Source organism: Malaclemys terrapin, chromosome 9 (genome assembly GCF_027887155.1).
Source record: "Malaclemys terrapin pileata isolate rMalTer1 chromosome 9, rMalTer1.hap1, whole genome shotgun sequence".
Lineage (NCBI taxonomy): Eukaryota > Metazoa > Chordata > Testudines > Emydidae > Malaclemys > Malaclemys terrapin.
In genome coordinates, this window is record NC_071513.1 from 11,641,737 (window position 1) to 12,781,971 (window position 1,140,235).

Sequence of the window (1,140,235 nt, forward strand, 5' to 3'; positions counted from 1 at the left end):
GCTTGTTCCACGCACTTGTTGTGGTTTGTCTCTTCAATTGGAAGCTGTTTGGGGCAGAGACTATCATTTCCTGTACTTATAGAATGGTTTATAATGGGTTTAGGCCCTCAGCCCTACTTCAGTACAAACAGTAAACGTGTCAAAATAGTATTACGTATTATGTTATGGGTGTTGCATACTACCTATTATCTAAATATCTAACTGATATTTAGTAATTTTTTTGGTCTTTGAAACACCATTCTTCTCAGATATGGACATGAGGGTGAAAAAAACCAAACAGTTTTGGGATTGTGGATGGAAAAAGGAATGAGAAACATTGAAATATCTGGTTAAGGTCCACGCAGAAGAATTTAGTAATAAAAGTGGTTACGCACAAACATACACAAGTATCAGACAGGCCATTTGAATATAGTTTTATTTACATTTTCATATTCAAAGAAATTCGGTACAAATCATGAAATATTTACAACATTTTTAATCATACTACACAGAAGTAAGAAAATGCATTGTTTTCTCCCAAGAGATTCAACAGTAGTACATTATTGCTGTTCTTTAGACTAAATTCTGTTAGCATTAGTATTAGGAACAAAACCACAGAATAAAGAATAAAGACACAAAATAAAAATAAAGTGCATTATAGATGTACTTAGTTAACTTTGGTGGATGAGGCTCTAGACTTTGTACTAAGGCACCCTTGTGTTCCACTCTCCCCAAATATTAGAAAACTATCAGCAATAATTTATAGCTTCATTTACAGGATATCAGTTGAGTCATTGCAATTTTATCCAGTTTGCTAAACTATGCAACCTCTCTCCCCCCGCCCAATATTCAGTAGCACTCTTTACAACCTGTTGCCTTACCATGTTCTATTCAGTGTTTGTAGACCTTCACCCTCAGTTGACAGTCTTCAGCATTTCAGACTCCCACAAAGTGTGGACTAGCAAACATTGCTGGTGTTGCAGCTATTTATACAACCCCTGAGCCATAGGATAGCCTTCAGACTCCATTTAACAGTCCACTAATTCACAAGTTATAAGTTTGAGAAAGTGAATAGGGTATTTAAAACAAACAAACAAAACAAACAAACAGCACTTCTGGAATTGTTCCCTTTACAATATTGTGTAAGTCAGACTTGACCTGTTATTTAAAACCCTTCAAATAGGTTTACGAATATATGTTGCATTATATGATGGATTAGAACCTTTACCTCATCTGAAATAGGTTTAATATTCCACAAAAATATTTGTGGGGCAGGGGAAGGTTGACAAGTATTTAGTTTGTAATTCTGTCCTATTAATTTGGTGCAGTGACAGTTAACATGATCATTGCTTTACATAAAACAATTAAGTCCAGATAGATTTCTATTACAATCAGATCAAAATTGATCTTTATATTAAATCTATGAGCTCCAAATCAAACAATTCCCAACAGAGACAGCTACTACAGGAGAATCCGCTTAGTACAATATTTAAAAAAAGCAGCGTGTTTTCACAGGCTGAATGGAAATGTCGCTGCACAAGACTGGCTGGGTTAGGAAGGTTTGGTTCAATGTTAAAATCAGATGGTTTTCTCCATACGTTCCTTTGAGAGTTTTATCTGAAGAATACTTGCACTAAATTCCATACGGAAGATAAAAAGGTTTAAATTAGAAGAAGGTTAAGTTTTCAAGCCATGTAATTGTGATCTATTAAAAAAATTTCATTTCATCCCAATATTTCCAATGCAACATTGCTGCTACAGAGTAGTTCATTTGTTATACTGTTTGACGTACATAACGACCACAATTGGCAGTTTGCTACAAAGGGTTCAGATTCCACATTGCTTGACAGATTTTTAGGATTTGATTTCTTGAACGCGTGTTTCATCTGCTTCAAAGCTCGGGTTGTCAAGGTGAGGCAGGACCTCCACTGCTGGAGACTGGGACTCATTGTTTACGAGATGCAGATTGTCATCTTTTAGGATGAAACAAAAGAAAAAAAGCTATTAATAAATAGCTTTTGGTTCACTTAATTATCCTAAACTATATACTAACTTTTCCTCTCTGGAGCATCACGCTCTCTATACACACACCTACTTGCCATACGCTAACATGTTGCAACCGAAATGTTGCTCTGTACCCCTACATGAAGTCCAGACCCTTCTGGGTTGCAGTTTGCCCTCTCCCCACTACCTCACCGTTGGCACCTTTGGGAATAAAGGATAATGCCAACTACTTTTGTGTTAACATCTCATTGAGTACACCCAAAATGGGGGAGAGTGCCAGGTTATAGTTGTGTGGTAGATCCTGGATAAGAGAAGCTTAACAAAAAGTAGCAGGTATTGTAGCCACACGCTAGCTAGAATACACTAAAACTTAAAACAAAAGAAAGGGAATATAAATGCATAAAAGAGCTGGGGGGAAATGCAAATAAATATTAAGTGGCAAGAAGAAAGTCAGAGTTAAGCTATTTCAATCATTTATGTAAATACACGGAAGTGGCAAATGTTTGGCTGTGCAGGATGTAAAAATGTAGCCTTCAAGAATTTGGAATAAAAGAAAAGATCCACTTATCTACTTTGAGCAGAGCACACTAGCTCTTGTCTGAACAATTCTACCTGCATTTTCCAGGGCAAGACACCCAACAGGTGGCAGCAAATACCATGCTTTCCCATTGTTTCGGTTTCTAATTATTCATTTGAACCATTTCCTATTACACCTGCAAAAAAGCTTTCTGCTTGTTGCCTTTCAACATTACTCTGGAGACCATTGAAAAAAAAATTAGTTTTTCAGGTGGTAAGAGCCCAGATAAAGCAACAGCAAAAATACTGAGCCATTTGGGAAGTTGAATTTAATAGGAAGATTAAACTTACAAATCACATAAAGGATACAAGTACAGAGCAATTTCGCTACGTTTTCTATATCTTTTCTAGTTTAAAGACAGTTTATTTCTGTAAGGAGAAAGTAGGTTATTAATTTGTAGAAGAGACTATCAATATCCTTTGAAAGATTTATAAAGTCACGTTTTTTGTTTTCTATTCAAGTTGGGAAATCTAAAATTCAGTACGATATTTACCATTTCTATTCATCAGACAGCACTGCATCATTTAGAGTACAGGCAAGTCTCATCTTACGCGGGGGTTCCGTTCCGCGGTTAGCGCGCAAAGCGAAAACCGTGTATAGTGAAACACTCATTGAGTTCAATGGCGGGCAGAATCGCCCGCACTACAGATGCAGTTTTTATATTGTTTTTTCTTTTTTCCCCCCCGTTTTTGCCGACCGTGCAAAGCTGAATTTGCTCATGTTAAATGTGCCTAAAATGCGACTTGCCTGTATTACACTAACTCTTCGTAAGTCTTCCCTAACTAGTGCAAAATTTCAAGAATGTAGATTCATCTAGTGATACTGAAGAAACTATATATTTGACATGGAAATGTTACAAGGGCAGTGAGACGTGGGCCAATCTAAGAAATTCCTTTGGATCCTTGGAATCCATAGTTTACTAGTTAAACTTACATTATTTGACCTTGTTCCTCAATAGGATCAGAAAAGACTAGTTTCTCTTAGCTCTCTTAATGCAGCACAAATGTTAGAAAGCAGGAAACCTGATTGACACCAATGTTAAATTAAGATTTTCTTCATAAGAGTCCTGGGCTTAACCAAACACCATTAAACTTTGTGGCCATGAACAGATTTTCATATAAGTTATATATTCTCAGGTCTAATATTAATACTAAAACTTGTCAAGCTCCTTCCCAGTGTTAATACACATCTAGTATTTCGGATCCTACTCAGTGCATGGTTTCTTAACCTTTGCTGCACAGAAAATTCAGGAAGGGGAGCAGATGGATTTCCCTTACACGAACTTCCAGCGTTGCCAGTTATACTGGCCAGCTGACTTTGGGGAGATGGCACCTTGGGCATGGATCTAAGCAGAAGTTGAAGTTGAATCCACTGGTGTTTCCCTTAACTTCAACTTCCACCTCAAGAATGGAGTCCTACCTTTTGTTTTACTGGTTAAGGGCCTTCTTCAATACTCACATAAGACCTATATTCCTATCAGACTTCTTTTTCTAGGAAGATTTTTTACTAGACAACAATATTTGACTACTAGCCTTCACTAGAATTTGACTGGCCGGAATGCACTCTGCTTCTGCGTAGGGGCGATTTAAATAGCCATACCAAAACAAAATTGAAGTTGTCCTGCAGTATGAGAACGTGCAATGAGGGGCTAATGGAATTTGTATAACAAACTGACTGAGACAGGGATCACTGAATACTTACGCTCTGAAGACGCATGTTCTAGAGTCGGCTCATCTGTGCCTTGCACTGAAGCATAGCCAGATGATGCAGTCTCACTACGATTATCCTCTTCATTAAGTGAAGCTCTATTCGATGCTTCATTGGACACCGTGGTCTGGAAAGACTCTGCTCCATCTTCTATATCCACCTTTGTAAAGTCAAATGATTTAAATTAAGGTGCAACTCTAATTGTCCACTTTATCTATGAAGCTGTAACCTGCCCAACACAGCTGTCATATTAGACCTTGTGTCTACAGGACAAGTGGAGCAACATGCCTGCTGCCTTCTTGTAGCAACCCTCCTGAGAAGCGCACAGTGAAACTAAAGGAGATAAAATATGGAACATAAGCTCATGGGCTAAGCAACTATCAGCTTGAAAAAGCAGCCTTCCACTGGGGTCCCTTTCAGGGCCAGTGCCGCAAACACTGGTGCTAGGCCTACTTCTCAAGGTGCTGCTACAGGACAAGTTAAATATCTTTTACACACCCAGCAGAGGAGAAAGCTAACTGACACGATCTAGTGACGCAAACTGGAAGCGGTTCAGATACTTGTTACCTTGTGTACCCCTGTTCTCTGCACTTCCATTCCCCCTTCCTCCAAAAACACACAATATAGTACAGTTGATTTCTCAACAGCGTCTCACTCTGGCACTTCTCTGGGTCAGAGGTGCTTAATAATAAACTGACAGTCTCTGATAAACACAAGCTCCTTAAAAGTATGTTATTAGAAGCCATCTGCTGAAGGGAGGAGAGTGATCTCTGCCAGCCTTCTTGTCATCTAAAGACTCCTGGGGATTTAATTAAATAGCTGCAGGGGTGGTGGAATGGAGGAAGTGTTAATTACCTGAATCTGCCAAAAAATGCAGGCCAACCCCACTAACAACTAATTTATTGCACTAAGACTTGGAACTCTCAAATTCACACATCTGCTAGCCTGGCCTGCTATAAGCCCCACCCAAATAGATTTGTGGTTAAAAGCAGCTACTAACTCTTTTCTGTTGCTCTGTTGTAGATTAAAGTATGTCACAAAACATTTGAAATAGCCAATGAGCAGCTACTAAGCCATGCCAAGTCAGCAGCAGTTTTCACCAAGATGTTAGTCTTCTTTACTGTTTCAAGTGTCACACAGTAATATCTTACTATAGGAGACATTCAAAGTCTCAGAGCTTATTCTCTACATTCTAGGAGTAGCTTAAAAAAAAGAATCCGTTGATTCATCACACTAGCACTTTAACATTTCTTAAATCATTTGTCACCAAGAAAGCATGCTAACTTACCTCAATTCCCAAAGCTTTGAGTATGTCCAATTTGCACATAGGACACGTCCTGTGTTCTAACAACCAGGGATCAATACAAGTCTTGTGGAAGAGATGGCTGGTAGGAAAAAAGTTAACCATCACTATTTCATTCTTAACACTCTTTGGTCATTATAGAGCTAAATATTTTACTTAACCCACCATTACTGAATATCCCAATGCTCTCATAGCATCTGTTCAATACCATAGACTTTTAGTCCCCCAGTAATACACTGCAAATGTTTAAGACAAATTTACATTTGTCGCTGCTTACTTTAGTTACACCAACTACAGGTAAGGGAAGATTTAAAGGTGATATTCTCATTTTGAACAGTAACATCCTTAGAAAGTTTAGGAGCCTTTATATTTTTAAGGTGCAACTATGAAGAGATACTGTGGTACTGGATGGATAAGACCTAGACTATAAAGAGGAGAAATTCATGGAGTGTTACAAGAGAGCTAACAGACAACAGTTTTCAGTAAAGCCTAAGTAGAGTGTGTGTCCAAAATAGTTAAACAGCTCCATCAATCACTGTAGAATAACTTGTGGTTCTGTTTATTCAAGTTCAAAATAAGCCTTTTGAAGTTTGTTTCCCGGAGGTCTGGAAAAGGAATGCTTACATATTAACAGATATTAAGACTAGTTAAGGACAAAATTAACTCTTCCAAGACATGAAAGGATCACACATGCCTTGTGTTGCTTCAAGTTACATAAGTAGTTATTTGAACCAGTTGTTGCTTATGACTAATCTATAACTGTTTGAGCCTGTAATTGCCATGTCTGGTGCTTTCGTTAGTTTCTCTGTTTAAGAACAAAAACAAAAACACACCTTACTAGAGCAAGTCAGCAGGTCACCTGTATCACACCCTTTCTTAAAGCTTGTATGTGAGCACTAACTTCCTCAAGTGGATAAACCTTGAACTTATATAAGCCAAGTTAACAACAAAGTCTATACTTCACTCCTAGATTTAAGAGAAACATATTTTTCACTCAAAGACATAACTCCTCCCCCCACCCCCACTTGTTTCTGGGAAATCTAAAAAAACCTCAGATAATATCATGCCCTCATCCTGATGAGGAAGACTGCATCCCTATGTGCTTACCGTGAGTACACATGGCTGCACAGACATACAAGTACATAACGTGGGTGTATACACAAGGACTACATACAGTAGAACCTCAGTCATGAACTGACCGGTCAACCACACCTCATTTAGAACCAGAAGTACGCAATCAGGCAGCAACAGAGATAAAATAATACAGTACTGTATTAAACATAAACTACTAAAAAATAAAAGGAAAAGATTTTTAAGGAAAGATTTGACAAAGTAAGGAAACTGCTTTGTATTTGTTTCATTTAAATAAAGATTGTTAAAAGCAGCATTTCTCTTCTGCATAGTAAAGTTTCAAAGCTGTATTAAGTCAATGTTTAGTTGTAAACTTTTCAAAGAATTACCATAGCGTTTTGTTCAGAGTTATGAACAACCTCCATCCCCGGGGGGTTCATAACTCTGAGGTTCTACTGTAGTACACTACATGTAGCATGACTAATACACAGGCATGCATGCAAGTGCCTACCACATGCATTCTGAATTGGTGATGGATCTGGGTTAGGAGAGGGGGAATGGGGAGATAAAAATATATGTACGATTTCATATTAACTGTTGTCTAGCTATAAGTGATTAAATTACTTGTCCTTTCAACCTTCAGTCTGGAGTGGAACTAAGTAAGGAAAAGGGACAGTCTCTGGAGTATTCTAGAGAGCAATCATAAGGTGCTTGAGTAGATATATCCGAACTTGCTTATGGACACGGTCTTGTAGAAGAGGGTAGCTGACTTTTCAAGCTATCAACTTAGAGGTGTCTAAAACCCTGACTAGATGCCTTTTTACTCTGGGAAGTTGATCCACTGTTAAATACCACTGTCAGCAAGAGGTCCCTTGGACTGCTGCTGAAAGCTATTTAACTGCCAACATACTTCAGTACTAACGAAAATGTTAAGTGTTCCTGAGACGTGCTTACTTTTGCTAACAGTTACACTGTGCCTGCACTGGACCAGGGAGATCTGTTGATAATTGCTTTTGTCAACTTCTTGGGGTCATCAAGGCTTAATGTAGAGCTCCTATTGCATGGTAGTAGGGCATAGCGTGCTTACACAAACACTCACTTATGTAAGATAATATATAAAGATTCCAGCTTGTATTAGATAATGTATTTGACAGTTACATAACACCATCTCTTCAATGTGGCTCTCTTCCTATTGTTGATGAGAGATCAACCATAACTTTGGATTTGTCCTACCTTCAGAACTTATTTCTCAGCCTAAACATTGGATGAATGCTATTTTTTTGCATGCTTCTTACACAAGAATTATGCTTCCAGATTTTGAAAGCTAACTCCAGATCAGGCTAAATGCTCCTCTCGTTCCAAAGTTCAATTGCTAAAGTGGACCAAATTCAGGATGCTTGTGTTGAATTCAGATTTTCTTCAAACTTTACTTTAACTTGTAGATCAAGAGCTGTACAAACCCAGGAAAGCTTCCAGATTCAACTGGTTTAGTTATTAGAACACTAATTTTAGCTTTAACTCAAAAAGAGCTGAACTATTTTGGCCAACCCTTCCCAAAATGAGAGGTTTAGGCAAGTTATGAGAAAGGGAAGACAGGGGATAGTTATAAATCAGTCTTAATGATAGAGAATGTAAGTAGCGCACACTGAAGTGGTGTTGTGAAATACCAACAGGCATAATAAAGCCAAAGAAAATACTAGCTTTTCAACACTGAGCTTCTGTAGGGAAAAGAAGACTAGGATATGCAGGGGAGATGAAAGAAGATACTGATAAGATCTCTGCAGAAAATATTTATAATTTTAGTTTGGTCATCACCTTATCTTAAGAGAGTGGAGGAAGTGGCAGCTATCCCATAACTAGTTTTAATGATAAACTTGCAGAAGAAAAATACGTTGCAAATACAGACTACACTCAAAAAGTGCTGCCCACGAGGCACCATAAATCTCAGCAAAAAGCCTTGTTCATTTATACTTTGACAGCCTGGTTTTCAGAGGTGCCAAGTAACTCCAAATTCCAATGAAACTAGTGGGAGATGCAGGTGGTCAGAACCTCTGAAAAGGAGTCAAGCCATAAGACCTAAGAGTTTGGGACCATACACTTTTATACACTAGCATACAAGTGTTATGCCAATTTGATGTTAAAAAGGCTAGGAAATCCTTCACACAAGCTATGTGGTAAACTTCTTCAACCTTAAGAAATCATCATCATCTTCACTGAAAGTTATTACATGGCAATAAGCAACCTTTATTGCGTATTTCCACAATTTCTAATGTTTATCTGAAAACCTGACAGGGAGCTTTAAGGCTATTTTGGTGGGGCAACAACTATCGTAAGATTAGACCCTGTTGCATCCTTTACTGTCTTTTAACAAAGGTTTTGGGAAGTACACTTTAGCATTTAAAATATACATCGCAATTTAGCAGAAGATAACCTACTTGCAAGTTAAAATACGCACTACATCATTTGGTTTGTATACTTCAATGCACACTGCACAGCTATCGCCATCAGGACCAATTTCCTAAATGAAGAGTATAAATCATTAGTTATCCTGAGACAGATTCATGATAAAGAGTTGCGTACAGATTTATTCTGGAAATTAATCTCAAGATAAAAGTGTTCTAGCCAGAATAAGCTAGAACCGCTCTCAAATACAAATATATATATGATGAATTACCAACCCAGTAGGTTTGACGTTTAATCTGAAGCATTAAAAAGCAAACCCATGACTTAATCAACAGCAAAATATCTTGTTTAATCAGTGGACGGGTGTTTAAAACCTTAGAAAAGCCAAAAGGAAGTAAGGGTACGGCTACACTGCAATGCAGTGAGACTACGGGAGTGTAAATTGCAGAGTGCTCCGAAGTGTTGCACTTCTAGTGTCCAGTGTTTGCATTAACATAGTTCTGTTTGAAAGAGGACTAGATTTAAACAGGACTAAATTAATGCGACTTGAGGTACCTTTTAGTTCGCTCTAGCAGTGTCCATACAGGGCAGTTAAAGTGCAACACTTTGGTGTGCTCTAGAATTTGAACCCCCCACCCCATAGTGCTCACTGCGGCGTAGTGTAGATGCTCTCAGTTCCACTGAAGAATTACTTCTGAAACTTAAATAAATAAAATTTAGTTGTATGCACTAATGCCCAAAGATCAGGAGCATTTGGCGCAACTAAAAATCAAAACACACCATTTAAAACGAAGCAGTTGGCTCAAGTTACCCCTGCCAACTCCCTTCTGTGACTGACATTATTACATTAGTTACATCTGCCAAAATCTCAGTGAGAATGGAGCGTATTTTGCTATAGACTACAGTTTTGCAAGTTATATGCCCTTTGGAAGGCTTGGGCTCAAAAATGATTTGAGTTTGCACTCCGGTTCACTTGACTTAAGGCAGGAAAATTTTAGGATATTTGTACAGCCAACTTTATCAAAAGCAAGAAGAGGAAAGTTTGGACAACGTTGTGTCAGATTACATTTCAAAAGAATATAAGGAAATTATTTTGTCAATGATACCTTGTCCCCCTGTTTTAACGTGCGCAGTTGTAGCTGTCCAATAGCTTTTTTGGCATCTGCTTTTAATTGTCTCTGTAACAAAAAAAAAGGAGAGAAGTGTTGATTAAACTACAGAATGAATTTGCCTATAAACAATGACTAAAAAAATCGAATGTAACCAAGTCTCTCTCTATAATCCATAGATATTCAATGTGGCCTTTAAAGAGAAAGTTTGCCTATTTATGCGTCAAAAACATTAAGAAAAAACAGCCGAAACTTAGTTTTTGGATACTTTATACAGTTGTGCTTTTAAGGGACATGCCACATGCTTTCCCCAAATAATGTTTTTAAAAAGGCTTTTCACTGAGAAAATATGCAAAACTTTTCAGATTTGTAAACATACACAATCGTATCTTGATTAAGTTGCATCCGATCTCGCAGTGTCAACTTAAACCTTCAAATTAACTCAACCCAGAAGAGGAAACACTGTAGAACTCAAATCACAGGGAGTTCATATATCCAACTGCTGTGAATTTGTATTGTGACTTCCTAGCACAGACTGCCACTTAGGCGTATCTTGATAAAAGCAAAGTTCTTTACCAGTCAGCTCCTCAAATACTCTCAACACGCCCTCTGAGCCAAACCTTTGAAATGAGTTCATTTCATAAGTGTATACAAACCACTCAGGAGCCTTGAGCTTCCTAGCACCAACTGCAACTGTACACTGAACAAGTCAAACAATTTTATCTGGCGACTGACCCAAGTTAGCATATGTAATATTTGCACCTTTGTGAAAGCTATTTTTTAATCTAAGCCTGTGGGCAGATTAGGTAAAACCTGTAGACTGTACTATCAAAGACTAGCCCTAGAAAACTTACAAGGTAGCTACAATGCCAGCAAAGAAGTGGGACTGCATTCCCCCTTCCCGCCCACCTTGTCAATCAACGTATCTGATTTTCTCAGGCTGCCGAGAGACAGAGGCACACACAAATGGCCAAAAAGTGGAAGCTTTAGCTTGCCTAACAGCTACTGTTAATCAATGGTACTGTGGAGGGTTCAATTAGCATGAAAGCCTGTATTTCTGCTTAAAATGTCACAAAAGTTTTATCTTCAGTAACATGCTGAACCTCTCCCTACTATGCAGGTAACTACTGCTTCAGGACATGAAGTCATAGCAGGCAGACCCAGCTACAGTGCTGCAACAATAAGGGTCTTTATAGCCCAGGCAAGGTGGATCAAAGTTCGGCAGCAAACTGGATATTCTGCTACAAGTTAAAATGTTGAGTTTCTCAATGTGTGAATGTAAACACAATCAGCACGGAATCTGGGCTATTATTTTCAGTTCTTAACTGAACTAAGATTCTGGTAGTGATAATATATAACCATTGTAGAAAGTCAGGAGGAGGAAGTCGCTTGAGTTTGACAGCTGAACGGGAGGGGCACTAAGGCCATGTCTACACTAGCATGGCACAGCTGTACCGATGCGAAGATCACATATGTAGCTGCTCCGTACTGATGGGGGTGCTCCCGTCGACATTATACCACCTCCAACGAGCGGGACAGCATCTCCCACCGACATAGTGCTGTCCACCCCCCTGCTTGTTGGTGTAACTTATATCGCTCAGAGGGGTTCTCTCAAACCCCTGAGCAACAAGTTATACCGATAAAAGCACTGGTGTAGACATAGCCTTAGAGAAGTGAGACGCAATTTGCAGTTGTAGTATGAGCCCATAAACTCTCTTTATGCTAAAGTTATCAGTAGTGAATTAGTCAATCATTTTAAAAAGTGTCGTCTTTAGGTTTCACATGGAGCAAACGATTTATATAAACATGGGCAGCTCATGCATCAGAGTTATTGACTCAGGAAGGCAACAGGGCATCAGTTTGCATTACAGTCCCATTTTCAAAGTTATCTTTGCAACAAAAAGGGGCTAGAGGCTTAGTACAATTCTGCAGCAAGGTGCAACTTCCACAATATACACAGAGGCCATGAAGAGACTGACAAGTCAATTTAATTTTTTGTTTTTTAAAACAAAAAACCTCAAAGCCACCACAAATTGATTTAAAAGTTTTTTTGTTGGTTGAATAAGAACATCCAGATAATGCCACTTTGCTGTTTCCATTTGAATGAAGACTAGTTGCTGCAACGTTAGGCAGAACAAAATCAGATACAAGTTTAAGGTGTTTCTGAGGTTGAGACTACGTGGAAGCATTCTCTATTGTGGTCTTATGAGCTAGTCTGTCTGACTAACAAATAGATGAAGAGCCTCAAAAAATATGACACTTCCACAGAGTTCTCATGTGGAGTATGGTACATTCAATAGAAGATATAAGTATATAGTAATATCAATACCGTCTATTATCTACTGGCCAGAACAGCGCGCGCATGCATGCGCATATTATATATATACATATATATACACACACACACACACACTTTATAGTTCTGTAAATCATGACAACTGAAAAAAAAGACTATGTAAAATTCACACCAGCATCTAATCCACATGGTTCGTGTCAGGGTAGGCACATTACATGAATTTTGATTAGCTTTATTAGTCATTTTAAAACAAAATGTTTTGAGTTTGTCTAAGCAATAATGTTTGTTAAACTAATGCTCACAAACTACACTGACAAGAGCCAACTCTAACATCAACATTAACAGGAACAGTGGGCATGTGTAGGGAGATAAACCGCTAAGTCATAACCATTTTCTGGAGAGTTCCTGCTTAGGAACTTGCATCTAGATTCTGTGCCTCCATTTTCCTGCCTAGATCTCCACCTCAGAGCCCTGCCTCTGGAGGCTTCACTAGCAGGTGCAGTAATTTCAGTGCTCCCATTAAGATAGACCCTGCCCATGGACATCAACTGGTGATCAATACCAGAGAAAGAAGTGTTTTATAGGCTTAATCTGGAAAGAAGTTGATAAAAATAGCAGCCACACGTGTTCAGACAATTCGTAGTTAAGACCTGGCAACAATGTCCAAGTTTCCAGCTTAGACCTGGTATCAATGCCACAATTCCCACACAGAAATTCATTGGCAGACTTCCAAGCTGACTAAGTTTAGAAAGTCCACAGTCCCTTACTCTGACAATAGTCAAAAATATTTCTAATTGTGCTGTCAGCTATGCACAATGAAGTCTCTGAGAGCTGCACCACTGAATTCCTTCAGACACCCCTTCCCATTGAGCTAGTTTACCTTCTAGCATAGAGACTTTTCTAAGTGTCCACTTCTGACCAAGCTTCAGTACACATTCTCTCTGCTAAGATCCTGTAGGACAGACACACCTGCTGTACCCTGGTTCTCTCATAAGAATGGCTATACTGGGTCAGACCAAAGGTCCATCTAGCCCAGTATCCTGTCTTCTGACAGTGGCCAATGCCAGATGCCTCAGAGTGAATGAACAGAACAGGTAATCACCAAGTGATCCATGCCACCACTCATTTCCCAGCTTCTGGCAAACAGAAGCTAGGGACATCATCCCTGTCCACCCTGGCTAATAGCCATTGATGGACCTATCCTCCATGAACTTAGGGCTCAAAAAAGAGCTAGATGTTATAGATTTGACCTCCACAATATTCTCTGGCAAGGAATTCCGCAGGTTGACTGTACGTTGTGTGAAAAAATGCTTCCTTTTTTGTTTTAAACGTGCTGCCCTGTTGTAATTTAGGAGTTTGTGAAAGAGCAGGAAATAGTTTAGAAATTATTCTGTTACACAAGAGTCCTGAACTTCCGTAGTCTTTGGAGAACTAGAGTTGTGTCACTGTCTGCAGTTACAATATTTGAGTTCGAAATGAAGTCTGGCTCACATACAGACTGGAAGTTTTCATATTGTCATTACAGGCAGTGCAAGTAGCACTATCTAAGATTAAGACTGCACAACATTTTCCATTATAAGTTCCTGCTTTTAACTGTATGACTTTGTCACCAAGCTTAAAATGGTGTGAGAACTTACAGCCCACACCCAAGTGTCTGCTTCAGGCTGATTTTTGAAAATTTCAGTAAGAACTATTCATCCATTTCTTAGAATGATGTTAGGGAAAAATGTTGTTTTGCCCTATGTTAAATTAACAGCATTTTGTTAAGCAGCTCCTGTAACTCTATGCTTGGAGAAGGGACTTGAAATTTCGTATTGTGGTTGCCCTAAAGTCAGGGCCTTTTGCTTTCTCTGTGAAAGAGTAAGTTATGGGCCACACATTGACCAATGAAGATAAAATACTGAATAGCTGCACATTCAGTGGGCACTACCTATTCTATACAATGATGGAGGCAGTGATTGTGTGGGAGAGCATGCAGTCATGTATTTCAAGACTGCATCACAGTGCAGATACAAGGGGGTTGAATTAAGGTTGCACAGGCAACCTTAATGCTGTTTTTTCCTTAACTTCAGTGCTTGCCTAATTTTTTTTTTTTATTAACAAGTCTTAAGGGCTTAAATTGACCGTTAAGCTTTAACAAAACATATTTTCATGAAGGTAAATGAATTTTTATCTGGGTGGGAAAGAACAAGAAGCAGCCAGACACAGGATAAGCCTGTCCTGGTTTCCACCCATGACAATTTAGAGTTAAGAATATGCCACAATCTGCAAGATTATGGATTTGCCATTGCCTGGTCTAAACAGGAGAGTCAGACCCAGAGGGAAGGAAGAGAGGGGAGAAGACAGAGCAGTTTTTATTTCTGTCCCTCCATTCTGGAAGGTAGCACTGATGCTGTCAAGTTCCTTTCCCTGCTCTTCCTCTGAGAGGATCATCACCGGTGCTTGGAGATGAAGGATCTTCAAATAGGTCTGACACTCCTTATGTTCCTCCCATAATCCAGGCAAGACATTTGCATGACACGCCGAGCTCCACTACCCTCAGGTGCAGAGGTTTAATTATTGTTCCCACGAACTTGGGCATTGCCCAGATGCAGGTCACCTTGCTTCCTATATTATCTTAAGTGGGTCACTTCTGAGGCATTATGTAATTTGTATAACAGCATTTAAGTTTAAACTTTGAACTAATTATGGTGAACTAAGTACTATCACTAGTTATTTCTTGGTGCCAGTAAGCTAAATTAGAATGGACGAGATTTTGAAAATGTTATTTCCTGCACAGGTCAGCATCCTGCTAATTAGTACTGGGACTTCCCTCATGGGTCTTATGTTTCATTCTATTTGCCTTTGACAGATTAACTTACTATTACTTCATACAATTCTAAGTGTAAGAAGCCCTCTTCAATTGTTGGAAGTATTAACATCCAGAAATGCCTTCCTTACTGATTATAACCCTTAAGGATTTGCTGATCAGGCAGATTATTCCTTCTGCACATTCGCTGGGCCCAATTCTCATTTACATTTAAGACCCCTTTACTCTGTCAGAGTGCTGTAGAGTCTCCTTGTTATAAATGAGAATCAAGTCCTCTCTTAAAAGTCTATTTCAGTTTTCAGGTAACAGAAGTTGTCAAGTTTTGTTTTTAAAGTGGTGGGAGAGGAGAGCCTTTTAATGTCTCTCCTCTCCCACCCCGCATTAACTATAAACCTCTTGAAAGAACAGTAAAGGACTCTGCAGGGTGAGGGAATCATGTGGTTCATGAAAGATTGTAATGTCTTTTTCTCGTCTTTTCTTTGCTATCCAGCTTTCTACAGTCACGTAGTTTATCTGCTTAGTCTGTTAAACTGCATAAGAGTAAAGATCTCAGTGAGACACATTCTACTTTTACCAAGAAGTTCACAACATACAGATGGACCTCAGAGAGAGAGAGAGAGAGAATGAATCAGACCTCTCTCTAAACATTAATGTTAGCATGTATACCATCAAGATATCAGTTTGCAATACTGTAACTAGGTTCCTATTTAGATTTAAATAAACTACACAGCTGAAGTCAGTAAACAAAACCTTTCGTTTTTCAGTTGTTTTATTACAAACTTCCAAGATGGAACTGAAGGCATTTTTAGACTGTCATTTAATAAATACTGATTCACTGGGCAGACAGCCAAACCCTGCTTTTCCACCAAGGGATGTTCTGATAACTAAGTACTGTAAAAAGGGTTCTGTGATGGATAGAAAACAAAAGTCAAGATCAGAGTGTGGGGAAAGAGCAGAGGCCAGCACAGACCAGTTCCACAGAACTAGAATTATAGGAAGAGTATTAAGAATAATCTAACCAAGTAGTCAAAAAGCATCATTAGACAAATAATGAAACAGTTTAGAAAACTGACTACTCAAATAAGTTCATGGGTGCTTCCCTACATTGCTAGGTCACTTTGGATAAGCCTATGCCAACTTAAAACTATATCCCTTTGCCATTTGCTTGAGGAACTCCTCAATGTTTCAAGGTTTGAAAGCACACTTGCTTAGCACAAGATGTTAGAATGCCTTCGTCCATCTGTCCAATATACAAATTCATTCCAGTTCTTAAAGACCTTTTCTCGAATCCTTGCATACAATCCAGTTTTTCTGCTTAAGCAGATAGTGGAATAAAGACTAGAGTCCAGCAAGAAGGTAGATCTAATGGTGCAACAATATTGAAGGCAAAGACTGTTCGCGATCTCCAAAATGACTAGGCGCTGCATAGTTGAAGTTGGTATAAGAAACTGTCTTTCCAGTCATCAAAAATCCTCCATTTCGGTTTGGGAGTTATTGATCACTACAGGGAAAGCTGAAGTTTGGAATATTTAATGATCATCACAAAACTGACTCAATCTCCAAAACACATGTTCACCTACAGCAGTAACCTCCAAAGTGGGGTGCGCGAACCCCAGGGGTGCGCAAGAGGATCCTTGGGGGTACACGGCAGGAGGAGCGGGTTTTTTTTGTGCTTCAGCAGTTCGGGCAGGAATCCGAGTGGCTTTTTTTTTTTTTTTTTTTTTTTGCGCTTTGGCAAAAATGGTAGAGCCGGCGTGGCAGGGGGTGCATGCTCAAAAATGTTTTACTGATAGGGATGCGTGATAAAAAACTTTGGAGACCACTGATCTAGAGTATTGAACAGTTCCTACCAAAGTCTGTATAAAGAAAAGCCATGACATTTCCAAGGCTGAGTCCAGAGAATAATGCAAGTCAAAGTTTTGGAAGTACAAGTTTTTATTTGTACTATTCAGCAAATGTTTAGTGTTTTCAAGAGCTAATAAAAACTTAAACAAAACTAACCCCATTCCTGGATTTTGTATTTACATAGTAGAGCCATTCAGCAAGAACATTCTTGGGCAAACACTAAACAATAATAAATGAGGGTTGTTTTGGGTTTTGGTCTTTTTTTAAAAGACATGCTTTGCCAGCTTATGTTCATTGAAAAGAGATCTGCCTCATGATACCACTCATTTATCTAGCCACTAGTAATGCAAAAGCTTCAAGTAGTCACGATTTGGGAGGAAAAAAGAATACTCCAAACTGCCCCTCTGGGTTTTGGCATGTTTTACAAGATCATTACCCTTCACTGGTATATGGTAGAGAAATGACAATCTGAAATGTCTGGATTTGAAGATAAATGTAGTGACTATACTTCCTTCTGATGCACTGTTTCAGCTCCTTATATTGAACAGATCAGTTGAAGCTACCTTACAAGTGTCATGCCGGTTCCTCCCAATGCTAATTTTCAGCTTGAATCTAAATTAGCTGTACATGATGTGTGCAGGTTAGTAGAAAGAGTAAGCATTACTTGTTTATGTAATTCAGTTGCCAAACTGAATAAAAATAATGAAAATAAAAAAATCAGTTGTTAAGAAGCTAGAATACAATTTAAGAAATGTGAAACCACACATTCTAAAGTATTGGTCAGATCCCAGTCGAATGCAATAAATTTTAAGGAATCCATCTGACCATGTATTACATCCAACAGGTAGAAACTGTTCAAAAACAACTTGGATAAGTTCATGGAGGATAGGTCCATCAATGGTTATTAGCTAAGCTGGTCGGGGACGCAACCCCATGCTCTGGGTGTGCATGGGCCTTTGACTGCCAGATGGGACTGGATGACAGGGAGGCATCATCAAGTGATTACCCTGTTCTGTTCATTCCCTTTGAAACATCAGGCATTGGCTACTGTTTGAAGACAAGATACTGGCCGGGTTAGATGCAACACTGGTCTAAAACAGTATGGACACTTATGTTCTTATGTAACAGATTAAGACAAATGTCTAGCTTGATTAAAACTAGCAAGCTGTCTAGCACATTTCACAGATGATGTACCTGAACCCTATCTGCTGTATTTTCACCTAGTACCCCATGGAAGCAGTAGATCGCCTGACATTACCTATAGCCATGAGATTTGGAGGTACTCTATTAGAATTAATATCCATAAGTAAAGAGCTCAAACTTACAAACAAGAGGTTCTCAAACTACATATTGAAAACTTAATTGAGCTAAAATTCTACAATAATCATGCTATAACTGATGTTCAGCGGTTAGATTCACAAGAAACATTTTTATATCCATCTCTCTAACCTTATAGCCTACCAGGAATGGAGACTGTAATGTAGGTTAACTGGAGTTGGGCTACATTCCTAGTGAGTCAGTTTACCCATTCACTAGGTTTACAAGTTATGACTATGTTTGCTACTACAGTGACACAGTTATGACATTCTCATGTTTCTTCTTTGAATTTTGACCTATGCTAGCTTGTTTCAAGCAGTCCAGTTCATGGACTGGATGAACAAGCGTATTTAGGAGATTATGTGGGAGGGTTATCAGTGAAATCATCTGAGATGAAGGACAGGTTGTTTTATCAGTCACAAGTATCCAAGCACCAAATCTGTGATTTGCTCTGAGACAATCAGAAAACCACCTGTTACTCTGAGTATCTCTTTACTGCACTATGGGTTGGGGGAGGGAACTGTTTATCAGATCCTCTTTTCACAGCTCCAGAAAACTGGGGATTTACCGGAAGCCCTGGAAAGAAAGCTGGAGAGAGAACAGCCCTTGCAAAGTCACCAGAGAGGATCACGTGTTCTGGTAGGCTCCCGAATGATACAATAAGGACCATATAGAAATGGCTGTTCATATTTGGCACATTCAGCCCTTCTGCCTACTAGTAACAACAGCCATTGGCCTATGCTTTCCATGGGGAGAAGAAACGATAGGACTAGATTCTCATACCAAATTAAGGCCCATTATAGATTTGTCCCCAAGATTTTAGGAGCTCTTTGTGACTAGAATATCAACTGTGAAGCAGTCAAACTGGAGACATAATTTGTATTAATTATATTAGCTGATCATAAATTACCACATAGTTGATATCAAGAGATACTAATTAGTCAACAAGTTTCCATGCAAGTCCCTGCTGGGGCTTTAAAATCTAAGATTACAGTTTTATAATATGTCAACATGCTTTTGACACCAAAAGTTGAAATTCAGTAATTTCCTTTGATGAGGAGTGTCTTATTAATGTTAAATTTCTAAAGCAATTTCCTTCTTTGCTAAAAATCCTAAAATAGGAAACTCATGTGTGCACCTGGCTTTGAAGACTCTTGAATGTCTCTGGGTTGAGTCTTTTATCACAAAACTAGGAGACAGGAAATGCTAATAGCCAAAAGTTTTATCACCTGATCTAATAACAGCATTATTATTAGGTCACAGCTCTAGGGATAATGTTTATTATAGCTGCTGTACAAAACAAGCAGTTGGAGCAGATGTTTTGTTAAGTGTTCCAGATAATAAAAATTGGCTTTTTGTAATTCCTTGGGAAGAGAGTTTGGGGAAATATAATATTTAGCATTTTAAAGACACAAAACATCCTCAGACTGGGAAGTCCCACCTAAGGAAGCACAAAAGTGACCTTAAGCAATGCATTTAAAATAACTTCTGCATTTGTTCATTCAGTGTTTTATAATCCTCTCCAAGGAGCACACTGTAGAACTTGCAAGACTAAGCTTTTAGAGCCTTCTTAATTCATGAAATTTTTAAGGAAAGAATGTTTTCTGCTGTTTCAAGTGTCACTACATCTTCTGGCACACCCCTGGAGGAGCAGTAAGAACTATTACTTAAAGTCATGGTGAATTTACTACAGTAGACCATTACTAGTATGCATTAGTGATGGGGGAGCCTCATTACAAGTTACTGGATTTTGCAAACAAATGAACACAAACATGCACATCAATTGTACTTTGCTCATTTATAGCACACATTTAGTATAAGCTTCATGAAATAGTCTGTAGTGTCATTTTGTAGAGTAACTACCGCATCTACTACTAAATCTGAGGTAGGGAAAAAGCTATAATTTTTGTGCAAGTTGGAAAGGTTCTACTGTATACATAAGCTTCACAGTAATAACGCAAGAACAACTGGAAAGCACATGCACTAAGTCTATGAATTTTAATATGAATGTTCAGTTGCTTCCAGTGGTGGGAAAACTGATGCCTATCAGTTCATATTCTGTTAGTAGAATGTTAAGTAACTTTGTTCTATTTTTCCACAACTGAAGCAGATGACAGTTGGTCTTATGTTCACTGGGAAGCCAACCTATTAGAACTAGAAGCTTTTGATACACTGGGGTCTGCATTGTAATAGCATATTAGGTGGTCATAGGTTAAAATAAATACATCAACAAAAGATTCACTACTTGCATGAATTCAGTTTATCAGGCATCTGGAATTCTATAAAAAACCCAAATCAAGATTTCACAAACATTTGAAGGGAAAGGAACCAGCACTGGTTTAGCTGGAGAGGTCAACGATATCATAACCAACTGGGAAATAATAGTGTCATGCCCCCAGGTCTGGAAATCACTGCTATCAAGTTTCATGTTAACTGCGATAGGATCATTATGAAGAGGGAGCTTTGTTTCTGTGAAAGTAATGTAGAAAGTTATCACAATGCATAGCTTCCAAGGGTATGTCTGCACTTCAGTGGAAGCCCCAAAACTCCCCTTCTATCTACACACGTCTGTTAGACTTGGACTCAGGCTCTCAGACCCCACAAGTGTGGACGGTTCAAGCCCAAATAAAGCCAAGACCCAGGCTTCAAGCTTTTTCATTTTGCATGACGGATGTAGCCCCAGAATTCCCTAGGCCAGTGGAAAGATCCTGCAGGTAGAGCTACAACCACCACCATCTCCCAATACAATATGCCCATGTACAACATAAATAAGCAAGTGTCAAATATATGAGAGAAACTAACCTCTCTCCTGTTCTGAGCTCTTGCAACCCTGAATCTTCGAGCAGAATAAAATATGAAGTAGCCCACAGTTGCTGCTGTGACAATGAAAAACGACACTGAGACAAAGAAGATTGAATAGTGATTCATCCAGGGTGCATGCTTTTTCCCTACTTCAATAACCATAGTCACTTGAAAGCCCTTCTCAATCCGGCGTAAGATGTCCAGGCCTTGCAGATTGCTGATCATAATTGCAACAATGTCTCCTGCCCCTGTAAAGAGAAGAGGAAGCGGTTTTCAATTTCAAATTATTGTATAGCAGAAGTGATTGAGTCAATTCTTTCAACAATGGTTTTATGTCGCTTTAGCTCAGTAACTAAAAAGAGTAGAATGGCAGTCTCCAACTGACCATTGCCACACTTGATCTGTTAACTAGCAGTTGTTTAGTGTTACATTTTAAATTTTATCTTCATAGGTTAGTGTTTCAAGATATCCACTTGTTGCTCACAAACTAGGTAAACAAGTCACTTCAAATAATCATTACATACGGCACCTTTCTGACATGGAATGTTTAAATTACTGTTATATACCTGGAGCAACGCTGTGTACTACGGAAGCGTGCATTTTGATATGTACCTTGGAACCACATCACTAAGAAATCTTGGTTCACATCCCAGGGAGGCACTATGATAAGAACCCAGTTCTGAAGGACTGAAGTTTGTATCTGTAGGTGTGAATGTATGTAGTGGTTTAAAACCTCTATCATGAACATGGTAGTTCATGAACATGAACTTTCAGACAGTGCCATTCTAAGAGCCTGTTGATTTCCTTGTTCTGACGCTGCTTTTCCTTACGCCTCCCTCCTAAATTTAGCAATACTACTGAACAAGATTTATTCAGACACAAAATAATCTGTTAAACAAAAGAAAGACTTGGCTTCTATATTTTAACAAGAAATTTAGCATGAAGTATGTGACTCCACCCAGGTTTTCAAGTTTGTCTCAATGGCTACGTCTACACCATGAACTATGCGTGACTCCCCCAGTGGTATACACATATTGGTGCTAGGTCTTATCGAGCTAGTGAGAGTATAAACAGCATAGCTGCGGTAGCACAGGTAGCGGAGGCATGGCTGAGCCATGTAGAGAACAGACCCCGTGGAAACCAGTGGGCATGTACTTGGCATGCCTCTATTGCTGCTACCCATGCTACCACGGTTACACTGCTATTCATACTCACAGTAGCTTGATGAGAGCTAGCACCGATGTGTACACACCAGAGGAATCACATGCCGAGGTCACAGTGTAGACGTAGCCAGTGACTACCATATCAAGTGTTTGCACTTTACAAGCAACAAGACATATAGAAGGATCAGTGTTGCAGAATCAACCTGGAATTTTAATGTCAGGCTGCGTTTCCTAGTTTACCCATCACAACAAGTCAATTAACATGTGTTTCTGATGTAATGGTTGAAGTTCCTTTTCTACTAGTCTGGTTAGTAGGTATGAGCCAGAACAGAATCTCCTTCACTGAAAGTGACAAGGAATGCCAAGAACAGCCAAAAGTACCTGAATGGTTGTAGAAGTGTCCACAACTTTTTTTATAATGTAAATGAACTCCTAAAAGGAGGAGGAGTGAAGCAAATGTGGGACAAGCAGCAAGTCATCTTAAACTGTACCCAACTCAATCAGTCCTCCCCTCCACACCATGAATAAATCGAGGTAAAAATCTACTTTAAACATCAGCTATAAGAGTCTCATGGCATAGCTGTGTTGGTTCTGCGGTGCTATTATTTAAACATGTGTGTCACTAAATTAAGTAGATATGACTCAGAATGCACTCACGGAGCAGGAGGTGCCATATTTAGTCAGACTTCTGATCACGCACTTTTACTACAGTTGTAGGAGACTACCATTTAATGAACCTCACCCAAACTTTGCTGATTCTAATTTTCTTATGATAGAAATTTAATAAAAGGTGCTTTCTCAGTAGTCAAGGCACTCACTGCTCTACAAACTGATATATTGCTTTTGCTCCAAACTACTAAACATTCAGCATTGAGTCTATCTAGCATCTCCTGTGTGGCTAAACTGATTTTTTTATTCAAAAAATGTTCTATGATGAGAACTATGCACCAAGGTTGGTTACATATTAAGTCTCCCCAAACTGACTCAGTGTCACAAGTAGATACAGTAATTAAGTACAGGTCAAGTCCCTCAAAAAAAAAAAAATGATAAGGATTGTTGCTTTCATAAGTTCAACTACAGAGAAAATGAGTAAGATCAGGTTATGCCAATAACAAATCAAGTCAGAAAGCTGTTCAGAGTTATTTTTGATCCTTATTTGCCTTAGTCTCACATGGTTTGATCAAAGATATCCCATAAGGGAGGATTACCCAGGATTCTCTATATCCTAGACAAAAGGAGAGGATAAAATTGATAAAGTACAGGTAGGAACTGATGAGAAACAGTCAAATGAAAAAGAATCCCCATTCAATTACATTACATGAAGGCAGACAACCAAAAAGTGACAAATTTTGTAAGTGCTAGAAGTCTAAATATCAAGATGGGTGAATTTGAGTGCCTGATATTAAATGAGGATATTGATATAACAGCCACGACAGAAACTTAAATGAATCACGACAATCAATTGGACACACAACAGGGTACACAATATATAGGAATGACAGAATAAGTCGTGCTGCCGGGGGAGTAGCACTATATGTGAAAGAAAGCATAGAGTCTAATATACTAAAAATGTTAAATTAATCAAACTACCATAGAATCTCTATGGACAGAAATTCTATGCTTGAATAATAAGAATATAGCAGTAGGAATAGTCTACCAACCACCTGACCAGGATGGGGATTGTGAAATGCTCAGGGAGATTAGAGAGGCTATAAAAATAGAAAACTCCATAATAATGGGGGATTTCAACTATCCCCATATTGACTGGGTACATGTCATCTCAGGACATGATGCAGAAAAAGTTTCTAGACACCATTAATAACTGTTTCTTGGGACAGCTAGTCCTGAAACCCATAAGAGGAGAGGCAATTCTTGATTTAGTCTTAAGTGGAGCACGTGATCTGGTCCAAGAAGTGAAAACAGCTGAACCGCTTGGTTATAGTAACCATAATATAATTAAATTTAACATCCTTGGGGCTGGGAGGGCATGCGAATATCAAAGAAGCCGACCACAGTAGCATTAAACTTCAGAAAGGGGACCTACACAAAAATGAGGACGCTAATTAAATGGAAATTAAAAGGAACAGTCACAAGAGTGAAATGCCTGACAGCTGCATGCAAAATTTTTAAAAAGCATCGTAAGAGGCTCAAATTAAATGTATACCCCAAATTAAAACCAACAGTAAGAGGATCAAAAAATGCCACCATGGCTAAACAGAGTAAAAGCAGCAGTTAGAGGCAAAAAGGCATCCTTTAAAAATTGGAAGTCAAATTCTACTAAGGAAAATAGAAAGGAACAAACTGGCAAGTGAAGTATTTTTTGGCCTGCCTAATTATAATCTGAAAAGCAGCTAGCAAAAGACTCAAAAACTAACAGCAAATTATTATTTTTTTAAATACATAAAAATCAGGAAGCCTACAAAACAATCTGTGTGGCCTCTGGACAATCGAGGTGCTTACGGAACACTTAAGTCAAGGTCATTGTGGCGAAGCTAAATGAATTCTTTGCATTGGTCTTCAATGAAGAAAATGTGAAGGAGATTCCCACACACGAGCCATTCTTTTTTAGGTGAGAAATCTGAGGGACTGTCCCAGGTTGAGGTGTCAATACAGGAGGCTTTGGAATAAATTCACTTACACTTACCAATTGAGGGAGGGAGTTTGGGTGTGGGATGGAGCTTGGGGCTGAGTGTTGGGGTGCGAGAGGGAGTGCAGGGTGCCGGATCCGGGCAGTGCTCCGCAAGCAACGACACGTCCCTGCTGCTCCTAGGCGGAGGCATGGCCAGGTGGCTCTGCGCACTGCCTCCACCCGCAGGCACCAACCCTGCAGCTCCCATTGGCCCTGGTGCCTGGCCAATGGGAGCTGTGGAGCCAGTGCTCAGAGCACAGGCAGCGCATGAAGCCCCCATGGCCATTCCTCCTCCTAGGAGCAGTAGGGACATGTTGCCGCTTGCAGGGAGCGACCCAAGGTGAACATTGCCTGGATCCGGAACCCCGAAATGCCAGTTTCTAGAGCTTTCCAGTTGTTAAAGTGACAGATAACAGCTTTTTCTGTATATTGTTATTCTGTTTCAACTTCACCCAGTCTTGCTTTTGTAATGACTATCCCTTTGAGATACTTTCTGCTTTGCTAGGCATATTTTCCCTTGAGAGAAAAGAGGGAGTTGCTATAGCAGTGTACTTTCCATGCTGAAATTTCCATGCTGAAGTTCTGCCACACTCTCGCTCTAGTACAGGCTTCTACAGGTTGAATCCAGCACATTACCACCTCCAGTCTGTGCACCCAATTTAAGAGCAGGAAACAAGACTTTCTTGTTCTCATAACTGAAAAGCTTCATGTGTGTCTAACATCTTCCTTACGTGACTGTAAGTAGTTAAAAATCAAGTTGTTTGTTGTACTTTCAGGTCTATTCCTTTTTGCTGTAGGATGCTGAAATAAGATCTAGTTACCACCACTTAGCTCTCAAACAGCGTCCCTATAACATTTATCTTTCTGCATTCATATGACTAACTTCAGTACATTATGTAACACAACTGAATGGAGCTTAATGACTAGTATTAGAAAAATTTAACTCCTGCAGAATTGTCATAAAGACACAAATGTTTCCCTAATTACTTGAAAAGTCAATGTATTCTCCAGCAAATATTTGCTATCTGAAACATTCACTTCAGTTTTCATATCAGAAAAACCTGTTTCTTATTCTTCATGCATTCATTAACACATACAAATCGCAGCACTGCTTATACATGAAGTTTTTCAACAAAGGGGGAAGCGGGGGGGGGGGGGGGAGGGAAGATACCCACCTATTAACCTTGCAGGAACAGCTAATCCTACTTCAGAGCTACACTATTCTATGCAGCCGAAGAAGTGGGCTGTAGCCCACGAAAACTTATGCTCAAATAAATTTGTTAGTCTCTAAGGTGCCACAAGTACTCCTGTTCTTTTTACACTATTTTTGGTAGCAGCATAAGAAGTTAGTAACTTTCTGCATTTAAGAAACTCATTAAGATCTAGAAATTTAAATTGGAAAACATGTACTGACAGTCACTGAACAACTATCAGACCTTGTATTTCTAAGGCTAACCATGGAATCACTAGCGTTAGTATGTGTTCCTAATAGAATGAGGAGAACATAGAGTCTAAAGCCAGATGGAACCTGACAGGTCATAAAACTTCCCCAAAATAATTCCTAGAGCATATCTTTTAGAAAAACATCCAATCTGGATTTTAAAATTGCCAGCAATGGAGAATCCACCATAACAATTGGAACAATTTGCCAAAGGCTAACCCAAGAAACTCAAATCACTATAAGGCATGTTTTCTAATCCTTTAATCGTTCTTGGGGCTCTTCTCTGCACCCTCTCCGATCAACAATTCTTCTAGAACTGATGACGCCAGACTGGATACAATATTCCAGCAGCTGCCACACCAGTGCCAAATACAAAAGTAAAACAGCACTACTCCTACTCAATATTTCCTTGTTTATGCATCCAAAGATTTCATTGGCCCCATTTGCCACAGCATTGCACAGAGTTCATGTTCAGGTCATTATTTGCCACCACCCCCAAATCTTTTTCAGAGTCACTGCTTCCCAGGACAAAGTCACCCATCCAATTCAACATCTTTGAGGAGAAATGAAAAGGCTAAGATTTGGCTGATATGCAATACTCATGGATAACACTGCAAAATGCATCTGAATACTCAGGGGATGATACTGAAGTCTTATCTATGACATTAAAATTAAAGAACTTGGTGAATAATTAACTGGCAATTAATGAGATCTTTAAGAGAGGCATTTTGAAGTTAAACATGTTGACTTTGTGAAGCTACTTTGTTTTGACTTATAGTATTTTGATAGAGACACAAACAAGGTAGGTGAGGTAATAACTTTCATTGGACCAACTACTGTTGGTGAGAGACAAGCTCTTGAACTTACACAGAGCTCTTCTTCAGGTCTTGAAGAGCTCTGTGTAAGCTCAAAAGCCCAAGTTGGTCCAATAAAAGATATTACCTCATCCACCTTGTGTCTCTCATATTCTGGGGCCAACATGGCTACACCACCACTGCACACAGTATTTTGTTAATATAAAATCAAAACACTTTGATTTACCCAAAATGCAGCTTTTAAAAGTTTTTCTTTGGAGAAGTTTTAAATTTTTGGGTTTTATTCCAATGAAATGAAGACAAAGTTTTGAAATACTTCACAAATGGAATTGTTATCTTACAGCCAACTCTACTCCTGACAACTACTGATTCCAGTAATCATAGTGTGAGAAGATCCCTTTTCCTTGCACCACATGGTTAACACACTACAAAGTGACAGCAACTTATTTGTAAGTGCTTCATTAAATTATTGCTTCTGCATCCTCAAAGGGAAAAAGTTTCAGAGTGGTAGCCATGTTAGTCTGTATCAGCAAAAACAACAAGGAGTCCTTCTGGCACCTTAGAGACTAACAAATTTATTTGGGCATAAGCTTTCATGGGCTAGAACCCACTTCATATGGTGGGAAGCCAGAGATATTTGATGGAATCTTCAAAAATGTCAGAATATTTTTGATCTAGCTTTCATCTTTAATATATATATTCGTTGATTAAAATGCTAAACTGGTATGAAACTCTCCCCTACTAATTTCAGCTTGGGTCTCAACTCCTTTTAAATACTTGAATATATACAGCAACAGAACTAACAAGTTAAGCATTTGCACAGTTCAAGTCTCAAGTACCACACTTTTTACTAAAGCGTCAGAGAAACTATTAACAGAGATATTTAAGAAAGTCATCTTTCTGCACATGTACAATGTCTCAGGCACTGCCAGAATACTAATCGCTAATGCCTGAAAGAAGCTTTTAATTCTGTAGTGGGAGAGTCTTGGAGTTCAAACAAGCTAAGAACCCCAGAATGTAAAGAATTTAATAATAAAAGGGCTCCTTTTTGTGAAGTGAATTAAATGCAGCCAGTTTGGAAGAGGACCAATCAAATGACTCAACTGTGTCAGCTCTGAGAGCCTTCAGAAGTGGACTGTAATGTTTTCAAGAATTTATTTATTTGAGCCAGCAACTGTTTTGCAACAGTAGATGAAGTACCATGGCGTGATTTCTGGCAGAAAGAGGGACTTCTAATCTAGAAATATAGGCTCTCAAATTAAATTAGAGATATTCAGAGAATGTAGCTACACAGGAAACCTATTTAAGCTACCAAGACAGCCACCCATCACTTCCCTCAGTGCTAGTATGCCAATGAAACTCTCAATCATGAAGCTGTTACCCCGACCCCCCAGCCAAGCTTTTTCTACCACCCAAGCTGCGTATATGCAATTCTCTGCTGCGCTGAAGGCAAGGTAAGGAGATGAACAAAAGAATTTTTTTTCATTCCATAGCTAAGTTTTGTCACATGCAAATGGAAAAGTCACAGTGGTCAGTGCAGTTTGAGATCTTTGCTATCGTTTACGCAGAACCTCTTACTGCTAAGTCACTGTATGACATCTCCTTTATAAGGCTTTTGACATGAGGTCAAAAGTGTGATGGTCTCATCCTTGTCCCTAGTGTACACAGGCTTACAAGACCTCAAGACTGCATTTTCAGTCCACAACACAGGTAACCAATAGGTTCCGGAGCACTATAGAATGGAACAGAATGGAAAAACACCAAAACGTGAACAAGGATATCAGCACAGCACATGTGCACAATCTAGCAGGTCTTAGCCAAAAAAGTACTAGTCCTCACCCCGAGCATATAAGTGACCTTGTTAAATCTTATTCTTGAAATCACTAAGTCTGAAATGTAGTCCAAGCTGGGATACTCGATAGGCAGGCCCTGGGCCAAATCTGGACCACCAGATGCTTTTGAACAGACTCCAAAATCTTTATTTACTGATTATCATTACTGACTCTTTCAAAATTATTTTCTCCAGAGTCTGGGTCCTGAATATACCTTGACCAAGAAATGTGGACCTTGACCCAAAAAAATTGACTACCCCTTATCTAGCTGATGTAGCTTGACCAGTACATCTTCTAATGCAGGTGCCCTGCATGTAGGGTAACCAGATAGCAAGTGTGAAAAATTGGGACAGGGGATTGGGTTTTAGGAGCCCATATAAAAAAAGCCCCAAATATTGGGACTGTCCCTATAAAATCAGGACATCTGGTCACCCTACCTGCATGTGTTGTTTTCCCAAGCCAGGAAAGCCCTGATTTTGACAGATTACTTTAGTCTCTTATATGGGTAGATCTTTAGTGCTGTCTGGTTACACTGTTGGATTTTAATCCAATAGAGGCCAAACCAACATTTTCTGCACAAGAGACATCATATATTACACAGCAGAGTCAGTTGAACCTACTAGTAATTTCCTATCATATCACCACACCGGGCTATCCAGGCATGCAAAAAGGGTTTGTTATATTATCTCACAGGTCTAAAATGCAAGTCATAACTTTAGTCCCAAATGCTGTTCATATATATTCTTGCCAGGACAAAATAAGAAGAGCCATACTGGATTCTTGTTGATGAAAACTAGAATAAACCACATCAGGCAATCTAGAACCAGTCTGTAATGTTAGTTTTAGCAGAAAGAAAGGTATCCAGTAGTACAGGAGAAACAGGCACCATCTTGTCAGTGTCGCTGATTTATCTTGTGTTCAAATCTAGTGCGGTAAACAGACACAGAAACTTAAGTTCCACAGGTCACGAATCTCCTAGTGACAGGTAAAACAGGAAGCTTTTTTGGCAAGGTATCCAAGTTACTCAGAATGCCATATATGATCTCACCTCAGCACACACTTGCTTCCAATTCACACATCTTCTGAGGCAGAAGCTGCTTAATGAAGGAACTCTTCATAATGCCCCCTCATCCTGTTTATAACAAGGATGAAAGCCTGAGGAATGGGGAACATTTCAGTTTTCTTAGTTTAGTCAGACTAAGGTGAGGCAATGACACCATTTCAGATGTGAATGCCATCAGATATAAGCTATGATGTTGGTGATGTAACAAGGAAACAGATCAAAATGTGCCACAGTCTGGAAGCCAAGAACACACTCCTGGAATAGTGTCCAGGTTTTAAAACAAACCACTTTCTGAAAAAGTATTTCCCTGCTCATATGCCACCTAAGATGACTATAATTGAAAGATAAGGGAAAAAAACGCCTTGTTTTCAGTTAACTTTGTGCAGCAAATGGCACTTTGCATTGTCTGGTTCCCCAATCCTACAAGTCTATGTATCAGACACAGAAATATATTTAATGGAGAGATGCAGTTTAAAAAAAAAAAAAAAACACAAACCAAAGGCTAGCAGGTGGTCTCAAGTGCAAGCTGCATTACCTGGAACCTTTAAAAAAGGAAACATATGTCAAGTTAGTTTCCTCAGAAGTGAAACACTCAAGTAAAAAGGAGAGGGTCAGGACTATTCAAAGTTCAGTTGCTAGTGAAATCCTCCACACCAGGTTTGTGGAAAGGAGAAGGTATTATACTTCTCTGTAGCACAACAGTGCCCTTGCAACTGCAGGGGTGTCACACCAAACTGCTTAAATATTAACTCCACCTCCACCATTCTTCCTATGCATTAATCATTTCTTGCAAGCACAAGAAGGGAAGAAGAGAAAGGGAACAGTACAGAATGACTGCATGACATGTAGCACTCAGGTAACTTTTCTAATTAGAACATTGCCACTAATAGTAGCAGCAAGAAAAATGCCAGCCATTAAAGAACTGATATCAGCAGTGAGCTGACTGAAGTCCTAGTCTCCCCACCAAGCAAAGGCATCCAAATATTGGTAGTCCTGCTCTATAGATTATAAAGCCAGAGTGACCACTGTGATTATCTGGTCTGACCTCCTGCATAACAGCCCACGGGGCTTCTCTGAATTAGTTTTTGTTTGAACTACAGCATCTCTTATAAAAAGACAATCTAGATCGAATAACATTTCCAGTGATGGATAATCAACCACAACCCTTGTTAAAGCATAGCATATCTTAGATGTAGTACTTGCTCAGAGTGCAGGAGTCACCATCTCATTTTGTCAAGTATCAGGGGGTAGCCGTGTTAGTCTGTATCTACAAAAACAACAAGGAGTCTGGTGGCACCTTAAAGACTAACAGATTTATTTGGGCATAAGCTTTCGTGAGTAAAAACCTCACTTCTTCGGATGCATAGAGTGAAGTAACTCCCTGCTCTCCATGTGTCAGTATATAATGCCTGCATCTGTAACTTTCACTCTATGCATCCGAAGAAGTGAGGTTTTTACTCACGAAAGCTTATGCCCAAATAAATCTGTTAGTCTTTAAGGTGCCACCAGACTCCTTGTTGTTGTTGTCATCTCATTTTAAGCCACTGCATGCAGCACATGAAGGACACAGAGTGAGAACAGAAGAGTTTGAACATCAGCTGGATGACAGAGGCTAGAAATTGGTCACCATCGGGAAACAGGAAGCAACCCCCTCCAACAATGATATAGTATTAATTGTGTGAAGTGTACTATAGGTTTTAAAACCTCCTTTGCCAGAAGTAAGGTAGCAAACTCTGAGTACAAGTTGGTTTCACTATGACAATTTCTGTGTTTTGAAATAGGAGTACAGACTGAACAGAAATGTAAAGAAAAGCCAGAGTTGGAGACTGGACAGTCATCCTATCAGAAGCAATACTTTCTAGTAAAACAAGAATGGCTACCACAATAAAGGGTCAGGTGTCACAGCCAACAGAAGAGATGTGTAAAAATGAAAGGAAAATACAATGGTATTAAAATGCTTCTGGCTGCATCTTTATCTATATTTTTTCTCAACTAGGACTCTAGACAGAGCCCCACACCCCTCAATACAGATTCAAAAAACTCCAGCAAATTTAACTAATTCCCTTGATATCCTTCTTCCTCTGTGCCTTATAGATTCATAGATTATAAATGCCAGAAGGGATTATCATGATCTAGTCAAATCTCCTGCACAAAAGCCATAGAACCTCACTCAGTAATTTCTGCATCAAGCCCAGAGCTATAGATTTTGTCCCCTTATTTAATTCCAAATTCTCTCTAGGAAGACACTGCAGTTAAAGAGCACAGAGGCAAAGCCTAAAAAGTCCTTAAGCTCTTGTTTCACAAGTTGCACAAGGGATATCCAGTGAGCACTCAAAGTGCAACCGAATTGATTTGGTGTGGGATCTTTTTGTTTTTGAGTCAGCATTGTGTAGGAAGAATTCTTTCAAGGCATACACAGTATAAGGCATTTAAGTCCTGCATGTTAAACCTACAAGATTTCAATGGGTACAAACAAAACTGTGATGCCAACTCCTAACTTGCCTGGCGCATATATTATATATATTTGCTGTTGCTGCCACCCTTGTTTGTCTAGAGAGATTATTCTGCAAGGTTACCATCATAGCCCAATACATTGACTTACAGTAGGCAGGGAAAATCATTTCCAGAAGTGCTGAAAACATTAACTGAAAGCTAAGCATTCAGAAGACACAGAAGGGGATACGTCATGTTCTGTGATTTTCCATAGTCTCCAGTTGTATTTCTCAGATTTGATTAAACTGAATTGTAAGTGATCACTTGTGAGATGAATCTCACAATTAAGAAAAATATCTTGTCCCTCAATGGTATGTTAATATAAATGTTACTACAGCTTGACATGAAGAGCCAGGGCCTAACATTTAATGATGTTTAAAATGTCAGTCTTTACTGCATTGTTTAGCTGGAGATTTCAAAATCTGAAGACAGGATGTTCTATAGACAGCTCATTGCCTTTTCTTCAGTGAAATTTACAAGGTTAATGCATTGCCTTTCCTGTCTAGTGAACAGCATTAAAAAAAAAATCCTCTGGAGAAACTTAAAGTTCATGGAGCCTGTTCAATACTCCCTTCTGAAAGCTCTTCACTAACTTTATTCAGTAACTGTTAATTTTGGCTTTGTAGAATATACTATTTATCCTGTTCAAATGAGATTAAGTTCACCACCAATATTTCTTCCTGACGTACTGTGATGAGCTATATATACTTCAGTTACTGGATCAAGCTTTCATTCAACTTAAGTATTATCTAGGACTCACAGAAATAAGCGAAATGGTTTCCTGTGTATCTCTTCAGAGATGCAATTTAAAAATTTCACTACAAAAAACAAATCACTTTTGTTGTTTTCTAAAGATCAGTACAGTAACTGAATTCTCTTTAGTCCCCTCTGGCATACTCCTCCAGGAGTTATTAGCCAGAGACAACTCTTAGTTTGCTTTGTCACAGTGACTTTCTCTACATCCTACAGCACCTAGACAATATTCAGGTTCAATTGAAAGATGCGCTACTGGAATGGCTTCCCAAGTCTCTGACTACAGTCTAACCATGTTTGCTTGCTGGCATGTTCAAAACTAGATGCAGTGTTATCAACCTGTTAGGCTATGTAGGATTTGCAAGGTATGAGCCAACAATGTGATGCAGTTGGCAATATACCCTACCACTAGGTTAGTAAATACTTACAGTAACTGACTTCATTACATTTTTTATTTCATCATTTGTCATTGCAACAGTTTAGTAAATCCAAAGAGCAACGGTGTTAGACATAACTGCTTTAGTACAGCTAAACCACCATAACCACACCTTGGGCAGTACCAGTGCATTCCAAGAGTCTGAAAACTCCCCGAACACAAGACACTGCATTGTAACAGAGAGCTAATAACCTACTGAAGCTGCAACTCTTTGGCTCACCCATGCTGTGGAGAAGCCACCTTATAGTGTACTGGCTCAGACATTGTAAATTACTATTTATAGGACAGCTATTTGTGGACACAATAAGTTACAAGCTCAAGATAATGAAAACTTTCACAAGTGGCCTTTTACTTGGTGCAGAGATGAACTTAGAGTTCTGGATCCAGTTATGTTCTTTCTGAATCAGATGTGTCCGGTATGAGAAAGCCATGCGAAGAAACCACATCAAGCCATGGCTGAGGCAGATGAGGGTAGCCACATTTGACATTGACAGACAACTCCATTTTCCACCAAAGAAAGTCTCTATGGTATTCCTAATGTGGGTGCATAACTGGTTGAAAGACTGTCCTTGAAGAGTAGTTATCAACTGTTTGCTATCAGATTGGGAGGATAGATCTAGTGAGGTCCTATAGGCATCTGTCCTGGGTCTGGTACCATTTTACATTTTCATTAGTGTCTTAGATAATGGAGTGGAGAGTATGTTTATAAAATCTGTGATGAAAGCTGGGAGGGATTGCTAGCACTTTGGAGGACAGTACAAGAATTCTAAATCTTTACAAATTGGAGAAATTGTATGAAATCAGCAAGATGAAATAAAGACAAGTGTGAAGTACTACACTTAATTAAAAAAAGGAATAACTATAAAAAAGGGGAATAACTGGCTAGGCAGTGGTAGTGCTGAAAAGGATCTGCAAAGTATAGTGGGTCACAATTTGGCTATGAATCAACAGTGTGATGCAGCTGAAAGAAAGACCAGTATCGTTTCGGCATGTATTAACAGGACTGTCATATACAAGACATGGAAGGTAAGGCTTGGCCTTGATGAGGCCTCAGCTGGAATACTGTGCCGTTTTGGGCACCACAATTTAGGAAATATGTGGACAAAGTGGAGAGAGTCCAGATGAGAGCAACAAAAATGATAAAAGGTTTAGAAAACCTGACCTATGAGGAAAGGTTAAAAAACTGGATATGTTTAGTCTTGAGAAAGAGGATCGAGGGGGGACCTAATAGTTTTCAATATGTTAAGGCTATTATAAAGAGGATGGCAATCAATTGTTCTCCATGTTCATTGAAGGTAGGACAAGTAGTAATCAGCTTACTCTGAAGCAAGGGAGATTTAGGTTAGATATTAGTAAAGACTAACTATAAAGATAACTAGTTACTGAACAGGCTTTTAAAGAAGGTTGTGGAATCCCTGTCATCGGAGGTTTTTAGTAACAGCTTAGACTAACACCAGTCAAGGATGGTATAATTATACTTGGTCCCGCCTCAGCATGGAGGGTTGACCAGATGACATCTCGAGGTCCCTTCCAGCCCTGCATTTCTATGATCCTGCTCTCTTTCAAAAGGAACAAAGGATTGCTTGTTTACTATTCACAAATAGTGTTAAAAACCAAGCTACTTTAGGATATACCAATCACAATACTTACCACAGATTTCAATCCTTGACTCTTTTAGAGTTTAGTTTCCTTTACTGCTTGTTTCTAAAAACCATGCCACATAAGTCTAAACAGGACACAGCTAGTCTTCTTGACAAGCTACTGCTTCCTCTATTAACTTAAGCGATGGTATGCTGTTTCTGCTGGTGGCAATTAATCCCTTCCGTACAAATTTTACTATTGGTATTAAAGGTTTTAACCTAACCACCTTCTTTTTCATATATTGATCCAAGTTTAGACTCTCAGATTCTTTAGTCCTAGTTCAGGATACCCCAGAAACTGTGCCTCTTGACTTTTACACTTCATATGGAATTGAAAGCAACACCCCTGCTTGGCTAGCATTCTTTCCTTGATACATTTGTTGGTTATTTTTAGCCAATGTCTGCTCAGGCCCCCTCAGGTATAGCACTCACAAAGCCAGATGATCTGTCATTCAAGGCCAGCAGAGTCATGATCTGAGCATTGGAAGAAGGAAGTTGAAAAAATGATCACATCGGACTTTCTCTGCAGATCTTCAAGACATATTGTTCTTAACACTTAAGGAATGTCCACAGCTATTTCCCTGACAGGGAAACCAACTTAACATTCTGATTCTCTCAAGTCTATTAAAGACTCCTTTAAAGCTAACTGAACTCATTTTATGTACTTCGGTCTTGCTGTTTCAATCTTTCCCCAATCACATGTTTGCTTTTGAAGGCCAATATAATATACAGAGGTCAGCAATTACCAGCCCATAATATTATACTTTGAAACCATGTTCAGCCTGCCACAGAAAGGTACCATCATCTTGAAATTAGTATAATTAAAACTGAAGTTTATTTGTTGATAAGCTACAATGCTTACAAAAGTTACTAAATAAATATGACATCAGACTCCATTAAATCCTTGGCATTTTAGATACTAGAAGGTATTAGGTAGGATATTATATCTGATTTGGCTATTGTTGTATTGTGTGTGTTTTTAAATGGTAATTGACAAATTGATGTGCCATTAATTTCTAGACATAGGACTGATGCAAACAAAACAGAATGAATCTGGCCCTCTCAATGCGTGCACAGTAATTAAATAACGCAAGCCTCTTAAAGTGAGATGACTAAAAATAAGCGTTATTTAAATATACAGGAACATCTGAACCTCTAAATAAGAATGCTACCTCAAAAGATAAGTTTGATAATCAATGGGAAAAAAATACAGTCGTTTATTGCATGTCTAGAAGATATGCCTATATTAGGAGTTGGAAAGTTTTGTGGCAACAGAGATTCTGTGAAGGCGAGAAGAGTCAACATATTTTACATTACACAAGTGCAAGTCCATCCAAGAGGGCTTTTGTTCTTTGTCTGGCAGTACATGAAAGCTTCCATCCATAACTGGACAGGAAGACAGTTTGCATATTCTTGCGTTGGCAACAGTATCTAATTTCAGCCCCACCTGTTTTTACCATCATTTCCTCGGCTGAAATCTATTCCCCCCACCTGCTCCAATTCTCCCTCAATGTGGCTGCATTACTGCCCTGCACCAACGTCTTCCCAGAAGCACTGTCTGCAATAGTCTATTTCATGCTAACAAAGGCAGATTAAGATATTTCAGTCACTGTTCCATGCATGCCCACAGTAAATTTAGAATCAAATCAGAATATGTGAGCTTTTAGTTTCAAATATCATGGAGCTGCACTTCTCTAATGTACCATTTATTTAGGTTTCAACAAAAAATGAGCTGAAAGTTCACTTACACAAAGTTGACCTTTGGAGAAGCCCCAGATGACAGTGAGCAAAATTCTGGTAATCTCTACACTAGGATTCCCATTGTTACTCCCTCTGGAGGGGTCACACCAGTGATATACACGGTGGGAAATTATGAGGTAAAAATCCTAGGATAGCCAAGGCCTTGGAGTTAGTGAGTAAGATATTTCTGTACATGTTTTTCCTTCCTTGGTTCAGTCTGTCTTCTTGCTCCAAGTCTGATTCTAGATATTGCATTACAGGGTCCATGTTCAGGTTGGCAGCAATTCCATATGAAATATGCTTGCTCCATTTACAAGTATTTTTTCCAATTGTCAGACCCAGAAGCTGAGCCTGGAATAAGAGTCAAACTGGTTTCTTTCCTTCCCAAGCCTCACCACCTGTAACAAAAAGTTTCTATGGATCAGATTGTGCCCACAGGATCTTTAGTGGGCATGGACAGATAGCTGGCTGAACTCAAGTTATTCTGTTAGTGATGCAGTAGGAGGAACAGAATCTAGTTCCTTCCATGTACTGCTGTAAAGCGCTAACCGTTGCAGAGTTGTCCCCTGAGTCAGCAGACAGGACTGACTACACACAGGGGTGAGAACTATTAAACTCCATATATATATGGAGATATACCTATCTCATAGAACTGAAAGGACCCCGAAAGGTCATTGAGTCCAGCCCCTTGCCTTCACTAGCAGGACCAAATACTGATTTTGCCCCAGATCCCTAAGTGGCCCCCCTCAAGGATTGAACTCTCAACCCTGGGTTTAGCAGGCCAATGCTCAAACCACTGAGCTATCCCTCCCCCCATATTTAAGATACATATTTATTTATCTATTAGAAAAGAACTGCATTTCAATGTCTTAACTTCACTTCCCTGCTACTGCTTCTCCAAAAAACAGTGATACATTGCCATCCCCTTCTTCTTGGCAGAGGACACTGCTTCGTCTGTTGCCTTGTCAACAAAGTTTCACTTAACCGCACAGGATCACCACAGCTCCATGCACCACTTTCTTTGCATTTCTACCCTCTGCTACGGGCCAGACAAATATTCACTGTCCCTGGCAAGCAGGGTAATTAGGAAGAGAAGAGAAGGCCAGCACTCTCAGGGGCCAAGACACAGGAAATAAAGCAGTTGAAGACAAATAACAGAAAACACAGCAGGGGAGAGCACTGGAGGGTAGGGAGAGAGAAGAGATCGGAAGACTCAGGAAAGGTAATGAAGTAGAAACAGTGAGAAATAGGAGACAAAGTTAGACAAAGAACACAAGAAAAGAGAATGGCAGCACCACAGATTAGGTGCAGCAATTGTCATGGCACAGAGCAAGGATTCAGGAGGTACCATAAGGCAATTATTACAGAGGGACAGCTTCAGACAAAAAGATGGAATCCACTGATTTAGAACTTCCAAGCCCAAGCATGGACAAAAAAATAGAACCGGAAGTTTCAATATACCCCAAGGCACATAATGAATCATTCTGGATCACCACCACACCTTGAACAATTGTGGTATGAGTGCCTAAAACTCAGAACTATACCTAAGGGGCAAAGGGGAGGGAGAAGATCTTTCAAGCACAGCACACACCATGGAGAACAACAGCTTGTTCAATTAAGCTAACCAAGTCTCCTTCTACTGGGATTTTAAGAAAAATGTGCCATGAAGGGGACTGGTTGGCTAAACAGATTAGTAAAGAGATGCTCCTATCCCTAGGACACTGGTTCAACAGGTCAGCAGTGATTAAAAATAGCTACTCTCTGATGGCTGTTCAGTGATCTAGGTGAACAATGTTTGAGGTGCAAGTACTGAAGAACCAAAGTTCTCTTTTCAATCCTAATGACAATCCCTTCTGGTCAGAACCCAGGCACGTTGTTGGGATGCTTCATTACAAGAACTAGAAAGAGCACAAAGTCTACATTTTGTTGTTAGGTTACATGTACAGTGATCAAATAGCAGACAGTTCTCCTTATTTCACTTTCATCCTCACCTGCCACTTAATTTTATTATAAGTTCATGTTAAACATGCTTCACTATCTTCTCTTAACACATCTGGCTACAGATATAAGTAGATGCCAAACTAAGGGTGACCTGTTAATGAGTGCTACTCTGTTTATGCCCAGTCTTAAGAACATTGCCTAAAACATTACTTTGCTTAAGTCCATGCTCAGGCAAGTCTGTTTGGGCTACATTAGTCTTTACACAGTCTTTTTAAAAGGCTGCATGCAAAGCCCTTATAAATAGGCATTAAGCAGATATCCAGTCACATGGCAGCGAAGCTCCTTTCTGAGACGCTCTGTCAAAGAAACCAGACATCTTCAAGACACAAGAATGATGTTGTATATATTTAACACATCCACCATTCTCAAAGGGCAACATACATCTTGAAATGAGGGAAGATTACTCCTTGTCCACATGAGCAACAATGGATATGATGCAGGAGGAAAGTGTAAAGTGATTGCTCCATGCACTTCACTTTTGGCCAGATTCCCATGGGGTTTAAAAAAAGCACTAACTACAGCACAAGACTTAACGTGCTGTCCAGAACCAACAAAAAGACTAAGTTCCTTAGGCAGGTGTTTTTGAATCTGTATTTTACCATGCACACCCATGATGTTGTATCAATAAGACAGTTCTGCAGAAGTGCCATCCTCTGGCATTTAAGTAGTTACAAAAGAGGCATGCTTGTTTGGAGAAAGCCCTGAAGGTAAGCCACGGGTTCTCTCCAACGTAGTTTCTTTTCAGAAGGGAATTAGCGCAAAACATGACTCATGTTTTGCGCTAAGTATGTGTTACCTTTATTACTGGTAGCAACTACTCTCTCTACACACCCCAACTTCATCTGTAGATCACAGGGGATAAAAAGCAGGACGAATGTTCTATACGTCCAGGAAATTGCAAGACCGAAACCCCAAGAGTGCTTTATGAAAAGTACACAGGAAAAGGCCACACAAATGCCATTTATCCTTAACAGTTGAAAAGTGAAGAAATAATATTTCCCCATTTTCACCAGGTGTTTCTCAGGTCTTGTTTTAAGCCACCCTGTTTTTGTTTCAGTTTGCTAGCTTAGTTAACACTTTACAATATTAGGTTCTGAAAAGAACTTCCTTTGAAGTGTCTACTTTTTCCATTACTAGAGTCTTAATGTCCACTCGCTCAAACTTAAGGTATCTTCCCATGAAATATTAGCTTGACTGTACTACCATGACTATCAAATTTAAGTCTTCATTTGAAAAATAATGAGTTTGGGGGGGGGGGGTGGGAGAAACCCACTCACTAGTGGCAAATAGGAAACTTTCTGTAAAAAGCAACAGAGGGTCCTGTGGCACTTTTAAGAGTAACAGAAGTATTGGAGCATAAGCTTTCGTGGGTGAATTCCCACTTCATCAGACGCAAGCCTGATCTTGCGCCTGATGAAGTGGGCATTCACCCACGAAAGCTTATGCTCCAATACTTCTGTTAGTTTTAAAGGTGCCACAGGACCCTCTGTTGCTTTCTACAGATTCAGACTAACACGGCTACCCCTCTGATACAGGAAACTTTCTATGGCAAGTGGAAGGAACCCATGCCATCAACTTCTGCAGAAAGTAAATTTGCTTTAAAAAGGCTTGATACTTGTACTGGAAACACCACTCAACCGGTCACAGGACAAGTTGTGAGGCATAAAATGAATTCACATGAAGATCAGTGGGTGGGACCCACACTAATTCCATTCAGAGTTCATTGTTGTGTGGGATACAGGGAAAACTGTGACTAAAAATAGAAATGTCTGGAGGAGACATCAGCCCCTCTCTCTGCCCCTAGGTAGACTGACTGAAAAACAGAATCTGACCACAGTTAACTAGATTAGTAGCAAAAAGAACCAAACAATTCCCACCCCCAGTCCATATGTCTGAACACATGCTGCCATATGACAGTGCACAGCTCTCCCAGCCCAGAGAACTCAGGCAGCAACCTGCTCAGGTTTAAGCTTCAACAGCTTATGTATTTAACATTGTGATGTATTAAATCAGAAATTCAACAAAATGCCTTGAATGGCAAGCCATGTTTAGGCTGATACATTAGTATGAGTTCAGGAAAGAGTAACAGGCATGTCAGCATGAGGATTTCCTGTCTTTTGAAGATCAAAATCAAGATCGTTTAGGTCAAAGTCACTTGAGGGGACTAAACTAGCCAGACTAAAGATGCCATCTGTCCCTGGCCAACACCCTGCTGAAAACCGAGTACTTCCTGTTCATTTTCACTCTGCTACAGCACTGGAAAGTTGTGAGAGGTAAGCACTGGAGCCATCCAGAGACTCAGGACTGCATCAGTTTGTGTTCAGAAGATATTTTCAAAATCAAGAGCTAGAATACTAGTTAACCCTCTCTCCAGCTTCCTCCTTTTCCCCTTACATCACCACCACCACCATTCCCCTATGCTTGCAGTCTTGGCAACATCTGACCATCATTAATTTACCCTGTGTCCCCCCCGCCATCCAACCCTCAGAATTCCTACTCCTACATTGTCCCCCAAATCTCTTCCTTTCTATCTTACTGCTGAGACAATAGTCCATTCCCCCATGTGTCTGGCTTGTCCCACTCATCTTTCCACTTCCAGTCCAAGACACAGCTGCCAAGATAGCCTGTCAACCTTACTTTAGTCTCTACAATGACTCTTAGCCTCTCTCTATAAGGTCATGCTCCTTCTTGCCTCCCAAGTTTTCCCAAACTCCACCCCTGCCAATCCTTAGAATCCACTTCGTGCCCTTTTGACTCCCTGCACACACTGCCGCTGAGTGGATTCTCCTTCCCATTGGCATATGGCAAACTCCCTCTGTTCAGACCTTGGAGAGACTACCGAGGACCTCGTTCTTGGGGAGAAAAATTCGAGCTCTAATGAAGGCAGTTCGCTTTACGTGACGAGTTGTTTATTCATTATTACAGCAACAGCAGTTCTGCTACTTAGCCTCATGCATTCAGCTTGCAAGCCGGCGAGGTCAGCGGCCCCACACCTGCACAGCACCACGCCCTCTTCGGGTGTTAGGCGTGAATCCCAAAATGCAGCACCGACACTCAGCCCCTGGAGACCTAGCCCGGCCTCGTGAAAGGGGAAGCCAGCGGCCCCCTCCACGGGAGCTCGGGGAGACCTTTCTCCAGGGAAGTCTCGAACAGGGTTTGCCCCTGAAGCTCTAGGGCAGCGGCAGCGTTGCCATGCGGGAAGGGAGCCCAGCCCAGGGGACGGGGAGCGGGCCAGCGCCCTAGATGCCCGTGGCGGGAGTGGGCAGCGCACCTGGCGGGGACCAGTCTGCGGGCTGAGGAGGGGACGATCCCCCCCCGTCACGACAGCCAAGCCAGGGGGACCCTCCCCTTTCCCTGCAGGGGCCGGGGCCCGCGCGTCACTCACCCGGGTGCGACATGGTCAGCACCTCCTTGCCCGTGCCCCGGTAGTTGTAGATCACGGCCCCCGCCGCGCCGCGCTCGGCCGCCAGGCGGATCTTGTCGGCGAAGGTGCAGCCGCCGCCGCGCTGGATGAGGGCGAGCCAGGCCTGGCCGGCGCCCGCCTCGCTGAAGTTGGTGAGCGGGCTGCAGGCGTTGAGGCCGTCGGGCGGCACCAGCAGCCCGGCCGCCCGCTGCAGCGGCGAGTCCTGCCCGAAGAGGCCGCTCTCGCTCGCGTTCCAGCCACTGCGGTTCCCGCCGCCGGGCTCCCGCCACGACACGTTCAGCCAGGCGGTCCACATGGCCTGAGCGGCGGCCGCCCCGCCCGGGGGCTGCGGGCCCAGCCACAGCAGCGCGCCCAGCGCCAGCAGCGCGGCCGAGGACAGCATGCCACCCGCAGGGCCCGTGAGCCGCAGCCACTGAGCCGCCGCGCGCCCAGCACCTCAGCACCTCACTGCGCCGCCGGGCCCGCCCACGCGGCAGGGGCGGGCTGGCCCCGCCCCCCCTCCTCCGCCCCCGCCTCCGCGGGGAGGTACGGGGAAGGAGCTCCGCAGACAGATACCCGCCGCCGGCCGGGGGGGCTGCACTGTTATCCCTCCGCCACAGCTACTGGGGTGCTCTGCAACTATATCCCTCCGCCACAGACACCGGGGGGGGGGGCTGCACTGATACCCCTCCGCCACAGCTACTGGGGTGCCCTGCAACTATACCCCTCCGCCACAGACACCGGGGGGGCCCTGCAGCTATATCCCTCCGCCACAGACACCGGGGGGGGCTGCACTGATACCCCTCCGCCACAGACACCGGGGGGGGGGGCTGCACTGATACCCCTCCGCCACAGCTACTGGGGTGCCCTGCAACTATACCCCTCCGCCACAGACACTGGGGGGGGGGGCTGCACTGATACCCCTCCGCCACAGACACTGGGGGGGGGGCTGCAGCTATACCCCTCCGCCACAGACACCGGGGGGGGGGAGCTGTACTGATACCCCTCCGCCACAGACACTGGGGGGGGGGGCTGCAGCTATACCCCTCCGCCACAGACACCGGGGGTGGGGGCTGTACTGATACCCCTCCGCCACAGACACCCGGGGGGGCTGCAGCTATACCCCTCCGCCACAGAGACCGGGGGGGCTGCACTGATACCCCTCAGCCACAGACACTGGGGGGAGCCCTGCCCTGATACCCCTCCACAGACAGACACCCGCCACTGGGCTGCACTGATACCCCTTTCCCCCCAGACATCCGGGGGGGGCTGCACTGATACCCCTCCACCTAGACACCCCATCACTGGCGTTGGGGGGGCTGTACCCATACCTCTCTGCCACTAGGGTGACCAGACATCCCGCTAAAATTGGGACTGTCCCGCTATCTAGGCATTTGTCCCGATATTTCACGGTACTCCGCTTTTTTTTTCTCTGCTGGTGACCCCCCAACGCCCACGTGTCCCGATATTTTCTTCCTCTCATCTGGTCACCCTATCGGCCACAGACACCCCACTCATCCTGGGGGGGCTGCACCGGGATCCCTCTGCCAAACACCCCCTTCCCCACTCAGCCAAGGGGCTGCACCAAGGATCATCAGCCATAAACACCCTCTTCTGGCCAGGGGTCTGCACAGGGATCCCTCCTCCACAGACATCCCCCCATTGTCCAGGGAGTGGTGGGGGGGGACTGCACTGGGACCCCTCCACAACAGGCACCCTCTCTCTGGCTGGGGGGCAGTACACTACCCCCCCAACAGACACCTCCCTGCCAGTTGGGAAGCAGCAGCACTGAGACCCTTTACCAGCACGGAACCCTCCTACAAACACAAATAGTCAGCAGGAAGCAGCATTGAAACCTGTTAAAAGGGCTCCTCCCTTAGGAATTCCCCTAATAGCCAGGGGAAAAAGCAGTTCTGGAGCACCCTCCCACCCAGACACTTCTCCATGGTCATACCCTAAGAAAGGTCAAGCAACAGCCCCTGGAATCCCCCAAGATGAGGAATCCTTGTAGGGTTCTCCCCAACCAGGAAGAGAGCAACAGGGGCCTCTCCCCATGAGACTTCCCCACTGCCCCCATCAGGGATACAGCAGCAGCACAGGGAACATCCACAGGGGTCTCTCTCCTGGGGGATCCCCCACCATCTTAACCAGTGCTGTGGAACAGTGCCAGATCATTCTACACTGTCATTGTTGCAACCAGGCACACACTGTTTATCCACATGCCCATTCTGCTTTGCATTACTGAGCTGTTTGCAGAGCACTCGGTAAACGTTAAGTGCCGTATAAATGCTCCCTATTATTAATTATGTATTTGCATTGGGTAAACAATGTCCTCTCACTGCCTATTATGCTCCATCTTAATATTTTACAGAAAACCATCGCTTCAACCAAATATTCTTTATTCGTGTACTATTAGTTCCTGCATTATTTTTATTGGATTTATATGGCACATAACTTGCCATGCAAATTCATGTGCCTTTTGTTTGTTTCTCTGTAGTAGTATATTACCTTCTGGTTCTGTTACTATAGGGGCCTTATCCTGCTAGTTCATAGTCACGTGGGCTCAAATTCTCAGATTTACACATGTATTCAACTTTAAGCACCTGAGTTGTTCCACTGGTCCCAAGTGCCAAAGTGTGTGAAGGGTTGGGATCTTAAGGAGTCCCATTGATGGGCTAAGCAACTTGCAGAATTAGGTTTTAAAGGAACTGGGGAGGTGAGGGTGGAGGGGAATTCATTTTCATTGATAATTGTCAATATGTTAGGCCTGGATCCTGCAAGCTGCTCCATGCAAATGAACCCCTGTGCCTGCATGAAGCCTCACTGAAGTTAACGGGGCTTCACATGCATACAGGTCCCCCATGCAGATTAGTTTGCAGGATCAGGGTCTTTGGAAATTATTTTTCATATACAGAGAACATGTGCCCGAAGACTTGGTGAGAGGCACACATTTGATAAAGATGACACACACTGTAAATAAGAATGAACAGACATTTCTCCAAAGATGATCCAGTAGGAAACCTTTCAAATGTGGAAGAGAATATTCTATTTGTTCTTTAACGATAGAGTTTGGGCTGATCCTGAACCACTGCAGCTGATGATAAAACTCTCATTAATTCTAATGAACCAGGAGTGGGCTCATTGGGCTTGCTTTTCCACTGCCGTGCACCTTGTGGAATCATTGACAGCCATGCAAAGTGGGTGAAAATCCTGCAAACACATCCGAGTAATTTTACCATGTGAGTTGTCCCAATGGATACAGTGGAATTACTCACATGAGTAAAGATATTCATGTTCAAGTTTACAGGATCAGGCCCTGGGTTTGGGACTGTTTTATCATCACTCTACACAGATGTGAGTAACTACATAAAGGGTGGATTCAGTAGGAACAGAGTTTGGCCAACATTGGGTGGGATTTTGAACAACACCCAAACTGTCAGGCAACGAAGACTCACACCCGTTGTTCCATGGCATCAGGGGAAAAATTCGAAATGCTTTCAGCTGAGAAGGGAAGATTCAGAAGAAGGACATACTACAGAATTAAAAATATATATATTACATGTACCTTATGCAATGTTTAGTACATTTTAATTTTATGTCCCAAAGAGCTGTAGTTCCTAATTAACAGAAGCTGTAACATAATCATAATGCAAACAATCTCTTATTACTAAATTAACATGAAGCTTGTGACACACACATATACACACAGCTCTTGTTTCTTTCCTTTGATGACTGACTGAACAAATTGGCCCACCCTTCCCAGGGCATAGCATACTTGTCTAGCTCCACCCTTGCATAAAGGCTGATTATTTCCATCCAGAAACCATTCCAATGTTGTCAATATTTCTATGGTGCTCTAATTTATGTGCCATATTCAGTACTCCAGGACTAGGGGTAAGATACACTGAAATAATGGTTAGCCCTTTCTCTGAACCTTATGAAATTGGCTTAAAGGGACACTGTCAAATGGAAAACTAATCAGTTAACTCCTTCACCCTCCTCCCAAGAAAATGAGAGTTAAAAATAACATCAGGTACTACACCTGTCTCTGAATCCCCTGACACTTTGGGTGGTTTTACAACAGCATTTTGCTATGTTAAAAATGTTTTTTTTCTTCCCTGTTTCTATGCAAAATACTCACACAATCAACAAGGGAAACTGATTGGCCATACAGCAGAAATAGTGAAATCCACTCTACAAAAAGTGCTGTCAAATACACAAACAAACTGAAAAGTATAGAGAGAATTCTCTCTCCCCTACGTCCCGCCATTTTCTGTTCTGTACCACTCGTAGTGATCTTAATATTACAACAGCAAGTAAAGAAAACAGAGATAGAAGGGTGACTTTTAAGTTAATGGTGTCCCTTTAAAACAAACATGTGTCTGACAAAGTGGGTATTCACCCACGAAAGCTTATGCTCCAATACATCTGTTAGTCTTAAAGGTGCCACAGGACTCTCTGTTCCTTTAAAACAAAACTCTTTACCATACCTTTTCACCTTGCTGATACTGTGATTCTTGAAAGTACATCAGGATTTTTCTCCTGAATAAGGCCTGATCCAGCAAATGTTTATGCACATGCTTATGCTTATGTACATGCTTAACTTTAAGCACATAGTCTCAGCAAAGTCAACGGATTGAATCCTGTCTCCTTTGAGTTTTACTGTTGAATTCAATTGAGCCAGAATTTACCCAAATGATACTACTCGTTTTATTCTTTTATTCTAGGTGTTTGCAGGATTGTGGGCTAAATCTTAACACAGTTACACTCTTCTCCTGGTAAGGAATGCAGTGGTTTGTATGTGGTTAAAGAAAAACATGAACATTTACAGATTTTTACAATATTTTGATGTAAGGATACTAGGCGGTCAGGATGAGGGGAAACCAGCAGTTAAAAAAACAGAAAATATGACTCAATGCTCAAAAATACCTTGGTCACTTCTGGCTGACACATATTTCTGCCAAACAAATGAGTCTGTGACCTAGAGCATCCTAGGTACATGACTGTGTGTGACATTGTTCACTGGCTTTGCCACACACCAGTGTGGCTGGCTGACTTGGTTTGGTTTAGACCGGGGTAGGCAACCTATGGCATATGTGCTGAAGGCGGCACACGAGCTGATTTTCAGTGGCACTCACACTGCCCGGGTCCTGGCCACTGGTCCGGGGGGCTCTGCATTTTAATTTAATTTTAAATGAAGTGTCTTAAACATTTTGAAACCTTATTTACTTTACATACAACAATAGTTTAGTTATATAGTATAGACTTATAGAACGAGACCTTCTAAAAACGTTAACATGTATTACTGGCACGCAAAACCTTAAATTAGAGTGAATAAATGAAGACTCGGCACACCACTTCTGAAAGGTTGCCGACCCCTGGTTTAGACCCATAGTGAGACTAGAAGACCTTTTTCGTTGTTGGTGGTGAAAGAGTAGTGAACAGAGTAGGTACTGAAGCCCTGTTATATGTCTATATAGAGACGCTGAATATTGTCCTAAAGATCAAGGAACATTCGAAGCTCACTTTTCTCCTTTTCTTCTAAACTATGCTAACCAAATGTCTAATTTCTTATTACACATGAAAGCATAGAATCATAGAATTGTAGGACTGGAAGAGACCTTGAGAGGTCTTCTAGTTCAGTCCCTTGCACTCAAGGCAGGACTCTAGACCAGCAGTTCTCAACGCAGGGGCCTGGGGCCCTCTGGGGGGCTGAGAGCAGGTTTCAGGGGGTCTGCTAAGCAGGGCCAGCGTTAGACTCGCTGGGGCCCAGGGCAGAAAGCCAAAGTCCCACCATGTGGGGCAGAAGCCCGGGGCCCTGAGCCCCACCACCCGGGCCTGAAGCTGAAGCCTGAGCAACTTAGCTTCATGGGGACCCCTGTGGTGTGAGGTCCCAGGCAATTCCCCTGCTTGCTACCTCCTAATGCCAGCCCTGGATTTCATATGCAGAAAAACATTTGTTGTGGCACAAGTGGGCCATGGTGTTTTTATAGCATTTTGAGTGGGCCTTAGAAAGAAAAAGGTTCAGAACCCCTGCTCTAGACCATCCCTGACATGTGTTTGTCTAACCTGCTCTTAAAAACCTCCATTGATGGAGAATCCACAACTTCTCTAGGCAATTTATTCCAGTTAAAGCAGATCAATTATTTCAAAATTAAAATTTCAGATAAAAGAAATAGTCTATATGAAGGTAATCAACATGCCAAGGCCCGATCCTGCAATCAGTTCCGCATGGGAGCAAAGATCTGTTCATAAAGATTAGAAAATCTGACAGGGCCTTAGGAAAGAAAACTCAGAGATCCAGACTTTTTCCAAGTTTTGGGGATAATCAGATTTGGGTATTTCATAATGATAGGAACCAGCTACAAAACTTGGGTCTGGGGAGTTTGGATCTGATGTTTTGGTCCACACCCCATTGTACTAAAAGCACCCGTTACATCAATTTTTAATATGATTCTGAAAATGTGATTGTGTGACTAGATGCTTGATTAAATCCAGCTTTTAATGTTATCTTAGTCAATGTTATTATTTTGTGTGAACAAAGGTCTTGTGAAATACTGTAGGAAGTTAGGAGGGACTCTTTAACAGGGACTGGATGGCTCTGGAAACTGGCAGTTGGCTATTACACCCTTTACTTGTAGGACACCAGTTCAAAACTTGCTCAGGTTGGTAATAAACAAAATTATGGCTCTTTGGTAACTTATGTGAAATGAGTTTGTGGTCTCAGTCTGGCTCCTGGTGGCCAAACATCCACAGTACAACTGGTAATCTCAACAGAGTAAGCAGTGTATGAACAGAAGTCCACCCCCTTTACCAACTAGCACAGGCTTGAGGTACAGCACTGTTACTTGAGCTCTGCAGCATGTGTTCTGTAAGATAGTCTTTATGGTGACGATTACAGACATTTCACAAACATTTATTTTACTTGGGGCCAAGTGATTCACTCTCTGCTCAGGCAAAATTCCCGACTTCAAAAGGGCAGGGTAATAGAAAGTTTGTTCATATTGTGTGGGGAACATATTTCAGCTTAGTGATGATTTGCGCTGGAAAAGGGGGAAGGAATATTGAAGCTGATAACATTCAGTCCTAAGTAGTATTTGTTGGAGGATCTCAGCGCTGCTTGGAACGTAGAGAGTCAACATTGCTACCCACCAGCAGCCTGATTCTGCATTCCTTGTACAGCCAAAACTCCTACTGGACTGATTCTCCACTCCATGATACTGGTGTAAGAGAGTGGAGAATCAAGTCTTTCACCCTCGTTTGCGTGTGCAAGGAAAAGTATCAGGGCACAGGAGGACATATTTCTAGCAGTTAAAATTATAAAAACATAATGCACAATTTAAATTGATAACTTTAAAAAAATGTTACATGCCTAAATGTTAGAAACCTTCCTGTACTCATTTCATGCTGAATTAATTCCCCTTTCATGATGATGCATTAATAAACAGATCTGAAACCTTAGTAAGGTGTGACCCTCCCCCCCACCACACACACTCCCCTTTTGTAACCTTGGAAAACAGCCTCTACATTGACCGTCGGCCCAGTTACCATCTATCCAAACCAATAAAAAGGATAATTGCCCAAAGTAGTAGCTGAGACCTCTGCAGTACTATAAAGGGGTTCTTTGGTACTATTTCCCTTTCCACAGAAAGGACCATTTTACATGTTAAAGGGAGCTTGTCTAATAGAGTAGTGGACTGGAACTCCTGACTGTGACCTCGGACAAGAATCATAACCTTTTGGTGCCACAGTTTACCCATCTGCAAAATGGGTCCAGTAATACTTACATACAGGGGTAGCTAATACAGGAGAGTTGTGATGCTTTGTTGCAAAAGCCTTTGAGCTGCTTAGAGGCAAGGCACTGTAGAAATGCAGTATCCCATTTTACCATTGCATAAGCAAAAACAATGTGGCAAGCAATTACTAGTAGCGTTCAGAAGTCCATTCACTCTCCAGCCCTCCCTTTGACATTGGTTTAAAGCTGGTTGAGTGTGTTATAGAAGGGCTTTTGTCCTCGCTCTGTAGTTGTTTGACTTCTTTGTAAGATTTATTAAGTGAAGGATTTAGTCTGTGTAACTTTCCCCCCACTTTTTTTTTTTTTTTTTTTGAGTAAGTCATTGAGAAGGTTTTATAAAGTGTGCTTTGACTTTCAGTTAAACAAAGTGAAATCCTGGCTGCATTGAAGTCAATGGGAGTTTTGCTATTGGCAGACTAGGAGGCTGGGATTTCATCCACACTCTTTATCTGAAGCATTATCTTACTGAAGTAAATATTTAAGCCCTTTTTTTTCCAACGTGTAATATGTGCTTGCCAAATAGCGATGGCGCTAATGTCAGGGCAGCCTATTTTGGTGAATTCTTCCTGATATTTGTTGTATGGATTTGACTATGTCATCATTTGCAAACCTGTAGTTTGTGTTGTAACAAGCCTTACTATGAACCAGTTTGATGTTCTTATCAATAGATCCTAGATAGACCAAAAACCTTAAATCTAGTTCTAAACCTCTTCAAACTTCAGTGCATTTCAGAGTCAAATACCCAGATCTGAATCCACCCCATTCATGATGTGCTTCTTTAGGCCAACATTTTATGAGACCAGTTTTATGAGACTAGCAGCTCTGGATCCGTTCCTTGCAGCCTTAGCCCCTCTCCACTGAATAACTTTTAAAAATGAAAACAAAACAACCCCAACGTGATCATAAATGAAACCCTAGGACTGAAGAAACGAGATAAACATCCAGGAACAAACGTTGCAAAAGACGCTTGCTAACAGACAACAGGAGTTGCACCAATCTGTAGGGGGGCAAGGGGAGAATTTTCTCCCATTGTCTAAAACTGGAACACGCATGGTATAACAGCTGCAACAATTTCACAAGGAGTCAGAGAGAATCAGTAATGCCACAGCAATTCCATACTTTCACCCGCAGCTGTGTGGTCATTTAATCAGCTTTCCACCATCCTATACAATTAAAAGGCAGGCCAACATTCCATGTTTGTGCTGCCTGTAGGACTCTAACTTAGGTGTTCCATTACCCCAGTGCATTTGGGGGTGTCACCAAATACTGTAAGGGGCAGAGCAGTTAGCAGCAGCAGGACCAGAATTAGGTTTTGGAGTCTGCTGCTGCTGAATGGGGATGGGTAGGCAGCTTGCTCTGGTGAAGATGATTTCTATGCAATTAGTTTTGCTCAGCTCTTGCCACAAGACAATGAGATTTCCACAAGCGTCCGAGGTGCCAGTAAAGCAAGCATTGTTTTTAGCTGTGGTTTTGGCTTAAGATACCAAGGGAGTTTAGCTTAGCTCTTTACTATGACAGCACTTGAAGTGCCTGCTACAGGCCAGGCAATGTGTTTTAAACGTTCTGTCACCCTGACATATGGGCAGTATGAGATCATTACAGTCGTATGCGGACGTGACTTCTCCAGCACGCTTTCTCCCTTCTACAAGATGTGTGACCTCAAGGGATTACATTTTCTGCCACTTAATCTCAAAGGAAGGAGTCAATAAAAAAATCTACGGAATGACTGGGAGAAGCAAGTGAATTAAACTGAAGCTGAATGCATGACACCAATTATAAGCTGCCTCTAGCTAGAAAAATGTATGTAACACAAACTAACTAATCATACAGGAGCTCTTATAAAGAGGTGGCTAACGAGGGCCAGATCATGTAACATGCTAAGTGTCCTCCATCCTTCTTGACTTCACTGAGATTTGGGGACACTCAGCACTACAGAGGATCAGGCCCAAGCCCATTGATTCACTGCGGTCTTTCCTCAGTGGTAGGGGAGTTTCCATTCATTGGGATTGAATCAGTGCAGTTTACTTCCCTCTTTACTAACAGATTGTGCAAGTTCCTGCCCCGTCTGGGGATCCAGAATTTCCATATAATGCATCTGTGCCACTGAGTTCAGCAGTTAAAGAGCATCAAGTGACTGAAAATCTGATGGTGTCCTCATGAGCAGAAACTACTGCAGATGGGGGCCCTGGGGGAAAAAAATGAATGAGGTTTGAGAACAAATGAATCAAGTAGAAAATGGGATCACTTTTTGGGCCAATTCAGACACACCCATACATGAGCTGCTGGACCAGCAGCTGGAGCTACACGCATAGTCAGTGCAGACATTTCAATACTACCATGATACAAAATGGACTAAACCCAGCCCTGCCTCACGCCTGGTGAAATCACAATTGATTGCAATGGAAAACCTGCAGGGACTTCAATGGGTGTAGCTCAGCATGAGTGTGGGCCTGAGATTTTTTTTATATAAAATGCTAAAAGCCGAAGAAGGGAACTTTCATCCTGAAAGCAAGTGTTTTAAAACATACTACCACAGACACTCAGGCGTTCAAGCTAACAGCCCACTTTGGCATAAATGGGATGTGTGTGGATGGTGCCAGAGGGTGACATTCTGGCCCCTCTGAAGTCAATTGGCATTTTGCCATTGACTTCACTAGGGCTAGGATTTCACTGGTCCCAGAGTCTTTAACGTGGGAACTTGTTTTTCTCTTTGGCCCACCAGACCAAGGATCAGATGACACCTTGCAAGATGTACCTGTTGTACCAGCATATCTCAGTGGCAGTGGTGCGGGGAGCAAGTAACTGCTTAAAGATTTATCTGGAGAGGATGAAGGAGTTGAAGAAAACAGGGATGGGAAATGCTCTTTGGGGAGGCCTTATTTTCCTTTGCCCAGATTTACATTTATATCCCCCACAGGAACATACTTTATAATTTTATTGAAATTATGATTTAGGTAGAGACATTCTCCACCAGATTTTTAAACAGGTGCAGTTAATAAATGCAAATAAATAAAAATGTATATTTGTCATACAGGTACATAAGAAGTGCGTGCGAAACCAACACATCACTAAAGTAGGAACCATGACCGTTTCCAATGGCAAGTGACCACATTCCGGAACAGCGCATGGGCTGCTGCACACAGAGAGGCAGTGTCACTGAATTGTTTATGGAAGGCATCCTGGTTCAAAGAGAGGACACTGTCAGCATCACGGATCACAAGCAGCGGGCTATGGCCCACAGCCAGGCTTAAACAGCATTCTCTCTCTTTGATAGTGCTCTGGAGCTGTCTAAATCAGAGACCCGTTTCAGACTAAATGATTTTTGTTACACACTGTTTCTGACTTACTGAGGAATGTTATTTCAAACAGTGACAGGCCCAAGTTGCAATGTTTGGGTCTGTATAGCCAAATTTTGCAAAGGCCAAGGGAGACGTGACCTGGATTTTGGAAACTTTAACAGACCCTTCCTTCAGGGACCCTTGTACAACTGAGATATGAGAATACAATGGGCCAAATTCTGCCCTCATTTACATCTCAGCCACATCACTTATGGCTATGGAGGAAGTTAGAAGGAGAAAGAAAATATAGGCTAGGATATATTCTCTCTTTCCTATCTGTAACAATACACATCTGTAAGGGTCAAATTAAAGTGAACTGTCTCCGCTGTGGAGTAATTTTGCTATTTTATTTTGAATCAGTTTCTATACCAGCAGATTCACTGTTTGATAGGATTCAAAAGCTTTTTGTAAAAGCACCACACTCGCTCTCTTTACGTCCCAGCCAGCTCAGCTGGACAACTGGATAGAAATGCAGGACTTGACTGCAACCCAAAACAAACTATTACAAGATAGACCGTCCATGTAAGCAGAGATAACTTCTGCATGGATAAATACTAGGGCTGTCAAGTGATTAAAAGATGAATTGTGATTAATCGCTCTGTTAATCAATAATAGAATACCATTTATTTAAATAATTTTGGATGTTTTCTACATTTTCAAATATATTGATTTCAATTACGACAGAATACAAAATGTACAGTGCTCACTTTACATTTATTTCTGATTACAAATATTTGAACTGTAAAAAACAAAAAATAGTATTTTTCAGTTCACCTAATACAAGTACTGCAGTGCAATCTCTTTATCATGACCGTTGAACTTACAAATGTACAATAAATAACTGCATTCAAAAATAAAACAATGGAAACCATTAGAGCCTACAAGTCAACTCAGTCCTATTTCTTGTTCAGTCAATCGCTCAGACAAACAAATTTGTTTACTTTTGCAGGAGATAATGCTGCCTGCTTCTTGTTCACAATGTCACCATTCCAGAGGACGTGTGTCCATGCTGATGATGGGTTCTGCTCGATAGCGATCCAAAGCAGTTCAGACTGACTCATGTTCATTTTCATCCTCTGAGTCAGATGCCACCAGCAGAAGGTTGATTTTCTTTTTTGGTGGTTCAGGTTCTGTAGTTTCTGCATGGGAGTGTTGCTCTTTTAAGACTCCTGAAAGCATGCTCCACACCTTGTCCCTCTCAGATTTTGGAAGGCACTTCAGATTCTTAAACCTTGGGTCGAGTGCTGTAGCTATCTTTAGAAATCTCACATTGGTACCTTCTTTGCGTTTTGCCAAATCTGCAGCGATAGTGTTCTTAAAAACGAACAAAATGTGCTGAGTCATCATCCGAGACTGCTATAACATGAAATATATGGCAGAATGCGGGTAAAAGAGAGCCAGAGACATACAATTCTCCCCCAAGGAGTTGAGTCACAAATTTAATTAACACATTTTTTTTTTAAATGAGCATCATCAGCATAGAAGCACGTCCTCTGGAACAGTGGCAGAAGCATGAAGGGGCATTCAAATGTTCAGCATATCTGGCACATAAATATCTTGTACTGCCGGCTACAACAGTTCCATGCAAACACCTGTTCTCACTTTCTGGTGACATTGTAAATAAGATATGGGCAGCATTATCTCCCATAAATGTAAACAAACTTGTTTGTCTTAGCGATTGGCTGAACAAGTAGTAGTACTGAGTGGACTTGTAGGCTCTAAAGTTTTGCATTGTTTTGTTTTTGAGTGCAGTTATGTAACAAATAAAAATGACATTTGTAAGTTACACTTTCACGACAAAGAGATTGCACTACAGTACTTGTATGAGGTGAATTGAAAAATACTATTTCTTTTGTTTTTAACAGTGCAAATATTTGTAATCAGAAATAAATATAAAGTGAGCACTGTACACTCTATTCCGTGCAGTAATAGAAATCAATATATTTGAAAATGTAGAAAAACATCCAAAAATATTTAATAAATTTCAATTGGTATTCTAGTGTTTAACAGTGCGATTAAAACTTTGATTTATTGTGATTAATTTTTCTGAGTTAATCACGTGAATTAACTGCGATCAATCGACGGCCCTAATAAATACTTGAATAATACAATACTTAGGGGCTGGTCTACACGGGGGGGGGGGGGGGGGAATTGATCCAAGATACGCAACTTCAGCTACGCGAATAGCGTAGCTGAAGTCGAAGTATCTTGGATCGAATTACCTGGGGTCCACACGGCACGGGATCGACGGCCGCGGCTCTCCCATCAACTGCGCTACCGCTGCTCGCTCTGGTGGAGTTCTGGAGTCGACGGTGAGCGCGTTCGGGGATCGATATATCGCGTCTTAATGAGACACGATATATCGATCCTAGGTAAATCGATTGCTACCCGCCGATACGGGTAGCATTAACAGAGCGATTAACAGAGCGATACGGCAGGTAGTGAAGACATACCCCTAGAGTTCATTTTTGCATGTGAGGCTGCTCCAGTCCTGAAGCTAATGGAGCTGTGCAGTAAGGCTCTACTCCAGTGAAGTCCAGTGAAGTCAATGAAAAGACTAGATAAGTTCATGGAGGATAGGTCCATCAGTAGCTATTAGCCAGGATGGGCAGGGATGGTCTTCCTAGCTTCTGTTTGCCAGAAGCTGGGAATGGGCAACAGGGGATGGATCACTTCATGATTCCCTGTTCTGTTCATTCCCTCTGGGGCACCTGGCATTGGCCACTGTTGGAAGACAGGGTACTGGGGAAGATGGACTGTTTGTCTGACCTAATATATCCGTTCTTATGTTCCCATTGACTTCAAAGGGTTTTAGATCAGGCCCAATCTCTACACCATGCTTTGATGGCACAGTGATATGTGTTATAGCAGGGATCGGCAACCTTTGGCCCGCGGCCCGCCAGGGAAAGCCGCTGGCAGGCCGGGACGGTTTGTTTACCTGCCGCGTCTGTAGGTTTGGCCGATCGCAGCTCCCACTGGCTGCGGTTCACCGTCCCAGGCCAATGGGGGATGTGGGAAGGGCGGCCAGCACATCCCTCAGCCTGCCAGTGGGAGCCGCGATCGGCTAAACCTGCGCACACAGCAAGTAAACAAACTGGCACAGCCCACCAGGGGCTTTCCCCGGAGGGCCACGTGCCAAAGGTTGCCGATCTCTGTGCTATAGAAAAATCTTAGATTAGACAACCAGGTATAGTAGCTGAGAATTAGACATAAGGGGGAAAAAGGTTGCTTGGACTAATAGTTCCCCCTCCATTCCAATAATATAAAACTTTTTTTTTTTTTTTTTTTAATTTAAAGACCAGGAAACTAAACACCATGTTTCCAGCATATAACTTGGGCTGAATATTTTTATTGAACTCCCTGACTGTACAAACTAGCACAAATTTCAACCTCAGTGACTGATAGCACTATAACAAAGGTTAAACTGACTGATAAGTGACTGACGAAACTTGCCAGTGATTGGAAGTTAACTCTTTGTCCTCTGGGTTTCCATCACAGAATAGGGGTCATGTTATTGGGGAAATGATTCACAAACCACTCTGCTTCTCTGTCCAGCGTCTACCTATAGCTGAAATCTGCAGTGTAGTTGCAGCCGTGTTGGTCCCAGGATATTAGAGAGACACGGTGGGTGAGGTAATATCTTTTATTGGACCAACTTCTGTTGGTGCGAGAGACAAGCTTTTGAACTTACAAAGAGCTCTTCTTCAGGCCTGGAAAACGAACTCAAAATTAGCTGAAGTGAAAGACTTGGGAAGCTCCTAGTGGACAGGTGTAGGTAACATACCCCGCCACGCTGCTTATATTGTTTTGTTGGCAGTATAGTCCCAGAAGAATGTAGCCTGATCCAATTGGCAAAATTCATATTCACTTCAGTGGTACCTGAATTCAGGCCCCACTGTTTATGCTTAACTGCATTTTCACTGATGCATAATAAAATCACAACGAGCATTCATTCAAATTAAGTACAAGACTCCTAGGTTTGATAGCCGAGTAGCTACTGTGTTAAGGAATTAAGGACACAGTAACAAATGCCATTGGGATTAGGGTGGGATATGGGAACCTGGAGATGTTTAGGTTCAGGATCAATCTTCTGTTGGTGACACGGTGTGATCACCTTGCATATGCCAGACCTAAACCTCGCTGTCTCCGTCTGCCTGCGTCCTGAGAGGAGGTCCCAGTTTTCTGGGACTTGTTGAGCTGCCAGTGGAGAAGCAAAGTGGGTGAAATGCCCCAACAACAACTATGTGGGTGGAACCAGACAGACAATCAGTAGGCTCTCAAATTAACTCTCACAGGAAAATGATAAAAGACAAAAACATCAAAGGTGAGTGAACACTTTTCACAAAATGATCACTCTGTATCTGACCTATCAGTCCTCATTCTCAAAAAAAACCCTACACACTTTCAGAAGATGAGCCTGAAAGCTTAAATTCATTACTTGCTAGATACTAAAAATCATGGTGTGATGTTATTGACATGAACTGTGACCGTATAGATCATTGTTGCCATCAAGATCCTATAGTTGCACCAAATCTTGTACAAAGGAAGTCAAGTAAGGGGTCTGTGAAAAGGTTGTAATTTGCTGGTTATGATTATGCTGTCTGTATGTGTGTATCATTTTTGTATTTGAAGTTATGAATATTGGCTATGTACTTGTATCTCAATGTGTTTGATTCTAAGTAGCAACAGTGAAGCATTTGGTCAGCTTCTTGAGAAAGGACTATTCTGAGTAACTGCCCAATCAAGAAGCACTTAACTGACAATGGACTTTGGCAGATGCCAATCCACATCTGAGCTTTCCTGGAACGTTCAAACTAACATGTAAACAATGGTGTCGGCCTGCAAAAAGCTGAATCATTCACGGACATGTGACTTGCTCAGGTGGCTACAAACTCCATCTTGTTGCTATGATTTTGCACAGAAGAACAAAGGGGTTTCCACCCACAAGACAGAGAATATAAAAGGCCTTGAAAGCCTCTCCATTTTGTTTTCAGATGGCTCAAGAGATGGCCTCTCTATCCCCAAAAGATGCCTGAAAGAAACTGGGACAAAGGACTGTAACTACGGGGGTGTGAGTGATTGCTGGACCCAGGCCATAAACCACAACATTAGTCTGAAAAGGATTGGGCCCAGACTAGGAAGGAGTCTAGTTTGTGAAAGCTTACTGGAACATCTCTGAGGGTGAGATTTACCTGTATTCAGTTTCCTGCTGTATTAGGCTTAGGCTTGCGTGTTTTGTTTTATTTTGCTTGGTAACTTACTTGTTCTGTCTGTTATTACTTGGAACCACTTAAATCCTACATTTTATACTTAATAAAATCACTTTTGCTTATTAATTAACCCAGAGTAAGTAAGTAATACCTGGGGGAGCAAACAGCTGTGCATATCTATCAGTGTTATAGAGGACGGACAATTTATGAGTTTACCTTGTATAAACTTTATACAGAGTAAAACGGATTCATTTGGGGTTTGGATCCCACTGGGAGCTGGGTGTCTGGGTGCTGGAGACAGGAGCACTTCTTAAGCTGTTTTCAGTTTAGTCTGCAGCTTTGGGGGCATGGTTCAGACCCTGGGTCTGTTGCACCCCCCGCGATCTCCTGGCCCCGTCTTCCTATGACTGGATGTTGTTAATGGGCCACTTCACCTTGAATGGTCCCTTGAAATATGTATTAACTAATTATGCTATACAACCTGTTCCATCTTGTATTTAGTGGTGACATACTGAATAAGTCTATGGCTATATTACAGCTTAAGTTGGCATAAGTTATGTTACATGGGATGTGAATTAGCCACTCCCGAGTGACATTACTTATGCCAACTTAAGAGCCAGTGTGGACAGTGCTATGTTGGCAGGAGCAGCTCAGGAGGTTGGTTAATTCACACCTACCGCCTCTCACGATGGGGAGGGGAGGGAAGAGAAGGGCTGGAGTAATTAAGCTGATGGGAGAGAGCCCTCCCATCGGCTTAGAGTGGTTACACAGAGAGCTTACAGCAGCTGCGCTAGTGTAAGCTCTCTAGAGTAGCCATAGCCTTAGTTTCCCAGACCTGAAAAAGAGTTCTGTGCAGCTGGTCCAACAGAAGATGTTACCTCACCCACCTTGTCTCTAATATCCTGGGACCAACACGGCTGTAACACTGCATGCTACAGCATGGGAAGCAGGTGCTAGCCACTCTTCTGACCATCTGGGGATAAACTCTCAACACACAGGATTCTCGTTAGCTTGGTGCTTTGCCACGTGGCCATACCAGCTCTTAGCTCTGATCATGAAAATGAGTTGTGTCCTTTGGGATGCTGGCCACATGGAAAAAAACAGCTGTTTCATTGTAAACGAGGCCACTTATGCCTTTTTCACTGACAAGGGGGACAAATTTCATCCCTAATACAACTTTGCTGACGTCAGGGATGAATTTGGCCCCGTTTGTACAAGGGGTTGTTCCACTGAAACAGGATTTAATGAAAATGTAAATCCATCGGCTGAATGTTGTATCCCCTTAGAGGGTGAGCTGTTCAAACTGCAGCTGTTCAAAACAAGAATACAGCAATTGGCTGTTACTATGGTGAAAGCTCAGATAATCAATTCATGTTGCAACATATACAATACACTGAACATCGGATAGTGGTATTTTACAGAAAGGGGAGAATAAGGGAAAACTCAGTGAATCAGAAGAGAAGTTTATACTAGCCTTCAAAACAAAAGACAAAACAAAAAGTCCAATGGCAGACACTCAGTCCACAAGTTTCTAGCACTGTACTGAAGTCCACAAGTTCCTAGCACTGCATCAAAAAGCATAACCGCCTTCTTTGACTGAATTTCCGAGATAAGAGAGATTAGCCTTTGAGACTGCAGAACTGTTCTGAATACAAAGTTTGAGGGGGGGGGGGGGAGAAAAATCAACACCAACCTTTTTCAAATACGATTGTAGATTAGGCAAACTGTGTGAATTGAGGGAAATGTACTGCTGCTAAATATGTACCATAAGTCTGCCAGAGTGTGATTTACTTTATTAGCATGGAACGCATTAACCACTAAAACACTTAGTTTTCATAGACTGAGGCTTAATGTATCTGCCACAGCAAAACATTTCAGAACACAGAATGCCTGTACATATTTGAATGATTTCAGAAATGAGCAATAAAAATGATCTGATTTCCTGTTCTATATACCTGTGTCCTCCAGCTCCTATTCTATTTTGAAAATGAAAACGTTCTTTGTAAAAATAACTGAAAAGATAATCACAAGAGCTTAGCACCCTCTGCTGGTCCCTGTTCACAATGCAGGAGAAGTGTTGTCCATAAACAACTATTAATGCTGGTTGAATTTCATGGAGTTGTTCTGCAGCCGAGGGGTATGATCTTGTAAGTCTATTTTGCCCCGACTTAAAAAGAAATGCTTTTATCTTTTTTACTTAAGTAGCAGCATCCTGCTTAAATCCTGAGATGCTCCTCATCACCTACTCAAAGCACAAGCATGAGAATGACTCCATAGCCTAGTGGTTAGAGCACTCAGCCCGGATGAGAGAGACTCAGGCTACAGTTCCCACGCTCCAATGATTCTTTCATTATTTATCCACAGTACAACAGCTTCAGACTCGGAGGGACTGCGTATATCAGAATACCCCATCTCCCAGTGGTTAGAGCACTCACCTGAGACGTGACAGATCCCTGTTCAAATCCCTTCTCGCCCTAGGTAGAGGGGAGACTTGAACTGGGGATCTCCCATGAGTACCTTAACCCATGCGCTAAAAGTTATGAGGGAAGTCCACGTCCCCCTGCCCCCCAGCTGTTTTGTGAAGTTCATCTATTAGGCACACTTCTGAGTTAGGTGGCCAAATGTCCATCTACTGCTGATTTGTGAATCATTCTGGGGCTTAGGCAGGAGATAGGCATCCGGACACGACAGGGAGGCAGAAACATAGGTGCCTATGGAACATTTACTGTAAAACCTTAGGTGCTGACAGAGTTTAGGTGCCTACAGGATTTCAGCTGGAGTTTTGTAGATTGCAGTGGTCTCGAAACGAAGACCCTGACACCTAAAACAGAGACTTCGGCACCTAATTCCTTTTGAGCTTTGAGCCCATGGTGCCTAAGTATGGATTTAAGAACATAAAGGGAGCCATTTTTGAAAATTGTTATTACAGAAGATAACAGATTCAATGGATTGTGTTGAAAAGAGAGAGATCCCACATACTGTATATCTTTTCTAAGCTAGGGCTCAGTCCCTGTGTAACTGAATGTTAGTATAATTTTACACAAATCACATACAAAATCTGCCTGTAGGATTTCAAGACTACACTAACAACAACATTTCCTGCTTTACAATTAGTGAGTCTGGTAATCAGACTGGGGACAGCAAAAATGCTCTCTCATTGTCTGTGTTACTATCTCCTCAATTTATGTTCCATTCTATGCATCCGAAGAAGTGGGCTGTAGCCCACAAAAGCTTATGCTCCAATAAATTTGTTAGTCTCTAAGGTGCCACAAGTACTCCTGTTCTTTTTGTGTTAATAAGCTTTTCCTTCTTAACAGCAGTGAGTGTACTGGCTTGACTTTACATCTATGTGCTCTTCCCTGTCATCCTGGCATTGATGCCCACTGACAAATGAAATTGAGGAGGAACAGGCGGGAGCTGGCAATGGATCAGAGAGGGGAACCCCTTCCCCTCCCCACCTATTGAAATCCGTTAGCTTTGAAATATTCAGAGTGCTTTACAAGGGGCAGGATTTTACTGGTACCTGTTTCAGTTAGTGAGTCCCTCAGCAGACCATACATACACTATGGCACTTTCTGTAGCACGGGAGACGGATTCTACCATAAACTCCATTAACTTAATGGAAAAGTCAGTGGGATGCAAGAGGAGGAGGAACTGAAAACCAGCAGCAGAGGTCTAATAAATAAATGAGTAATTCTAATAAACAATTCTTCTCAGAGGCCAGTCACAATGCACAGTAACAATAAAGGAATCACGAAAGCTGATTTTTGGTAAACAGTTTGGTGTTGGTATCCTATTGATTACTTTAGAGGTTGATGTTCTTTACTTATCCATGAACAGGTACATATCACAGGAGCAGTGTAAGCATCCTCACACTGTCATGCCACTAAGATTTAATGCTGACCTGAAGAGATCACCTGAGGGCTAAGAGAGTAGATTACCCTTCATGCCCATGCAGTCCTTTAGGTCTCATCATTGCTGGCCATTTCAATAAAGGGTTTTTTCCCTTTTTTTTTTTAATAGATAACTGCCCACTCGGAATTGGAAGGAGAGCAGCATCTTATTTCATACAAGCCAACAGCCAGCGACGGGTCTTGGCACTGACAACACAGGATACTTTTTGGTTTTGATTTTTGTTTTGGAAGGAGGAGTTCTTTAATTTCATTTCAAAATACACATTATCTACACACACAACGAGGGAAAGGAACTAGATGTAAAGTATACAGAAAGAAAAGCATCTCCTAAGTTGATGTTATTGTACTTAGCCCTTGCTGTATTTAATGTTAAATTTGAAAATTACATTGATTTATAAACCTCATTATCACCACCAAATATACCTTCTTTATATGTTTCATTGAAAAGAAATGCTCCAAAAAAAAAAAAAAAAAAAAAAAAAAAAAAAAAATCAGAACTTGTCTTCTGGAAAAGTAAATGCAATGAAGTCTGAGGGCTGTGTGGCTCTCAGAGAGAATATTATTCAGAGAGTTCTGTTGCTTTCCTGTTTTGTTATTTATTTGTATTTTTACCTCGTTTTTTAAACTACCAGAAATATTTGACTGAAAATAGGATGTGCTTTCTGCTTCATCTTACTTCAGCTCCTTTTTTCTTGCTCAGAGTCAGAGTGCTGATTGTTACATCCCAACTAGTACAGTAACTCCTCACATAATGTTGTAGTTATGTTCCTGAAAAATGCGACTTTAAGCGAAACGATGTTAAGCAAATCCAATTTCTCCATAAGAATTAATATAAATTAGAGGATTAGGTTCCAGGGAAATTTTTTTCACCAGACAAAAGACTAATTTTAAATAATATATATATACACACACAGTATAAGTTTTAAACAAACAATTTAATACTGGTACACAATGATGATGATTGTGAAGCTTGGTTGAGGTGGAGGAGTCAGAGGGTGGGATATTTCCCTTACTGCTAAATGATGAACTAGCAATTGGCTGAGCCCTCAAGGGTTAACTCTCTCACTCTACAAGGCAGCAGGAATGGAGGGAGATATGCACATTTCCCCTTTAACTACACTGCCTTGTTAATTAGATCAGCTTGCTGAGACTGCAGCTGCTGTAAGCTCCCTCCGTCCTGAGCCCTGGTGTGTCCCCACTGCTCTATGGAAGATGGGGTAAGCGGGGAGCAGGGGGGACGGGGACACCCTGACTTTAGACCCCCTCTTCCTTCCCTCCCCCCCCTCCCACAGCAAGCAGGAGTCTCAGGGAGCAGCTCCAAGGCAGAGGGCAGGAGCAGCACATGGCAGTGGGGGGAGGGACAGCTGCAATTGCTAGCCTGCTGGGCAGCTGCTGCGCAGGGAACTTAGGGGAGCGGGGAGCTGATATGGGGGGTGCCCGTCCACCCTGGTTCCAAGCCTCCACCAGCAAGCTGCAATGGGCTGCTCTTCCTGCAAGCAGTAGACAAAGCAGGCGGCTGCCAAACAACATTAGAAGGGAGCATTGCACAACTTTAAACGAGCATGTTCCCTAATTGATCAGCAACGTAACGACGTTAACCGGGACGACTTTAAGTGAGGAGTTACTGTACTGTATCTGAATGAGGATTGTCTCTGGGAAATGCTCCATGCTCAGACCTCCCCATGGATTTAAATGGAAATGCCACTCAAAGGGCATGTCTACACTTACCTCTGGAGCGATCGATCCAGTGGGTGTCGATTTATCGCGGCTAGTGAAGACGCGATAAATTGACCACCAAGTGCTCTCCCGTCGTCTCCAGTACTCCACCGGAGCGAGAAGCATAGGCGGAGTTGATGGGGGAGCGTCAGCAGTCGAGCTACCGCAGCGAAGACACCGCGGTAAGCAGGTCTAAGTACGTCGACTTCAGCTATGCTATTTTCGTAGCTGAAGTTGCGTAACTTAGACCGACTTAGCTCGCCCCACTTCCCCCCACCCTAGTGTAGACCAGACCAAAGAGTGCTTCAGAGATTCTGGCTGGCAAATCTAGCTTTTGATTTCACTTCATCTGAATTAGCTCATTTGGCCACTTGGGGTTTCTATTGTTCCATTAGAAATTGAGCAGAAGACCTTATCTACAGCTAAACACAATATATTTTTCTTACAGATAGACAAGGCAACCATCTCCAAAATAAATAAATAAATAAAATAAAATATAAAATAAAATAAAGCCCTACGAGATCCTTGATATCAATACCAGCCAGTTTTTCTAGATTGTTTAGATAAATCACTTTCCCCTAACAATACAAAAGAAAATCTTCAGTTAATTGGCCATATTTTCACATGTTAGGTAAAATATTTTAAATTCCGACTGTAAACACTACCCATCATAATATTAGTAGATTGTAAGGCAATTATATACTACATTATAAATATACACCTCTATCTCGATATAACACTGTCCTCGGGAGCCAAAAAATCTTACCGCGTTATAGGTGAAACTGCATTATATTGAACTTGCTTTGATCCACCGGAGTGCGCAGCCCCCCTCCCCCCGGAGCACTGCTTTACCGCGTTCTATCCGAATTCGTGTTATTTCGGGTCACGTTATATCGAGGTAGCGGTGTATATTATGTAATTTGCTTCCAACATCATATACAATTAATCTTCTAATCGTATGACTATACAATACTTATGCCGAGGAGAGCACTTCTCCCATAGGTGTAAGTATTGCACCTCCCCAAGAGATGGTAGCTGTGTCGACAGAAGCCCTCCCATTGACATAGTGATGTCTACACTGGGGGTTCTGTCAGCATAACTATGTCGCTCGGGATATGGATTTTCCACACCTCTGAGAGACGCAATTATACTGACATAAGGTTTGTTGTGTAAGCGACGCCTTAGAAACAATCTAATGGAAGTAGTACATTCTTCACATGAATTAGGTTATCAAAACATCCCATCTATAAAAGTGTCTGACGACAAAATCTAGACACAAACAGGACCTGATGCAAATCTTTCTGAAATCAATGGAAAGGTTCCCATCCGATCCAGGTGGTACTCCTGAGGGCATTCTGAGCCAAAAAATTTAAAATTCTGCACACAATATTTTAAAATTCTGCAAATTTTATTTGCCAAAAAAAAAATGTGGAGGGTCCAGCATGGTGTTGGGGAGCACAGGCCACTGGCTGCAGAGGTGGGAGATCACTGTGTAGCTCCCCATCCCCCTTCGGACACAGACTGACCCAACCCTGACAGTGCAAGGACCTGGCCTGCCCCAGAAACACCTCAAGGCCCTGCCCCTCTATGTGGACAGGCAGGCTCAACAAGGCAGGATCCAAGTGTGGAGGAGCTTAATGTGGGGGGTATCAGGTGTAGGTTGAGAGGGTTCTGTGTGGGGCAATCTGGGTGCTGGAGACTCAGTGGGGGGATCTGGGTGCAGGTGGCTCATCAGGATGGTCCAGGTGCAGGGGGAGTGGAGGGGGGGGGTTCTGAGTGAGGCTCGGTGGGAGGGTCTGGGTGTGAAGGAGTCTGGATGCACGGGGGTTGGGAGGATGGGGGAGCAGCTCCTTGTACAGAGATCCCTCCCTCTGCGGCTGAGGGGCAATGGGTGCATGAAGCACGGGGGTGGGAGGTGTTTGCAGAGCTTCCTGCAGCCAGGGGAGAAATCTGGGGGATGGGTCTGACCTGGCCCCAGATGCCATGCAGGTGAAGAAGTAACCCCGTCCTCTCCAACCCAGCTGGTACTAGCAGCTGAGGTCGGTACAGGGTAGGAGCCACCAGTCAGGTCTTCCCCTGACCCACAGTGATTTTCCTCTCTGCCGGCTGCCCTGGGTACCCGAAACATACTGCTGGGGAGGGTCACATGATTGCTCTTGTGACTTCCCTTTGCTTCCCTATCTGAAAGTCATTTTTCTGTCGGAACCAAAGAAATCTGCAGAGGACATAAATTCTGTGCATGTGCAGTGGTGCAGGATTCCCCCCGGAGTAGGGTGGCTTTGGATGATATTGTTAGTCCTCAGAAGAGAGCATACAAACTTAGTGAAATCTATCAAAATGCAAGAGTCCTGGTGCCACAAACCCTTACTTAATGGGACTCTTTGGGTAAATAAGAAAGGCCAAGTTTTGCAAGTAAGGACTTGCAGGGATTGGGTCCCAAAAACCTGTCCATAAAAGTAGCAACCAACCAACACAAAAACAAAAGATAAACACATAAAATACTTTCAACATATCATGTCAGGTTGCGTTCAGTGGAAATGGCATATTGAACTGGACAGAAATCAGCAGGCTCCCAGAGTTGATTATTGTAGTACTCACCAGAGTGCGCCATAGGGATGGGATAACCGCCACTCTCTGGGGCATTGTAGATCACAACAGCTTCAGCACCCTTTTTGGCTGCCAGTTTAATCTTTTCTGAAAATCTGCAATTGCCTCTTTCAATCAACGCAATCCATGGCGCTTCCGTGACAGTGAACTCCGTGTTAGAATTACAGGCTTGACGGTTAGATTTAGGAATGCCCACCAGTCCCATTGCCGTACCCAGAGGAGAGTTTGCTCCATACACGCCACATTCACAATGCTCGGTCACAGTGCTGTTGCTAGTAGTGTTGACATAGAATAGAGTCACATAGGCTGGAACGGTCTCTGTAGCTCTGAATAAAACAGCAACAACCAGGAGGCAGGAATAGCTGAACTTATTCTCCTTCTTCATTGCTTATTAATTGAAGCATAACATTTAAGATATCTATAGATATTTTCAACTAACAATGACCACTGTTAGTCCATCCCTTCCCTAAGGAGTTTGAAATTTCAAGCCAAAGTAGGTAACTGACACCACCCACAGAAATATAAGTCCTCAGTGCGTCAGCTCTATTACAACGAGCTTATCCAGGGGAAAAATCCCCACACCTGGTTACTGTTACTATGGGTGCCTGTAAATGTAAACTTTGGCCCCATATTCCTGCCACTCCTTATGGTCCATCAGCTTTTTCCCTTTCTCTACAGATTTCCATCTGTATCTTGGTGGTACTTTGTAGGTGATTGCATCAGCCCCTGAGCAGTAGCCAGAGGAGCGTTTAATTCATACAGGCCACATTCACATCCAGGATAGGCTCCTATTTAGTCTGAAATGCCACTTGCAAGGGGTCAGAAAATTTTCTTCCCTTCAAGGATAACACAGAGTGAGCTCGCTTCAAAACAATCTGAGACTCTCATTAAAAATAAGATTTAACAAAGAAAGGGTCTGAATAACTTTTCTAATCTTATATAGTGGAAGAATTAAGCGAGATAGAATTAATCCAAGATGCACCTAAGGCCATGTCTACTAGCGAGCTCGTGTAGCTGTTCTATGCAGATGGGAGAGAGCTCTCCCACCAATGTAGTGCTGTCCACACCCGTGCTTCTGTCAATGAAACTTATGTCACTAAGAGAGGTGTTTTTTTCACACCCCTGAGTGACATAAGTTATACTGACAAAAGTGCAAGTGTAGACATAGCCTTAGTCTTGCATTTCTCCCTTTCTCCTTAGCCTGTCCAAGATACAGGGCTTGTCTATATTAAAAACCTGATACTAGTATAACTGGATTAATTAAAAAAAAAAAAAAAAAAAGGGGGAGAGGGGGGAGTCAATTTAGTTGCAGCAGTGCAGATAACCAATGTAGATGTACTGGAACCAATTTTAAAAAAAACGCTTATTCCTCCTTTAAACCACAATTTCTCTCTCACATCCTTGTCATACCTTATAATTTTTTTATGTGTCTTGCTTTTTTCATCATATCAGACTCCACTTCCCAATACGGTGTGCTCCAGGGTTTGTCTCTTAGTACTATGGCTAGTCAAAGTTCCCATTTTCCAGTTCCACTCTCAGGGAGTATTTGCCTGCCAATTCTGACCTCAGATAAATCTACGTAACTCCCTTTGAAGCCAATAGGGGACGGAGAAGTACTACATGTAGAACGGAGGGCAGAATCCAGCGGCAGCTCCAGGTACCCGCGCTCCAAGCGTGTGCCTGGGCCGGCGAGCCACGGGAGGACAGGGGGGTGCGGCCTGCCAGTCGCTGTGAGGATTCGGTGGCGGGTATGCCGAATCCGTGGGACCGGCGGACCTCCCGCAGGCATGCCGCCGAATCCGCGGGACCAGGGACCTCCCGCAGGCATGCCGCCAAAGGCAGCCTGCCTGCCGTGCTTGAGGCGGTAAAAAAGCTAGAGCCGCCCCTGGCAAAATCAATGCCACGCGCCCACTCAAATCATATGAATTACAACAAGCAGTTATGTATATATCCCTGTGCTTTCCAATGGGGATTGCCTCCATCATGGGAAAATGCACATATAAACGGATTTTAAAAGTGCTTTCTTCGAAGAGTGGTCTATTGGAAAATGAAGGCAATGAAACCAGAGGAAAACAGATGAAGCCACTGGAACCCACTGCAAAAAAAAAAAAAAAGTTTAGTGTTGCAGGCCCAGAGTGGCTGCAATACTGGATGCCTTGCATACTTTAAGGCAAGCTAGATCTAAAATTTTGTTGTAAAAATCCTTGGATTATGCAGCACTCTGGTGGAAATTCTTGAAGTTCTGTAACAGCTTCAGATGCATTTAAAAAACAGATTGTTTTATTCAATTATACATCAACATGAAATAAATACAGAAGCCTTTGTATTATTTGTTATTTTTTTTTACTTAAGCTGTCCTCATTTTCAATATCCCACAGACTGTAATCTAATTTTCAGAGTTAACCTCACACAAATAAATTTGAGCAGTTTACACCTGTTAGAGCTATTGTTTCAGACTCTCTGCATAGTCAGGCAAACATCACTCCGCTGGTTTACACTCAACTGTCCTTTCTGTGGTTTTCTTTGAAACTACAATGGGTAGAAACATTTATAAAAAGAAAATAAGAGCTAAGATTCTGGAATACAGTTCTCTGACAAGGTGTGAATTCCAGGGTTAGGGAATGCACAAGGCTTTGGTAACATTCCACCTCTGCAATGGCTGTATTCCAGTGGTGGATGAGTGATCCCTTTGGTCTGAAAATATTTTACAAAGCCCTGTTCTTGAGAATGAGAGGCATAACACAATGTTATGATGTTTATCAACAGGACCTTAGTTTCTTAGCATTTTTAATCTTACAGTTAGCCGCACTTCATGAAACAAAGGAGTGAATGGATTCTTTGCAATGAATGGAATTTACCCATTTTTGCCAGTATATATTATATTCTCTTTTTTTGTGCTGTCTTTTGATACATTTCAAATAGCACAGATATAAAATAAAATAGTATATACTTTAAAGACCACCGAGTCTACATAATTTTGAATTTGCTTTTAAGATTTAAGACAGCAAGCATCAAGGGCTAACAACAATGTTAAGTATACACTGCTATGCAGTGAGGCAAAGCAGGCAGAGCCGTTGCTGGGTTTTAACATGTAATGGGAGCACTGAGAAATAAAAGGAAGAGGGCTGAGTGACTAGAACAAATAATAAAATATGGTAACTCTGTACAAGTGCCTGTGTCATTTCTATTACAAAAACATAATTACCTTACAAATTTGATCTTGAAATGCTGGTTTCCTTAAAATTAAGCTTCTACCTGAGGTATATCTACTTTAAAATATCTGCTGGCATAGTCAGCATGGCTCAGTTTGGAATAGCAAGTACGGGTGCCAGACTCTCTTATTAGACCCTGGAGCCTATACCATATCATACATTTAAATACAAAATACAGTACATAAAGATATAAAGGACAAATGTTTGACCGTATTAACTTTCACTTACCAGGACATTTACATTAATATTCTTCTACTAATAAAATGTAAGACACACCAAAACTTTACTGGATATCTATGCAGAAGCACAGAATGACATTCTAAGTGAACAGACAACATTCAAACTTTGGCTCTATCCAATAATGCTTCTAGAAAATCTAACACAAATAATGCAGAGAAGTGCCTTGTTTTTCAATTAATTCAGTGTTATGGAGCAGAACTGAAAGCACTTAAAACTGAAGGATTCCATTCACAGGACATTCTGTGGCTTCCATTCACAATTTGCCACTGGCTGGCCAAACTTTTCCCCACCAACAGCCAATGCGTCTCTTAAACTGGCCAGAGGGACCCTTCTGTAAAGCAGAAGATAGTTCTCAATCTATTGAAATTAAGTCTTTTGGCTCTAGTGAAACTACAAACAAGGGAACAAGTGAGGTGGCAAGTTTCTGTGATGCAGCCATGTTCTCTCTAGGAACTGGGCTGAGACCACCATTTTATTTCACATGACCATCCTGACGAGCTGTCAGATGGCAGTGATTTTAGGTTCCTACTAGCTAGAGATACCGTCACATAAGTGACTTAAGGCCAAATTCTTCCCATGCATATATGCAGGCAACTCTCACTGACAGAGGGCAGAATTTGGCTGTACATTCTATTCCCCATCCAGTCTCTTTGCTTAATGATGGAACACGTACAAAACACCTGCCACTTGGGAGCCGCCTGCAGCACTCAATGCATTACACTAAAGCAATAGAGGTATAAAAAGAATTAGCACTCTGCCATATTTATAATACTCTGCTCCAGAGCCTTCAGATATAAAGGTAATGAACCTTCTTCTCAATTGCGTTGAATACCACTACAATTGCTCTGTCAAAACACATCATAACACTGGATAGGCTTGGCTCTATACGCTCTAGAAAGTGGCGAAATGCAGAGGGTATATCGTAAGTTACTAAAGTTTTATTTCCCTCCCCTCCAACAATACATGGATAACGTCGATAAAACAAGCTATTAAATTACGCAAGGTTCACCACATCAGTCTCCATTATCTTATACATTTTGTTCAGGAAAACTTCCACTTTATCTTCTTCTAAACGACAGATGTCCAGGATACAGATGACATGTTGTCTGTCTAGGTCAACTGCCGCTTTTACAATTTCATCTAGAAGCCAAACACAGATAGTTTGTGTGTGTGGGTGTGTGTAGCAAAACATATTTAACTAGCATTTTGTTTTACATGCAGTAAGCTGTACATGTTCACCTAGGATAAAAGACAATTACCTTTCCCGTAACTGGTGTACTTCGAGATGCGTTGCTCATGCCCATTCCATAATAGGTGGGTGTGCGCGCCACATGCATCGGTGCCGGAAGTTTTTTCCTCAGCAGTATCTGTAGGGGACCGGCTCTGGCGCCCTCTGGAGTGGCATCCGCATGGCGTGGTATAAGGGGCACCGCCGGCTCCCGCCACCCTCAGTTCCTTCTTGCCGGAAACTCCGACAGTGGGTAAGGACGGCGGGTTGTGGAATGGACATGAGCAACCTCTCGGAGAACACCAATTATGGAAAAGGTAACTGTCTTTTCTTCTTCGAGTGCTTGTTCATGTCCGTTCCATAACCCGCCCTCCTTCCCCACTGTCGGAGTTTCCGTCAAGAAGGAACTGAGGGTGGGGGGAGCCGGCGGTGCCCCTTATACCGTCCGTTATTAGATGACTCCAAAGCAGTACCCCTGGAGGTAGGCAGGAGTTCATGGACATGTAGATTGCAACACAACTCTGCCAAACCCAGCGTTGTCCCTGGCCTGCTGAGTGATGGCATAATGAGCTGTAAACAGAGGACCACATTGCGGCTCTACAGGTGTCCTGGATAGGGATGTGTGCCAGGAAGACCGCTGAAGACATCCCTTGATCGATGCCCCCGGTGCGGCAAGTGAAGAGGTCTCAGCTGAGCCTGCCCCTCTAGTCCTGAGGTGTGACGGCTTCGGATGGGCGAGCAATGGTGGGACATCCCTCTTGATGGGGAATGGTGCCGCTGAGGCGGACACACACATATAGGTCCCAATGTGGATTTTCCCCGAGACTGGGGTACCACAGGAGCTGGTGAGGGCAGCAACAGGAGGGTCAGGATCTCCTGAGCTGCTTGAAGGGCTTTGGGCGTCGATGGCACCTGAAACTGGCCTGGGCCCGCACCGCTATCTGGAGTTGCAGGCAAAGTATGGGATGGGCTGCACCGCTCAACCTAAGCTGGGCCCCGAGTTCCCAATGGGGGCGTTGAGCTGCCCGGCACAGGTTGTGGCTCACCACCAGCCCTCTCCTTTCCCTTACAGGAGGTAGGAGATTTCCCCCACAGTCTTTTTCGGCTTCTTCACCAGAGCCGTGGAGGGGGACCTGTGCTGGCTTGTGGACGGAGCTGGTTGAGCACTGCGCATGGAGGCCGTGGTGCTTGGTGTTGAGTCGGACAATCAGGAGCACTTCCATACGGATATCGCGCTCCTTCTTCGTCCTAGGTTTGAAGGACTTGCAGATACGGCACTTGTCACTTATGTGCTGGTATGTGGATCACTGATGGCCATAGGCCGTTTGCAGCGATCACAGGGCTTAAAACCTGGGGACTGGGGCATGCCGTCCCATTTGGGACTAACAAAGAGTTGAGAACTACTACTAAGGGTAACTAAGAACTACTAACTATGTACAACTATATTACAGGTTTTCAAAGTTCGCTAGAACTGAGAACGAAACAATGCTAGCTGAAGTAGCAGAAGTTCCAGCACCGTAACTGGCGGAAAGAAGGAACTGAGGGTGGGGGGAGCCGGCAGCGCCCCTTATACCGCACCACGTGGGCGCCACTCCAGAGGGTGGCGGAGCCGGTCCCCTATGGATAATGCTGAGGGAAAAACTTCCGGCACTGGTGCATGTGGCACGCACACACACCTAATATGGAATGGACATGAGTAAGCACTCGAAGAAGAACTAGGACAATTACATGCTAGTCCATGTAAAGAAAAATTTACTATTCAAGCAGTTTGGTATGGGGCAAGCAAAAAGATGGACTTAATTAAAATCAAGTGTTTCTATTTCTGATGGATAATTTTCAGCATTTACATAGCAATTTACACATTTGAAGTGTGGTACAAACATTAAATCCCTCTAACATATTTTTTGTGGGCAGCCAGTACATGGAACTATAATTTAAAAGACAATTAACAGCATACAAAAACTTCAGCTTTTACTTGTTGCGAGTTGCACTAGCTGAGTGCTGGCTCCTTGAAATGCCATCAGTGAAATAGGAATGAATGATTGAAAGCTGTAGTGTTCCATTTATGGACCAGATTCTCGGCCAAATATTAAAAAACCCTGGCCTCTCCGACGGTACAATTTTGTACAAGCAAATAACTGTGGGAGCAATATAGGTAATCCAGTAGTGACTCAATGTGTGCATAGCAGGTACTTAGATATCTAACTTCGTAGAATCCTTATTTACACCTGCTAACTTATGGGTGCAAAAAGGTAGGCCCAGTGAAGACTGGCCTGAAAGAAAGGCTACTTACTTGTCTACAATATCTAGTAAAGGTGTTAATTGAAAATAAACATTTATCGTATGAGAAGCGGTGCCTGATGCCTGACTTACAAGTAGGGACCTGTATACAATATTAATGCTTACATTCAGAGAGAAAAAGAAAACGATAAATGAGTAATACCAATAGTAGCAATTCTTACTTGAAAGTGGAAATGTGTCATAAAGCTTTTCATTGCTAGCGGTGTCCTGCTGACACATAGAGATGCAACTCATACAGGATAATAACGTATCATTCTGAATATCCTCTATTCGAAATAAATGAGGATCTTCAGGACAAAATATAGGTGGGAAGGCAACATCTATAGCCACATCATGGTTTATCCCTGTTAAGAGAGACAATTACCTTAGCAAAATACTTCACCTTCGGTTTGTAATAGTTTCATGCACACTGTTTATTTCTCTTCAATAATTCTTTTACCAATTACTGCATTTAAACCCAGCTATTCCAGTCTGAACATATGCAAGCTGTCATAAGATATTCACCCATACCCCTCGTTCCTATTATGTGCTAAACAATCTCAAATAAACTAAGTTTCAGCAGAAAAATATGTACACTTACACATGCATACTATTACATATATTTGAATGGACATCATGCAATAACCATATTTTTATGAATAAGGGATTTTATAATATTTGTAGTTTCAGTATATGAAACCAATTTTTAAAGAGATTTCTTTCTCTGTCCCCATGGTGTCACTATAGGACAGAGAGTTAAGGTTGCTTGGGTGCCTTAACTGAACATATCCTGTCCATAATGTGTTTGGATTTCTTTTAAATCTAACCTTACCTGAATTTCCTAGGTTTTGAATGCTTGTACACCTCTACCCCGATATAATGCTGTCCTCTGGAGCCAAAAAAATCTTACCATGTTATAGGTGAAACAGCGTTAAATCGAACCTGCTTTGATCCACCGGAGTGCGCAGCCCCCCCCCCCCCCCCCGAGTACTGCATTACTGCGTTATATCAGAATTCGTGTTATACTGGGTCGCATTATATCGAGGTAGAGGTGTAGTTACCCCAAAACCTATTATTATTTTTTGCACTCTTAAGTTACTAATACATACTGAGCCTGAAGTCCAGCTTAGCAGTTTTCACCTCGAAATTTCCTTGTTTAATTATTATAAATGTAATACATGACCATGGAATAAATGCAAAGACAACTAACATCATGATACTATTAATGAACTGAAGCTATGGATGAAATTTAAATATTTAATTGTAAACGATTCAAGACCAATTCACTAGTATACATTGGCTGCTTTGTGCTACTTTGAAGCAGCACAAAGTAGCTTAATTTACTAGCATGCAGCCATGATTAAGAGTAATGTCAGTTGGACAGGGTGGATAAAAATCAATGATTTAAAAATAAAAAAAAAATTGGATTTTTCTGATTTAAATCGGGTTTTTTTGATAAAATGCTTTTTGAGGAAAAAACCTATCTAAAGATAGTTTTAATTACGATACATTATAGCTCAAAGATATCTCATCATGGAATAGGGATTATAAATTCTAATTCTATAGTATGAGACAATATATTCATGTAATGTTTAAGACAAGTTTTGTAAATGAGTTCCAATAGTTCATGGATTAGGGACCCAATTTTATGGGGTTCCAGGGGCTTCTGTATAGATTTAGGTTAATCTTTCTATCTACCCAATGGGACTCAGTGCTCAGTCTAGAAGATACCATCAGAGATGCTTAGTTTTGCAGTTCTCAAACTGTGGATTTGTGTCTCAAGAGGTAACATGCTTGTTAACAGCAAAAATGTTTTAAACAAACAAACAAACAAATATATAGAGGTGAGAAATAACAGACGTCAATCCTATTATCCCTCTGCAAATTTGTATACACAGAGTCAATCCCTTAGCTCTCTCTAAAAGTGCAAAGTTTCAAAAAGTTCAATGAATAGAATGGGGGTGGGATAGATCTGGACAAGGAGAAGTCATCTGAAGATAAATGTGAGAAGGGAGGCACAGGCAGTAGTAACAAAAGTGAAACGGTTTTTGCAGCATATTCCAGAAGTCTTGAGGTCTTTCTGAGTATAGCCTTCATTGATTTGAGATCTACCATACCATTCTCTCACTAGAAGGGAAAACCTATAATGGCAGCAGGCCATAAAAGAGACCCAGTTTGGGAATATTTTAAAGAAGTTCCTCTACCTGTGGGTAAGACAGGCATGCGTGCAAAATGCAAACAGTGCAACAAAGAAATTAAAGGCCTGGTTGCCCGAATGAAACACCATCATGAGAAGTGTTCCTTCTCAGGAGGAAGCTGCGTTGAAGATGATGAAAGGAACATGTCTGAACATGCAGGATCTTCAGGTTGGTAAACTTTTATATTTCATACTTCTTTCTTAAGGACTGCCTGTCTTCCTTTTGGATTATTCTTGAATTCTCATGTTTGAGCAAAAAATATAGTTGTTACTCTATGGTACTATCATTTTAGATGCAGTTGTGATAAAAAATAAATAGCTGAAATTGGCAGATCTTCCTTTCACAATTTCACCTTTAAAGTAGTACTGAGTGTCAGTGAATGGAATGAGTAATACTAAATAAGCAGTATGGTAATAATAATTAAACAACTACATTGATTTATTTTGTTTAGGAGAATCCATCCTCAACATACAGGATTCTGAAGACTATCCACCTTCAAGATCACCATCATTTTCTATAGTTTCAGAGTTATCTGCCAATGTTTCAGTCTCATCATGTATATCACATAGCCACAGTATATCACCTGTAGCAAAAAGAAAAAAAACCTCCATCATCCAGAAACAACCATAGCTAAGTTTATGATAAGAACCAGCAGATTACAAAAAGAGGCACACCTCTACCTCGATATAACGCTACCCAATATAACATGAATTCGGATATAACGCAGTAAAGCAGTGCTCCTGGGGGGCAGGGCTGCGCACTCCAGTGGATCAAAGCAAGTTCAACATAACACGGTTTTACCTATAACACGGTAAGATTTTTTGGCTCCCAAGGACAGCGTTATATCGAGGTAGAGGTGTAATTGATGAAAAACTTGCCAGTTTGTTTATGTAACAAACACTCTTTTCCGTATGAATCAGAACCCACACTTCATTAACATGGTTCAGTCATTAAGACCAGGGTACAGTCCACCCAACAGAGCAGATGTCGCAGGCAAATTGCTGGATAAAGTGTATGAAGGAGAAATTGAGCAGTGTGCAAAAGGTCTAGAGGGTAAAATTGCTAACCTGAGTCTTGATGGGCGGAGCAATGTCCACAATGATCCTGTTGTATGTGATTCTGTGACAACAGAAGATGGGAATGTCTTCCTTACAGAAACAACTGATACATCAGGAAATGCACACACAGCAGAATACTTACAAGAAGTAGCAATAAAAGCTATAACAAACCGTGAAAAAAAATTCAAATGTCTAGCATGCAGCTTGATCACAGACAATGCTGCAAATGTATCCAAGATGAGAAGAAATTATTTAGAAGAGAGTCCCAAGCTAATAACATACAGTTGCAGTGCTCATTTGATGCACCTCCTAGCCAAAGACTTCAGTGTTCCAGAAATAAAGGCTAGTGTTGAAATTGTAAAATACTTCCGTAACAACCACTTTGCAATAGCTGCTCTGAAAAAAGTGGGAGGAACCAAGCTAACTCTCCCACAAGACGTGCGATGGAACTCAGTAGTGGACTGTTTTGAGCATTATATCAAGAACTGACCTAATCTGATGACAGTTTGTGAACAACATCGTGAAAAAAAAATAGATGGCAAAGTTCTCAACATTGGGCTTAAGCGAAATGTTGAACACATGCTGAGTACCCTGAAGCCTATTTCTGTAGCCTTGAACAAAATGCAGGGAAATAGCTGTTTTATTGCTGACACTGTTGAAATTCAGAAGAAACTGAGTGAGATCTTAAAAAATGAAATATACAATGACAGAGTTAAATTACAAGCATTAAAAAAATGAATGGGACAAGCCCTATCTCCAGCTCATTTTCTTGCAAATCTTCTCAATACTCAGTACCAGGGTTAAACCTTCACTACTGAAGAAAAGGAGTCGGCTATGACATGCACAGCCAGCAATCATCCCTCTATAATACCAACTATAATAAACTTCAGAGCGAAGGGTGAACCATTCAAGAAATATATGTTTGCTGATGATGTTTTAAAAAAGTCAAACCAGTGAACTGGTGGAAGTCTTTTAAGCACTTGGATTCAGAGACTGTTGAAGTGATAATCTCACTTTTAACAGTAGTAGCTTCTGCCGGTGTAGAAAGAGTATTTTCTTCCTTTGGACTAATTCATTTCAAATTGAGAAATTGTTTGAGACCTGAAAAAGCAGGAAAGCTTGTTTTTCTTTTCCAGATTATAAACAGGAAAATTCAGGTGAATACAACTGAGTTAGCTGCAGAAGCCAATATTTTAAGTTTCTGGTGTTGACCTGGCTGACAAAGTCAATTTAATTTTTCTGGGTTTTTTTAATATTACATTTTAACTATTTTTGTTAAAAACAATTTTAACAAAAACAAACCTGATTTTAAAAAACGTGAATGTTCAACTAAATTCAAAAATTCATATGCTTGTTTTGTTAAAATATTATATGTTTGCTGTTGAAGAAAAAAATCCAGAATACATAATGTTGTTGTTTTAGTTAAATAAATCAATTTAAATGTCTGTCTAGTGATGTTCTCCTCCTAATACAGCATGGCAAGAAAATCCTTCAAATATTAATGATTAACCTGTTGAATTGGAGATAGTTCATCTCCCAATGACGTCATAAATATCTGCTTCAATTACCTTTGGTAAATGAAATAACTAAACAATCTTTCATTTTCTGATATAGCTGTAAAACTAATCTGAAAAATTTTCAAAATAAATCACTTTAAAAATGTATAGCATGTACCTTCTAAAAATGAAACCTACGTCTGTCTCTGAATTGTGAAGAGTATGTATTAAGGTTATAACAACCAACAAGAATGCACTTTTATGTAGAAATCCATGATTAAATCAAATCTTCCTGACTAGTGATTTAAATCAAATCCACCCTGAGTTGGAACCAATCCAGTTATAGATGAGGTCAAAGTAGTACTCTTGAAACGTACGTACAGTTCCCTTTACACCACTGACTCATTTCAACAAACAGATCTCCAGCATATAAAATAGCTGGAGAAAAAGGGTGGAGATTGGTTATTGCTGCTAGAAAGCGACTTTCAAATTCACAATTTAAGCTAAAAAGGGGAGGGAGGGGGGAGATATTTTCCACAAAAATTTAATGCTGTTTTTCAAATTGCTATATTGAACAGTTTAAAGAGAGTTTGTTCTTGCTCTATTTAAAAAAAAGTAAAGAAACATCCAAAACCAAATTTTAACTTAATTTATTAAGTTAAATTAATAAATGTAATTAATTAGTTAATAAATTATTAACTTAAAATAATTTTAAAATAGGTCTTAACTCAAATTACAAGGAAATTTGTAAATCATCAGAAAATTAATGCTGTCTTTAAAATGTGCTGCAAGTCTGGAGACTCCCTGCTTTCAGTGCAAAACTCAGCTCAGACTTAACTATGAAGTTTGGAGTGGGGTCTCCTTAATATTCTCCTTTAAAAAAATTCAGTTTGTACCTTTAACAAGATTGTATATAAAAAGAAACTCATTCATTTCCTAACTTAGCAACTGAGCATATTGCCCAAATTATACTAAAGTAGCCATTCAACTTCACAGAAAGTTAAACAGTTCTTTGTTCAACATTGAGAATGCTAACAAACCTTACATTGCTAGGATTTCTCTCTGAAAATCGAACTACTAATTGTCACTTACCCAGTATAGTCACTTCATAGTGCCCAGGGCCACTGGCACTTTTAAATTCATGAATTTCTTTATTTGTTCTGTATTCTTTTGGCTTGTACACAGATGGATGTAGATTGTATTGCTGTATAAGGAATTCTTTGTGCATATAATCAAATTTACGTGGGATGCTCTCTGGGAAAACAGTGCAGTAATGCAAGTGATCTATTAAGTTGTCTTTCACCATTGTCCACAGATCACTTTGCCAGGAATCATGAGAAGTTCTTCCCATCTCTTCTATTTCAGGTGCATCACTCACTCCTTCTTTGTCTGCTGTTATAAATACATTAAACATTTAGTTGATCAATATGCACTGACAAAACCATACCACTTCCCCAATGTATTAGGAAAAGCAAAAATTTAATAAATAGATTAATACTTAAGTCAAATGTGAAAATATAGATGGAAAAAACAAAACAAAGAATGCATAAAACATTAAGCTAAGGCTGGACTGTTAGTAAATAGGTTATTTCCAGCTAGAGTTTGAAGACCGGATTCATAAAAATAGTTATTAGTTGGAAGGTGCCATTCATTGCTTGCTTTTGGGTGGATAAGGATCAGTCACCTCCCCAGTCACTTTGTTTCACCAACACTTGGGAAGTATAAAAATGAAACAGGTACTTTATGATGCTATGCTTTACCATCTTCTGTACAATGTGTATTCATGCAATGAAGACTGTGGGCTGTTACCTTATAACAGTGGTTCTCAAACTTTTGTACTGGTGACCTCTTTCACATAGCAAGCCTTTGACTGCGACCCCCCTAATAAATTAAAAACACTTTTTTATACATTTAACACCATTATAAATGCTGGAGGCAAATCGGGGTTTGGGGGTGGAGGCTGACAGCTCGTGACCCCCAAGGTAATAACCTTAAGACCCTATGAAGGGTCCCAACCCCCAGTTTGAGAACCCCTGCCTTATAATGTATATTGTGCAGAGTCCCAGTCATATAGCTAACTGTAGTCCCTATATCTACCATTATATGTGAACTAAGAACTGAAAAAATTTCAAATAAACCATTTTCCCCAATTTTGTAGGCAAGTCCCCATTCTGTGACCTTACCACAAGGCCCATTCTGAAACGTACCCAACCTATTTTTTTTTCCCAGTTATCCCCATTTTATCTTGCCTTCCCCACAAATAGTTTCTATCCTGATACTATACTATGAAAACTTTTATTGCTGTTTCCAATTTAGTCACATGAATTGTGTGTGCAAATTTCCTCACTGCTTCACAGGGAGCACTGCAGTAGTTATTACAAAGGAGCTTTAGCTGTGCCAAAGAACTGAAGACACCAGGGTGTATATGGCTAACCTAGAAACGGCAACACCCAAGCGGAAGAACATTAAACAAGCAGAGTACACGAGCATTACTTCATTGGATGAGACGCAAGGAATTATAGTGAAAAGTATGGAAAATTGGTGGGCCTAAGAAATTGCAATAGCATTTGAGTGCTGTCTGGAGAATCCTTGTGCAGAACATGGAGCAGGACTTCTCTCACAAAACTGGAGCGTATAGTAAGTTTACAACCACCATCCTCCCCCATTCATAAACACTCTCTAAGTTTACTATATGGATGATTACGGTTGTCATGCTTTAGATAGGGGAAAATTACTATTAAATATAGATGAGTCAAATTAAACTGAAAACAATGACATCTCAAAAAACTAAAACAAAAAATGTAGCTGCTTGATTTTTACCTTTTACATTTATAAGCAGCACATTATATTATCACTGGGAAAGTGTACATTATTAGACATTCCATAACAATGCTGGCTGTTAGAACTCCATCTCTTTGGTAGTGCTGCCTTATATCAGTGGTACAGTATACAAAGTGTTAAATTTCATGCTATTGCCATTTTTAAATTTTGAGCAACTGAACACCCACATCTGGTTAGAAAGATAGCTGGCTGAAAAGAAATTCTACTGGGATATTCTGTATAATTACATTAAGAGAAGAAAGAAAAATACTGTAACTGCCATCCTCTAGAATAAGTGTGAAGACCTTATTTGCAGGATTTTGTGGTATTAAAGTTAAAAATTGCTAGGATATAAATGCCAGGATTAAATATCTCTCTCCTTCTCAAACTTCAATCATGCCTTCTCTTACTTTCCTCTCTTTATATCTTGGGGCTGTAATTTGCATGTTGTCCTATTTGTACACACATATTTGAATCAACACAAACAGATGTGAAATTAGGACAGGATAGCAGAAGTTACAGCCTTTTGCTACTGAAAAGTGAGATGCTGAAATCCATGATATTTAAAAGGAAACAAAGTAAGTATTTGAAGCCCAGCTGGCTGGAGAGAGCTCTCTGCAGCAGACACCAAACTTTCGTTGCCAGTCTAATATATATAAATGCCGTCATGAACATCTGATTGTGTGAACTCCCGCTAAAAACAATTTAAAAAATGAAAACAATAAGATAGAGTTTACATGTATTGATAGTAAACTTAGAAATGAAGCCCACACTGGGAGCAGATATAATTTGAGAAAATATCTGTTTAAAACATCTGGATTTAATTTTCAAATATAGAGGAAGAACAAGATAGGGAAATTCTAATGTGTTTAACTTAAAAAAACCCAAACATGTAGCTAATAAGATGTGTAACTCTCATCACCAGGATTACTTGCTTGTATGTTACTACCTTTCCTCAGAGAGTGATTTTCCTGCCTTTGGAAATGCTATCACATTTGGACCACTACTGCAATACCAACAACAAAAATAGAGACGAGGTCCTCTGCCCTGTTTTGACCTGCTCCAGAAATGATGCAACATGGACTCAAAGCCAGCTTAAAGAGACATTAAGGATTTCTCTTACACAGTGGCATAGAGTAATACAGTTGCACTCTACCACCCATACAGCCATACTTGGCTTCTCTACATTGTGTTGAGGGCTGAACCAGCTCAAGGATGGTGGGGACAGGGGATGTAAAGGTGGTATACTACCACCTTTGTCCCACTATTTTGGGCCGGAGTGGAGAAGGTCTAGGTCTACATTTTTTGTAAAATACTGAAATGATCATAGCTGAACAAAATATTTAGCCATATACCTCTATCGGGTTGTGAAGTGTCAGGCTCAGTCAAGATATTTTGTTCTGGAACAGAATCTTCTTGCTGAAATTCATGCAAGCTATAAAGGAAAAATTATAGTTAATTCTGAGGCTTTCAGGCTTCAGATAAAACTAAATGTGTGTTTGGTGGCTATGGTATAAAAAACCCATAACTTCTAAAGCACAAACTCCAGACCTTGATAAGAGTTCTTTTTATTGATAAGGATCACTCTGACATTGAGCTACAGAAATTAACATCTGATATAACTAGAGTCATTTTGCTCAGCATAAACCTTCTCAAAGTTCAAGGCTAAATGCATTTCTTGCCATGTGAATCAGCGAAACCTACAGAAAAATGTTTTACATTAAAAACAGCATTTCTCGCCCTCTAGTGGAAACTTGCTGAAAACGACATGTGTGGCCTTGGCAGAAAAAGAGCTGAATGTCATAGACCAGTGGTTCTCAACCCATGGGCTGCTTGTAGCCCAAACAGCACACAGCTGCGGCCCATGTGACATCCTCAGGGCCATACAGGTAGTATGTATATTGTGTGGATGAAGCCCACATAACATAAAGAGCTGCATATGCAGCCCACAATAGTAAATAGGTTGAGAAGCAGGCATAGCCCATAAACAGGTTTTTATACTAATTCCAGAAAGGCTCCATGGTGTGCTATTGTACTTTGATATCAGCACACGTCAGTGGTTGAAGGCACAAAGCAGCAATGAAAACCTGGAGCCGGAACATCACTTTAGAATCTAAAATGGCAAACACAAGGTTCCAAAAAAAACCCCAAAAAAACAAAAAAATTCCGTTGAATTTTACATGTTATCCTGCCATGACAATCAGTCCAATAAAGTGAACTGGATTTTTATTATAATTTCGCTTAGTTGTGAAAACTAAACTAATTCTCCAACAATCATCCTTTAACTTCCTTTAAATAATTCTCCTCTTCCCCTGGGGAAAAAAAAATCCTAAGGAACCAAATGATACATATTGTACCACCATACTAACCCCAGCTCTTAGTTCTGCGTATTCCTTTCTCCCTTGCTTTAGCCCTCTATATTTGTTATCTAGCCAAACATCATAATCAATGTAGATGATAAACTTATGAAAAAAGACTCTTTATCTGCTATGTAAAGACCACGCCTTTCTATGAGGCTAAGTTACAAATATCTATAAATCAATAGGAACAGCTATTAAAGAGAACATATGGATACATGCCTTTGTTCTTATTTACTGGGGCCCTACTGTATGATGTATTTCAGTCATTAATATTTCCTTACTTTTTGAGGCTTTAAACATTTTAGACGGAGGGTTAAATACTCAAAATTTTGAACAACTAATATTTTGAATACCCTTTAATGTTATTTAAGAGTGGAAGAGAGTATACATTAATCTTCTCAGCTTTACTTTCATTAAGGAGTTTGGAAAAAAGAAAAGTGTTTAAAAAAAACAAAATACCTTCATCCTGTGGGCCAAGTATTAAAGTGATCTCATCTTGGTTTCTAACTCTGGACGCACAAGAACTCAGACTCAGAGTGCAAATTGAGCAGTTCAGTAGCTAGTTAACTGTGCAGGCAAAAAGCTACAGCTGCACTATCCTGGTTGCCTTCTTCCATTAGCATCCTTTTGGGCAGAAAGCAACTTTGAAAGTTCATTTTCAATTACAAAGATATATTGGAAAGCAGCCATGGAAAAAATGGTTCCCTCCCTTTTCGTGCCTGCTGTTCTTCGAGATGTGTTGCTCATGTCCATTTCATTCTAGGCATGCGCACGTCCACATGCGCAGTCATCGGAGATGTTTGCATTTGTGGTATGCATAGGGTTGGCTGTGGCGCCCGCTTGAGTCCGCACTCATGCATCGGTATATCGGGCGCCGCCGGCCCTACACCCTCTCAGTTCCTTCTTGCTGGAAACTCAAACAGAGGGGCAGGAGGGCAGGTAATGGAATGAACATGAGCAACACATCTTGAAGAACAACAGTTACAAAAGGTAGGGAACCGTTTTTTCTTCTTCAAGCCCTTGCTCATGTCGATTTCATTCTAGGTGACCCACAAGAGTGTCCATGGCAGTGGGCTCGGAGTTCACTTTTGTGCAGCTTGCAGCTCTGCTCTGCCAAAGCCAGCGTCATCTCGAGCTTGCTGGGTAAGTGCATAATGAGACACCAACGTGGGGCCACCACTCCCAGGAGCCACCGGATGCTCATCCTGTACAGCTGTAACTCCCTCAGCCCCGCCCCGGTCCCTTCCACGCAGCCGTTTGCATGACTGCGTCTCCTGTCTGAGGTCTGTACAGCTGTGTCGGAGGAGGTGCCAGTGTGGAGCACTGGCTCCTGGGAGCGGCGGCCCCATGTTCTGCTCCTTTCATCGCTGCGGTTCCCAGGAGAGCCCTGCGGTTCAGCAGATACCGATTTCTATCTGCGGATATCAAATTGTATCTGCGCAGGGCTCTACAGATTGTACCCTGGGTAATGTCAAGAATGGCAATCCATTGAAATTTATGTTTTTGGAGGAAAAAAACTCAGAACCAGCAGTTCAGATGACTGAGAATTAATATAATAGCTGCAAGAGGTAATGAGGATGATTTTCTGCAGAATCATTTCCCTGGCTTACAAAGTTCTAGTCAGGAAGGTATTTTCCTCAATCCTGCTTTCATTGACTATTGGGAGCAAGACTGGGTCCATAAGGAAGGAGGATTACCATTTTTAAATTGGGTTGCTTATAGTTTCAGTCAGTTGCCTTTCGATGGGACGTGTACTCCTAATTCACTTAGGTACTTTTAAAAGTATCTCTACAGTATATCAGTGAAATGGAACAATTAATACAGGGGTAGGCGACCTATGGCACAGGTGCCGAAGGCAGCACGGGAGCTGATTTCAGTGGCACTCTCACTGTCCAAGTCCTGGCCACCGGTCTGGGGGGCTCTGCATTTTAATTTAATATGAAGCTTCTTAAACATTTTGAAACCTTATTTACTTTACATACAATAGTTTAGTTATATATTATAGACTTATAGAAAGAGACCTTCTAAAAACGTTAAATTGTATTACTGGCACTCGAAACCTTAAGCTAGAGTGAATAAATGAAGACTCGGCACACCGCTTCTGAAAGGCTGTTGATCCCTGAATTAATATGACCACACTTTATTCAAAAGGCTTACTTTTCAGCCTCCGTACGGTGTTCGATCTTTCTCTTGATTCGACTCTTTCTGGTTAACATACGCGGATGCTGCTGTTGTTCCAGGGAAGCACATTGTAAATTAAGTACGGAGTTAGCTTCTTTATTTCGATGGCTTCGCTTTTTTCCTTTTGTAACACAATCTTTAGACAAACCAGTGGTTTTTACAGTCGTTTGAGATGGTGACTGGACTCTACCTTCCTAAAAATAAATAAAATAAATAAATGGAGATGTCCTATCTCCTAGAAATGGAAGGGACCTTGAAAGGTCATTGAGTCCAGCCCCCTGCCTACACTAGCAGGACCAAGTACTGATTTTGCCCCAGATCTCTAAGTGGCCCCCTCAAGGATTGAACTCACAACCCTGGGTTTAGCAGGCCAATGCTCAAACCACTGAGCTATCCCTCCCCCCGTAACAAGAGTTAAACAATTAAAGCTATTTCATCTTCAATTACAAAAAGGTATCAGATTGATCACTAGTTGGTTTTCCTCCAATAACTTTATGAGGAATTGGATACCCTAGTCCAGGGGTTCCCAAACTTGGTTCGCGACTTGTTCAAGGTAAGCCCCTGGCGGGCCGTGAGACGATTTGTTTACCTGAGCGTCCTCAGGTACGGCCACTCGCAGCTCCCATTCCCGGCCAATGGGAGCTGTGGGAAGCGGTTACCCTGAACAAGCCGCAAACCAAGTTTGGGAACCCCTGCCCTAGTCTCAAATCTTGTATCGCCATCATAGTGTCTAGCAGATCTGCTTTATAGAAAAGCCTCTCTAATCAAGTTTAAAGGGGGAAAAAAAAAAAAAAAAAACACACCTCTGTCTAGAAAGTGACAGGTTACATTAAAGTAGCCAGTTCTCCCAGTCCCTAATTTACTTTAACCATGCTATTTAATCAGTAACAGCAGGTACTTTTATTGAGGACTGTAACACTCAGAAAACAAGTTTTAAAATGTAAACAATGACTTTCAAACTTCTCTTGCTCTCAGAATGGTAAATTCAGTTAATCAAGAGACAACGTATGTGGGTTCTCAATTCAAATGCAAGAGATCGCAATTGTAATTATGATCACAGCATCTTAAGTGCTATACTATTAATCCTCAAGCACTGTACCTGAATTGGTTCCATTCCCGAGGCATCTTCAGCTGCATAGCTGACATATCTTATAGCACTAATTATCCCCTGAACAGCAAAGCGCTTGTGCTCCCTGTAGTGCAGGTCTTCAATCTCTCTCTCCATTTCACTTATGGCTTTCAAAACTGATTCAACTGCAAAAGAGCAATTCTCACAAGCTTAACAGTTTTAAAGAAATACAAAACTACTAAAAAGTATCAATGTTGGATTCATAAAAGAAAACTGGAAAGACCTTCTTGCTAAATTTAAATTATTAAATTGTCTTAAAATTGAACTTCTCAGTAATTAAATCCTCCTGTTTTCTCATCTCTCACTTTCAGAATATTTGGGGAGCAAAGCTTTTCAGCCAGGTCAGAGTTAATACTGAACTATCAGAGCTATTCAAGGCTCTGCTTAATATACTACTGCTAAAGTTCTTTATCATTATCACATCTTATATTCTTCAATATGACACTGACTTTCAAGCTGACTGAAGATGTAGCCGAAGCAGATGTTGTTACAGAGCAGAATATCTACGGAATATAAATTCAGAGGGACAGATTCTCTGCTGATGTAAACTGTCAAAACTTCATTGCCATCAATAGAGCTGACAATTTACACAGCTGAGGCCTTGGTTTAGAGTCTATCTTCAGAATGATTTTTCCTTGAATGACATTCCAGTATTGAACCATTGATATAATCCAAGTGTAAAGCAATCAGAGTTGCTCATTTTGAATACTTGTGATGAAATCTCAGATAGAATGAGGCACATGTAATGGGGATATTTTGTATGGTGTAGGATACCTTTATTATTTTTACAATACTTCAAAAAAGAATTTGGTGCTGGTGGGAAAGGACAGTATCCACCAATTACAGTTTTCTTCATTTGATCAGCTTCACTTTGAGTTTTAATCCACTGGATAAAGTTTTTCACTTTGGCATCTCTGGTATATGGTTGGCCTTTGTGCCACCCTGTTAAAACAAAAGGTTTGGGTATTGAAATAAAAGGATCAAATAGATTTAGTAATTGGTTTTTCTAAATTGCTACATTTGAACACTATACAGCAATATACACAAAAAGCCAAGTCAGAGATGCTAAAACAATGTCCCTTCTACCAGTTAATAGTGGCTTTATGAAAAAGTGTAACGGAACCCTTATATGGCACTTGAATTCAACACACACAAACCCCTAGATACCCTAAATGCTAACATTTGGGTAGTAAAACAGTTAAACGTTCTTTCTAGAACTAGCTAGGTATATTCTGTCCCACACAACAGTGTAAAAAAAGATGAGCAAGAATCAGCATTTCACATCAAAAAGTTACCTTTTCCTCCTCAGAGAAGACCCTATTCTCTGGTTACCATTGTGTCTGCAGCAAGATAGACCTATTTCAAGGCTGCTGAGCTGAAAACAGTCTCAGCTGATGATTCTGAGATGCTAGCTGAGGTTCTGATTTAGGAGCAAGGTGGATATAAAGCAGGGTAGCTAACATACTGGAAGCAAGTGAGGAGGACACTAAAAATCAGAAGCTCTTCATTTGGGAGCACTGAAATCTAGAACTAGATACCTCTGCCAAGAGGAAGATTTGTGGCTAATCCTGATTCAGCCAATCAGAAGCTCCTCTGCAGACCCCCACTGAGTGTGTTGAGGCATCCAGATACTTTTATAAAGAATGATATAAAAGTGTATTTTCTTGTTTCCATCCGCCTATAGAGGGACTCAGTACTCATTGTCTGGGCTGACATATCAAGAATACTGTAGAAAGAACAAACTGGATAGTAAAACAAGGATATGTCTGGGGAAGAATGTTTACTGGGCTGAATTTAAGATTAAAAGCTATACAGGACCTTTTGCAATAGAACGGAAAGCTTGAATCTACCAAAAAAAAAAAAAAAAAAAAAGCAATTGATAGAATTACAGTTTTTATAAAGGTTCCTTGTTGCACAAGATATAGAAGCGTCAAGTTCTTAAAATAGTTTGTAATGAAGCAGTTAACGAGTCTTCATATGGACCAACCCAACAATAGCACAAACGCTGGATATATTATTATAATTTCTTAAAATATACTATGATGATTTAGCGGGGGAAGACATATTACATCTTTCGATTACCATACTGCAGCGTTCTAACTTTTGTAACAATCTCAATATTTGCAACTCATAACAGTCCTGATCTGCCCTTCAATATCAGTTGCTCATATATTCTCATCATGGCTTGTTTAGAGTCCATCTGACATCAGCTCAATGAAGTTTTAATAGTTTTACTCAATAACTTCACTTTTCTTCTTCCTTCTTTTGTCTTCTTGTGCACATCTCTTGTAGACAGGAAGGAAACCTAACCACTTTCTGGACAGACCAATTTATGAATGCTGAAACTGGATTGGTCTCAAGTTTATAATCAGGCCAATATGGGGGTATTTTGCTTGGGGGGAGGGTAAGAGAGAGAGAGAAAAAAAGGAAACCTGGAGTTATTAAATGGAAAAATACAATTTATTGAATCTCCAGAGGATTTAAGAAGTGGCACTTTGGTAAAATAACATCTCTGAACGAAGGAAGCAATGCAAGGTATGCTACAGTGTGATGTTGGAATCTGCTTTAAAAGCTAATTGTTTTTGCTCTGTATCTAGAAATACTACAGACATCTTCAAGCTGAAATACTGCAGGTTATATATTCCTTGGTAAATGAGGTATGTGTCATGTAAAATTAATTTAAAAATAGTATTGTATTTACCTGTAATAAACATCTGACTCTCATTTGAAGTGGTAAGGTAAAGTGTTCTGGGAGTATTCTCAGTGATGTCCCGCACCACTCTCATCTGTGTGCACACCAAATAGGTCACTAGAGAGAAAAAAATCATTTCGGTTTTTTCTGGTATATCAAGGTTCAAAAGCTGCCAAATACCAAAATAGTTTTAAATATGCACTAAAAAAAATAGTATCTTAACTCTTGATCCTGCAAAAACTTAACCATGTGGTCAACCCTTCACTCGCTTGTTGTTAGAGCTCACAATTTGGGGATTGAATTGGATTCATAGCTGTTAAACAAAGCAATAGATTTCAGTGGAAGTTAAACATTTGTGCAAATGTTCACAGGATTCAGGACTTGGCAAGCCATGCTACGATTAAGTTAATATTTCAGAATTTGCACATCACAGATGTTTTGTCTCATGAAGATTTGTGTTCAGATTAAAACTATGCATAAAAATAACTTTCCCAAGTAGTTTCTCTCTCTCACATATATGTTGGAGCTGCTGTTCCACTTTGTATGAATAATTAAAACAGACAATAAATCAATAGACCAGGGGTTCAGGCACTTCCCAGGGATGTAGTAGACCCAGGTTCAAGTCTTGAACCTGGGTCTCCCACAACCCAGATGGAGTGCCCTAAGCACCAGGCTATTGGCCATTCTTGGAGCAGCCTTGCTCATGTTTTTCCATAATTTTTTTTTGAAAGATCTCGTTTTTGTTCCACATTAGAACAGAATTTCTCATCTTCCAGCCAGCCCTACTACCTAATTCTTCCTTATATGACACAAAGGAATCTGTCAGTGTTAATAATTAAAAACAGAAACTACGGTCATATACAATTCTACATTTGATTTCCTCCACTTTAATATTTCAAGTATTCTGCAAAAGAGGCCATACAACTATGATAGTTAAAAGGGGCTTAATTGTGATACCATAATGGTAAACAGCTTTTTCCCCTAAACTTCAGAACATCCTCCCCCTCCAAACTCATTTCCCCTTAACCAAAAAACACACAGAGTATGAGAAATAGTAGTTAATTTCTTTCTCCTCTCCCTCCCCCTCACCCCTATATTCTTAAGGTTTCGTGCTATTGTGGCTAGAGGTGTGATCTCATCACAGATGTTTCTGTGATACATACAAATTACTTTTGCCATGGGAAAGAAAGTGTTATTTAAGTTGATATAGCCTAACAAAAAGTTACGTCAATTTCAGCTGCATTCAAAGTGGAAGAAACAAATCAAGTACCAAAAACTAGAGAAAAAAAATTCTTCTGAAAAAGATGTTACAATCAATGGTCTAAAAAGAAAAAGCATCACTCCATGAAAAAATATACAGTTCACAGTCTTTAATGAAGAAATGAGAGACTAGGATAGTGTCTGAAAAATCTTGACTAAGCAATTGAAAAAGATTGTCAATAAGATACATGTGCTAAGCCAATACAATGTTAAATAAAACTAAATAAAAATAAGGCCTTAATATGTATTGTTTTAAAAACATTTAGAATAAAAGAAAGAGAAAGAGCAGAGTATATCCTTAAATGCTAAGATACTATTTTCTAATGATTAAGGGTCTGTTCCAAAGCCCAGTTAAGTCAAGGAAGTCTCCCAATGACGTAATTGTGTGTTGGATCAGACCCAAATAGCTTGAGTGGAGAGGGCTGTTCCTTCCTTGCTGAGAGATCCCAGATGGTGGTTTTAGGAAATTGCTCATCATCCCGAAGTATACTCAAATGTCCATTTCCACAGAGTTTCAACGCGACTCCCCTCCCATTCAATCTGTACCGGAGTCCCTTGGGAGGGTTAGCAAAGAAGCACGTAATGAACGCACCCTGATGATACTCAGCGCTCCCTCTCTCTCTGACTGGACCCAGCCTATTCTGACAAATACCAGAGTTTAGGTAAATTTGGGTCATGGCTGAGAATTGCAATGCAGATAAAACTGAGGTGATGGAGATGCTGATAGCAACTGGAAGATATGGCCCGTTGAACTGAGGGTGCTCATCTGCCTATTTGATATTAAAAGTTACAATATGGGGAGTATAATCTGATTCACAGCATTTGTTAGTCACTCAAAGCATCAGTTTCTAGGAAGGCCTTTTTCCACCTCCATGTGGCCAGGAGGTTGCGACCAATTCCTTTGGATGCAGATGCTGATAGCATCATACATGCCTGAGTCATCTCAAGATCGTAATGCCTTCTACACTGAGCTTCATCCGGAAACTGAAGATTGTGCACAATCCAGCAGTTTTATTAACCTGTGTGGCATGCTGAGAACACCTCATGAGTGCTCTGTGACCTCCATTGGATCCCTGTTGGTTTCTGGGTGGAGCTTAAGGGGTTAGTTTTCACTTGTAAAGATCTACACAGCTTAGGACTTGCCTACCTGAGAGGCTGCCCCTTTCCCTGTACTGTACTGTCACAGTTACAGTCACGGGGAAGTCATTTGAACTGAGAAAGGGGGCTACCAACAGGGTGTTCTCTGCAAAGGGCTTGCAAATTGGAATTCACTCAAACTTGGTTCAAAATAGGCCAGATCAGCTCAATTTTAGGGCATGTTGTAAGGCCCATCGATTTACCTGGGTTATTGGGGAAGGTCTGCTATGATGAGGGCTACCATCTTTTGTTGAGGTGGGCATTGTTTGGGTCTGTTTTCATTACTGTTCGTTTATTTTCTGATTTGGGATGAGATTAGTGATAATTTGAATTATGCTTAGAAGATGCCTACAGAGAAAAATATTGTAAACGGAAATAAACAAGTAAATAATAAAATAGTCAGACTATTATACGATAAATACTTGGGTGAATATGTTCAAATACATCCGGCTGAGAAGTGGCAAACAATTCCAGAATGAATGGTTGGTCTGATGTCCCATCAACAACATGTGCCCAGCGATGTATCCAAAAATCTTCACTATATTCTGCACAAACAAAATATTATTTAAATTAAAGAATATTCCACCAAATTGTAACAATTCGATAAATGCTGAAAATAATTTTTATAAAAACCTCTCTTTCTTGTTCGTTCAACCCTTCCTACAAATATTACAAGACCAATAATATCACAGGAATGATTGTTCGGTAAGTTATCCAGTTCTGACCTAAAAACAAAAATTAAAGAGAAATGGTTGATAATGCTTAAAGACCTGAAATTTAAATCACTCTGAAAAATTCCTAAATAGTGCCCTGAGCAGAAAAGTAGGGAAGACATAACAAAGTATAATAGATGTTTTCCTGTAATATTCCCAGTTAAAATTCAATAAAAATTAGCAAAACATTAGCCCACACTTAACAGAACACAAACCTTTATTTTACCTTGTGACAAACCGATATCTAACTTCAGGTAATCTCCACTCCGGTTTAACCATTTTTTCTGGAATAATGTTAACTTTAGTTGGAGGATCTCGAACGTTCAGGCTAATTTCTGGGGAGAAACAATATCATTTTAAGCATAAAAATGTATTCAAAGGAAACCTTTACTTTGACTTTCTCAATAAGTAGAGAAACAAGGTGGGTGAGGTAATATCTTTTATTGGACCAACTTTTGCTGGTGAGAGAGACAAGCTTTCAAGCCACATAGAGCTCTTCTTTAGGTCTGAATAAGAAACATTTTTGCTGAATAAATGCAACACTCTTACTTTGGCTCACTGCTTTTGCAAGTACTAATAAAATTTGTCTCTCTGATTTTAGGTCACTACATGGATAAAGTGAGGAATGTAAGGATGTCATAAAAGGTTGTAACAAATGATACGAAGAACCTTGCTGGATTGTCCAGCTCCACGCACGGGGTAGTCTGTTGATGATCCAGTTGAATATTTTAAAAGCCTTCTGTCAACCACTATCGACAGGTTCTTAAACACTCTCGAAGATCACCATCATTTACAGATGACTTGCAAGGGATGAAATAAGAGGGAAGACAGCTGAAGCGCCAGTGGCGGAAGTTCTGATTTGACTCCAAGAGATTATGATCAAGAAACTCTGTTGTATATTTCCATTACAAGCAATTCAGCAGGTGCAGTACAGCCACTGACAGCGTATGCCAGAGATTTGGGCTTGGGTGAGGGCTACTTGGTTGAAGCTTAATCCAGATAAGAGAGAGAATTACTAGATTAGTGGAAGCAACCCAAATGATTATCTAGTTATGTGAGCTCCAGATATTTATGGCAGGAGGTTATTGTTTTTAACTCAGGCCTGCAATTTAGAGGTATTGTTATACCCTGGGCTGAAAAGGCAGTAGTTTTGAAGAATGCATCTGGTGTGGTATGATCATGTTTCAGTGGCCCTTGCTGCACTCATCCCTGCCTTTGTCACTTTGAGATTACTGTAATACACTCTATACCTTACGACCATTCGGACGCTGAAGATTGTTGCTAAGCACACTGAACTATGTTCATTAGGACCACATAAATTCAGTGAACTAAGAGATGCACACTGCCTGTGGATTTCAAGGTGTTGGTTTTAACATTTAAAGCCCTAAATGGTTTGGGTCCTGAGAAATCACCACGGTCCTTGTTCTATGCTACCACAATTGTAACCAGCTGAGGAACATAAGCTAGAGCTCACCAGCTAGAATATAGAAAGTTGTTATCGGGATATTCTCTGCGAAGATCCCTCAACTATAGGATGCATTTTTCCCCACAAAACCTGGCTTTTTAAATCTTTCAGACACACAGACTCATTTTTGGGAATCTGAGAATGAGGATAGGAGAGAATATTTGGTTATTTGGAAGATGGGATATAATGGACTAGAAGTGTATTATGACAACGGTCAGTGATTTTAGCAGTTCAGTGTAACTGTTGATTAATGTGTTTCAGTTAATTATTGGAAGGGCACTCACAGTATGTGCATGTTCTAAAATAAATAAATACCCTATATCAGGATATGTGGCTGACAAAGTATTTAAATCAGGCCTTTGTTTATACATTTTATTTTTTTATACCACCTGAGATAATTTACTGAAACAGCATCTCACTTTCAAAGTCATTCTGAAAATACAGAGCAAGTGCATGTTCAAATAGTTATAAAAAATGGATATCTGTTGTCCTGCAGAATTTTTCTGATATTCTTGCAGTCTACAACACTACTCTGTCTTTTTACAAGATCCATGAATATAGCTCATACAATGATCCATGATACGTAATTTTTTTTTAAGCTTATGCCAGGGGAAAATATTTAAGCTATTTGTCAAAAAGAGAAAAACACAGAACATACACATTTTGGATGAGAGAAAATTAGTTGTTTTTTTTTTTGAACACACACTACATCTATAGTCTGCAGATGCCCCATGACACTACATTATTGAGTTATGGTGCTTATTCTTGCATTGTGCAACTATTAGCCTTTATTATATGTAGCCTTACTTTCCAAGTTGTTTTTAGTCTCATCACCAATACCCCAATATGACACCAAACTGAAGATTTCCATAAGCGTTAAAAATTTGAGTGATTTTTGTTCATACAAAAAGGAGTCTCAGACTAGCATATTTGACAGTGCCTCTTTGCTGCAGGCAGGTCTGTGGCAATTATAATTACTGTTACACTGGCTTGTAAGCATTAACAGTTTTCATTTCTGTCTTCCCCCCCAAGTCTCCCTGCCTGGCAAAACATTTCTCTCTCCTGCCAACTCATCATAAACACTTCAGATGCTAAGTACTGGGTTTAAGGCAAAATGCATGAGACAGAGAATACACGGCTTTGAGCAGTGCAGCACATTGTTTATTTTCATGCACTGTAGTGACTACATTAGCAAAACTGTCATCACGAAGAAGAAAATTAGATGTATACACCAACCCCCAAAGATATGTATTTTTGTGTGTCAAGGAAATGGCTTTTCTGATTGCTGTTTAATTCAGAATAGGAGTATGTAAGGAAGAGGAGTCCATATTCAGGAAGAAAGAAGTGTTGGTGACAAGGCCTGTTCTGGGGAGGCCATTGTCTTGCAATAAGGCATTAGCGTTCCTGTATTAGGACTGCCTTGGCTCTGTCACACCCTGCAACAGCAGAAAGGAAGCCTCTTTTCTCTGTGTTGAGGAACCAGTACATCAGGGACCATGATACTGTTGTTTAGTGCACTTGGTAGCAATCATCAATGCAAAATGAGATCTTAAAGTACCAAACTTACTTCAGTGGGGCTCAACATGGGCACCGGTATGGATTGTTACAGGACGTGACTCCTAGAGCCCATCTTTAATGATCCAGATGAGGATGTAAATATTACATTAATTATATTTGTGTGTGACATTAATTTGGAAGCAGGGCCAAATTAAGACATAAGCACTAGAGCCCTGTACCCAGGGCCCCAGCACTTGGAATTCAGACAGAGCTTTCATATACAAAAAATTGATAGTTTTTCATCTAATGGTTGTGGAGGGAAAAAAGCTTGGAAACATGACTCAAGTGTAACCAAAGCAGGAATATCTACCCCAGTGTGCAGACAGCCTGAAACAATAGCTGTGAGAGATATGAATTACCTCATTCATCTCAAGTGGGTGAAGCGCCAAGACCCACTGCTCTCGCTGACCACACCAACACCATCCCAAAAATGGACTGTGCATTTCACCTGCCTTTAAATGGGAACTGAAGATAAATCCATTGAAAGGCCAGGTAATTTCAATAACTGGTCAGCTGAAATGGTATTTTCTAACTTTTTAACAGCAATACTTGGAATCAGATTTCTGGGATACTTAACCAATTGTAGTAAATCTCTTCATCTGTGAATCCCCTGGTGTTGGCTGTGTTTTAAATGGATAACTGGTTTTGATACCATACTGTTCAAGCAGAAGTACTGTGCCAATCTTCATACTGTTATACCACTCAGGACATAAAGAATTCCACAAAACCATCGACATCATGCCTGAACTATCAGCAACTTCAAAATAAGCCTAGAAAAGAAAAACCAAACATGTGTTCGACCTTTAACTACATGGATAACAAATTTTCATTTTTTTGGACATTAAAATGCCTACACAATTAACAGTAATTTCCCGAGTAGTTTTGATACTCATTATAAACTTGAAGCCATGATACACTCTACAAGCTTAAATTCAAACATAGGAGTGCAAGAATCCTATATTTTCCTGCATCACAGTCCCAATTATGTAGCTGCTCCTGTCCAGCATTTCTAAGTGCTGTGAAAATGCCATGAATCACTTTCACAATATAAACCTAGAGGAAATACTATGGGCCGGAGCTGTAGGACTACAGGAAAAGAGATGAATCAAGCAAGTGGGAGAACACTGTTACTAGCTCATCAGGGAATCTCACTTCTCTGTTGATCTCAATCATGCAAAGATTTATGCACATGAGTAGTCCCTATTGACATCAGTGGGAGTACTCACATTCATAAAGATACTTGCATGTTTCCTCTTTGCAGGGTCAAACTCGCAGTTTGCTACTAATGTGAGATCTTCACCAGTTTTTCAAATAAATACATAATATATCATAATTAGCAGAGTGGTTCTCTCTCCCAGAGCTCTATTAGAAGGGTAATTTTGAGTCTCTCCCACTCTCTTCCTCCACTTCCTATAGTGAAAATGTTCACATTTCTCACAATTTTAAGGTAACCCCTCAAATAGGAGGGGAAAAAAAAAGTCAGATTTTTTTTTTAAAATAGTTTTTTTTTAAAAGAAGATAACACTTCAAAATGCTTGTATAAAGAATCTCTATTAAAAATTGTCAAGTTATAACTCTGGAATCATTTGGTAAACAGTATGGGTCATAATATTGTGTATAGGCTGGTTTTCAAGAAAAAATATATTACTAGCAGAGGGGTATTTTGTCATCAAAGCTAATACACAATTTTATATAAGAGCCCCCTTCATGTGGAAATTTTGTGAACAAAATATTCTGACAGAGAAAACTTTATGTGAACTCTTTTCACAGGGAAATCTTCGTATGCCAAATTGGGAAAACTTTGCATGCCAGCAGGTTGGAGCTGGAAAAACTTTCTAGGCAAAGTCCTACAAATGCACTTCAATACACACAAAAATGCGTATGTTGAATGGTTCACCACTGCCACTCCTCTACTCAGATAAAACCCTGTCTAGGGACCATGATTGCGCAGGTGACCCAATCCACATAATACCTTCCAGGATACTTACAGAACGCAGCAACAACTCAGTGGAACAAACCTCCTTTCCACTGACGTTCCCACCTGTATCCACTTATTTGTTAGCCTCCAACAATCACCATTATGTTTTCTTCCACACAACCCCCTACGCATGGTCGTCCATGAACTCACCTGCAAGGCCCTAGTCTCCCTTTAAGGCCCTCTTAAAATCCATTTCTGCCATACTGCCTGTGCTTATCAACAAGATTCACTATAGAATATTCCTTTTGTGGTTCCCTTTCCCTGACCTCTGTATTACTTGTCTGTCTGTCCTCAGATTGCAAGTTCTTTGAGGCAAGTCATTTAATTATTATGTGCCAGAATATTTTTGTTACATGCAGAATAATGCACACAGATCTTTGTGTGTTAAAAACAATTCAATACACATAGCTCTAGGAACATAAGATTTTACACTATGTGAGGACTTCAGTGCATTATGGCCTAAATGCAGAATACCCTATTAATAAAAAAAAGATGTAATGAGCCAATCGTGCTGGATCTTTCCTCTTCCTCAGCTGCCATTGACTCCTCCACTTGAATCAACTCTAGGTATTGATTCCACAGTTAAGACCAAGGACTGTGACTAACGTTCCGCCCTTGTTCCTGAGCAGTTTAGGAATACCACCTGGCCTGGATCTGCTGAAATATAGCACCAACAAGAGATCCATACTTATTTTTCATCTGGGTGGGGGAATGACAGCTTAGAACAATAGGAGCGTAGAGACCCTTCTTCGCGCAAAATGCTATGTACTGTTGCTCCTTTGAAAGAATCCATGCAGGCCTAATTCATGCTCTTCAAAAACATGTTTTAAACAAAAACAACCCTTTAAACTTAAAGTCAAGATTTCTATGATAAAAATAAACACCTAAAAAACTAATATTACAATATAAAAGCACCTAACCATTTGGAAGCAATAACCAAATAAAGTCATGTACATGATGTTTAAATACATGTACATTCTCTAAGAAAAATGTACACATGTAAAAATTAGCAAACATTACAACTAGTGCTGTCAAGCGATTAAAAAATTAATCGCACCATTTATTTAAATAAATATTTTGAATTACAACACAAAATACAAAGTATACAATGCTCACTTTATATTATTTTTATTACAAATATGTGCACTGTAAAAACAAAAGAAATTATATTTTTCAATTCACCTAATACAAGTACTGTAGTTCAATTTCTTTATCATGAAAGCTGAACTTACAAATGTAGAATTATGTACAAAACAAATAACTGCATTCAAAAATAAAACAACCTAAAACTTTATAGCCTACACGTCTACTCAGTCCAACTTCAGCCAATCACTCAGACAAACCAGTTTGGTTACAGTTTGCAGGCAATAATGCTGCCCGCTTCTTGTTTACAATATCACCTGAAAGTGAGAACAGGTGTTCGCATACACTGTTGTAGCCAGTGTCATAAGATATTTACATGCCAGATGCGCTAAAGATTCACATGGCCCTTCATGCTTCAACCACCATTCCAGAGGACGTGTCCATGCTGATGACGGCTTCTGCTTGATAACGATCCAAAGCAGAGCAGACCAAAGCATGTTCATTTTCATTATCATGAGTCAGATGCCACCAGCAGAAGGCTGATTTTCTTTTTTTGGTGGTTCGGGTTCTGTAGTTTTCGCATCTGAGTGTTGCTCTTTTAATACTTCTGAAAGCATGCTCACCTCGTCCCTTTCAGATTTTGGACAGCACTTCAAATTCTTAAACCTTGGGTCGAGTGCTGTAGCTATTTTTAGAAATCTCATATTGGTACCTTCTTTGCGTTTTGTCAACTCTGCTGTGAAAGTGTTCTTAAAACAAACATGTGCTGGGTCATAATCCGAGATTGCTATAGCATGAAATATATGGCAGAATGTGGGTAAAACAGAACAGGAGACATGCAATTTTCCCCAAAGGAGTTCAGTCACAAATTTAATTAACACATTTTTTTTTTAAAACGAGCATCATCAGCATGGAAGCATTTCCTCTGGAATGGTGGCCGAAGCATGAAGGGACATATGAATGTTTAGCATATCTGGCACGTAAATACCTTGCAAGGCCGGCTACAAAAGTGCCATGCGAATGCTTGTTCTCACTTTCAGGTGACGTAAATAAGAAGCAGGCAGCAGTATCTCCCGTAAATGAAAACAAACTTGTTTGTCTTAGCGATTGGCTGAACAAGAAGTAGGACTGAGTGAACTTGTAGGCTCTAAAGTTTTACATTTTTGTTACATAACTGCACTCAAAAACAAAACAAAACCAAAAAGACCCCCCCCCCATTACATTTGTAAGTTACACTTTCACAATAAAGAGATTGCACTACAGTACTTGCACTAAGGTGAATTAAAAAATACAATTTCTTTTATCATTTTTACAGTGCAAATATTTGTAATAAAAATAATATAAAGTGAGCACTATACACTTTGTGTTCCGTGTTGTAAAAGAAATCAATATATTTGAAAATGTAGAAAAACATCCAAAACATTTAATAAATTTCAATTGGTATTCTAGTGTTATAAGTGCGACTAGTTATAAGTGTGATTAATTTTTAAAATCGTGATTAATATTTGAGTTAATCGTGTGAGTTAACTGTCATTAATTGACAACCCTAACGACAATAATCTTAACTGACTCTTTATGATATAGTTACCAAGAAAAATTCAGTTTGAGATAAAGACAGACAATTAAAAAAACAACACTCACACGGTTTTAACACCATGAAGCTCTATAGTAACTGGGCTTAGTCACATATAAACATACACACGGGATATATCATTTTCATACTTTTAAATGGTTAAGCTTTCACATTGTAACAATTTTAGGGTTTATTTGTTGCTGACTGTAGGACCCTTGGCTGTACCCTTACTGTATGGGAATAAGAAGTATCTGCACACCTCAGAAGTACTCATACAAGTTGGATTTTTTCCCCCTACCTGATACGGTATATCCAGTTTTTTGTCAGGTTTCCCATAGTACCTTAGTCTAGCCTTATGCAAGATTCTCACAAGCAATGGACTGAAGTGTATTCTGCTCCTCCAGTTCATTTCCAGATGACCAAGAGAAGTTAATTTGGATACTAGTGAAAAAAACAGAAAGCAGGGGGAAAAAAAAAAGTAAAAATCAAGTGATAAAACAGTCCACATGCTTGAATTTGAATATACCTCTTTGGTAGTACATGTGCTGCTGCGTGATTTGGATCAGCAGATTATAGAAATGTATTAAGGCAGACAGGATTTCATATGTATTTTATAATGTTTCTCATAAAAAATAAAACTGTTTGCTAATGCTATATAAACAAACTCAGTTCTCAGCCCTCTGTACAAAATACTGAACTGTTTTTTTTCTTCCAAAAACAGTAGTGGCATATATGTTGAAAGTACTACTACTACTACTACTACATTTTTATCATGTAAGTAAACAACAAACAAAAAAACAGTGGGAAGCTTTTATGAAATACAGATTTCAGTGAACTAGGGCCCCCAATCTTTCAGTGAGTTGTGCATGGGCAGACTCCTGCACCTAAACAGAGCATTGTTCACTTTTGTGGGGCTGTGTGTGTTTACAGTGGCCTGTTAGTGCAGGACAGGGAACTATGTTTCTGTTCAGATTTCACTTCAAATCTGAAATTGGGCCCCTACTTACGACGAGTATTTTCAGTAAATACTTTCCATCACCATTGTTTTTTTTTAATTTAACATTTTTTGCAGTATTTAGAAACATACTAAAGTTTACTGTTTAAATTGTGAGGGAATTAGCCAATGTCTACATTAGGCTTGCTTTGCCGCTACAGGAATATTGGTAGATTACAATGGCAGAGGACTCATACTGTGGATGCAGCCCTACTGGCATAATTGCACTTTGATCCAGTATAGTAACCAGCCCAGAGGCAAAATAAACTATAGTGGTAAAAGCACGGCTTTGACAGTAGAACTGCATCTACGCTGGGGACTTCTGGTGGTACAGCTACCTTGGTCAGCGATCACATCCCTTTACACACAGTAGACACAGCCAGCAAAATTCTGTAGCACAGACCTGGCCTTAGTTACCATGAAAGATAACACAACTTACCACTTACAATAAAATCCAAATAATAACTGTGAAATGAAGGGCTTTGACCAGATCAAAATGTTTAAAATAAACTAAAAGGTACTTCTTCACAAGACATGGAATCATTGCCAGGGGATGTTGTGAGGGCCAAAGTATAACTGGATTCCAAAAAGAATAAGTTCAGAGAGAATAGCTCCATCAGTGGCTATTAGCCAAGATGGTCAGGGATGCAACCCCACACACTGACAGAAGCTGGGATTGCCCACTGTCAGAGATAAGTTACTGGGCTAGGTGGATCATTGGTCTGGCTCAGCATGGCCACACTTAGGATTACCACATGTCTGGGTTTTCTGGAACAAAGCCTCTTTTTGGAGCCCCCTTTCTCACTAAAGAGATAGGGGGATTTAAAAAATAACAGGAAATGTCCTAGGTTTTTACAGAGCAGACAAGTTGTAGGTCAGAAGGAGCCCTGATTGGTCCTGCTCCTGAATCTGCGGTCCCCAATCTGCAGCTGATTGGTCCACCCTCCTGCAAGCCCCAGCTGCGGATCCCACCCACTCAGGCCCTGGGGATGGGAGACCACAGCTGTTGCTGCGTTGTGCCAGCCACCTTGCCAGGGAGCGAGGCCACTCTCCACTTCCAGTAAGTGTCCCTGCTGCAGGGACCCAATTTTACCCTCCCTCTAGCTCCTCCCCTGCCCCCAGTGTCCTCTTTTTGGGAACCGGAACTAGGATAACTCTAATAAGCATCAAAGAGTCCTGTGGCCCCTTAAAGACTAACAGATGTATTGGAGCATGAGCTTTCGTGGGTGAATGCCCACTTCGTCGGGTGCATGCAAGCTTATGCTCCAATACATCTGTTAGTCTTTAAGGGGCTACAGGAGACTGTTGCTTTTTACAGATCCAGGCTAGCACGGCTACCCCTCGGCTACTAGGATAAGTCTCGCTGAAAGTGCGACAGGTACAACTCCCTCGCCAAGTAAAAACAACCCCAGGGCTTAGGCCAAGGGGCCAGGTCCGTTTCCAGGCCTGACACGGCCAAGCAGCCCCCCGCTTACCCTCGATCTGGACGCGCTCCGGCGGCCGGCTCGCCAGCCAGATGTCCCCGTAGGGATCTTCGTTGTTCCACAGGGGCAGGTAATGGCTCCGCCCGCCCCTGAGGGGCAGGCGCCGTTGCTCGTCGGGCTCGCGGCCCCCGGGGGGCAGGGCCGCCGGCGGGTCCCGCAGCACGTCCAGCCGCTCGAGGCACAGGAAGCCCGAGCTCAGCTTCTTCTCGTCGTACAGGTAGGAGCAGCGGGTGAGGCGCAGCCGGCAGCCGGCGCGCAGCGCGTTGCGCTGCACCAGGGCGTTGAGCGGCGGCGCCAGGCAGCACTTCTCCCGCCGGCTGCCGTCCGCCAGGGTCACGTCGTAGCAATAGGCCGGGGCGGGCGGCTTGGGCAAGGCGCTGCTGGGCGGCGGCGGGCTCTCCGCCATGTAGCGCTCCACCGCCACCACGGCCACCGGCGGGGCCTCCGCCAGGGACACGCTCAGCTGGGAGGAGCGGAGCACCTCGTGGCGGAGCCTCTGGAGCCAGGAGGCCGGGCCTGGGCCAGCCCCCTCCTCAGCGCGGGGGCCGCTGGGCCCCACGGCCGCGTCCTCCATGGCGCTGGGCCCCTCGGAGCCCCCGGGCAGCGGCCCGCTTGGGCTCCCTCCGCCTGTCACTGGGCGGGCCCGGGGGCCGCCATGTTGCAGGCGCGAGGGGGCGGTTCCCGGAGGCGGCCGCTGGGCCCGCGCGCTCCATTCGAAGAGCCCAACGGCTGCGCTGGGAGATACACGCGGGAGGGGGGAGCGCAGCGGGCCCGGAAAGGGGCGGGGCAGAGAGCAAGAAGAGGAGGGGGAGGATCTTGCAGGGGAAGGAAGGATGGGGGGCAGGGGGAGGTTCTGGGAGGGGAAGGAAGAATGGGGGGGCAGGGGGAGGGGTGGATCTTGCAGGGGAAGGAAGGATGGGGGCGGGGAGGTTTTTGCAGGGGAAGGAAGGATGGGGGGCAGGGGGAAGTTCTGGTAGGGGAGGGGGAGGATCTTGCAGGGGGAAGGAAGGATGGGGGGCGGGGGAGGGTTCTGGTAGGGGAAGGAAGGATGGGGGGCAGGGGAGGTTCTGGTAGGGGGAGGGGGAGGATCTTGCAGGGGAGGTAAGGATGGGGGGCAGGGGAGGTTCTGGTAGGGGGAGGGGTGGATCTTGCAGGGGAGGGAAGGATGGGGGTCTGGGGGAGGGGGAGGTTCTGGTAGGGGGAGGGGAGGATCTTGCATGGGAGGGAAGGATGGGGGGCAGGGGGAGGTTCTGGGAGGGGGAGGGGGAGGATCTTGCAGGGGAAGGAAGAATGGGGGGCAGGGGGAGGTTCTGGTAGGGGGAGGGGGAGGATCTTGCAGGGGAGGTAAGGATGGGGGGCAGGGGAGGTTCTGGTAGGGGGAGGGGTGGATCTTGCAGGGGAGGGAAGGATGGGGGTCTGGGGGAGGGGGAGGTTCTGGTAGGGGGAGGGGAGGATCTTGCATGGGAGGGAAGGATGGGGGGCAGGGGGAGGTTCTGGGAGGGGGAGGGGGAGGATCTTGCAGGGGAAGGAAGAATGGGGGGCAGGGGGAGGTTCTGGTAGGGGGAGGGGGAGGATCTTGCAGGGGAGGTAAGGATGGGGGGCAGGGGAGGTTCTGGTAGGGGGAGGGGTGGATCTTGCAGGGGAGGGAAGGATGGGGGGCTGGGGGAGGGGGAGGTTCTGGTAGGGGGAGGGGAGGATCTTGCATGGGAGGGAAGGATGGGGGGCAGGGGGAGGTTCTGGGAGGGGGAGGGGGAGGATCTTGCAGGGGAAGGAAGAATGGGGGGCAGGGGGAGGTTCTGGGAGGGGGAGGGGGAGGATCTTGCAGGGGAAGGAAGGATGGGGGGCAGGGAGAGGTTCTGGTAAGGGAGGGGGAGGATCTTGCAGGGGAGGGAAGGATGGGGGGCAGGGGGAGATTCGGGGAGGGGGAGGATCTTGCAGGGGAAGGAAGGATGGGGGAAGGGGGAGGTTCTGGTAGGGGGAGGGGTGGATCTTGCAGGGGAGGGAAGGATGGGGGGCAGAGGGAGGTTCTGGGAGGGGGAGGATCTTGCAGGGGAGGGAAGGATGGGGGCAGGGGGAGGTTCTGGTAGGGTTGGGATCTTGCAGGGGAAGGAAGGAGGGGGGCAGGGGAGGTTCTGGTAGGGGAGGGGGAGGATCTTGCAGGGGAGGGAAGGATGGGGGGCAAGGGGAGGTTCTGATAGGGGTAGAGGGAGGATGTCGCAGGGAAAGGAAGAATGGGGGGCAAGGGGAGGTTCTGGGAAGTGGAGGATGGGGGGGATCTGGGGTGGGAGAAGAGGTGGAGAGAGGCTCTTGGTACTGGGGAAGAGGCTGAGGATCTGGTAGGGTTGGAAGGGGCAGTGGGGACAAGTAGGAGAAATTTGGGGCATGAATGGATATGGCAAAGAGAAGTCATTGAGCATGTCTCCTTTGTGACATGGGCTACTGGGGTACATGAAACCTGGCTTTCCATAGAGTATTACGTCACGTTCAAGGGCTCAGTCCTTATTTTCCAGGCACTCCCTGGTGTGAGCCCAGGATATGTAAAAGAGGCTAAAACTCAGGGATGAAGACCGCGATTGACAACTCTGCTCCTCTGGGACATTAGGACTCTCTACAATAAGGATAACACTCATCTATGAGAGACAGATCTTTCTGGAGGGTCCGAGCTGTCTGAGACTGGAATGAATTTCCCCGGGAAATCAGGAGCATCACAAACCTCATCATCTTCTGTCCCAAAGTGCAAGGTGCATTTCTTTGATCTTGCCTGCCAGGTCATAACCACACAGCAGTGTGTACGTTTAAAAAAACACACACCAACACACACCACCAACAAAAACGAACAGTATATTCCATTGCACACATGGTTCTCCTGTTGAGGATGAGTGAATGAACCACATATGACAATTTTTAGTCGCACCACTTAATGGAAGGTGCTCAGATACTACAGAGATGAGAGAAGTATAGGAACCTATGTAGTATAGAACTTCTATTATTACTTTTGATTTATATTGTGGTTGCACCTGGGTGGCCCAATCATGGTTCGCTTTACTAGATACTGTACAAATGACAGCAGAAAGATTGTATGGTCCTTGGGAAAGGAACTATCAAAGTATAAGACAAGAGGTGGATATGACAAATAGAGAACATAGACAATACTAATCAGCATGATTCAATAACTGGGGAAAACATGCGTCTCAAACTTGCACTTACAACAGCTTCATTAGGTCTCCCTATTTTGTATCTGTGCTGTTTATTTCCTCTCCTGCGGCAAAGGACGTTATTGGTTGTACATTGTTAGTATAAAATTTCCCCATATTGCTTGCAACCCTTACTGTTCTAATCTCACATGGTCCCCTTTGTCACGTAATTCTGTAACAGATATGGACTGCTCACAGAGCTTGCTCACATACATCAGGTACAGTTGAGGTTAGTTCAAATAAGGTGTTACCCAAAATTGGGCCAGCTAATAAGCTTAGGGAGGACTAATGACCCACCAGAGTTTGGCAGAAAGCAGCACATTTATTATACTGATAGCTAAGCTCAAAAGAAGGGGAGGGGTCACACTTACACTCGCATACTCAAGCTCCCAGGACAGGCATGGCACTGGAGATGTCAGGATCCTTCAAGGTAAGTGTCCCACAGCACAGCGATGGACAGTGCGATGAAGGTAAGTCTTCCCGAGGCACGATGGAATGCAATGCGGCGAGGATACTGATTTCCCCATGTTAAGTATCCTTACATCTTCTTATCAACTGTCTAAAATGGGCCATCTTGATTATCATTACAAAAGTTTTTTTTCTCTTGCTGATAATACCTCATCTTAATTAATTACCCTCTTACAGTTGGTATGGCTACTTCCACCTTTTCATGTTCTCTGTATGTATATCTATTTCTTACTATATGTTCCATTCTATGCATCCGATGAAGTGGGCTGTATCCCACGAAAGCTTATGCTCAAATAAATTTGTTAGTCTGTAAGGTGCCACAAGTACTCCTGTTCTTTTTGCAGACCTTTTGAACCTACAGGTTATACACAACATACAGATCACTGCTGCTCCTACAACATAAGGTACCATAGAATCTCAGAGTTACAAACACCAGAGTTATGAACTGATCAGTCAACCACACACCTTATTTTGAACCGGAAATACACAATCAGGCAGCAGCAGAGACTGGGCGGGGGGAGCAAATACACTACAGTACTGTGTTAAATGTAAACTACTAAAAAATAAAGGGAAAGCAGCATTTTTCTTTTGCATAGCAAAGTTTCAAAGCTGTATTAAGTCAATGTTCATCTGTAAACTTTTGAAAGAGCCACCATAACGTTTTGTTTTAGAGTTACAAACATTTCAGAGTTATGAACTCTGAGGTTCTACTGTATTTTGCGCACAGTGCCACCTAGTGGCTGAATAATATAATACAGTTTAGCATTCCATTGCATCTGCCCCTTTAAGTTATCCATCGTTACCATTTACAAAATTTACACTATTTTTGTTTGTTGGTCTTTGAATCTTTGATCACATAACTCTGAATGCATAGCTTTTGTCCTTGTAAGTTGTTTCTGTGGTGAACTGGCCTATGCAGTTCAGAATATCTCTCGGGATAGTCAGAGCTGTGTCAGTTGACTTCAGTTCTGGGAGGAATTGGAGGTGATTGTAAGTCGCTTCTGAGATGTCTGTGATATCAGTGTCTGAGTCCATTTTAAAGTGTATAGTCTTTCTAGGAATGTTCAGTTTTATTCTCCAGGCAGATTCCGTGTCATCACAAGCAATAGATCCCAGAAACAATGGCTCTTGATTGCCTATACTACTATGAGTCAATTCCCTGACTACTTTAGTGCAGCAAACAGCTGCAAAATGCCCATATTTCATGCATGTATAACATTGTGAACCTTTGGCTAGACATGTATCATCTCTTGGGCTATGACTTTTTCCACACCTTGTGCATGTAGGCTGGAATTTATCCCTCTTAGCCCGGGAGTTCTCTCTCCTTGCCTCAGTGATTTTATCATAATGACTTAACATTATAGTCATTACAGTTTCTAACCTAGTTTCAGGTTTGTCAAGTTTGCTGTTTCACCAGTTCAGGCTGTTTTGCTGCCGTGGCTATAGAGTTAAATCTCTCTTCAGTTGCAGATGCTGTGAAAGGTTTTTCTCTGTTAACCCAATAATGAGTGTCTGATATTCATAGAATCATAGAATATCAGGGTTGGAAGGGACCTCAAGAGGTCATCTAGTCCAACCCCCTGCTCAAAGCAGGACCAATTCCCAACTAAATCATCCCAGCCAGGGCTTTGTCAAGCCGGGCCTTAAAAACCTCCAAGGAAGGAGACTCCACCACCTCCCTAAGTAACATTCCAGTGTTTCACCACCCTCCTAGTGAAATAGTTTTTCCTAATATCCAACCTGGACCTCCCCCACTGCAACTTGAGACCATTGCTCCTTGTTCTGTCATCTGCCACCAGTATTTTGCATTCCCAAAACCACAGTTTTCAGCTAATGAATGCTGAGCTTTTAGAAAACATTCAACGTTTCCCCCTGATTCTTGAATTTTCTGGTGAAAACATGCTCTTTCATAAATCACACCTCTCTGAGGTATAAAGTATGCATCAGACAGCCAGAACCCTTTCAGAGTCATTTTGGTGACTGTCTTCAGTAAGATCTAAGGACTTAAAGATATGTTATTCCTGCTTCCCCATAGCATAAATTAAAGAAGATACCTGTATATCTCCAGTTTCTTTGTTTGCAGTTTGAAATCTTGCACAATATGGCTCCCAGTCTCTCCATTATGAATGTTTGTCAAAGCTGTATCAGAGGGGTTATGTTGATGAGATCCTGCAAACTTTGTTGTTTTACTCCTTCTGTTTGCAACCTTTGTTGTTATTTTGACGCCATGTCATGTACTTCGCTGCCAGATATGGACTGGCTACAGAGCTTCCTCATACACACCTGTTGTGTTCATCATAATAAGATCCTTTAATGCTGTGGTAGGTATGGCTGAGGTTAATTTAAATAAGGTATTTTACACTGTGCCACCTAGTGGCTGAACAGTATAATACAGTTTAGCATTCCATTGCACCCTTTAAATCTCTCCCCTGGCTGACTGAAATTGTCAGCAGTGGAAGAATCTGCCCATCCCCACATGTTAGGACAACGTGTTACTGTTGCTGATCATATCTGAGTTTCTCTAAGAGCATTCCCATGGGACTGATTTCCATACAATATGTGACAAGTGGGTTAGGCAGAGTCTGTGATCATAATGGGAAATGGACAGTCTTTGAAAGCTGCAGAAACACCTTCCCAGTCAGTATGGAGGGAGAAGTATACCCTCAGTAACAACTTCCTGGACCATGGAAACTTGTGGCTAACTGCAATGTGCTGACTCTGATCCAGAAAAGCATTTAACCATGTGTTAACTTTGAGCATGAGAGTAATCCACTGAAGTCAATATCACTACTCATACTTAAGTACTTTTCTGGATTGGGCCAGAGTGTTCGGCTCTTTGCAGGATTGAGCCCTTAGTTACCATCTACGGCAAATGTCACTTTTTAAGATCAATTGCAGAGAGTCCCTTTTTCATTGCCATTTGAAAATGCGTAAGAATCTGTGCGGCCCAAACTGCACTGAAAAAAAAAAACCTGTTTTGGAAAAAAAAAATCACTTTTAACACAAGTAGCGTTAGACCAATGAAAGGCACAAGATCAAATTTCATGTTGCAGCTAAAGCATCTTATTATTGTATAGGATGATAAAGCCTACTGTAAAATACAACTGTTTGTTGCAAATTATTTTGAGGACAAAAAATAGCCTTCCCAATATTTGTTTCACCATTATCTCGTAGGTGCTTTTGTTGACCCTACCTCGAAAATAACAGGAAACCATAAATAATGCTAAAATATCATCTGCGATGATTACCCAGCAGACACCCTCTTGCCCTTTAATCAGCACTATGCACTGTGAAGAGCATTTTAAGAAAGTGGCAGGCTATAAACAGGAAGGTCTCTTGTACTTTTGTTATGTGAAAGTTTGATTTATTGCTCAGCGTTTAGAATCCATAGAACAGTCTTTTTATATAGATTGCAGGTTTGCTCTTGTTTCATTTAACTTAAATACAGTTGTCAAAGCACAGAACCTGAAGTTGTAAACTGGATTGTATGATGTTTCTTATAGAAACAATCTCATTGCAGAACAATTTAGCACCACAGAACTACTTCCCCCTCCATTATAAAACAGATTAAAATTAAAATGCCAAGTTTCATTTAGGTTCCACTGAAGATAGGTAGTACAACTAGATGAAAGCTATACTCAGTGTGTTCTATATACTGTGCAATTTACAAAATATATGTATTTATGTGTATCTATGTTGTTTAGCAAATCGTTATGCATTAAAGAGGAATGATAAATCATTCCCTGTGGTTTTTGTACTTTGCATGCTCCAGTTTTGAGATGAAAAACAAATGTTTTCACTTTGAGCTTGCACTGTTTGGTTTTCAAAGGTATATTTTTTGTAGACCATGATATATATAAATCATTTAGTCCATGCCCTGGGGAACTTCCCAGGGCAGTGGCATGTGGACAAAAAGCCTAGCAGGGAAATTCCATTGAAAATGGAGGGACGGGGGATTGGAGGGCTTTGAAATTAGTGAAGGCACAGAGGACGCTCTGTGTGTGGGAGGGGATTTGCAGGTTCTGGGGGCAGAATCCCCCATTTGGTCTGGAGGTGAGCATCATCCCTTTCACTTTCAGCAGAATGATCTGTGGAAAACACTGCAAGAGAAAATGTCATGATGTTTTTCCTTCCCCTTCTTCACTTCTTTCCAAGGGTTTCTCTACATGAGAGGGAAGAGCTGGTCCAAGAGACCTAGCTTCTCTAAAGTAGGCATCATAGATGAAGGTGTTGCACAATGGAAGCAGGTTAATGGATAAAGCTAGCAGGGTTGGCTGAGCAGCTGGCAGAAGTTACTAATGGAGTGCTGCAGACATCATATATTTTCCCATGTTAAAGGAGATTGGGAGTGATACGATTCTAGTTTGCTGCTGCTGTTAGAGATTGAGGGCCAGATTCAAGAGGCACAGCACAGAAGGCACATCCCTGGAAGGGGATGGCAGCAGGAGAAGGGGGAGATGCCCGTACGCCAACAGTTGTGTCTTCTGGCTTAGTGGCTGCTGTAGAGATTGGTGCACAGACCACATTAATTCTGGCTAGGGCAGATATATTACAACCCTGTGCAATATCTTTGGGGCCCACTGTATTAAATTTGACTGATTTATATATTCTATTCCATGTGGGAGGGTTAGCACAGCTCCTAAAAACAGCGGGGATGAGTAAGGCGAGTCAGTGAGACTAAACAGCTCTAGACAGGTACAACATCCTGGAGAGAGTTGCACTGACTAGTTCAAACTGAGTTTTACAGTGTCAAACAAAGAAAGGGCTTTTGGTATAAAGAGGCTGATTTTAAACTGACACAGGATCATACTGATCAATCAAATGGACACGAACTTCATCCAAGGGGGCCCCAATCCTGCTGAAGAACTTTGGCCTACTAGGCGCCCATAAGATTGATGGCTGACTCCTGGCATGTTTAGTACAGGTCCTGCAGGGACCTGTTCAGCTTTGAAAAAACCCACTCAGAAAGGAACGGGACAAGGGTGATGGCTGGAGACCTGAGCCCTGTTGGGCACTCCTGGAGTGGACCATGGGGGGCAATTCAGGTACAGTTACCCTTAAACCTTGGTTAAATTTCCTAACCTGAGTGCTTGATTTTTCAACCCTAATAAAGTTTTTGTAACATAGATTTTGTATGTGTAAATTCCTAGTTTTTTTTAAAACACAAACTGAAAAAAACAAATTCTTTCATATGGCATCATATTTACATCCACATAGGTTGCCAGCAGGATTGGAACCATTAGATCTACCGCATAGGCTTCTGCCACTTGACTTGAATTAATGAAGTAGCTGATAGCATTAGCAGGTTGTCATCCTCTACTTGTACCAGCATTAGTGTGGGTTTCACAGATATTTGCTGACAGTAAAGGAATTGTGAGACTTGGGAATGTTGGGTTCCATACTAGGCTTTGGAGGGATGGTGCTGTAGTGGGCATAGAATCTTCTGCTCATATCCTTTCAAGCATGACCCTTTCCATCCCATCTCCTTTAACCTATCCCTCCCCCACTCCTATCTCTTTCCACTTCTTTCTATAGGAGTGTGATTTCTAAAGTGCACTAGCATGTTGCCTGTTAATTTGACCATGTAGACCTACTGGTACACACTAAAGGTTCCCAAGTGCATTTTACATAGTACTGTTTCAAACAGCACTAGGTTAGAGCACACCAGCAGGGGCTACATAGACCAATGAATGTGCACTTAGTGTGGTTTAGAAATCATCCCCCTTATTATCCTACCATGTACACAAGCCTTCAGAGTACTTTCCCAATGCTAATTACATCTCAGAACCCATCAGTGAGGTAGGTGCATATCCCTGCACCCATTTTATAGTTGGGTGAAGTGAGTTGACCAAGGTGACCACCTTGTGGCAAAGCTAGGACTAGAACACAGAATTCTTCCCTCCCAGTACATACTAAAACCATTTCTAATTTTGTGGAGCAAACAAACAAAAAGCACAGAGAATAAATTATTGTCTCTGAATGCAGTCAGCCCACAGGTCGAATTGTATTGACACACAGCCTGATTCTGTTTTCACTTATGCTGCAGTAATTCAGGTGTAACTCCATTTAAATCAATTGGGTTGGAGATTCAGCCCCACTGTGTTTATAAGCTGCATGAGACACTGCCTGGAAACAGCGTTCTGGGCAGTAAATAGAGGGGGAGTGGCAACGGTAGTTTTCGATTTCTTATGGCAATCTGCAAACAGATGGGCTGACAGATGTTTATGGTGCGGTCCCTGCTCAACAACAAGAAGGCATGTGCTGTGCTAGTCTGAGAAGCATAGTCAAAATAGGAGGACAAAGCTCAATGAAAGGCCATTTGCCTTTGTTTTTACACTTAATGTAACATCATGACTCCATTGACTTCAAGGGGGAGGGCAATCAGGAGTTCACCTTAATGCCCTTCAGCATTTAAGTGGTATTGTCACAGCAGGTTATCATGAACTGTACTGTAATGCGTGACAATGAATTTTACAGGATGTAACAAAGAAGACAGTACTCTGTATCTCAAAGAAATGTGAAAAAGGATACATTGGCATTAATAATTCTAGCCACCGATAAAAGCAGAAACCAATTTTTGTACAGTATTAATGTTTCCATGCTGTACCACCCTCTGGAGGCAAACTAGTTCCATCTTTTCTGAGGTTTGAGAGCGAGTTTGTATAGCTGATTAGTGTCACATAGCAGCAATGTGCAAAGTGTCACTGTTACCAAAGTTCTGGGTAGTCTAGGCTCGGAGTTTATTGCCCAAACACCTTTTTCCATTGTAGGCAAAGTGAAATCAGTATTTTACATTTTATCTCTGTAAGCAGATATAGACACATAGATCTAGACCTTTCTAGAGGTGTGTGTGTGTGTGTGTATATATATATATGAAAGAAATACTTCGGTATGTTTTAATATTGGTTACGCCAATATAACAACTTCACAGTCACATTTGTTTTGTTTTTCAGGGTACTGTTTTATTATTGCTTTTTCAAATGTACAATCTGAACATCAGCTAACAATGAAAAGAAAAAACCCACATACACAATGTACAGTACATAGTCAGCTTGGTTGTTCCCAGTTTTTAAAGTCATGAGACAGGGCGTAAATTGAAGAATATGGTTTAAAATTTCTAAAATGTATACACTATAGCCACATAAAATAGTGCCTTGGTGGCATATTTGCTCAGACTTCTGTATGCAAATATGAATATTGGCAACCCTATGTGTCATAAGAAAACTGCACAACTAGATTGCATAGCTTAATGTGTTGGCTATCTCCCTCTACAGTATTTATTCATAACAAAATGATTACACAAAAGAAACAATGTAACAGCTCACTTCCTTGCTTATAAGAATATAATAAAATAAAGCAAATGACTCTATGAAGTTGGAGGAAAAACACAACTCCCAACAAAGTGAGTCTGACAATTAGATTTATTCTGCATAGTTAAATTCATGGCATTAAAAATTACTTTGGGTCTCAAACTTTTCTCTCCAATCTCCTAAATCTTATTTACTTTGAGCTTCAGCAGTTTTTCAGTATCTCCCTCCAAATAAACCCTTCCAACCACTGTGGCTATCTCTTGCTCATTAGACACTCTCGTCTCCCATCCTTAACTAAATCAAACCTCTCCAAACCCTCATATTTTAGCCACTTTTCTGGACATCTTCTATTTCCTCTCTTCAGCTACTTCTATTCACTTTCTTCAGCTACTTTCCCTTCTTCATTCTTCAATTAAGGCTCTGGACCTCTTCACACTCTGTCTTCAGCCACTCTAATCTTTCCTTTGGTCTTGACTGACCTCTTACACCTACATTTTCTCCATGCTGCGCCCAGCTCTCATTATTAATTGGAATTCCACTTCTAAATCCCTTAAAAATGTTTATCTCTTAGGGCCAGATTTTCTCCTTATTGACATGGGTGCAACTCAGAGAGGAGGACCTGGCTGTTACTGTCTTCCACCACATGTAGAAGAATTTGAACTAATGGAGTGGAGACAAAATGTGAGATTAAACACTTAATGCAGCTATGGGCTCTCTCTCTCTCAAAAGCTCAGCTTTTTTTTGTTGTTGTACGGCTCTAAACAGCTTTACAGGATGTCAACTCACTATCACATTTTTCTGTTACAATACACATGAAAAAAGTAATCACATTTGCTTCTTTAATCTCATAGTACGGGCTGTTCCAAGCTCCCACTGTTCGTGCCTGGTGTCAGGAAAACCTTCCTCCTAACTCTTGGCACTAAGATGGTCAGAAATCACATGCCTCATGTCATGCAGAAGCTATGATAAACACACATTTTGAAGTATGCAGGGCAGCCGAGATCACTGATTTGTGCTACAGCAAGAACATTTTGATAACAGGCTTTGCACACCCAGGGGATACATAATGAAAGATGTCCTCTCTTCACAGTATTTCAGCTTTTTAAAAGAAATGAAAAGTAAATGACATTTTTGACTTATTGCTGGTCTGTTAGCATGTGTATATACACCTCTACCCCGATATAACGCCATCCTCGGGAGCCAAAAAATCTTACCGGGTTATAGGTGAAACCGCGTCATATCGAACTTGCTTTGATCCGCTGGAGTGCGCAGCCCCGCCCCCCCGGAGCACTGCTTTACCGCGTTGTATCCGAATTCCTGTTATATCGGGGTAGAGGTGTATATATTTATTTTAAATTTGCAGCTTTTTCTTTTTTTGTTTCTTTTTTCTTTTTTGTTGAAAGCTGAGCAAAAAGAGCCCAATGTTCAGTAGCATAGAAGCCCAGGACCACATGACGTTGTCGCTATTTTGCTCATGCAATTATTAGGGCCTCAGTCCTGCAACTGATAGCAGACGGGTGGAGTGCTGGGCCCACACAGAGACCCATTGATTTAAATGCAGCTGTGCCTGGGGACAGCAATCCCCACCCACTGTGGAGCACAGCCTAAATTTGGGCACACAATTGGCCATTTGGGTGTGCAAATGCCCACCCATCTTTGTCATGGCCTTGGCTTTGAACTCTTGTAAATCAATACCTACCTATTTGAGATGTGAATATTTAAGGTTTAAAACTCCACTATACAGTCTGAGAAGAACTAAGCCTTACGAAATGTGCTGGATTGAGAGCCATGGAGACTACAGTCCTCCACTTAGCCAAAGAACATGGACAGCAGCAGTGCACACACCGCTAGCACTACCCTGCCTACATGCCTCTGGCCTCGAGGGATCACCAGCAGGGGGTGAGAGTTCTGATCAGCCTCCAGGCCATGTAGTTCTAGGCCTCTCTGCTGAGAGTACATAACAAGGTGCAGATCATGGTGGTGGGTTTGCTACGTGAATACCTGTCACTGAGACCACTAACCGGAAGAGCCATGGGTTGGTAACAAACTTTAATTTGCTCTCTACCATGGTCAATTTTCAATCATCATCGTAGAGGTAAAAGACTAGATATTGCAATGCCACTTCCCCTTCCAGTCCCACACATTTCAAGTTAAAAATGGTAATAGTTTTTAAATACTGTAGCTAATTGTTTTATTTTTCTTTTTACATACAGTTTGGTCAATACTGTATCTCACTGCTGGACTTAGATCTTGTGTAGTGAGTGTATTATTATATATAGTCATACTTAGCACTTTATATTTTCAAAGCACCGCACAAACATTAGCTAGGTAATCATTGTACATTTAAACCTTAAAAGTTTAACCCTAGCACGTCTCTGATATTAAACCCCTGAGAACTGCGTTTTATGATAGAAACGAATGCCACTAGTAGGTGCAGTTTTATTCTGAAGTAACTAGAATAGGAAGAGTGCCTGAAATTAAGTCTATTTTTCTATTTATAATGAATTGGTTCTCTGGGTATTTTTATAGCTGTATTAAGAATATTTTTGTTAACCATGACATCCATTTTGGAAAAAGCATATTTACAAGCCAACAAATGTAAGCCTGATGTGGAATCAGCAGGAATGGGGAATCATGCAAAGATAGAGTCCCTGATCCTACACCCTTATATACACGGATAGTCTCATTGAAATCAATTTACATGAGTCAGGGCTACTTGTAGGAGTAAAACCTACGTGACCAGGCCCATAAAACGTCATGTGTATATATGTTTGGACAAATTGCTATTGAAAATATTTTTACAAATACATTCTACAGTAACTGTGTCTAAGGGCTCAATCTTGTCCAGAGGCCTACAAGGAGTCAGCTGTATGCGTTTTGTACTGTACTGGTGCCTACGTATACAATAGCTGACTACAAGCTCCACAGTGATGCACACCCATGCCTCTCAGGGCAGATCAATCCCTAACTGTCCAAGTCTGCATTCAACCCCTTTGTGAACAGTTGCTGTTCCACTGGTTCTCAGACTTGGACAATTGCCTCTGGGTGAAACTGTTAAAAGAAAAAAGTGAAACAAGCAAAAATAATTCAAAATCAGAGGAATTCCAGCTCATAACATATTTGTGTACTTTATACTATAAATCTACATATAGATATTGCTGTCCATAGAGAAAGACTCAAGTTCAAAATAATAAAATTACAATATTTGTGCAAAAGAAATTGTACGCTTTTCAGAGTACAAGCAACCTGTTATATTGGCTACATTTTCCATGACAGTTGCTCTTTGCTACATTGTGAATTCAGTCTTGGTTTGCACCATATTTTTAAAAGATAGAACTAAACATATTTGCAATAGTTTGACAAGAAAATGGCATTCTTCCACAACTCTAGGAATATGAATTTTGATAAGTTAATAATGACCAGATTCTTGTTGGTAAAAAGTGCAAATTTAAGTGTATAACCTTCCAGCATTTCACATTGCTTGTATCTACTGGGAACCATCAAAGCATCCTTCATTCTGATGTGATTTACCAGTTGAATAGGACGTTTTGTCCAAGTGTCATAAAGTAAATTTGACTGCTGCCTCCAGATTGTACAGATGCAAAGAAAACCTTGAAAAGGAAAAAAGAATAGACCGCTGTCAGTTTACATGTATGAGAATATTTTAAACATATTTGAAAGCTGAGAGAAACACAGTCCAGAACGCTATGACATATAAATCACAATTCAATTTTAATCCCATTGGTGACATGTTTTTTAGAAAAATGAAGTGTTAATGCTTGCAAGTATACATTCTGGCAATAAGTTATAGTGTATATATTTTCTACCAGAAAAGAAATCAGCATATTTTCAAACAATTAGGTAAACTAAACAGTTTCTGGTTACAGTATTCTAAATACACCAATGAAATAGAACAAGCTACAGTGAACATTTACCAATCATGACCATACATATGTGACAAAATGCACTCATTGAACCACATCTAACTGAGGAGATACCGGTGGTATCTCAAATACTGGTGTGTGATGCTTCGCTCAAGGCTGCTTTAAATCAGACCTGGTTGCAACAATTCTTAAGAGACTTTTGTAGCCAGGGATTATTGGAGTGCAGCGGCACGCTAGCCACACCCCCAACATATTCTCTATGCTGAAGCCAGACCGCTTGGGGATTCGCCAACAGGTGGTTAAACTGATTTTCCATCTGCAGCACAAAGCAGGTGGAAGAGGTGGCTAGGATCTGGCTGTCTTCAGTAGGGCTCTGGGAAGGTGCAGGATTCCTCCCACAAAGGGTAGTTTGTGGGCTCAGTGCCAAAGTCTGCTTTTAATTGAGCGGTTATGCCGAAGTAAGTACTATGCACTATAATAAAATGCTAAATAAAAATTTAATGGCCTCGACTTTTTTCTTATTCAACTGTTAAACCATATTTGTTAAATCACTCTAGTTGAGTCGTGTGTGTACCTTGTCATTTCTTTCACATAGAAATTTTAGCTTCTGTGCTTTCTTGTGCATAAATACACCTTCCAAATTTCCTGTTTCCACGGAACGCAGTTCGATAGCCTTCTCTCCCCACCCCATGACCTGGTTAGACTGAAGATAAGCTAAACAAAAAAAATCAGATTTGATAATTAGAAAAACACAAGGGAGTCTGAAATGTTCATCTGCTAGTAGTAAGTTGGCAGCTCCATGTTCCCACTCCAATAACATAAAGATTGTATGTAATACTTGTACTGCATGATTTTAAATATACTGTTATATACCCATGTTACATGGCACTTAGATTACTATAATCACGTGTGCCATGATAATTAGGCAATATATGTAAAATAAGTAAGTGTTGCTACAGAGGACTTTGTTGAGTTTGGCCCCACTCAAGTCAATGGCAAACCTTCTAGGCCCAGATCCTGAAAGACACGTAGGCACCTAATTTCCATTTGAGAATCTAACCCCTACTGAGTTCAATATGACCTGGATTTCACCCTAAATCTTTTGTTGTATCTATTGACATTGGGGATAAAAGTATATTGGCTCAGCTCAACCCCTCCCTTGGGAAGCCAAGGGAGCAGGCTAGGAGGAAATCTCTACAAGGAACCCCTTGCCAGATCTCATCACCTGTCAAGGGCGTGAGGTTTGCTCCCATGGAAAATGCCACAGGTTTCACCCCAAATTCCAAGCGCTTCATAGGGCACCAGTGCCTCTGCATAGGCTCTGGTCCCCACCTCCCCAGTAACAGTGCCAACTTCTGACAATGGCTACCCGCAAGACCCTAGCTGGAGTTTGTGGAAACATAAGATAGCCTCAGCATGTATTACCTTCCAAGATTAATTTCCTTGGTGCCAGCAGGGGATGATTTGCATGCCCGTGGCTTTGTTACTCCTAACACAGTCCCTCTCTCTGTGATTTCTGGGCTACGTGGATGGGGACGTTGCCCGGTCGGGGAGCGGAATGGAAGGGGCATCCTCATTCCATGTGGAAGTGGGGTGCTCAACTCACCAAGGGTTCCCTCCACACACACATCTTGCTGGGAGGACAATCCGGATCTGTGGTTTTAGTTACCCAGAAAGTCTTTCTAAATGAATTTAAAATATGGAGGTATCTCACATGGTCCTCTCTCACTGTGTGAGATGCTATCGTGTGGTGTTACTGTACGTGCTTATAGCATAGTCACAACATAAATGTTACATTTTTAAAGGAATTTCTTTAAAACTACAGCTATAACAGAGTACCCTAGTTTGCTACTGTACTTCATTGTTTAAAGACTAGAGACACAATCACACTTTAGAAAGGTGTCTAGTTTGTGTTCTACTGGCCTAATTTATCATACTCAGCACACCAACATACAAAAGACTGTGCACAAATATATCTAACCCCTTCAAGAATGGCTGTGTTTTTCTCTCGGGATTTTGGTGACACGTCCAATCCTTTCCTCAGGGCTTGCTCACATTGCTTAAGAAAAACACTAACTAAATATGTTGCCTCATGACTTGATCCTGCAAAAGCAGATCCACTGGGGCTACTGGATCTGGTGTTCTTTATATAGAAGCTTGGTAGAATTTAATTTTTCTTAAAAAAAAATGACGGGTAATATTGATGCTTATTTTAAGCAATTTTTTTCAGTTTTTGTGGATTTAAATTTTCACAGCTGTGGGAAATTATGGGAGGGTTAGACAAGAATTATTTAATGACAGTAGACATTGAGATTCAAACGTTAAAGCTTTACCATAGTTAAAACATAAATTGTCACCATCACGTGTCAAAGTATACAAAGTAAATATCCTTAAACCAAACTCTACTAAATTCTCCAGCAGCATTTTTCTTACTTTGCATATCTGGAAATTTCAATGATCATCAATGGGAATTTTTTTTGGTCAGTTTGTGATGGTGAAATCGATGTTTACAGACATTTACAGATAAAAATCTAATTCTTCCAAGCCTATTTACAAACATACAAACATGCATAAACGGAGTTAACCCTGAAGAGAACCGAGTTTACATTTTGATTGTGTCTTCTAAGTTAATCGCTGGACCTCCAAGGTTTCCTTAAGCAGAGATATTTCAAGGACTCTGCATTTCGGATGGGACATAATTTGCCCTACTGGGGCGTAGGACACTGCCTTTTACAGTTAAAAGACTACAAATGATACCGTTGGATATGTTTCAAAGTCACGTGTCATCCATTTATCAGCCACCAATTTACTACTGTGTCCCAAATTCTGTCTTCAGATACAAGGATAATGGCATGCATGTATCTGAGGACGGAATTTAGAAATACATAAATTAAAAAGCTAAACCCCTTGCAAACCAGGGTGACAAGTTCTGCCTCTGGTGCCAGAGGAAAGGCAGTATAATACTGTCACTAAATCACAGCTGAGCAGTTTTCTGATTGCTGCCTGTTTCCCTGTGAACCCATTATTTCATTTTGGAAATGCAGCATATACTCAAGGAAGGGTCATTTGTACAGCACCGTGGAAGCCTGCCATAATATTCCCTTCACTCCTGGCAAATAGCACAGTGCTCAAGGAGTTCACTCCAATGGGAGTTCAAATTAGGCCGTTTCAAGGAAAGCCCTGAAGTTAGCGTCTGTAGGCATTTCCAAGGTGAAAACACATTATTTATGCTCTAGATATCCAACATGCAGAACAGGCTCTTCTTCCTAACTATGAAACGTTCTTTCATTAGACTAAGAACGCTGGTGCTGTGAAATTATCTAGAGAAAAAGCTTTTGTAGCTTCACCAGAAACTCTCCTCTGTCCCACATTGTTCATGTGAGCATGCTCTTGTTCTGGTTAGGCTGCATGGACGGATTAAGGTGCGCATGCTCTGACATGCTGCATGTCCCTACAAAACAAAGTTACACACAACTTAGTGTGTTTTAAATCAGACTTTTAAAAATATGTAAATATCTATGTAGCTATGTCCCAAGCTTCTAGGCTTATACTAGCTCCTCATTCCTCAATCTATACTTGAGTGTATATAAATAAAACCCAGGGAATTTTGTGGTTGCACTAAGGGTCCAGGAACAGCTATAAATGAGGTCCAAGCAGTAGTTTTCATAAGGACAATAAGAATCATTCTGATAGGAGCAGACTACTTCTTTGCATGAACTGGGCTGCAATTATTTAATGAACCAATAAAGTGTGTTGATATAGCAATGTCATTATGAGATGCTTTGGCTAGAGTGCTCCATTTCTTTGCATCAACATCCTTTCTGCTTCCTAGTAAAGGACATCCAAACCACTCCACAAAATCATGCTTTTAATAATTTTGACGAATGTGAAAGGACAAAAGTACCCCTATACTTGCGTTATATGAAGAAAACACGCTCTCTCTATTTGTGTGTAGCCCCACATATCTGAAATATCTCACCAATTAAATACAGATAGAGTAGCTCTACAATTTTAATTTCCCACTGGATTTGAGTTTCCTCATTCCAATTTCTGATTAATGGATTGGCCACACCGGTCCCACCTTAAAGACTACAAGAGGCTGCTATTTTTAGTTTTCCTGCCCTAGATCTGTCAATTATCTTGCAAGTATTTGCCACCTTTCTCAATCACTTAAGATATTCTAATAGACCAGGGAAGTTTACTATCCAAAATAATTTTGTTAAAGAATGAGACCATATATTTAGAATCAAGCAAGTGGCAGCTAGCTAGAACCCTGAGTTAACACACAAGCCTTTCACCTCTGGAAAAACGAGGTCGAAATTCATAATAGGAAAATCTTCAGCACAGTTCACAACAATTGTTGTCAGAACCTGGTTAAGTGTGGAAGTTTCAAGGGAACAGGATCTCTCGAGAAACTTGCAAGTTCTTCTTAGGTTTGGCCATGCAAGAAATGTGGTGACCTGAGTTTCGTAATATTTCAATGCTTTTGGCCTGAGCCAAGAATTTCAGAGGAGCAAGAGTATGAGGGAGCATTGGTGGGAAATGCACGCTTAAAAGAAAATACTAAATGGGGCTCTTTGAAGCCCCCAAAGTTTAGGATTTGGCTTGAGCTGGACGTCAAGGCTTGGGTCAGTTTGCCTCCAGATGAACTCTGACTCCAATCACAAGTGGAACATCCGGTGCCACAGGACAAGACCCCTGTCAAACTCATTATGATTGACAATTTCTACTCCAAGAAGCCCTAGGCTGGGATAGTCAAGACCACTGCAGACAGCGGTGTAGTAATATTGGAAGTGTGGTGGCCTAAGGTTGACTGGAAGGATGGTTTGGAGGCCAGTGGCTGAGTCCTGGCCAGCAGGAGAGGAAGAGAGAAAGAGTGCCCTCCTTCCAAGGATAAACTGCCCTGTTTGTCTGCACAGCTCTTGGTGGTGGTCTGTGAAGAGCTGATTAGTCCCTCAGAGCTGTCTTCTCCTTGCTGACCTAGCTGTTAAACTCCATTAAAAGAAGTTAAAAATCCATTCAGATATTTTCCTGCTGTCACTTTGTGCATGTAAGCCGTTCCTGTAGACACCCAAAGAATGCTGTGTGATTGTGAAGGGGCGGGGAAGTGGTTGTGCGATCCTGAATGGGAAGGGGAATAGCCACCGGACCATCTTTCTCTTACGATGCTATCCACCTGAAGAAAAAGTTGGAGCGCCCCTGCTCTAGTGCACAGCAGAGCATCCTGAAGAAATGTCAGCTGCCATTTCATTAGCACAAAGCGGCTGTAAATCTATTTAACTCTGCTGACTTCAGTTTACACCCTTGGGGGATCTGCCTCGAAATCCCGACCTGTGACGAAGCAGCGTAGTCCCCATGTATGCCCAGTACACAGTAGATCTTTACAAGCCACCTAAATGTTTCTGTGGGTTTGCTGTCTCACCGCTTTAAGCAATGAGGGAGGGGGATTTGCAAAGGCACAACGGGTATTTAGGCACACAACTGCCCTTGACTGTTCTTTGTGCCTTTGAAAATCTCCAGCTAACCCTGGATTCAATGGGAATATTCTTGTAGACAGCTACTGATGCCCAAAATCACGAACTCCACTTTTCAGAGCATGCCGTAAGAGTTGGCATACATGCAAACCTTACTGCAACTGCTTTTCTGAAGCTAAAGGTAATAAAACACTTAGTTCCTTATATATCACCTTGTATTTCTGCCTCTGGGGCTCCCTCTGTAATTTTGTCTGATCTTTGTTCATCTTCTAAAAGGAAACACCTTGGGACAAGGACTATGTCTTGTACAGAGCCAAACACTGCTGGCACTTACCATACATTCAAATAATACAATCAGACAATCTCGTAATAGCTACAAGTTCATCCATGCTTTAAAAATCGTTAGAGACAAGATCCAGGAAAATGTTTGACACCACAGGATGATAAATGAAGCCAGCTTTACAATTTTGTTGCTTCCCCAAGGGGGAAAAATGAGTGCAAATCAATGGAGCGCATTTATAGGAAGAAGAAAAGAGAGCTTAAATATTTAAGCTGATCATATATGCACCAATGTTACTTTGGAGGAAACATTAAGATTGCTTTTTAAACTGTAATGTTATGCCCTTCTTAAGAGCGTGCAGCTCCAATTCAGGCTAAAGGAATGCACTTTCCATGGCATCACATCTCCTGCAGGCTGCTGTCTCCATTTTGCAATCCAGCTTCCAATTAGATTCACTACTCACAGATAGAACTTTTCTTTTCCTAACCATACTGGGTAATGGTTCTTTTATCAGTGATTGTTTCATACTAACGTTAGCATGTGGGATGTAGAAGCTCAGTGTATCCTACGGCATTAAACATTAATACAGCATAGAGGCGGATGTACTTGATGTGTTTTAATTTTACCCTGCAGCTTAATATTTGGGTTGGAAAATGAAGAGGATACTATTTGTCAGAGGAGAAGGAATGTACAGTATCTAGTCTGTTGGTATAGCTGTGTCTACGCTGTGTGTGTGTGTGAGCATGGGGGTTGTTGGCCTAGCTATGTTGGTCAGGCATGTGGTTTTTTCATACCCCTGATCGACATGGCTACGCACGTATAAATGTAGACCAAGCCTGAAGCTATGCCTTCACTAGAAATGCTGCAGCTGCAGTGTAGACACTTACTACAGTGAAGCAAGGGATTCTCCGGTCACTGTAGTTAATCCTTCTTGCCGAGAGGTGGTAGCTAGGTTGATAGAAGAATTCTTCCATCCACCTAGCACTGTCTACACCAGGGGTCAGGTTGGCTTAACTAGGTGGATTTTTCACACCCCTGGAGCAATGTAGCTGGGTTGACCTAACTTTTTAGTGTAGACCTGGCTTTAATATATACAAAAGTGAACCTATTCTTAAAATGATTCTTAAAGTGGTTTTGCTGCTCAGAGCTATGGTGGTAGCACAGTGAATATGGTACCATGCAGGCATCTGAGTTCAAAACAGAGGTGGGTCTCACGCTCTCAAGGGTGGCTGGAAGCCCTCTAGAAAAGATGGGCCTCTGATGTAATTCTACCAATTTAACGGAGTAACTCCAGATTTACACCAGTATGAGAAATGAATTAGATCAGTTTTGCTATGATTTGCTTGTGACTTAAAAAAAAATAAATGAAGAAAAATAAGAATTCACAGAAATAGAAAGCCAATCAGGTGAAATTTACAAATGCAAAAACCTGCCAGAGGTGGGTTTTCTTTGTTCTTAATTACAGCATTAACAACTGGAAACCTAAACAAAATAAACAGTCCCGATGAAAAATAATCAGACCCTCCTTTTTAGCATTTGTGAGGCTGGATGAAAACATGGATAGCCTGATAACCCATCTAACGCTATATCTAATCTGTTGTACTTTGAATAGATGATAAAAATAAAGGACAATTTGATAGGATGTTATGGTTATAGACCCATTAAATTACTGTACTTTCTACATATTGTGAATTTCTATACAAAATACCGTGGATATGAAAGATTCAAAGTAGGAAACAGCCGCACTTTTTCATTCCTTTGTAACCCACTAAAATGACTACCTGACACAAGAATATACCTATTGGAAGGCCTGCATCCTTGTATACAATCTCTGACGGTGTAGTAAACCCTTTGTATTCATTTCATGGTGTTTATGCCATAAACAAATGTAGAGACCCTTTTATAATCGTTGATTGGCTCAGGAATGTACAGAAATACATGTATATCTATCTGCTCATTAGAAATCTGTTTTAATGTGCCATCAACCCCTTTCACGTGGTCACAAACTTAATAAGGAACTCAGACTTCATACAACAGGATCTTACATTCAACACAGTGCTGTTTTTCATACTTACCTACAGATGCTGGCATTTCTCCCCACTGTAAAACAGTTTCCTTTGTGAAGTGCCCATATATATCAATGTAGACTCCTTCATCTTCATAGGTGAGTAGAAGTTCTGTTCCATTGGTATTAGGGAGGATAATAATGGCATGTGGGTGAATAGTCCCCTGGATCTGAAATCGTATTTTATTAAGATTTATATCAGAAAATGGACTGCAATTTTTGTGACTATATCCATCTAAATATCTTGGCAGAGCAATAAAAACAACTGACTCACCGCTCACAGAAAGTAAATACCTGGTTTATGATGGGCTATATATTTTGCTAGCTGAAAAGGGCTATTATATTTCCCCCCTTTTAGATATTATTATGCTAGGTTTGTAGAGAAGTCATTCTTCAATTTTTCACTTTATATTTACAAGTATTACTTGGTATAAAGAAGCCAAGGAGCATCCGAGAGATACAATGAGATTTATTGACTTGTTCACGAAATGCTGATATATAAAGTGACAGGAGTGTGAGCTGTATTTTAATTCAAAGATGATTTTAGAAGAGGATGGGAGACAACTTACTCGACTTCCCTATTCTAGGAACCCAACACTTCCATTTTCTGTGATAAACACCTAACATAACGCATGAGCTAAAACAATGATTCATTAGCACTTTTGATGCTAATATTTATGGTAGTTTGAAAGAATCACCTGAGCTTTCTAAATGCGAACATCTCTGCAAGGTCTTTCCCTGCTTCGCATACAGTGTCCTTAAACATAGAAAGTGCTACTTCAAATACTATTGGGTTTACATTTTACACCTGCACCACAGGAACGATGCATTGCATGCAATAAAACAATCAAACAGCAGAATGGGACCCAGAATCTCTCTCACACCAGCCAACACACTTCCCAAGAGCGAAAGGATTTATAAGAAGCATATAGCTACGGAGGTGGGGATTTTATGGCAAGTACTTTCAGACAAAAAACAAAACAATAACTAAGCATTTCTAAAACACTAACAGGATCTTTTCCCTTTATGTAAACAATGAAATATCCTTGCAATCAGCATTTCCACAGGAAGAGACAGACAAGTGGAGCGTCATTTTTCACAAGCCAATAACACACATATCTTTTCTTTTTCAACCCACTACACTTATGCACACTGTCATGGCACAATAAACAGAAAAGAAGCCCGGAAGCTGTACTTGCCGAACTGAATACACTCAGGCCAACCACTTGAGTCCGTGTCTCCGCAACTACTATCCGTAACACTAAAACGGGTATCCAGAGTCGGAGAGCAATTTTAATGCGTTGCCTTGGTATTCTCATGAGCAATTGAAGCAGACGAGAAAGAGAGAGAGAGGGAACAGGGAAAAGAGGGCACAGAAAGCAAGCGTGTCTCAATTCAGTCTGTTAGATTAAAGTAAGTCTGAGCTGCCAACGCTGAAAACCTCCTTGTGATAATTATCATCTATCAGACAGTCCCCAAAATAACAAAATACTCCAACAGATACAGCCCACTGTAGCAGCACATTTATTTCTGATCCAAGACTCTTGAGGGAAAAAATATTTTTAGCACACGCTGACTTACAGTCGAAGAGTGCACAAAAGGGAGTCACAGTTCTTCTACAGGTGCCCCATATTCAGGGCGTTCACCTGGGAAATATCTTTCCTGATGTACATCATTATATCTGGAGTGTGCTGCAAAACTAAATCCTTTAAAAAGGTTCACCTTGTCCCTTACCTTTTATCGATTGTGCTAATTATCTCTTTGACAAGAAATCATTTGCCATGCTTAGCAACCAAATTACACATGCAGTGGGCAGGCCATCCTGGTTAGACTTATGAACTAGTGTGAACTTTGAATGGTGCCATAATCAATGATGCTACTAGCTGTTAGATGAAAGAAACCACTTTAGGCCACGTATAAAAATAACATGGGTCTTTAGCAAGTGGACCAATAGAAATAATTGTTTTCAACAACTAGGTATCTACATAAGTTACATTTTAATGCAAATGAGTTTACAAAATTAACATCACTGTAACTACTAGATTTACTGCATTGGCATAGTTTGGCAGGCGCTGCTTGTTCGGGTGCCTAGGAGTTGGGCTGGTCTTCAGCTGGGTTTCCAGAGATAAGATGCCATAGGAGTGGGTTTCTCTGTGCTGAAAGATGTAGAGTGTGGTGGGGGGGGAGGGGGAGGATTACATATAAAAAGAGTAAAAAGTTTGGAGCACAGACGATAAAGTTTAGATCTGGAATCAAATCTCCCCAAAGTTCAGGGGATTTGCTTTGGCTCATTTTGTAGTTAGACCCCAGTTCTGCATAGAAATCCCTACTAGTGGACTGCTGTCTCTGCACAGAGACCTACTGTGAGCACAGGGGTCCATCTGCATGGTGCTTTAAAGTGTCCGAACACTAACATTTTGTCGGCTAGCCTAAATTATACATGTTCTTAGAAGATAACCTAGATCCAAACCACTGATCTAATCACCATTAACCTATAGCCATGAGGAATAAATAAGGAAACAACTCAATTATTTCAGCCTTAGGAAGTAATATCTTACATGAGTTGGCAAGTACAGGTCATACACAGACCCAGAGTCCACATCGATAGCGTGAAATCCCACTTGCGAGCCATAGATCACTTTTAATCTTTGTCCATTTTCAACTGTCAGGTCAACTGACAGTGGTTTGTGATGAAGTGAAGTGAATGACTGGAAAGAGAAAAGTCAGATAAAATTATAAACCCATTCTGAATATAGTAACGGCTAACGGAGTCGCTGGTTTCTGGGTTTGTTATTTTTATAAATTTATAAATATGACCTTTTTCAATATTTACTAGAACTCAAAAACTGGGTAGTTATATGTCACATTTACATCGGTGTCCCTGTTCCTGTGTTACAACGGAATCTTCTTATCTTCCTTTATCAACCAAAAGGTGCAAGTTACTGAGAAGTGTAAAAAGAATAACAGAGGAAGGTGTGAGGATAAACATACCGAAACCTCAAAAGATACTGGAGCTGTAAAGATATTCCTAGGCAGCACTTTATATCCTGACCCTAGTTTATTGTAAATTAGTACATTCAATGATCTATTAATTAGACATATTAATTATATACTGAAGACAAAGGAATTACTACTTCTAATGTATCTTGTAAAGAGCCAGTTTACTAAAAATACATCCCTATACCAGACACAGGGTCAAATTCTCTTCTACAATTGTAATCCCAATGATTCTATATCTAAGGGCAGAATTTGGCCTTGCAGCTAGTATCTGCTTATCTAACTCAGGTGATTAGTCCCATGAACTGCTGGATAAATCAAACAAAATTTGTCCCTTGTCTGAGCCATGCCATCTTCTAGTACTTCAGCATTCTTATTTCATTTCTCTGTTAATCAAAGATCTGAGTTTGCGATTTCCTGACTCAGAGTAACGTTCTGCTCCAATCAACTTTCTACTGTTTATTTTGGATGAAACCCAAAAGTTTGTTCAGTCTCTGTCACAATTATCTTGATTCCAAGGAAAGGTTTAGGTGTTTCTTTCCTCATACTTGAAATTCAATTTTGTTGACAGTACCTTACTGATTTTGTAAACTAGAAGCTGAATTATATAGCTGAGCATGATGGCCATCAGTCAAATTTCTGTGCTAAATTTGATTAATTTCAGGTGACATCTCCAGAAGTGCTCAGTGCTGGCTATATTCTGCTCCCACTGAAGTCAATGGGACCTTTCTTACTGATCTCAAGGGCTGGGATTTTAGGATTAAAGAATCCTAAGGGAGTCAGGTATCCAACTCCTATTGACTTGCATAAGGTTTCTAACTCCTTTAGGTGCTCTAACCCCTCCCCCCCCCGATTTTTATAGGGTATTAGACCAACATTGAGCACTTTCGAAAAGCCAACTCTTAGGAATTATTTCCCCTTACTTTTGGGGCAGTTCATTTGCTTGTGTGTCCAAACACATATTTTAGACAAGATGTTTTAAACAATTGTTGATTGTTAGTAAAAACATGTCTGCAATGTTTAAGAGACAATTTGACATGTGGCATTTGCATGGTGAGCAAAATGATCTAAATTAAAAAAACGTTTACTCATTTGCTCCTAAATTAAAAATAAATGTTACACAAAGCAACAAAATCTGGAGCAGTCGGTGGGGGGTAAAACAGCGGGTGCTAATGATATCTTTAAACCAAGATGAGGTCTTACCTTAAAAGCCATAAATTTGTGATAGGGCTTTGGAGCCCAAGCATACACCTCCACAGAGCTTTTCAAAGCAATAACAAGAAATTTGATTCTTTCATATTTCACTACAATACAAAAGGAACAATGATTTCGGTTTCAGATGGCCCATACAAATCAAAAATACGTCGAGTTCAGAGTCCGATGCCCTTAATCACACCCAATAATTTCAATGGGACTATTTTTGGAGTAAGGTACTGTTCACTGAGTAATGGGATTGGACGCTGGTCCTTGATATTTAACAACTACTTGTAAAGAATCTCTTTTTTACTTTGAACCTACAGTTCAATGACTTTCAGTAACACGGCCAATGCTTATTGCTATTATTAATATTTATTTATCACCCAAATGTACGCTAGCTACCTTACATACAATCAAGACAGGTCAGTGCCCCCAAAACATTCGATCTAAGGCCCTGTTCCTGCAAGCACTTTTGTATGTGTTGAAGTTACTCACATGCATAAGTGAATACAAGATTGGGGCCTACGGGGTCACTATACAGACCCAAGAGAGGAAGGAAGCAATGCAAAATTATTATTTTATTGAAGTCTACACTTGGGCCTATACCGTGATCTGCTGCTCAAAATTCTTTACAAAGGTGGTATTTTAAAGATGGGTAAACTGAGGCACAGAAAGATCTGTGCGGTGTTGGCAAGCAGTTCATTACTAGTATTCGTGATGGGAAGTCAAAGCTTTTAGACTCCATGTATACAGGTCAGAGGATAATTTTCTATTCCAGGGTTGGACAAGAAACTCTACAGTCAGATTTCCGGCATGAATGCTTAACAATGATAATAGTGATATCTTGTACCTAGTGCCTGATCCAATGCCCATTATTGGAGTCATTCCATTACCTTCAATGGGCACTGAGCTGGGCCGTTCTATAGCACCTTTGCTGTACAGATCTCAAAGCAGTATAAAAAAAATTAATGAATTAGTCTTCACACTGCCCCTATCAACTAAGCAAGTCTATTATTCCCATTCTCAGAAAAGCTAAGGGCTCTATCGTGGCTTTATGGCAATGGGCATAAGACATCATCCCCACTTCCATACTCTTTTGGTTAAGTGTGGGTATTGCAGGAGTGTAGGGAGGCCCCCAGGCCCATCACGTGAGGTGCTGTAAGAACAAATAACAAAAAGCCTGCCATAATGGTCTCGATCATCCACTTCTGCTTCTAGCCAGCAAGATAGCCCCAAATCGCTGCTAGAGGCTGGGGAAATCATCGGATAAACAGTGGTGCAAACTCTTCCATAGACAATTGCTTTTTGAAAGGATTTTCTGTCATACAACAGACCCCCACCGGCATTACTTAGCGACGCTATCAAGCGCACGTTGTGATATCTTCTAGGCTACAAAAGGAGGGCCAGCGGTTTGCTGAGCTCTTTCGCGGAGCTCTAAAGGCTTTATTCTCATCTCAGCATGTGTGTTGGCGGTGGCCTCCCCATGTGTCGAGCTCAACGAGCATTTCAGAGAGGATCGATTTCTTTGAGTTGGTTAAACTCACGTTGGGTTTATGAACAGTAAACGCAGAGCCGGGCACTGAAAATTACGGCTTTTTTGATCTGTTTTATTTTAATTCTGCCAGACATGAGCATTTCCCTCGGAAATAGAACAGGCCACAAGGGTGTTGCTTTCCTACACATTTCTGCCTCCTTTTACATTCAGTGTCTGTGAGGCAAATTACAGTCAGGTTTAAAAAAGACGCAGGTGTTACCCGAGTTAGGTAAGGATCATTTCTGGGGGAGTAAGGGTGTGCTCAGCAAATGCTGCTCAAACAGGACCATTTCACACAGACACAACACATAATAGCAGCTGGGTGAAGGGGTGGGGCTGGACGAGGATGGTATACTGATGAGAAAGGCCAACCTACGCAGAGAAAATAAAAGACAGCCTTTTCTTGCTCTTTACAGGAAAGGTGCCCGTAAGGACAACGGTCAGAATACACAAGGGTTTGCAAATAGCAGCCGCTGCTCTTCCAAAGCGGCAAAGCAACAGAGACAATCCCGGTCTATCTGAGTACGGAGAGAGAGGAACACATTGCATTTTGCTGAAGGTCAAAGTTGAGAAGGGGATGCTGTCTGCAAAGTCCAAGGGCATCCGCACAACTCCTGTAGACATGACCACATTTTGGTAAACTGGAAATGTCAAGATGCAGAGAGGCTTTTTGTCTGAGGTTTGCAGGGGGTTCTCCCGATGTTAGAGTTTTTCTGGCTCTCCGAGAGTCTTTTGTCAAATTACTTAAGGTATTTTCTATCTCATGTCCCTCCTCCCAGAAGCTGCAAACAAGTGTACATTTACATTGATGTACACTGTTCTTTATAAAACCTAAAAATGAGCCATTAGAGTTGAAAATAAATGCAGTTGCACTAGAATTACAAAGAAAGTAACTATATGTTCATACGGATCTATTTAGCTTTCGGTCTCCGATTTCATTCTAAATGATGCCAATTTTAAAGCACCGTGTCGTAAAAGCAAAGCAATAAAACAGAGTATAAGGCAAAGACCACCCCATCCCAACCACCCACCCACCCACACATTAGTTTGCTATATTGCTTGGGAAAACACAACTATAATATAGCGTCTTTTAATACAGTCAAACCTATTGTATGTTCTGCTATAGCATGCATCACTGAAATATCTTAAGTGCTAAAGTAATAATGACTGTCACACATACTGGTGTTCATCTTCAAAGGTGCTCTATGCAGAAGCTGAATAAAAGCCAGATGATATTTCAGTGATGGTCACATTTTATTGCATACTTAAGTATAATGTTGATATGTATATTTAGGGGTTATACAATATAGGGACAGGGACGGATTGTGGGACACCCATCCTAGTCAATCACCTGCAGGCATCCCATTGATACTGTTACCGTGCAGGTACTCGGGGCCAGAAGAGGAGATGGTATGACGGAGGTGAAAAATGTCACTACCAATGAGGATGCCAGCCAACCCCAGAATGTTGAAATCACTGGCTGAGCAACAGAAGTGTCCTGCCTTTCAGTTCAACCAGCCTTCGCAGGCTGCAAAGGGAGGAGCAATGTGGAATTAAAGGGAGTGGGGCGTCCGTGATGTACTGCACGTAGGTTTGAAGCAATGTCCAAGCCCAGGTATAATTTTTAAATAAAGGGTGAAGGAAAACGTGGTCAATACGTGGGATCAGATAGGAAAGGAGAACTGTGTAGCGCTGCCTAGGAACAAGACTCACCGACTTTGTAGTGCACGCAGCCTTCCAAGTCTCCCACAGACACCCAGCCTTGCCGCTTCTCCACCTCCGGATCATTGCGCAAAATCTTGTTTCTCAGCCAGGATAAATAATACACCCTCAGCTTATTCTTTTTGCCTGACATGCACAGATCAGAAAAAGAGGCATCCCATTTTACTTCAGAGCAGTACAAATCTCTTGCATTCAGCCTCTGGGTCTATTATGACCCAGAGTGCAAAGAGATTTGTGTCGTTTCACGTGAGACATGAGGCCAGCAGTGCAGAAGAAGAGACCCCATGTGGTGCCGATGTCCGCCACGGGACTGACACATCGATTGCATTGTGGCTCTTGCACACCCGTACTTATTTTTTCCTCTTTTCCGAATCTTCATACTTCACACAAAGCTTTTCCCTTACACCCACAGAATGGCTGCCCCTAGACCCAGGCCTGATGCGAGAGTAGAACATCGGACATCTGTCACACCACTCTGAAGGGAATGTTACAGACATGGTCTGGAAAAGCCATTCTGGATGGGGGAGTTTCGTCAGTTCCAATTCATTGTCAGCCTTCATTGTAGGCACCTATTTTCTTTTGATTTCTGTAGGAGGGTGTGATGAGGTGCCCATCCCACACAAGCCCTGGAGAGGCTGAAGGGCTAGGCAGGCCAATTAACTGCCCAGGCTGCACCTGAAGAAGGAGACAGGGAGCAGGCCACTCACTGGAAATGGGCGCAGCTGGGCAGGAACAGGAGGGGGCTGTATAAAGCCCAGAAGCTGAGAGCAGCAAGGGGCCAGAAGGAAGTAGTCTACAGTCACTGCCTGGGAGGAGGGAGGTTGGTCTGGCAAACCCAGAAAGAGGGGGAAGCCAGATAAGGAGGACGAACCCCAGGGAAACAGCAGCAAGGGGTAGGACCGTACAGACCTTGGCTGCTTGTCATAGGAACCCTGGCCTGGAACCCAGTGTAGAGGGTGAGCCTGGGGTCCCCTGCCAGCCACTGGGAAGTGGTGCAGGGCGTTGGCCACACCAGCCAGCCAACTGGTCTGGAAGGACTTTGATTTGCCTGGAAGGGGAGGAACTAAGTGGGAGGGCCAAGCCACAAACAGGAAGCTGCAGCTCCGGGAATAAGAGGAGCCTCAGGGTAAAAGAGATGATGAGTAGCGACACCATCAGAGGAGGGCAGCGCCTGGCAAGAGCTAATCCTCAGAGCCACCAGGAGGAGGCGCCACCACCAGTGAGTGAACCCTATGACGGGGGGGGGGTTATTTAGTGATTCCTTATCTCAGGAAGTCTTTTTAATTTTGTTTTTAGACCTATATAAGGCAAATAGCAATTTAGAGTCAAGAGAGAGGCTCAAAAGGGATGCTGCATCACGTGGAAAGTCAGAGCGAGCGAATCTGGGAAGCATGGACTTCAGCTATGCCAAATGCACTGTGTCCAACCTGTGTATAAATAGAAGTTATTCCAATCTTCCCATCAAGGGCCCGATCCTGTGAGGTGCTGAGCATTCTCAGCTGCCATGGCAGCCAATGGGAGCTGAGGACCTCAGCACTTGCAGCGTAGGGCCCCACATGATTCGTTTGCCCTCTTGTCAGCCATACATTGATGTGATGTAACAATGTTTTGGATGGAAATCTGCTTAGAGCAACGCTCACATGTCATATAAACAATTAACCAAACACAACTTCCTTAGCGGCAATGAAATGATGGGAAGCAGTCAGTTTTAAACATTTTTATATCCCACAAACCATTTTACACAGTAAGCATGTAATGGCAGATCCCAGGTCACAGCTGAATTTGGAAGGAGGATGCAAATATTGGAGATCCAAAGAGTGCTTTCCTATTAGCAAAAATAATTGTCCTGCTTTGTCCTACAAGAGGAAAGTCGATAACCTAATTCATAACCTAATTCCTCTTTATAATTTATAAAGTGGGTCAGATGCTTTTAGACACTGAACAAACCTGATATGGTGATTAGCACATTGAGTCCTTCCAGAACATCCATTTGCTGGAATCGTCTCCTTGTGATCAGCGAGTAAACCCTTCCTTGTCCACTTCGGTCCAGCAGCCATAACCCATTCTCCGTCCCCACCAGTAAATTTACTCCTGTTCGTACATAAAAACCACTGTAAATTGTCTACTGAGTCATAGCACATTTCAGCATTAATTGCTTATCTATAACTGACTCTGTTTGGACTTCCTTCTTTTAGCTGCCTCAGATATATTATCTGGCACTATGCAGATGACCTTGTGAAAAGTGAATTACAAAATTCTCACTCCTTCAAAATGCAATAAAGCCCCAATCCAGCTAAGTACTTAAGTACACATGTAACTTTAAGCATGAGTAGTCCCCCTGAAGTCAATGTGGATTTAAACTGCTTTGTGATCCCAAAAGCAGACTGTGACTATCGCAAAACCTCCAACTCCACTAATGCTCCTGCGTTAGGCAGGAGGTCAGACTAGACAATATAATGGTGCCTGCTGACCTTAAAATCTATGAACCACCTCCAACCTCAAATTCAATGAGGGGTAACAGTCCCAAGCACGGGGCACACTAGAAAAGGAACAAATGATGCCAGGAAGTGGATTGTTCAGGAGTGAAATTTTCCATGTTTCATAAAGACGCTTTCGAATGCCAAATTAATGGAGTGAATCCATCTGAAATCTAATTATTCCCAAGTGAAGGCTCCAATGGGCTGCTGACATGAACTGACACCCACTGGATGGGGATTCAGTTTGGCTGGCATGATTGGTAAGGTTCCTAATCAGTATGTGGTAGTGGAAATAAAATGGCATAAGCTATCACACTGCACAAAACCATCGTTTTTACTGGCAAAGCTCCGATGAGGACCTGGCGTTGTTCAACCTCAGCGTACATGTAATTACAGACTTTGCTATGCTGTTCTGTTCTTAATTTAAAATCTTGGCCTCCTTTAAACATGCGTTAAACAAAACTGAAGCTGTAAACTGGAAATCCGCATTTCCTTTGGATAGCGTTTCCCCTATTTCATTCATTTATTTTGTTTTTCATGCGAGACTCAAGCTGACTGGAGGTAAATATTGTGTCAGCTCCACAGAGCTCATCTTCTTTCTTCTCCTAAAACAGATGGATGATTAAAACCATTTCAGAGCGAAGGCGCTAGGAAATGCGGGCCCTGTCCACAACTGGGCTAGAGTGGAGTAGCTCCCCTGGAGTCAGTACATCTGTGCTGATTTATACCCACTGGGTTCTCTCTGTAAGTGCCTGATCCTGCAAGGTGCCGAGTACCTCTTGAGAAATTTGTGGGAGTCGAGGGGGTTCAGCCTCCTATAGAATCGATGTCTCAATCTGTTTTAGCTTCTAGAGACGATACCCATAGAAAGACTATGGCAGAGGTTCTCAAACTGGTCCCGAGCTCCATTCAGGTGGTCCACGGATAGCTCCCTCTAAGGTGCGCGCCTGGGCGGCCGCGCACAAGAGAATGAAGGGCCACCCACCTCATTAGTGGAGCCGCGCAGGTGTGGCTCCACTAATTAGGTGCCTGGACCCTGGAGAAGATGCACGTGTAAGGTGAGGTGGTGGCCTTGGGGGGAATAGGTGGTAGGGGGCCGTGGGGTGAGAAGAGGGGGTGGGGGGAATTTAGGATGTGCAGGGCTGCAGTGGCTAGAGAAAGAGGCCCGTGGCTGCTGTGGCAGGGGAAAGACCCCCTCCTGCCCAGCCCCAGCTCGGGGGTTGCTGCGGCGGGGGAGAGAGGGAGAGACCCCCACCTCCTTCCTAGCTCCAGCTTGGGGGCTGCCGCGGTGGGGGAGAGAAGGAGAGACCCCTCCCTCCTGCCCAGCCCCAGCTCAGGGGCTGCCACGGCAGGAGAGAGAGGGAGAGATCCCCCCTTCCCAGCCCCAGCTCGGGTGCTGCAATGGTAGGGGACAGGGGGGAGAAACCCCCCCTCCTTCCCAGCCCCAGCTCGGGGGCTGCCGCGGCGCGGGAGAGAGGGCACATCCATCACATTAGAAAGGTAAGACTACTGATCTTAAAATATGAGTTGTGTGTTTTTATTTGTAGGAAAAACAAGTTAATTATTATTACTTTTTTTTATATAGTGCTTTCATACAAAGCACTTTGCAAGAGTTAGCTAATGGTAAAAACAACATTTGGAAAGATCATTAAATGGTTCGCTGACAGCCTCAGCAATTTTCAAGTGGTCTGCGAAAAAAAGAGTTTGAGAACCACTGATCTATGGAATATGTAGCATATGTGAGGGGATGGCTTAACCCAGTGCTTCTCAACCAGGTGTACACATACCCCTGGGGTCTTCCAGGAGGTACATCAACTGATTTAGATATTTGCCTAGTTTTAAAACAGGCTACATAAAAAGCACTAGCAATGTCAGTACAAACTCAAATTTCAGACAAAGACGTGTTTAAACTGTTCTATGTACGCTGCACTGAAATGTAAGTACAATATTTATATTCTAATTTATTTTATAATTATATGGTAAGAAAGTCAGCAAGTTTTCAGTACTAGTGTGCTGTGACACTTTTGTATTTTTATGTCTGATTTTGTAAGCAAGTAGTTTTTAAGTGAGGTGAAATTTGGGGGAACGCAAGACAAATCAGACTCCTGAAAGGGGGACAGTAGTGTGGAAAGCTTGAGAACCACTGGCTTTAACCCATTCAGCTTCAGGTGTGGCATTATCTCCACTCCCCAGAACCTGATATTTGGGAAAGCTTAGCACAATCAATTCAGCACTTCATTCAGCTAAGCAAGATTCATAAAATATTGTGTGGCTTACTGTGTGGGAAACCTACTGGCAAGGTTTTAAAAACCCAGGTCCTGATGCTCTGGAAGGGTATGATGAGCTCTTGGCTCTTTCAGTGAGAAAGATTTTAATTTAGTGCCTTCACCAAAATGTCCTCCCACCCTGTTGCACAGAATGTTCTGCAATGGAGATTCATCTGGCTGTCACCTTCCACCTCTAAGGTGGCTTCATTTGAGTGGTGCTGTTGGTAAATAGTTCATAGAATCATAGACTATCAGGGTTGGAAGGGACCTCAGGAGGTCATCTAGTCCAATCCCCTGCTCAAAGCAGGACCAATCCCCAGACAGATTTTTACCTCAGATCCCTAAATGGCCCCCTCAAGGATTGAACTCACAAGCTTGGTTTAGCAGACTAATGCTCAAACCACTGAGCTATCCCTCCCCCACTTTGGGATGAGAGGTGCAATACAAATGCAAAATCTCAGCATCGCCTATATTGTCAGAAACACATTGTCCCTCTGTTTTCTAACTAGACAGATGCCCCTTTATTTCTAAGCTTACCCCACAGAGCAGCACACAGGATTTCGGAATTAAATTTCTTCTTGTATTTGCGAATTTCTGGACTGTCACTCTGTGGCCGGATATTTGTCGGGTTGACATTGACAACAGAGCCTTTCCTTGCATTCCCTCTCCTAATAGGCTCTGCTTTGGGGCTAGATGCTGGAAGAAAAGACACAGGGAGTCATGAAAAATGTCTCACACCTTGGTCACACCTCACACATGACTTGTTTAGTGCAATTTGAAAGCAACTCCAGAGAGCTGCATGTTTCAACACCCAGGGAATAATTTCTGCAAAACTTAACGTAGCATGAGGTAGAACCATATGTCTGCACAGTTTCGGATGTATTCATGAATATGCATTGGGCTAACACAAGAACAGAGCAATGCACACTTCATCGGGAACCTGGGCAGAAGCAGTGCAATGAAATCCAGCACTATTAACATGGATTTAGAGCAGAGTTGGGCAAACTAGGGCCTGGGGGCCACATCCGTCCCTTCAGACATTTTAATCCGGCCCTTGAGCTCCCGCTGGGGAGCAGGGTCCAGGGCTTGCCCTGCTCCACAGGTGCCGTGGCTCTGCACGGCTCCCGGAAGCAGAGGCATGTCCCTGCTCCGGCTCCTACATGTAGGGGCAGCCAGGGGGCTCTGCACGTTGCCCCCACCCCAAGTGCCGCCCCCACAGCTCCCATTGGCCGTGAACCGCAGCCAACGGGAGCTGCAGGGGCAGCGCCTGTGGATGGGGCAGAACGCAGAGCTGCCTGGCCTCGCCTCTGCATAGGAGACAGAGTGGGGACATGCCGCTGCTTCCAGGAGCTGCTTGAAGTAAGCGCCGCCCAGCGCCTGCACCCCTAAGCCCCTCCCGCACCCCAACCCTGATCCCCCTCCCACCTTCTGAACCCCTCGGTCCCAGCCCAGAGCACCCTCCTGACCCCCAACCTTTCCTCCCCAGCCCCACCCTACAGCCCGCACCCCCAGCTGAAGTCCCCACCCTCCCCACACACCCCAGCCCAGAGCCCTCTCCTGCACCCTGAACTCCTTATTTCTGGTCCCATCCCAGAGCCCGCACCCCCAGCTGGAGCCATCACCCCCTCCTGCACTCCAACCCCCAATTTTGTGAGCATTCATGGCCCACTATACAATTTCCATACCCAGATGTGGCCCTCGGGCCAAAAAGTTTGCCCATCCCTGATTTAGAGTTTCAAAAAGTCACCAGAAAATTCCAATCTTAATTTCCAAGAATTAAGCCTGGTGCTTTTTGCAAAAGAGCCAGGCCTGATGCATTTTACGATAGGAGCAAGCATACTCACGAGAGCTACAAGGAGGTCCTGCTGGACTGCTGGGAGGTGAGATTTGTAGTAGTCTAGGATCTATGAACGAAGTAAAGGATGTTGTAGATGATGAACTGCCCTTTGAGGGCGTACTTTCAGAACTTGATGTCTACAATGAAAAATAAGGTCGGCTTTCACTTCAGAAGTTGATAGCAGGGAACAGATATTGCATATCACTGTTGGTAACCAGAAAGCTCTCTGAGGTTTATATGAAACTGTACTTGACATAATTAGATATGAGCAACAATTCTGAAGCGCGAGTTTGTGGTACAAATTGAACTACAATGCAGGAAGCCTGAGCAAAGAGTTATGACAAGACACAGCATAGAAGTGAACTAATTGGTCCCTAGGGGAAGAGAGAGAGAAACAGACACCTTGCTTTTAGATCACTCCCTGCTGTCTGATTTGAAGTAGGACATTATTCAAACCTCTCTGCAGCCAGAGGATGCTGTTGTAGCAACCCAGGCCTGTTTTAAAGACCCGTCTCTTGAGAGAGTTATTACTTATTTGCACCATTAATGTGATCCCTCACCTGGCAGTGCTGGTGATGTTCCTTTGATGTTGCTGATTTGCACCATCGGCACAGCAAAGAGAGGATGAGTAGAAAAGATAGCACCCTAGGACAGGGTTGAAGGCAGCAATCTAAGAGCATTAGCACCATGGGTAAAGAGAAGAAGTATACTCATGGAGTGCAGGGGAAGTATACTAATGTTTGTGTAGGGGGAAAAGGAGGGAGTAAAGAATAAGGGGAACGTAGAGGAGGAACGGATGGAGAAACAGAAGAGGAAGTAGGGATCGGGTTACGGCACCCAAGACTTTCTACTCGCCCCTGATTCAAGTCTCTTTGAAAAGCAAGGGGGCCAAAGATCTCTTCTCTTGACGAGACTTGATCCATGGGATTAAAAGCCCTTCACCCTTTGGCCCCTATGCTGGGGAAAAGGAAGGACTGGAGGGAAATGCTATTGCAGTGAATCTAATGAACACAGTTTGAAGCTATACCTTATTACTTACAGATTTGTTCTGAGGTCCTTGACTATTCTGGGTAACTTTTTGCTGGTTCGCCGAGGAGTCCGAAATTTGGCTTTGCTGTAGGAGATCCGGCAGGAGATAGTTCTGGTTGTGTATGCTCCAGAGTCCTTCCTGCGTGCTACAACTTTGTTTCCCCGCAATATGATTCTGCACATGAAAACAGACTGGGAAGTTACATTCACCAAGACATACTTTTGTTTCGTTGTGTAACCCTGGCTAGGTAGGACAGAAAGTAATGGTGGGGCATTGTGAGGGGAGGCACAGTACTTTATGTGGTACATCAGTTGAAGAAAATCAGCTTACGGCACAAATGTCAACCCGACAAAAATATTAAACTAAAATGACAGTGCACGGATGTGCTGATATATGGCAAGCATTTAAACAGCATCAATAATGCGCCTTATTTACAAAATAGCCTTCATTAATTAATTAGTAAATCTTCACATCCCCAAGTGGTAGGTAAGAAGGTACTGTCATCCAGGTAGAAAAAACGAGGCACAGAAACAAAATGATTTGCCCCTAGACCACAGGTGGAGTCGGCGTCACAGCTGGGATCAGAATTCATGAGTTCCTTGATCCCAGCCCTGTTCTCAGACCATATCTCATTATCGTCCTTGTCATTAAAACTTTCACTTACTGTAGCCGTAAGATTTGATTACGGCATAATCACATTCAGTAAAGGGACAGTGAAAAGACCAGGAAGACTAAGAATCTCAGTCTTACCAATAAAAAGAACAGGAGTACTTGTGGCACCTTAGAGACTAACAAATTTATTAGAGCATAAGCTTTCGTGGACTACAGCCCACTTCTTCGGATGTGGGCTGTAGTCCACGAAAGCTTATGCTCTAATAAATTTGTTAGTCTCTAAGGTGCCACAAGGACTCCTGTTCTTTTTGCGGATACAGACTAACACGGCTGCTGCTCTGAAACCAGTCTTACCAATACAGTGCATTTTTGTACTGCTGCCTTCCTTAGTGGGATCACAGCCATCTGGATCGGCAAATACCTGTCAACTCAGTGGGTTTATAAGACACCACACAAGTAGTATTTATAGATGTGGTAGGGCAGAGGATTCTGGGTACACTGGCCACGTTTCAGGGAAAATGACTAAACATAGGGAAAGTAGGGCTAGGAGCCATTGGCCAGGGAGAAAGAGATGGACCTTGAGATGGGATTTGTAAAGGGTCATTGAGACACTGATATATGTTCTAGGTGGTGAGTGGAGTGCAGAAGGATCGGTCTACTGTGGATGATGAAGGGGAAGGATCTGAGGACCATCTGTGCTGGGATGTAGGAAACAATTGGATGCTAAGTGTTATGTTAGAAATTTCCTATTGAATTATACTAAAGCAAAAAAAAAAAAACCCCAAAAAACAAAAAAAGCAAAAAAAAGGAACACTGGCTGACTCAGAAGCAGCAGTCTGTGTGGTTTGCTGGCTGATAAACAACCTAGTGAAGTAAACTAAGCCTTTGTGAATGCTGGCCAATATATCTGAAGACAAGCAGAGAATTCTAAATCGAAGTTGCTTGTCTTTTAAAAGCCAAATAACGAATTGGAAATTAAAGGGATGCTGTGAAGCATTATTTATTCTACTTTTTTTTTTTTTAACTTGCCATTAGGCTAATATCCTGGGGTGTACTAACAGGAGTGTTGTATATAAGCCATGGGAGGTAATTGTCTCACTCTATGTGACACGGGGGAGGCCTCGGTGGGAGTATTGTGTCCATTTCTGGGCACCACACTTTAGGAAAGATGTGGACAAACTGGAGAGAGTCCAGAGGAGAGCAACAAAAACGACAAAAGGTTTGGAAAGCCTGACCTAAAGAAAAATGTTAAAAAACCCTGAGCATGTTTAATCTTGAAAAAAGATGACTGACGGGGGCACCTGACAATAGTCTTCAAATATGTTAAGGACTGTTATAAAGAGGATGGTGATCAATTGTTCTCCGTGGCCACTGAAGGCAGCACAAGAAGGCTTCATCTGCAGCAAGGGAGATTTAGGTTAGATATTAGGAAAAACTTTCTAACTATAAAGGTAGTTAAGCTCTGAAGGAGAGGTTGTGGAATCCCCATCATTGGAAATTTTTAAGAACAGCTTGGACAAACACCTGTGAGGGAAAGTCTAGGTTTACTTGGCCCTGTCTCAGGGGACTGGACGTGGTGACTTCTCGAGGTCCCTTCCAGCTCTACATTTCTATGATTTGTAATCCCGTCTCTGATGCATGACCCTAGTGCTTTGTTGGTAAAACTTTTGTCCATCAAGGGTGTGAGAAAACCACCCTCCTGCCCAACATAAGTTTCACTGGTGAAAGTGCTGGTGTGGACAGCACTATGTCAGCAACAGAGGCTCTCCTGCTGACATAGCTAATGCTGTTCATTGGGGGTGGTTTAATTATGCCGGCAGGAGAGCTCTCTCCTACCCACAAAGAGCAGCTACACGGGAGACTTTACAGCGGTACAGCTGTGTCACTGTAAGGTCCATAGTGTAGACATAGCCGAAGAGTTCTTTCCCTACAGACTTGCTGCTTTTTCTATCGCGGAACCAACATTTGATTCCTTCCTAAGAGAGGAAGGACGCTATTGTGATTGAGGCTCAGAAGCCAGGGTTGGGGTCCGGGAACCTGAGCACTATTGCTGGCTCTGTCACAGTTTGCCTGTATGACCGTGGGCAGTCACTCAATCTCTCATCTTCACCATCCTTGGAATGAGAATAAATTCATTAATGTTTGACACTGCTTCAAGGTCCGTGGATAATAGGTGCTCTACTAGAGCAAAGTATTATTATTATTACTCCAGCTTGGTGTTTTCAAGGCAGTAATGGAGAGAATGGTTCTATTTTGTTTGCTTTCTTTTTTCGTGTACCAGGAATATCATCTGCTCTGGGAACAGTTTGCTAGTTAATGCAGGTGGGACTGAGCCAGCAGATGGAGTCAGAGAGCACAACATACTCATTTTGTGGGGGTCCTTTATGACTTCTTAAATTCCTAGGAATGAAGGGATTTTTCACTGGGTAATGATTTAAAATGTGAGAGGCTATTTCTCCCTAAATTATAAACATTATAAAGAGGGTAAAAAATCTGTACCCTAATTCTGTATTATGATGACTGATAGTATTGTGTTACGTAGGTCCTTTAACAAATCTGTTGATTCAAGAAACTATTCTACTCAGTAAGAAAGAAAGACAAATAAGGAGGCACAATTTTGTAATAATAAGCGGATTTAAAGGAGGCCCAAAACCTGAAATGGCTTAAAAATTGTTTAAAGATTTGTAGATGTAATTTGAAATTGCAGATCAAAACTAGACAGTAAAATGACTGAATGCTGTTCAGAAGAAATGGAAATGATGTTTATCATGTACATTAGCAATGATAGGCAATTTGACTCCCCACACCTTCCCTCCGCCCCTACCTTCAAATGGCCAATTTACCTTCTGTTCTATTACGATGCTTTGGGGTTTCAGTTCAATTCCATCTGGAACTCTTGTCCTTGAGAAATCTGCCTTTCCATTACTTAGCAGTTGCCTGGTAACAAACTCCAATTAATGAGCAGACCAAATCCAGGTGAAAACAAAACACACACACTCTAAAATAAACTAACGCCGCTGAATTAATAGTAGCTAGTACACTTGGATATTTTTGTATGGGAGCAAGTTGATTAGCTTGCATACAAATCTACATAGACTTTATGCTGAAACTGACGTGAAGGATGACTTGCAACAGGACACTCCTCTACCACCCGAATACCAAGTGATTACTTTATACTTTCCACATTGACTCCAATATAATTTTTTCAGACACCACTTCAATTAGGCAACTGATATTTGGTCCATGGAGCAATCACTTCAGACAGGCTTGACTATGTACTTTGCCCACTCCCCTAACCCTCACAGAAATTATCTCCCACACTAGTGAATTTTTGTCCAAAGGCTGCAATTATTATTAAATAAATAGGAAATAACAATAAAGAAACAAATGTGGAAAATGTGTATTTATACAGCAAAGTTGGCCATGGCCAACCATCCCCATCATATGCTACCCTTTCATTCAACTGCAGTTTACTGACCTAAAAGCCACAGAGGGGGCCCCTAGCAGTTATGAAACCTTCCATCCCGTCTAGGCCTCGACACAAGGCTTGGACTACAAGCCTTAAACCTGTGCTCCATACACAGCAGTCACTGAGCCTATCCCTGTGAGTCTCTACTGGTGGATGTTAATGTCCCATGGCAACAATTAACCCTAAATACCAAATGATAATCTGGGAATTTATAACCACCTCCATCCCCTCAATTTTGGCCCAAATGTCCAGGAAGAACCACATGAGGCCCTGAAGAGTAGCAGCAATGCTAATCACAAAAAGGTATGCAAATGCTATCTGAGTTTGTCCCAACGGAAAAGAAAATGGCAATATATTAGAAAAAACATGCATAACATGTCCATGTATTAAACCCTATAACCCACCAACTCCTCCCTCAGCACATTCGTAGGGGGGGAAATAATTGCTACAGCTGCAGGAACTGGCCCCACACCTTCCCCAGCAGCAGCCTACAGAGGGAAAGGTTAGTTCCACCTTCCATGCCAATCAGATGTCCCTTTGCCTCTGGGGCAGCCAATCACATGGCCAGACTCAAAGTTAGCCTGGGATTGGATGAGAAGGGCAAGGTACCCTGGGCATCTCCTTCAGGTGACCCTCAGCAACAATTTCCCAGCCATCATTGTGCTGTAAGGAAAGGGAGGAGCGTGGGCTGGAGTGGAGATGATGACAGCAATGATGACACTCTGCTCTAACAAGAGTCAAGCTGTGCAATTGTTCTTAATACAACGGGAATGGAAGAGCACAAGCAGGGGCGGGAGGTTTGTATAATTTTTGGTGGTGGCCAGAATGGGTCCAAGTCCCTTCCCCCTCCACACCTGCCTTGTAAGTCAATATATATATATATTTTACAATAATGTAAAAATGGACTGGAAACAGTAAGCGTTCAACAGTTTCCCTATATTGCACAATGTGGGGGGCTTGGAGGGATGAGGGCTCTGGCTGAGGATGAGGGCTATGGGGTGTGGGAGGGGCTCAGGGCTAGGGCAGAGAGTTGGGGTGCGGGGACTCTGGCTGTGGCTGAAGGGTTCACGGTGCAGGAGGGGGCTCAGGGTGGAGCAGAGGGTTGGGGTGTGGGAGGGGCTCAGGGCTATGGCAGAGGGTCGGGGTGCGGGGCTGAGGGGTTCACGGTGCAGGACAGGGCTCAGGGTGGAGCAGAGGGTTGGGGTGCAGGGGTGAGGGGTTCACAGTGCAGGAGGGGGCTCAGGGCTGGGACAGAGGATTGGGGTGTGGGGGGTGAGGGCTTTGGTGCAGGCTCTGGGGTGGGGTGGGGCTGCGGCTGAGGAGTTTGGGGTGCAGGCAGGCTGCCCCAGGGCTGGGGTCAGAGAAGAGGACTCCACAGTCCCCCCAGCCCTCTCCCCCCCCCGGCAGCAGTGAGCTCAGTGGGAGGGGACCCCCTCACCCTCCCAACAGCACACTCACCCGGCACTGGCACTGCATGTGCTCCTAGGGGCCGGGCCCCTCTCAGGTCCAGGAAGCCCCCTGGCTCCCCTGTGGTGGGTGCTGGTGGGTGGGGAGGGGCTGCCATCACGTGTGCGCCTCTTCCCCTCCTTCCTCTGCAGGCGGCAGCACAGTCGCCACCTCAGCCTGCCGCCAGCGCCGCTCCCTTTTGTAGCCGGCAGCAGCCAGCGAGGGAGCACCGAGCGGCAGGGCAGCCGCCCGCTGCCCAGGGCACAGGCAGGGACGCTCCGGGAGAGGCGCGCGGGACAGGGGAGAGACCCAGCCCTGAACATTGCTGGAGCACGGGCACCACGGGCCCATATAACTCGCCGTCCCTGAGCACAAGTGCAGAGGGTTCCTCCTATCGAGTGGAGACAGAATCCATGAGCCTGATCTGGCTTCCCTTGAAACACATGGGAGCTTTTATTGTCTTCAGTGCCGGCACAGCATAGTGGAGTTTCAAAGCATTGTACAAAAGTCCATAAATTATTGTCACCAACACTTTATACACGAGGAAACTGAAGCATAGAAAGGCGCGAGTGACATGCCCAAGGTCACATAGTGAGTTAGTGACAGACATGGCAACAGATCCCAAATCTCCTGACTCCTGCTCACTCCTGACAAATGAAGGTACATTCTGAGGGCCAGATCAGCAAACTAGTTGAGGATAATTGTCGAATTTACACCATTGGAGGATTGAACTTGTATTTGTATATTTTTTATGTGATTTATGCAAGTGTCTCTCATTATTATGCTTCATTGAGGTTTATTTTTATTTTCTGTTCCCCTCCCCCGCATTTTCTATTAGTTGATTCTGGAGCCTGGTGTGAAAAACTCTACTGTGCTACTGGGGCTGTATCACAATTGGTAGGAGTTGTCTAATGTAAGCAAAGGCAATAACAGTGGAGCCAGTGCAGTGCAAGGGGCTATTGTTTTCAGAGGAACAGAGCATGAAGACGAACAATGATTTGCTTCTGCAGAAGGGATTAAATTAAACAATTGCAAATCTAATAAAACTGGAAGGAAGCATGACATGACAGAGGAGGAATCGCTGGGACTGCTCTTATGAGGAAGGTGAGTGGGACTTGCCCTGAAGGAAAACTGAAATCCACTTTTATTAACTGTGAGCAAAGAGAGCCACACAAATCCAGGGGTCAGGCAAGTATGAATTTTGTGTGTAAATTCAGAGCTGAGATGTGAAACTGATCTATAAAAATGAGCCACAAGAAATCCTCCGATTGAGGGGGAATGGGAGTTATTTGAACACTGTGAAGTCTCCCAGGAGATGTATTCTCACTGGCGTGGTATTAATATGCATAAATGCAGTACACATGCACATACACTGTACAGGCAAATAGATAGTTTAGCACATGCAGACCACATGCATGGAAGTCCTTTATTAAAAGAACGGGGGGAAATCCTGACTTATCCGGCACATAAGCAGAGCAGCAAATAGCACGCAAACCATTTCTGCTGAACAGCCCATGGCGAAAGACAGCTGCCCCAGTCCTGGTTCCCCTGAAAACATGCCCAGAGATTGCTCCTCAGATCCTCCACTGCAGCAGCAGTGAATGCGGTTTGGCCAACGGGACAAGACACTTTCTTCCCATATGTAGGGTGACCAGACGTCCCGCCTCCCGTCCCCCATCAGTACTCGCAGTTCCTGCTGCTAACCGGATCCCTGCTTGCCAACCACCCGCCCACCGGCGGTGAAAACAATGGCTGACGATGTGGGTGGGTGTGCAAGTCTGGTGGCTGAGCGAAGCTGCAGCGTGTGGTGCCAGGCCGCTCCCCCTGCTGGTCTGTCAGCCCAGCTCTCTGCGGGCTGGCTCGTGGCCAGCAGGGCCCCACCCGCCGTCCCGTTTCTAGCCGGTGCTGGCTGCGCGCTGTGGTGGCTGGTGAGTGTGGGCAGGTGCCAGGCGGCAGCCGGTTACGTGTCACCTCTGCTGCCCATCAATCTGCCTTTCACGTGCTCCCCCTCTTGCTCTTCTCTCCCTGCTTTGCCCCTTCTACCGCCACCAGCCTCACTGTTCCTCCATATCCCCTCCAGCAGGGTGCATCCCGCTCCCAGCGCTGTGCGGAGAACCAGCCCCTGGTCGGAGCGCTCAGCTCACCAACAGCCTGGCCGGCAGGCTCCTTCCTTCCCCCACTGCCTCTGGCTGGGCTGGCGCCCTGGGAAAGCCCAAGGCCCTCCGGCCCGTGGCGCTGGCCAGGAGGAGCCGAGCCCTGCATGTGTCAAAGCCCCGCACAGCGCTGGCACGGGGGAGCCTCTCCACCCCCCAGCTAGCTCTGGAGTGGTGGGGGGAAAGCCATTTCTAGCCTGTTCGCACCCCGACCCTGCAGGCTCCACAGCGGCCCCCCGGGCAGGGGCTTAGCACCCTCTTCACCTGACCCCCCCACTGCCCTGGGCCCTGCCTGCAGGGAGTGCAGGGCTGCTCCATCCCCTAGGCACCCTCCCCCTGCAGTCAGGTTCCCTGGGCCCTGGTGCACAAATGCATCCTTAGGGCTTAACCCCTTCCTGCCCGCGCTGTAGCTGGAGGCGGCTGCGTTATGTCGGTGGCCAGCAGCAGCCCGGAGGTGTTAGCTGCCTTTTAACCAATTAGTAACGAAAGAAAAAAGCTAACCTTGTGTGAATCACATCATCATCATCGCTGCTGAGCAGTTCATCACTGGATGATGAATATTCTGCTACTGTGGAGAACAAGTTGGCACCGTCTTTCCCTTTGGCGACGAAGGCTGGACTCTGAATAAAGAAAACTCAATTGCATTTTCCCATTTGAGAATCCACTACAAAACCACAGGAGCAAGCAGCCATCTTATTCCATTTCTAGTTTATAAATAGTTACTGCAACTTTTAACTAAAACCCTTTATTAGGCAGATAATACTTCTGCACTACCCAACACGGGAGCTAGGTAGTACACAAAGAATAATGAGCTAAATCAAAATGACTGAATTACTCTAGTAACGGCGTGTGGTTAATTTTAACCAAGCTGTTAATTTTACGCTCAAACAGCTAACCACAATTTAGCAGGGTGAATGTTCACTAGTAGCATAAGCACCTTTCATCCAATCTTGGCTCTTTAAAAATGTTACTTTTGAATTTTGGGGCCAAGGTTAGGTTTAATCTCAATGATATTTAAGGGATGGGCTTTAATATCTGTGTAGAAAATGCTTGTATGGAGAGGTATTATGCACAGGAAAAACGAACCTCTCACTTTCATTTTACATGCACATCCCCCCAGGCTGTTTGGGGAAAGATTGGGCTTCAAAGAGCCTCGGCCCAACTGCCTACTTGGGCCAGTGGGTAAATGCCATAATTTAGCCCCAAACTGGAGCCCTTGGCCTCTACTGAGTCTGCTAATGTGGACACTTAGTGCTAATTGTGATGGTGGTTTTGATAATGTGGTTACAAGTCTACTGGGAGATGAAGTGAGACCCTCATTTATCTACCAATGATACTTCTATGGCTCCCATTACTGCAGTACCTGAGCCTCACACAATCTTTAATGTATTTGTCCTTAGACACCCCTCTGAGATAGAGAAGTGCTACTATCCCCCTTCGTAAGGATGGGAAGCTGAGACACAGAGTGACTGTGACACTTGCCCAAGGTCATACAAGGATAAAAACCTGGTTCTCTGGTGTCCCAGGCTTTTGCCCTAAGCACTGGGCCATCCTTCCTCTCCACCAAACCTGTCTTACACAGACCACCGAACAGCTAGCTGACCTTGGCTGCTACAGTCTTGCTCTAGATTTGACCCGGTCTCTGGCTATGCATTCCTCCAAGCCATCTAGGGCCTTCCCTGCAACTTTTAAAATACCAAACATTCCATGTATGGTCTCTTGCTCAGGGCATGCTAGCTCCGGTTAACTGAATCGATGGACAAACACCCAACTTTCCAAGGCTGAACTAATAAAAAAAAGGAAGGAACAGAGGTCACGCTTTATATTAAAGGCCCATTTATATACAGCTCCTGAAGGGTTAATACATTATTAAGCGTGTTACAGCCATAAGTGGTAGGTGATCAGAGAGTTATAAGGACAGCAGTAGATTGTGCTATAGTGGGTTATACGCTCTGCCTAGGAATAGCCTGTTGACTTGTTGGACTCTATAACAATTAGTTAATCACTAATTAAAACGTCAATTGCATATTTATACCGTTTATACATGTACCCTTACTAGAAAGGGTGACCAAAACCAAAACAATGTCGGCAGTAAAAGAACCTACTGAAAACTGAGCAGGGCGAGGAACATTTTCAGACTTCTTACACTGCTGCGGGTGGTTCTGGGACAGCGGGCTCTCTGCCTTGGACGATCCTTGATTCCCCAAAAGGAGAGTTGTAGAGAGAAACATTAAACATGTGGCACATACAACACATACACCGGACAATCCTTCAACACGTGCACAGGCCTCCTTGGCTCGCATTGTATCGTTTTCTCTTTTATGGAAAGGGAAGCCTTCCTTTGATTGCTCAGGGTGAGCCCCCCCGCAGCCCTGCAGGGCTATGGAAGTCCCAAACACAGCTAATATTGATGCATTTCTGCTGCCTAAGGAGGAGACCAGCAGAGCCAATTGGCTCACACAAACGCTGTGTACCTTGGAAAAGCAGCAGCTCTGTGAATGAGAAGAGTGGGGAAAGTGGACATGCCAGGGTTGGGGCCAACAGGTCGGCGTAACCCTTTTAAACAGCTCATCACATTAGTGGTTCCTCGGCGCATTCCACAGCAGTGGGTGCCGCCCAGCTGTGCTCCACTGATTGCAGGCCAAAGCAGAGGATGGAAACCCTGAGCCCCAAACCACACGTGCACGTTTTCCTGAGCACTTCAAATAATGGTTGAGCAGAAACATCACAGAGGGCCCAATCCTGTAAACCAGCATTCGGGTAAGTATCCCACTAATGTCAATGGCTCTCCTCCCATGAGTAAAGGGGAGTCAAGCCCCACATTTTTAAGAATATCTTATGACATTTTGCCACTGTCCAAAATTCAGAGCTCTCATCTCTCTCCGAATTCAGTCCCCTGTGCAAGCCAAGGTATGTTCACACTGAAAGCGCAGGTGCGATTGTCGCATGGGTAGGCATACCTGTGCTAGATTTCCCCTCGCTAGCATGGGTAATCATAGCAGGGTGGTGGCATGGGCTAGCATCCAAACTACAAACCTGCTGGGGAGGGTGGGTACGTCTCAGGCACCTAGCCTGCCCTGAAGCCTGTGCCGCCACGTCTTCCGTCCAAGCTCGATTAAAGCTGGCGTGGGTATGCCTCCCTGTGCTCCAATCAAACCTTCACTTGCAGGGTAGACATAGCCATAGAAGACAGAGTTAGGGTGTGTAAAACTGCACTGCTCCCTCTGCTAAAAGCAGAGATTTCCCCCTCCTTGGCTGGTGCAGGAAGAGCCCCCCTTGGAAAGTCACTGTTCAGGTCTTGCTTCTCTTTATTCTTTGGCAGTAATAAGCCATGTCAGCACTTCTCCTGGCACAGATTGCTGGCTTAGCTGTGCTGTCTAACACATTGTGTATGTGGGGTGGGGGGGAAGGGGGAGGGGAAGTAGCCAAGGCTCCTCCCTTTCCCCACCCATGCCTGGCTACTTCCCAAGCAGCTACATAGGAAGGGCAGAATTGTCCAGGATCGCTGCTGTCCTTCTCCACATACGGACTAATGATGCAACTGGCCCATGAAAGGAAGTACGTGGGCACCTTATTACCCCTTACTCCTCTGCACCGGCATGCAAGGCAGCTCACAACTCAGCTCCTTGCTTAGTAACTTACTACATGACCGGTCCCATTGCTATCTGCGGGACTACTTGCCGAGCTAGGCATTGCTCAGTGACAGTAAGGATGGCTGAATCTGGCCCATACATATTAGGACTCAATAATCCAGGCAGTTATTTCTGTATTTACATCATTTTATTATAATCACTATATGGATTTAAGCGTTTTCTAAATCTGTTTTGATTCAGAACTCATTACTAGTCACTGAGTGTTTAAAGCAACTAGGCTGCTATATTAGTTTAAATGTATTTATAGCCCTTAAACATCTAATACACTGTTCCTTTGGATTTGAGAAAATAAAACTTTTTCCTGAATACCACATATCTAGCTGTAATTCAATTACACTTAAGAACCCAAGGAGACAGTTTAAACCACTGGGGAGCTTTTTTATTCTTTCCACGGCCAGTGAGGTTTTCATTTCCCCTTACCAGAACAGCACAGGCGTTACATATCAGACAGAGACGGTAGAGCAGAGTTGGGTTGCTGCACGATTGCTTATTGCTAAACTATTACTTAAACGTAAAATGACAGAGAAGCAGAAGAAAAACAAGGTCGAATCATTTGAAAGTGTGGTTTGGATTTTTCTTGAAGCAAAGTTTCCTACATCTTATGACAATTTAAAGCAAAGTTTGCTTGAATGTGTGACTGCAATAAATATGCAATTCGGCCTTCATTTGTCAAGCGTTTGTAAATTAACATGAACATCACTTTAAAAATAAATTTTTCTTTAAATTCCATATTATTATGAACTGTATTTCTAAGACCATGGTATTAGCCTTAAAACCGATGGAAACCCCAACGATTTTCCCTGCCTTAGTAGTCATTTACATAGTGCACAGTGGGTGTCAAATGCTACCATTTTGCAGAGAGCTACACAAGCAGTGGTGAGCTAGGCTTAATATATGTAACTGGTATATATATTATAAGAATTATAATATCCTGGGACCAACACGTCTACAACAACACATGAAATTATAATATATTTAGGAGTAATTAGAGAGGAAAAAGGCTGTCTACTTCCCCTTCAGTGCCCCTGCCTGCTGGTGCTTCAAGCCACATATTTAAGAGGAATCTGAGTTTGTACTGCCATGCATTTGCATGAACTAACATAACCCAAGCGAGCTATGCAGGTCTTCATTCACAAGTAGTGATGCAAAGCTTAGAACCCACCACACATTTTGGTTACTCTACATGTGGTTGTCTCCATCTAATAATTTGCTTTCGTCCCTCTTTAAAAGTTTCACTATAGTTTTCAATAAATTATAATCTACCAAAGGAATGTTTCATAAGATGCTGAATGGGGAATCTCACGTCTTTCCCAGCCAAAGCAATAATGGAGTGCAGAAATGTTAATGCATAACAGCTGCTAAACTGTATCATCTCATTAGCTAGCAATCAAATAAAGTAGTAAAGGTCATGAAGAAAAACTCCGGTGAGTTACCCTTAGTATAGCGTTAGGCCAACGTACCCATAACACCAGATCTACCGACTTTCAACAGTACTAGTGAATAAAAAGACATTGATTTTGTTTTTCACCTCCTAATTGAGACAGTTTATTACATTTTCCGTCTGGGAACATGCTCACAGTCAGTTTTGCACTCAAAAAAGGAACTGTTTCTATTTTAACTCCGTGCTTGCAACACAGACCATACAATCCAGAAAGCAATCCAAACCATGGCACTAAAAGCCATGCAGTGAACACAAATATAAATTTTGACATCTTGGACTCAACATGTACCAGATTTCAAGGCATAGGAACGTTACACATTTTGATTGATAAATCATTGACCTAAGAATCACCTGAGGTTGGTCTTTTGCTGAGATGAGATCCCATCTCCCATTGCCTGCTGCCAGGAGAGCTGCTGCTGCTGTTTAGTTTCAAAGCATGTCCCCCCGGGGATGACTGCTGCACGTTACTAAACACAAAGACAAAAATCATATCAGAATATTTTGCATTTCTGTTTCTGGGCCTCAGAGCACTTACAGACCTTACTGAATCAGCCTCAGAACACCCCCCGGGGAGGTAGGTATTATTACCTCCATTTGCAAACAGAGAACTGAATACACAGGAAGATAAAGGACTTGCCTAGGGTCAAAATGTGGAATTCCTGACTCCAAACACTGTGATTTAACTACTAGCCCATGTCTCCTTTTTGCATTGCATCCTATAATTCTTAAAGAGAGCACACTTAGTAATGAAGCTATTGGCAGAAACACCACAAGTCACAGCTAAATGGCATATATGCAGAGTCAGAGACAGAAACTAGGAGCCTCAGTGCCAAAACCCACCAACCTCTACCCCCTGCCCACAGTGTGACACATGTAGGTCTGATTCTCCATTAGCCTGCTCCCATGACGTCATTTACACCAGTGCCAAGTGGGTGCTAGCAAAGCTGCATTGAAGGGTTTTACACCCACTTTTGCGCTGGTGTGAAGGATGGCACCATATGCAGGGCAATGGAGAGTCAGGCCCACTGAGTTGTATTCATTGTGCTCCAACTACTGGACCAAATGAGAGTACTCACAACATTCAGCATCACGCCCTGCATATGAATTTGCAGGATCAGGCCCTTACATATTATCAGTGCAGTTAGGGACTGATAATATGATGAGATTAAAATTATGCTGACGCAAAAAGAGAAGCAGAGCCACACGCAGGTTTTATCTGCGTTCAAATCACACATGTAAACTGTTAAGAGGAGAAATGTGAGTGGGTTTAGAAGCTGCTTTAAGGTTCAAGGTCAGAAAATTTGGCTGGGTACTTTGTGGGCAAGTTGGCTCAGAAGAGGGAATAATTGTAACTGCCATTAAATGAAGTATGAACCGACGTTGACAGTGGAGTTCCTGAAGTTATGGCTTTGATTTTAATGAGCTGGCTTCAGTTTTGCTGTTGATAATAAATCAACATTAGTTTAAGCACAAAACACAGAGGAGCTTACCTTGAAGGACATCTCTGATGGCCAAGATGATCCCTGCTGTAAAATTTAGAGGTTGTTCTTTCTGGAACCTTAAAGATTTAACCAAATGTTTCAGTTCACTACTCTGATATCATATACTCAGTTAATAATCCCAATGTATGCCCTGCACAAATACAAGACAGACTAAAACACATACAAGAAAAATGCTCCAGTGGGACATTCTGGGAATGTGTCTTTTTCTTGGAAACGACATTATGGCCGGGTCAGTTTTTGTAGTGAATGGGGGAAATACAGTTCTGGTCACATAAATGTTGTTCCTGTCCAGGGACAACCAGCTTACAGGATGAATTACCTTAAATTGCTACAAAAAACACCCACCCACCCACCCAGGAGGCAGTAGAACATATATATGCAAATATCCAGCACTTGTACATAGGGGTTTTGGCTAAAAAAGGAACAACAAATCCTTTTAATGATGTGAACTAATAATCTAGCTCTGTAGTGTAACTAGATTCTTCAAAGCCGGGACGGGAGGTTGGGGGAGCAGGGAGGAAAGAAACCTAAATAATTGGTCTTGCTAAGTAAGTACAACTCTACCCCGATATAATGCGACCCGATATAACACAAATTCGGATAGAACGCGGTAAAGCAGCGCTCCAGGGGGCGGGGCTGCGCACTCTGGCGGATCAAAGCAAGTTCGATATAATGTGGTTTCACCTATAACGCGGTAAGATTTTTTGGCTCCCGAGGATACTGTTATATCAGGGTAGAGGTATATCTATAGATATATTACATGTACTGACATACATAGCACTCACTCAGTTAGACCAGATATTATTATATTTACCCAAATCCATGTTTTTACATTATCCTTTCCAGATTAGCAAGATCTCTTCAGCCCCATAACCAATGTTGAACTCCTGGGCGATTTTACTAATATCCGATCAGTCTATTCTAACCCATGTGTAAAGATGCAGTAAAAAGAAGGGAGTGCCAGAATTACAAGGTGAAATCCTGGCTTCACTGAAGTCAGTGGGAGTTTTGCCAAGATTTTACACATAACCCCTTCATCAGCGTGTTGGGTTTAATCTGCAATAGCCATTCTTAGCAACTGTAAATGAACTGTAGATTAAGAAATGGATAGTGAGATGGGGGGAAAAAAACAGCAGGTTTCAGATCTGCATCAAGGGGAGAATTAATCTGTCATGTGCCCATCACTGTGGTATCAAGGCACATGTGTAAGTTCTGGTCATGTGTATGGGGGTAAAGGACCTTATTCAATGCTTAATGAAGCAAGTCAATGGAATGAATCCCACGGACTTCAGTGGAGCTGAATTAGGCACTATTAATAATGTCCAGCTGAAAGATATACCCCTTCAGTTTCCAGTACCTTTGGAGGCTGCTCTTCATTTTGACAAACGTTCCAGAATACATCATCCTGTCCTGGGCTCGTTGGTGTTATCACCATGTCTGACAGTGAACTGCTGTGGTATACGTCTCTACTGGTCCGGAGGTTTTCACTCTTCAAACAAATGAAGTGTATGTCAAACGCTATCCCCCAGCCAGTAGAATCACTCTACAAACACTACCACCACCGCACTATTGGTCTAGCCAGGTATTTGGCAAAGCAGACATATTGCATTAAATAAGGACCACTGGATCATGAATACAGTCTTATTTATCTTTACCATTGTAAAGGAACTTATTTATTTTCAGGATGTGGTGTACCAAGATTTCATGATAATGGGTACCATAAAATATATTGCCAGTAAAAAATTCTTATATTTCACATTCACGCTCAAAAAAAAAAAAACCCCATAAAAGCTAATATTTCATTAGTAGTACATGGCCAACTGCTTAACTGGATGGTATAAAACATATGCTGCAAATCAAACAGATTTTGAAATGAATATTTCATGCAAGAATTAATTTCAAGTATGCATGTTGCATATAAAGCAATCAAATACTCCTATTTTTCAGAGTGAAGTATTGCAGACGTGTTTCCCAAAATGTAACTAACAGTTTTTTTCCCAAGAGCTGTACAAATTAAAGACGAGACCAAGCCATGAATCAGATTTGAAACAAAAATTTCACCAAAGCTCAGGGAGAATCAAATCAAGGGGTGCCAATTTGGGCCCATGTCTGTTTAAAAAAAGCTCCCTGATAAAAGCAGGTTGTTGTATTTGACCAGCAGCTGTCCTGAACTGGCAAGAAAATATTCTCGCCTATGCTCTTCATTCTCAATGGAAGAATGTTTAAAGACTTCAAACTCAAACTTTCAGAAGAACCAAATACTCAGCATTTGCTACTTAGGGTTTCTGGCTAAGAAAAAAAAATCCTTTTGAGTTCTATAAAAACAATTAATCTAGCTCCGCAGTGTAACTAGACTCATCTGTCGGGTGAAAAAAAACAAAAAAGTCAACTGTGATGATTGTCTCTGAAAAGAGCAAGCTTCTTGGATTCAAGAAAAGAATAAGGGAGAATATCTGGCAATGATGTTGTGTGAGCTGGGTCCATCCAGAGGAATTTCTATGTAGCAATCCATTTGGCGTTGTTAGTAATATCAGAGAGATGCCTGCAGCTATAATCTCTCATGCTGTTATCCTGTCAGATCTTACATGCTAAGCATGGCAGGAGCTCTCCAGAGAACATCTAGGTATTGTAGGAAGTGCTATTAGTTATTCATTAGTTGACATTCTTCCCTCTGATTCAGGATTGAAGCAATGCCCAAGCATGCTAACATCTTGCTGCCTCCTTTCAAGGTACCTCCTTTCAAAAGCACTATAAAACCAGGATCACTTCCAGTCCTTAAAGATACCATTGCAATTTTTTATGAGAATAAAGGTGCTAAACCTGTATCCTAACCAAATTACATGTTGCCTCTTAAAATCCCACTGTGAATTCAGTGGGAATTTCTTGTCCCAAACTGCTACAGTGTGTTGCTATGCTCAGTTAAACAGCTGCTGTGGTTCATTCCAGAGGTAGCCACAGTTCAATGATGAGTGAAGTTTCTTTACACATTTTTTCTATACAATACCTCATAGTGGTATTTTACTGACTAATTAACTGAAGTCTGTAAAATTTTTTTTACAATGCTCAGTAGAAAGATACTATAAACAGAGGTGATTATTCTTTACTTAATATTTCATTAATTTTCAAGGAGCAATACTGTAATTTATAAAAAAAATACAAGTAAAACAAATAACTAAGAACTAGGCACAGAATTTCAGTAACATAATGTATTATGATTCTGAAGTCTTTTCTTTATAACCCAACCTGGACTAATTACTTTACGGGAACAATAGGTCCTCATTAAGATTCCTTAACAAATATTGAAAGGAACAAAGTATAAAAGAAAAGTAAGCAAATCCCAGTTTATACTTTCCAGTCTTGGATAGGAAAACCAGATGCAGGACACAGTTTTATCTATTTCATCTGCTTAGAGATTCAAGGTGCTTTATCTCAGTCTTGGGGGGATAAGTTAGGTTGACTCTCTTTGGAGTAAATAGCTTTATCAGCAGTTAGAACATCTAATGATTTATTTTTCCAGCTTGCGTCCTTTCATTTTGACCAAAATAACTTTTTTGCCCTCCATGATTGCTACTAATAATAGTCTTTATTTAACCAAAATTATTTGTGGCTGCAAGTTGTTCCCTAAACTGGTGTAACCTGGGGATAGGTATGGGTTTTATAACCAGTATGTTATCAATACACAGGAACATTTTTCTCCATCTTCTCCTAGGCCCTGCGGCAACAAAGTACTTAAGTATGTGCCTAAATTTAAGCATGCAAGTCAAGGGGACTACTCCTGTGCTTAAAATTAGGCACATGCCTAACTGCTTTGCTGAATCAGGGTCCCAGTGACTGGACAAATCCAACCATGTGCTCTAAGGGTGAAATCTACTCCTGTGCAGATAGCTAGCCCAAGGCTAACATAGCATTCAGGTCCCACTTATGAACAATGAGTGAAAGTCTGGCCCCTCTGAAGTCTAAGGGAGTTTTGCCACTGACTTCTATGGAGCCAGAATTACATCCTATAAATCAAAAGCAGTGGCACCCTGGGGTATTGGTGATAACTCGGAATCCATCATCCTGTGACATCTTCTGCAAACCAGAACCTAACAGAGCTTAAGTAGGACTTGTCCTGGGTCTTTGTACAATGGTGGATGTCACACTAAGCCCTATAGTTAATACTGCATCTCCTTGCGCTTGTCCGAACAAAATTGTTTTTACAGGGAAAAGCTCTGTTGATGATTTTGAATTAAATAGAGCTCAATCTCCTACGGTTTTTATTATAAGCAAAAGTGAGGGCATCCCATCCACTCCTAACCCCTGAGGTTTCCCTGTGGGTTTCAGAAAGATGCACTGGGACCAAAGAATGGATCCTAACTGAGTTGAGGGAATAGGCTCTTTGCTGCATGTGAATTATGACAGAAGAGGACATAACACTCAGCAGTAAGGCCATCCTTGTTTGAAAAAGATTCCAGAGGGGGAATACAAGACACACTGGATTGCTTTGTGAGGACAGCCCTAATAACATTTTGGTGTGCATCCACAGGCGTTCCTAGATACTATCCACATGTTGTCATAGGATGGCATAAAGAAGGGGATTTTTTTAAATTACTGGTATCTTTGTTGCAGAGCTTGGATCAATTCATGATTTAACGCACAGCTGATTATTTTAATATAGCCAACTTTCTGGTTCTAATTTGGCAAAAAAGTAGGACATTAATAGTGTTCTATAAATTTTAATGTATACAACTGAGAAAATATGTCCAACAAATCCTTACAGGTGAACCGCAAAGCCAATGAAAACTGAGTTCATCACAGATTTGTGCACTAAATTTTTCCATGAACCCAGCTGTGGGAAACAGCAAGAGGGGAAATATGTGATTTTTTTTAAAATAAGTCTCAGGCACCACATTATTCTGAAGATTACCCAGAATGCATCACAGATAATCATGGGGCTTCATTCACCACAGCTTTGCACCTTATCGTATGCAAAGTGAGTGAAGAGTGGGTGGAAAATGTAACCATTAGGATGTGGTAATGTTTTACACCAACATTGCATGGGTGTACACGACTACACAAAGCGCAAGGCACTTCCAAATCAGGCTCTCTGTGTCTTAGTGGTTGTGATGAGATTTCTTTTTTAATCATTTGGATATAGGTAAAGTGTCACTTGATCTCACAGAGTCTGATCTATGACAACATACAGCCCCTACTCTGACTTTTCAAAGCCTGGATAGTGGTACTTCAACACACACATCTGGGATTAATTCAGTTTTTGTATTAGTTTTACAGTTTACTTTTAAGTCAATGGTATTATATTTTGAGAAACAAATGAACTTTACCCCTCTATACTTAGTTTTACCAGTCTATGTCTCTGAGTCTTGTATGCTGCAGATGACTGACTGGTCTCTGAGCCATCTTTTACCATAAGCACATGTGGCAAGAATGCATTGGTTCATTTCACCTTGCCCCAAAATGCTAAATTATAGTGTGTACATTCATATGATTCACAAAAGGAATGAAAACACAAAACTCATTTTCTTCTTGAGACTAATGGCAAAACTAAAAGTTTTTGATGTAAGAGAAGGATTCTTACACAGTATGGCTTTTTGGAAACCATGTGTAGATATAATTTCTGCCTTTGATACAGGAATCTTTAAGCCAACTTCCAGTTTTAGGACAGTTACGTTAGTATACAGAGTCAAATAGCAGAGATTTGGGCAACTCACACGGGGCAGAAGCTGTAAGGATAGGAGTAAAAAATAGGTATATGGATGAGTGTCATGAGAACAAGGAAGGAAAAATCAAAAGGATCATGGAAAAGTTACAGCAATGGTTCCTGGCCAAGCAAAGTGAAGTACAGTGTGGAATACAACCTGAGAGGTGAGGGGAAAGAGGATGAACTGTGCCTAAGTTGGTCTCACACTTTAAGAAAATAACCGCACACACACACAAACAAACACAAAAGAGATGCCTCTCCAGAGACGGCGGTATTAGTTCAGGAAAGCTGGGGCCTGAAGCAGGAACAGCAGATGACAGCAACAGCAATAGAAAACAAGAAGTGTGTGGTCCACATCTTAATTTGAGAAGTCTTTCAGGGTTATGACTGTGAAAAAATTATTCTGGAAATTGTGAAACCCGCTACAGTAGTGGAAAGTGGCAGCTTCTTGGTGCCCTTTGGGATGCTGTTTAGAACTTGGGTCCTGGGCCTGGGAAGAACCTGTATGCATGTGTGGTGTCCCAGTGAATGGACCTATACTAACTATCCTCTAGGTGTGAAGGTGTAAGAGAAAGCTGGTGTCCCACTTGGCTCCCTGGAGATTTTAGGGGATTTATAAGGCTTCTAGGTCAAATCCCCTACTTCTTCCAGGGTGAGGCAAATCTTCGGCCAATGAGGGGAGAACACAGAGAAAACTCAGCAAGAGGAACTCCACAGATCTTCCAGGCGCCACACGGGAGCAAAATCTGACCCTACATGGATAACTATTCCTCATTCCACCTCCGTGTGCTTTCAGAATATTTCACAAGGTTGGCAACAATTTCGCCAGTGTCAAGGCCTTCAGGGATCTCCACCTTTTTCACTTGTTCTGTAAAGTGTCATGTACCATTCTGGTGCTATATAAATAATACAGAATAAATTCCTTCCATAGGAAATAAAACAGCATAGTTGGTTCAGGCTTTTTGTGACACATGTAAGAGTGACATCAGAGAGTCTGTGCAGTCAAGCATCAACATATCTGAAATTAGCTGTTATCTAGCCCTAATCTGCAATGTAGACCTAATCTGCATATAATCCCATTTATAATTCATCAGGAAAGGATGTATCAACAAATTCTTAGGGCTAGATTGTCACAGCCCTTAGTCAGCTGTGCCAGGGGGGTCAGAGGGAGGAAGGCCTCTTTTACCTCCTCTGCTGAGACTGCAGTTGACTTAAGTGAGGCCATGATTTCACCCCATGTTTTACATACTGCTTATGGAATAACGATACTTTACCTGCGCTAGCACTGCTCTTTGCAAAGCTGGGGTGCAAGGACTAGAACTACTGCCAGAACCTAGTCTAGTATGTGGCGTGGCTTCATGTCCAAGAACTGCTGCCCAGTTGAGATGAGTCTGCATCCCATCATTTTTCTTCTTTCTGTCCTCGGCCTGAAAACAAGAAATAAAAATCACACACATTGCAGATAACAGCCTCAGTCCTGCCATCAGATCCCTGGGGGTGCACTCTGATGTCTGTGCAGAGCCACTTTGACTCTGACGGGACTCCGTGTGGGTGTAAGATCTGCCCACGTAGATCCAAGTGAAGGATCGATATCTACACAGTCTCCCTAATTTGAACCTCACCTTTTGCATGAAGCTTCCAATCTGCAGTAAAACTCGCTGCAGCATGGTACTCCCAAGTAAAAGTCTCATCTGTGAGATGCTTGGATTGCAATTTGTTTTCTTTCATGCCACCCAATGTATTATTAGTTGAGATCCCATAGGAGGAGGGGGACCTTTCCTTATGTCATTCCACAGGATTTAAAAATCTACATTGAATTCCCCCCCTCCGCCTTTTTTTTTTTTTTTTTTTTTTCAATGTGTGGTCTGCTGCACCCATTCCTTCTCCTCCTGATATATAGTCACCTGACCAACAAAGCAGACATTACTACAGGTGGTTTTCTGCATTAAAATACGTTATAGCATTTTATATAGTTTGGAATGTTAACCACACCACGTAAATTGGCAGATGAAAATGCCCTAAACTGTACAAAGATGCTTTCATTTCCAAAGGCCCTGCTCACTACAAAATTGCTTTCCCACAGTTTTGATCCTACAGCTCTTTCTGGTTTTACTCAACAGGACTAATTCCAGTTCTTTAGTGTAAACCTTGCGCCTTTCCTCTGATTTAGAAGGATAGGAACAGTTTTACAGAGCTACCCAGAGATTAATGCTAAATCATTCCTAGCTATTTTATGTCCAGATATTTTATTAGGTAGGTTTTTTTAATGCACCTATCACTGTATCTGGGTACTTATGCCTATGTTAGGAAGGGCATTAACACTGTTGGGAGCATATTCTAGGAACATGCTGATGACTGGTGATGGAGAATGATGCCCACTAGTCTCACAGATCTGTATTGGAAAAAGGACTTCATTAAAACAAACAAACTTCCAAAGTATACCAAGAACTTCGGGTGAAATTCTGGCCCCACTGATGTCAATGGCATCACTCCCATTGATTGCAGTGGGGCCAGGTTTTCATCCTTTGTATCCTCTATCAATAAAAGACAAGTCCCCCACCCCCACCCCCAGTCACTAGCAAGAAAAAAATAAAATATTAAAGTACTTTGGACTGTGACGGGTTGTGCCCCTTTAAGGTGCCACCTGATGTACTGGGATACCACTGAGCCCACCTGTTCCACCAGCCTGGGCCTTCTTTACCCTGTCTAGCTGAGCCAGGCTCTTAAGCCTTCTCTAGCAGACACACAGGCAGGGCTACACCCAGCTGCAGAACGACATAGACACTGAGATCAGCTCTGGGAAGACTCAGCTTAAGGGACTTGCCCCAGCACTCAAGTGCAGACCCAAAGGTATATTGTCTTGCGCCGTAATTTAGCCACAACCATTAACTGATTCTAAGTCATCCCTTTTTATAGCTAAACAAATGAATTCTCAAGAGTAGCTTCCGTGGTCATAATGAACAAATTTTTTTAGTTCTCTCTACTCAGCTGTAGAGCCAATGAGGGTTGGGCATGAGTGTATGTCAACAGTCATTTAACTAAAAGTACTAATGAACCTAACAAATTGGATTTCTGCAGAAAAAGCTCCGGAAGAGGGAGTAACCTCTGTCAGTATCCACGTTTTTTGTAGCGCAGAAGTTAGCACCTCTTTGGATAATAAAGCAGGCGAAAGTTCGATACAACTGATAAGTCCAATGAGACCTAATTTTTAGAGATGGTCAAAACATTTTGAATTGTTTTAAATGACGACAAACAAAAGTTGAACTGAAAAGCAATTGGCTTTTTTCCAAAATCTGACAAAAAAAATATTTTACCAGCTCCACTGATTTTTATTTAGCTGGGAGACCCTGCAATTCTTTTCCAACATGTTTTCAGAAAAATAGTGATGTACAAATATGATTAAATATAATCTATTGTCAAAAATAGAATAAATAAATGGCTGCAGTGTGGTACATTGAACACAAGAGACAATTAGTACTTGTGAAGAAATAGCATATTTATCTGATTCCCCTTATCTTTCTTCCCCAGTGATGCATATTTCCAGATGAGTCCAGCTATGTACAACTGGCAATGTCAGGATTCAATATTTAGCTTAAAATTTAACAGTAACCATATGAACTAAATTCTACAATACATTTTATTCAAATACAAAGAGGTCATTTATGGAATACATCCCAAAAAGAGATGAATATTTGAGTTGACATTTTGCTGTACGTTTTTCCCTTGGCTATCACAAACAGAAAGTTATATAGGCTCAACAGAGATGCATTGCTCCCCCCACCCCCCAGGAAGTTTAGCAGAAGCACAACATTTTTATTGACTCCTGTAGGTCTGTATTTAGTAAATAGCTCGCTTCTCTCTTTGTGGGCCCAACCTGCTGACACAGCCTTGGCTAGGTTTCCAAAACAAACATTGACTTCCAAAAGAGCTAATTCAGATTTCACTACATTATTTATTTACTTACTTAATGCAATAAACCTCTTGGAGAGGAGACATTTGTTTTTGATAGCTAAGTTGCACTTCAAACAGAATTATGCATTCTTCTGTTTTCACAAACAGCTACTGCAATAACACGCTTAGGTCTTTTGTTACCCTAAACTGATTTCATATCATTGCTTGGGTTTTTTGCAGTATTAAAATGTATCATTTCAAAATTCTAGCAAAATAGTTCATTTAATTTATCAGCAACGGAGGAAATCTTGTGAACATCTGCAGATCTCTTAATCTAAAGCTCATACACTGATAATGTCAGACTTCACTCATTTAGATACTGGAACAAAGTATGCTTATCAGCAGTGTTCTGCTTTCTAGACACACACACACACACACACACACACACACACACACACACACACACACACACACACACACACACACACACACACACACTTTCACAAAGCCTTTACTGAGATCTTTTGGAAGCTGCTTTGCTAGAAATATCACCCATACTGTTCATGCCCCATACTTTACACATAACTTCACGCAGGGCTTGATTCTGCAAGGTTCTAGCAAACTGCTTCCAATCCAGCAAAGCACTTCAGTACATGCTTAACTTTAATCACGTGGTAGTTCCACTGGCTGCAGGATTGAGCCCCTGGCTGGGAAGTTTAAAAAAGAGAAAAGGGGCTAAAAATTATAGGATAATATATACAATAAGGGAAGCAAAGGAGCTTTGGCTCCATGACAAGATGACACGATACAAACAATCAGTGGGATACACATATAAAGAATCCATTTTGTGGGCAAAAGCCTTTTTGAATTAGCAAAAAGAACTGAAGCACTATCTAAAGTAAGTCACTGACTACATGGTCATGCATTATCCATCAAATCTGAACTAATTAGGTAAAGAGACAAAGTGGTAGAGGGTAATATCTTTTGTTAGGTCCACTTCGGTTGGTGAAATAGACAAGATTTTGGGCTACACACAGCTCTTTTTCAAGTCTGGAAGAGCTCTGTGTAGCTCGAAAGCGTGTCTCTCTAACAGAAGTAGGCCCAATAAAAGACATCACCTCAACCATGTTGTGTCTCTAATATTCTGGGACCAACACAGTTACAACAACACTGCAAATAACTAACTAAAGATCTTTAAGTACAGTGAGTGGCAAAGGATGTCACATTGCTTGTTCGTTGGCAACAGGAATCTAGAGACCTGTGCTTGGGTTTAAATTATAGAGGAAAAAAGTTTGTGAATCTGAACTAGTTTTGCAAACCTAAAATCAGTCTCAGAGATTCACCAAATCTCATATGCCACAAGTTTCATTCATCCCTAGTTGGAAGGCAAGGACATGACAGCGAGAGAATGTAGATGGGTTACATGCCGTTGCAGAAAGTGGGCCAAACTGGCTGTGTGGAAGGATCTCACTATTCTCCTCTCCTTCATCAAATCCACTTTGATTTGGAGTAGAAGTAATGGAGAGAAAACCTGTACTCTACGGAGAGGTGGTAGCCAATCAGGCTTCATTGCGATATACGGTGCCTGGGAAGATACATACCTTTGGCCAGAATTGGGTTAAGGTTTATCCAAAAGACCAATCAATTCCCTTCCTCTGAGTTACCTGCACATCACAAAATGTAACTGTAACAATCTGTTATGCGAGTACCTCTTTGCTTGTAATGCTTGGCGGAGGCTGTGATGCTGGACTCGAGCTCTTTGGAAGCTCTTTCTTTTTTTGCTTGTGGTCGTGCTGAAGAGACAGCAGTTGGGTCTGATCTTTGGGAAGAGTCCGATGTAACTTCTTATTGTGTTGCACTTCTTCCACCTTTTTCTAAAAACAAGACGATGTTAACATTTTCATTTTTTAAACATTCCTAGTGGGATTCTTAAAGGGGCTCGCGTGAGCTGAATTTCAGTAGGAGTCGGGTACCCAACTCTCTTAGGTCCCCTTTGAAAATGGATAGAATCCTGGATCTTGCGAAGTCTGATATAAACCAAAACTTCCTGCATTTGCATTTAAAAGAAGTATAACCTAAAACAATAACGAAAAAGCTCCCCTGCCAGCTCCAAAGTGTTCGCTTAATATTTTTCATTGGTGCCTTTCTAATACTCTTATGACTTTTCCAAAAGCCAGTGGCTTTATTGAACGTTATAGTTTTGAAGGGTTCCAAGTTTCCAATTCAATATAAGCAATTCACCTGTTAAAACACAGTGAAAACACTGTGGAAAAATGCTAGACTTGGCGTCTGTTACAAGATCAAGATGGTGAAAATATTTCCATTTCAACTTCATTTCATGAGGGAGAAAGTGGGATTGGTTATATTCAGAAGGAAAATAAAGGAGCTGGGGATTTACATTAAAGATGGGCTGATGTTTGTGGGAAACATATAGGATAACTATATTTTCAATCACGTCAAAAGTAATTGACTGGGATTATTTTAATTGTATACCATACATCATATAGTTTCTTGAGTATACAAGTTCACTAACTTATTCAGAAAGTGCATGTGTGTGTGTGTGTGTGTGTTGCGGGGTGTGTGTGTGTGTGTGTGTGTTTCCTGGACCACCTTTTCCAGGAGGACAAGATGAAATAGAAGACAGAAGACATATGCCCCAAGCCCATCTCATGTACATTGTGCTCAGAGGATTCTGCATTGTATTCCATTTCCATCTTTTGATTGTTTTATGTAATCATCACTTTCAAGGAACAGAAGAAATATCCCAGGTCTGATGCTTTCTGGCAGTATCCTATTGTATGTATTAAGACTTTCAAATTTTCTGACTTTACTGGGAAATATAATCCAATCTAAATCAACAGGAAATGCATATAAAGAAAGGGCTAGACTTGCACTGCTCACACAGAAGCCGGAAAGCTGCCATGATGGGGCAGGTACATCCTTTTATGTAGAGAGGTCCCCAGATGTATGCCAGATTTGGCATACACCACCCTCTCTTGGCCTTCCCCAGCATGAAAGATAAGTGGGAGCTGGGGATAGGAGGGTGCTGTACTCCAGTCATCCCAGGTGTGACGGTGTACCCCATAAGGCTTCATAGGAATATGCTTATGAAAGTATATATGATATAACTGGAATATGTTTTATGCTACATATGCCATGTAACATATCTCTGTAGAGGTTATGATCTACTGAATCTATTCATCCTATTTGTATGCATGTATCATTTTTGTATTCAAAGTTATGAATATTGGCTGGGCACTGGCTTGATTTTTAAGTAGCCTTTGTAAAGCATTTGGTCAGCGTCTTGAGAAAGGAATGTGCAAATTAAGTGTCCAATCAAGAAGCACTTGAGGGACAATGGATCTTGGGAGGCTCCAATCCACATAAGACGTCTACATGAGGACCTTCAAGGGAGCAGGTAAGCCATGGCTGCTGCCTGTAAAAACTGAGTCATGCATGGACATGTGACTTGCCCATGTGACTCTAAAACTCCATCTTGGAGCTGGACTTTGCATAGGGGAGAGGAGGGGGTCTGCACCCAGAGGAAAAAGTCTATTTAAACCCCTGGGAGACCCCTCCATTTGGTCTTCAGCTGGTTAAAGAGAGAGCCTCTCCACCCCCAAGGATACCTGAAGGAGACTGGAACAAAGGACAGTAACTACAGGGGGTGTGATGATTGCTGGACCCAGACTAGTCTGTAAAAGGAAGCTTACTGGAACTGGTGAGGTTTTATCTGTATTCAGTTTTCTTAGACATAGACTGGCATGTTCTATTTTATTTTACTTGGTAATTCACTTTATTCTGTCTATCACTACTTGGAACCACTTAAATCCCACTTTCTGTATTTAATAAAATCACTTTTTACTTATTAATTAACCCAAGTATGTATTAATACCTGGGTGTGTGTGGGGGGGAAAACAGCTGTGCACATCTCTCTCAGTGGTTATAGAGGGCGAACAATTTATGAGTTTACCTTGTATAAGCTTTATACAGGGTAAAATGGATTTATTTGGGGTTTGGACCCCATTGGGAGTTGGGTTTCTGAGTGTTAAAGACAGGAACATTTCTCAAGTTGCTTTCAGCTAAGTCTGCAGCTTTGGGGCACATGGTTCAGACCCTGGGTCTGTGTTGGAGCAGACTGGCATGTCTGGCTCAACAAGACAGGTGCTGGAGTCCCAGGCTGGCAGGGAAAGCAGGGGCAGAAGTAGTCTTGGCACATCAGTTGGCAGTTCCCAAGGGGGTTTCTGTGATCTAACTCGTCACACCAGGTCAGTGCACAGCCTCTATGGGGGCGTTCTTAGTAATTTTCGACATGCACCGTAGTAGAGTAGGCCTTAAGGCATGAGCTGAAGGAGAGGAGGGTTGTGGTTTTACAGACCAGTTCAGTAAGGAAGTTTTACAAGTAAGGAACAGCATGGAAATAACTGCAAAACTTAGGGAGACGAGATCTGGCATTGCTGAAGGAATGGAGATGATTCAACACTATACAAGTAGAGAGGGGCAGAGTTGCCAGGGGCTGTTAAGGTGAGGAAATGAAAAAAGCCCCTCTATATGGTCCCTGACCTATAGGAACGAGACTCCATTAATGAACTTAGATTTCAGCCACAGAAACAAGGAGCCATGAATTGCACCAGTAAGTCCTAGAGTTATACCTGCTTCCTTTCTGATTTCCTCTGTCCGTCCACTTTGCACATTTCCTCATCAACAATTCTTCTGTCATCTTCACACTTTTCATCTCTCCGCTGAACTGCCTTAATTTCTGGCCATCTCTGCTCACATTCTTGCTGCTTCCGGAGCTCTTCTTCTCTCTTCTGATGCTGAATAAGTGCCAGGGAATAACATTGTTCATTTTAAATTTTACTTCTTTGCTTAAAGATTATTAGTTATGCAATTAGCTATACACTTTTTATTCATAATTATGAGACATTCCCAAAACAGAAGGCCCAAAAACTCTGTTCCTGGAATATAATCAGTGGTGGAGGTGGGGGAAACACTTGTTATGTAGTCTAATATGACCCTACAGAAGTTGGTGGTTGTGTTTACTATTAAAATAACCATAAAGCTTCAGGGATTATATCCTGGCCACACTGCAGTCAATGGGAGTTTTGTCAATGGCAGTTTTGCCATTAATAGTAATGGTACCAGGATTTAACCATTGCTGTCTGGTCAACAAGCTCCAATCGTAGAATTCCTTATTTCAGCACATGGCATTTTGATAGGGAAGAATTATCTGGAGTGCTTAGATATTGTTGGAGCAGTCTGGTGTTTCAAAAGCATCAGCTTACCTGTCCTATAATGGCTTCAGAAGCCAAGAAAAGACATGACTCTGATTTAGCAACTGCAATGCAGCACGATGAAAGCAGAGGGCAATCCTATCACAGGTACCAGCGTAGTTTGGACTCACAAGTATAGATTTGAACTTGGATTATGCACAAGAGCAAGGGAATAAGAATTCCCCCTCTGTTTTGCCTACCCATTCCTGGGGTCCAACCACACTGAAGTAAGTGGGGTTACACATCAACTGCCCAGAGCACATGGGCAGGGAGTTAGCAGGAAGTGGGTAGAACCTTTAAAAAAAACTGATTAATCTCAGCGGTCAGAAGCCACAAATTTCTACCAGGGTTAAAGATTCCAAACCAGCTGGTGACGAGAATTTAACACGGCTTCTTTTTCTTTCAAAACCTATTCTTGAAATTGGCATATTTTCATTTGTCACGGATTGATATACGTGGATTACAAATACGAGCCATTTCCTACATCCTCCAGCCTCTTCCTCCGCTCTTTTTCTTGCTCGATTCGTTTCTGCCGATCTGCCTGCAGTTGCTTTTTGTATTTCTCCTGGTCCTTTAGCTGCTGCTGCTGGAGCTGCTGCTGTCGATGAGGGTCAGACCGATTTTTGTTCTCCTGCTGCAGCCTCAGAAATTCACGACGGAGCGTTGATTCACCAGGGAGATTAACTATGGAACTGAAACAAAAGGGAAGTTTCTATAAGACTCACCATAACATTAACAAGTATAACATGTCGCTGGGAAATGGCTTGCTGCCTGTGCTAACAAATGTAAATATTCCAATAAATCTCCACAGAATCATTCTCTGTAGGTTGGCCATGCTTCGGTATTTACTGTACTACACTACAAAATCCAGACTGAAGCGGATTATCTGCATCTTTGAGACATTCCCTCCCCATTGCTGGGTAATTATGAAAACAACATTTGACAGACACTTTACACTCAACATTTAGATGCAACAGCTACAAACCAGTTATTGCTAACTGGGTACCACAGATCATTGGGGGTTAGAATATGGTAAGAAAACCCATCTAGCTGAGGAGAGATGCCTTTGATGAAAATGCCTTGGTTAGTCCAATATTACACACAGCTAATAAAATTAACCTTGGTTCTCCTTCATCTTCATCCAGTTCATCATCTTCTTCCTCACTTCCAGTATACTCATACTCTGTTTCGTCTATAAAAAAACAAACAACAAAACCCAGATAAGGAGTATATTACCTCCCGATACTAACCTAAGTAATGGTTCCACAGAATCACAGCAAATTACTTTAGGGTCCGATTCAGAACCCACTGAAGCCAATGACAGGCTTGTTTTGACTTCAATGGACTTCGGATCAGGGCCCTTTATGTATCAGATTTTAAGAGTCTTAAAAGTGTAATGGAAGAAGGAAAAGAAAGACATCTTCAGCTAGTCATTAATGGAACTCCTTACGGAAGGAGTAGATCATTCAGATGATTACAGATGGGTTACCAAGTTTTTCAACGTTAGGTCACCCATTCAAACCCAGCTCAGGTGATCTGGGAAAGTCAATATGAGTTGGGAAACGAACTCCTTTAGAGACCTTTGAAAATGGAAGGCTAAAATGTTGTTCCAATTGAGTGGTCTACATTAAATGGGTTTCATCGATCTAGTCTACTTTTCAGTAAGCAGGTGTCCACATTGGAACCAATTAGAAGAAGCCAAAAAAACGGTGGCACTATCTGCAGAAGGGTGCCTCCGAACAGGATTGGAGGGAGGATGTTAGGAAGCTTGCACTGCCATTGCCTGCCATGCTATGCCCGTTTTGTGGATGAACAGAGGCCTTCAGTCAATCCAGCCCTAAATTCATATGAAAATTAATAAAAATAATTAAATACAAAAGAGAAACACCTTGTTCACTGGTTAATTTGAGCTTTAGTATAAACAGCTCATAAAGAAGCAAAGTTGTAACTCTGAAGTTCTTTCCAACTTTTATCATGAAGGCAGTTCTTTGAAGTTTTAATTTCATCCCAACACGATCAGCATCTTTAATTCCAGCTGGACACAATGTGAAAGTGGGTCTCTGCAACTTTTTTTGAAAGTCACTGAAGTGTATAATGAATAGTGACATTGCTCACCGACTATAAGTAGGAATTCCCCCCACAATGTAGTTTTCTAGCATTTATGACAGGTTTCAGAGTAGCAGCCGTGTTAGTCTGTATCCGCAAAAAGAACAGGAGTACTTGTGGCACCTTAGAGACTAACAATTTTATTAGAGCATAAGCTTTCATGGACTACAAGAAGTGGGCTGTAGTCCACGAAAGCTTATGCTCTAATAAATTTGTTAGTCTCTAAGGTGCCACAAGTACTCCTGTTCTTTTTTCTAGCATTTATGTGTAATTATTACCATTAGCTTTTTCACAAGTGGCAAATGTGTAACCTTTTAATAAGTTGTTTTCCTACTCATGTTTGCTACTGCTCAAAATGCTTTGAGATCCTCAAATGATAGGTGCTATAGAATGTAGTATTATTATTTCAGTAAGTAAATTATACCTTGCAGCAATAGTTTCATTTCACATACAAAAAATCTCATTGTGTCAAACCAATACTTAGACTTTATACAGTACTTTTAATCTTCATTACACTTTACAAACAGGCTCTAATATTCAACTAATCTTCACAATGCCCTTGTGAGGTATAAAATATACAGATGGAGAGAGAGAGGCGGAGATGTTGAGTGGCCACTAGACCATGGCTCTCTCTCTCTATGCTGCATGGCTGATATCATGCAACATATGGTCATTTATTCAATATCAATCATTTAGTCCAAAACAGATTATTTTCTAAATTTTGCTTTGGAGAACAAAGTTAGAGTTTGTTTTAGTTGTTACAAATTCAGATTCTTGGTTTTGGACAAATCAGTAGGTTGGAAGCCCAGGTAGGAGTAAAACAAGGATATGGATTTATTGATCTCTTCTGTGTGATTTAGTCACTTGGGGCCCAGATTTTCAAAAGAGCTCAGCTCCTGCAGCTCTTGTAGAGACATTTACATCCTGATTTTCAATGCACTTAATGCACTGAGCTCCTTTGAAAAGCCGGACATTTATCTAGGTGATTTCATGGGAACTGATTTCTGTTGAAAATCTGGGCCCAGCTGAGTGCTGAACCCTTCTTAAAATTCCAGCCTTGGGTCTGATCCTGCAATCAGCTCCATGCAGACACATGCTGTGGGTGAAATCCTGCCACCACTGAGGTCACTTGCAACTTGCAAGACTCTCATTGTCTTCAATGGGACCAGAATTTCACCGTGTCTGCATAGAGCTCCACCTTCCGTAAGGCTCTGTGCAGGATGAGGGCCTACGTTTGTATTATTTTTAACCTGACCTTTCTCTCCCTTTTTCTTCCTGGTCCTGTCCAGGTGGTCTTTCAGCATGATGCGCACTTGCCGTTCATTCTGCATGTCTCGGATAAAGGAATGCTTAAGCAAAGTTTCAGTGGATGGACGATGCAAGTAATTTTTAACAAGGCAACTTTCAACAAAATTAAGAAATTTCTTGGACCTGGGGGAAAAACAACAACAAACAAACAAAATCAGATGAAAATAAAATTTTGCTTAAATTAACAAAGTACCTTTCACCCTGCAGGATCCCAAGACGCTGTATTTACAAAGTTTGCTTTGGCTAGCACAAAAGCACAGCCTCCTCTGGGGTGGAATACAGCAGCAGTTTTATCAGTATATCACACCACTACCTGAAAGTTCAGGACACAGAGCAAGAAAGAATTCTAGGACAAATTCTGCTCTCTGTGACATTCCGGTGAATTTACACCAATGTAACCGAGGGCAGAATTTCACCTCCTGTATCCAGTTGAAATAGTAGGGGAAATTTAAGGAGGCAGTAATTACCTAAATTGGATTTGGACTATAATAATGAGACTATCACCGCTTCTCTTACAAAAAGTCCATAATGACCATACATATCAAAGATCACAATTTTATGTCTCATCTGAAAGACAAACACAATTCTCCCTAAATTCATGCTAGGGAATGTGTTCATTACTGATGTATCTGAATACAGTGCCACCTTCTGGCCCACCAACACTACTGCCTGCAGCACCCTGGGTTTTCCTTGGAGGTCTTCTGATAAATACTGATCAAAGCAACCCCACGTAAGCCATGTCTACATTGAAATTTCAGCCACCAGTGCAAGTCCCTAGCGTAGAGAAGGCACAGGTTACACCAAGGCAGTGCAATTTGTACCAGGGCAGCTTAGCTGGGTTTCAAATTGGGGTAATCTGCCCCAGTGCAGATCATGCTTCTCAAATATGAATTGTGTCTATACTTGGAGCTCACATCAGTAGCAGAGGGGATTATATCAGTAGCAGAAATACCAGCGTAGACAAGACCTCATTTGTAAGATTTGATAAGATCACAGTCTCTGATCAAAAACCCACAGAAGCCTGAGGCTGCTAAAATATATTTTAAAAATATCTTTACCATTTTCTGGATTTCAGTTTTGGGGGAGGGTTTCGTGGAATGAGAAACAGAGCTCTCATGGGATGCATATCGCACAGGGCTGCAAAGGAAAACACAAGCTATTAAAGAGTACGTGAAAGCAGTGCCAGGTTTCCCCTGGCCTTTGACCCCTCTGACATACCCAGGGTGCGTAATAGCTCTTTCTGATATGAGAAGTAGCAGCCCTTTAACATTCCTCCTGTTGTAAAGGATGGAAGTGTCCTTCAATTCTATTCAGTGGAATTCACTGCCCAGAGGAGGAAAAGCTTTGCAGCACAGGAGGGTTTTGAGTGGGCCGGACTGTACATTGCGATAGCTGAGATGTAAGGATTCAGTAAAAGGAAGGACTCCATTGAAATGATTAATGCAGCCCTTCAGACTTTTAAGGCTTTATATCTCTGTTCAAAACAAAGGCCAAAGAATGCTTGACTGGATTATAAAACAAGCACATTTTCATAGCGATGAGAGGACATTTACGCCTAAATGGGAAAGTCAAACTCTGGATCAGAATGTTTATCTATTTTAATATGCCTGGTTTACAGCTGAGATAAACAATAAGCTAGTTGTTATCAAACCTCCTCGCTCTATAGCACGCGACATAAGGGAAAAAGAAGGAAGAGAGAAAGCTGGCATGGGAACTGGTACATTGCTCTATTGGAGCTGGGCATATGGCTAAGAACCTGTTTTGGCTACACTGTTAGGGTGACCAGATGTCCCGATTTTATAGGGACAGTCCCGATTTTTGGGTCTTTTTCTTATATAGGCTCCTATTACCCCCCACCCCCGTCCCGATTTTTCACATTTGCTGTCTGGTCACCCTATATGCTGTATTTAAGGACTTTGTGCCCACTTATTACACCAATTGGTGCTTTCTAAAGTTTCCATCGCTGGGTTTGGTACACTGGTTTTTTTTCTATACACCCACTCCTCGTTTAGTTGTAGAAAGTCAACGCTGAAAACAGCACTAAAAAGTAAATCCTGTCCTATCCCAGAAAGTCCACCCCGTACATTTCACTGAACATTCCCAATGTGTCACGTTTGCTGGGTGTGGAGTGGAAATGTTGGCGGAGGGTTGCCCCTCCAAAATGCTACTGCAGGCTGAATGACACGGATGGGGACTATCAGGCCCGACCATCTCAGGGACGTGGGTGTAAATCAGAAGTAACTCTATGGCTACATCTACTCTACACGTTGGAGGTGCGAGTCCTCTGCCCGTGGATACTTACTCTTGTAGAGCTAGGGGGAGCATAAATAGCAGGGGATGGGCGGCAGCAGCAGAAGCATGGCTTAGCCGTGCCGCGTACAAACCTGCCTGACACGGGGGAGTACACAGTTGGCATGGCTCAGCCATGCCTCAGCTGCCGCCAACCGTACTACTGCAGTTGCACTGCTATTGATACTCGTTCTAGCTTGATGCGAGCTAGTGCAAGTGCGTGTATATGAGCGGGGGAATGACAACCCTGGCTCGGAATGTAGATGTAGCCTATTAAAGGCAATGGAACCCCACTAGCGTAGAACAGGTGTGAGAGAAGCATCAGGCTCTATTATCTCTTTGTTTCCTGGTGTTCTGACACCTGTCTGTCTGTATCCACCTAGTGTCTCTTGTCTGATACTTGGATTGTAAGCTCTTTGGGGGCAGGGACTGTTCTGTGTCTGTACAGTGCCTAACACACTGGAGTTCTGGTCTATGCCTGGGGCTCCTAGGTGCTACCTCAATAGAAATAATAAATACACTATTGCACCATCCCTAAAATTTGCCTACTAGCATTAGCCCGTGTGAAAATACAATAAATAAATACAACTGAAATGAGGAAATATGGTGTGAAGTAAGAACGTTTGTTACATAAAAAAGATTCATGCCTCTAAGATTCATGCCTCAAGACTAAGGTCTAGCTAGACTGGAGGGTGATTTGTGAAAATGCTTTAGAACTCAGTTTGGCCTGACTTGTATCTTGACTGGTTGATAAACACAGCCCAGGTGCTCTCTAGCATAGGCCAGGTCCTAGACTATAAATAGGATCCCCTCCAGCAGGTTCAGCAATTGCCAAACACCCCTATTGTGTCTTCACACCATTATGCTGCAGAACATCCCACATGCCTTGTGCTCCTAGGCACAAACCTACCCTGTTGCACAAGGGTAATAGTCTACAACAATGCTAGATAACCAGGACCCTGCATCTAAATTACATTCTACAATTGTGTCTTATATCAGGAGTATCTGACTTCGGTAGATAATATTGAAAGAAAATTTATGCCAGAAGCAAGCTGACAGAATTGTGGTGCCATGTGGCTGTAGGAGAGTGTCTGGAGGAACAAGAAAATTGCAGGAGGGGGGAGATCATGGAAGCAAATCAGAATTGTGATTGACGTGTGGCTGAAGTATTTTTGCTGTTCTGGGGTGGGGAGTCTCACTCCACAGATCTCCAAAATTGCTTTGAGGGGGGAATAGATGTAATCATTGTGAAACTCAGGCGTGAGCAAGGCACTTACTCCAGACCAAAATTCTATTCTCTAGGGGGCCCCATTCTCCATTACACTGCACCTCAGACAGCCACTTACACCAGTGCAAAGCGGGAGTGAAACACTCCCATTCAGATCTGATCGTGTTTCGCTTCAGTAGCATTTTCACTTTGCATGACTGCATGGGCTGCAGCGCAATGGAGAACTGGGAAGGCCAAAGAGGTGGATTAGCCCACCCACTGATGCACCGTGAAGGTGAATAGCTCTTTCTTGACACTGGCCCCTAATCCAACCTCCTGGAGGAATCCTCCATCTGGAATTACAGGGTGAAGACTCGTGCCACAACAGGAAGGGGGACCATTTTCAAGGGATGCTTTTCTCTGTAGAAGCCCCAGAACTAAAACTGTCCCACATTTACGCTGAAGCTTTAATCGCTCTTGCTCATCTATATCTACATATAACGATCAATGAAGTGACACTACTAAACTCAGCTCTAGAAGGCAACATATGGCTTCCCTATCTTCCCAAAGGCAGGCAAGGAGTGAAGAAACAGAAGGAGAGAATCAAAAGAAAAAAAGGGTGAGCAAAGGAGCAAAGATAGGAAAAGAGTCAAATAACTAATTATTTGAAAAGAGGCAGTCAGAGCTGAACCCGGTATACACACCCTACACGAGCAGGAGATAACCTAACCTAGCAGGACAGAACGTGTCTATGAAATTTAGGCTAACTATTTAACAAAGAACTATACCCAGTCACTTACGAGGAGCTCCTTCTGCCATTTCTATAGCTGTGATTCCCAGAGACCACAAGTCACTCTGTAGGAAAAGAAACCGTGAATGACGTAACTTGTAGTATGTAGGGTTAAAAAAACCATAATGCTTGCCTAGAGTTCCATGGAAGGGTCTTTTCTTGTGAGCGACATCCATTTTGATCCCTCCCGTTCCCAGCTGAGCCTGTAGGAAATGTGCTAATGGACCGCTTTCCATTTCCCACACAACTTGGAACAGCTGATTCATCCTTGAAATAACCAGCCCCGAAATACAGACCTTTCATCTTTAAAACAAAAGTTCCAGAATATAGAAGGGCCCATGTGAAGTCATGGCCCAGATTCTCTCCTCTGTTACAGAAGAGGTGCACAGGTGAGACCCCACTGGGCCAAATACTGCTCTCACCCCACTGCTTTCCTACACTGGTTGAAGGGAGATGGCAGTCAGGCCCATGGAAGGTATTTCAATCCATGGACAAGTTACCAGCCAGTGGGAAGAAAAGCAGAACTATGCATTCAGATTTACATAGAAATATAAACTTAGTTCATTTAGGTATGACTGAAGTCTCCTCTATGAATATTACATGGCATCATAAACCCAAGTGGCCAGATTCTGATCACAAAGGTGTAAATCAGGAGTAATGCTATTCACTTTAAGGACGTAACCAGGCTTCCACTTGCTTAGTGGTGTGCAACACTTCTCTCTTTTTGTGGACATATGCACCTAGGCAGATACATTTATCCAAATAAATTTATGGGAGATCTCTATGATTATTATGTAAAAGATAAGGACACCCTGAAGTCTCATAGCACTTTGTTAAGCAGAAAATGAGACAAAATACCGGCAGAAGAAAAATCCTTGGAGACTTGGAGCAAAAGTCCTTAATCGACAGCTACTCATGCCCGACCTTGCCCTAAGACGACACCTTCACAATGTATACAGTGCCAAGCCAACCCACAGAGCTTTACAAGGCTAGAAACAGCTTGCATTGCAGACTGTGGGCCTGATCCTGAGGAGGACACTGGATTTCAGTGGGAGCTGAAGAGGGTTCAGGCTCAGATCCTGTGTCATTTAACTAATGACTGAAAGCAAGAAAAGGGAGGTCTTTCAGAAAAAGTGCTAAACGAATGGCCACCCACTGTAGTACAGTAAGGGTATGTCTTCACTACCCGCCGGATCGGCGGGCAGTGATCGATCCAGCGGGGATCAATTTATCACGTCTAGTGTAGACGCGATAAATCAACCCCCGAGTGCTCTCCCGTCGACTCCTGTACTCCACCTCCGCAAGAGGCACAGGTGGAGTCGACGGGGAAGTAACAGCAGTTGACTCACTTTGGTGAAGACACCACGGTAAGTCGATCTAAGTATGTCGACTTCAGCCACGTTATTCACGTAGCTGAAGTTGCATAACTTAAATCGATCTCCCCCCAGTGTAGGCCAGGGCTTAGACTCTGGTGATGATGGGACATGCACGCAAGCTTCAGATAACCTTGGGCTGATGCTTAGGGGTGTACGGAGAAACCAGGCTAGTGAGCTAGGAAGGGCTGCATTTTTTGGTGGGATGTTTTTTTTATTTTTGAAAAGCAGGACCCGTGAGAAGTCATGGGCATAGCAGAACAGCTTCCTGCTTTTCACTCACCATATCAGCAATGTTTATAAATACTTGTCCTAGTCCACGCTTCGGAATAACAACGCTGTCTCTGAATCAGCACTTTGGAAACCCCCGGCTGATCAGCGCTGGACTGCAGTCTGGGGAATCTGGCTGGAGCTAGGGCAATGTGGGCATAAGTTATTCAACACAGGTAAACCACACAAACTGGGGAGACCCTTCAGTCATCACTAGAAAATGTGCTAAATAGGAATAGAATTGGGGGTACAGATGGGAGCTAACAGATAAATTTCTTGAGTCTTTGGCATAAGATTTATATAGTATGAAAAAGGCAATGAATAAGTCTTTGGACCTGATTCTCTCTTATGTGAAGATGCCTTTAAATGGGTGAAAGGCCATTTTTCAACAGTGGCAAAGCAGTGTAAATCAGAATCATGCCCTTTGACTCAGTAGAAGACAGAGGTACTAATATGAGCTCTGAATATGCCACAGCTGCAATAACAGATGTAATTTTGATGATCCTTGTGTTACCCAGTTGTTATAAGGACAAGATACACAAAAGAAGTCAACCAGCCCAACACAAGGACTTGGAGAGAAGAGTCATTCAGAAAGCATTCTTTGGAAATTGTCCTAAGTGGTGTGTGCAGATATGTAAATGATGACAGTGGTGCAAGCAATTCAACCAGAGGCTGACAAACAGTATCATGTGCCTCTTTAGAGCCAAATCAGCATATTATAATAGTAAGGGGGACAGCCAGAGAATTTTCTGATAGCCATTATATGGTATCCAAATTACAGTGTGCCCAGATGGCCTCAGAAGAATAACAAATACTCTATTTCTTTGGGGTCAGTGAGGAGGATATTTGGTTCATGGTTGTACAGTGACATTAATGAGTTGAGAGAGTATCTCACCAAGAAAACAGTCCGGATATAGTCATAAGGACAAGACCCATATACTCATTCAGACTTTTTCTCCCAGGAGCATGATTGTGGGGAATGGTTAGTGATCTTTTCTGGAGTGAGGAGTCTTTTGTTGATCTAAGCTAATAATTATACATGTGATATTATTGTAAAATTACCCCGGGGACTGTGCAATAAGCATAAGGGAAAATAATTTGCTATCACAGAGGAAAGAAGCCATGTTAACGATACACTGCTTCCTAATCACCCTTTTTAGGCCTTTTCACCCTAGCCATCTCTAGATATTGTGTCTTGATTTCAGAGAATGAAATGTACGAAAGTATCGCTTATTCTAAACATCTTTGTATTTCATTTTGTACGTTAACGGTTCACAAAGAAAATAAATTCATATTGAAACTCCTCTTTTTTTTTTGGTCACAAACCGCATATTAAAAATACAGCTCTTTGCATGACTGTGGTTTTAAGGGAAGGTGACGCCTTTTTTCAATGCTTTCGGTTAACAACTTGAAAAGGATGTCAACAGCAAAAACTTGTTTACTTTACTATTGATTCTAAATTCCTAACAACACTCACTCTGTAATCATATGTTGAGTCTTGGTTCTCCTCGCAAGCTATGACCTCGGGCGCCATCCAATAGGGAGTTCCGATGAATGTATTTCTTCTCCCAATCGTCCTATCCAGTTGAGCGCTTACCCCAAAATCCACTGCAGAGTTAAGCAAGCGTAAAGTAATGAGCCAAGTGCTGAATTCATAGGACAAAGTGTCCGATACATAATTGCTTCTGCTTGGAAAGCAACCTCTAGGGTTGCAATGCATAGCAGATTTGAGCTCCTATAATACAGGGTTTCCAATGGAGCCTACTCCAGAGATGCTGGGAATTAGCCACTTTCTGCTATTTATATCAGACAGTCCAAAAGGAAAATTTAAAATTAACATGATCCATGCTAAGTTTGGCAGAATGGGTACTGTAGGGATGTACTCCCATGATAATAATAATACCTAACTCTTACATAGTGCTTTTCATTGGTCTCAAAGTGCTTTATAATAGGACACTATGGAATATAATATATACTTGGATTAAGCACTACTTTGAGGGTGTATGTGTGTGTGGGGGGGTTAAGATTTTCAAATGGTATTTTAATCTAAAACGAAAACCAACAAATAAGTGTTCAGGTGTGACTGGGAGATTTCTAGTATTACTGATTGTGGTTAAAGTTGAATAGGGTCAGCACATTAGTAAGGAAATGGATGCTTTATTCTGAATGGTTTCACAGACCTTTTTTTGCTGCACTCCTATCTCAGAATATGCTTGAGGAATGCACCATTTTATCCATCTGTTAAGTGCATTAAGAGGAGTAAGTTATGCTGTGCTCTTTTAGGCTAATGGGCGGTGGCATCTCAACATGATTTTTTAGTTGTATTGTCAAACATCATTGCTCAGATAATAAATAGGACCCACATTCAGTAACTATGTGTTTGTATTAATTAAAAAAACACCTCTGCACAATATCAGATCAATTGGGAAAAGGGTATACATAAAGTTGAGTGTTACTCATAGAGTAGCTACAGTAGTATCCAATTAGTGTAAGCAATAGAGGAAAAAGAGATTAGGAAGGGTACAACCCTATTATTACCCATGGCACCAATGAGCGGATTTTCATGCTTGACTCCAATGAAGCAAATTATTTGCATGCAACTTCTGGTACATCTATTGATAAACAGACCTCATAGAACCATACTGCAACATGAAGTTATTGTAGCACTAAATTGTGTAAGCTTATCTAATAATGGGTGGGTGTCTATTCTTTGAAGCATCATGCATTCTGTATTTTGGATGTGAAATGTTAGTCTTTTATATAAAGCCCATTAACAAGGTTGAATGACATTGGATCTCTGAAGTCTGAGTTTTCCAGCTTCTTGGCTTCCAGACATGGCTGAGCTAAATTTCTCTGAAAATATTTTAGTTTTACTTTTGTACTTTATAGAAATGTTTCAGTATTGTCTACTCACATAAAATACAGAGTACTTGCTTTATTTTTTTAATAGGCGAAAGACATCAGTTATGTTGTTAGCAGCAAAACAAGGCAGCAAACAAAACAAAACAAAACAAAGGCCTTGCTAATTTCAAGAAGTACAGCAGGAGCATTTGCCAAATGGAAAAAAGACTCCGAAATCCTGCCTCCCCTGCAGTGGGCAAAACTCCCACTGACTTCAGCGGAGGTAGGATTTCACCACATAGATCAGATCTCCACCAGGCGTCAGAGCAATGCTGCTTTACATTTACTGAGGATCTCACCCAGTATCTACACAGGATAATTTTTATTTTATTTTTGAACTCCTGAAACAATGAAACAGAGAAAACAAAAGATAAATCCTACATGAGAAAAGCACCGTTCTTGATACGCTCTCTTTAAAAATGGCCTGATATTCCCTGTGACGTCCTTTCAAAAAACCAAACTCCTAATTGTTCACATTTGCTTTTGAGCTATTGACACGGTTTTCTTTCACAGAGCTAAACTTTGTCAATAGTCTGCACACCGCGACATACCCCTTGGAAGTGGAAATGAGAGGGCTCGCAAATACTCTTGGGTGGAAACTCTTGGTACATAACTACTTTTTCATGCTGACCTTTAGACAGGGTGAAGTATATGTCATGGCCTCAGCACTGACTATCAGTTTCATTAAAAACCCACTTCTAGCAGAAAAACGGGTTAGTGGAATTTATTGCTCAAAACTGATTTATCTAAACTGTTTTGGCCAAAGAAGAGCTCTGTGTGAGCTCAAATGCTTGCCTCTCTCCCCAACAGAAGCTGGTCCAGTAGCAGATATTACCTCAGCCAACTTGTCTGGGCAGAAAGGACACGACAAGGATAATTTTCTACATTCTGAATTTGGTACTTATGCATAATGTAGTGTTGCTGTGGGCTATTAAACAGGTTCTGAGTTTGACTCTATTGGGATGGTTGTATTTCAGATGAGGAGAGCAATTTCCATGCACAGAGCCTATAAAGACCTTTGGGATCCTTCCGTATGAAAGGCACCATATAAATGTAAGTCTTTACAACTATATTTAATATATTTTTCACTCTTGGGTTATTAGATATCCTTTTCCGGTTAACACGGAAACCTCAGCATATCTTTAACTAACGGGTTTCTAGAAAAAATTGAGAGAAACTTACCTAGTTTTACTTCTGCATTTTCTGTTAAGAGAACGTTCTGTCCTTTAATATCTCGGTGGATAACGTGATTAAAATGAAGATGTGCCAAACCCTGCAAGAAAATCACATGGTTCTAGCTTTTTTCTATCCATTTCATAGCTTTGGAATTTTTGTCCCATGAAGTTCTTTTGCTTTGTTCTGGCTATATTAATGGAGAAAAGGGACTAAAATTTACTAATCTAAAATTCTTTAGCTGCGATTGGCAGCAACACGTTCATTGACACCGTTTTAGCAGTAAGAGAAGAAAGCAACAATGGGTTTGATTTTCTTCTCGCTCCCACAGGTCTGACAGCAGGAGACCATCTCTGATGACAAGAGGAGAAAGAGGCCCTAAAATTGCACACTGTAATTTCAGAATCAGAGGGATGCCCATTTACAGTATGTGTTAAAGGCACACTAAAGAGGAAACGGGAGTGTGAATAGCAAAGTGTTTGCACAGCGCGCAGAGTGTTGTGTATGGAGTATGCAGAGAACAAAAGACTGGTCGCAATGGATTAAATCCTGTATCGAGAGCCAGATTCCCGCAGACTTCCATCACCGGTGATCACATCTCCATCCGAGACTATTGTAGTTTCAAAACATTAGTTAAACGAGGCTAGAAATAATGGAATACTGTATATTGAACTGATGCAGACGAGAAGCAAAAGACCCACCAAAAATGTTTGCCCTCTCTAATATGACTAGAAACACAGCCAGCTTCTGACTGAATCCAACATTCGTCCACAATTTCCTTGCCCCACACGCCGACAGGTCACCCTCCACACATGCTCTTCGTCAGTTTTCACAGGGAGATGGGCGTAGCCCTTCCCTTTTGTTCTATGCTAACGTGTATTTATCATCTTAAGTTGCAGTATTTAAATTAAAAGGGGGCTTGTAAAGCCAAATTTTCTAATGGGGATGCCATGGCAGTGCAAGTAAAATGGCACACGTGTCCACAAAAATTAACCCGCCTTTGCACTTGAACAGTGAGTAACCGCATACCTGCGCGTCTCACAGTCAGTTACCCATTTGCCAGGGACAGATGGGAGGTTTTTACGCCTCCATTGAAAATGTGGCCTTTCATGTCCCCACATGGAGGCAGAATGCAGACTGTGGTGGGCCCTGGTAATGATAGCAAGCTGAGGTCCCCGACAACAAAATTTCCACGTGATCAGGGGAGCTACTCCATTTGTGGGAAAAAGTAATTCCCAGCAAGAGAACAGATGCCCTCAGTGATTCATGGATTTGGTATCTATTCAAATCAGCAGTCCAGTCCCACATCCAAGTGGGGTATCTGATGTTCTATCAGACAGACCACCCATCTCTGTCCCTACACAAATAAAAGACTTTAGACCCTTGAAGCCTTAATGCACTATTTTAACAAATGTCATTTGAATGGCAGTTCCCATAATACATGTTTATCTCACTGTTATTTAAAAATGGGTAAAACTCCATGGTGATGATGATAGATCAATATCTCGCTAATGGGCTTGGATCTTTTCAGCCTGGCTTACTATGTAACCCTTGCTACCAGGCTTGTCTGTGTTTCACAAAAAACAATGAGAAATTGGTTTGGTTTCTGTACTATCCAGGAGAAATAAGTAGCAAAGAATGAAGATTGGGAAGTAACTTGGGATATCCTCTTTTATTGACAACAAAGCAGCCCTCGTGCCACATCTTGTAGTTATTACAGGAAACTCTTCACATTGTCAAGTGGCAACGAACAAACTCTGTTAGCAAGACTCACCCTGAGAACCTCTCTGCAGATATACGCAATCCAGTCCTCCTTGAAACAGTTACCTTTTGTCTTCTTTACCAAATCTGTTACCGAGCCAGCTCCACAATACTCCATCACCAACTGCAGAGAGGCAAACACAAACACAACCCCCATTTAAACACACTATGGAAGTTCTGGTCTTACACGGGTAGGCTTAACTATAAACGGATGGTGCTACCTCCAAGGATTGCAAGTGGAGTAAATGTTCATTTCACTTTGCTGCTGGTGTAAAACAATCCAGCAATGCCTCTCACTTATTATAGTTCTGTGGGCACGTCTTTCTTTACTAGAGCAAATTGCGGGGCGGGGGAGAATTTTGAGAACATTCAGAAAATGTTTTTATTTCTCATTTTTCAGAGAGAACTGATTTTGAAAAAATGATCACCAATATTTTTACTGAATGTTTTGGTGTTTATTTTTCCTTCCTCTCCCATTTTTTGCTGTTTCCATTTTGCCACCGGAAAAAGAGGAAGGAAAAAAAAAAACAAGAAAAGGAGGCGCAAAGGTGGGAAAGACCTAAAAGGAACAAATGAAATCAAAACCAGGAAAACTGAAAACATGGATTTTCAATTTACATTTTCATAGGGGGAAAAAAAAGGAATTCTGTTGATTTATCTACAAAAACTATTTTGTGTTTTGACTACCTAGGAGTCTTACAGGTACCATGTCACCATAAAATGTACCAAGTCCCACTTGTGCTCCTTCTCCAATTCACTTCTCAATCAGAAGTGGGGCAGATAGGCAGGCAGAAAGTCTCTCTCTTGCAAAGTGGTCCTCAAAGCAAAATCTGGATCATTGAGTTAGACTCAGAGCTAAGCACACTGGCGCTCCCAATGAAGATTTGCTCTCCCAGGGAAATCAGATGAACACAAATGGGATTCAACCCTTACCCAGAGCTGATCATCCTGGCCTGCGGGGCTCTGCTTTACAAATGCTCCATAATACGTCGCAATATTCCGGTGATGAGAATATTTCTTTAACATATTTATTTCCAGTTTGATTTCTTCCTCCTCGTTCTGTAGCAAGAGCAGAACACAGTAAAGATGGTAGCGTATAGATCATTGCATTGTTCTCATAACCCTTTGTTCTTTGAAATCAAGGGGTAGGCCCTCCTACAATCACAGGAGCAAGCTCTTCATTCTTCTGTTTAAGACTGACACACCAGGGATTGAACCTGGCACCTAAATCACGAGCTGTTACAGCTTGAGCTCAACAGCCGTACTTGTCTAATTGCGGCTGTAATAGACCCATATCCTGTGTGGACTGAGAACAGACGGGGACCTGTAACTCACTCCTCAGTGGGTTACATATAAAGTCATTTAGTCATGGAGAAATTAACCAGATTTAAGCGAAATAAAATATCACGACTAACATTTCATATTTAAAGAGGGCTTTACACATTTTAAAGCATAGTACATACATACATCAACTAATCCATCCTCCTGATACCCCCAAGGAATTGATTATCCTCCTCGTACTGCTGCCGGGGAAATTGAAACCAAGAGAGGGAAAGTGACTTGCCCAAGGCCACAAAGCAATTCAGAGGCCAAGCCAGGATTAGAACTCTGTTCTTTTCTCCTCATTTTAGGGTTAGTCTAGCAGAGTGTAGAGTTGCCTACAGAAAACTGGACAACAGTCAGGCATCTGGAGTGCAGAAACCACTGCCTATCATGCTGAGGATTATTGTATCCATGTGCTCCCCTGTTTGCCTGTCGTATCTACCTGTTCTCTTGTCTTATACTTAGTTTGTAAACTCTTTGGGGCAGAGACCATCTCTTGTTCTGTGTTTGCACAGCACCTAGGACAATGGGGTTCTGATCTCTGGCTGGGACTTCGGAGTGCTACCGCAACATAAATAAATAACAACACTATAATGAATTAGAAATAATGTCACTGGTAGCATCTAGTGGCATCCTCCATGAGATTATCCTTCTTTGAGAACAGAAATCTCTGGTCCAATGGAGAATCCAGGCTCCTTTATAACTAGCCAGCTGGGATGTTTCTGTCTCTGATTGGCAGTTTTCTTTATGGACTCAGCTGTCTGTATTAGCATCCTCAAGAGATGGTACGTGGTTCCAAGTGAAGTGCGTGTGGATTTAGCTGCCTGCTTTGCCATTATTGGAACACTGCAGCTACATGTGCACTGTGGTAAGGAGCTGTCTGCCTGCATTGGCTAAAAGGAACCGAATCAGGCTGATAATTAGTTTACCTTTTGTTGCAAAATATCCTGGCACTTAGTAGCTGATGAAAAAGAAGGTCCCTTGGAAGAGAAAAATGGCTGGCACTTGCAGGACATTTTTCTGCCCTTTCCCACAGTTTTCCAGTAGCCTTGCCATTAAAGCATTCCATTAACTGTCAGCACGAATGTTTCACAAAAACAGTGACACTGTCCTATTCCGGCTGTATGGTGGGGAGGGGTGAGACACATGGAGGAGTGATAGGCTGGAGCCAAAACCCCCCAAGAAGTCCAAGAAGTGGGTCATCTCCTAGTATAAAACACCAAAAAAACATTCCCAATAGACACACGGTGGCCATGTGGTTACCCAATGACATTAATCCAGAAGATAAATTTTGCCAGACCATAAATACAGAAAAAATAATGGTCTTAAGCTTGAGGAAACTAGAAGTGTAAAATGGCTCCACTCAAAGCAAAATCAACTTTGAAGTATGAAAACAGCCGCTCTGCTGATCACATGGCTCTCAAGTTGCACACAGTACCCCAACTACTTCATCTATCTTACATCTGCAATGAAGAGGAAAGGGAGAACTCTGAACTCTGGGTTTGATTGTGCCCTAGATGCTATCCAGCGTAATTAAAGAAGGTGAAGAGGAGCTGGGCATAGCTGGGACAGCCACCAAGAGAATTCTAGATGACTCAAGCCGAATTCCTCACAGCAGCTCTCAGCAGGCACACACTAGAGCATCTGCTGCACAACCCTGGAAGGTCATATTTCGCTCTCCAGGCCTGGCCACCATCTTGAGCCATGGGGCATTAAGGGAGGGAGGTTTCCGCAATCAACTGGGAGTGAGAAACTGGCCAACTCTCTTGGCTAATGGGAGAAGGTCCTGCCCCTCTCTACCCATTACAAGTTCCTTCCTAGCATTCATAAGGATTCTAGAAGGGGGCAGGAGCTTTGGTTCCCTGTGGATTCTAGTCAGCACCGACATAGGGATGGAAATGGGTGGGTGGGGAGGGAAGTCAGAGGATAAAGCCAGCCTGACCTTTCAAATGATCCATTTAGATACATACATATAGCAAAAAGCATTTTCAATGCCTGAATTAATAATCCTGGGCAAAGATGGGGCCGGGAAGGAATCTGCCCCCAGGTCAGACTGGCAGAGACTTTGGGGCTTTTATCACCTTCCTCTGCAGTATGGGGTGCAAATCACTTGCCAGGATCATCTGGGCATATATCTCACATAACTCCCTGCCCTTGCAGGAGAGTTGGGCATTGGTGCACCTCAGCCCATGCTGTTCTCTGCCAATGGCACACAACAGTTTAGTCTCTGGGGGTGGGGGTGGGGGGGGGGAGGAGAGGGGCTGGAATACTTTGGTCTCATTCTGATGGTGGGTTTTGGGGTGAGGGTGGATGGGTGGTATTTAATGGCCTGGGATAGATTAGATCATCTGGTGATCCCTTCTGGCCTTAAACTCTATGACCTTCTCTCCCTCAGGGACTTGATCATTTATGGCCTCAGCCTGTGGAATTCCCCAGCTAGATGGGTTTCCCAGAATCCCCCAGTGACTAGCTCTTCTCTTTGAGCTGGTGCATTCCTGCCTCTTTTTCGTTTCTGTCTCTTTCCTTCAGAACTTTTATGGTGTCCCGGTTTGTTTGCTGGTTGCTGTATTTAAGCAAACCCAGTTTTGTTTTAAAAAGTGTATTACATGTTTTCTCCGGGGTCAGAAAGACACACAGGTATGTGGTTATAACTGAAGATGGGCAGAATAAATTGTATGCTCACCCATACCCCAGCTACTCCAGTTATAGACTTTTGTGGGGGTGATGAAACCCCCACATGCCCTTCTTCTCCCTATTAGGGCATGCAGATCTGGGGCTTAGGAGATTTGAGTTCTGCCACAGACTTCCTGGGAGCCACTGGGCAAAGTCATTGTCTCTCTTTTCCCATCTGTAAAATGAACATATTAATCCTTCCCTACCTAACTGGGGCATTGAGAATGTACATAAATGTATGTTTGTGAAGTGCACTAGTGTAATGGAGGCCATATAAGTAAGTAGGTACATGTTTTTCCTATAACCAGCTAGTACGACCCCTAGATTCATCTCTTGCCCTTATTAGCTTCCCAGAATCCTTGCAATCACCCTCCTTGCCATTCCTGATATTCCTTCACCCCCACACTACCTTCAGATGTCCTTAGGCCAGACTCCAGTATCTCTGATGATGCCCAGATACTGTGCTATGCTGCTCAGATGTTCTAGTGTTGAGAAAACGGGCTTCTCTGTTGAGACTCAGTCACTGGGGAACACACCTTGCCATCTAAACTATTCTCCCCCTACAGAGACAGAGGTGCGAATTGCACAACAGGCAGGTCTTCAAAAGGTAAAAAAGACAGAAACGGGTGTCTCCGTTTGGGAGCTGAGATACTGCGTGAAGCTGGTTACTGGAAAGTGGTAGGAGGTGTCAGTGGAAGATCAGAGGATGAGAGAGGGTAGATGGTCCTGGGAATAGCGTGCTGGTCTGGGAGTTGGGAGACCTAATTAAAATGGGGACAATAGCACTTCCATCCTTCACAGGAGTGCTGTGAGGATAAATATATGAAAGACTGAGATGTTGAGATACGATAGCAAAAGGGGTGATATAAGGGCCTTCAGTAGATGGGGGTCATGGAGAAGGAGGGGGAAGTAGCCTCAGTGGTTGGATACATCCATACGCTCATGATTCCAATCCTAATCTTCTCCTTGTTAATACTACGATGGGCCACATTTCCAAAGGGCCTTGAAATCTGCTTGTAAAGGTTGCTGGCAAAGGAATAAACGTCGCTCTCGGGTGTGCAGGCGCCGCTGCTGTTTCCCCACACAAACCGAGTTATTTCTGGGCACAGATGTTTGCATGCACAAAATTACAGGCTCATGTTCAAAGGCTATTTTTGAAAACGTGGCCCTATCCGGTAGGTAGCGACAGCACACACCTCCAACCTCAAGAGGAAACAAGATGAGGCTGATACTCACACTGCCAGGAGACTCCCTTACGACTGTTATGGCACCGATACTCATTTTTCATTTAAATAAACAGCACTTAGATAACTGGAAAGACTGAAAGCAAGAGATTCACAGGGACAGCCTGCCGCTCCCTTGGTAGACACAGCTCCACAGGGAGAGTAATTCAGTAGGAATCGGATCTCTTTGCAAACACTTTGTTTGCTAGGTGTGATCAGCTAACAGGAAGCAGAGCCTGTGTAAAGAGGCACAGAAGCACACATTACCCTCAGCTTTCATGTAGTCATTTAAAGCTCCCACGCCCCTCCCTGTAATATGACAGTACAGCACTTCCTGACAGATGTCCAGATGATCCCACCCTGACCACAGCATCCTGCTGCGATCATAAGAAAGCAGCGCCAAATCTCGCAGCGCATGCTAGACAGAGAACAGATTTACTCAGCTCTAAAGCTGCCACAGTCCTCAGCACTGAACAAGCAAAGGCTGTAACCTAAAGACAAGAACGACGGAGGCTTCTCCAGGAGGGCTAGGAAGCTCTTCGGTTCACATCACTTTATTATGAATGTGCCCCACTGTCTATTACAAGTCGACCGCCCCGGGAATGTACCCTCAGATGTGGTGCATATTCAGCACATTAGAGGGGATGCATTGTGATATTTTTCAAGACTTTACTTCATATGTTTCAAACCCGTTTTTCAAGCCCAAAGGAACAGAAAATAACTTAATCCCAGCCTGACCATACTGTTGTGCGAGAAACACTGAACCTTTAGCAGGCAACCAATTTTAGTACAGTGAATTCTTGGAGAATGAAAGTAGTTCAATCTAAAATACTTCTAATCCTGTAGTATAGGAGCAGCTCACTTAATCTCACATCAGCCCTGGGAGGTAGGGAAGAACTATTATCCCCTTTTTAAAGATGGAAAATCAAGCCCCAGAGAGACTAAGGCCTACATCAGTGGTTCTCTAACTTCTGTACTGGTGACCCCTTTCACATAGCAAGCCTCTGAGTGTGGCCCCCCTTACAAATTAAAAACACCATTATAAATGCTAGAGGCAAAGCAGGTGGAGGCTGACAACTCATGACCTTCCCCCCCCATGTAATAACCTCACGACCCCCTGAGGGGTCCTGACCCCCAGTTTGAGAACCTCTGGCCTAGATCCTTAAGGGTATTTAACTCCTATTGAAATCAAAGGGAGTTAGACACCTCAATACCTTTGAGGATCTGGGCATAAATGACATGTCCAATGTCACACAGGAAGCCTGTGGCAGAGCAGACTTGATCTCCCAAGCACCAGGCTGTCACCCTAATCCCCTGGAAACTTTTCAGCTGTGAAATGGCAGACTGACATCAATAAAACTTCTGCCTGCCGTCCTACTGCAACAAGCTCTGAACTCATAAGAGCTCTTATACTAAACAGGGCTTAGAGGGGAGAGCACCAGGGAAAACCCCAGAAGGGGTTACACCAGCTCTAAAGACTTTGCCTTGAAGCACTGCAGAATTCTTAAAAAGACACAATCAATTTTGTGTGGGATGATTCAAACCAAAGCCAACCAGATCTGTTATTGGTAAATCCTCAGCTGTGCAGCTCCCTAAGTAGTGGGTCAGATACCATCAATACACCACAGCCGCTCTGTGCTGCTACGGTGATGCAAAGCAGCTGTAAACCAGGATTAACCAGTCAATTAAGCACGATTATGGCTGCTTTGTGTTCGCAGCACCGCACACAGATACTGATGTGAATCAGTGAATCTGGGCCTCTGGGTTATCTTATCTTTCATTGAAGTTTGGTTTCCAACAGTGTACTGGTGCATACAATATGCCGTTATTTAAATGTGGAGACTATCAAATTGTGTGCAGCACAAGGGAGGAGATCTCGGTGAAGTTCCCTGCCTTGAGTTTTCACACTGATACTCCCTGTGGTTGTCTCTATCACCTGCCCATGGATCAGGCCACTGGGATCACCCCCAACCCCTGTGAATCCCTGGGGTTCAGTGGGAGGCAAAAGCTATCCATATAACAGCTCTGTGCCACTGTGTCAGCTCTGGGTCTCTGGCAGCCCCTTCCCAGCTGATCCCTTTCTTGAAGTCTGGAGATGCTCAGATCTGGGAGTCTGATTTGGGTTCACACCCTACCACACATTCAATCTCTGCCACTCCCCAAAAACCTTTCCTCTTCGGTGACTCATTTCTACAACACAATGTAGATGGCTAGGCCTGTTTCCCCAGAGCTAGAAGCAAAGTCTCAGCACTTTACTGGTACAATCATTTCAAAAATGTACCCTCTCCACAGACAGAAGAGCAAAACCTTAGTAGTTTGACCTTATATATGTACACAAGTATATTTTATAAAGATATAGAGCCTGGTTTTTATTCATACTAAGGTCCATTTGTACTACCCTGGCAGTGTAAAAGGGCCTTAAAGTGGGTGTGAGTTACACTATACTTAATCCTGCTTTAAATCCTCCTTTTCTTAGGATACGTCTACACTATACAGAGGAACAGGTGCAGCGCTGAAGCTACGCTTCACTTATTACAGTGATGGAAGGGTTTTTTCTGTCACTGTTGTAAATCCACCTCTCCCAGGGTGGCAGTTAAGTCAATTCTTCCATTGACCTAGCTACATCTACGGTGGGGGTTGGGTCAACCATAAATACGTTGCACAGGGCATGACATTTTTCACAGGCCTTGGAGTTTTACGCTGCCACCCATTGCCATAGTTTCTGTACGCTGCCAGCATGGCATAAAAGGACTTCAGGCCTTGTCTGCATTTAGAGTTATTCTGGAATAACTCTCCAGGAATAGCTATACTGCAATAACTCCATGTGAGGATACTGGTCAAGCCTTGTCTACACTAGAAAAGTTTTGCTAGCATCATGATACCGGTATAGCAATAATAGCAACCCTCCCTTCCTCCACAGCATAGACTCTGTTTACATCAGCAAAAAAGTGCTTCTGTCACCATAGTTTACGCCAGTTTCCCAAGAGACACAAACTATATTGGCAACAACACTGATGCCTTATGGGGAGAGGCATAGCTCAGTGGTTTGAGCATCGGCCTGCTAAACCCAGGGTTGAGAGTTCAATCCTTGAGGGGGCCACTTAGGGATCTGGGGCAAAAATCAGTACTTGGTCCTGCTAGTGAAGGCAGAGTGCTGGACTCGATGACCTTTTGGGGTCCCTTCCAGTTCTATGAGATACGTATAGGTATATCTCCATAAATGTGTCTACACTAGGGATTATACTGGCTCAGTTAGGTTGGTAAAAATCTACATCCATAACTGACATAGCTATGCCAGTATAAGTTTTAACTATAGACCAGGCCTTCTATTTCGGAATAAGAATGCCTTTTTCTTTACTATCTCAATCCACTTTGGAAGTGGATTACACTACACCAGAAAAGGCATTTATAGTCAAAAATAAGAATGTCCACACATGGCGTTATTATATACCTATTCTGCTTTAAATGCCCTACCTTATTCTGGATTCATTTTCACATGTAGAAAGTCCTTTAGTGTAAATGAGAATCAGGCCCACAATACGCAAGAAACTGAATTGCAGGAAACTCTAGGGGGCGAAAGTTTTTTGGCCTTTCATGCTAATATTGTCTTGAGGTGGCAAGTTGCTGTACTATAAAACCAGCTGCACTGATCAGAGGAGGAACAAAAAATCAATGCTTAGCAAATTCTGTGACACTATGTTCTAACTCTGACACCACTTTATAAATGCGAGCAAGGACTGTGCCAATTAAACTGTCTCCTTCTCTCATCTATCTGATAAAAAGAAGCAACATTTGCAACTCTAACATGTTCTTTCCTGCTTGCTGTCAGTGTGACTACAATGCCCTAGATTTTTGTACTGCACAGAGGAATAGCTGGCGTGTGAGGGGAAAGGATGTGATGAAACACAACAGGGGCAGCACAGAGCTACAGGAAATCTTCTATTTGCTATCTCTGGAAACAGATAATCAACTAGCAATAAGCAGGAAGAAAATTCTTTTCTTCATTATAGACTAGCAAAAATATACAGATTCACTGGCCCTGATTGCTTTGCTCCCATTGTACAAACATGATTGAAAACAAAAAAACTTGCTCATACAACCAGCCTCAGCACATTAGGAAAAAAACCCCAATTCCCAGCAAGCAGTACTTATGCAAGCAGATCATCTTCTCCGATAAGTTATCTAACTCTGTAGTGATCTGGCTGGTTGTTTTATATGTCCTTTTTGTTTATATCCAGACAATTGTTTTTTCCATAGATGCTCACTCACCTCAGTAACATTCATAACCTTGATTGCTGCTAGTTGTCCTGTCTTAACGTGGCGGCCCTGTGAAAATAAATGACATGCAGTAGGTAAAACAGACATGTATGTAAACCATATGTACAGTATTCACCGACTCATAGAAAAGAAGGGCTGTAAGAGACCTCAAGAGGTCAGCTTATCCATCCCCTCCCGTTGAGCCAGGATTAAGTATCTTTGCAAGCAAAATTATTCAACTGATCATCAATACAGTGATTTTGCATAGCAAGATTTTCTTGTTCAGTTGCATTAAGACAATGAAAATAACACCTGCATGATGCAAAACCATTAGGATGAAATTCAGCACTGTACAAGGTAAAGAATAGAAAACTCCTGTTTTCAGTATCCAATGTGGAATTAGTTTGTAGGTCTCAATACAGCTCCCAGGAAACAGGTGTCTCCAACCTGCAAACCAACATTTCTTGGTAATCTCAGCAGAGATGTCAAGGATTCAGTGAGCATAGAGCCCAAACGACCTTTTCATCCCTCCACGTCAGGGCGGAGACATGTTGGTGAAACGAGTGTGGATGCTGGCACTGCTTCTTTCTGTGTTGTACCCTACACATGGATAAACAGAGGACTCCAGTTTCCAGAGCTGTCAATATGGCTACTTTTCCACAGTCATCAAGGATTACCTTCAGACATTCCGCCCCCGAAGGTTCTATATTGTGAAATAAGCCTCTAGAACTCTCAGTGCTACTGCAGTTAACCGAGGGTCAGGTATCAACTTGAAAAGCTTGGGGAGGTTTTGCACTTATAGAATAATGCTCTCTGCTGATATGGGGGAACCCTTCTGAGTTTTGTAATGCCCACTGAGACTGTCTAACTGTGCAGTGCGGCGACCTAGAAATTGAGACAAGCAACAGCCTTACTTTAAAATGCACCTTTTACACTTCTCTGTTCATCAGAATGGCTAGGCCACATTGCTTAGAAGAGGTATGCAATGGAAAGTACGGTATATTACCATGCTAACCAGCACTAATCTCGTAGTTGAAGATTGCATCAAATTACACGAGTCGACATCATATAGGTTAAATGTTCCAATTATGTTTCCCCTGGGCCAGACTTGCAGAAATAGCCTTCAGCTTTTTGAGTGCAATTTCTCTCCTGCAAATAATTGTCTGCAATTTTGTACCCACAATTAACTGCAGAGGGTAAACCCTAGGAAATCAGGTATTCCAACATGAAATAGTATGATTTGTGGACACAATGATTTGCAGTTGCAATTTTACACTGGTAAAATTAGAAGCTGAGTTGATCCTTTAAAAAAAAAAACCATCAGGTCCTATATGTTCAAAATTCCATATGATAATTATTTTGGGGACTAAGTAATTTTGCAACAAGAAAAATGATTTTTTAATATCAGGCAGTATGTCACAGTCCTGTTTTCCTTTAGAAAAGATAAATTCTGCTGAATTTTTGTATATTTCTGAGTGCTCTCTTTTCGCGGGCACACTTGTGGGCCTGCAAAGCTTTTTCGCGTAACAAAGAAATCCTATAATTCTAGTTTAGCACAGAATTTAAGAGGAAGATAAAGGAGACACACCCAAAACATGTGCATGACACACACATCAGTGTGTCTGACTAGAGATCCTCTAGTGATGAGTGCTACTCCAGACAGATGCCTGCCTTTGGTCACTATCCATGTCAGCTGACGTCAGTCATGGTTAGTAAGCTTCCTTTTAGCAGCCACAGTTCCTTTGTCGGAGGCCATTGTTTGCAAATGTTTCCAGGCATTGAATGTCTTGGCAATACAGTGAGAGGACCTACCACAAAGTACAGTAATGCAGACATGCTGGCACCCCGATTTAACCCCACAGCCTGTCTGGAATTAAACATGCTGATAAATTCAGGTCTTTAGCCACTATACCTAGCAGGCAGCTGACCTCTCTAGGTGACAACAGCTTTTAAGGCAGCTGTGTGCACTGCAAAAGGATGATACACTTTGTTTGCCTTTGAGAATTTATAAGGATTCTCATCGTTGCCGTCTCACAGCTAGATTGAGGATCGAGATGGGGGAAAGAAAAGGGTTTCCTTTTGTTATAAGCAAAGAAAGTTTAGTACCAAGATAGCGTTGCATGGGGTAAAGACAATTCAACAGACTAGCCAAAAAGGGGGGACTTGGTGTTTTACTTTGATTTCAGAACATCTGCTCAATTAACTTGTCCCTTTGTATAAAAAATAGCTGTTATTTTACAGCCAGAATTATCTCCACTCCATTCAACCCTGCTGTACTTGCTTACTTTTATCCTTGTAAATCAGAAATGTCAAATCTGTCTCCATGTCAAGAAGAGAGGAGAAAAGCTCAGAGTAAATGAAGAATTTTAAGCCACTCCTGCAGATTCACTCTTGTTCCCATCTTCTCTGTGAGCTTTATCGTTTTTTTTTTTTTTTGCTTGGATTTGGGGGGCATAATCTCAGCCCTCACAAAATTCTTAAGAAAAGGTTAACATAAACGCCATGGATTAATTACTTGGGTGGAATGCAATCATTTAAAACGCTGGAGGGCCAGAATAGAGAAAATGTTTTAGCGAGGTTGGAAACATCTTATGAAACAGTTTTTTAATATTGTCATGAGACGCTAACTGTAATGCTATTTGTGGTGAAATGTGGGGTTGTGGGCGTGATTTGTGGCATGCTTTCCAGAAATAAATAAGTAATGGGTCTACACCCTAAGTTCCTTTCATAGCATAGCCTATGCATATGCTAACCTCCTTAATAAGCCTGACATAGGACGGCATTACACATGTGACAAATACACACTTTCCACACGCATCTAGATATGCGCAAAAAGGCCTTTCCCACCAAATATGCTGGAACTACTACAAGGCGGGTGCATAACTGGTTTGAAAATCGTTCCCAGAGAGTAGTTATCAGTGGTTCACAGTCATGCTGCAAGGGCATAACGAGTGGGGTCCCGCAGGGATCGGTTCTGGGTCTGGTTCTGTTCAATATCTTCATCAATGATTTAGATAATGGCATACAGAGTACACTTATAAAGTTTGCAGATGATACCAAGCTGGGAGGGGTTGCAAGTGCTTTGGAGAATAGGATTAAAATTCAAAATGATCTGGACAATCTGGAGAAATGGTCTTAAGTAAATAGGATGAAATTAAATAAAGGACAAATGCAAAGTACTCCACTTAGGAAGGAACAATCAGTTGCACACATGCAAAATGGGAAATGGCTGCCTAGTAAGGAGTACTGCGGAAAGGAATCTGGGGGGGGGTCATAGTGGATCACAAGCTAAATATGAGTCAATAGTGTAATGCTGTTGCAAAAAAAGCGAACATCATTCTGGGATGTATTAGCAGGAGTGTTGTAAGCAAGACACAAGAAGTAATTCTTCCGCTCTACTCCGCGCTGATTAGGCCTCAACTGGAGTATTGTGTCCAGTTCTGGGTGCCACATTTCAGGAAAGATGTGGACAAATTGGAGAAAGTTCAGAGAAGGGCAACAAAAATGATTAAAGGTCTAGAAAACATGACCTATGAGGGAAGATTGAAAAAACTGGATTTGTTTAGTCTTCAGAAGAGAAGACTGAGAGGGGACATGATAACAGTTTTCAAGTACATAAAAGGTTGTTACAAGGAGAAGGGAGAAAAATTGTTCTTCTTAACCTCTGAGGATAGGACAAGAAGCAATGGGCTTAAATTGCAGCAAGGGCGGTTTAGGTTGGACATTAGGAAAAATATCCTAACTCTGACAACTGTCAGAGTGGTTAAGCACTAGAATGAATTGCCTAGAGAGGTGGTGGAATCTCCATCTTTGGGGATTTTTAAGAGCAGGTTGGATAAACACCTGTCAGGGATGGTCTAGATAGTATTTAGTCCTGCCTTGAGTGCAGGGGACTGGACTAGATGATCTCTTGAGGTCCCTTCCAGTTCTATGATTCTATGACTAAAGAGACAACATGACAGTCATGACACACTCCACTGTAGCTCTCACACACAGCCTCAGTCATGGGAGACAAAGGGAACGGCAGAGAGGGCACTGGACTTCTCCCAGATTTTATTCTAAACATCCAACAAGAATGTTAACATCCATTTGGACATTTACCAGAGAGGGGCCCAAGGGATGCCTTGTCCAATGAATAACAGTCCCCAGGCTGTCAGCACCGGCTGCAAGCCAGAGTCCCAGCCTGAGACTTGAACCCAGAACCTCTCAACTATAAGGTGAGCATGCTACCACAGGGGTGGCTCTTTAAAAATGTTTTAGGCAACTCTAATTAACCCTGGCTACTGGCCTTTCTGGCAGAATGGCAGTGATAATACAAGTAAAATCACTGCTCCCTTAGCTTGTCAGCTGCGGCAAATTTCTTTTCCTGGCAAGCTTTATAAGTGGTTTTTAACATCTTCAGCCCCACCCTGAAGTTCTCACTCAAGCCACCTTCCTGAGTAAAGAACAAGTAAAGACTTTTTGTGTGTGTGTGTATATGTGTGTGTTTTGTTTATCAATAACTTTCAGAGGTTATGCACAGTTCATGGGAACTCTTGTGCACTGTTACTTCTCTAGCAGCCGCAAGGGTCTGTTTCGGTAAGCTTGGCAAAACTGGTATCTGATTTCTAAGAGGTGTTGCTTTTGTTTTTTTGCTTAAGGCCACCCACTGTTGTTTTGACCGTTTCATTGCTGAGTAATATCAGCCACTGTGTTTATGCTGTGGGACATCTTAACAAGCCAGTCATTTAGAGTCAAATTCTGGGCACTTCACTGACGTGAGTAGTCCCACAGTGAGTAAGAGAAGTGGCCCCTAAAAAAGGAAATTGCTTTGAAAACACCTTCCAACAGCAGGAAAGGGTTAAAGGGCTTCCTCACCCCACCCCGCAAATGACAGAGGCTAAAAAGCTATTCATTTCTAAAGCTGTTTTTCTGCAGAGTGCTCAAAGGGAGCTAGAGGCTTTTGGGTGGCAGCGTCCTGTGTTAGGCTAGTCTATTATCTCACGCTTCGGGCTCAGCAGAATTGGGCTGACGGTGTTTGTGAGGGAGTGACTCCATGTAGTTAATAAGAGGTTTGTTTAAGTTTCAGTCTTCATCTATGAGCTCAGTTTGTCAGTCTATTATGACAGTTGAGAGGATAGCCAAATTATCCAGCAGCTCCCCCTCCTCCCCCGTGAGAGTCACTCAGGTTTTCACCTCGAACGCTACATTAAATAATAGCAAACTCAGCAATAGCCCGACCATCTAGCGGTGCTCAAACGTGATGACTTTTCTAGTAAAGATCTCTCCAACATTTTCATGCATCAGGGGCTTAAAGCAATTCTCCCATTGACTTGAACAGGCTTTGGATCAGGCCTCAAATAGCAAAATTCTTCGGTAATATGTTCCCAAAGAAAGCTTTGTTGCACTTTCCTATTTAACTAGTCACTGTAATAATAGTTTGCAAAACTGAAGTTGGTTTACACATTCCCTTAAATCTACTTATCGCTGATCACGGCTACATTTGTGTAGGCTACTCTACGCCAGAAATCTGGTTTTTGTGTGCTCCAGCTGGGTATTCACGCAGCAGGGCAGAGAATGGGAATAGATTAGTCCATGTATTTATCTTTTCAATTAATTCAGCTAGAGGAGCCCTTAATCGGCATCACTAGTGAGTGTCAGACTTTGTACAGGCATATGGAGAACGTCAATAGTTAGTGGTCACGCTAGGAGCTAGACAAGGGGCTTTGCAGCAATTTCATGGATTGACAATGAGATTCATTTGGTTAGAACAATTACTGCAAATGCTGCTCCATATCAGGAGCAAGCCAATGGTTTTCCTATGTGGACCAGGCAGCAATTACAAGCAGGGGCAGCTCTAGGCACCAGCAAAGCAAGCACGTGCTTGGGGCAGCCCATTTGCAGGGGCGGCAGGGATCCAGCATGGGAGCTGAGAACCAACAGGGGGCCCTGGGAGCTGTAGTTCCTTGGTTAGCTCCCTGCCTATAGAGCCAGCCCTGGAGCAGGGAAAGAACTACATTTCGTGCCAAATCGTGTCAAACCACTCTGATAGCTTTCTTTGATAGAATAACGAGCCTTGTGGATAAGGGTGAAGCGGTGGATGTGGTATACCTAGACTTTAGTAAGGCATTTGATACAGTCTCGCATTATATTCTTATCGATAAACTAGGCAAATACAAATTAGATGGGGCTACTATAAGGTGGGTGCATAACTGGCTGGATAACCGTACTCAGAGAGTTGTTATTAATGGTTCCCAATCCTGCTGGAAAGGCGTAACGAGTGGGGTTCCGCAGGGGTCTGTTTTGGGACCGGCTCTGTTCAATATCTTCATCAACGACTTAGATATTGGCATAGAAAGTACGCTTATTAAGTTTGCGGATGATACCAAACTGGGAGGGATTGCAACTACTTTGGAGGACAGGGTCATAATTCAAAATGATCTGGACAAATTGGAGAAATGGTCTGAGTTAAACAGGATGAAGTTTAACAAAGACAAATGCAAAGTGCTCCACTTAGGAAGGAAAAATCAATTTCACACATACAGAATGGGAAAAGACTGTCTAGGAAGGAGTACGGCAGAAAGGGATCTAGGGGTTATAGTGGACCACAAGCTAAATATGAGTCAACAGTGTGATGCTGTTGCAAAAAAAGCAAACATGATTCTGGGATGCATTAACAGGTGTGTTGTGAGCAAGACACGAGAAGTCATTCTTCCGCTCTACTCTGCTCTGGTTAGGCCTCAGCTGGAGTATTGTGTCCAGTTCTGGGCGCCGCATTTTAAAAAAGATGTGGAGAAATTGGAAAGGGTCCAAAGAAGAGCAACAAGAATGATTACAGGTCTTGAGAACATGACCTATGAAAGAAGGCTGAAAGAACTGGGTTTGTTTAGTTTGGAGAAGAGAAGACTGAGAGGGGACATGATAGCAGTTTTCAGGTATCTAAAAGGGTGTCATGAGGAGGAGGGAGAGAACTTGTTCACCTTAGCCTCTAAGGATAGAACCAGAAACAATGGGTTTAAACTGCAGCAAGGGAGGTCTAGGTTGGACATTAGGAAAAAGTTCCTAACTGTCAGGGTGGTTAAACACTGGAACAAATTGCCTAGGGAGGTTGTGGAATCTCCGTCTCTGGAGATATTTAAGAGTAGGTTAGATAAATGTCTATCAGGGATGGTCTAGACAGTATTTGGTCCTGCCATGCGGGCAGGGGACTGGACTCGATGACCTCTCGAGGTCCCTTCCAGTCCTATAATCTATGATTCTATGATTCCCAGCATTCCCTTGGCCACTACCAACAGGAAAGAGGGGGAGGGAGTGAGGAAGCTGAGACCTCATGCTGCAGTGAATGGAGAGCTGCACTGGGGAGGGCAGGGATACCATATTTTAACATTCAAAAAATAGGAGACTCCACGGGGAGGGAGGGTAGCCCCACCCTGCCCCCATCCACTCCCACCGACTGCCCCCCACAGGAACCCCAACCCATCCAACCCCCCTGCTCCCTGTCCCCTGATCAACCCCTCCCGGGACCCCTGCCCCAACTGCCCCCCAGGATCCCACCCCCTATCTAAGCCTCCCTTCTCCTTGTCCCCTGATTGCCCCCTCCTGAGACCCCCCCCCAACTTCCTCCCTAGGACCCCACCCCCTACCTGTCTCCTGACAAACCCCCGGGACTCCCATGCCTATCCAACCACTGCCTGTCCCCTGATTGCCCCCGCAAACCTCTGCCCCATCCAACCCCCCAGTCCCCTTACCGTGCCACTCAGACCAGCGTGTCTGGCTTCGCGCAGCGTCAGACACACTGCTGCATACATGCTGCCGTGCTCCCCCGCAGAGCCACAGCCACCTCCCCCCGTCCCAGCACCTGCCTTCCAGATTTGAACACCTCAAAATTCAGGAGTGCTCAAGCTCAGTTTGGGCAGCTGTTACTTCATTTCTCCCAAATCAAATATACTGATCCACTGTAACTTGCTGTAGAAAAAGTAGGATAAAATTGAGCAAGAAATGCTTCTCAGTGGTTATTAGGACTGGAATTGATATTTTCAACAGCCATTGCCTTTTGTTTGTTTGTTTGTTTAAAAGGAAGACAGTGATAGTGCATTGGCAAATTCCCCATAGAAAGAAAGAGTGGAAGAAAAGAATAATAAAGGCACCTCAACTTTTCCTCATTTATGTAGGACAGTCTTATAATATGCATCCAGATATCCTCCAATCACACAAGCTGAAAATGGTTCCACTTTACTGCAGTTCTGTAACATATGGGAACCAATCCTGTCTGTGTTCTGTGCACATCTAAAATTCCTGCTGAATGACCTGCCGTGGGAGCGAGTTACCAGTGACCCAGGGCTGCGGTGGAAGGAGGGTGCAGGTGGGGGGGGAGAGTGCCCAGGGCTGGGGCGGCAGGAGGTGTGTGTGGGGGGGAAGAGCCCAGGGCTGGGGCAGCAGGGGGGTCTGGCGAGGAGCCCAGGGCTGGGACGGGGGGGCAGCCAACATTTTTTTTGCTTGGGGCGGCAAAAAAACCTAGAGCCGGCCCTGATTACAAGTGGAGGTCCCGATTCTCAATTACATTCGAGCTGCGCTTGCAGGGCAGGGATGGACGCTCACAGCCGCCTGGCCCCAGCAGAAGTCCTGATCTAACTTATGCTGGTAGAGTATGGTCCGTTATGCCAGTGCATCAGACACAGCGGAGCTCAGCTTTGGCACACGCAATCTCAACATGCCCCTTTACACCCCCTGTGCTGGGGGGAGGAGGGAGAAGTTTAGCAGGTGCAGAAGGTGGCTACTCCGCTCCTCCAGCTCTACACAAATGGAGAGTCCCTCTGCACATGGGCATCTCCACCTGGTTTGGAACAGAGAATCTGAGCCAAGGGCTCTAGGTTACAAGTGTCTCATGACTGATTCTGGCTTCCACCTCCTCTTTCCCTCTCACTGATGATTTACTTTGGCACAAGTCAGCCTCTTGTGGCTCCCATCCCACATGTCTTTCTTGGCACCAAGCGCTCATTTGCTTCCCCTTGTTTCTGGGCCCATCCGCTCCATCTGTCCCAGCTAAACTGAGGCAAGAGGAGCTTGTGAAAGGCAGAGCAACGTCTGCCTCACTGTTACACTACTGAACTTTTACCATACCCTTGGGGTCATACACCAACTGTATGGGGGGAGGGATAGCACAGTGGCTAGAGCATTGGCCTACTAAACCCAGGGCTGTGAGTTCAAACCTTGAGGGGGCTACTTAGGGATCTGGGGCAAAATCAGTACTTGGTCCTGCTAGTGAAGGCAGGGGGCTGGACTTGATGACCTTTCAGGGTCCCTTCCAGTTCTATGAGATAGGTATATCTCCATATATTTATTTTTAAAAACTTTGACCTGACGTGGCATTTCCAAGGACAGTGACTGGTCCTAGTATAAGGGAGCCCACAGCACAGTAAAGGAAACAGGCAGCCACCCACTCGCTCTTCAAAAGTGCAAGGTGAAGGCAAAGCTACTCAACTGCAGGCTGTTATTGCTGGTGAACTTAAACAAGTAGGTTCCCTCTTCAAAACCCAAAGCTGAACTTCGAAGCTTGTGCCCGTCTCTAGTCAATGTGTGTGTGTGGCCCCGGGGTTCCCGGCAAATGTCCAACACAGCCTTATGTGTCCTACAGACTGGGACCCACCCCTCTCCTTCTAGCCTGGTAGCTGCCGGAAAGCATGTGAGAGAGTGTGTGCTCTACTGGAATAGGGCACAGGCCCCCAGTCGGAGACCCATGGCCTAGTCCAGGCTCTGCAAGTGACCTTGGGCAAGTCATTTCACTCCTCTGTTTCCTCTGTGTATTTTTGGTATTGAGATGGGAAGTTCTTTGGGACTGACTGTTTGGGTGCCCCGCTCGCCGCTGGAGTCTCTAGGTACTACAAGTGAACAGCAATAGTGCACAGTGTGTGTATTGGGGGGCTGCTGGGTCAAGGCCAAGAGCTGCGTCCCACTGACCAGTTTTGCTTTCCCAGGCAGGAAGTTCAGCCTTCCCGGCTTTTGGCTGGTAGCAGAGAAGGGGAGGCTGAGGGACAGCCCGCTGCAGCGCGCCTTAAGCTTCACTGCTGCGGGGGGGGGGGGGGGGGAAGGGAACTGTTTAAATGGGACAGGAATAATTGCCGAGAAACAAGTTGTTAGGAGTTTATAGCTAGCTTTTGTTAGTTAATGGTCTGAGGCAGAGCTCAGGGTGGTTAATGCACTAAAAACAAGCATTGAATTGCAGTTATGAACAATTTCTCCCAGGATTACACCATTATAAACCATAACAAATGATTTACAACAGCAGTTGTGACAGCCGGGGTGGAAAAAATCCATCACTCTTTGGCAGTTAATTACCAGACTCCCCCCCCCCCCCCCACCCCTCCCGTAAGGAATTCAGGACACTCCTTGACGGGTTTGTAATTCTGATTATGGCCCAGTCCTTTTGTTTTAATCATGCCATTGGAGGTATTGGTGTGGAAATCACTTGGGCTGACGCTATAAACTCTCTGTGGCAGCTCTCTCACAGCCTTGCCTGTTTGTCATATGTTGATTACGTCAATCAAACTGCACGTTCCCCTGAGGAATTTTTCCATCCTTTGAGGTGGCAGGAGTCCCTCAGGCCTGTGAGCACAGGCTTTCTTAGATTCATAGAACTGGAAGGGACCTTGAGAGGTCATCTAGTCCAGTCCCCTGCATTCAAGGCAGGACGAAGTACTATCTAGACCATCCTTGACAGGTGTTTGTCCAACCTGCTCTTAAAAATCCCCAATGATGGAGATTCCACCACCTCCCTAGGCAATTTATTCCAGTGCTTAACCAGCTTTATTCCACTTCAGTTCTGGGATGCCCCTCAGATCCATTTGTCATCTGCAAAGCTTCTTCCTTCTAGTGACTGCTTTCATGCCAAGAGGGCAAGATACGCTGCAATCTGCAAAGCTACCGGCCGCCTGGATGCTACCCAGTGGCAGGCAGTTCTGTGGAGCCGTACAGTAGCCCAGTTAGAAGCCTCAACCTGTAGACACATCACATTCCCTCAGGCACCTAATCTCTATTATACTCCAAAGAGTTCTAACTCTCGCTCAAAATCCACAGCAAGCACCGTGCTACTGCTGGGGCACCAGGGCAGCTGATGGCTGGATAAAATCGGTCTCCTTCCCCGCTCACCATAAACATCCGCCTTCAATGGTAACTAGAGAGCTGCCTCTGTCATTTACCATGGCTGTATCCAACAATGAGAGCGGAAAGCAATGATGATAATGTGAGAAAATTTCCTTATTACACCTCAGCAAACGAAACAATCTTCCTACCTCTCAACTGACCTAACCTTAGAAACCCTGGGCTAGAAGGCTTAACTGGAGTGAACTGGCATTGCTCCACTGACTTAAATGGAGCAACACCATTTACACCAGCTATGGATCTGGCTGCAGGAATCTTTCCCCAGATAGGGGTGTTAGCTACAACCACGTCAGGAAAACCATATACATGTGACTCTACAGACTAAGATCATCCCTGCCCACCAACTCCAGTGAACAACATGCTAATTAATGCACTGCAAATAATCAAAAATGTTCTTTATGGTTCCCAACGTTATTCTTATATGGTTAATCACAAACGACCTTGTGAATATATATGTGCCACACAGTATACAGTCAGCTATTTTTTAGCCTTTAAATGGGAAATATAGGTAAGAATATATAGTTGAACAACTGCATATTACACTACAGAACAGCAAGATGTAAAACATCAATGGAAATCTAACAATCTTGCATGTTGATACATAAAGAGTCAGTCAGAGATTAATTATTGATATCCAACATACTGTATTAAAACACAGCAGTTATATTAATATGATGAATTAGAGGTGAAATATTAATAACAACATCGAAAACCCTCAAAAATCAAAATTTGTCACATTTCATTCCAAACTTGAAAATGGATAATTTTGCTAAGGTTAGCAAATTTATACAGCAAAAAAATGTCAATATCTAGTGAAAAATGAGCTGCTTTTAAAGCAAACATTGGCTTATTTCTAAATAGAAATTAGCTTCCCTCACCCCCCAAATCTTGGTGGCTTTTTACTCCAAATATATAAAAAATTCTGCATGTACCTGAAGTGAAAATATCCATTTTATCAAAATTTGAGGGGGGTATGAAATAGGCAAAAAACAAAATTTGTGCATTTCTCCCAGATCTACTGAGTATTTAAGCAAAAAAATTCTGTAACTCCCATCAGCCACACACATAACATTCATGCACAGGAGGTTAAGTTATGAGACTTTCCCATCCCTATAATAAAGTTGTGTTATGAGCTGGGTAAAACCTTGTTATGGGCTGTGTTAAAACCTTGTTCAAACTGATCTGTGAATACATCCTTCACTCAACATAGTGGCAAGAGACAGTTAAGGGCCACACCTAAAACAAGTTAGTCTCTAAGGTGCTACAAGGACGCCTCGTTATTTTTGCTGATACAGACTAACATGGCTACCACTCTGAAGGCCTATTAGGGTATGTCTACACTGGCCTGTGTCAGCTGACTTGGGATTGTGGGGCTTTAGTTGTGGGGCTGTAAAACTGTGGTATAGATGTTTGGGATTGGGCTGGAGCCTGGGCTCTGGGACCCTCCCCCATGCAGGGTCCCGTAGCTCGGGTTCCAGCCCAAGCCCAAATGTCTACACCATGATTTTACAGCCCCACAGCTCAAGCCCCACGAGCCCGAATCAGCTGACATGGGCTAGCTGTGGGTGTTTAATTGCAGTGTTACACCCTGCCCAGAAACCCCATGTGGGCAGGGGGTTCCATTAGGTACTGTGACCAGGTGTGTGTCCATATTGTGATGGGGCAAGGCCAGATGGCTATAGTAAAGTAGTGAGGAATGGGTATGTTAGCCCCAGGCTAAACAAATCCCTGGTACCATGGTAACCAAATGGCAGTTGCTCCAGGTTAATCAAGACATCTGGGACCAATTAAGATCCTTCTAGAAAGCATTGGAGATAGCTAGGTCGATTGGGACACCTGAAGCCAATCTAGGGCTGGCTGGAACTAATTAAAAGTCTCCCAGTTAGTCAGTGAGGCGTGCGTGTCAAGTGCTGTAGGAGGAAGCTGTACTGTTGGAGGAAGTAAGCAGTACAAAATCCATATCAGGCGCAAGGAAGGAGACTCTGAGGTAACGGTGAAGGAGATATTGAGTGGGGGCTGTTGTGGGGAAGTGGCCGAGGGAATTGTATATGTCCTATTTCCAAAAAGTCAGCTACCATAGCTGCTAGTACTAGGGTCCTGGGGCTGGAGCCTGGAGTAGAGGGTGGGCCTGGGCTTCCCCCTCCCCATCCCGATTAATCACTGAGACTGTGCGAGGGAGGGTTGCTTCTCCTCACCTCCTTTGCTGGTTTATGGTGAAAATGGCTCAGTAAGCTATGACCCTTGCCTCTAGAGAGAGGAGGGTCACAGTGAGCCTCTGAGGCGAGAAATCTGCTAGGAAACGTTGGACCCACGGAGACAAGGACAGAGCTTTGTCACAATACACAAGCGTGTGTGAGAGAACACACAGAAATGGAGAAGACCAGACAGAACAGAGAAACAAAGGCAAAAAGCAAAGAAGCCACGCTGTACCCTGTGAGCACAGTGTGACCCAGGGAAAGCTAGAGAGAAAGCTTTGGGGTCTGCTGCCCGAAGGGGCTTCAAGCTGCAAACTAAGAAACTGCTGCTTTTGTTCTTGGTTCCTTCTGCATCCAGCGACACAGGACTTTGTACATCCATGTAAACAAACAAGATTGCATCAAGAATACCAGAATCCATCAATTTCTACTTCCAACTGGAACATTCCCAGGGCTCCAAAATTGGACTAGCTGCTTGGGTCGAAAAGGAGCAACAGTAGCAGTACGTTAGTCAAGAGGAGAGATTAGAGTATGTATCTTTTTCCATTAGTTAGAATGCAATAAAAATCCTGGGGTGTGCATGTCACCTTTTCACAGCAAATGACTAGAACGAACAGATGTGTGAGGAAATAGACAATTTTATACCCATATTGCAATTGATTAGACCAGGATCCACATGAACTGTAAAAACCAAGAGGCACTCAGCCACCAGAAGTAGCTTTTGTGTTCAGCTTTTTTTTTACCCTTACAGTTCCTATTTCCTCCCATTGTACCAGTGGAAATGCAAAGTGTATGCTTTGCTTAATGTTCATCTGGTTTGACTGCAGGCCAGTGGGAAAAGAAAAACAGACAAAAAGAATGAACTTAAGCCTTTTCACAAATAGATTTGAATATCCACGTTTTTGCAATATAAACACCAGATCATTGTCCCCGTGCAAAATGTGAATGCAAAATATGAATTTGACTTCGAGCTCCCTTCCCGCTCTATATTTCTATGATTCTATGAAACAGCTAGGGTTCAGGACAAAGAAAATACTTCTTTCTAGGCTTTAGGAGTGTCAGTGTTGGCTTCTCTTTGCTCCCATCGGAGTCAATGGGATTTGTACCGTTAACTTCAATGGAAGTAGAATTAGGCCAAACACTGTACATGTTTGAAAATCCCACCCTGGACATACAATGAAGGAAGGTGTTTTACTTTGAAAATTGGGCACAAGTAGCCATTATTGCTAACATTTACAAAAAATGTACTCATTGATTATGCTTGAAGTCAATGCAAAATGAGGTAGCTAGCAATGATGGCTACTGATACAATTTTAGTTCAACCCACTGCTGCCCAAGTGGCTGTTATGGGCATTTAGAAAGTGCCCTTTTGCCCTCCCCTGTGGCTACCTAGCTATGCAGTGAAATGCCGCTAGGTCCTGATGCTCTTTGGAGCCCCCTACTGGAATGTCAACTACACGGCAGCTGTGCTAGCACAACCATGAAAGGCAAGTAGAATTAGGACAAAGGTCATTTTAATTTTACTCCCATTTCAGGTTCTCACGTTCTGGACTGGGGTAACATTCCACTGGCAGAACTCCTACAGATGCCATCCGCCAAAGTGTATAATGATGAATGGAAAAAAAAAATTGGGGTGCTCTTCTCAAGGCTCATTTGAACAAGCTGTAGCCCTTGGTGGAAAATGGAGGGAAATAGTAAGCGGCAGCACATTCGACTACATACAGTTAATGAGCTAGTCTGCTAGGCGCCCTTGTGGTCTATATGGAGCGTAGAGACCTCGGGGCACACGTATAGGGCAGCACAGGTGCAGCTCTGCTCAGTGACGGCCAGATCCAAGTCCACTGAAGTCAGTGGAAAGTCTCCCGCTGACTTTAATGAAGTTGGCTCAGGCTTTGAGTGATTTACATCCAAGCGTCCTGAAGGAAATCCAAAGGAAGTCTTCCTAATTGTTTAACCAGGAAGACTAAGGCTTCTCTGAAACACTGGCTGTCCCCAATTCAGAAAAACACACAGGTGTTTAACATGTGCCTAAGTGCCATTACTTCAAGGGGATATAAGCACGTGCTTAAAACAAAGCAAGTATTCAGGCACTCTTCCTGAACGGGAGCCATTATTAGGATCGAGAGAGAAAAGAGGTTCCACGCCTAGGTATAGACAGACACAGAGCAGATCCAGGGTGAGCAGAAGGAGACGCGTGAAAAGGCAGGCTGTTCAATTATTCCCTTTCCTCACATTTTATTTATTGGGACATAAAACCTGATTTCTTTAGGCTTAAATTTCAGTATTTACATAAATAACGGTTTAAACAGTCTTCCCATTCATCTTGGGTTTAAACATTTGTCACACCTCTTAACATCTGTTGAAACACATCGTAGGGTTTCCAACCTCAGAAACGCAATTATATAAGGATACTGCTATCTTTCCATGCCAAAAAATGGTGATTTCACAAACACAGGAGGCTTTATTTGCCTCAAAGATTTTCTGACTCTGTGGGTGCCTGCTGGCAGAAGGTCTGCAGGCTTCCATGAGTCAGCAGAAGCGCTGGAATTTAACTGCCAGAAAGAACTGGGTGGGAAGGAATAGGGGGGCCACTTTCATTTCGTCTGACCAGGGTTCACTCTCAAACTACAAGGGCTCAGACCTCAAAGGCCCTGGCATACGGCCAAAGCTGGTCAGCACCTGTGGAATCCGATGGTGATTTATGAAACCAAAGTTCTGTGGCACCGAGAAAATATTCATACTAAAAAATAAACAGTTTAGGAAAAACTCAGGCTTTGGAAGTTTCTCTTCTCATTTTACAGGATGAGGCCTGAACAGAGAGACTTAAAGTGGGGTGAGGTAGAAAAGTATGTCTCCACGCCAATGAATTCTCTTCCCTGACCTTAGCAGTCTGTATCCAGCTTCAGAAACATAATGGACTAACTAATGCGTACATGCATCACAACGCTCTTCTAGATTAAATCAGAACGGTTTAACTGTGCATCATAGGCCCTGTACTACTGACAGGAAATGAAGATTTTCCTTTAGTTCAGAGGAAGGGGCCTGGTCTTTTGGAGCAGAAGAATCTGAGTTTTAGGTCAACCTTCACCACAAAGCTCTGAGTTGCGCAGATCAGTGACAACAATGAAGTTAAAAAATATATCTGTGAATAATGTTGCCTTCCCTCATGCTAATAAAACCTTTTGTACAATCAGACACACATGTACTCTGTGTGTGTGTGTGCGTGCGCACTCAGGCATGCTTCCTCTCAAGTAATTTTGCCATTGACTTTTCTAAGAGCGTGATCAGGTCTCTGGTTCTTGTGTGTTTTGTAAATTGTTATTTATTTGAATTTTCTGTTGTGTATACAATGCAGAATGCACAAGGGACAATCACAGGTTAAAATCATGTCATGTTTTTTTAGAAATATCCTTATCTATATAACTAACAGGACTGGTATTTCAGAAGAGTCTAATGGTATGCATACACTGCAATGTAAGCCCAGGTTATTAGAACTTGAGTTAGCAGACCCTGGGTTTATTAACATTTGTAACCCCAGGTTAGGAACTGTTGTTCCAATCTAGGGCTCCAGCCTCTACACTGCATTATGCAGTCCCAAGTCCAACCACCCATATCCCAAACTGCCTAGCGCCCTCCCAAAATATGGCTGCTGTAGCTCTTTGTTCGTGGTGCAGCGTGGGAAAACTCAACTCTCCACCAAAGTTGACTGTCCAGAGGATACAGAAAGTCGCCCCATGGAATTGTGGTATAATTTTGGTGGACTCCCTGAGCACGAGTCCACTGGGGCTGCATCTACACTGAAAAACAACAGGGCTTGAACACTGGATTCTGGTTTGATTCACGCTCAGAACCTTCATTCCTATGGGGTCCTGGAATCCTGGGTCCAGGCCCTGGGTTAGCACAATTTATGTGTAGACAGAAGGGGGGCTAGGTTTGAGCCTGACTTCGAACCCTGGCCTTACATTGCAGTGTAGAGATACCCTAAGGGAGTTAGGGCACTTAACTCCTATTGAAAATTTTAGCCTAGATCATTAAAACTAAGAATTTTTTAACATCTGATTTGTTTTTCACTCTTTCTGTTGGTGTTGAAGTTTCTCCTGTACAGCTTGTGAATAATGCATCCATCCCACATGCATGCTGGTAAAACCTTATTACTACACTGTACCTTCATGTATGCTTTATATCTAGACATACATGACCAGATTTGCAGCTGGGGTAAACAGGTGTAGTAGCTCCACTGAAGTCAGTTTATCCCTCCTGAGGATCAGGCCTTAGACAGGTGTGGTGCATGGATAGCAGGCCCCAAAACTACTTGTTGAAAAGAATTAGAATGCATTGCTAGAAATAAAGAGTGGGACAAACAACAACCATCTTCCTGACAACCATTTGATGGATCTGGTTCATGGTCTTGTATGTCTCCTTCCAGTGGCTAACTTACTGACAAATAACCTCATGCAACCCTTTCCTCCTGAGGTGGATATTGTGGGTGAAATCCTGGCCCCAGTGAAGTCAGTGGGAGTTTTTGCCAGGATGTGACCCCACAAACATAGTGGCATCCACCCTAAATCATCAGAGTTGGCCATGAAGCTGGTTCAGAAAAAGGACAAACTTCTTGCAAAAATTTTTGAACAAAATTTGTCCCATTTTTCCATTGAAAATTTAAAAAACTCGACATTTTCTCAGCCAGCTCTAGCTGACTACCATCTATACAAAGAAAGAAGGATCTGATGGCCACAATTAGAGTTTGTCAGATGAGTACTGCAAAATGTTGGTCTCCTGATTTCTGACTGGGCTCTGCAGGAGATAATCTGTAAGGCACTGTTCCTGCAAAGAACTCTGCGAGAGCAGACCCCTGTGCCCACACATCTGACTAAAGGGTCCCCTTGCCCACTGTCTACAGCATTAGATGTTTTGAAGAATTGGTTTTTCTAAAATTAATAAACTGATTTCTTACATTTGTCTTTCTGAAAAGACAAATCAGTTTATTTAATTTACTTTTTTTCTATTAGGCTTTGAAACACTGCCTCAGTTTATTTTTCATGAAGAAAATTCTAAATTGAGTAGAGTCTGATATTTTGTCTAAATTAATCTAATGTTTCATATGACAGATGTCTATTTGGCAAAATTTCTCTCTTCAAGTAAGCTAAAAGTCAGACTTATTCTAATAATTCCCTGCCAGCTAAAAGTGCATGTCCACTTTTTGCATTTATTTTAGGGACTGAAGTCAATCAGCACCCAGAGAGAAATTAACTAGATGAAAGGAGAACTCTTGGGAAAAAATATTGTATAACAATTGCAAACAATTGCTAAATACAGTACAGTTGAAGAACTGCAGACCTACATCTAGACAGGAGCAGCAGTTACTGGCAACTTTAAAACAACAGCAAGATTTAACTTTACTTAATGAATTAATCAAAGAAGGGGCTACCAGTTTCTAGGATTAAACAGTGAATTGCTTTACCAGATTTAAAGCTCTGAACTATTTTCGTCTTTCAACGCTCTTATCCTCCCAGACTCATTTTGTTCAATGTTGGAGAAGTTGCTTATGAATTGCCAGTAGGGTGACCAGACAGCACGTGTGAAAAATGGGGTTGGGGGCTAATAGGAGCCTATATAAGAAAAAGACCCCAAAATCAGGACTGTCCCTATAAAATCGGGACATCTGGTCACCCTAATTGCCAGGCATTCCTACCTGTGACAAGCGTGAACATTTAGCTCCTACAAAGGCTACAATTTCAACTATTCATCAATATTGTGTAGTTGGCCCTACCAGACTGGTCTCCAATCCATTTTCTGTCACGCCTCTTCAGTACATCCTGTCCATTGACACTTCCCTTTCTTCAGAGTTGCTAGACTGTTCTTGCTCTCCTAGCCATGTTCATGGGTTCATTCCTGCAAAATGATTCCCCCTCTGTGGACTCTTGCACCCATTTGAAGTCCATGGGACTGGGAGTAAAGGTCCATGCAAATAGATCTCTTTGCAAGACTTCAGCCATGGTTTGGAGTTAGAGCTCTTGGGATTTTGTGACAGAAGAAGAAGTTCACTTCTGTCACCGTTGTTCTTTGTCAACTTTTTATGTTAAATTTCTGCTGACATGGGATCCACTAACAGATAATGGACCACACTGTTGTCTAAGTAGAAGATTTTACAATACTTTTAAGATCCATTATGTCCCACCTCTGGCGTCATGCCTAAAAGAAATCAGTCCGTCAAATTGCTGAAGGTGAGGAGCAAAAGTGACTAGATGGCACTTATTTTACCTATTTACAACCATTTTTTAAAATTACAAAAGTACATTGGCTACCTGTGTATGTATTTGATTGTATCCCTCTCCCTGCTACCCTTGATAGTTCACAGTAAGCTTTTCAGAGCAGGGGCTGCATCTCTGGGTGCTACAAACGTAATTCCCAGTTCGGGTAGACATACATGCGCTAGTTCCAATCAAGCTAGTGTACTAAAAACAGAGGCTGCAAGGGCATGCATGGCAGCTCGTGCCAGCCCAAATACGCACCTAGGACCTCGGACCAGATTGTACTTGGACAGCTAGCCCCAGCCGCCACAGCCACACAGCTCCTTTAGAGCTAACATGTGTAAATCTCCCCAAGCTAGGAATTACAAATGTCAGCTGCAGTTGTAGTAATACCCTTTGTATACATTTATACAGCACCTATTACAACGGGGCCTAGATCCTCACTAGGGCCCCTGTGTACTATGGAACATAAATATAAAATAATAATTATAATAATGAGATTTAAATCTCGCCAGACCAGATCATAAGACTGCAGCTTTATTGAATCTGAACCAAAACTCTACCTGTGATTCAGCTTTAAACCTAGTTCTCAAACTCTAGCCTATCCTACCTCTGATCACTGCCTCCTTGACCCAATTTTAGATTTAATAACAATAGGCAAGACAATCAGCTGCCTCACATAACAAAAACAGATGAGGGAGTTTCGGGGGGGTGGGGGAGAAGAAGTAAACAACTTGAACATTCCACTAGGTCCCTAGCCTGTATTAGGGGCTTAGTGGAAACCAATTCAGAGTAGCAAAGATTTGGGGGATGGCTTAGGGTATAAAATAAGCTTAAAAACTGGCATACTATTTCCCATGCAAGTAAATCTCCATTGTAAAAAATGTATGTTGGGACAACCAAAATTTTAAAATACAATATTGCCAACCCCAAATGTTCAAAAATCCCGAGTCAGACCCCTCAAAATCACGAGACTGGCTAAAAAACGATAAGATTGATTTTAAAGATAATATTTTGAGTGCTTTTTATTTCCCTTCCGGTTTAGGGTTCACTTGGGTCAGGTTTTCAAGCTTTTCTCTATCACCATCAGGACTAGATGCTTACTTTGTTTCTTCACATGAAAGCTGAGATTCCCATGACTCCAGCAGCTCAGGCTTTAAGAAAGACACGAAATATATTGAGACTCATGATAACACCATGGGAATTGGGAACTCTGCTTTAATACACTTAGATTTTTGGAACACAGGGGAAGGATACAATTGTCCCCCGTTCGGCTGGTGGAGACAAAGTACTTTTGGATAAGTGGGAGTTTAAATTAAATCACTGTTCCCTATACAGGTGAGTCTGAATCTTATTTAGATCTTATTTGCTCTAGCAAGCAGCAGTAACACTGTTAGAGTGGTGTAGGGCAAAGCAGTCTCAGGATAAATGAGATTCAGGCCCAGCATGTATAACTTTGCATCTATATAAAAATAGGTATATATTAAAGTGTTATGAAAACCAAGTGCCTACCAGGAGCCTGCTGCTAGATACCTGCTAGAAGGAAGTTATGACAGTTACTAAAAACAAACCATTGAAGCTGAACCAGAGGGCCTGATTCTCCAATGCCTTGCCCCTTTGGTAGCCATTTACTATTGTAGCCAAAGAGAGTGCAAGGTGGGTGTAAAGCACTATCATTTAGAACTGGTAGCATTTTACAATCAGGGTCCAAATGTTTATTTTCAAAGATCTGGTCTATACCTAGAATCGCCCCAGTTTCATTAGGAGTGGACATTCTGAATGGGATTTAAACCTGGCCTGTATCAGTTCTGCTTGTGTCAATATTGGCTCGCCCAACTACTTTGGGTGGGATTTTCAAAAGTGCTCCGCTTTGGCCTGACTCCGCTCCTGGAGTTGTACCAGCAACTTCAATAAGGGCAGAGTTAAGCGAATGCCAAGAACTTTTGAAAAAAATCAACCCTTTACTTCTATGCTACTAAATCATTAAATAAACTGGTACAGCAGGCTGGCAGTTCCTTGCTTTACCACGGAGTAACAGGGTTTCTGATGGGTGGAAGCCCATCTATCTTCTGCTCCAATTAGAAGGGAGCCTTAGCAATAATCACGTCAGTAAACCCTGGCCACAATTAGGGCTGGGCGCAGCTGGTGGCTTGGCCTTCACAGCAGCCAGTGTGAGAACGTGGTTCTGTGTCAAACTGACAACTTTTCCACTTGCTAAAACTTGCTTTTGTTTTTGCCAAGCAGTAAGGTGAGAATCATTTTCTTTTCTGCCAAACCTTCGAATCACTCTCTCACACACTCACTCTCTCGCACACTCACTCTCTCTCTCTACTTGTGCACGGGCACTATCAAGCCAAGTGAACCATTCTAGAGTGAGTGGCGAGGATCTCAGCAGATGTAGAAGTCAAAGAAACTCTGTCCATTTACACCAGCTCAGGTTCTGGCCTGAGCTCTTTGGAACTCCCAATTATCCTCGCATGTTTTAACTTTTTTTTTAAACTTGGTTTCTCCTTTTAATTTATTTTTTTTAGTGCTCATAAAAGGCACCAATAAGCGGAGATTTTCCTAGACAACAGGCTCTGCGTAAACAGCGGCAGTTAAAGCTTTCTTTATCCTGCCTGTTACGAATTATTGTTATTGTTTATATTCTAGCATCTAGAGGCCTCAACCAAGATTGGTGCCATTGTGCTAGGCACTGTATAGACACATATTAAGAGATAATCCCCACCCTGAAGAGTTTATAATCTAACAGACAAAGGGTGGGAGGTGATACTGAGGCAGAGACACTTGGCCACTGTTTATTATTTGCATTGCGATCAAACCTAGGAGCCCCATTGTGCCAGGCACAGTACAAACAGAACAAAAAAAGGCAAGCTCTTTGGGGCAGGAACTAGGTCTGACCACCGCCGACTCATTTCTCATAAATCACAGTCGTCTGCCTGGATCCCAATAGGATCAAATGAGTCGACTCATTTGCTGATACAAGCTTTCAGCCACAAGTGCAGATGAGCCAAAACCAGAACCTCATCTCCACTGTAGTTTTAAAAGGACATTTGTTATGAGAATTCTATCAGGACTCAACAGCATGATGTGCACACACATGCTTCTGAGCAGGCTGAAGACACAGAAGTCAAATCATGCATCTTAGGTGTTTGATCCTTTCTAAAATGGATTCCCATTGCTAAGGCTCTGGAGGCATGTAACAATGCAGCATAGGCAACAACTGATTGACATACAGCATAGGCAACGATACAGCATAGGCAACAACTGATTTTTAGATGACATCTAAAAACAATGTCATCTAAAAAAACCCACCCCAATCTCAGTAAATCCCACTATCTTCCTCCTGAAGAGAAATCCCAATAGATGAAATTTACACTGACGGCCAACATGCATACGTCTTGACAGGCCAATGTAGGGATCAAATTCCAGAGGCAAGGCCCTACCTCTAGCCCCACAAAATTCAGCCCCAGGGACTGGTACCAAAAACACCCCAGGTGATCTTGATTGGTGAGGTTCTTACCCACGAAAGCTTATGCTCCCAATACTTCTGTTAGTCTTAAAGGTGCCACAGGACCCTCTGTTGCTTTTTACAGAAGTCTCTAAGGTAATCATGACCCAAGCCATAGGTGGCTCAATAGATCAAAATCAGCACCTGGCTGCCACCTGGAAAGCCGGCGTAGACTTTGGAGAACAAGTGTAATCAGCTCTTTGCTGCTATAAAATCTGAATGAGCAGCCTATCCATATATGTTGCTGACCACACATCCAGTTGTGTGTTCCGACTCCTAATAAATCCTATTGTTACTGTTTTTTATACAGTGCACAAGGATTAGAAGAAAAAAATTAATAGCTTATATAACAAAACACTAGCTTATGAGATTCATATTACATGCCTGGCACTGAAAGCAGCTGAAAAGAAAACCCACTACTGGCATGTGCGCTTGTAATCTCACAGAAAATAAACTATATTGCAAGTACAGGCAGAATTAACACACGACAGTGTTTGATTGTTCAGACTCTCCATTAATCACCAACTTTTATACTCCACAAAGTCTAGGCTACCTTGGATGTCACACAGACAATCCCATTTGTTAGGGCCCAATCCTGCTCCCACAAGTCAAAGAAAGTCTTCTTACTGATTTTAGTGAGAGTGGGATAAAGCCCTTTGCGGTGTCAATCAGCCCACAGTGACCCACAGCAAAGCCTGTGAAAATTGTATGCCCATTGAATATGCCCATATTCCTAAAATGAAGAACTCATCTTGTGTCGAGTGTAATGTCTGTAATGACACAGAGTGTCATGGCTGTAATGTAAACATTGCTGTCCCAAGCAAATCCAGAAGCTCAGAAAGCAAAATTGCCTTTCATCCACATTGACTGCGCCAAATTCTCTTATCCCACACAAGCCTCAGACTTTGCACACACGGCATCTACTTGGATGATGGGTGTCTCTGCAAATCCCGTGTGTCACTTCTGTCTCACATGGCTCATGTTTTCATTTTTTGCTAACCAAAAAGCCACAAATATGACACGAGTTCTTTTGCAGAAGCTGTTATTTTTAAAGGGGTTGCTGGCACTCACATGTGTGCACCGAACCAATGTACAGTACAAAAATGCCTCCAAATAATGGAGAATTTCAAACAAACGAACAGTCTTAGGGAATGTCTACACAGCAAAAAAAAAAAAAGAGGACAAGAGGACGTTAAATCTAAGGACCTGATCACACATGTGAATCTGTGTGGGCAAACCTGCTATGCCCTCATGGAGCTCCTCCACTGATTTCAGTTGGCTCCGTGTGGGCACAAAACTCTGTCCATGCAGAGTCATTTGCAGGGTGGGTCCTCTGTACAGAATACAGGTTAGGAAGGAAGATGAAAAGAGATGAAAACAATTCTCTTCCCAGCTATATTCTCCAACTTGTTGGATGGGAGGCCAAAGTTTCCAATCTTTGTTTTGCTACTGCCCCCAGTGAAAGAAGTTTGGCTAAGTCTTCTTGATGTTCTCAAGAAAGGAAGGCACAATCAAGAGGTTGGAACTTGACCCCACCTCTCTTCTCCAGCATTCCTTCTCCATGTCCAACCCTGTCTATGGAGACAGATAGTTCCTGAATCATTAGACAATATTTCACTATCACACTACATCAATAAGGAAACCTACAAGATGGACAATGGCAGATACCTAATGTATGGATCAATATTGTCTGCATGGTTCTGCAGGTCAAGTAAAGCACGTATAAACTGCATGTATTTGGGCAAATTCTGGAGGCTGCTACATCAGTCTAAATCTGGAATAACTCCACTGAAGTAATGAATTTATAGTGCCTCAGAATAGAATTTGGTCCCCGGAGCCGTGAGACACAAATATGTGGTAATCCCATATCTGATTATATAATTTGGCCAGTGGATGTGGAATGTTTGAAAGGATGCCTTTTCTAATGAATCTTTCATGTTAAGCTGGAAGGGGCAAATACTAAAGACATAATTTTCTCCTAGGCTTCTTCTTTTATCTTCCAGGTATGTTACAAGTTACAATCATGGACAATCTGCTTAAATAATACATCTCAGAGTCCATTATCTGAATCAAATGCATATTTATTTTATAATGTTTTCATTATATATTTTAGTAGAATTATTCACCGGTTTAAAGCAAAAAGCAAAAACAAGAGATTTAAGTAGACAAATGTACCGTAGCAGAAATAATTTGTAAATTGTTTATTCCCTATTTTTTTTTAATGCTAGGAAGAATCCATCATAAAATTTAATTCAATAGACCAGAAGGTTCCTTAACTTTAATGGAATTAATTTCTTAAAAGAACACCAGACAAAGTTCTTCTCATCCTTTTTCCTCCTCATCCCAAAAAGTTTGTTTTAATTATCAAAAAGGGACATACAAATATACAAGAAATACTCACTGGAAATATCACAGGAAAAATACAGAATGCAAACTGAATAATAAATAATAATTAGAGCTAGTCAGGAAATGTAATATCTGATATTTTAAAATGGGCTTTTGTTCTGAATTGGAACAAAGCTGAAATATCAAACTCTCTCACAGAATGGAAATTCCAAAAAAAAAAAAAAATTGATTCAGAAACATTTGCTGCAAAACATCATCTTAAACATTACATATAATTAAAATGATTATAATATACAAATTGAAGCAAGATGATAAAGTCAAAATGAAACTTTTTGGCATTATTGAAACAAAAAGAGAAAACCGAAATGATTTGTTTTGACTTCTTCTGCTGTCAAAAATTTCATCAAAAAAATCAACCTGCTTTCACAAAATATTTAGATGATGAAACTGCATTTTTACAGAAAACTGTTCTGTCAGATTTTTTCCAACCAGCTCCAATAATAATGTTTCGTGCTTATCACAGTTTCTTTTATGCAAGGACGTCAAAGAGTTTTACAAAAATGGGAGATTTATTATCTCCACCTTAATACATGGGATCACAAAGGGTCAGATTTTTAGAAGATCTCCACCCTCACTTAGGTACCAGAATAAGTGACTAGATTTTCAAAATAACCCAGCACATTGAAAGATGTGAAAATCTGGCCAGAAACAACATGATAGGAGCTGTGGTATGCTTGGCACTTTTGAAAATCTGAACCTTATTTAGGGGCCTACAGGGGAACAGAGATCTTCTGAAAACCTGGAATTTATAGGTTTAGTGACAGGAATTCAGCAGCAGAGCTAAGGATATTACTCAGATCGCCTCTGTCTCAGTTCCCTGTTCTAACCATTAGACAATACTTCCTCATTTTAATCACAAAAATATATTGTTTATAGTGCAGTAGTACCTGAGAGCCCCAGTCACAGATCCGGACTCTATTTTGCTTTCTCTGTACAATATAGCCCAGATTGTCACCTATGTGGGAAAAATCCATATAGGGGACCAGAAAGATCACAAAGTTTCCTGTCAAGAGTTTCCCTGGACCACTCCATTCATCAGACCCAAGAAACTACTGGGGAATTAGGAAAAGTGACCTTAAAAACTGTTGTTTTTAAAATACTGTGGGATTCTAAGCAGGTTTTAAAATGTGTGGCTAGGTTAACAGTGTACGCTTAAAGATTACAAATGCACTTTAAAAATAAAATGAACTGCAAATCAGTTATTCTTGTGCTTTCTTCCCAAGATCCACATTCAGAGTTCTGTGCAGCCCAAGAAGATGACTTTTGGCCAGCAGTTCGGGAACAGCCAAAAACCCAGACACGGCAAGTACGATTTTATCACTTAGACATTAAAATGTAAAGTGACTTACTGGACATTTCATAACAGCTGGAGAACTGGCTGACCTGCTCTTGGGTTTATTGACTGACTGAGGTGTCCAACCCGGGCTGGCAACAAAAAATGGCTTCCAAACTCAATTCCCTTGTAAATCCCACCAAAGGGCAGTGATAGTGATTGCTTTGCCAGCCCAGCTGGCCAGGTAGAGCCTGAAGAGGAGAGCGGAGTCCTGTGCTGGTCAGAGAGAGAGAGTCCTGCCACTTGCCTACTTAGAAACTAGCATGAGGCACAAGTCTGGGCCAAATTGTGCTTCTCCTCCTGGCTGGGCTGGGCCATAGAACTGTACTGCCCGAGCAACAGTGCCACAAGGCTGAACCAGGGCACTAGCAGACACCCAGGAGGCAGGGCTTTGGCTCCTCCCCCACCCTGCTTAGCCACACCTCCACAGGGACGTGGAATATTGGCGTGTGCACTAGCCAGTCTTCCCTCAGCCTCCTCTTCGGTTGTGCAAACGACACCATTGTATCTAGGCACCGTGCCGGGGGACGAAGGAGGGCATTAGGGGAAGAAACTCTCCCCAGTGCAGTCGTTACACTCAATTTCATAACATTATTTTTAGTGACATACGTTGTATTGTTGTGGCCAAATAAATGGCCAAATTGTCAATTTGTCAAGCCCCTCTACCCCACAATGCCACATAGTGTATGGTCAGTATGCTGCTGGTGACTCTTACCTTAGGAATAATTAAGGGCCTATCAATGAACACAGTTGTGGCAGGCAACTGCACTAGTACACAGATGCACTTGGAAGATGGGAGGAAGGGCTGATTCTCCACTGTCCTGCATCTTGTGCAGTTATTGACACCTGCGCAAAATGGGTGCAAAATGCTGATTTGGAAAGATTTTGCACTCTCGTTGCACTGGGGTCAATGACTACCCTGGGTATAAGGCAGCAGAGAGCCAGTGTAATTCAAGTGAAGATAACTCAAGTTAAGTCCTCAGTGAAGACACAATCTAAGACTGACGGAGCTGCAGATTCATTTTTCACCTCCTGCATCAACAGAATTATTCTCGACATTCCAGTCATTTCCAAGCAGGAGAAGCCACAGAGGACTATAAGATTGCTCAGATGTTGTAGATTTTATACCTAGGAGACCGTGGAGATCCCAGGTGTGGCAAACAATCTAATTTGGCCTGTGAACCTTTATGATGGGGATAATGAAGGAGACAGAAAGAACCTAGCGTGACTCTGAGACAGACTAATTTGCAAAGGTGGTGAGTACAGCTTTGTGAGTAACTGAGTTTTTTGATTCACTGGCAAGTCTGATTTTTTTTTTAAATGGGGGTTTCAGGTTGAATGAAACATTGTTTAAAATTTGAGCTTTTTATTGTTAAACGTTTAAAAAATAAAAATATTCGGGGGAAAACTGAAATGTTTCACGTCGGCATTTTTTTAAATGAAATGTTTTGATTTCTGAATTCAAAACAATTTTTTGTTTCCAAATTTCCTTTCATTTTAAGAGGGTTTTCTTGACCAAAACAACATGGGCAAATTTGCCACCGATTTTGTTTGACACAAATCTGCATTTCCGCCCCCCCAAAATAGGTTTTGTTGAAAAATGTTGCCCAGCTCGAGTGCTGAGCATTAGGGGATGTGGGTACTCAGCTTTTTAAAAACCAGGCCTTTAAAGTGTACAAGCCAGATCCTCAGCTTATCTTGGTGTAGCTCAACTGAAGTCTATTGCAAACTTCCACGTACTTTATCTCTTTACGCTCTTTATCTCAGCCTGTACTTGCATATTATCCTTGCTCTAAAATCTGGTAGCAGGACTAAAGGGGTGACGAGCTCTTTCGTTGTCTACCCTCTAGGAAGCATAAGATGTTTGACAGAGGATCACCCATGCAGCTGGATGTGTTATTTAAACACTTGTATGGACTTGTATAAAAAGATTAAGGAAAGAAATGGAATATTAAGGTACTAGAAGAAAAGATAGAGACCGTGTCTGTTAAGAATTCTGTCTGCATTTACTACCAGTTCTCTTGCAGTGGTATCAGATAGAAGAGTAAATATCACTCAGCAGCCATAGTTATTTGACTAAATAATGAAAGTAACACTGTGGTAAATCAGGCCCAAAGTTGAGACCACCAAACTCACTTGTCATATTCCCATGAGGTTTAGCTACGTTCAAGTCGCCATGCCCCTTGTTAGTTACTCATCCCAAACTCATTCATTCGATTTTAAACTCTTTGGAACAGGAGTTTTCTTTTCCAGTTCCTGATTTGTATAGGCATGATGTGCTTCTTTCTACAGCACCATATAAATACTAAATAACCATTATAATAAAACATGCAGCAATTCTGGTGGAAAACCTATGGCTGTATTCTCAAGGGTATAAACTCAGATCAGATTGTGAACTCTTTGGGGGTAGGGACCATCTTTTAGTTCTGTGTTTGTACAGCGCCTAACACGTGGGGGTCCTGGTCCACGAGTACTGCAATGTAAATACGTGGGTAAGGATTTGAGCACAAACCTCCCAGTCCTGCAAGGTGCTGATCACTCTGATCCCAATATCAAAGCACTTAAACCATAAGCATGTGCTTAACTTTAAGCACATGAGTAGCCTCACTGATTTCAGTTGCCTGAGTGCTCAGCACTTTGCATGCTCAAGGCCTGCTCAAGATAATTACCCAGCCTCTTTCCCTAATGTCCAAAAGATAGCCAATGAATCAATCAATACATTTTTTGCCCGTTTTCCCACTTGTAAATATTAGGCCTGATTCCCCACTGCCTTGCACCTCGTCCAAGGCAAGTGCAAAATGTTACCAGGTCTGAATGGCAGTATGCTACACCCTCTCTCACAGGTGTAAATGACAAACACCAGTTGCAAAGTAATGAAGAATCAGACCCATATACACACATAAGTTGGAAATGGCAAACCTAATTATTTGTTAGGACTTACTATCTGCTAATGGTTGAAATGGCATCTCTAATGTATTGTGTTGCTCTGTTCAGTCAAAGGAGCTTTACTACCGGTATATTAGAAGCACCCCCACTGCTGATGTTCAGACTGTTCTATGTTCAGACTGTTCTATTTTTGATACACTAGATGTATACTTCAGAATCTTAATAGAATCCCTCTTAAATATTTACTAACCATAACCAGTACTTTATGACTAGTTAATTAATTTCACATGCATGCTCCACTATTTTCAGTTAAAATGCTGAATAGAATTTGGCTTTGTCATGTCACTAAGGAGATAAAGCCAAGAGGAAAAAAAAAAATCCACTGCTCATATGCAACAAGTAATTATGAGGAAAACACTGCTGCTGGCTTCAGACTCGGACACTTGTACATGCAGGGTATTTCTGCTTTCCCCCCTATATTCACACTCAAAGCTATCCACTTTCTGCTGTCTATCAGCTCATCAAATATAGTGAACAAGGCTCTGCTGGACTTGGCTTCCAGGTGGGCATGGTATATCCACTGGTGTAGGATACACATCTGCTGCATTCCCCAACCCTCTCCATCCTGCTTGTGCCTTTACGGCACATCCTCATTCTGGCTCCCATCATAGATGTGGGAACCTAGCAGGATGGTCAGCATGGGGACTCCAGTATTGCCAAGCCCAAGCCTTCAAAGACCATGAGTCAGGCTCTCCAAAATCATGAGATTGGCCTAAAAATAATACATTTTAGGTTATTTCTATTTGCCGTCTGATTTTAAGTCATTAGGGCTCATGTTTTCACGTTAAACCATGTGGGCTAGAAACTTTTTTTTTTTTTTTTAACGAAAGCTGAAATTCTTACTTACAAGACTCCAGGAGCTTTAAGAAAAAAGAGTGAATATAACAATACTTGTAATAAAATCATGAGAGGTGATAATACTGGGGTTCGGTCACTAAGGGAAGCTTCAGAGTACAAATCAGACTCCTTGTGCCTCTCAATAACTTCTCCTGGGAGGTGCTCTGGTTTGTGTTTGCAATAGAATTGCAGGTGCAAACTGCTCTCGCCAAATGAGAAAGATACAGTAGAACCTGGCAATTAGTAATCAAGATACTTTCCACTGTGGCATGATCTGCAGACAAAAGTAAGAGTAACAAGTCTCTCTGGATTCTGACCGCCCCAGGAACATGTGAACCACACAGTAGCACATAGCCTGCCATTGCCCGTGACACTCTCTCACTGGCCAAAGTACAATGAAGCAGCAGGTATATAATATCTTTTTTCTTTCCTAAATAGGAAGAAAATGAAAGGACTGAATGTGGCAGAAGCCCCATGAATAGGGTGACCAGATATCCCAATTTTATAGGGACAGTCGCGATATTTGGGGCTTTTTGTTATATAGGCTCCTATTACCACTGACCTTCTGTCCCGATTTTTCACACTTGCTATCTGGTCACCCTACTCATGAAGATTGTGTGTTTGGAGGGTACGTGTATGTGAACCTGCCTATAGAGTAAACAGCAGAGAGGGTGAAACACCTAGCAGTATGTGTGGTGTACATATTTTATTAAAATCATGTGTCTGTTTTAAATCTGGAGTGCCATACTACAATCCTTCTCACACAGAATTGTGATTCTCTAGTATATATACAATGATACCGCAACAAACCTGTGGCCACCTACATTAGGACTTCATGGTTGTCCTTCAGCTGCTCACCATGGCTTTTCAAACTTCATGGCAATAGCACAGATGGAACTCGGATCCTCTGGTTCCCAAAGCACACACTCCTACCACTAGAACTAAAGGATAATCTCCATTTGCTGCTAGCACAATAGGGCTGATGACACACACTTGATCAATTCTGACTGCATCCAATGGAGGTCAGTGGTACACATACTGTACACCCTAGCCAACGGACTACAATATAAAAAGCTAGTAAGTGACAAGATAACAAACAAAGACCAACAGAACTCTTAAAAAACTCAAGCCTTTACAAAGAAAAGGCAACATACAGAACAATATTGCGACCAACTGCCGCTGGGATCTGAAGTTATATTTTACCCTTATCTAGAAGTCCCTATTTGCCTTGCCAAACCTCCAGAGCCCTGGTGACTATAATTGGCCTGGAAAACTTAACTGACCAAAAATAAGGAACTATGGTATTAAAATATACTGTGCCTATCTGATGTTTTAAAAAGAACTGTGATTATGACAAGCTCTGGGGATTCCAGTGTTGCAATTCATTAGTGATAAAGGATTAACATTCCTCCAAGGAAGGCAGCCTAGCCCACCCAGCCCTCAAAGGCAGGCGGTTGAAAGATTTCAACCCAGTCCTTGTGCCGGAGCACGTTCAATTTTTGTCTTACAGTGAACATAATAGTAACATTTCTTAAATTTAGCCTTCAAATACATGCCTAAGGCACTACCCTCAATTAAGGCTTTCAGCATAGTCCACAGGCTTTCACACTTCATAATTTAGCAAGGCCACGTGATGCTTTGCATGCAGTTCCAATTCTTCCCTGACAAAGTATCTGTGTGGTTCTTTCTGGATAATGGGCCTCAATTATTTTATTCAGCTATTTAATAAAATTAATTATGCAGAACTTAACAGACTTAAACAATTGTTTAAGAGAAGCCAAAAAGTCACATGTATGTTTCACGACACCACCTGCTACTGTACATTACTATTATAGTAGCTCATCACTCATGCCAACGTTGAAGAGTGGTTCAATTCCAAAAAGCAGCTGTGTAAAAATAATCCTTTCTTGCTCAGCAGATCTGCTCCTTGTATGTATTCAGAGTCACCCGTGATCAGAGTAGAGATAAAAGCAAGTTTTTATTGGTGTTTTCGCTCCCGTTTGTCCTGAAGAACCAACGAAGCTACAGGAGAGTGAGCTGCAGTCCATCCTCCACCGAATTGTTGACTCTGGGTATGTCCATACTGCAGTTGGAAGAGTGATGGCAGCATTTGTAGATTTACCCAAGCTCGCTTTAACCTAGCCATCTCGGGTTTCAATAGCAGTGAAGCAGCAGCATGGACTTGCTGGCCAGGTACTAGCCCAGTGTCCCAGGCAGGCTTGTATAGTTCATTCTGAAGCCCATGTTGCCACAGCATCACTACTATTGGTACCCATGCTAGCTAGATTAAAGCTAGCTTGGGAATGCCTGTGATAGCAGTGTAAACCGTACCCAGAGTATCAACCCATTTACTCATTTAGATTTAAGCAGCCAAAAGAGAACATCCATCCTAAGCTCTAGGAGTCCTTGTCATTGATTACCCACGCACTCCTTATCCACCAGTGCAACACAAAACAGTGACAACCCTTCGTGGGTGCCGACTCCGTGGGTGCTCTGGGCCACCAATCAGCTGTTCAGTGGGGCTGCCGATCAGCTATTTGGCAGCTGGTTGGAGGCGCCTGGGGAAGGGCAGAGAGCGTGGGCAGCGGGGGGGCCTTAGGGGAGGGGGTGGATCAGGGGTGGGAAGCGGTAGGTGGAGTGAGGGAGAGGCCTCAGGGCAGAGCAGCAATGGGGAAATATAAAAGTAAGCACCCGTGCAACCCCTCCACAATTTACCACCAGCCTGCAAGCAGATATTCCAAAACAAGATCGCCCTGCCTAAAGGGATTCACTCCCCAGCCCCTGGCCTCAGCCCACTCTTCTGCATGATACCACCCCCAACAGTACAACGTCCTGGACATCACTCAGCACTGATTCACAGGAAAGAGTGCCACATACTGCCTCTCCTACACCATGTCCCGGAGCAGCTACGTAAACCTTAGTCAGCTCCCAACCAAGAAGTACTGGGCTCAAACTTGCGAGATGAAAGCCTGAGGTCATGTGGTTGCAGATTTAAAAGGAACTGAAATCAGAGTGTCACACTGATGGCCTACAACTCTCACTTCCTCCCTGGCTAGACTTATGCTTGTGCAGTGCACTAATATTCATCCAAATGGCTGCATTCTCTGCTCCGTCTGGGCGGCTGTATTGATCAGTAGCTTTTACAAAGCCTCGCTGGAGCTATACAGCATCTCCCCTGGAGATCAAGCCAAGTGCACCCAAATAGTGGGTTTGCTTGTTAATAAAAGAGTCAGAATATCAGGCATGACTATATCACCAATGGACTGAGTCACGCCTCCCCCTCCCATACTAGCGGCTCTCAAACTTTGGGGCAGGCCTCCCAAAGGAGGCCCGGGAATATGTCGAGAGAGGCACAAGAGCTGTGTGCTTTTTTTAAAGAGCTCTGGCTCTCAGTCCCAGGTGGCTGGGGCTCATGCAGACGGGTCATGCATACCCGGGAGGCGTGTGAACCCCCGCCTTTCGGGGAGGTGAGCCCCTGGCCCCACCCCTTCTGCCTAACCTTTCCACCCCTCTTGCCTGCCAGAGTCCCGAGAGCCCACCACTGCGGCCAGAGGAGTGCCAGCCAAACTGCCAGATGGCCTGCCCTAGCTGCGCTGGCTGGCCCGAGCACCAGCCGGCCAGCCCTGAGCACAGGTCTGACCCGGAGTACCGACCCGACCCCTGGGTCAGCCTGAGCTGCCCCTGGGCGCCGGCCGGCCTGAGCCGCATGCTGGCCCGAGCCACCCCAGACCACCCCAAACCCCGAGCTCCAGCCGCTGGCCCGAGCTGAGCCCCCACTACCTTTGGGGGAGAGGGGAAGCGAGGGCGGGGCCTCAGGGCGGAGCATGGGCGAGGGTTCGAGGAGGCTTAGCCTTGGGTTAGAGGAGGCTTAGCCTCCCCTGGCCTATGATACCCGCTGCCCATGAGGCCAGCCAGAGCCCCGGCACCCAGGCTCGGGCTCTCCTTCCCACCTCCCCCAACCAATCCCACCTCATCTAGAGGTGGGGTTCTGGCTGTCAGCCCCGGGTGACAGCAGCAGTGCAGAAATAAGGGTGGCAATGGGGTCCTAAGTCTGCTGTTTAAAGTAATATTGACAAATATCACTTTTCACATTGCCACCCTCACTTCTGCGCTGCTGCTGGCGCCATGCTGCCGGCAGAGCTGAGAGGCAGTATATGTACTTGGGGGGCGGGGGCGTAAATGACTACAGACACAAAGACGAGGGGGCCAATCAAATAAGTTTGAGAACCACTGCTATAGGCTAACCTGTGACACACACAGACATATCTCTACTTGAGGGTGGTCAAAGTACCCAATCCCAGGAGGAGTTCTGAGCGGCTTTGCGTTGCAAGCTAGGACAATGACTTCCAAAGCTGCAGGGAATCTCGGCCACGCTTTAAGGGGGTGCAGGATGGAATTCCCTCCACAGGGAGCCAGCTCTGTTGGTTTGTGCAGAAGGGGTCCAGGAAAGGTGCCTTTAACCTCACCTCACCTCTTTATATGCTTCACAGAGACTGGCACCACTCCCCCTGCACTCCCTAAGCACAAGGGCTTTCCATTGTGCCAGTCAGCCCATGCACAAGGGAAGCTCCTTACATCTCCTCTATCCCATGCAAACCTGTGTACAGGGACTGGACACCATCGCTCTCTCTGTGTTTAAAACCTGAGGAGGCACAGTTGAATGAAAGGGTAACGGTGAACCTTTTTATGGGACGTTAAATTTGCTACGCTCGCTGACCATCATCAGTGTTGTCAACTCTCCCCATTTTATCATGAGTCACGTGATATCTGTTTTTTCTTAATGCCTCTGCTCATGGAGTCACGTGATTTCATAAGAATCTCAGCTGTCATTCAAAAAACCCAAACCCAAACCTATGTTTCTAGCCATTATGGCTGAAGATAAAAGCATGAAAATGTGAAACCCAAAGCCTAAAAAAATTTAAAAGGAAAATAAAAAGAACCCCAAATATATCATTTTATAAAACTCTGATTATTTCTATGCCAAACTCATGATTTTGTGTGTCTGACTCATGATTTTTGAATGTTTGAGGTTGCCAATATTGGGATCTGCAAACCTGATCCCCCCCCATATGTTGTTTGAATCTGTACTCCTCTAGCTTTTATTCACTTAAAGCATACAGATCCTATCATTAAAACTGTTCTGTGCAGCTCTAATGTTATTGTGGGCCAACTACATATGTAGACTGGTGTTTCTGTTACAATCTTTGCTTTATAGTGGCTTTATAACTTCCGTTTTAATTGGCAAAGAGCTGAAACTGGGTCTACAACATTCCAGTGATTAGATATCATTTTTTCCTCTCAGAAAGTCTGTTAAGTAGCTTTTTCTATGTAATGATGAACCTCTAATTTTGTTTTTACAGAGTTGCATTCTTTAAAAAAAAAAACACAGTATAACAATTCTGATTTTCTAGATCCAACTGGTCTGCTTAGTTACTTTGGATACAGTTTGTTGAGCCGGAGTTGTGTTTTAGGTTGTTTATGTGTATATTTAGCTATTTTTGTATGTATGGAAGATATTGCTGCCTTTGGAGAATCAATACATGCTCCTATGACATAATTAAGTATTTGGATAGCTGGGATTACTTTCTGACTAAAATATTTATGATCACAAGCTAAAAAATGACGCCAGCATCCACTAACCCGTCTCTATTAGTCCCAGCTAACTACAAATCAAAAACAAATTATACACCAGAATAAAATACGTAAATACCATAAAACCCCCGAGTTTGCAAGATGTCTGCAAACAGATTGTATTTTAACAAATTTGTTTAATATTCAAAATGTTTCAATAAATGGCTTTTACCAACACATTTGAGCACAGGAGTATGTGACGACAACTCAAACTGAGTATTCAGATGATTACTCAATATTTGGAATTTGCTAGAAGCTTTGTGTCTGGGTCACCTAAATCACATCATATTGTTTACGCTCCTTGACTGGAAGACTTAACTTTACACTTTCGCCAAGAGCCACTTGTATTTCTTGATTAAACAGATCTTTGTCAATGGGCCCCAAATTCAGTGGTCAGAAATATTTATATGAAGGAAACATTAGTGGTAAGAATGTTCACAGACAGCCAAAAATTAAGCAATGCAAAATAGGCTGAATTGAAAGCAGCATTCTTGTTCAGTTTACTCACAAACAGGCCTTTAAAAAAAACCTGGTATTGCGTTGCTATCTTAGCATTTGAAGGGCCGGACTCTGATCTCAGTTACATCCAAATCTGTCCCTAGCTTGCAGATTTGAAAAGCCCTAACAAATTATTACAACAAAGTTGGTTTTATTGTCCTATTAACTTTGGCCTTATTTAAATTCTTATGCTGCTGTGATTATTTTCCATTCCCAGATATCTAAACTGACCACTTACTGTTTGGTCACTGGTGCTTGGAAGTGTTACCCAATCATATTCATCCTTGTACCATACATTCCACCAAATACAAGGCTCTCCTTCATTCCCATGAACAAATGCCTCAGGCACTACCCTTAATTAGTATTATCAACATTTCTTACATGCTTTTGCACTTAGATTTTAACATTCAACTAAACCATATGATCTCTCAAAACTTTTTTCTTTTTCAGTAAATAAACTGAACTATGTTTTTCCTTCCTGTTTTTAGGGTGATTAAGGAGCAGCTGATTAACTCCAACCCCAAAAAATCCTTAAAAGAGTATCCAGATAGAAATAATTCTCTCTTTGTCATGCATGGGTTTATTTTAAATTATGAAGGGAAATGATGTAGCAGGCAGCAGCAATCTTCATTTTTGCAGGCAGAAATTCTGTCCTCCATAAAACCCATGCAACCCCACTGATTTCACAGGCCCTAAATTTGGCTTCTGATTTGCCTACTGGAACTCTGAATTTTCTACTTTTGACTTCATAATCCTTGCCGCAGCCACTGAGTGCATTGTAACAAACAAGTGAGATTTAACAACTGCAGCAGATGGAAAGTTATGATAAAAATGTCAAATAAAAAAAATGCAGGATGGGAAGGCAAAAAATACAGTATTTCAGCAGAACTGTCTCTACAGACAAGGTGTCCCAGGCTTGTCCATAAGGTATCTATGGATCTTTAAAACCTCAAAGGGAGACCAAAATGTGGAACCAGTTGTTTCTTATTAAACACTAACATACATTTGAGAATTATGTATCTTGGGCATCTTGAGGAATGATAAGTGCTATCCACAAAGGAGGTTCACAGCCTCTTACTAGTGGAGACCCTCCCCTACACCTGACCCCCTCATCGCTATGGATAAGCTGAAGGAGAACCCAAGTCTCCATGACCAGATCCTGCTACAATAGATGCCCCCTCCCCGTGTCCATTTTTTCCTTCTTTTCCTGCCTTTGATCCTTCTTCCTTTTCCTCTTGTTTTTTCTATTTCTCGTTGCCTGTGTATTCATAGACACATATATTCCTTGTCTAGCTTGTTATTCTGTTGCGGCTTCCCTTCACTTTTCCCCGCTAACCAGAAGACTGCACACTGGTTGGAGTGGGAGAGTCCACTGGTGGATGGACAGAGCAGGGTTACATATGCCCTCAAAGCTGAATGAGTGCTGCAGGAGAAGAGAAGCCTATGCTAGTGGGATACAGCCTGAGCCTGAATTCTCTATATGTGACCTTGTCCGGTGGCCAACTGCATTACACTGCAAGGAGCAGGGATAGATGAAAGTGGCTTCCAAAGAGTAGCTCATCACATTATCCACTGCTGCGGGAGCTTGTTTCTGATGGGAATTGTGGGAGATCCAAGGTTAAGGAGCTTTCTCCATTGCTGTGGCCTCTCTCACCTGCCCTGTGCTCTCCTTGGACTAATCTTGTGTCATGGACCCTCCTCCATTTCCCTTCTCCAGGTGGGAAACACTGATCTAAATTCCCTATATATTTTCTCTATTTCTCCTTTTCCGATCATTCCTAAATAAGGCCTCGTGACTGAAAGACCCCAAATCCACTTCTTTAGACCAGCTGACACCGATTCCCATCTTAAGTCAAACTGTGTATCGCGTAGTTTGCCCAGCATTGTATAGCACGTTCATGTTGTGCTTGGTGAATTATCCGTTGACATAACCAATTGATTGGTAGTTCTGCCCTAGTGTCCCAGCAATGAACTGTAGCAACGGGAAGAGTCAGATACTTGTCAGCCCTCCTGAAGAGCATGGCTAAGTAATTCACTCATGCCAGCTCCCTATAGTGCACAGCTATTTTTGTGAATATTTTTCCGTGTCCTCTCCCCCAAAGAAGGCACTCTACCGGATCTAGTTATTTCTCATGTTAAAATGTTCTCACTATATTTGCACTGTACCTGCAATCTATGGAAAATATTTTTAGTGTGAAAATGACAAGAGGGAGAGACCAGGGTGGTGGAAATCAGCGTGAGGGCCATCATGGAAAGCTGCCCACGAAAACGTGGAAGTGTCACTGGAGGAAAAAGCACACAATTTCACAGCTGCCACTATTCAGGATCGGGCACAAACAGTTATGCAGAGAGACAAAGCAAGCTATTATTGTAACAACCACTCCCACATCTTATATGTTTCCTGTTCTTTGCTATAGGGCAACAGTTATAGCAGGAAAGACATAGTAAATTAAAAAGGCATCAAACCTTATAGACTTGTCCATATGTCCCGTTTCCAACTACTTGCACCAGTTCAAATATCCCTGCTGGATCCTGTAAAAAGTACAGTAAATACTGTTATTCATAGCAAAGCTGTTACTCACTTTTCAAAGGGATCACTACTGTTCACAAACAGAATGCAAAAAGTCCAACACGCTTTCTTGTAATCATTTATATTACAAATAGAGAGAATAATAAAACAACTAAATAGTAATACAATCATCAATAGTAAAATATGATGAACTTCTATTACAATTTTCAGCCATGCCTCTAAAAACACTATATAAATCTTAGCCAGTGAAAGTTCAAATACACCAATATCATAGATAAATGCATAGAAGTACATAGAAGTTACATGACTTTCCCATGGTCACATGAAAATTTAGTAGCAGAGGCAGGAATAGAACCCAGAAGTCCCAAGTCTAACCACTGAACCTATCTAGAGGATGAATTTGGACATCTCTTTTCTGTCATGAAATAATTAGTGTTCTACAGAAAGAACGAACAAAAGTTACAAAATGTCCTATAACTCATTTGTGTTTGATTTAGATCTATCCTTACCAAAACAATCATAATATGAAGTCTACATCTAAAATGCACAGTCTCATTTTGCAAAGGTGGACTGGAAGACAGGGAATAAAGAGCTTTTTGTCTCAACATCATGGGTTTGAATCCAGACTTGATTGCTGTTAACTACGACCAACTGCCATGTAACAGAGGACCAAGGGCCTATGTGAAATAAGCTAGTACAATTCCATTAAAACCCACCCTTGTCCACAAGGATGAAGTTGAGATCTATCTTGTATCATTTCTCAAGTAGCAAGAGTACTCTGCAGAAGAGTATGGACAAGTAAACATCTACTCCTGCAACTCAGCATGTTAAGAAATCTGTTGTTTCAGTTAAAACTCACTTGAGAGATTTATATAAAACCATTAAGAACTCAAGAGACCAGTTTCTTGGTAGCTGACTGAGCAATTTATCACTCTAGTGCATTTCTTTGGAGGATATCATTGAGAAGTTTGTATGAAATATTATTAATTCCGTGAATCCGTTACTCACCATCTGTTTTAGCTATCTATCATGTCGGGTGATATCTTTGGGTACCACTGAGGGATGTGCTATAGAATCACATAATTCACTCAGAAGTCCAGTTTCTGTGACGCTGGCTGGAAAAGGCCGTCATTTATCACAGAAAAAAATGTTTATCTGGTTGAAGATTATTTGTTGAGTAAATTTTTTTTTTTTTTTTTTTTTTGCACAGAAACTGTCCACCTAGGGATTGATCCAACACACTTTGCCTAATCCCCACCCTGAAATAAACAAGAGTTTTCTGCATAAATGAAACCAGATTAGGCTTTTTGTCAGCAGAGTGTCCTGATCAGCGTGCAATAGATTTCATCGCGAGAACAATGTAACAGAGACTTCTACAATTGCATTACTGCGCAGTTATTCCAAAGTCAAATAGCTCCGGAAGTGGCAAAAGCACAAGTCCTCCTCATAGCCGTGAATGTCTATTTTTATCTTGCTTGGCTTCTCTGTGTTCCCGGACAGTAAATCTGAACGCACGCATCTTCAGTCCTTTGTAGTTAGATGGTTTTTAATTGTGTCCTTCCCAGATCTCCAACTGTCTGTAGATTTGTTTTATTTAACTAACAAGATGGAACCAGCTCAGACTGACTTTTCACTTATGCACATGCTCGGGAGAAAGGCACAAGGAAATATATTGAAATTAGCAGAGCAATTACACATAAGACGCTAGGGCACAGTTTGAGTTTATCCTTTCTTGATTTCGGTATCGATTCTGAAGTTTCTTACGCATACCAAAATCAATGGAACTATTCATGTGCAAAAAGTTAGGAAAGCACATAAAAGGCTTTGCAGGAGTGGAGCCCTTGTATGGTGCTTCATTTCCATTGGTCTGGGATCTAATTAGCTGTGCTCTTTCTTTCAATTATGTTAGAGCCAGCAATAAGGTGAAAATCAAATTAAGCCAAGGTCAAAGTCAGGAGCAAAGAATGGGCCTGGCAGCTATAAGTGGTCCACACTGTTGCCTGGACACTTCCTGGAACACCCCTTGGGTTTATATAGGACAGGGAGCCAATCAGGAGCCATGAAGCTGGTGCCTGTCAGACCCCTTGAGACAGGACTTCCCATGGTCCATGCCCACAGTGGGTCATGGGCAGCAAGCTGGTTACAGCAGTGGCTGACTGGCACCATGGAGATGCCAAGTGCCTGGAAGCTCTGCAGACCTGGGTTCTAGACTCGTGGGGCCTTACAGTTGGGCAGCATAAGCGCTACCCCCAGTGCTGAGCTGTGGTTGCTAGGCAGTCCAATCAAATATTCAGACACCCTCCCTGGAATTTTTCCGCATTAGAGCTCCTTTGTGGAATGTGCACTATAGCAGTGTTTCTCAAATGCAGCCACCGTGGCCACGTGTGGCCAACACAGGCTTTTCTTGTGGCCACAGCCTCCTGGAAGATGGTGGTAGGGAGAAAAGCAGTGGTTCTTCCCCCAGGGCCCCCAGCAGTGTTTGGGCCCTGCTCCTCCCCTCCCACAGAGACACAAAAAGCTGGAGGAGCAGGCAGCCAGCGAATTCCCCACCTTTCGGGGGGCGGTAAGGTTGGGCTTCAGCCCTGGGGTGGCAGATGGCAGGCTCCAGCCATGGGGCTTTGGGCTCCGTTCCCCAGCCATGCGGTGGCGGGCTCTGGCCCAGAGCTCACCCACCGTCCCCCCAATCACTGCTGGCCCCCACTGCCTCCCCTAGTGCCCCGTCACCCCCGGCCTCCACTGCCTTCCTACCCACCTCCCCATTCAGGACTTAATTTGTCCCCAGGCTTGCCTGGGCTGAGTAAGTCTGCTGTGAAAAGTGATATTTGTTGGTATACTAATCCACCTCTACCCCGATATAACGCTGTCCTCGGGAGCCAAAAAATCTTTATAGGTGAAACCACGTTATATTGAACTTGCTTTGATCCGCCGGAGTGCGCAGCCCCGCCCCCCCCCCCCGCCCTCCCGGAGCACTGCTTTACCGCGTTATATCCGAATTCGTGTTATATCGGGTCGCATTATGTCGGGATAGAGGTGTATCACTTTTCACAGCAGCTTAATAGCTAGCAAGTCTTAAAGGAAAAGCAACCAAAAAAGCAAAAGACACAAGAAAAAAAGACAACATGCAAAGCACCTTATTTGTGTTTCTATTCTGTTTAGGTCCAGTAAAGCATAGAGACAACTGTACTTTATTTTTATTATTGAGTCTACAAAAAAAAACAACAACCCTACATATGTAAATTACTATGATTTGGGCATGTCTATGTGCATATTTATTTGTTTTCCCCAAAGTTAATTAAGTATTTTAGGAAAAATTGTCAGAGCGGCACCAGCAAGTGTTGGTGGCCGCACTCTGAGGCCACCAAAATTTTTGTTGTGTGAACCCCTGCACTACAGAGTCCTAGAGCAATTGCCCCACCCATGGATCTTTCTCTGGAAGATGGTGGTGATAAATTAGCTGTTGTGAATGGCACACAACAATGTGGATGAAAAGAAGTTTAATTTCTCATTAAGTTCATGCACCCAATACCTCAATGGTAAAATCAGCTCTGCCTATAATAGGGTGAGAGGAAAGAAGTTCACTGTTTATGCAAATGAACCTATGCAGGGTTTATCTGCCTCAAAACCAGCTTTATCAACCCATTTAGCCTACTACCCCCCACCCTCTCCAGATCTGTTTGTGAAAATGTTGAGTACATTAGGAAAAACCTACACAACTAGCTATTGGCTTCCACCATTTAAATGAATGCCAACAGTAGATCAGATATAACAAAAAAAACCTGTCTACCACCTTTAGTAGCCAATTCAATTTTCTTGTCTCAAGTCTCCAAAGAAAGGACTATAGCCAATAGGCTTGACCATCTCTCTTCTTTTAATCAATGCACAGTATTAAACTGGGCCTTGCTGGTGTCACAAATGCTGGGATCTGTGTACTGTCCTTGTCTGGTTGGACATGAGCACTGCATCCTCAGCTGGCACACTATGGTTAAGTCCTCACACTGGGCCAAGTTCTTAATTATCTCAGAGGTAGGAATCATCTTTGATGTAGTGCTTCCTCTCAGCGAACATTTTAAAACTCCATAGCCCGTATAACCCTTCACCACCTACCCAACTGCCAAGTGGCTACATTTCCTTTGACCAATGCCAGAATTCTGACCCAAACATTCATCACTTTGAGGTTAATTACTGTAATGCCCTGTACCATATGCTGGTCTTCTTGCTTTCCTTTATCATCTGCAGAGTGTTCAAAAGGCAACAGCAAGACTGCTGACCTAGATGCCACCTGGGCAACATATTACCCATCTACAGGGTGGCATGCCAAATGCTGCACACAACAGGATACCGACTGAAATACACTTTTCATGGATTCTGCAGCCAGGCAAGAGAAAAGAGTTTGCAGCTCTGATTTTTCTGCTGGGCCTCTGTCCCTATTTACAGGAGCAAAAAATCAAAAGGCATTTTAGCCCTCTGGTTGCCCTTATGAAACGAGCAACCCATAAATTTACACCGTTAGATCACCAGGGCAGCACAGGGTAATAATCTGGTTTGGAAGCCAAAGAGCAGCACAACTCCACCCTGATGCTCCCTGAACTTTTGGAATGTATGGGCCAGACCACCTCTTCCCATGGGAGGAGGGGGCCCGGGAGGAGGACATCTCTGTGAGGATCCCCTCATACCATCCCACTGGAGGAGGTGGGGCTAACACCCAGGGAACTAATGCCATGTGCCTCTGCACTGGTTCTGCCCTCAATTGGCTGCCTCCCTCACAACAATGCAATAGCATAGTTCCACACTACCTGGCATAGCTTTGGCCATGGCTGACCCAAGGAGAGGGCTTTGCAAAATAGGTACTATGACCCCAGATCAAATTTGTTTTCCCCTCCACTCAATTTCCATGGGGCTGGAAATTTGCTGGCCTCAGCCTGTCTCCACTCTTGCCTCCTGTGTGGACCCAAGACTGCAGCCTCTGCTGGGTCTGGGAAGCAGGGACTATGCTGTGGAGGTAGCTGAACACTGTCTTACATGTGGATCAAGGGGGCACTTTGGGACCCTTTAGTGTTTCCCTATTGAGGTCTAGACCTGCAGTATTCAGGATCTCTGGGGTAAAACCCTGTGGGAGATTTGCTGGCTTTGACACTGAAAGCCAGCAGGCTGCTTTACAAAGCTATTCTCCTTCCTGCTCACACAGGATTCTTATTTCTTTAACAAGATAAGACACATCCACTTAACTTCATCACTTTGTCTTACTCGTCCAAGTGTAGCTACATTTCAGGTTGAATTCTGGCTTTCCTGGCCATGACCGGGTCAGTGGGTCCTGTGCCATCATTGCAATCCCTACGATACTGCAGGCCTTTTATTTTTCCTGCCTCTTGTGTTTGGAACCCCCGCCATATGATTTCTGTGCAGGGTTTTCCAAACCCTCTTTTAAAGTCATTTTTAGAAAATATCTTGCTTTGGTTTCCCTGTTTGAGGCTGAAAGCACTTCGCCACAGTTCTACTAGTTTTTTCCTCTCCCTGGATAGGAAGGGTGCATTAGAAGAATAGCTGTGGCTGGACTGGCATGATATTTCCACTCATCTTTTTAAAAATCTAAGCTGGCCACCTAAGTTGCAACCGTGTTAACTCTTTGTGGGCATGAAATATGACCAGGATCGGTTTTATGGAGACAGAGCTGGTTTACATTAAAACCCTGGAAGTTGCAAGAGCAGGCACGATGCTAGTATTTATAATCAGCCATATTCATGTCAGCTTTGTTGGCCTTGCAAAAATAGGGGACACACACACACGCCCTATTTACCACACCCACCCTCTCCCCACACCTTTGCGGGATTAAAGTAATTCTTATTGAAGTCAATGGGAATTAGTTACTGGGGAAGGGGAAGGGGACAGTGATGAGATTGGAATAAAATAAAACAACATCTCTGGACCCTAAAATCCTGTTTATTTTATACCTGTGAGTCGACTTGAGTACAGTTATTGCAGGAGTAAGGTGAGGAGCATTCAATGTGGGTATGTGAGTACTTGGGGCTAAATTCTCTGCTGGTGGAACTGGGCACAGCGTCATTGACTTCAATAGCGTTTCACCCATTTGCACCATCAGAACATGTGGTCCTCGGTGTGCATTTTAGAGATATTTACAGAGACGGGGTGAAATCCTGTTTGTCTTACTCTGCAAGGAGTCCAGTCCCCCTAAAGGTCAGTCATGCAAGGAAGACTGGGCCCACAGTTTGCACAGCCCAGGCCATCTTTACATAGCTTTAAACAGCTCGCAGGCAACCTTAGTAGTGACACCTACCTTGAAAAGGTCAGGCAGGCATCAGTTATTTTGTCCTTAAAGATGCACCGCACAGACTCCACCTAGCTGCTCCTTTTGCAATAGTCAGCAGTGACTTGTACTCATCAGGGGGAAAACTATCTCCCAACTAAAACTAAAACTCTGTAAGGCTGGGAATCCTTTGTCAATCACAGCTTAAAACCAGATGCTGTCAAATCAAGGATCTGCCAGAATAATACAGAGGAAGAAAACACATTGGGTGGGTCATGAAGGGCAACAGCAGCAGAGAGGCTGAAAATCGCTTTCTAAACACCTCAGCGGGGACACTGAAGCACACTATCACCCTGCCCAGAAAAACAGCACCAGGAATGACTGAAGCAGCCTTGACAAGTTTCAGAGTAACAGCCGTGTTAGTCTGTATCCGCAAAAAGAAGAACAGGAGTACTTGTGGCACCTTAGAGACTAACAAATTTATTAGAGCATAAGCTTTCGTGGACTACGAAAGCTTATGCTCTAATAAATTTGTTAGTCTTTAAGGTGCCACAAGTACTCCTGTTCTTCTTGAAGCAGCCTTGAGGCTTCTCCTCCAGAGAGGAGAAGGAGGAAACATTCGCGCAAGCTGAAACCAGAAGCAACAGGGGACTGGGCAAGATCAAGGCTTGGGTCTGCTCCCGGCGCTGCGAATGCCCCCAGAGGAATGCAGGGGCATGGACCTGGCGGGGGGAGAAAAGCCCAGCTAAGCACGACTCAGTTCAGGCCACACTGGCTAGGCATGGACCGGGTCAGCCAAAGCAGCTGGGCATGGGCTCAACACGGGTTAGGCAGGGCAGATGAACCCAGCCAGGCTCAGATGGGTCCAGCCCGGCCAGATCTGCCTCAGCTCCGCTCCCCCATGTCCCAGCCCTGGCTAAAGCCAGAGGTGCCACTTACCCTGAGCGCTGCCAGGTCGATGTTGTCCAGGCTCTTGGCCGTGTAGTCCCTGGCCATGATCCCGGGAAACTTCACCAGGCTGGAGTCGGTGGCTGTGCAGGAGAAGCCGCCGCTGGGGCAGGCGTTTCTCGCTGGGGGGTGAGGGGCGCTGCACGGGTGGAGTGGATGTTATTTATTGCTTTTTGCAGAGCTAACGGTCTCGACCTAGCTCAGCCCTTGTCAGCGGGTCCGTCCATGGCTGCGAGCTGTCTGTCTGTGTGACAAACACAGGAAGCTTGACATGCAAGCAGCAGGCACCGCCGGGAAATCCTCCCCAGTCAGAGGGCGAGGAAACAGCCCCGGAGCCGAGTTTCTTTGAAGAAAAACAACTTTTGCAGAGACATTTCCTCGGGAAAGTTTGCAAGGAAGTGACGTGCCCGAGGGGGTTTGGATGCAGCAGCTGCGGCCAGAGCGGAGCCGGACTGGGGAGGGAGGGGCAGGGAATTGATTAGGGGGAAAGGTAACGAGCTGGAGCCGGCAGACCCAGGCGAGCTGCTCCCCGTGCACCCAGCCACTCCGGAGCCCAGCGCGTCCCGGGACAAAACCCGGCAGCTGGATCCAGCCCCCCAACGTCTCCACTTAGGCGTTAGACTATGGGGAACATGGGGCTGGACCCAGCAGGTGTCAGACCCAGCAGATCCCGGGTCACCTGTTTGCTCTGCTTTTTTTTCCTTTCTCCTCTCGAGTTTCTCCAGAGTCAGCCAATGTCTGTTTGCTGGAGGAGCTCTTCTCCTCCGAGCCAGAGCCCGACAGCTTCCAGATGGGAGCTTTCTGTATTGCTCTGCTGGCAGAGTTAGGTATTGGGCATAGGTGCTGCCGCACCCCCTGGCTTCAAGTGGTTTCCATTATATTCAGGGTTTACAGTTTGGTTCCATGGCTCTCAGCACCCCTAATATACAAATTGCTCCAGCGCCCCTGGTTTTGAGGGTTACCCCTCCCCCATCCCTTTCTTCCTGATCTCTGGACAGCTTCTGCTATTTTGGAGGGGTCTGTAGGATCTTCTCCCTTTCTTTTGCCAGCTTGACAGACCTAGGGTATGTCTACACTGCAAAACAAACAGAAAAAATCTCCGCGGCGGCGAGTCTCAGAGCCTGGGTGTACAGACTTGCAGGGCTTGCGCTACCGGGGTACAAACACCGGTACATTCCCCTTTGGCCTGGAGCTGGCAAGGGGGGTTGGGTCGCAGTTAGGGCGACCAGACAGCAAGTGTGAAAAATCAGGACAGGGGGTGGGAGGTAATAGGAGCCTATATAACCAAAAGACCCAAAAATCGGGACTGTTCCTATAAAATCGGGACATCTGGTCACCCTAGTCTCGCAGCCCAAGCCAGGACATCCACACTGCTATTTTTAGCCTGCTGCAGGGATGGAGGGTTCAGGGTAAAGGTACCTCCAGAGACTCAAATCCGAGGACCGAGTCACATCTCTTCCTCACAAGCAGGTCGTGTCTTCACTACAGAATCAAGTGGAGTTACCTAACCCCAGTTAATGCCTCGCCTCTCGCGTTAGCCTCGCTCCAATAAGAGCGGCCACACTGTGAAATAACTCTGGAACTGCACCGAAGCGATGGTGAGAGCAGTAGCAGGTACCCCTGCCAGGCTAGCTAACTCTGTTAGAAGCACCACCGTCCTCGAGTGAAGGGGTTGCTTGTGGACAGGACCCGAGATGCGCAACCCTCAGGTTATAACTAGACTTAACTCGGCAGTGAAGATAAAGGACGGGGATTCACCCTGGGAGGGACTGACCAGCACCCAACAAAGGAGGGTTGAGAGATAGGGCTTGCAAGTGATGTCATCACTCCCTTTCCCAGATTCCATGGAAGCCCCTCTGGCAAACTGGGCAGGGGCAGGCCATCTGTTTGTAGGCAGGGGCACCCAGCTGCGGGCTTTGAGGTAGGGGCATCCATCCATGGGCTTTGCTTTCTGCTGCAATCTATGCTGGCAAGCCTGAAGAGATTGCAAGGGCATCTCACGTGGAATTGAATGCAGTGCTTTGCACCATTAACGCCTGCATTTCTTGGCTCATGGTGGATTTGTTGTTATTATTAATCATGTTTGTTATGGTAGTGCCTCAGGGTCAACCAAGAATGGGGCCTCATTGTGCTAGGTGTTGTAGCAGACAGTCCTTGCCCCAAAGAATTTACAATCTAAACAGTTAAGACAGACACAAGGTGGGGGAGGACGAGGACACACAGCGGAGAGAACAATGTGATGGCAGCACGTGGCATGTTATTTCCATGATTTTTGGGGGGTGGATTTAGGAGGGGAATCAGTTAAATGGAAAGAAAAGGGAAAGGCAGGGGGTGAGCGGGACAGGGCAGGGGAGAAGAGGGTGTTCAGTGAAGCTGACAAGGTGAGGTGGCTGTGAGGGAGGGGGCAGGTTGGAGCAAAGAGCCGATCAGCAAAACAGAGAAGCCAGAGAACATTTCCTCAGCAGTGAGTGGCATATTCCAGGGTCCCTGCTTCGGCTGGTTCGGTCCCTACTGGCTGGAAACTCTGCCTGGCTCCTTTCTGCAATTTCTGCCCCTCCCCCTGATACCGTAGCGGGGTGGGGGGATGCACCACCTGAATCCCAGTGCCCCCAGAGTGTGGGGGAGGTCTCCCCTGCACAGTTCTGGGTCCAGGGCTGCTGAGGGAGGGGTGGCCCCCGCTGGGCCCATTTACCTCCTCCCCACAGTGCAGCAATCCTTGCGTGGGCTGCTCTGTTCTTACCAGCTGGAGTCTCTTATGTTGGGCCCAGGCAATCAATGGCCATGCGGCCGAGGAGCATAGCCCACAGAGCATTACCAAATGTTATTTATTGCTTCTTATTTGGGTGCCCCTCTGTACAGGCACTCCGGTCCTGCCCTCGGTATAGCTGCCCTGAAATTGACAATGTATCCTGGGAAAAGCCACCCGCCCTCTGTCCTGTGTGGGACAGAAATCTCTGCCCCCACCACCATCAGGAGATGATATTGCGGTAGAATGCCTGCTAACTGGGAATACATATTAAGGCTCACATGGGAGGGAGTGATGGGCGCTTTGATTTTACTTAGAGAGAGAGAGAGAGAGAGAGCTCCAGCCACAGCAAAAGACGGGCAGACGCTTTCGAAAGTTCCCTTCAGTACAGCATGCAGATGCAGCTATGGAAGTTGTGGGACGCGCTGAGAATTTGGAGCTAGCCCTGCCAATGTTCACAGGAAGGGACAGCTTGGGTCACCACCCAGACTGATTTCAGCAGGGCAGTTCTACCTTCTGCAAGGTAGCTTCCAGTGTCCTGAAACAGCCGACCGCATCACACCACCACAATGCAGGCATTTGCCACCACAGAGTGGCACTCCCAGATATAGCAAGTCCAGCGACTCCACTACTGTGAGGGCTGAGCATAGTCTATCCTCCATGCCATCAGTCAATTCTTGGTCTCTTTTTTTCAAAATAGAAGTCTGGCCCCAGCTCTGAGTTGTCGGCGTTGATTGCTCTAGAGGCAGTGAGGTCACTGGACTGGTTGTACCCCAGAGGAAATCCCAGGCTGCCTCAGTGAAAAGTAAACTTGGAAGAGATTTAAAGAAAAACACATCAGTACATTGGCATATAATTTTAGAGCCCAAATTCCTTCCAGTGGGTTTCACTCCCTGTTATAGAGAATACATTCTGTGTTATAGCGGAGGAGGAGGGGAGAGGAGAAATCACACTGGGCAGAGAAGGATACATTAGACAGAGCTGCCCTTTGCTCCTGCAAAGCCCACAGCCCTTGGCCTCCCTGATTTGGGGTAACTAGCCATGCAAAGGAGGATTATTTGTCCTTTATCCTGGAAGGAAGGAAATTCCACCCCATTTTTAAGCCAGCCTGGTGCACGATAGTGAGATAATGGTGGAGAGGAATCGGTTACACTTTTAGGGCAGGATGGCAAAAATATATTTGGCAAGCTTGCAGTAAAGTGTTATGGCTAGCTCTCGGGATGGCATGTGATTACAAACTATGCTGCCCGTTACAAATCTGTTTTGCCCTGTAATTACAAATGCAGAAAGAACATAATGTACGACTGCATTGTTGTGGGATGGAAGAGATCTACATGCTGTGGGGCTTTCTGGTTTTCATACTTCAAGGCACAAGTCAAGGGAAATATATTGTATCCCCCAATAAACTCCTTGAACTTTAAAAATCATCCTTAGGACACCTTGGCCAGAATTTCACACTCTTTTACTTAGGAGTAAGCAGAGGTCCACTGGAAAAGGGGTTAGCTGGATTGAGATACCCATATCAGTTTTGAAATAGTCATTTTATAATCTTACATATGAAACCAAGTCAGAGTGTTTCAAATATCTGTTAGCACATGACTGTGGATGCAAGGCCCGTCATTGAGGGACAGAATGTTGAAATATAGTCCTTTAGCAATTTCCTCGAGAAGAAATGCTGATGCCTCATTTGACTTGAAAATGTTCGTTTAAAATAGTTCCCTGCAGTGTATGTTAACAGCGAAGCTGTCTCCAGCTTGCACACCCAGTTCCTCTGTATGCCAGCTGTCGGAGGGAAGTTATGGACTTAGGACTGGTTGTGGTAATCAGATCTTTGGTGTGTAAGTTTGTTCAAGGGGCTCAACTATGTCTGTTGATGACACAAAAGCCGCCAGCCCTTGTTCCTCTCACAGCTTGATTACTATATCTTTCTCCTCTCCTGCTTCTGCCCTCTTCCCCACCCTCTTCCAGTCTTTCCAAAACTCCACTGCTTAGGTCACCTCCCAGCACTCTGTGCCAGCCTGCCCTTTGAATCCTTTTACTGGATTCCTGTCCTCACCTGCCAGGCTTTATATAAATCTCACCTTAGCCTACATCTCTGCTGTCATCTCCTCCACTCTCCATCCTGCTCCCTGTGCCCCTCCCAATCCCCTAGCCATAGAGCCGTCTTTGTCTCCTTCTCTTCTCGGCGTCATACCTTCTTTCATGCTATTTCTCAACATGAGAGAGTCTCCCAGTTGTTGTCTGCGAAGTGTCCTCTCTCTCTGCCACCTTCTAAAACCTCCATAAAGACTCTCTTCTTTAATGGACCTTGTTTTCCTCCTGGATAATCTTTCCAAACATTTCTATCTCTGAACTGTTGCCTCATTGTTTGTCTTGTCTTTCACTGATTATCAGCCTGTTAGGGCAGGAAACATGTCTTACCACAAATGTACATAGTATTTTTACAAGGCAAAGAATGTTTTATAACTGATTAAGGATAACAGTAATAATTTATGGATGCTTCCTGTGTTCTGGCCTCCTACCAGCCGCTACCCCATAATCCTGCTTCTATAGACGTCAAAAGCAAAACTCTCATTGATTTCAATATTGCAGGATCAGGCTCTAAAAGGGACTTAGCAGTAATCCCAAGGACAGATAGTTCTTTCCATTTTCTTATCTCTACCTTTTCCACTGCCCTGCCCTAAGGAATATTTTTACTTAGACTGTAAGCTCTTTGGGGCAGAGCCTGTCTTTTTGTTCTATGCTTGTACAGCGCCGAGCACAACGGTCCCAGACTATGACTGGGCCTCGTAGGCATGACCACAATACAAATAAACATGAATTTTATCTTGCCTACTTCTAATTAATTTGGAACCATTGGGATCTATTGGTTCTTAAAATGTGGTCCATCAACATTTGCTGGTGATATATGGAGAGCAGGCTGGTCACACGGTGCTGGCTATCCTTCCTGGCTTCCAGCTGCTAACCATCAGTAAAATAAATTAAAATAGTTACTTTCTAACACTTCACCAAGTGATCAATTGCTGTCGTTGCCCCTGGTAGGTCATGTGATCACCAATGGCATAGAGATGGTCTCTATTAAGATGTGGTCCCACACTGTGAAAAAGTTTGGGAATGCTTGGAACATACAAGGCCTTTTATGGCTTCAGTCCTACTCAAATAGACTTCACAGGTTCAGGATTAGGCCCTATAAAAATGCCACTCAAACCTGTAATTCCAGTTAACCTGGACTAATTTTGCCGGTGAATTATACAGAATTCCTGTAATTCCATCAACCTGGATTTGCAGTAAAAAATGTTGGATTTGACCATTTTAGAGTACAGTGGAATTGAAAATTAATTCAGTATAAAACGTCAGGTAAAAAAAACCCAACATAAGCCCCAGAAAAAAGCCGTGTTTGCAATGTACAAGTAGAAAAACCAATCAATTATCAGGTGGATGTCCTTAAATCCTAGAGTGTTTCTATATGGAGTGTGCTTTCAGGGCCCATAGTCCACCCTCAGTTCCCATGCAGATTTGGCATTGATTTCAAGAATTAAGTACAGACCTTTGGTTGTACTGATCCTATTGAAAGTAAAATGAAACAGGTAAACATATTCACAGTTCCCACATGGAATACGGGTGAGTATCCTTGCCAGAAGGAAAATTTTAATGATGCAACAGCTTTGACTTTTTGGCTTGAGTTACAGACTGAGCGTGTATTTTAAGGCAGTTTTTGCATTTAAAAAATATAGATGGAAGGATGTCAGGCATCTATTCTGTCTGCTTGGCTCTTTTATGTGGCTTTACCCTGGATTTCAAACCCAGAACCGTCTGGTTGACAGATGAGAGAACTATCAGCTGGACTACGCTGACGTAGTGGGTTCACTCTAAAGTCTCATCCATCAGGGTACTCATCAGCCCACAGTGAAGTTACTGTAACAGCAGGATGTTGTTAAAGAGAGCTTATAGGCCAACAACACAAGAGTAACAACAGAAGTGGAACTAGCTGTTGAAAATTAAAAAGATAAATGCTTGAGTTAACATCAAGTGGGGATCATAACAGTGCATCTAATTCATAGGTGCTGTTACAATTGTACATGTATATGGGGTCACTGCTCGCACAAGTAGCTTTGTATGACCATTGCCTATGCACATATGCCATTCGCATGCACAACCGCAGCTACTGTGTGTGCATGTTACCACATGTACATTTTGCATATGTAATTGTACTCCCAGCTTGTTTAAAAGTCTGGTTCACCAGGTACAAAATTATTTGCAATATTTTTGTGAGAACTCCTGGGTGTGGTAGAAATGTCTTCCCCTGGTGCCACTACCATTGCCCTTCACCATGTTCCCCTTCCTTTAATCCCCTGACAATAGTAAAGGTCCTGCAAGAAGCACTGGGTTTTCAATGATGCCCATGCAGTCCCACTGCCTTCCTTATACTTACATAGGTAAAACTTCTTGGAATTTAGGAAGCAATTCGCTTGATAATGCCAAAGAAGGGACAGACTCCAGCTCATGGTTTGTCTCGTAGCTGTGTTGGCTTTGCAGGGCTCACAGCAGCAAAGGGTAGCTTGTTTTTATCTTGAATGCTAGCAGATCTTAACTCTGAATACAGAGAGGGGGCAGATCTGTTGAGTAAGAAAGTGCCATTTGTACATAGTCACTTTTCAGAGTGCAACCAGACTTACAAGCCCTAAATCCTTTATCTTCCAATTGCCAATCTGAGGTCTGTTTCTGCAGAAACAGGAACTGGCAGGGGTGCTCTCAGTCCCCACTGCTGACTCTGTACGCTGTTTCTGCTCCAGTCCCTGACCAAGCCTCGGAAGAGAGGGTCTCTGCTATCTTGTGTTATTGCTATTGTACTTTGCACTCTGCTTCTGCCTGAGGCGGCATGTCAGAATAACCCCCAAGTGATCAGTGAATCCAGTGTTACATCTCAGACTGCCAGTAAAGACATCAAGAAAATACATTAACCTTATGAACAATAAAAAAGTTTACAGGTTCCCTTTAGAATTACGTCAGTTGGAAAAAAAAAAAAAAAGCCACCATGGACAGTTGACTGCACGGCTGGAGTATATTGGTACAACCTTCTGTTCTCCTCCTGCAGCAAGGTACAAGCCACTGCAACCAAATCCACCAGGCCTGAGCACGAAGGTCTGTTAAAGAGCCATATTCATGCAAAGGATGTTTTGTCTTAAAAGGGAAATGCAAGTGTAAAGGGGGAAGAGGAACTTCCTTTGTTTCAACAAAGGAAATGCCATTGTACCTGAGACGCAGGGGGCTTAATCCCGAACTCCACTCCCTGGAACAGCTCCCACTGACTTCAGATCTGGACCCACTGTAATAATGATCACTGCCAGATGTGACACTTGCTAAAGGAAGAGTGTGTTCCAAACTGCTGCCTGGCTTGTTTCTTTTAGGCCTGGTTTACACTGGGATTTCAGTCACTGGCGTGTAGCTACAACGGAGCAAATCCTCGGGCAGATATGGCTTACCGCAGTGCACACTGCACTCTGCCAGTGTAAATCATGTCTGTACTAGGACCAGTGCAGCTTCTGAAATTCAGACACCAGAATATTCCTTCTAAAGTAACAGAGTCTTTTACTGAATTCACTCTGAAATGGTTTTTGAATATTAACTAGAGATTTTAAATAACCCTTTGGTGTGTCTTTAAGGCACAGCCTGGCATTGGGGGTCAATGCAGAGAAGCTCCTTTGGCCCAGAAACCCAAAGGAATTTAGGTGCCCAACTCCCATTGACATGAATGGGGCTCCTTGAGGTTCTGGGGACTGCATCCCCTGCATAACCCTTCCAGTGGGGGATGTGGGTGCTCTCCTCTGAGCCTGGCTAGCTTTGCTGGCTTGCGTGGAGGAAGGCAAGGTCACCCTGCCTGCCCACTTACGGTGGTGAGCTTAGTAGCTCTCTCAGTGCTCCGCAGAGGTCCCTGGGTGGAGACACATGGGGGAAGAGGACAGGTTTATTAAATATAATTGAGGTGGAATAAATGAATGGCAATAACTAATACAGTATTAAAGAAAACACAACTGACATCAATCAATAGGACTCCTGGGACAATGCTTGGATTCGTTTCCTCTTAGAACATCATCCTAGAAATGATCTATTGCTGCTAATGGTTTTTATGAAGCCCTATAGAGCAAACTCACTGCTGCTAAGATCTTGATTTAATAGACCTCTTTTTACCATCCTCTAACTATAAAGTTGTCCCTTAAGTTTCCAATTATAACATGGTTTTCTTTTCGAGGGTGGCTTTTGTCTATTCTCTCCCATAAGGCTACAAGTTGTAGACACTGTCTATAACCAACTGTGTGGTGTATGTGCCCTGTGAATGTCTTCATTCCAGCTACTTGCAATCTGAACTAAGTTATCCACAACCAGTGGTTCTCAACCAGGGGTTTGCATACCCCTGGGGGTATGCAGAGGTCTTCCAGGAGTACATCAACTTAGCTAGATATTTGTCTAGTTTTACAACAGGCTACATAAAAAACACTAGTGAAGTCAGTACCAACTAAAATTTCATACAATGACTTGTTTATACTGCTCTATAGACTATACACTAAAATGTAAGTACAATATTTATATTCCAATTGATTTTATAATTATATGGTAAAAACGAGAAAGTGAGCAATTTTTAAATAATAATGTGCTGTGACACTTCTGTATTTTTATGTCTGATTTTGTAAGCAGGTACTTTTTAAGTGAGGTGAAACTTGGGGTACAGAAGACAAATCAGACTCCTGAAAGGGGTATAGTAGTCTGGAAAGGTTGAGAGCCACTGATCCACACAATGTTGAACGTGCACCGTTTGTTGATCAGAGCAAAGTGAAAAAGAGCTTCATCCATCCCTAGATTTGACGATATATAGCAGGGGTAGGCAATCTATGGCACCCATGCCAAAGGCGGGACGCAAGCTGATTTTCAGTGGCACTCACACTGCCCGGGTCCTGGCCACCGGTCTGCATTTTAATTTAATTTTAAATGAAGCTTCTTAAACATTTTAAAAACCTTATTTACTTTACATACAACAATAGTTTAGTTATATATTATAGACTTATAGAAAGAGACCTTCTAAAAACATTAAAATGTATTACTGGCACGTGAAACCTTAAATTAGAGTGAATAAATGAAGACTCGGCACACCACTTCTGAAAGGTTGCTGATCCCTGATATATAGTGTATGGGGAACTATTGTACCAGTCAACATATCTCTCTTGCCTGGTGTGGCAGTCCTGTAGCCTGTAGGGGAAAGAGACACTCTAGTTTTCATGCAGGGTGCACTAGATTCCAAGACCTAGCATTTAACTAAGAGATCACAGCATCTGTCTACTGTCTAAGGTATTTCTACACTACTCATTACCATAGCATCTAAGGGATGACCCAAAGCCCACTGACATCAGTGGGAGTCTTTCAATTAACTTCAGTGAACTTTGGATCAGGTCCTAAGTGCTAAATATTTTTCATCCCTTCCAGCATCTGAACTACAGAGAATTCTGCTATTAAACCTTGGTTTATAAATGTAAAGATTAGGTCAGGAGGTAATATTTGGACCTGAATCCACCTCTGGATCTGAACTCTCCTGAGTTTGATGGTGTTTAGATCCAGGGATCGAGTTTGGATCTACCTCTACTTTTAGCATCTGAGGAGTAAAAAAAAAACAAAAAACCACCCCAAACCATGTCCTCTACAGCATTCAATAATACACCCGGAAGTTTTAATCTCTTTTTAAAAAGTTCATTTTTCAGTTCCTGGCGGTGATGATAGTTTAGTTCTGCAGGATATCCAAAACGAGACATTAAATGACCAAATAGCTTCCTTCCCAAATGATTCCTGAATGGATAGGCCCAGTTGGAAAAAGTGCCTCTTAATTTAATCACAGCCACAATGTCCTCTTATCTCCCATGGTAAAGCTAATGATACAGGTCTCACTCAAAACATGAATTAGTCAGAATGCTACGTATTGGTGCTCTTGGTGAAACAAATGTTCTTTTTGGCCTTACGCAAGGGCATTTCTGGGCAATGTGTGTCTTGATCTATTGGTACATAAAGAGCAAGAGAAAACCCTTCCTTATGGCTGATAACCCTCCCATTTACAGCATGACCCATGACTTCATAGTATTGTTTCAGCACTGCAGATCCGAGTTTCTCAAGTAATGCTAGTTACTGGAGGTTTCCTGTTTCCTTTAAATCCAGTACATTTCTCTGCTATACCAGACAACATCCATGCAAATATTTTTACTAGAACAGTCACATTTTTCCCATTCTGGAATCCCTGGTATTTTCTCTCTCTCTTTTCCTGGGCTCTCGGCTGGAGTCATTTGCTTGTAATTCAAAGTGTTAAATGATTAATTACGCACATACATGGCTGATGGTATGAAAGCTGTGTCCATACAGCAACAAAGTGTATTCCCTATTCATTTTTCCCCACACCATAAACTTCCCCTCTCTTTTCCCCCTCTATTCTATTTCACTCAGGTTGTTATACCTTGCCCGTCACCTTGATATCTGAACACCTATAGATTTATACATCCATTCATATCTATGTAGCCATTCTCTGTCTATGTACAATTCACCCTCCATACACTGATTCCTCAATGGAAATAATATTGGAGTCCAGCCCCAAAAGCAAATTAAACCATGGGTGAAATCCTGGTCTTCTTGAAGTCAGTGCCAAAACTTCCGTTGACTTCAATAGGGTCAGTGTTTTAACTCATATCCTTTTGCTCTATGACTTATTCACAAAGATAGTTGAACTGAGATTGCTAACTTGGGGTGAAATCTTGCTTCCAGTGAAGTCAAAGGCAAAACTCCCATTGACTTCAGTAGGGTCAGAATTTCACTCTTTATATTCTAGTTTCAGCTTGAATTTGACAGCCTTTTAATTCTACCTTTTCCTTTGGTTTCCCTGCAACATTGCCAACATCACTTTTTACTGCTGCTTGCTGTTATCTGTTGGGCACCTTGACATGTGTTCGGTTTAAGTGGTATTGACGTACCAATATATCTGCCTGACTCCCCAATACATCAGGGTCAATGCGGATTTAGTTTGGCAGCTTATAACAGAGAGAGTAAGAACAAATTCCTCGCGAAGAATAAAAATAGAAGAATGAAACAGATTGCCCACGTTAAGGGATTCTGCCTTACTGAATGATGCTTGGTGAATGGTGCTTTTTTACTTCTCTACAATCAGCTTCACCTACCTAATCTTTTTAAATTTGTTTGCTTAGTTTAGTTCCTTTCACCCATCCCTTCTGAATCACTATGTAATTGAGGACATTATAAAATTATACTCTAATAGAGCCAATCTTAGTATTTTTCGTTGGTCTTGCAAATTTTTTTTTAAACCTCTCGCCTCAAGCATAGCTGGCTGGCACTGTGATCGTGCTGGTTTAAAAATTTGCAGGAGGGATAACAAGATGATTTGATGGGGTACACGAAAGCTTAACTCACTTATTTTATGTAAAAAGTTTGTGTGCGCTCAGATCTCTCTCTCTCGTCAGGTCTTCCCCAGTCTCCTGTTGCAGAAGTAGTGGACTCCAGTTGCTTCTACTGGGGCCCATTCAAAGTTGCATACGTTTTGCAAGGGATAATTTTCCAGATACGGTGTGGGACACTCGTTCCTCAGATCCTGGTGGGGTTTATGTGCATTCTGGTGAATTTCAGCACAGTATGTGTCTTTTCCCTCTAGTAGCAACTTGGTGGGGTGAGGTGGGGGAACAGCTGCTGTGTCTGCACACAAGACATTTAAAAATGCAGTACAAAGAAACCAAAAGGCATCACAGTTTCATAGCTTCCACACTGACATTGTAAATTAATCTGTTACATGGCACAGCATCAATTGCTTTTCTGAAATTCCGACAAATTATGTTAACTTTTGACAGACTGGTTGAAGTTTTGGACTTTTAAAATCTTGTAAGTATGGTTTTGGTTTGGCAAAAAGCCAAACACTAAACCACAGATGACTCAAATCAGAGTTCCCTTTTATCCCAGCCACTGAAGTGTGATGGGTTGGATTATAAGGAACTCATATTTGAGTCAACCCAAGGTTGAATTTGTCAGATAAATGTCATTTTGTTCTAAAAAACCCCAACCAGGATGGTTTTGCAAAACCAACTTTCAAAGCAGGGATGACTTCCAAAGTTTGAGAAGTACTTAAATAAAATGTCCTAGTTTTGTTCCATCTCTGCTTTTTAATGCCATCTACACATTCGGCAATGTACTCAACAAGTTAAACTATTTTCTCAGGCATGAGACTCTCCTTATAAATCAGTTCTGTGCTCACAAAATTTCCAAAGTTTCCAAGGTTTTTTATGCCTCATTGCTAGTCCCAATTGCATATCTATAGTTCCTTGGCCCCTTGCTGCTCCTTTTCTTAAAAAAAAAAAAAAGAAAAAAAGAAAAAAGAGGAACCACAGTACATTAGCTCCCATCCAGATCTTTGGCACAAAAGCTGGCCAAAGTGAGCGATTAAACATCCCCAGTAAAGTCTTTCCTGCTCTCAATCCCACTTCCTTAAAGTCCCGTGTTGTTTTTCATCTCAGTACTTAGTCAACTTTGAACATTTCAAATGAACTCAGTTGCCCCAGCGCAGTGCCTGAGCCTTTTAAATCTTTTTCTTTTCCCTCCAGGGAAATGCAGTCCCGTCTTTGGGATCTTGCCTACTGCTTCTTTTGTGATCACTTGATGGGAAGGACTGAGGGAAACTCATTTAAACCCGCAGTGATACTGGCCTCATCCGACATTAACTGGTGAATAAGTCTATGGTCTTTTCCATTATATCCCAGCCTGTCTCGTCTGAACAATCTTTATCTTTGTATATTAATAACCAGCCCATAACTGAAGCTTGGCTGGAAGTTATGTCCGTAATATTGTGCTCTCTATGATAGTCGTTAACATTGCTCTAATTAAGGGCCTGCCAGCATTTTCATTACAAATCTGTTTTTGCAGTGACTATGGAGCTAGCGGAGGGCTTGGGTGGGGTTATGTTCTGACACACTGTAAATATTTAAAAATAAAATTAGTCAAAGGAGTTCAGATGTTTGGGGACAGGATGATTTGGAGGTTAAGGCCCTGGACTGCGACTCAAGAGACTGGAGTTCTCTGCTATGCGTCGCCTTGGACAAGTCATTTCATCTCTCCAAACCTGATTCATTGTTGCTACAAGGCTCCTTTGCCCTGACTATGCCAGTGTGAGGCAGCTATAGGTGCACCCCGGGGAATTAACCCTGGCGTAGGAGGAATCCTTGACCACATGCAGAAGGCATGCTGGGCGAGGTATTGCTGCACCTTGGCTACCCTTGGCTGCTATAGGTTCCTCTAAATTTTGAGACAGAGAATCATTTGGCCTCGTCACTTAACCTCTCTGCTTTAGCTTCCCCATCTGTAAAATGGAGATCATATTCCCCATGCCTTACAGAGGTGTGGAGAGGACTTATTCCTTAATGGTGCTGTGAAGAAGAAAATCTCCATTGCCCCTCAGTAGATATGGGATGAGTCTACTATTTTTGTAACCGATGGGTGCTCAACACCAGTAGTAAGGAAGCAATTTGGCTAGATATTAAAAACCAATAAGCTATTCTAAGGAGTTAAGATGTCAAATTGTTAAACTGGTTCAGCTCCTTCTGGTGCAGAAAACTCTGCAGATGATTTAAGCCGATGGACAGTGAGTCCCACTGTTATAAATACCATCGGCTTCCAGGATGGGGTCTGATCTGCAGGGGGATAGGAGGCCAGGGTCTGTGATGGAACAACGAGAAGTGACACAGGGATTCCTGAATGGAACCAGTCATACCCTACCTTCCCCAGCCAGCTTTGCTGCTCCTTTCCCTGATATTGGTCCCACCTTCTGGCTCAGACTGGGAAGCAGCAGGGGGCCAGGTAGCTTTATGGGGCTGAGAGAACTAGCCAGCCAGTTACTCTGTACTGGGAAGGTGGTCAGTGGGGCCTTGTTATTATTAGAGGGGGCTTTGAAGAGAGCAGTGAGGGGAAGGGGAAGGCTCCTTCTGTAGTTAGGAGAGGGAGAGGACAATGTCGGTAGGCAGGGAGAAGAGGAGAAAAGTGGCAGCATAGGGAATATGGCTCCCATCTCTGAATTTAGAATCCTAACCACCCCTCCCCGAGTTCTGAAAGGTGCCTCTCACAAGAATGGCTCCCCTGGTAAATTAAATTGGTGCCTCAGGTTAGTCCAACATACAGGTGCTTTGAATGGCCCCAGGGACTGCTTTGCCAGCCCACAATAATTGGAGTAGAAAGTGCCCTGGCCACACATGATGCCAGGTCTACTCTGCCTTGTAATCTCTCTATCTGGGGCAGCAGGCAAGCCAGCTTTGTGGCCTCTGTCCAAAGGCTGAGCCACCACAGAGCCCAGAATTGGCACCCTGCAGCGTACTTGTACTTAGAGCTCTAAGGGTGGAGATTTAAACCAACTCCACTTGTTCTAGCAGCTTAAATTTTTAACTGCTTTAAGCTTCATTAACTGCTCAAATATCTTTAACTCCTTAAGCTCCTGGACACCTCCTTAAAGCAGTTTACAGGCTTACATTGCTTTAAGGAGCTAATGCTGATTTAAACTATCTGAGATCTTGTGCATTTTATGAGGTTGCTAACTTTTACTCTTTTTTACTGTGTGTTTGTACCGTACCTAGCCCTAATCTGAATTAGGTCTTTTAGCTGTTAATGTAACTTCCTAATAATAAAAATAATGTTAAAACTTCCACTGTCTCCTTAACTCAACCTTGAAGACTGGTATTCACTCAGTCACTTGGAGCAGAATTTTCTCGTGGGTGAGTAAAATATTATTAGTATTTACATTATCATTTTGTTAGGGGAAGGAGGGACATAGATTTTGTGCCTGGGCTGGAAAATGTTCATGACAGTTTTGCAAGGGGTATGGTATTTGGAAACACTAAGGCAGTTGCTGGGTTACTAGGTCAAAAATCACTGTTTCTTATGCAATATCAATAGGTCTTTATTTCAGTGCCATTCATCCTAGCTGTCACATGTGTAGATGTCACTACTCCACCTACCTAACTCAGGAAAATGTAGCCATCTATCTGCTCTCTCACCATAGCAGCCAGGTGCTGCCTTGTCTGAGTTTATCCTCATTATTTGGCGACAAGTAGGTAGAATGCTTGTTATAGTAATGTACAGGGAAATGAGAATGGTGTTGCCGGTCAGCCTGGATGCAGGTGGCATGTGCTGAAATATGAATTAAAGTGCCAACTGATTAAAGCTATTGAGGTCTGTGGGGATTATATTTTAAAAACATCACTATCCCTATTTAATTAAAATGTTCACAGGACTAGTTGAAAACCCACAGGGCTCTCTTTCTATGTGAAAAGAAAGCACAAGAAAACAATATGGTGGATCTTGTAGATTTCTGCCAAACAAGCTAGGAGCTGGTACTGTACAGTTAAAAGATACTTTAAGGTCAACCGATTGGACAGGTCCAATTGACTCCGTAGGTTTTTGTAGCTAAAGTGAAGTGAAGAGTGCTGGGAACTGCAATTGGAAGCGACCTCGGCTGGGGGCAGCAGGGAACTGTTTAGAAAATAGGGTTTGAATAGGTTAACGCTTTTCCTTTTGAGTCTGATTGTATGTTTGCAGTATTGCCACTCCAAGAAATCACAAATTGTGAGTCAGACCCCCTCCTCCCCCAAATCAAGAGTTTGGATTAAAATCATGATATTTTAAAGATAACACATCTTGGGTTCTTCCTTTTTGGCTCCTGATATTTGAGCCTTTAGGTTTCATGTTTTCTCTGCACCCACAAGGGCTAGAAACCTAGTAGTACTTTTTAAATGAAAGCTGAGATTCTCATGAAATAGCATGACCTCAAGATCCAAGTCTTTAAGAGAAACACCAGATCATTAAATGTTGCCAACTTTTGCACTGTGCCATGATCTAGGCAGCAGTCTTTGGGTGATAAAGGAGGTGACAAGGGTCTACTGGAACCTTGTGTGGAATTTCCGAGAGGATTATTCTTGTTCCAGTTTAAGTTAATAGATTCCAAGGCCAGAAGAGACCATTGTGATCATCTGTCTGAATTCCTGTACAACATAGGCCACAGAATTTTCCCCAGATAATTCCTACAGCAGATCTTCTAGAAAAACATCCAGTCTTGATTGAAAAGTTGTCAGTGATGGAGAATCCACCATGACCCTTGGTAAATTGTTCAAATGGTTAATTACGCTCACTGTTAAAAATGTACACCTTATTTCCATTCTGAATTTGGTTTAGCTTCAACTTCCAGCCATTGGATCATGTTATATCTTTCTCGACTAGATTGAAAAGCCCACTATTAAATATTTGATTCCCTGTGTAGAGACTAACAGACTGTAATCAAGTCACCTCTTAACATTCTCTTTGTTAAGGTAAATAGACTCAAGGAGCTCAATCATCATTAAACAGATTTTCTAATCCTTTAATCATTGTCATGGATCTTCTCTGAACCCTCTCCAATTTATCAGCATTCTTCTTGAACTGTGGCCACCAGAACGGGACACAGTATTCCAGCAGCAGTCACACTAGTGCCAAATACAGAGGTAAAATAACTTCTCTATTCCTACTCAAGATTCCCCTGTTTATACGTCCGAGGATCGCATTAGCCTAGGGGTCGGCAACCTTTCAGAAGTGGTGTGCCGAGTCTTCATTTATTCACTCTAATTTAAGGTTTTGCGTGCCAGTAATACATTTTAACCTTAAGAGAAGGTCTCTTTCTATAAGTCTATAATATATAACTAAACTATTATTGTTTAGTGATTGGGCAACTAAATGATTGGGCAACAAAATGGCAAATGAAATTTAATGTGGATAAATGTAAAGTAATGTAAAGGGCTCTTGTGTCAGCAGCAGTGATTGGAGGTTGCAGAAATTGTATTATAAAAGTGCATAGAGGCCCCAGGTATAATCAAGGCATCATTGTGCTAGGTGCTGTACAGCCACGTAATGAGAGACAGTCCCTGTCCTGAAAAGAGAAGGCAGATGCAGGGTGGGAGAAAGCAAGTGTCACTAGCTCATTTTGCTGGTGGGGAACTGAGACAGAGAGAAGCTAAGTGACTTGCCCAGTGTCACATAGGTAACAGGCATCTTACCTCTGATGCGTCTTCTGGCTCAACAGTCCCTCAAAGACGCTCTTTCCCAGCTGGGCTGGGTGATCTGGCAAAAGGTCTCCCCTTCTGGGGCTAACAAAAAGTCCCACATAAATTCCAAAGGATTGACTTTTAAAAAGGCCCATAGCTTTACCCACAGCCTGGTTTCTGGGCCACAGCCCTCCCTTCAGGGGCTGTCCATCTGTCTTCCTTCTCCAGGGCATAACAATACTTGCCCACCCCAGGCTGCAATTGCTTCCTTTCCAAGTCCTCCCCCGGGGTGGCAGGGTCCTTTCCCCAATACCACCACCACAAAGCAGTGCCATAGAGAAGCCCAGGCCCTTCTTCTACTATAGGCTCCCACCATAGGGTCCTATACCTTTAAACACCAAACAGTCTGTGTCACTGCTTCCCTGGGCCATTTGCCTGCTGTGCTCATCTTTGTCTAGGTCTTTTCCCACCTCGTCCCAGCGGTTCTCCTCAGATCCCCTCCCTGGTCCCTTCCCTGGCTTCCTCTCCACAGCAAACCACTGCTCACACCTGCACACCACTGCCAGTGCTCCTGATTGTGCCTTTATCTCCCTGGCCCTGTCCAGGCTCCTAGCTGCAGCCTCTCTACAGGCTCCTATAACGAACCTACTGGCTCATTACTGAGTACTGTTACTCCCCTCGCCCCCCTACCACTGAGCCAGTGGAGGGCTCTATAATCTCTCCAGCACAGGAAAAGGAAAGATCCCAAAGTCAGAGACTACAAGTGGGGAGGAGCAGCAAGCCATTGGCAATAGCCTGAGAGCTGGCTGTGGAGAGAATCCATAGTTCTAGGCAGCCCAAGAGGTGGGACGAAGGGTTGAACAGAGAAGCAGCCGGTTGCCTGTCAGTGGCAGGAAGTTAGTAGCAGCAGCAGGGAGCTAAAAGGCAGTGTTCGGAAGAGCCCCACAGGTGTGGTTATCCTCATATCCTGTTGTGACCCGCCCTTAAGGGTGGGTGAGACATTGCCGGTTTGATTTATGGATAACTGTTAAAGCACAATGCCTGGGGTAATTTGCACTTTTTATTTTCTTGCCGCACTAGTAAAGGAAACCTCCATTGTACTCAAAAGCTGTGAGCAATTATTGGAAGGGCCTCGTGTTTGGAGCAACTGCAGCTGTTGCCTCCAAGCTCACAATATGCCTAAAACACACTACTGCACAGCAGCACCCTGCAGTGGGGTCAGTTACACTCTTGCCCCAGGCCTGTTCCCTAAGCCACTATGGGAAAACTCCCTAGCCCTGCCTAAATCCTCCCCATTTCTGGGCAGCAGGCAGCTCTTTTATAACCTGGCTCTCTTCCCCCAGCTGGCCCTGCTGCCAGCCTGCAGTCATGTGACCTTGGTGGACTACAATTCCCAGAATACCTATCTTTAGAGGAGTAGAACTGTGCTGGTCAAAGCCTGCCCTTAAAGGCACAGCCTGAGATAGAAAACCAGGAAATGAACTCTGATCTCCTGAGTCTTGGTCCAATGCCTAAAATCACAAGAGTTGTGGATGAGCTCGCTGTTCCCTCCCCTTAGAGCTCCTCATCCAAATCCCACAAACTCCACTGCTGCCTCTCTTCAGCCTTTTACTCCCTTTCTCCTCAGACTTCTCATCTGTGCAAGAGATCTGGGGTGACTTTTCCCAGTCCCTATCGTCTATTTTCTGAAGCGGTGAGCTGTTGTTGCTGGAGCAATGAGAGTCAACCCCAGTGCTCCGACCAGGCACTTTTGTTCTGGAGTCTTTGTTGCAAGTGAGAAGATGGTCCCCTCTATTCTCCCTACCAAATAGATGATTGTGAGATGGTTTATGATAGTGACAACTTTACTCACATGTTTGATTATCCTAAATTTAATTTTATTCTGCCCTGTGCCCATGCAGTGGAACAGCTTCTTTAGTTACACCATAAAGGTGTTTCTCAGGCAGCTTTTGCTAGTCTGGTTGTTCAGAAGACTTTTCCCATTCAGTTCCAGGCCTGGGCCTCGCTCTCGTTAATCCACTCTCAAAGGCTGCAGATGTTCCATCTGATGACTGCACATGCACCATCCTTTTCAGTTCTGCCTGTTTTCTATGCTCTTTGCTTTGGTCCCACCACTGTTCCCCTGTGCTGCTGTAGCTCTCAGAGGCTTTTCTCGCTTTTTTTTTTTTTAAACTAACAAGCCACAAACGCACTAGTGAACGCCAATATTGGATTATATTTTTTGGTCTTAGATTAGCCCCAGAGAGATTGATTGTTTTTTTCATCCAGGCATGTCCGTCTGTTCAGCCAGATAATGGTTTGCTTTACTTAAGTATGTGCGAATGGGTTTGTGTTTTCTCTTGACGTTTGCATGAACAATGTAGCAATGGTCTGCATTCAATGTTTCTCCCCTCCCCGTTTTGGGGGGCTTCTTTTGATGAGTCTCCTGTATTTAGGATAGTTGCGCTTTTTTAGTCATATTTAATCCCCTCCAGTGGTCACCTCCACTTTTCCAGTGCATGTGATGGTATTAAACAGTCCATTGTTATGGCCTTGTTTCTGTGCTGTTAGGATATTCATCGCTTATCTTTTTTCTTTGTGCCCCTTAGCATTGTTTATTCTTAATGGAGGTTGGGAGGACCTCCTTTTCCTTGTACGACTATTATTTTTCCCCACATATCCCACTTACAAATCGAAGTGAGACAGATTTCTGGACTAAATCCTAGTTGGCCAGTATTTCTCCTTGATATCATTTTTTTAAACTTGTGAATTGATTTTCTTCCATTTGGCTTCTTTTTGTGTTTATAAAATATTAAGTCAGGGGTGGGTGTGCATATGTTGTGTGTGTGGAGACTCTTTGGTAGCTTTGCACTGGAGATTTGCTTAGGGCTTTTCCAGTGATGCACACTATGATAAGGGTAATCACATTTCATTCTTTGGGTTGTAAACAGATTGCTGTCAGGGTCAGGAAGGCATCTTTCCCCCCCTCTCATGTACAGCATTACACAATAGGTTGCACATTTTGCTTTGTTTCATTTTTTTAAAAGTACAGTTCAATCTTTTTCATCATGTTTCTCCCTAAAGTCCCGGTAAAGTATTTTGATGTCAAATCCTTGTAAAACTAAGTTTTGTCATTGTTAATTTCAGCCCTGTGTAGCAGTCTGGAAATACGTTCTTTAAGTCCTATCGGTGCACAGAAGAAATGTAGTTTCTGTCATTCAACTTCACATGAATTAGTCATTTGAAAAGAAAAACTTCAGTGACATGTTTCTGACCTTGACAGAGGCTTTAAAAGAGTTTTGGGCTCAAGAGGTGTTGGGTGCGGCTGATTGTTATTTTATATTTCCTTTCAACATTCAAGGATTAATGGGACAAATCTTCTAAGTGAAGCTGGTAGGAATCCATAAGAACTGCATTGATTTCAATGGCATTATTCCAGATTTATATAGATGTAAATTAGAGGAGAATGTTAATATTATTTCAGGTGTACTGTGCTCTTTCAGGTTATTATTAATCTCTAGTCACCTGCAAAACTGGTAACCCAGATGGAGCCCTTTTTTTTTGGTCCATATGCACGAGAACACTAAGATAAAACTCAGATTGGCCAACTGTGATTCCTCTTGGGAATTATACCTTAGAGGCAGTGTTGTTGTTGCATTGTGTCATAATAAGGTGGTTGTATCATGAAGGGAGAAGGACCAGAACATTTGTGGTTTTCAACAGGTACTTGAAATCTATCACCTGTTCTTCTCCATCCACTGACTGCCCTCTGAGGAATTAGTTACTCCCTTGATATGGTGTTTGGGAGGTAGCGACATCAATGAAATGATGCTAGGTTCTAATAAAGGTTAAGGCCATTGGTTCACTGCTCACATTTAAGCTTAATTACCTACTTTGCATATGAACAACTTTTTGGCATTTGCTTCCTGCCAAATTTGGATCATTGGAGTCATCTGAGCCCATTACTGTCTGTTTTATAGCTGGGAGTGGCTCCTAAGTTATTGCAGTGCAATGGTACGTTAATTCCAATTGCTACAGTATGCGTTATTGGCCGAGCTGGCCTTTCAGTGATTTCTAGCCTTTCAAACTCTGCACTTCAAGCTCACTTTCTGTAAGCGGTCTCCCCTCCTTGACATCAAATGGGGTGTCCATAAAGGCCCGTTGAAAGATGTGATCTGACTCATGCAATCAGTGGAAAAATAAGGTAGCCTCTCTGAAGGGCGGTTTAAAACACTGCAATCGCAGACAGAGCTCAGGGTAAATCTAGTGTAGCGATGGGCTGTTCGGAACAGAGAATGTCTGAGAGGGAGAATTCGATTTCCTGACATTGGTAGGCGAACGTGCCGCGTTACACAGGCTGCAGTTATCAGCGAACTAGGCTCTCTCTCTACTTCTCAATTACTGTGAGAATTTCCCCGCTCCCCAACTTCATTTCGTAAAGAAATCACAGGGTCATCTCCTGGTAGCCTCCATTACATTAAGATAAATATTAGCTTGATGCATTTTATTATTATAGGAATGAATTCCCCCCCCCCCGACAAACTGGCGCTCAGTTCAGTATGTCAGACAGTCAGCTGCTTTAGCTGCTTCAGCGCCCTATGCACACAAGTTTGTGCTGTCATCACTCTGCACTGTGTTAGCACAGCAGTAAGTTCTCCCAGATGAGACAGTGGCAAATGCTTCTGGACTATATAAGTTTCCAAAGTGAGGTAGTCTCGCCTATAGTCTGTCTTCTGGTCTGTTACTACCTGAGTGGCAGCTGACTGATGGACCATGTCAGAGACTCACCGCATCTGCTCTTGAAGGGGGTGGGAAGATTCAGGGCCTGGCAGACTCCTGAAGGGAGGAACAAGCATCTTGGTGACGCCATGGAGCAGAAGCTGCATTTTAAGGTGCAGGGTCGTGGGCACGTAGACAGACTGAACTGATGGAATTCAGGGATGTGGGATCTGCAATAAATATACAGGACAGTAAGAATTCCAAAGGCACTGTATTAAGGACAGCAGCATTTATCGTAGCCATGCTGGTAGGACTATCAAGGCCACGATTACTCCTAGCTCAGTTCTCTATTCATTCATGCTAAGATGGCAGAACGTCGGTTCTGTTTTGATTATGGCCCAAATGGGAGCTATTTTTTGCTGTAATGCCACAAGAAAAGTATTCTCCACCTTGCCTAAAATCAGCAAGTACTGGAAATCTCATACATTAATGAGATTTCTGGATCAAGAAGGCTTGGATAAACTGAAATCTGCTATCCAGGGTGCAGACCCAACACAGGTACTGACTGCATAAGCTCTCGCACACCGCCCCGCTAATAAATGCACACCCTGTCTGGGAAGGAATCACCACGAGAAGTTGAGACAGTCGTTCAGTCTTTGTGCCTATTTTGTCCTGGATCTTTTTGCTGAGATAACCAAAATGGGTGCCAAATGTGATGTACACACCTGACAACCAGGAACTGGACAGAGATCAACGACTCACTTCACACAGGCCACTAATGGCCATCAGATGGCAGTGGCTTTTGGCTATCAGCCCACTACTGAACTTGGCTGGATTTAAACCTCTGTCTGAGGGGTGAAAGGCTCTGTATTATCCTGTTAGCAATACCTTGAGCCAAGTCCCTATTAGACTGATGTATCTGCAGTGAACCTGTTGAGATTTACCCATTGTTAACACTCACACGGGAGACCTGCTGCTTTATTCCTCCATAGCCACTTCTCCTGCAGTACCTGCTTAATGTTCTTTTAAGTCCCTTACAAGTCACTCCTACTTCATTGGGCTTTTATTTCCCCTCATTATTAAAAGTTAGTGCAATGTGGTCAGTGTAAAATAATGAGAATCCGTTTTTTTAAAGTCAAGAAGTTTCTCTGGCTGTCTTCTGTACTGTTGCTATAAGCACTCCTAAGGCCCCTCTGACAATTCCTGTGACCTTATTTCTCCAACACGGACAACTCCCATCATCCCTTGAGTCTCCATAGCTCGCCACTCATTCAAAAGAGGAAGCACAGTCTGCCAGTTTCAGCCCTATCTCTGCATCTGTTCTTGTACGTGTTTGTTAACCCTCCGGATACAATGCATGCCGAAAGTCATTCTTTCGTAACATTTGTTTGGCTGCCAAAAAGGAAAAATGCTTAGCAGCCCAAAGGTTAGCTTTGCTGCGTTTTGCAATCGTGGCCTTAGTTATATTCTGCCACTATTTTGTTGACTCCTGGAGCTTTCAGCTGTGTGCAACATCACCTTACTTTTTAGCATGTCCACATTATGCATCAGTAGTCACCATATAGTCATTCTGTAGTCCTCCATCTTTATTTCCTGCCACTTAAAATGTTTATGGTTCGGCTTTTCAAAGCCATTAGAAACACAATTCCTATTAACTTTACTTGGAATTGGACATCCAGATCTCTTAGGCCGCTTTGAAAACCTCAGCCCACATCTTCTGCTCGGCTCCTCTCCACGTTAGACAGATCGTTAGCATAAATACATTAGTAACAGAGTAACTGAGCATCATCTGCCAGATGCAGGATTTATATTATTTATATAGATGTGTGTTAATTATTTTAGAGACATGTAAAACAACCAGTCCTGGCCCTGACAAGCTTATGACATGCAGATAAAGGGGAAGGGAGTCGATGCCCGATTTTTTTAAGAGAGTGTTTTCATGACTGTTTGCTCTCTTATTACTGAGGCCTATTTGCAGCATCAGGGCCTAAAACAGCAACCGGAGCTGCATGAGTGGAACTTACACCTGTAGGGAGTCTGTACTGTAGTGTACAATAATTGGGTAGTATCCCTTTTAACAGTTTCCCCAGGAAAACAGGGAGGCCCGCAGGGCTTGCCAACTATTTAAAAGGGACCAACCAGTTCGTCTACACTACAGACCCCAGTGGAGGTACTCAAGCCCTTCAAAAGTGCAAGTGGGTGGATCTGACTGCAGGATCGGGTCTGCATTTGCTCATCTGATGCTCGTTCTGACTGTCGGTTTTGTTGCCTGTTTTTGTTTGACCCTAACCCAATCACTCATATGCCTAACTCTTCGTGCTGTTTCCCATTATTTGTAAATGGTGCCTGGGCTGGCTGTGTCTCAGGAGAGGAAATATGGACTCGTTAACATTCATGCCTTTTCCTTTTCCTGCTCAGACTTTTTCTCTCTGGCTCTGTCATAAGCTGTCTATTTTGAATCTACAGTGCAATAAGATGAACTTACTTTGCTCTGCCGTCAGGCACTCTCCAAGGAAAGACTGTTGATAAAGATAGGCTTTAGCTGGCCAAAGTTTTGATCTGGATTGGAGTTTTTTCGATAGGCGAGGCATGCTGGTAGCCAAGGTGTTGGGTCTACTTAATACGAAGATGGGGGTCCAGCAATGAAATTGAGGCCCAGATTCAGATTTTCCCAGGGGCTTAAAGAGCCTAGTTTCAATTTGGATTCATTTCTATTTGGTAGGGTTCAATCATCCTTCAATACAGGGTTCTCCCTCCTCCTTTTCCCAGTACTCTGTTGCCGCAATCAAGCAGTCTAGCCTCTCATCTTCTTATCAAGTTATGTCCCTCCAAAGTACAAACCAAATCACTGTATAGTCAACCTCTGTGTTTTCCTCTCTCAGCAGTGATTGCTGATCCCAAATGAAAGTGCCAAGATTAGCTCTCAGAGATATGTCTGATGTCCCACGGGATAGTTGTAGTAAAAACAGGGCAAAGGACACAAAATCTGCCGTCGTTCACGCAGACTCGCACAAGCTTTACTCTTGATCAAGAGACAACTCAGCTACAAATCCATGCCCAGGCTACTGAATTAAATGTATTGGCTGCCTGAAAGCAGCATGTTAATTTCTAGTCCTTTGGATTATTCTGTGTGGTAGCCCTGCTCAAAGTGGGCGAAGTGGTGTAATGTGCAATGAAGGTAGTAAGTAGGGACCAGAACATGGGATTGAGCATTGGCAGGCGAGTCCAATTATCTATTCTTTCCCCCCTGAGCTTTTTTTTCTCTTGGCCAAATTTTATTCCATTTAATTCCTTCAATATTCACTGTTTTTTTTTCTTCTTCCAGTGAAATAGTAAGAAACGTCTTTTCTAACACTCTGCTCCAGTGTGAGACAGTAGGACAGTGAGTGCTAGAGCTGAGTTCCTATGAGTTCTTCCTCGATTTCAGCTCTGTTTGCGACAGTGTGAAATTCACCCCAGCCCAAGGCCTATGCACCACTCCGTCTGCACAGGGGCAAATTTCTCCCTTAGTGTATTCCAGAATCTGCATTCCATCCAAATGGTTGAATAAATGGAACTAATCAGCTACTGATCTTTGGTTATTTCTTTCTTAATACACCGCTACCTCGATATAACGCGACCCAATATAACACGAATTCGGATATAATGCGGCAAAGCAGTGCTCTGGGGGGGGCGGGGCTGCGCACTCAGGTGGATCAAAGCAAGTTCGATATAATGCGGTTTCACCTATAACGCGGTAAGATTTTTTGGCTCCCGAGGACAGCGTTATATCGAGATAGAGGTGTAGTACTGTAGGTTAACAGCCAAACTCCAAATCTTATTGATTTCTAATGAATCCTGACCCACTCTTTGAAAGTGGCCACCCCTATTCCAAGCCCATATCCTACATTTCTGTGCACTCAGACTGTCACTTGGGCTTGTAAGTATTGTAACTGAGGAAGGATTAGCTGGCGATTAGTGAACAAGACTGGGGCCTTGTCTATGCTACACGGCTAAATTAGCATTGCTGCGATTGATGCAGCTGCATCAATTTAGCAGGTCTGATGAAGACACACTAAATTGATGGGAGCGCGTCTCCCGTCGACATGGTGTAGCGTGGACACTGCTGTATGTCGATCTGAGGTATGCCAACTTAAGTTACGGTACTCTGTAACTTAACTAGCATAACATAGCTCAACTTCAGCGTTAGCATAGACCAGGCCTGGGAGTTGGGAGATCTCGCTTCTGTTCCTGATTTGTGGGACGACCTCAAATTCTCTCTGTCTCAGTTTCCCATTTATGAAAACTGAGGATGGCAACATTTTCTTACCCTAGTGATGTGGTCTCAAGTTTATTTCATGATTGCAAGGAGCTTTGAGGTCTTCTTCTCAAAGGGCTTTGGAGGTTTCAAATGGTGGTAGTATTTGTGGGACAGCTCTGCATTCTCTATGTACAATGTAAGAAGCGGCTTTCGAAAATTGGGGTCTCTCTCTTTAATCCCTTCTGTTGCGGGATTAATTTTTCTATGCTTCCTTGTAGCTACTGGCAGATGTTACATTTGACTCACATAGACACTGGTCATAGTATATTGTACGTTAACTTTTTCACATCTCATTAGATATGATTCTGATTGAGTATCCTCTGAGAAGGCTAATTTACATCAAGTCTATGCAGGATCAGGGTCTGGATTTCTCATGGAAATGTGTTTGGTAGCAAAAAGCAACTTCCCTTTGAGTTTTCTGCATGAGAGTCACCTCTCCACGTCACAAAGCCTAGTGCCAAGTTCTGAATTCCACATCGTTTGCATTCAGATATCAAATACACCAAGGCTCCTCCCTGTGAATTTTCATCTTCAGCTCGGCTCTGCTATACTCTTCCTTCAGAGCAGGGCACAGATTGTTGTACAAATCAGTGGTTCTCAAACTAGGGCCGCTACTTGTTCAGGGAAAGCCCCTGGTGGGCTGGGCCGGTTTGTTTACCTGCCGCATCTGCAGGTTCGGCTGATCGCGGCTCCCACTGGCCGCGGTTCGCTGCTCCAGACCAATGGGGGCTGCGGGAAGGGCGGCCAGCACGTCCCTCTGCCCGCGCCGCTTCCCACAGCCCCCATTGGCCTGGGAAGGTGAACCGGGGCCAGTGGGAGCCGCGATCGGCCGAACCTGCAGACGTGGCAGGTAAACAAACCAGCCTGGCCCACCAGGGGCTTTCCCTGAACAAGCGGCAGCCCTAGTTTGAGAACCACTGGTACAAATCACTCGGTACACATGGAGCACAATCCAACAAGGTGCTAAGCATTCTGGGCCCCTATCCAGCAAAGCACTTGAGCACAGACTTAACTTTAAACACGTTAGTCATCCCACTGAACTCAACCCCAGTCCCACTGGTTTTGAATAATATTAGTGCCATTGGATTTAGTAACAGCTATGGGTATTGAGCACTTCTGCACATCAATCTACTCCTGTTTTATTACTCCTGATTCGGGGCCTAACTTTAGGGACCTATATTTGAAAATTTTGGCCAACGCTAATACCAGACAGCCATGTTCACCACTCAATATTCCATCAACAGAAACCGTTTTAAAGCCTTAAAGAAGCTTATAACACTCATCCAATAGAAGAGAGTTTGTTTGGACTTTGCATTGAAGAAAATAAAGCTCTTTCAACCTAATACAGCCAATTACATGGTATCTGGCACTGGTGCAAAATGAATTAGGGGAGTAGTTTACAGTATATCTGCCATAACAATCTGGCTCATCTTGAAAAACGAAATTTTTTATGTATTTGTTTCCCTGCTTGGTCTATAGCTGTGCGGCTATATTGCAATGAAGTGAAAATGCTGACAGCTTGTGTTCTGCTTCTACTGGCAGGGTTACTGTTTTATCATTTATATGACAAATGTTTTGGCAAGGTTCAATCGTTTTTGCTTTCCACTTTATACAGATTTTCTATATTTCTCTTTAGAGTGTGCTTGTTAAACCCTATTTTGATATTCTCCATGTAGGGTAGTTAGTGTGTTAACCATTAAGATGATCCAATGTCTTCTTGTTCTAATTATTGAAAAAGACATCCTCATTTTAGCATCACAGGCAGGTCTGCTCAGTTCTTCAGGGGAGTAAGGTTAAATACATCTCAATGGCAAGGAAAGTTAAACCAACACTGTCTTTATGGAACACAAGTGGGCTGTTTCTTTCCCATTTTCTAATTTAATTTTTTTCTAAAACCTATAAAGTATTAAAAAATCTTTTCATTTTTTCATGTTCACTCCATGCATCTGAAGTGGATCTTTTACCCACAAAAGCTTATGCCCAAATAAATCTGTTAGTCTTTAAGATGCCACTGGACTCCTCTTTGTTTTTTTGTTTTTTTAAATCTTGTGTTTTTTCATATTAACTATGCTAATCAGGGCAGAAACGTAGGTAAGTATTTGGACAAGACTACTTTTGAAATATTTAGATGTTAACCACTTCCAAAAGTTTATTTGCGGGGACATTTCATGCATTTTTTCATAAACTTATAAACAAATATTTACACAATTAAATAAATGTGCATTATTATTTTATAATATTCAGTACCTATTTTTCCTTATGATGGCATAAAGCATGTACCAGCCTTTCCCAGAAAGGACCGTCAGAGTACTGGACCAAGTGTAAAATTTTTCAAAAACATCTAACTGACCTTTGAGCCTAAGTTCCTATTTTCATAAATGACTTAGGTGTTTAGGAGTCTAAGACCTTGTCTACATTAGAAAAGGATTTTCTGGTAGAACTATGCCTGCCAGCCCTCCCAGTGGAGACATAGTTTATACTGGGAAAAAAGCCTTCCAATGGGAGTAATAGGGGGCAAACAATCTACCTACTTTTAAAATAGAGATTGATAAGTTTATGAATGGGATATATGATGGGGTTGCCTGTGGTAGCAGGTGACTGGAGAGGATGATCCAGGAGGTCCCTTCTAACCTTATGCTCCTAACAGGAATTTGGCAGGCATTGGGCTGTAACAGCATTAAGACATCATGGTAATAGGTGCAGAATAAACACCCTAGATAGATTGATAGGCCCAATCCTGATCCTGTCTGCATCCATCACATGGTGTTGGCAATAGGGCCATACTACCGGCAATCTCAACGGGTTTAAAGAATCCTATGCTCCCTCATCACTTAATTTGAGTGTTGGAGAACAGGTGTGGCTGCCTCCACATAGGCAGCATTTGTAAGACCTCCGCCCTAGCTGCTGTATATGGCACCTGGAACCCTGGGGCATATCAGGGAAGGACTGGTGAGAAGGTTACTGCTAAGATGAATAACTGAGGAAACTAAATGGGCTACAAAGTGAGCTTCCATCTGCCAGTTTCAAGATGTTTCTGTGTGCGAGATACTAACTAAAGATGGGACCACCTGTACTGAAGAAAGACCTGGCCCCACCCTACTACGGTCAGAGCCCCCAGTAATCCTCCTAGGAACAGGCAAATGTCATATGTGAACTACAAGAATACAAGGACCCTGATACAGTCTTGTCTCCCCCTTGTGCCTGTGTTGAATAGCATGGTGCTTACTCCTTAGGGTTCCAGTAACCTCTATGGTCTCCGCAGGTGTTTGAAAGCTGGTGAAGATGCATAAAAGACCACTTGGGGGGTAGAGAGCTCACACAGATCACATTCCTGGTCCACCACACCAGGCAGCTCCATGCCAGGTGCCTGTGGATTAGGTGCAGATCGCCTCCCCAGCAGACTTAAATGGCCTTGGGATTGATTGGTCTGATGCAAGGTTGGGTTATGCAGCATTAAGGGGTTATCTCACCCCTTACTGGCATACCATAGGGCCAATGGTTTGACCCTTGTCATGTACTGAGGAACTATAGTCCACCTGTGAGTTATGGCATAGCTTCAGAGGAGTTGCACACAGCATCAGATGGTGTGGCTGGGAAAACTTACCAAACTGACCTTGTAAACAAAGAAGAAACCTCTGATCTCAAATCAGCTACTGACTTCCTGGAGAGAGTTCAGTCCCAGGTTAGCATGCATTGAAGATCGTCTCATCTTTACAGCCCGCTGTATGGAACCTGTTAATGGTGAGTCTGTCGAGGTATTCAGATCAGTTCAGAAGATGGAAAATTAAAAGCCCAGCTAGGATACTGCCCCTGAAGACTTAATCCTGTGAGCTGCTGAGTGTCCCCAGCTCCAGTACTTCTGAGGATTGGGCCCAGAGAGGGAAGAGGAATCCCAGAATATGAAAAAGTCCAGAATAAAAATCTCTATGGGTTGTTCAGCCTTATGGTATAATAAAAGCTCAGTTATTGGATTTTATTCAGAAGGTCTATTACCAGGTAAAGGGCATTTTTAAAAGTGACCCGTGTGAGTTCAGTAAAGCATTTACGTATGTGCTTAATTTTAAGCACTTGCTTAAGTTCCACTGAAGTAAATGGAACTTAGGCATGTGTTTAAGCATTTTGCTGAATGGGGATGGACTGCTGACCCAGGAGAAACTCTGGTGAGAGCCGAGTAGAAGCATTTTTAAAACCACAAGGTAGTGATATTTTAAAGGCATTTGTTATTTTTTCCCTAAGTCCTTATCTTGTTTATAATTCTGAGGTACACTCAATTCCTTTCCCCAGGCTAAATAGCCCTGAAGTACCACAGGTTGTGTTAGCATTGAATTGAAACAAAGCAAAACACAAAACCAAGTTTGACGGTAGTCAGCTTAAATAAGTAAACAGTTATTAGCCTCTTTGTTTCTTTGTGTTTCTTTTCTGGATTATTCCGGTAAACCTGGATCTTTGGAGTCTGCTCCAACGCACACTGAAGCTGATGGGCATCCTTCTAATGGCTGCAATGGACTTTAGATAAGCCTTATATAGACAGAGGATGACAACATTTAATTATACAGCTTTCTCATTTAGCAAAATGGATATTAACTATTGAAACACTGGTCCATAACCCCCCCCTACATAGTATGATTCATTGTAATTACACAAATCATTCCAAGAACAGTCAATACTCACTCAGAATTGGCACCTCAGTCCAAGTTAAATGGTCTTCTGTCTGAATTTCCCTCACTAGAATAGAATTAGTAGAAAGACTGAACAGATTTCTATTTCCAGCTTTATGAATCTCATTTTTATAAATTGTCTTTTCGTTCCTACTCGATTTTTTGGAAGGTGTTTCACACAAAAGGACAAATGTATGTAAAATAGTTTTCAAATACTACTATGCTATAGATGCCATTTTAAAAAGATGACTGTCATCCCAAACCAGAATAACCTTGTGGTTACCATTTAGACCTTTGCTTATCCATAGAGCCAGTTGCAGTCTGGAGCCTGCACATTACTCAGTTTGCTGCTATTCCCCTCCCTCCTTTTGAATTTCCCATCTCTTCATGGCCATTTTGCATTGCTAATTATTTTCTGCCAGCCAAAATCTCTTTCTCTAAGCAAGTAGAACAAATACATTGTTTTTCTAAAGAAAGTAAAGCTAAACACGTTGGATGCAATTCCTTATTTCAGGTAATGACGTTCTCATGGGTATGTTGGAACATATTAGGACAAAAGCCACTTTGGCCTCAATCCATTTCTCACTGAAGTCGATAGAGAGACTCTCATTGACTTTAATGGGAGTTTGATAGGGCCCATTAGGTTAAATTCACCCCAGGTACAGTGGACCAGCACATTGTCTACGCACCACTCGGGTCCCACTTAACTCTAAATTCTACCCTTTGACAAAATTTATCCAGAAGCTTAATTGCTACTTAAGCAAAACTAGAATTCCACCATGTACCATAATTTCTTTGTAATGTGAATTAAAATAAGTGGTATCTCTTGCAAGACCTATTCCCCTTTCCCATACTCAAAGCAGAGGGCTACGGCAGGTTCCAAGTTATGTATATATTGTAGCAGTATGTGATACACAATTGTAAATCTCAGATTAAAAAGCAGAGTGTGATTTGTCATCTATGACTAAAATATATAGATACATAGATACACAATGTGTTCTGAAAAATGACAGAAAAACTGTTCTTTTCATGTTACCCCAATGCAAATGTGACTGCATTTTGTTGTTGAGTATCTACTGTTCTGAGATACATATTGTGGCCAAGCAACTCAAATTGATACCCATGTTTAATCATTGTAAATAAAAGAAGCAGATAGACCTGCATGTTTTCAGAGTTTGCATGCTCAATACAGAACTAGTAGGTTTAAAAATCTCACTGAACATTCTATGTGAATTAAGAAGATTTTAGAAGAATGTGAAAATGAAAATAAAGTACAGCTTTTCACTTAAACATATGCAACTCTCTTCATGCAGAATTTTGTTTTAGTTTTTTTTTAAGTTACACTTTGCATTAAAGAACATAACCAGTGTAAATACAATCTGTAACACTTATAAAACAGTGCAAACGTTGTAAATTTCATTTTTTTTAAATACATGTATTTATAATGGAGGTAAAATCACCTTCTTTCTCAATAGAAAAATATTTATATTAAATACCTACATATGTTGAACTTAACTTTACAAAAGAGTAAGTTATAGTTCCACATTTGTAATAAATTACTATCATTTCTAGTTTCCACATTTACTGTTAGTGTCAAATGCATGTATGTCTAGAAAAACAAAATAAACTTGTATTGAGAACAGAATGAAAATATTACAGTTCATAACTAGTGTGAAGGGGTGCAAGAGAAAGTTGATAAATATTGTGAGAGAAGCAATGAAAAAATACAGAACTTTATGAATTATTGCACATTTGAGTTCATTCTTATGACCTTTGGGCAAATACTTAATTCTTTTGATCTTAAGTTGGTATTCATTTTAATTTTACTGCACTTATGATTTAAAAAACATTTACAAAATGTTAGAATTTACTATACCTTGATTACTGATTGAACCACAGGCAGCTATGTGCAGAGTGCAAACTTTAACTTATGCAATCAAAAAGCAGCAAGACTAAAAAAAAGATATTAAAATGTGGGACACATTGTCTTCCAGAAACATATTTCTGGATTTGATCCTGCAGCCCTTACAGAGGCAAAACACTAAAGTCAATGGGAGTTTTGCCTTGCTAAGAACTACAGAATTGGTTCCTGCCTCTGTTATTCAGAACTTTTTCTTCAAACGCTGTTGTCTCCATTGGCCCAATTCTATAACCCTTAATCATGCGATTAGTCCTTACAAATCCTAATGGTTTCCAAGAGACTCCTCAATTAAATAATTAATGATACTTAGGACTTGGAGAATGATTGTTATCCCTAGAGCTCAGAATGCTTACCAAGGAGAAGTAGCATTATTCTCATGTGACACATAAACTACTCACATGAGTAAGAGATGCATGAACTGACCGTAAGAGCTGCTTAGGCAGCCCAATCTACATAATGTATCACTAGAAGCACTGAGAAAAGAAATACTTGTGCTTGAGCCATAGTAAAAGATATATAAATTGACAGGTAGATATAGAGACAGCATATTCTCTCTTTCATAACTACATTTCAGATGATTATCACTGCAATTGAAGTCATATTAGTAGTAAACCTGAATAATTTAGCTCTTAATCTCTGAATATTGCTGTATTAATTTTCTATTGCTAGTATTCTCAGTAACATGTACATTTTAAATTGCAACTGTTTCAGTTTTGGAAAAAAATATGTAAAATTACATGGCCATTAGTACAAATCTTACAACACGTCAGGAGAGTTTAAGAAATCATGATTTTGTTAACAGACAATGAAGTTTGTACTTGAAATGTTTAAAAAATGGCATTTAAAACTGTAACATTTGTGAAATCTAATAAACCACAGAAAAGTTGTTTGGAATCATCCTAAACATCTGACAATATGCTAATAATTTGTTAATAAAAACACACAGCTAACCATCGACTAGGAATAAGATATGCCTCAATACCAAAATGAATGGATGCTGATATGAGCAGTTGATTTATTCTGCAGTTACTGTGCACTTTATTGATAAACTAGTAAGTCTTCATCCACATTGGTGTATCAGCCGGTCCTCTTCTAAAATGTACTTGTGACAACCTTATGGGAAGTGCTGCCTACGGTTTTCTTTTGAGAATGGTTCACCCAGTGTGCTCTACAAAGACATATTTTCTTTTATAGCATGTTAAGTTTAGAATTTGCAATCTGTACTAAAGTTTATATTTTCTTTTTTTTAAATTCTGTGTAAATAGATGAAATCCCATTACATAAAGATGGGTGTCGGAGATCATATACAGTATTGAACTTCCATCCATACCAGACTGTAAAACATATATGTTAAAATCAAAGGATATATTTTCCCCCTTCAAAGAATCAATACAACTGTACATTAAATGATATGAGCTACATATTGAACTACAAAAGAAGGTCCCCTTTGTCAATAATTTGGAAATGTAAACTAAAAATTCAGGTACAAAAGTGAGTAAATGTGTCTCTGCCTCCAATCTGATTCGGCACCCCATGGCATTGATTTAATGTTCTTTAAAAATCTGTCTTCATGGTGCTCAGAAAGCATCTCAAAAGAGTTCTCATCTTCACTACCAAATATCACTTGTGAAGCTAAGTTCCTGGGATGATAAAGGTAGCAAGGGGTTGTTCCTGTGAAATTCTTGGGTGTCCTTCATGGTATTATTAAGAGGTAGCTGTCCATTTAGTAGTGTCAAGGGTATGTTACAATAGGTGTGGTGATTACTTATGGAAGCTATTGGCAAGGTTGCTGCTGACATGTCATACTCGTATCCTCTGCAATAATGTCTCATTTGCATGGAATCCGTTTGATGGTAATCGGCTAAATCTGCTTGAGATGCTACAAAAGTGGCAGAGGCGCCTGTCATAGCAAGAGACGGTACAGTTTGGAGGTCTCCAAAAAGTCCCTGTTCTGCAGAGTCCAGGACTTGGCGCCGAGATAAAACCTCTTTTTTCTTCGCTGGCATTTCATAGACTAAGCGCTTCCAAAACTTAGAATTCAGTTTGCTGCTTTTTGGTCCTTTCCACTTGACCACTGAGAGAAGTTTGATGGTGTGCTTTAAAGATTCCACTTCGTGGTAATTCACTTTGCCTTTTAAGTCAGTACACTCAATCAAAATAACTTTGATTTCTCCACTGACTAGCATGTTATGGAGTCTGTTTTCCATCTCAAAAATACTCCATCCTCTCCTGAGAACATAGTCTGGAGTTAACACGATAATGAGTCTTCTGCTTTGCTCAACACATCTTGTGAGATCTTCAATGTATGCTACAAATTATAGAAAGAGAGAGAGAATAAAATAAAGAAGTCTATTGTGTTAAAACATTAGCCTTGCAATTAAGTATACTAAAATACTAAGGTTCACTAAGGGTCTGATCCCACACCATTTAATGGAGCTTTACAATAAAAATATGATTGGACATTAATAGACACCATCTCTCTATTTACATAAAACTTAGAAAAGGAAAAAAGTCTAGCTCCTAATGGTTTCCCCATATTAATCATAGTATAGCTAAGATTGATTTAACTTCCTCACTGTTCAGCTGCATTTCAGTGACTTACAAATGATAATATTTGTTTTTCATTTACGGAAAAGTTTTAGCTCTAGATCAGTGTAACTTTTGTGTAAAGTATAAAATTCACAACACATGCTATGGCCATTACTAACATTTCTTGGGTTGCAAGCTAAGGTACAGTAATCAGTTCTTATGCTTCGAGGTGTAAAGAACGGAAGGACACGAGGATGCTTCAGGGTGCATGGATTGTAGCTAACCGGAGCTCGGGAAGGAATCCTCCATCACCACATGTACAAATTATGTTATTGGAAAGGTACAGCATGGGCAGCTTTTACCGTTTTGTACACACATTGACCACAATCTTGGAGGTCCAATGATATCAATCTTGGAGGTCCAATGATCTGTTTTAATATTGCAAATCTATGCTTCTACGTACACAAGATAATTAACAGAATCGTCATTAGATGATAGGGGGAAAAAAACCCCAACAAATGGAAAACATAAGCAAATATAGAATTACTCAGAGGCGTTTATTTTCTGAGGTACCATTGACAAGGAAAATATATTTAATTTATCTCCTAGAACTGGAAGGGACCTTGAAAGGTCATTGAGTCCAGCCCCCTGCCTTCACTAGCAGGACCAAGTACTGATTTTGCCCCAGATCCCCAAGTGGCCCCCTCAAGGATTGAACTCACAGTCCTGGGTTAGCAGGCCAATGTTCAAACCACTGAGCTATCCCTCCCCCCATATAGTCTACTGTATTTATGCATGCTAACATTTGCAAGGTATTGGTGTAAGCAGAGATGCTGTACACCATCTTCCCATTTCACAAGGTCAATTTATCAGCCCAGAATATATTCTGGGGGTTGAATCTTAGTTTGTGTGTTTGATAAGCCTGACAAAGGAGAATGGGGGAGAGAGGCCAATGAAAGTAATCTGACATGGACCTCTTTATATCTATTTACAGAAGTCCTGACCCCAAACCATTCAAAGCCATGGAAAGGCTTTCAGTGGGTGTTGGATCAGGCCCAGAAAAATAATAAACAGCGATAAAGGTAGTGAGAACAGAAAAAAATGTGTTTTGGTTGCATATCATTTTGCTGGTAACACTTTACTTTTTATTACACAAACTGTCCTTCGCAGCTATGCTACTCAAAAGCATGCAGTCTGAGAAAGGAGGGATGGCATGTGTTACAAATGAAGACTTAGACACAGGAGCTGCACACAACAGGCCTTTACTCAGCACAGGGCAGGATCTCTCTTACACATACTGACCTCTAGCAGGACGAATGGTTACAGTACACTTCATTGATCAACATCTTTTACTGTAATACTTATTTTTATAGTCCCAGGCAAAATGCCGCGGCATGCTTATTGACACCACTTCCCACCAAATAGATAGCTACAAAATAGGCCAACAAACATTCAAAAATATCTTCATTTCAGGAGACTCAGGGTATATTTAGCATAAAATCTGCCTTTACCAGCGTTTTATTTCACCACTTAGCAGCAAGAAAAAATTATTTCACATATGAAAAAAGCAAATTTTTATACACCCTATAGACAAACAAAAATTTCAAGACATACACATACAGTACAAATGTTTATGCAACAATCTTTTTAGTTAAAGTGTTATGATCGTTTACTCATGCAGCATATACAGTTTGATATTTTTTTCTTAAATTGATATTTTCTAAGGAAAAAACATTGCTCTCTCTCTCTAAAATGTTTACTTATTGAAGTGAAAATTCAGCATTAAAATCAGGGTGAAAATCAGCAGCAATAGGAAAGCTATCAGCAGAACTGGTGAAACAAAACTGAAGGAAAGGTAGAAATGTTCAATACAATGGAAAGAGATTATCCCAATGTATCAACAGCTCAGACTCTTCATTTTCTTCCTTTCTTTCTGCTCCCAAAAAGAAAGAAGTTAGGTGGGAAGCTTCATCATTAGAGGTTGGATCTGCAAGATACAGTAAAACAACAAACCATCATGCATCTTTCCTGATACATTTTCATTCCTCCTTCAAGAAATTCAGACTACGGGTTTGTACAAGAGCATTTTTATTGCATAGGACACAATATTCTTCAGTCAGTATCAGAAAGTCCCACATATTCAGTTTAATACTATGCATAGCTATGCAGGTACTATGCATGTCTGTTACAAATCACACAAATTTTTTTAAAAAAATCAATCCATTGCACTTATCTTTTTAATGAAACTGTGGTGATATTTTTAATTGCAACAATAAAGCTAATATTATATCAATTCAATTGAAAACTCACCAGACTTAGCTCTTACATCCTCTATAGCTGAAGAGGCGCTCTGGGGGAAAAAAGACACCCTGGCTTCCCCCTGTGAGCTCTTCACCCCTCTGTGTTTCTCCTTTATTTTGCTGTGTGCAGTTTAATTGGTGGACATTTAGAGCTCTTTCTACAGGCGACTAGAATTAGCCCTTACAAGGTTACCTTCAGCGTCCTTTCTCAAACCTCAAGTCTGCAGCTGGGTCACAAATAGACCTGACCAGTGAACAAGGGATCCTTTGGGGCAGTGAGGATGGAGTTGAGAATAGTGGCTTGCACACAACTAGACACACCCTTCTATGCATCCCAAAGGAAAGGCAAGCAGGTCTTGAAACTGCTCGGCCTATAAATACACAATCATTCCAATATCTTCACAGCAGTACGCCAAGTTCCAGCCTGTGACTACCTGAGTCTGTACCAGCCAGATTCCTGCATGAGTTCAGGGAGTCTTGGAGCTGCACTAACTTATGTCACATGGCTATTGTCCTAAGGGGCTTTATACCAGTGGAGGATCAGCACAGCCCCACCCTTGAATACACCATGTGGGGCTAGGCTGGGTGGCTGGTACAGGAGCTGGCTGTACTGGCATCACACCACTAGGAAGGTCTCTTCTTCTAGGAGAATTTTCTGCTGTCAAGTTATGGCCAGAATCCAGTTCCCTTGTGGTGGTGGACAGAGGCTGGGGCCTAACACAAGATCTGATCACCACATTTATTTTTTATAGGGGAACGTTGCCTTGTGATTTGGAAAACGTGCACTAAAACAAAGCCAACATTGTTGCCCTCTCTGTAATGTCCCTGCTTGTGGTGAAACAGGCAGGCTGATATTCTCTTGCAACAGGCGCAGAATATTCTGCTGTTGCTCTTATGCCATCTGTGAAACAGAGCGCTGAGAAAGCATTTCAGATGTGAAACTTAAGTAGGGGAAATCTCCTCTGCCAATTTTACCACCAGTCGGAAAGAAAAAAATAATCACAAAGTTCTGCAAATTTCATAAGCAACACAGAACTACTTCAGTGCAATTGTATGTCTTGGAGTGGCATAACTAATCTTCAGCTGGTAGGAATGAGCGTAGCTGCATTGACTTCAACAGCTCAATGCTGATTTGCACCAGTTGAGGATCTGGCCAGAAATGAGAGGGACTGGGAGTGGAAGTTGTGAGGTTCAAAGGGGAAAGTCTGCTTCCTGTCTCGATCAAGATAATTTGCTTTTGATCAGCAGCATTTTGTGACCATAAAGATTCTCAAAGGGCAGTGAAGCAGCATGGCCACTGACAAAAAAACAAACAACCTAAAAAACAACAACAACCCCCCCAACCAAACCAAACAAAATAAAACGGAAGGAGAAATGTTCAACATTGATCAAAATAGGCAAAAGGCATCTTTTACGTTTTACTTATGAGTTTGATTCAGGCAACATGTGGTCCATTTTGTCTCCTGTTTTGGCTGGTGGGTACTGTACTGTAGAAGAGGATGAGAAAGTGAACAAAGAACCCAAACCCTACAAAATTCAAGAGGCACAGCAATTTTTCTGTTAGTGGGGGTATAAGCTCGTTAAAGAAGGTGATAAGAAAACACATTAGCCTCTGGTTTGCAGAATCGGGACTCCCCTTTGTAGCAAAAGAAAAGAGCAAGAAGTAACACAGAAAAGGGTAGTGGGAGCACCAAGTCTCACCATGCAAGCTGTGTAATTTCCCATCTAGCATTTGTGAGTCAGACTTGACTGGGAGCTGACACAGAGAAGCAAAGAAGTAAAGAGGAACACAATGGACGGTCAATACAGTAGCACTATAATGCCTGTATTATGTATTCTGAATGTAGCGTTATTACATAAAGATTTTTTTTAGGATCTCACATCAGACACTAAAGGAAATCGTAAAGTTCAAATACCAAAGCCATCTACTGCCTTATGCAGCACATATCGCAATGAATGTATTTATTAGTTCCAGTTTATAAAATCGCCTTTGCTAATAGGTGCTAGAACAAAAATAAGATAAAACAAGACAAGCCGGAGGGGAAATCCCCCATTATGTTAAACCTTCCTTCTTAACCTGTAGCTCTCAGTTTGTTATTGTTCAGCTGAGTTGGTTTCAATGAACTGGTTCCCTTTTGTCACCCTACCTGTAAATAAAGTGAATAAAAAGCAAACATCCTCCCTGGTACATGGCCAGAGTTATACCAGGGAGGAATAGGCCCCCAGATCATTTGGGTTTGGAAGCCCTATTCCTAATAGTTATCTTCAGAAAACTTGTATGGCTAGCCTGTATGTTAGGCCTGGACAAGAATATGGGGAAAGCATGGGGCCTGCCAACTCCCTCCCCTCTTTTGCAGTGGTCAAGCAAAGCCCCTGGAAAAAGGACCTGGAAATTAACAGGGCAATAACATCTACAGGTGGAAGGGTAGGGCGAGAGCAGAGACATATTCTCTCCCTTCACTTGGGCTAAATAGTAGAGATGGAGCAGTCAGATTAAATCATTTACCCAAGGTCACAAAGGAAGATTGGCAGAGCCAGCTATAGTTCAGTGCCTAAGCCCCCAAACTATCCACTCTCTACAATCTGGGCCTGCTAGCTACCAATGTGCTTTATTGCAATATTCTGGATGAAATGGCACCCGCTCATCCTGCTTTTGGCATCTCAAGAGATTTTATCCAACTGTTAGGAGGATAAGTGTGAGTTGGGTTGGCGTGTTACTATAGCCCTTGATCTCTTGTTCAATTTGTGTCAAATTGTGTCAAACTGTGTTGTAACTATACACTATAGTGTAATTACACAGACTGATGTGGACACATATCTACTACGAACTGGACCAACAAATTAATTTGCACTGCACGTAGAGCGGGGCCTGAGCTGTGAAGTTTGGATCCACACTCTGGATTTGGATATGAACTACCCCAGCATTTGAGGGTGTCAGTATTCAGGGTTCCAATCCAGCCTGTCACAGAAGTAAGACCAGGGTTATGATACAGACCAAGGCTTTTCCATAGTTTCGGTAGGGAATGGGGAGAGAAAGGGATTGAAGTATGTTCCGGTCCAGGCTCACCTCAAACTGTAACCAATCCAGGACCCCAGAAGTGAAAGCTGAATTTCTTCTTCCTCTGTGACAATTATAATTCCATCAACATCAGTATCCTCTTTGCAATATATAGTGACCAATGTTAAATATCCCCTACTTCTGAATAATGCAATGGCTGAAAGGTTCTTCTGTGTCATCTCCTCTATTCTTCAGCTTCATCAAATTATGATGAACTTGGAGTCCCCCTGGGCAAGCTGATTACCCAGCAACAAGATTTACAGGAAGTTTTCTAGGTCATAGAACTTACCCCACTAAACACTCAGGTCCAAACCCTGAGGTCCTCATTCAGTTACTAAGACATTTGTCAGGCAATTACTATATTCTGAGTAAGGATTGAGTAAAACACTGAGCAAGAACTTCGGGATTTCATGCTTTTATTGCATCCATATAACAGCTAGAGCTGGTGGAACATTTTCCACCAGACCATTTTTCCATTAGAAAATGGCATTTCATGAAAATCACAACTGTCCACAGAATAGGGATGTAAGAGTTTAACTGGTTAACCGATAAGCTTGATGCTTATCGGTTTCTGTTAATGGTTAAACTCCACCCAGGGTCCCGGCTGCCACCCTGAGCGTGGGGTCCCTCTGGGCTGCCGGCCCCATGTGTGGGGCTCTGCTGCTGCCCGGCATCCCTCTGTGCCTGGCATCCCGGCGTGCCTGGGGTCCTGACCATGCCCAGAGCCAGGTGCTTCAGAGGGAATGAACAGAACAGGGGAATTATTGAGTGATCCATCCCCTGTCCAGTTCCAGTTTCTGGAAGTCAGAGGTTTAGGGATACCCAGTTAGTTTATTGAAATAGACTTACAAATAGGTCTTCTTGCTTTTGGGGATCCCAACATAAGCAGACTCCATTACACCTCCTCCCTCCCCGTGTTTCTCTCAGGAAGGCAGAGATCATTCGTATTTTGCTATGATATTATTTTTATTCACGCATCACATAACACAGAAGGCAGAGACTGCTGTAAGCAGCAATCTGCCTTCGTCTGGTCTGGCCGCTGCAAGCCAGATTCCCACTTTCCAAAATGGAAGATGCCTTTTGATCTGTGCTGCCGGAACCCACTTGACAACGACAGCTGCCGCACATGCTCCCCCCCGTATGGCTCCTCCTGTTCCCAGCACTCCCCATGACTCAAGAGCGGGAGCTCAAGTGCAGGGCTTGAATATGGTGCATACATACCAGCAGGAAGTTCCCTCTCAAACAGGGGAATTCTCTGCTGGGTATCTGAGGCTAGGTTATGGCCCATTCACTCCCCCCGAGTAGCTTGCCCATCTGGCTCTATATCGTGCATATAAAGACAGTATCATAGAAATGTAGACCTGGAAGGGACCTTGAGAGGTCACCTAATCCACCCCCCTTTGCTGAGGCAGGAACTCGTATACCTAGACCATCACTGACAGGTGTTTGTCCATTCTGTTCTTAAAGACCTCCACCTAGAGAGACAATTATATTTTTTTTCCAGCGGCTAAGCTAAGAATCAACTTGATTAAACCACAATCAAACTTGCCCTTTGATTTTACTGAGGTAAGCTTTTCAGTTTGTTCAAAAATGCCCTGAGACAAAATAAACCATCAAATACTATTTAACAAATCTATACTTGGATACTTCCCAGTCCAGAGAGCAACTGTATGCATTGCCTCATGCCGGGAAGTCAGAGCAATAATGGACACCCTCCTGTGGCAGCAGTTTACAATTGCAGAGATGATCTGAAACCAGCCTTCCAAAGGATTCACGATTGACTATAGTATTGGAATCTTATCATCTTAAATGCACAAGAAAAGTTATACGAAGAAACACCCCAGATCATCTGGTGGGAAAGTGCTGCGTTATACTGAGTGTCATCAGATGACAAAATACAGTACATGAAAGCATTTCGCTAGAAAAATAAATCAGTTTTTCCCTCTGAAGGAATCTGCACCTAAGAACCAGATAGTCCGACAGAACTGTTGCTTTTGAGAGATTCGTTAAAAAATACATTGTGTGTTTCTTCTCCGGAGCGCCTATGCAGTCTATTCTGTCTGTTCTGTTTTTAATCTACCGTAGATAACCCTTTGTAATGTAAAATCAATATTAAATAGTAGGTATGTTCCATATGTATATGCAGGTACACGCTTGCGTGTCTGAACATTTTTTAACAAAAGTCTAATTTTTCCTCTAGAAATACAGTTCCTTTTTTTCACAAATCCCAGGCACACAAATCATGCTAATTTCAAGTACATATTTTTTTCTGCATTGTCGTCATTAAGTTTGATTAAGCATTCTCGAGGTTCTATATGAAAGAATCAAGCCCTTTCATAATGCTGAAGCAGAGAGGATGGAGAGGAGAAAAGAGATATTAAATCTGTGAATGTTCATAAAATGAGCATTCCAGGAGATGTTAAATGAATACCCAAAGTATGATGACAAGTATTTGTTGAGTGTCTGAATGACAGGTAGTCAAAAATAAAATTGCATACTAGTTATTGCAGCAGCTGGGAGAAACAGACTCATGTCAGATAAATCTTCACCTTCAATATGTTTATCATTAAAAGGATACGTTGAAACTCTCTAATTCACTTTGTACTATTACTACATTAAACAAACAAAATAAAAACCTGCTGCACGGACTGTATCTGAACCACAATTACTTACTATAATCCCTGCTAGTGATCAAGCCCACTGGGATTTTTATGGCAAATATATCTGTGTTTTCTCTCAACAGGATCTCACCTATTAATGTAACCGTTTCTCAGACGGGAAGGAGTACACTTCCTGGTTTGCACTTTGAGCCAGGAAAGAACAGTCTTGCCTAGGCATTTAACCCTTTCAATTCCACTGAGCAGTTTCTTTTGGGGAGAGAAGGGAACGTTTTGACTTTTCTATCTCCTGCTAAGAAGCGGTATGATATGCGAGGCTGATAGGCACCAACTCTGCAATGCTCTTCAGTGGTGTAAGGTCAGACCCTATTTGATGGCTTGTAGAGGTAAAGGAGCACTGCAGTGGGGACAGGGTAAGTAGCCATAGCTTACAGGCTGCAAATGCAGGGACAGCTACAATGCCTTCAGAAACGCCGGGGAAGCATTCGCTCCATGTGTAACAAAGAGGCAGTGTGCATTCTGGTCTTACTTCTGTGACTAGCAAGGCGGGGGCAAAGCTGTGGCCCTGCTTCCAATTCATCCACATACTTAAGGGATAAGATGCCCAAATTTTGGGGGTGTGCGGTGGAGGTTGGTGGTACTGGGTAAACATTATCAGGTTCCTTTGCAGGCAAGTTGCTAAAGCAGCTGATTATAACTGCCTCAGTATAGGGCAGGGCTTTCTGTACATCTACTTAGGAGCAGACATAGTCGGGTTTTATGTTTATATTTCTTTTACAATAACACATACACAGAGGTACATATTTCCCTGTTCTAACATGTCTTAGTGGAAGCTAACTGAATACAGACATTGCAAACTAAATTAATATTCAAAAGCATATTTCTCACAGGAGCATCTCAACTATTTGGCAAAAACACACGGTATAAATGCAAACAAACCATGCGTGCAGAATCCATGAAAATTATGCACATTACAATGTCATTTTTTACTTGTCCCACAACAAATCAGGAAAAAACCAACCCCGCTATAGATGTGTCATTGTGGTTACAGACATCAACACATGCAGCAGAATACTGGGACATTGCAGTGAAATTGATCTGAAATGGACAACTGCGTTTCACTAACTAGAAATGGGCAACAGAATCAGATAACTGAACAGTGCACATCCCTTTGAAAAATTGGGATTATTTACACAGTACAAATTATCAATGCAGCACTCGGACAAAACGCTAGTTTAAAAATAGCTCAACTGATGTTGTTAACTTGGAAACAGAAGTATAATATTGGCTCACTAAAATCAGAAAAAGTAGAAGACACTAGGAAACGCTGTATTGGTAAGGTTGCTGTGGACAAATAAGTATTTGCCTGAATGATAATTATTGAGAGAATCCCATTTTAAATGATACACTAGAAATGTGCTGTGTACCGATCACCCTTCCTAGCAGCCTTTTTACCATGGCTTACCGTTCTGCAGAATCCAATCCTGCTTCCATTGAAGTGAATGGCAAAATTCCCATTGACTTCACTGGTGCAGGATCAGACCCTAAGCCAGAGGTCACACCTTGGTGTATTTAGGAAACTCTTGAGGTTCTGAAAGCAGTCTTGCAAAGAGAATGAACTGTAACTTAGCTTAACATGCCTTCCCAATAGCATCACACAGGATTAAACCCAAAGTTCAGAAGTACTTACTCCCGCTAGGAATCAGGTCCCTATCTGGAATGAAGAGTTTGTATCCATAATGTTTTTCCAGAACATCTGGCAGTATTTCAAGTGCAAACTGCTCCTCTTCGTTATTATCGCAGTCTAATGCATCTGGATCCACTTTGGTGTAAGAGAGATAGGCATCGTATTCCTTGTTGTCTGTAGAAAAACAAACGCCTATTCACAGTCATCTGTTTGTAAATGGACTAGGCAGAGGTAAACTGTCTTGTGGCCTAGTTCTGAAACCCTTGTGTGTCATAACTCCTATCATGAGGTCAGTGGAGATTTTGCACGTGTAAGGAATGCAGTACGGGTGAAAATATTTTCTTCCTGGTCATTCAATATCAAGGTTAAAAACCACTGCATTATGCCAAAAACTTTTAATGGTGAAACACAAGTGCTCCATATTGCATAATAGAGATTGTGAATTATTCCTGGTTTTATACATAACTTTCAACTCCATATGGCTTTATCAGTGGGTATTCATAAGCCTCGTTTTATCCAACTCTTTTTATAGAAGTTTTAAGAAGACAGCACTCATCTGTCACTTCCTCTTTTCCCTTCGCATGCTGAGCTGGTAAATTATGGCTTTGTATGGTTCAGCAAAAGGTAAACAGGTGCATTGGAGACTGTCCCACACGCGAACAGACTTTGGGAAAGTCCAAATGTTGCAGCTTGGGCTTCTTTATCCTTTATACATAATGAAGGACCAGACTGTGCCTGATTGGTACAGGTGTATGTTGGGCAGGGGGTGGGGGAGGGGGAGGGAAGAAGTGCAGAGCTGCACCACCCCCAGGGAAACTCCAGTAGTTATTGTGCCTTAACCAAACCTAGACTTTCCCAGAGTTCACTGCCTGACTCACTTGAGCTCCTCTCTTAGCTGCTGGCCAGCTCTGCTGGTTAATGTGGAGGGATGGCTTGCACCTTTGGTGGCACTTTAAAGAAGCAGTATAATTGGCCTAGCCCTTGAGTTGGCAGAAGGGGCACAACAGAGGGTAAGGTTGTTTGTGCCACTTTCCCCCACCCAGCCTACGCACCCACACAAGAACAAGGTGGGGACAATTGCACCCACATCGTACTACAGCATCTTAGCAGTGTAGCCAACTCTTGAAATGTTATTGCGAGTCTCATGATAACTGGATTTTTTCTTCAAGTCCCAGTTCCTGGATTCATGTGATTAGGGGAAAATCTGAGCTTGCATTTCAAAGAAAAAAAGTTTCTAGCCTTTGTGTTTGTGGAAAGAAGCCTGAAAACACGACTTGAGTAAGTACAAAAACCAAAAGGCAAATATAAAGAATCCCCAATTAATTTTTTAAAAAAATCTAATGATTTTTATGCTAATTTCAGGGTTTTCTTGGGCCTGATTCATCATTTTTAATGTTTGGGGTTTGTAATGTTGTCTTAGTTAATGGCCGTTACCTTTATTATAGCCCTACAGTATTTCAGAAATAGTGGAAAAAATACATATGTGAAAGAGTCAAGTTTTAACAGAAAGGTCTCTAGTGATGGCTACAAGTTGTCATTTCTTACAGAAAATGAAAAATCAAATTGTTAATGTAGTGAAAAGAGAAGTATGTGAAAGTGGGATTATTAAGCACCAATTTTCTGTAAAGAACTGGAAAAGATCTTTACAGCAGAGTCAATGTTCATCAATATTTTGTATTAAAGGAAGATAAATAGTTGATGAGAATGTGATTTATTAATTGCTGCTCTATAAATGATGGCTATTTCCCTAATATTCCTTAGATAAATCTAGTCCACTGTGGTTCATGAGCAAAAGCAGACAAGATGTGGGCATTTATTTACTTAGCTGTGGAGTTGATTTCACACTGAAAACAGGGTGTTCAAATGAACTATTGGTTCTAAGACAGTCTGGTAAATTTTGATATGATGAGCTAGGTCTTGTGTGATTACCTTCAATGGCTCAGTTAACAGAAACAAATCTGCCTCTAATCACCAGAGCAGCATGGGATCTAGTTTAACTGATATCCTAACATTTCATCAATATCAGCAAACTACTAGAATGGCAAGGATGGCAGCACTGCTGAGTCAGGAAGACCAGCAGCAAAAAGGGTTAAAACCAGACAGGTCTGGAGACTGTTCCAAAATCTGCCACACTAGGCAACAATGGAACCTTCCAGAAGGTGTTCAGAGGACAGCCAATGGGTGATTAGGGAGGCAGATGTCACCACTAACAGTTCAGGCCCTTCCCAAGGTAGTAAAGCCAACCCCGGGGATGGCCACTGTCGTTGGCTCTAAAATAGAGTGAAATCAAAACAATCAAGCTACGATGTAGATCAGGTTAATACTCAAGGTTAACAAATGTCTGAACATTGTTTCAAATCTAACTTGCTATTGAGAAAAAATATTTTCTCTGGGAAACACAAGTGCATGTGTCTGTGTGTATTTAACACATGTGGACTTCCTGGGTCTGGTTTTCTAAAAAGCTAGGCACGTGTTTTGTATCTGATTTGCACACACAAATTAAATGATTGTGCACCAATGCTCATTTATGCATCCAACTGTGCACTTCAGTGTTGTCAACTCTCATGATCTTATTGTCAGCTTTGTGATATTTGGTGTCTTCCTTAGAGTTCTGGCTCCTGGAGTCAAGTGAATTAGATAAAATCTCTGCTTTAATTTTTTTTAAAAAGGCCTCTGAATAGGACCTTTTAATCCTTAGCATTTTTCTTTAAAAATATAGCGGCACACTGTACGGGATGTGAATTTACCCAAGAAAACTTACACAAGATATTTTTTAACTGTAGAATAAAACAAATCTACCTAGTTTCAGCGCCTCCATTTAAAATAAATGAGAAAAAGTTTTAGGACCCAATCCTGTAACTGGCTCTATACAGGAGTACCTTTATGCCTGTCCTCACTCCTAACGCATAGGCAGAAGGAATATTGATACAGAACCTGTGATTTCACCAAGGCCCTGTGCCTCTGTGGATAAGACACTAGGCTGTAATAGCTCTAAACAAACTGGAACATCCATTGGAAATACAGCCGTGTTTTTCAAATTTAACCACAGACGCTGACTTTCTGCTTTTCCCGTGGGTGCTCCACCCCCGCTCAGCCCGAGGCCCGGCCCCCACTCAGTCCCTTCCCCAAGGCCTTACCGTCGTGCTGCCTCTTACCACCCCCTCCCCACCTCCTTCCCCAAGGCTCTGTTCCCTTCCCACCTCCTCCTGCCCCCACTCCACCCCCTCCCTCAAGCATGCCCTGCCCTCGCTCCGCCTTTTCCTGCCCCTACTCCTCCCTCTGCCCCCAGCACCTCCCACTCACTGCCGAACAGAGTCAGTGTCTATGAATTTAACAGGTGCACAAAATGACCTGTGTGCTGAAAGGACATTCTCTAAACCTCCATGAAACAGGGTTGTTTTTTAAATAAAAACCAAGCAAACAAGAAAAAAAAAATCACATTAGAAACAGCAATAACTTGATGCTGACAACACAAGTCAACAGAACCCAGGCAATTCAGAGTTGAGGCTGGCACTCTGAGCTGCATCCCCAGCTGGTGTGAAGCATCAAAGTAAATAGCTGATGTGAAATAAAGTCAAAAGAGTTACACCAATTTACACCACCTAAGAACCTGGCCCTTCTTTAGCTGATGAATTGTCAGTCTGAATACTGGCCATGTGGAAGAGATTTGTTTTGTGTCATGATATTTAACCATAGTTTCTAAGTTCTACTAATGCAGACACATTCTTGAAGCCAGCAGATGAAATTCTGGCCCCATTGACTTAACATATCCATCGAGCGTTTAATAGAAAGGATTATTATTTTGACACTGACACAGCTTACTGCCTAAGCAATAGTTCGGGGGAACTGGTTATTTTTGCATAAGAGGAAAAAACCTTCCCCTCTGCTGTTCCAAAATATAGGGTTTTTTTAGGTGTGGGATTTTCAAAAGTGCCTAAGTGATTCAGGTGCATTGACGTTCACTGGACTTATGTTCCCAAATGGCTTAGAAGCATTTGAAAATGCCACTCTAGCTCTTTAGCAGACACAGAGTACACTAACATGGAACAAATTCTATGGACCTTTGAGTCACATCTGGGTTGCTTCCGTTTTACAGTATCTCAAAACTTTGATTTTGAGGCTAATAATGCAGTGGTGAATCCAACCTCATGTGTCTAGCAGTTAAAGTCCTGATCTAGCAAAGCACTTAAGCACATGCGTATTAAGCATGAGTAGTCTCATTGCAGACAAGGTAAGCGCCTACCAGAGATATGAAGGGGGAAAGCATTTAAAAATTATCTGCTTTACATCAAACTTCCAGTCCAGTCAGTCCTCTGAAATAGTCCACATATCTGCATTACATTATTTTCCTGCTCCCAACTAGTGTTTGATGGGGGGGGGGGGGAGGAGAAATAGCATTGACGTATTAGTTAACAGAAATAATTACTGCGTTATTTTGCTGATTTTTTTAAATCGGCAAATATAGTGAAATTGTCCAGCAGGAAATATCCGTAATATGCACCTTACTGGTGACTGTTCTTATTGGGTGTGATGCTGGGAAACATGAATGGAATTTAAGAAATCTGAGGATGGGTCAGAACTGATTTTCACCTAACCGAATTCTTCTGAGGAATCCATTCACACTTTGTCCTCAAGAAAAGGATTAGAAAAGAGGCTTCAGAACAATTCCTTTATTGCCTGCTCATTGAAGTCAATAGAAATCCAATTAATTTCAGTGGATTTTGGAATAGGATTTTTGGGCCTTATCCTTCAAGGTGCTAAATACCTTCAATTTCAATTGACTTCAGGCACCTCTTGGCTTCAATCAAAATTAAGGTCCCTCAGCACTGGGCCCAGGATATCTATTTTGGGCTTATAGTCAGTTTCCCTGAGAGACTACTTACCATCCATAGAGTCATCGCCTCCAAAATTCTGTCTATAGAATAGCATTAACTCTATGTTGTAGCATTTATAGATAGTCACAAGCAAAATAAGCAGGAGAAGGATAGCTCCCAATCCTCCGGCAAGCTCTATTTTGTAGATCAAATCTAGAATAAGCAGAAAAAGACAGACCGGTTATGATCCTTCCAAGCTTTAATTGCACCAATTCAGTGTGCAATCCCATGTACAACTGAGCAGCTTCTCTTTATTGCCATTATAAAATTAAGTCTACCTAATTTTCAGTTCATTAACTATTATTATACTTTACCTATTCACTCCTTCTACTGCCAGTCTACAATTGCCATCTAAAATTCATTTGAGGCTACAGTCATAACTCTTCGACAAGGGAATTATGCAGTGAATTTACACAGAGTATTAATCAGTCTCTAAATAGCTTGCAGAGGATAATTGTATATTCCGTTTTGGCACAATGCGCCCAATACTATACATGGTCTGTAAGAGTAATTATACTAGATGTACTTCACTGTTATTTAGGAGACTCTAGTTACCCAAAGAAAACCAAACAAAACTTTTATATTTATAAAGTCAGCAGGTGACTTGATTTTATCTGGTAGGCCAAGGCTTTGGCTAACTCATTTGAGAATTGTTCTAGCCCAGTGGTTCTCAAACTGTTTTCCTGGTGACCCCTTTCACATAGCAAGCCTCTGAGTGCGACCCCCCTTATAAATTAAAAACATGTTTTTATATATTTAACACCATTATAAATGCTGGAAGCAAAGCAGGGTTTGGGGTGGAGGCTGACAACTCGCAACCCCCCATGTAATAGCCTCGTGACCCTCAAGGGGTCCCGACCCCCAGTTTGAGAACCCCTGTTCTAGCCTCTAGAGTGCACAACATAATGTTCATGTCAAGTGTTAATGGCCAATGGGAAGCCAGGGATGTACATGACACAGCTAAGTGCCTTTTTTTTTTTTTGGTGTGATGGATACTAAATGCACCAATGTGCATAAGATGGGAGTTCTCAAACTTTTGCTTAGTACGTGCTATATCTTAAAAGGGACTAGAGCTGGCTGAAAACTTTCCGATGGAACAGCTTTCCATTGGAAAATGGTGATTTGATGAAATCAAAAAATTTCACGGGAACATATTGACATTGTCCAAATTTTTGACAAAAAATTATCGAAGTGCTTTGTTTCGACTTTATTGTTTCTTCATCGATATACTATAACAAGTATACTATACTATTAGATAAGACAAAGTCAAAACCAAGCAGTGTAACCTTATTGAAATGCAGCTCTTCAATGAGGTCTTTTTGATGTTTGCCAAAAAAAATTTTCATTTCACAGAAAATTCTGAAATTTCAACTTTTTGTTTCAAATCGAGATGAAAGAATATTTTGAAATATCAGAATTTCCCATGGAATAGAAATTGAAAGTTTTCAACCAGGACTGATCGGTCAATATCAGCCGGGCACTCCCATTGTGGCCACAGGAACAATCTCGTCTGCCATTTACAACCACAGAACAGCCTTGTAAGAATGACAGTGATTGTTTACATGGAAGAGTGACCTCAGGAAAGTACTGGAGAATTTATTGAGATAAAGATTTTCCCTTTTTGGAAAATAAATTAATCATTCTCTTCACTTTTGCTCTTAATTTTACCTTCCTCTGTGCTGTTTAATGGACAAAGCTGAAAGATCCATTATGTTCTATTGTATATTCGGTGTCAAACGTAATCCCCTCCCTCTTGCCCCCACCCAGGTTTAACACTGTGGACAATAAGGGCCCATTGATTTATGATAACTAAAATGGATCTATAGAGACCTACAAAGATCTGAGTCCTTCTCTCTGTAAGCCATAACAACTGTTTGTATCATCCCTACAGCCAATGCTAACAGTTCCTGTGTGTGTCTGTAGGCCATGGGCAGGATTGTTTTCTGTGGAGAGTCCTTGTCTCTTTAATCATCTCAGTACTCTGGTCTAACAGAGCCCAAATATGCTGGCCTTCATGTGAAACTGCCAGGGTTTGGAGCCATACAAGTGGAGCCTGGCGTAAACATTTATAGATTACAGCTGATGTTGCACCAGGAAAATGCTAATATGATGATAATTATATTGGGCACATTTCATAAATGGATCTCAAAGCACTTTACAAAGGAGGTAAGAGTCTTTGTCCCCATTTACAGATGAGGAAACTGAGGCACAGACTGGCGAAGCAACCCCAGTGGCCGAGCTGGTAATAGAACCCAGGTCCCCAGAGTTCTGCCGGTCACTGACAAACCAATGACAAAAGTTGGAATGACTTACAATAACTAAATCTGTAGCACTGGAGGTGCCCATTATCAGACTGAAGTGTCCTCTCAGACATAGAATAGACACTAGAACTACTCAGCCTTGCTTTGCAGTTCATCCACCCATAAAACTTACAAGAAGACAAGCTGACACAGCTATCACCAACAGCCCAGATTACTTTACACAAGATGTCAGTGCAGATATTTACCACTTTGACAAATATAGTTCGAAGAGACATAAAGCAAAGAACTAGGATGATACAAGACATAAAGTTTAGAAGCATAAAGTTTACAAAATCTTAGATGCTAAGAAAATGTACCATTATGCCACTGATGTCATCTTCAGGTTGAAAAGAGAACATCAGGTGGGCACATTTTGGGCTTAGTTTCATTTAACAATGCTTCATGTTACAGTAATTAACCATCAGATGCCCTCAACTTATTTTCAATTTCAGTTTCAATTTCCAATCTGCAAGATCTCTCCAGCAATAAAGCATAGTCCCACAGAAGTACGAGAAGGAAAAAGTCACTCTGCATTTCTCAGTGTTCATTTTAAAAGTCCTGCATGCTGGAAGTAGCACAACTACCCTTGGGAGACTACTCCATAGTCTGATAGCTCTACACTCATCCAAAATTTTGTCTTTCTTAATTACATTCCATTAGCCCGACTTGTACCTCCCATAGACCACTCTAAATATCCAAGCTATACATGTTTTAATCTTTCCTCATAACTTAGCCCATCTCACTCCCTTATCATTTTTCTTCCTCTCCTCTGAACTCGCCCCAGTTTGTCACTATCTTCCACTAATATGGGGTTGAGAATAGGCTAAATGTAAACATACTCAGCCCTGCCTGTGTAGCTGGTTCTATGCCACCCACTCTCCCGCTCCACTTAACTGATATGTAAGACGTAGGATGTGGGGTGGCCCAGCAGTCCCTTTGGCTGGCTGTTTCAGTGCTTGAGTGGCCCAGACTTATTAGGGCATGTCTACATTATGCGCTGGATCAACGGGCAACGATTGATCCAGCGGGGGTCGATTTATCGCATCTAGTCTAGATGCGATAAATTGACCGCCGAGCGCTCTCCTGTCGACTCCATACTCCACCGGAGCAAGAAGTGTAGGTGGAGTCGATGGGGAAACATCAGCTGTCAACTTACCACAGTGAAGACACCGTGGTAAGTAGATCTAAGTACATCGACTTCAGCTACGTTATTCACGTAGCTGAAGTTGCTTAACTTAGATTGATCCCCTCCTGCAGTGTAGACCAGGCTTTCGAGACCTTTTCCCCTGAGCTGCACTGTCTCCAATCTTGGTGTAGTTTGCAGTCTAGCCCATTACTTCTATCAAAACCAAAAAATACATTCAGATATATTTCATTCAGGCCCCAAGTCACAACGAGTAGTTCCTTTCTCCTTGAGTAGTCCCATTAAAGTCAATGGGATAACTTGTGGAGCAAGGCACTGTAGAGCATGAAGCATCTAAGAATCTGGCCCTTATGCTATTATACGAGGGAAAATCAGTAAAGGGAAAAGGTGCAAAGAATATTTCTTATTTAAAATAATGAAAAAGATTAATCCATGGTATATGATTTGGAGCACTGAGCTGGTTCAAATGCCAAGAGAACTAGAAATACCCAATAACCAATAGCTCAGTGTAGCTCAGAAGGTTCCTTCATGGCTAATGATGACATCAAATACAAAATTTGTTTCCTTTATGTCTGATGTGAAGTGGACGTTCTTGAAAATAAGTGTTGAGCTGATATTGTTGGAGTGTATCCTTTCATTGAAAAGCCTACTGCGTCTTTCAACTTGGGCCACTGATTGATTCGACTCAGCAGCTCCTGACAAGTTATTTCTGTTATAAGAAGTACATTTTGTAGTGCACTTAGATATTTTTTTGTCAGAAAAGCCATGGACTGTTTTCAAAGTCATCTAAAGGGAATTCTAAGCTATTTCCTTGTTATTTACTGAGGGAAGCTGCTGGTAGGTGAATGAGGACTGCATAACCTATGGACTCCCAAGTAACAGGCATACTCAGGCAGCGTGGGGGCAAAGACTGTGTGGAAAATACATTTTAAAATATATCAAAGCAAATAATAAAGTGTCTTTGAAAGACACCCGTGAAGAAATGTGTGACAGAGAATAGACTGTGGTATTCATGGCTCAGGAACACACCAGTGTCTCTGTTTTCATAAGTGGGACAATCAGACTGGTTTCCATGTAAAGCTGTAGTTGTTTAATTTGTAGGCAAAATTGCCCCTCTCTGGATGACACTGAATCCTAAATAACTAGACAAAACACCATTACTGTGTGGATATAATACCAATGTTTCTTGATGCCTAGGGACAGCTGTGTTTTTTACCCTTTGAAACGAACCTTCCTGTTTGCAAGACAATTAAAACACCGATCCAGCAAAGGACTTAAGCACATGTTTAATCTAAGCACGTGAACAATTTCCTTGGCTTTAGTTTCCTTGTTAAGCATGCTCTTTAAGGGATCAGTGCCTAAATCCAGAAACTCCATACAGCAATTAAAGTTTGACTTTCTTTTTGATCCTTAATATTATAGTTGGAGCATCATGATTAATATTCACAGGTCTGTGGGTACTTTACAAGTCCATACATGGAGACAAAGGGCAATTAGGATAGGATAAGAAGTGATTAGTTTAGGGCACAACAAGGAAATTTAGGTTAAATATTAGAACTTTATAAATATGCAGACAATTAGACAATGGGACAAGCAGCGAAAAATCACTCTGGAATTGCCACCAATGGGGATATTCAAGGCAAGACTTGAAATTCAACTACTGGTGGTACTCTAGGGAGAATATGAAATGTATCCAGTCACAGTGCAAGGGGAGATGATAGAATGACTGAAAAGTGGTCCTTTCCAACTTCCAAATTCTGTACTCAGCAATATTTCTTATGTAGCGTCACTAGCATTCTGAAATGCCTCAAATTTTCTTACTATTCCTTGTGCATCCTAAATGTTCAGTAAAGGAAACAAAACACTGCTTTAGAAATCTTTATATGGACACTTCCAGGTGCACATATAAAAATAACTTTACTTTGCTGGTAAATGCATTTACAACCAAGAGTAATAGTAGCAATGCACCCAATTTGTTACCCTTTTGTGAGCTTCCGGTGCCTTCTCAGTTTTGCTTTTCCAATAGATACAATTTCATAGCTTTGGTACCTGTTGGAATGCTTCATTTTAGACTGAATGGGGATCTCCATAAGGCTACGTCTACACCACACATGTTGGGTATGTGTAGCTATACATGGCAGTGAAATGCAAGCTGTGTCCACACTGCTGTGTGTAGCTCTACGTGCCAGTGAAAGGTTCTGGCAGAGGGGAGGCAGTGGGGAAAGGCCGACGGAGTCTTTCCCTCTAAATGTCACTCTAATTACAACATGGGAAGGATTCTAATGAGATACTGTTTACATTCTGTATAAGATAATGGCTTGTTCTAAACCACAGAGTTTCTTAAAAGATAATACTAATTTGGATGTTTCTTCTACAACCAACGGTATTAAAAATATCATGGCACTTGCAATATTTGCCATTCTCAGCACAGGGAATCCTGCAAATATCATGGTAAAGTTAAACACAATGGTAATGGATTAACAATCGATTGGATGTAATGGATAACAGAACAAGAAGCAATGGTCTCAAGTTGCAGTGGGGGAGGTCTAGGTTGGATATTAGGAAACACTATTTCACTAGGAGGGTGGTGAAGCACTGAAATGGGTTACTTATGGAGGTGGTGGAATCTCCATCCTTAGAGGTTTTTAAGGCCCGGCTTGACAAAGCCCTGGCTGGGATGATTTAGTTGGGGTTGGTCCTGCTTTGAGCAGGGGGTTGGACTAGATGACCTCCTGAGGTCCCTTCCAACCCTGAGAGTCTATGATTCTATGAACAGTCTACTCTGTAGCAGTGTTTTCTTTCTTTTTACTGTAATAAATCAACATGCACCTATATTGTTTAAAACGCTCAGTTTAATCAGTGAAAATATGATAAAGGAGAAATACGAAAAGAATGAACTTCAATATTAAATAGTGTGTGTTTTCAAATTTGCAGCTGGTTTAAATTGAAATTCTTTCTTTGACTTCATTGGAGCTGGGGCCATATTACTCAATTACTGAGTCCAAATATGAGCTCAGTAGTTCTCTAAAACAGTGTTACACTTAATGGTACATGTATGCCACAATGTGCACGTATTTTAGCTGCAATAAGCACACAGGAAGAAATCCTGGCCCTTTGAAGTCAAGGAGAGTTTTGCCATTGACTACAATGGAGCCAGGATCTCACCCCATTCCCTAAGGCATGGGAGAGTTAAATACCTTTTTTACGCAGAAGGACACTGGCATGCTTACGTCCATTTCGGTTTTCCACGTGGCAGGTGTAGTTAGCCAGGTCTGCCTCCCCAACAGCATCAAAGGTTAATGTTAATTCCACTTCTTTCTCTCCAAGATGTTCTTTGAGGAGTCTGAAAGGAAGAATGACGTCTCCTCTTAGTCTGATCGGGACAGGATGCCCATGAAAAGATCACTATATGCCACACAGTGTACAAAAGGCCACAGGTTGCCTTCCACTTACCCAGCATGGAGGAGACCGGAAAGGGCCCCCAATAGGTGGAGGAGAAATGGGAGGATCATGCATAGGGAAAGACAGCTATGAGGCCACAGGGAAGAGTAAGACGAGGCTGTGCTGCAGAAGCAGGGTTGCATACTGTGCTCTGGTGGAAAACCTACGGAAGCAGGTATGCAGCTCTGCGGAAAGCCAGGGATCGGTGGGATTCTGCTCTGCCCCTTTTATGGGCACACCACGTGGAGGATCAAGGATTTGCGGCTCAGTCTTTCACATGTTCTAAGGCACAAAGGGGAAGGGTTTGGGTTCCTGCAATCCTGCAGCAGCATGTAAAAATCAAACCCGACCAATACAAACAAACCCAGATGGGTGTTGATGATGGCACTGGTGCTGATCAGCTGCTTGTAAAAGACATCTAACAAGTTCGCAACAGGAAATGCAGCATCTACATAATCAGCTCTGTAGCCAACGGAGTCACTTCAGCCCTCTTAGTGTATTATTGCATAATGTGTGAGAAAAATGTATCAGGAACTCTGCACAGCACTCACAAATAATGTAGTATTGTAATGACTATAGCAGGGGTCGGCAACCTTTCAGAAGTGGTGTGCCGAGTCTTCATTTATTCACTCTAATTTAAGGTTCCGCGTGCCAGTCATACATTTTAACGTTTTTAGAAGGTGTCTTTCTATAAGTCTACAATATATAACTAAACTATTGTTGTATGTAAAGTAAATAAGGTTTTTAAAATGTTTAAGAAGCTTCATTTAAAATTAAATTAAAATGCAGAGCCGCCCGGACAGGGTGGCCAGGACCCGGGCAGTGTGAGTGCCACTGAAAATCAGCTCGCGTGCCGCTTTCGGCTTGCGTGCCATAGGTTGCCTACCCCTGGACTATAGTATAGTTTTACATGCACCGTGTATAATGCAGCGCAATAAGAATTCAAAGTGCTTATGGGCACATCTTTAATCTAGTTAGATCGGGTACTGGAACCGCGAAGCCAAGGAAGCATGGGCTGTAAAAACCTGCCTGGGATCCGGGTGACTTACTTGGATGGCTTGCCCATGCTGCAGTGGTTTCACTGCTTTGCCACCTGAGCTAGCTAGATCAATGCTAGCTCAGGTATGTCTACAGGGGCTGCCATCACAACTCTTAAAATAAATTAAAGTTTCCCAAAGAACAAAATCCCTTCCCCACGGAAGCCCAAAAGAACAGCGACAGTCTTGTTTATCATTTGTATTGCAGAGCTAGCTGGAAAAGCCCCCCCCACCCCTGCCAAGGAAAACTTTGACTTTTCATCATAAAAACAAGATCTGAAAACTTTTGGCTGAAACAAAAATGTTTGGATTTTGAGGTTTTCAATGAAAAGAATTTTTTTTTTCCACGGAAAGTATCTCACTTAATTAAAAAACAACAACATTGTTTTTCCCCACTGAAAAACAATTTAGATAGACAATTTTCAACCAGGAATAGGTCGGGATGGGGACCCCATTGTGCTCAGTACTAGATTTTCAGAAGAGCTCAGGACCAGATTTTCAAGTGCTTGGCACCCACCCTGGGGCCAGATTGTCTCAAGGTAAAGAGATCTGGCAGCTCACATTGCGACATGGCCAGATTTTCAAAAGAACTCAGCACCAAACATGCACTCAGCATGCTGAGCGCTTTGGGAAATCTGGCAACAAATTTTGATGCCCAAATGAGAGTGGACAACTTTTTAAAATCGGATCCAAAGTAAGAGATGGTTTCAGCTGTCACATAGTGATCTGGAGTTTGTGGGTGGTTAGATCCAGGATTCAGATCCTGACTTTTACAAGGATCAGGTCCAGAATTTGGATTTGCCTCTTGGTTCTGACCACCCCTACAGTTTGGGTGTGCATGGAGCTTGTGACTCAAATGCCTCTCTAAACCACCTAGTTACAGTATGGTAATCCCTTTCAATGCTGCCGCTAAAACCAAGAAACCTCATGCGATCTGAGACAATCTCTCAGAAACCATACTGGAGGGAACCCCATTTTCTCTAGTTACACTGTATCTGCACAAGTACATTGAGGATCAGGACTGCCCCCTCCCCCCAGCATATCTTTGAATTTTGGAAAAGTTTGAATTGCTTCTTTATGCACAACTATCTTCAATTCTTGTGTACTTCTGCATTTCCTGGTTCTGGCACAGGCTGCAAGGGCTGAAGTACTGCAAGAAAAGCTGAATTGGCATCATTTCTGGACAGAATGGGAACCTCCAGAGAGAAGATGCTCAGCTTGCAGACTTAAATTCTTGCTTGCGTTCCATCTGGCTGAATCATTACACGTCCAATCAATTTAGTCCATTTTCTTTATTAATATTCTTTGTATCTGCTGAGATAGTTACCCCTGGCCTGTCTTTCTTCTCTGTTGGTAAACAATATGCTCCCCATTTTGGTCCACAAATCACGCTGCAGGGAAGGAATAAAACAGCTAACGAAGATATCCGGGGGCATTAATCAGAAGCACTTCATGAGTTTTCAGGGTTTCCCAGGCTTAGATTTATTATAATGAGCAAATCTTACACACGGTGACAATTATAAAGATAGTTCAAAATTATGATAAAATAAACTATTATTCCAAAGCCATTTAAAATTAAAGTCCCAGCCATTCACCCTACACTTAAATAATGCAGAATCATCTAAAAAGAGCTCTCTTAAAAAAAAAAATGGATTTGCACGTGGACTGAGAATCATTGTCACTTATCCTGTTGCTAATTAAAATGGCAGAGAAATAAACTCAGTAGAAGGGGATCTAATCATGGAAATGAGAAGAGACACTTAAATATTGGGGTGGGCTGGGGTAAAGGCAGCAAACTGCAGGAAGCTCCGAATGGGGTTAGACCTTTCATTTGCTTTTTACCCACAGAACAGAGCTCATGAGAAATTCCTTTAAATATGTCACATACAAACACAGAATATTACAAGATGTGCAATCTCTAAATGGCTGCATTTTGTAACTGATCCTGTGAATAGACAGAGCCATGTTTTCTGGGAAGTACAGAAGAATTTTAACAAACTCAGGCCCTGAACCTGCAAAGGGATCCACATACACAGGGAGAAACCCCGGTCCCATTGAAGTCAGTGGGATTTTTGCCATTGACTCACCCAGGGATCCAAATTCCCATGCAGCAACTTGAGATACAATGACTTAGGTACAGATCATTACAGTTCCTCTCATTGATGTTAGACACATAAGTGTACATACAGGTGACTCTATTTGCAGGATCGGGGCCTTCATTAATCAACATGTGATCTACAGCCGCATCTGTAGGCGAACTCCCGCCCTGTGATGTACACTTCTCGTATATAGCCGAGGATCTGGGCCACTACTTCTAACAGGCACAAAAACCCTCGTTCTTCCCTCAAGAAAGAGAGATTGTAGATGAAAGGACACATATGTAGACACCTCCAAACAGAAGCCATTGAACTAACAAGCTGTATGGTGGGCTTCATTGCTTAATCACTCCCCGTCTCATTCCCTGTTCTTTGCCTGGATATTGTCTTTTAAGATTGGAAGCTCTTCAGGGGAGGGTCACCATCTTCTTACTTGGCTATAAAGCACTCAAGGGTTTGTCTACTGCAGTGGGTCTTGGAGCAGTGAAACTGAGGCAGCATGGGATTCAGTGTAAGCTGTACAAACCTGCCTGGGCTGGAACCAATGACTTGAGTGGCTAGCCTACGCTGAAGTGTGCGCTGCCGTGGTTCACTGCTCCGGGTCTTGAGCTAGCTAGATTAATGCTAGCTCAGGCATGTCTACGCGAGCTGCATTCACACCCTGTGACTGCAGTGCGGACACACCCTAACATGCTAGCTAAATAGCAGTAGTAATTTTGCTTTCTTACTTCTCGTAGTGGAATAGAAGCTTTCACGTATTCTTGGAGCATTTTGCACCTGCTAATTGACTTGTGTGGGCGAGAGTGCAGAGAGCGAGATAAATCAGTGAGGGAAAATGAGGCTTTCAATTTAAAATGTCCCCATTCACATCTTTTCATGCATTGAATAGGAATTAAATTATTTCCATTTTAAAAACCGAGACGCTTCTTGTGGGGAGAAAAAAAAAGACAAATATATTTTCCAAGACAAGCATTATAAGGGATTTGTAAACTGTTTTATGGTGTCGTGGGAGGACAAAAATATTAGCAATTGATAGGGTAATTTGTAAAGTAAGATTTATAGTGGACAATATTTCTCAGCTGTGGCAAAGGAATAGAACTGAAATTCACTGAGAACTCCTTTGATAATCAGATGCAATTCACAACTCTGCAGGCAGGCTGAAAGACTGTTATTCCTTGTTTAATAGCACTGGTTCAATTTACATGACATTTTTATTACTGTGTGGAAATCCCACCCCTGGGCAAGAAGAACATGGGCAAGGTCTCATCCCCCACCCCCTTCCCTACAGTTTTCTATCCTTTGGTGAATTTAATTCAAGGGGGTGGGCGGTAGAAGCGGGCCCTTCTCACTTCAAAAAAGAAGATCCCGCCTTTGATTTGCCCCTGCAATGCTAATCACTACCTCACGGTGATCAGACCTCACCTTCTTTGTCATGCCATCTCACAACCCCTTGATAAATCACTCCAGACCCAGTTCTACAGCCCTTAACCATGCTGAATAGTCGTTACCCTTGCAAATAGTCCCATGAATATGACTTCAAAAGGAATATATCTGAGTCCACATTGTAGTGATCTCCTAAAAAAGCACAGATTAATTCACCGTCAATTATCAATATTATAGGAGGAAATGGATATCATAGATTCTCTAGAGTGTCACATGACTGTGTACAAAAGACCTCACCAGCTATATTACATTCTCTTCAGAACAGAAGGGAGTAGCTTAAATCGTGTGTAAAGGAAAATATCTGAAGTAGCCAGGGAAGATTCAGATTCAGTTTGAAAAGCAAAGGGATGGGCTTCTAACCTTCTCTAGATACAAAGACACACAGTAGAGATACAGCTTTAGACTTTTAGCAACGCAAAAATGCCTGGAGACTCATTGGTCTGATTGTATCAATGCCCAGTTACTACAAGTTTATCTCAGCATTTAAAGGGACACACCTGCTGATGCATTAATAGCAGAATGGTAGGACAAGTGTCAAATAGACAGGGCCTACCATCGCTAATCAATTTCTAAGCATCAGTTGCATATCTTTTATCTTGGAAAAGATCAATAACAATGACTGGATGGAAGATATGGGCAGGCTTGCAGTGCAACTAACATGACAGCAGTGTTTAGTTTTGAATTACGAGGGCATGGTCAATCTGAGATGTAGACAACACTGGTCACCATGAGAAAGTCAACTTTTGCAAACAGTTACCATATATGTGGTTGCTGTGGTTATTTCCAAATCAAAGAAAAGCATGAACTCTGGCACCTAAAATAACAGCATGGGAGCTGTTGGCAAGTGCTGAGGTTTTAACATTGACCATGGTCTATAAAAGCAAGAGGGGATATATGGAGCTGTTAGATGTACTGAAGAGAAGACATTCTTGAATTGCTCTGAGTTTATACTAGGTCTACACTAAGGGGGAGGTGTCGATTTAAGATACGCAAATTCAGCTACGCGAATAATGTACGTGAATTTGGCATATCCTATTCGACTTACCCCGCTGTGAGGACGGGGACAAATCGACCGTTGCGGCTCCCCTGTCGACGGCGCTTACTCCTCCTGATGAGGTGGGAGTTAGCACGTCGATTCAGGGATCGATTTATCCGTCTAGATGAGACGCAATAAATCGATCCCCGAGAGATTGATTTCTACCCGCCGATCCGGGATTTTAATTGGGGGGAAATGTGAAATTAGTTAAGAGGAACAATTAGATGGGGCAACGGAACACAAATACAACTTAACCTCTGATTCAATCATAGAAGTTGAGAAGCCAACAGACAAAGAAACCAATTGTAATCTGTGATAAGGGCTCACTGCTAGTTTAATGCCCTCCGGAGTGGAGTGCATGCTGGGCTGCAGGAGGGCGCATGGTCAGATCATGCTGGGCTCCAGCAATCTCTGGCAAGTGTAGACGGATGCGTGGCAGCCAACTTTGACTCCACCTTCCCCTGTGGCACTGAGCAGAGATCTGCTGCAGCTGGGAACCTAGCCCAATGTACTTCTACTGAAAGATATTGCAACTTCCGGGTTAAATTCTATGCCCATCCAGTTCTCAAAGAAGTCAGTGGAGGAGGCATGCATGTAATTTGGGGCAGAACAGGGGACTTAGTTTGGAATCAAGAGATGTTCCGGGGGAGTGACAAAATCATTCTGTTGTTATAAAGGAACTTCCATATGAAGAGTTTTTAAAATGTTCATTAATGTGGGCAGCAGTTTGTTGGAATTTTATATTGGTGGTCATTAAACAGCACGGCAACTGTGCAACAAAAACCCTTCTTACCTTTTGTGAGGAATCTTACATGTGACTAAAGGGCAATTTTGGGTCCGTTCTTTTGGATTTCTTTGATAATTTGCTGTTAAAGATGGGTCTTAAACAGGTGAGAGATAGAAGATGTGAAAAGAACCTGGATTCTTTTAATACTTATATTCATCATTTGTCAAGGAGAATTGGGAACACCACCATGAGTTGGGCAAACATAGATGAAGATATCAGAGGGGTAGCCGTGTTAGTCTGAATCTGTAAAAAGCAACAGAGGGTCCTGTGGCACCTTTGAGACTAACAGAAGTATTGGGAGCATAAGCTTTCATGGGTAAGAACCTCACTTCTTCAGATTAATCTGCCACAGGACCCTCTGTTGCTTTTTATAGATGAAGATGTGGGTCCTACTCAAGAAGTTTTTAGTCAGGGAAACATTAACGAGGGATGAGAAGGGAATATAGTTACGTACAAACTCCATGAACTACGAGGTTCATTTGGACTCATACAAATTAACGGAGACACATATTATGAAGGATTCTTTTCTTTAAAACTTTTACAACAAGCAATGGTCAGCAATCTGAATGACTGATGAAACAAAAAAGGCACAAGATGGGTAAACAAAAACCTCACGATTACTTGTTTCTCTGCAGAAAGGAACACATAAATGCTTAGAGAAGGCACTGGTTAAGTTATGTGCACTGTACATTCTCTATGCTGGTTGGGCAAATAGAAGAGAAACAGTGTGGAAATCTCTGGCAGGTGGCCATCCATCTTTAGGATTAATATCGATACTGAAAATAACATTAATTTCCCAAGAGCAGTCACTTGGGGCAAATGTAGTGGACAATATCATTATAGTTAAAGGCCAAAAACAACCCCCAGGACATTCAGAAGCAAGTCAGCGCTAGCCTAGGGAAATTGGTGACATATCCTCAGAACACATGGATAGCCACACTGTCTTTAGAGTATATTCAGAAGCAATGAGCTAATGTTGCACTGGTTCGCAGCCATCCATCTCTTTTTAGACAAGAAAATCATTTTCAGTTCAAATTAAAAAGCTGTTAAAAACATTCTCAGTTGGGCCCTACCGTTTTCTTAGCAGTAAAATAAATACTCCAAACAGTACCTGATTTCCCCTTCTCTAATGTGACCTTCTAGTTCTTCAATGAATTTTTCCCCTCTCATCCAGTAGATCATGGGGCCCGATTCTCCACTGAATCCAAAGAATGCTTTGCAGGCAATGCTTAGTGGGTTACCTGAGGATAACATACAGAGAGGAGGTTAGACAAATAAGCATAGATGTCAGTGAAGGAAAATAACTGTGAAAATTCTATTGCTAAAAGCTTTTAATAAAGTTCCTTGTAAAAGACTATAAGGAAAAATAGCCATGAGGCATGAGGGGAAATTACCGTGTTAACTAAAATGTGCAGTAGATAGTAACAATATAAACCTCTTATGTTATCCATCATTTACATGTTCTTAGAATGGTATCACATGGACAGTGAGATGGCAGCTACTAGAAATGGTCATAGGGGAAGTCATGTTGGGTTAGTTGCTAAAGGAGAGGCCTTCCTCCCTGCAAGATTCTGGGATCTATTCCAAAAATTGGCCAGTGTCACGAGGCAGTAGGAAAGTCACTAAACCTGTGTGCTTCTGTCTACCCTTCTGTAAAATGGATGTAATAATTCCCACGTCACATGTGTGCTGTTCATAAAGCGTTTAAAGCCCCTCAAGTAAAGTTTGTGTATAACTGCAAGGTAGCAACACTAGGAGCAATATTCATATCAATCGGATTTGTGAAAAACGATTAAAACTCAAATGACTGATCAGGTAATAAAGTAAAGAAGCCTCTTTTCCCACTCTCTCAAAAAAAAGTTTTTTGTAAAAGAAATAAAACAAAACACAGATGGTTCTGCTGCCTCTCTTTTCTCTCCACGGAATCAGCTTCTAGATAAGTTTTCATTGAAACATGACTTTAGCTATACTAGATAGCCAAAAGGATCATTCAGTATTTGGTTTGAAGGCCAGATGGTTGCTTGCCTGCCAGTTGTAGTTGTAGCTGAAGCAGCAGTAGCAGCCACCACCAGTGAATTTGGGGGAATCTTGCCCATTCCTCGAGTATGCAAATATAGCTGTTGGATCTCTTTCTGCATGCATATGTCACAGATGTTGCTGAAGAGGCTCTGGTATCCCTAGCTCCAAAGAAAGAAGATGGGCAATTGGAGCTTGAGCTGATGTCAATGAAAAAGACTTTCAACTGGAATTGGATCAAGACCAGGAGGTGAAAATGGACTAAATTAGATTTAGAAGAACTGTCTTATTGGGCCAGCCATGCTAGTAGTTGACAATTTTTACACTGGAACAGAATGGGCACCTCACTCTTTTAGGGCTCAACCTGAGAAACCTTAAAGGAGCCGGAGTTCCATAAAATGCTAAATACCCAGCGTCTGCAAATCAGGACCCTTTAAGTTGCTTCAAGCTGGGCTCCCAAAAGCACCAGTCACTTTGAAAATTTAGAGTACAGTGAGGGAAAGAAAATCTGCAGATCTTGGCTGAGAAAAAGACTGTTTCTCCAGCAAACATCGAGAGGAAAAAATGGAAAGGAAAACGGAATGTGTATCACGAAAGTGTGCTAAACAAGGTTTCATGAAAATTGTCACTACAGTATTTACTGTTAGTGTGTTTATTATTTGTAGTTAGTCACAGAACATATTGATATCTATAAATAGCAATTATATACTGATAGTTTGATGTATAGATTATATATCTACATTTATTCACACCCCCCCCCGCAATACTGGTTAATGCCATAACAAAGAGACATAAAGGATCAATGAATCAACAGTCAAACAATATGTATCCAAATGTAGAACTGCTCAGCTTCACTCACTACAAGACAATAACATGGGGAATGATTCTATGAAATATTCTGGAACAATCTGCATTCTCACATAGGAACCAGTTCTGTGAGCTGCTGACTAGTGTCCTTAACTGATGTGAGTGAGAATTAGTCCCCCAGCTATGTACATTTTGCAATTTCTATAGATGGCCAATGCCAGGTGTAAGGTCTGATTGTGCTGTTTACTCAGCAGTCACGATGCATATCAATTTAAACACATTTTTGTGATTGCTGGCATGCGGGGGTTCAATCCATGTTTGACTTTAATGGAAAAAGACAATTAGAGCAATGTGAAAAAAGGAAAAGGCTAGATGTGGTCTATCAAAAATGACAGTATTTGCCCCTTCCTTGGCACACTGTGCTGGCCGTTAAGTATTGCTGGGACAGTTTCTTACAGGATGTTTTTTGTTCACTAACCCAGCAGATTCTCGCAGAATCAAATGAAGGAAACAAAAACATTCTGACGAGATGTCTGATTTCTACAAGTGCAAAGTAAATATCCTGAAGTGATTCACTTAACAAAGTAGGAAAAGTTAAATAAATAGCTGTCGCTATAGTATTTCTGCCTGCGAAACATACCTAATGTATGTACATGGGGTCAGCATTCTTTACCTTGACAGATCTATACATTCTAAATTTGCAAGTTATGGTTGTAGTTCACAGCTTTGCCATGCTGACAAAACTGAAAAATAAACGGATCTTTTTAATTTAAAAGTTCAGTTAGAAGAAAGAAACAGCCTCTGTGATTTGCATTCAACTAGGAATATAGGACTGACTATAGCAGATCAATCCAGTCATCTACCTAATCTAGTATCTTGCCTCTGACAGTGACCTGTAGCAGATGCGTCAGAGGAAGGTGTAAGAGACCTTATTTGATGGAACAACTTGTCTTTTCAAAGTATTACAAAATGGTACAAATACAATTATGCCCGGGGTGAAATACCTTCTGCAAACAGCCATACTCAGAGTCCTCCCGTTCCCCACAGGTAAGCAAAAGTCTATGCAATGGCCTTGTATGGTATTTCATCCACATGGAGTAATTTCACTTTTATTGTGCTTGGTCTGTATAGGTCTTATAACTCCCAGGTTGCCCTATTGGCCTACTACAGCCTTACAGGTTGAGGGTCTGTCTACACTGCAGTTGGGACTCGGGAGGTGTGATACAATAGCAGTGAAGCCATGGCAGCGGCATGGACTAGCCCCGCCCACCCTGAGTGCATACTGAAGTGCTTGCTGTCCTTGCTGTTGTGGCTTCACTACTATTATTATTCAAGCTAGCGTTGAGCTAGTTAGATTAAAGCAAGCTCAGGTATGTCTATGTGTGCTGTAATCACACCTCCTGACTGCAGTGTAGACATACCCCTAGGCCAGAAAAGAAGGCATTAAGAAGAAGGCTTCTTTAAAAGAAGACTTTATACCCAGATGTAAATCTCAGTAATGGGGCAAGCTCCCACCATTCCTCCATTCCATGCTAAGATAAAACTGGCTGCAGTTGAAGCCTGTTCCATTGGCTTTCTGGGCATTACAACCAATCCCATATAGACGAGAAGCAAAGTGTGTGCCATAATACCCTGGACCCATCTGGAGAAGTCCTATCATCGATGGCAGAATCCCTGAATCAGGGGATGCAGTGGGCAGTGCCTCTAGTGATTCTCATTGCACCAGCATGGGAGCAGGATCATAGTGATCACGTACTGAACTGAGCTTCGTAGACAACTGGAGTAATAGTTAATATATAGCTACATATAATATAGGGCTCTAGTGACCCATCTAGATCCATGCCCAACACCCAGAGAATTGCACGTCGTTATTCACATTATGCATTACCCAAAAGAGTTAACATTTATCTACATTAAAAATTCTCTTCCATCCTTTAATTAAAAATCAAAGTTCCAAAGAGTTTGTGGGATTCTACAATTGCCTCCATTGTCAGTGAGTTCAATTTAAATCCGATAGACATTTTTTTAAATTAAATATTTTGGCTAAAACTTGGGGAATGATTAGAGGGATTACTAGTGAAGTCAACGTTTAACGGAGCGTTTTAAGTAACAGTGAGGAAAGAGTAGAAAAGACTGTGAGATAATATTAATTCTCCTTTTTTTAACTGGGGTCACCTTGTTACATTAAAGCCTCTGCTTCCAAGCAGAAGTCTCTACTTTTGCTTTCTTCTCCTACTCTGTCAATCAGACATGCTGTTGTAAACTCCCAGCTGATAAGGCACAACTGCTGGCAACTGGAACTTTTGAGAGCTAAATCTTACTGTAAATTTTCATATGACTATTTGCACAATAAATGAATATGAATTCTACAGTACATTTTAACATTTCCCCTTGCATTTCATTTTTCAAAAGAGAATTCCAACTAAGAACAGTTAGCCAAATCCTGCAGACCTTTACTGAAAGTGATTTCACGGGAAGTCTTGGCTAAGGACTGAGAAAGCATTTGCAGTAGAATATTGCTCCGTGTGATTTTGAACATGCTTATTGTGGGTTTGGCATATTGTGAAAGTAAATGGCATACTCTGTATTGCATCTCATCTTGAATATTACACCCTCCCAGCCTCAAACAAATGATGCTTAAAATAACTCTGCAAAAGGGGTTTGGTCCTTTAAAAACTGAAATATCATGGCTAAATGAATGCCTCGGAGACTGGTGCACAAAAACAAAAGCTGTATATAGACCACAGGATCCAACTGATGCACACTGGCATATCGATTTCTTTGTTGGCAGGTAGCTTATTTTCTACCACTTTATACTGGTTGCTATTTGCACTGGTAAGAACACTCATATAGTCGTTCCTGGCTAACTTCTGTTAGTGATTGTAATCAGGCCAGATGCCTCTGATGTGCCCCCTTGTGGCCTTCCGTCATGCTACAGGCAGCCTTCCTCAGTTTCCCCTCTTGGACTGTTCACTAAACTAAAAAAAACCCCAACCACTTTTGTCCACTCCCATCCTTCATTGGGCTCTGCATTATTAAATCAACAAACATTCAAAATAAAGTTTTCCAGTCCATCCAAATGTCTACACAAAACAAAGGCGTCTCTTCTTCCTGCCTGGTATGTTTCCTGCTTTGGCGTGCCCTACCCAGGTGAAGTCTTTGTCCTAACTCCCACTAGTCTCTGCTAAAGCTTGCTTATTCCTAGTAGTCCCTAATCCCTGAGCATCCCCTCCTTCACTGCAGCCTCCTGCTGCTCTTAACAGGGCAACCACCCTGGTCTCTTCCAGGTATGGCTCAGTCTGTAACCAGGATTGGCTGGCCCCAGCCCTCCGGTCCTTAAGGGTGAGGCCTCCTGTTACAGTGATCTTTTTCTCCAGTGGATAGGGCTTAAATGTCTCTTTCCAAATTGCCTGATCCCAAGCCCACTAATGTTAATGAGGCTCCTTGTCATCATTATCCTTTGGTCAAAAGCTCAGAAGTTTGAAATTCTGGGATTTCCTGATTCTTGTACTTTCATTCCACTTTACACATGCCATCTTCGGAAGGACACTCATCCCTACTGCTTCCAGCCGTCTGATGTCTCTTGCATTTAATGCAGCTGCTTCCAGACCATGGAGTAATACAGTTAGTATTTTCACTTTGGTACCAAACATAACATTTTTATCCGTCCATCAGTTGATCAGATTCTGTGCTGCATATGTCGCTAAAGCATGTCTCCTTTAAACCTCATCCTTGATGGACCCATCGGATCTGAACAGACTTCTTAGGTAAACGCAAGATTTTACTTGTTTTGTGACTTCACCTCTGCTGCATAATGACAGGTCAGAGGAATAAAAGGTAATGATGACATCAACTTCCCGCCTCAAACCTCACAAACCCATTCTGATTTCCCACCCCAAATAGTTACACCATTGGGTGGTTCTATCTGTGTAGCCTGCTGGGTTCTATTTCTGGTTCTTGCCCTGAATTTGCAGGATGAGCTCAGGCAAGCCACAAGCCTTCTGTGCTTCAATTTATCCATCTCTAAAATGGAGGTAACATCATCTTCATAACGGTGTCAAGAGGTTTAATATTGTTAATAAAGTCCTTTGAGATCCTTGGATGAAAGGTGCTCCGTCTGTGTCACTCGTGATGACATTTATTTAAAGTGATAGAGTTCTGTCTTCCCCTGCTAGCTAAGTAATCCTACCTCAGTCCAATATAACTAGGAAGATGAGAGTCGAGGGGCTGTGGAGAAAAGAGACTAGACCCCAGAGCGGCCAGGCATGGATGCTGGAAAGCAAGCTATATTTCTTTGGTGCCAATGGATGGATTTAGGTCTCTGAATTTCGGCACTCAAGTTGAAAATGTAGGTTGATGGCACACTTGTTGTTTGTGTAGAATATACTTTCAGAACGGTAAGGATTTCTGAGGAGGCCTGGCACATGTACTGTCCCTGGAGAACTGTTTTCTAAATAAATAAGTTTTAAAAAATGATGATACTTGGGCAGGGGATGTTTTCCCTTTGGCCATAATCTGATTTTGATATGTGCGTAGTACACAATTAAACAATAACCCGGGACAGCTAAAATGGTCTCTCTTGGGCCTGAATCAGCACAATATTTGTGGAAGGTCATAATCTGGTGTCTGCACCTGCACCTCTTTTGCAGGAAACTCAGTTTGGTGGGGAAACCATTTTTGATAAGATCTACAGGTGCTTCCTTTCTAGAACTGCTTAGACCGCACAGACCTTACTAGCATTCTTCAGTCTCCTTTCCTCATGAAACACTTTCCCTTATACACTAAAGCACAAAACACTCCACCCAAGCAATAAGAAATGAGGTAAAGCTTTCCAAAATCAGGTCAGTACTTGGCTGGACTGATGACAGTATATCTCTTTAATCTGGGCAGAGATTCATGACTGCTCTAGCAGCAGTCTTGGACAAGAATCTGACCACTCGTATACCAATTTGATGCTCATACTGGTTCTCTGGCACGTCTGTGATCATTCTCATCTGCTTTAGTGGCATTCTGCCCTCTCAGAAGGTGGAAAACAGTTTCAACTGGGTTAAGGTGCCAAAACTGGCTACCAAACAAAAGACTGAAGAGGGTGGCCTGCAGAATATAGTACAGGATACGTCCTTCGCAAGGAAATCCTTGTGATAAGCGGTGTCAAGTTAATTCTGCATGGTTCATTTTTTGGGTTTGCATCCGCAGACACCCGTGGGCATTAATACTACTGATTAGTGCCTTGGTATTTTTAGCTTGTTTGCCTCAGTAATGGCTATTGTGCACACGCAGAAGGGAAGATGTGTGCATTGCTGCAGAATCACTCTCTCATTCCAGGCCTTCCTCATCAATGCTTAAGATTTAGCTGGTTCACATTTGTCAATAGCGCAGGTGTCTTACTCACTAGAAAGGCACTATATTTCTTGGGAAAGATGCAGTTGGGCCAACAGCTGACAAAGAGCTCTACATCCATCTTCTCAGATGTTGGCTAGACATCAGCATTTTGTGACCTCTCGAGCTCTTGGCCAGTAAGGGGAGGGAGAGAGGGCTCACGTTATTCAAGTGGCTTTCAGATTTATATTGCCAGAGTTTCATGGGACATACCAGAAATATCAGCTAAGAATGTACATCATATCACCCAGTTCAATTACAGAACACAGTGCTTGTGATTATTAAAGAACCACAGGCTGCTTGGCCAGCCAGGAATATTGTAGTCACCCAGTTGGACCCTTGCAGTTTGCAGGACCACTTACTATCTCACTTTCAACTGCCCTTGTAGTGAGGACAGGGTCTATTGTACAATCCAGCTGGTCTTAATTTTCCCCTCATATCTATTTTAACATTTAGATTCAGGCCAATGCTCCTTGGCCTACCTAGTTCTGGGAATAATGCTCTCTCTTCGTTTATTTTAAAGTTATTAATCAGCTGTCATTATATTCCCCAGCTCTTCTCTTTTGTGTATTTGTGTTGAGAATCCAAGTTCTCTCCTCCTATCTTATCCATGTATCATTTTTGATTATAAAAAATATACATTGGACTTGGAAAAGGTTCAGAAAAGGGCAACAAAAATGATTAGGGGTATGGAACGGCTGCCGTCTGAGGAGAGATTAATAAGACTGGGACTTTTCAGCTTGGAAAAGAGACGACTAACCGGGAATATGATAGAGGTCTATAAAATCCTGACTGGTGTGGAGAAAGTAACTAAGGAAGTGTTAAAAGCAACAGAGGGTCCTGTGGCACCTTTAAAACTAACAGAAGTATTGGGAGCATAAGCTTTCGTGGGTAAGAACCTCACTTCTTCAGATGCAAGTAATGAAAATTTCCAGAGGCAGGTATAAATCAGTATGGAGATAATGAGGTTAGTTCAATCAGGGAGGGCGAGGTGCTCTGCTAGCAGTAGAGGTGTGAACACCAAGGGAGTTCTCAAGAGAGTTTCTCAAGAGAAACTGCTGAGCTCCAGTTCATTGCAAATTTGACACCATCAGATCAGGATTAAACAAAGACTGTGAATGGCTATCCAACTACAGAAGCAGTTTCTCCTCCTGTTCAGACCTCTACTGCTAGCAGAGCACCTCGTCCTCCTTGATTGAACTAACCTCGTTATCTCCATACTGATTTATACCTGCCTCTGGAAATTTCCATTACTTGCATCTGAAGAAGTGAGGTTCTTACCCACGAAAGCTTATGCTCCCAATACTTCTGTTAGTCTTAAAGGTGCCACAGGACCCTCTGTTGCTTTTTACAGATTCAGACTAACATGGCTACCCCTCTGATACTTGACACCATGTAAGGAAGTGTTATTTACTCCTTCTCATAACACAAGAATTAGGGGGTCACCACATGAAATTAATAGGCAGCAGGTTTAAAACAAACAAAAAGAAGTATTTTTACAACACAATGGGCAGTCAGCTCCTTGCCAGGGGATGTTGTGAAAGCCAAGACTATAATAGGGTTCAAAAAAGAACTAGATAAGTTCATGGAGGACAGGTCCATCAATGGCTATTAGCCAGGATGGGCAGGGATGGTGTCCCTAGCCTCTGTTTGCCAGAAGCTGGGAATGGGAGACAGGGTATGTATCACTTGATCATTACCTGTTCTGTTCATTCCTTCTGGGGCACCTGGCATTGGCCACTGTTGGTAGACAGGATACTGGGATAGATGGACCTTTGGTCTGACCCAGTATGACCATTCTTATGTTCTTATTACCTCTCTTCTAGCTTTTTTATGTTCCTCCCTAAACTGTGAGAATGCATGCTTTATGACTTTATTACAAGGTCATGTAACACAATACAACTTTTTCTTTTGTTTGCACTTGTGACTTTCATGTGCAGACATTACATAGACATTCCACTGAGTACTGTACGTCCATTACTCAGATAACTAGAGGTAAGAGATGAAAGACATATTTTAGCCCACCTCACTAACAGTCTTCTAGAGACTGTCTACAGGACTGAATCTGAATCTCCAGTTGTGAGGTTTGCAAGGCAAATCATTGTGTCACGGGTTTGTCACTGACCAGAACTCTGGGCTGCTATAATGAACTTTAAAAATGTCTGGAATTAACCAAAGAGCAGACTGTCTTATAGTCATCTGGCAAAGTGGGCTGAGCTGAATAGAACAGTCAAGTAAAGAACCTACTTCCTTTACTTCAGAAGGAAATCCTGGACAAGGCGATAAGGGAGACAGAGCTTCTACTTGCAATTTATCCACACCACAAACGCCAGGGGCAACATAAACCTTGATTCATGAAAAACAATCTTTGTGCAGAAGCTGATATCTAGTTTGCAGAGAATGTCAATTTTCTCCAAGTTCCTTCCAAGGACATGTTTTTAGCCATTCTCTTGCAATCGTCAGTAACAGGCAGAATCCAGGAACACACAAGTACACCGGAGCCCAAACAAAGAATAAGAGCTTTTGGGCTGCTGGGAGAATTAGCTCTGTAGGTGCTGAGCTGTGGGAACTCGGGTGGCCTATGCAAGCAGCACCTGCGGATACTGAATATCTGCTGCATAAGATCCATAGATTTTATGACAGTAAACTATAGCAGATGTTTTACACTAGAGGTCAGTCTTGCAATCTAAGACCAACCCTCTTAGTCAGAAATTCTGGAAAAAAAAAAAAAAATACATACGGTGCCAAATGTTTTGTTAAGTAGGTTGTCTCTTTGCTCTTTAAGTTTACAAGGTTGCATTTAAAAGGTATCAGTTAATCAAAGATTTAGGTAGGCAATCTCTGCTGAGCTGTGCATATTCATTAGTCCTGAATAAACAGTATGATATTGTGCAAAGAAAGGACTTCTGTTCTTCTGCTACTGTCAGCAAACGTCCTCCTCATTCCCATATTTCATATCAGACATTTCATGGGTCAAATCCCGAGAGCGTCTGAGTGCCTGCAGCTCTCCTTGATTCCAATGGAACATGGATGCAGGTATTTAGCCCCTCGTGAGATTTGTCCCATGTGGTGAATAAACATCAGCTTGGTTTAAAAAATGGATACTTCCCACTCATACTGGATTCATTTAATAAACCCTGAATATAGATGCTGAATAGTTAGTGTAATAGGCAGAGGAAGCCGGAGACTGCAGATAGAGGGCACAATCGATCACACAGGAGCACATAATGGGATATTCAACTCCTGGATTCAGATGCTCAGATCAGCACTTGGGTAACTAGAAGCCCATTTTGCACACATTAGTGCTAGTTTGTGCACCCTAATATGGCATCCAGAGGCCCCATTATGACATCGAACTCATGAAAGGTAAATAAAGCCTCATTCATGAAAAGGAATAAATTATAATGAAAATGAACATTACTGCACTGACCATTGTGGGCTGTATTATTTTTTTTGTGCTGTATCTTCTTTCCATCCTCATCCCAGTCCTTCTCCTCTTTTGTTTGCCTCTTTATTTTCTGCTACCTTTCTTCCATCATTTTCTGCTGGCTCTTTGCCATTTTACTCTCCGTCAGTATTTTCTAACTTTCTCTTCTCTCTCTCCCCATCTCGCCAGGCTGGGTTTCTTTCCCAAGACTCGGTTCTTCCTGTCTCTCCCTCATGTTCTGTCTCTCACCATATTTCCATCCCGCCACAAAATCTCCCCCTTCCCAGCGTTTATTCACTTGGCAATTCCCTTTGGACTCACGAGCTTTATGGTTCGTTCTCAGGTTTCCCTTCTCCCTTATTTTTACCCTTTGAGTTCCATTCTCCCCCCCCTTTTCCTCTTCCTCTCACCGCAACATTTTCCCCAAGACACCCACTAAATACTTTCTTTCCCCCCCTTTCCCATATTTCCTTTTTCTCCCCACTGCTTCCCCTGTAACATCAGTCACTGGGGTTAGCAGATACTGACCACTACTATGTGGCTGTGGTCAGGAAATAAAGGAGTTTATTAGACCCATCCCACCCACTTTTTAGACCCTCCACTGTTGCCATTGAAGGTACAGTCTAGATCCTCCCCCTGTTGCTTCTCTTCCGGGTCCCCACTCCCTCCACTTCTCCAAAGATCCTGGGACTGCAATTGACCCACGACTCTTGTTCCACCTTTGCTGCACTCACTCAAAAGTGAGGGAATTTTAGCAGCCTTGCAATATACGTTAGCCTATGGCACCTAGCCCCACAGCCCGCTGATCTGCTCGGACTCCCAGTGTCTTCACAAGAGACTCTGCCCATACGGGAAGAAGCAGCTGTAGTAAATACCTTTAGCGGCTGAGGCATGTTAACAACTTTCTCGTTCTTTTCTATTACCATTCCCCAGAGTGAACTGATCAAAGGAACCATGTTTTGTTGGTATAACAAGATTTACAATGTTCATGCTAATTACTATAGGTGGTTTTTCCCCCTTTCACTTAACTGATTATTTTACAAAGTGGAATCCTAGCTATGGGCTAAATCCTGCTCTCCCTTACTCAGGCAACGCTCCCATTGAAGCCAATGGCAGTTTGACCCAAGTAAGCACAGATTGTATTATTTGGGCCTGAGAAAATAAGCCCTATCTAGACAGGGCCGGCTCTACCTTTTTTCTGCCCCAAGCAGCAAAAAAAAGTGCCACCCCGCTGAGCGCCCCCCCCCCCCGAGCGCCGCCCCGCCGGAACCCCCCCCGAGCGCCGCACCGCGCACCGCGCCACCCCCCCGCCGAGTGCTGCGCCGCCGGAACCCCTCCCTGAGTGCTGCTCCCCGCACCGCCCCCCCGCCGCGTGCCGCGCCGCCAGAGCGTCCCCCCCCCGCGGAATGCCACGATGCGCTGCCCCCCGCCACCCCAAGATTGGCCACCCCTTACCAGGTGCCGCCCCAAGCATGTGCTTGGTTGCCTGGTGCCTGGAGCCAGCCCTGTATCTAGATGATCTATATTAAAAGGAAATTATTTTTTCCTGGCAAGAACACACAGGAAAGGTGGTTAGTAGGATTTCAAAAGACTGCAGCATTGGCTTAATTGCACCCATTAAAGTCCCTGGTAAAACTTCAGTGGGAACTGTCTTAGGTCAGCTCATTGCTCTCTGAAAAATTCCATTGCTGCATGTTTCAAAATTCTTCATTTCAGCAACTAGTAGATTTCTGACCAGGACAGAATCCTTACACGTGTCATCTAATGTTTGAATAATGAAAGGATGAGCCAGGAACTAACACGCTGAAAGCATTTTTAAATAAAATTGATAAACAAAGAGACCTGCTCTACGTAGTGATTGCTCTAATAACGCCATTTTAGAGTGAAAGAAAATGATCTAACTAGCTTCCCGCTTTGTTAAAGTAATTTAAACAGCATTTAAGAATAATTTTTGTTTCAGGTGCTGGATTGTTATATTCCCCAACTTCTACAAAGGAAATAAATCTCAAGAAGGTCACCACCATTGTCGCGTGATTCAAGAACTGAATACAAATGGTGTTTTGGCATCTGTGCTGAGAGGTGTGAAAAAGAAATTGCTGTACATGACATGAGTTAACTTGTGAACTTGTATATTCACTTACATATGGATTGTTTCACTAAAGCAATTCTTTGGCAATAAGAAAAAGCGCAAGATAGGATACAGAGAAGAAAACGTACAAGATCTTGTGCTTGTCCTGCTTTGACCTTTATAGTTTCCGAAGCTGCTCCGGATTCTTTTGTTCCATTCTTTTTTTAAAATGTCCTGAGCCATCCTCACACATTTGGCTGCTAGATATCTGTGCTCTTCCATAATAGATATTATGCATGAGACTCAAAAGCACATACAGCATATCTAGGACGCAGCAGAACAACATTAGACAGCTTGTAGGTAAGAACGCTGAATACCCTTATCCATTTTTAATTCACAGGAAATAATGATGATCCACAGGATATACTGCGTGTGGCTCTTCTTGTTGATAGTGGCCCTTGCAAGAAGAGAAAAGCCAAGCTAAAATATATATGAGGTTGAAACGGTGCTTCAGAAAGTGATCAGATATTCTGAATTCCCTCGGAAATGGATCAATCAGAACAACATTTTCTAGGGTAAAATTTTCCAGAAAGTACCCAAATGACTTAGGATCCTAAGTTCAAAAGTGACAGTCATTTAAGAGCTGAAGTGTCATTGAAAGTCAATGGGACACAGGGTCCTAGATGCTTAAGTGACTCTGAAAATTTGAGTTAGGCTCGTAGGTCACTTTGGGCCAGATTTTTAAATATATTGAGGCACCTAGTGCAATTTCCAGAAGCTTCTATGTGCTTAACTCCCACTGATTTCAAGGGGTGTTAGATGCTTAGGTTTTTTTTTGAGAATCACAGTAAGTACCTATTTCAGGGGTGGGCAAACTTTTTGGCCCGAGGGCCACATCTGGGTGGGGAAATTGCACACGGTTCCCCGTTCCTGGCCAATGGGAGCTTTGGGGGAGGTACCCACAGGCGAGGGCAGCATGCGAAGCCCTCTGCCCCCCACTGCCAGGGGCTGCAGGGACGTGGTGCCGGCCGCTTCCCAGAGCAGCACGGGGCCCGCAGCACCATGGGGGTGGCAATCCCATGGGCCAGATCCAAAGCCCTGATGGACTGGATCTGACATGTGGGCCATAGTTTGCCAACCCCTGACCTATTTGCATCTTTAGTTGTCTAAATACCTAAATACCTGGCCTTTAGTCTCTTTCAAAATTGTTACCCCAAGCTAGGAATTTCAAAAGAGGCTGAGTGAATTTCAAGGCAGTTTTGAAATTTCCCACGGTAAGCTCTAAGTACCTGGGGTCCTTCAGGGACCACAACTGCCTTGGGACTGAACATGTTCAATGAACATCTGGGGAGGCCATGCAGCTAGGGCTGGTCGGGAAATTTTCGACAACTTTTTTTTGTTGGAAAATGTTGATTAATGGAAAGCAAATTTTTTCATGGAAACAGATAGGTTTCGAAAAAACTTTTGTTGGGAAGATTTCTCAGGTCGAGAATGGAAATCTGGTTTGGGAAAGGAGAGAGAGCGTGCACCCTATGGAAGAATGGGCAATGGCCTGTGGTGAGGGCGCTCTCCTGGGAAGTGGGAACCCAAGTGGAAGTGCCTGCTCTGAATCAGGCCGGACAGGGACTTAACACACACACTCAAATATTTGAAAAGTCTCCTTTCCATTCCGATGTGAGCCAAAACCTCACATTTTTCTGCAAAATCGAAATTCTTGTTTTCAGGCCAGCCCTGTTTGCAACCTCTTTTTGTTCTTCCTCTTGACAACACAGCAACAGGGGTGTTTTTTACTTTAACCCAATGAGGCAGAATATAGGGAATTACAAGTCAGATCCAGATCATTGGGAAGATCTCAGAGCACTTGGCATTTGGCTACCCATATGTGAACAGAGTCACCGAGTGACACATTTCCAGCACTTTCTCAGTGATGCTTTCACTTAGCAAACTGCGTCTTACATAAGCTCTTGGAAGCCAGAATTGTCCTGGTGTCTGTCTCTTGAACAGTCCTGATCATGTTGTTGGCGCTTAACAAATACGATTAATAATAATGAAGTGGAAATTTATACTAGAGCTAGGAGACAAGTTGTCATGTTTTATTCCATCAGTCTAGTAGAAACTTTTATATACAACTGTGAATTGGAAAAGAGGAGTTAGTATTTCAGACTATAAGTAGCTGTCACTAATGCCTTTGAAACAGAAGCCCTGCTCTCTTACATCCTAATGTGAGCCTCCTATGATCAGATAATTATAGTAATAGGGTACAGAGATATGTTTTCTGCCAGGGGAGTGACATACTGTTATGGGCTGCAGATCTCAGATCTCATTTCACACTATCAGCCTTTGAACTAAAGTTGGGGTTTCTCTCGTTAGTCACGCCATGCAGAAGACTGCGTCTTTGATACTGATCTGACAGCTGGAGGAAAGACAGACATTTGTCATGACAATTATTTGCCAACTACTTACTTCCTTTTGTTACAGACTTCTTCTATTCCTCATCCCTGCCTGTATTTCACTCCACACCAGACCAGTCCTTTTATCCCTCTACAGTTAAGGGCAACAACTTCAGTCTTATGCAAAACGTATAAGGAATTACACGAATTTCTCCATCCTCTGGCAAAATGCTTTGTGAAATAACTTCTGTCAAATAGCAGGTAAAAGGTCCCTTTTGCACACTGAAGCTGTCATGTTAGCCTGCCTTTCACCAGGGAATGGGGAGAATTGTCTCCACTCTTCACATTGTGCATGCTCAAGGCCTGCGCTCTGATCCATCAACACAGCCAGAAAGCCCATTTCTCATCGCCATTGGGGGTTGGATGGTCACTTTTCAATCTCCCCTGAATAAGGTGCAGCATGCAGCTGAGCTACCCCAGGAGCAGAACAGGGAGGGAATTTTGACTCAAGGCACGTCTACACTACCCACCAGATCGGCGAGTAGCAATCGATCTATCGGGGATCGATTTATCACGTGTAGGGTAGACGCGATAAATCGATCCCCGATTGCTCTCCCGTCGACTGCTGAACTCCAACTCGGCGAGAGGCAGAAGCAAAGCCGACGGGGGAGTCGCGGCCATCGATCCCGCGCTGCAAGGACGCAAAGTAAGTAATTTTAATTGGATCTAAGATACGTCAACTTCAGCTACACTAGTCTCATAGCTGAAGTTGCGTATCTTAGATCGATCTCCCCCCCCAGTGTAGACCAGGCCTCAGAGTCACCGTTGCTTCTTTGGATCCCACTCTTGATCCAAAGGCGAAAACCATCGACTCTTGGTATATGCCAGTAGCAGATTATCTCCCACTCCACACCAGCAGATTTCTGCTGGGTGGCACATTGACGGGATAGAGCCCAAATTGCCCTTCATACACCCCTGCCAGCCCACCTGTGTGGGAGGCGTTCCAGTAGGACCTGAACTTGAAAGATTAATATTTCTCTATGAAAATTTATTTCTGGCATTTCAGCATAACACAAATTAATTTGAGCAAATAAATTAGGGACATTTTTTTTTTTCTTCCAGGGAAAGAATGAGATACTGTCTGGCATCACTTTGTAACAGGGTGATCAGGCTTCATACAAAGGAAATGAAAGATACAGTAACAAGTGGGTTTTTTTTTGGGGGGGGGGGATCTCAGAAAAATATCATCTACCACACAAAGGGCCAAATCCTGTATCTTACTCACATGTATAGGGTGGCTATTCTGTTTTAGTAAGTTTCACTTTTCTAGGCAGAATACATGTGCAAGGTTGCTAAGGAAACCAGTGACATGATATAACACACTTAAGAATTTACACTAACTTCTCTCAACTTTTGGGGCTCATTGACTTTGAAACAGAGAATGATAAAGCTATCCTATTAAGATAAAGTCCATAACAAGGACATCCCTCTCTCATGTCGGAATGACAAAGATATGGCTTTTCAAGTGGATGTGAAAGTGTGAATGTCAGCTTAACATGGCAGGGCTCTTTAGAGTTCAACATATGCTGGGCTGGTCAGACTACACTTTCATATGTCAGATGTGTGCAGGCAGGTCTGAAAGAGCTTTCTGGCCTCAGGAATGGAGTTTCATTAAAGATCTGGATACACACATCTCCCCCTACGTCTTATAGCTACCATAGGTTCTCCACAGGCATAAGTGCGTGAACAGAGTCACACAACTGGTGAATGTATAGACAGACTAGAGCTCAAAAGTTCATCGTGGTCATTTGAGACTTCCTTCTGGCCTTCCGTTGAATGCTTCAGTCTTTGGGGACTTTATCCAGAGGGTGAGTTCCTCTAAATGGAATGACCCACAGAAGTAGCAGCTGTAATAGCAACAGGACGAGGAGCCATTTCTTTCTATAGCCTGAGGCCAGCTTGGTTTGCCCCTTCACTATCCAGAACCCAATCCCGCAGCAGAACTAAGAGCCACTGTTCCATTTAATCTTCAGCCCATCCCACCCCTCACTGCCCAGCACTCGTAAGGCAATTGGCAAAAAAACCAAAATTTCCTGCACAGGAATAGAGGGCCCTTTAAAATTCAGGTCCTGAGTTTTAAATTTCAGTACAAGATAGGAAAACAGGCTGCTACTGTGTGTATGCATGTCTTGCCCTAGGTTTGTAAAGCACTACACAAATTTACGTCACTACACAGTATGTGTGATTTTTAATAATAAAATTAATAACGGTGATCACTCATTTTTCACTAACGTATCTATAATGCAACCAAACAGATAATGTTCTCACAAATATCTTAAAATGTTAATTAATAATAAATAAAATAAAATTAATAATAATAATGTAATTAATAGCAAACCTTGTACCCTATTCCCCCTAAAAAGGATAGAAGTAATGCCAATCATGCTGATTTCTAGTGATCAGAATTGCAGGGCTGTGACTGTTACTTCCTCTAACAAGGTACAGAAAATCATCTTTCAGTGTTTTTCTATCAGCCAAGTAGCTCCACTGAACCCCCGACCATTCAGGAAAAAGTTACAGACTATTTGATGTTCATTATAGACACATTAGCAGAAAACTTGCTGTTTTTGATGTAGTAAATTTAATTTTAAGAAGAATTTCTGTGTGACTTTTTCCTGTTTATGATGGTGGAGAATTTACCAGGTATAGGTTCCATGTCCAGCTGTTAAGGAAAGTGTTATTCAGCTAAAATTCCCAGCTCCTCACTGGGAGAGGTTTGGTAACTTGGGATTGGTGGAGCCTAACCACCAATCAGGACTTTCAGATTTTTGTGGGAACCTTCAGCAAAATGCTCCATCCCACATAGATGGAATCTCAAGTTATATATTTTCTCAATGCCAGAATATGGCCTGTAGAAGTGCTGCAATATAGAATCAAATAAGCAGCAGTAAAAGAGGAAATAGAGAGCATTCACTGAGGCCACTTCAGAGCCAGCTGCCAACAATTCTAGTTATTGTGAAACTATTAAAAAAAGAAGACAGGAAAAAACCCTGATTGAGAGCATGGGTATTGTCTTCAGCAAGAGCAGCTTGTGCTGTGCTACTTCAGTCATACTGACGGAAGTGTATTACCTTTGTCTACTTTGCCAAAGACCTTTTCCCGCTGAAAGCCAAAGATGCCCTTCGCTGAGGATTCGGACCTCACTGCTCTTTGTGTTTGTGGATTTAGTTTTATGAAAATGATGCACTGAGTGGCAAGGGCCAGTTTTCCTGGTTAATAATGAGGAGTATTGCTCTTTGAGTATTGCTCCTCAACTGGTGTAAACCACTGTAGCACTATGGACATCAATGGAGTTACACTAATGGAACCTGTATTGTGGGGGTATTGTGAAGGCCAAAAGTATAACTGGGTTCAAGAAAGGTCTGGAGAAGTTCTTGGAGGATAGGTTCATCAATGACTATTAGCCAAGATGGTCAGGGACCCCAATCTCCTGCTCCAGGTATCCCTAAACCTCTGAATGCTAGAAGCTGGGAATGGATGACAGGAGACTGATCACTCGATAAATTGTCCAGTCTGTTCATTCCCTCTGAAGCATCTGGCACCGGCCACTGTTGGAAGACAGGATACTGGGCTAGATGGACCATTGGTCTGACCCAGTATGGCCGTTCTCATGATGTTCTTATGTTTGCTGAATGGAGATGGGCTTACTCGCATGCTTAAGTGCAGTGCTGAATCAGAGCCTCAGTGAATATTAAATATATAAAGTATCTATTTTTAAGAAGAAAAACAAAAATGTTACAGAATGACCTTTTCACCAAGCTCACTCCAGCAGATAATTTCCATTTGTTTATTTGAATTTAGAGATAATGGTTAAGGAGAGTAAAAATGTAAAACAGAGTTCAATAAATACAACCTGTGTTTTGCCCAGCAAGTGAATCAATATTGTATTTCAGTCATCCAGTAAACAATTTACAGTGAAGTTTAATCTCTTCTAATCTGTCAAAATGAAAGAAAACATTTTGTATTTGTCCTTCCTATAAAAAAACAAGTAATGGCATAAAACCTAAATAGTATTAAGATGGATATACATTTTGAAAAAAGGTCAAGCACATTGAAAACATTTGCTAATACGGTAAAAGGGAATGATTTTCTCTGGTTCTTTAGTTTTTATTCTCAGAACCTGGGGCGGGGGAAATACTTTATGGTCCATTTATTTAATCAAAAGATAAGATCTAAATGAAGCAGGCATGCGAGAGTTTAATGGAGGAAATAAAGCTGAATGAAACTAAAAGCGGCATAATAAATTAGAAAAACTCAAACAAACTTTCAGGGGTTAAAACGATTCCTTCCTAAGGCGATATTGTGGCAACCCATTGTGCTCAGTCACTTGAGCAATAATCTATCAGTTCAGGTAAGTGTCATGTTGAGAATGACCTTGGTTTTTCTTTGACAGATGTGATTTACTGAAGGCAATAGTCTAATTGCCCTAAACCTATTAGTGGCGAGAACTCCAGTTTACTCGGAGTCTCTTGCCTTGCACTCAGTTGATAAAACTCACATTAGCCACACATTACATGTAATTTCAGGCACATAGGGCTCTAGTCATCCAACATTTTGCTTGGTGGATGCCAAATCATGAAGGCTTTGTGACTCTCAATTTCTGAGGTCTGCACCATCACAAGAGATGGCACTGCCAGCCTTGCAAAGCTGAGAGGAAGATTTACCTGCCCAAGCAAAAAATCCACTCACTCACCCTTGTCAATATCATCACTGTTGATTGATGACAATGGAAAAAAACCCAACTCTGTGGCTATTTTGCTTGCCCAAGGACAATTCTGCTTTGGTGAGGCAAACCCAATCCTAGTCCCCAGTGCTTTGCCTGAGATTCAGGCATGTGTCCCCGCAGATGATCATGGAAAGAAAAGGCAATTTCTAATAGCACAACAGGGAAATCTCCCAAGGTTAATGAATCCCCTGATGTGTAAATAGGGAAGGGAGATGAGGGAAGCCTCTGCAAGGACTGAAAATTATATCAGGAAATCCTTAACTAGGAGAGAGAGGATTACAACAAAAACATAGAGCTGGATTTGTGCATCCAGTACCAGGGCAGAGGGAGTGGACAAAAGCGACTCTCTGCCACTTTTGTAGTATCCTGGTTCTGTGGCAGACTAGGAGCAATTTCAGCCCCTGCCCCAAAGTTAAAAAACTCTCTGGCTTGTTCCAATTTATGCCCAGTTGCCTATCGCCACAATGCAATCCAGCAATACTTGGATCATACCCCTTTCCCTTGGCCATGCTCCCTGGGGCTGGGGTCTGGAAGGACTATGGTACAAGGTCCTATGAGAGCTCCACACTGCCCAGCGATTACCCCTTTGTTGGGGGGAATTCCCAGGTGACCAGATCAGCTGAGTTTACATTCTCTTTGGTTCAGGATAGTGGCACAAATGGGCCATATTGTGATAGTGAACTGGGCTCACAGATTGAGTCTTTGGTACTGTGGAAAAGCACACCCCAATGACAGGAGACCAGGTTCTTCTTCTTTAAACAAGCGTTTGTAAAATCATACGCATACAGGCAATGGCTAGCAATCGGCCAGCCACTTCTGTGACAGCTAGTTTCACTCTGAGGCTTGCTTCCATGTGGTTTAAGGCCTTCCACCTGCAATGGTGAAAAAAAGTCTGGGCCCCCATGAATCATACACAGAGATAATGTGGCTATGACGAGACCGTCAAAAATAACCATTTGTGGAGAGAGGGCTCACATCCTTCTCAAAGCTCAAAAGAAGATAGCTGCTCATTTGAATCTGAAATACAGAGCGAGAAGGGAAGTAATATTTTCCCATTGTGGAGAACTCTTCGTGAACTCTTGTTCCATTGGGGAAAGCTATTGTATCAGTTAATACAGAGCAATCTTCTGAGACCACTGTCTGAACTTAATGTGGTTATATCGTGCAAAAACAATAGTTTGTTATCTTCAAATAAAGGGGGCTAGGAAGTCATGGGAAGAACTTAAGGGCATGGCCAGGGTAATCAATAGCATTAAGCATGACCTGAGTGATCTACAGACTGACCTCAACATCAGTTTAAGACGATACTTTATTCTAGTATGCTCTTGGCAGCCAGCAGCAGCTAAAACTGTACCACAAGAGCACTTTGCACACAGCGCTGGCTACCAAAGAGAAACTGACTTTTCTGATCTACAATTCTGGAGCCTTGAAAAGTCCCATGTGGTGCCTTGCCTGTGGTGTTATTTGGATACAAGACAGTATCTTACTTAGGAGATAGAGTAGAAGCTTACAAAATCCTTCCTCTGAGAGAAAAGCTTTGCCCTTCCTTATGCTTATCTCTTTTCCTAGCTGTGATAGCGCTGAGAAAGGAATTAAGTTGCTCTCTGCGAGATCTAATAGGAGACCATGGGCACTTCACTGTCAAGACTGTTATTTGAGCTGCTTCTAGTGCATTATCCACAAAAGGTTACAGATTTCCTCCACTGTCCCTTGGGGTAGCTACTGCCACCATCTGGGCATCAGTAAAGATCCAGGTAATTGTGATAATCTTACAATGTGATGGGCTATTCACACAAAGTTGTAGTGGCATGACTGCAGTACTGTCCTATGGTGATGTGCATCTGTCAGATCGATGGATGTGAAATAACCCCCTGGGGAACAGCTGATATATGACGAGGCATGTGTAAACCTAGTCTTCTGTGTACATTTCTTTGAACGAGTTTAAATCTGATACAACGTGTGTCATTCCTGGGGAGAACACTGCAGTAAAGTTTCCAGATTCAGAAATCTCTCCAGCACCCTGTACAATAGGCTCCATTAAGCGGTCAACATTTACCCACAGCTGTATATAGCTACAAGAGTTCGTTACTATCTGGCTTTACACAGGGGTGTAAGTGTGGCATAGCAGACACCACTGGGTAGTAATTGTGGGCATGATGACCACTGCACTTGGAGTCAGAGAGGCATCTCTACATGGCTTATGGGTTTCTGGCCAGGAGAAGACAATGTAGAAAAGGTTGGGTAAAATTCTCCCACTGTACAGCAAATCACCTGCTAGGGCAGGGGTCAGCAACCTTTCAGAAGTGGTGTACCGAGTCTTAATTTATTCACCCTAATTTAAGGTTTCACGTGCCAGGAATACATTTTAACGTTTTTAGAAAGTCTCTTGCTATAAGTCTATAATTTATAACTAAAGTATTGTTGTATGTAAAGTAAATGAGGTTTTTAAAATGTTTAAGAAGCTTCATTTAAAATTAAATTAAAATGCAGAGCCCCCCAGACAGGGTGGCCAGGACCCAGGCCGTGTGAGTGCCACTGAAAATCAGCTCGCGTGCCGCCTTTGGCACGCCTGCCATAGGTTGCCTACCCCTGTGCTAGGGTATCACGCCAGGGATCAACTGGCTTGAGTCTACTTCCTTCATTTCTCAGCAGAAAAAATAGTTCTTTTCCCAGCTCATTAATGGCTCCCAGAGAGACACGTGCCTCCCAGGAAGCTCCTGTTCTTAGGACATACAGGCACAAGTCCAAGGGCTTTGTGTATGGATGGCAGGGAAGGTTTGAGCTAAAATGTGTGTCAGAACCTGTGTCAGACCGGCTGTGTAGAACCTTTAGTGAGTAGCACGCCGAGTGCTCCTGTGCTGTGATTATCTGCAGGCCATCTACCAGAGAAAGACATGAGTTTCTGCAGCTGCTCTAGTGTGACAGGCATCATCCTGACTAAACTTGACTCCCCTGGAATCTCTGCGCCATAGTCGGATTTTCTAAAGCCTGAATCTACATTGGCATATCCATGCTGGCTGCCTGAAGAACAGGAAGGTCCTTTACTTGGGTCAGGTTTGTTTTCTCTCAGGCTTCACCGTGGGCTGGGAATGTTTTGCCTTCTATGTTGCATCTGCCACATTCCAGCCTAGATTTACTCTAATCAATTCCCCCCTGCTGAATTTTGCAGATAATGGGCAAGAATCAAGACTAAGCCTGGGCCAGTCCTGCCAGGCAACCCCCTGTGATAGTAAGCCGGTGTGGAGGGAGTTGCAGCTTATAAAATACCTGAAAAATCCTTTCCACAGTGGAGCACTCAAAATGCAGGCAAGACTGCCTAGGGGCTGGGTGGTTAGGGCAGTGGGCTGATTCAGTGCATCTTTCCTGCAGTTTCTACTAATTAGGACACAATGGGGCCCCTATCAAAGATTAAGAAGCTGACCCAAAGCCTGTTGAAATCCTAAAACTGCCCTGGTTGACTCCTCAGGGAAGGATGGCAGTGGAAACCTCACCTGCTTTCCCATGAGCTGAATCTCACACTAGATGTGATACCCCTTGCAGATGCAGAGGGCGGAACTTACAGTTCTTTGCACTAACTAGGGTGTAGCTAGCCCAGCATCTGTTACCGGAGAACAGAATAATCACTGATCTCCAGGGTATGGTACTTTTGTGCATCTCAATGTCCTGAATATTGAGCATTGTTGTCGGTGGGGATGGGTCAGCCATAGATATAAAATGAATCCTTCTGCTATTCTCAAACTCAACCCAAATTAGCTACATGGGCTCTATGATGGCCCACGGCTGCCCCCCTCAAACAAATCCACTTTCAAAATCATGTCTATGTAGAAATGGAAGTGGTGATCACAAGGGTGTTTTTGCATTTTCTTGAGCATTTCCATTAACTTTCTCACAGGAAGGTGAGTAGGTTGGACACCCCTTCCTTATGCCCCAACAGCATCAGCACGCATGGCCCTGTATCTACTGAGGGAATTGCAAGTTGTGTGTAACAGGATGGGTGGGGATAGAGGTTACGCTTCCAGACAGAATGTTTTAGAGGGACAACTGCCACTAAGCTGAGGAGTAGCAGGCCCTTTATAACTTGAAAGAAGTCTAGAAATTTTAACTTCACTGCAAACATGGACAAACATTCCCTACGTATCTGAAGGGAGGCGGGCAAAGAGCCTGTTGTGGACTGATTGAGAGAATACAAATGATGGTGCTGACCCCCTCCTAAGGCGGTCAGCACCATCATGACCATGCAAGACCATGATGCAGCATTACCTTCCCAGGTAATGATCCAACTGGGTAATTTCAATTCACAAGCTGAGAAGGGCTTTCCTTCTTGATTTGTCTGCCCACCCGACACTGAAATATACTCATTTCCTTTTCAATAGCATGGATGTTAGTTGGAATGGAGGCCAAAGCTCTTGGAACAAGCTGAGGGAGTGGGGTACAGGAGCAAGGGGTTGTTTCAAAGGAGTAAAACAAAGCAAAACAAGAGCTGTGTGTCAAGGAAGAATGCAAACACAAGTCCATCGGTGTGCTTGCTCTCTCAGTGCCGGGTCTTCAGTGAAAAGTATCCCATTACACCAATGAATGTCATTATTTAAAAGGACTATGCTTTAAAATGGGTTTCTGGTTTTGATAACATGCTCACATGTAATGGGACCGTCTCCCCCTGATACCCTGCTATTAGCAGACAGGCTGATGGGAGATATGGGGTGTAAGCAGTCGATTCTGTGCTCACCCCTGCTTGGATGCTTTGCATTTTGCTTCTGTAATATTAAATAAGTGGCAGGGTGATCAGAGCCTGTGTATGGATGCTTTCTAGTCTAACTTGAAAAAAGAAAAGAGAAGAGAGTGACATTCATCTTGGTGCAGAAAGCCATCACTTAAGTCTCATTTCAGGGCTCAACTTAGACTTATATGGTACACAGGGGTGAATTTCACTCAACGTTTTTACCGAGTTAGGACAAATTTTATAGGGGAAAAGTGGAACCTCCAACACAAAAGTAATCAAAAGACCATGTGTGGTCTCTGGACAGAGGGACTGAACTTTTTCTGTCTGTGGTCTTATTCTGGTCACAGCAGTGTAGTGCTTGAGCACCATATAAAATTCATTAAGTGAGCACAAGAAGAGCTGTAAGTTCCACCCTCTGCATCTCTTTGTCCCCCATTGTGGAGGGAGGTTGGCCTTTTTTTTCATACTATGGGACATGGGTTGGATTACTGAGGGAAGGGCAGGTACAGGGACAATTCAAGTATGTCCAGAGATTGATGAGTAATGAGGTACAATCCCTATTCAGGCGTCTTAGAACTCCGTGATGCAGCATCACCTGAATAAATGATGGAGGACACTCAAAACTGACAGTTTTAGAAGGATCTGTTCTCATCTGTGTTGATGGCTTTTGTTGTGGGGAAAGCTGCAAGAAAGTTCTCTCTCCAAGGCCTGGTCTAAACACAGTTTTTCTATCAGTATGTCAGTCAGGGGTGGTTTTTTTACCAATATAGTTATACACCTGTACAATCCCTAGTGGGAACCAAAAGGCACCTTATTTCCTTCCCCTGTAAGAATAAGCTTTGCCAGTAGAAGCACTTCTATGTCTGTTAGCAGCACAACTTGTGTGTGCAGACAAGATTTAAGGGGTCAGTTCTCAGAAGCTTGGTCTCTCTTTCACACAGCTCCGGTGCATGTGCAAAGCTGAATATTGTGCCCCTAAGAGACTGCAGGCAATAGAGGTGGAACTACTACAGATTTACACTGGCAATTTGCTTTATGGGTGCAGAAATATGGATGCAAATTGCACCCCAAAATTGGTCTCATCTCAGCTGACAATATACTCCAAAGTCTCTAAGCTGACTACCTGGAAAGGAGAAATCAGGGCTTTTTTATTAAACCATCCTCCCGTCTCCAAAATACACTCCTTTTAAATTAAAATATTTCAGTTTCTTTTTGTTTTAAATCATCGAGACTCAAGCTCTGCTAAGCTCTGTCTTTGCTGTGGTCTCTAAAGACCTTCCTGTATACTACGGTCCTTTCCTTTTACTACTGGCAAAGCACACTGGGTATACATTTTCTTTCTCCATCTTACAAGTCACCAACATAACCTTGTCATTTCAATTTTTCACACATTTTCTTTTCTCCTGCCCTGTATCTCAGCATAGTCTCATCTCTACAGCTCATTGCCATAGGCTACTAACATCGAACAAAGCTCTCTCAATTTCAAACATAATGAAAAAGGAAAATTAGTAACACAGAAGAGAAAATTAACCATGGAAAACTACTCTCCCTGGGTCGGTCGGGTTCTTTAGATTCATCTACCAAACCTGAAATACAGGGGCATACTGATACTCCTGCTACTGCTCTTCATTTTCACTGGAGCTCCTCCTAACAAAAGTACATCTCCCGAAGAGGAGCAAAGTGTGTTGGTGCTAATTTGAGAATGCCACTCATGCTGCTGAACAGCACAAAGGTCTCATTCTTCCTCAGAAAAACTTCCTAGCACTCAAGACCTCTTTGACAGTGAACAGCGACTCGAGAACTTTTGCAGCAATCAACACCTAGAATTTTTATTTTACGTGCAAATAAAATGTGCCTCTTTCTGTGTTACATTGGAACTCTTGCAAGCCACGAACACCGCATCTTTACTTAACAAGCAGTTTGTAAGTACAAGTGCTTTTTAAATTTTAAAAGGATAGTGGCTACCGATGGGGTGTTGAATCACAGCCCTGACCCACCGGGACCAAATTAGGGCATGATGGTCTTTAGCAGAGTTTGCCATTTTGTGCCAATTGCTTGTCCTCGTTCAAAATTTTAAAAGGACTTGTCGTTACAAATGGCTCTCAGAGAAAATAAACATTAGTTTTCCTCGTCGAAAGTACTGTCTCTGCTTTACACAGCATTCCTAAATCAGTACATCTGCCATGAGAAGCCTTCATGTTTCAAATTACTGTCAAAATATGTCCTGGGGTTGTCACAGAGTCACAATAGGCGCACACAGTTTTGCATGCAAGCAACAATTCTGGGAGATGATAACTAGAAATGGGTTCACAGGAAAGTAACAAGGCTGTAAAAGAATGGCAAAAATAGATTCTGTGGGGCAGAGTTCTGAGAATTGGATGTGTTCAGTGTCCAAAAGGATGACTCCAAAGTCCCAAGGACATACGTTAACTGTCTATAACTACAGAGACGGAGCTGATAAAGAAGTCACGGATCAATTATTCTAATTTATCAATGACAGTAAACAAGTAGTAATGGTGCCAAGATAGAGCAGAAAACATTCAGACTAGAAGTTATGGAAAATGGCATCATCTGTAGGATGTTTAAGTAATCAAACAAGCTGCCATCGGTGCTTGTGTAAATGTCAGTCTTGGAGAGCTAGAAAGCTAAACTTGATATGTATCAATCAGCAATGGTTTAGGGATAATTAAATCATCTTGCCATAAAGCAGGGGTTGGAGCAAAGGTCCCTGCTAATCAAAGGTGAGATTCTAACTCGTCCAACACAGCCACTCAGGAGTGTTTGCTTTATTCCCCTGGATGTCAACATATATCGGCATCACCAACTCCACAGGGCCACTCCTCACCTCCCACCCACTCATATTTCTATTCTGCCAGCAGTATTTGGAAACCTGAATCTCCTTGAACACTTTCCATTTCTCTGTTTCATGACGTGTTTTGTGGCACTGCGCTATGAAGTTTCCAGAAGTGCTGACAGCACGATGGAGTGTCAGATACATTTGCCTTTGGTAGATGCCAATTTCAAAAAGAGGTCTGGGAAATGTGCGTATAGTCTCTAACTGCACATAGTGGCTATACCCTGGGTGGCTATACCCTGGGAAGTGGCTTCCTATAAGTCTATGTGATTCAAGTTGAAAATTGCATCTTTTTTTGCAGCTTTTGTATCTTTGTTGTACTAACTATATGAAATTCATTAAAGTCCCTTAGTGATTTTTTTACTGTTATATTTACGGCATGATCAATTGGAGTTTTTCCCATGCTCAAACCCAGTCCTCTCAAAATTCTGTTGAGAGTCATAGATTTTAAGACCAGAAGAGACCATTATAACCACATATTCTGGTCTCCTGAATAAAATACAGACCAGAATATTTTACCCACTAGTCCTTGCATTGAGCCCATTACCTTGTGATTGAACTAGAGAGTATCTTTTAAAAGAGATCCAGTTTTGATTTCAAAACTTCAACCAATGGAGACGCCATCACATCTCTTGGTAAGCTGTTATAATAGTTTATTACCCTCATTGTTAAAAATGTGTAGCTTATTCCCAGTTTTAATGTTTCTAGCTGAACTTCAAGCTGTTGGTTCTTATTATGCTAGACTAATAAGCACTTTAGTATCCTATAGATTCTGCCTGTCAAGATACTTATAGACTGATATGAAATCCTCTATTAGCCTTCTCCTCGATAAAATAAATAGATTGAGCTCCTTAAGTCTCTTGTGGGAAGTCATGTTTTCCATAACTCGAGTCATTCCCGTAACTCTTCTTTGACCCTCTCCAATTTCTAATGTCCTCTTCAATCATTCTATTCCAATGCCAGTAAATAAAAAACAATTCTGGGTGACTAGATGGCTCAGGAAACTGTTAATGGTCTGGGGAGCTTTTCTTCTTTAAATTGCTTGTTCAAATATATTCCCAGATCATCAGAGAACAAGAGGTAAAGGGAAGGGGAGAGGAAGCAGAGCATGCTCAGAGGTGGCTCCTCCTCCTCCTCTTCTGTGGAGTAGCTCTCTTATGGCGATTTGAGAGCTTGTGTGCAATGAATTTGCATTCTCACACTAATTCCTAGTGGGCAGGTATATAATACAGTTGAAACTCCCACTCAAACTGGCACAGTTGCTGGCTATTTCAGATAAGGAATAGAGGAGCTAATTGATAGAAGGGCAGTCCTAGAAATGGCCAGTTTGGCGTTGGAGAATGAAGGGATATTTTTGAGATGCTTAAATGCAATGCCTTTGTACCTTCATACCATACTTCAGTCTCTGGGACTATCAATTTGGAAACTTTCCTAAGCACTAGCTACAGTGAAGCATATTTTTAAAAGTGGGAAACAGCGTCAAATTAACGCAGTAATCAAATACCAACCTGCCAGTTTCCTTTATCTTTTAATTGAGTGACTATTTTCATAGTATAGCTATTTAAACTCCCCTTCCCCCCGAAGTGAACGCATTTAGAATGGTATAACAGCCATCTGCAGTCCTGAAGTTTGCTGGCAAATAGATGTCAGAAAAGAAGCACAACTACTTGCTGTGATAATGTCTTACTGTGGTGGGGCGGTGCCCCACCCCCTGAGGAAAAGGGCTGAACCAGGCCCGAGAGGCTGCGCAGACTGGCAGCCAATCAGCCAAGGCCTGGGGAGAGCCAAGCAGAGCAGGGAAAGCGGCAGCCAATCAGGGCCAGGCTAGATCCTATATAAAGGCTGCCTGGCAGAGGAGAAGCAGTCACTCCCTGACTAGTGAGGGAGAAGGACTGGCTCCTGATCTAAGGAGCAGCACCTTGGACAGAGCAGTGCTGGGCAGGCTTGGGGAGGCTGCGGCCCTTGCTAGAAGGGGTCGAGAAGGTGCATAGGGCCAAAGGGGAAGTGGCCCAGGGAAACTAGGCAGATGAGAGGGGAGAGAAGGAGGACAGAGGGAGGCTGCTGCTAGAGAGTTCCTGGGTTGGGACCCGGAGTAGCAGGTGGGCCTGGTTCCCCTCCTTGCATTGCCCCTGGCCACCGAGGAGAGGGGCCAAGACAGACCGTGACCTGCCCCTGAGACGAGGGGCTAGACTCTAAGATTGTGGTTGGCCACTGAGGCAGGAGCAAATAGAAGGACTGTTCCCCCCCCCCCCCCGCGGAGACCAGAGTAGTGGGCACTGCTGGAGGGCAGTGTCCTGAAGCGGGTGAAGACTGTCCTTGAGCAGGGAGCAATGCGCGTCCCAGGGCGGTCAAGAGCTAATTCCCGGCACGACCGGCAGGGGGCACCAGCGGTGGTGAGTCGAACCCCGTCACACTTACATTGTGAAGATACCACCTTGTCCAGTTCCCAGTGGATATTTGTAAATTTGGCAAAGTTCACAATAGCTAGCAGCCTTGTCTCAAGAGAGAACTTAACTAATCCGAGGGGGGTTGATATCAGGATTGATTCATGCTGGTGGAGCAGTGTTTGAGAAGCCTATCTGAAAATAGTCTTCCATTATGAGTGGCTCTGGCCACTCCTGAGAGCCTCATGCACGCTTATTACCACTAATCATTTCCTCTACTTCAAAAGAAAAGGTTAAGAGTTTCTCTCCCCCACCAATAAAACAAGCCTCACCAATCTCGTTCCCCCTCCCCAAACCATCTTGAATAAGCATTGGCAGAGACCATTATCATTTCAAGTAGAAAAGCAGATATTTCATGAAACTTAATAAAAGTAATTCCCATATTCTTCATCCAGACATAAAACATGATAGATATGGATTGGTTGCAGTTTTTCATGAATCTGTTTTGTGCTTTAGTGGATATAAATTATGGTAAAGGGCAAGCTGTGAGTTCTACATGACTTGACTTGTAGTAATGAGAAACCAATGCGCACATACAGTGTCACCAGATGACATACTATTTTCGGTATCTGTCATTAGTATCCATTCACTTCTTGTCTGGGGAATTTTCCTCACATTTAGTTCTTCCTGTTTATTAGAGTTTTTAGTTAAAAAGTCCACCAGATAAGAATGTTTAATCTAAACTAAAGGCCACTGACCAATAACGACCCTCATACTTTTTGAGAATGTTTTGCTTTCTTTAAAAGCAGACTGGCTAAGAGAAAGATGGTTTTCAGTTTTGGTCATTTTTGGCATTTCTTTAAGTCTATTACACCTTTCTGTTTTCTGATGTGTTTCATACCTTCTGTTGTTTAGAGTGATAAAATCTGTATCTTGAGCAGAGCTGGCTGGAAAACAATGAGAGAGAGCATGGGTCTCTGATACTATGTAGTCTGGTGGTTAGGGCAATGGTCTGAGATGTTAGAGACCTAAATTCAAGGCCTTGCTCTACCTCATTTGCGCTCCAGAGCAGGAACTTGAACATGGGCCTCGACTTGACCCTGGGCCTCCTACTGCCATAACCACCATGCTATAGCAAGTTTCTCTCTCTCTCTTCCACCAAACATTTGGGTGGAAAAGAGTTTCATCAACGTTTTTTTTTTTTTGGCCAGCTCTAATCTTTGATCGACTCCATATTATTATTACTTATGCACTTCCATAAAGGTGCACAGCACTTAACAGACAGGAGACCCAGATCCCATGCTGAAGAGCTTGCAACTAGTTTAATCTCAGCGGGTGCAACATTTTCATACGACGCTATCCCAGCAGGGCAGCTGCCCCAGAGAGACCCTCACTCCAGGGTGGTAGCAACATTACTCGCCTTTCACAATTAATCTGCCAGAGGTGGGCAGCTTTGACTCCAGTGAGGGCTGAGCCACACCAGCTCCCATGCTCAGCACAGAACTGGTCCCTAAGGGCCCGAGCGGTGGATGCTGCCTGGGAAAGGCGCTAAATCCACCACATCCCCTAGCCCCAACCCCTCCCAGCCTAACTCTGCTCACTTTAGAAGCTGTGCCATGTGGCTCCGGGACGCTTGTTGGAGCAGGGATTATAGGTGGTTTATGCTCAAGCTAAGGGCTAGGAACCCAGGAAGTGTGCTGAGCCCTAAGTTTAACAGACAAGTTACAGCAGCAAACCATGGAGGGTGGGTCAACGGAAAGAGAGGTCAATGGTTACAACAATCTGACCAGGTGATAACTTGGGTCTGTTTCGCAGCCGTTTATTGGGAGGGAGCTTGAGATCACAAGAGACTGCAGGAGGGAGAAGGAAGGAGTAGGAAGGCAGGGAAGACATGGCGGGGAATATGGGTGGAGGGGAAGATCAGGAAGACAAATATAGTTGGTACGATGAGGCCAGGCAGGCAACATTACATCAGTTGGCAGCAGCGAGGCTATTCAAACGACAAGAGTAAATTAAATCAAATGGCAGCAGAGCGAGTCAATCAGTCGGTGGCAGCGAAGTGCAGGCTGTCGATGAGGTTTCTCCCTGACACGAGGGAACAGGAGGCTATCCAGCACAACTGCCTATCGCTTATCTTAATGAGCTCCGTCAAAATCCAGATTGGCTTTTGATATTTGCTGCAAGAAAGTGATGAGCCAGAAGAACTGCGAACAGTCTTGATAAAGCAGCCAGACTGAAAAACAAAGGGTCCGATCCTGCCCTCCTGGCATACCCAAAATTTCCTGTGAAGTCAGTGGGACTTTTAGTTCAGCAAGGGATGCCCGAGTGAATACCTAGATTCTGATTAACAATAAGAACAGGCAGGGCAGCCTAGAAGCACTTTCATGTTCACAGTGTTTAGTGAATTTTTTCTACTAGGACAAAACAAGGCATCAGAGCATCCAGCCAGGAAATAAGGGAAGAAGTTACACAGATGGGGATCAACACAAAGTCCAGAATCCCCCTAAGTCTGTCACGCACTGTAGAGACACACCTGTTCTATCTTGGCTTGTTAGGCATCCTTTCTACAAATCTGGAGCCAGGGGGGAAATGTGGAGTAAAATGCTTCATTTTATATTCTGGCAAGCAGGCAATCCCTGCAGGAAGATTCAGGAGCGGGAAAAGCAGTGTTGCAACTTCTGTGATTTTACTGTGCGCATCTCAATATTTGGTGTTTTTCAAAAGACCCAGCTCCTGGAGGCATGTGATTAGGTGATAATCTAAGCTTTTTTTTTTTAAGTAAATTTCTAGACCTCATGGTTGTGGAAGAAAGCTTAAAAAAAACTTGAGTCAAGTGTACTGTAAAGACTCAGAACACAGAAAGCAAATAAAAAGCATCCAATATTTTTTTTTAAATACAATCTTATGAGTTTTTGGGCCTGACCCATGTTTTTTTTTAACCTCTCAGAGTTGACAATACTGGAAAAAGAGTAAACAAACAAAAACCAGTGATTCCACTCCCAGTAAGTATGATTAGCATGCAACAAAACAGGGGTTTCTCAGCCTGAAATTTGTGCTCGGGTGTTAGGCAGGGTATCATGACCACTTTGTCCTTTCTATATTGCTAAATGGGCAGGGGGAGGAGGGGTTTCCCATCTCAATCCCACCAGGGGTGGTCCCGGTATGGAAAAAGTTGAGAACCATTGCAACAAACCATTCAAAGAGCTGCCAAATTCAATGGAATTTCCCTTTAGCTGTCTAGATAATGGTAACCTACACTTTTTTTTTAATGTCACTTCACTAAAATACATATCAACATTTTCTACTAAAAGCTTTAAATAATTGAGTACACAATTCACGTGTTTTTATGGGCCCCGTTCTTCAATCTGTACCTGTAGGAGTAGCACTTAACTCCTGCACTTAACTAACTCTCGTCTAAGCCAATAGCACTGCTTTTGGGAGCAAGTGCTGCTCAGCTGGAGTAATGGGTCCAGAATCAGGCCCCTGGAAGGGAAGATTCTGCCCTGTGGAAGAGGGAACAGCTTTAAAATTACTTTTACTGGTGAGAAGCTGGGAGTTGTTAATTATTAATAAAGTTCTCATGTTCTATTTTTAAAAGGATGACATCCTATAAAGCCAAGAGGGAACAGATCCCTACCATCAGGGTTTGAATGATGAGGAAAATGTCCTTGTGGCTAAAGAACAAGATGAGGAGTCAGGAGATCTGGTTTCTATTGCCATCTTAGATTTCCTGGGCGACCTTGGGCAAGTCACTTAAGGTTCTTTTAGGCCATTAGATTGGGCACCTAACGCCCTGGAGTTCTTCTGAAAATCCCAGCCTAAAAAAAGCTCTTTCCCGCCCCGCCGTGTGTGTGTGTGTGTGTGTGTGTGTGTGTGTGTGTGTAGGAGGTGAGAGGGAGTATGGAGGCAAAAGGAACCAGTGGCTGATAATCAAAGGCATTTTGTCAGTAGAATACCCGAACGGGAAGACCACCTTTGGTGGGACTGGCTGGAGAAAAGGGGAGCATGTTCAGAGGTGGCTAACAAACCCCTTTCCTGGATTGGAAAGCTCTCTTCTGCCTCACCTTTAGGAAACAGACAATTTCTTCTCCCCTGGACAAGGATTGATCATCAGGCATTTACAATGTTGTCAGTTCCAAAGAAGATGGTCTAAGATCAAAGCTATTATATTGGTATTGCTTACAAACGCCACAGACATGAACTAAGAAACTGCTTGCGACTTTATGTAATTTAAAGATCAATAGAGCCAAGCAAACAATTAGTAGGTGATTAATAAGGGTATACAGACATGTCTATCGACAATCCCCTTTGAATTTATGTTCTTGGAGAAATGAATCTAAAGAAAAAAATGTAATTATGGACCCTACCTTGAGGTTCTTACTCACATTTTACTCAGTCCTTACTCAGGGAAACATCCATTGGTTGGACTGAGTAAAATTTGATTTGGATGTCAGGATTTGGCCTTGTTTTGTTTCATGGAGGAAATATGATCCTGGTGCTAAAGCTCAGGACTGAATGTCAAGAGGTACGGGTTCTACAGCTCTGCCACAGATTTGCTCGGTGGCCTGGGGCAAGTCACACAGTGCTTGATCTTTATGGATACTGAGAACTGACTTTCTCATGGAATTCAACATGGGAGAGGAAGGTGCTCAGTATTTCTAACAAGCAGACCAATTGGCTAAACTTTTCCAACTCAGATGCCCAAAGTCAGGCCCATAAATAAGGATCTGATTTGCAAAGTCGACGAGAACCCACAACTCCAAATGTCTTCAGTTGGAGCTGTGAGTGACATGTGCCTCTGAAAATCAGGCCACCTTGATTAGTATGTAGGCACCAGTATTTGAAGTGTAGGCATTTCTCTCTCAGCAATGTTCCCAATTGTACAATAGAGATAATGATACCCTATCTCACAGAGATGTTGCGGAACTAAATTAACTGAGACACTTACATATATTTCTCTGCTGAGCCTTAGCTGGAAGGCACTGCTGAAGTGCAAAGCATTATCAATAGGCCAAACCTTCAGAGAGGCCAAGCCTTTGCAACTTTCATTGATTCCAATGGGAGTTGCAGGAGTCTCTCACCTCTGAGGATTTGGCCTATTATTGTTAATATTATTAGACTATATCAGATACACCGACTTGCAGCATCAAAGCCTCAGCAGCTACTGCAGGCTAATTTAACAGAAACAAATGCTTTAGAAAACTGTACAGATCAAGATCTTGAGAAAATGGATCTAGTCAATCACTAGGAGAAAAATGTAATTCTGAGCCATCAAGTTGTTTCCAAAGCATTAAATGATGCTGATAGATTTCTGTTCGTTTTTTAATCTAATCTTTCTGTGGCTTAAAGATTTGACTTTTTTGATCACCCGCCTATTTATGTTGCTTTTTGGATTTGAATGAACAGTACCGACCTTTACAATAAGAAGGCCACCACATATAAACTATGCTACCTTCCCCTTGGGAGTGATATACACAACTAGAATGTCTGAGACTTTCTTAGCACTCCTATTAAAACTTATTTAGAATCTTTGGGGGTTACTCCTCTCACACAAGTGCATGTACATCTCCATTGCAAGAGAGCTGCTTTCACAAATCCTTTATTTCTTAATGGAATGTGTGTTTGGAACTTCCACGCACCGCTTAGAACATTTACTCTACAGTTTCAGAGGCATTGATATGGCACTGTAGAAATAAAAATCTGAGTGGATGCAACATCTGTCCCAGGTGGCGAACAGTTTTTCCTCCAACCACTGACTAGTGCTTCGGTGGTCCTGCTTTTCTCATCTTTGAACACCTGGTAAGTGGAGAATTCTTTATTTAGTCAGAGTTTCACTCCAGGAATAGACTCCTCAAAAGGATTTTAGGAATATGATAAAAACAAATTGATATTCTTTTCTTTTTTCCAGGGGGACTAGGGGGGACGGGGGATGAAGCAAGATCAATAGCTAGTTTAGCCACTCATATTTTGAAACCAAATAACATCTGTCTAGTTGCAGGTGAACACAAATTTCAGAACTAAACCTCCAAATCATATTTAGAGATTATTATTTCCATTTGGGTTTTTTATATCTGGATTGATGTGTGTGTGTGTGTGTGTGTGTGTGTGTGTATTATATATAGAGAGAGACAGAAATAGATATTGCAAGAAAAAGCAATGAGATGAGAGGCCTCCGTATAGGCTCGACAGTAGGCACAAGTCAAACCCGCACTGCTTCAGGGTTCCCTCATCTGCTTCCCCCTGCCTCCTCAAACCCCTCATTCTACTCCTTCCCCCAGGCATAACAGAGATAAGACCTTTGCCCTTAGCCTGGCTTCCGTAAGCCCCACAGGGTATGTCTTTGCAGCTGAGTTAGCCCGAGTGATCAGACCTGGGCCTGGCCTTGATCGGACCTGGGCCTGGCCTTGTTTTGTTTCATGGAGAAAATATGATCCTGCTGCTATTGTCTTGCCCAGGTATGAGCAGCCACAGTACAAAGGCATACATTCCCCTGTGTATGTCACTAGGACTTCTGGGGGCACATCACATGGTTCTTTGGGCTGCAGGAAGCCGAGAGGCTCCATGATTTTCCCCCCAGTGAATTGTGGGAGAACTTGTCCGTCCTTCTGGGCACAAAGGAAGAACTGTGTGAAGGCACTGGAGGACTACCAGCACTTGACTGGTTTAGCCTGTGTCCTTACTGCAAAGTGGTGGGTTCCAGCCCAAGTGAAAGCAGAACCCAGGCTCTAACCCAATACCCCCCAACCATGCCAGCTAGCCTGAGTGAAAATCACCACCAAATTTGGGTGAGAGGCTTTGGTGTGTGAATGGGAGGTGGGTTAGGAGCAACACTCAAAAAAGAGCCTGGGCTAATTGCAGTGATGACAGACCAACAGAGCAGAAACCTCTTTCTTCAGTAAACCCGCAAGTCTCATAAAGACAGAGGTGTCTTGTCTATCTCTACTCCCAGCTTTATACCTCCAGGAGCCTCTTTTCCATTCTCTCTCTCCAACTTCCCCTTACACATGCCCTGTCTTAACTCACGTCTGCTCCCCAGCAAGCCTCACACAGACAGGGGCCACCTCCCAAGATATTTTCCCCCAATAAACAAAGCCAAGTTTCCATAAAACAACCACACTGGGAGTCAAGAAACCAAAGTTCTAACCATAACTGTGCCTCTGACATGTTCTGTGCCCTTGGGAAGGTCACTTCACATCATGGTACCTCAGATTCCTCCTCTATAAAATGCACCCCAATGTATGGTACAGAACTATGGTTAAAACGTGCCACGCTGCCTCCAAAAAGCCTCCCCACAAAATACAAACCTAGAAACATTTTCAAGTGTTTCAGTCTCATGATACAGCACCACATCATCTTTTATTCAAGCTCTCTTTAACGCTTTAACACTTGCCGCCTCAAGTTATACGCCTGGAAGCCGAACCTTTATAGTTTTTGACTCTCCATTCAATTTTTTTCTAATTCAACCCCCAGCATAATCACCGAAGAGCTAAAAGTGCCAATTTAGGAACAAAGGAATTGCCATTCTGGATCAGACCAGTGGTCACCTAGTCCAGTAACCTGATACTTCAGAGGAAGGTGCAAGGAATCCAGCAATAAGTAACTATGGGATAACCTGCCCCCAGGGAACATTTCCTCCTCACCCGCAATAATGGATTGTGGCTTACATGCTGAAGCATGAGGGTTTGTGTTGCTTTCAAACCTCTTATTCATAATCTTAGTATTTACTATAGCACCACTGTATGGTCTTGTTATCCATATAAATATCAGATCCCTTTTTAAATCCTGCTAAGCGACTGAATTTTAAATGCAAGATTCTAAGTCACCTGGAGAAAGGAGACAAAATAGTGAATGTTCATAACTAGCCCCAGGAATTTTTTTTCCTGACCGTCAGTCCCAGTTACTACATACAGGTGGGCTGTGAGCTACTAGAAATGGGTAAGGCTGGGAGAAGTTTTGTAAATCTTGTGTGAATATCGCCTTCCACAACCCATCCAGGACCAGAAACAAGGAGCTTCTCCAGTGCTCTGGCCTCCCGGTGGCTTGTTGGACACCCTTTTAGAGGTATCAGAGATGCAACATAAAAATTGAGGTGATAAATACCACTTACCTCCAAATCAATAAGTGATTTATTGACAAAGCCTCCACAAAGGCAGGTGACAATCCAGGTGACTGAAGTGAAAATATCACTGAAGCAAAATATAGGGCACTAACAGTGATTAAAAGGAAACTGTGGATGGATCAGTGGCTGCAAGATGCTACCACTGTAGTCTTTGAGGCAATGGGTGGCAGAAGTTCTTCTATATTCTGTCCATTTGGCAGAAAACCCTATAACACCCTAATTTTCCAGAATCACGCTTGTGATCTGCAGGCTGGAGGAACCTAGTGTCCTGTTAGAGGGCTTGTAGAGTGTAAACCCAAGAGGGACTTCTATCTCTCACTTTTGACTTCTTTTTGTGGAGCTACAACCGTGTTTTCTATTTCCTTGTCATTACATTGAACTGCCTAATGAATAATTTGAGCTATTTCAAAGGAACATCACACATTGGGAAGAGGGAACTGAGGAAATTAAGACGCTGAGCAACAGTCTGAGTGTCACAGAAGGCATGTAAAAAAAAATGACTTTGGGTGTCAGCCTGGGAATGCAGCTGTGGGGTCAGTAAATACTGGCATTGCCTTTTTATCTTATTCCTGCTGGTCCTGCTACCAAAGAGCTGAACTGCTAATTTCACAGATTCCTGCCAAGTACAGTAAGGGAAACAGCCCCATTTATGGCATGTGCAGATTTTGTTGGTTGGCACCAGCTTTTGAAGCCCTGAAAAGATCTGTCTAATAATGGAGCCTACACATGCAGATGTTGTATTGGCAAGTGCTTTGATTTACGTCGATTCACTCCTTTGTTGAGCTACAGTAAGCAAGCTGTGCCTTTGCGTTTTTGAAAAGTGCAGGAAAAGCAACGTGACGGGACATCAAAGTGGCTCCCACTGGATAGTTCACAATCCCTTTTGCAAAAGGAGCAGAAGGCACAATCAGCACCTGGGAATAAACAAGCAAAACAATTCCCACTGACGTGATCTAGCCTGTGCTGAGAAAGTTAACTTTCCTAGAGATTAAGCACTCAATGATGTGACTCAGTGATTACATTTCAGCAGTCGGTGTGCAGTTTCTTTGAATGCCCAATGTGGACTGGCTGACTGTAGCAGATTTAACTAAGTGACTTGGCATCGCCTAGCACTGAACAAGGCTTCGCCTCCTCCCATGGAGCTTTTGCTCTGGGCATACATCTGGGGGGGTCATCCCGCTCCCAGGGAATTCAATGGTGCAAGATCAGGTCTGAAATATGCAGATTATAAATGTTGTTTGACTCACTTAACCAAATCCAGCAGTTTCCAACCTGGCTCCTGCCTCTATACATTAAAGGCAAGGATTAAAGGCAAGACCCCAGGCCCCCCCCAGAGGATTCAGGGGGCCTGGGGTCTTCGGCAGCGGGGGGGTCCCCGCTGCCGAATAGCCGCCGAAGACCTGGCACTTCGGCGGCGGGTCCCGGGGTGGAAGGACCCCCCACCACCGAATTGCCGCCGAAGACCCGGAGCAGAAGAAGCTCTGGGGGCCTGGGCCCCACGAGAGTTTTCCGGGGCCCCTGGTGCGAGTGAAGGACCCCTGCTCCAGGGCCTCCGAAAACTCTCATGGGGGCCCCCGCGGAGCCCGGGGCCTGGGGCAAATTGCCCCACTTGCCCCCCTCCTCTGGGCGGCCCTGAAGGCAATGAATCAAGAGTCTCCAGCTGCTGCTCTGGCCACTACCATTAAAGAGGGGGCAGAGAAGAGCCACCGAAATGGTTTGAGGGCTGGAGAAAATGCCTCCAAGTGGGAGCCTTAAAGAGCTCAACACACTCAGCTGATCAAAAAGCAGATTGAGAGGTGACTTGATTACAGTGTATAAGGACTTTCACAGGGAGGAAATACCAGGTATTAAAGGTATTTCATCTCATGGAGAAGGAAATGGCTGGAAGCTGAAGCCAGACAAACTCCAATTAGAAATTAGACACATTTTTAACAGTGAGCGTGCTTAGCCATTGGAATAAACTATTAAAGAAAGTGGTGAATTCTCCATCTCTTGATGTTTTCAAATCAAGACGAGGTTCCTTTCTTGAACATATGCTTTAGCCAAACACAAGTTATTGGGCTCAGTGAAGGGGTAACTGGGTGAAAGTTAAGGACCTGTGATATATAGGAGGTCAGACTAGATGATTTACTGGTTACTCCTGGCCTTAACCTCTATGAATCTATGAGCCGAAGTGGATGGAACCACTTCCAAGAGAAGAGAATTCCCAGAGATGAGTTTGCCTCATTGGGCCAGTTGCCAGGAAGAATTGTTTCCAGTGGATGTCACCCATGCTATACCACACACCTTGACAATGCAAGATGACCTATGTCTTTATGAAACAAGGGAAATGGTAAAAATCCAGAAAATTGCTTAGATCTTGGTTTAGTTTTGTTTGTTTATTAGGGAGCTGAGTGGTGTTAGGGAAGATTCCGTCAAGCACCCATTCCGTCAAGCAACATCTAACTTTACTGAGCAAATCCTTTGTCAGACACTTTGTGAAATGCACTTTCCTATTCGTATGCACTGTAAACTTGTTTATGATTTATTGGGGGAAAAAATCCCACCTCTAATTTATGGCTCACTAATAGGATTTGGGAAAAGGTCATTTTTGCCTTTTATCAGGAGAAGCAAAGCTTTTTGAAATACAAAACAGGAAATCCCCTAAATTGCTTTTAGGTTAAAAACAAGAACAAATACAATGATCCTCAGGCTCGAATGAAAACAAGTTCATCGATAAATCCTCCCTTTTTTGCTTCTTCTCTCAGCAGTCCTGGCCTGGAGGAGGTATAGAATGATAAGGGCTGCTTTTTTAGTAGAGATATGAAGTGCAATGATCCGGATCCTCATCTGGTGTAAATCAGCAAAGCTCCAGGACCGAGTATCTAGCCCCCTGTGTGCTAATTTAAAAAAAAAATTTTAAATATACATTTCTGAAAAAAGTTCTTTACAAAGGGGTTTGGATATAAAAAGGCCTGTAATGGTGCAAACATTCATACATTTTTAATTGTGGTAGGTACTTAAAAATGGATATTTATCCATTCTCTCCATGGCAGGAGAGAGTAGCTGGCATTTTGATTTATCTCTGGTTCCCCAGTTCACCCAAGTTTGATGTGGTGTTCTGAGAATGTCAGCCCGAGTTGGCAATTATTTGGAATGAAGAGAATATCTTTAATGAGCCAGGAATGCATTGCTGACCCGTTTCCAACTCATTAACGCCTTTTTAAAGCCTTCATCTTCTTTCACTTCCACATCAAGTTCTTCACAGATGTGCTTCCCAGTACACGTGGCGCTTCGCTAACAAACAATAGGGCACACAGCTCTCAGCCTGGAGAGAGCTGACTCAAAAATTAAAGCCACAATCACTTCACAAACATGGCTGGAGTGACAGTGAAATCCTTCAGGGCTTGACTGCTGATTTAAGTTTGCAGCAGATCTGCTCAAAGCGAGGCAGTTCTGCGAGTCTATTATGAGTCTTTCCTGTATTATTGTGGTACTAGTTTAACCACTGTAGTCAATGCTGTCAACTAATTAACAAGATCCCACTGAATATTTTAATCATGTTATTAAGCCAAGGACCTTGACAATGGTTTAATATAAAATCAGATTGCTAAAGTGGTTTGGGACAGTTCTTAGGTACTGAACACATCTCTCTGATCTTCAAATGATAGCAATCTCTGCAGCCTGTGTTCACTAAGGGCTTAGTTGTGGATTTGCCAATAGCCTCGAGCAAGGGACAACACACAGTTCATTGCTCCAGAAGCAGACAAAGAACCAGATTGATTCCGAGAGTCACAACCTGATTCCTTACTCCCCCATCTCTTCTGGAGGGTGTACAGCAACCTGTACCAGCCCTATACCTGCCACAGATTGCGTCTCCTGCAATGCTGGCTCAGCTGCGTTGACCATTGCATTGGTAGGTTGAGAAGACTTGGCAAGTGGTCCATCATAGACTGCTCTTTCCCTGTGTTGCTAGCAGTGATATGGAGCACCTGCACAAATAAGGAATAAGTAAGGAGACTTCTTCTACCCTTTGTTCCCAGCCTGGGTGACAATCTGGCTCTAAATAGTGACTGGTAGTGGAATATTTTTATTGTCCAGGATTTTCTTTGGCCAATACATTGAACTTGAAGAACTGATTGTTAGATAATGTATGTGATTGCATACATTGAGAAGTGTCTTGTTAGACTGACCTCACACTTGGTGAGGCAACGCCCATCCTTTCGTGTATTTATATCTGCACCTGTATTTTCCACTCCATGCATCTGATGAAGTGAGTTTTAGCCCATGAAAGCTTACGCCCAAATAAATTCGTTAGTCTCTAAGGTGCCGCAAGGACTCCTCGTTGTTTCTGTAATTACTTTCATACTGTATATAAATGTACGGAGCTTTGCAATACTTTGGCTGTTATAGACTAGAAGAGTGGTTCCCAAACTTGTTCCACCTCTTGTGCAGGGAAAGCCCCTGACGGGCCGGGCTGGTTTGTTTACCTGCCGCGTCTGCAGGTTTGGCCGATCGCAGCTCCCAGTGTTTGCGGTTCACCGCTCCAGACTAAAGTGGTGTGGCGTGGGAAGTGACGTAGTGGCTGCCACTTCCAGCAGCTCCCATTGGCCTGGAGCAGCGAACCGCAGCCGCTGGGAGCCGCGATCGGCGGAACCTGCGGACGCGGCAGGTAAACAAACCATCCCGTCCCATCAGGGGCTTTCCTGCACAAGCGGCGGAACAAGTTTGGGAACCACTGGACTAGAAATTGGTTGGGGACGGAAATGACGGTGATAATAGTTGGTGGCATTGCACACTTCGTACTGTCAGGCTGAAGTGAGAGACTGGATTAGCCTTAGCTTTTTGGCACAACATCGACTTTGGTGTCATTTAGAAGCTGCTCAGTCTTCATCTTTTGAAAGTACAGTTTTTAAAGCCTATTTTGGGCTATGCTCCGCTTGAATAAAAGTGGAGGACACTGCAGTAGCCTGGGGTCACTCTTGCTGAATGGTTTGGTGTCCCTTGTTGGGAACTTTGTAAAATAAATTAGTTATCATTGGTGTGGGCCAGATCCTGAGCCGCACGTTGTGCCTCTGGAACAATAGGCAATCCTCTACTGGGGACACTTAAGATGGAAGGAAGCATACTGGGTGAGCAGCTGTTGGGGCCAGAGTGTGAGGTGCTGAGTTTTTAGGACACTGTTCTACCAGTGTGATTTGAAGCAGTCCCGAGTTTATGCTGAAAGCTGGTTTGGCCCCTCCCCTGGCTGGCCCAGGATCACAGGATGTGTAAACCATCACCATTGCCTTCTGCCCCCTCAGCTGAGGATTGCACTTTTTGTTTTTTAGTGGCTGTTGAGGCAGAATACATAGGGGGTGGGGGAAGGGAGAGAGAGAGGAGGAGATGAGACTAGAAGGCGCTGTTCTCTAGGGCCTAAACAGATTACGCATATTTAGGGTGCTAAAGCCTTGTCAGAAGCTTTAGCAAATGTGCTGCTTTGTAAATTCTCTGCGGAGTGTTACTTACAAATACAATAACAGTAATTCACCAAGTAGGCTGTTGAAGCTGAAGGTGAAAACCACGCTGGAGCCAGAATGTGGCTGCCTCCCAGAATTTTTATTGCTTGGAATTTGTGGGAGCTCCTCTCTGCTGATATTAATGGAGAAGTATTTTGTGATAAGATTAATGATATGTTTAGCCAAGAAGTGCACGTTGAGTTCTAGTGCCTGTCCGTGGTGAATCTCACATTAATCATGCTGTCCTTTTGTAGTAAAGGGAAGTTCATTTTTTTTTTTCACAATATATTCTGGTAACCTAACAGTAATAAGAAAATACAGTTTACCTACTGGATATCTTTAGCAAATTCAGGTTTGTTGCCTTTACCTCCATCAGCAATGAACAGCCGTCACCTGTATTCAAGCAAACCTGTATGTCATTTATAATATTCAGAACTTAAATAACTGAAGATGGATTGGTTCCAGTAGAGAAACACACTCCCGCTGTTATATCTGCAGTCTGACAGCTGCTATGTATTTAGCTGTGCATTCTCAACATAGGACTCACTGCTGTGTTAAAGTGGTATCTATGGAGAATCCATGCAGTCCCAGGTGCTCTTCTCCAGTCTCTTTGCTGAAAGAGAGACCATTTATTATGTCTATCCTAATGACTAAAGTCCTTATAATTTATGTGCATTCTTTAAATTAAACCTTCATAACATTTGATTGCTAGGACTGCACCCAATTTAAATATGGTTACAGTATTATTTATTTTAAAAGCCTACGAGAGAACTTTTGAAGACTTGAATGCCAAGTACAGTCAAAACACAGAAAAATTTGAGAGCTATTACAGCATATGAACTTCCTGTTAACTTTAGGTTTAATTCTTCAGAAAAGCTTCAAATTGTTTCTCTTCTCCACAATCTTTAACCCCAATTCACCAAGGCACTTAACCATGTATGTAAATTTAAGCACGGACATCCAGGAGACTACCATATGTTTAAATACCTTGCTTAATCAAGGGTTTTGGCTATGCCTTCACTACAAGAGAGGAGTAGTTTTTTTAATATTGAGATAGCTATCTCGAGTTAGCTGCCTCCATACAAAATCCCACTGGAGACAAGGCACTATAGTTTTTATCCCAGTTTTTATAAAGAGATCAATGCTACGGTGGGATCATAGGGTGGACCTTAACTAGCTACATTAAGGTAAAAGCTACCTCTGATGTAAAAACAGGCCACCTTTTGCAGTGAAGACACAGCGTCACTTCAGAGAACAGATGGAGTAACTAAAACACCTATCATTGATTTAACGAGGGATGGAATGTGGTAGTAGACCCAAAGGAAATGAAAACAGTATGGCTTTCTCTCTAGAAACCAAATAGGTTCCAGTAATATTCAGACTTGTAGGTATCCATGATACTTTTAGGTGCATGCTGTCAGTAATATAATACAGAAATCACATCAACAATGGGCTTCAGTAACAGAGAAAGGGAACGCCTCTTTTTCAGCAAGGGTGCAAATTCTTTGTCTTATACTTAGCTTGTAAACTCTCTGTGGCAGGAACCATCTGCCCCAACCCTTTCTCTACAGGATTCTTTCCATAAGGCCCTTGTTTATGAAACGCCCAGCCTTCAACATCTGCAGTCTTTTAAAGACACTGTTTTCAAAACTTGTCTGATAATGCACTTCCACTTCCTAGGATGTATACACGTCATTGTTGCGAGCACAGTTTAAATCCCAGTGTGAATGTGGTGTAAAATATCCCCTATACTAGGTTAATGTTACAGACGAACTTCTATTCATGGTGATTTTGTGATACTCTTCTTACAGAAGTCATTCACAATTTGTGATATATTTATATATAGAGCCTCAGAGAACCGTTTTAGTGTCAGAGGAGAAAATCCTTTCCGGTGGATTTGAGCTATTGGTCAAACCTTGTTAATTAGTCATGCTGTCAGCCTGTCAGAAGAATTATATGGATTTGCAGGTAATAGCTCATTAACAAGAAATGGCTACTGTTAATTATACCAAGGTCATGAAAGCAATATCATTCCAAATTTGTGAAGGAATTAAAAATAATAAGGCAAGTATCTTTTCATCTGAATGCAGATTAAAGGAGTAAAAAATGCCTTTTCTCAGTGTATAGTACTGAGCCCTGGTAGTTACAGACACAGCCATGGTATCTCTTATGATTGAAGGTAAGACAAATCAAAGCAGGTCCCACTAATTCTAACTTTATCTGTTATTCACTGTTGCATGATTCCATCTATAAATACAACTCACTGTTTACTAGTTACCCATTTAACATCATTATTTTTATGCCAAGACCTTTCTAAATAACCATGTGTGCAATTACAGTATTTTGCCTCCCAGTTCAGTTGGTGAACAGTCTGAACTGCCACAAAATATCATGTTTGTATTACATTATTTTAATGCAAGATTTGGTTTAGCCTGAGGTAATGACACTGTAACTTCCTTGGAATGAACAAACTACAGTTTTCATATGAGCAAATGTTTATAAATTTAAAATTTCCTGGAAGTTGCTGCTTGATATTCTGGAACTAACAGCACAGAGACAGTTCATTAAAGACTAAATACTAACGTTAGGAGATTGTGCATTTGCAACAGAAATCAACATTTTTCCTCCTGAGCTTCTTTATACAGAGCTCACTGTGGAAGAGTTTTCTAGATCTGTGGTGTTCAAATACTTTCAGTGTGCAAGTAACAGCTACCTCTGTATCTAGGGTAAAATACTGGCTCTACTGAAGTCAATAGGAGCTTAGCTATTGACTTCAATATAGTCGGTTTTTCCCCCTAGAGTTCAAAATTGGTTCAAAATGTCTTGTTCCAGCTGTACTTTATAGATTTTATCTCTATCCTATTCTCAAACATGAATTTAAAGAGAGAGGGAATGATTATCTGTGCTGGGAGACAAGGAGAACAACAAACTGGACAGACTGATGCAGGTTATCCAGTGTTGTCAGTTCTTAGGATTTTATTATTGGGGGGGAAAGTGGATGGGAGTGGGGGGGAAGGAATGGCAGCTGGAGCCCCATGGGGAACGACTGGGCCCCAGCTTCAGCTCCGGCTCCGGCTGAAACCACAGGTGCACAACCTCAGTTCCAGTCCCGGCCGCAGTCAGGGTGTGGGTGGGAAGGGGCACAGCTCCAGCTCTGGCCGCAGGGCAGGGATGCAGAGTCCTGGCTCTGCCCCCGCCGCTGACAGCTGACCCTGAAATCACAGAGGTCCAGTAAAGTCATGGAATCAGTCACTTCCGTGACTAAATCGAATCCTTACCCATGATATAACTTGGTCTACCCTTCTGGTGTGGTGCACTGTGATAGTTATGTAGCCAAGGTATAAATGGGACATGTAGTCTGGCGAGGAAGCCTGGTCCATAATGGAGATTGGGGGCATAAGGCACCCAAATGACACTTCCATGAGTCAGCATGGCAGAACTTCCAAATGAAAATTTTTGAGTTTTGGGTGTTTTTGGACAAAGTTGAAATTTTCCCTGGGAAGTGGCCAGCCTTTGTGAAATTTTTCAGTTAGTCAAAAAACCCATTTTCCATAAAAAAAAAAAAAAAAAAAAAACAGTTTAGAGGGAAATTTTTTAACCAGCCCTAATTCCAAGCAACGTTTTCCTCAATGTTGTATTTGTTGGAAGCCTTGTATGGTGAAGTTTTGAGATTTTTATTTCACAGTCAACTGCATTTCTCTATTACAAAGGCAGGTCCTCCCCGCACCAACTCCACTCTGGGCGTGATGGCAATGGGCCTCTGGAAGCCTATACTTTCATTGTCAAAGAGGAGCAGATGTAACGATTGGCCAAGCTCATTTTCATTTTACATTGGGAGCAGCTGCAGCAAGACAGGGAGTCTAGTATTCCTTCTTACTCTTCCTCATCCCCCACCTCCCCTATATAATGGAAATTAGAGCAAATAGCCAACGTGAGATGATGAGGAGGAGGTGATATAATTTTTGTAGGATACAGCATGTATTGCCTCTCTGGAAGGACAATAAATGAATTGCTTCATTCCAAAAGAATTATCACTGTGCACTGTAGATGTTGTACATATTTGTAAATGTTATGAAGAAATTTGGGACTTTCACGTCATTTCGCTAGTAGAAAAATTTCCCTGCAATCTCATTCTTTAGAAGTGTGTTCATGATACCACACAAGGACCAAACGTTATATATTTCCTCTGCTGAAGCATAAACAGGAATCAGATGCCAACCTAACTGAATGTTCCAATCCTATAAAATTTAATAATGTTTTGTTTATATTTTTGAACCTCTGTAGAGTTTAATAAAGAATCTTTACCCTGGTGTAGAATTCCACAGGGCAATTACTTAAAAACAAAGCCAACAACAACAACAGTCTAATTCTGTCTAAAATTCTATTGTTTTTACAGTAATTTCTGTGGAATGTTATTGGAGTCATTTTCCATGAGGAAAAGCTCCCTGTTTGGAGCAGAGAAGCATCCATAAAATGTTTCTGCATAGCAGCTGAAATAACCTTTCATTTCTGCTTATCTGAGATGTACTCCCATTGATCAGATGGGTGGATTTAGACCTAAATGCTAACACAAACAAACCTAATGAGGTAAGCCAAATAGACTGATGAGGGTGAATTAAAAGAATCTTTACACTTTAGAAAAAGCTTTGTTGTGCTATGCCCAGTGCAAATTGTAATGAATTACAACTAAGCTATGATAAGCTACAGAGAAAACCGTCTCACTTTGGAAGATTGAAGGGCAGAGTCAATTTCAAACAACACTTGTCATGGTACAATACATATAACATTCAAATAATAAAAAACCAGGGGGTTGAATTGGACCCCAAGGATGAATTTGGCCTGGCATTGCACATTTCCAACTTGGCTTTGTGGGTAACAAACCATTTTCCTATTTATCCTTTTGAAGTTCATGATTTTTTTTTTTTTAATAAACTGTTGATCTGATTTTCAAAGTTAATTCAATGAACAATTTGCACTAAATTCCTCTGCCAAGGATGGTTCTCTTCAATGAGCCCGAACGCACAAATTACACTCAGCAAACAACTGTTTCTCATGGGAATTCAACCTGCTTCTTAGAGAACTCAGCGCGTTTCTTAAACAGCTACTGTATTCATTTTTCTGAAGAACTATTCACTCGGCAACGCGTCTCATCCCCAAATTCTAAAAGAAGTGAGAACACCCGAAGCAACGCCAATGAAATGATAAAATATACACCTTGGGCAGATCCTCAGGTGGTGTAAATTACCTCAGCTCCATGGAAGTCAATGGCTCATTGGATGTAAATCGACTTCAAAGCTGTATCCATGCTCAGATTGCAGAGCTGATGTCTTAAGGCCGACATTTTCAAAAACTGCCCACTGATTTAAGTTTCCTCAAGTTTTAGCTGCCCAACCTCAGACACAACGGGCTTGTTTTCAGAGCTGCTGAGCACTTACATTGCTGACTCAACTGAATAATTATTTATAGGCGCTCCACATTTCACTAATGTTCTGAGGGGAGCAGCCAACGACTGAGAGGACAAAAATCAGAGGACAATTTCAAAACTTTTGTCTAATTACTCAAGTTGTCTCTGTCCCCTGAAGTCTCAACGTCTTGAGAAAGTATCCTTCCTTCCAAACTCACATTGTCTCCACATTTTGACAGAAGATTTTGGGACCCGATCCTTCGATCAGACCTTTGCAAGTAGACTTGTTACGCACCTAGCTAGAACCTCAGCGAGGCATAGGACTTCCCTCCCATGGTGCTTAGTGTGTGCCTTGCTGTTTATTTGGTAAGTTTTATAATAAATTCACTAATATATTTGTTATAGTTTTTAAGCATCTACCAGGGCTGTGCAGCAACAAAGTGAGGGGCCCATAGATTTGCTCCCCACCCGTGCCTGACCTTCCTCTTCATTCTCCGGCACTCTTCCCCCGCTCCGCCAGCAGCCTCACCCATAAGCCACTACACCCACCCTTTCCAAATTGGAGTGAGTAGCATTGCGACCTGAAGCATGGGGGGTTGCAGCACCGCTCAGGTTTGGCCCAGCCAAAAGGTAACCAGGCTGGTACCCCCTGCTCCAGGGTTTATGGCATCTACAGTCTGCCAAACCAGCAAATACCTGCTGCATGTTACTACAGTGTTATGTTGTGGAGCTAGTAGAGGTAATTTGTGATCTGTTATTTGGGCATTGGGTAGGGGGTTTGCTGGGTCTCTAATTCTTATCAGTTGGAAGGCCAGAAGTCTGAGGCCTCCAAATTAGCTACAGTTAAATGTATTTGGAAAAGAGGGTGAGACTATGAATCAGGGGTTAAACGAGACATTTGTAGAAAACATGGTGAGTACCTCGGGGGGCGTTATTGGCGTTTTTAATCTCAGAAAGACTATGGTAACCAAAAATTTCAATGAACATTAGCAAAACATAGTTCAGTTCTCTATTTCTTCTGCACATCTGTGCTTCAAATGCTATTTGGCCATTTTGTGTTAGACATGGCAGACATCGAGTGCAAGTTCTCTGCACACCATCTGTCTGAGAGAGAGCTGAAAAGAGTCCATCGTCAGAACATGCCACTAGCAGCTTCCTTCATACTCTGGGAGAAGAAAACTAAGGCCACTTCTGACCTGAACCTAAAAGTTGGCTGATCAACCTTGCACTCAGGCAGACCAGACTACTGCTGCATCGACAGAAAACGGCACCATTTACTTTAATTCTTTATTACGGAAATATTAAACACAGTGAAAGGAGAGAGCATTTCTAGTTACCCAAAGCCTTACACGGGAGGTATCAATCAATGAAGTTGTAGTGGACATTCCCAAATTCCTAAATAAATATTTAATGCCGCAGTCATTAGTCCCAGAAAATGAAACTGTAACCCTGCTAAAAAGTTACGAACATCCTTAACATTAAACGGCGCTTTGCACAGATACTGCAGTTTCACAAATGCAGTTAGAGCATGAGTCAATGGGGGGAACCCACATTAGGATTGCTATAAACTATTGTTAAGGGATCACCAATAAAATCCATAAATATATGGGAAAATTAGTGCAATCTTTTAGAATGGCCATGTTTGAAAAAAAAATCAATATAATAATAATAAAGATCGCTAATAAAAGGCACTATAAAATGCAATATATCTGGAGAGCTCAACTTACTTTACAGATAATTTATCCTAATGACACCCCTGTGAGGTAGGTTATTATTATTCCTATTTTATGACTAATGTAACTGACGCACAGAAAGATTATCAGTCTATCTTGTGGGACAGTGGACAGAGCACTGAACCAGGACTCAGCAAACCTGGATTCAGCCATTGGTCACTTCACAGGTATGTGCCTCAGTTTCCCCATCTGTAAAATGGGGATAATGGCATTCGCCTGCTTTGTAAAAACTGAGATCTCTGGATAAAAATCATGGTATAAGAGCTAGATATTATCATCACCTACCTTCTGATATTGCACATCTCACTGTGCAAAATGCTAGAAAAGCTGGGGTATATAGTTTTAAAATATCATGTTGGGGGGGGAAAATGTTTTTGTTGTCTCAGAACCTGAGTTTCCTACACTGCAGCCAAATGTATTGCATCAAACTCTGCTCACCTCACTGACATGAGTAATCCCATGGAAATCAGTAAGTCAAGCAGAATTTAGCCCATTGTTATAAAGCCAGAGGTAAAACGAATGTCATTTTCAAGGTCAAAGGTCATTGATTTCTAGACATTAGTCTCCAATGCATGTTTGTACATTTGAGTTTTCTGTTTTTTAGCTTTAGAAATGATTAAACACATGAATCTTTGTGCCTAAAAGATTCTAAAGTGGAGTATTTATGGGTGGAATACGTGATCACAGGGATAAGCAGGGCTATAATGTGTTAACTCAGGAAGGGCTTGGACATTCACTGAAGTCAGTGGCAAAGCTCCCAATGACCTTAATGGTGCAGCACTAGGGCCTGAAAAGGTAGGGATACAGGTAAATCCATGCCACTTCCATACACCAAAGCTTTCAATCTCTCTCTTCTTTCTTTCTACCCAGTACCCTCCACAAAGTTTGCAACTTCATGATTTGTATATGCTCAGATCTAGCTCTGCGTCCATCACTCAAAAAATAGATTATTAAAACTGAACATACATACAAACACTATATATATATTACACACACACAACTCCTGAGGACATTCTGCATCTGCAAATTTTATTTGTGAAATAAATGTGGAGGCTCCAGCATAACCTTGGGGAGCACAGACCACTGGCTGCACAGAGGTAGGAGATCACTGTGCAGTTCCTCCCCGGGACACAGACTCAGCGATGAGGCTGCACCCAACCCTGACATAGCGAAGGACCGGGTTTGCACCAGAAACACCCCAGGGCCCTGCCCCTCCGTTCCAGGTGCACCAGGTGTGGGCAGACAGGCTCAGCAAGACAGGATCCAAGAGTGGAAGGGCTTAGTGTGGGGGATCCAGGTGTGAATTGAGAGGGTTCTGTGTGGGGCAATCTGGGTGTGGGCAGCTCAGTGGGAGATCCGGGTGCAGGGGGGATCTGGATGCACAGGGGCTTGTTGGAGGGTTCTGGGTGCAATGGTAATGGGACTCTGCAGGGGGGTCCAGGTGAAGGTAATTGGGGCTCAGTGTGGGGGATCTGGGTTTGGGGTGGGATAGAATTTGGCAGGGGGGTCTTGGTGTGGGAGGCTGAGCAAGGGGGTCCAGATGCTGGGGGAGTAGGGCTCAGTGGGGTGGGGATCCCAGTGCAGCTGGTTGGGGCATGGTAGAGTGGGGATCCAGGTACCAGATGGCTTGTCGGGGTGGTCCAGCTGCAGGGGGAGTGGGACTCATCGGGTGGGAGGGTTCTCTGTGTGTGTGTCTTGGTGGGAGGGTCTGGGTATGAGGGGATCTGGATGTACAGGGGTTGGGTGAATAGGGGATCAGCTCCCTGTACAGTGATTCCCTCCCCCTGCAGCTGAGGAGCGATGGGTGCAAGAAGCATGGGGCGTGCGGGGGCGAGAGTTTTCAGAGCTTCCTATAGCCAGGGGTGAAAGCTGGGGATGGCTCTGACATGGCCACAGTGCCGTGCAGGGGAAGAAGAAGTCCCGCCCTCCCTAGCCCAGCCAGGACTAACAGCTGAGCCTGGTGCAGGGTAGGAGCCACCAGCTGGGTCTTCCTCAGTCCTGCGACCGTCTCGCCCCTTGCCCCACAGTGATTTACCTCTCTGCCGGCTGCCTTGGGCACCTGAAACATACGGCTGGGGAGGGTCTCATGACCGCTCTTCTGGCTTCCCTTTGCTTAATTAATGGAGATATCCTATCTCCTAGAACTGGAAGGGACCTTGAAAGGTCATCGAGTCCAGCCCCCTGCCTTCACTAGCAGGACTAAGTACTGATTTTGCCCCAGATCCCTAAGTGGCCCCCTCAAGGATTGAACTCACAACCCTGGGTTTAGCAGGCCAATGCTCAAACCACTGAGCTATCCCTTCCCTGTCACAAAGTCATTTTTCTGCAGGAAAGCAAAGAAATCTGTTGGGGACATAAATTCTACACCTGCGTAATGGTGCAGAATTCCCCCAGGAGTAATATATGTTGTACTGCAGGGAGCAGTCGTAGAGGGGAAATCTATAAACCCTAGGCTAATTAAGGCGTGGTTCCCTGTAAACTAGAATCATAGAATCATAGAATCATAGAATATCAGAGTTGGAAGGGACCTCAAGAGGTCATCTAGTCCAACCCCCTGCTCAAAGCAGGACCAATTCCCAGCTAAATCATCCCAGCCAGGGCTTTGTCAAGCCGGGCCTTAAAAACCTCCAAGGAAGGAGACTCCACCACCTCCCTAGGTAACGCATTCCAGTGTTTCACCACCCTCCTAGTGAAATAGTTTTTCCTGATATCCAACCTGGACCTCCCCCACTGCAACTTGAGACCATTGCTCCTTGTTCTGTCATCTGCCACCACTGAGAACAGCCGAGCTCCATCCTCTTTGGAACCCCCCTTCAGGTAGTTGAAGGCTGCTATCAAATCCCCCCTCATTCTTCTCTTCTGGAGACTAAACAATCCCAGTTCTCTCAGCCTCTCCTCATAAGTCATGTGCTCCAGACCCCTAATCATTTTTGTTGCCCTCCGCTGGACTCTTTCCAATTTTTCCACATCCTTCTTGTAGTGTGGGGACCAAAACTGGACACAGTATTCCAGATGAGGCCTCACCAATGTCGAATAAAGGGGAACGATCACGTTCCTCGATCTGCTGGCAATGCCCCTACTTATACAGCCCAAAATGCCGTTAGCCTTCTTGGCAACAAGAGCACACTGTTGACTCATATCCAGCTTCATATCCACTGTGACCCCTAGGTCCTTTTCAGCAGAACTGCTACCTAGCCATTCGGTCCCTAGTCTGTAGCAGTGCATGGGATTCTTCCGTCCTAAGTGCAGGACTCTGCACTTGTCCTTGTTGAACCTCATCAGGTTTTTTTCTGCCCAATCCTCTAATTTGTCTAGGTCCCTCTGTATCCGATCCCTACCCTCTAGTGTATCTACCACGCCTCCTAGTTTAGTGTCATCTGCAAACTTGCTGAGAGTGCAGTCCACACCATCCTCCAGATCATTAATAAAGATATTAAACAAAACCGGCCCCAGGACCGACCCTTGGGGCACTCCACTTGAAACCGGCTGCCAACTAGACATGGAGCCATTGATCACTACCCGTTGAGCCCGATGATCTAGCCAGCTTTCTATCCACCTTACAGTCCATTCATCCAGCCCATACTTCTTTAACTTGGTGGCAAGAATACTGTGGGAGACAGTATCAAAAGCTTTGCTAAAGTCAAGAAATAACACATCCACTGCTTTCCCCTCATCCACAGAGCCAGTTATCTCATCATAGAAGGCAATTAGGTTAGTCAGGCACGACTTCCCCTTCGTGAATCCATGCTGACTGTTCCTGATCACTTTCCTCTCCTCTAAATGTTTCATAATTGATTCCTTGAGGACCTGCTCCATGATTTTTCCAGGGACTGAGGTGAGGCTGACTGGCCTGTAGTTCCCCGGATCCTCCTTCTTCCCTTTTTTAAAGATGGGCACTACATTAGCCTTTTTCCAGTCATCTGGGACCTCCCCCGATCGCCATGAGTTTTCAAAAATAATGGCTAATGGCTCTGCAATCTCACCCGCCAACTCCTTTAGCACCCTCGGATGCAGCGCATCCGGCCCCATGGACTTGTGCACGTCCAGTTTTTCTAAATAGTCCCGAACCACTTCTTTCTCCACAGAGGGTTGGTCACCTTCTCCCCATGCTGTACTGCCCAGTGCAGCAATCTGGGAGCTGACCTTGTGCGTGAAGACAGAGGCAAAAAAATCATTGAGTACATTAGCTTTTTCCACATCCTCGGTCACTAGGTTGCCTCCCTCATTCAGTAAGGGGCCCACACTTTCCTTGATTTTCTTCTTGTTGCTAACATACCTGAAGAAACCCTTCTTGTTACTCTTAACATCTCTTGCTAACTGCAACTCCAAGTGTGATTTGGCCTTCCTGATTTCACTCCTGCACGCCTGAGCAATATTTTTATACTCCTCCCTGGTCATTTGTCCAATCTTCCACTCCTTATAAGCCTCTTTTTTGCGTTTAAGATCAGCAAGGATTTCACTGTTTAGCCAAGCTGGTCGCCTGCCATATTTACTATTCTTTCTACACATCGGGATGGTTTGTTCCTGCAACCTCAATAAGGATTCTTTAAAATACAGCCAGCTCTCCTGGACCCCTTTGCCCTTCATGTTATTCTCCCAGGGGATCCTGCCCATCTGTTCCCTGAGGGAGTCAAAGTCTGCTTTTCTGAAGTCCAGGGTCCGTATTCTGCTGCTCTCCTTTCTTCCTTGTGTCAGGATCCTGAACTCGACCATCTCATGGTCACTGCCTCCCAGGTTCCCATCCACTTTTGCTTCCCCTACTAGTTCTTCCCTGTTTGTGAGCAGCAGGTCAAGAAAAGCTTTGCCCCTAGTTGGTTCCTCCAGCACTTGCACCAGGAAATTGTCCCCTACACTTTCCAAAAATTTCCTGGATTGCCTGTGCACCGCTGTATTGCTCTCCCAGCAGATATCAGGGTGATTAAAGTCTCCCATGAGAACCAGGGCCTGTGATCTAGCAACTTCTGCTAGTTGCCAGAAGAAAGCCTCGTCCACCTCATCCCCCTGGTCTGGTGGTCTATAGCAGACTCCAACCACGACATCACCCTTGTTGCTCACACTTCTCAACTTTATCCAGAGACTCTCAGGTTTTTCTGCAGTATCATACCGGAGCTCTGAGCAGTCATACTCCTCTCTTACATACAACGCAACTCCCCCACCTTTTCTGCCCTGCCTGTCCTTCCTGAACAGTTTATATCCATCCATGACCGTACTCCAGTCATGTGAGTTATCCCACCAAGTCTCTGTTATTCCAATCACATCATAGTTCCCTGACTGTGCCAGGACTTCCAGTTCTCCCTGCTTGTTTCCCAGGCTTCTTGCATTTGTGTATAGGCACTTAAGATAACTCAACGATCGTCCCTCTTTCTCAGCATGAGACAGGAGTCCTCCCCTGTTGCGCTCTCCTGCTTGTGCTTCCTCCCAGGATCCCATTTCCCCACTTACCTCAGGGCTTTGGTCTCCTTCCCCCGGTGAACCTAGTTTAAAGCCCTCCTCACTAGGTTAGCCAGCCTGCTGGCGAAGATGCTCTTCCCTCTCTTCGTTAGGTGGAGCCCGTCTCTGCCTAGCACTCCTTCTTCTTGGAACACCATCCCATGGTCGAAGAATCCAAAGCCTTCTCTCCGACACCACCTGCGTAGCCATTCGTTGACTTCCACGATTCGACGGTCTCTACCCCGGCCTTTTCCTTGCACAGGGAGGATGGACGAGAACACCACTTGCGCCTCAAACTCCTTTATCCTTCTTCCCAGAGCCACGTAGTCTGCAGTGATCCGCTCAAGGTCATTCTTGGCAGTATCATTGGTGCCCACGTGGAGAAGCAGGAAGGGGTAGCGATCCGAGGGCTTGATGAGTCTCGGCAGTCTCTCCGTCACATCGTGTATCCTAGCTCCTGGCAAGCAGCAGACCTCTCGGTTTTCCCGGTCAGGGCGGCAGATAGATGACTCAGTCCCCCTGAGGAGGGAGTCCCCGACCACCACCACCCTCCTCCTCCTCTTGGGAGTGGTGGTCGTGGAACCCCCATCCCTAGGACAGTGCATCTTTTGCCTTCCAATCGGTGGAGTCTCCTTCTGCTCCCTTCCCTCAGATGGGCCATCTAGTCCACTCTCCGCATTAGCACCTGTAGAGAGAACATGGAAACGATTCCTCACCTGTATCTCCATTGCTGGTGCATGGACGCTCCTCTTTCTTCTTCTGGAGGTCACATGCTGCCAAACCTCCTCACAATCCTTCTGTCCCTGCTGCGCCTGCTCTGAATCTTCAGAACATTGTGGCCGTAGAAGCATCTCCTGACGTCTGTCCAGGAAATCTTCATTTTCCCTTATGCAACGCAGAGTTGATACTTGTTTCTCCAGCCCTCGAACCTTCTCCTCCAATATGGAGACCAGCTTGCACTTTGTGCAGACAAAGTCGCTTCTGTCCTGCGAACTAGGGAGGGTTGCTACAGGTTAATTGGAGCACCTGTAGTCAATTAAGCCCTGTCAGGAACCTAATAAACCCCCCTGCTTCAGCCAGTCATTGGAGGAGGATGCAGAGAGGAATGGAGCTTGGAGAGGGGTTGTAAGATTTGAAAAGCTAAAGAACTGATGTTAGTGAGACCCCCTCCCCCAGTGTTGGAGGATCAAAGGTTCCCCACCCAAGGGGGAAGAGGGTAAGAACCTGTAGGGGTTGAGAGGGGCTGGGGCTCAGAGTGTGAAGCAAACCCCAGACCCCTCCCCCACTTCCCTCCTCTACCACCTTCCTGGGCCACAAGCGGGGACCTCGGTGGGACCTTGGTGTCTTAGTTCCCCCTGCCAAGAAAAGCGCAGGACCCACCATACTATTGTTGGCCATCTTGCCACAATGTATATATAATGTATTCATAATCTGCTGATTTCTGACTAGCTGAAGGTTTATTCAGGTAGGAAGAGATTTTTCAAAACCACAAAGGGCAGCTAGGCACTCAAATCCCTTTGAAAGTCAATGGAAATTTAGCACCCAACTCCTCTAGACACATTTGAAAACCTCAACTTTAATTTTCTTGTTAAAATATACCAGCTATTGTTATCTATGGGGTTATCCATATAGGGGTTATCCATGAGAAATGTCACTTAGATTAAGTTTATACACTATAACTAATTAATAATGTAAATAATGCAAGTTGTACTGTGATAAACTCTGCTCCAAATATATGTGGACATTTTGCCAATGACCATCTCCTATCTTGGTCCCCATTCAACACTCCATCTCAATTCAACAAAGCACATAGGCACATGCATAACATTAGACAGGTGCATATGGCCCAATTACTTGAATGGGATTTTAGCACGTGCTTAAGAGTTTGGCTGAATAGAGATGGGCTGCAGCACATGCTTCAAAGCTTTGCTAAACTAGGGTCTTAAGTTTTAACTTTTACTGCTGGGTGGGTTTGCTATTGTAAATAAGCACCACAGGACTTTTTAGTACATTAAGCACACGAGTGACAGGTGATCGCACACTCATTCTTCCTTTTGCCCTTCATGCTCTCCTGTGTAAGCACACCCAACCATGAGACTGCCGGATCCCTGGAAATTAGCACCTTCCGCTCCACAGGAAAAAGGGTTGGAGTGGACCAAATAATATCCTAAACTGTTTTTAACATGTTTTATTTAACTCTTTTGCTCTTACTGCCTCATGTGTCCAGTATGTGAGGCAAAATACAATCCCAATTGGCCTGATAAAATTGGTATAACAAGACATTTCAGTATTATTTCAAAGGGTCTCTGGAATATCTTAATGCCACTGCTGCTCAGAGCAATATGGAAAATCAGCAGTTAAATGGTTAAACTGGAGTTGGGCTGAAGAAAGGGGTGCTTAGAAGGTGTATTAACCACCCATAGTTCAAACTGCTCTGGATTTTAGTGGGACCAGGGTTTGGTCCCCTGACTACCTAACTCAAGGGTCAATCCCACCATGTTTTCTTTGTCATTCCCAGCAGTGGCTCTCTTTAAAAATATTGCTTTGGGGAGGTGTGAGGTGGCAGGTATGGTAGTGAAGTCAAGGTACTGCTCTGACTGTGCAGTTCTAAGGCAAAACCTCCAGGAAAAAAAATCTCATGCCGAGGTCACCAGTTTGCTAGTGGCATGGGAGTATTTGGAAAGAGCTGCGGGTACAAGCAGACATTTCTTGGAAGCTCATTTCAAATGGGCTCCCAGATGATGGCATTATTTCATTGAGGGTAGAAGGAGCAAGGGAGAGTATAAATTAGGTAGATTGTCTTTTTTGCCCATTTACCATTCCCGGTGCATTATCTCTGCTCTCTTTGTGCCCTGAGTTCTTATCTATGCTTGAAAATCGGTGCTTAACGTTTTGTAGTATTATAGAAATAAGCTTCTTTTAAATGTACTGGGTTTTTTAAATCACTGCTTAAATCCTCTATGGCCTAGTTCCCAAGTGAACAAGTCAACACCCCACAAGACACCCCCCCCTCTTCTGCCCTCTGAAATAATGGTTGTGTCTTCTTTGGCATTTTGCAAACTGCTTTTCTCCTATTGCCTGTCTGTGTATGTTACCTTGTAATGTGCCATTTCAAATTTCTTTAATAGTCACTCATGGAGAGGAGTTTAATAATTATGGGACTTGTCATAAGAGGACTGATGCACTCCCACAATAAGTACCACTGAAACCGAGGGATCTATGTTCCACTAAGATGCTATGTAACGCCTCATGCAACAGAGCAGAAATATCATCTCAATTGTTTTTCCTTACACTGAAATCAGTTTCCCTCTCTGAGTGAAATCTACTCCAGTGCACACAGACAGCACAAGGCTTTTGAACCATTCAAGCCTTATTCTGAGAGTTCATGTGGGACGGTGAGAGAGACACCATTACATCCATGACACTACAACCTCTTTGGAAACTAACTAATAATACATACCAGCCAAAATTTTGGATCCATAATTATTTGCATCCACAATTTTGTTAGTGCAAGTCAATTGCATGTACAAATTATATTGGCATATCGCTCTAAGGCTGCTATGTTTTTTGTTCTTATTGTATGGGAGCATCCCTGTTGCATAATGGAGACTGCCTCTGCCATTCTGTGGTAAATTGGGCACAGGACTGTCATTAATTCTTATAAAAAATGAATGCAAATGTGCCCATGCACTGAATGAAAATAGTTTTTTCCCTGCAACCATATAATTTTTTAGTCCATCAGGTGGAATCCAAAGGCTAAGTTAATTTATATACAATAGATAGCTGAGAATGTCATCTACATTATGCATTGCCTTGGTCTTTCTTTTAACAACTCCACAGACTGACTAAAGTGTTACTTGTTTGGTCTATTTAAGAGTCATAAAGCTTCCAGATTGCTGGTTGCCCAGATAGATTAATTTGTCTTCTGTTGGCTAATTGGAATGGATCATTGAAATACAGAATTCTTTTCTTGCGTTTGGAAGTCCCATTTGTGCCTTTGAAAATCTCCCGCAAACTGAACACTGAGAGGAACAGGCTAAACCCAGGTGACAGGCTGTGGGGAGTATTCCGCTCCATTTTCCTATTTCTACATTAAAGCTGTGTACAATTGTCCCCAAATAAGATTGACAGTGTGGGGCAGTGCAACCTGGTTGGGGCTTCATTTTATGCATGCATATGGACACATGTATGCCTGGGGATGCAGCGGAGCTACTGTGGTAAATGTCCATGTTTAGTACACACCTGCCTGGATGCTAGACCTAGCATTCCCTTACAATCTTCACATGCTTAAGTGCTTTCCTGAATCTAGACTAACACCCCATACCTTCTACCTGCATGGGATGAGTATGCTAACCAGGCTACCTGGTGCACGGCTCAGCAACCAGGTAGCAGAACTGACCAGAGGAGGATGAGTTCATTTTGCAGCAAGATTTGAATTTGGATGTTTATCCTTTCATTAGCAAAGAGTGGAGTTTTCTCATTTGACCTGCAAGTGGCTCCGGTTTCTCAGCACCAATCCTAGGGGACCCAGTTTGGCAGGCACCCCTGCTTTGGAGCAGCTGCAGAACTGAGCCCTATGTTGTTCACTTGCAGGGTACATTAGTGCAATAGGAGAAGATGGTTGCGCAATGTATGAAACTTGCTGGATTAATTTGCTGGTATTATTCTGGAAATCCCTGTGTGGTCCCTAGGCAAAGTCTGGGTCAACAGAGAAGTCCATAGGGAGTTGTACCAAAAGAGACTCCTCCCTACATCCTTCCAGGCTGCAAAGTAAAACACAGCCACTCTGCAGCCAGCATTAAACCTGAGGCTGTGTACTTCTGCAGTCACTCAACCTCCCAATCACTGCAGGTGATTTGGACCCTGACCCCCACACTCCCACATGCAGAGGCTGAGAAAGCATCCACAGTGCAGCGCCTTGCACCACGTGTTCTATGGGTTCCTTGTTCTTCATGTTCTATCTTTAACACATCAGGATGGGAAAAGTCCTGCTCCCAAGATAGCAAAATGATCTCTTAAATAAAGATTATACGACCCCTGCATAACAAAACCAGATCGCAGCGGGGCTGAATTATCTATCCAGAGACATTTAGCATTAATTTTTCCTATCTGATTGGGCTATTGGTATGAACCCTTCCCAAGGGCTGCCCCGGGGGGGGAGGGGGTGCAAGTGGGGCAATTTGCCCCAGACCCCACAGGGGCCCCCATGAGAATATAGTATTCTATAGTATTGCAACTTTTTTTTAAGGGAAGGGGCCCCTGAAATTGCTTTGCCCCAGGCCTCCTGAATCCTCTGCAGGGCCCTGCCCTTCCCACTCTCTCCAAAGTCTACTCCTGCTGCAAGGGAAAGGCTCTTGATACACCCCATCTCTGCTGTACTTCAGCAGCCCTGTCAGTTGAAGCCCTGCATGCACAACATAGCACTGATCCAGAGCATAAAAAAAAAAATCACCTAGGAGAGTGCAATCCAGTACAATGGAAATAATGGTTTACACTCTGAGTTCCCTTTGAGGAGACAGAAAACAGATGATCAATTAAATCTAACATTAAGATATCCAGGGCTTCATTGCTTGAGGTGCTCCTGCTATCTGTGCCCTCATCCATCACTGTTTGCAAGTGCTCTGGTTTCCCCATTGGTTGTCTGTCAGATCTCTAACCACAGATTGCATCTCCTTTGATTTATATTGACTTTCTCCCCATATAGTCTAGAATTATCTGTGTCTCCTTTCCTGGAGCTGCCCATCAGGCTGAGGGGCTTAGGGAGATTTCATCCATAACTCTCGCACGGCACTGTGCTGTGGTGCCTTTCTCATTAGGAGATGGTTCTTCTATTTATTCTTTGCTTCAAGTCTCACCGTTTTCTCCATTGTCTCCAGCAAACTAAGCATGACCCACTGCAGATCTGCTCTGAACCTGAATGCATTGCTATGACTCCTGTGCAAACCAGGGGCCTGATGCTGCCCCGCTCAAGTCAATGAGAGCTTTCTTACCGCCTGGGATGGGAGCAGGATTCAGATTGAGCCCTTTGCAATCATTTGTCTTCAGAACTCTGCTTATTTTTCTCAGCCCAACAAACTGCCAAAGCTCAGATCCCGGAGACAGGGGGATAGTAACAATGCATTTCTTGAAAAGGCCACAGCCAGGGATATTCTTTCCTCCCAATTCTTTACCCATTTTTTCAATCCAATGTGAATTTTTCATTTCTTCCTTGATTTCTGGCAGAAGGCTCTATCCTTCTATCTGCACCTCTGGGGAAATGATTTCTGCAAATCTTAGTACTGTAGTGCATGCGATATCCTGCTGCTTTCCCTCCTTCACCCTCAGAATATAAAGGCTCAGTTAAGTTCTATATTTAAAAAAAAAATCATTTTACTTCAGAGTGACAGCTGCCTCCAGTTGTTTCACTTCACTATGACTATTCATTCAGCACCTCTGAGATTCCCCACGGTTCTCATGTTTGATTTCTTTCCCCCCCTAGGGATATGGGATCCATAGGAGCAGTTCTTAGCTGTAAATCCAGCATCTCAGATCCGACTCTACTGCCCTTTTATTACTAGCGAGAACAGAGATGAATTCAGTACAGCGAGTCTTCTTTTACTGCCAACAAATGGGAAATGCATTAAAAAAGCAGGAAGGCCAGCATTCTGCTCTTTGCTCTGGTTCTCTTTATTTACAGAAAGCTATTTATTTAATCATAATGCACCTCCATCTGATTTTCAAGCCTCCAAGCCCAGGGTCACGTATCAGAACGTGTGCATAAATGCATACATAATTTCAAAGCCCTTCCGGGCCTGTCTCCACCTTTCCAATCAGCTCTTATTCACTATCAAGAGGTTGACTCCTGTCTCTGATTGGCCCAGGATGTCAGCCTCCATCATCCACTTGTTGAAAATGTAACACGCACCTTTGTGCTTTCTCCCGTGCTGCCCTTCATGCGTGGCAGGAACGCCCCATAAACATTAGCAAAGCTGCCTCACTGGCCTTTTTCAAATCCCTCCTTAACACTCTCCTTTTGCCATAATGGCTGCAACCAACTTGACAAGGGTTAGGCGGCTGATGTGCTGAGCCCAATACTAATACTGTCTCATTGTTTTCTTGTACTCCTGTACCTGTTGCCTCTTGTCTTATGCTAAGATTGTAAGTTCTTTGGGACAGGACTGTCCTTTTGTTCTGTGTTTGTACAATGCATCGCTCAAGAGGGTCTTGTCCATGACTGGGCCCCTAAGCACCAATGGAAAACAACAATTTCAAAACCTTGAAAGTTTCTGTAAAGCAGAATGGCTGTCCTCTGCACAGCTCTACCACGGGCTGCTGAGCAAACAAGACCTCACATAGTCCAGTTAGCAATCTCATCCCACATAGGCGGAAGTACTTGATTATGGGGTTGATTCAGGAAAGCACATGCTTACATGCTTTTCTGAATAGGGAAGGACACTCCTGAAACTGGGCCTCCAGAAGTCACATTTTACACATTAGAGAAAATTGAGGCCAGAACATGAGTGTCTCAATACAGGTGAAGGCGTGAATTTAAGTTAGTTTTCTCTTATGAATTTTTGGGAAACTAATATCTATATATTTGTGTGTGTGTGTGTATGTATGTATATATATATATATGTACACATACACACAATCAGTAGTGGAGGGCTTCCCTAACCCCTACATGTCATTACAAACTTATTCAGGATTTGCAATTTTTTTTTGTCCTAACAAATATACAATGGCACAGCAATTACTGATATCAGATCCTGCAGCGGGCTGGAATTCCTTACAGACCAAACTATTCTCAACACATGGCTTCAGTTGTATGTCTGGGTTTTTTTCAGGGTTATTTGGGGAGGGAGGATTGGGAAGGGGATAGCAGCTGTTAGTTTTTCCCCCCCTGCCCCTTGGGTAGTTTGAAAAATATATTCCACTGGTTACAAAGAAGGCTGTAAAAAAAGCCTCAAGATAACACTGTACACAAGATATTACTGGCCTAGAAACAGCCATCATATAACCTGCTGGGTGTCAGAATGCGTCTGTCCAGTACTACAATGTAACAGAAGCTTTCACAAGGATAATATCACCTAGTTATTACATAGCTCCTTTCATCCATAGATCTCAAAGCACTATATGAAGCATGTCAGTTATCACTATCTCCATTTTACCAAAAGGGAAACTGAGGCACAGAGCAGTGGAATGACTTGCCCAAGGTCACAGAGCTGGGAACAAAACCTTAAGTCCCAGTCAAGTACTCTCTATGCTAGGCCACCCCTGCTTCCCTTAGCAGATCAGTTCACTCAACCCCGGTATACAGCCATGATGTTCTGTCCTATCTGCAGATTTCAGCAAGTGGGGCTAGTGTACTGCAGATCAACCCCACACAGGAACAAAGCGTGAAGGTTACCGGGGAAGAAAGCCTTCTGCTGTCCTCCATGCTAGAGAGGGAGCTAAAGGTGACTCTCATACCTTTCAGCCTCCATAACTTCCCTGGCTGTATGTTTCATCTGTACCAGTTAGGGACCCACACTTCCATTCCCTTCAATGAGAGAAGTACGGGGTCCTAAAATGTCTGGGTAACATGAAAATGGCTTTGGTTTAGGTTCAGATTAAAACAGGGTGAGACCAGATTTATAATCCGTAGTGTCCCAGGAACAAGTGGGTACCCAAGATCTCAGGACCAGGGACAAGCAAGCTAAGCCATCATGCCTTCTCCTCTGGTCCTCCTGTTGGAGAGGAAGATCAGATGAACAATCTTCTCCCATTGTTTCTTCAAGAGAGTTGTCCCCACTTGCTTTAAGGGGAGACTGAGCTGAATAGTATAATTAAGTCTCAGCCATGCCTCCCATTGGGAGGGGTCCAGACAGGGGGTTGTGCCTATGAGCAGCACTCGGTGGGCTAGCCCTTGTTGCATTGTTATAAAGAAGGAAAAGCTCTTAAGTTAGGCCAGTTCTACATTAGAAAATGTTTGCTGGTTTAGCTGTACCAGCGAACCTTCCTAGAGGCGATGCAGCTTATACTGATCAAAAGAGTACTTTTGCTGGTACAGTTTAGACCAGTTTCTGGAGTGTAATAATCTATACTGGCAAAAGGGTTTTTTTTTTTTTTTTAAAACCCAACACGGTCAAATATTTCTATTGTTGAACTTGCCTGAGCTGGGCTACATGTTAAGAAACTATGGAAAGTCATCCTGCAGGCGGTCCATCTCCAGCTTCTCACAGCAGATGTGGGAAAACCTGTCCAGAGCCTCCTAATTAAAGAAATTCTATCAGTCTGCATTCCTTTTATCTCTCCAGACTATCACCATCATTAGAAAGAAAAGGCCCAGGAAGGAGGAAATTCACTCTTTAAAGCTGACAGCTGTAAAACAGAGTTCTTAGGACTGCAGAGAGAGAGGTGTTTTGGAGATCGGTACATTCTAGGAATCAAATGAATTGCACGTTTTCCTTTAATACTGAGCAGTTCTTACATTCCTGCCTCTCCGGCGTTGCATCGTACAGCTGATTCAAAGAGATTGGGTGCTCTCAGAATTAAAGCTGTAGGACTCTGGAAAACTAAAAAGATAATTTTTCCTTTGATGTCTCTCTCTTCCCTCTCTGTCAGCAGGTAATCGGAAATCCATTAGTTTAGTAGCCCAATAGGTTACAGATATTTACGGGAAGATGACAGCTTTCCACAAGCTTCATATGGTTGGGATTCGTTGTATGATGGACGCCTGCTGCGGCTGAAATTCAAATCTGGATCTGTTTTGCCCCCATTCCAGCCTTTCAACACATTCAAGCCCCTTGTGTACATGTGCATCCTGACTTATGCAGCACACATATGAGACAATATATACCCAGTGCACCCACTCCATGGATTGCTGCAGGGGTGAGGTGTAGGGGAAGGGATGGGACGGTGGTTTGAGCAAGGGGGCCAGGAGTCCAGAGTTCTGTGTCTGGCTCTGCTACTGATTAATGAGGTGACTATAGGCAAGTCACCTGACTCACATTTTATTCATGTGTAAAATGGATATTACAGATGAGTTCCCTGCCCATGTCTTCTCTCTTCATTAAGCCCACAGGGCTTAATCCATCCTTAAAGCTAGAGTAACATCTTCTCCTCCAGGCTCAGGGAGAGGGGGACCCGAATAACTGTTTTCCCCCCCGCAACGCTTGAGGCTGCCCCATAGTGACATGAGGTAAACCACTTATTAACAACCGGCATTACCTCTTTGCCTACAATCAAGCATTTTGAACATGGAAAGAGGTGTGAGCAGCGCCCTGCTGGAAGGGTTACAGAGGCTCATGGCCTAGCCTGATGGGAAGAGAGAGGATACAGATCTGAGGTGTTCAAATGAAAAGGCCTCCCAGCAGTCTGATCCCAGGATTAATTCCATTTCACTCTGAACACCTCTAGTGAGGAGCAAGCAGGGGATCCAAGACCGAGCAGATGGATGGGGGCAGGACAGGTAGATCCCGACCTGCTGACAGAAAGAGGTGCTCTCAACATGATGTGTGTGCGGGGGCTGGAGCTGTAAGGGGAGGGGAGATCTGACCTGGGCAACCGATGGAAGGGAGTTCCATGCAATGGGAAGGGGGTGAGCACTGAACTGCTGCGGGGGAGGGCAAAGACACAATCTTGAGCAGCTGCAGTGTCAATCTGAGGACATTTTCAGAAGATACAACAGCTCCAGGTCAGCAAAGCACTCCCTTTTTTCCCCACAGAGGGACAGATTTAAGATAGTGGATGGGGGGGGGGGGGAAGATATTTGATGCAAAGCCACACACAGAATATCAGTACATAGCAGGTGGAGACAAAGACCTCTGCAGTAAGAGGGAGGGGACAAAAGCCACATAAAAGAGAACAAGACACAAAAGGCTTAGGGGTCTGAGCCAGCTCTCTTGATGTCAATGGGAGGCTTTCCATTGACTTCAGCGAGTGTCGGATCAGGCCCCAGGGAGACGGACAAAAGAGTCAGTGCTGTAAAAGGGGCTAAAAAAATCCCTATCTGTGATGTTTCAGCTACTTTAGAGTATTCACCCGTGTCTGATGTGTTGAATCATATTTAATTTTATCACTCTGATGGGGTGACCTGCTTGAAAAAAGGTCCCTAGCAGCGAAGAAATGCATGATTAACCAGATGGTCACATGATGGGTTAAATCAATCACAAGTAAGGGTTTTAAAGCCAATGTTATAAATAGATTTAAAGGCTTTGCTCTCCGAATTTGAGAAGTCCACTGCGGCGTATGCTTAGCAGGAGTGACTCACTCCAACATTTCTGCTATTCAGCAAAAAAAGAGACTATTATGGGATGCCAGACTTATCTATTCGTTGGTTATATTTGTAATCCAGAAGAATTCATATATTTGCATTCGGCATAACTAGCACTCTGGCAAAGCTGGCTATCAGGTGTCTGACATAACCTTGTTAAGCACAAATTCCTCCTCTAAAAGTAGAGGCAACATTTTAGAGCCAAGATCCAGAAGAAGGTGATGTTGAAGTTCAGGCGCTGAACTGAGACTCAGAAGACCTGGGTTCGATTCCTGCCTCTGACTTATGAGCCTAGAAAATGTACTTAAATGCTCTGTACCTGATTTGTAAAATAGGGATAATACCACTTCCTTTTTTTTGGCCTATTAAGATGGTAAATTCTTCAGACCAGGGCCTTTCTCTTATTATGTGTATATACAGGACCCAGGGTCCCAATCTAGATTGGAGACTCCTGGTGCAATTAGTTGCAAATAATGAAATTATTATTATTATTATGTATTATTTGTATGACAGTAGTACCTAGAGGCCAGACCCTCACTGTGGTACAACAAAACAGAAAGAGTAATACTTTAATGTTGAACATATTTTTCAATAAAAAAGGTTTTCTCTACAGTAGTGCTGAAGAGAACATTACTTGAGGAAGGGGCATCAGTGCTGTCAGAGAAGAGCTTTATATTGTAGATAGAGATGTAGATGAGGCTGCTGGTAAACCCTCCCCTTTGGATTCTTCAGGATCTTAATCAAACTCCTCTTTATGAGTTCCTATGAGTGAAATTAAAGTGCTTATTGAGTCAATGGCCCCAGGTGAACTAAAGTAAATGTATAATCCTACAGAAGGATTAATTCTATCCTACGAGACAGGACAAAACTTACAAGCAGCGAGTGAAAGTACTGTAACAAAACTTGACGCTTAGCAGATTTAATGAAAGCACTGACTTCCTAAATCGACTTTCTGTGATTATTTACTCTTCATGGGAAGCTGATTGAGCAATAGCAGATGTCACTAGTACACAAATCTTAATGCTCATGCACAAATATCATTCAAATATTTGTCAGGTCCTGCTGCAATCTGCCTATGAAAAGGTGACGGTACTTTACCGTTCACATACAGAGGATTGCTCCAAATCTTTCGTAACACTTAAATCTGAACTGAAATCATCCTTTAGCCAGAATTAAACTTCTTTAGTTTTACAAAATACAGATTAAATTTAGCAAAGATTTTGTAAAGGCGCCAATCCGGCAAAGACTTGAATGTGTGACACAGTTACACCTCTGTCCCCTTTCCAGGCTCACTGAGAAAACACCCTCAAGTGTCAGGCCTTGCGCCTTTACCGCTCCTGGGGTGGAATTCTGCAATGTTCCCACTCTTCGACTGGGCCCTGGACTACAGTGCCCTGTATATCCATCATGCTGCCCCAGCAGGTCCAATTTAGTCAGGCCACCTGTGGTCCTGCCCTTTGTGAGTCTATAACCAGTGACTAACAACTTTCTTAAAGCTACATATAGTTTATTTTGCATTAGAAACAAAGCATTTAGGGCAAAAAGGATGTTAAAAGAACAAAGACTGCACACGTCTAGCTTATCTAAAGGCTTACCATCCCCGATGGCAACTTGGCCAGGCTAACTTCTTCCGACACCCACAGTGGGCTGCTGTGTCGGCGTCTGGTTTCCCCAATCAACTTCCCCTTGCTCTTGAGAGAAATGACCCTGACTGACTGAGTTAAAATGACAGAGTTCTTTTGTTTTTTTCTGCATTCCTGGGCTTTGGCTCTTCTGGACAAAATTAGTTTTGCAAATTGGTGGGGGAGGGGGAGGTAAAAATCGTCAAAGCTAACCGTTTGGGCATTGTCCCTTAACAGCCCTCAAGTGTTTGCTGAGTGGTGGTCTACCGTGAGCCATACTGTCTCCTTCTCGCTTGTTTTTCTTTACAGCTCCCTATTCAAGTAAACATCCCAATAATCAATATTTGTCACTTACTGCAGAACAGTTCCATGTCTGTCACGGTATGTACTTCAATAGCACTACTCTCAGTACACAAAGTTAAGTTACTTGGGCTACTCACAGCGTGTAAAGTAAGCATGGGCATAAATCTTTGCAGGATTGAGGCCTGAATTAATCCAGTGTAGTTACCCGTATTAATTCACAATACCCTTATTGATCCACAACCCACAAAAGTTAATGGAAAGATTCCCCTTGACTTTGATGGGTTTTGAGAGAGGCCCCAAAAGAATGTTTGCTATCAAGTCATCTTAACTATTGTCTTAACATTAGTGTTTTGATTCCAGATATAATACTGCACAGATTCCAGATATAATACTGCAATATAAATTTCAGTTGTATTAGAGCCATCCCGCAAATGTATTCAACAATTAATGGTGTCATCCTCAACCTATAAAAAAAAGATATGAGTGGAAAAGCCAAAATATCTCCTCTTGGTTTAACGAATATGAGTTCAGTTAACTCTAGCAAAATGAGGCTTGGGCTGTCTCTCTCAGTGGCTAAATAAGATTAAAGAATAATTCTTAAACCCCTTTTTTAAAATCATGTCCTCACATGTTAAAGATTGTGAGTATGCTCAAATACTATAAGTAGCTGAGATAAATAGACCTATGTGATGGACGATGATAAAATAAAGACGTGAATTGGTAATGGGGACAGTCTCCTTATACAGGAAAGACCCCTCACTGAAGTCATTTCAGGATGGCAGAAAACAATACGATGCAGTTGGTAAGGAAGATTCTATTGTGTCCAATGCAAAAATTGTACAGTGGGATTTTCAAAAGCACGTAAGCGACTTAGCAGCACAAGTCCCATTGATTTGCATTGAAAGTCAATGGATCCTGTGCTTTGAAAAATCCCACCCCCAATGTGCAATAGGCAGGGTCGGCTCCAGGGTTTTGGCCGCCCCAAGCAGCCAAACAAAACAAAAAAAAGCCGCGATCGCGATCTGCGGCGGCAATTCAGCGGGAGGTCCTTCGCTCCGAGCAGGAGTGAGGGACCCTCCGTCGAATTGCCACCGAACAGCTGGACGTGCCGCCCCTCTCTGGAGTGGCCGCCCCAAGCACTTGCTTGGTAAGCTGGTGCCTGGAGCCGGCCCTGGCAATAGGTATTTTTTTGCGGGTGGCCTGTCTAAAACTCCTTTTGCAACCTTAACCTCTACCAGAGTAGTACAGACCCAATCCAGCTCCCAATGAAGTCAACTGGAAGACTTGTTGACTTCCATGGAGTCGGATCAGGTCCTGTATGTGTTCTTTTGCTGAATCTTTCCATACTGCATTTTAATCCCTGCATTGTACTATATAAAGCTGAATACAGGGTCGTGTAAGACAAAGCACCAACCAAATGAAAGCCACCCATTTTGGGAGCACACAACTAAAGCTTTATTACAGCCTGCTTTGAAAACAATGAAAGGGAGAGAAACAAAGAGCTCGCATGGGATACAACTGATACTTAAAGGGAAAATGCAAGAAAGGTCAATGTCATTTAAAATTTCACACATTTTAAATGAGGTCGTAGGCATTTAAATTACATTGGCTTTTTGCCTTCAAGAAACAGCTAAGATCAATAATATGTTGACGAGGATGCCAGCAACATTGGAATGGGGAAAACTTGGAAAGGTTTTAAAGCCGAAGCGCTGACCTTTAATTGTTCATCCAATTGATGAAAGTAAAGATGGGTAGTATTTAAAATAGGGGAGGAGGTATAACCATATAACAAATGTCATCGTGAGGTGTAATAGCACCCTGGGAGCTGTTTGTAGAGTGGAAGATCGTGGATTTCTGTGCTGCCAGGAGGTCAGTCTACCGGCTTCAGGAAGCTTTTTTAAACTAATTGGGTCCTGACCACTATGAGAAGTAAGGTGGAGGGGAACCAGATTCAGCACACTCTCTAAACTGTAAGCTGCACCCATAAAAAGAGTGTTTTTGAAAAGAGGGATAATCCAGCTCAGGATTAACTCCGCCGTGTAGCCGTGAAATTTATTCAAATAAATATGAGGCTGCCTGCCCTCAATCCAGCTTTTCTACAGTTTTTGGCCTTTGGCCTATTTCCTCTCATTAAAGCTCTTTTTAAGATGACTTTCCCTTAACTAAGTAGAACCCACTCCCATTGCAAGATAATTTTCTTTTACATGGCTAGTGGCAGCCTTGAGTAGAGTACACTTCACAATAGCCAGATCCCACATGTGTTAATAGGATCAGGCAAATACAAACTGGCAACGGAGGGCAACGTGGAAAGCATGCTTCACAACTGGTAATTATTTGGGAGGATCAGACCTCCCAGGAGAAACCTGGACTGGGGTCAGATTGCTGGTGCTACAGACAATGAACATAATTATTACATAAATGACACACCGGGATTCCGGACTAGAACCTGTTCACTGAGCGCCAAAAGGTGCTCTGCTACTTGATTTAAAAGAAATTGCCCTGTGAGAGCAAGAGTGCAAGTACATTCCACAGTGTCCTGATGTTCCCATTGGAGTAGGATTAAGCACATTTTTGAGGTTGACGTGACTCAGTCCTTAGAATAATTTGCTGCTTCCAGGGGGGCTCAAAGTACAGCGCTGGTGCAGTGGTGAGTGAAGTGGGCAAAGTGAGAGAGGTACAATATTGTTACACATTTCTGTATGGCGAGTGACAGGACGTTGGCAGTAACATTTACACAAGGATGTGGAGTTTATCATTACAGTGTACGAGAAGCTGGATATGAGTCAACAGTGTGCCCTTGTTGTTGCCAAGAAGGCTAACGGCATTTTGGGCTGTATAAGTAGGGGCACTGCCAGCAGATCAAGAGATGTGATCATTCCCTTCTATTCGGCATTGGTGAGGCCACATCTGGAGTACTGTGTCCAGTTTTGGGCTCCACACTACAAGAAGGATATGGAAAAATTGGAAAGAGTCCAGAGGAGGGCAACAAAAATAATTAGGGGGCTGGAGCACATGACTTATGAGAAGAGGCTGAGGGAACTGGGATTGTTTAGTCTGCAAAAGAGAAGAATGAGGGGGGATTTAATAGCTGCTTTCAACTACCTGGAAAGGGGGTTCCAAGGAGGATGGATCTAGACTGTTCTCAGTGGTACTAGATGACAGAACAAGGAGTAATGGTCTCAAGTTTTTAAGGTCAGGCTTGACAAAGCCCTGGCTGGGATGATTTAGTTGGGGATTGGTCCTGCTTTGAGCAGGGGGTTGGACTAATGACCTCCTGAGGTCCCTTCCCATCCTGATATTCTATGATCTAGTATCGTGCTCCAACAGTGGTCAAGCCACTCTTTTTTTTTTTTTTGAGTAAACACTGGAAATTATGATGTATTAAACACATACATACACAGTTTCTCTCATTTTTTATATATATTACACACACACACAAGCATACACAGTTAAAAGAACATTATCAAGGCTGCCAAGTTAAACACTCAAAAATTAGGAAATGCCAGGCTTAAGGTTGCCTGTGCGTTCTGATATAATCTTTAATTACATGATCCTGTACTATTTTTTTCCCACAGGACCCCTGCCTCATTCAGCGCATATGAGAGAGGGTGTTCACTTATTGAGCAGCTATTAAATATTTTGGTTTATCCTGGTTGTTCAATGTGTGGCCCTGGATCTTATTTACTGCACACTAGTCACATCCTGCTCTGAAGACATTTCCTCATGGTCTTTTCTATGGTGCTCATCACTAGAGTATCCAAGTGCTTCACAAACAAAAATGGGAGAAGAGAAGGTGTTATTGTCCCCATTTTACAGACTGAGAACTGAGGCACAGAGAGATTAAGGTGAAAGGTATCCACTGATTTTGGGTGTCCAATTTGAGACACCTAGGACCTGTCACAGTACTCTCCTCATATCATCTCCCCTCCCCAGCCCACTCCTTCTCCTCGTCCAACTGATTCCCAGTTCTAGTCTCCTTGCTCAGCCAGTCCCAGTCTTTTCCTTCCACCCCAAACCTCCAGTCCCAGCTTTCCTCCTCCCCAGCCAGCCTTCAGTCCATGTCACATGTCCTCCCCGCCCTGCTACCAGGCTCCTTGTTCCAGTCTACTCCCCCCCGCCTCCCAGCTCTTGCAGTAGCTCAGAGCAAAAGTCATACCCTGACACACAAGCCACATGCCACGTTTTCCCCGCCGCCAAATTTGAAGTTTTTTCTCTAAAGCATGGACTCGCTAAAGCTTCTCAAAGAAAAAAAACCCATCAGATTCTAGCCATGTATTTTCCCCCACCCCAACCGTTTTGAAAGAAATTTTCCAAAAAGTAATTCATTCTGAGGTAAACGCTCAGCATAGAAAATTTTAGCCTAAACAATTGGCAAAATTATAAGCAACTGAAAACAGGATTTTATAATGAAATGTGTTGGGCAAGCTTAATAATAGGTGGTATGGTGCTATCAGTCTCATTTATAGACTGGCTGGGATGATTTAGCTGGGAATTGGTCCTGCTTTGAGCAGGGGGTTGGACTAGATGACCTCTTGAGGTCCCTTCCAACTCTGATATTCTATGATTCTATGATTCTATAATACACACCCACAATCCCCCCACCCCGCCGCTTCATAATCACCATTGCTTTTTAGCAATAATTGAAAATTTGCGATTTAAGAATCAGACAGGAAGGACTAGAAGCATCCATGAAATAGCTAATCAATTACATACAAGGTTCCATGTTATACATTTACATCTAGAGGAAGATTGTACATTTAGCTTATGGTAGCGCTAGATCCTTGACTCAGGTTGGGGATGGTTTTATATTCATCACCCTGTCGGTTGATGCTGGGCAGTCCTTGTTCTGTCAAATGAACAATGATCTAGTCTAGTTCTCAAGGTTAGGATAGTCTGATTCAATGAAGCATGCTGCATAAAATTTGTTGTGTTGTCCTCAAAGATAGTAAGCAACCTTAAAAAGCTTAAGGTAATCAATTAGTTCTGGTTTCCAGGTGTCAAACATGTGTTTTGCATTAGATATCCACAAAAATATGATTAGTTTTATTGCTTTCAGTGCAAACATGTTGATAGCATCAATTTTATACCTGCTGATTTTATCATATTTTCAGATATCAAAAACACAGAGCAGGAGAGAAAGTTATGGAGGTACTTGTCATTTCTATAAAATAAATTTGAGTTTGGACCTAACAATAGAGTTGTGTAAATAATTGATTTTTTAGTTTGGAGGCCCACCTGAAAATAAATAAATAAATAAAAAATCATTTCAGTTTGACACCAAATCAAATTTTTTCAAATTATTCAGGAAACCAAAAAAGTTGCATTTGGTTCAAGTTTTTATACCCTTTTAAAACAAAATAAAAAAAAAACACATTTTTGAATAAAAAAATCTAAATGTTGCATTTTTAAAAAATGTCAAAGTGAAACATTTTGATTTTTTCAGAATGTTTTGTTTTTATTTTCTGACTGAAACAATTTGGCAAATTGGACACAAGTTTGCAAACTATTTTAAGTGATCCAAATTAGCATTTTTTTGGTGAAAAAAATTTTGTCTGAAAAATTTCACCCAGCAGTACCTCAAAGTTATATACAATAGGGCTTTCCCCACAAACAATGAAATAGTTACAGTGGATTAGTGATATTTTCAACAGTTAAACAGCAGTGCTGGTCGTATTCAATTTGTGAGATGGTTGGCATAATGAGGGATATTTTACTGCATTAGTGTGAATATATTAGCAAATTCAAGTTTTATGAATTGAGACAAGTCACCATCTTTCAATATCTCTGCACCTCTGACTTTGGCCCAAACTTTTGCCATTCCATAGGAGGGTACAATATGTGGAAATCAAATACAAAGGATATAGATATATTGACAAATACTTGAGTTTGAATGTTATCATAGAATCTTAGAGTTTAAGGCCAGAAGGGACCCCCACATCATCCAGTCTGACCTCCTGTATATTATAAGCCACTAAACACTAGCCAGCTACCCCCGCACCAAGCCCAACCACCAGAATTAGACCAAAGTATTACCGTCCTTAGGAGACTAAACTATTGTGTGCCACAGGCAGATAACAGGAGGGGCTGAATGGACTTTAGTGGGTATGCCTACACTGCAATTAGGCACCTGTGGCTGGCCCATGCCAGCTGACTCGGCCTCATTGGGCTCAGGCTAAGCGGCTGTTTAATTATGGTATAGAAACTCAGGCTGCAGCCCGAGCTCTGGGAACCTCCTATCTTGCCAGGTCCTAGAATGCTATACCCTAGTTAAACAGCCCCTTAACCCAAGCCCTGGAAATCTGACTCAGCTGGCATGTGCCAGCCACAGGTTTTTAATTACAGTGCAGACAATCCCCAGCGGGACCAGAGCTGGGCCAGCTCTTGTGAAAATCCCCCCAGGGAGCCGTTTTTAACTAGGGTCACTCTGTCATTTAATACTGTCATCCTTAAGTACATTTCAATGTTAGCCATAAGCACCTCTATTTTTTACATTAACAATGAGTCCAACGGTCTAACTGGCTGGATAATCGTCAGTTCACTACAAGCAATGATTAGATTTCTAAATCTAAAGAAGCATGATCTAAACTGCTAGGGTAAATGATTTGAAAAACAAGCAGCCTTTTACTGCTGTAAACCACTTAGCTGTTTGGCATATCGCTAAAGCATTTAGCATAACTTTAATTCTTTGAAAGCAGTCATTCCTATGTGAAACAACCACTTTGTAGACTGTTAAAATCCTTCTGCTTTGCCTTGGGCTGTTAGCTAACAAAATGATCATTAATTCTTTGGAAATAACAAATACCTCAGAGATTTTTACTTTCATGTTGGAGAGAATCTATTTTAGTACAAGGAATGCTGAGAAATAGGCTGCTAGTTATCTGCAGTATATTAATATGTCTAATTATCCTCAACACACGGTTTTATGTGGCGGACTTGGATAGGACATTTTAAAATTCATATCTATTTGCATTAAATTTGTCAAAGTACAGAAACCATAGAAGCTAGAAGAGACTCTAGAAGAAGACTATGAGCCATTTCTCTACAATCTGGCTACCATCCTGCAAACACTTACACACACTTAACTTTACACATCTGAGTGTTTGCAGGAGTCGCACGTTTACTATAGTAATATTTTGAAAATTCAGGGGAAAACTTTGTCTTTATTGTGGCCCCACATAGGGCAGGGGTTGGAGAAGCAGGAGTGCTGCTGGCCATGTAGGGGAGCCCTGAGCCATCACATGAGCATGAAGGCTCAGAAGGCCGGAGAAGGGTGGAGGGAGGTTGTGTTCTCTGTAGTGGATAATGCAGTTCCTTTAAAAACAACAAAAAAGCTTGAGTATGTATTGCAGCACGTATGGGCCTTTTCAAGCTCTCAGGTTGCCAGATCACGCCTCCTGGGAGTGGAAAGCCCTACTGTGTGATAGGTACACCCTCCTCACAAAGGTGTCGGAAGGGTATGTGGCCCTCCAAGAGTGGATGTGAAAGAAGAGGCTCCTTGTGCCAACTTTCCCCCAGCACACCAATGCAACCTGGAGCAGAACTTAGCCTTGCCCTGTGGAACCTGAATTCAGTTCCCAAACACTAAAAGTATCGTCTTGTATGTGATCAGACAAAATTTGTGATTTTCTAAACTTATAATGCTATTGACTATTCCATATATTGAAATTAAAAAGTAAACTGAAAGATACAATGATGTGTCAGGTTGCAAGCGTTTCACACACTGGCAAAATGAGATCAAAGTGACAGATCTGTAGCTTGCTTTGTGTTTCTCATTATATCCAACAATTATTATTATGGGTCACAATGACTCCTCAGAACACTGATGCTTTGGTAGTTGACAGGTTGATGTAGTTGGTTGGACTGGTGGGCGTGGAGGACTGTTGGGAAGGGGGGGGGGTGGCAGGGCCCGGGCCAGCCCGCACGGTGGCGGGAAGGGAGCGCCACCCAGCCCCTCCCTGTCCCCATCTCTGCTCTAGTCCAGACTCCAGCTGCGTCCCTGGCTCCCGCCCCACACACGCCTGTCCCTGTCCCCAACTTCGGCCGCTGGCTGTGGCTCCATTTCCAGCCTGGGGCCAAGGCTGAGGGCAAGGCCGAGAGTGGAGCCACACCTGGCCACCAGCTCGGCTGCCAGCCCCCACTGCAGCCTGACTGTGGCTGTGCTCCTGCCCTGCCCCCAGTCCCTGGCCGCAGCCCCTCTCTTGACCCCGGCTCAGGAGGGATGTGTGTGTGTGTGTGTGTATATAGGGGTAAGGAGGGGTGTGACCTTCAAAAGCATGCTGGTCTAATCCAATGCCCACCATATGAAGAGCTACACAAAGGAAAACATTTGCAGTGCATAACAACAAGCTTTATTGATCCTACAAACCCCAGAACCTCTGCTGCATATTCTTGGGCACAATCAACGGGCTGTTTCTCTATTACCGAACTATTTATGTATCTATGGACACAGAGCACTCATCTCAGAAGTCACTGGAAAGCCTCTCATTCACTTCAAGAGACTCTGAATCAGGACCCACTGTATGTCAGCATTCTTCCTGGTTGGAAGAGCTGCAGAAGTGAGGAATGGGTGCTCTCTGTCATAACATCCAACTCCAAATGCACATGGAAGTCTCCACTGGAATTACTGTTGTCCCCATAAGACAGCAGAAAAGGAGTTAAAAAAACAACAACACACCTCACTGGATAATTCCAAGGAAACAATGTAAATTTTAAGTCAGAGAATGTCTTGATCTTTCTGTGGGGCATCATCTCTCAAAGGTTGGGTTTGAATCCTTGAGTGAAAGTTGAGATAGAGAAAATAAGAACCTAATCTGATTTGTCATTTCTACAGCCTCACTAGCTGGGCTGTAGGTGGGCAGAGTTAGAGAGAGGCTGGGGGAACTGAAAGAGTAAGGCCTTGTCTACACTAGAAAATTAGACTGATTTAACTACATTGATCAGGGATGTGCAAAATCCACACCCCTGAGAGGCATAGTTAAGCCAACCTAAGTTCCTGTGTAGAAAGCTCTAGGACGATGGAAACAACAAGGAGTCGGGTGGCACCTTAAAGACTAACAGATTTATTTGGGCATAAGCTTTTGTGGGTAAAAACTGCACTTCTTCAGATGCACTCCCTCTATGCATCTGAAGAAGTGAGGTTTTTACCTACGAAAGCTTATGCCCAAATAAATCTGTTAGTTTTTAAGGTGCCACCAGACTCCTTGTTGTTTTTGTAGATACAGACTAACACGGCTACCCCTTGATGTAGGACGATGGAAGAATTCTTCTGTTGACCTAGCTACCACCTTTTTGGGAGGTGGATTACCTATTGATGGGGGAATTCTTCCTGGCAGCAGAGGTAGCATCTACACTGAAGTGCTACAGCGGCACAGCTGCAGTGGCGCAGCCGTGTCATTGTACCATTTGAAGTGTAGACAAGCCCTAAGTATTCTTGGGTGTGGTGCAGCCTTTAGAGGACACAGGCACTTCTGTGTGAGGGCTCTGACTACATTGACTGATTGTTAGGAGGTTTACCATTGACTTCAGGGTTTCATCTAGAGCTGGTCAGAAAATTTCTGTTGGCATGATTTTTTCTGACAGAAAATGCCCTTTTTGCCAAAAAAATCAAAATGGGGAAACTTCAGTTTTGCTAAAAATGTTTAATTTCCTGTCAGGAAAATCATAATGACAGCACCCGGGCTGCCTGGCTGGACAGTTCTGGTCAATTTCACTTTCTTCCTGCCACACCGAGGTTGGGGTGAAGCAGGAAGCTCTCCACCTCCCCACCTCTCTGGCTTGGTGGGAGGCAGAGAACCAGAGTGCTCACTGCTCAGCCTCTAGCTACCTTCTGGAAGATTTCACTGTCAATTTCACTTTCCACTTGAAGGGGAAAAATGAAATTGGCAAGACCCTTGGAGGCCAGCAGCCAGCCAAAAACCTCCATTTTGATTCTCCCCAAAATGGAACTTTTTGGAAGATCTTTCCCACAAAAAATGTTTGAGGTTTTTGTTTTTTCATCCCAAATTGGGACAATTTTCTCCTCCCCCCAAAAACTTCAAAATATTCTGTCGGACAGCAATTCCCTGCTCTAATTTCATTTCATGCAGCCTCACCTCATTTACGCCAATAGCCTTGATGCTACACTATGATCTTAAATGTATTTTATGCAGAAGAAAATCATCAGAGATACTGAATGATCTGTTTCCTTCCCCAAGACATCTGTTCTAATCCTGCAAATGGCTGGTACTGGTTATTAGAAATTCAAGACTTGTATAAAGTACACAGCAATTTTCTATGAAAGCGTAACAACTATTTTTACCAGTGTCATAAACTATTCAAAACAATATGGATTACCACCAAATCCCTTTACAGTTCTGCTTTCTGAAGTGCCACGTCTCCAAGGAGACACACATACCATATTATCTACCACTTTCATGCAAAACACTAGAAAATAGATGCCACAGAAAAAAGCAAGAACTTGTATGTAATTAACAGTCACTATGAAATAAATGGAAAAAAATTAAATGAGGGTTTGGGGGTTTTTTATTCAAAGTTTCCACACTCCTTTGGAAGAAAGAAAAAGAAAGAGCTTTTCATTTATAGAAGCACATCCTGACTCATCTGAAATCACTCCTTACTTTGTGAACGGTATTACTGATTTCAATAAGACTGCTTTGATTAAGGGCTAAACGTACATTTAGGTGCGCAAGTATGCAGCTGGTAGGATTCACAAAAGCAGCAGTACCTAATTTCCATTGAAAATCAATGGGAGTAGTTAGGTACCTAACTCACTTAGGCGTTTCTGTAAACTAGCCACCTACCTCCATCATTAGGTACCTAAATACCTTTATAAATCTAGTGCTAAGGGCAAGGTGCCAGAATCTGGCCTGTTATATGGCAAAGCAGACAGCTCTCCTATAAAAAAAAGGCAATTATCCAGAGTATGTTTCCATTGAATAACCAAAAAGGGTCAAGAATTAGCCAAATAAATCTCTGTTTTACATAATAAAATACCCCCCCCACACACAAACACCCTGACATAAGCAGCCCTCCTCTCCCCATTATCAGCTAAGTAACTTATAAATGCAATTTATCCCATATTGTGAGGGCACTGGGCCTCTCTCTTCTGTGATCTGTCAGAGCACAATATTCATGAAAAAACAGTATTGTTTTGTTTGTAAACAGCTGGGAAAAGAGTTAGTGGCTAGGATTATACTCAGAGATTCTATCTTCTCCCTTTATGTAGTGTAACGGGGTTAAGTGACATGGCATCTTAGCCAATCAGAAAAGTGACAGCCACACAATGTATGCAAAGACACTAAATTGGAAGATTTTCAGACAAAAACTAGACTGGGACAATGGAAACAAAAGCATAATCTGCAAACACCTGCAGAAAAGCTGCCTAACACTCTCCCAAACCATAATGAACAGATGTGATGAGATTTGATTTTTTAAAAGTGTTTGTAAGACTTTAAATTTAAAACCTAACAATACAAGTCTTTTCACATGGGAGCCCATAATATCTTTTAGGCGGGGGGGGGGGGGGAGGGGGGGGAATCTGTCATAAGTATTCATTATTCCAGAAGGACAAGAGTGTATATTCATTTCCCATCCATTATTTGCAGCAAAATATTGTATTTTTCTTGTGCTAATACAGTATTAACTTATGTAATGTTGAGTTACAGTAGTAAATGAAGTGTTTTTTTGTTGCTGTTGCTTAATTAAACCTACATTTAAAAAGGCTGATAACCTGGTCATTATTAAAGGACTAACAGCCCAGTCGTATATGACAGTGTTTCTCAAATGTCTGAAAGTAAAGCCTCCCTTCAGGAGAATAAAGCCAACCATGCTTCCTTCAGCCCTGCCACACGCTGTAGAAGGATTACTCAAAATGAGGTCATTCAGAGTAGATTGTGGAGATCTTTGTAATATGATCATGCCTTTCCTTCCTTTCCCATTGATGAGCAGTGAAATAGTCAACAACATTGCCATTGAAAGAATTGTCATTGGCATCTGAGTCTGAAAATTGACCATTTATACCTACCCTTTGTTTCCTATCTTTTAACCAGTTACCAATCCATGAGAGCACCTTCCCTCTTATCCTGTGGCAGCTTACTTTGCGAAAAAGTCTTTGGTGAGGGACCTTGTCAAAGGCTTTCTGAAAATCTAAGTACACTATATCCACTGGATCCCCTTGGTCCACATGCTTGTTGACCCCCTCAAAGAATTCTAGTAGGTTGGTGAGGCATGATTTCCCTTTACTAAAACCATGTTGCCTCTTCCTCAACAAATTATGTTCATCTATATGTCTGACAATATTGTTCTTTATTATAGTTTCAACCAGTTTGCCCGGTACTGAAGTCAGGCTTACAGGCCTGTAATTGCCAGGATCACCTCTAGAACCCTTTTTAAAAATTGGCGTCACATTAGCTATCCTCCAGTCATCTGGTACAGAAACTGATTTAAATGATAGGTTACAGACTACTGTTAGTAGTTCTGCAATTTCACATCTGAGTTCCTTCAGAATTCTTGGGTGAATACTATCTGGGTCTGGTGACTTATTGCTGTTTAATTTATCAATTTGTTCCCAAACCTCCTCTAATGACACCTCAATCTGGGACAGTTCCTCAGATCTGTCACCTAAAAAGAATGGCTCAGGTTTGGGAATCTCCCTCACATCCTCAGCCACGAAGACTGATGCAAAGAATTCATTCACAATGGCCTTATTGTCCTTGAGTGCTCCTTTAGCACCTCAATCATCCAGTGGCCCCACTGGTTGTTTAGCAGGCTTCCTGCTTCTGATGTCTTAAACATTTTTTTGCTATTACTTTTTGAGTCTTTGGATAACTGTTCCTCAAATTCTTTTTTGGCCTTCCTAATTGTATTTTTACACTTAATTTGCCAGTGTTTATGCTGCTTTCTATTTTCCTCACTAGGATTTAATGTCCACTTTTTAAAGGATGCCTTTTTGCTTCTCACTGCTTCTTTTACTTTGTTGTTTAGCCATTTATTTTGGCAAATAAATCAGAGAATCATGGTTACTTTGAAAGTGCATTTCTAGTGTATCTGTACTAAAATCCACACAATATCCACCTACGTCAGAAAACAGGCTGCAATGTTCAGGAATTTCTGCTCCACTCATTGGACACGCTATGGGTAAGATGGCGACTGGTCTTTGCGTGGGAATGGGGAGAGGAGGAACATTCCTCCTGCCAAAGAGCCAGCCCCAGCACTGATCCTTCTGTGCATTCTTCACCTGAAATAACGCCAACAGGAGATGGGCAGAAAGCAGGCCCATAGCTGTCCCCACTCTTGCTCCACACCATGGGGAAGGAGACAGAACAGTCTATGTTCTTACCCTGTACATTGGGAAGCTCCAGGTGAAACTATGCCTTCCTGAGTCACAATCGCTCTCCAAACTGTCCCTGGGGCAGTCTGCCACCTCATTACCTTCAGCATAGGGCAAACACAGCAAGGTGTGAGAGATGTGTAAAACATCCGTTACTGAACATACACAGCATTCACCGGAAGTCACATGGGTAAGTGAGCTTCGCACACTGGCCATGTTTGGCCTATTACCTACTCTGTAACTTAGGGGAAAAAAGAGTGTTCAGTGTTCTCCAATTCACTGATCAGAAATAAACAATGTTCTAGGCATCATGTCAGAGAACTGCTAAACGCTCTTCTATCATTTGATTTCTACCTCTTATTTGCACTGAAGTTTAGTTGAATGCAGAGACTCTTTTCACTTCTAAGGATCCTGTAAAGCTGGGGAAAGGAAATTGGGGGAGCTTTCTGATTACTTCTGAGAAAAGAACAAGGATTATATGGATAGGACTATAAATAATCAGAGGTATCAAAAATGACCTGATGGGACAGTGAGATTTATTTAATAGTTGATCTGAACATTCTTGTGAGATAAACAATGGAATACAGCCTTCGTGCTCAATGTCATCCCCTTTTTTATTGAGTCAGGAGATGTTTAAGGAAATTTATGGAGCTGTTTGAAAGTCAGAATTTTTAGTACGTGATATAGAAAAATAGATTACAATGCACGAGAGACACAGGAAACACAATACAGTCCAAAAGACAAAAGGGGATTTGCAATGGCTTTGCCTATGAAGTCAGAGGATAAAAGTAGAAAGGTGTAATTTTTGTGATTTACCCACTTATTTTTCTTATCTATATTCTGTCTGTCCTTAAAAAAAATGTAAAGAGGTTGGGAAACTCCAAGCTCTGTGTGTGTGTGTGAGGGGAGGGGGGAAGGGGGGTAGGCAGAGAGAGAGATCGATCTCCTGAAGTTGAAATATCCTGGCCCAATATAGAACAAAGGCTGCATTCACCCAGGCTTTTGGTTACTCAAGAGACCATTTAGACACATTGTTCTGGACAGAGACCTATAATGAATTCTTGGTCTTATTGATGTCAATGGTACTTTTGCCCTTGACATCAGTGGAACCAGGATTTCAGATCTAACCTTTTGCTTCTGAATTCTCAGCCCAGATTATTACAGGGAATTAACAGGAGAGGGTTCACTACATGGGTAGAGCTCCAGTATTCTTAGATGATGTGATTTCACTGCTTGCAGACACTCTCTATTTAGCCCTCATATTGGACCAAACTCACTCAACTATTTCCATATAGGGGTCTTGGAGACCACTAGTAAGTTAAAATTGGCGGCGGGGGAGGAACGACACACACAAGGGATGCATTTAAAACAGACTTTATTGTAGCCAGTGAACTATAAAACTACGAACAAGTCAAAACTTTCCTACGTTCAGAAGCACACCACACAGTACTTGAGTTGGGGGTCTAACCAACCCCATGATCAAACACATTTTATAAAAAGCTACACACTCTTCCTGTGTCAGGGCCTAACTGACCCCATGTTTAGACAATGAAAATAGGTAGCAACAGCCACAACATAAAAGGTGCAAACACAGCCAAGTGGCAGTAAATGGTCCACTACTTTGAACAAACGGAGCAAATAGGGGATGTATGATCTGAACACACCAAGATTTTACACTTTGCACATTTTTGATGTGTTTTTCTGTCTTGTTCTCTGGAACAGATGTAACACCTTCTCACTTTCCTAGGATCTGGATCAGTACACAGCACACTAGATGCTGCTTCCCTAGAAGCCTGAAGCAAGTCTGCAATGTTCCTTCCCTGTACCAGTGATTTCCCCATTTCTGTACCCAGATCCATGAGAAACATCCATCTCTTACTCAGAAATGTATTATGCTGGACGCAATTCAACAATCCAAACAATCCATGCATCCAGACCTGCAACGGACACCTGCAATGCAACAACGCGTCTTTGCCTCAGCCACAGCATCTGTCAAGTGTGGGCTTGCCATAAAATGTATCTGATGATTGAGGCTTCCCCAGAAACTCTTCTTAGTAAGGGTAGGCTTCCCAGAAAATCAGCTTGACAGTGTTATCTTCAAGAAACTCAATTTGCTGGTCAATTGTGATGATACATGAGACCAATGTTATCTGGGTTCTCACAGACTCCCAAGACCCTTTTGGTGAGTTTTCTTTGGAAAAACAAAAACTACTGAAACTATGCTGATAAAAACAACGCTGAAAGAAGATTCGTATAATCATATCATAACTGCTGCCTTAAAATAAAAACAATCTGATGCTGAAATAGCTATATAATTAATTTGGGGTCTAACTGACCCCAATACCTTTTGAGTGACTTTTTTCGCTACACTAAAATCACAATGGGTATGCAGACAAAAAACAATGCTAACAAGTTGTCCTCATCATAGTTGGAGAATACTTAATGAAAGAAGAGGTTTGCCTATCATGTTTCATTTGATTTTTTGTACATGGTTGGGGTCCAAGACCTTGGAAATATAATGTTATATAATACTGTCATTCCCCATTGACTAACACTGAACTGTCTAACTCACACAAAAACCACAACAGGTAGGATGATCAAGCCAATGCAGAGAGATTAACCTCCTCCTAGTTTGAGAATACTTAATATATGAAGAGGCACAGATTTGGCACAAAAACATTTATTTCCATTGTTGTACGCATTACGGTCAGACCCCAAAACACTAGGAGAGTTTAATAAATCTGTCCTGGGTCCCTCAACTTCATAGCACCGCTCTCCTCCCCTTCAGATTTACTCTTGATACCATAATTAAAGATGCAGCTCACAATTGAACAAATCGAGTATGATTTACATTTGAAACTCACATAAGCTTGACTATACTTTTTAAATCCTTTCTTGGAAGCAAAATAACATATTTATGCAGAAATCTGTTTCAAAGCTTCCTCAAAGCTTCTGTTTGAGGCCGCATCAGTGATAATTCATCTCTAAAAGACAGCTGAAATATGCACTGCTTTGAATTGTTTTAATATTGTGCACAAGGGACAGGGAAGAGAATTTAGTGCCTTATGCTGCATGGTTCTAAGTATCAGATGGATAACAAAACAGAAAACATAAAATCATTTAGAACCCTTTTGGAACCATATGCTCAACTTCACAGGCAATAATCAACTATAATACTGTATATTTCAAAGCACAGAACGGGAGAGATCATCTGTAACTCGTTATAAATACAGTTATAAAATCAAGCCATACCAAAGTCTTATTGCATACTTATCACACAGCTTTAGGCATGTATGCATACATGTACATAGAGACATGAGCTTCCCTTTACATAGACCCAATATAGATTAATTCAAACAGTCGCAGAAACTTGCAGGTAAATAAATAATAGAGTTCTTAAAAGGCTCTGCTCTGAGTTTTAAAGTACTTTTGGCAGGTTTAGCAAGTGCTAAAGCCTCACAAACCCTAGTGTTAGAAAAGTAATTGAGGGAAATTATTCAGACTTTAATAAAACATTTTTTCTGAGTAAGCAGGAACAATGAAAAATCCTGTTTATATATTTCCTTTGTAGGACAGATCTCCTGGGGTTAGCTCTTGACAAGCAGACATTTCTCTACATCTCTCTCTCTTTTCATGAGGCCCTTTATACCCTTCCAGAACCTCGTTCACACCTTCTGCTTGCTTTCTGGGTCACATTTCAGTTCTCACAGCATCAATAGACCACTGATTCTCTTTCTGTAGCTTTTTTTTTTTTTTTTTTTTTACCAGCTATTTCTTCCTGGCCTCCCGTCCGCTCTTCTCATTGCTTCTTCTACATGTCTTCTCTCCTTCCATTCCATTTCCTGCTGCTTTCAGGACCTCTACTTATCTCCCACCTTCTCTAATACCTCTACTACAGTATCTCTCCCACTTTTGCTGCTTTCTATAGGCAAAAAATTACACCATCAGAGAGGTCTGGTGACGCTGTTTAGAATCCTTTTAGGAACTTTTAAAAAGGATAATTGTGTAGTGTTGCCAACTTTAGTGATTTTATCGTAAGTTTCATGATACTTGATGTTTTTCAGAAAGCCCCAGCTCCTGGGGTAATGTGATTAGGTCAGACTCTCAGCTTCCTTTTTAAAAAATAAAAATTCTAGTCCCTCATGGCCAGGGGGCCAATGTGACCCAAGTGTACCCCAAGATTCAAAACCCAGAAAAAGCATACTGATTTTTTTAAAAAAGTCATGATTTTTAAGCCATCGCAGGACTTTTGAGGACCTCACTCATGATTTTTGAATGCTTGGGCTGATCATATTGCATGTAGACCAACATCTGCTGCTTCTTCTTGGTTATGGGCAGACACACGGATAAATATGACAGAGACACGAAGGAAGATGAGAAATTTGAGATCAGCTTGATTCATAAAAGTACTATTAGACTGGCAATTGCTTTGATGCCAGGAGTTAGATGTTACGTTTAAGTGAAATCCCTTTTAATATTGTTAAATGTTTGATCATTTATAATGATTTAAAAGGTTTAAATTCCACATTGTCGTATCTTCCTTATTGGGCAGGGGGAGTGTATAAGAAGTCATGGGATTTATGGCCCAGGTTTGAATGGATATGAAATGTTGTTGGTTCATCTTGTTCTTGGTCTACAGAATAGTATTAGTGTTCTTATTTATAGTGCTCATTTAACTATTACTATTCCAGCAGTAATGAGGAAAATACAGTTGATATGAATTATACTGATCATCTAAATACTCAATGGCTGGTACAGCTAGATCTGGCATTTGTTTTTCATGTGATCCAGAGCAGGGTTAAGTTTTTCATGCTCTTGGCATACCTCAAGATGGTTGCAAAAGGCAGGCTCGGCCTCAGTCTCCCCAGTTCCTCCAAGTAATTTTTCTTTTTCAGCGGTTTCCTCAGTAATAGAGAACTAAGCAAACTCTAATTCAGGGGTCGGCAACGTTTGACATGTGGCTCGCCAGGGTAAGCACCCTGGCGGGCCGGGCCAGTTTATTTACTTGCTGACATGGCAGATTCGGCCGATCGCGGCCCCCACCGGCCGCGGTTCGCTGTCCCGGGCCAATGGGGGCAGCGGGAAGCGGCGCGGGCGAGGGATGTGATGGCCGCGGCTTCCCGCTGCCCCAATTGGCCCAGTGGGGGCCACGATCAGCCGAACCTGCCGTGTCATCAGGTAAATAAACTGGCTCGGCCCGCTAGGTTGCTTATCCTGGCAAGCAGCATGCCAAACGTTGCCGACCCCTGGTCTAATTCCTTAGATTACCCTGCCTGCTAGAAGCTGCACACTTGTCAAGATAATATTTTCTTTCCTATATTAAAATCACCAAAAACCGTCCATAGTACTCAAAAATCAGGTCTAACTAATAGTTAATATAACATTATCCACACCTTCTTATTCTTCTGCACAGGCATTTAGGCATATATGGCTAGGGTTTGACCCTTTATAGGTTTCGATTCAGCATAATCTGATACTTATGAAATACTCCATCTGGTATTTGTTGTGTGCAAACACAAATTCAGAGGAAGTTATTAAAGCAATATATTATCTCTCAGCTTTCAGATATGCATGAGAATGCATAGGAATGAGGACACATACACAACATGCATTATGAAGCAAAACCAAGAACAAGGGATAAATATTTGTTATTAATCTGTTAATGTGGTTTGTATTGTTTTGTAATTAGTGTCTTCTTTTTAACTTTATTTAATTGTATTATTTCAGGTCTGGTCTGCACACAAAAGTTGTACCAGAAGCAGTTCAATGTCTAGTGAGAACGCATTTATGTTTTCTTCCAGGTCATTGATAAACATACTAGATAGCGTAAGGGGACCCCAATAGAAACACACTCTGTGATCATTCCCTGTTTAAAGTTGCATTTTAGCCAGTTTTTAATCCATTTAATGTGTGCCACGTAGATTTTTGTATCATTCTAGATTTTTAATCAAAATGTCATGCGGTACCAAATCAAATGCCTTCGCGAAGCCTAAGTATATTACATCAACACTATTACCTTTATCAACCAAAAGTGTAAGCTCATCAAAAATTATATCAATTTAGTTTGAGAAGATCAATTTCCCATAAACCTATGTTGATTGGTGTTAATTATATTACCATTATTTAATTCTTTAGTTAAGTCAAGTCCCATATCAGCCTTTCTATTATTTTGCCCGGGATTGATGTCAGGTAGAAAGGCCTGTAATTACCCACCTCTTTCCATAGACCCTTTTAAAATATTGGCACAACATTAGCTTTTGTCCAGCCCTCTGCTATTTCCCTAGTGTTCCAAGCCTTATTGAAAAAACAACATTAATAGTCCAGAGAGTTCCTTAACACTCTTGGATGCCAGTTATCTGGACCTATTGATTTAAAAACGTCTAGGCTTAGTAGCTGCTGTCAAACATCCTCCTGAGTTACTGTTGGAATGGAAAGTATTTCATCATCACATGATATACATACATCTTCTGTGTTTTGCTCGGACACAGAACAGAAATATTTATTGAACACTTCTGCTTTTTCTGCATTATTATTGACAGTTCTCCTAGGTCTATCTAATAATGGACCAATATACAGGATTCCTTTTGTTCCTAATATCCTTTAATAACTCATTCTTATTAATTCTGTTGGCCATAGATTTCTCCTTGACTTCTTTTGTCTCTCTTATCAATTTCCTGCAATTCCCAATTTCTAATTTATATTAATTCCTATCAGATTTCCCTTTTAGTCATTTAGAATCATAGAATCATAGACATTAAGGTGAGAAGGGACCATTATGATCATCTAGTCTGACCTCCTGCACAATGCAGGCCACAGAATCTCACCCACCCACTCCTGTATCAAACCTGTGTCTGAGCCATTGAAGTCCTCAAATCATGGTTTAAAGACTTCAAGGTGCAGAGAATCCTCCAGCAAGTGACCCATGCCCCACGCTGCAGAGGAAGGTGAAAAACCCCCAGGGTTTCTGCCAATCTGCCCTGGAGGAAAATTCCTTCCCAACCCCAAATATGGCGATCAGCTAAACCCCGAGCATGAGGGCAAGACCCACCAGCCAGACACCCAGGACAGAATTTTCTGTAGTAACTCAGATCCCACACCATCTAACATCCCATCACAAGCCATTGGGCATATTTACTGCTAGTAGTCAAAGACTAATTAATTGCCAAAATTAGGCTATCCCATTATATCATCCCCTACATAAATGTATCAAGCTTAGTCTTGTTATATTCTGTTTTTAATTTTTTTTTATAGTTGCTTTCACTTCCCCTCTAAGCCAGATTTATTAAAAGTGTAGCCTTCTTTCTTGATTGTGACTTTCTGGGAATCTAGTAAAATGTTCCAAAACAATTAGCCATTATCATTCACATTTTTCTTTGAAATAATTTCTTCCAAATGATTTGGCTCATAATTGTTTTGAGCTTTGAGAAATGGGCCCTTTTAAAGCACCAAGGATATAGACTACTGGTTTGGACTTTATTCTGTTTGCACATTACAAATGTAACCAAGGCATGACCCCTTGCACCTAAGCAACCACTAATGTTTAGTTCTGTGATTAATTCCTCTTTATCTGTCAATAGGAATTCGAATCTAGAATTCCCCTGTGTTGGATACAATACTTTAAGTTAGAAAATTATCATCTATAATTTTTAGAAATTCTGTGGATGTTTTAGAACTGGAAGCATGAGACTTGTAGCATACGTCACTCAGAATGAAGTCTCCCATGATAACGCAGCTTTCCCCCACCCCCTACATATTATAGATAGGTACTTCAAGAGCCAGGCATCCTAGTCCCTAGTGTGATTTGGTGGTCGGTGGCTGTCACTAACTAGTACAGATATTGTGTTTTCTCTGTTAGAACATTGATCCATAAGCATTCATCATAATTTGTTTCCGAATTGCCAATGACTCAGAAACAGACAGTGCCATTTCTGAGATGGAGTGCCACTCCCCCCCCCCCCCCTTTGCCCACTCAATTCTTCCTAAATAGGTTAGAACCATTGATTTTAACAATCCAATCATGCGACTCTTCCCACTAGGCTTCAGTTGTACCACCTAGCTTGAATTTATGTTAATAAATGAGCAATTCCAACTCCTCTTATTTACTAGCATTGGTATATAGGCAATTAAAGATTTTCTTCTCTTCACCTCCCTTAGTGGTTTGATTAATTTTATTCTCGACATCTCAATTTTGTACTAAATGAATGCTTGTTTGCTCCCCCTTTTCACCCTCCCCTTTTGCTATTAGTTGCCTGCCTTCCTGACTTGTTTAGCCAGCCTGGAATGGGGCTTGTAAGGCCACCTTGCTGAGAGAAGCAGAGAACCTCCATCGACTATTGGTATGAGCCTGTGCTGTGATGGTCGTACATTCTGAGAAGTGATCCAGGCCAATGGGGGTGGTGGGAAGCAGTGGGCCGAGGGATGTGCTGGCCGCTGCTTCCAGCCACCCGCATTGCCTGGAGTGGCTAACTGTGGCCAGCGGGAGCTGCAATCGGCCGAACCTGTGGACGCGGCAGGTAAACAAACCGGCCGGGCCAGCCAGGGTGCTTATCCTGGTGGGCCGCATGCCAAAGGTTTCCAATCCATGATCTAGTGTATTAACATTTGACCGCCATCCAAAATAAAGTTTGACAATGGAAATAGAGTAAGTACTATGGTCTGGAGAGATTGCTTCCTTCGCACCCCAAAAATCAACTGTAATGAGATTGGCTAATCTACATAATAAGGATGAACGTTCCTGGATCAAATATAAAAAGTCATAGAATTTCCAAGTGTGAGATTGTGATTTCTCTTTGTGCACATCTGAGAGAACTATTCATTCATATTCTGAATGGGAAAAGGCAACTGAAACAGGTGGTCTATTACTAGATCCATTAAACAAGAGATTTATGCATTACATATCCATCTTGAAGCAATTAGGCTGATCATTTTTTTTTCTCTTTTATGGCTTCATTGAAAACTTCTGGCAATAAAGCAATTAAAAAGTAAGTATCCAAGCATTTATCTATGTTATCAAAGACAACCAGCTTTCTCTTTAATCAGAAGCAAGCTGCTTCACTTTTCCCACTTAAAACTTACAAATTTAGAGAGACATTCACTGCTGAGACAGGGACAAAATGCTACAGTTGTCCAGAGTCTGAATGCTGAATTATGGGTATAGACTTGTTAAATCATTGTTCACTTTCTTCTTTGGTAAATGAGTCTTTTAAGTTCAATTTTAATCTCTTGAGGCACAGGGACTGCAAACAGCACATTCAAATCAACATCCTGAGATAATTGACTTGGGTACATGTGCATTGATTGTATCTGTTCCTTCCAGTTTTGACTGGCATCGGCACTACAGGTGAATAAATAAATACATTTTTCTGCAAAATCCAGTCTGACTGGAGCTGAAGTTTCGGTTCAGTCCCTTAGAGATACAGACTAGCTACAACGTTCAAACTTGAACTTCTTCAGAGTCTGGATTCATCATGCAGGTTTGGAATAGAGCATTTGAAATTAGAAGCTGACCCTCAGTAAATGGGCAGCATTTGAATGAATGCATCTTTAAGCAAATACATTCTTTAACAGAGAGAACACAGGGGTTCCCCTCATTGAATACTATGAGATAACACCACAAGGGTCCATGTGAGCTGAACAGTTCATAAACCATTCAGTAAAGACACAATCCCTTCCCACATGGTAAAGTGCCCAGTTGGCGAATGCCTGGTTTGTTCAAGATAGCATTTCATAGCAGTCTCACCTTTGTCTGCTCACTTTCATTGTTCTTATTCTGATTTCTTAAAATCAGCAGCTATTGCTGTTATTGCTATGGCAACCTGATGGGTTAGGAACACTCTGGGCCCCCTACATGCTCTTTCCCCTCCAAGTGTCATATGCATTTTTGTCGTTAATCTATGTGTTTTGCTCACGACTTTGCTTTTGTTGTCTGAGCCTTATGATTTCCATTAGTGATGAGTCAACTGATTTAGTTAAAACTGGCCCTTCCATCCTTTCTGAACCATCATCCATTCCTAGAATTGAACCCAAAGCTGTTGGGAAGTTCAAGATCATTTTTCCTAAGGCCTCACCAAATGAGGAAGGTGGGAAAATGTCCCTATATTAACTGCACAACCATGCACAATCTCCACTTTCTTAGGAGAAGTAGGATTATTTTGCGTCTTGTGGGATGTGCACGTAGCCAGCTCCTGAAGAATTTAAGTTGTCCTTAAAATGTAGGACCTATTTTTCAAGTGTGTGTGTGTGTAAAAATGTGAGTACATTTGCAAGCCTAATTTTTGCATGCTATTCCCATTGACAGAGTACAGAAATCAGGTACTTGAGTACACCTATGGTCATTTGGAGACATATCTAATTCTTCGCAAGTACAAATGTTAACAAATGAACATCTGGATTTTCAAAAGTGCTCAGCCTTGGCCTTACTCATCACTCTGTGTGGTGGAGAGGCAGGGCTGGGGACCCTCCTAGGTTCTTGAAATTCTAGATGATTTACCGAACGTAGCCACTGAAAATGTTAAGATCCACAGAGCTTGGGTTTAGCCAACTTCAGGCTCTGGGGCATAACTGTGATAAGGTCATGACTATTTTACAACTCTAACCTATTCTTATAATCATATGGGAAGAGGGAGGTGTTTCCCAGCATCGTGGAGCCAGTGGAAGAACCCTACATAACTCCCATCTTAGGCATATGCTAGGGAAAGAACAAGGCAGGTCCAGAGTCTACTTCCCTCTGGCGAGCATGGGCTGATGCAGCATAGAGGGACGTTGTCGCAGAGGGTGAGTTAAAGCAGCCCTGGGGACTGCTCCAGTTTAGGAGTTCAGAATCCAGAGGGTGCAAAGGTCATATTGCCAGAGGTAAGCCAGAACAGAGACTCAAGGCTCATATAGTCCAGAATTTACTATTGGTTGGCCAAATTTTGCTTCAGTAATAAGTTTCTCTGAGCAGAGCTCACACTCCTTGGGAAAGAAAGAATGAAATCAGTTTGGCTATTTTAACATTAGAATGTGAGAATTTCAGATGCTATATTTGTGCTGATCTCATACAAAATGGTTTCATTTTAAAAAATCAAATTTAGCTGGAGATTAGTCTCTGGTCATTCACATGCTAATTTCACACATATTGAAGCCAGGTGAGAAGACAATAATTAAAAGTCCCTAGGCATGCATTTGGAAATGTAAATGATGATGCCATCAAATTGATATATGATTTGTGAGCAACAAATGTCCCAACTTGCTCTCACTGAAGTCAAAAAGAGCAGGATTGAACCTTACTGTATTTCTTAACATCAGACAGATCACTCAAGAAGCTTCAGGTGTTCCACATCTGTGAAAAATCAGGCCTTAAGTATTCACAGTAGTATTGAACTGTTGGAGGGTGATGAAAAGGTAAATGGGATGATCACTTCCAGTCATTTGGTTCCTTCAGAACTAATAGATCCTCAATTAAAAGCTTCACAACTTCAATAACATTCATCAGACTTAAGCAACAACTATGAAAATATAAATCGATGAACCAAGCCATGCATACCACCAGCTCTTTTCTCATGCAGGCATAACTCTTTCAGGCACAGCAGGATTTTGCTGCTTTGTCTCCAAAGGAATTCTGGAATTGCAACATTTAAAACCGGAAGTACCAGACTCTACAGAAGTCTTTTGTACCAATTCAAAACCAAAGTGAGCCAAACCCTACAATAACAGAAGCTATAGTTTACAGTTCCTGTAAATGGACCAAGTTCATTATTGGAAAACAAATGCAAAGTCACTAAATCATCCTAATTCAGCATTTGAAAAGCCAGGTTACTGGATGCAAAAGCTACCAGCCACTGGTACATGCCTAGTGATGTTCTAAACATTCTTTAGGAAAAAAGGAATATTTAAGGGCATGATCCAAAAGCCATCTATGTCAAAGGAAAGACTCCTAATGTCTTCAGTTGTCTGTGTATGACAGTGGTTCTCATACTTTTGTACGGATGACCCCTTTCACATAGCAAGCCTCTGAGTGCGACCCCCCCCCCACCTTATAAATTAAAACCACTTTTTAATATATATTTAACACCATTATAAATGCTGGAGGCAAAGCAGGGTTTGGGGTGGAGGCTGACAGCTCGTGATAACCATGTAATAACCTCATGACCCCCTGAGAGGTCCCGACCCCCAGTTTGAGAACTCCTGGTGTATGAGGTAAATACGTTTCTGGCTGCACTCTATTGGATTTTTATGCACAGTTTATATCGGGTTAATAAATGATTGATGGCTATTTCAATGGTGTTACAGACAAGCGTAGTATATGTCATAGATATAAGCACATCAGAAGAAGGTGCCATAGTTAGAAGGCTATAGTAATAGGCAACGATCTATAACTGATTAGCTATTTAAACAGCTATTAATATAAAGTGTGACCACATTTCTGAAGGGAGACTAAAGTAAGCTCAGTTAGTGGAGCTTGTGATAAATGTAAAAGCAAAGATCATAAATGGATTTAAGCCAAGAAAAAAAGCCATTGACTAAAATAATAAGGTGTTTTAAATCCAAAACAGCAGCAAGAACAATTGAGCAGTCTATCGAAAGAAATTCAGTTAGTATCTGTAGGGAAAACACTTATCTCAGAAGATGGAAGAAATCTGCATGTATTCCCAGCATTCCCAACGTCTCTCGATTTTATTACTAGTTTCAGGTATTTGGTGATTTTATTAAAATCCCATCTTCTGAAGACTTTTGAGAATCTCCGCTCTTTCTCTCCCTCCCCCCCACCCTTTTAAAAGGCAGTTTCTAGTCCTCATGATTATGGAGAAAAGTTTAAAAGTTGAGATCTACAAGCTCAAAAATCAAAAGGCAAATAAGATCTCGAAATGTATTTTTTAAACAAAAATCTCATGTTTTTTGACACCTGATTCATTATTTGTGGATGCCCAGGGTTGGTGATGCTGTATATCGTAAGTCAGTGTAAATGCAGCACAGTATTGTGTGGTATGCAACCCCGCTACTAACAAAGGCAACTACAAGCCGGCTTGTATCACTCAGTTCAGAATTAGTGTGATAACAGGGTGCACACCGTGCAAAAAGACTTCTTGGCCTCATTCCATCCTATAGTTTCCTGTGCAGGATACATTTAAGTGACTTTTGGAAGCGCTGCAAGTTGTGAATGATGGATGAAATGAAAAATCCCTGCTCAGTGCACAGAGAAATCAAGATGATGCCTGCCAAATCCCTTCTGTGTTGCTACTTGCTATCCAGGTATTCAATATGTGACTTTTTGAAAGACGTATTCAGAAAAAGCCAGTGAGCCCAGATGCCTCAAAAATAAAAATAGAACACTCCAATAGTCTTCCAATGCTTCGGTATTATTTATTAATTTTAATTATTTGCTGTTCCTATCTGCTGCCCTCCCTGGTCACTGTGTATTATAAACTCAATCTGTAAACATCTGCTCTGTTGGTCACTGAGTAATAGCTTAAGACTCAGTTGTTACTTCCGTGGCTGAACGTGTGCTTGCCTTGTGACAGCTAAATAGAAAACACAAAGATCTGTAGAGTGAGCACTAAACCTTCTTCTCTGGGAATTAAAAGTGAAAGTGAAAAATTGGTGGGAACATAGGTCACAAACACTGCTCAGCATGCTGACTATATTGTCTCATTGAGTATGTCTAGGCTGTAATCACCAGGTGTGATTGCAACGTGAGTTGACATACCTGAGTTAGCTTTAATCAGGTCCTGAAACAGTGACACCTTGGCGCATAGGTTTCAGGTTCTGGGCATGTTTATACAGCTTCACTGAAGCATACGCTGCCATGGGTTTGCTACTCTGGTGCTCAAGCTAGCTCAGAGATGTCAACTTGAGCTGAAATCAAACCTACTGACCGCAGTGTAGACATACCCATTGTTTCCCCAGACTCCCCCATCTGTCTATATCCTTCTCTTGTCACTTGTCTTATATTAGAGTGTAAACTTTTGGGATCTTTTGGTTCTGTGTTTGTACAATGCCTTGCACCATGGGGTCCTGGTGCATGACTGGGACTCCTACATGCTACAGTGACACAAATATTACTAAATAATATAACTAACCAGACACTGGTTAAAGATTGTGTTTCCCCAACACCTCATTGGGAAGATTTTTGTGCAACAAAAATCAAACCCTGGGCAGTTTGGATTGGGCTCTGTATACCTGCCTAATCTCATCCCATAAGGATGGAGCATGAAAGATTCTGGTTTTGCCCCCATCTCTGTTAATGGGCAATGAAGGTTGGCTTAGTAAAATCGAAACCAAACTTTAGGCTAGATGTACACTAGACACTTTTGGTGTTATAGCAACGTCAGTTGGGGGTGTGATTTTTTTTGCAATAGTTTTATACTGGCAAAAGCCTTAGTGTGGGCCAGAAGTGGGCAACCTGCGGGCCACAGGCCGCGTGCGGCCCATCTGGGTAATCCGCTGGCGGGCCACGAGACAGTGTTTACATCGACTGTCCGCAGGCATGGCTGCCCGCAGCTCCCAATGGCCGCAGTTTGCTGTTCCCGGCCAATGGAACTGCAGGAAGCGGCACAGGCCGCAGGGATGTGCTGGCTACTGCTTCCCACAGTCCCATTGGCTGGGAACGGTGAACCGTGGCCACTGGGAGCTGCGGGTGGCCATGCCTGTGGACGGTCAATATAAACACGGTCTCACAGCCCACCAGCAGATTACCCTGACAGGCTGCAGGTTGCCCACCACTGGTGTAGGCACAATTATACCAACATAAAAGTGCTTTTGCCAGTATAACTTATTTTGCTCACCAAAGCATTCTAAGCAATAGTGACTATAACACTTTTTTTTTTTTTTTGGTCAGCGTGAGCTGTTTCTATGTTAGGAGTGTTTGCTGGTATAGCTAAGAATTGCACATATCTGCATATCTCCTCCACTTCTCAACCCTGCCTGCTGGTTTGCATTATCCACTTGTTAAGATTTTTCTTTTAGACTGTAAGCTCTTTGGAGCAGGCAGTGTGTCTATGTGTTTTTAATTTATAGCCTCTAGCATCCTGGCCTCTACATGCAACCCCAAAACAAGCGTTAACCAAAACAATGGTTCCTATCTGGATTCTGGTTCATCTGAAGCTCAACAGTAAGGAGGGGTGGTGCAGATAAAAAGTTTAGATTAATCTCCGTTATTATTCTTATAGCAAGACTTCTTTCAGCTTGGATATTATTTGAGATGATATTATATGATTTTAGCTACTCCTTCATTAGTACTGCAAGGGTTTAAGTGAAGGCACAATTTGGCACTTGATGTAGATTTTATTTAGAAACTTGAAATTTCCTAAAGTGCAACACTCGGTGAAGGAAATTCCAACTTGGTCATGTGTATACAGCTCCCATCAAAGTCAAGGGGAGCCCTGTGCAAGGAAATGAAGGCAGAATTTAGCCCATCAATGACATGAGGTAAGGTTTGCTCAAAACGGTGTTGTTCATTCATGCTTGTTTTATTCAGCAATACTTGGAGCACATTTACTCTAAGTGGTGGGTTCCTCAAAACACAGGGCTATTGTGCATCCCATTGAAAGGTTTTTGGACCATTCATCCTGATCTCTTTTTAAACTGGAGGCCATTTCATTCTTGAATTGTGTGATCCTACTAAATACTGCCGCAAAGCATCACAATAACACCAATAAATGTTCTTAGATACAGTGCTGTCAGTTGTAATGTGTTACATTATAATATGGCATGGTCCACCTACTGGCAAGGTGAGGTATTTCATAACCATGAGCAACCTGGCAACTTTGGTATTTTAATACTAATCAACACTCAAGTTTCTCTTTCTCTCTTTTTTATTATTTTCACACCAAAATCTCCTACTACTATGTTTGTTTAGAAAATTATTTTTATTACATTTTGATTGCTTTTTCCATGTATGCAAATGTGAAACCAAATTTCTTCATGAGAGACTCAGGTTGGTAGATAGCTGGGGTAGAATGTAGAACTTTTAACTCCCACCTCTAGATGGAAACTGGGTCCACAAAGCTAGCCAACAGAACCTTTGGTTAAACAAGATGCTACATACACGTAGAAAGCTGGCCAGCAATTCAGGCTATTCTTAGACATAACCCACTGTTAGCAGATTAGATGTTCATTAAAAGCAGGTGGTTGTGGGAACTCATCATATTTCTCCCACCACAGATGTGGCATTCTGCTGAGTGCTCGAGTTACAGAACATCAGTTTCCTTCCCAGTTATACTTGTGTTTCATCTGATTTGATACAGGATCTAAATTAGGTTCAATAGAGTCAGCATCGGCTTTGAAAACTGGTGATTTCAATCAAAGGCGTAGTGAGGAAATAAAAGTTTATACACATGCCAGCTGTTCAGTTGCCCCCTATTTAATCTCATAATCATCTATTATTGTCTGCTAAAAAGTCAGATTCCTCGGGTTGCCTTTTTAAAAAATAAATTCTGCCAGAATTCCAGAAGGCCCATATCCAGCATATGCTGTAAACATCAGTGGGTATTGGAACATGAACCAGCATATTTTTCCTTTTCTGTTTAGTGAATATAGCAATCATGAAAGATGTCAAAGTGCCAATCCCAGAGAATGAAGTCCCCGGGTTACCTACCAAACAGATACAACATGGGTAGCATAAGCAGCACCTGGTTCCTTTGCTTCAACCATAACCCGGAGAGACCACGTCTAAAAATTATTTCAGTCCCCATGTCTATTTAAATCCTTGGTCTCTCTGATGAGATTGTCATCTAACACCAACAGTGGACATCTATCCGCTAGGAATGTTTTTGAGTTCACCACATAATCTCACAAAGGCCACCATAAGTCATGGGCTGTAGTGACTACTTGCTACCAAACTGGCCCACTCTTGAAACTTAGGAGTAAAAAGCTAAGTAGCCCATGACCAATCTTTTGAGCTTTCTATAATTCTATTGAGGTCAAACTTAATAAACCAGGTAGCGTGTAATAAATTGTTTGACAGTTTTCACTGGGAATTAGCTATCATATTTCTAAAGTGCTCATTGCCAGAAGGCTAAGGGGGGATATGATTGCTCTCTTTAAATATATCAGAGGGATAAATACCAGGGAGGGAGAGGAATTATTTCAGCTCAGTACTAATGTGGACACGAGAACGAATGGATATAAACTGGCTGTCGGGAAGTTTAGGCATGAAATTAGACGACGGTTTCTAACCGTCAGAGGGGTGAGGTTCTGGAACAGCCTTCCGAGGGAAACAGTGGGGGCGAAAGACCTCTCTGGCTTTAAGATTAAGCTTGATAAGTTTATGGAGGGAATGGTTTGATGGGATAACGTGATTTTAGTCAATAGGTCAATAACGTGCCATCGCTGGTAATTAGTATCAATGGTCAATGTGGGTCTGGCTGGAGAATCTTGCCTGCATGCTCGGGGTTCTACTGATCACCATATTTGGGGTCGGGAAGGAATTTTCCTCCAGGGTAGATTGGCGGAGGCCCTGGAGGTTTTTCGCCTTCCTCCGCAGCATGGGGCAGGGGTCACTTGCTGGAGGATTCTCTGCAACTTGAAGTCTTTAAATCACGATCTGGGGACTTCAACAGCTGAGTAAAGGGAAAGTGGGTGGGTCAGCTTTTGAGGCCTGCATCATGCGGGAGGTCAGACTAGATGATCATAATGGTCCCTTCTGACCTTAAAGTCTATGAGTCTATCTAAGTACTCTACGGATAGCATTAGGATGTGTTGGGCCTTTGAGATGGGAAAGTAGGATCACAATATCCAGTTTTAAAATACCTAGAGTGGTGGAAACCTTCCAAATATTTTCACAGTCATTAGGTTTTGGGGACTTTTAGTAAATATATTTTTAGAAATTAGATAAATGGCATGTCTAAAAACGGACTTTAGTCTGTAACACAATGAGGTAAGTAAATGCAGTATGTGCACCACAGGAAATCAGAAAATGAGAGGTACATAAATGAAGAATATACACAACACTATTACTGTTAGAAAAGGACACCCCCTCTCTTTGTATATACTTTTTTACATTTTTGGAGGCTATTTTCCACAGTCATCGGTCACTTATTATATGTAGGAATACCTGTTTGTGTGTGTTAATAGAACTTTTTGCAAAACACATGGAGTTGTTAGGTGTGTTGTTACGCACTCAGCACAAACAAAGGTGTATGCATGCAGATGTGTGAACAAAAGAGTTGCAGGCCTATTTGAAAGTTAGCTCAGGAAATAAGAGGTTTGCATATTACTAAAGATGATCTGTTGATCTTTCATCTGAAAAAGCTTCTAGAATATAACTTGTTTAATTTGGAACGTCTATTCTTGTGCACTACAGGTTATTTACCTGTGGATTTCCTAGTTATTGCAGTGGGAAGCAATGGGGGTGTCCGTTCCCCATTACACATGAACCCTGACATGCCTGTAGAAAATTAAGGTGTTGATAAACATGAATTCATTTGCAAATTTCACTGTAATAATAGCCATAATTTCAGATAGGAGTTACACTGGGAGAGAATGTGCAGAATATCTGAACTTGGAATTTGTCAGCACCTGAATTAATGCTAAAATGGGATGCTGCCCCTTTATCACATACAGTACTTACAAGATGAATAGCAACTTGATCCCGAGTAGCATTCATTTTGCCATATAAAATTTCCAAAGCTGAACTGCAGTTCCACAGAGAACCGCTCAGTCAATTTACTTTGGTAAAGCTGATTCCCTAATGTGAGCTGTATAGTCTCTACGATCTGGTCTCTAAAGTGGATTTGTGGTAGAGCTGTTTGAATGAGGCAAAAACTTTTCCAGAAATATTTGTTTGCATTTAAAAAAAAATTCATTTCAGCTGTTTGTTTGGTTTTGTTCTTTTCCCTTTTCCTGCATTCCCTCCCGCCTCTCATACAAATTTTCTAGCAAAACACTTTTCTGCCAGCTATGTTTACTAAAACAGAAGTTGAAGGGAATATTGCCGATTATTCACTGAAAGTGGATTTCAAATTCATCAGTGCAGGTATTTAAATTGGAAACCTGATTATAAAAGAGTTAACGCTTGTTCAGTCAAGGAATTTACGGTTCTACATGGCCAACATGTAGAATCAAAACAGCAGCAATTCCCAGTTCCACATATTGAAGCCGTGCAACAAACTACTCAGGAAAGAGCTACAAACCCCTAAGTATTTGTGAAAATTATTTGAAATAGATCAGGGTTTTCTCTCATTTATGCGAGGGCAATTTGTGAATAGAAAAAGAGGTGGAATTTATTGAATAGATTTGGTTAGTTAATTATTCTCCTACCTCTAGTAATTGGCTCTGGATAAATGAGCTAGGATATGTAGCATAATCATGGATGACTGAATTTTGAAAAAACAGAAGTCTGTAAATTCTGAACCCATAAACTATTCAGCTTGGTCAGTGAAGTATGGAAAATGCTTTGAGTTAGGAGAGAATTGTATGAAGCTTGACCAATAAAGCATGCAGCACCATTTGCAAACCATGTAATTGAGTCTGTATTAGTAAAGTATGCAATTCATTTAGACCCTAGATCTGCTAAATTTAAATTGCTATTTACTTATGCCATTCTGTGAGTGCTATGTGCAAGTCTATCAGCAAAGTTTGCTGTTTCAGCAATAAGTGTATTGCTTAAAGGGTTAAGTGCCTGATCCTACAAAGGCTTATACATGGCGTGCTCGGGGAGGAGGCGGAGCAGGGGTGAGCTGCTTCACTTCTCCCGCCTCCCAGGCTTGCGGCGCCAATCAGCTTAGGCGCCACAAGCCTGGGAGGAGGGAGAAGTGAAGCAGCGACGGCGTGCTCGGGGAGGAGACGGGGCAGGGGTGAGCTGGGGCGGGGGGATGCCTCAGGTGGGGGAGGTGCCTCAGCGTGGGGGTTGGGGAGCTGCCATGGGGGGGGGCGCATCAGGGCGGAGCTGCCGCGGGGGGGGGGGGGTGCCTCAGGGCGGGGGCTCGGGGATGTGGGGGAGGCGCAAGGTGGAAGTTTCGCCTAGGGCGCAAAACATCCTTCCACCGGCCCTGGTTCCATTTAGATTTCATGGGACTACTCACATGTGTAAATGTATTCATCTGCTTGAAAATGCTAAAACTGGTAAACTTTTATATGGTATTAAGTTTATAAAAACATACCCACTACTGCATTTATCATGAAGTTGGCCTATTAACCTAAAAATGTGCAATAGAAAGTGTAGTGTGTTCCATTGTGTTTCCATTGCTTCCTACTGTCTGTATTATTGATTTCCACTTGATATTTGGGGGCTGAAAAGGCATGTACTATATGCTTTCAGTAGACAGTAAAGGTATCAGTGCTTTATAGACAAATCTCCCTTTGAGACTCTCTCATTTGCAGGCAGCATCTAAGAATAGAACAGTAAATCAATCTGGTTGTAATAGTGAAATTTCAGTTTTGTAATACAAGCAATTCACTCCTGTAAGACAAAAATAAATACGAGAGTATCTAGGACAAAGTTAAGTGTGAAAATAAACCAAATATATACTAAATTTAACTAAAGTTTGATGGTTTTTTTTTTAACTCTTCTCTTTTGATAACAAGTCTTAAGTTGTGTCTATATAACTATGGCACCCAAGATTGTGAGTTTACAATATCCTGATTTTAATAAATAGGAATTATGTGATCACTCTTCATTTTCTGCACTGTTGTTGCCTTTGGAATAGACTATGAACTCCCATTTTCTATTCTTCATAAAAGGGAAGATTCATAAGAATGATTAATCCATATTTTAATCTTTGATATGCACTGTGGAAAAACCAGCAGTAGGACCTATCTCGCTATTGTAAATTTCGACTGACTGATCGTTCTGCCCCTTCTCTATATTTTAGTGAGTATGTAAATAAGTGGAGACGTGGAACGGCATACCCAGCAGTTTGCAGAATGTTGAAAAGGTTAGAATAGTGCAGCCAGACGTTATTGTCCCGTAATATACAGAATATATGAGGCATTCACCTTCTCCTAACTCAGTCATCTGACAAACATACATCAAATGGAACAACACGAATGCATTCCAGTGACATTTTTAACGAGTATGGAAAATGGTGTGAACTGCCCATTTTTATTACAACCCAGAAGCTATATTAGGGCCCTCCTAGTAGTACATACATATATTCCCCACTTTCAATTGCATAGTATCACACATATAAGTATGACAAATACACATCAGTCAAATGCAGTTAAGTTTAGTTTCATGATCAGAACCTAAAAAAAGATAAGGAAAAACTTGGATCAATATTTATTCCTCAATGTTCTATCTACCTACCATTTCCTACCTCCATCGCTGTAGTGTCTGAGCATCTCAGACTCCTTTGAAATAAGGAAGTATTATCCCCATTTTGCAGATGAAGAACTGAGGCACCCAGTAGATTAAGTGGCTTGCCCAAAAGCACACACAAAGTCTGTGGCAGAGTGAGGAATACAGATGTTTTTCAGGAGTCCCATTCCAGCATCCTTCCCACTAGACCATCCTTTATGCTTCTAGTCCTGTGGCCTGGACTTCCCTTTTCTGGAGGAAATACGGCTTGGAACAATCCAAATGCGATAAATATTGCAAAGTAATGGTGGGTGGAGTAGTGTGTTTATTGAAGTCAATGACCGTTTTGTCTGAGCGAGGATATGTAGGTACACATGCTGGTCATTTGGACAAAGTTGCCATTGGCTTCAAAGTGAACTTTGCAGAATATGTGCAAGTTCAGTCCCATGAGGTTTACAATCCATTTGTAAATGTCTATGGATGAAAGCCACTATGGAAATGTTAGCCATTATAAACTCAGTTGCTTTTACTTCAAGAATTTTACATTGTGGTAGTGCAGATAAGAAAGAAAATAAAAGAGATCTGACTAAAGTTTTAAGACACCTCTATGGCAAATTTTGTCTTAAAGGATATTTGTCTGGTATCAATGGATATTGTGCCATAAAAATAAACAGTATAAAATCATTGTGTCCTCAGAGTTGTACATTAAGAAGCCTGATGCAAAACCCAATGAAGAATACGAAATACTTCAACAGAAGCACGGCAGTAATGAAAGATGTAAATATAGAGTAGATCAGTTTCTGCTCCCTGATATCTTAGTGAAAATCTCATGGATGTCTATGGGCATTAACCACATAGGACAGACAGCAGAATTTGGCCCAGTGTCCCCAAATCCGTCAAACTGACATAAATAGCAGCTATTCTCTGTTACCTCTGCGCATATCTGGATTAATCATACTGAAATTGATAGTTACTGCGGATTAAACCACCTAATGGCAGAATCTGGCATCTAATTCTAAATGTAGCATTTTGGCTTTATCCCTGGGAAAAGCTATTAACAATGAACCAAATTAGCATTAAAGCATTAGCTGTAATACACGGAGTATTTAGGGAACTTTTTCTAAAGTTAAATGTCAGACAATGTGTCTCTAATATTCCATACAGATTAGTACAAAAGCTATTGTAATAGATGCAAATCCTACCTCCCCTTGTGGAGGCATGCATGGCCTGGAAAGCAGTGGAACTTCTGCATTTCTGCTGCAGAGCAGATGCATGTTACAGAGAGCCCATTCACAGGGACTCTGTACACACCACTCCCTGTGGAGAACTGCTCCTTAATAGCTTTCTTCCCTAGAAGTATGGAGAGCTAGTGGTATTGCAGCTTCATGGATCCACTGTCCTAAACGGTTGGATAGGAGATGTGGAATCATGGTAAACAGTAAACTTTCAAGGAGGTAGACACAGCAATGGGATGTAGGCTCCATAGTTGTTCTGTATCTGGGATATGGTTTGGTGCAAGATTCTGTCCCCACTATGTACCTTGGCATTTGCTCAGACTTTGCATAAGGAAAAAAAGAATTTAAGACATTGAAGAATCGTTTTTAGCCCGGTTTGTGGAATATATAATGCACTCAGTTTAATGATGAAGACTATGGCTGTGGAGTAAATTACAGTGCCCACCATGAAGTATTATTGAGTATTACTAAAGGAGGATGGATATCTACAGGGTAAACTGGCAGGAAAGATTCTGCTACCTATAAAATGTTATTGGTTCAACTACAAAACTAACATTATAGGTAGCATATTTTCCAATAGTAAGATACAGAATGCTTTTTATATTATATATAGTAGGCGGGGCTGGAATTACCCAACAATTCCCATAATAAAACATTGTTTTCAATTGCTTATAACTTTGCCAAATGAAGTGTTTGGGCTGAAATCTTCAGCTTCAGGCTGAAATTTTCTCAAAACAGTTCAGCCATCTCAGAAGACGAGTCTAGGGGAAAATACATTGTTTTACCCATGTTAAAGTCTGATGACTGTTGCCTTGAAAAGCTCTCGTGCCCCCATGCTTTGGAGCAAGGATTTGAAATTTGGCAGGGTGAGATCAGGAATACGCTTTTGCCATTGCTGTGAAAAACCGCCCAGATTTGATCACGTTATAAGCACTTGAAAAAAATCACAGTTCACACATGCTCTGTGGGAACGTCTTAGATTTTAGCAGCTCAATTCCCCAGTTTGGGGGATGTTCCAGTTTGGGGCTCAGCAGGACTACCCCTGCAAATGTGGCTTTGGGGTTCTGCAGACTGTGCCAGGTCAGGGTCCCGGCATCTGAACTGACAGCAGGGAACTTCTCTCTCCTGTGCTCTTCATTAACCCTCCTCCTGGGCCCAGACTACTTGGAGAAAGAAGCTACTTTATACTTAAGGCAGTTGAATGCTGCCCCGGAGAACTGGAGTCTATCCTTGCCTCTGTCACAGAGTTCCTGTGTGATGCTAGTTAAGTCACTAAAACCAAACTTTTCACAGGCCATCACTACTATGTGTTTCTTATGGGGATACCACATATCGAACAATGAGGATAAAACAAAACAGTGAGTAGCTGCTCATTAAGTGAGCATCCCATTCTGTGCATTGAATAAGGCAAGAGTCCCATGGAAAAAATTATATATAATCATGTATGATAATGCATACGCACAAGATGGCCAAATTAAGGTTGTTCAGGCAACCTTAATTCTGGCATTTCCTAACCTTTCAGTGTTTGACTTTGCAACCTTAATAGTCTTTTAATGTCATTTTTGGTGCATTTATATTGTACACACATGTGAGCACACATACTCCTCTTGAAAACTCAGCTTTCCTATTGATTGTTTTAAAGTTTAGGATTTCTATATTATTTTTTGTTTAGGAAACACCATCATATTGCATCAAGACTCTTCTCAATACTCCCATCCTTAAAAGTGAATTGAATGAAGACTTTGTCAGTTGACTGGTAATAAGATAAACATTAGACAAATGACAACCCATTGCTGCTGTTCTTCCAGTGGCAGCTTTTTGCATAAAATTAACATCCTTGGAAGAGTTCACAGAAATTTAGAATGAAAAAAGGTCTAAAATAAAATTCAGGACCCTGGACAGTAAATTTAGCTTAATCTTATTTTACGCGTCAGCATGTGCCTAAATTTTGCTATCCTATAGCGCTCCTTCCAATCAGAGCTTCAAGTAAATGGGAGTTTTAATTATTATTTTACCATCTCTACCTGATTCCCACATCTCTCAGCAGTTACCATATCTTTGCATATTCCCTTTCACTTATTTTACAGTGTCCTTGATTGATATGCTTAACAATCAGTCCCAGGATATTTCACAGTTACAGCTCACAGAGTAAATTTTTTTTCCCTAAACAGCTAGGCAGTAAAAAATGAGAATGCTCAAACAGAAGATGTTTTTCTCAATACCTCTGAAAACAAGAAAACTACCATGAACCCTGGCAAGGTAAATCCCTTGACACTTCCCTTGTTTGGAAAATGAATTAACCGAGAAATTTGCCCTTCTTAAAGTAATGCTTATGTCACCCTTTCTACTATATTTCTGAGATCAAGCAAATATATATTTTTAAAACCAGATGATAATTAAATGATGGATTCAATTACTATACACACTGACATGCAAACATTCATTTCAATTACACCTAATTCTAACTAAATATCCATAAAGAGGAGATTTTACCTAAAATTAATTGTAATAAAGGCCAAGGAATTAACAGCACAGAAAATCTCTAGTTCTGTTGGCATGTGGCATTTTCAGATCTTTAGCTCCTCTAAGGAATATGTAATTCTAAGTAGAGCTGGGTGAACTTTTTTCAGACAAATGGTTTATTTAACAGCTTAAACAGGAGAAACGGAGAGCAGCGTATCCAAAAATGACCTATACCCTGCAGGTTAAGATGCTCACCTGGCAGGGGGAAAATCTGAGTTCCAGTCCCTGCTCTGGAGTAGAGATTCACACCTGGGTCTCCCACATCCCAGGCAACTGCCCTAACTGCTGGGGTAAAGGTTAGAAAGCAAAAGTTAGACACACAGACCTCACCTACTGGGCTAAAGATTTAAGGCATGGGCCACACACACAGACACACGGTTTGCTGGTCCAAAGCAGACATTGCTTACGAATTCCAAAGCATTTACCGATGTGAATATTTTTTTCTGATTTTGCAGTTTGCTGCCTGAAACAGAAAAATCAATTATTCACCCAGCTCTAATTGTCAGGCATCAACCCCAGCAGTAGTTAGATGAGTCTAGGAGCTGCTCTATTATAACCTAGCTAGTATGGCCCCTTTGGGGCCATAGTCTAGCAGAGAATTAGAGCACAGCTGTGCTTCACCCCTTCTCTGAACACACCCTTGATATGCCCCCTACACCAGGGTGCATGCACCAGCCCGCTAGGCTAATTTTACGCTTGTAAAGACTCTCCCACCCCCATTCTGGGGGAATTCTCCACTGTCTTGCCACAGGCAGATCATGGCTCTTTGTACTGCCTGAATGGTGCAAAGGTTCTCTTGCCTGATCCGGCTCCTAGCTCAAAGTCATCTGGCCGCCCAGAATTGATGCAGTGAGGATGATCTTCAGATTCATAGTCTCAGCGTGTTGAGCCAGTAATCAAAGTTCCATACAGGGTGACCAGACAGCAAGTGTGAAAAATCGGGACGGGGGTGAGGGGCGGTAATAGAAGCCTATATAAGAAAAAGACCCCAAAATCGGGACTGTCCGTATAAAATCAGGACATCTGGTCACCTTGTTCCATAGGAAAGGGGAGGGGGAAATAATTTTTAAATACAATTAGCAAAGTACTGTACCAATAGTTTGTCACAAGATTGATAGCACAGCATGCTTCACTTACAGTTGCCACAGTCACACATTTAGAAAATGACAAATCTATCCTGGCCTGCTTCCAAAAGAAGTGGATTTTTACTCCGATGGTCTGAACAGTCATATTCAGATCTTTAAAACTGATTGAATCAGAACCTGAAGCTTTGAGGGGTTCACATCTCCCTGTTTTGATTTTTAAAAAATACATGAGGAATTCTGCAACAAGTAGTGGACAATTTAGGCTAAATAAGGTCCAACAAAGAAGCAGCCATATTTTGCGGCAGAAGTAAATGCGCAGTGTAGAAAGCAAGGATCTTAAAGCACATTACAAACTTTATCCTCAGAATCCTCCAAGAGGTATTAACACATTTTCTACGTCAGAAAATTACGTCTGACAGGAGTTATGTCACTTGACTAAGGTCACTATCAAATCACTGGTAGAGCGGGAAAATTTTTTTTATTCCTAATCATCTGCAGAAGCTACAAGGCCATACCTTCTCCTGAGAAATACAGGACAATATGGCCAGATTCAATTGATTGCAGGGCTAGTCATCTGACATAAGGATGAATATATATTTGTTCAAAAATCTTGAACAAATATTCTGCCAGCTTTAACATTTAGCTTTAATCTATTGGAAAGCCTTGAATGATCCTCATTAGGAAACAGTTAAGACTATTAGAGGAAACTCAAGTATTTGAAGAACTAATCTTTAAAATATAATGTCAATGTATAGAAGGGTTAAGTCTGCTGCATATTCTATAATGAGATTGTGATTCACAAATCCTTCCAAAATCCATAATGCTTATGAATATTAAAATAAAAAATTCTGGATGAAAATGAGCAAGCAAAGCAAGCAATTAAATCAATCTATTGTACTTCCCTTCTAGTTTTGTCCAGGGCTGAAATTATTGTCTGGTTTAGCAAAGTGTCTTGGATAATTAAATTGTTTTGAACTATCACACTAGTCCTCTGTGATGCTCTCTGGTCCTCTTGTCATCTCTCTGTCATGCTCATTCTCCCCAGCAGAGACAAACAGAGAAAACAAGTGGGTAGCAATTTGTAGTTTCTGCTTCCATCTGAACTTGACAGGGCTGTTTTGATCTTGTTAAATTCCAAAGCATGGAAAAAGAAAAAAAAATCACACACCTTAAGAAGAAACAAGACATGCTCTTGGGCTTATTTGAAGCCTGGAGGAACTCTTTTATCTATTGTCAATAAGAACCGTGCAAACCCACTTTCATTTGAATCTTCTTATAGTAGAGAAAGCTAAGAGGTGAGTACTGAAGTTGGCAATTAGGTCACATAAGATATTGTCTGTGGTCAGGCCACTAACTGCTCTTAAAAAATCCTGTGTAAATGTTGAGATTTATAGGGATACTATCAACTTAAATGTCGGATATAGGAAATATTAACTGCTATTCTCCTGGGCCTACAGAGAGAAGACAACTAAAGATTCATTTGGCAATGGAATGCTAAATTGGTCTTTCTATTAAAGTGGCCACGTTAATGGAGTGAATGTAGATTCTTTGGTATGTAGTAGCATTTTAATATTTGCCTGACTATTTAAAGGGCATACACAAATTGGATGCACAGGTTAATCTCCTGGGTTTATTGACATTGTAAAATTAGGAAGATTTTGAATAGAATATTTATGTTGATTTCTAATAAAAAATATATTAGAACACAAACTATTGGTACCTGTAGGCAACATTTTAAGACAGGCAAATAAACAAATTAAAACCAGGAGCTACCCCACTCCTGTCCACAACTCTCATCAGAACTCTCCACCCAATGCCTCTTTCAAGCTCTGTGATATAGAGAAAAATGTGTTGTGCTCTGAAGGTCAACAAACCCTTCCACACCAAGTGTGTGTGTGGCGGGGAGAGGGGGGGAGGTTCTCACTGAGAATTCTCTACTCCCAGCTCCTTGCCTTTTAAATCAAGGTGGGTACAGCTGGAAGAACGCCACTCGGTACTTTAGAACTATATTTAGGGTACGGTTACCTTGTAAACATTAATCTTTCAGCATATTATGAAAGTTTAGAAACAATAATCAAACGTATCACTGCGTCAGCAAGAAAGTGCTGCATGTAAATTCCTAGATCCTAGGGGACAACTAATGGATTATACTATGGGACAAAAAAATGCAAGGACTTTTATTTCCCTCTAGAGATATTCTGAAATCCTATTACTGCAACATATCTCCCAGGGGTAGGAGATTTTTTTTGTATCAACACTTTTTACAAGTAGAAAAAAATAGTTTCATATGGGGAACCGGTCAAAGAAATATTCTGCAGGGGCTAGATATGTAAGATGAGGTGTGGGGAATTGAGGTTAGAAAGAAAGATCCAATAAGAGTACAGGAAACAAGGATGTGCATGTTTTGTATTACTTTGTTTCACTGATGTACTTGGGAACATTTCATTAACCTCGAAGGAGTCATTAATTCTGAGGGTTCTTTCCCCCCAAAAAGTAAAATCTATGAGCTTAATTAATGGAACTGAATTGGCATTCAGCTTGCTGGGATGATCCAAAACCCATGTCAGTGGGTGTCTTGACAGTGATTACAGTAAGCTTTGGATGATGCCCTTTGAACCTGTGTGTGTGTGTGTGTGTTTGTTTTCATCACTAAGGATCTAATTCTATCATCAGACACATGCACACAAATCCGAATGAAGATAATTGGAGTATCTGTATCTGAGGGCAGGATTTGGCCTTGGGTACTTTAGGCAGAATTCACTGTTGCCTTCTCTCTAGCAATCCTTACAAACTGTTGAAAGCTAATTTTTAAGATGAATTCAGGTCACAAACGATTCACATTATTGTCCACAACTTAACAGACAACCAATTCAAGGACCAAAGTTCCATTCAATGGGACTTAAACACATGCTTAAGTGCTTTGTGGAAAAGGGATGCACTTAAGCACAAGCCTGAAGTTAACTTTACTGAATTGGGACTTAGAACAGTAGGTTTACATTAAAAACGTATGGCCCTATCACACTGGTATCTGTGCAACACAATCTAACAATCTCAAACCATGATCCTACTTCCTTTTATAATTGTGTAAATCGGGATTCAGTGGTCTTGTTCCAGCGTAAACCTAGAGTCAGGCAATAGGAGATGGAAAATAACTTAACTTAAGCATGATGAGGCTAACAATCTGTCACAACAAATGCTTCTTTTATAACTTAAACCCACATACTTCAATCCTTAATAGTATTTGCAATTCCAGACCTCAACATAAGGAACGTTTCCAACCTGACAAGACTTCCACCAGAACTTCAAAATCCCGCTATTACCCACAGCAACAATGTGGCCCACAGCTAACTACTCTCAAAAAGGTCACTTTGCAGAACTCTCTTATAAAGTTTCTTCCTATTACCACAAGTGTCTGTGGCTGATTAAGATTCAGACACATTCAGACTAGCAAGAGAAAATGTAAGAGACAGACAAAAGAATACAAACATTTTCATCAAAGAACCTTGTCAATAAACAATGCATTCTTTCCCTTTATCTTTTAAAGGATCACCCTCCTGTATTTTATTAAAATATTTGTCTCCTATGCACGGTGAACATTGACTGACCAGCGCAGGCACCAATGAAGGCATCCATTAATTTATCAATCACCCAAAAGAGCGGCAGCCCTGCATATTTAATACTCAGGGTAACCAATTAATATTGCCATTCCTTGAAGCTACACAAACTCATTTCCTTAAACTGCTGTTGCAGTAAATTCTACCATTATAAATGAGAAGCAGCAAATTGATTTGCATGTAATAACAGTGGCAATAAACCTTTCAATTTTTCCCATCTGTTAACAGAACTGATATTTAGGCTCTATTATTCCCAGAAGGGGACTTACCCAGCTGGACATCTATGACACTCGGCTGGTTCTCCACGGGGAACAATGGTTTTGGAGGTTTGTCGGTGAGCAAAGCTAGAAAATGAGAACAAGTAATGGAAAAATTGAGACAAATTACAATTAGAGGAAGATTCTGTCACACAGAAGCTACTGAGTATTTGCAGACTTGATGACGTGTAAACATTTATTACACAACGTTGCTGCTTGGCTGTTATGCTGTCGATACAGTATCAATTCCCTAGCAGGCTTAGCGGCCAATTGATTCAGTGGAAGCAGTCACGTTTTAAAATATGATACAATAAATTGACTCCTGTCTGGGGGTGTCGTCGTCTTCCTTTTGTTGGATAATAATAAACTGAACAGAATGAATTTCCTTTAAGAGTTTTAGGTCCTGATCTTGTAAAGTCTAATACACATGCCTAACTTTTTAGTGAGACCACTCCCAGTGTGTAACAAACTGGATTGCTCACAGGTGTAAAAGTGAGCACGTTTAAGGCCTGGCCTATTCTTAAAAGTTTAGGTTGATGGAACTACCTTGGCAGTGCTTAATTTGTAATGAAAGAGGTGCCGGAGCTCAAGCAATTGGGTGCCGAGACTCAAGAAATGTTTTTAGATTCATAACAGATGCAGCAAGCCCATAGGTGGCAGGGCTATGAACTGCTAAGCTTAAAGGCGCCAGGGCTCAGCCCTGGCACAAATTAAGCACTGTACCTTGGTCAGACGTATGAAAAGAATCCACACACCTGACTGATGGGAATCTGCCAATCTAGCTCCCAGTGTGTAGACACAGTTATGTCAATGAAAAAGAATGCTGCTGCCAAGATAGCTACTGTCGTTTGTGGCGGTGGTGTTCCTACACAGACAGAAACCCCCCTTCCATTGGTGTAGGCTGAGTCTACCCTAGGGGTTATGCTGTCATAGCTATGGTTTTGCAGGACTGGAGCCCTTAGGTCCTGATTCAAAGTTCACTGAAGTCAATGGGAAGACTCCCAGTGATTTTAATGGGCTTTGGATCTGGATCTAAGTATCATTTTGTCAATGTAACACTGGTGTGTGAGTGAGTGAGTGAGTGAGTGAGTGAGTGAGTGAGTGAGTGTGTGTGTGTGTGTGTGTGTGTAAAAGAGACATTTGCTATTACAAATTAGGTGGCTTTTCTTTATGGAACGATAGGGTATATAGGGAAGTCAGCAAGTATAGAACACATGGCAGCTGTACCTGTATTTTAATTTTGATAAATAATAATGCAGAATGTATGTCTGTTAGGAGACCTATACTGCCCCCTCCTTTTTATATTTCTTAAGTTTTACATTTTTAAGGGAATTTACATTCCCCCCCCCTTTCTGAAGATATATTGCGATGCCCAATTCCAGAATGAAAATCAAAAGTGACAGAATGGAGATCAGTCATAGAAATCATAGGCAAAGGACTGGGAGTCAGGCATCCTGGTGCTGCCTCACTTAATCTGGGTGCAGAGTCAGTCTCTGTGCCTCAGTTTCTGCATCTGTAAATGGCTATTTCCCCCGTATGTAAAGCATTCTGAGATGCGCAATGAAAAGCATTACATTAGGGTTAGGTATTAATATTATATAATAAACATCATAAATAATGTTTCCCCCATTTCATAATCTATTTCTTTCTGTTCCTTCTACTTTGGACTGCTATGTACTGGTCTGATCATTCAGAGTCCCTTTCACCTGTCTCTCCTGACTATTAACACTTCAGATTTACCTGCCCTCTGAATGATTTATTCTTCCCAAACAAATGATGTCATGGCAGAGCAAGTATGTAAGAGGTGCCCTCTACAGTCAATGCTGGTGTTGATCATTAGAAACAGGCATTTTCCCCACTAGAGGGTTTTTAAACCTCCTCCTACCACAGCCTGGCTTTGTGGGTATTTCAGTGGAAAGCACAGCCACAGACAGTGGTTGTGATCCAGATCCTGAGTGCCTTCGCTATGGAGCTCAGCACCCACCAACCCCATTGGTTTGAAGAGTCCCTGAACTGAAATATTTAGATGTTTCCAAACCAAATCTGTTTTTACCACAAGAATTCACTGAAATTGACCTGAATCTGCATTTTATTTTTTTTGCACAAAAAGTTTCACCCAGCTCTCATGGTAGACCCCACGCTATGAGCTAAATGGTTTCCTAACACGCAGGCAGAGCAGCTTGGCAATACGGATAAATAGAGGTTCGGGAGAAGAGGACAATGATAGGTAGTTGTGTTGCAAGAGAGGTAGCAGACAATACTTTCCCACTGCAGGCACTATATTTTTCATTCAGTGATGGTTAGGATTTCCTCTCTTCTTATACTTCAATTCCTTTCTTGAAATTGTCAATAAATAATAAGTTAGAAACAGTTAAGAACCACTGACCCAGAAGTACATAAAATGAAATGTAATCTGCTATCAATCATAAAAAAATTATTTTGTGAAATTCTCTGCTGGTGTCTCTTAGTTTAGTGTAAAGATTAGATGTGCTCCCTAGCATTTGCTGGGAGGGTACCTCATCACTAGAGACACAAGCTGATAAAATTGTTTTTCTGCACTTTTGGTTTAGTTTCTTTATTGGTTCTTGTTCGTGCTAGATAGACTCACTGGAAAGAGGCAGAAGGAAGCAATTGTTAAAGGAATAGGAAGAATACAACAGCACTCCGACTGCAGAAGGTTCAGCTGAGGTCACCAGCCTCTGAAAACAATGATCCTTCTGGGAGAACCATAGCAAATACATTGTTACCCAGGAGGAATGGTTCCCCCTCACTCCCACACCAGGCTGTTGGCTTGTACCTGAAAGTCTGTAGCACCAAGTATATTCAGTGTCAAAGTAACAGGAGTTAAAGACAAGCTGGTTTTGGTTGCAGTCTCTATAAGGACCTGTTCCAAAGCCCACTGAAGTCAGTGCAAAGCTCCTGGCTCCAATGACACTTTGGTACAGGCCTTAAGGGTTTGATCCTGCTAGTTTCTGAGCACTCACAGAATTGAGGCCTAGGTGCAGAGCGATGGCTCATTTCTCAATCTATATTTCATTCTACCCTCTGGAAAAAAAAAGCCAGACTAAATTGCCATTTATTAGCATATTTTGACGGGTTTATGTCCAAGGGGTAATTTACGTGACCTCAGAATGTGATCCGTTGAGCCATATTCATTGCTGGTATCAAGCTATTGAAATCAATGGACTTACACCATGGGTGAATTTGCCCCCTTATGTTTTGAGAATAGTGTTACTACAGTAGTTGTCCCCATTTTGTCTATTATCCTCACTTAGTTTCTGTGTAGGTTTTCTAGCTTGCATTGCTACCTTTAGGCTTCCCTTCCATTAGTGCTTTTCATCTCTGGTACCAAATGGCGTTTTAACTTCCTGTGCCCCATAGGCTTTTGAGTACATTTGTTGTTCTAGTCGCACACATGCCGTTCCAATGTGTTTTGGCTTTGTTTTAGTTTATGTTCACTCACCTCTCTCTCTTCCCTCTCCACACCCCCCACCCCCATTGAAATGAGTTGAGCTTCTCTTTTTCTTGCTGAGTTAAAGCTGCAGAGTCTCTGAATCCTGGTTTAATGTGTTCATGTGGGTTACATATTTAAACTGTGGTGTTTTTCCATATTGCTCTGAGAGGATAATCATTATAATGAACGAGAAATGTGTCAGATAGCTTTTTGTAGGCACTGAAGTGGCCAAAAGGGATTTTCAGAATAAAATATAGAGGAATGCCGGAACTTACATGTTACAAGTGTATAGAGAACTGAAGATCTAGTCTCATTTTAAGGGACTAGCATCCATTTATATATTTGACCTTTGAAAATTGCTTTTAGGCTTTTTCAACCAATAAGATAGTACGTTTCCTTGGCTGCAAGGACTTCTCATATAAAGCTTATGATCTCTGCTCCTGACACAAATCCATAAACACCACTTCCTCATTTCAGATATACCTCATTCTCTGAGCAATTTCTTTAATTCCCTCAACAGCTTTATAGAGGAAAGCTGCTCTGATTTCTATCCTTTCTTAAAGGGGAAACAAAAAAGTCAGGGCACTTAATAAACCAACATATCTTTAATGTACCACACAGTATTTTGTGCCTTCACCTAATCCTTTCTACGACTCCCACCAATCCACTTTATGTAAACCAACTATATGCAGGACAAACATGCTTCCTATTATTAAACATACTGCTATTCAACTTACTCCTATTCCTATGTCAAAAAACATGAAGATAACCCTCATTAATTGTCACTGGAGGGGCTTGGGTAGTACTGCCTCTATCTTCTTAACCCCCTATGAATGTCACATGCCCCTGGGTTGCCAGGGGCAACATCATTCATGGTAAAGCCATTGCAAGGAATATAGTATAATTCCCAGATGCATACATTCATAGGGCCATATGGTTCTCCTTTAGTGAGATGCTATCTCTGGTAAGACAGCACACAAATTAAGGAGCTCATTTGCCTTTACTTAACATTCTGAAATTTTATCCTGAGAATAAGACAGAATTATTTTCCCTGAAATCGTTTATGCAAATATAGGTTTTACAATGTATAACGAGCAATGAGGATGAGGGTTAAATGTAGTGTCCTTTCTTGATGGCACAGTCAACTCACCATTGACATTACCCCAGGCATAGCTTAAAGTCACAGGTGCCTGATGTTAAGCTCTGGAAGCAAATTTCTTTACCCAGAGGCACCTGGTAATGTGTCTGTCTTCCCTCAGAGTTTGGTGTACATGCCCCAAGGCTGTTTAGTGGTTTGCTTACTAGGAGGTTGTTTGAAGTGCTGTTTCCTCCCATATTTATTTTCACTCCTGTTTGATAGCAACACCTGGACTTTTAAATAATAATAAACTCAAGTATGATTTCAATGGTACATGACACAGGATTCTTCTTTAGAGGACTGAGTATCTCTTGCACAAAGCTGCACATAGGTATAATACTTTGTCCTGCAATGAATGCAGAGGACTGGAATAGATGACCTCTCGAGGTCCCTTCCAGTCCTATGATTCTATAGGTATAACTTTTTGCATAGCTTGCAGAAACCTTACACGGTGAGATCTTTCTTGGGAGCCCAGGTTATTTTTATTTCCTGTTTCCTTCATTTTATGCAATCAACTCTTAATTCTTTTCTTATGGCCACAAAACATGTTGTCGTCAGAGACGGAGCACAGTCAAGCATTGAAAGCACTGGACAACAGGCAGGAGATATGGGCTTTGTTCCTGGCTCTGCAAATGAATTAGTGAGTGAGCTTTGGGAAGTCAGAATCTCTGTGCTCATCAAATGGGGATGAGAATATTTAGCCAGCTGAATTTCTCTTTGGCGAGAAAGGAGAGTCTGATGATTAAGGCACTGGGTTGGGATACAGGAGGTCTGAGTTCAATTCCCAGCTGTGCCACAGACTTCTGTGTAAACCACAAGTAAACAGTTTAGGGTCAAGTCCTGACCCTGTTGAAGTCAATGGCAAAACTCTGGTTGATTACAACAGATCCAGGATTTCACCCCTGAATCTCCCTGTGCCTCCCATTGGTATAAAGGAAATAATGGTCTGTCTTTTCTATTTAGATTGTAAACTTTTTGGGACAGCCACTTTGTATGTGTATTTACTGTGCCTAAGCAATGGAGCTTTGATCTCAACTGGGGCCTCTAGTCTCTCCTGTAATACAAATAAATAGTAATAACTGCACAGAGATAGGTTCATTTCATTACTGTTTGTAAAGCAGGACACTCAGATGGGAAGTGCTAAAATAAAGAGGATTTGGAAATTCTGGGTTAGCATTTCAATGGATGCAGTGAACAGCTGGACATAGGGTACAGAGAATAGGGTCCTTTTAATACTCCATTTGATTTATAGTAATGAGCCTTTTCTTCAGACTACTTCTTTTCTACCATACTTGGTCATAAAAACAATGATCCCTGGTGTCTCATTCCTTCATCCATATTGAGAGGGATTATTTTCTCAATATCACACTATTCAGATAATGTAAAAGTGACATCTACTCAAAGTCAATCAGTGTAACACAGAACTGCTGCAATAGTATGATTCAGCCTGAAGCGAACAACTTTCCTTGTCACAAACCTGTTCTCAAATACAGTTCTACCATGAGAGGGGGATTGTGCTTAAAAAAGGAGACAGGCAAATTTCAGGAGAGGCCAATTACCTGGAGCCACATGGTGCAACAGTGAGAAGAAATGCGGAACAACGATTGGAGCAGGCCTTTCGGGAAACAGTGAAGTTGAGACACATATTATAGGTTCCAAGTGTATAATGGGGCTCACTGATGGGGAAATTCCCCCATAGATATTAATACCAATATTCAGCTGGTTTAGTAAGGAGCGATATCGGACAGCAGTCCAGACAGTAATTGGAGGGGACCTTTACAAATGCTCCAATAACAGTTTTTTTCAGAAGCAAGTACACAAAACCATTTGCTAGGGAGGATGGCTCTGGGCTAAATAGACTGAATCCGCATACCTCAGAGTAGGCCCCGCATCAACCTTCCAGGACATTATAAAGCATTCTTTAGATCAGCAAGGGAGGCATTTTCCACAAACACTGACTTTACTGGAAGTGTTTAATTTCCCTATTAAATTAGTGTGGAGTCCATTCATTTATGTAGAAATTCCTCCATAAGTACTAATGCTAAGCTATTATTTATACAGAACCATAAGCACACATGTATAAGAGACAACTTTGTTGAACAAATAGCATTTCTCCTGTGTGGAAGAGCTTAGGTTACAGTCATCCTTATGAAACTGTTCTCTGAATTGGTAAGGAAGATCCATTCTTTCCTAAATCCGGACAAATTTAATCTGATGTATTTCAAAGAAAAACATTGCAAAAAAAGAAAAAAGTCATATTGCATCAGAATCAATTAAATGTCAACTATCTAGCAATTAATTATCTGGCACAATCTACATTTTATTTTGTGGTTAAAATGAGCAAATTCAGGTTGTAGGGACTAATCGTGCTCTCATTTATGTCCGTGTAAATCAGGAATCTCTCTGTGAAAGTCAGTGAAGTTATGCCAGTGGAAAAACAGTGCGCAAACAGAATGAGGCTCATCCATTGAGATCGGATGCTTAAGACTTGAAGACCTCCATCCTGGAAGTGACTTAATAGAATACTTTGTAGAACAAAGGTTTCTAAAAATGTATTTAAAGGAAGGAATTTCTCACTGGGGTGGGACATGTTCAGATCTTGTCCCCCCCACCCCTTTTACTGCTGCTGCTGATTTCTACTGATAGATGTGATGAACACCAATAACTACATTTGGCAGTCTGTTGTATTGCCATGAAGGCTTCTGCTGAGATAAGTATTTGTAAATGTAATTGAAAATGAAGAAAGGATAAATTATCTGGATATGTAGCAGAATGAGGGGAAGCAAGAGAAAAATGCTTCATTTCTTCTAGGAGACAATTAAATGCCAACTTTCTTAAATCAAGGGACCTGGCACTTTCCCACCATTAATTAACATAAAGCATCCATTACCATTCAGTCAAGAATCTGGAATACCTTCTGACAGCAGATCTGGTCTGTTTGAATAGCATCCTCTGGAGAAAATAATGGCATGCCAAAACCTTGATAGGAAACTAACTCATACCCCAAATCAATCTTTTGTTCACTCCTCGGTCAAATACACATGGCTTCGATCTATTCATGGCATCTAAAGTCTTGGCAGTGATGTTATAACATTCATACCGTAGATGAATATGGAACGATCTGCAAAATGATACATCAGTGTGCTAACAAGACATCGCCTGTTGCTAAGTGAAGCACAGCATTATACCACTTGGAAAATGTGCACCTAATTCCCGTAGGCGCCATTGAAAATCCCACCAGGTGCCAGCAGATTTCTTCATGACTGAAACAATAATCCATTTCAGACCCAATTTCTCCACTGCTTTGTATTGTGTGTTGTAATTTGGCACTTATGCATAAGTGCCAAGTGCACAGTGGGTGCACGATGGTCCCAGGACAGCTAACTTGTTGCCTGACATATCTGGAATTTGAACCAGGACCACCAGCGCTAAAAAGCATGAGCTGCTGCAGCTTGTTCTAAAGAACCAAAGCTTGCTAGTTCTGGCTGAAACGGACATACCCTCCACAGGGAACCATTGAAAGACTTGCCAGAAACAGACAGGAATGGAGGAGTTTTGTCGCTGCCTTAAGTGCCAGAGGCGTAGTGGGTACTAACTAACCAACCACAGATTAGGCTTGTAACACAGGCACCAATAGGTTACGTTACCAAATCAGAACGGTAGTATTTTACATTCTTGGCACAGATGTGAATTACCATACAAGGTGAGAGGCAGTGGAGAATCAAGTAAACAGCTCATTCATAAAAATATTGCTCTGTGAAGCTGGGTCTAGATGGAGGCATTGTTCTCTGATTAGCAGTAGTGAGTCTCTTCTACAAGTCAGTCAAAATGCAGTTACTCAGAACAGGAACATTTTGTTGCCATATGCCACAGTCATAGCAATCTGACAACATGATTATACATGCATCAGTCTTCTGCTGTAATGGAAATAAAGTCCTTGTAACACAGTATTGTCAAAGGATAATGTATCCAGCTTTGGAAATAAACATCTAACACTTAATTTCAATAAATGTCTCAGCAGTTGCCTGGAACCCAGACCTCATCATCCTGTGACAAAGTTCTAGACCATTGGTATTATTTACTCAGGTAGGAAACGATGGAGCTAAAGAACACAGCCACCATTGTACGGGCCAGAACCCACATTATCATCTCCTGCTAACTTTATCTAAAAGCGGGTACATGAACCTGCTTTCAGAGTTTGGACAGTATCTACATTACAATTATTTTTTTGCTACACCTCTGAGAAGAGGATTGTAGATAGCATTAACAGGACTATGTCAACGGCAAATAAATGGATCTTCTTACAGACGCTTAGTAAATAAGAAGGAGATGTGGCATGACTACAGTTTTAAGAAAGATGCCGCACATACGCTGAAGTGCAGATCAAGGGAGGTGTTTTTGTGGCATACCAATGCTTTCAGTCAGTTACTGGTAAGTATTGGTATTAACCTATAAAACCCTCAATGGCTTGGAACTTATGCCTGTTGGAGAGACTGCATCACTGGCACAGAAAAGAGGCAGAACCTGGCAATGAGCCCATGGTCTTCACATACAGTAGAACCTCCAAGATACAAACACCAGCATTACAGACTCACTGGTAAACCAACATCATGTGAAACTGGAAGTAACCAGGCAGCAGTGGAGACAAAAAAAAAAAAAAAAAGCAAATACTGTACTGTGTCTGTCTTGTATCTCAAAGGTAGGCATATCTGGGCTGCCTGTCCCAACCCCTACCTCCGCCGCCATGCATGGGGCAGCCACTTACAGCTAGGAGGCGAAGACGCTGGTGCTGCCAGCCCTAGGCTCCCAGAGCTGTCAGAGCAGGAGCAGAGCTGGGGTCTGCACTGCTTTTACCCATCCACCCCAGACAGGAGGAGGACACTCTGTTTTCACCCTTCCTTCCCCAACCGTGAGGGGCACGCACTGTTTCCCAGCCAGGAGAGGGACAAGCTTTCAAACTCAGTCTGACCCAGGGGAAGAAACTGCTGCTGCTGGAGCCTGGCCCGGGGTGTCAGTGGCTGGAGCCTGAACTGCACTTTGTTCAGAGTTACAGAAAACCTCTATTCCCGAGGTGTCCGTAACTCTGAGGTTCTACTGTACAGAGTCCAAACAGGCAGTCAGCTGCCTTTTCCTGATGTCCCGATAGCTTCTGCCACTGGCAGGACCAGAGCAGCACCCAGAACCCCTTCTTCAAACTAGGATTTTCCAAAGCCTGTTCTAAAATGTGGTTTAAATTGAAAAGCAGCAACAGCAGCTGAGGGTTTAATTTACTGCACAATTCTGAAATATACAGCGTGGCATTTTGGGTGAGAACCACCACGGAGCAAGGATCCCCCAATCTTCCTACCTACATGGTTCCAGTCACCATGGCACCTGCACAGCTATCTGGGTGGTTTTGTGCCCAGAATAAAAGGGAAGAACAGCAACACAGTCAACTCCCTTCAGATACTAGAGAAGATTAGGGGTCTGGAGCACATGACTTATGAGGAGAGGCTGAGGGAACTGGGATTGTTTAGTCTGCAGAAGAGAAGAATGAGGGGGGATTTGATAGCAGCCTTCAACTACCTGAAGGGGGGTTCCAAAGAGGATGGAGCTCGGCTGTTCTCAGTGGTGGCAGATGACAGAACAAGGAGCAATGGTCTCAAGTTGCAGTGGGGAGGTCCAGGTTGGATATTAGGAAACACTATTTCACTAGGAGGGTGGTGAAGCACTGGAATGCGTTACCTAGGGAGGTGGTGGAGTCTCCTTCCTTGGAGGTTTTTAAGGCCCGGCTTGACAAAGCCCTGGCTGGGATGATTTAGTTGGGAATTGGTCCTGCTTTGAGCAGGGGGTTGGACTAGATGACCTCTTGAGGTCCCTTCCAACCCTGATATTCTATGATTCTAAACTTTATTTGTGTTGTGAAAAAATTAAGAAAGGTGTATAAGTAACTACCCTGGCCAGTTAGATCTTCCAGGTTGTAGCTCCTGCTGCATGACTCAAATAGGTCTTTTATTACCCATTTAGGAGGCAACCAAGTTTTGTAGTGCACTGGAAAAATACATGGTGGGATTTTTGTGGAATGTACACAATGAAATATGGTTGGGTTGGTCTCTGGGGAGATAATCTGGAAAGATTAACACCTCATCGATTGTGAACTGTTTGGGGCAGAGACTGCCATCTCCCATATATTTGTACAGCACCACCCCCTTTCATTTACAATTGTGTTACATCTTTTTGGCAATAATGGCAATTTCCTCCGTAGAAAAGTAAAAGTAATAATGTAATTATTATACATGTTCAATAATAATAGCAGCAGCAGCTGGGAATCTGGATTTCCTGATGTGACACACTAATGTGTTTGATGCCAATGATGGGATGGGCCTCTCAAAGGATTAATAGAGGTGCTGTCATAATGTGCATTGGAGGGTGGGTGCTGGAAGAACGTATGTTCAGTAATGGCAGGGTTCTTATTTCGCTAACAGAATGCTATGTAATTATCTCTTTCTTACAGTGCTGACACACCTTTCTTCCTGCTAACTTTTAAAAGTTCTCATATAGGATCACGTTATGCACATTCACGTAGTGAAATAAAAATTTGGATTGTGCATCCTTCTTATATGAAAAAAGGGTAAGATTTCCTATGCGGTGGAGGAAAAGGCGTGGCAAATTGGTATGAAAAAGGATATTAATTCCCCCCCCCAATACAATTAATTAAAATCTCAATCAAGAGTGCACTTTATTTAAATGCACCAAACATACATTCCACACAAAGGACACCACCCCATTTCATATGCACTCAAAATATTTCTCTTGGACTTTGAGTGGAGAGAAGGTGCTTGAAGTTACCCTTCATTTCAAGGAGATCTGCAGAGCACATTTTATCTTTCAGGATTCTTAATTTTTTTTTTTTTGCCTTTTCATCTTATAAAAAAGTAAAGAATAGTGATGGATGAAGCGGGGTCCCATCATCCATCTTGAAGGGACAGCTGGTGCTTTTGCATGCAAATGAAAGCTATCATTCTTGTCAACCTGACGGCAGAGCACCAAAGTCTGCAGTCCACAACCAATTAATATTCCATGACCAATCAGACTACTCATGCACAGTGCACTCCTCTACTGAAATGGAATCCCAGTGACAAGACTTATTAGCTACAGAGTGGGGTTTAATGTGTTATTTTCAAAGAACTCAAGCCAATTCATTATTCATTTAAACTAAAAATCTTATATTAAATATGTATAATATATTGTGATGGAATTATTTTGGCCAGTGGAAGACAGTTGAATACTAAATAATCTGAGATGATTAACATTATTATGCACATCTCTGGTTTTTCTTCTCAGAAAAACCGTCGCTTCTTTAGCACTGAACTGGCTCAGTGCTTGTAAAGTCTATCATCCTGATCCACTTTTCTTCCCAAAGGATGAAATTCAGCACTGTGCAGAGGATCAGCACAAAGCCTATACATCACTCAAATCCCACTTACACCTGATTTAAAGTGGATTTAAGTGGTTCATAGACCTTGTGCTGGCCTTCTACACAGGGGTGCATTGCCCGCAGAGAGAATTGAAATATCAGTCATGGTTTTCAACTGTGCCACCTGCAGCCATGCAAATCCTTTGGAACAGCCACTGCAGATGGATGGCCAGGTGGGATCACCAGCAGGAGCTCCCAAACCTTTTCACAGAGCGGGCCATATGTTAATAGAACCATCTCCCCTGAAGACCACCCTCTTTCATTTGCAATTGTGTTACATCTCTTAGGCAATAACAGAACAGTAAAAGTAATAATGCATTTTAGTGGTCTTTAATGCAATCAGAGTTTGGGCCTTTAAAAATATACATCAATCACCCTGTGTTATTCTAGCTCTTCATTTCATCTCCCCCCCATCACATCTGTTCTGTTTCTCCCAGCTGGAAACCAGGAGAATTAACATCATGTGACTTGCCAGTTCTCTGTCACTGGGAATCACTGATCTACAGCCAACATCATAATTATGCCAGGGATAAGGAAGTCCACTGACTGTCCACAGAGAATCTGCTGCTATTGCTTCATTTTCAAATGTACACCGGGGGAAAAATTGTGTGATAAATGCTATAGCTGTGCATCTGAAATCAGGGCCCCATTCCACATACACAAACTAAGAGACAGTCCCTGCCCCAAAGAACTTAAAATACACAGACAGATGAAGGACGGGAGAAAGGAAGTGTTATAGTATTCATATACTACAGTGGAGAGATTAAGTGACTTGACCAAGGTGGCAGAGTCAGGAATTCAACTCAGATCTCCTGAGCCCCAGACCAGTGCCCCAATCTCAAAACCATCCTTCCTTTGTACACAGGTGGTCTGCAAAGGGCTACATTTCACCAGTGCTACTTGATCGTGTAGCACTGCCTTCAACGTGAGCTTTGCCTTTGATATCAGCGCCATCGGGAGCAGGCCCTAATTGTTTTCTCCTCCACAGGTTATTTAGCCACATTATGAAATGAGTTTGAAAAATGAGAAACCTGTCACTGCAACTGTCATAGAATAGTGAAAATATTATGCGACCTCCAACACAAGTATTAATCCCAATCTATGCAGCCGCTGTGGCTTCATCTACAGGAGAGAAAGTACATAAAGGCAAGCCCATAATAAATACCCCCTTGCAGTAAAAAGCAAATTGAAGGTACACATTTTTCTTTCAAGTAACGTATCCCACTCGTCAAGTGTGTTATGCATCTCTCTCTGGGTCTGATCCACATGGGATAGAAGTCTACTACGCATACCAGCCAAATGATTTAGGCCTACATTTTCATACATGACTAGTGGTTTTTGGATGTTCCCCATTAGAGTTACCTTGAAGAGGTCTGATTTTCAGAGAGCAGTCGCTCAGAACTTTTTGAAAATCAGGCCACTTTAAGGGATCTGAAATTGGGGGGGTGGGGAGGGAGAGATGTTAAAGAAAAATCGAGGTCCTAATGTCATTAGTCTCTTTTGGAAATTTAGGTCTAAGTCCTTTAGCTCAGACTGTAAAAGCTTGTGTTTTAAGCTTTATAAGTCCTGGGTCCAGGCCTGATTGCCATTACAATATATACAAATATATATATTTTAAGATTTATTTGCAGTGGATATTGAAATGAGAATATCAGATTTCAGAGCGCTTCCCCCAAATTATTTTTATAAGCCACACTGAAATACTTCTAACAACATATAATCATTCCCCAAGGAGCTGCCTACAGTAAATTACATCTGCAGCTAAATACTGCTTGTAATTACCATATGCGTTTCCCCTCCGGTGAGGCATTCCTAAGGCTTGAGCCAACATCCATCAAAGCCAATGGAAAACCTTTCAATGGGACTTGGATGGAACCTGCAGTAGTTAGTACATGGGATCAAAAATGAGCCGGGCTGAGTTCTATTCCTTGCTCTAACACTGCCTGACTGTGTGAACGCTGGCAAGTCACTTAACCTTTCTGTACCTCCATTTCCTCATGCATAAAATGGGGATAATACTCACACACTTTGCAAAGCTCTCCAAAATCCATGAAGGAGATACTTTCTATAAGGGCACAATACTTCTTAGGTCTCCCCTTATGATTTTCATTGCCTTACATTAACACGTATGCCCCTTTATTACTTATTTCAAAGCCTCAATGGATGACAGCAATGGTGGCGCACAGCTGTACACAAAACACTAACACTTGCTGGTAGCTCAACCATCATGTCATCTGGACCTTCTCTAAGCAGGGTTAAACACAGGGCAGTTAAATTCTTGATAGCCAGTCTAATCTAGCGCTCCCTCCATTGCTTCTACTGGTGGAAGTAGCACTGGAAAATTCTGGAACGGTGGGAAACTAGTTTCGACACCGCCACAGAATGTGGGTGAACTTCTGACAGATCTCCGTACAATACTAATCTTAATGTCTTACAGGTTAGAGATCATTTCATATTAATAGCACTTCAGAAATTTGCTATCGGTGTGACACATTAGATCATATTATCTCTTCTTCAGCCAATGCAGGATCATTCCTTACAGCTTATTCCCTCAGACTTTGTCCTGTCCACCTTTAAAGGATTCAAGTCAGACCAATTCCCTTGGGAAACTGGCATGCCGTCCAAAAGGATAATCTTTCCAAAAGGGGATGTCAAGAGAGCAGGTGGATAATTGGTGCTTACACGATGAAGACATTATGCTTAGAGACAAAATGTAAAGAATTATCCATTTTTACCCATTGATTAAAAAAATTTAAGTTAGAGCAGCTGAAGCTTTTGTTTCCAATTAGGGATTTGTGCCTAGATTTTCCGGGAAGGAAGGTGTAGCAAAGCTACTGAGAATCTACATTACAAAAATACATTTTACTTTTAGTCTCCAAGGCAGTGGATACCCTCCAAATTGTACTTTGGATATAATTAGTTATTGCACAGCCTAACAGCAAAGCTTTCTTTGATGTTCAGCAAGAGCACCAGAATTTCAAAGCCTGTATACCTCCAATAATTTTTATGTGGAATTTCATTTGAAAGTTTTACATATGAACAACATTCACAAGAGAGAAATGCAGACACTTCTGTTATGATCATTTCTTGTTAATTGATTTCTCTCTGTGGGGGTTTAATGCGCAGATACTTTTTTCCCCTATACAGCCTATTAATTTTGATGCTTTTTTTGGATTAAGACCCGGCCTGAGATGGCTTACTAAAATGATTAAAAGTATTAGAGTATTTGACAAGGAGAACCTTTTCATAAAAGTTCATGCAATATTTATCTAGGTTCTCTCTTTCATTTTCTCTGAAAAGCTGCTAAATATATTCAGATGGCTTTACTGTTATTTTGGCTCTTCTCTTTTTCCCTTGCACAAGCCTTGAGTTGTCTTATTCTTTGCACATCTATAGCATTGCCAATATAAAAGAGGGCAGAAACAATCATATTGGGTTAGGATGGATCAGAGAGAAGACAAAGAAGAGTGGGCATGATGGAACCATGCAAAGTATCCAGTTATATGGAGAAGGTAAATCAGTAAGCACTATTTATCATGTATTAATACAAGATCAAGTAGGCATTCAAGGAAACTGAAAGCCAACAGATGTGAAGCTGATACAAGGAAATACTTTTTTAAAAAGTAGAGCAGATAATTACCTTGTGGAACCAAGTATCTTTGAGACCAAGGGATTAGTAGGATCTCCCCAAAATATTTGATATTTCTATGGATAATTCTCAAATATGATTTTTAAAAGGATGAGAGATGTAAAGTTTCACCCTTCATGGCATAAACCAACATGGTCAGGGATGAGAAGAAACCTCCACTCTGGCCTCCTTAATCCATAATTTTTCAGTATGGTGGTGTGGTTCCCCTCCTCTCTCTTTTGCTGTTCTATGAAGAATCAGGTATTGGCTACTGTCAGAGTCAGGATACTAGATGGATCAGTAGTCATATCTGGTGTGGCAATTCTGTGTTCATAACATCTTACAAGAAAAGCAAACCAAACATCTAGCAAACATTCTTTCTGAGGGAGAGATACTAAGGTGAACTAAAAAGCTATGATAAAATAAGTTCTATATAAATTATTATGATCCTAAATTATTAATGGGAAATTGACCCCAAAGCACAAATCCTGCAGGAGGTTCTACACAACAATACATACATAATACTTTAAGACCAATGTATTGAAAACGTCTAATATGCATTACAGATGCAAAGAACCCTCAGCAAGCCTCAGAATGGGAAAGTGACCTAAGGTTGCACACTGAGCCGCTTGTAAGAACTCTTGGTCAAGATGTTGCTTCAGTGTACACTTGGGCATCTCTGCCTAGCAGTGTGTGAATTGCTACATTCCTATATAGCATATTTTAAAGGAGGAACAAATTGATTTCACAGTGAATCAGCTATAAGAAGCTAAGGTGATTATAAAACAGAAGATAAAAGTTAGAGATGTGAACAAAGAGAGAATACTAGAAGTAAAGACTATTGAATCTATGTGACCGTCACTAAATGTGCTGTCCACATACCACAGGTGTATATCACAGGAGTCAAAAAGAAACTTGACAGCCAGGTTAATGATGGATTGTATCTATTGGGCCTGAGCTATACTATATAAAGCAGATGCTGTGGGAAGCCCACCTTCAAAATCCCCGGAAATGTAAGATTTAAACTCCCACAGGTTTCAAAAGTCCCACTTCACATGTCTGTTGATAAGGATTTAATTCTTCAACATATTTCCTCCTACCGTTCCAAACGGATTAAGATAATTTTTAAAACAAGCAAAGTAAACAAAAAAGAAAAGCATACAACCCTCTCCCCCCGGCACAAAAGCCCTTCAAAACATTCCCCAACTACAGGATTTCATCATTAAAATAAATAATAAATGAAAATACTACCAGCACCTGTGTTGTTAAATCAGCATCAACTTTCCTTTCTTCTAGGGCTATAACATGCAAATGTGAGGCAAAAGGAACCTACTACAAGCAGTCTCTGTTAGGAAATCAGCCTAAGCCTGGCATTAAAGCCCTTATATGTAAAGAAACCTGCTTACTACTTCTGCAAGGCATGCAGATACCACAGTGAAGGTTGACCTTGTAAAAATCTAGATAAATAGTCACTCTGGCTACCTCAGACCGTCTTTTGCTCCATGACTCATCACACATGTTGCCATCAATGAGGATGTTGTGACTGATGGAGCTCAGATTAAAATGCTAGAGGGTTGGGCCCAGGGCATTCTAGGTGGAACCTTATACAGTCTCATTGGAGCTCCTTATGCTGGTGATAACAGTTTTGCCATCTTGGAGGCAAGGTGTAAGACTCCTCCCTCTACAGTAACTACAGAATGGTCCTGCAATGTCTCCCCTTGAAATACACAACAGGTCTTCCTTACTGAAGTGGCATAAAATGAAGGAGCTGTAGGGAGCACTGTTCTGTCAGACAAGGACACCTTCCTCTTACTGTTGTATACGGAGTCTAGAACCTGCTGGGATAGGTGTATTACAAAGCCAGACAGAACACATTAGCACCACCACTACATAGCTATATCAGTTTCTGCATGAGCAGACCGGCTTAGAGTTAGAACATTTTCTGGATGCAGGCAATATCCTCCACACTGCATCAATCTCTTCTGCTCAAAGACCCTCATCTGAGTGCCTTTGTGAAGTGTGGTAAGGGGACTGTTTGCTGACTGTTATAAAGTTAGAAGTTCTCTAGACAGATGGGTAACCCAGCTATTCCTTCACCTTAATCATGGAATTTTCCTCACCAGGCCAACCCTTCCCAACTCCCCTTGTATAAATGCTAGGCCGCATTCTCAAGCTGAGTCAAGTGTAAAAGAGAAATAAAAAGGGATATGAAGTTTAAAGGAGGAATGTGTTGGTCAGCATTTTTTAAATGTTAGTACAGTAAAAAATTTTTGCATTAAGCCGTAGTTATATGCCAGGTAGTTAACCCAATAGGCTTCTTAACAATAGTTGTGTGAGAAGGTTAGCCAGATTCCTTAGCATCCATTCACCCAGATTCACTCTTCTAAGGATCCCCTAACTACAGGTAACGTAAAATAGCACTCCCACCCACACTCCTCTTTCAGCTTTAATTCTCAGGGATCCTAAATGACGACCTCTCACCTCCAACCCTTTCACTCTCAGTGCAATGTGAGGTGTTTTTCTCTCTCCTCTTTCCGAGGGAACTCTCTCTCTCAGATGACAGGACAAAACCCAGCCTTGCTCCATGGCACTATAGGATAGCAGCTGCTGCTTCTTTGCCTTCGCCTTGTCCTGTTTGGCAGGATTGGCAGCTCTCGTTCTTTGCCTACAGGAATTCCTGGTGAGTGCGTCTTCCAAGCTGACGCTGACCTTCTTCAGGTCATCCTTCAGTGTCTCAAACCACCTTTTCTCTGGGTCTCTTTCTCATGGTTTTTGTCCCATAACTGCTAGATCTTGTACTCTCTGACCAACATATCCCATATCTTGTAATCTTACTTATATGATCCAACCATCTCAGTTGATACTCCCTCAGCTTTTCTGTGATTGGGGCTCCCTGCATCATGGCGCGTACCATTTAATTGTGTAGCCTATCGGCTTTCATCTTACCCAGCATCCACCTGAGCAGTCTCATTTCAGCAATGTGCACTAGTTGTTCTTCTGTCTTCCTCACTGGCCAGCATTCTGACCCTTACGTCATGGCTGACCTAACCATGGTCTTATACACTTTGCTCTTTAGTTTACTTGGCTAATTCTGATCTCACAGAATTCCTGTCAACTCCTGTTTGCACCAAGCACTCTGCATGCAAGTCCTAACACCCACCTCCCTATCATCGGCTCAGGGTTGAGCTAAGTATTTGAATTGTTGCAGATTATATTCCATTTAGTTTTACTGGTTTCTCCTTGTTCCTCTCAACATCACATGTATTCAGTCCTTTGTTGCCTGATTCACAACTGTTTTCTTCTAATGCAGTCCTCCATTCTTCTAAATCACTTTCCAGTTCATATTTATCTTTGTAAAACAACAAAGTGATTGGCAAAATCATGCTCCATATTTGGGATCAGGAAGGAATTTTCCCCCAGGTCAGATTTGCAGCATTTTTTCTTTGCCTTCCTCTGCAGCATGGGTCATGGGTCATGAGTCACTTGCAGGTTTTAACTAGTGTAAATGGTGAATTCTCTGTAACTTGAAGTCTAAACCATGATTTGAGGACTTCAGTCACTCAGCCAGAGATTATGGGTCTATTACACGAGTGGGTGGGTGAGGTTCTGTGGCCTGAAATGTGCAGGAGATCAGACTAGATGATCATGATGGTCCCTTTTGACCTTAAAGTCAATGAGTTTATGGACCCTCTCCCTAATCCTCTGCATCAAGATGTCCATCATAATCACAAATAGAAAGGGCTTAGGACTGATTCTTGATGCAGAACTTGATGAATGGTTCACTGCTACCCACGTACATGCCAATGATAATCTAAATATGTCTCAGAGATTGCACAACCAAGCATCATCATATCAATTCTCTAGGAATTCTGTCATGAGCCTTCTCTAAATCCACAAATACTAAATGCAATTCCTTGTCTCTCTCCCTGTAGTTCTCCTGGAATGTTCAGACTGCAAACACTGCATGAAATTTTGGCTTTCCTGGCATAAATCTGAATTGGTTGTCGCTTACTTTGAGCTCCAGTTATTCAAAGTCTTTTCTTAATAATGATTTCCAACCATTTCTTCGTGTGACTCATTAACTTGATGGGCCAGTAATTATTACAGTCTTGCATATCCCCTTTACGCTTGAAGATAGAGACTAGTGTGCTCTTCCTCCACTCATTAGGCATTTTTTTACAGTTCAGAGGATTAAGTGAAATAAGTTTTTCATCATCACCACTCCCTTGTGGCCTCATGCCTTCTCTCATTTCACCATCTTTAGTGCTTTCTGAGTCTCCACCCCCGTGATCGGTCTTGTGAAGTTCTTGCTTTTGCATACTTCCCTCAATGATTTCCTTGGATACTCTTCAATGAGCAGTCTCTCCAAAAAAACCTCTGCCACCTTCCACCAGTACCCTTCTGTGTTGGTCTTCGATGCACTAAACAGCTTCCAAAGTTTCAGGGCTTCTTTGCCTGATCCTGGCTAATCTATATATTCCCTTTTCCCCTTCCTTCTTAAGTAATCCTGCATAAGGCTTTAAGTGCCTGAGTCTTGGCTGTCACAACTTCTCTTTTCACTTTTTCTTTACCAGCTTTTTATGCTTCATAACTCTCCATCATCTTTCCTTTCTGGCTTCACTTTACCTTTTCCTTCTTCTTCACTGCCTCTCACACATGGTTTGGCCACCACCACATCTCCTTGCCATGAAATTTCCTTGCCATAGCTGATGGGCTATTTTTGTGACACAGATTCTGGGCACAGAGTCCACTTTCTTGACTTTCAACCCTATGCTCCAGTCACTGGACCAGCTGGGGCTCTGTTTTGTTTGTTTTTACCAGGCTGGTTGCAGAATTTTAATCAAAACTGTTTTTCATCAGAAAATGCTGTTTTGGCAAAACTGAAATTTTTACAAACTAATATTTGATTGTTGTAATGAAACCGTGGGATACTTTCAACCAGAAGATAAGATAGTGTCAAAATATCCAACGGTTTCATTACAACACAAACAGGAGACACAGAAAATAAGATAAGATATGTCAATTTGTACTAAATAGCAGCTGCCCTTAATGGCTGTTTTAAAATTTAAAACAAAATAGAATATATTGACTATTATACTATAATATGATGTAATTACATATTCTGACATGATATGAAGTCATAATCTGCACTATACTACATGTCATGAAACAATGTAAAAATAAAAACAAAATAATTTTTGAAACAAAAATTTCAATTTGAAAATGGATTTTCCCCCCATATCTCCATTTCCCGAGAAATTTCAAAAATATTTGATTGCAGTTCAGTCGGGAATGAAAGCAAATTATGAAATTTCCTGTGAAATGGAAATCCCAAGTTTTGACCAGCTCTAGTTATGTTAGCCCTCTGGGATAGGATTGCAGAGATATTGAAGAACTTAAGCATTGCTTTCTGTGTACTAAAAACTTACGTATGGGCACATGACTTGTGATACTTATTTAACAATATCCAGTTCCTAGGTACATTCCAGTGTCCAACAAACCACCCAAATGTCTATTTAATAAAGCTGGTCATGAGCTTTGTTTTCTTTAAGATGCATCATGCGTGGTGCATGCTTCTCTCTAATCTGCATCTAAATATATATCAGACCTTGCTCGTGCCTTAATGATACATGATCTTTTGCAGTCATGTTTTATTAATGACAGGAGAAAAGATTATGTTTTGTTCATCAAGACAGGCATGTAGTTTAATTCTAAGCACCCCTTTCTAGACTCAAAAGGCACAATTGAAACTGCAAAGGTTAGGATATATAGTTTCCCAGTATTTAGATTAATAATTACACACTGAAAGCACTTTAGCACAGTAATCAGGAGATAATCTTTGTAAGTACAGGATTACAGGTGGGAAAATATGCCTACCTCCTCTTCCTGGATTTAACTACTAGTTAAAAGAAAATCCTTATGTGTCGGATTCCGTAAACCTCTGAAGTAAGCATTAAATAAGGATTGATGGCTTATCTATGAACCATATATCATATCATTGTTTTTGTGCAGTAGTAGTGGGTTAGAGAGAAAGAAAGGGGCTATTTTAATAATCAAAGCACAATAGCATGGCAGAAGTGCTGAGTCATGGTAGTGATATAAAATAATGGTGTAGTAGTTATATACAATGATTGAGATACTGAGGCTCAGTATATTGATGATACAGAGCGTCAGGTAGGATTCTAAAATCATATTTAATAGCTACTCATAACACCTTGCTTTTGATTAGTGTTCTCTGTCCAATCTTGCAGTCCTCATGCATACATTACTCACACTGAAGTCAATAGGAGGGAGTATTTTTATGCAACTGCAGTATTGGGCTCTATTATTAGTTAAGAGGGACTATGACAAAGTGGAAATCAAAGCTCTTTTCTCAGCACTTTACAGTATTCTATTCTTTACAATGACGTACATCATTACCAAAGTGCCATAAAGGGAACTAATACACCATATTGTAAACTGCCATATGCACTTTCTACTGGAGATACTAAAACACTGCTCTTTAAATGTTTCACAGCTAGTACTGAGGGAACTCAATTGCCAATGAAACTATTTCCTCTTTCCTACTATTTATTCTAAAATTAGTATAACTGTTGGTAAATTGGCATGTTTGGCTTTTATTATTAAGAACAGTGTTGGCTCAAGCAGCACAAAACAGTTAAATTATCATTAGCAAGAGATCCTGATTTTTTCCAGGAGTTGAAAGCACCAAAGCAATTTCATATCAAAGCACTGTAGCCTTAAGCTTTTGCATCTATGAATGATGAGCAACATTACTTCAAATGACATCTTTTTGTCAGAGTTGCTTGGACTAAAGACATAGTGAATCCATTTGTATAAATTGGAGCTTCACTATTGAAGGATTACAAAAATATATGGTGCTATACTTAAGTCTCAACCCATTAATATAGTTAAAATATGCCATCCTTTCCCTGGAAGAACTAGCAAGTCCTTAAATCGCTATCATCAATCAAAACTAATTCACTAAATATACAATTTAAATAGCAATAGAAGGAGAAAATATAGTACAGTATATCATCTGTCACTATATCAAACATCTCTATTTTTCAATGGAAGCTACTAGTCAAGATTTTCAAGGTCTGTGGTATAGATGATTCATAATTGAATTCTTTTTCCACTAGGATTAACCTTCCGTTTGTTTTCAATTTGTCTGATGGTTTATATATATTTTATTAGAAAAAGCAAATTTACATTAATTTTCCTGAAGGAAAAATATTAGTCTGTATGTGACAATTTAGTAGAGTCATTTATAAAAATAAAAAAAATTAGCAGTCAACCTTATTTTATTTTTGATTTTTTTTTAAAATTTCCAGCCCCATCAATGAGCAGTTTCTATGATTCAGTATTTGACTGAAAATAGTATATTGACCAGGTAGTCAATGCATCTTTACCATGTTGCCTCCTGGTTTAGAACATAGTGCATTTAACTGCAAGAGGAAGACTACACAAATTAAAAGGAACACTGTGATGCTACAGATGAACATTTTGGAAACAGGGAATTATTATTCAAATCTATTTAATTGTCTGTTTTTTGCCTGATCTTACTTTCATGGAAGTCGATGGGAGAACTTTCACCAACTTCTATGGAAAGAGGATCGGATGCCTTAAGAATACTGTATAAAACATATTACACAGATTGTTTTTATTAATTATTCCTCAGTAGAAGTCCTAACGCTATAAAGTTGCATTATATAAATTCATAATATAGTACATGTTCAGTTATTCATATTTCTGCTAGTTATATTAAATGCTGCTTTTATTTATTTATATTGATGTCTAACCTAGAACATTTTCATATTTTCTACAGAGATCTTACAAAACCATTTGCCTATCGCAAACTACCATCCCTCCATATCTTGCTGGCAGTTTGAGGTTTACTTTAATAATATTTGAACTACATCTCAAACACTCACAGTTCTCCCCAAGATCCAGACCCCAACAGTACAATGCCAACAGCACCGTGATAAATTACTTGGCAATGGCACTTATGTTTACTTGAACTTGAAAGGAAGGAACAAGGATTATTCTACAGTTTTTAGATTAAAGAATCTCATTCAGTAGAATCTGATGAAAGTCATGAGTAGGGCAGAAGGCCAAGTATTACTAATGCATAGCAAATCAGACCATTGGTCTATCTACTCTCCAACACTGGCCAATCCTAACACTGCAATAGAAGATAAACCGGCTATGATTTACCTGGAAGAGTACAAAGGCTGTACCTGAAGAAGTCTTCCTTCATGATTTTCACCTGCATGAAAGCATGGAATTTGATTGTCTCGGCTTGGATAATGGTTGCTGTTAGTAATTATGGCCCGGACCAGAGTTTCTACATGTATGTTGAATTTGATCTAAGTTTTCATATGTGCTCAATTCCATGGTATCGGGGCATTTTAAAAGTTCCTACCAGGGAAGGGTTTGCCAAGGTTTCATTCCTCAAACCCTCACCTCTTCTAAATCACAGAAAAACAAATAAAACATTTCTAAGGGTATATCTATATTACAAGTGCTACAGTGGCACATATTCAGCGCTGCAGCTATGCGGCTGTAGCTCTACAGTAGACAGACACTTACTACAGCAACAGAAGAGGCTTTTCCATCGATGTAGTAAATCCACCTCCTCGAGAGTCAATAGCTAGGTTGGCGGAAGAATTTTTCTATCAACGGACTTATGTCTATAGTGGGGATTAGGTTGACCTAACTACATCACATAGGATGTTAAATTTTTCACAGCCCTGAGTGACGTACTTAGGTTGACCTAAGTTTTAGGTGTAGAACAGGCATAAATTGACCTTAGATTCCAGAATAGTGGAATGTTTGGGATGCAAAATCAGATAAATTATGTATATGTAAAAGACCATCTTTCCATTCATCTAAGAGAAGGAAATCATTGTCATTTCCCCTCTTCCTTCCATTCCCTTTCCATGGACAATTCCAGTACAGGAGCATGAATCGGAAACTATTCCTTGAAATCCAGGGACTGAAAGAGAGGCTAGTTCCAATGAATCCACTTATGGCTGGGAATAACATTAGGCAACATTACCTAGACACAAAACTGACCCAGGACAACATGTAAAATATCTCCAGTCTGAAGGGAGTCCTGCTTAATGGAAATTGAGACATGGGTTGTGGCTTTGACAAGAACTTTCTTCATCCCTGAGTGTGCTACTTGCCATCCAGAGTGCATGACCAGAGCACATCCTTTCCAATGTCCTGCCTGTGGGGGCATGGTCACGCAAGGGAGGACACAGCTTAACACAGATAGCATGGAGTTTTCTGAGTTACAACCCCACACAAGTCATTAATCCGAAAGACTTCCCAGATTGTACATCTGCCCCTCTAATGCAGTAAATTTATTCATAGTGAATAGATTTCTTTTCCTCTGAAAAATTTGAAGGAGATCAGTCTGCTGGCTGGCTAGTTAGAAAATTCTGTACAAGCAAAAGCAATGGTGTGACTGCTTTCTTCTTCATTGTGTTGCCTTCTTTGTATCTCCTCTCATGTTTTTATGCTCTCTTCCCCCGGCTTTGCCATTATACTCTATAAATAACAGAGTATGAGAAAGAGTGTAAAAACATAAGGAGTCATTCTGAATGCTGATGTGGCAATATTTGATGCAACTTCAGGCAGTCATTTTTTGGGGGGGAGGGGAGAGATGTAAATTGGTAGCTGACATCCAGTCTGAACATTTTTGTGTAACAGCCTGGCAGCTCAATTACCTTATTCCCTGTGGGCATTTCATTTTTGCTAGTATTTCATATCTGGGCAAGTCAGTCGTTTCATTCACAATCCATCTCTGTTAGGAATATTGGCTGTCTTACGGCCTTCCCTCAGCTTTTTCCTTACAAGGTGTATTTTTTCTCCACATCTTTTCATTAAGGTAGTTATAACAGAACAAACTAGTGGAACCAACTATATTTTTACATGTTGGAACACTAATTATGGCCGTTCCCCCCTTCCCCCCCCCCCCCCCCCGAGAGCTGAGCCCCACTTCAGGAAAACAAAGGCTAGTTCTTCACACCCTCCCCAAAGAGGAATACTCCACAATTTGTGAAACACTGAATTATGGGCCCAGTTCTGCTAGCTTTATGAGCAGTCTTTACTCATACACATTCTCCTACGGAAAGCCAGAGGGACTACTTGTGTGAGAAAAGGTGTACTCTCCCAGAGTTTGATCCTGCACAGAATATCCATTCAAAGGCTGGAGGGGGGGGGAAATGGGGGAGCGAGTGAGAGAGAGGCACAATACATATCTGAGGACAAAGAAAAAACTATATTTTAATCTGGACATTTCCTACACTTACAGCTTAGTGTCTGTGAAGTACTGCCTGCATCACAACAGCAGATGGAAAAATATGCGACGAGGGAATGGTTCAGTGTTCCCTGTGCGTTTATCCCATACATAATCTGTTTTAGAGAGACATTTAGTGTAAATGGGTGCGTGTCTACTCCACAGATGCCAGGTGATAAAGCTGAGGTATAAAGTAACATGTACAAGACAGGTGCAGCAGCATTTTGAGGTCTGTATACAAACTGAGGGAGACACTGTTGGTTTGTTTTTGTTTTAGAAATGATGCGTTGGGCATTTTTATAATTGTGGTCACACCTGAACCAGTGTTAAACCAGTATAACCCCACTAATGGAAAGAGGGTTAACTCCAAATTTATATCAGCACAAATGAAATCAGAGCTAGACCTACTGTTTCATATTACCCCGGGCATGGAAACGAACAACAAAAATAACTTGCTGGCCAGCATGAACAAAGGAAGCCTGCCACGTCTGTGAAACTGAACGCCATCTCTGTGAAACGTCGCCACACGCTGAAGGTCAAGACTCTTACTATGGCGGACAAGTATGTCATGCAGCTTCCAAAACTAAAGGCCCATCTCTGAAAGTGCCCTATTCAGCAAAAATGTAAGCACATTCTTAGCTTTAGTCATGGCAATAATCTCATTCCTATTCAAAGCACAGCACCCACTGGGACGGGTTTATTTAGGTGCTCAGAGTTAAGCATGTAATTGACTGCTTTGCTGAACTGGGGCCTACAATGGCATCCATAACCTTCCTTCTCCCCTACCCTTGCATGCCTGGAATTTATACAACCTAATCACCTCTTTCCAAAAGATTAGGAAAGAAAAATGTTACTGCTCCCAGCCTGAGAATGTGCATGCCAATGTTGAGATTGAACAATTCAAAATGGTGCAGTTATAATGAACCCATCTAGAAAGGGGGTTTGACTCTGACACACTGCACGCTAGCATGGTGCAACTAAGACAAAATAGCGTTGCTATCTACCTCTTCATTAGTTTTATTCCCCTCGTGGGATCTCACAAAAAAGTATATTGCCCATTCCTGTGAGCTACCAGGGGCCATTATTTCCCACGGAAACTAGTTCCAATAACACTATACCACAATCCATCATGAGACATGGGGACAGGTCGGAAATTAACCTGTTGCCTCCACTGTAAATCTGGGCTAGAGGGGAAAAAACCATGAGATGGGGTCAGTTGAAAATATCTTGATGTTCCTCCCCCGCATTATTTATTGACTCAGTTACTGATCAAACAGCATGATCAGAAGCAAAATGGTACACACACATTTGTGATACACAGGGACTGGCAGTCCTTATGACCATGCCTGTGTGCCTTTTACATGGAACTGTAAGGATACAAAACTAGCTGAAACCATATTCCCCTTCACTAGGAAAAGGGAGAGGTCAGTGTTTTAGCACCAGATCTACTTTTCTTCCAGTTTCTTCTGGCTATTTCCAATAAGCTATATGCACCTCATAGAATCATAGAATCACGGTTGGAAGGGACCTCAGGAGGTCATTTAGTCCAACCCCCTGCTCAAAGCAGGACCAATCCCCAACTAAATCATCCCAGCCAGGGCTTTGTCAAGCCTGACCTTAAACACCTCTAAGGAAGGAGATTCCACCACCTCCCTAGGTAACCCATTCCAGTGCTTCACCACCCTCCTAGTGAAAAAGTTTTTCCTAATATCCAATTTAAACCACCCCCACTGCAACTTGAGACCATTACTCCTTGTTCTGTCATCTGGTACCACGGAGAATAGTCTAGATCCATGCTCTTTGGAACCCCCTTTCAGGTAGTTGAAAGTAGCTATCAAATCCCCTCTCATTCTTCTCTTCTGCAGTCCCAGTTCCCTCAGCCTCTCCTCATAAATCATGTGCTCCAGCCCCCTAATCATTTTTGTTGCCCTCTGCTGGACTCTTTCCAATTTTCCTACATCCTTCTTGTAGTGGGGGGTCCAAAACTGGACACGGTACTCCAGATGAGGCCTCACCAATGTCGAATAGAAGGGAATGATCACATCCCTCGATCTGCTGGCAATGCCCCTACTTATACAGCCCAAAATGCTGTTAGCCTTCTTGGCAACAACAAGGTCACACTGTTGTTGCATATCCAGCTTCTCGTCCACTGTTACCCTTAGGTCCTTTTCTACAGAACTGTTGCCTTTCAGTCAATAGTTCTGTTTTTCTTGCCACATCTGCCCTGAAATTCTCAGACAGCAGTAATGACTACAAGTGACTTTTCCATGCTGAGCTGGCCAGAACAGTGCAATATTTCCCCTCCCCCGCTCCCGTGGACACCTTATTATACTTTCCCATGCCTTTGTCATCCCCAGGTTGGACAATTGCAATGCACTTGCTGGGAACTGCTAACCAGAAACTCTAGCTAGTAAAGAAGACGGCATCCCATTTGCTGAGCATTACACAAATGTCAGGCTACATCAGTGCTCTGGCTTCCTATTTCCTTTCTAGTGCACATCATTTTAACCTACAACGCCCTATCCTAGCTGTGTCTGGTATACCGTAGTGAGTGCTACACCCACTCTGTGTCCTATTAACTAATGAGTTGAGCAGAAGCCCTCCTGTTAATTAGGCAGGCCTTTTGTCCAGTTTTAAACTAGACAGTCCTGTTTTTAAATGGTTTTCCCCCTGTCCGTGTACTGAGACAAAACCGGATGTGATTTTGTCAAGTACCGTGGATGTAGGAAGCAATTTTGAAGAGCGTTCCACTCTGCCCGCACCCGCAGGGTGGTGTATGCAAGATGGCGTGGGGCAGTGCGCTCTTCAAAATGTCTTCCTTCTTGCAGCATGACATTGGTGGTGCCATCTTCAAAATGGCATTCTCCATCCTTCAAAATGCCATCCTCCAGGGTCATGCTGGAGGAGGTATGCTGTTCACAGAAGTATCAAATGTCCGGTATTCTGGGGATGCACAAGTGGATACCCTACAGTAACTGTCCCAGGCTTTAAAATAATGAAGAGTGATTGCAAGGTACTTTTTCAGTGCAGGGTACTTTACTCTGGAATGCACTGCCCCTGCGGGTTTGTCAGAGTTTGTGTTTGTTGAACTTCAGGGACTGGTGTCATAAATCATCAGCCAGTTGCTATAGCCAGAATCAGGTATTACCACAGTTTAAGTGATAAATAATGATAATATCCAGGATTTTGCCAGACTAAGGAGTGTGGGCTGCAGCCTGGGCTCTGGAACCTGGTGAGGGGGGAGGGTCTCGGAGCCTGAGCCAGATAACCCCCACTGCTATTTTTAGCTTTGCAGTGCAAACCCAAGTCAGTTGACCTGGACTTTGAGACTCGGTGCCAATTTTTTGGCGTAGATATACCCTCGGAATCTTGTGCAATAGGCCCATATTTTAGAAATGCTGTTAACATTGATACTAGTATACAGTGCGGCAGAGTAAACACCACCACCAAAATCTGCCTTAACTCTGAGCACTTCACTTTTATGGGGCTTAAGCCTTTAACACTGGGTATTTCTGTGTTAAATTTAGCAAACTCTTTAACATTACCCTCTGGAAATCAGATGAGAGAGATGACAGGAGCAGCTCTCAAGAACAAAAGTACCTTCTGTATTCTTCCCATCCAAGCCGATTTTCTTTGTTTGACAGAAAAAGCTGATGTGGAGAATCTGAACTGTCTGCTCAAACAAAATTGTTTATCTTCTGAACTAACTGTACAGCTACCACCATTTTCTTCTTTATAACATAGGAAAACCTCATGGCCAGGCATCCCACACAACAAAAGAATTTAATTTTAATGCAAGCCAATTTTCTACAAACAAACAAACAACTCCCCCCAAAAAACCACACACAGCAGGAATAGAGAAAGTTCTGACAGAAATTGTACTCCCCCCACTTCACTAGATCTCATTTACTGCTCCAACATTTGTCCTTTGATTGGAGATGCTGTTGATTCTGCACTACTGCATCTTTGTAGACCTTGCTCTCAATGAATGTACATAAGTTTTGGCACAGTTTTGCCACCATAGTTGCTTTGCATTGCTATTCTGAAACTAATACTGAACAGATGGAATCTACTGCCTTTTTGCACAGCTCCAGTGGAGGAGTGTGAGAGATACAACAGGAGTTGCAAAATAAATTATTGTTCAACTGATTTACAAGGAGAATATAGCTTTTCACTCAGGGGTCTTCCAGCATGCATATGAAAAAGCCCATACACAAATACTACCTATATTTAGGGGTATTATTCGTATGCATACGAAGAATATTCCATTTAGTGTAGCGTTACAGCATGACCAGCAAGACTTCCAAATATCGTCACACATTCCTTTGTGTGAGTGATGGCCTTATTAGTGGCATTTGCCTACCAAATCTTGGTATTATTACTCTGTATTAAATTTATATAAACCCACATGAAGAAATGCATAGCTTCTTTTTTGCAAATGAATGTAGTCTTCATGAAAGGTGATGTACTGACAGCAACACAGAAAGAGGTAGAAACCCTCTTCTTTCATGGGACAGAGATTGCTCTTCTAGTGTCCATGCGAGCTTCTTCACACCGCCTTGCCAATCTGTCTCCGTTGACCACACACCAGGTAGGAGTACCATTTCCGCAAAGTGCTCTGTCAATATGCCTCAGGCCTATGGCCACCTCTAGGAGTTAGAAGATATTACAGCATCTACGGTCTGTTCTGTCCATTGGTCCTTTGCTGACTGCCGGGGGGAAGGGCCAGATTAAGGCACAGTCGCTAGGTTTCTAGCTTTCATAGTTCAAACCAAAGGTTTAAAATGTGACCTGAGTGCCATGATGCTGCATGAGTGTGTGCAGACTGGAAGAACTGCCCCATTCTTTGCAATGGGGGTGGGGGTGTTAAATTCCAGACCCCTTGGTTTGTGTGGTGAGCATCAATACCACCTCAGCAGAGGATTGGGCACAAGGTGCAGCAGGAGAAGAGTGGCATGGACCTGGCTCACCCTCTGAAGCAGCTAGCCCCAAGCTGCTGGAGTAAGAAGTATGAGGGGTCCCTCCACTTCTATCTCTGTGACTCTAGGGCTGCAAAGAAGGCTCCTGCTGCTCTTGGGGGCAGAGAAAGGGCCCTGTACCTCTCCAGGGGAAGAAGGGTCATGGGGTTGGGTTATAGGGTCCCCACATTGTGGTCTGCCTAGGATTGCCTTAATCTGCTTCTTCCAGCGGGGATGACCGTGCGAGCCGCAATGCTGGTTTCTGCATGTAGACACACTTCTCCTACGAAAGGGACACCAAAGTGCTATCAAACAGTAGCGATGTTCAGTCTCTGCCAACCTACAGCACAACCTGTTAACTAGAGTAAAGAGCTTTGTATACCATCACCAACCCCGCTATGCTCAAGTCACTCACTCCTCCACAGTTACACTTCTGTGCCAATAAACACTTCCCTGAGCACGAGCTGATCCCTGGCCTAGAGATTTAATACCTTGTGTGCTAATGTAGCTAAAAATCTCCATCTGCTGCACTGCCTTTCTCCCCAAAATACCCATACGATTGTTCAGTTAAAGCAAAGCTTATTTTGATGTCTTTGAACAAGACAAAATCATATAATAAAGTGAATTAATGTTTAATAATGAAATTACTATCTAAGGTTCTGCATGCTCTGGGGAGGTTGGAGCAGTGCTATAAATATATTTATTATTTTTAAATCTTTATTGACTCTGGTATATTCAATAAACAAGTATACTTGCATCTGTAACAGCTCTCCAGCTTACTTTTTGATTTCCACAAAGATTAACCTCTATTAACAATTGCTTCTTTAGTTAGAATATATCCCCTTCCTCTCCCCACCCCCCAAAATAGTGGAAAATACATGTTTAATATTATCTGCTCAAATAAATGAAGTCTTAATCCCACAATGGGAGTCCACACAAATGCAAGGGCACTTCCACGCGGAATAGCTTGCATGATGGGATATTTGTGGAAAGTTTATATGTCAATAGAACCGTTTTTAAAAAATCCCCTTCATTTCTGTTGCTCAAGAGAAAAAGCCAGGGTAAAAAATAAACTTTGCAAATGCTGATAAGTAAGGACCTAGCTTTATGTCATACTTGTACGATTTTGCCTTTTGAATACAGATTGTAACTTCCCGTTAACTAAGTGGTGGATTTCTTTTCCCATTAAAATGCTAATAGGAAGGTTAACTTTAACTTATAAACCATCTCAGTGAAGCACCATAGATAGAAGAGTTTAGCTTGAGGTTATACTTAAGAAAGACCAACCTTAAGCTGTATTACATTTTCAATGAGAAAAGAAAAACTTCCTCGCAGGCAAAAAAATAATTAAAACCCCACCAGGCTAGCAGCTATAATGCCTGCCTTGCATTTGTTTATTTGATCAATGGAACAGTTTATTTCATTTAAAAAATGTTTATTTCTAAAAGCTAATATCCCCCCAGGGGAAGCCCCTCCCCATTGTCCTTTGGAATTTGCATCAGTTTACTAGCTTGGGAAAATATTTGTCACCATTATACCCACTTGCTTAAATATGTTGTTTATGGATCTTTTCAGTAGAAACTCTCTAAGGTGCTTATGAGCCCCCATTAGTGCAGACTCTGAGTGCCTCCCAATGTGTAATGTATTGGTCTCCCCAACACCCCTGTGAGGTGGGGCAGTGCTATTATCCCCATTTTACAGATGGGGAACTGAGGCACTGAGAAACTAAGTGACTTGCCCAAGGTCACACAGGAAGTCTGTGAAGATGCAGGGAACAGATGTCCTTAATCCCTGATTAATAGCCCAGTGATTTAGGGCATCACCACCGATTGTGTGCTGGCCATGCAGGCTGGCTAGGAGGCAATATGGAAGAATCACTTCATTAGCAGCAAATCCTTCCTGTTCTACCACAAGGTGGCACTAGGGAAAGGGGCTTTGTCTATTGAGGTTTGGGGCGCAGAAGGACATCATATATAGTATCTTTGAAACTCAGAAAGGATGGGGTTTATATTTTCAGCCAAGATTGAAAAGGTTGGGCTCGTTTTTTTCCTCTGAAGAAACATCTGCTTTACTGACGGTTTGGATATTTTGGGCTCTGTCGTGACTTTGCCACAAACCCTAAGCAAGGGGCAACGCCCTGTAGCATCAACAGCAAAGCAGCCCTATACCTGGCGAAGTGTAATTCCCCAACTCCCGGCCGCCTTTTCCACCCACCTGTGTGGGAGCGGGTGTAGAGTCAGGGGAAATAGCAGCTCTGCAGAGTCTGCTGTCCTCCCCACATTGCAGCTCCTGGTAGAGGTATCTGGTGGCTGCTTAGCCCCCTGTGCCCTGCACATGTTGGGCCATGGTCTGATTCTTTGTGGACTGGCTCACAAAGCCTCCTCATATATCTGGGTGTATTCAGTTCGCACCAGTTTGTTTCCACCCCAAATGTTCCAGATCCCTGCAATTGGGAAAGAAGATGGACCCAAAGCTTTGCGTCATGGGTGCTAGTATTTCATTCTCAATGGCAAACTTAAACCAGGGCAACACTGGCTAGTGAGAAAACCATGAAAACAAAGATATACTGTCCTACTGGATGTGGAGAGACACTCTTGATGAGACACACACCCGTGAAATTTAGAGACAGAACATCACATGGAGCAGTACGTGCAGTCCTGCTGATCTGATGAAAAAGCCTTAGTCAGCTGTATATTTTGAGTAAAAATTCACCCATCAGCAGTGTCTAGGTGAAGCTCTCAATACTGCAGCACCTGTAATCCCCGGGAAAGGAGTCTGGAGGGTTTGATACCCCTTGATATGGAGTTGGCTCTGTTTGTTCTGACTAGGGGCGGCTCCAGGAACCAGCTTACCAAGCAGGTGCTTGGGGTGGCCACTTCTGAGAGGGGCGGCACGTCCAGCTGTTCGGCGGCAACTTGGCGGATGGTCCCTCACTCCCGCCGAATTGCCATCGCAGATCGTGATTGCGATCCCGATCGCGGCGCTTTTTTTTTTGTTTTTGTTTGGCTGCTTGGGGCGGCCAAAACCCTGGAGCCGGCGCCGGTTCTGACTGTGGAAGGAGGCTGGGGAAGGGCTAAAACACCAGCACTCACATGGATTCAGTGACCAGGAAACCCCCCATCTGGGTACAGATGGACAGTAGATGCAGAGGTCCTGTGGACTTCCTTCATGAGTGGGTGCTGGGTTGTTTTCATCACTCTCGCTGCAGGAAAGGTACATAAAACCTGATTAATTGAGGTTTGAGGATTTCATCCGACTCACAGCACTTTATAAACTCCTTTAGCTGTTTAACGCAGTATCTTTGAGATATGGACCAATTTCCATAACAATCTGCCTGTGTGGGTGATAATGCAAATTAGTCTTGGATCTTTTATCTGAGAGCTGGGGCTCTATATTTTATGCTTGATCGTGCAGATGTGTATTTATCAGCATGTGGGGAGCAGATAGGTGATCACACATTTAGTGGCCATGAAATTCAGTTATGGAGAAAGTCTCCTTCTTTAGCCAATAAGTTGCAGATACAAAAATATAGCTTGTTTCATAAAAGACAGATTTACCTACAGTAAGGGCATGCTGGATTATTCCCTTGCCACAAAGAGTTTGCTGTACAGGAGTTATGAATCCCTAATTTATACATTGAAATGTATGCTGGTTTCCAGAGTATTCAGAATAATATGGGGAGTTCAGGTCTGAACAGGGTGCCAGGATGGAATGAGTCATAGAATTTAAGGCTAGAAGGGACCACTAGATCACCTACTCTACCCTCCTGTACATTACAGGCCACCACCACCACCCAGGCAGGGTAGAATGAGAAGAAAAAAAATGAAAGCCACCGAACTCAAACTGATTACCGCTACCCAGTTCTTACCTCCCTATATAACTTAAGTTATCCAGTGGATGAAGCAGAAACTGTTTTTCAGTTGCAGTCCACATGGGATCTGTACACCCTTCAAATTTGCTTGGAAATTTGGGTGCTAAACAAAGTCTTGCCGGCCCCCTCCAGTGTTGCTTGGTTTCACACAAAATCATAAATCAGCCCACAGCTGCTTGAAATGTAGCCCAGTCTTGCTTCCAACTACCCCCGGGGACCTTCTGGAGACCGTGTTATTCTGAGACTAACAAAAGCAGGGGAGAACAGGTTTGTTACAAACACTTGCCGCAGATTTACTCAACATAGTCACCGTTTTCTATGCCCTTCCCTGAGGATTCTGTTCTGTTAACCCTATCAAGTATTAACCCAGAAGAATATACACCTCTACCTCGATATAATACTGTCCTCGGGAGCCAAAAAATCTTACCGCGTTATAGATGAAACCGCATTATATCGAACTTGCTTTGATCCACCGGAGTGCACAGCCCCGCCCCCCCCCCCCCCGGAGCACTGCTTTATCGCGTTATATCCGAATTCGTGTTATATCGGGTCAGAGGTGTATGCATCAATCCACACCAATGCTTAAGAGAGCACCACCAGAGACATAGGGCTGGTCTACACTTGGGGGGGGATCAATCTAAGATACTACGTGAATAGTGTAGCTGAAGTCAAAGTATCTTAGATCGATTTACCTGGGGTCCACACGGCGCAGGATCGACGGCTGCGGCTCCCCTGTCGACTCTGCTACCGCTGCTCGCTCCGGTGGAGTTCCGGAGTCGACGGGGAGCGCGTTCAGGGATCGATATATCACATCTTAATGAGACGCGATATATCCATCCCCGATAAATCGATCGCTAACCGCCGATACGGCGGGTAGTCTGGACATACCCACAGTGAGAAAACCAATCACAAGTTCACATCTCAGCAAGAAAATAATTGAGGCCAGTGCCGAGCAAACATTCTGTGCGCCACGTGGAGGGTCCTTGTTAAGAATGCAATTCATCTACCCGAGTTCAACATAGTCCATGGTGGGGAAGTTGAGGGAGGAGGAATCAGTACAGTATAGATATGAAAAGTGAAGGATGTGAAACTGAAGAACTGACTCCTATTTTCAGCTGGTATGGTAACTGCCTTCACTTATTTGTGCAGCGGCTACATAAGAAGCTGCTCATGACATATTTTTCTCCTTACAGTTTCTCGTTATCTTCCTGAGACGTTTTAAGCTCAAGTGCTAAGTAGAGGGTGTTATTTTAATCTGTATACGGTGGCAAATAAACTACAAGTGCACATGAAAATACTATCGTCCATCTTCATCTGAACTACTAGCAAATGCAGGCATTGGTTTACTCACATAATCTAGTTGTGTGTGCCTGGCATTAGGATGCCTTTTGTCCCACAATCAGAGATTACTGGCCTGTGTAATGCAGGAGATCAGTCTAGATGACCATAAAAGAGTCCCTTCTAGACTTAAACATCTATGAGTTACAGAATACAGGCTGCTAAAGACCATGGCTGGATGGGAAAACTCAGCTTTCCACATTTCAGATCTGTTCAATCATGATGGGCGAAACATTTAATTCAAATGAATGCTCTCCTTAGACTGGGAGAAAAGGAACCAAGAGAAGGAACAGAGAAAAATATCAAAGGAAAATGGAGCATGAGGAACAGAGCCCAGAGGGGCAAAGTCAAATAAGGAGAGACTACGGGAAAGGAACAGAGTGGGGAGGAGAGGAGGAGTCTAACGAAAACATAAAACAAGAGCATATGCCGTTCACTGGGCCAGCTTTATGAATGGTTTGTGTTGCCTTCTGCTAGCATAAACCAGAGGACAGAGCAGGAGACCAGGGCAACCCCAAAATGGCTGGGGAGAGAGCACAATCAGGGTGGCCTCAGATGCACTCACTCAACCCATCCACTGCATACAATTCTGTGCCATAGGACTCCGATGGAGCCCTGGTTGAAATGAAAGCTCCCTTCCCACCCAGCACAGCCAAGAAAGGAAGACTGCACTGGGAGCACCCCCTGAGCTACCCAAAGGGGGAATTCCAATCAGGGTGCAGCCCACCATATATAAAGGTGTCAGACTTTGCTTTGAGAGGCGAGGAAAGTTCCATGTACCCTTCTGCCGGAGTGGCACAGACTTCTTTTGAGATGGAAACAGTTTGTTTTTTAATGAATCACTTAAAACAGTGGCTCTCAAACTTTTTTTACTGGTGACCCCTTTCACGTAGCAAGCCTCTGAGTGCGACCCCCCCCTTATAAATTAAAAACACATTTTAATATATTTAACACCATTATAAATGCTGGAGATAAAGCAGGGTTTGGGGTGGAGCTTGAGAGCTCGCAACCCCCTCCATGTAATCACCTCGCGACCCCCTGTGGGGTCCAGACCCCCAGTTTGAGAACCCCTGACTTAAAACAATCACCTCATTGATTTCAAATGACAAAAGCAAATGGTTCACAAACCACAAGTACGTGAGGGGCTCACCCCAACTTCCAAATGTGCAACTGTGCCTGTCAAGCATCAACATGAATGAACGAGGCTAACACTTTTATCCCCCAGTGTCTGGGGAGGAGAGGACTGGAGCATGCCCAGATGATGGCAGGTTGTGGATTCCATACATTGACTCTGTTAATGGATAAATAGTTGTACTTGCTGGCTGGCTTGCTTCTGGTCTTTATCTTTCCTCATTCTTATTCACCCCTCACCCCCATCCTTCTTATCAATGTATTGAGCTAAATAGGTTCAGACACACCAAATTAGTTCCCAGAGGGGTGTGCCTCTGAACTGTGGCTGGCAATTAATTTCCAGAATATGGTCTGGTGGGGACTCCTCCTAGGGCCTCTATTGGAATGGGAAGCAGAGAGGCTTTGGGATCTGCTTCCCAACATGCCAGAAATGCTGTCCCCCCCAAGAACTAGGATAAACAGCTGCTTAAATGGAATTTTGAAGTAAGTCTGATATTGTGACCTTTTTAAATGATAGGAAGACGAGGGGGGTGGGCCCTGTTGGTTGATTTCATAAACTGAAGCAAACAACAAGAGGTGCAGACTTTTCTTTTGCAATCTCTGGGATGGGGGACTTAGGGTGAGCATGGCAGAGCCTAACTGGAAGGCCCTCTGCCACCTAGTGGAATTCACAGCCCAGGTTAGCTGCCCAGTGAAATGCTGAGAAAAGGGGGTGTGGCCTAAACCTTGGCCCTCAAAGGGGATTAGGCATCTCTCTCCTCTTGGGATTCACAGCCATGAGCCCTCTCCTCCATTTGGGTGTCTTCGCTTGATCAGATTTTTACCAAGAAAAATGGAGGAGGAGGAGGAGGAGGCACCCCCTCCCCTTTAATGCAACTGCCCTGTGGTTACAGCATTCAGCGAGGATCTGGAATGCCAGGTTCAAATACCCACTTTGCCTTATATGAAGCAGGGATTTGAACCCAGGTCTCCTACCTCCCCCAGCAAGTGCCCTAAGCACTGGGCTACGGGGGGACAGGGGGAAGCAAGGGGAGGGCCTTTCAATCACTTCTGCTGAAGCTGTTCCACCGTGTATAAAATACTTACATAGGCATTGAGCCAGGGATCACGAGAATGACTCTATTGCCCGGTGGCTGGGGCATTCACCTGGCACATGGGAGACTCCATGTCAAGGCCCTGCACCACACTAGGTAGATTAGAGATTCGAACCTGGTACTCTCACATCGCGAAGGAGTGTTCTAACCTTGGGGTAAACGAGAGGCAACCATCACCTGTGCTTTGTGCAGCGCCTGATCCAGGAAATGTTCTGTAAGGTAGCCTCTGAGCACACCTACTAGTTCAGGCCCCACAGGGGAGACCTCACCTTGTGAATCCTGCCAGGTCTTAGGCATGAGTTAGGCACCAAGCTGTTCAGCATGGAGCAGCTGTGCACCTGCTTGTAAGCAGAAGTGTAGGTGCCATGGGGAGTTCACCAGTGGAAACGTAGGCACCTAGGCTTAGGTGGCCGCCGAGCAGAGCTTCTGAGGATCTACATTTTGGATTTAGGCACCTAAAGTTGCAGTTAGGTACCTAAATTCCCCTTGTGAATCCCACTGTGGTCTCATCAGGATGAGACTTAGAACACTGAAAATAAATGTGCCATTTTACATTCTCCAACTCCCTTCCCTTTGGGGATTTGTGCACCTCTCTTTGTAGCAGAATGTCTCCACACAGCATGGGAGGTGAAAACAACATGATCAGGCCATGTTTTTTCTTTTAATCTTTCGCTCCATGCCATTAGGTTTATTGTCCAGTGAGTAACCTCTAGCTCCTCCCCCACTGCAACGCATTCATTCCCTCCAGCAAATGGCAAGCGGATTTCCTGAGCTGGGCTGTGATCTAATGGGAAAGAAGTTAGACTAGCTGACGTCAGACACAATTATTAATTCTTTGCATCAGCAACCTCAATAGCGACACAGTCTCCAGGAGCATGTTTAATTAGATCAAAGGCTGGGCACAACTTGCAAATTATAAGTTCTTTGCCAACAGGAAACCGATCAGAACTCTCTTTTTTTTCTGACTGCCTTGTGTGGCTGAGCCCCAGACTCAGAGGAGGAGACCTCACTTGCAACAGCAGCAACTAATGCTCCACCATGGAAAGGAATAATCTGAAGCATGTTCCGAGTTGGCTTACAGCCCATGCAACCCTACTGACTCATGAAGCTGCTAGTCTTGCTGTTCATTCTCCTATACTAAAGGCCTGTTAGGCTTATCTGAGCAGCGGAAGGTGATAAAGAAGCATAATCTCTAGCAATGTTAATGGAAGCACCCTCATACTGCAGCAGATGTTCTGTGCCATTTTACAAAGACATCTTTCCAGGGGCTACTAGATATGATCAGAAGATGATGGGCCAGTTCCATCAACTGACATTCTGACGCCTCCAAATCTCTCTCTCTCTCATAATGGACAAAACTTGGCAGGGGAAGAAAATTTAAGAATTTCCAAAAGTGCCTTCTATACTTTTTCCAATTAAAGTGCAAATAAATAAAAAAATCCCACCCTTAACTCTGTATGTGACTTAACCCCTAGAGACTAACCTAAGTATTATCATTAAACAGTAACAACAAAAAGTTGATTAATGTGTTATTCAGCTGGAGTGACCGCATAATCCTTTTGTTTTTCATTTTGAATCTTCATACAGATCATGTCTATTTCCATGAACTTTCCTATAAATCAAGATTGTCTGCAGGAGAATTGTAGCAGTAAACCTCATAAAGCAGTTTCACAGAATCTGGGATCAAGATGTTAATACAAGCAGAAGATATTCTTGATTTTATATAATAGTTTGGGGGTGGGGGGATGTCTTTCATACATTTTAAAATCTAATATTTCAAAATGTCATTTGCTTGCTTGAGAGCAGCATGGAGTCTGGCACTACTGAATCTCTTTAATAAACTGTGCAATTTTATATTATTCCTTTATTGTCAGCTTTTTGCAATAAAAACGTTACATTAAGGTCCAACTGCTTCCAGGAATTCCCTACTGCAAACAAATTACAGGATGTTTAAAGCATAACAATGTATATCAAAAATACCGTACAAGTAGTGGATCACACAAATTCTAATCCCAAAGAACCCAAGCAACTAAGTTCTGATACATCAACTATTTTACCTAAGAATCAGATGTACATGACACACACAGTTAAGCAAGTCCGCATTGTCTTTTCTTCTAGATCATGTGTTTTTATGGATGGCATTTCCCACATTTGAGAGACACTTAGTAGTTGAGATGGTCTCAGTGTTGGAAATAATAAAGGAAATATAAATAAAACTAAGCTAGAAATATTAACTTCTCATCTCTTCACTCAGAGCTCACAAATGCCTTGTAGTATGGAGAATATTAAGGCTGCTGAAATGCATTTGTTATCTTGAGCATGCTAATGAAACACATTCTTTATCAACTTTTATATTTTATATAAGCGAGAAAAGCACATAATGACTGAATCTGTTAGGTTAACGTGTTCTAAATGCACTAACGGGGGCAAACAGAGTTGCAGACATATGCTCAGAACTGTATTCTGCACATATTTTAATCAAAGCCAAAGAAATCCTGCACTGGGGTCACCATCTGTTCTCCCACAACAAAAATAAGGCAGTATTTTAAATGTCTCCCCCACCATCACAAGAATAAAAAGTCAGTTCCTGCAATGGAAATGTAAAGGATCCGAATAAAAGCGACACTCACATTTTTTCAGAAAAACATCCACAATGAACAATTTTTTTGTGGGAAACAAAAGTTTAATGAAACAGAATTTTAATTGTCCCTATGAAAACAGGTGGGGAAAACTGAAACTGCTATAATGAATTTATCTGTATTGCAAAAGTGCCTAGGCACCCTAGTTAAGGACCATGACACCATTGTGTTAGGTGCTGTAACACACAAAACAAGGTAGACCCTGCCCCAAAGAGCTTAAAATCTAAATATAATTATAATCACCCTTTTGTTATAGATAATTGTGTCAGGTGTGGTGTTTACCACTGCGGTGTGAATTAGACTGATCTGTCTCAAACCAACCGAATACTTCTTGTAATTCTATGTCAGTACGTTGTAACATTCCATAGAACCCTGTATATTCCCGACAAAATTTTCAGAAGTGGTTACTCATTTTGGTTGTCCCAGTGGTTGGGTATCCAACCTGAGACCCCTAAATCAATGGTGACTTTTGTAAATTTGGGTCTAAACCTGAAGAGAGAGAATTTCAGAGTGGAGCACAAGAGATAGATTCCCACATCCTTTATTGATATTCAAGATTTGTGGCACTTAGGAAAAAATCATCCTGTGGAGAGAGACAACATGGGATTCATAAAGCACTTGGTCTCAGATCCTCAAAGGTATTTAGGTGCCTAAATCCCACTGGGATCCTCAAATTTATGGCTTCTGGAAGGATTGCACTGGCCCTCTCCCTCAGGTGAATTTCACTCTTAGGGACCACGCCTGGAAGGTGTTTGGCCTGTTCAACTCCCATTGATATCAAAACCTAAGGGGCTTGGCTACACTTGTGAGTTACAGCGCAATAAAGGAGCCCTGGCTATCTCACTACCCGTCCACACTGGCAAGGCACGTAGAGTGCTCTGACTCCACCGCTACAGTGCTGCTAGTACTCCACCTCGGCGAGTGGAATAACGTTTGCTGCGCCCCCGCTGGAGCGCCATGGTGCCAGTGTGCACGAGGTGTTGCATTACTGTGCTCTGATCAGAAATGTCCCATAATCCCCTTAAGTCAAGTGGCCACTCTTCTCATTGTTTTGAACTCGCTGTAGGGAATGCAGATATGCCATTTGAAAGCTCCGTTTCTGACAGCTGGCTGCTTATCTGCTCCAAGACAAAGCAACCATTAGTGTGGAATGCTATGTGTGTGAGAGAGAGGCATGGTTCTTGACATGTCATTGATGAACCATCTGGGATGTTAGGGTCCCGTTTAACCATTTCATTATACTTCATTGGAAAAGCAACTTTAAAAACTGTAATTGCACAACTTCAAACATATTAGCTGTGATAGGAAATACTTATATCTTTTCTAGTTATTGAACTTTTTAAAAGTTATCAGGGAGATTGGAAGGGGTAGATATATCTAAACAAAGATTAAATACAATACTTGGATCAAATTATGATGGCAAAAGACAAAGCTGACTAGCATACGTATTACAGGCTTTCAAACCTTTTATCTATCATCTTATGCCCAAGGCATATTTTCCAGGTCTTAGTGAAAGGAATCTATTTAAGTATTTCAGGGCTACATCCTTATCTCAGTCATAGCAGTCCAGATAGTCTGCAGTTTAGGATTCATTAGTTCTTTTAACTGTTGGTGCTAATGTATATATTTCTTTTACAATACGGCAACCTTAGCTTGCATTGTGCTTAATTCTTTCATTTCACTGCACAAAAGTTCTGGAACTTGCTAGATGGGATCACTGAGATTAGATCTCTCTTGACAGGAAATGTCCCTTGACAACATTTTAGTTTCCAAGTTTCCCTTCCATTAGATCTGTGAACCATAATGATCACTTCTTGCACATGCTTCCCCATCTAGAGCTAACTCCAGGGTCAGTGGGGATATAGGCTCAGGGAGTATAAAGGACAGTAGCTGTTTGTTCATTCTGCAGGTCTGTCAACCTAGTTACCCTTCAATCTCGGATAAAGAGGATACTCCACTTAGCAGAGAGTGATATTTTGTCCTACATAGTGCAGCAAATTTCATTCATGCAGCAACCATTGGCAAAAGAATGTGCACATAAAATGTGGATGGAACCATCAAAAAATTATTCTAACAGCTTGTTAGTCTGGTTTCAGGGCATTTCCTAAATTTGGCTGATGCTGTGTAATGCAAGATATGGATCAGCCCAACACTGGGGGTACTTCACAACAAGCTTCAAAAGAAAGCACAACAGCAAAGCAAATGTATAAATGCTATATAAATACATATACACAATAGATAATGCAGAATTTCTCAAAACAGTTTCTCTTCATAACTATCACTCATCTCTTTTCCCTATGGGAAAAAGACTAATGTAAAGTTATAAGAACCTGAATCCTGCTCCAGATGACATTGATGGGAGTTTTCCTATTGAAGCAAGAACAGGCACTAATTTAGTGATTCTTTTAAACAAAAAGGAAGGAAATGCCCCCAGACTCCCACAACAAATGTCTCCATAACTATCTGATCAAATCCATCTTTTTCAGTTTTGCATATATCCTTGCACTCATATTTGCATTTAAGCTGTATGGCAAAATTGTCAGAAATGGACACTGAACCCTTAACGTCTTTGCAGATGGGTGTCATCAACCTTAACTCATTGCTAATACACTGCACAGATAATATCCAAACTCAGCATCATCCCCTCCCCATTCCACTCTTTGCTTGGGTTTACTCTTAATTAGGGCTGTCAAGCAATTAAAAAAATTAATCATGATTAATCGCAGTATTAAACAATAAAAGAATACCACTAATTTAAATATTTTTGGATGTTTTCTATATTTTCAAATATATTGATTTCATTTACAACACAGAATACAAAGTGTACAGTGCTCACTTTATATTTATTTATGATTACAAGTATTTGCATTGTAAAAAACAAAAGAAATAGTATTTTTCAATTCACCTAATACAAGTAGTGTAGTGCAAATTCTTTAGCATGAAAGTTGAACTTACAAATGTAGAATTATGTACAAAAAAACTGCATTCAAAAATAAAACAATGAAAAAATTCAGAGCCTGCAAGTCCACTCAGTCCTACTTCTTGTTCTGCCAATCGGTGAGACAAACAAGTTTGTTTACATATGCAAGAAATAACGCTGCCCACTTCTTGTTCACAGTGTCACTTGAAAGTGAGAACAGGCGATCTCATGGCACTGTTGTAGATGGCGTTGCAAGATATTTACATGCCAGATGCGCTAAAGATTCATATGTCCCTTCATGCTTCAACCACCATTCCAGGGGACATGCGTCCATGCTGATGATAGATGCTGCTCAATAACAATCCAAAGCAGTGCGGACTGGCACATGTTCATTTTCATTATCTGAGAAGGTTGATTTTCTTTTTTGGTGGTTCAGGTTCTGTAGTTTCCACATCGGAGTGTTGCTCTTTTAAGACTTCTGAACGCATGCTCCAAACCTCGTCCCTCTCAGATTTTGGACAGCACTTCAGATTCTTAAACTTTGGGTCGAGTGCTGTAGCTATCTTTAGAAATCTCACATTGGTACCTTCTTTGTGTTTTGTGAAATCCGCAGTGAAAGTGTTCTTAAAACAACATGTGCTGGGTCATCATCCGAGACTACTATAATATGAAATATATGGCAGAATGTGGGTAAAATAAAGCAGGGGACACACAATTCTCCCGCAAGGAACTCAGTCACAAATTGAATTAACACATTGTTTTAACGAGCATCGTCAGCATGGAAGCATGTCCTCTGGAATGGTGGCCGAAGCATGAAGGGGCATACGAATGTTTAGCATATCTGGCACGTAAATACCTTGCAATGCCAGCTACAAAAGTACCATGCAAATGGCAGTTCTCACTTTCTGGTGACATTGTAAATAAGAAGGCGGCAGCATTATGTCCTGTAAATGTAAACAAACTTGTTTGTCTTAGTGATTGGCTGAACAAGAAGTAGGACTGAGTGGACTTGTAGGTTCTGAAGTTTTAAATTGTTTTGTTTTTGATTGAAGTTATGTAACAAAAAAAACTACATTTGTAAGTAGCACGTTCATGACGAAGACACCTTGTGTGAGGTGAATTGAAAAATACTATTTCTTTTGTTTATCATTTTTACAGTGCAAATATTTGTAATAAAAAATAATATACACTTTGATTTCAATTACATCACAGAATACAATATATATGAAAATGTAGAAAAACATCCAAAATATTTAATACATTTCAACTGGTATTCTATTGTTTAACAGTGCAATTAAAACTGTGATTAATCGTGATTAATTTTTTTTTTTTATTCAGATCTCACAGAGTATATATCTCTGGGATGAACTACGCTGCCATTCATGTTCCCCCTTGATAACGAGTCCCCATGAATCCTCCCCCTCTATCAAAATGATCGCCAAATGAGACCTGGAGATCTGGTGGACATGCATTTGAGCCATACATGTAATTCCTATTTCATATTTTGCGTGTTCTGGTCATTGAGTAGGTATGATACCCTAATAAAGTACATTAAATTGGAATGTTAAATTTCAACTTTGGATGGGATAATTGTTGATTTTAAAAGTTTCATACAGTTATTTTGTTTAGACACTTCTCAATAACTGTTGGAATCAGGGTTTTTGTTGGGAAATGCCACAAATCAGTCTGATTGTTACAAAAATCAGCTCTAGAGCACATGTGTGTCTACGGGCCAGATCCTCAGCTGGAGTAAATCAGCATTGCTCCATAGACATCCATGAAGCTATGCTAGAGTGACCAGATGTCCCGATTTTATAGGGACAGTTCTGATATTTGGGGCTTTGTCTTATATAGGTGCCTATTACCCCACATCCCCATCCTGATTTTTCACACTTGCCGTCTGGTCACCCTAAGCAATGCTGATTTACTCCAGTTCAGCATCCGGCACTATATTTTTAAATGCTGAACTATAACAGAGACATGCAGTAGAAGAAAGGAATATGTGTCAGTATACATGAATTTGAGAGTATTGTATCTTGCCATTCCAGATTTATGAATTCTCTTTCCCTAATGGGAATAAATGCTTTATTCTGACTACTGAGGGTAAGGTTCATAACTCACAAACACACAATTTATGTGTCTTAAAATATTTCATTGTCAAAGTACCTTATATGCTATTTAAATCTGTATTATGCTACACAATGGGTCTTAAATGTGAACAATATTTTGATATATTATACTGTGATTCTTTGGTAATTCAAATACCAGAACTGTTTCAGGCATCAGTACATATCCTTGAGCTATAACAAGGCATTATTTTTCCTTTGAGTTTGAACTATGGCAATAAAGCAAAATGCCCAAAGGTTAGTCTATTCATAAGCATTTCATTTCTTAGGTTCTTTTAAGCGCAGTTGTTGTGAAATTATATTGCCAGCAAAAAATTGTAAATCTTACAAACTGTGATTTCAAGCTCAATGATCAGACCACAGTTCAAACAGATACACAGACGGACAGGGACGTAAGCCTATATATTATGGACAGTGTAGCATTTGAGAACATAATTGTATCCACATGAATAAAGCTAGAGCAAATGATGCATCATCAGAGCCTATAGATATGTGCATAACTTTAGTGAGAGTTTTTGTACAACATTTACCACTCGTAACACTGGTCTACAATTTTTGAGAAGTCGTTTGCTTCAGAGATAAAATGTGCTATTTATTATGTATTTTGATGTGCTGAATTCAAATATGACAATTAAAACAACTGATTGGCTACCGTTTCTAAGATATTTAGGTTTTTACATTTTATGTCTATGTATATATATAGTAGAGTTTTAATCATAAATTGTAAACCTAGGTCTTTCCATGTGTTTATGGTTGCTTTACATGATAATATTTCACCTGTCCTGTTTATGTAACACTTTAAAAATCAGCAAAAGGGTTATATAAATAAAATTTATTATGAAACAAAAGGCAAAAAACTATTATGTACATAGTTTAGTCCTATTCAGTGTCTACTCGGCGCTTCTTGGCTTGTCTCTTGTATTCATTAAATGGAGCATCTCTTGTCACTGTCCAGCAATAGTCTGCAAGCATTGATGGGCTCCATTTGCCCTGATAGCGTTTCTCCATTGTTGCAATGTCTTGGTGAAATCACTCGCCGTGCTCGTCGCTCACTGTTCTGCAGTTCGTTGGAAAAAAATCTAGATGAGAGTGCAAAAAATGTATCTTTAGTGACATGTTGCAACCAAGGCTTTTGTATGCCTTGAGGAGGTTTTCCACCAACAACCTGTAGTTGTCTGCCTTGTTGTTTCCGAGAAAATTTATTGCCACTAACGTAAGGCTTTCCCTGCCGTCTTTTCCTTGCCACGCAGTGCATAGTCAAATGCATCATCTCGAAGAAGTTCACGAATCTGAGGACCAACAAAGACACCTTCCTTTATCTTAGCTTCACTTAACCTTGGAAATTTTCCATGGAGGTACTTGAAAGCTGCTTGTGTTTTGTCAATGGCCTTAACAAAGTTCTTCATCAGACCCAGCTTGACGTGTAAGGATGGTAACAAAATCTTCCTTGATTCAACAAGTGGTGGATGCTGAACACTTTTCCTCCCAGGCTCCAATGATTGTCGGAGTGGCCAATCTTTCTTGATGTAGTAGGAATCTCTTGCATGACTATCCCATTCGCAGAGAAATCAGCAGTACTTTGTATATCCAGTCTGCAGACCAAGCAAGAGAGCAACAACCTTCAAATCGCCTCAAAGCTGCCACTGATGTCGGTCATAGTTTATGCACCTCAAAAGTTGTTTCATGTTGTCATAGGTTTCCTTCATATGGACTGCATGACCAACTGGAATTGATGGCAAAACATTGCCATTATGCAGTAAAACAGCTTTAAGACTCGTCTTCGATGAATCAATGAACAGTCTCCACTCATCTGGATTGTGAACGATGTTGAGGGCTGCCATCACACCATCGATGTTGTTGCAGGCTACAAGATCACCTTCCATGAAGAAGAATGGGACAAGATCCTTTTGACGGTCACGAAACATGGAAACCCTAACATCACCTGCCAGGAGATTCCACTGCTGTAGTCTGGAGCCCAACAGCTCTGCCTTACTCTTGGGTAGTTCCAAATCCCTGACAAGGTCATTCAGTTCACCTTGTGTTAGGAGGTGTGGTTCAGAGGAGGAGGATGGGAGAAAACGTGGGTCCTGTGACATTGATGGTTCAGGACCAGAAGTTTCATCCTCTTCCTCCTCCTCGTCTGATTCAAGTGAGAATGATTCTGGTGCAGCAGGAACCGGCAGTCCTTCTCTGTGGGGTACTGGGCGTATAGCTGATGGAATGTTTGGATAATGCACAGTCCACTTTTTCTTCTTTGACACACCTTTCCCAACTGGAGGCATCATGCAGAAGTAACAATTGCTGGTATGATCTGTTGGCTCTCTCCAAATCATTGGCACCGCAAAAGGCATAGATTTCCTTTTCCTGTTCAACCACTGGCGAAAATTTGTTGCACAAGTGTTGCAGCATACGTGTGGGGCCCACCTCTTGTCCTGATCTCCAATTTTGCAGCCAAAATAAAGGTGATAGGCTTTCTTAACCATAGTGGTTATACTGCGCTTTTGTGATGCAAAAGTCACTTCACCACAAACATAGCAGAAGTTATCTGCACTGTTCACACAAGTATGAGGCATCTCTGCTCACTTTGGCTAAACAGAAATGTGTCCCTTTGCAAAATCAAACATTGACAAATAAGAGAGCACGACACTGTATGATTTCTAGAGCTGATATAGGGCAATTTGTTCAGCAGAGTGATGTAAGCTTTGTTATGATTGCATCATCCATGACTTCTAGGAATAACATGATGCAATTCATATCATGTATGACGCAATACCAGCTTCAGATTGCATCATTCATTGTTTTGCATAAAAAGCAAGTACTGTCCAAACCCAGTCATAGATCCAGTCAAAGATGTATTTTAGTCATTTTTGGTTTAAATTGAGATCCCTACCCTTTATAACTCACTTATCCTCCGCCATTCCCAAGTCAAGGGTCGTATATACTGACCCAATAGTATATCTTGAAAACTAGAGACAATCAACAATTTTAAGCATCATTTTCATTCTCAGTGACCCAGAATTAGTAAAGTTTGACTACATTTATTTCAGAAGCATTTTGGCTGTAGAGCAGTGTAATTATTGAAATACTGGAGTTATTTCCTATGTAGAGTCCATAACACTTACTTCATTTACTACGCTGATATTTGAATGATACATATTCTGGTGCTTGTATTTCATGCATCTGATGGTTCTCACATGATAAATGGGAGTGGGGGAGAAATGAGAATTTAAAATATACAATTTGTACTGAAGGGAACAAGCTCAACAGATATTCATTACTTATAGCTTGATTCCTACGTTCTAATCATCCCTTTCCTTGTATTTCAATATATACTTAAAGTATGACTATAAAATACTGTTTATGGAGGAAAGGGCAAGGGGAAGAAGATGAAAAATGTAGCTGCCGCCCCTTTAAGGAAGAGTCCAATAGGATTTCGCAGAGAATGGATATATGCCCTTTCTGTTGAAATTTTAAATCAAGTTATAGAATTTGGCAAGGAATAAAACTCCTGGGATCGAGGCTGGTTTGGAAGATGATGTCCAACTTGCAGTTACAGGGAGGCCCCAGTCACATGCCCCATGCTACCAGGAACGGTTGAAATTCTATGGTGGTATTTACTTCACGTCTACAGTGATACAAGTGCTGGGAGCTCTAGGCCCGGGGGAGACCCCTAGTGAAGCAGGAAGTTTCCCCTTTCTGGCAGCCTACTTGGGACACAGCAGAGACCCTCCTCTGTGGCAGCCTGCTTGGGACATATTAGTTCCATAGGACATATTAGAGGTTCCCCACTCTTAGTCCTGTCTTCTAGCCTCTGGTCTCTCAGGGCCTGATCCACAGTACATGGCATTCAATGGAACAACTTCCATAGACTTCACTGGGCTTTAGATCAGCCTCCTTACTCCCTCCAACATGTATATGCATTGTAAGTCCACTCTACTTTGCCTCTCTCGCTGCACATACGGTAAGGTTGTTACTGCACAGCTGGGGCCTGCTACAGAGCTCATTGAAACTAATGGGGGACTTTCTATTTACTTCGGTGGGCTTTGGTCCTTTGTTAGATGCATTATGGGTTGTGTCTCTCAAGCAGTAGGCAAGACCACAATCAAAGACTGAATACCGGCCTAAATACATACCGTCCCTGAAGTCAATATGGTCTTTTATTACCACTGTTTTTTACGGAGTAAATTCAATGGTTGGTAAAAGGGCCTGAGAGCCTGCACAGTGTTTAGAAAATGGTGACTGAGGCATGTTGTCATTGATAAAAGGGAAATATTCACACATGGAACTAGGAGAAAGGGCCTCTTGGGGGACCTATTCTTTCCCCTTACACCATATGGGATCACCTTCTCCACGCAGCTCAATAAAAATGTTACCAGCTAGAGAATAACAATCAGTCACCTCCAAGATAATAAATCCATCCAGGAACTGGGCTGATTTGTAACACTATAAAACATCCTCCACACCTGCAGAGATATTTTTTTCAAGGAGATTACAGCCAAGCAAAAGGTCAAGAGGTTCATTCACAGGACATCTCTACCCTTATTTGAAAGCTGGAATAATGCAAAATGGAAAACTAGAGAAATGTGGTGGCTCGCCTACATTTAAGATGTATAAGGTGATTGGGAATGGAGCCAAAAATTGTAACTTTTCTGAAGACAACTCAATCATTTTAAAGGGATGCTTAAAGGAAATTTAATACTGGGTACAATTGTAACTTATTATACAAACATGAGAGAGAGAGAGAGAGAGAGCGAGAGAGAGAGAATAAATTCAGGTCAGAGGTAGGTTTTACACATATTATAAGACAATAACAAATCAAAAATTCAAAACTATAGCTGTCTTTTAAGGCTGTCTCTAGACTCCATCCTTAATGTATCTGGCATGAAAAACAAGCACTAAATTATCCAAAATGTTTAAAAATCAGTCTTTAATGAAAAAATCAATTGCTCAGTTTTTCCAGTTGCACAATCAATATACACAATAAGCAAAATATTATAGTAATTTAGCTCAGACCATAAACCTGCAGTCCGATTCACTAGCACAGATTCCTGAATAACTGATGGCTCCACCTGGCACATCCATCCCCTATGTCTTCTTATTCCCACTCCTTTGTACCTGCTGACACTATGCAGTACAGGTGAACATTCAGCCCCTTAAGGTATAATGAACTCCTGGTTATGTCTGAAGTTGTCATTTTGTTCTTTTCTGCTCATTTTGTCGGAAAATAAACCTGTCCTTTTTTAAAGCATGTGTCTAGACCATTAAGATTTCAAGCATCGCCTGATTCCTTCCACAACGCTGTGATCTACATAACTGAAAAAGTATTTTATAGGGCATGATCTTGCAATTCTGAGTACTCCTCTTGAAATTAATGGCACCACTCACATAAATTAGAGTTTCTATGTGGGTGAACCAAACATTTTTTATATGATCAACATGCCGTTATTGATTATTATTTGTATTTCCCTGGGGCCTAGGAACCCTACTCATGAACCAGGACTCCATTGTGCTAGGCGCTATAAAAAACACAGAAGAAAAAGATGTTCCCTGCCCTAAAGAGCTGACAATCTAAGTATAAGACAAGAGACAATAGTTGGATACAGACAGACAGAGGAACAATGAAACATAGTGATCAGTATGATAGGCAATGGTCTGTTGAGACTGAACAAAACCATCTGCCAAACTCTGCTTCTCTAGCCAGCTCTGTGATTCAGATGTCAGCTATTACTATTGGCGCTAAGTACTACGGTGCTGGATGCCATAGAAGAACATATGCCTCAATCCTTCAGTGAGATGCAATAAGGCAAACCCCCATGCTGGTGTGAAAACATACTGGAGGCAATGGAGCTATGCTTGAAGACAGGGTCCAAGTGCATGCCCATCCCACTGCACTGCCCAGGCACTAGATTGATAGACAGATTTTCTAGGGACACAGGACTTTTCATACTGGATAAGACCCCAGGTCCACCCAGCCCATCTGTCCCTGATTCTAAAATCCTTTCATTGGTGTGAAAAAGAGAAAACTTTGTTTATCAGAAAATTAAAGATAGAAGTATCATATTGATTTTTACAGATATGCACTGTATTGGAAGCCTTTTTATAATGTAAATATCTCATCATTAGAACTGAGCAAATAACTGATTTTTCAGTTCACTGAGTTCTGAAAAATAAAAAAAAAATCAGTTCAGGTCAAACAAACTGAAATTTTTCAGAATTTTATGGTGAATCAAAAAAGTTGGAAAAATCTGTTTAGTTTTGGGAAATTTTAAACTTTTTTAAAAACCAACAAAAATCAAGGTCTAGATTCATAAAACCAGAGGCGGTGATGGGGTCCCCTTTTATAACATTTAGACCAGTGCACTCACCGGGAATATGGGAGAGGTAGATTTGAATCCCTGCTCTGGAGCAAGGACTTGAAGCCAGGTGTGCCCACCCTGGTGAGCGCCCCAACCACCAGTCTTCAGGGTAGTATGGCGTGGGATACCCTTAATCTCTCCTGTTGAAGCTGTTCCACTTTATATAGGATACCTGAATAATCCCTGGACCAGAGCGAATGAGAATGACTCTCTAGCCTGATGGTTAGGGCACATAAAAATGATGACAACCTCCCCAGATATACATCATCATCATCATATCCCTGTTAACTACAGTATTACATTGGGGTTGTGTGTTTCCTTTGTTTCTCCACCTGGGGGTGAAAATCCTGGTCTCATTGAAGCAAAACTCCCATTGACTTCACCAGGGCCAACACTTCATCCCCATTGTTTTTGATTTACTAAGCCCAGCCAGAGCCCATTTAGAGACCTAGACATATTTACCTTTACAATGAAAACTGAATTTAATAAAATGGTTTATTGTGTGAGCGCGCACACACACGCGCGCACACACACACACACACACACACACACATAGACAGAGGACAAATTACATCATAGCTACGGAACCACCCTGCTCCTGTAGCCATATTTAGAGCCCCTTAAACTGAAGTCTGATTGGTCTACAGAGTAAGCATATGGAGGCAATGATAGGACAGCTTTCCCCGGACCATCTTGCCAATATGTCAAAACCCAGGTGTAGAGGGGCCACCTTTGGGATAAGAGGGGCTTCGTTTTCCTTTGAAACTAGCCTCTCTGCTGAGCTTTCTAATACATACATACATAAATAAATAATATCTAGCTCTTACATAAAAAGGCAGTATCATTATCCCTATTTTACAGATGGGGACACTGAGGCACAGGGAGATAAAGTGACATGCCCAAGGTCACCCAACAGGCCAGTGGCATAGCTGGGACTAGAATCCAGGTCTCCTGAGTTGCAGCCCACTGCTAAATGTACTAGGCTACACTGCCTCGTAGAGTTCAGTTTGTTCCAGCTTGAATTTCTTTTTTAAAATCACATATCCCCTAGAAAATGGTCTAAGCCTCCAGCTCATATCACCAGATGCCAAACAGCACCACATGCTAAAGACATCATAATTGGGACATGGAATAGAACTAAGGACCTAGAGCTTAAAGACTGTGGGTGAAATCAAATTAAAGGCTAATTTGAAGTCAATGGCAATACTCTCACTGATTTCAATAGGGTCAGGATTTCACTCTCCATATCTCATTACCAGTCCCCTCAGAAACCAACTCTGTTCTTATTACTTTACAAGGACTGTATAAAATCCAGTCTGATATATAAAGCAGCCAAATACTACCTCAAAATAAAGACATATTTGAAAGCCATTACAAATATTAGCTGTCACCTAGAGACAGAGGTGAAAGTAGGCTGGTACGGCATACCGGTAAGAAAGTGCCAACTGTACCAGCTGGGCCACTAATGGGGGGGCGGGAAAAGGGGCAGCTGCCCCAGGACTCTGGCTGCTGCCATAGTGGCAGCGGCGGTGGCCGGGAGTCCTGGGGCTCCGGCGGTGATTTAAAGGCCCAGGGCTCCCGGCCACTGCTGCCTACTGCACCAGCGGCCAGAGCCCCAGATGGCGCAGGCTGGGCAGCGCTGAAGGGCTGGCTGGGGGATTTTTGCCTGAGGGCCTGCCCCTTCCGCCCGAGGCCCTGCCCCTTCCGCCCCCACCCCTTGCCCAGAACCCCGGATGCCCTGCATACCGGTGAGTCATTTAAGTTACTTTCACCCCTGCCTAGAGAAGGCAATTTGCTGAGCAAAATAAACTCTCTATCAACAAAGTAATAGAATCCAATGAAAGAAATATTCTAGAAGCCCAGGCTCCATTCAAACTAGTAGCACAACAATGGAACAAGAGAGAAATCTTGACAAGGAGAAAGAGAAACTGGCATTAAATACATGGAAAAATGCGTAAAATACTAAAATATCTTTTATACTGACAGTACACAATGCTAAGAATTCCTCGGCAGCCACTTTTTAAAAATCAGAAATACAAGCTCACTTTTCATGCTACAAATCTCAATTGACTCTAATAAGGAACTAATTACCAAAGATTAGTGCCCTTTTTGTGTAACAAGACACAAAGCAAATCAAGACATGATGATAACAAGATGCAATGAGGAGATACTAAAGACAGCAAAATAGTGGGTAAGACTTGGGGATGGGGAAGGGAGGGAGAGCGAGAGACGGTATGCAAAAAAACAAAACAAAAAATCCTCGGTGTTCTTCCTAATTAAGGGGTTATTTCAAATTTTAAAATAGTCATTGAAAGCGACAAAGCAAAGAGAGAAAAAAAAAAAAAGTCAGGCTTTGGTAACCAAGATCTATGTTAAATTATCCAGCTTTTTAGCCCCTGATAACTCTTCCTTCTCATTTTTATTTAAGACCCATTGAAAGGCCTGGTAATTAATATCGTTTTGATAGACACTGTAGCATGCCCTGCACTACTGCACAGGGGAGTTAGGGGCATAAGGAACTGCATTACCCACTAGCTTGTGCTGGCTCCCCATATCGTGGCCAGTAGTGCAAACGGGAGAGCAGCCGCTGCAGGGCCACTACGTCCTTCCTGCACATGTGGGTGGCAAAGGAAGGAGCCTTGGCTTCATCCCTCCAATGCAGCAACCAGTGCACTGGGAGATGTATACTACATCAGGTAAAAAGGTGGGTACAGGGTTATTCCCCCAGAACAGGGAGCAATCAGGCAGCAGATCATGGCACTTTGTAGCAGCAAGCCAGGGATGGTTTTAATAAAACATGACTGAAATGGGTCATGTTCCTATAAACCTGATTCTGCCACTGTTGTTCACCTTGAGTAGTACCTTTGTTCTCAACTGTCCCATTAATTTCAAGGGAACTAATTGTGGAGTAAGGTATTGCTCAATATGATAAAAACCGTGGCAGATCTGGACCCTTAATGAGTTTGATCAGCTGTACAAAGCTGTCAATGAAATGTACCATCCCAAATGGAAAAGCCCACATTTTAACAAGGCTGCGCTTCAAATGTGCACTTACTTTTGTATTCATTTGAGACGTAGGTGTAATATGCCAAATATGCACTCACAAGTTCGGATGGACAGGAGAACTAAAATTTTGGGCCAAACATTACTTGTCCATTGTTCACTTTTTACAATGATGATGAGGCTGTTAAAAAAAAAAAAGAACTATATTTTACTCATCTTGAGGAAGTTGAGGAAGGGCAGGTTATGTTGTAGCTCCTAGAACAGAGTTAATGCATGTAAATCCTGTCTTATGTGACATCCAAAGCCTTTGTAAAAGTCGGACAAAAGTAAGTACCTTTAGGTAACCAAATTTTCAGTATAGGACAGCAGGGTCATAGTATATTAATGTTACACTATTGGATCCTTGGGGTCAACTTTCAAAGGTGCTCCTATCTACCTGAATGACCCATATCCTCTAAGCCAATAGATGGAGAAAAGGAATATTCATGCGAGTAAAGTGGGATCAGGGCCTAAAATAGCAGGGACAACTATACTGCAGGTCTACATTTCTGAGCATACAATTATTGATAAACAATTTTTTGCATGCACGGAACTCATGCAAACTTCATGCGTGTGTCCAACTGGGTACTAACAGTAATTATGCATCTGTTCTGTTTGTACATATAAATACAATGTGCGAAACGTGGAAAGACAAGTGTGGGTGCATAACATTGTGCAAGACCAGTTTTAGAGGCTGCTATTGAAAATGTGGCCCATGGTATCTAACTGTGCTAGGCGTGATCCAGAACTGATTTCTTATCTTGCGTTTTCATCGAGCAGATACAGGTAGGCCTACTACACCCAAAACTCTTCTCTCCCTGCCAAGATAGTGTAGCACCCTTAGTTTCCACCACATCCCACTCCCTTTCCCTGTCCCTTCTCTTTCCCCAACAACCCTCGATGGCAGCTTTAAGGGGACAGTATAGCTGGCCCTGTACGACATCCTCAGGAGAGAGAGAGAGGCTGGTACCATGGAGGATCAGTCGTTTGCAGGAGCTCTCCACCCCCTTCATTAGCTCTTGAACTTTTAGTAGCTGGGTCCTGACCTCAGAGCTGTTGTGGATCCACCCATGGCACTTTTAGCATTAGCTTCTTTGCTCCCTCATTCAGAATACCACATGTTGTTAGCAGAGAGAATGGTATTACATCTGTTCATGCAAACCAAAGAGCAGGACACCATATAATGCAGTGTACGGCACTGCAGACACTCACAACTTGTCATACATTATGGATGGTCTGTTAGTCAGAGACTTCATGTCAGTCCTAAGTTATACCATGAAATCTTGCAATAATCAGAGAAATGCTGACTAGTGGGCTCAGAGCCAGCAGGGCCGGACTGATGCCGTTTTTCAGCACGCTGGAGAAAGAGCAGCGGAAAAAAAGGATTTTATTCGCTAAAGATTGAAAAATATGTTAATATAAAATCTACTGGACCAGAGGCAAATTTCAGATTTCTAGCGGGTTGGGGAGTTAAGGCAGAGAATAGCAAAATAACAGAAAGGAAACAGGAGATGTTAGTTGGGAGCATGTCACCAAATACAATAGCACTTTCACCAATGGGCAGCAAAAAGTATGTACTTCACTGGGTGCCTTGATTTCCCATAAGCAGTAGCCTCTTAACAGCACCAGAGCTAAGGAGAAACTCTTCACTTCCCAGATAATTTTGAGTGAAATTTGTCAAAGTTCCTGTAAATGGAAAGAATTCAAGTGTAACCTTAGGGGGAAAAGGTTGGAACTTTGGCAATGGTTCACTTTCATTTGACGCAATCAAGGTCAACACCAGATAGTCATAATAGTGAAATCAGAAGTGCTGCCCAAATCTTGGAGTCCTCCACAGCTGGCCCCTGGTAGCCTGGTTGATTGAAAAAAAAAAAGCCATGTTTTTTCTTAGAAATGATGTTTTCTGAATACATAAACTAATTTTAAAAACGATTTTATTTTCAGTCTCAAGTAAACAGACACGAATACGATTCCGGCACAGTCTGTCTCCAGTGCTGAAAAGGCAATAACCCAAATGTAGGACAAATTGTTAAAATCAGAGCATTTTTTTGTCAAGTAAAGAGGTCTCCTTAGTAACCATAGTCCTGGAATCCTTTTTGCTTCTGTCACATCAAGTGTGCTTCTCCTTGAAATTAACAAAAAGTATCCACTGGGGAAGACTTTTCAAAGGGAGAAACACATAGATCCCTGGGTTCCTTTAATGTATACTTATGAATGGCCATGTACATTCAAATATCAGCGTAGTAAATGAAGTAAGTGTTATGGACTCTACCTAGGAAATAACTCCAGTATTTCAATAATTACGAGTGGCAGGTCCTATATTAGCATCACGTATTTACTTTGCTATCCCTAGCAAATGAGTGAACAAATTATAAGAGGGGAAAAGAAGCTCTAAATATCTATGGTATAATGGATACACAAGCCATGAGCAGCTTGGGCTCATCATGAATAGATCTTGCCAGACAAACGTGAGTGCTTTTTGATAGAATTACAGCCTTAGTGGATGGAGGCTTCGCAGGCAATATATTTGGAAGTTAGTAAATTATCTTATATTGTGCTTTACAAATTAATTACAAAAACGGATGTAAACTGCTTTGGAAATGAACACTGCTGTGAGCTGAAAGCTGGCTGCAGGACCAGATAATGCTAAAAGGCAAGAGAGAGACCCTCTGTAGTTTGTCAGACAGAAGAACGTCATTTAACACAAACAATCACGTGCAAAGACATGTACAGCAGGCATTCGAACAGATGCAATCTGACACAGAGCCTTAGAGAAACACGTGACCTTTCAGAAAAAGATAGCATTCCTGTAAAACTTGGGACTTCCGCATTTATTACATCTGCTAAATATTTTACAAACACTAACCAATCCATCGCCACAGCACTCCTGACATATGCCGGCTCTAGTAAGCACTGTTAGAGAGGAAGTGCAGAGACAGTTCACATTTTGGTGTGTGTGTGTGTGGAGGGGGGGAGGGAAGTTCCTGCTGGTGCGAATTCCCTGGCTCTAGGCTCTGTGCCTGCTAACTGCTCCCTTCAGTGCAGGCAGCATGTCGGGGTCAGCAGGGGCGTATCGGGGTGGGAGGGGATATGGCAGAGCTACACGACACCTATCCTGCACTGTTGGAGGGTCCATAAAGTTCCCTGTATCGGTGGCACAACTAAGTTAGAGCTTCCTGGATGCAGTTGTAATCCTCGTCCAGGCCAGTGCCGGCCCTGCGAGTCAGGAAGCAGGATGTGATGCCCTGATGGAGCTCAAGCACAGGAATGAATCAAGCCCAAAGTCTGATCCTGCAAGGTGCCGAACACCCACAATAGTGGGTGAAACCTCATTGTACATTTACTAGCATAAAATACGGGAAGAGGCATGGCCACGATCCAGGAATGAATTAAAAAAAGCACTTGCTTAAGTCCCACTGAAATCCAAGCCCACGCTGAAGCGCTTTTTGCTGAATCGGGGCATACGTAGGTCATTGCAAACAACGTGGAATCCCAACAGCCTCAAAGGGAGCAATGACATAATGAAAACAGAAAGCCATTTCCAACCCTGCTGTATTTAACATACTTCTTACTCGGGAAATTATTATACATTACAGGACACAAACACGGGCATGCCAAATGGATTTCTAAGCTCTGACCAGGGAAGGTAAGCACTAAAGCTTCTAAAAACGAGAAGTCTGAGCCATGGAAATTCCCCCTATTTTTTTAGTATTTCCAAAGAGTAAATTAATATTTTAACTGAAGAACTGCTTATGCGAGACTTACTTCTTATCTCAAGGCCTGTTAGCATGTCCGAGTGGACAAATCCCTTTTGTCACTTCAGCTCCATTAGTCTCTCCAAACATATGCCTCTGGGACGGATACTTTTTTTTTAATGACACATCTAGTCTGTTGTTAAAATGATGCCAGACAGTGTCTACACAGGGCTTCAGTTCCAGCAGCACTTTCTGGCAGGTTTTTGCTGTTGTCAGGGCTAACTTCCCTGACAGTTTTAATCTTCTAGTTGTCATCCAGACCTTTTTGATAGGGAAAGAGATACTACTGATATACCAGCATAAAAGTTCTTCTACAATTCTGCTGGCTAATAAAAGTGCTAATATTAAAGACAGCAGGAAGAAAAAACTTCAAGCTCTTAACATTGTAGGCAGCTTCTTATTGTATATAAAGCAGATATATGCCAAGCTTAGCAGGCTGAACTGTGTATATACATAAACACGGTGCTTCTAAACTGTTGGAAAGAGGTCAGAACTGGAACATCTAATCCAGCAATTCCAAACTGTGGGGCGTGCCCCCTTAGGGAGGCACAGAGGAATGGTCAGGGGGAGTGCAGCGGGGACCACCCCGCCAGGGAGGGAACACCACCCAGCCCCACTCCCGGCTGCGGCTCCGCTTCCATTCTCTGCCCCACTCCCGGCCCCAGACCTGCCCCCAGCTGCGGCCCCAGCCTTGACTTTCATACCCCGTCCGCGCCTTCCCACTGGAGCTGTGGCCGCGCTTCTGGCCCCAGCTCCCGGGGGCGCAGGGTGTGGACAGGAGGGGAGGGAGGAGCATGAAAAGTTTGGGGACCACTGATCTAATCTGATCCTCTTCAAACTTCAGGGGGTTTAGTTTCACCCCCTCTTGTCTGAATCTAATCCAGTGGCCTTGATTCCAGGAGGGACTAGACGTGGCCTGTTTTGTGTTTCAGGTTTGAAATTTTTATAAATCTCATGGTGACACCTTGCAAGATTGCAGAGTCACTGTGTGTGGCTGCAGCCCCAGTTTAACCTGAACCCTTAGACCCAGCATACATCTAATCCACCTCAAAAACTCTCTCCTAGGCACTTTACCTTACATGAGAGTTATTTACCACTTTTACAATTACCTCTAAATTCTCAGGTGAAAATACCCTGCACTGTCAGGCAATGGCTCATGCAAACACATTACAGTTTTCAATTAAAAAACTACAGTCAAATGTGGGCAGCATTTAAATTTAAATCCTGATAAATAATAATGGCTATGCTGTTACACATCTATCCTTCCATCTCGAAATACTTTACAGGCATTAATCAGTTAGTAAACAGACTCCTTGTTAACTAGGTAAGTTATTATCCTCTCTTTACAAGAGGGGAAACAACGGTGCTCAGAAGGTAAGTAAGTTGCTCCAGGCAGAGCCAGGAATAGAATAACTAGATTGTCAGCAGGGCTTGAACCTTGGCTCTTCAGTGCTAAAAACATGAGCCTCTATTACCAGAGCTAATGTTTTCAGCATGAAAGCTGCCAGATTTGTAGTTCAACCCCGGCCTGGACTATCAGTGGGGCTTGAAGCCGCTTCTGTATTAAAACTACGAGCTAAAGGAGTGCTTCCATTTGTTGGCAGCTGTAGTATATGTCTAGCCTCTTATATGTATCAGCCACTAGAGGGAGACAAAGAGTAGCACACTACCAGAGTGGATTTTACTTGCAGAGACAGGCTGCAGGGAAAAAGCATCTAGCAAGGTTGATAGGATCATGGATGCTATAGGAATGAACATGAGTTCCTCCAATGGAAAGTTTATATTTGATATTTCAAAAGTAAAATTTTCCAGAATTCTGCAACTCACTAAAATATAAAGTTTGTGGATGGAATTGCAAGTTTTGTCTGCCACTGTTTAACTAGACACTTTTGCATTAACTCTACATATATTTCCTGCATTGTATTAAGGCACAGACTATATTAACTTACAATAACTTTTTTTACTGTTTATAATGAATATCTGCAAAAAAAAGTACAAATGCTATAGCAGTCAATTGCTCTGTTTCCTTTCTGAAAAAACAAAGTCAAGAAGTATGTGTGTTAATTATTCGCTGAAAAATCAACCAGAATCTTGTATAATTGTTTTGAAGAGATGATTATGTGTCTGCCACTAAAGGAAGTCAGCAAATGACATTCTTATGTACCAGCTAGCAGAGAAAATGCACATTCAGTAAAAGCAGTTTGTGTTCCAAGAACAGAACCAACATGGATACCATTTAAAATAAATTCACCCCAATTAAAGGGACAGACATTTTTTTCCTGACTGCTGAACGTAGGCGTGATAGCCATTGTGTTTGCCATGTTTCTTTATGGGCACAAACGAAACTACTCTGATACTTCTATCATTTACACACTGCTATAAGTCAGGAGGAATCCCACTGAAGCTAATGGAATTAATGTAGTGTTAAAACTTGTGTAAGTGTGGGGAAACTTGGGTGCAATATACTTAAGGGAAGAAAGTTTTTTTTTAAAGACAAATTCTATACAAAAACTATCGTGAATGAAAGTAAAATGGCAAGTCAGAAGTTTTCAGAATAATGAAATGAATAAAGTGTGTACATATGTATATAATACGGTTGTGTTTCTATTTATATTAATAGAAGTACCCACTGGTGCTTTGGGTTTTGCATAACTGCTAGAAAAGTTTCATTAACCTTTTTTGCATTTTAACCCAATACGTCCCCTTTCATTTAAGCCTATAGTTTTCAAGAGCAATGTAATTAAAAGCTTCCTGTCCTTTTTAACTAAATAATTGGCTGTGCTATGCAAACTATAAACAGCATGGAAATAACATGCAACAGTCTAGAGAAGTTGCATTTTAACAGAACAAAACGTAACCTTCAAGTGCTGTTCTTACAACTAGAAACCATGATTATCAGTGTGTTCCACAAAATGAGTTCTGCTATGGTTGTTCCATATGACACATATGTCTTCTGTGTCTTTTGCCCTGGCCTCTCAGAAGTTATTTTGCATGGTGGTTAGTATAACAGTTGCAGCCTTTATTCCCTTGTATTGACTGTGTGCTCCCTTGCACAAGCGGATGGGAGTTGGTGGGACAAGATGGGAAGTGGCCTTCGCTCCTGCCCCATAACACACGTAGGTTAGCACAGCTACAACAAAGTACTAGGAGAAGTACATTGCACTAGATATAGATCTGGTGCAGGATATGTCCCCCTAAGAGGAAGGAGAACCTGGAACGTAGATTGTAACTGTCAGAGTCATAATCTGTATTCTGGTCGGTCCTGGGGCAGCACAACAATGCACAGCCCCTTGCTCACCCCAAAGCATAGGAGCCGACTCCGTGAGTGCTCTAGGGCTGCAGCACCCACGGGGAAAAATTAGTGGGTGCTCTTCACCCACCGGCAGCCAAACTCCCCACCCCGCCCGCCTCACCTCACCTCCTCCTTCACCTCTTCCCTTGAGCGCACCTCGTCGCACTCCTCCCTCCCTCCCGGCGCTTGCTGCCGCCAAACAACTGTAGCAAGCTCCAGGAGGGAGAGGGGAGGAGCAGGAACGTGTCGCGCTCAGGGGAGGAGGCGGGGCTAGGGCGGGGATTTGGGGAAGGGGGTCGAATAGGGGCAGGGAGAGGGCGGGGCAGGGGTGGAGACCGGCGGGGTTGGGGTCGAGCACCCACCGGCATCATTAGAAGTCGGCACCTATGCCCCAAAGCCACAACTGAGCCCCTACAGTCTAACAAAAGGTAAGCCATGCACTATTTAAATCCAGCCGCAGGACTTGTCTCCATTACTTTGTTGGTTTTTCTCACTCTCTCTGCCTCCTACCTATAACATCTGCCCCCTAGAACAGGTCAAAAATATCCAGACTAGGAACTAAACCCCGTTGAAAGCCGCAGTCAGGATAATTCCAATACATGACAAAAGAAGCCTATTTTGAAAATGAACTTCCTTCCTTCAACTTCCTGGAGGGGTATTTAGGTAGAAGATTTAGGTAGATGGGGAGGGATTTAAAATCAGCCAATCAAGCAGAACATAACCCTATCCCCTTGCAGAGTTTTTATACCCCAGAAAGGGAGCAGAGGCAGAGCCTTTGTGAAGTCCACCAGGGACTGCCAATTGCCAATCAATTTGATGCGACAGGAACTCAAATACTAAAGTGATGGGCACCAGTACAAAACCTGAAGACAGATAAATACCTTGAAGGTTTCTGGATCAGAAAATCTCTGAACCTGAGGAAATTCCAGATCTGGATCCGAACTTCAGGACTCAAGGACCATCTGCATTACCTCAAGTTCTATCTCCCTTTTCCTGGGATGCTTCAAAATACTTGTTTTATTTTTAAAAAAGTATGATTGCAACCAGTACAGAACTTCCCATTTCATATTTCTGGTAAGTGTTGTTTTCTCTACTATGTGGTACCTATTAGTGTAATAAAATAATTTTAATGAAACAACGTATAGGCAAATAATGTCTTTGAATTCTAAAACAGAATTCTGGGCTGATCAATTTGTGTTCGAATTATTCCTTGATCCAAAATATATTGCTTTATCAACTTGATCTCATTCCTAGACCCAATACAGCTGCAGACAAAGTTTTGATTTTAGCAAAAAAGATGTTAAAAGGGAAGGAGAGGGAAGACCTGTCAAAAAAATAAAAATAAAAGGGGAGGGTGGCTGTTTGTTATTTGGGGGATTGCTCCATTTTTAAGGAGGCAAACCTTTGTGCCTTAAGGAGCCTGAGTCCCCAAATCAATTCTGGAGACATCTGGTCTCAACATCACATTGCAATGGAATGACATGTTGATGCAACTCGATGACATTGTGCCAAGTCATTTATCATGTTAGATTGTAACAGCCCAAAGTAAAAATCACAAAGTCATGATGGAAATGTTTATCCCATGCAGTAAAGATGGCAGCTCTAAGCCAAACCAATGTGAAGAAAAAGAGCTGGATCAGAAGCACAATTAACTCAAAGGACCATTTCCTTAACTGGTATAAGTTGTCATAGCCCCACTGAAGTCATTGGAACTATATCAATTTACAGCAGCTGAGGAATTGGCCACCACATACTACATTTAGAGAGTGATGCTGCTTCTAATTTACTAGTATTCACAACCTGCTAGCAATTTCATCTCTTCTACCTGCTATTCGAGAGAAAGATCACCGCCCACTACAACTCTGGAAGCTTTTCCAAAGACTGTCGATATTATCTTAGAGCATAAAATATTTGGAACGGAAGCAGCAACCCGCTGCTGAAATATATTCCGTGGCCTTCAAATCCCATATTCAATGTTGAGTTTTAATTTATTTCCTTCCGCCCTGCTTGACCTTGTAGAATTCAATTGTGTTAGACACCTGATTCCAGAGTCCGCCCAGGTTATTAAGCAACACATTCTAGAACTTCAGAGATTTATTTATCAGGTCTCTAAATTAGATATGCCCAGTTAAAAGGTGATAAGTATTATCTGCTTTTATTGCAATGTCTGTGTTACTTGCTTCAACTTTTCTCCCATGTCAGTGAAACAGCACTGAGATAAGCTTGTTGAAGAAGTGGATGTCATTGTTATTAATTATGCCACCCATTACAAGGATCAGAACAAATCACTTTTTGTCTATAGACTGTCCTAGAGAAGATGGTCGTGTACAACAGGCACTGTTTCATTGTGAATCTGTTCCTTTCCTTACAGGAGAGATGGGCTCTTAATTAATACGTTTGTATATTTTAATGGGACAAATGTGTGTATTCCAAGCAATTACACTTTTTGGAGCTATATTTTTATTTGCTGAATGTAGCCAATGAAGGTCTTATTTTCCACCTCCTTAAAGGAACACTATGTTTTTCTGCCATATATGCTTTTACTATTTAAAGTTAATGTCAGTTGGAGGTGACCATTGTTTGCTACAAGTGCCAAGTGTTGACTTCCATCATTAACTGCATAGGAAGTAGTTTCCTTATTCGTAAAATATTGATTCATTGTCAGTTTCATTTCAGACATGCCTTAAAGTGTTGGGATTAAAAAGAGTTAGTCATGATAACAACAACAAAAAGGTCATTATAAAGGATGCAGCCAACAGCATAGCTGCTCTCCCTAACTAGCACAGCAGGAAGAGGTACTATGCTATCCTCTGTTGCACTTGTGAGGTAGGGCTGCAAACACGCACAGAACAGTGCTGTATGTAAAGTCGGGTAGGAAAAAAAGAAGTATACTGCAAACCCTTACTCACACAGAGGCCAAATTAGCAAGTCATTTTGGCACACGGTTGGCTCCCTTCCTTCCCTGCAAAACATTTAACATGTACTTAAGTTTAAGCACTTGCTTAAATCCCCTGGTCTGCAGAGGGAATTAAGCGCGTGCTTATATGCTTTGCTGAATAGGAATGGACTGCTGGACTGAGGTGATGAGTAGTCCTTTGTCGCATGAAGCCTAAGTGAGAACTCATGGAAGTCCCTTCAGATCTATGAGTGGCCCCATGGATGTCCAGTGAATACAGAAGTAGGACTGAGGATCTGAAATGCAACATTCAACTAGCTGAGTAAATATTTTTTGCAGTCAGGTAATTTTGCGGGATGTAGTTGGATATAGAACGCAACATAGAAATAGTGGCCATGAATGAACTCAAACAGGCAGAATCATTTCAATGACACATTCCCCACAACGGACACACACAGATTCCTAGACCTCATGCACACATTCTCTCCTCCCATTATAAGGCTCTCCATTTTTTTTTTGCACAAGAAGAGAGCATAGGTTTCTTCCTTCTCTACACTGAGGACCAAAAGAATATAAAGGGTTTTGTTGCTGAGTTAAAAAAGTAAATCAACAGCAAATCACAAAACCCTTCCTTTTCAACAAACTGTGCTTAACTTAAACAAAAATTTTGCAGCTGTTAAATTTTTTAGAGGCTTTTTAATGCTTGGGTAACTCAAAAACAGCTTCAATTTTAACTTCCTAATTTGTTTGAACTTAGTCCTGGATCAGGGACTTTAGCTATGGCATGCTTGAAAAAAAAATGCGGTGTGAAATGAAGTGATGGCTAAGACATTTGTGATTATTTGATTGCAAGATCATTTTCATAGCTGTGAGTGCACAGATTTGTCTTTACCGTGGGAAAGGCCTGGAGAGAGCGCTCTCTCTCTCTCTCTCTCTCTCTCTCACACACAAAGTAAACTTTACCCAGCAGTTAAAATGTGACCACTTCTCACTGAGGCCGAACTGTGTTCTGATGAACCCCACTCTTTTTTCGTTTCGTTTTGCAAACAAAGTTTTCAACTTCTGTATCTGGGCAGTTGCTCACCTGCACAATGTGTGAGCAATGGGCCTGATTCCTAGCTTTACACAAGAGTAACTCCTTTGACTTCAGTGGAATTCATTCGGATTTACAACAGCATAAGGGCAAGAAGAATTAGGCTCCCTTGATTTAAAACTGTTCAGTTATAATGCTGATACAGATAAGTGCACCGTGCAATTAATGTAGTAGTGGAACCACTGAGAGCAGTAATGGAAGTAGCATATAATCACAGAATATCAGGGTGGGAAGGGACCTCAGGAGGTCATCTAGTCCAACCCCCTGCTCAAAGCAGGATCAATCCCCAGACAGATTTTTACCCCAGTTCCCTAAATGGCCCCCTCAAGGATTGAACTCACAATCCTGGGTTTAGCAGGCCAATGCACAAACCACTGAGTTATCTCCTCCCTCCCTGGATGCTTGCAGCACCCTGGTTGAACTAGTTTAATTAGTTTTGATCTTAATGCTTATGAAAGCTCAACAGGGCTTGGCTAAGTCACCATTTGGAGCGGAGACCACCAAGAAGGAAAGGAGCCTGTTTTGCATGCTTGCTTTTGTAGCCCAGATTTTTGCTACTGGCATCAATTATGACAAGAGCAGAATCACCATCAACTCAATAAGTCTGTAAATATCTGTATTCTCTATTGGATTTCTTGCAAATCAGGATAATCATTTTGATGTTTACTCACTTGGTTACTTTTCTATCTTCTGTACTGTCCCCATCAGGCTTTGTCATTTTTATTTATTCTTGGTACTTACACATTAGCTGTTGCTATTGTAGTTACCATTGTATAGACAAGATGGCACTTTCATTCCAAGTCAGTGGCTTATAAAACTTTCCCTTTGGGGATGAAATTTCTCAGGCTTGATCACAGCCCCGTGTTATTGTTGGAAGAAAATCTGTTCAGCTGCGTTTGAAGGTCAGATACTCAAAAAGAAGAGCAATTTTAGATGTAAAATATACTGAAATATTTTGGGGCCTGATTCTGATCACACATGGGTTTTACACCAGGGCAATTCTATTTACTTCAACGGAATAGCTCTTCATTTTCACTGCTGTAAATGGGATTAGAATCAGGCCCATCTGATCTCAGTTTGGGCTCTGGGCTCTTCTGTAATACAAAACAGCAACTACTTTACCTCATGCCTGTGAATACAAACTAATGCCTATAATTTAACCTTAAAGACTACCCCAATAACAAACTCTCTCAGAGACAATCCTAGCAGAGCTAATGCACCTCCACTGCTTTGCATTATGTTCACATTCTAGCTGGAGTGATATACAGCACACACCTCAAAACATCAGGGTCCCATATCACTGCAGCAATGCATCTGATCTGTTGACAAATGAGCTTTGCATGAGAAATTGTAGCCAAATGTTTTCGAGTGATTCAATTGATTCCCTTTCCGCGTTTCATCAACAAAGAGAAATGGAACGTTACATCTCAAAACCGCTCTGCTATTATAGGGCTTCTGATAAGTACCATTTGACTTTAAAGAATACTTAGTAGGCTAGGTCACTAGAAGATACAAGAAAAGGAATTCATTGTATTGTATTGGCATTGTCGTGTATTGCCCTGTGCAATGGAAACAACCCTGAGATATACAGTTAGCTGCATGCCAAATCTAAATAAACAGGAGCAACTCATTTACCTTCTTTTACAGCAAGCAGCTAAGAGTTAACAATAAAAGGCCAAATCCCTCAGCTGGTGTAAATTATAGTTCTATTGACTTCAGCTGTTCTCTGCTGAATTACACTAGCCGAGGCCCTGGTCTGATGTAACTAATTTTCAAACTTCAAAAGTTATAACAGGCTGCCCAGCCATTGTGTGGTCACTTGGATTGCCACTAACAGTCTATAGCATGTGGTAAAAATAGAGCAGAGTCACAAAGGGCAAATAAGCATCCACACTTTCCACCCAAAATTAACTTTGCTTGGGTTCTGGTACATGCACCTGTCACCTGCCTGAGATCTGGATCTGTATTTGCCCATAATTCAGAGGTTTCTAACCTCTGATTCTGGGATTAGGACCCTGTCTAGTATTTAGTATTAGCATTCAAATGCAGCATTAGTTGCTATCACTTAGGTGCTCTGGTTTGAAACCTGGGCACTGTATTTTTATTTCATTTTCTTTCCCTTCAATACAAATCTAGCCAGCAAGTTCTTAGTTCTTAGCCAAGCATGCTTTCGGGGTGAAAGTAAAGAAATATAAATTGCTATCAACTCAAACAGAACCAGAGCAAGATGAGTGCACAAAGCCAAGAATAAGACTACGTAAGTACTGATCGGACTCCACAAGGTGTCCAAAAGTGAGAATGATAATATTCTGGAAATGCAGTAATTTTACCAAAATGAGCACTAGTACATTTTTTTCCCCTCTATAGTTTAGGGAATTCAAACACAGGAATAGCCTATAATATTTAGGTGAAAAAATGTGTGCTGCCCAGTAAAACCTTTATTTATTTATTTTGTTTGTCGTTGCTTAGTTTTTATTATTGATTTTCAGAAATGACATGTTTTAACAAGACCTTTCCACCTCACAGCTCATCTCTTTCCACAGCTGGATACTTAACATAAAATCATAACAGGAAGGGTTCACACGTATATCACACTGAAAACATCAGTGTGAGTCACAGTCAAAGGAAGAGGACATCAGTAAAGGGGAAGGATGGGTCAGGAAAGACAGTTTTTAAAAAAAATGTATGGTTTAACCAGAGCCGGCTCCAGTTTTTTTGCCGTCCCAAGCGGCGAAGAAAAAAAAAAAAAAAAAAAAAGGAAAAACGCGATTGAGCTGCCGCTGAAGAGGAAGAGAGACTGAAGGACCCGCTGCCGAATTGCCGCTGCAGACCCGGAGGTGCCGCCCAAATACCGGACGGAGTGCCGCCCCTTTCTATTGGCCGCCTCAGGCACCTGCTTCCTTCGCTGGTGCCTGGAGCCGGCTCTGGGTTCAACATTGAGAACAAAAGTAAGTGTTTAGAATGTTTTCTCAATAGGGTGGAGCCCTATCTTCTCCAAAGTGTGCTGCCTTGTCCTGCTTCCAGGACAGATCTTAGCTTGTGTGGAGTCCTAGGGGAAGCAAGACATTATTCTTCCTTCCTCTCCGGTAAATGGGTTTGTGGTTCCAAGGAATGGTAGAAGCAGGGCTGTGTGTGGTTTTGTGGATAGTACAAGGTTAAGGCTACTGCTGCCTGCTAGAGGGGTTCAGGTACTGATGCGCTAAAGGGGCGTGCAGAAACCCTTAGTGATAGATCCAACTTTTGGTCAAATACAGGAGAATCTCAGCTATCATTTAAAAAAGTAATTAACATAGGAATTGCCATGCTGCATCACAGCAGTAATCTAGCTACTCAAGCATCCTCTCTCTAGCAAGGGCCAAGTACTAGATACTTCAGAATAAGGTGCAAGAAACTCCATATTGGACAATTATGGAGAAACCTTCCCAAAGGAGAAGTGTCTTCTCAAGTTGTTAATGGCTGGTTGACACTTTAAAGCATAAGGATTTAGATCCCTATTTTTAAAATCCTACCTAACATAACCATGGGTGCCCTTGTGTACAATCCTTCTAAACTCTTGGTCTGAGTTCCACAGGTTTCTTCCGAGCTTTGTAACAAATAAATAGATACTTAGCTCTTCTATTCTGCTTTTCAGCAGTAGATCTCAAAGCGCTTTATGAAGGAAGTCAATATCATTATCCCCTTTTTACCGATTGGGAAACTGAGGCACGAAAGGGTGCTATGACTTGCCCAAGTTCATCCAGCAGGCCTGTGGCCAAGCCAGAAATAGAACCCAGGGCTTCTGAGGCCCAGTCGAGAATTTCCTCTGGAAGGGAAGTCCTTTGAAGAGTTTTATGGTTGTTGCCTTGAATTTCCATTAAATGTGTGACACCATTTTGCTGTCACCAGAAAGGATAAATATCAGGATTCATCTGCTTTATATCAGCCATTATCTGCCTGTCAGACTGTAAGCTCCTTGGGGCACGGAGCACATCTTTCTCTGTGTAATTTATGGTTCTGAGCACACTGTGGGCACTTCATATGTAATAAGCCAGTGGTGGGCAACCTGCGGCTTGTCAGGGTAATCCACTGCCAGGCCGTGAGACAGTTTGTTTACACTGACCATCCACAGGCGCGGCTGCCCGCAGCTCCCAGTGGCCACGGTTCACCGTTCCACAGCACGTCCCTGCAGCCCACACCGCTTCCTGCAGCTCCCATTGGCTGGGAATGGTGAACTGCGGCCACTGGGAGCTGCGAGTGGCCGTGCCTGCACACCATCAATGTAAACAAACTGTCTTGCAGCCTGGCAGCGGATTACCGTGAAGGGGCCACGTTTGGTCCGTGGGCTGCAGGTTGCCCACCACTGTAATAAGCAGTTGCATCTAAATGAAAACAGCATGGGATGTTTCTTCATAATATACAGGGTGAAATTTTCCAAAGCAGTTTTTTTAAAGTGCCCCTTGAAAAATTGTATATATGCCTGTTCAAGCTACAGATTCTATATTTGCTTTGCATTGGATAATTGAATACAAGTATCAATTTTCACATGCACAATTAACCCATTTGTTACACAGAAAATCCTGTTTGTGTGCAAATATGGGATTACCTGGGCACAGCTGGTTCACATGCAAATTTGGCAGGGGCAGTTTGGTGTCTGAATATGCAAACTTCTCCCAGAGGATCACAGAGTTTTCTGGGTTTGGCACAAGAATATACTATGTAGCATGCACCATTCTGGCAGACATATTGTATGGTAAACACACATCATACATATAGCCATTGTGATGCTGTGTTGTCTGCTGAAAGCTTTATGTTTTTGTTAAATCCTGACTGTTGGAAAGTAAACATCACCAAGTATATTCAGTTTGATTGACACATACAGAACAGTAGGCTGGGGAGAAAAGCATTAGAATAAACAAATGTTGTGACAGGCAGGAAGGCATCAAGTTTGATTCCCTCCCCCGCCCCGATATTTTATGGTGTCTTGAGCTTTTGTCCAGTTCATACTTCTGTTTCCTGTAGAGTTCACAAGTGATGAAGGGTAAGTTATTGATTTATTGCATAGATGAATCCTTGAGATGAGAAATATGCAACCATACAGTCATGATTCATGGTACAATAACAGAAGCTATAATTTAGCCACTCACCTAGGCAAAATTCTAATTTGTAACACCTAAAACAGCAGCCATTATAGTCCAAGAACAATTGGATACTTTAGGATTTTCCCCTTGCCTGTATTTATCATGTGGCATGACATGCTACTAGCCTTTGTCAATGACCTCTTTAGGGCATCAGGTAGGGTTCTGAGCTTGCAAAGGTTCACCTTTCAGTGACATCAGATGTAAACAGTGGGTGAATTATGGATCTTTGTCACCTTGAGTTGATACCTGAACGTCAGCAGAGCTAGCAAAGAACACCTCATCTTAATGAACAAAGACCTTTTCCTATGCCAAAGAAAAGCTGGTACAGAAGAGGAATATTTACAGTCTGCAAAGTCCTTATTAAATGTGACAGCAGCAGCTGTAACAGCTAGAACACTGGCAGAGCAATGAAAGCCCTTTCGAGGGCTGAAAAAACAGGTACAATTTTAAATATTAAAAAGACTGTGCTGGGCTGATGGGGGACAAAATCTGTGGCAGCTCGTCAGAAATTCCTAAGATGCTGAAAGCCGTAGCTACGCTCCTCCTGGGACTTAATGAAGAGGAACAATCTTTTCATTCTTTCCAGCAGACATCATGTACATTAAACTAATACATGCGATTCCCTCTCCCAGTCCTCAGAGTTTGATGAATCATATTAATCTCTCTCCGAAGTCATAGGATTCATTTAAGCTGAAACAAACATCAATATTTGCTTATGCAATAAATAATTTAAACATCTTAGCTATGAATTATTGAGCTCCTAGCGTGGAGAGCATAATTTGAAAACAAAAATGGTATTTCCCTCCCTACACAGTTTAGATGGGCCCAGCTTCCCCTGTCTGCTTTTATGTAACTAATGCATTGATAACCATTCTTGAGGGAAAGATTCTGAAACACTTCTGTGCTTTACTATAATGCTTCAGCCATGTTAGCATAATCTGTAGCAACCTGAATCCTCTCGCATGGAACTCCTCTAATATTTGAGAAGAAATCCCCTTGGGATTGTTTGAGGCCAAGTTATCAAAGTGTAGTAAGTTCAGTACATGGGCAAACTATGAAACCTTTCTTTGCATAGGCAAGATGAAAGCGGTCAAAGACAGGGTCTAGTAGACTGTATCACTGCTGCAGGTCTCAGGATCCACAATACAAACTCTTGACCTTTCAGCACTGACTTTTATCCCCCGTTTTTTACTTCTCACTCTCTGGCTGCCATCACAGTATTCTTCTTCTGACTGCAGCATTGTCCAGAGCTTTTCTTGCACCTTCTCTGTCAATTGATTGACAAGGTTTTCTAAGTAGACATACAGCTACTTCCCTCCTTCTGGAGACCGCAAAAGGGAAATTGTGATAACCCCTGGGCACAATTTTGCTAGGAAAAAAAAGTGGGATGAAAAAAATTGCAATTTTGTACCCCTTGATGAAATTGAAGAATTCTTAGGAAAACTCACAAAGATCCATTTTCTCGCTGACAGCTGGTGTGGTTGTTTCATCAGATTCATGCTGATACTTTCATCAGTAAAATCAGCCAGTCACCAGTATCCTCTCCTGTCTTTTCCAGTCTTTCCTACTACATTTCTCTATTCCCCTCCTCCTCTACCACAATTCACACTACACGGCAAACCTATTATTAAATATCATTCATGTTTTTTTCATTGATAACCAAATCTGGGATCCAAAATTGGTCCCCTACCCACCTGCAGAAGTACGTGATTCAAATGACTGCCTCACTTGTCTAAATCAGTTCAGAAATTTTGAAATATTCTGACACAGATTTTCATGCAAACACACAAACCCATGTATAGGAAAGAGAACATTATCGTATAAGCTTGAACATTCCATTTAAAACAATGGGCCACATACCCTACTCTGCTAAGGCCACATAAGCACAGAGGAACATTGGTGGAGGTAACACAACCTCCTGCTGTTCACTGCCTCTCCCTTCTAGAGGAGAGGGGGACATGTTGGGGCACACCACAAATGAGGTGGGGCATAGATGGGACATGGTAAAGTAGAGTTCCTCTGCACTCAGTCTTCCGCTGGCAAGGAAGCTGCTCTTTTTCAAGTTAAACTCATATCAGGGCCAAATAACTCCGCAAGCCACAACAGGATTGCTAATGAGCTATGCAATCTTTCACTTCTAAAGCGGCCCAGTGTTTGCACATAGCCTAAGACAGAAGCAATCAAAGGCCCTTGACCATCTCCCCTGTATGAAATTAACTGATAATCCTGGTCCAGTTCATGGTGGATGTGTGGTCACACCACAAAATCCACTATTACAGTCAGCACAGATATTGGCAGTCAGAGCAGAGAATCAGAGTTCATGGAGGCTAAGCTGCTCTTCAAGGTCAGAGCTTGGACTTCCTGGCAAGGTAGTGAGGGAGGAAGTTCTCTCCCCCAGGTTATCTTGCAAAGCAGTCTTGGGCATTGAGACATGTCATCTATTAATTTCACCATCTAATATGTTTAAATCCTCTACTTTGGTTCACCTCCTCCCTGCACAGTCTAAGACAGAGCACTGTGGCCTTCAGGACTGTCAGCTCAAGCATCTTTCAGTGCAATATAATTAAAGGTTTAAAAAAAAATCAAAGCAAAAGATGAAGAGTTAAACTGCTTACTGCTCTCTTCCCCCATTATTTGCAACCTGATTTTACTTACTGGCACAGCCTTGCATTGCAAAAACCAGCCAGCACATGCAATAAACAAGTCAGTTCTTGAAGCCAAGTAGCTACCCATTTTTTAATTCTATAGAAGTTGTATGTACTTAAAGTCAAATTTAGTTAACCAGTGTTATTTTATAAGCAGTTGATCAATATTGTAAAAGATAATGACTAGTTCAATTTGTTGTAAAACTAAATTAAGAATACATAGTATTCATAGTGGTATTACATGGTATTAATGGGGAAAGACAATACTCAAGACGATAAAACACAAAACATGCCTTACATATGTCCTTTCAGCTTTAAAATTGCAAGAGACAGAGCAAACCTCTGTAAGTTATTAGCTTTGGTAATGTGGTAAACATCATAACAATAACATTACTGCCTGCAGCAATACCATCACGTGCTGTGAGCTTGTCGGATCTCATTTAAGCTAAGCAGGGTCAGGCCAAAAAGGTACGGGATAGGAAACTTCTGAGGATCACCTATGTGCTGCAATGGCGCTGACAGTTCAATAGGGGGCGCCTTTCCCTCGACACTACAATACTTCATACCCGTTGTCCAGCAGCAGTGCAGTGCTAATGTAGACCAGGCTTAGGAGTTTTCAGCACCGTGGTATGAAACCATCATCCTGGTACCCTAGACAAATTCTAACAAAGTAATTACAGTCCAGCTATTCAAATCTTCCCTGCCATTATAAATGGGTAGGATCGGATAGGAAAAGAAATGAAGACTAATACTTAAACAGTTGCTGTGTTTGACCCCAGAAGTGGGTGCATTTCAGTGACGGGGAAGTGATCCATAGGTCACTGGTATATCCTACCTATCTAGTTTATGATTTGCAAAGTCCTTTGCAGTCCTTCAGGATGAGTATGTATGTGTGTGTATATATATATATATATTTTCACACAGTGATATTCATCCTGAAGGACTGCTTCTGGGGTCAAACACAGCAACTGTTTAATAATGATATATAAATAGTTTAAAATATATATATTTTAATAAGGATGAGCATCCTATTTTTTTTAAATTAAGGCAGCCTTCAGTATAAGCATTGACAGAGCCCTGGTTTATTTCAATGGTCATCCTTTACCTCACCTTCGTGGGCAACAAAGCCTTTAAACCACCAGTCATTTACTAACCCACCTGCATTACTGAAAGCACAGTATATTCAGAGAATGTAGTTGCAGCTGAGCAGGTTCCAGAATAAAAGGCATTTCTCAATAAAAGGAGGAGCTCATGGGTGACATTTGCACCAGACCGTAAGTGATTCAACGAGGTACAGTCGCTGTGCAACAATGACCGATCACTGGATAAATGAGGAGCTGAAAACAAGTGTGAAAGCTCTGGCTGTCTAATTTTTTGATGCCGACAACAGCAAATAATCAATGCTACGAACTGCAATTGTCTGATTTAAGACTGGATGGAAAAGAACACCACCACCCTAGTTGATGCTTGAGAAGAGGCTAGAGAACTAGGGGCCATTGCAGGTCAATAAAAAGTGAAGTTATTTGCCATTCTTACTACTTTGCATGTTCGTAAGATAGGAAGGCAGTTTGCTGTAAAGTAAAGCGCCAGGAGTGCTGACACAATATATAATTCATAGACTGCAGCATATTGCTACATTTCTCATAGCCTGGGAAGCTTGCATCTTTCCTGTACTTTTATAGGAAATATGGCACGAGTTTGTCTTCCAAACTAATTTTTCACTTGAGTAGACGAACAGCTCTCCTTGGTCAATGGTACAGCCATCAATTTGTATCACTTTTGGAGATGGAAAATTAAAGAGTTCTTTTCCTTATGGATTAATCTGTAGTGGTGTCACTTTAGCAGCGACGCAAGTCACAGAGTAACCTTTGATGGGCTTGATACAGGGCCAGATCCTCAGCTAGTACATATCAGTGCAGCTTTATTGAAGTCAATAGAGCTATGCTTACTTACACCAGCTGAGGACCTGGCTGAGATTCATTTAAAAAGGAGATATTAAAGACAGATAATGTGACTGGCAGTGTCAGTAGCTTCAGGTAAATTGTCACCTGGTTTGTACTTTCCTATCAGCTTTTTGCAGCTGTCACACTCCTACACAGCAGGTTTAGGTTTGTTTCTTGCACAATGTAAAAACTGAGACTTCTGAAAGAGGGTATTGTAAGTTGCTCCTTCCTCGAAATTGGGCCAAATCCAAATAGATTTTTCTGGAGCACATATCGTATCTGAGACGTAGCAAGAACTGCAGTTTTGGGGAGTGCTTGATGAAGTGCGATAGACACAAAAGCTATAAAATCAGTATTGGCACCGCTGAAATAGAACTTGAGTTTGTACAGAGATAATTATACCTGTGCAATTGTCTCAGAACTTCACACCTATTTAAATAAAGCTACTGCACATTGATCTGCATAGCTGTATTTGTTTGCGGTAACTGGTACATCACAATGCCTTCACGACTCCTGTATTTTAACCAGAGATAGAAAAACGGTTCCCCAGTGTAGCTGAATAGGAATTTTCTACCAATTTACAAATAAGTCAAAATGAGTCAGTAATTGTAAAAAAAATGATGATTCCCCCCCGGCTCTGTGGGTTGATTGTGAACTGTTGAATCTGGGCTGTATTTGATATATGATATTCAAAATTGACACTTGTCAAGCGCTGATCCTACACTGAAAAGTACATGGAGACATACTGATTTCCGTAACGGTCCTCCCACATGGTTTTCAATGCATGATTGTGACTTTAATTAGCTGTGATTGGCCACAAACAGTGACATGGGTAAACATGGTCTGGAATTTTTTCAATTAAAATTTTTCATCAAAAATATTGATTCATTGAAACAAACTTTTCACAAAATGGTGAACATGAACAAAGTTTTGAAATAATCAAAATATTTCTTTTCAACATTTTCAACGTTTTGTTTTGAAATTTAAGATAGAAGTGAAAAAAGGTTAAAGAAAAAAAGGTAGAAACGGAAACAAAAAACATTTCGACTGATGAGAACCAAACCTTTTTTCCTCCCAGTTTTTCAGATCATGAAACCTTTCAAGACTTTGACTTTTCATTCTGATTCGGGATGGTAAAAAGTTTGGAACTCTTGAAAATATCCACGGGACAGGAAAAATGTCCTGGTTTCACACCCAGCTCTAAACATGGTACCGTCTCTGTGCCCAGAATAGATGCGGGGAGCTTTTAAAATCAGGAGGACCCCTCGAAGCAGCCCTGGGTCTCTGGGAAAGAGAGCAGGATTATGGAATTGCCTTCCCCATGCTGGGTTTATACTAGACTTGGTTGAGGCATGATGCCTAGAATAATTAAGGTGAGATTTATCGGCTGGTTGTGAAGAGTCCAGCTGTCCCCTTTTGACACTTGGTTAGGGAAGCTGACGTTCATGGCTAGGGCTTCTGGCTAAAATTCAGAAACACTTGTTGTAAAAAATGGAAAATGAATATTAAAAAAAATAATTTACAAAGAAAACCTCAACAAGTATTAATTCAATCAACTTAAATGTGTCCCAGGAAAGCTCTAATTTTTGGCACTTCCTATATGTTGCTCTAAGTAGGCTATCATTTCTATTACGGCTTGAGAACACAGCTGTGGAATTCATTCCATGGTCCTTTAGTGCCGTATGTGTCAGCACTCGACCTACTTCTGGCTCTGTTTATTGTCATAAAGAGGAAGATTTCCTTTAGAAAATCAAACTGCTGTAAAATGTAATGCATCATTTACATGAAAATGTAGCAGAGGAAATGCATAGAACAATATCTGCACTCAGTAAAGGCCCTTTTATGTTTGAGGCTCTCAGCAAAAACCCAATTTGGGTAGGTTCTTCTCTGCCCCTCATATTTACTGATCAGCTGTTTCCATGACCACTTAGGGAGATTACAGACTCAGAGAAGTGATACGGTCTTGCCATGGAAGTATACAACTGTAGTAACAAAGTAGAGTGACTCCATATACAAAAATACGTTACATATTTCAGTTATTCATGCTAAAAAGGAACAAGAAGAAAGAATTTCTCTGCTCCCAAGTGTAGCTTGTAGGATTCTTCCTGGAAGTATGGAGTTGTTACAAGATTTTGCTCATTCATCTGATCCCATTATAGCTTTAATTCCCTTTTGATTTAAAAAAAAGTTTCCATTTGAGACATTTGTTACGATTGGGGTCACTAGAAAGTCTTATTGCTCCTCTCTCTTTCTTCCCCCCGCCCGCAACAGTCATAGGTTCTAACAGATCAGTTTTCTAGGCCTGGAAATTGGTAAACAGCCATTATCACAAAGAAAACCCAGCATGTTATTCCGCAATAGTGGCCTGAAACACTGCAGTAATATTACACTATAGTGTGGTGAACTGAACCATGCCACAGAGAGAGGGAAAGAGAAAGAGAGAGAGAGAGAGATGGACCATGCATTCAAGAAGAAGCAATGTAAATAATTGTAGAACTTTTAGTAGCTTAATATCAGTTCAATCTGCCTAGTGAGATTTAATAAAGATCTTGAAATGTTTACTATGATTGGAGCTAGCCAACTTGGATTTATAAGCACTAGGGTTTGCTAAATAGCTATGTCTGAATTTTTGAAGATAGTAGTGATATGAACACATTAGCGATCAACTCCTGGATCTTTGCAGAAGCAAAACTGCCATTGAAATCACGGGAAATCTGATTGAAATCCTTGGCAGTTTTGCCTGAGTAAGGACACAGGATTTGGCCTCAGGGTAGCCAAGGCAAATGGGGTGCACGTGACCATTATATACTTGGTCAAAAAAGATTTTGGATGATAGCTTTGCAGTCCATATTATCAATGAAAGAGGGAGTTAGGGCCTGGGGAGAAAAATACCTTGTTAGGTACAAAATTGGACTATAAAGTGGAAAGTGCCAACCTGTTCTCAGTGCAGCTCCCAGTGAAGTTAGTGAGGGCGGAACTTAAGCCTCTGGTTGTAAATAGTACATTCCTTGCCAAGAAAGTAAAACAGATGAAGCACTCACATGGGATGAGATAGAGGACATGCATTCCATTCCACACATTAAGAGTGAGTGTTAAATGCGGAGTATGAATTGAAAATTTTCCAAGGCAGGGGAGAAGGGTGAAAGCTGTTCAAAGGGAAGGGAAGAGGATGTTCTGGGGTATCCTTGCCTGGGGGCATTTTTGATACCACGTATGATTGGATATATTCAGATACATTCCTAAAGGAGAAAAGTATTCTTTAAAAGGAGACACAGAAATAAAAAGTTATCCCTGGAAGGGATGGGCTAGCAGCTGTTTCCAAGGATGAGGAATAAACTCCACATGCAGAGAATTCTTCCCATTCCCTTCAGCACTTACAGTGCAAATATGTAACACTCAAAATCGGGAAGGACAATGCAAGCCCGTCTCACCCCTTCACAGAGTTCTTACCTTAAAATGCTTTGCGATCTGTCTTATCAGGAAAATTTACTAGTAGCTTTAAGGTTTTTTTGAAATATTTTCTGCCTTAACCATGACAACAAACAGCCTAACTCATGCTTGAAAAAAGATTAAATTAATGTGCAGAGGTTAACGACTCCCAACAGTTCTCACTGGCAAAGATCACAGAAGGAAAACAACGCAGGGCACCTACCAGCTCACAGGAATTAGGTGAAATTATTAGAGCTGGTCGAAAACTGGAATTTTTATTCCCGTGGGAAAATCTGACATCTCAAAATAGGCTTTTGTTCTGAATCAGCACAAAAAGCTGAAATGTCAACGTTTTCTGTGAAACAAAAATTCTGAATGTTTTCTATTAAAACAATTGAAATATTTTAATAATGTTGAAACATAATAGAAATTTAAAATAATATATATTAGAAGCAAGGGGAAAACCAAGAACAGGGTCAGCCCATTACTCAGTGGGGGGGGGGTGAAGACAATAACAGAATTGTAGAAATGGCAGAAGTGCTAAATGACTTTTTTGTTTTAGTTTTCACCAAAAAGGTTAGTAGCGACTGGACATCTAACATAGTGAATGTCAGTGAAAATGAGGTAGGATCTGAGGCTAAAAAACGGAAAGAACAAGCTAAAAATTACTTGGACAAGTTAGATGCCTTCAAGTCACCAGGGCTGGATGAAATGCATCCTAAAATACACAAGGAGCTGACTGAGGAGATATCAGAGCCACTATCAATTATCTCTGAAAACTCATGGAAGATAGGAGAGATTCCAGAGGATTGGAAGAAGGCAAATATAGTGGAATAAGAACAACCCAGGGAATTTATAGACCAGTCAGCTTAACCTCAGTACCCGGAAAGATAGTGGAGCAATCAACTTGCAAATACCTAGAAGATAGTAAGGTGGTAAGTAACAGCCAACATGGATTTGTCAAGAACAAATCATGTCAAATCAACCTAACAGCTTTCATTGACAGGGTAACGAGCCTTGTGGATGGGGGGGGGGAGCAGTAGATGTGATATATCTTGACTTTTGTAAGGTTTTTGATACAGTCTTGCATGACCTTCTCATAAACAAACTAGGGAAATAGAACCTAGATGGAGTTACTATAAGGTGGATGCATAGTTGGTTGGAAAACCGTTCCCAGAGTAGTTATGAGTGGTTCACAATCAAGCTGGAAGGGCATATCAAGTGGGGTCCTGCAGGGATCTGTCCTGGGTCTGGTTCTGTTCAATATTTTCATCAATGATAGAGAGTACACTTATAAAGTTTGCAAATGATACCAAGCTGGGAGACTTTGAAAATGCTTTGAAGGCTAGGATTAACATTTAAAATGATCTGGACAAACTGGAGAAATAGTATGAAGTAAATAGGGTGAAATTCAATAAGGACAAATGCAAAAAGTACAATGAGTTGCACGCACACAAAATGGGAAATGACTGTCTAGAAAGGAGTACTACAGAAAGGGGTCTGGGGGTTATAGCAGATTACAAGTTAAATATGAGTCAACAGTGTAACCCCACTGTTGCAAAAAAAGCTAACATTATTCTGAGATGTATCAGCTGGAGTGTTGTAAACAAGACACGAGAACTAATTCTTCCGCTCTACTCCACCATGATTAGGCCTCAGCTGGACTGTTGTGTCCAGTTCTGGGCACCACATTTCAGGAAAGATGTGGACAAATTGGAGAAAGTCCAGAGGAGAGCAACAAAAATAATTAAAGGTCTAGAAAACATGACCTATGAGGAAAGATAGAAAAAAGTGGTTTTGTTTAGTCTGGAGAAGAGAAGACAGGTGGGGGGGACATGATAAAAGTTTTCAAGTACATAAAAAATAGTTACAAGTTGGAGGGTGAAAAATTGTTGTTCTTAACCTCAGAGGATAGGACAAGAAGCAATGGGCTTATATTGCAGCAAGGAAGGGTTAGGTTAGACATTAGGGAAAAACTTCCTGTCAGGGTAGTTAAGCACTGGAACAAATTGCCTAGGGAGGTTGTGGTATCTCCGTCATTGGAGGTTTTTAAGAACAGGTTAAACAAACTCCTGTCAGGAATGGTTTAGTTATTACTTAGTGCTGCCTTGAGAGTAGAAGACTGGACTAGATGACCTATTGAGGTCTCTTCTAGTCCTACACTTTTATGGATTCTATATTTAACATCTACACATACTAAAATTAGTATTTAATATATTGAAGTCAAAATGATATTATCAACATGAAATGAGAAAGTCAAAACAATTAATTGTTTTATTTTTCCCCCATAAAAAATGTCATAGAAATTGACATGTTCCCATAAAATGTTTAATTTGGACAAAAATGTATTTTTAAATAGAAAATTTTCTTCAAAAAATTTTCAGCCAGCTCTAATGATTATGTTATATGTAGATTCTCTTTTCCATGGTAGCTTTCAAGTGGGTTTTATGGGATTTGGGATCCTTTTATAAGTTTAGTTTGAGAAAGAGAAGGAAGAGAGTGTGAGACAGTCTATGAAAGGGATCATTTCGTAAACTAGCAGTTCTCAATATTATATTTCTTGTAGCACCCACAATATGGTAGGTGCTTCCAAATGAAAAAAGGTAGACATCAAGGTTGCTAAGTAATTATGTCCTATTCTGCCAATGACAGATTGTCTGGACGATGTAATGCTTACAACTCGATCTGCTTCATGGGGAACTTTGGATGTGGCGTTTCTGTGTTCCACCAAAGTGACTGGTAACCTCTCTGGTTTATGCAGATTAAAAAAAAAACCCAAAAACCAAATGAACAAACCAACCAACCTCTTCAGCAAAGCCTGATGGAAGAAATATGCCAGACCAGTGATGGTGCTTTCCAAACAGACACGGTTTTATCAGATCTCTTCATTTCCATACAGAGTAGAAGCACGGAGGAGACAAAAATTGTGCATCACTAGAGGGCAAGTCTGTCACATTGTGAGGTGCAATCCAGGCTAGTGAGGGGCTGTCTCACCACCGGCCCTGTAGCCCTGGGTGCCTGAAATGCCCTGCTATTATGGCTCACAACCTGGACACCAGCAGCCAGCAGACAAGCATGCAGGTCACCCCTGAGCGTCTGTGCCGTATTCCTGGATCAGCAGCTCTGATTCCAGCCACGTGCCTATAGCACACCAGCCTCCGTTACTATTAGCTTGATGGTCCCAACACACTCGCAGTCCTGAATTTTCCCCAAAACCATCTGCTCTGAAGTGTCCAGCCCTTTTCTGGACTGCCCAGAGCCATTCTAAGCTTGGTTTGCACCTTTAAAGAGACAAAAAGCACATTACCGCTTATTAACTTAACTGGAGTAAATACACCTTTCCCTGCAGACACTGAGTTTGTTTATAGTAAAATAAAACACATGTATTAACAACAGGACATAGGTTAAGTGATGCCAAGTAAAAGAAAGAAAAGTAGAAATGGCTGCAAGCAAATCAAGTGAAAACACACATCTAAAAAGTCTAAAACTTAATCTAGCTTTGTTCAAGATGGTTTTGTTCAAGATGGTTTCTCTCACCAGTCATTCTTCTTCCCAGCCCTGGCTGACTTTCCCTTAGTCAGGACCTTCCACAGAAGCACAAGGTGCTGACTTCCTTTGTCCTCCTAGGTGAAAGATCTTTGCCTATGCAGGTTTCTCACCTATATTCAGTTCCCAGAGACTTCAATCCCTCCTTGTTTAAAGGACCCATCTTTCTAAGCTTGCGAGAGCTCTGGCCTTTTGTGACCCACTAAGTGATGGATGCCAAAATGGCCCTTTGTTTCCGCTTCTCTCTCTCTCTCAAAGTTCAATGACCTTGTTTCAAGAGGCAGGATGACCTCATGCTGTTCTTCCTTCCCTGTAAAAAGCAACAAAGAGTCCTGTGGCACCTTAAAGACTAACAGGTGTATTGGAGCATAATCTTTCGTGGGTGAATGCCCACTTCGAAAGCTTATGCTCCAATACATCTGTTAGTCTTTAAGGTGCCACAGGACTCTCTTTTGCTTTTTACAGATCCAGACTAACACGGCTACCCCTCTGATACTTCCCTCCCTGTGGTCTTCCTATCTCCCTGTTGATTTGAATGTAAATTGGGCTTCCGCTGTTTTTGGGCATAACCTTGTATAATTTCATTAGTGATAGGTACAGAGCTGCCTTTCCCCCTGTCTGGGTAAAACCTGTTTCTCCCTTTGTTTGGTCAAAGACTATGAAGCATAATATCAATGAATATCCATAATTCCTTATATAGTGTTAATACATACATTTCACGATGATCTTCATCAAAGTGTGTCACAGGCTTACTTAAAACATCTCACTTGTTACATGTTGTATACAATATAACTGTATTATAAATCAGTTGATTAAATTGCTTATCTCTCAAAGTTCAGATCCCCTGTCTTCATAGCGCAGATAAAGTTTCTCTTCCCTGCTGGGATGTAGATGCCAATCTGTCTCCTCCCCCACTTATTAGCTTGATAACTTTGTTTACCTAATATGTAAATGGGCCTTAATTGTCTCTGCTCGATGACCAGGCTGATCAGACAAACAAATACACTTTCCTTTGACTAGTGCAGACCTGTTTACCAAGGCCCCATGACATGCCTGCTTTAAACACATTTTAGTCATAATTCCAGCACATATCTATAACTTTTAATATACCCAGTACATACCTCACACAGGAATAATCAAGAATACCCAAGAAAACCCTGTACATACCTCACAGAAGAATATTAATGATCAATGAGTTATTAGATTTCCAGTGATATCTTACCTGCTACTTCGTCGATACAGATTATGACAACAGTGCAGCCCCGCCCCCACTCCACCCCTTCCCCAAATCCCCCGCCCTGCTCCACCCCTAGCCCCGCCCCCACTCCGCTGACGACTGCAGCAGGGCCGGGCCTGCACTCACCGGCAGCGGTAAGTGCAGCAACCCGGCCCCAACTGCGCCGCGAGTGAGTGCTCGGGGGTGGTTCCCCCGTGCCCTCCAAGCCAGCCCCACCGCCTACCCCATGGAGGCTTGCCCCCCTGTTGGGAGGAGGGGGCTGCGTAAGGACCCAGAATAGCTAGGGTCAGCCCTGCTGACAAGAGCTGCTTAGACACAATAAGGAATTACAAATGGGCCTGCATGTCACAGAGTCCTCAGCATCAGAACAGGCTAATGGGAGACAAGAGAAGAGGAGAAGATACAGGGCTGTTCTCTGGTATATAGTAGAATTGTGGAGGTGGTTTGGGACCAGACCAGTACAACACAACAATTATTGCTAAACAGAAGGAACGTTACCCACATTTTTTTCTGCATCATACCCAATAAACTGCATTTGCTTTGTCAAATCCTGTGACCCTCTGACACAACAGCAGGTGTCATTTAAAAACTAAGAAATGTAATGAGAGTTAAAAGAATTTAAGCAAAAAAACCCATGAGTGAACAGTGAATTCAGGCAGAATCATTTCATTCATGTTATCATGTGGAATAATTTGTCATGTAAGATGGGCAAAGCAAATATTGTTGTAGAAATGGCTTTTGGAAACAACTGAGCATTTTAATGGGGGATAAAAAGAGTCTGATGGAGACAGAGACAGAGCTGGGGTTAAAATAAACTCAGAGGAAAAGTTTGTTGGGCAAAGTGGTCTTTTCCTGCCCAGTAATTTCTTATGTCATTATAATTTATCACTGGCAGCTTATAACGGCAGTTAAATGGTTGCTTTCTGCTGTCAAATGGGGAAATAATTCATCAATTCAAGTTCATAAATCATGTATTGGTACAGGGAGTACATTATACAACTCAAAATCTCCTCCCTTAACATAGTAGTTCATGAAAGAGCCTCTTGCAGATAGAGGTATCTCAGTGAAGATTCAGGTACCACCAAACACAAAAGTGCTTGCTGACCTTCAGGAAAAGTGGACATTCTTTTCCTCATGATAATGGTACTGCGAGAGATGCTATGTCCTTTGCTATGTTACAATATCATCTACATGATATATTACTTACAAAGAGGTGCATGATATATTACTTACCAAGGGCTGTGCCTATTTTAACAGTACCAAAAATATATACCTCCTGTTTTTTCAACCTTATTCCAAACATATAACCTCATGAATAGCTTTCCAACACAGCAGGCTGGCAGGCACACATGGAAAAAGTGGAGAAGCTACAGGTAAGTGTAACAGGTATATTTTTAAATTGCACATCGCTCACCCTAAAGCCATCAAAACATTGCTATAAAATCAGAGACTGAAGTGGATCCAGGAAAAAAAGAGAGAAGTTCAGGTTGGCTGAATTTTATTTCAAATATAGTTTATGTTAAAGTGCTTTTATTACTTGAATAATGTATTTGAATGTTAATAGATCCATCTGTATTCCAGAGGTAATTTTGACATTACTGGGTATCTATCAATTAATTCTAGTGCATTTATTTGACACTATATGGGCAAATTCTAATTTTATACTCCAATTAAACTTTGGGGGCTTTTGGAAGATCTTTAGGTTTTAGAAACTTCAGAGATCAGAAATGTTTATATATAAGACATTTACTAATTCCCCTCTTCATCCACGATAAAGCTACCAACAAACAATGCAGGAATGCATAAATAGGACTTGCATATATTCTCAGGGTACTTTATGTGAGCACATTATAAATGGTAAGAGATGATGCTAGAGAGACCTTGGGCCAAATTGAATTCAGTGGAACTTCTTCCATGAATAAGGCTAGCAATATTGGTCCAGCTCCAATTGAAAAATATAATGAAACTAAGGAGAACTAATGATGGAAATAGCTGCATTTGCTGACAAATTACTATTATTAAAACCAATGCACACGGAAATGCAGAGATTTATGTACTGCTAATTGGAGTTATGCGTTTACAACAAGGGAACATAACTCAATATTAAGTCCTTCTAAGTACATAGTGTCAAAAATATTTTTGGAATGCATTCTAGGTTGTAGGAGTCCCCCCCCCAATAGTCCTGCAAAGAGCTAAAAACCTCAGACATGTTTTATCATCCTAATTGCCCTCTCCTAGAACTTTGCCAATTTGTCAATACCCTTCCCATAAGATGACTTCCATAAATTGTGTGCAGTGCTCCAAGTATGGTCTCACAAGCCCTTTCTGTAATGGCATTATGACCTATTTTGATTTGTGCTCTGTTTTTCTATTAATACAGCTGAGATTCCATTTGCTTTCTCAACTGCAGCCAGACATTGCAGTGATGGCTTTAAGCGTCTGTCCATCATTGTTCCAGAGCTTTTTTCTTACCAATATCTTGTAATAGGTGATCTTGCATGACTGGTTTATGACTAGAGCTATCCATAAGGAAGTAACCAGACAGTAAAAACACCCCTTCTACTCATAGATAGCTACCCAGACCTTGAGTCTGGGCCCAGAGGAGTAGGTAGGGTCAGGAGTAAGAAGGAACAGTTCCCTGTGCTCCCCTGAGCTGAGGGAGTGCCAGGGCCGGCTCTAACTTTTTTGCTGCCCCAAGCAGCAAAAAAAAGTGCCGCCCCCCCGAGCCCCCGCCGAGCGCCGCGCCACCCTCCCAGCGCCGCCCCCCCGCCGAGCGCCACGCCGCCGGAGCCCGCCCCTTCCAGCCAATCGCCGCCGGAACACCCCCTCCCCCCCCCAGCGCCGCGCCCCGCGTCGCCCCCCCCGCCGAGCGCCGCGCCGCCGGAACCCCATCCCGAGCACCGCGCTGCCGGAGCCCGCCCCCACCCGCTGAGCGCCGCACCGCCGGAGTGCCCCCCCCCCCGCAGAATGCCGCACTGCGCTCCCCCCGCCGCCCCTTACCAGGTGCCGCCCCAAGCATGTGCTTGGTTGCCTGATGCCTGGAGCCGGCCCTGGGGAGTGCAGTGGGGGACAGGATGTGTGGGGGTTCTTTCACTTTTCCGCCTTACTCAGTGGTTCTTCATGCAATCACATCTTAAATATTGTTGCTGCAGGAGCCTCTATACCCTGATTATCCTTTCTTAGTGCACATATAAAATTAAAATATTGCTACTGGCTCTTTTAATTTTGTCTAACTTTTCTATGATATAGGATCTTTCCTTCCTGGTACCTCCTCTGCTTTTAGTTACTCTGATCTCAGTTTCTGCCACTTTGGATGCTCGCAATTCATCTACATATGACCGCTATTGTTATTTCATATTTTTATTACAGTAGCGCCAAGAGCCAAATGTATTATGTTTCTATACCAAGGACCATTGTGCTAGGTGCTATGCAAAGCAGAACTGGTCGGGAATTTTTTGTTGGAAAATGGTGATTCGACAAAGTTGAAACTTATCACAAGAAAGGGTTGGTTTCAACTAAACTTTCCTTGGGAAGGTTTCTCAGGTCCAGGATAGAATTTCTGGTCAAAACCAGAGAGAGAGACAGAGAGAGAGGGAGCGGGAGACGGAGGGGATGTTACACTCTAATGTACTCCAGAACAGCAATCTCAACACACAAACCCCAGTCATCACAGAGACCCACCTCAAAACAGCCAAAAGCCCAGGTGAGTACCTTCATCACTGAAATGTGAGAGACCCAGGTCTCTGCTCTGCCAGCATCTCTCTCTGCTTTTTTGCAAAAAAGTTTAGAAAAAGATTTCTGTTTCGTCCCGATGCAGAATGGAAACATTGTTGAAATCCTGAAAATTTTAGAGGGACAGGGAAACAGTTTCCCATTCAGCTCTAAGGAAAGCACATGTTGTGCCCAGATCTAATATAAACACATGTAAAGACAAAAGAACCCGAGAACTTGTAATCTAAGATGCCAACCAGCCTCCAAGAAAAAAACCTGATATTTTTATTCAACATGGATGATCCAGTTCAGATAAGATAAAACCCAACAAGATTCCTCATCCACAACTACAGGTATCTCTACCATTGGGTCTCCACGGACCACAGTCAGATGATCTTTTTGGTTCCATTGCTGATGTTAGCATCACAGATGTTAGCTGAGACACAAAATGCCTCTATTTTCTTCTGGCTAGTAAGCTGCAGCTGTTTATCTTTCACTTGTCACCGTTATCTATACTTGATCATTTCCAGGATGTATTCTCAAAATACCCTCTACTGGGAGCTGTTCCTGAAGATTATTTGGACATCTCAGCTAACACAGACTGTAGCCATGTGCTTGTTAAATGTAGCAACCTGGGAATGAAATAGTGCAATATTCTTTTGCTATTCCCGAGCAAAGCAAGACAAGGGAAGATCAGAAATCTCAGCAATATCTGTTCTCAGAAGATTACAAGAGCAATTTTTGGAATAAAGAGGTTTGAATAAATTTTCATAAAGCAAACCTCTTTGAATTTCTGGATGCCTCTAAATTTTTAGGCACATAGCTCTTAACCTATACACAGTAAGGGCTACCTGTTTTTTGTTCTCATTCTCAGTACTGACTCTGAATAACCAGAGTAAGGTGGGCATCACTGCATCAAATATGGCCTCCAGGGCAGACTGCCTTCTGGGGTTGCTACACCTACCACTAATTCACCACCAAGGTCGGTCTGTGCTCTGCATACTGCCTGCCTGTCATAGAAATGTCTGTGGCTATAAACAGGGAAGATATAAATTAAAGTAACTACAACATTCACTAAAGTAGACAACACTTTAAATTGCAGATGAGCAGATGTAAAGGATAACAAGCTAAGTTAAATCTCTTCTCTCTGCACAGCACTACAGAGCTCCTAGGTGCATAAGGGATCCCAGGTGTTGCCTATTTTAATGTCAGGCTAACCCTTTACTCTAATAAGGAATTCCAGATCACCATGTCCTCCAGATAAGGCTACCAGAGTCTTACAGTTCGGAATCTGTATTGTCAAAAAAGCCCGTGTGCTTGTGATTTCAAAATGCCAGTTTAGGCATGTGGAGAAGCATCAGCATTAGAAATACCCTGCAGAGGAAAAAGCATTTGAAAGCAGTAGGTAAGATTTCTTTCTCCACATCTGCAGTACACACCAACAGTGAAAATTCTATGATGGCTTTGCTTCTACCAGCTATTGCTTTTCTAGTTAGCCTTCAGCCGTATTTACTAACTGTAATTTACATGCAGCAGCAGGTCTGTCAGTCTGAGCTCAAGTTCTGCCCTCGCCCCTCATAGCATAGTAAATCTATTTTGATGGAAACTCAACTGGATTCCAGAATTCACTTCCAGGAAGTGAGAGAATGCTGCCCACTGCATCAACCAGTGGGTGGACTACTACAGCCAGCAGCAACCTGTTTCCTAAATGCCTGTTCTCTTACAAGTTGATTGATTACAGATGGCCTTCAGAACAGGTGAAGAGGTAGGAAAGCAGGCTAGAGAACTGGTGGCAAAAGACATGTTCTTGGTCTGACTGAGGCAAATTTCTTACATTTGTATACCAAGGATTTACTGGAGGTTATTCTTGTCCTTCACTACAAAATCTATGAAATCAGGATTAGAAAACCTGCCCGATCGTCAGCCTGACTGAGCCAAATGGCCTTTCAAGGGAGAGTTGACTATTTGCTGCTGTGAAGAGGTTTCCATTAACTTGGCAGATAAGATTGCCTAGATCTGTGACAGACTGTCCTGTTCCACTAATACAACGTCAGTCCAGCAGGCAGCAAATGCACTGTCCTTTCTAGATGAATTGTACCTGGTTTTGCTGAAGAAAATTTTAGATTTACTGCATGGCCTTCACAGAATTACCTGCAAAATGGACTCTTGTCCTTTATGGTCAGTGAAAAACAGTAGGGAAATCTGAACTCCGTTATCAATTTTAGTGGCCACATCACTTAATCATTAGTCAGGTTTCTATTTTATCTTTGTATTCACTCCAAAATATATTTCATGGGAGGCGCAATACAAATTAACCAATGCCCAAATTAGTCACAGAGGAAGAAGCATGTTTGCCGGTCACTATACTAATACACATATTTTTCTTCAGTCTCCTGGGACAACACTTATAGCCACACTTCAGCATCTTCCAATTATTGCCTACCATGCACCTACTCTCAAGCTTTGGTTTGCTCTGCCTGTAGAATCGGCACTTTGCAGAGCAGTCATGGGCACAGACAAATAAACCACTGTCATATTGTTGAAAGATTTTTCCTATGAACGGATACATAAAATCAGTGCATATCTCGATACCTCAAAGCTATTTGCATATCAAATCATGAACGGAAAACAGAAAAAATGAGTTTTTCTGCAGCATGAAACCATTACATATCCGGCATCACTGATTTTGCATGTACTCAATTGAAGTCATTGCTATTATTCATCTAGACAGGTTGCCATTCATACAAATTTGGCAGTGCATTTCAAATATAATATTCTATAGAGATGGACCCAGGCCAAAACCCATTCAGATCTGGGTCTCGACCCCACTTAAAATTAGGGTTTGAAGTTATAGGTAAAGCCCAAATATATTTATAAATTCATGTAAATTGAGATCACTTCTGCTTTGCTGCTATGTTCACAGTGCTGATTATTAAGGAATAATGGATTGCTTGTTGTAAATTGAGGAGAATATACAAATTGCACATCAAATTGCAAGGATAACAATCCCTTGCTTCTCAAGCCTTCTGCAAACAGGAATGGTATCATGTCCCTTTCTTACAATTCTTAAGTATCAGAGCCGTGTTAGTCTGAATCTGTAAAAAGCAACAGAGGGTCCTGTGGCACCTTTGAGACTAACAGAAGTATTGGGAGCATAAGCTTTCGTGGGTAAGAACCTCACTTCTTCAGAAAGCTTATGCTCCCAATACTTCTGTTAGTTTCAAAGGTGCCACAGGACCCTCTGTTGCTTTTTACAATTCTTAATACTTCAGGCCATAAATCCTTTCATCCAAACAAATAATGAGAGCAAATATTACAATAGGTGCAGGGCAAATAAATTAAAACCTAAAGTACTGCACATACTGTATAACAGGTAGATAATGAACAGCTAACAAGGTCTTGCAGATGCTAGAGGGGATGGAGAGAGCTGACAATTCTGTAAGGTAAAGAACATCTACCATGTGGAATTCATATAGATGCATTTACCTTTATTAGAAACATTTAGTTAGTATTGTGACTGAAGACCAGCATGCTACCTGGTATAGCAACTGCTTCCAAGAAAGGTCATGTGTTTACATTTGATAGCTTTTGGTTCAGGTTGGTCAAACTGATGATGGTACAGAGATCTGTCCATGGGCAAAAGCAGACTACAAATAATCATATAGTATATGATTTTGACATCCAGGGAAAAAGATTAATTTCAAATAAGGGGCAATGATAACTAATGGGAAATTAATATGAATAAATCATAGTATCTTCTTAAAGTCATAATTTGAACAATGTTATTTTGAAAGCATGTTAGAAATAGCATATGGACTAAACGGAGCCTTGTGTAAGCAGGTGCAATTCTACTGATTTTGCCATTATTTATACCGAGACTGACTCTGGCTCTAGATCGTTCTAAACATTTGCTCAAAAGTTATTGTGTGAAGAACTGGAAGAAAACAATGATTTCAGATGCTTGCTGATGGCAAAATAATAATGACAGGTACATTATCTAAAAAGGGAAATGCAAAGGATTCAGGAATGAATGGGTATATAATGTTGTCCTGCTCTTTCATTCCTGTCCTTACGATCTCTCCTGTGAACACAGACGCACAGCACAATACATGGAAACTACATAGTGAAAGCTTTCTATTATAATATTGCTTTTTAATTTTATTCTTGGAATAGGTGTCCTGAAGTCCTCACTGAAGACCAGACCTACAACAGAGAATCTGATTACCAGAAACGGATCAGAAGATAAAAAGCATGGAACAATTGTGTACTTGGAACCATAAAGCAGGTACTCATGCTGACCCTTTTAACTCTCTCTCTTTCTCTGGGGCAACATCTTAATAACTTCTAATTCTTTTATTTGCAATTGCAGCCAACATTCCTCCTATTCACCATTAGAGAAGGGCCCAAGCCACGCAGTCCAGATCTGGGCCTGAACTCCTCCGAAGTTTTGGGGTGCCTGGATCTAGGTTTTAGTTTTGGCCCTTTTGTGCCTTTTTATCTTTACACAACCTATGACTGTTTCATCTGGGGCCTGATCTGAATTTCCCATTTGGGGTTACTTGGGTTCTACCTATACTTCAGTTGGTGTGTGAAGCCATAAGAACATAAGAATGGCCATACTGGGTCAGATCAAAGGTCCATCCAGCCCAGTATCCTGTTTGCCGACCGTGGCCAATGCCAGATGCCCCAGAGGGCGTGAACCTAACAGGTAACGATCAAGTGATCTCTCTCCTACCATCCATCTCCACCCTCTGACAAACAGAGGCTAGGGACACCATTTCTTACCCATCCTGGCTAATAGCCATTAATGGACTTAACCTCCATGAATTTATATAGTATTCTTTTAAACCCTGCTATAGTCCTAGCTTTCACAACCTCCTCAGGCAAGGAGTTCCACAGGTTGACTGTGTGCTGTGTGAAGAAGAATCTTCCCTTCATTTGAGAACTCGTGTTATGCAAGAAGTTTCTTACCTGTAACCTTTAACTGAGTTGTTCTTCTTATTAGTTTGCCTTCAAACTTTAGTTCACAAGTATAATTTCCTCCATCTTCTTCCTGGACTTCTTGTATTAAAAGAGTATTTCCTTTCTGAATTACGACGCTTCTCCACATTTTTGGCTTACATTCCTGCACAGAAAAATCAGTTGCCTAAATTAACCAGCTGATATGGTAAGCACCAGTCTGACTGGACAAGTAAACACTTACCTCACACAAATCTCAATGGAAATACCTTTGCAAAACTGAGGTTTCTTAAAAAAAAAAATCTATTTAGGTTTCAGTATGGATATTGGATACGGGATCAGATACGAATTCCAGGCAGCATGGAGATTTGAATATTCACAACTTGAAAAACTGGGGTTTATCTGAAGTCATTTTTGTTTAAAATTTAACAGACATGTATCTAACAAGCTACAGTAATTAACTCTCACTGAACTACACGTGCAGTGTTTTAGATATCATCTACCTAGGGCCAAATAGAAAACAAAATGTCCACTTTTTTTTTCATCATAAACCACTGTTTTAGTTAAAGACACATCAGTATTTTCCTAACTATACATCCTTGTTCATGTATATGTCCCATGAAATTTGGCTCCAGGCTGAATCTTAACACACAAGGGCTCAGTGTAGATGTACTAAAAACCCAAGAAGAAAATTTGAAGAAAAAAAATCCAGGTGGCTGGTGCATTTACAGTGGCACGAAAACTCCTGGCAGTTCCTGATTAGGTAGAAGGATGGTCTAGTGGACGCCAGAGTAGGACTCATGAGACCTAGGTTCAATCCCTGTCTGAGCCCCAGGTTTCCAGAGAGACTCTGGGCAAGTCACTTAATCTACCCCCTGCCTCAGTACCACAGCGATAAATGGGGATAGTATCTCCTACCTCACAGGAGGGTTGGGAGTATAAAATCCATTAATTATTAGTAGGTGTTCAGATATGACAGTGAAGAGGGCCTGATAAGAACCTAGAGAGGTTGCTTCAAATGCTTTGTTTGTATTGTGATGTGTCAGACCTGTCATTTTTGTAAACATTTGGAAGGATACAATGAGGACCAAAACAGTGTTTAAATATGCTGTGCTTGACGCACTACATTATTTTTTAATAAAAATCAATGGCCTGAAATTGGATGGTGCAGTTCTCACCTCACCTCCTTTGAGGTGTGGATGATCCACAGGTCCCATGGACTTCACCCCTCACCAGCTGTCACTTGGCCGGACTGGGCCACATGTCAATATTTTTAATTTGTTGTCCTGGTAGGAAGGTTTGTAGTGGTTCCTTAGTCTTTACATCAGTGTATGTGATTCAGCAAATTCTAGGCATCGCAATATCTGGTGCTTGATCCACTTCCAGGCTGAAGTATTGTATTATTCTAGCCAGCTAAATTTGATAATACTTAATGGTGTTGATCATTTAATACACCTTGGAATAATGTGCTAATGTGTGATATAGTCTGATAAGTGCCGCTCTAAAGAGGTGCATCAGGGTGATATGTTTGTTCATCTCTCAGTGCTGGTCTACACTGGCGGGGCAGGGATCAATCTAAGATACGCAACTTCAGCTACGTGAATAGCGTAGCTGAAGTCGAAGTATCTTAGATCGATTTACCTTGGGTCCTCATGGCGCGGGATCAACGGCTGCGGCTCCCCCGTCGACTCCGCTACCACCTCTCGCTCTGGTGGAGTTCCGGAGTCGACGGGAAGTGCGTTCGGGGATCGATTTATCGCATCTAGATGAGACACAATAAATCAATCCCTGATAGATTGATTACTACCCGCCGATCCAGGTAGTAATCGATTCAAGTGTTGCCAACTCAACCTGAACACCCAGTTCAGTAGCCAGGGAGCACACAAAGCAACTCAGGAAAGTGTGAAAATGTGGCTTTAAGCCACGTTTGTCTACTCTAATTCTGGGCCTGAACCAGTCCGCCAGAGTAAGTTAGAGCAGCCTGAGGGCTACTCTAACTTGTGTCATCTACTACTGCACCCAAGGAGCCAATATGCCACTGGGGATTGCTTGGAGACAGTAAAGTCCAGGCCCCTTCCTGGGTCATGAGCCTTACACCAACTGGAGGGAGATGGGATTGAGTAGGAGCCATTATACCAGCTCCATGACAATGGACAAACTCCCTGCACTTTGATGGCCATCTATGCCAGCTTTAGGGCCCCTTGTGTCAGTGGTGTGGCAAAAAGCAGTTAGAGCACAGCCCCAGATCTGAGCTAAAATCTGAATCAAGGTGTGTTATGGTTTGGCTCTGACATGGCCAGTAATAATAGAATACAGTTAAAGAACAGAGTGACATTGGTGGCGTTTCTTTTCCCCTTGAGAAATCATGAAAGTTCCATGGTTTGTGTGTCCCGGTTTCCAAATAACTTTCAGCCCTGCAAACTCATACTAGATTCTGAAACCCTCTGCTTTTCAGGCATCATTAGTAGTAAAGATGGAGGATCAAATGCTACCCTTACCAGGACAGATTCTGTGCAGTCCTATTGTCCTATACAAATTTTGCTCCTAGTGACACTTGGGCAAGCCCATTACATTCTTGGTTGACACTAGTGCAACTCAGTGGTCTCCAGTGGGGTTGCACAAGTGTGAATTAAAGTGAAATTCAGCCCTGCTCTTGGAATTTAGTTAATAGTTGATAATGCAGGAAAAGGAACTAAATCCAGCTCCCTAGCTGCATGCAGAGAACAGATCTGATGAGCAAGAAGGTACCATTTTTACATAGACACCTTTCTGAGTTATGTTAGATTTTGAGCCCCATTTAAAGGTGCCCCAAATTTGAACAGACCTCTGCCCTGGGGTGACTGAACATCAGCCTGGTCTAAAGAACATGATCCAGGTCTATCCATCTCTGATTAAAAACGTCTAAAATTCCCAGAATGCACCAGTGAGTGTGTTTCAGTAGGTAACTGCATTACATCTCTTCTGTAACGTAGCCGTAAAAGTCCCATGTCTCATAATAGCTTCCATGGTAAGATTTTTGTTTTTTCTTTTTGAAAAATACCAGCACGAACAGGACAAACAAAACAAATCACTGTTCTCTGGCAGGATGTTGCTTCGCATATTATGTACTTCTAATAAAGAGGGTCACATCATTACTACTGTAGTGATTAATGAGGTAGAGGTTTAAAACAATGCTTGTATCTATCACGGTTGTCTATTCAGAATTGCACCAAGCAGAGAGGTTTGTAACACTCACTTATTAATTATTCAATACTGTTTATCTCCTTGTTTACTTCAAAACATTTTCTATTTAAAAATGATTTACAACTCCCCCAAATTTTAGCTAATTTACATTACTTCTTCCATCTGCTACCCAGCATTTCTAACTCTGAATAGAAAGTTCTCGCTTTTACTCTGCCCGGATTCATTTTATATGGATTGGCTCACTGTACACGACTGACACAAGAGCAGAAAGTAGGAATCAGAAAAATGTGTATTTAAAGCCCCCCCCCCAAACCCTATAAAAAGCAGTCTTCATATTCTGGAGGAAATTAAACTAGATTCCCCTGTCAGAGAGACGTTAACTCCCTTTAATAATCAGTTCCCCAGTGTACGATTATTTCTTATTTAACCAGGTCACATTCTTTTTCTGGTTTTTCACTAGTGTTTGTCTTGATGGGGTAGTTTTAACTCTTCCCTTTATTTGCACATTTTGCTCATGAATCTTTGGCGCTCACAGTCACTTGAATAACTAGGCTGTTCATTATTGTGCTTCTCTCTTCTTCCTTGACATTTTTAAGTGGCAGTACCTCAACTACTCTGTTTTTGCAGACTCGTATAACTACTACCTGTCCTTCACCTGTCATTCTAATTGTTTTCATAGCTATTCCTTCAACACAGTCAGAGCAAGGAGGTGGTGGGGAAGGAAGGAGGGGTTAGGGCTCTTCTTTCTAGATACATCTTTTTTTCTCCTCCAGTTTATTTTTCCCATGAGAGTAATTCTATTCTTAAGTCTTGTTCATTCAATCATTGACACCTGCATTTATCTAAAAAAAATCCTTTATTCATGTTGTCAAAACAGTTATTTAGGCCTGATGGTGCTTTGGAAAGAAAGAGTCACATTGACATTAATAGTATAATTCTTTAAAACAGGCATTTCATTAGTATAATTTCAATGAGTCAATGAGAAGTCAATGAGAAATCTGCTCATGGCAGGCTTGTAGCATTGGATCTGCTGACTCACAGTAGACCGGGGCCACAAGCCCAAATTCCGTGACTTTCAAGGGACAAGAGTCACTTAAAGGTTCCATCATGATCACAGGTTTTTCTGGTGGGAGCTGTGTCTAGCTCTCCTTAAGCAAGGGGAAGGGGAAGAATCCTGGGGGACCATCTTGCTTTATTTGACTCTCATCTTCATATTTTGGAAAATGTCCACTGTCCAGACGTATCATAGGTGTGGCCAAAGTATTCAGCACAGTGGCCCTTGCCCTACCTGGCTCTAAAGCAGGTGAGAAGGTGATTGATAGTATGTGTGTGTCTATATATCCATACTGAGCCCAGTCACTGATGTTAGCTGGCTTGATCCTTTCAATCTATCTTTAAGTCTGAAATCACACACCCTTTTCAGAAACTTCGGCTCAGGCCCTCAGGTGATACAAGTCACTATAATTATATTGACTTCAGTGGAGTTGCAGAGTTGTAGAGATTATGGGCTCAATTCTATAAGCTCTTTGGAGCAGGGGCTATCTTTTTGTTATGTGCATGTACAACGCTTAGCATAACGGGCACCTGGTCCATGACTGGAATTCCTAGGTGCTGCTGCAGTACAAATAATAAATAGGAATAAAAATATTCTGAAATCAAAGGGATGTACCAGAGACACAAGTTTTCTCTAGAATCTGGCCCTCAACCTTTCTTTAGAGTGAGAAAAGAGAATGTCTGTTACAGCTAGTACCATAATTCTCTTCGGAGTATTTTTCAAAAACCTTCGCCACAAATGGGTTAAAACCTGCCCTACATACATCATGCATAATACCACATTAACGTTGAAATCCCAAGTGACTGAACCTTTCTGACTGTTTTTAGGTCTGTTACAGATGATGTATGTGGGGTCTAAGAAGTGAAGATCCTGCCATCTAATCTGCAATTGTTAGCGCACTTATTAAACGACACTTATCATTAAGTATGACTAAGGAGGAGGATGGAGTAGGTTATTCCAGTAATGTCTCTTTTTCTTAGCAAAGCAGACTAAAAGTCCATTTTGATTGTCTTGCAGCTGCACTGTTATCTTCAAAATACAATATCAGTTCTGGTCAATTTAATCATTGTGACAACTCAGTCAGCTGTCAGACCGAAAGCCGGTGCTATACAATCTATGTGTTGGACACAGAAGACATGTACATGTGTGAAAAGAAAAGAAATGAAAGTTCTGTTCCCATTTCTGGCCAGTACAATTCCTCACTGATTTTGGTTTGCACTTTTCTTGCATTCATTTTCCTGGAGTGTTTTAAGAGTAACTGTGCTTCATGACTGCTCAGGATTCCGTCTGTCAGATAATTTCTGCAATGTGAACTTACACAATGATAATGCATTCTTCAGCCTTTTGGTATTCAGCAGGTACATGGCTAGGACATGAGACACTTATGCCCATACACTTTACTCAATATGCATATTTCACGTGTAAACAGCTCTAAACATATCTGCCCATATAACCAGGGTGTGTGTGTGTGAAGCTTTCATGGCTTTTATATGAGTTACAGTACATGGTTTGTCAGTGTGAATTGGAATATTCAAGATTCTTGTAAAAATAAAAATAGAGTGACAACTTTTTCTTTTTAATTGTTATTTTCTGACACACCAGGACACCTGTCTGTCTGGCAAGTCAAAACTCAGCACTTCTCAACATGTATTATGTATACACATCATGCGCAGACACACTACATGGTGGCACTGATGCCATCTAAATGTGTTGCCTCCAGTTGGGTTGACTGCAATATTCAGAAATGGCAGAGTTCCTCCAGTGTAGAAACTGGGGTGGGGGTAGGTGGGTGAGGGAGGCTGTGGAACATCTGGAGCTGGTATTCCAGTTGTTAGAGCAGGTTTTTTTAAGTTCCTAAAGTAGGGAAGACCCTTCACAGATATGGAGCTGCTGTCAGTCAGTGGCCAGGCTGGATAATTTTGCACCAATATAGATAAAGCCTGTGCATCAGAACTATTAGGCTTTGGTTGGTCCTTCGGAGCAGCCACTCATTACCTTGACACACAAAAAGTTCATAATTGAATGCAAGACTGAAAACAAAGAAAGTAATTGTATACATTCAACAAAATGCTAATTAGATGGCCACGTTACCTTGTACCATACTACTTCTGGCTCTTGATTTGATGTTTTATAATCCTCAATATCAGGGCAGGAGATTATCTTTCTTTTCATGACTTCTGATTTTTCCAAATATCGGATCTGGCTGTTGTAGCAAAGCCCAGATTCATTCTCAGCCACTGTCAAGGACATTGACACCTTCATGCAATAGGTGGAGTTTCTGCAAGAACAGAGAAGAGTTTTACACCGATAGCTTAGTTTTTACCACATCGGTTTCACCAGTCTCGGCTTTGCCATCAAGAGCTTACCTACATGATTCAGGAACATACTCAAATAAGTCACTGTAATGTTGTGCAATTCAGGTGTTAAGAAAATATTATGGAGATGCAAATGAAATATGAAGCATCACACATTACATTCGCCCGTGCAATTTGTTTTATCGAGCTCAGTGGCATAATTGTAGTGATCCTCATTACCAGATAAGAGAAGAATGTTCAGCTCCCAGAACTGGTTTCACCTCTCCAGCAGGAGTTACTATGCTATCAGCTAGAGGAAGGGGAGTATATATAGGTAGTATCATTGTTCAGAGATCTGAGAGGCATGGAAAATCATCAAAAGAAGTCCCATCCCACTTGAGCTCCTTTGATGGTAAGGGTGCAGGGCCTCAAGGTTTGGAGCAAAGGAATTTATATGTATTACCTGCAAGCACCTCTCCAATGAGGGCCAGCACAGCCTCAAAAGTGGGTGGAAGAGGCATAACCAGGCAACTGAGGGACACGCTAATTAGCACATCCCCTTTCAGGCAGTTTTTACTGGCACATCTTCTATAGATCCCAGAGACACCACCTACCCTCCCCTCAGGGTGACTCCAGCGTAGAGTACACTGGGATGCAATTTGCTCTCCTCTGAGTCAGTGGTACTAAATCATGCATAGAATGCAGGAATAATTCCTTCTACTGAAAGAATGATTGGTGAAAGTCTATGGCAAGAGGTCAGACTGGACAGAGATAGTGATCCCTTCTCGCATTAAATCTATGTTTCTATAATAATAGAATCTAAGATCACAGTTTTCTCAGTTCCCACAAAAACAGAGAGGGTGAAGTCCAGGAAAGGGTGCATGAGTTAAATCCAAATGTTCTTGTTTTTCTTGCTGTCAGTCCAGAATAAATGTTAATGACCAAGCTACATGCTTCCTGAATGTGAAAATGAGGTTAAAATGGAAATGCTTATAGACTCACAACTCTAACAGAGTTAGCAGCTACCACAATAACAACTCACGCTGATATTTATCACGGTGTTACTGTCAAGCATTTACAGTTTGTGCAAGAGTGTTGCAACTCAGACTGTCAGATTCTGGTTTTCATTAGACGGGATGGGAAACACAGTCCTTTAAGACCAGACTACAAAGTACGACAGACATTATAATGAGGGCTCTGTTTCCCATCATGCATCACTTTGTCACTAAGTTTTCTGGAATCAAAGAGGTCTAGGGTAAGACTGATACACTGGCTGGCTACAATATCATGGGGAGTCCTGGAGAGTTCCCGCTGAAGACATTACCGCTTTGCTTCAGTATTCTCCTGCGGCTACTGTGTTTCAGATTATTTTACCTGGTACAAAACAGAGGGCATCACTGCAAATACATTTTGCCACATTCGCCTGGGAAATGATCAATGACCAAATAGTCAAACCTCTGACACTAACATCAAGGTAACGGATCCTCAGAATCCTCAAATTAGACTTATGATGAGTTTCAATGGAACAAGACAAATACCAGTTTATCCCATTGCAAGTCTTTTGTTGCACATCATTATGGTAATAAAATGTCACACAGAATAGCATATGTGGAGCCTGCAGCTAGAAATATACTAAAGAAGTGTCACTGCATTTTCCCTCCTACAGAGACTTTTTACTTTTTGTTGTTTTATTTAATCTAAAGAATAGTTATCAGACCTGAAAAATAAACATTTTGGGAGCGGTTTTGAAAAGTCTCTATGCAACTTAACAATAAAAATCAATTTCCCCCTAAAACATTTAGGTGCTTTTGAAAATCTCACCCTTTGTTCCTTGCAGATGGGAAAACAAACTTCAGCTTTAAAGAATTCTTAAGTATATTGTGCTGGAGCACTAAAAACCCACACAACAGCCGTGTATGTACTTTACAACTGATGTATGTATATAATCAGCAGCATTAAGCAATTGGTAATTAACGACTTACCTGGATGATTACCCATATTCTTGATTACAAGACAGGTCACAGACCCAGTAGAAATTATCAAGGCTCGTAAAGATAATGACTTGGGGTTGTTATTCATTATTTGGTATAATTTAATAGTGCTATATTTTCTGCTAACAATCTTTCATTATTTAGATTACATTTTGAACAGGGCCTGAGGCTAGTTCTATTTAAAATGCTTACTCCCTAAAAATGTAACACTCCTTTCACTAGTTACAATTAGACTGGAGCAGAGTTGAGGAAATTGACTGACTGGTGAGCAACATCACTTAAAAAAAAAAAAAAAAAACCAAAAAAAACCCTGCCAGAATAAGTCTATTCAAGCTCAGGATAAATAAAGCCCTTACTAAGCCAACAACAATAGACTTGAGAACTGGATGAACTATCTCCCACTGGCTGCATTTGACTTGGTCTGTTTTCCTTGAGGACATTGGTAGAGTGGCCAATGTTATCCTATATTTATTACCTCCCTTTTCCTTCTTTAAAATAATGATGACTCTCATTAATTTGTATTATAGAAAGGAGGAACTTCTCCCAGTACAATATAATGAAAAACAAAGGTGGGCTGGTTGCACTGGGCCCCAAGCATGGAGGGAACAGGGAAGGAAGGTTATATAAAAAGAGTAAATAGGGGCGGAATGTACTTGCAAAGAACACAGACAAGTAACAAATAATCACTATGTTAGTGTTGCTATAGCAGATGAGGAATGAAATTGACAAAATAAGTTGTTTTCCACGGTGGATGGGGAGCTTGCTAGGTGAAGGGTTGTAGACCTGACCTTGAAAATAGATTAGTTTAGCAGAGAGTTTGCAAGTCAGTAGAAACAGCTGTTGATCAAGTACAACTCAAATGATCTTAGACCTTAACGAGATTTCAGAGCACTCATTTAATAGATAAGAGGTAGGCTCAGCATAGAGAACATGCCTGGTAGAAAATAAACTTAAGACCTTGAAAATGCATTTTCGAAAGCAGTTTCACTTCTTAAAAGGTCTCAAGCTGCTCCCTCTCCCATTGGGTTGACCGCCACAGGCTCCCTTTTAAGAAGAGGGAGTATTAGTAACAAGGAAGAGGAGGAAAAGACAGACGTTCTTTTTGCAAGGAGAAAGGATTTGAAAGTCTTAACATACTGGCACCAGAGGTTGTGATTCCCTATCTCAAAGTACTACTGTGAAATGTGTCTGCTCTCTGGACTGGAGAAGTGAAGAGCTCAATAGTTTTGCTTTGCAGGAGTTTGTGAAACTATTTCCTTCTATCACGGCATTTAGGTCTTTGCAATCCTCATATCAGCCAAGTTTTGCTTTTGAAGTATGGATTCAAACAAACTCAGAATCCAAAAGAAAAACATGGCCAAAACAGCAGCAGTGGCGGATTAGCCACAGGGCCATTGGGGGGCCTCCAAAAAATGGGCACCCCTATGCCCCGACCCACTCCGCCCGCCCGGTGCTCCTGCTGTGTTTTTTTTATTTCATTATAATTGCAGGACAGATGCAATTGTGAATACCACAAGGGGATTCATGGAAGCTGTGCCCAAGAAAGAATACAAGAATCAGGCTTCTAACGGAATGCAACATGCTGCCTACTCATTTTAACGGCTGAACTCTATTAAATCTACAGCACATTCATTGGCTCATTGTAACACTAAATAGCAGCTATGTGCAAGTCAACCTCCTGAGTCCATTCCCTTTAACTGAGTCTCCACAACTTGGGAACTTAGCAGCTTCTGACTTATAAAGAATACCAACCCATCATCTATCTCCCTCTGAAAGTCAAGAGCACCTGGTCTGCTAACACCTATCAGACCCTGACAATCTCCTGTTTTCCTCTCTAGTCATTACCGGGAGAACTATCCAGATAATCAATAGATTCTGGAGTCCAAATTTGTGTTGCCAGTATTTGAAATACAAGTCCATCATTACTTAGTGGTTTCATGTGTGTCTGAAGTTGTTCTACACCAGTTCCATGAGGTTATCATCTTCTGATCTGTTTAGAGAAAAAGGCATCATTTACTATTGTCATACAATTCTGAACACAGGTATTGTATTTTTCCTCAATTGGAAAAGTGTTTAATGTATGATATTATTAACTCCATGGGACTCTTCACTAGCTTGTTACCTTATTCTTCCATGAACCCTTCTGTGGCATGCTTTGGGTCATTGTCTACAGAAGATACCAACCATGCAAATCACACTTGGATTTGTATTTTCAAAGTTCTTAGATGTGCAAGCCCTTCTTTCTTCCCAAAGTGTGATGCGCATTGACCCCTTCAAGTTAAAAGGCAATACCTGCAAGAGAAAAAATTTAGTAGACAATTGACATCACTGTAGTTGTCTATCGAACCATAAACAAAGAGTATATATTCCTTCTCTTCCTCAGTGTATGTTACCTTGGCTTGGGACAACTCCAACCATTTCTGCAGAGGAGTTTGTTGTTTCTTTTACTATTGTAATTCCAATCTCAACTCCTTAGCACTATATCAAAAACCCGGATGCTACCTGGCTCATCGTATTCATCCTTTAATGTCTGAATGGCCCTCAGGATCTCACTAGTAAAAACAAAAACAGTTTAGAAACATTATCACAGAAAATTAGGTGCAGTGTGTTACAATTGCATCTTGTTACAAGTCCATTTTACTGTACCTTGTGCATTTTCTGAGATTTCGGTTCTGTGGGTCCTCCAATAAAGAGCTGTGGCCTTAATCCAGAGTGAAACACCATGCAAATTCCTATTCCTTCAAGCAGAAGAACTATTTGTGTTGTTCTTATCTCACCATTCCTTAAGCTTCTTCATTCTCCTGCACTGTTCCCTGCTAAGCTTTTCACATTACAACATATGGTTGCTGTCATATGCACCGGATTCTGAAGTCAGAAGGCAGGTTCATCTTGAATAAAACATAAACACTGTCCCAGTAGCCTATGCTTTAACATGCAGAAAAGATGCACCATTGGCCAATTGCCAACAAGAAACTTGTCCTGGGCAAAGTCACTGCAGTCCAACATAAAAGAGGAGTATGAATGGTGGTTTGGATACAAGATACCCAGAGACATCTGCACAGACCAACAGTCAGGAATACACATTCTTAACAATGGCATTGAAGAGAGTAGTCTAACTCCTCATCATGCCCTCATTCATGTCATTAAGGAGAATGGATATTTTTTGGATTGACCAACTAGCACTTCTGAATTTTCCCAAACACAGGATGAGGGCCCAGTATATTGGTCTGGGTTGATCTGTTATACATTAGTTTAATTTATCCTCATCTGTGCAGTGTTTAGATAGATTAGATCCCAAGCTAGATTTCAGCAAATGCTCTCTTCAGAGGACACCGGCACACATTGGCGGGTAGACGACATCTAATGTAATCATTGACATGGGCACTCTCAAGAAGACCAAAAAACATGATGACAGGATTCACCAGTAGCAGATTGACTGTCCTCTGGTCTCCCCATAGTGGAGAGTAAGAGGAGCCAGTTTTCACCTTTATTGTCTCCAGAGGAACTGACTGGTTCTACTGATCTGTGCACCTCAATGGGAGCTGTCTACCTGTCTTCTCCAGAAAGAAGATTACCCCCCCACACCAAAAAAAATATAAATAAGGACTGCTTAAGGTCAAATAGAGGTAAAAACAGATGGGACTTAAGTTAAACAATATTACATTGATGGTGCATATTGCCCTGAGCCTTTGAGCAACACTAAAATCTCAGGAAGTCTTTTTCTCCTTTGGTAATACGTTACTACTGCAGTTGTCCTTTCAGACAGGTAACAATCTCTGAAAGCATTAAAACTTCTAAAAACAAGGTAAATTGTAAATACAAGACAAGATTATACATAATGCAGCAAACTGCAGGAGTTGACTAGGAACATCAAAACTTCTATACTTTATCAGACATGGTCCGAGTCGAACATTTTTTTCTCTCACAGTAGCCAGCACCAGCTGCTTCAGAGGAAGAAATTCTGCAATAGGTAGCATATGTTCCCAGGGGAAATTTCCTCATAGCCACCAATAGTTAGAGGTTGACTTATGTCACGAAGCTTGAGAGCTTTTACACCTTCCAAAGCATTTATTCATTTATTCTTTAATATTTACCATAAGATCTCTGGATATTTTTGTTCAAATACATTCCGGGCTAGAAAAGCTATATTTCAGGAGTAGCATGAATTTCAGGTCCCGAAACAACCACTCCCAGGAGATCCCCCTCCAATAATTTTGTGATTTTTAATACGCTGCTTGTTAGAACCTAGAGCACTTCTAGGTTAGAACCTAGAGCACCTCCAGTCCACCCCACACTGTGGGCAAATTAATGTGTCTGTTCCCCTTCATAAGACACACAAACAAACTGAAGTTCAGGACAGCAAGTCTCCCTTAAGTGCTCTCTGCATAAGTACTGCTGAGCCTGACCAGTTCTTCTGCCAAAGGGAATAAATCCCCTAGGGGATATAGTCTTTCCTGATGCATACAATCAGGGCTGGCTCCAGGCCCCAGCGAAGAAAGCAGGTGCTTGGGGTGACCAATGGAAAGGGGCGGCACGTCCGGGTCTTCAGCGGCAAGTCCCTCAGTCCCTCTCGGAGCGAAGGACCTGCCGCCGAATTGCCGCCGAAGAACGAAGCAGCGCAGTAGAGCTGCCGCCGAAGTGTCGCCGATCGCGGCTTTATCTTTTTTTTTTTTCCCCCCTGCTTCGCCGCTTGGGGCGGCAAAAAAGCTGGAGCCGGCCCTGCAAACAGTTGACATCAGTGTATGCAATGAGAAAGAGAAAGAGAAGCTCCCTCAAATACAGACAATTGGGAAAACTAAAAGAATGGATCATTTGTTATCTGATAGGGTTAAAAAAAAAGAAACTCTGCATGAAGAAAGCATAATGTGCATTTAATTATGTTAATTTACAAAGGGAACTGCTCATGCTGATGTTCCTCCTGTTAGTGACCCGTGAAAAGTGTTCACCAGCAAAAGAGAAATACACTACAGTAGATCAAATTCTCAGACTCATCTGCCAATTTAACAGAGTATTCCCCCCTGGACCCGGCACCCTACATTTTGACCATACTGATCCCCTTTTACAAACTTTGGGTCTTTTGAGAATTTTGTCATTTCCTTTTATCCCTCAGTCAAATCAAATGTAATTGACTGTTACATGGGGGCCAAATCCTACTATCTCAAAGGAACCCCCCCACACACACACCCCATAAGGCAGGGGAAAACAAGGGAAAGGAAGGTCCCTCCCTTTTGGAAGTACTGGTGGTAGGGAGTGAGTGGTGGCTGTGTGTCCCACTCTCCCCTCCTCTGCAATTTCTGACCCTCTATCGAAAGTTTAGATGGCCTTCTCCTGGATGCTTGACTTATTGTTCCAGGACCATAAGAATAGGTGCTGGAGGCGCTGCTGCAGTGAAGTGGTTTCCATCATATTCAGGGTTTACAGTTTGGCTCAATGGCTCTCAGCACCCTCACTATAAAATTTGTTCCAGCACCTCCGATCATAAGTAACAATAAGGTAGATGAACACTCTAAATGTAAAGGCTTTAGTGAATTTGAAATGGTAACTTAGAAACCTTTTCACAGTAAATTATAGAGAAGGCACTTGCCAGATGGAAGCACGTATGGCGTGATTAAGTTGAAACTGTAGTAACCTTTCAGAGGGATTTAGGAGATTCTCCCCTCCTCTGCCCTCCCTTGACACCCCGCATCCATGAAAAATTTAGCATAGGGTGTTTAAGTCCCCTCTGCAAGTCGAAGACACTGCTGCCAACAAAACGAATGGCCATGTTAAAAACTTAGCTCATGAGATCGAGGTGCCTCATAAGGAGGTTTCATTAGCTTTGGGAGGACCATATTAATCCCCCAACATAGACGTTTTAAAAGGGGCTGCAGAGAAAGTGGCTTCACCAGTCACGTATTTGTGGAGTGTTTTAGCCCTCGTACCTTTTTTGGATGCAAAGAATTTGTATAACCCCTTTTGTCTTTTGGCTGGTTGCAAAGGTTTTAACGGCAATTATTTATTTATTTATTTATTTGTTTATTTTTTACAGAAAAGATGGGATTTCAGAGCATTCCTGAGATGGACTATTTGTCGGAACCTCTTTGAAGTGTGTTCTTTAGCTCTGCTTGCCTCCCATACATGCAATGTGATATGAAGGGCCATCAGGTGAGAGAAGTCTCGCTGACACCCCCTACAGGAAAACCCTCTAAGGCAGATTTGCATTGACTATGTATACGCTCCAGACTCATTCAAAGACCTGGTGGTTTACAAAAGTGTGTCTCCATTTTTTATTTATATTATTATAAGTTCTATTATGATAGCTCATTGAGCCCCAACCAAGGTGCTAGGTGCTGTACATGCACTTTGAAAACTCTGTAGAGCTTGCAATCTATATAGACAAGACAAAAGATGGTAGAAAGGAAGCTCATTAACACCACTTTTCTTTTGGGGGTTTCTCTGAAGTCCAATACAGAAGTGGAGATTGGAGGATTTATTTCCTCCTTTACTCACCTAGTGCTGTGTGTGCTATACAAAAAATCATAAGTACAAGGTGATAGGTCAAAAGACGACAAGCAGGTCTGTCCCCACCTTCCCCTCACCACTCTCACACACACTACTTCTACCAATTAACATTTTACTTTGCAGAGGAGGCACTTTGTTTATACTCCTGTATATTCCCGTTCAAGCAGACAAAACAAGCACTGCAGCTCAGTTTGGTTTGGGCAGGGGAGGAAGAGGAGGGAGATAGGGGAGAGAAGCCCTGCCACTGATGGAACAGTTGGTAAATGTTGTTGAGGCTTCTTCCCCCATTAGACCTTCCCTTGGGTTTTCAGCATGAGAGGGGACAATAAGGTCCAGTTATTCCCTCCACTGCCTCTCCCCCGAAAAAGCCGAATCCTTTCAGTATGACTTGGGGAATCAAAACCACGTTTATTTTGTCAGAGGGCAAAGCAGCGCACGAGCTGCCAGCTCAACTTTTTCCATACTCATGACTTTGTAAATGGCGTACTGATTTAGTCCAATTTCAGTTTACATGTTCTGGTTTGGTGTTTTAGCCCCTGAGACCTTGCATTGAATGTTTCAGTCCAGAGTCAATTTTGTACAGTTGATTTGTAAGTACCTGAAAAATGAAGCTCTATAATGGAAGGGCTGACAACCTCAACTAAAGTCACATCAGCAGGCAGTGGAAGTTTAATAGTATATCCAGCCCCTGTGTATATATTGTGCTATAAAGTCATGACATGAACGTCATGAGGTGGATCTGGGCTCGGTCATGACACAAATATGCTGTCAATCAAGACCCTTTACAGGCTTAATCAGATCCTATTGCTGTTTTAGTCCCTGATCTGCAAACACTTATGCACTTTATTCCCATAAACAGTCTCATTGAAGTCATTCTGGGCAGATCTATACTACTGCTTAAGTCAATTTAACATACGTCACTCAGAGGTGTGAAAAAGACCCCCCGAATGACAAAAGTTACAGTGACCTAAGCGCTGTCCACACTAGCCATATGTCGGCAGGAGACGTTTTCCCGCAGACGTAGCTTCTGAGTAATTATGCCGACGGGAGACTGCTCTCCCATCGATGTACAGCGACTTCACCAGACGTGCTATAGCGGTGCAGCTGCCCCGATGTAATGCTCCTAGTGTAAACCTGCCCTTTGACACCTCACACGCATACAGCTAAACACCTGTACAAGTGTTTGCAAGGTCAAGACTAACATGCTAGACTCATGCTCATCATTTCAGGAAAAAAAAAGCACTTTAGTTAGCATTGCAACTAAATGTTAAGTCAATGTCAAAATGTACTATGAGAAAAGGAAAATAAGCTTAATGCGGGAATTAATTATATAATATACCTCACATATATACACACACACTTATTTATGTGTAGTATTGCCACTGATTCAAAGTGATCTAGATTGCTTGGTGAAGTGAGCACAAGTCAACAAAGTGTATTTTAGTATGTCTAAATGTAAATGTAAACATCTGGGAACAAAGAATGGAGGCCAGGCATATAGGAAAGGGGACCTTATACTGGGAAGCAGTGTTTCCAAAAAGGCTTGGGGGTTGTGGCAGATAATTAGCTGAACATGAGCTCCCAGTGGGACGCTTTGGCCAAAAGAGCTAATGCCATCCTGGGATGCATAAACAGGGGAATCTTAGAGTAAAGAGCAGGGGTGATGGAACAAATTTGTGTAGTGGGGGTGTTGAGAGCCATTGAACCAAACTGTAAACGCTGAATATGAGGGAAACCACTTCAAGCCAGGGGCTGCGGCAGCACCGCCAGTTCAAGCACCTATGGTAGAGAGGTAATTTTATCTCTGGATTTGGCACTGATGCGACCACTGCTGGAATCCTGTGTCCAGTTCTGGTACCCACAATTCAAGAAGGATGTTGACAAATGGGGATTCAGAGAAGAGCCACACGAATGATTAAAGGATTATAAAATATGCCTTATAGTAATAGACTCAAAGAGCTCAGTCCATTTAGCTTAACAAAGAGTAGGTAAAGGGGTGAGTTGATTACAGTCTGTAAGTATCTACATGGGGAACAAATATTTAATAATGGGGTCTTCAGTCTAGCAGAGAAAGATATAACATGATCCAAAGGGTGGAAGTTGAAGCTAGAAAAATTCAGACTGGATACAAAGCATACATTTTAAACAGCGAGAGTAATTAACCATTTGAACAATTTACCAAGGGTCATGATGGATCTCCGTCTCTGACAATTTTTAAATCGAGAGTGGATGTTTTTCTAGAAGATCTGCTCTAGGAATTACTGCATTAATCTTGTCTCCTGCTAAAGAATTTCCACAGTCTCACAACATTACCTAAACACTTGCCTTTTTAATACAACCAACTCCAAAGAATCACATTTCACTTAACTCCATAAGGTTTGTTGGGGATATTGTCAGTCTCTCACACCCTAGTCTGGGCCCATTTGCAAACACCGAAACAGATAAGATTAACATTACAGTTATCACCCCGGTATAATAAACTCTTATCCAATTACTGAAATGTTTATTTTTACCCATTATCCTCACGGTCATGTCAGCCTCTCTCTCATACACTCACTCCCACCTTCCCCAGTGTCCTCACACCACCCCACCAACTTGCTTTGTTGGCCTCGATCCTGCCAGGAGTTCTAAAGAGGCATTTTCCCAAACCCACTCAGAGCCCCCACAATAGAGCCCAGAGCTTCTTGCAAGATTAGACTTTGATGTTGTACATTGCTGTACATTGTATTCCTCTTTACACTGTATTGATCCTACTGTACGATTCTGGAGTCAGACAGTTTATAAAAGGCAATACTTGAAACCGATTATAGATCGTTCTACAAAAAATAAATTACTCTTGCTCTTTGCTCAGCTATTTTAAGCTACTTCTGATTTTATAAATAACAAGTGCAAGGATTCATTACCAAATTTTTGGAAGAAACAATACATTTATTCAAGCAAGAAATGTGGTCTTTTATGTATAATTACAAGACATAAAGCCGTGAAACACAGTACTCCCACATAAATCTGAAAATAGGGGGAAAAAATCTCTAATGATATAAGAAAGTTTTGGCCTAAGCAGCAAAATTGTAGAACTGACATAGAAGGCATTGCTGCTGTGTAATACATTCCAAAAAGCCTGACATATTGTCTTTATGTTGGAAGTAAGGAGAACACATTCTGTATTTAAAAAATTGCCCATTTCTTACCAAAACTATTTGTCACCGAAATGAACAAAGTGTTCTGAAATCTCCCATATAAACGTGTGTCCTAGAACTTGAGCTCATAAGATTTTTGCTAATGTTTGTGTCAAGTTGTCTTGACTATCTTACATGAAAAATGTACATCTCTGCTGAAATATGTAATTCAGTATCTTTACATAACTGTTCCATAATGCAACTGTCATAAAAAATAATGGTTCTGTCATTTGTAGTATACTAATTACAGAGGTAGCATTACAAAATCAGGATCTGCTAAGAGTTAATCACACTAAATGGTATCAGACCACAGTTCCCCTCTCCACCTCCAATAGTAAATAACTCTGAAATCTGTTGGCAAATGTTGACTTTCTAATAGTAACCATTATCTTTACATTTAATAGTTTCTGGAAAATATTTATAAAACAGACACTAAAGTCTCACCACAAGCTTGAGAGTTACCATTTAACTGCTAAAGATTCAGATTCAACACAGTTTTGACTTCAAATGAATATTCAAATCAATATAATCAGTTGCTTTGTCTCTTATCTCCAGCTCTGAGGATACAAAGATTGCTCACAGACAGGAGCCAACCTATAAGGTTCTTTTTGCAGAATCAGGGGCTATATTTGCTATCCATCCAGAACAATGGAGCAGTGGTCCCAACTGAAGCCTTTGGATACTGCCCTCTTATAAATGTTTATTATTACTCTTACAACTACTACTACTACTAATAGCGTATGGTGGGTTCATCTTTAGTCCAAACTAGATGTTAGTCCACAGCACAAAACCATCAAAACATCACAGTCCTATATTTCTGGTAGCCTCTAGCAGGATCAGAAGCAGATAAAATAAGGTTGAAGCAAGTCAGTAGGCACTAGTAGAGATGCAGCTAGGAGCTGTGCAAGTTTCTGGGCTCTTTCCAGTTTTGTTAATCTGCCACCAACATAAGCACTAATGTTCACCAAAGGTATGTACAATTTTAAACTACAATGGGATTGCTGTTCAGTGGTTTCAGCCGTGGACTCTCAGTGAACTTCAGAGCCAGTTTGATTGAGAAGGTAAAAGACTTGATCTTCCATGTCCACAGTACTGAAGTCATGCTTGACTCGTCCTTTGTAATGGTACTTCATCCTTCTGTGATCAAACAGGATGAACAGAATATGTGCTGAGGGAAGAGTGATGCCACATTTTGGGAGTAATGGCTACATCTTCACAACCACAAGAATTGCCAAAAGGGAAATGTATGTTTCTTGTTCATCTCTGTGGCAAATGGGAACTTCTAGATGCTAGCTCCTCCTGACTACAAATGTACTTCTGTTCACAGACTGTGTCTATGATACATCAGCTGAGCTGATCTGGCTTCAACATATACATCTTCCCCATTTGTCCCTCACAGCAGGTATGATCCTTTGCCCCATATCCTGCCAACTAAACAAAATCAAGCTCTGATTACCAAATTCTTCAGGAAAGTGCATCAGTTGAGCTTTAATTTTAATCATTTTAAGTTTGATCCAGCAAATCTTTTCTCATGTAAATAATTCTTATTCATGTGGGTAACTTCAATGGGACTACCAGTGTAAGTAAGGGTTTTGTAGGATCTACCCCTTTGTTTGTTCCTTGATGCTTTTCATTCCAGACATAGGTGTGTTTTTTTTAATTAATATTCTGCTTAAAAGTCAAATTTTTCTATGGAAAGCAGATACTTTCCACAAAAATTTACGTTTTGTTGATACCCCAAGCTTCTGTCAAAAAAGAAGTTTCAACAGACATTTCTCAACCAGCTATGGATTGTTAGGTTTGGACAAAAAGATTTTATGGCCTTGCAAGTGATCAATAGATGGCTTGAGACACAGAAGCAGTGAGACACATGGGAAAGGCAAGACCACCTCAGCGGCATGACCAGAGACATTTCTATTTGTTTGCCTTTGAAGCGATTGTGGTGCAATATTGAAAACATGTATGGTACTTGTGAAGTCCTTTGTATTTCAAAGTTGAATCAGTTAAAGGAACATTTATGCATTTAAAAAAAAAATTGAAGAGCCTTTCTAGTTTACCCTATAAACGTATGTTTAGGACAGGCAGTACTATGCAAGTTAAGGCCCCAAATCAGCAAGCCATCCCTCCTCAGCAATGCTCTTAAAAGCGTGCTTAACTCAAAGCACATGTTTATGTCCGAACTGGTTTACAGTTAAGCATACGTTTACGTGCTCTGCAGAATTGAGGCCTCTGGAGGGACACTAAACATTCGATCAACATGTATTGCTGCAAATTAGAAAAGACATTTTTCAAAATCAAACAGGACTTTGACTGCCACTTCCACAATGTCAGGGCCATTCAGACCAGATTATGAGCCGTTAAGCAATTTACAAAAGTTAACTCACTCGTAGTAGACAGAGGTCACAAAAATACCATTAGAAAATTATAATCTGTGATTGCTGTCTGTCAGTTATGGGATTTGCTCTTGATTTGCGAAACAGCTTTATTTGATCAAAATGTTTGTTTTGGTTTAAGCCTTCAGAACTGAGCTGCTGTCACCTCCCCCCGCTTTTTTTTTGATTAAGTTAAAAACCTTTGAAAATAGGTCTCAGTGAAGGAAGTGAAGACATATTTAATTATCGCTATTGGAACAAGTAATCATAATTATTTGAGAAATTGTAATTCCAAGATAGTGCAATAATCTGACGAACAATCAGAAAAAGAAAGATAATGAGTATATATTAATTGGTAGTCCTGAAACAGCTAAATTTAAGCATTGCCTTAAATAAGAAAAACTATAGAAATGTATTGTTATATTCAACACAATACCCACCTTAAAACACACGTGTAGAATCCACTGTCTTGCAACTCAGCTGAATGAAACCATATTGAATCTTCATCCTTGCTCATCCTAGCTTCTGAAAATATAATGGGTTCTTCTAAATCTCCTTTGTTTTTGTACCACATAAGTCTAAGACCTGTGCTTTGGGCCATACTATAATTAGTCCTGATGTAGCTGTAGAAAAGGGCACATTTCACTCGGACTGGTTCACCTGCCAAAGCCATGTATGTCTTGAGATCCACTGACCAGTCAATGCAACCATCAACTGAAAGGAAAACAATAAAAGAAATATTAGATACAGAGATATTTTTCAAGATAGTGAGAGAACCTGTGAAATGCAATAAAATCAATCAAAAAGAAAAATCTTTATTTTTAAGCCATTGTGAATCATCTGTCACAATTAACCACAATTGAAGGTTTTCAATAGATTTTAGTTTGACATGAAAAAAAAAAGTGATTTGTAGAGTGCATTTTTAGCTCCATTCAGTTCTATTTCCTCTTTAGAATTTCATTACTTCCACTAACTCTTTAATAAATAACGAGTGTTTTTACCTTAGCTACTTGAACTGAAAAACCAGCTTAGAGTTCTGTAATTAATGAAAATGCATGTTGGCATCTGATCTCAATCCACCCCCTAAACCTCCTCTACTCACCTCTTCTAATTATCTTTGTCACTGTCACAAGGTGCTTCTTCAGCTACCCTGTGAGCTGTGCTGTCTAGCCTATTTTTATAGTCTCCAACACACCGTCTTTCTTCTGGGAACTTGTCCCCGATGCCAGGCCACCATTCAGTCCACCCCTTCTGGGGTTACGAAGTCCAACTGGACCACTGTCCAAATGCTGTCTCCAGGCTGTATTCAGCTCCGGCTCTGGTGTCTGTGCCACTATACCGGTGGCTGGGATGGGAACCCACCACACTGGATTCCATCCCAGTGACCCTATAACCAGCAACCCAGGTCTTCTCAGTCCCCATCCCTGCTGCTGTTTCACTGGGTTCCATCCTATCCAGCCTCTCTATCTTCTTAGATTTACCAATGGAACTTATTCTACGCCCTGTAGCTACTTCACCCCCCTCCTAGTCTCTTACTCCAGGGCAGGATCGAGGGCTTACTTTCCCCCTGGACTTCCTCCTTTTCCCTGACAACCTCCCTCAACCCAGAGTGACTGCAGCCTCCTTGCCTTACAGCCCCCTTCTGTTTTCACCCTCCTGGCTGTATAGTGCTTTTGCAGCCCTTCCCCAGGTAGGCTTCACTCCCAATTAACCCTGGCCCTTCTTGTCTCAGGGGATGCCCTGGCCTCTCAGGCTCTTGTTAACCCTATCAGGGCTGGTTCGGGGAGCACAACACAGTTGCATATAAAATAGTTAGATGTGACACAACCCACATCTTTATAATTTTATTTTGAAGTACATTACACAAGGCTGTTTCTAAGCACTGATTAAGTTGCATGTATGTGTCTTATGCAGTAGGATACATTTACTGTATGCTGTGCAATGCAATCATGCTTAATGGAGCAACGGGGAAGATGTGGCCAGGGTTCTTTTGATGTCAGATCATGTTCTTTGGTTAAAATTTCTTTTAATTGGATTTCCAGGCTCTGTAGCTTTGATAATTCACCTTAAAAAATGCAATTTACTACCACTTCTCAATCTCTTTCACTACAATCTTCTTTACTAATGGGAAACATTAAGGTCCAAATCCAGCAATTGGTTGCATACGGGCTGACTGCAATCAACAGGGCTTTGCAAGGCACAGCAGTCCACAATTTGCTGCTTGATGCCTAACATAGGTACATTGGATCAAAAATTTATCCTTTATGTAATTCCATTGACTTCAGTGGGATTACATCAGGATGGATATCATCCCCAGGCCAGCTGGTATATATCCTCAGCTGATATATTTCAGGGTAGATCCATTGACTTCGATGTAGCCATACTGATTTTCATCAACCAAAGGCCTAGCTATGTTTTATAACCAGGTGGCCTCTTTCTGTGTGTATCCAATACCCATCGCTATACAGTAAATGTTAATTTCTTTCATTTCCTCTGCCAGCTATTCTTTATTTCATGCATACCTCTAATTGCTCTGACTCATTAACTATTATTTTTTCATTACCTTCCTAAAGGAATGTACAAAGCCATTTCTTAAATTGTTTATTTGCCGGGATCTCAAACCGAGTCCGTGAGCTTTGGATCAGTTAATAATTCTATCACTGATGCATGAGCCAGAAAATATTCTAGTATGTTGGTGCAGCAAAGCTGACCACAGTAAAAATGAATAGACTCTTATGACTCTGAATACACACAAAGCATATCAGGTGAGTAAGAAGATCCCATTCTTACAGTCTCATTTTTCAGAGGAGAGTCACAATTTAAAGGTATTAGGAAAAGGTTTGCACTTAGAACTTAGTCCAAATCTGAAAATGCAGCTTCTGAAACCGAATTTTGCAGATCATTCTTTTTCTTTTCTTTTCTTTTTTTTTTTTTTTTTTCTATTTCTGTCAAGACATTTTCAATTATTTTTATCCTGTCTCTTAGCACTTCCATGTCCACTAGCTCCTCACTGAACAACTGAAACAAACATTAAGCATCCTTTAACTCCACCTTATCAATTCATCTATTTTCCATTTTCACTTGGAGGCATATTTTCCTTTTCTGATTATTTCTCCCTTCCTCTCTTATTCTAAATTGAAAGTTGAGGTTAGTTTGGGTACGTCTTCACTACCCGCCATATTGGCGGGTAGCAATCGATTTATCCGGGATCGATATATCGCATCTCGTTAAGATGCGATATATCGATCCCCGAAAGCGCTCACTGTCGACTCCGGAACTCCACCAGAGTGAGCGGCAGTAGCGCAGTCGACGGGGGAGCTGCGGCCATCTACCCTGCGCCGTCTGGACCCCAGGTAATTCGTTCCAAGATACTTCGACTTCAACTACGCTATTCGCGTAGCTGAAGTTGCGTATCTTGGATCGATTCCCCCCCCCCCCCGTCCCAGTGTAGACCAGCCCTTTGACTCTGCAAAGCACATTAGAATAATGCAGTGTGCATGAAAGACACTATAAAGTCAAGTGGTAGTTCATAGCCAAATTACAAAAGAAGACGACTGGCTGAGACTTACCTACAGCAGCTACTAGCATAATAATCTGGAGACACTACGGGACAGATCCTCAGCTGGTGTCAGTATTATTTATTATTTGTATTACTGAAGCACCTAGGAGCCCCAATCATATACCAAGACCCCATTGTGCTAGGTGCTGTCCATACAGAGAACAAAAAGACAATCCCTGCTCCAAAGAGCTTACAATTTAAGTATGATGGACAACAGATGGATGTAGTCAGACAAGTACAAAGCTAGTGGGAGGCATTATGGCCTAGTGGATAGACCTGTAGAGTGGGATTTGGGAGACCTGGGTTATGTTCCATTATGGGAATAATGATACTGACCTCTTTTGTAAAACACCTTGAGATCTATGGGTGAAAATGCTATAGAAGAGCTATTATTATTAAAACAATATTGTCTCTCTATTTGTCAATTTTATTATAGCTCCTGTGAAGCCAATGGATCTGTGTATCAAAAGGAAAAGGAAAGCAACACACACTTTACACTAGACTCTTTTTTTTTTCTTCGATTGTATCCAAATACAACAAAGAACAAACCTGCAGCTGGGCTCAGACTAGTCGGACACCAGAAGCAGCAGTGGAAGGGGGGATGTTTGTGCATGTGACACATCACGCCATTGTTTCTGCCCACGTGGGGGTTCTTCGGTTCATTTCCTCGGCTAGATAGCCAACTAGCTTAAAGGAGCATTCCGTGAGATGCTAATTACGGAGAGCAGAGAGATGTCAAGAACTGAGTGAAAATGAGGTAATGATTTATAATAGGGCTTCTAACATTTGATGACATTTAGAAAAAAAATCTTGCAGTGAGCATGGACTAAATCTTAATTATCGAAGAAAGTCTAATCAAACAGAAGATGACTTTCCCCCCCCTAACTCTTTTTCCTCTTGTTAAAAAGCATAATCAAGAATGCTTCCTCTTATGTAGCCAGAGAGGCTAAAATCTAGGTCAGGCTGCCTAAGTTTCTGTGTAGCTGGAATTTTTCTCCTTGCTCTGCTGTCAATCACTGAAGTGTATGAATTGTTAGATTAAGCTGGAGCATTCTCAAAGCAGTCATTAGAAATGACTGGAGCTGCTAAGGCGGAGTTTGACGCTCTATTATCATGAACTCAGTTTGCCATCATTGTGTCGGCTTGCTCTCGCTATGGGGTATGTTCACGTCAATGAGGAGAAAAAAATTAATGACAATAAAGAAAAGCCAGGAGAGGCACTGTGCTATATAATAAATGTATATGACATGTATTCTTTCCAACCCAATAATCTACCGCTTCTTAAGAAGGGCCTCATCTAAAGCCCATTCAAGTCAATGGTAAACTTGCTACGCAGGTGTATTTTAGATATTTGCTGTACAACAATAAAGAGAGTTAGTTAAAATATCTTTTCGGCATTCAGAGCAGTGAGAATACACAGAGCGCAACAAATGCTGCATATTACCTTTCACAGAGCGCCAGTGACATGCACCGAAACTACAAACTATGCCTTCCAGTACAGTCCTATTTTCCATTCATAAAATAATAAACGTGAATTACACAGGGTCTCATTAGTGCTGATCACAATCTAGCTATTTACCTAGTCTCAAGTCCCTTCTGAGGAGCTGGACCTGCTGTGTGCTGATTCCATGTTCCACAGAGATGGTTGCATTTCTGTGGCTCTAAAGACCCATAATTAGGGCTGGTTTCCTGTTGGGGAGGCTGCCTCCCCTACTGCTCCTCTGGAACTGATCACCTGCCAAAACCAGACTCTTTCCCACCGGCTGAGGTGAGGGCCTTTTAAAGATCACTTGGTCTGGTACAGCATTTCCTACTTCTACATGGAAGAGTCTCTGGCACGAAAAATAGAGGAGGGAAGGGTGTGGCCTGTTTGGAATGACAATTTAATAGCTTTTCTGGTTTACTTTAAACAAGGGAAACACTTGTGGACAGCAGAAAGGGAGTAGGAGAGAGTTGAGCTCTGGCAGTTCCATGAGTCAAATCAATTTCTTCCACTTCCCATTGCAATATCCTGTACAATGCACTACATTAGTCAGTGTTGGCTGGCTATATGTTAGATCTGATTTAAGTCAATTTTCCACAAGCACCAACTCAGGGAATGGAAGTCAATGAGAGATGAAAGACATAAGCTATTATTCCAAATGCTTTCTCAAGTAGGTGATACTATTTTATCATCTTTTAAATAATAACGCAAATTTTATTTCTGTTTCATTTCCTGTCCCTTCCAGAACTGGGCAGTAATCCCTAATGCATGCATGCAGGCCTAATGGAGTTTGCCCTCTAATTCTCATTGGCTTTCAACGGTATTTGACACCTGAACCCCTGAGAGTCCTCTGAAGATCCCAGCTCTAGTTGCTTCTCTAGTAAAATTGTTTACAGACCAGATCCAATCAACATAGCCTAATGTTATCCCCATAATGAAGAACGGGATGATGCCTTCAATAGTGAAATGAAAGGGAAGACTTTAAATATATACAGTGAATTACAAATTAACTTTGCTGCCAACAATTTCCTGTATTTCTGTGCTAGCAATCATCCTACAATGTGTATTGAATTTCCTCCATTTTTTAGTAATTTAACATGATTGTTATTTTAAATATACCTAGTGGTATAGGGAATCTGGGTGCTTTTTACATGAACCATAATAATTTATGAGCAATTATAGAAGAGCATGTACATAGTCTCTGAGTAATTTGTCTTTCTGCTTCCTGTCATATAAATAATTTTTGCATTGTGAATCTGCCTGTAATCATTTTTGTAAGGTCCTGTCATGCAGAGCAATTTATACCATGGGATTCTTATACACGTCTGTCTACCTAGTTATCTGAAATCTAATTTTAAATTCAAGTAAACTAAAAATAAATAAAAAAGAATGAACTAGCTAATTTACTACATTTATTATTGCTCACACACTAATGCAGTACAGAAGAAAACAGTACACGTTTGACTTTAATTATTTGGTAAGAACAACATTCTTCTGAAATAAAAGTAATATTTTTATTTACTAGTAGTATTATAACTAGCGTCTGAAGCCCCCAGCTAAGAATGGGAACCATTTTGCTTGGGGCTTGTGATGGGGTTCTGGAGGCCTCAGAATCCTACCACACCCATCCCAGAAAGGAACTGTGGAGCTAATCCTCCAAGAGGTCTAGGTAGACTGCTCAGGAGGCAGCCAATCAGGGAAAGGCTGCAGGGAACAGTCAATCAGAGGGTTGGAGACCCATGTAAAAGAAGGTGCAGAGGCAGAGACAGGCAGTTCCTTGCTGGAGCCAGAGGAGTGCAGGTGGTGCTCCTGGCTGGCTGAAGGGAACCGCAGAACCAAGGATAGAGCAGTTGCTGGCAGTGACTAGGGGAGCAAGACGGAGATCCAGGCTGGCTGTTTGGACTTGCTGTAGGCCCTACAGTAAAGGTGAAGCGCACGTGAAAGTGAAGGGGCTGTGGGGAAGTGACCCAGGGAACTGAAAGCAGTTTAGTTAAAGGGACATGGCAGCATATGGCTGCTATTCTTAGGTCCCTGGGCTGGGACCTGGACTAGTGCGTGGTCCAGGCCCGCCCCCCTCCAATAAGCCACTGTGGAACTGGCCTACAATTGGACAGTGATAACGCTCCTAAAGTAGATCTGAACTGTTAAGAGGCCGCGCTGGAGAGCTGGGGTCAGAACAGACCAAAGTGTGTGAAGAGTCTCCAGGGAGAAGCCCTGGGGGCACAGCCCCCTACCAGGGTCAAGAATGCTTAAAGACTTTGTTGGACTAATACCCTGGCAGGGGTCTGTTTGAGTTGTTCCATACAGACTGTGTGACTTGGTCGGAGGGCTGAGTCACTAGAACAGGGATCGGCAACCTTTGGCCCATGGCCCACCAGGGAAAGCCGCTGGCAGGCCTGGCCGGTTTGTTTACCTGCAGCGTCCGCAGGTTCAGCCGATCGCAGCTCCCACTGGCTGCGGTTCGCCGTCCCAGGCCAATGGGGGCTGCGGGAAGCGGTGCGGGCCGAGGGATGTGCAAACCGCAGCCAGTGGGAGCTGCGAATGGCCGAACCTGCGGACGCTGCAGGTAAACAAACCGGCCTGGCCCGCCAGCGGATTTCCCTGGCGGGCCGCATGCCAAAGGTTGCCGATCCCTGCACTAGAAGCTGCTGGAAGGGGTCATCACAGACTGAAGGAGGTGCTCATGAGAGGTGGGTGCCACCCTGTTACAGGGCTGTATCGATACATAGATGTTATCCCTGCCTCAAAGAGTTTACAATCTAAATAGACAGAGAAGGGACGTGACTAGTCCCAGGATTTTAGGATGCTATTTAAGAGGAAGTATTCTGTGCACGGAGGAACTTGGGCTTCGGGTTGTACAGCTTGAGAACAACCCATCTTAAAGCTCCTTTGTTGAATAACAGCGATCACAGCTATGATCAGTGAAATTACAAGTAGCTGGTCAAGAGCTAAGGGGGAAAAGGGAAAGAGTGATAACAAAAGGCTTCACTGGTGGCATTGAAGAGCATTCAAGAGTATTACCTTTACCAGCACGAGAGGTGCCAGTCCAGACACGTCAAGCAGTGAGGAAAAGAGGAGGAAACACAATAGCCACGCGATAGAAATCAGTGATGTTTCTTTTCTATGCAGCATTGGTCAGACATGATTTAATGAGCTACAGTTTGATGCTATTTTTATTTCAGGTAATATTGGCTTTTCTTCTGACTTTATTCTCATTTGAAATTGCATTTCAACAGAAAGGGACACAAATACAATAAATGAAAAAATATTTCCATATAAGATGATGGCATTTTTAGAGATTCACCTTCTATGCTTCTTAGGGAAAAAATACCTTTTCTAGGATTAGAGGTGGGTGAATTATGCAAAAGTTTTTCTTTAACAACCTATTTGAATTTAAAATTGAATAAGTTATTATTTATTAGTAGTAGTATGATAGTCCTAGGAGTCCAGGCCTGGATCAGAACCCCCCCTTGTTCTAGATGCTGTACAAACAGAAAACCAAAACATTGTCCTTACCCCCCCCCCCCACCAAAAGCTTGGAGTTCACCTGTGCTCACCACCATTTGTGTGTGCTTGTCATCAATAACCGAGCAACTGCGTTTTACTGGTACAACTGTTTGCGAATGTCAAACGGTGCAAATGCTGCATAATTCCAACGCTGCGGCATTCAGAAAGAACGCACTTTAATTCCACACGTGCAAGTGTTCACATTGAGTGAGATCGTATGGTCAGTCAATCAGGGCACAGAAATGGACACATCTGCCCAGAGAGCCTGGCTGAAATTTTTTTTCATCTCAAACTTCACATTTCAACAAAAAGGGCCAAAATTTACATGAAAGATGTTGCAGAAGTTATTCCAGTTCTTGACCAGCTAACAAACCATAACCGTGCAAAACTGCTCACATTCCAAATATTAATGCTCAGTCTAGAAAAGAGAAATATTTTAAATTTGTCAGATAAAACTGGAATAATTAATGTTTGAAAAAAATTGTTCTGTGCTTGTAGATACACATACATAAACACAAGCAGAAAGAGAAGCTGGATAATTGTTTGGAGAAGCCTTTACACTAGTAACAGGAGAGAGAAATAGATGCTAAATATATCAACATGTTAGGCTTTTATAGCATTTAAGCACATAAGGAAAAGAAGACAGTAATGAAATGTTTTAAGTGGCCACAAAAGGAATCAGTCAAAATAAGTTGCCCAATAGTGACAGTCCTTAGTTAAAGTTCAAACACAATTTTATGGGGGCTACTTAATAGGATTGTTTAAGTCCGGTAATTGCTGTAGGAAGTGGTCTTTATATTTATGGAGTGAAGAGTTGCTAGAGATATGGGATTACCTATCATAAAAGGAGAGAGACCTGAGGGAGAAAAATATATAGGGCCTGATTTTTCGAAGGCGTTGAATCCAGGGGGTCAGGGAACAAAACAAAACAAAGCAAATTTTCCTTTCAGGGAAATTCCAATGAAATGAAAGTGTTTGACATTTCCAATGAAAACTCAGTTTCAAAGAAATCAAACACTTCCTGCAAAATTAGCATAACTGAAAACCAAGTTCCATGTTGGTTAAAAAGTTGAGAGACATTTTTCAATCAGGCCTTGTGCTGAACACCCAAAATTCCATTTGGGGTTGTAAAAGACACAGCGCCGTGGGTCCAAAACGAGGGGGCAGCCTCCTTCCTGTGCCCGCTCTGCCCCCACCTCTGCAATCACGCAGGGCTAGGAGCCATCTAGTCTTTTATGCAACATGCTAAAGGCGGCACATATTAGACACACATGACCAATCTGAAAATCAAAGTCCAGCTTTGGAACATCAGTGAATTCTCAGCTTCCGGGAGTTGTGCATATTCATGAGATCTGAACTTGGAAATTCCTTTTGAAAAATAAAATATAGCAGTAGGGTCAGTAGACATTACTGGCCAAGGACATTTCGTACAGTCGCACTTGTCAGATCTGTTGGGCAAATTGATGGTTCCAATGCCAGCTTTTCACATGGCATTTTATCACAGGGATTTTCAAGAATACTTGCTGATGGAGAGAAAAGCAAATGGGAGCTGGCAGGTAAAAGTGTGCCTGAGACAGGGAGTTCTGATATACATTGTGTTGTGGAAAGGGAGTCTCTGGCTGGTCTCATAACAATCTTTTCTTCCTCTTCTAAATCAGATGTTCTGGAGACAGATCGACCTGAACTGAACTTTCCTTCTGATGCTGTGCTGTTGGTTTTGAGCTGATTTGTATCCTTAGCAATGAAAAAAAAAAAAAAAAAAGAGATCCAAAAAGCAGCAGTTTAAAATGCAGATCCACATCCCAAATTAACAGATGGGACAGTTTTGATCTTGTAATCAGTTTCCAATTTGGTATGTTAAAATAAATGGGAGAGAGGTTAGAGCTTGTGTACTGTATAGTTGGTTGTTTTAAAATATTTAGTTTAATGGCTCGCCTCTGTACGGCTGACACAACGTTATCAAATAATGTAAAAGGCACACTGAAAAACAAACTACACAAATAGGTCACCTAGAAATAAGGAACTATGTTTCATTTCCTTATGTTTTTGTATACTTTATGAAGTCCCAAAAGTGACTCCGAAGCGCAGGACTGAGTCTATTCAAAGCCCAGTTTTGAGTCCCCTCTGTAATTTTCTAAAACGACTTCTTCCACCAGAGATTTCCTTTCTGTACTGTATGCCCAAAGAAGGATTTGATTTGATTTTGGAAGGTATCACGATAATCAGACACACTGTGTTGGAGCTATGAGACCTAGAACTATTTTTAAAAAACAAATGTATTGCCCAGGCTTTGTTCACACATACCTAATAGAGCACATTCTTCACAATGAAAAAATGATCCTATCAATTTAGCATCTTTTTCGGTTCACGGAACCTCCCTGCCTTGACTGGATGAACCACCAAAATTTCCAGTGAGAATACTGAATTTGCTTTCCACAAACAAACTAGATCTCAAATGTTCATGGAAAGCATACTCCAAAGTATGGCTGAAGGGACTTCAATAAACAATTTGAATTAATATTTGATGAAAATATATTTGCATTATTCACCCAGCTCTAATCCAGAAATGACTTACTATAAAACGTGAAGCTGGTTTATTACACAAATCTTCAATCATTCGTTTCTTTTAACTGAATTAGAGTACACAACTTTTTATTTTAGATACTGAATTCTAATACCTGGGGACAACGTGAGGGTCATCAGGTATCTTAGAATTTTTATGAGATGCCTGCCTGAGATGCCACCTATCCTAATTTAAACTTTCACTTTGAAGAAGTCGTTAACCGTCTTCACTCTAAAGACGGCCTTCAGAATATAAAGTGATCACTAGTGACTCAGTCCTACAAAGGAATCCATGAGGGAGCACAATCATATCTGATCTAAAATTGGGACAAGCCAATCCAGACCATGGCAAGATTGATTTCAATAGAGAGGTCCCAAGAATCTCTCTATAGATTTTTATAATATTCTAATAAAAATGAATAGTCCAGGAGAATCCTATTGAAAATGGGCTATCGGCACGTGAGGTGTTAAAATTAATCCAAGCTACATAATTGCATTGACATTATCATCAATGTATCTAAGTGCTTTGCAACCATTAATGGATTTTATCCTCCCTGCACCCCTAAGAGGCAGGGAAATATTATCCCCATTTTACAGATAGGGAATTGAGGCACAGGGAAGGTTAAGTAAGTTGCCCAAGGTTGCAAAAAAAAAAAAGAAGTCTGTGGCTGAGTTTGGAATTAAACCTGGGTTTCCTGAATCCCTGGCCAATAGCGTCTCCAGTGGATCATCCTTCCTCCCCAGCAAGGCCACAGGCAGAAAAATTATAGGGCAGATACTGCAGTCTTGAGGCTTCTGCTAGGGCTTCCGAGCCTCTGCTCCACAGTTTGGCCCAGTCTGATTGTGTAGCTACAAAATAAAAATCTGTCTGTGCTCCATAATCAGTATGTCCATGTAATGCATCAGTATAGTCAGAATTGCTTGTGAGACCTTTCACTGCAATATGGAAACTAGAGCTAGTCAATTTTGAAAAGTTATTTTGCTTGTTGTTGGAAAATGGCCTTTTTTTGTTAGAATTAAGAAAATAAGAGAGAGAGTTGGAGAGGAAAAAACAGGGGGAAAAATTGAATCCAAACATTTTCATATCTGAACATTTTGATAAAAAGCCGTCACAAAAATGAATAAAGGAAAAATTGTACTGCTTTCTAAACCTGCAAAACAAAAGTGATCCCAAACTTTTTCACCAATATTTACCTTTTTTTACTAGCTCTATGTGAAACTAAAAGGACAAAGATCAGCCCTGAAGAAGTCAGTAGAATCACCCTGGGTAATTTATTCCAAAGTGTAAATTCAAGCAAATGTAGTAAAGATAATTCCTCACTCAATCTGCCCAACCATCTCTTTGCCGCTTTTATGCGCACTAACATCACTGGCCAAACTAAAGAGAGATGCTAACGTTTCTTGTATTCTTTTCCAGAGTAAAAGAAAGGGTGATCAGAGCAATTGTAAGGAACAGATGAACCATAAAAACCAAACAAAAAACACAGAGAAAATAAGAAAAGCAGCCTGAAAATATTCAAGTGTAGTTATGAATAGAAACTGTCTCACTGAAAACTCCAGGCACGGATCAATACCAGGGAATGTGCTCTTATAACTGGAGGTGTAGACGGTTATTTTTGTAAGTGCTGCTGACTGTATGACGTCTCTTTATGCAGATTCTCTGCACTAGTTTTGATATTCTCCAGCCAGTCACATGAACCCGGGGGAGGGAGGGGTGGGGGTTCATTTGTCCAATTTCAATTTGTTGGCATTATACAAACTTTGGAAACAAAGCTGAATTCATTTCAATAATTGATGAGCCTCTTTCCATTAGAGTCCCTTTGAATAACATTACTGAAGGTAAAGCAAATGGAAACGTGGGTCCCAGATCAGGTTGCTGCAGTCTCAAGTAATCACACAATTAGGAAGCTCCATGTACACTGCCTACTATTCTCAGCAGGAAACAATACAGTCCCAGGGAGTGGGTAATAATAAGAATTTAAAATGAGAGGACAGTGAAACTATTAATTTTCTTGTCCCCTGGAGCAGAGGGACTATTCTTTATGCAACTAATCAGTTTATTTTTCTATTTGTCTTTGGAGCGTATGGATAGTTTGAGTTGAATGATCATTCGGGGTAGAGCATGTTCCCCTCGAATCTGGATTAGGGTAGGCAGGTATATTCCCTGTTGAATATATGGGACCAAATTCACATTTTGTGTAATTCCATTACCTGCCTAGAGGAAACCTTCAGTGGCATAGATCCACTATCATGGCTCTGTCCTGATCTGGGAGGAAACAGGGATGAGTTGGAGGGAGCAACCTGCGCCCTGGGGATCCGTGACTGTCGGAACAGCTCATGCAGTTTATCTCATCCCTTCTGCATTCTGCACCACTTAAGCCTTGTGGATCAGCAACATGGGGTTTGTGGATAGGGTAGAAGATTTTAGGCAGCTATGCAGTGGGACACCTGTTCATGAGCATTTGTTCTAATCCCAAATTCCTGTTCAGTCCAATCACATTCAGGTCCTTTACGAGTTATTTGTAAACATTCATGTATATGGATTGCTGTTCAGAGGAACGCTTGGGAAATGGTTAATTCTTCAGATGACAACCCATATCTGCATGGGAGCAAGAGTATTCATTATTCATTATGTCATATATGTTGCTTATTATCACTATTCCTTATTCTCCTGCTTTAAAGGTTTCAGCCATCCAACCAGGGAGTGGAAACAATACCATATAACCTAGGCAACCAGTCCTATATCATAAATAGTGAATACAGTAGACAGAGTGAACACTTTGGATCAACGATTTTCATCCTATACATTCACAAACTATTTGGTGAATGCTTGGGGAAAACAAATACATGAGTTGAAGTTAGGATCTGTTCATGAACAGGAAAACAAAACCAGAGGTTATATTCATCTGAATTTATCTGTGATGAGAAATTCAACTAACTCCAGTCCTTTTCTTTGTCACTAAGCATTTGACTTTGAATATTTAATCACACTTACAATTTTACTGTTGTTCATGCCATTCCTTCCATCATCCGGCAGAGATAATTTCAGTGGCAGTCAGCCAATTAGCATTTCCACTTGCATGACAGGTAGACCTTTGCTTGAAAAGGTGATGACCCAAGATCCAACCTAAATTGTAATTTTCTCTCTCATTTTAATCCATTAGCTGCATGTATGCAGTAGAATTTAAATCTGAAATTCCCTTTCACAGCGACAGAACATGTATAATTTCATTTCCTGAGACTGAACACTTACAAATCAAAGCAATATTAGCCTTTATTGGACAATAGGGAACGGAATTTTTAGAGGATTATTTGATCAAAAAGTAAATGCCAATAATGTGGCTTCAGAATAAGACATAGACGACGTTACAAATTACACAAATATACAATTTTCTGTACAAATTACACAAATATAAAATTATTCCAATTGTAAGACATTATAATATTCTTAAAATGTATGGTAGGAAATATGAAGGAAAATCACTGTGGAAAATGATGTTTCTGTATTGTCATGAAACATTTCATAATACAGACCTATATTAAAGCTGTATCTGCCAACCTACAGCGTAATTTTATGTTCTGTACCCAATGTATCTTTTCCATTTACAATATATGGTAAGTATGTTTTCAGCATATAATATATTTTTCTTTAAAGTATGATATAGGTTGTAACATTATGATTTGTCTGTAGTAAATACTACAGCATCAGCTCTCAAACTTGCAATAGGTATATTGTACTTTGTTGTGTACTGCATCTTTAAATTTCTACGAATTCTACCTGTGCTGAGACGGTAGCCATTTTGTTCTCAAGATTGCAGCAGTTTGTTATAAAAGTACACACTACGGCTATGTCTACACTGTGAGCTAGGAGTGAAAGTCCCCTGCTCATATACACATACTTGCTCTACCTCGATGAGCCTGAGTATAACTAGCAGTACAGCCGGGATAGCACAGGTAGCGGTAGTGGGAGGCACAGATTAGGCATGCTGAATACAAACCTACCTGCAATCAGTGGGTGTGTACTCAGCTGTCACTACCCATGCTCCTGCAGCTACACTGCTAGTTATACTCACACTACTCCATAAGAGCTAGCTCAAGGACATGGATGTAAGCAGGGGAATCACACTTCTAGCATGTTGTGCAGACATAGCCAACCATTCACAGTGCTCTCTCTTGTGGATACTTATGTTCCTTCTTGTTGTTTTCCTTAATCTAAATTAAAAACCTTTCAAACTTAAGTACACAGATGGTTTATGGATATGGAAAAAAAAACCACCCCAATCTGTACTGGTTTGGACAATTACTACAAAATAACAACTGTTGCCTTTGTTATCTTTTAATTAGAGCCACTATGCAATAAATATTTGCATATTGGCCTGCATAACTGTTCAATGCCCAGTACAGTATGTTTTCTGTATCATATTCCCAAATACATCCTTTAGTACATGTATCTGATTGTTTACCTAGTTAGGGTTTGTTCTTTTCAAAGACATATGCACTATCATAATTATGCTCCTGGCATTTTCTGCCCTCTTCCAACAATGGCAATAGTTATTAAATATGTATGGCATGTTTCACACACTTGTGTAACTTAATGAGCCACATGACAAGACTGGCAGCTGGAGTGTATCATTTATTAGTAAAGCAAAAGTGACTAACTACGCTTATTAATACATAAGTTGTTTCTAGCTCGCAGCAATATAAAACAAACAGCAGCAATTGTATTTTATTTATATAGCTCCTTTCATCCCGAAGGATATCAAAGCACTTTACAAAGCATGGAGCCACCTCTGTGGGGTTAGGATGTCAGTATACTGCACAGCAGGGGAAGGGGAAGAGGAGGAGGAGGGGGCATTTAAATTTAGGACACCAGGCCAAACCCAATGCTTGTGAAAAGTACCATGGGATTCTTTATATCTATACAAGCACTTGGTTTTTAACATTTCATTCATGATACATCCCAGCCTATTATCTGCAGTTTCATTCTGCACTTGCGGCATCAGTCACCGAGTCATTATTTGAGGCCTCACTGCTCAAATTAAAAAGATGCTGAAAATAAAACTTAAAAAGCTATTTACCTGTATTCCTGGTAATCCAGGAGATTGAAAAAATTCTGTCAGTTTTAATAATCTAATTTGCTTTTCACTATTTGTACTGACTAGCCACACTTCGCTTGGACACTGAGAGGAGAGTGCTCAGTTTCTAATAAATTTCACTTCTTGGTTCTTAACCCAAGCACAATCATATAATGTTCTCAGCTGAGTAGAAGGAAGTGGAAATGACTGATTGAGGGCATGTATTTGGGAGAAAAGAGAAGAATGGCTATTAGCATGGGTAGGTTAGATAAGTAGTTCCGAGCCTCGAGCTTGTGGCTCTTTCAGAGAAAAAGGCGCGGAAAAGTTTCAGAAAGGAATATAACAAATTGGAAAATACACACGTTTCTGTGCTACAAAAATCAGGCCTTAATTCTGCTTCTATTAAGGTTAATGGAACAATGGAACTCCAGTGAATTCTGCTTCTATTAAGGTTAATGGAACTCCCAGTGAATTCAATGGCAGCAGGATTGGCTGTCTCATCTATAAACAACAGGTCCAGTCCTAAAAGGTGCTGCCGCATGCTTCCTATGAGGTGTTGGCAGCCTTCATCTCCCACTGAGGTCAGCAGGAGTTGATCACTCATGGAACTGCCAGAGCTCAACTCTCTCCTATTCCCTTTCTGCTGTCCACAAGTGTTTCCCTTGTTTAAAGTAAACCAGAAAAGCTATTAAATTGTCATTGCAGAGTCAGGCCCTACTAGATTGGGAAGCACATCTATGTTGTAACATTGGGAAAGGGGAGAGAAAGAGACGTAAATAGGGATATAAAATAGAAAATTAAAAAATTGTAAATGTCAGCCAAACTCTTTTGAAGGAAAATTGCTGAGATAGAGAAGAACTTCTCCACGGATGGAGAAAACACTTGATTTTTTTTTTTTAATTATTGAAATACAAGTGACATGAAAGCAATCATTTTCTTTAATTTTTCATGTCACTTGTGAAAGAAATGATATTTCATCTTAGGCTTGACAGTGTAATAAATGCAATTAAAACGATTTGCATATTAAAGACATTATTACTCCTTCATTGTAAATATTTCCAACATGATGACTTTGAAAAGAATTCCTTGCAAACAGCATACACATACTTATGTCAGATTTCGCATAATCTGAAATCATGTTGTGTCAAGCTGTCAATTTTAAGAATTCTTCTAAGCTTCTGCAAATCTCATTTTATAATCTCTCTTAAGAGGCATTTGATTCCACATCATTGAAAGTAACCAGTGGTTGTGATGTGTTAATTTTTATGCAAGGGAAATAATAGGGTGCCAGAACTACCCTTCCAGCCAACCGGTATTTTGAAAAGCTGTGCTAAATTTTCAGTCTCCATGACAGCCTGCCTAAGGCAGCATAACCCTTTATAATATAATTTTTTGCCATAGTTTAAAACCAAATATTCAAAAAATATGTCATCAAAAGTGATGAGAGCTGAAGTTTCTCTTTCTCAGGGATGGATCAGTGCGCCCTAGGTAATGAATGTCGGAAAATATAACCTCATTTGTGATGAGCTACAAGCTTAAGGTAGCAAAAAGCTTTATTAAAGACACGGTTGCTATTAGTACTGCCACTTGCGAGTCGTTCTTCAAAGAGGAAAAACCTACTCTGCAGACATAAGGACCCTGTATAAGTTTGCTTTTGCTGCACAGGTGTGGATAAGATTCCTGGTACCGCACAGAGGGTATGCAACCTCTCTCAATTATGGGACATATCTCAGCAGGGTCCCACTGCAACTGAAAGACCAAAGTGTAGGGGGCATGGCTTGGAAGGGGCGAAGGGCTGGTGGATCCATCAGTCTTCTCTCTCTCTCAAACACAAATCAGGAATATTTTGCAGTAAAAAGAGATTTTCCAGCCTGGACTGCTAGGGGATAGATGTTCCACTGACTTATGGATGCTGCATGCTAGGGGGATTACAAGCATAAACCTCTCACAAAACAGTCCACATTTCATGCTCTCTAAACTACTGCTAGCCCAACATTATTCCTGCCTACCCTGGGTTTTTAAATGAAATTACACGTCACCTGTAGCTTCATATCTAAATGAAAAATTGTTGTTCAAATTGAACCTCAAAAAATCAAGTCAAAAGTTAATGAGATTTAAATTAGTAACGGCCAAAGCTTTCCCTTAAAAAAAAACATTATCGATTTTAAAGAGCTACCTAATGAAAAAGAATGGCATTCATTTAGAGTTGGCATGAGCTGCATTAGAGATTCATTTATAATAATAAAGAAGGATATGTTTCACAGTAAAATGGATCAGCACAATTTATGTACAAGTGTGTGATGATTTAACTACACATTCCTTAAGCATTTAATTACATTTGCATTTTATCAATTCGTGAATTTGGTGCATATGAAAGTGAACGACTTACAGTCACGGCAAGAGCCAAACCTAACACTGATGCTGGACAAGTTCCCATGAATACATAGCTTGAACCTACAACAGGACATAATAAAGTTCAGTGGGGGGAAAACAACAGGTTTATCATGAGTCTTGTCCCTCTCAAACCAAGCAAGCTAAATTTGCTTCTTCTGCCATGGTCAAGTGTCCGCTAGGGAATGGGAAAAGAATGAGATCAAATTGTGTTTTCCCCACTCAAGCCAGAATCTCAACTCAAGTTTTCAATTTTTCCTCAACCCAAGTTAGCAAATATTTCAATAAAAACAGTCACATAAAAAACCCAATTGTCCTCTAAAGATCTGGTGTGCCAAATATGAAGAGTAAATTCAGTCATTAAAGGGTGACTCAGAGATACGAGCCCTGGTGGTACCTCAGACTTTACTGTGGAGTTGCTACCAATGTCTCCATGATGCATCTTGACAGTTAATTCTGCAGATGCCACTTCACAACATAGGTAAGTAGTAGAATGGATGGACAGTCCATTGGTTAAGGTGCTAGCCTGGGAACTGTGTGATAGAGTTCATTTCCCTGATCTATTGCAGACTTACTGTGTGGCCTTGGGCAAGTCACTTCATCTCTCTGAGCCTCAGTTCCCCATCTGTAAAATAGGGATAATGGCATCACCATACTTCACCGGATAATTACAGCAAAGATTGTGAGATGCTCAGATACTTATAGCAAAGGAGGCCATAGAAGCACCCTAAGTAGTAATAATAATAATACCTCTCTTTTACATAGCACTTTTCATCAGTAGATCTCAAAGTGCTTTGGGTCAGTTTCATTATCCCCATTTTACAGATGGGGAAACTGAGGCACCAGGCAGTGACGTTAATTGCTGACACTCACCTAGCAGGCCAATAGCAGAGTCAGAACTAGAAACCAGATTTTCACAGCATATGTGAATTTATGCTGAAGAACTAGGAGAAAGTAGTAAAGGCCTAAAAGACCACTGATAGATGTTCTAAAAGACACTGAAAGTGAAAGAAGAAATAAGAAGTTTGGGGTAGGGAGGATCTAGGCCTCTAAATAGCACTTTTAATTGCGAAGGTGAAGGTTTTGCGAGTTAGACAAACGTATAATGTAACACAATGATAAAATGTTCATTAAGAAGCCAAGATAGCTAAGGAGAATGGTAATGGGGGATGGAGAATTTCACCTCTGTCACCAGTTCAAATTTAAATCAAATCAGTTGTGATCCAATGTTACCATTTCACAGAGGACAGCAAATGAGTTGGTCTTCTCAAGTGTATTTCCTGATGAACAGTTGTCTATATCACACAACCTACAACAATTGGCAGTCTTAGCACAAAAGAGGTCACTGACATTACTGGTACCTTTCATTAGCATTCATTTAGATTTATATCCCACCACTTTATGAAGAAAGGTTATCAGAACAAGTTCTGTAACTCTCAATTATTTCATGTGTGGTTGGATGCAACGTTTGTGAGCCCTGAACAATATTTTTCACTGTTGTTTTCCCCCCACTGAACTTTATTATGTCCATTTGTATTTTGCAAACCAGTAAAACTTGCAAACTGAATTTTAAACTTAGCTTGACTTTCCCAGGTGAGCTTCTGGACGTGTGTTTGCACTGCTTTAATCATCACAGGGAGAAAGTCATGCAGCCAGTGTGCTGTCTATAGAGGGATTGTAGAACTAAGAATATTTTTTCTGTTTTCCTAATGGAATGCTTTACAAGAGAAAAGTAATTTCTTTTTGGGGGGGTTGGGCGAGGAGGTTGTGTGTGTGCATGGGCGCTCGCATAAACGATGGGCTGAATCATTCAAGTATTACTTTTGCTTCAGATTTTGCCAAGTCCATTATGTGTTTCAACATAAGTTCATATTCAGACTAGACCTGGCATTGTGCTTTTAAAGCCTCATGCCGGAATTTTCAAAGGAAACTCCTCCTGTGCTTAATTCCAAGAGAATCTCTTATAACTATGCCAATTCCAGTCTTTTTCAGGGCTTACCTGCCCAGATGGTGAAGACTATCTTAATAAAACCGTTTGGAAGGAGAAAAAATAGATCCACCATTCATTGTCAGGATTTACATGCTAATGAATTTCCATAGCCATTAAGGATGCACTTTCAACTGTGATTTTCTTTTGTTAAAATAATGGTCTAGTCTGGCCTTTGAAAACTGAGTTTTGTTAACTTCGACACTTGCAAAACAACTATGCTAATATGACATTCTACATCCTCCCATTCGGCCCTTTCATGCCACCAAACAATGAACCATGACAATCCCCTTACAACCCTTAATATTTGGCCATATGACTACTGTGGAAGTTGCTTTTATATTACTGTCACTATCCCAATTTGTTGTCATTTATAACAGAAGCAGAGCACACCTGTGCTATGAACTGAGTAAATGACACAGAATATGCTATCTGGTCAGAAATCTATTTGATATAGAACTAGATAAGTTCATGGAGGATAGGTCCATCAAGGGCTATTAGCCAGGATGGGCAGGGATGGTGTCCCGAGCCTCTGTTTGCCAGAAGCTGGGAATGGGTGACAGGGGACGGGTCACTTGATGATTTCCTGTTCTGTTCATTCCCTCTGGGGCACCTGGCATTGGCCACTGTCGGAAGACAGGATACTAGACTAGATGGACCTTTGTCTGACCCAGTATGGCCGTTATGTTCTTACATGATGTTGGTTTATTAAAAATGGCTATAATGCTAGTAAGTTAGAATAAAAAAACTTGGGGCTACTATACATCTACACACACCCAGGAAATAGTCCATGTTTCCATATCTCTTTATAGTATACATTTTAACACAAGTAAAATTAAAAAAGTCAATATTCGTCTTCTCCTAATGTTAGCTATCACTACAGGTGCTCTGTAAGATGCTGATGGTAAACAAGGAGTATTGGGGAATTCAGGATATTCAAACAAATCTCAGAGTTATAATATAAAAGAGAGACGATCAACTGTCCTTTTCTTACCAATATTATCCAAATGTACCTATGTTCCTCCATTTAAAGTGCAACCACTTTATATTCTATAGGGATGGGAAGGAAGGGAAATGACACTCCACCATCAGCAAGGTCAGGCGGACTTTACATGAACCTTACGTTAACAGTTTACAATTATTATTGTTATTTATTGGATTTACAATAATGCCTACCGGTCCCAATGAAAATCAGTGCTCCGTTGTGCTAGGCACTGCTCAAACACAACATGAATGACAAGTCTTCCGCCTCTCAAGAGTTTACAATCTAAATAGAAAACCCTGAAAACGCGTGAAAGATATTTTTATTAGCCCCGTGTCACGGGTGGAGCAGCAGACCTGGAGGCTCCAGTTCAGGAAGACAGTCTTATCCAGAAGAGCATTGAGGCACATCCTCGACAGGTGCTGAACAGCTGTGATGAACGAGGGCTTAAGCCACTTGCTCCAGGTCATGCAAAAAGTCTGTGACAGAGCCAGGAATTGAATGTAGATCCTTTAAGTCCCTGTCCAGGCTGCAACCACAAGACCATCCTTCTTCTCTGGCTATGGGTTAATAAAACCTAGTTTGGAATCATTAACCTTTCCCCTTCTAGTTTAAACTCAAAGCTCTTTGAAGGCTGGCAGAAAAGAATGTGCTTTTGACTGAATGTAATGGATGCCTGTGTTGTGTGCTAGGGACAGAAGAATTCCAGAAAAGCTTGACTGTCCCTCCTGGGAGCCCTGTATTCAATGTCTATAACCTGAATTTATTTTTTCCATCAGAATTTCCCTTCCCTCCCCTGCTGTCTTTCTCTCAGCCTCTCTGTATTGGTTTTTCACACTGCTAGAATATGCTACATTTTCCACCCTGGGTTTCCCTTTCCATCTTTCCTCTCTGCCCATTTTTTGCTCCTGTTTTCAAGCTATAAATGGAGTGAGAACCAGTAATGTTCAAGTCAAACTCTCAAACCCACCCAGGCAGGTCCTGTTTGCAATTAGCAACAAAAGTCTGCTCATCCCTTCATTTAAAGCACAAATGGACCCAAGAGAGAGTGCTCAGGTAAAGAGCCACACAATGTTGAGGTTAAGTTTGTTGTTCATGTAGGATGATGCTGAAATCTCGAGAGCTGGGCTCACAAGATGTGCACAATTTTGAGCTGAAAACTCATGCAAGGAGGCCTCACTGTTTTGGATCTAACATGGGAAAAAGTAGCATAGATGAATTTAGAGGCTTATCCCAAATCCCCACTCTCCCGACCCAGATTTGAAGGGGTTCAGATTGGAGGTTCTGGTTTTCTTTGCTTTGAAGAAGACCCTGCCTTTGACAATATTCAAGAATTTACAACTGATCTCTTCATTATCCCTGGTTCCAGAAGCGATATGTGGGAAGGCACATGGGGTCATGCCCCCGCCCCCGATTTCTGCCACGGTTTATATTTTTATTTCTTTTTTTGCAGGAAGTGGGTTCAAAATACACGTCCCTCCCATTATCAAAAGTTGATGCATTGCTTCTGCCTGGTTCTAGATAGGAGCCTCCTCACTGCAGGCTTATCACATAAAGGGATAACAGCTGACACAACTATTCCTTTCTAGGAGTGGATAAAGAAACGGTTTCAGATTACTCTTGAAGAACTCATTACCTTCTCTAGGAAAAGTGTCACTCCTGGCTTTTTTGAAGCCTACCTTTCTTTTCAGTCGGTCCCTAATTTAGGAGGCTACATAACTGAAAAGACCAGTATGGAAATGTCGAGCCTTTCACCTCCTGATCTGTGGTTGAAGTCTGGCTGAGACTGTTGAGGTCCAGCAGTCACATGAGGGCTGCATCGGGAACCTATGACATGTGGTGATTTAAATCCATTTCCTAGTGCACAGGTGTACACATCACCCCATCAATATTGGCACTAAACTGCACCCCGTTTTTTTTTTTTAACTTTGCCGTTTTAACATAGAGCAATCAACTAGTCATGTAGATAACCAGCCTCTCATCCATATGTGATTCATTATCCACCAAATCAAGACTGATACTCACTAGCAGGACGGTATGGCACTTGCACTGCGGCTTGTACCAATTTTCTGAATAAAGAGAGCACCAATACCTCCAGAACTGCCAACCCAGCATGTTTCAGAAACACCTACTCATTTGGTTTATTGTATCACTGACTTTACACCATGTTTTTTAGCCCTATTGACCCCGCCAAGCTTATGAAAAGTTCTTTCAAACTCAGACTTTAGTGTATTTTCTTTATTTTATTTGTGTGGGGTCTTTTTAATTGATATTATTTCTGCATATCTGGAGTATTGTAGCCATAAAGGTATTTGTACAATTATGTTTTCTTATTTTATTAGCCAGACCTTTTCCTTTCAAACAGAAAATAACTAACTTAACTTTTTCATACAGATAGATACAGCGAGCCAACTGCTGTATCTGCATTTTGCTGAGCTGTGAAGCTTCCTACCTCTTCTGACAATTGTTCAGGGATGCCGTAAGAAGCAAAAGTTTATAATTCAGGGCAAAGGTTATCAATAATTCCACATTTGGCCACGTTTCATTTATGGATGAGCTTCCAAATCTTCTCATTCATCATGGCTATGAGGTCTAGGGGCCAAATCTTTAGCTTTCACAATAGCTGCTTTAAAAATGTATTTCGTTTCTGGGGCGGGAACTAATAAGCATCACCATTGGTCTCACTATCCTCTTCGGGAAGTACAAGCTTCCTACCACTCCCCTTTCCTCCATACTTCCACAATTAGAGGTAGGGTTTTAACCAGACTAGTGCCATGGAAGTGAAATGATTACTATGCATTATTTGTGTTACCGTAGCACTTAAGAGCCCTAGTCATGGACCAGGTCCCCATTGTGTTAGGAGCTGTACACAGACTTGTGATATCCCCACATGCAGTACTTTAGAAACATTGTCTGGAAGTTTCAGAAGGCACCCTGTTCCCTTAGGCCCAACTCTCTTTGGCCCCTTTGAAAAGCCCAGCTCTTACACCCATCTCCTGATTATCTAGGCACATTGGATTCATGGCTCATGGCTTCCATTGCACTGCAATATCACAGGAGCAGAGAAAGAGAGATAACAGCTAACTGTGCAGGGGTTGTCGTGGTTTTGGAAATCAAGCACAAAGCCAACTGTCCATCTCTCATCGGAGGGAATGGGGGAAGAGGAGGAAAGATGCTTAGAGGGCGAGAGTTTGCCAAAGTTCACCTCACGCTACTTGGTCAGCGGAGAGCAAGCCTTGGGAAATACAGAAAGTGGCTGCACTGAGCTGGCTGAACATTCCATTTTGGCAAGGGCGGGAGTTGCTGAAAGGAAACGTAACACTTAGAAAAGTGGCAACAGTGTCGCGCTCTCTTGGAATGGGACATTATTTGTCATATGCGAGAACAGATGTGTAATGAATGCATCAGAGGACGGGGAAGAGACACGAAGTCCAAACGCTGCACCGATAGGTGGGCCTCACTTTTCCTCAAATAGCTTGAGCCCTGTGGGAGCCAGAGCAGCTGGTTGTCCAGGAACAATTACACAAATAGCTAAAGCTTTTTATAAATGGATGCCTCAAGTTAGTGGTATGAAAAATCCACGATTCAGACCAAGCAGGAGCAGGATTATCACAACAAGCAGCTTTGAGAGAGGCACAGGGCTCTGGACTGGGAATCAGGAGACCTGGGTTCTATGCATAGTTCAGTCCCTGCCCTAATCGGTAGCCTTGGGCAAGTCATTCCCCCGCCACCCTTTCCCTGCCTTGTCCAGACTGTCAGCAATTCAGGACAGGGCCTGTATAGTATCTAGCACAATGGGGCTTGATCTCAGTGGGAACCCTCTGGTGTTACTGTACCTCAAATAAGTAACAATATAGGGCCCAATTCTCCTCTCATTACATGGATATACTCCAGAATAACTCCACTGACTTCAGTGGGTTACTCCAACTTTAGACTGGTACAATGCAGGAAATTTGGTCTTTAGTGTTAATATTTATTACATAGTTATTGAGAACTAGAAAGTGAGACAAAGGATGTATTCTCCTACTCCTACTTCTGCTTTCCACCGGTCCCCACACAGCATGACTCCAGGACTTTCTCTTCTTGATCCTTCTGCCACTTTTCTCCTGGCCCTAGATCCAAGTAGGTCCCTCAGGAAGTGAAGTCGCCACTGTAACCTACAGAAAAGCTCTGGTTCCCTCTATTCTGGCAGTGGCTGCTTTTCTTGTTTTCTTTTCTTATTTTGTAGCAGCTTTATTACTATTAGAGCTGAGTTTGTATTGCTGTCGGGGAAACAGCACATAGGACCTAGAAAGGGACTGCATTTTCTCTAGTATCCAACAATGACTTTTTTTAATGCATGTATTTGAGGAGCCTCGGTCTAGGATGCTGTATACATACTACCCCATAATGAGCCAGGGTAAGAATGTGGAGGATCCTAGGGAACAGTCAAAAGAGGTGGCTTGATTATGAGGTGGCTCAGGTGATCTAGGAAGGGAACTATCTGAGATGCTGGGTTTCTTCTATTTCCTATTCACCACGTGCCATATAAGTGTTTCCAGGAATTCTGATAAGTTCATTGATTTATTTTAACAGAATCAAACAATATGATCAAAGTAAGTTTGGCACATAGATTTCTACAACTGAGGAAACTCTCATCTCAAGAGGAAGAATAATCCGGTGATTAGGGTACTAGCCTAGGACACAGGTAGGATGACCAAATAGCAAGTGTGAAAAATCGGGATGTGGGTGGGGGGTAATAGGTACTGTGACAGACCCAGACCAGTGGGGTACAGGAGTCTGGTAGAGGGCAAATATACTGGTCACTGGAGGAGTAGTTTTCTGTTCCCTGAGTGACCAGAGAAGGGGCTGCACTAGAGTAATCAGGAACCAGCTAGAACCCAGTTAAGGCAGGCAGACTAATTAGGACACCTGGAGCCAATTAAGAAGCTGCTAGAATCAATTAAAGCAGGCTAATCAGGGCACCTGGGTTTTAAAAGGAGCTGACTTCAGTTTGTGGTGTGAGTGAGAGGAGCTGGGAGCAAGAGGTGCGAGGAGCTGAGAGTGAGAGGATGTGCTGCTGGAGGACTGAGGAGCACAAGCATTATCAGACACCAGGAGGCAGGTCTTGTGGTGAGAATAAGGAAGGTGTTTGGAGGAGGCCATGGGGAAGTAGCCCAGGGAGTTGTAGCTGTCATGCAGCTGTTACAGGAGGCACTATAGACAGCTGCAGTCCACAGGGCCCTGGGCTGGAACCCGGAGTAGAGCGCGGGCCCGGGTGCCCCCCAGACCTCCCAATTGACCTGGACCTGTGGGTTCTTCCAGAGGGGAAGGTCTCTGGGCTGTTCCCCAACCCACATGATGAATCTCTGAGGCAAGAAAATCTGCCAATAAGCGCAGGACCCATCTTTCTCACAGTACCTAAATAAGAAAAAGCCCCAAAAATCAGGACTGTCCCTATAAAATGGGGATATCTGGTCACCCTAGACACACGAGATCTGAGTACAGTCACCCACCCTGCCACAGACATCCTGTGTGACTGCTGACAAGCCACTTACTATCTATCTCCACCATCCCATAAAATAGGTATAATAGTAATTTCCTCTGTGTGTTACGGTTCACTGAGGAACCATTCAGTGCACTGAGAAGATTCTACACACGTGGAGGCATTTATGAGTCACAGACACTCGTTGGTATAGACTGTAGAATTTTATTCATTTACCTTATTTGCACATAAATTCAGCGACGTGCAACAAACATTTTCAAAGATGGACAAAAATTAACAAAGGCAATGAATATGGGGTTATGGTCTGACCTGAACTTTATCAAGGCCTTTGAGAAAGCATCACACCTAGTACATTTGCTTTTTAGGCTGGTCAGCCTGAGTAGAGAATGGAACACGGCTATGAAAAGTTGGAGTTTCGAAAGCATTCAGAACAGCTCTAACTCTGCGGCCATTAAAGTCATTAGCAGAACTCCCATTGGGTTTCAGTGGGATAAGTCAACATTGAGTGCTTTTGAAAGTCCCACCCTAAACAGCAAACCGGTGAAGTGGGCATAAGCAACGAGTTGGTGGGTTGCGGTGGAGAGAGATCACAAGTGTAGTGCCTTGGATCAGTGCTGGGGTTGATGCTTTTCAAATTTGTTTGCAAATCACCTAAAGCCTGGCTATATTTTTGAAGCAATAAAACATGCTGACTCTACCAGTATCTACTAGTGGCAGTATCATTAGTACAAAGACAGCTAATGGGATTCTAGGCTGCAGAAATGCATTATATACACAAGACATCGAAAGTTATGCTATTGTATTAGGGTATGAGGAGACCCTCCCCTCCAGTCTATATTCAGTATGTAGCTGATGTCAAAGATGTACAAATTCTGGAGAAAGTCCAGAGAAAAGCGAATGAAAAGCATAGAGTCTCTTCACTATAATAACCGGAAGAAAGCAAGCAGAAAGTTTGCAGAAGAGGAAGCTACAGGGGCTATGGAAATACTAAAATGGGAACTAAACAGCAACAAGGAAACATGGACACTCCAGAAAAAAATGGAACACACACCAAGTTCAGGGTAAAGTCCCTGATTCTGCAAGGTACTTAAGAAGGTTCTGAAGTTAGGTACATGCATAAGTATTTTTCTGAATCAGGCCCAAAGACATGAAAAGGCTTTTTCCTCAGCAGATAGTTAATGTTTGGGATTCTCTTACCACCACAGAGGCAGTATGCACCTACTGGGAATTGCAATACATGATTAACTAAGGTTAACTTGATCATATTTTTACAAGTTTACCCTTCTCACCAAATGGAATCAGCAACTAAATTTGTTCTGGGTATATTGGCTAAGACCTTTTCCCTGTCTTATTCTAGACCCACAGGGATTGTGTGCTAGGAATCGCATCAGGCTTCTAATAGAATCCCATTTTCAATGACTGCAGGAAGCAGACATTAGTGAACCTCAGGCATTCCCATCTTATATGCGAGAGGAAATGGGACCCAGCCATTAAGTTCCGATTCCACTCCAAACCTCTGAGGTATTTGGATCCAGCCCATTTAATTTATAGTGGGCAACTGGCTTCAGTGGAGCTACCCTCATTTACTCCAGCATACGATCCAGCAGAACTGCCAGGTGCAAAGTTCAGATATGGATTTGAATGATCCTGAAGCTCAGGGATGTTTGCCTCCAATTTTAAAACAAGATTCGTTTCTAGGTTTCATAGCTGCCTCTTCCTTCTGGATCTAGACAGACCTATTTTTCTCCTCATCTAAGTGTGCAGAAATTCCATGTTTAAAAATAGCTCGGTATGAAAGACTGACTACAGTAGCAATCACCCTTATTGGCAAAGGGGGGCTGTTATCCTTCTGTTTAAAAGCTAATGACCTTCTAAAGATTACACTGATTCCAAGTGTTAACGTTTTTCACATTACCCAGTTGTAACAAAAAAATATGCCTGTACTGTATGAATACACTCGTGGGACCTACCATTAAACAGACTTTCACAAGGTAATGGATACAAACAGATGGACAAACCCTGGTTTTTTTCAGCCATAACATTCCATGGGGTTTCCTTTAGCCAATTTGATTGTCTCCGAGGAAAGTAAGCTTTACACCTGCTCATCTGTGCTCAAAGACCCCCTGCCTTTAGAATGACTTTTCTGAGTGTTATTGGAAACAACATTAGGATAATGGCAAGACTGACAGTGAAAAATTCACAAGGGATGCAAAATAAATGAAATCAATTAGTATCATAAATACAGGCTGAATATCTGCCGTCTTACATGTCAAGTATTGATACCAAACATTTGAATCTTTACTACTAACAAGTTTATTTCGGGGAGATCTGTCAAAAGAGAGAAAAACGTAGCCTGCTGCTATTTTAAACTGCTGCCATTATCTCAGTAGTTTACATAACTGGAAATAAAATGGTTCATAAAAATATTCTACCATCAAATCTGCTGCTTTTCTAATATCGAGGAGCATTTCAGGGAACCAAATACAGATTTTAAAATATGCCGGATTAATGGAAAACCCACTGGCCTGATTTACCCAATTAAATGGAAAACGATTCATATCCATTTATGCAGGAAGGTGAAATATTCTAACCAAAGCTCTGCATATTCTTTTGAGGTCAGCAGTCTTTTTTTTTTCCTCCCCAATTGGTCCCTGAACAGATCACAGAGCAGATGGAAAAGGCCAGTTTGACATGATGCTTTGGCTTAATTATAGCATTACTAAGATAGCACATGGAGTTGGTATAGACTGTAGAATTCTATTCATTTATCTTATTTGCACATAAATTCAACGACATGCTTCATTTGGTTTTACGTGATCTTCAATATGTACATTCACTGCTATTTAATCATTTTTATCTGTATATTAATAGGTCACACTTTCTTACCAATTACAAGCAACGTTCATTCTTGTTAATGTTCAAAGAAGTGTAGAATTGGGATTTTATATTTTGTATGATTTCCTTTTCAAAACACCCATATTCATCCAGTTCCATTGTTTTCAGCAGTAATTGTGTCAGGTCCCTGGAGTTACCTTATGATTGCACAGCCTTCAACAAAGTCATGCTAGTGTAGTAACACCAAGATGTTATGTTTTGTAGAATTGTATAAAAAAAATCTTGGTCAGTTGGTTTGCAGTCATTTGGTCTTTCAGGTTTGCAAATCACAGAAAGGTCATTTATCACTGTGTGGGTTTTACTAGTATGAGTACAAAATACATATTTTTAAATTTTACCTCAAAGCAACATTTTTGGAGAGTGTTGGTCTAATTCATTAAGAACCCACAGTGACAGGTCTGTGGGGTGCAGCCTGGACTGTGGGATCACTGAGCTCTCTGTCCCACCAACCTGGGATGTCCTTTTCATTCTGTGATGCTGTATTAAGCCACAAATCTCTGGCAGGCACTGTACTTACATAGACATCCACAGGCAGGCACACACCGGACTGAGTTACATGAATGCTTTCCCCAACCACTCAGGAACCAACCGTAGAGAGGCTCCAGTCAATTCCCCCCCAGCTCTCCAGTCTCGTAACCCAGAACTGTACCATCTTGCACTGGTCAGAAGCCTGGCCAGTGTAAGTTCATTAGCCAGTCCACCTCTCCCTTGATGTGGAGAGGACACACACTAGCCTTTATAAACTGAGCTGAGATTTCACAAGCACTTCAACCAAAACATACGGTTTTGGGTAAAATATAAAACATATTTATTAACTACAGAAAGATAGATTTTAAGTGATTTTAAGTAGCAGTCATGTAAATCAGAGTTGGTTACTTAAGAAACAAAAATAAATTCACAATCTGAGTTCTACAAACTAAACAGGATTTGTATCAAGCAGTGTCTCATCCTGATAGATGGTACAAACAGGTCACAGATCCTCAATACACAGGCTGGAACTCTTTCCCAGCCTGGGACCAACCTCCCCCAGTCAAAGTCTTTGTCCTCCAGATGTGTTTCCAGGTGTTGAGCTGTGAAGCCGGGTGAAGATGATTTATAGTTTCTTCTAGCTTGCTGAAAAGATCTTTAGACATGAGAATCAGGCAGTCTCCATTGTCTTCATGTTCTCTCTGAGATGTCTCCATTGAATACAGTTCCTGGGATAATGGATTCTTTCCTTGATGGGTGTTGATGATCCATTAACCATTGTCTGGCTACTCCTTTATTGTACCTGAAAGGCTGGTTGAGGGTGTTCCCAACCTCACAACATATTTCAGTAACATATATTGCAATACTTCATAACTTCACATACAATCTAACAGGAAATTAATGTTCAACAGATCAAGACTTAAAATGATACTTCACAAGGCATACTTTGTACAAAAGATATCATAATTATATGACTGCAGTGAATATGGGGGCTTCCAGGGTACTGCTCTGAAGTATGGAGGGTCACACTCAGGATTACACAATTTTACTATAAATTCAGTACACACGAACCTACATCTGCATAATATGCATCGCTGATGAACAAGTTAAGACTTGGAGGCATGGAACATGAGGGTGAAATTTAAGTGACTGCAGGAGATAGTATTTCACAGTCTATTTTGTCAGAGGTGTTGGGAAAAGAATGAAAAAAAAAGAAGATTTTTTTTAATGTTTTCCCCAAAAGTCTTCATGGCAACATTTGTAAAATCCCACTTTTATTTAAAATTTTTTCAACACTTGAGAGTAGGAAAGAGTAGGGGGAAGAGGGTCCACCCCTTTTACTTTTTTACACAAGGGAGGAGAGATTTTAAAATAAGTAAAATTGTGATTTCCTCCACAATTTCTAGACAAAAATGTTTTAACAAAATTTGAAAATTTTCAAAATGTTTCATTTCTAGATTTAATTGAAATATTAAAAATGTCAACAAAAACAACATTTTCCGCTTGAAAATATTATTGTTGAAAACAACCCATTTTCTGATAAAAAAAATTGTTGAATTTTTTTGACCAGCTCCTCACTACTAGCTGTAGTTTAAATGAACTTCTAGAGGGGCCATAGGTCCTGATTCTGCACCATTCAAATCAATGGCCATTTTGCCACTGTCTTTAGTGAGCACAAGATCAAGTCCTAAAAAGACAGAGTACAACAGAACCACAATATTGGACACAGCATAGCACACTTCTTGTCCAAGGAGTTTAAGCTGATGTTTCCAAAGCCAACTTTGGAACTAATTTCAATGGGAGTTGTGTGGCCAAGTCGCTTAGCTCGCTTTAAAATTTTAACTTTAATCTTTATCTTTAATAAAGGCAAATTCAATTTAAACAAAAAGATAAGGGTAAAAAAAAATCACAATGGATTATGTGCTCCCATAAAAAAAAGTTTTCACTTATCTACCAATGTCAGAATGTCAGAGTTAATAGGCTAGTTTATCAAACTGCTAGACTAACACAGCGAAGTGCAGTTGTACTGCTTAATTTTCAATCCTAGTTAACAAATGAACGGTGGTTAATGGTTCATAATTTGATTTCTGTACAGGAAATGCCTTCCATTACACAGACCGGCAAGGAGGCACATGCCCCTAGAGGTCCTTGCAACCAAGCTAGACACGCTTCCATCTTACTCTAAATGTTCTCCAGCAAACTCCAGAGATGAGAACCCTTTATGCCTTGCCTCCAGTACTCATTATGGACCAGATAGCATGATGTAAGTAATACAATTTGAATCCAAAGCAAGCACAGTTCTGGTACAGAGAGCAGCCAGAAGCAGATATATATTATACGAGAATGCTGAACGTGGGGGGGAAAACAAGGAGAAGGAGGAAAGGATATGACAAAGGGCAGGTAGAATATGAATTATGAACATTCACATTCTGATGTGCAACAAGCTTCGCAACAAATCACTCCTTGAGTCTCACTAGCATCCAGTTAGAAGTGTAGCCTCACCAGCTTCATAAAGCCTGTGAGCCTGCATCTTAATATTCTCTCCATCTCAGCTAGATCTGGACAAAACTCTTCACGTATGGTTAGAGCTAAGAAATTCAGAAATGCCCACTCTTGATTCTTTTTGACAAGGCATAAATCGCTTTGCCTATTCCATCTGCATTCCACAGAGGTGTCTGTGGAACTTTTACTTGAGGTTAGAGTGAACTTCTGATGTGAAGATAGCTTTCACCATCACAGTTTTAAAGCAGAATTCTAACAATTCGTTATGTGCATCAGAGACACCAGTAGGTCCATCCCATCAGCTATATAATCTGGTGCCTAATTTTTGAAAATAAAAATTTTAGTAGATATAGGAGGTGGTGATAATACCTTGAATTGGACTAGAGTTAGCTTTTGGGTCTGAGGGTTGGAGTTTAGGTTAAACTGTGCTGAAATCTCAAGTTTGTTGGCCCAAATAGGCCTCTTAGGCCAAAATTACTTGAGAACAGTAGACTTTCTGAGACTTTGACCATGTCTGAACTGGTTTCCGAACTAACACAGAAGTTGTATATTTGAGGATTTGAATCCAAATGTGCCTCAAAATTTGAAGGTGCTTGGATTTAAGGTTTTGGCTTTGGCCCATGTCTAGGTTTTTTATTAAGCATTTTGTCAGTACAGCCATATAATATTGCAATTAAATGGGGCTGAGGAAAGGAGGGAGATAGAAAAAAAATCTAAAAATCCTACTATTCTAATTGTTTTTATAGAGCCTAAGGAGTTGGTGGCCTAGTCCCACTGAAATTCCCAACCTGCAAAACCCAATACCATACAAAAATCACGAGATCACAGAAAATGGAATGCTTTTCTCCCCAGGCACAAAATTACAGTCATATAAATACCTATGATACCTATATCCTAAGCTGTAAATTTTTATGGCTAATATTCAGTATTTAAATATCAAAGTCATTTTGCTATATCACCCTAATTGGCATTTCAAAACACTACAGTAATAGCAGTTTTATACAACAAAGTTTGATAAACCAAAGAGAAAGGGATTTGTCATTCATGTTTGTCTTGAATTATTCTTTAAAATACCTACCTGTTTCTATCACGATGGTTTTACATAGCGATGTTTTGATATGAAAGATGCACTACAAACACACATTAATGAAACATGACAGCAGTAAACCTTCACTGAGCTGAAAGCCCTAAAATGATTGCAAATACAGCTCCAAGAAGATACCACTGTACACAATTACTCTTCAGAGACAAACGAAAGAGAAATTCTCTCAAATTCTCTCTCAATTACTTCACAAAAGCATAGGTGAACACAGTTTTCCTGCAAGCATATTTGTCAACAACAACTAATTCCTACTTTGACTTGAAGATAGGCAATCTAAAAAGTTCACAATCTAAAAGGAAAAAAGTGGGGGAAGAAAGTATTTAGGGCTAGTCGTCTTACCTAGTACTGATTCAGAGTTAAACAAAGTTTTCACTGCAAGAATGTTAATGGTCAAACTGGAAAGTTTCAACCTGACAAAGGCCATTAATGAAAGCACTATATGAAAGCAATTGTCCCTCTATATTATAAATAACTGCTTAGATTATTGAATTGGACACTTTAATACATTGAATTTATTTACTTTCTGGTGCAGCATCTCTCATGGCACAGAGGAGATTGTTTGCAAAGGGTATAAAAGATGAGGTTACTTATACTACCGTGCACAGAGAAGACTCTGTCAAACAAGGTCTCCCTAAGTCTTGACCTGAATTAATTTGTCCTGGAGGGGCACTACAATCAACATGAATCATAACAATAACAGCTTAAGTGTAAATTAGACCTGGGGGGAGGGGGGAGAGGGGAAATGTCCAAAACATATTTTTTCTGGCTCTTGAATCTGCATTTTTTCAACCAATACCATTCTTGAGTTTGCATCAGCTTGGAAACAATTGAGGATGGCAAATTGTTTTGGTCAAAACAAATTCAGAAATGTCAGGCTAGATTTAAAAAACAGAGGAGGTGGTGACGACAGCCCAGGTTCAAGTCTCTGATATGAAGCAAAGACTTGAACCCAGGTATCCCACATGCCACGTGAGTGCCCTACGCACCAATTTATTGGCTGGGGTAGGCCTCTCAATCTCTTCTGTTGAAGCTGTTCCACTTCACATACATAATTAAATATTCATAGGAGCAGGGACTGGAACCCACATGTCCCGCTAAGATAAGACTCCTAACCACTGGGCTATAAAGACATTCTCCCTCACTTGCTCTCCAGTGATGTTGTCAGTATTTATACAAAGTGGAACAGCTTCAATAGGAGAGACTGAGAAACACCCATCCCAGAATAGCCAATAACCTAGTGGTTAGAGCACGCATTTGGGATGTGGGAGACCTCAATTCCAGCCTGGGTCTCCCACATCCCAGGTGAGTGCCCGAACCACTGGGTCACATAGGATAAGGAGACTACTACCAACTCCTCTTCCATCTCCACTTTGTGAATCTAGATCTTTGTTTACAAATTTCATTTCCTTTTATTTAAAAAAAAGGTTAAAAATGCCCCCAAGTCAACCCTAACTGAATTTTTAGATTCACCAAACATTCTGAAAATTGTTGCTTTGGGGTTTACCGCAAACTCTTCCCCTCACTCCCCCACCTACACTATTTTTTGGAACTGCCAGCAAGCTCAAGAATCAGTTATTTGTACAGCTGTGTTACAGTTTATTGCAGTGGTTCTCAAACTTTTGCACTGGTGACCCCTTTCACACAGCAAGCCTCTGAGTGTGACCCCCCCCCCTTATAAATGAAAAACACTTCTTTGTATATTTAACACCATTATAAATGCTGGAGGCAAAGCGGGGTTTGGGGGGGGGCAGACAGCTCGCGACCCCCTGACGGGTCCCAACCCCCAGTTTGAGAACCCCTGGTTTATTGGGATCTGTGGGGGCTCATCCACTTCTTTACATACATAAATATGGATTCAGATGCCAACTTTGGCCAACATTTTAAAACTTAGGTGCCTATATTGCTTAGATGCTCTAAGGCTGAATGGCATGTAGCATGCGTAAAATAGCAAAAGGAGTAGAATCCTCTATTGTGACTCCTCGTTTCTACCTATTGTTACACACATTCTACAAGTGTTCCATTCTGAATGTAGATTTTTAAGAATGAAATATATATCTTGACAAGCCTGTGTGTCTACATTTAGATTTTAGTTATATATCCCTAATAGGCCTGACAAATTTTCCTCAAATAATAGTTATTCACGGAAATAGCTTCTATGCATTATTTAAAATGATTTGTAGACAATCCATAAATAGTTCCATAAAACTTGAAGGCACACTTTTTTTAATGTGAAAAAAAGTGTGTAGTCATTAAATAACCTCATCCTGACCAATCTTTTCTAGAAAAAAAAAAACCAACCAAAACAAACTTGGATAGTTCCTGACATCTGTAATAGAGACAGTTTAAGCAAAATTAATGATATTCCTGCAAACACAGATTCCTGCAGTCAAATTGCAGACCAATCTAATTTGTCCCACAATAGCATTCTTGAAAAAATATGGAAGGAGCTCTACAAATTCAGTATTATCATGCATGCAGAAATGTTTGCGTTCCGAATAACTGTATTTCAGACATCTCTTTCTCATCCTATCTTTTTTGGCTCATGGCTATTAGACCACCACACAGCAAAATATTGCTATCATAATTTTTCTAGAAAAAACAATACAATAAAATCTGAGCTCAGATACTTGTATATCCTCCAGTGATAGCTTTAACACTTATTAGAACGGTTTCCAAGCAAGCTACAATACCCAAATACATTAGACAATCACTAATTGTGTACAAGTTTTATGTCAAGTAATTCCAGAATTTTACAACAGTTAGTTTTGATCCTGCAACAGGGTTCCTCCTGTGTACATCACATTGCACGATCAGACCTTAGGCCTCAATCCTGCAAAGATTTATGCATGTGCTCAATTTATGCACTGTAAGCAGTCCTGCTGAAATGAATGGATGTACTCATAGCGCATGAAGCTAAACACATGCATAAATCTTTGCAAGATTAGAGCTTAGTGGGCCTTCTTTTATTAAGTATATTCAGTTAACTTTATTTCTAAAGTGAAAACAGAAGAGCAAGTAAAGATGTAATATTTAAAATAATCCCCTCCAACAGCTAGAGATGTAATATCTAAAATCCATCCCCCTCAGCCACTAGAGATGTAACGAAGCTTTGAGATCTTAAGACAGTTTTCAATACCTTAACAGTGTGCTCCCAAAGGATAGCAGCAAACTACTAAAGGAAATGGTCTATTGTTCCACATTAAAACTGGGTTTCTTTTGAAGAGTTTTTAGAATAAAAACAGTCTCTGATATTTAGTGCAATCTCCATTAGGAATAGTAAGAATCTAAGTAGTAGAGTGGAATTATTGCTAATTGAAGCCACAATCTAAACTCTAGTCTATGAAAACTTCTGTCTCAGCTCAATAATCAGAGTGACTTGGCCTGATTAATAAAATAGACATAGGCAATTAAATTTACAGCTCTTTACATAAAGAAACTGTAAATTTCTTAGCTGCTGGTTCAATGTTATGAAATTGTCATAACTGGGACCTTGTAGTCAAATATGACTAACAAGCATCCAGAGTCCTCTCTAGAGATTAATTTAACGTTTGTCGACATTGCCACCAACCGCCTTACTTTGTATTCAGTTCATAGCCTTTGCTGACCAAAGCTTGCCGAGCTTCTAAAGCACCAAACCATCACCAACCCCAGTAAAAAACACCTCGTTTTCTCCTACTCCCATTTACGTCCCACGAAATGCGTTTGTCAAACTGAATCTATTTTTAGATGAAAAAAATGTTTTGCCTGAAAAATTGAACGCAGCTCTAGTCCTGAGGTCCCTTATAAGGAGAATTTGGATGGCCATGTACAATGTTCTTCCACTACTCTGGTGAGGTGGAGCCTATCAACTCAGCCAAAATACTAGATTCCCAACCAACGCTTGTCAATTACTCAAGTGAGGAAACAATGTAGTCTTTAGGGGATTCTTTATGAAGTTAACCTGCTTTGATTCTGAGCCAAAGCCTATTGCAATCAATCCTTCCACTAATTTCAATTAATTTGTGGACAGGGCCCAAGTTCACGGAATTCCAGTTCACCCAAAGAATTTTGGGTCACAACCTAAGTTCATCAAGTTCTGGTCACTCCAAATTCATTCACAAAAACGTTTGTGATGACACAGGTAATTTGAATGCAGAACAAGCAAATCTCTATTATTCAGCCACAGGAACTACCCAATATCTGTTTTTAGTGTACTGTTGGAAATATAATGCCTGGAGAGGACGTAATTCCTCTTAAAACTGATCAGACTTTGAAGACACTAGTTCATTTACAAGACCTTACTGATATGCACAAAGTCATTCTGGTCAATTACAACACTCTAGGGTTCAGCTCTCTTCGTTACTGAAGAATTATTGATAGTTGACTTCAGACTTGAGACAGAGCTGTGTAACTCAAAAGCATGTCTCTCTCACCAACAGAATTTGGTCCAATAAAAGATATTACCTCACCCACCTTGTCACCATAATTAGTCCACCATTGTTTAGAACAGCTACAGTGTTCTCTAGATTTGTTTAATTTCTAATTGCTTAAGACGGTGTGCAGTGGTATTTTATACCACACATTGCATTTTATACCCTTCCCTTGGTCTTTCACTTTCTATTTCTTCATTTGAGAATAGTGAGCAACTCCTTGATTTGTTTCTAAAATAAAGTTGCTTTCATTTGAGCCCTGGTGCCTTCCAGCCAACCTCTGCCAAATGCAATTTACTTAAAAAGCTGCTGAACCTGTCTAACGTGTGTTGGATGAGTTGCTTGTCATGAAAGGTGCTTTATAAATAGTCATTGTATTTGTATTGTAATCTGGGCTTCACAGAGAAACTGTACTCTGACCTCAGCACAACATAAACTTACATTGAATGTATTCACCCAAAAGCCTTCACAAATTTTGACCTAATGCCGAACAGTTTGTTTGTCCAACAATTTAGCTTGGTTTGAAGAGACACTGTATGTTTTAAAAGGGTTAATGTGGAGTGTCAACGAGGGATGGACAGAACAGTTCAGATTAAATAGGAAGTTTCTGCCATCAATCATAATCAAATCAAACTTGAACCATGCCTGCTTTTGAGGTTATGAAATGTTTGGGTCCCTTTTCTGGTTGTGGGTGTAGCCCAGTTAGAATCATTCTGATGGATAACGAACGTATCAATGCAACAAGTTTACAAAAAGACAAATCTGCTAAACACAACAGGATTCCTGAGGAAAGTCTCATAGAACCAGTCTCATAGAAAATAAATTTTAAAATGAGAAATATTCTATTGTTGATACAGATGCTATCATAAAACATTGGATTACATTCACGATGCTTTCAGATTCTTTACTCAATATGACTGGTTTGCTTGCTGACTCCATGAATGAAAGATCTCTCTCTCTCTCTCTCTCATGCACATTCCACCCCACAACTTAGATCAAGTATGCAAGTTGTACTCATGAAAATATTCTTTCCAAGCACGTGTTCAGATGCTCAGATACCATTATGGTTGCAGCCACATAAATGGCTAGGGAAACAAACAAATGAGGAAAGCCAGTAATGTTATCTGCTTAGTAGGGGTACCTTTTACACAGGGTTGCCTTTATTCCTTCATTAACACCATGAAATTCTCGAAGCCTAGCAAACAACTTCTATTGTAACTGATCAGACTTCTACTTGAGAATTACACCCTGATTCTTAGAAAAGTGGAGCATGCATAACATTAGTTGCAGGCACTCAGTACCTTGTGGGATCAGACTTTCAGCAAGGACAAGCAGTTCAGGGCTGTTGACATGCCATGGAAGTGGTACTAGAAAATATGCTATCAGAGACATCAAGTGAAAGACACTCCACCTTCCCCAAAGTTAAAAAGCCAAAATGTAGAAAAACAACAACAAAAAAGTCAGCTGAAAAAATCTTTGAAATATGTGGAGGAAAAAAGGGTAAAAAACTGCATTTTGCAATAAAAATTCTTTTTTATGAAAGCATCAAAGATGTATCTAATATTCCTTTAAGCCTTCAGGACAGCAAAATAATAGTTTTTGCTTGTCACCCAGGCATCCTAAAGAGGTTGTCTTTTTATCTCAACAGGTGCTCCTCATTAAATACTTACGTGGGAAGAAGTACAGTACTTTTGTCTTGTTTACTATGAAGTAGAAAGAGTGATTATTTATTATCGTTAGAGGACTGGTAGAGATGTTTTGAGAATTTAGTTTCTTTGATAGGACAGCCAGTTTGTTGCAGCTTATTGAGAAAGTTAAGCAGGCATCCTCTCCTTATGTGGAATACTGATGAAGTGAGTTCACCAGGTTAGCCCATGTATTAGTCTTCTGCATGACTAGTGAACGGAGATAGGATAGCGGGACAAATATTTATGCAAGAAGATTAATAATAAAATCTTGGATGCTTTTCCTTCAATGGAAATGCAGATTTGAAGGAGAGCAGCTCTGGAAAGCTAGTTGTAATATGGACTCCAGGCTTCCTCCCCAAGAGAGGACAAATGAAGCATGGAATTGATTTCTAAGAATCATGATGTTACATGGGGTGGAAGTTGAGGTGAACATGGGCTGATTCTTTTAGGCATTTTGAGATCACTGTGGATGAATATTAATTAAACTATGTGATAGGCTGAACAGGATACAACTTCCAAGTGAAATCCTGTCCCAATTGAAGTGAGGGGGAAATTCCCATTGACTTCAGTGTAGCTAAGCTTTCACCCGAGGTGACTGAGTATGTACCATAGGTAAGGGCACAAGACGATGCACAGCCAAAAAGAATATACACCAACACGGAGTGCATTGGAAACAGGAGGAAGCTGCTAGAATGATTCGAACAGCAGAAAAATTAAAATGTCACTCAGCAAGGTAATTTCCTCAATATTTATTTTGGAGAACAAGAGTGGAAGGTACCTGTTACTTGACAGAAGGGAACCAAATAGGGGGTTGTGTTTTTGTCAGTCACCGTCCCTGCACCGATCTTGGCGAAGCCATAGGTTAACATGCCACCCCATAATCCAGTGTATGCAAAACAAAGAGAAAAACTAACCAATCACAAAACACACAAAGCTGTGATATAGCTCTGTAGGCTGTTATTTGGGTTATTGTCTTGTCTGAACATTGTTAGAGATAATCTTTCTTCTAGGCCATACCAGATACAACGTGCTTCCTTGGCAAAGGCTTCTTCAGGGCACTGAGCTTGACATTGTCAACTTCCCATGATAGGAAATCATGTTATACAAACCTGCCTATGTGCTGGTCTTTCATTCTGGTGTATATCAACAAAACCACTGAACACGCTATAATTGAAAAATGGACATCTTCCCAAATCAAATGCGACTCTGACCCAAACCAGAAGGGGAAGAAACAGTAATTCATTCTGGCACCCTAATTAATTATCACACAGATTGCTTATTGATTTTCTTGTATTCACTCTGATGCTTTATGAAGCACACTCATTTCATACAAAGCCCTGATAGAATGGGAAATGCTGGCGGATCAAAATGTACCTAAATGCTTGGAACTGCAAGGTGGAATTGGGGCAGAGGAGAGATGAGAGCATGTGTGCACATGTACACTAGCAGGCATCTAAACATACCACTGACCCTGGGCAACTGGTTAAGAGGACATTCAGCTCACAAAGATTTGCAGGTTGGGTTAAATTGTCCATTACGGATTCCCGGAGACCAAAAACATCTCAGAGACACTCCCAGTTCCAGCTGACAATAAGAACAGATGTCCTGAGGTCAGTCTTGTACCTTGTGGTGCTGGACTATTCACTAAAGCTTGTTCAAAACTTGTTACATGGGGCACTGGTCTAAGCTTGCAGAGAAGCAGCTAATAGAATATTTTTGCATTATAATTAATTACTGCTACAGAACAAACAAAGGCATGTCAGGCTAACAATTATTCATACAATTAGCTTTCTTTTGTATCCAATAAATAGATTTTCATCTACTCTTGAACTGGGAAATTCAGAACATCGGAAGGTTAAACAAACAATCCGAAATACAATGCCTCTGGAACAGCACAATGGAAACCATTGAGGCTTTACCGCTAAAGAAGCATGAACACGCACCATATACAATGTTGATTTTTTTTGCATACGCAGAGGACAAAGGAAGGTTCAAATGCTAAGAAATCTCCCATTTGCTTTACCGGGTCTTGAACTGGTAACTTAACAGAAATGACTTGCAATGCCTCATCACAAGAAAATCTCTGCTCGTTCACCCAGGCAGAAGTCAAGGTCATAATGATCAGTTACACAGGACAGTCTTTACAACAGGGGGTAGCAGCCCTCAGAGTACATGTTCCAAGAGAAATTCTAGAGGTTAGCTCATGTTTTCCAGAGTAAAGAGAAATATTGAAGTAACTATTGCAGCTTTTATATAGCCAGGGCACTCCTTGTGAGAAAGAAGACAGAGGCAATCCCTGGGGATACTCGAGCTCATTCTGCCAGAAGGAAGCCCTGGCAAAGGGAAAGCTGTGTTAAAAAGGCACTGCTCCTTGGCCAGCATCTGACTCTGCTGTCTAGAAACAGACGGTGACAAAAAGTTACATCACACGTCCAGTATTATACAACAAAGCTATGGTCTAGCAAAACACGTACATACAGGTGCAACTTTCAGCATGTGCCTAAGTGCTTTCCTGGATGAGGGTACAAGTCAGTGAAAGAGGCAGGAATAGAACCCATCTCACCAAACCACCTCTAGAGGCACATTGTGAACCCATTGGACTTGTTGAGAACTTATGGGCTAGCCCATATATTCTCACTCACTAGACCAACATTGGAACAGAGGCGCTGAGTGGAGGACTGGAAGCAAAGTGGGTAAATGAGAGGTTGTACAGGGATGAGATGCAAGTACGTGCTAATAACTAACTTGAGAAATTTTCGCTATGTATTTTTCACTCTCTTGATCCTTAATTATAGATGACGCCTTTAAATATGAAATAAAAATGTTCATATAAATGCCCATAGAAGTATAACTGATGGAAGGAATGGGGATTATTTTAATACATACACATAAAATACTGAACCATTCTAACAGGATTCCTCAGGAATAGTTTAGTAACCTGATATAGAGGTGTGGCTACTACAGAGCCTTGGAAATAGCACTAGACATTGGTATTTCTCCATGCTTGAATTCAAACACAGTGAATTTCACAGTATATATACTTTAATAGTGTATTAAAGATGAATGTCTGGATCGCTTTTCAAGCCAGCTCTTCATGTTGCATCAAATCTATCATCACTAATGACAACCAAAATAAAGTCCCCAACGGGAACTATTTTAAGTGGTGGAGTATTGCACCAGTAAATATTTGTAAAGCTAGTATCCACAAAACTAGTCTTTGAAGGGGTTTATGCTTCAGAGATTTATCTTCGGCACAGCAAAGGAACTAAGTTGGACAGGAGAAGGCCTGAAGGTGCTGAACAGTGTAGGATGCCTTATTCATCAGTCATATTTGTGATTTTTTTCATTGTAATGTGCTCCAAGTAATCTTTAACTCAGAGGTCATGTCTGTTCAAGAAGAAAGGAAGAGGTGTAGGATAGATAGATTGGCAGTGAATGCCTACCATAAAGTTTTCTTCAAAATACTGTATGGTATATAGGCTTAGAGAAAATAATTCCTACATATTTGGGGCCAGACTAGGTGGGTTATGTAAAGGTCATAGACTGTCTTCTCAACACAGGTCCTCTTTGTTCCAAATGGAGGTTGGGAGTCAGCTACCTCTGTGGCAACATCAATCCCCCCTCTTCCCTCCCCTCTCCCCCATGGGCCTTGTGGAGCATCATTCACACGTTTGGATATCTATGATTGGGGAGAGGTCAGAGGATGAGCTCGAGTGGGGGAGGAGCAGGGATATGATGAGATGACCATGTGTTTATTCTAAAGCATCACAGAAAGTCCAGCGAAGATTCAAATGCTGTCTCTGCACAGGGGAACTTGCAATTAAAGATCCAAGGAGCAGTAACAGATGGAGGAAGCTATGCTCCAATGGAGCAACAGATGGCCACTGTGGCAGATCAACAGGCGCTGGGCTTCTTCATGCACGACTCTGGCCTGCGGCTCATCCCCAGGATCTGCAAGATTTGAGAGTGCAGCCTTATCTTTTCTGCATGAAGCAAACTCCACCCACCAAGCAGAATGATTTGATGAAGTTTCTTCAAAGGGATCTTCAGAGGTCATTTTCACCCACCAGACAGAGTCTTGTGAGTATTTGTGCAGGAGTGAAGATCCCTAAATCTGTGCATCTGCTCATTAACATTTACAACTTGGAAGCCTTTTATTTACCAAGTTTCAGTTCAGTTAGCTTGAGTTATACAGAAGTTATCAGAAAAATAAGTAGATACATTTAGACTAGTGGTGAATCTGTGCCTTTTTTAATATAGCAAAGCAGCACTCACTCTAGTTAAGAGTAGGCTTTTGTCAGGACACAAGAGCCACTGATTCTATTCATTTCATGTATTTAAAAAAAATAAAAGCTACCCATGACACTTGACGTTTTGAGGATGTGATGGTAACAGGTGAACAAGATTTAGTTATTACAAAGCATAAGTCAGCAATGGAACTGCAGTAATCACAACACAGCAGGCCCTAGAGACATTCAGTTGCACCTGGCACCCCTCATATGTCACTTGTCTCACAGCAAAATGCACATAGGAGGCAGAGCCCAAACTGTGGCTTGCATCACTCCAAGGGCCTTATTCTGAGAGGGGCTAAATACCCATAACTCCCACTGAAATCCCAGGCCCTAAGTAGACAGGTAGAAATAACGAACACTAGTGATCAAAGACGTGTGAGCAGGGCCGGCTCCAGGCACCAGGCAACCAAGCACATGCTTGGGGCGGCACCTGGTAAGGGACGGCGGGGGGAGCGTGGCGCGGCATTCCGTGGGGGGGGCGCTCCGGCGGCGCGGCGCTCGGCAGGGGGGTGGTGCGGGGGGGGGGGGTTCCGGCGGCGCTTGGCGCGGGGGGGGCATGGGGCTCAGGGCTTGGCGCTCGGGGGGGCGGCGTGGGGCACGGCGCTCAGGGGTGGGGGGTGTTCCGGCAGTGCTCAGCATGGGGGGGCGGGCTCCGGCGGCGCAGTACTCGGCGGGGGGGCGGCGCAGCGCTTGGCGGGGGGGGGCGCTTTTTTTTGCTGCTTGGGGCAGCAAAAAAGTTAGAGCCGGCCCTGCGTGTGAGGTCAAAATATCAGACACAAAGTTTTTTTCATTGTGGGTAGGTGGAGGAGAGAGAAATGGTGAGGTGAATGGGGATAGATTGAGCCTCTGGAGGAACTCAAGGAACCAGCTAACTTTACATAATATTGTCTCTAGAGAGGAGTGTTTTGGTGTTGCAAACTACTTTATGAGAATTCCTGACATGGTTAGTCTCATTACCTATTGTGCGGAGAGCTTTCCCTTTATCATATTAGTTTGAACAAAAACAAATCAAAACCACACACGAAAACCTGAAGCCAGACTCAAAAGAGAAGAATCCACAAAAACAGAAATGGACAAAAAAAGTGAGCTGAAACAAGTGTAGAGAGAATCTGATAGTTTTGAGCAGACTAAGTCCTAGGGCTTCCCACTGCCCTTGATAATGAAATCTTATATTATTCGAAAATTAGAGTTTACAAAGGTAATTTGATTATCACAGGTGATGGGCAAAGCTCAAAGACAGAGAAACTTAGTTAGATTCAGATAAGTTCTCAGGAAGTTCTGAGGTTTGATTAAGAGGCATCCAGATCATTTTAAAGGTCTTCCCCTGTTTGCACTGTATCCTAAAAGGGCTTTGGCATCCCACACAGTTCTTGTCTGCATCATTTTCTCCTCCCAAAAGGTGTCACTATGATGCCCAGCTGTGTGCTCAGCAATGCGTGAGGACCTAATGAGTGGAATTTCTGCAGCGAGAGAAGAGCAGCTTGGGATTGGCTTTTTGGTGAGTGACCTTAACAATCCAAATTCCATGGTGGAATCTCCTCAGATACATGGCCTTAGGCTGCTGACTACTTTAGTCTATGCCTCAGGCTACCCATTCCTCTTTGCTCCAGGAACAGGGCTGTAAATCTCAAAAGAACAGATTTCATATGCCATTACCAGGACTTAATTGTTTTGGCAGGTTCAGCAATAGTGAGTAATTGACTCATTTAGCTATTTCTGCTGAAAGCAGGAGACACTTGAGATCGGCAAAAAGGACAAAAGTAACCAGTCTGTTGTGAAAGTTTCATGAAATTACAGACAATGTATTGCAGCAGTGGGAGCAAGAACCGAAGAACATGTAGCAGAGAGAGAGAGCATATAGCAAGGAGTAACATGTAAGGAAAACAACAGGGTAGGGTGATGGCCAAACGGCTTTAAAATCAAAGGATGCTGCTGATGCGGAATTCAAACAAAGCGGTAATATATTTTAATTCATACTGTTTTCTGATTGGCTCTTCGCATTTTGTTTCCATCTCATTTTACTCTTCAAGGATGTTTGGTCTTAACTGTTTGAGTCTTCTGTATCTAGACTATTAAATGGCAAACAGATATTCCTTACTCTTCCCTCTCCACCCGGTACTTCAGTCCTGAATTTCAGCTTGTTGCAAAAGAATCATCTTCCAGATCTTACTGAATCCAGAAGTTAGGCATCATTCATGGATTCATTTTCTTCCCCCACTAACATTCATGCTGCTACCAGATGTGAGAGAGTGCACACGGCATCATCTTGAATGGCGTGACAATCTACAGATCATCAACAAGACCGTAGGGCCCAATGGTATAACATCTCCAGTTATGCCCAGATTTGAGTTCAGAGCTCACTCAATAAAGCCCTGAATAACTGTCTAATGGTAACTTATTTTCTTCCACCCTCTCCCCCCCCCCCCAAACAAAAACAAAAACAAAATATCACATGTTCAGGTCAAGTTTTAAAGAGATGGATGGATTTTTATTTTCTATAATTAATCTGGAAGCACAATATATTTACTAAGATATTCAATATTTTTGGTCATTTTTGCCATTAATTTACTGTGACAACTCTGCAGCCTTGATCCTTATACAATTAGCCCATTACACCTTTGAATTTTTCAATTAGATGTATCCGGTTGTTGTGCCAGCATTATTAAAGATGTATGGAGCACATAACAGTGCAGCTGGGAAGCAGTTACTTACAGTACAGATTTTAACACAATGACATACCACCAACTTACAGTGGGTGCAATTAAAAACTACAGTACATTTGTCATGAATAAAATCAAATTGGAGAGAAAAATCAGACAGAAGTTAAGCCAAATGAAAACAAGATCGTATGCTGTACTCTGAAGCTTGCTAGACTTGAACTGTAATGGATATCCAAGGCAAGGGACCTCATCTGAGAAAGTTTGCAACCAGTTATGGAGTATTCAACCCCAGAAGACAACAAGATCTTAATTGCCAGGACATGTAAGAAGAAGTCTCTCTCAGAGACTTGGGTCCCAGATGAATAAGAATTTTCAAAAAAAGAAAAAAAAATCACCAACACATTGAATTGCACCTGAAGCTAACAAAACAGTACAAAGACTTGAGCAAAAGAATGGTTTACTTGTAGTGGTCTGCTGTGCTGAGGAGAGGATCTTGGAGCAACTCACAAAGCCTCACAACTAATTACTATATAGTAGGGTATTACTATGTCCCTGTTTTCAGGTGGACACACTAGCATAGAGGGGTTACATGATTTACCCAAGGTCAAACTGTAGATCAGCGGCACAGATAGAAATGGAGCCAAGGAGTCTCGGCTCCTAGACCCCCTGCTTTAACTATTTTAGGCCTCCCGGGGTCAAATTCTGCCCACTAATACATGGATGCAACTCCCAGTGGAAGTGTGTGTCTGGATAAAAATTGGCCCATTACATTTAATCATATCCTATATAGCTGGATCAAAATGGTAGCTATGGCTCAGAACAGTAATGGAGATTAGAGATAGCTTTTTCCTGTTCAGGAGGAAAACATCAGTAATCTACTTATATGAAAATCAATTTTAGATGTTCCTTTATTACACTTTATGGTCTGTAAAGTTCCTTCCTTTTCATACTACTAAGTGAATGGTATGTGATTCCTAAACCAATGATAGATTTTCCTTTAGAAAAGAAGAGAAGGTCTTAACTTTTTAATACAAATTATTCATTGGGAATCCTTAGCCGGCATTCAAGCAGTTTAATTCCAAGAGCTATATCTCTCAGTCAGAAAACTTGAAGTGACACTAATCAGGCCAGCTATTTTTATTATTAATGTACAACAGTGCTAATCTAGTGTGACTAGACTCTTTAGCCAGAGTATTAAGGGCTTTTTTCTCCCTAAAGTGGGATTTAATAACAAAAATTAGCATTTTTGCATAATCTATTTACGTGTTTTGCATTTGCTGAAGATTAACTGCAGCTTTTTTTTTTTAAATAGCTACTAACCATTTAATTCTCGGGACTCTCTTCTTATCCCGCATGTGCCACCCTAAAAAGGTGCCATTGCAGCCCCGCCCCTGTCATCCCATTTATTTAGAAAATGATGCATCATGCATATGTCTTCTGAGTGCACTACACTCACTGTAATAAGCCACACACACAAGCCACTTCAGTCAATAGGGAGCTGTCAGCTTTTATGTCATTGCACACTTCTTGCAGAGAACCTCCGACACCAGGCCTGGTTCTGTTCTTCTGACTTGCACCAACTCCACTGAGTGAGACAAACGGGGGATTCGTCTGCACAACTTATGATTCTGGTTGATATTCTGAAGGGTTACTGCGAAGACTGCCATCTCACTGAGGGCCCTTGTGGAATCCCTTATGGAATCCTCCGATTGCCGACAAGGCTGTAAGCAAGTCTCTGCCAGACCACGGACAATAGTTGGTCACCTATTGGAAGCTCCTCTGGGTTAGCTGAGGGAAGCGACTTCCTCCAACTGGTCTGCGGATCTGTCCCCAGTTTGCAGCAGTTTTAGACCACGTCTACACTACAGACCTATATCGTTAGGAGTTGAAAAATCCTGAATGACAGAGTTATACCAACCTAACCCTCCCATATAGAGCTTCTCCCATCAACAAAGCTACCGCCTCTCTCACTGTAATGCTTTACATGAAGACAAGCCCTAAGTCAGAGGAGAATTGGGCCAAAAAATAGATCTGTGAGCCTATGTGGGAGGAGCTTGGGCCCATAAAATCAATAAATTGAATTAATTTACCTATTATACAAGAAATAATCTTCATGCAATAAGTAAATTGACTATTCAATACAAATTGCAAATACAACCATCCTCTGGAGCCTGCAGAGGTATAGACACAAGACGGGTAAAATAGGTGTAAAATGCCCTTATTCATTTTAATTAGGTGTTGACACTGAAGCATAATCAGCCCTCTACAATAGTCCCCGCTCTAATTAGAAGTAATACAAGGAAATAGAATCCTTATCACTGTTTGCATTAAACATACTTCTGCATTGGAAGTATACAGCTATAGGAATCATCCATTTGTATGGAAAGTTATCCTGCCCTTACAGCATGAAAATGTACCTATTTCTTTTTTCAGAACTGACCCCCTCACTCCCAACTGCTTGGAGGATGCTTGGTTACCCAGCTCCCAGTAACAGCAACACGAGCTGCACATCTAATTCTCCATGCACCGTTTTGAAAAAGTAGAGGTAAGAGACTTGTAAGTTCTGTATTGTGGAGCATGCCAGAAAGCATCCAGATTTCTACAATGCAGCCTCACCCCAAAAGGAACCAAAACAAGGTTTACATTTATGATTTATACAGATTACGCAAACTGTAGTTGATGACATTTAAAGAGTAAATGAGATACAAAAGTTGATCACACACAGCCTGCCTTTTGCCATACTCCCTTTCACACACTGTCCTCCTTTAATGGTACAACAGATATGAGAGGACTAAGGTCTAGATATAATAGTGGGACTTGCAGATAACTTGGCACTGACATTAGTTGTGTTAAAATGTCAATTGTATGTTACACATAAGGGATGAAGAACTTACCTAATGCAACACACAGCATCACACACACAAGATCTTAGGCCAAGTGGACAGTGAAATTCAATTTAACTTTATCCAGAAGGGCAAGCACCTTAAGGTGCATGAACAAAGCAATGTTGTCTTACAAATGTAGAACCCATCTATGCAGTTAGGAGTCAGGGTTTTCCAGTGCAGTCTTGTTTTTAGGGTTATCATCTAACTCAATTAAAAATTCTACCCTAGCTGACACTTGGCAATCAGAGTTAAAAACAAGAATCAAAAAATGTTTTACCAGTTTTACAGACAGATCATGCTGGTTATTTTTGAAAGGTAGGAGTGGAAAGGCAAGATAAACTATGTAACAGCAGACGTTTCCCTGTGCACTCCTGTAACTTGGAAAGAGCCTTGGTGTTTAAAACTATTATCATCACACATCTTCATCCAATATTTGATCTAAAGCCTCTGGTATTCTGGATTTTTAAGAAAGCCTAGGAAACCGATATAATTTCAATGGGAATTTTGCCAATGATTTCAGTGGGATCAGGATTTCTCCCAATCTTTTGTATTCTGAGACAACATTGCCTTGTTTTGTTTCTTAGTTTATAAAGCAAACATGAATCTCAATCTGAAAGACAAGTGGGCACCAAAGCAGGAGTGCACATTATCAGAGAAGCTATCTTAAAGAAGGCATCCATTTTGTTACCATAAGAATAGCATCATGTGCAAATGGAACATGGAATTTCACATTACGTGTACAAGCAGCGTGAAGATAAAGTAGCTGGCTTTGGCAAGAGCAGTCTTTGTGAACTAAGAAGATACATTTCAACCAGTGGTACATTTTTGATCTTATTGTTTTAGTATTTATTTTGCCTCATATGATGTGACAGTTTCTAATATGATCGGTCTTTCATACCCTAATGAAGTTAACTAACACTAATTCAATATGATTCTAATTCAATAGGATGGGATGAACAAAGTTGTAGATGTGCTAAAACTGAAAATTTGAGTATCTTTCCATGCACTTTTCAAATACCAGATTCAGCTCTGCTTAAAAGAAAAACAGAAAAATCTCAATGGTAGCTAGGTTCCTACCTGCTATTACCCCTATTTATTTTTTGGAGAAATCTTTATTTTGAGCAGTTACAGTCAACAAGCACCTATTTTTGGTAACTGGTATTATTTCATCTGTGTGCAACGATTATTAAAAGAAAGTTTTCCACTGCTCAGTTCAAAGCAAGGCAGACACATGATCTAATTAAGCCGCATAACATCGGAGGGAGGTTGGTATATTAGTATTATCCTTTTATTACAGATGTGCGGATCACTTAACTTCTGTTTCCTCAAGGCTACATAGTCAGTAGTGGAGCCAAACCTACAAAAAATTAAGAGCCTCGATTCCATTCCTGTAAGCAGTCTAATATATCCTACTGCCGATCATATAGAAGTGGTTAGGAAAGGTTTCTTATTCATTGAACTAGAACATGTCCTACTTTATGCATTAAGGCCCTGATTGATGAAAACATCCCTTTTCAAGACTGCACTGAAACACGTGCTTCACTTTTAAGACAATGGAGGACTATTCCCCTTTACTTTTTAGTCCATTTAATATTTGCTATATCTATTTTATGTAGTAATAGTACGACACCACATTCTGGTTAAAATATTAAGTCAAACAGCCCACAGAAATTGAAGTACACCTTTACCCCGATATAACACGACCCAATATAACACAAATTCTGATATAACGCGGTAAAGCAGTGCTCTGGGCAGGCGGGGCTGCACACTCCGGCAGATAAAAGCAAGTTCAATGTAACGCAATTTCACCTATAACACGGTAAGATTTTTTGGCTCCCGAGGACAGCGTTATATCGAGATAGAGGTGTATATTATGTCAACACAGTTACCTTTATCAACCAAATTTATAATCTCACCATAAAGTGCTATCAGGTTTGTTTGACAAGTCATATCTTCCACAAAACCATGCTGACTGGCATTCATTATGACACCAGGAACTTTTTATTCCTGAAGGGGCTAAAAGCTGAACTGTGTATTTCAGTGTTTTTTGGTATTAATGATCTTTTACAGTGTTATGTCTTTTAATACATGGTACAATTTTATAGTGGTGTCTATTTAAAAAAATCATTTAACAGCCTGAGACATTTCACCATTCATAAGTACAGGAAGAAAATCTGGTCTCTTTTGTTACATGTGGACTTTTAAGAGTGGCTGCTGTATTTTACATTCACTGTAAATTTATTCAGTCAAAAAGAGCTTCCTTGATAAATCAGAATGCAGTTGTTTCACACAAAATATAAGCAATACAAATTTGCTAGAAACCGATCCTTGAAGTTTTTATTGGGACATCATACCAAAGGGTTATTAAGGCTATGTATATGAAATAATTTAAAAAAATTGTGACTTCTATTCCAAGCAAAAGTATGATACATGCTTGGCTTTTTAAAAGTTGTCACTTTCCCTCTCGATAAATAGAGACCGAAGGGATCATAACAAAATTGACTGCTTCATAGTTACAGAATCTCTTGCTATAAAAAGCATTTAAAAAAAAAAAGGCAATTTCTTAGGCATGAATGCTTGAACTGAAAGTGTATGGTAATTTTCAGAGTTCAATCAAATGCTCTGCCGGCATATTGTTTATTTGTATTGTGGTAGCTAGTGGCCCCTGCCCAATTGTGTTAAGCACTGGACAAGCACAAAATAGATGGTCCTTCCCCCGACAAATTGAGTATCAGACGACAAACAAGAGGCGGATACAGCAAATCAATGGGAGCACCAGGTAACAATGCGACAATTACAATAAGCAGTGGCCACAATATACCAGCTGGGTAGACAGAGAGGAGTTTTAAGTACAATGTGGTGGCTTTTCAGACGTTTACAGGAAACTTCCCCCATGCATAAGGAATGGAATGGGATAAAGAACAGGGGTCTTTGTACTCTCTTTTCTTCCAAGTACTTCTCCCTCCACGCCCCCGCCCCAACTAAATGAGATGAAAGAATGCTACACTTTGTTGTTTAAAGTGTCACCTATTCTGTCCTCTCCCCACTTCCCCCAAAATTACTGTAGCATCTGAGAGCCTTCCAAACTTGAATGCATTTGTCCTTGCAACATCCCTGGGAGCTGGAGTAGTGCTGCCATTCCCATTTTACAGATGAGGAACAGAGAAAACATCTCATTTGCCCAAGGTTACACAGGAAGTCTGTGGTGGAGCAGCGAACTGAATCCACAGCTCCCACGTCCCAGGTTAGCACCCTAGACACTGGACCATCCTTTCTGGGTACAACCATTGAGAATAAAGTTCTGGGAATTGTCTGAAAGAAAAGCATTACACTCCCCGAGGTTCTTTTCGGTTTGGGATGTAGGTTTGTACTTACTTTGAGCTCCTCATTCACTACCACTGGGCTACTTTAAAGCCATACCTCCCTCTCTGAATCTCACTGCAGAATCCACTCTAACTCGCCCATTTAAAATGATTGGGGAAGAGCAGCCCCACCAGATTATAACATTTCTGCAACCACCTACATTTGCTTCTAACTCATTTCCATAACTGACAAAACACTCAGGGCATTTCATGCCACCCTGCACGGTTTCTCTGGCCTCCTCGTCTTAAACTCTGAGAGGAGCGGGAGCTCACAGGATACTTGTTTATTGCAGCTGCTTCTCCTGGCAGACTTTGCCTCAGGGCAGCGTTGCGCCCACAATCAAAGGGGAGTTTTAAGATAAAAGAGTTGGGAAAATTAATAGTCTCATATAAAGAGAAGAATGTAGCAAAATGACTTTGAAAGCAACACCAGATCTGGCCTGGGAATGAAGGCGGCCCTGTCATCTTAAAAACAAACACCCCCCCCCACCCCCACATCTCTCTGAAGGTGTTTTACCTGCAGCATTTAGAACTCATTCCCAAGGTTAGTATAACTTTAGGAGACTAGATTCCAAACCTTTCCGCCCCCCACGACCTCACCTGGGTTTACTTTGTGTATTTGACAGGACTGCCCCTCGCAATTCTGTCAGGGGTGCCTAATGCCCTAAACGGCACCAGAGAGCAGAGAGGGCCATGCTCTCCCACACCCACTTCTGCACCAGCCTGTAGAGCAGAAGCAGCACTCAGCAGGAGACAGCTGTAGCAGTATACACACTGGCGCTCTCCCGGAGTACTCCCTGAGGTAACAGAACTCTGCACCTCCCTCAACTCTAAGTCATACCGAACTGGCACAACTAAAACTTTAGTCATTTTCCTACTGTGGCTGACCCTCATTGGGCCAACACAGGGTGCAAACTTGGAACCTTCCACAATAAAAGCATGAGCCTTTACTGCTTCAGCTAAAAGGACTAAGTCCTCTAACTGAATCCTACAGCAAATCGATAAGCCTCTTCTGATCAGCCACTAGATGGGGAAATGCAAAGTACTGAACGGGCTACATCGCACATATTCAGGCTGTTTGTCATCCTTAGTTCATTAAAATCTATCACATTAGTTAAATGAAAGAGTTAATGCACTAGACGCGAGATCACTGCACTCAGATAGCAACCAACTTCTACCAAAGATATTTGGACTATTTAAATCATCATCAAAGATGATCCAAGGAAAACAAATCAATGCATTCTTCAGTTTTGAATAATTTATATCTAAAAATATGAAGCAAACCCACTAACTGGCTTCTCTAGCAAGAGGTAGGCGTATTCATGAAGTAATAGGAGAACTTAGGCGTCTGGTTATTATGCTCTTATAGAAATTCAAGATAAATATACTAGACCTAGAGATAAAACAGTGGAAATGTTGCAATTGGCTTGCAGTATAAAACTCAGCTATAACATCTCCAAAATCACCACCCCTTTTGATGCATTTTGATTAAAGCAAAATATTAGCACACATCTCCTCTCTAAATCATATGGTGCTGTACCTGATTAGAAAAAACTTCCACAGCTGAGAGATTTAACAGAGAAGTTGAAAAGGGCTTTACATATGATATTTGGAAATTAGCAGTGGCATAGAATCCTTCAAGCACCATATAACTTGACCAGAGAGCTAACAATGTTAAGAACCATTAGGAAAGGGATAGATCATAAGATATAAATATAATGCCACTATATAAATCCACCTTGAATACCATTTGCAGTTTTGGTTATCCCATCTCCAAAAAGATCTATTAGAATTGGAAAAAGAAGGGCAACAAAAATGAGGAGGATATGGAACAGCTTCCATATGAGGAGAGATTAAAAAAACTGGGATTGTTCAGCTTGGAAAAGAGACAACTAAGGGGAGATATGATAGAGGGTTATAAAAGCCTGACTGGTGAGGAAAAAAACAATGAAATTAATAGGCAGCAGGTTTAAAACAAACGTAAGAAATATTTCTTCACACAACACACAGTCAACCTGTGGAACTCCTTACCAGAGGATGTTGTGAAGGCCAAGACCATAACAGGGTTCAAAAAAGAACTAGATAAACTTATGGTGGATAGGTCCATCAATGGCTATTAGCCGGGAATGGCAGGAATGGTGTTCCTAGCCTCTGTTTGCCAGAAGCTGGGAATGAGCAACAGGGGATGGATCACTTGATGATTCCTGTTCTGTTCATTCCCTCTCGGGCACCTGGCACTGGCCACTGTCGGAAGACATGATACTGGGCTAGATGGACCCTTGGTCTGACCCAGTAGGGCCATTCATATGTTTAAGGTTCTTAAACCATTCTTATGGTTTAACCCACAATCAAGTTTAGGAAAATAAAGGGTTATTGTACCATTCATCGGGCTATAAAACTTCGATCCAAAGCCTCAGGCTTTATCTGCATGGCACAATCCTGCAAACAATCTCACGTAGCTCTATTGACTTCACTGGAGCTATGAAAAGGAGTAAGCCTACACCCAGGAATATGTGTTGGCAGGACCAAGTCCATTATTAACGGGAGCTATTAATCTCAATTGTGACTGGCCAATTGACTTTTTTTTTTGAAGATCGATGGATAATAAATTTATTAAGAAACGCGTTAGACAGACACATTTGCATTTCTCCCCATAGAGTCAAGCCATAAATGTATTTATATTTACCTCCAAAGCATATAATGGTCCAACAATGGAGAAAACTATTCTCTCTTGATGGACAGATCCTGCTTGCAGATACTGTGTCCATGATTGTATTCTGCATTTTACTTTGAAGTCATTAGCCAGCAAACCACCTATGTGGTTGCCCTCATTTAGGTATTTGACATCCCTTCTGAAATCTGACATACCAACTCCCTTACTTAGCATGGTGCTATTTGATAACTTATGTAGTGTGTTTCCACACTTCCATTTCATCAGTGTAATCATCTAAATTGACTTAGTTCTACTTTGCACATTTTTTTCTGGTGGTCAGAGACTTGAAATCTTTCTCTATAACTGTGGCCTTGTAAGGTCCCCTGTGCCTTATAAAGTCCTTGCGCGATTAAACTTTTTTTCATTGCAAGTCGGGGCAGAGAACAAACATGAGCTAAAACTCTGCATTGGAGCCTGGTCAAGTAAAGAATGATAGCAAGAAATAGAGACATCTTAAATTATTAGTTATATGGTAGCACCTAAAGGCCCCAACCAAGATCAGGGCCCCAGTGTGCTAGATGCTGAACAAATACATAGTAAGACACAGCCTCTACTTGAAAGACCTTGCTATCTAAATAGGCAAGATTGGGGGGGAGTGGAAGGGAAACAGAAGTGGAGAGTGATGATTAAGGCTGCGAGTTTGTCATGGAGGTCACGGAAGTCACGGATTCTGTGACTTTCAGGGACCTCCGGGACTTCTGCAGTGGCCAGTGCTGGGGAAGTCTCAGGCCATCGTGTTGTCCCTCCCCCCACAGCAGCAGCAGGAGTTTGGGTGTGGGAGGGGGCTCCGGGCTGGGGTTTGGGGCACAGGAGGGAGTAAGGGCTCCAGGCAGCACTTACCTGGGGAGGGGGGCTCCCCAGAAGCCGTGACATGTCCCTCCCTCAGCTCCTAGGTAGAGGTGCAGCCAGGCAGCTCTGCACGCTGCCTCTGCCCGCAGGCGCCACCCTCTCAACTCTCATTGGCCACGGTTGCTGGCCAATGGGAGCTACAGAGCCAGTGCTCGGGGTGGAGGCAGTGCGCAGAGCCCCCTGGCCGTGCCTGCATTTAGGAGCCAAAGGAGGGACACGTCGCCGCTTCTGGGGAGCCACGTGGAGCTGGGTAGGGAGCCTACTAGCCCCCTGAGCACCCAGGATTTAGGGGTATATAGTACAAATCATGGACAGGTCACAGGCTGTGAATTTGTTTACCGCCTGTGACCTGTCCATGACTTTTACTAAAAGTACCCAAGACTAAAACGTAGCCTTAGTGATGATGTGACTTGCCCCAGGTCACATGGCAGATCAATGGCTGAGCTGGGCATAGAACCATCATCTCCTGACTATCCTTCTGTCTACTAGACAAAAGTGTGTCTCTCAGCAATTTCTGTTGGAAAACAGTTTTACAGTACATGAAATCTAGGGGCATCTCCCTGGTTTTCCTTTTGTCAACCATGAGAAGCCAATTTGCATACCTAATTGGGAAGGAAACCCTTCCATTTAATTGCCTGAGAATCAAACACATCATGACTCAAGTGTTTTCTACATTCTCTCCCCACTGCAGAGCAGAAGCAGGCACAAATAGTTTTGGGGGACAAAGGCTAGGAAGAGGATTGTTCTTTCTTCCGCATGACTAGATGTTAAGAGTACAGGGAGGCCTAAACATTCAGAGTATGTCTATACTACCCGCCAGATCGGCGGGCAGCGATCGATCCAGCGGGGGTCGATTGATCGTGTCTAGTCTAGACGCGATAAATCGACCCCCGAGCACTCTCCTGCCGACTCCCGTACTCCAGCTCAGAAAGGCGCAGGAAGAGTCGACGGGGGAGCGTCAGCAGTCGACTCACTGCAGTGGAGACACCGCGATGAGTAGATCTAAGTACGTCGACTTCAGCTACATTATTCACATAACTGAAGTTGCATAACTTAGATCGATCTCCCTCTCTGCCCCCCCACAGCGTAGACTTCCATGGACAGCAAAACAGAGAAGAGACAAGGTAGGGAAAAAAAACAGCCAGCTAGACCAAGCAAGATAAGCACAGGAGATAATGGAGAGAGTAAATTAGTAAGGGAAATTTTATTTAAAACCAGGCAATTGGCAAAAGGGCCACATCAAGGAAAGAACTAAGACTATCTGGGCAAAGTGACACTGCACATGTGCTTTTCATCATAAATTAATGTAAGAAAATATGGAACATGCAGCCAAGCAACATGTTTTCACTCTTTGCTTACAAGCTGATTTAACTGAATGCAACACCACATTAGTCATGTTAGCTCCTACTCTCACAAATGCAAGGCAATTTACTGAATAATAAATCAAAGCTCTCACAATACATCCAAGTTTATAGTTTCCACTAATAACCTGCTAAAAAAAGCAACTAGGGAAAGAGAAGCTCATTGTGCCCATGTTTAATTATTAGTTATTTAATTTATTCGGTTTCCGGTAATTCTAAATAGTGCCGTTATTTTGACTATCAGTATTTCATTCTTTAGTCATTCTTCCCAATGTTTACTGTACATCTAGCCTAGACTACCAGGTAACTGCAGATATCTTGACAGTAATTCTACAAGAAAGTTGTTTAATAACTATCGGACGGTATTTATGATTGCATTACCTTGCTGTTTACATTTATTGGTCTAAGAATATTTATTGCACATCTCATTAATTTCAGTGGAAAAATAGGTTCCATTGATTCATTAAGGGATACCATAATACCAGAGGAGAACTAAGGAGAAAACCTCTGTTCTACTCTAATGGTAAGGCTTTGCCTTTAGGTTGATAACACTACTAGAATCAGGCAGGAGCATAGCTAGTGAAAATAAAGAGGGCTGAACAGCGCTCATTTAGTTTTAATTGGTATCTCAGAATTATTCTGGCAGATGAATTCTGACTGGGCCTTGATTTTCCTTCACATAAAGAAATATGAGAAAAATGATGAACCTCAGGATAACTCCTTACCTCACAAAGAAATTACAAAGCAGCACAGAGGAGTTCACATATGCAAAGAGACTAGCTGATGAAATTCTCTCCAGGGCTGTTGCAGAGTGGGACAATAATGCTGTTGGTAGATTAAGGCTAAGGAAAGCTGATAGTGGGAATGAGGCTGATCTTTCCAGGGACTGGATAACCTGTGGGTATGGTCCTCACCTACCATGCCAGCGGTCCTGGGTTCAGATCCCAAATATGCCTCAGAGAGGCTAAATTCTCTGAATCTATGGTATAAAGAGAAGTCCAGTTACAGAACTCTTTAGTGTAGGGGTGGGGGTGCCATGTCATGTTGGAAGAACATCTCAGTGGGTCAAGCAACTTGAAACTGTCCCAGGATGAAAACTGGAAAGGCCCAGGACATAGGTTTGGAGCACAAGTTTTTCAGATGGTAGGAGGTTGTTGCCTGGAAGAGGGTACAGAAATAAAGAAGTTGAGCACTACACGGATCCAAGACAATAAGCAGGAGACGTGAAAGCACGCCAAGCAGCTAGGTGCTGGAAAATAATGAAATAGTGGCCATTAAGTTTTCACCTTTTAGTTTTGTCTGGATGTTGGATGACCTGGTTAATCTTATTAAATTGCCCTAAAAAAAAAAAGATTCTTAGGGCCAAGTTAAAAGGTAATATATAAGCTGGTAATTCAATTAGACTCCTTCCTCCATCTTGGTAGGTGTGAGGGCATAAAGAACCATGATCTGGAATACATTTTCTATCTTGAAAGATAGATCAAGTTTAATTTCCCATAATTCCATGAGCCTTTCAATGGTTTCTGCAACTGTACATTTTCTACGATCCCAAAGAATGGGTGAGTTAGAGATTCAGCCTGGTTTCTATAAAGTCTTTAGTTTGCTTGACAAAATGTTCTCCTTAATAAACATAATTGAAACAAGGAGGAAAGGTCATTCCAGCTATTAAATTCCTTCTATGAATTACTGACAGTATGGAAATCTTTGTACAGAGTTCACCAAGTTTTACCACTGTGAAGTCTATGGGCTGTAAAAGTCAAATGCAGCCTCAAGTCTTTTCTCAATGGCAATGGCCAATGGCAAAATAAGTTTCAAAGAGTGCTGACAGGGACTCAGTTACACCTAATTCTAACTCCTCTAAAGCTGCTTCTGGGTAAAAGAGCGTGCTCAGCGGCCCCAAGGGAGCAAGTATTTATCCCTGCCTCACCCAGGGCCTGATCCAAAGCCCAACCAAGTCAATGAAAAGACCCCAATTGATTTCAGTGGACTTTGGATAAAGGCTGCTGTACAAAAAGAGCCAGACTAGAGGAGAAAATCCAGGATGCACTGCTCTTAGAGGGTTTCTTGGGAAAGTGCCTATTCTGAAGCTGCACACAGAGGTGAAAGTAAGCTGGTACAGTCTGGTACGCGGTACCAGACCGGCTTCCCCAGGCCAGTGATTTAAAGGGCCTGGGGCTCCCGACAGCGGCCGGAGCCCCGGGTCCTTTAAATTGCCACCAGAGCTCTGCTGCTGAAGCCCCCTGGTAGCAGAGGTGGCCGAGAGCCCTGGGGCTCGGGCGGCGATTTGAAGGGCCCAGGGCTTCGCTGCGGCACCGGCGGCCGGGAGCCCTGGGCCCTTTAAATCACCGCTGGAGTCTCCGGCTGCCGCCGCTACCCTGGAGGCTCCGGCAGCAGAGCTTGGGCGACAATTTAAAGGGGCCAGGGAGGTAGTGGCGGCCGGAGCCCCAGGCCTTTTAAATCGCCGCCCAAGCCCCGCTGCTGGAGCCCTGGGGTAGTGGCGATGGGACTCCGGAAGTGATTTAAAGGACCAGGGGCTCCAGGCGCTGCTACCACAGTGGAGCCCTTTAAATCTCTGCCAGAGCTCTGAGCCCGGGGGTTGCGGCAGCAGCCGGGAGCCCCTGGAGCTCCGCCGGGCTGGGGGCTCCACTACGGTAGCAGCGGCTGGAGCCCCGGGCCCTTTAAATCATCCCCCAGCCGCCTCTGCAGCTGGTAGCTCCAGCGATGATTTAAAGGGCCTGGTGCTCCCAGCCACTGCTACTGCAGCGGGAGCCCTGGGCCCTTTCAATCTTGAATGAAAGGGCCCGGGGATTTAAAGGGCCCGCCTCTTCCAGTTGAGGCCCTGCCCCCTGCTCAGGAGTCTGGCGTACCGGTAAGTCCTTTAAGTTGCTTTCATCCCTGGCTGCACAACACAAATCAACAACATACAGACATGGCAGAAAGTGTGTGACAAACAACATTATTTGGGGAGGGGGAGGAGGGATGGAGATGGGGAAAGGGACTCTGCACTTAGTATTGCAAAACTGGGAAATGCAAGAGCCACTGTCGCATTTAGCGATAAGTGCTCCGATCACAACCGCCATCTGCAGACAAACAGAGCTACCAGGAAACCAGACAAATCCCAGCTGAACCTCCTGCTGCCTATAGATCATCATTCTATCCCAAAAGGTGTTGGAATGGAATTGAATTGCCCCGTGAGCAGAAATGACCGAAGGGGAGATTAATGCATAATCTGAGCTGTGTGTTTTATCCACCTATTCATGAGGAGGAAAATGAGCACAAAGACAGTAAGGGGTATATTTTCAAAGCAATAGCCCTTTGAAAGTCATATGCCTCCCATCATTGGCAGTGAGACCTGTGCAGCTATAGCCCCTCAGAGTGCTTTAAGATTGTACTCCATTAAGCATTCTATTCTTCCTATAAAGTTTTAGCCCCAACACCCCCCCTGATGGTTGGATGTGGCATTGCTGCAGCCGTGCCTCAGTTTTCCCCCTCGTGTTCTTCAGACAAGTCCAGCCTCTGGAGTGGCCTGAACTTCTGGCCAGCACACATCCAGGAGTCTGACCTTTTCCAGGGCCACAGAGTTCTTTAACGTGTCCAACAAACATATAAAGACAACTAAATCTTCAGCCTCATTGGGCTTCGCTGGCTGCCGCTCTCCCGCACAGGTGATCGTCAGCTATAAATGCAACATTTCCACATGTGTCCTCAGGCTCCTGTGCCCCACTACATCCCCCAGTCTAGGGCTGGCATAGTTCTTCCCCTTCCCAGGGTTTCAGGCATGCCCTCATCTCTGAGTGGCTCCTCATCTTCCCTCGGGAGCAGACAACTTGCTCTTTTGCCTTGCAGAGTTAAGATATATACAGTAAAATGTACTGATTTGTATCACATGCTTTTGAACAAATATTGGCTGGAATTATTACAAAAGCCAACATCTGAACCTTTAAAAGGATTAATAAAGTGTCTATTCCCTGAAGTTAACACAGCATTAAGCCTATGGAGTGCTGTAAGTACTCAATTTCCACGAGCGCCGTGTGACATTTGAACTATATAGACATAACTTTATTTATTGTATAAAAGTATATTAATCCGGATTGATTTCAATACTTTACTAACGTGGCAGTTCAGTATAATCCAATACTAAACTAATTGGGTTATGTTTGATTTAAAAAAGTTTGAAAACCCCACTCCAAAAATTGTTAAAGGCTGAATTTAGCAAAGTCATAATCGTTGAAAATGTATATTATGTACTGGGGCTATGTTGAGTTTACTGGCAAATTTCCAAGCAGCAGACCTTTTAAAAGACTAATTGCTTGTGACTATATAATTCCCAGAGCACTCTGCACTTTTTGCCATTGACTTGCAAATACCAAGTTAGAATAGTGCTGAAAGCATCAGTGGGAAAATATTCTTAAAAATGTTGAAGGGGGGAGGGAAAAAAAAAGCATTGCTTTTTTTTTTTCTATTAGTACAAAGCTGCACATTCCACAAATATTATAGCCATTCCAACTAGCATTACACTGCTGTTAGATGTCTTCATCTTTCCATACAGAGCTTTACATAGCTCCTCTTGCCAGGCAGAGGAGCTATGTAAAGCTGGAAGAGAAGGAGAAGGAATTGCCAAATTCCTGAGAGGGAAAAAAAAGTGTCTTCAGCAAGAACTGCTGAGGAAATCTCTCTGAGCACAGAGACAGAAAACTTAGGAAGCATCATTAGTGCAATTCACCAGCTCTGTTTTAGAGGGTGCCGACAATCAGACACGACATAGAGAAACTCTTAACTAGAGTTGTACAAATAAGCAATCTTTTTGATTCAGTGCTCAAACAAACAAAAAAATCATGTTGACCCAAAACAAAGATATTGCAAAATTTTCAGCAAAATGAAAAGTTGATTAAAACTGGTTTCAGTCAGAACAGAATCTGTCTTTTGATCCAAAACATTTAGTTTCATTTGAGGGGATTTTTTAAACCTCTTCAACCATAAAATTCAACACGACTATGTCAAATTGAAAAATCAAAACTTTGTGTTTTGAAAACATCAAAATGAAATGTTTCAACTTGTTCAGAATTGTTGGGTTTGTATTTTTTTGAGGGGGCCGCAAAACAATCTGACAAATTTGAAAACTGTTTTGGTTGACCCAGATGTGCATTTTGATGGGGAAAAAAAAGTGTTGTCCAACATATATCACCCAGCTCAACCCAAGTGCCTCAGAGATACAGAAAATGCAGAAAAACCTAGCAGCAGCAGATTACCATGACCAAGAATGAGTGTGAATAAAAGGGCCCCGAGATAGCTTAAAAATATATTCTCTTCAACCTACAATGTTATATTCATATTTTGCATCAATCTTCTCTCCCAATTTTTTTGGCACTGAATAAATCAGTGGCATCTCTTTTCTTTAGCCTTACTACTACTATGACCAATGGCTGAAGACAAAATAAACCCTACAAGGGAATGGTCCATGAGACACGGTACAGTACTTCACCTGGTTATATTTGCCTTGCAGAGGGTTTAAGGATCAAATTCTCAGCTGGGTACAATGAGCACAGCTCCATTGACTTCACTAATGCTACCCAAGTGGTAAGTCATTGATTTCATTGAAACTGTGCTGCCTTACACCAAATGAGGATGTAGAGTTAGATCCTCAACAAAGAAATTGCTCAACATAGACAGGTTGCTGGGCATTAAAGTTGGTCAACTGGTTCACAAGTACCCATGTGACACTCTGATACATTACACTGAAGACTTCCCAGGGTACATCCCCAGAACAAATCCAATTAGCGTCCCTTCTTCTCTGTCACACTCAGCGGTGTCAGGATTGAATAATAGTTGAACTTGTGACCTGAAAAGTCACACTGTAGAGAAGAGTTAGTCTGAAGAGAGAAGCTGCCAAATTTAAACAAACAAAAGCTCTTGTTAGGATAAAAGACAGGCCTATGCAGAAGCATTCACACTTAATTACTCTTAAAATCTTTTCTCAGGAGTGTAGAAACAAGACAGCAGTGGCAGCTGCATGAAAACCACTATATTGAACTAAACATTCAACATTATCATCTGGAAGGAAATCTGTTCTGGTGAGCTGAATTTTTCTCATGTTAAAGAAAAAAAATCATTTCTTGACTGAAGCAATGTAACATCTAAAACAGACATATAGACTACAGTTAAATAAATTATCTGATTTCCCCCCTCCCTCTTTTGGTGAAACAAGCCAGATTCCTGAATATGTATTCATTATTATTCCAAAGTACTCACCACTTTGGGTGAATAATTTGCAAACAGTTCATTTGACTTATACTATTCACTATTTTTAGGAAATTTGTTTTTGTCCAAAATGGGACAAAACGTCAAACAAGCAGAAATTTTCCTGAAACGAAAGCTCTGAACATTTTTGATTTGGAAACGAGAAGGCGAAACAGTCTACTGTTTCAACTGAAACTAAACTGTTTATTTCAAAATGAAATAGTTTCAAAATGTTGATTTGAATCTAGACTAGTTCTTTCTGAATTTTCCCCCAGAATTGGAAATTTGTCAAACATCAATATTTTCCTAGATTTTTTCTTGCTGAAACATCATATTTCATCAGAATTGTTTTCAGTCAGAACATTTCAACCAGCTCCACTATTGGGTATTGGTGGGGTGGGATTAGTCACCTAACTCACGTGGCTTTGTGTCTGCCTTCCAATTAGACAAAACACTTTAAAACTGGAGGGAAAAAATGAACTAAGGAGCAATTAATTTTCTCGTATTCATATGAGTATGCTGGTTCTTTTGAGAATATGAGTATTAATTATAACAGGCATTCCCCAAACACTTGGGTGAGCAGAAATCCATAAGTGTGAATATTGAATAATGAGAAGCATGGATTTGAAATTGAGTGATTTGGAAATAATGGAAATGTTCACAAAAACTAGTTTTGCAGTATTCAACCATCTCTACCCCTAAGAGAATACAAGTTACTAAGGTTGGGGTAATAGTTTAAAGCAAATAATATGTAAAAATGTATTCTAAGAACTCTATTGACATGTCAAATGTAGAAAATTATGACTAGGAAGTCAGATGGAATTTTGCCTTGAGTGAGGACTACATGAATGGACCAAACGATTGTTTGGAAGCACCATCAATTTGGTTTACATGTAGAGATGGCTCCAAACAAGTCACCACAAACTTTAGGGAAGTTTTTAGATTCAGATCGGCATTCCATGTTTTGAGCTTAGTATTAACATAAGGTTATTATGATCACAGATCATAATTTAATGACTGCATATCAATGCCTTCTGAGAAACATCCGAGTTCATGAATCATTGGTGTCACAGAACAGCATATATCTAAAAATAAACTCACAACCTACTTGAGTGTCCATCAAGCTGAGAAAATCATGCAAATATAGCTTAGAAGATTTGTTAAAGAGACACTATCAAATAGTCGAAGGCCAAGGTTTCAGATTGTATAAAGGTTTTTCAATCCAATATGAAGTTTTTAATTAACTCTAAAATAGTAAACATTTTTCTTTAAACGTAAGCATTTTTCTACTGTTTAGGGAACCCAACACACAATGGTTTCATGATAGAATCAGTAAGTGAAAATCACCAATTTAACCTTCCAACAGGCTAGCAGGCTTCAGCGGAGACCCTCTGGAGCTGCTATTCCAGCCCCATGTGTGGATGTCTTCAACCACTGGATCCACATAAACATGGTTCTAACGACATCATCCCTAGCCCACCTCTATGGCCCACTCTGCCAGCTAACATGGAGCTAGCAGAATAACCAATCTGCATTATACACCACTGTAGAGCTGCTCTGCCCATGTTCACCCTTCTAAGTGCTGGGCTAACGGCAAGTGTAAGTGGTGTGCAGGGTGTTGTTTGGTCCCTTTGCATACATGGGTATCTTGAGAGTGCACATTTAAGAGCTATATTATTGACCTCAGTGGTAATATTTCCTTACAAGTTATGACCATTTATGTAGTAACTAAGAATCTCATCTTGTAAACATGAATGGGTTTTCGGGAGCTTCTAAAGTGTGTGTATTAACAAGATCAGTTGTAACCGTTTCAAATGAACTGTCATTGTGAATTTTATAAAGATGCCTTTAGAGACTTTTTCAAGTCATTCTGTTGAATTGTTACAGTCCATCATATTAATGAGAATTTAGGGAGCTTTAGATCGTGGATTATTGACACAGACTTCAACTCCTTAAAGTCTAGAGGGTAGATGTAGTGGCTAGCTAGAACGGTAAACCCTGACACTAAAAACCTCTATGAAAAATATATAGAGATTACACTTTCCTGGGAGGCAACATGATCTAGTAGATAGATCACTCAACTAGGAGTCAAGAGACCTGGTTTCTACTTCTGGCTCTCCCATAGACTCATTGTGTGACCTTGGGCAAAATATTTTACTTTTCCATGCCTCAATTTCCTCATCTGTATAATGGGAATAATTACACTTCGTTTCATTTGTGAAGTGCTTTGAAATCCTTATTAGTTCCTCAATTCCTATCATTCTCCGCAATACACTGAAGTCCGGTACACATCATGGAATAATAATGTAAACCTTCAGGTAAAAACAAAACAAAACCAAAAAACAACACACATATGCACAGCTACTATGTATGGATTCTGTTCACTTGAACAGTCCAACCATTTCACCACTCTGCATCTCCCAATAGAATATAAAAATAAGTAGCTCCCAAACTAATGCTGTTTTTTTGCTAAGTTTCATTATGGACTGCATAATTATGGCTCTTAGAAATCCCTCCAAAAGGAGGGGGGGGGTTAGAAATGCTGACAAACCTTTAATTAAAATGACACAAATAGCTGCACTCTAATTGGTAATTCATGAAGACTATAGGAAAAAAATGAAGTACCCCAGCTCCACTTCATTTTTGTACATTTTCTGCTCAACCAACTTACCATATCCTATGATACATGTAGGCTGGCTTTTACTGCTTCCAGAAATCAAATACAGTTGACTATTCTTAGAACTACAGGATATAAACCGGGGTGTTCAATGCCACTAATTCTACTAAAACAGGAGGAGAAGGATTTCCTACATTAATCTTTCAAAGTTTATGAAGTTTTGGGGCAGCCCTGGTATTCAGTGGAACACATCATTGTACAGATGAAATTTGATCATGTTCATAACAGGTAAAACGACCAACCTAGAGCAGGATTTTCAAAAGAGTTTAGCATTGTCCTACCACTGAAATCCTGTACCGTTGGTACTGGCCACTGACCAGTCAGTGGTCTGATTTCAATGGGAGAAAAGAGTTGAGACAACACTGAGTGCCTTTGAAAAGCCCACCCTTGGCCAGAAATAGGAGCTGTAAACTTTCTACTGTCCTAGAAACTCGGTCTAATTTTCAGTCACTAATTTCACCATCAAAGTAAGGTGGAAACCAGACTAGAATACTGGAGTATAAATAGAAGCGCACACCTGTAATTAAGTTTTAAAGCCGTGTAAGCTGCTTTTAATGCTTTACACCATTACACCTTCTATTGAACAATCTCCCGATGCTTTACAAACACTGATGAATTATTGTAAACTTTATTTCACTCCCATATTTCCCCCTTCCCCAAGACATCAGTCACTATGGTATCCAAGCATCCAACAATAAAAGAGGATGCCATAAGTGACCCTTTGATGTAGGTAAGTATTTTATCCCCATAGCAGAGCCAGGAAAGGCCTCATAGTAGTAGCATGCGGGTGGCTATGCAGATAGCTTGATGTAACATGAGTACTGGGGCAGCTACATTAATGCTTGTGTTAGGTCTCTGGGAATGCCCAGTCTCAACTAAGGGCATGGGGGAATTTCCAAAGAGTGAACGTAAGTCCCCTTGACTCCGAATTTGTGTAAAGTGCTTTTGAAAAATTCCCATCTTAAGGGTGAGATTCTATCCACACCTCTTGGCATAGCGCCAAACTCGCAGTCCACGGGGAGCAGGGCACATGGGGCATTAAGACACTTTCGTACTAATTCTCCCAATCCCAAGGTACTCCATAGCCCTTGGCCTAAATTACAGTCCCCAGCTGCCTATGGGCCACAGCACTACCTGGAATCTCTGCAGCACTGTGCATTGTAGCCCTACCCCCCAAAACACCTCTTCCACCATCAATATGCTCCCTATGCCAGGGTTTGCAAAGACATCCCCAGAAGGCAGACTTCCTCATTTCCTGCACAGAGGGAATCCTAACCGTAGTCCGTAACCTATCATTTAAATCAGCTTCTATACTAGATGACGGGAGGATAGCTAATGTGATGCCAATTTTTAAAAAGGGCTCCAGAGGTGATCCTGGCAATTACAGGCCTGTAAGCCTGTAATTTTTCAGAAGCCAAGACACACACACACACACACACACTGAGCTGAGTGCTCAAGAAGGGCACACTGGTTGAAATTATAATAAAGAACAATATTGTCATACATATAAATGAACATAATTTGTTGAGGAAGAGTCAAAGTGGTTTTAGTAAAGGGAAATCATGCCTCACCAACCCACTAGAATTCTTTGAGGGGGTCAACAAGCATGTAAATCTAGTGTACTTAGATTTGCAGAAAGCCTTTGACAAGGTCCGTCACCAAAGGCTCTTACACAAAGTAAGCTGCCACGGGATAAGAGGGAAGGGAAGGCTCTCATGGCTTGGTAACTGGTTAAAAGATAGGAAACAAAGGGTAGGTATAAATGGTCAGTTTTCAGAATGGAGAGAGGTAAATAGTGGTGTCCCCCAGGGGGTCTGTTCTGGGACCAGTCCTATTCAACATATTCATAAATGATCTGGAAAAAGGGGTGAACAGAGAGGTGGCAAAATTTGCAGATGACAAAATTACTAAAGATAGTTAAGATCCAGGCAGACTGCGAAGAGCTACAAAAGGCTCTCTCAGAACTGGGTGACTGGGCAACAAAATGGCAAATGAAATTTAATGTTAGAAAATGCAAAGTAATGCACATTGGAAAGCATAATCCCAACTGTACATATAAAATGATGGGGTCTAAATTAGCGGTTATCACTCAAGAAAGATCTTGGAGTCATTGTGGATAGTTCTCTGAACACATCCACTCAATGTGCAGCGGCAGTCAAAAATGCAAACAGAATTCTGGGAATAACTAAGAAAGGGATAGATAGGACAGAAAATATCATGTTGCCTCTATATAAATCCATGGTACGCCCACATCTTGAATACTATATGCAGATGTGGTCGCCTCATCTCAAAAAAGATATATTGGAATTGGAAAAGGTCCAGAAAAGGGCAACAAAAATTATTAGGGGTATGGAACGGCTTCCGAATGAGGAGAGATTAATAAGACTGGGACTTTTCAGCTTGGAAAAGAGACGGCTAAGGGGAGATATGATAGAGGTCTATAAAATCATGACTGGTGTAGAGAAAGTAAATAAGGAAGTGTTACTTACTACTTCTCATAACACAAGAAGTAGGGGTCACCAAATGAAATTAATAGCAGCAGGTTTAAAACAAATAAAAGGAAGTATTTCTTCACATAACAGTCAACCTGTGGAACTCCTTGACAGAGGATGTTGTGAAGGCCAAGATCATAACAGGGTTAAAAAAAGAACTAGATAAATTCCTGAAGGATAGGTCCATCAATGGCTATTAGCTAGGATGGGCAGGGATGGTGTCCCTAGCTTATGTTTGTCAGAAGCTGGGAATGGGTGACAGGTGATGGATCACTTGATGATTACCTGTTTTGTTCATTCCCTCTGGGGCACCTGGCACTGGCCACTGTCGGAAGACAGGACACTGGGCTAGATGGACCCTTGGTCTGACCGAGTAGGGCCATTCTTATGTTCTTTTGTAATCCTCCATGACTGGATCCAATCCTTTACACTGCTCAGACACTTTTACCTGTCTGGTAAAGGCTGGAATAAGAGCTGAGGATCTCACCCAAGACATTTTTCAGAAGCCAAAACACACACACACACACACACACAGAGCTGAGTGCTCAAGAAGTGAGCTTTGCTCAAGTGCTTATTCACCATAATATTGCTCATGTGTCCTTACTGCCAGTTCTGTTTTAACTCCGTCTGTCTGTCTTCTAGCTGTAGGCTGTATGTCTTCTGCACAGGTAAACTACCTAAGCACTAGAAACAAACCAATATTTTAAAATGTACCAATTCTATATAGCCAGGTGCTCGAACTTACTGGAAAAAACAGAATACAAAACTTTGAAAATGACAGGTGGCCTCCCCAGAGAGTACATCTTCAATAATCCCCACAAAAACACAGTGAAACAAATAGCTCGGCAAATTCTTTTTGAAGTGTCCCCATAGAGAAAATCACTGACAGGACTAGAGGAGGAGGGCGAGAGAGAGAGTGTCAGAGGGAAGAAAGTCTAGGATCATGAAGGCAGAAACCATGGGCCATATCCTCAGCTGATGTAAATTGGCAGCTGTACTCTGAAAAGTGACTACAAAAAATGGCTTTATGGAGCATTGTGTTTGTGTTCACGGTCTGTCAATGTCTCTGCACCAAATGTGCTTAGTTGATAACTAAAGAGATGCTTCCGCCCTGTCCCCCAACCCCGTTTCTGCTGCAATCCCAACTTAGGCTCTTTTCTGCTCACATATCTTTACCAGCAATAAAGGTTTTGCAGGCCCAGCTCTGCAGTCCTTACACCTACAGTCAGGGCCACCCAGAGGCAAAGCAATTTCAGGGGTCCCTTCCATAAAAAAAAAGTTGCAATACTATAGAATACTATATTCTCGTGGGAGCCTGGGGCAAATTGCCCTACTACCCCCCTCCGCCCCCTCCCCGGGCAGCCCTGCCTACAGTCCTTAAAATGTGGCCATGAAACTAGCAGCAAAAAACTATTAACACAGATGAAGAGATCTGCTTCTAAGAAAAAGGAGATTGAGACGCAAGTTGATCACATTGTGTAAGATCACTGTTGATCGCATTGGTTTCTCCATGGTGAGAAAATTCCTGGCACTAACGGTCTCTTTTAATCTAGCAGAGAAAGGCACTACAAGAACCAGTGGCTGGACGCTAAAGCCAGACAAGTTCAAATTGGAAATAAAGGCACATGTTTAATAGTGAGGATGATTAACCACTGGATCCAGCTACCAAGGGAAGTGATGGATTCTCCATCTCTTCCTGTCTTCATATCAATGCGGAGGGCTGCCTTTGTGGAATGCTTTTATCCAGTTGAAGTTATTGGGTTCATCGCAGGAGTCGCAATGAAATTCTATGGTCTGTGGTATACAGGAGGTCAGATTAGATGATCTAATAGTTCTTCTGGACTTAAAAAAATCTATTAATCTAAATGAAGAGGAAATATTAAATTTCTTTTAAAAGTATTGACAGAGGAGAGTGCTTTTCACCAGGACAATTATTAATAATATTGGAGTGCATGAAGTGCATACTACATTGTGCAGAAACAAAAGACAAGGTACATCTTCTAAATAGCTTACAACCCCTAGACCCCACCCTATAAGTGACTGAGGTACCAAGTGCACTCAACAGAAGCTAAGGGCTATCAGCACCTTGTACATTTGGGCCCAAAACATTGGAGTACATCCCAATTAAATTCTTTAATCTTAAAGCACTGGACTGGGACTCAGAAGACCTGGGTTCTTTTTCCAGCTTTGTTGCTGGCCTGTTGGATGACTTGGGCAAGTCCCCTCACCCCTCTGTGCCTCAGTTTCCCCATATGTAAAATGGGGCTATGATACTTACCTCCTTTACAAAGCATTTGGATGTCTACTGATGAAAAAAACCACTATTTAAAACAATATTGAGCCTTAAATAAAGGTTCACTTTAATAGTCCTTTGCTTCACAAACCATAACTGTAGCTCATATTCCAAATATATTTTTTCCACTACCACTTTTTAAAAGAAATTTACTCTGTTTAAAAACAAAAATATTGTGGTTCATAATGGGAAAAGGTAATTATACAGAAGAATAGCTACTAAAGTGAGTAGAGAATGATTTATATATATATATTGACTATTACAATTATTTAGCCTTTGATCAGCCTTGTGAATATATGGTTGACTAGCATTGCTGTCAGTAGCTCTTAAATCTATGTTTTGCTAATAAAATGCTCAAGAAAAAAGGCTTAGTATGAAAGGTTTGTAAATTAAACACAGCCATCTAAATCCTGCAAAATGTATATAATTTAATCCAATAGGACTGAAATAGCCTTTCCTTTGCTAACACTGGTATCTACAAGTCTAGAAGGGGGGTAGGGTTTTTTTCTCTACATGGCATGCTAACATTTTTTGAATTTTATAAATTATAATGTAGTGGTCGTTTCTATTGTATTGTAATCTACTTTAACAAAATCACCATGTATGAAAATTAGCAGTTAAATTCCAGTTATTTCTGGGAAATACCTAGATACTTTCTAGAAAAATCACATTAAAGAAAATGTGTTTAAAAATCAATATTTAACATTTGACTGTTATTTTGTAAGTAATCTTCCTGGGAGAATTCCCACCGAATTTTCATTAACCAACAAGGGATTTCTGCCACGGGAGTGTTATTTATTAGAGTTGTTTTAAAAGTAGAGACTCTTCAAATCCTCCTGATCTTACCAGTCGTTTCTATAGAACAGATGGTCTATTGTTGATTTCTAGGTTCCCCTGACTTTCTAATTGCTAATGTACATGTTAGTACTAATTATACAGAAGTGGCAGCCTCTGTACTATAATAAGTGGGTCAAGGCTGCTTCACAGACCTCAATGTTTTGACTCTTACAGCGATTGCTTTGTGAATCATCAACCAGTCATAGCATAGATCTATGCTAGGTTTACATTCAGCATAGTATGTGCAAATCAATTTCTTTCTAGCAATGTACAAGGAAGCAAGAAGAGCTATGGGCATTCGGTCTCAAGATGGAGGCGGCCAGAAGATTTGGGTTTAGATGGATTATGACCGGGGCCCTGCAGGTTCCATTTGTAGGAGATGGCAACCTGATGGTTCACCTGGAATGCTGGGTTCCACAGGGAACTGCAATATATTTCCTGGCTACTCCATGAGGTCCTTGGTGCATTAGCCAGCTGCAACAAGAGTAGATTTGTATGTCTGCTCCTGTTGTGCTCTTCTGGAGATACTCTGACCTCTACACCCATCTCCTGTCTTCTCAGAATATTCAGATGAAGAGTCAATGGCTTGATGACTCTACCCAAAGTCCTGTGAGATGAGGATAGGCGTGTAGGCAACTTGGCACTTATGAAGGACAGATAGGGTAAGTAGAGGAAACTGGGCCAGACAAAACACTTTGTGGATCTGGGCTGGTTTTCGTGAGTAGAGCTAGCACCTGATTTCACAAGCGGTCAACTGTCCAAATAGCATTAGAGTAACAAAATAAATAACAGGCACTAGCAGGAGAAAAGCAATGCTTGCTCAATTACACAAACATGACCATTTGTGGTCAAAAAGCTAATCCTCATTCAAAAAGTGTGTTAAAATTAACTGGATCCAGTTTTGACTTCACAACCCCTTCATGTTCAATCTAGGGTTTGATTTTGAACCCACTTCTACATAGGAGATTGTTTTGGAAACACAATACTTGTACCCACAAGGAACTCCTCTGCAGTCAGTTGGGCTCTGAATGGACTTAAATGCAGATCAGAGCCCAAGTCTGGAGATGATTAGTTCCCAGAAGGTTTCTTTTTGTTTCATCCAATCACATTAATGTGAGTGTCGAAAGGGGAGAAGTTATTTGGACACCATGGAAAAAAGGAGGTGGTGCTAAGAGCAAAAAGCTATGAGCCGTTGAAACTCTGGTACGCTGGTACCATAACTGATGAGTAGGTTACCAGAAGTGCTAACGTGACCAAAACTTAGCACGCAAGTCAAATTTGGCATTATGTTACAGTATTCTAAAAAAACAGTGCAAAGTGATTCACCAACACTGTGCTGATGCCAAATCCTCTTGGAAGAACCACTGTTTGCACTGGGGCAGACTGGCATTTCTGGGTTAAAGGAAAGGATGGTAACTTTCGACAAGACATACAAATTTGCAATTCATTACTTATTCTTGCAGATCTGGCTGCTTTTCAAATAGAATGCCAAGAAGAGTACATGTGGAAAACAAGATTGCTAAAATAATCTGGCAACATAATAAATGGGTGCTGCAAATTCAAGGGGGACATTTTCAGAAGCATAGTGCAACAGACGTGTGGCAAAATGTTTAGAGGCTGTGAGAGTGATGTTTTGAAAATTCAGCCTTAGGGGACAGTGCAATTCCCGGTTTCATTTGTGTGATTTAGTTTTGTGCAAAAATAAAAATAAAAAATTGCCTATGATCCTTTGAATGCTGCCAAGAATTTGGGTTATTTCATTTTTTTAAAATGTATATTGGATGCCATTTTCCTTTGCCTTTCAGAGTTTTATATTTTATTTTCTTATTTCTGTATGATTACATATCCTAATACTTGTATGTTTGCAACCACACATACATAAGAACAACCACATGAAAAATATGTACCTGTAACTAACAGGATCTGAGCAAGGGTGCAAAAAAATAAAATAAAGTAGTCTGAAAAGGCATTCTTTTGGAGAAGAGATCCTACCTACCCACTCCCTAGTGGTCATTGAAGACTCCAAAAGCAAGGATTTTAGGTGAGAGACAGTGTGGGCTAGTGACAAGGTCACTGCACCAAAAATCAGGAGACTTGGATCTCGTGTTTGCAGTTCAGCTTACTATGTGACCTTGGGGTTCAGCCCCCACTCCGTTTCCATTCCCAGCCTTGCTCTGTTTTGTCTATTTGGACCGTAAGCTTTTGGGGGGCAGTGACCAACTCAGTGTGTTTTTGTGTAGTGCCTAGCACAACGGGGGGGGGGGGGGAATCCACAATATGGAAACATTATAAGAGGTCTGTGCCATTTGGGTATGGGGAGTAAAGGCGGCGAGAATTACAGTTGGTGGAGTGTGAAGAATAATCACTGAGGGTTTGATTGAGCCCTGGCATATGCAGCTGCACAGAGCAGAATGACCCACCTTCCATGGCTGCATAGGACTTACCTGAATCACAGCTCTGTATACGGGGGGGGGGGGGGGGGAGGGGGAGGGAAAGAAGAGGCTGTGTTAAGAACTCCATGTAAAGAACTGTGCAAAGGGAGAAGCAGCTACGTACAGTGCACACAAAAAAGTTTTGTTAGTACTACAAAGCCTTGGAACTATGCTACATACTCAAGCACGGTCTATAAATTAACTATTTAAATATCCACCAACAACTTTCAGAAGAGGCTGTGCTCCTGATACTCTAGCAAGAGTGGCAAGTGGGAGAAGCCATTGCTCTGTTCTGTCTCCCCACCACAAATTGGCCAGTAGATCTGGCTGGACATGGAGGGGGAGTAGGCTAACCCCTCTCCTCCCCCCAAGAAGGGGTATAGTAAATTGTTCCCCTCCCCTCTGTGCACGAGGGGATACTAGGGAAAGATTGTGCCTATTTAAGGAAGAATTGCTTTCCAGGACTCTTCCTGGGTTGGGAGGTCTGCTATGTGGTGCCCCACGCTCAGAAATGAAACTAAAGACCCATAATCTAGGAGGGGGGTTATTGAGGGTGGTGCGCAGGACAGTTAGCGTGGATGGGATGAAATTAAGAAAAGGGAAACAATATAATCTGAAGATCTGGAAAAGCCTTTCTGAAGTGTGAGCTCTTAAGCTAGGAAACCATCTCCACAGGAAAGCAATGCAAATCCCACCCCCCTAGGCTTTTAAACCTAAACTGGAAGAGACATCAGAAATTAGAGAGAAATAATCCTGTATTAGCAGTGAGGTAGAATGGATCCGACTCCATCTCCAGTATCTTCTGTGATTCACCCTACTCTTCGTCTATCATATGAAAAGCTACTGTAACTCAGACTCCTCATTTGCTTTGGTCTCCTATTATACAGCAGCCCTTGTCAAAGTGTATAAAAACGAGAACACTACAAATGCGTAAGGACGTACCCGGAGGTTAAAAAATAAACCTCACAGCTTCTCAGAGCAAGTCAGATTAATCACAGCTAATCATTAAAATACTAAGTGATTATACTTATGCCATCATATTATCACATTAAACTCGCAAGCAGTTGCTTTTAGAAAGGGCTGGGAAAGTAGTCCCATGCAAAATTCACATGAGGCAAGACAAAAAAAACCCACCTTACATGGCAGAGGCCTCAGAACAAGTCCCTTGTACTGTTTGGGTACAGTGTCTCTCCTCAAGTATCACAGAGAAGAGAGATGTGTGAAATGCTGAGCCGCTTAATGAGGAAACCAGACAAAAAATAAGTCTTCTCTGGTTTTATGAGAAGTGTAACGTGTTACAGAGTAACAGGAGTCAGAGCATTGATCAAATTGACAACTAGAGTATATAAGAATGGGACAAATTAATCTCTGGTGCAAGTCCATTGAAGTCACTTTACTGAAGGATATACACACCTATTCCCAAGGTCTTAATTAATAGTTCAAGACCTTTTGGTATATGTCAATATCGAAGTCAAAAATGCATGACAGCAAGGCCTAGTTGACCATGAAGAACCTGAAGAAAATATAAGATTTGTATAATCTTAAACAAAAGCTTTCAAACTTTGTATCCATTAAACCCATTGTAATTTGAGTCAGGACCCACCATTTGTTAATCTAATCTGTTTTCCAAAAGGGGGATGCTAAAAGCAGATGGGTCAGTTTTCCAGATAGTACAAGCTTGAAGGGGAACGTGTGAACCTTCAAGCTAGATTTATTCCGTTCAGATGTTAACATGGAAGACAGGTTTTTTTTCCATTTATCTTATTTATTATTTTTATTCTCCACAGCCTCTCCCACTTTACAAAACAATAAATGGCCAGATTCTCAGCTGGTGTAAATTGTCAGTGGACCTATGCCAATTTACACTAGCTAAGGATCTAAGCCAGAAACTAAAGACATCAAGTCATAAAAAGAGAATGGAAGGAGGGGAGGGTTAGCTCAGTAGTTTGAGCATTGGCCTGCTAAACCCAGGGTTGTGAGTTCAATCCTTGAGGGGGCCATTTGGGGATTTAGTTGGGGATTAGTCCTGCTTTGAGCAGGGGGTTAGACTAAGGGCTGGTCTACACTTAGTCCGGACTTCGGACTAAGGTACGCAAATTCAGCTACGTTAATAACGTAGCTGAATTCGAAGTACCTTACTCCGGACTTACCGCGGTCCAGACGCGGCAGGAAGTCTCCCCCCGTCGATGCCGCGTACTCCTCTCGGCGAACTGGAGTACCGGCGTCGATTGTGAGCACTTCCGGGATCGATCCGGGATCGATTTATCGCGTCTTAACCAGACGCGATAAATCGATCCCAGAACATCGATGGCGTGCCTCCGGACCAGCCGGTAAGTGAAGACTAGGCCTAGATGACCTCCTGAGGTCCCTTCCAATCCTGAGATTCTATGAAGAATTGAAATCCACATGCCGCTGAAAAAGATCTCTTCTCTTGGGTTGCTGACCCCTATGAAAAGGATACTTTTTATTGAACTTCACGAGCATGGCATAAACTGCTGATATTTTAAGAAGCGCCTGAATGATGATCTGTAAATGTATTGTGTGTGCCAATTAAACATTCTAAATTCCTATCCAGATTATTGTTACCTATTTAATGGCTCATTGCTTTTAGGAGCCATACCAATTCTCTCTTTCATTTTCATTAGAGTAATGGCTAGCCAGAAAAAAAAAAAAAAAAAATATAACATGCTGCAATGTGGTTTTAAGACATCTGTGCATTCTACAGCTGTGCTTTTAGGAGAGAAACAGGTTGGCAATCTTCCTGCTACCTAACCTCAGATAGGATTACCTTTGTCCTATTTGCTTCTGACTTCAAAGCAAACCATGGTACAGTGCTCTGGATATGATGATAAAGCAGACTACTAATACAATATCCTCAAGGCACCCTTACAAGGACAGAGTAGGACCATTACTCAATGGGGCGGGGGGGTTACAAAACATGGAAATGGCAGAGGTGTTTAATGACTTCTTTGTTTCGGTTTTCACCAAGAAGGTTGGTGGTGATTGGATGTCTAACATAGTGAATGCCAGTGAAAATGAGGTAGGATCAGAGGCTAAAATAGGAATAAAACAAGTTAAAAATTACTTAGACAAATTAGATGTCTTCAAGTCAGCAGGGCCTGATGAAATGCATCCTAGTATACCCAAGGATGCTGACTGAGGAGATATCTGAGCCATTAGCGATTATCTTTGAAAAGTCATGGAAGACGGGAGAGATTCCAGAAGACTGGAAAAGGGCAAATATATTGCCAATCTATAAAAAGGGAAATAAGGACAACCCAAGGAATTACAGAGAAGTCAGCACAACTTCTGTACCCGGAAAGATAATGGAGCAAATAATTAAGCTATCAATTTGCAAACATCTAGAAGATAATAAGGTGATAAGTAACAGTCAGCATGGATTTGTCAAGAACAAATTGTGTCAAACAATTTTGATAGCTTTCTTTGACCGGGTAACAAGCCTTGTGGATGGGGGAAGCGGTAGACATGGTATATCTTGACTTTAGTAAAGCTTTTGTCTCGCATGATCTTCTCATAAATAAACTAGGGAAATACAGCCTAGATGGAACTACTATCAGATGGGTGCAAAGTTGGTTGGAAAACTGTTCCCAGAGAGTAGTTATCAGTGGTTCACAGTCATGCTGAAGGGCATAACAAGTGGGATCCCACAGGCATCAGTTCTGGGTCTGGTTCCATTCAATATCTTCATCAATGATTTAGATAATAGCATAGAGAGTACACTTATAAAGCTCATGGAGGATACCAAGCTAGGAGGGATTGAAAGTGCTTTGGAGAATAGGATTAAAATTCAAAAGGATCTGGACAAACTGGAGAAATGATCTGAAGAAAATAGGATGAAATTTAAAAAGAACAAAATCAAAGTACTCCATTTAGGAATGAACAATCAGTTGCACATAGACAAAATGGGAAATGACTGCCTAGGAAGGAGTACTGTGGAAAAGGATCTGGGGGTCATAGTGGACCACAAGCTAAATATGAGTCAACAGTGTAACACTGTTGCAAAAAAAAAAGCAAACATCATTCTGGGATGTATAAGCAGCAGTATTGTAAATAATTCTTCTGCTCTACTCCACGCTGATTAGGCCTCATCTGGAGTATTATGTCCAGTTCTGGGCACCACATTTCAGGAAAGATGTGGATAAACTGGAGAAAGTCCAGAGAAGAGCAACAAAAATGATTAATGGTCCAGAAAACATGACCTATGAGGGAAGACTGAAAAAATTGGGTTTTTTAAGTCTGGAAAAGAGAAGACTGAGAAGGGACATGATAACAGTTTTCAAGGACATAATAGGCTGTTACAAGGAGGAGGGAGAAGAATTGTTCTTCTTAACCTCAAAGGATAGGACAAGAAGCAATGGGCTTAAATTGCAGGAAGGGAGGTTTAGGTTAGACATTAGGAAAAACTTCCTAACTGTTAGGGTGGTTAAGCACCCTAGGGAGGTTGTGGAATTTCCATCATCGGAGATTTTTTAAGAGCAGGTTGGACAAACATCTGTCAGGGATGGTCTAGATCAGTGGTTCTCCAATTAGGGCCACCGCTTGTTCAGGGAAAGCCCCTGGCGGGCCGGGCCGGTTTGTTTACCTGCCACATCCACAGGTTCGGCCGATCGCGGCTCCCACTGGCTGCGGTTTGCTGCTCTAGGCCAATGGGGGCTGCAGAAGCGGCGTGGGCCGAGGGATGTGCTGGCCACCCTTCCTGATCTAGATAATACTTAGTCCTGCCTTGAATGCAGGGAACTGGACGAGATGACCTCTCGAGGTCCCTTCCAGTCCTATGATTCTAGCCATACAGAATCCTGCGTAGTTTCAACATACAAGCACCCCTTTGCCTTTAATAAGGAGCCAGTATACTTAATGTTCCAATTCTCAGGGAGGGATCTGACATACAATATTTGTTAGGATGCATTCTGCTAGGGAAGCCCCAGATTGGAGCCATGAAGAGAAGGGCAAAGGGAAGTTGGTCATGAAGGAGGAACAGATTTCAGATGGGCCAGATTGGAGCTTGTACTTAAAAATGAAATGAGTCCCGATTAGCTCTGTGAATCCTAAATATCAAGACCAACGCACATTCTTTGGAGCTCTTCAGCTATAGCAGACGTACAGCCCTTGGCTAGTTACCTCGTTTGAAAGTGTTTCTCCAAAGGTTGCCAAATTCTACATTATTGGAGTAAGGGAACATTTCAAAGCTGAGTAGGGGACATGCAGACTGGCTTACCCTGTGGGTTTCATCTGGTGGTGCTCAGCCACCCAGGCCGCCAGGTCTCTACCTTTCCACAGAGCCCAGTCCCTGCTGAGGGTCTCTGCAGAAGCCGCATGCCCACTCCTCACTACCCAAGGATCCTCTGTGCATGGACTTGCAGAGAATGATATGGGCCCTAGTTTACTGGCCATATCATCCATTTGTGTTCAAGAACTATCCTTGCCGCCCTCTACCACCCAGCTCTTCTTAAGACCCGCATTAAAGATGAAATGCGCCTCTTTGTATAGGCCAGGGGTTCTCAAACTGTGGGTCGGGACCCCAAAGTGGGTCGGGACCCCATTTTAATGGTTTCACCAGGGCTAGCTTAGACTTGCTGGAGCTCGGAGCCCAAGCCAAAGCCTGAGGGATTCAGCTGTGGCGGGTGGGGCTCGGGATACAGACTTTGGCCTCCCTACCCTGGGCAGTGGGACTTGGGCAAGCTCAGGGTGCGGTCACCCCCCCTCCCCTGCGCCTGGGGTCGTATAATAATTTTTGTTATCAGAAGGGGGTTGCGGTACAATCAAGTCTGAGAACCCCTGCTATAGGCATAACACAAGGCCTCTGCTATAGGCATAACACAAGGCCTATGCACCATTTCAGCCCTCAAAATAGAACTGAAATGGGACTCAAGTGGTTCATGGCTCTTGCGCTGGTCCTCTGCACAGGAATGAATGTGAAATAGTTTACCTGGTGCAGTATGGGTTGCTCAAGTCTTCTTTGCAGGAGTGAATGACACCTCATTAGTCAGGAATCACTGGATTAGCAGATTCACTATGAAGTTCTGCATTTTGAAGAACAAGTCTTGCAGAATTACCAAATAAAATTGAGCTGTACGAACATCCTTTGTGAATAAGATGTGATTTTAAGATGCTGAAAAACGTGAACTTTAGGGGTGAAATCCTGATCTCACTGAAGTCAATGGCAAAACTTTTGACTTCAATGGGCCAGAATTTTATCCTTGCACTTTATCGGCTATATTTAACCAACAAGCCAATGATGATCAAAGTCCAGTTGCTTCCATTTTAATAAATTTTAGCATGCACATAATATTTTAATTTTTAAGGAATTCCATAAAACGTAGATAGGCAATATTGAATTTCCCTCCATCACCCGCAATCATTGTTTTTTGGCAGCATAAACAAAACATTGATTACATATGATTTTAAGGAGTTCATATGTCAAAGTTCATACACAGTGTGGAATACAAAAGGGACTTGTTTTCATACACAATCATTATTTCTTTATACGCACAGCCACTGACGCAACTGAACTGGTAGGGACAGGACTAATATTCCTCATCAATATCAAATTGAATCAGTGGAATCGATTGCAATCTTAGGTGGGCTGGTACAGATCTTAGGAGATTTAACGCTTAATTCAACCAATTTGTTACATTGAGTGCTGTTCTATTATTGCTGGGAATTCATCACTTACATAATCAAAAGCCCAATGAAAATAAATATGTTAGCAAATGTGAGAGTGAAACCACTGCTCAAAGGCTCAGCATTTCTATCACTGCAAGCCTTACTGTTTAATCTTTTTACAGTTTTACTCTGTTAATGCTGGCTGGTGCATCTAGTTGCCTTCTAAATCAATGCCAGCATTTAAACCAGGGAGGAGTTTTTCTAGCTCACAATTGGTAATGACACAGCAGCTACCCTTAACCGTATAGCGTATACCTCAATATTAAAACTAGGATCAACATTTCAATATTGTCATTGTAACAAACATTGTTAATCTATGCTTAAACTGAATAAATGCTGCGTGATTTTATGAATGTTAAGGGGGGAGGGTGTGTATACACACACACACACACACACACACACACACACACAATTTCAATTACTTTTCCAGTTCTCTGCTAACTACTACTACTACAGCTTTTTAAATGATGGTAAGAAAAGCATTCCAAATAGGTAATCTTAGAAAATTTGGAAGAGCTTGGTTACCCACAGAAGAGCCCTGAGCAGATTGCAATGCTACCGGGTGGTTTTGTGCTGACTGAAGAAAAAAAGAGTGAATGTTTAACCAAGCCAGCATTAAAGTAAAAGACACACACAAAAAAAAGCCATCTGAAAACAGTCACAAATTTTATTTTAACATCCTGCTTTTGTCTGAATTTATTTGGGGTCATAAGAAGGGGTCACACTTTATATTATGTTTCCATTGATAACTGTGTTATAAAGGATTTGTAGATGATTAGTAGCTGTTTTAATCAATCGATTATTATAGAGTCCAACACATCAATAGTTTATTAACTTGGCTAATAATCACCTATAACATCTTCTATCGATGTGCTTAGAACCAGCTATAACATATATTTGTGTCTGTAAAATGATTAATATACATTATAAGCATATATCAACCACTTTGAAGTGGAGCCTTAATGGAACATGTGACCAAAAATGATCTGTAGAATTTTGCAAGTATGGTTGTCTGATCTGCATGGAACTTTCCCATGAAACCTGAAAGGAAATATAGGTCACCTAGTTCTTAACCCTAAACACTGGCCAGGTTCACCTGTTACATCAATCCTGGGTGAAGTTCCACACAAGTGTACCTATTCCATTTGCACAAACTAGGCAAAATTAGCAGTTTCGGTTGAATTTTGGTTCTAGTTCACAGGAAGCTCCCTATTATCTTCCCCCTCAAAAAAGTCAGGGATGGGTAATCTCATCTAAAGCAAAACCAAAATAGAAGGCCTGCACCTACCCCCACGTGAATCAAAATAGTTGAGTTTCTCACAACACCCAGGATAGTCTGTATTTACTTAGTGTGGGAATATTGGCATGGCCAAGTGTCACTGTGGTCTCTATATTCCACCTGGAAGTACATCTCACCTTTAGACCAGCAGCTGGGAAAGAGGGAAATCAGAGACTTCTTAAACTCAGATGGGATCTAATAACACAGGCCTGATAGGAAGCTGTAGGCGGACACTGATTTGGAAATTAACATAGAGGGGAAAGGGAAAGAAGAGATACCAAGAGACAGGGCTGCACGTGAATAGGTCAAATAGGGTTTAAGATGCCATGTGGGATGGTGGGAAAAGAACTCTGAGGTGGGCCCAGGAGGGTTGGATGCTTTTAGGGGATACCATAAACCGATTTGAATGAACTATTCAAGCTTTATATTTTGTTATGATCTAATGAAAATGCAGTGTCAGGCACTTCTCAGAGACCAATGTAAATCCTGACAAGAATGAGGGAGAGAAAAATTTGCTCCAAGTTTTGTATCTCAAGGGGATTTTCATTTGTCCACTGACATTTTGTAAAAAAAGTGTCCATCACTACAATACCAAATCTGTTTTCTCTCACGATTCCTATTGAAAAAATTAAGCAACTGGGTAACATTTTAATGCCAAAAGATATTACACCCCTCACCTTTTTTACTGTTCTTTTCCCCTTTCTTGGTTCAGGTGTTTCAGCCCAGCATAGCCCTAAATCAGAAATTCTTGAGGCAGGAGCTCAGCCTTCACTGACTGACATGTGGCATTAATTTCTCATAGGACAGATTGTCATCAGCTCTTCATTCTGTCCTCTCACCACTTCCTCCTTCTGTTTCACTCTCCTTTCCTCTGTTATCTGCGTCTCTCTCTCTCTCTCTTCCTAGGGCACCAAAGTATCCAGGTGTCGAGTTTAGTAAGCTATAAACAGGGAGTAAGCCTTCAAACAGAAGAGAGCTCTGATTCTGCCTGGCTGGAGATCAGAACCTGTGCTTTCATAGATTGGTCCTTCAATTTTTCCTTTCACTGTTAGGTTTTCCTCCTTGTCATTTTGTTCGTATGACCATCCTGGCTCCTGTTATTGTAGCTTTCACATAAAAGAGGGTTCTCATCCTGTCCCTTATCCCCCATTATCCATCAGAATGCTACTAATTGTGCACAGCTCTTCACAATAAGTTGAATGGGCCATCTCTCTTCCCTTCCCTTCCTACCCTCTGTTCCTCCTCCCTTCTTCTCTTCTCAGCTCCAACCCTCATACTGTTCCAAGGTCTTCCTCTTTCCCACCCCCTTGCAATGTTTCACTAGTTATCAATATGGGCTGATTGCCCGTGAAGTATCAGTACAAAACAAACCTCTTCCTAAGTTATGCACAAAAACATAGGTGCTTGATTCCGCTTTGCAGCCAAATTCCAGTAGGCAAATTCCAGACCTGGGGGCAATACCAACTTGGCATCAGAATGCAAAGAAGCAGTCTAAGGGCATCTCTAATTTCCACCAGTAAGTTACTGAGGAAGTGGAACACAGCTCCTCTTCGCACCAATTTTTCACCATTGACCCCTCTACAATGGAGCCAGCTCCACCAGCAGAGAATTTGTTTGCTGATCACTTATACCCAAAATTCGGCAACTTTGCACTGTCTGAATGGCACAAAGTGCTTAGAGTGGCACTGACCAGCTGCCCCCACTCCACTAAAACTAGTCACCTATATTTTAATGCGGTTATGCTGGTGTAACTCCAAAGATGACCAAACATACTTTTGAAAACTGAGAATTTATTGCTTGCAGAATAGAGTTTCAGCCAAAGTGAATTTGTACAATCTAGTTCCTCTGGAAGCATCTGAGTATCAAAAGGGGTTTATAAGGGAAATGCTGACAAACCCTAACTATGGCAGCATGAAAACAGCTGAGATAATGTAGTAAATTTGTGAGAAACTGTATGTCTAACCAAGTAGGTCAAGTACATAGGAGAAAAAACTTTGTTTCAAATGGCAAGTTATTTTATTTTACGATTCCTTCATGGTTTCCTGAGACTGCATAATATAGTAGTTTTCATCTCTGTGCTGTGCTTTTTTAAATCCAGAGGCAAACTGGAGGCGGGGGGAATCTACTAATAACGTGAGTGAGTGTAAGCACATTGTATCAGACATGATCCGATGGAGGAGTTTCTGTGGGAGCTTTTTATCATATCTCCCTTTTAAACCATGTTATAATGAGTTAGCAATGAAACTCAAGTTTGATGTGGGCAAGTCCCTCATGGTTATGCTAGGATAATATTCTCTTTTTAGCACTCCTCACCAATCCTCCTTCCTCCCCCCTCTTCTTAGTGTAACCCAATTATCAGTGGTGTTATATGTTCTCCTGAGTGCCCAATCCACAGAGGATACAAGTCTATTACAGCTGTAAACTACAGCACCTGGCTTTTTTTGTTCAAGCTGTGGAGACTCATGCTTTTATGTCTGGACTGAGGTCACTGGTTTAATCACAGGTGTTGGCCAAGATGAAGGCAATCCTATAGCCTCGTCTTGGATTCAAACTGCTTGGGCCTCAGGCACTGAGGACAAGCTTTTTTTGATCTGAAGGGGGTATGTAACCGTCTGGTTAGTGTGTTACAGGTCCTCTCTGTGTGATTACAAAGGATATGAGCCTGTTATAGCCCCACTGAGAGCCTGGCTCTTTAGCCCAAGCTGTAGAGATGTACAATTTTATCGCTGAGGTCCCTGTTACGTCAGCCAAGATGGCAGCCATAGGGTGACCAGACGTCCCGATTTTATTGGGACTGTCCCGATATTTCCTTGTTTGTCCCGCGTCCTGACCGATGTGCAGTCGGGACACTGGACAAACAAGGAAATGCTCTGGAGCCCAGAAGGGCTCGTGGCCCCCCGTCCATCCCCTCCCATTGGCTCCCTCCCCGAATCCCCGCCTCTTCCCCGGGCTCACCATTCCTCCTCCCTCCACAAGCCGGAAGGAGGCCCCGGAGATGCAGGGGAAGCGCGGGGCCGGAGTGAGCGAGAGTCCAGCCTGGCCCCAGTGCAGGCAGGACTCAGTCGGGCGGTAGGAAGAGTAGGGGGCAGCCGCGGGATAGCACCAGCTGGGCAGCAGCCCAGACGCGACTGGCCAGGGGCTGGGTGCAGCGTTCGCGCTGCTGGGTCCCCGCAGCAGGCCCAGGCTCGGGGGGTTCGGCCCCGGGCGCCAGAGCCGCAGCCACAGCCGCCAAGCTTGGCCATCGGCCACTTCCTCCCCCCGCGGCAGTGGAAGCTCCTGCAGCAGCGGCTGCTCCCGAGTCCCGCTGCCCAGGCGGGGAGAACAGCCGCCGCCTGGCCCCTCCTCTCCCTACCACCCGACTGAGTCCTGCCTGCTCGGGGCCAGGCCGAACTCTCATTCACCCCGGCCCCGCACTTCCCCTGCGTCTCCCGGGCCTCCCTCCAGCGCTTGTGGAGGAAGGGTGGTGTGGTTTTTTTTGCCCCGCCCCCTCTCGCCACGCACCCTCCCCGTGTCCTGATATTTGACTTGGGTGATTTGGTCACCTTACATCACACTAGCACAATAGCTTTCTGCTTTTCCCAAACCACTGTCCTCTGAATTATGACTTCCTCCTTTCACCTTCTAATTTAACACTCTGACTACCCCCACAAAACCCCCTCCTTAAGAGGTCCTCAACTTCCAATAGGCCCTTTACCATGAGTAAAGTACTCTCTCTTTCTCTCTCCCCACCTTGCCCCTGGCCAGCTTCCCTATTCAAATCTCACATTCAGGATTTATTTCCCCTGATCAGAGGCAACCAAGAACTCACTGAGTTGTATGTACTGTGAACCACACTATGCTCATTTAAAATTGATACTAACATGTCATCATTAGGATTCAAAGTGAACTATCAGCTATGTTACCACTAGAACAGAACAACAAAATATTTCTAAACAGATATTTTTGTTTTGTTTTTTTATACAAAGATTGCCTTTTTCTAAAAAGATTTGTGAAAAATTGTTGAGCTTGTTTTCTATTTTTTCCCCTCAAAAACATCAACGTGATTAACATTTTTTATCCACTCAAAATTGGTTTTGCGGTAATGGGGAAATATCGCTAACCATTTCGTAGCACTTTTATAATATTTCTGATAAAATAAATTGAAAATATACAAAGATTTTCCAATTTAATAAATTAAAATGAACCAGTCACAGCAAAATTGCTAAATGTTTCACAAAAACACGGTTTTCATTTTTCAACACGCTTGAGTTAATGCTGCCAATGTTGAACAAATTGTGCAAGAGAAAGATGATCATAATGTTGCAATCTGCTGTGAGTTGCACATCACTCTGGTATCACAAATGGGTGGACTTTGTCATGTCCTAGCTGACCACGGACTGCATAGTTTGATAAATTGCATTTCCCTTTCTGCCTTCCCTCATTGTCATTTAAACATTTTTAATATTTAAATCACAAGTGCCATTAGTTGTGAGCAGAACCATTGGAAAGGCCTCAATTCAGTATACATGTTCAGGACGTATCCAATAACATATACCATCCTACCTAAGGACCTGATCTTGCAAACACTCATACAAATGCTGAATTTTATGCACAATAAGTCCCACTTAAGTACATAAAAGTACTCATGTTACTCCTGAGGGCATTTGCACCAAAAAAATAAAAATTCTGCGCACAATACTTTAAAATTCTGCAATTTTTATTTGTCAAATAAGTGTGGAGGCTCCAGCATAACCTTGGGGAGCACAGGCCACTGGGAGATCACTGTGCAGCTCCCCCCACCCCTGCACCCGGGACACAGACTCAGCAGTGAGGCTGCACCCAACTCTGAACAGTGCAAGGACTGGGCCTGCCCCCAAAACACCCCAGAGCTCTGCCCGTTCGTGCCAGGTGCAAGGCAGGATCCAAGTGAGGCGGTGCTTAGTGTGGCGGGGGAATCCAAGAGTGGGTTGAGAGAGTTCTGTGTGGGGCAATCTGGGTGCGGGAGGCTCAGTGCGGGATCTGGGTGCCGGGGGGATCTGGATGCACAGGGGTTTGTTCAGGGGTTCTGGGTGCAATGGTAATGAGACTCTGCAGGGGGGTCCAGGTGAAGGTGGTTGGGGCTCAGCACGGGGGGCGGACGTCCAGATGCTGTGGGAGTGGGGCTCATCAGGGGGGATTCTGGGTGTGAGCAGGGGTGAGGCTCGGCAGGAGGGTCTGGGTATGAGGGGGTCTGGATGCATGGGGGTTGGACGTACAGGGGAGCAGCTCCCTGAACAAAGATCCCTCCCCCTGCAGCTGAAAAGAGATAGCTTCAGGAAGCATGGGGAAGGGGGAGTTTGCAGAGCTTCCTACAGCCAAGGGAGAAATCTGGGGGTGGGTCTGACCTGGCTCTGGATGCCAAGCAGGAGACGAGGAAGTCCCATCTGCCCCAGCCCAGCCAGGACTATCAGCTGAGCCTGGTGCAAGATAGGAGCCACTAGCCATGTCTTCCCCAGTCCGACCCCCATGCCACAGTGATTTACCCTTCTGCCAGGTGCCCTGGGCACCCGAAACATACTGCTGGGGAGGATCGCATAACCGCTTTTGTGGCTTCCCTTGCTTTCCCGTCAGAAAGTCATTTTTCTGCAGGGAAACAAATAAATCTGTGGGGGACATAAATGCTGTGCATGCGCCATGGTGCAGAATTCCCCCAGAAGTATCATGTGCATATAATTTGCAGCATCAGGACCACTGAAGTTTGGTCAAGTTTATTTAATTTTTATTTTTATCTTTTGCTGTGAAGAGTTAACCGATTTCCTCAGTTCAGGCTTTAACTGTTTCCCCTGTCCACTGGCCATCTGCTGTAGTGCAGAAACATTTCCTACAGGGATGCATGCCTTAATGAGTTTTTGTCATCACTGTCATATCAGCTCAGCATTTTCATGTCATCTTTCTATTCTGATAAACTGTTTCTGAATTGACAGCTGTCAAAAACATGCTTAGGTAGCAATTTAGAGGCTGCACTAACAGACCAAGGTTAAATCTTTACACTGCATAGAAGGAAGTTGGGGCAGATAAAAGGTTTTTGTTGGGCTTTTTAAAATGAATGAAGTCTTAAAACTAACTTTGTGCATTATAAACATAACATATAACCAGATTCTGTAGTCCCGGAATTCCAATTTCATGAGATTTACATACATGGCTCTGATGCTGCAAGTTTTACTCACGAGTACTTTTGTTTACTTCAATGGGACTTACCATATACAGTTGCTGAATTTTATGCACAAGTGTTTGCAGGATCTTGGCCTTACGGAGCATGCTGTATGTTACTGGATACCTCCTGAACGTGTATGCTGAATCAAGGCTTTCTGATGGTTCTGCTCACTAGGGCCACATTAGGTAACTCTCTTTAATGAATGAGCATGAAACAGATGCACTACACCAGACCTAAATAAAAAGGTGTACATTTAATTTCATTCTTCAATACCGAAATAAGCACTTAGACAAGTTATTTACTCTGGATTTACACTAATTAAACTGATAGTAAAATATGATCCCATCCCTGATTGAGGATGTGATCTTATTCAGATGGTTTCTAGATTGAATCATATTCTGAGGGTATGTCTGCAGTGCAGTCAGAGGTGTGATTGCAATTCATGTACGCACACCCTCGTTAGCTTCACTCTGGCTAGCATGGCTAAAAGTAGTGAAGACACAATAGCATGGGGTGCAGCATAGAGGCCTACATCTGGATATGTATTCACATTCCTTACCCATGCCAGGGTCCATGCTCTTCACTCCTATTTCTAGCCATGTAAGCTAGATTGAAGCTGCAATCACACCTCCAACTGCAGCATAGACATGCCCTTAGAGATGGCCCTGAGAGCTAAACATCCCTGAAGTTTGCATCAGTTCAGATCCAGTCCTGAACCTGAGCTGTGTAGGGCAGATCCATCTTTCTACAGTGCCTGTGTTGTTTAAAAGACAGTGAATATTCCATAACAAAATCTAAAACTAGATGAAATCAAATGAACATGAGCCAAGTTATGGTGTCAGATGGAAACCACGCCAAACTTGACTGAGTTTTCTTTTGAAATAGAACATTAAGCTCACAGGCTGTGAACCTACAGGAACCAAAACAAGCCAACATGTGTCCTGATTCTAAAAGTTTTGTTTACAAACAAATCTGCTGGAATTCTGGGGTACTACTTGCTTGAGTGAGAACAACTCCTGTAGGCAACCGCTAGCTGCATGGTTAGTCTCCACAAAAGGCTGAGTTAAGCACAGCCTGAAAGAAATACATCCATGTTATAATATAGCGCTAATACTCCATGCTCGCAATCTATCAGTGTGGTATTGTCTACATGAGAACTTGCCTGCCTTGTTTTCAGAAACACAAACAATAAGGGCTTGTCTATACTTACCGCGCTGGTTCGGCGGCAGGCAATCGAACTTCTGGGTTCGATTTATCGCGTCTAGTCTGGACGCGATAAATCGAACTCAGAAGTGCTCCCCGTCGACTCCGGTAATCCTGCTCGCCGCGAGGAGTACGCGGAGTCGACGGGGGAGCCTGCCTGCCGGGTCTGGACGGGGGTAAGTTCGAACTAAGGTATGTCGACTTCAGCTACGTTATTCACGTAGCTGAAGTTGCGTACCTTAGTTCGATTTGGGGGTTTAGTGTAGACCAAGCCTAACTTTCACTGGGAGGAAAGAAAGAAATGGCATTGGGAACAAGAGGCCAGATCATCAGCTGGTAGCCAAAAGAGCTTTGTTGAGTAACAATATCTGAAAGATTGCTCAGAATCTCAAGCCCAGCTTTTCATTGGGTGACTGAAAAGAGGAGGGAAAATGTCTCTCTCTCTCTGAGGAATAAATTACCCATTTCAAGATTAAATTGATTATTTTTATTATTATTATGAGACAAATATGTTTTTGGTAAGTGGTGCTATATTATGCAACTTTAAAATGCATCAGCTTGCCAGACCAAGGGAAAACAAAGTAAAACAGAGCACCATAAAATTAAGGATTTCCAGAAGAGAAAGCCAGTGATACCATCACATCCATCTGCATATTTCTGCATGACATCGTTGTCAAGTGACTGAGAATAAATTGTTGCCAAGCAGCCAACTTTCTATTCATTTAAAATTGGAAGTAATTTTGGTTTGCGTGCACAACTATGTTGAGTTATAAAAGCTGAAAGACTGTTCAAAATCTCAAGCCCAACTTTATATTGGGTCACTGAGAAGAGGGGGAGTAGGAACACTGGGTAAGCTCTCCGATACTTTTTTGGAATGTAAACACTTGTATAAAACAGAGTTTGGTAAAACAAATTGTTTTGAACTTAGAAAAAAAATGAAGCTAATTCTACACAAGACAATTTTTTAATATTCATACATATTCATTGTGAATTGCAAGGAGTCTAACTCCGCATCTGCCCTTTTAACTATAAGCATTGTGAATGTCAATAAAGTATGTAGTCTGGGACCTGTTCTCCTACCATGGGATACATGCATCTCCCACCAAATTCAGTAGGAGACACATGAGTTCAGTTTAGTTTTGAATTTGAATTTGAAATAGAGATAACCAAAAACTCAAAATAAAACACCTAGCATTGTCAAGGTTTGTCTGAGAGAAAAAAAACAAACAATCAATCAAACAAACATGCAAAACCCACCAGCATAGGTGGAATCTGAGGTCCAAATTCATAATAAAACCAGAAAAACAGGCAAGTTGTATATTTTATACAGAAAGGTTCGTAAAGCACTGCTTAGGAAAACCTAGTGGTCAACAGGCATTTGCTCATCCTAATAGCACCATGTTGATCTGATTCAGTGGTGGGCATGACTATGTCTGCTGTGAAATGAGCAGACATGCCTGAAATCAGCACCAGGCCTGCAAGCTGAAAGATTGTTCCATCCAGGCAAACACGTTGGATTAGACCATGTCTGCACTACTACTTATGCTGGCAAAATGTATGTTGCTCAGGGGTGTGAGTGACAGTTTATTGTGCACAGTGCTGTGGGAGACAATCACCGACATAGCTCCTGCCACTCATTGGAGGTGGTTTAATTATGTCAATGGGAGAGCTCTTTCCCATCAGCTCAGAGCAGCTACACAAGAAATCTTACAGCAGTGCAACTGCATTGATACCGCTGTGAGGTCTCTAATGTAGACATAGCCTCAGAAATGGTTACAAAACAGAAGACCCTCCTAACTACATAACCTCATTATGCATTTAAACATGTTCTTGTTTAAAAAAAAAAATACCAATATGGTTTTGGGTTGACAAATGGTTCCATTTAATTGCTTAACTTTTTATCATCTTGACTTTCTAAACTTAATTCCATAAATACACAAATGGGTACGTACCTTTTAGACAGTGGCAGTAATTACAGCTGACAGCTGTGAGAGCATTTTACATGTTTCAGTAATAAACCTATCTATCCCTATTAAATATTTATACCCCATCTCTCCATATTACCTATTATGTCATCAGTCACATCAGTTTTAGTAGGAAGGTCAGCACCAACAAGATAAGACTTTTGTCATTTTTTAATACAGACTGAATAGTTTATAGATGTTAATAAAACCACTGACAAGAGCAGCACTATTTATTAGCATGATTGATATACAAGTGGAGAAAAAATAAATAGAATGCTCTCCTGCCTTAAATTTGTTCATCTGCTGTATAAATATTTCAGACACACTATATATTTCATCCAGGATAAGAAGGGAAAGTTAATACTATAGAAGATGAAAAGAAAATGCATTGGCTTTTGCGGCTATTGATTCTTCTGCCAAGCCACTACTTTGTGGCCCCTCCAATGTGGCTGACAAAGCACGGAATGGAAGTTCACGCTGCTCTGAGCAGCAGTAACTCTTGTGGCATGTCCCGGCAGCTTCAGGAGAAGGAGGCTGTATCCACAGCACGTGCCTTAGCAGTGGTGCTTCTAATCCAGGATCCTTTCTCCAACACATGATTCACACAGAAAGATGTAAGACCCCCAGAAATGGAGGCTCTGTCAATAACTTGCTCATGGACCAAAGTTTTTACTCAACATCAGTCAGTTAACTGGCTCATTCACATCCCTCTTATACATTTTTATCCCACCTAATATAATGGTGGATATTGTTAGCCATATACATTTCTAATCTTTTCTGATTATAAAGCTCTTTGTCTCAATACCTCGTGGCAGTGATTTTCACAAGTTAATTGTTACATCTAGTTGAATGTTTTCGAAGGAACAGTTTTCTGTTGGAAAAAGCAGATTTGATGACTGTTTCACAGAACTTTGTCAATTAAGTCAACGTTTTCAAAAGGAAATTGCTGAGACATTTACTTATGGTTGAAACACTTAGTCTGGACTTTGTTTTGTTTGACTTTATCATTTTGATTTTAGGTTATATTATATTAGAATTTGTAATCTGGCATGAAAGTCAAAACAATAAGGTTAAACAAAATATTTCAATAAGGTTGAAATAAAATATTTTGGAACATTTCATTTTGTGAAAAATTCAGAGATTTTGATTTTTTCATCTCAATTCAGAGTGAAACCAGATTTCAAAATCTCAGCATTTCCTGTGGGATGGAAATTCTGTTTTTCAGTCAGCTCTATTAATTATATATTATGTAAAAGAAGGTCCTTTAACCAGTTTAAATCTGTTGCCTTTCAGTCTACTGGGTGTTACCTCATTCCTGGTTCGGAGAGGTGAAACAGAAGCTTGCTTTCTCTATATCACTTATTTTAATAGGCCTTGCTCACATCACCCCTTATTTGTCTCCTCTCTACACTAAATTTCAAACTTCCCTAGTCTTTGCATATCTCTAATCATTTTCATTGCTCTGCTCTAGGCCTCTTCTATTTCTCCTTTATACTTTGGAAGTGGGCTGAATAAATGTGAACACACCCTGGGACTGAACCCCAATTCAGCAGCCTTCATGACCACAGTTTGAGAGACACAGTATTCCACCCCTTCTTTCTATGTACACCAGCTTCAGTCAGCCAGCATTTGCTCTCCTGTGCTCCCAGAAGGGGAGCATTTGTGGAGATCATTTTACGTGAAAGGTCTCAGATCATTTCCCCAAGTGCAGAAGAGTAGACCCTCTGCAGTCAGCATACTTAGAACTGGACTCCTTTTTGTCACTGTAGAGGGCTCTTAAAGGATTACGTACCCCACAACCAGCACTGCACTTTAAAGGATTGCAGTTCCTCGTGCAACAGGGAAAATGGGATTGCTAGGTAGCCGAAGGCCATGTTTTCTCAAAAGTGCATTTTGCACTTTTTTTAGGTGAAGTTCATGAAAAACCCATCTACATCATTAGACACGTCCTTGTGAATTAATGTGAAAGTGACTGAGATCCCTTCTTTGTAAGGGCACTGCAGCTGTGCATGGCACATTCCTGAACTGTTTCAAACAAATGAAATGATGCCCTTTTCGGTTAAATGACTAATTCATCTACCGTACTCATTTTACTGTATTTGCTTTGCTATCTTTAACCACAAAAAACAACAGGACTTGAAAAAAAAAAATCAAAGTACTTATCCAAGCCTGGTGAAAGTCACCAGCTTCATTTTGTAGGAATTTGGGAAACAATTTAAATCCGTTTTGGTTCACACTCTTCACATTTTGTTAGGAATTGCGGACTAGTTTTAAACCCAAACCCCACTCCAGCCTCAGCTAAAGATGCCAAGTTTTACATGGTTTCATCATGAGACTGCCATCTAGGAAGACTTCTTCCTGTCAAAATTACAAACTTCAGCAAAATTTCTTGTGAGGCTGAGCAGAATTTTAGGTTGGTCTCAAACCTGAACCCAGATGCCTGTTGGTTATCATCAGGTTTACTGCTTATTAAAGCTGGTCAGAAAATATTTGGTGGGAAGAAATGGAGGTTTCCATGGGCAATATAAACAAAAACTAGATGTTTTTCACATTCATTGACATTTTCCAAAGGAAATGTTCACGTTCATTAAAATATTCCAGCCCAACCCCAACATATTTCAATTTAAACTGGCACCTTGGTGTGACATGGGAATTGTATTTCAAGTAGCTTTACTCACATTTTCTTGTATAGGCTGGACTACATCTCCCATGATGCACCATTTGCTCCCCCTTGATGACAGCCGGCAGAAGGTGCTTCACAGAAGTCTGTAGCTGTGGTGAATCAGGTGGATTTAGTTCTACTGAAAAGCCTGACCCAGGGAGGGAAATGGGAGCATGAGGAACCTGAACTACAACTCCCATTAACATTCTAGAGTCCATTTTGAATCGACTTTTTTTTTTCTGTTTGACAAAGTATCAGAACTTGCCCTGGAACACAGATTTTTTTTTTTTTTTTTTTGAGGAAAAAAAAATTTTATCACCCAATTTCTTGTTAAAAAACAGTTTGGACAGATTTTTTGAAGCAGCCCCGTGAATCGAGCTTCAGTTCACATTTACTGTTATACCACTGAAATTAAGACATTGTACCACTGAAATCAAGATTGGCGTCCAGGAGAATTCCATCTGATCTTAGGCTTCATTCTGAAAGATTTATGCTTCTCTACTCATCATGTTCCTACAGTCATCTACATCATTTTTAGTGTACCAAAATGTTGTATAATAAGAAATGACACTTTGGAATGATCCGTCAAGTTCAACAGGCCTTATCCATTATGACAATGATAAGTATTACTGCCTTGGTTAATGAGGAAACAATCAGCATATAAAAAAAATCTTTATTACAGTAATTAGCATTTACCAAATTGCAATGTCAAAATGCTGAAAAAAATTCCCTAGACACAAAAATGCAGGCGAGATTATGTAAAAAACAGAAAATCGAAGTTGCTTTTGTATTGGGAGAAGGGGTAAGCAAATCCTGCAATTTTTAACAAACATTCATTATGGTTTCTTTTGCAGCCACATGCTTTAATGTTGCTCACATCACATGTGGTTGCTTTCTACAAGCTAGTTTGGTCTCAGGATTATTTGCTGAAACAACATATTTTAAGCAAATATCACACACTTCCCCAGGAGAAAACCACCATCACATTCCTCTGCTCTCAAACTGTGTTGGGGAGAATGAGGATTCCTAGACAATAATTTAGACTCCAGCAACATATATCTGGTAAATGACCCAACAAACTCAGAAATAAGTGAGATCTGGCCTTATGGACTGTGTGAATACACACATTTTCTGTGGCTTCCTGCCCTTTTTCACTGCCATGGTATTCAAGGTAATTATCTGGAAGCAATAAAGGAGAACCAAAATAGGCAGATAACCACTGTTTGCAAACCACAGTGCACTTTCAATCAGCACCCGTTAAAGAGTCATTTCACCAAATTCTTGAGTTTACCCATATGTTCTGTAGTTCTACAAGCAATTTATGTTCTGATTTACACCAATGTAAGTTGGAAATAAGTTGACAGATATCCAATTCTCAAACAGCTCCAGCCACAGCCCTGATGAAATTTAGATCAGTTTAGGAGCTGCTTTAGAGTATGAACAGCTGCCTTGGTCTCTAAGGGTACGTCTACACTACCCGCCGGATCAGCGGGTAGCGATCGATCTATCGGGGATCGGTTTATCGTGTGTAGCGTAGACGCAATAAATTGATCCCCGATCGCTCTCCCGTCGACTGCTCAACTCCACCTTGGCAAGAGGCGGAAGCAAAGTCGACGGGGGAGATGTGGCAATCAACCCCACACCGTGAGGATGTGGAACCCCACACCATGAGGATGTGGGGTAAGTCGCACTAAGATACGTCAACTTCAGCTACACTATTCTCGTAGCTGAAGTTGCATATCTTAGGTCGATTCCCCCCGCCCCCCCCACCAGGCCTCAGGCACCATATGCCAGGTGAAAATTGCCAAAGAGAGTGGATCACCCTCTCCTTGTTCTATCACACCCCCTCATCTCCTCTATTATGACCCCTATGTGGAGCAAAGCGGAGGTTGATATAGCAGCCAACTCTGACAACCTTATTGCAGTTAAGAATCCCCCTTTACTGACAGGCCTCCTCAGGCTGAAAATGTGACCTCAAACATATTCCATCTAACAACTGATCAGGTTATGTATATAAAATAAATTGTTAGATGGAACGTATAATTTTAAGCAAGACGTTTATTTTTATATTATATATAAAATTTATATACACAAATATATACAAATGAATGGATGAAGTTTGTTTGTCAAGATTTGTTCTTTATTAATTCAGGCTGCTTACTGTTCATAGGTCCATTAGCCTCAAGTTGTCCAGATATTTGTTTCGTTATTTTATTAGGGAAAAGAATGGTAAAAGGACCTTGCTGAGGCTTCATTTTAATGCCGGCAGCACTGATTACATTTAATAGCCTCACAGGCTAAAATAAATCCAATGTCTATTTCTAATTCATTATGGCAGGGGAGGACATTAACCCCATTAGTGTCAAAAGGAAATGCCTAAGTGTCAGGACAGTTTGCATAAATTTCAACTGCACCCTTTAGAGCAGGTACAGTTCCTAGGATTCAGCTGTTTTATAGTGCATCTTTCTGGTATTGTTGTCAAATGTGACTGACTGTATCAGTCACACTGTTGGATCCAGTATTGCAACAATTGGTAGAGATTTTAGCAGGTAGTGTGTTAAAAACCAAAACAAGACCTCTTTATGTTAATCATTCTGACCTAAAAACAAACAAACAAAAAGTGTAAGTTTTTTCATTTAAAACTATGTCTGATCTCAATTCCAACTGAAGTCAAGAAGAGTGTTCTCATTGATTTTAATGGGTTCTGGCCTGATGTCAAGACACAGTATAACCATACCGCAAAGACATGTTTTTTTTCCTAATGGTTAGAAAAGCATTATGAAATTGAACAAGTGATTCTTGTAGAGAAACAAAGTACCTATTTTGTCTATTTCAAAATCTATTTCTGTTAGAGTCCAATAGGTCTAACTCGTATGGGTCTGTTGTATGAAGGATTAGCAATAGCACAAGACCTATAACCTGAGGTTAAAACGGTCATTCAGCCTCATCACATCGGACCTTATGAGGTTACATTTGTATTGCTACATACGGAAAGCGCACAGCTACCCAGAATTCAAAGAAAGCCAATATGGCACAGCAACAGAATAGGTGCGTGTAGAGGCATGAGGTGTAAGAAAGCAACCCAAAACAAGGCAAAGCCATGTATTCTGCAAAATTATTACACATTTTTCAGCTGATTTTAAAAGGTGCTGAGTGCCTACATCTCATATATAGGACTTAAAATGAACCTTCAATGCCTTGCAGGATTGGGATTTATGAGAGCTTCCTGAAAACATCATGTAACCCGACTGCTCAGAATATCCTAGGTCTCCCTCTAGTGCCTTATCTGTAAAGGTTTACGAGTCTGCTGTGGCTCACAGCTAGGGGACTTAGTCCTCTTCTCAAGCAGTAGAGGTTCATGGCTTTAATAGAGAAAGTCTGGAGTTCAGGGGGTGCTGTTGGCCCAAGTGGAGTTGATTGCAATCGCAAAACACATAGGTGGTAATAACCAGAATTATGCCTTTTGGATTATGACTTCGTGCATGAAAAGGTTAAAAAAATATTTTTTCTGATCTTGTTTTGCATGTTCTTTGCTGTTATGGTGATTAAAGTCCCAAAATTATTAATATTACTATTTAAGAATTGTCCAGGCATCCAGGCCTTGTAGAAAAGATAAGACAGAGGGCTGAGAGAATTAAAAAACCCACCTTAAAGGTCTGGCAAAGTTAGACTCATTATTTGCTCTCTAAATTTCCATCCATTCATTCTAAAACAGAGAAAAAAGAAAGCATTTTCAGCTGCACCAACAGCAGGAGCTTGTGAAAGGTGGTAGAAACTCTGAGTTTGCTTGAACAACAAAGAATCTGGTGGCACCTTAAAGACTAACAGATTTATTTGGGCATAAGCTTTCGTGAGTAAAAATCGTGAGGATGCATCCGAAGAAGTGAGGTTTTTACTCACGAAAGCTTATGCCCAAATAAATCTGTTAGTCTTTAAGGTGCCACCAGATTCTTTGTTGTTTTTGTAGATACAGACTAACACGGCTACCCCCTGATACTTGAGTTTGCTTGGACTTTCAAAGAGTTTCTGCAGCCTTTCACAAGTGTGAATTGTTGGTGCACATGAAGAGACTTCCTTTTCCATCCTATTAGGGCAAGAAGGGGGTCATGTTAATATTGTTTTAGTTTAGTTTAGTGATAAAGTGAAAAAGTAAGGCTAATATTTGCAATCAAGCATGCTTATGCCATCAAGTTGGTGAAATACATTTGTGTTGAAAGAGGCAATATATTAAAGGGAGTGAAGACATTGGTGTGTTATAAGGACATTTGACAACATAGTGAACGATCGGAAATATAACTGTTTGATCAGGAATGCACAGACAGAGCTCAGCCATACATACCCAGGTCCCAGCATTGTTGTTAAAATAAGGACAACCGAAAGGGAAGGTCTGTACAGCTGTTCCAGCCTGCTAGAGAACAAGTTTTTGAAGTAACTTTATATTGTATAATGGACTCTTAAAGAAGTTTAAAGAGTGTCAAAGAATATGGAAGGACTTTGTATAAACTGTATGAATTGTAAACTGGACATTTCAGCAGCTAGTAGAGCATTGATTAAGAAACTGCAACTTTGAGCATAGCATGCAAAGCTGGCCAAGGGATGCAGCAGAGGGACCCATGGAAAGTGACTTTTGAAGGTGAGTTGCTGACCAGAGCAAACCAGCCATGTCCCAAGATGGTTGTACCAACAGTCATGGCCTAACTGGTCTTACACAAGCTGGTATGACAAGATAGTTTGCATAAAAAGATGGGAAAATTCTAGCCCCAGTTTTAAGAACTCAAACATGATACCTCATTCTCTGATTGGATGGTGAGAGAGGACAACTTTCATTTTGGTTGGACATTTCAAATCTTCAGTAGAAGTATGAGTCACCAGCTGACTGGTCTGCAAGACAAGGAACCAAGTTGGACCACCCAGCAGAAATAGGATAAAGTGGCCTGTCTCTTTTAGCACATCACTCCCCGAAAGTTGAAGACACCTGGAACTCCTCCTGATGATAGCAAGTGCTTATCTCAGACAGGCACATTTAGCAGTCTCCTCTTTTCCAGGAATTTGGGTTGCCTACTATGCACTGGGAAAAGACTACAGTCATGTCTGTCCTTCACTCCACCTCTGTTTGCAGTGTCAGCCCCTACTATGAACAATAACTGAGCTGAAAACTGATGGCTGAGTAAAGATCTGGTTATAAGTAACACAGAAACCTTCTCTTGGGTGATGACCCAAATCAGTCAGTTGACTACTGCCTGACACTGGGTACCTAATTAGTAAAGAAGTGTACATGCTTGTGTATGTGCTTCAAGATTGTCACAGAATTACAGTGTGTCCTCATTTTGTAACAAGCTCCAGTCAATTTTGTTGTAAAGGAGCTTGGAAACAGAGTAAATTACAATTAACCAAGATTGTGAGGCACTGTACATGTGTCTACCATAGTTAAAAGGTTTCATACTGACTTTCAAGTCCTAGGTGTACACAGAGATAAAACAATACCAAGTCTTTTGAACGGTGTTAAATCTATACAGTTTGTCATAAATGTAAGAGTTTATGTTAGATAGTTAGAAGTGTTAAGCAGATTCTGGGGCTAATGTAATTCACGGGAAAGTATGTACTATAGAACCATTGGAAAGGAGACCTTGGTGGATTGGCATGTAAATAACTGACCAAACTGTCTTATGCTTTAGATAATTTTTCCTCTGTTGTTTTAAGGAACAATGGAATCGATACCCAATTGGCACAACCAAGGCCCTATTTTTTTTGTCAAAAATCTAACCAAAAGTCACTCTCCCATGATAGTGTTTGAGTACAAGTGTTATTTTCTATTGTGATTGTGTTATTTGATTCTTAAAATCTGGATGGTCATTGTATTGACCAATTTTCCTATTTATATTAGCAAAATTATAGTCCAATATTCTAGTATTAGTTGTTCCTGTTAAGGATATTTAATAAAACTCTATAAAATTAAAGTCAACTCTCGAGTCTTTTCATTAGTTAAACTGAAATCCAAAGAACCCTAGGAAAGATGGTACAGGTAATCAGTTTGCTCAACTAAGGTTTGTTTTAAACCAGATCTTTCTTACACAGTGATCAAAGAGAAGCCTCTACAAGCAGAGGCAGGTTTCTGCTTTTCAAGGAATAAAAATTAAGTCCTCCAACTTTCCTCCCAAAGAAATGAAATCTGTTTCAAAATGATGGTAAAGCCACAAGAAGCCTGGTCAAATGGCAAAAGTGCCTGAAAACAAAATAAGTTCAGAAAAGTATTTCACTTTGCAGAAATATTTCTCCCCCAAACCGAAGTCCAGAAGGTTGTCCTAGGCAATCGTGGACTTCTAGCTCTATTAATAACTTAATGCATGATAAATAATACATTATTCAAGAATAGCTTGTACTTTCACATTTGGTACAATACTTGCAAGCTACTGGCACTGTCTTACACATGATTGCAAGTGACATGCCAAAGCCTTTGCATGGAAAAATAAATCTGCCCAGTTCAAAACAGATACTGTCTGTGCCCAGCTGAATGCACATCTTTCCTTTGCAACCAAAGTGAAGAGAAACATTAAGTTCAGAGTGTGCTTTAAAAGAGGAGATGAGTACATGCAAAAGGATGAGATGTCCTGTTCAATTCTGGTCAGGCAGTCTCCAAAAGGATATAGCAGAAATATAAGAGATTCAGAGATGAGAAATAAACATGATTAGAGGCATGCAGAAATTTCCACACCAGGAGAAACTGAAGGCATTGGGACTGTTTAGTTCAGTGAGGAGAAGAATAAAAGGGGACATAAAAACAATGAAATGAACAGTTAAGGTAAATTGAGTGTTCCTATTCATTCTCTTTCATATGTTAATAACAAGGAGACATTCAATTAAAATGAAAGGCAGGAAATTTGAAATGGACGCAACACATAGTTAACCTGTGAAACTGATCACCACACAGCATGATTGAGACTAGCAGCTTAACGTGAACCAAAAGAGGGTGAACATGATTGATATGTAGAACTGGTTGACAAGTTTCAGACTGAACAATTTTCTATCCGAAAATGCTGATTCTATGAAATCAAAATGTTTCATGGGAACCTATTGATTTCAGCAATATTTTGATGAGAAATTTTTGAAATACTTTGACTATCGTTTTGATTTTTGTGTCACATTATATTATAGAACAAAAGTCAAAACAAAGTGTTCTGAACTGACATTTCTGAAATGCAAATATTTAGGATTTTCATTTTGTGGTAAGTTTCAGAATTTTGACTTGTTCTGATTCAGAACAAAAACAAATACACCTCTATCATGATATAATGCGACCCGATATAACATGAATTCGGATATAACGCGGTAAAGCAGAGTTCCGGAGGGGCAGGGCTACGCACTCCAGTGGATCAAATCAAGTTCGATTTAAGGTGGTTTCACCTATAACGCGGTAAGATTTTTTGACTCCCGAGGACAGCGTTATATCGGGGTAGAGGTGTATTGGAATTTCCATGTTTCAGCCAGGTCAATTTGTATGACCAATGAGAACTTCCACACTTTGGACTTGTGTGCATTACAAAAATAACTAGTACTGAATATAATTTAGTTGCAAGTGTGGACAAAACACAAAACCACTGCACCCATTGGTGACACCTATTTTCAGCAATGGTTCTCTTTTGTCCTATTGACAAGCCCTTCCATGAGATAATACATGTATTTATATTTATTTTAAATAAAGCATGTATATTCATGCTCCCTGGGACAATCCAACTTCTAAATTATGGAGGTTGTGAAGAAAATTTCTCTATGAGAAGGTTCCATGATTGTCCATTACAGATATTCTTGCACATTACTCATAAGCATCAGGTATATGGCCAGCACTGGAGAAAGGAACCTGGACTAGGAAGACCATTGTTACAATCTAATGTGATGATTTCCATGTGCCAGTATCTAAAGAAGGCAACATGCATGACAGACAACAGTAAGCATTATTTAACTAAGCACCATGCTGTAATTGTTCATCTGCAGGGGAATAGTCACAGCAGTATTCTCACATAACCTAAGGGCTGTGTTCTGTTACTATTACGGCAGCCTTAGTTTTGGAACGATAAATCAAGCTGGGTACGCTGATGTGCTAAAACTGGTAATTCAGTGCCCCCTGGAATTAGTTTAGAAATGGAAGCAAGTTACAATTTTGTGGGTAAAATCTGAACTGTAAAGATTTAGCTGCTCCCAGTATAAAATCCCACTGTTTCCACCTTCATTGAATGGCAGCTCCCCTTCCAGTTGAAGTCACTGAACATGCCCCCCCCCCCCCAGCACTCCAAGCAAAAGAGCCATTTTCCAGAGAAGGGTCACTGCTCCCTTTCAACATCAACGTGTTCCCCTCATGAAGAGCTGTCTCATGCCCTGAGTCATCCCTTCAATGAGCTTCTTCCACTAGCCACTTGCTCCCACCATGCCCAAAGCTCCCTGGCTCCTGTCTCTTTCTTCTCTGCTACAGGAAGGACCCCATTCCCCTCACCTCAGTCCTGAACCTGAGACTCCTTTTAAGCTTAAATTATTTACTGTGGGGGGGGAGGTAGTGAAATATTGGAACAGCCTTCTGAGGAAAACGGTGGGGGCGAAGGACCTGTCTGGTTTTAAGATTAAGCTAGATAAGTTTATGGAGGGAATGGTCTAATGGGATAACATGATTTTAGTCAAAGGAACAGCGTGCCATCGCTGGTAAATAGTATAATGGCTAATGAGGGTCAGGCTAGAGAATCTTGCCTACGTGCTCGGGGTTTTACTGATCGCCATATTTGGGGTCGGGAAGGAATTTTCCTCCAGGGTAGATTGGCAGAGGCCCTGGAGGTTTTTCGCCTTCCTCCGCAGCATGGGGCAGGGATCGCTAGCTGGAGGATTCTCTGCTAATTGAAGTCTCTAAACCACAGGATTTGGGGACTTCAACAGCAGAGTCAAGGGAAAGGGTAGGGACGGCTTTGTGGCCTGCGTCATGCGGGAGGTCAGACCAGATGATCATAATGGTCCCTTCTGACCTTAAAGTCTATGAGTCTATTTGGTGGAAATAAGAGCATGTTGTTGAAACTGTTTTTTGTTTGCTGCCTTAAGACTAAAAACTATGACGGTAAGAACAATTCCATGGCTTTCATTTTGTTTTATTCAGTTGGATTCCAGGTCAAAGATTTGGAAGCATGCTAAGATTTTTATCCTATACTGGAATCTAATAAGGATCTCCACCATGGGCATCCCATCGATGCTTTTGTGACCCTAAGAACCCTCTCAGGGACAGGCTTTGCAAACTCGCTACACCCAACACATTGCTTCCATAGTATTTATCCAAAGGAATCTAATAACAGCTTATGTCATACTGATCTTCAGAATCATTGAGAGATGTATGGATGGATGATATTTAAGGAGTTGGGTATATATACTGGAAAACATGTTTTAAAGTCTGAGTCAAAGCAGGGTTGTCAACCAGACAAAGAATGCATATTCACCTGTCTGCCTTGCTTCATGTTCAAAATAAGCATTGTAAAGCCGACCCAATAGAAGCAAATTTGCATATAAGGTCAACATGAGGATGTTAGGGCAACATGGAGCCAGCACACTAGGGAATAAACCACAAGAGTCATCCTGACACTGGGGACAAAACAGTGAACTTCGGGGACACAGAAAGGCAGCAGGGACAACTTTTTTATCCCTCACTGAGGAAGTGAAAAGGATAGCGCTTTTTGCATTCATGAAAGGGGGATCCCAGCCATGTAGTTGGAGACACTGGGAGATTGCTTATGTGAGATCAACTACTTTAGACTAGGGTTTTAGCCTGTTAAAGTGAAGTTTAGGCTCTAGGAAGTATGTTATACTTTTGGTTATACATTTCGGTTTCCATCATTATCCTTATTCACGATCTCTTAAATCTTAACCTTTGATAATAAACGTATGATTGTTTTCACTATAAATATATCTCAGTGCTGCGATGTCATATTGGAGTTGATCCTCAGTTGAATCAAACAACATGGTGTGTGCACTGTTCCTTTAGGGACATCTTGCTTGGTAATTTCTGTGAGTGTCCAGTGGTTAAAGTCTGGACACTACAGAGGAACACTTCAATGGGGCTTGGGGTGCATCTATTGCTAACCTCAAGGGAAAGTAAGGACTGGCAGAGCCCCAAGGAGATTGTTCGGGAAGAACAGATGACTAGTGATGACAAAGCTGAGGCCTATTTAAGCACAAGCAAATCTTCCTCTTCCAAGAAGCAGGTTGTACCAAGGTGACTCACAGTCTTGGGCACCCCAAGAAAGCATCACAGCTTTAATATGCCTCTGCCATTGCAGAGGAAGAACTGTAGTGTCTCAATTATAGCTGCTTATGCACTGCATTTACTGACCCTCTCTGGAACCCCCATCCTGCATCATGACCCACTAGTCCAGATCCTACACTGCGCTGAGTCTCTCAGAAATCACATCACAGAATGGAAGCTAAAAGCACATACAAGCTCTTGTAGTAGGTCTGATTTGTAATGCTTTTAAAGACAGGAGCAATCAGAACAAAACCATGTTTGTCTCATACTCTTTTCCCATTGAAATGCACTAAACATTACAGAAAAACAATACAGAATAGCAATGAGGGGAGAAAAGTCAATGAAAAAGATAGAGTAGTTGTAGTGTCACTGATCTATCACTTTACATCTGTGTTACTATTTTGTTGTTGCTATGGAAATGTAAAAAAGTGACTTCATTCAAAAAGATCCTTGTAAATTCTAGATGTGAACAACATCAACTGTTTGCAATCTATAATTTTCCTTTCCAAACTGTGATAAATGGTTTTGCTTCTGGGGGCATTAATAATATTCTACTCTCTGTTCAGATGTTAAAATTAGCTAACCTACCTGCTCTGGAGAACGTCCAAAAAGATCTAAAGCAATGGCAACACTTACTTTATCAGGGTTAAGCAGATTTATTTTCATATTATTAAAATTAACATACTAACTGGCATACTCTACATAGTGCTGATGCTATCTTGCTTTTTATGATGGGGCCATCTACAAAATTAATTCCACCATATTCAAAAACCAGGACCTTAAAGCATTGTCAAGGAAACTATGTTCTGAACATTTCAGTGATGCTTGCAGGAACAGCCTCAAGGATTTTCCACAGCAACAAGACACCTCTGTGCTTTCTCTAGTATCAGTAAATAATTATGAAGCACTGCCTTGGTTCTTAGGAGTAAATCAACTCGGGGGGGGAAGAAGGAGGTGGCACTGGCTCTCTTTCAGTTTATAAAATTGCATCTGATATACAATAAGAGAACAAAATATGTAATGCAGTAAATTGTATTTCTATAATCATCCCAACGCTGATCTTCATTACCAAGTGAAGAAATATAATTATTCCCCAATCTTTGGCAAAAAAGGAGAAGTGGCAGAATGGGATTATAACATTTAGCATCCCATATGTGCTGCTGGAGGTCACATTCAATAAAGAAGCAGTATATTCTATTATAAGCCTCAGTGTTTATTGCTTACAATGGCTATTCACAGTGACACGTTGTAACCAGGTGGGACTCACCACCGTGACACCTCCTGATGGTCGTTCTGAGAATTAGCTCCGTCTTTTCGCAGGGTGCCCTCCTCCAGTGGTGTCTCGCTGCCATCACTTCTGCTCTGGACCCATGTCGCCTCAATGATCGCTGCATCCTCTTCAGGACACAGCCCTCTGGCCAGGCCCCATTCGGTTCTCCCCCCTGCCCGGGGGAACAGCAGTCCTCTGTCCAGCCACTCGCCTCCATGGCCAACTGCAACCCAAGGTTCTAGCCACTTGCCTCAGTGGCAAACTACAGCCCTTCACTGACCACTCCCCTCAGTGGAAAGCGGGGGCGATGGGGGTGGGAGGGAAGACCCAGGTTCACCCACTATTCCAGGTCCCAACCCAGGGACCCCCCTCTAGGCGGCAGCCACACTCTGCATCTCCAACAACCCCCACCATCTGGTTCCCTGGGCCACTTCCTCCGTAGCCCTAGCACCTTCTTTGCCCCTGTATCAGGGCTTCAGTCTTTCCACCAGTCAGGCTGGAGCTCCCTCTCACTCCCCTGACCTGGCCCAGCACTGCTGTCCAGGGTGCTGGCAGTTCCCTCAACCCTTTAGGGGCCCAGTCCTTTCCCCCTGAGCTCCCAAGAGGGAACTGTCCCCTCTGCCCCTGCAGCTCTCTTTATATATGGGCCTAATATGAGCATCCTGGGTGAAGTGAATGGAACTACTAATGTGACCAAAGGCATGTGGTTCTTACAACATGATCCACATTCATTTACGAAGGGCCTGATCCAAATGTATGGATGTATCTAGTGGGGTCCTGCAGGGGTCTATCCCAGGTCTGATACTATTCAATATTTTCATCAATGACTGAGAGAATGGAGTGGGGAGTATGGTCAACAATTTGCAGATGACACCAAGATGGGAGGAGTTACACGAACTTTGGAGGACAGGAGTTGAATTCAAAATGACCTTTACAAACTGGAGAATTGGTCAGAAATCAACAAGATGGAATTCAGCAAAGACAAGTTCAAAGTTCTACACTTAGGGAGGAAAAAAAATCAAATGCACAGCTACAAAATGGGGGTATAACTGTCTAGGTGGTCGTACTGTTAAAAAGGATCTTGGGGTTATAGTGGATCACAAATTGACCATGACTGAGGCGTCAACAATGTGATGTAGTTGTGAAAAAAATAATTCTGAGGTGTATTAGCAGGAGTGTCATATGCAGGATGTGGGAGGCAATTGTCTTGCTCTACTTGGCACTGGTGACCCCTCAGTTGGAGTACTGTGTCCAGTTCTTTAGGAAAGATGCGAACACACTGGTGAGAGTCCAGAGGAGAGCAACAAAAATGATAAAAGGTCTAGGAAACCTAACCTATGAGGATAGGTTTAAAAAAAAAAACAGGGCATGTTTAGTCTTAAGAAAAGACGACTGATGTTAAGGGTGGTTGTAAAGAGGACGATGATCAATTGTTCTCCATGGGCACTGTAAGTAGGACAAGTAGTAACAGGGTTAATTGGCAGCAATGGTGATTTAGGTTAGATATTAGGAAAAACTAATGATAGTTCAGTACTACAACAGGATTGTGAGGGCGATTGTGGAATCCCAGTCACTGGAGGTTTTTAAGAACAGGTTAGACAAACACCTGTCAGGGATGGTCGAAGTATACTTTCGTCCTGCCTGAGTGCAGGGGGCTGGACTAGACAACCTCTCAAGGTCCCTTCCCAGACCTACATTTCTGTGGTTCTATGAATAGCTGTTTTGGGTTTTACACAGACCCTTGGGTCACTTCCTATTTTATCCACATGCATGCAAGGGTGTACATCTGTATGTACATATGTATACATTGTATTTGCCCTGCTATCCATGTTTAAAAATCAAAACTAATCTAACATGAGTGGAACTAAGTTCTCATAGGCTCGCATTTTGCCATTTTTTATTTTCAGCTTGTCCACTGGCAATTTAATGAATAAACTAGAGAAAAATCTACTACATTATTGTTATACATAATTTTGCTCTGTATAGTCTTATATACACAGAGCAAATATGTGTGTGTACACACAGTTCATTGGGAATATAAAAAATTCAACCTTTTCTGTTGGAGACTCAGGTCACATGCTTCATACAATCGGAGAAGAGACACACACTACAACACTGACAATCAGGTTTTCAATGTGAATACTTGCAATTACAAATTCAGAATTAATTTTCCACAAACATTCTACAATATTTGATAAAGAATAGTCTTTGTTCAAACACTGCTTCTGGAAGACCTTTAAATATGAATGTTTGCAGAAAACAAACACTTAAGGGGATCACATTCAAAGAGAAATAGCTTTAGAATTTAAATGAATATGCGTGGAAAGTTTTGTGCATTCTCCCAGCTCTGTAAATCTGACCCAAAGCCCATTGAAATCAATTGAAAGATTCCCAGTTGACTTTACTGGGCTTTGAATCAGGCTCTATACATGAATACCTCCAAAACACTTTTAAAAAGGGGCTAATATTGACAACAGGCCATGTAAGTAAATAAGTAAAGCTATAAAATAGAAGATAAATATATTACAGATATACTGAAGAGAGAGGGCATTCTCCCCTAAAAAGTCAGAAAAATGACTGCTAAAAAGAGGCTAAAAAAACGAACCAAAAAATTCAACTCTGAATTCTCCTAGTAAAGATCAATAAATATAATTTGATGAGGGAAAAGGATAGGACCAAAATGGGTCTCCCAGTTTCAGATGAAGATTAATTTTGGTTTTGAAGGAGCAAGGGGTGTTTTATCCAGTGCCAAACTCAACAACAGTTATAGAAACAGCTGATGAAAATCCACAGGCTGTAACCACTTCAGTGTGTGTGAAATGTATAGTTACATAATTCATAAATGGAAAGCTACATTAAACAGCATTAAAGGTCTTACTTACACAGTTCTTACAAAAGCAAAGAAATTCAGAGCGAGTGGTAGATCTCTCAGCTTACATCCTGAATCCTTAACTGTCACTTTTATGTGTAGGTCAGGGGTCGGCAACCCTTCAGAGGGGGTGTGCCGACTCTACATTTATTCACTCTAATTTAAGGTTTCGTGTGCCAGTAATACATTTTAACATTTTAGAAGGTCTCTTTCTAGAAGTCTATAATATATAACTAACCTATTGTTGTACGTAAAGTAAATAAGGTTTTTAATATAGTTAAGAAGCTTCATTTAAAATTAAATTAAAATGCAGAGCCCCCGCCCCAGGACTTGGGCAGTGTGAGTGCCACTGAAAATCAGCTCACATGCTGCCTTTGGCACACCATAGGCTGCCTACCCCAGTTCTAGGTCAAGGGCTTCCAGGACAAGTTCTACCTGTACATCACCACAAGTATGTTATGAGACTCATTCAGTAATCCCAGAAGGAGACAGAATAGCAACAAGAATGTGGAGAAGTCACTGTGAGGGCAGTCATTAACAATTATACATCGAAGGGGGCCCTGAGCTGTTCTGTTCGGGTCAGGATCAGAACTTTCCTCAATAGCATGGGAAGGATCTGACCCATAGACCAGTTCTTTTAATGCTTTTTATTTACAAACAGGCTTCTGGTCCACCAAAATAGAAGACGGATTCTGAAGACTTGTGACAATAACAATGGCTCAAATTGCTGTACCACTCCACTGGTAAACGTGTGATGTTGCACCCTCTGACGTCATCGGTCAATTCATCCCTCTCCAGATGATAATCATGGGCAAACAGGAAAAAAATAGATATCATCTCTGGGCTAATAATGTTATAAAGAGATAAAGGGTCCAATTCTCTGCTGGCATAAATTGGCTCAGCTTCACCAACGACAATGAAGCCACATTAATTTACACCAGCAGAGAATTGGACTTGATTACTAAAGCTGGGTGAATAATTCATAAATGAATCCTTTAATTAATTTCACCTTTTTCTGTTCATGAAATTTCTTAACGGATTCCAGTTTATTCAAACATATTCCTATTGGCAATTATTTTGGGAATAATTCTTGGCCTTTATCTCATTCTGAATCAGACTTTTGCAAGTATTCAATATTTGTGACATGATTGGACGTCAAGGTCATGTGGCGGGTTTCTGTTCTGGTGAGAATACACATGATTACAAATTTAGAACTGGTTTCCCACAAATACTGTGCAACGTTCACTCAAAAGTCACAGTTTGCACAGGCTGTAACTGCCAGTAAACTGATTTGCTAGAATAATCAGAGAAAGTGAACAAACACATTAGTTGAAAAAACTGAATTTTAAAAATGTATTTATTGCCAGTATTTACCCAGCTCCAATATTAGCAAATTACCAATAGAAAGTTCCCTTCTTGTTCTTCCCCTTTGTTAAAGTAAATGCATTTTTTTATGGCCATGAATAATTGAGTATCCCAGTGACTTCTAGGTATTACATATTTATAAATTCTCTCTCGCTGTTTTATAATTAAAAGATTCTATGGGAATGAACTAGTGACTGACACGCCCTGCTATGCCTGAGGCTCATTTTTTGCCCAAAGTACCTCAGACAAAACAAAACAGTAGTTTTAAACATTCAAACATTTGTTTTTGAAGGTGTCTTTGCGGAGCTTTGGAGTTCATATAGGGCCGGCTCTGGCTTTTTTGCCGCCCAAGGCAAAAAAGCCTCCCGCCACCCCCCTCCCTCCCCTCAGCGCAGCAGGGGATGGAGCCGAGCCCGGTCGCGGGCCGCTCTCCCCAACCGGCCGGAGCGCCGTGGCTCCGCTCTCCCCGGCGGCCGGAGCACCGCACCGCCCCCCTCCAGGTGCCGCCCCAAGCACAAGCTTGGTGGGCTGGTACCTGGAGCCAGCCCTGAGTCTCCCATTAAGAACTCAGGAAGCAGTTCTCTTGCTCTCACAATGCATTCCTCTTTGTTACCTGCCCTATACTACTCTATAGTATTATCATAATTTAATACTTACATTGTGGTAGCGCCTATAGGCTAGTCAGGTTGGGCCCCATTGTACTAGGCAACATACAAACGGAGAATGTGCCCCAGTGAGCATTGCCATCCAGAGGAGAAGCAGTGAAAGGCAGAGGAGACAATCAATCAGGCTAGGGTTTGCAGAAGATGGGGTAACAAGAAATAGGATGTACGCAATTCCTAGCCAAGCTGGAACAATAGTCATAACTGACCACCTGCCTTACCATTTCTAGGGGAGGTGCTGCTAAAAACCTGCTGGGTGACTGCATTTCAATAGCAAACACAGCGATCGCTCTCTCCATATTTACAGAGTAATCCGTCTGGAAGCGCTTTCAGATCATCCTGGATGAAAGGGGCTATGGAAATACAAGTTGTTATCATTAAGATATGTTGAACCAAGGCCACTAGAATGTCCTCTGGATGCCAGCTTTCCATGAAAGAAATGCAAGACACAGTGCTGAGTGCACCTCAGTACACTGACAACACTACAAAAACCCCGAGTTGGGCACAAATGTGTATTATCGATCACCCACTCACTTGCAAGCAATCAGATATTTGTGCTCCTTTATATTCCAAGCACTTTTGTTTTGCCATAAATGCCCTTTCCTGCTGAGAAAATGGAGCACCCTATTTTCATGGAGGCTGGAAGGATATTTACTATAAAATTCCTTAGTAAACACTTCATTTTCTAACAAAAATAGGCCATTTTCTCCCCTTGCATTACAACAACATTGAGTTGGCTGGAGTAAACAAAGGAATTAACAACGCCCGTGTTTCCAGTTAAATGCCTTGGCCCTCTACACCTTGCCATTTAATCAGTGGCTCAGGAGCCATTCCTTTGTATACTCCAGCAAATTTAACATTAGTCCCTAATGAACCTGCTAGCTAAACAAGAATGAAGAGAATGCAGGCGAGGATAAATCGCTGTATAAATAGAATTTGCCTTGAAGGTTGTGTGAGAGAATCATAGCAGTGTACAATGAATGTTTTTGTTTGGTTTTTCCTAGAGTAGGTTACATAATTTCTGTGTAACTCACTGGGTCAGTGTCAATTACAGGCCCCTCCCCCACCCCCGTGCCCAATCCACAAAGGATAAGTGTGTTTGCAGCACCCCGACGGGAAGTTTGCGGTCCCAGATTCAATCCTCATTTTGTCAGCCAAGATGGCAGCCACCACAACTGCACTGTTTTCTTACTCTGCGACGTTACAGGTAGAAGATCCAAGAAGCTACATTGGGTCTGTTCTGTGGCAACAATATTAATTTTTTAGGTGAGGCACCAGAAAACAATCCTTGCTTCAGTTTCTGGCACTTTGGAGGCTCCTACTGGAATAAGCACATATGCTCCCCGCAAAAAGAACAGGAGTACTTGTGGCACCTTAGAACTAACAAATTTATTAGAGCATAAGCTTTTGTGGGCTACTGCCCACTTCTTCGGATGCATATAGAGTGGAACATATATTGAGGAGATATATATACACACATACAGAGAGCATGAACAGGTGGGAGTTGTCTTACCAACTCTTTGAGGCCAATTAAGTAAGAGAAAAAAACTTTTGAAGTGATAATCAAGATAGCCCAGTACAGACAATTTGATAAGAAGTGTGAGAGTACTTACAAGGGGAGATAGATTCAATGTTTGTAATGGCTCAGCCATTCCCAGTCCTTATTCAATCCCGAGTTGATTGTATCTAGTTTCCATATCAATTCCAGCTCAGCAGTCTCTCGTTGGAGTCTGTATATATATATATATATATATATCTCCTCAATATATGTTCCACTCTATATGCATCCAAAGAAGTGGGCTGTAGCCCACGAAAGCTTATGCTCTAATAAATTTGTTAGTCTCTAAGGTGCCACAAGTACTCCTGTTCTTTTTGCGGATACAGACTAACACGGCTGCTACTCTGAAACATGCTCCCAGCAAAGTACTTTGTCCCAGAAGTCAAGGGGATTTAAGCAGATACTTGAGTGCGTTGCTGAATAAAGGGCATCCCGATGGATCGTTCACACATTTATTCAATTAAGAACTGCAAAGGGTACATAGAATTGTGATTAAGGTGCATTTATTTTCCTTTGTTATTATTTTCTCATTTTGTTCAGTGCCTGAGGAATCTCAGCAATGGAGCGCCACACAAGATACATTCCATAGTGAACTCTTAATTGGCAATAGTAAATATTTCAGGATGTAATATTTCACTAATTCAAAGAAAATCAGACATAGCCTATTATATTCAATTTACTGCAATAGCATCCTTCAGATTTTGACAGTTATGATGATAAAGCAATAATGCATTTGCAAACAATCGTTACCCACAGCTATGAAACACTTGGATAGCTATTAGCCTAAAGCAGAATCAGATCTCATTAGCGCTCTCAAAGCAACTGTTAGCTGTTGGGAGGTAAAACGCACACACATATATTTGCATTCTCCAGACCGGTGATGCACCTGAACCAGATTCAAGGTGTCGTGAACATCATTGGCTTAAAGGATTTAAACCTTTTTCAGGCCCAAAAACCTTTTAAATTCTGTACTTAGAAAACTGGATCATTTAAGGTGGGTATCCCTGGCAGCTAATTTCTTGGGATTTTGGTGGACACTGTGGTTTCTGGATAACAGATAAGGTGGGACTTGAGGAATCTTGGAAGGAACAATTCCTGACATGCCTCCTTTCTTCTGCCCCCATTCTCTGCCCCTGGTGCATCTAATTTCTCTACCATCACTAGTAGCCTTCAACTGCCCTCTGAGCCTGAAATCCAACCAGAGAAAAGGGAATTGGCATAGTGGCTGCAGACAAGGAGATAAGGCAAGGAGCTGAGGATAAGTGAATGAGGAGCAATGGGGCTGTCTGGGGATGGGAAGATACTCTTCCTTCTCAGGGTGAAGGAAATGAATGGAACAGAAGTGAAGAGAGAAAGAGGCTGTCAGGTGTAGAGAGGAAGCAGGATACAGAAGTCATTACACTCCTTTTGTCTGTAAGGGCACATGGTGAAGAGGAAGAATAGACAGTAATGTTACAAGCGCGAAAAAGCATCACAAAGACCCCTAGTTTGGCTAAGACAATGGAATGACCTTTCACCTGAATATTAATTTGCTATTTGGTATGTTTGGGATTGACTACTACAATCTTCTGTTTTGAAAACAAAGTAAAAAGGCTGCAAAGGTCCAATCTCACAGAGACATGCTAACCAGCATCTCCCAGAATCTAACAGGCATGAATCGAGAGGGGCTATAGATTCTAAGAGGGATGAAACCAACAAATCTATATAGCATCTAGTCTAAAATGCTACAGGAATTGGAGAGAGAATGGCGATCTTTCTATGATATCAATCGTGAGCCCAGCCGCATGCCTAGTGAGAGATCTTTTTCTCCCTCATGCAGCCTACCAAACTTCATACAAGGGGAGAGTAGTCAACCCTGAGCAGCTAGCTCCCCTTCCCTCAAGGCATGTGGGCAGAGTCTTGGCTGGAGTAGGGGCCAGCATATTTTTAACCTCAGGCCATCAAGCAAGGGAAATTAGAGACCCTTCCTGCCATGGCTTCTCCCAGGGGCTGAATGAAAGAATCTCTGCTGGCCTGGAAACCAGACAGTATAAATTTCTCCCACTCCCAAACCTGGTCATTCCTCGCTGCAGCCAATATTTCATCAGTTTCAACAAAGATGTTTTCCAGGTCTAGGAAGAAAATTCTTGTCAGAACGGCAGAGAAAGAGCACGGTTACAGAATAGCTAATAGTGCAGCAGTTAGGACACTGATCTGCAATGTGGAAACCCAGGTTCAACCCCCTGTCTCATCTGGAGCAATGAGTTGAACCTGCGCCTTCCACATCCCAGGTCAGTGCTTTAACCATGGGGCTGTTGGCTATTCTGGGGTCTTTTGCTCATGTTTTTCATGAACAATTTCAGGTGGTCTCATGAAATGCAATTATTGATTGCCAAATAGCTGTATGACAACTCATCCAGCCCCCAGCCCCTTCCCAGATGTGTTTTGGATCCTGGTTCTATTTTATCTCAAAACAGCAGCATTTGGGGTGGGAAGTTCAGAAAAAGGTTTGTCTCAACTGAAATGGAGAAGTTTATGCTTGAGAACACAACAATAATGGAAGAAATTGGGTTCTCTGATTACTGAAATCTACCTGATTCCTGAATCTATAAAAACACAACTAAGTTTAGATAAAATAGGATCAATGTTGGTAGGGCACTGGACTGTACTCCTGGATTGGCCACTGACCTGCTGTTTGACTATGGGTGAGTTCTTTCCCCTTTCTGTGCCTCTATTTCCCTTGTCTTTCTTGTCTATTTAAGTTGTAGGTGCCATGGGGGCCTCTCTCTTATTATGTATTTGTTCAGCACCTACCACAATGGAACCCTGAGCTTGGTTGAAGTCTCTAGGCCTTACTGGAATACAAATAACTGGCAATGCCAGAATTTATTTTAATCAATAAATTGGTCAAGTTGGGGGGAGGAAAAGGTGAGAATGACAGAAAACCTTCTGCATAAGAAAGACTACCCATAGGTAGCAATGAAAGATGCGTCATTCAGCCAAAATCCAAAGATGAGTCACGTGCAAGGCTTACATTAGAGGCAAATCCAGAACAAATACTCAGACTAAGAGATTCTGTAAATCTGGCCTTGGTGAGAACTGATGAAAATGTCACCACAGATGAGGAATTGATGCACAAAAATCCAAACCGGTTAATCTGCCAGAGTGAACAAAACTACCTGAAGTCAAGTCAGATTAAGACAAAAAGAGGAAACACTGACAGCAATAAAAATACCAAGGCGAAATGTTAGGCCTGGAAACAAAAGCTATACTCTAGTTAGAATACAAGAATAGTGGGGGAAACTGGCAAGGTGAACCACACAGGAACAATGATGAAGAATGAACTCTGCCCAGGGCTGGATTGAGTTGACAAGGCTTCTCTACAGACCACTCTACTGGTGATGAAGATGATGGTAATGGTGGAAGTCTGGCTGATATAAGAGGTTTTGGGAACCAGCTTTTAAAACAAACAAACAAGCAAGCGAGTCAGGCCATGATATGATCAACAGAGGGTAGATGTGAAGCAATTGCCTTCTGTAGTCCTCTTTTACTATTGGAAGACTAAGCCAATGGTGACAACCTCAGGATCACTACTCTACCACCCAACTTGTTGGGCCACTGGAAATAACCAATTTTTATTACCATCAGTATGAAGCTAAATTCTACCTTCATTTATGGCCAAGTAACTCTATTGGCTCCTATTACCCTGAAGTAAATGAAATTCCATTTTTTGATGAAAAATTGTCAAAAAAAAATTTTCAACCAGCTCTAGTGAGACTTGCTCATGTAACCAATCCCAATGACTTCAGTGGAATTACTCTCATGAGTAAGTGGTCAACAATGCATGTAAGAGTTGCACACAATCTCGTTCTTTATGTGTAGAGCTTAAGAAGAAGTTTGCATGGTTGCTAAATAAGCAATAAAGGAAGTTTTTTACCAGAAACACTTGACATTTAGGAGAAGTTATTTTCTTTCCCTTCAACATTTGCTTATTTTCTACTGGGAAAATTGTCTCAAATTGTATAGCATCAGAATTTCTATCAGGTCACCTCGTAAGTGATCAGTTGGAACACTGGAAAATTTCCAGTACATGCCCCAAATTGCAATTCATTGGTGTTTGAATTTCCACTGAGCTACAAGAAGGAAGCTCTTTTGAACATGCAAATATGAACAGCCTTGATGTTGGTGAGCAGTAGCTTGGAACTATAAAATTAAATGTTCCTATTTTTCATTTCAAAAACTCCAGGATCAACATGAATTAATGAGTGTAAGAAACCTAAGCATCCCTTTGTGGTACTGAAAGAGCACTAGCAATCAAATGAACCATTGTGAGTTGCTTGCAGTGGGAAACCAAATTAATTATGAAATAAAAGTTACAAATGCATAAGGTTTAAAAATTCCTTTAGGATCTCGATGAATCCCTTTCTGACCTTCCACTCAGGTGAATTCCACCACAAGTGACAGACAATAGCATGGCTGATTTAATTATATCTCAGTACTTGCAAAATAAAATGCCTGACTTTGTGCAAAATCCCAGTCTAATCAAAATTTGCTCTAGAGGAGAAACTGACCAACAGTTTATGACCTGAAAAGTGACACACTTAAAGCTATTCTTTTAGGGACAGATTCTACCACTACTACTAATCTGTTCAGCACTAGTACCTAGGAATCCAAAGTGCGGACCAAGATCCAATTGTGCTAGACACTGTACAAATACAGAACAAAAAGGCGGTCCCTGTCTCAAAAAGCTTATAATCAAAGTGTAAACCAAGAGGCAACAGGTGGATGCAGTCACCAGCTGGTGAGCAGAAGGAAACAATGAGAGTCAAACCAAACCCCAAAAGAACACAATTCCAATCACATTGAATGAAACTACTCTGAGTAAGAGACTACTCAAGTTGAATAGGAGTGGAGGAATTTTGTTCTGAATTTAATAGTATAAGAGAGTCAAATGGACTTTACTGCTTCCACTATTATTAAGAAATGGAAGAACTATCATCCATAAAGAATAATATAGTGTGATGTTATGATTTTCTGTTTATAATGTCAGGGCATCTCATACAGTAGAAATTCATGGTATCTATATGTTCGGTCCTGAAGAATAGAGTTCAAATTTAACATTGTTATTCATCATTTTATGGTTAGTTTGATGTGAACAGCCACTTTCTTGTGATGTGAAAGCTAGTTTCCCTTGGAATAGAGTGAACAAATTCCTTACAATTGGTTCTGACTAAGTTAGCTACAGTACAAAGATCCAAGGTATGTATCTTCCTACTCCAAGGTTAGCTTTTCATGAAACCGTTTCGTCATACTGTATTGCAGCTTCAATAGAGGATACTCATCTCATCTAGAATGCCATAAGGCCCAGGGCTTTTTAACCCCCTCCCATTGAAACCAATGCAAGTTTTGTCATTGACCTCAATAGAGGCAGATTTAGGCCTCAATAGCCCAATTCTTGTTCTCATACTCAAGTTACTGCTGATTAACACAGATGTGAGAAGAAAGTCAGGCCCTAGTCTCACTACTTTCTTTGCTGTGAAAGTTAAACCAAATTTGGCCCCAACTATGTTTTGTACAAAGATTAAAAACCAATATAAGAACGGCCATATTGTTTCAGACCGATGCTCTATCTAGCTCAGTATTCTGTCTTCTGACAGTGACCAGTGCCAGGTGCTTCAGGGGGAATGAACAGAATAGGGCAATTAATGAGTGATCTATCCCCTGCTGTCCAGTTCCAGCTTCTAGCAGTCAGAGAGTTAGGAACACCCAGAGCAAGGGCATTGTGTCCTTGACCATCTTGGCTAGTAACCACTGTTGGAACTACTCTCCAGGAACTTATCTAATTCTTTTTAGAACCCAGTTATACATTTGGCCTTCACACCTTCCCCTGGCAATGAGTTCTATAAGCTGACTATGCACTGTGTGAAGAAGTACTTCCTTCTGTTTGTTTTAAACCTGTTGCCTATTATTTTCATTGGGTGACCTCTGCTTTGTGTGTTACGTGAAGGGGTAAATAACATTTCCTTATTCACTTTCTCCACACCATTCATGATTTTATAGATCTTTAACATAGTCCCCTTAGTCGTCTCTTTTCTAAACTGAATGGCCCCAGTCTTTTTAATATCTCCTCATACAGAAGCTGTTCCATACCCCTAATCATGTGGTTGCCCTTCTCTGCACCTTTTCCAATTCTAATATATCTTTTTTGAGACGGGGCGACCAGATCTGCACGCAGGTTCAAAGTGTGGATACGCCCTGGATTTATATAGTGGCATTATGATACTTCCTGTCTTATTATCTATCCCTTTCCTAATGGCTCCGAACATTGTTAGTTTTTTTGACTGCTGCCACTGCACACTGAGCGGATGTTTTCAGTGAACTACCCACAATGACTCCAAGATCTCTTTCTTGAGTGGTAACAATAGAAACCTTTCCATTTTTTTAAAACATCCAAATATAAATAGTGACCTGAAATGAAGAGTCTCCTCAACACAAACATTGCATATTCCTATTTCACCTAATTCCCGCACTCTTGCTTCACTTTTAAAGCTTCACACTGGCAAAATTCTTTTAAAATGAAGTTTTAATTAAATTGTATTGTTTGCAAATACCAAAAAAGAAAAAAATAGTGAAGCTGGGTGTGTAAGAACCTTAAAACTGAGACAACTATTGCTTTCTTTTTCAATTCCAACAGTTATCTCAAGCAAATTAATGTCCTCTTACTGCTCAAACACTGGAGTACATTCCTATGCACAGTAAAAGAACAGATTGTGGGGGGGAAATCCATAGAAAAAATTGGATTTTTTAGAGGAAGAAAAGTTAACTTTACAGTTATTTCTGTTATAAAGGAGGAGTTATTTAGCTCTTGCAGCTGGGGAAGGAGAAGCTATAGAGCACTTCTCTAGCCAGGTAAGTAGAGTCTCTCTCTCTCAATTTCTTGAATTTCCCTATATGAACCGTCATTTTGCAAAGCCATATTACATCCACTATGATGGGGAAGTGGGCTTTGGATTTTTTGAAAGCACATGTTAAAGATACCCAACTCCTGTAAACGTCCTAAATTGGACACTGTACAACAAGACTTGTTAAACATCAATGTTTTCCTTGAAGGCACAAAGAGTCTGCTGGAAAGAAACCACTTAGTTTCTATCTCAGCTCAGTGATGATCATTCACCTGGGAAGCTTATAGTCCAGCTTCTTTTCCTTACCACGGTCTTTGCTCTGAAAATTAATGAGTTACGGGCTCAGATGCAAGCTAAGGGGTCCAGTCTCTCTTTGATACGTGCATTTAATGCACAATGAAGTTAACAGGAGTTCGTCATACGTAATATCAAGTGAAAAAGAACCTGACCCCACATTACTGAGTATTGATTTTCACAGCAAATGCTTTACACTGGAACCAGCCTTTTTTTCTTTTCTTTGTTCAAGGATTTAGATTCAGCTGCCAGAGAGTCAACCTGAATCTTCATGACCCATTAGCAGCCAGTTTACTAATGACAGCTGGATAATTACTTTGGTACCTTCTGGTGCCACCAGACACCAGCTAGTTTTCTGCTGCTAGATCAGAAATCTGCATCTGCCCTCCCTGCAGCAAAAAAAGGCTCATAACTGGATATTTTTCAGGAAAACCTTTAAAATATTTGTGTGTCCATATATAGACAATGGTGTCGTTGAGAGAGATCAGTCTCTTACCATTGACCTGCAGTCAAATACTTCTCTTCTGGGATTACATCCCACAGACAAACACACACACGGGGGGGAATTAAAAATAGGAAAAATAGGAAAGCAAACGGTGAGCTGAGAAGGAGCAAAACCATCACTGTAATGCACAGAATCCTGATCCAATAGCAAAAAAGAAATATTTTCTAGAGATCCAACTGCAGCACGCATCTCACTGCATGCTGCAGTTCACCCAGACAGCAACTCTGCCAGTCTAGGATAGTAAATATACTGGAGAAACTGGGAACTAACACCAGGCCCAACGCTGCCTTGTGTCATTTCAGTGGGACCCTTTGTATGAATTAGAACATCATATGCGTAAGGATTGTGCTTTGAGCCCAATGTTTTCAACAACTGATGCAGGTCTTTCTTTTCCCTTATTTTACACATTTATTATATACTATGCGAAACAAATTCTCCCCTACCCTCAACAAACCCCCCAATACACAGTCCAGCTGTGTTGGAGATTCTGAGCTTTCCCCTAATTATAGACCAAGGCAGTGATGCAATACACATCTTGTTCCAAACTCGTGTCTTTTTTCTCCTCCTGGATCCTTTAGCCAGACTTCAGCACTGTAAAGCAATTGCTAATGTTTAGTGACCTTCTGCACCACTGGGCCCTGCTCCTGGGGATTAAAATTGATTTTTTTTTCTCCTTAGCATACAAAAATCTGGTGGGCTGCCCTTGCTTCACTATTTGAGGGTGTGCAGTGACACCCAGAGCAGACTATGTGAAATCAGCCATTTGCATTGTAGTAGAAGCGGCAGCAGACTGCACTGAAGCAGTTTGAATACAGCATGCTCTGAAACATATCTATCCCTGTCCAAAATACACCGAGGGAGGCTGTTATTAGAGGATGTAAAATCTACAGTGCGTATGAAGACTTGCCGAATCGCCATATGGAGTATAAAGACAAAAGCTTATGTGAACCAGGATAAGTAGCGTGAAGTTAGCTTTAATAATTAATCCTACAAGAACTTCAGATTAAGGAATTATTCTGAACAGAAGTGAGTTATTAAGAGTACATTTAGACTACATTCTTCATGCTCAGGAGCCCTGACAATCAGGGGACTAATATGGGTTTGCTTTCCTAAGAAGGAGAACCAGGCCCTTTTCATGACTGCCAAGCTAAATCTTACACCAAGACTGTTACTGAATGCATGATGCATCATGTCAAGTATAAAGATTAACCCTGTGCAAACAGGTATGGTTTAGATACTGCCGTGATGATGCTATTTACTGTATAACTGTAAGAACAAAAGAATGGTGCTTTAAGGGCTAAAGAGAAATGCAAAACGGTCTTCCTCAGTCAGAGATCAAAGTATAAGTGGGGGGTTCCTTCATGTAGGTCCCATAAATTAGAAGGCAGCTCTCCTCACTGAGAATAGAAAACTCTTCGTAGGCTACATCTACGCTGTAAATGGAGGTATGATTTGCATCGTGTAAACATACCGGCTGTAGGTTTAATCTAACTAGCACAGCTCAGTATAGCAGGGAGGACGCAGCGGCATGCCACTGCACCTTCACCAATACTCTGAGCAGCACTAGTTAGATTAGATTAAATCTAGAGCGCATGTGTCTATATGAGCTGCAAATTACACCCCTGGCTGCAGCGTAGACATACCTTGAGTCTTTCCTCACAGGCGGCCTTCATTCGGACTTCTGTCGTCAGTCATTGCCATGCCCCCAGCCCGCAAGGTCCCTCCATTCCTCACGTTCCCCAGGTGGCTCAGAAATGGCCTGTATCTGGCCCAGCTCTGCTATTTTGTGAATTCCGATGTGCAGGACAGGCATAGTCCTCGTGCTGACCAGAGGCCAAGGGTTAACCACTTCTCTCCCAGCGTCTAGGTGGGGTTTGTACATGCTCATCACAGGATGCTTTTAAAGTACAATAGAACCTCAGGGTAGGGTGACCGCACATCCCATTTTGGCCGGGACAGTCCCTTTTTTAAACCCTGTCCCAGCCCTTCCGACTTTTTTTTGCAAAGGTGGGCATTTGTCCCATTTGCTCTGGCTGACTTGATCAGTTGGCCAGAGCAAATGGGACAAATGCCCACTTCTGTCAAAAAAGTGGGGTGTGGAGGAGCAAGGGGGGGTGGCGGCGATGCCAGCCCCATGCAAGGGGAGGTAGTGGGCAGGCAGGGTTCGAGCAACCAGCAACAGCCTTGTGCAGGGGGCAGGCAGAGCTCGAGCGAGCAGCTCAGGCCAGCCCTGTGTGGGGACAGGGGCTCAGGCGAGTGGCTCTGGCCAGCCCCACAGGGCTTGTGGTGGGGAGGGAAGAAAGATTCGTGCCAACCCTGTGTGGTATCCCGTTTTCCCTTTGGGAAATATAGTCATCCTACTACAGGGCCAACACAGCAGCTTCCAAGCAGTGAGTCTAACAAGGTAAAGACGACATTAAATTGCCAAACAGTTGCTGTTAACTGAAACATGTTTTCCACACTTAGTGGCATCAGTATTAAATAATTCTAGCTTCCCTTATATTGCTTTAGGGTAAAACGCCCACCACTCCTCCGTGGAGGTCAGAAGATCATAACCCAGTGTCCTTCCGGTGAAGAAAAAGGGAACATGGAGTGAGGGTAAAGATCACTCGCAGAAGAATTAGGGGCAGGCTAGGAGAGGAATAGGACAAGGACTGATGGGTTGGATCTAAGAACTTTCTGCTCCCTGCACATAGATGGAGCGCCAGCTTCCTGGGCTATTGGGCTTATCATCTTGAATAGGGGGAGGGTGACTTCTCTCTTCTAATCTAGTTTGCCAATCCCTGCAGAGAAACCTACCCACATGGGTCAAGGGTTTGGCTGCTAAAATTAGGGAGGCAGGATTAAGAGAGTTAAGCTATGACCTGTAGGATTCAGCATTCTGAATTATGGATAAGCAACTGTGAAAATCATATTTTACATTTCAAATGTGCCAAGCCACATGCCTAACGGGTTTGTTTCCTTATGTAAGTTAAACTAGAAGTAAAAATAAAACACATTGTGGGAGGCGAGAAATCTTTTCAACCATGAATGGAAAGTTAAACTAAAGACATTTTTATTCCCACAACTAAGAAAAGGGGATTGAGGGGGAATCCCCCTGCACCCACAGCGATTGCAGCATTCCCACACTCAGGTAGCCTACTTCCATCCAGGTGCTTCCACTCTGCAGCCTATTCTTTGAATTCATAGAAGAGACCATGGGGATCATCCAGTCCGAACTCCTGCATAAGGCAAGTCATAGAACTTCACCCTGTAATTCCTGCACTGAGCACAGTAACATGTGGTTGAGCTGAAAGGTATGTTTTCAAATGGCATCCAATCTTGATTGAAAGACTGACTGTTGGATATTGTATCAAGGAATGTGGTACACTGTTCTAATGGTTAACTATCTTCACTGATAAAAAAAAATTACATCTTATTTCCAGTTTTAATATTTCTAGCTTCAACCACTGGATTTTGTTTTTAAAGAGCCCTCAAGTATCAGATATCTCCTTCTGTAGGCACTTCTAGACAGTGGTCAAGTTGCCTCTTATCTTTCTCTTTGAAAAACTGAATAGATTAAGCTTGTTCAGTCATCAATTGCAAATTTCTCACTTCCAGACCCAGAATCAAGTTTCAGTTCTTCCTAGAACCCTCTCCAATCTGTAAAGAAGCTGGCGGCATGGTTGCTTTATCTCACCCTCTTCTGTTGAATAGTTTTCCTCTTACAACCGTGTCTTCAGTGCCCCTCAGTATGGAAATTCTACCAATTCACTGAGGTGTAACTAACATTATCACTGAATTTTGCCTACATATATATGTTTTATATTTTGTGCGTGTAGAATGAATGATCTTTAGAAGGTTCACCCTCATCACACCTCCATTTTGACAACTTCTTCCGGTTTCAATTACTTTTCGCACTTCTGGTTAGGTAGTCTCTCTCAAACTGGAAGCTGCTGTCAACATAGTGCATCTGCTATCTTTCTGACACACGCACACACACACAGCCCTCACAATATTTAGGTCTCCTTAATTTTGCTAAAATTCCCACCACAGAGGCTCAGTTTCCCTGACACACACTGCTAATCCAGAGGCAGTGTATTCCACTTAGTTGTCATATTCTCCAGGTTCACCCAGGATTCCATACACACTTCTCCCCAGTAAAAAGAACAGGAGTACTTGTGGCACCTTAGAGACTAACAAATTTATTAGAGCATAAGCTTGCATGGACTACAGCCCACTTCTTCGGATGCATATAGAGTGGAATAAATATTGGGCTGTAGTCCACAAAAGCTTATGCTCTAATAAATTTGTTAGTCTCTAAGGTGCCACAAGTACTCCTGTTCTTTTTGCGGATATAGACTAACACGGCTGCTACTCTGAAACTTCTCCCCAGTGACGTTCCGGTACAGTTGAGAAACAAAGAAAGCAGCCAAGCCCAGCAGAGAATGCCTGGCCCTTTGATGAGTTTTGTTGGATATCAGGGAGTTGCTGATTACTACAAAGAGGTGAAGAGTTCATGTTGAGGTTCAGATCAGTTCTTAGGTTTTCCAGACCTAGTGTGCCAAGCCCTAATGCAGTAGAACCTTGCTAATCTGCATGAACCACCAAGAAACCCTTTGTAAATTACTGTATTTCTTTGAGTTAGGCCACGTCTACGTGGTTTGGTGGACATGAGTTACATTGACGTACAGTCACCAAAAATTGTATGTTGCCCGGGTTCACGGACACTTGGCTGCTTGCATTGGCGCTGTAGGCACTCGCCAAGAGTGCGTGTGTTGATGTAAACTGTGGTATACCATGGATAGCTCAGTGTGTCCCATGCACCTAACAAAGTGCAATGCCTTTTGGGACATTTTGCAGTGCTTTGTGGCATAGTAGTGATTCACCCAGGGATTTCTGACAGCTAAGGGTCAAATTCCCACCATGCCACTTTCTCCATCCCATGAGTGAACAACCAATCAAAAAGACAGGCTAATAACACATCACAGTCAAGCTTATTATGTCCTAGATAATGAGAAGCTCATTTACTTTGGCAATGGAAATTTAAATGTATAATAATCATATATTAATTTTTGGCAAAAATAAGGAAATTAAATACTTGCTATTCATTTATGGCAAAAAAAGATTTTGAGTGTTCTTTTGGCAGATTGGCAATGTTTATTTTCATATAAAACACTTTCTTTTGATTAGGGAACTTGCTTCCTCAGTGTTTTGTTCAGCTTTTTAAACTCTTTAAGGTCCTAAATAATTCTACGTCACTAGCAAATACAACAACTTCTTCTCTGCTCTCCTTGGCTGAATGACCATCCCATGGGGTCCGCAATCAAAGGTTTCAGCTTTAAAAGTAAATTGCTTAAGCAGGTTTCAGAGTGGTAGCCGTGTTAGTCTGTATCAGCAAAAACAATGAGAAGTACTTGTGACACCTTAGAGACTAACAAATTTATTTGGGCATAAGCTTTCATGGCCTAAAACCGACTTCATCAGATACCTGGAGTGGAAAATACAGTAGGCAGATATAAAACACAGCACATGAAAAGATGGGAGTTCCCTTACCAAATGGGGGGTCAGTGCTAATGAGCCAATTCAATTAAGATGGAAGTGAGCTATTCTGAACAGTTGGCAAGAAGGGGTTAATACCAAGGGAGGGGGGAAAATCACTTTTGTAGTACTAATGAGGCCAATATAATCAAGTTGGCCCATTTCAAACAGTTGACAAGAAGATGTGAGTATCAGCAGGGGGGAATTAGTTTTTGTAGTGACCTATCCACTCCCAGTCTTTATTCAGGCCTAATTTGATGGTGTCCAGTTTGCAAATTAATTCAGTTCTGCAGTTTCTCGTTGGAGTCTGTTTTTGAAGTTTTTTTTCTTGAAGAACAATCCTTCACTCACAGAGCTTGGGAGACAGGCCAGTCCTTGCTTACAGACAGCCCCCCAACCTGAAGCAAATACTCACCAGCAAGTACACACCACACAACAAAAACGCTAACCCAGGAACCAATCCCTGCAACAAACCCCTTTGCCAACTCTGTCCGCATATCTATTCAAGGGACGCCATCATAGAACCTAACCACATCAGCCACACCATCAGAGGCTCGTTCACCTGCACATCTACCAATGTGATATATGCCATCATGTGCCAGCAATGCCCCTCTGCCATGTACATTGGCCAAACCGGACAGTCTCTGCGTAAAAGAATAAATGGACACAAATCAGACATCAAGAATTAGAACATTCAAAAACACGTAGGAGAACACTTCAACCTCCCTGGACACTCAATAACCGACTTAAAAGTGGCAATTTTGCAACAAAAAAAAACAGACTCCAACAAGAAACTGCAGAACTGGAATTAATTTGCAAACTGGACACCATCATATTAGGCCTGAATAAAGACTGGGAGTGGATAGGTCACTACAAAAACTAATTTCCCCCTGCTGATACTCACACCTTCTTGTCAACTGTTTGAAATGGGCCACCTTGATTATATTGGCCTCATTAGTACTACAAAAGTGATTTCCCCCCTCTTCCTTGGTATTAACCCCTTCTTGCCAACTGTTCAGAATAGCTCACTTCCATCTTAATTGAATTGGCTCATTAGCCCTGACCCCCCATTTGGTAAGGGAACCCCCATCTTTTCATGTGCTGTGTATTTATACCTGCCTACTGTATTTTCCACTCCATGCATCTGATGAAGTCAGTTGTAGGCCATGAAAGCTTATGCCCAAATAAACTTGTTAGTCTCTAAGGTGCCATAAGTACTTCTTGTTGTTTTTCCTTAAAGCAGTTACAATGAACTATTCTAGGGAAAACCACTGCATTTGGTTTCTCATTGAGTAAGGAAAATGTCTTACAGCTCAGAGATAGAAAGCTTCAAAGATCCATTACAGTCCCTCATAAACACTAAACTCAAAGATCAAAGTACTATATTTGTCAAAAATCATTCGGATGTGAGCTATACTAGTTCACCCATTATGACATTTTTTCTTCCCTTAATCTAGTGGCTCTCAACCTTTCCAGACTACTGTACCCCCTTTCTGGAGTCTGATTTGTCTTCTGTACCCCCAAGTTTTACCTCACTTAAAAAAGACTGGCTTACAAAATCAGACATAAAAATACCAAAAAGAAGTGTCACAGCACACGATTACTGAAAAATTGCTGACTTTCTCATTTTTTACCATATAATTATAAAATAAAACAATTGGAATATAAATGTTGTACTTACATTTCAATGTATAGAGCAGTATAAACAAGTCATTGTCTGTATGGAATTTGAGTTTGTACTGACTTTGCTGTGCTTTTATGTAGCCTGTGGTGAACCTACGCAAATCTCTAGATGAGTTGCTGTACCTCCTCAAAGACCTCTGCGTACCCCCAGGGATACGTGTACCCCTGGTTGAGAACCACTGCCACTTAACCCATTCCCTGAAGGAGCATAGGGCTCATTTACCTTCATAGGCAGGTCCATCCCAGCTAAATAAATTAAAATGAACAGAAACACAAGAGGCTTTTTTAACCTCTTCCAAAGATAACCTCAAAGATTGCTAACTTCTTTTTTAACCTCTTCCAAAGATAACCTCAAAGATTGCTAAACTTTTCCAATCTAAATGCTTTCAACTATTCTTTATCTGAAAGTAAAGGCCATGAAATTCAGAGGTGAATAAGGATTTCAAACACTTCAAATGTCCCGGTGTTCTGCCCATTATTAAGATGGGAGCCATGTGCCAAATTCAGATCTAGATACCAAACAAGTTACTTCAGACTGCCCCTTCACAGATTGTTTAGGGCCCATCTCTGTTTTCAAGCATCTTGTGTCACCTAGCCGCCAAATAGATTCCCCTTAATTTATGTATTTTACCATAGTTAGCACCAAAACTTACGTTAATGTCAGTAAAACTATTTATCTATCTGTCTATAACCATTTAAGTGCATGTCAGCATAGCAACTGGATGCCATATATGGATTATAAAAAGTGTTCAGTATAATTCAATTTTCATAAAAGTTATGTTGCTGGTTAAATAAGGAATCTAATTAGATATACAGCACTCAATGATTAGGAAAATATAGTTTCACTAAAGCAAGTGTATTCCATCCTTTTCTGCATATTAGAACAGTAATCCTTTTACCTTACTAGTATTTCTTTTATTCCAGATTCCTTTAGGAACCCATTTTGTCGTGTTTGGCTTAAAGGAAGTAGATTGGACTCACCAATAGCCATATTCATGAGTAAAATCAAGTTGTTAATTGTTTCTTTGGACAAACATTTTCGATATCAATATGAGAAAATTAAAAAATTTAAGCATTGATTAAAAACAAATATTTCATACACAGAATTAGAAAAAGCTAGGGATTAATTGGGTCATCCAATCAGATTCTGCCCTCCGTGACACCTATGCAACATTACTTGCAGAGATGTTGCCAAGGGCAGAATTTAGTGCATATTTAAAATCCAGGCTGTTCGAATCCTCTCTAGAGAGGATTCGGTTTCTGCAACTGTCTCCTGGGAGTGGACTCTTTCCACACAGGGAAACCCCCCAATCTCAAGAAGTGAGTCAATTTACACATAAGAAGCAGAACATAGATCACTAACCTTCCTGTTTCAGAGTGGCAGCCGTGTTAGTCTGTATCAGCAAAAACAACGAGGAGTCCTTGTGGCACCTTAGAGACGAACACATTTATTTGGGCATGAGCTTTCGTGGGCTAAAGCCCACTTCATCAGATGCATGGAGTGGATGGGTCACTACAACAACTAATTTCCCCATACGGTTACTCACACCTTCTTGTCAACTGTTTGAAATGGGCCACCTTGATTACACTGGCCTCATTAGCACTACAAAAGTGATTTTTCCCTCTCTTGGGCCTTATCCACACTAACCCCCCATTTCGAACTAAGGTACGCAAATTCAGCTACGTTAATAATGTAGCTGAATTTGAAGTACCTTAGTTCGAACTTACCGCGGGTCCAGACGCGGCAGGCAGGCTCCCCCGTCGATGCCGCGTACTCCTCTCGCCAAGCTGGAGTACCGGCGTCGATGGCGAGCCCTTCCGGGATCGATCCCAGAAGATGGATTGCTTACCGCCTGGACCCGGAGGTAAGTGTAGACCTACCCTCGGTATTCTACTGTTGAGAATAACCCACTTCCACTTTAATTGAATTGTCTCGTTAGCACTGACCCCCCCTCATGGTAAGGCAACTCCCATCTTTTCATGTACGGTGTATATACTTGCCTACTGTATTTTCCACTCCAGGCATCTGACGAAATCGGTTTTAGCCCACGAAAGCTTATGCCCAAATAAATTTGTTAGTCTCTAAGGTGCCACAACTACTCCTCGTTTTAACCTTCCTGTGGACTCTACTTATCCCTCAGGTCTTTACAAATGCACTAGACAACCTTTGCTTTTCATTTGGGGTGCACGAAACTCTTTACACCAGTCTTGGCTTCTATCCAAGAGAATTTATATATATATTTTTTACAACTCGCACGGTTATTGTTTTCTTGCTAAAGAGTTAAATTAAAGTTCATTCAAGCAAAGATGCAGCAGAGATGGCCACTAGCCCGAGGCCAGATTCTGCTCTTGAGATTTGCAAGGCAGCCACTTGGAGCTGATTACACAGTTTCATAAAACGTTTTTGACTTGATATTGGGTCGCATAAGTGTTCTAAATGTGGCTTGGCTGTGCTACAATACAAATGATGTTTTAAGTACCCAGTGCTCATTCTCTTCACGCTTCCCTTGTCTTTCACTGTATTCCAAAATTTTCCCATGCCTTATGTGTTTTATTTTTTCTTTCTGATAACTGTGCATATTGTGGTTAGTTATATCTATAGCCACGTATGCAGCATACTATAATTAGACTGTCCTGCCTAAAGGAAAAGAGCACGCTGCTGGTGTATGTATAAATTCACACTGCCACCTTATCTTTTCTCCCAAAAGACCGTACTATTTTTAAATTCCCAGTAGTTCTGCTTATAACTTATCTTTCAATAGTATATAAATGCTATACACTCAGCATTTTTCCCATACCGCAAACTTTATCAATTCTTCGCTGATGCAGTAGTCACCATTAGAAATCCAACATCTGCTAACAGTCTCCAAACAGCCATCACAGCTTAAAGCACCCTCTTCTAAATTTTCTGCCTCTTACTATTCCCCTGTTATAGGGTTCATGGAAAAAACTTTACTCAAATACTACTATGTAATACTAGTTGGCAAATGCCGTTTGTTAGCTTTTTCATGTTCCCAGTTTTAAAGCAACCACTATCTACAGGCATAATCCCTATTAACAGTAATAACTACATACAGACATAAGCCATTAATGTGTCTCAGAATCATAACAGATGTCAACACGCTTCAGGATTTTGCTTTGTTATTGCAGGGGCAAATCAAGTTTGTCTGCCTATCACTTAAAACTCTACCCAAAAGTCAGATCGTGTTATAGTCAGTGTAACACTTGCCATTCAGAAGTGGTTTCAAGGTAAATGAGACACAGCCACAGAAAGTTAACACACACTGTGGAGAAAATGACACCCCAAAAATCTGCCTCGCCTTTCGTTTCGTCAATGGTTTTGGAGTGTCACAGAATTAGAAAGTTTGTGATACCTAAAGCATAAATGTTAAGCACCAACGAGTAACATCAGCTATGACTATTCATTCCAGCTGAGGACCCAGCCTCTGATTTCCATTCTCATTCTTTCCCTCACAGGATTCAGGCTTAACTAGTTCACTTGTGAGACCAATCTACCTTGAACTGTAAATTGCATCTCGTGATTTATCATCTATTGATAGCGGTAGAGCTACCCCACTGACACACCTGGGCCCAGTTCTGCTCCACATTTATACCATCAGGCGCATACCCTATAAATCCTACTTGCTGCCTGGTTTTGAAGTGAGCAAGGGAGGGATATAGGAATGGCTGAAGGAACTCAGAGGTTCCAAGCATACAGCAGTGTTGCAGGAAAAACAAACAAACAGATTGTCACACTCATTGAAATGGGACAAATCACGCACACTTCTCCACAACTTACAAGAACCTTCTTATAGTGAAGCCAGTGCAATTCTGCTGTACAAGCGATAGGGGCAGTATGCAGGGGTTGCATGCCCTCAGATGCCAAAGAAACCAGCTCTGTGGATGCACAGTCCTTGCATGTTTCCATTCATTTCACATTAAGGTTTCCCTTCTCTCCCATAAGAGCTACAATGTCATATTTTAGGAGGAAGCCTAAGTTCTGCAGCAAGTGATTAACCACCAACATACCTGCAAGAGCTGCCTACTCATCGGAGGCAAATGATTTTCTCCAGCGTTGCTCATCTCATACATTTTAACATACAAAAGCCAATTCTGGCTCAGCCTTCAACCTTCCAAGAATATTTTTAAAATCTCAGGAACACATGGCTCCTGTGCTGGACATCTTATTGAGGCACATAACAGATCTGGAATGTTGACTGCTCTTTGCGAGACATATGGAGAATAGCCATTACATTGTATATATAATTATCTTTAAAAAAAAACCACCTTACAGTGCATTTTTGGTGGTGAGTGGCAGCTATTGGGATGGGATGTGTACCCCATTAACCTAACAAATCTTGCATGGGCTATAGGGCAGTACAGAATTGCATTAGTTTTAAGTTTTAGCTCCACTGTTTGAAGGCCAGTGTAACATATTGGGTCTTATCTCGGTTTGGTTATAAACGCTATACTTATTCAGCAGAAATGTGGTTAGTGTGTACACAGTACCCACTAAAGAGTGACTGATACAAGCTCAGTCTAGAAATGTCACCTCTATCACTCATTTGATCTTGGACCCAAGGCTGTTCCCAAACAAAGGTATCATATGGATCTTATTAAACAATAGTTAATATTTTTCATTCAAAAGGAGAATAATTATTGGGCCAAATTCAGAACAGGTTTGAAGAGATACAGCTGCAATGAAGTAAACAGAACTGCAGCTGTTTATGCTGGATTCAGAACAGGTATGTCTTATTCAGCTTTAAATGACAGACATCTTTTTGCCTCCATTTCTTGTTTTAAAAATGTAGCAGTTTTTCAGCAGGTGATTTTTTTTTCACCCTGCTTATCTTGTACATGGAACAGGATCTCAACAAATATACATTATCCTACAAGCCTAAGTAGGTTTCTTTTCATGATAATTGGCTTATCATTTAGTAACACCAACAACATTTTGCAAACAGGCTGGTTTCCAGATGAAGTGAGACATCATTGCAGTGTTTAAAGCAGCATATTTTCTCCCTTTTAGCCAATTTGAAGTTCAGGAGAAAAATCCCCATTGAAATAAAATGTGTTTTATATTGTATTAAATACCATTTTTATTAGAAAATCTACTACTACTGCAGTCATATGTTTGGCAACATTTAGGCCTCGATTCAGGCACACGCTTAAGTACCTTGCTAAATTTAAGCACATGAGAAGCCCCACTGAATTCAGTGAACTACCTGAAGTCACTGGGACTATGCATATGCTTAAGTACCTTGCTGAATTGGAGCCTTAATGCATTTATGGCTGACTTAGAACAACGCTTCCTTAGCTCTCGTACCCTAATGCCCCTACTCTACTTGCACTTCATCATCTGGACCCATGGAAAAGAAGCCCTTGAGGAATTCCACCATGATTTCAACAATTTCCACCCCATTCATCAACCTCAGCCTAGACCAATCCACACAAGCAGTCCATTTCCTGGACACTACTGTGCTAATAAGTGATGGTCACATAAATACCACCCTATATCAGAAACCTACTGACCGCTACACTTACCTACATGCCTCCAGCTTCCATCCAGGACACACCACACGATCCATTGTCTACAACCAAGCTCTAAGATACAACCGCATTTGCTCCAATCCCTCAGACAGAGACAAGCACCTACAATCTCTATCAAGCACTCTTAAAACTACAATACCCAGCTGCTGAAGTGAAAAAACAGATTGACAGAGACAGAAGAGTACCCAGAAGCCACCTACTACAGGACAGGCCCAACAAAGAAAATAACAGAACGCCACTAGCCCCACCTTCAGCCCCCAACTAAAACCTCTCCAGCACATCATCAAAGATCTATAACCTATCCTGAAGGATGACCCCTCACTCTCACAGATCTTGGGAGACATGCCTGTCCTCGCTTACAGACAGCCCCCCCAACCTGAAGCAAATACTCACCAGCAACCACACTCCACAGAACAAAAACACTAATCCAGGAACCTATCCCCGCAACAAAGCCCGATGCCAACTCTGTCCACATATCTATTCAAGTTGCATCATCATAGGACCTAATCACATCAGCCACGCCATCAGGCTCATTCACCTGCATCTCTACCAATGTGATCTATGCCATCATGTGCCAGCAATGCCCCTCTGCCATGTACATTGGCCAAACTGGACAGTCTCCGCAAAAGAATAAATGGACACAAATCTGATGTCAGGAATCATAACATTGAAAAACCAGTAGGAGAACATTTCAACCTCTGTGGTCACTCAGAAACAGACTTAAAGGTGGCAATCTTGCAACAGAAAAGCTTCAAAGACAGACTCCAACGAGAAACTGCTGAACTTGAATTAATATACAAACTAGATACCATCAATTTAGGCTTAAATAGGGACTGGGAATGGCTGAGCCATTACACACATTGAATCTATTTCCCCATGTTAAGTATCCTCATACCTTCTTGTCATTATCACTACAAAAAAGGTTTTTCCCTCCTGCTGATAATTGCTCATCTCTTAATTAATTAGTCTCTTAGAGTCGGTAGGGCAAATCCCACCTTTTCATGTTCTCTGTATGTGTATATATATCTCCTTACTATATGTTCCATTCTATGTATCTGATGAAGTGGGCTGTAGCCTACAAAAGCTTGTGCTCAAATAAATTTGTTAGTCTCTAAGGTGCCACAAGTACTCCTGTTCTTTTAATACATTTAGACCCTAATACAGGTGTTGACCATTGAACCCTGATCTGGTCTTGGAGGGATTATAGGTTATGGATAATATACAATTCCTTTGCTAAGCATTTTTAATGAAAGGTATAACTGCAAGTAGGACGACAAATAACTGGGTTATTAGGTTTGAAATGATTTATATTTGTATGAGGCCTTGTGGGAGTAGTTATGCTGGGATTTAGCTGAATAGCGTAGGCCTAAAGAGATAACCCCAGATCAGATCTTTTGCACATTCATTCTGAGACACAAACAAGTAACCACAAACGGATACTGTATACCACAAAATTCCACAAGAAGGGAGTTTTGGAGCACTTTAGCAACATTCTAAACAAACAACATTTACATATAGGAATTAAGAAATAAGTGATGTAAATCATTAATATTAATGCTGGACACTTAATTATAACACAAAGTTCCTGTTTCTTTGGATTGGTCAGGTCCCCGAGACAGTATAAACTGAATCAGGACCTCCCATCTGATGGCCTCCACTTACTTTCCATTCTTTGTTTCCAAAGGTCCCCATAAACTATAAGCATGCATAATGCAATAATGTATATATGAACAATACAAGAAACCACTTTACACCCTTATCTTATTCCTATATTTATGTATATTGAGTATTTCCTATTACTTCAATTATAGTTGTCTGTATTAAATAAAGTTTCTCCATGTGTTTCACCAAGTTCCATCTTCATGATTAACTCTAAGTAGCCGCCTAGAAAAAGAAGCTGGTTTCTGTGACAAGTGCACGTTGAACCCCAATACATAATCTTAGAAGTGTAACAATTGTTCAGGCTACACAGGAAAGAATTTTAAGCACATGTTTAAGTCCCATTTACCTCAGACTTAAGTTCTTTCCTGGAAAAAGATTGCTTTCCTGACCTGAGGCCTTTGTGCCAAACCTTGGTTCCAGTGGACATTTTGCCATTGGCATTAGGATCGGTCCATGGTTTAACAATTTTTGTGGAGATAATAAAAATATAAATTTGCGGTCCACTCAGATACTGTGTTCTAAGCAATTAATTTCACAATTAATTAGTTTGCCTGACTGAGTTGGGTTTACAATATTCTTAATGACAGAGCCAGGGGATTTATCAAATTGGAAGCCATTACACACTTTTAATGTTACTTTTGATGATCGACATTAAATGTAGTAATATTTTACTTTTAAAAAAATCTTCGGTATTGCAGACTGCAGGCCTGTTTTCACGTTTAATTTTTAACCATCATTTTAGCCCATAGCTTTATTGCTTTATTTAGCTTTACAATATTAAAATATCCTGACAATTTTTAACAGGCAGAACATTCTTATCAACGGGACACAAACCTGCTACCTTGCAATTACTGCTGAAGAGTCACTGTGTTGAACAGTAGATAGGGCCTAGTAGGTTTAATACGGGGACGTTGCTAATTTGCTGTGTTCTCACAGAACACTGAGAAGATATTAAATTAGACAAACTACAAAGTAATGTCTTCAAGGCATCAGCAAAGGCTTTCTGGAGTACTTGTGTTTCATTTTTAAAGAGCCTGATTCAAAAGCTGGAATACTGGCCTATACGGGGGCCAGTTTCACACCAGGAATGGGGTCTCAGAGATACAAGCTGCTTATGGTCACCATTTTGCCAGAGTGCATGGATCCAGGCTGGCACTGTCCCAAAAGTGGGCAGAGTAGGACAGGCAGGCTGGGAGTTTCATTGACTTAATATAGGTCGTGTTCTGGTTTTTCAGAGCTCCAGAATTAAAAAAAACCTTTCAAGAATCCTCCGCTGCAATGGGAAAGGTGAATCTGGCCAGCTGAATACAGACACACTTCCCCATGACTGCTGACCAAATGTCAAAGTTCAAACACAAAAAAAATCCTCGTTTAATGGAATTGGAAGGTTAGCCATGGTAATATGTGAAAAAGCCCCAGAATTTCAGATCTTTTCAATTATTGTTTAATCTAGCAGGCGAGAAAGTCCTTCACCAGCCAAGAATTGTTTTTCATTTAGAAAAATTGAAACCCATGTGCCTGAGCATAGGGATGAATGGGAAGTCAAAGTTCCGCTTCTGCTTGCTACTGTAGATCACTGACTCTCCATGTGAATCTAATGTACCTATGTGATGAGCAGGGTTCACTGTCAAACTGGAAAGATCTTGGTAAAAGAAGGAGCCTGGGGAAATGGGTTAAGAGCTGAAAAGTATGGATCACAGAGCAAGATTTCACCCTATATACCTTCTCTGCTGTACTGCCTAGCAAATAACACCATGACCTCTCTGAACACCCACATCCGGCCAGGCCACCCACACAATCTCTTTTCCACAAGCAGGACAGCAAATCATATAGATATCTATTATCCTTTTGCTGCATGTCAACACCTCGAAATATCCAAAGTTTTCACAATTGTAAGTTTTCCTTAAAAGTCTCAGGGCCACATCCTCAACTGGTGTAAATAAACACTGCACCACGGACTTCTGTGGAACACCACCAAATTATGCTAGCTGAGGGTCTGGCCCTCAAGATTTCCAATCTATGCCGTGAAAGTTCTGGGAGGCTGAAATCAGCATGTGTGTCCACTCTAATCATTGTCAAGCTAGGTTGTGTTTAAAACGGTGAAATGCTGGCACTGTGTTTTTGCAATGTAACCTTATGCAACTAAACTATAAGAAGCCAACTCTCTGCCAGAACCTGGAAGCAATCTGCCCCCGTGTCAGACAGGTCAGCTTGTATCTTTTTCTTATAGTCTCCCAAGTGATACAAAGCTCCTTCAATACAACTCCTCTCCTGCCTTTTCTATAAGGCATGAGAACACAATCTGCACTGATATAAGGGGGAATCTACACTATTTTATGCTGTTGACAACTGTAGCATAGAAAAGAGATGTGGCGTATCTAGTGCATATAGAAGTAACAGAGGTTGTTGGAGAATTTCAAAATCTTTGACATTTTGATGAGAAGTGGATGCAATTTTCCAAAGACCTTGTTTATTTGTTTTAACCATTATTTGACCAATTCTAACAAGTAGCTCTTCAAAGAAGATACACATAGGTGAGTCCCATATTAGGTGCTTGCCCTAACTCCGATATAAATCTCATTAAAGTCAATGGGCCAAAACCTCCTCTCATTTTACATTATGCAAGTCAGGGAAGTGGCACCACTGTAACGGAGAAAAGAATTTGGCCAAATGGACCAAAGCTAGTCCCACTGAAAGTGAATATGGGGGTTGATTACTTTATACCAGATCTGTATTTGGCAGGATTTGGCTCTATGTTCTTCTGAATCTGAAGCCTTCTGGGCCATCAAACGTTGCTTAGAGGACAAACAAAGCTTTGCCATCCCTGTCTATCCTGGGCCGCCCTTTGCATGTCTTCTCTGTTATTAAGTCACAAGTTTTTCCTCACTAAATACTGTTCAAAAAAGGAATTCTTTCAGCTGGTTCCTTTTACATATTCCTCCAGCTGCCCAAGATTGTGCTACTGTGTTTTACTTTTCCAAAACTCAAAGTTAATTCTACACGTTTCTAACAACTATACAATACATTGATCTCAGTTTATAAAAGGGTCATAAAATGGAGATTAAAAATTAAACATCTCAGACATCACTATGCTAGAGAAAACGAGAGCATCTCCTAAAACTGGAGCTAAACTAAGGGCATCTCCTCATGAAGAGTTAGTGCGCGGCAAGCTGGGGTGTAAATCCACAGTGCTCTAGCTCATTGTGCACTAATTAGCCCTGTGGACCCTGCTACTGTGCAGTAGAAGTTGGTACTGCACTTTGACCTAGTGCTGTTTGAAAGCAAAGTAGCACCATTGTAGCAATGTCCACATGGCCTGGGAGTGCGGAGCAGGCTAGAGCTCGGTAGATTTATACCCCAGCTTGTTGCACATTAACACTCCACATAGGCAGACCTAACTTTATTGAATCAAAACGGTCAAACAAAAATTAGCAGCAAAAGCAGCCTGTGATGTCCACCTTCACTAACAATTCATATGTCCAACATTCATTAAAATGAAGTAGCTGCGAAGTTTGCATACATTTTCACATTCAGTATTTGCACAAATTCAGGCATAATCCAAGTTCCTTCCCCTTTTAAAGTTACACTCCAGGCCTCATGTACTCTGAGGCAAGTTGGACCCAAATTCTGTGGCGAGGTCTCCTGGATCCGGCTGCAGGTTGAAAATCCTGTGGGAGTCTCATTTAAATTAAGGATTGAAGATTATAACTTAATTAAATCTAAAACGGAGTGAGGCGGACTGAGTAACTCTGGTGGTATTTCTTTTTATACCCAATGACAAGAAAGAGCCAAAGGGAAGATATGCAAATGGGTCATAAGTGTCTACCGCATCCCTCATCAGCTCCATCCTCCTCAGCTCAGAGGGCCCTAGGGAGCCAGGTCCAGGTCCTTCTAGGAACAGGGATCTCCTGCATGGCCAACCATCCCCTCTGGTGTTGCTCACCAGCTCCAGCTGCATGTGTATTTTCATCAGCTCTGTAATTAGAGCATGTCAGGGGATTCCATAAGAAATCAGAGCATGCACCAAGTCTGGATCCAGGAAGCAGAAAAAGCAATAGGTTGGTCGGGTTTCTTGCTGGAAGAGTCCAGAAAGCAGTAGCCTACTTGGGAAAACAACAGACGTGGCAGGCCCATAACTGCCAACTTCCATTTCACCTCAATTACCTACACCTCTTCTTGACACTGCCTAGTGTCCACTGCTTGGGAAAGCTGCCAAGCAGCTTCCCCTTTTTTCCCCTGCAGTGAGTCTCCTGCCTTTTCGAGAAGAATGTGCGTGTCCTCTCAGTATCTCTTCATTTCAAATTTAGTGCCATTCCTGAATTTTGCTCTCAACAGTACACAGAGTCCCAGAGTGTGAAATTCCTCTCGCTTCATCCCATATAACAACCAATTATCTGGCAGGCTCTCATGCACTCCATTGTTTTATAATACCATGGTGCACAAGTTGTGCGTACACTCTGGAAACCCTTTACAAGAGTATGGGGAGAGATCTTCAGGGCCTGACCAAAGAGTTAGTAGGTTTCTCAGAATAGACTGCCAGCTGATAGACAGAGTACTCATCAGCGTACGCACAGTGTGGCCAACCATTTGATAGCATCCTCATCAGCCAGGTGAAGAGCCGGTAGCCCACTGTCAAAATTAGCCAGTGGGCACTGTGAGAGTTCCTTCTCTGCCTCGGTGGGTTCCGCGCTTCCACTTAGCGGTGGGCTGGGGTATGCCTCTCTACCTCAGAATTTTCCCACGCCCTTGGGCTTGCTGTCCATACCTTGCCTGAGTAGAGTTCCTCCTGGCCTCCCTGAGAGAAGAGAAGGGGAGCCTCTTAGTCTCTGGTAGCCCCTCCAGGTGTGGTGGCAACAAACCAGGCACCCAGTTCAGTCCCTCCCCTCCGACAAGGTCTCTTCCCTCAGACCTCCGGGGCCCGGAAGGGCTGTTCGCCCTGTTGGGTAGGGTTTCCCCTGCCCTTTGCCTCTGTAACTGTGGGGTTTCCCTCCTGGTGCTTGTCAGCATCTGCACAGCCCAGCTCTCCAGTAGCACGCCTTCCTCCCACAACTGCTATCGCACACTGTAGGGGAAGCTTTTAACAGGTTCTGGCAGGCCCTTGAATGGCCCCAGGTGTCCTAATAAACCTAGAGTAACCTCTGATCAATTACCAAGGGGAAAGGAATCTGCTTATCCTGGGGCTAATATACCTGCCTTCCACCACTCTCCTGTATCCATCTGACTTTACCCGGTCACAGCACTCATCAAGGATATACAACAGAGTCTGAAGTTGACTACATCTACGTTGTGGGTCATTCGAGAAACCCTTTTTGAAGATATTGACCGAACAAGTGTCCTGCCCTGTTCGAAACCTATTCAGGGATGACTACAGATGCCTTGTCAGGTCAAAACCTGGTGGACAGATGGTTGGGTTGGTGATGACTATTGTCGCTGACCACTCATTATGCCAAACAGATTCCACTGTCATGTCCTGTGGTGGCATGAGTAACCATAAAGGGCATCTAGAAGATGAGTAAACTGGTGGGTGATTGAAGAGGTCTGAGTACAGAGGGAAGTCACTGTTTTCGTGGATCTTGGCCAGGAGCATGCTCAAAGCCCCCGCATGGAGAATATGGGGAGGTGCTATGCTACTAAGTATTGGCAGCCATGGCAATGGAGTTGCACATAAAGTCCGGTCACAATGCACATAGATTTCTTAACTGATTTAAATGCAAAGTATATGACAAATGGTGTCAATTTCAACATCAGAATGTGGGTCGGAGTCAACCAGAACCATTCGCAGCTGATGAGCTAGATAAGGCCCTTAACTCTATCAAACCAGACACATCAGTGGGGTATAACAACATCTTGCTGGAATTCCGTTAGTACCTTGCACTAAAGGCATCACAGCAGCTCACTAATGATAACTACTACGCACTTAGCTTCAAGCAAAGATTATTGCTGTTCTTAACGCAGGCAAGGACCCCACAACATGGCGAGTTAGCACCCAAAATCCTTGCTGTCAGTTTGTTTCAAGGTTGATCCTTGAACGCTTGATCCTCCAATGAATCGCTCTGGAGTTGGATTATGTCTTGCAGGTTGAGCAAGCAAGATTCAGGAAAGAATATAGCACTTGTGATCAAGTCTTGGCCTTGACCACCTTTATCGAAAATGGTTTCCAACAATGACTAATGACAGGCGCCATCATCTGTATTTGACCGCCGCTTATGACACGGTTTGTCAGAGAGGCCTTCTGTGTAAACTCTCTCAAGTTGCCCGGCGTTCGGTGGTTAAAGTAGTAGAGCTCTTTCTCCAAAATAGGTTGTTCAGAATACACATGAGCAACCAGTGCAGTTCCTGTAAATGTCAGACCAAAGTACTGAAATGGGGGAACAAGCCACTCATCCGCCTCTGCAGCTAATTAAACCCAGTGCCTGAAGGAAGTGGGATGAGCCACCAGTCTGTCTCCCTTTAGGAGGATGCCTACTAATGAGACCTTATTAGCTACTATCTATCCCCTTCCTGGGAAGAACAGCTACTGCAAGGTAAGAAATGGTGGCATAGGTTTATGGTTCTGGGATGGGGTTTCTCAACCCCCCTCTAAGGTTGGTTTGAGGGATCGATGGAAGCTTGAGCCAGTTCTTATTTAGTGATGGCATTTGGGGCCTACTGATTATATGTGGCATGTTGAAAAAAAGTTGAAGGGGCTCATTCAAGCAATAATGATTTGCATTTTGTTCACTTAAATGCACCACCGTCTTTTGTATGAATCAGTCTCTTAGCGGGTGCTTCAAAATTGGCCGAACAAGCAAGCAGCTATGGATGATAATATTAAAAATAAAAATGACCCTCTGAATATGCTCGATGAAAAAATGCATCCTTTGACAGAGAGATGCAAGAAAAATATATTCAGGAGTAATAAACTACACGTTAAATAAATACTAGTAAAGCTTATAACAAAATTACTGACAAGCAATTCAAGTTCTCTCAAGGGTCTTACATACTTCAAGGAAAATATCTTCCAATTATCGTAAAAAGCTATCTCCAATTTTCACAGTTCATCTATAATATGCTGATTGAGAATACAAAATGTATGGCTCAGGTATTTTTGTATAATCAGCTGTAACCATATCCTCAAGTGTAATGACAAGCAATTGGAAGAGCAAGACTAATACTTTAGCTATTTAAATTTAGATTGCCTGGTGTTTATACTCGTATTCCCAACAGAGAAAAGAAACAAAATATTTGAAACAAACAAGTATCTTCTTCTTCTTAATATTAATCTTCTCTCATAAAAGAGTCTTAGTGGAAAAAAAGATTAATCAACAACAGACACAGGTGCAATGGTAGCACGGCAGAGCTTTCTGCACTTGGTTTTTAAGAACAAGCAAGGCTAGCGTGTTCAGGAAATGAATATAATATTTCACCTCTGTTATAGAAAAATAAAAAAAAAATTCAACCCTAAGGTCACAACAAACAAAGGAAGAGTTGTTGTGTATTCATGCAACCACCAGGGATTCACTCAGCAGCCTTGAGAAAGCACAGCTGGGTCTGAAGAACGGTTTGGGGAAAATGCCCAATTTAACCATACAAGAGAATTGTCTATGCTTCAGACCTACTGTAATAGTCTACGGGCCAGATCTTCAGTTGGTTTAAATCAGCCTAGCTCTCAGGAGGAGAGTGGAGCTAGCTACCTGGGGGAAGGGATAGCTCAGTGGTTTGAGCATTGGCCTGCTAAACCCAGGGTTGAGAGTTCAATCCTTGAGGGGGCCACTTAGGGATCTGGGGCAAAATGAGTACTTGGTCCTGCTAGTGAAGGCAGAGGGGCGGGGGCTGGACTCAATGACCTTTCAAGGTCCCTTCCAGTTCTAGGAGATGGGATATCTCCATTAATAAAAAAAAAAAAAAAAATACCTTACACCAGCTGTAGACTTGACCCTAACACTAACACCAGAGAAACTGATGTACACTGCCCTTAAGGCGGGCCCAACATCTAGCTAGAGCTCATCATAGGATTCATACAAGCAGGCTCACTCACATGAATCTTTCACCACCTGAGTTTCAAACCCTGAACGGCCACAAAGGGCCAAAGTCACCTCTTAGGTAAGTGGTCACTACTCCTAGCTATAGAGGAGTTGTGCCTGCTTAAGGCAGTGGAGAATTTGGCACAATAATTGGTCCCAATCTGAAAGAAACTGCCTGGGATAGGGTGGAATCCTGCCTGAACCTTGTTTGTTAAGAGAATTGTTAGCACTCTCTAGTTATACAGATCAACAACAAGGCTGCCGGAGTGTAAACAACTGGCGATCGCTGAGTACTGAGGGAAAAGAAGTGTTTACAAACAAAAATACAAAGTCCCAGTAGCTGCTCAGTTCAACCACATTCGTACCCTTTCACCCTTCTAGAAGGTTTTTGGTCATGCAGATGTTTGGGTATTCATACAAAGGTCAGCTATTCCTCATTCACATATAATGCCATTCCTGGAAGAAGGGTTTGGTTTGTTCCCTGTTTGCTACTTGTCATCTGCATAATACTGTACAACCAAAATGCATGCTAAGTTGCAAACAGGTATCATGTAAAAATGAAAATATGTCAGCGTACATTAAATATTGATGAAGAGAGGCTTTGCACTTCAGTACATTCACAGATGTTTCCGTCTGCCCACATCTGCCTTTAATATGTAAATATGTCAAAAAGAAAAAAAAGGATACAATGTCAAGGAGAAGTATTCCTACGAATAGTGACGCGTCCTAGCAGCATGCACCAAATGACACAAAAATAAGAAAGGTGAAACAGAAGACAGTAAAGGGCCGGATGCGGAGAGATATTAAGTACCCTTTTAGAGACATTGAACTATGCTGTTTCACACCAGCTGAAGGTCTGGCCTGTTGACTTCAAAGGGAGTGCAAGGCTCTGAGCCCTTCAACAGTGGAGCTCAGCAATTTACGGGATCAAGCCCCAAATTCTCCTCTAAAAATTACATGTTCAGAGAAAAGTAAACCAGGATTTGAAGCTGGAATACGTAAGATGCTTCTCTGGTATTAATTTCATTGTTTAATGCCTTTCTCTCGCTATAGGACGAGTCATTTTCTCATGGTGTTTTATTGCATTTTCTGAGCATTTCTGGGATTCTCACACACTGAGTGGTGCTTTCTCAGCCTAGCGGCTTAAGGATAGCAATTGCTAACTGTCAAGCATTGCTCCAAGACACAATCCTGGATTGAAACTGTCAGGAGAATACTCATTTATTTATTATTTGATTTTTATTAAGTTCTACAATTACCATTTAGAGTGAAAACACATGTTCCCTTTCTAATTCCATTGCTTTGCTTTTGTGTTTTTTCCTCCCACTCCTCAACCTGCCATCACAGGGTTTATGAACTTTGTAGGGAAAGCACCAATTTCTCCACTGGAATAATCACAAAATATATTTCCACAAGTTCTCAGATTTCACTCAGGGCAAAAGGATAACATTTCTGCAGAGAAATACAGCTTTTAATGGCAAAAAACAACCTTATTCAATCACTAGGCCAAAATTTACATTTTATGCCAGTTTGCCCAGATAGAAACCCACTATTTTCAAAGAGAGATTGTTCCGTGCAAAGAGTGCTAAATTGGTTTTGTGTGTGTGAAATTACAACTTTCCATCTATTGTTTTATCCAAATATTTGAAGGGGGGGAAGGGAGGTAATGACTTTTTTTTCCTCCTGCTGGTAAGGATTTCTTCCTAGTTTTTGTTTTATCAGACAGGATTGGAAGCATATAATCCACACAGGAAATAATCAACTAGTGTGGGAGATCAGGGATGGGTCTATTCAAAATGCTCATTGTATATACTAAAAAGACAAAATGCATACTCCTTTTTCTTCAGGCCCTATCAGATGGGCCCCAGGCAAGATGCTTAAGTATATATCTACTTTTGAGCACTAGCCCTCATTGAATCAATGGGATTACTTTAGTCCTAGAATTAAATTTGTGTTTAAGTACCAGTTTTTCCCACAAGGTTTTGATTTTCTCAAAGCTGCCATAGGTTTTTGAAATGTTCCTTTTATTGGTAAGTCTTATCCTAAACTCCTGTGGTAAAAGGTAAAAAATCCATCAAAACTTTCAGCTATTTAACACATTTTTTAACTATATATTTGCCTTCTTCCTTCAGATTCGCACATCTCTGCATCACAAGGGACATAGCTATAAATTCATTCCATTTGTGAAGTGCAACTATATTTCCTTAAATAGAAGGTTAGACTTGAAGTATTTTGTGAATCCTAATACCCAATATATATAATAATCACAAAATACTAACGTGCATACAGTATTTAAGCCCACTCAGTAAAGATGCAGCTTCTATGTGCTCAAGTCAGACGATAGCCAATGTGTGTAATAAATTGTCAGCTTGATTCATACATACATCTATATTAATGTACAGAGCATACAAAACTAAGTCAGACTGCGGAAAGGCAAAGCAGGATCTATGGAAATTATTTCTTTGTCCCATACGTGAAAGCAATAATTCGATAAGTCTTTAAAAAAAACGGAACATAGCTTGCATAATCAGATAAATTATTAGAAGGCATATAAATCATTACCACCTAATATGCCTGCAACAAGATTCAATGCAATTTACAGATAAATATGAGAAATGACTACTGCTTTTTACTGAATTAAAACTGGCAAGAATTCTAAGAAGACAAATGATTTAAGAAGACCTTAGATTCATTTGCAAACTAAAAAGGGGAAAGGAAGGCAGCACATACAGATAAATCTTACTTTTTCAATCATTTTGCAGTTTGCCCCGAATCCAAATATTAATCATAAAATGAAAATTCTTGCTATTAATTAGAGATGGGGAGAACCTGAAAAAAATATTCTATAACAGTATGGAAAATTCTAATGTTTCTGGAAACCAAATGTTCTGAAATAGGGAAAAAACTCCTCACTGTGAAATGAAAATTTATAAGCTTGCCACCTGTGCAACCTTAATTCATCCCCCTTGGGCGTATGCATTATGATGCAGTCTTTAATTACACGGTGACATATTTTTTCCACAGGACCCCTGCCTCGTTCAGTGCACAGAATGCTCCTGGAATTTAATCAGGGTTGTGTACCATTTACCTGTTTTGTCTATTTAGCTTGTATGCACTCCAGATTAAGGATTCTCTCTTACTAGGTGTTTGTACGGTGCCTAGCACAATAGGGCTACCTCTGATTTTGGTTGAGACCTATAGGGGCTACCATACTATAAGTCATAAATACATATAATGGGTTCGATCTTGCAAGGCCCAGTGCAGTGCAAAGCTGGAATTCCAAGACTGTTATGCTCTGGTGCAAACGTGAGCAAGAAAGGTTACCCCAAAGATAAAGTCCTCCACACCGAAGACTCAAGGCCCCTTAGCATTTGCTTCCTTACTCATAAGAAGGGCTGGCCAAAAGTTGGTATTTCCAGTCTATGGGAAATTTTGATATTTTGAAGTATGGTTTAGTTCCGATTGGGAATGAAAACACCTTTTTAATTTCCTCTGAACCAGAAATCCTGGGGGGGGGGGGGGGAAGAGGGGGAATTGTTTCAGAAACATCAGGTGTCTGTGTTTCCAAAACAAAATCTGCTCATCAGGACCTTGGCAGCTGTTGACTGAAATTGACACTTCTTTTCAGCTCCCTCCCCCAACTTCTGGCACCACAGCAAGGAGCTTAGAAGCCCTGAGACCCCGAGTGCAAGCCGAGGTTCTCATGGCTTCCAGGCTGTGTATTCAGAAGCCAAGTACCAGATAGAGCCAGGGCTCCCTGGACTTTCAGGCTCCCAGTTCCACAGCAGGAAGCCTGGAAAAAACCTGGAAGTCCTAGAATGGTAGGACTTCCACAGAGTGGCAGAACCTGGAAGGCCTAGGGTTCCCTGCCAGCTACCAGTGGGCTGCTGGGCCTGGAAACACACCTGGCAGGTAGACCCACCACTTTGCTACATGCTTCCCTCTTTGGGGTTACTCTTGTTACTAGGCAGGAATGCTTTGACAGCCTAGAGCATTGTTCCCAGCATGGCTCCACTCCTAGCTCAGCAGAACACACACTAGTCCTATTAGTCACACATTTCAAGTTTGACACACGCTTTACTACCTTGATGAATTGGACCTGCAGGACCTGGTTCCCATGAACCCTGTCCTGTGTCTCTCTTTTTCCATTGCATAACACTCCATTCTGCAGGATCAGATCCATATGTGATGTGATAACTGCTGCAAGATATACAGCAAGTGATTCATTGATTGTATTCAATTGGACTATGAACTGACATACGTATTATATCTTTTATATATATATAAAACACACACATCCCCCTGCCCACCACCTACTACTGACCATAAAACAAAATTTAAAAAATACAGGAGGCCCTGGAAATGACAGGATGTGTATTCCGATTTTAGAAATTATGGGGAGAAAGGCCTATAAATCCATCAACTGTTCCTGCAGGTTTGTTCCCTATATAGCATAGAAAGATGTGTATTGTCACTGTCTATAATTACAAGAGCCCTATGATTATTTTTCACCTTCTGGCTATGTTCATACTCCTTAAAAGTTTTCTCCACTTTTTGCACAACGTCTTCATCAGATGGCATCCATGTCAAAAGGTAGCTATTATTTCTACCAAAAAGAAGATTGTATTCTAATTGGGCATAGCTAGTGAAGGCATAAAGGAAAAGTAGCAAAATATTGTGTGAAACTTGAAAACGGAGTAGAAGACCATCTGAATAGCACTAAAGACAAGCATATACATTCAGACAAAGTTTGAAGCATAGAGCCGGGGCGGGAGTCGAGGGGCTGGAAGAGAAGACAGAGAGTAATTGTTTCACACACACACACACACACACACACACACAAATGTAACATTCCGTTTCAAAAGCTTGTCAGTTTCAAAGTAGGGATAGAATGTTTTAAACTACCAGACTGCTACTCTGTCTATGACATGTGAAGTTGCAGTATTTTAATGGAGCCTGAGCCCCACTTTGAAATAGACACTTGAGTTTGGGCCTGGATTTCCATAAATCGACATGATCCTCATGAGAGTCCTTTGTTTTAAAAGGCAAGAAAAAAAAATGTTCCTTTCCTTGAAGTAGGATCCTCATTATTGCAGCACAATCTGTGCAAACTTTTAAGAAGCTGCCATGAACTAGCATTCTTGGTGGGTAGATTGTAGATTAATGGGACATACAGAAGCCATGCTACAGGCTCTCTCAGCAAGTTTCTCTGATTACGGACACTAATATTTATTGGCAACAGAATTAATTTTGCCCTTATGGCTTTTTTTTTTTTTTTTTTTTGGCGACAGGTTACACATCTCTATAACTAGAGTCACAAATTGATCAGGGCTCCCCCTGTCGCTCTGCATGATTGGAATCCTGATCCAGGCATTTCAGAAAGTGGAATTCAAATCAGTGTCAATCCCCTGCCATCTCTCCAGAACAAAACTGACAAGGGACAGTCTGAGGGACAGTCTGCGATGCTTAATGGAAAGTTAAACACGGATATAAACATGTGGAGACAGAGCAGGTCACTTGGACCCAGTTCCTTAGTAAGGAACAGCATGGAGCTACACCACCACTTTCCCAGGCTGCTCCGGGAAGAATTTGATCTTGAGAGCTAGCAGCCCCTTTCTGATGCTCCCCAATGCACAGGGGGAGTATGCACACTGCACTCACTTAGAATAATATAGTATGTTCCCCTCTCCATGCTGGCCGTGGCCCATTCCTTGTTGCCACCCATAGGGTGGCTTGCAAACAGCTAGCGCAATCCCTGTGATCCCACAGGCACTATGCTTGTCCCTGCACGAGGAGCACAGGGGAAGATCCTTGCTCCCCTCCCAACAACTGCATATTCATGCAAGAGCCAGGCATATTCTAGCACTCAACACACCCTTGTACATAGTGCAAACAAAAAAGTGTTCACTCACTGGCCTACTGCACAACATTCAAACAGTGTAAAGGCCACTCCCATGTACTTAGTAAGCAACTTTTAAAAATTAACATCTTTTCAGTGCAATGCTGAGGGGGAAAATATATATATATGAAAAATCTTCCTACTGGTCAAATTTGTCAACCCTTGGTTTCCTTTCTAAATGGCGCTCAAAATTAACATGGCTTTGTATCCCATCACCATCAATAATTGACACAGGAGACACTACCACTCAGTTGCTGATACCCTGGCAATAAATAGAACACAGAATTTCCCTGTTACGCGAATAGGGATACCATTGCTACGTTAGCAAGTTCAGCCTCTGTGGCAAGGTCAGTTGAGGAGATCAATTTGGCTAAATGCCTAGCTAACCCATGCTGGCCAATTGTGAAGAAGTTCAATCTAAACATTTCCACATGATAGACAATAGCAATTAGAGCAAATGGTTTTCCTGTCATGTGAATATTTTCAAGACTTCAAAAACTTTTCCAAGCCCCAACCAGGACAAATGTCAAAATCTCAGAAGTTTTCATGAACCAAAAATAATTTTGGATTGGGTCAATCAAAACATTGTGTTTTGATCATTTCAAGTTGTTTTATTTGTGACTTTATTTATTTTAAATGTTTTGCAAATCTTCTTAGCTTAAATTTGGAAACAAGATGTTTCAAACAGGAAAATCAGAAATTTTTTGTCAAAGTGAAATGTTTTGACAATTTGGAAACCTTCTTCAAAAATGCATCAAGTTGGGAGAGTCATCAAAACAGACTCTGCTGCACAAAGTTTCTGTTTTGACAAATCAGCATTTTTTGCAACAGTACCAATAAAAAAGAAACCTATGCCCTGCATCAGGCAGAGGATGGGATATAACAATAACAGTTACCAATTACAGTCACATACCTTTGGGAATGATGTAAGTTACTAATGGCTGCAATATTTGAAAACAACACATTATTTGTGTTTAGGTCCCATATAAACAGTGTCTATCAGACAATTTGTACAGGACAACTGAGATGCTGTAGAATCATGAAGACATGCTCTAGTACCTTTATTTTAAACCTTGGGGAGTGCAGCCATTCTGCCCTTATGTTGCTACATGAGAAAGGTGATTCTGGTTAGATTCTGGCTAGATAAGAAGTGGCTCACAAGGAGCGAGTCAGAGAACCACTGCTGTGATGGATCATAATGCCCCTTAAAGCCTCTCAAATAGACTTAACCTACTTGAAAATATCCGTTAAATACACCTTTTTAGGCGTTTTCTATGTTTGAATGGCATTCAAAGAGGACACCTCAGTCATGACTAACATACATTTCCAACACAACAATTTCTTTGGTTTCAGATATGGGTCCTGGGAATCTCACATAATATCTTAGCCGATAATTCATAAAGAGAATGTTTACAAAATGTGGGTGATTTCCAAATGTGTGGAATCTTCTGAGAACATCTCAACATCCATATGTCAGGTTTTTATATATAGGAGTTCCATATGGCATATTTATTGCATCACCATTCATAGCTGCCAATAACAACTTAAGATAACATAAAAAAGAAAGGAGAGTGTTTTTCTTAGAGCAAAGATAGCGGATAAAATTTTCAAATTGTGCTTAAGTGAATTAGGAGCCCAAGTCCAATTTCCCCAAAAGATTTAGGCACTTAAGTGCCTAAGTCAATAGGCCTTAGGTTCCTAAGTCATTATAACGGTGTGACTATTTCCAGCTTGAGGAGACATACTCAGGCTTGCTCCCAGCAAGCTTGTGCTCTGCAAATAGAAGGTTGCCGCAGCAGTATGAGTGGTGGGAGGTGCTTGCTACCCTGAGTACATGCCTATGGTCTCAGATGGGCATGCACTCAGGTGGCTAGCTCCTCCCACCACTCATGCTGCTGTGGCGACATTTAAATTTTAATGCGCTAGCTTAATGAGCTGAGAATCACACCCCAGCTCAAATCGTAGACATTCCCTTAGTTACTTCTGAAAATTTTATCCAGTGTCCCTAGGACCCAGCCCATAGCAAGGGGTGGCATGTAGCTGCACCATGCCAGGATCTGGGCAGAGAAGGAACTCTAGTTCAGGAAGCCACAATTCCCTCCTTGCTCCAAGGTGGAGGTCATTTACTTCTGGCCCGTACCAGCATCAAATTCCTAATCTTCACCTCTGTGCCAGTTCAAATCTGCTTGCTAGCACTTACAGGGAAAGAGGGGTGCACAAAGATAAGGCTACACTTGTTCCTTGCCCCTCCTTGTCCACCTGCCCCAGGAAGGAAGCAAGAAGACAGGCATGCAGCTCCTCTTACCGCTAAGCACCTGGACCCAGAACGTTGGTAGCTTGCATGACGACATGTGCATGGAAGATGTTCTCACTCCCCTGCACAAATACCTCTTCTAGGTCACCACGGAGATTTGATTAGACACAGACAAACTCAGAAAGAAGCCCCAAAACAACACAAACCCAACACATCCTTGTTTTTCCAGGCAAATGCGTGTGTGTGTTTTGTTTGCAGGAATGTTTAGTTTACACAGGCGCTTAGCACTTGCTTACAGCCCCTTTTATTCTTAGCCTTTCCCTAGGGAGGCTGTAGGAGTGTGGCCATATGGTCAGAGCTTTTCAGCAGAACTGGAGGTACAAAAGTAGTACTATTTAATTTTCATGCAGGTGTATATGCTCTCTCATTGTCTGCACTGGGGGCAGATGTAGGAGTGTGTATAATCTCATTGTCCTCTGCCTGGTGGCTGTAAGTATTTCAAATGGCAACACAGTCTGGAGAGTCCAGTAAATATTAAAAGGCTACATTACAGCAATATTTAGTTCTTCTAATTTAGCAAAATGTTGGTGGTGGTTTTCAGTTCCCCACCCTACACTGTTTGTTCCCCTGAGACCTGGCATTCATCTGACCCATCCTTGCAGCAGCTGCATTCAGCCACCTCAACCAGAAGAACATGTTGAATTCTTTCCTGGATTTGCCATTCGAATCACCCAAGCAGCTCTGCTCACATGGTGCTTCTATGCTATTGTTTATACAGTTCTGCCCCAAGATTTGGCCCAGGGACAATAAAAGGCAATTGGACGAAATGATAATTCAGGCCGTTCGGATTGCTTTGAAATCTTGATTACAGAGAAAAAGTAATGTGTGCCTTGTCTAAGTGCCCAAGCGCCTTTTATTTTCAAAGGGCCAAATCCTGAGACTGCTATTTAGCTTTTAGAAAGTCCTTAATCCAGCAACCTCCCGCTGATATCAGTGTGAGATGGCCGAAATAAGAACAGGGTGAAAACTAAGTAGCGGACTCCAAGGATACACACCTCCTATATTTTTCTAATATAAAATCACAGTGTCGGTGAATTCTCTTTGTTTAACTAAATAGTAAGCCTGTTTCAGATGGTGTTTACAAACTGCACTGACTGTCCATTTTCAAATACGCTTTATTGACAGATGGGGTTGTGGTTTTTGTTGCTGTTGGGTTTTTGTGAAAGCCAGTGACTAATTGTTCGCTAGACTCTCTCAGTATAGGATCTTGGAACTGTATAGATCAATTCCTAGAACATCAGTGGCCAAAGTGCAGGGTAGCTGATTAATCAGAGAGCAGAGACCAAGGCAAGGGGAGAAAAGTTTGTTACCAAAACAACACCTGCTTACACCAGGCTTGAGTTTGGCTTGTAAATGTTTACAGTGCTTTTTGTTAGTAGATGTCTAGCAATCCTCACAGCTTGGGTGCTGCCCCAATGGGGGAGCAAGGAAGGCTCCCTCAGGGCTAATAGCTACAGGGAAGAGATCAAGAAAAAGCACATCACAACTCTGTGACATCTCCCAGACCACAGAGACTGAAAGAAGCCAAGTTAGAAGCTTTCCTCACTTCCAAGAGCAAGATTTAAACACGCCACTGGGAGTAACTTGATTTCTGAAGAGCAAAAAAAGGGTTTGCCAGCATTAGCTATGGTCTGAGTATGTTGTAGCCTTTATATCCTCTTGGTCTGCTGGGGTTTGTGGAAAGCCCCTTTGTACCAAGACTCACGGCAAAGGATAAGCGCCCTGATGCCCCGTCACTATTAGAGACTGTGGTAACCACCCAGTCCCCCACTCTCTCAAAGCAGCCATCTCCTCACAACAGCCCTTCTGACCCGATGATCGGCACAGTGCTTCACAGGCATGTGGTATTTGCTACATGAATGTTTCTGTTGCCACCAAGGATCACGTCAACTTCTTAAAAGGACAAGTAAATCGTGTGCATGTTTTTGCAGTGCTATGGAGTAACATTTGCTGTGGGATGCAGGTCAGCTAGTCCTTGTCATTCTATTGCTACCTGTCGTAAAACCCCTACCACTATGTAGACGTGTACATCACATGAGGATGAATGGCCACACTATAGAATCATAGGGCTGTAAGGGCCTTCTGCTCTCCTATATAGGTGAAATTCCAAAAGTGCATTAAGGCACATTTGATACGTGACAAAATAAGCTAGCCTCAGGGAAGATCCAAGTGTGTTAGAGCTGCTGGGTGAGGAGAGCTCTGACCATGCACACTCCAGTATTCTTGGTCTCCCTGATGGTTTCACTGCACAGCAGGTAGCATTTTACAGCCTTGGCGCTGGACTTGCTCAGCCCCGGGAGTCTCGGCGGAAAAGAGGCTCCCCCTACAATGCCAGAGTCCTGAAGACTCTTCATTGCCATTTTTAGAGGGGGTGGGGAAAGGAATAGCCTACAGCCTCATAACACCTCTATCCTCCATCTGAGCACTGGAACGGAGCCCGCAGACAAGGAAATTCCATGTTACTCACTGGGCCAAAGTCCCTGCAACCTTTCAGGCCCATGCTGGACAGAAGAGCTGTCTGAAGCAAGCTGACTCAGCACAAGGCTTGTCTGGTGTCAGTAAAACAAGGAGGAAGGATAAGTGCCTTACCATGGACTACCTCATGGCTGCAGGCAACCAGCTGTGGGTCATTCTGAGACAGGAAGCAAATTAGTCAAATGAAGGAATGGGAGAACTTATTTAGGTAAATTGAATGCAATATCCCCATGCTGCAATTTGGGCAGGACAATAGGGCTCATGCACGTTTTCAATAGTGACAAGGAATCTTTAGAAGTTATGGCATTGGTTTTACATCTCACTGGTAAAACTGCCTCTCCAACAGCACAATTTCCCCTAACGCCATAGTGGGGCATTGTTCTAATTCTCAGTGCCACTCTTGCAGCACCTAGCTTTTTCCCCTGGATCTCTCCCCACCAAAGCAAGCTCTGCTTAGCTAACAAGATCTGGCACAGGGACACCCCTTGGCAGATAGACTCATAGACTGTAAGGTCAGAAGGGACCATTATGATCATCTGGTCTGACCTCCCGCATGATGCAGGCCACAAAGCCGTCCCTACCCTTTCCCTTGACTCTGCTGTTGAAGTCCCCAAATCCTGTGGTTTAGAGACTTTATATTTATATATATATACATATATACACACACACACACACACACACACACACACACTAGATGGACTGAATAAAGTCTGAACTGTGTGATACTGAGGTGCAAAAGTAAGTTTTCCTGAGTCCTTTGGTTTTTTTAATAAAAGCTTTCAAACTATTTTTCCGTAGTAGAGAACTATGCATAAATTTCATTTCAAATAGTTTTCAACATGTGCGTTAAAGAAAACAGTAAAACAAACTCTGTGGTAAAGATTAAAAATCAAAAATAATTAAGACTATTCCATGAGCAACCTCACTTACTTGGAAACTGAAGAAGTTCAAAATTCACAAGAAGGAATTCAATAAGTAAATCTAATGTTTCGCTGCACTGACTTATCTGCCTCCTTGTACCATTTGGGATCAGATGACTGGCACAGTTTCTCATTGCTAGACATTTATTGTACCCACTCACGCACGTTCATTATAGAATTATCCATCGAAGACTGCCTTTTCTTGTTGCGTTCCTGCCTCTGATAAATGGTGAACTCCACTGACTTCACTTCGTGACAGGCCTTGGTCCTGACAGTTTGACTTAATTAATCTATTTAATTTATTGATCGAGTCCATAGCAAAAGAGCATTCCCTATTAAATGGGCTTTTTATCATCTTGAGTTATAGGACTAAATGCCTTTTTAAAATCTGAAATTTACTTAGCAGATGACATGCTGTCCATTCGAGAATCTACTTGAAGAAAGGAAGACTCAGAAATTAAAAATGACTTGGTGGCTTTAAGTAATGACCAACGGGTCAGGTTATAAAATTAGAGTACATCCAGGCTGTCTATTTCACTAACAATGCAATGCAGTAGTAAATCCTGGTAGTCTTATTTTAAGACCCAATGAGACCATTGGCTTATACGGTATTACAGCTGTGTTAGTGGTGGCAAACAGGCAGTTTTATTTATGTAAACTGGGACTTATACGGGATTGGCTTGCATGGCAAAGCTCAGAGTACTTAGCTCTACCATAGTCTTCAAAATGAGTCACTGATTTAGACATAAAACCATGTGGATTAAAAGAAGTCAAACAGGCAGATACACAGATAAATGAGAAAACAGATAGATTTTCAAACTGTAGGTAGACCAAGCAGTGAAGTTCAGGTCCAAATTGGGCAGCAGGATTGGATCCAGCGTCCTAGCTCAGGCCTACAGAATAGGGCTTTTCTTTAAATTTCCTAGCAACTACCTGGCAAGTAATCGTTAACTCTTTGTATGCCCAAAGAGCCACACTTATGATCCAGAAAAGTGACACACAAGATATACGCTCCGCATTTTAGCTCGCCAAAAAGATTACATCTCTCGAAACATCTACCAGAGCTAAGTCGGTGTCATTCTTGCAATGACCTTCCTATTGGAGTCTAATTATGATTCTCATTTATGCTGAATGTTTTGTTTACCTTCTTGGTATAAAACTCATTTCATTTAGGGACGGTCAGTCATCCAATCACTCCAGTCCTTTATTTGTTCAAATAATAATGATCCCAGGGCCAGTGAACCAGTTCTGACCACAAAACATTGTGAAACAAATTTGGAAAGACTGGCCCACTGCCAGCAGATAGAAACTTTGCTGTAGCTTAGGCTCCAATATACATTGTAGTTGCAAAAGGAGGTAACATATGCTGCTGGTATGACAAGCTACACCTATTTGCAATAGTTATTCACCCATGCAATTGTTTTTAAAAGTGATGTAGCCAGGTGGAGGGAACAGGGAGAGCAATTAATAAAAAGGCGCCACCTACGGTGGCGCTTTTACTCACCCGGCGGCACTCCAAGTCTTCGGCGGTGGGCCCTTCACTCGCTCCGGGTGTCTTCGGCGGCACTGAAGGTCCCGCTGCCGAAATGCCGCTGAAGACCCGGAGCGCGTGAAGGGCCCACTGCTGAAGTGCCGCCGAAGACCGGGAGCGCTGCCGGGTAGTAAAATAAAAGTGCTGCAGTGAGTGGTGCCATTTTTTTTTTAAAAATTGCTCCCCCCAGGGGGGTAAAAAGGCACCAAGAAATTGACAAGGCGCCACTTGTGCTCAGTGGGGGAGCGACTGCTCCCCCACTCCCCCCCTAGCTACACTACATTATGTAGCAAGGCCTGATAGTGAGAGACAAAAACCAGAAAAGAAAAATTAGGTCTGATCACAACCCAGTCAATGGGACTGCCCCTTTGAACTCAAGCACCTAGTCAAAGTTCGAAGCCCTGTGGGTGTTCCAGTTCAAAGCGGAAATTGTTGAGAGTCAGGTACTACTTAGATGCAGTTTTATTTACAAAGAATGCAGAAAAATCCTGTGTCTCTGAGCACAGAAGGACTCAAATAGTGAGGAACAGCTTCTTTTACTCACAGCACCAAGAATCCTCTCTCCAGCCTGCACCCCAATCCTAAAACCTCCCCCCAAGTTTCTTCCAGGGTCAGCTGCCGTGCTTTTTATATGTCACTAGAAAGCAGTGAAATCTCTGTGCTAGAATCAGCATGGGCTCTTCCTTCTCCAGGGCAATCTTACTCATGGCCAAGAAAATGTATGCACCTTAACGACTAACAGATTTATTTGGGCATAAGCTTTCGTGGACTCCTTGTTGTTTTTGTGGATACAGACTAACACGGCTATCCCCTGGTACTTGAAGAAAATGTATGTTTTCCTACTAGAAATTTAGCAGACGGAAAATAGCAGCTCTGTGCCCCAATAAAGTTACAACGCAAGTCGCTGATGGACTTTAAATTATATTGCTGTAAGGTTAACTGGAATCCAAACTCTTTCAAGTTACAGGCAAATTCAGATTTGAATCACTAGATCTGAAGCAGTCCCACAGCTTGCTTCAAATTCAGGTCCAAACCCAGAACATGCCTGTTTGCTGTTCCACTTTACATGTGCCCAAGTTTTCATGTGAAAAGCTTCTTTTGAGAGATTTTTAGATCACAATAGTGGAAGTCTTGCTGAAACGGCTGGTGAGATTTTGGCATCACTAAACTCGAGTGCTGATTTGATCATGAATTCAGAACATGGCTTAAATTTGAACCAGAGGCAAACACCATTTCTTTAATATTAGCAAATTAATGTGTAAATAGAAATGCATAAAACCATCATTCTGATCCAGATCCCATTTTATCTGAACCCTCAAACTTTGGAGCCTGGGTGAGATAGATAGCTCTGGGTTTTGCCCAACTCCGTGAAAACAGCTACTAATCCCCAAAATAATAGGAGGGAAAGATGGGTCTAAACCCCTTGTGTTCAGACTTCCTCCTTATGTATACCCCTCACCCCAAGTTCAGAGTATTTGAGATAGAAATGGATCACACTTGAAATAATCTACCTAATTCCCATAATACAGTGTGCTATGTGGAAAAGCAATATAAGCAATATAATCGGCATCCACCGTGTGCGTGCTGCTAAATTCATAATTGTTTGAGTCCATAAATATTATTTCAATATTTAATAAGGATCCTAAAAATAAATAAAGTACCCACTCTATTAACTCATGTTCCTCTGTAGGTATCACAATCAACCCACTATATTTAATGGCTCTTCTGCAAGTATAGTATAAACCTATTCAAACTTTTTGGTTCTGACTTCACCGCATCATATTATACATAAAATTATTACTTGAATGAAGATGATAAAATATGCTAAAGCAGGGAAAGATCCCAGTCTCTTCTGTTAAGTGATGCAGAATAAATAGCTTAAATGATTCTATGACTACATTCCACAATGGTTATGGCATTTAAAAATGACAGAGCTAAAAAAAACAGCTAGGTTGCACTTCCTAAGAGATGCTTTAATAAGGCAAGACCTTTCACGTCACACAGAAAGCAGCTAGCGATATAGTGATTTCTCTTTTTGAAATTTAAGCACATATGTTTCTGCATATGAATTTGGAAAGTCACCATGGATCTGCAACAACAGATTGGAGTCCATAAGTCTTCTCAAGGTACACAACCTACTACAGTGTGCCCATATCTTGACTTCAGAGCACCACTTATTCGAATACCAAATATGGTGTACCCTTGACAACTGAGGCAGGTAACTTCTCTCTTAAGGAAGAGTTGTATTTCTCCTGCAATCTCGTTCCAAAAGGTAATCTACTATTTGGAAGTAGTCAAGACAATCAATATTTTCCTTTTTGCCATCCTAGAATATCAGGGTTGGAAGGGACCTCAGGAGATGATCTAGTCCAATCCCCTGCTCAAAGCATTCCTGGGCTCTTCCCTAATGGATTTTCACTACTGGATTTCTCAAGCTCTCATCTTTACTGTAAAAGTTATGCTTCAATTATAAGCTCTTTGGGGGTAGAGACAGTCTTTTTGTTGTGTTTGTACAGTGCCTAGCACAACAAAGCCTCAAACCCTGACTGGGATAGGTAGGCACTACCCCAATACAAATAAATAATAATAAATAGTATTTACTGAATGTGGGAAAGAGAAATAAATTTACATGAGCACTCAACAGCTAGACGAGACACAATTTTAAATACCACAGGTTGAATACTCGTTCAATCCACAAGCAACCATCATTAGAGAAGAAGATCATTTCAAAAAAATCATTTTAAACAACAAGTGAGTAACTTAAAGCCATGACAAAACTTGAGAAAATTGCAAAGTAAACAACAGAATAAAGTGTGACTGCAGGGAAAAGTGGATAGCAGCTTTGGGAGAGAGAGAGAGAGAGAGAGAGAGAATACAAGTGTCATTCCTGAAAATATTAGGCTAGTGTAAAACGCGTAGGCTGGCTGCAGAGTTTGAACTGAATTCTTTTCTCATCACGTTCACACCAAGGATTTGCCTGAGAAGGGGTGGATCAGATTCTTCCTTCTCTCACTTAAATCGGTGCTGCATCTGTGCTCTGGTGACTATTTGGGGGACTCCTGTCTCCCTTCTGGGTTAGTAAGCACTGGCTGATTCCCCTCTAGAAAAGAGCTACTTCTAATGTGACTTCTTGAGCACATACACTTAAGACTTACATTCAGTTGACACTCTTGCAACTAAAACTGGGGTTGTTCAAATGTGCATGGAAAGCAAGTGGAAAAGGAGCGGCCATGCCCAAAAGGAAAGTCATTTTAAAATTCAGACACATACTCATGAATAATGAATGCAGTACCCCCTAGCTCTACTGTCTTGTCACAACATGGCTTCCTCTCTACTGCACGTGTTCATGTACGATCTAGGAGTCCCTCATGCATCTAGACCTCCATGCTTGTCTCCAAGTGCAGCTCACAAAAATCCATTAATTTAAAGAGATCACTGAAAAGCAGCGTCAGAAACCACAGAGAAAGTGCTGCGGGCCAGATGATCACCTGTACATATAGATTAGTATAGGTCCACTAAAATCAATGTAACTGCATGCACTCAGCTGCAGGGCAGGCCCCATATCAGGACCGGCTCTAGGATTTTTGCCACCCAAAGCAAAAACAATTTTGGCCGCCCCCCCCTTCTTTAATTACCCCGCCCCTGGCCCCGCCTCAACTCTGCCCCTTCCCCAAATCCCCAGCCCTGCCTCCTCCCCCCAGGCTCTCAAGCCTAGGAGGGAGGGAGGGGGAGAAGCGGCGCCCCCGCGCCGCGGCCACTCGGAGTCTCCCCCTCCCTCCCAGGTTTGAGAGCCTGGGAGGGAGGGGGAGACCCCGAGCCGCCGCGGCACGCGAAACAGCTGATTCGCGCGCCGCTGCTCCCCCTCCCTCCCAGGCTTGAGAGCCTGGGAGGGAGGGCGAGTAGCTGTGGACGAATCAGCTGTTTTGCGTGCCCTGGCAGCAGCGGAGGTGAGCTAGGGTGGCCGGGGCAGATTTTTAGGGGCAGCATTCTGGCGCCGGCCATGCCGCCCCTAAAAATGTGCCGCCCCAAGCACCAGCTTGTTTTGCTGGTGCCTAGAGCCGTCCCTGCCCCATATCTCCCAATTTCCTGTCTTCTGTCACCCACTTACAGGTATTGTCCATGTGCCGTTTGGTAGTTAGTTCAGTGTTTTTAAGCAGTTTAAAATGTAGTTTGCAGTAGATTTGTTTTTAAATAAACATATGTCATTGTACTGTGTATTCTATGACAATGCCCCAAGCTTAATAGACTGATCAGCCTCTTTCTCCTGAATTAACTTAGTGGTGTTCCACTGAATTAATGGATCACACTATGGGCAAATTGCAAAATGATTACTTAAAAAAATAAAAATAAAAAAAGACTAGTTGGTATAGTAAAGACGGTTAGGTCAAAAGGTTCGGGAGAAAAGAATTTTCATTTCTGAGCTTCAGCAGGGGATCCTCCAACACAAATGAAACCTCGTTTTCAGTTAGTGTGTTACATGGTGCTTTAGCATTAATTCAGGCAAGATGTCAAACCAGTAGAAAACAAGCTATGAAAACAACAAGCCATGCTATTGTCTATTAGATTGAACTAGTCAGGTTATTGAAAGGGCTAATAAAGTTTTTTAAACTTTAAGAAAAACATAATCGGATACAAATTATATCAACTCTATATTGTTTAGATTTTTAGAATATTTATTTTATTACACTGTAAGGTGGTTTTACTTTCAATCTAAACCATCCCAGTGCTGTGTTTGAATTGAAGTAATAGTTAACTCCAGTTAAAGTGATATGCAGTGCAGTTTGTTTCTTTAGAGGAACGAACAAACCTTATTATTCCTCTGAATGGTCCAGGAAGGGGGAAGAATTCAGGACTGGGGCTCTTATGGTCATCTTGCCACATTTAACCAAATGTGGTGGATACCAGAGTGTGACTGGGTTATAACAAGCAGGCTGCTAGAATCAGAGTTGCTAGTCCACCATTGCTAATCAGACAGACACTCCGTGCATGTTTTTATGCATCTATGTATCCAGACAAGGGAGCTACAGAGTTTATAGAATATGCAGTGACACACACCCTTACTGACCTGGATTGCACCCCAGAATGAGACACCTACAAAAACAAGATATACTACATGCACAATTAACTTTGTAACAAGAGAATGACAAACAAAATGGTATGACAGATGGTCATCACGCATCTTAATGCCCTACTGTAAGGTTTTGAGGACAGTATAGAACATGAATATTAACATACACATTTCATTTATAAACAGAATATGATAACTCTCCCATTTGTTCGGAGGAAACTTCCACACTACTGATTGCTCTCACAAACTGTCATACACTCCACCATCATCATACATACACTTGTATTAGAGCTAAGTATAAGGGGGTAGCCGTGTTAGTCTGTATCTACAAAAACAACAAGGAGTCTGGTGGCACCTTAAAGACTAACAGATTTATTTGGGCATAAGCTTTCGTGAGTAAAAACCTCACTTCTTCGGATGCATAGATGTCATAGAAGAAGTGAGGTTTTTACTCACGAAAGCTTATGCCCAAATAAATCTGTTAGTCTTTAAGGTGCCACCAGACTCCTTGTTGTTTTTGTATTAGAGCTGTGCAATAAAAAGCTCTCATGACATTTCACAAGTCATTTCTTATTTTGTTTCCGGGTCCTGGCCCCAAATTTGTGTTTTCCATGACTGTTTTGCTAATGGCGATTTACATAGCAAAATAGAACATTTCTCATGTTTTACTAAGCAGATCAATCTTCACTGAACAATTTTTTTTTAAAATTAGCTCTCTCATATCAGCTCCAAGTGGTCACATATGTTCAAATGTACATAGGAGACTATTAGAAGGGTCTGTAAGTAAGTAGAGATAATGTTCTCATTAGCTGATCCAAAGCCAATTGAAGTCAATGGGAGTCTTTCAGGCAGATCCTAGCTTTCCTTCTCTTCTGACCCTCCCCAGTGCTAACAAATGACTTACCCAGCGTCTAATGGAGACAGAGGTGCTTAAATAATTCTATGACTACTTCTATAATAATATATGGCGATATACCTATCTCATAGAACTGGAAGGAACCCCAAAAGGTCATTGAGTCCAGCCCCCTACCTTCACTAGCAGGACCAACTACTGATTTTGCCCCAGATCCCTAAGAGGCCCCCTCAAGGATTGAACTTACAACCCTGGGTTTAGCAGGCCAATACTCAAACCATTGAGCTATCCCTCCCCCCTTCTGTGACTTTTGAGCTCTATCCATGACTATATTCATCACTTAGGACCCATTTCAGGAAAACATCCCTATTCGGGAGTGCACTTAAGCAGATGCTGAACTTTATGTGCACTTTATGCAGATGCTTAAATCTCATATGCATCCTATTTGGGGCTGTCCTGAATAGATATAAACCTAAGCACATGCATAAGTGCTTTCCTGAATCAGGATCTTAGGATATCTAGGTGAGAGGTGCCTTTGAAGTATCATAATCTAGATCGTCAGGACCCATATCTGTTCTGAGACACACAACAGTCTCTCTTGCCATGTAGCGTGAGGGCAGCTGTTTATTAGATTGTAATAGGTACACTGCAATACAAATAGTAATAATAGTGACGGTGCCCAAACAACTCCTCTGTTTAAATGGGACAGGACCGATGGCTAGACATGCTCAGAAGGGACCTGGAGTGGTTTTGTTAGCACCCTTTTTTAGTGACCATCAGATCTCAGGCATGGGGAAATCTTTGTGACTTGGGAGGTTTTAGCTTTTATAATGAACCTGGAGAAATTATTGACAGATACAAATGGGTAAAAGTAAAATTAAATTAATACGTCTGCCAAACTTTGAATAAAAGTGTTATCAGTTCCTTTGCACAGAAAGAACATAATGTGTGTGGGGAGAACGTTACCTGTCAAACATGACCTAGTAGATTGTGTTCCAGACAGACAGCCCACACTAAGGCTACGTCTAAAGCTTATATCTTATGAATAAATCACCCCCTTGAGCAACGTAAGTTACACCAACCTATGTGCTGGTGTGGACAGCACTATGTGAGTGAAAGAACTTCTGACCAGGGCCAGCTCCAGGATTTTGGCCGCCCCAAGCAGCCAAACAAAACAAACCAAAAATAAAAAGCCACGATCGCGATCTGCAGCAGCAATTCAGCGGGAGGTCCTTCACTCCAAGCAGGAGTGAGGGACCGTCCGCCGAATTGCTGCCGAACAGCTGGACGTGCCGCCCCTCTCCGAAGTGGCCGCCCCAAGCTACTCATGGGGACTGTAGTAGTTAAGCCATGGGAGAGCTCTCGCCTGTCGACTTAGAACAGATACATTAGAGAGCTTAGAGCAGCACAGCTGTAAGCTCTCTAGTGTTGCCCTGCCTTTAGAAGCAAACATGCGACCACAGGTCCCAGGGCAGCAGTGACCAAGGGGATTTCCAAACAGACAATGTATGGGGACATAGCGCCAGCGGTCTCTATGGCTCAGCATACAGCCAATCAGTGGAACAGCCCAGGCATTGATTGCAAAAGAATCTGCTGATCTGCTAAGCAAACAATGGAGAAAGCACTGAAATAGCCCCAGGAGGGACAGAGACAGTTCTGTACCATGAATAAGTCTAGTAACTGAAGTTCATTTGTGGATCAAGGGCCTAGGGCTGAACAGAACATATTTAAGTGCCAGTTCATGCTGGTGTCATTGCTAAGAATAACAGTGTTCCTTGGGAGAGTAGTCTAAAAAACAAGCGGCTGGAATTTATGTGCTGGGTGGATTGATCGTTTGGGGATGTGGGTGTGGAAGGTCTGGCAGTTTGCCAATATAACATGTATACTTCAGCGCACATTATTGTGCCTACATATTAGTTATGTAATGACATATAAACAGAGTTCAGGCAACAAGCATTTTTACAGGGAAAACAAGTTCTGGCACAGGGGAAACATAGCCTTTTATCATACAAGTGCCGTATGTACTGATAATTAATCAGAAATTGGCTAGCCCCAGATTCACTAACGCTGAAATAAAAAAGCTGCCCTTTTCTTCACCGTTGGCATCTCACACAATTACAACTTCACTCCAGTGTTACACTCGTATAGTGCCTGAGTTCTGCTTGATGTTACTGATGTAGCTGCAGTGAAGTCGGGGGAATTACATCAGGGATGAATAGATTTATAGTTTTGTGATTAACTACTACTAATTACACACATTGTCAGGAGAACACACCCTTTTTCTCAATTGAAATCTGGATATTTACAACCCCAGTTGAGATATTTAGTCCTCAAAGGTCTGAGAGCGTTCAAAAGGGGCATGAGTATTCACACAGTTCTTTTGCCATTCACAAAACACCAGTATGAAATGGACGACCTACCTGGTAGAACCAACATTCAAAGGAAAAAAATCAGAGAGATTATACAGTGGTCAGGATTAACATCAAGCTTTACTCTAACACACAATGGGACCTGTAACACAGCAGTTCTATTGTATCTATATTCTAAGTATAGGCAAATAAAGCAGAATGATATTTCAAGTGCCTCTGTCAGCTGTGGGTAAATGCTGAGTTTTAAATACTCTGAGTAGATAGAGAAGGAACATTAGTGTCCACCTAAAAATAATGCAGTGTGTCTAATGCAGCTTTGGGGTCACACTGTAAAAGGTATCTGGAAACATAGGTACTTCCCTGTCTTTGCCCCAAAAGGAGCAGCTACTGAGTACACTGTCAAACCAGCATTAATGCCTAGTCAGTGATATTGGGGGACCAGCCCCTTTCAGCATCTCATTACACATTCTGTAGAAGATTTTCATAAGTGCTCAGCCCACACCATTGAGGCCAACTTCAGCCCCCAGCAAGAACAGGGGGGAATTGTGCCCTCCCCACTCACTGAGAGCATTAACGTGTGGCCACTGCCCATCTCCTTGGCCCTGACCAGCAAAGCCCTTCTATAAGCATCTCATCTTCTCTGTAGGTTTGTGAAGAACCAAGATTGAAGCCACAATCTTCTGCCACCGTGCACTACCACCCAAGTGGCTGTATCAGTATGAATGCTGCATGTGCTTCTGTGAACACTGGTGCATAGCTACCCAGGCTTTGCTGAGTTGGGCCTGACTCGAAGCCTGTTGGAGTCTTCCCATCCAATTCAGTGGGCTTTGGCTCAGGCACCGTAGCGCATACAGCTTGGAAAGAAAGAGGTGAGATAGGGTGACCAGACAGCAAGTGTGAAAAATCGGAACAGGGATGGGGGGGGGGGTAATAGGAGCCTATATAAGAAAAAGACCCAAAAAACGGGACTGTCCCTATAAAATCAGGACATCTGGTCATCCTAAGGTGAGACAACAAAGTGCCTGAATGAAGCCAATAAAAATGCTGAGGAAATTGGAGGAGACGTGGGAAAATGAAATCGAGGAAACACCCAGGTTCCCACTGATGTGAAGTCTTTCTGTAACTTAATTTTTATTACAAATGTGGAGTTCAAATAGTTTTCCTCACCTTTCCAAAGGCAGCAACTTCTGCTTGAACTTTCTGACTAAAATAAAATCAGTTCAGAATGGAGGAACCGGTTTGGAGGGAGGGGGAGGGGGAAAGGGAAAACAGTGTAGCTTAAGCATTCTCTCAATAATACATTACTTAGAAAAGGCTCAAATTGTCTATGAACTCACTCACACATCTTTAAATGAATATATCAGACTGTTCACACAGTCAGCAGAAAAAACATGAGTTTTCCCCAAGATTTTTAACCTTTTGAAAATTAAAGTCTCTGAATGGAAATTGTTTTTACTAGTTACATAGACACCAAAAAGGCAGATGATGAAAGTGTCTAGGGAGTCAAATTAACCTTTTTGGATTGATGACTAGTTTGCAGAGCGGAGAGCACATTTGAAGTTGTGACAACTGTGGTGCTACGCAAGCCACCAAGACTGCAATCAATAGAAGGTGAAAATGAAGTGTTTGTGTACACTGAAATTTGACAGCAAAGCCATTTATTATTCATACAGCTTTGTAAACGAAATCTGTCTATGGTGGATTGCGAAGTCTGGAGTCTTTAGATCCAGTTGTAAACTTAAGACAAATTGCCTTATTAAAATTAGTTTTGATTTAGTTCTGCAGAATGCAGAAATTTAGTCTCTCACATCTATAGACGAATCTCGAATATACTCATCACCATTATATCTCAGTGGCTGTACAAACAGGAAGCAGTTCTTTCTTCAGAAGGATATAGTTCATTCTTTCAGGAAAAAATAGGAGCTTTTACCTAAAAAAAGCAAGCCACATGAATAATTCACTAGGTAACAGTACACAGTTTTTTAAATGCACCTTCTTCTATCTTCATAAACATGCAACTTCTTTGCATAGGCAGTTTCATAATTGTTTAAATATTCAGAATATTGCAAGCGGTTAACATTTTTCTTCTCAATATCCGAATTGTGGCTTTAGTGCCAACCTTTGAAATCAACGCTTTTAATGAAGTGTGCCTCTCTACACATCTGCTGCAGACATCTTGGATGGGATTTTCAACGGTGTTCAACATTGGCCTAATATTGCTCCCATTACTTTAATGGAAACAGTTCAGTGTTGAGGGCTTTTGAATAACTATGGGAGATGTAACAAGAGATTGTTATCTTATTAAATGTTGTATTCCACAAATTTCTTCAATTTAAAGGCCTGGCCATATCCAGGTGCTCCCCTCACAGGCAGGTATTATGCATTGTGTATTACAAATGCATACCAGTATGGGTTAATTATTATAGCATGGACCATACTTTTGCCCAGCAGTCCAACTGCATCAGTTTCCTGTGCCAAATCCTGTGTCTCACTTTCATGCTGCTATAGTTAGGATTGGCAATATTCCTCTTTTTCAAAGTTTCTGAAACTTTACCTAGGGACAGAGGAGGAAAACAAGAGTAAGAAAAGAGTAAGAAATCGGGCAAAACTCTTGCCATCTCAGCTGATATTCCAAGACTTCCAGTTTTGGAGAAGAGTCAAAAATCTCACGAAGCCAGTCCACACGATTTCATTGCCATCCAATCCTAATCAAAACTATCCCGAACCACAATCTCAACAAGATCTGGTTCCAAAAGAGTTTCTTCAAAACTTCTCTTCACCCATGGCAGACAGCAACATCCTCTCTCTGTTTCTAATTATTTTGGTTCAACTTTAAAAGTTTATTTACCTTAAAAACACTTAGGGGTTGTAATATTAATTATTTTCAAAAGGAAGCTCGATACAACTGATGGTCAGAAGTGGTGTGTGTGTGTGTGTGTGTGTGTGTGTGTGTGTGTGTGTGTGTGTGTGTGTGTGTGTGTGTGTGTGTGTGAGTAAAACAGATCTAATTGGTGATCTTGGGACCTTATCAAAATTTATTCTTCTTGAAAGTTCCTTGCCGTGTTGTTCTAGCCATGTTGGTCCCAGGATATTAAAGATATAAAGCGAGTGAGGAAATATCTTTTACTAGACTAGCAAATGACCACCAAACAATTGCTTGTTTTAGCTATATCTATCCAGCCTTTGGTTTGTGTACAATTGCTTAGGTATTTGATTACACCAACCCCAACTCTTCTTGCACTTGGGGAATATGTTAAGAAAAATCAAACTAAACTAAAAGAAGGAGTATGAACGTGTAAGCACCTGGGGCATTCTGTTTGGGGTGAAGGGCTAATTCAAACTATTGATAAAGTCTTTCATTATCATTAATTTTGTGGGCTGTCTTCCTCACTCAGGCCTTTCCCTAATATGCAGCATGGTGTCGGCAAAGAGAAAAAGCATTCCACACCTCCCTCCGAGCAAAAGTTCTGCGCTATGTCCCCAATCCTACAATCCTCGGCAAATTGCAAAGGATTGGGACTTTAATCAAGAAACTGCAGCTAATTTGGGAGTCCCACGTTGAAAGAGCTTGAGAGTCACTGCCCTACAGATCTTACACTGTCTCTTTGATGGTTCTACCCAATTCATTTATGACAAATTCAGGTCTACTTTTTCAAATGCACAAGAAGATAGTGCCAGATTGGATTTGGTTGCATCCCAATTTCAGCTTCATGCAAGGCTTTGTTCTCATTTTATGTCCTTTTGCTGCCTAGCAACCTGAAAACTCCATGTCTGATCTTTCCCCGTTACAGCGTGGATTTACTCAGAAAAGTGACTAAGTAAAAAGCGCATAGTGGGGCTCCATGGTTTTTGTGTTTCATTGACTCCAGATCAAACACACTCCGTTTACCTATATAAAATATTTTTTCTGTCAACCCTGCAAACTCAACCTGGGCTCAGAGTCAAGCTAGATTCCTTCCTTATTATGCACCACAGCCACTAATGAAGATTGTGTAAGCCATATTATGGCCCTAACAACTGTTCTGAAGCCCCACTGATTGTGCCCTCAGTGATACCTGGAAAACCCCAAGAGCTGGCTAAAAAAATTTTCCATCAAAACCTTTTTTTCTGTAGAAAAAAATAAACAGTATGAGATCATGTAATTAAAGGCCATATCCAAAGGCATGTGGGGGACAAATTCTGGAATTTACTAATTTTTGTGGAGCTTCACTTTTCAACTTAAGTGTTCTGGATGTAATTTTCTAAGTGTTTAAAAGCTTAAAAATTGGGAGGGAGCAAAACACACAAAAATGTCATGTTAATCCCTCATGAAGGTCATCAGCAGAGTTGGGATTCTTAGATTCACAGCACAGTCCTCTACCACTGAGCTAACTGAGTAACTGGTAACAGTAGAAAGCTGTTATCTTCTACATGGCCATGCTACTAGAAGTGGATGGAGACATTTACTTTGCAGGTGGGTTTCACAGCTATTTAACAGACAGGAATAACAGGATTCATAGGGCTCTAGTGGTTACACAGTCTTCTGCCCCTCCCCGCCTCTCCCTGCCCCTTCTGTTCTGATCCACCCTCCCCATGACCTCTCTCCACAACACCTATCCTTCCCCACCCCTGACTTGTGCTCCTCCTCTTTACCATGTTCATATTTTCCTCTCCCACCCTGTCCCCCACATCACAGCTCCTGCTTCCAACCCCCCTTCCCTTTTTGTTCCTGGCCATGTCCCTCTGCCCTACATCTCTTACACACATGCGCGCACAGAGTGACACTCTGTACCTCAAAATATCACCCTGGAACCCCCATATTCACCAGTCTTATAATTTTGTTTTATATAAAGTATGCCTTGTGAGGTATTGTTTTAAAAATCTGGATCTGTTGAACATGAATATCCTGTTGGATGGTGTGTACTATCCTTGTATGTGAAGTTATGAAGTATTACTGAATGTGCTACTGAAATACATTGTGAGGTTGGGAACGCCCACAAGCCAGCCTCTCTCTTTCAACAAGAGGGCCTGAGAGTGTTTATGCCCATCAAGAAAAGAATCCACTGTCTCCGAGACTCCTTAGAGACATGTACACAATGGACATTGTTTGACCAATGGGGACTGCCTGAACCCCAGGTCACAGCAAGGATCTTTGTAGCAGCTGGAAGAAGGCATAAAGAGAGACAGTGACATCATTACTTTGCCCCTCTCTCTCCCTCCTCCTCACCCCCCATACATCCCACCCCAACACCTGGAAGCATGTGTGGAAGACAAAGACTTTGAACTGGGAAATTTGGTCCCAGGCTGGAAGGGAAGTGTAAACAGCTTGTACCATCTGTTAAGGTTAGACACTGCTGGATTCAAATCTTGCTTAGTCTAATTTAGAATTTAAGCAGCATTTCTATTTTTGTTTCTTTGGTAACCAGCTCTATGTCTGCTACTTATAATTATTTAAAAATCTACCTTTCATAGAATATCAGGGTTGGAAAGGATCTCAGGAGGTCATTTAGTCCAACCTCCTGCTCAAAGCAGGACCAATCCCCAGCCAGATTTTTACCCCCAAATGGCCCCCTCAAGGATTGAGCTCACAACCCTGGGTTTAGCGGGCCAATGCTCAAATCACTGAGCTATCCCTCCCTATCCCCCGAACACTTAATAAATCTATTTTATATTTTACCTAAAACCGTGTGTTTTGGTTGAAGTGCTGGGGGGAATCTCAGCTCAGATTACAAAGGCTGGTGCATGTCCACTTTCCTATGAAGAAGTGATGAACTTATTAATGAGTTTGTACAGTCCAAGGGAACCTTGAGGAGTGCAAGATGGTACGTTTCTGGGGTGCAAGGCTGGGGAGCTCGGGGGAAATTGGCCAAGTCTCTTTATTGATGATTCATGAGCAACTGGGCGATCATTCATGTAACACAGTTGGGCATGGCCCTGTCTGTGAATGTCTGCGTAAATGCAGTGCCTGTCAGAGGCTTGTAGCTTGATATCAGCATCACAGAGGGAGAGACAAGGGCTTGGAACTCCATCTCTCTCTCTCTCACATACACACACATACACACACAAATTTTTCCACACTGCCCAGTCCCAGCAGGGGGAGTTCCTGGGCCCAGTACCCAAGGTTCTGTTCAGCCCAGGTCGGGATCATGCCCAGCTGCTCTACACTCTGGTCAGCATGTTGGAGCCATGAGGGACTGGAGCGTGCTCGGTGCAAATGGAAGCGTTGGAGAATTTAGCTGCCAAACTCGAACAAGTTTCTACCAACCACATGGAAACTGACATTTTTCAGAGGCTCATGATTCAGCCAAATTGGGTCTGTTTTTCCACAGGGACAGGAAAAAGGCACATCCCTGATACCAGGGCAACCCCTTGGGCTAACTTCAAATCCAAATCCTGCTCCAAATCATAAGGTGCTATGGCCCCTTAATGAAATGATTGTAAGAATTTATTTTAACATGGGCCACAAATGTAGTTTTCCTTGATCTTGCTCTTAAAATCAGATGAACCATTTTAGCTGAAACTTTCCTCCATCCCCACAAATATTTCAGCCAGCCTCAGGCCAGACACCCAGCAAGGAAAATTTCAGCCGGAATGGTTTCAGTTTGGCAAAGTAATAAGGAACTGAAAACAGTGTCTTATAATGGAAAGTATTGGGCACCTTCACTATAGGGAACACAACCTGCATCACCTTTGTTTTTAAAAGCCAAACAAAATAAAAAACCCCAAACACATAACTCTTGTACTTTCAGCCACGTGGCTTACATGGAGACATAAATGAGGTCAGCCCATTGTTTCTGCAACTCCATCTCTGGCTATTGTTGAGAAACTCTCTAAACCCATTTAGCCAGAAGCACCGACTTCCCCAGCTCCCTGGAGGGTGGAAGGGGGCTTGACCCCTGCTCTGCTCCAGGTGCTGCCTCCACTCACCCCTTCCCCCAAGCCCTTAACCCACCCCTTCCTGTCCCCGCCCTCCCCTTCCCACCCCATTCCACTCCTCCCCCCCTCTTCCTGCTCTCGCTGCTCCCCCTCCACCCCAGTGCCTCCTGCATGCCGCTGAACAGCAGATCGCAGCGGGCAGGAGCTGATCAGCAGGGCCCACTGGCAGGTGGGAGGGGAAGGTGATCCACAGGGCTGCTCGTGAGTGCCGAGCCCCCACTAGGGAGTTGGCACCTATGCCTTAGCAGACTAGAGCTTCCAGAGTTTATTCAAATGCCCTTGTTCTCCTTTTGCATGTTTAAGATTTTTTAAATAATTCATAAGCCAAGGTACATTTTCCATCCAGTCCTAGTGAACGGTCAGATGAATGACACAGCAAAGAATCATAGAATGTCAGGGTTGGAAGGGACCTCAGGAGGTCATCTAGACCAATCGCCAGACAGATTTTTGCCCCCGATCCCTAAATGGCCCCCTCAAGGATTGAACTCACAACCCTGGGTTTAGCAGGCCAATGCTCAAAACACCAAGCTATCCCTCCTTCTAAGAACTCTTACCAGTCCCCTGCTTCAGGACCCGTCGAGAGTACTTTGGCAACTATTTCACACTTTCACAGGTTTTCTTTCCTGAAATCTCCCTAACCACTTTGTTCCATTTTCTTCAATGTCACTTGTGTCTGCCTCTCTCATTTCACCAGCTTTCCATTCCTCTCTCCTCTGCTCCGTTCTTGACTTAATGCAATCACAAACGGAGAAGCATCAGATGCGGTCTTTTTGTCTGAATTTCGGCTGCCCAGGCTGCCAGACATATAGGATATCTTCTCACACATTACATCTTATGTTCTTGTCAGTCACTGGTAACAATTCAATGCTCTTTTCACAGAATTCATTTACAATCTCAAACAATTCCCAGCCTTTTGTCCCTTTCATTTTTGATGCATACTGTTCCCAGAACTCTTCTGGTCTTGCCTTCATGTTTCAACTCACCTATAGCATCTTTGTCTTCTCTTCTTTTAAGCCATTCTAGCATATTTAAGATGTCAGATGTTAGACCAGTATAAAGTGGGTGGCTAAGAGAAACTCCCTTACTATCTCTTACTGAGATAATAGCCCTTTGTAGATATCTCAGCGTTCCTTATCTTTCTCATAACTAGTACTACAATGGGAATCAAGAAAAGTTGCTTGCTGACTGCTTGAGGTGCTCCAACTGTTTCATGCATAAAATCTGGCAATTTTTTTACATTTTCACTGTATTCATAAAAAAAAGCAAAGGGACATAAAACTTGCAAAAAAAAATAACTGGTTTGCTTCTTATTTCTGAGAGCAGCATGTGTATTTCACCAGAAAAACATTTCTGCTCTGGACAAAAAGCAAAGGTTAGAAAGATAAATTGTATTTATTTTGGTTATATTCCCACACAGAGCTGGTCGCACAAAGAAAAAAAAATTACAAAATATTTTGCCAAAAAAATTATTTTTCCCCCCCATCAATTTATTTTCCAACCAGCTGTTTTCCTCTATACCATTAGCTATTTTACATGGAGAACCCTGAGGAGAATGAAGTTCTGTATTAAGTGAGAGAGGCTGAATCACCTCCTTTTTTAAAGCAAATTGGAGGGTGGGAGGAAGTTAGATAGTCATAAGAAAGGACCTGGCTTCGGGATAGCAGTTAGATGGAGAGCCTTTCACCTCTTCCTGAGCATTTCAAATCGAGCCCAAGTTATTACCTTCCAATAACTGTTTGGTGTCCCAGGGAAAGCAAGTTGGTGGCCTCAGCCAAGATGCTAATGAGAATGTTTATTAAACTCCTCCCTAGCTATTGACTAGGACTAGTCAAAATATTTCCATTGAAACTTTTTTTTTTTTTTAACTGAAAAAAAAAGATTTTTGATTCAACAAAAGTTTTCATATAAAGTGTCTGGTTTCCTCAAAAAAACATTTTTCATCAGTAAATCAACACAGCCTCACGCCCACCCCTAATGATTTCTTTTCTGGTTTGCAGCCGTTTGGGATGATTCAATGAAGAGCTATTTCATTTGGTCAAAAACCATTTTACATTTTTTTGTAAACTGAAAAAAATTCCAACCAGCTCTATTATCAGCACTAACTTACACATCCAGCAGGACTGAATGGGCCTTATCGAAGGGACACTGAATGCACAGAGCTCAGGACTGAATAGACAGAGACTGAATCCACCACTAGTGAGAGTGATCCAATACTCCCCCCAAGCATTACATTTAAAACAGCAAAGCAAGCAAGCAAAGGCCTCTTCTAAAAGCTCAGGAGAAGGCAAAGGAGGATGAAGTTCAAGAGGAACTGACGGCAAAGAAGGAAGCAAGTAGCACCCAGCAACCCCTGAATTACGTGTACAGGTTCCTACTGCTCTCGACAAAGAGCTAGGGGAGACAGCTGTAGGCGTTAACCCTGAGGGGTTGGATTTAGCAGTCGCTAAAAAAAGGTGGAGGACAAGACACAGCTGCAAGAGTTATGGCTTCCAGGGTCTAAGCAAACCCCCATGACTGGACTATTTCTGGGACATATGCAGCAGAGCCCGGTGGAGGAAAAAGAATGGTGACCAAGTCTTCAGAGTATGTGATAGCAACAGAGGGAGAAAAAGCAGCAGGAGGAGTCAGCTCAATTGAAATTTGGAGCCACTGTCAACAGAAAGAGCAGCAGCCCCTGCTTGTAGTCAGTTAGACTCCACCAGGGTTCAGTGGAGATGGACTTGCTGAAGTCCAAGCCTGTTGCGCTAGAGAAACTGCGCCTGAGCCTGATATAGGAACTGAAGAAGAAGGGACAGCAGAAGGGGCCTGGCAGTCTACAACACATGCCACTGCCAAATGAAGAGCAGAAGCCTCTCCCCTAGCTGTGCCTCCGACAGAGCAGCAGACGACATCATTCTGATAACGAGCCTTTGCCAGGGTCTAGCAAAGGGTTTTATCCTCAGGTGCAGTTATGCTCAGCCTCCAGCTCCAAGATTCAGAGTTAAAGAAACACCCTGATGTCCAAAGACACCAGGAATGCAATTCACTCCAGGGAGTCCACCATGGTCGGTAAACCCACCATGGGGAAGGCAGGTTTGCAGTGTGCAAGCCCCCACAATCCCCAGTCAACCCCACCTCAAAAACAGGAAATACGGGTGGGGGAGAGGACACGGCCAGGGCAAACAGATGTTCTGATAAAGCACATCTCCCACGCAGCCTCTGCCAGCTGTGCTCCTGGAACCACAGCCTTAAGTAAAATTAACTCTCTCTCCGAGGCGAGTGCCCCACGGCCCAGCTACCCAGTTGGTACAGAGAAGTCCATACTGCCCCTTACCACCACCAGTGACAAGGACTCAAGCTTCTTGGTGTATACCGTAAATGGCATATCCGATTCCCAACATGATAAGCTACAGAGGCCCGAGGGATTTTCTCAGCTGTGCCCCGACATTGCTGAATGTTGACACATGCTGTAGGATCCGCAGAATGTAGGGTACTGTAGCTGTAAGTCAAGTCAGAATAAACGACAGGTTCCTCTAACTTTAACTTCAGAGCCTAAGCTTTAACTTGAGAAAATTCAATTAGATTCTACACAGAAACAGCTTAGCTACCATTGTTGGCAATCAATGGTCCCTAAATGCTCAGAAACTGGCAACCGTTCAGTGTGCTGGCAGAGAGACTCTCTTAATTAAAGATGTCACTTTTTCAGCTAATTTAAGTCTGCCATCTCTCTAAACTACCAATTGCCACAACAGAATATGAATAGGAAATTGACTTCCCATGCACCTGCTTTTTGCAAAATACTTCCTTTTTGAGTCATATGTTTCAGCTTAAATGGCTTAGGTCACTTGTTAGAAGAGACATTACAGCTTCGTACTACCTTCTAAATAAGAAAACAACAGCGGACACAAAATGTATGAAAAATATGCATTGTCCTTGCTCATAAGCAGATGTTTATAGCCTACATTCAATGAATTGTAATATGTGCCCTGCCCTATACTGATTCCATCAAAGCAACAGTAAAGAAATCACCTATGAAGCTATCTATTTATCTGGCCTATATGACCAGAGTATCTGCTCACCTCACAATCCTTAACATAGTCAACTCCGCTGAGAGGTAGGGAAGTGTTGTTATCCCCATTTCAGATGGGAAACTGAGTCACAGAAGAGCTAACTGACTTACCCAACATCAGACAAGAAGGTCTGCAGTGGAGTCAGGGTTTGAACCCAGGTCTCCCAAACTTTAGGGTACTGCCCTAGCCATTGGGCAATCCTTCCTCTGTGGCTCTGAATTGGCCTGGAAGAGTCTGATCTTTAATTCTTCCATGACCAGAATTCCTAGGGTCTCAAGCAGGACACTAATGTGACAAGTTGCATTTTTCTGGATAACTAATAGGATCGGACTATGCTAACTTTAAACCTTTTAATGACAGCTCCAGCAATTTGCACAGCACCTTGTTCAGCAACATTTGAATATCGCCCGAGTTGGAAGGGAGCTGAATGGAATCCCAGCAGAGAGCTGTTTTAATCAAAGCAACACACTCCTCCCTCCCAATCTCTTCCTATTTCATGGTCCATTTGTGAATCTTCGTGGAGTGAGACACGCTATACACAGTTAATTAGGACAAAGCAAAACTACCCGCTACACATCTCAACTGGTTTCTTTTATTCCAGAATCCTCTCACCAACAAGAGGGTCAAAAACGAGAACTAATCAATGAATATTCACTGAATACAAAACACGGTGAATTTTGGCATTGACAAGTATTTGTGAACTAGCCCCACCACTTGAGAACCTGTATGGCATCCGAAGACGAGCCACAAGCAAACCAGTGGCAGCAAATGGAATTCAAGAAAGGAATTCAAGGTTGGTATAATCAAGCAGCAAAACTGATCAGAGTATTGCAGTAAATAGTATATACATATTTACTTGTCTACTTTGCAGAGTGAGGACCATCTTTGTGTGTGTGTGTGTGTGTGTGTGTGTGTGTGTGTGTGTGTGTGTGTGCGTGTGTGTACGTACGCACAGTGTCAAGTACAGTGGAGACCTGATCCTTGACTAGGGTCTCTTGGTACTACTGCAATAAAACTAAATAATATAATCAATTCAACAGGGACGAGGCGCATTCACAATCAAATAAATGTATTCTATATTAAATATATTTATTCAACTGAATCTCAAAGATGATTTTCAGGGTTTCACAAATCTGAAAATATTGAAGGGCTTGAATATGGCCAACTATAACCAAACCCATAATATTTTTAAAAATATTCTTGAGGGTACTCCCCACGCACACCATTTGACTAGTACTAATTACAATCCAAAACAGTCACATTACCATAGCAATATATAGCAATGTACTGTAGCACCATCTAACTAAAGCAAAGGGAATCTCACACCAGCACATATGCTCTCCCTTATTGAAAAAGACAACCCCTACTTGAAATAGAATTCTAACATCTGTGTGTGCCTACGTGCATGGGGACCTCTATGTCTTGATGCCATCCTCTAACACGGATAAACGGTAGGAGCCAGCTGTCCCCACTGTAACACTTCCATTATCTCCTTCCTCAAGCCTTGGAAAGGACTCTCAGCACAGTCAGAATCTGCACACAGGATGGAGTGAGGACTGAACAAAGCTGGAGGGCCCATGCTGACTGCCAAGGTCAGGAGATACGTATCCATGCTATCACCACCCCTGCTCGGATTTCACAGGGGCTGTGGACCGAGTAAAGTAACATCCTAAAGCTGCCTTATGGTTCCCGGACCCCCAACTCCACAATGTGGCATGCTCCTTTCAAAGAATTTTCCAGGGTCAGCCATGGAACGTGGGAAGACGTCACAGGGCCTGTCTGCAATGGAAGCTCTTTGCCAGGGACTGAGAGCCACTGTGGAGGTACAGGACCTCTTGGGGCTCCACAGGGCTTTGGGGCTCCAGCTCATTTTGCAGAGCAGTCAAACACCGCCCCTATCCACTCCCCGCCCCAACACCAGAACAATGCAGGAGGGTAATTTCCTCATGGAGTTTGTCCCCTCTTAAGCCCTAAGCCGAACAGCTAAATTCAACAATGTGGAAAGAGAAGGGACCACATCAGACTGCACGAAAAAGGTTTGTGAAAGGTTTCTTTTGCCCTGTGACAATGAGACATTTGCCCATTTCTATTTAGCAATGCTTCCATTGTGGCTCTCTCCAGCCCCTGCAGGAGAATGTGACCTGCCCATACCCTATCACTAAGGTCAAGGCAATGCTTGTTTTAAAATAAATTGAATAGCATTAGAATGTATGTTATGCAGAACTAATTTGCGAATTCAGCCTCAGTGTCTTTTTGTCTGAATGATGGTGTTTTTCCAGTTCACTGTTCTAATGTCCTTCCAGCCGATATGTTCACGTCAGAACTAGCAAGTGAAGGAAATCATAGGATTGTCTCACTCTCCCAGATAGAACAGCTCCATTTCTATTCAGATCTCTCCCTGTGTGTATGTATATGGGGGTGGGGGGGAGGGTTGATTGATAAATGCTAACTTGCAGATGAGCAAATGAAAAATAGCCAGATATTGACTAGAGAAGAATTAATGCAATAAGACTGTTGTACAAGGTTGTGAATCTTTGGACTACTGCACTGAGAGAGTAAAATAGAGCCCAGCTGGGACCAGCCACAGGCCTTAATAGGCCTTCTAGAGCACTGGGTTCAAAAGTACTGTAATCAGGAGACTGGCTTAGAAATCCTGAGGTGTTTTTTTTTTTTTTTTTTTTTTTTTTTTAAATAATACATTTGGGTTTCTTTTTAATTTGCCTTTTGGTAAGTGAACCTTCAAGGTTCACATTTCCAAGCTTTTCCCCAGAGCCACAAGAGCTAGAAACCCACACTGGTTAAAATCTGAGGTGCCAGTGTAGTAATGCAATTCTAGGAGCTGAGAAATTTGGGGGAGGGGGAGAAAGAGGGGAGGAGAATCACCAAATGTCCCCGAGATGCAGTAAAAATCAGGAGAGCTGGCAACAATGAATACGTCTACAAAAGGAAGACAACACACAGTATTCAAATGAAAGCAGGAATCATAGTTTCAGTTCAGCTCTCCAACCACCATAACACAAGAGTAGAATGAAGATGTTAACCTCCCAGAAACAATCACTTTGCAAATAGTCAAGAACCTTCATCTCTGTCTCTCTCACACACATGCATGCACTCACCCCTTTAATTGAAGTGTAATCTAATCAATACCAAATACTTATTTTATGTCTTAAGCTATGTGCACAACAATGCATAATCATCTCTTGCTGGGGAAACCTTAAGTGCTATCACCCCCTCCATTTACCTAATCCCTAATGGAAAACTTGCTTGCACAAACTGGAGAGAAGACAAAATTTAGTATCCTAGAATATCAGGGTTGGAAGGGACCCCAGGAAGTCATCTAGTCCAACCCCCTGCTCAAAGCAGGACCAATCCCCAGACAGATTTTTGCCCCAGATCCCTAAATGGCCCCCTCAAGGATTGAACTCACAACCCTGGGTTTAGCAGGCCAATGCTCAAACCACTGAGTGATCCCCTTCCCGCCTTTAGAGCATCGGTTCTCAACCTATTAACCATTGTGGGTCGCATATGCAGCTCTCTGCGTGTGATGTGGGCTCAGGGCCGGCTCCAGGACCAGGCACCCAAGCACATGCTTGGGGCGGCACCTGGTAAGGGGCGGCGGGGGGAGCGCGGCGCGGCATTCCGCGGGGGGGGGGGTGCTCGGCGGGGGGGCGGTGCCAGCACGGCGCTGGGGGGGGGGGGTTGGGGGGGGGGGGGGAGTCCAGCGGCGCTCGGCAGGGGGCGGGGGCGTGCTCTGGCGGCGCTGCGCTCGGCGGGGGGGCGGCGCGGGGCTCGGCGCTCGGGGAGGGGTTCCGGCGGCTCTCGGGGAGGGGGGGTTCCAGCAGCGCTCGGGGAGGAGGGGGCGGGCTCCGGCGGCGCAGCGCTCGGCGGGGGGGGGGCGCGGGGCTCGGCGCGGGTTCCGGCGGCGCGGCACTCTGTGGCGGGGCGCTGGGGGGGGTGGTGTTCCGGCTGCGCTCGGCAAGGGTGGGAGGCGGGCTGCGGCGGCGCTCGGCGGGGGGTTCGGGGGCGGCGCTTTTTTTTGCTGCTTGGGGCAGCAAAAAAGTTAGAGCCGGCCCTGTGTGGGCTGCGTCCACACAATATTATATATATATATATATATATATATATATAACCTGTATGGCCCTGAGGATGTCACATGGGCTGTAGCTGTGTGTGCTGATTGGGCCGCAAGCAGCCCTTAGGCCAGGGATTGAGAATCCCTGCTTTAGAGAAAGAGCTGCATGTATCTGCCCTTTCATTAACACATCACGACTCCTTTGTACTGGAAAGCGTTAGTCTATTTTTTTCCCATAAAGTTTGTTTCCATATAAATCTACATTTCAGATAGTGATGTATCCAAATATGCACAACAACATAATATTAACCAGGACTCAGGCCGTTGTACATTTTACGGACAAGGTGGTGCTTAGTCAAGACTTAGATGAAAGACTGGTGCTGCTGATCAGTAAATGGCTCTTTTCCCACCAAATCAGTATTGAACCAATGCCCTAGCATGGTAGGTAGAGGGTATTGTGATGATGGAAGCACCAACTTACTAGTAAGACATAAAACGAAAGCACTTATGTAATTCTTCCCCTTAACTGTTCTGTTACTCTTGGAAAACATGTTAAGACGAATATCTGAGCTGTCTACCACAATTTGGTTTTGGAAAAAAATGACAATGAAAGACCTATTTTGTGATCGTGTCCAGTTGTGATCATTGCAGATCCCATGGCATTTCTCAGCAGTATGGTTATGGAGCTCCAATGTCCTAGCTAAATTCACAACATGGGTAACTAGATTCTGGCAACCTACAGTTCTTCCTTTATCTTTAGTTAAGAAAACTATTCTTCATTCTCCCCGTAGCCCACACACGCCCCGACAAAACCCCCTGAGGAGTATGGTAATGTAGCTGGAAAAGAATACTCCTACTCAACAATAATTAGCAGCTAGATAATGTTTTCATCTTCAAGAGGATTTACAAAATTAGCCTATTGATCAGGACTAAAATCACGTCATTTCAGTGGACTTCAGTCTCTGGCAGACTGCTCCCTGCAGTCTCTTTCCTCAAGGCCATACGATTGGGAAAAAGGGGGCTGTAGCACAGGTCCTACTGCCCCAGAAAGGAATCTTCCCAGCACAGTTCTAGGTATAGGAGTTGCTGGATTGGGGAAAAAGATAGCCCCAACTGGGCCCCTTTTTACTACCTGTGGCCTAGTATACCAGCCCCCAGATTCACAAATTTATACCAGAGCTGCACTCTTCATTAGTAGTGGGGGCTGACTTTCTGTGATGAGTCAAGTAATCCATGTGCACTTTGTAGAGTGCTTTGGTACTTGTTAGAGACCGGGTATAAAATCCAAGAAAAATATTACAACAGGAAAGCAGTAAAAGCAAATCTGCCCTAAGCCCACTAGGACAACTTCAATAGATTTGGCTTGCCACAGGGAGGCCAATGCATTACAATGGAGAACTCCTTGCCCCTTTTGGCAGCTCTCAGGGCACAAAAGCTCTTTCAAGCCACCTCAGTGGTGTCCGCACTTCTGAAACATGCAGCCAGAAGACACCCATTAAAAAGGCAAGTCCTTGTCTCATTCCTTAGGATCTCTTAAGTGCCCATCAACTCTTATCTCTCTCACTCTTCTATGCTCCAAGAACTAGATCAGGGGTCAGCAACCTTTCAGAAGCGTGTGTCGAGTCTTCATTTATTCACTCTAATTTAAGGTTTCGCGTGCCAGTAATACATTTTAACGTTTTTAGAAGGTCTCTTTCTCTAAGTCTATAATATATAACTGAACTATTGTTGTATGTAAAGTAAATAAGGTTTTTAAAATGTTTAAGAAGCTTCATTTAAAATTAAATTAAAATGCAGACCCCCTAGACCGGTGGCCAGGACCCGGGCAGTGTGAGTGCCACTGAAAATCAGCTCGTGCGCTGCCTTTGGCACGTGTGCCGTAGGTTGCCTATCCCTGGACTACATGTTAGACAAGCAAAGAGACTGGCCAACGAGCAGCCTTGAAGCTACTGAAACTAAATGCAGTGGATCCTCCTGATATTATGACTGATTTACCTCTTATTCAGCATTTAGAGTTTGAGGAGACTTTTGACATTAATTACAGAGACACACTAGAGAGACAAGAATAAAAAGCCCACCATGGTGCACTTGGAACAGGCATCTTAAAATTCAGCTCTGTTGAATCAGTGTGTATGTGTGTGGGGGGCGGGGGTGTATTTACAGAGGAAGAAAAGGAAAAACAATGCAAGGAGACTTGTTTGTGGGAGAAGCTATAACTTGCTTTTTCACATAGAATTGCTTTACTGCACACTTAACAGCTACCCATACGTACAGATACATGGAGTGAGCAGAGGGATCATCTTATTTCTTTTAAAATTACTCTTGTGGGTTGCGGTTGTTTTTCTTACATATAAGAGAAGCTCTTGTCATGGACAATGACTACTCAAACTCCTAGTCTTTGTGGGTGGCTCATCCTCCAAGCAACTCATGCAATTGGTAGAAGGAGCTTTTCTCTTACAGATTCTGCATTCCCTTCTGCAGTTAGAAATGTTCTACAATTGTACAGCATAAACAAAGAGAGACAATTAGAGCTGGGTGAAATTTTCCAACTGAAACTTTGGTGGGAGGGGCTAGAAAAAGAAAAAAAAAGAACACACACACACACACACACACACTTGGGTCAACCAAAGCATTTCACACATTTTTGAAAAATTCGCGAAAATTTTGTCACGTTGTTTCAATCCAAAAAAAAAAAAAAAAGAAGAAGAAAATTGAATGGTTTCATTTCAACATTTTTAAAATAAAATGTAGCAATTTTCTGATTTGAAATTACTTTGTGTCAAATTTTATTTTTTAAAAAAAAATTAAAAAATCTTAAAAGCTGAAAGTTTAAATAAAAATCGTCGGGTCAACCAAAATATTTCATTCAGCCCAAAGGGAATTATTTTATTTTACTTGCCAGAAAATTGCCAGCAAACCAAAAAGTCAGTTATTCACACAACTCTAGACATAACCATGATGTTCCCTCCCTGTTGGTCATGCTGGTGAACCACTGGTAGTACAGACTAGTAGACAGGGTAACAGATTAAGACTCAAGAGACTGAATTCTGTTACTAGCTCTGCCGTTGACTGACTGTGTGACCTTGGGCAAGTCACTTCACTCCGCTTCCTCTTCCATCCGGTGTCATGTATATTAAGCTTTAAGCTCTTTGACGCAAGGACTGTCCTCTTGCTACATGTTTACACAGTACCTAGCACAATAGGTCCCCAGCCGTGATTGCAGCCTCTCTGCACTGCTGTAATACAAATAGTAAATAATTGCTAATTGCTTATTAAATGAATTAATACAAAGTTTAAGTGATGCTATTGCTTCTGGCCTACCTTCTCAAGTGCATGTATTCTACATGCTACTGTAAATGTAGACATGCCTGTAGTGACAGTGAATGATATTCTATATTAGTTAGAGTCATTCCAATCATTCTTCATTCTTGTGGAGGACTTCCCTTCTTCTCTGTATTTTTTGTGCTATGTGATAATAGGAAGTGAGCCCAATCTGAAATATTGGATCTGTATTAAAACTTTCCTAATGTTGGGGTGTTTTAATGATTGGGGGAATTTTCTAAAGTGCCCAAGTGACTTAGGAGCCTAGTTACCATTTTCAAATACATGTAGGAGCTTAAATCACTTAGTCATTTTTTAACATTTTACTCCAGGCTTCCCGTTCAGCTCACTGGTTTTGAGTCTACCTGAAACAATTTTTTTCAGAATTGCCCGTGAACTTAATCAGTTATTTACACCTTTAGTTAGAATGTGTACTAGCCAACCCAGTAGACTGAAAGAGGACATGATAACAGTTTGCAAGTACACAAAAGGTTGTTACAAGGAGGCAGGTGAAAAATTGTTCTCCTTAACTTCTGAGCACAAGACAAGAAGCAATGGTCTAAAATTGCAGCAAGGGAGGTTTAGGAAAATTTCCTGTCAGGGTGGTTAAGCATTGGAACAAATTGCATAGGGAGGTTGTGGAATCTCCATCATTGGAAGCTTTTAAGAATAGGTTAGACAAATGCTGGTCAGGAATGGTTTAGTTATTCCTTAGGCAATGGCTACGCTAGAGAACTTGCTGTGTGTAAGCTCTTTAGTGTAGCCGCACTAAACCGAAGGGAGAGAGCAGCTTAATTACTCTAGCTCCCAAGAGCAACGATAGCAGCAAACGGTGCTTAAGTCGGCATAAGTTATGTCACTCAAGGGGGTGGCTAATTCACACCCCCAAAGAACATAATTTATGTCAACTTAAGCTGTAGCGTAGCCATAGCCAGAGTCCTGCCTTGAGTGCAGGAAACTGGACTTGTAATGAGAGGCCGAGACTTGACGAGACTCTCAGCCTTCTTCTGTATGGATTTAGCATAACCTGCAGCCATCTTGTATGCACAGCCACCATAAGTTGGAAACAAAACAAAACTAGAGAGTCAGGGGACTTCAGCCTGGGCGTAGCTAGACAGATAGAAAAGTATCAGCTACATCATTACTAATAGGGGGAGATATATATATATTTTATATTCCTCTTAGTAATGCTGAAGTTGATACTTTTCTATCTGTCTAGCTATCCCAAGGCTGAATCCCCCTGACTCTACAGTTTAGTTATATTCACAAAGTCATGAGAATAGAGAAAGAATGGACAAGCTAACCTTGAGTTTCTGCAACTTCTACCTGATGATAAAAAGTAGGAGGTTTTGCTATTGCAAGTGTATCCCAATAATGGAGCTTAAAGATAAATAGACCTTGAGACGTTCTTACTAACTTTGAAAAATACAAAAGCTAATGAGTAGGCGGTCTTAGGCATGTGTACCCCTGTATAGTGAGAAGATTGGTTAGTGTTTTTTGCATAGGGTTGTTTTAAGCAAAATAATTGGTTAAGGCATAGATAAGAGAAATCCTCATTTTAAATATATGAGGGTCAGAAAACAAGCACATTGGAACTGAACTCTGGGATACAACTCAAGACCAAAGTGGCTAGGATTTTTAATCCCTGCATGACCAGACTGTGCAGAAGCCGGAGCCCAGACGACACGACTCTGACTGGCCATCGGGAGATGTCTGTCTTATTGGGAGTAGTGAGCAGAAGATGCTTGGCGTGTGTATTTTGTTGATTTGTTGCTAATTGTTAATAAATATTTGTATATGTTTAAGGATATTCACTGTGTGAGGCTCTTTCACTGGGAAAAGGCCTCACAGACCCATAGAGCCCTGAGTCCACTGGGAATGGGTGTTAGCCCTGAGCCCATGGAAGGGTAGAACCCGGAGCACACAGAAGGGTACAGTTGGGTCCCTTATGCCCTGAATTCCTATGAGGGAGGGTAGGGGTGGAGTCTTAATTTGTACAGGTAACAGACTAGGTGACCTATTGAGGTCCCTTCCAGGTGTACACTTCTATGATTCAAAAGGGGCATGAACCAGATATAAAATCTGGATCCAGATCTGAACTTCCTCAAAGCTTAAGAGTTCAGTTTTTGTTCAGGCCCATCTCCAGCGGTAACAATGATAAGCTCAAAGAGCCAGACACCCTGAACCAGTCTTCTCCGAGGAGTATGAATATAACATTTCCAGTAGGGGGAGCCAGTGTTTTCTGCAACTAACCTGGGTCATTTAATCCTTTGAACTTCTACCCCTTCTGCAAAATGTAAGGCCTGATCTTCAGAGGTGCTAAAAATCCTCTGCGATTGCAGTAATTGTTCACAAACCATTAATTAGCTAGTTGTAATTTCATTAGCACAGAAGCTCTCATCCTGATCACATTATTAGACATTTCCTTTAAACATTCAAAATTATGAGTGTTACATAGAACGTAACAGCCCTAATACAAGGATTCCAGAACACTGGGGTATCATAACATGTCTACACTATTCGAGACCAAAACAGCTTAGAAATATGACAGACCAAGGAATATTTGCTATAAATTCATTTTTGCTATATTCACCCATTTGAATAAATCAGCTCTAATTAATTTAGACGTAAGCGGTAGCACTTACATACAGAACACGACCAAGAATAAGTAAATAACGTAGTATGAAAATGTAATGGGTACTAATCAGTGCTACAGTCATTCTGTTAGGCACACAGTACATTTTAAATAAACGGTTGTATCTGTTCTGCTTTCAAATGTAAGTAGATCTTCTGGCAAGCATGACAAATGAAAAATGAGTTCTTAAGCTAAACTAGAAGATTTAATTCAAAAACTATGATTTAAAGAACTAGCAGCAATAGATAGTGCAATCCATATCCACTGGTGAGTTCTGTTTAATAACATGACTGGGCACAAATTTCATAATTGCCAAAGTGACTTAGGTGCCTAATTCTCTTGAAAATGAAACCCAGGCCATATTTTGAAGTGCCTAAACGTACAACACACAACAACACATTCTTGAATTTCTGCCATGATGCTTCTCCTTACCCTGTTCAAATGGGAGAGTTAACAGCCAAGCCCCGATACACATTGTGATAGACTTAAATGGGCTGTGACTGAATGGGCACATAAATCCAATTGCATGAATCACAACCAAGGATTGAAGGCCAGGGATAGGAATGTCAACCTTCTACTCCTGGAAGTAATCCCACTGAAATCTGCAAGACTACTCACATGATCAAGGATTTTCAGGATCAGGTCCCAAGCATTAGCATCAACTATCTTTTTGTCAGTCTTACTGTTATTTAAGCACTGCTTCCCTGTAGTTAGTCACTGAATTACAGACCAGTAAGGAAGCCCACTGAATAATCATGCATTCAGCAGGCTAAAAATTCTGCATGGTAACAACGGCGCCATCCAGGAGTGTCCTTCAGACAGCCATGAAAAATGAACTAGCTTGCAGAGCGCTTATCCTGGTGACATGAGTTATCTCACTAAATAGTTCAGTTCAAAGAGGGGCAACCAGAAGAATCTTACAGCAACAAGAGATAATTTTCAATTCATTCATAACTCACCATATAAGCTTGCTTAATCATGATTGTTAGAAGAAAATAACACAAGCTTCCATATATCAATATCCTTCACAATACAAAATAACTTTCAGAGACGAAAGAACCCGTGAGTCACAGCATAGCAGCTGGAGGTTTGGGATATTTTTTGGTTAATTGTAGATTTGGCTTAAATGAATAATCCTTTTTCAATTGTGCAACAGATCAGTTTATGGTTACAGAACAGCAATATACAAAATGCTGGTTACTGTAATAATACTTCATTAAATGAATAGGTAGGCTGGTTGCTGAAATCAGAGGAGCATTATTTACCTCTTTTTATTGAATACTGATCTGGATGCTAAACAAATAGAATGCTGCTTAATTAAGTGATTTTATCTAAGAAACTGATTCGATAATAAGTAGTAGTTTAAATATCAGCTGGTATTTTCTCATTCAATCATGTTCAATTATCATCAACAATAGAATGAGTGTTATTGCAATAATGATTTCTCAAGGCAGTGGGAAGGACTTTTAATATGTACTCCTAATACCACCATTTTATGGATCAGACTCTAATCTTAATTGTACGTTGTATATCTGAAATCCGTGCTCTTGAATTGGAACTAGGAATATCATTGCCCTTTTTGAGATATGCTTTTGCAAACACATGCCATTCTGAATCTAGTAATGGTAACTACACTGGTAACGCTAGTCAACATTCTGACTAAACCAGGATTTCTCAAACTGGGGCCGCCACTTGTGTAGGGAAAGCCCCTGACGGGCCGGGCTGGTGTGTTTACCTGCCCTGTCCACAGATCCAGCCAATCGCGGCTCCCAGTGACCGCTAATCGCTGCTCCAGGCCAATGGGAGTTGCTGGAAGTGGCGGCCAGTAAGTCCCTCGGCCTGCGCCGCTTCCTGCAACTCCCATTGGCCCCTGTTTGAGAAACCCTGGACCAAACTGTAAATAACATTAAATTAATGGGCAATTCTGAAAAAATTTGTTTCGGGTCCACTCAAAGCCAAAATTTTTCAAACAACTGACAAAGTCAAAAGAAATCGGTCATTTGATCTTCCCACCCCCCAAAAAAGATTTCATGTTGATTGAGCATTAAAAAATAAAATAAAATTGAAGGCAATTTCTAAATGAAGTCATTTCAAATTGAAAAATAAAAATATTTTGTTTGAAAGAGGTCTAAACAAAACATTTTGAATTTCAGAATTCCCTGCTGTCCCGAACACAAACTGACATGAATTCATGAAACGTTTTGGTGTCACTACATCTGCATTTTTCAAAAAAAAAAAAAAAAGTTTTGGGTGAAAAATTTTGCCCAGCTCTAATGATCACTCTAATCTAGCAGAGCATTTGAGCACATGCCGAACTTAAGCATGAGTCATTCAGTTAATTAATGGGGCTATTTACTTAAGTGTATGTATTATTTTTGTATGAAGGGGTTGCATACAGGGTATGAGATCCACCACCCTCACTGGCCTACAGAGCCTGACTCCAATCCAAGCCCAAAGGTCTATACTGCTATTTTTAGCCCCATAGCATGAGCCTTAGTCAGTTGACCCAGGCTCTGAGACTCGCTGCTCCAAGCTTTATTTCCCCTCCCCCCCCCAGTGTAGACATCCCCTATGTCACTGGAGAGAATACCCAAATTTTCCTGTGGATCAGTTTATAAAGAAACTCGGGGTTTAAGCTGCCATAAGCCTTGATGAGCTCAGTACTAGCTCTTTTTTGCACACAACCTCCAGGTAATGGGACGTGCATTGATTATAGGGGCATATGGATGGTGGGATCATTTCTGAGTTCGGAAGCATAGTAGCTGCTATGCCATGAACAAATATGTCAAGTACACACTGGGTAAATCCCCTAGGAAGTAAGAATGAAGCCAAAACGGAAGTTACTGATAGGCATGTCCAATACTTCACACTGTGGCTGGTGGAGAAATGTGGGGAATAGGAGCTTTAAAAAAAAAAAAATTGGGAAAGTGATTTGGAGGAGGATTTTTTATTCACAATTCCATCACAGAGACAGGAAGCAATGTATTAAGGCAAGGGTGGCCAACCTGTGGCTCCGGAGCCGCACGCAGCTCTTCAGAAGTTAATATGTGGTTCCTTGCAGAGGTGCTGATTCCGGGGCTGGAGCTACAGGTGCCAACTTTCCACTGCTCAACCCCAGACCCTGCCCCCACTCCACTCCTTACCCCAAGACCCCCGCCCCTTCGCGCTCCCTCCCCTGAGCCTGCTGCACCCCGCTCCTCCCCCATCCATCCCAGAGCCTCCTGGGAGGGGGAAGTGCTGATCGGCAGGGCTGCTCGTGGGCAGGAGATGCTGGGGGTGGGGGCTGATGGATGCTGCTGACGTATTACTGTGGCTCTTTGGCAATGTACATTGGTAAATTCTGGCTCCTTCTGAGGCTCAGGTAGGCTACGCCTGTATTAAGGGCTAAAGAGGAACCCAAACATTCCCTTTAACTTTAATGAAGTTCAGATCTAAACCCAGCCTTCTTAGTCAGCTTCTAGCTCTCCAAAGCCCTAAGCCAAAATCCTAAGCCCCAATCCTTCCAGTAACTTTGGTTATCATTATGAGAGTGGTCTATATCTGCATATATATGGAAATAGGTACGGTGCGAGTAGATTGCGCTCAGGAATGTGTGGCGTAGTTCCTGGGTTTGCAGGCCTGACAGAAACTAGCCATTTGCAGTGCACAAGGAGTTCTCTGCACAGCTCTCAAAAGATACTTTCAAATCCTGAAACCAGTGTTGCCTACTCTCATGATTTTGTCATGAGTCTCATGATAATTGTTCTCCAGAAAGCCTGGAGTCAAGTGGCTGTGTGATGATTTCAGCCTTCAGTCTTAAAGAAGAAGTAAGTTTCTAGCCCTCATGGCTGTGGATAAAACTGGAAAATGTGACCCCAGTGCATCCTAAAGGCTCAGAAAGCAGAAGGCAAATAAAAAGAACACCAAATCTATTATTTTTGCGTAATCTCATGACTTTAAAGCCAATCTCATGATTTTTGGCGAGCCTGCCTCATGATTTTTGAATACTTGAAGTTGGCAATACTGTGAAACTGCAGTTTGGGCCCGTCTCTGTTAACAAATTGACAAGCTGGGATAGAGAGCTGCCTCATCCCACCTAGGCTAAAAAGCGAGTGCTAGCTTCTCGTTGGCTGGGGAAAATGGACAGTCATGGTAGCTCCCAAACTTTAGTGCAAAATTCCCCATCTGAGTACCACATGGCAGATCACTATCCCAACAGCTTTTTCTTGATATGTATATGGATCCCAGAGAGAGAGAGAGAGAGAACGAACACACACCCCTTCTCCCAGAGAGAATAGAGAACTCCCTTGGGGCTTTGAAATGAGAATGTAGCTCTTAGTGTGGAAAGGAAAACTATTTTGCCTGTCAAACACATACATAAATACATTCCTACTAAAGATAGATCATGCCCTTTCTGCATGCATTAAGCAAATCAGTGATCACAATGCTTTATTTAAATATCATAAGGGATTGTAAGGTTCAGAAAAACTCCAAACCCATAAAGTGACGCTAAGCAGGATTACTTTCCGGCAAAGTGTGGATACAAATGTAAGCGGATTATACATTTTCATGACCTACATCTCTACATAGAGAAGCACCACTGCATTTCCCACTTCCCCTGTTTCAAACAGAATGAAATCAATTTGTATACTTCCCCATGATGGAGTCCAGGCTTCTGTTCTTTTCTTTTTTAAAGGCGATAAGAGAGAAGACTACAGCAGCTGCAACAAGGTGGAACTGCTGAGCTGTAGGAATAGGCACAGTGTAAAGTCAATGGCATTCAAAGCACTAACAGCAGGGATCAATTGAAAAGAGGTAGTAAGAAGTGCGAATCTGAAGGGAGATACAAGGTCAAAGCAGCTGGTGGGAGAATATCTGAGTCACAGCAAAAAAAAAAAATTCACATTCATAGCACAACATTCTTGCAGTAGTTGGTATGCTCCTATCTCCTTACTGTGAACTTACGTTATACTGCTTACAACAAAGAAAGCTATATAACGAACAATACTAGTTATAATTAGGTGTCATACATGACAACTGTCATCGCACTACTATTCTTTACGGGCAAAGGAGATTCATTGTGCATTGTCCTGCACACAAAAGAGGCATTCCACAGAGACGAAATAAAGCAGTAACTCGCCTTACTTAGTTGGGAAAAAGCAAAGCAAATGTAATTTTTCCATGCACAGAACAGTTACATTCGTTCAGGCATATAAACGTAAAAGAAGAAACATGGTTGTCAAGAAGCAAAGCTGCCAAAACAAAAAAGGTCCGTAGACAGCATCTTCGTTAGATTTACGACTCATTTTCAAATGGAGGTTCTAAATACTAAATTAACGGAACACAGCATAAAGACCAATGCATTAATACTTAGAGGTTAAACATATAAAAAACTGCAATTAATTCAATCACTAGTTTTTATTCAGATTCATACATTGGTAGGTGAAGAGAAATTTCCAGCATTTACATTTTCAAGTATTAGAAGCTGGTTTGATCTTGGAACATTTCTAATGCAATTGTCCAACCTTGCCAAAAAGGCTCTAGTACAAAAGGCAAGGGATAAAATGTGCTGGTTGTAGCATGTTTCCCTCTGACCAGATTAAGAGCTGTTCAATAGAAGGATAATAGAATCTGTAAATCTACTATGGCTTGAGAGCAGCGTATCTGACACTGAAGATACAGAGCTGTCATGCTGGAGATAACCTATACATTGAACAGTGGGCATCTCAGTACAGATAATATATCTTCTGACAGCATTAAAGTAATAAAAACAGATTTAAACCAAAATGAAACAGACTAAACCATCCAGAGCCATCACAAGGTTCGTATTCAATACGACTCAACGCCTTTTAGCTGCTTATTTTTTTTTTAAAAAAGAGCATTAGGGCCATTTATTTTTAAATGCTGTCTCTCTAATAAACATGGCCAGCCTGCTCCTAACCCCACACCCATTTGATACCACTGGCGTGTAACTCCACTGACTTCAGAAGAGTCACATTGATGTAAACGGGGAGCAACGCTTCTGAAGTCAGTGGAGTTCCATGCTGGTGTAAAACCAGTGTAAAGGGATCAGACCCTGTGAGACTGTTGTGTGCCATGTTACATTGTACAGAGGGACCCCTCCTCCAGCACCTGCAAACACCTCTCAGATTGTCGCTATTGCTGGACATGATGCGGCTGGTCAAACCCTGAGTCGTGAAGGGAAGACCACGCATTTCAGTGGGGCTCCTTGCACAAGTCAGGCAAGCAGCATTTGGCCCAATGTCTTTTCATTCTGGAGGTTCGTCCAGGGTAGCTTCCTCCACCTTCATCGATGGCCGTGCCATCGATAGGTCCTTTCCTTGTAGTGACACTCCCTGGAAACCAACACAGCTCGCTTCTGAGCCAAATACCACTGCAAGCACCAGCCGCTTGCTGAGATTCCCCCTCTTCCTTTAACAATGGCCTCACTCAACTTCTGCTGCAGGAGGAGCAAGCCCTATCCTAATGTTTGATCCCCCAAGTGGCAGCAGAAGATGCTGCCATTAAGCTAGAGACTCTAGTGTGTTGCTTAACATAAGAATGGCCGTACTGGGTCAGACCAAAGGTCCATCTATCCCAGTATCCTGTCTTCCGACAGTGGCCAATGCCAGGTGCCCCAGAGGGAATGAACAGAACAGGGAATCATCAAGTGATCCATCCCTGTCTCCCATTCCCAGCTTCTGGCAAACAGATTAAGAGCTGTTCAATAGAACAGTTTACGCCCATTATTTCCAAGAGTTTACATTTACAGCATAGTCCGATCATTCCAGGTTAATAATCAAAGCGTCATTGGACCTCAGCCTGCCACCCTTAGGCAGGCAAGACTCCCACTGATGTTTATGAGCGTTTTGCCTAGATAAGGATTGGGCCCGACAGAGATTTTAAGTTTAGTACTGCAGTTGAACAGGGTCCCCTGATTTCGCCTCTCCACTCTCAGAAACGCCGCCTACATTATCTTCAAGATACTGGTGATTTCTGAACACAAACCAGAAACAACAAGAAAGGATTAAATATGTGAAGAAGTCCAGTACCAAGCACTGTAATTTCCCAAGGCCAGACCCCTACCTTCTGGACAACAGCAGAGAAAATGTGGATATTGCATGTTACTGTGAAAACTAACAAAAGCGAAGAGTCTCTACATTGATCATGCAAAGTCCCCATATTGAGAGAGAGATGGATGCTAAAATTTCAGGGGGAATGTGGTAAAGACTTAACTATACCATGCTTCAAGTTCCAATATGCCACAATGAGACAAAAGTCCCTAAGACAACCACCCCCCCCCCGCCACATACACACACAAATCTACGAGTAGAGCTCATCACTAATATTAAATATGATTTGGCCAGGTGCAATTACTATTTAAATTTCTTAAAGCACCTCTAGCAGTCTTGCACTGTCCAGCATTAGCTGAAGCTTCATTAAGATAGAAGGATGTTATAGGACTGTCTTTTGCAGTACATTGCAGGGGGAAATATAGAGATTGAAGTCAATTAATACAACATTTAACCTAATAACTGCAGTGTAAACAGTGATTCCAGACTTGATCAACCAAATTAACAATTTCACTGTAACATTAGCAAAGAAATATCCACACTGAGTAGAAGCAGGCTTTAGTTTAATTAATTTCCTAATACTGGGAGTTTTTCTGGGGGTGTCCGTTCTTTTCAAATTTATCCCAAATGATTCACAAATCCTATTCTACCTGGCAAGACAACGGTATGGTGGAGGAGGAGCATGATTCCTCCCCTTCATAGCAAAGAAGATTGCACTAAATATGCAGATCAGTATAAATCAGTGAGGTAGTGACCTGTTTAGATGTAATTAGCACAGGTGAAGGATTTCAAGAACAGAGATAAAAGCGATCCAGATGTCTCTTGCATTCCTAGCAAGGTATCTACCAGAGACCAGCCCTTTTCAGAATATGAAATTTATGGACAGAATGTGGACGATAGAACGTTATTCAGATTAGATTTAGGATGCATGCATGATTTTTAACTCATTGCCAAAGTCTAGGGATCCTAAACAGAAATGGTTAGGGAAAAGAAGATCAAGTGTTAGAAGTAAAGTAGTAAGAGAGAATCCTGACTATGTTGACAAGAGAAAATGACCAATGAGACAGTGATGGAGCATGTCAGGCTTAAAGGCATACTTCTGATCTGAATAATATGATGGCTAGAAACAGCGATTGACTCGCATTCTTGTAATGTTTGCAAATGGCTTGCCCCATCTCTGACTGCAGGGCACTGTCTGTGGCACACGCAGATATCAGAGTGACAAACTACTGCAAAAGCATGATGGCTGAGGCTCCGGCAATATCACATCACTGCCAACAGTGGTGTTGACTTGTCAAAATTAGTGGAGGTAGTAATCGGCAACTGCCAGACCTGCCGGATGGACAGACAGATTTATCTGGAAATGGAACACTTGGTTAGCTAATTTAAAAAAAGACAAGCAGGTGGACTCTTGCAAATACATCCCTCCCCCTCTCAGATATCACAAGATATGCGTGCAGAGTGCTACTTTCTCAAGAATTTCTATTATTTTATCTTTGTACAATTACTGCTTTTGTTGGTTTATTGCCCGCTTGTTGGCTGCATTTCAGAGCTATTCCAGCCCACACAGTTAGAAAAAAAAATATTTAGAAAAACCCAAAGAGCACACACATAATCCTTGGTAGAAACAAAACAACTTCCAGATCCTTCTGTATCAGTAGGCCAGTATCTGCACTCTGCAGTGCAAACACCTGCTAAAAAAACTCTTAAACTTCGAATGTGGCCTTTAAAACGTCTAGCACATGCACTCACAGTGTTCTAGAACTTGTGCCCACCAAACCCACTGATGGGTGTTACAGCACATAGGCCAACACTTGTGCACATATGCGTAGGGGGGATAGGGGCAAGTGTTAGAAATTCTAACCGGTGAAGATTCAGAGTAAAAGGAAGTGGTGTATGTCCACTCTGCTAGCCAAGTAGACATACCCACACTAGCATTAGCCATGCTAGCCTAGCTAAAAATAGCAGTGTAGATCCAGCAGCACGGGCTTCCGGGTGTGCTTTACAAGCATGCCAGGGACCTTGGGTAGGTACTTGAGTGGCTAGTGCATAGGGTGACCAGACAGCAAATGTGAAAAATTGGGATGGGGGGGGGGTCATAGGAGCCTATATAAGAAAAAGACCCCAAATTCGGGACTGTCCCTATAAAATCAGGACATCTGGTCACCCTGCTAGTGCATGCTGGAGCCTGTGCTGCCGTGTCTACACTGATATTTTTAGCAAAGGTAATAGTAGGTATCTCTACCCAAGTTGCAATAACGCGTCAGCTTGCAGTGTAGCGTGTGCAGTATGACTCTCATGCACAAGAGACCATCAGGTAATGGCCCAGCCCCTCACCTCTGCGCGGACACTGTCAAGGAGGGAGTCAGTTAATGCCAACTGGGACCAAGTGAGTTCTGTTAGACACTACACCAAGCTCATTTCACCAAAGTCACTAGCTAGCTAAAGGCAGTGGCAGCTGGTGCCTGAAGTAAGCAGTGGGGTTGCAGGTACCATATGGTGCTAGCACAGTCCCCCCACCACCTGCCCTGCAGACTGACCAGAGTTAAATGGGGACACTGGTGGAGGATATCGTAAGTAAGGAGTTTGAGGAGGGGTGCGTGAGAGAAGTTGATGGGGAAGTGTCAAGAAAAAGGAACCTTCTGTTTCTTCTCCCGCCCGTAATGAAAACTGGAACACACCAAGAAAGGGCAGGGTGGAAGAGAAGAGTATTTGAGTCTGACTGTTCTGCTGGATATTCTCTTCACTGTCTTCTACACCCTCACTCTCCTATCTCCCAACTACCGTCTTCCCCCTGCCCTCAAACACACCCAATTCGTTTGCCCTCTCGTCTGTCAATTCACTCATTTCAGCCCACCGCCTTTCCCTCCCAGCTCAACCCACCTTCTCCCAACACCCTCCCCACATGAAACCTGCTCCCGTCCCCTCCTTTGGGGTTAAAGCTCCTACCCCTCCAGTTTTGTTCCTACCTGACCTTGCCATAATGCAGGACCTTACCCTGCTTCCCAAACCCCTCCCCACAACTTGACACCCCCCCCCCCCCACACACACACACACACCTCTTGCTCCCACATGACCCCCTCAGACTCAGGACCTGCATGTCAAATACCCCATGAACCCTCTGACACCAAAATTTACCCTCTATTCACCAGACTCAGAGTTCCTCTCACCTGGCCTCCCTGAGGTTCAATAGCTTCTCACAGCTCAGAAGGCATCCCTGAGACAGGGTCCATCAGGTCTTCTCTGCCCCCTGGTGGAGACATCGGCACCCTGACACCTCCTGCTTAGGTTGGGAGACCAACAAGACTTTGGCAGAGGCCTGAAAGACCGGGAGTGACACTGACCAGCCGGGAGCCAGCAGGCCAGTAAAGTAAGCTTGCGCCTACCTCCTCTGAAGAGGAAGTTCTGGGTGAGACCTGGACAGAGGAGGAGCTCCTCAGTGCTAGCCAAGACCCCTTGGGTTCGGTCAAGGCAGGCCTTCTAGAGCTGCAGCTAAGCACTTCCCTTTGAGGTTTTGTTTGTTAATTTATTTAAAGCCAGCCAAATTCTGGGTTTGTTATCTGTATTTAACTGTGTAGAGACGGACCCGGAGCTTATGACACAGGCCCGCCACCCTGCTGCAAGCCCACGGCCACAACTTGTGGACTAAGGCAGGGAGCACTTGAAGTACTATGCTTGGCCCCTCAGGGGCACCATGGAGCAGCTAAACAATGACACTCCCACTTCCCAGTCCAAGGCTCCCTCACCCACCTCAGAAACCTATTCCTCAGCCTGAAGTACCAGGCAGCATGTGCCTGCAGCCCTGAAGAGGTAGATGGCCGAGGGTTGCCAACCCTCCAGGATTGGTCTGGAGTCTCTCTAAATCGGCATCAATCTCACGGTGACTACTGAAAGCAATTCAGGAGATTTTAATGTCATTTTCTTAAAATATCTTATTATGTCATGTTGGTGGGGAAAAAATCTCCCAGAATAGCTTCAGTCAGAGTTGGCAACCCTATGACCACGAGACTCGAAATTCCTGCTAACCAAGATCCATGTGCTGCAGGCACTCCTGGTGGGTCTACAGCTACACCCACCCCATCAAGGATCCTATTGGCAGCAACCGAGTGTGCACTGAAGCTACTATTGCCTCAAAGGTCTGAGGAAGTTCCAGCCACGTTGATGTCTAGAGTGGGACCAACACTAGAGACCACCTGAGCCTGGCTGTGAGTAAAGAAAGACTTTCGGTCTGTATAGACCTGTCAAGCATTCCTTCTGGTGAGCCAGAGGTCCAAGGCTCTATATCCTAATACCAGTCCCTCCGTTACATCACAATCCATCCTGTAACAGGTCTGATATTCTAAGCATATAGACTAAGTACTCTGTTCCTCCCCCCAGCACAGCTAGAAGTTGTGCGTGCAAGTCCCTTGGGCAGATACTGATAAAAAAGAGTAGGGCTCAAAACCCCCAACCTTTTCAGATACTCCTATATTTGACAAAACAGGGTAGGCTATACATTGTGGTGATCTATGAACGAAGAGCGCTGCAGCATGGCTTCAGATCAGTTCCTCTTCGCTGAGCTTCTAAGCTGTATCACAGGAGTTTGAGATTATGTTGTCATAACTACATCTATGTGTCTGGAATGAAGTATCGGCTCTTACTCGCTGCTCCTTTTATTAGATAAAATCCTTTCAAAATTGGAAATTAATGGCTCTATACCAGACTTATGGCTGCACAGATAAAAGGAAAAATCCTAAAGGAGTTTGTTCCAAATTTCCTTTGCTAATAATAACCTTAAAAAGCCAACTGTTAACAAAAATGCCATATAATGTTTTATTCCTAGTGAGAGATTAGGCTTCTGTTTATTATTGGAAATTAGTTTTCTTTTAAAATATGAAATTCAATGACAGGGCAAGGTTTTTAAAGACACTCTGCTCATAGCAATATCGGGTTTGAACCCACCTTTGATGGGGTATTTTTAGAACCCGCTGCAAAACAACAGATCCCCGACTCGACCTTGGTTGCCATTAATGGTCAGCATTTGACGACACTTTCCATAGAGTAAGATCTGAGATAACAGAGCTACTTACTGTCGTAATTACTACAGTTCCTGCCTGCAAGCGTGTAGTAGTTGTTGGCAAATGCTGACTTTTTAAAAGAAGGTTACTGGGGTTCTTTGGGTTTTACTAGAGCTGCATGCACACACTCAGAGGTGACTGTATCCTCGTCTAATTTATTTAGAAGTATGTGCACTCCTGGTTAGACAATCTTCGGTGACAACCACACAGAGTTTTATCCATCCACAGGCATAGCAACACATTTTCCGGGCTCCAAAAAGCCAGCCCTATATTTGACTTCCCAGCCAGGTTACTGTGTCTCTCTGTCATTTCATGATCATGCAAAATGCTGTTCTTACCTCAACTTTCTAACATGTACCATGAGATTCCAGCAATACTATTAAAATCCATCTTAATTCCCCACGAAAAAAAATCAATACATACAATTCCTTACTGGGGAATAGATGCAGCCTTACCTTTTATTCACACTGCTATTACAAACAAGAACAAATGTACCGTACTGTAACAGACAAAACCTATTCTTTGAGATAGAAAGTGTGTGTATGTGGCTTATGCACGTGGGTGGGTGGGTGGAATTGTTTAAATTAAGCCCATTATTCTAATTTAATGATACCAGATCAAACAAACATCTTTTCTCTCACAATTAAACAGATTAAAAATATGCCATTCAAGTTTAACACACGTCGTGCTAACTTTGCACTTTTGGCACAAATTGAGAAATGAGGGTCACGTGTACTCACAGTCCTTCAAACCGTTACTCACGCAAACTCACAGTCTCATTAGAGCTACCGTCAGGGTAATGGGTTGGCATTATCGGGCCCGATCTCTTATGGCCTATTAATACAAAACTAGGAAGCCAATCCTGCACCCTTATTCAGATGTGTCCCAATGGAAGTACTCCTATAAGAGCTACCCATGTGAGTAAAGGTCCCAGGAAGTTACTGTTGACAGGTCACAGTATTTAAAATTGCCTGCAATAATTTTAATGACAAGAATCAGCTAAGACATACTAATACTAATTGTGTTAATAATTTATTATAATACCACCTAGCAATTAGATAGCTATCAAAGCACTTTAAAACTAGGATAACACCACTTTCCCCTTCTTATACAAAATTGGGTTAACTGAGGCACAGCTATTCACGGACTTGCCCAGTGTGACACACTGAGCCATCAGCAGTGCCTTCTGATGCCCTATCCCATCTCAAGGACTGAAGCAATCAGTGATCATCATTTTTCTGTGCTTTAGTTCAGCAACAACTTTTAGACAAGATACTTGGAAAACTCTTCTTCCTAAAAAGCGTGAACCAGATCAATAGGACAGAACCGAATACATTTCGCGGCTCAGCTTTCAGAACTCCAATGTTCTTTCCTCCCCTCTTACTTCCCTCTCCCCGCCCCCAATCACTTTGTTTTTGTCTCTTCATAGTTATCAGATAAAGTCTGCCTTCAGACAGCTGGATTGCAGTGTAGTCTGGCTGTGTCAGTTACTGGTAAATAGCTTGGTACCAATAATTGCCCATTCACAATAAACTGCTGTGTAAGTGGATATTTGTCAGCTTACTACTAAGTATTAGCATAGAAAGGTATCATGTAAATAGCCCCCTTCACGCACCCTAAATCTATCTAAACAGGCAGACAGACATTAAGGGCCCAGTTCCGACCTTCAATAGACCACTCCAAATCCCAGAACTTCACTGGGCCATCTTTAAAAACTCCTACAGAAGTGTACGGAGAAATGTACATGAGAGCAAAACTGAATCCAAATATACCCATAAAGAGACTGTAGGAGCAAGCAATTTCTTCTGCTGCTGAAGATGTACAAGTGCTTTAGATGGAAGAACTGACTCCTAATTTAAAAAAAAAAAATCGTATTCAGTGCTAAGCTGTCTTCTTCCCTCCTCCCTCCAAAACAATTGCATTTTTGAGAATTTATAAAGGAAAATACGTAGAGATGCTAATTGAGTTTTCTAGCCTCAAAGGCTGGAGAGAAAACCAATTATCACATACACTTTATAGGCTGCGAGATGAGATAACCAATAGCGTAAGAGGGTATCTCCAGCAGCGCATCAGCCAAACATCTGTTGTTTTTGCACAGTCAGTGGTGGAAGCAAGTTTGCCCAAGAAGGAAGTGAGGGAGTTAAAATAAAGCTGAATACAGCTGAGGTTTTAAACAGAGTTCTCAAATGTTTTTCTTTCTGTCCCCAGAGGCATTTTTTCAAAGTTGGAGGGGGAAAAAGATAAGTTGTGTTATCATGACTTAAGAACAGACTCAGCAAAGCACTTAAACACAGGCTGAGTCATGGCATAAGGGCACATTTACCCGGAGTGAAGGTGTCAACAGCAACAAGATTCAAGAGGAGAAAGCAGCGATGACTGGCTGGTCTTTGGGAGACGGGTAACAGCAAGGACCCTACCGTTTTAATTCCCAGCTTTTGGGAGGCCCACAAATCGGTTTGCTGCTGTGGGGAACAGTGATCCGCAAGCTGCTGCCACCTATGGGACATTCACTCCCATCTGGCTGCCTCCAGCTCCTCTGCTGAAAGCCTTCAGAGCAAGAAGGAAGGGCAGCTAATTTTCATGAGAGGCAGTTAATACAGCATGCTGGGAGCAAGGGACTCCTGCTCCAACACAGACTTCACACGTACACTAGGTCAAGTCACAAATTTTCTGCCTTAGATTATCACCAATCGCTTAGATGGGGCAGGTAATACTTACCCATCCTACAGGGATGTCGTGGCAATTATGGTAGGACACCATAATTAACTGAAATGCACACGGCCCATCAAGTGGCTGGGGGTGTAGGGACTCCCAGATCTCCAATTTACTGGGACAAATATCCCTTGCAAACTTGAGAAAATAACTGCATCTCTAAAACTCCAGCCAAAGCAGGTGAACTTCACTTCTTCAGCAGCAGAGAAAACTGAAGGATTCCCACACAACTTTTGTATCACAAATAATTAGCTAAGTTGAGGGCTGTCGGAAAGTCTTACCTCACTAGCCCTCCCAAAGAGCAGAGGCTAGTTCTGTACTTAGTGGTGTAAGCAAAGTGGTCAGGAGTTAGTTCTGTTGTGGATGGGAGCTGTTTCGCAGGCCTATCTTAAAATGCTAAGGCCAGCTATGCACACAAATAAATGGGACCACTTTGTGTGGGTTTGCCAAATAAGGCCTTTAGTAGTCTGTGTTTTAATCCATTATGATTAATTTAGTCAATGCTATATGTAAATATTTCTGTTGCACAATGAAAATAAAATGCAGAATCTTCCCATAGTGATGAACAGGATATAAAAACTAAGACAAGAAAAGGTGTGGTGGGGGGGGGGGGGCGGAGGAAAAGAGAGAAGTGATCATATGAACAGATAAATATAAGCAAAACCAAATCCAGTTGTGAAATACAAAGCGCCATTCTATCACTGGGAGGAAATACATCCCCCATCCATTGGGAAAGGCAGTCTTGATGCTCCACAGCTTTGCACCATGTTGCGTCATTGACCCCTGTGAAAAGTGGGTGCAGAGCTGTACCAGACCAGGGCAAATATGCTAGAGCACATACAAAATGCACAAGTGTCGGTGACTACACAAGGTGAAAGGCAATGGAGAACCAGGCTCAATGTATCATTTCCTATCAGAATAACTGAACACAGATAGACCTCAAGTAAAATTCAGCCCTCAGTATTAGTTCCTGAGCAACTCCATTGAATCCAATATACCCACTGAATGTAATAGGAACGAACAGGTGAGAGAGTAAACTAACGTCAGTAGGACAAGTTCTAACACTTTTCTCAAACTAGCACTGCTAGACAGAATTTGCTTTGCTCTGCTCATGTATTACCTAACTACACTGCATACTGATGTGGTATTCTAGTCATTTTGTCTGCATCAATAAACTCCGCTTAAATGGTGACAGACTTTGACATACTCCAATCATTTACAGGATCCTCCTTACAAACAAAACATTGTTTCAAGCATCTCTCATCACCATGTGTCACTTTCAAAGTGGATTGTAAAACTGTGTGGGGTCCAATATTTAACTATCATGGTGTTGGTCTTGAACAGTGCAATCAAATCTGCAATTTGTGTGTCAGACTGGGTTTAGTTCTTTCACAGACATTTAATCCACCTGTTCTTTTCTACTGAGCTGGAGTATAGCAGTCTCAAGTCACTTAAAAATTACTGACTTGCTGTACAAACCAACCTGAAGTCAAACTGTATCTTGTACAAGCAGTTGTATAGCCAAATACACCTTCACCTTTGTCCTTGAGGCTTCCTGAGACAGGGCTTGCAAGAGAATACAAAGTCTTCAGGAAATATACAAAGAAAAAGTCTGGTCCAAAAATCACTTGAGATCAATGAAAGAAAAAGAGTCATCACTGATGTCAATAGGCTTTGGATCTGGTCTACAGGTAGGGAATTCCGATCCTGAAAGAATGGAGGGTACTCAGGTAATTAGCTTCCTCATGCTATTCTTAGTTAATCTAGGACATGGTTACTCTAGGAATATTTGTAAGCATTTTCAGCACCAGTGCACCTGTACCCACACTACCACTGTGTAAACTAGGCCACAGCATTTGACCACTGTGTCACCTACCACTGCACAGAGCCTGGACCCCAAGGGATGGGACCCAGAAAAAGATCTAGCCTAAGGGCCAGGTATTTAGATATTGCAGCACACAGCATAGTAATGTGTAACTGATTTAGGAGCCTAAGTCTCATTTTTCAAATGGGATTTAGGAACTCAGAGCCTAGATCCCATTGACTATCAATAAGATTTCGTTTCCTAATTGCCTAAATCCCTTTTGAAAATGAGACAGGCTCCTAAATCAGTTACACGTTACAGTGCTGAGCACTGCAATACCTAAATACTTTTAAAAATCTGGGCCTAAGTATCAGGAGTTTTGAATGCTAGAAGCTCTACTTTTGTTAAACATTTAATGAAAAATGTAATATAACAAACGCAGCCTTCCTCTGTTCGCCGGGAGGGCAGCCATTGTCCTTTGTAATCAAAGATAATATACTAATAGCCACATCTTACACTCACGCCCTACCACTGAGTACCTACTCTACACCAATCAGTATTCTAACTTGCTGGAACAAAAGCATCCCATAGCATGTGATAAGAGACATGCACCGACTCTCATATGCATTCACATTATGAACACACGACATATGGTCTGATCTAAAGGAAAAAGAAGTCACTGGGAGTTTTTCCCATAGACTTCGACAAGCTTTTGAATCAAGCTTTCGTGTCCAATTCTGCAACCCTCATACACGCATTTTTGTGCACTTAATGCAAGTATTCTCATTGAAGTCAACAGGATTTCTCACGTGAATAAAGGTGAAGGCCCATCCATTGCTATAGAGACAGACCTAGACAATACGCACACTTAAGGCTAGAATGCCTCTGGATTTACACTCGTTTAACCGGCAGCAGAATTTGTATGACTGCATTTTATCTTCATGATAATTTGTTCTTCAGCACAAATTTGCTTGGTCAGGGAAAGGATGCTTAATTGTCCCAAGCGGCCATTTGTTTTCATTGCATGTATTTATGTATTTACATCGTACATTTTATACATTACTACGTTTAACTAACTATTGTAAATAGAGTTAATTAAAATGCAGATATTTGAGTCTGCTTCCTCTCTGCAAATCTGCATTATGTGGAGCGAAGCAGCGAAGTCAGAATGCAGGACTGGGAGCCAGGAACTTCGGAGTTCCCGTCACAGAGCAGATATTGACTGGCAAGTCACTTATGCTTTGAAATGCTGCAAAGTTGACTTCTGTGGCTGCAAAGGATGTTCAGCACCAGGCAGTATCAGGCTTTTAGCCTTTCCATACCGATTTCTGTAATACAGGAATAGTATTTGCTGACCTATCTCGTGGAGGCTTTCGAGAGTTAGCTCCTATTCACAGGTTGCACTTTGTTCTGTATCTGCTAAATATTATTTGCCATTTCTGCATTTTTCAGAAGCATTTTTATTAAGATGAAAGAAGGCATTAGAGCCATTCAACATGGAGCAGATTAGTATTTTATAGGGCAGGACAATACTTATCAGAATCCTGACATGTTCACATCACTATAGTTAAGACAACCCTGGTGGCATTTTGATTTGTTGATAGCATCTTGATTATAAACCCCATCTTCAGAGGCAGACAAATCCGCAGTTTCAAACACAGCTTTAAAAACAAAACAAAACAAAAATCTCACACCCAACAGCAGTATTGCATATATGCTGCCAAAAGCAATGCTAACAGGCATCAGTACACACCAGACACCAGTCTGACCTCACACACAGTTTACTGCAGCAGTCAGCACAGGAATGCTGTGCATTTAAGGAATCCTTCATTGCTCTAGTGGACGTGTATGCACATATACACACAGACCATGTCCACTTGGCCCATAGCCACATCCAATTATGCCCCTTAGCAATACCAATCCCAGAATATCTGCAGACCGGCCACCTCACATCTTTCTGGACAAGACAGGTCTGGGATTTTAATTTGGCCCATTAGAACAAGATAGATGAGATGCAAAAGCTCAGATTTAGAGCAAGATTTGAACTTTGACCAGAATTCCGGCGTGTTTCAGTTATGAACTTCTCTAATGCTAAAACAATCCTGCCTCTCTTATTTCAATAAGAGGGCTAGATTAATCTTCAGCCTCTTGCTCCACCGCACCTGTTCAGCGAGGTTAGCTGGCACACTAGGGACTGGAAATAAAGCACACTGCCTGCTTATTCTAGTCCATATGGTTTTTTCTCACCACAGTATTAGAGTGCCTTCCATTACTGCATTGAGTAATTTGAGTATGTAAGGTTTGTTCTCACATGACAGATAACAGCTTACCTTTATGTACCCGTACCCAAGACCTAGGGACTGCACAGAGGGGGGGTTGGATGGTATAGTGTATATGGGAGGGGGAAAGGGAGTCTACACCCCTTTTTCCTCCCTGCGCAGCTGCTTACTGTCCTCTGGTATCCATGCCTTGTCATGGCAGGACAGCTTGCATGCTCTAATAATCCCAAGAGTCTGTGTCGGCTCCTGGTAGGCTCAACCATGCTGGATTGGTATGTGTGGGAAGGGCCAGACAAAACAGACACCCTGGTCCTACAGGTTGGGGGTTAGGCACAGGGCTAACAACCCTGTCCCGTAAAAAAATATATATATGTTACGGAAACAGCAACTGAGAAATTGACCATTACTGTGTGTGATGGCCTTCAGGAGTCAATGACCCGTATGACTGCCAGTGGTGAAAGCCAAAAGGAAGCCACTGGCATGAAGACTGAAGTGCTCAACATCAAGACAAAAACCAAACTTGGTTTTTGGAACGTGTGGACAATGTACAAAACAGGGAAGCTAACTCAGGTCCCAGCACAGATGAGATGCTACAGCTTACACATCCTGGGTGTCAGCGAGAGCAGATGTATGGGATCAGGAAGATTAACAGAAGGCTTGAGAGAAACTTTGCTGTATTCTGGATGGGATGATGGACAACACCAAAAGGATGGCAGCACCCTCATGAAGAAGAGAGTGGAGCATTCCCTGCTTGAATGGAAGTCCATCAGCAGCAGACTTATGAGAGCCAGACCAAAAGGGAAACATAATAATATCACCCTGATTCTGTGCTATGTTCCAACAAATGACAGTGATAAAGAAGTAAAGGACAAATTCTACCTTACACTACAGGCGGAGCTAGAGAGAGTACCATGCCATGACCTAACTATTGTCATGGGAGACCTGAATGCCAAGGTCGGTAAGGACAACACAAACAACAGAGCAATGGGAAGACATGAGTGTAGCACCATGAATGAAAACGGACAGAGGCTTGTTGATTTCTGTAATATGAATGACCTAGTCATCAGCGGAACCCTATTTCAACATTGTGAAATTCACAAGCTGACATGGTGTTCTCTAAATTACAGAGATAACAACCAGATTGACCATCTCATGATCAATGGCAAATGGTGACACTCACTGACAAATGTGAAAGTAAGAAGGGGTGCAGATGTTGGCAGCAACCACCACCTTGCGACAGCCTCCATCAATCTAAAACTGAGAAGTGCGGGTCCACCAAACAAGGGACATAGACGTTATGACATTGACAAGCTAAAGTCCCCTGAAATACAGAAAGCCTTCGTTCTGCAGTTAAAGAACAGGTTTCAAGCACTTACAGACCTTGATGAAGAGGAGGGGAATGCAGATGAGGAGATCAACAAGAAGTGGAACAAAGTAACAACAATTTATTAACAAAGCAGTGAAGCCTGTCTAGACTACAGACAGGAGAAGGAAGGAGTGGATTACACCCAGCACGTGGAATGCCATAGAAACCAGACGAACCCTGAAGAAAAAAGTTTTAGACATAAAACCCAGAAGCTAAAGGACAAATACTGCAAGCAGTGTAGCAAGGCACACCAGGAGGTCAAACGCCTTGCGAGGGTGGACAAACAACATTCTATTGATAATCTGGCAACACAAGCAGAGGATGCAGTTGCTTGTGGTGAACAAGGACCCATCTACAAAATGACACAGCTCATCAGCGGTAAACAGCAGGCACCAGGGACAAACAAGGCCACCTACTAACGGAAAAAGAACAAGAAATGCGCTGGACAGAGCATTTCAAAGAATTGCTGAACAGGGAGCAAACATCCAAGAGGCAGAAGATCTTGATATCAACACAGACACCCCACCTAAGGAAGAGATCATTCAATCCATCAAATCCTTAAAAAAAGTTCCTGCCAAGGATAACTTGAATGCTGAAGTTTCAGAGTAACAGCCGTGTTGTTCTTCTTTTTGCGGATACAGACTAGGAGTACTTGTGGCACCTTAGAGACTAACAAATTTATTAGAGCATAAGCTGAAGTGGGCTGTAGTCCACGAAAGCTTATGCTCTAATAAATTTGTTAGTCTCTAAGGTGCCACAAGTACTCCTGTTCTTCTTTTTTTGAATGCTGAAGCGTTCAAGGTAAATCCTGAGTTAGCAGCATCTATCCTGTCCCCTCTATTTACATTAGTTTGGGAAAGGGAAAAAGTGCCAGATGAGTGGATCAATGGGGTTACAGTGAAGATACCAAAGAAAGGAACTCTCAGTGATTGTAATAACTGGTATAGTATCACCCTTTTATCTGTGCCAAGCAAAGTCCAGCGTAAGATCATAGTCCAGCGTATATCAGATGCAGTCGATAGCATTCTCAGAAAAGAGCAAACTGGTTTTCAGAAAGGGCCTGGATGCACAGACCAGATGTTCTATTATGTTTCGTAGAGTGAAGTATACTTAGAATGGCAACGGCAACGCTACATACATTTCATAGACTTTGAGAAGGCTTTTGATAGCATTCAGAGGACCAGCCTATGGCGTATTCTGAGGGCATATGGAATCCCTCTCCGTATAATCATCATCATCAAAAGCTTTTATTTCAACTTTACATGCAGTGTTGATCACAGTGAGCTCAGTTTTGAAGTCAAAACAGGAGTACGTCGGAGGTGTGTCGTGCCTGCAATCCTCTTCAACATTGCCATCGACGGGGTAATGCGGCGTACAACAGAAGACATGCCAAGAGGCATTAAATGGACACTTCTCATCCCTTGAAGACCCTTTGCAAATTATCTCGCTCTCCCATCATATACACAATGCCATATACAAGAAAAAACTCGACAACGCATTCAGCCAGCAAATTGGATTGAAAAAAATCAATCATAATAAGACCGATATCATGACCTTTAATATTGCCTCACCGTCACCAGTACGGAGAGAGGATTATGTTCTCATCAATGTAGAAATATTCACATACTTGGGCAACACCATCAGCCAGGACAGTGGAACAAGCCAGGACATCAGGAACAGAATCAATAAAGCCAGGAACATGTTCAGGGTGCGTAAACATAAAAAACCAAAACCAAACTCATGATTTATCACAGCTGAGTACTTTCAACACTACTTTATAGTGCAGAATGAATGGGCATGAGAAAGTATGACATGTTCAAACTATCTTCATTCCATACAGCCTGCCTCAGAAAAATCCTCCGTATCTTTTGGCCCAGAACAATCTCAAACCAAGATCTATTCACGCAGTGCAGCCAAGAAGATATAAACACCATCATTGCCAGGAAGCGTTGGAGAGGGATCGGTCACGTGCTATGGATGGAAACTGATTCTATCACCAAAGTAGCAATAAGATGGACACCTGAAGGCAAGCGAAAACAAGGCCACCCGAAAACAACACGGCAAAGAGCTGTGGAAGCCGAGCTGAAAAACCTTGGGCACATCTGGGGAACCATTGAAAAATTTGCCAGAAACAGACAGGAGTGGAGGAGCTTCGTCGCTGTCCTAAACACCAGAGGCATAATGAGAACATCATGATGATGCAGATGCTTAGGCCAGGAGGTGGCCCTTTCTGAGTTTTTGCAGCTCTGCTGGTTTGCAAGATAGACTGTAATTAACTCAAACAAAACTAGAGATTTTTAAAAGGTTACAAAAACCAGGTTCTGAAACAACCATAAACCAAGGCAGCAAAGCAGCAACAGGGACTTTTCTCCACACTGAGCACATATAAATCTCAAGATGAATGTGTATTAAGAAAGGTAAAAAAGTTGAACTCAGTCATCCCCGAACATGCTGATGAACTGTAGTTATTCTTGCTTTTCACTTCTCGCCAGAAATTAATGAGGATTTATAAAAGTGATAAGTGAAGAACAGCATATCATGAATAACAATGTCATAAGTAGTTTCTCTTCTACTCCCAGATGATGGAATGATTTGGCATCCAAAGTTTAGCAAGCAGTGGACAAACTGTTGACCAGGATTTAACGTGTCCTATTTTTCTTACTCAGTCACGAGTGGCATAACCTTTAAAGTTTCCTTTCCAAACTGAAGTAAATTCCTCTAAGCATTTTCATCTCCTAAAGTAGATTTTTTGTTGTGGGACAGCCAACTGTTTGCTATAGGGTTACTGTCTCTAAGGTCAAAACAGAAATTCTATATTATTTTCTCTCTCAAGCATATATTGTGGGCTAGGTTTAGAAAAAAGACGGTTACTCACCGTTGTAACTGTTGTTCTTCGAGATGTGTTGCTCATATCCATTCCATTAGGTGTGTGCGCGCCGCGTGCACGATCGTCGGAAGATTTTCTACCCTAGCAACACCGGCGGGTCGGCTGTGGAGCCCCCTAGAGTGGCGCCTTCATGGCGCTGAATATATACCCCAGCCGACCCGGCGCCCCCTCAGTTCCTTCTTGCCGGCTACTCCGACAGTGGGGACGGGGGGCGGGTTTGGAATGGATATGAGCAACACATCTCGAAGAACAACAGTTACAACGGTGAGTAACCGTCTTTTCTTCTTCGAGTGCTTGCTCATATCCATTCCATTAGGTGACTCCCAAGCCCAACTTAGGTGGTGGGGTCGGAGTGAGACATTGCTGTGTGCAAAACCGCTGATCCGAAAGCAGCATCGTCTCTGGACTGCTGCACTAGTGCATAGTGAGCTGTAAATGTGTGGACTGATGACCAAACCGCCGCTCTACAAATGTCCTGGATCGGAACTTGTGCCAGGAAAGCCGTCGAGGAAGCCTGGGCCCTCGTGGAGTGAGCGGTGAGGTGCGGTGCTGAGACACCTGCCAGGTCATAGCAAGTCCGGATGCAAGACGTAATCCAGGAGGATAGGCATTGTGAGGAGACCGGTGAGCCTTTCATTCGGTCGGCCACTGCAACGAAGAGTTGTGTCGTCTTTCTAAAGTGCTTTGTGCGGTCAATATAGAAGGCCAGGGCCCTTCATACGTCCAGGGAATGCAAACGTTGATCCTGGCGAGTGGCATGTGGTTTGGGATGAAAGACCGGGAGAAAGATGTCCTGGTTGATATGAAAAGGAGAAACCACCTTAGGGAGAAAGGCAGGATGTGGACGAAGCTGCACTTTATCCTTATGGAAAACTGTATAAGGGGGCTCGGATGTAAGCGCCCTGAGTTCAGAAACGCGCCTTGCTGAGGTGATGGCTACAAGGAAGGCTGTCTTCCAGGATAGGTACAAAAGTGAACAGGTGGCCAGTGGCTCGAATGGAGGACCTGTGAGCTTGGAGAGAACCAGGTTGAGGTCCCACGTCTGAACGGGCTGACGTTGTTGTGGGTACATCCGGTCTAAGCCCTTGAGGAATCTAACGACCATCGGGTTAGAGAATACCGAGGACGCGAGTTCCCCTGGGTGAAAGGCCGATATAGCGGCCAGGTGAACTCTAATTGAAGATATCGCCAACCCCTGCTGTTTTAGGGAGAGGAGATATTCCAAAATGAGAGGAATGGGTGCCTGCAACGGGGACATGGCTCGTTGTTCGCACCAACAGGAGAACCGCTTCCACTTGGCCAGGTACGTGGTGCGTGTTGAGGGCTTCCTACTGCTCAGCAGAATCTGTTGGACAGAGTGCGAGCATTGCTGCTCTGCCTGGGTGAACCATGGAGCAGCCACGCCGTGAGGTGGAGTGATTGCAGGTCGGGGTGACGCAGCCGGCCGTGGTCCTGAGAGATGAGATCCGGACACAACGGAAGCGGGATCGGTGTCTGAACCGAGAGTTCCAACAGTGTGGTGTACCAATGTTGTCTCGGCCACGCTGGAGCGACCAGAATTACCTGTGCCTGGTCTCTGCGCAATTTTAACAGTACCTTGTGGACCAGAGGAAACGGAGGGAAGGCATAAAACAGGTGGTCTTTCCAGGGAAGGAGAAACGCATCCGAGAGGGAGCCCGGAGCTCGACCTTGCAGGGAGCAGAACACGTGGCACTTCCTGTTGTCTCGAGATGCAAACAGGTCTATCTGGGGAAACCCCCACCTCCGGAAGATGGAATGTATGATGTCCGGACGGATAGACCACTCGTGCGTCTGGAAGGACCTGCTGAGTCGGTCCGCTAGAGTGTTCTGGACTCCAGGGAGGAACGATGCCGTGAGATGGATTGAGTGGGCGATGCAGAAGTCCCACAGGCGAATGGCCTCTTGGCATAGAATTGACGAACGTGCTCCTCCTTGCTTGTTGATGTAAAACATGGCCGTGGTGTTGTCGATGAGAACTAACACACATCGGCCACATAGGAGGTTGAGAAATGCCTGGCACGCCAGGCGCACCGCCATCAGTTCCCGAACATTGATGTGCAGGGCTAGCTGGGGTGCAGTCCACAGGCCCTGGGTATGGTGTTCGTTGAGATGGGCGCCCCAACCCAGAGATGAAGCGTCTGTGACCAGGTGCAGAGAGGGTTGTGGGGCGTGAAATGGCATCCCCACGCAGACCACATTGTGATCTAGCCACCAGGTGAGGGAGGTCAGGACCGAGATCGGGACCGTGACCACCATGTTCAGGCTGTCCCGATTTGGTCGATATATTGACGACACCCAGGTCTGGAGTGGGCGAAGCCGAAGTCTGGCATGCCTGGTTACGTACGTGCAGGAGGCCATGTGACCCAGCAGGGTAAGGCACGACCTCACCGTGGTAGTTGGGAACGCCTGGAGCCCTTGAATGAGGCTCGTGATGGTGCCAAATCGGTTGTCTGGCAGGATGGCTTGTGCACGTCTGGAGTCTAGAACTGCGCCTATGAATTCTATTCTCTGGGTAGGTTCTAGAGTGGATTTGTCCTTGTTGAGTAGGATGCCCAACTCGTTGAATGTGTGCACTATTATGTGGACGTGAGCTTGAACTTGCTCCTTGGTGCGACCGCGTACCAGCCAGTCGTCTAGGTACGGGAACACCTGTATCCCTTGCCGACGAAGGTACGCTGCCACGACAGCCATACATTTCGTGAACACTCTTGGGGCCGAGGATAGGCCGAAGGGAAGGACTGCAAATTGGTAGTGCACCATGTTTACCACGAATCGCAGGAAGCGTCTGTGAGGTGGGTAAATTGAGATGTGAAAGTATGCGTCTTTCATGTTGAGGGCAGCGAACCAGTCTCCAGGATCGAGGGAAGGGATAATGGCCCCCAAAGAGACCATGCGGAACTTCAACTTTACTACGAATTTGTTGAGTCCGCGCAAGTCCAAGATGGGCCGCAGACCTCCTTTGGACTTGGGGATCAGGAAGTAACGGGAATAAAATCCCCTGCCCCTTAACTCTACTGGAACCTCCTCTATGGCCCCCATAGCAAGGAGCGTGGAAACCTCCTGTATAAGAAGTTGCTCGTGAGAAGGGTCCCTGAAGAGGGACGGGGAAGGGGGGTGGAAGGGGGGGATAGAAGAAAACTGGATAGTGTATCCCCTTTCCACTGTGCGGAGGACCCAACGGTCCGAAGTTATAAGGGACCAAGCACGGTGGAAGTGGGAGAGACGATCCCGAAAGGAGGGGGCTGGATCCTGGGGGATGACTGGGGCGCCGTCCTCGACCGCACCTTCAAAAGTTATGCCTGGGGCCTGAAGGTGGTCTAGGTGGCCCCTGGTTCTGGCCGGGTTGAGGGCCGGCCCACCTTCTTCTACCACCTCGCCCTCGCCTCCGGGTCAAGTCCTGTCTCTGACGAGGCGGGGGGGGGTAGAAGCGCTGAGGCTGCGGCCTAAATGGTCTGTGCTGAGGGCCCACAACATGCATCCCCAGGGAGCGCATGATTGTTCTCGAGTCCTTGAGGCTCTGCAGGCGAGAGTCCGTCTTGTCCGAGAACAATCCACGTCGCTCAAAGGGCAGATCCTGTAGGGTTTGCTGTAGCTCCGGAGGCAAACCCGAAACTTGAAGCCAGGAGATCCTCCGCATAGCGATACCCGAAGCCAGGGTCCTCGCAGCTGAGTCTGCTATGTCCAAGGAGGCCTGCAAGGAGGTCCGAGCCACCTTCTTACCCTCCTCTACCATGGCTCCAAACTCTTCCCTGGACTCTTGGGGAATCAACTCCTTAAACTTCCCCATAGAGTTCCAGGAGTTAAAATTGTAACGGCTCAATAGCGCCTGTTGGTTCGCCGCTCTAAGTTGCAGCCCTCCGGCTGAGTAAACCTTACGGCCAAACAAATCGAGCCGCTTAGCCTCTTTTGATTTAGGCGCTGCAGCCTGCTGGCCGTGGCGCTCTCGTGCGTTCACTGATTCCACCACCAGTGAGCACGGTTGGGGGTGGGTATACAAGTACCCGTAGTCCTTAGACGGGACAAAGTACTTCCTTTCCACCCCTCTCGCTGTGGGTGGGATAGAGGCAGGAGTTTGCCATATCGTATCCGCATTGGTTTGTATCGTGCGGATCAGGGGTAGCGCCACCCTCGATGGGGCATCCGCTCCGAGGATGTTCACGATAGGGTCCTGTACTTCCACTATCTCCTCCGCCTGCAGGTCCATATTACGGGCCATCCTACGCAGGAGATCCTGGTGAGCCCGAAGATCTATCGGAGGGGGACCCGTACATGAAGTGCCCGCCACTGCCTCATCCGGAGAGGAGGAGGAAGACGCCTCCGGTGGTACTGGATCCAAGGGGGGGTCCTGATCCCCCTGCTCTTGGGCCGGAGCATCACCTGTACTCGGGTCTATGGTGTCAGGTGGCGTGGACACGGAAGCCTCCATGCCCCCTGGCGGAGGCCGAGAGATGGTGGATTCTGGGGCCCTTCTAACCGAGTGACCCGAGCGAGAGGTCGATGGTATTGGAGCCCCTTGCTCCTGGTGGTACGCCCACGGGGTCCAAAATGACCAGTGAGATGGTCCATGAGAGTGGTCCTCTGCCATCTCCTGCCAATGGCCCAAGTTCCGTTCCTCGGCTTGCCCTTGAGGGGGGTATGCCGATCTCGACAGGTCCTCCGAGGAGCGAGACACCGATCTTGACGGCCATGGCGGTGCCGAGAGAGATGAAACGACCCCCGTGGGCTGCGGTGCCGCACGGTACCGGTCCGGAGATGATCTATCTCTGCGCGGTGCCGGCGAACGGTGCCGGGACCGCGATCGGTGCCGATGACCTCGTCGGTGCCGGGAGCCGGATCTGGACCTCGACGAGGACCTGGAGTATGCCCGGTGCCGGGAGCGGCCTCTCGACGTCGAGCGTCGACCGTAGCGGTGCCGAGAACTACGTCTCGACGTTGATCGGTGCCGACGATCATAGCGGTGCCGAGACGTAGACCGGTGCCGCGACGAAGATCTTGGCCGCGAGTACGACCGGTGCCGAGGTGATATTCGGTGCCGGGACTGCGAGCGGCGTGGGGACCTGCTTCTGGACCTGGACCGGTGCCGAGGTTCCAGCCCTTGTGATGGAGGGCGCATCAAGGCAGGTTTCCCCCTTGACTGGACCGGGCGGGTCAACGGTGCCGTCGGTGCCAGTGGTTGAGGCGGTGCCGGCTCTGTGAGAGCTATCAAGTCTCTCGCCGCCACGAAGGTCTCCGGAGTCGACGGGAGTTGTATTACCGCCGGTCTCGGTGGAGACGCTATCTGCACCGGACTCAACGGCCTCGGTGCCGGAGTCGACAGTGCTGGAGGCACCTGTTTCCGGTGCTCCACCGGCGCACTCGGCTCTACCCCCGGCACTGGGGGAGCCGGCGTCTTCGGTACAGAGGTCCCCGTCTTATGGGCTTTTTTATGCCCCGGGGATAATGACCGGCGCCGAGGTGCCTGCTGCGGTGCCGACGAGGTCCGGTGCCGGGGAGGTTTGTCCGACACCGCCCGCGTTGTCGGCATTGCCGGTGCTGCTGGGGCACTGCGCACCGAGGCGCTAGGTGCCTGGGCCTGGCTCGTAGAAGGAGTGTCCGGGCTAAGTGCCGCCTCCATCAGGAGTTGCCGGAGCCGAAAGTCCCGCTCTTTCTTGGTCCTTGGTCTGAAGGCCTTACAGATCTTGCACTTATCTGTTTGGTGGGACTCTCCCAGGCACTTCAGACAGGAGTCGTGCGGGTCGCTCGTGGGCATAGGTTTAGCGCAGGAGGCGCACTGCTTGAAGCCGGGAGCTCTGGGCATGAGCCCGGGCCCGCGGCCGGGGGAGAAAGGGGGCGATGACCCCCTTAGTCCCCTGGACTATTATAACAAATCTAACAACTTTAAACTATTTAACTATTAAACTACAAACACTAGAACTATAACTATAACTACAACTGCGAATAACTAATTAAGCTAGGGAGAGTGGAGAACAGCTATGCCGCGCTCCACAGTTCCAACGACCGTCAGGGGCGGTAAGAAGGAACTGAGGGGGCGCCGGGTCGGCTGGGGTATATATTCAGCGCCATGAAGGCGCCACTCTAGGGGGCTCCACAGCCGACCCGCCGGTGTTGCTAGGGTAGAAAATCTTCCGACGATCGTGCACGCGGCGCGCACACACCTAATGGAATGGATATGAGCAAGCACTCGAAGAAGAATAAGACCATTTCCTCCATTAGAAACATATGAGAATTTTATTTTTGGAGAGGTTTTTTTGTTTGTTTGCATCTGAGATTCTGAAAAATGTGGGGGGGGGTGTTTGTTTTAATCTCTCTGCTACAGAGTTTATCATCAAAATCAATTTAAGGTTCAATTTACAGCAGGTCTGGAATAACATTTCATTCCTCATTGGGATTAGTGAGTGGCAAGCCTTGCAAAGTTGAGGTTTCATTAAGTGCCTCAACATTCAGATACTTAGCAGTACCTACGTTTTCATAGAATATCAGGGTTGGAAGGGAACTCAAGAGGTCATCTACTCCAACCCCCTGCTCAAAGCAGGACTAGTCCCCAGACAGATTTTTGCCCCATATCCCTAAATGGCCCCCTCAAGGATTGAACTCACAACCCTGGGTTTAGCAGGCCAATGCTCAAACCACTGAGCTAGCACCCCACCCCACCATACCATAAAAGGCTGAGACATAGCAGCTACCTGACTCTCCCAGGGTCACACACGGCTTTTGTGGCAGGGCTGGGAATTGAACCTGGGTTTCCCAAATCTATGACTAGCACTCTAACCACTGGACCATCTGGGAAAAGCAGACAGTGATTGTGGATGCCTAATCTGAGGCAGTTTACAAGGGGCCTTGTTTTCAGAAATTGGATCTTTTAAGGAGTGTCAGGTTGGCACCCAAAAAGCCCTCCAAATCAATAGCTATTTTTCAAATTTTTTGCCCAGAACCTTAATCACCCTACAAGCACCTCTAGGATCTGACAGAAATCTCATGAGATCGTTGGCACTTCCCAATTCCTAGCAGGCTGGAAAATCCAGAATACTACCATCTTTTATCTGAAGTATTTTGGTACTTCTGCTTCTAACTAGAATTTGGAATTACAGAGAGGTATGGAAAAAATAATATTTTTGGGGGGAGGGGAGAATGATAAAGTTTCTGTTTGAGTTAAGTTCAACGTTCAGTATAAAGTTCGATTCAGTTCTTAAATCCCAACCATTTTGCCATTCCATGGACATGACATAATATTTTATGTATAATTCTCTCTTCCTTTTTTTAAAAATACACCCAAGCATATTGCTTAATGCAAGTACTACTAGACTTAAGAAGTGTTCAGTGTTCATTTCCTTGAAGGATCCTGCAAGTTCAAAGAACACCAGGGCATATGTTTACTAGATTACACTGGTTTTGAAATTATGCCTTATTTATACTTGTTGAATTTCACCTCCCCCAGTCCTGCAACACCTCTAAATCCATCTGGATTTTTTCACAATAGTCCACAGAGTTTTTCTTAGTAGGGCTGAGTGAATAGTTCATAATATATTTGATGAATATTGCTTTTTTTCCTCTTCAGTAATTGCCTGTGAGCAGATGATGAAATTCTCTAATTTATTCATTATTCAAAGTTATTCAAACATTTTGTAAGCAAATAATTCTGGTTTGCAGGTCATTTGAATTGCAAATTGTGACTATTACAGTCAAATATAAAGTTTGCCATTTGTTCTGTAACATGTAATTTAATTTATGTAATGTATTTAACCAATTTAACTACACAGCAAGTGAATTTGAAATTCTTAGTTACATAAGTCATCCAATCAGGAATCGGTAAATAATAGCAGGCTACTTATGTAATTAACCAATATAGCATGAACTGTGAATTTTACAAATCAAAATATGATTCAAATTCACATTTGACTCATATCTGAGCAGAAATTCACTCTCACTTGAGTTTAATGGAAAATAAACATAAAATCATAGACAGGAGCAAATCTAAATTAACTTTTGTAATCATGTGGATGGGTGCAGGAAGAGGTTTCTTTTAAATTCTCTCCAGTATAGTTATTTCTAACCAAACAAACTAAGCAGCAAACATTACCAATTCATTTTCAACTTCTTCCTCTGTATCGTGACTAAGTGTATTAAATGACACTGGTTGCTATTAACTTTTCTCCACTCTGGAATTATTTGACCATCACAAGTAACAGAAGACTTGCACTAAACTAGAATTTGGTAGGTAATTGCAATTAGCAGTTACCTGAATTGATCACTGTTAGCATGACACATCTCTAGTTACTTAATGCTTTTGATTTTATCGTAGAACCAGAGATAGAATTGTAATGAGGTCTGATAAAGAAAGTAACCTTTGGTATTTGGGGATTGAAATAAGTGTTTATCCAACAGATTCCAGTTTGTTTTGTACGTTAATGTATATTTCCTTCCAGGGTTCCACTGTAATTGAGGCAATAGTCTGGACGATTCTGACGCTGATCATAAGCATAGCTGGAGAAGAGGAAAGAAAAATCAAACTCAGTCAATTTTTGATGCCAACATGGCTTTACCTAGTGAAAAAAATTGGCAATGGCTCAACAATGCACTAATTGCACAGCACCGAAAATTCCTCCTTTAGTTGAATATAATAGGAGGAAAATAGACCACCTAACACATGAGTAATTCAGCATCTGTTTACATTTATTTACCTGTATCAAAATATTATATATATATATATATATATATATATATATATATATACACACACACACACACACACCTTGTACCAACAAAGATGAAGTCCCGCTATCAGTGTGTTGCCTATAAGATTATTTTGCTAGCTATTATATCCTACTAATCTAGCCAGCAGTATCCATTGATAGGTTTCTTTTTCTGAAATTAATCCATTTTATTCTTAGATTGTATCAGTATTAATTCCTTGGAATTTAGGATGTGTTGAGGCCTGTGTTTCCTAATAAGCAGTTTTGCTGAAATGCGGAAATGCAAGAAGCCTACTGGCCTGTACGATCCGGTAAGATCTGCAGTATAGCAAAAAGTATCATCAGTTATGAATGTGTCAGCATAAAAGCTTGCAACCTTTGGCACAGATAAGAATGGTCCCTGAACTTTGGGGAACCAAAGGATGGAACTATCCACATCACATCACAGGTTTATCCGGCACCTACAACCGGTTGGTTACTGCAGGGTACACCACAACTCGGAGGTCATCAAGAGAGCCTAGGTTGGCAGTTTCAGATTGAGATCATCCTTATTAATATATTTAGAAAGTAAGTGTCATAATCCACTAACCTATAGGAGAAGGGTACTCAAATTTCTTAGGGTACGGAAGTAAGATTTGGGTATAGTAGGTTGGGCCTGAATTACATAGGTCAGGATCCTATAAAATACCTTGTAAGAGAGTGCTTGTAAGCTTTTTTAACTCTTAGGGTCTGCTATGTTCTATATTCTAAGTTCTTAAGATCTGCTAGGTTCTATGCTCTTAAACTCTTCTAAGTTCTAGGCTCTTAACTCCTGAAGCTTTGATTTCTTGAAGTGCTTTTTCCAGTTCTCCCATACATCTATCTATTATCACGCTATTAGCTCAGCTTGTGCAGTATAGTATAACTACTCAACATTCCTAATCATTGGGGAAGCCTGCACCATCACGTAATCGGACATGCCAGGAATGAGGCTGGTCCTTCACCTCCTATTACCGGGTCCTCAAGGAAGGGTGTGAGTATGTTAGGTTAAGGTACTTATAATAAAAATGTTACCACCAGGAGTTTTGGAATTCTTTTACTGTTTTGCAGTTGTAAGTTTCATTGCATTTCTTATTATGTTAATGTCAATAAAGATTTTATCAATTTGGTATTGTCCTCAGTGTACATGTTCTTGACAAGCACCCTGAGAGTCCTCTCCCGATATAGAGCTCTGAGTTCTTGAACTCTGTAGTCTGAATTGGACAAGAACCTATAAATCTTCTGGTAGGATGCGATCAGTGGCAAGCCATAAAAACTAACCCATCAAATTCAGGTCAACAAGTGAGAGGAGAACTACCCTACTTTATACTGGTGATATCATAAAAATGTACTAAAGGACATTAATCCCTAATTTAGTCCAGAGGTGGGTTCAAATCCCAAGTCAGTGGGTGTTCAATCATGAGAGGAGGATCAGCTACAAAAATACAGATCAGAATCAGAGTGCACATTTCATGCGCTCCCCTCAAAATGTGGGACTGTGTAGATGTGGACACTTGCTTCAGGCTCATCTCTTGTCATTAAAGGGAAGAATATTTCACAGCTGTCTGATCACATCCATGAAATATGGCCTTTTAAAAATTATAACCACCACAGAACTATTGCATCAGTGCTTGAATTTGTAGGTCTGGATATGAGCTGGTATCAGACTTTATAGACTAAAAGGAGCACAGGCAATTGCAGAAATTGCCCAAGCAAAATCAGTACTTGTGCAAGTATACAGGCAGTTATGTCTCCATCTGGCTATCAGCACATGATCATACCTGCTGTCAAGGCTGCTTCCCCACTCTGAACTTTAGGGTACAAATGTGGGGGCCTGCATGGAAACTTTTAAGCTTAACTACCAGCTTAGATTTGGTTCGCTGCCACCACTTCCAAAGTGCTAATTCCCTTTCCTGGGTAGCCTTGAGAGACTCTTCACAAATTCCCTGGTGGATACAGATCCAAACCCCTTGGATCTTAAAACAAGGAAAAATCAATCAGGTTTTTAAAAGAAGGCTTTTAATTAAAGAAAAAGGTAAAAATCATCTCTGTAAAATTAGGATGGAAAATAACTTTACAGGGTAATCAATCCCCTCTAGCCTTAGGTTCAAAGTTACAGCAAACAGAGAAACACTCTAGCAAAAAGGTACATCTACAAGTTGAGAAAACAAAGATAAAAACTAACACGCCTTGCCTGGCTGTTTACTTACAAGTTTGAAATATGAGAGACTTGTTTAGAAAGATTTGGAGAGCCTGGATTGATGTCTGGTCCCTCTCAGTCCCAAGAGCGAACAACCCCCCTCCCCCAAAAGAGCACAAACAAAAGCCTTCCCCCCACCAAGATTTGAAAGTATCTTGTCCCCTTATTGGTCCTTTGGGTCAGGTGTCAGCCAGGTCACCTGAGCTTCTTAACCCTTTACAGGTAAAAGGATTTTGGAGTCTCTGGCCAGGAGGGATTTTATAGTACTGTACACAGGAGGGCTGTTACCCTTCCCTTTATAGTTATGACACCTGCACTCTGATGGGGGTAGTCAGACCCACATTCAAGCAGGGCAAGAAGCAGTTAATGATCTCCTGGAAACAAAAAGTAAAGCTGTCCCTCCCTGACAACACCAGCTATCAGGCCTAGAGATGGAGGCTATAAAAAGAAAGGAAGCTGGCTTCAGGGTGGAGAAAAAGGGATCTGGGGTCTGAGAAAGAGGAACAGAGGGTGGGCTGAGTAACCCTGGTTCAAGGAAAACTAGCAGCAGTCAAGCCCAAAGAGAAGCATTGTCTGGACTCTGTGGGTACACCTACAAGGGGATAAAACCCCTGGAGCAAGGCTGCGGCTGGCCCAGATCAGCTAACTCAGGCTTGAGAGGCTCAGGCTGCAGAGCTGAAAAATTGCTGTGTAGACGTTTGGTCTCAGGCTGGAGCCCGAGCTCTGGCCCCATGTAGACATACTCGGCATCATTTTATAATTCCATTTGTTTGCCAAAAATCAAACTATCAGAAGGGTGACAGGTTCTGAACCTACACAGGATGAATGCTCTGCTCTTAGATGGATACTTCACCTGCACACATGCACTCAGGCACGGTTACTGTGCATGCGAATAAGGCACGGAGTCTTGTACATAATAATGAACCATAGGGTCAGGTGTTTCCTTGGAGATAAGTGAACTTCAGGATGTAAGCACCTTTGGGCATGGAGGTCTGGATTTTCGATTCTAAGACTTGAAAACAACCCTTTAGATGGTGGTTCATAATGGAGACACTGACAGAACCCAAACTATAACCTTTGAAAATGTGACACTGACGTGCTATGCATGTTATGTATGGAGCAACTTGGCGATGGGCTGTTTTTAATACAACATCTTTGTCTCTTTGTCAGGATGGAGGAAAATTAGGTGTCATCATAATGAATGATGAGCATACCTCAAGAGCTTCAAAATTTGGATAAATATCCAAAACTCCAGATGCTCACTGGAAATGTATCTGAAGCTCTTGAACCTGGCCCTCTTGTGAGATTTCTGTCTCTTCTTCCCCACAACGGACTTGCCCACAGTCACACAGCAGTTCAGTGGCAGAGCCAGGACTAGAAGCTAGGTCTCCTGACTCCCATTCCAGGACCCTGTGCACTAGACCAGGCGTGCGCAAACTGTGGGGTGTGTCCCCTCAATGGGGCCGCGGAGGAACATCGGGGGAGCGAGCTGCAACGTCAAGCAGCTCATGCCAGGAGGTGGGAAACAGTGCCACACTTCCAGCCCAGCTCCACCCCCAACTCCACCTTCAGCCCAAGCTCTGCTGCTGAGAAAGTCAGGGCTGTGCAGTAACAGAATATAGAAGCCAGGTCTCCTCCATTAATGGTAAGGGGGGAGGCACACAACCAGGGCCGGCTCCAGGCACCAGCTTACCAAGCAGGTGCTTGGGGCAGCCACCTCAGAGAAGGGTGGCACGTCCAGCTCTTTGGCGGCAATTCGGTGGACGGTCCCTCACTCCTGCTCGGAGTTTTTTTTTGTTTGTTTGTTTGGCTGCTTGGGGCGGCCAAAACCCTGGAGCCGGCTCTGCACACAACAATTGGAAAGGTTTGCGCACCACTGCACTAGACTGTCGCATGTCGATAGCGTGCCTCTTGTAGAATAGGAAGAAACCCTGGGAGCATTTGAAATCCTGGAAGAGCACCAGGGAGTATCCTCCCCTGTACACCATTTTTTAAAAATACCTGGCATTTGGTGCAATGCCATCTGTTCTGGTGACAAATAAAAATTATTACTCTGTAATAATTTTTCTTCTGGGCTGCAGGTGCAACTCTTCTCGGCCAGATATTAGCAGTATATACTGAAGGAGCATGAGCTTTCTCAGGGACAATGAACCCTCCCTTCCACTAGGTGGTGGGATTTTAACAAGGGGCTCCTCCAGGCCCCCAGTGTGATTCACACAAAGAGCAGTACACAACATTCTCATGTCCGAATATTCCTCTCTTTTACACTTGAATCTTGTTGCCATTCTGCATAAGAAAATATGCAATTCTTACTAAATGCCACTACACAGTAGATTGTTATTAATGTGCTCGTTATGGCTGTGAAACATTATTTCCATTACATAACTATCTTACTTTCTCAACATTACAATAGGATACCATCGTAAATATCTTATAATGCCCACTGACCTACCTATCACCTTGTAATGGAAGCAATCATCTCGGATGTTGCCCTTTTTGAATTCTCCAGCTGTCTTGATTCATTAACAAACTGTTACGTGTTCCTGGTTGAACAGTGAAAATGTCCTGTTCTCCCATTTCATAAGTAGCCTCTCTCTCCCTTCAGCTCATCATTTAATCAATGCTAATTTCATAGCACTGTGAACTTCTCATGAAATGAGCACAAATGCCAACAAGTTTTCTGATTGCCAATGTTTGTTGTAAATGTTATTTCCCATGCCATATTTTTGTAATAGAACAGCATTTGTAATAGAACGAGATTTGTATTAGAACTGTGTGCGCTATTTCAAAATCCATAACAATAAAAGGCATATATAGCAGGAATCTACTGCCATTCACATGAATTGATTCAATTAAATAGTGTATTTAAAAAATACAGACAAATCACCCCCTAATAGCTCTGTGGAAGAGTCTACTCACCACAGGCACATTCCCTCATGGCTGGGCAGGGTGTAGCCGCTCTCCTCCTTCTGTGCGGCCCCCTGCTGACAGTCATTCTATCCCTACAGTGGTCTACCTCTTCTTCTGACTTGGCTCTCCAATCAGGTCACTTTTAGTACTGCCCCTTCCAGGAAATCCCAGTCCAACATACCAGACGCCTGGCAGCATCACACCAAAAGTTCAAGCTTTTGGGCCTGACTGTTCTTGGCTCCAGGGTCTTCAGGCCCCTGTCCTAGGTGGGCTGGTAGGAAAACTCCAGGCCCACCCTGGGTTCCAGCCCAAGGACCACGTATGAAGCAGATTTAGGCCTTCTACTGTATCCTTGGGCTGCTTCCTACCATGGCCTGGAGCAAAGCTTTTCTCACAGTCTCTTCTCCAGGACACAAAGGCGATCAAAATTAGTTGAGGAACAAATGAAACAAAAGCGGTCTGTACCAAGCCTACCTGCCCCAAGTCAGCTCTGGCACTTGGAGTCTCTAGCTAAGCTCTTGCTCCAGCTGATCCTCCCTTCACAGGCTCTCTCAAATCTACTCCCTCTCCCAGTCAGCCACCACTGAGCAGGGCTTTTTCCTCTTATCTCTTCCCTCCGAGCTGGACACCTGGCACAGGTATAACCAGGTGGGTTGATTGGACCCACAGGTGCTCATTAGCCTCTTCCTCATCAGCATGGGGTCTATTTACCCCATCTCACACATATTTTGGAATATCATTGCTGAGGGGGAAAAAGTCCATAGTTAGCGGACAATAAAAGCATGTGGAATTATTGAAAGACACAAATATGACACACATGAGTTTCTCTTTAGTACAGAACCCAGAAGCATACTGGATTATAGTAACTAAGGAAAGTTGGGTTTTTTTTATTGTGAACTCATTGTCAGTACTGGAAACTGAAAGCCAGACACCGAGCAATTAGCAACTGCTTTTAAGCATCAGACTGCTAGATATGTGGACTGTATGTGATGACATTTTAATATACAATGAAACTGGACTTAAGTGACTACCCAAGGTACCAAGAAAAATTGGTTGTCTGCTAGTGGATGGGCTTTTAGTTCTAAATAGTACTGGAAGCCTGGGGGATAATTCAAAATGATCCTCCAAGGCAGCAAGTTGCGCACTAAACACCACCATCTCCTCTAAGCATCTCGCAGTGTTTATATTTCATTATGAAGTATCAGTGGCTTATCAAAGAGCAACATCCTGAAGGGTGATGGACTCCCCCAAAGTCAGCATCACTGAAATCAAATGCAAGGGCCATTAACACCTCAAGGATGTACCTCACAAGGTCCCACCCTAATCGAGCACAATAAAAATAAAGCACACAGGGTGAAACCCTGTTTCCATTGATATTAATGGAGAAACTCCCATGGACTTCACTGCAACCACTATTTCACCCAATCAATTAGCATATTGCAGAGTTTCTCAATTCCCGCAATCACAAGGGTGCAACAACCACTGTTTTTGCCTTTACAAATACTTTAGGTGAAGGAGTGAAGATTCGGAATGGAAATGCACACTGCTGCGTGTTATATTCCAGGGGAAACAAATGTTGTGGGTAACAAACTCAAATCAGTTCTGTGGGGATTCCTGCTCAGTATGTAGCCTATCCCAAAGATTGCCCCATTTTGGAGACTGCAGAACAAGAGTGGGTCAAGAAGGGCTCTAAAACCAAAAGTTCTGATTTGAAAACACTGCCTCCCCCAAAGAACACCTGAGCAAGCCATGCACAATGACTGGGTTGGTTGTAGGGTGACCAGACGTCCCGATAAAATCGGGACTGTCCCAATTTTTAGGCATTTGTCCCGCATCCTGATCGATGTTTAGTTGGGACGCAATTTGTCCCGATGTTTTGCATTCCTGGGGGGTTTTTTTGTTTGGTTGGTTGGTTTTTTGTTTTGTTTTGTTCCGCCGGCGGGACTCCTTCCCCCTCCTCCCCCCCCCCCCCATGTGTCCCGATATTTTCTTCATCCCATCTGGTCACCCTAGTTGGTTGATCCTCTTGGCTACATTTTTCCACATAAAAAGGAAGAGATCCTATCAAAAATGGTCTTATCGTGAAGACTATATAGGATCTCTCTCAGGATGGGTTTGATTCCCAGCTCTGCCACAGACTTCATATATGACCTTGGGCAAGTCTCTGTCTGTGCCTCACAAGGCCCCACCCCCATCTGTAAAATGGGGACAATAATATTACCTATTTTGACTGTGAGCTCAGTGAGGCAAGGAATGACTTACTATGTATACATCTCGCACTACGAGGTCCCAGTCTCGATTGGGACCTCTAGGTTCTATTGAAATACAAAATGAACAACAACAAGCAGCCACAGAAGAGGTAGTAAAATTAGATTGCACCTGAAGGAATACAATGGCAGAAAATCAGAAGAATAACTAATTTAATCTTTACAAGATGCTTGTGACCTTTGGACAAAAAGTACCATAAAAGACTAAAGACTTATCATTTGGTGTCACAAATAGCATATATAAACTTAAAATACAAAAATCCACAATCTAAACACAGGTCCTGAATCACACAGAAGTTTCTTTTGTTATCTAAGTTATCTAACCATGAGGCCGCTTGATGATTATTTTTTTAAACTACTTCACTAAATTACTACCTGTAATGCTGTTATGAAAACAGGAAGAACCAGAAACGTCTAATGCTTTGTTAGACTACAGGTTTACCACAAGCCTTCAGCACATTATGAACTTTGCACACATGCGCCAAACCAAAAAAAAAAAAAAAACGTAGTGCCCTATGATGCACTGTTGTGACAGCAGAACACTGACAAGACCTTACATTGTGCAAATGCCATCCAAAGGCTCGGGTCTTTCTTTCAGTTTGCTTCCCTGATCTTACAAAATGAAATGGTGCATTCTAAAAAATAAAACAAAAACCTTTAGCTTTAGAAAGAGCCAGTTGGCAGGAGGCCATCTGCTGTGCCAGGATGAATCTATGTGCAGTCAACTGATTAATTAGTGACTACATCTGTTTAAAGGTACACTTCACTAGCTTGTGATATGTGAGCCACTAACCTTTTAAGATTTTTGAGCTTATTCTTAGGCAGGGGTAAGTCCTCATTCCCTGGCAGAAGCTAATTCAGTGCCCAGCAGTGGGATCCTTTTGCAAGAAACCATCTGTTTTATTCTTCTCCCAATGACATTCTAAAATCTCTGGCAACCTCCCTAAACGCACCCAATAAATTCTGGCGTGTAGGCGTATTCAGCAGACCAACAAACAGAAAAATAATTCAAATACAGCACTATTCATCTTGCACTTACTTGGGTTTTCTATCACAACAAGTAGTGACGGGCCTCAGCACAAAGTTTAGATCCAGAGGATCTAGTTCTAGAATCTAGTTCAGGCCCAACTCCAGACACCAGCCACAGTGGGGATTTTATTAAAGAGAGAAATTGTTCCTGGCCCTTGTACAAGAAGTGCCAGCAAAGAGGCTACTGCGAAATTCCGACCACCACTCATTCTCTCTAGCACAGGGCAGTCGATAGGACACAAGAGACCTGGGTTCTATTCCAGGCTCTGCCATTGAACTGCTGTATGAACTTGGGCAACTCACTTCACTGTTTTCTAGCAATCCTGTCTGCTTAATGCTGAGGCAGGGACAGCCTCTTACCAAAGATTTGTACAGAACCTAGCACAATGTTGATTCAGTCTTCTAGGTGCTAATACAATACAAACAAACAACAGCATCAGCTGCCACCTGGAGTTGCAAATCACCCCAAAGAGGTCCATAAGGGACATGTTGCATCCTTCTAAGATATTTTCCATTCCTTTTGCAGTATGTTTGTACAATATGGTAATCAAATAATTCACTATTTGATCGTGGACAAATCACAAGTGGAAGAAACAGTTTATTCACTGAATTTAGCTATCAATAGGTCACCTGTACCTACAGCCTGTTCTTGATTCAGAGCAGGGACTCGAGCCTGGATCTCCCACATCCCAGCTGAGTACCCTAAGCATCAGCTGTAGAATTAGGCTCGCTCTTCTGTTGGAGCTGTTCTGCTCTGTATAAATAGTCTCGAGGCAAGAGAGACTGGCACTGTAGACCAGTAATTTGGGCATTTTCCTGGAATGTGAGAGACCCTGCTTCATTTCCCTGCTCCAAATCAGGCAGAACACCTTTTTATTTCTTTGGATGAAACTTTTGTCAAGAAAGTTTCTCGAGTCCAGGATGGAATTTCTGCTCAAAGCCAAAGAGAGATACCCATCCCAGACTAGCCAATGGTGTTTTCAAGCTCCAGTCCAAATTCGGTATAGCAGAGACTCTGGGTGGGGAGCGTGTCTCACTCCTGTATTTTCCAAAATCTTTTTAAAAGATCTTAGTTTAGTGCCACATCAAGATGAACCAATGTCAAAACCTCCGAATTTTTCACCTAACAGAATTCTTGTTTTCCAGCCAGACCTCATGATGAACTTTTTCTGGTATTCCAAACTGCCAATTTCAAATCAGTAGTTGTGCTTTCCTATTTCTATATCCTTCCTGGAATCTCCCTGACCATAACTATATTGTCACCCCCAACCATTGATCATACATTAATATGCTATAGGATAATCATACACCTTCCAAACTAGAAGTTGGTACATTGTCAGTACAATCCCTTATTACAAATACCTATGGGCTGACTTGAGCCTGGAGGATGAACTGAAAGATTATTTGCCTATTAAGTATTATCTCCACCAGGCGCCTTCATCCTCATATGCAGTATATATGTTGCCAGCCATTTCCAGATGCTAATGCACAGTAATTTTCCTCAGTACCTTATGCGTAACACAAAATAGCTGAAAGCTACGGTAGTTTGTGGCCTTCTTTGCTTTCTGTCATCCAGAGCTCTGTGTCATCTCCTTCCCATTCAGTGGCAATAAAAATAAAATGCTCATCAATCTCTCTAGAAAATCCTTGTCCGCTTTCATTGCTAGGAACTGCATTCTGAAAGGGCTAGCTTTCTAGTACTCCAACATCCCACCAAGTTTCCCAGAACATCAGCCCAGCCTGTCACCTGTGACTCATGGAGGTCCTAATTGATCTACTTTTCTTAAGTCATTTGTTCAGGTATTATAGGCTCCTTGAGTGCTCTGGGAACAATTTGCCCTTCTCTAGACCTGCTGCTCATAGCCAAGAGACCTCACAGGTGGTCTTGTTGGATGAAACCCTTTCCTATTGAGTCACTGTCTGGTTGATAAAGCAGTTTAAAGCATTTGGTACCCAACATTTATCAAGACATTGTTAAAGCGGATTCTCCCCCATATTTTGGTGCATAAACAGCTGGGGCAATTCATTCTCTTCCTGTCTACGTTGCTTAAAAGGAGCCTCAAAACACAGAAAGCTTCCTCCAGAACTGTGTGAGGCTCCCAAAATCAACAAAGCCCCTAAGCTTTGCTGAATCAGGCCTTGCTTTCCATTCCATCTACAGATGCCCCATGCCTGCCCCCTCCCCCTAGCATACAACAAAGGCTGTATTCGGTTTTGACTCCTTCCATCTTGTCTACCATCTCCAGAAGACAGGATGTGCCTCCTGCTGAAACAACACACAAATCTATCGGTGTTTTTTAAAGAGCAGGTTTGAAATTTTTGCCACCATGTTCATTGAATAAGTGGAAAACATGCATCATCATCTAATAAGCAGCATGCTTTGTGAGGGGCATGGAGTCCCTAGTGTTACTTCAATGTAAATAACAGGTCCCTATTCCCTGTTGGAGAATATAGATAGATATAAGTGCAGATGGGCTGAAGCCACATCAGGAATTTGATACTGATTCTAACTTGATAACAATTTGGGTGGGTCTGGATTAACCCATTAGGTACATCTGGGCTAGATACAAGGCTCGGCTGAAGCAGTAAATTTTCCAACATTTGGCAGATTTTGAGTGTTAGGAGCTCTACTGCGAGAGGATTGTTTTGTTTTGATTTGGTTTTCACTGGGGAGGGGGCTCTAGGTGGTTATTTCCCAGTAACAAAGACCCAGAACAACTCCTTCGACTCCAAAAGTCAAGTGTTTAATCCTTCTGTGAAAGATTTATTAAAAATAAATAAATAAAACCAGCATTAAAAAACAAGAACGAGGTAATTCATATACATAACCACTCCCCTCTTTCAACAGCATAAAGGTTATGGCTCAGTGTGACAGAACCCCAGCAACTCAGAGGAAAGGCCAACTTTCTGCTCTTAACTCATGTCGTGGTGCCCTTTGTTTTCATAGCTGCTAATGCGAAGGACAGAGTGTCAACTTTAATTTTGAAATTCCTGGCTCTTGTCAGTTTGTGTCACAGTGTTAAGTGGTTTTGATTATTTGGTGTCAACTTTATTTATTTAAAGCATTTCCAGTATTTGCATTTGCTTTTCTTTAAAATGTATAGCCAATCTTTTTTTTTTTTTTTTTTTTTTTTTTAAACCAAAAAGTCTTACTCCCAAGGATTAATAGGGCCACATTGGTATTGACCAACGGCTGTTACCATGCGACCCGGTCATATGCATTTGATAGTTCCCATCCACATCACCAGTAATGTCATTACAGTTGGCATTTAGCACCCAGGCTGGCAGGCTCTACAAAGAATCCAAGAACGTGAATAGAATTTAGACTGAAACACCCCCTCCTCTCTGCAGGATTCCTTCAAGATAAGGTGGAGGCACACTGGCTTGTACTGCTACTGACCTCCCTCTGCTGCAGATAAATAGAAGACTTCCTTTGCCAGTGCGGTCCATCCCACAGCGTTCATCAGCACTACAATCAATTTAAAAATGTGTAAAAAAAACAAGACAAAAAACCACACCCAAACTGCAAGAGTTCAGTGTTTCAGTGGAGTGTTGGCAGTGGCATGATGGGAAAGCATTTCAGAATTTCAGACACGACATTCATTCACCTTTGCACTGTAACTGATTTCAGTTGTCTTTGATGAACAACATGACTGCAGAAGCACGCTCTTTCCTCATATATGAGCTGCAAGCATGAAAAAAATGACAGCATTTGTCTTCACCTTTTTCCTCATTACTCCCAATTGGACTGAATATCATTTCTGAACCAGCATGCCAGATACATCCGGCAAAATGCACTCTACTGCTACCCAACGTGTTTTGCACAGCAAAACCCTCAAGGTGAAAAGATATGCTCTAGTTCAATCACAAGTGGTTGGGGTAGAATAGATGAATGAAACAGCGTGTGAAATCTATGGTCTGTGTAATACAGAAAGTTATACTAGATTATCACAAAGGTCTCTTCAAGATTTAAAGTTTGATCCCACAACGCGCTGGTTTTATGTTGGTGAAAATCCATTTAGATCAGCGACGTTACTCCGGATTTATGCTGGTACATGTGAGATCAGAATCAGTCACTTGTGCTTTCTAAGGGATTTAGGCACTTGAAAAGGATGTCTCTAGAGCACAGTAGCTGGGGGAGGGACCAATAGTGAATGGCTTCAAGAAAGAGGGATTTTTTTTTTTTTTTTAAGATATTCCTTAACTTTGACTAAGAGTTTTCTTAAAATTACAGAAAGCTTTTAAGTTAATCCTGAAACAGCTGAATCATTGTCAACACTGTAAGGATCTCTTTCCACTAAATTCACATCCAACCTCAGAGAGCGGTGCACATTATTAAGTTTTATTCTTCCCATTAAATATATGTCGCCGATTAAACTTCAATACAGGTGCGCATGGGTTAGGAATCACACTTTTATATTTTGCATGCAGATTAGTCCTACTTGAATCTGCATACATTTGCTATGCATCACTGCAAAAAATGAATGCTCAAGCAACTTTTATTTTTATCTAATCAAATCACTGCTTAATGAAAAACGAGTGACTGCACTCAAAGGTGCACTGAGGTGGACTCCAGGGATCAACCTCAATGGAAGCATTTACTATTCAGCAGCCTGTGTAGAAGTCTCTCTAGCCTCACAGGGTAGGTTTAGGCTGCAGGAAGAAACCCGTGGTACCAAGATTCAGAGCCTAGGTCAGCTGACTCAGGCTGCGGAGCTAAAACATGCAGTATAGACATTTGGGCTTGGGCTGGAGCCCAGGCCTTGAGACCCTCCCCAGCCACCGGTCTCAGAACCTGAGCTCCAGCCTGAGCTCAAAAGATCTACACTGCAATTTTGTGGCCCTACAGCTGGAACCCAGCGAGCCCAAGTCAGCTGATCTAGGTCAACCACAGCCATGCCATAGGTCTTAACACTGTGTAGACATGCCAGTTTTTTTAACTATGGGTAGGGGTCAGCACTTTCAGCAGATCAGTTCTTCTGTCTGCCCAGGGATAGAAAAGATACCGGATCTTATTCACAAATGAAATGGGCTGGGCCAAAAAAGGAAGTACTATTGCACTTCAGGATATTCCAGTAATTAAGGCACCAAACTAAAACTCGGGAAACCTGGGTTCAAATCCCTCCTCTGAGAGAGTTTAGAGAAGTCACTTAGCTTCTCTGTACCCTCTGTAAACTGGGGGAACTCCCTATCCACAGAGATGATGATGTGAAAGTAAATAGATCAAAGCTTGTAAGGCATTCAGATACTGCAGGACTGGGGCCTAATAAATATATTAGGTGAACAGACAGAAGGATATTGCTTGCCATGGCAAAAAAAATGGGTTAAATTATAATCTTGTCACGTCAAAAAACAGTTAATTTACTAAAATTCTGAGAGTCACAGTAAGCTATTTGCAATAGGAAGTTACAAGACAAGTCAAATACCTTTTATTTTACAGTTTACATTAATATTAATTAGCTGAAATTGTTTTAAAGCCATTTAAAAAAAAAAATCCCCTACCCTGCTCTGGACCCACACACACACACACACACACACACACCCTAAATCGTAGGATTTCGTGGAAGGAACAGACTCAGCAGCAGGCTGCCAAGGGTGGCTTCTTTATGGATTAAAGAACAAGTCATCAGAGACTCATCACTGTGATTTCAAAAGCTGGTAGTGAGTTACCTAGAGTTAAGTTCTGTCGTTACAAACTTTAGTGAAGTGACATGGGACCCAGAGTTGGTCAGAAAAGATTTGATCAGACCTCCACTTTCTGTCACTCTGGAAAACCAAGTGCCAGCAGCTGGTGAAGGAAATTAACAGTGCACGTTCTTGTGCAGCAACTCTTTCACTGAAGACCAGTTGGGATGATGAAGGTATTCCATGCATCCCATCTGAGGTACTTACGTTTCCCCCCCCCCCCCCCCCCGTTACTGTTGTATCTGAGCACCTCAATCTTTAATGTATTTATCCTCAACATATTCCACTGAGGTAGAGAAGTGTTATTTCCAATTATAAAATCAGGGTGTAGACTGCACTGAGGAAGAGGATCAAAAGAGTTCTACCCGTTTTGTCACTGGCATGGGGTGCAGCATAGCAACAGAAATCCTCGATACACACAGATGTTATATTTATAGATCATTTTAGCATTTTTACTTTTGTAAGCGCTATTGTGTATCTATCCCCTCTCCAGACTTCTAAGAGCAAAACTTGCAAAAATGCTACAGTTAAGGATATGCTCCTATCACCAAATCAGAAGAGGGACAAAACCGATCTGTTATGTAGCATAATCAGAACAGAGCAGCAGCACCCTTCAGCTTCAATCTACTTCAGAAGGTTATAACCACCAGCAAGGAACATTCTGAAGTTACATTAGGATAGCAATGACAAGTTGTGTCCAGCTCCAGGAGTGACATTTCTCTCAGATGAGAAAAAAAAAGTTCTTTAGATGCTTTCCTCTCATCCCCAAGCAATGGGACTACTCAGTTGTGCCCTTTAGGGACTGGTGAGTCAACGGGACTACTCATGGCTGGAAGTGTTCATAGAAGTAGAGCCATTGATTCTTCAGCATTTATAGTACTCCCAACTTGAAACATCCTCGTCCAGGAGAAAGGACCCTCTTAAGCAGAACCCTTAACTGCAATTTTTCCTCATTCCCCAGGGAGTTGTTTAAGAGGTATTGAAAGAAGAATTTGCAAGAAATTAAATTAAGGAGGAACAAGAACATGCTGCAACTGGCTATAAACAAGTTCCCAAAACTGAGGAAGACAAACTCTCACTTCCACCACATTTCAAGGTCAATTGAACTCTTGAACAAATCACTGAGTCACTACAAGGTTCCAAGACTACACCAATCTGAACGGAAACAGAAATGGCTCAGATCTATACTTCTGCCAGGCTTTTAAACCAAAAAAAAAGACTTAATTCCAGCATGGAATGTCCCTACCTCTCAGTAGAAACAAGGAGTGCTGCAGCTGAACCCTTTCCGCAACAGGAAAAGAATCCATCTTATATTCCCTGAATGTATTCTGTCCTCATGTGCTGACTCAGTGCTAGCTCAGTGCTCAATAAAAATAAAATCTTTAGGTTTTTTTTCCCCTAACAAACACTCTGCTTCCTCCCCGTTCCACCCCCATGTTTTTATGGGGTTATCTCTGGATTGCCAACTATCAACAGAACGGATTGTCTGAAAGCAAAGAAAAAATGTGCATGGTAAACAGAGGCCAAATTGCTCCATCCTGTACTAAAATCCATAGGCAGGGCCTAAGGGGGAGAAAATCTAAGCCCCCCCCCCCCCCCCCCCCCAGACACAATGAAATTCATCCAATTCAGGGGAGGCCAAAACTGCTCGTCAGATATCCAAAGTCAACAAGCACAAATGCCACAATTACTAGTACATTCACGCACATGCAACAGTGAACTTAGAAACTAGGGCCATGATCCTGCAGACATGCAGGAGAACATGGACATGGTTACACCGCCTAAGCATCAGCTGGACTGGGTCCTTGCATCTCAGCTTCCAAAAGACCCCAGAATTCCACACTTGAGCCAACGTTCTCCCATTAGCAGTCAGTAGAGAGGGTCCCCCTTTTTCAGAGGGATGATGCATTTTAGTCCCAAAGTTACTTACATTCCACACAAGTTTGGAATCCCCTCACTTTTACTATTGAAAGTTATTTACATCAGAAAGAAAAAGTCTAAGAAAGAACTATTTAATCCAAAATCCCATTGTATTTCAAGTTACCTGCATGAATACTTTGCATCTCTCATTTTGAGTCTGTCACACACACTGCATCCCACATTTGAGCATTGACAGGTTGAAGAACGTATAACAATTACAATCAAGTTAATGTTACTAAGGCTACAATTTGTTTCCCAAACTCCTATCATGTAATCTCAATTTATTGGACTTTTGACATGTTGTCATAAGACTATCTGACTCTTGTCAGAAATCAGGGCATTTAGTTTCTATATTAATTCATTATAAAAAAGTTTTGTTGTGACATTCTTTAACAACGAATGCTGTTAAGAATCAGCTTTAAATTGACATCATAGCTGAAACATTTGTGGAGATAAAATATTTCACTGATCAAAACTACTGCTTATTCAATAACAGAATTGTACTTGAAAAGAAAATGCCATGTGTGTGTCTGTGTGAGAAAGAGTGAACAAATGAGTGAAAACTGACCGAGAACAAAGTGAATCTGTTAAGTTTATTCTCATTGTCCAGGTTGAACATAATGACAAAAGTAACCAGGCAATGTTATTTGTATCTATTAATTGAGATTTATAAAAATATGTCAAGGTTTAATAGTTTAAAGGTATTTTTATTAATATACATAAATTAGGTTTTTTTAAAATGCATGATTTTTAAACGTGATTGCCATACACAACAGAAGGTATTGTGTAACACTCAAAACAAGAATTTCACAGTCTTACATATGGATAACATAATTAAACATTGGAGACATTAGAAATTCAAATACATTAGCTAGATTGGTTTTGGCTGTTGCTGGGTTTGTTGGCACCATGAGCCTTCTCCTCCCTTTTCCATCATTAACTCAGGGCTAGATGTAAATTGCACAACTGGCTGGGCCTAGTTATCTAAAATTACATGGGACAACGTACTAGAAAAATCTACCTTAGGGAGCAATACCAAATTGGCTGGGATAGACTAGATGCCCTACCAAAGTCAATGGGACTTTTGCCATTGACTTCAATGAGGCTAAAGTTTCACCATGGGTCTTTTCTTTCTGTAATTTGTGGGTTATTGTGATTAGTTACAAACAATTGGTTCACTTTAAACAGCGTAATCTTTTTTGGATACGATGCATGTTTTAAAAAAAGATTACAAAAGTGGTCTAATGAAAGACTCAATCTAGCATTAAAGGGCATCAATCTAAACTTGCGGCTAATTGGGAAGGCTATATTCCCATGTCAAAATACATTAATTTTACTTGCTGCCTGCCACGTGCGCAACTTAACAGCTTTTGTTGCAGCGAAAGTGATCACTTTATGCGGTGCTGATTTTTGGAGAGCCACGCACAAGGGCACTCAACTGGACATGGCTGCTTAATAACCCTGGAGTCACAACTGCAGATGTCTACATGAACACTAACTTTGAGCGGGTAGCAGATGGTTAGGAAGCTCTTACTGAGAAAGCTGTAACTATTTCCAAAAGTAAAACAGCAAGTAGCTTTTGTGTATCAATGATGTTCACCATATGGTAAGCATGACTGAATATTTTAGACGAAAATCAAATTATTACATTTACATTGAACAGAACCAAAACCAATTAATGGTATGGCTGAACTTTATGATAAGTAACAGAGAAGGTTCATAGAACTAATGCTTAATGCTCTTTGGAAGGGGAACAGAGACACAGACCAAATGAATGAGTGTTCTTAAGATCGAGACACAAAACCCATTCTAAGCAATTTGCTGCTTTGAAGATGCACCAACATTGAGAGGAAACTGACATTTCAAGGCATTAAATCCAAATAAAAAGATGTAAATGCAACAATCATGCCACATTGACACTAATTAATGGATTATATGCTATAATGTTTCACAGGCCATAAATGGGCATATGTTTATACATAAGCTTTCCACACAAAAAACAGCCACAAACCAACAGCACAGCACCATACGCTTCTCCGGTCGATCACAGCACACATACGCACGCAAACGCTAGGCATTAGAGAGACGATGTTCTTCACAGAATGAGAACAAGCACCGCTGGCTTTCAAAGAAAACATTCTGCCAGTGAACTACAGGCTCAACTGCACAGGCTTAAAAGCAAGAGAGCCACTGTTACAATAGCGTTCACAAAAATCACTGAAATGCTTGATGTGCACAGCACCTGCACCGAGTACGCCTGCCTGACCCGTACAATAGCTAGAGCCAACAAGACGATGGTTTCAAAGCCACAGAGAAGTGAGACACCTTGGCCATAGCAGTTTGAAAAAGCAGATTATATACAGTGGGTGCCAGTAGCAGAACGTTCACCATCTGCTTCTCCCTGGGAAGGTTAGCAGCAAGGTACTTCATTCTGCCTGCTCCATGAAGTATTCCAGTTAAACTGATGACTACATGCGGCATGAGTCACATGACATCACCTTAGATCACATGATGAAATTAACTTTCTCTGACAAGTGAAGTGACATGGGCTGCTCGGCATCACCTCCAGTATTTAAAGAAACACTGCTCTTTTAGTAACTGGACAGCACATGTTTAGTCACAGGTAGCAACATCAAATACCCACCTTTGGCTCCCCCAAAGAGCATCTACTGATTCCCAGCATAATAAGCAGTTCAAGTACATGGTGGGTATCTGTTAATTAAGTGACCCGGACATAACCATATGTAGACTCTTTCCCAGAAGTCTAGTCACTCTACTGTGTTAGGGCTGGGTGAAGTTTTGTCAGAAAGCGAAGATTCAGATCAACCAAAACATTTTAGGAATTCATGTTGATTTTGGCACTTTTTTCAGTCAGAGACATTTTTTGTTGGAAACATCAAAACGGTTCATTTCAACGTTTCCCAAACAAAACGTTGGGTTTTTGAGCTAGATTCACAAGGAGACTTAGGCGCCATTCACAAAACAAAGGAGGAGCTAGTGCCTTATGCCCAATAACTACTGATCAGGGCACTCACTGGGATGCGGGAGGCCCAGGTTTGAATCTGTGCTCTGGAGCCAGGACTTGAAGCCAGCTCTCCCGATAAGTGCCCCAATCACCAGGTTATTGGCTATTCTCTCACAGTCTCTCCTGTTGAAACTGTACCACTTTGTACAAACAAACAAACTCACTCACTCAGTGGGTCTGAGAATGACTCTATAACCTGATGGTTAAGGCATTCAGCTGGGATATGGGAATCCTGGGTTCAAGACCCTGCTCTGCAGCAGATAGAGGTGGGACTGAACGTGAGTTTCCCACATCCTGAGTGAGTGGTCTAACCCCTGGGCTATCAGATAAAAAGGGAGATGCCACTACGGTTCTATAACTGGGGCCTGAAAACAACACGTTTCAGGGCTAACAAAGCATTTCATTCAACGTCAAACAATTTTTTCCTTGACTTTTCCAATTCATTGGTAATCCCCTCAAAAAACTCTAAAATAATTACCAACCAATGGGTGGGGGGGGCAAGTATTTTTCAGCACTGCCCACGAACCAATAAAATCAGTTGTACTCTTTATCAGCACATAGGCTTATGAGGGAAATGGGCGGCATCTTAATTCCATTGGAGTCAATGGTAGAACTTTGTGTTTCATTTTGGGTTCCAGTGAACCTGAAAGCTTAAAGGGGAACTCCTCTGGAACTGCTCTGTCCCATTTCCCACCCACAAATCAGCCTCGGTTCATGCTGAGTCCGCACTGGCTTTGCTCAACGGTTCTGGGCCCCTCACCTCACACAGGAATTGATGACAGCGCCTCAAAGAATCAAGTCTTAATTCAACAAAGCACCTTCTATATACTTCCCCCATTGAATGTATCATCAATGGGGGTGGAGGAAATTGGGCCCTTAGAAGTTTGATGAAGTCTTGCAGTCCAGAGCATGGCAATGGTTTCATACTCAAATATCTTTGTATTTTCCTACATAGAGAGGCTATAATGATCACTATTGGCATGTTTGAATTTCTTTTAAGTCCACTGCTGATCGTCACAGCCAGAGATGGTCCCCGTTATGCCAGGATTTGTTATTTCCTACTGTCAGAGAGGACTCTTCCAAAACACAGGTCATTGTGATACATAGTTTTCAGCAATGTAGAACTGAAAAGGGGGGAGGGAAGCACAACACACCCCAAACGAAAAGCAGCTTCACAATTCGGGAGAGAACTACGAGCTTCTGTAGGATGCAACAGGAGTCAGATAGACTACATCAATTCTGCAGAAATAGAAAGGTATTAATGCTCATTCCCTGTCTTTCAAGCAATCAGCACTAGATCATCCCACCACCACAGAACCCCCTCTGAGTAGTAGTACTTTATACTAATCCCTCTCTCACGCACACACTCCCTCCCACTCTCCATCTGCTCCAGCCCCTCCTCCCCCATTTAAAGTAGTGGGTGACAATAACATAGTCTTCCCTTTAGACAGCTACCTCATCTGCAGTTTCTTCCTGGTTGCATTAACATAAATGGTAGGCAGCCTTTCGGTATCCCCTTCACTTGGATTGCTATCATGTACGTAATCTCTAAGCAACTCTGACACTTTTAGTGTTGAGTTCACATAGTGGCAAATTTGGAACAAGATGCCTCTGATTAGGATGCTCAAGAAGCAGATTCCTCGGCCGTCTCTCAATCATTGCCCTGATAAAGCCTGTGCAATGGGAAATGAGCACATGCCCCATCCCAATATTTTATCCAAAGCAAGGGCACCACTCTGCAGCTTTCCTGGCCAATGGTCACACACTATATATTGAAGACATGTGTTGCTCAGACAGCATGCAGAGTTAAAACAAATCAAAGCCATTTTCCTCACAAAAGCTAGAAGACATGACAGAGGTTTCATGGAACATCCATCCAACACAAAATCATGTGGCCTGCTTGGCAAAGCAGGAGACTAAGAGGTGGGACTCTTCTTTTGGCTTGTTGTGACAGCCAAGGAAAGTCATCTCAGTTCTCCATGCCTCAGCAGGATCTATCTGTAAAACGTGCACAACCATTCACAGGGGGGTCGTGAGGGTTAAGGAAATATTGTGGGATTCTCAAAAGTAAACGCAGTAGAGAAGTACCATTTCTAAGGATATGGTTATGTCGTGGAATCCGTGACTTCCAGAGACGTCTGCGACGTTTTCTGCCTCGGGGCTGGAGCGGTCAGCAGGTACCCCCCCACAACCCCCACCTCACAGCTGCCCAGCCTTGGCGGGTGGGTGAGGGGCCACTTGCAGCTGTCGCGGCAGCTGGACCCTCCTCATTTTGTCAGGGATATTCTTAGTATATTAAAAAAAAAAATCACTGACAGGTCACGCACTTCTGTGAATTTTTGTTTATTGCCCATGACCTGTCCGTGATTTTTACTAAAAATATCCATGACAACATCTGAGCCTTAACCATTAGTGCTGTTTGATATGTATCCAACTGCCCTGGTGAATGCTCAGTTTTCTATTATTACAGAATTCCATTGTTTTTAGTGATCCTCAATTTTGCTAGTAGGTGATGGATTGCCAGAGCCGGGCCCAGAACATAAGCAGAAGGATGCAGGAAAATCTTAGTGTACTTTTCCTATTTTCCCCTTAACATGTACTACTTAGTATTAGTCTCTTATTAGTATTGCAATAGTGACCCCACTGAAACTGGAGCCATATTGTGCTAGGCACTGTAGAGATGTAGCCCATATATACACTTATAATGCTACAATGGTGCCACCCTAAACCCTCTAAGTCAGGGGTGAGCAAACTTTTTGGCCCAAGGGCCACATCTAGGTATGGAAATTGTATGGCAGGCGATGAATGCTCATGAAGTTGGGGGTTGGGGTGGAGAAGAGCTCTGGCTGGGGATGTGGGCTCTGGGGTGAGCTGGGGATGAGAGGTTGGGGGTGCAGGAGGGTCTCTGGGCTGGGACCAAAGGGGGATCAGGGCTGGGGCAGGGACGTGAGAAGAGGTCAGGGGGGCAGACTCTGGGTGGCACTTACCTCAAGCAGCTCCTAGAAACAGTCGCATGTCCCCCTCTGGCTCCTAAACGGAGTTGCGGCCAGGTGGCTCTGTGCACTGCCCTGTCCGCAGGCGCCACCCCTACAGCTCCCATTGGCTGCAGTTCCCAGCCAATGGGAGCTGCGGAGGCGGTGCTTAGGGCAAGGGCAGCATGCAAAGCCCCCTGGCTGCCTCTTGGCATTGGAGCCGGGGGGAGGGGGGGATACACTGTTGCTTCCGGGAGCTGTGTGGAGTGGGGCAATGCCCCCAGGGCCGGCTCCAGGCACCAGGCAACCAAGCACATGCTTGGGGTGGCACCTGGTAAGGGGCAGCCAATCTTGGGGTGGCGGGGGGCAGCACAGCGCAGCATTATGCGGGGGGGGTTCTGGCAGCTCAGCGGAGGGGGCGGGCTCCGGCGGCACGGTGGCGTGGGGTCCAGCGGTCGGGGGTGGGGGGTCCGGCAGCACGGCGCTCGGCGGGGGGGGGCTCGGCGGGGTGGTGCTTTTTTTTGCTGCTTGGGGCAGCAAAAAAGTTAAAGCCGGCCCTGAATGCCCCGACACCACTCCCTGGCTGGAGCACCGGAACAGGGAAAGCCCCAGACACCGCTTCCCAGTGGGAGTTCAAAGGCCTGATTAAAATGTCTGGAGGGCCAGATGTGGCCCCTGGGCCACAGTTTGCCCACCCCTGCTCGAACTAGAACTGGAGACATTCAAGGTTGCACATTTTTTACAAATGAACACTTATCTAAAAACTGAGGAGAAAATTCTACCTGTACCAAAACCCACAACCTCCTTAAGCTGCGTTCCATTTCTCCAAGTAGATTCATACAGGGTAGAGGTTAATGTTAAAGAAAACAGACCATCAGGACCCTATACATTTACTTACTTGACCACAGCCGTCATGTACCCTTTTTTGATAGATTACCCAGTTGAGTATGCTAACAGACTCAAGGTGCTGACTAATTAAGTTTGGTCTAATCTCCAAAGCTGTTTTTTGCATACTAATTAAATTTACATGCGGTTAAGTCTGACAGGGGTCTACAATATCTGCCAACGGCCCTTCATAATCAGTTAAATGATGAAATCTCAGCCAGCATGTTATTCCTTGTGAAGATGCTGAATTCTGACAGGCGTGCTTCCCAACGAGTAGCAGATGGGCCAGTTCATGCCCTTGTGAACTGTCCACATAAGGCGGCTCTCTGCACAAAGCTCTTCCGCTGCCCGTCTAGGAGAAGTTGTGGGGGGAGAAGGGAAGTCAACTCACTCACCAGTGACATCCCCTTGTCTCCCTGATCCAATGGAGGGCCCCTCTGTGGGCTTCTGGATCTGCATGTGGGCAGACAATGGCTTACTGCCATTAGTACGAAGGAGAATAGGGGCATAAGAACACGTTCACGGAGCGTATCTTCCTAAGAACCAATGGAGAATCTACCTAAGAAGCCAATAGAGTCTCTGGCTGTAGTGTATTTTCCATGCTTCCTGGTCTGTGGAAAAGCACTTCACAGTGGGCTTCAAGGGAAGCACGAACAGGGCAGCCCTCAGCAGCATGGTTCCTATGAAACAGCACTGCCAAAAAGCTAGAAGTAGGAACAGATCAGTAAACATTATTGTCCTCGTTTATAAAAGACGGAGACGAACAGGGAAATCACTTAATCACAGAGTTAGAGCTGAGAATAGAATGAAAACACAAAGGGCTTGATTCACAAAGGGACTTGGGTGCCTAAATGCCACTTTAGGCACCTAACGCCAACGTTCAGGTGCCATTGGCATTCGCAAAACCCCAGTCTCTGTTTCCACTGTTGAAGTACCTTAAGTTTCACCAGATGCGCATGCACACAGCCAACTCAGCACTGACACTGCCCAGTAGCTTGGCCCTTAATTCATGCCCAAACCCCAGCCGGATTCACAAAACTAGGTAATCCACTGCCTACCTTGTCTTTGCCCATAAGCATGCTCCAAACCCACACAAAGTAGCCAACGGAGAAGGTGGCTACCCTTAGAACAGTTAGCCCAAATGATTAGGGAACTCAGTTGGGATGCAGGAGACCCAAGTTCAAAACCTGTCTCCACATCCGGCAGAGGCGGGGGAATTGGATCCAGGTCTTTGACATCCCAGGTGAGTGCCCTAACCACTGGTCCAAAAGTTATAAAGAAGGTCTCCTCCTCCTGCAGCATTTCTTGCAAAAAACCGCGTTAGGTGCTAAACTCCAGTAGACAGTTCAGAGCCATGAATCCCAAGCAGAGATAGGTGCCTCCCTCTAGCATGGACTTAGGCATGTCTGAATCTTTGAAGAGCAAGGCTTAGGTCCCTCCCCTCTTCTCTGCATGCTGGCTTTTGCAAAGCCCATTCTTAAGTGCCTAAAACTTTCCACAAGTGTTGTATATAGATCCTGGGAGCCTAACTCAGGAGCAGGAATTCCACTAAGCAGCTGGACACCTAGAAGTTAGCCTAAATCCCCTTTGTGAATTAAGCCCAAATTATGTAAGATCAGGCAAGTGCCCTCATTACGATGCATCTTTGTGTTCCATAACTTCTAGTTCTGCTCACTAAAACTCTCCTTAAAATTTGTTTAGGCTGTTTGCTCATCCTACGATGACTGTTGAAAGATTCCAGAATCCAACGATCCTCGAGAAAAAGAGCAGTTATTTTGACTAACTTCTCTCCCACAAGTAGTTATTGTGATGTCTTCTTCCCACTCAAAATACACAAGTTGATTAAAACATATGCATCATCTCAACACTACCAAGAAATCCCTTTAAAAACTAAGAACTGAAGTTTTTAATATCCCTTTCATCTTCCACGTGGGGTAGCTAGCCATTTCATAACTTGCTCTCAGCCCTAGTTGACCTCCCAGGGCCATCCATATTTTATATATATATATATATATATATTTTGTTATGTGGACTGGAGATCTATTAGCTTCCCAGCTAGATGACCCACCCACCCACACCCATTAATGTACAAAGATACCTAATGGTGTCACATTTAAGTAAGATAGCATTCAATTATAATTGTGTAATGCCATGACTTATGTGGGAAGAAAGGTGGATCAAATCCCCAAAGTATGAGATAGGGTGATCTTATGCATATTTTTCCCTCATGGTGTTAGGGACACATGAAATATCTCAAAAACCACCCATTAGTGTCATCAAATATCCCCCATGAAGCTGACCAAACTGCTCCTGTGATTTGGAGGAAGAAATGAAGGGGGTATACATTTTGTAGTGCTTTATAAAATTCAAAGAGACATAGTTGTAGAACACCAGAGAGAAATTCTTGAACCCTGCTACTCTAGAACAAGATGTCTGGTTGATGTAGTAAGAGGGTACCTAAGTAGGCTGTGGGATAGCAGATATCGGAATCAGCACTTTGGATCCCAGTGACTTTAAACAGGGGAACAGGATGCATATAGGGGGAGTAGAAAGGGTGGGACCATGTTTTGTCCAGTACAGGCACTTATTACATGCATGTAATCATTACTACAGACTTCCCCCATGTCTTCAGATATGAGATATTGGGGGATTTCTTAACTAACCTTTCCTAAACTTCTAAAAATGGTTGGTTAGGCCCAAGTTCAGTAGTGAGCAGGGCTGGCGCAACCCATTAGGCGACCTAGGCAGTAGCCCAGGGTGCTGCAATTTGGGGGGCGGCGACTGCGGCGGTATTTTCGCAGCGGGACCTTCCGCTGCCGCTGTGGGGGGGGTGGCATTTTGGGGCGGGACCTTCCACCACGGAAAAGCTAGCGGCGCTCCTGGTGGTGAGAGGTGATGCTTAGTTTAAGCAAAATGGTTGTCCATCTTTATTGGAAACATTGAGTGCTGTGGGCACAGTCAGCTCTTCAGGACAGAGACTCTGATAAACTTAACAATAACAAGTCACCGGGACCAGATGGCATTCACCCAAGAGTTCTGAAAGAATGCAAATGTGAAATTGCGGAACTATTAACTATGGTTTGTAACTTGTCCTTTAAAATCGGCTTCTGTACCCAATGACTGGAAGATAGCTAATGTAAATATTTTAAAAGGGCTCTAAAGGTGATCCTGGCAATTACAGACTAATGTCTGTACCAGTCAAATTAGTTGAAACAATAGTAACGAATAAAATTGTCAGACACATTTAACAACAAATTGTTGGGCAAAAGTCAACATGGTTTCTGTAAAGGGAAATCATGTCTTACTAATCTATTATAGTTCTTTGAAGGGGTCAACAAACATGTGGACAAGGGGGATCCAGTGGACATAGTATACTTAGATTTCCAGAAAGCCTTTGACAAGGTCCCTCACCAAAGGCTGTTATGTAAATTAAGTTGTCATGGGATAAGAGGGAAGATTCTTTCATGGATTGAGAACTGGTTAAAACACAGGGAACAAAGGGTAGGAATAAATGGTAAATTTTCAGAATGGAGAGGGGTAACTAATGGTGTTCCCCAAGGGTCAGTCCTAGGACCAATCCTATTCAACTTATTCATAAATGATCTGGAGAAAGGGGTAAACAGTGAGGTAGCAAAGTTTGCAGACGATACTAAACTACTCAAGATAGTTAGGACCAAAGCAGACTGTGAAGAACTTCAAAAAGATCTCACAAAACTAAGTGATTGGGCAAAAAAATGGCAAATGAAATTTAATGTGGATAAATGTAAAGTAATGCACATTGGAAAAAATAACCCCAACTGTACATACAATATGATGGGAGCTAATTTAGCTACAACTAATCAGGAAAGATCTTGGAGTCATCATGGATAGTTCTCTGAAGACATCCACGCAGTGTGCAGTGGCAGTCAAAAAAGCAAACAGGGTGTTAGGAATCATTAAAAAAGGGATAGAGAATAAGACGGAGAATATCTTATTGCCCTTATATAAATCCCTGGTATAAATCATCTTGAATACTGCATATAGATGTGGTATCCTCATCTCAAAAAAGATATACTGGCATTAGAAAAGGTTCAGGGAAGGGTAACTAAAATGATTAGGGGTTTGGAATGGGTCCCATATGAGGAGAGATTAAAGAGGCTAGGACTTTTCAGCCTGGAAAAGAGGAGACTAAGGAGGAATATGATAGAGGTATATAAAATCATGAGTGGTGTGGAGAAAGTGAATAAGGAAAAGTTATTTACTTGTTCCCATAATATAAGAACTAGGGGCCACCAAATGAAATTAAGGGGCAGCAGGTTTAAAACAAAGAAAAGGAAGTTCTTCTCTACACAGCGCACAGTCAACCTGTGGAACTCCTTGCCTGAGGAGGTTGTGAAGGCTAGGACTATAACAGGATTTAAAAGAGAACGAAATAAATTCATGGAGGTTATGTCCATTAATGGCTATTAGCCAGGATGGGTAAGGAATGGTGTCCCTAGCCTCTGTTTGTCAGAGGGTGGAGATGGATGGCAGGAGAGAGATCACTTGATCATTACCTGTTAGGTTCACTCCTTCTGGGGCACCTGGCATTGGCCACTGTCGGCAGACAGGATACTGGGCTGGATGGACCTTTGGTCTGACCCAGTATGGCCATTCTTATGTTCTCCCTTGCCCCCCTCCACTCCTGTAATAGCTAATAGGAGATTGAAGATAGAAATTATAACCAATCACACTTTAATGGAAATTCCTATAATTTGTGGGGAGCATCTTGACGGTAATCAAATTATTAGGAAAAGATTTTCCACAATTTTACATTAGGCGGTGGTAAAACTGTTCCTCTACGTCAATGACTATTTCCCACCTCCCTTTTATACTGTGCGATATGCACTGCAGCAGTAACAATAATAATGCACATCTGCAGAGTTACATATTCATTCATGAGCAGTTAAAGTAATTAAATCCCACTGCAGAAAGGAAAGGTTGAAGGGTCTCCTGAGGATGTACTATACTGCATGTAATCTTACTTGCAAATGAACGAGGTTGCACAGCTCACTTACATTGCACTACTGTGCTAGTAGTATACTTCCTAATGTACTTAAGCCTTTTCTCTTTGGGCTATGTTATCACAGCTCTTCCCTCCCTCCCCCAGCCAATCACAACCTGAATAAGGGAGGTAAGACAGGAGTTTATCACCTGATACTCCCTACTGTCTGCAGGTGGGCAGGGCGTAGGTGGACCCTGGCTTTGCTGATCTTCCTCCAATTGCCAGCAAGAGCAGCTCCCTGGGTGAACAGGGGGGAGTAGCTTTAATGCTGCCTCCAAAGCGAAAAGGAGCAAGTGAAGAATTGTGGCTGATTAACAATTTGCTCTCTGATCTCTCCTTGGTGTAGTACAGCTACACGCAGGCCATTACTTGGGACAGATTGTAAGGATACAAGGGAGAACTGCGCCAACAACCGTGCAGTAACTTAATGCCCCTTAGCTTAATTTTCTGTAAAGTATCGATTGTGTCGGCGGATGGGTGGAGGAGAAAGAGGGAGGAGACACTCTCTCTCTCTCGTTTTTAATGCAATGTGAAATGGTTTCTATTTTTAGGAGTAGAACTGAAATTTGGGAGATTTCTGCCAGCTCTATTGCATGCAAGTCCTTTGTAAATGCAGACTAGATAGAGAAAATTCAATATGCTATTTTTTGAAGAGTTTGGAAATTAAATAAAAAAAGATTTAGTCTCATATTATTCGAGTGTCTTTGTGCACACAGACAGAAGTTTCACCAAATTCTTGATGATGAAAATGATAATTTACTTGGCTTTTAATCCCCTGGCAAGATAAGGTCCCCTCTGCACTCCTGTCACATCCACAGATGCGAAGCTGTGGGAGTTCTACATGCAGGAATGTAGAAAGAATTAACTTTATGCAACTCTTTTGATCAATTACAAGCCCAGTGGTTGCTTACCAATCTTTTCCTTGCCACTTAATGTCACTTTTTACAAACGACAAGGCCTTAGGAGAGGGGAAGTTCAGTTTTGTGGCTAATCTACAGGACTAGAAATCAGAAGATATCAACTCTTGCTAGACTTGCTATGTGTCCCAGGGCAAACAATTTAACCCTTAGGCCTAGTTTTGTTATCTAAAACTATAAAATGGGGATAAATAAAGCTTAATTTGTTAATTTCTATAAAGCACTGTGAGATCCTCACTTGAAGGGGGATGTATGAGTACTAAGTAGATTGATTTTAATAAATCTGTACTTAGTTTTGCACACATTATTTGTGATTTTTCAGGATTATTCATGTAACCATCTGATCTGCATCTGTTTACCATTTCCAAAGACTTGTTCAAGATTTTGATTAGCTACCAGCAAAAGCTACATTTTAAGATTACTAAACGCAAGAGGCTGCATTATTGCATAAATTAAGCACACACAAATCAGGAAATGCGTAATTTAAGGATGAACACATAATTTAAAATATTTCCCCTTGTGCATATGTGGTCTGACACCTCCTTTAATTACATGATCACATAATTAGTCTCTAAAACACTCTGCCAAAAGTTAACATTCCAACATGGCCATGCTGTTCCCTCTGTATGTTTCTTACAGCATATATTTTTACAATATAAACAATAATGCATCAAGCTACACTTTTAACCAGGGATAGAAAAATGCATGCACAATGCAGCGGCATTTAGGGTGACCAGACAGCAAATGTGAAAAATCGGGACTTGGATGGGGGGTAATAGGTGCCTATATAAGAAAAAGTCCCAAATATCGGGACTGTCCCTATAAAATCAGGACATCTGGTCACCCTAGCGGCATTAGTATTGCCAAAGTTAACGTTCTAATAGCATACGGTACTGAAAAATAGTATGGGATAATATTGGGTAAAATTCCTGTGGAGAGGGCCACCACAAGCCGATATGGTACTTAAAAGCTATTTAGAAGACATGTGTAGCAGGTCAACAGAATGCCAATACACCAGGGTGAAATTCACCCATAGTAATATTAACTCAGAACTGTGTTGAAATTAGAAATGTGCTGAACACTAACAAGAGTTATTTTTCTTGTCTTCCGCACCTCTGTGACAATGGATGGATAAGGACAATATAAAGTCAAAATAAATCCAGTCAGTGCTGGCTGGGCAGTATTTTCAAGATCGCTCAGCATTTAGCTAAACTTACTGAGGTCCATGGTAAAACTCCCACTTACAGCAATAAGAGAAGTTATGCAATTGTTTGAAAATCCCACCCTGCTGCTTTTGAGTGGTTAAAACCAATGTTATGTGTAAATTGCAGATTACTTGTACAAAAGCAGGATAACTACTTAAAAAAAAACAACCTTAACTTGCAAAGAGTTACCTATTAACGATAAAACTTGCAAATCGAAAGGCTAGGAAGTGCAGTCTTACACATGTATTTTATGGAAGATTTTGATAAAAAAGCCCGGAAGAATGGAATGCAATTAAATTTTATCTTAATCTCCCCAGGCAGCAGCAATGTTGGATGTGTCCTTAAAATAAGATCTTGCTAGCAATAATCAAGTTAGGACTTGTGGCTTTATTATTATGGGGATACAGAGGCTAGGTTCTCTCTCTGTATCTTGGCACTTTCTGAAATAAAGTAATTCCCCCTTCAACAATATGAAAGATGGAACTGAATAAAAATGGTGTGAAGAAAAGAGTTTTTGTAAGTTCTCTAGTATTTTCCTCACTCCCTGCCGCCGCCTCCTTCCTCTTTTGGGACACGTTTTGTCATCTGTTTGTCTTTTTATTTTTCTTCCTGCAGTTTCTCTCTCCTCACTTCTGAGCTGTGAACAGAAATGTAAAGGAGAGGGAGGATGACTTCTCAGAGGGGCCAAGCACCTACAACTTCCACCAATTCTGAGAGCTGGGCAGGAAACTCTTTTCCCGTTCTGTGGAACTTTGAGAGATTTCAGAAATTTTCCTGTTCTGCATTAAGATGATCTTTAGAAGTCTCGTAGGCCGAGAAACTGGGTCTCCCACATCCCAGGCGTGTGCTCTGTTTGAGCACTGGACTCTAGATGCAAAAATTGCAAAAGCTCCGAGTCATCAGAAGCTGCCAAGGCTTTTCCTCTTTGTACCATATCTAATTGGGATATTTTCCATTAATAATCATTGCAGGGGGAACACTGATTTGATACTTTTGAATTTTCAATGAAGCTTGTAGCCTGCAAAAGAAATTCTGGTCTGGAAACGTTGTGGGATCTGAACAGATTCAGATCAGAGGGCTCTGCCTTGAAGAATTGTGTACAGCATGCTTCAGTTCAGAGTCTACTGAACTATTTGCTATTGGTCTGGCATGCTGCAATTCTGTATTATTTTAGGGGAATTTCAGCTATTATTCCGACCATATTTGCAGGCTTGCCTCTCCATTATTCAGTTAAGTAGATCTGCTTCCTTTACAACTCTACACAGATGCAATCATAATACATAGAAGGCAAAAAATCCCCGGTAAATACATGCAATACATGACGGGCATCGCTCTCTCTTCAAAATTCTCCCTTTCTTGAAGTAACATGGGGGGGAGGGGCGGGCGCACACAGCAGAAGGGGGCAATAACAATCTACCTAACCAGTAATTTCCTTTCCCCTAGATTTATATTCTTGTAGCCTGTATTTCTGTCCTTAGTAATCTGCGCCACACATTAAATTACCCTGTGCACAAAAGGAATTTCAGCAATACTTTAATTTATGGAGTACAAATACCCGTTAAGTACTCATTACTTAAATGGTAATTGTTGTCCATTTAATTTCACAGTAATCACAATGCAGTGGTGGGGTTTTCACATAAATTCCGTAGCCAGTTCACAAGCAGAACTCCCATTGAGGTCAAGGGGAACTCCAAGCCGTCACTGGCAACAGCTCATGGGCATCATAATAAGTTCTGTATTGTTGCAACATATATAACAACACTTTGCTGCTAGGTAGTGTGGGTTACAAGGTAATTAACTTTAGGCTAATTGAAATCAATGGAAGTTTTACAAAAATCAGGCTGACTAAGTGGAACTACAGTACACAGTAGCGTGAAGGGGCATGCAATTACCAAATACTTGCGTTGGGCCAATCCGATCCCTAATTTAGTTCCATTGAGGTCAACAGAATTACACCAGAGATGAACTGAGCCCAGGGTGTACCAGTAAGCCCTATTAAGTAACCCTGCAATTAATGAGTAGTTAGCGTTCATAATAATTGTGCACTGTAAATCAAAGTGCTACTGACATTTCTTCTAACCTACTTTAAACTCAAATCATTAGTTTTAATCTGCTCTTTTGGTGGTAAATTGCCAGCTCTGAACAATCTATGCCATCCACTGGCTGTATATTGCTGTAATTTCTTTTCTTCTAGCAAATCCTTAATTTTCTTAACCTCACCATTAGGCGCAGCCGCCCATGGGCCTTTTCCTTTGCCAATACTTCAGGATCTGAGCGTCAGGAGCAACATCTAAATCTCAGCCCAGCTCTTTGTACAGCAACAATCTCTTCTGCTTGATACACTGCAGTGTCTGGTTTGTGTTCCTACCCATAGCCAGGAACCGTTAAAATGGCTTTGCAAGCCATTTTCATTCCATCTCCGAAAACACGATATGCACTCAAGCAAGTGTTTCTTCCAAACCCTATTTGGGTTCTGCAATAAGACACATCCTCGATTAAAACAAGGGCGTATTCTGGGAGCTCACAATGAAGGCCATGGAAGCCATGCAAACCCAAGAATTGGATTTGGCCGCAAAATGGATACAGCATTACTCAATAATTTAAGAAGCCCTGGACCTCCACAATAGGTATGCATTGTTCGAGATACTGGTATGGCATTAAAAGAGTATGATCCTTTAATATCTGCCACAAGGATAATCTTTTTGGTTGCTATTAAAAGACTTTTCACGGACAAGATTATATCTGTTCTTGAGGGTTACCTGGTTTGGATTACCTGTGAGTGTTCACACATGTTAAGGGGTTTACCAAACTGGCCTGGTTAAATGTGCATGCCCAAAGTGGCAAAGGAGGATGGAGATGAAAAACAATTTTGTTTATTGCCACTTGCATCCATATTCTCTCAGACTTTGATGATAAAAAATTAATAGTTAGAATTAAAATCAAATAAAAATATGGAAATAATTTAAAACTTCACAGTGGTCAGGACTCACAAAGAAGACAACATGCCCCACAGACTAATAGCTCTACTTAAAACCTTGGAATAAGTAAAGTGCATTTAACTCTCAGTCAAGGATTAACCAGGGAAATCCTTAGGGTTCTTCCATAAGAAATTAACTTTCCTGCCAGAGATACACAAATCCTGTTGAACACAGTAGCTCCAGGGAAACTCCAGATACTGTGGGAATAGTACAGCACATTACTGAAAGTTTTAAAATGTACAATCAATTGGGAGAAAGTGATCTGACATCAAGTGCTCAATTTCTTCAAGGACCCATTTTTAAAAAGTGAAATTTACTCAAACTAATTAGTTTTCTTGTAAGTGCTCACAAAAAGTACATACAAAGATCAGGTACTGTAATTCTGAGGATAAGTTTTATTCTTCATATACAACCAAGTGTTGAATCCCTGCTTTAGGGCCAAAAAAACAACCTTAGCTATGGAACAGTAAGCCGTGCTTTTTTAAAAAGCAAATATATAGCGTTTGTATACATTCATCAACAGGCAGAAGACAGTATTCATTTATGGTCTCATCCAAAGCCCCAGTGGACTTTGGATTAGGCCATGAAGCAATAAATTTAGCAGTGGGCACATTGTGCTGAGCTATGGTTGTTATGCATCATACTGAAGGCTTTAGCCACATGAAATGTGACAATAGCCCAGCAAGACCAACACCTGAAGCATCGTAGAATCTGAATCCACACCTCCTGAAAGGTGTCATACAACTGCAAGTCCCATTAATGCCAGGGAGAATTGAGAATGAGGCCCTCAGAACTCTAATGTGGTCTTATTCAGTATCATTATAAAATTTAGTTATTTATCCAAGAATCTATGGAGTTTAAAAATATTGCCAAGACAAGAAAAATAGTTCCTACAATGATCTAAATTGAACAAAATATTCTTTCAAATAAGTTTCTAGTTGTTACTCATCAGCTATTCCTCCTTTCCCTCCCTCTGGTCTTTCTGTAACTGGCATGTGATCATGCTAACATTTTGGTTAGCTGATATGAGCCCAAGCAGATCCAAGCTTCACTTGTGGCTAGCTATCTGGCCTTGGTTGGTCCACCACACATGCTGTAGTTATGATCTCTAAATTACCAAGGAGAATTTTGCTGGCAGAGGACACATTCTATTGGCAAATTGGTCCCGTCAGTGTTCCACATGGGGCAAGATTAACAACAAATTTGCTTCAGGGAAAGGGCAGACACAAAATGGCCTCTGGTTCTCAGTCTTGCTCTGGGGGAGATGGGAGAAAAAATATACGCTATTGGTCCTTGCCAGGAGAAGATGACTTCCCCTGCCAGGCTGACTCAGCTACGCTGGCCAGCTTGGTGAGGGTGGTGTCAAAACTATATCCACTTCCTACGCATCTGCTCACGGGGTGTGTGTGTGGGGGGGGGGGGACAGCAGCTCTGCAGAGGATAACTCCTCCCACTATCAGTAGGCCGGACCAGGGAATTAGAAAATGCTTTTGCCCCATTACCTTATATGCCTGTACAGAAGAGTAACTGGCAAGCAATAGTAAGAGTAACACTTGCTGAAGGAGGCCAACCTTTCAGCAGTGAAAGCATCCTGCTCCGAATAAATTTTATATGTAAAAGCATCTGATGAAAGAAGAAATAGACCAAAAAACATTATTCCAAGGAAACACTATTGTGTTAAGCTTTGAATCCGTCTCTCCCTCAAGGCAATCCTATATGGGTAAACTAGTTACTGAATAAATAAAATGGTTATAAGTCTATTTTCTCTCTACTCTCCTTTCCAGTAACAGTAAATTTCATATTTATCATAATCTTATCAGCATGGAAATGTGAAAATTGTAAATATCATTGGGTAAAGGCATTTTCATACATTTATTTACCAAATTATACTACAGACAGCAGCAGGAACAGTGAACTCAGTCATGAAGAGTAAAGATAGGTCTGCCGTATTAATAGAGCTCTGTGCCCATATATTTTAAATACCTTTGAGCACATTACCATCTGTGTGTATTCTGCTAATGAGCTACTGTGTCTGCTGAAGAAGGCCAGTCGTCTAACGCTGATTAGTCAGATGGAGACTGCTTAATTTTTAAGCAATTAATGAGCCCCCCTCTTCCATGGTGTTGAAACTTGCTGTAGTCTGTACTAGTGAGTCTCATCCTAAGAAAAAAGGGATTGTGGCATGATCCAGGCTAGGATTCCGTTTCGCAGAGTGGATCAGAACCAAGAAATCACTGTGGGGCGTCAGGGCTCTAGGAGGCCACATGGGACAGGAGCTTCACCACTTGTTTCTAGGGCAGCAGAAAAGATTTTTCTTCTCTAGGAGGCAAAGGCTACTGAATAGCAGCCGCAAGGACAACAGGCTGGAGTGGAAGGAGACAGTGGAACAACCACATCCCCACTTTTGTCTCACACTCCTCCAGATCATGACTGTACCAGTGAAAGGATTTGGGGCTCCTGGCCCAGTAGCACCCTTCCCCAAATGCTGGGGAAGACCCAGCAATACCTTTCTGATGATCTCCAATCAATCTGCACACACAAAGCCATCTCGTTCCTAATTGCCTGCACAAATTAGGTCGCCATATGTAAATTATAGCATTAGCATACACAGTACAGTGTGCATAGGGTGACCAGATGTCCCAGTTTTATAGGGACAGCCCCAATTTTGGGGTCTTTTTCTTATATAGGCTCCTATTACCCCCACCCCCTGTCCCGATTTTTCACATTTGCTGTCTGGTCACCATAAGTGTGCAAGAAACTGCTTGTATACAGCTTCCCAACAGAGTGAGGTCCCTCACTTGGAAAATCTGAAACTGATCACCACTAGCACTAGAAAGCTTCTTAGCTGGAGAACTTTGCCTTGGGACTCAGAGTCCCAGTGAAGCACTGAATTCTCACTAAAATAACACAGTGACTCTGCCATCGTCCTCCCTGCCAGATTAATGCTGATTTAAGAGTAGATCTTTAAGGGGCTATTAGTTGATGCAAAAAATAGACTTCTACTGCCTCTAAAAATATTTTCCTAACAATCTTAAAAAATGTAAGCTCAAAATTACCTTTTAAAGTTCCCTGTTGGAAAGCACAGTAGTAAAGCACAGCACGAGTACTAAATTATCCTAGTAATTACGTTGATGAGAATGCACAACCTTCAGGTGCACAACAAAACCATTAAAGGAGATCTGGATTTTCTTTACGGGTATATTATGTGTCATAATACTGAATGCAAGGGGAATCCAACAACTGTGGAAAAGCAGGGGTGGCTCCAGGCACCAGCGCACCAAGCGCGTGCCTGGGGCAGCAAGCTGCGGGGGGCGGCCTGCCGGTCACTGTGGAGGCAGCAGTCAGAGAGCCTTCGGCAGCATGCCTGCGGGAGGTCCACCAGTCCCGCGGCTTCGGCGGCAAGTACGCCAAAGCCGCAGGACCAGCGGACCTCCCGCAGACATGCCGCAGAATCCACGTTACCAGTGGACCTCCCACAGGCGCACCGCCAAAAGCCGTCTGACTGCCGTGCTTGGGGTGGCAAAATACATAGAGCCGCCCCTGTGGAAAAGTGAGCAGTTTTGTGCAAACCTAAAAAAAAAAAAAAATAGTATTGATCAGAGCAATGAAACATTCTACTCTATAGACCTCTTCCGTTGTACCCCCACCAGCATGTTCAACAACATGTGGATTAAGGGTAGGGTTGTTCCAGAGGTTATCACCCACTTCCTGTAACAAAGTCATGGACAGATCTTTCCTATGAGAAGACACTTTAGAGAAACCCATTTAAAAAGAGGCCTTGAGGATAATCCTAAATTCACTCTTGCTGGCACAGGATTTTATATTAACATTTTGTTCTGGTGGCCATCCTGCACCCTGGACAAGTTTGGGTAAATCCCCACCGCTTCATTCTCTCTGGAGATAAAAATCCAGCAACCAAGTCTTTGCTCCTTCATGGTACTTGGGAATGTAGTATTTCCATTTTCCCAGTTAATCCCAATGGGATGTCTATCCACCCACCCAGGTACTATCTTGACCCTCATTGCCATGGGCATCTGAGTAGCACTGAGCAAATACTTCATTTTTTGGATCTGTAGGCAAGCCAAACAAAGAGGGCGTGCTCATTTTGAGCCTAAACTGGGAGTGCTTAAACTAAAAAATTGAAACCGCACACTTTAGAAACTTTGTTTGGGTCAAATGAAACATTGCAAATACCATTTCGACCTGACATTTCATTGTAAAAATGGAGCTTTGAAACACAAAACTTCAAAAATGGTTGAAAAATATTTTCCAGATTTTTCACAGCTGAAACCTTTTGCCATATTCTACCCAAATTCATGAATAGTTTTAATATCCTGGGGCTGGGGGGGAGAGGGGAGGAACTGCATTTTTCAGCAAATTTCCTATTTGTTTAAAAAAAAAATGGCCCAGTTCTACATCGGAGCAGCTTTGATCTCAGGTCACATTCTAATGTTCATGTTCTACAGATAACTCTAAATACATGCCAGCAGTTCATGTCAGATCTCCAACACCCCTAGGACTAAGAAAGCCTCCAACAATTCAGCTCTTCCTGCACAATGATGGATGCAACATCTCATTCATTGGCATATTTCAATAGGGACTTTGATAGGGACCCTCTCTCAATAGTTTGCATTTTTATGTATTTATTTATTTCATGTTTATGAAGATCCCCAGGAGCCTAGCAACCCAGGTGGCTACATTCAGGTTTCTCCCTGCTTCGCCCAGTCAGAAACATGCTTAACATTTACAGATAACACTAAGCAGTGGAAAGCAGATTGACTCACCCCAACCCAGACGAAAAAAGCATAATGCTGTAAGTAATAGGTTGCAAAGTCATTGTTAATAAAAATTATGCTGACCAAAATTAGAAAAATCAGCCGAAGCGCTTTAGCTTCCAGACTGCACCAATGACACTAAAAAGTCCCACGCCAAGCATGGTTTCCAGTTTAGTCCTTTGGTTTGCCTACAAATAGAGATGTCGCATTGAATGCGGACAGAACATCCGTTTGCAGTACTCATCCTGTTTGCTAGCTATATTTTCAGATGCTTCTCTGAATCTCATCCAAATTGTATGAGCCTCCTTAGCTTTGCATAATTGGGAATGAAGTGTCACAAGGTCATGCAAGGAGTCAGAAGAGGAGTAGATTTTAGTGTTTTCTGCTGGACTGGAGACACTGTAAAAATAGCCGCAAGTCATTATCATGCTTATTGTCCCATCCAGATCTGTCCAAAACCTGGAGGCGCAGAGGTGCCTGAACATAGTAAACAGTGAAAGTAACTAAAGAGGTTTGGACTGAGTTTCTAAGCTGAAGTCCCATGAAGGGAACAGCTATTTATACAAGCAGTAATGTATTACAGTAGCCTTGAGTCCCAACCAAGAATCGCTAGGCACTGTGTTTGTAACACACAGCTTACAGACCAAATAGACAATAGCAGAGGGTGGAAGGGAAAAGCGGCACAAAGAGGGAAAGTGACTTGCCCAAGGTCACACAGCAGGTCAGTGGCGGAGCTAGGACTAGAACCCAGGTCTGCCAATCCCAGTGTAGTGCCCTATTCTCAGTACCACACTAGAAGTAGATAGGGTAGCATTCCACCCCTACTTAATACAGTGGCACATTTCCAATGCACATTTCACAGAGAGCTCTTGAACTCGGACTACATATATTTGAACAACAAGAGGAAGGGATTAATAAGCCGTTAAAAAGAATGCAAACTTACACAAACACCGAAGTGTCCTTGGAGAGGGCCATTCAAGACTATTGGCATACCAACACTTGAGAGGAAGAGGAGGAAATGAAAAGGTTGTTGGCTTTGCAAAAAGCAAAAAATTAAGTCTAGAGAGATCCACATTTATTCAGCAGCCTGGAAAGTGGAGTTGTTGCAGTTTATGAAATGGGTATTTACCAGAAAGCCTCGGAAGACACTCTCGATCTCTAGGGTAAGTCCTTCCCAAGAGACTGGGGTGGCTCTTAAGGAGCAAGTCAGTCAGTCCCTCAGGTAAATCAAATGCATTTTTTTCCAATGCACTCAAACACCACACACAACTTTCCTCCCGAGGCCACCTTTTAAATTCAAACCTAGCTTGAAGTGACACTATTGTTTTATGCATCAAACAAGACTTGAGACATTCACAGCAAAGTATCTAGAAGGCCAACTGCTCTGGAATGGCGGACATATTACAACCAGTCTCCGTGTGCCAAGCAGAGCTATGTTCTATTTTTTTCATAATAAAGCCAAAATAATTGCTATTACTTTTACTTCTCTACCACCTTCATCTGAGGAATTCAAGGCACTTTCCACACACTCACCAATTTAGCCGCAGAACTTCCCTGTGAGATATCCTACAACATGGAGATCTTTAAATGGCGAGCAGTATGCCTAGTGGTTAGCCCACTTGATTGGGACTCTGGGGATCTGGGTTCTTCTCCACAACCTGCAACTGGATTGCTAGATGATCTTGGGCAAGTCACTTCACCTCCCTCTACCTTTGTTTCCCCATCTGTAAAATTGGAATAACGATGCTGGCCTTTGTTTAAAAAAATAAATAAATAAATAAAAAATCACTTCTCATCTGTAAAAGCTATATAAGCACTCAGCATTGATAATAATAGCAATAAAGCTTGCAGAGAGGAGATAAAAATCACTCGATGCCAAGCATTTTATTAGGAGAAAATTGAATACTCAAAATATTTGCCTTTCCATATATACTTGTCAATTACTTTCTTTAAAAAAAATAATAAGTGTGTAAAATCATTTGATGCTGAAACATTGATCTGCCCCAGACGCAGGCAAGATCTGGGTACAATTATGGTCTGGTGCTTTAGTATTAAAAAAAAGTCATAGAACTCTGCCAAAACAACTTAAAATCCACATTTTCACTATTTCACTGCTGATACTTAGGAAAGAAGAGGATCAATCCTATTATGAAGATCTGCATCATCTACTTGGAATGGCAAGTCATTTTGGAGTAATAAGCTGGTGGATCTTGGATCAGCAGCATAATGTGGGCAAAAACTGCTCCTTATTTTTGTCTCATCAGATCCCTGCTTTGGGCTAGCTGCCTAGGTCACTTAATAAAGGTTTCATTCTATTATTCCATTTTAGACATGGGACAGCTGATGCCTAGAGATTAAGACATTTTCTAAAGCACCTAAGTGCCTATCCACATCTTCGGGCACCTAAATACTTTCAAAGATATCTGGCCCTCAAGGTAAGTCTACACAGCAAAGGCTGTACATGGGCTAGCTTGCCCAAGCTAGCTTGAATGCAGCTAGCACAGGTAACAATAGCAGCGAAGACAACACAGCGTGAGCTTCAGAGCAGGCTAGCGAGCCGAGCACATCCACAGGGCCGTCACTGCTATTCTTAACTGCTAGCTGGATTCAAGCTTAGCCTCTTGAAGTAGCTATGCGCAGCTCTTGCTGCGTAGACGTACCCTCAATGACTCACTAAAGGTCACATAAGAAGTTTGTAGCACCGCAAATTGTCATATGTGAAGATATAGGAAGAACATTTAAACCATGTAGGAAGAGGCCAGTCCAACTGGAACATCCTTGCCCACCAGTGGTCCTTCCTCCCCTCAGCAGAGAGCATCACTGGAGGATAAGTAAGGAGTACTTGCTGAAGTGGGATGTTGAGTTAAGTGGAAGGCATGAGAGGGTTCCCAAACCTTGAAGTAGTGAGCGGCTGTATTCAGTTCCCAAACTAAACCCTGAAGCGATTTTGTTCAGGTCTCACATCAAGAGATGAGGACACAGCACAGGTCTTAAGGTTTTCTAGTATGTGTCACATTTATCGCCATGATGGGAGGCTCTCTAATTTTGTTTCAGTAACAGCAAAATATGCATGTGACTTTCACCCGCTACTCACAGATACACACACACACACACACACACAGTGGATCAACCACTGCCTGAAAATAAACGCAAATCTTTGACCACAAATTCTTCTCTAACCTATCTCCAGTGTACTATGTATCTTCCTCTGAGCTGATTACAAGTACTAATCATGCTTCGCATAGGGAAGGATTGATTGGTTTTGAAAAGGTGAGATGATAAAATGATAAACATACTCCCCTAAGGGGGACATTGCTACTTAGATCAATTTAGCTTCCAGCTCATAGACAGGCAATCATGTCTCTTTTAGCAAGTAATAGCTGGTACCATAATAGGAGAATACCATGCAGGTCTATCCACCAGCCCTTGCACAAAGTACTAAAAGAATCACTTCCCTTTGTCACAAGTCAACAACTTGAAAATATTTAACCCAGCTCTTCAGAGTTGGAGTGAAATTTTAAGCTTTACTTTATTATAATTAGTTCAAAGAACTTACTTCAACTACCGGAGGGGGAAAAAACAAATCATCAGATTTCTCCATTTTATCACAATCTCCCATAGCCGTTTCACACACTCCTCCCCCTCCCCCCTTAATGTTATCGCTTATTGTTTTTAAACTGCAGTCAATAATAGATTTCATTACAGACTCCATGTAAAGACAAGGGAGCATCTGAGGCAGCAATTGTGGGCATTCATTGCTTACAACTTTTTAAATCAAATTTCCTCACTGCAGCGCACTTTGCATGGTAAGTGTGATTTTTCACAGCAACAAACAGAACGTAAATCTTTAAATTCAGTGGACAGAAATTTTATGCTTGGGCTTGTATTTAATTCATAATGGCAGTACCTAGAGCTCTTTAAAGAGTTATTGGCTCTCCGGTCCTGCTGAATCACAGATACGTAGGGCTGGAAGGGACCTTGGGAGGTCATCAAGTCCAGCCCCCTGGCTGAGACAGGAGCAAGCAAACCTAGACCATCCCTAACTGGTGATTGTCCAACCTGTCCTTAAAAAAACCTCCAAGACGGAGATTCCACAACCTCCCTTGGAAGCCTATTCTTGAACTTAAGTACCCTTATAGTTAGAAAGTTTTTCCTAATATCTAACCTGAATCTCCCTTGTTGCAGATTAAGCCCATTACAATTCTTGTTCTACCTACGCCATCATCTTTACAATACCTCTTAACATATTTGAAGACTTATCAGCCCTCCCCGTCCAGACTAACTCAAGATGAAACATGCCTCTCCCCCCCGCATGTCATGTTTTCGAAACTTATCATTTTTGTCGCTCTCCTCTGGACTCTCAACAATTTGTCCATATCTCTCCTAAAATGAGGGGCCCAGAACTGAACACAGTACTCCAGATGAGGCCTGACCCAGTGCCAAGTAGAGTGGGACAATTACCTCCTGTGTCTTACATGTGACATTCCTCTTAATACGGCCCAGAATGACATTAGCCTTTTTTGCAACTGCATCACATTGTTGCCTCATATTCAGCTGTGATCCACTATAACCACCATCAAGTATCTGAAGAAGTGAGGTTCTTACCCACGAAAGCTTATGCTCCCAATACTTCTGTTAGTCTCAAAGGTGCCACAGGACCCTCTGTTGCTTATAACCACCATATCCTTTTCAGCAGTGCTACCCTAGCCAGTTATTCCCCATTTGGTAGGAAGGAAAAATCAAATGCACAACTAAGTCAAATAGGTTACACTTGTCTTTGTTGAATTTCATCTGGTTGATTTCAGACCAGTTACCCAATTTGTCAAGTATCAGAGGGGTAGCCGTGTTAATCTGGGTCTGTAAAAAGTGATAAAGAGTCCTGTGGCACCTTATAGACTAATAGACGTATTGGAGCATAAGCTTTCGTGGGTGAATACCCACTTCGTCAGATGCATGCCAATTTGTCAAGATCATTTTGACTTCTAATCCTATCCTCTAAAGTGCTTGCAAGGCCCCCGCCTCTCCTCCAAGCTTGGGGTCATCTGAAAATTTACAAGCACTCTCCACACCATTATCCAAGTCATTAATGAAAATATGGACTAGAACTGGACCCAGTACTGATCCTTACAGGACCCCACTACATAGGTCCCCACATTTTGACAGCAAACCAGTGAAAACTACTCTGAGCACAGTCTTTCAGACAGTTGTGCACCCACCTCATAGTAATTTCACCAAAACCATATTTCCCTAATTGTCTTTGAGAATGTTACATGGGTCTGTGTCAAAAGCCTTTCTAAAAAAAGAAAAGAAAATCAAGATATATCCGGTTTACTGCTTCTCCCTTACCCACCATCCAGTAGGTCAGTAACCTTGTCAAAGAAGGAAATTGGGTTGATTTGGCAAGATTTGTTCTTGACAAATCCATGGTGGGCATTCCATATAATCTTACTATCATCCAGGTGCTTACAAATAGATTCTATAATAATTTGTTCCAATATCTTTCCAGGTACTATAATGCCCTAAGATCTGGCTCAAGAGATGTGCTCAGCCAGGTACTATTCCTCTCAAATTGGGGAACCAAAATTAAATGGCCACTTTTGAAAATTTGGGCTCAATTCAGATCATACAAGAAGTCAGAGGCAGACCTAGAAACTCTCAGTCTTCTGTGACATCAACTAGCTTCCTTTTTTGAAGTAAAGCTTTAACGTAAACATCCATTATCATTAGTACAGCAGTATGAGCATCTAGTACTTTCCATACACAAAGGTACACAATACCCGCCCTGAAGACTTTACATTAAAGAATGAAGATTCAGGCCCTTAGTCATACGCATTGTCCCTACTTACGAAGGAAAATTCAGATAATAAAACTACTTGACCAAACACGATTTTCTCACCCGAGTAAAGGTGACAGGATCCAGCCCTCAGTTTAGACCAACTATGATGAATGATTGCTACAAACCCTGGGTGAAGTCCTGGCCCCACTAAAGTCAGTTGGCACAACTCCTATTCACTTCAATGGGGCCAGAAGTACACCCATGACAGGTGCACACTTGGGAGAGGCGATTTTTACAGGCAAGAGGATGAGAATTACCCCTCGGTAAGATTATGTGGCAGGTTAAGTTCAGCTTGGTTCATGCCTTGATGGTTGAAATTTGTTTTCAACTAGCAAGTCCGTTTTAGGCCAGAGTTACTTATGAATGAACAGGCCAAATCCTACTGAGATAAGTGGTCTCCTGAGAAGGATGCAGCCCACTAGCAATACCCCCTTCTCTGTGGGAGCGGGCTAAGGGGAATTCAGCAAGAAGCCTATACTGTTAAATAAGTGCTTTTGCCTTTCTTCGAGTCTGTCTATTCACTCATACACAAAATGCTGCTGTGGGGAACTCAATTATTCAATAGCTGCGAGTAAAATATTAAATAAACTAGTTACACAAGGGCAGCTCAAAAGGAAGTGATGGTTTGAACAAAGTTGATAGCATTCACAATGCAACATGAAGAACTCCAGTGAAGGGGCAAGATGTTTGTTTGTTTTTTAATAGCTGATGCAGTGTTAGGAAGATCCCGAAGGAGTTTATATTGACACTGAGAACAGAGAATGTGATGTATATGTCCATATAAAGTAGCAACAGAGAACCAGATCATTACAAGTGGATTTAAATGTTATAAGAGATAAGAAATTAGCTTTTACACATTCATGGTCCTTTGCAGCAAGATACACTTATTTTGCAAGTATAAAATTGTGTTCTAGGCCATCTGCTAGAGTGTTGCTAAGGCCCGGTGATTGTCATAATAGTCATAAACTGAGACATAAGTATTCACGGTGTGCTGGAAAACGAATTAAATCATCTGCACGGCTGCCCTGCAGACACCCTCCTGGAATCTTGCCTTGCTTGGGACATCCCTTTTGCTTCCCTATTAAGTTCGGTTTTCAAATGGTTGCTTCCCAGGCACTCTGGTGTCTGCACCCCACCTTCTGTATATCCCAGTCCAAGTTCCCCGACTGTTCCCACAGGCCCACTGGGGCCTCTGGACATTTCCACTCCTTCAACTCCATTTTTTATTCCAGAAAGAGGTTTCAAGTTGATGCCTAAAGCCCCCTTCTCCCACTCCTTCAAAAGCTCTGCAAGGCACCTCTCCACATTCTCCTTCCTGGCACCCATCCCCTCCTCCTATACTATGACACCAAATCCCTCATTTTCATAGTAGTGTGTCCTCTTGTGTGTTTAGGTTCTAATCAGCAAGGTACTTAGGCATGTGAGCCTAACTTCAGGCACGTGAGAAGACCCACTTGTGTCAATGAAACACCTCCTATGTCTAAGTTCTGTGCAGAATTGAGGCCATAAGGCTGATCCAAAGCTCACAAGAAGATCCAATGGCTAGAAACTGAAACTAGACGGGATGCAGGAGATCAGATTAGAGGATCATCATGGTCACTTTTGGACTTTATGAAGTCAGTGGGAGGCTTCCCATTAACTTTAGTGGATTCTGTATCAGGCCTTGAATTTGTAAGCTTCCCAGGGCAAAGGCCCCTTTCTTTGTCTGATACATTCAACCATTCAAGTGCTGTGCATGCCCAACAGCATCTGACTTGTAACTCAGAAGTTAATATCCATTTCTCTTCCACATTTTTCTTATTTTGATTCCCTCCAAGATCCTACCTTGGCATTTCACTGCACCCTGAAAGATGGGTATTCACTTGTCTTTATCAGTTTCCTACTATAGCGCTTCTTTTGGGAAGGAGCTAGGCTTTCCTTCCTAAATCCGTTCAATATTTTAAATGCTTTCATCATAAATTAGTTAATTTTAACCAAGTGCAATATTTAAACAGGCTCCAATTTTTAGCAAAGTTCAGCATTGCAACCATATGAGATCAAGGTAGCTAACCCTTCAACAAATGGCGCTATTTGCTCTGTTTTTTTCTATATGCATCTCCATTCCTCTCCACTGTTGAACAGAAACTCTCAGTGTTGCCAGCTGTCACCTGGCTACTGCTAGATCGGTAATGCTGCTTCCTCTCTAGAGGAGAGAGCGCCATGGCAGAGTTTCCCTTAATAAGGTGCATGGACTACTGGTGCTTCACAGATTAATCGCTGGTGGCCCATGGAGGATTAACTGATCACATGGTGCTAGCTCCTCCTCCTCATTTCAAGCTGAACAGATGGGAGGCAGTAGGGAAACAAGAAGTGAAATAGACACAGTGATTAACACTCTGCAGAAAGGACACAGCTTTTAAGCACTGATGACAGCTTAAAGCATTTTTTGTCAGGGCTGTGGATAACCTGTGATCTTTAGGGAAAGAGCAAGGGACGCATTTTCATCCATAGGGATCAGTTGGCATTGCTTATGTTACTTTCTTCAAAAAAAAAAGCTTCCTTTTATAGACTATCTGAGCGAAAGCTGAGGTTCTCCTTGACATTTCTTGTTCCTCCAAGCTCAGTGGAGCCGGCAGCCAGGGGCTTCGCAGGATCCCAAAGGCCAGCTTTGGCTAAGATGACACAAATTCTTGGATCTACATTTCAAAAGCTATTGTGATGTTGGGTGCCCAATCTGAGACCACCTTAAGAGGGCCGGTTGTTCACAAAGTGTTAAGCACCTGCCCTCTGGAAATCAAGCCCCTTCAGAGGTCTGCATATCCACTAGAATCTTCTGAAAGTTTGGCCTTCACTTTCATGTACACGATAGTTTTAATTGTCAAAGGGACACCAAACGGGTCTTGCAATTATTTTAAGTCACTTTCAAAAATCCCATCCACTGTATAAGTCACAAGTGGCAGGGGAGGTGGCCCATACAACAATCTCTTTGCGTGCTGTACTATGTAAAATTGTAAGAATTTCATATCTTTTGAGAACCCTGTAACAAACAAAAATGTATTCAAATTCTATGAGCCCAATACTGATACCGCACTAGCCAGAGATGGACTCACACAGCAACACTGATATGGGGATTTAAGACACTTAGGACCCAGTCTACGCTGGGGGTGGGAGGGGAACATCGATTTAAGTTACACAACTTCAGCTATGTGAAAAACGTAGCTGAAGTCAATGTACTTAGATTAACTTACTGCGGTGTCTTCGCTGTGGTAAGTCGATGCTTGACACTCCCCCACTCGACTCCGCCTGCGCCTCTCGCCCTGGTGGAGTACCAGATTAGACGGGAGAGTGCTTGGCGGTCAATTTATCGTGTCTAGACTAAACATGATAAATCGACCCCCGTTGGATTGATCGCTGCCCATCAATCCAGCTGGTAATGTAGACAAGCCTTTAGAAGTTCAAGGGTTTTGAAATTTAGGATTTTGTAGTTCTCAGGATTAGTTCTGAGCCAAAAATCTAAAACTATGTCACCTCCTAGACACAATTCCAATAATGATTCAGCCAAACCTATTCAGACAACAGAATCTACAGCTTTGAACCATTTAACTTGACAACAGTTAAGCTATTTGTCTGCCAAGATTACTGCCTATCAAGTTGACCAGTATCGTCTGTTTCCCTGCACCCCCCTCGCTGTCTGTATCTATCTGTTGTCCCTTGTCTTATACTTGGGTTGTAAGCTTCTTGACTGTTTTTTTGTTTTGTGTTCAATACAGCACCTAGCACAGTGGGGTCCTGGTCCATGAGTAGCGCTCCTAGGCACTACTGTAATATAAATAATAAGAATAGCAGCTTCTCGGATGTTCTTTCCCCCATGCAATGTATTCGGACATGACATTCAGTGAAGTCCCCCGCATGCAGTCAAGCAATCAAAAGGTAGTTCTTCCAATGTAAAGGACCTTTTCAGGAAAGGGTAAAGTTATCAATTATGCTTCAAATACTTCAATCACAGAAAGTGCATTTCTCACATACATAGAGAGAGAAAAAAAAATCAATGTTTTGCTCCACATAGCAGCCTAAAAATCATAGGGTGCATATAAGAAAGAATGCATATAGAAAGTAGGAAGCTAGCCACATATATGCATGTAGTTACAAAGGGACACTATGTATTTCGGTCTTAAATCCATATTTTCTTTCATCTTATGCTTGGGATACACTGGCCTACCCAGATGAGGAATTTAATCCAGTAGGTTAAATTTAGCAGAGGCAGTCTAATATATTAAAGGGTTTTTTCCCCTACTAGTATTCAACCTGAATTGAGATCGACAAAACTGCCAATAACTCAAGGCATTTTGCAAGGTAAGTCAAAGAAAGCAGCCAAGATCAATGTACTAAAATATAGCTAGTGGTACACTATCAACTGGAAGACGCTATACCTACAGGTATTTTAGGTTTCATAGACACTGTAGAAACGTAGGGCTGGAAGGGACCTCAAGAGGTCATCCAGTCCAGCCTTCTGTGCTGAAGCAGGTCCATGTATACCTGACAGATGTTTGTCTAACCCGTTCTTAAACCTATAATGATGGGGATTCCACAACCTTCCTAGGTAACCTGTTCCACTGTGTAACTATCCTTAGTTAGAAAGCCCCTCCACCCCCCCAATATCCAACTTTAATCTCCTTTGCTGCAAACTATGCCAATTACTTCTTGTCCTACCCTAGTGGACATGGAGAACAATTAAACACGGTCCTCTTTAATAACCACCACCTTTTACATATTAAAAGACTTACCAGGTCCCTCCTCGGCCTTCTCTTCTCTAGACTAAACATGCCCAGTTCTGTCAACCTTTCCTCACTGGCCATGTTTTCTAAACCTTTTAGCATTTTTTGTTGCTTTCCTCTGAACTTTCCTCAGTTTGTTCACTTCTGAAAGTGCAGTGCCCAAAACTGGATACAGTACCTCAGAGGCCTCATCAGTCCTGAGTAGAGCTTAACAGTTACCTCCCATGTCTTATATATGACATTCCTGTTAATACATCCCAGAATGAGGTTTGCCTTTTTCACAACACCTTTGCACTGTTGCCATATTCAATTTGTGATCAGCTATAACCCCTGTATCCTTTTAAAAGAAAGGAACTGCCAATATCATTCTCTGTATTTACTCATCCAGGTTCTATTGATACCACACAGCAAGTCATAATACTGCCAGCTCCCACAGACCATGGGTGAAATCCTGGCCCTTTTGAATTCAATGGCAAAGTTTCCATTGACTTCAATAGGGGCAGGATTTCACCCTATTTCTCATCTCCTGCCCCAGGGACCTCTGGATGCCAACTGGCAGAGGGCGTAAGGGTTACAGGAATACCCTATGTCTAGTATTTCCATGCTAGTTCACCAAAGACTGTCCTGGGAGGTCTCTAATGAAAGCCTATGTGTCACTGCTCATCGCTATCATTGCAAAACACATGTATGGATGTTGGGTAAGGAGTTACACACATATAGAAAATTACAGTCTGTGTCTAGGGACTGGTCACCAGCAAAGGAGACAAGCAAGTTTTCTTTCAGTAACATTTGTCCATTTACATATATATTAAGAATTGTGTGGTTCACAACAGGCCTCCACTCATAGATCTGAGCCGAATGCTAATGAAGGATTGTGAAGTCTTCAAAGAGAGGAAATTAACAGCAAGAGGTAAATAGCAGGGATTATCCTGTTTAGGAGTAACCCAACGAATTTTTGAAACTATATCTGATAGGGTTGCCAACCCTCCAGGATTGGCCTGGAGTCTCCCAGAATCGGCATCGATTTCCTGGTGACTATTGAAAGCAATCTGGGAGATTTAAATACGATATTTTAAGAAAACGACATTACGTCATGTTGGGGGGAAAATCTCCCGGAATAGCTTCAGTCACAGTTGGCAACCCTAATATCTGAGGTACAGATGAATCCCCAGGTATTCCTTCAATCTGCAGTCAGCTGACTTGATCGGATGAGAAGGGGTCTCAACCAAACTGCTTGAGAACACTGAGGAAAGAATTTTGAGTAAGCTTTGCGGTAGGAGATAGAGGAATGCCTTATTAGTTAAGTTTAGTCTCTAGAAAGCATGTTACCATTTGTTTTATATGTAGCCATTTCATTTCTGACCAATATTCTTACTCACTATCACTTGAAACTCCATTCTTTGGAAATATATTTATAGTAAAAACAAGAACAAGTTTTAGTTCTGTGTGTTCAGCAGAGCTATGTTCTAAAGTATAACTAGTAAACGGGGGGTACTGTTCCTTTGGGAACAGCAGGCCTGGTAATTCTGTGAGTGGTCAGTGGAGGACTCTGGAGTTGGCGTATGGCTAACCTGTGCCTGTGTTGTCAGGGACTGGTAGTTTCAGGGAGCTGAACCATAGCAGACAGAGACAAGACTCCCTCATGCTGAGGGCAGGTGATGGTGTTTTGATAATCGGGCCTACAAATTTACCCTAATTGTAAGCTTGACTATCAAAAGTCAGAATAAATTAAGATGTCACACCATAACCTATAACAAATGCTGATGGAAAACGGTACAAAAGGGAGGCAGACTTAATTAGTCCAAACAAAGAAGCCTACTAATATAAACTCCAGGACTGCATTAAGATCGTGCTCAGTAAACAAGAAAATGGGGGACCAGAAATTAATGAACCAAAACTGGTGTGTCAGAAACTAGGCCTAATTAGTGGACAAAATAATGAGGAAATGAGCTATCCTGCCCATCAGTTCCTTTTGTAGTCCTAAAGGAAAGAAATTTCAGAAGAAAAATTGGCTACTGGAGCAAACTTTACCAACATGGCTGCCACCTGTCTCCTGAGATCCCAGGACTTCATCATTCTGATCAGGCCAGAGAGAGACACCAGATAAAACTGCCACTTCTCTCCAGCCAACTGACTCCCAACCACCACCTGGGATGAAACAGGTTTGGATTTTAACAGCAACAGCAGCTTCAGCCCATCTCAACTAACTTCTTCTCTTTTCCCAAACAGGACAGTTACCGTCTTTGATACCATCTAAGAGACGGTCACACAAGAATTTTCCCAGCTAGAGGGAAAGGAAACAAGAGATGTTGTTACATAATATTTTACATATCAAAGGCTTTAACTGTTTTTTTCCCCCCTTCACCTTTAACACAAGTTTAACAGGACATTTAATGGTATGTTTGCCCTAGTGCTAAGCAGGCAGAGGTCTCTGTATACCAAAACTCGAACCTTGTTTAACGTTGTTTAACGTTGGACAGTGACTGAGTTGTGGTAACACCTTTAACCCATATATTCCATCTAAAAGAATACAAACAGTAGTGAAGTGCATCACAAACCTGAGCACCCACAGGAAGTGTCACACTACGCCACAAGCTTCGGGTCAGGCCGAAGTAGTCAATGGAAAGGCTTCCATTGTTTTCAATAGACTTCGCATCAAGCTCCTTGTTATGGCCAAAGCCCAATCACCAGACTTCAGCAAGAGTGCCAGCCTAAGGGAATTGGGATCTGGCCCTTGATGTACTAACAATTCGAGATAGTTTTACTAAATAGAAGAGTTACATTTTATTTGGCCTAAATCCCAGAGAGAGAAGGTACTGTTTAAAAATGTCTATTTTTAAACAAATTTTTTTAAATAAATAAATAAAAATCTGCCTAGCATTTGTCCATTCCAAAAATGGACTTAACCACTCTCTCTAGAAATGTGTGAAAGTCCATAATGAGAAATTAAACATACCTTTTTCCACTGGGAAATGTAGAAACTGAACAGAAAAAAAATCAACTGACACCAGCCAAGTCATTTGTTTTTACACATGACTTTTTGGCTACATATCATAGCTGAAAGACTGAGGGCAGACAGTTCATTAAGAGCCCTTACGTTCATACCTGTGGCACGCAATCACCACAAAAAAGTAGCTTAGACACAGTCAACCACATAAGGCATATACTGTACATTCAACAACGTGCTCGATTTTATCCCATACCTACTTACTATGATCTCAGAAGATTCACAACTGTATGCAAGGTCTTGAGGCCTAATCCTACTCTTCCTCCTCAGACATGAATCCCTCTGAGGTCAGAGTTTAGCTTGAGAAAGGAGAGCAGGTTCAGATCACATCTTTAACACTGGGTAAAAATAACCCTCTAGACAAGAAGTTACTTTTGGTGCCAGTGCCAATTCTATGGGTTAGGTGGTCTCTTCTTTCAAGCTAGATGATAGCTAGAGCCAACATAAGATTTATTTTTTTTTAAAGACATTTTATAGACTTTGGACCCAATTCTTATTTACAGATAGGCCCCTTTACACCACTCAGAATGTAAAGGGGCCTGAAAGTGGACGTAAATTCATATTGACTTTTAAGATCCTTTTATACTTCCACAAGGTGAGAATTGGGCCCTTGTACAAAATAAATAAATAATTTTTTTAAAAGACCAATCCTAAAATACTCATAAGCTAGACCGATCAGCATTTTTCGTGGTAAATCACTTCAAGCTTAATGTCATTATATTTCAATACAATGAATACACCGACAGAAATTCCATAGATGCAACGTTTAGACTGTTGCACAGGTAGCAGGCAGTTTGTGTTGGATACCACCCTTCCTAAATAATTAATCAACAAGGATTATGCATGCAGAACAAAAACTGGGCCTATGACATGATCACCAAAGCCAGACTTTGTTAAATATCTATCAAATAGCGATCAGATTTTTCTGAGACTTACCGGAATTTCTCTTTGATACCAACTTCAAATTTGTGCTGACGACTGTACAGATCACAAGAACCAAGAGAACGGGAGGCTTCATCTTTCACTTCCGTTGACAGCTGAAATGCAAACAGAGCAGGAAGTCTGAATCACAGCTCTTTGCTACAACAAAGCAACAGCTAGAGTTGAACATTTCTCAAAGAGCCATTATAGGGCAATGGCTTAAAATAGTGACTTCTCGGGGGGCAGCAGGGGGCGTTATGCAGAGCTAGGAAAACGTTTCAAAATGAATAATTTATCTGAGTATCAGACAAAAGTTTTAAAAATGACACGTAGAAACTTTTTCCCCTTTAGAAACAGTTAAAACTATTTATTTCATATAGTACATGTCTATTATATCAATAGATTTTTGTCTGTTCTAGCCAGGAGATTCTGATGGCCACAGTCAGAGTTGTCTCCTACAAAGAAAAGGTATCTTCTAAAATACTTTGATCTCCCACATTACATGACAAGATCTAAGAATAGTTCTTTGCATAATTTCTCTTAGAAACCTTATTTCCCCACTGGTAACATTGCAAGAGCTGTTGCAATGCATTATTACTATTTCCGAGATGTCACCTATAAAATGAACTAAAGATGGGTGAATGAAATTTAGAAGTCAATGAACGCAAGTCTCAAGGTTCTTATTAGAGAGATAAAATTAGTCTTTCCTGAGAATTTTACTGTCAGCTTTATATTACCTAGTTTAGAAAGGAGAGAAATCAAGTTTAAAATTTGCAGTTTTAATTTATATAGTTATTGGAACAAGTTCCACTTTCATTTATCAAAGTCACTCAAGAAAGTGCAGTTGCAAATATACAACACAGTAGAGTAGAATTCAGCCCTTATGTGTATATAAAAAATAACTATATTAAATTCTAAACCAGCAACAGCTCAAACATGGGATTAGCTTTAAGCACATGTAGTTCCACTGATCCACATGCTTAAAGAGAAACATGAATCAGGACCCTAGAAAGCCATAACTTTATCAAAGACCCCCATTGACTTCAATAGGTTTTGGATCAGGCCCTTTATTCTCAGCAAAAACACACATTAGTTAGATCATCTGTATTAGGAATGTATAGGCATTAAAAGAATAAATACTCAACACCTTACAGCCAGGGCTGGCTCTGGGTTTTTGGCCGCCCCAGGCAAAAAAGCCTCCGGCCGCCCCCGGCCCCCAGCGCGGCAGGGGAGGGTGCGGGGGGGGAGGGCGGCCGGAGCCCTGGGAGGAGGGCGGAGTGCCCGGCCAGGGCTCCGCTCTCCCCGGCGGTCAGAGCGCCGGGGGGAGGGCGGCGAGCCCCAGCCGGGGCTCCGCTCTCCCCGGCGGCTGAGGGGAGGGCGCGGGGCGGGGAGGGCGGCCGGAGCGCCCGGCCAGGGCTCCGCTGTCCCCGGCGGCGAGAGCGCCGGGGGGAGGGCGGCGAGCCCGGCCGTGGCCCCGCTCTCCCTGGCGGCCGGAGCTGGAGCGCCGCACCCCTCCAGGTGCCGCCCCAAGCACAAGCTTGGTGGGCTGGTGCCGGCCCTGAACTTACAGCAGAATGACATTTCACAGCGGCAATTATTTTTTTAAGCACAGTAATATGTGAAACCATCAAGCTAAAGGCAAAGGAAATGAATATTTAAGTTCACACAGAGAAATAAAATATTCAGCTGGATAGCCCCCTCCCCCCCCGTCTCTTCAGCATCCACAACTAGAGGACCAGTGAATTATTGCACACCGATCTGAAAAGTTCTTTTAAATAATAAGATATCAAAAGCATGTATACGGCCTGTGATTTTCTGGAAATCATGTTTTAATTTGAGTTTATTACATTATGTCTTTTCCCCCTTCTAATTTTACTACCAGCCTAACCGTCATGTGAAGAAAGTATAAGGGACCACGGATAATCTCTTGTATGATGGCAATTATGCGGCTATTCTATTATTTCAAAAGTACCACTTCATTTTAAGACTATCCTCTCCCCACCCCTCGCTACAGTACTATAGCTATAAATATGCAGTGCTTCTTTCTCCCAAATTCTACCTTTCCTTGAGCACTTTAGGCCTATTGATTCCCCAGGGTTACCGTGTTAGAGGACCAAAAGGCTATGTGAAGAATTATGAGAAGTGAAGGCTGTCTCACGATGGTGAATGAAAGAATTAGTATTCATTTTTTCTTAACCTCTCCTTGGAGTACCAAATCCTGATACAAGTAGAGCCATCTTGACGAGACCGTTAAAAAAAAAAAAATGTAATGGAACAAATCTTTTGATGGCTAATTGCAATGATGATGTTCTGCTAGAATGACTTTCAAGTGTAGCTTTGCAAATTGCTTTCTCCACTTTGCTCTCTTCAGTTATTACAGCAGAGGTAGGTAACTCAGGTCCTTGTTTCACACTGGATTTTTTTTTTTTAAACTAACTACTCTGCAGCAAATAGACTATAAAAACCAAAGCAAATTCTACTTACTAATATATTATTCATGCTAGAGATAATGGGATTTTTGCCAACTGATTTCAATAGGGACAGGATTTTGCCATAGGCTTCAGTGGGACGAGGATTTCAACCACTGTAGTGATTTCCTGATCGGTCTGTCTGCCCAAAGAGACTGAAAGCCTATGGGGTAAATTTAGGTCATTTCTTTAAGTGCCACCATTGGAAAGTAGCACTTTTGAGGCTGTTGTGGCAGAATCAGCAATACTAGACAGCACTGAACATCCCTGTGCAGTCACCTTTAGAAGTACCAGTTGTAATGAAGGTGCTTCAGGAGACCTATATGACTGAGAAGCAGGGTGGGAGGGCAAAGTACTTTAGCCAGTCAATGGATTTCTACCTCTCAGAATTCTCACCTTACTATGGAAGAACCATTGATGAGAGAAGTAAAAAATTACCTCCAGGACATGCAAACCTGCAGGTAACAATTTTTTACGATTTAAAATTTAGAACTGAGAACTTGAATAATGAAACTGAGGTTATAGAAAATATTGTTCATGCTTAAGAGGATCCCATATAATAAGCTTCTTGAATTCTTTTTTATTACTAGTTATTTGTATTACGGTGATGCTTAACGGCCCCAACTGAGATCAAAGTCCCTTTCAGCTAAATATTGTACAGATACATAAGAGAATCTCTGCCCTCAAACAGTTTACAATCCTCGGCTGGTATTTTCCGAGGCAACTGAGGGAGTTTGGCACTTAACTTCCCTAGACCCCTTCAAAATCCCAACCGTAAAGAGAGAAAACAAAGGGCAAGAGTGGACACTAAAAAGGTAAAATGACTTGTGCAAAATTGGATGGCATGTCAGTGTCAGGCAAATGTGATTTTTCACATTTCGGGGCTGTCCCCTATGTAGGCTATGGAAGGTGGAGAGGACAACATGAATAAATCTCAGCAGATGTCATGTTTTAGGACTTTGCAGGGGGAGACAAGGTTACTCGGCTAGGATTTTTTGAGCCACGTTCCAAGACACAGAAGACTTCGTATCTCTTTCTAAGGGGAATGAAGGAACTAAGGGCAGAGACAGAAAGGGAGACTCCCTCCTCCCCCCACAGGAAAACATCAAGAACAGGAAATGATTTAGGTTGGGATGTACCTTCTAGTAGTTAACTATGAAGGCAAACCCCAGGCAAGGGGTAAGCATCAGACATTATTCCAGTGGCCGCACATATACCTCATTGAATGCAGGATGTGGGGCCTGACCATTCACAGAACAGGGCACATCCTCAGTTGTGTAAGTTGTCAATGACTTCAATGGAGCTATGACAATTTACATCAGCTGAGGATCTAGAGCAGAAAGAAATCAAGACATTTGAAACATTAAAGAGAAACAGTGGACATTTAACTCCCCAGTGCTCTCTAAGATGCACATGTGAATTGCATAAGAGAGAGGTATGTGCCTGGACACCCCGTGTCCCCAGATAGAGGACATGTGTCAGGGTCAGATCATGGGTAGACAGACCTAATGGTCAGAGCTGTAGTCCTCAGTCAGGAGTCAGCTGGGTTGGGAGACTGGGAGGTCAAAAGCAGGAGAAAAACTGGAGATCAGAACCACAAGTCAGAGGCAAGAGACAAACCAAGGATCAGGAGCCAAGTGAGGCCGGTGGAGCTAGCGTCAGAAGGCACATAGTCCAGAACCGAGCAGATCCCAGTTGTTCAGACAGCTTCCTGTTGCTGGCTTAAGTAGGGCCAAAGGGCCAATCAGCTGCTCTGGAACTCCCAATGGGATGTCGGGGCGGAGCCTCAAACTGGGGCTGGTCCTGGGCCTGCTATGGTGGACGGTGGCAGCATGGCTGCTCCTGGAATCCCTGTGGACCCAGGTTCAAAGGTCTGTGGGTTATGACAATGTGGAAGGAAAACCCACTGGTTGCATTTGCATCTCATTTGCACTGGTGGGGTTCCCATGTTTCCAGAGTGTTAAGTCTTCCAAGTGTGACTAAACTGTTTGTGGGGAGATTTAGATTATTATATCTGCCAAGATCCCCTTTAGTGCAACATAGGGACCAGTTTTAAAAATGTCTTCCTTGTGGGATTCATGGGGGAGAGGAGTAAAGAAAGAGATAAGCCTTGACTGGATTGTGTTAATTTGCAGAAATATTAGCTATGACAAGCCAATTAAAGTTCAATGTAATTTCCCCATAATAAAAAGATAAAGTTTATTTCTATCCAGGTCAACCCTGGTGGAAAAAAGAATCAAGATTCCAGTTGTATCTTGTTTGACTTCCCTTTAATCAAGGGGAGTCACTGATCCATGCAGAAAGGGAAAGGATAAGGATATATGGCAGGATTTCCCTTGACATTTACAGAAAGAAAAGAGGAAATTCAGCCTTGGGATTCAATGCTTCTTGTGGCTTTCATCTTATTTATTCCATGAGCACAGAAATACAAGGTAAGGAAATACCAAGTTACAGGGCACCTCTTAGCCATAACCTAATGAGCACACCCCACATCACAACAAGGAATGGGCTTCTGCCCTCCACAAATGCAACACAAAACAGATTATCACAATGTAATGCACCTCAGTGCTGCTCCCACCCATCCCCACACATTCTGCAACTCTATCTGTGCGAACATGGCCAATGCTGCAATGAAGTTTTGGCATTGTACCGGAAGAGAGGGTAATGCTCTGGGCATACATTGCCTGACCTGTTATTGCAATCACCAAAAACTTCAGGATTAGGTCCCTTGTCATTTCAACACTGCAGTAGCCGTAAGTTCTGTTTGTAGCACCAGGAGTGCAGTATTGTACACAGGGGAAGGGACAAAGGGATCCAGTTTGTTGATTTTAATTACTCCAAATATCATTCATGTTTTGTGTAAGCCAAGTGGCCTAGAGAAAAGGGAGCTCACTAATGACACCTGTTGGTGAAGAGGGGGAAGAGCAGGTGGATAGAGGCTCCATAAGGGGGGAAATGATTGAATGGGCCAGGCTGTATTTGCATTTTGGTTCTGATACAGTTTGGGGGCACGTTAATCAAAATGCAGCTAAGTTTTAAGTTTGGGGGGGTAATTAAATGCCATTATCCCAGTCAGGTAACAAAAGCACATGAGAACTGCACCAAGCATACCTGGGGTGAGGAGTCAAAACCGCCATCTGGCATAGCTGGGCAGCAGAGCCTGGACAAAGGTAGACAGCAGGGGACCTGGTGACTCTGTCCAGGGTCCAATACGTCACTGTCCCTCTCTGAAGGCATTATGAAAAGGAAGCTTTTGTCAAGAGGTAGCTGATGGTGCAGGGGCAGCCGTGAAGTCTGAGGCAGCTTTTGCTGAAGCCACAGAGGACAGCAGCACAGCTGAAGAACTCCAGTGAGGTCCTCCCATCACTACCACAGGGTTAAGTGGTGGATCCCCCAGAGCAGGCCAGGCAGCTCTTCCCTTACAGGTTGGAGAGGGACCTGCCTGAACGCTGCCAGTCCAGACAACAAAGTGGGGGTACAGTGGAGAAGGAGCATACTACTGGATTGGATGCTCTTCCCATGAGTGGAGGATGAGTTTAAGACTATTGCCAAGACACCCGGGGGTTGGGAGTCTTAATATACAGTTGATTATTGGCTTTCCCAAGTTTATTCTGTGTCCCCTCCTTCCCCCTCCTCTCCAGATAATTGTCTGTTTCATGCACTGATTCAGAGCTTGTGAGTGGGGAGGTATCAGCTACGATGGATTCCCAAGAGAATATTTAGTTTTTCCCCAGATTTCTGGGTGGGGACTAGAGACAAAGTTATCGGAAGGAACCCCTAGATAGTTTGAACCTGGCCCTTTTGGCTGAGACTCTACCACCTGGCAAGGTGGGGGGATTGTTGCTATCAGAAATGTTCACATTATTCAGTGTGGTTAGAGGGGACGGGCAAACCTGCCTCCCTCTTCTCAATTAAGTTAGTATAGAACAATTTCTCCTCTCCCCCCTCCCCAATACCATGCGCTGGAACAGACCACAGATTTCAGGCAACTGTCCAATTCAGAGTTGTAAGCAATGGGCAAGTCCAGGAGAACCAAGCTGCAATGCAGCATAAATACCACCCATTCCCCTGACAAAAATCTCAAATCTAATATTCTGCTCAAAGTCCGCCTACACCCCCTCCTCTGCAGTGAAATGCCCTGTCCTCTCTTCCTCACTCCCCTCCCCCCTTGAAAACACAGGCTGGTGAAATATTCTCTTCTTTTCTTTGAGAATTCCTTCTCCCCAGCGCCAACAATTTCCAGGACTGAAAAAGATCCCCAGAGAAATGATTGGGAAAAGTATTTTAAATGGGGATAGACAATTAATATTCTGTGCAGATGTCTACACTGTTGTCTGTCTATATTGGGCTCCATGTCCTTGTTTTTCCATAAAATTAGGTTTGTATAAAAATGTAATTTTTAAAACAATATTCGTAACTCCTCTCTTTGTAGTTTGCTTTTCAGCTGCAAAGTGTGATTTGCCGACGCTCCAGAGGGCTCTATGGACTCCGGTTTCTCTACAGTGGTTGAGATGTAGAAGGTGCTCATTAAAACAAAACCCCACCTCTTTGGCAGTCTCCAATTGTCAGGTTTTGTTGCTCAGAAGTCTCAGGGAAATAAATTACTGTTTCTTCACACAAAGCGTGAACTGGCAACACTAATTCTTTTGTCTTTTTGCTAGTACTCTAGATAGCGTTTTATGTTCCATTTCTTTTGATGTTATTTTCCTACTTTCTAAAGCTTTTAATTTTAATGAGGAGTTTTCTATCAGCCTGCTCCTCTCCTTTTGCTACCTCAAACTTTGAGCTGCCTCTCACTTATTGCTGATTTCCTGTGTCACACTGTCTTCTATAATGGACTGCAGACCACAGGCCTCTCTTTATATACACACCTGAGCCTTGCCAGCAAGGATGGGGGAAGGGAAGAAGAGGGAGAAAGAGAAGAGAACACACAAAAAAAGCCACCACACACTGACACAGTATGTGTGCTAATTTCAAATCCCAGATCTCCAGCTGTCCTTGGTAGGAGTCATGCAGGGTTCTTTGTTCTGTTGCTCCATGAACACTGAATAAGATTTCATTTTTGCCTAATTCAGTGTGTATCTTCAACATCTTCACCAGCCTCTCAAGTCCTCTAAATATCACATGACTAATTCCATAGCACAGTTTGGATTCAGATTTCGTACGTCTGTATTTGAAGATTCATGTCACCGTTGCTGCACTGGGCTCAGTCTCTCGACTAAGTTATCATCCGACAAACTCAGATTCTTTTTCCAGCCATGAACGTTTAAGGCTAAAATTAGAACCAGGATGGCTTGTGGCTCCAGGAGTGTGCTACTTGCAAGCATGCAGTGACTACAACGATAATGCAGAGTTACAGGATAAAGAATCACTACAAACTAAATGGCATAATAGTGGCAATGATTACTCAGTAACACAAGCGGGCAAGAACACATCACGTCGATGCTCTGGGTGTCGCACTGGCTCCACATCCAGATCCGGCTCCATTTCAAGAGCAGGGTGCAAATCTTTAAAGGACTCTTTTTAAAGGCCAGGAGTAGGGATTTGGCGATGGGGAGCAAAAGCTTTACAACCCCTTAATTCAGTGATCTTGCATAGTGCTGGCTGAGCATGTCCTCCATGAAATCACTGAGGGTTTGAGAAGATCTCAGCACTGAGCTATTGGCCCATGCAAGTGTTATTTCAAAGTAAGTGTATTGTAACAGGGCTCCCACATTGGTATTGGGCTGGATTCTGGGGCAGATTAGTCCCTTTTTTGGCAGAGAACTCTTCAGCACATGTATCAAGCAAACGTGTTCCTCTAATGAGAGTTTATTCTTTCCCCTTCCTTGTGGGTTTTGAGTTGACCTTTACTTGAAAGCAAACAACTGGAGTCTAGTTCTGCTCTCGGTTATACCAGGGCAACCCAACCAACCTGGTTGCGGCTGCTCCTGCATCACAGAGCGCAGAATTTTGCACCTAGAATTTCAGCTCTCGGGCATGACAACTGATGAAGAAATATCCTCGTTACAGGTGGGTGCGAGCCACAGAGTTCAGACAAAGACCTAGACCCAAGCTTCCACAAATTCCAAATTTTCAGACTTCATACAGGGCCATCTCTATTCCTCGCCAAGCCTTCCCACCAGTCACTTAACTACCTTTGAAGACTCTAGCTAGTAGCTCTTATTCCTTTAAAAAAAACATCAAAAACCACCCTCTATTACTAGAATACTACAATCAGTACCTGTGGCAAACACACCCCAGTATGCCCCTCCTATTGCAGCACCTCTTACCTCAGTTTCTCCCATCTTCTTTGGGCTCACTCCAGCCATAGGAGGGAGCTAGCCCTCCAGGCACAACACTTTACAGCATCTAACCCCTTCTGGAGCTTCACATCCTTTATTGAAGTCCAATGAAAATATACACACACAAAAACCCAAACCTGCAGCCTGGCTAGGCAAAGCGGGCTGCCTCTTCCTCACAAGTGCACCTCATTTATTACAGTTTGTTCCCATGCTTGTCTCAGGCTCCTGTCCTTCAACATCCCCCCTGTCCAGAGACTGGCACGCTCCTCCCCTCGCTCAGGACTCAGACAGGTTACAGCTCCTCAAGGACCCTGTCTCCAGTCAGGTTGCCAGCTCACCCCAGAGTAGCCTGTCTGCTCTGTTTCCTCCTTCTCAGCCTTCTTTCAGCTACTTACCAGACGCTCTCCCAGGTCTTGCTTCCCCTGACTTCGCTCACCCAGCTCTTATGGAAAGGCAGCTAGCCCTGCTCTCCCCCAGCTGGCCTTCATTTCTAATCAGTCCAGCCCCACCTCCAGTTGGAAGCAGACAGGTTAATTGATCTCTTAAAGCCATAACAACCCTTTCATACCATGTGAGAAGGGAACACCACATCACAGTACTACAGAAATAGTAATGCTGCCTACCTGGAAGCTCTGCCTATGTGGGTTTTAGTATCAGACTTTCCATAGGCTACCTCTTCAATCTTCCAGTCAGGAAGAGGTTCATCCCAAGTTTCAGGCTGGTTTCTAAAGCTCTCTCTGCAGTGCCTTCCCCAAGCCCCTTTTTATACTTGACAGCTGCTCAGCTCAGCTGGAAACAGAGGCTCAAGTAACTTCTGTGAAATACCATGTGCCTAACAGCTCATGCAGAATCCTTAGACTTGCCTCTCCTAGCACTTCCCTATCCATTTGCCTGTTTCTGTGACACGCCCTCTTCCTCCATCCCTTACCACATGTCTGCTTATTCACAGAATAGTCTATTGCTCTCCACCCACTTCCAGCCTCAGAAATCCGGACAGATAAGGTCATCTGAGATCCAAAGTTCATTTTAAGCGAGGATGGGTGAAAGAGTCATTCAGTGCCAACTGGCATTGACCTCGGGGGGAGTTTCATACTAGTAAGAGATTAATAGGAACTGTAGGCTGCAACCTTACGGGGGGGGAAGGGGAGGGAGAAAAACCTTTTTAATATCCACCTCTCAATCTCCTCCACCCCTGCCTCCACTCTCACCACACACACACACACACACCCCTACCTTCCTAACACTCTCCACTGCCTGCTGTGTGAATGTCCTTCACTAGTTATAAGTTAGGAGACCCCACTAGCTCAAGGCCAAGATGTGTTTATGTTGAATGCCCATTTTGAGACCTGTTTGCTCAGCATTTTCTGAAAAATTAGAGCCCCTGGGCACCCAAAATCAGGTTAGAAAACCTCAGCTCAAGACTCCATCTCTCAGCCCAGATGGATTCTTTCCAATTCCCCTGCCCTCAGGATTCACGAATATAATTCACGGACACTTCAGGCCCAGTTCTTCCACCACAGGGGAAGAATTACACTCCCCACACAATCAGCCTCACCACATTCACTTGGATTTTTAACTCGAGCAATGCTGGCCCTGACCACACACTCAATATTTGTCTCGCAATTAATCATGCTGCCATTAAAAGGCTGCTGCTTGTCCATGACTAGAGCTGCAGTTTGTGGCAGCCTGAAGAGGTTCTTTACCTTAGTTACACTGTAAATGTCTTTAAAAAAATGGATTGAATGAGACAATGTAGTCATGACTGTGTTCCTATAAAGGAACAAGTGCTGTTAACATTTCTAATTTACCTCAGGCATAAAATTTAACAGCAAAGGTCAAATTTAAACCATTTCTCCGGAACACTAAAAACAGCCCTTGACAGCTCTTTAGGATCTCCCATCCCTTAACCTACCACATGTGACATCGGTGTGAAATCCAGCTCATGCCTCTTTCATGAACACGGCTACTTACTTGTATGAACGCACCAGAAAGCATGAAACCCCATGTACAAGTCACGATTCACATTTATTTTTGTTTTTTGATTTTTTACATTAAATTGATGTTCCTTAGGGCAGTAGAAAAACCTATGTAGAACAGATGAGATTTCTGTGGGTGTTTTGAATGTGCCAGGACTGTAGGATCGGGGCACCTAAGTCTATTCCTGGGGCCTCTCTGTTAGGTGACACTAGGATGGTAGCAGAGGCTGTGATCGTCAGTATGAGCTCAATCCTGCCACGTGCTGAGCACGCCAGCCCCAAGCATGCAATTGCTCACGTGCTTAATATTAAGCACATGCTTAAGTACTTTGCGGATCAGACTCCGCATCTGGCAGAATCAAGCCCTATTGGAGTAGCACACCAATGAGAATTAGTGTCCATCTGTATTCAGCAGCCTCATTAGAAGTCACCTCTATATTGGTTATAGCGAAGTCCCGTCTCTTCTCTACCTTGAGGAAGGCTACAAGCCACGAGTGACTCCACTTCCACCTTGTGCCCCTTTAGCGAAGGGTGAAGTACCGAAAGATTTGCAGTGCATGAGTCTAGATACTTCCTGCCTCTGCCGCTCAATTTGCGTTTGAAATCTGTGGTAAAATTAATAATTATTCACACAGGAGGACTAGCAATCAGCTAAGGAACATGTCACTTCTCCACGGCTAGTGTGAATCCTTGCAAACGAATAGCACTGTAGTTCGCTAAGCTAATGTGTGTTGCTGCCACCCCAAGCGCTCTCTTGATATCTTTTAGTGTTTCTTCCTCACAGTTGGAGAGGGGGAGCCTTTCTGAAGCAAAGAGGAACAGTAAGACACATTTTACTCTATCAACGTGGGTGGAGGCCTGTGAATTTTCAGAGACCTGAACAAAAGCTCATTTGGATTTTAACTCAGGGGGGAAAAAAACAGTTGCCATGTTTGACAGCAGCTTGCCAAGTATCAGTGTTGCAAAAACCCCTTTAAAAAAAAAAAACACAACGAGGTAGGAAGACATGCATCGAAGGCAGCATAATTGCTTAAGTAGCTCTTCAGAAACGATCAAAGCAAAGGTGGCTCTTGTACCTTGGGGGGAGGGATAGCTCAGCGGTTTGAGCATTGGCTTACTAAACCCAGGGTTGTGAGTTCAATCCTTGAGGGGGCCACCCAGGGATCTGGGGCAAAATCAGTACTTGGTCTTGCTAGTGAAGGCACGGGGGCTGGACTCAATGACCTTTTCCCTTCCAGTTCTAGGAGATGGGATATCTCCATTAATTAATTTATTTTTTTATTTTATTTGTATCCTGAAGGTCATCCTCCTAGTGCCAGATTCAGAGTCCATTCATGCCATTGGTCTTTCCATTGACTCGCATGGACTTTGGATTATGCCCTTGATTCGGAGAAAAGCGGGTGGACACAGTGGTCACATGACTAATGCCTCCTTTGCAGAACGATGCTGATCTTCAGACCAAAGGGACATTGTGCATGACACTTTATGAAAGAAGAGGGATGGGGAAGGGAAGAAGCAAAGTAAGGGAGCAGGAAGTAGTTAGGCAGAGAGATTCCTTTACCCAACTGCCCCCAGGGGTTTGTTATGAAACAAGTGCATTCCTAGTTGAGAGAGGTTTGAGGGAATGCTGTCCAGTCCTGCAGGCCCTAACGCAACCAAAATTACTCCTTTGGCTTTAGGAGGACTCCTCATAGGAACAAGGGCTATTCATGTGAGCCAAGGCTTGCTGGATTGTACCTTGATGATTTTAAGAACCCAGGTAATAAGAACTGCCTCCCAACTGCAAAGAGTAGATGTGGCTTTAGTCATACTAAAGCATCAATAAAAACCTACAGGATGAGCAAAACTGTTGGATTATACTCCACAGGGAAAGCCCTGAGGGTGTTGATAGGACAGTGTTGTGACCTGATGGCTGTCTATTACAGCCTGCATTTACAACAATGATGGAAAATCATTAAAATAAAAAAAAAAAAGGATTAACATTCCAAATACTTAAGGACTCCGGTGATCCTGGCATAAAAATACTAATGTTAAGATGTCTGCCCATTATAGGCTCTTGCTAGAATATTTTAGGAAAGTCTCAGGCAATAGCCCTGAGCAGTTCTTCTGAATGTGTCAGCAAAACTAATAAAAGAAACCAGCCCACCTTGTATTGCAACTAGACAGAGTGCTGAGAGCTCATCGTACAGATAGGGCTCCATTCACTTCAGTAAGAAAGTGAAATGTGATCAAAGTTTGCCATTATGGCATTTAGGTCTCCGAATTCAACTTCTTGCTCCCCAGTTCTGCTCTTCTCCACTTGTTTCCAGACCCTGTAGCACTTGAAGCTGCAGAAAAGCAGCTAATTGGGGGGGGGAGTGGGGGACACATTACTCACTTCCAATGGCTGTGACATCGATTAGACTCCACTGAGCTCCACAGAGAGCTACTGTTTTGTCATGTATTCATTTGATTTTCCAGCAATCTGTGGCCTTTGCATGTCCTAACTATAACCCTTTTCCCCAGCTGTCACAAGTTAGAGACGTGCTCGTCCTGTGTCACTGCTTTTAAATTTGAATCCAACCATTTTATAGACATTCAAACTGAAATACAGGATTGTGGGAGGAACATTATGGTTGTACGTCAAGCACTCCTGGTTTACGAGGTCAACAAAATGCACCTATTAATTTACAGCCTTGTGTTCAGAGTGGAAGCTATTAATATTCTACATACATTTACTGCTGCAAAACGTGGCTTAATCAATACAGTACCTCAGGCAACATGAAATACTGTAAGCAATGTAAAAGGAGGATTTTCAGACCCAGAGATTTTAAGACCACTGATGGAGTGTCATAGAATCATAAAATATCAGGGTTGGAAGGGACCTCAGGAAGTCATCTAGTCCAACCCCCTGCTCAAAGCAGGACCAATTCCCAACTAAATCATCCCAGCCAGGGCTTTGTCAAGCCTGACCTTAAAAACCTCTAAGGAAGGAGATTCCATCACCTCCCTGCTTGGCAGGTCAAAGGTATTTAGAAACTAGCCAGAGCATGCTGAGGGTAGACTTAGGCCTGGTCTACACTACGAGTTTAGGTTGAATTTAGCAGCGTTAAATCGAATTAAGCCTGGACACGTCCACACGACGAAGCCCTTTTTTTCGACTTAAAGGGCCCTTTAAACCGGTTTCTTTACTCCACCTCCGACGAGGGGATTAGCGCTAAAATCGGCCTTTGCGGGTCGGATTTGGGGTAGTGTGGACGGAATTCAAGGTTATTGGCCTCTGGGAGCTATCCCATAGTGCTTCATTGTGACCGCTCTGGACAGCACTCTCAACTCAGATGCACTGACCAGGTAGACAGGAAAAGCTCTGCGAACTTTTGAATTTCATTTCCTGTTTGCCCAGCGTGGCGAGCACAGGTGACCACGCAGAGCTCATCAGCACAGGTAACCATGATGGAGTCCCAGGATCGCAAAAGAGCTCCAGCATGGACCGAACGGGAGGTACGGGATCTGCTCGCCATATGGGGAGATGAATCAGTGCTAGCTGAACTCCGTAGCAGTAAACGAAATGGCAAAATATTAGAAAAAGTCTCAAAGGCCATGAAGGACAGAGGCCATAACAGGGACGCACAGAAGTGCCACGTGAAAATTAAGGAGCTAAAGCAAGCCTACCACAAAGCCAGAGAGGCAAATGGAAGATCCGGGGCAGAGCCGCAAACATGCCACTTCTACGCGAAGCTGCATGCCATGCTAGGGGGTGCAGCCACCACTACCCCAACCATGTGCTTTGACTCCATCAATGGACGTGATCGTTCCCCTTTATTTGCCAGCAGATCGAGGAACGTGATCGTTCCCCTTTATTCGACATTGGTGAGGCCTCATCTGGAATACTGTGTCCAGTTTTGGTCCCCACACTACAAGAAGGATGTGGAAAAATTGGAAAGAGTCCAGCGGAGGGCAACAAAAATGATTAGGGGTCTGGAGCACATGACTTATGAGGAGAGGCTGAGAGAACTGGGATTGTTTAGTCTCCAGAAGAGAAGAATGAGGGGGGATTTGATAGCAGCCTTCAACTTCCTGAAGGGGGGTTCCAAAGAGGATGGAGCTCGGCTGTTCTCAGTGGTGGCAGATGACAGAACAAGGAGCAATGGTCTCAAGTTGCAGTGGGGGAGGTCCAGGTTGGATATCAGGAAAAACTATTTCACTAGGAGGGTGGTGAAACACTGGAATGCGTTACCTAAGGAGGTGGTGGAGTCTCCTTCCTTGGAGGTTTTTAAGGCCCGGCTTGACAAAGCCCTGGCTGGGATGATTTAGCTGGGAATTGGTCCTGCTTTGAGCAGGGGGTTGGACTAGATGACCTCTTGAGGTCCCTTCCAACTCTGATATTCTATGATTCTAACAGGGAAGCGGGTTCGGAGTAAGAGGAAGATGATGATGAAGACAATGAAGATAGCTCACAGCAAGGAAGCAGAGAAACCAGTTTCCCCAACAGCCAGGATATGTTTATCATCCTGGACCTGGAACCAGTAACCCCCGAACTCACCCAAGGCATCCTCCCAGACCCTGAGGGCGCACAAGAGACCTCTGGTGAGTGTACCTTTGTAAATATTACACATGGTTTAAAAGCAAGCGTGTTTAATGATTAATTTGCCCTGGCAATCGTGGCCAGTACAGCTACTGGAAAAGTCTGTTAACGTGTACGGGGATGGAGCGGAAATCCTCCAGGGGACATCTCCAGAAAGCTCTCCTTCATGTACTCCCAAAGCCTTTGCAAAAGGTTTCTGGGGAGGGCTGCCTTATCCCGTCCGTCATGGTAAGACACTTTACCACGCCAGGCCAGTAGCACATAGTCTGGAATCATTGCATAACAAAGCATGGCAGCGTATGGTCCCGGTGTTTGCTGGCATGCAGACAACATCCATTCCTTATCTCTCTGTTATCCTCAGGAGAGTGATATCATTCATGGTCACCTGGTTGAAATGGGGTGATTTTATTAAGGGGACGTTCAGAGGTGCCCGTTCCTGCTCAGCTGAACAGAAATGTTCCCCGCTGTTAGCCACGTGGTAGGGGGGAGGGGTGAACTGATCATCCCAGACAATTGGGTGGGGGGTGGGGTAGTTGGGTTTGTGCTGCATGTTAACCCAGAAACCACAGCCCTTCCTTTTACATTGCAAACTCATTTTAAATGGCCAACCCAATGGGTGCTTCGTATGGGAAATGAGGGCACTACTGTTTGAAACCATTGCCACATGTTAAGAAGGTTAAAGCCAAAAGACCGTGGCTTACCATGGCTGCTTGCAAGCCGAAATCTGTTGCCTGGCACTGCGTGAGTGATCGCTCACACCAAACCGGCAGGCCCTCAATATAAGAAGAAAAATGTGACCTTGTAACGAAAGCACACGTGCTGTGTAATGTGAACAGCAAAATTTAATGTGAAAGAGTGTACCCATTGTTCTCTAAAATTTGTCTTTTTTTAACCACCTCTCCCTTCTCCTCCACCAGCTGCAAATGTTTCTCCTTCACCGAGACTAGTGAAGATTAGAAGGAGAAAATGGCGGACTCGGGATGATACGTTCTCAGAGCTCCAGATGTCCTCCCACGCTGACAGAGCACAACAGAATGCGTGGAGGCAGTCAATGTCAGAGTGCAAAAAAAGCACAATATGAATGAGAGGAGAGGTGGCGGGCTGAAGAGGATAGGTGGCGTCAGCTTGCTGACAGAAGGCAAGAGTCGATGCTCCGGCTGCTGGAGCATCAAACTGATATGCTCCAGTGTATGGTTGAGCTGCAGGAAAGGCAGCAGGAGCAGAGAGCACCCCTGCAGCCCCTGTGTAACCAACAGCCCTCCTCCCCAAGTCCCATTGCCTCCTCACCCAGACGCCCAAGAACGCGGTGGGGGGCCTCCGGCCACCCAGTCACTCCACCCCAGAAGATTGCCCGAGCATCAGAAGGCTGGCCTCCAATAAGTGTTAAAGTTTTAAACTGCAGTGTGTCCTTTTCCTTCCCCCCTCCCCCACCCCTCCCGGGCTACCTTGGCAGTTATCCCCCTAGTTGTGTGATGAATTAATAAAGAATGCATGAATGTGAAGTAACAATGACTTTATTGCCTCTGCAAGCGGTGCTCGAAGGGGGGGAAGGGAGGGTGGTTAGTTTACAGGGAAGTAGAGTGAATTGGGGGGGATGGGGGCAGAGGGTTCATCAAGGAGAAACAAACAGTTTCACACTGTAGCCTGGCCAGTGACAAAACTCGTTTTCAAAGCTTCTCTGATGCGCACCGCACCCTGCTGTACTCTTCTAACCGCCCTGGTGTCTGGCTGCACGTAATCAGCGGCCAGGTGATTTACCTCAACCTCCCACCCCGCCATAAATGTCTCCCCCACTCTCACAGATATTGTGAAGCACACAGCAAGCAGCAACAACAATTGGAATATTGACTTCGCTGAGGTCTATCCAAGTCAGTAAACTGCGCCAGCGTGCTTTTAAATGTCCAAATGCACATTCCACCACCATTCGGCACTTGCTCAGCCTATAGTTGAACAGGTCCTGACTCCTGTCCAGGCTGCCTGTGTATGGCTTCATGAGCCATGGCATTAACAGGTAGGCTGGGTCCCCAAGGATAACGATAGGAATTTCAACATCCCCAATGGTTATTTTCTGGTCGGGAAGAAATTCCCTTCCTCCAGCTTTTGAAACAGACCAGAGTTCCTGAAGACGCGAGCATCATGTACCTTTCCCAGCCATCCCACGTTGATGTTAGTGAAACGTCCCTTGTGATCCACCAGGGCTTGCAGCAGCATTGAAAAGTACCCCTTGCGGTTTATGTACTCGGTGGCTTGGTGCTCCGGTGACAAGATAGGGATATGGGTTCTGTCTATCGCCCCACCACAGTTTGGGAATCCCATTGCAGCAAAGACATCCACTATGACCTGCATGTTTCCCAGAGTCACTACCCTTGATATCAGCAGGTCTTTGATTGCGTTGGCTACTTGGATCACAACAGCCCACACAGTAGATTTGCCCACTCCAAATTGATTCCCGACTGACCGGTAGCTGTCTGGCGTTGCAAGCTTCCACAGGGCTATCGCCACTCGCTTCTCAACTGTGAGGGCTGCTCTCATCCTGGTATTCTGGCGCTTCGGGGCAGGGGAAAGCAAGTCAAAGTTCCATGAAAGTGCCCTTACGCATGCGAAAGTTTCGCAGCCACTGGGAATCGTCCCACACCTGCAACACGATGCGGTCCCACCAGTCTGTGCTTGTTTCCCGGGCCCAGAATCGGCATTTCACCGCATGAACCTGCCCCAGTAACACCATGATTTGCACATTGCTGGGGCCTGTACTTTGTGAGAGGTCTACGTCCATGTCAATTTCCTCATCACTCTCGTCACCACGCTGCAATCGCTGCAATCGCCTCCTTGCCTGGTTTTGCTTTGGCGTGTTCTGGCTCTGCATATACTCCAGGACAATGCACGTGGTGTTCATAGTGCTCATAATTGCCATGGTGATCTGCGCAGGCTCCATGATCCCAGTGCTATGGTGTCTGGGCTGAAAAAAAGGCACTAAACTATTGTCTGACGGAGGGAGGGAGGGGTGATGACATGGCTTACAGGTACAGGGAATTAAAATCAAAGGTGGCTATGCATCAGGGAGAAACACAAACAACTGTCACACAGAATGGCCCCCCCCAAAGATTGAACTCAAAACCCTGGGTTTAGCAGGCCATTGATTTCACGGAGGGAGGGGGAAGCAAATGAATACAGAACAAATATGGTCCATCTATTTTTTACATCTTAAGCTGGCAGCAGACGGTGCAGCATGACTGATAGCCATCGGCATCTTCTGGTTGCTTGGCAGAAGATGCTGTACTACGACTGCTAGCCATCATCGTCAAGACGGTTCAATAGGACTGCCGGCAGGACTGAGTCTCCAGGAGACAAAACATGTCTGCCCAGGTGCCTCTAATCGAACTCACTGAGGAATACAACGATGACGGATATCAGTTGTAATACACCATCTACTGCCAAAAGGCAAGGAGCTGCTGCTGTTTAGCAATGCAGTACCACGTCTGCCGGCACCCAGACAGCCGATGATGGCTACCAGTCATATGCACCGTCTACTGCCAAAAGGCAATTAGCTGCTGCTGTGTAGCAATGCAGTACCACGTCTGCCAGCACCCAGATAACATATGGTGACGTGAGCTGAGCTGAGCTAAGCGGGCTCTGTGCTTGCCGTGGTAGGTTGTCTGCACAGGTAACCCAGGTAAAAAGGCGCGAATCAATTGTCTGCCATTGCTCTGACGGAGGGGGAGGGGCCTGACCACATGTACCCAGAACCCCCCGCGACACTGTTTTTGCATCATTCAGGCATTGGGATCTCAACCCAGAATTTCAATGGGCAGTGGAGACTGCAGGAACTGTGGGATAGCTACGCACAGTGCAGCGCTCCGGAAGTCGACGCTAGCCTCAGTACTATGGACGCGGTCCACCGACTTAATGCACTTAGAGCATTTTATGGGGGACACACACAATTGACTGTATAAAACCGATTTCTATAAAACCGGCTTCTATAAATTCAGCCTAATTTCGTAGTGTAGACATACCCATAGAGCTAGTCTACATTAGAAGAGTTACTACTATAACTATGTCAGTTAGAGGATGTGACTTCTTACCAGTCTAGTTATATGGTATAAGCCCTAGCGTGGAGGTAGTTACACTGTATAAAGTCACCTTATACTGGTATATCTCATTTCAGTTCCCAAACCAGAATAGAATATACCAGTATAACTGCATTCACACCGTGGGTGGGGGGGGAGGGGAGTGAGGGAGAGAGGATAGGTGAAACAGCAAGACTGTTTAGTGTAGACAAGCTCTTGGAGAATCATCCTAGGAAAGTAGACTTCCTAAGCCCCAAGAGCCACCTATGGGCCATATGCTACACTCATACTAGCCCATCTCCCTCTACAGGAGCAGAGGAGTTCTGCTCAAGATGTGTGACTTCGTGGGGGGCGGGGGAGGAGGAAGAAGAGGTATCCAGATAAGCGTTCTTAGACTTTAGTGTTATCATGGCTTGGCCTTTTTGAAAGCCCACAGCTTTGGCCTAATTTGGTCCCCTTGAAGCCAGTGACCCATTGAAGCCATCGACTGCAACAGGAGCAGAGGTAAGCACCTTTGAAAATCCTACCCATGCCCAATGTTCTCTCTGCTAGAATTTCAGAAACAAAGGGAGCAGAATTTTCACATTAAAGGGACAAATCCAGGGTCAAGTCCCTGGTCTGGAGCAGAATCTTCTACATCCAAGAAGAATCTCTTACCTCCCAGTCGAGAGAGGGACAGGGTGTCTCCAGAATTCTTCCAGATGAAAACTCTGTTGAAATCGATATGTCTCCATGAAACATTTCATTTTTAATGAGACAACATATTTCAATTAAAAAATTTGTCAAAAAGATTCCGACCAGCCTCCAGGCCCTCCAGTCTCCTTCACAGCTCCCAAACTGCCCTCTCCCTTGAAGGGAGGAATAGCAGGAAATACCATCAGGAGACCCCTACAGAGCTCCCCCCATCTCCCTCTCATTAACACTGCCACAGAAAAAAATAACCCGGCCCTTGGTCTTGATGCAAACAAGGCCTCCAGAGACTTAAGTGGGCATTTCACCTGTGGCAATTAATGCTTAGGAAAACACTGGAGGTGAAGCCCTGACACTACTGGGGTCAATGAAAAGATTTCCATCAATTTCAATGGGGCCAGGATTTCTCAGTCAGTTTTTAAAGAAAGGGACAGTCTATTTTTTAAATCAACCAGCCTGAAAAGCAAGTGCCATCCAACTGCTTCCTTGTATCACGGTACAGACAATTTAGATCCTGACTTTCCCTCACAGCTCTAAAAAAGACTTCCAGATAAACAGCTTAATGTAAAGTCGCGTTGTCTGAGGAGAGCTTAGAAACAATACCGGTTCTGGTTGCTCTTAAAGACTGTTTTATAGCGGTTCATGATTTAGCATTCCTTGATATTTTCAAATTTCAGCTTCAGTTTGAAGTGAAATTATTCAGCGCTCAAATGTACTAGAGTGTGAGTAAATCCCATACATTATAGATGCTTTATTTGTACTACACTCAGTAATGCCCAACTCAGAAGTAATTATGTGCTGTTCACATGGAGTTTTGTACTCAGGATGGGTCTAGCTAAGTCTTCCCCGAACAGAATGTATTGTTCGTGAACCACCTTTTCTATGTCCACATGTGAAGTGCACAGGCAAATAGACATAGAGGAGAAAAGGGGATTTAGCAACAATAGGCTCCATTTGGGCAAGATGTACCTAAGCTCTTCTCAAGGGCACAGGCAAAAGGATGTTCCTACAGATCCCTGGATCTGATCCTGCTTTCTTTAGGGAATTGGGCATTTTAGGCTGGAATTTTTACTGGAGCTGTCACAAGCACTCGCACAAGCGTCAGGAAAGAAGAGGATTCACCCAGTAGCTTGCTAGAATCGGACTAAGGGTATGTCTACATTACCCGCAGCGATCGATCCAGCAGGGATCGATTTATCGCGTCTAGACTAGACGCGATAAATTGATCCCCGAGCGCTCTCCCGTCGACTCCTGTACTCCAGCTCAGCGAGAGGCGCAGGTGGAGTCGACAGGGGAGCAGCAGCAGTCAACTCCCCGCGGTGAAGACACCACATTAAGTCGATCTAAGTACGTTGACTTCAGCTACGTTATTCACGTAGCTGAAGTTGCTTAACTTAGATCAATCCCCCCACCCCTATAAACCCTGTAGACCAGGGCTAAGGATGTGTCTACACTGTAAGTGAAGGAGTGATGGTAGCACAGGTAGGCAGACCTGGGCTAACTTTCATCTAGCCAACACAAGTAACAACAGCAGCATAGACATGGCAGTTCAAGCTTCAGCCCAGGCTAGCAACCATAGTATATACCCCCAGGGTCCCAGCATGCTTGTACTCCAGTTGCAAGCGTATGATGAAGTCTGTGCTGCCAAATCTACGCTACTATTACCCCCCATGCTTGCTAGATTAAAGCAAAGGCTGGTGTACCTATTGTTAGCATATAGCTATTCAGGCCTGTCTGTAAAGGCCTATAATTAAGAATGTAAGTGTATTCTTATCACTTAGCTAGTTACAGGGGTATAAAAACAAAGAATCAAAATCAGTCCACCTGTGTATGGACCTTCTCTCATTATGACAGTCTGTGCTTTGGCTACGCAAAAATAGAAGCAGCAGGGGCAGTCGTAAGCCGAGAAGCATATGGTCACATCCTCACATCCCAAACCAGTCACACTGAAATAAGGTCATATTAGGCTGTTAAGAAGGCAATCCCATCTAACACCTCCAGATAAAGAAACAGATCTTAAGACGTTTAAAGAAAACTTAGTTTGATAGCTTTCTGTCTGGCAAGAACTCATTTATCAATAGTTGTGGTTGTGAAACCTTCATTTCTTTATTGTTTTGTCTGTCTGGTCCCCACTCTTCCATTGTTAATCTGTATGGTCTCGGTCTGGTTCTTTAATTGTTCCGTCTGCTGTATAATTAATTTTGCTAGGTGTAAGGTAATTAGGGTAGTGGGATATAATTGGTTAGAGAATTATGTTACAGTATGTTAGGATTGGTTAGTTAAATGTCAGTCAAATGATTGGTTAAGGTATAGCTGAGAATATTACTATATAAACTGGGGTCAAACAGGAAGTAGGAAAATTGGAATCATGCCTGCTGGAAATTAACCCCAATAACTGTCTGCACTTCGGACTTCTGGTCTTTTGCTGCTTGCTGTCTGCGTGACGAGACCCAGGGAAGTGGGAGGAAAGCCCTCCAACACCTCCAATCACACCTTTGCTTGCAGCGTGGACATTCCTAAAGAGTCAAGTCCTGGCATTAAACCACTGGCCATGCTAAAGCAGTGTACGTGACTCGGCTAGAATTCTTTCCCCAGCTGCAGCAGCCCCCCCATCCTTACCCTCTCTGGCTCCTGTGCCAACACAGCTGGCTGGGAGCCATAGCCCCACCCTCACCCACTCCGTCCTGCTCCTTTACGGGTGCACAATGCCTGCATTCTACATGAGGATTACGACTGCCCCTTATACACGAGGGCTGTTCCTTGTGCCGCTTCCCCCACCTGTCCTCTCAAGTACTGGCACATTCAAACCAGGATTTCTAAGCCCAGATGAGATGGAACATTGTTCATCGCTTGCCAAGACCCTCGTTCATAGCTACGGTGCAGCAGTACAGAGTCAAGCCCCTCTTGTTCCGCTGCACCCAGTAAGATAGAAAACCTGCTACCAGAAGCTTTCCCTGGGATATACCTGGAGATTTCTAGTGTGTGCATGCACAGACACCACAGCCAACCCCCAAGAGCAAAGTGTTTGTGCTGAAAAGCCAACTACAGAGGAGCCAATATTTTTGCATTGATGGAATACTTACAAAATGAAGGAGCACTTTCACTCCAGAGCTAATGAGAAGGCACTATTAGTTGGAGGAGTTCCTCAGGAAGATTACACGTACCGGCCAGATTTCTTCCCCCCCACTAAATGCCAATTGCTAACAGTTTGGTGAAGTCAAGGTCCTCCGAAGTTACCAAATAATCTGTGAAAATCCAAATGGTTCCACCAAATATTCACACTAAAGAATCAGCAGTAGAAATAGAAATCCCTGTGCAATAGAAATCCCTGGCTGGGATGATTTAGTTGGGGATTGGGTCTGCTTTAAACAGGGGGTTGGACTAGATGACCTCCTGAGGTCCCTTCCAATCCTGATATTCTAGGATTCTATGAATTTCCAGAGATCAGTCTCTGTGCACCTACCAATGCCCATCTCAGATTACAGCCCATCTACCCAGCATTAGGGCAGAGTCAGAAGGAGTGGGACCTAATCAATCCCATTTTAAAATGTGGGGTTTGGGTGGGAGCAGAGATGAGGCTTGGGAAACGAGAAATATAACAGCCATTTTCAAATGACAGCGGGACGAAAGACTGCAGGTGAAATCCTGGATTCCTTTGATTTACTGTACCCCAAGAGACCTTTGGGCCCAACCCTGCATTACTGTTCGGCATCATGCATCCCTGGGCCCATCACAAGGGCAGCATTTTGCACAAATGAAAATAACTCCACAGGATTCAAGGCAAAGACGGTGAGCAGCCTCATTCTCCATCTGTGCTCACTTACAGCCCACACCTTCAAGGCACTGCACCTATTAAAGTTCTGGGCTTCTGCCCACCCACATCTAAAGGCCTCTCCCCCCAGCTGAAGGGGAGGAGCCACCAAACCCTGCCTCACAGCCAACTCAGATGGTGCATGGGGCAGGGGACCAGGGAAGCTCACAGGAGAGAGGCTGAATGGTAAGGTCCCAAGGGCTGGGCTGAGGAGCAGGCGGGGAGCACCCTTCTGCAGGATCCATTCAAGAAAAATGCAAGAGGTGGGCAGTAGGACCGCCCTCACCTCCTGGAGCCCGTGATGGGGGACATGAGGGATCGAGAGCCCCATGCACAAGTGGAGTGCCGCAGGGTTCCCCCATCCCCCAATTGTAATCCAGGAGGTCTCCAATCCTGGTGGCACCAGCCTCTGGTGCACCGAGGGAGATTCTACCACCTGCATACTGAGATGGGGATTGTATAGCAGAGGCTCTGCAGGAGGTTTTGCCCCTCAGTGGCTACCTAGTCACCAAGACTAGCTCCCAGGCCCTGAGGAGGTCAAGGTGCCGCAGTTGCAGGAGCAAGCCCAGACACCTCGGAATCACATTACCATACAAGAACCGTTATAGGTCTCAACATGCTACCGGCTCGGATTGCTTTTCCTTTCTGAAAATAGACCAGGAAGGCTAAAGGGCTTTCAATACACACACACATTACCTTCCACTCAATATCCTTATTTAAAGGCTTTCTTTAGCTGCTGGCTTAGGCCACCAATAACAGCTAGAAAGGATCTCACTTGGAGTGTAGGGCTGGTCTCTGCTTGTTCATTTGTACATGACAGTCTCACTTTCTCCTTAATGAGAGCGAGATGCAAGCTGCAGCCTGGTGACACGGAGGGACTCAGAGGAGCAGAGAAATCAGTATAAAGACTACGGCTCCTCCTGTGCATAGAGAAGCCAGTCTGGAAGGGGAGGGGATAGGAGATAAATAAAACTCCCAAGGAGTTACTCCTACCCAGGACTCTGCTGATTTTCTATCCACTAGCATCCCACCCGGGACCTTCCACTTCTGAAGAGGTAGAAAAATGCAGGAGAGAGACTATTTTTGTTCACTTACAAGTAACTTCTCACTGTCCTCAACCTCTCCTCAGCCAGACACTTGTTTTATGCAGGTTTAGCTCAGTCAGATTAGATGGCCCAAAATCTAGATAATACCTGAAACCTCAGCACCCCCGAGCTTCTCCCCAGCTAACTTTGGAGGAGAACTTGACTCATTTCAAGCCAGCATCTTCCCAACTTCACCCCCTGCCTCAGGTCTGGCATTAGCCAAATTAGTCACACCAGTCAGCAGGTGCCTTCTCCCAGGCTTAGCTGTTCCTATAGTTCCTACCTCAGGTCTGCTCAGCCCACCCACTAGATCCTCTCAAGAGAGATGCCCCTCCCTACTTTCTTTATGTCCAGGTAGGGAAACAAGCCACCTGCTTTCAAGGTTAAGGTGTTTCAAGAAGATACAGCTAGCCTATTACACCCACATTTTATCATTGCTTATAAATTAAAGTCCTTTCAAAGTGCTTATAGTGACAGTGCTCCTGTGAACACACGTACAGGGCCTGAGCCAAAGCCAATTGACTTCAATGGGAGCCTTTTCATGGGGTTTCCAGGGTGTCTTTATTGTCCTTTCCTCTCTCCTTCACCCTTAGAGCATTGTCTTGCATTCCAGTGAGTTCAGACCGAGCGGTCGATTTCCAGGGAATGCAGGCTCAGAGTCGAGAAGGAAAGCCACAGCTAACACACACAGTGCATTCCAATCTCTCATACAAAGGAATTCCGTGCACCTTAATTTTTTAAGAAGCTAAGAGCAAACGGGACAATTTGATGCTGCAAAGCAGGACTGAAAGAATGAGTTCCCCTTAGAAAGCATTGGAAGTCAAGGTTTTCCTAGACGTTGTCACATGAGGTATCAGTTTTGGCCCAGTGAACACTTGTTAGGTTAGCCCGCGCAATACACAGAGATGTTATGTTCCAGGATTTACCCTTTGAAACACACTGATTTCCAGGCTTTCTATTGGCCAGGTATCCTACTTTACATCACCAAATGGGGTCCCGCTTGGAAGCATCAATAGTGACAGGCCCCACCAGCCACATGCACGCAGGGCCCGATGCAAAGCCTATTGAATTCAATGGGAGTCTTTTCAATGACTTCAAAAGGCTTTGGATTAGGTCCAATGAAGACACAGAAGCACTGACAGGTGTTAGCCCACCTGATTAGTGATTTTGGGTGCCCCAAATTTCCACATACACACTGAAGACACTTGAAGGGGCCTGATTTCCAGAAGGTTGGGGGTCATAATTCTGAAAGCCAGGCCCCTTTCAGGCATCTCCTCTCCCCCTCCCCTCCCCCCCACAAAAAAAATTACTGCTCACTTTTGAAAACCCTGGCTGAGTCTTCTTTGCCTGTTAAGCACAGTCATGGTGCTAAATCACTAGCCTCTCACTAGTGATTTAGGCTTCCCTTGGAGATATGAATGTTTTTAAGTGTTTCTGTCGCTAAGGGGCCTGAGCCTGAAAGGTACCATGTACCTGCAGCTCCCATACCTAGCAGGATTAGACTCTTTGCTGTTATACTAAGGGGGGGGGGGGATATTTTAAGCCACCCACCCACCGGTCCATCTTGACTCCACGAGACAAAAGAAGGAACTGATCTATGTAGTTACCAGCTGCTTTTAAAGCACAGCTCAAGCCCCACAACCCTTTTTGGAGGATTTAGAAGGAAGTGGGAGGACTGTCGTTAACCCAGAATAGAAAACACAGGCGTTGAGCAGAGACTCTGGGTTTTTTTTATTGAAAGAACGGCGCTCTAGAGGGATGGCCATGTGCTACGTGGGGCAGGGATCTATTTATAGGGGAGATTCCCCACCCGCCTGAACCGCCTGTTTCCTCAAGAGTTCAATAACTTCCCAGCTGGTGAACATTTTCCTCTCTGGGGTTTGCATCAGCGTTTCATGAACATATTGCCATGCGCTATTTACCTTGGGCAGCAGCTTCCAGGCTTGTGGTGCCTGCCGCTACCTAAGTCATTAGGGATACAGTAATGGATCAGGGCCCTGAGCCAAAGCCCATTGAAGTCAATACAAAAATTCATTGATTACAGCGGGCGTTGGATCTAGAGGAGATGGCTAAAAAGGACTCCAATATAGACACAGGCACGTACACACACATTCATAACATCTCAAATGAAATATTTTCTTGGGGCTATTCTTACAAAGGAAAAATGGGGGTGGGGGGAGAATAAAGAACATGGGGGAAGGCCAGCCTAACAGAGGTGCCTTTTTCCAGACACTTTCCCCCCTCTCTCAGCCTCACAGCCAGACTTTAGAACAAACTTTGCTGAGAGCCCATCTCCAGTCATGCCCCTAATCAATGGCAGAAATCACTGCTCTTCAATCCTCAGAGCAGCAGATTTATTGGCAGCATCAGTGACCCAGTTACTAACTTCACTATTCAACTCTCCCCCCTTTTGGGGTGGTGGTGGGGAATAAAAAGAGTGACGGGGAGAGAAAAGATCAGTGTGGATCACAGGAGAGCAGATCACCCCTGCCCACAAGGGGGTTGTTTGCCCTGCTTTGGGTTTGACTTGGCGGTCCACATATTTGGGGGGGGGAAGAAAAGAGAACTTTTCCTCTCTCTTTTTGGAAAGGTTTAGATCAGCATTAATAGCCCCTTAAGGGGGGGGGGAATAGTCCCTCCCTTAAGTGACAGGGGCAAACCAAAGCCATTATTCTGTGGCGGGAGAGGTATTTTTAAAATTAAAAAGCTTCTAAAGCAATTTTGCAGCGGCGGGGGGGGGGGGGGAGAAAGAGAATTTGTATTATCCCCTTAGAAACAAAACGACTCCGCCCACCTGCTCATAAAGTTTGAAGGGGAACCATTCAACAGGGGCTCCTACCAAAACAAACCCCCATGCCCTGGTGTAGAGCCCAGCACGAGTGCATGCAGCTTACCTCCTCCCGCACAGCGCACCGGGGAGTTAGCCAGGGAGCTCACAAGCACAGGTCCATGCTCGAGGGGGGTTCGCTCCCCTGCTAACCATCCAAAATCACTTCAGGCGCCCACCCCTCAGGAAACCCTGCCCCCCCTCCCCAGCTCGCTCGAGACAGTCCTCGGCTTGGTGCTGGAGGGCAACTTCCTTCACCAGCCAGGGCAAGGGCAGGAGCTGATGGAAAAACTCCCCCGGGCGGAGCAAATGCCTGGAGTTGCCGCGTCCTTGATTTCACTCCGATCACCTGGGCTGCCTCTGCGGCTGCTCGTTACAAGGCTGTGAGCACGGCTAGGACAGCGGAGTTAGGAGCGCATCCCACAGGCGCCTTCTCGCCCCGACAGCCGCAGAACCAGCAGGGCAGCTTCCCTTTGGAGAGAGATTCAAGGAGGGGCGGCTGCTTCGCTTCTCAGGCTGTTGGTTCCTTAGTTAAACTAGAGCAGCAACAGGCGGGGCTGGGGGGTTACATTGGAAAGCCTCTTAACTGCCCTGCTCGAGTGCCCGGACTTGCTTCGAGAAACCAATGAGCCAGGGAAGAGCTCTCCTGAGTGGCTCTGGTCTCGTCACATTCCTGTACCCTCCCTGCGAGCTCCTCCAGTCCCACTCACTCCCACACTGGCTGTGTCATCTCCCCAGCCCGCCTCCTTCCAACGGGAAGATGAAGAAACCAAGTCACCCCGCCTTGGCTAGGCTGCCCCCTTTGATCTGGGAGTTCAGGTGAGGAGAGAGGGGCGTCCAGCCCAGAAATCCTGGCTTTAAACAGCTCTCCCCTATTCCCCCAGCAAAAAATGTCATTTCACTTACTTACCTTTCAGGGTTAGGAAAGTGCAAGGCTGCAGCGCCGCCTAGCGGCCAAGGGAGAGATCGCCTGGTTCTCGACCTGGAGTCAGGCTCAGCTGAGGTCGCTTCCTTCCCCATTGGGAGCCATGTAATCTTGCAAGCCTGCTCTTCACTCAGCATTAAAGCCCTTGCGTGTTAAATAAACACCGGAATGGCTGTAGAGTTTTCCTTTTTGCAGGAGTGGAGCAGCCCCTCTCTCCCGTACAATGTCTAGAAAGCCAGGGCTTCCCTTCCAGTCAGGTCTGGCAGGATCACTGGTTTGGGGTTGTTAATTTCAGGATGAGCCTTCTTAGACATCAAACCCAGCACTGAGAGTAGCCAGGGGTATCTGATCAGGCACTTTTGCCCAGGGCGCAGCTGAGGGTAACTCACTGGAGCCTGACACGTGTCTGTGCAGAGCAGGGCTTGGAGGAATCAGAAGCAGGGGATGGTCACAGATGACCAGGGGAAGAGTGGGTGACTAGCATATGAGAAGCTGACAGGTGCAGAGCTGATTAATGCATTGAACAGGAGCGCTCCTTTCCCGGGTCAGCTCCTGGGTTCGTTCCAGCATCCCGAGGTGGTTTCATCATATCCACTTGTTTCTTTCCTGCCTGGATCAGTCTTTTTTCCTCCCCCATCGTGAGTGTGTGACACATGTGAATGGGGAGCGACAGCCTTCTTCACTGATGTGTACGAAGTGGGGTGGCCACTAAACTCTGAGTTAATACACCTGTGATTTTTGATAATTTTGTTTTAATTATTGTTTTAAGTAAAACGAGAGGAAATGTGAACCTGCAAATTAGGTGTTTACTGAAAACAAGTGGTTCTGCAGGCCCATGTTTTTGATGGAGCATAGAGTCATGAAATAAACAGATGAAGACTTTTTCCATCACATTAATGTCCTTACCTCCTCCCCCCTAATGACTTTAAGCAGGATTTAAGGACTGAAGTGGGAAAAGGGAAATTGCCATAATGGAGCTAAACTTTCAGAGACAAGGCAGGTGAGGTAATATCTCTTCTTGGACCAACTTCTGTTGGTGAGAGACAAGCTTGGGAACTTACATAGAGCTCTGCTTCAGGTCTGGGAAATGTACTAGAGAGTCACAGCTAAGAGGTGTTTGAATGGTCCCTTGAAATATGCATTAACTACCTATGCTAAACAATCTGTTCCAGCCTGTATTTAGCTGTGACACGAAGTAGGTTTCCCAGACCTGAAGAAGAGCTCTGTGTCAGCTCCATAGCGTGTCTCTCTCACCAACAGATGTTGGTCCAATAGAAGATATTACCTCACCCAGCTTGTCTCTCTACTATCCTGGGACCAACACGGCTACAACAACCCTGCGCTAAACTTTCAGTGTCACATCTCAGCAATAATTCAGGCTGAGTTCAGCGAGAAAGGCACTTGGACATAAAATCTGTTAGATGTTTCCAAGCAGGTGGGAAGGAAATATTCTGATTTCTATGTGAAGCAAGCTCGATCTTTTCCCACCCAGCCTCAGCTCCTGGGCTTCCTATCGCTATAACTGCATAAGGGGCTTGCAAGAAGGTTTTTTGGTTTAAATTCTAACAACTCCTGAAACAAACAGCGGGAGCTGAGGATGACGGTGTCATTTAGTGAATGCAGGTCATGCTGGGCACCTTCCCCTCGCTGTCATCCTACCTGACCAGGTGTAACCTGGATTCGGAGACCTGGTTCAGAAAGTAACTGATAGAAGAACAGAGTTTATACCTAGGGAAGGATTAATAATAAGCTCCCCTAAATGGATAGATGATAAGGCAAGAAACCATTATTAAACCCTGTCAGGGAATCAGTCAGCCAGCTGAAGAGAAAATGTGCTGTTTCTGTGAGCAGCTACGTAATGCTGGAGCCTTTGCTGGCTTGACCTGCTGTCTCCTAGTTTGCAATGCAGTGCAGGACATCATTGAAGTCAATGGCCAAAGTCCCATTGCATCCAATTGGAGCAGCATCCGTCCCGTGGCTTTTAAGGCACTAACTTCAGAGGGTCCCCCTGCATTGGAACAATCAGTCTCAGGGTTCTGTGACTCCCAGGGCCTGATCCTGCAGCCCCTAACTAGGCAGCGCGCCCTGTGATTTACTCACCCCAGCACTGCAGGATTGGTCCAGGCTCAATGGCATGGGCAGGAAGCCCACAGTGGAGGCAGTTGTTGGGGGACTTGGTACATTGCATCGCTCCCACCCCCGTTACACTGCCGAGCTTCCCTGTGACTTTAGGCTAGGTAAGAAAGCCATAAAGGGGAAGGGGAGAACCCAGTAATAAATCAGATGTGAGGAGCAAGGGGTGCACATGCATGCTCTCTGCAGAGCATGCTGCTTGCTCTGGCATTAGCCTTAAAGAGGGAATCTGGAGAGTTCTGTGTCCCAGGGGCACTTGCTTGTTACCATCTGTACACTGGCAAGCACAGCAGGGAGCAGCGACCAAGGGGAATAAACAGCGGAGGGTGCAATGCAGGGTTGGGGAGTGGGGCTCTTAAACAGCAGGAGACTCGTCACTCTGGCAAACACTGAGGGACACCCCTAGCTCCGCAGAGAATCCATCCGCAATTAACTCAGAGTAAACTCAGCTCTAAGGAGGGTGAGCCACCGCCAGTGAGTCTTTCCACTAAAATATTGCCTATATTTGTGCTATACTAAAACCTGGACTTGGGTCCCACATTGCTCTTTACTAGCCACTAGGGAGCAACAGAGGCCGGCATGGTAGAATTTTATTTTGTAATTAAACATTTAACTCAGCCCTGTTTGATCAGGAAGACTTTTTATTCATTGTGACAGACATTGCAACCCCACGTATCTCTTCAGGGCTCACCGCATTACATTTATGAGTGGTTTATGTCTGACTGTGTTCTACTCCAGTGGGGAGGGTGACCACAGCTCTTACACGAACTAAACCAGGAGGGAGTGATAACCCCTGAGCTAGTAAACAACTCCAGAGAAATTCCACCTCTTGTGGTGGTTCAAGCTGGATTTTCCAGAGAGTATGAGACAAAGAAAGGGACTATCATATAAAAGGATGAGCTTGAACCTTCCTTCTGACCCACCAACCACACAGGACCTTCTGTCTAAGGAGCCCCCCACACACACACACACACACTTTGAGGAAGAGTTGGAGAGACTTTGGCCTATTAGGGCCCCATAAGACCTAGGATGGCACCTCTGTTTAGTGTCTCTGTTAGTTGTTTTTTTATGTGATGCTTTAACCTTAAGAATAAAGGTGCTTAGAAAGAGCTGTGTGGTAACTTATAACTGCGGGCAATACACTGTTCATGGCCATTGGAGAGAGAAAGCAACGCACTGGCACATTGGGGATATCACAGTATAAGGCAGGGCATAAACCCCCACCCTCTGCTCAGAAGGGAGGGGGACAAGGGGCCCTTTCTGGAGACAGGTGATGGCTGGAGATCTAAGCACTCCTAGAGTGGACCATGGAGGGAGGGGATGGAGGTGCCATTACCCTGAAGCTCTGACATTCATAGCACAGGAAACAAAGTTGGGAGGAAGGCTGGGCTCCTGGTTAAGACAGTAGCTTAGGAGTGAGGATTGTGGGAGGGGGGGTTCTGTTCCTAGCTCTGCCCCATTATATGAGATGTGTTAATTTTGCTGTTCCCTGGTCTCCCTTCCAGGGGTATTGAGTAACTGAATGCACGAACATTCACCGGGGGCTCTGGTAGGATGGCACTGAATACCATACAAAAGCTTGTTGGAAACAGAACATGGAGCATCAGCAAATTTCTGCAGAAAAGTACAGATGCTTCTAAATTATTTATTTAATATCTTAGAAGTTGACTTTTCTGGTTCAAACTCCACCACACTACAAACCCAGGCTACGAACATAGAACAGCATGAGGCCCATATGTTCCCCTTCCTGGGCAAGTACAAACTTCCTGTGGCCATTGAAACACAGAGTCTAGATGTATTTACCATCCCTCAATCCAGCAGTCATGATGCCTCCTACAACGCTCAAGCACACTCAGGCCTTGTCCCCATGCAGAACTTGTAGCAATGTTACTGTAAATTGGTGCAAAGCACTCTAGCCACTCTTCTTTCAATTTAAGAGTGGCTTATATCAGAAGGAATTGACATAAATTCAATGATATAAGCCACTCAAAACCAACGTATGAGCATCATCATGGGGTTTTGCACCACCTTACCTACATCCGTTTAAAACACATCTCAGATCAAGCTAGATCAGGCCTAAATTCTCTCCCTCGGTGCTATATGTGGCCCTAGTTCTGTTTCTAAGATGACACATGTACCCTTTTTGCAGCTGGGCCCTGTTATTTTTAGTTACTGAGGTTGCTTTTAAATATCTTGGAATAGCTCTATTCAGCACGCTCCTGCTGTGCAGTGCCTCAGATGATTGGGTATTATTTTGTTAACACATTTTATTAAGTAACTGCAGTTCCTGTCAGGAAAAAAATTTGCTGGGCCTGATACTCCATTGCCTTTTACCTTGCGGAGTTGAGTGCATCTGCACAGAGTGAGCATAAAACGCTACCCATTTTCATTTACATTTTACACTTACAGCAGGGTAAAGTATGGGTGCTATTGCACTTTGTAGCCCACTTGTAGAACAGGATTCCAGGGGGCTAGGTATGAACACAGAACAGGATGACACTCCCTCCCTACTATTTAGCTTACCATCTAATTAAATATGGCACAGAGCATCTGGTGAACGGAGTGAAAACAGCACCTTCTGAGGTAGATCTTCTCTTCGTATCTATTCAGAGGCCTTTCTGTTCCCGTTACTACTAAGATAAGTTTTCTCTACTTTTTAACTCCTGTTATCTCTCCACAGCCAAGACAATTATGGGAGGGGGAGCTCAATCCCATTTGGGCTCTCACATGAGACACAGACTTGTTAACTAGGCTGCAGTTGCAGAATCTTTGCTGCTAAATGACATGAAAGGCAGGAAAAAACCCAGCCCAGCTTGGCTCCTTGGGTGAGTACACCGGGACTGACTCTTAGAGCAGTCTTCTTTTTACCTGTGAACTAAGGAAGTCTGCTGTAGATGTCACTGTGAGATACTAAAGAGAGCACCCCATGATGCCATTTTTACAGTCACTTTTCAGAATGTAAGCACACTTCAAATCCTCATTTGACTCCAGGTGGTTACACTGGTGTAACAGAGCAGAACTTGCGGTTACACTGGTGTAACAGAACAGAGCAGTATCTTTCCATTTAAAAGGCAGGCTGCAGCCAATGCAGTAAGCTAACCGTTAGCAATCCCAGCAGTGCTACATGCCCATGAGCGCAGGAGGGACTTGTACAGAAATGAACAAAATTATTTTGAATGTGACAAAAATAGCCAATTTTTAGAGCTACTATAAATCTTTCAACTACTCAGAAAGAGTCAATATGTGGCCCGTAGACCTTACTTCTCCCCGCAACATCCCTTCTTCCTGGGATGCTAATACCGTGGCAGCAATTTATAGCCTCTGACACGTTAGCTACTCTTTCATTTCTCCTGGCATGGTATAAAAGAGCTGTGTTTTAAATTATTTATCATGTCACTTATTGAAGTCAATTTTTAGCTGAATTAAGGGATTAGAAGCATAGAAGTAAAACATCCCATGGACTTTGAAGTATACAGTAAGATGAAATTATATTTAATGATACCTTTGATTTATATTGTAATTTTAAATGAACAGATAAAGTGGTATCATTAGACATACTTTAACGTTTTACAATAAATCAAAGATACAGTATAGCATAATTAAGGTAACAGCATATACATTATTTATAAAAATGGAAATAAAACCCCTAATGCAAGTTCAGGTTTTTAAACTAACTTTAGTCCACATGCTCTGGCCTCATCTTAGCCCAGCATGGAAAATAGCTCATTTCACAGACACTGCTATGACACAGGCTTGACAGTGAATGAAGATACAAAATATGTATTGATGCATTAGAACATAGAGCAGACGACAGCAGAGCTTCCAGGGGAAGAGAAAACACTCCCCTTTGCCATGTACCGTGCTTAGGAATAGCTTCTTACACATTTAAAATAGTAAGGAGACTACCTTTGCCATTTATTTCTGAGTCCTATCATTTGTATTACAGTAGCCACCAGAGGCTTCAACTGAGACCAGCTCCCAGTTGTGCTGGGTGCAGTACAAACACATAGTACTGGACAGTCCATCCCCCAGAGAGTTTACAATCTGCATAGACAAGACTAGAAGAGAAAGAGTATTCTCCTCATTTCACAGAGTGGGAATTGAAGCATAGAGATTAGGCCCCCTTCCTCAAAAAGTTTTTAGGCTCCTAACTCCCAAATGAAAACAATGGGAGTTAGGCATCTAAATACCTTTGAAGATCTAGGCCTAAGTGACTTATCCAGAGTCAAACAGGAAGTCTGGGGCAGAACCAGGAACTGAATCTACGTGTGATTTGGGTAGTGGACTTGGACCGCTAGAGAAGACCAGCCTCTGCTTCTTGATTTGTTAAGTCTACCCCTTTGCCACCTCCACGCCAAATGTCTAATTCTGTGGTATATGTCTATCCTTCCTTAGGGCTCTGAGCCAAAGCACATTGAAATCCATGAAAAGGTTCCCAATGACTTCCACAGGCTTTGGATGAGGCTCCAGATGCATATTCTTATCCCCAGTTAAGTTTTAACTAATCATTGTAGGGGGTCCTCTCAGTACAAGTTATCCAGGGCTTCCCTAGCCTTCTCATGAATCTACACTCCAGAGGGCAGTTGGCTCCCATGGGTTTGAGCAATTTACAGCTACAAGAGGTCCTAGATATTGGCTTTATGGCCCATCCGTGTGTATAGCAGTAAGGTCTCACTTCAGATCTTTGGGATAAAGATGAGGAGTGTGTTTCTGCTCAGAAGGGGTCTCACTCTCCTGCAATGTGCACAGTAAGCATTTGAGACAAAGGATGCAAGTTGCAGGTCCTTTTAAGAATTGGGAGGGAGGGGGAATACTTTGCTCATGTGTCCCCTCATCCAGCAAAATATTTAAGCATATGCTTAAATCAAGCACATGAACAGTGCCAGTGAAGTCAGTGGGCTATTCATATGCGTATAGTTAAATGCCTTGCTAGATGGGCCAGAGGAGAAGAACCTGCTGCAGAGTGATGAAGAGGAAAATGGTTCAGGTGTGAAAATGTAACTGAAGGAGGGAGGGGGAAGTGTGGGGCTACATACCTTTTTCTGTAGTGACCCTGATTCTGAATACCTGTTCTGGGGAGATAAACAGATGCATTCTACTATTGTTCCAGTTCAACTATGGCAGCGGTTCTCAAACTGTGGGTCAGGACCCCAAAGTGCGTTGCAACCCCATTTTAATGGAGTCACCAGGGTTGGCTTAGACTTGCTGGGGCCCAGGGCCCAAGCCAAAGCCCGAAGGATTCAGCCCTGGGTGGCGAGGTTCAGGTTACAGGCCCCCTGGCTGGGGCTGAAGCCCTTGGGCTTTGGCTTTGACCCCTTCCCTACCCGGAGCAGTGGGGCTCAGGCTTCGGTCCCCACTCCTAAGGTCATATAGTAATTTTTGTTGTCAGAAGAGGGTTGCAGTGCAATCAAGTTTGAGAACCCCTGAGCTATAGAAATACAGGGTTTTAAGAGGGTATGTTACTGCAAAGTTACACAAGTTATAAACAGCAAGAAATTAAAATGTTAGACTTCAGAAATCATTTTGCATTTGACATTCGGAGTTATTTTAAGTGAAAGATAAATGTACCACCTTGCAAGCAGTAATCCGATTTGATAGCTACCTGTGTGTAGGGTTGGTAAGTTTGAAATAGCATAACTTCCTTTCGTACATGCTTGAAAGCTAGAGATATAGGATCAAGTGTTTTGCTCGTAGAGAGTTGAAGTGTAATGGCTGCTTTATTCCAGAAGTATGAGCGCCCCACAATACAGAATGACATGACTACAGGAAAAGCAATACCGTCACCCAACACGCACTATATTTATAGACCAGGGTAACAAAGTACAGTGTAGCATTTAGTTAGCATATATTGACCACTTAGCCATTTCTCTTTACTGGCAAGAGTAGAAGAGGGAGCAGTGTTCAGGATTCATTAAGAGCAGACCCATATCCTAACTTGGTCTAAATCCTGCAAACACACTTATGGACAAGTGCAACTTTATTTTGTAAGTGGGATGATTCACGTGTGTAACTTTACTCATGCAAGTGTTTGTGGGATTGGATCCAACATATGATAAGAAGATATAAAATCTATTAACACAAATGAAATGTCCATCCATTTCCTACGGCACTTTTCCGGATGAGGTTAAGACCTGAGCTGAGCAAATAACTGATTTTTCAGTTTGCTGGCAGCTTTAAAAAAAAAAAAATAGAATCATCATTTAGTTTGGGTCAACCCAATATTGAATTTTTTCCAGAGTTTTCAACCAAATAGTAAACAAAATATATATGTATACGTTTCAATTTTGGGCATTTTAAACTGTTTAAGTAAAACCAAATAAAATTCTGAAACCGCTGCCAGTTTTCATACACAGAGTCATCTCACGTCCTCCTTCCTTCTCTCAACCCCCACCCCCTGACTTCCCCTCTGACTGTCTTATGCACTTCTCTAGTTTAGTCACTAAGGCCCAGATCCACCAAGAGATTTAGGTGCTTAACTCTCATTGAATGGTGCCTAGAAACCTTTGAAGATCTGGGCCTAGGTGTCAGAGCTCACATCACTACTACATGCATATGAGCAGCAAGAGTAGTCTCCAAGGCACTCTGTACATTACGGACACACTATTAATTTAACACGGATATCATTCATATGGAAATAACAGAAGCATGTTTTTACATATTGTTGTACATAGGTATGTCCTATATTAAATGCATAGACTTGTATACTATTGTAAGCAATTGTGTGGGAATGATTCTTTAAGCTGACCAGTGCTATCAATACAATTTAAACTTCAGAGTTAAACACTATAGCCTGGAGTTTGACTCTAGTCGTTCTAATACTTTCTGAAAAGATAAGTAAACTTTGACCAGCGGGTCAGCCAAGAGTGAGGCGGACGTGCAAAAAGGAGAATTTGGTCCACAGCTCAGGTCCGATAGAACCCAGGCAGACACAATCTTGCATAAAAGGTCAGCTGAAAGAGCAGACATAGCAATGGTTCCACTGGGTGAACAGTTAGCACTGAATGCGGTATATACAGGAGCGCCGCCAGCTTTTCTGCCGCCCTAGGCGGCGGAAGATCCTGCCCTGAAATGCCATCCCCCACAGAGGCGACGGAAGGTCCCGCCGCCGAAATACCACCGCGGTCGCTGCCCCCCAAATTGTAGTGCCTTAGGCCACCACCTAGGTCCCCTAATGGGTTGCGCCGGCCCTGGGTATATATGCAGATGGGTAGCTGGAGCCCCATTATTTAAAAAAAATACTGTTATTAGTTTCTCCATCCATGATGAGTTTGGGTGTGGGGAAGAAACAAGCAATGTCAAGGTGACCCAAAACTCTGCCCTTAAACTTCTCCAACAGGATATCAAGTGACAACTGTGGGGAAAAAAAACAAGAAAGAATCATTACTTCATTAGAAGAGACTCACTTTGCCTGAACATACCCGCAAGTGCCTGGTGCTATTTTTTAGCAGTTTTGGAAAGCTAGTTTACTAAATTAGTTCTTTTTCTGGCTGTTACACACACCAGAAGGATGATAAAATGAGCAAACTGCCAGGGCCGGCTCTACTGTTTTTGCTGTCCCAAGCAGCGCACTGAATTGCCGTCGCGGACGGCAGGGGCAGTCCGTGTGCCGTTAGGGCAGCATGCACGTTCCGGCTGAAGACAGAAGCTGCCGCTGAATTGCCGCTGCCGCGGAAACTCGTGTGCCGCCCTAACGGCGCATGGACTGCCCCCGCCATCCATGGTGGCAATTCGGCGCGCTGCTTGGGGGCAAACACACACGGACTGCCGCCCCTTGCAGATTGCTGCCCCAAGCACCTGCTTGGAAGGCTGGTGCCTGGAGCCGGCCCTGCATACCCTGGGAAAGGAGAAGTGTTAAGCAGCAATCTAATACCCAAATCTGCTTTATATGGTCACCCATGGGGGCAGTCCTCTTCAGAAGAAAAGAAAAAAAAAAGTCTCCAATGGTCATGAAACTTCCCTGTACCAGCAGCCAAAGAGTGTCCTTGATGCAGATGAAGTCCCTCCGTTTTGTTGGAATGTTGTACACGTATGGAGTATTCTTGGCAAGAAACGGAGTCTCACTCACACCCACACACCCGCCCCTAGGCTGATCCAGACAAACACACACCAGATAGAACTACTAGAAACTGTTCCAATTTCAACACACAAAGTAATTTAATTCAAACATAACATTTCAGGGCATTTCTGAGCAGTATTGATCATTCACAAGTAAACCTTGTGAGCATTCTACAGAAGTGTCAAACATATTGACAGTATTTCATGTTGAGTAAACCAGTCTTGTCTGTTAGAAATCCATTTCCCGATTCCAGCCTTAGCTGCTTTGATGCCCCAAAAGTCAAAATTTCATAGCATTATTTTTTTGAGGTCTGACATTTTAAACCCATCATCGTTATGCATTTAATTCCCGTCATCTAGGACATCTGGGAAGAAAAGTGTTTAAATCCTACTCATTTACTGCTGTAATCTGTGATTCAAAGATTAAACAGAGGTTTTAGTTACTGACATTTTATTTTTTCAATATACTTAAACCATCCTTGTCATACAAGCTTCCAGTGTGTTCTGTACCACAATTAATGTTCCCAAAGAGAAAAAACTTAAAATAAGTCAGTGGAACTGGAGTTAATGGCTTCAAGAAACAATTTTGATCGCCAAAGCTTTTACCTTATGATAACATTTTAATATCCTAAAAGTGGTTTGAATTTCTGCAAGAATGTGTTCAGTGTATTTTGAATTGGAACATTTCTTCCCTAATAAAAAAATGCCAGTACTTTGAAATGCCAAATATATTAGAGCTACGTTACTGGCTGAAAGAGAAAACTTCTGCTAAAGCTAATATTTAAACAGACTTTGTTTTACTTCTCCAGCTGGTGTACATGGTTCCCTGCCACAAATCAGACATAGTGCAGATAAATACACTGTTCAAGCTTATACACACCCAGCCTTCAGTCCTCACACATTATTCCATTTCTGGGAGGCCTCATTGGAGCAGACTCTGCCAAACATGCCCAGGGCTGGATTAAGGTATCTCTTCCAGTTCCACAATACAACTGCCACCATTCAAGAGTCAATGGTATTCAAGAGAGTGTCAGTAGACCAGAAACACTCACTTTCTCTTTTCATTTAACTGACCCCTAGTTTTAAGGAATGCACATTACGTCCGCTATCTGACCGCTCCAGTACTCACTAGACCACAGAGCACTGACAACTAACAAGTGACTTCTACTCCCGTCTTTACTGAAGCATCTCATGAGGTCTTAAGCAGGAGATTGGCCAGTGTTTGTCCAGTGGCATGGAGACTCAGGGAGTAGGAAGCTTGCTATTGTCACCTATTGGTGAACAGGGAGAAGAGCAGCATCAGAGGTCCAGGTGGACAAGTAACTTTAAGGTGGGTGGATGGCATAGAGGGGGCAGCCATGTGGAGGCAGGTGGCAGTGCTGACGGGGCTTTTGCTGAAGCCACAGAGTGTAACAGCATAGCTGAAGAACTCCTGTAAGGGCCCCCCATCCAGCTATTAATAAAAGACTAAGTGCTAGAACCCCCTGAAGCAAGCCAGGAGCACTTCTCCAGTGGCTAGAGATGGAGTCCAGAGTTCAGGCAAGTCTACCAATTCTGTAGAACACACAGGGAGTGAAGGCACAGCACAGGAAGTAGCTATTGAAGGAGATTTATACTCAGTCTCCTCTCACAGTGTAAGACTATTGCCAACACCCCCTGTGGGGTGGGAGTTACACATATACACAGTTCCTTTCTTATTGCTTGCTACCATATGTTTATTTTATGCCCTCTTTATCCCCTAATAAAGTTTTCCTTGTTTTAAACTTGTTGCCAAGTGGGGAAGTGTTGCCTATCAAGAATGCCCGTAGGAGGCAAGTTAGTTTTCCAGCTTGGGGCCTCAAGACAGTAGTATTTCTTAAGTTTTCAGAAGGAGCCCTTGGATAATTAAACTCAGTCCTTTTTGCTGAGACAGCGCCTGGCAGGAGTGTTAAACCTGTATTAGAAATAATGCTTTCCCCTTCGATGACAAGGAAAGAATTTTATTATCCTTGAATATGTTTGTGCCCTTTCAAACATGCTTATTGTCACAAGCCTTGGCTCTAATTTCATATCTTGTAGCTGGCAGGGCAAAGCCGAGCCTTGACGCAAACTGAAAAGTGATCCATAAATGGTTGTGAACACAATAGTCTGTGTTCCCAAAAGATCAGATCAAGGTTGGGTGGGAAGGGGGGGGGGGGAAACTGCAGAATAGGAAACTGCTGAAGCAGTTTTCAAGGTATGCATTCAGCTGTTTGAATTATGTTCCTGCCATTAAAATACACAGTAGATAACGGTTTTAAATAGCCCCTGTCAAGATTGCTAGGCGTACCATACCTTGACATTGGGTCTCTAGTAAAGTGGTTACTTCCAGGAGTTTTCCCATTTAAAAGACCTTTTATTCTGCTTCAAACTGAACATTGTGGCAGCTCAAAACATGAATAAGAGGTGGGGAAAGTAAGTGTTTGATTTATTGAAGAATTCCAGCAAACAAATGGATGCACTCTTGTCACTGCAGACAAGCAACATGCACAGGGAAAGAAAAATTACTCAAAGCAACAGGGAGCAGGAGGAGATGGAGCGAGAGAGAGATGCAAAGTTATGTAATGTCAATATATGTTCTGTTTGGCTGATGTAAGAGTTTTCTATAGGATTACAAGGGGTTAATGGCACAGATACAGGAAAGAGGACAAGAGCTTCAGCTAGCCACCATTTACCCACACAAGGGACAATACTAGACCTGTTTTCTTTGATGTCCTCTCTCTGACCCGCTACTAAGCTCAACAGACCAGTCTGGCAGGGGTTGGAGAGCTTCACAGGTTCCTTTGCATCTGCAACGTGAGACAAAGGGCTTTGGGCGTATAAGCAACATTCAAGGGAGGGGGAAGTGGTGGTCAGGGGCTGTTCAGAAGGTACAGGCGACCCAGAGACAGGCCTTGTGGAGGGGGTCATAGGCAGTTGGGCCTTATCCCTGGAAGTTGAGATGAGAGACATGCATATAGAGTGTTTTAAAGTCCTTCTCTCTCATGCTTTGCTGTATTTGTAGCATTAAGATGAAACAATACTTGGTTCTAAGAAAGCTGTCTGGTCACAGCTCCCAAAGGAAAGACTTGCAGTTGCTGAGCACAGTTGGACCTGCTGAGACATCACGGCTGGGACCAGCATTCCCTCTAAAATTTGTTCTGAGTGGGCTACCAACTCCACCCAGTACCGAACATTTGTCCTGGGACAAGCTTACACTCTTCAGAGTAGTACAGTGACAGGTCAGTACCACATATATACATGGATCACACATACCAGTGGGTTGAGTGCCTGTTAATTTTCAAGAGTTGGAGTGTTAAAAGCCACACAATAGTCAGAAACCCAGAAAGTCAGGAGTCCCCACCTTTCCCCCCTCTCCCCATGAGCCCCTACACCCACCCCCTCCCAGCAGATTCAGCCTTTGAGGGATCCCCCTACTGTCCCCTCCCAGGAGCCCCTGCCTCTTCTCACCCCACTCTTTACCCCTCCCTGCAGGCTTGAATCGTCCTTGGGAGAAAGGATTTTAGGGTCTGTCCCACAGCCAGTCCCTCCCTGACCCCAGGTCCCCCAGAGGGAGTTGCCAGCGCAGCCCAGAGAGAATCACAGAGCAGACACCCCTCCCCCCCATTCCTCCCCTGTGCCATGGTTCCCTGCCAAGGGCTCATTTCCTTGCCAGGGGATGTGGTGAAGGCCAAGACTATAACAGGGTTCAAAAAGGAACGAGATAAGTTCATAGCTATTAGCCAGGCTGGGCAGGGATGGTGTCCCTCGCCTCTGTTTGCCAGATGCTGGGAATGGGCGACAGGGGATGGATCACTTTGTGATTCCCTGTTCTGTTCATTCCCTCTGGGGCACCTGGCATTGGCCACTGTCGGAAGACAGGACACTAGGCTAGATGGACCTTTGGTCTGATCCAGTTTGGCCGTTCTTATGTTCAGTACTGCCAGCCCTGGAACAGCCTCCCTAAGTTGTGCCCCTGACCCCTGCTTCCCCAACCTCGCTCCTTAGCCTTCCTCGCTGGCTTGAGACTGTCCAGGGCACCAGGTTCCAGCAGGAGGGCCCAGCTAGACCCAGTTGCTGACCACACTCCCTCCAGATCTGGCACCCTCACCCCTCCCTCCCTGCTGGCTCACGGCTTCCTGCCAGGCCCCAGCACCAGAGCTGCTGCGACCTCTGGCTGCTTAAGGGGCTGGGTGCTAGCCACGCTTCCAGCCAAGCAAGATGCACAGTAGGTACCCAATTGCTGCATGACTGCACATGCACGCAGCTTAGGGGGAATGTTGGCTGGGACTCAATGAACTGTAGTCAAAGCCCCAATCCTCAGAGTGGGAGAATGATGGGATTCCGCCCTTGGAGAGGTGAAGATAAGAGGGCTAAACCCTGAGGGGTTGCACTCAGAGAGACTAGAGAGGGGGGCTAAAGGTACAACTAGTCCTGTAACTGTGACAAGCTGCTCCTCTATGCAAGGATAAAGCAAAGCTTTGCTTCCCTGCACACTAAAATGCCTCCTCCTGGATCTGTGTCCCATCCCTGCAAAGCCCACAGGAATTACTGCAGCTCTATGGTTTGAGCAAAACCATGCACAGCACCTGCAGAGCTGCATGAGTGGGAAGCAGCAGCAGCAGCAAGGAGCCTTTCTGCCTTGCATGCAACTGGAGGCCAGGTGCAATCATAGGCCTTGCATGCCAGTGAGCACAAGGACCTCAAGTCTAGCAGCCAGCGCTAACCTCCTAGAGCAGGTGAGGCTATGGTCAAAGGCTTTCTGAAAATTTAAGTACACTCTATCCTCTGGATCCCCCTTGTCCACATGCATGTTGACCCCCTCCAAGAATTCAAGTAGATTGGTGAGGCATGATTTCCCTTTACAAAAGCCATGTTGACTCTTCCCTAACAAATCGTGTTTGTCTCTGATAATTCTGTTCTTTACTATATTTTCAACCAATTTGGCTGGTATTGAAGTCGGGCTTACCGGCCTGTAATTGCCAGGATCACCTCTGGAGACTTTTTTAAAAACTTTGCGTCACATTAGCTAGCCTCCAGTCATCTGGTAGAGAAGCTGATTTAACGATAGGTTACACACCACGGTTAGTAGTTCTGCAATTTCACATTTGAGTTCCTTCAGAACTTTTGGGTGAATGCCATCCGGTCCTGGTGACCTAGTACTATTTAATTTATCAATTTGTTCCAAAGCCTCCTCTAACGACACCTCAATCTGGGACAATTCCTCAGATTTGTTTCCTAAAAAGAATGGCTTAGGCAGAGCCATCCTTTGGGTAGGGCTAAGCAGGGCAACTGCTCTGGGTCCCGTGCTTTGGGGGACCCCCATGGGCTGGTGCGATTGGCTGGAGCAGTCAGTCCCAGAAGAGACGAATCCATCACTTCCGCCCCAGGCCCTGCACACCACTAGGGACAGCCCTGGACTCAGGTTTGGGAATCTCCCTCACATCCTCAGCCGTGAAGACCAATGCAAAGAATTCATGTAGTTTCTCCGCAGTGACATTGTTGTCCCCGAGTGCTCCTTTAGCATCTCAGTTATCCAGTGGCTCCCTGGTTGTTTTAGCAGGCTTCCTGCTTATGATTTACTTTAAAAAAGAAAAAATTTTTGCAGTTACAAGGCTCACTCATGGGGAGAGTGCACTGCCACCCTTGAAGAGGCTGCAAAGTGTCTGAGCTCCATGGGCCCTGATCCTGAAAAACCCTTAAGCATATGCTTGCCTGTAAGCACATGTGTAAGAGGAGCCAAACTCACCCCTGCAGCACCTCCTGCTGGTCATCCAGGGAATTAGCTCACCAGCCACTGGAGCACCCTCTGCAGGCCAGTGATCCACCTTGTCCTCTTCTGTACTGGCCCCCCATGTCCCTCCCAGGACCCCAGTGCCCCCTGCTCTGGGTACTGCCCCCTGGCAGTACCCACACACTAGGTGTCCCCTCCCTGGGGAACCCCCACCCACTAGCTCCACCTTGCCTCAGCACTAGGCCACTGCCAGTCACCAACTAGCCCCCACTCCCTGGGGCAGACTGCAGTATAGGCCACTCATCACTGGCAAGGAGGGTTTGGACCTGCTGCCTTGGCCTAGCCCTGGGCTGCCCTCAGCAACCACCAGTACCGTCTAGCCCAATGCTAGGCCACAGCCTGGGGCTTTCCAGGCTAGAGCTCCCCAGCCTTTCCCCACTCAGGTACCCTGTGTCAAGCTCCCTACAGCCAAGCCCTTCTCTCCCTGAATACAGAGAGAGACTAGTGAGTCTCTGGCTCCCAGCCTTCTTATACAGGCCAGCTGGGGCCTGATTGGGGCGTGGCCCAGCTGTGGCTGCTTCCCCAATCAGCCCAGTAGCTTTTCCCTTTGCCCCAGCCCTCTGCCAGGGCTGTTTTAAACCCCTCTGCAGGAGCGGGGTAACCACCCCGCTACAACATGCTTAAGCACTTTTCTGATTCTGAGCCAGAGTGCTTGGCTCATCACAGGATCAAACCCACTGAGCTTGCCTCTGCCATCATATGGCTCTAGGATCTTCTGCTGCAGTGGTGCAACTCTACACTGCCTCCCCTCATTGGCTCTGTATACCACCGTGGAGCTACAATGAATAGAACAATAATGATACTAACACATCTATACTTCCACCCACAAAAACCTTCCCTGCGAAACAATGGTTGGCGGTCACCTGTCCCTGCCTCTGACGATATAGCTGCTTGCTAATACATTTAAGTTCCAACAGATGTAGAGTAATCTATATTGTACGAGTGCCTCTGATCAGCTGAACATACTACGTGCCACTGATTTGAGTGAGAGCGTGTTAGACTCTGAAATTTAAAACGCTCCCACTCCTCATTCTGAGGAGTAGTTCCCCTGAAGACAAGAGAGTTACACTGGAGTGAGAGGAAAAACCAGATGCCGAAAGAGTTCCACATATTTTAAAGCTTCCCCCCCCCCCCTTCTGTTCACATTTCCACCCCGCCCCCAACTTCTGTATTTCTCCATGATCACGCTACAAGCGTGAGGCTGAATGCTGAGAAGACAACTTGGTGCATACCCAGATGGTCATTGTCAGGTATAATAATTGCCAGTGGTTCATAGTATGTTTATTAGTTAATTCCCATAGGACCCTGGAGTGCAGAATATCCAGAACTGCTGATCTGTATGTATTAATTTCTCTCTCTCCAAGGGCTCCCTTGCCTGCTTTTCATCAACACCTCTATTGACGTAGTTTTCATTACTTCCTAGTTGCTCACATGCCATCTCTTTATTTTTCACGTTAAAGAAAAACAATGTAATAGCACAGCCATTGTAGAAGCCTTGTTGATTTCACCTCCCTTCTTGTTAATGGAGCTAATTTTTTCTTCCTTTCTGTCCTTCAGTCCTGATATGTGCCAAAGGGCTTTTACAAGTATATTTGCCTAGCTTTAATTGCTACAAGGGGATTCATGCCTTCAAAACAGCGTACAAAACTTATCCTTAAGATTACATTGAGTCTTCAACTTCTTCTTTTCACGCCTCCATATCTTTATGAAAATTCCTGTGTGGCTTGCATTTTCCTTGCTTGGTCTCAGTGCATATATAAGTCTGAGTAGAATCTATTCTTTTGAGTTGTGCAAGGCTAAAAGTAATTAACTTTTTCTGCTGTATGAAAGATCAAGCCAACTTCTCCTCCATTTTCTTCTGGAGGGTTTCCACTAACTAAAAGGTGAATTTTCATTGTTCCCTCCATTTCTAAGGACTGGGAATGAACTTTACAGTTTGAAACTTTTCAGGTTGTTAGGCCTTTCTGAGGATGAAGCAAGACTCAGCCTTTAGTCAATGGAAGTGCCTTGGAGATCTCTGAGGGTACGTCTACACTACCAGCCGGATCAGCAGGTAGCAATCGATCTATCAGGGATCAATTTATCATGTGTAGTGTAGATGCGATAAATCGATCCCCAATCGCTCTCCCGTCGACTGCTGAACTCCAGCAGTGCAAGAGGCGGAAGCAAAGTCGACCGGGGAGCCACGGCCGTCGATCCCGCACCGCGAGGACGCAAAGTAAGTAATTTTATTTCGATCTAAGCTATGTTGATTTCAGATACACTATTCTTGTAGCTGAAGTTGCGTATCTTAGAACGATCTCCCCCCCCCCAGCTTAGATCAGGCCTGAGATACTAATTACTCCCCTGGAACCCACTTCCCCACTTGCACTGGAGTAAACCAGGAGTAACTGGTGCAGTAGTGGAATTACACCACTGTAAAAATCAATGAGGAGAATCAAGTCAACTGTATCTGTAGTAAGTGAAGAAAACCTGCCTCTACAAAGCACCTTTCTGAAATCAATGCCCAGCAGCGTAGAGGGTTGGTTGAGTAGTAAGATACCAACTGTTGAATATTCAGGTAGGCACAGCTCCTCAACTAGCATACAGCAAAGTCAATGGAACTATGCCAGTTCCCACAAGCTGGCCCGTAGTCTTCTGTGGATTACACAGTGGCATATATACGTGCACTAATCTCCCATCACAGCAAACATATCCAGTTAGTCAAAACCCTACAGTCCTTATGCTGGCAACACTCCCATGGACTTCATTTCCACAGAAATGAGAGTCCAAAGAGGCCTATTCAATTATCTAGTCCACCTCCCTGCTAGCATGGGATGCTTCACTTTGGTACATTGGCCAGCTGAGGTTCAGAGGTCTAAAAGCAACAGGGTTCCACCACTGCTTTTAGGAGACTGCGCCACAAACTATTATACTACATCTCACCAGCAGAATTTTTTTCCTGCTATAAGCTCCTTAGGGACTGCAGGACTGCCCCCTCAGGGCACGTCTACAGCCGAGCTGGGAGGTGTGATTCCCAGCTCATGGAGATGCGCCCATGCTAGCTTGAGCAGCATAAGCCAGGGTAGCCGCTCGCGCTACCTGAGTAGGTACCCATCCGGGCCCCCACGTATGTACTTGGGTGGTTAGCTCAAGCCCTCACCCATGCTATGCCAACCACACACTGCTATTTTTAATAGTGCAAGTATTTCTACACAAACTGGGAATCACACCTCCTAGTTCTGATGTTGCCTGGGGGCGGGGGTGTTAGATTCGGTTAATCAGGTCCATGCAAACAGGGATAAACAAGCAGATGGCCTCCTTCAGGTATGTGCATGATGCCTTTAGGGGTTACCATTTAAAGTCACAAAGACAGTCAACATGGGAAAAAGTCACATATAATCATTAAAATAAAGTAGATGCTGTATACAACAATTAAAAACCTTCTGCCAAGAGCAAAAAAATGGGGGGGGAGGTTATTTTTGGCAAATTAATATAATTCAGTCTTTTTTGGCCATCTGTAAATAACATTTACCTGAAGCCGCTGGACAAGGATGTATGCAATACCCATAAGGAAGTCATATAACTATCTGTGTGACGAGTGAATAACTTCCTTGAAATGAAGTTCAAGAATGGAAGGGGGGAGGGAATAACGGACTCTATGCTTTTTTTAAAAGCTATCCCAAAGGCAACTGATCCACGGTCTCCAAAAACTCAGCCAAGTTTCAAGAATCCGTTTTTTCCCTTGTGGCTTGGTTTCTTGAAGGAAACATATTGTTTTATCTGGACAAACAAGGTCCCTTCCCTGGCAGTTTAATAAGGGTGTGCAAATATTTGAGCTGCTGTAAAAGGGCAAGACAATCATTTCACATAATCCTATAAAGGTAAAAATGTTCTTGTTATTTTGGAACACCTCAAATATTTATACTAACTGACAGATAAGCTACTTCCTTCTTTTGGATGGATTTTATTTTAAAGAGCTGGTATTTCCAAGCACGGTGCAAGATGCAAAAGTTACATAACCCCCATTGGTCACATGATTCTCTTGCCCCAGATAGCAAACATCAGGGATGGTGGAAGTTGCATGGAAGGACGGTTTCAGGGAGGAGTGGGGACGGTAAGCAACCAGACACCCTCTCCCTAAAGGGTCTGAACAGGGGAGTTACTCAGGTCCTAAGGCTGCAAGTTGCATGGCCTCCTCAGGCAAGGGATGAGAGGAAGAGAAAAAACAACAATAGACTGGACCAAGAATAGAGCGTTGTAGTAGACAAGTGTAGAAGAGTGTACTCACTGCTGGTGCATTCCCCCATAGCAATGCTACTCCTTTGGCACTGAGTGCCAACAGCCACACCAGCCCTGCAGTGGTCTGCTTCTTCTCGTGACTCAGTCCTCCAACCACGTCATGTTCAATCCCACCCTTTCTGGGGTAACAAGAAGTCCCACAAAACAACAGTGCAATGCCCTTATGTTGGCTCTCTGGCCCCAGTGGTCCTTCCACCTCTTGTCTCGGGGCTTCCAATAGTCCATGTCCCTTTTATCAGATAGTTTCACACCACCTTCCTTGGTGGCCAGTCGGGACACCCATGCCCTCCCTCTCCTCTGAGTTCCAGCCCAGGGACCTGTAGAACACAGCCAAGGTCCATCTACTTGCCGCCACCCTGGACCACTTCCTGCCTTGGTCAGTTTTTAGGCCCCTTCCTCAGCCCCTTCCAAGGTTCACTCCTCCAGACCCTTCACGCCCTCACAGGCTCTGCAGAGTCCTTTCCCACTCTCCTATAGAGCACTGCCTCCCTAGGCTCTCTCTCTCTCTCTGGAGGCCCAGTTCCTACTAAGCCATTGATCCACTGGGCTTCTTCCCTGGAGCCCCTTCCTCTACTCCGGATCCTCAGCTCCAGTCTACCCCCAAGGTCATCTGCTTGTGGGTTTGCCTTCTCTCAGGCCCCACTTCCAAAGCCTCCTTCACTTCATCAGGACCAGTCCCAGGGAGTAAACCCCCTCCTGATGCGCCTCTCTCTAGCTTAGTGCTCTTAGCCTTTTTTGCCAACTCTCACAGCTGAGAATAGCTCAGTGGTTTGAGCATGGGCCTGCTAAAACCCAGGGTTGTGAGCTCAATCCTTGAGGGGGCCACTTAGGGATCTGCAGCAAAAATCAGTACTTGGTCCTGCTAGTGAAGGCAGGGGGCTGGACTTGATGACCCTTCGAGGTCCCTTCCAGCTCTATGAGATAGGTATATCTCCATAACTCAAAGCCACCTGATCCCCAGTGGATTAGGAGCAGCTAGGATGGTAGCTGATTGTCGCAGGCAAATCTGAGCCTGACTCCCCTTAAAAAGCCAGCCTTTGACAGCAAGAAGCTTATTTATAGTGCATGAGCCTTTCACTCCTTAAGCAGCTACTCAGCGAGGTGGTGTCTAATTGGCCTTGTGCAGAAAATTGATGATGCAACCAGATATTATTTATATTGCATTAGCACCTGGATAAGTGTTAAATAAGTCACCTAGCATGTGCCCGCGCACCCTTCCTAAACATGTATAATTTAGAAAGGATCGCAGCCTGTTAATGGCCAGATTCTAATCCCAATAACTGAGGTAAAGGCCCAATCCAAAGCCCATTGATATCAATGGGCTTTGGCTCAGACACTAAATCCAGAGTTACTTCATTGACTGGAGTCACTACAGATTTCCACCGGTGTAACTGAGGACAGAAGCTTGCCACAGGATTTTTAGGAGTCAAAACAAAGTGCAAAGGCCCCAGGCTTGGTGGTTCAATTAATTTTGTATTGCTGTATATGATTTGGGTTCTCTTGTATTTTGTCATATTAACACTTACAGTGTCACCTAAATTCTGATTGCAAATGTTGTACTCAGTTACATCGCCGCATGGGGGTAATCTACACACTGATGAAAAGAACATAAGATTTGCTCTATCAGATCAGACCAATTCTCCTTCTAGTCCAGTGTCCTCTTTCTAACACCAGTTGCTTCAAAGGAAAGTTTAAAATCCCCATTATGTAATAGTGTGCCTAAGTCTTGCTAACCCCAGCCAACTGGTCTTATGTTCTAAAGCATGAAGGTTTATAATGCCTTATCAACATTAACCCTAGCTAGCGCCTCCGTTTTCCGGCATATGGAAAGAGGGAAGAGACCATTGAGTGCTCGGGTAGGTTTCAGTTTTGTTTTCCTTCCTGGTTCAGGGAAGTTGCTGGGTTTACTTGGATTTGTATTTTTAATGCATGACAAAGATGCTTAGAGCCAGGGATAGACTGATAGGTTTACATAGTACATTAAAACCTAAAATAAATAGATAGCGTCGTTGTGGATAATAGTCTTCTTATTCCTGCAAACCACTAATCTCTTTTTGTATCCCGCTATATCAAATCGTATGGAAGTGAATTCCACAGGTTCATTATGCATTGGGTTAAAAAAAACTCTCATTTATCAGTTTCAAACTTGTTGCCTTTTAATTTCATTTACTATTCCCTTCTTATATTGCGAGAGGATAAATACCAGTGCCTGACTGCCCTTCTCTGTGCCATTCATTATTATCTATGCGTCTGTCATATCTCCTTTTATTAGTCTTCTCTCCAAATGAAGTAGTCTTAAGCTTGTTTAATCTCATAAGAAAGTCCTCCCATGCCTCTAATTATTTCAGTTGCCCTTTGCTGGCTCTTTTTTCTTTTCTTTTTTCATTTCTGCCATAACCTTTTTGAGATGACGTCTATTTCTCCAGCTGTTACGGAACAGCAATGAGAGGGACCAGCAACAGGAAAACAGCAAATAGGAAGACCCGTGTGTTAAACATTTATATTGCAATAGTATCTAGAAGCCTGTAGAAGGCAGGGACTCATTGTGCATACTGTACAGGACAGTCCCTATCCCAAGGAGGCTGCATTCTCAAAGCCAGAGAAATCTGGAAAACAAAAAGTTTGTAGGCTTACATTTATAACTCAAACCACTGGACAAACTTTCCTCCAACTTCCCAGAAAATTCAACCTGTACTCTGAGAAGATGTGACGTACATTTGATACTGACTAACGAGAGTTTATTTTACATGTATAACAAAGGGATTTAGACCCTGCTGTCATGGCAAATCTCAGTGCAAACTTTACTGCAAATAACTCTGCTACATCTAAATCTGCATATGGTAGAAAGAACAGTGCTCGATTGTCAGATCCAAGGAGGAGTTTACCATGCTGGCAGTTAGGAAAGAAATTTTTGACTGGTGCCTTCAGCTGATTTGCTGTGGAAGTCAATGAGAGGACATAGACCCCTGTGCTATCATTTATCAGTCTTTTTAAGAGACTCAAATATTCCAGTGACAGAAATCACTCTGACACAGACATTAGGGAAACACACCAAGTACTGATCATCCTATATGCGGAAAACTTGAGTAACCAACTTGAGGCTGTAGCCAATGGATGAACTTTTCAAAAGTAATTAAGAGAATTAGTGGCCCAAGTCCCATTTTCAAAAGCGAAGGTCTTAGCCTCTTCATTCACTTAGGCACTTTTAAAAATGTTACCCAGGACCTTTATCATGCTTTTTGTTTCTATAATGTTCAATATGCCCATGGGGCTTCTTTAGAGGGGCTTCTTTTTTTTCTTTGCACCTTGGAAGGAAAGAAGAAAAAAAAAAAAAGCTTTAGCAGTGAGTGAACTAATCCAATCCCAGAAAGTGGAGCTCATGGTGCATCCCTGGGAGGCTGGAGCCCCAAGGGAAGCACAAATACAAGATTACTAGGTTCCCAATGGAGCACTTGAAGAAGGAGTTAAAAGCTTACCTTCAAGTTGCTGGGAAATTTACTCTTTGGCTGGCACAGAAGCTGGCAAAGCTGCTGAAATGAAAGGTCACTACTAGAGCATGAATGCGGTGACCGTCCCTCAGACTCCAAGGGGTATGAAAAGAGAAATTAACAAAATATAAAGCGGTGAGTAAACCTGCTACAGGACTGGTAGCTGGATCAGTGAGACTGGCTAGGTAAAAGTCTGCATTCAGCACAAGATATGCACAGTCCTGGATTTTATTTTCCAATCAAGGGATAATAATAATAATCAAAAATGTTAAATAATTAATAAATTAACTAGGACTTCCTGGGTGGCCTTTTCAAGAGCACTTTCTATTGACATTCTATTGCATTGACGTCTATGGGAGTTTTACCATTGATTTCGATGGGAGCAGAGTTGGTCCAATGCAAAGGGCTTTGAAAACCTCAGCCTTTGTGTTCAGAGTGCGTGGAGTAGTCTAGGTGGAGATGAGAGCAGAGGGGTACGGTCTCGCTGGTAAACAGTGGGAAATATCTAGAACAGAAGAGTTTACCACAGCTCAGGAAAGGTGCTGTAATAAATGAGTCCGCTGTCTCAGCAAAGCTGCTGTAGTTAATTCAGCCACAAACAACACACCCGCCAATTCTCCTCTAAATCCCAACACAGAAAGAATCCCTGTGTGCATTCACAAGAAGAATCTGGCAGTCCCCAAAACCAACAGAACTCAGAGCATGGTAGAGTGCAGATTGTGCCATTTGGGGACCTGATCCTGCAAACTGCTATATCTGCAAGTAAAGCTACCCCACTCCACATTCCATTGACTTCAGTGGGACACAGTATGGGGGGGCCTGTATCCATGGACAAAGCAGTTTTCAGGAACAGGCGGTACATTTGTAAGTGGTTTCCTCTGATGACTACTAAGAATTCTCCAGTCTGCCCCACCAATGGGTCCAGTTGCTGCAGGTCAGACCATGAAAATGGTCACAATGATGATCTATTTCACTAGAGGTTTTCAAAATGAGGCTGGATAGCCTTTGAAGGTTTAGACACAACAAATCCTACATCTTGGCAAGGGTTCAGACTAGTTACCCTGGCAGTCCCTTCTCCCTATGGTTAAATTAAATTAATGGAGATATCTTATCTCCTAGAACTGGAAGGGACCTTGAAAGGTCATTGAGTCCAGCCCCCTGCCTTCACTAGCAGGACCAAATACTGATTTTGCCCCAGATCCCTAAGTGGCCCCCTCAAGGATTGAACTCACAACCCTGGGTTTAGCAGGCCAATGCTCAAACCACTGAGCTATCCCTCCCCCCCATTATAGAGTTCTATGACTCTATTGCCTAGACCATTCTGGGGCCACTCTTTTTCTCCTTCTAAGTCTCACTCTGATTTAGTGCAGCTCAGAGTCCTTTATTGGTCTGTATTATGCTGAAGGGATATTAATAATCTGAAATAGCTGTACAGGCTCTTAATGCACTACCAGAAATGGAAAGGAAGGCTACTGTTCATAATCTGAGCAATATTTAAGAAAAAAAAGAGACCTTAATAGGCTTTAAAACAATTATCCTCTTATAAAGTTGTCCAATTCTCGGCCTTGCATATACATCTCAGGGTGGTATATCCAAGCCTCTGGGACACATCATTAAAAAAGGAGCAAGGGCTGATTTACAAGCCATTATGAAATGGACCATAAACTTTAAAAATTGGCTGCAGCTTTTAGAAATACTTTTGCAAGATTGAAGAGTGAGATAGCTGATGGAGTGTGTGATAGCAGACAAAGCCGGTGCCAAAGACTAAGGGGAGGAAAAGCAGCTAATTCCATATGATAGCAAGTGCATAAAACATTTATCACACCAAAATGTTAGTTTAAAATAGTAATTAAAATCAGTTTTCCCTCTGTTCAATGGAGATTGGTTATTCGTTTGAAGTTCATGAAGCTTCCCTAATTTCAACATCATTATTTCTATGCTCATATCACAGGAGCCATTATATTTTAGATTCATTAAGTCGCTTTGCCTGATTTATTTCCCTTACTTTCAATCTCCTGTTTGCAAACCTTTGTACTGAACATGGAAATTTCATTTAAAAATGAGTCTCTTAATGACTGTCTCCTGGAAATACATTTCCAGCGCATATGAGAAAAATCAGCCTCAAGTAATATGTACAAATGAATTGCTTCTAAGCTGGATCATTTCCAGTCTCTTCTATGCTTATCACTTTTATCTCTGGACTAAACTGAGCTTCAGTCTGTCTGGCCCCTCCGTTACGCTATTGTCATCCTGTGTGTTTGGTGGGGTGGGGGGAATCCTTCTAGCCTCATTTACAAGAGGATGCACAAAGGACCTTACCACTTCCTTCTTGACACAACCCTGGCTGAAGGCTAGACTGTTACCTCTACCCCATTGCACTCCACAAATCTTCAGCAACCACATGGGCACAATGGTATCCAGGCAAATTTAGAGCAGACTGCAGGCTACTTTGAGTTCAACCGCTGCACATGTTGAGATGGGAGGGTGTTGTGTGCACGCCTCCTATGCTGAAAGGGGCAGGGCAGAACCATCTAAATTGGCTTTGCACCATCCCAGGACTCCCCTATGTTGTAGGCAATCCTCAGCAGCTCCTTCAAGGCAGGTTTCTCTGCAATCAATGTGGAGGACTGGGCTCTCATGCTGTATTAGTGAAAGTATTTGACAGTGGCTGAGATGTTTAGACATGAATCAGATAAGCAGTTTCATACTCCATGTCACAGTTCAGGGTAACTGCACCTGTATTCCCCGTTCATTGTCCACCAAGGGCACCCACCTTTAGGCTCCCATCACCTCTCTTGGGCAGAGACCCATAACTTGCTCCCTCCTGACCAGGGGTTTTCATGGCTGCACAGCTCCTTGCCTAACAGTGGGATATCCCCAGCAAGCCAGACTGCCTAAACAGGCCAGCGTCTGTGCTACAAAAGCTACAAACTGTGTAGTTGCCCAGAGTTACAAGTTACCACACAGCTTTTTCTAAGCAAGCCCATTTATTCTTAAGGTAAAAGCATTACAGAGAGAACATTAAAAACAACAAAAGAACCTGCACACATGCTAAAAAGCTTATCAGAGGTCACCCATCAGTCTCATGGAGCTCTAGCCGGTCAAATCCTTCCAACCCTTCCGCGAGCATTGGGGCCCCTTCTGGGACCGAAGGTCCTGGCTGTTTGCCGGATCAGAAAGAAGGCCCTGAGTCAGGCTATTTATCCAAAATCTTTTTTTGTCTGTTGGTCTCTGGAGACATTAGTATATGCAATCGTCCCTGGGAGGGTTTACAACTTGGCTGAGTTGTCTTAATCACCAGCCAATGTTGTCAGTTCCTGGAGGACCTGTGCTAGCCCTCCCCCATGGAATAGAACACAATCACATAGAAACCATTCATTGAAAAACAATGGACCCCAAAGTGACTGCATAGGGTTGTACTATCTGTCACATCTCCCCGCTAGAGAGGTTACACACTATCCCAGCCCACACTAATACATACACTTAATATATAAGGTCTTTCAAGGATATTGCAGGAAATTGCCAGATCTGTCACACTCCTGTCTCCGCTGTCACTGCACATTTGACTAACCCCCTGCTTAGTGTACTGCCTATGCCAATCACAGGAGTAGTACAGGATTTGCATTTTAGTTAACAGGCAATAACAATGCTCATCAAAAAGAGCAATTGAAATGTTTAGCTTTTAAAATAACTAGATTTCTGTAGGTAGATTGGATTGTTTTACAGTAATTAATGTGCTCATCTTATCAGAGTAAGACAAGGGAAACTGCTGCCATCTATTGATGAAAAGGAATAGGGGAATCCTGAAGACCAGTTCCAAATGTAGTTCTAAAATACGAGTTTCTTAAGTATTTTTATTCAGCTGGCAAGTTCTACTCTGGAAAATGACTTTGTGAAAATGGCACCTTTTTAGGTCCTGATCTTGCAAGAGAGATCCCTATGCCTGCAGAGGGACATCCTGATGTCAATGGGGCTACGCACAGAAATGCCACCCACATGCATTACATTGTAGATCAATGCCTTACCCAGCAGATCAGCTCTTGTGCTTATTCAGAGTCCAATCTACTGACTTCAGTGATCAATAATAATAATTGTACCGATTTTTACTCCTGACAGCATTGCAGAAACAATATAGCTCAGAGGGCGAGCTGGACTTTGTTCTCTCTTGTGCAGCATTGGCAGAAGTAGTTACAGAATTCCAATGGATTACACATGTGGAAACTCATGGGCAGCAAGGACATTGCACAGATAATAATAAATAAAAACTAACTCTTATACAGCACTTGTTCATCAGTAGATCTCAATGCACTTGAGTTTCACTTGAATATAGTGGGCTTGGCATGGAGGTAACTGGGGTCTTACTATGTTCTGCAGACCTTCTATTACAGGTGATGTATTAGAAGAAAATAACTAGACCTGGTTTTTAAAAAAATCATAGGGATTTTTTTCAATATTTGAGGGGTTGTTTTTTTAAAAAAGTCATCTGAATTTTTTGGTTGTCACTGCATCCGAAGAAGTGAGGTTTTTACTCACGAAAGCTTATGCCCAAATAAATCTGTTAGTCTTTAAGGTGCCACCAGACTCCTTGTTGTTTTTGTAGTTACAGACTAACACGGCTACCCCCTGATATTTTTTAGGGGTTTTTTCCCCATTGAAAATTAATGTTTTGGCTAAAAAAATGTCACATATTTTATCAGGAAATTTCAGCCAACTCCAAAAACAACGCAGCTTGGCTCTTACATGCAAGATGGAGGAGCAGCTCCACGCGGGAGTAAGTTAGCGTAGCTCCAATGACCTTCCATGGAGCTTTGCTGATGTATTGACGTTGCCTCTGAAGGGTAAGCCGTTAGAAAGAAGATCTTCTTACTTACATTACCACATCCTATGGAAATCCCTGAGACACAACCGTGGAGGCTGCAATGTCTGTTCTACAATCACTGAACAGAAACACACTTCACATTTAAAGTAATTAAATATTCATTGGCGCTGGGACGGAACCCCTGCTCTCCCTTCTCCGACCTGAGTTCCCAATCAGCCATGCTCTCCTGCTGGCCCAATTAATATTTAACTATTTATACAAAATTAATAAGCTTCAATAGAAGACATTGAGCAGAACCCCAAAATAGCCCATAGCCCAGTGACTCAGACACTCTCTGGAGAGGTGGGAGACGTGTGTCCAAATCCCTGTTCTACATCAGGTAGAGAAGGGATTTGAACCTTGGTCTCCCACACTCTAGGTAAGTGCTCTAACCACTAGGCTGGTGGGTAGAAGAAGGGGGGGGGGTGGAAAGGCCTCCTCAGTTTTTTGTAAGACAGGATTGACCTGGTTTAGACACCCAAGTCCAGGAAAGGGTTCATGGCTGTGAATCCCAAGGGGAGAAAGATGCTTCCCATTAGACACCTAATTCCTTGGCATTTCCTCCTGGCTCCTCAGTATGCTGACCTTTGTGACTCCGATTCTTAGGCAACTCTCTCCATGCATTGTGTAGGGAGCCTAACTTGGGGGAGAGGGTACCAGTAGGCAGCAGGATGCCTAAAAGTTAGTCATTGCGAGTCTGAGTCCCTGTCACCATGCCTCGGTGGGTGCTGAAGATGCCAAATTCAGGACAGACTGCTGAGAAGTAGGGTAGAAGCACCCCAAACTGGTGGTTATTCTATCATTAGATATACCAAGCCAGTAACAAAAGTAAACTTCCGTCTCACCACACTGGTTAACAGGAAGTCTCCTTAGGCATTCCTGTCCTTGTCTCACCAACCAGACACTGGACTCTAAGATGAGTGGTTACTGAAAACCAATTTCATCAGATATAGGGTTCTTCTAATCCCAAGAGATCAGACACCTAGCCAGGTCAATATATAACTCAGATCTTACCCAATAATCGCGCTGATGCCAAGCCTTTGGTAACTAAGACTAAAGGTTTAATAAAAAAAGAAAAGAAGCAGAAAGTTAATAATAGTTAATAGATCATATACATACAAATGATTGCAACGTCTTTATATCAGGTTTGTAGTAGTGATGGAATAGACTGCTGACTTGTAAAGTCTCTCTGGTAACTTCCAAAAGATTGGAAGGTTCTCAGCCTATAGTTCAAAATGCTCCTTTTAGTTGTAAATCCACAGTCCAGAAAATCAGGGCAGGAAAGAGGCAAAATGGAGATCTCAGGGGTCTTTTATATCCTCTGCCACATGCCTGGAAAGTTACTGTCTCTGTTTGTGGAAAGTTACTGGCCTAAGATGGAGTCCAAGGTCACATGAGTAAATCACGTGGCCTGACATGGCTTGATGACTCACGGGGGGGTAGCCATTGCCCATATTCTTGCTGAGGTGTCCACAGGAAGAGTGATTTGGGAAGAATGAGTTTCTTCTATGGCCCATTGTGAAAGCTAAGTGTCCTTGATGGGCCATCAGTACCTAGCTGTCTGACTTTAATGTAAATTTTCCCCGGTGGGGGTTACCCAGGAATACAACACATATGTATGATGCCAATACATAGCCAACATTCATAACTTCAGAACTGCATGCATATAAACAGGATAATCATACTTAGGCAAATCATAACTTTTCCATTGACACCTTACATGGCTGACTTTGTACAAGGTTTGTTGCAATTGTATAGCAGTGGCAATATCAATGATATAAATGGTCATAATCAACCTTTTGTGGATCTAGCCCATAGTGATTTACAGCAAAAAGCTGATCTTTTTTAAATCTCCTGGGTACCCAGCCGATGGGATAAAATGCACCTCCAATTCCATCCCAAGTATGTCATCTTTGAAGTCACCATGTTACACAGAGTCTGCATCAGGGACCAGCTCCAGAGGTGGGGGTTAGTGAGAAAAGAATGGAGTCTGAAGTTGTATAATGCAAGCTCTAAGGCAAGCAATATATCTTCATATGCTTGCAGAGCACCACGCATAATTAGATCCCAATCCTGACTGGGACCTCTAGGTGTAATAATTTTTAAAAGGAGCATGGAGTAGTATGCTAAACACATCAGGGAGCCAGGACCTCTTGAGATCCTCATTCTGCCACTGAAAGCTTCTGTGACCTGGGGCAAGTCGCCTACAGTCTCTGGGTCTCAGTTTCTCCATCTTCAGAATAAGGTGAGCAATACTTACATAACTCCGAAATATTGGGAAGCTCCATGAGTTATTACTCACACCACTTTGAAGATAAACATTTCTTATAAAGTCATAGTAACTGGGATTATGTAACCTAATTGATCATTGCAAGTATTCCAGTGATGATATTTAATTTCACCCCTCCTTTAACGAATTGATAAAAATCACATAGTCCAGAGAGTTTAAAGCTCTGAGCTGGCAAAGGTCCTTCAACAGCGCTCTTAAACAGAGATAAATACTTGAGTCTGCTGCAATGCGCTGAAATACAATGAAATTCTTTATTCCAAAACTTTGGGTTATGCAGGCCACTGTGCAGTGTAAATAATAGTTTTATGATATTTTCTGGCTTGGGTGCTGTATAGCTGGCTCCATTGGTTACCAGCAGATAACTCACTACGTTATTACTGTTACACATGTATATGGGAGAAGGCCAACTGTATCAGGAAGGACAAGGCTTATTCAAAAACTGCTGCCAAGTGGTACAGCACAATCTTTGCCCCTTCAAGAGGGACAACATAAAACTCGCTCTGTGCAAGTGAGGACAGTCCCCAAAATCCTTGTTGCTGGGGTTTGGTTTCCTGGCTATGCCAGTGTTTCAGCTAAACATCTTCTGAGTTGCCACCACTATCAGTTCACCTGCAGTCAACAGACGCATCAGTTCTTGGATGGTGAAGAGGTTGGGACTGAAAGGGGATCCAGTAGGGTCACAGATTCCTAAAATACAGCCTCCTCTTCTATATATATATATAGATATACCTATCTCAAAGAACTGGAAGGGACCCTGAAAGGTCATTGAGTTGAGTCCAGTCCCCTGCCTTCACTAGCAGGACCAAGTACTGATTTTGCCCCAAATCCCTAAGTGGCCCTCTCAAGGACTGAGCTCACAACCCTGGGTTTAGCAGGCCAATGCTCAAACCACTGAGCTATCCCTCCCCCTGTTTCACTATCTCCCATATGCCAAAGGCATGAGACAAATCTTAGCACAACAGTAATCAGAAGGGGTGAAAGTTATAATTTTGAGTACCCTTGTAGTTCTGGATCATATACATGCTGCATTAGCAGTGCATTCATTTGAGACAATAATTAAGGCCCAACTCCTAATCTCACCAAACATTTTAAGTTATCTTGTTGATAGGTGAGTGTTGATGGAGAGATGATATCAGTTTCTGTCTAACTCGGACCCAGGGAATCCTGGATTCCAAAGAAATGGAAATATGCTCTCCCCAGGCTCCCAGCGCCAGGCCCAATTAAATAATGAAGGGTACAAAAAAAAAGTGTCAAAAGGACATCTGCTGGATTAATCAGAACCAGGCTTGAAAACTACTCTCAACATCCACTGCCAGCATGCAGACACATTGCACTGGGACCAGTCTATTTTCTTGGTTGCTGTCCCGATCATTCCTGCAAATGTGTGTAAGTGCATTAGACGAAGCAACTAATTGGGCACCTGTTAATGTTTAAATAAATAAATTAATTAATTAATGGAGATATCCCATCTCCTAGAACTGGAAGGGACCTTGAAAGGTCATCGAGTCCAGCCCCCTGCCTTCACTAGCAGGACCAAGTACTGATTTTGCCCCAGATCCCCAAGTGGCCCCCTCAAGGATTGAACTCACAACCCTGGGTTTAGCAGGCCAATGCTCAAACCACTGAGCTATCCCTCCCTTTTTTATAGAGAAAAAGACAGGTAATAGCTCCCTATCTCGAAATATTTTCTTTATGTACAAGTATCATAGAATAAACAACTAGACCAATATTCCATCGCTTGCAGTTATCCTCAAAATGCTTTTCCTAACCACAGGGACTTAGGACTGTACGTTGCCAAATGATCCAGGTGCATTTTAGAGGATGGAGGGTAGAGGGGTCACTCTCTTCTCAAGTATCAGCTACTGGTCATACCAAAGCTGGGACAGCAGAAAAGATGCTTATTTGGTTAAGTAACTTGTCCAGCTCCTGTAAATAGGGTGGTTTGATGTAAGCTTGATACTGTCAAACAAGACAGTTGTCAGGATTCCCTCCCCACTCTGAACTTTAGGATACAGATGTGGGGACCCGCATGAAAGACCCCCTAAGCTTATTTCTACCAGCTTAGGTTAAAACTTCCCCAAGGCACAAATTCTCCCTTGTACCTTGGATTAGGTAAACACTGCCACCACCAAGTGATTCAAACAAACATTTAGGGAGGGCCACTTGGAGCCCTCTCTCCCCCCAACATCCCCACAAGCCCTACACCCCCTTTTCTGGTGAGGCTTGAGAATAAACAGGATGAGCACAGACCAACCTTGGGTTTTTTAGGACACTAAAAAAACCAATCAGATTCTTAAAAAAACAGAACTTTATTAGAAAGAAAAAAGGTAAAAAGCACCTCTGTAAAGTTAGAATGGAAGAATCTCACAGGGCAATCAGATTCAAAACACAGAGGATTTCCCGCTAGGCAAAACCTTAAAGTTACAAAAAGAAAAAAAACCAGGAATACACCTTCCTCTCAGCACAGAGAAAAATCACAAGCCAAAACAAAAGATAATCTAATACATTCCCTTGCTAGTACTTACTAATTCTATAGGAGTCGGATTGCTTGCTTTCTTGATCTGTAAGAGCCACACGGAACAGACAAAACAAAGCCTCCCCTCCCCCCCAGATTTGAAAGTATTTTGTCCCCTTCTTGGTCCTTTGGGTCAGGTGTTAGCCAGGTTACTTGAGCTTCTTAACCCTTTACAGGTAAGAGGATTTTGTGCCCCTGGCCAGGAGGGATTTTATAGTACTGTATACAGAAAGGTGGTTACCCTTCCCTTTATATTTATGACAACAATGCTGATACCAGATAAACAATGGCTCATGTGGCAAGTTACCACTCGACTAGTAAACCTTCCAGTTCTCCTGTGAATGGCTACATCTATGTTCGACAGGCTGGTTAGCTGAGCGCGAGATACTATCCAAATCTACTGTACAGTTCTAGGTCAACCGTCCATCCCTGTTCAGTAGTGAATTTAGGCATGTTCTTAAGTGCTTTGCTGAATAGGACTAGACTTAAATAGGTGCTTAAGTGCTTTGCTGAATTGGAGCTCTAATGCATTTAAAATACAAAACACTTCAGCATTTTTCAGTTGTATTATCCTGATAGAACCAGGCACCTGAAGAATATTTTCCCTCTACATTCTCCTCTGAGGACCATATTCTCAGTCTTTTACTAACACAGAAATCAGCCTAACGGAAGCATTTATGTCAGGTTATTTTACAAAGAACATTTCAGCTGTATTGTCTGGAGAAGAACATCTGTATAATATTTCCCTGTCAGGAAAAAAAATCTCTATTGCATTTTCCCAAAACAAATTTTTTTATAACATTTCTCTGACAGGAAAGTAATAATTATCCATGCAGGAACACATCAGCTGGATTCCCTTGACAAGATAAACGTGGGGGCAGGGGTTCCCTTGGAAGAAAAAAAATCTAGTAAATGGAGTGCTGGTAGATTTCTTTGGCTAACAGAGGTGCAGAATTGCATTGTGTTATAGAAAGGAAAAAAAGTACAATACAAATAGAGAACCTAAAGTACAAACAGCACAGTAAAGCAAATGTCAACAGGATAACACAGAGACAGCAAATAACAAATCGTCAGACCTGAGCCAGAATCATTGATTAACTGCTACCCACACAAATCCACAGATAATCTGGTACCGTGAACCAACTAGTGCTCCAAAATCTGTGCTTCATGTGTTAAAAGCCTGAACATAATTGGCTAATATTTATCAATGCAAGGTCTTATTAGCAAGTCAGTGTCACTGCTCGAGCAGGAACAAAAGTGCAGTAGAAATTAAACAAATAAGGAAAAGAAGCTAAAAACTATTTTTCATCGCTATGCTATGGGCTTTTTCTCCTTCTAATGGATATACCTTTCAAATGACCCTATGTAGATAGCAGAAAGAGAGGGCCACTCCGTGTTAGAAATGACAGAGGAAATATTGTAATATTAGATTATTCTAAGATCAGGACAATATCACAGTTTAACATAGTAAAATTAATATTATGATAAGATGAAAGCAAACACGTTGGTGTTATAATGAACTCATTTTATTTTCAGTCCAATTATTGTGACAAAATATTACTGATGAAATCAAGATTTCCAGGCCCTTAAAATCCATCTGAAAGGACCGATAGCTACAATTGGGTGAAATGCACCCTGAACATAACTCACATATTTGTCAGTTTCAGCATGGTTGTCGATTCATTCCCCGGCATTCATCAGAATAGTTAGGAGACACTCAACCTTGTAGGTTTTAAAAGCAGGCAAATGCAGGGCTCTGAGCAGACAGGAAAGTAGTTGATAATAGGATGGCTCTGGAGTTCTGGTTGTTCATTCCAGTGAGCTACTTTAAACTTCCCCACGGGAGCTTCATTTCAATACATCTTTACATGCTTTAAATTAAATGATTAAAGTCTGCTGTTTACCAACCCCTCTTCCTCCTTACAATAAAAATGCCACCTTTAAGTTATTCAGACATGTTAAGTTAATTACTTCTTCACAAAACGTAAAGACTCTGTAATGGATGCAGAGAAGTAAATATATAGAATCTCTTTCAAAGGAAGATACTTTGGCAGCCTGTTTTACATTGGTATTGGCCAGATGTGGCTGGAGTTTTGGATGTTGTGTGCCATTCCCTGGTTTCCAGAAAGTGAAAACATTCAGTAATGATGTTGACTTTGTTCTCAAATATTTGTGGGGGGAGGAGAGAATGAAAAATGAATCCATTCTAAACTCTGAAAAATGGAAACAGCCTCAAAATTCTGAAATTTTTCATGGAATTTTGTGCGGGGATTTGACCAGCTCTAGTCCAGACATCCTTTTGTTTTATACATTTCTTGTCATTTAAATGCTTTTTCCTGCATTATGGCTTTAATTTTCCAAAAAAGGGAAATTAGGTACCTGGAGCACATCAAAATCAATGGGAATGAGACATCCAACTTCCTTATGCTCTTTTTGAAAACCCCTTCCTCTTGTCCCTGGTGAGGGAGTGAGTAGGAGGATTTATGCTCCGGAGATTAGTGGTGCCCATGGGAAAACATAGCCAACAGAAATTTTAACCACCTGTGACACCCTGGAATCCCCATATTCACCACTGTCATATAATTATATGTTTATACAATGCATGCCTTGTGAGATATCATTTTAAAAGTCTTGATCCATTGCATCTTGATATCCTGTTGAATTGTATATATTATCATTGTATGTGAAGTTATGAAGTATTGCTATACGTGCTAGTGAAATACGTTGGGGAGATGCCCACAGCTGGCCTTTCCGTAAGGACAAAGGAGCAACAATCAGCGGCCAGACAGGAGTTAATGGCTCATCAAGAAGCATCCACTATCCCCGAGGCTTCTCAGAGAAAGCATATACCGAACGAGGACTTCCTGACCCCACACCACAGAAAGGATCTTTCTAGCAGCTGGAGGAAGGTTTAAAAGAGGGACAGTCTTGCCCTCTTTCTCCCACACCCCTCTCCCCCAATCTCAACACCTGGAAGATTGTCTGGAAGACAAAGACTTTGAACTAGGGAGATTGGTCCCAAGCTGGAAGAGAGTTTAGGCTGAGTATAGAGAACTCTAAACTGCTTGTAACATCTAGTAGAGTGAGCGGCTGATTCAAATCTGGCTTAGTCTGTTAAAGTTAGAATTTAGACTGTTTTTATTTTTATTTCCTAGGTAACCAACTTTGGTCTCTATGCCTCTATTTATAACCACTTAAATCTTTCTTAGGTAAAATATAAAACAGATTTATTAACTACAAACAGTCTGTTTTTGGTTGAAGTGCTGGGGGAAATCTCAGCTCAGGTTAACAAAAGGGCTGTTGTACATCCACTATCCTTTTGTCGGAGTGGTGAACTTATTAATGAGCTTGCGCTGTCTAAGGGAATCTTGAGCAGTGTTAGATGGTATATTTCAAGGGTGCAAGGCCGGGAGCTGGGGTGATTTGCTGGTGCCTTTCTCTGTATAATTTATGAGTGGCTCAGGGATGATTCAAGCAATTTAGCTGGGAGTGTAGTTTCACATGCATATGGCTGAGTGATGAGAGCCTGGAGGGGTTTGCTGCTTGGCACTAGTATAGCTTTGATGGAGACAACCCAACCTGGAGAGTTAAGGAGGCACAGTGGTCCCACAGTTCCAGGTTGTACCCCATGGGTCCTGTCATACCACCTATAAAGTCCCTATTGTGTTACACTAGTGTAAAATCATTGTGAAAGGAGAATCTGGAATACAATGCCTAGTTTGGTATTAAACTCAACTATTAACTAGGGCTGTTGATTAATAAATCTGATTGGCTTCACTGAAATCTATACTCATTTGTCCTGTTCCAAATGATCTATACCTTATGTCCACTGAAAACCATACTAATTGTTGGGTGCCAATTGACAGATATTCAACGCCCTTCATTTTCAGTTTTTATTTTATTTACCATTTCCCAGGAATTTATCAGTGTATATTAGAAACATTTAAAAACAGGTGAAAAATCAGTGCAAAAAATTAACTTCACAGCTTTCTGGATTAATATTGGGAAATAGGAGGATGGGGGGAAAGCAACTAATAGAGAAAAGTGAGCATATTGAAAGGACAAGCTGTCCGATGCTTTAGTTTATTTCATGAACTGTACATTAACAGTACATACACATTCATGTGCATGCATGTGTGTCTCTTCCAATACACGACCTTACTTTTAACAGACAGCCTCACAGTTACACTAATTAACATAAACATGTCTACCTAATGTAATGTATTGGATGTTCTTAACACACTCAATATTTTCATGTACTTGAGAGGCCCAAAATTCAGGGCAAAATCAGTAACCAGAAGTAACAGCTTTTGGAAAACATGGGAAATTTTTGGTAAAAATTGGTAAAAACTGAAAATGAAAGGTCTGACATATAGCCTATGTCTACTGAAATCTATACAAATTTATCAAGGATGTTTGAGTCCTGCTAAGACAAGTTATGTGGCTGAGTACTGAGCCATGACATTGGGTAGAGTGGTGAGCCTTCCAGAAATTCTAATTCTTTTTTTCCTCCACACTATAGAGCTCCAATCCTCTGGTCATTACTCAGACAAGCACCCCATTCAACTCAATCATGTTAGATAGTCAATGGGAGCTTTACCCAAGTAAGGACTATGGAATCAGTTCTATATTTCCATCCATAAGAACATGATCATAATGTCTGGCACAGTAATGTCTCCTCACTCTACCCGATTATTTATACCCTTTATTCCTGCTAATGTTCTTGTCAAATGAGTATAGATTTATTATTTTAATTATCTCAAGCTTGTAGAGATTTAAACGTCTGTTATAGGTGTTCAATAAGTATTAGAACAGCAATCAATTTTTCTTTAAGCAGAGGAATGATTTATGGTTTTCTGAGACTAGCTAAACACACTGTAGTCGATACCAAAAAGGATATTTTGAAGGGAAGCAGGAGGCCTTTTTAATTAGCTCATAATTAATCCTATTTAGGATGCCTAGATGAAGCATAACATTAGGAAACACTAAATCATTTCATATGTTATCATGAGAGCCTTCATGGCAAAGAAACAGCGTTCTCCTTTCCTCGCATCAAGACAGCAATTTATGTATTAGCTATACAGTTTATGTTTAACATTTTCTGTCCCATAAGGATTTATCATGTTTGGGTAACAAATCTATCAGTTAGTGATGATGGACCATAAAAAGTTTGGAGCAGAGGCTTGTCCTACATTCTGAATCTCTTTGGGCTTTAAAGCCAGCTGGAAATCTCAGGAGAAGCAGCTTTCTAGGACTTTTTCCTTTGGGCCATGTCCAAGCTTCCATTAAAATAGTGTCTCTCCTGGAAAGGAGAGTGATCTTGAATTATAGTCTTGTATGTCTAACTTCCATCCTGACTTAAACAAGTGAGGGGTGACACCACTGAAGTCAATCGAGTTACACTAGTGTAAAACCATTGTGAGAGGAGAATCTGGAACACAATGCCTAGTTTAATACCAAACTACTCAACTATTAACTAGGGCTGTTGATTAATCACAGTTAACTCACACCATTAACTCAAATTATCGCAATTTAGAAAATCATAATTGCCGTTTTAATTGCACTGTTAAACAACAGAATACCAATTGAAGTTTAATAAATATTTTGGATGTTTTTCTACATCAGTGGTTGAAGCATGAAGGGATATATGAATCTTTAGCGCATCTGGCACATAAATATCTTGCAACACCGGCTACAACAGTGCCATGCGAACACTTTCCGGTGACATTGTAAACAAGAAGTGGGCAGCATTATCTCCTGCAAATGTAAACAAACTTGTTTGGCTGAACAAGAAGTAGGACAGAGTGGACTTGTAGGCTCTAAAGTTTTATGTTGTTTTGTTTTTGAATGCAGTTACTTTTGTACACAACTCTACATTTGTAAGTTGCACTTCCATGATAAAGAGATTGCACTACAGTACTTGTATTAGGTGAATTGAAAAATATTTTTTTTTACAGTGCAAATATTTATAATAAATATAAAGTGAGCACTGTACACTTCGTACTCTGTGTTGTAATTGAAATCAATATATTTGAAAATGTGGAAAACATCCAAAAATATTTATATAAATGGTATTCTATTATTGTTTAACAGCACGATTAATCGCGATTAATTTTTTTAATCGCTTGACAGCACTCCTATTAACCTATTAATACATGTATTCTTGGATTTAGACAAACAGCTCACAAGGGTTGCCTAGCTAACATACCCAGACATGTATACCTGAATATATAGAATATATAGTCAAGTCACTCCCTTGAACAATGACTGTGCATGCAATTATGAAAGGCTGTGCTCTGCTTGCAGCTAACCCAGCTTCTGCTGAGCAACTAATGTGGCTTATGAACAGAAGAAAATGCAGTCCAGTAGCCCGACAGGCCATGTGTATGAGGCTGAGAGCAAGGGACTTGTGTTCTAATGTCCTCTCTGCCATGGTCAGATCAGTTAATCAGTGCCATCACACTGCAGTTCCCTAGAATGCTACTGCTGTTGCTATGGAAAGCAGGTGATCAGGTTTTGATGGGGGTACCATAAAAAGGTTTCACAGGCCCAACCCACAGTACTAACTACAGCTCTTCTTACTATGTATGAACCTGCTCACCACACCCTCTACAGGCACAATTTCCCTTTCTCTGTGTTGCAGTGTGCAGAGCCATTGACAAGGCGAGGTCTGGACTAGTGTTGCCCTTCACAATTCTTCCCTCTCTGGTCCTCCAATCCCAGCATGTCCACTGTTTTTGGACCTTATGCAGCCATGGAAGGCTGTTCAGGATCTTGCCGAAAGAGTTGTCCAGGGAAAGAAAAATGGAGTGCAATGAAGATTCCCAGTCTCCTGTTGATATCCCCTGGCTCTGTCCTATAATCTATTATTGTTACGTTGGTGGCAGATATGACTAGAGAGACAGTCTGAGAGATTGGTTCAAGACTGACATATCTTGCAGAATACATTCAGGAAGAAATCCCTAAGAGGAATCCTACTGCAATTCATGCTACTTGCTATGTGAATGTGGCTAGACAGAAAAATGTTCCTTTTTCTATATCATCTTGAGCCACTGCCCTGGAAAGGAAAGGAAACAGATTTTTGAAGGTAACAAGGCTGCATGCATTTCATGCAGAACAATAAAGCGCTATCACAATTGTAGCTGATCACCCATTCTCAACCACTTTGTTCTTGACGAATTTTAAGCGATTAAAGGAGCAGAAGTTGAGCCACTAAGAAACTACAGAATGCATTAAAGGCTACACAGATTTAATATTTAAAGAAACATTATGAGAAAAAAAAATCAACCTCAATATGAAATAGAAAATTAGCATCTTTTGCAATTTTCAAATCCCAATCTTGTAGCCATGGAATGGACTAATATTTTGGTGCATGGAAAAACAATTAATATTTACTTTTCAAATAAAAGGGCTTGCACTAATAGTCCTTGGGTGTGTCCAACCCATCAGTGTGAAGAAACACTAAGATGCCTAAGAGATGTATAAATCCTTTTCTGCCCACCCACCCCAATGCCATGAATCAAGAGTCTGATCACAATTGTGTTACTGGTCCGGAGTCAAAACTGAACCAAGGCCAAGAGTCAGCAAAGAATTTAAGCCCGTAATTAACTTTAAGCACCACCCGAAGCACTGATACAAAGATTATTATTGCTTCACTTACCGTTGCCATCAGGGGAATGACTTTTCGAGGTGGATTTAAACTAAGAGAGGGTAGTGACTTAATGGGTCAGAGCAGGGGAATACGTTCCACACGTAGGACACAACATGAAAATGATACAGAAATGCTTATGGGATACAGTCAGAGAAATAGGAAGGGCAGAATTATAACAGTTGGGGGGGGAAATAGTGAATACAAATAAATATTAATATATCTGATTACTGATAATCCATCTTTTAGTGTGACAATTTGCACGCAAAAAATCAGATCTTTCAGCTTGAATAGTCCCCTACGGCTGTTGTTACTTTTCTCCTGTATACCAGACTTCTGCAGTTACCAGACCTGACAGGCCAATCATAATGTGACGAACAGACAAAGCCAATTGTTCTTACAAATGATCTCATATGCAAAACCAGAAAGGTCAGCTACCAATTTTAAATCAACCAGCAACTCCAAGGAAGCCTTTAGCTTCCTACCATTTTTTCCCCTCCATGACAGCTGAGATCAGAGAGAATGAAAATAAACGTGCTGGATTTGTTGACTGGAAGAAGTTCAGAGCTGGGGTGTAGAAACAAAACATATGTGTACAAGATAAATTTCAAGACAGTTGGGAAGTTCTGACCCAAACCCCAGTTAAGTCAATGGAAAAACTCACAGGGACTTCCACAGGCTTTAGATTGGGCCCAAAATGCTGTTCTACTCTGAAGAGTATGAAAAAAGTGGTACTTTCTTATCCTACAGATCTACTCCACAGGCATATTCAGAATCCTATATACTTATGGGCCAAATCCTGGAACTCTCTAAAACCCAATGGGACCATGATTTAGCCCAGAGAGACAAAAATATGTTTTTGATGCTTTAGCACTGGAAGTGAGAGATGGAAGAGAACGGTCCACTAAATTCCAGTTACAGAACTGTTTTTCCTGGTAATAATCCATGAGCCTGAGGGTAGGGGGAAATGGGACTTGGACTTTCAAAACTGAGGTTGAGTTTGTAGGACTGACAGCTAGAATAAAAATACTGTAAATACTTGTAAACTGACCAGATGCGAAACATGAGTCATCGAGGTAAACAAACATGGAAACCCTTGATGTCATTTTTACAGTTACTTTTTAAAGCAGAACTGCAATTCAAGATTCTCTTTTGATGTTCCTTTTGCGATTGTATCTAGTTCGTCAGCTTCGTAGCAACCTTAGCATCTCATAGTCGGTTCTAATGAAAGAAGAACACTAAATTAGTAAAGGCGTGAAACAAAAACTTTGCACTTTGCTTTAATAGTATATCGGTTGGAATAGAAATTATGATGTTCACTCCATCTAATGCTTTGCCTAGTGTGAATTCACTACTTCACTGTAGTACCATACTAGAAATATATGCTTAACATATTAAAAAGAAGCAATTGCTGTAAGATTTGGGCGTATATGCTTGCTATGTGTAGATCTAAAATTATACTGTATAGGAAGCATACTTTATATATTTTATGAGCAATATATATTAATTGGAGCACAGGAAATAAACTAAAACACAATTTCTCTCTTCTCAGATGAAGAAACTGGTTCACAAGACAAGTATGCCCTCTGCACATGGTTGATTATCCCACGCTTTAAAAAAAGCCACATTTACTTATTTTGGACCCCCATCATGAGTAGAGACAGGAATTTTCCAATAAAATATTTATTGGAAAACATCAATTTGTCAAAACTGAAACTGTTCAGAAGAAAGGGTCAGTGTTGACAACTGTCCAAAACTTCTTAATTTTTTTTCCCTTTCAAATCTGAAGTTGTTGGAACATCCCCTTTCAGCATTTTCAAACTGAGACATTTCATTTTCCGGTTTCAAATGATGTTTCACTTTGAAATTGTAGTTGATTTCTGAGGGGAAGGGGGAGGGGGAGGGGGGAAGTTAAAAAAATTAAAAAAAGGTCAAAATGTTTCAAAATTATTGAAACAAAATGTTTCAATTGACCCAATCTCAAAACGTGTTTGGATTATTAGTTTGCAAGAATGCTCAAGATTTTGACTTTTCATCCTCTCTGTGCTGCTAGTCCCACTCCTGCACAGCTGGGCAAGGAGTGGATAGGCAAGCGTGGGGGAGTGGGTGGAGTCTTAGCTAACACAGCTGAGCTCAAGCCAGAGGGGAAAGTAAGTTGTATGAGGAAAAGGGCTGGTGCAGCTTCCCCAGTGGAGCGAGAGGAAGAAGGGACCAAATTGTAACTCTCAGAGCCACAATTCTATCACTGCTCTGCACCTGTGTGGCACAACTACATACTGCCCCTCAGTCAGGGTGGACTGCAACATGCCAACCCAATCTTTGGGGCCTGATTCAATGCCCATTGAGTCAGGGGGAATCCTTCTATTGACCTCTGTAGGTGCTGGGTCAGGGCCCTATTTTGAGTTGTACAGAAGTTCTCACTTCTACTCCGTCGCTCTTGGAAGCACTAGTTAAAAGGATACCTTAAGGCAGTAAAAGGGTGAAAGCAACTTGACATTGATATCCTTCAGTCTCTGGATTGTTAGAGCCTGTTCTCTCCATCTTTACACTGTGAACGTTCAGCCTCTCGCTGTACAGTGCATCACTTTGGACTAATGTGTTATCTCTATTATAGATACTGAGAAACACAGGAGAGAACCTTTTAGCACTATAAAGCCACGGTCTTCATCATCCAGAAAATACACAGAACTGTAAAACAATTAGGCCTTTGAAACATTGATCACTACATGCCAAGTAAAGAAAACCCTGCTGAAAGCCTCATAATTATACACATTTCCACAGATATCAGGCCCTTAACCCAAGCAAAAAGGGGCGTACACCTCCCCTTTTAAAAAGGGGGTCTGTACTGGGGAGAATGCCAGACAACCATTTAATCTCCCACAACACTCCAGGAGGAAGGTCTACCGTAGTTGGGAGACCTCTGAAGAGAAGGAGAAAATGTTATGCAAATTATGCAAAAACAAAGATATCCAATCTGAGCCCTGGTTCACTCTTTCTGCTTGCAAATTAGGCAGCTCTCTTTAGGAATAACAGGCCTATCCCTATAGTTTGCTGGCCATAAATAAAGCATGGCCCTAAGTTCTCAGGCATGGGGTAGGGATAGACCGGACCACGCATTTCCTCCTTTTCTGAGCCTACCTCCATGGGGAGGACCTGAGTAAAGTCACTATCTCCCCCCTCTGCTACCACCTAAGGTCTGGATTTAAACCAAGGAGAAGATTCCCATTGACCTCAATGGGCATTGGATGAGGCCCTACGAGAGAGAACTCAAGTAGTGAGTTGCATCCCCCACTGGTCCCATGAGTTGCCTGTCTGCAGAGGACTCCCAAACTCATGGAATAATCACTTGCATGGCTCATGTTTGAGCCCAGACCTATATCATACATGGGAACAGAGTATTTTTGTAGAGGGCCAAATTCATGCATGGTGTAACTCCTAATCGAGGCATAAATTTTGCCCACTGTAGTCTGTTGCTGAATCTAAGCCCAAGTAACTCTTCCATAACCTTTGTCCGTATTATAAGCAGCATGAAGAATTTAGGGTCTGATACTACATCATTGAAATAAAAGGGAGGTTTGCCATTGATCTCAATGATTACAAGACCAGGTCTTTATTTAATATATTGTTAGAATAGTTTTGAAAGCAATATTCATATTCAATCTAGATTTTCCCTACCAACCATTTCAATGGTACACAAGTGACTTTGACTTTGAGATATGCTCCAACATGAATTACACTGCCCTGCTTTGTGACCTCATGTTCTTTTAATGAGCTGTCATTGCTTTTGGTTAAGAGTGTTAAATACCAATAAAGCAGGGAATGTCAATCTAGTTGACGTCAACGGCAGCAGCAGGCACTCAGCAAAGCACCGGAGTCTCTTGGCAATGTCGGGGGTTGGGCCTTCAGGAAAGAAGCCTCTCTCCATTCTGTCTGGAAGTGACATGGACTGCATCCGAATAGTTTGGCCAGCTCCACTCTTCAGTATTTCACTGAGTTCAGTTAAGTGATATTGAATGGCAAGTTCATTCGTAATGAATCAGATCATTAACTTTAACAATCTTACTGTTGTGGTCTAACTGTTTAACAGCTGCCTAATTTGCAAGCATATAATTTAAAAGCACTGTTCAAATATTTAGCAATGCTTTTTGCTGCTTCTGGGGCAGAAAACTGAATTCAGTCTAAAATAATTTAAATTGACTATGAGAGAAATCTAGTCAAAGAACACAAAGAGTTAAATCACTCCCGATTCCGCACTGCCAAAACACAGACACTATACCGGGACATACTTTGGTATATTATATCCATAAATATGCAGCTGACTAACATTTTAAGTTACTAGTAGAGAAGACTAGGGGACACGGGGCTGAATCCTGCCTTTTTGGTCATGCCCTGTTGAGGTCATTGAGACTTCCGGCTGTACAGGAATGCAGGATTGGGGCACTGCCTTTTTATCATAGGGGATCTGAATTCACATAACACTACTGAGTCTGGCACCGACAGTCCATTTCTTTATCCCATCATTGGGTGATAAGACCCTGTACCAGTGGAAGCCACCAGAAATAAAGCTATTTGTACCGATAAATTTTTCGCCTTTTCTAAATTTTCTACCCTTCGTTCTCCATGCCCCACCATCTCTGGCCTTTGATGGGGACAGAAGGAACTCTTCTGAAGAGACTGGTAAAAATTAATGATCATTGTGAGCTGTGGGTGAGTAAAACTTACTTTATACTCTCTTCTGTAGATTCTCAAAGTTCAGTTATTGAGACATTGGTTTGTGGATGACAGACAGATGCAGTCAGAGTAATACTATGGTCTAAACATGAGAAGTGGCCATAATAAGCCATACAGTACCAGAGATGCCTGAAAGCACTATCAGTCTTAAATCCATGCACTTGCACCATACTGGTTACCAGATCCAAACTCCAGCATGGTCCGTCATGCCAGATGTTGGGCAGATCATTGAGGGTAGGATTTTCAAGATTTCCTAATGGAGTTAGTCACCCAGCTACCTCGGACTTCAGTGGACCCGTAGGTCTTTATAAAAGCCTTACACTAAATAACTTTTATCATTTTCTTTAAGCACTCAGATCTTCGCAGCTTCCTTCTGCTAGTCTTGTTACTAGACATTCTCCCTTCCACTGCTCTCCAAGCCAGAGACTTCTTCCTGTCAGGAACAAACTCTGTGGATTCCTATAGTCTCTCTTCTTAGATACACTTAGAATGCTCCATCTCAGCTGCAGGATGTAAGTATCCCTCTGCCACTAAAGCACTCTGTTGTCTCTCTCATTCTTTTGGGACACCGCACACAAATTCAACACAGCCACACAATGCTGAGTAAGTGCTTTCGCCATGTATTGCCCAAGGCCCTGATCAATTCTGGGTCATTTCAAAGTGTGCAGCATGTTCAGGTTCCTACTTTCTGAAACGCTCAGTTTTGCTACACTTCCAATAGTCGTATCTGGCTCAGCTGAGCCATTACCAGCTTTAGCAGCTCTTCCACTCTTAATTCGACGTACAATCCAAAGAACTGAAGCATCATCAGTTATCTGCTCCAGGACCTATTAATAACTATAACATGTATTAAAATTGGCATTCCCCACACACACACACACCAGGATTATTTTTTACCACTGTTAAGTTTCCCCACATAGCTGTTGATCTTTCCCAGGGGAAGCCTTACGCATCAAAATTGTTTCCTGCATGGCACTTTGCTGAACCAGAAGGAATTTAACCACTAAAAGCTAGAGGTCTTTACTACAACAATAGAAACCCACAGAGGAGAAATTGGTGGAGGGTTGCTTGCAGCTTGCACCAAGTTCCCCAAAAGTTGTGAACTTGCCAATCAACCAACTTGCTGGTAAACCTAGTCAGACCAAAAACCAAAAGCTGATAAGTTTCGTGCAGTTTCATGATTCATTATGAACATTCCCATGGCTCTAGCTCCCACCCAAAGAGACTTGACAACTTCTTTAAATCATTGAAGAGCCAAGTTGGGTTAACGCAGGCCATCTCTAGTGCGGAAACTTGTGTTCCAAGAAGTCAAACACGATTGAAAGCAGCCAGGTGTTCCGGCCCATTTCTGCCAGTCTCTGGAACATTTTGGACACAGATCCAGAGTTTGCAGTTGAGTTTCATCCCGAGGGCAAAGTTATTACAGTGATTGCACTAATCTTGTTATTTGAAAAGAGGTGAAGATCCTAGACCCCTGCAAGAGGTTTCCTACTTAGGAAGGGGTGGCTAGTGCAACAGAGTCAGCTGATCTCCTATTCCTATGTGAGTAGAAACAGGTATACAGAATGTCCAGTCCTCACACAGATCTCACAGAAAAGGTGGGACCCAAGATTTCCTTCATTTCTTCACATTTTTACTGGATATTTGAGCACTGCAGTGTTGGGGAGCATATACATAGATAGATTTTTTTTAGATCAAATAAAAAGGATTAGATAATATTTTACCTTAAGAATCTAAATCTACCTTCTCTTCAACAGTAACACAAAGTTAATTTATACCAGAACAATAATACTATAATGTAATAGCCCACATTGCCTCACCTGATGCTAGGTTTTTCAGGACATCTGCTTTCACTTCAGGAGTTTCCTTGGCAACTTTATTTTATGTTATGTGAGGCAACTTCTCCATCACTCAGGTCAACAACTGCCTGGATGGCCCTGATTTCCAGACATTTTTTTCCTGCCAGCTCCATGATTAAAAAAAAAAAAAACAACCCACAAACAACCACACTCCACTATTTTTGCACATTGAATCTTCTGCCAATTCCTTTACCCAGAGGTTGTTTTTTGCGGGCAGGTTCTTTTCCCAGAAAAAGTTTAAAACTAACACAAATGTACTTAAACACGTAAGTACAGCAGCAAAGCCAGCATACTCTCGAAGGGTCGTCTATCTCCAATCTCTCTCCTGGCCTCAGGCTACCAATCATGGAACATGCCAAATTGCTTCACACTCAGTTCAGTTCAAAGAATCCTGAAAGCACAAAAAGCCTTTGTGGGGGGGAGGAAGAGGGGGGAGAGAAGTAGACAAAACATCACCACAAAGTTGTCAGAAAACGCACTGTAAATAACCTCTAGTTCCAAGTGGTTCCAAAAATCTTTCATGCCTCTTTGAGAGGCAGCTATGGATCAGGGCAGGTTATCATCCAGTAAAGGCTGACTAGTTCTCAGAGCCAGGTAAGAGAGACAACCTGAGCAAAGGAGACCACCACTAAATTTCTTAAAATTCAAAGCATCTTTGGAGTCCTAGGAGTCCCACACCACCCTTAGACACTGATCAAGAAAGAATAGGCTGATTGGGGGCTGGGGGGGGGAAAGAAACCTGATGGAAATGCAGCAAAAATGGAACAAGGCAATATATCTTTAAAAAAAGCAAACAGAACAATTTACAACTTTCATTGCTGAGATATATGAGGGTTTGATCATACATTCTTCCAAACTCCCAGTGATTGCCACAGGAGTTTTATATGTACAAGATCAGGTTCCAAGTATATCCATGCCTACATAGACCCCATTGTTTAAAAAGCTCTCAGTCCAAGTGAATTTCTGGTGGCAGGGTAAGATACAGTTCAAATGATTTCCTAGTCGGATACTCTACAAATGTTCTTTCCCTAAAGCACAGAAAGACACATGGTGAGCAACTTGTACAGAGCATATGGTACTGAAATACCAAGCTGATAAGTCTTTAACAGCTTTTGACAGTGGTAAAAGATCAATTATTGCACCATAAATATTAAAATTTTCCTCCAGTCTTTTGTTGGAATGCATGGATATTAACACATAAGTGTCTCTCTTTAATAGCAGCCAAATTTGCCTCAAAATCTGCAAGTCATGTAGTCATATGAAGTTAAGTTAAATGTTCCACTGCTGTGTGTTTACATCTCCAGCTGCTAAAGACAACAGCCAAATTCAGACCTGGGGTCAAAGCAGCGTAACTTCTGAAACCAAAGGCGTGGCACCGAGTCCGAATATGCCCTTAAGCAGTAGTGACCACCCAAAGCATTAAGTAGAATAATTGTTGCTTTTCTCTGACAATAACTTAGGGATTCATCAGTTGCACATAGAGCAAGATGATTTAGGTATTCTGAGAAATAGAATAGTTAGGATCCATTCAGGCAAAAGTCTGATCTCTCCACGTCTTTGGCCTCTGCACACATGGACTACCGCTCCATCTCAGCTGGGATTCATCAGCCAGATGGTTTTATCCTCAGAGCTTCCACAGAACTGCGATTTCAGCCTTTGATTAAAAAGATGTATACATATCAACCATGATGTCAGGCATGGCCAAGCAGGGAGACAGCCTCCCAGAGCTATCTGGAAGGGGTGATAGAAGTTAGACAATGATGGCATATTACCAATACTGAACATTTTTAGGGAGGCTTAATTATTGAACTGCCATTAAGTGCCTCAGAGGTTCAGTCACTCTAGATGAGGGGTTGGCAACGTTCGGCAAGCGGCTCGCCAGGGTAAGCACCCTGGCGGGCAGGGCCAGTTTATTTACCTGCTGACGCGGCACGTTCGGCCGATCGTGGCCCCCACTCGCCGTGGTTCGCCGTCCTGGGCCAATGGGGGCTGCGAGAAGCGGCGCGGGCGAGGGATGAGCTGGCCGCGGCTTCCCGCCGCCCCCATTGGCCCAGGACGGCGAACCGCAGCCAGTGGGGGCCGCGATCGGCTGAACCTGCCGCGTCAGCAGGTAAATAAACTGGCCCGGCCCGCCAGGGTGCTTACCCTGGTGAGCCGCGTGCCAAACATTGCCGACCTGTGCTCTAGATCAACATCCAAAAGAGGAGCCCGACACTGAGCTGTACATGTTGGATTTGGGTCCACAGCTGAACTGGCCATAATTTGGTTCCAAGGATTTCATTCGAGCCCTTCGTTAATTAATTAATAGGAACAAGGTAGTGACACACCCAAAGGCACCTCCTTGTTTTGGGAGCTGTGCTAGCACCGGTTTTGGAAAGCTTGCAGTGTAAGGCCTTGTTTGAGCAAGATACAGAAGCCTAACTTTAAACATGTGTGCAGTCCCACTGAATTCAAGATGTGAGTAATCCCATGACTTTGTAGTCATGTTATTTATTCTTTGTGTTATGGTAGCATCTAAAGGCCTCGAACGAGATCAGGGGTCCAATGTGCTGGGCCTTCTAGGGTTACCATACGTCCTCTTTTTCCCGGACATGTCCGGCTTTTCGGCACTCAAACCCCCGTCCGGGGGGAACTGCCAAAAAGCCGAACATGTCTGGGAAAATGGCGGCTCTGCTCCTCCCTGACTCTTCAGCTCGGTTTAAGAGCCGGGCTGCCCGAGCACTACCGGATTCGGGCAGCCCCCATGCCTCCGGACCCTGCGCCGCCAGAGCCCGGGAGGGGAAGTGCCCGGCTGGGGGCGCAGGGTCCGGAGGCAAGGGGGCTGCCCGAAGCCCAAGCGCTACCGGCTTCACGGTTTGCCGGGCAGCCTCCAGACCCTGCACCCCCGGCTGGGAGCTTCCCCTCCCAGGCTCCAGCTGCGCTGGGGAAGCGCCGGCCAGGGGCGCAGGGTCTGGGGGCTGCCCGGCAAACCGTGAAGCCGGTAGCGCTCGGGCAGCCCTTTCCATGTGGCTGGCAGTGGGAGGGAGGAGGGGGCGGAGTTAGGGCGGGGAAGGGGCGGAGTTGGGGCGGGGTGGGGAAATGGGCGGGGCCAGGGCCCGTGGAGGGTCCTCTTTTTTTATTTGCTAAATATGGTAACCCTATTGTAAACCGACAGCAACAGCCCCTGCTTCAATTTACAACCTAAATAGACCAGAAAGATGAAGTGTGGGAGGGGAAATGGAGGCACAGAAAGTAAAGTGACTTGCCCAAGAGCATAGAGCAGGTGAAAAGCAGAGTCAGGAATGGAGCCCAGGTCTCCTGGCTCTCAGATCAGTGCACTATCCACTAGCCCAAACTGCCTCTCCACTGCTCACAGGCTTAACATTAAGCATATGCTTAAATGCCTTGCTGAATTGAGCCTAAACGACATAATGCCCCTGATATGCCTCTACAACCAGGACTGAGAACAGGGGTTAGTTTAGTGTCTTTATACTAGCTCTAGGCCAGCCAAGGAAGGGAGTATTCTGAGTAGGCCATTCCTGCCCATATTAATGCTCCTTTACATTGCAAGAGAGACATAAAGGGGCCTTGGTTTTACTGAGAATCAGTCCCAAGTGGTCTAATTAAAAATAAGATCTATTAAGAACAGAGAGAAAAGATGAGATTAAACCAAAAGAAATGGTGTACAAAGACGTATCTAGTCTGAGACTCTGCAAAAGCTCATCTAGATACTTGCACCTTAGTATTAGAGACAATAAATGAAAGAAACATACCTTCCCCCTTCCAGGGAACTCTTTTCTTCCCCCTAATCCTTCCACTTTGCCAGCTAGAAGACCACAGCCTTTGGCTTCTGGTCCCATGTCATCCTCCTTTCTTCACCTGCCTCTCTGCCCTGTTAGGTGTTTCAGATTTCTTTGGTGTACCTGGTTTATCATCCTATCAGACATATCCTCCCAGGTGGTGCTTTCAGTTGCTGGTCATGCCATGGCTGGTGTGTGTGTGCTAGAACTATAGTCACTGTTTTGCACATCCCGTTTTTAGTAAGTACATTCCCTTTGAAGGTGCATCTGCAATAGCTGTTTTTTCATCTGTCTTTGCTTATTATCGCCCCAAATAACATGGTTTTCCCAAAACCCTTCAAGGGCTCTCTGCTACTTAGTCTGGCCTAAACCCATGCTTGCCTTGGTTGGAGATGTCAACCTGAAGCTAGATCCTTCTGCTCATAAGAATTATGTAAGCCCTATAGCCTTATATAATTCATTCTTAATAGTCAGTCTCCTCTATGCCAAATCTGAGCCAAGGTTCAGATTTGTCACAGGTTGCAGATGGCAGGGGTGGGGATTTGTACTATATCTGAAGGAATTCGCCCAATCCCACTGGGGAATTAGGATCTATGTAAGAGCAGGTGAGCACAGCCCAAAGGCAATTCCCCAGCAGCCAGGAGCAACAGGGGTAAAACTGAATCACAAAGGAGCCAATGTAGCAAAGCTCAGGATAAAAGCATGCCTTTGAGGAGCATGTGGAATGGAGAAATGGCTGGATTCTAGCAGCTAATAGAGCCTAGACCAGGGGTCTCAAACTCAAATGACCACGAGGGCCGCATGAGGACTAGTGCATTGGCCTGAGGGCCGCATCACTGACACCCACCCCTTGCTGCCCCCGGCCCCGCCCCCACGCCACCCCTTCCATGAGGCCCCGCCCCTGCCCCACCTCTTCCCTGCCCCCATTCCAACCCCTTCCCCGAAGTCCTCACCCCAACTCTGCCCCCTCTCTGCCCCCAGGCAGTGCAGGAGGGGTGCGGGGTGTGATGGGGGCTCAGGGCAGGGAGTTGAGGTGCAGGAGGTGTGTAGGGTACAGTGGGGGCTCAGGGCAGGGAATTGGGGTGTGGGGTGCAGGAGGGGTGAGGGGTGCAGCAGAGAGTTGGGGTGCGGGAGGGTGTGGGATGTGGCAGGGGCTCCAGACGGGGTTAGGGTGCAGGAGGGGTGCGGGGTGTGATGGGGGCTCAGGGCAGGGAGTTGAGGTGCAGGAGGTGTGCAGCAGGGGGCTCAGGGCAGCAAATTGGGGTGTGGGGTGCAGGAGGGATGCGGCAGGGGGTCGGGGTGCAGGGTGCGGCAGGGGGCTCAGGGCAGGGAGTTGGGGTACGGGAGGGTGTGGGATGTGGCAGGGGGCTCCGGACAGGGGGTTGGGGTGCGGGGGGTGTGGGATGTGGCAGGGGGCTCCGGATAGGGGGTTGGGGTGTGGGGTGCGGACTCCGGCCTGGCGCCGCTTACCTAGAGCGACTCCAGGGTGGCAGCACCTCACTGAAGAGAGAGGCTCAGGACTAGGGCAGGGGAAGGGCAGCCTGCCCTGGCCCTAGTGATGAGGGACACTAGAACCTGCCGGAAGCCGGCAGCCTGCAGAGCGGAGCCACCCTGTGCTGCAGGCTCCAGGCTCCAGAGCAGTGAGGAGGCAGCAAGTGGGTGCCGGGAGACACTCCGGGGGGGTGGCGTGTGGGGGTGGCAGGTGCCCCAAACATTGGGGAGCAGCACACGGGGAGCTTAACAGGCACAGAAAATAACTCGGGGGGATGGAGGTGAGGGGAGTTTGGCGGCAACAGAAAGTAACGGGGGGGGGCATGGGGAGCTCCACGGGCCACAGGGAAGAGCTCTGTGGGCCACATGCCGCCCACGGGCCGCATGTTTGAGACCCTGGCCTAGACAGACCTTTCTCCAGTGCCAGAAGGAGACAAAACAGATTGCCTCTTTGTATCTAAAAAACTAGGGAACCCCTTGCTCTGTGGAACTCAGCAAGAAGGAAAGAGTTGGATCGGTTAAATCCTTGACAAAGGGACAATAGGTCAGCAGAAGAGGATGGAACCATAAATCTCTCTAGACCTGCTGTTCTCAACCTATTCCATACAGAGACCACCTTCTCCGTAATGGGACCAACCTCTCATTTAGCAGGGATCCAGCCATTAGAACAATGGGAAGTGTATGGTAACCATGACCCCCCCCAAAACACCTGTTAAATTCCATGGGGGGGGAGTGCGTCTCAACCTCCAGACTGAACCCTTCTTTAGACTATTGTGATCAGGTTAAGAAGTTGGAAATTTGGGGTTTGTCTAAACTCCCAGCAGAGCCTGGGAACAAGTTTTAGGACAAGTGTTGGAAGCAAATGCACATAGCGCAGAACTACAGAACTGCTATTTTGTGAAGGGCAACATCTTACTTGAGACTGAATTTGGGAAGGACGTTGCAGGAAGTCTGCAGCAAACCGTTGTGCGTGACAGAGAGCTATGATGAGCAAGCATCTCCTGGAGGAAGCCTTCTCTTTACAGCAAAGCAGGACAAGTAGAAAAGAATGGTGGGAACAGAAAGAGGGAGCCCCAAACCAGCAGTAGAACAGACAAGACTGAGGCTGGAGAGGGAGACTCAGCACAGGTCTGGGAGGCTGAGGGGCTACGGCTGGCTGAGCTTCAATTTGTCATCAGTGGCCCTTAGAACTTGTTCCTTCTTCTGCAAAAAACAGGGCTTTTTATTTTCTCCTTAGCAGACTTGTGTCATTTTTTAGAATGTTTATGCCTGTCTAACTCTGGGTAATTTATTTCCTGGGCTTGTCTCCATCTCAGTCTTACAAGGATTTTTTTTTTTTTAAAGGATTTAGTGCTCAAAAAAGGTCCCAGAGTGACAATGCTGGAAAACAAAGTCCTCCCTACTTGATCAGCCTGGGCAGTGGCAGTGCAAACTTCTCCACACAGCCTCACCTCTGCTTTGCAGGGACTTCAGTCTCTGTTGCCACCAGCCATTAGACTCAGATCCCTCCAAGGCTGACAATACATTTGCTAAATGGCGTGAACGGTTTTGTTTTTGAAGTGAACATCTGTTCACTAGGAAACGAACTGAGCCCACCAACTCATGTGATGCGAGCACCACAGACCATCAGATACTTAAACCAGGGCCAGCGATCCTAACACCTCAAAGGAAAAAACAAGTCCCACAAGGGAATGAGATGCAAGCCATGTCAGAGTCAGTCCAGAGAAGCAGGTAGCAAGTTATTCTACTCTTTGCATTGATGTAACTCTGTAAGCGGACAGAGCACTGCCCAAAAGGAACCCTGCACTAAAGGGGAAATCTCTGCAGTGATATGTTTACCATGCAAGGGCCCAGCTCTTCCCTCAAATACACGTGTGCAATTCCCACTGTATTTGTATATCTGAAGGAAGAATCAATCCCAGACTGCAAACTCTAATGACATAGGGCACGCCTGCCCCCTCAATGAAAGGGGTGGATATAATCCTCACCATAACATCTATTCACTTTCCCCAACCTGACCTCAATCTTATCCTCACTGAGCTCCAGACAACTAGCTCTCCTCCATGCCTCAATCTCACCTATACACCACTAACAACGTTGGGGAGAGAGACAGAGGAGATAGAATCTGTCTTTGGTGATTCGTCCATATAGATCTTGAACAGACAAGATGGAACCTTGTGAGACCACATGACTTCTTGGGAGGGGCTCAGTTCCCTCAGCATCTATTCAAGCCAATGGGAGTGGAGGATGCTGAGTACCTTGCAAGACTGGGATTTAAGAAGCAGCTCTAAGATGGCAGTGGAATTCAACAATTTATGAGAATTTAAGTCAGCTTGCCATTATCCTTTGAATACCTACCCTGCTTCGTATAACTGACAAGGATGAATCTTATTAAAAATACAAGATCATATTTTTTAGATGCCAACCACTCAACCAACATAATTAACATTGCATGAGCTAAAAGCAATCAAGCATAGCTTTAAGATATTGGAGGGTGTTCTTTTTATAAAATGTGTGAGCGTGCTGAGGAAAGAGCGGAATTAATATTGTTGCTTGAGGCATTAGGTGCACTACAGCTCACCTCTGTCAATACACTTCAGTCTGACCCACAGTCCAGGGCCTTTCTTAAGCACAGATTGCAAAGTGTGCCAAATTGCAGCATGGCGTAGTGATGTCCACAAACAGGGATGCCAAACTCATGCTCTCTTGTGCGCTGTGAATCAGGATTTGTGCTCAGGTGTCCAGAGGAGAAAGGTTGACATATAGTGAGTTATTTTACTACCTAAACAAATAAGAGCAGAACTGGGTCCAAAATGCCACTACTCCCGTGTCGTTAAAAGACTGTGACATACATGGAATACATTGCCGAAGGAGACCATTCAAGCAAATAGTATAACTCATGGCAGTAAAGGCTGGAAGGTTTGGGCCTGTGATGAGGAAGGATGATAGAATCAAGGTCTCCCAAAATATAGCAGGTTTGTAGGGACAGAGTGGTTCTTAGAATTGCATTCAGTGAGGTTCACAGTATATCTGCGTGTCTGCTCAAAATAAGTAGGCCCACGTTGTTGTATTCTACTCCCCTTCATTGAATCATGTTTACATTGTTGAAGAGCAATGGGATAGTTTGCCTAATAGATTTAAGATGGTTAAAGCAAATTTGTCATTTTTAATCATTATAATTAGTAGTTGATTGGTCAAGCATTTTTCCTTTCAACCTAATAGGAAATGCAAAAGGCCTTTCTTTATTTTCTAGTTATACAGCAGCCAGGCTACCTTATAGATTTATGCCTCACTTGTGTGCTTTATAACACTCCCAGAAACATTAGTAATATTATCTAGGCAGGAGCAATAAAATCAGGGCCCTTTACCATCTGTGGCACTGACACCAAATCAAACAACTGAAGTGAAATACAGATCCAAGAAAATAGTTGTGGGAGGCGTATGAATCAAAGCTCTCCATAATACCTATGCCACGGATGTCAATATATTACATCCCTATTGAGCGACGCCAAGTGTTTTTTTCTGAAAGATACAATAGTAGAAGTGTTGCTTTGGATCTGAAATTGAAATGGATATAGAATTCTGTGTCTATTTTTAATTTTACATAGTTTTGTACTTTTAGAAACTGAATCAGCTTCATTTTATATATTTACTTGGAAGAATCATTTCTACCTTCTTGTCAGACAGTTTATGGGTGTTTCAAATAAGATCAAAGAAAAAGAAAAGAAAGCACAAGGTTTAGTAAAACCCTACAAGGGCAGGGACTAAGGGACTGATCCTACTCCTATTAGAGTGAATGAAAAAGTCTTAGATAACCTAATAGTCTTTTCAGTTTCTGCCTTCTAGGATTCTGTAGGTTCTGGTGTTAGATTCTTCCTAGATATTTGCTTGGCCATGGCTGTACCATGGAAATATTTACTTTAACAGAAACCTGTTATGGACCAACTATATCCAGCAGCTGCTGTTTATGTTGTCAGCGTTCAGATTTTGAGTCATATGGAAAGCACCTGATTCTCAGCTACACTGAGGCCCTTTTACACCACTGTGATGATAGAAAGACAATATTAAAGCAGGTGTACTTTATGGCCTCTTTGTGCTGCCAAAGCAGTGTAAACAAAGCCTTAGGATAAATGAGTATCAAGGCCAAAGTACTTTTAATGTTCAAAACAGCGTGAAATATGCCAGGTTTGCACCCTCTTGGTATAGGATTGTGATGGGGTCTACAAACCCCACACTGGCCAACAAGAGGTTAAGGAGCTGCTCTGGGCTCAGCCAGCCCTGCCCTGCCACACCTGCAAGACACACACAGGCTGGAAGAAAAGTTAAAAGAGGGACAGAACAGCGCACTTGGGAGCAGGCCAGGAAAGAGAACAGACCCTCAACCCGTGAGAAAAGGGCCAAAGGAAGTCAGGAGCTTCCCTGACAACCACTGCCTGAAGACACATCCCTGCGGGGAGGGATGGCCTGATATACCCTGAGTGAGTGTCATTCTCCCTCTCTCTCATACTAACTCAGCTTGTTTGTTTTCATTCCCATTGCTTATTGTTCATGGAGTATCCCATAAGGGAAGACTTGGAAGTGACCTAGCCAGAGGGCCAAGCCACAGGAGGGAGAGCAGTCAGCAGCTGCAGACCTCAAGGGAGAAAGAACGGTCATGCCATGCATAGCCATGAGGAGGCACCAAGCAGTTAGCGGTCTCCTTTACAGGGCTATATAGTGGTTTGTAAGTCCTTCCCGATAACTGGGATGCTACATGAGTGCTGTTCTGCTGCATGCATGCAGCCAACCTTCTGCATTTAGCTAAGATGGAACAGCAGTAAAATATTTACCATTTCCACTCTGTCGCTCCATAGATCTCTGCGAGTCCAATGGAACTGTGTGGAATTCAAAAGGTGTCTGTTCCCCATTAAAAATGCCTCTGATAGCTATCAACTGTTGGCAGGCATCCTTCTCACGGGAACGTGCCAAATGGCGGTATGTATTAGTCAAAGAGTGTTGTGTTCATCAGTGCACTGTCAGCTAATGCCTAATATTCTGCTCCATATTACATTCAGAAGTGAAATCACCCCCTTCCCTGGCACTTAGAACCTTCGCTATTAGGGAACCGGCTACCAACCAGCGCCTTTACAAATAAATTTGCTAATATAAACAGCTCTTTGCTGCATCCAAGAACCCCCTGGGAATGGTGCATGATCCTGGGAGGAAATGGATTGCATCAAAATGAAAGATGGTACACTGAGCATAGTCCTCAGCCCTTAGGCTTTATGGGAATTTCAAAGGTAACTTACATCACTCCATTAATAGACACATAGGTCCACATTTGCAATATAGTCAATGATGTAACTTGCCCTTACAAGTTAAAAATACTTGGTCAAAATGATTAAGGTGAAAGGAAAAAAACTGAAAAAAAATTAACACAATCTATTGTATGTGGCCAAATATCTTATCTTCAAACGATTTGTTGAGGCCCTAGTCTTTGAGGAATAACATTAATCCTCTCCTGCCGTTACTGTTCTCACACAGTAACAATGATTTTCCTATGCCAAGTACTGCAATAACCAGTCTGTGAACAGGAACCGGATTTAACCACCAAAACACACTTCACCATAGCCACAGCTTTCAGATTTGCTGTTGGTTAGACCCTGACAAAGCGCAGGGAGTGTTTGGCAGATCACTGTCATAGCCTTTAAGGTAGGCACCCTTAACAATACTCAATGAACCATGGCAAAAAAAAAACTTGAGCACTCCCAAGTTACAGTCTGCGGAAGAGCCATGCAACCTGGCCGTGAACGATTTCCCCTTTATCACACACACAGTTTGAAATGCTCTATTTTAAGCTTTTTTCCTCCCTATTCTAAAAGGTTTAAAGGTGGCAGTAAAATCACAGTCGAGACACATTGTTTTATACCGACCATCAGTGACAGTGATTTATAACTTAATAGTAATTCCCCAGGAGTACTTAATAATATAGATTAAACCCTAATAAAAGTGCTTCCTGCAGATTTAAGTGACTAACTGTGTGATCTATTAGGCTTGTCTCATAATACATGCAATTTTTCTTGGTAACTGTGGAAATTTCTAAGGAATTGGCAGAGTCTGCAACAGGAGTATTTAACAAATCTTTTTACTTGAGGAATTTTTTACAAATTAATTCCAACCTTGGATATAAAAATACTTAATTCTATATCCTCAGTGAATATGTATTAGAAGCGTTAACTGTATGGATTTTAAACTGTGGATGGGGTTTTATACTGGATAATTGTAATTATCCTTCAAACATTCAGAATCATTAAGAAAATTAAACTGTTAAATACTCTTCAGACATTATAACTAATAATGTCAGGCTCCAGTTTTATGTTTTAGTTTCTAGTTATTTTATCTGTCTGAATATACATTTGCGGCACGTAACTCAATGTACTCTGTGTTATCCCTCCAGGCTCCAACCACTGTTATGTGTTGATCAGTAAAGGAAAATCTTAACATACAGCTGCTTTTACTTAGCATCTGTTAGAACCCCAAAAGATTAATGAATCTGGTGCTGACTAGCATGTCCAAACATCACAAGGCTCTGCTAATGTTTTGATCAGTCTGGAGCAGCGTGTTTAAGAGCCTCCCTCACAGCTAGAGGGTGGGAAATAATCACATTGTATGAAAAGTCCAAATGCGCTTGACTGGTAATGAAATTGTGTTGAATATTGATTCAGGGGGCTAATAAGCTCAGAAGTTCAAAGCAAGCACTAGCAGGCAAACATGCCCCCTCCCGCCGGCTTCAGACAGCATCACAGTGCTACCACAAGGTAGGATTTCTAGGTCTTCTAAATAGATAAGATTATAAAAGCAGAGTGTTGAAAGCAGTGTTATTCCATGGCCTCTTTAAGTAGACAGAGATAACATTAACTAAACTTCTGCTACTGGAGTAACCGTTTAAAGTGATTTACCCCCAAATAAATAGGGTTTTTCCCTCACCCATTGAGATTCAGAAATTATGCAATTTCCTTTTTTTTTCCCTTCAAACTGACTAATCTGCAATTAACGTTCAGCTGAAACTCATCCTTCATTCTGCCCAACTATCGTGGAGATGCTAATGACAGTGTTAAGGCATCTGTCTATTTTGCAGGGGATATTCATGACACACTAGCATCCAAAAACGTTACTCTGAATGTGAAATGAAAGGCACTCTAACCCCCCAGTTGGTATCCTTCCCCATACGATGCCATGACATGCTGCCCTTAGAGGAGGAATGAGGAAAGTCTCTTTGGATTCAGTGGTAGTTCTCCCCATAAAGGAATTTCAGACATGACATACTGCTCAGAGAGTACGTCCTGGTCCTTTATGTTTCATGCTGTGGCTTGCAAGTGATGAAACAGCGAGATGCCTCCATACATTAAGTGTGGTGATTTGTTGCCCAACAGCATCAGTAGGTGGGTAAATCCATGTCTGGTGAACTTTATACCCTTCTCATTCCCTCTTAAGTACACGCCACAGCACGGCTGCCTGTGCCTTGCTCACAAGACCGAACTTCACATTCCAGCCACTCAGGCTGGATCTCTGGGACGAACCCCTCATTGGACAGGCCCGTCTGGGTGTGGCACCTGTAAAGTCCTCCCCTCCTGGGATCTGTGACTAAAGCGACTCCAAAACAGCTTCTTCCAAACAAAGCATTCGTTATTCACCCAAAAGTACACTGCATGCAGAGCAACGCATGCAAACAAGAAAGTCAGAAGGCTTTTACCTACCCCTTAATCTTTCCTTGAAAGCTCCCCTCAGCCCAGATCCCTCCATCTCTGACTGGGTGAAGCAGTTTGACCTGTTGCAGCTTCTGTATCTTTCTGTCTGCCAGAGACTCATCTCCTGCCAACAGTCCACCCAGCTCCCCTTCCTCCCTAGGCTAGCATCTTTAAGGCTTTAGGATTCCCTTTAATCATAGGTTTTGTCTGGGAGAAATGCCCTTTACCAGCCTGGATGGAATCAAGCAGAGGCACTGCCCAGTTGGTAGCTCCCCCATTGTTCCCTTAAGGAGCCTTAGTAGTCTCTATGGGTATGTCTACACTTGATTGTAAGCCCAGGGTTAGAACGAGTTAACAGACCCCAGGTTTGTTAACCTAGGGCTTGAGCATCTACACTCATCTGGAACCACAAGTTAGGAATTGTTGAACCCTGGGTCCCAACCTGGGGCTCCAGCATCTATACTCTATTATGTGAACCTGAGTCCAAACACCCTCTCCTCCAAGTCACTTTTTCTGCAATCTATCTATAGATACATATGGAATTAGTCAACATATGAAGGCTGGGAAGAGGGCAACATTTATCAGATTACAGAACAACCCCATTTCGCCTCTCTCTCAAATAATGGTAGTATATTTATCATAACATATAAGCTCTTGAAAAGGGTACTGTTTCAGAGACCTATACCCATCTTGGAGGGCTACATCCCCAAAGAGCAATCCAGTTGCAGACCAGAATGAAGCACTTGCAATCAGGTAATCACAATGAGAACCCATATTGAAGCCGGCTACCAAGGCAGGTGCAAAAAGCAGCAACCTTTGTGGTCTTGTCCTCAGCACATGACATGGTTTGGCAGGATGGCCTGAAAGTGACTAAAATAGTGCACTAACGAATAACCATCGCAAGTTCCACGTACGTGTAATGGAACAGACCAGCAGACTCATCTACTGAACAGTCGGCTCCCACCGGGATCCATCTTGGCACCATAGCTCTTTGGTATTTATATTAACATGCCACTGACCTAATCACAGAAATTTGGATACACAGATGGTTTTGTGCTCACCATTCAAACAAACACCTTCACCCAAGTAGAATTCATCCTCACAGAAGAGCTGAAAAAAAATGGAGTACTATTAGTTATGGTGACTGACTGAGCCCTCAAAAAAAAAACAGCTGTCACTGCATTCCACCTGAACAACCACCCTGCAGAGTGAATGACACCTTCTGAGACACGAAACTCAGGCACAAGGATTTCCAAAAATATCTCAGAGAGGTTCTGCATTGTAGCCATGCATTACACTAACATGTGATGAAAACCGCTGCCAAGGGAAAAGCTAGGAACAATATAATCCACAAACGAGGCAGGACCAGTTAGGGAGCAGACGCTCAGACCTTGCGGACAGCCACTTGTCCAATATTCAGCTGCTGAGAAGACACCAGTATGGGCAATATTCATGAAATTAGCTGATGTGCAATTGAACATTGCTGTGAGAATTGTCACAGGAAGGCTGATGTCACTGACAGTCTGCCTCTCCATCCTTGCGTATATCTTACCACCATCTATCTGAAGAGAAGCAGCAACAGCACTAGAATACAACCACGCGATAATGAACCCAGACTCGCCCATCTACGAAGATCTCAAAAAACACAAGATGTCACCTTAAATCCAGGAAACCCTTTTGGTTAGCAGTCAAAAGCTCTCAAAGACAAATGACATCTGTCTGATAGGTGTAAAAGTTGTTAAAACAGGTGTCTCACCTTTTCCTGGGGGGAAAAACACATCAAGTTTTCAGAAAGGAAAATGACTCTGCATTTTTGCTATACTGACTCATCAGAATGCTTCCCTCATCCTCCCTCTTGCAGTAGGAAGCATGATTGTCTGTTCCATTGGTGAGATAATAAAATTTGCATCTAGATCTCAGTGAGAGACTCATTAAGGCTGTCATTAGAAGTTCTTTGATGTGTGGGAAAGAGAAAGGAGAGCTGAAATTATTTGAACTTAACCTTGTTATGAGACCCTCATTGTTGAAGGTTTCCAAAAAAATGAGGTCAAATGGGCTCCCTTTTTCCTTTAGTTGAATTTTTTTTTAAACTAAAAAGCAGTGGAGTGAACAAAGTGCTCATTTTGCTCTTTGCAGGAATGAACAAAAATAAATAAAAACTTGCTCTTCATTGATTCTGCTCAAGATGTTCTCCACACATTTCAAGGTGACAGCCAATCATTTTCAATTTTCCTCTATCTGAACATCATATTGATCACTTGGTTATGTGCACTTATGTATAGGTTTAGATGCAGACAAAGAAAGGGAAGGCGCACAAGACTGACTGAATACATGATGTGGCAGTGTAAAGTTTTGATCAGCGTAAGTTCAGAATGGTCCCATTATTTAGGAGTGGCACAGCTGAGCTGGTGCCAAGGAGAGAGACAAGCTGGGTGAGGTAATATCTTTTATTTGAACCAACCTTTGTTGGTGAGAGAAGTTGGACCAATAAAAGATATCACCTCATCCACCTTGTCTCTCTGGCAGCCTGTGGCCAACATGGCTACAACATCACTGCATGCTGGTCCAGCGAAAGCTTCACGCCACACAGCAGCATCACATATTCTGTGCATGTGCTTGTGTTATAACAGAGCTGCTTTAGAAATGTTTTATAGGATTTTTTTTTAAAGTGCCTATAAAGAGCTACTTTTCATAATCTGTATCCCACTGAAGTCTAGCTACAGTAAGAGGAAACTGATAACCAATGCCATTTAAAAACAACGAGGAGTCTTTGTGGCACCTTAGAGACTAACAAATGTATTTGGGCATAAGCTTTCGAGGGCTATAACCCACTTACAGCCCACGAAAGCTTATGCCCGAATACATTTGTTAGTCTCTAAGGTGCCACAAAGACTCCTCGTTGCTTTTGCTGATACAGACGAACACGGCTACCCCTCTGAAACCAATACAATTTAGAAACTTCTGCAAGTGACCTACAATAGCTTTGCTGTTCAGAATAATGTACACATTTTAAGATCCAGTATCTTTGGCCCAGCCAATGCATCAAGCAAATCTTATTGCAAAACAAGGAATCTCCTCTTTCCTATGGCATAAAACTCCCTTTTCTACCTTTGATAAGTCATCAGATATCAGATCTTCAGACTGAAGGAGGGGCGAGCTGCAATGTTTGGATTCAGATGTGGGTTCAAGGTAGAGCTAGACAAGACACCTTCAAATGTGCAGCAGCCTTGCTCACCTGGAAGCTCTGGGAAGTGTCATGCCTTTGCAATCCACACCAACTCAGTGTGGCATTCTGTTGCCCTTTAGTGGTAGCTGCGACACATGTGAAGGTTGATGAGCCTGCTACAGGGTTACCAAATGGAGCTAACTCTTAACTCAAGCAGGAGAGAATTATGGTTTTACATCTAGAGGCCCCAAGTTTGATCCCTGCAGCCAATGGGTCATCCAGAGGCATTCTTACAGCTTAAAGCTAAATGTCTCGCTGAGTTCCCACTGGAGCAGGGTGCCTCACCACTGCCCCCAACACATGTCTATTGCTATGGTCCACAAACCTTTGTGTCTTAGAACTGTAGCATGATAGGACGAGTGAGGCGAGATAGACTAATTAATATGTCTTCCGGTGGTACATTACAGCAACAAGATCTCATCCACTGTGGGAAGACACTGAACAAATAAAGATTGTGTAGCTTTGGAAAATGTCTGATGCCTTTGATCAAAATACCCCCAAGTTGCATAGGATTATCGCGCAAACTGGCTTTTACAGATGTTCCTCAGACTTGGTGTAGAGCAATTCTCACCGCATGCGCTGGTCTATATGCTCTCTCGACTGCACATAAATCATTAAATTCTCAGTAAATACTAGTAAAAGCCATCCGATGATAAAATAGTAGCATAATGTAACAGTGGTAGTGAGAACACCATGCTGTCCATTTAAGACATTAAATGGACAGGTCCCCTACTAGTGGGCCTTAGTAAAAACAAACAATCGTACTTCATGGGCCAAATCCTATTTATTAATATTATGGTAGTGCCTAGGGACTCCCAACAAAATAAGGGCTTTATTGTGCTAGAACTGTACAGACAAAGTAAGTCCCTGCCAGTAAGAGCTGGCTTTACCCATGCAAACCATCCCATTGGCTTCAGGATCCAGCCCAACATTTTTATCAAGGCACTTGAGCCTCATAGTTAGTATTGTCAAATTCCAAACACCCTAGCACACATGATTAAGCAGGGAATTTATAGCTGAGACACAGATGTGGCACAGCTGTCTGAGTCCAGGACTGGGAGCCAGTAACTCTGGAATTCTTATCTCAGCTCCGACTCCAATTTTCATTTAAAAACAGCTCATCTGCTCCAGATATGAAAAAGGGAATCTACTTATAAAAGGCCAGGGATGTGACGTCAGAGAGACCACCCAAATGAAAGTTAGCATCTGGGATTTAAATGACAGCTATCCAGTAGCTCTCCCTATCTATCCAGCCATGGCATTTGTTAAGCACTAGGTATGATCTTAAAAAGCAAAAGAAAGTTCTGACAGTCATACACCATAACAGCTGGACCCATATTGTAGAGAGACTTGTGTACTTACTATACATGGATTCAATATTAACTTAATGAACATTTGATCTTGGCAATGCCAATTTAGGTCAATCGCTTTTTTGTTTGTTTGTTTCCCCCATTTGTCCAGCTGCAACACTGCAGAGAGAGAGAACTCGCCTGTAGCTTTTATTTTTGCATGCAAGTAATTTTTTTTTTAAATCTCCTAACACATACATTGTCCCTGCTGCTGAGAAGTAAAATGTGTCATTGCGCCATCTGCTACTCACTTGCTCAATAGGCTGCACGGCAGCATGTTGCCGAGTGCAATATTCCAAAAAGAAAGAAACCGCTCAGCCCCGTAGATATGGCTTTTGACAGAGCTGGAGCCTGTTCTCATTAATCATCCTGCTTTGCTACTTTGAGTACCTGGTGGAACCATTAGGCCTCCATCCCCAAGTCAATATTTTATGTCACTCTCATACAATAAGACAGCTCCACGCTTAGTGAAGGGATAGAAAAATAGAAGATGCAGCAGCAGGCTTCTGATGCTCATTGATTCCATACCACAAGACTGGTCCATAATTCATGTGCCACAGACCTTGGTTTCTGGGGTGAGGGAAGATGCCCACCCAATACTGCTTACTGCAGAATGCACCCAACAGGTGCACACCTCTGTATTTTCCTAAATGTACCTCAGAAGGCATTGGAATTGTAACAGACAATACATGAGACATTGCAAACATCCTGATCTGCTTGACAGCACCATCGAAACTGGGTTACCTCCCAGTGCCTGCTTACCAGTCTTGCCCCTCCTCCACAGGAACAGAATGCTCCTTGGCACCAGAAATGCTGTGGTTCTGCTGTGCCAGGAGGAGGGTTTTGGGGAAGCACATGCTTTGCCCAGCTCTGCGTGGGCTCCCCGTATTGCAGGGAGATGTTGCAGGTGGGACGGGGGAAGGCCGGGGCAGAGAGGATTTATTGCTATTCGAAGGCTCTGCCCATAGATGGGGTGCACTAAGTGAAGTGTGCCCGTGTAATGAAGACAAGCCGTGAGACTACCGAGCAGCTGTGCGATCACATCACAGCCACAGGGAAGATTCCTGCTTTGCTTCCCCCAAGCATCTAGTTGAAATCCTTGGCTTGGACATTGGTTTTGCATCAGAGAACCCAGTCCTGTGAGGTGCAAGTGCTTTCAATTCCCTTTCATTTCATTAGCAGCTAAAGGTATAAAGCCCTTTATAGGATCAGTGTAAAATGGAGTGTTAATTAACAGGTCCAGTAAAAAGCAACAGAGTCCTGTGGCACCTTATAGACCAGGGGTTGGCAACCTTTCAGAGGTGGTGTGCCGAGGCTTCATTTAGTCACTCTGATCTAAGGTTTTGCGTGCCAGTAATACATTTTAATGTTTTTAGAAGGTCTCTTTCTATAAGTCTACAATATATAACTAAACTATTGTTGTATGTAAAGTAAATAAGGTTTTTAAAATGTTTAAGAAGTTTCATTTAAAACTAAATTAAAATGCAGAGCCCCTGGACCGGTGGCCAAGACCAGGGCAGTGTGAGTGCCACTGAAAAATCAGCTTGCGTGCTGCCTTCGGCACGCGTGCCATAGGTTGCCTACCCCTGTTATAGACTAACAGACGTATTGGAGCATAAGCTTTAGTGGGTGAATACCCACTTCATGGATATTCACCCATGAAAACTTATGCTCCAATACGTCTGTTAGTCTATAAGGTGCCACAGGACCCTTTGTCGCTTTTTACAGATCCAGACTAACACGGCTACCCCTCTGATACAGGTCCAGTAAAAACATCCAACAGTGGCAGAGCTATGAGAGCTCTAACAGATACTGGCGCTTGGGTAAATCCTAGACATCTTTTTTTTTTTTTTTTTAAACTTTCCAACCAACAGGTCACATCACATCCTTTCTTTGCAATGCTCTATAGCAGGGGTGGCCAAACTGTGACTCATGAGGCACATGCAGCTCTTGAACCAGCTAGGGGGTTAGGGAAGCTTGGAACCTGTGCCTTGCAGTGGGGAGGGGACTCTTGGGGCTTCTGTCCAGCAGGGCGCACCTGCCAGAGCTCAGGGCTTCAGCGGGAGCGGTGCTGAAGTCCTGAGCCCCGGTAGGTGTGCCCTGGTTCTCAAACTTCTGAACATTGTCATATGTGGCTCAAAGACCACTAAGTTTGGCCATCCCTGCTCTATGGACTTATTGATGCAGCCTAAACATGTGGCATCACCGTGTGTCACACCAGCCAGTGGCGGAATAAAGAGGCAGTATTGCTGAAACTGCCAGCACACGCTGCCTGGACAGCTCTACTTCTCAAACCAAAAGAACATTTCAAGGGTGTATTAAAAAAAAAAAAACTCCGACTGTGGCAAAAAATACAATTTGTGCCAAAAATCAACACAGCCGCCTCCATCACACCTATGGCTCTGCCCCCACTGGGGGCTGGCAAAGCAGGAAATGCCCCCCTGTGTTGCCCGGAGGGGGCAGAACCTACAGCCTGGGGGGGGAGGGAAGGGTCTGTCCAGTGTTTCAGCTGCAATAAATGTGTTTCTCACAACAACAACAACAACAACAAAAAACAAACCTCAAGTAGCAAGTTCCATCCCACTGGAACTCCACTGAGCATGTGCTTAAACAACTTGCGTTTATTTGAAGGGCATTAGACAGGCACATCAGAGTGTCCATACATTAGGTCCTATTGTCTGTTTGATTTGCATCACCGGATCTGCTGAAGCTTCCTTTCCTTGACTGAAAAACTACGGTCTGAATATGAAGGCCAAGGGTTGTGTCTTTTGCCATTTACACAACAAAATAATCCACAGGCACAGTGGGGTCCAAATAGCCATATTTACTAATTATATACAACATGCACAGCCTACCTATGTATACACTGTTGATCTGGCTGGTTTCTGAAACGTAGACCACCATGAGAGGGGCTCACAAACTATTTACAGAAATACTATCCAATTCCTATAAACTAGTACACCAAGGAGCTCCCTTTTTAGTAACAAAGGCTTTTCTGCTGGCTCACACTGCCAGGACTGGTGAAATATTTTAGGGGAGTTTAGTTCTGGAACATGACTAGATCCACATTTCAAGAGGTAGGCTGCAAAACTAAGAGGCAGCCCAGTGCACGAATAGATCAGTGACTGGATGTTCACATTCACGCATGACGCTCTGCAAAAAAGCTGAGGAGAAGAATAAATTCACCCCCTTCTTTCTGTAAATCAACTCCCTATTTGAAAAATGTGGCGGCTTGCCAGCTGACCAAAACACAAAGGAACATCTGATACTCTCCAGAACATACAGGGGCACATTCTCCACTGGTATAAATTGTCATGATGCCATTGACGTCAGTTGAGCTCACAATTTATACTAGTTGAGAATGTGCCACACAGAATCAGTGCTCAACCAACACTGCCACATACTACATGTAATTCTGACCTTACACCAGTGAAGTGCAGCCAATAAAGCTCTAAGCCAATGGCAATCTATTTTGTGGAGGATTATTTAAGTCAAATATTTATCTTCATATAAAATTGATTACCAGAAGGCGATAATCAGGAGGGGGGAGGGATAGCATTGGCCTGCTAAACCCAGGGTTGTGAGTTCAATCCTTGAGGGGGCCACTTGGGGATCTGGGGCAAAATCAGTACTTGGTCCTCCTAGTGAAGGCAGGGGGCTGGACTCAATGACCTTTCAAGGTCCCTTCCAGTTCTAGGAGATGGGATACCTTCCAGTTCTAGGAGATGGGATATCTCCATTAACTTAACTTCAACTTCATAAAACAATCATTGTCGGGGGGGTCATTGGTACTGACCTTCTTCCTCCCACCACAAAAAAAAACCCTAAATCATGTTTTTTTTTAAATCCAATTTGACTTTCTTCCTAGAAATAGCATGTGATTAAGTCAATTTAAATTCTTTTTTTTCCCAAAATATTTCTTAATAGAAAAGTGATAAGTGATACCTTTCTGTTAATAATGGAAAATAAACATTTCAATAAACATTTTGCAAAATAATCTTCATTTCCTTTTCCTAAGTATGTCAAGACTTAGAAAATTTTTTCATTGTTCAGGGAGCTCTAATCAAAAGAAATGCTTGATTTCTATTGAATTAGAACCCTCCTTTAAACACCTCTGATGCACAGCATTCACTCTTCTGCATTTTACATAAGTAATGTGGCTACAGTTCACCCACAATCGCAAAGGACACAGACAAGCAGGCAGATAAAAGAGAAGTGAAGAACCTGAAAGCGATTTTATAAGTGATAAGATCTCCTAGGCAGAAACACATTTTTCTACTTATTGTTGCCTAAGGATAACACAATTCTAGGCATAAGACACGCAGTTGCTCATGTCTGATGAAAAGGTTACTATAGAAGTAGTGGGGGGAAACAGTACCCCCCCCAAAAAAATCTTTGATTTGAGTCAGAGCAGAGACTGAACATGCCTAAAGGGGAAGCAAAGAAGCTGCCTTCAGATATTTTCTCAAATCCAAATCTTGATTGAACAAGTATGTGGTAAAATTATACCTCCAAGTTAGAATTGGTGACACAAGGATCTCACATTTGAAAAGTCAGGTTTTTGAGGCATCAGCTGAAAAAAGAAAAAAAAAAAAAAAAGAGCCCTAGAGGGAAATGTACACAGAGAAAACATGATGCTCGGTTACAGTTCCATTACATCCTGACAAACCCACTGAAGCAGTGGGTCTCAAGCTGTGGGTCAGGACCCCAAAGTGGGCTAGGGCTCAGGGCCGAAGCCAAACTCAAGCCTCACCACCCAGGGCTTCGGCTTTGCCCCCCTCCCTGCCCAGGGTGGTGGAACTTGAGCTTTATACACACACCCCAGCCTGCCCGGGGTGGCAGGGCCTGGGCCAGCTCAGGCTTCAGTCCCCCGTCCTGGGGTCGTGTAGTAATTTGTGTTGTCAGAAGGGGGTCGCAGTGCAATGAAGTTTGAGAACCCCTGGACTAAAGCAAAGCAATCCCTGGCCAAGTCTACCACACCCATTTAGTCATCTCTTGACCCCATACATTGGGGCATATCTGGCATATAAAATAACCCTGGTTTGGCATGTTTTGAGGAACCTTTTGAGGCTCCATTGAATAAGCCTACTAGGGCCTAGTTAAAAATGCGACCATTGTTATTATTATTTGTATTGTGGGAGCACTCAGGAGCCCATTGTGCTAGACAGAAAAACAAGATGGTGCCTGCTCCAAAAAGCTTTCCATCCAAGTACAACACAACCCTATAATTCAAGAAGTCAGAAAGAGCCAATCTGGCTCCCAATCTCAGGTTTTCATTCAGTTTATTATAGAGATAGAAGGTAGCAACAGAACTGGAGCCAAGTCTGGATTTTAGATTTTGATTTCGGCCCAGCTCAATTCAGAATTTCCTTGTCTGGCGCCTGCTGCGTAAGTTTGTAAGTCAATGTTTGCAAAGGTTTATCATTATTCACTGCAAAATACTTGTATTGTTTTATCAATCCCAATCTCCTTTCCAAATGGCCACATTTCCATTGTTCAGTATAAACTCTATTCCAGATAAAGACTACACACACACACCCCTTATATGGTCACTCCTTGCACCCTTCCTGGAGTTTGATATTAGCAACAAAGTAACTCAGGATACAAGGGAAACTCCAGCCTAAGCCTTCTCCCTAGAACACTACTGTAGGGCCTGCCTGTTCCAGATCTTAAATTCCTCCCTGCAAGAGCTACCCCCAACTTCCCTGTATTCAGCATGGAGTCTAATGAGCCCCACATGCTCCAGTGAGTCAGCAGGAATTCACCAGCAGCTCCCTGCAAGATTTCAGCTCCTGCTAACAGGGCAGGACAGCTGGCAGATCCTTTCACATCTGCCAAACTAGTGTATCAGAATCTGAAAATAAATTAAATAAAACCACTCTGCAAGTGCTCATTTGAATATATGCACAACCAACCCTGGAGAACCACAGAGCAAGTCTGGATGGCATTAACTGGCAAACCATATAAGCGTTCCCTAGAGCAATCAGGCTGTCATTTAAGATCAGCAGTTATCACAACCACCTCACCCTACCCTGGCACTCCCACAGAAACCTCCCAGACCCCGCAAAGTGGGCACTCACATGCATTTAGAAGCAGCAAAGAGTCCTGTGGCACCTTATAGACTAACAGACGTATACTTTATTTAGTTCATTTGTTGGCTTTTAAAAACGGTGGATTAAGTCCGGTTTTAACACCAAGAAATGATATTCTGTGAAGGGGAGTCTGCAGACTGGGGACAATACGGTCTATTTAGAAGAACAGCCGGAGTCCATACCTCCAGCATTTTGGATGTGGCACTCCCAACAGTGCTCCAGTTCAGCATCAGAAATTGTCAAAGCAGCACCGCAAAAGCGCATCTCCACATATCTCCAGGATCAATGGGCCAACTTCATCCTGGGGGACGTCAATGGAGTCACAAAAAGGCTGCATTTAGCTCACACACAAACACTAAAAGAACATTAGCAGTGTTGCAAAGTCAAGCACTCCAAATTTAGGAAATGCCAGAATTAAAAAAGTTGCCTGGTGCATACTGTTTTTTCCACAGGCCCCCCCCTCATTCAGTGCACAGGAGGGACCTACTCTGGGTATGAATCAGGGCTGTGAATTTTCATAAATACTTCAACCTCAGACAAACACCTGGCATGGAAAATTACTGCCCAAACCGTTAAAGTTTGGCAACGTTATAAACAACTGAAAACAGGGTCTTATCATGGGAAGTGTTGAGCAACCTTAATAGGCAGCGCTACCAGCCCCGCCTAGAATATCTGGTTATGGCGTTAGATGAATACGTCAGATCAGACCTGTTTTGTAAACTATACAGAGCAATTCCCTTCTACTGCACATGTTGATGTTCACGGCACTTGTTTCCCTTACAAAAATGATTAGAATGCACTGAGCATGAATCAGGAAACAATCAGAAAGTATGTGCCAAGGCTAAAGCTTCTTGGGCTTTTTCATATGGTGGACCTCTTCTTAACACAGTGATCATCTCCTAGAACATCACCTTCCCCCAACCATTCCCTCCTGATTCTTCACCTTCCCTTTTGAATCTACAGTGCCCGAGAACATCTGAAAAGGGCTATTGGGACAGAACAGAAAAGAACAGCTGAAAAGAAATTCACATGAATGCAGCAAGTCAGCTTGCTTGGTTGTGTTCCCCTCACTTTGTGCTATTTAATTTTCTCTTGCTGATTGTAGGGCATTAAACCACCCTGGCAGCCCCCGCTGGAATCTCTTGAGATGGCTTTGCAGTTTGGTTCTACCTTCCTCAGTCCCTGCTGTCCCTCTAAATCAAGTGTGCAGTTGACAGCTGAATATTGTTAGAGTAACATCAAAGATACACCCAAAAAAGAAAAACATGAAGCAACAGAGCAGGGCACGGAGAAATGTAATGTTTTAGCTTACTAGATTAAAACAAAAAACAGTACATGCTGTCAACTAGTCCCAGTCTGAGCTACAGGTAACATCATTGTTTGAGGATTGACAGCTGCTTCATCATTATGACAGAAGCAGCTGTGTGAACTCTGTAGTGTTTCGGGACTCTTGTGGTCTACACAGACTAGACTACAAGAGGACTCATTAGCAGCACTTGACACAGTTTGTCACTGTGTCAGCCACATAATATTGCAAACTTACCTTAGAACATATCCATAAAGATTACTTTTCACTCTAGAAGTTTTCAGTCTTACCAGCAGCCCATGAACTTTCCTACCACAAGCTGGAAAAACAACAAAAATATCTTCACTCTGTAAGATAGAAGGAGGGAATATTTAAAACAGTCAAAAGTTATAATCCTCCTGGATGGCTATAGCGTCTTGCAATCTAGAATTATGCTTGAAAGCCCATTTTCTCCCGCCCAGCTCCATAGTGACTAAAAACAGTAAGTCCTTGATGGCTGTTCAAAAGACTTTAGCAAAATGAATTGGAAGGTCTCCATCCAGTTCCCAATGGCAAGTCTCTCTCGATCAGGAAAACTATCACCACAACTGGCAGATTTGCCAACAGCCAGGGACCAAATGGCTGTTTCATGGGGTAGTGGCAGGAGAAAGCCCCACCCAGGCTACAGATCAGAGCGGTTAGAGCTTTAGAACTCAACAGATTTTCACATTTATACCATATATAGTTGGCTTACAAAGATCGCAAGCCCATTCACAGGGCCTATTTGCTCCCTGATCCTCACCAGCTGGGAAACACGGATCCACTAATCTTTCAAAGCTTTGAGCAAACATGGTGATGCTACTGTACTTTCACTCAACCAGTCGTATTCCTTCCCCAAAGCTGTGATTTTAATTGGCTTTAATCTTCATTCTTGCTTTGCCCGTCCACAGCCTGAGCCATCCTGCAAGGCTTCATTAGCTTAATGGACAAATGAGGAGGAGTTTCAGGAAAGGACTTTTGTACTAGATATCTTGCTGCAGTTCCCCCTGGTTACATATAGTAGACCCAGTCCTGAAGACCACGCTCACATGGGAAGTCCTAATCATTTATTTGGGTTTAACTTGATCAAGCAGAACAATTGCAATTCTAATTAATAGCAGGCTTCTTACTGAAAAAAAAAGTCAATGTTGGGCATTGTGCTTTTGGCATTTCACTAAACCAAGGACAATGTATGAAATATTTCTATTTCGCTACCCCTCCCCCACTGGCTTCCCTATCCAATGGCCCATAATGAAGGGGAATCTCAAACCATATTTTTTTTTCTAAATGGGAAGAACAGAGCAAATGCTCTCTCCGTATCACCTGAAATGTGCCAGCATCTTACAGTGATATGGGTCTGTGTGGGGCATTGTGTAGTTGTGGTGGTGGGGCTGTGAGGAAGGGCACTGGGAGGGAGGGAGGGAGGGGAAATCTGTGTGTATTGGGAAAGTAGCAAGTGGGGGGTTCTGTAGGGGGTGCTAGGCATCTGTGGTGGGGCTGTGGGCAGGGGGGCGCAGGGCCAGGTGGACCTGTGTCTGTCTGTCTGTCACACACACACACACACACACACACACACACACACACACACACACACACACAATGTGTCCTGATATTTCACTCTTACGACCTGGTCACCCTACAGCATCTCAAATGAAAGAACAGTCAATGAGAGCTGCTCACATTTTTCAAAATGTTGACAAAAATAGATGCTTTTATTTTTAAATCCCCCCCCTCCCCCCCACCAGATGTACACTAAGCCCATCTGCACTGGAACATAAGCCGTGGGCTAGATGTAGCTGTAACACTCCTCCTCCACTGTACAGCAGAAATCCCCTACTCTAAGTATAAAGAAAGCTGCTATCTCAGATGTCACCGTGTGGTAACTCCCTGCAGATGCTAACTTTTTAATGGTGATCCCCATATATCAAAGTCTGAGCGAGTAAAAAGGGCTGAAGTAAAACTCCCAGTGACATCAATCCAAGATTGCCTGTGTGAGAATTGCAGGGTTAGGCCCCAGTTCTGTCATGAGCTCTGTGCAAATGGACCAGAAAGGCTTCCAGTTTCGAGACAACACATTAATTCCCACCTTAGTCCGTCACTGGTTTATTTGACCCTTTGTTTAATGGGATCAGAGCTTTATGAACCAGTTATTTGTATTAACCCCCACACACAACTTCTATCCTCTATTTTGATCTCTAAGCCAGAGGTGGATTTACCATGAAACAAACAGTGCGGTGGGACAAAATGCAGGACAAATCTCATCTGACAACCTGCCCCCAGGTCCCGGCTGGCAGTGCAGCAGGGCTAAGGGGACTCCTTGACCACACTGCCTCCCTCCCTCTGCGCCATGCCGCTCCTGGAAGTGATATACGGAAAGGTGACATGACTTGCCCATCAGATCAGCAGCAAAGCCAAGAATAAAACCCAGGTTTCCTGACTCCCAGTTCAGTGCTCTAGCCATCAGGTCATGCTGCCTCTAAAAATTCAAAATGCCCCCATTTTAATCATTTCATGGGAACCAGAAATCATCTCTGTGTGCTCCCAGCCCTCATTCCAACAGCTAGTTAATTAGGTTTCCAGTAACAGAGAAACTCCTTGGGTTGATTCCCTCTTGGGGAAGGAAGAGCCAAGAGACAGTAAATAAAAAAAAGTGACCTTGCATGGGATATCACAGTAGCCAGAATTGTTAAAGGACACAGGAACACTGGAAGTAACAGGAGAACTTTAGTATTGCTGCCTTATCTGAAAGAAAAGAAGTGGGGGGCAGGAGAAAATTTGGTGGAGGGGAAAGAAGAGAAAATCAGAAACCATTATAAACAAACATGATGCTGCACAAAGCATTGTCTTAAAAGAAATACTTGTTAAAAAAAAATCCTTTAAGTTAATGTAAAGATTCTTAGTTGGAAAGGAAACAGCATGGCATTAACACCTGGGTCTCATTAATATGCATGCCAACCTGTTTCCAAGATAAATAACTGCATTCATGTAAACCATTTAATATAAAAGCCGTCATACAGAGACGCACTATCCAATTCATGCTGAGGTTTTAATTTAAGTTTAGAACATAATTTGGGCTGTTCTAATTGAGCATTAAAAAAATTTAACATGCAGATTTGTCTTAATTTTAAGGAGCTGTAAACAGTACTTACAGGCAGGCTGTAGCTGTGACATTTGGACCCAGATCCCAACTATATCCAAAGGTCAGGGGTGTTCCAATTTGGAGTGCCTCCAGCCAAGGTCTCAGTCTGTTATTACTTGCAAGCCTTTGCGAGCCTTCTTAAGTCGCCTTTTGATCCCCGCTTAGAGAAAACAGTTAAATGCCCCAATGCACTGGAGGGCCCAGGGGATGGAAGATTCACTGCACTGGCAATGCTGCAGCGCCCACACAGTGGGTTTTGAGAAATCTCTCCGACAGGGCTACTGAGTCCAGCTTACACTGTCCTAAACTATCGGGGTTGGAAGGGACGTCAGGAGGTCATCTAGTCCAACCCCCTGCTCAAAGCAGGACCAATCCCCAACTAAATCATCCCAGCCAGGGCTTTGTCAAGCCTGACCTTAAAAACCTCTCAGGAAGGAGATTCCACCACCTCCCTAGGTAACCCATTCCAGTGCTTCACCACCCTCCTAGTGAAAAATTTTTTCCTAATAGCCAACCTAAACCTCCCACACTGCAACTTGAGACCATTACTCCTTGTTGTGTCATCTGGTACCACGGAGAACAGTCTAGATCCATCCTCTTTGGAACCCCCTTTCAGGTAGTTGAAAGTAGCTATCAAATCCCCCCTCATTCTTCTCTTCTGCAGACTAAATAATCCCAGTTCCCTCAGCCTCTCCTCATAAATCATGGGCTCCAGCCCCCTAATCATTTTTGTTGCCCTCCGCTGGACTCTTTCCAATTTTTCCACATCCTTCTTGTAGTATGGGGCCCAAAACTGGACACAGTACTCTAGATGAGGCCTCACCAATGCCGAATAAAGGGGAATGATCACATCCCTCGATCTGCTGGCAATGCTTCTACAGAAAGCATAATTTCGATGCAATCCTTGAATCATGTCAACTTGGCCTTCTTGTTTAGACTAATTCAGTTGTTCTGTCCAGTTTACCCTGGGAGTTTGCTGCACTCTCTGTAGGTTTGGGGTGAAGGGCTGATGGATGCGGGTTTCCCTTATGGCCTCCAAACTCACTCTAGCAGTCTCCTGCATTGGGCAATCCTGCTCCATCCCGAGCTGCCTGCAATTTCCTCCCTTTTAAGGCCTCCTCCCTACCATACATGATTGGCAGGGCTTGGGCTAGCACTGCTTCAGTATGGGGTCTGTACAACCCATCACAGATAGTAATAACTGTCCTGTTGAGGAAAAGAGAAGGTAGTTGAGATGAGCTGGAGATGTTGCTGCTGCTGAAGTCCAATCTTAGAAGGAAAAGCCCCCCATGTTTGACAGTCTCTTAGAACAGTGGTTCTCAAACTTTTTTTTCCCCATGGACCACTTGAAAATTTCTGAGGGTCTCAGCAGACCACTTAATGATCTTTCCAACTGTTGTTTGTACCCTTAGCTAAGTATTGTAAAGCGCTTTGGATAAAAGCGCTATATAAAAAAAAATTATATTGTTCTACAAATAAAAGCACACAACTCATAGTTTAAGATCAGTAGTCTTACCTTTCTAATGTGATGGATGTGCCCTCTCTCCCCCACCACAGCAGCCCCCAAGCTGGGGCTGGGAAGGAGCAGCGGGGGGGTCTCTCCCCTGCCACAGTAGCCACTGAGGTTAGGAAGGAGGGCTCTCTCTCCCCGGCAGCCACAGCCCTGGAGCTGGGGAAAGTCGCCTGTTTCTCTAGCCACCACAGCTCTGCACATCCCAAAGTCCCCCCACCCCCCGCTTCTCACCGCTCTACCCCTTCCCACATTTGTTCTGGGAAGTCCTAGAGGGTTCCATGAGCAAAGCATCAAGTGGATATTCTGGCAGAAGGAAACATTTACAGAAGACGCCTACCCACATGACTCCATGAAGATGTCTCAGTCTGGTAGGCCGCAATATCCACTGAGACACATTCTGCCTTCAAATGTCTAGCCTGTGGCTTACACGGGTGTAAAAGGAGAGCAGATATGGGCTCTAGTATCTGTACTGGAGCCTGGTATATGGGGAACAAAATATCATCACTCGCTGACTGTGACCAGGCAGACATCCCAAGGTCACAGACATGTATCCAAGCTTTTCAGAACTGGTTCAGGCCATAGCTTTAAAAACCTAAATGGTTCCTTCATGCTCAGAGCATGTGCAACTAGCTCAGTGTTTGGTCTGCCAGGAATTAGTTTGAAATCTGCCTTTTTTTTTTTTTCCTTCCTTCGGTGTATAAGTGCTTGGCACTGAACGTATAGCAGTACTCCAAGCTACTCAATGAAATGGGATTTCCATAATTTTTTTTTAATGTCAACTTCAAAAGTACAATGTTTAACTACTGTATCAAATGAGACTGTTTCCTGAAGTTAAAGGCCGGAGGCAGAGCAAATAGCTCACACTTAACTGCTATAGTGTCACATGGGGAAAATGTAGAGCTAGAACAGTTACAGAAATACATCTATCATAGATAAGGCTGCAAGTTTGTCACAGATTCCATGACTTTCTGTGACTTCTGCAGTGGTTCGTGTGCCTGGCTTAGGGGCAGCTCAGGGGTGGTGCCTGCAGGCAGAGGCAGCACTTAGAGCTACCTGGCCATGCCTCCACCTAGAAGCTGAGTGAGGGGGACGTTGCTGCTTCCAGGTAGCCTCCCCAGGTAAGCGCCGCCCAGAGCCAGTCTCACCCTGTCCCATGCCCCTGCCCCCTCCCACACCCAAACTCTGCTGCTAGGTGGGGGAGGAGGGGCACAGAGCCAAGTAGGGAGACTGCCGGACCCACCAACCCCCCCTCAGCACTAACAGGGGTTCTGGGCTGTGCACTGCCCCCCACACCTCCAGCACCTGGGCCACCCTCCTCCAGCATCCATGGGGCCCCCAGCCAAAGTATTATTCATGAGTATTTTTAGTAAGTCATGGACAGGTCACAGGCCATGAATTTTTGTTTACTGCCCATAACCTGTCTGACTTTTATTAAAACTACCCATGACTAAAACGTAGCCCTAATCATAGAACAGATCTGAGGCCCAATCCTGATCCCCTTTGACTTTAGTTTGTGGAGGAGTAAAAGGCCTGCTCCGACGTGCAAAATCTGTCAACGGGAAAGGAATCCCCATTTCCATCTGATCCCACAGAAACCCCACTGTGACAAATGCATGCATTGGGCCACTATAGCTGTTTAAATGGGGAGGGGATATGGCTAGCCAGGGAAGATTGGCTGTATATCCTCTGGCAAACCAGTGAAATTCCTTTTTGAATTAATGCCAATGCTGTTACATTAGCTTCACTCCTTGGGGTGGAGATTACCTATCCAAACTGTCCCATGAACCCTTATCAGTGGTGGGCAGGTGATGTATGGGTTATAAAGGAACAACCTGTTAAAAGGAACCTCTATTTTGAGAGCACCCAAACTTTCTGAATGGGTTCAACCATTCATTGTAATTGTGGGTTTTACTGACTGACAGGCAAGACTTTGCAATAAGGTGGCTTCTAACTAGACAGTTTATACAGGCTGCTTCAGGGGAGTGGTGAATTATGATCTCTCTTCTGGGAAAGTTAATGTTTTAAAAAACGATTTTATGACCTATACCAATATTTCAGTGTGAGGCTAGGAACACAAGTTTCTCTGCTGATTGCTCATACTGGAATTACATAGCCTCCTTTGCATTAATAAGAGCTTTCTAGTCTCACATAAGTAGGTTTATTTGTGGACAAGCTGTGCTCCATGGATTCCCCCCCCCAAAAAAAAAGTAATGAGTGGATTTGGGCCAAATGACTCACTACAGCATATCACTCTGCCTGCTAATAATGGTCTATCAATCATCACTAAACCAATGCTTATGAGATAGCTGGCTAACATAATGTGAATGAGAAGTTTGCCAGCTCTTTATTACCTGTATTATGTACAATGCAGCAATTTGTTGAGCTATTCAACTGGAGAGAAGAATTTTAGGGTAAACATCAGGGATGGAAAACAGAGCCAGAAGGTGTAGAGGCATGATACAATTAAGCAGAATGCTAGTGCACAAGTCATTAATTCTGTGCTGCTTTACATAAAAGCATTGAGAATAATTTATACAGATCTTGAATATTTGAAGAACTTTTTAGGGGGAGAGGTGTTAAAAAGTGAAACTACGGCATCTGTTAAACAAATATTTCAGATGATTCTTGAAAGGGAAATGAAATTTGTTCTGTAGTTAGGTGGAACACGTGAGGAGCTAGTTGAAGATGGAAAGGGAGGTATTGGAAGCTGCTAGTGTGACGTGAGTAAGCCCCTAATGTTGTGATAGGCGGACCTACAAATTTACCTGAATTGTGAGCTCAACTGTAAAAAGTATGTAAAAGTTTATAAGAGATTACAATAACCTAGAGTAACAAATCTTAAGAAAAGGTCTGAAAGGGAGACAGAACAACTGAAATAGTCTAAACAAGAAGGCCAAGTTGACATGATTCAAGGATTACGTTGAAATTATTCTTGTTTAAAAACAGAAGATGTGGAGCCAGAAGTTAATGAGCCAAAATTGGTATGTTGGCTATTAGGACTAATTGGTGGACAAAATAATGAGGGGATGGGCTATTCCACCCACTACTCCCTTTCTGGGACCTTTAAAGAATGAGGTGGTGTTTTTTGTTGTTGTTGTTGTTTTGGTCACAAAATAAATAAAGAGCAAATCGAAAGAACAGACAGAGGCTACGGTGACAGACAGAAAGAATAGACAGTGAGCTTCACCTCTATGGCTCCCCATTTCCCCCAGGCCTTATTCCTGATCCTGAGAAATGTCCTGACCAGATTGGGGCAGAGAGAGGAAGCCAGAGGACATCACCCCTCCCTTTGGCTCCAGTTGAATCCCAAATACCACCTGAGATGGCAGTTATTACTATTTTTTTTATACCATCTAAGACAGAGGTTCTCAAACTGTGGTCCACAAACTCCATTCAAATGGTCCGCAAATAGTTCCCTTTAAGGTGTGTGGGTGGGCAGACACGCAGAAGAGAATGAAGGGCCACCCACCTAATTAGTGGGGCCACACACGCGTGGCTCCACTTATTAGGTGCCTGGACCCTGGAGAAGATGCACATGTAAGGCGAGGTGGTGGCCTTGGGAGGGAACAGGGGGTAGTTTCCTCATATTTCCTTCAAAAATTCATATTTCAATGGGGGGGGGGAAATCAAGGAAAAGAAGGGAATTGTCACAAAATTTTGTTCTTATTCTTCAACCTGTTCTGTCTCCCAGCACTCACCACAGCCAAATCAGTTTGTTTCGGATTCCCAGATTGGAGACCATGTACCTGAGTGGAAAAAAAGAGCAAAGGACAGGACTGGAAAATGAGCTACATTGTATAACTACATTCTTCAGAATGAGCTCAGGATTGTCCGCAGTCTTTGGGCATTAACTAATGGAAGTTAGCTAACTAAACGGTGTGCAGTTTCAAGTTAAAGACTATGGTGGAATCTAGGTCATACCTCCACTGCTAACATGTTAAAACCACAACTGCCCTGTCTTCACTAGGATTTTAACTAACAAGCATGGTAACAAACACCCCTCTTTTCCAAGTGAAGACAAGGCTAAGCTATACAGAGAAAAGGGTGCTCGTTTTCTCCAGGGCCGCCCAGAGGATTCAGGGGGCCTGGGGCAAAGCAATTATGGGGGCCCCTTCCATAAAAAAAAAAGTTGCAATACTATAGTAACATGTATTTGGAAATGTAAAAAATAACCAGTGAAATACATTCAAAAATTAATTTTTAATCATTTGAAAATACACGAAATACATTATTAAAAACATTAAATACTTTAATGGTATGTATACATTTGCAATTACATAATGGGCTGTCGCTTGGTGATGGTTGGTGCCAATGGGCTGTCACTGCCTGGGGGTGGCGCTGCTGTTGCCCAGGGCTAGGTGAGGAGCTGGACTCTGGGTCGGGGGAGTGCCCAGCTCAGAGGGGCTGGGCTTGGAGCTAGGGGTCAGGGCTGTGAGGGGAATGGGGTCAGGGGGTGTCCAGCTCAGAAGGGCTGGGCTCGGAGCTGGGGGGTCAGGGCTAGGGGGAGATGGGGTTTGGGGGGGGTGGTCCCCGGCCTCTCCCAGAGCCTCAGCGAGCTGCGTCCAGGAACAGCCTTGGACAGCGCTGCAGCAGCCTGGCTCCAGCAGGGCCTGAGCTCCCGCCGCGCCTGAGCTCCCGCCGCTTGGCCACAGCTAACAGCCCCGCCCCCTTACCACGCGGCTCCAAGCAGGAGGAGCTCAGGCCCCACCCCCTTACCACGCGGTTCCAAGCAGGAGGAGCTCAGGCCCCACCCCCTTACCACGCGGCTCCGAGCAGGAGGAGCTCAGGCCCTGCCCGAGCCACGCCATGTTAACTCTGTCCAGGGCCGCTCCTGGATGCAGTGCGCCGAGACGCCAGGGGAAGGCGAAGGCAGGGGGGAGCCTCCGACATTCTCATGGGGGCCCCTGTGGGGCCCAGGGCCTGGGGAAAATTGGCCCACTTGCCCCCCCCTCTGGGCGGCCCTGGCTCGCTCTCTCTCTCTCCTCCTACTGTTACAAAGGCTTTTTGGGAGAGGAAAGCAGAGAGAAAAGAATGGGAACATCACCTAGAAAACAGCAGAGTTTTGTCTGAACCATTTGGACACTTTGACAGCTGTGTCAGACGGGAACATTACAGCAACAGCAGTGCCTGAGCAATACAGTCTCCTCTTGCTGGCCCCAGCACAGATTCTCTCATTGCACTGTGTAGCAAGACGTAAGCAAGGCCAGGCTCCGGTGACTACATCGGGGTTCTCTCAGTTCATTGCCCTGCAACCCCCTTTGGGCAACAAAAATTGCTACACAACCCAGGAGGGGGAAACTGAAGCCTGACCCTGCCCAAGCCCAGCTGCCCCGGGTCAGGGCAGGTGGCTAAAGCCTGAGCTCCATTGCTCTAGGCAGAACGACCAAAGACAAAGTCTGGGGGCTCGTGACCTGAGCCCCGCCACTAAGGGATGAAGTCCTCAGGCTTTGGACCCAGATAGTGGGATTTCGGCTTCAACTTTGGCCCCAGGCAACGGGGCTCGGTTTTCGGCCCCTGGCCCCAGCAAGTCTAACATCAGCCCTGGCAACCCCATTAAAATGGGGTCGGACCCACTTTGGGATCCCAACCCACAGTTTGAGAACAGCTGGACTACATTATAGGCCACACCAGCCCTTTGTTACGGAGGGCTGCCTTGCCCGCATATTATCAGGCCCGCCATGGAGCCTGTACCGTGGTTTTGAAGAGATGGGCTGTCCTCTCACTTCAGGCACAGGATGCATATCACAGGATCTGTCGGACACCAAAGCGCTGACAAATCCTTCCATCTGTACTGGGTTAATGGGGGTTCCTGTGCAGGGCTAGATCCAGAGCTGGCAGCAGCGGGAATGGCTTCTGTGGACCTGCACCTATTTACGCCAGCTGAGGAGCTGGCCCCCAGCACCTAGAAAGAAAAAAAAAATCAGTGATATCAGCAGTAACTCAGGGCTAGATCATTCCATTTGGGCACAGCCCAGAGTGAGAGGCAGGCAGAGTACTGGGAGGAACGGCCCAAACTCGTTGGCTTGTTTGCCTTTCCTGGGGCCCCACCTAGTTCCACTCCACAGGCTGGTCTGGAAGTAGCGCAAGGCCATCACTCCAGCTCCTCCCCACCCTTTAGGGCACCCTCCACCTCCAGCGAAGTGGGGAAGGAGCAGTCCCTGCCCTTCCCAACGAAGAGAGGCTGTAATGCTGCTCGCCCTTCGGCAGGCTTTGCAAAGGGGTGACTGAAGACTCCTTTCTTTGCTACACACTCATGGGATGTGCACGCAGAATCTATCCCTATGTATGTATGCTACCTTATACCAGATCCCTCTAAAGAAGCACATTGGTTAGCCTGCATAGCAGTTATGGAAGGGTTTGCCGATTTCGGTCAGAAGATGGAGAATTTCTACTTGAAAAGCTCATCAGCACAAAAGACTTGGTCATTGGGAGATGAGAACTTATCACCGGAGACACAAACCTACACAATCCAGTCACTGGGACACTAATGAGTTATACCCATAGCTGTAACTCACTCTCCGATCCCTTCAGCTGGCTCTTTCAAAGCTGTCAACTCCTGGCTATACCATAACTGCCTACTATTGAATTTAATCCTCTCAGGTAGCATGTTCTCTTTGCATTATGCTTTCTGTGCCTGCCACCACTCTTCAGTCAGATCCTAATTTTGTTCTAAAAAACAAACAACTTATTTCCCTGCAGGATCAGGCCCCATAAGCGTCAGCCATCCTTAAATAATAGCTAAATTTTTACTCCTGCAACTTCCTGGCCTGCTGTCTTCTCTCTGAATGGATTTACCCTGATTCGCTCTCTACTGAAATCCTTCCTCACCCCTTGATCTTTTATAGTCTTATTGAGCTGCAGATCTGCTCCAAAATGCTGCTCCTGAAATTGCTTCATGTTTATCATCTCCAAGTGACTCCTGATTAAATGTGCCCAGTTCACAGAGGAAAAATAACACCATCTTTTTAAAACTACACTCCCTGCAAACTCAACCTGGGCTCTGAGAATCAACCACTCTTTCCTTCTCTCGCTTCATCATAAAGGTCCTACAGGCAGGGCCGGCTCCAGGCACCAGGCACCCAAGCATGTGCTTGGGGTGGCACCTGGTAAGGGGCGGCGGGGGGAGCGCGGCGCGGCATTCGGCAGGGGGGGCGCTCCGGCGGCGCGGCGCTCAGCGGGGTTGCAGCGCGGGGCTCGGCGCTCGGGGGGGAGGTCCGGCGGCGATCGGCGGGGGGCGGCGGGCTCCGGCGGCGCGGCGCTCGGGGTACCGGCGGCGCTTGGCGGGGGGTGGAGGGTGGGCTCCGGCGGCGCGGCGCTGGGGAGGGCGGGGGGGTGTTCCGGCGGCGCTTGGCGGGGGGGCGGGCTCAGGCGGGCTTGGCGGGGGGCGGCGCTGGGGGGGGTGGTGTGGTGCGGCGCTCGGCGGGGGGCGGCACTTTTTTTTGCTGCTTGGGGTAGCAAAAAAGTTAGAGCCGGCCCTGCCTACAGGTCAAAGTATGCCCTCAGTGATGCCTGTGTAACTCCATTGCCTTCTATGGGGTTGCACAGGTGTAGTTGGCTGGAACTTAGGAAACAACTCTGTTGATGAGGCACACAAGGAGGAACTGAATCCAGCCCCCTCTCCTGAGGCTGTGATTCCTCCGCAGGGCTAATAGGAGTTAAAAGCAGAACAAATTTAATGAGTCACTAGAGATGTGAGATCTGGCTCTGAACGTGCACAGGGAGCTGATCTGTTGAGAATGACGATGACATTTTCACAGGGTAGAATTGCACTTTAGATTTAAAGTGCAGCTAAACTTTATCCAGATGAGGCTCCCACTCCCAGAAGCAGAATCCCCCCTATCTTCCATCCTCTTCACTGGCTTATTGCAGAGATCAAAACTGGTTTTCAAAGCTGTCAATAAACTAACTCTGTCCAGTCTGCGTATCCTCATGGCCACATTGTCTTCCTCCTGCTCATTCCACTCCAACCTCAGTCTCTGCTTTGTCTGCTGTGTCACCTTCCACCAGTGCAAGGTGCCCTGTTACTTGGGCTGCTTCTCGGCCGCCCTCCAAGCCCCCAAGCAAAGCTGTGTAAGAGCAGAAAAAGTAAAGTGTGTGTGAACACTTTGTTCTTTTTTTCTGAGCAATGTTGCGACAGAAGGTGCTCGGGAGTCTGGAGTCCATTCTGAACATCCCATGATCTGAGGGGATCCCAGGAGACATGAATCCTTCATGTTTTCAAACTGATGACAACATATCCCTGGCAAGTAGGCACTAACCCAACTGGATACGATCAGGTATTGTGCAAGCCACCCTGAGCAGAGACAGACAGGGGGGCCAAGAGGTAGAGTTACAATGAGGTGGCTGTGACGGGTTCCCCCAGAGTGGTACCCCCGTTCCAGGTGGCACCGAGCCCCCTGACCTACCAGCCTGGGCTCTCGGGGGAAACCCATCACAGTGGCCTCACTTGATTTAAGTGGGTTCAGTGCTAAGTGACGGCGTGGGCACGGTCTGTGCACAAAGAAAGGGCAACGCGGACACATCAAGAGATGTAAAGAGCAGCAAAGAGGCGTATGGCCACTAAACATCAGGCACTGGGAAACCTGGCAGGATTGAAGACGGAAGTTAGAGATTGCAACACATGAAAAGCAAACACAAAGGGGGCGAATGAATAAAAGATCATGCAAGATGTTCAGACAAATAATAATAAAAGATTCAAGTCCAGAAGACCCAGGGGGTGCTGTAAGTGAAGCCGCCTGCCTGGCTTGAAGATAGTGCAGCCAAGCTAATTTATTGACATTGCAAAATGACATTTTCTAAAACAAGCTCAATGAATTATTTGCCTCAGTGCTCCCACAGGGGGAAAGGAAACTGATAGATGATGACACAAGGTACGTTTCCCAGTGTGCTAAAGAGAGACTAACACAGATGCTGGGTGTGGTCCCTTTAAATCCCTGCTGTGCTACTTGGTTGCCTGGGGCAAACCCGTAAATATCCATTAAAATGCAGCAGAAGATGGACTGGGATAAGGAGAATTTCGTCTGATGGTTCAGATAAAGCCCGAGATGCTCTCTGGCCTTGATTCTGCATTGCCTTGCATCTTGGGTCGCCATTCAGACCTGTGCAAAGTGAGCAGGAAACTCAACCAGATCAGAGACTTTTCCACTCACTCCTCTGGGTGGCAGTTAAACACTCCCTGTTCACAGGCGTAAACATCTAGACGAGGTGCAAAAGGAATCCGGCCCTGCACTTAGTTCTTTTTCTGATCTGGAGGAAGGCAGTGAGGGCCGTATTTTCAAAACTGATGTAAAATTAACTAGGACTGTTAGGGAAGGAAAGCCCAGACACTGGGACTTCTGCCCCTCTGCACAGCCTCCCCACAAGGTGAGGAGATCAGCATTTCCTGACACCTGCATGGGGCCTGGTCCCCACTAAGCCCCCACTTCGGACTAAGGTACGCAAATTCAGCTACGTTAATAACGTAGCTGAATTCGAAGTACCTTAGTCCGAACTTACCGCGGCTCCAGACGCGGCAGGGAGGCTCCCCCGTCGATGCCGCGTACTCCTCTCGCCGAGCTGGAGTACCGGCGTCGACGGCGAGCACTTCCGGGATCGATTTATCGCGTCTTAACCAGAAGCGATAAATCGATCCCAGAACATCAATTGCCTGCGCCGGACCCTCCGGTAAGTGTAGACATACCCAAAGAAAAGCTCTGTATAGCTTGAAATCTGGTCTCTTTCACCAGCAGAAGTTGGTCCAATAAAAGATATTACCTCATGCCCCTCATCTCTCCAATATCTTGGGACCAACATGGCTATAACAACACTGCCAACAACATAAAGCAGACACAGAATGCACTGGGAGACCCAGAGGATTGTTCAGTCTTAGAGCATCTTTTTCTCCTTTAATGCCTACTCAGTCGGTGACAGCATTATGTATGGTAGCGTTAAATAATTTGTACATCGTTATAAATATTTATTTGCTTACAAATCGCCATGAGTAAAGTACTTGAGTGCCAGGGAGAGAAGGAAAGGAAAGCCCTACAGCATTGGCATGGTCTGTGTGCCTGCTGAAGCACCATCCTTAATCTAGAGCTCACGTGCTGTAATCAGAGACAGGTGTGAGAGATGGGTCATGTGGATAAGGTAATAAAAAAGAAAAAAAGGACATAGCCCTAGTTTTATTAGTGGTATTATAGTAGCACCAAGAGGTGCTAGGCACTGTAATAAACATAGTAAAGGGACAGTTGCTGCCCTAAAAAGCTTGCAATTTAAACATACAAGACTTGGCAGGAAGGGATTATTATTGTCTCCCAATTAAAAAGAAGGGACTGAGGCACAGAGATTAAGTGACTTGCCCAATGTCACATTGGACATTTGTGGCGGAGTCGGGAATTGAATTTAGATGTCTTGAGTTCTCACAAATGTTTTAAATGACAAAACCATCCTTTCTATGCCTACAGTTTCAAAGTCCTACACAGGGCTTTGGGTTCATGACCTCCACTAAAATCCTCTGGCTAAAACTCTGCCCATTAGGCAAGGTCTGCATTAACACATACTCACTTGCAATCCCTAACAGCATCTTCGAGCCATGGCAATGGAGAAAGAGTGCAGTGTTAGCAAGTTTACTTGTGTAATCAACACACAGAAGTGCAAATTGGAAAAGCTTCCTACAATTCTGACTGCCAATGGGGGACAGCCACACCTGCCAGGCATGACAACAAGAGTGGGGCATGCAAAGCCCTCGGACATACTTCTTGGCTCCCTCTGTGAGTAGACCAGCACTGCACAAAAGCACAAGTTGCAAAGTGAAACTAAGACAGAGAGCTTGTCCACTTCACTTGCTATAGTACCCTAAAGATTAGAAAATCAGTATACTACTGTATCAAACGCTAATTGCTCTATAAGACATAATATTTTTGGAGTCACCGGATGGTGCAGTTACAGATTATCTTACAAGCTCGATCGAACTGAATGACTAGGCAGCAAGCTCTTGGAGAAATGCTATTTGTTACTTGCGGTGCAGTTCTTCTTGGAAGTTGTGATATTACACATGTAAAGACTGTTCTTTCTGCATAGGTCTGACTGGGTCATTTTTAGGAGCATAGCTGCTGCCTACAGGACAGACACATGCAAACAAATGCAGGACAGTGTCAGACTGTAAACAAGATAACTGGATATTTAGGTTTATTGAGTGAGGATCTTAAGTGGGTGAAATAATGAAAGACTTGAAATCTGAGGACACATTTAAGTGGAAACAGTTTGGGATGGACTGAGGCTGAATTTTTCTGTTTAGATGTCAGTGACTTGGAAAAAAGATAATGAAAATTGCTCCTGATAGGAAACTTTGGAGGATGCAATCAGTACAATAGGAGAGCAATAATACAGTTCAAGTTAATATAAATAGACTAAGAGTATAATTCTATCTCTGAACTAAAAAGACTGGACTTTTCACCTCAAGTTCCATTATGAACTTTTAAAACAGCATGTGAGTCACTGATATTCTTCATGGCTGCAATCCTGAACCTAAGAATTTAGCCATGAACTACAAAGCTAAAATAAAAAAGGGAGACAAGCCTAGAATCAGATGATAAATGCCCTCAGTAACCAGGCATGCAGTACAGACAAATTTTAACTCAATTTTTTTTTACATGTTCTTTTTAGGCTTGTAGAAATTAAGGTGCACTTATGGGTTTATTAGACGCAATGCAATAGTATCCATGCTTCCCCCCATAATACAGGATTCTGGGGCATTAGCAATAGCAGACACCTCATCTCATTCAACTATTGCCTCTTCTTGAATCTGTGACATCCTAGAATGATGCATTGTTATATTCCAGTTGACCAGGGGCTTCATAAATCAAAGCGCTCCTACTTGGGTTATCCATCATTATGAACTTTGTCGAACTTGTCTGCGCTTTTGGATTGATTAAAAAGCCATTGACTTCCATGGAAAGACTCCCATTGACTTGAATGGGCTTTGAATCAGGCCTCTGAGGGTCCACGCAGCTTCCAAATTCCTGTCGCAACATGTCAAACCTAGGCTGCATTTTCTGGGCATAGTCTCTTCATTCATTATTCTAAAGTTCTGGACAGGAAGATAGAGAGGCCAAACTGCAATGCAATGTAGAGAAATGTGAAGTGCTTGGGATCCAAAACCTATGGAGAATCCAGTATATCTTCACTAGCCGCATGTTTCAATCCCCTGGACGGAAGTTAAAATAGGCAAGTGTGCTAATACCAGTGGAATGCAAATACAATTGCAAAAGGCATAAAGAAGTTATCAAATGTAACCCGGAAGAGATGTTTCTAGCGTACTCTAAAGAACAAATGAGGCCACATTTAGAACACCGGGTATAAATGGCAAATCTGAAGAAAGCCCAGCAGAGGGCAAGCAGCGGAATACGGGGACTCGGAAATCTTAGTCATTCTAAAAAGGTTATGAAAACTAGGTCTGACATTTTTAGGAAATAGGAGATTCAGAGCCTAGTCCTGGTAGGTGCTGAGCCATCTCAATTCCCCAGGTACTAGGTACCTTGCAGGATTGGGCCATAAAAGAGAAGATCCCAGAGTATACAAAACTAAAGGGAATATAGACAGCAGGAGGATGCTGCCAAGGGCATGAGCTGGTCTCCAGTCAAAGGAGACATTTATTCCAATAGAACACGCAGGCACATGTGTAAGCGAAGGCACAGCGTGTACTTCTGTGCATAGAGACACCTCTCTGTGTAGGACTCAATATTGACCCCAAGCTAGTCAATAATTTCATGCAGGCAACATGCTCCACCGTACTGGAGTGGAAAATTGATCAATGCTTCATTACACCCTACCGCTCTGTGGCTTGAGCAGCAGCGGGACGCTTTCTAGCAGCAGGCCTGTCGCTTTTTGCCTCAGACGACTTAGTTTTCCAAAACACAAAATTTGCTATAGCAAAGCCAAGCAAGGACGTGGGCCCCAGGCAACACTGTCCCTGCACCTTCAGTTTCTTGTCCTGTCTATATTCCCCCTACACAATCAGCCTTTCAGCATCACTAACGATTGTGAGTGGGAGTTCCTTCATTTGGAGCCTAACACCCTCAATCCACAGCGAGATTCATCCAAATTCTGACCGAGATTCTGTATTAGTTCTTACACCACACCCATCACTGTACTAGCCGATTGTCCTTTCTGAGATCCCGGACATGAAGGATGAAAAGTTACTGAATCCCTGACTGAAGGAAGGGGACCCGCAGAGTAGGGAAGTGCCACCTTCCCCAGACCCTGTGAAAGCCCCTCCACTGGGATCCATGCCTTGAGAGAAAGGGGCCAGGAGAGAAGAGGCCTTCTCCATACCTCATCCCCACAGCAAACCCACATGGATTCTCCATCTTCAAGGCCCAAAACAGTCTAAAAAACTTGGGTTCCCTCTGAGCTATGGTAGCCCCTCCCAATATTCTGTGAGAGGTTATAGGATTCCCTGACAAGGACCAGAAAGTCGGGATATGGCTCTCATGGATGGTCCTTGCTTCCAACAGCTCCCCTGAGACTTATATAGGTCACTGGGTATGTGAGGAGTCAGAGGATGAAGCCCTTTGTTTTATTTCAAAGCAGAGGGAAACCCCACCACCTGAGGGTCCACATATTTAGTCCACATATTTCCTGGACCTCTCTATGGAGCATGTCTTGGGTCTCCACTGCTGAATCTCTTCCTATTCCCTTTGGTTAAATATCTGGTTCTGAGCTGAAAAGCAACCCTGCAGGAATGGCATTGCAGGGCTCCTTCTTCACTGGGTCTCACATCAAATTTGACCAGCTTGCAAATAAACTGAAGGGTTTTCCCAACTGCATCCCTGGGATCTGAAAGTCAAGCTGGGTTCTTGCTGGCTTATTCATCATCATAAGCCACATGTAACAAAGATAATGCAGTGAGGACTTAATTGACAATCCATGAGCTCGTCCGCCCCCAGCTGTGATAGCTCTGCCATGCATACTTATTCTAGTAAGTAAACTAATGACATGGATCTAAATTAACTTGGGGACCTGTTCTAAAGTTCACTGAAAGCTAAAGAAGAGATTTCCACGTACCAGGCCCCTGGGAAGCAGACCCAATGAATAAGCAGGTGCCTTTCTTACATAGTCACTGTTCTGACCATCACTGCACTTGAAGGAAATTTCTCTCATTCCCCTGAGACATTTCCATCAACAGAAGCCCAGTAGCAGACTCTCCTCATTCATATCAGTATTAATCCGATTTTGACTAAACAATTTCCATCGTCCTGCTGCCTAGGCCTCTCTGGTCCCCAGAGCTGTTAATGGGGAATTTCCATTAGTACACAAATGTCATCACCTTACCTAATGCATCCTCCCACATGCATTTTGACTGCCTTGTCAGGCCCAGCTAAGAACTGTCTTCATTATATCTGGCATCATCACTTATCCCAGCTGACTGGCAGTTTCATGTGCATTCCAATCTACAGCACTGCTATCATTATTAGAGCTTTAATTCCCCAGAATGAAGTTTAAAATTATCCAGAATGTGATTAAAATTGCATTTTCCAGCCAAACTGGTGGGAGAGCAAGATGATGTATGACCTTGTGACAGGATGTTGTACTCACCACTGGATGGCACCACCTCCTGGCCATTCTGGGGATTAGCTCGGTCACACCCCTTCCAGCAGTTACACCACATCAGTTTCCTCTCTCGCACTCAGAAGCCGCAGCTGTCCTCTTCATGACTCAGCCCTCCGGCCAGGTCACTATGGTGGCCCCTTCCAGCAGGGAAGTGCATAAAGGTTCCTGCTCTCCAACAGTACCAGGCAGTCTTCTGCTTCACAGCTCACAGTGCCACTCTCACAATAGCTGGTTGGGGAACCCAGACCCACCCTCTACTCTGGGTTCCAGCTCAGGGACCCTCTACACAACAGCCAAGCTCTGTTCCCTGCACTGTGCTACATTTCTCTGAGCCTTCCCCCCTCCTCCAGGTTTGCCAGTCTCCTCACTCCCTCCTCCTCCTCCCCCCAGGGAATAACTTTAGGCAGCTTATCTCTGCAGCCCCTCAAACATCCCTCCTTTCTCTCAGGGAGTGACTGTAGCCTTCTCACTACCACCCCTTCTGTTGCCAGCCTCCTAGCTTTTATAGAAGCCTCTCTCTGGCGAAAGCTTATGCTCCAATACTTCTGTTAATCTATAAGGTGCCACAGGATTCTTTGTCGCTTTTCTCTAATTAGCTGCCTCCAGCCTAAAGCTCTCCTGTTTGCTGTCTAATTATCTAATTGGACCCACCTAGCCTAATTCAGCTCTTGCCAGGCAAGTGTGGGGAGCACACCCATCAGAGACCTGCTGAGGTAATCCATGCTCCACCAAAGGAGCAAGGGACACAGATATCGCGTCATGGCACACAGTAGGTCACAGGAATAACAGGACACTCAAAGTGGAACCTGCACAAAGTAGAACCAGGTTATTTCCTGCCCCTCATACTCAGAACAACTTCCCCCTTAGTGTGGAAGGCCACTGGAATTGGTACATTGTCACCCACTGAAACAGCTGGATTTCAACCTACTTTGCTGTCTGCATTCCATATGTATGTCTAAGGCCCTCCTCCCTGCCAGATCTACTTCACTAGAAGAAAACAGTCTCACTATTGCGAAAGCATGGTCTGGACACAGACTGGCCAACAGGAATTTCTGCCTTCTAATCCCAGAGGCCAAGTCACTGTGTTGATCTCTCTGCCTCCACTTCCCCATCTGTCAAATGGGGTTCATAATACTTTCCTACAGCCTAGGGCAGCTGTGAGGATTAATGTTTGCAGAGCACTTTGAAGATGAAGATGAACAGCATTGCACGAGAGCTATGTATTATTATTAGCCACGTTCACTGTACACATGTGCCACTGGACTGCATTTCATAGCAGCCGGCCACAAAGCCAAACCATTGTTAGCTGCAGCTAGTTGGAAATTAGTGGAATTAAAATGGAGCGATGGCCGTGGATTGTGTCTTGTTGCAGCAGCTAAGCCCTAGCAAAGGGTTGGCCAAATATAGTTCCTTGGGCTGAAGTATCCATATTCCTGATGACAGAAGAAAAACAATTCTGCAAACTGAAATGCAGGGCAATAGTCCTTATGCAGGGTCACCCCCATCCCAGCGGCCTGAGGTGGTCAGGGTAGAGGAGACAGTTTGCTAATTCACATCCATTTAACATTGTTTGCTGAGAATGTTCTCACCATCTAGTTCTCAGCAAACACAGCTGGTCTCCCTGCCCTGGTAGGAGAAAAATGGACCTTCTGTTATCGATTTATAGAGAAGGCTTTTGTTCCACGCTCCTCCCCATGGTATCTGAGTGCCTCCAGGTGGGGTGTACCATCTTAGTAAAATGATCAGAGAATAAAATCGTATCTCACACTCTCTCACTAGTGCCTAGGGGTATGGCTACCCTGCAGTTACACACACAGCTGGCCCATGCCAGCTGATTCAGGCTCACTGGGCTCTGGCCAAGGGACTGTTTAAGTGTCATGCAGATGTTTGGGCTGCAGCCCGAGCTCTAAGACCCTCCTTGCAAGGTCCTAGAGCCCAGGCTGCAGCCCTGAGACCAAATGTCTACATAAGAACAGCCAAACTGGGTCAGACCAAAGGTCCATCTAGCCCAGTATCCTGTCTTCCGACAATGGCCAATGCCAGGTGCCCCAGAGGGAATGAACAGAACAGGTAATCATCAAGTGTAATTAAACAGCCACTTAGCCCAAGCCCTCTAAGTCCAAGTCAGCTGGTACAGGCCAGCCATGGGTTTTTAATTGCAGTGTAGACATACCCCTAGGAGACCCACTGTGAATTACCAAATGGTGTGAATTAGTCTAATGATGTATTATTGTTTACAGTGCTGCAAAGTGTTCTAGGTGCTTTAGAGAAGAAACCAAAGGAAGAGATGGGATAAAATGTTCAAAAACTCCTTAATCCCATGTGCAAAATTGACTTAGGCACCTGGGTGCCTAAGTCACATTGATTTTCAATGGCACTAAGGTGCTTAAAGTACCTGACAGCCATAGGTGCTGGAACTAGAGGCGAGGGGGACGCTGCTGCACCCCCTGGCTTGAAGTGGTTTCCATCGTATCCAGGGTTTCCAGTTTGGTTCAATGGCTCCCAGCGCCCCCACTATACAAATTGTTGCAGCACCCGTGCTGCTGGCTGGTCTACACTGCAATGCAATGAGGACTGTGGGGGGATAAACTACAAAGCACACCAAAATGTTGCACTCTAACCCTGTGTGGATGCTACTGGTGCCAACTAAAAGGTGCCTAGCACAGGTTAACGAAGTCTGTCTGAAAGAAGACTTCACGCCAACCCCGGTACCTTTTAGTTAGCACTAGCAGCGTCCACACCGGGCAGTCGCAGGGCAACATTGTGGTGGGCTCTGCGGTTCACACCCCTGCAGGCTGCACTTCTGCGCAATGGAGGCGCCACTTTAGTGACTTTCAAAAATAGGCTCCTGAAAATTTTCCCAATGGCCTGGCCCTGGAGAGTCTACAACCTAATTTAAATTAGTAGAGGGACCCAATTCTGCAGTGAGTTCCTCCCTGGTGGAACCCTGCTGCCCCTGACCCTGGCACACAGCAAAAGCCATCAGTTAACAAGGGGGTTTGGAGAAGGCAGCACATACACACCCCACAACGACAAAAGGATGGAAAGGACTTTCAGTAGGTGTCTGGCTGGCTGAGTTCCTGCTGAAGCATTTACTGGAATGCTGCATTATTAATGATTGTTAGGGCACCTAGAGCCTTGGAGAGGCATCTTTTTTATTATTTTCAACCTAAATAAATGAACAAACTGACTACTATGGAGCTCTACATCGACCTAGGGGCTCCCCCACCTGGATCTAACTGAGGAGAAACAAGAAAGAAAGCAGGGGTAATGCATCATCATATGTGCTTTGTTCATGAGTGCTCTCAATGCTTACTAACAATTGGCTGTAACATTGTAAATGTACCATAGTGTAGTTTGTAAATATTAGTAATGGGAGTCCTGGCTACATTTGCTGTCAAATCGTTTGTGAGAGAGAGAGAGAGAGAATCAGTTCCAGGTGGAGATCATAAGATGTGTGGCCCAGCAAAGTGCAGATTAGAAAAAAATTTTAATGCGTATAATCATGTTCTTATTGCAAACATACAGCATAGGCACACAATTCTCATTGCTCGGACTCGGCGGCCCTGTGCGACCGAATGCATTTTGCACTATAATGCAACTGAAAATAAAAGAAAATAGTGGAAGAAGCAACAAATACCTGCAGCAGAAACTGGGGTGGCAGGTCTATTCCCCTGAGTGATCTATGTTTTCCTAAGGGAATCTACATATAGATTTCAAGTAGCAGGGGTAGCCGTGTTAGTCTGTACCTACAAAAACAACAAAGAGTCTGGTGGCACCTTAAAGACTAACAGATTTATTTGGGCATAAGCTTTCGTGGGTAAAAACCTCACCGAAGAAACTGCATCCGAAGAAGTGAGGTTTTTACCCACGAAAGCTTATGCCCAAATAAATCTGTTAGTCTTTAAGGTGCCACCAGACTCTTTGTTGTTTTTACATATAGATTTGAAAACATTAGCCACCCAAAAGTCCTCCTGCACTACTGTAGTGATGTCTCATGTTTACATGTTTCCCGCTGTAAATCTACCTCTCTGATGACATGGGCAACTAATGTAACACATGGGCAACATACGCAAAGCTAGTATGGTTTTGTTGCAGACCTGTGCTTAAATGTCTGTACTGCCTCACGCAAATATATCTCTGTACAACTAGCGCCACCTTGTGGCAAACTACAGCATCATACCTGAGAATCCCGATTTATGCACCTTGTTTGCTGCAGGATATTTGTGGGATAGTTTAGTTGGTTTCACTGCTTAAGCACACACTCATTTTACAGGATTTCACTGCACCTTTCCCCCAACACCCCTTCAGATGCTCTCGCCATACCCAGGTGCTCTCTGCTGTGGGTATAAACAGGGCAGCCCACAGAGCAGCCTTTGTGAAAGAGGAATTTACCCTCTAACTTTCAACTTCCACCCTCAGCAGTGACACATAGATTTCACCAAGTGCAAAGCACTTCTGCAGCTTCTCTGGTAAACACTGCTTTCCGCCTGTTGGGGAAGGGAGCAAAAGTACACTGGTGGGTGAGAGAAAAATGTGTGCGTGCGCATGTGTCTGAGAGACTGCCCTCTGCTGGATTGAATTAGAACTGCTCAACATGGTGTCCTAGCCCCAGTGCTAACAAAGTATTCGGTTTAGTTCAAGAGGCAGGGGCTTGTGCTTTTGGAGCAGGTCTATCCTTGAAGACTGGAGTGGCCATGGTGGGTCCATTGTAAAATCCTAGGTGGCCAGAGGTTTGTTATTGTCTATTGGATCCCTGGCTCTTAAGACTGTGGAACATCTACTGTCTTGCAGGGACCTAAGCGATGATCCTGGGGGAGGGAATCGCCATTTGATAACATTGGTCTGCAGCTATAAAAGATGCTCTGAATTCTCCTTCCTCACCTCTAGCCCTGTCCTAGCTTCCAAACCCAACCCAGTCCTTGCCGCCTTTCACCTCAATCCCCCTCCTCTTTCCTTCACTTATTCCCCCAAGGTTTCCCAGAGCACTACTTCAGGTTGCAGGAGGAAATCACCCAGCACTAGCTCCAATACGAAAGTTAAACAACTGCAAGTTCAAATTGAAGAGCCCTGTTTTTAGAAAAAACACCCCACACACATACCATGGTCTTTGATTTATTGTGCCCCTGATTCTCTGCCAGCCCCGCAAAATGACCCTATTAATCAAGAATACACCTAGTGAGTCTGACAAATTTCTGTCAGAGATTTTTTTTTTAAACCACATAGGAGTGAAGCCTCATGTCTGCCACACAGCAGGATACCAAATTTCACAACAGTAAATAAGTCTGATAGCTACATGTAGGTGACCAATGTCTGTTGGCTCTGAGCAAGCTTAGGATTTCTAAAAACTGACCCTTGCAAAGAAACATCTTGGTGTTGCTTATTTACTATGCGCCACCTGAGGCCCTTAATCCAAAACCGGGAGCTAGTCTTTGTAATTATGAACCCTCTGTTTATTACTGAACACAAACATCCCTGGATCAGACTTGCATCAGTATTTAATCAACTACGGCAAGAGCCATCCATTCAGTGCTTCCATCAAATAGGACTGCATTTTCCAAGTTGGCTTGCTGGGTAGGTTCTGATAGTCACAAAGCTAAGAGTAGACAGTTATAGGAGTGTATTAGTCTACAATAGCTGTGAGCCATAAGTATTCACAGTAAAACAGTCCTGGTGTTGAACTGTTTATACTTTAGCTCTCCATCTTACTGGTATTTAACACAATCTGTGGCTCAATATAATTTTGATGGGCCTGATTGCAGACTCCATTGGTGTTAGGGGAAGGCGCACAAAGCAGGGGTGAGGCACACCAAGGGAAGAGCAGCAACTCCAGGGTATGTTCCCCCACCCTGGCATCCTCGATGCCTCTTTACAGGTATCCAACAGGAGCAGAGCTTCAGGGGTAGCTTCTCTCCACTGGCTCACCCCTATTAAAACTGCTGAAAACGTGCAAGGCAAGATAGCACCAGAAGCATCCGTAAAATTCTATGCTGCTTCCACTCCATAGACTGAAAGCACTACCCACAGGGGAAGTCTTTGGGGCAGGGTCTAGCGGGAAGCCCAAGGCATTATGGCTTCCAAAATACATGCTGCCAGTCTCCATCCTACCTACTCCTCTCTGTCCCAGGGGGAAACAGAAGGGAAGGGACACAGACACAGGAAGACCTGCAGGAAAAGTGACCTGGAAAACCGAGCAGTAGCCCTGCTAGGAGGAAGCATCTTCTCCTAGCGAATTTTCTATTGTTCCCCAAGTGAGGAGTCCTGTGCCAACGAATTTGATCATGTTCACCAGACCTCTGGATACCTACTGGCAAACCTTAGCAGATCTAGGGACATCTGAGCAGGGACAGTGGAGGATGTGGGAGTCAAGGCTGGCTGGAAGCTGTCCTGGCAGGCCAAACAGTTATAGAGTAGCTTAGTTGGGGAGAGAAAGGCAGTGGGGCTGGGGACCCAGAGGAGGAGACGTGTTATGCTACTCACCCTGCTTCCATAGCTCCCCAAGGATAAGGGCTGACTGGGCAGGGAGGGAGGGGAGGGAAAAGAGGGGAAGGGTCTTTGTAAAGAGAAGGGCTGGGAATCCAGCATCAGAAAACAGAACTGCATGTCAGATATTGTCACAGTCTATGTCAAAACGTGCCATGGTAATGGATCTGTCTGGGGGAAGTTTTGAGTCTGAAGCAATTGAGATTGTTTAGCCAAAAAAAGTGAGAACAATATTATCGTGCTGTGGTAGCACTTAGAGGACCCAGTCAAGATCGGGCCTCATTGCAGAAGGTTCTGTACAAAGAGGAAGATTGATTTTAATTCTATCATTTTTAAATGTAGCCTTGATTGGTATCATCTCAAAAAAAAATCGGTAACTATTCTATTAAAAAATGACAAAAAATTCAGCTGTCCTCAGAAAAGATAGTGGTAACGCAGGAGACGAAATTCAATTGCTGAACTCTGAAATAGAGGGATTTTAATCTCGTTTTAAGTGAAAAGTTCAAAGTAACCCTAACCAGGGTTTGCTCCCACCACCTCCATAATGCGAGTAGTGGCTAAACTCCTCTCAGAGTGATGGATAACGTTGGCTTCTAATAGATCATTGTCTAGAGATCAGCTGCCTCCAGGCCTTGTACTCACAGTAAATTAAATGCTTGACGCTGCTTTTGAGCTTGAGCCTGAAAAAAGTTAGGGTAGTAAATCTCAGAGAATTTAAAGCCTGCTTCTATTTTTATAGAGGTTTGGCCAAATTTCCTCACTGAGGTTTAGAATCAAGATCTGCATCACCCTGTTTAAGTGCAGAAGCAGACGGCCCCTCACGCCCCAAGAAATGCAGATGTGCCCTTCCCTATGACATAAGTGGCAGACTCCTGGCAGTCATATGAGATTCAGTAGGTCTTGCTGAACCTTCAGTAAGTTGTGCACATGTGCGCTTTTTTCTTTTGTGGAGCTGCCAAAGGAAGCATCAGGGGTCAAAGGAAAACTCTCACTGGGAAATGTCCATCATTCCAAGAGCTTTTCCCCTTCTTCAATATATATTTTTGGAGGGGATTGGCTGACAAAGCAAGAAACAAAACAAATGACTAAAGCCAGACATTGGATTGGACATCCAATGCCCAATGTTAGGTTGGACATCTCACATAGTGAACGCCAGAGAAAATGAGATAGGTTCAGAGGCCTAAAATAGGGAAAGGACAAGTTTAAAAATTACTTAGACGAGTTAGATGTTTTCAAATCACCAGGGCTTGAAGAAATACATCCTAGAATACTCAAGGAGCTGACTGAGGAGATATCTGAGACATAAGCAATTATCTTCAAGAAGTCATGGAAGACAGGAGAGATTCCAGAGGACTGGAAAACAGCAAATATAATGCCAATTTATACAAAGGGGGAATAAGAAAAACTGGAGAATAAGCTTAACTTCAACACCCAGAAAGATAATGGAGCAAATTAAGCAATCAATTTGCAAACACCTAGAAGATAAGGTGATAAATGACAGTTAGCATGGATTTGTCAAGAACAAATCATGTCAAACTAACCTAGTAGCGTTCTTTGACAGGGTAACAAGCCTTGTGGATGGGGGAGGAGGGGGAAGCAGTAGATTTGATATATCTTGACTTTCGTAAGGCTTTTGATACTGTCTCGCATGACCTTTTCATAAACAAACTAGGGAAATACAACCTAGATGGTGCTGCTACAAGATGGGTGCATAACTGGTTGGAAAACCTTTCCCAGAGAGTAGTTATCAGTGGTTCACAATCAAGCTGGATGGGCATATCAAGTGGGGTCCTGCAGGGATCAGTTCTGGGTCCAGCTCTGTTCAGTATCGTCATCAATGATTTAGATAATGGCATAGAGCAGGGGTGGCCAACCTGTGCCTCTGGAGCCACATGCAGCTCTTCAGAAGTTAATGTGCGGCTCCTTGTATGGGCACCGACTCCGGGGCTGGAGCTACAGGTGCCAACTTTCCAATGTGCGGGGGGGTGCTCACTGCTCAACCCCTGGTTCTGTCACAGGCCCTGCCCCCATCCACCCCTTCCCGCCCCCTCCCCTGAGCCTGCAGTGCCCTTGCCCTGCCCCCCAGCCTCCTGCACACCACGAAACAGCTGATCAGGAGATATGGGGTGGGAGGGGGAGGTGCTGATCAGTGGGACTGCCAGTGGGCAGGAGGTGCTGGGAGCAGGAGGGGGAGGAGCTGAATGGAGGCTCGTGATGTATTACTGTGGCTCTTTGGCAATGTACATTGGTAAATTCTGCCTCCTTCTCAGGCTCAGATTGTCCATCTTTGGCATAGAGAGAGTATTCTTATAAAGTTTACGGACAATACCAAGCTGGGAGGGGTTGCAAGTGCTTTGGAGGATAGCATTAAAATTCAGAATGCTCTGAACAAACTGGAGAAATGGCCTAAAGTAAACAGGATGAAATTCAATAAGGACAAATGCAAAGTACTCCACTTAGGAAGGCCCAGGCAGTTACACACATACAAAATGCGAAAGGACTGCCTAGGAAGGAATACTGCAGAAAGGGGTTTGCGGGTCATAGTGGATCATAAGCTAAATGAGTCAGTGTAACACTTGTTTGTTTTGTTTTGCAACAAACACACACACACAAGCATCAATCTATCAGCAGTATCATCCCCCGCAAATGCCCCCACAGAAATTCCAGCAGAATAGAACTCGGAAATTTCCCCTTAAAATGATGATCTGCTCATGAAGTCAACGCCTTTGTCAGTCTTGCCTTTCACCACCATTCACTTTTTGTGCCAATCTTGTAAAGAGCTAAAAAAAAAAAAAAAAAGCCACTGAAAGGGCATATGCCTTACTCAGTGGAGACCTGGAGTGGGGCAGCTGCCCCACTCCAAGGTAAAAGGAATACAAGCAGCCCTGAAGAGGACTGGGATAGAGGAATAGAAGCAGCAAAAATAGGCTGACTGGGGAAGCAGCCACAGCTGGGGCCATGCCCCAATCAGGCCATAGCTGGCCCTATAAAAGGGCTGTGAGCCAGGAGCTGACTCAGTCTCTCTCTTGCTCTGGAGAGGGAAGGATCTGGCTGCATGGGAGAAGAGCAAGGCTGGGGAAAGGCACGAGGAGCTGGGGAGCTCCAGCCTGGCAAATCCCCAGGCTACAGGCCTTGCTAAAGGCCAAAGCTGGTACAGGGGTTGCAGAGGTGCAGCCCCGGGGTTAGGCAGAGGCAACTGGTCTGAATCCCTTGCCAATGATGAGTGGCCATTACACACTGCAGTCTGCCCCAGGGAAAGGGGGCTAGATGATGACTGGCAGCAGCCAATGATGCAAGGTGGGTTTTGAAGGTTGGGGGTTCCCCTGGGAGGGGAGACCCAGAGTGTGGGGGTACTGCTGGGGCAGAACCCCAAGGAAAAGGGCACCGGGGTCCAGGAGAACATGGTGCCTGAGGCAGGCAAGACATCAGCCGGCAGAGGGAGCTCTAGAGCTGGAAAAGAGCTAATTCCCAGAATGACCAGCAGGAGGCGCTTCAACAGTCATCACTTTGCTACAAGATCCAACGGGCTTTTCAAGATAAACAAAAAAAATTATTTCTGCTGAAAGTCATAAAGCAACTAAAGTGACACTATATCCTGATGGATTGGATGCTGCACTTCTCAGGCTTTTGAGGTCAAGGATTTGTGGCTCTTAAAAGCCATTTGACTGAGAGCTGAGCAGGACCTCCTATGGAATAAACAGAAGCACTCATGCATTTACAAACTGATACAGCAACTGCTTGACGTACCAGATGGACAATTGCCAGAGGAGAATGTCAGCACCCCCTGCAAGAAGAGCACTACTTGTCTAAGGCCCTATTCCAAAGCCCATTGAAGCCATGTAGAACATTTCCTATTAGCTTCAATAGATTTTTGGATCTGACCCGAATTCAGGAGAGGGACAGTGTAAAAAAAGGTAGTGCTGGAATCAATGGGACTGCTCACGTACATCAAGTCAAGCACATGACTGAGTGTTTGCAAGATTGGGGGCATCATTAATCGTGCACCTTTAAAACATGCATGAAGGTGCCGGGGATATTTCTATTGGTGACTGTCTATTTGCTGCTACCAAGCACTCAAGTTTGAACACTGTTCAGCATTCATCATCCATGCCAGCTAGGAATGCATAGAGAAGTCTGACCAAGTGCTTATCTGCTCAACCACAAAACCAATACCATCAGTTAGGGGAAAGCAATTTCCCCTGGCAAGTCAAGACAGCCAAATTGCCTAATCTGACAGGTTATGAATGGTTCAAGTCAACAAAAAGTATAATGGATGTTGATACTGCTTGGACATTTGGCACATAGGCCATTACTAGAAATTACTGCCGTGACTAGCTGAAACTGACCAGACTAAATTGTCTAACCTCTGCAGGTTTCATTTAACAGATCTATCAATGTGATAAACTGACAAACCAGCAAGTTAGTCCATTAATTAGGGCAGTGGAAGAGGCTAACAAGATGGAAGATATTTACCGTATTTTATGTTGCACTGGAATGTAAATATATGTGCTTCACCAAATTGCTTTAAATGTCATTACAGTGACAGAGCCCTCCCTCACTTAAAGGTGGTTTGGGGGTGGGGGCTAGCCATCTAATAGGCTGTCATAGCAAAGTGCATAGTGTACAGATGGAATTTATGATGAATTTACCAGTAGGAGTCAGTGTCCAGCAATTTTATATTTAAGATCCAGTGTTAAATACTGGATGGTTTATCTCAAGTTTTGCAAAGTTTCCTGTTTTATCTTAACAGGAGTCCAGCAGTTGGCGCTTTCACATTTAAAAACTTGGCTTTCATTTTAAAGAAAATGGAACGTTTCCAGTCTCAAGGCTTTCAGCGGGAACCTTGAAATATGAAAACTAAAAGCTCAAAAACCAGAAGGTAAAGAGAAGGAACCCAAAATGGACTATTTGAAAGAAAAAAAAGTTTTTTTTCCTTCAAGCCAAGCTCATAATCTTTGAGCCTTACTCATGAGGTTTCAGTGCCTGAAGTCAGCAATACTGAGGATCATCTAAGAATGAAGAAAAAGTACTGCCCTCTTAGAGCTAGATGCTCTGACTTCGCATTCAGTGGCCCTGACTCTTAGGGAAAGGACTGGGTTGCGTGGCCTTATCTAAAGCTGGTTGGCTGAAAAATAATGGGACGGAGTTGGGACAAAAGTTTTGTAATTAATTGTTTTAACATATTTTGATTTGTATCAAAACCTAATCCATATTTTTAATTTTCCTACTCCCTCTTTTCCAAAAGGAGAGAAATGGGGGGGGAGGCAGAGAGAAATGACTGAAAACCCAAAAGAAAACACTATTTAGTTTTGATATTTCATGTCAACAACAAAATAAATTCCCTCCAAAATTAACATTTTTCAAGTCTTTGGAATTTTGCCACAGCTAATGCTTCCCATCTCCCGACCAGCCTCAATGCCTGCCCTGTATGCACGCCATATCCTGTGACCATACAGAATCCTGTCCAGCCCCTGGGGTAAGTTAGAGCAGCCTCAAGTCAACAGCAAGTCTCTCTAGTACTGTGTTGCATGCTTTACTGCCACGGTACAACCAGAGAGAACAGGGATTCTGTCCTACTAGTGCCCCACCACACACACCCCAGACCTTACCAGCATGGAGCCCATTTATTCATACTGCACAGTAAGTCCTGGATTTGGATCTAAATGCCCATCATATATTACAGACCTATGCTTAATGCATGAACTGTCCTCTATAGCTGTGGCTAAATAGCACTGCTCAGGCATGCTGTACTCCACATACAACTAACACACTGTGGTTTGCAACAGCATGTTGTATCATTAAGCAAAGCTTTGCATTGATGAAATATTCATTTCTCTGTCTCTCCAGACTGTCAGTTACATGACAGCACCTCCCTGAAATGGTACAGTATCTGACATCTATCCAGCTGGATGTATTTTGGGTAACTTTTGACTGACAGTTTACAGTAAGACTCGGATGTAGGATGCTCCATGTTAATGATAGCTTATGTTCTCTGAATCAAACAACGGTGGCCCACCAGAGGTATGTCTTCTTTCTTCTGCTAAGATTATTTAGCATTATGTCACTGAAAGCCCAATGCCATATTCTTTATTCTGGCCAAACCTCCATTGACTTCAATGGGATTTTTGCTGATGTCAGGACTGGAGCAGGTCATAAATGGAATCTTCATCCTTCAGGAAATTGAGTATTTTGAAATTTGGTTTGTGTCTCAATCAGGATGAAAAGTCAAATCTGGACATGTTTAATGGTGCCCACATATTTCAATTTGGAAACACGGAAAAGAACATATCTAAAATGGCAAACGTTGTCAAAGTCTGCCATGTCAATAGCATCAAAACATAATATTACAAGTCAAAATGAAATGAGACATTTGAAACCAAATATTTCAGTTTCAATTTTGAATCATTTCAAAACTTCTGTTAAATGTTTTTTGGGGGGAACTTGGCAATTTCAACAAAACAGCATTTTCCAAATGGAAAATCATTCATCGAAAATGATTCAACCAGCTCTAGTCAGCACCGGACAGGTAGCTGTCAAAGTAAACCTACATTTTCAAATTTTAGCACCCCTGCTGAGCCATGTAAAATAGCCAATATAACACTAACGCAAAGTTCTCGCCTTGTAAAGTACAGAATTACACATTTTTAAATTGGATGTAAAATGTATGCAGTGATATTAATTGTTATTGTTAGATACTACAGTTGTACAAACAGCCAACCAGGTATTGACCCCATTATACTAGGTGCTGTGCAAACACAGCCTCTGCCCCCAAAGTTATATCCAAGTAATAAAACTTACAAAAGAGGCAACAAAAAAAAATTAGTTGGCCACGTTCAAAACAACCTGAGATTCATGTATATTGTACCATAGTTTAGCATAAAGACTATAATCTTTAAATAATAAAAATACTTTGCACTTCTTTGTATCCCAAAAGGACTTTAAAAATATCGATTTAGGCTCATGAGATGCCTACAAGGTATGTATCATGCCATTTTACAGATAGGTAAACTGAGGCATGGAGCAATTACCTGTTTTGCAAAAGATCACACACAGTGAGTCAGTAATAAAGGCAGAAATAGAACCCAGAGTCTCCCTGCCCTAACAACAGGGCAACACACTCCCTTGCAATAGATGAGGGGGGGAAAACTAAGCAACAACATGCACTTAAGGAAGAAACAGGATATTAAGTGTCGCAGCTTTAAGTTTAGTATACATAATGTACATGATGCTAATGGGGAGCTACATAAACATATTGTGCAAAACCCTGCTCTCAGATCACTGCGGGGGTCTTGACTTCAATATTCTCTTGACTTTATGCTCACCCCAACCATATAGCTTATAAGAGGGCAACTGTTCACACATGATGTAGGTTTGGGTCAACCAAAATATAAACTTTTACCCTAGAGATGTGATCCTGCAAACACTCACACACAGGTAACACTGACTGCAGCAGAACTACTCACATGTCTATGTGTATACAGGATAAAGAACTAGTTTAGTCCCTTATTGTCTCTTTAGCAAAGCAAGACTCACTGGCATAGCACCTCCTGCTGGTTATTCTGGGAATTAGCTCTTTTCCAGCCCCAAGTGCCCTCTGCAGGCTGGTGTCTCACCTGCCCTAGGGCCCCCATGTCCCTCCTGGACCATGGTACCCCCTTTTCCTCTGGGATCTGCCCCCAGCAGTAACCCACAGCCTGGGTCTCCCCTTCTAAGGGAACCCCCAACCCTCTCACCCACCTTGCCTCACAGGGCCGGCTTTAGGCCAATTCCACCAATTCCCCCGAATCGGGCCCCGCGCTTAAGAGGGCCCCGCGCCCAGTGGCAGGGTCGCCCAGAGTGGGGGGCAAGTGGCAGAGAATCCCTTCCCTGGCTACAGGCACCTTTTTAATTTTTACTCACCCGGCGGCGCTCCAGGTCTTTGGCAGCGGGTCCTTCACTCGCTCCGGGTCTTTGGCGGCACTTTGGCAGCGGGTCCTTCAGTGCCGCCAAAGACCCAGAGCGAGTGAAGGACCCGCCGCCAAAGACTAGGAGCGCAGCCCGGTGAGTACAAGCCCCACGTGGTTTTTTTTTAACGTGTTTTTTTTTTAACGTGTTTTTTTTTTTTTTTCAGTCGTCCCTGTCGGGGCCCCGTCGAAACTGTTCGAATCGGGCCCCACACTTCCTAAAGCCGGCCCTGTTGCCTCAGTGGCTACTGCCAGTCATCATCTAGCCCCCATTCACTGGGGCAGACTGCAGTCTGTCATGGCCACTCATCATTGGTAAGGAGGTTGGACCAGCTGCCGCTGCCTATCTCCGGGCTTGCTGCCTCTGCAACCCCAGTACCTGTTTTGGCCCTTTCAGCAAGGCCAGCAGCCTGGGGATTTACAAGGCTGGAGCTCCCCAGCTCCTCCTGCCTTTCCCCAGCCCTGTTCCATTCCCTGGGCAGCCAGGTCCTTCTCAATCCAGAACAAGAGAGAGACTAATCTCAGCCCCTGGCTCACAGCCCTTTTATAGGGCCAGCTGTGGCTGCTTCCCCAATCAGCTTAGCCTTTTTTCCAGAAGCGGGGCAAGTGCCCCGCTACTGTCTCCATTACATAAGACAAAGGAAGTGTATTTTCTTCTAAATGGACAAACCCCTACTTCTCCCCACTATACGCTGTAACAAAACAGACATTACAAAATCTAAGCAGTACCCCACCACTTACAAGATACATGATGAACTGCATGGCTCAGTTTGCTCTTTAATGCATCTCATACCCCATCAGTGTGGGAATAGTTCAGGCTGCAATTTCTTTGGGCAGGGACCTTATCTTCATACTTGTCTCTAAATGCCTGGTGCACTGTGGGAGCTATAGAAATCTTAATAATAAATAAAATGATTGTATTTTCCATCACTGGATCACAAATCCATGTAAGAGACACAGATGTCATACATAATCCCCAAATCCATGTAAGAGACATAGAAGTAACATACAATCCACAAATCCATGTGAGAACCAAAGGCCAGAGGGATTTTAGGTTGAACAGCTATGAGCATTATTGGCTACATTCTGCCAGGCCGTTCTTTTCCCAGAAAAGATAAAGCACAGTAAGTGAGTTATACATGTAGCCACATTTCATATGCTTGTGCTTGCTGGAAACCCAAAGGCTAGGACGTGGTGATTCATTTAGCAGAGCTTTTAAAAAAATGTTGACTGAAGGGCTATGTTCTGATCTCATTATGGGTATGACCCTGCTACCATTTATGTCATGGGCAAAACTGCCACCGACTTCAGTGGCAATAGGATCAGCATGAAAATGTACATGTGCAACTTCATTAGTTTTAATGGGAGAATAGATTAACTCTCGAGTTACTTTCCCTTTCTTTTTTTAGAGAGAGAAGGTGGAAGAGGTAATATCTTTGATTGGACCAGCTTCTTCATTACCTCACCCACCTTGTCTTTCTAATGTCCTGGGGCCGACTCAGATACAATCACCCTGCAAACAACTTTCTTTTTTTGTCATTCACCACAAGAGGGAGCCCAGAATTCACCTTCCTTATGCTTTCTGTTCTACAGAGCGAGCTAAGTTATGAGGATGCTCACGTTCTGCAATTATTTACAATGAAATCCAAAGTCAGAGCTGACAATGCCCTCATTTTCACAGCAACCCACTAGTGGAGTGTGATAGGGTGCTCAGAGGGCCGGGTGGCCTAGCAGCTAGCACACCTGACTTCTGGCCCCTTGCTTCCCTGGCAGAGGTACCTGGTTCCTGACCTTAGGCTGGGAACCTTCTCTGGCCTCCACTTGCATCTGGACTTCAGCCCTTAAGGAGGTGTGGTGGGGGGGCAATGGCCCTCCCTCTCCACCAGATCCCAGCCCAGGGCCCTGTGTAAAGCAACATCAGCTGGGTCCTCCCAGCAAAGAGTCCAAATCCACTGCCCTCGGCAACTTCCTACTGTCCCTTCAGTTTGGGGCGTGGCCCCGCTAGTACAAATAGTCTGTAGTGGCTTGACTCAAATGGCACCTCCTTGTGGACCTTTGGCAGTATCCTGCAGTGGCCGCAGGTTAGGGTGACCAGATAGCAACTGTAAAAAATCGGGACGGGGGTGGGGGGTAATAGGAGCCTATATAAGAAAAAGCCCCCAAAATCGGGACTGTCCCTATAAAATCGGGACATCTGGTCACCCTACCGCAGGTCCCTCTGGATGGGGGGAAAGGAAAATTGGAAGGGCCTCATCCAAAACGTCTTTATAGTTAAGCAAAAAGCTTTGTTATTCGGCATGTTTGGGGGATGGGGGTGCCAGTTAATCAAAAATTCTGGTTAACTAAGAGTTATACTTACCAATGAAATACCAATTTTCAAAGAATTAGAATACAATAAGATGAATAAAGTATAAAATAGTAGACCGGTACTTCAATCCAGTAGTAGTATTGCACTGCAGAGAGGTTGGTTTCTTGAAGCATTTAGGTGTAAACAGGTAACGTTTTCTATACAGCAGGTTATCTTATGACACTACATATCACAATGGGCAGCGCAGGGAGTACACCCAGATCACTAAAAATACACTTAGCACTAAAACTATACTGAACATAATTTAATCTTTCTTTGATGATTCAGAAGGCACTTCAGGATCTTGCCAGTGCCTCAGGGTCATCGTTATCAACATCAATTATTGTTGTAGAAGGTGTAGGAGATTGGGCTAGGATGACCAGACAGCAAGTATGAAAAATCGGGACGGAAGGTGGAGGGTAATAGGAACCTAAATAAGAAAATGACCCAAAAATCGAGACTGTCCCTATAAAATCGGGACATCTGATCACCCTAGATTGGGCTGAATCTGTACTGACCCTACGACACACCCTGGAAGCTGCTTTTTGGAATAAATCCCTGATATCAGCTTGCTTACTTGTCTTCTGCCTCTTTTGCATAAAAGTAGAGTGCAGAATGTGCAATTGCGTAACCTCCCAGGCAGTATACTAGTCCCCGTTACTAGATTGAAGATTTGTATTGGGAGATACCAGAAATGCTGGTTAATAGAGCTCTCTGGTTGAGAAAGTGCCAGATAACACAGCTTTTACTGTAGAACAGGCCACTCACTGCTGGGTGCTCCCCAGTCTCCCTCAGTCAGGGATGCAGTGCTTCTCCCTCAGCATCTCGCTTGGCCCTCAGGCTCGTAGAGAGGCGGAGCTGCTTCCTGCCTCTTCACCAGTCAGCCCTGAACTGCGCCAGGTTCTCTCCTTTTCTTCCCCCTCCAGGCCTGGCATTGGCTGCAGGTATAGTGGGGCGGGAGGGGGGTACGTCTACACTGCAATAGAACACCCACAGCTGGCCTGTGTCCTCGGGCTTGGGCTTTGGCTGCAGGGCTATAAAATTACAGTGCAGCCATCTGGGCTTGGACTGGAGCACAATTGCCATTGCCTCCCAGAAGAGCTCTGTCCCTAGAAGACTTAGGAAATTGTTCCCGAAAAGTGGTAGAGAAGCACACGTTGATGGTACATTGGTAATATTTGATTGTACTCATCTCTTTGGTCTCCAGAGATTCCCTCCAGTGAAACGCTTCAACTGGCATTCAAGGTACTCAAGAGAAACAATTGCTATATTGGATTGTTTTTAATCATTAGTTACTATTTTAATTGCAGTACTCCGGGCCACCCAGGACTGGTCTCCCTTTGCTCTGGGTGCTGCACCAGGAGCCCCGGGCACGCACACTGCATATGTGTCTACAGTAAAATAAACACATACAAAGACTGGCTAACGGGACTGGCTAACGGGCAGAGTCCATCAGGACTATTCAGTGCTGCCCAAAAACCCATCCACATTCATGTTAAGGAGCTTTCAGATTCATTGCAATAGTAAGACACGAGACGCACACAGGTGTAGATACTAGTGTATGCGTGGGATAAGTGGAAGAAGGAGAGATTCCTTTCAACCACCCTAAGCATGCAATGATCTTTTAGAAATACATTTCCCTATAAATAGTCCCCTAGAAGGATACTCCCCTGAATATCCTGTTGTATAGTTACGTATGATTAAGCTCTCCGTGTTTGGAACAATTCCATGGTACCATTTCTCTTCTATTCCCTTTTAAGGCTTTTCTTTTTAACAGCTACCATTAAATGAAAATGATAAAACATCTCCGTTCTAAGCTCTTACAGAGCATTATTGACATGGCTTTGATGTCACTAATGCAGAATGATGACTAAGGTCCCAATTCAGGAAAGCATTTAAGAAGATTGATTTCAATGGGAAAACATAGATTCTATTCTACTCGATTCTGATTCTTATACCACACTCATGCCCATAGTATCAAATGCTTAAAGTTAAGCACATGCTTAAGTGCTTTGCTGGATAGGGATGGATTTATTCAGATGCTTAAAGTTAAGTGCTCTGCTTACTCGTGTACTCATTTCCTTTTGGATAATTTGGTCATAATTAAGGCTAAGATTGTGTCATGGTTATTTTTAGTAAAAGTCATGGACAGATCACAGGCAATAAACAAAAATTCACGGAAGCCGTGACCTGTCCGTGACTTTTGCTGCTGCAACTCCATGGTTTCCCCCGCCACCGTGGTGGCTGGGAGCTATGGGGTTCCCCTCTGCCCATGGCACCTGGAAGCTACAGGGGCCCCTCCACCCACATTGGCTGGGAACTGCAGGGTGACCATATTGCCCAAAGAGAAAATGGGACACCCCAGCCACTCGCCCAAAGCATCCCACTGCCCCCGCCCCCCCCCCCCACGCGAGGCTGTTGCCCGTCGCTGTAACCCTGCCAGGGCCACGCTGGCTGCCAGCTCCAGAGTCCCACGGGGCTGAAGCAGAGAATGTCACGGAGGCCTCTGGACGTCACAGATTTTGTGACTTCCATGACCTCTGTGACATAACCTTACTCATAATTGGTATATATATGAAAATGAACCTCAGTATCTGATAAATGACTATGCGCTTTTTAAAAAAAAAACTCATGAAACAAAACAAATTATAGACCAGTGGGAAATTCCATTTCTTTTGTAATTTTCCTGCTGAAATTTGAGATGCCATTCTGACTTTTAGACCCAATTTTGTTTGATATTAGATATTAAAACCAACCTTCAAAAATATTGTAAGTGGCAGCCTCCAGACACCTGCTTGTTTTAGGTGGGGTTTTGTTACCCATCAGTATGAGTTTAAACTAAATCTAGACTTCAGTATATATCAGAAGTAAAGGCAATGAAGTCAAGGAAGTTATACACGTGTAAAAGTAATGCCAGAGGAGGCTCGGACTCAATACCTTTATTTGCCCAGCAGAGGGAGCGTACAAATGCAATATGTATGGAAGTGTTGGGTGTGCTTCACCAGTCTCATTTAATTAAAGATACATAAAGGGACGGTAATCACTCCGAAATGCAACACGCATAATGGCACAACAAGAATCCAATTAAATGCTACAAATCAATCCTTCTTGCAATAGCCTTTCCAACTTGTAACAAGTGTTGTAAGGTTAATTGTAATCATCTGAATATTTATTGATTATGAAAGAAATTCAGTTAGATGCTTGTAGCTGTTCAACATACTGTTTTATATTTAATTTTATCAGGTTAATATAGCAAAAAAGCAGCCTATGTTTACCAAGTATCAGGGGGTAGCCGTGTTAGTCTGTATCCACAAAAACAACGAGGAGTCTGGTGGCACCTTAAAGACTAACAGATTTACTTGGGCATAAGCTTTCGTGGGTAAAAAACCCATCTGATGCATCTGAGGAAGTAGGTTTTTTACCCACAAAAGCTTATGCCCAAATAAATCTGTTAGTCTTTAAGGTGCCACCGGACTCCTTGTTGTTTCTATGTTTATCATTATTGTAACAATAATTAAAAGTTAATTGATATTAATATTTATAAAGCGGCCCTTAAAAGGAGAGGAAGGCTGGTCCGGTGGTTAAGGTGCTAACCTGGGACTTGGCAGAGCTCAGTTCAGTTTCCTCCTGTGCCCCGACTTTTTGGGTGAGTCACAATAACTCTGTGGCTCAGTCCCTCATCTGTAAAATGCGGCTAATCGCATATGGTGTGGTGAAGATGAATACATTAAAAAAATTGTGAGGCACTCAGATACTACAGTAATGCGGGTCAGATGGTCAACACTGCAAAAAACCACCCTGTGACACCGAGTCGCAGAGCCTGCATCAATTGACTCACTCTACGGGGCTAAAAACAACAGTGTAGACATTCCTTGGGTTGGAGCCCAGACTGGTGCTGTGTAGCGGTACCCTAGCAGAATAAAAGCCAGTGTGTTTACCAAGCCTTATCATCATTTGTGCCATGGCCCCTATGAGGGATCAGGCCCCATTGAGCTAGGCATGTCACATCCATATTACAAAATAACAGTCCCTTTCCCAAAAGAGTTTACAGTCTTTGGACTCTGTCTGCAATGAAACTACTCAAAGTAGGGAAGTTAAGCATGTGCATAAGTGTTTGCAGGATCAGGGCCGAAGGATATAACTACCATAGAGTAGTATGTGAGATGGCCTGGTTATTTCCTGTTCTACTTATACAGAGAAACATTGGGGAGCCTCAGACGGCGCCGTATGGCAACTGCTGATAAATGCTGGATTTTTTTTAACCACAGCCACTGTGACTAGAAAATTCATTCCTTAGAACAAAAAGGGTCACCTAAAAGAGAATCATATTTTCAGTGTTTATTCTGAAACAAAACAAGGCTCAGCTTTAAGAGTTAAAAAAAAAATTTTAGGAAATATAAGTAATTTTACAAATTATTGTGCATGCATCAGAAGAGCAATATTATAATAGTAATAAAACCCAGCTCTTGTATAGTGCTTTTCACCAGTAGAACTCGAAGCACTTTTCAAATGACGTGTCATGAACCCCATTTTACAGATGGGGAAACTGAGGCACAGGGCAGTAATGTGACTTGCCCAAGGTCACCTAGCAGGCCAATTGCAGAGCCAGGAGCAGAACCCAGATCTCCCGAGTCCCAGATCTGAGCTCTACCCACTAAGCTATTATAAAAAGGACCTTAGAACAAATTGGTGATTATATCATTGCATTACGTTTCTTTATTTGGGAGGGCATAAGCACATTAGAAGAAGAGCATCTTGACAGCACCCCGTACATGATGTTTCCCAAGGTTTTTCTTATACTGAAAGATTATTCTGTCTTTACTCGTTAACACAGTGAAGCCAATCTATTAAACTTATTAATATTCCAGCATAATTTCAAGTGATAGGTTTTGTGCATGCAAGAGTACTGAATAAACAGTAACCAAATATGATCTAATTGTCCAATTCTCTCCTTTCTATGTCACTGTATTCATACTGTATACATTTAAAAAATGATGAATTAATCACTTTCAGTAGCTACTAGACTATTGGTAACTTCTCATTGGACAAGAAAACATTGCCCGAAATTAGAGTATCTACTTTGCACTGGAGTAAATGATTACACGCAGTGCAGGGCAAGAGAGTCATGCCCATACGCTCACCTTGATGCGTGCACGTAACTCCCACTAACATTAATAGGAATTGTATGCATCAATCTGTCTTTATATTTCATGGTTCCTATATCTCAAACACCCTTATTGCAACAGGTTAGATGGAGAAATGAATTAAACAATCCTTTTCACTTCTTGAACCAGATTCACAAATTGGAAGGAATTTGAAAAGCTCATTCTTTCTTGCACACATCACAAGAATCATCATACTGTTACTCATCCCGTTATTTTGGAATATAAATAAGTTTAATAGAATGACTTGGCTGTGTTAATAAGTAAAGACAGAATTATCTCAGTTTAAGAAAATCCCTGAAAACCATTCTCCGGAGTGGCCCATACTGCAGCTGGCATGTTTAGCAGAGCGTCAACTAAACCTTTATCCTCTGAAGAATTAATTTGTCATCGGCCAGAGGGAGTTAGAGAAAGCCACAAAAATTAAACACGTTCAAAATATAAAAATGCATGGGAAAAGTAATAGTTCATATATACCTCAAAGCAGCAAAATAAAGGTTATAAGATGAGTAATACAAGTGGGCACTGTATTTGCTGTCTGCTTGGAGAAAACTGTCTATAAAAATGTTTGCCACTCCCATGTGTGTATGTCTCTCCCCCTTATATATTTGTTTTTCATTGTCATTTACAACATCATGAAAAACTCACGTCCAGGAAGAGATGCAGTGTTGTAAAAACATGCAAGTGCCCTTGAGTTTAGGATCAGGAGGAACTGACTTTGGAGTATGCAATATTCATCACACACAGGCTTTTTACATTCCTATGAGTGGGATAGAATTCTGTTTTAATATATTTATGATGAAATACGTTTCATCTGTATTTAAGTGCACAAACCATGTCCCTTTGGTACAAACAAGGATTGAAGAGAGAGCTTCTAATACTGAAATGTGTGAAAAATGAGAAATGGCAGAGAATTCATTAGACTACAGGAATTAAATAGTAAATATCTCTCCACAGACTGCTGCCACGATAACCCATGTATGGTGACTTAAATAGAAATTACAATTAGTGAGGAAAGAGGTGATTAACTAATGCACAAGTTGATGGTAGTAAAACCAAAAGTTAAGCAAGAATGAGAAATAATCGCAAAAGCTGACGTTACAGGCCAAGATAAAGACTTCCTTCTCCGATATGCAAGCTGAGAAGCCGAGAGGAGGATCTTCTTTTAGCTTCCAGGAGTGGCTCCGTTAGGTGGCAGCAGAAATAAACTGTTACCCTCTAGGTAGATTAGCCAGTAGGCAGGGACATAGCCCCCGCTTCACAAATGCATTACACATCCAGAGTGAAAGGACAGTTTTTGGAGAGGGGCTTTTAAGACTTTCCATGCCACAAACTGCAGACAGCAGAGCAGATCACCTGCATTTCCATGAGTCTCGAAGCATCCTAAAGAAATGATGGTTTTCACGCAAAGTGTCCTTGGACAAATTCTGCAAGGAATTAGACATAATGATTTTTTTTCAGCATCATGCAAACACTTTGCTGACTGTTCCAAAATCATGTGTAAGGCACACATACACACACACCCCAAAATAAAGAGACTGGCTTTAAAATCATGACATTTCTTTACAAATAATAAATGCAGGGTTATTTTTATTTGATCGCATTTTCAAGCTTTTCTCAAAAACAATCAGAGCTAGAAAAAAAATTTTATGAAAGCTTCTCACCTCATCACTCGAGTCCAGAAGATGGAGCTTTAAAACACCAAAAATTGTGAGATTTGTGATAAAAATTGCAAGAGTTATCAATACTACAAACAGCTATTCACATTTCACCTTGGTCACGTCTACACTACAAACTATGGTCAACACAAGTTAAGTTGGCATAACGCCAGTTAGTATATCGCTGGAGTGGCGTGGCACCCACCTCTCGCAAGCACCCCTGGCCGGGGGAGTGTCTGCACTCTCTTAATCTGTGGTGACCTCTGTCAGGTGGTTTCTCAGGCGGGTTTTCAGTGGACTCAGCCCTCCAGCCGAGTTACACACACAGTCTATACGTGAAACAAAAGAGACCCCTTTGAAGGTATACAGTCCAACAGGGGCCTATCCCAGTACCCCTCAGTTGGTATCTCTGTAGCCCTCCTCGGGCTCAGTCTTTAAACACCCCAGCCCTGGTATGCAGCCATATCCCCAGGTCTTCCTCACTGGAGGCACTGTCTTTGCCCACTCTGGGCCTTTCTGGTCCAAGCTGGGCCACTAAACCATGTGATCCTTTTCCAGGAATGTTTCACAGTTCATTATTCAGCCCCTTCTCAACTCTCTTCCTTGGGGCTTAAACCACTTCCCTAGTGTTTGGCGGGGGGGCGGCAGTCCCACCCATTACTCCAGGGCCCACCCTAGATCTGCTGCTCCTTCAGCCAGCCAGGAACACTTTCCTCACTGCTCCAGCTCCAGGCAGAAACTGACTGTCTCTAGCGCAGCTGCTCCTTTAATACGGTCCTCCTGGGCCTGACTGGCTGCTTTCCCTGCAGGCTCTCTGGGCTGCTTGGAGGACTCATCTCCACTGCTCCTTTCTGAGACAGGGTGTGGCGGGACCAAGAGGCCTCCATCGGGGGGGCTCTGGGTCTAATATACCCTGTCACAATTGCTTTTGCACATGCATGCATACTTGACTCCTTGAGTCAATGATGCGCGTACTCACCAGGAATGTGTGTGTCAGTGCAGAGCGCCATGGGTAGGTATCCCAGAGTGCAACTCAGTACACTGTCTTTTGGGAAATTTTGGCAATTCACGGTGGGGCAGAAACGAGTTGCTCAGGAGTAACTGGGAGCAAATTCCCATTATGCAACTTACTCCATCCATAATGCCATCCATATCCCATAATTTTCGTGTCTTTTTTTAAAAAAAAATCTCACAAAAGCCGCATGGAACGGCTGTCTGCCATCTCTGGCAAAAAGCATGGAGCCTGCACAGCTCTGCACTACTGTCAGGAGCATTACAAACACAGGATGAATGATCCTCTTGTATTTGCAGAGCCGCAGGAAGAATTGCAGCGGTGAGGGACATGACATAATTTTGTGGAGGACACCGTGAAAACCAATTCAAGGTGGTTGGTGGCTGCAGACGGTGGAGCAGCACTTCTGGGCCCAAGAAAAGGGCACTGACTGGTAGGATTGCATCATAAGGTAGGTTTGGGACGACAAACCATGGCTGCAGAGCTTCCAGATGTGAAAGGCCACATTCCTGGCTCTGTGCCGAGCTCACCCCAGCCCTCCAGTACAGGGACATCAGGATGACAGCTGCACTGACAAGTGACGATTGCTTTGTGGAAACTTGCAATGCATGATTGCTACCAGTCAGTGGGAAATCATTTTGGAGTTGGAAAATTCACACCGGGGGCTGTTGTCATGCAAATATGTAGGACTGTGACACTTAGTAATGTGCAGGACATAGTGGATGGATTTGCAGCAATGGGGTTCCCGAACTGTGGCGTGGTGAAAGACAGCACTCACATCCTTATTTTGGCACCAGCCCACTTTGCTACAGAGTACATCGACAGAAAGGACTTCTTTTCTATGCTTATCCAAACACTGATGGATCACCAGGGATGCTTCTCCAATATCTGTGTTGGCTAGTCAAGGAAGGTGTATGATACTCGCATCTTTAAGAGCACAGGACTGTTCAGAAAGCTGTGAGCAGGGACATTCTTTCCCAACCAGCAGATTACCATTGGGGATGTTGAAATGCCAATAAGGAGCCTGAGGAGCCCTGCCTACCCCTTGCTCTCCTGGCACATGAAGCCGTACACCAGCCACCTCAACAGCACCAAGGAAAGAGTCGCCTATCGGCTCAGCAGATGCAGAATGACAGTTGAACGTGTCTTTGGTAGATTGAAGGAGCGTTGGCGTTGTTTACTCACCAGATTGGATCTCAATGAAAAACTATCCCAAAGGTTATAGCTTCATGTTGTATCCTGCCAAGAATCTGTGAGGCAAAGGGGTAAAAGTTGCTGCCAGGGTGGAGAGGTAGAGCAGCTGCCTGCTGAGTTTGCACAGCTAGACACCAGGGCTATTAGAAGAGCTCAACGCGGAGCTATGCAGCTGAGATAGCCTTGAAAGAGCTTTTTGACAGTCAGCCACAGTAATGTGGTGTGGTGAACTGTGCTCTGCCTGGCCCTGCAGTTTTGGGGGCTGTTAGGAATTGTGTGGTGCTTGGTGTACATTTATGAATATAACCCTGTCTGGTAATGCACCAATTAATTTTGCAGGGTTTGCTATATATTCATAATTATAACTCTGTGTTTGTCACTGATCCTGTGAGTTCTGGTGCCCTGTACAATTAGTGTAGTGGGCACTTTCAGTAGCGCTTGGCATTCTGCAGCATATTTTGTGAAATAATAAAGATAAATTATTTACCAAAAAATAGATTTTATTGCATATCAAAACCAGTGCAAAATTCCAACATGCAATTAAAAAACAAATACAATAAAAACTTCTGAAATAAATTAACAGAACTTAACAAGAAGAAAGAACACTTCTGTCCAGTTCAGTTCATCTTGGCTACACATACAGCAACCGTGGCTCTTACAGGTCAGTGTATGTGAAGCAGTGGTTGTCCTTACTGGCCCGCAGTGTGGAGGAGTAAGGGTAGGGTTGCAGCCCATGATGCCATGTGGAATGTTGGGGGCTGGATGGGTAGGGAGATGCTCAAATGGAGTTCTCCAATGACTGCAAAGGGAGGCAAGCCTGTGATTGTTGGGCCTGTAGGTCATCATTTGTGTTTGCTGCCGGAGAAGCCCCATTATATCCTGGTGCATCTCACTCTGCGACTCCTGGGCCTCTCTCCTGTCCACTCTTTCCCTGTCCATTCCTTCTGCAATATTCACCCTCCAGGTCCTCTGCTCCCAGTCTGATGCAGCACTGGCTTGCAGGATCTCGCTCAACATATCCTCCCGTGTCCTCTTCTTTCTTCTCCTTATCATAGTCAGACAGGCATGGAGGGGGAACCCCTCAAGGCCGCAGTGGCGACAGCTGCAGATAAAACACTCAGCGGTATCATTGTCTTTACAGTCACAATGGGAAGCAAAAGTTAAGTTTCAAAACTTGCTTCCCTTAGTTCCCTAAAGTTTTAAACAACACGCGCTGATTGACATTTCAACCTTGGAGCACCTGTACACAGCCCCGTTCTCCAGCCCCCGCCATGTTGAGCACAGTCCAGCAGGAGATGGGAGAATGATGAAGGAATTAATGAGCTGCATGGAACAATACAATTTTGGCCCCTATTTCTGTGGGTACGAGTGCCGGGCAATGGCATGCAGCACTGGCAGTATTTTCCACAGGCAGTGGTGGTTGGAGGATTGGGCTAAAAGAAATCTGATGAGGTTCAACAAGGACAAGTGCAGAGTCCTGCACTTAGGATGGAAGAATCCCATGCACTGCTACAGGCTGGGAACCGACTAACTAAGCAGCAGTTCTGCAGAAAAGGACCTGAGGATTACAGTGGACAAGAAGCTGAATATGAATCAACAGTGTGCCCTTGTTGCCAAGAAGGCTAACGGCATATTGGGCTGCATTAGTAGGAGCACTGCCAGCAGATCGAGGGAAGTGATTATTCCCCTCTATTCGACACTGGTGAGGCCACACCTGGAGTATTGCACCCAGTTTTGGTCGTCCCCCCCAACTACAGAAGGGACGTGGACAAATTGGAGAGAGTCCAGCGAAGGGCAACGAAAATTATTAGGGGGCTGGGGCACATGACTTATGAGGAGAGGCTGCAGGAACTGGGCTTATTTAGTGTGCAGAAGAGAAGAGTGGGGTGGGATTTGATAGCAGCCTTCAACTACCTGAAAGGGGGTTCCAAAGAGGATGGAGCTCAGCTGTTCTCAAGGGTGGCAGATGACAGAACAAGGAGCAATGGTCTCAAGTTACAGTGGCGGAGGTCTTGGTTGGATATTAGGAAACACTATTTCACTAGGAGGGTGGTGAACCACTGGAATGGGTTACCTAGGGAGGTGGTGGAATCTCCATCCTTAGAGGTTTTTAAGGCCCGGCTTGACAAAGCCCTGGCTGGGATGATTTAGTTGGTGTTGGTCCTGCTTTGAGCAGGGGGTTGGACTAGATGACCTCCTGAGGTCTCTTCCAACCCTAATCCTCTATGATTCTATTATTTTAGCTGCCATCTCACTCCTCAGGGTAACAAAGGCACAGAGAACGCAACTGCTGCTGGTGTCCCAAAACCACTTGAGCCCATGTGTCACTAACCTGTTTACTGCATCGCAAACTGGCGTAGGAAAGTGCAGGGCCAGCTCCAGGCACCAGCAAAGGAAGCAGGTGCCTGGGGCAGCCAATGGAAAGGGACGGCATGTCCAGGTCTTCGGCAGCAGGTCCCTTAGTCCCGCTCAAAGGACCCGCCGCCGAATTGCCGCTGAAGAATGAAGCGGCGTGGTAGAGCTGCCGCCGAAGTGCCACCGATCACGGCTTTATCTTTTTTTTTTTTCGCTTCGCCGCTTGGGGCGGCAAAAAAGCTGGAGCCGGCCCTGGGAAAGTGTCCTACCACAAAGGAAGAAATAAGGCTGCCATCTCTAGAAACCGTCAGGAGAGGATTTCAGAATACCTCTGTGAAAGTTGCATTAAGATCTCTCAGAAGGATTCAAGGGACAGCCCTGTGTACGTAAACAAACTGCTCCGCATGCCCCCTCTCCCGCTAACTCTGCAGGGGAATGAAAAGCAGATAACGACTCTACCTCCTCTAGTACAAGTAAATTAATGAAAAGTCAATACCTGTGTCCTGCTACGTTGGGGTCAGGCATCATTTGTACATTTAAACATTGTAATGGGAAATGCATTCACACACTTACCCGAGGTTGCTTCCCCTGCACTGGTCTCGCCCTTGCTCAGCAGCCAGGACTGACTAGACTGCGATGAAATCTTGAACAGATCCTGGCTCGCAGCACTGCTGGACACCCTGGTCACACGTCCCCCATCCTCCTCCTCTTCCCTACTGTTCACGCCAGGGGTCCGTGTCTCGGGTTCCTCAGAGATATCCACCATGTTCTGCAGGGTCTCTGCCAAGTGTGGCATGCTGCTTGTTGTAAAAGCAGCGGGTCTGTGGCTCAAGCACCCCATCAACAATTGGCCACCCCGACCTTCTAGTACGCCGGCTGGAATTCCTTTGCTTTCATGTGGCACCGCTGCTGATCTTTGTCACACCCCTTTGCCTGCAACCCCTGTGCAATCTGCTCATAGCTATCCAGCTGTTCCACGGCCTCTTCTCCCCACAGGCCTAAGAGATCCAATACCTCCAATACCTCCTGTCTAGTCCAGGCAGGAGCACGTCTAGAGCTTGGAGCCTGAATGGTCGGTTGGGCAGTTGCACACAACAAGGGAGAGCTGCTTAGGTGTGCTTGCCAAGCTAGGCGATTAAGAAAAGCCATTTCAACAATTTTGTGGGGCAGGCTTTGGGTCTCCGTGACCCCTGGGCAGTGGAGTTCACAATTGTGACCAGAGCGGTCAGTGTCAGGCATTGTGGGACAGCTGCTGGAGGACTGTTAGAGTCAACATAGGTCAGACGATATCTACACTTGCACTTCGTCGACCACAGTATACTGCCCATGGTTCATTCAGGGCGGTGGCGTTAGTGTGTCGCCATCATTGGGTGCTGACATCGGCAGGAGAGAAATTTTAATGCAGACACACGCACAACTAGGCCAACGCCAAGCGACTTACATCAGCCTAGCTTTGTAGTGTAGACCAGGCCTTAGAATGTTGGGGAAAAAACATCCAGTTACCAACGCTGATACAAAGAACATTCAGTGCTGCATGATTAGGTTCTTCTGGGTCCCTCTCCCTCTAGTGCCCCTTGTAATTCTACACAGGATCCTCCTCCATTTGGCTGCCTTTTGTGAGCAATCCCCTTCAAGAACCATATGGACAAAGACTAACAGAGTACACAAGGAGCACCACTTTATCTGTGTGTCTCAAGTGATGCAGTAGGAGACCTGCAAAGGGCAGCTGAACAGTTCTGGAAACCAGCGTGCAAACAGAACAGAATCACAGTCCAGTGCCACGAGAGGAACTCAGCTGCACTCCCTCCCCCCCGTAAGGCATGCAGTGACTGTATTGCATGTTATTTCCATTTGTGCCCTGATCAGTGCACTGATTTTTATCTCCGATGTTTGGTAGTTAATACTTTATTGCACTATTCAATATCCAACATATTCAGCATGAGAGAGGGAAATTAGCTATATGCTATGCCTTTTTTTCTAACAGTCAGGTGTTGCTGTCAGCAAAAGATAGATATAATATTTTCTGGGGTTATTAGCTTAGCCTAGAGGGCAAACATTAGACAGTGCACTCCCAATTATCCAAATAGCATGGGGGACATGGATTTGCTTTGGATAGCTGGGAGCTGGGATAATCGAGATGGGACGAGCCTTTCAGCCATTCAGCAGCAGGACGCCCTTCGCTCGTGGCTGGGATCTCCTCCTTCCTCCTCCTTGCAGTACTGGCTGGGGGTCACTGCCCCTCTTCCTCCACAGTCAATGGGATGGGGGTGTGAGTGTGTTGGATGGACTGCAGGGAATGTAACATGGTGTCTGGAAGAGGTGGGAGGGGGTGTGAGAGTGCATGCATGGCAAGATGGCGGCTGCCCTTCGCCTAGGTCCACTGCCTTCCCATTGGCTGGGGGATCGTGTTAGCTGTTCTATTTTATGTTATTTGGGAGTCAGAAAGAGAAACCATGTAAGCAAATAAAAAGGCTGGTAATCAAAGATGAAATTTCTTAGATTGTAAGCTCATTGGGGCAGGGACTGTCTTTTGTTCTGTGTTTGTACAGCACTAGCACAGTGGGGTTCTAGTCAATAACTGGGGCTCCTTTGTTTTACCGCAATAAATACATTATCAAACTAGATCAGATATCCAGGTCCAGCCAACAATATAAATGTTACTCACATGATCACTGCTAATAGGGTACAAATGGCAACAGAAAAGGGTAAACTGCACCTTTATTTATTTCAATACATTTCAGTGATGGGGACTATATTGCCAAGTAATTTACATTATCGATTTCAGGCCAGTAAATGTTTCCATAATGAGGATGTCCTCATTTGTTCAATCACAATCTGACAGAAGGCATGCTAGGCGCCCGCCATTAGTGGAATGAAGTGCCTGACTGTGATCAACAAAAACTCTAAATAGGATTGACCTTTTCATCCAGGTGTTCATAACTAGCTCTTATTTTTAGCTGTGTTTCAAAACAGAAACATCAATGCTGCAGTGGAACACACCTTCAGAATGAAAACCAGCTTCTTCATAAACACTTGGGAATCAGCCAGCCCCTGAGAGTTGTGTGGGACAGTACACGTGGCAAAATTGGTGTGCATCAGATGGCAGATGTCATCATTAGATGAATGTCTAGTGAGATGATAATGAGTCTTCAATTGTAGTTCAGGGCTAGGGGGATGGGGGGGGTTGGGGTTTTTTGTTTGTTTTTCGAAAGGAAGAAATAAATTAACCTGGCCTCATTTTAGCACATAGAGTCATCAGTTCACATGAAGATCTTGTGTGTGCACCTGACCCTATTTTCTCAGAAATTCAGGAGCTTCTGCATAGACCGCGTAGGATGGTATGGTGCTCACCTAGTCGAATGTGACCAGGAAATGGGGCACACCCAATGGGTTCAAAGAGCTGCAAATTCTCCCACAGGAGCACAGACAGGCCAGGGAAGGGGCAGCTCGCTCCCAGGAGCAATAACCTACCCAGAAGCCTCCCCTACATGCACACGCAAAGACCAAAAAATTGTCCTGTGACCCACCAACCTTTCTTGATGTATCTCACAAGCGTTTGGGGCCAGCAGAGGCATGTGGGATACAGTGGGTCTCAGGAAGATTTTTCAGCCATTTTATGGATTGTGGAGCCAAAGGAATGGAGAGCCAGCCTGGGGTAGACTATATAACTGCAGTAGTTGGACCACCCATTTCACATGCCTCCTGGCTACCTCCACAACCATAAAACTGTACATGGTTCAATAGGCCTCATAGAATTCTCTTATACAGTCAGCTAAATAGCATCCCCACCCCCTTATTAGGTAACCAATATTCAAGCCTGTGTGAGAGTGAACTCAGAGAAAATGGAGGTTACAGTAATATTTTTTTCAATTTATACAGAAAGAACAGAGGCTGTAGTAGACCTCTACACCGCCCCTCCTAAACCAAAGACCCAACTACCCTGGTGAATATATTTATGAGGAAATTCATGGTTATAAAACAAAAATGCTCCAATGCTGGTCTGCCAGGTAACCTCAATACAAAGCCTGTGGGATGGTGCTGCAGAGTAGAACTCAGGGCAGGTCTACATTAGAAGCACTACATCGGCACAGCTGCTGTAGTGCGTCTGGTGAAGACGCTCTGTGCCAACAGGAGAGAGCTCTCCCACCGGCATAATTACTCCACTTCTGCAAGAGGCAGAAGCTATGTCAGCTTCCCGCCGACATAGCTCCAGTGTGGACAGTGCTTAGGTCGCTGTAATCTGTGTCGCTTGGGGGCGGTGTCTTTTTCACACCCCCGGGCAACGTCTGTTAGCTCGACTCAAGCGGTCGTGTAGACCTGCCCTAAGTAAATAATAATGGGGCCAAACTGAAATAGCAAAAAAAAAATTGGCTCAGTTTGAACCAAAACTGATTTTTTTCCTCGTTTTTCTCACCGAAACATTTTATTCGACCCAAAATAAAAAAATTGTTGGTTGCGTTTCAAGTCATTTTCAGGCATTTTTCTCCTCCTTTTTTTAAAAAAAAAATAGCTAGATTTCTAAACAAATTGCAATTTTGGGGAGGAGGAAAAAAGCCAAAATGTTTCATTTTGAAATGGTCAAAACTAAATGCTGACTTTAAAAAAAAATCCATTTTTCTTTTGGCTGAAACGATTCACCTAAGTCAACCCAAGCTCGTGAACAGTTTTGATGCTCCCCCAAAAAATGCATTTTTCTGTACTGTTTGCCAGAAAAAAATGGCCCAGCTCTACTGCAGAGTTCAAAAGATCGTCTTCCCTTTGAAGTGCACACCTTCCTATGCTTCACCCCTCAGGACAGCTGTGGCTCAAAAGGAACTTCTGGTTTCTGCATGTAGCTTAAAAATAAAAATATGAAGTGACTGACCCTGGTTTCTTTGAGAACATGATACCTGTGTCCCAGCCCACTGATTGTAGACATGCACTGTGCACTAGAAATTTGGACCTGCAGCCACAGACTTGCTTCTCTCTGAATTCATTTGTGTTTCCTGCAGTTGCATTTGCCCCTAGAAGTCACCCATTGCCAGACATGTGATTGTTCCAGCTTTAATCAAGTTGTAATTTTACAGAAGATGAAAATACACTGGTCACATTATCTCCCCGGCCTGACCCATCTCTTCCTAGAGGACTAAGAGCCAAGGGACCCTCTATTATGGCTATCATCCTGCTTTTTACTTGAGTTGGTATCTGCTGTAGTTGCTCTAAATATGATCCATGTATTGATTTATGGGATCCAAGAGAAGGAAAGATGGTCTTGTGGTCAAGCGATCAGGAGTGTATCCCCAGCTCTGCAATGAATTTTTGGGGTAGGTCACTTCATCTTACTGGGCCTCCATTTCTGTAAAATAGGGATGATAATATGTCTCTCTCTTACAGGGGTATTATGAGGTTACTTAATTAGCATCAGTAAGGACTTTCAGAGAGTCTAGGCTGGAAGGTGCTACAGAAATGGGTTTGTTATGGAATTATTTTGGGCTAAATAAAGTTTTTGTGTTCAAACAAACAAACTCTAGGTCTGGGACAATGAGCTGGCATGCAGAGGATTGGGTGCTGGGCCCCGCTTGGCGAGAGATGGAAGCACTGCATCATTCACATGCAGCTGGGTGGATAGGAGGAGAGGAAGATGAAAGAACATGTAATTTATTCCTAGATTTTTAAAGCCAGAAGGACCATTAGATCATCTAGTCTGACCAGCTGTACTGTACAAGCTATAGAATTTCACCTAGTTACTACTGCACTGAGCCCAATATTTGGGGTTGACTAAAGCATACCATCCAGAAAGACATCCGCTCTGGATTTGAAGCCATAAAGAGACAAAGAATCCATTGCTTCCCTTGGTGGTTTGTTCCAGTGGTATCACCCTTACTGTTACAAATAGGTGCTTTCTTTTCTAAATTGAAATGATCTGGTTTCAGCATCCAGCCATTGGTTCTTGTTATGCCTTTCTCCACTAGATTAGAGAGCCCTTTAGTAGCTGGAATTGAATTCCTGTGAAGGAACTTGTACGCTGTGATCAAGTCACCTCTTGATCTAATGTATAGGGCTCTAGCAGTGCACTGTAGTAATGTCATGGCAGTGCTGAGTGTCTGCATGCAGGCGCTGGCTTGCAGCCCTCCGGCTGCTGAGGGATTGTTGCTGTAACAGCAAAGAGGAAAACTAAAGGAGGATGGGCCAGGGGGGGCCCAATCCTGCAAGATGCTGTGTGCTCTTACAGGACCTGAAGGCATTCCGCACTTTGCAGAGTCAGGCTCCAAGGGCCAAAATCAGATTCAGTAGGTGGGTACGAGTTCATTGTGCGCAATGGAGTGGTAGGTGCAAAAAAAGGAAGCGCATTGTGTTTCTAGAGCTCAGTGTGATGTTTTCATGTGCTGCACCTCCTCTCTGCCTGGCACTGAGGAGCAGGATGTAGGCTCCCTCTAAAAGTACCCTATTACCAAACAGCAATCGTTTGCTTCTGATAGCGGGCCAGAGTCTAGTCTCCCTTATGCCAGATTGATGTCTTTGTAACTCCAGGGAAGACTCTGGCCTTACACCACTGGAGGGGAGCTCAGAATCTGCCCCCCTCCCCATTTGTAGCCAATAGTGCAGAGTGAACCCCAGGCCAAGAGATCTGCCCTTTCTCCTGTACACGCGCACCCACCTCCCCCGCATACAACCTTTAAGAGTCAATTGCCTGGCAGCTCCCTGCCCGCCTGGCACCTCCCTCTGCAGAGGGTGGAAGCTGGCACTCACTCCCAGCTCTCCCCAGCAGGGGCTTCCTCCCACCTCACCACGTCGTGGCAAAGGCTCTGGGGGAGCTGGTGCCCACTTTCCAAGGCAGCAGGGGATAGCTGACAGAGACTGAGGCGGAGGGGATGTTGTCTGGCACCTCCCCCGCGGCTCCCAGGGGGTGGCACCCATCCCCGCGGCTCCCGGGGGCTGCTTGGCACTCCTTCCCGCCTGGCCAGGCTGCGAACCCGGCCCCAGTGCGGGTCCCACCCCCAGCCTTGACGCCAGCGCGCTAATGAAATGCTAATACCGGGGGCGCCGAGCCGGTCGCTGCCAGCACCAATAAAACCCGGCGCGGAGCCGGGGCTCTACCCGGTGCCAGCCCGCAGCCTCCGCAGCCATGCAGAGCTCAGCCCCCGGGCCGGCCGCCCCCGCCCTGCACCTGCTCACCTCCTACTTCATAGACAGCATCCTGGGCCGGAGCCCCGCCGCCAGGCGGCAAGGTGAGCGGGACCCTGCCCGGGGAACTGCCCCCGGGACCGGGGCGCCCTGCCAGCCCCCCACCCGCCGGGGATAGATGGAGGGGACCGGGGGGCCCTGCCAGCCCCCCACCCGCCGGGGATAGATGGAGGGGACCGGGGGGCCCTGCCAGCCCCCACCCGCCGGGGATAGATGGGGGGTACCGGGGCGCCCTGCCAGCCCCCCACCCGCCGGGGATAGATGGAGGGGACAGGGGCGCCCTGCCAGCCCCCACCCGCCGGGGATAGATGGGGGGTACCGGGGCGCCCTGCCAGCCCCCCACCCGCCGGGGATAGATGGAGGGGACCGGGGGGCCCTGCCAGTCCCCCACCCGCCGGGGATAGATGGAGGGGACCGGGGGGCCCTGCCAGCCCCCACCCGCCGGGGATGGATGGGGGGTACCGGGGAGCCCTGCCAGCCCCCACCCGCCGGGGATGGATGGGGGGACCGGGGAGCCCTGCCAGCCCCCACCCGCCGGGGATGGATGGGGGGGACCGGGGCGCCCTGCTGGTTCCCCCAGTGCGGAGCTCCCCGGGGCAGCGCAGCAGCCGGGCCCTCCAGTCATTCTCCCGCTTCTCCACTCTCCCCAGGCGGGGACCCCACGGAGCCGCCCGAGCCCTGCCCCGCGCCGCTGGCGGCAGAGAAGCGCCCGGTCCCCGGCGCGTGGGCGGAGAAGGAAGCGGCAGAGGACGCGGAGAAGGGCAGCAGCTGCCCCGGGGAGCCGGCGGCTGGTGTCTCCGGCTCAGCCCCCGCAGCTGCGGCCGAGGCGCCGGGGCCCCTGAAGCGGAAGCAGCGGCGCTACCGCACCACGTTCAGCAACTTGCAGCTGGAGCAGCTGGAGCGGGCGTTCCGCAAGTGCCACTACCCCGACGTGTTCACCAGGTAGGAGCGCGGCCAGGCCGCTCCGCCAGGGGCCGCCAGCCCCAGCACAGCCCTTCCCACCCTCCCGGGGGGGCCAGATCCTGGGAGATGCTGCCCTCCTTTGGGAGGATCGGGCCCTGACTGCGCCCTCTCCCCCAAGTTCCGACTGGGTCCAGGGGGATTCAAAGAGAGATTCCTCCCCCGAGGCAGCAGGGTCAGACCTTGAAATGGTCACTGCCCTGTCAATGCCACTCCCTGCTGTAGGGAAATAAACCAGATTGAATGAACCCAGGGGATGTAATGTCAGGGAGCCCCCAGGAAAGCGAGCAGTGACTCTGGCGGATAGGAAAAGCACTTGAAGCAAAGGGAAATAGCTCGGGATGGATGGTAATCGCTGGCTTTAAAGTAACAGCTGGAACACATGCCATTCCGCGCTCCCATTAAGTGGGAATCAAGGTGAAATCAGGGCACTATGGTGTGCGAGGGGGGCTCAGATCTTCCATCCACTTATTGCTGTCCCAATGGTCCTGATACAGTTACCGGGTGGGTGTGGGTGTGGGTGTGGGTGTGTGTGTGTGTGTGTGTGTAAAAACCTTGGAGTTGTATGTTACTGTTTATATAGTCTCAGGCTGGTAGGCACGATGCAGCGGCTTCTAGATTGGAAATCACCTATAAAGAGCCGGGGATCTGATTTGACTTTTAGTGAACTCTCAGTTTTTGATGGGGCTGTTTTTGATTAGTCACAAAAAAAGAGTTGGCTTCAAGAGGGAAATACTAAATGATGTTTGGCTCTTCTGCAGAGAGGAGCTAGCAATGCGTCTGGATTTAACAGAAGCCAGAGTTCAGGTGAGTAACAGGTACTAAAGAACATGGATCTAGTTTTGGACTGAATACACTGCCTTTTGATATGTATAAACGTTCTTAATTTTAAGCTAAGTGTGAAGTGTTTTCTTAGTGCTATTGGGTTTTTTATTTTTCCAGCTCACTCAGATTGAGAAGTGCTGCTGTAAATGATGTAAAAAGCTGGGGGCTGTTATTCCATATTATCCTACAGAAGAGGACCAAATGTGATCAGAGTTTTGAATTTAAAAGAATGAGAAGTTGTTAGTATCCCACCCCTCACAAAACCAGAAACGTCGAAATGAAATGTAGTAATTGTCAGATGTAATATCAATACACGTCAGCGAACATTAAATGATCATTTAAAAATAGGCTTTGCAGCTTGTCTAAACCAGTGGATCTCAGCTGGGGTACGCTTATCGCTGAGGGTACGCAGAGGTCTTCCAGGGGGTAAATCAACTCATCTAGATTTTTGCCTAGTTTTATAAAAAGCACTAGCGAAGTCAGTACAAACTAAAATTTCAGCGAGACAATGACTTGTTTATGCTACTCTATATACTGTACATTGAAATGTAAGTACAATATTTATATTTATTTTATAATTATATGGTAAAGATGAGAAAGTAAGCAATTTTTCAGTAATAGCATACTGTGACACTTTTGTTATTTTTAACATCTGATTTTGTAAGCAAGTTTTTTTAAAGTGAGGTGGAATTTGGGGGTACACAAGACAAATCAGACTCCTGAAAGGGGTACAATAGTTTGGAAAGGTGAGAGCCACTGCTCTAAACTATTTAAACATCTGTTTACGGATGTAGATGTGGATTTGAATGAGTTGTACGCATATTGTTTAAATACCATTTTATATTTAAATCTTAAAGTTCTGAAACAAACCAACAGAAGCTTAAAGATTCACAGTAAAATTTGATACTTTTTCCACTATAATTTCCTCCACTAGAAAAATATTTAAAAACAAAATTAATTGGGGATAGGGTGACCAGACAGCAAGTGTGAAAAATCGGGACGGGGTGGGGGATAATAGGACCCTATATAAGAAAAAGGCCCCCAAATTGGGGATTGTCCCTATAAAATCGGGACATCTGGTTACCCTAATTGGGGACAATAGTATTGTATAGGAGTTCCGAATGTAGTTACATTAATAATTTTCTGACATTTATCAACTGGTGTTCTCCTTGATATTTGTTTTTTAAAGAAAGGAGAAATATCCAGGACATGTCATCCATTACTAAATCTGAGACAAAAACACTAACCATAACATTTTAGACAGTAATATTTTCTAGATGTACACTTAAAAATGCAATTTTACCACTGGTCTGTAATAGTCCAAAATTAAATGCATACTGGCATTTTTAAAATTTCTGTATTTAGTTTTTGTAAAAGTTCACATTAGCAAAATATTTATGCAGTTTCTTTTGAAGTGCCAAAATCTGATGTTTTGGTTCTTGACCAAAACAATAAAAGGACCCAAAATGGTTAGAGTGTGTTGTGAACTAATGATTAGTTGAATGTTGTGTTCTACAGCTAAGCAGTTATTTATGTAGTTCACAAAAGCATTCATGCACCATCTCCTGCCCCAATTTAACTTGAAAACATCTGCACGGTTTAAAAAATGGTTACATAAATTAAAAGATGATTCTGAGACTGAGATGAGAATGTCTGCTTGAAGGGAATTTTTATTACTAGGTTGGTCAGTTATAATGGAACATCAGACAAAACCTTAAGCATACAGGTGCAAAGTTTGTGTAACCAATCGTCCATACTGCAATCCTCTAAAGAAGCCTATCCTTGGATCTAAACACCCATAATTAACACTCTCTTTTACAAAGTATTAACTCTAGTATTAACTCCTTTACTGTTAGCTATTTTTTAAAAAAAAACTTGTCTACATAGCAAATATTAAATCTTGTTAAAAATTTAGTTTCAAACAGACCATTAAGGGTCCAAATTCGCACAAAACCAATCAAATTATACTAACCTCAGCACATCGGATATTTAATGAATTACTTTGCATGTCAGTCCAGCTGCAAGCTGCGGTCATGACTTGGCTCCCAGCATGTACTGTTCATTTTTCATGAGTATGATATGCATTGCAACCTCTTCCCTGATTTGACAGGCTTACTCACAGACTCATCTATTTAGCTCTGTTTCTCCTCACACTTCACCAATGGGGCCAGATGCTCAATTTGTGTAAACTGTAGATCAGTTGAAGTCAATGGAGCAATGACAGTTTACACTGGCTGAGGAGCTGGCCCCAGAAGTCTTGATTTACTCATCTTTCCATATTTTAACACTTGGGCCCAGATCCTTAAAGATAAGTAGGTTCCTAAAATCCATTGATGTCAGTGGAAGTTAGGAGCCTAAATACCTGTGAGGATCTGGGCCTTGAAGACTGGGAAAGAGAACTTCCAGCCATCAGGGAAAGCTCTTAGACAATTTATATATTACATCCAGTGCTCAATGATTTTACGTGTGAGCAAGCTTTGTCACCTTTTTCATCTCAACACCATAGCTAAGTTATTTTCTGACCTTTAAGGAAAGAAAATACACACACACACACACACACACACACACACACACACACACACACACACACACACCCCAACATAAATATCACCAATGCTACTAGTAACTAAAATATCTTAACACATGACAGCCACTTGTTTCTCCCATAAAATGAACATGGATGCAAAACTGTTAACCCACCTCTTTCCCCAATCCCATTCTCACCTTCTCATATGGGCTTGCCAATTGCATGCAGTTGAGTTGTGCTGTTCGATGTCTCTTTTTTGAGACATTGGCATACGGCAAAAGGGATCATGTAGATGATTTGAAGCCAAGCTTCCTGTGAATGTCATAAAAAAGAACAAAACTTTCAGTGGCATAGCCACATAGGAGTACTAGGCAAATATTGAGAGGAAGGATTCTCCAGTATCATAGAATTCAAGGCCAGAAGGGACCACCACAGTATCTAACCTGAGCTCTTATGTATCACAGGTCATCACCACCACCCAGCACCCGTACATGAAACCCAACCACTGAGATGAGACCCCAGTATTACAGCCCTCAGGAGGCTAGACTTATGTGTCACAGGCAGAGTGGTTTGATTGCTAACATGAGACGGAGTTTCAATTCCCTGCTTTACCATAGACAAGTACCTTGGGCAAGTCACTTGATCTCTCGGTCTCATTCCCCCAACTGTAAAATGGAGATGATAACTCACACAGGTGTTGTGAGGATAAATACATTAAAGATTCTGAGATGCTTAGATAGCACGGTAGGTTAATAGACCATTTTTTAAATATACTGCAATGGTATCTTCCGGACTTGCTCAAAAGTAACTCTCTGTGAAGTTAATTTAACGCAGAGTTGTCATTTCTGTACCTCACTGAGCCAGCAAAGCAGCCCATTGCTTTTCAAACTGAGATTTGCTTCTCCGGGGAGACACCTGCCGTACCTCTTCCTGGGGCAGTATACGCACGGCCAGATACAATGGGGAGCAGGCATAATATTCTCTCTCTTACCGGAGTCGGCAGAAACTTGTATTTCATTGAGTCCTAATTGGAAGTGACCCTGCAAGAAAGAAAAATGAACAACTCTCTTATTCCCATCTCATTCCAAAGTGCACCACTTATTTCAGCTATTTCCCCCACCTAGGGAGATTTCCCCTCTTTGAAAATGCATCCAAGGGGACCCTTATATTTTTCCATACCATGGGAAAGGAATGATGTGAAACTCTGGTAAATCCAGTCCTGCTCGGAACCCATCCTTTGTGGACTTCCAGAAGCATTCTTGTTTGAGTCCATACTTCGCTTCTCTTAACAGGCTTCTTTCTCATTATTAGTGTAGATCATTGGTCTGGGGAGAAAAATAGGAACATCTTAAAAAGTTCTAACATGAAAAAGTTAGAAACATCAAGTGGTTGATTCAGCACCATAGGTATCATTGGTAAAGCACTCACTCACAAAGTAATAAGGATTACTGCAAATTGAACATCCTTGTGATATTATTTGCTAATAGTCCCAAAAAATCAATCTCAGCAACAAAGATACACTATGGCTAGTCAAATATAATTTAACTTGTTTTTTATGTATCAGAAAGTGTTTTAATTCACATGATTTTGAAGAGATTTAAAGTCTCCAGAAATGACTAAATTGAAAACTGACTTTACATTCAGTAGGCTCTTCTCTTAAAATTGCATAGTTAAAGTTTTTAATTATTTTCAAAACACCGAGTACTTTGAAATTATCATTCATAATCCAAATTTAGATTTCTAATGAAAGTCCTGGCATAGGAATTACTTTTAGGATACATTCATAATCTATCAATAGTTACAAAAATAACATATGCAGTATTTAATATACACTGGTTTATAGTCCATTCTTGTTAAATTTAAAAACTGATCAAAACTGTAATGACTCCAGGAGTCTACAATTCACTCTTCTTTATAACATACCTCTAACACATTATTTTGAATATATTTAGCCCAAAAGGATATGGTTAGCTAAAAAGTATGTACACATCTGTGTATAGATGCAAACTACCCAGGTAACCTGACAGAAATGTAATGATCTAAAAATGTAAAGCTAAATTATTTTTAAAGGCAGTTGAACTCTTCTATTAATCAGTAGCAAAAATACAAAATTAGTCATTTTTATGCTTGTATTAAATAATCTAAATCTTATTTATAATAATATAAATGCTAAAGTTTTGAAAGTACTGTCTGTTTATGATGTCACTGTAAGGTAAGATGTGTTTATGCCCCATTTATCACTCATATTAATGTGAATTTTGCCCAAGCCGGGAGTTCAAGATGGGGATTTTAGTCCTAAATAATGGCTTTCAGTGCTGATAGTCCAAATTCAGTTTAGATTTTAAAAGAAGTTTGATAAATACAATAATTAATGGCCAATTGAAATCAGTTGTTACACTGGATTTACAATCTGTGCAATAGACAAGCAATAGTATTGCAATCATAAAAGATAGCTCTACAGATTCCATAAGAGTATATTAAAGGAATTATTTTAACATTTTAAGGTAGCAAACATTTCACTCCTTATTCAGTTTCTCTGTTTGGGGCAGACTGAGGAAAAAAATGCTTAATTATGTAATATTCTCACTACTCTTTTCGTCCTTTGAACTCCATTCTAGAGGAGAGCACTGGTGGCTTAGCGCTAGTGGTTTTATTTTCTGAGATACCAACTCTAGCTCCATTTATGATGCTTATTGGCAAGTGATTGGAGGCAGCTATTTAACCAATAAACCTTGTAAAACTAATTTAATTACATTACTAAAATCTGTTTTAGCCGATGCCTAAAGCTTTCATGCACCTGACTCCCATCTGTAGATATAGATTTCCAGCATTTCACTAGTTCAGCTATCGCCTATAAGAAATTTGACCCTTTACAAGCACAGACCTTGTGTCCCTAAGATTATTTATTGTTCAACACTATTGTGCCAGATTTTGTCAAATGTGCGATATTTTCCATTGTCCTTTTCTTGGTTCAAAGCACCAATCTCCTTGCCAACAGACATAAGCACGAAGTGTACGTTAGTTACCCGGAGGAAAAAGACACCATTATTTTTGCAGAGTCACTTAAGTTTTCACAGAATATTGCTAGCTTTAAAAAAAAAAAATCTAAACAAAAGGTGTTCAAATAGTCACTGCTTCTTTAGGTCCCTGTGAATAAGCATTCACAAGACTTATGCCATGTGGGTACCTTATTACAGTATCTTTTCGCTCCTTATTATATATATTGTAATGTATTTTAGTGAGACTGATGTGTGGCCCAATCCTGTCCCCTTTGAACTCAATAGGAGGTTTGCCATTGACTTAAAGGGAAAAGATCAGGCCTGTGATACCAAGGCTAGCAACACATACAGTATAGCAATGTACTTTGGGTATTAACAGCTTTTCACTTCCATAGGGCTTTTCTTCAGAAGCTCTTGGCACTTTACAATTATTATTTAAATATGCAACAAAAAGCTCTTTGTGAAGCAGATGCTAGTATATCTTTACAGACAGGTAAACTAAGTCCAAAAGAGAGGGTAAACAACTTGCCCAAGATCAGAGCAAGTCAGTGATTCCCAGTCAGCCCTGCTCTAACTCCCAGACCATAGTTGCACTCATATTAGAGACTTCTGATAAAGATTTCAAAACTGTATTGTGACTCATAGGTCATTTTAAAAATATAATAATTCTCGCCATACACTAGAATGTTTTGATCGTCTTACTTGAACTGTTTGGTTTCATAATGCTGCACCTGCAGATGGAATAAGTGTCTATTTATATCCCAGCATTCTCTGCAGTAAATATTTACTCCTATTTGGGGGACTATTAATGTACCAATTAATACATGATCGTTATACTATATGAAAACTTCTGCTAATGGCTTATTGAATTTCAGTAGTGGCTAGATATAAAATTTGAGTTAGAGATGATGAGCCGCAGGGGTGAGTCCGAACCTATACAGGGCCTCTCCTGCTGGTCATCTCGGGAATTAGCTCTTCCAGCGTCATGGAGCACCCCCTGCAGGCTGGTGATCCACCTGTCCCCTGGCCCCGTGTCCCTCCCGGACCCCGGTGCCCCTATCTCTGGGTGCTGCCCACTGGCAGTACACCCCCCAGTCTCAGGGTCTCCCCTCCCAGGGAAGCCCCACCCACTATCCCTACCTCACCTCAGCACTAGGCCACTGCCAGTCACCAACTAGCCCCCCACTCCCTGGGGCAGACTGCAGTATAGGCCACTCATCATTGGCAAGGTTGGGTTTGGACCTGCTGCCTTGGCCTAGCCATGGGCTGCCCTCTGCAACCCCCAGTACCCCTTGGCCTCCTACTAGGCCGCAGCCTGGGGCTATCCAGGCTGGAGCTCCCCAGCCCCGCTCCACTCAGGTACTCTGTCTCCCTGCAGCCAGGCCCTTCTCCCTCTGAAGGCAGAGATAGACTCTTTGGCCTCTGGCTCCCAGCCTTTTTATACAGGCCAGCTGTGGCTGCTTCCCCAATCAGCCCAGCTTTTAGAGCTGCAGCCCTCCTCCAGGGCTATTTTAAACCCCTCAGGGCAGGAGCGGGGTAGCCACCCCGCTACAGGCCCAAACTAAAAATCTTTGATCCAAGCCCAGATACAGTTCAGAATTCAGGTTGAATGTATCTCTCTACCTGAATTAGAACATCTCAACATTTGAGAAAATTTAGATTTTTGAATCCTCAAACTTGGGAGCATTCCTATCTGAGATTCTGGTTTCAGCCCATCTCTGCTGTATACTTCACAATGCATTTTCACCTTAGTGCACACACATATTTAGGGACCCAAGAGAGAATACTCCAAAACAGAGTCAAAATTACAAACAAACAAAAAATGGTGTGGTGTCAGTTGTCAGAGTAGATTAAATTCTAGTCTCACTTCTCCGTTACTTTATAATATACTCCATAGGCTAAAATAATTAATAGTGCAGCCTTGCAAAGAGAAGTTGATATAATAAACAGTTTACTGTACAAAAGTATGCTGTACAGTAGACTCCTTACCATCCAAAGCCCTATGTCTAAGAAACTACCAGCATGTCTCCCTGTTTTATTGACTCCTGGTTACCAGAACTCTCAAGTATCGGAATATATTTGGTGTCTTGAGTAACATAGATTTCTATTGTACTATAACTGAGTTAATCAGTTTCACATAACTATATATGACATCAGTTTGAGTCATGGCAAGTAATAAGAGCATCTAAAAAAATGTTTTTAAATACTTATCTATGTAGTTAGTCAGCCAGACTATCTAGGCATTTAAATCACACTCATGGTTTTGATTAAAAAATATTTCAGTTATGATTAAATTGCTTCTTAAATTGCATGGACTGAGGTAGCCACCTTCCGATTTGGGGAGGTCAGGGGGATCATATTTGAAGGCTCAACTAATAAAGGGGTAGTAAATTATTAATAGCTATTTTCATTGTTTAATAGATTAGTCAATAATTAGAGTCCAACAGGTCAGAGATTGCATATTACTATGGCTTATTACCAATAACACCTTTTGCTGATATGCCTACAACAGATACTACTCACATCCATAAACATGATTATGACATCTATTAATTAATAAAAAACACTTTATAAACAGAACCTTTCTGCATAGAAACTGTACTTTTAAAATAAAGGTCACTACTATGCCATGTGCACCACGGCCTACCATAGCTGATAAAAGCAACAACAAACTCAGTCTAGCTAACCCTTTTGTATTCTCTCTGAAGGTCTGGTTTCAAAACAGAAGGGCAAAATGGAGGAAACGTGAAAAAACTGAATTGTTAGGGAACGTTCCAGGACTCTCCTTAACGCATCCATTGGGTCTGTTTTTGGACATTCCATTGAGTCAGTCTCCTCTTCTGGACCACGCATGGAGATCAATGCCACTTTCAACAATAGCTATGCCATCCGTAACTCCAGCATTCAACCCTGCAAGTTTAGGGCCGTTTGGTCTCAGCAGTCTTGCCTGGACATCTCTCTTCAGAAATCCAATTTTAAGTCCCCATTTTGGAAGGTACAGAGACCATATTTTAAGTGTTTTTCTTTTAAACCTCAAGGTTTTCTGTCTTATTATCTATCTTATTATCTTTTCTTTTAAACTGTGAGGTCTTCGGTCTTATTATCTATCCCTTTCTTTTAACCCTCAAGGTTTAAAAGAAAGGGATATATAAGACAGAAAATACAATATTGCCTCTATCTACATCCATGGTACACCCACATCTTGAATACTGCATGCAGATGTGGTCAACTCATCTCAAAAAAGATATATTGGAATTGGAAAAGGTCCAGAAAAGGGCAACAAAAATTATTAGGGGTATGGAATGGCTGCCATATGAGGAGAGATTAATAAGACTGGGATTTTTCACCTTGGAAAAGAGATGACCAAGGGGGATATGATAGAGATCTATAAAATCATGACTGGTGTGGAGAAAGTAAATAAGGAAGTGTTATTTACTCCTTCTCAGAACACAAGAACTAGGGATCACCAAATGAAATTAATAGGCAGCAGGTTTTAAACAAACAAAAGGAAGTATTTTTTCACACAACACACAGTCAATCTGTGGAACTCCTTGCCAGAGGATGTTGTGAAGGCCAATACTATAATAGGGTTCAAAAAAAGAACTCGATAAGTTCATGGAGGATAGGTCCATCAATGGTTATTAGCTAGGGTGGGCAGGATGGTGTCCCTAGCCTCTGTTTGCCAGAAGCTGGGAATGGGCAACAGGGGATGGATCACTTCATGATTCCCTGTTCTGTTCATTCCCTCTGGGGCACCTGGCATTGGCCACTGTCAGAAGACAGGATACTGGGCTAGATGGACCTTTGGTCTGACCCAGTATGGCCGTTCTTATGCAATACAACAGCTTAATATCAGTAAGCAATTCATAGGTGCCATAATTAAATGTGTGTTCCAATGTTACAGTATGGATTCTGTCTATATAAATGAATAATATAAAAAGTTATTAAAAAGGCCAGTTTTCACATGTCTTACTCACTGGGATAACTTGAGTAAAATAAGCAGGATTTGGCCCTAAATTAGCTGTAAACCCCAGTGAAAGTCATTCTATATAGTTACTGTTTTAAGGGCAGTTGTACGTGTTGGGGGAAATCCTGGCCCCATTGAAGTCAGTGGGCCCTTGTCTTCATGACAGACTGTTTTAATGTAGACCAACTATGGACTCTATTCTGATCTCGTATATACGGGTGTAGTATATTACACATCTTAAAATCTACTACAACAGATCTAGATAGGAGCTCTCGAGGTGGCTCTACAAAATAGAGAATTATACTGGATGTTCCCACACAGGAGAGCAGAACACGGCCCCAGTTCCCTGAGCACCAATGACAGAGCTGACATCATTGGTTTTCATTTCAGGGCCATATTCGTACTGTTAACATTTCCTTTATTGAAGACACGTGTGCCCAATCCCAATGGGAGTTTTGCCATTGACTACAATAAGCACAGGGATGAGTTCAGGGTCTTCCTTCCAAAACTCAAGACCAATGGGGAGATCCCGAACCTGTGTCCATTATCAGCGCTCCATTGAATTCTAAGGAGCTCTGATGATTTAGAATAGCTGAAGATCAGCTCCTCAGTCTCGCTCGCTCCAAGTGCTGAAATTAAACAACTGAAAGCTACTGCTGTGTTAGCACTGTATAGTCCTCTGCCTCCTGAAATGACAGCCTATATTATAGCCTCCGATTAATGAGCACACCTTTCTGCCATGCTGACTTATGCTGCTTTTCACATGAAATAACTTGTCACAACAAATGGGTTGCCCAGAGACCTGTCTGAAAATTGTTCCCTTCATGAAGTATTCTGTTGTTTCCACAGAGCGTGCTGCTCTCCCGCATTACAAGGTTTGCTTAGAAAGGATGTAACATGTTAAGAGAGTGACCGTAAAGCTAACAAACTGACTTTTCTAGATAGCTGCATGCAATGCAGCGGTATGAACATCTTTCTTCTATGCTGCAGCCACAGTTTAGTAAGTGATATTCATTAGGTGCAAAGTGGATTTGCCTATTGCACTAAAAAAAACAAAACAAGCTAAAAGTAAATTTACAAAAAAATGTAAGTTTGGAACAAAGAAGAAGTTTGGTTTAAAAAAAATTCAACCCAGTTTAGTGCTGTGGTTATTAATAAGGTAAATATTTCTTCTACAAAATACTTCTTGGTTTGTTACTATTGACTTTTTTTTTCCAAATATAGATTTCTCAATACTTTAAATCCTCTCATGACAACAGCTTCAGTCTTAATGAAAGCACCAGGACCCCCGTCAGACCCTGGTCTCACTGCCTTCACTGATCCGGCAGCAGTTGAAAGGAAAACGTCGAGCATTGCAGCACTAAGGCTCAAAGCGAAAGAACATTCAGCACAAATCCCTCAATTAAACCTCCTATCCAGTCTTACAAACACTAACAAAGAACTTTGTTAGGAACTTTCCCGCAGACTGCAGTAGCATAGGAGAAAGCAAATGCCTTCTCCCATAAGTGGATCCAGTTATACAGAGGCATATAAAAAAACCCATCCATCTGTAGATCTTCCATCTGCAAAATGGACTGATGGAAATTTTAATCCTGCTAAAAATAGCTTTCCTTTATTATAACACAAAATTGTGCGGTCATGTAGCAAATGATAAATGACTACTTATGGTGAATTTTCAACATTACAAAAGATATACATCAGGAATTGATTCTTCTACATAAATAAAACTAATGTGAAGAACGAGTTTGCTGTGAAACCCCATGATGTACTGGACATTAGCACAAAGGTTGAAAATCCTCTGTAGAAATAACTCTGGAGTTTTATAAACAATCCTTAAATGATGTCTCAGGAGGAACTGTGTAACCACAATAGTTTAGACCTAAGAATCAATATATGGTATGTTCTTAATTTAAAGATCATGCTTCACGTTGAAGTACAAATGCCAGTGAAATTTCACAAAGTAAACAGAATGATCAGGAATGAGGTATGAAATATTTTGAATATAGGGCTTTGATTCAAAACTAGGTTTGTACAAAATGTATCCTGTTTCAAACTGAAATAAACAAAAAAAAGTTTGCTTCTCCGTTCAATGCGGCAATGTTTTAATAACTATATCCTAAGCTTTAACCTTTGACCATAGATCACTTTGTAAATGAAAGTTGTCCTGTAAGAAAATATTTGTTTCTGTGCAGTAAATTGTGTGTAATTCAATATATATATATTGGTGAGTAGTTACTAGTTTTAACCACAAGGTTTCTGAATGTTTTTAGGGTGACTGGTGGCAAATAGTAGCAGACCAATATCGTTAAGTTAACTCTCATTATTTGTAAATCTCTTTCAAAGTATATTGTATGCTTAAATAGATTCAGATTTGCAGTGAAAATTATTAACAGGTCTTTAAAAAAAAAAGTCCTTGAAATGATTATTGGGAAGAGTAAAAACTGAGGTTCTGACGAATAGACATTAAATTTACCAAAACCCGTGGGCAAGCCATTTACTGTATCTGCCCCAGCTGTAAACTGGGGGTGAGAAGAACAACAACTAGTTCTTGTATAGCTCTTGATCCAGAAATACCAAAGTGTGTTATAAAGGAGGGTAAGTATCATCCCATTTTACAGACCACTTGCGTATCGACCAGGGCTGTTGTGAGGACTAAATGAATGTTCTGAACACTGTCCAAATGTAAAAAAGCTATATTAGTGCTAAGTGTTGTATGTTAATTGGCAACCTCAGTGGCAGTCACAGCAGAGGCAACAAGGACTAAACAGACATGGAGACCAAGCTTTTGTCTCATCCCTAGAGGTCCCTCCAAAGAGGCTTCGAGTACCATACATTAGTGGGACAGGGTGGAGAATCTTTCATTGATGCTGCCCGTGCTTCTCCTGTTCCATTGAGACCATTCTGATGCACTAACGTCACTTAGAAAATACAGAAAAAGCATTCAGTGTCCCCCACACCTCTGTAAGATTTTTTTCCCCATGTGCTTCATGCTCTGTAAGATCAGGCTACTGTATCTTGACTCAAACTACAATCAACCTACCATAGCCCCTGTTACATCTCTTGATAACATTTATTCTGAATGTGATCAATAATGTTGCAGTGAGCTTGGAATGTAGAACCCTTAGCTACCCTAATTTCTGCTTTTGTAGATGTCTCTAAACCTTGATTGTATTAAATTTTGTACATTATACAGAAGACTTCTTGGTTAATTAGATTGTTCACTTCCCTTACTCTCCAAAACTGCTTTTATTCTAGTTTGTGGTCTGACGGCAGTAAAAGTTGTGTATGCATCTACATAACATCACCTTCGCATAGGGGTGAGAGAGCAGAAATATTTTAGGTCTGTAGACCAGTGTAACTGTTCTTCCACCTTTTTGTAAAGTAGGAGGATAGTTTGTATAAACTGTCATTACACAAGTTGTATTTCTTTCTGCACATAGTTCCTTGTGTTCTTCCTCTGGAATTAATACTCAGTTTCTTGAAAAGGCTAGAAAATTCTGCAAGGAAAGCACATTCTGTACTTTTTCTAAAAAGTAACAAGAAATAGAATACCCAAGTATGCTAGGTGCATTAGATATTGCTCCCTAATGCATTGCTTAAATGAACTCGTCCAATAGCTATTCAAAACAGAATTTGACTATTTAAAAAATCCCAGCTGTTCCTGCTAATTATTATTCTGCAGAGCAGTATCCATAAGATAATTAGTGTCACAAATACTTTTTGAAGAAGGCACTCCTGCATTTCAACATATTGGGTGAAATCCTAGCACCACTGTAGTCAATGGGAGTCTTGTCATTGACATCAGTGGCGTCAAGATTTCATCTCCTGGGTCAAATTCACCCACGTCAGAATTCCATTGATTTTTATAATTATAACGGGGATGAATTTGGCCCAGCAAGTCCCTAAGCTTTCCCCATACATATAGAACTCCCATGCATATTCACAATCAGGTAAAAATGAGTTTAGCAAAATAAGCAATGCCAGGAGGTGAGTTGCTTTGCTCACATTTTTTTCAGTGAGTACGTCAGGCATACTTGTTTAGAAGTATGGGGTCTGCAGACGGACCATGAAGGTTTCACAAAGGAAGGAACTGGGTGGGGTGAGAAGAGAAACTTTGAAAGTGAACTGGGACAGGACGCTGTTGTGAGAAAGCCCCTGGTAATGTGAAATCACAGGCTTTCCCGGGCGGGGGGGGAGTAAAACAAAAGAGGAAATTAACCATTTTTTTAAGTTCAGGGCAGCTTGATGGTTCAGTGGTTTACAGGATTACCCTGCGATCTGGATACTTGTGTTCAATTAAGTTTGGCTACCCCATACAATAAGTTTCAAGGATCGCCTACAGTTGCCTGCAGAATCACTGTCTGTTCAGCTGGAGCCTGGAAACATAGGCATTCATTTGATAGGCTTCAGGACCACAGAAAACCCCGTGAACTCAAAATTATTTTATGCTAATCTTGCCCTGGTGCAAATTCAATAATAGTACCTACCTCCTATATCATACTTTTCATCCATGGATCTGAAAGCAAGATAAATGTCCTTTTAGCCCATTTTACAGCTACAGAAACCAAGCCACAAAGAGGCAGAACTCTTTACCCATGGTCACACATAACATCCAGTCCATGTCAGAGCTGGGAATAGAGTCCCAATTTGCTGAGTTCCAGTCTAGAGCCCTATCCCACCAGGGCTGCCCAGAGGATTCAGGGGGCCGGGGGCAAAGCAATTTTGGGGGCCCCTTCCATAAAAGAAAGTTGCAATACTATAGAATACTATATTCTTGTGGGGGCCACTGTGGGGCCCAGGGCCTATGGCAAATTGCCCCACTTGCCCTCCCCTTTGGGCGTCCCTGTATCCCACTGAACCACACTTCCTCTCTGACTGGTGAATCCCTATATATCGGAATGTTTAGCCGGGCCATTAACATGTCAGATCAACAGGGCTGTATTGATTGACGGCAGCACATATGGAAGCTGACACCCCTACCTGCCAGTGCTGGGGTTGCTTTACTTCGTGCTACTCTGCCAGACCCTCACTTCCGTAACCACTAAAATTTCCCATCAGTCACCCAAACTTTGCTTTTAATAAGCAGAGTGTACAAAGGCCACAAAGGAAAGATGCTCTATCAACCACTTCAAATTGCAGTTTTATTATTGAAATAAAAGCCAGAGATGACCCGTGCCTGCCAATGGGGCGGGAGAGGGACACAATGAGGGCAGCGGCTTCAGCAGATGTTAGTGAGCATGCTCAATCCATGTGATTATGCTCAGTACAAGCCAAGCAGCAAATTGGGGGGGAGGGGGACATGACCCCACATGCTCCCCACCCCCACCCCCCATGCATCGCCTCTGAATAAAACTCAAGTCCCACTTGTTTTCAGCAGGCTCCTTTGTACTTCCTCCCATGCTGCCCTTTATGTGTGGGAGGAGCTCCCTGTCAATAGCTGCAAAGCCGCCTCAGGGTCCTCCTTAAAACTCTCCTCTACCATGAGGCCTACGAACAGCTCAATCAGAGCAAGGCAGCTGGTTTGCCCAGCATGCCGACCACTATCATCCCACTGGTTGCTTGTGCGCCCCCATGTCCTCTTGTTGTATCTTCCTGGTGTCTATAGTGTTCTACTTAGATTGTAAGCCTGAGTCAAGGCCCATCTCTCTGATGTATATTTGTACAGTGCCAAACACAATGGGCTTGTGGCCTCTGGGAGTGACGTCACTCCAGATATTAATTTTAAATATTACTTAGTTTGGTATTAATGTAATTATACCACAGATCGGAGAGGCCTCCAGTGAAAGGAATTATGGGGGAATGTAACAGAGGCTACCAGTCCACAGAGCACTCAGATGGAAACTGGTGTATCATGCATTAAATGTTTCCTAGCAGAGCATGCCTCAATAACTTCCTGCCCATTTTCCTTTGAAACCATAGAGAAATTTTATTTAAACTGATTTAATTTTCTCTGCTTTAATGAGTTTTTCCAAAAGTTTCCATTCCGCTGCGTGAACTGAAAAGCCAGCTGTGAGAGCTAATAACATTATGAAAGTCAATATGTATGTGCAACACTTGAAACCGGCTTAGGAATCAAAGCACATCTGTAACCAAAACTGTGCCTTGTTTGAACTCCCAGAAGCTTCTTTTGTTGCTGTTACAGATCAGTGTTTTATTAACTATAACACCAAAGGAGGAGGGTTTGCTTAGACCCACCCTTCTCATTTTAAGTTTTCGGAGGCACTAGAGGCTAAAATACAAACTTATACACACACACACACACACACACACACACACAGTTATTAAACCTTCATTTTTAAAAACATACTAGTGCATTCTCTCAAAGTCTCCAGTGGATTTAAGGGTCTGATCCAAGGCCAATTATCAATCAATAAGAGCTTTTCCATTGATTTCATCAATAGACTACGGATCAGGCCCACTCTGCTCAACTCCCATTTGCATTATCAGGGGGCTGCATGCATATACCACATGCACAGTAAAAGAAGAAGAATTCCCCCCATAGTGTTGCTTTAATTACTTCTTTTTTTAAGCAGCAAGCGGAAAAACCTTCAGTCTGGGTCTGGATTCATAGACATGCATGTGTCAGCATTCTTATAATGAGTTATGCAGAAATTTACTTTTACAATTTATTTCAATGCAATACGAAGCATGCCATATGCAGAATAGCCCATTCATAGAAGAGTTGTCACACTGAACATATGAATTATTCTCCAACACTTGATGTTGCCATATAGATCAAATCATACAGTCCTTACTTAGGCAAAATGCCCATTGACCTGGATTAAGATTGCATAATTTGGCCTTGTGCTTTTCTGTTGCTTTAGGATTTAAGTCTTATATTTATAGCATAATTCTACTCTGGTTGACATAAATGGGAGTTGTGCCATTGACTTCAACAGAAGCAAGATTGGAGCCCTTACTCTGTGTCTTTTTTTTTATGGACACTGAAAATACGTAAATGGAGATTTTCAAAGCCGCATAAGAGATTTAGACACATCTTCCCTTCATCTGCGTAAATCCCCTGGACAACTTTGAAAAATCTCAGCCTTATAATTAAACATCTCCATGTTGTCCTCTGTCCTGCAATGTGTTTGGGGAGTGATGTCCTAAAATTCTGCTGAACACTGGTATCGCTCTAAGAAACACTGGCACATGTTTCTAATGGATTTCTCTCCTTCGGCGGAAATAGTGTACAACTGTCAATTTTGTTTAGCTTAGTTTTCTACCTCAAGTTCAGATTTGATAACACAGGAGTTTGGATAAAATGTCCATATTTCCAGTGGCATAATATCATCAGAACCTTGTCTACAAAGAAAGAGTAATTTTATTGTTAGAGAGTGAGAGAGAGAGAATAATAAGCCAGGTGTTTGAAGAAAAGACAAAGGAGCGAGCACAGTAGGGTGTTCTGACTCACAAATCTGTATTGAGTAAGAAGTATTCATGAAGAAAATTAATTTAAAAAGTATGTAGTTCAGGTTTTGAGCCCATAAGTCTTTTCAAAAACAGATTAGTGATTAAAAACTTTTTTATTCTAGCAATCTCTTAAACAATTAGTGCAGTAATTGGAAAGGGACTACAAATTCAAATATAGATGGACATAAAAGAGTTTCCCCATAGAGCTTTTCCTTGGTTTTGTGGGCTACTGCCATGCACCTGCCTTTACCATCAGAGGGGTTGAAGTACTGAAGAAGTGCACTGAATAGGGATACAAATGCACCAAACAGCAATACCATACAAATTACTTAATTCATGTAAAGTAGTGGTAATTGTATTGATCGTGAATGCATGAGCGATTCCTTTATTTCAAGCTACATTAAATGTAAACCACCAAACTGCAATTTGGTCCCCATTGCAAATTTGTGAACTGCTGGGTGTGATTTGATTTAATAGAAAATTAATTTTCCTCAACAATAAAACTGAATACACCGAAATGAGCAGGCATTTCTTTTCATCTAAAATAGATAACAGGAATTTCTTCACTTATAGATCTTGATTTGCATGCAGCTCTTTAAACCTCTCTTCTCCCATATGCAAGGAATAACCTTTCTCCACTACACACCTGTGAACCATGTAACTGGAGAAAAATATATGAAATGAAGTGAAAAAAAATGGGACATGATCTGGGCTAGGAGAAGGAGTTTGGATTCCCAAGTCCCAAATGATTTGCCCAAAATAAGAACTCAATTTTTTTTTTAAGGTTCTGATTTATCTGTTTATAATTTTTTATTTTTTCCCACTGCCAATATTTGGCCAGGATCAGAACTAGAAGTCACAGAATACCAGCAAGAAAGGTTGTTCTAAGTGTATTTTAGGCTGGAATCTCATAATAAAAACCTTTCCTTATGGGATTTCCTGCTAATTTTGCAGATTTCAAATGATTTGGAAATGTCTGAGGTTCTTCTATCTCTAGACAACAGCAATGTACCCACTATAGGATTGGAACAAGAATATTGGGCCAAAAACAATGTGGAGTTGATGAACTTGGCTCTAATTTCACCCCATGAAGTAGTCTATTTATTTATCTATTCAAGACCAATGAATAACTACAATAGTAACTCTGCTAATCGCCATCACCTATTTTATTGAATACTGAATGACTATAGTAGTTCAAGGAGCATATTTTAACATTTTTCATTGTTGTCACAATAATACCTGACAAATATGTACAGCAGACAATGCCATCCTAGACTCCTGCAATGAGTCTACCCTGGCCTGTATATCACTTGATTGTAACTGAGAAGAATGTAATTTGCCTACAATTTGAAACAGATTAGAACAGAAGGTACTAGGAGTGTGACTGATTGTGTCATAGACAATCAGATGCTAACACTTCAAGATAAATACAAGGGCTATCCGGCCATTTGGCTACCCTTTCATAACCACACAGAGAAAGGAGGAGTTTAAAAAGCTATGGTGGAAAATCTACATAATGATGAAGTGCAAACGGATCTGAATTCTCCACTGTTTTCAAATGCATACCATGCAATCTACACTTCACTTATTTGAGCTAATATAAACCATCTGGATTACATAAATATCTTCCTGGGAACAAGGGCCTTCTACACTCAGTTTCTGCCATGATACCAAACACCTTTAAACATGGTTTGTGAAGAAATGAAGCTAACGTAAGTGTTACATGTTCACGTGATTCTACATGGAATCACCGTGAGTGCATGAGTTATGGTAAACATGTATGCAAATGCCAGTTAGATACCTAACAAACAAATTAGACCAACAAATGCAATACCTTTTGTTAAATTATTAATTATGCATATGCACAGGCACAGTTCTGAAAATCTGAGCCTAATTCTAGATTGATATAGGTTTAACACCTTACATATAATGCTGCCTGTTGCTCCCAGACTACAAGTGGGTAGTGATAAGAGTGCTGTTGTCCAAACAGTCTACAACTCACCAAGCCAACTAAGTACACACCAGGATCTGGAATACAGTCACAGAATGGCAGGGCATGAACTCCTCTGTCAAGAAGAGGAAGCCAATACCCCATGGCTGATAATTCTCAAATACACCAAATTCCCGGGAGTAAACAAGCCAGAATTCCTAACAAAGGAAAAAACCTACATTCCCAACATACTAGTCATTTGGTATTTTCTAGGGAGGCAGGAGCCACCTCTAAATGGTGTCCAACATCTCCCACTTAAGTCCTCAGACATGAATTTGTGGAAGGCTCATCTAAAGCTCAGTTTCATCTTTTTTTGTTTTTTTTTTGGCAGATGATATAAACATGGATACATGGATATAAACAGCCTGAAAAATTATATTTCAATATTTGGCAATAGCTACTTTTCTACTTCCTACACTTTTTTGGCTTTATACACACTGAGCCAAATTATGTCTTCAATTACTTCCATGCAACTCTATTGACTTCACCATACAACTCTATATGGTAAACCAGGCTGAAGTCAACAAGAGTTGCACAGGCATAAAAAGATTTAATTTGACCCCACCTATGTCTAGTGCCTTCAGTTTTATCTTCTAAGGACTATTCAAACTGGTATAGAAAGTTACTTTTTGGAAGAGAGCACAAATGTACATTTTTAAATTTGGTATGACATTTCACTAATTAGAGATGGGCCTAAACCACAGATCATTTTTCACATCTGAATACAGAACTGCTGCATGGTTTCAGGGAAGTTTGGATTTCAGATTTTGATTTAGGTCCCTATTTTGTTAATACCAATAATACTGCAAGTATATATCATCTACCAGCCTAGGATCTTCAAGGGTTTCAAGCACATAAACCTTCAACACTGCAGGAAGGTATGGAACTGAGGGTTACATCATTTTATAGATGAGGAAACGACAGCACAGAGAAGCTAAGTGATAGACTTTATTTCACCAGTGGCACTGTTTGGGCAAGACCCTAAGTCTCCTGACTCCTAGTCCTCTGTTCTAACTATAATACCATATTGCCCCCATCAATTTACTAATGAATGCAATGTAAACCTTCTAGAAGCCAAGAAGTACCATCAAGTGGCATGCCAGATTATGACTAGGCTAAAGGTGGAAGCCAGTTCCTGGAGGGAACATAACATTCTGAATTCTCTTCTTGTGTTGGCTGAAATAGCATTTCTTCTATTAGTGAGCAAGTAATCACTATATAATGGCTGAGGGGGAGGGCAGTGAAGAACAATTCAAGCTTGCAAAGTCACACTGCCAGAGAAACAAAAAAACTTTTACATTAAAAATTTACTGACTAGAAGCAAGAGAAAAAGCAAGTTTAAAAAGCTGCCTTAACAGTAATGACCTGCAGAAAAACTGGGACAAAATACTTGATGCAATACAGATAAAAACTCAACAGTCTTTGGTGTGAACAGGATAGTGACATTATTGTGAACGAAAGCAGAAGAAGACAAGACAGCTTGAATTACAGTTTCATCTAGTTCAAAAGGGTTGCTAGTAAAATGTATTTAGGTGATCTGCTAAAGAAAAGAATATATTGCATTTTGTAAGTACCCAGTCACAGCTAGAGACTTTGACAAAAGTTGACTTTCACACACAATTAAACAAAATAATTTCAGTTTTCTAGTTTCATAGAAGCTGGTCCACAGACTGCCCTATCTACAGGGTTATTTTGTACTGATCAAAAATCATGGGATTAATGTTTGTGAAAGAAGACAAGAAAGGGCAACATCATTATAGCCTTATTTTCTATATATCCCAGGTGACTATACGGATAAGGAAAAGAAAGTGAAGTGGGCTGTATTGTTAATGTATGAAGAAGCCTGAAGGGTGCTCATCAGCAAGTGATCAGAAACATCTATTTTTACCTTTGTTAGTGCTCTCTCAAATTGAACAAGCCGGGAAGTTGCTGACTGCAGCAAACAAAGACCTTTATTTGATGTTTTAGCTGATGTTCTGGAAGCTTTTACCCTCTTTGTAGAGAAGTTACCATAAAGGTCCAGTTAACTGAAGCTAGAGGGGTGCTAAAAATGGAATCTCTAATATGAACAAGGGAGGAAGGACAGTCTAATTGGTAGGGCTTTGACTTGGACTCAGAAGAATAATATATGCAAAACCTGCAGATATATCTCAACTGCTAGGATGATCAACACACCTTTCAAAATACATGGATCCTACACATGCCTATCACAACATGTGCCGTACCTCATCCAGTGCACTACATGCTCTAATAACAACTTTGTGGATGAAACCAGACAATCTCTACACTCTTGAATGAACTCACAGAGGGAAATGAGAAAAAATAAAAACACCATGTCACCCATGGGTAAACACACATCACAAAATGATCACTCTACAGCTGACCTATCAGTCCTCATTCTCAAAGGAAACCCATACAACACCTTCAAAAGATGAGCCTGAAAGCTTAAATTCATAACTCTTCTGGACACTAAAAATCATGGACTGAACAGAGACACTGGATTTATTACAACAATCTATAACCCACTAACTCCTCCCCTGTCTCCCCTCCAAGCTGCCTTTTTCCCCCTCTCCTGGCCTTCCCCACCACCCCCATGACTGAAAACAGTCCCTTGAAATATGAGCTAACCATGTATGCAAAACAATCTGTTCCACCTTCTGTGACAGTCAGAGTATGTTTCCCAGACCTGAAGAAGAGCTCTGTATAAGCTCAAAAGCTTGTCTGACTCACCAACAGAAGTTGGTCAATAAAAGATATGACCTCACCCAACTTGTGTCTCTAACTTTGACATTATTGTATGCCGCGTAGTTGTAGCCATGTCAGTCCCAGGATATGAGAGAGACAAGGTCGGTGAAGTCATATCGTTGATAGGACTGACTCCTATTGGTGAGAGATAAGCTCACCTACAGAAGTTGGTCCACTAAAAGATATGACCTCACCCACCTTGTGTTTTGCTGTAAAACAGTGTTTTTAGTACATGGGCATGGAGCACAGATGAGCACCAATAAGATGATTTAGGTTACATACAATGATTCGAGCTGTAGGAGCGTCCCCGGTGTAAACTCAGAAACAATAAAAGCACAGGTCAATTAGATGCCTAAATGCCCTTCCTTAGATACCTCCATGTAACTCCCACTAAAATCAATGCATATATGTACACACACACACACATATATATATATATAAATAAATAAATAAAAGGCAGAAGTTGGCACTAGGAAAGGATCTTGCATTAAACGACCTTAGCAGACATTTCTTTACACAGAGGGCAGTTAATTTATGGAGTAAACTCATAATTGAGGCCCCATTTGTGACTTTATCTAAAAACAAGCAAGGAAATCAACATTATAGGTTAAAAATGGTAGTTAGGAGATGGGTTCAGCTAGATGGGCTCCATCCAACCTTGGGTCTCCTTGAATCCCTGACCAAAAAGGTTTAATACTTGCGTGTGTTCATAATGAAAAGATTAAAAGTTTAGCAACAGAACACGTGTCTACATTAGTACTGAATACCCTTAACTACAACTGAGGTCAGTGGAAGGTGAAAGCCCTTAAAAGAACCCGTATGAAACCTTATTATGGATCAATGATGACTGATTCATTTTGGCTCTATTCCACCAATAAAGAATATTAAAGTCCTAAAATATATCTGCAGCTCTAACTACATCAAAGCACTATGACAATATTCTGTGTTAGTTGGATCCCATCACATTATGTATTTACACTGTTAGCACTAAGGGTTCAAGGGACCTGTGTTATGGACTATTGGATCGAGAAGCTATATTTAAATAACACTAAAGTTGTGATACAAACGGCCAACCCCAAAGAAATCAAGAGTTGACCATTTTCACTGTATCCCCTGTTTCCCTGGCATTGCCCTATCACTCTGTGCTATAAACTAGGACAGAATACCAGCCTTCACTCTTAAATGTCTCTATTAGGCTTTTCTCTTTTTCATCTGTTGACGTAACTTTTAAACACCAGAATTAATGTAAAACATTGCAAAATCTATTTAACAGAATAACTTAAAAAACTGATTTTAATTCAATCATATCTGTATAGCAATAGAAAAAGAAATATTTTACAAATGTAACCTCTGCTGCACGTCACTATATTATTACACACACAAAAAAGGGGGTATGTGGATAAGAGAACATAATTATTGTTCCTATGTCTTTAAAGTTTGGGAGGTGTTACATATGGACATTTCAGTTGGGTAGCGATACAAAGAGGATAAACATAAAATATTCTATCCGATGCTGCTATTTTAATATGGAAGTCTGTTTCACACAATATAGCAGATTCACAGCAGGTCCCTGGAAAATAGTGTCCCTTTAGTGCTTTCCTGGAGTAAACAGGAGACTTTAGGAGGAGAAAAATGAATACAACAAGCAATCCAAACAATTTTTAAAATAATTTCACGAATGGTTTCCCTTTCAGTAGGATAAAAAACCTCTGGCTACTCTCTAAAACACTCTCACTGATAGCTTACTTATTAGACAAAAATTAGTGTCCAATCAACCATGAAAAAGATGAGCCATTATATACTATAAGAGTGATCAAACTGACATCAGCTACTGTACATCTTGACACTTACTACATAATCAAAGTAAACTTTACTATATGTGGCAGATCTAATGTACCTGTCAGTTTATCACCTTCTCTGCTCAGATGGGTCTGTGTGTCACCTATGCACACAGGACAAAACAAATAAATAAATTGCAATGTTATCTCTTCTAGCTGCTCGTACGGTAAATGGGGATGATGTTTAGTATTCAGTAATGGAGTTAGTAATTTACTGAGAGATAATTTCTTTTGGACCTAAAATCTTTTGCCTCCTGTAGAGCAGACAAATAGAACTATCTAACAGGAAATGGGGCATGATAAAACTGCTTTTTAAATAGAGCTAACAAAATGGAAATACAACAGGCATGCATTACAAAATATACAGCTAACAGTTATCAAAACCTTTGATGTTTTTATAGCTATTTATTGTAAGAGAGAGTGTATTAGCTGCTCTGGTCCATTTTAATAAAAGCAAAGTTTAACACATTTTTAAAAATGCTTTTTCATAAAAAGTTAACAGGTGTAGTAGTGTTAGACATGTAGGAGAGTAACGGCTAGAAGTGAAAGACAGTTTTTGGAAAAAAATAATGAGGATTTGGCAAAAAGGCATCCTTGCAATCAGGCATAACAGTGTTGTGCATGATGTATTGAGATTTTAAAAGCACTGGGTATTTAATCAGTGGATATCATCCACAAATAACCTTTAAGGGTTTGATTAGAGAGGCAGCATGGTCTAACGGTTAGGGCACTGCCTTGGATTCAGGAGACCTGAATTCTATTCTAAAGCTCAGTCAGTGATCTGTTGTACCGCCTTGGACTTCACACTTCATGTCTCTCAGCATCCTTCTTCTGCCTGGTCTGTTTAGACTGTAAGCTCTTCGCGGCAGCACTGTTTCTCACTATGAGTCTGTGCAGTGGGCCAGTGATCGTGGTTAGGGTTTGCGGGTGCTACCGTAATACCAATAATAAATCACACCCTATATAAGCAAGTCCTGTGCGGGGACAAGAAACTCCACAAGTACCCAGGCATCGAGTTCCTTCTGAGTTGTTGCATGTGGAACCTGCACTAATACTTCCCCATTGGCTAGGGGAGTTAGCCCCTAAATCCATGGATCTCCCCAGGTTCAAAAAGACCATCAAGCAGAAGCCCTGTGCCTCCATGAAGCTCCCCATCGAGCCCAGCTATGTCAGGGCAGACAAGACACCTCCACATTACCTCATCTAACCACCAGGGCCATGGACAATATCTACATTACCCCATATCTTGCCTAGGATGAGATTTAAATGGTGTGCTGAAAGCTGGTGTTTCTTGGGTCACTAATCCTACTTAAAGGTTGGTTTAGGATCTTTACTGTTTCTTTTAACAACCCTATTAACAGGGTTTTTATTATTCCTTTTCCTGGGAGTGTTTTTAAAAAGAAGCTGTTTATAAATGTCATTTTAATCCCTAGCCACTAATTTGCACCTTGCAATATCATACAGCAAATCAGTGTCACTTACACAAATTAATATGGGACATTACACATTAGCCATCTTATTGACAGGCAAACGTGCCGTACCTTATTTCCATTGGGTGCACTTGGGGATCCACTCTGAATTTTGGCACAGCCCTAAGCAAAGGGGTGGGCTGTAAACGGCACCACCCCAGGGGTAGCACCAGGAGATAGTGTGACTCAGACACCACTCTGAACAACAGTTCCTTCCCCGCTTCCTCCTTGTTCCTGTAAGATAGTATAGACCTGCAATAATCACCCACCCCCGCACTGGTTCAGCTACTCTGAGCAGCTGCACCCACTCTCCACCCACTCACTCTAGGGAGGAGAGTAAACTGGTCACTCTGCTTACAATGTCCCTAAACCTCTGGACCCAACCTCCAACTAGACAGGGTAGTGGGGATTCTTACTCCTTCTTGGGACTTGGACTATGCACCCACACAGTCTAACCCTTTGTAAATTAATGTGTTAATGGAACAGATGGAAATCTTACATTTGAGTCTGCTCTGCCATTTCGAGACCATTGAGTCCACTGCAGTAAGACCACTGAAAGGAATAGCCAGCAGTCTGATTACGGAACATCCAAAGATACATATGTCCTTAGAGGATGTATTCACTAGAGACATTCTAATAAAAACTATTACAGTCTCCAAATAAAAGCTTTTCTGGGCCTGACTCTGCACCGCAGAAGTCAATGGAAGTTTTGCCACTGACCCCGCTGGGAGCAGGACAATGCCCAACATAACCTGACTGTAACTCACCTATACCATACAGTGCCTAGCAAAATAGGGTCCTGGGGTCCCTGGACCCTACCGCAATACAACTACATAATAAATAATATGATAACTAAATTAGCCAATTTAAAGACTTTCAGATGATTTTTTCTACAAATAAAATATTTATAAAGTGTACTTTAATGTATATAGCAACTGTAACACATACTGCCCCCCATATTATGAACTACAAAGCAGTGGACAAAAAAGAGTGCACAAGGATATTGACTAGTGCAAAAAATGTCAATCATTCACACCAAAACCCAAGATAGTTGATCATGCTTTCTTTTTCCTGTTTTTGATTCCACTAATGCTTTTGCTAAGAAGTCTCAGGCCTGAACAACGTCCCTGCGTATCTCTGGAGAGCTCTGTTTATTCTAAGTGACCAACGCACTCTTTGTTTCTCTGCAGTTCTAGGCTCACAGGCAGAGCTGGGTGGGAAGTGGTTTTCTGGACCTACAAGTATTTTGGAAAGTTTGAAAGAAAAAAAAAGTTCTGTCAGGATGAAAAGTTGAAATCTCAAAATTATTTGCAATGAAAAGAAAGATTTTATTGTGTTTGTTTTGGTTCAATCAAAGTGTGTCATTGTGAGTTCAAAACTTTTTCTTTTCAAAAAACCGTCTTTGCTGTAATTAGCATAAATTTGTCAACAAAAGTTCATTTTGACCTGGAAAATGAATTTTCATTTTGAAACTGTCAGACTAAAACAGTCAGGGGAAAATTATGAAATTTTCCTGACCCTTTTTCAAGTTAGGAAATTCACGAAACCCAACCCTATTCCATAAACAGTTTTGGTTTTGATGAACTGGCATTTTTGACAACAACAACAAAAAACCAATTAGGCAAAAATTTCCCAGCCAGCTCTAGTCACAGGCCGCTGTTGCTGGTGAAATACCTCGATCTCTCCGCCAGTCGGTCAGATAAAACTCTGATTTCAGATACTAGCGACCTTAGCAGTGGCATCAATAAACCAGATTCCCTAATGCAATCTGACTTAATGTGCTTCTCTTCCTAACTTGATTTATGCTCCTCACTCAACCAATGTCCTTTTATCCATTCTTTAGCTATTTGCTCTTTACCATTCCACTCGTTAGACTCCTCTATGGGTGTGTTCCGGACCCCAGAGTTCTCAGTTAACCATACATGTGAGTAATCAGGAATACATCTGAGGTTCCAAATGCACTAGGTCAGTGGTAGCAGGACCTGCTCCACTGGTACGTAGTGTAACTCAAGCAGAGTCCACCCAGCAGTGCATGTACATTGATAACAGGATACTGTATCAGGAATTAGTATATCAGACATTCCATCTGATATCTGTTCTTCTCTGTCCCTACATTTTGTGAATGATGCTTTTGTCCTCATGGAATCAAATCTTGCTGCAGGCTGGGGGTGATAAAGTGACTCATGAAACTTATGAATCATTTGTTAGCCTCAGTCAACAACCCCAGCTTTGCTGTGGCAGTAACCAAATTCTTTCCAACCTCTCTTCAAGCCAACCTCTTGTGGCATTAGGCAGCATCTATCAGAATCACTCCTGAAATTCACTGGGAAAGGAAAAAGGAAACTTAGGGGGATGGGCCCAACTCCAACACCCCTACTTCAGCAGCTCCTGGCTTCGAGTGCCGCTCCCCTCTGGACTTCTCACCACAAGAACTTGCTTGTCAAGCTGCCTCTCCTTCAATTTGCAAAATCCAGACTTCCAACTCAATAGATCCTTTTCACTGGGCCATAAAGACCAGCTTCAGCCCCATTGCTTTACCTGGTGAGTTAATTAATCTTTCCTGCTCATCTTCAGTTCACTTTACTCAGAAGCACAAGGGCTTTATTACTCCCAAATGTTTTGGCACCATCTCCATGTTGAGCACCCCTAGCTCCTACCCTCCTCCTAACCTTTTCTCTTCTGCCCTTGTGCCATTTCCCCTGTGCATTTCCTTTTTGCAGACCAGTGGCCTCTGACCAGACAAAAATAAGTAAACCCAGAAAGGAACAAGTTACCATCCGTAAAGTTACTGTGGTTACCCAGGGCTGCATTCAAGTCTAGGAGTTCACCAGAATCATACTCCAGAAGCTCTCAGCCTGGGAGACTCCAACCACCGTGGCATGAAGGTGCCCCTGTAAGCCAATAATAAAAGCAGCACATTGTCCATGTAAGCTGAGCTCAGTTTCTTTCCAGAGTGGCTCTTTTGTTCTCCTGTTTGGCATCACTAACCTCTGAGGGAACTTTTCTATCACAACAAGAGATTTACAGATGCCAAATTGTCCATGAAGTGAGGGGAAGGGGGGATTCTCCCCAGTTGAAGATACTTTAAATATTTGGCTTCCCAAGTAGCCACAATTACTGAGAGGAGGGGAAAAAAATACATAACTTAAACACAAGGAGTTACTGAACCAAGAGTGATTAGCATTAGCGTAAAGCTTTCAGGGCTTTTTCCTCTTATTGATTCTAAACAGAATAAATCCGTAAATGATAATAGTGCTCAATTTAAATTACTTACACCAAGCGCCGCTTTTCAGTCCTCGTCAAACAATCATGCTATTCATTCAACTCCATTTTGTATGGACAAAGCAAATTAATGTGTATAAAACAGCTGTAATTCAGGCCAATTTTCTACAAATGTTTCTTTTATGTAGCACACAACTGCTTTTTATTGACATGGTTTTAATTAGACATATAATGCTATGCACATTTTCTACCCCAATTATACCTGAAAATACACCCCCACACACACACACACACACACAAAAATACTGCCATGAAGAAGCAAGCAACTCCCCCAGTGTTGAAAGTCCTGAACACTGTAACAGTCTAGGAAGAAATGTCAGTTAAGCATGGGTGGGGATTGTTTAGAACTCTTACAAAAAGGCAAAGAGAATTCATGTTTCTCAGAACTTTTTCCAGAGGGTCTGGCTAGAGAATCTTGCCCGCATGCGCGGGGTTCAGCTGATCGCCATATTTGGGGTCGGGAAGGAATTTTCCTCCAGGGTAGATTGGCAGAGGCCCTGGAGGTTTTTCGCCTTCCTCCCAAGCATGGGGCAGGGGTCGCTTGCTGGAGGATTCTCAGCAATTTGAAGTCTTTAAATCATGATTTGGGGACTCCAACAGCTGAGTCAAGGGAGAGAATTCTTCCAGGAGTGGGTGGGTCAGCTTTTGTGGCCCGCATCATGCGGGAGGTCAGACTAGATGATCATGGTGGTTCCTTCTGACCTTGGAGTCTATGAGGACACTGAAGATTAGGAGCAATATCTTGAGGGTGTGATTTCCTCAGCACACTGAATTGGGCAGGCCTGTGCCTCATGGCTGTAAATCAGAACTTGTAAATAACGCTCTCAAGAGGAAGTCAGAGAGCACTGCAATATCTGCAGACATTTCTTACATTAGCCTGAAAGTCTCCAGCCTGGAATAGTTATTTCCTGAGAAACTGATTTCTCTAGCTTGGAAAAAAAAAATCTGAGAGTGGATTTTATTCCATTGCAATGATCAGTCTCCAGCCAAAACACATCTACGGCCAGGGCCGGCTTTAGGAAGTGCCAGTGCGGGGCCCGATTCGAATACCTGGCGACGGTCTGGGTCTTCAGCGGCACGTCCTTCACTTGCTCCGGGTCTTCCGCGCACTGAAGGACCCGCTGCCGAAATGCCGCCGAAGACCCAGAGCCACTGAAGGACCCCCCCGCCAAAGTGCTGCCAAAGACCCGGACCGCCGCTGGGTGAGTAAAAATTAAAAAGTTAGGCGCTCTTCTTTAGGGCGTGGGGCCCTCTTAGGTGCGGGCGCGGGGTCCTCTTAGGCGTGGGGCCCGATTCAGGGGAATTGGGGGAATCGGCCTAAAGCCGGCCCTGTCTACAGCTTTCTGAGCTGTGCAATGCCCAGGAGGCCAGGATGCTGCCTCTTCAGAGAAATTAGCTTATCCCGGGAAAAGGGAAGTCCTCAAGCCAAAAGGAGTAAAGAAGTTCCAGAAAAGAGAGTTCCCTGCCTTCTACAACTCATTCTTTCTGGGAATGTCAACAGCCCTAGGCCTGGAGTAGCTCTTGTCATGGGTCACCATAGAGACCAAAGGACCCCCTTCCATTCACCCGGAGTGAGGACCTCATAAGAACCCTGCCATGGTGGCTAAGAAGGAAACTCCTGTCTGGTATACAGCTTGAAAAAACTTTTAAAAAGGACAATCTCAGTCTATGATACCTCAGGCACTTTTCAGAAAATGGCTTCCCCGACCCATGGAACATTTCAACAAAAGGTGTGGGGGTATCTGTTTAAATTTTCTGCTGAAAAAATATTCAACTTTTTTTGTGAAACCAAAAAATTTCAGCTTTTGGTCAAAAATATTTGGGATTGGGGTTTTCAGTTTTCTGATAAATATTGAAAAGTTCTTGAGGAAAGCATACACTTCCTGGGAAAATTTTCATTTTGTTGCAAAACCAATTTTCCATTGAAAAAAGTTTTGAATTAAAAATTTTGCTCTGCCCTATTTATCTCTTATGCCTGGAAGTCAAGTTTAGGATTTATCAGTAATCTCAACTCGAGGGAGACTGGCAGGTTTTGAAAAGTGTGGCTACATTCCAAAATGGCTGTGGACCAGAGAGCTTCAATGAAGTATTTATTATGCAACATTTACCCAACCATAGAAGCTACTGTCTTTGTCCATGATTCATAGAAGTGTCAACCAAAAAAGTTATTCCCAGAAATGACCTATTAACACTGGAGTCACAGAGGCTGCTCTTAAGTCTTTGTTCCAGGAAGCACTGCTCCCAGGAGGTGGAAATTCAGTGAGTGACATCAAACTAAAAGTATGAGAGTAATCTGCAAGGTATCTGCATTTGGCATCCAACTCTTCTCTAACCAGAATTAAAATAGTATGATGTATACATATTTGTGAACTTTGCGAGTAGTGAGAGCACTGAAAATATCAAGGTTCATCTTTGTGAATGCTGAGTATCCAGCTAAAATGATAAAACACAGAGCCGTACTTGGGCATCTAATGATAAGGGTAGTTTAATTAATATGATTTAGTCTAAAATTCAATTGAAAATAAACCCAAATTCTATTTTTAAGGAAGCCATTCTCTCCTATTTATCATAGGAGTTGCCACCATTTCTCAATGGTTTTAGACTTGGAACTTGGAAGTACAATTCTGAAAAGGCCTGAAGTTAAAGACATTTCTGTCACACCTATCTGTGACCCAGGGACCCCTTGGTACCAACTGGCAGAGGGCACAAGAGGTGCATAGGATTTTACAGAATCCCCTGGGTTGGGTATCTGCATAATAATTCACCAAAGGGTGATGTGTGAGGTCTCTATTGAAAGTCAGTAGCCCACTGGTCATCAAAATCATTGCAAGATGTATGCACGGATAATATTTAAGGACTTATGTACCTATACTGAAAATTATGTCCTGAAAGTGCTGGAATTAAGGCAGATTCCCACAAGGTGACATACCTTGGAGATATTCCTTTCAGGCTGGAAGTAACTGACACCCGTAACTCTGTCTGGCCAATCTGTGTATTGTGTGCCTTGCACCGTAGACCTATTTGCATTCTAAGGCAGATGCAAATTGAGAGATTGCAAAATCTACAAGAGAGAAAATCTACAGGAAGAAACATACAGCAGAAGGGTGTCCTGCTTATGAATAAAGACAAAGAACTGGTCAGGTATATCCTGGAGTGCAGAAAGATACACTGAGTCCTTCACCTAAGTGGCAAACTGACAGCTTGTCTCATGCAAGAAGGGTCACAGCCAGCCTGGCAGTAACGCTCTGCAAGGATTTTGGGTGAGCAATACTTAATTAGATATGAGAGGTTCTTGTTAATCAAGTCTAGGCTCCAGAATGCATGTTATGATTTTGTTTTATATGTAGCCATTTGTTTCCAATACATCTACTTGCTATTACTTGAAACTCTGTGCTTTGTTAAATAAACTTCATACGTGATTTCACTATAAACAAATCTAAGTTCTTTGAGTTAAGTGAAGCGGTGATCAGAGGTGGAACTGGCAAACTGGTTTGTACTGCTTTTTCGTAAGCAGTGGTCAGTGAATACTGTGAGGAGTTTGTCTACAGCAGTGGCTCTCAACCTTTTCAGACTACTGTACCTCTTTCAGGAGTCTGATTTGTCTTGCGTACCCCCAAATTTCACCTCACTTAAAAACTACTTGCTTACAAAATCAGACATAAAAATACAAAAAAGTGCCACAGCACACTATCACTGAAAAATTGCTGCCTCTCATTTTTACCATATACCGTAATTATAAAATGAATCAATTGTAATATAAATATCGTACTTACATTTCAGTGTATAGTCTATAGAGCAGTATAAACAAGTCATTGACTGTATGAAATTTTAGTTTGTACTGTCTTCACTAGTGCTTTCTACGTAGCCTGTTGTAAAACTAGGCAAATATCTAGATGAGTTGACGTACACCTTGGAAGACCTCTGCGTAGCCCCCGGGGTACACATTGAGATCCATTGGTCTACAGTGCAATGTAAACCTGTGCTAGAACCCAGGCTCAAGCCTAACCACACCGGGTGTCTCTACTGCAAATGTGCTAACCCAGGGCTTGGACCCGGGGTCCCGGGACCCTGCAGGGCTGAAGGGTCCGAGCTCAAGTCAAGCAGGGACCCAGGGTCCCAGCCCTATTGCTTTACAGTGTAGCCGCAGCCCTGCCTGACTCAGGTCACATCCGTCAACCGGAAGTATCCCACAATTCCATGGGACAACTTCCATAGACCTCTCTATCCCAAAAGTCTGCAATCCACTCTACTGAAAACAGAAGCACCCCGCCCTTGGCAAATGGCAGCAGCTCAGGTCAGGGTTAACCCATTCTGTTCTGGTCACCAGTCTGCAAGCACACTAGCAGAGAGCCTCCTGGGTTTGCATGGAGAATGAACCTAGGGTTACCATTCGTCCGCATTCCCCCGGACATGTCCGGCTTTTTAAGCTAAAAATAGCGTCCGGGGGGAATTTGTAAATGGCCGGACTTCCCCCCCCCCCATGCAGAGCACGCGCGGCTAACAGTGCTGCCGGCCAGACGATGTCACTTACATGGGGCTCCGACACTCAGCCAGAGAGGGCTCCTCCTCCTCCCTCCCTCCCTCCCTGCATCGCAGATCGGCTCCGGCAGTTTGGAGCTCATCCCCCGCTGCTGCCCAGCAGCTCAGGCAGTTTCTGAGCAAGTTCACCAGACATTAGGTGAAGAAAGGCCAACAACAAGGGGGCCAGGGGGTCGGAGAAGGGGCAGGGAGGTTTTGGAGGGGGCAGTCAAGAGATGGAGGGGGTCGGGAGTTCGGGGGGGGACTTTCGGGGGGGGCGGTGTGGATAAGGTTTTGGGCAGTCAGGGTACAGGTAGGGGGTAGGGTCCTGGGGGGCATTTGGGGGGGGTCTTAGGAGGGGGCAGTTGGGGGACAAGGAACAGGGAGGCTTAGGTAGGGGGTGGGGTTGTGGAGGGCAGTTAGGACCAGGGGTCCCAGGATGGGGCAGTCAGGGGACAAGGAGTGGGGGGGAGGGTATTTGGGAGTTCTGGGGGCGGGGCTGTCAGGGGGCAGGAGTGGGGAGAGGGATCGGAACAGTCAGGGGACAGGGAGCAGAGGGGTTTAGATGGGTCGGGAGTTCTGGGGGGGGCTGTCAGGGGGTGGGGAGTGGTTGGATGGGGCATGGGAGTCCCAGGGGTCTGTCTGGGGGTGGGGGTGGGGATAAGGGTTGGGGCAATCAGGGTACAGGTAGGGGGTAGAGTCCTAGGGGGTCAGTTAGGATGGGGGGAGGGTCTCAGGAGGGGGCAGTCAGGGAACAAGGAGCAGGGAGGCTTAGGTAGGGGGTGGAGTCCTGGGGGGCAGTTAGGGGAAGGGGTCCCAGGAGGGGGCAGTCAGGGGACAAGGAGTGGAGAGAGGGTTGGGGGTTCTGAGGGGGGGGGAAGTGGGAGGGGCAGGGGGGGCTAGGGCAGGATGGGGCGGGGCTAGGGCAGGACGGGGCGGGGCTCCTCCCGTCCTCTTTTTTGATTGCTGGATAATGGTAACCCTAATGAACCAATCAAGGCTTTTGCAAAGGGAACTGTTTCCTGGTTGTGCAGGGTGGGCAGTAAAGTTTTCCCACAGTGCACCATGCACTTATGGCTAGACTGGCCACATTTGGGGGCGGGGGAGGGGGGCGCTAGGTACTCCGGGATAGTTACTTGGTCTGTGCACTGTAGTGTGGATGCCAGGGCGCTAGGTTCAAGCATGGGTCAGAAAACTCTTAACCTAGGGTTCAAATACAATGTAGATGCTTCAAGCCCAGGATTCCCTAACATGGGTCAACTGACTTGAGTCCGGCTAACCCTGGGGTTACATTGCTGTATAGACAAACCCTCAGTGGCCAGGGGTTGTAGTGTGTCTTTCGCTAATCAGCAGAGAGACAGCAGGGCCCACAAGGCCTAGAGGGGAGTGCTTGTGTTGCCTATGGCCAGGGGAGTTGGAAGCCAACCCATGGCAAGCACAGACAAGTTTCCCTCATGTTAAGGGCAGGTGGTAGCGAGATGCCTCACAACCCTGGGTGTCACACCATCATGAGATATTTACCAGAGATATTCACAAAATCTAAACAAGTGTTCACAAAAGGACCCAGTACAGACCAAGAACTGTAATTACCACCTTCATTTAGTGACAGGCAATATCTTACCAGCCACTGACACTGTAAAAAAATAAACAGATTAAATTGATGTTTCAGATGTCTTTAGGATGCTGTTCAAACTCAGTCTGTCGTATATCAAGAGGGAGCTAAGTACAAAGGGCACTTCTGAGATCGCTTGGCCATTCAGGCTTTATAGAGGACAGTCAAAATCATCCTGGCCTGCTGTGCTTAAAAGCATGTGTAGACACAGTCTATTCTGGCTGGAACTAGTGATACTATTCATACTGTCAAGTAACAATGAAGACCCGCTAGCATATCTTCAAAACAGAGCTTGCCGTTGGGATTCTGGGATACCAAATACAAGCATGGGAAGAAGTAAGAACTTAGACCAGAGATAAATATTAGAAAAATATATGAGCGGTTGAAATGCATGTGGAGTTGTGTGCGCCCAAGTGTTTCCAAAACAGCATGGAATAACCTCACTCAAATTTGAATACAAGGAATATACAAATTGAAATAACATCTGCAGAATACAGCATTTTGCTTTTCTTAAGCCCCAATACAAAGCCTGCCGATCAAGAGGAGTCCTTCCATGGACTTTAATAGACTTTGGATTGAGCCTTCAAAGACCAGGACAACATCTGAGTTTCTTAGAGAAGAACCATGGATAGATACAGGGTTACCAGCTGGAGAGTCACAGATAAAAAGAACAAGGATGAAATCCTGGCCCCATTGAAGACAATGGCAAGACTTCCGTTGATTTCAACAAGCCAGAATTTCACCACAAGAGAGCACTTTAACTTTTGGATGTCATTTTATTTTCTTCCTCACTTGTCAGGCCTGCATTCTACTCCCAGTATCCCTCCACATCCTTTCCAGGAGCATATTTCAGTACTGCCTTGCCTTTTCTTCCTTATTACCCTCGGTACTTTAACTCGAGATTAATGTTTCTTTGCGAATAACTAATAAATGTAGACCCACTCCTGCTCACAGACACAGATGAAAGAGTCAACAGCCAGAGATAATACATTGGAAAACAGCTTCCCCAGCAAAAGACCATCCCTTCATTCTGATCCCAATGTAAACAAGTCAGATATACCTCTCATTGGATCAACACTTCTGCCTATCGCTTAGATTAGTAGGTAAAATGTGCTAGCCAAATGCTCCTGTTCGCTGTAATGGTTCTGGTACATAAGTGACCTTTTCCTTTTCACTTATCTTTTCCTTTCTTTCAAGAAGACTGTCAGGCACAGAAATTAAAGTGTGTGAGCACAAAGTAATGGATGTTTAATATCTAGGGGGAAATATTTAAGATGTGCACTGGGATGTATTTAATAAAGATTTCACTAATTCAAATAAATCAAGTTAAAATTACAGACTAGACTGTCACTTTTCTGAAAACCTTTCATTCAGAAAAAGCAAATAAAAATGGTAAGTTCATTTGTCCTTCGCTTGGAGTGGGGCTGACATTGATGTTGTCATGAAAGACATTAGTATTTAACTACTTGAAGAAATTCATATTACCAGTGTCCTCTAAATTGCTGTAATTATGTTCGCCACATAAGTTGCTATTAGCAACTGTAAAAACTTATATTACTGGCTTGAACTGGGCAGAGGGGGGTATTGTATTGAATTCTTTAGAGCTCATCCACTCAGAGATGTTAGAAAAATTTTCATTTTATTTCATTCTAAAAGGGACTTCTGTATTCCAAAGAATATATTGTTCATTGTAAACAGAGCCCCTAAAAGCCAGCGTAGCTGAAAAATAATGGCTGAGTTTTATTATATGAAGTAAAACAAATCCTTCTTAGATTATTGAACTTACCCCTCAAACATCACTTTCTAGCTTTTGAGCCAAAATCCATAATATGGATATATTATGATATAGCTCATATTTAAAATAGATTCTAATTGCTTTGCAGTATCTACGAAAAGAAAGGCAAGTAGGAATGAAATATTAATATATTTTATTTTGCATACAATTTTCCAAATTTGTTTCAACATAAATATCTAGAATAGCAAATTAGTTTTCCCTTTCAATTAATAGAGTTGGAATGTAACATACTTAGTGCTGAAGTTTGCAAATATATGTAATCAGTTCATAACTGAAGCACTTTAATATGCAATGCCAATACATCTCAAAGCAAAGCTTTTCTTGAAGGATGGATGAGTTTCCCTCAAAATGTGTAAAAAGCAATAAAATATTAAAAGACACAACATCTGCTTTATAAAATAGAAATCCCGGATCATGACATTGGCTCAGAAAAAAAAAAAAGTGGGTTGAACTGATAAATTCTGCATGTAACAAATAAACTGAAGTCCAGTTGGGGGATACATGAATAGATGGCAAAGAGAACAGGAGTACTTGTGGCACCTTAGAGACTAACAAATTTATTTGAGCATAAGCTTTCGTGAGCTAGTCTCTCGGGTGCCACAAGTACTCCTGTTCTTTTTGCGGATATAGACTAACACGGCTGCTACTCTGAAACCTATGAATAGATGGGAATCTCATTGGCTTAAATACTTGCTCCTCCAAAATAGCCAAAATGATAATTAGCAACAAGCGTCTAGATTTTGAATGAGTCGTGAAAGGGGTCAAATAAAAGATTTTACTTACTTGCACCTAATGATGCTGTTTTTCATAAGTGTTGTCAAATGAGCACCGTGAAAGAGAACAAGAAGACCCTGTCTGGGAATGTGTTAACACTCTCAAAAGGAAGGAAGGATAACAAGAGGTCAAATCAGGGCAGGATTCCCAGGTTCTAGGCCCTGTTCTGCTTTATTTACTCTGTAACTTTGGTCAGCTCACAACTGCTCTGTGCCTCAGTTTCCCTTTCTATAAAACAGGGTATTCATGTTTCCCAACCTTAAAGGGATGAAGTGAGGCTTAAGTAGGGTTTTGGAAAGCACCTCAGATTTAGTTTCTGTACAGATACTATAAAAAATGAAAACACATTCATTTTAGTAACTCAAGAGCCTCAAGTTTCAGAGACAAAATTGTTTCTCGTTAAGAAGTCTGCCTTTCCCACTCTGCCTTATGGTCTCTTCTCATTCCCATCTTAAAGTCAAACCAAAGTCTTCTTTAAATTTTAGGAAGAGGAGTGCAAAGCTTATTGCTATGAATCAGAAAAGACAGGAAATCCTAAAGCTTTTCAATTTAAACTCAAATTTCACCACTATCATATTTTCTTCTCGGGGAAACCTTACTCAGTAGGAGTTATCCCATTATTTCAGTGGACTAATCAGAGTGAGTGACAGGACTTGGAAAGTCACATGAGTGTCATTGTAAAGTAATGTTATTGTACACAGGACTCGACTGTTATTCGTTGCCTCCGGATATTTGTTAGAAACATGGAAGACAGCAGCCATAACAATAGGGTTACCATACGTCCGGATTTTCCCGGACATGTCCGGCTTTTGGGGGCTCAAATCCCCGTCCGGGGGGAAATCCCCAAAAGCCGGGCATGTCCGGGAAAATCGGGAGGGCTCGGTGGTGCTCGGCCGGGCCGGCGGTGCGGGTCCGGGGGCATGGTGCCGGGCCGGGAACCAGGGTCACAGTGCCGGGCCGGGCGCGGGGCCGGAGGGAGAGCCGGGGGCGCGGTGCCGGGCCGGGAGCCGGTCAGCCGGGCCGGCGGGGAGCCGGGCCCGCGGGGAGCCGGTCAGCCGGGCCGGCGGGGAGCCGAGCCCGCGGGGAGCCGGTCAGCTGGGCCGGCGGGGCCGGGGAGCCGGTCAGCCGGGCCCGCGGGGAGCCGAGCCCGCGGGGAGCCGGTCAGCCGGGCCGGAGGGGAGCCGGGCCGCGGGGAGCCGGTCAGCCGGGCCGGCGGGGAGCCGGGCCGGCGGGGAGCCGGTCAGCCGGGCCGGCGGGGAGCCGGTCAGCCGGGGAGCCGGTCAGCCGGGCCGGCGGGGAGCCGGGCCGGCGGGGAGCCGGTCAGCCGGGCCGGCGGGGAGCCGGGCCCGTGGGGAGCCGGTCAGCCGGGGCCGGGGAGCCGGTCAGCCGGGCCCGCGGGGAGCCGAGCCCGCGGGGAGCCGGTCAGCCGGGCCGGCGGGGCCGGGGAGCCGGTCAGCCGGGGAGCCCGGTCAGCCGGGCCGGCGGGGAGCCGGTCAGCCGGGGAGCCCGGTCAGCCGGGCCGGCGGGGAGCCGGGCCGGCGGGGAGCCGGTCAGCCGGGCCGGCGGGGAGCCGGGCCGGCGGGGAGCCGGTCAGCCGGGCCGGCGGGGAGCCGGGCCGGCGGGGAGCCGGTCAGCCAGGCCGGCGGGGAGCCCGGTCAGCCGAGCCGGCGGGGAGCGGGGCCCGCGGGGAGCCCGGTCAGCCGGGCCGGCGGGGAGCCGGGCCCGCGGGGAGCCGGTCAGCCGGGCCCGCGGGGAGCCGGTCAGCCGGGCCGGCGGGCCCGCGGGGAGCCGAGCCCGCGGGGAGCCGGTCAGCCGGGCCGGCGGGGCCGGGGAGCCGGTCAGCCGGGCCCGCGGGGAGCCGAGCCCGCGGGGAGCCCGGTCAGCCGGGCCGGCGGGGAGCCGGGCCGGCGGGGAGCCCGGTCAGCCGGGCTGGCGGGGAGCCGGGCCCGCGGGGAGCTGGGGGGTGCGCCGGGCCGCCGGGGGCCGGCAGTGCTGGGCGGGCCGGGGGTGGTCGGCCGGGGGCCGGGGCCGGCACCCCAGGACCCGAGCCGACCCAGGCTGGAGCCGCCGGGGGGCCAGCCTGGGCCGCGCCTCCTCCCCCCCACATCCCCCTTACCTGCTTCAGGCTTCCCGCGAATTAAATGTTCGCGGGAAGCAGGGGAGGGGGCGGAGACTTTGGGGAGGGGGCGGGGTTGGGGAGGGGGTATGGGCGGGGCTGGGGGCGGGGCCGGGGGCCGTGGAGTGTCCTCCATTTGGAGGCACAGAATATGGTAACCCTACATAACAAACACCTGTACATTTCTTCCCAAGCACTTGAAGGAACGTGATCATGCGAGATATGATCACACTGGCAAGGTTCCCCCCCCCACTTCCCCATCAGCACTGATTCAGCAGCCCATCCCTATTCAACAGATCATACGCTTAGCTTTAGGCACGTGCTTAAATGCTGTGCTGAATTGAAGCCTTCAGTCCTGGTCCTGCAAACACCTGTGCACGTGAGTAGCTTTAAGCATGCAAGTCATCCTCTTGACTATTCAAGAGAGTAAAGTTAACCATATGCCAAAGTTTCTGTAGGATCGAGACCTTATTTCTGCTTTCCACCCAAAAAATCAAAATCTTGGTATTCTTCTTAGCTTTTGTTGTTTTTGGGGTGTAGTGTAGCATCTAATATCCTAGCATAGATAAAGGCAGCATTTAAAATTGCATCACCTCATCATTCTTTTTCACCAGTTCATGGTTTGGAGGGGGTGGGGGCGGTCAGAATGGGGTTTGGTTTTTTGCTTAGCTTTTTGCTTGCAAGCATCTTTCTGGCCCCTGGGATCTAGACTTCGTTCAGCTCTTGAATTCATTTTTCTACTGCATCCTAAATCCCCTGGAGATGGCTGGTTCAGAATATTGAGAGAGAAACATACGCATTTGGTGGAGCATTTAATTTCCTCAGGTTTCTAAATCAAAACTAAACAGTTAATGATTTATGTATACGGATTGAGCATTAACGTCATGATGTCATGTTAGTCATGATATGGCAAGAGGCCCCATTTTGTCAAACAAATGTAGATTAGCGTCAATGACTCAGATTACTTTATCCAAACAATTCTAGGTGTCAGCATTTTCCTACTGATCATCACTAAGGTGCACGTAAAGTGGTTAAGTCTTAATTGAAAAGCCGAATAAGAGTCATTTGATTTCCAACGTGCCTACTTGAAGCACTGCTATCAACAGAATAGAGAGCAGCAGTGTTGAAAGTGTACACAACTAGTTCCAGGTTCCTTTTAAAATCAGGATTTGTCACATTGAAAGCCCTTCTCCAGCTACAGTATCTAGCCCTTATGGTTGTATAGAAAAGCTTAAATATAAACTCCAATGACTCAAAAGCCAGAAGACAAAATTACATATTAAATATAGACACACACCAAATATACACACACACACTATCTATAGATATAGATATATATAATCTGTAAGTTTTGACGTAGAGAGAGGTGCAGTGACTTGCCAAAGGGCACACAACAAATGATTGACAGCCAAGAAGAGAACCCAGCTCACCTGACTCTTAGTCCTGTGGCCTGTCCACTGGACCATGGGATGCAGACAACCATTAATGTAACATCTCTGGTAAGAGGTGCTATAAAAATACATAGTATTATATGACCGATAGCCAAAAACAGAGTAACGCAAAAGTTACCAAACAATATTTTAGTCTCTCAGTCCCTCTGGCAATGCTCTTCAACAAGTAGCAGTTCTTCCCATAGATTTCCTTATGAAAGTTGACAGAATCCTCTTCCATAAACTCATCAAACCTCCCTGCCCAATACACATTTTCAGAAATCTCTGTTTGAAGGGCAAGGACACAGCTGGATTAGAGTCAAGTGGAACACAGATGAATTATCATTAAAATTGTGGTACTAATATAGCAAGTGAACCCTACAATTCTGATCTAATAAAATCCTAAGAGAGTTGAGAGCACTCATCAGCTTGCAGAATTGGGCCCAATATGAAAAGCCGAAGTGAGGAATTCAGCCGCAAGTGGAAGATACTGTCATTTTCCGGGTAATTATTTCGGTTCTGCAGATGCAAACTCGTTATTTCAAATACTACTTTGGTTTGACCAACTGGAATTATTAAATTTGAAGGGGGTGTTGTTGGTTTGTTTTAATCAATTGCCTTTTCCCTCCATCCCAAAACTGCAATATCAAAAACTGACAAAAAATTTTAACAACTGTATTGTTCAGACATATTCCCAGTCCCACATTGACAACAAGGCAATTCTCTGCACGCACAGAAGATAAATGGAGTTAATGCCACTAAGCAAACATGGCATTTTTGTTGTACTGTGATCACAGATGAGTCACTAAGTAAAATGATTAATCACAAATCAATGTTACTAGGCTCATTTAGAGACGATTCTCCTTCTGCAAAGCAGGTAGAAGCTCTAAATTTATAAGCTAATGCATTTATTCTAGCTGTAGCAGTCTCGTTATTGGTCTTAAGCATCAGAGTCTACAGGAAATTTGTGTGCAATTAAGCTAAAGTGATGGCCTCCTTATACACATTTTGGCACTTTTTTATCTAATAGTGTATTGTGCAAATATATAAATGAATTCAAGCATTACATAGAAATTACAGTTAATGCAATACTAAGAAAGAGAGACATATTCTAGAATTTTAATACATATGCCAATAAGATATTTAGAACTATCAATTACACTCATTTTATCAACCTGCAAATGGGTTTGTACTAAGATTTTAGTCACTGCTTCATTTTCGGTTGACTAGCGTTTGTAACTTCAAACAAACAGTTTTATGATCTAAATCCTTTCAGGAGGAAGTGCATGGATTTGTTAAGAGTAATAGGTTAGTAAGCCGTACTTATGCTTTGAATGGCTTCTATTTGGTAAATAAACTCACCTTATTGAACATATTTCAGCGCTAACAGATGAGGATGTTGTCTTTCAGACTTCATAAAGGACATGCTCCCTTTCGTGTCAATATACATTTTCTCTTGGGATTAATGAAAATATTTATATACATATTATTTTCATCTGCCTACCAAATAAACCAGTATAAATGGTTTCTGGTAATATTGTTTCCATGCCAACAAGAGTGACAGTTTGGAGCAACAGGAGACACTGCAGCTCAGGTACACTGTATAGGCAGCCAAATAGTACTCAAATAGTGTATTAGTCGAATATTTTCAAATAGATTACTAGGCCTGTCATTTTTTTTTTCTTTTCATGATTCAACTCACTTTAGTAAACAGGTCCACTACTAGAAAGCACTCACATTCTTGTTGATTACACTGCAGATATTATAATAATAATAATAATAATAATGGAGATATCCCATCTCCTAGAACTGGAAGGGACCTTGAAAGGTCATCAAGTCCAGCCCCCTGCCTTCACTAGCAGGACCAAGTACTGATTTTGCCCCAGATCCCCAAGTGGCCCCCTCAAGGATTGAACTCACAACCCTGGGTTTAGCAGGCCAATGCTCAAACCACTGAGCTATCCCTCCCCCCCAAATCATTGCATGATATAAAACAAGAATCAGTTTGGGCTACTTTGAAGGCATGGGCTTGCACAGTTCCCAAGTTTTGTAAGGTATATATTGTGCTCATGGAAGGTGCTGGACTGAGATTTGAAGACTAGATTTCTCTGTTTGTCAACCAACCAGCTAGAACTTAGCTAATGCAAGTTTCCCCACATTGCTCTATCAAGTTGCCTGTTCATCCAAAGGGATTTAAGAATGAAGTGTCTAAAGCTATTAGGCTACATAATTTAGGAGTCATTAAAAATCAGCTACTGGAAGGTAGCCAATGTTTTCTTTATCTTTAAAATAGGGAGCGTTTCTGGGAATTACAGGTTCATGAGCCTTACTTCAGGTAAATTAGTTGACACAATAAATGAAGTTATAAAACACCAGCATAAGCATAACCTAAGGACAAACCAGCATTACTTGTGTAAAGGAAAACTGCATCTCTCCAATCTACTAGAATTCTTAGAAGAAGAAGTCAACATAGTAGCAAATAAAGACGAACCAATAGATATTTAGCTGGACTTTCAAGAAGCATTTTTTAAAAGGTCTTCCTCAAGAGACCACCAATACAGCAAAGCATTCACAAGTTAAGAAGTAAAGTTCTGTCATGGATTGGACCCTAATTAGCAAGTAGAAAACAAGAGTAGGAATAACTGGTCAATTTTACACATGGTCGCAGGTTAATTGCGGGGTGTTCCACGGACTTGTAGTAGAAGTGGTTTGCTAATGATTATCTGGGAAAAGGGAGGGAATATGGAGATGACATTTCCAGTGACATTATTTAGAGAATTGCAAGGAACTTTAGAGGGACCTCAAAGCCCAGTGATTGGGAAACAACTGATGAAATTCAGTGTGGACAAGTGCAAGGTGACACCCAGTGGAAAGAACTGATACAGGTAATTTAAGAACTCATCAGTGTGTAACAACTCAGAGAAAAAGTAGTAGGTGCCATCGTGCACAGCTCAATCTGAATATCTGGTCAGTGGTGACAAGATATTCGGCTGCCTTAAGAAAGGGACAGATTATAGAATGTTACTGAATTGGATGGCTCGTCTTTATCACGAATCCTGTGTTCCAGTCTCATTGCCCTAACTCAAGGGAGATCCATCATGAAAAAGAAAAAAAAATAGAGAAAGGCTCTAGAGAAATGGTTAGAGAAATTGAAAGACCTCCAGGCAAGAACTGTCTTTTTGGGCTGTGTTTGTACAGATCCTTGCATAATGGAGTTATGCTTAAGCGCTACTGCAATACAAATAGTAATAAGAGAAAATAAAACGTTTAGGACTCTTAGGTTAGAGGAGATAGAGTCAAAGTAAAGAAAATAAATGGTAGAGAGGTGTTCAGTTGGACTCTTCAGTTTGCCTTTTCTTAGAACACAAAGCCAAGGAGAACAGCCAATGAAATTAAATGGCACATATTTAAATACTGATGAACGGAAATAATTAACAATTCCTAATTAACCTGTGCAACTCAGTGCCAGAAGATATAGGCTAAGAGCTTAGTTGCATTAAAAAACAAGACTAGGAATTTTAATGAATAAATCCATCCTACAATTACTTCAGCTCTTCCTTCTGATTTTTTCCTTTATCACTATTTTTACACTGTAAAAGCCTGGTTTTCTTACTCAAGTGACTTTCCTTATAGCACATACAAAATTGTTAAAGGGATACAATATGGGATCTCTCTCTAAAGGAGGTCAATAATTCCACCATACCATCAACAGAGAATTTATGGATCAACCCTTAACATTCAAGGACATTTCATACGACAGTCCGAAAGGATAACAGAAATTAAGAAAAATAAATCCAGAACACAAAAGGCGTAACGAAGAGGGAACATAACTATTAAATATTAAGATCCCCATGTCCGCAGATTTCTCTGATGTACAACTGCTGCACATTTTAATGCTTTGTTCCAATGTGTATTGTTTAGTACCAAGAATTGTATTTAGTTATGTGGAAAACATAGGACTACCTCAGGGGTGGCCAACCTGAGCCTGAGAAGGAGCCAAAATTTACCAATGTACATTGCCGAAGAGCCACAGTAATACCTCAGCAGCCCTCCCATCAGCTCCCCACCCCCGCTCTCAGCACCTCTCATCCACTGGCAGCCCTGCCAGTCAGCGCCTTCCCCTCCCTCACTGCACCTCCCGATCAGCTGTTTTGCGGCAAGCAGGAGGCTCTGGGGGAGGGGGAGTGGAGGGAGGGCACGGCTAGCTCAGGGAAGGGGTGGAGTGGGAGCAGGGCTTGTGGAAGAGCCAAGGGGTGAGCAGTGAGCACCCCCCAGCACATTGGAAAGTTGGTACCTGTAGCTCCAGCCCCAGAGTCGGTACCTATACAAGGAACCACATATTAACTTCTGAAGAGGTGCACGTGGCTCCGGAGCCACAGGTTGGCCACCCCTGGGCTATCTTTAGGTTGGGGTTGTGTGTGCTGTTACAGTGGGGAGAAAACAACATGGGCAGCTACACATCCCCAAGCAGCATTGCACTGCGGAAAAGAGATGCCCAACTAACATGTCCAAGGGGACGTGAACAAATGGTGTATCTAGTTGTAACCCACACACCTCTTTATGCAGCCCTGGTCTTTTCTCTGCACCACCATTTCAACTTTCTTGTAGGTAAAGAAGGTACAACAAGATTGGGAAGAGAAAAGGACTTTTGATGACCAAAGTATGCAGTTGTTAATAACTGTATGGTGTATTTCATTACCTTTTCAAAGTATATTCCCTCACTCCAGGGCTCTTTGGGTAAACTTTTGCTAGGGCCAGTATTCTAGAATTAGTTACCTACAACTTTGTCCATCTAAGGAGTTTGTACAGGAAGCTCCTGTTTCTTTACAAAACATTAGAGCAGATTTCATGTGGCTGCAGATACAGACTCAGTACCAAGAGGTGTGTTTTGAAACTTTGCACCTCCACTCTTCAGCTCTTTCACCCCCTCCTCCCATCCCACTTACTGATGATGTATACGAAAATGAAGTGCCGCTGGGAATACTTTACATTACAGTAGGCAAGGAGCAAAAATACACACGGCTGCTGAAGGAGCTGAACTGTCAATTTTTCAAGACAGTTTTCCCCTTCTCAGAGGAAAAATGTGTATGAATAGGAAACCAACTCCACTATCCGGGAAGCAGTAAAGAACACTACAGCTGAGCACGTCATTAAAGGATACATGGTGTTTGAGACTTTTTGTACATGCAGCATGTCCAACTCTAATTACGCAGCAAGGGCCAGCCTGCTACTAGTAGGATCTAACCTCCTCCCTCCTTGTAGAAACTAGGAGAGAGAGAGAAAATGCACGTGTGCGTTTAAAGTTAGGGGGTCTCCTGAGAATTAAATCCAACTACCGGGAGGCCTAAGAAGGGGCCTGCTGCTAAGTAGCGATTAACATCAAACCTGACCACAGGGCAAGGCTTTCAAGCAGGTGAGGTCTTTCCTGGGCAGAGCACCTAAACTCTAAAACGGGTAAGTAACCTTTCAGAAGTGGTTTGCTGAGTCTTCATTTATTCAGTCTAATTTAAGGTTTCACATGCCGGTAATACATGTTAATGTTTTGAGAAGGTCTCTTTCTACAAGTCTATATATAATATAACTAAACTACTGTTGTATGTAAAGTAAATAAGGTTTTTTAAATGTTTAAGCTTCATTTAAAATTTAATTAAAATGAAGATCTTATTAGTTTAGTGTGATCCTTGCCCTGGCTTTTCCTTGCTGCGTCTTCCAATGTCTGGCACGTATTTGGATACTTTAAGCTGCGCCCAGGCTTCTGCGTGATCAGTTGTTAACCGGTGCCGAGAGGGACAGAGGACAGATTTCGTGTGTGAAAATACCTGTTCACACAGATACGTGGATCCAAATGCTGAAAGCATTGCAAATGCAATTTTCTTCAAACAGTAAAATTTCACTGGCAGGGATGTCCAGCAGGTCAGAATAGAGGCCCCAGGGTCTCTCTCCGTACCTTCAAGTGCACTCCGCTGATCTCCAAACTTTGATGCCCACAATTCTGAGCTTTTTAACTGAATGAGCTGCGTTTTGAAATCTTCAACACTCATCCACTGAAATACAGACAAATCCAAGTCCCTTTTGTTGAACTTTTCAGGTTTAATTAGGAAAGAAAGCATTGGGCCAAATCGCTGGAAATCTTGAAATGTCAGAAAATTCTGATGTCTGTTCTTGCATGTACATTCTAATCTTAATGTCAAACGCAGTGCGCTGTTCCACGTGGCGTGACTGTGATGTAAGCAGCAAATCAGGACTTAAAAATAACCTATCACAGTGGTGCTGGAACAATTTTTAAGGTGGGGGTGCTGAGCTGTGCCCCCTCTTGCCCCGTCTACACCCCTCATTGCCCAGGCTGGGGGCAGTGGGCCACAGGTGGGGGTGGCTGCAGAGACCCAGGCCAGCGGCCGGGACGTCAGCAGAGCCCCCTGGACCCGTGGCAGGCAGCGAGCTGAGCAGGGCCGGCAGACGGAACCCCAGCTGGCAGGGGGCGGGTGGCCAGCCAGTACTCCAGGCCAGCAGCGGAGCCCCCGGGGCCGGTAGCCAGGACCTGGGCAGTGTGAGTGCCACAGAAAATCAGCTCACGTGCCATAGATTGCCTACTCCTGCTCTAAAACAGCAAGACATTGCTTCGCTCTGCTGGAGCTTAGGGGTTCCAGGGGCAGGCACATCTAGCAAGCAGTGGTTCTGGGCAAGTACCTGCCTCAGAAATTCTCTCCCTCCTGCCTGAATTTTCTTCAGCATACAAAGCTGGCTATTTGTGCAGCATCATGAGGAGGATAATGATACAGCCATTGTAGATAAGACTCTTTGTACTAGAGCGTAATACTGTCCAGGAACAGTAGGGCCATGAGCTCCCAGCATGTGCTGAGACTCCAGGGGAAAAGAACACCCTAGTCAGCAGTTGTATCTATATTAAGGAAAGATGTTTAATGAGGGTAAAGGGCACCACACAGACACAAGTAGAAAGTGAAGCATTTTGTTTACCTACAGAACAGGTTCAGCAGAGGCAGCAATCCAAGTTTCCCCAAGTCACCAACGAACGAGCCCCAAACTTTACCTGGAATAATCAGTGAAAGGGTAGGAGGCAGCACCGCTGCCATTTTTCTGAGGGTACCAACTGCCACGATCTGAGTTTTGTGATGTAAATACCTGCCCAGCAGAAGGAACTGGATTCAGACTATTTCATTTCACATCAACCACCTAGTCATGCAGCTGTTAGCAACTTTCAGCTAATGTTCAGCAGTACTGGATTTGAACCAAAGTTCAAGAGACTTAAAAGTATTCCCTATTAACTACAGATAGGGTAGACATCCAACTCCCAAATGCAAGGACCATCAACAGAGAAAAATTATGGCAATGTCACCTATTTAAAAAAAAAGCTAAATTAAACATTTACAAAAAAACACCTGAAGTGTAAATTTAATTGTAAAAGATAGATACCACATTCTTTTATAGGTTTCTCTCTCCTACTAAAACACTTTAGAGCATGAATCAGTCATCCTGATAACAAGTATAACTCTTCTCTTTGAGGAATAAAGAAAAGGAACTGAATAAAGAACAAGTCTGTTAAACTGCACTGTCAGAGAAGGTAAATAATACAATCACAGAACTCCCTCTAGTGGAAACAGACAAAGTTAAAAACCTTAACTTTTCTAGATTGCAATTGCAATACTTTGAGATTAAATTGCTCCATTTTAATTGGTAAACTGAGGAGTCAATTCCATGACAAATTCTGAAGCATAGCAGACTACACAAGGCCTTGCCTCTATGGTTCTGAATGTATCTATTTAGGAGATGTCTTCACTAGTTATCTCAAGTAATCAGCAGCCAGGCCTGAGCACCCAGGTTAGCCTGGCCCAGGTGTGAACCACCACACTGCAAAGCTCTCACTGATGCTGCAGCCAGTAGTATGTGTCACTAGTACTTCAGTAGGCTTGTCCCATGGTTCTTTGTTTTACCGTAGCAGAGCCACTTGATTCCTTTCCAGTGAATTGTGGGAGAACTTGTCTGTCCTTCCAGGCATACAAGGGGAAGTGTGGGAAAGCACTGGAGGACTATCAGCCCTCAAGTGGTTTTACCTGCATCTTCACTATAAAGTAGGTGGATTACCTGCCTGACTGAAAGCCTCAGTTGGGTTTTAGCCAATACCCCAGGATAGGCCAGCTAGCCTGGATTGAAAGCACCACTAAACTCAGATCAGAGGTTTGTATGTGGGGATAGATTAACGCTGCAGTAAGAATGTACAGTTAAAGACTTCCTCTCCCTATGCACAGCACCATGATCGTAGAGAACAAATGAGAACTTTTGGTGACAGTCTGTAGGTGAAAAAACAAAGAGGAGTCCTTGTGGCACCTTAGAGACTAAGGAATTTATTTGGGCATAAACTTTTGTGGGCTAGAACAAGGTTATGCCCAAATAAATTCCTTAGTCTCTAAGGTGCCACAAGGACTCCTCTTTGTTTTTGCTGATACAGACTAACACAGCTACCACTCTGAAACCTGTAGGTGCAAAGTCACTGATTAAAGCCAGAGCATTTTTGCTAGTGGGTCTCAGGTTAAGTAACTCATTTCCTCTGATCCGTCAGAGTTCAGCTGAAAGCACATCTGCTTTAGTCAAGTGTATGTTTTACTATGAACCTTTGCTGGGTTATTTATTATGAACAAGTAGGGCTGTACATGCTGTCTACTACCAAAGGCAGCTTAAACATGCTGCATTTATTTATGCCATCTGCCCAGAGGCCGGGCAATGGGCACATAAACCTCATGTCAAACTTTATTGTTCAAAACAAGACACCACATTGTCAGTTTCATCAGCACATCTTTGCTATGTTATTTTTAATTCCAACCCGTACTTTGATGTTCACATGACTATTTTAAATACAATGAAGAGCTGAAAATAAAGTCAGTCACCAGTGTTGCAGTTCTTCACAACTTCCGAAAAAAAGCTTTCTATAAACATTGTGGCAAGTAGGTACAGAATTTACAAAGGACAGTTTTATGTACAAAAGTGCATTGTTGCAATAAATGTAGCAGAAACCCTGGAAAAATAGCTCCAATTTAACATTTCATACATTATAAATCTTAAGACTATTTGAAGCAGATTTTTCAAATGAGACAACTTCCTCCTTGCTTTAGTTATGACCTTTAGTCTCAGGGTTCCAACATCACTGACCTTTTAGAATGAATTAATTTGAAAATTTTAACCACCTTATGAAATGTTTTAAAGCTCGCTGCATTTCTCTTCTCTGGCTAAGATTCATTCAGACCGAAGCGTCAAACGTACAAGGTTTGAGTTTGGCTAAAATCTGCACTTCACGAATCAAAGGCTGCAAGAATGGGACTTTATGCACACAACCCATTTCATCTAAGTTTTCCATGCACAAGAATTGCAGGATTAATTAGTCAACAAAGTAGTGACCATTAGGCCAGATAGTCTTAAATGCTGGCCATGAGAAACTGAGGGCTAACACGACGCTTCAGACATCTAGAACAAATTTTTAGAAATCACCAATATTTAAAGGTCAACATGTCAACCTACTTTTGAAGTTCAAGCAGCCATATAGGAAGAGTACAGGCTTCAGACCTTTCAGCAACTCAGATCAATATATATTGTCAAATTTATACACATTTTTCCACATCTAGTAGGTACTCTTTAATAGTTTAAATGCATATGTATAAATTTAAGCAATAGTTTCTAGAGAAAGATCTCCACAGGTTTTATTGACCACAATATAAAAAAAGTTCACATTCAAAAACTAAATATTGAACCAAGAGAAGAGATCTGATTTTTGCTTCTTGTTCTCAGTAAGCATTCTGTACTGAACGTAAGTTTATCTTTTAATCTAATTAAATTTGTCAGGCTGTTAAAGGAAGAAAATACTGAAACCATTTCAAACAAAACAAAAGATGAAATTAGCTATACATATACAAAAAGTGAACAGGTCTGTCAGGCAGTTTTTTCTTCCTCACGTTTAATCATGCGCAAGACTTCTGCTTTTTTTTTTTTTTTTTTTAAACAGTCCTCTTGCAGTTTGATTTTCAGTGCTCCTTCTAAGCCTTTATAAAGAAATAATTCCCAGGCAAACTGCTAATGTTCTTGCAGAGTTTAAATGGATTACATTTATATCACAGCTGTTACAAAGCTCAAGATAGCCACAGAACCAATACTCAGGAACCAAATAACTATTAGCACTTCCTTCTCCACTTGTACATTGCTTCCAAGATTTAAATTTCCATCAAGGGATAAAAAGCAGGATTGGACTTTTAAAAAAGCAGTTCAAAGATCTAAAATTTTAACAGTTTGGCTTCTTTCTGTATCTCCGATGTCAGTCCTACAAAGACCAGATGGGTTGACAAATCGCAGTAGTAACTAACATCCATGTTGCAAAACTTAAATATTCTTTTCAACCACAAACCCATAAATTAGATTGACACCATGGGCAAGTACGTGATGAGAATGACATTGCATTTTATAAGTGAAGACCAAAATCATTGACAAAAAAAACGCTGGTGCTGAAAAAAAGTTGTTTGTTCAAATGTGAGAACTGAAATCTATGAAGGGACAGAAGTATTTAACTTTTTACATTCTGTTATGCCTTTTGTTCTTGGAGCTATTTTCCCTCCAGCTCAGATACACAATCTCAAAGTGTAAATAAGCACCTCAGAAAAAAGAAATTATCTAGAGCCTTATTTTCTGAGGTGCGGAGCACTCGGCCTCTGATGGACTGGTTTTACAAGACAGAGATAAGAAAGTCAAAACATTTAGTTGCATGAGATAAAGAAATGAAGACTGTTCAGTTTGGTGACCAAAGAACCACACAGTTATAACTGAATAACCAATAATGTAAGATTTTACTTGAGTTGCAGGATGCTAAAAACTACAAATTATTAAAGCACCATTTTGGCACCTTTTGGAAGCCACTTTTTCCTCCACCCTTCTTGACTACCATCATCAAATTACACAATGAGGAGCTGAACTCTCCAGGTGATGGTGAACCACCACCACCACCACCAGGCCAAAATAGTTCTGGAAACTATTCATCCAAGTTGATGAAAACTGGAACTATTTAACCATTAAGTTTAAATGTAGGTTTACACTTTATTTCATATAGGACCACTCACACACCAGGATAGAAATGCTATTTCTTTTCCTCTCATTTTGTACTGTAAAATATTAATGAAGAATTATATTGGCTAACATTTAAATTGAGGACTCATTCTGCTCTTCATTTTTTAAAAAAAATTGTCAGATTTTGTCTAGGAGGGACCTATTTTAATTAATCCATTTTGTAATAATTTTAATTTTGTATTTTCTTTTTCCAATTCATAATTTTAAACAAATGTCAGACTCACTTTAAGGCACATTTAAAGTGATATATCCTCATTATGACAAATGGGGCTATACACATCCTTATATACAGAGGTGAGAACTTAAATTAAAGCTTGGAGGCTAGTACAACCCGTCTTGTTTTAGTATTCTAGTATTTTCAAACAAAAAACTAATGTTTTGAATGATATCCAGTTTAAAACCATTATAAAAATAAGTGAAGGATTTCACATAACATTTACCAAACGACAAACAGATAAAAATAGGAAAGCCTCAGGCTTTCCATTCCTTTCGGTGAAGTTTCCCATTTCATAGGAATTCTGCTACTGCACATAATCACTATAGCAAGGTCTTCCTCAAACAACTTAAGGTTTAGATTTAGAAATTTATTATTTAGAAAAATTAACTAACTTGCCGTTCTGGTAAGTCAGGGTGACAAACTGCTTTGGGGTTCACACTAACATTTACTCTACTCTGAAGTTGGTAATAAGTGACTCAAAAGAGTTGCATCTCATCAAAATGAGGGTCACCTCTTGCAATAAAAACTAAGAATTTTACACTTTGAAGAGCAGACTTGCTGAGACAGAAAAATAAAGTGACACTTTCACGCCCCCAAAAATTGAGATATTGCACCCTTCTTACAATTAATTTCAGCGTTTCAACGCTCTATGTGGCAACCAATGTGCAATTTTCTTTAGATAAAGATGCATATTTCAAAGCCACTGTAGAAAATAAAGCTTGTACTGAACTGCAGTAGATACCTATATGGATTACGTGAAATGTTTCATGATGAATTTGTGAACTTCTGCCACAAGGGTTCAATAATTGGCCCTGAAATTAGCAGTATTAACAGCAATACAATTTCAGCTATCCTCCATCTCAGAAACTTGTTAACAGAAAACATAAGGATTATTTGGTTTGAGTTACACTTAACACTACAAACAAGATTTACTATTAGAGTTTATGGGATTGTTTTTGTATTTTACTATTGCAACCGTGTATAATAGACAAGTAATAATAATAAAAAAAAGCTCACTGCCCAGGACAAGTTACCAGTATATTCAAATGACAAGACAGAAATGACATAGATATTTGAATTTTAAAACGGACAATTAAGATATTTCTCATTGCCACTGAAGACAGTGGGCAATCAAACTTGTTAGTGACTTCTGAAGGATCAACTGAGCAGGAGAGTTTACATTTACTATTTTGACTGTGGGCCTCTCTCTTATTGAAGCCCTTTCATTTGGCACATGGCATTATACATACTTAAAGGAATAAATACCTACTAGACATTTCAGATCTCCAATATATTTTGCATCAATTCACAGGTGGTCCATGTTCTGGAGTTTGTAGTCAGAACAGTAATACACCTATCATTTACTATCAAACAAATATTTCCAAAGATGCTACAGTCTAAACGTATGTCGTCACATACATGTATGGAAGTTTTTACTTTTGATCTTCCACTGAAATGTGATCTCAACTGTAGTATCATTGTTAACATTTTCTTTGTCCCCAGATTTTTTCTCTTTAATTTAACTTTTGCAGAAAACAATAAAATTCTACTGTCAGGACTAATTTAAGGCCCAATCATGCAAACATTTGCATTGGTGGATAGTCACATGGAGTTGATAGGACTACTCACATGTGTAAAAAGTTATTCATGAGCAGAGTTAGGTCCCAATCCTGAAAATGTACACTTCAGGACTCCTGTTTTCTGAGGCCACATTAAATTGACAGTAAGAGAAACTCATTATCTCCAGAGTGAACCAGTCTAAATGATATTCATGAAGCACCAACATAAATCAGAAAGGTCACCTTTCTGAATTCAGAACTGGGTCATTCTAGTCACCTCTTTCACCTCTAACAGTTGCATTTGAATGAACGCAGCCATTTTTTTCCAAAACAAAAGATGAACCCAACAACAAACATTTCCATAATAAAGTCAGGAATTCATTTACTAATTGTCAAGAATAAAATCATCTCAATTTGAGTTTCCAGGTGCAGAAGTAAAAACTAAAAGGTGTGTCTTGTTCTCCTCAGCAACACTTATTCAAAAGGCTATACAACAAAACCAGCACTCTGTGAGTTAGATTAGCAATGATACAACACCTCCTAAAAAAGTTCAGTCACCTTAAACTATCCTGCAAGTGGTAAATAAACTGGCAGCATACAGTTAAAACACAATGCTGCATCAATAATTAGGTTCTCTTGCCAACAACAACAGCATATAGTTATTCTTACATATGGTTTTGGCCACAAAGAAATATCTAGCAAGTTTGGGCATCAGTTGTTTGCACTTTGGTTTCCAGTAACACTTTTTAAGACTTTTTTTTATGAATGGTATTCTATGACTGAACCATAGATATTAGTGTAATGTATGAGATTTTCATTTTTTAGGGTTGTTTTTTTTCTTAACATCAAGAAAGAGGATGTACTGATTAACCATTAATAACAAATAAAACTATCAAAGGAACCAAAAAACTAATCATTCAAATATTGAGGAGCAAGATAACCTTTTAGAGACTAAGTTTTACATCTTAAAGAACAGCCAATTCCTCCTAGAAAAAATTTTACTTTTGAAAATGACCATTTTCTACTACATTTTGTTACTAGCTGACATTTGCATTACAGTTTGAAGTTGCTTCTGCTTATTACTTCCCAATGACTTCATAATTCTTTAAGTGAAATCATAACCATAATTTCCAAAAAATCCAATTTAATTTCATGAAGTATTAGGATTTGATATGGTGAGGGGCAAGAACAGAGTAACTTATAGAACTAAGATCCTGTTTTCATGAAAACAAACCTCCTAATAAGAAATAAGGGAACCCACAGAACAAGATAAAGGTGTGATTTCCTATTTAGAAACAGTTTTTTTCAAATTTTGCTATCAGTATCAGTGTGTCTAAGCGAGTACCAACCTATTTAACAGAACAATCCATTGCAGTTAGCTTCTTGAAACCAAATATCATACAAACCTAATTCAGTGGCTTATTTTTTAGACAGTATCTTCTCAGCAGCTTGTTAAAGTCACTGTGAAATTGTCTGTTGCAGTCTCAATCTTAGACAAAATTGTTAGTCTTAAAGAGTTAGCTCACTCTAATAAATTATAAATGTTCAAATTATTAAAATTACACTCAATAGAGGGTTCTGTTTGATACATTGTTAGCTCTGTCCTAATCAAAATTTTGGTCAAGAAACGTATGTAAACAAAGATAATACACTTAAGGCTTAGAAAGAACACTGATAAATTCATCCCTGTCACATTAAAACATCCACATCTCCTTCATGGTCCTCCTCAGTCACTTTTAAAGAGAGCACTTCTTCATTAAGAAACAATCCGCTCAGTCTTTCCTTACGAGCCTGTCTCTGCTCTTTCAGCTGTCTCTTGCGTAAAGCCTTTTGCTGGAGCTTCCGTTGCTTAGAACGTTTCTGTCAAAATAAAGACAAATGGCAAAATGAGTTCTTGTATATCTAAACTACTGGAATAAATGGTCCTTTATTAGAAACATTAAAGGTGGATTTTAGTGAACATAAAACTGCTCTGAGAAGTGACTAAAAAAAGGCACCCTTACTCAGATCTATTACATGTGTTTATTCAAAAATCATACTTAATTTTGTCACTAAAATAAGCAACTTTTTACTGTTTAGCCATGCAGAGCCAATGCAACTAAGAGTGAACAAAATGCAAATTCTATTCCATGTTGTGCATTGTCGAAACTTTTAAGTATCTATCAGTTATATTTGTGCAAGCTCACTGGAAGGTAAAACTGAGCCTTTGAGATGAAGAACCTTAACTATAAGTGATGAATCACGAGACCAAGAGAAATCAGCTTGTCTTAAAGCCCAGACTGAGTTTGCAAAATTGGAAGAAATATACACACAAAATGAAAATCATTGAGACACAGATGCCATAATGTTACTTTTAAAGAATCACTTCTCAGTGTACAACCATGCTTGCATGGGCAAGTAACCTATGAGAAATACGTTGAAAAAACAAAAAGAAATTAGGAAATCAGACAAGTTCTATCACAAAGATCAAGATATTCTTTAATATTCATGTATTGTGCTCTGAAAGATTAAATTGATCTTTAATCATTTCAAAGAAAGAACACATGCTTTTACCATTAAAAAAGTCAAGCTGATTTAGCAGCTCTTTAAATAGTCAAACAAAAAAATCAAACTAGTTTGAAGCCCTACCACATACACACGTCTCAAAATAATTCTTCACTTGCCAAAAAAAAGTGATGCCGAGCAATATAAGAACACCTTTAGACACTTTACTAGCGTGTCATGGGGCAGCTAGTCAAATCATTTCCTTGGGTCCTGCAACTATCAATGATACTTTTTCTTTCACTAAAAATATGACAATCAGTGCACATAAGTGACTTTAACAAACAATTGATGTGCACACTCTCTCTCTCACACACACACACACACACACACACATAATTAGGAGTTTTACTTTTGAATCCCGGATTCTCTCTGCAGCACTGGTGGATAAGTTACTATCACTGTGCGCTCGACTCATGTTGGCGCTGGAATTTGAAGCAGAGTTGCCAACACTGGAACTGCTGCTGCTTGCTGAGCTGACCATACTGGCACTGCTACTGCTGGCACTTGCACCGCTCACGCCACTGGTGCTTGCACAACTGTAGCTGCTTCTCTTCCAGCTTTCCCGTGCAGAGCGTTGTCGAGGACCGTGCTCCTTGATATAGTTTCTCACCTTCAGAGCAAAAGCATTAAAAAGGATAAAAGCTTGATTGGTACTGCACTGTTTTGTGACAGCATATTTCATGGACAAGCTGTATGTTTTATGTTTATTACAGCTAAGTTCTGGGGGAAAAAACTAAACCAAGAATAGTCTAAAACAGGGATTCAGTTGGCCAGTTAAAACTACTTATTGTAATGACACTACTAACTTCTTCACTTCGGCTTTCTTATAATAGACTTAATTAGCTAGAGAATTACTTGCCTGACATTCTTTTTACATTTCTTCCCCTTTCTATTTAAGGAATTACAAAAATTATACCACCATGTAGAAAGGTCAGCCATAGTAGTAAAAAGACAACTAACATTTGTTTAAGCAAATTATGTTTTATAAACTTATTGTACTACATAGACATATCCAGTAGTAACCCTCAGAAGAGTAGATTCTTACCCATATTAGGGGTTTTTAAGTGTTCTGAAATATGAAATGGGCATGACTCTATGAAGGACCTGAATGCTCTCAATTTCGATTGAATTCAGTAAAAGCTGAGGGTGCTTGCCATCATGCCAAAACTGGCCTGCAAAATAGGTTCAGCAATAATATAAGTGGAGGGAAAACAAAGCTTATGATAAAGATGAAGCTATGCGGTACTATCCACCTCATCAAGTGACACTAAGGGTTGGCTGAGTAGCTACTCTGCACTCGCAGTGAAGAGTTATTTTTGCTCTATTTTCTATAAGGCCAATAATCCTCTTGCTTCAATAAGTTTTTTCCCCGCAAAAAATATTCATATAGAAAGCTGCCAAATCAATCAGAAGAATTACATCATCTCTCATGAGAATTCGAGTTTTGTAAGAACAAGAAATCCAAACGCAAGAAAAAGGGTAAGCTACTTCCAAAGTAATGATCTAGCCTTTAATCAATTGCTACTCAATATATGCCTTTGGATTTTTTTAAGTTTAGTTTTTGCAAGCAAATTAAGGCCCCAATCCTGTAAACGCTTATGTAGGTGTATAAGTATAGTCACACAACCAGTACCTTCACTTTGGGACTACTAATGTGAGTGAAGTTACACACCAGAGGAAGTATTTTCAGGATTGAGGCCTAAATCTTGAAAGTTACTCAGCGAGTATTTTGTCTGAAACTGTTTCATATGCCAGAAATAACTTACCACTTCAGTCACGTTTATGTAATTAATGTGTTTCATATAAGGTCCAAGATCACATACTGATATGAAACTGTTGAAGAAAGCCAAAGTTCAACAACATACTTTGTGTTCCATCCTGCCCACTGGTACTCCGTGAACATGGAAAAAAAATTAGTCACAACCCAATAGATGATTTTCCAAGACATGTATCGAGACATACCACATGTCAGAGGGCAATGGTATCTCCAGTTCAAGAGACACATACAAAAATTTTAACCTACCTGTTTCAATTTTTCATCTGTGAGACAGTTTAATTCAATAATAAATTCGCTATCTGTAGGCGAGATCTGAGCAGTGGGATCAATAATTTTAATAATATCAAGTTGCTCTCGAAGACCCATCTCAGTACTGACTTTCCGACTCAGGTATTCAATATATTCAACCTAATAAAAACAAAATGCACAGTTATTAAAAACTGCTAGCTCTTAATATGAGTCAAAGCACAAGTAAAAGGAAGGAACCCGTACTATGTGGGATCAAAGAAATGCTCTCAAATGTTGCATTTCCTATGTTTCTTGACTCAACCTAGTTGAGAATCATCTAAGATAAAAATTCAGAATGAAAAGTAAAAGTTAACCGTCTCTATATGAACATTTGACAAGGAATTTGATCTCTCACTTCAATAGCTTTGTACAACTGTTCAAAATCATGCTTACATTTCTGTAACCAATAGAACTTTTATTAAACAATTTAATGGAGTCTTAATTATTCTGTACAACTATACTGGTTCTCTCCAATACAAATGAAAACAAAGCTTACCTGTTCATCATTTGTCATCGCGCTCCACGGGAGTTCATCAAGATTCCTATGCTTGTTTTTCTTTTTTGGAAGCAAGCACGGAGAGCTTGGAATACTAGGTATGACATCAGAAAGTACATCACTCCCACTTGCAATGTCACTGCCAGGCAACTTGTAGGTGTGCAAAGAAAAAAAAGAAACAGAACAAAATCTCAAAATATGCTAGGTAGGAGTAGAAAAATAGTCAGACCAATACTATTAACCATGCAAAATATGCCGTCAAATGGGAAAAGGATCAGTTCTTAATCCAAACAAACAATTGCCCAGCAATGATTTACAACTCCAAAGCACAAAAGTTAATTTCATGACCCATCTGCAGTAGTGAAGTGTAGCAAACTCAAACTATGCAGCTTTCTACTTCACAATTTCCCTTTTCAATTTGCGTTCAGGGAAATGGCAGAATTATGCAGCATTTCACTCTTCCCTATCCATTAACATGCTATGCTAGTATATTCTATTCCTGGGGGAATTCTGCACCACTGCGCATGAGAGGTAAATCACTGTGGGGAAGAGGGCAGGACTGGGGAAGATCCAGCTGGTGGCTCCTACCCTTGCACTGGGCTCAGCTGCTAGTCCCAGCTGGACTGGGGAGGATTGGACTTCCTCTTCCCCTGCACAGCATCCGGGAATGGGTCAGACCCACCCCCAGATTTCTCCCCCAGCTGTAGGAAGCTCTGCAAACTCCCCCGCACTTCCTGCACTCATGGCTCTTCAGCTGCAGGGAGAAGGATCCCTGTGCAGGGAGCTGCTCCCCCAATCACCCAACCCCCGTGCATCCAGACCTTCCCGCTGAGCCTTACTCCCCTGCACTCAGAACCCCTTCCTGATAAGCCCCACTCCCCCTGCACCTGGACCATGCCAACAAGCCACCCACACCCCGATCCTCACCTCACCAAGCCCCAACCAGTTGCACCTGAATGCCCACCCCACCAGGGCCGGCTCCAGGTTTTCTGCCGCCCCAAGTGGTGCAAAAAAAAAAAAAAAAAAAAAGCAAGCCGCGGCAGCGTGATCGAGCCGCTCCACTCTTCGGTGGCAATTCGGCGGCAGGTCCTTCGTTCTGAGAGGCAACTTGTAGGGACCCGCTGCCAAATTGCCGCCAAAGACCCAGACATGCCGCCCCAATAGCAGCCGGAGTGCCACCCCAAGCACCTGCTTTTTTAGCTGGTGCCTGGAGCCGGCCCTGCACCCCACTGAGCCCCACTCCCCCAGCATCTGGATGCCTCACTGAGCCCCCCACACCCAGATCCCACCCCCCGTGCTGAGCCCCAAACACCTTCACCTGGACCCCCCTACAAAGTCCCATTACTGTTGCACCCAGAACCCCCCCCAACAAGCCCCTTAGCATCCAGATCTCCCACTGAGCCGCCCGCACCCAGATGGTCCCACACAGAACCCTCTCAACCCACACCTGGATCCCCCCACACTAAGATCCTGCCTTGCTGAGCCTGCCTGCTCACACCTGGCACGAAGGGGCAGGGCCCTGGGCGGTTTCTTGGGCAGACCCGGTCCTTGTGCTGTGTCAGGGTTGGGTGCAGCTTCACCACTGAGTCCATATCCTGGAGGGGAGCTGCACAGTGATCTCCCACCTCTGTTCAGCCAGTGCCCTGTGCTCCCTAATGCCATAGTGGAGCCTCCCCATTTGACAAATAAAATTTGCAGAGTTTTATAATATTGTGTGCAGAATTTTGAATTTTTTGGCGCAGAATGCCCTCAGGAGTAATGTTCTCTATTAACGCATCATTCTCTGCCAAGCATCATCCAACAGGAATGGTCATTGTGAATGGAAATCAAGTGAACCTTATTTGCCTAAGCTCTATTAGAGTCAAACTTTTTACACCAGAAGGAATTTAAAAAAAAATAATTAGCCAAATACAAGCTGGTTAAGCCGGCACTATTGGAGCCGTGCTAGAGCAGCTGGCTATGAACACACTGCCTTCTCTGATGGAGTTCTGTCCAATTTCACTCAGTGAGGTTTTACATGGGCTGCAGCCAACTACATCAATCTGGAGCCTTGCCACGTGGCTAATGAATTCTAATGAGAAGGGTTTTAGTCCTTCATTGAGGATTGTTAATGCTTCCCATTGTGAAGCTATACTTAAATAGCATATGAAGAAGCGCCTGCTCAGAAAATCACCACTAGTCAATTATTGGACAGTCTCTTACTCACCAATTTTAAGGAAGCTCAGTGACAGAGTGGTACTAAAGAAACTTCAGACAAATATTGAGGTTGAGGGCGCCCTCAACTAATGCCAGATTTCAGAGGTGGGGACAGGCCAAACTCAACTACAATGGAAGCAATGCTGATGGCTAAGGAGAAGTATCTGGGCAGAACTAGCAAAGGTGAAAAGACCACCTTCCATTTGTGTGGGTGTAGGTCCAACCTTTGTCAACAGTTTGCAGTCTGGATTTTATCACTACACCTGAGGTCTCAGCTATTACCTGTAGCACATACTATCTTTTTTCGTGTATGGCTGGCCTGGAGGTTGTGATCATTGTTTTCTGAGGCATCCCCAAACCAGTGATCCATGTTTATTACCTCCAGACTGCATTACTGCAACATATGCTACTTGGGTCTAGCCTTGAAAAGTCCCTAAAAGCTTCAGTTAGTGCAGGATGCAGCACAAACCTTTTGTCCGCAATGGCTACTTACTCACTTCTGTGCTGAGTACCATTCAAGAAGATATTTATAATCTGGAACTTCTCTCTCCTCCATCACATGAGTAACTCTGTCAATATATGTAGCTTAAACTTCCCATGGCAGGGCAAAGTGCTCCTTCTAGAAGTCCACCACAGCCAGAGTTTAACATGCTTCAGGGCAGTACAATACTTATCTGTTTGGTCAAATTTCTGAGAATGTTTTATTTAGTTTATCAATAGGAAGTGGAGGAACGGGGTTTAATTGCTGACCTTTACATTGAAAAGCTGGTATTTTATAACTAGTTTCTTTTATAAAATAAGGTGCTCAGATGCTTAGAGAAGGGAAGCAACAAATTTATAAATTAATTTTAAAATGGTTATTGCAATTGGTTTAAATTGATTTTATGGATTTAAGTTTACTTTGATTAGATTTTGGTTTTCAAAATTGCATGTGTTATATACATACCAATTCCTGGAACATGCAGAATTTGAGTTTTTCACATTTAAAAAAAAAGTGTTAATACATAAATGTTTTGGAGGTTTATTTTAAAAAGATGGACTTCTTTGTTCATTCCTATTAACATAAATAACACTCTTAAAAAGACTATTCAAAAGTTTAGAAATAAAACTCAAATGATAGTACATTGTTACTTAAACCCAGGAGGCCCTAATGTTGCAGAAATACTATTATTGTCATTTAAGGATGGTAATTCATTGTTTTAGATCCTACAAAGATGAACGTATGCACATATAAAAAATGATAGCTTTAAATTGCAACGGGACGCCCTAAAATAAAGGTATTTATTAAATTTTTGGGTAATATTATTCAGTTTACTATCTTTTGTTTATTGAGCCACGATTCTAATTATTAGGTTATTTATTAAAAATAAGACATTCTGAACCATACAGTTCTAATTACCTGCACGTTTGTGTACCCAGGGAACCCATAATTAACTTGTCATAATTACAGGTGTTTAATAGAAGTTATATAATTGGGAATATTTTCCATTGTAAAATAAACAAACATTCAATTCCAAAAGTATGGTTTGAGAAGATTGGAAACCTATTTATTTGTTCTCTATACAGTAACTACACAAGAAACCTGTATCATGTTTTTTTTTCCTGTAAGCAACAGCTGAATAATAACTAGCTTCATTTGTACAACTGACATGTAATTTCTGATCCACTTCAAGTGCAAATGTGACAACTGAATTACTCACTTACGGAATTTGCTGTGTAAGGTGGTAAAAGCAATGAAAAATCTTTTCCAAAGCTCTACAAGTCCAGTCAAGTAGGTCTCTTCTAGCAAACGCTTACAGAAAAATGTCCAGTAACTACTCAAAAGGAAAGCTGCCAGCTAATCAACTAACCAGAAAACTCTCTTTTAAAATTACAATCCCACTGTGTCCACCTGGTAATTAATATTTCACATCTCAATGAGGAACTAAGTCATCCAGGTAATTTTCTGAGGTATTTCTATAAGCTGCATTATAAAACTGCAATTGGAATTCTTTTTGTATAAAGGGATATAGTTGGAAATTGGGATTCTAAAGCTGCAGTAAGAAACATGGAGCTACTTTCAGCTAATGCTATCCTACACAACGTCACTTACAGCTTCTCTTTTGCAGGATATCTGTAACATTCCTAATTCATCATGGAATGCTTAAATTGGGGTGGAGGGGGGTTAAATCACATTTGGAACAGACAGTATATTTCTATGGCCACAGAGTATTACACTGTATGACATGACTAAAGTCCATGAAAGATAAAGGGAACATTATGCTTTTAATTGATGATTACACTTATCCAAAACAGGATGTGCCATATATTTTAATTGTAGTTAAATAATCAAATCTAAACCTGTAACAGAAAGAACGTCTGCACGTTCCACAGGTGAAAGACTGCTATATGCAAAAACAAAAACAAAATTGTAAAGATACTAGATTAGAATCTGATGTCAGATCGAATTGCACGTAACAGACTGGGAGAAAAGTGACAAGGTAGCACAAAGCTCATCTTTGCACTCTTCCCATCCTTGGGCCACAGAGATTACTAACAGCCCCACAGACCCAAAAATCACAAATGGGAATTAAGAACACAGTGGCAACCCAGCCACACCGGAATGCCAATGCAAGGTAAACACAGCAGATTCCAATACACGTGCAGATGCCCCACACCAAAGGATTGGGCCTCATAGATGCAAGATATGCTGATAACTAAAAATGAACGTGACCATAACATGCAACAGCCCTATTTCAGAAGCTGGTCAGGTCTCGTCATCAAAATTCTATACGGGAACTTTGTAATAAAATGGTCTATCAAAACACTTCCTTTACTGCTGAATCTCAGTATAGGCACTGGGAGTTTATCGTGCCATCAAAGAGCCTCAGACATTTACTTCTGAGTCAAAACTGCAAACAGCAGCTAGTAGATCCCACTTCATCTGCTGTGTTGACCATAGAAATAGTTTACCTGCCACTCAAACTCGCTGTCTGACCAATCCCAGTATGTGCTAATAGAAGAGGAAACATCACTGCAGACACTACCCTCTGGGAACAGATCAAAAGATGTGAACTCCTGGTCATCCAATAGAGAGTAGCAGTCATCCTGATCACCAACTGAAACTGATGAAAACAGCTCCTCGCTGCATTCTGAGCTGGCTACACTTGTTCCACAAGAAGTCAAGTTCCACCTGCAAAGCATACCAAGCAAATTAACAGCAGTACACACACTCACCGAAAAAATGCTTTGTCCTTTGAAGATGTACATTAAAATATTCATACCTTTGCATCAGTTGTTACATGTGGATTTTGCTAGAAATAAGTTAATTCATCTAATAAGCTGCATTTAAATAGATATTAAGGGTCTAATTTACACACACAAAATCAAGAAAAACTCAAAGGATGAATACTCAGATAAAAAATTTCACCAGAGTCTTTGTATTACACATAGAGAGCCATAATTTCCTCATATTTATGAGTCTCAGATTTCTAATTAAATGTAGTTTTTAAAAATGATTTCCAGTTTGTTTAAACCTCCATTAAAAGTATTCCCATAATAGGCATGACAAAATTAAAAGGTACCAACACTAGATGAGGGAGGGAGGATGGTCTTGTTTTAAAAGACAGAACAGGGAGTCAGCAAGCATAACTCTCTCTCATGTGAGTAGAGCCCATGAAGTCAGTGCTTGCCAGGGAAACATCTGGGACTCATTTACTCAATATTTTGGACTCTGTTCTCAAAGCCAAAAAAGACATAGGATACAGAGCTTTTAATGCTAAAGACGACACAGAAAAACAGAAAGCGATCCACATGAAAAAAATCCAATACCTCAGTCAATACTAATTAAAAAGAATTATGTTATCCACAGCTTCATTATTACAAATTAGTTAATTGTGCTAAACTGGAAAGTCTGTCTGGTCCCACGGAAAGCCGTGGAACAGATTTTCACTCTGCTGACCTACTCACATGAAGTTTAGCAAGGTCAGAAAATTTGTTTCAGTATCTCAATTATTTTTCACCAATATGATGAGCAGAGACTTGACTATGTTTCACAATTGGACAGCATTCTGGCCCAATTCCAGAAGAGTTTGGAAAATTCAAAGGTTTCCAAAATTCACTGTACAAAGCCATACAAGCTACGTTTAACCTTTGAAGTTCTATTCGTTTGACATATTGATTACTATTGGAATATCCCTTTAATCACAGACTGAAGAGCAACACCTTCTGATGTGGGAAGCATGTCCCTCAGCACCTTTACTTGATTTACACATATGCTTGCTTGTCAACACTTATGTTTCTTGGATGGCATCTGCACATTCCAATAGGCCAAATATTTGCCCTAAATCTTTAATGAATGAAGACGGGTGGCCTAAATAATACTGTAATTGCCATTTCCTACGGGAAGTTCATGGTCTGTAAAAGCCACTGCTAGCCTCCTTACACTTGATCAGACACAAACACCAAAATAGTTCAAAAACTTGATGAAAGAAAAAGTGGTGTCGGGCTGCTGAACATAGTACACCTAAGTACATGAGAAATGAGAATTGCATTATATTTACTTGAAAATTCAAAAGATACAGAGCACTTGCAGACACTATGGAAGTGAGTAGAATATTCCAAAAGATGACAAGGACAAAGTGAATTAAAAAAATAATGAAGACAAGTTATATACTTTCCTAAAAAAATGAGGAACTAGCTCAAGGTGCAGAATACTGACTAGTTAACTGACAGAGGCTTGGTTACACATGCTCAGAAACTTGAATGACAGGTATGTTATAAGGAGGAACATTTAAAAATAGCCTACACATACATTTACAAGCTTGTCACTCACATTGATCCAAAGATTGATCAGAAATACATGAACCTATTGTTTAGGTCACATGCAGGCTTTATAGAAGTATAGTGCAAAAGCCCAGAGGGAGAAAATGTAATTGAATTCACACTGAGAAATGAAAGCACACTTATTTGATCATGTTTGTATTAGAATGATGGATAGCAATGCTATGATTAAGGGCCTGTCAGCTTTTCCACTGTCAACCATCTTTCTAAGGCTATATCTACATTGCAACCCTTACAACGGCACAGTTTTGCCGCTGCAACCACGCCATTGTAAGGTTCGCTGTGTGGCTGCTCTTTATCACTAGGAGCGAGACAAAATAAAACCACCTCCAATGAGGGGCGGCAGTTTCGTCAACGGCTGATGAAGCACTGCCCCCACGGGCGCTTTTCATCACTAAAACTTTTGTCATTCGGGGGATGTTTTTTCACACCCCCGAGCGACAAAAGTTTTAGCAACAAAAGTGCCAGCGTAGACAAAGCCTAAGTTAACTTATTTTAATGTAAATTGAGCTGGAAGTTGGTATGTTACTTCTCAGTCTAAATTCAAACTTTGCAAAGTACCTGTCATATTTACATTAAATAATTAAAAAAAATTAAAGTGTGGGGGAGTTAGATGCACGTGTAATGCAAAAACATTAAGTCTAAACTGAGAATCATCAAAACTATCTTGAATTGACATCTAAGGCCCAGATCTGAACGTTGTTGCAACTTTAGCGTGACTGATTATTGACGTACAAAAAGTCACTTCCGGATACACATATACAAGATCTGCTTCTTGGGTAGACAAAATTATTTTTTCATTTTGGGAATTGATTTGTTTGTATTTTGTAATAAACAGAAGTGGTAGTTTTTAGCAAAACTAGTTGAGTACTTTTGGAAGTTACACCTAACCAATGCCGTAAGACTCGATTTGCACCAGAAAAATCAAACTGTTCTTAGCCGAAGTGTGAAGACTGCACTAGTTCAAGCAGAAACATTTAGATCCATCCACTCTAGCCATTCTGACTCATGTTCTGAATCTTTGTAGGTTTGCTTTGTGCCCACACTAGTGCTGTTCTAAACTGTTTCGGCTGCAACACCCTCAGAGTTCCTATCCCACAGTTCCCAAACACAATGATTTCTAGAAGATTCAACAAGGCCACAAACGCACCATAGGATAGCTATCTGAACCATTTTAATACCAGCCATAATGTCATTAAACGAATTAGCCCTGCAGAAAGCAAGCCTAATCCAAACGGTATTTGGCATGTATGTGGGCTGGCTGTGTTTTACAAGCATGCTGGGATTGGGGTGGAGGAAAAGCAAATAGTTACTAGCATAGTAAAAAGCGACAAAGAGTCCTGTACTCGGTTTTACAGATCCGGACTAACACGGCTACCCCTCTGATACTTAGCATAGTAAGGTTTTTTTAGCTTAGTGAAGGCTTACAGGAGATGGCTGGGCAGTAATACAGGGATTTGCAAATTTCTTGGGGGTGGACGAGGAGGGAACTAAGGCACAGAAAGGCCTTATCTACACTAGGGAAACGGGTGCTATTTCCCAACCCAGCTAGCTCAATTTAAACTAGCTCAACTCTTGCCTAAACGCTCATTCTACCTGCCAAAATGGTCAGCTACTCTCTGGCGATGGAGGGGTTTCAATGAACCTGAGCCGATTGTACTAACTCTACTGGGGGGGAAAATCACCTTTACTCCTACTGGCAGATTCAGGAAAACAACTCGGTCGGGGACAACCCCATCCACCCAAGAGGCAGGGAGAGAGCTGAGCACTTACTGCCTGTGCCAGGCACAGCCAGGGGGTGAGGGCAGGGCAAGCACCACCCCACGCAGGGGAACAGCCCCCCGCCCCGTGGCCGGGCTGCCTAGAGGGGGACCCCTGGGGCGCCCCCCCCCCCCCGGCCCCGCACCTGCTGGAGTGGAAGCGGCGCAGCGGGTCGGTGCGGTGGCAGGACGAGAGCTGGCAGCCGAAGTCGCTGACATCCAGGCAGCCCTCCTCGCTCAGGCTGGCGGCCCGCGGCGGGGGCTGGTGGCAGAGCAGCGGGCAGGGCTCGTCCGGGGCCAGGAACTTCTCGTACAACGCCTCGCTCATGGCGCCGCGGGCAGGGCGGGGGGCCCGGGCGGCGGCTCGGGCTCGGGCTCGCCCGGCCTCAAGCACCTGCTGCTCTCGCGGGCCCACGGCGCCACCATGGACGGGGGCCCGGCCGGGGGAGCGCGGGGCCGCGGGCTCTGCGAGCTGCTCACACACACTGCAGCCGGGCCGCGGGAGCCGCCATTACAGGCCGGCCGGTGCCAGGCTTCAATCCGCTCCGAGCGGGAGCCAGCCGCCGCCGCTTCCGGCTCCGGGAAGAGACGGGGAGGCTGCGCCCCCTGCTGCGAGGGAGGGGAACTACGGCCCTAAGCCGCCGGTGATCAGAGCCCAGACCCGTCAACAACACCGCTGGAGAGAGACACACAGTATCCAACACCACTAGACACATACATATCCATATCCAGCAACACACACACACACAACTTATACCCAGGAGCAACCCCAGCCATGCACACAGCCCAGACCCAGCATACACCAGCCACACACACACCATACCCAGCATACACCAGCAGGGCCGGCTTTAGGAAGTGCGGGGCCCAATTCGAACATTTTCGGCGGGGCCCCGACAGGGATTACTTTAAAAAAAAAAAAAAAAAAAACGTAAAAAACACCTTTCATTTCTTCCATGTATTATTTGCTTTCCATAACTATATAAATAAAATTATATATTACATACATTGCGTAATGTATGTGGATGCATGCTAAGCCTACCTAAAGTTATTGACACACACCCCGGGACCCCTGCCCCATCCACCCCCCCTTCCCTGTCCCCTACTGTCCCCTGCCACCCCATCCAACCCTTCTTCTCATTCCTGATGGCCCACTGGGACCCCTGCCCCATCCAGCCACCCCTTCTCTCTGTCCCTGACTGCCCCTGGAACTCCTGCCCCTGACTGCCCCCCACCGCCCAACCCAACCCCTGCTCCTTCCTGACTGCCCCCCCAGGACCCGTGCCCTCATTCAATCCCCCTGTTCCCTGCCCTCTGACCACCCCAACCCCTATCCACCCCCCCACAACCCTCCGAACTCCCCTGTCCTCTTCCAACACCTGCTCCCTGCCCCCTAACCGCGCTGCCTGGAGCCGCTCGGCCGGGTCCGGGTCTGGGTCTGGGCCGGGTCCGCTCGGTCCGGGCTGGGTCCGCTCGGCCCGGGCCTGGGCCGGGTCCGCTCGGTCTGGGCCTGGGCCGGAGCCACTGGGCCAGGGCCAGGCTGGAGCCTCTCGGTCCGCGCTGGCGCCGGTGCCGCAGGGCCCGAGCCGCTCGGCCAGGTCCACGTCCGGGCCGGGGCCGGGCCCGGGCCCGGGGCCGCGGGGCCGGAGCCTCTCGGGCCGAGCCGGCGCCACTTGGCCAGGACCGAGACCGGCGCCGCAGGGCCCGAGCCAGGCCGGGCCAGAGCCACTTGGCCGGGACCGGGCTGGGGGTGTTCGGCCGGAGCCAGACCGGAGGGAGCCGCGCGCTCGACCTGGCCGCACTGAGCCCCCCTGGAACTCTCCTCCACCCCCCCTGCTTACCTCCTGCCTGCTGCTTGTTTCAAGCTTCCCGGCGAACATCTGATTCGCGGGGAGGAGAAGGTGGGTGGAGTGTTCAGGGGAGGAGGTGTAAGTGGGCCGTGGGCCGGATGGACAGCTGCGCGGGGCCCCTCTAGGCGCGGGGCCCCATTCAGGGGAATCGGCCTAGAGCCGGCCCTGTACACCAGCCACACACACACCATACCCAGCATACACCAGCCGTGCGCACACACCATCCCAGCCACACATCCAATATACACCACACTCAGCAACACCCCCTACACACACAGCTGTACACATCCCATATGCAGCACCCACCAGAGCCAGCCACATACACATCCAACATACCCAGCAGCATATAACTGCATTATACACATAATTCAACACACCACACCCCAAAACACAAACCCCACACACAATAACAGCTAAGTCTGAGGGGAGAGCCGGGTCACAAACATAGATGAGAAGAGGAATTGAATCAATAGTTATTTGACAGCTACACGTGTTAATGTCTAGTTCTGTGAGTTTGATCCTGTATCTATTTTTCTGCTTCTCTTTCCCCTTCTTTTTACTCTTTTGTATTTCTTTCTTTCTCCTCCGCACCCTCAGGAGCACAGGGTGTCTTCCAGTTTCTGCCATTGATTTCAGTCTCATGCTGATGTTCAGGCTTTTTTCATGTTGATGGATTTGGCTTCTTTCTCTGTTCTTCAGCATCACGTTTCTCTAGGGCGCCTTCTTTTTCTCATTTGTATTTACCTCCTTTCTCTTTCTCTCTTCTATATTTTCCCTTCCCTAAAATCCCAGTAAAGCTAACAGGGAAAGCCCAGGAGAGTGCCTTTTCCCTGCCTTGTGGTGTGTCTGTAATTCTGTTGTTACCGATGCTGGCTATGAAATAGGGACATGAATTGGTTTACAGGGGGACCTGCAGCCAGCTGCAAACATCTGCACAAACATGAGCACTGCAGGGAGTTCTTAGCGTTGCTTTACTTCAGGCTAAATCTGGCCCCAAGCATTTTACACCATCCCCCCACTTCCCCCCAGCCGCTGCGCCAGTCTCCCAGCTTCCCAAGCGGCGGCGCGCCGGGCGCTGCCGCGTCTGCCTCGGCCCAGCAGGGGGCGCGCTGGGCAGGCGGAGCGGCCGGGCGCGGGGCTGCGAGCGGAGCCGGAGAGCCGGGCGCTCGGGCCGCCATGGCTGCAGCCGGGAAGGCGGGGTCGCCGCCCTACTCGCACCCGGTGCACGGCGAGAGCAGCCTGGGCAGAGTCAGCTTCCTGGGGGCCCGGCTGCCCGCCGAGGTGGAGGCGATGGCCAGGGGCGTGCGGGGCCTGAGCCAGGAAACCTTCCGCCGCCTGCTGACAGGTACGGCCGGGCCCGGGCTGCCCTCCCCGCCCCCTGCCTCCGCTTGGGCAGGGCTCCTGCTCCCTCTCTCCTCCCCCCCAACGGGCAGGGGGGTCCTGCTCCCCTAGTGGGTCCTGTGCCCCCCCCCAACGGGCAGGGGCCTCCTGACCCTCCCCCACACACACAATGGGCAGGGGCTCCCAGCTCCTCCCCGGGGGGGTCCTGAACCCCCCCCCATGCAACGGGCAGGGGCTCCCAGCTCCTCCCCGGGGGGGTCCTGAACCCCCCCCATGCAACGGGCAGGGGCTCCCAGCTCCTCCCCGGGGGGGTCCTGAACCCCCCCCATGCAACGGGCAGGGGCTCCCAGCTCCTCCCCGGGGGGGTCCTGAACCCCCCCCATGCAACGGGCAGGGGCTCCCAGCTCCTACCCGGGGGGTCCTGCACCCCCACCCCCCCGCAATGGGCGGAGGGGTCCTGTTCCCCTTGGGGTCCTGCACCTTTCCTCCCCAGTGGGTACCACCCTCCCACTCCCCATATGGATAGGAAGGTCCTGCTCATACCCTTTAATCAACTGACATCACTTCAGTTTTGGACACTGAATTTTCTTTGGCACCAGAAGCCACATGCTTGGTCTCCTGATCAAACCAGTCACTGAGAGTGTTGGATCTGAATAACAGAAAGCTAAGCATTCCAAGAAGTGGACAAGTAGACCGTTATTAGATTAAGATGGTCTGTAGAGCGCTGCAAATCGGCCAGATATCTGCATCCGCAGATTATTTTTCGGATTGTGGATTGGATGCGGATACAAATTTTGTATCTGCGCAGGGCTGTAATGGTCTGGCTCTAGTTGGGATTAGGAATCTTCATAGTGCTAGTGTATTGGGGTGAGAATGGAGCAACACCTCGTGACTGAAGCTATATCAGCAGCTATGTAATAATTGTAGGCAATGGGATTACAAATTGCCAGATTCACCGGATAGTCAAGTAAAATTGGAAGTAGATCCATGTTTGTCCAGCCCACTATTAACGAGGGAGGACTGGAGACTAGGTAACACAGAAACATGTCCCTTTTCTCCCTAAATCCCATAGTGGTTTAATGTCTGTGGTAAAGATTTCATGAGTTCATTGTGCATTTCCCACTTCCTTCTGTAGAGGGAGCAAACAGTCTCTCAAAAATGCTATTGTAACTAGAACATGTAAACAATCTTCCATCGGCTCACAAACTCTTAAAAAGAACAGGAGTACTTGTGGCACCTTAGAGACTAACAAATTTATTAGAGCATAAGCTTTCGTGGGCTACAGCCCACTTCTTCGGATGCTGTAGCCCACGAAAGCTTATGCTCTAATAAATTTGTTAGTCTCTAAGGTGCCACAAGTACTCCTGTTCTTTTTGAGGATACAGACTAACACGGCTGCTACCCTGAAACCTCCCAAACTGTTAGTTACTTTTCACTTACAACCAAAGGAAACAGACTTTTCCAGAATAAACCGAGCTAGCACAGGTCTCCCTCTACCCATCTTTTCCTCTTGCTGACATGCTGATGTATGGTGAGCGCACGTACTACAAACTATTATTCCATTGAAGGATTGGCAGCCTTGGAAGGCATGGTGAATTTGTTTATATATCATACTATATATTATAGCTAATGTCAAATGATATGCAATGTCATACAACCCCTGAGTTGAAGGTGTAGAAATTCACAAACCAGAGTCTCAAGGTTATCCTGCCAAAGGTATTACAAGCTCCCCTGAATGTAAGTCTGACAGCATAAACTAATGGCATGTTAGCTCTGACTCAGTGGATGCGTGATGAAATGTTTCATGTTAAAAACAATGTTTGCACTTATACAGCACGCTCTCTTCATTGATCTCAATCAGCATTTAGTTTACCTAGCTCACAAGGATTTTTAATGTTTTTAGTGTTATCCCATTTTGACAGATGGAGAAACTAAGGTGCAGAGAAGTCATCTGTGTCACTTCCAGAGCCTGGATGAGAACCTAGGTCTCCTGTGCTCTATCCACTGGACATGCTGCCTACCAATAGTCAATCTTAAAAAAGTATCAACTGGAAATGTTACTATAATGTGGTTACCAGCATTCCAATCAATCCAGTAAAGCTATGCAGTTCTTTACAACGTGTGGATTAAACAGTAGGCATTCTAGGGTAGTGTGATACAGTGGTTCTCAACCAGAGGTCTGGGGCCTCCTTGGGGGCCGCAACCAGGTTTCAGGGGGTCTGCCAAGCAGGATTTGGCACTTGCTGGGGCACAGGGCAGAAAGCTGAAGTCCCACCACATGAGTCTGAAGCCTGGGGCCTCTACACCCGCCATCTAGAGCTGAAGCCAAAGTCTGAGCAACTTAGCTTCACGAGGCCCCCAGTGGCGTGGGGCCCTGGACAATTGACCTGCTTGCTACCCCCTAACGCTGTCTCTGGCTTTTATATGCAGAAAAACAGTTGTTGTGGCACAGGTGGGCCATGGAGATTTTATGGCATGTTGGGGAAGGGGGGACTCAGAAAGAAAAAGGTTGAGAACCCCTGGTGTAATATACATTGTAAAATAGATCAAATGGATTTGAAGAGAAATACTCATAGGATTCAGTAATGAGAGAAGGAACCTTTCGCTTCTTGGATCATTTGTTGGCATGTGTCTGCTTGTGAGGTCTGCCCACACAGATGTGATTGTAGAAGCAAAATTTTTATAGAAACCAAATTCATTTCTATTTGATTATTGATACCAGTCCAATTTCTAGGTCATGTCCAAATGAGGAAAACAGGTTGTTTTAAAACATACTAGCTAATATGTTGTAACTGACGTGATTTTAAACAAGATGTTGCACTTACCGTAGCTTGGGTTAATTGTGTTTGAAAATGTGTTAGCTTGATCTCACCACCTGCCCCCTCCCATTCTTCTACCCATGCTAGGGTTGTTCAGAACCAGCTAATGTGTTTTAAAACACAACCTGCTTTTCGAGTCTGGACGTGCACTTACTGGACAGACGTTAACAGAAAAAACATCCTCGCCACTGGTACGAATTGACACTCTTTTAGGCAGTTTCAGTGAAGAAGGAATCTTCCCCTTCTCCTTTAAAGACGATTCCTCAGCTTGAGTGTTGAGTCATTTTCCAACATTGTGGGAAATCTTGTGCTGGCACTGCCCATATTACATCTGTTCTGGGGATAAATACTGAAGATTTCAGTCGACTGCTCTGATTATTTAGAATCTTTCACTGCATTTAAAGACATTTTAAAATGTACAAAAGGAAGTAAAATTGTCCAAAAATAGAAGCTGGTAGTGAGTGAAATCCATTTAATACCACAAGGAAGTTTGGCAATTCAGTTAAAACTGTTTTTATTTTTTAACCTTAATGTTAAGCTGTTGTCCCAGCCTGGCCATTTTTAACTTTTCGTATTTTATTTCAGGAGGTAAATCTGGAGCAGAATAAATGTCCAATGTAAAGGCCTGATCCTGCAAACCCATCCATGTAGGCAGACATTTATCTTTCTCAGTGGGGCTTCATGTGTTTGTGAGGTCTGCCCACACAGATGTGATTGTAGAAGCAAAATTTTTATATAAGCCAAATTCATTTTTATAAGCCTTTGTGTATGTGGAATGTGGAAAAATAATTATATATTGACGGTCTTAGGGAGTCCAACCAAAGGTGTCTCTTTATGATGTTGAAGCCTGGCTGATCTTTGGTGCTGGTACTGCACCATTAGCACCAGTGCAAACTGCTCCAGAAATGTGCATTGATGTTGACCCAGAGAGGTCAGCTAAAAAGAGTTAGTTTCACTTTACCTCCATGCCCATTCAATATTTAACCTGTCTGCTGAGCTTGCAACCAGGGTGTCATTTCCAACTCTCTGTGGTATCTAAAGCTGATGAGAAGCAAGTTAGTTCTCCTAGTCCTGCTCCTACTAAACAAGTGTCAGAGCTACAGGCCATCCTAAAGTAGGTGAACCACCAAACCAGACTTGTGACGTGAAAGACTTTGTCACTACACGCCCACATCAAATTTAAACTGGTGACCTAATTACTCCTGAGGACATTCTGTGCCAAAAAAATTCTGCGTACAATATTTTAAAATTCCGCAAATGTTATTTGTCAAATAAATGTGGAGGCTCCAGCCTGGCATTGGGGAGCACTGCCTGCACAGAGGTGGGAGATCTCTCTGCAGGTCCCCCCGACTCCCTCCAGGATATGGACTCAGCAATGAGGCTGCACCCAACCCTGACACAGTGCAAGGACCCAGCCTGCCCCAGAAACACCCCAGGGCCCTGCCCCTCTGTGCCAGGTGCACCAGGTGTGGGCAGACAGACTCAGCAAGACAGGATCCAAGTGTGGAGGGGCTTAGCATTGGGGGATCCAGGTGTGGGTTGAGAGAGTTCTGTGTGGGGCAATCTGGGTGTGGGTGGCTCAGTGGGGGATCTGGGTGTGGGGGGGGGATATGGATGCACAGGGGCTTGTTGGGGGGTTTGCAATGGTAATTGGTCTCTGCAGGGGGGTCCAGGTGAAGGTGGTTGAGGCTCAGCGGTGGAGGAGGGGGTGGATGTGGGGGGATAGAGCTCTGTAGGGGGGGTCAGTGGGGGTCCAGATGCTGGGAGAGTGGGGCTCAGTTGGTGGGGATCCAGATGTAGCTGGTTGGGGCCAGTGGAGTGGGGATCGGGGTGCAGGTGGCTCATCAGGATGTTCCAAGTGCAGGGGGAGTGGGGCTTGGCAGAGGGGTTCTGGATATGGGGTGTGAGGCTCAGCGAGGGGGTCTGGGTATGAGGGAGTCTGGATGCATGGGGATTGGGTGGATGGAGGAACAGCTTCCCATACAGTGATCCCTCCCCCTGTAGCTGAGGAGTGATGGGTGCAGGGAGTGGGGACAGTTTGCAGCACTTCCTGCAGCCCGGGTAGAAATCTGGGGGTGGGTCTGACCTGGCCCTGGATGCCGTGCAGGGGAAGAGGAGTCCCATCCTATCCAGCCCACCCGGGACTAGCACTGAACCCAGTGCAGGGTAGGTGCCACCAGCTGGGTCTTCCCCAGTCCTGCCCTCTGTTCCACAGTGATTTACCTCTCTGCCGGCTGCCCTGGGCACCCAAAGCATACTGCTGGGGAGGGTCACATGACCGCTCTTGTGGCTTCCCTTTGCTTCCCTGTCAGAAAGTCATTTTTCTGCGGGGAACATCAATTCTGTGCATGCGCAGCGGTGCAGAATTCCCCCAGGAGTACATAATGATGAAAGCGTTTGTATCCCATTTCCAGTTCCCTGAGCGAATCAAACTCGCCCACTGCTGCTGACAGTTCCACTTTAAACCGTAACTCTTATTCCATCAACTCGAGCTTTGTGTGCAATATGTTGTTGTACAACAGACCTGGTAAACAATCAGTTGTGTTTACAAAGACATGGAGTGATATATTAATACCGGGGGAAAACACCAGCCTCCTCATACACACAAATATTTCCATAATTTTGCTTGGATGTGCACGCATACATCGCACTTTCCCCATTTTAAAGGAGTATCCTGTTGGTTTCTTTGCAGTCGTTGTTAGTGCATTGGAAGGAAAAGATTGCAAAGAATCTGTGAGGGCGATTGCAGAAAGCGTTGATCTGTCAGAAGAGCAGCTCACTTCCCTCATCTCTGGCATGTATACTCTTCTCAGAGAGGCCCTGCGGCTTCCCTTATTGACTTTCAAACAAGAAGTAAGTACTAGGAGTGCATGGTGCCTTGATAAATTAAGATTGTGTCACTTGCAAATTACAGCATAAACTTCTCCATGCGGGGGTGTGTCACTCAGCTCAAAAAGGTCATGAGAAACTGGTAGAAGGATCTCTGCTGGGAATGCATTTGTTGCTACTAATCTTGTTGTTCTGTTTTTAAAAAGACCTGAAGTATAGATTTACAAGATACTTCTGCAGACGTTTGTGGAAAAACTTAGTTTATGGAAAAGATTTACTTGCATCCATTTTCTACTTCAGCAGCTTGCATTCTGGTTGTGCTTGTCTGTTTTATTTGTCTTCATTTTGTAGCCATCTCTCTTTTTTTGATAATTTGTAATTTCTTTTGCCATCAACTTTTTTTCCACACTATCTATGTGTGTGTGTGTGTGTGTGTTTAGAAAAAAACGTGTGAAATTGTGCTGCACACCTGTTTTTCCTTGCCTTGTATGTGTATCTCGGAGGAAAGATAAGTGCATGGTTAGGATATGGCACTGAGTGTCAGAAGACCGGAGTTCTGTTCCTGGTTCTGCTACACATTCTATGTGAATTTGGACAAGTCACTTAATCTCTCTGCCTCAATTCCCCCCATTGTTCTGTATGATTTTGTGATTTTGTTTCCCTTACCTTTTGCTTTATTTTAACTTATGTTTGTTCTTTTTGTCTAATCTTATTTTCTATTTTAAATGTGTCTGCTTTTAGCTTCCTGGCATCTTCTGTGTCAAGATGTTCTTTTTCCTCTGTCATAGGGTGGTGTTGGGAGGGATCTCCCATTATACTGTTACAGTGATGAAGCTTCTTTAGTGGTCAGAATTTATCTTTTGCAACTTCTGTTTTGTTCTAATAGTTTAAACAAGCACCCCTAAAGTGTTTTCAGAGACCACAACATGATTCCAAAGGAAGAGCATGTAGATTTAATAAAGATGGAATGACAGAGGTTTTTCTTAAAACTAATGGGTGGAGTTTTCAAATGTGTCTAAGAGAACGTGTACACAACACACTCCTTCCAGCAGTGTGTAGAGTACATGCACTGCACATCCCCTATCTAGTGTATAAACAGTGGTGAGGCACTGCTTAGGCAAGTAAAGACAAGCCTGAACCCTGTGGGTAAGTACCCTACACAGCTCTCTACATGCCCAAGCAGTGCCTCTCCCGTCTACATTGCTATTTTTAGGAGTCCTGCTGCCAGAGCCTTTCACTGATTCATGTAGCTACACATCACACTGTAGACACAGCTTGCCTTCCACTGCAGCAGGTAGCTACCTATGCCCTACATGCTGCTGCCAATGGTGGGCAGTATGGATAGACCTAAGTGATTTAGGAGCACAGGTCCCATTGAGTGTTGACTTCTGCTCCCAAGTCACTTAGGCATGTCTGGAAATCCTATCCAGCATCCATTTTACCATCTCAGGACTATTAGCATGGAATAAAATTGGGGGAGGGGGGCGCGCTAACAAGCAAGTAACCACTATTTTAGTTCTTGTAAATGTATATCTTTTTAATGCGGAACCAGTTTTCAAGTCTACAGTATGTAAATTGCACATTCCTTGTCTTTGTAGGTTTTTAAGGAAGATCTTCAGGAGCTTAGGTATGCCCATTTATTTCATCTAAATTGCTCACTATAACTGTTTTTGTGTAGCTGCTACCCTGTAGGGGAACAGGCCGCTGTAATCAACTTTTTAAACGTTAATGCTCTTTGTGGGAGAGAGCAGCTCTATGTCTCATTGCCAATTCCTCAAGCCAGTCTCCTCTAGGTCACCAGTTGAAAACCAGCCCAGGTCAGTATAATCCAAAAGTGGATACTGTCTAGTGACAGCCTTTGTGAAATGAGCTGGTGTTCTCAGTCCAGTTCCCCGTGAACAAGTAACTCCATCACAAAAGCACCACCATGATTGGCAGTCCACGCTTGAGACTCCAAGGATTGAACATGAAGGTAAAACCAGCCACAATCCTAGCCAACTTTTCTCCAGATCATGGCTGAGACACAGGCCTGGTCCCCACTAACCCCCCCACTTTGGACTGAGGTACGCAAATTCAGCTACGTTAATAACGTAGCTGAATTCGAAGTACCTTAGTCCGAACTTACCGCGGGTCCAGACTCGGCAGGGAGGCTCCCCCGTCGAGGCTCCCCCGTCCTCTCGCCGAGCTGGAGTACCGGCGTCGACGGCGAGCACTTCCGGGATCGATCCGGGATCGATTTATCGCGTCTAAACCAGACTCGATAAATCGATCCCAGAACATCGATTGCCTGCTGCCGGACCCTCTGGTAAGTGTAGACGTACCCACAGAAAGAGTGTGGCATAAATAAAGGAAATTGTGTTATTGCTGTCTGGGCTGTACCTGATCTGTAGATAGAGGATTTGAGGCTCCAGGCTGTCAGACCAGAAGCTTTCACCAAACACTACCTTTTAAAAAAAAAAGCTCTTCAAAGTTAGGTTTGTTTTAAAATGTCAGAGTGATCAATATAGCATCACACCCATGGACCTGCTGAGAGAACTCTGTAAGGGATTGACTTCATCCTTCAGATGCAAGATAACAAAGAGCTGAGCCTGCCACTTCATCCTTGCCTCACCCCTTCTATCCGTTGCCCACCTCCCCCCAAAAAGCTTGATTATCACTTTGCTTATTACCATGATATCAACTGAACTGTGTGAGATGAGTGTAATGTAACATGGTCCTGTTCAGATGTAATTTACTTGTAACACTTTGATAATGAGGTCATGTGAAGCCAGGAGAAATATTCAGGCGTTGTATAAGATATGATTTGGCATTGAACTCATGCAGTAAATTTCACACATTGGGGAGATGGCACAATTTAGTCCTTAATGTAGGTTATACAAATGTGACCTGCGCACACACACCCGCCATGCAATATTTTGTTTTTGTTAGTACGTTTGCTAAGACAATGACAACATTTCAGAAGTTGAGGAACTGTCCTACTTTTTGCTTTGAAAGGACAATGATATAACACTCGTGAAATCCTACTGCATTGTTCAGCTGTGATCGCTTGTGCTAATTAGCCAGCAAAGCACAATGTTTGTTACAAAGACTTAGTCAAAATCCATTTCAGTCTATCCAGAGAGAATATCTTTGTATAGACGTTCAGGCACTATAAGCTAGTCCTCACTGCATAGTAGTGATCTTCCTGGTTTGTTGCTGAACAGAGAAATAAGAGAAAACGCAACCTATACCCTGCATTGTTTGTTTTAATATTTTGTGCATCTGTGTAATGTCTTTTGTGCCAGGATCTCAAATTATTTTACAAACATTCTCTCTCCTAGCTCCTCGGCATTCTGGCTTCTGCCTCTTTCATTCCACCAAAGCTACTTTCCTCAAGGTTGTTGGCAATCACATCCTAGTCGCCAGCAGGGGCTGCCGACCTCTCAGTTATCCCCTCATTCCATCCAAGCCTCCTGCCTAACCCCATCCCTCTTTGTACTCTGTCCCCATTTCATCTTTGTGTCATCTTCCATGCTACCCCTACTGCTTGGGACAGTCTCCCTCTTCATCTAGGTCAATGAATTGCCCTGCCTCCTTTGCATTTTTCTAAGAAGCCTTTTCAACGTGAACCCATTTTTTTAAATAAATGTGCACCACTTGGGTATTTGACTTTCCAATCCTTGAACATCTGGTGTACTGGGTCTGAACTTGGTTGCCTAGAATGAGGCAGGAGCCTTGTCTTCTCTGTGTTGGACATTAAGAAGTGCATTTATGTGCTCAAGAAATAATAAAACCCTCATGTATCAGAGAGGTAGCCGTGTTAGTCTGGATCTGTAAAAAGCAACAGAGAGTCCTAAACATGCATCTGATGAAGTGGGTATTCACCCACGAAAGCTTATGCGCCAATACATCTGTTAGTCTTAAAGGTGCCACAGGACTCTCTAAAACCTCCATGCCACCTGTGAGTAGGTAAATATTATCCCTGTTGTACAGAGGAAATTGGGGTTGAGAAATGAAACTTTCCAAAGCACAAGTCAGTGTTAGAGTTGGAAATAGAATCCAGGACTCCTGATATCCAGTCCCCTGCTCTTGCCACTTGACCACAGTGCCATTGCCTCACACTTGTATGGGTTTTTTTTCCCCTCCTACTAATAGATTAATCATGTTACCAACACTTTTCCCCACAGGAAGGTCTTCATTAGTCAGCCTAGGTGACTCTTGTTACAGGATTGGCCTGGATTACTAGAAGAAGAAAGTACATAAGAGTGACAATACACATGCCTCATTGCTGCTGTTAATGTGGCTGGCGTAGCCATAAAAGTTAACTTGCCTGTACATTCATGCTGCTCTCAGACCTAGAAGTTTACACTGGTAGTCTTCTCTGGTGCCCTCGGGAGAGTCTAATAAGCTAGTTAACTTAAGGGGAGATGTCTTCAAACATTTTCATCTCTGAATGATTTTTTTTTTTCTTTAAATCATTGTTTCTGCTCACCTTGAGACTAGATTTTTAAATGAGTAAATAGTGTCTTTCTGGTCACAAGGGCATGCAGAGAGATTTTGAAAGTTTTAGGTGTATTGGCTCATTTCACAACTTCAGTGATTCTTATGGGAAATGACATTGATATTGTTGCACAGCATATCTGAGCTGGAGGCAAAGCAGACACTCACTGCCCCAGGGATGTATTAATTAACCAAAGAAATATCTCCATGTGCATCAACTGGTGTGGGTCATTGGGCCAAGATTTCTCATTGGCACCATGACCACATGCATGAGGTACACATGTACCTGGCTGAGCAATAGCCATCTTCTATTGATGCTGCCAGAATTTGGCCAGAGCAGAGAGACAGCAAGTTGTCATTTCTCCTCCAGAAGTTATGGGCTTGAGTCATATCCTTGCTTTCGCCTTCCCCATAGTCTTTACCATTCCCTTCAGTGAGGCTGAAAACTTTTTTGGCTGGAATCAGACAGGCAAAGGTCCTGTAACTCTCAGGTGCTTTTATGGTCTTTAGTTCCTTACCCCTGCCTCAATAGATCTAGTGGAAAAGGAGGCAGGGAGGGCAAACCCACTTAGGATTGATTACATCACTGTTGATTGTCACTCTAGTTGTCATCCAGTATCACAACACGGAGGTTATCTCCAGGCATGCACTTTCATCAGCAGAGAGAATAGCAGTCTCTCAAATTCACCTTTCATTTAGCAAAACAGAAGCCGCTGAGCCAGTGGGAGTGAGTCTGTGACCACTGCCAGGAATATTTTTCTCTGCATACTTAGTAGTTTTGTAGCGCTGGTCAGCACCTGGTCCAGTAACACTGAATAAGGGTGTCCTCACAGTCTGCTCCTCGTCCCACAGATCCCTCCTTGAAACATTCTTTTCAACAAAACCTTTGAAAAATGATCACTGCTGGATACTTACACCGTCTCTAGTTCAGCACTGTTTGTCTGATCTCTTCCTTCTGTGACTGGACTAAAATGTAAGCTGCTTGAGCCAGGGACAATGTCTGCACATTGTTGGTTTCCTGAAAACATATTTTGAATTGCAAAAATAATGCAGTAGCAAAGGTGGTATTAGTAGGTCTTATGTGTTTGAGTAATCCACACCAGGACAATAAACACAGTGCATTGAGAAGTACCATTACGTCCCCTTTGTTCAGTCCTTACAGAGGAAAAGTCAGGAAGAGTTGTTTGCCATATGGAACCTTGTTCCTTGCTGGGGTGTTTCAGGTAAAAAGCTTGCCCAGATAATTCAGACAGTGTTTGTATTGTAGGACCCCATTGCCTTTCATGGAGAAGGAGATGTGCATACAGCCAGAAAAGCACTCCTCTTTGCCTCTTGCCCACTTCCCTCTCTGTGCCACCTTCCATGTGTTTCCATATGCCTGGAATACCCTCCCCACTAATGTAAATTAAACTTCCCCTTCAAGAAGCTATTTAAAATCCACCTTTACCATTAAGCATTCAAGATCTAATGGTCACACCCCACTCTGTGTAAATTCTTACCTTGTTCCTCTTTGTTCCGATCTCACCTATAACCAATAAGCCATTCAGGACAGGGACCTTTCCTTTTCTTTTCTGATCTTCGATTGCTGTGTGCGTTAAGACATTGTGAATTATTAATAATATTGCACAGTCCATGTAATGTGGCTTTTTTAATAAGTGCTCTGAGCTATTCCAGAGATTTCCACATCGTTCTGAGGTGCCATTCTTTGCAAATCTTTTCCTTCTCTTTCCCCTGAACTTTAAGCTGGAAGTAAAATCAAAAAGTGTTGGTTGGGATTCTCCAAAGCACCTAGCATTGGCCTAATTCTGCTCCCATTAAAGTCACTGGTAAAATGCCAATTGACGTCACTGAGAGCAGTTAGGTCAGGGCTGAGCACCTTTGAAATTCACACTTGATGTATCTAATCATTTGCTTTAGAGAATAAAGGCTATCCAAGGGAGGAGGGAAATGTGAAAGGGAGTTCCTAAGACCCCTGCTATAAAAGGTAGTAGAATCCTGCTAGGCTGTGTTCCTCTCAATTTGACTGAACTTAAGTGATTGCTTAAAATCTGATGGTAGTTCTAACTGAGGAAAAAATGTAAAATGTTGATAAAACTATGTGTTTTGAATTATATAATGGTTTATATAACTTGGAGAGAGAGGGGTGGGAATCTGTGGTTACAGAACACTTACATATTTGTCTAATATTGTTGACCTTTTCTTTAAGGATACCAGAAGAGTTCATCATGGACTTTGCTAGTGTGGTCTTTGGTAACAGGTTCGTAATTTTATAAATCAATTTACATGCTCTTATCAGAAGTCTAAAGCAGTGGTTTTCAACCTTTTTTCATTTGCGGACCCCTACAAATTTTCAAATGGAGGTGCTGACCCCTTTGCGGGCCCCTTAGACATAGTCTGCAGAAACTCAAGGGTCCACAGACCACAGGTTGAAAGCGACTGGTCTAAAGGATCGTGGGTGATAACCTGGTCCCAATGAAGTAGGGTCCAGGATTTCACCCTACAACTCTGATTCTATGTAAAGTGACAGTCAGTTCAAGAGTATACCTCTGTGCAGCAAGCAGCTTCTCTTGCCACATTTAAATCCTTTCTCAAGGCACAAATCCCTGACCTTCCCCGTGAAGATTCAATCTTCAGTCTATGTAGTTTGTCTTTTGCTCAACATGATTTGCATTGTAAGCTCCGTGAATCAGGGGTCATACTTACTTTTATGCACTGTTCCATGATGATGAATACATGCATGTTTATGGACAATTAAAATAATGGTTGAGATTTTTGAAACAGTGCAGGGAATTTAGCCACAGTTCTTGCACTGCTTGGATAGAGGACGTGTAGCTGAATCTCTTGAACTGCCTTGAAAATTTCAACTAGTATATCTGCAACAGAAGGCAAGTGGTGAAATCCCAGATTGTGTCAGGTATTCCTGGGGATTTCTGCACCAAAAAATTAAAAATACTGCATACAATATTTAAAAATTCTGCATATTTTGTCAAAATACAATATAATCACACCAGTTTCAATTCCTTTGGTAATTTATTTCAAAATACCCATCAGCAAGTATGTCTGTAACAATACAGACAACAACAAAAAAATCAGGAAATGTTTTTTGGCAAATAGATTCTCTACTAGACATATTAATACAGAACTCGATGTATTTTGGTGACACTTATGTTCTGTTTCAGTGAAATTAAATATTATACAAAAATAGGTTATACAAAAGTATTGTAATGACCTGGTCTAAAAGGGCACTAGCATCCTAAAGGACTGTTTTGTGTCTGTCTGTCATGTCTTGTCCAAGTTCAAGCTTCTATGTGTATTGTAAGGTTTTTGGGACACACCACCGTAATGGGAGGGGGGCTGGTGAGTTTTGTTGTAGGATAGTGGGCAGTTAGCATGGAGAAGAGAGACCCAGCAAAAAGTGTGTGTGTGTAAGGGTGAGTGTGTGGAGGGAGAGGGGGTGTTTGTGTGGCTTGGGTCTTGTACATGGTTTGCCAGCCAACCCCCCTTCATCTCCAGAGGTGGTATGCATGCCCCCATGCCAGGTGCAGGCAGGCGTGCTGGGGCGTTTAGTGATAGATGGGAGCAGAGGGGGATGTGTTCAGGCTCATGTGCACATAGAGACATAATGTGTATACATAACTAATACATTGGAAACACGCAAAACTCGAAAAAGGAAGCATTTCTCTGGAAATCACAAATTTTGCATAAAAATATAAAATTCTGCAGGGAACATTAATTCTGCGCAAATTCTGCATTGCGCAGTGGCACAGAATTCCAGTAGTAGTAGTCAGGTGCAGTGGAGACCAGCAGTTTCTTTGGGAAACTCAGAATGATTTTGGGTTTGTCCCTCAGTTTCCCTATGTGTAAGATGGGGATAATGATACTTTCACCAACAGATGGAAATGCTATGTAAGAGTTAGATATTATGTATGTACAGACAAAATTCAGTCAAGCATGTAGGGACAAAATTAGTAAGGCCAAGGCACAAAATGAGATTAAACTAGCTAGAGACATAAAGAGTAAAATGAAAACATTCTACAAATATATTAGAATCAAGAGGAAGACCAAGAACAGGGTAGGCCTGTTACCCAATGAGGGGGAAAAGACAGTAAGAGGAAATGTGAAAATCGCAGAAGTCCTAAATGCCTTTTTTTGTTCATTTTCACCAAAAAGATTAGTAGCGATCTGACATCTAACATAGAGAATTCCTGTAAAAATGAGGCAAGATCTGAGGCTAAAGTAGGGAAAGAACAAGTTAAAAATTACTTACTCAGATTAGATGTCTTCAAGTTGGCTTGGCCTGATGAAATACATCCTAATACTCAAGGAGCTGAATGAGGAGATATCTGAGCCATTAGCCATTATCTTTGAAAACTCATGGAAGATGGGAGAGATTCCAGAGGATTGGAAAGGGGCAACTATAGTGCCAATCTATAAAAAGGGAGAAAGGACAACCCTGGGGAATTACAGACTAGTCATTTAGTACCTGGTAAGATAATGGAGCAAATAGTCAAGCAATCAAACACCTAGAAGATAATAAGGTAATAAGTAACAGTCAACATGAATTTGTCCAGTAGAAATCATGTCAAACCAACATAACAGCTATCTTTGACAGGGTAACAAGCTTTATGGATAGGGGGAAGTGTTAAATGTGGTATATCTTGACTTTAGTAAGGCTTTTGATACTATCTCGCATGATCTTCTCATAAACAAACTAGGGAAATACAACCTAGATGGAACTACTATAATGTGGGTGCTGGAAAATCGTTCCCAGAGAGTAGTTATCAGTAGCTCACAGTCAAGCTGGAAAGGGTTATTGAGTAGGATCCCTCAGGGATGTGTCCTTGGGTCCAGTTCTGTTCAATATCTTCTTCAGTTATTTAAATAATGGCATAGAGAGTACACTTATAAAGTTTGCAGATGATACCAAGCTAAGAGCGGTTGCAAGTGCTTTGAGGATAGGATTAAAATTCAAAATGATCTGAACAAACTGGAGAAATGGTCTGTAGTAAATGGGATGAAATTCAAGAAGGACAAATGCAAAGTATTCACTTAGGAAGGAAGAATCAAATTCCACACGTACAGAATGGGAAATGACTGTCCAGGAAGAAGTACTGTGGAAAGGAATGTGGGGGTTATTGTCAGTCACAAGCTACATGAGTCAACAGTGTAATACTACTGCAAAAAAAGCAAACAACATTCTGGGATGTATTAGCAGGAGTGTTGTAAGCAAGACACAAGAAACAATTTTCCTATTTACTCCCAGTTCTGGGCACCATATGGACAAATTGGAGAAAGTTCAGAGGAGAGCAACAAAAATGATTAAAAGTCTACAAAACATGACCTATGAGGAAAGATTGAAAAAACTGGGTTTGTTTGGTTTGGAGACGAGAAGACTGAGGAGGGGACATAACATAAAATACATAAAAGGTTGTCACAAGGAGGAGGATGAAAAAATGTTCTCCTTAACCTCTGAGGATAGGACAAGACGCAATGGGCTTAAATTGCAACAAGGGAGGTGTAGGTATGGACATTAGCAAAAGCTTCCTGTTAGGGTGGTTAAGCACTGGAACAAATTGTCTAGGAAGGTTGTGGAATCCCTTCATTGGAGATTTTTAAGAACAGGTTAGACCAGTGGGGGGCAGGCAGCCAGGACCCAGACCTGTACCCTGCCACCACGCAGGGCTAGGCAGCTGAGACCCGGATATTTTTTAGCACAAACATCTATCAGGAATGAGCTAGTTGTTACTTAGTCCTGCCATGAGAGCTGGGGTCTGGACTAGATGACCTATTGAGGTCCCTTCCAGTCCTACACTTCTATGATTATTCATCATCGTTAAGTTTTCTATAACTTGCATTATACAGAGCATATTCATTAGCATGCTTCATTGACAGTCTAACCACAGGTGCCATGCCATATGCTGTGCTGTAATTGTTAGAGACTTTCCTAGATCGAGTTCAGTCATCCAGCCTGATTGTAAAATTGACTTGAGAATTCAATCCAGGTGATTTGATGATACTCTAGAAGGGTTAATAGCTGGTGCTGCACTAGTCAGAATTCATTTACCTGATAGCTTAATAGATTAGTGTGCTACATCAAATCAAGGAGGATTAGAGCAGACTATTTTTCTCCCTCTCTAGGGGGTCCTTTCTCCCAGACGGATCCTCTATTCTTATTTATCTCTCACCATATTTATAAATGGCTTGATCTTGCATGTGCTGAGTGTTCCTCACCGAGAGTTGGAGGCACTCAGCACCTGTGAGAATCAAGCCCAGCATTGTTATTGATATAATTCTTTTCTCCTTGTTCTTGGTTGTTGTTTTTACCCAAAACAAATGGATGAATGATGCTACAGAAGTTCAAAATATTATTAATTTTCCTTGTTTCAGCTCTTTGCTCAAAGTGCAGATTTCTTGGGAGCAGGTATACGTTTTACTCTTTCTTCCTTTCTGTAATTTTCTTTCTGAATTACACCACGGTAGATGTAAGAATGCAGAGTTCATAGGTGCCAAGTGAAATGTTGGTGATGGAGAGAGACATTTGAAGGGAGGGTAGAATGTGCATGAATTATGTATTTTCATCCAGGCCACTATTGTGTTAGAGAATTTAGCTTTTTTAATTTCAGAAGAGTTAACTCCAGCTGTGATTATCCAATGTAATCTGGCTTCATGTTTAAGAACCAGAACAAAGGGACTTTTAGGACCATGTATCATTTCCATGCAAATCTGCTGCATGAGCTAACACCTAATTCTACATTTTTTTTAATGAATTATAAATGTATGTACAGTCATTCTAAGTACCTGACCACTGGAGTGAGACCTATTAGATTTTTTGATTCAGAACTCATATGAACTAGATATCCCAGAGGAATCCATTTCAAATAAACATTTAACCTCTCATTTTTATGGTTTTCCAGGCATTCTGGCCTATCCACATAATTTTGCATCTTAAATGACAGTTCCAAAACTCTCCAAAATTAAAAATGGTATTTCTCTTTATATCACCACAGCTTCAGATATGTCAAGCTGTGTAGATAAAGGGAGAAGAGCATCATGTCTGATAGACACCATCAGATAAACTGAGAAATTAAAGCTGCTTTTTGAAAGGGATTACTCTAGATTCTCCAACTTTTAATACCTACAATAAATTTAGTACAATTTAATTTTAATCCAGATTACTGTATTGTCAGATCATTGCTTAGAGTGGGTCCCATGGTTCTGTGTGTCTCACTGATTCGTGTGCTCTTGTTATACAATTGAATTTTCATACATTCCTTTTAGGCGAATACTGCTATGTCTGGAATTGGTTCATCATTAATTTTGACATTGGTAGTTCAGTTACTGCATCCAATCCTGGAGTTCATTCCAGATGCTCTCCTGCTGCAATGCATTTTGCTTAGAGTACTCTGACACACTCACTTAGGTCCCTATGAATATCATTATGTCCCAAGTATAATGTGGTGCATCCCAGTTTGCCCACTGTTCCTTCACTCACACTGTTTCTAGACAGTTCTGTGTGAAGCGTTGCATGCGGAGAATATATGGGGTCACTGATGGACACTCTTTAGCCCCCCCAAAAAATTTTATTTAATTAAAGTGTTTTTGAAGACACGAGACTCAGCAGGTGCAGTGAAGACTCTGTGAAGTCAAAGGTGTCTTATGTTTTGCAGTGTAAATAAATTCTTCTTTTCCTATCACCAACATCCCATTTCTTTTCACGTTGGCTGCTGAGTTTCTACCATCCTTGCTGATTTTCCGTTTCCAGCTGCATTTGTATGGGTGGAGAGGGTTAAGAAAGTGTTGACTGAAAACGAAACTACCTTGTAAAGAGAAGTTTATACCTATCAGTCCAGCACCAAACTAAAGGTCTAAACCAGAGCCCGCGAACCTCCCCAGTGTGGTCCGCGGGGCTCCAGCAGTTTTGGGGCCGGGTCTCTCCCTTGGCCCCACCTGCCACCCCAGGGCCCCGGCAGCGCAGCGGAGCTGAGTGGCATCTGCCTGCTCACTCCAGTGGCTGCTGGCCCCTCCCTGCGGCCACAGGGAGGGGCGGGACTGTGCCTCCGCATGCTGCCCCTGCCCCGAGCGCCCCTGTGGCCAATGGGAAGCTGCAGGGGCAGTGCCTGGGAGCAGCAGCGCACTGAGGCCCCCTGTCCCGCCCCGCCCTGGAGCCCCAGGTAAGCACCGCACCCCCTCCCACATATTCCCTACCGCCCCCAAACTCCTTCCCAGAGCCTGCACCCCCTCCCCACACACACACCCAGCCCCCAAACTCCCTCCCACAGCCTTACCCCCTCCTCCCTCCCAGAGCCTGTAACCCCACCCCCAGCCCAGAGCCTGCACCCTGCACCTCCTCCCCCACCCAAACTCCCTCCCAGAGCCTTAAGCAGGCAGGGGGCGGAGTGTTGGGGGGGCAGCATGAGTGACATTATTGGCCCACTGGGAGGATTTGAGGACTGGCACTGGCCCTAAGGTAAATTGAGTTTGAGACCCCTGGTCTAAACTTTGGCCACAGAGTTTTTGTGACTTCTAAGTGAGAGTCTGACGCTAAGTCTCATCACACTTGTTTGCACTATGGACCTTTAACGCCAACCACCCGCAACCTAGAAAATGGAAGAAGACTTCTTATTCCACCTCTCCCCCCAAGACCCTCCTGCCTAATTGAAGTGTCTTCCACTGCCAGACATTAGCACGTACAAAGGCAGCAAATTGCAGCATGGATATTTTTGAGGTGATCTCCCTACAAACGATGCCCTGCAGCAGCTCACCATTGAGGGGAAGGCATGTTTATAATATTTAATCCTGTCAGGATTCTGCTAATGCCCATTTCTAGGCTCTGACTCCTCGTAGTGGCACCCAGCTGTGTTGACCTACTTCTTATCCACAGGCTGACTATGGGCAAGAGCCAGATGATCTATTTCCTCTGCTCTTGTTTTTGTCCACACTACCAGGGATGCCTCTCAGTTCTGAAAATAACTTGTTGGGGGGGAGGGGGGTGTTCTGTTTTTTTTTTGGCCTTTGCTCTACACGAGAACATCATACTACCTTAGGTTGTCCGTGTTACACACCTTCGTCTAACTGCTAATTTCTCTGGACAAATTATAAGCAGACACCAAGGAAACGGTATGCCTGGATCTGAGTAGGGATAGCCATTAGACTATCGAGCAAATGTATCCTCGTTTGTGAAAAGAGGAATCTCTTCTGAAATAAAGTATGTAATTAGATTATGTGAAGCATCATCCAGCCCTTGGTTGGAGTAGCTTTGAAATGTACCATAAATAACTTACCCTGGCACAAGAAGCTTAGCAAAAAAAAAAAAAAAAAGGATGAGTAACACAAAGTTCAGACTGTCTCCCCAGCAGACCACTGAGTGACCTTCTTCTGGAGATAGTTTGTGAGTCCATCTAAAAATGGATGCTTGTTGTGTCTTTGTATCAGATTTGGCTTGTTTACTTACTCTGAGTTTAAGATGCTATTAAAATTTTAAAGACTGCCAGGCATCTGAAGTTTAATCACCATCAACTGCATTTTCTCATAGAAATACACCTAAACCCAGCATGTGTGACTCTTGCTACAAAATACGATGTGTAAGAAGCCAAAACTTTCATTTATTAGACTAGACAAAATCATAAAAGCCACGTCGGGGCTTGCTGTGACTGTGCATTACATAAGGAACTCTAATCCGATCCACTTTACATACTCTAACAAGGATCCAGGGATGACATTTTACTGCACGCTTCAGACGGCTCCCTGATGTTAACATTATCTTTTCTTTTCTTTTTTTAAACTTGATGTTAATTGACACTAGGCGTGCTCTGCTGCAGCGGTGCTGTATGTGTTTGCTGAGGGGAGGGCAGTTGGGGAGGAGGGTGTTGGCACATCTTAATTTCTGTGTTTAAACCCTCTTTCTTACTTGCTAGTGCTGGCCTCACATGGTATATTGGCAGAAGGACCTTAGTTGTTAATAGTGCATCACTGACTTATATATTATTCTGATTCCAATTTCAACACTCAGGTCTCTACCATAACCCTTTGACAGATCATTACTGTGACCTCAGTTTACTGAAATTACACACAGGAGTTCGATAAATTATCTGTTGAAAAGTGCAGCAAAAGGCGAGAAGCACGTGTGTAGTCTGAGCACAAGATGCAGCCCCTTTACAAAACCTTAATTTGTTCAGAGTGCTCTGAATGGTGCTAGGCGCAGAGGGGAAACATGTTTGTACTGAGGCATGTTTTTTTCCCTTTAGATTTTTGCCTTACATGTGTGCTTCATAATTTCCCTTCCCTGGTTTATCTTCCAGGCGTCCTGTTGTTGAAGCCACAACTACGAAACAAGGAAATAAGCTGCCAAGTGTTAATGACATTAAGTGGAGAGTGGATGTGGCTATATCCACAAGGTAAGAAATAAGTCTGCGGGACCAGTGAAAGGGTTTTCCAACTCTAAACTTTAATTGCACTTTAAATCCACTTCTCAATGCTAAAATATATCTCACTGTGAGATTTGCATGCAGTGTTAAATGGTACCGTATGGAGATAACCTCGAGTAACACACAAATCAGATTATATACAAGGCTACTGTTACATAAAATCTATCTGTCTGGAAATGCTTGCATCATTTGTTAATACAGTCATGCATTTTTATGCCTTCAGTTTGTTTAGATTTCTAAAACATGCATGCTAGAAGCTCCCCTCCCAAGCTCTGTGACACCCTTCCAATATTTTAAAATGCACAATAATAAACTTAATTAGTGCCTTGCCAGCGGCCCATAATTGTAACCCAATCCAGTCTCACTATGTAATTACACCATATAGCAGCTAACCACATCCTGTCTCCTCCCCAAACACCACAAAGGAAGATGAGCTTTGTAGCCTGTGGAGAAGGTGGATGAAGCTGGACTCCAGCAGGCCAAGCATGAAAGTAAAATGAAGCGTCCCTTTTCTTTTGTATCAGAGGAGTTCCATTTCTAGGGCCTCCACTGACTGCAACTGTGTTTGTATGGTCCAAGGGGAGAGGCAATCCCTCGAGTAACCTGGGCCTTAAAACCCAAGACTGCCACCTTGACTTTCATCTGGAAGCCCACAGGCAACCTGTGCAGCTCTCGGCGCAGCAGTGCTATGAGCTCCAGCATATACTATTTGTAAGCAGGCCTCCACCTTTGGAACTAGCTGAAGTTCCTGAATGGTGTCAGAATGTAGCCCTGAGGAGAGTGCATTACAACAGTCTTTATCTCAAAGTGACAAAGGCATGGATAAGTGTAGCATGGTCCACGTTTGAAACCGAAGAGCACACTCCCCTTACCAAGCAGGTGGGGAAAAAATGCCCTTGGACACAGCTACTACTTGCGTCTCCAACAATAGTCTAAACTGCACCCCTGATTTACAAATCATGGCCCCATCACACATTGCAGCTGAGATAACTCCAGCCAGTTCACTTGGCTGCTTCCCCCAACTTTCTAACATTATCTCTCGGTCTCACCTGGACATAGCCTCGGTCAGCCAACCCTCCTCCGAACCCCAGACTCCTTTAGATGTCTGGTTATCCTTTCAGATTCATTGGTGGGATCAACTGTAATTGAGAAGAGTGGAGCTGAATATCATCTGCACGTTATAGACACAGCAGCTCTTGTCTCCTTACTAATCCTCCTTGCAGCCTAATATACACATTGACTAAGAAAGACAACAGAGCAGAACCTTTGCAGTACCCTACATGAGAGGGCTCTTGGGTGGCTAAACAATCATCCATGATTACCCCTTGGAATTCCTCTTCTGAACAGGAATGAATCCATTTCAGAATAGTTGTCCACTGCTGCTAGGGACCTCACAGCCTTGTGAACAGCCCTTTATGATCAGCCAGGCCAAAGGCACATCTTATGCACTCACTGTAGATACATTGGCTTTGGGCAGAGCCAGGAAGAGAGAGTGATCAGTACTGCTCATGCAGTTTCTGTCCCTCAGATCTGGTCTGAACCGAGATTGATCAGGCTGAAGGGAATATAGAGTCTGTAGACACTGGCGTAGCTGCTTGGCCATCCTTCCCAAAAGAGGAAGTCTTGGTAATCTTTCCCAAAAGAGGCAGATGCACCGCGAGTCAGTAGCTGAGATTGTTGGGCTCAAGACAGTTTCTTTAGTAGTGGCCCCACCAGTGCATCCCTGAGAAGCTGTCTCCTTACCTTCAATCAAAGAGACACTGGCATACCACCAACAGTGGCCGTGGTGTCTCACTAATGTCCTTTACCAACCAAGAGGCTCAAGGGTCTGGTGCACTGTGGCAACCCAAAATGGGCAATATTGGCCAAAACTCAGCCAAAGAACACACAACATTTGTCTGCTCGAGACATTACCCTGCACCCACAAATACAGCAAACTATTGGAAGCCAAGCAACTTGCAACTACAAGCTCTGCAGCCAACTCAGAGCGAGGAGGATGTTGGGCACTCACCATTGGCTGAATTGAATTATACAAAGCAGATAGGGTAGTTACAAATAAGGAGTGCCCTGAGGTGTGTTCCAAAGCAGTGGGTATCTCAACCAGGGACCCAGGGCCACCTGGGGGGGCCGCAAGCGGGTTTCAGGGGGTCCCCAAGCAGGGCCATTAGACTTGCTGGGGCCCAAGGCAGAAAGCCAAAGCCCCACCGCATGGGGCTGAAGCCAAAGCCTGAGCAACTTAGCTTCATGGGGGGCCCTGTGGCATGGGGCATGAGGCAATTGCCCAGCTTGCCACCCCCTAAAACCAGCCCTGGATTTTATATGCAGAAAACCAGTAGTTTTGGCACAGGTGGGCCGTGGAGTTTTTATAGCATGTTGCGGGGGCCTCTGAAAGAAAAAGATTGAGAACCCCTGTTCTAAAGAGTTCCACTCAGATGCCACTACACTGCAAATTCTTAAGATAGAGCAAGGCATGCAGATAAATAACCTAAGCCTCACTGCCTTGAGGGCCCCATAATAGCCTCACCATTCCTTCCAAACAACTCGGGAACAGTATGTCTTCCACTTTCTGTATTCTTCTCCTTTATTTTCCTTTCCAGTCACCCTGCCACTCCTTGCCCCCTCAGGATTTCTTGTTTATCGTCTGGCCATCGCCTCTGCTTAGGAGATGAGGAAGCACAGTGATTCCAGGCTTCCAGCTCTGATGCCTGTCAGTACCTGACCTGGCTTTGGCAACATCCGCTGATGGAAGCAGCACAGGGATGACTCATTTCCCACTCCTCTGGTCACCAAATAGACTCTGGAATAAAATAGCAAGCCACAAACTTAGCACAGTCTCCAGGAGAGCTTGATTCCCCAGCTGGGGCTGCAGTTTAGAGCAAAGGAGGAATGGAAGGATTTAGGCTACTGTTGCTTAGTGAAGATGGTCTGGGTTCTTTTTTGCTAACAGTATTTGGGCAATTTTCATCCCTAATGTATCTCTGTAGAAATCAATGGAATTATACCAGGGTTGACTTTGGCTTATTATCTGTAATGATTGCAAGTTGGAATACATTTCCTTTTAAATCTAAAAGCTCCTTCTCCTTTTTTAGTCTACTACCTCCGTATGAAAGTGAATTTGATAGAGTTCTGTTAATTTGTGTTCCTCTGAATTTCCTACTCAGCCAAATGTGAATGCTTGATTGAAATGTTTGGAAATTATTCATGTGAGCTATATGGGACCTCTCTCGGACACCTGAAAGGGTTAACTTATAATGCTGTATAATAGCGTTGCAAATGTGTACTATTTTAATACTAATCATGTAAATAATTTCAGTTCACTGGCCCGGGCATTGCAACCGTCCATTTTAATGCTGCTGAAGCTTTCGGATGGGACAGCTCATCGCTTTGAAGTAAGTCTTGTTATCCTAATAGATAAAGAGAGAGATCCACTTTATAGTCCTTTTAGAAAGTTAAATTGCTATTTAAAATGTTAAAGCCTTCATGGACAATTCATTTTTGTTGGAACTTTTTTTCCTTTAGTATATTTCTGTACAGCCACACACAGTATATTACAAAACTCCAGCCAAAATGATTTCTTATCTTCTTCTTGGGCATGTTTTGTTGAAACTTTGTTTTCCAAAGAAATATGAATCACTCCAAAGTACTATTGCATAATTTCTGGTGATTAACACTTTATAAGTTTATTATTGACTTTAATCTTAAGATAAGACAATGGTTTTTGATGGCTGGGAAGTTACTGAAGCAATTTATGAAATGCATGATGCCCCACTGTTACTTTTGCCACAGAAGATAGTTATCAAGTATCTTTACTCATTTTCTCTTTAATACACATCCTGCTTCTAGAAAGAGAGCAGAAAGCTGTGGTGCCTTTTTTTACTTCCAATTAAGCAAGGGCATTCTTTTTGACATTGTACATAATGCCTTCCCAGAAAATGGCATGAACTTGTCTGTACTTTTAACCTTTGTAATAGAATGTTGCACTCTATAAATAACGCTGTGTTGCATGAGTCGTTCACCTTTTAGTGTTTTTGGCTTCAATTCATACATAAATATCTGGTGGTTATGCGCCAGGTATTGGATTAAATGTTTAGCTTCACAACCTTTACTGTGTTTAATGTGGAAAACTGTTTCACAGAAAGACGTAACATAAAGCTGCTTGGAAAGGCCTGACTGTGATTTGCTACACTGTGAAGTCTTTAAGAGGCCATATAACAAAGGATGAAATTCATTCCTATGCAGAGAGGCCAGCTCAAGGACTACGCTCCACTTAAGCCCTACATTGAGGTGTTACCTGGGACTTAAGTGGTGCATAGGCTTTGTGCTAAACTTCTGCACAGGAGTGAATTTCACCCTACGCAAATAAATGAGCCCAACTGACAGTTACAAATATTTTCAAAAATCTATTGGAAAATCAGTTTCTCCTTCCCGTAACTGCCAGGATTGGGTTCAGGGTTCCATGTTTTTTCTTTCCAGAGGGGACATCAGACACCAAAAGGGCAGTCAGCAGTGCAACTCTGCACCTTTTTAAAGGTGGAGCCGTCCTGTCAAAGAGATCTGCTGCTGGGTCTCCTCTAGTGCATGCAGATCATGCACAAGCAGCATATCTCATTCTGAATCCTAATCCACCAGCCACTTAGATCTGGGTACTGCAGAACTGGCTGTGAGCAGGATTTCAACACAAGGTCAGAGCCCCTCCAATAGTTGGTACCAGATCTATGGGTAAATCTGTCTTCTGGTTCAAAGTGCCTTATTCAGGTAGGCAAACATTCTCCACTTCTGAGTTTCTTTTGTGCCCAAACATGCACATACCGTGACCTGCTAGCTCAGCCATGTTTGTGTTTGGACTGGGAAACCAAGATAATTAATCCAAAGGATTGTTCCACAATGAATAGTGCTTTAAAATTATTCTGTTGCACACACACAAAAGTTATATGCCCTTTGATCTGCTGGCCCTTCTGTCTCAAGCCATGTTTGCTGGCGCTGAGAGGTTAAATAAAGAAGGGGGGACTGCAACATTTTGTGGCACATTGCTTGCCTGTCGTGTAAATGAAAAAACCATGACGCTTTTACTACTCAGCTGCATGAGAGAGTCACAGTCAGGTGCTGAATGCCTCTCACTTCACTGATGGTCCATGCTACGCTTAGCAAACGTGTGATAGGAGATAGGAGACGTGTTGTGGAAGGAACTTCTTAGTCTCACAAGGGGTATGGCAGCATTAATAGATCACTGCCCCCATTTGGCTCCTTGCGGTTTGTAGTGGTAAAGATAAATCCATTAGATTCGTTTCTTCAAGCTGAAAAATGAGTCTCTTCCAAGTGAAGTGAGGAATATGGGGGCAATTTTTGCGTAAACCACGCACAAGAGGCATTCCATTTCCATAACCATGTAAGCTCTGTAATGTAGCCATAGCTTCAGCCTCATTAATGATCTGCTTGTCTAGCCTTTGCTTTAAGACCTTGACATTAGTGGACATATATTATGCATTTGTCCATCTTTTTTCCAAGTGTAATCACATCTGAGATGGTTACTGTATCCTGTGGTTTTCAACCTGTGGGCCACAGGCCCCTGGGGGTCCACAGACTGAGATTTCCAAAGGGGTCTGCACCTTCATTGGAAATTTTTTAGGGGTCTGCAAATGAAAAAAGGTTGAAAACCATTGAGTTATTCTAACTAAGGGCATCACTTCGCTAGTGAATGTCATGTGAGAATATGACTGTGAATAGTCAAATTCGCTAACGATGCTAACCAGGACTTTGAGACAAGGATAAGTCATCTCTATCATATCAGCTAGCCATGGTTAAACCCTACCCGAATCAAGGTTTAAATATGATGGGGCTGACATGATGCTGAATATTAATCCTCCTTCTGTACACCAACTGCAAAATCATGGTCTGCATCCTCTTAGCTAATTGGTCTCTTCACAGCAGTGTTCTAACACAATGCCATTTTGTAGCGAAGACAAAGTGTAAGGAGTGTATTCTCCGTTCCACCTAATATACCCCTGTAGTTCAGTTAATCAGGGACTCAAGGCCCCTTTGTTTTGGCCAGACCACATGCCCTTTTGAAGATCCATTGGGGCCTCCAGAAATGTGCATAGGCTGCAAGGATCCTTATTTGGAGCATGGAAGCATCTGGGTAAAGCCATGCTAGTACATTTCAGCCAGGATAAGTAGTCACTTCTGCAGCTTATCTCTAATCCAGCCCATGGATCTGATGAGCGGATTTTACCCCTAGTGGTTAGGATGCTAACTAGCAGGGAACAAAGAAACCTCAGTTTGGAAGATAACTTGAAGGAGAAACTGGTTCTAACATATTTTATTGTATTTTGTCAATCAACACAAACATCCTGTTAAGTGACTGGGTTCATAAAACTTTGTTTAACCTTCTTATTCACCTCCAGAAGAAGGGGGGGGAGAAATAGGAATACAGACAGCGTGCTGTTTTTAATGTTATCTGAATGTGCATTTTGCATAAAGTCATGCGGCCACATTTTTTCATAACTGCCTTAATAGTACACCATTGTAATGTAATTGCATTATTATACCTAAGGCATTATCTGCCATAACTACTTTCCAATTTACAGAACATGAATAGACTCCGAGTTTTTTAACTCTAATACTTCTCCAAACAGTCTGAAAGTTCAGAAAGTTCTGGCTGTGACTGAACAGTAAAATGTAAATTATTTAAAACAAAAAACAAAAAAAACCTCCTTGGTTTTAAATATATTTGATGTTTTTAAGTCACCATCTTGCTTCTAAAAATAAAAAAGTTGCCTCATTTGTGCATTCAAGCAGACTGGAGGCCAGTGTCAGTTTTTTATGGTTGTTAAAAAAGGGGTGTGAATTCCTTCAAATCCCAACGTGTATGAACTTGTTGACATTTTTAAAAGTGAAATGTAAGTTATTCTTCTAATTGTCACACCAGCATAAAAAGGAGTCTGGAAACTGGTTACCAAAAATCTCTTGTATAGAGTTTCCACGTTGCTGATGGCACTCTAATAGCTGGGGGTCTGTGTGTTTACTAACTTATGTATCAAATTTGTGTAGATGCAACAAAAAATGTAATGGCTTAAGTCTGAATTTCCATAAGTGGCTTTAGTTGAGACCAGGAAAGATTACTGTAATGTTACTTTTGGTTTGTGGTCTTTTGAGGGGGTCTGGGAAGAATATGTTTGTTAAATATTTTGAGATTGGATGAGCTGCTTTGAAGTCTCTGCCATCTCTGCAAAGATAATCTTTTTCGGTAGTATTGTATTTCTTCTTTCATCGTTGGATTCTTTGGGTCTAAAACAAGTGTAACGTGATATCTATTGTCCGCAACTAGGGTCAACATTAGTGTACACTAGGAATGTTTCATTGGTCAACTAAGCTGGTCTGAAGGATCTTCTTTCACTAGAAATTCTCCATTCTGTAGGCTTGTGTTGGATGGTGTAGGGCTACCTCCATACAGTCTAGTGTGTTGATGTTCAGAAGTATATGGTCTTTAAAGTGCTTAAGTAAAATTCTCTTGCAGTCCTGGGCAGCACTGTCCACCTTTCATGGACTGCCCTCACTGCTTCATAGGTTTCATTATGCATTCCAGTTGTATGAAGTGTAGGCTACTCACTCACTGCAGTGAAGCATTTCTCCTTCATCTGGTTCTGACACTTCTCTATTGGTTAAGATGTCCTAGACATAGTAGTCTGTCTACTCTCATCATGTTTGTCATGTGCTAATGGCATTTGGATGGGAGTAGGTTGTGTGGGTGGGCAGTTCTCTTTAGGCAGAGGGTAGTATAATGCTTCCTGTTGCTATGATCCTGAATGCTGGCCTGTGCCGAGGGGTTCCTCTTCTTTCACACTTACCTTAGATAATCACAGCTGTCCTCATGTTTCTGTGATTTTGCTGTGAAGATCCCACTGCCTCAGTTTTCCCTTCTCACAGTTTATAAGTATATCCCAACACCTGCTTTCCAGGTACGTTCCTGTGACCAAAGTTGTAATACTTAGTCCTTGCATAGTCCTTTTTCAGCTGTGGACCTGGAGGTGGAGTTCTGATCCCTGACTAGGGCTCCTAGACACTGTGGTAATACAAATAATATCCATTTAGGAGCTGAAAGGAGGTACAGAGAACATGGGTTCACACAGCAACCCATGCAGAGCTGGGACTAGAACACGTCTCCCTGACTTCCAGTCCTATGCCTTATCCACTGACCCCACACTTTCTTCCTATTAGTGGGGAGTAAGAGTAGTCCTAAGAATAGATCTCGGGCTTGGATGTGTTGCTTTCTCTAAGCTACTGATATGTTTATATTGACATGTGCAGAAGCGGCTTTTGCCACTAGTTTTGAATAAAAAAATAGCACAGAAGTTCCAGTCCTGATCAAGCCATTATGAACACTCAGCATTCTTTATACACAGAAATGCTCTCCTAGGCTGATACCTTCTGTACCTGGTCTTGGGACGTCACAAGGGAATGGTTTACTCAGCCTGGATTGTGTTCTCTTGCAGCAAGAGCCCAAACTTTCAGCCCTGCTTTCAGTTTATGTGGGTTTTTCCAAATTTTTCTGTGCTTTTGTAAAGTTACAGAAGAGTGTCTAGTGCAGGGGTGGACAAAATATGGGCCAGATCCAACCCGCTAGCCGTTTTAATCCCGCCCTCGAGCTCCCACTCGGGAGCGGGATGTGGGGCTTGCTCCGCTCCAGCCAGGGAGCAGGGTCGGGGGCTGTTCCATGTGGCTCCTGGAAGCAGCGGCATGGCCCTGCTCTGGCTCCTACACGTAGGGGCAGCCAGGGGGCTCTGCTCTGCATGCTGCCCCTACCCCAAACGCTGCCCCTGCAGCTCCCATTGGCCCACACCCTCAGCCGGAACTTGCACCCCTTCCCACACCCCAACCTCCAGCCCTGAGCCCCTCCTGCCCTCTGAACCCCTTCGCCCCAGCCCAGAGCACCCTCCCACACCCCAAACTCCTCATTCCCAGCCCCACCCCGGAGCCTGCACCCCCAGCCGGAGCCCGCACCCCACTCTCCCGCCCCAGCCCGGAGCCCCCTCCCCGGAGCCCCCTCCCTCACCCTGAACTCCTCATTTCTGGCCCCACCCCGGAACCTGCACCCCCAACCAGAGTCCTCACCCACTCCCGCACCCCAATTTTGTGAGCATTCATGGCCCGCCATACAATTTCTATTCCTAGATGTTGCCCTTGGGCCAAAAAGTTTGCCCACTCCTGGTCTAGTAGGCACTTAAAAACCAGCACAGCTAGGAACCATCAAAGCTTCCTCACCTTGAAGAGCCACAAAGTCATCTTCTAATCTTCAGAGGTGCAACAAACTGCTTGCCTGCATCTGTAGTAGATATAGTGCAAAGTACCATGTAACTCAAGTAGGCCATCTTGTGTGGCCTACTTGGCCTCCCCATCTTTGCCCTCTTCCCAGTCCTTCAAAAGACCCTGTAGAGCCACTCCTCCCTATTTCTTGTCAGAATGTCACAACTCTCCCAGATCCTGGAGACTGAGCGCTCCCATCACCTGCCAGCCATGGGATGCTCAGGAAGTGAACTCTGATCCCCAATGTGTTATCTAGCCTCCAGCTCACATGTCCTTTAACATTAGAATGTCATTTACAAAATGTTCATGCCAGCCTTATGCAGCACCTGTTGTACTTCGTGCTTTCGTAAATGGATCTTCTTGTAATTTTAGTTTTTCCTTTTGTTCAGCGGGTGTTTTCTGGAAGCTTACTCTCCTGTTAGGCATTGCTAGCCGTGATTTCCTTGACGTTGTCTATTCCTCAGCTTTGCCAAAAGCACCCTAACCGGACACAGAGCTTCCACTTTCTGCAGCAAAACTCCCATTATGTGTCTGAAAAAAAGTAATTCACTTGCTATTTTTCCTCTCTTCTGTGACATTGTTAAAATTATCTGATGCTGCTTTTAACAGGGGAGCCGTGAGAAGCTACAGCAATCACCCACACACCCCAAATAAATCAGTCCATAGACTTTTTTCCCTTCCCTCTCCTGCCTTGTCTTTTTCCTTTCCTGTATCCTTCCTTTTTAAGCCCTGTTTTTTGCTCTTCTGGCTGTGTGGCCTCCTCAGGGAAATCAGATGCTTCAACTTTTTCAGTGGAAATGCCTAATTGGGAATAGTTGCATTCACTCGTCTATTCCCAGACTGATTTCCCTGCACAGAAGTAGTGTAGTGATTTTTTTTTTTTATAGTCACACAGTTGATTTAGCCAACACACATTCAGCTGTTAAGTCTAAAGCTGACTGTGAAGTTACAAAAGGATCTCACAAAACTAGGTGACTGGGCAAGAAAATGTCAGATGAAATTTAATGTTGATAAATGCAAAGTAATACACATTGGAAAATGTAATCCCAACTGTACATAGAAAATGATGGCGTCTAAATTAGCTGTTACCACTCAAGAAAGAAGCCATGGAGTCATTGTGGATAGTTCTCTGAAAAGATCTTTCAGTGTGCAGCAGCAGTCCAAAAAGCTAATAGAATGTTAGGAACCGTTAGGAAAGAGAGAGATAATACAACAAAAAATATCATAATGCCTCTATATAAATCCATGGTGTGCCCACATCTTAAACACTGTGTGCAGTTCTGGTTGCTCCATCTCAAAAAACATATATAAGAATTTGAAAAGGTGCAGAGAAGGGCAACAGAAATGATTAGGGGTATGGGAACTGCTTCCATATGAGGAGAGATTAAAAAGACGGACTGTTCAGCTTGGAAAAGAGACAACTAGGGAGGGTTGATAGAGGTCTCTAAAATCATGACTGGTGTGGGGAAAGTCAATAGGAAAGTGTTATTTACCCCGTCACGTAACACTTGAACCAGGCATCACCCAATGAAATTAATAGGCAGCAGGTTTAAAACAAACATAAGGAAATATTTCTTCACACAGCATACAAACTGTGAAACCTGTTGCCAGGGGATGTTGTGAAGGCCAAAAGTATAACTGGATTCAAAAAAGAATTGGATAAGTTCATGGAGGTTAGGTTCATCAATGGTTATTAGCCAAGATGGTCAGGGATGCAATCCCATGCTCTTGGAGTCCCTAAACCTCTGACTGCTACAAGCTGGGACTGGACCATAGGTGATGGATCACTCGATAAATCGTCGTGTTCTGTTCAGTCCCTCTGAAGCATCTGGCACCGGCCACTCAGAAGACAGATACTGAGCTAGATGGACCACTGGTCTGACTCACTGTGATCATTCTTATGTTATTACCTAGCATTTTGTTAGCCTCTGATCTTTTGCTTAAAAATCTATAAAACTCTTGTCTGAACCTATATGGGCCTGATGTTCTAGAATGTTTTCTGTCTGTATGGGTGTATTAGCCAGATGAGTCACAATTCTAACAAATCGTATGTTTCAGGTGCCAGTTGTAAAGTTTCAAGAATTAAGGTACAACGTTGCCCTGATATTGAAGGAAATGAATGATCTGGAGAAAAGAAGCATTCTGAAAATTCAGGACTGAACACTTCCAAACTGCAAATTAATAGAACCAGTTGGAAAACCTGAAAGAGAATTGTGAAATGCAAAATAAAGATTCAGCACCATTTTGCATGTTATCAGTATTGTAACATAACATTTCTAACATCTGCTGTAAATATTTTTCAATTAAAGTGTTAAAAGCCTCTGCTGTTTTCTCAAACTTATTTTTGCCTAAGAAATATATTTATGAACATGGTATAATCCACTGTTTGTGAGCGCTTCTCTATGATTCATCAAAACATTTTTAAAATAACTGTCCTAATAGATGTAAGAACCGCTGCTTCATTATAATGATTCATCTCTAATTATTTTAGAAAGCTTGCTACCGAAAGCCCTGTCACTATGTAACATAAGAAAAACTTTGCAATGCTTGAAATTAAAAAAACCTCACTGTAAACAGCACGACAAATATATGAAATTGAGCAAGTCTCATACAAGTCATATTGCTGTCTGTGTTCTCAAATGATGTGCGTTGTCCGTAAGTGAGTGAGGTGCAGTGACAGTTAAAAAAGGTAATTTAAAGAAAATTGGGAGCCTTTGGAGCACGAAAGAAGAAATCCAGTGCAACCAGCTAGAGCTGTGCAAACAGCATGGGGGTGGAACTTGGGCCTGTAAGAACCCCTCACCAGGTTGTCATGGGTGGGTGGCGTGCTGCTCTGGTTACCTGATGGACTTCCAAGCAGAAATCCAAAGCTGCTCATTGTCCATTGTTCCCTACTCCTCTTGAACAGAAAGGTAGTGCATTGGCACTTGAGATCTGCATTCAGGAAAGCATGCTTAAGTCATCCCTTTTGAGAAAAGCACGTAAGCACCTACTTAACTTCAAGCCTGTGTTTGTCCCATTGGCTTCAATGGGACAACAAGCATGAGTTTAAGGGATTTGCGGAGTAGGGATGCATATGTTCATGAATCCAGGCTTGAGTGAGTTTTGCTGCCAGGGGAGATGTGGAGGCTGGGTAATAGCATGAAGACAACACAGTGCATAGGCTTTGGAACCATGGGATTTACCTGTCAAAAGTATTTGACGTAGCGTGAATTGTAGTTTTTAAGCACTGGCTTTAATTAGCTACCTGCTGATCTGGCTCAGTAGTGCCACCTATTCCTTTGGCGCCCCTGTGTCTGGTGTGGTTGCAAAACTGTCCCTTGTACGTACGTACGTACATACACACACACACACACACGCTTGGCGTTTCAAGAAAGCCTTTTTCCCTCCCCCATGTTTTTGTGTGGGAGAGGACAAGTGGGTTCTTGTTTTTTTCAGAACCACAATAGGCATAAAAATACACTGACATGATGTTGGACTTACTTCAGACTGTCGCATTATTTTAGACTGCGTGACTTCCTGCTGAAACGAATCAAAATATCTGAAGATTGCAAGATCACATCGTGTTGCCAAAAGCCAGACTTGGCACTGTATCCAAATGTTCTATTTTCTTCCTGAAAGTCCAATGCAAATAAGAGCTAAAGGTCAAACGGCAGCATGCAGTGGATGGATGGGTGGGAATGCACAGTCCTTTGAGAACGATCATGTTTTAGTAGGATGTGTAACTGCTTCCATATCATGTTTGTGACAACTATAGTTGTCATTGTCAATTGACCACGTTGTTGTGAGCCCCCTTTACAAAATGGCCATTATTCTGTATTCCTGTTGCTCAGTGCCAAAGGATTCTAACATAACCAATATCTCTAGCTGTCAAGTATTCCAGATCCTAGCAAGTGTCCCCTCCTAGCCAGCCACTAGGACAGCTGTGAGCAGAATCCATACCTCTGTGCTCTGGATCCCTGGGGTGTGTTAAGCTTAGAGCATCAGCTGGCTGCAGGACTGGTTCCTCCCTAGGTCTCTCTGACACATTTCCTGGGTGCTGACTCTCATCTGTTACTACTTCAAGGTAATGGGGCTCCTCAGTCCACCTGCTGTAGGTCCCAGGGGCCAATACTGACTTCCAAGCTACCCCAGTTACTTTAAACACATCCCCCTCCCACAGGAGCGCCGCCAACTTTTCTGCCGCCCATGGTAGCGGAAGGTCCTGCCCCGAAATGCCGCCCCCCACAGAGGTGGCAGAAGGTCCCGCCGCTGAAATACCGCCGCGGTCGCTGCCCCCCAAATTGTAGCGCCGGTCGCCTAATGGGTTGCACCGGCCCTGCTCTCCCAGAACTCAGCCCCAAAAGGTGTGAAGTTTCTGGTTGACAGTTTAACTCTCTCAGAGCCGTGCAGCAGTTATGCAGCATTCAACTTTATTCAGTCTAGCACCTTTGTGCTCTTCTGTACTTAATCATGTAAAACACAGGAGCGTACAGATCATACAAAACAATAAACATCTGAAACTACAATGTCCCTCACTTTCTAGCTCATCCTTCCCTTGTAAGCCCTTGAGGAATTATCTGGGTCCAGGAAGCCAGGCAGAGACGGTGTCCCCTCCTCATGCAGGCTGTTACATGCTAGCTGGTATCTCCTTCCGGTGGGAGCCCCTTATTCAGTTCCTGTGATCTTGTTGTCTCTTGCCCCACACTTCCTCCTGTCTCACTCCCTTTGTTCCTATGATTTCTACTCTTGCTGGGCACCTGGTCCCTTGTTTTACTCCCAGTTAACTTTCCACAGCTCCTGTCTTCAGAGGAATCAGCTAAACTGTTTTTTTTTCTTTTTTTCAAAGAATGCAGCTGTTTTTTGTTTTGTTTTTTAGCATAACCTTTGTGAGGTCGAAGTACTGTTGTTAACCTTAAGTATTTCCCATTTTCCCTGTCTGGTGTGTGCCTGCTACTGTGCCTGTCAGCAGTGGTGGATCCATGTACATAAAGGCACACGATAAAACAGTTTTTCGGAACACAACTTCACAATATAAATCAGAATTCATAAGTTGTCCAGCTATAGCCCTAATCATCACATCAATGACCTCTAATCTTCTCTCATTGGAAAAATGTATTTGAAGTCTTTAGCATACTCTGTGGTATAAGATGTACAGTTGCTGCCTAAAAATAAAGTTGTGTGCCTCTGAACCCCTAGAAATCTCAGGTAAGTGCAATATAACACGATTTACCTTCCCTTGAGCAAGGTCTAGAAACTGGGTTGAGGCTCTGAGTGAATGAACGGAGAGAGCTGATAGGGAGCAGCGTGTCTCAAGCATTTCCACCATAATTAACCTGAATAATACTTACCTTTCATCTGAGGATCTCAAAATGCTTTGCAAACAAGCCACCACCATGTCCCTAAGGCAAGGTGTGTTATTTGGCCCACTTATCAAATGGGTCAATTGTCATAGATGGATAGTGACTTGTGCAAAGTCATAAGCAAGTTAGGAGTGGAACTGGCAACAGAAGAGCAGGGTCCTGAATCCTGGTCCTCTAATATCAGCGGGCATGCCACTTAAGTTCTATCAGTTTCCCTTCGTGCTAGATTCTAGCATATCAGCCCATCACAGTCTCTATAGAACAATTGTCTTTCCAACTAGCTAGTGAGGCAAGTCCAAACTCCTCCACCTGCCTTGGCAGGTCTTTGATTCTTCTAGAGAAGAATGGCTCAGTAGAGGGAATATATTTTTAGGAGGAGTTTTCTTTGAGGAGAGACAATCCGAATCCCAAGGCAGAGAGTTGTCTGAGTCCACAAAAAATATGCTCCACGTCTATGAAATCTAAACACCTGTTTGTACTGAAAGGGTACGTCTATACTTACCTCCGGGTCCGGCGGTAAGCAATCGATCTTCTGGGATCAATCCCGGAAGTGCTCGCCGTCGACGCCGGTATTCCTGCTCCGCGAGAGGAGTACGCGGAGGCGACGTGGGAGCTTGCCTGCCACGTGTGGACCCGCGGTAAGTTCGAACTAAGATACTTCGACTTCAGCTACGTTATTCACGTAGCTGAAATTGCGTATCTTAGTTCGAAGTGGGGGGTTAGTGTGGACCAGCCCTAAGTTGCCAAACAAATCAGTGAGTTATGATTTGAGCAGGTAAGAATCCAGCCTTCCACCCACCTACTATCCTTTGTCCATTAAGATCCAGCCCTTCTGACAGGCACATCTTATCAGTGACTCACAGAAGGCCTGATCCATAACCTATTGAAGTCAATGGGAGTCTCTCCATTGACTCCCACAGGCTTTGGATCAGGCCTAGATAGAAAAAAGGAGTTAGAGACTGAAACATGGAAAGGCTATAAGTGAACAACCTTGACCCCTATGGCTCAAGGTGCCCCATAGGTTACGATAAGTCAGTGTCTCCTTTTTGGTTCCACTAGTTTAAGATTTTCCTAACCGATTATTGGAATGACTTTATTACATCTTGATCCAAAGCATGGGTTCCTACAATCCCTTGTTTTAATTTTTCCCTCTTAATATTAGCCATAAGTGTCTTCTACATTGAAAATCTAAATCTCAACTGAGCTTTCACTAATGAATTCTTTTTCAATATCTCTCGTGTTTGTAAATGACGGTCAGTACAAAATGTTGTTCTGCCATTATTTGAGCCATTTTAACTAGGACAGCGGGGCAGTCTTTCTACTGGTCAGCATCAAGATTTGAAGTATCTGAAAATCATTTCTTCCTTCCATAGTAGACTTCCTTACGGTACCAGTGGTTTCTCTTGTAACTGCAGCCGTCTATGCCCCAATCCAAAGATTAGCTCTAATTGAGGGCTGCCTCTGCTCCTATGGACTTCCCATACTTCTCATGTGTATTGTAAACCTGTAGTTTACTCATCATTTGTGGATGACAAGCTTTTCCTCTCTCCCATATAAATTATGCTGAGATAGTTACCTTCAAACTTACTCTGTTGTACCTCACAAGTTTTGTGGGCTTCATGTGATGGTCTGTCTTACCCATAGGCCAACAAGAACCTTGAAAATCTTTTGGATACGTATACATTTTAAGCTTGATTCTGATTTCACTCCCATGTTCAACAGAGCTGGAAATGATATGACTAGCCTCTTTCTGCAATCACTGTGTCCAGTGCCCTGAAAGACACTCAACCCTACACTCCACAAGTCTAACTTGCCATAAGCCAATGTCATCTTAAGCAGGGGTTTGTTGTAAGCAAATATAATTTGCATGTGTTGAAAAAATTGGGGATTTTCCATCTTCTGCGCAACAAATGGAATTTGATAAAGCTGGTCAAAAAAATTGACAACAGTTTTCTGCTGGCAAATGCAATTTCATTTAAATCAAAACATTTCAGGGGAACTTATCACTTTTAATGGAAGAAAGTCAAAACAATTTTCCCTTTTCATTTTGATAACGTCAAAATGTTTTGTTTCAACTTTATTTTGATTCATTTTGATATATTACTTTTAAAGTATTCATGTAATTGCTATTTTATATTAATATTTTGATATCTAAACAAAACACTGATGATTCTGAATTGAAATTATTTGGAATTTCCATGTCATGGGAAATTTCAAAAATTTTACTTCATTCCATTTTGGAATGAAATCAGATTTTGAAATGTTGGGATTTCCCATGGAAGAGATGTTCTGTTTTCTGTCCAGCTCTCGGTTTGATTATCACAATACCATGTGAGTGCCTCTCTTTCTGTATCACCTCCTTCAAAGTGGAATTGAATGCAATGCTCATTTTGCTAGTCCCAAGGCCTTGTCAAGCTGATCACTAGTCAGTCATCAATTATGAAGATATGAGCCTTGCATGGAAAGGGTGCTGCTTCTTATTCATTACACTTTGTTCGTGGATTAGTAGGTAACAAGGATTTTCACAGATTTCATTTGTCGTTTTCCCTGAAAAAACAAATCCAAGTTCTCTCATTGTCTTCTGTCTGCTGGTCCCCAGAATCTACTTAAACTGTTTTTCACAATTGCCTTTACTTTTAGTTGTAATAAATTTCTAACAATAAAACATGTAATATTTACATAATTTTCCACCAGTGCCTTTCCTCTCAATGAGAGCATATCAGAATGGAAATCTGACTTGATCATTTTCACTATGAATAATTTTCAGCATATATAATAGCACCGCGGAACTCAAAGCATAGGTAGTATTTTACAGATGGGGAAACTGAGGCATGGAGAATTAAAGGGACTTACTCAAGCTCACACAGAGTCACAATGGCAGATAAAGTAATAGAACCAACATTTCCTGACTCTATGTCCTCCATCTAACTAGGAGTTCATGCTGCTTCCCGTCGTATAAGGTAAGATCTACAGTCATGATTCTTATTCCCCTCCCTTTAAAAAAAATGCATTGGCTGAACTCTGAGTCAGCAGTCAAAAAATATTCATGCCTATTGGTTATTATGGAGAAAGTGCATAGACTAAAAAAAACCATTGTGGTTACATAATTGCTAGGTGACGTTCATATCCATCTCTCTAAAACTGTGGATGAAATCCTGACCCCCTTGAAGTCAGTTGGAGTTTTGCCATTGACTTCAATAGGACAGAATTTCACCGTCTTCAACCTCTTGAATACAAGAAAAACACTATAGGGGTGTTTATATTACGTTCCTGTTCTCAATTATCATAATAGAGTATAAACCTAAGAGAAAGTTCAAGAATGAAGTCATAGTGTTCGTAGCTTTCATCGTGTTTATTATACCAGTCATTCACAGTGTTCATAGCTTTCATTGTGTTTATTATACCAGTCATTAACTGCTTGAGAAAGACCAGTTCTGTACTCCCTGTCTTTAAAAAGCAGAAACTCTACTTTTGTATTAGTAGAAAAATCATACAAGGGAGATTTGTGTTTTTCAGAGTGAGTCACCTGCTAGCTTCAACTTTTTCTGTTTAAGTGTAGGATAAATCAGTTTCTTAATCTGATGAGCAATGCAAGTAGGCAGTGGTTCCTTTCTCTTCTGCTTCCTAACCAGAATGCACCTCGTGACCTCCTGCTGCTCTGAATCTATGTCTGAATGCCAATCTCCAAATCATGCTTCCAGAGTCTGTTATACAGAAAACATTGCAATCTAGCTTAGTGTGTCAGCTTGATTTGTAGAGGTGCCCTTTGCTAACGTGGGTTTGCTGGACTGTCCGGGGAGGTACTCAGGACCAAATATTTGTAGTTCTGTGACATTTTCACCATGAAAATACTTGAAAGTATAGAATGTAAGACTATCTCCCCATCTCACTTCATCATCCCCAGGCCCCACATTAGCAGGTACCAAATTATGGCTGGCAATATGCAGTCACAGCAAACCTCAAGCTGGGTGGAATTTAGGTGGTGGTTTTCCCCCAGAACTCCCATGGATTCTGCTCCACAGGCCTTCCATGACGGAGAACTGTTTCCTGGGTTGGAGTCAAGGTCTGCACTCTGAATGCTTATGAGCATGCAGCTCCCACCATTGGAGTGGCCCCTTTGCAAAGCTGCCCTCCCTTCTTCAAATTTTCCAGTCCATGTTCCTGCTAGAGGAGGATTGTTCACAAATATACATTTTGCAGTGTTTTGTCAGGCTAGTTTGAAAGTGGCTGGACTTTCAACACTTCCCTTGGGAGTCTTTCCCACATCCTACAGCGCTCTCACTGTTAGGAAATTTTCCCTTCCCTAGCTTCATCCCCTTAGGCCTAGTTTGTACCCTCTTTCTACCACTACCTTCTATCTCTTTGGTGTTTACTATATGTTAACTGTTAGCATGTCCCACTGCTCATAAGTCATTATTACAGCACTGCTAGTTACTGGTTAGGTCACTCTCCTTCACAGAGACTTTGGCTCATAGGACACTGGTTATGAAAATCACAAAGATATAAAAGCCACTGCAATGAAAAGAAACTGTTGCTATCCTGAGTTCTAAAATTAGAAAAACAGATATTTTCCTTATACCTTCATAGTCTTTAAGGCCAGAAGGGACATCTTGATCCTCTAGTCTGACTTCCTGCATACTGCAGGCCACAGAACCTCACCCACCCACTCCTGCAATAGGTCCAACACCTCTGGCTTAGTTACTAAAGTCCTCAAAGCCTGAGTTAAAGATTTCAAGTTATATACAATCCACCATTTACAGTAGTTCAAATCAGCAAGTGTCTCGTGCCCCATGCTGCAGAGGAAGGTGAAACCCCTCCAGAGTCTCTGCCAATCTGACTTGGGGAAAAATTCCTTCCCAACTCCAAACAGGCAATCAGTTAGGCCCTGAGCTTGTGGGCAAGACCCATCAGCCAGACCCCTGGAAAGAATTCTCTATAGTAAGTCAGAGACCTTCCCATCTAGTGTCCCATCTCTGGCTACTGGAGATATTTGCTAATAGCAGATGAAGATGGGCCATTTGCCATAGTAGGTAACCTCATACCATCCCCTCCACAAACTTAGTAGTAAGCTAAGTCTTGAAACAATCTAGGTTCCCCACCCCCCAATTCCCTTTGGCAGGCTCTTCCAGAACATCACTCCATCCTCTCATGGTCAGAAATCCTTGTCTAGTTTCAAGCCTAAACTCATTGATGGTCAGTGTATATCTAGTATCAACATTGGCCCTTAACTTAAATAACTCCTCTCCCTCCTTGCTGTTTATCCCACTATGTATTTATAAAGAGCAATCATATCTCCCCTGCTTTTTATGAACGTTAACATTTTATTAACAAAATAGTGTACATTTTTTTGAGAGAACTCCAAATACAAATAAGATGTGTATGTTTCATCAGCCATCTTGTTTTAGGGTTTGGGGGGGGGCGGGGGGAGGTTAAGTATAAAACATGATCACGGCATATGCACTAATTACCTGTTTTTATTAATCTTTGCCTAATTTGAAATACTGTAATTAATAGGTAAGTACTTTGGTTTTCATGCCTTTTTTGAACTATTTGCTATGGGGCTGTGCTGTACTTTTGAGCTATTACCTGACTTTCCAAGTACAGAATTATTGAAACTAGTTATTCAATTAATCAGTTTATTTTAAAGAATTTTACCTGACAACGTGCTTTGATTCTGAACGTTTTCTAAGGAGATGCTGTATGGTTTAATAGATAGGGTGCTGGATTGTTACTCAAGAGAGCAAAGGCCAGAACATCACTGGCATACATTGTCATAGCTCCATTGATGTCAAAGACAGCTGAGGATCCACCCCAGAGATTCTATTACTAGCCTGCTGTGCAACCTTGTACAAATCACTTTACCTTTATTTCCCCTCCCATCTTGTGTCTTGTCTGTTTAGACTGTAAGCTCATCAGGGCAGGGATTGTCGTTCGTTATCTGTCTGTATAGTGCAGGGGTTGGCAACCTGCAGCACGCGTGCCAAAGACGGCATGCGAGCCAATTTTTGATGGCACGCTGCTGCTTGCCGGGATCCTGGCCCCACTCAGCGCCCCCCCCCCCCCCCCGCCCACCGATTTCTCCTGAGGGGGCAGGAGGCAAAAGCTTGGTCCTGCCGGCAGCCAACTCCCCTCTCCCCCACTTCTTCCCCCAGCGTGGTGCTTTTCTGCCGCTCCCCCTCCCTCTCCCTGCCGCGGATCAGCTGATCGCCCTTGCGAGGGGGAGGGGAAGGGGGAGAGGAGCTGAGCCGCAGCGTGCTCACTGCTCTGGGGAGGAGGCAGAGAAGAGGTGGGGACGGGGCCCTGGGGAAAGGGGTCGGAACGGGGCATATCCCCTCCAGCCCCCTGCCGTGAGCACCCCCACGAGCCGAGCACCTCAGCCGTCTGCCCTGACCCCTGAACCCCCCCCACACACAGCCCTCTGCCCTGACCCCTGCACCCCCCACACATACACACAGCCCTCTGCCCTGACCCCTGCACCCCCTCACACGCCTCCAGCCCTCTGCCCTGACCCCTGCACCCCCTCACACACCTTCAGCCCCCGTTCTGACTCCTGCACCCTCCACACATACCCAGCCCTCCCACACCCCATGCCCTGACTCTTGCACCCCCCCACATCCCCACCCCCACCATCAAATGGGAGCTCCTGCACCCCCCTATTCCCCCCTGCACCTCCCAACACACCCAGCCTTCTGCCCTGACCCCTGCACCCCCCCATACACACCCAGCCCTCTGCCCTGACCCCTGCACCCCCTCCACACACTCAGCCCTCTGCCCTGACCCCTGCACCCCCTCACACATCTCTAGCCCCCGTTCTGACTCCTGCACCCCCACAGATACCCAGCCCCCCCATGCCCTGACTCTTGCACCCCCCCACAACTCCACCCCCACCCTGGGCACCAAACAGGAACTCCTGCACACACACACCCCACATCCCCACCTACATCCCCAGTCTGGGGTCCCAGCTGCCGGCCCCTTGCCAGCCGGGGTCCCACAGGCCCCGCTCAGCCCACTGCCGAACTAGGTGAATGTTTCCCAGGCTGGCAGCGGGCTGAGTGGGCCGGTGGCAAAAAATCAGCATTTTAATTTAATTTTAAATTAAGCTTCTTAAACATTTTGAAAACCTTGTTTACTTTACATACAATAGTTTAGTTATATAACATAGACTTATAGAGAGACACCTTCTAAAAAACGTTAAAATGTATTACCGGCACGCGAAACCTTAAGTTAAAGTGAATAAGTGAAGACTCGGCACACCACTTCTGAAAGGTTGCCGACCCCTGGTATAGTGTCTAGCACAAGTGGGGCCCCAAACTAGGTTCAGATTTATAGGTGTTACTGTAATATGAGTAAGAATACTGGATGGGAACTGGATTCTCTGACTCCGACTCCTGACCGTCTGCGGCGGGGGAGGGAGGCTATCTGCGGAAGTACAAGGCTGTATCCTTGCTATAGCAATCCTGAGATAGACAGCATGTCTCTTTCGCTGAATGGAGATATTGGGACAATGGCTTGTATTTTTACACGCGGTTTTGAAAATTCACGTATGTAGATCAGTTTCTAAAAATGTGCAATCTAAAGCTCTACCTCCATGAACAATTGCAAACAAAACCAAAAAACCTCCTGCAATCGAGTACATTCATTTTGAAGCAAATGCATATCAACATTAATTATGTTGTCGGACAGTTGATTTTTTTTAAAATGTCTTCCAGTATCCTTTGAGGTGGATTTATCCTAAAGATCCCTCTAGGCCAATCAATGGGTATTACGGAAAATTACAGTAAAGAGGTCAACATAGCTAACCTTATATAAGTTTTTTGTAATAGCAACCTATACCTAAATGTTGTTAATCTAAAAACTGGTGTGTATATATGTGTGTGTGTATATATATATATATATATATATACACACACACACACACACAAGATGAGATATTACATGACTGAACAAGACAAAGTAGACAAGAGATTTTGCTACTTATGATCTAAGTGTGGTGAAATGTAAATATGTTCTATAGGTTTCAGAGTAGCAGCCGTGTTAGTCTGTATCTGCAAAAAGAACAGGAGTACTTGTGGCACCTTAGAGACTAACAAATTTATTAGAGCATAAGCTTTCGTGGGCTACAGCCCACTTCTTCGGAAGGGGTGTGGATTTGTTGATAAAGATTTTTTACTATAACCTGTATAATTAAACTTTGTATAATTCCATTGCTGTCTTGGGGTGGGGACTTGATTCCTTTGTTTTGCCATGTTACTGGTCTTTGGAATTGTATCTTTAACTGATGTTTTATTTATACTGTAGTCATCAAACCTCTATGGCTGCAGAGTACCTTTCAGCGCTAAGCGTTTTGAATATATTAAGGAATTAGGCTTCTCACCACCACTAGGTAGCGAGTAAGGTCCGGAGTTATGCAAGTGTGATTTTAAATGTGAGGATCAGTGGAACACGTTGTACAAAAAGGGTTGGGGAGGGGGTTGTTGTTTTCTTCCTAAGGCGTTGCTAACTAGCCCTTTTATTTGGGTAAAATAAATACAATAACCGAGACAAACCCATTTGCAATGACCCGGCTATTCCCGCGAAGGAGGATTTGTCCAGGTTCTGCAGTGTATAAACTCCCCCGGGCAGGGTCGGGGAAAGACTCAGATGTCGCTTTGCAAGCTGATTGCTACTCCGTGTGGGCCAAGAGGGGCCGTTTCAGTGGGTCAGGCCCGTGTGTGTGAAGAGTTGGGGGGGGGGGGGGGACACCTGTTTCTCAGACCCCTGCGTGCTCTGGGCTGGGTTAGGGAAGCGAGCCTGTAACCAGCCTCGGGGGAAGTGGAAAGATCTCTCAGGCCAGCGCCCCGGGCACAGCGGGGTTTTTCCACTTCGGTGTATTTTCGACTGCGTCGTCCCTTGAGTTTCGCAGCCACGAGTCCCGGAAGGAGACAGGGCGCCCAGCATCGCCTCCTGCCCCTGGAGACCGGCCCGACCGGGGCAGAGAGCGGAGCCGCCCCGGCAGCACGGGGAGCCCGCGGGCGCCTGGCTCTCCCCGCGCCCCAAGTCCTGCGCTGCTCCCGCCGCTGCTCCGTGCCCGCAGCTCTCACCCCCTCTCCCCGATCCCTTGCGGGGGGAGCCGCTCCCCTCCAGCGCCCGTCTCCCCTCCCCAGCCCGCAGCCGGGCGTTACAAAGCCGCTCCGGACTTTATGCACGAGCCAGCCCGGCCCTTCCCTCCAGGGCTGCCCCTAGAGCCCAGCGCTCCCCGCGGGGGTGGGGAAGTGACCCCCCCTCGCCTCGCCCCGCAGCGAAGCCCCCAGCGCCACGCGGTTACAAAACCAGCCCGTTTTGTAACCATCCTGCAGGCGCTGGCCAATGGGCGGCGCCGCGCGGGGTCACGTGCCGCGCGGTTTATATAACCGGCCGCGGAGCCGGGCCACTTGTTCGGTGCCGGGCGCGAGCAGCATGGAGCGGCGGGGACGCCGCCAGACAGTCCCAGCAGCGCCGCAGCCCAGCCCCGGGGCCCTGCCCCGCGCGCGGCCCCGCGCCCTGTAGAGCGGCCCCGGCCATGGGCTCCCACCCGCCGCGCCAGCTGCTGCTGCAGTTCGCCGCCGGCGCGCTCCAGGCGCAGAACTTGGAGCGGGCGGCCGAGCTCTGCGGGCACCAGCTGCAGGTGGATGCCCCGAGCCTGGTGCCCGAGTGGCAGGTGCTGCTCAAGCGGGCCGACGCGCTGGCCGGCGGGGGCCGGCTCCACGAAGCCTTCCAGCTCTACCAGCTGGTCTCCCGCCACCAGCAGCTGCGGGCGGAGCAGCTGGAGAAGCTGGTGGAGTGCCTGGCGCAGGGCATCCGGCTCCGAGAGCGGCTGCCCGCCTGCTGGAGCGGCGGGGGCAGCCTCCTGCAGCCCCGGGAGTGGGACATCTTTAGCTGTCGCAAATGCCAGGGCTTCCTTTTCGAGCCCGTCTCTTTGCCTTGCGGACACACGTTTTGCAAAAAGTGCCTGGAGCGGGACAGGGCCTCCGAGTCCCACTGCGCCCTGTGCAAGGAAGAGGGGAGCCTGGCTGCCGGGCAGCACCTCCGCGTCAATGTCATCCTCAGCAACCTGCTGGCCAAGTGGTTCCCCGGACAAGTGAAGGCATCGCAGCTCAGGCACGAAGGGAACCTCTTGTATAAGGAGAAGAAGCTGCAAGCTGCCCTGCAGAAGTACAATGAAGCAGTCAGCCTAGGTAATGACCCCCCCACACACCCCAGAAATGATCCCCCCACCGATCCATTCACATGGGGCAGAGTTAAGGGGGTTAATGCTGCAAGACTTAACTCCTTAGAATTTGGAATTTTTTTCTCCGTGCAACTTTTGCGACTGATCGATCACAGCCAGGCAGAGGGGATGTTAGACGCCCAAGTTTCTAGCAACCAAATTTCTCCTTAAACTGCTGCTGGGTGTCATTTATAGTCTTGTTTTTAAATCCGAGCCTATTTACCAAGTAGTTTGACCAGGGCAAGTTACAGACTTTGATCCCAGGTGCAGCCATTGGGAGGTATTCCTAGCTATAACATTGGGGTGGGTGTGGCAGTTCGCATGCTGTGCCGAGGATATGCTATAAAGCCGAGTCCTTTATAAAGAAGCAAACGTTATTAATTTCTGCAGTATTGACTGTATTAATGCCAGTTTAAAATCAGTTTACCGAATAGTTTGTCGTATGCATACTAGGGACTTACAGGCAGCAGAGCATACATGACCTAACGGTGCTCTTTATGTTTGGTGGTGTTTGTAGCTTGACAGGGTAAACCAATATCCATCATATTTACATCTCTTTTGCGGGGAGGGATAACTTTTAGGAATCTGTTATTTTGTTTTTTTTAAAGTCCAAAGTGAAACTAGGTCAGGAGAACAGTGTGTTGCATAAGCTTTTAGCCTGCGACTCTGGTCTGGATTCCCTGCCCCCTTCTTATGGAATGGTTGTATAACCAGTGAAGTAACAACAAATTGGGTCATGTTTCTGAAAGCATCCCAGAGGTTTGATCGTATTTATCAAAATTACAAGTGAGTCATTGTCACAGCTTCCCATTACATGGTGCTCATTGGAATATGCTTTATTTCAGGAGATGGTTGCTGCTCTTTGCCTAAAAAGGGCTTTCCCTCTCTTGACAAATCTAACTTACGCAGCATCACGTGGTGAATCATTAATGGACATGTTGCAATGAGTGAAAAAGATTTAAAATGCCCTGGCCTATTTTGTTGAGAGACTTGCTTGTCAAATGGTTTCACTAGATATTTAGTGCTTGATTTTGGAATACATGCAGGTCACTTCTAGAACTCATGACCGTTCTGTGTCCTCTTCAGTCTCCACCCAACAGGAACATTGTAGTAATACAGAACAGCTAAACAAGCTTCTGTAAACACTGTTCGGTTTAACAATGTCAAGCCAGTAATAAACATTACAAATGGTTGTGAAGAAAACTGATTTATTACTTGTTAACTATAATCTGGTTTCAAAATATTTAGTGTTGAATAAACTAAATGTAAAAAAAAAGTTAAAATAACAATGAAGAATATCCCAGACTAAGAACCTTTAACTGAAGACCAGAATTTTTTCTTAAACCACATTGTGTCTAGCTGTTACAGCACATAGCGTATGAAACAATGGGGCCATTTGGTCTGTGCTGCTGTAACACTTATCTGATGGTAGCTGTTATTAGAGACATTGTGAGTGAGGTAATATCTTTTATTGGACCAACTTCTGCTAGTGAAAAAAGTGTTGAGCTGCACAGAGTTCTTCAGGTTGTCATTTAATTTCCTTTGATTATAGAGTTATGTGCCACTTACAATTTTTGATCCCAAACTTTTTGAAAAGGGAGTGATTCATTTTAAAATCTCATCTATACTGTGGCAGCATTAATTGGGCCATAACAATACAGTTATGACACACCTTAAATCTTTCTGGTCAGCTTCTATAAACAATCTGATCCCCTGTCTGAGCTGGTGATTGATTTTGTGAGCTGTTCTGAATTTTATGTATGCAGTGTTTACAGCAGTTGTATAATATAAATCTGACACCTTTGTACCTGGAAATCCCCAGTGAGATGGCCATATCTAATTTTGTAATTGGTTATTTAAATAATGGGTGTTTGCTTTCCTGAGACAACTTGAAAAACTCTTTTGCTTTAGAAAAGAGTCCTAAAGAATAGGGCCCATGTCAGTAATGTTTGTAGTAATTATAATGAGACAATGTTTCCATTGCAGCTCCAAATGACCATTTATTATATAGCAACCGGTCCCAGATTAACTCTACTTTGAAATCTTATGAAGATGCATTGCATGATGCAGAAACAGCATGCAGGCTCCAACCATATTGGTCAAAGGTAAGTTCTAATTTTAACAAATGTTTTAGGGGTAAAACCTCTTTGGCCATCCTGGTGGCTTAGCAAATGCTGCAGCACAAAAGAACTGAATTTGAGAGATGCCTCAACTCTCAGCATCTTAGATCAGTAGAACTCAAACACATTCCATGAGTTCTCTGGCTACGGAGAAGGGCCGGGGGGCACAGGCTGCTCGCTGATGGATTAGGCACCATTGTCACTGACCTTTATGAAGGTCAGGTTCTAATGCCCTGTCAAAAGTTGAGTGCAGTGTTTATATTGTGCTAGAAGAAAGCATTAAGGAGAAGGTTAGGAGATCAAGTTGTGGGAGGAGGTTCCGTCCAATGATGAGATGAGGGATCCCTAGGACTTCAACTACACCAGCCTTTAACTCCGAGCAGATGCTGTGAGGGTAAACTTGCATGTGTATCTGTGGGGGGAGTAGGGATGCGATACTTCTTTTCATATTTAGCTTTCAGAGTCTTCAGGCGTATTGTGGTTAAAAGCTCAAAGACTTCTTATATTTCTCTCTTGTGTTATTTAAGTAATGCAGACTATCATAATTGCCTTGTGCCTATTTTTATTTCACTTTTGGAATTTTTTTCATAGTAATTATCTTGCTTTAATAAAGAGGCTCAATGTGGTAAAAGGAAATAAACTAGAACTGTAGATCTGTTTGCTTTCAGGGTCACTTAAGGAAAGGACAAGCATTGGCTAATGTGGGGAAAATAGAAGAATCTTTAAGAGAGTTTCTATTTTGCCTTGCCCTGGATTTTGGGAACAGGACAGCCAAATCAGAGGCTCAAAAGGTGAGTTCTTTAGCCTTGTGCAACAACACTTAGATTACTGAAAATGAAAGATTTTTTTCTTTTGTTTTAAAAAAATAATGAAGTAAAGATTATTACATGGTGATGTATTACATGATGTCCATTGCTATACTCCGAAAAGTTTCATTGGAGATAACAAGAAACACATACAGCACAGTTTATAGAAAGGCTATTTTGTGTCTTAAATATTAGTAAGAGAGTTGCCTGTGTAACTTGATAACAGTGGAGTTGTTAAAAATCAATGGGAGGTTAGTATTGCACTCCTAGACTCCCTGCAATTACACTTCCAGTCTGTTTCCTAGTCTTATTACCAGGTAGACTGATGCTATCAATTGGGACAGAAGTGGGAGTTTCTAGTTAATGTTGTATCAGCTCGATGACTCAGACTGTGAAAACACTGCGCAGCAGAGCCAGGATTCCACTTGGGAGCAGCATCACTCTTTTCACAGCCACTAAAGCGGCTGTGAGCATCAGTAAGCCGAGAAGGCATGAAAGGGAATAGAGTAAACCAAGGAAGAGACTTATTTTAAAAACGGTTTCAAAAGGTGGCTAATTAAAGATAAATGGGCAATGTGACAGATCTATAATAAGTTTCTTCCAGTAGCAAACTAAGCTACAGTATGTAGCTGTTATCTTTCTCTTTAAAGAGCTACTGCCAAGGTTGCTAATCCTTCTTTACATACCTTTTGATAATTGTTTCAGTTATTAACACTTACCTTAAGGTTTGCATGTGTGTGTTTGACCCTTTGTTGAAAATAATCTTTGCTGGGACACTCAACATTATATAAAATATAATAATAATTTTAGTAGTGGTCCCTGCAGTGAAAACAAACGAGTACATGATTGCTCTGATGTGAGGAAGTGTTTCTGCACCAGTTTGATTATAATATAGTCGATTGGGAGGCTTTGAGAATGACTGTAGACATTTGTGGTGTTTTTCCTGTGTTTTCCTGAATTGCTAGCATGTTCCTTTCCCAAAATGCAGTCTCATACATGAATCTGACAATGCATCATTTTTGTAGTGATATCTTCCTGTGTGTTGGAGCAAGATATAATGAACTGACACGTTTCTAAATTCAGGCTCAAAGTAGCCTTGTCCAAGAATGCTATTCACTTCTAAGTAATAGGGGTCCTGAGGAGGAACTCGACTTTGTCAGCTACAGAGTGCATCAAATGATATAATAGTCTATTGATTTTTTTTTCCCAAGACTGTTTGCATAACAGTGACATCGCCTTCTTATGAAATCCTTCACGTGAAAATTTGTCATTCCGCTCATTGTAATTGGCAGTCTTCACTGAAATTCATTTTGATGTTGAAGATTCAATCCTGCAGTCTTACTCACAAGAGGAGTCCCTTTTTGGCTTGAACAGGATTATGGATTGATTGTTATTCATACATGATGTGCTCAATGCACATATGGAAGCATTGCTGGACCAGGCTTAGAGTTTGGTGAAACGATTTCAGTCTTTTATAACATGGAATTCTTATTTTTTAATGCATTCAGTGAATTGCACTCTGCTAATGGCTAGCAATTTGCTAGTGGATTTTACATTTGTTTTCGGTTGGCGAGAAGCCATTGCCCGTTTTTCATGCCTGCAACTTTGTCACTGTCTGAATTTTTCTTTCTCGACACACCAATTATTTGTAACATAAGAGATTAGATTGGGCAGGGACTTGAGGGATAAGTGCCCTCAGTTCCCAATGACTTCAATGGGAGTTTAGGGTGCATAGCACAAACTTGTATCAAATTCGTCAAGCGGTAGCTTCAGACATGTTTATGTAGAATTCTAGTTCTACAGTCTGCAGAACATAATTCACATGTGTGTAAGCGGTGTTACCCTAAAGAACAAAACCAGTTGACAACTTATCAGCACATTTAACTCTGAAATTGACTTTTTTTTTGCTTATTCTAAGCCTGCATCACACCGGCTTTTATATTTGTTCCTTTTTGGGTTCACCCTAAATCTAATTAGTTGTTCAGGGCTGCTTGAGTGATTTTGTAAATCAAAGCAGTTTCTGTCAACCATCCCCTTCCTCACAATCCCCACTTTCCCTTAAGAGATTGTAAGAGAAGAACTAAGTAGTGAAGTATGTATTTTGTTTTATATCACAGCTTCTACTTAGTTTATTTTCACCCATCCCGGGAAACGCTCAGGAACACTTACCCGATATCCTGCAGCTGTTGTCACCTCACTCTAGATTGAAGGGGAACCTTCTAAATTCAGTGGGATCTGCAGACACCAGCCATAACCTACAAAGGTTGCTCAAGGTAAAAATAAACTCTGTGGTTCTTAATTTTGCTGTGTTGTATGGGACATTGAATAATACTTTTTTTCCAGAGTGTTTTTATTGAGAATCAGAATACTTAATACAGACCAGCTAAAGACTGCTTTAGGGATGGAAAAGCTGCAACAAACTACTAATTTACTGGATTCAACTTAATTGATACATAAAAAGGAAGGAAGGCTGTCAGACTTCAAAAGATGATCCTTCTTTTTCTTGCTTGTCAAAATTAATCTCTTTACCTGTGATAACAGAAATTCTAGATCTTCCATTTAGTTTACAGCAGAGATGGGCCTGAGTTGTAAAGTTCGGATCCAGATGTCCCCATAGTTTGGGAGGTGTTCAGATCAAGGGTTTTGATTTGGCCCTTAATTGATGATAGGCCATCCACCCTGGATTCAGATCCAAAGTTCAGAAGTATTCAGGCTGGCGATTATGGGGTCTTTACCGATATGGGTATATGAGCCACCCACAAGGTTGGTTTCAGATCTAGGGTTCACTAATGTTTATGGGAGTTTGGATTGAGTGGTTTGGCTGAGGACTATCTTTAGTTCATCCAAACCTGAGACTCCGAGGGTGTAAATTCTCTCACATAGCTGCAAACTAAAATGGTGACTTTTGCACAGCTCTGCTCAGGTGCACCCCTAAGTCAATGCCATAGTCTCCTAAAAGGCCTTTTGTGTGTTTTCTGAGGAGAGGCCCCCCTCCGTTAGATCGCCATTCCTGAATGAGGTAGGTTATTTGGGAGGAGAGGAGACAATTCAACCCCCTACACCTGCCTTCCTGTGTACCATGGTCTCTGATGGCTCTTGACAATGACCTACAGTATCTACGTTCATATTCACCAGAGGAGTAGGGGGAATCAGTCCCGCCATTTGATTTGGCAAACTGGTAGGCATTATCTTATGAAATGGTTACTAACTGGTGGTTACATGGCAACAGTAGGATTAAGGATGATGCAGCAAAACTTCAATTTATGACCTGTTGTCTGGGATATTGTGAGCAGCCCATTTTAGCTATTGAGTAAAAGTTCAGTCTCACTGAAGCAGCCTCTTGTATGTACTTTTTCCTTTTATCGATTGTTTTGTGTATACTCCTCCTCCTCCCTTGGAATAAAGATCATATGGTGTTTAGTTTTTTAAACCAGCAGTGTGATATACAAAATATTTTTCACTCTTAACTTAAAACCAGTCAAATAGATTTTTCCATAGTTCAGGAAATGACTTGCAGGGTGAGACTTAGCCATGATACTTGATTCCAGAAGTAATTTGTTAAAGTTATAGGCCCCTCTAAATGAAGGCTGATAACACAGCAACACTGTACTTGTTTTGTTGTGTATTGTGGGAAGGTGGTATTTTGACTGAAAATAAGGCCCAGACACACTGGTTCTCAAACTGGAGTCCATTGGTTTGCAGATCCCTTCCTGATGGTCCGCAACATGACAATTTTTGAGATCGAAGCAGGTGTGTGTGTGTGTGTGTGTGTGTGTGTTTCTCTTACAAAGTGGTCTGCAGAATGAAAATGGTACAGAACTGCAGTCCTAATGTACAATCCTCTTTCGCACAGGTAAATGTGGAACAGAAAAAGAGTTTCCCTGCTCAGGAAGAACAAAAAATGAGTGACTGTGGCAGTCTGAGAAAATCCATTCAAATGATAGAAAGTAAAAAAGGCTGCTCAGAAGATGAGAACAAACATGCCTCTGCCCCAGAGTCTGCCCTTCTCATTTCTGAGAAATGCAGCCTTCTGAAGAGAAAGCACTGCTCTGAGGAAATGAGAAGTGCTGAGGTGCCCTGCAAACTCATGAAGAAAGGTAAACCTGTTTAATAAAATGGGGGCCTGGTCCTGTGCTATGAAGGCAGTGGGAATTTTGCCTTAGTAAGGAATGCAGTGTTGGATCCTTAATTCCAGCAGGAGTTTTGCCTAGGTAAAGAATGCAGGACTGGGCTCCAAATTAGATTTTCATGTCTTTTCTATTCACTCTGGATTATAGTCCGGGCTTGAACTGATGTGGAGAGAGTGCAGTTTCCTCTGTAAAAGTAATTACACTAATAAATCTAGGAAGAGAACAAAAGGGATTGGGCCAAGCCCTTGTTTACCAGTTGAGCCCTGAGAATTATGAGAAATGTCAGTGCCATGTACACTTATGGCACTCTGTCCAATAGTAATAGTATAATTAAAGTCAAAATTTTGACTTGCTTTATTCATACCTACAAAGCATGAATGTTGTTCATTGCTCATGACATCTCTGAGACCACAGAAGTGTTTGGGCCTGATTCGCCCTCCATTCCATGGATAGACAGTGGCGTGACAGGAGAATCCAGCCCTTTATATATTTCCAACAGTGACCACATGGTTGTGTGATATTAAATTCAAGCCTGCTGTGAGTTGTGCCCACTTATGCCAAGGCTGATTTTTTTTGGTGTCTGCACACAAATTATTCCCATGATCCTAATGATTCAATAACTACTCATAAATACATGCAGTATGTGATCACAGTACATGTTAAAATCAGATGCTGTTTGTGAACTCCCAAAACAGTCCGTCTTTGAAATGTTAAACCAGTCACATAGCTGTGTCTGTCCAGTTATATATTCCAATGACCTTTTTTTACAATTCTAAATAGGTGCAATTGATGCTAAGGGATCTAGTGCTGGGCACTGCGTTCCATTTGAATTTGTGGACCCCTCTGACCTGGATTGTTCTTTGTGTATGAGGTATCCATTATTTTCTAACAAATGTTTTTATATTGTACCTGTTTTTCACTGCCATGATCTATGGCATTCCCTAGCTTCCTCGGTCGCTTATTTTTCTATCATTTGGAAGCTGTTTGTTTAGGGGGGGATGCGTTTTTCCCTCTCACTCCTAATTATTTGGTTCTGAAAAGTTAACTATGAATGGGACTATGTCTGAAAGCTTTTGATGTGCCCCAGACAAATGACTGTTCTGGCAAAAGATACCTCATGTCAGGGTTAAATAGATTAATGAACATATCTGAAAGATTTCTTCTCCACAGCCACTATGTGGAAGTCAACACTTAGTCCTCTGCAGTTAATTTAATACGCCATGTATCGATTTTTTTTCATAATGCTTGAAATATTTGAAAAGTTGATTTCTATGACAACAATTTATGTAAAATGGAGCCACTATAATAAAGTAGTGTTGTTACAATAGTAAAGGCCTTATAAGCAAATAGAAGTCCTTTGTGTGTTTCTAGTACTTAGCCACAATAAGTCAGCACAAATAACCAAACATAGGCTCAATATACCCTTGCTCGCTGTTCTGTTCACACAGTTAAATATCTTTCTCCTCAGATTTCTTCTCAGAGATGCTTCTAATTTGAGCATGAAAACAGGAGTTGCCTGACAAATCAGTTTTATTATTGGTCTTGCATGCTCCATTAAACTTTGACAGAGAGGCAAATACATCTTCCCAACTAACATTTAGAAGTACACAATAGTTAAACTATTCTTCCAAATAAAATCTCTAGCTTCAAGCCAGTGTGTGGCAATAAGTTAAACCTTATAAAAGCACTACTATCTTGTAACTATTATAGGTCAACAAAAGAGCAAGTGTAGACTGCAGATAGAGTTCAGGTACAAGATGCTAACCTAGTTCCTGTAGCTGTATACGAACAGCCTGACTTCAAATCATGTTTGTTAAAATATACAGCAAAACTAAGTATAATTAACATTAGAACTGTGTGCAGGAGATGTAAAGTTTAAGCACCTTTCACAGGTCTGTCAGTTTGTGTAATCAGTTCTCAATTAGGATGATTACCTTGACGTGTGACCATAAGAATAAGGAGTTGAGAAATGTATTTGGAGTTGGTTTCTCAGGGCTCTGACAAGGACACAGTCGCACTCCAGGAAAAAAAAAAAAATCCCCAAAACCAATTAGCTGTGTTCTGGATTAATCCCCTATTAGCTTTTAGCTTTTAAATGAATTGGCATTTGGTTTTTGGGAGGGGGAGAAGGGGTTCTGGACACATGGCTGCAGAAGTTTGGATTTCAGTCATTATTTTGACTGAAAAGTTTGCATATATTTTTGTGCCATCTTAAAAAATTGTTTAAAATAAAATGAAACATTTTGGAGAAAATATGGTATTTGGTTTGGCTATTTTCAGCTTGGAACAAATTGTTAAAAGAAAACAAAAAATAAAATCAGAAGCCTAAACTGTAAACCTGAACCAGGTGCTCCAAAAGTTTACACAGCTCTCAAAAGCTTCAATATTCATAAGAGCAAAACTCTTCCTCCAACACTCCCTCCCTCCACCACCGCCATATAGGCGCGCACAATTTGAATTTGGCTATTTTAATAAGGATGTCCATTTGACTGTTTACAAAGCAATTTTCAGATACCTTTTTTTTAAATTACTTCGCTCTGACCCTTTATCTTCCATGACTGTCACGATATTGGCCCTGATCCTGCAACACAGGACAGCACAGATCCTTGCAGCCACATGGAGTCCCACTGAAGTCCTTGAGACCATATGGATGTCAGGGCCTGTGTAAGACGATCCTGTGGGAGGATCTTCCTCTTGCCACTGATATTAACGCATAGTGGTCCTCATGGTCATTATCCATATTATGACAGGTTTCAGAGTAGCAGCCGTGTTAGTCTGTATCCGCAAAAAGAACAGGAGTACTTGTGGCACCTTAGAGACTAACTAACTTGTTAGTCTCTAAGGTGCCACAAGTACTCCTGTTCTTCTTTATCCATATTATGTAATTCAGAAATGACTTATCTGTGATTTGGAGGCTGAGGTGTACTTTGGACTAATAGTGACCTTTCACCAACTAACTGCAGAAGCTACTATTGACCTATTTCGTCTAAGTGGCAAAGGTGTTACTGACCTATATCCATTTCAGTGGCAGGCAGTAAGCACTGGCAGAACATGTTTTGAGGTGGTGAGTCACCCATTCCAGCTGTGGGGTGGGGGGGCCAGCAAACTGTCCTGATGCAAAGGAAAGGATAGGAAGAATAGTAAGAGGCCAATATGGCAGCTTTTTTGTGACCTAAAAATCAAAAAGGAATCCTACAGAAGTGTAAACATGGACAAATTGTTAATGATGAGGTATATTAGGTCTTGCCTTAGCCTAGGGGCTGGATGAATGAGCTCTCCAGATGCCTTCCAGCCCTACATTTCTATGTGTCTGTGTTTGCTTGGAAGTGAGCAGGTATTTCCCACCAAGGGTGAATATTGTTGCTGTTGTCATACTGCACCTGACATGTGGTCTCAAGAAATCTTTCTCTACAATATATCTTTCTCCAATTTGCGAGGCTTAAATCAGCCCCCATTAAACTCAATAGCAAAACTCCCATTAGTGAAGTAAGAGCTGGATCAGGACTGTGATCTAATAGACGTTTCCTGTGCTGTATGCTTACATTTCAAGTGGTATTTGTCCAAGTAAATCTATTGTAAGTTGATTAAATGTACAAACACTTATTTTAGAACTTGGTATTAAACATTTTAAAGCAAAACAGGTAATATTATGCAGTAAAGTTTCTGTTCTTTGAACAATTGACAGGATTTTAACTGATATGCAACAAGATAACTGGCATTTTAGATATTCCTTCATATGCTCCCTCACTAAATGTCTGTATTTATAGCCACTAATGACACTTAAACTGGCTATTGCTATTTTGTTAAGAGTCAGTATGTTCTTAAACATATTTTGTATGCTGAAAAAAATAAGTATGGAATTATTTTTATGCCTGGACAGTAGCACCCAGATTTATCATCTTGATAAACCAGTTTTTTATTTTTATTTTTTTATATTACCTTTAATAAAATGAACTTAAATTATTTAGCCTGATGTAATTACTTATGAGACCTTAAAATATTGAGTGGGGTTTTTTTTAAGATCAAAGTAGTCAGTTTTGAATGGTCTCATTTCTAGTTTCAATGATTAGAGAGACTTTGGTAACATCCCTCTGTTCTTTAAATGCTCATCAGCAGGGAAAGATCTCTTTTTGGAATTTAGTCTTCCAATGAGTTTAGCCAGGAAAGAAGACTACTAACCGGAAAAGCAGAATCGCAATGTGTATAATGTTTTGATGAAATATGACTCTAATGTGCATTTATTTTGTGGGAGGGAGAATGTTCATTTGGAAGTTAGAAGCTGTGCAATGTATTCAAACAAAACTAAATTCTCCAGCATTAGATATGGTAACAATAGTGTATACTGGGGTGGGTAAACTACAGCCCGGGGGCCGAAGCCGTCCCTTTAGATGTTTCTTTTAATCTGGCCCATGAGCACCCACCAGGGAGCTGGGTCCGGGGCTTCCCCACTCTGGTGCTCCAGCTGGGGAGCGGGGCTGGGGGCTTGCCCTGCTCCACGCATACAGTAGCTCCACATGGCTCCCGGAAGCAGTGCATGTCCCCCCTTTGGCTCCACATGCTGCTCCCACCCCAAGTGCTGCCCTCCCAGCTCCCACTGGCTGGGCACAGCCAATGGGAGCTGCAGGGGTGGGGCTTGCACACGGGCGCCAGCGCACCTCCATGTAGGAGATGGAGGGGGGACATGCTGCTGCTTCCGGGAGTTGCTTAAGGTAAGCGCCGCCCAGAGCCTGCACCCCTGATCCCTGCCCTAATTCCCCTCCTGCCCTCTGAATCCCTTGGTCCCAACCCGGAGCACTCTCCTCTACCCCCGATCCCTCATCACCACCCCCAAAGCCTTCACCCCCAGCCGGAGCCCTCCCTCCCACACACACTTCTGCCCCAGCTCGGAGCCCCTTCCCACACCCAGAACTCATCATTTCTGGCCCCACCACAGAGCCCTCACCCCCTCCTGCTCCCCAGCCCCCCAGTTTCATGAGCATTCATGGCCTCCCATACAATTTCTATACCCATATATGGCCCTCGGGCCAAAAAGTTTGCCCATCGCTAGTGTATACCCATTTTATTAATCCTATAGGTCCCAAAACTGCAAACAATTATGCATGTGCTTAACTTTACCCATGTGAGTTAGGATTTGCAAGATCAGGGCCTTATTTTTAATCCGCTTAATTTGAAAAACATAAAAGGTCTATCTTATTATTTTGTACTGCCATTCATCACCATAGCATGAGTGCAATCCTGCTCAAATGTCAGTGGAAGTTTTGCCATGGATTTCCTTCAATGGGCCCAGGATTTCAGAGCGCCTTCTACATTAGACTGACAATAGCAAAATGCCTTAATTGAATAAATACAAAAGTGAAAAACAAGAAACAGATTTCTGACTAAAGTGCACAGAATTGTAACTAGTGAATAAATATGAAAAGATGTTCTGAAGTAGCCTTTTTTAATCTTATTCTTGCTACACGATATTGTCGCTTTTTTGTTGATTGTTCCATTCCAGGCTTTTTTATGAACCTGTCACCACACCTTGTGGGCACACCTTCTGCCTGAAATGTCTCGAAAGATGCCTAGATCACAATGCAAAATGTCCCCTGTGCAAAGAAGGTCTCTCTGAGGTAATGATGCATGAATTTGGTCCACATAAACTGGAGGGGAGGGGGAATTAATAACTTCAGAAATCCACTGGTATATCCAAATATACTTGAAATCCCATGTGATTTGGGGAAGAAGCCTTTTTCAATGTCTCTCAGGCTCAGAGAGCTCATGTAGTTTTCTGTGTTTAAACATTTTTAAGACCTAAAGCCCTGATCCAGCACAGAGCTCTGTGTGGGTGGTTGCACATTGAGATCAGCAGTGCTCTGCCTGGTCAGCCCATGTGGCGCACGTGACTGGTGTTCACTTGAACTTCTTCAGTCATGTTCTCAGTTCATGCCTTAAAAGGATACTGTCAAGTACCTTAGATGCTAATTTTTGTCTGCTTTAAAATCATTAAATTATTTGTGTGGCCTTCGCTAGTAGGATTTGGTATGCTTTCTTTTTCTCTTTGGTTTACTCTTCAATTTTTGCTCTGTCTTTTGCAGGAATGCATATTTGTAATTATTTAAAGATTTATTAAAAATTTGGGAGCTGAGGGTTGGAAGGGAATAAACTGTTTTAAACATGATGAGAAATGTCTCCCAGATTTCAAGGGTGGGGTTTTAAAAAATGCTTGGCATTGGTAAACTCCCAGGGACTAACAATTTTTAATTATAGTGGAGAGGGGAAGAGAGTAGCTAGGGTTTATAGAGTCTCTACGATATTTTGTTCCCTCTTCTGGCTCTGACACATTATGTAAAGAGCAGTAGTGTTGACTCACTGCTGCACCAACCAAAGGTAAACAAAATGAGGAAAGTTAACTTTAAGCTCTGTGGGAAACACAGCAATGATATAGATCTATACAAATTCTGAGACACACAAACTAAGCCAGTAGGGAAAGAAGTGATATCTTCAGAGTGAACAAATTTAAAAGACAGGAAACCATAAATTATTACTCCACTTTAACTCCTTGAATGGAGTGATGAAACTGAAGCTCATCATACATCCAGCTGTTTCTGCTAGGTTTTTGGGAAATACAAAAGCCCTTAGGAAATGGCCAATCCCCCAGAAAAATGAGACAGTAGCTTTTTTTGCGGGGGGAGGATTGGTTAAGTTACTGTCTGTGTAGGTTCTCCATACCAATTACAGGTGTAATAAAGCCCAATCCTGCACGCCCCGGGCATGGAATTCCCCATGACATCAGTTTGGTGCATGATGTTCATGTAGGATATTAGCTTGTAATGCTGTTCTCTGTATTCCTTTGAAAGGTCTTCTCAAAAATCAGTGCTCTGCCCATGTCTTTATAATAGTGTGATGCTGCAGGGGTACACCCAAACCAGAAAGGGGTCATGTCACCACCTGTCCTGTAACCCTGCGTGCTTCTGTACTGCCAGCTTTGGCTCAGAGCCCTGACACCAACAGCCTGTTCACAGCACACTGGCATCCACCAGCCTGGTTGCCGCTTGCAGGGGTAACCCCAACAGCCCTTCCAGTCTCAGATCTCCCCAAAACCATCACACACAAGACCAGTGTGTGTCTAGCTTTAGTAAAAAGACCGTACTTGACACTTTTATAGTTCAGTAATATTGTATAGAATCAGTTGACTCAATTGCTTATTCTTGGAAGTCCAGACCCCCAGGTCGTGGGGTGTCTGGACCTTGATTGTCACAAGCAGGCCAGAAAGCAAGGAGGGAAATGGATTAGTGACCATTTCAGTTATAATGGAAGTGACCAAATACAATTAAGAAAAGGCTACATCGGAGGAAACGTTGGTAAAATATAGCATGGCAGCCATTGCTATACATTGATAGCTGCTCAGTTGTGCCTTCTTGTTGCAGTGTTTGGCTCTGAGGAAATATTGCAAAACGGTACTGATGGAGGAGTTAATAGCGAAGTACCTTCCAGAGGAACTCACTGAGAGAAGGAAGATTTATGAAGAAGAAATTGCAGAGCTTTCCAAGTATGTAATCTGTTTGTGTGGGCTTTCGTGGTTTTTTTTTTAAGCCAGTCTTTAAAAGTAGTTTAGCTAGCAACTGAATGGCTCTCATCACTGTAGAACATGTCCTAAGGTACTGATAAAGGAGCTTACTCTGTATTACATGATTCAAGAAGGGCAGGGTTCAGATACACAAGATTAAACTTCAAGCTATCTGGTAGCATACTCTTGTGATTGGTTTCAAATACAAGAGGAAATCCAAGCCAGTAATATGAGGTGCATCGCGATGACATTGCGTTCTGTTGACCTTGGCGCATGTCATAGTAGCTGGAAGTGGAATTCCACATGATAAAAAAGCTCACCAGTACATGTGGATTGGAAATTGGATGGGAAAGGGAGAGAATTGAGGAACATCTGAGCTCTAAAGCAACCTAGAGAGATGAGGTGGTAACTCTTTCTGACTTTGCTGGAAGGATTTAAAAAAAAAAAAAAAGTTCCATTAATTATAATGGAATATCAATTACCATTGTTTGGAAAGATGAAAGCAAAAAATAGTTTAATATAGAAATCTTGTTTTCCATTTGATTTTATTGTAAAGCACTTTGGCATCCTCTAATTGCATTGTGTTGCATAAAATATGTCTGTGGTTTGTACTTTTCTAATGTTTTTTGGAAGATGGTGCATGTTTTCCTAGTGGGTTTTTTTTCTTATAGCTTAAATAAGAATGTTCCCATCTTTGTCTGCACAATGGCCTATCCTACAGTCCCTTGCCCTCTGCACATCTTTGAGCCATGTTATCGACTGATGATTCGAAGATGCATGGAGACTGGCACCAAACAATTTGGAATGTGTATTGGTGATCCTGTCAAGGGGTGAGTGAGCAGTGCACACCAGTGGTGGCAGTTGCTTTTCTAGATCAGACCAATGATCTGTTTTAGTCCAGTAGCCTGTCTGTGCTAGTTGCCTCAAAGGAAGGTGCTGAAAACCCCATAATGGACAACTGTGGAATAACAGGCTGATGGGGGGCGGGGGGCATTTCTTCCTAACAGTGTTGGTTACTGGTGTGCTGATGCACTGAAGCGTGAAGATAAGATTTATATCCCTTACTAGACACTTCTGCCCTATCTAGGGTAACTGCAGATATTATTCATTTAAATATTTAATCCTTTTTTGGAATCCCACTAAGCTATTGGCCTCAATGGTATGTGGCAGTGGCTCACAGTTTATTAGGTATAGCTTGAGGAAAAAGTATTTTCTCTTATTAGTCTTACATTTATTTCTTTGGTACCGCCAGCCAAGTTGGAATGTTAATGAATTTTACTGTCGAAAGAAACAGTCATGTTATCAGGTCAGATTGACATCTCCACTGTATTAAATATAGTGGTTGGGATAGAAGTATGGTCAGCTTAGTACATGGACTGGCTGAGCATTGACATCATGCCATTTACAGCAAACACTGTAAGTGCCAATCTTGTATCACCCTGCCTTGAAGCCCACATCTGCATTTTGACTTCTCACCATTGTCATAAGGGACTGCAAAGCAAAGCTTACTAAAATCATTGCTAAGTTTTTCTTTGTAGGTTTTATAGTCCTTCCGTAGTGCTTACTATCCTTAACCCTACTGGCCATGGAGTTTTCACTGAACAATTGAAGTTCTTACATTTTGAAATGTAGATAAATAGTAGAAAGTGAATTATCCTTCTGGAACAGTTGCACTGGTCCAGTATGTGGTTACCTAAGAGATTCCATTGCACAAGAAATTCTCAGTATTCTAAAATTCAATGGCAACAGACTACATTCATGCAGAATTAAGGTTGCTTGGTGGTATATTGTCCCCTTGCAAAATTCAAACTCCTGAAAACCAGGAAATGCCTAGTTAAGATTGCCCATGCAACCTTTAATCCGCCCTCTTTCAGCAATGCTTCCGTAGGTCTGTGTAGTCACAGGGCATTTCCTTTGCCAACCCCACAGTTGCTGAAATGTGTTAGCTCTTTACCTCCTTTTTACAGCGCATTCACTCACTCACTCACAGGATTCCATCTAAAACTCTTAAAGGACAAAAATGAGATGAAAATCATCATAACTCCTGGACACACATCTGATACGATCCAATGTATGAGATGAACACCAGGAATAAGGCTCAGATTATTTCTGCCCAAATGAATCACCCCTGTGCCCAGTAGGGCACAGTTCTTAAGTCACTGGTTAGATGATGCAGAGTGGACAAAACATGATGCCTGCGCTGTCGGTTCCTAAGCTCTGTGCAGTGTTTCTTTGAAAACATCACATTAATCTGCCCTTGTAACTACTTGGTCCAACCAGTCCCCCAGGAGCTAGTGAAAAAAATCCCCCCGGCAAGTCTCGAACTGGTTGTTTAATCACCCATCCCTGTGAATCCCCTATAAACCTCTTCCCCTTGCTGCAGCCCCAAGCCCCTCTCCCCTTATTACTCAATTCCTCAGCCTCCTAATAGCCCTCTCCTTCCAGGAAGCAGTCATGTCTAATTTTTTTCCTCCCCGCAGACTTCGATTACATTCCCTCAAAATAAAATTGCCGCCTGTGACTCGCAAATTGCAGCTGCCTCTGGCCACTCAGTCCAAAACTCCTTTTGTCTAAGATGTGGGGCTTGTGATTAATTCATCCTCAGTTATGAGCTTTGCTTTGCAGTCCCTTATGACAATGGTGAGAAGTTAATCACCATCCGTCTTAGCATGGTCTGTGACTCATCCAGCCATTAGTACATTTCAATTTAACAGAACAAGGCAGCAGAAGGAAACTGGTTTGGTTTTGGTTTTATGAGGCATGTAACTTGGATCCTCTCGGTCAAATGATCCCACATTTTGGATCATTAACGCTACCCTTTGCCCCCATGAGGCATCCCAAATTTCATAGCAATCCAAGTAACCATTTGGCTTTTAGAGCCCTTACAAAAGCCAAGCATATAAAATGGCAGGCATGGAAACCCTCTAGTCACCTTTCTGAATTGGCGCATGTGCACTGTAAAAGGTACGTTTTCTTAAATACTGTTCTCAGTTTGGGTCCACCCCCAAAGATTTAATAAAAAGAACAGGAGTACTTGTGGCACCTTAGAGACTAACAAATGTATTAGAGCATAAGCTTTCGTGGACTACAGCCCACGGGGTTATGCTCTAATACATTTGTTAGTCTCTAAGGTGCCACAAGTACTCCTGTTCTTCTTTTTGCGGATACAGACTAACACGGCTGCTACTCTGAAACCAAAGATTTAATGGGTGCCATGCACTACCTGGAGTAAAACGCTGGCTTGAGACCATTCTGACCTGCATCACATTAATAGTTAAGTGTAATCTCTAGCTCTGTGTGCGAAAAACCCACCTAGAAACTCTTTGAGAAATGGCTTGGGGGTGGGGGGAAGGGATTGTATCTCAGAACCCTTAGCCCAAAGGATCCCAATTCTGGCTCACTAAGCCTACTGTGCACCTTCATGAGGCAGGCCAAATTTCAGCTGAATCCAGCTAAGGGCCTTGATTTTTAGAGACGACTAGAAAAGTCAGCCTTATTACAATGGTGCTGGGCGATCAGCTGAACGTTCATGGCGATACAGTTTTGAAAGGTGTTGTATAACCTGAAGGAGACAGAGTAATCTGTATTACATGCAGCACTCCTTGACACTGGGAAATATCTTTGTATTCTAGAGTGGCTGTTCAGTAAATCGACAGCACTGAACCTGGAAAGAATGCAGCCAATTGATTTGCTTTTGTTTTGGTTTAAATAGGTTTGCTGATTATGGCTGCATTCTGGAGATAAGAAACGTTGAATTCTTTGCTGACGGTCGCTCTGTTGTAGACAGCATTGGCAAGAGGAGGTTTAAGGTGATAGAGCACAGCCAGCGTGATGGATACAACACAGCAGATATTGAGTACATTGAGGATCAGAAAGTGAGTTTAACGAAGATTTTCCAAGAGTTTTTTTTTATTTTTATAAAGGCAGTTTGTATCAGGATGCAATTTTGCCAGGCCTCCTAATAGGTCTGCTTTATAACTGTCAGATAATCAGATTGGATCTGGCCTTACGCCTGCTGAAATCAATGCCCAAATTTTTAAAGTCCACTAGTATTGAGAGAATATGTAACACACCCAAAAAGTATTAGATACTGTGCAAACTCACACTGTGCTATAGGAAGACAGTGCCTGCCTCAAAGTTTTCATATTTAAAAAAAAAAAAACACAAACCTGAACACAAATCATTTGGGGGACCCATTTTCATTTAAATATATAATCTAGCAAGTGGTGATTGGCTTTAGCCTGACAAACAACTTCGTTCTGAAAATGGATTTTTTTTGTTTTCGAACATAGGGGTGAAGGAAAAGGTTGAGATAAACTTTTTGATTGAGAGGCTTTTCAGAAAAATAAACCTAAGAACAAACTTTCAGGATCTGCCCTAGAGTTCTCAAAAGAATTAAGAATGTGTGTAGTGCCTTTTGAAAATGTAATTGGAATTAACTCCAGCCTCACCCCCCTCTCTGTGTGTTAACTCCAGGTGCAAGGAGAGAACTATGCGGAGTTACTTGTTCTACATGATTCTGTATATGATCAGGCTTATATGTGGTTTAACTCACTCAAACAACCACTCAAGAGTCGAATTCTCAGTCATTTTGGTCCAATGCCAGCTAAGGATCCTGACCCACAGGTACATGACTTTATATTTATCCAGGAATAGAGGTTGTCATTTTTATTGATTACAGGAAGCTTAGCAATCACACACTGATAAACCAAGGAGAATTTTCTAATTCCATTGAAGAAAATGTTAATCCTCTTCATTGATCCTGTATAACCTGTTCAGTATCTGAATTGTTGCCATAAGCTATTGCTGCAGTAACTCTGAGCAAGTCAGTATTCATATTTATTATTTCATTTAACTTCCTAAGAAATATTGACAACAATAATCCCTATTGATTTCAGTGGATGTGCACCAATTTGCAGCGTAACTGAATTTGTCCCGAAGTTAGGTAGCAAATAGAGATCGTACCAAACAGTGACAACTGCAGGACAAAGTTGATGCTAGTGTTACAGGACTCAATACCGCAAGGTGCTGGACAGCCTAAACTCCAAGTACTAACAGAGTATAACAGATGTTAGGGTGCTAAATCCCTAATAGGTAGGGCCCTACCAAATTCACGGCCATGGAATATGCATCACAGACCATAAAATCTGGCCTTCTCCCATGAATTCTGGTCTTTTGTGCACTTTTACCCTTTACAGATTTCACAGGGGGAGTCCAGAGTTCACAAATTGGAGGTCCTGACACAAAATGGAATTGCAGGGGGGGGTCACATGGTTATTTTAGGGGGGGTCGCAGATTGCTACCCTTACTTCTGCGCTGCCTTCAGAGCTGGGCGGTCAGAGCGACAGCTGTTGGCTGGGCACCCAGCTCTGAAGGGAGTGCTCCAACAGCACAGATGTACGGGTGGCATACCGTATGATGCCATCCTTCTGCACTGCTGCCTTTAGAGATGGGTGGCTGGAGAAAGGTGGCTGCTGACTGCAGGCCCAGCTCTGCAGGAAGCAGCGCAGAAATAAAGGTGGCAATACCATACCATGCCATCCTTACTTCTGCATTGCTGCTGGCGGCGGTGCTGCCTTCAGACCTCTGAAGGCAGCGCCACCGCCAACAGCAGTGCAGAAGTAAAGATAGCAGTACCGCAACCCCCCTACAACCTTGTGACCACCCCACAACTCCTTTTTGGGTCAGGACCCTAACAATTACAACACGATGAAATTTCAGATTGAAATAGCTGTAATCATTAAATGTATTCACCAAAATGGACCATGAATTTGGTAGGGCCCTAATCCTAGATTTGGGCCCACTATGACATAGCATGAAGATAATGCAGAAGACACAAACTACAGATTACTAGAGGCAAAAATGGGTCTAATCCAAACACTGCAAATTCATAGAAAAGTTTAGGATCTGGGTATAAACTGTGTACATCTAACTAGAAGTTATTAAAATGGCATTTGGAGGGACCATATAGAAAGCATCTCTTACTAAGAGTCTGAAGTGAAAATGTATTGCTACCATACCATGATTTTTTTTTTAAGTCACTGACCGAATCTTAGCTTCTGCATCATAATGTATGTGTGTTGTTCTCTATTGCAGGCTAGCCCCAATGGCCCTGCGTGGTGCTGGTGGGTCCTTGCTGTCCTTCCCCTTGAGAGTAGAGCTCAGCTCCCGTTTCTTGCCATGAAATCTATGAAAGACCGCTTGAATGGCATCAGACGAGTCCTTACATTTATGTCCCGTACAAGGTCACGATGATGCTGAGAACGAGCTGTGAAGCCTCTTGCAATACTTGACTGTGGAGTTTCTCTTGTAGCTATATCTAACTGCAATAATGTCTTACGGATTTGTGTGTCAAAACAGGACAAGTTTGAAGTCTAACTTTCAAAGGAAATAAAATATAAAGAGCCAAGGATATTTACAGATCACTCAGTAGTATCCATTTGGATCTCTGAACTTTCTTGAGATGAGTATTCAATTGCTGCACTGCTAGGCTAGTATCATCGGTGTTATATAACAGAACAAAGTGATCTTGTTTGCCATAAACTTTTTGAAAGTTTGAGGTGGGTTTTTTTTGTAGTAGTAGATAAATGAAATCTGTGCAGTTAATGTGAAACAGAAATACTGATAGTGTTAAAGCATTATTTCAATGAACTGCAAAGTCTTTTATTCCAAATGGTTCAGGTTTATATAGCATTGTATATTATAATGTCCACAACTTCTGTTTGATCTTTTATTTTTGCACTACTATGTCTTTTTTTTGGTTTCCAGATATATATTGTAATTATTTATGTGTACATTCTCTACACAGAAAGTAAGCTGCTCTATTTATTTATGGTGTCTTACCATGTATGAATGACTAGGAGAAAAGAGATTAGGAATACACAAGCTACTACTTCGATCATTTTTCAATACATTTGTGTTTGAGTACTTTGAATGTTTTTCTACTATCTCCAGTGTTCTATATTCTAAGAAGGATTGCCCCCAACACAGCTAGCCGTGAAAATGCAGGCTTTGTCTGAAATAATTCAGTCAGTTGCTGGGTAGAGCTTGATCCTACAATCTTAACTTGGCCCCCAGTCAAGCAAAGCCCTTCAGTATATACTAAAGTGTTTTGTTGATTTGGGGCTTTGGGTAACAAACTTCAGTGGGGTTTGCCCAGAGAGATGACTGAAGGATCCAGCCATTAATTTTGCACAGATATAAAGAGTAGCACGATGCAACAGCTTGCGGTGAAATGTTGTATTTGAATTGCTGTGAGTATCACAGCTACCTACAAACACAAGGCAGGAGCTGATTGGTGTGAGAGGCAACCTTTCACAAAAGAGACCTAGAGAGAGGGGGATTATTTCACTTCAGGTTATTAGAGAGACTCTTTATATCAACCCTGTTAAATGTTAAGATCCTGTTATGTTTGTAATTAATATTATGATTTGATTTGTGCTATGAAGGGCTCCAGGAGGGCTCACAAGAAGGAAGGTATTTTAATAAACTTTCTATTTATTCCACCTCAACCTCCGGGTTTTTCCATTAGCCACAAGTCTCTACCTGATCTCTGCGTGTCTCCTGTCAGACACTGAGCCGCTTGATAGCTAATGGTTAAAACCCTAAAAACAAATGAAAATTGGGCTTCACTTCACTTTTTCTGTATCTTTTGTTCTGTGTAACATTTTGGGCCTGATCTTGCTTCCATTAAAGTCAGTTGGAGTTCTATCATTGACTTACGTGGGAGCAAGCATAGGTCTTTGTATCTAAACTATGGATTTCCCTCTTCAGAGAGCAAGTAGGATGAATGAAAATTCATGATATTGCCTGGAATAGTATTTATTTCATACCCTTCTGGAAAAGCCCTGTAGAATTTAATAGAATATTGTCATCTTTCCATAGGTTTTTAAAATCATTTTAGTTCGAGATAATTTATTTCAGTTCTATAGTTTTTTAGAGTAATTTATGAACCCTGTTAAGTTTCTGTAGAATGTAGTTTGTTTCAGCCCTATTAAATTCTATGGCACTCTTCTGTAAGTGCCATAGAAACAAATTGTCACACGTTTCAGTTTTCCATCTAGTGACGCAGATTGAAAGTGTATTTTGTGTTTTTTGCTTTAGCTACTTTGTAAATACTACAGGAAACTCATTTCAATGCTGTTAGATTGCCACACTTTTCTGTGGATGGTCCTGTGCCTGTTTGAGAATCATACACAGTATAGGGCTTCTGTTCTTGGCTTATTAATTTCATTGTTTGGCATTTGTTTTGAGTTCTATGAAGATATCCAAAAATGGGGCTTTTCTCTTTGTATATACACTTAGTACTGTTTCAAACAGCATTACCTTAAAGGACATTAGGGAACCTTTAGTGTGAATCAGCGAGGTCTATGAAGACCAATTAATGTGCAATATGCTAGTGAACTTCAGAAATCACACATCCCTAGTTCATATTACTGCTCTGCGTTCGCAAGCCAGTGAACAGGGACATCACCTATATAAACAAACTGCACTGTGAAAGGGGTGAAGTCAACGTGAATTGAGTAACCATTTCCAATGTTTTTTTTTCCAGTTTTATTGGATAAAAACCAATTTCTTTTTTTAATTGGGGATGTTTTATCCTGTCTATTAAAACCAAAAATCAGAAGCCTTGTATATGTATTATGAACGCCTGTTTTAAAAAGTAAACTGCATGGTGGCCGCTATCTGCTATGGCATCTATCTTCATAAGGAAGAAAACAAGTCACTTAGCAAGGAGTGAGTTCTCATCTTATTTGCAGGTGAAGTCACATTAAATGCAGTTCTGACCTAGGCCATTTCTGTATTAATAATGTATAACTTAAGAGACCAGTCCTGCTCCCATACAAGTCAGTGGGTGGTTTTGGTCCTCGCATCCATAGGTCTTTAAGTATCTTGTATTTTGGGACTGATTGTATTGCTCTTTTCTGCATGCCAGAACTTCTGTCACACTTATTTATGTTACTGGTTCACAGATAACTATGGAGAGTCCTTTAATTACACTTGGCTGATGGATTTTAAAAGTAGGCATTGTCCTTTCCATCACTCGCAGGGTGAGTTGAAACCACCAAGTTTCAACTCTCTTGGAGTTAATTATGATAACATCTACCAGTTTCTACTTATGCCACCGTGTAGTGTTTATTTTTGAGATACAGTAAATTTGGCATCTTGTCTGAAATGTGAGAAAATAGCTTTAACAATACCTTCACTTAAATTTCATATACTACATTGATCTGATAGTATACTTATTATTCTCACCATCAAGTTGTCCCCATAACTGTGTACTGACCTACTGTAGAATAAAAACAGTCCTGTTACCTGTGCACCCAAATGTATTGATCAATGGCAGTTTTGGCTGCACACCAAATACAGGCTCGGGTTCCTAGTTCTTAAACAGCATAGGGTAAAATTCGCCCCTGTGTAGCAAACCCATTTAAATCCCATTTAACCCCTATTTTGGGGGGTTAAATAACTGTGTATGCTTTTTGCTGGTCCTTCACACAGGTTAAATATCCACTGGAGCTCAATTCAACAGTCTTGAAGTCACCAGCAAAAGTTTGATTTCGGGGCAGTTTGGTTCCCAATAATGACAATCAGATAAGAGGAAAAAGATCAAACCATAGCTGAATGAAAGCCATCTGCCATATCAATATTGTAGGGCAAGCCATAAAGCAGCCCTAGCATGGGTTTCCTGAAAGTTTTAAATTCATTTACACTTGTTTGATACGATTTTGTTCATTTGCGACCTTCACCATTTATGAGACGTGATTAGTGCAAATGCATGAAAATAACTTAATGCTGGTCATGTCATGCCACATTCCTGTGTATTAATGTGTGTGTGTGTATATACACACACACACACACACCCCTCTGATATTCATGTCAAATTTCTTCAGTAAATTTATTGTTTCTATGACACTAAGTACAAGGCAGACTCAAGCTAAATGACTCCTTCCTGCTTTGTACGCTACTTCATCTAACAACAAAAAATGATGGGAAAACATATGAATGAAGGGGGAAAAAAGTTTTCTCTTGGCCAGCTCAACTTTCCAAAAAACTAAAAATGGTTGAGAATGGAACTGAGTAGATAGACTGATTCTGATCTCATTGACAGGTATAAATCAGGAGTAACTGCACTGAAGACAATTAAATTACACCAGTATAAAACTGATGTGAGAACAGAATCAAGCAAAAGGTTCAGTCAGACCTGGTTGGCCTCATGGAGGTAACACTGGAGTTCCCTTTTCTTGAGTGCTATTATGTGTGGGGTTTTTTTATTTTTTTTATTAGCTGTTAAGCTGACAGCTGGGATTTCTCATTGTGAAGTGGCTGGTCCATGCTTGGGCTACCCCTCTATCCTGTGTGAGTGTTTACTAGCCTTTAGAGCACATACGAACCACTAATTTGTTAATCCAATAATTATTTTAATCTTGGTAAAAATGGAGTTAGATGACAGATTTGCATTTACTGGGTCTGATAGATAGTTAGGTATAGAGGTTAGAGAGCATTATAAACTGAAGTTTTATATTTTGAATGTGGTCACTCAATGATTTCTTTGATACTGGAATTTTACCAGTGTTTAAACTAGTTAATGAGAGCAAAAGGTACATTTTCAATGCAGCCTTGTTTTTTGGGAGTAGTGGGGAGATTGGTTCATGTCGCATATTTGTGAAAATAGATGTTTTGCATATCTATAAGTAACTGAGTCTACGGTTGCTTTATGTGCAAAACTCAGCATTGTATGCGTTTAGGGTCTGATACAAATGTGTCAATAGACTCTGCATTGACTTCATGAGGGGTTGGATCAAGCCCACAAAGATGGCAGGATCAGGAAAAATGCAGAAAAGTACCTTCTTTGTAAATGAAATACTCTGCCAAGATTTGCAGAATAAATATTGCCAATATACAAGAAACCAGATTGTTTAATACAGGATTAAATCTTAAATGGCTGATGCACAAAAGCTGAACTGTTACACTGAGGTCTTGTCTACATGGCAGTGCAGTGGTAACTACAGCGGTGTGAACTGTAGAGTATGCTCTAATTGTCCCATGTAGACCATGCTGGTGTGAACTAGAAGGTACCTAGTTATCACTGCTGTAGTCCTATTTGAAACAGGGCTAAGTACTACTTAGTTCACACAAGCGGGGTATACAGGGGTCAGAGCACAAGTTAGCATATTCTACAGTTCATACCCCTGTCAGTACTGTACAGAAGTGCTTACTAATATCAGTTTTCATGAGGTCTAAATTAACCCTCAAATAGAAGTGCCTGTATTTCTATGTTGCTGGTTGCCATTCTTAATCTTGTCAGTCATAGCCCACCTCACACCCCCTTTTTTAATTCTTGACATCAGATTTGAGGAATACAGGTTTACAGGGCAGCACTGTGGCAGAAACCATGTAATCGTTTTACATCTACTGGAAGAAAAGAAATCCACAAAAAGCAGGTGGAAAAAGATCATTTGAGATATCTTCATGTGATGCCGTAGACTTGTCCTATTTAATACCATCAAGCTATGTGATTATTAGAGAGCCAGAAATAAAATATCAAGTCATTTTAAATAGTGACAAATGTCTTTGGGGGCTTGTGTATTCCATCTGTGTGTAAAGCATCCTTTTATTTTCTTGCACTGTAATGAACTTGAAGTGAAATTAAATTAAACTCTCGTCATTGAACAGCAGTACTATTCCGCTACCTCTATATAAGTTTGACATATCTTTATTTTTTCCAATTTACGTTGTCATGTTCAGGATATTAATTTCAGAGTCCTGTCAGCCTGTATGTGTATCCAGTAGTACTAATAATTATGCTGTATGGACAAAGTTTGTGAATACTTGTTTGCTAATTAAAATTTGTGTTATTTAGGGTATGTCTAGACTACGGGATTAATCCGAATTTAGATAATTCGGATTTGAGAAACAGGTTGTATAAAGTCGAAATGAGTGCGGCCACACTAGCACAGTAATTCGGTGGTGTGCGTCCAAGTACCGGGGCTAGCGTCGATTTCTGCACCGTTGCACTGTGGGTAGCAATTCCATAGCTATCCCATAGTTCCCGCAGTCTCCTGCGCCCATTGGGATTGTGGGTTAAGATCCCAGTGCCTGATGGGACAAAAAACATCGTCGCAGGTGGTTCTGGGTACAGCCTCACTTCCTCCCTCCCTCCCTCCCTGCATGAAAGCAACGGACGGCAGACAACCATTTTCGCGCCTTTTTTCCTGGGTGGGTGAACACTGCAGACTCCATACCACGGCAAGCATGGAGCCCGCTGAGGTCAAGACAGCACTCATGAATATTGCAAACACCTCGCGCGTTCTCGTGGAGTTTATGCTCAGCCAGGACCAGAAAAACGAGGCGAGGAGGCAGCGGCGGCGGCAGCGCAGCAACAAGCATGATGAGGACATGGACACGGACACAGAATTCAGTGAAACCACAGGCCCCGGTGCTTTGGAGATCATGTTGTTAATGGGGCAGATTCTATCCATGGAACGCCGATTCTGGGCAAGGGAAACAAGCACAGACTGGTGGGACCGCATAGTGTTGCAGGTCTGGGACGATTCCCAGTGGCTGCGGAACTTTCGCATGCGTAAGGGCACTTTCATGGAACTTTGTGACTTGCTGTCTCCTGCCCTGAAACGCCAGAATACCAAGATGAGAGCAGCCCTCACAATTGAGAAGCGCGTGGCGATAGCCCTGTGGAAGCTTGCAACGCCAGACAGCTACCGGTCAGTCGGGAATCAATTTGGAGTGGGCAAATCTACGGTGGGGGCTGCTGTGATGCAAGTAGCCAAAGCAATCACTCAGGTGCTGCTACGAAAGTTAGTGACTCTGGGAAATGTGCAGGCTATAGTGGATGGTTTTGCTGCAATGGGATTCCCTAACTGTGGTGGGGCAATAGACGGAACCCATATCCCTATCTTGGCACCGGAGCACCAAGCCACCGAGTACATAAACCGCAAGGGGTACTTTTCAATGGTGCTGCAAGCACTTGTGGATCACAAGGGACGTTTCACCAACATCAACGCGAGCTGGGCGGGAAGGGTTCATGACGCTCGCGTCTTCAGGAACACTACTCTGTTTAAAGGGCTGCAGCAAGGGACTTACTTTCCGGACCAGAAAATAACCGTTGGGGATGTTGAAATGCCCATAGTTATTCTTGGGGACCCAGCCTACCCCTTAATGCCATGGCTTATGAAGCCATACACAGGCAGCCTGGACAGGAGTCAGGAGCTGTTTAACTACAGGCTAAGCAAGTGCAGAATGGTGGTAGAATGTGCATTTGGCCGTTTAAAAGGTCGCTGGCGTTCATTATTGACTCGCTCTGACCTCAGCCAAAGAAATCTCCCCATTGTTATTTCTGCTTGCTGCGTGCTCCACAATCTCTGTGAAAGTAAGGGGGAGACCTTTATGGCAGGGTGGGAGGCTGAGGCAAATCGCCTGGCTGCTGATTACGCGCAGCCAGACACCAGGGCGATTAGAAGATCACACCATGAAGCACTGTGCATCAGAGAAGCTTTGAAAACCAGTTTCATGGCTGGCCAGGCTACCGTGTGAAATATCTGTTTGTTTCTCCTTCATGAAAACCCTCCCCCTTTACTGACTGATTTTCTGTAAGGAACCCACCCTGCCCCTTCCCCCAGCTTTCTTTCAAACCAAATAAAGTCACTATCATTTAAAAATCATTTATTCTTTATTAATAGATTAGAAAAAGAGGGAGGGAACCCGGGTGGTATTTGGGAGGAGGATTGCTGGGAAGGAAAAAGCCACAAAGAAAAGGTTAAAAAAATGACAGCCTTTTGCTTGGGCTGTCTACTGGGGTGGAATGGGAAGGTGTACGGAGCCTCCCCCCCCGCGTTCTTACACGTCTGGGTGAGGAGGATACGGAACATGGGGAGGGTGGAACAGGGGCTGAAGCGGCAGTCTGTTTTCCAGCAGCCGTTCCTGAACCTCCACCAGACGCCGGAGCAGCCCCAGCGTTGCATCCTTCATCCTCTGGTCTTCCTGCCGCCATCTCTCATCTCGATCGTCCCTCCTCTCCTCACGTTGGTCCCTCCTCTCCTCACGTTCACTGACTTCTTTCCTATACTTTGAAACTGTTTCCTTCCACTCATTCAGATGAGCTCTGTCACTCCTGCTGGATTGCATAATTTCAGAAAACATGTCCTCCCGCGTCTTCTTCTTACGACGCCTTATCTGTGATAACCTTCGGGATGGAGGAGGGAGGCTTGAGGAATTTGCAGCTGCTGTAGGGAGGGGAAAAAAGAGAGAATTGTTTTAAAAGCTACATTTTGCAGAACAATGCTTATACTCTTTCACGGTGACCAACACTGTTCACATTACATAGCACATGTGATTTCTGTGCAAGGTCGCATTTTGCCTCTTAATGCTGAGTGCTTGTGGCTTTGCTGCTAGAGATCACAGGTCTGGGCAACAGAATTCGGCTTGCATGCGGCCATGGTAAGCCATTGTTTTACAGCTTCTGCACCCTCCTTTCCCACATACCAAGCATAGCCTGTAGAGTGCTGCAGAAGCCTGGCCAATCTCAGCCAGTTGGGGGGGGGGCAGTGTGGGGGGGCTTGTCTGGGCCCCTTCAGGCAAGTAGAGTGCTGCGGTTTTTCTGTTAACATTCAGCAGCACCAGAAAACAAACTAACCCCCCCCCTGCCATGAATTCTCTGGGATGATCACGGTACCCCTCCCCCCACCGCATGGCTGGTATCAGGGAAGATCCCTGCAGGCACCAAACTACCCCCCCCCCGCCGCCGACCCCCCCCCTCGCCATGAATTCTCTGGGATGATCACGGTACCCTCCCCCCACCGCGTGGCTGGTAACAGGGAAGATCCCTGCTAGCCAAACGCGGAAAACTTCAGGGCCAATTTCCCATCTGCGCTTGGCTAACTGCAGGGAAGGATTTATTTTCCGCCACAGGCAAACAGCCCAGTAGGAACGGCCACCTCTGTCCCCTTAATTAAGTTCCCGTATTTCAACCAGGTTACCAGGAGTGATATCACTCTCCTGAGGATTACACAACAAGATAAAGAACGGATGTTGCTTGAATGCCAGCAAACACCGGGACCATACGCTGCCAGGCTTTGTCAGGCAATGATACCAGATTACTTGCTGCAAGCATGGCGTGGTCAAGTGTCCTACCATGGAGGAGGGAATAAGGATGCACTGCCCAGAAACCTTCTGGCAAGGCTTTCGGAGTACCTCCAGGAGAGCTTCATGGAGATGTCCCTGGAGCATTTCCGCTCCATCCCCAGACACGTTAACAGACTTTTCCAGTAGCTACAGACTTTTCCAGTAGCTGAACTGACCGCGAATGCAAAGTCAGGCAAAGTAATCATTAAAAACCGTTTGCTTTTAAAACAAGTTTTATATTTTAAAAGGTAAACTCACCTGAGGTCCCTTCCATGGGGTCAGAGTCTTGGGTACTGGCTTGGGAGGCTTGGGAGGGTACTTCAGTCAGGGTGATAAAAAGATCCTGGCTGTTGGGGAGAATGGAGTGCTGTGTGCTCTCTGCAAGCTCATCCTCCTCCTCCTCCTCCTCTACCCCATCGGCAGAATCCTCAGGCGTCGAGACTATCCCCGACCCAGAATCCACGAACAAAGGTGGGGTAGTGGTGGCAGCCCCCCCTAGAATTGCATGCAGCTCGGCGTAGTAGCGGCATGTCCGCGGCTCTGACCCGGAGCGACCGTTTGCCTCCTTTGTTTTTTGATAGGCTTGTCTGAGCTCCTTGACCTTCACGCGGCACTGCTCAGAGTCCCTATTGTGGCCTCTCTCCATCATGCCCTTGGAAATTTTTTCAAAAGTTTTTGCATTTCGTCTTTTAGAACGAAGTTCTGCAAGCACTGAATCCTCTCCCCATACAGCGATCAGATCCAGTACCTCCCTCACGGTCCATGCTGGTGCTCTTTTTCGATTATCAGCCTGCATGGTTACCTGTGCTGATGAGGTATCTGTGGTCACCTGTGCTCTCCACGCTGGGCAAACAGGAAATGAAGTTCAAATGTTCGCGGGGCTTTTCCTGTCTACCTGGCCAGTGCATCCGAGTTCGGATTGCTGTCCAGAGCGGTCACAATGATGCACTGTGGGATAGCTCCCGGAGGCCAATACCATCGAATTGCGGCCACACTAACCCTAATTCGAATTGCTAAAATCGATTTTGGCGCTACTCCGCTTGTTGGGGTGGAGTACAGAAATCGATTTAAAGGGCCCTTTACATCGAATTAAATGGCGTCGTTGTGTGGACGGTTACAGGGTTAATTCGAATTAAAGCTGATAAATCCGAATTAAAGTCGTAGTGTAGACCAGGCCTTACTCTCCGAGCTGTATCTGATAACAAGAAATTACAAACCTGGAAAGAATGCACTGAATCACGATGGCACTTGTAACTTAAGGCCTGCTCTCCACTGCAGTTAATGGAAAGATTCTCATTGCCTGCAATGGATGCTCAATCAGGCACAACTCAGGAAAAGCTCTTAAGTAGGTGCTGAAATCCATCCCAATTCAGGACAACACTAAGCACATGCTTTAACTTTAAAAAGGTGCTTAAGTTCCCTTGATGTCAGAAGGATTGAACAGGGGTGCTTTTCTGCCTCAGGGCCTTATAACAGGAGACTTGAGAGAATATCCTGACACCTGTTTATGCTCTGGCAGATACTTTCCTCTAACAAGCAGCTGCCGCATTTGTACAACTACTAGTTGCATTTTCTACCTCCTCCACCCCCGAAGGACAACTACACAACCTGGACCAAATTCTGCCATAAAATAGGTGACCAACTGCTGTTGATTTCAGTGGGGCCTGTATATCTATATTTGAGGGTAAAGTAAGGCTAGCTTATGAATGCTGGTGTGTGCACACCCAATCTCCATGCATATGGGGGATCAGATTTTAATACACAGGCACTAGTTTTTCCTCATGCAAAGGAGAAGAGTCACACAATTGGCAGGCTCAGTAAATTAGGCCCCTTAGGCTTAATTGTTCAGTAAGCTGTATTGCCTCAAAGGAGTTTAACTTGCTATTCATTCAATAAATGTTTTGAGGATTCTTATTAAAACATTAAATAGTGAGCAAGTAACACTGCTGCTGTCTTGTTAACTGATAAAAAATAGTAATAATTAGTACTCAACACTATGTTCAAACAACTGTACAGACATGAATTGTCTGCAAGAAGTGTACTTAGTAATTATTATTCCCAGTTTATAGATAGGAAAAGTAAGGCAAAGGAGCATAGGGCCTTGTCCAAGATCATATAAGCCCATGGGTGGGGGAAGGTTTGGGAAACTGACATTAAGGGGGAGTAATTTGCTTAAACCTTATGGTCTGTTGCAGGGGTCTTGAGCACTGGTGCACCTTGGTCCCTACTGTTCTGTTGTGTGCCACAGGCAGTCTAGTTCCAGGCGGGCTGTAAGACTTTGAGTTAATTGTGGTGTGTTGATGGTTGGTTGGCCTGTGATACAGAGCTGGTCAGACTAGGTGATCTGGTGGCCCTTAAACTCTATGAATCTACGACCTTGGGCAAATCCCATAGTTTCTCTGGCTTAGTTTTGAATCTATAAAACAAGAATAATTGGAACTCCTAGCTCCCATTATTGTGCTCATTCCACTGGATCATTGTGCCTCTCCTACAGTACAGTCTGCTTCATGAGGAATTATTTTAATTTATTTTAAAAGGACCGGTAATCAAACCGCTTTCAATTTCCTTACCAATGTTGATGTGTGTCTCACTGCCTCCTGGCTTAATGTGATTGCATAAAAGAACAGGACATTGAGGTTAAAAGCTCCCCTCTTATAGAGTTCCAGGGGCTGTTGAAGGGCTTGCAATAAAGACCTTGATTTTACATGTCAGTTGAAAAACAGCACTTCTAAATGCGAGGCTTGGACAGCGGCACTGCCTCCATTTTCAACTCAATGAGAGTTGGGGGGCATGACAAGCTATACAAGCATTGTTAAGTATAAGGAAAAGAAACCATTTCTGACCGCACCACTGAAGCTTTGCTTGTAGGTCTAAACAAGTATTGTCTGAGCCCAACCCTGCTCACTATATTATAGTTGATAAGGTCATAGACTGTGAGGGCAGGACTGCAAGTGGTGAGCCAAATATTTCACAACTGTAGTTTTCCTTTCTGTGATGGGGTGCTGGAACAAGGGCTGTAGGGGGTGTGGCAGCACCCTCTGCCTTGAAGTGGTTTCTATAATCGGGTTTACCATTTTCTTCAGTGACCCCCCCACACACACACAAACACACACACACCCCATAAAAAGTTCCAACACCACTGGTGATAGATACATTTGGCATGATTTGGCTCATTTTATACTAGCACAGCAGTTCTCAACCTCTGGGTGGGGGCCCCAAAGTGGATCGTAACCCCTTTCTAATGGGGTCGCCAGGGCTGGCTTAGAGTTGCTGGGGCCAAAGCCTGAGGGCTTTAGCCTGGGATGGCGGGGCTCAGGTTACAGGCCCCCTAGCTGGGGCTGAAGCCCTTGAGCTTCGGTCCCCCGTCCTGGGGTTGTATAGTAATTTTTGTTGTCAGAAGAGGGTCACAGTGCAATGATGTTTGAGAGCCCCTGCACTAGTAGATCTCCATTACCATGATTGTGGTCTTCCTTGATTTTATGTCAACAGAAGTGAGCTCACCATCCGGTCTAATATTTTAATCTTCATTTTTCTCAATGAACACCATCTGTGCAAGCCAACGTAAGTGAAATTACTTAATCAAATTACAGCATCTCCTTCTATAGTGTCTGATCCCCAAACTCCAAGTGATTTCAGTGCAATCTGGATGATGACCATATGGCGTGCTGCTCAGTGAACTGAGGACCACATCATCGGACTGCTTCTGGGGGTTAGCTGCCACTGCTTTGAGAGCCTCTGGCTTGCAGCTCTGATATGCTTTTCATTCCCATAAGTGATATGCCATGAACAGCTGGAATCACTGAGTCAAAATGCTGCAGTATTTTGTATTGCTGAGTTATAGGAATTTGGGGATCGCAACATTGACACCTTGCATGTGAAATTTGGAGCAACTGCCCTACATGTTGCATTTCTCCACTATATAGGTTATTTAGAGTCTTCAGTCACAGACTGATTATTTCTCACATGATGCTAATCACAGTTAATATGGGTACATAGGGTGCTGGTATAATACCTCTTAACTTCCATGGAGCTACTCCTGATTTACATAACTGTAAACAAAAGGAGAGTCTCAGGCCTTTTGTATGTCTGTATTTTAAGGGTGACCTGAAAAGGAAAATAAAATTGAGCTCGTGCCTTTTTTTGTGGGCTTGAGGGTGGTTTGGTCTTTGTAAGGCACAAAGAAGGCCTGGAAAGTTTTGTAACAGCAATGATCGTACTAAATAACTTTTCTTTGTGTGATTTCTATATTAGAAATTCAGTTCTTGTCTACCCTGAGAGAAGAATTCATGAAATTATGACATAATTATGAAGGGATTTTTTGCAGGTCTGCAGATAGTGTGCAGAAAGTTTACTGTGAACATTCACAATTTACACTGTTGGTTAATTAAGCAAGTCACATGCTATTCTTTCTCTCCACTGAGAGAGTAACTTACTTACACACCATTAACTGGGCCTATTAACATTGATTATTTGTTGAAATTTTAATATGAATTTGAAATTCATGTTGCAGGAATATTGAAGCTTCAATGTGGTTTCCATGAGTATTTGCACAAGTAAGATGCTCAAGCACTTGAATTCTCTTTCTGCAAACGTTCTAAGGGGCTCCTGAATGTAGTTGAATTGAAATTTCCTTTTAAATTCAAGTGACTATTCACTGAAATTTCCCCCACCATTCTATAGTGAATTTTGACTAGAAAAAATGAGGGTCAGTAGAGTAAATGTTTCTCTAGCAACTAAGCAGACACACCTTTCATAACTCAAAAAATCACTTAACAGATAGGCACAACTGGGTCAGAGAACTGCATGATGGGAAGTCACTGTCCACTTATGTAACAAGGGTAACTAAAGGTTAGAGAGACCCATTGAATAACCAGCTTTTTGCCAGACACAGTAGTACAAATAAACACACAGTGTTTCCAAAGTCCAGCTGCTGCACGGCAGCAATAGGTTATAGGGCCAGTTAGGAGCTGCTAAACTGAAAAAGAAAGGAGGGGAGGGGTGTCAAAGCTTTGAAGAATGGGAATTCAACACCCTGAAAAAAAATACACACGCTCTGATTCCACAAGCAAGTACTAGGGATCATCTTACACTGATGCAGGAATGGCGTCACCCAAAGCATGGCTGCTAAGACGATCTTCCTAGCCCATTGCTATGACTGTGTCACTTGCCCCTCTACTGGCTCACCCTTTGCCATCCCCTCAAATACAGCTTCTTGGCCTTATTTTTAAGGCTCATCACAACATGGCTCCCCCTTACTTATGCCCTTGTATTATCCCAGCCCAAACCCATCCTCTCCACCACCAATGCTACCCACGTCTTGTTTACAATGCCACCGGAAAGAACCGGCGTTCGAATGGCATTGTTGTAACCGGCATCACAAGATATTTATGTACCAGATGCGCTAAAGATTCATATGTCCCTTCATGCTTCAGTCACCATTCCAGGGGACATGCGTCCAGGCTGATGACGGGTTGTGTTCAATAATGATCCAAATCAGAGCGGACCGACGCATGTTCATTTTCATCCTCTGAGTCAGATGCCACCAGTAGAAGGTTGATTTTCTTTGTCGGTGGTTTGAGTTTTGTAGTTTCTGAATCAGAGTGTTGCTCTTTTAAGACTCTGAAAGCATTTTCCACGCCTCATCCCTCTTTGATTTTGGAAGGCACTTCAGATTCTTAAACCTTGCGTTGAGTGCTGTTTCTATCCTTAGAAATCTCACATTGGTAACTTCTTTGAGTTTTTTTTAAATCTGCTATGAAAGTGTTCTTAAAACGAACACCTGCTGTCATCATCATCTGAGACTGCTATAACATGAAATATATGGCAGAATGCAGGTAAAACAGAACAGGAGACACAATTCTCCCTCAAGGAATTCAGTCACAAATTTAATTAACACATTTTTTTAACGAGCATCATCAGCATGGAAGCATGTCTTCTGGAATGGTGGCCGAAGCATGAAGGGGCATATGAACATTTAGCATATCTGGCACGTAAATACCTTGCAACGCCGGCTACAAAAGTACCATGCGAATGCCTGTTCTCACTTTCAGATTACATTGTAAATAAGAAGCAGTCAGAAATTTTGCCCTTAAATGTAAACAAACTTGCTTGTCTTAGCAATTCGCTAAACAAGACGTAGGACTGAATGGACTTGTCCGCTCTAAAGTTTTACATTGTTTTGTTTTTGAGTGCAGATATGTAACAAAAAAAAAATCTATATTTGTAAGTTACACTTTCACGATAAAGAGATTGCATTACAGTACTTGTATGAAGTGAACTGAAAAATACTATTTCTTTTATCATTTTTACAGTGCAAATATTTGTAATAAAAATAATATAAAGTGAGCACTGTACACTTTGTATTCTGTGTTGTAATAAAAATCAATATATTTGAAAATGTAGAAAAACATCCACAAATATTTAATAAATTTCAATTGATATTCTAGGGTTTAACAGTGCAATTAATCGTGATTAATTTTTTTAATTGCAGTTAATTTTTTTGAGTTAATCGCATGAGTTAACTGCAATTAATCGACAGCCCTAGTACCTATCGCTGTTATCAGCCCTCCAGTTGTATGTTCCATCATACTGGTGCCTCTTGGCCTAATTTAGGTCTTAAACTTTTCAGGACAGAGACTTTTACTATATGTTTACACAGTCCCTAGCAAAATGGGGCCCTGCTGCGATTGAGGCCACCGGTCACTGCTGTAATACAAAGAAAATATAATAATACTAGAAAATAGGCAACTACAGAGTGTGCTTCTTGCCAAAAGAAAGAAAGCTCAAAGGGCTTCCCAAGGTTTAGAGAGCTTAGAGCAGGGGTCGGCAACGTTTGGCACACGGCTCGCCAGGGTAAGCACCCTAGTGGGCCAGGCCAGTTTATGTACCTGCTGACGCAGCAGGTTCGGCCGATCGCGGCCCTCACTCGCTGCGGTTCACCGTCCCAGGCCAATGGGGGCGGCAAGAAGCGGCGCATGTTCTGGCCGCGGCTTCCCACCGCCCCCATTGGCCCGGGACGGCGAACCGCAGCCAGTGGGGGCCGCGATCGGCCGAACCTGCCGCGTCAGCAGGTAAATAAACTGGCCCGGCCCGCTAGGGTGCTTACCCTGGTGAGCCGCATGCCAAACGTTGCCGACCCCTGGCTTAGAGCATGCAAAGTAAACCTACAGGTTTTGGCAAATGAGTTAGAAAGCTGAGGGCTCTGCTGAAAAGAGCCTAAAATGGTGCACTTTTATCACAATTACATCTCCTGCTAGAGCTGCACATTGGATAAATACATTAATCAAAATGACCTCATTCTAGGCATGAGTAGCAGAGTGTTATATAACCATGTTATGTATGCTGTTTTATTTCCTCCTGCTGAGAAGAAATCGTGTCTGTCTTAAAAGGCTTCCAAATTAGTCTGGTTATAAAGTGATGGGAGAAAGAAGGAAGAAAAAAGAACTAATGAGCAAAATGACTCATTCCCCAACCGCAGAAGTGACTTCAGTAGAGCAGACCTGCATATGAGTGACTCCACTGCTTAATATCACCAGAGATCCAAGCATTCCTGTGCTCCCAATGCTTCCTGGAATGGACAAGGGAGTCAACCTGCAGAATTGAAGTCCAGGGCCTACTTCCCTTCAGCCCTTACAATCAGATTACACTGGTTTACATTGGTTTTATGTTTTCAAGACTATTCGCAAAGGCTGTCTCTGTTGTCAACAAGGAGCTTGCGGAAGCCCTCTCCAGTTCATTATTTCTGACTTCTCCGCGGAGGCATGGCAAGGGCAGGGCATGAATTCCTTTTAGGTGCTACTAATCATGCATGAGACTAGGCTCAAAAGCACCTTTAAGGGCAGAATATACCTCTCACACGGCAAGGCAAAGTCTCATCTAGCTTTGCAGTGCATTACAAACAAGGGACTGAAAGATGAACATTTTTGCAGTATAAGATCACTCAGGCAGGGAGCACTGATAAGTGCTGAAAATGAGAAAAGCAAATGGCAGGATCTGCATTTCCCATTTGCTCAGTACATAGACATAAAAGAAACACTGCGTAGGCTTCACTGCAGCCTACCAGTATGTCCAAAACTCAAAGGTTAGTTACATAAATGATAAGGCGTAGGCTTATATGCTTCATTCAGCTAGTTAATTGCTTGCTTTGTGGCCTCTGCCAATGTTCTGAAACAGGTTCACTCAATATTGTGGTGTTTCCTCTGCATTTCCATCCATGATATTAAGCTAAAGTGCTGGTGAACAATTTGTTGCAATATATGGGAATAGTCTCTTTTCTTCAGCGTAAATAATATATTCTCTTTTAAATGTCCTCATTATTTTGGAAATTATAAGCCTGATGTCTTTAAGGATTCTTTATAAAAAAGGGGGGGGGGGAGACACTGGCAGCCACAAGCAGATCATTTCAATGACATTTGTATTCTGAAAAATCCCTCCTATTCCTTCATGTGTTAATCTATACAGCCAAACTGAGGAAAAACATTCACCATTAATGTGAAATGACCTGCAAATAAAATATTTGAGAAGTACCCAGGTCGGTATAACTATGTCGCCCAGGAGTGTGAAAAATCCATCCCCTGATGCGACGCAGTTAAACTGACCTACCCCATAGCCCCCCCACCCCTCCCCCCCCGGGTGTAAATGGTGCTGGGCTGATGGGAGAATTCTCCATCAACCTCGCTACTGACTCGCAGGGAAGTGGATTACCTATGCCAATTGGAGAGTCCCTCCAGTCAGCATAGGTATCATCTTCACTGATGTGCTACAGAGGCGCAGCTACGCTGCTGCAGCGTTTCAAGTGTAGACAAGCCCTTACTCTCTGTAGGAGGAGCTACCTGTCCATGTTAAGCAAAAATAGTTCCACTTTCGATTCAGTTAACTGTGACGCCTGTTTGACTGAGATGTTTAATGTCCTGAGTAAGAACAGCCTACTCAGTTTAACCATGTAACGTAAAGAGGAAAGGCCACCTAGTCACTTCAATTGGAGTTACATGAAGGGTTAAATTGCAGGATGAGAGAAAAGTCTTGTCTTCACTAGGGACAAAGGTATATTTTAAATACATTAGCGAATGTGTTAACACCCTAGTGTAGACAGAGCAAGTTGTAGTTTTAGCACACAGCTGGTTGAGGTAATAGCTAGGCTAATTTTTTAAAACTAGAATTTGCCTTGTCTTCAGCAGGAGATTAACACATGTTAACACACACCTTTTTTCTAGTGCAGACATAGCCAATGAGAGAAACTCATTCTGCCCAGGTGTAGACTGAAGTGGAAGGGAACTGAGTACATGTATCTCAGAATAGTATTTGGCCCTTAAAACTGTAAGAATCGGAAAAATCACTCTGACCAATATACCACAGTCTCACCCCTTACTTTTTTCACCTTGCCGTTAATCTCCTCCCACATCTTCTCTATGATTATTGTGCTAGATGAGCCACAAAATGCAGATCTGAATTTCAAGCCTTCAGCGTTCGGGAGTGTTTGTGCTTTTGGTTCAGCCCATTACAAATATAGGGGCCAAGTGCAAAATTTAGACCCCAGTTCTAATTCTGAACCCTCTTCCTCTCCAAAAGTTCAGGGCAAGCAGGTTGCAGCAGCATCAGTGATGCTAGACCCGGAAAGGAGGTGTGATGGAGCATGGCAGGACCTTTCCATATCAAGAATAAGGAACTGTAGTGGGGATGTGCATGCTCCCACTGATTCAGATTGCTTTAGCTTGAACAGAATCAGAATGCCTCCAGGACTTTATGCCGCCATCAGAGGGAGAATTGGGCTAGTTATAGTGCTCTGGTGACCGAGTACTTGTTTCTGGAGGCTGTAACTTGTGTACCATAATCTAAATTTTCATTTAAAATGAAAATTAAGAGTCATATTACAGTGCTCAGCACCTGAACTGTCACTGCCAGGTTAGTGATGAGAGCCATGGGCGACTGTGCCTAGCGGTCACCACCAAAGGTCAGGAGACAGAACCAAGGGTCAGAAACCGAGCAGGGCTGGAAACAAGGCAGGAACAGGAGTGCTTGACGCTGCAGATGTAAGTGTTGAGCAGCTAGCTGTCAGTCTAATGTTAGTGCTGGGCTTCAGAACATGGCTCTTGATTCCTCCAGCCAATTGGATGGTCTGGCCAATCATGTGATTCTGCTACAAGCCAATTGTGATTCAGCTGCTGGTCCTCTGTTGCTCATCCAGGAGGTGGAATTTAGCCAAGACCAGTCTCAGCTGCAACCTGACATAAACTCAGTGGGAGTTGTGGGTGCTGAGAACCTTTGAATATCAAGCTTAAGAAGGTCTCTAGCCTTGATGGTTGCAAAGGTAACCTGAAAGATGATACTCAAGTGTAAATTGATGCAGTGCTTGCATCTGCAGAAAGCCTGAAATAATACTTTGGAGGGCAGCGTGAACTGCCTCTGATTATTTAAAGGGTTGTTAACTCTGAAGTGTATTAATGGCAATTTCAATGTCAGCATTGTAAGCTATTGAACTACTGATTAAATCAGGAAGAATTTACTGTACGTGGAAACTCATTTTGGTGTCTCAGGTAGGTGGTTTGTTTGTAGGTGGAACTTGGGAGAGCATCAGTACTTTCTTTTTTCCTATTTGAGTCCTGCCTTCCATAAAGCCCTTTCAGGTCCCTTATTGTTACCTGGAAACACTAAATGTAGGTATTAGAAGCCATAATGGAGCATTATTGTAAACCATTATTATTTTCCCCCAATATAGTAATCAGTTAGACAATTTTCTGCGTTTAGTTCTTTCCATGTAAATCAGTTCCTCCAGATCCTTCATTATTTTTCTGTCTGTCTTGTGAATTCCCTCCAGTGTGTTGATCTCCTCTCAGCATTGAGGATCCTGGAACAGTGTATAGCATTTTAGGTATAATCTCAACAGTACGCCTCATTCATAAGAACCTCTACATTTTCCCACCACCACCTCCTTTTTTCCATTATATTGCACTGCAAGCTCATGTATAACTTGCTGTCCATCATCATTCTTTGGGATTTTTTTAAGCATTATTTCTTCACGGGTATCTCTCTCCCTATGACTCTCTTTTCCCCAACTGAATTAGGTTGCATTTTTTTCCAGGTCAAATCTCATTTTGTTATTTCCTGCCCGTAGGCCATATCATGACATCAATATTTAAGCAGAACTATTCCCTACTGAAATCAGTGTAGCTTTCTGCTTAAAAACTGATGGCACAATGTGGCCTTACTCCTATGCTCCTATTCCTCTTCCACTATAAATTGATGTGTGTTATTTCTCTTTCCACAATGTGTTAAAAATACTGGAATATTCGGAACCATATTTAACCTATTAATTAAACAAATGGAATTTCAAGACCTAGCACATGTGTGAATTCTGTTAGCAAGTGAGACTCAACCACATTATTTAGCTGATTTCGCTATACAGATCACTTTAGTCTTCAGGCTAAATATCGTTTCTTCAAATTGAAGATGAAAACTGTAATTGGATACAGCCACAGATGTTCAGAATATAGAAGACAAAAATATAGGTTTCATAACTCGTGAGTTATGCAACCAGTAGCTTTTTCACAAATTAAAATGTACAAGGGGGAAATAAACAAACAAAATCAATCTAAGCACAAATAAAACTATACTCATATCCTTAAAGCAGTGTTTTTTAAAAATTCCCTCAGATTTTAATCGTTGTTATTTTTTCCTAGAAAAGCTCATCACTGTTTAGTGGATCTGGTTACGCTGAGACTATTTTAAATTAAGGAAGTTATATACCCAGGCACAAAAACAATTTCAGTTACCTACAGAGATGCTGTGGTGTCTGCAGTGACTTCTCATTGAGAAGTTTAGAATCTCTATCCTTTATTCAAAGCCCTAAGTGGGATGGGTCCCAGTTACCCGAGAGAGATTGTATCTCCCTCCATAAACATCACTTCCCATAAAAACTACATTCCATTGGAACTACGAGGCTCATAAACACAGGAGACTGAACTTTCATGCTAGCTGGATCGAGATGACAGAACTCAATCTCGCAAGAGATAAAAACAACCGGAGAACTAACCACTTCCAGAATTTAATTTTGCTCCACATACACACGAGTAAACCAATCAAACAGGTTCTCCTACAGGCTGAGATGGATGACAGCAAAGAGAGATTTCAGAGTAGCAGCCGTGTTATCCGCAAAAAGAACAGGAGTACTTGTGGCACCTTAGAGACTAACAAATTTATTTGAGCATAAGCTTTCGTGGGCTACAGCCCACTTCTTCGGATGCATAGAATGGAACATATATTGAGGAGATATATATACACATACAGAGAGCATGAAAGGTGGGAGTTATCTTACCAACTCTGAGAGGCCAATTAAGTAAGAGAAAAAAAACTTTTGAAGTGATAATCAAGATAGCCCAGTACAGACAGTTTGATAAGAAGTGTGAGAATACTTACATGGGGAGACAGATTCTTTTAGCAAAGAGAGAGAGATTGTTATGTTATTTCTATTTTTAATTATTCAGGAGATGCTCAGATACTACCGTTGCGGGTTGCGGGGCCTGTAAACACAGAAACAGGGAAATAGAAAGTGAAAGAGCACCTTGGGGGAATGATGATATATTCCCATATTCTCAGAACCAGTGTTCACTGATAGAAATTTGTTCTAAAATATATTCAGGGGTTGCACAGGTACAACTGAGAGTAGATTTTGAAGACCACAGGTTTGCCCAGGTGTCACTCAGGGCAGATGTTGCCCTGCAAAATCCTAATTCCTGGTCATGATGCAGTAGCTGGAAGAAACCCTGTCTGTATTTCAAATCCCAGTATGAGTTTGCGGGACGGGCTGGCATTGTTTTTTATTTTTAACCTGATCAGATTTGATTTGGATATACAATCAGCATGGAGTCCCACAATGCCCTTTTCAGAGCAGAACTGCACTTGGAAGAATTCAGAGGAAAAGAAGTGAGATTACCCCAAACCTTGTCTTGAGTAAATACATAGATTACCAGCATGGAGGGATTTGGTTTGAGTATTGGCCTGCTAAACCCCGGGTTGTGAGTTCAATCCTTGAGGGATCCATTTAGGGAACTGGGGTAAAAATCTGTCTGAGGATTGGTCCTGCTTTGAGCAGGGGGTTGGACTAGATGACCTCCTGAGGTCCCTTCCAACCCTGATAGTCTGTGATTCTATTAACCCTGTGAAGGGGATGGGGAAACAAGAAGCTGATCACTACAGAGACAAAAGACTTTGAAAACTTGTTCTATTGCTCCTGTCATAAAATCTTGATTCCTCCAAGAGTTTCTGTTCATATAGCCATGTTTCCCGCAGTCCCAGAAACAGATGCTCCTGATCCCTTCAGAAAATCTATTAATCTTCCCCTCAAGAATTTGACACGATTGGTTGGATGTTGTCAGTTTAAGTCAAGTTGCATGAATGTCATAAGAGTCAGGAGTAGAATCTTATTGGAAACTAAGCGGGAGAAAAGCAGATGGATGGTTATTTCAAATCCCCTGCAATAGTCCGGACAGTCCTGCTTCTGTGTTTAGCACAAAGCATGCGCCTCACTGTCCCTAAATGAAGCACAAAGTGCTTGGCGCAGTTACTAAATAAGAAGTGGCATCTCAGTGGGCTGCCTCAGTGGATTAATTTTAAATGCGTAATTCAATACTGTATAGACCACATAAGCCTTTAGGAATAGAAATAGAGGTTTTATAACTGAGTTATGTAAGCAAGTTTTTAGAGCTTGTAACGAGGATTGGCAGAACTCATTTATTTATTTTTAATAATTTTGATGGATAATATTGATGTTTATTTTGACACTTTTTTATTTGAATCCATTTACATTTTCACGGTTGTGTGAAATTATGGGTTTTAAGCACTTTTTCAATTTTTATCTATTTACATTTTTGCAGTTATGGGAAATTATGGGGGGGGGAGGGTTCAGACAATAGTTATTTAATCAGATGTTGAGATCCAAAAAGTTAAAGCATTGCAACCATTAAAACAAAATTGTCAACATCACATGTCAAAATATACAAAATAAATATCCTGAAATCAAACTGTAAGAAGTTCTCAAGCAGCATTTTTCTTACTTAGCCTATCTGTAAATTTCTATCATCATCAATGAAAATATTGTTCTGACTGTTTCTGAGTGCACAGTGAAACTGGGATTTACCAACCTTCACCAATACAAATTTAGTCCTTATAACACAAAATTCCAATTCCAATTCTGAGTGTAAAACAAGTGGTACCCTTTTTGCAAGATTTTCAACTTCCCTTTGGTTAGTTTCTTTCAAAATGTATTTCAGTGTATCAAATCAAAGCACTCTCTTCATCCTAGTGCACTACATTTAAATAAAAATGTCTCATTGCCAATGCCAGAATCCAGATTCTTCCCTCACTCCTTAAAGACAAACGTACCTCAGATTCCTCCAGTAGCTCCCCAGGCAAAGACTTATGTCAATGACATTTAAAGAATGCCATTGAATTTGAACCCTCGTTACTGGTGCAAAACTGATTGCCAGGACCAAGTCTTGAAATGACCTATGTGGTCTCACGAGGCCTAAAGTCAGCAGAAAAGATTCTGGGGGACACCTCTGGAGCGAGTCAGTGCTGGGGAAGCAAGCACAGCCCTTCTTCATCTCAAGGAAGTCACGTTGGCAGCTTTCAGCAAGCGAATGGGGAAGAGGGAAGCAAGTGTGTCACCTATGAACTAGGCAAGAGCTTTATGTCCACTCCATGCCACAAGGCTCAAACCATGGCTCTGGGAAGAAGAATGAGTCAGGTCTGTTACTCTCACTCCATTCCAGCTGGTCATGGCCAGAATGAGAACACCAGGATTATACCTCCAAATACACATGAAATGACCAGTAGCAACTTTATAGCATTTTATAACCAGTGTTAGAGTAAATGGTCACAGGAATTATTAAGTGATTCAGCTATTATCTGCAATCCAGCTATTATCTGCAATTTGATCCTACGGCTGTTACCTGACCAATGCAACAGACCCCAGAACACAGAAGCTTTGTGGGAATAAAGGAAGTCCTACCTTAATACTGTTTTTCATGTGCCAAACTAACTGTTTCCAACAACACAAAGGATCCAAGCCAGTATCCATGCTGTAAATAACTGTCACATTTCACTACATAAAAAGGACAAAGATGTCAAATTAGTACAAAGATCTCAAAAATGCAGCTTCTCACTCTTCTTTTGTACAAGGGATTAATAGTTGCCCTTGAGTAATATAAATCCCAATTTCTTTATACACACATACACACCCCTCAGGTTTGCAGCTTTAATTAGCAACTTCCCCAAATTAAAAATACTGCATTACTTAAAAAGATGGACTTGGGCAATTAGCAGAAATATATGAAGGATATGCTGGTATCTTAGCTAACGGGAGCTGCTCCCTTTTAAGCTGTGTACTAATATATTTGGCATCAAAATAAATGGAGCTGTGAAACTTAGAGATTGGCATGAATGAAAATCCCAGCTATAAACGTTCCCAAACTTTGCAGCAGTGTCCCACAGCAGATTTGATCCCACGGCTTCACAATAGGCAGAACCACAAGCCTGGCTCTGAACCCTTTCTGAATTTTGGAAAAGTTTGTATCTAGCTCCATATCCAAACTTTGTGGCTCAGGTCCATCATATTATGGTGTGAACAACTGTGTTTTGAAAGTTCTTCATAAGAGAGACAATCTTAATGATTTAACAGCAACCCCAAAAAATAGGCAGAAGTGCCTCTTAAGCATGAAAAAGACATTAATTATGGGCCAAGTTCTGGAGGCACTACACAGAAAACCAAGACATTCATCTAGTCATTTTTTCATTGTGGGATAAATTTTGTTGGCAGGCACACTAAAGTAAATCTGGAGTAAAGTCAACTAACTTCAGTGGAATTTCTCCAATTTTATTCTGGTGAAACTGGAAATAGAATTTGGCCCTAAATTCTTTTCCTGGATTTATTGTTGTTTTACAATGAAACAAAAGGCCTGATTCTAATCTCATTTACATCAACTTAATTCCATTGGCTTTAGCGGATTTATTCCTGATTGACAGAACTGCTAATAAAATCAGAATGAAAGCCCAAACTTCCCCCAAACTGAAATCCTTCCTGTTATTTTACATTTTGCTTGGAAAATTGCATGAAATCCCTTCTTATTGCAGTAATTCCCTAGAAGGGAAGCTCTTCGCTGGAGGAACGTGGTTACAGACCCATATCACTAACTAAGATGGATGCAAAACTCTAGCAAAAATGTTAGCTAGGTGCTTGGAAAATTGTTGATCTTATCTGGTTAATCCAGAACAAATAGGATTTCTTAAGGTCTCTTCCTCAGCAGACAGCACGAAAAGACTGAGAAACTGCTTGCCTGATGCACAGAAATCCATCATTCCTCTGGTGCATTTTCAGGTACTTAGCAACGTCAACCGGCCCTACTTATTTCACATGTTATAGGCCAGGAGGAATTCATTTTGAGGACAAGATTATTATGCAATGGACTTCGTTATTTTAGCACAGGGTGGGCTTCTTTTACATTAGAGAACAGAAGAGGACAGGGTTGTCCTTCCTATCCTCTGGTGTTTGTTTTGACAGCGCAACCTCTCACACAGCTAAAATCAGGGGCCCTGAATAGCAAGGCCTGAGAGTTCCTGGGATCAGCCAAAAACAGTGAATAACCTTGTCAGTGAGAATGGGGGATGACAGACCACTATAGTTCCCAACCCTGCCAACTTCTAATGTTCCAAAACCATGACTTGGGCCCCAAAACATTACGAAACTAGTTAAAAATCAGGGCTTCTGGGCCCTTGGCTCGCATTTTCTCCTCTTCTCGGTAACTGGGAGGGCCAGAAACCTTTTTTTTCCCCTACCAAAGCCAAGACACTTGTGTAATCACGTGACTCCAGGAGCTGAGGCGCCAAGTGAACATCGTTTTTTGTGACACTCATGACAAAGTCACTGGAGTTGACACCACATGCCTGAGAGATGGCTCCTCAGCAATCCTCCACAGGGCCCTTCCCTTCCCCCAGAATGTGTCTCCACTCTGAGCCCCCCCCCAGAGCCAGTGTTGCCCCCCCCAAAAACCTCCACCTCTGTGATTAGGTTTCCCTCAGCTCCCCTCCCCCAAGGACCCCTCAATCCTGGGTCCTCGCAGTTCCCCTCTCCCATACCTGAACCTTCTTTGGAGGAAAGAAGTTACCAGGCTAGGGTTACCATTCGTCCGGATTCCCCCGGACATGTCCAGCTTTTTGAGCTAAAAATAGCATCCAGGGGGAATCTGTAAATGTCCAGACTTCCCCCCCCCCTGCAGAGCGCGCCCAACTAAGAGGGCAGCCGGCCGGATGGTGCCCTTTACATGGGGCTCTGACAGCCAGAGAAACCCCTCGTCCCCCGTGCAACAGAGATCACTCCCTCCCTCCCTGCATTCGCAGATCACCTCCGGCAGTCTGGAGCTCCTCTCCCGCTCCCCAGCGTGTCGGGACGAACGGCTCCGGCCGTTCCTGAGCAAGCTCACAGAGACATTAGGCAAAGGCCAACAACAAGGGGACCAGGGGGTTGGAGAAGGGGCAGGGAGGTTTTGGAGGGGGCAATCAAGAGACGGGGGGGTCGGGAGTTCGGGGGGAGGGTTTTCTGGGGGGGGGTGGATAAGGTTTTGGGCAGTTAGGGTACAGGTAGGGGGTAGGGTCCTGGGGGGCAGTTAGGGTGGGGAGGTCTTAGGAGGGTGCAGTTAGGGGACAAGGAACAGGGAGGCTTAGGTAGGGGGTGGGGTCCTGGAGGGCAGTTAGGAGCAGAGGTCCCAGGACGGGGCAGTCAGGGGACAAGGAGCCGGGGGGGGTTGGGAGTTCTGGGGGCGGGGCTGTCAGGGGGCAGGGGTGGGGAGAGGGATCAGAACAGTCAGGGGACAGGGAGCAGAGGGGTTTAGATGGGTCGGGAGTTCGGGGGGGGGCTGTCAGGGGGTGGAGAATGGTTGGATGGGGCGTGGGAGTCCCAGGGGTCTGTCTGGGGGTGGGGGTGTGGATAAGGGTTGGAGCAGTCAGGGTACAGGTAGGGGGTAGGGTCCTAGGGGGCCAGTTAGGATGGGGGGAAGGGTCTCAGGAGGGGGCAGTCAGGGGACAAGAGGCAGGGAGGCTTAGATAGGGGGTGGAGTCCTGGGGGGCAGTTGGGGCAGGGGTCCCAGGAGGGGGCAGTCAGGGGACAAGGAGCGGGGGGGAGGGTTGGGAGTTCTGAGGGGGGCGGGAAGTGGGAGGGGCAGGGGATAGGGCAGGATGGGGCGGGGCTAGGGCGGGGCTCCTTCTGTCCTCTTTTTTGCTTGCTGAAATATGGTAACCCTATACCAGGCAGCGCAGAACTCACCAGGGCTCTTTACTCTGGAGTCAGTCCAGCCCCCTCCCTTCCCAGAGTGGCCCCCTCACTCTGCACTAGGGTCTGTGGAGGTGCTGGCAGGGCTCAGAGCAGCCAGGAGAGACATAGCAGCCGCTAGTTGCTGAAGGTGACACTGCAGCTTCCTCCAACCCAGCCAACCGGTTGCTGATCATAGGGGAAGGCGAGAGAGAGAGAGTGCTGAGGGCTGTCTCTCTCCTGCTCCCTTCCTCCCTCCCTCCAGGCAGGGGCTAAAAGTTGGTGAGGAGAAATCTATTAATAATCTTCCCCAGTTGAAAGTTGCTTGGGTGGGGAGATGCCCCTGCCAGTGAAATGATGCCTATGACCAAAACCTTTTGTGCTATGCTACAAGCTAGCTATACCATGGAAGATTACTAGCCCTTTCCAACTTGCTATTCTTTTGTCCTTGTTCTTCTTCCGCATTTTATATTGCACTGCAGGAAACCTGCCATGCAATTAAAAAAAAGTATTGTCCAGTCCCTGAATCCAATGTAAGTAGGGTTAAAGCTCTACTAATTGTTTCTTCAAAGTTTTTTTGTTTATAAACAATTTGAATATGAACTAATGAAACAGGAAGAAACCATTCTGTCAGCCTGACAAGACTGCATCAAGAGAGGAAGATCAGTGCTGGAGCCAGAGACACAGAGAATGCCAGATTTCCACCCACTAAACCTAATCAGAAATATACAGAATGTACCTAAACGAACTGTGGGAATCTCTTGCTGTCCCCTGTGTTTCTGGCTGACATGCTCATCTTCCTGACTTGATACATGTTACTGGGAGGCTTGGTTTGTTGGAGTTATCACTATAATGGCTGCTTGGCAGATATCACTGGAGATTTTGAAACATCTTTAAATACTGCTTTGCATTATTTATTAATTATTGTTATTATTACAGACAGGCTTAGGAACCCAGTCAAGGATCAGAGCCCCATTGCGCTAGACACTGTACGGACAAGTAAGAAGATAGTCTGTGTCCCAAAGAAATCACAGTCTAGGTGTCAGAACAGAATTTCCTTTTTTAATTTTCACATTCTGATTAAGTGAATTTTCCTGTGGTGATCTAAGACTAATGCAGAGATATGAAAAGTTGCTTCGATTTCCCCTACAGGGAGTGAATTAATATGGTCAAATCTAACACCGATTTCTTGTTAAGCACGCTACCCCAGACACCAGAGTGTGCATATTGAAAATTAATAACACATTTACATATCTACGAGATGAAAAATAAACCAGACTGGCCTCAAAGAAGTTACAAGTGCCAATGAAACTGGGAAGTCTTATCCAAAACAACCAGAGGTACTGCCTTTATTTAAGGCTAGACACTGAAGCAGTATCCTTCAGACACTGCCATTGAGGCACTCTCTGGGGAAATTTCAGAGTAGCAGCCGTGTTCGTCTGTATCCGCAAAAAGAACAGGAGTCCTTGTGGCACCTTAGAGACTAACAAATTTATTAGAGCATAAGCTTTCTCTGGGGAAAAAGGGTAAGAGCCTTTTCTCCAAGACTGAATCTAATCTAGATGCAGGGTGCTGGATGATATATAAACCCTGTCACAAGGTGACTGGCCCCTTTAAGAAGGAGTGAGGGGATGGGGGGGGAGGGGTGGTTTCCAGTGCACCTGTGACTCTTCAACTGCTTCCCAATTGGGTTTAAGAAAGACACCTGAGCTATATAAAAAGGGAAGCAGGGAGGTAAGAATTGCCTTAGGAAGAAAGTAGTGGTTGTTATTACCACACTGGACTAGAGAACTGCTGGGCAGAACAAATGGTGAAGTGCTGAGCAACCCTGCTGAGGACAGGAAAGCTTGTGTAGAGGATCCTGGAAACAAGGGCAAGAACCAGCTTGGTTAAAGGCAGCCAAGCCTGAGGGTGGATCCCAGGAGCTTTTGAGTAATTTTGTATCATCTGCAAACTTTGCCACCTCACTGTTTAAAAAAAAAAGTAAACAGATCCTGGCTAGAGAGCATCTAGCCAGGAGGATCAGACCACTGCCAGAACCAGAAGACTCAGTGGAAGGAGTAGAAGCAGGAACAACTTGGCCTCCCTGAAGGAACTCCTCAAAAGCCAAAGACTCTTAGGAGTGGTGAGGAAGCTGAGGGTGTGACTTGTGTACAGCTGTGTAATGAGGTGTATACATCCCACACTAGTTAACCCTGGGTTAATAGGAGTGTGAGCCCAATTAGGCCCCTGTGTAGCATCTGGTGGGTCTAAGGCATAATTTCATAGGCGCTGACCCCATGGGTGCTCAGGGGCTCAAGCACCCACAGAAGGAAAAAAATAGTGGGTGCTCAGCACCCAGGAGTCAGACCTTGAGCATGGAATCTGATGAGTTCTGTGCTGCTAACAACTTCTGCCCTTGGGGCAGGGAGTTTGTTTAGAAACAGAGGCAGGGTGATTAAGATAACAATAGGCTTGTCATTTATTAAATTAAGAATCATTAGATGATCCAGAAAGCATTCCCAGGCACTCCAGTTAAAGATAGGAAACAAAGGAATAAGTGGTTCATTTTCAGAATGGAGAGAAGTAAAGTGGTGTCCCTGAGGGGCTTGTACTGGTCTGGGACCAGTGCTGTTCAACATATTCATAAATGATCTGTTTACTTTTTTTTGCAGATGATACAAAATTACTCAAGATAAGTCCAAAACAGACTGCAAAGAGTTACAAAAGGGTCTCTCAAAACTGGGTGACTTGGCAACAAAATGGCAGATGAAATTCAATGTTAAATGCAAAGTAATGCACATAGCAAAATATAATCACAACTATGCATACAAAATGATGGTGCCTAAATTAGCTGTTACCTAGCAAGAAAGAGAGCCTGAAGTCATTTGCAGTACTCTGGATACACTAGGTTTCCAGAATACTGCAAATTTATAAATCCTTCACTGTGCCTGTATTATCCTGAACTCATTCTCCAGCTTCAGAAGACTTAAAAATTATCTCCAGTTATCAATGGGACAGAAGCAACTGAATAATGTAGCTGTCCCTAATGTGCATCAAAACAATACCAGGGAACCTAGATGTAAATAAGATTGCTGACCATTTTCATCCAGAAAGCTAGTGAGTCATAATGTCTTTCAACTGGGATGTTAGTGAAGACAGCTTTTAGGTGATTGCAATGATTTTAATATACTGTAATTCATGAGACTGTAATTATGTAGTTCACAACAATTGAATCACTAAAATAGTAAAGATACAAAGGATAGACACATAACTAGAATATGAAAGAAGTGTATAAATGTGCTGATAATAGCCTCCCCCAAAACTGGTGGAGTGCCTCCCACAAACATACACACCTTCTTCAAAAGCACCCATGGGCAAAAACAAAAGTCAGCACCTATTCATAATTGGTTATTAAACCCAGCTGGGGAGGAGTTGGGCCTTCATAAAGGAAGCAGAGGGCAGGGGAAAATGAGGCCAGAGAGGAGATCCATGTGAGAAGTAACTAGGAGCTTTCTCTCTTAGGCTAAAGGCTCAGAGAAGCCAGGAAGGCCTGAAGCTTGGATGCAGAACAGGTTGCGGGGCTGAGCCAAGAGACAGCCTGGGAGGCTCTGCTGTGAAAGAAAGAACTCTGCTGATATTAAGCTGAGCCCCAATAAGAAGCCATGATGAAGGAGGGTGGGGGACCTGGAAAGGAAGCTGATTGTGTCATGGAAGGCTGCTAGAGGCAGGGAAAACCCTGAATATTGGCACTAAAAGGCAAAGGCTACAGGAAATGGTGATTCGCTCTCGTCCTCCTGGAAGAGGGCTCAATACGGAGCTGAGACCAAAGGAGTACCAAGCTGGCAGGAGATGACAAGGATGGCAAGCCCAAGACAAGGATTGGTAAAGTACTGGGAGTTGAGTGGCAGTAGAAGCACTTGAATTGGGAGTTCCTTGAGCAGTCTACAGTTGAAGATACCAGGTAGGACATGTGGATCTTAGTAACCACCATGAAGAGGGGCTGAAGGGACTGGAACGTTGGAAATAGTTTTATGGGGACTTGGGAGTGGAGTACCCTGAAGGGGTATGGAACTAAAATGTGACCCAGCTGGAGGGCAGAGTCACTAGAAGAGGCAAACAACCGCCAGGCTGGAGTAATCATCAGCGGGGAATGCTAGATGATGAGGTGGAAAGAGCTGCTATGTCATGCCCTGTCACCCCGGTGGTAAGTCACACTTCTACAAGCATTTTTCCCCATAAATCTGTCATTCTGTTGTGCTTACGAAGTATAAAGTGTGTGTGTGTGTGCGCAGAAATTCCTTTACAAAACCTATGTTCCTTGCTTTAACTGTCCTGGGGTCCCAGAAGGGTGTAAATGAAGAAACCAGAGCTCACCCAGCCACATGGATGCTAGAGGGAATGGGTCTAAGCAACTGATGGAGTGGGGTCAAGAGGTCTGTGGCACTGGTTCCAGGGTCTAGGTGGCTGGACTGTGGGACCCACAATCCCAAAAGAGGCATCAGAGTGCCTGCAGCTGGGGCCTGTGCCTGAGTGACCTAGAGCTAAGAACAGTGATCCGTCACTACCCAGAGCCAGGTTGGTTAGCAGCCCGTGGAATTCAGTGGTTGGGCCCCCTCACAACAGATTGCTGGCCGTTCAGAGAGTGGGACTGGAACAGGCTGCAGCCAGGGAATCCTGCTTCCTTGCTGGTCATGTGTGCATTTTTATGGATTTGTAATGAAGGCAAAAGAGGTTCAAAGTTGACTTTATTTAGTAGGGGAAATGAGTTAGCATGTGGCTTCATGGCAGTTAACTCCTCTACAGTTAGCCTAGCTCAAGTAAGAGCGGCCAGACTGCAAAAACAACACTCACGGCTACAGAGAGTAGTTAAGTTGGTGTCATTCATCAGCTGCTAACACAAGCTTTACCCTGTTCCTCAGATGGGCCAGCCCACTTGAGTTAAATCACCCCCACACTTGAGTGAAGGGTTTTTGTATGTGGATGGGACTCAAGTTAGGGGCAACAGAAATTGAAGTGAAGACAAACTTTCAGTTTTCAGAGTTGTTTGTGTTTGAGAATTTTTTTCCTTTTATGTTGTTCAACATATTGGAGCCTGCTCCTCAGCTGGAATAAATCAGTGGAGTGACACCAGCTGTGAATCTGGCCCATTATCCCTTGTAGAGCAGCACCTTTACATTATGGATTTTATATTTTAATTCACTGTATGGGAACTTGGTTAATATAGCCATTTGCTTTGCTACGTTTACATGGAATGTACAGTATGTCCTGTTTGGAGCTTATCATAACTCAAATGTTTCTCTCTCAGAAAAGGATTATTACAGTAGCACCAAAATGAGGGACTCGTGGTAGGCGCTGTACGGACACATAGTAAGACTGTCTTTACCCCAAATAACTACTTGTCTAAATAGACAAGACAAAAGGTGAAGGGGGGGAGGGGAAATTGTGAGTTGCCTAAAGTCTATCAGCAGATCAAAGCCAAGAATCAAATCTTACCTGGTCTTCCAAGTCCCAGTCCAGTGATCCATGCACTAGGCAACACTGCCTTCCTACTTGGCACACACTGCCTCTAAATCAGTGGAACAGCAGCACCACTGTACAAAATGAACTTCAAGGACCTTCAAAGGCTCCAACTGTGTAGCTATTTCAAGCCTAGCTGGCCAGACACAGAAGCTCTCACTGTGAAACGTGTAGATGTCAGCAAATCCTAACAAGTACGGGGTGGGGTTTTTGTTTTTTAAGCTTTCAGGGCAAACACACTCCACTGGTGCCTAGCACTTCAGCTTTACGTGAAAGATGTTTGAGGATCCTGTCTGAAGAGAAGCCAGCAATGGCAATACACCTCCACCACCTACATTGTTGCTAGGACACATTCATCAAAAGGAGAAATCTACATGAAAGATTACGGAGAAAAACTTCAAACAAATGGAGAGAGAGGGTGGTGAGATTAAAGGGCCAAATTCACACCTGGTATAAATTCCATGGACTTCAATGGATTTACACCAAGGATAAATTGGGCTCCTCACATTTAGTTCATGAACAAGGCTGGTAGTCTATAGTCTTTTTTTTTTTTTTAAATATATAACCTGATAAATAAATTGACCTTGCTACAAGATACCAGGGAGCACAGCGGGATAGTTACTGGCAGTAGCAACCCCCTCATCAAACTATGAGAAGTGAAGCTGCATAAACATCGCTTCCACTTTCTGTGGCAGTACGGAGCATCTGTCTGCCTGTGAAGCAATACATACAGTTTTCAAGATTCTTACTGGCATGGATGCAACTGTGCTGTTTGTTTTTTCACTTGCACTTAAAGAAACAATACTTATCCCATCATGTCTGCTGCTGAAGTCGTATTTGTCAAAACCAAGGTTGGCGTTAACAGATCATTCAAATAGGATGTCTTTTCCCTACCCAAGAAAAAGGACAGATGGTGAGAGCCATGACTTTAAAATGCTGTAGGGGAAAATAGTTGGGGAGTAGGCCAGGGCTTTAACTGCAAGGGCGGCTCTAGGCACCAGCAAAGCAAGCACGTGCTTGGGGCAGCCCGTTTGCAGGGGCGGCAGGGATCCAGCATGGGAGCTGAGAACCAACAGGGGTCCCTGGGAGCTGTAGTTCCTTGGTTAGCTCCCTGCCTATAGAGCCAGCCCTGGAGCAGGGAAAGAACTACATTTCCCAGCATTCCCTTGGCCACTACCAACAGGAAAGACGGGGAGGGAGTGAGGAAGCTGAGACCTCATGCTGCAGCCTGCAGTGAATGGAGAGCTGCACTGTGAGTGGGGATACCATATTTTAACATTCAAAAAATAGGACACTCCACGGGGAGGGAGGGTAGCTCCACCCTGCCCCCATCCACTCCCTCCGACTGCCCCCCACAGAAACCCCAACCCATCCAACCCCCCTGCTCCCTGTCCCTTGCTCACCCCCTCCCGGGACCCCTGCCCCCAACTGCCCCCCAGGATCCCACCCCCTATCTAAGTCTCCCTTCTCCTTGTCCCCTGATTGCCCCCTCCTGAGACCCCCCCTAACTTCCGCCCTAGGACCCCACCCCCTACCTGTCCCCTGACAAACCCCTGGGACTCCCATGCCTATTCAACTGCTGCCTGTCCCCTGACTGCCCCCCCCGACCCATCTAACCCCTCTTCTCCCTGCCCCTGACTGCCCCCCCGATCCTCTGCCCCATCCAACCCCCCAGCCCCCTTACCGTGCCACTCAGACCAGCGTGTCTGGCTTCGCACAGCACCAGACACACTGCTGCATACATGCTGCCGTGCTACCCTGTGGAGCCACAGCCGCCCCCCCGCCCCAGCACCTGCCTTCCAGATTTGAACACCTCAAAATTCAGGAGTGCTCAAGCTCAGTTTGGGCAGCTGTTACTTCATTTCTCCCAAATCAAATATACTGATCCACTGTAACTTGCTGTAGAAAAAGTAGGATAAAATTGAGCAAGAAATGCTTCCCAGTGGTTATTAGGACTGGAATTGCTATTTTCAACAGCCATTGCCTTTTGTTTGTTTGTTTGTTTAAAAGGAAGTGATATTGCATTGGCAAATTCCCCATAGAAAGAAAGAGTGGAACAAAAGAATAATAAAGGCACCTCAACTTTTCCTCATTTATGTAGGACAGTCTTATATCCAGATATCCTCCAATCACACAAGCTGAAGATTGTTCCACTTTACTGCAGTTCTGTAACCATATGGGAACCAATCCTGTCTGTGTTCTGTGCACATCTAAAATTCCTGCTGAATGACCTGCCCTGGGAGCGAGTTACCAGTGACCCAGGGCTGCAGTGGAAGGAGGGTGCAGGTGGTTGGCTGGGGGGGGGAGAGCCCAGGGCTGGGGCAGCAGGAGGTGTGTGTGTGTGTGGGGGGCAATGGTGGGGAGGAATGAGGGAGCCCAGAGCTGGGGCAGCAGGGGGGTGCGGCGAGGAGCCCAGGGCTGGGACGGGGGGCAGCCAAAATTTTTTTTGCTTGGGGTGGCAAAAAATCTAGAGCCGGCCCTGTTTAACTGTACATTCTGTTGGAGATATGAGTGACCTGTCCAAGTGCAAGTCGGTTTCAGAGCCATATTGGATCCATCACCACTCCTGGATTCCCAGGAGCCAGTGGTTGCATGTAACATCTTTCATTTATGGCTGGAGTAAAGGCTGCAACCATGAACCTTGTTACAGTTATTCTTGAGTTTGTAACCTCCATGCTAGATTGCTTGAATGCATGCTATCTAAGCCATGTCCCCTGCAGAGTCATGCACTCATAGGAGTGGGAAGACATGCACATTTCAAGAATTCTCAAAACTATATGAAACAGATTCACATTAATAGAAGAGTGCATCATAATGGAGATGGTAGTGGGGAATAAGCCCAATTACTTACAAAAGTAATCTGTATAACACCTATTTTTAAGGAAGGTCCGATGTTGAGATAATAAAACTTAAGTGTCCCTTTCAGAAGATCGGTTTAGGAATTAAACAAGCTCAAGGTAAACTATGCAGCTGTAAGGAGACACTATATATAGGATCAAGTGGAAAAGAAAAAACATATAGCAGTACCCACCAGCCCAGGACTGTCAGCCTCTGAGCTTCAGATATTACTGAATATTTAGAGAAACAATTTTTCTTTATGTTCATTCTCACTAACGCTCTTAACTGCATTACCAGATTAAATAATGCAATCGTTCTTTCAATCAACTTTGTTAAACTGTCCTTTCTATGGGCCCAATTCTGCTCCCACTGAAGTCACTTTATGTTTTGCCTTAGCTTCTGTGTGAGCAGGACTGGGTCCGCAGGCCCCAATTCAGCAACATAATTAAACACAGGCTTAACTTTAATCATGTGCATAGTCCCATTGCAGCCAATAAGACCACTCACCTTGGCTTGGGTTGAAGGGCTTTGCTGAACCAGGATCTTGTTGGTAGTGGGGGAAGGTATATTAACTACTTGTAGCAGTTTAATATTTTCTTAAAGTACCTTTTTTCCTTTGTCATTTTAAGTATTCTCTACTTACCTTTCTGTTGTATCCTTCCATCACAGCAAACAATATTCCTTAAAACTAGAATTATTGTTTTAGGACTGTCATGCAGTAAGGAGATTCTGTTACAAAAGTCACATTTATTAGCAGGGTGGACATAAACTTAGGGATGTTTACATATTAAAATACTTTCTCAGACTGAACAAAAGCACATTGAGTGTCTACTCTCAGCTACCGATTACTTCCATTAACATAGGTACAGATCATGCTGCTTTTTATGTAAAATGAGAACTTCTAATTGATTTCAATGGAGAATTCTAATTTAAAATCTGTAGTATGTTATGGGTCTCAAATAGGCATGATTCAAATGGAGAAAAGACTCTACTGTCTTTACCTATATTTAAAGTGCAATGTGGAAGCATCCGAGGTTTTCATAGAATCATAGGACTGGAAGGAACCTTGAGAGGTCATCTAGCCTAGTCCCCTGCACTTTTATATCCAGCTGAGACACCAGTCACTTTTTTTACTCCTTTCTACCAATAAAACGTGGTATCTCTGCAGCTAATGATGCCAACTGACCAGGAGCAGTGCCAGGGTTTTTGCCGCCCTAGGTGGCAGCGCTCTTCCTCTGAGCATTTGGCGGTGGGGGTCCTTCCGCTTTGCGTCTTTGGGGCACTTCGGCGGCAGGTCCCAGAGCGAGTGAAGGACCCGCCGCCGAATTTCCGCTGAAGACCCGGAGCAGAAGGACCTCCCCCCACCCCGCTCCCGAATTTCCACCGAGGGCGGCAAAATGCCGCCCCCCAAATCCGGTCGCCTAGTGGAAGCGTCGGCCGTGCAACTGATATGGTTTTACCCTGCCAAGTTTGACCTGTAAAATGCTGCCCCCTTGGAAGACATGTACAGAAAACATATTCACTTGCCCATTGCTTGTGACTACATATGCTGCAGCTTGGCATGGCTGTTCAAAGTATTCGCATCACCAGCAGTACAGCATGTATCCAAAACAGTAGGAATAACTCTGCTTACTGCAGTTCAGACAATAAACTTCTCTTCCAAAACATCAGATCAGAGCTGGGCTTGGTGATGTAACCGGCAGAGAGCTGTCACTGCAAACAATTAAAACAAACAAGATCCCCATGACTTGGCACCTTTCCCACAGGTTGCTGCTGTCGTTATTTTGTAAATTGGAGAGAGTTACCTAAATGCTGTGGAAATGTTTAAATTTAGAAGCTTTCCACAGTGCTCTGGTACACAATCAGACTCCCTCTTCTATTCTGGAAAGAGGCCTCTGTAGAACACATCTGAATTCATTAGCTCAATTTTAGATGATGATCTAAATGGACATTGTGATCTAGTGCATAGGGCACTGACCTGGGACTCAGGAGATCTGGGCTCTGCCACTGACCTGTTGTGTGACCTTGGGTAAGTCACTTCACCTTTCTGTGCCTCAGATCCCTGTAAAATAAGGCTGATTATATTTAGTTGCTTTTGTAAAGTGCTTTGAAATCCACAGATGAAAAGTATTATATAAGAGCCAAGTAGTATTAACAAATACATTCTGAAATGGATAAAAGGGAGAATCTACTTTGAGAGTCATGTTGCAAATGATATTTTTTTAAAATACAGAATATTTGTCAAGCAATTGCTGTTGAACTAGTATAGTCTGTTAAATGTAAGTTGCCATTTTCCATTTAAATGTAATTTAAAGATTTTTATATGATGTAAGAATGCAAAGAACATTTATCTTCAATAAACTGAATAGACAAATAATTATTTTCAATACGGCCTGGTCTACACACAAACTTTGAACTGGTTAACTATGTCAGTTAGGGGTATGATTTAATACCCATATAGTTACACCAGTAGAATCTCTCATTTAGAAGCAGTTATACTGGTATAAACGTGCCTTATACTGACAGCTTATTTCCCTTCTCATATGGGAGATACCAGTATATATCTATATAACTGTGTCCATACTAAGGGAGTTTTACTGCATCAGCTATACTGGTATTGCTAAAGCAGTACAACTTTCTAGTGTAGACAAGGCCTCAATGTCCTTCACTGCTCAGGTGGGAGGGATACCTCAGTGGTTTGAGCATTGGCCTGCTAAAGCCAGGGTTGTGAGTTCAATCCTTGAGGACTCCAGTTAAGGATCTAGGGCAAAAATCTGTCTGGGGATTGGCCCTGCTTTGAGCAGGGGGTTGGACTAGATGACCTCCTGAGGTCCCTTCCAACCCTGATATTCTATGAACTCTATTTCCTTCCCTTGGAGTGAGTCCTCCCTCAATATGTTTCAGGATTTGTCCTACAGAGCAATAGCCTCGCAGCATGACACTATGCTGCCAACACCCTCAGCTATTTAAAACAGAGACTTTGTTTGACATTCTGTAGGCTGATCTTGCAATATGAGTCATCTAGGAAAATCGGGACAGGCGGCTGCTCCAGCCATTCACTTACTCTTGCTCTTATAAAAACCCATTTCATGACTTTAACATGTTCTGTATATACATTGGCCAGCTCACCTGTGTGTCTGCTTGTTGACAGACTGATTTACTGAACTATATACCAGTTTAACAATTGACAATATCCCTCTTTACATAACTTGCCTATAAAACTTCCTGTATATTCTGCATGATGGTTTACTCGCACAGCAACTCTCCTCTGGTCCCAATGGCTTCTAACTGCAGCAGCACCAGGGGATGCAGTGTCTTTCTAGCAGCTGTAGCTTTCACCACACTTTTTATGTAGCTTAGTAAATAAACACAGAGTTATAAACAGAAATGCCCCTCCCCTTTCTTGGACCCACCTTTCCTTTGCATTAACAAAAGCCTCCTTATTGTAATAAATGCAACCACGTTTTTAAATGAATCTACTGCTCGTAGTCATTGGAATGCTCCCTTGCTCTTTGGGGAAGGTTTGAGTACCCTCTGCTGCCATACGGCAGCATAGCAGGAAGCCTAAAGCCGGATGCCTGTGCCATACACATGGAGTTTCTGTGACCGGTTTCCAGGTCTGTCAGTAAAACCCCAGCCCTAATTACCCATAACGTTACATACCCTCTGCACTTCTATGCAGTTTATTTAAAATTACAATCTTTGAAAAGTAATCTTAAATTTTTAAAAATACCCAAGTAAGCTTATTGTGTTATGTATTATTTGTAGCGAGGTAGGGCCCAAAGACCCAGTCAGGATTGTGCTGGGCACAGAAAATGGAAAATCAAAGATATTAAGATGGCTGCATGAACATAGCTAGTTCTCATGGCTTTATCACAAATCTCATGATATGTGATGGTGGGTTTTTTTTTTTTAAAGCCCTCGCTCCTGGAGTCAAGTGATTACATTGAGACGCTCAACTTTTTTTAAAGTAAGCTTCTAGCCTTCATGGTTTCAGAGAAAAGCTTGAAAAATGTGCACCTCAAAATCCAGAAAACAAATAAAAGGAACCCAGATGTATTTTCTTAATCCCATGATTTTTTTTTTTAAATGTGTGGCATTGGCAATACTGAAATCTACTCTCTTGAGTTTTTTGCAAGGCTTCCCGGGACCAGAGGACCACTGGCACAAACACTGGTAGAAGGCTTATTAAAAGTGCTGTGAACACTGCTGGTGCACAGTCCTGGCTTTCAATCCAAGAAGCTTTGGTGAATGCTGTTTTTGCAGTAGTTGCTCAGTTCTCCTGTGTGCAGTAATCACAGTCAGGATTAGTATATATTGGCTCACAAACTGTACTCCATGAACTACGGGCTGGTCATATGATGTTGGCTCCTCCTCCTTGTTTCCACCTGCTCATTTGCATTAAAAGACAGTTGAAATATGTCAGTCTCCTAATATTATTTTTCCATGTAAGTGATTTCTGTAGTGCCAGGGGAAGGTGGCCTATCTGATCACAAACAGGTGGAGAGGTGGTCCCAGAGGCAATCTCTCTATAATAACAAAAGCCCTGAGGGAAAGCATGGGAACCTCTGATGTATTATGTAAAGCCCTTCATAATCTAGGTACTAAATATGAAAGTGATTGTCTCTACTCCTAGCTGGCACTTAGTTAGGTGGGGCTAGTCTGCTCTTGGTCCCTATGTATAATGAGGACAGTTATTTTTTTCATGGATTCTAGGACTGGAAAGGACCTTGAGAGGTCATTGAGTCCAGGTCCAAATACTGTCTAGACCATCCCTGATAGACATTTAACTAACCTACTCTTAAATATCTCCAGCGATGGAGATTCCACAACCTCCCTAGGCAATTTATTCCAGTGTTTAACCACCCTGACAGTTAGGAACTTTTTCCTAATGTCCAACCTAAACCTCCCTTTCTGCAGTTTAAGCCCATTGCTTCTTGTTCTATCCTTTAGAGGCTATGATGAACCAGTTTTCTCCCTCCTCCTTATGACACCCTTTTAGATACCTGAAAACTGCTATCATATCCTCTCCACGGAGGGTACTGCTGTCCCTCACTGGGTGTCTGTCTTATTTGCATTGTTCTAGTTTTTACTGCTTTTTGGAGGCCTCCAGCCCTTGATTTTTCCCACTGGCTACCTTTTGGTCTCCCCCAGTCCTCCCACTAATTGGAAACTGATCTCTGGGAGCACAGAAGGGTTTTGCTTGATGGCTGTTGTATATATCATTGTTGCTGTGGGCTGGGTTTACCTGGACCTTTTTATTTAGAACCTTTTTTTGCATTTTTTTTACTGAACCATGTTTAGATGCCTCAATATAGGCATGCACTGATTTGTAATTGAATAATTTTATCTATCTGTACTATCTGCTTTATTTTAAGCATGAGCCTGTCATCTCCAGCATCAGAGGCAAGAGCGATTTGAAGGAATATACTTAAAGGTTATTATCAGTATCAGTAGAAAAGCAATAACTCCATGATAAGAGATGAATGAGGAGATTCTTAAGGGAATTTCCTAAAGGGGAATAAGGTACATCTCTACCCCGATATACCGCTGTCCTCGGGCGCCAAAAAATCTTACTGCGTTATAGGTGAAACCACGTTATATCGAACTTGCTTTGATCCACCGGACTGCGCAGCCCCGCCCTCCCGGAGCACTGCTTTACTGTGTTATATCCGAATTCATGTTATATCAGGTCGCGTTATATCAGGGTAGAGGTGTACTGTGATAAAGGGCCATGGGAGTCTTGAAAAGGTTCATCTAACCTCAAAGGAAGAGCCGTATAATTCCTTCTATTGACATATATTTTGCTTTTAGAAGTAACAGTCATATACTGCCTTGAACATATCCAGTTTATTGGCTGGAAACAAAATCAATCAATAAAGTTGGCTCTGAAAATATTTCAGTTCTTCCTCATCACTTCTAGTTTCACCCTATTTCCAAATTCCCATTCACAGGAGGAATGCATGAGTCTCCAGTTCTCTGAATCTGAGGTTGCGCTAAGGAAACCCCTGAACCAGTTTAAGAGAGCTCCTCAGTGAGGAAGTTTTAAATAGGACATTTGGGGATGTTTGACCTACTGGAGCCTGTTAGCGCATAGATCACTTATAGCAACATGTTAAATGATTTCTCTCAAGTTATATATGAATTAAATGCTTCTGTGCTCTATGGCAATATTCAATCCTGAACCATGGCAATATGCAGTTTTTCAGCTTCACACAGCATGCTGTGCCCTTCCAGTCATTTGAATGACTGCCTCGAACAAGCATACCATGTAAACGGGCAGGGCCAACAGTTCTCTGTTGCCCCGAGAAGTGACAAAGCACATTTATCCCTCCAAACTCCTCAGTCACCAAAATGAAATGTCATTGAATTGTGGTTGCTGATATCTTGCTGCCCTTGGAAACGGTCTATATGGTAGATCTTTTAAATGGATTAGCTACCATATTTTCCACTTACTAACACTGTCAGAATTTGGAGACAAATCAATACGCCTTTAGGCCTTGTTTCTGCTTCTACCATTGTTTAGGGGATCTGAGAGTTTTCACAAATGGTGCATAGATCTAGGGCCAGTATAACTAACTAAAACTGACATTGAAAAACTCTTTTTTTAGGTTTCTTTCCTGTAACTGCTCATGCTCACGTTTATTCTTTGCCACTTTCTACAGATTCACTCTGGTATATTTTGGGTAGAACTGGCCAGAAGACTAAAACATTTTGCTTATCCTTAATTGAAATTATTTCTCCCCACAGACTTGTCAAACTGTTCAAATATTTTTTTAGATTACTTTTCCCAACTTTTTTTCAAAGCATTTGTTAAAAATATTTTTCAAAATTGTCACTGAAATGGTAATCATGTCTAGAACATCTTAGATCAATTTTTCAATAAAGTGCTGGGGAAAACATAGATCCATTTCAAACCCTTTGGAACAAAACTCTGAAATTTTGTAATGCTTCAAAAAACTAACTTTTCAGTTTTTGATAAGCTCTAATTTCAGGGTGTTTGAGTTCTGGAGAGTGAGGAAAGGATTGTATCCATCAGCAGGAGAACCTAAAGAGGGTGTGAAAGGAAACTCCATTTTCTATGCCTAGGAGTATGAAGGTTCATAAGGGACCACCACGTCTCACTATGAATAAATCTGCTCTAGAGATTAAGTTAACACAGACTGCCCAAGGTACATTTATCCCACTCAGATTGCCTTGTTCAGCTGATACTACATTATCAGCTGTGTGCAAAGCTTAGTGCATAGGAACTTTCATGTAAATGAGAAGGGACACATTTAGGCTCCAAGGTCTTAAAAATCTGTTCTCCATAGTCTAGTTCAACCAAGGCCATGGGGACTCTTGACTCTGGAAAGACCGGCAGCAGGGCCAAATTCACAAAACTGTGGTGGAGCAGGGAGTACAGCATAGCCAGTCTACCCCTGGATCCTGCAAACACTTCCACCTGTGCTCAACTTTAAGCATGCCTGTAGGCCTACTGGAGTCAATGAGACTATGCACATATGCATACATTTGCAGGATTGGGGCCCTGATCTGCTGATATACACCAAACTGAGAGAAAAAACATTCATGCACTTTGCTACTGAACCAGCTCCCCTCCAAAGGCAGCAGTAGACTATGCTATTCAGTGGAGATTTGCTTATTTTCTATTTAACATAACAGATGAAGCAAAACAATCACTGAAGGTTGGAGCCAAGGAGGATGGTATGTTTAGTATTCCCATCTTTACTCAGTGATGCATGTAAGAGAGGTGCCAATGATGCTGCAAATTTATATATTGGATAAACATTCTATAGCATTTCTATCCCCTGGCTTGACAGCCAAAGGTACCTGCTCTATGGCTGTATCCCAAAATGCAGCACGAGGCATGACCAGCTGGATGTTTAAATGGGCTGTTATAAGGAAATGTTAATTGAGGCTGTTAGGCCTAACATAAGGCCCATTCACTTTGATTTTGCTGGGGCAGCCTATTGCTCAGTTTCTATAAACAAACTACTATAGAAGTTTACAGAATCCTGCTCATTGAGAGTCGGTTATATATAAGGATTTCTAGAGTAGCTTCCTGTCCAGACAGCAGCAGTTCTGCTGCAAGGAGTAGGGAACGTCTCGTCTGGTCACCAAATTCTTCTGATCGACTAATTAAAAAAAAACAATAATTACTGATATTCCAGTTCATCAAGAGCTTAAGCTCCATTCCTGTCATCAATGCTACTGTGCCAGCCCCTTGATCCTGCTGACTTCAAGGTCCACATAGCAAAGCACAACACAGCGAACCCCACGCCCCAAGAGAGACTGC

At 42.7% G+C, this 1,140,235-nt stretch overlaps 8 protein-coding genes across 17 annotated transcripts; 3 read left to right on the top strand and 5 right to left on the bottom strand.

Moving 5' to 3' along the window:
* Positions 1-399: 399 nt before the first annotated feature.
* RNF128 (ring finger protein 128) lies at positions 400-67,645 on the bottom strand. 2 transcript variants are annotated; one of them, XM_054039770.1, is made up of 7 exons: positions 67,203-67,645; positions 21,223-21,470; positions 10,151-10,222; positions 9,077-9,159; positions 5,556-5,652; positions 4,262-4,427; positions 400-1,952 (listed from the first exon to the last, which is right to left on the bottom strand). In XM_054039770.1, the coding sequence occupies exons 1-7, from the start codon at positions 67,594-67,596 to the stop codon at positions 1,834-1,836; spliced, it is 1,179 nt and encodes a 392-aa protein (XP_053895745.1). In that variant the 5' UTR covers positions 67,597-67,645; the 3' UTR covers positions 400-1,833. The 2 variants fall into 2 exon arrangements, with proteins under 2 accessions (XP_053895745.1, XP_053895743.1); XM_054039768.1 differs by lacking the exon at positions 67,203-67,645 and adding an exon at positions 42,614-43,090.
* Positions 67,646-71,586: 3,941 nt separating this feature from the next.
* Positions 71,587-104,027, bottom strand: RADX (RPA1 related single stranded DNA binding protein, X-linked). Of its 5 annotated transcripts, none has more exons than XM_054039973.1 (14): positions 103,341-104,027; positions 101,170-101,312; positions 96,815-97,007; positions 93,442-93,550; positions 93,136-93,227; positions 92,925-93,047; positions 90,115-90,222; positions 88,188-88,355; positions 87,384-87,538; positions 86,261-86,478; positions 83,099-83,178; positions 80,016-80,312; positions 74,354-74,536; positions 71,587-71,803 (listed from the first exon to the last, which is right to left on the bottom strand). In XM_054039973.1, exons 1-14 carry the CDS (start codon positions 103,921-103,923, stop codon positions 71,658-71,660), a joined length of 2,598 nt encoding a protein of 865 aa, XP_053895948.1. In that variant the 5' UTR covers positions 103,924-104,027; the 3' UTR covers positions 71,587-71,657. The 5 variants fall into 5 exon arrangements, with proteins under 5 accessions (XP_053895948.1, XP_053895947.1, XP_053895949.1 ...); XM_054039972.1 differs by having other exon boundaries at positions 80,016-80,315; positions 103,341-104,026; XM_054039974.1 differs by lacking the exon at positions 71,587-71,803 and adding an exon at positions 77,437-77,488 and having other exon boundaries at positions 74,434-74,536; positions 80,016-80,315.
* Positions 104,028-114,821: 10,794 nt separating this feature from the next.
* Positions 114,822-241,749, bottom strand: NRK (Nik related kinase). Its single transcript, XM_054039718.1, has 31 exons — positions 241,353-241,749; positions 234,088-234,153; positions 194,890-194,946; positions 186,335-186,460; positions 185,415-185,525; positions 183,650-183,740; positions 181,044-181,174; positions 177,934-177,988; positions 174,696-174,774; positions 173,585-173,760; positions 171,343-171,415; positions 170,708-170,915; positions 169,603-169,767; positions 166,660-166,824; positions 162,334-162,486; positions 156,719-156,850; positions 155,350-155,417; positions 154,211-154,326; positions 150,871-150,959; positions 149,267-149,385; positions 144,541-144,634; positions 141,095-141,259; positions 140,063-140,192; positions 138,756-138,914; positions 135,422-135,565; positions 133,466-133,600; positions 130,225-130,325; positions 128,583-128,732; positions 126,035-126,194; positions 118,780-118,919; positions 114,822-117,932 (listed from the first exon to the last, which is right to left on the bottom strand). Exons 1-31 carry the CDS (start codon positions 241,407-241,409, stop codon positions 117,849-117,851), a joined length of 3,699 nt encoding a protein of 1,232 aa, XP_053895693.1. The 5' UTR covers positions 241,410-241,749; the 3' UTR covers positions 114,822-117,848.
* A 32,061-nt stretch (positions 241,750-273,810) lies between these two features.
* On the bottom strand, positions 273,811-830,607 carry IL1RAPL2 (interleukin 1 receptor accessory protein like 2). 5 transcript variants are annotated; one of them, XM_054038767.1, is made up of 12 exons: positions 829,869-830,607; positions 822,046-822,098; positions 802,048-802,148; positions 532,619-532,892; positions 517,936-518,122; positions 511,620-511,773; positions 418,537-418,611; positions 306,229-306,358; positions 298,475-298,620; positions 291,843-291,986; positions 286,963-287,151; positions 273,811-277,075 (listed from the first exon to the last, which is right to left on the bottom strand). In XM_054038767.1, the coding sequence occupies exons 3-12, from the start codon at positions 802,127-802,129 to the stop codon at positions 276,378-276,380; spliced, it is 2,079 nt and encodes a 692-aa protein (XP_053894742.1). In that variant the 5' UTR covers positions 802,130-802,148; positions 822,046-822,098; positions 829,869-830,607; the 3' UTR covers positions 273,811-276,377. The 5 variants fall into 5 exon arrangements, with proteins under 5 accessions (XP_053894742.1, XP_053894743.1, XP_053894745.1 ...); XM_054038768.1 differs by lacking the exons at positions 822,046-822,098; positions 829,869-830,607 and adding an exon at positions 811,408-811,471; XM_054038766.1 differs by lacking the exon at positions 822,046-822,098 and having other exon boundaries at positions 273,812-277,075.
* Positions 830,608-957,853: 127,246 nt separating this feature from the next.
* Positions 957,854-972,345, top strand: ESX1 (ESX homeobox 1). The gene is made up of 5 exons (XM_054040326.1): positions 957,854-957,966; positions 958,573-958,864; positions 959,644-959,689; positions 967,942-968,228; positions 970,425-972,345. Exons 1-5 carry the CDS (start codon positions 957,864-957,866, stop codon positions 970,648-970,650), a joined length of 954 nt encoding a protein of 317 aa, XP_053896301.1. The 5' UTR covers positions 957,854-957,863; the 3' UTR covers positions 970,651-972,345.
* A 36,632-nt stretch (positions 972,346-1,008,977) lies between these two features.
* FAM199X (family with sequence similarity 199, X-linked) lies at positions 1,008,978-1,027,484 on the bottom strand. Its single transcript, XM_054039506.1, has 6 exons — positions 1,027,105-1,027,484; positions 1,023,330-1,023,549; positions 1,018,182-1,018,331; positions 1,017,644-1,017,805; positions 1,015,970-1,016,230; positions 1,008,978-1,014,936 (listed from the first exon to the last, which is right to left on the bottom strand). The coding sequence occupies exons 1-6, from the start codon at positions 1,027,284-1,027,286 to the stop codon at positions 1,014,766-1,014,768; spliced, it is 1,146 nt and encodes a 381-aa protein (XP_053895481.1). The 5' UTR covers positions 1,027,287-1,027,484; the 3' UTR covers positions 1,008,978-1,014,765.
* Positions 1,027,485-1,029,920: 2,436 nt separating this feature from the next.
* Positions 1,029,921-1,062,317, top strand: COMMD5 (COMM domain containing 5). The gene is made up of 7 exons (XM_054040543.1): positions 1,029,921-1,030,150; positions 1,035,658-1,035,818; positions 1,037,393-1,037,421; positions 1,042,480-1,042,530; positions 1,050,572-1,050,667; positions 1,054,011-1,054,086; positions 1,062,056-1,062,317. Exons 1-7 carry the CDS (start codon positions 1,029,982-1,029,984, stop codon positions 1,062,155-1,062,157), a joined length of 684 nt encoding a protein of 227 aa, XP_053896518.1. The 5' UTR covers positions 1,029,921-1,029,981; the 3' UTR covers positions 1,062,158-1,062,317.
* A 12,455-nt stretch (positions 1,062,318-1,074,772) lies between these two features.
* Positions 1,074,773-1,102,032, top strand: LONRF3 (LON peptidase N-terminal domain and ring finger 3). Its single transcript, XM_054039771.1, has 12 exons — positions 1,074,773-1,075,532; positions 1,077,551-1,077,669; positions 1,078,353-1,078,475; positions 1,080,608-1,080,763; positions 1,082,344-1,082,587; positions 1,083,401-1,083,491; positions 1,088,118-1,088,232; positions 1,090,030-1,090,151; positions 1,090,841-1,090,999; positions 1,093,882-1,094,044; positions 1,094,646-1,094,795; positions 1,096,266-1,102,032. Exons 1-12 carry the CDS (start codon positions 1,074,878-1,074,880, stop codon positions 1,096,422-1,096,424), a joined length of 2,256 nt encoding a protein of 751 aa, XP_053895746.1. The 5' UTR covers positions 1,074,773-1,074,877; the 3' UTR covers positions 1,096,425-1,102,032.
* The last annotated feature ends 38,203 nt before the right edge of the window (positions 1,102,033-1,140,235 follow it).

Coding starts and splice junctions, on each gene's coding strand:
- FAM199X (XM_054039506.1), bottom strand. CDS start 1,027,286: ATGAGCGAGGCGTTGTACGAGAAGTTCCTGGCCCCGGACGAGCCCTGC. Junction 1,016,231..1,017,643: donor CAGATGAAAAATTGAAACAG/GTAGGTTAAAAT, acceptor TTTGCTCTGAAG/GTGAGAAACTATATCAAGGA. Junction 1,014,937..1,015,969: donor AGAGAATCCGGGATTCAAAA/GTAAAACTCCTA, acceptor TTATTTTGACAG/AAACGTTCTAAGCAACGGAA.
- ESX1 (XM_054040326.1), top strand. CDS start 957,864: ATGCAGAGCTCAGCCCCCGGGCCGGCCGCCCCCGCCCTGCACCTGCTC. Junction 958,865..959,643: donor TACCCCGACGTGTTCACCAG/GTAGGAGCGCGG, acceptor GCTCTTCTGCAG/AGAGGAGCTAGCAATGCGTC. Junction 968,229..970,424: donor TTAAGTCCCCATTTTGGAAG/GTACAGAGACCA, acceptor TTCCAAATATAG/ATTTCTCAATACTTTAAATC.
- RNF128 (XM_054039768.1), bottom strand. CDS start 43,034: ATGCTGTCCTCGGCCGCGCTGCTGGCGCTGGGCGCGCTGCTGTGGCTG. Junction 21,471..42,613: donor GCTGACCATGTCGCACCCGG/GTGAGTGACGCG, acceptor TTCTCTTTACAG/GGGCAGGAGACATTGTTGCA. Junction 10,223..21,222: donor GAGCTCAGAACAGGAGAGAG/GTTAGTTTCTCT, acceptor TTTTTGTTACAG/AGACAATTAAAAGCAGATGC.
- LONRF3 (XM_054039771.1), top strand. CDS start 1,074,878: ATGGGCTCCCACCCGCCGCGCCAGCTGCTGCTGCAGTTCGCCGCCGGC. Junction 1,078,476..1,080,607: donor CCAAATCAGAGGCTCAAAAG/GTGAGTTCTTTA, acceptor TTTATATCACAG/CTTCTACTTAGTTTATTTTC. Junction 1,091,000..1,093,881: donor ATTGGTGATCCTGTCAAGGG/GTGAGTGAGCAG, acceptor TGGTTTAAATAG/GTTTGCTGATTATGGCTGCA.
- RADX (XM_054039972.1), bottom strand. CDS start 103,923: ATGGAGGACGCGGCCGTGGGGCCCAGCGGCCCCCGCGCTGAGGAGGGG. Junction 101,313..103,340: donor GGAGCGCGTCCAGATCGAGG/GTAAGCGGGGGG, acceptor TTTTTTCACTAG/TATCCAAATTAACTTCTCTT. Junction 87,539..88,187: donor GTATTGTAAAAATAATAAAG/GTATCCTACACC, acceptor GCTCTTTTGCAG/TTGAATCAGTTTTGAAAGCC.
- IL1RAPL2 (XM_054038767.1), bottom strand. CDS start 802,129: ATGAAGCCTCCCGTTCTCTTGGTTCTTGTGATCTGTACAGTCGTCAGC. Junction 532,893..802,047: donor GGTATCAAAGAGAAATTCCG/GTAAGTCTCAGA, acceptor TTTTCCTTTCAG/TTGATGGTTGCATTGACTGG. Junction 291,987..298,474: donor TGTCCTTCTGCGTAAAAAAG/GTATTTAACTCT, acceptor TGCTTATTCTAG/ATTTGATCTACAAAATAGAG.
- COMMD5 (XM_054040543.1), top strand. CDS start 1,029,982: ATGGCTGCAGCCGGGAAGGCGGGGTCGCCGCCCTACTCGCACCCGGTG. Junction 1,030,151..1,035,657: donor CTTCCGCCGCCTGCTGACAG/GTACGGCCGGGC, acceptor GTTTCTTTGCAG/TCGTTGTTAGTGCATTGGAA. Junction 1,042,531..1,050,571: donor AGTGTGGTCTTTGGTAACAG/GTTCGTAATTTT, acceptor TTTATCTTCCAG/GCGTCCTGTTGTTGAAGCCA.
- NRK (XM_054039718.1), bottom strand. CDS start 241,409: ATGGCCAGGGACTACACGGCCAAGAGCCTGGACAACATCGACCTGGCA. Junction 174,775..177,933: donor AATGGCAGAAGGAGCTCCTC/GTAAGTGACTGG, acceptor TTTCCTTTGCAG/CCCTGTGCGATATGCATCCC. Junction 156,851..162,333: donor AAAGAGCAGTGCTAGCGCAG/GTAAAGTATCGT, acceptor ATTTGTTTGAAG/AGTGAAAACCTCCGGACCAG.